At 41.8% G+C, this 1,135,821-nt stretch overlaps 11 protein-coding genes, 3 long non-coding RNA genes and 1 other non-coding gene across 30 annotated transcripts; 6 read left to right on the top strand and 9 right to left on the bottom strand.

The window, feature by feature from the left end:
* Positions 1-109,812: 109,812 nt before the first annotated feature.
* On the bottom strand, positions 109,813-122,507 carry LOC129713903 (uncharacterized). The gene is made up of 3 exons (XR_008726293.1): positions 121,647-122,507; positions 118,069-118,152; positions 109,813-114,987 (listed from the first exon to the last, which is right to left on the bottom strand). It is a non-coding gene; the product is annotated as an uncharacterized LOC129713903 (long non-coding RNA).
* Positions 122,508-122,517: 10 nt separating this feature from the next.
* Positions 122,518-125,659, bottom strand: LOC129713900 (uncharacterized). The gene is made up of 3 exons (XR_008726291.1): positions 125,577-125,659; positions 124,172-124,293; positions 122,518-123,646 (listed from the first exon to the last, which is right to left on the bottom strand). It is a non-coding gene; the product is annotated as an uncharacterized LOC129713900 (long non-coding RNA).
* Positions 125,469-147,236, top strand: nr4a3 (nuclear receptor subfamily 4, group A, member 3). Its single transcript, XM_055663263.1, is given in 9 exon segments — positions 125,469-126,088; positions 129,378-129,545; positions 132,284-133,134; positions 135,600-135,729; positions 136,351-136,511; positions 138,206-138,405; positions 140,363-140,541; positions 145,610-145,743; positions 145,745-147,236. Coding segments are annotated over 7 exon segments (1,773 nt in total). The 5' UTR covers positions 125,469-126,088; positions 129,378-129,545; positions 132,284-132,285; the 3' UTR covers positions 145,865-147,236.
* Positions 147,237-160,929: 13,693 nt separating this feature from the next.
* Positions 160,930-210,895, top strand: stx17 (syntaxin 17). Of its 3 annotated transcripts, none has more exons than XM_055663228.1 (9): positions 160,930-160,948; positions 168,210-168,287; positions 174,180-174,351; positions 180,137-180,202; positions 191,333-191,561; positions 199,314-199,438; positions 205,869-205,919; positions 209,995-210,081; positions 210,434-210,895. In XM_055663228.1, the coding sequence occupies exons 3-9, from the start codon at positions 174,229-174,231 to the stop codon at positions 210,680-210,682; spliced, it is 930 nt and encodes a 309-aa protein (XP_055519203.1). In that variant the 5' UTR covers positions 160,930-160,948; positions 168,210-168,287; positions 174,180-174,228; the 3' UTR covers positions 210,683-210,895. The 3 variants fall into 3 exon arrangements, with proteins under 3 accessions (XP_055519203.1, XP_055519219.1, XP_055519210.1); XM_055663244.1 differs by having other exon boundaries at positions 209,963-210,081; positions 210,434-210,634; XM_055663235.1 differs by lacking the exons at positions 160,930-160,948; positions 168,210-168,287 and adding an exon at positions 169,165-169,260.
* A 54-nt stretch (positions 210,896-210,949) lies between these two features.
* erp44 (endoplasmic reticulum protein 44) lies at positions 210,950-528,129 on the bottom strand. Of its 3 annotated transcripts, none has more exons than XM_055663198.1 (13): positions 528,124-528,129; positions 284,419-284,568; positions 251,351-251,423; positions 249,991-250,030; positions 246,979-247,094; positions 242,165-242,349; positions 228,995-229,110; positions 222,370-222,427; positions 222,060-222,176; positions 220,419-220,530; positions 218,204-218,345; positions 214,215-214,317; positions 210,950-211,594 (listed from the first exon to the last, which is right to left on the bottom strand). In XM_055663198.1, the coding sequence occupies exons 1-13, from the start codon at positions 528,127-528,129 to the stop codon at positions 211,490-211,492; spliced, it is 1,323 nt and encodes a 440-aa protein (XP_055519173.1). In that variant the 3' UTR covers positions 210,950-211,489. The 3 variants fall into 3 exon arrangements, with proteins under 3 accessions (XP_055519173.1, XP_055519183.1, XP_055519191.1); XM_055663208.1 differs by having other exon boundaries at positions 284,419-284,562; XM_055663216.1 differs by lacking the exons at positions 284,419-284,568; positions 528,124-528,129 and adding an exon at positions 274,511-274,537.
* invs (inversin) lies at positions 284,561-435,115 on the top strand. Of its 3 annotated transcripts, XM_055663128.1 has the most exons (19): positions 284,561-284,817; positions 297,446-297,531; positions 322,338-322,473; positions 333,079-333,245; positions 359,452-359,625; positions 362,547-362,714; positions 365,058-365,238; positions 368,421-368,530; positions 374,472-374,643; positions 385,597-385,752; positions 387,154-387,383; positions 389,932-390,038; positions 395,054-395,263; positions 404,933-405,240; positions 407,705-408,407; positions 420,381-420,616; positions 420,909-420,989; positions 428,723-428,842; positions 434,135-435,115. In XM_055663128.1, the coding sequence occupies exons 2-19, from the start codon at positions 297,529-297,531 to the stop codon at positions 434,248-434,250; spliced, it is 3,378 nt and encodes a 1,125-aa protein (XP_055519103.1). In that variant the 5' UTR covers positions 284,561-284,817; positions 297,446-297,528; the 3' UTR covers positions 434,251-435,115. The 3 variants fall into 3 exon arrangements, with proteins under 3 accessions (XP_055519103.1, XP_055519112.1, XP_055519121.1); XM_055663137.1 differs by lacking the exon at positions 428,723-428,842; XM_055663146.1 differs by lacking the exons at positions 284,561-284,817; positions 297,446-297,531 and having other exon boundaries at positions 322,337-322,473; positions 333,152-333,245.
* tex10 (testis expressed 10) lies at positions 435,083-487,276 on the bottom strand. The gene is made up of 15 exons (XM_055663156.1): positions 487,136-487,276; positions 484,121-484,311; positions 478,051-478,766; positions 477,178-477,412; positions 474,022-474,134; positions 470,789-471,030; positions 469,956-470,094; positions 467,565-467,734; positions 464,275-464,452; positions 453,878-453,966; positions 451,964-452,097; positions 449,499-449,579; positions 440,587-440,765; positions 437,751-437,961; positions 435,083-435,807 (listed from the first exon to the last, which is right to left on the bottom strand). The coding sequence occupies exons 2-15, from the start codon at positions 484,298-484,300 to the stop codon at positions 435,712-435,714; spliced, it is 2,763 nt and encodes a 920-aa protein (XP_055519131.1). The 5' UTR covers positions 484,301-484,311; positions 487,136-487,276; the 3' UTR covers positions 435,083-435,711.
* A 3,263-nt stretch (positions 528,130-531,392) lies between the features above and the next one.
* Positions 531,393-533,835, bottom strand: LOC129713886 (uncharacterized). Its single transcript, XR_008726289.1, has 2 exons — positions 533,619-533,835; positions 531,393-531,422 (listed from the first exon to the last, which is right to left on the bottom strand). It is a non-coding gene; the product is annotated as an uncharacterized LOC129713886 (long non-coding RNA).
* Positions 533,836-533,903: 68 nt separating this feature from the next.
* LOC129713834 (uncharacterized) lies at positions 533,904-598,634 on the top strand. 3 transcript variants are annotated; one of them, XM_055663169.1, is made up of 17 exons: positions 533,906-534,211; positions 536,458-536,526; positions 545,142-545,163; positions 558,978-559,046; positions 561,147-561,245; positions 562,816-562,952; positions 568,399-568,521; positions 572,283-572,340; positions 573,267-573,365; positions 573,464-573,577; positions 578,244-578,376; positions 580,705-580,765; positions 583,092-583,157; positions 591,632-591,733; positions 593,169-593,493; positions 594,855-595,088; positions 597,553-598,634. In XM_055663169.1, the coding sequence occupies exons 1-17, from the start codon at positions 534,134-534,136 to the stop codon at positions 597,618-597,620; spliced, it is 1,857 nt and encodes a 618-aa protein (XP_055519144.1). In that variant the 5' UTR covers positions 533,906-534,133; the 3' UTR covers positions 597,621-598,634. The 3 variants fall into 3 exon arrangements, with proteins under 3 accessions (XP_055519160.1, XP_055519144.1, XP_055519152.1); XM_055663185.1 differs by lacking the exon at positions 594,855-595,088 and having other exon boundaries at positions 533,904-534,211; XM_055663177.1 differs by lacking the exon at positions 558,978-559,046.
* Positions 598,635-601,131: 2,497 nt separating this feature from the next.
* On the bottom strand, positions 601,132-668,948 carry LOC129713800 (uncharacterized). 2 transcript variants are annotated; one of them, XM_055663109.1, is made up of 26 exons: positions 668,825-668,948; positions 667,920-668,042; positions 665,347-665,416; positions 662,636-662,683; positions 659,661-659,738; positions 656,861-656,998; positions 656,074-656,163; positions 654,368-654,504; positions 644,690-644,797; positions 641,143-641,212; positions 637,627-637,674; positions 631,540-631,617; positions 629,889-630,014; positions 626,579-626,668; positions 625,108-625,244; positions 621,093-621,200; positions 619,293-619,350; positions 618,391-618,543; positions 615,654-615,737; positions 615,053-615,233; positions 613,317-613,374; positions 611,599-611,652; positions 610,372-610,479; positions 605,926-606,028; positions 603,111-603,263; positions 601,133-602,555 (listed from the first exon to the last, which is right to left on the bottom strand). In XM_055663109.1, the coding sequence occupies exons 1-26, from the start codon at positions 668,837-668,839 to the stop codon at positions 602,488-602,490; spliced, it is 2,484 nt and encodes an 827-aa protein (XP_055519084.1). In that variant the 5' UTR covers positions 668,840-668,948; the 3' UTR covers positions 601,133-602,487. The 2 variants fall into 2 exon arrangements, with proteins under 2 accessions (XP_055519090.1, XP_055519084.1); XM_055663115.1 differs by lacking the exon at positions 629,889-630,014 and having other exon boundaries at positions 601,132-602,555.
* A 3,885-nt stretch (positions 668,949-672,833) lies between these two features.
* On the bottom strand, positions 672,834-698,522 carry LOC129713767 (uncharacterized). 6 transcript variants are annotated; one of them, XM_055663082.1, is made up of 5 exons: positions 698,451-698,522; positions 694,919-696,370; positions 693,269-693,337; positions 681,377-681,401; positions 672,834-673,225 (listed from the first exon to the last, which is right to left on the bottom strand). In XM_055663082.1, exons 2-5 carry the CDS (start codon positions 696,353-696,355, stop codon positions 673,029-673,031), a joined length of 1,728 nt encoding a protein of 575 aa, XP_055519057.1. In that variant the 5' UTR covers positions 696,356-696,370; positions 698,451-698,522; the 3' UTR covers positions 672,834-673,028. The 6 variants fall into 6 exon arrangements, with proteins under 6 accessions (XP_055519057.1, XP_055519049.1, XP_055519040.1 ...); XM_055663074.1 differs by lacking the exon at positions 698,451-698,522 and adding an exon at positions 697,711-697,984; XM_055663065.1 differs by lacking the exon at positions 698,451-698,522 and adding an exon at positions 697,715-697,984.
* A 7,134-nt stretch (positions 698,523-705,656) lies between these two features.
* On the bottom strand, positions 705,657-723,239 carry cct5 (chaperonin containing TCP1, subunit 5 (epsilon)). Its single transcript, XM_055663046.1, has 11 exons — positions 723,079-723,239; positions 716,310-716,370; positions 714,442-714,606; positions 714,068-714,266; positions 710,547-710,739; positions 710,169-710,318; positions 709,966-710,085; positions 709,699-709,884; positions 708,844-708,981; positions 708,428-708,608; positions 705,657-705,930 (listed from the first exon to the last, which is right to left on the bottom strand). The coding sequence occupies exons 1-11, from the start codon at positions 723,181-723,183 to the stop codon at positions 705,803-705,805; spliced, it is 1,626 nt and encodes a 541-aa protein (XP_055519021.1). The 5' UTR covers positions 723,184-723,239; the 3' UTR covers positions 705,657-705,802.
* A 23,612-nt stretch (positions 723,240-746,851) lies between these two features.
* Positions 746,852-753,956, top strand: atpsckmt (fATP synthase c subunit lysine N-methyltransferase). Its single transcript, XM_055663034.1, has 4 exons — positions 746,852-747,163; positions 751,028-751,165; positions 751,272-751,322; positions 752,261-753,956. The coding sequence occupies exons 1-4, from the start codon at positions 746,894-746,896 to the stop codon at positions 752,438-752,440; spliced, it is 639 nt and encodes a 212-aa protein (XP_055519009.1). The 5' UTR covers positions 746,852-746,893; the 3' UTR covers positions 752,441-753,956.
* A 49,975-nt stretch (positions 753,957-803,931) lies between these two features.
* On the bottom strand, positions 803,932-804,000 carry LOC129716486 (small nucleolar RNA SNORD123). Its single transcript, XR_008726646.1, has one exon. It is a non-coding gene; the product is annotated as a small nucleolar RNA SNORD123 (small nucleolar RNA).
* Positions 804,001-811,135: 7,135 nt separating this feature from the next.
* sema5a (sema domain, seven thrombospondin repeats (type 1 and type 1-like), transmembrane domain (TM) and short cytoplasmic domain, (semaphorin) 5A) lies at positions 811,136-998,453 on the top strand. Of its 2 annotated transcripts, XM_055663021.1 has the most exons (23): positions 811,136-811,555; positions 851,064-851,211; positions 886,123-886,339; positions 893,398-893,497; positions 895,417-895,462; positions 903,823-903,885; positions 904,982-905,080; positions 909,266-909,479; positions 909,699-909,984; positions 910,884-911,019; positions 911,233-911,437; positions 924,846-925,053; positions 930,543-930,660; positions 944,321-944,502; positions 945,023-945,166; positions 964,701-964,848; positions 972,408-972,633; positions 978,982-979,200; positions 982,083-982,253; positions 984,923-985,075; positions 993,034-993,078; positions 993,182-993,393; positions 994,352-998,453. In XM_055663021.1, the coding sequence occupies exons 3-23, from the start codon at positions 886,186-886,188 to the stop codon at positions 994,469-994,471; spliced, it is 3,249 nt and encodes a 1,082-aa protein (XP_055518996.1). In that variant the 5' UTR covers positions 811,136-811,555; positions 851,064-851,211; positions 886,123-886,185; the 3' UTR covers positions 994,472-998,453. The 2 variants fall into 2 exon arrangements, with proteins under 2 accessions (XP_055518996.1, XP_055518988.1); XM_055663013.1 differs by lacking the exon at positions 851,064-851,211 and having other exon boundaries at positions 811,138-811,555.
* Positions 998,454-1,135,821: the final 137,368 nt, after the last annotated feature.

Below are 1,135,821 nucleotides of genomic sequence, written 5' to 3'. Positions count from 1 at the left end.
GACAATTAAATGTATCTTGTATCTTGAAATTACACACTCTAGGCTCTTGAGTCTCTCTTGAGTGCATGTGAGGTTGCTCTGTGATTGTATTTGCGTGGATTTGCATGTGCATTTGCGTGTATGCATCACGCGTGTGAGTACATGCGTGTGTACGTGTGCGTGTGTTATAAACCAGAGCTTGATCTGCAATCTTGCTGAATCTCCTTGCCGATGGCCCAAGACTGTGTGGGTGCTGGTATGAACGGCTGCTCCATGTTGAAAGGATTTTGCGCAGCATGCTTCACTCCACAGAACTGGAACGGAAACAAACCATCCTCGAACCTAAGGGACTGCCTAAGAAGAGAAAACCAATAAACTACATTTATTATCAAGGAATGAACACTTTTACAAGGAAATCATCCAGAAACAAGAATCAGAAACTTCTAACTTGCATTTTACTTTCCGCCGGTAATGACTACTGACCTTTGACCCACTCTGGAACAATATTCATGGTTGCAACAAAATTGATTTTTTTTAATTGATTCACATCCAGCCCTGGAACTGGAAATTGCAAATTGTTTGACGTCATTCATGCGGATCCGCTTGGGAATTTGCTGGCTGCCAATGAGAACTGGAAGAGTACATGCCATGTGAACTTGGGAAGAGGTCTGTGCGGCTTCACTTCATTTTTATAGCTCTTTGAGTGCCCCATGAAAGTGTAATTCAGCACCCGCAAAATGGAGAAATATCGCTTGAAGTTTGTGACCGAGGCTTTCCTCTGGTTTAACTCCCAGGGTAGGATACAAAGACAAGTCCCACCCACAGCCATGCTCTTTACTCATCAAAGACCTGCCCGTACTTGGGCTTCCAACGATGGATACTATATGATCCTTTAGCTGAATGGGTTTACAGATTCAGTTGACTAAAACTCCAATATGTCAAGGGAGGGCAGATCGGATTCTGGGCTAATCAGGAGGTAACTGGTGGACGGGATGGTTGAGGGTTGAGCAATTAGATTGTGAAATTTAGTGAATGGGAAGTAAGCACTGTGTAGCTGTTGAAAGCCCCAAAAGAGCTTGTGTCATGGGGCTTGCCTTATTGTGGTCTTAGGCAGTGCCATGTTGAAGAGACCCAACTGTCCCATAAATAGCCACTAATATTTACTCCAAAAACAACACAGGACTGCACAGTGACATAGGTGGCAGAGCTACTGCCTCACAGCGCCAGTGATCTGGGTTCAATCCTGACCTCAGATGCTGTCTGTGTGGCGTTTGCCATGTGATCCCTACGATGCCTTGAGTTTCTTCTGGGGAAATCTGGTTTCACGGGCAAATTCCCGCTGGTGCTGAGTGAATCTGAGGAGAGTTGGGGAGAGTACAATGGGATTGGGGTAAATAGGTCCTTGATGGCTGGCATGGACACATTGGGCCAAAGGGGCTTCATCCATGATATATGATTCTGAGACACCGTGACCATTACTCCAAGAGTAATATCACACGGGGCATGAGATCAATTGATACGTGTCTGAGCTGGAGATTGTGTGAAGCATATAGGTATGACTCACAGCTGAAAGCACGGGTTAAATTTCTGAAACAAGATGATCAGGAAGTGATTGTTTTCAGAGTTCAGCTTGGGCATTACATTGTTAGTCTGAAATAAGTGGTGACCTGCGATGTAACGTTTAGGCCTGTGTCTTTTCAATACTGGAATTCCATATCAATGAATAAGGTCAATGGTTTGATTTTATAAAATAACGAATAGATTTTGGGGAAACAGCTGGAAGATATGGATAAACTAGACTATCCATCAATGTTGAATTTCTACTGGATAGCTGGAAAATCAGTGTCAGGGACCTGTGTTGTGTCCACTGTGTCACATCATCTATATTAGTGATTTGAATGAAGATGTAGTTGGCGTACGTTGCCGACAACAGGGCACAGTGGTGCAGCGGTAGAGTTGCTGCCTTACAGCGCCAGGAACCGGGTTTGATCCTGACTACGGGGGCTGTCTGTACGGAGTTTGTAAGTTCTTCCTGTGACCTGCATGGGTTTTCTTCAGGTGTTCCAGTTTCCCTCCGTGTGTGTAAGATAGTGTTAGTGTGCAGGGTTGGCTGGTTGGGCCAAAGGGCCAGTTTCCGTGCTATATCTCTAAACTAAACGAAACACCGAAATTGGTGGTGTAATGGATAGAACAGAAGACTTCTTCTTATCGAGTCCACACACAAGATTAGACATTGTTCAGCCAGAGATGAACACACTTCTCAGCATCAGCATACAATGGTGTCTGACGTCGCTTCATGTACGTGGTGGTGGAAAGATTGGTGGAAACAGGGCTGCGACGTGCACGCTCTTTCCTTGACCCCAGTAAAGAAGACTAAATATGAGATTACAACTGAATCTAATATGAGATTACAACTGGGGAAGTGGGACATAGATTGGCAAATTAAGTTAACACAGACAAGTGTGAGGTGTTGCATTATAGTAAGTTAAACTAAGGCTGGTCTTACGCTGTAAATGGAAGATCCTTGGAGAGTATATATTGAACAGAAAGACCCAAGGAATACAAATACAAGTTTTCCGAAAATAGTGAGAGTGTGGTGAAAAAGGTGTTTAGCATGCTTGCACTCATCGGTCAGGGCATTGAGCACAAGAGTTGAGACGACATGTTACAAATGTGCAGGATGTTAATAAGATCTCACTTGGCGTATTAAGGGGCTGTCCCACATGAGCGACCTAATTGGCGAGTTTAGAAGAGTTTGAAAAAATGACATGTTGAAGACCTCCTTCGACTATGTAGAAGACCTCCTTCGACTATATGTTGAAGACCATCTTCGACTAGCTACGACTAGCTATGACTAACATCGGGAAAATTGGACACCGAATAGTGGAGAGTGAAGACGACCTCCTTCGACCTCGATGAAGACTATCTACGACTACCTTAGACTACCCTTGATTACCCACAACTAACATGCCAACCTACTACGACCTACTACGACTAAACCTATGAGTAAAAAAAGTATCGATTTTTTCCATGGCGACCTTATTTTACTCGCGGGCATTTTTTAACATATTGAAAAAACCGCCGCAACCTAGCTGAGGCCTTGAGTATGCGGAGACCACTCTCGAGCATGAAGGAGAGTTACGAAGACCTCCTATGCCCTTGTGTCGACCATGCTGCGAGTTATGAGTCAAGGGCAAACTCACCAGAACTCGCGGATTAGGTCGCCCAAGTAGGACAGGCCCTTTAGTCACCTAGCTATTAGAAGGATGCCATCAAACTGGAGAGGGTGCAGAAAAGATTCACTAGGATGTTATCGGGACTAGAAGGCTTGATTTATATAGCATGGGACTATTTTTCGTGCAGCGTAAGAAGCTGAGGGGTGATCTTGTAGAGGTTTATAGATAAGGTGAATAGTCACACTTTTTCCCAAGATAGAGGAGTATAAAATTAGAGAGCATAGTTTTAAGGTGAGAGGGGGAAAGATTTAAATGGGATTCAAAGGGCAACTTTTTTACACATGTGACGGTGGGCATGTGAAACAGGCTCCCAGAGAAAGTAGTAAACGAGAGTACAATTACAAAGTTTAAAAGGCATTTGGATAAATACATGGATAAAAAAAGTCTCGAGAGATATGGGACAAACCGTGGCAAATGGGGCCATCTTAGTTAGACAATTTGGTTGCATGGACAATTTTGGCCATAGGCATGTGTTTGTACTGTATAACTCAGGAAACTGATTCCACTCTAGAAATACCACATTTAACGTGCTTAATAGCCATAGTTGGCCATAACTTGTTTAACATCCTCGTTGGTATATAAGTAACAAGTTTTTAACGTGTCCCCTGTCTCTTTAATGATTGAGACAAAAGCTGACCCCCAGCCAAAGAAGGAAATATATTGGACAGATAGACATAAAAACCTGGAGTAACTCAGCGGGACAGGCAGCATCTCTGGAGAGAAGGTCTGAAGAAGAGTCTTGACCCGAAACATCACCCATTCCTTCTCTCCAGGGATGCTGCCTGTCCCGCTGAGTTACTCCAGCTTTTTGTGTCTATCTCTGGTTTAAACCAGCATCTGCAGTTCCTTCTTACACAAGGATATTGAGTATAGAAGTTGGGATGTAATGTTAAAATTGTACAAGGCATTGGTGAGACCAAATCTGGAGTATGGTGTACAATTTTGGTCGCCCAATTATAGGAAGGATGTCAACAAAATAGAGAGAGTACAGAGGAGATTTACTAGAATGTTGCCTGAGTTTCAACAACTAAGTTACAGAGAAAGGTTGAATAAGTTAGGTCTTTATTCTCTGGAGCGCAGAAGGTTAAGGGGGGACTTGATAGAGGTCTTTAAAATGATGAGAGGGATAGACAGAGTTGATGTGGATAAGCTTTTCCCTTTGAGAATAGGGAAGATTCAAACAAGAGGACATGACTTCAGAATTAAGGGACAGAGGTTTAGGGGTAACATGAGGGGGAACTTCTTTTCTCAGAGAGTGGTAGCGGTGTGGAATGAGCTTCCAGTGTAAGTGGTGTCAGCAGGTTCGTTGGTATCATTTAAAAATAAATTGGATAGGCATATGGATGAGAAGGGAATGGAGGGTTATGGTATGAGTGCAGGCAGGTGTGACTCAGGGAAAAAATTTGTTCGGCACGGACTTGTAGGGCCGAGATGGTCTGTTTCCGTGCTGTAATTGTTATATGGTTATATGGTTATATGATATATTTAAGGTTGGGCAATTCACGGAGATGGACTATGTGAAAGGAAACAAGGTTGAGAGGAGGACAAGCTCAGGCAGGGAGCTTTGAGCTAATCTGCAATAGAGATGCACATGTAGCCAAAATAGAACTGATAGAGATGACAGAAATGCATGCAATGGTGGAGTATTTTGTTGATGAGGATGCATTTAATGCAGGTGAGATAGCAAAAGCATGGATAAGGACTTAGCTGCAGATGAGAATAGATTAAACAAAGAGCAAGGTAATGGATTGAACACTCAAACCTGGAGGAGAACGGAGAAGAAAGGCAAGTTGCCCCACCTTCCTACACTCATCCCCATTCCCCAATCCCTCATTTCCCTTTCATCCCCTTCTTCCCATATCCCTGGTCTTGACCCGAAACAACGCCTATTCCTTTTCTCCAGAAAGGCTGGCTGACCCGCTGAGTTACTCCAGATGTTTTTGTCTATCTTCCCTCCCTCTGGCTTTCCATTCCATTCCTCTACTCTCATTTTTCTGATATCCTTTTGTCTCCTTTTCACTGTTAGTCTTTGTCAATTACTCCACCCATCTGCCCCTCACCCACTCCTTATCCAACCACCACTTGCCAGATTTTGTGCTGTTCCCACCTCTCTTTTCCAGCTTTCTCCCCCCACCACAGTCGATCAGAAGAAAGATCCCAACCCAAAATGTGATCTGTCCATTGTCATCTGATGTTGCCTGACTTGCTGAGTTCCTCCAGCACTTTGAGTCTTGCTCAATTACCATTACTGACCTTTTTTAATCATGATGGCTGACCCTAATCAAATGTATTTGTTCAGCCAGAACTGTTTTGAGGCTGAGGGTGTCAGATGTGGACTGCTCCCAACTCAACTCTAGACCTGCTTTGGCTGTAGCAGCAAGACATGAGGATGGAAATATCCCAGCTTGGCCCTGACTTCCTAGTTGTGTTGCATGGAATGAACTGGTCCATAATGCGGCACAATGGCACAGCTGGTGGAGATTCTGTCTCACAGCTCCAGAGACCCAGGTTCCATCCTGACCATGGGTGCTGTCTGTGTGGAGTTTGCACGTTCTTCCTGTGGCTGCGTGGGTTTTCTCAGGGTGCTCCGATTTCCTCCCACACCCTGAAAGCATGCGGGTTGTTAGGTTAAGTCATCTCTAGTCAAGTCAACTTTATTTGTCACATACACATGCAAGATGTGCAGTGAAATGAAAGTGGCAATGCCTGCGGGATTGTGCAAAACAACAGAACAGAACAGAACAGAACCAGCATTTACATTTTAGAAAAATAAAAATACATAACAAAACAGTAAATTAGTCCCTGGTGAGATCAGAGTTTACAGTCCTAATGGCCTGTGGGATGAAACTCCGTCTCATCCTCTCTGTTTTCGCATTGGTCTTTATGAATTGTGTAGGGAGTGGATGAAAAACAGGGATAACATAGAACGAGTGTGAATGGGTGATCGATGGCCGGAGTGGATGCGGAGGGCTGAAGGGCCTGTTTCCACGTTGTATTTCTTAACCACACTATAAAGAGGATGTCACTGACAGTTCCATGCCAGGCTGCCAACAAAACATAAAGGTGTCCAGACCCAACACTAGCAGTGATTGGCATAATGAATAGAAAATCCTTCCACCTCTGCTGATGACAGAATCCAAGCCATGGTCATTCGGTTTCAAACATGAAACCCAGGCCTGGTTCTGAAAGACATTTGCCATGATCATTCGGTTTCAAACATGAAACCCAGGCCTGGTTCTGAAAGACATTTGATACAATAACATCAAATGGCTTCATCTTTCTTCAAATGCGCTGGTGAGATTCGGTTATGGCTGCTGATGTAAGAAATATAAATAAGCAAAGGACAAATTATTGGAAGTGACTTGCTACCTGCACTTGCAGGCAAAGATCAACAAACCACTAATTATTACCAAATTGCTGAGGTGAGAGTTTGAAATTCAGAATCCTATGAAATGTACATTCACAAATGGGCTGCACCAATAACTGAGAGTGAATATATACATCACAAGAAATCCAAACAACTGCAAAAATCATGCAGTATGTCGAGTCATTTCTAAGATCTTGCAGCATTTCCCAGCATCCCTTTAAGAAAACCTAAAATGTTCAATGATGGAAGGTTTTGTATTTTATGTTTACCATTTTAACATTCATCTCAAGAAAGGGCCAGATCAAACCTGTGGCTTGCAATGGGGATTCCCACTCCCAGCCTGTCAATTAAATAACAATAGGGCTGGGTGGAGGTGGTCATTTGAAGATCTTTGAAAAAACATATTTCATCAAATGGTTCATTTCGGTGGCATGACAAAGCCAGAAATGCTAACACAGAAATGGCTAACAATAGTACTGTTAAAAATAAAAGCCCTGTTTGCTTTGTATGTTGACTGCGTGTATGTTATCCACATGTAATATAAGACGTTGCCGTCTCTGTGCACTTTTAAAATGACAAACAGCCTGCAAGTCAAAAGTTGCAATCATTCATTGGTATAAATTTGTTTGATTGTTTTCTTTAATTTCTTTTGGAGAAGATTGCATCTTAATTCTTATTCTTCGGGGTTGTATTTAGACAGATCATTGTAGCTGCTTCAAGGGAGAGTATGTATTTTAACACTGGAGGTTATTAAGGACTTAACTGTCCCTATGGCAACATGTGAGAAAAGATGTTGCCGTGGGGACATGAGAAGCCCATATAAACCTTCAGTCTTCATTAAGGTACATTTTAGAAAGGCGATTTAGCAGTTATTAATCTTGTTAAACCTGTCACTGATCATCTTCTGAATTCTCCGAAGCTCCTCAGCTACAGGTTCCGGGTTAATTCAGCAGAAACTTTTTTTTTCAGGGGCGAGAGCAGCCTTCCAGATGACTTGTTCGGTAAATGTGTTAGGCTGGTGTGTGCAGCACTCTGAGTCTACCGCACCTAATACACAGACCTCCTGCACACTGCCTTAGCAGCCTCCCGAGAGATCCTTAATCCCGACCATTGGATTGTATCCATGCAGCTCCATTTTACTGGAAGCAACCTGTCAGAAAAGATTTCTGAATTACATGTTATAGCCACTCCTGCACAAGGATATGAAGGGCAAGGCATTCCTGCCATCAGAACCGTGAAAGGAAGGAAAAAATAAAACCCCACATGTAAATCTTATGTATCTGGAATTATTTTAAATTCTTGTAAAAATTGGACCCAAGGTTATGATCTACGTAATTTGTTTTGTCATTTTATTGTTTTTCACTGCTGGATAACTGTCTGGATATTGGAAATTAGGCAACGGGGATAACATCTGATATTGAAGCTGTGCACTATGTCGTTAGATTTATAGAGCTATACAACATAGAAACAGGTGCTTCAGTCAACCTATCCATGACAACCAAGTCACTTTTAGAAGGATGAGGGGGAATCTCATTGAAGCCTACTGGATAATGAAAGGCCTAGATAGAGTGGACGTGGAAAGAATGTTTCCAATAATGGGAGAGTCTGGGACCAGAGGGCAAAACCTCAGAATAAAAGGATGTATCTTTAGAATGGAGATGAGGAGGAATTTCTTTAACCAGACGGTGGTGAATCTGTGGAGGTTTTTTGGGTATTTTGTAAAATGGAGACTGACAGATTCTTGATTAGTAAGGGTGTCAGGGGTTATGGGGAGAAGGCAAGAGAATAGGGTTGAGAGGAAAAAATAGATCAGCCATAATCAAACAGTGGAGTAAACGCGATGGGCCAAATGGCCTAAATCTGCTCCTGTGCCTTATGGTCAACCAAACTAGTCTCACTTCCCTGCACCTGGCCCATATCCCTCCAAATATTTCCTAACCTGCCCAAGTGTGTTTTAAATGTTATAATTGTATCCCCTCCCCCGCTTCCTCTGGCAGCTTGTTTCATGTACATATGTGAAAGACAATAGCTCCGCAGATTCCTTTAAAATCTTTTACCTAGTTTTAGACCCTAGTCATCTAGTTTTAGACTCTCCTACCCTGGGGAAAGGACTGTGGTTGTTCATTTTACCTATGCCTATCACAATTGTATACAAGGTCGCCACTGGAACATATACCAACTCCCCTTGAATGTGCTATTCTTTTATGCTCCCTACAGCTCTACCATTTACTCTGTAAGTCCTGCCCGGGTTTATCTTACCAAAATGCAATTTATTTGCAATTTGCAATTTATTTGATTAAACTCCATCTGCCATTCTCCAGCTCATTGGCTCAAGTTTCAGTTGTAATCATAGATAACCATTATACCACCGATTTTAGGGGAGGCCATTTAAGACTGAGGTGAGAAAAAACGTTTCACCCAGAGAGCTGTGAATTTGTGGAATTCCCTGCCATAGAGGGCAATGGAGGCCAAATCACTGGATGGATTTAAGAGAGAGTTAGATAGAGCTCTAGGGGCTAGTGGAATCAAGGGATATGGGGCAGGCATGGGTTATTGATTGGGGACGATTAGCCATGATCACAATGAATGGCGGTGCTGGCTCGAAGGGCCGAAAGGCCTCCTCCTGCACCTATATTCTATGTTTCTATCTGCAAAGTTACTAACTAACCATCCCACCTATATTAATATAAATAATGAACAACAGTAGACCCAGCATCAATCCTTGTGGTACACCATCCAATACAGGCCTCCAATTTGAAAATCTACGCTCTATCTCCATCCATGTACTTAGCATGGCTAAAATGAATGGAGCCATTGGTTTTCATGAAGTATACTAGGAGACGTCATTGAAAAGAGATGAATACAGTTTATGGTACAGTTAGCGGATCAGAACGTCCAAGTGCCTAGATTGCTCTTCTGACAATCTTTCTTTATCACCAATTACTTCCTGACAAGTCTGTAAATAATTGAGCAATTATAGTTTTCCATAATAAAGGAACTACAACATGTCAAGAGTCAAGAGCATTTAATTGTCATTTGTAACAACAATAGAACAATGAATGTCTTACTTGCAGCAGCTTGAAAAGCATGCACACACAATACGTGCACATAATACATTTTAAACAAAAAATGAATAAATTAATAAGCACAATAGTGCAGAAAAACCCAGATAGCCAAAGGCAGTCCAAAGAGGTACTTTGTTGGAGTTAGCGTTGTGTAGTGTTCAAGCATCTGATGGGTTGGGAAGAAACAAAGAAACATAGGAAAATAGGTGCAAGATTATGCCATTCGCCCCTTCGAACCATTCCAAATGATCAGTACCCCATTCCTGCTTTTTCCCCATATCCCATTAGCCCTAAGAGCTAAATCTAACTCTCTTGAAAATATCCAATGAATCGACTTCCACTGCCTTCTGTGGCAGAGAATTCCACAGATTCACAACACTCTGGGTAAAAAAGTTTTTCCTCATCTCAGTTCTAAATGGCCTACCCTTTATTCTTAAAAGGTGATCCCTGGTCTGGACTCCACCAACATTGGGATCATATTTTCCTGTATCTAGCCTGTCCAATCCTTTAAGAATTGTATATGTTTCTATAAGAAAACCTCTCATCCTTCTAAATTCCAGTGAATACAAGCCCAGTCAACCCATTCTTTCATCATATGTCAGTCCTGCCATCCCGGGAATTAACCTGGTGAACCAACACTGCACTCCCTCAATAGCAATAATGTCCTTCCTCAAATTAGGAGACCAAAATTGCACACAATACTCCAGGTGCGGTCTGACCAGGGCCCTGTATAACTGCAAGTAGGACCTCCTTGCTCCTGAATTCAAATCCTCTCGTGATGAAGGCCAACATGCCATCCGCTTTCTTCACTGCCTGCTGTAGCTGCATGCTTATTCTTACAGTTGGTGGTTACAGTTTTCAGAGTCTTATACCTTCTTCCCAATGCTGTACCTTCTTTATATTACTCGTGACTATTTTTGAATTGATTGCCTCAAAGTTTGAATATTAACACATGCTCATTTCCCAAACCTGGAACATTGATCAGAGACACAAGTTTGAATCCATTGCATTGATAATTAAATTCCATTAATTAAAGAGATCTGGAATTTTAAATGAATCAGGCTATTCTCATTTAAGGGGCATTCCCACTGCGGTGACCTCATCCGCGAGTTACGAAGAGTGTCTTCGTCCTTCAAGCTCGAGGGCACTCGCCTGGAAAACCTCGAGCTGGATCGAACACACACACACACACACACACACACACACACACACACACACACACACACACGCGCACACACACGCGCACACACACGCGCACACACACGCGCACACACACACGCACACGCTCCACTGCCCTCGACTGCCTGTAACTAAATAGCGACCCCGCTCCACTGCCCTCGACTGCCTGTAACTAAATAGTGACCCCGTTCCACTGCACGACGAGTCAAAAAGAACAATGCCGACTAAATTTTACGCGGAAACATTTTCAACATGCTGAAAAATTCTCCACGACTTAGCTGAGGCCATGAGTATTCGGGAACTTCACTCGAGCATGAAGGAGAGTTCGAGTGACCTCATAGGACCCTCTAGGTCCGCGTGTCGTCCATGCTTCGAGTTTGAGTTGAGGGCAAACTCGTCTAAATTCGCAGATTAGGTCGCCGCAGTGGGACAGCCCCTTTATGGTAATGATGTTGCAAAAACGTATCTGTGACTCCAGACTCACCAAAACAGCTAACTACCGGCTCCCTTAGTTCAGGGGAATTAGGAATTGACAACTAGGAATCATTAGGAATGGATAATAAATGCTGACATTGTTAGTGATGTTCACAAAACTTGTCCAGAACACAATAAAATAGAACTGTGCACAGAACTCAACAATAGCTTGAATTAATGCAACAAATTAATACAACATGATGCCCGATAATACAGGTAATCTTTCTATTAAGGGAATGTTGTGTGTTAGGACCAACAAAATAATGTCTCAACAGAAGCAACAATCATATTATTTGTTTTGCTCAGACAGTCGATACTTGTTACTGATACAGAAAATGGTGTCACCGTGCAATCCGGAAAGGCCTGTGACAATGAGGTACTGGCTGATTAGAATGATGACTCTTGTGAGGTCTAGAATCTGCAGATGAGTGTGTTGGGTCTATCCATACCTTTGAATATGCTCTCTGGATTAATTGCACAGGCTGCAGGTCCCAAATGAAAATATTTAGTCTGAAGAAGGGTCTTGCCCCAAAACATCACCCATCCATGTTCTCCAGGGTTGCTGCCTGATACGTTAGGTTACTCCAGCACTTTGCAGTTCTGCAGTTGTACAGAGCCCTAGTGAGACCACACCTGGAGTATTGTGTGCAGTTTTGGTCCCTAATTTGAGGAAGGACATTCTTGCTATTGAGGGAGTACAGCGGAGGTTTACAAGGTTAATTCCCGGGATGGCAGGTCTGTCATAGGCTGAGAGAATGGAGCAGCTGGGCTTGTACACTCTGGAGTTTAGAAGGATGAGAGGGAATCTCATTGAAACATATAAGATTGTTAAGGGCTTGGACACACTAGAGGCAGGAAACATGTTCCCGATGTTGGGTGAGTCCAGAACCAGGGACCACAGTTTAAGAATAAGGAGTAAGCCATTTAGAACAGAGACGAGGAAACACTTTTTCTCACAGACAGTGGTGAGTCTGTGGAATTCTCAGCCTCAGAGGTGGTGGAGGTGGGTTCTCTGGATGCTTTCAAGAGAGAGCTAGATAGGGCTCTTAAAAATAGCGGTCAGGGGATATGGGGAGAAGGCAGGAATGGGGTACTGATTGGGGATGATCAGCCATGATCACATTGAATGGCGGTGCTTACTCGAAGGGCCGAATGGCCTACTCCTGCACCTATTATCTATTGTCTATTTGTGACCTATTATTATTGTCTATTTGTGCATCTGCAGTTCTATGTTTCTACATGAGAACATTGCTGTTTGAAGTAAATTCATATCACATACTGTTCCTCACTGGTGTCTGAGGTGTTGACTATGGCAGAAGTACTCATCTGCTGTTAGGTAAGCCATTAGTTTCACAAACCACCCACTGTGGCCTCGAAGCTCCTGGACTGTGGTGTGATGCTCCCTCTCCAACTTTAACCAGCAGAGGGGAGACTCAAATCACAGTCTATTTTGCAGAATCCATTCAAATATAGAACTGTGGTTTGGCTCACCATTCAGAGTCAATGAGAACTTGGATTTCCATCGGACTATGTACTGTAGTTCTTCACAGGGGCATTAGCAAACAAAACTGGTCATTTTGTCACGTGATGAGATACTGGGACCAAAGACCAAAAGCTTGGTCAAAAGTAGATATGAAGGAGGATTGGAAAGAAGGAGTGAGAAATAGTGAGATATAGTGAGGGATTCTAGAACTCGGAACACAGGGTAGAAAGCAAGAGGAAGTAATTAGTTAATATGTACAAAAGGCCAAATTGGAGGAATGTAGGGATACTGAAGGGTTAAAAAGCTGCATAACAGAAAGGGTTAATGGTGTTAGAGAATTGTGAAAGCAAGGTGGAAAAGGTTAAAACTTGAAATGTTATCAAACTGGGAACTAACTAGTACCACATGCCATTCATCTCTCTAATAACTTCCGCTTTCCGAGCCCCCATTCCCTCATCTTTACTATGAACGTTCAACAACTCCATCCCCCGCCTTAAAGCCCTTTGTTTCTTCCTCGACCCCAGAACCATCCAATTTGCCTCTACTAACACTCCACTCCGCCTAGCGGAGCTGGTCCTCACCCTCAACAACTTCTCCTTTGACTCCTCCCACTTCCTCCAAGTCCAAGGCGTAGCTATGGGCACCCGCATGGGCCCCAGCTATGCCTGCCTCTTTGTAGGGTACGTTGAACAATCCCTGTTCCAGGCGTACACTGGCCCTATCCCCGAACTCAATCTCCGCTACATTGATGACTGCATGGGTGCTACCTCCTGCACCCATGCAGAACTCACTGACTTCATCAACTTCACCACCAATTTTTATCCGGCACTCAAATTTACTTGGACCATCTCCAACACCTCTCTCCCCTTTCTTGATCTCACAGTCTCCATCACAGGATATAGACTATTGACTGATGTCTATTACAAACCCACTGACCCACAACTATCTTGACTACACTTCTTCCCACCCTGCTTCCTGTAAAGGCTCTATCCCCTACTCCCAATTCCTCCGTCTACGCCACATCTGCGCCCAAGATGAGGTGTTCCATACTAAAACGTTTGAGATGTCCTCATTCTTTAGGGAACGGGAGTTCCCCTCTCCCATCATAGATGAGGCCCTCACTTATGTCTCCTTGGTACCCCGCATGTCCGCCCTTGCTCCCCCTCCCTCTAGTCGCAACAGGGGCAGTCCCCCTAGTCCTTATCAGCTTCCACAGCTGTCACATAAAACACATAATCTTCCGAAATTTCCGCCACCTCCAACGGGATCCCACCACGAGCCACATTTTCCCATCTCCACCCCTTTCCGCCTTCCGCAGAGACTGTTCCCTCCGCAACTCCCTGGTTAACTCATCCCTTCCCACCCAAACCACCCTCTCCCCAGTTACCTTCCCCTGCAACTGAAGAAGATGCAACACCTGTCGCTATACCTCCTCCCTGGACTATGCCCAAGGACCCCGACAGTCCTTTCAGGTTAGGCAGAGGTTCACTTTCATCTCCTCCAACCTCATCTACTGTATCCGTTGTTCAAGATGTGGGCTCTTATACATCGGCGAGACCAAACTCACTCTGTGCGATTGTTTTGCGGAACACCTTCGCTCAGCCCACCTGAACCAACCTGATCTCCCTGTTGCTGAACACTTTAATTCTGATTCCCATTCCTACACAGACCATTCTGTCCTCGGTCTCCTCCATTGTCAGCGTGAGGCTAAACGCAAATTGGAGGAACAGCATCTCATATTTTGCTTGGGCAGCTTACAGCCCAGTGGTATGAATATTGATTAATCTCACCAGGTAACCCTGGCATTCCCTCTCTCTCTACCCCTCCTCCACCCAAGTCACACTAGCTTCTCATTTTTACTCTACAAACAGCTTACAATGGCCTGTTTCCTTTATCACCGTTATTTTTTTGCATATCTTTCATTCATTGTTCTTTATCTCTCCACATCACTGTCTATATCTCTTGTTTCCCTTATGCCAGCCAGTCTGAAGAAGGGTCTCGACCCGAAATGTCACCCGTTCCTTCTCTCCAGAGATGCTGCCCGTTCCGCTGAGTTACTCCAGCTTTTTCTGTCTATTTTGGGAACTAATTTAGTTTAGTTTAATTTATTTTACTTTAAACAACTAAACTAAATGAAATTAGTCACCTGGGGAGGGGGTGGTTTGAGTGGAATGAGATGAGTTAACCTGGGAGTTGCTGATGGAACGGTCTATGCGGAAAGCGGAAAGGGATGGAGATGTGAAGACGTGGCTAGTAGTGGGATCCCGTTGGAGATGGGGAAAATGTTGGAGGATTATGTGCTGTATTCGACGGCTGATGGGGTGAAAGGTGAGGACCAGGGGGATTCTGTTCCTGTCACGACTGAGGGTAGGCAGAGCAAGAGCTGAGCTGCGGGTTCCCAGTTTGGCAAATTTCATGTTCTACCCTTGTAATCATCTTGTAAACCTAGGAACGAATGTAGGTGACTGTGTATGGGTGTGAGGATTAAGTGAGACTTGAAACAAATTAAGGTAGGGACAGAAGTTTTAGATCAGTTTAGTTGGGGGTTGAGCTGGGTGTTGTCAGCACACACATAGAACGTTATAGTTTTCTAATGATGGTGCTGAGGAACAGTACATGAGAAATAAGAGAGGCCCAGCATAATTCCCAATGGAGAGAATGTATAGCACTGTGATGAGAAGTTACTGCAGTTGATTCTCTTCTTCTAACTGAACAGGTCAGAATCGAGACACAAAAAGCTGGAGTAACTCAGTGGGACAGGCAGCATCTCAGGAGAGAAGGAATGGGTGACGTTTCGAGTTGAGTCTTCTATACACTATCAGAATAGAGGTCTGGAAAGAGAGAAGTAGAATAAATGTTTCAGCTTGATGACCTTTCCACTGCAAACAAGGTTTGTTATTAGGATGCTGGTGCATCTCTTGAGGGAGGGAATGAAGGCTGTTCTAAAGCAAAATGTAAACAGGTGTGATGTCACGACAACAGTTTACTGAAGACAGGAAATAGAACTTACACCTCCGTCCTAACATTATACAATACCATCTTGTTTAAAATATAGAGCACAAAATTAACCTATTTGTTTTTCTTAATTAACAATGACATTTTTACCCCATAAATACAGATGCAGGGATAGGAACATATTTTGAACCAAAGCATTTCTCCTTTGGTATTCCTTTTAATGTCTTTGTATGTCAGTCAAATGTTTTCTATTTTTGTGGAACATTTGTGTGCCTATCCAAATCCACGAATCCTTGAGTCTGGCATGAATGTGAACTCAAGAAAAATCCTGTGAACTAATAGCAGCCCATGCCTTAATTATCAAAAATATTAGGTCAAGCTGTGAAAAGATGGATTATAAAAATATGAGGTTTATGAAACTGGAAATATATCATCTTTAAGGAAATAAAAGTATTAGCATGTTGCAACAAAGTAAAGCATAACCCTGGAAGGGTCTCGACCCGAAACGTCACCTATTCCTTTTCTCCAGAGATGCTGTCTGACCCGCTGAGTTACTCCAGCTTTTTGTGTTTGTCGTTGGTTTAAGCCAGCATCTGCAGTTCCTTCCTACACCTACCCCTGGCTAAAATGCGTTCTGTTCTGTGCTTATTGACAAGCATGTGTCAACAGTTTAGGAGCTATTGATGAAGTTATTAGCAAGTATTTTACACGGTATGCATGGTTCCATTAGAATGCCAAGTCTCTGTGCTTTTTCACTTGTGGTTACTGTGTGATAGATTCGAAAAGGAGCTGTCAAATATTTACACGTCAGCAAAGCAGGAAGGAGCAGGGCTGAAGTAATGAACTGATTCCTTCAGACAGACACCATATGAATTATGTCATGGTAAATGGCTCACAAATCTGAACAGTGCTAGACGTGGGCTATGGAGTTTGATAGCTGTTTATAGATACACAGACAAGGAATCCTCCACACATCAACACTAAGGCTGTGATCTAAATATTGACTTAATCCTGGTTCTTCCTGTGGGCATTGTGTCATTTATTTCCTTGCTTGCAAGCAAATAGAGGAAGTCGTCACTGGGTTAGGACAATTAATGAACATGCAATCAGGTCAAAGGTCTGAGCATACCAAGATTTACAAATGAACAGCAGTCATAGAAATCCTATCAGAGTGCTTGGGTTCAATGAATTCGATACAAATTCATTGTGAGACAGTCCGGCTGGGAGAAAGATATCAATCATGTTTGACTCTTTAAAGTGACTCCGAACTGCTGGCTGAATGTTTTCATTTCCATTGCTATGAGGCAAGATCGCTGGCATTAGAAACAGCCTGAGCTCCTCTCAGAAGAAAGAGTGCTTTCATTTCAAGTGTTGGACCCTCTACTTAGAGTCTGGAAATGTTGATATTTGCATAATATTTCAAGGGGTGTAAAACATTCTGTGACCTACTGAAAGGGATGTTAACAGTGCTATGTTAACAAGCTTCTCTCCTTCCTGTTCATTGCTCCACCAGTTTGCATTTGATGCAGACACCACTTCACGATCATGACTCGGGTAACATCCACCTACAATATATTATTCCACTACACAGGTTAATGCAAATGCAACAACCATTTGAACCGCAGCGGGTTAAACTGTTCCTTCACTCGATCAAGCATCAAATGTACATTCTGCAAAATTGGGTTGCGGACTTTCCACAGCTAAATTATGTTTCTCCTGGTTAGCCTCTGCCTCCAAAACATTTACAATTCATTCTTTGAATTAATTTTTATAAAGCCTTCCATAGTTGTTCGGAATTGTCTATATTTTCTTTTGCGGTCACGGTGGCGCAGTGGTAGAGTTGCTGCCTTCGTGTGTCGTGATGGTAAATGATGTCGCGTAAATGACGCCCAAGTGGGACAGGCCCTTAAGAGCTTTACAGCAATTCCCACATCAGCCTCATCAGCGATTTCAGGGTAAAAAATCTAAAGAGGAAACAAGTAATCCTCAATCCTGAAGGGCTGCCTTAGAACGTAAGAAGGACAGCAATCTGGGTACTGCTCTATAGTCTTTAGCACTTCTTTGAAAATAACGTGGGCTCTTACCTCATTTGATATGGTAAATGAGCTCTTGTTTGAAGGCAGGATCTCCGTGCTGTGTGCCCCTCACAGAAGAGTCAGCCTACAACATGAACTTTGCTTTCAGAATTGGACGTTACACCACAACCTTTGAACTCAGAGTAGAGTGAAACAAGTTAAGCTGGTAAATAAATAGTGTGAAGGTCCCGACCTGAAATTTGTCCCATTAATGCTCACCAGGGATATTGTCCGGTGATTTGTGTTTTTTGCTCAAAATTCCAGCAAGTGCAGTCCCAGCAACTCCAGTTAAATAAATAGGCGTACTAAATTTAAAAGGCATTCCCAAGCAATGAAGTTGCAAGCACAGAGATTTGGAAGGATGGTAGGCATTGTAGAAAATACCAATATAAGGAGGTGACACCATGACACGATGTGAGGACAAGGAAGAACACTTTAAAATTGTGTGTTAGCTGCACAAAAAGCTAATGTAGGTGAGCAAGAAAGTGGGTGGCAAATGAGTGGGATTTGAATATAAATAGTAGTGTTCAGATAAGCTGAACACGGGTATCAGGCCCTTTAGATGAAGTTCCTATCTTTCATTGGCATAGATTAACATTGCCCAGATTTTCTACATCATTTCATATCTCGTGAGAAAAAAAATGTGTGTCCAGCCATAGGTGATTGGTCATAATTGTAAGGATAATTAGCTGAGAGGAAGATTCTAGTTATACAATGGAATCATATCTACATTTTATAGATGAAGTGCTACAAAGGAAAACCACAAATGTCTAGTTAATGATGCAGTCAAGTTATTTAAATCAGAGCTGTCCCGAGCTTTTACATCTTTCACTGGTTTGTTTTGAATTCTTAGCTGAAGAATACAAACAAAGAACTATTGTTGCCTTACAAGCACACAGGCTGTTCTGTCATCACATTGCACAGTGCTTACAGTTCTGCTTCTTGTGATAACTGGTAATCATGGGCTAAACTGAAAATAGTATTATGAATACGCTTGTCTCCTAACGTAATACCATTATCCACTCTAATCTGATTTATTTCTGAGCTATCTCCTGTTCCTACAGTCTTAAAACGAATCATTAATTCTGTGTGTGTCTATATATATACTAGACTAAGTGGGACCCGTTGGGTCCCAGCATCACACGGGAGGGCTGGTCCCCCAACGCAATATTCCACCTCTCCACCAATTCCAATATTTGTGGCCAGTGGGGGAGGGGGGCTTTCTGGACGCTAGTATGGGTGTTGTGGGTTGAAGGGACTGGTTTCCAGAGGGCTAGTATGGACATTGTAGGCCAAATAGATTATTGGGCCGGCAGCTCAGTCACCAAGCCTGTTGTGCTGGCAGCTCTCTCACTCACGGCTGGTAGTTGACTCACGGCTATTCCTTGAAATTCCATTTCAAGCAGGGAGCAAGTTCGCCAAATTCAAGTGCAGTTTCTTACCACTTCAAGCAGGATGCATGGTTACCAAATTCAAGTGCAGTTTCATACCATTTCAAGCAGGGTGCAAAGCCACTAAAGACAGCGAGTCGTGACCTCTCCCTCCTCCATCTTGCAGAGACTGAGCCACTCCCACACTTCTGGGTTTTATAGTCCCTCCCCCCCTCCCACCAGAAGGGGCGTGGCCTTCATGGCGTGATTGACAGGAGAGAGAATCTCAACATTTTTTAAACACTAATAAATCTTTTATTTTTCATAGATGGGAAAAATCCTCGGCACCTGATGAGCGGAGGGGGACTGTGAGTAATATGGCCAAAAATCACAGCCGTACGTGGTAGCGTTTTTTCTAAAATCAATATAAAGCGCAAACAGGAAGTGGTCAAGATTAGACTTTTAATTATAAGGCAACTTTAATTAGGCAAGGCAACTTTAATTAGGCAAGGCAACTTTAATTAGGCAACACAGCTTTAGCATTTCTAAACCAAAGGCAACACAGCTTTAGCATTTCCAAAACAAAGGCAACACAGCTTTAGCATTTCCAAACTATATTTTCAAACCACATTAAGGGCACTGACAAGTCAGTAAAACCACTCACAGTTTAGTAGACATGTGCTCAGTGTTATTCACAGCTCAGACTGAGAGACGTGACCCTCTCGCTTCCCCGCATTTGCAGAGACTGACTGAGGCACTCAACACTTCCGGGTTTTATAGTCCCTCCGGAAGGGACGTGGCCTTCAGGAGAGAGAATCTCAACATTTTTTAAACACTAATAACTATTTTATTTTTCATCGATGGGAAAAATCCTCTTGTCCTGCGCAGCGGAGGGGGACTCTGAGTAAGATGGCCAAAAATCACAGCCGTAAGGCAGCGTTATTTCTAAAATCAATATACAAAACAACAGGAAGTGGTCAAGATCAGACTTTTAGTAATATAGATATATATACAGTCTCAGTTAACATAATAATTGGAGACACAAGAAACTACAGATGCTGGATTACAAAAAAGACACAGAGTGCTGTAGTATCTCAGCAGGTCAGGCAGCATCTCTGGAGAACATGAATAGGTGACGTTTCGGGTTAGGACACTTCTTCAGAGTGGGTGAAGGGTCCCGATCAAAAACATCACCTATTTATGTTCTCCAGAGATGCTGCCTGACCTGTGGAGTTACTCCAGCACTTTGTGACTTTTTTTAAACAAAATAATTGAATAGCCTCAGGTTTCATCCGAGAAAAAACAAAAATCAGAACTCTGGAAGAATCTGCAGCATCGGAGGAGGCAGAGGTATGAATCAACATTTTGAGTCAAGCTCCTAGACCTACATCAAGACTCAATTTTAGCAACTACAGCATTGTTTCTTTTCATTAGAGAGAGATTGCTTTTGAATTGTATTGAAATAATTCAATCGTGTTTACTTTCTCTAAAGTAGTTTCTCTGTGTAAAGTTGTTTACTTTTTGAAGTTTAGATATTCCTTGTAGCTCCTCTCACAAGAAAAAGCATCACCCTATTAAAGGGGGCTTTTTCTGGTTGGCTGCCAGTGACTAGCAGAGTTCCGCAGGCTACTCTTTATGTTGTATATTAATGATTTGGATGAGGGCATTGAATGCTCTGTGGCCAAGTTTGCAGATGATACAATGATAGGCGGAGAGGCAGGTAGTGTAGAGAAAGCAGGGACTCAGGTTGGGTTGGAAGAGTAGGTAGAGAAGCGGCAGATTAAATACTGCGTACTTGATAGGCCAAATGGGCTAATTCTGCTCCTATCACTTATGAACATGAACTTATATTGGCAGCATAGTGGTGCACTGGTAGAGCTGCTGCCTGGCAGAGATCCGGGTTCGATTCTGGCCTACGGGTACTCTCTGGAGTTTTACGTTCTTCCTGTAACTATGTGGGTTTCCTCCGGGTGCTACAGTTTCCTCCCATATCCCAAAGATGTGAGAGTTTGCAGGTTAGATATTGGATTTGAAAGTCAGATAACATAGTGTGAACAGGAGATGGATGATCGGTGTGGACTCGGTGAGCTGTTTCCACACTATATCTTTCAATTAATCCAGTGGTTCTTAATCTTTTTGGCCCCATGACCCCATCAGACATTCTCTGTCAGTACCGTGACCACCAAAACAAAAATAAAAAAAAAAAACAGCCCGATCGCCACATGGTCACCACATGTTCGCTGGTGGTCTCTGGTGAGTCCCCTTCATGGCCGCGAGGAGTTCCCGCATTCTGGGAACTAGTCGCGGCCTCAGTATGGTCGCAGCAAATCTTTCAACATGTTAAAAAAATTTCTGCAACCGAAAATTGGTCGCCATGGAGAAAATCGATACTTTTCAGATTCAGATTCAATTTAATTGTCATTGTCAGTGTACAGTACAGAGACAACGAAATGCTTTTGTAGTCGTAGGTGCAGTTGTAGTGGGGCCGCTGCACTGTAGGTAATTTTAGTTAATCTCCTTTGCTGACCGGGCATTTTCATTAGCTCATTGGGGGAAAAAAAACTTAAGCACGGGTTTTCAGAACCAAGGAAAACCAACCGGTAATGTTAAATGCCCACCAAACCACAGCTGTGTATCTCTGGCTTATTCAAAGGTGTCTGGCTTCTTAAAAGTGTCTCCGCTCTTTCTCTTCCCTTCGCCACCCTTCTCCCCCGCCCCCCCCTTCTCCCCTCCTTCTCCCCTCCTCCCCCCTCCCCCCGCTCTTTTAAAAAGGAATTACCGTACACTGTGCTAGCCGTCTTAACCTTCCTGTTCAGCGCGGTGTGTGCCTGTATCACCGTGTGAATTTCAGACAGCCCTACCCCGCTTTACCTGGCCCCCGCCTTTGTGATGTGTTTGTGTGTGTTCCATTCTTGACACTCGCCGGCAGTCCGCTGAAAAATCACCTAAGTGGGACAGGCCCTTTAGTCTGTGTGATTCGATAAGCAATCCGGTATGTAACCTCCAGCGCTGCTTCAATTTGACAAGCGCAGTGACCCGTCGAATAGATGCGGGAACCCTTGAGTGCGGCTTCTTTTCGTTTGATATAGTCTACACCCTTCCCCGCCAGGTTGCTGTGACAAGACTCCGAATGGATCTTCAGTTTGCTGGGCTTCATGCTCTCGTGGCACAAAACCTTGGCACAGATAACACATTGCGGCTTGACCATGGATTTTTGAACAATGCTTGTGAAGCCGAACTTGAGAAATGGTTCACTATACGTGCGCTTCTTGGCAGACATAGTTCACAACATCAATGTAGCACACACTCGTGGCCTCAAAACGACCGTGATTTGTGCGAATTACACAAATTTGTTCTATGTGACCTGAACTAAAGTGCCATTGTGAAATTATTGTGACAATGGGTAAATGTAAGGCCTACTCACAGTTTGGCCATGCACGAAGGCTAACACATGGCAGTTGGCAAGCATGAGCCTCGATCGCACATGATCCAGGCCACACACAGTTTGTGTGCGTATATGTAGGTGCATATGCGAACAAAATACTGTGAGTGGTATGTACCTTTGTTAGGTTCCTAAAAATGGGCTCAACAAATTGATATGTTATTTGTGACCCCTTCATGATCCCCGGAAAAACCTCAAACGACCCCCATGGGTGTCACGGCCCCCAGGTTAAGAACCGCTGAATTAATCAATCAATTTGCTTACATACATGTTAAGGAATAGGTGGTAAAACTGTAGCAAATGGAAGCAGGGGGTAAGCCAGGAGCCTGTTGGCCCAGTTGATGAGTCATCCCATGCTATCAGTTCCTTATGACTCCTGGATTGCCAAAACTACGTCAAAACTCATACTTGATCTTAAACAATAAGAACATTATAACATAAGAGAATAAGAGTAGGAGTAGGCTAGCCAGCTGTACAAGCCTGCCCCGCCATTCAATATGATCTTGGCTGCACCGCCCTAGGTCTCATTTCCTGATATATATCGTCATATATTAAACCTTGATACTTATGGCTGTATGTAATGTTACATAGTTATATATCTAATGAACCATTTTAACCCTGGGCACTTTATACCTGCTAAACACTAGTTTTTCTCTCCATCTGGTTTGATAGGAACAGGGCAAGCCTTTCAGCCCTAGAGCAATCTCAATGTTAATTGCTCCTTCCCTTAATACCCTTGCCAAACTTGCTGCACAGCAAAACAGTGGGAGTGCCTTTACTGCAAGGAATGCAGCGGCTGAAGGTGATGACTCGGCGCCACCTCCACAAAAGCAGTTAGGGAAGGGCAATAAATGTAGGCTCTTGACAGCAATACCCACACCCAGGCAATGAATAGAAACACGCAAGTCATTACAGGCCTGGACCGCAGGTTGTCCTCATAATTTAACCCTTTGCACTTGATATGGAGAGAGTTACACATAGCTTATTTTGCCTTCCTTATGTATCTGCATTGGCACCCAGACCCGAGGAGGAGATAGCAGTGGCGAATGCAGTGGCTATAACACGGGTCCCTATATGTACTGACCACTGGGTACATCATCCCCAGAAGTAGTGGCACTCAACAGTGACTGGTTGTAAATATTGTAACAGGGTCAGGTTTAGCATAAGCTTTAGTTTAGTAATATGGCATGGAAACAGAACACATTGGGCCTACTGAGCAGGCCAGGCCGGCCATCCATTGTTGCGTTCACACTACTTCTATATCATCCCATTTTCACCAACAATTTTTTACAGAGGCCAATTAAAACCCGCACGTCTTTGGGGTGTGGAAGGAAACCAGAGGACCAGGAGAAAACCCACGTGTTCACAGGGAGAACGTGCAAACGCCACACAGGCAACCACATGGTCAGAATTGAACCCAGGTCTTTGGTGCAGTGAGGCAGCACTCGACTAACTGCTTTACTACACTGTCTTGGTGCTTTAGCCAAAAGGGTACGTAAAATCAAAAGATAGATTGTCACCCAAAGATTCTCAAGTGAAGCTCAACGTAGCTGAACACTCTGGGCCAAAATAACATCTAGAATATACAATATCAGAAAAGAAAGGAGAGGAGTGCATTCGATGTGATAAATAAAACCAACAATTGTACGATTCTTTTTCCTTTGCTGGTTTTTACTTCTAGAGAAGGAGACTAGTTCTCTCTTTTGAGGCAGATTCTCCTGAGGTTTCATTAAATGCAATTGCTCGTTTCTTCTTTGATTAAGGCCAGATTAGTGCTGTGATTTGGACTCTCAAACCTACTTCACGTCTGAGCTTTACAGCTAGCAAAGAGAGGTATCATTAATCAGTGCAATATCTGGTGCACAGAACATGGTAGGTTCAAGCCTGGTCTGCATTTGGTAATAATTTGCCTCAGTTACTGGGAATATCAGCTCCAAGCTCATAAATATTGGCACGGCCAAACATAGCCTGCTGGAACTTCCAGTTGCAAACCATTTTAACTCCCCTTTCCAATCCAATATCGAACTTTCTGTCCTGGGCCTCCTTATATACTGGATAACATACAACCCAAGCATTAAGTTCATCAATTTTAAGTAACAGCACCTCCCCCCCCCCACGCCCCCCTTCCCCTCTATCCTGAACCCCCACCGCGGTAAGCAGCCATTTCTCCCATTATTCTGTTCCTTTTTCCCCATCATCTCCCTTCCACCTATATATATCCCTCCTCTGGCTTTACATTTTATCTGCTTTCTCTCCTTATCTGACAACATTTTGTCTTCTTTCATCTCCAGTGTTTGTGTGCCCACCAAATAAACCCCCCTCACCCGTATCCACCTATCACTTCCTAGGTTTTTACTCGCCCCCACTTCTTTCCCAGTTTTCTCCACTCTACAAGATCAGTCTGAAGAAGGGTCCTGACCCAAAACGTCGCCTGTCTATTCCCTCCACAGATGCTGCCTGACCCACTGAGTTACTGCAGCTGTTTGTGTTTTGCATCTGCAGCTCCTTATGTCCCCAAGTTAGAACATGGTGGGTTAACATCCACAATGGATCTGACCACAATGACTATCTGCACCGTACTGCTTTAACAGAAGGGCTAACCTGAGGCTACAACTGCCTACTCGAATTGATGTATAAAATCATGAGAGGAATAGATTGGGTGGATGAACAGAGTCTCTTGCCCAGAGTAGGGGAATCGAGAACCAGAGGACATACTTTTAAAGTGAGGGGAGAAAGATTTAATAGGAATTTGAGGGGGAACTTTTTTCCGCAAACGGTGGCAGGTGTATGGAACAAAGCTGCCAGAGAAGGTAGTTGAGGCAGGTACTATCGCAACATTTAAGAAACATTTAGACAGGTACATGGATAGGACAGGTTTAGAGGGATATGGGCTAAACGCAGGTAGGAGGGACTAGTATAGATAGGACATGTTATCCGGTATGGCCAAGCTGGACCGAAGGGCCTGTTTCCACGCTGTAATACTCTATGACTCTATGACTCTTTGTAAAAATCACATCTCAGTACCTGCCTGCGCTAATTTTTAATCAAAACTAACAATTCTAGGTTGTAAATTGCAAACACCACCTCACAATTCTCACTCCTTTGTACCACTCAACCATTTTTATGCTTCTCAATATGACATGTGAATGAAACCTGTGGTAGTCTGAAGAAGGGTCTCGACCTGAAACGTAATGCATTCCTTCTATCCAGAGATGCTGCTTGAGTTACTCCAGCATTACTCCAGCATTTTGTGCCTATCTTCGTATTCTATCCAATCTCATCTGCATTTGGGCAAAGCAGAGATCCAACGGACATGCATCCAGAGTGCTGCTTATTTTTTAACATGAAAAGCCCAGGATAAAGGGACAGCCCCCTGTCGTTCAAACAAACTGCAGGGTTTAAAAAGATGAAGTGAATCATGGAGCGATGAGGTGACATCAAACATGAGCTTTAAAAACCTGAAGCTTGCAGGAAGAGTGTGTGTAAGTAAGATGAAAAGCTTGCAGCTTTGACTTGTCAACTTCTGTGAGTGAGATTGACTTAAGTGACTATAAAGAGTTCCTGTAGTAGATAACTCCCTTTATTCATTAAAGTGTGAATGGTGTCACGGTGGTTATTATTGATATCAAATTACCTTTTCTCTGTGAGCTTTATGCTAATGGAATTTCTGAATCGGACTAATATTAAACTAAAACCGACAAAAAAAGCTGGAGCAACTCAGCGGGTCAGGCAGCATCTCTGAAGAAAAGGAATAGGTGACGTTTCGGGTCGAGACCATTATTCAGACTATATGTTTCTGTGAGATACTGATTGATCTACTGGGTACAGACAGCAATTTCTCTGGTTTATTGTTACTGAACGCTTTATTTTCAAGGGGTGACTGGAGCTCAAGGTGTTCAATGGCAATCTTTCCACTCTAAAGCACCTGGTTCTGACCTCTCCCGCCCCTCTCACACTACTTCAGTTTACATCAAAACAAATTTCTAAATTAATTGTTACATTCATTGTGTCAGAGATTTTGCTGCATAAAATCCTTCATGCAGCAAATAGGGGAAGTAGACTAAAGACAGCAAATTCCTTCTAAATCCCTCCTGAACTTTCCTCGGTTGCAAAATTCAGTTATTTCCGATGGTTGGAGAGCTTTTTCCACAGATCCACGGTTTAAATCAGTATTTTCTCATACGCTTCTACTTAACACATCGAACTAAAACTCTTTGCAATAAGCTGCACATCAATGGATGTTAGTAAAACAAACGACGAGGTAAAAAGATGTCCACTGTCAATCATCAGTGATATATTCCATTGCATTTGTAAAACTGCTAAATTCATATACCTTGTTTAAACAAAATCTATGACAAAGAACAGTGCTCTCCGGTGATCCACTGATGCTTTTTCATTAAGACGTGGGCTTTCTGCCCATTCATTACTGTTAAATAAACAGCAAAAGCATGGATGTGACAGATTATGTCAGCACTTTTGCATAACTATGAATTTACAGCAAAGCAGAATCACAATCTCGTCTTTTTGCCAGTCACTGGCTGCGTCAGCTTCACCTTACTTTGCCATCATCATTTCATGTTGTGTTTTCAAAGAGGGAATCAAAGGGCTCTAAATATAGAGACTGATTAAACAAATGACTGGGCAAACAAGTGAGTGGTATTCACTCACATAGCCACAGTGGGTCTGTTATAATCACTGAGAAATATTACTCCTCATTATCATTAAGCCAACAGATTTGCCACTGTCTGTGTGTGTGTGCGAGAGAGCAATAACATTTATTAATATTAGCAGTTGTTCTGACTGGTGTCAGCTAAATGTTGTTTCCTTTATGGTTCACAAGACTTTTTTACAATTATACTCTCAACCAGTGTCAGTAAAAAGCAGTTCTAAAATCTTACTTACATTCTGAAGTGCGACAAACAATAAAAATATTGTTTAGGGTGTCATGTGCTACTATTTCATGAAAACTCACACTGAATGTACTCAGGACAAAACCTCAGGATGTTAAATATATTTGAGAATTGCACAATCTAATGCCTCACTTTGCCTTCACTCTCGATATTACCCATAGAACTATTCTTAAAAAATAAATTTCCACCATTGCCTGGAAAGTTTTTTGAGTTGGCAAGTACAAAGATCCTGATATTCTTATTGACCTGAAAATTTAGTGTGCAATTGAGGCAACTACTGAGGTGAGATTCATAATCATATCACCAATATTTAATGAGAACTTTACTTAGGAGTTCTACTTATTTTTACTTAAGGTGGCACAGTGGTGTAGCAGTAGATTTGCTGCCTTAGAGTGCCAGAGTCCCAGGTTCAATCCTGAGTATGAGATCACATCTGGAGTATTGTGTACAGTTTTGGTCTCCTAATTTGAGGAAGGACATCCTTGTGATTGAGGATGTGCAGCATAGGTTCACGAGATTGATCCTTGGGATGGCGGGCTGTCATATGAGGAAAGATTGAAAAGACTAGGCTTGTATTCACTGGAGTTTAGAAGGATGAGGGGGAATCTTATAGAAACATATAAAATTATAAAAGGACTGGACAAGCTAGATGCAGGAAAAATGTTTCCAATGTTGGGCGAGTCCAGAACCAGGGGCCACAGTCTTAGAATAAAGGGGAGGTCATTTAAGACTGAGGTGAGGAAAAAACTTTTTCTCCCAGAGAGTTGTGAATTTATGGAATTCCCTGCCATCAATCTGGGCAGTGGAGGCCAAATCACTGGATGGATTTAAGAGAGAGTTAGATAGAGCTCTAGGGGCTAGTGGAGTCAAGGGATATGGGGAGAAGGCAGGCACGGCTTATTGATAGGGGACGATCAGCCAAGATCACAATGAATGGCAGTGCTGGCTCGAAGGGCCGAATGGCCTTCTCCTGTACCTATTTTCTATGTTTCTATGTTTCTATGAGTTCTGTGTGTATAGAGTTTGTACGTTCTCTCTGTGACCGTGTGGGTTTTCTCTGAGCACTCTAGTTTCCTCCCACATTGCAAAGACAAGCAGGTTTTGTAGGTTAATTGGCTTCTGTAAATTGTCCCTAACGCGTAGGATAGAACTAGTGTATGGGTAGTCGGCGTGGACTTGGTTGATCAAAGGGCCTGTATCTCCAAACTAAATAAAGTGTAGACATGGGAAGCTCTCATCAGGGCTCCCACTTATGTTATGACTCAAGGGGGAACTAACAAAAATAAACCCAATATTCCAGCAATTATCAGAGTATGAAGAAGGCAAGCAGATAGACATAGCTGGGGAAAGATATACCTTGGACTTTTCACTTTCAGTCTCCCGATATTCTCTGAATTATTTTAATAATAAATGGAAACAAAATCATTGGAAGCAAATTGGTATTGTATTTTCTTAAAGAAGATCAATAGCAATTCAATATGGTCGAAATAATGATTTGTACATTTACATTTGGTCAGATATAATACAACTTGAGATACTGTGACACTTCCTTTACTTTAACAGAAAAAGAGAAAAGGACTTTCTACTGCAGAAATATGACGTATCTTATCTCATCAATCTGGGCTGAAACACCAAAAACGCAAACAGAACTCTTGGTTCCTGCTGCAATTTCCACCTTCAAGCTTATAACATCATAATAGATAAGGACAGGAATAGGCCATTCAGTCCCTTAAAGCTGCTTCACTACTTTCTAAGGAACCAAATTTCCTCAGGTTTCACTTTACTGTTAGAGTTATTGTCTAACTTCTCTATCTCAGCTTCAAAGTGATTCAAGGATTCAACATCTACCATTTACTGAGGCAAGGAATTCCTTCTAAGAGATGGTGTTCGCCCTCTTTTCAGACTGAACTAGCACCCCCTTATTCAGATTTCATGGCCTCCAGTCTCATGTTTCATGAGAAGAAACATCTTTCCAGCATTTTCTCTGTTCAGCCCCCTAAGAACCTTAAATATTTCAATAAGATTGCCCGCGTCCAGATGATACTAAGCCTCGGCTCAGTGTCCACAATAACCACAGTTGGGGTCAGGTAGGAAATCATTTTGGGCTAATGTGCCCCCTGATATTACTAGAACTTGTGTAACGTTATGAGAATTCCCTTAACAGCAATTTCCTGAGGTAAGGTGGAAAAGATTTAAAAGGCTTCCGAAAGACAACATTTTCACACAGGGGGTAGTGCGTATTTTGAACGAGATGCCAGTGAAAGTAGTAGAGGTGGCTGGGAGAATGGGCAAAGTAGCGACAGATGGAATACAGTGTAGCAAAATGTACAATCGTGTATTTTGGTAGTAAGAATAAAGGCATAGCCAGGGAGGATTCAAAAATCAGGAGTACTGGTGCAGGATTCCCAAAAGGTTTACTTGCAGTTTGACTCAGTAGTAAGAACAGTAAATGCAATATTCGCATTCATTTCAGAAGGATTAGAATATAAAAGGAAGAATGGAATTTTGAAGTTTTATAAGGTGCTGGCAAGGCCACATTTGGAATATTAGGATGTTTAGGAGAATGATCCTGGGAATGATTGGGTAAACGTATGAGGAGCGTTTGAGTGCTCTGGGCCTGTATGTGCTGGAGATTAGAAGGATGAGTGGGGATCTCATTGAAACCTACCGAATGATGAAAGCCTAGCAGACGCGATGGTCTGAATGGCCTAATTCGGAGTTTGAGGTTACTTTATTGTCACATGTACCGAGGTACAGTGAAAAGCTTTTGTTGCTTCAATGTCTTCTGGTCTTGTGATCGTACGGTACAATTAAAAGACACTAGGACATGTGTATGGATAGGAAAGGTTTGAAGGGATATAGGCCAAATGCAGGCAATAATGAATAGCTAATTTGACAACTTGATTGGCATGGACAAGTTGGGCAGGAAGGTCTGTTTCTGTGCTGTGTAGCTCAGTAACTCCTTGACTAAATCTATTTATCTTTTCTTTATCATAACTCTTTCATAATGTCAGCTGGTGAATTCCAGAGATTCACCAATCTCTGTAAAAAGAAAGTTGTATATTTTTTAAATGACCAGCCATTCTCCTGAAATGAAAGTGCCCTCATTCAAGACTCTCCCGCTTATGAAAGCATCTCAATATCTACCCTGTCATGCCCCTTAGTATCTTATATGTTTCAATGACATCATCTCTAATTTAGCCTCTAACTACCCTTGGATGCTCATGGTCAAGGCAGTAATGAGATGATGATTCACTTGGGCACGAGACTGGAGACACCAGGAGCTAAAGGAACAGATCTCAGCACACCAGTGCCTGGAAAGAAAGAGTGGAAATACAAAAACGCAAACTACTATTTATCGATGGGTTAATAAAGTTGAACATTTCTCATCAAGCAAAAAATCTTTGCATTCTCCAACAGAAGTTTCTTTTATTTCAAAAAATGGTGACCATATCTGAATCACAAGGCAATAAATACTATGTTTCTGTCAGTTAAGTAGCAGATAAGACAGATACAATAATGACATTTTGAGAGGTTTTTGGAGAGGTGCATGGACAAGCTGGAAATTGCAAGGTATAGATCATGTGTCCACACGCGTTTTTCCTTCTATTATTTATTATGTAAAATAATATGTGTGTTAAGATTGTGTTTATAATTTGTTTGGTTGTTTTGTTGTTCCGCGAGCATTGCCACTTTCATTTCACTGCACATCTCGTATGTGTATGTGACAAATAAACTTGACTTGACTTGACTTGATGTGCAGGCAGAGGAGATTAGTTTAATTTAACATCTTGTACAGCACAGGCATTGTGGGCCAAAGGGCCTGTTCCCGTGCTACACTGATCAATGATCTATGTTAAGTAATAGTGAGGTAGTTACAGCTACATTTAACTCCCTACGTTATAACCCATATGACCCACTGACAGCACGGCAAGTTATTAATAGTAGGTTCCTACTTCAGTATTTTTACACCACTCATACTTCCTGCTTCACAATACCGATCTTGCACACTCTTGTGCTGAAGGGTTAACATGTAAAGCAAATGGAATGAATTTCATAACTTTGTGCGCTTGCCTTCCTGAGCCTGAGACTACTTGACGCATTCTTTTACTATCATAATGGAACAGCGGCTTGCTCAGTGGGAATAAGTTGTCACAGTTGCTCAATCTTCCTCATTCAGTAAACGAATGCACTGTGAGCTGAGGGTTTGGTTGTGACATCACCAGGCTGGGTATTGGATACATTTGCCTGCCGTACGACCCACAGCCTACACACAGAGAGGAAGTGGTTTAACGCCGCCTGGACAGATTAAAGAATGACATCAGGTTACGCTCGTCACTGCTGCTTCCAATTCCTTGGTTTTAGAGGAACTCGGAAAATAACATTAGTGTGTCACATGGCATGGGCATCACTTTCCGTTCACTGAAGAAAATAATCGTCGTCTGTGTATTCAGCTGTGTGCCGATCACAAACCAAGCTCCCCACTGACGGCATGGCAAGTTATTAATACCAGGTTCCATACCCAGTGAGGTTTTCACACAGATGGCTATCAACTATTATTCCATCCTAAACGGTCTTTTACAATCAATTTAAAAAGTCTCCAACCCCTTGAAAAGTAAATGGTTTATTTTCCTGATTTCTGTTTCCCATTGTGCGTTGATTCAAAGATTCATTTTGTGGAAACAACACATTGCCCCAAATAGCCCCTAAGCACCATTCACCAACCCACCCCATCCTCCCCTCACCCCCAGCCCTCTGGGATCACCACCTATGAAAAAGGCAGCGCTGAAATGGGCAACCGTAGCCGGTGATTCATTGTGGACTTATCCACAGATTTGAATCCTGGACCGGACTCATATCCAGGTTAACTCAGCATTGGATACAGCGAGCAGTGGATTAGTGGAATCGCGAGGGGCTTTGGGGTAGTCTGTGTAAAGTACACTTGTGCATCTCTTGGAGATGGTTAAACTGACCGGCCCTGTTGAAGCACATTTCCTGTGGGTGGTTTCGGCCAAGATGCAGAAGTTCAGGGATTTTCCCCTCTACATCGTGGAGCTGGGGTGGAGGGTACGGTTCACAGACTCGCCAGCCGCCTGTCACGTTTGCGGGCTGGAAGAGTCTGTGTGCCACGTGTATATGGAGTGTGTGAGGTTGCAGCCCCTGTTCCAATATCTAAAGCGGGCTGCTCCTTGCCTTCTGGCTGCATTTCTCACCCACCATCCTCATCTTTGGACACGCTGTGCATAGGGCCGAGGATGGCCTGGTTGGGTTGCACCTGGGCCTGGCCAAGCTGGCCATCCTCGAGTCACGGCGCCAGACGGAAGATGGCACAGCCCGAGCCGGCTGCCTGCCCCTTTTCCGTGGTTACGTCCGTGCCCGGGTGGTGTTAGAGAGGATTAGAGAGGTGGTGCCCTGGGGGATTTTCTAGACTATTGGGCACCGTTGAATGCATCCTTGACAAGCAGTGTAAGATAGTTGGATAATAGTTTATCATTTGTCGTGTATTATGGTGATCTGTTGTTTTTTTTTACTGTACTGTATATATTAATATTTGAATAAATATTTTTGATTAAAAAAAGATGCAGAAGTTGGCTGAAAGTGACCAGCCCCAACACTGAAGGAGTTATTCTCGTAGTAGCAAATAGCAGGTGCAAACTTCCCCTAATACTCGATACTTAACATGCAGTGAGAACAATTACACCACAGCATGGATGGAACAAATCAGTATACAACGGGCAATGACTTCCGATGAGGGAGTTTTTCAGACAGACTCAGTTGCTGGAACTGTCTGTAGTGAAACACCCACATTTTAGTCACGTTGATGTAATGCAGAGTGTGAATTAACAATCTCAACCCATTGTGTGCAGGTTCATGGCTATAAAACAAAACTGGAATTAATCTATTTATCTATCTATCTTCTATCTATCTTCTTCTATCTTCTATCTATTTATACATAAACTCTGATCTTGTGCTCTTCCGGTTTGCATGGTTTTTCTATTTGCACAAAACGGTATGCGATAGCGCTACGATATTTCGCCACCTTGCTCACCATTCCCCTGTGCTGCAATTGCAACATGTTTTGTACCGACCGATGGTATACTTTAAAAGTTATTAAGGTTTAAAAATCTTTAAAACTGTGCATGCGCAGATTGGTCTTCTCTCCTGTCAGTCGCCACCAGGACGGCGATGCCCCTTCCTGCACCATTGCCGCACTGATTGGCCACTGACAGTCAGCGTCGACACCCTCCTCTGCCCGACGTTGACCGGTGCCGCTTCCGGTCGCCGTGGCCTTCCGATCAAAGCAACCTCCATCAAGGCAACCTCCAGTCAGAGGAGCGGCAACCTCGAGATCCTGGGGAGGTGAGGGAGGAGAGGTGGGGGGGGGGAATTGTGGGAGAGGAAGGGGTAGGGAGGGAGAGGGAGGAGAGTGGGGGAGGTCAGGATGTAGAATGGAGAGGAGGGGGGGTAGATGGAGAGGAGGGGAATAGGGAGGGGAGAGGAGTTATGAATGGAGGGAAGGAAGGAGTGATTTGCAAAAATCCAGATTTGACAGCAGAAGCTCATTTCAATGGGATGTAAAGTTCTGCCTCACTAACGTGGTAATCTGAGAGTGGGGCTAGGTTTCATTAAGCACCATTAAGTCATTTCTGGATCCAAATCCGACGTGCAAACTGAATCCCAACCACTAGGCATTTAAACTAAGCAAACATTGGTTCAAATAATCAGAAGCAGTTGATCAGTTGGGCCGTAGCGAAAGAATTGCATTTATCAAAGTAATCAGACTGGTTTTCTCTGACTGCTCCAGGTTCCAATCCAAGCCCTTTACACAGGCCCGGAAAGGTATACAAGGAAGACAGGCTCTGGCAGGATGACTTTAGAGCAGCCATTGTGAGGATGGCACAAACAAGGAGAGCTGTTGGAGGAGCTCAATGGATGAAGCAGCATCTGTGGAGGGAAATTAATAACTGTTTTCTTGGGTCAAGACCCCGCTTCCAGCCTGATGAGTAGAGGGAAGTAGCCAGTACAAAGAGATGGGGGGAAGGGGTGGAGTAGGAGCTAGCGATCGCTGGATACTGGTGAGGAGGGGAAGTTTGGCCTTGTTACATGTTACTTGTTACTTGTTACTTGTTACTTGTTACATCCTCCATCCACTCTCACGGCCCTAACCTTGATGGTATCACCAAAAACCTCACAAATGTGACATTTGGTCCTTTCTGCTCAATTATTAATACAAATGTGATCTCTGCAGTAACCTGGTAGTCACCGCCTGCCATCCAGAAAATAATCGATACATTCCCACTCTTGATTTCTGTCTGTGAAACAATCCTTAAACCGTGTTTGTGTGGTGCCTCCAACTACCTGCACTCTAACCTGTTGACCAAACTCCTGGTGTGGAATTTTATCTGTGGATCCAAACATAACACAACCATTGATACCCCCCCCACACCTTATCTAATCATGTTCTCAAAGAACTCCAGTAATCCAGTCAAACATTATTTGCTTCTCGTAAGTCCACGCCACAACGTTAAGCTCTTCCGCTGCATTTTTTGTTCGAGTTTGCCACTGGCTAGACACAAAGTGCTGGGGTCAGGCAGCATCTGTGGCGGGAATGGACAGGCGATATTTTAGGTGACTACCCTTCTTCAGAAGAAGTGTCATGAGCCGAAACATCGCCCGTCCATTCCCTCCACAGATGCTGCCTGATCTGCTGAGGTACTCCAGCAACTTTGTGTTATGCTCAGGGTTCCAGAGTCTGCCGACCCTGTTGCCTCCAGCAAGATAAATATATACAGAAGATTTTGGATATAATGAAGTTTAAGCAGAATGCAACGTGGGGTCAGGCAGGGGAGCATTGGGTTGTTGAGTCAAGAAATCACAGCAGCATGGGCTGAGCCACTGTTGTGGTCAGATACTTTGTGAGTTGATTTGGTGACAGCATCAGAGAACCTAATGCCCCTGTCCCACTTAGGAAACCTGAACAGAAACCTCTGGAGACTTTGTGCCCCACCCAAGGTTTCTGTGCGGTTCCCGGAGGTTCCCGGAGGTTTTTGTCAGTCTCCCTACCTGCTTCCACTACCTGCAACCTCCGGCAACCACCTGCAACCGCCAGGAACCGCACGGAAACCTTGGGTGGGGCGCAAAGTCTCCAGAGGTTTCCGTTCAGGTTTCCTAAGTGGGACAGGGGCATTACATTAAAAACTAAGATTGAAACAAAGAACTTCAGATGCTGGTTTACAAAAGAAGACACATGGGTAGGTGACATCTGAAGAAGGGTCTCAACCCAAATCATCACCCATTCCTTCTATCCAGAGATGCTGCCTGACCCGCTGAGTTACTCCAGCATTTTGTGTCTATTTTTGGATAAGTGACTCACCTGAAGAAGGATCTCGACCCAAAATGCCACCTATCCATGTTCTCCAAAGATGCTGCCTGACCTGCTGAGACACTTCCAGCACTTTGTGTCTTTTTGAGGAATACTTTCCAATTCCAGATCAGCTGTGTCTGCAGCAAATTTCACTGAGATGAGTAGTTGTCTTTTACAACACTTAACTTCCAATCTTTCCACCCCCAAAACCAGTGTAGGAAACCTGCAAGATTTTGTTTTCCACTGACGGCAGAGTAAGGCAGATCAGGAAGAGAAATTCATACTTGCCACGGCTTTTTCATGTAAAAGTAACAAGGGGCCCACACACTTCTGTTGAACTCAGCTTGCCAACATATTTGCCTACCTCCCACAACAAAAGGCACCTCCTCCAGTGTTTTAGCCAAGAGGCATATACACAGTTTGCTCCACTCTAAATACATCACAACGTTCCTTATGATCTTGAGTACTAAGGCCTGGGAGTAGTAGCCAAAAGTTATGTGTAGGAAGGAATTGCAGATGCTGTTTTACACCGGATAGACATAAAATGCTGGGGTCTCAAGGGTCTCGACCCAAAATGACACCCATTCATTTTATGCCTGTCCTGCTGAGTTATTCCCGCATTTTGTGCCTATCTTTAACCAATAGTAATATTGTCTCTAACTTTGTGTAAGAAGGAACTACAGATGCTGGTTTAAACCGAAGATAGACACAAAAGGCTGGAGTAACTCAGCAGTACAGGCAGCTGAGACCCTTCAGACCCCAGCATTTTATGTCTATCCAGTGTAAACCTGTATCTGCAATTCCTTTCCACATATTACTATTGGCTACTACTCCCAGGGCTTACTACTCAAGATCATAAGGAACATTGTGAGGAGCCAACTTGGGGAACGGCTGCTAACCAGCAGCTGTCCGTTCAATTCACTTTTTAAAATTCGTTTTTAGTGAATTTTGTCCCATGTTTGTTGGGGAGTTTGGCTTTTTTATGTGGGGGGGGGAAGGGGGAAACTATTTTCTAGGTCCCTACCTGGTTGGTGAGGCAGCTTTTTCCCCGGGCTGCACCGTCGACCCGTCCTTGCAGCCTACCAGCGGGAATGGAGCGGCGTTTTTCTGGCGGGGACCGCCCAGCACCTCGGTGGCGGCACAGCGCTGGAGCGCTATCGCTGGAGCTCCGATATGCTGAGACCGCCGTGATCAACACCGTCGAGCTGCGGGACTGTGGAGCGGCCAGCCGCAGGCGGTGGCGCCGACTTTAACATCGGGAGCCTCGGAGCACCAACCGACGCGGCCCGACGGAGCACCAACCGACGTCGGCTTCGGAAGCCACGGAATCGGCCGTTCCAGCCGTCCCAGCTGCTGCGAGGGCTCTCCCGACGCCGGAGCAATACCACCCGGTGAGAACGGCCAGGAACATCGGGCCTCCATAGAGGCAACTGTGGAGGCCTCAATAGGCCTGACTATGGGAGAACTGGGGATGGGGACTGGACATTGTGCCTTCCCCCACAGCGGTAACCGTTGTGGGGGGATGTTTTTTTGTGTGCAAATTATTATTTTATTCTGTGTCCAAGATGGCTGCCGGAAGGGAGAGCGTACACTGGCGATCTTTAGCTGCCGCTGCTCTCTCTTCATATAGTGTTTTTGATTTTTGTCTTTGGATTGAATTCTGTCTTTAATTTGTGTACTGGTGATGTCTTTACTATTTATTTCATTCTGCTTACATGTTTTTACTCTATTTGCTAAATTTTGTAAGTTGTCCTTGAGACTCTTGAAAGGCGCCCATAAATAAAATTTATTATTATAAAATTTATTATTGTTGTCTCTAACTTCCCTGTTTGACTGCGCATCATTGCTCATGTACTTAAGGTAAGAATTGAACACAAGAGTTAAATGACAAAGAGGAAATGGGAGGATGACGAACTGTGCAAATATGAGTAAGAACCAGAATATGCAGAAGAAACAGCAAGAGAGATGTGTGATGATAGGAACAAAATGAGAAAGGGAGATGAAAAATAGCACTCAAAGGGAAGAAGTGATTGAAATGGAAATGATGTAGGGAAGGAATTCAAGAAATCAGAATAGACGTGATTGTACAAGGTGTTAAGCACATAACCCACCCTGCCTCCTGTAAGGACTCCATCCCCCACTCCCAATTCCTCCGCCTACGCCGCATCTGCTCCCAGGTTGAGACGTTCCACACCTGGGCATCTGAAATGTCCTCATTCTTCAGGGAACGGGGGTTCCCCTCCTCCACCATAGATGAGGCTCGCACCAGGGTCTCTTCCATACCCCTCAACACTGCTCTCTCTCCCCATCCCCGCACTGGCAACAAGGGCAGAGTCCCCCTAGTCCTTACCTTTCACCCCACCAGCCGTCACATACAACAAATAATCCTACGTCAGTTTCGCCACCTCCAACGTGACCCCACCACTCGCCACATCTTCCCATCTCCCCCCATGTCTGCCTTCCACAAAGACCGCTCCCTCCGCAACTCCCTTCGTCAATTCTTCCTGTCCCTCCCGTACCACCCCCTCCCCGGGCACTTTCCGTTGCAACCGCAAGAAATGCAACACCTGTCTCTTTACCTCCCCCCTCGACTCCATTCAAGGACCCAAGCAGTCGTTCCAGGTGCGACAAAGGTTCACCTGTATCTCCTCCAAACTCATCTACTGCATCCCCTGCTCTAGATGTCAGCTGATCTACATCGGTGAGACTAAGCGGAGGTTGGGCGATCGTTTCGCCGAACACCTCCGCTCCGTCCGCAATAACCAATCTGACCTCCCGGTGGCTCAGCACTTCAACTCCCCCTCCCATTCCCAATCCGACCTCTCTGTCCTGGGTCTTCTCCATTGCCAGAGTGAGCAACACCGGAAATTGGAGGAACAGCACCTCCTATTCCGCTTGAGGAGCCTGCATCCAGCGGGCATGAACATTGAATTCTCCCAATTTTGTTAGCCTTTGCTGTCTCCTCCCCTTCCTTAACCCTCGAGCTGTCTCCTCCCATCCCCCAGCCCTCGGGCTCCTCCTCCTCCTTTTTTCCTTCCTTCTCCCCGCCAACCCCCATCAGTCTGAAGAAGGGTTTTGGCCCGAAACGTTACCTATTTCCTTCGCTCCATAGATGCTGCTGCACCCGCTGAGTTTCTCCAGCATTTTTGTGTACCACCTGATTTCAGTTTTGTTTAGAGATACAGCACAGAAACAGGCCCTTCGGCCCACCGAGTCCACACTGACCAGTGATCCCAGCCAAAGAGAAAGGTGGACAAAAATGCTGGACAAACTCAGCGGGTGAGGCAGCATCTATGGAGCAAAGGAAATAGGCAACGTTTCGTGTCAAGACCCTTCTTCATATGCGCGTGGGGGGGCAGGAAGAAGAAAAGAAGAGGCGGAGGCAGTGGGCTGTGGGAGAACTGGGAAGGGGAAGGGAAAGAAGGAGAAAGCAGGGACTACCTGAAATTGGAGATGTCAATGTTCATACCGTTGGGGTGTAAACTACCCGAGCAAAATATGAGGTGCTGTTCCTCCAATTTACGGTGGGCCTCACTCTCGCCGTAGAGGAGGCCCAAGGACAGAAAGGTCGGATTCGGAATGGGAGGGAGAGTTGAAGTGCTGAGCCACCGGGAGATCGGGTTGGTTAATGCAAACAGTGCGGAGGTGTTGGGCGAAGCGATCGCCAAGCCTGCGCTTGGTCTCACCGATGTAGAGCAGCTGACACCTAGAGCAGCAGATGCAATAGATGAGGTAGGAGGTGCAGGTGAACCTCTGCCTCACCTGGAAATACTGCTTGGGTCCTTGGACGGAGTCGAGGGGGGGATGTAAATCGACAAGTGTAGCATTCCCTGCAGTTGCAAGGGAAAGTACCAGGGGAGGGGATGGTTTAGGTGGGAAGGGAAGGGACTGTCTCTACCTCTACCTGTCTTCATCCACCCACCCCCCCCCCCCCCCCCCCCCCCCTTCTCTTATTAAGTTTAATTCTCCACTGATAGCCTTTACCTTAACACTCGCCACATTTAGAAAGACAACGAAGAAAAGAGCTGGCACTTGAAAACTCTATTGATGGGCATCAAAAAGAACATTGGTGATCAAGAGTTGCTTGAAGGAGCAGTTCGGCCCTTCGAGCCTGCACCGCCATTCAATATGATCATGGCTGATCATCCAACTCAGTATCCTGTACCTGCCTTCTCTCCATACCCCCTGATCCCTTTAGCCACAAGGGCCACATCTAACTCCCTCTTAAATATAGCCAATGAACTGGCCTCAACTACCTTCTGTGGCAGAGAATTCCAGAGATTCACCACTCTCTGTGTAAAAAATGGTTTTCTCATCTCGGTCCTAAAAGATTTCCCTCTTATCCTTAAACTGTGACCCCTTGTTCTGGACTTCCCCAACATCGGGAATAATTGCCACCTAATCCTTTTCTCCATAGATGCTGTCTGACCTGCCGAGATATTCCATCATTTTGTGTCTATCTTCTCTTTTCTAATATACTCTCCAATCTTTTAACTGATGATGATTGTTGAGAAGCTAAAAAAATACTTTGACTCTGAACCATCTGAACTCTTTCAGAGCCACAAGTTTGGTTCTCGTTACCAGATGGCGAAGGAGAAAATTGAGGATTTAGCGAATGTAATTTTGGCACGCTCCGAGATGGAACACTGAGGCACAGATTTGTGTGTGGGTTATGTGATGTGAGAACACAGGCCAAATTCTCCATAAAACAAGACCGTCGTTTTGAGAAAGCAAAGAGCGCTGCAGCTGTAGCTGTGACAGAGTGCACTCCATAATGTTTGGGACCAAGACCCATCATTTATTTCTTTGCCTCTGTACTCCACAATTTGAGATTTGTAATAGAAAAAAATCACATGTGGTTAAATTGCACATTGTCAGATTTTATTAAAAGGTATTTTTACACATTTTGGTTTCAACATGTAGAAATTACAGCTCCCAAAAGACACCTGTCCGACAGATAAGAAACACTGTCCGACAGATAAGAAACACTCTTCAGGACTCAGTGTGGATTTGTCAATGACCACAGTCTGCAGAAGTCTTCATGAACAGAAATACAGAGGCTACACTGCAAGATGCTGGTTAGCTGCAAAAATAGGTTAGCCGGGTTACAGTTTGCCAAGAAGTACTTAAAAGAGCAACCACAGTTCTGGAAAAAGGTCTTGTGGACAGATGAGATAAAAATGAACTTATATTGGATTAATGGCAAGAGCAAAATATAGAGGAGAGAAGGAAATGCCCAAGATCCAAAGCAAACCACTTCATCTGTGAAACACGGCGGTGGGGGTGTTATGGCCTGGGCATGTATGGCTGCTGAAGGTACTGGCTCATTTATCTTCATTGATGATACAACTATTGATGGTAGTAGCATAATGAATTCTGAGGTGTATAGACACTTCCTATCTGCTCGTTCAAACAAATGCCTCAAAACTCATTGGCCGGCAGTTCATTCTACAGTGAGACAATGATCCCAAACATACTGCTAAAGCAACAAAAGAGCCATTTAGAACGGAGATGAGGAAAAACTTCTTCACCCTGAAAGTTGTGAATCTGTGGAATTCTCTGCCTCAGAAGGCAGTGGAGGCCAATTCTCTGGATGCTTTCAAGAGCGAGTTAGATAGAGCTCTTAAAGATAGCGGAGTCAGGGGATATGGTGAAAAGGCAGTATTGGGGTACTGAATGTGGATGATCAGCCATAATCACAGTGAATGGCGGTGCTGGCTCGAAGGGCCGAATGGACTGCCTATTCCTGCATGTATTGTCTATTGTCTATTGATCCCAAACATACTGCTAAAGCAACAAAGGAGTTTTTCAAAGATAAAAAGTGGTCAATTCTTGAGTGGCCAAGTCAATCACCCAATCTGAACCGAATTGAGCACGTCTTTTATATGCTGAAGGGAAAACTGAAAGGGACTAGCCCCCAAAACAGGCATAAGCTAAAGATAGCTGCAATACAGGCCCGGCAGAGCATCACCAGAGAAGACACCCAGCAACTAGTGATGTCCATGAATCGCAGACTTCAAGCAGTCATTGCATGCAAAGGAAATGCAACAAAATACTAAACATGACTACTTTCATTTACATGATATTATGGTGCCCTAAAATGGGGGGACTATGCATAAACACTGCTGTAATTTCTACATGGTGAAACCAAAATGTATAAAAATGACCTTTATTAAAACCTGACAATGTGCACTATAACCACATGTGATTTTTTTTTCTATTAGAAATCTCAAATTGTGGAGTACAGAGGCAAATAAATAAATGATGGGTCTTTGATCCAAACATTATGGAGGGCACTGTAGCTGTAGCTTTGACAGAGAGACTCGAAATTTGAACGAGTTTCACACCAATGTCAACTTCCTCTCGCTGCTCAATTGCAAATGTGAAGTTGGTGGGCAAAGACACAGGGGGCACTATTGTTCACATCAACCCTGACAGGCTTCTCTGTCACACAATCATTTAGGCAACAAGTCATTTGTGGGAAACCAGCTAACCAGGGGAACATGAGAGATTGGAAAACCACGCATGTCATCACTGCGACTGACAGGAGGCTCTGTTAATGATGTCATGGAAAGCATGCAGCTTCCATTCACCTCCTGTTATAATTATAATAAGATTTGATATCTGGCAGCAGCTCGATAGGCAAAGAGAACATGGCTGAGAATTGGAAGTTAACAATGATGCCATTAAGTAAATTGTCAGGATGGTGTAATGTATTGAAATTGCACCGGACTACTCAGTAATGGAGCAAGATTTTTTCATAGACATCACTGTGGACATGTCCTGATTAAAACAAATCAGTAAAGCCCTGTGAGCAGGGTTAGCATTCAACATCCTCGGACAGTGGAAGACAATGTTGTTTCCTCTCAAGAACAGGCACAGTGAACCAGTCACAGTGAACCAGTCACAGTGAACCAGTCACAGTGAACCACCAGTCATAGTGAACCAGTTGCTGTGGAAATACCAGCCACAAAGCTGAGACTCCTCTTCTTGTTGAAGTGTGATAACTCCAGAACTTTACATGTGAAATAAAAGCAGAAAGACTCTGTGGCTCAGGTAGCATCAGAGGAAAGGGAAACGGTGCTAACATTTCATATCAGTCACCTGTCAGCAGAGTCTTTCTTCATAATGTGCACAGTTCTGAGAAAACGTTTCTATTTCTTTGTATTACTGCTAATGACTTTCCGCTGCTTATTCACTGCACATGATTGTTTTCCTTTATGCCATGGAGTTATAACATCACAGAGAAACCTTGACCCAACTCATCCATACCGACCAAGATGTCCCATCTAAGATAGCCCCATTTGCCCACATTTGGCCCACATCCCTTTACATCTTTCCTACCAAGTACCTGTCAAAACGTCTTTAAATGTTGTTTTTGAACCTGCCTCAACTGTCTCCTCTGGCAGCTCATTTCATATACCCACCCTTCTCTATGTGAAAAAAATACACCTCAGGCTCCTATTAAATCTTCCCCCTCTCAGCTTAAACCTATGTCCTCCAGTTCTTGATTTCCCCACCCTCAGAATAAGACTGAGCATTCTCCCTATCCATGGCCTTCACAGTTTTTTTACACCTCTATATGCTCACCCCTCAGTGGCCTGTGCTCCACTGAATAAAATCCTGCCTTGCCCAACCTCTCCCTCTACTACAGGCTCTCTAGATCTAGCAGCATCTTCATAAATCTTCTTTGCACCCTTTCCAGCTTAATGGCATTTTTCCTATGGCAACGTGAACAAAACTGAACACAGTACTACAGGTGGCGCAGCGGTAGAGTTGCTGCTTTACGGTGCCTGAGACAAGGGTTCAATCCTGACTACTGGTGCTATCTGTACGGAGTTTGTACGCTCTCCCTGTGACCAAGGGTTTTTGCCAGGTGCTCTGGTTTTCTCCCACACTCCAAAGACGTACAGATTTGCAGATTAATTGGCTTCAGTAAGTTGTCAGATTGTCCCTGGTGTGTAGGAACGTGGTGGTGTACTAATGTTAGCGATCACTGGTCGGTGTGGACTCAAAGGGCTTATTTCCACGCTGTATCTCTAAAATCAGGTGCTGCCCCAGCAATGTCTTGTACAATTGTTATATAATGTCTAATCTTCTACATTTAAAACCCTGACTGATAAAGACCACCATACCTGAAGCCTTCTTCACCATCCTATCGACCTGCACAGAAAAATACAGAACAGGAACAGGCTCTTCGGTCCACAGTTAAACCAATCTAACCTGTCAGGGATATAGTAACTTTCAGGGAACTATATGCCTGTACTCCTAAATCTATCTGCTCTACAACAATCCCCATGGCCCTACTATTTTATGTACAAGAGCTGCCATGGTTTAACTCCCCAAATTCCAACACCTCACACTTATCTGAATTAAACTCCATTCGGCATTCAACATCACACTTGCCCAACTGATCGAGGTCTTGTTTCTTTGATAACCATAAAACTTCCAATAAGTTTTCTTTCTCTTATTCTGTCAATATAATTTATATTTTCTCATTCTTTAAAAGACGCATTTTAATGTGAAAGCCATTTTCTTTTTACATGCCTATAAAAGATTTAACCGTTTGTGATTATGATTCTCACGAGATTCCTCTCGTTTTCTGCTTTCCTTTTTCGTCTCTTAGTTAAAATCTGAAAATGTCCTAATCCTCATTTTTAGTGCTTTTTCAGGTGGTTATGCCTTTTCTTTTGATCTAATACTCTCTTTAAGATCTCTTGTTAGCCACAAGTGGACCACATTTCCTGTCGGGTTTTTGCATCTTAAAAAGTATATATTTGCTGTGTTTACCTGCTATCCTTGTGTTAATTCTTTCAATCGTTCATTTACCGGCATATCCTTTAATTTAGCTTCATTTAGCTTTCCAATCTACCATTCTTAAGGGCCTGTCCCACTTACGCAACCTTTACAGGTGACGGTTGGCACCCGTGATAGGTCGCCAAAATTTTCAACATGTTGAAAATTCAGCGGTGACCAGAAATACGCTACGACTCTTTGGAGACTTCTCACGACCGTAGGAGACCTCTCAAGACCATACATGTCTCCTATGGTCGTGAGAGGTCACCAGCGACATGTCGCCAGGGGTCACCAGAATGGTCGTGAGGTATCTCCAAAGAGTCGTAGCGTCTTTCTGGTCTTCGCTGAATTTTCAACATGTTGCCTGCAATATAGTAACAGCAGCCGCCTGTAAAGGTCACGTCCGTGGGGCAGGCCCATAAGCTCAATCCTCATACCTTCATATTTTATTTTTATTTAGATTTAAAAGCCTGCCAAATACCTTTCAATCTTCATAGAAATAATGCACTAAAAAGATTTTATGTTTACTTTTCCCAAAAGACTTTTTAAGCTCCTAGGTTATTAATTAACCTTGTTGCATTAATCAATAGTATAGGCTAAACCCAGACAATTGGGTTTAGCATGAAGAGGCATCATGGTCAGCTGGTTCTATGACTCTGTGACTAGATAATAGTTAAGCTGCATAACTACCCAATAAAACCGTGACCCATTATATCCGATGATTGTTCAGCAATGAGGGAAAAACTAAATTATGACTAGATAAGACAAGTCATATACATTTTAATTAGTTGAGTTACCAACTATATATTTAATTATTTTGAAGAGTTCCTGGATTTTTTTAAATTATTTCTAATTTATTATAAAAGTGAAGTTTTATTTTATGATTGAATTTTGAATGATTCTGCATATTTCAATGTCACAAACATTCATAAACATAAACCTAGAGTCAGCGGTTAAGTCAGGAGCGTTTATTTATTGTATGCCCTGAGACCAGAACAATTACATTTTTACGTGCCACTGCTTTACAGGCACATTAATGCAACAGCACAACAGATACAGTAAACAATAATACAATTAATTATCAGTTCTACCAGGGCATCGGACAAGTAACGTGAGGACACTAAGTGCTGGAGCAACTCAGCAGGTCAAGCAGCATCTCTGGAGAACATGGATCATCTTCCAGTCGAGAGAAAAGGGAGAGAAAGCTGGAAAAAGCTTTCCCTTTATATATTAACCTGCACCTGCAATTCTTTGTTTCAACAAATAAAGTGAGGCTGTTTCTTATGGCTAAGAGGAATGGGAACTAGAGCAAAGAGTGAGATTAATTTTTCAACCATCAAGTTATTTTAACCTGTTTTTTGAAAAGAAATTAAACTGGAATTTACATACAGAGAAATGCGAGGTGTTGCATTTTGGGATGTCTAACATGGGCCGGACCTACACAGTGAATGGTAGGGCTCTGGGGAGTGTTGTAGAGTAGAGGGGTCAAGAAGTGCAGGTGCATGGTTCCATGAAGGTGGAGTGCAGGTAGATAAGGTGGTCAAAAAGGCTTTTGTAACATTGGCCTTCATCAGTCAGAACATTGAGTATAGATGTTGGGAGGTCATGTTGCGGTTGTATAAGACGTTAGTGAGGCCGCACAGTGTATTGTGTTCAGTTCTGGGCACTATGTATAGGAAATATGTCATCAAGCCAGAAAGGGTACAGAGAAGATTTAGGACAATATTGCCATGACTGGATGGCCTGAGCTATAGGGAGAGGTTGAGTAGGCTGGGACTTCCTTGGAGCTCAGGAGGATGAGGGGGTGATCTTATTAAGGTGTATAAAATCATGAGAGGAATAGAGTGGGTATATGCACAGTCACTTGCCCAGAGTAGTGAATCGAGGACCAGGGGACATTGGTTTAAGGTGAACAGGAAAAGATTTAATAGGAATCTGACGGGTACCTTTGTCACACAAAGGGTGGTGGGCGAATGGAACAAACTGTGAGAGGAGGTAGTTGAGGCTGGGACTATCCCAGCGTTTAAGAAACAGTTACATAGGTACATGGATAGGATAGGTTTGGAGGGATACGGACCAAATGCAGGCAGGTGGGTCCAGTGTAGTTGGGACATGTTGGCTGGTGTGGGCAAGGTGGGCCCAAGGGGCTGTCTCCACACTGTATCACTCTATGACTATGTAACTTTCAAAAAAAGTTCTGAATATTAGGAAGGGAAATTTGTTGCAGTCTCGGCTGATGGGGCACAGGACTGGGATTCGTTATTTAGTTTATCCAAAACGCTGGCACAAGTAACCTCCAATGATGGATGAAAAATGTATGTTTGAAGTGATTTATAAAGAAAAGGAGAAGAGTAATAATGCAATGGGGAAAATGGAGAGCAGTTCAATTTACGGAACCATCTGTGGTTGAATGAAAAGAAACACAACGGGGTTGCAAAGGAGTCCAGGACTGTTGGAAACATAGAAACATAGAAACATAGAAAATATGTGCAGGAGTAGGCCATTCAGCCCTTTGAGCCAGAACCACCATTCAATATAATCATGGCTGATCATGCAAAATCAGTACCCCGTTCCTGCTTTCTCCGCATATCCCCTTGTTGGAGGTTGCTGAGATCGAGAAAAGAGAAACCGTGGAGAAAATGGTAATAAAAGGCAAGACATTTAATTTGGGGACATGAAGAGCTAGTGGCAGCTCTTCAGATGAGAGACTCACCTCGGATTTGCAATAACCTCCCAGATCTAAACTTTCTGATATAAATACCTTTTTTGCTTTGTTTGTGGTCAACTCTGTGTTAACTCATTGTAGGCTCTAGCTTTCCTTGATCAATGTTGCTGGCTTTGATTTGTCCCTTTGCATATATTTCATTCATTGGTGCTATGTACATTTTCATATCTCTTGTTTCCCTCTCCCCTGACTCTCAGTCTGAAGAAGGGTCTCGACCCGAAACCTATTCCTTTTCTCCAGAGATGCTGCCTGACTCGCTGAGTTACTCCAGCTTTTTGTTTCTATCGTCTGTGTTAAGGGACGTTAATTAATTGAGGCTAAAGATCAAATAATTTATCTACATTAGAAAATCTGCAGTGCATACAAATGAAAGATATTGCGTGAGTTGTGAAGGGGCAGTTGGCATGGTAACAAGATACATTGGGTATTCAAATTTTGAGATCCCCATGGAGGGCACGCATGACAGTTTCTGAGCAGAGGATAAATCAGGAGGCTTTAGTTTAAGTGCTGTGTTGCAAAATGGCACTGAACTGAGACAAACAATATCGTCTGTCTCACTGTTGCTTCCATCCTTATATCCAGGAGCCAAAGTCTGCCTTTCCAGGTGTAACCACACTGCTATCTTTTCCGTCCCGCTCCCAATTCTGCAACACACCATTCTCCATGCCTTCCATCCTAGATTGCATTTGCTTCTTCATCTCATCTGGAAAAATTGTAAAGACACCAACTATGTTCTTTGTCCCACCCCAGGTTCCCAAACCACCTGAATGATCATCGCTATACTATGTTTAAGAAAGAACTGCAGATGCTGGAAAGTTTCTCCAACATTCTTGCCTACCTTTGAGTTTCTCCAGCATTTTTGTCTATCATTATACATTATTATTGATTGTTAAGGGTTTGGACATGCTAGAGGATTGTTAAGATTGTTAAGGGTTTGGACATGCTAGAGGCAGGAAACATGTTCCTGATGTTGGGGGAGTCCAGAACCAGGGGCCACAGTTTAAGAATAAGGAGTAAGCCATTTAGAACGGAGACGAGAAAACACTTTTTCCCACAGAGAGTGGTGAGTCTGTGGAATTCTCTGCCTCAGAGGGCAGTGGGGGCAGATTATCTGGATGCTTTCAAGAGAGAGCTAGATAGGGCTCTTAAAAATAGCGGAGTCAGGGGATATGGGGAGAAGGCAGGAACGGGGTACTGATTGGGGGTGATCAGCCATGATCACATTGAATGACGGTGCTGGCTCAAAGGGTCGAATGGCCTACTCCTGCACCTATTGTCTATTATCTATTATCTTTCCTTTAGATATCATTTGCTGATGAAAGTTTAACCTTTCTTCTCCAATTCTATCCCATCCAAAACCATCCTACTGTTCCTCCGATCTTGGCAGTTCTCTGGTTACGGTGCTGGGTGAAAAAAAACGCAGATTGTGAATTTAAATCGTATCATGTCTTGTTATGAAACTGCATTCATCAAATCAAATAATTCATGAATTGATCCCAGCAGGAAATGAACATGATCGTCAGATTGTCAGCATGCTTTTAGATTGTCAGAAAGATTGTCATAATTGCATGGCTAATTTCCTTAGTAATATGCCTTACCTGCCTTCGCCTGCATGTGACTTTAGTTTCATATATGTGGTGTGTAATTGATGCTCCTGGCAATCAGGGATGGGCAATAAACACTACCATGTTATTATTTACTACGTCTTAAAATTATTATTTTAGAACTGTCATGCCAATACATTGGAAAAGTATTTTTAGCGCCTATCTATTTGATTGTGTCACGGGCATCTGCCCTCAATTCCCTACATCCTATTGGTGTTAGCCACGCTCCTGTGAGTTTTACAATACCTTTAGAATAGTGGGTAAGTGAATGCATCCAGTTCAGCCACTGCCCTACAAAGCAATATGCTTGCTTTCAAAACCAATATAAAGACAAAAATGTAGCACAACATTTATGAACTGTGTTTATGAACTGGGCAGCACGGAGGTGTAACAGGAAAGCTACAGCCTTACAGCGCCAGAGACCCGGGTTCGATCCTGACCACGGGTGCTTGTCTGTACGGAGTTTGTACGTTCTCCCCGTGACCTGCGTAGGTTTTCTCTGAGATCTTTGGTTTCCTCCCACACTCCAAAGACGTGCAGGTTTGTAGGTTAATTGGCTTGGTATAAAATCTAAATTGTCCCTAGTGTGTCTAGGAAAGTGGTAGTGTGCGGGGAATGCTGGTTGGCGCGGGCTCGGTGGGCCGAAGGGTCTGTTTCCACGCTGTGTCTCTAAACTAAACTAAACTAAACTGAATTAAATAAACAAATGGGATAAATAGATTCTCTGTGCTCTTAAGCTGTCTGGTGTAAAATGCTCCCTGGACTCTGTGATGCAAGGTTGCCTACAAGCAATAGGAGAGGAGGAAAAGGCAGAGGGTCAGCGAATGTCAGCTAAACTGATTGGTGCACACTAACTGGGAGCTCATCTCAACACACCAGGTTTCAAGTTATTTCCTCCATCCTCTGACAAGAGTTACAAAAGGAGGACTAACACAACATAGAATAATAATATTTTGTTTTAATTCCATATGATTGCCATTTATTGCAGTTTATTGGGAAACGTCACGTCTGTGCACACTTGTGGTTTAAGATTTTATGCAGCCTATTCAATAAAATTGACCCGTATTTACATTCATTTTTCACCAGCAACGCAAATCTGAGTTGATTACCTTAAAAATTGTTGTGTAAATCTTCAATGCTTAACATATAGTTGACACCGTTGTAATTTGCAAGATGTTTTTATTTGCTTGAGGCTTCATATTCTTAATTTTACACTACAACTGAAGAAGTCAGTATTTACTCAGTAAGTTGATTCGCTGAATACCTCCGCTCAGTCCGCCTTGGCCTACGTGATCTCCTGGTTGCCAAACACTTTAACTCCCGGTCCCATTCCCATACTGATCTTTTGGTCCCGGGCCTCCTCCATGAGGTCAGAATGAGGTTAAACGCAAATTGGAGGAACAGCACCTTATATTTCGCTTGGGCAGCTTACAACCCAGCGGTATGAATATTAACTTCTTTAACTTCAAGTAACCCTTGCATCCCCTCTCTCTCCATCCCTCCCCCCCAGTCGTCATATTAGTTTCACCTTGTCCTGTTGAATTTCACTGTTTGTATAATTCATTCTCACCTTGCCCACAATCAACAATGGACCATTGTGGGCTCCACCTTTCCTTGATCATTGTTACTTTTTGCATATCTTTAATTCATTTGTTCTATATCTCGCTATATTAGAATTAGAATTTCCTTTATTGTCATTCAGACCTTACGGTCTGAACGAAATTTCATGCCAGCAGTCATACATATAATAATACAATAATAAACAACACTAAACACAAATTAACATCCACCACAGTGAGTCCTCCAAGCACCTCCTCACTGTGGTGGAGGCAAAATATCCGAATATATCTCTCATTTCCCTTTCCCCTGACTCTCTGTCTAAAGAAGGGTCTTGACCCGAACCCTCAACTATTCCTTTTCTCCAGAGATACTGCCTGACCCGCTGAGTTACTCCAGTTTTTAGTGTCTATCTTCGGTGCTAAAATAAAGAGCATTTGAAATTGGTAGGACACAATATGTAAAAAAAATATTTGGGGTCAACTCAAGCCTGCACGATGATTGCAATTGTTAACAACTTTGGATGTGAACTGCACTTAATGACTGGAATGAATAGTTATCAAATTACAATAAATGTCTCTATTTAAATGCAACTATTATTTTTATTTCTGTAATCAGATGCCACAAAACATCACCATGACAAAGTACCAAACTAGAATTTCACTGAGTGCAATTAAATCAACACAAGTAAAATATTCTATGTGGGAAGTCTTAATGGTCTGGTTTGTAAAACTTAGCAGTTTTCTCTTAACAAAACCTTGTGTTGTGCTAAATGCAAATGCATGGTGTCGTAGTCTAACAGCGCATGAGATTACAGAAAGCCTCATGTGTCCTGTTGGAGAGGTGAATAGCATTCATTTTACCAACACCACAAACAGACATTGGACATTCGCTTGTAAGTATTGCAACAGGAACAAAACTGCTCTGTGTGTTTCGCAGTCACCATAGTAATTCCATTGTTTGAAAATCAACAGAGTGCAAACATCCAGCAATGCCTTTGTTAGATTTCAGGTGGGGAGCTCTGCAGGGCAGGAACAACGTAACAAAGTCTGAAATTACAACGGATCTACATGCTGATGTCACTCGGAGCATGTATGACATCTGAACTCCAAGGGCCGCATTGTGTGTTAGTCGCTGACTCATTGTTTTGCAGCCGATAGCAGATCTGTGATGCTGTGAAGACTTCAGCTCGTGTCACTGCTGTATAAAAAGCCTTCTTCCCACATATGCTGCAAATCCACTCATGCTCTTCTTTTAGGAGTTGCATACTGTCTCATTAAAAATGAATGAGGCACTTGAAGCTCTGTGACTTCACAGTGTCCCATTTTCTCAAGCACCTTCATCCAAACAACCCTCACCCAGTCAGTAAATCCATCAGGCCGACAAGCAGAGGAAGGGTCTCGACCCACAACGTCACCCATTCTTTCAATCCAGAGATGCTGCCTGTCCCGCTGAGTTACTCCAGCATTTTGTGTCTATCTGTGGTGTGAACCAGCATCTGCAGTTCCTACCTACACGGTAAATTCATCAGGTTGCACTTTGGTTTATGAACTGGGGGAAGGGTGGACTTTTGTAGTCATTAGAAGAGAGAAGTAAGACTTTGCTCTATTTGGACTGAGATTATATCTGTGAATTTATGGAGTCATCAAGTCAAACAGTCACACAGAACAGAAACAGGTCCTTCAGCCCAACTTGTCCATGCTAACCAAGATGCCCCATCTGAGCTAGTCCCATTTGTACCCAAAAAAGTGCCTTTTAATTTTGCTTGAATAGTCTATTATTTACATAGTGCGTGTCATCGGGGCTGCTTTGGAGCTTATCCCTGTCCATCTCACTCAGACTGAAGAAGGGTTTCAGCCCAAAACGTTGCCCATTTCCTTCGCTCCATAGATGCTGCCTCACCCGCTGAGTTTCTCTGGCACTTTTTGTCTACCTTTGTTATCCAGATGCCTGATACATTGATGGATGAAAGCTAAATGAACATCACAGCACCTCGAGCAACCAGAAGCAAAACCTCCCATTGGAGTCATACTGCACAGAAACAGGCCTTTCGGCCCAACTCATCCATGATGATTCTGCAGCAGCAGCATCTCCTTCTCCTTCTTGTCTTTCACCACATCAGTTAAGGCACGTGACCAATCAATTCCCTTTGGGAATTCTCGGTGTCGAGTGAGTTTGATTGCTTTATCCTGAGCCTCTTTGGTTGTGTCCTGCAAGGGTGTTTCCAAGCTGGCAGTTAAGGGACCTATCCGGAGATGTGAAAAGATTGGGGATGGTGGCGCCCAGAAAATCACCTCTCTGTTGCACAGGTTGGTAAGGAGCAGGAGTTATTGTCCTTTGTCATCAAGCATTCCTCCTCCTTCCTCCACTATCAGTATCCAAAATAGTCTGTCTGTTAGAGAGAGGAATAGCCACAGAGAACTCCTGGATCCCATGGAATAACAACACACTATGCATAGCTGCAATGTGGAAGGAAACAAATGCGCAGCTCCAATGATTCAGAGGGAGCCGTCGAAGTTCACAACAATTAATTCTAACAAACTTCCTGCAGAGTTTTCTAACTCCTGACATAACCCCTGTGATAAAAGGTTTTCAGGGAAAGCAACTGTATTTAACACAGAATATAAAACATCACAGCAAAGGAACAGGCCTTTCAGTGTCTGGGCTAAACACAGTGCCAGGATGAATTAATTTATTCTGCCTGCACATGATCCACATCCCTCCATTCCCTGCACATTCATGTGTCTATCTAAAAGCCACTTATCATATCTGCCTCCATCACCACCCACCCCTGGCAGCACATTCCAGGCACCTACCGCTCTCTGTGTATAAAACTTGCCCCGCATATCTCCTTTAGGATTTACCCCTCTCACCCTAAAGCTACACCCTCTGGTCTTTGATATTCCCATCTGGGAAAAAAGGTTCTGACTGTCTACCATATTTATGCCTGTCATCACTTTATATACTTCTGTCAGGCCTCCCCTCAACCTCCAGCACTTCAGAGAAACCAAGCCTGGATTGTTTTCTTGCCTAGTTTGTAGCTGTATCCTTTCACCTCCTGTTCGGTATTGCCACACTTTCATCTTGGTTTCACCAGAGAGCTCTAGAACTATGCCAGATGAGCACTCACCAAATTAAAGTTGCAGTCTTTTGTTAATGTCTCTCCTAACCAGTGACAGAAAATTGCCAATAAGCGTTCCTGTGGGATTTTCCCACGTACCATCTGACACTTGGTTTAATGGGATCGAAGAGTTGATGAGATAACGCAAGAACGAGCAAGGTAAGGTCTACAAGAGGTAAATTAAAAGAGATGGGTCTAGTGAGAGAGGCCACATGGGGTGCTCATTCTGAGACCAGTTGCCTCTGAGAGTGAAATGCAGTGACTGAGGTCGAAGTGCAGAGGCTCTGCTTCAGGAGGCTTCAGCGAGAAGGCTGAGTGGCAGAGAAGGTAACACAGGGGAAGTTTGTACTTTGCTAGAGGGTTAGTGATGGCAGTCAGCAGAATGGTACACTCTTCCTGTGAAATATAGGAGATCGAGGAGAACTCAAAAGTCCCTGGGGACTACGTCTGCAGGAACTGCCCAGATGCAGTTGCTCTCATGTTGCACGGTTGAGGTGGCAGTTGGATTAACTAAGGAGCATGCAGGAGGCAGAGAGTGTTATAGGTGGGGGCTTCTGGGAGGTGGTCACACAGGTTCATTTAAGGAAGATGGGTGACCACCAGGAGGGACTAGCAGTGCAGGAGTCTACTCTCCAACACTTTGGGTACTGTTGGGGCGGGGGGGGGGGTTGATGGCCTCTGAGGGAAAAGTAGCAACAGCCAAATCAATGGCTCCGTGATTGGACCTGCAGTAGAGCAAGGAAGTCCAATTGTAGATGAGCGGTGGTGGTAGGGGAGGTGGTAGTTGGGGACAGACGGACAGGCATTACTGTGGACACGAGTGAAACTCCGGGATGGTGTTGGGCCTTCATGGTAGCAGGGTCCAGGAAATTCATTACAAGGCCGTAACATTCACCCTCTTCCCCCAAATCAACCTGCCCGCGTATTAATTTCACAATATGAGAAGCAGGGGGGGAGGGGCATTTTAAGATCAACAAAGTGTACAGAAAGAAGGAGCAATAGGCCATTTTTAAACTGTGAAACAAGCATATATCACATTCCAACACCAGAGCTAATGCATGTGGTTCTTGAATACAAATAGAGTAGCAACACACTCCTGTTAGCATAGTTTGTTTTCCATTGTGGCTGTAAAGCACAATGAAATTGCTTTAGTCTGAGAGAGGCGTCATAAATGCCAGTCTTTCTTTCTTTCATTTTTGCATCGAACAAGAAATACAAATTACAAAATCTGACCTGATTTTTTTTACCGTTTCTCTTTCAACGTTGAAAAAAATGGCCGCGTTATTAAAGTTCTCTCACCAATTTGCAAATGAGCATTGCAAATCAAAGAAAATTGCAGATGCTGGAAATCTGAAATAAAAAGCAAAAACTACTGGAAATACTCATCAGGTCAGGCAGCATCTGTGAAAAGAGAAACATAAATATTAACATGTAGACGCAAGGACTGCAGATGCTGGTTTAAACAAAAAGACATGAAGTGCAGGGGATTATGTTTAAGAAGGAACTGCAGATGCTGGAAAATCGAAGGTAGACACAAATGCTGGAGAAACTCAGCGGGTGAGGCAGCATCTATGGAGCGAAGGAAATAGGCAACATTTCGGGTCAAGACCCTTCTTCAGTGCTGGGGTATGTCAGTTTGGCTTTGTCCTGCCCCCACCTCTCTTCCAGCATCCTCCCACTTACCACAGTCTGAAGAAGGGTACCAACCCAAAATCAGACTCTATTCATGTCCTCCAGAGATGCTGTGTGGCCTGCAGTGATACTGCAGTGATCAGCACTTTGTGCCATTTTGTAACAGAGATATTAACTCTGTTTCTCATTTCACAGATGTTCTCTGAGCAACTGAGTGTTTTTCACAGTTTCTGCTAAGAACACAAAGCAGTATAGCACAGAAATTGGCCCTTCGGCCAACAAGTTTTGTTTAGTTATAGGGTCATAGAATCATTGAGTGATACAGTGTGTATACAGGCCATTCGGCCCAAGACGCCCACACCGTCCAACACTGTCCCATCTACACTAGTCCCACTTGCCTGCGCTTGGTCCATATACCTCCAAACCTGTCCTATCCATGTACCTGTCTAATTGTTTCTTAAACAATGGGATAATCCCAGCCTCAACTACCTCCTCTGGCAGCTTGTTCCATACACCCACCACCCTTTGTGTGAAAAAGTTACCCCTCGGATTCCTATTAAATCTTTTCCCCTTCACCTTAAACTTGTCCTCTGGTCCTCGATTCTCCTACTCTGGGCAAAAGACTCGGTGCATCTACCCAATCTAATCCTATGATTTTGTATACCTCTATAAGATCTCCCCTCATCCTCCGGCGCTCCATGGAATAGAGACCCAGCCTACTCAACCTCTCCCTATAGCTCACACCCTCTAGTCCTGGTAACATCCTCGTAATTTCTGAACCCTTTCAAGCTTGACATTATCTTTCCTATAACATGGTGCCCAGAACTGAACACAATATTCTAAATGCGGTCTCACCAACATCTTATACAACTGCAACATGACCTCCCAACTTTTATACTCGATACTCTGACTGATGAAGGCCAAAGTGCCAAAATACTTTTTGACCACTTTATCTACCTGCGACTCGACCTTCAAGGAACCATGCACCTGTACTCCTAGATCCCTCTGCTCTACAACACTACCCAGAGGCTGACCATTTACTGTGTAGGTCCTGCCCTTGTTCGATGTCCCAAAATGCAACACCTTACACTTTTCTGTATTAAATTCCATCAACCATTTCTCCGCTCACCTGGCCAATCGATCCAGACCCTGCTGCAATCATTCACAACCATCTTCACTATCTGCAAAACCACCAACTTTTGTACCATCGGTAAACTTGCTTATCTTGCCCTGTATGTTCTCATCCAAATCATTGATGAGGATGACAAACAGTAACGGGCCCAGCACCAAACCCTGAGGCACACCACTAGTCACAGGTCTCCCAGTTTGAGAAGCAACCTTCCACCATCACCCTCTGCTTCCTTCCATGGAGCCAATTTGCTATCCATTCAGCTATCTCTCCGGAGCAACCTACCATGCGGAACTTTGTCGAATGCCTTACTGAAGTCCAAGTACATCACATCTACAGCTCTGCCCTTGTCAACCTTTTTGGTCACTTCTTCAAAAAAATCAATCAAATTTGTGAAACACGACCTCCCATGTACAAAACCATGCTGACTGTCCCTAATCAGCCCTTGCGCATCCAAATGCTTGTATAACCTATCCCTCAGAATACTCTCCAGTAACTTACCAACTACAGATGTTAAACTCACCAGCCTATAGCTCCCAGCATTTTCCATGCAGCCCTTCTTGAAAAGAGGCACAACATTTGCCACCCTCCAGTCTTCCGGCACCTCTCCTGTTTTGAAGAACGACTCATAAATTTCAACCAGGGCTCCCGCAATTTTCTATCTAGTTTCCCGCAATGTCCTCGGATATATCTGATCAGGTCCCTAGAGATTTGTCTACGTTCAAACACGACAGTACCTTCAGTACTTATTCAGCAGTAACACTGGCTACTCTCAAGACACTTTCAGTGACTGCTCCAATTTCCTCTGTCCTACTGTCTTTCTGCTCTGTAAATACAGAGAGAAATACTAATTTAGGACCTTGCCCATCTCCTGTGGCTCCACACAAAGGTGACTACTTTGATTCCTGAGAGGTCCCACTCTCTCTCAAGTTACTCTGTTCCCCCTTATGTATTTATAAAATCTTTTGCGATTGTCCTTAATGCTACCCACCAGAGCTATCTCCTGGCCCCTTTTTGCCCTTCTGATTTCCTTATTTAGTATGTAGTCAAAATTGCTGTAGAAACTCAGCGGGTGAGGCAGCATCTATGGAGTGAAGGAAATAGGCGGCGTTTCGGGTCGAGACCCTTCTTCAGACCCTTCTTTTTTAGTATACTCCTTAGTTCCCGAAACTCCTCCAGGGATGCACTTGATCCCAGCTGCCTATACCTGTCCCATGCATCCTTCTTGTTTTTGACTAACTCTCAATTTCCCTCGTCAGCCAAGCTTCCTTATGTTTGCCTGCTTTGCCCTTCACTCTAACGGGGACGTACACATCCTGAGCTTTCTTCAGTACACTTTTAAAAACATCCCACTTGGCCGATGTTCCTTTCCCCTTAAATAACCTGCTCTAGTCAACTTGAGGGAGACCTTCTCTCATACCCTCAAAGTTGGCCCTACTCCAGATGAGCATGTTAACACGTGGACCCTCTCCGTCCCGATCCACAACTATCTTACACCTAATCGAACTGTGGCCATTGGCCCCAAAAGCCTCCTCCACACGCACTTCATTAACTTGCCCTTCCCAATTTCCCAATACTACATCCAGCGTTGTTGCCCTTTCATGTGTGGGGGCCTCCACATACAGCTAGGCACCTGTCAAAGCAAAGCCACTGTTCGGTCTGAAAGTCTGTTTTTATTTTCAATTTTTAGGCCTATTTTAGATATGTTAATTTTAATTTTAAAGCTATATGTATTTATTCTGTTTTTATTAACTGCACTGACGGGAACTGATTGAGAAACAATTTTTTGTTTCTTCTGTGTATGTAAGTACTATGTATGTAAGTATGCAAGTTGAAATGACATTAAAGTAAATACTGAATACTGAATACTTCAGAAAACTTTCCTGAATATTTTTGACGAATTGCACCCCATCTAAACCCTATGATTTTCCCCTGTACACTATGATTTTCTCAGTCTATATTGGAAAGTTAAAATCCCCTAATACAACAACCTTATTTGACCTGCAGCTGTCTGCAACCTCCTGGCACATTTGTTTTTCTAATTCCCGTTGACTATTCGGTGGTCTGTAGTACACCCCCAACAAGGTGATCATGCCTTTCTTGTTCCTCAGCTCCACCCATTTAGCCTCACAAGACAAACCGTCCATAATGTCACCCACCTCTGAACATAGCCGTGACATCTTCCTTAGCTAACAATGCAACCCCCCCCCCCCCCCCCCCCTTCCTCTTTTTCCTTCACCCCTGTCTCTCCTGAAGCTCCTGTACCCCGGAACATTGAGCTGCCAGTCCTGCCCTTCCCTTAGGTACACAAAATTGCTGGAGAAACTCAGCGGGTGCAGCAGCATCTGTGGAGCAAAGAAAATAGGCGACGTTTCGGGCCGAAACCCTTCTTCACACTGCCCTTCCCTTAACCAGGTTTCAGTCATGGCTACAACGTCCCAGTCGCTCGTACCTATCCATGCCCTAAGCTCACCTGCCTTAACCGTCAGGCCCCTTGCATTGAAATACGTGCAGTTTAAACCAAACCTCCTTCCTCGCTCTCCGCCTTTCACCTGCCTATTCTGTCCACTAACCTTTCCCACACCACCCTACATTCCAACTTCTTGCCTCTCACGTGCCTCTGTCTTATTTGGCTGCCAATGAACGACCATGATGCCAATTAAAACTAATCCCTCATGCCCACACCTAAACCATACCCTTCCACTTCCTGACTATTCATGTACCTCTCCAAAAACTTCTTAACATTCCTATCATATCAGCTTCCACCACTTCCACTGGCAGTGTGTTTAGTTTCTGTTTAGTTTATTTTTAGTTTAGGGATACAGTGTGGAAACAAGCCCTTCGGCCCACTGAGTCTGCGCCAACCAGCGATCTCCGCACATTAACACTGTCCTCCACACACTAGGGAAATTTACACTTATACCAAACCAATTAACCTACAATTAACTTACAATTAACCTGCGCGTCTTTGTAATGTGGGAGGAAACCGAAGATCTTGGCAAAAACCCACGCGGTCTCGGGGAGAGCATGCAAACTCCATGCAGACAGCACCCGTAGTCGGATCAACGCGGGTCTCTGGCGCTGCAAGAGTATTTAACATTTGCAAATTAAGAGAATGATTCTGACTATTTACCCAATCAATCCCACTCATATTTTTATCAGCTCACTCTGAGCTCAGCCTCTAAAGCTCTAGAGTCAACAGTACAAGTTTGTCCAGAGTTCCCCTGGTCCTCACCTTTCCTCTCACATCCAAACATCGTCCTCCGACATTCCCATGATCTCACCAATAATTACATCTCCCGCCTTTTCCTCCTTCCTCAGAGACTGCTCCCTCTGCAATTCCTAGGTTTCACACTCTTTAGAGTTAATAGCCTTAATCCAGGCAACATCCTGGTGAATCTCTTCAGCACCCTCCCCAAAGCCTTCACACCCTTCCTGTAAAGCAACAACCAGAACCGCATATATTCTAAATGTGACTGAACCAAAGTTTTATTCAGCTGCAACATAATTTCCCAATTTTTATATTTATTGCCCTGGTTGATAAAGTTGCTGATGACCAATTACTGCTGTAAAATTATAGACAATAGAAAATAGGTGCAGGTGTAGGCCATTTGGCCCTTCGAGCCAGCACCGTCATTCAATGTGATCATGGCTGATCATCCCCAATCAGTACCCGTTCCTGCCTTCTCCCCATATCCCCTGACTCCGCTATCTTTAAGAGCCCTATCTAGCTCTCTCTTGAAAGTATCCAGAGAACCGGCCTCCTCTGCCATCTGAGGTAGAGAATTCCACACTCACAACTCTCTGTGTGAAAAAGTGTTTCCTCGTCTCCGTTCTAAATGGCTTACCCCTTATTCTTAAACTGTGGCCCCTGGTTCTGGACTTCCCCAACATCGGGAACATGTTTCCTGCCTCTAGCGTGTCCAAACCCTTAATAATCTTATATGTTTCAATAAGATCCCATGTCATCCCTCTAAATTCCAGAGTATACAAGCCCAGCCGCTCCATTCTCTCAGCATATGACCATCCCACCATCCCGGGAATTAACCTTGTAAACCTTCTCTACACTCCCTCATTAGCAAGAATGTCCTTCCACAAATAAGGGGACCAAAACTGCAAACAATACTCCAGGTGTGGTCTCACTAGGTCCCTGCACAACTGCAGAAGGACCACTTTGCTCCTATACTCAACTCCCCTTGTTATGAAGGCCAACATGCCATTTGCTTTCTTCACTGCCTGCTGTACCTGCATGCTTACTTTCATTGACTGATGAACAAGGATTCCCCAGATCCCATTGTACTTCCCCTTTTCCCAACTTGACACCATTTAGATAATAATCTGCCTTCCTGTTTTTTGCTACCAAAGTGGATGACCTCTCATTTATCCACATTAAACTGCATCTGCCATGCATCTGCCCACTCACCCAACCTGTCCAAGTCACCCTGCATTCTTATAGCCTTGATCTCTACAGATATACAGCCTATTGATTTACCTGCAACCTAACTTTTTTTCAATCTCTTACCTCGACGGAGATGCATTTTTTTTCTGTATCATATCTGCGTCCCCACTGCGGCCTAACATCGTGGAGTGGTGCGGCCTTTCCTGGAGACTGACCCGACGCACCAAGCCGCGGGACTTTAACATCGCAGAGCTTGCGATCCCTTTGCCAGTGATCAAAACACCAACTGCGGGGCCTGTGGACTTTAACATCGTGAAGCCCGCGGTCTCTGGTAAGAAGAGGCCGACTTGGGAGCTCCATGCTGCGGAGAGAGTTTCAACTGCCCCGATGCGAGGGTTTCAATCACCCGAAGGGGGCTTTGATTTCCCCGACTGCGGATGGTTTGACTGCCTCGACCGCTGGAGAACAAAGAGGGAGAAGATTGAACTTTATTGCCTTCCATCACAGTGAGGAATGTGCAATCCACTGTGGTGGATGTTTATGTTAATTTTTGTGTGGTTGTGTGTCTTGTTGCTTTTCACTTAGTATGGCTGTATGGTAACTCAAATTTCACTGTATCTTAATAGGAGCAAGTGACAATAAACTGACCTTGAAACCTTGACCTTGAAACCTTGATCATATTGAATGGCAGTGCTGGCTCAAAGATCCGAATAGCATACCCCTGCACCCATTTTCCTTTTTACACTGGTGTGGTAATCAAGAAAGCACATCCATGCATTTGCTTCTTTAGACAACTGTAAAGATATGGCATGTCCACAAGACTTTTCTCAAACTTCTACAGATGCACTGTAGAAAGTATTCTTACGGAATGCTTCTCACGCAGGTAGAGCAGCTGCTTTGCTCTCGACCGCTTAACCCTGCAGAGAGTGGTGAACGCAGCCCAGTCCATCCCAGGCTCCTCACTTCCTTCCATTCCTTCCATTCAGTCCATCTTCATGGTGCCTTGCATCTGGAAGGCTGAAGGTTTCATCAAGGATCACTGGCAGCCTGGACATTCATTTTTCTCCACTCCATGTTCTGGGACAAGATATAGGAGCTTGAAAACCCAGACATCCAGATTTAGGAGTAACTTCTTTCCCATTACAATCTGTCTCCAAAACCAATCACCTCTACCACATCCCATTCCCAGAGGTGCTACCAAGTACTCTTATTCTCAACCCGACATCATTAGTTAATCCATTAGTTTCCTTCAATATTCTTTTGCACTGCTCAGTTTTAAACCATTATTATGCGCCAATCTGCTGTATGGCACTAGCAGCTGTTTTTATTGTTATATTTATCATGACAGCATGTAATGTAAAAGGACACAAAGTGCTGGAGGAACTCAGCAGTCCAGGCATCAACTCTGGAGAACAGGGACAGATGACGTTTCCAGTCGAGACCTGTCTTCAGATAGCATGTACATTGCTTACACTATGGGCTTTACCTGAACAAGGAATTTCATTGCACCCAGGTGTATATGACAAGAAACAAATCTGTCGTTGTATGTATAACAGAAGGTGCTGGAAGAACTTAGCAAGTTGGGCAGCATCAGTGGATGGAATGTCATTGGACGGCTTGAGTCAGGACCCTTCTACAAACAATGTGTAGGAAGGAACTGCAGATGCTGGCTTAAACCGAAGATAGACACAAAAAGCTGGAGTAAGTCAGCGGGACAGACAGCATCTCTGGAGAGACCCGAAACATCACCCATTCCATCTCTCCAGCGATGGTGCCTGTCCCGCTGAGTTACTCCAGCATTTTGTGTCTCCCTTCTTCAGGTAAATTGGTAATCATTCCCACCAGAGATGCTGTCTGACCCGCTAAGTTCCTCCAGCATTTTGTGTTTGCTCACGATTCCTGCATCTACAGTTCCTTGTGTCTCTGTAATCTAACGTAATTGAAGGCAATTTGTGACATTGAGGTATTTTTGAACTGTGACAAAACTTCTCCACACACACGCACGCGTGTATTTTTGCACACTTTTTGTTCTGTACAGATTTTTTATTCCGAATAATAAAGTTGATTTTTGAAATGAAAATATTCAGGAGGAAATCGACACCCTTCCAAGTGTCACTAAGGAAACAAAGTCACCCACATGTAAGCATGCACGCAGCACTCTCTTTGGTACTGGCCTCTGATTTATAGGCGACAGTGTAACTGAGGTGTTGCCAACTACACTTCACATTCAACGGCTTTCCTTCTGGCCAGAACAAAGCGAGAAATACAAGTTAAATTAGCCTGGTGGCCATCCAGCTGAACCGCTCCGTGCTTGGCCCTAACGCATACCTTCCTCGCTGTTTTAAGTGCAATCTCCACAGCTACAGGTTGCCTTTTGGAAATGACAACTTGAACTAATGCAGGTTTACAAAGAAGGCTGCAGGGGATCACACAGCTCTGAATACGCAGCACTCAGTTCAAAAGTGACAGGATGCAGAATAATTCTTAGTGAATGTTAATGACAATGACAGTTTTGTAGCCTCGGGTGTTTGCGCTACCATCAGATAAATACGCACTAGCTGGAGTATTGTAGCAGTACCACATACTTGGGAGTAACGCTGGGGCACGTCATGAGTTATTTACACTACCTTCAATGCTCTTGTTCATAAACAACATCACTCAGGCCAGTGTACAGAAACAAGAGAGACACAAAATGCTGGAGTAACTCAGCGGGAAAGGCAACATCTCTGGAGAGAAGGAATGGGTGATGTTTCGGGTCGAGACCCTTCTGCAGACTATGACTTTGTTTCCTTAGTGGCAGTTGGAGGGAGGGGTGTCTATTTCCTCCTGAATTTCTTCATTTCAGAAATCAACTTTATTCGGAATTTTAGTTTTCATTTCAAAAATCATTTTTATTCGGATTATTTTTGTAATTGCATTTTTCAGACATGTATGAGCCGTAATCAAAAAAAGCAGTTGGCAGAGGGAATGGAGCAGCCCTGGCACACAACAACAGGCTTGGAGTATTTTGCTGACACGATCACTTTAATCTGCTTCACCCCACGCACACTTGCGAAGCAGCAGCTGCGGCGCTGTGTGTTATGTATGTTCATCAGAGGCCATTAGCGGGAGCGCTGTGAGTCACCACCAATCCTTCATGTTGTTTGTTTGGCTGCGGCTGCCTGTCGGGGAGAGTTTGGCCGAGACAGAATCAGATGATCTCCAACTAGTGGCTGTGCCCAGAGGCCCCCTTCCCCACCCACCCACTCGCACATGAAGCACCAGCGCTGCTCTTCTCATCCCAGCCAACTCATTTGCATGCGGCTTCCCTGCTCCAGCAATACCAATGAGTAAGGTCCAAGTTTAGGAATCCTCTGACCGATCAGAGTCAAATCTAGGTCAGATTTCAAACTTGACAGTGGAGGCTTGACTACAGCTGTGAGTCAAACTAAAACCTGCTCAGCTTTTTTTTCATGAACTGCAGTTAAGGTGGAAATCCCTCTAATCCCCATCCAGGCAATTCTGTGAGAGCCTCTTCCCCCCTCCCCCCTCCAATCAGTCTGGAGAAGGATTCCAAACCGAAATGTCACCTATCCATTCTCTCCACAGATGCTGCCTGACCCACTGAATTACTCCAGCATTTTGTGTTTTCACTAAAGCTTCATTCAGTACAGATCCTCTGACATTTCAGACCATTCCGAGCAGCCAGGCCCAGTGACTAGAAGGTCTGAAACTACATAATCAATCCTGCAATGGAATGGATAGTGAGAGAGGGAAATGAGTTAGTCATGGCAGCTGGTTCATGTAAAAAGTAGTCATTTATGTTTCTACTTAGAAACGGCAAAAGAAGGCTGGGAACCCAGGGTGGGGGGTGGGGGGGAGAGAGAATATTGTTGCCATCAAAATATAATTTTGTTCAAACCTGCACAAAAGTCTGCCGTATGATTTATAGTATTGTGGAGTTCTGATCCTTTCTAATCATTCTGCAAATTTGGGCATGGCTGGCAACATGCATGGACTAATGCTAAGGCACTTCATGTGTTATTTATGCTGCCTTTAATACTCCTGCTCTGAAACAATAACATTACTAAGACTTGTGAACAGATGCAAGATTGCATTTCACTTCAGACATGTACATAAAATGGTTGGCAGAGAGAATCAAGAAACCCTGGCACAAAATAACAGTCTTGGATCATTTTGCTGACACACATTTACACCCACCCTTAATTGTTCCACGACTCCTGCAACCTGAAACATTGGAAGCGATTTCACTGAATTCCCGAAATGTAACTGAGATCGCGAGTTAACCATATAACCATATAACAATAACAGCACGGAAACAGGCCATCTCGGCCCTACAAGTCCGTGCCGAACAAATTTTTTTCCCCCTTAGTCCCACCTGCCTGCACTCATACCATAACCCTCCATTCCTTTCTCATCCATATGCCTATCCAATTTATTTTTAAATGATACCAATGAACCTGCCTCCACCACTTCCACTGGGAGCTCATTCCACACCGCTACCACTCTCTGCGTAAAGAAGTTCCCCCTCATATTACCCCTAAACTTCTGTCCCTTAATTCTGAAGTCATGTACTCTTGTTTGAATCTTCCCTATTCTCAAAGGGAAAAGCTTGTCCACAACAACTCTGTCTATCCCTCTCATCATTTTAAAGATCTGTATCAGGTCCCCCCTTAACCTTCTGCGCTCCAGAGAATAAAGACCTAACTTATTCAACCTATCTCTGTAACTTAGTTGTTGAAACCCAGGCAACATTCTAGTAAATCTCCTCTGTACTCTCTCTATTTTGTTGACATCCTTCGTATAATTGGGCGACCAAAATTGTACACCATACTCCAGATTTGGTCTCACCAATGCCTTGTACAATTTCAACATTACATCCCAGCTTCTATACTCAGTTGTATGTGTAGAGTTGATAGATTCCAAGCCAGTTCTTTGTTGAGCATCCTGTGGATCCCATTCTCCCACCTTTTTTCCTGTTACCTCTAAATAATTTTTCCCTCATGCCTATCCAACTTCCTGTTGAAGGCCCTGTTTTTACCAACCTGTCTGGCGACAAGTTCCACACCTATAATCGACCTCTGGGTAAAAATATGATCCTTTTGTCAGCTTCAACCATAGTTTAAAAGTTCAATACCATCCGGGCCAAGCCATATCAATCAATCAATCAATCAATCAATCAATCAATCACCCTTTATTGTCATCTTGCAAGCAACAGTTGTACAGTGCAAAATGAAAAGACGTTTCCCAGAGAATAGCGGAGCATCGCACATGAAATTTAAAACATTTCACACATAATAACACTCAAAACAATCCAGTCCCTGATGGAACAGTATAAATAAATAGTTAAAAGCAGGTAAAACACAACGTTAAAATACGATAAACCAATCATAAAAATGTCCGGGGCAGCTGATTTGAGTGGCCAGTGCCAGTTATTAAAGTGGCCAGTGCCAGTTATTATATCCAGCACTCTGAACATTCATTCTCCCCACTACTCTCACATTGTGGCTGCAGTGTACATAATTGATAAAATGTGCTTCTGTTACTCAGCTAGGCTATTCCAGCAGCACCTTCCATGGCTGGAGTGCCAAGATGGACAAGGGCAGCAAGCACATGGAACATGACCAGCACAGCTACAGACAGCATCTCTGCAGAGAAGGAATAGGTGATGTTTCAGGTCGAGACCCTTCATCAGTCTGATGCTGCCTGTCCTGTTGAGTTACTCCAGCATTTTGTGTCAATCTTTGGTTTAAACTAGCATCTGCAGTTCCTTCCTACACATGACCAGCTACAGATTCCTCTGCAAACTATTGCGACTTGGAAACATGTCACCATTCCATCATCACCACCAAATTTAAATCCTGGAACTCCCTACCCAAAAGCACTGGGTGAGAACCTTCACGAGCAGGACTGCAGCAGGTCAAGAAAATGCTCATCACCATCTTTGCAAAGGTAATAAAGCCAATATATGCTGGCCTAACCAGAGATATCTGCATCGTAAAAAATGAATACATTTAAAAAATATCTTGCCATGTTACTTACCTTCGTCATTTTGAAACTGCATCCCTAGATCCTTGAGTCATCCAATAATGGGACACAAGAAATTGCATTTGCTGGTTCACTCTGTTCCCCCCATCTAAACCAAACGTTATCTTGTACACTTCAAAAGAGTCTCCTCTCAAACTTCTTTGCTCCATAGTGTGTAACTCTATCTTCACCAGTCCAACCCTGTGGTGGAAATTCCTCTTCTCTGGAATCATTCCAGAAAATCTCTTCCATTTTTAGGGACACTGTGGAGGTCCTAAAATTGTGGTGACCACATTTGGTCTCCGTGCTTGAGTTGAGGCCTGACAATACATTATAAAAGTTCAACATTACTTCCTTTGGCACAGCTAAATGGTTTTCTAGGTAATTTCAGTGTACAGAGTGGCAGAGAAGTAGGGCTACTGTCTTACAGCGCCAGAGACCCAGGTTCGATCCTGTCTATGAGCACTTGTCTGTACGGAGTTTATACGTTCTCCCCGTGACCTGCGTGGGTTTTCTCAGAGGTCTTCGATTTCCTCCCCCACTCCAAAGACGTACAGCTTTGTAGGTTAATAGGCTTGGTATAAAATGCAAAATTGTCCCAAGTGTGTGTAGGTCAGTGTTAATGTGCGGGCATCTCTGGTTGGTGCGGACTCGGTAGGCTGAAGGGCCTGTTTCCACGATGTATCTCTAAAACTAAAAACCTTAAAAAACTAAAGATAGCTACACTGCTATGCAAATGGAATCACGGGCATGGTTTTTACTTTTACTTATTTACTTTTACTGATACTGGCCTTTTATTTCCATTTTTTTTGGTACTGTAATCTGTGGAATACTAATGTAGTAACATGACCCCTATGCTACTGTATCCCTTTTACAAAGCATTAACAAGGGGCATCATGCAGAGACTATCTTCCACTACACAGCAATCCCTCTACTTAGCAAACATTCAGTAGGAAGCCAAGGTCTGAGCATCTGTATAGTTACCCAACTATTCCATGGGATTTTGTGATGTGTTTTTTTACAGAAGCACTTAACTGAAGAGTCGGTGCTTAGTGTGACGTGGCACTGAGCCTGAGTTGATGTATATACATTTCAGTATTGAACCTATTTTGCCTGGTGATTAAACAGAAATTGTGAATGGAAAAAGAAGATAGTTTAAAGGTGACATTAAAAAAGTCATAACGCAATCTAAAAAATACAGCAGCAAGATAAATTTTACTCCAGCACTGACCAGGCACATCCTCAACACGTCCCATGATTGTTCATTTACTATTTGATTTTTCAGTCTCTTTGAATATGAAAATATTTTGAGTCATATGTGCACGTGTGACTTAATATTCAAGAGAATTGCCAATTAAATATTAATAAAAGCTACATGGAAATTAAAGGGATTGTTCAGGGATATTAGCACAGGAAGAATTATTAGTCGGGAACACAAAGGATTACACAGTTGTCTAAGTGGTCAGCTCCTGCGTGTGATCAGAAAATAGGGGAAAGTTATTCACTCACTATTTTAGTCAGGTTTAGAATTATGGCAAGGTTAATTTAAAGCAAAATAAAAGATATTCTAACATCTCTGATGTAAAAAAATGTCTGGTTTTATTCTTTCACAGATGCTCAAAACAGATACAGGATTCCCATGAAATGTTGACGGTGCCAAGTGTCACATTTCTCCAAACCCATACTACTGAAACCAGCCACAGACAATAATATCACTGTGTGTTCTATCTTTTGCGTATCGGAAGCATTATATGCTCAAAATAACAATTGATATCAATTGGGTTTTTCAACCTATTATCAAAAATGTATGTAAAACGTGGAAACAGGCTCTTTAGCCCACCGTGCTCGCACCGACCAGCGATCCACGCACATTTATGCCAAACCAATTCACCTACAAATAGGTATGTTACAAACTTACCTTCAGCGGCGCTGCAGATCTGTCACTGCCCTTGTGCGTGACTTTGGCGCCTTTGAGAGGGGGATGGGTTTAAAATGCCTTGTTTCTCCAGCCTATTCAAATCGATGTCTGTCAGGCTGTTTAGCTGCTAAAGAATAATCGCTTCGACTGCAGTTTTATTAAGTTTCTTTTAAACTGCACTGGATATTTTACGAACAGGAGTAAATTAAAAATAATCTTCTAAAGCCGTCAACGCCGACAATGGGGACGGATTTCATGTACGGGACAGGTAAAGGAAAGCCGTTTATTTTATATATATACTTGCTTCTAAGGATGCCTTTAATCAAAATTTCACATTGCGAAAATGTCATTATGTAAATATACGAACCAGCAGTACTTTTCCTGCCGATATGAGGTTTAAATTCACCGCAAATGCAACGTTCTAAACCAGCGCGTTCCACAAAAACCCACTCGCAAGATGATTAAAATGGCCATTAATTTATGGGAATTAAATACTAAATTCCTTCCATTTGGCCTATAAATTAATGACAATGAGATTTAAAAATCATGTTATATTGTGAATTATTGTGTGAATGTTATTTGAACACAGGCTATTTAAAAATGTTAACTTTTTCTTAAGAAATGGATAAATGTTTAGATCTAGTAATTGAATTTTGTAATTAGCTACAATTGGGTAACTAACTAATTATATGCTTTAATTTCAGGTCATCCAAGTGAGATTGTTTCATATTTGTTTCAGAATGCTTCAATCTATAATAACTGAAAATTTCATACAGTTCTCTTAATTTTTAAGGAAGTTATTGGCTTTTGACTGTCCTCGATCACAGCTTTTGATTTGTGAATGGAAAAGCAATAGAGAACAAGACGCTAATTTCAGAGTATGAAAATGGCCATAACTTTTTTAATACTGAAGATATGAAAGTGAATTAGGTGTCAAATTAAACTTATTTTTATGCTTTATCTGATGGGATAAATTGCAGACTTGATTTTTTAAATCTCAAAATTTTGTAACATTGCTACTACAAACCTGCACGTCTTTGGACTCTGGGAGAAAACCGAAGAACTCGGAGAAAACCCACGCAGGTCACAGGGAGAACATTCAAACTCCATGCAGACAGCACCCGTAGTCGGCATCGATCCTGGATATCTGGCGCTGTAAGGCAGCAACTCTATTGCTGTGCCACCATGCCGCCCTGTCTGCAGGTCTGTGGGTCCCACATTAGACATGAACAACTCACACAACTGGAGTAGAATCAAGTCATCCTTGATACAGGGAGGACATTACCAGGTCGATCTAATAGGAATGGTATGCGAATGGTATGTTAGCTTTCATAGCAAAAGGATTTGAGTATAGGAGCAGGGAGGTTCTACTGCAGTTGTACAGGTTCTTGGTGAGACCACACCTGGAGTATTGCGTACAGTTTTGGTCTCCAAATCTGAGGAAGGACATTATTGCCATAGAGGGAGTGCAGAGAAGGTTCACCAGACTGATTCCTGGGATGTCAGGACTGTCTTATGAAGAAAGACTGGATAGACTTGGTTTATACTCTCTAGAATTTAGGAGATTGAGAGGGGATCTTATAGAAACTTACAAAAAATTCTTAAGGGGTTGGACAGGCTAGATGCAGGAAGATTGCTCCCGGTGTTGGGGAAGTCCAGGACAAGGGGTCACAGCTTAAGGATAAGGGGGAAATCCTTTAAAACCAAGATGAGAAGAACTTTTTTCACACAGAGAGTGGTGAATCTCTGGAACTCTCTGCTGCAGAGGGTAGTCGAGGCCAGTTCATTGGCTATATTTAAGAGGGAGTTAGATGTGGCCCTTGTGGCTAAGGGGATCAGAGGATATGGAGAGAAGGCAGGTACGGGATACTGAGTTGGATGATCAGCCATGATCATATTGAATGGCGGTGCAGGCTCGAAGGGCCGAATGGCCTACTCCTCCACCTAAATTCTATGTTTCTATGTTTCTATGACTTCACACTCCCAGTACTACTTCTATCCTTGGCTTCTACACCAGTATTTGATGCCAACTCCTATGATCTGGAATGACAAAATACTTTACCTTGCAGCAATGACATTCCAGGGTATTTGCCCAGGGTGTAAATGTGAGAGGGTGTTTTATTGTCATATGTCCTGAAATACTAACAGGCATAGCTTTAAGGTGAGGAGGGCAAAATTTAAAGGAGATGTATGGGTCAAATATTTTACACAGTGTGTGATGGAGGCCTGGAACATGATGCCAGAGGTGGTGGTGAAGGTGGATATGATAGTGGTGTTTAAGATAGGCTTTAGCAAGGCACATGGATATGCAGGAAATGGAGGGATATGGACCATGTACAGGTAGAGGAGATTAATTTATCTTGGCATGATGTTCAGCAGTGATATTGTGGGCCAAAGGGACTTGCTGTGCTGTGCTGTTCTATGTCCTGCATTTGTTCTATGTCCTGAAACTTATATGTGCACAATTCACCAAAACAGTGCACTGGATTCTAAATGTTGGAAACGTGGTTCTGCAAGAGGAATGACAACAAAATAACAAGTACTTTTGCTGTTGACTTTGCACTGGAAGTTTGATATCGGCTGGATGTGTAATTCCGCCAACAGAACAAAGGATATGCATAAATCAGTGTGACATGTTTGCTTTATTTCAGCTGACTATATCTTCTGATTTCTATTGCATAATTGAAATGATGTAGTTAGTGCCTCCTATATTTTCAGGTGCAGACTAAGATTTGGAAATTAGGATCTTGCATTACACCACACATGATGAAGTCATAACCAACAGCTATTTCTGTATTTCCTTTGTGCAACTGTTGGTAATAATTTAAATTGTAATTGTTAATCTACTATAACAAACAAAACAGTTCCTACTTTAACCAGGTCAGTGCAGCAAAGTTTGCCTCTAGATGCCACAACTTCACTTGGCATCGGGACAAATACCATCAAGAAAACCTCTTGCAGATTTATTACCTGTATGGATCATATTACATTTGAAGATCATATTCACATCATTATAATTCAGGCGTGACTGAGCGGGGCAGGCAGCATCTCTGGAGATAAGGAATGGGTGACGTTTCGGGTCTAGACCTTTCTTCAGACCTTCTCTGGTCACCCATTCCTTCTCTCCAGAGATGCTGCCTGTCCTGCTGAATTACTCCAGCATTTTGTGCATTCGATTTAATCCAGCATCTGCAGTTCTTTCCTACACATTAGAATTTAGGCATAATTAAAAAAGTGGTAACAAAACAATATTTTCCATCCTTTTTTTCTTATATTCAGTTTAATCATTTTCCACTTTTTCTATGTGTTTTACTGATTGTCAAAGAAAACAAAAGGTTTGTTTTTGTAACAAGCAAAGGAAAGCCTTCTGGGACGAAGGAGTTAGTGAGTTCCTCCTGCACTTTGTTTGTTTTGTGAACCTGTATTGCTGTATCTTTATGTGAGCCACCGTCAAATTCTAATTAGCAATAATGACATGAAGTGTCTTGGAATGTTTGACCACTTTAAAGATGTTATGTCAATAAAGGTCGTGTTGTGGGATGTGGTTAGGATCCAGTCAAACAAGCACTGCGTGCATTCAAATGTGGTGGCAATAAAAAAAGAAAGTCCTTGCATGTTACATAGAAACATAGAAAACAGGTGCAGGAGTATGCCGTTCAGGCAACATCTGTAAAGGGAATAGGCAGGCAACATTTTGGGTTGGGACCCTTCTTCAATAGTCAAGGGTCAAGGGGGTTTGTTATTCTCACACGTCCTTAAACGGAACCATGAAGTCAGACTGATAGTAGTAGGGGGGAGAAAGTTGGAAAACAGTGATTGGGGCAGAATAAAGTCTGGTGAGTGTTAGGTGGATACAGGTGGCGGGGGGGGGGGGGGAGTTATTGACAGATGGAATGGAGTATGTGACATGTTCTATGGTTGAAAAGTAGACAAAGGGTGTCAGATTAGAAGGGGAGTAATGGAATGTAAGCCAGAAGGAGGGATATAGGTGGAAGGGGGACAGGGAAAATAAGGGATATAAAGTGGAAATAAGGAACACAGGGAAGGGGGATGAGATTAAAGATTAGATCCCATGGGATTCAAGGAGAGATAGCCGAATGGATATACAATTGGCTTCATGGTAGGAAACAGAAGATGATGGTGGAAGGTTGCTTTACCGACTGGAGGCCTGCGACTCATGGTGTGCCTCAGGGGCCATTGCCGATTGTCATCTACATCAATGATTTGGATGAGAACGTACATGGCATGGTTAGGAAGTTTGCAGATGACACTAAAGTGGGTGGTATTGCACACAGCCAAGATTGTTGTCAAAAATTGCAGGAGGATCTAGATCAGTTGGACTGAGAATTGGCCGATTGAATTTAATGCAAGAAATGCGAGGGGTTGTATTTTGGGAGCATTAACGTGGGCAGCACCTACATAGTGAATGGTGGGGCAGTGAACGGTGTTGTAGAACAGAGGGATCTAGGAGTACAGGTACATAGTTAGTTGAAAGTGGCATCACAGGTAAACAGTGGGGTTAAACAGGCTTTTGGCACATTTGGCTTCATCAGTCAGAGTAATGAGTATAGAAGTTAGGGAGTTGTGTTGCAGTTGTATAAGATGTTGGTGAGGCCACATTTAGAGTATTGTGTTCAGTTTTGGCACCATGTCATAGAAATTATGTTGGAAAGGGTGCAGAGACGATTTACGAGGATGTTGCCAGAACTCGAGAGCCTGAGCTATTGGAAGAGGTTGAGCAGGCTAGGAGTTATTCGTTGTAGCACAGGAGGATGAGGAGTGATCTTATAGAGGTGTACAAAATCACGATAGGAATAGATCGGGTAAATGCGAAGAGTCTCTTTCCCAGAATAGGGGAATCGAGAACCAGAGGACATAGGTTTAAGGTGAGGGGGGAAAGACTCACTGGGCCACCTGCAGTGCCAGAGTCACCCTAGGAACCTGAGGGGGGGGGGTTTCACACAAAGGTGGGTGTATGGCACGTGCTGCCGGAGCAGGTAGTTGAGGCAGGCACTATCGTGACATTTAAGAAATATTTAGACAGGTATATGGATAGGACAGGTTTTGGGTTTTTGACCAAATGCAGACAGGTGTGACTAGTGTAGATGGGACATGTTGGCCGGCGTGGACAAGTTGACAGGTGTGACTAGTGTAGATGGGATATGTTGGCTGGCGTGGACAGGTTGGGCCGAAGGGCCTGTTTCCATGCTGTAAAACTATGACTCAATGAGTGTAGAAGGCGGGGAAAGGAGCTGGTGACTGGGGGGATGGCGGTGTGGGGGGGGGGGGGGGGGGGGGGGGGGGGGGGGGGGGGGGGGGGGGGGGGAGGTGTTCATGGGAGGTCTCTCAAAAGTTAGTTTTCGGGAGTTTCATTGTAGAGCAATGGAAATTTAAGTGGGCATTACTCAAGTTGCAGGACTCTGGCTAATTGAAGCCGACTAAAGAACTAAAAAGGGTGGACAAGAAGACAGGAGTATAAAGATGTCAGGAGTGGGGACAATCACAGAGGTGAGGGGGTTCAGCCAATGCAACAGTTTGAGCAAAAGGACAAGAATTTTAAAATCAAGATGTTACCCAGCTGGTGAGTCAGTCATTGGTCTGGTGAGTGAGATCTGTTGTGAATTGTTATAAGAGCAGAGGAGGATTTGTCCGGTTTAATATCCTTCTTCTTGCTGCATTAAATCAGCTGCTTCCTGAACACCAGGGCCATATTTTAGAGAATGAGCTTGAACAAACCAAAAGTTTGGCATTTTTCCAACATTAAAACAATGGAGCAGGAGAAGCAATAATGTGGATTGTTGCCCGGAGTAACTGGATAATCGCAGACCCCCTGGCCCTAGCATATCTCTAACTGGTAGTGGCCAGATCACTGCAGCAGATGACTGCAGCAGCAGTTCCTGTTCCTAACAACCAAGTATTCCATGTCAATAGACAAGGATTATCACAATAATTAAAGACATCTTTACCTGCAGACAACCATCCCTGGACATTCTGCATTTGCACTCTTATATTTACATGTTGTGTAGATATTGCAAATCCCTTGACCTTGATACCTACTGCTCCACAATGTTGCCAGGGCTGCCAACATTGGGTGAGAGTTGGGAGTGATAAATTTGCGAGAGACCAAGCCCGAGGGAGCATCGCGACCGGGGTGGGAACATTTGCAGAACATTTGTGGAACATTTGCATTTTTCAGTTTGAAATTGTGTAATATGGTGCATACTGTAGCGAGTCTTATAACTTACACTTGAATGCAATATATATGCTTTAAATTGGATTGGAGCGTTTTTGAAAGGGGGGAGGTTGTGCGATCACTGATCACTGGCCTTGGGAGTACCCGGTGAGGAAGTGGAGCATCCGAGTGGGGAGAGGGTGTGCAAGAAGGGTAGGAACTTTTTGAAATTTGATGGATTAAAATCATGTTTTAGTACACTGTAGAAGTATGATTTCAATGTTTTTTATATGAAGTATTTTTAAGAGGTAACTTTTTAAGGGGTAACTTTATCCACACAAAGTGTGATGGGTGTATGGAACAAGCTGCCAGAGGAGGTAGTTGAGGCAGGGACCATCCCAACATTTAAGAAAAAGTTAGACTGATACATGGATAGGACAGGTTTGGAGGTATGGACCAAAAGCAGGTGGCGTAGCTGGGACATGTTGGCGGGTGTGGGCAAGTTGCGCTGAAGAGCTTGTTTTCACACTGTATCACTCTATGACTACATTATACCTCCACCATGCATGAATGCTTCAAAATCAAGTTATCGAGTTTTATTGCCATATGCTCAAGCATGGAAACATAGAAAATAGGTGCAGGAATAGGCCATTCGGCCCTTTGAGCCAGCACTGGCATTCAATATGATCATGGCTATTCATCTAAAACCAGTACCTCTTTCCTGTTTTTTCCATATCCCTTGATGTCGTTAGCCCCTGCCTTCTGTGGCAGAGAATTCCACAGATTCACAACTCTCTACGTGAAGAAAGTTTGTCCTCATCTCAGTCCTAACTCTCTCTGTGAAAACATCCTGTGAACATTTTTCCTGCACTACAGTAAGTTCTGCAGGCAGAGAATTCCCATTTGAAGTCCACTTCTTTGCAACTCTCTACGTTTCTCTCTTTCCCTCTCCCCCTCTCTCTTTTTTACCACCCCCTTCTTCCCCTTCTCTCTCATCTCAGTCCTAACTGCCTACCCTCTCCCTCTCCCCGTCCCTCCATTCCCCCCCCCCCTGTCTCCCCTCTTCCTTCACCACCCCCCCCCCCCCCCCCCCCTCCCCCTCCCCCTCTCCCCACTGTCTCCCTGACCCTTCGCCTCTCTCTCTCCACCTCCCTTTGAGAGTCTGTCCCTGGCACAGAGACTCTGGCCCAGCAGCATGCGGCTTCCGACGCCCGGACATTTTTCCATGCCAGTTGCAGCGAGTACACGCCGGCCCCGGCAAACACTCGAAAATCTAGCCCGCAGACAACCATGCAGTTTATCCGAGTTTTGACATTTTCGTTGATCACAAAATTTCTCACCACTGAGCGTGAGACATTTCTGATGAGCGTGAGGACGTGAGAGTTTGCTTGAGGGCGTGATTCTCATGCTCAAAGCGTGAGAGTTGGCAGCCCTGATGCTGCTGCTTTTACACTCACTGGGCCACCTGCATTGAAGCCAGTGAGTGAGGCCACACGCAAACTGGAGGAATAGCACCACTCACTTCACTTGAGCAGCTTATAAGCCCATGGTTGAACATTAAGATCTCCAATCTTAGGCAATGAACCATCAATCCTCGCCCAAACCCCCACCTACCTCCTCTCCCCTGCATATTTTTTCTTCCCCCTATCCCCACCTGGATGACAGAAAGGTCTTGCTCTTCCCAAAACATCTTCACCCATTCCCTTCTCTCACAGAGATGCTCACCCATTCCTTCTCTCCAGAGATGTCTCGCTGTTACTCCAGCATGTTGTGTCTATCCACCTATCACTTGCCTGGCTTGGTCCCACCACCACCTCGTTTCCAGTGTTCACCCCCCTACTACAATCAGCCTGAAGAAGGGTTCTGACCCAAACTGTGGCCAATCCATGTCCTCCACAGAAGCTGCCTGACCCCTTGAATTACTTCAGCACATTGTGTGAATACTCTGACTGATGAAAGGCAATGTGCCGAAAACCTTCTTGATCACATGATGACAAAAATCAGTGGGGTTCCTTTCTGACCTTTCCAGCTACATATCCAAACACAATGAATGTAGGCATCAAATATTGTTCCTTTATTTCCCTAACAAATATCTCACCACGGACAAAGTTCAAACATTTTGCTTCATCCATTCAACCTCCATCTATTGACTGCAATTGAAGAGCAATGCCAATAAACCTTGTGTTTGTCTACTGATTTTACAAACATCATGTCATCAGACTTTATCCTGATCTCATGGAATGAGGACGGGAAGTAAGAATTTCCAAATTACACAATTCAAACTTGCCAATAGTACACCAGGGGTGTGGATCTGCTGGCCTCCTCTCCTGATTTGTTTGTTTCCTACAGGATTAGCAGGACTTGGTGAAGCAACGCTATATTTACTATCTTCTGCTATTTCTCCAGAGTTAGGCATTTGCCAGAGTTATCTGCCAGACTAGCCTGTAGAAGGATCCCGACCCAAAATGTCAGCTATCCATGCTCTGCAGAGATGCTGCCTGACCCACTGTGTTACTATTTCACTTCATGTCTTTTCGCGTAAATTAATATCTGCACTTCATTGTTTCTACATTGAATTGAATTGAATTTATTTGTCATACAGACCTTTCGGTCTGAACGAAATTTCATTTCCCTGCAGTCATACATATTTAAAAAAAATTACAAAAACACAGAATCAACACAAATTTAACATCCACCACAGTGAGTTCACCAAACACCTCCTCACTGTGATCGAAGGCAAAATCTTAAAGTCTCTGTCTCTTCCCTCTTTGTTCTCTCTCTGTGCCGAGGCGATCCAGACTCCAGATGTTGTGACGCCACCGGGTAATGGTAAATCCCGCGGCTCAACCGTGCTCCGCGAACGGGCCGGTTCAAACTCCGCGGGTGGTCGCTGCCGCCGCCACAGCTCCAAGGCCGAGTCGTGTCGCCGCTGCCGCTGCTGTTGCCACCGCCACAGCTCTGGCGCCGCCATTACGCCTCGGCGCAGACGGAGACGGGGACGGGGAATACGACAGAAAAAAAGTTGCATCCCCCGAAGGAAGAGACCAAAACATGTTTCTCCCACCCCACCCACACACATACACAACGTAATAAAACAAAATTAACTAAAACATGACAAAGGAACAAAAAGAAAGAAAAAAAACAGACGGACTGCAGGTGGGCTGCAGCTGTTAAGTCAGCGCCGCCATCTTGAAATCTTGGCGTCATGTTGAAATAGTCCAGGAGAATCCCAAAGCCGTCCCTTGTCCATTCCCGTCACAGATACTGCCTGACCCACTGAGTTCTTTCAGTACGTTGTGTTTTGCTCAAGAATCCATGATCTACAATTCCTTGTCTCTCTCAATATTAGTTCCCTACACCTGTCATACACTTTCTTTTTTTCTTTTGATCTAACCCATATTAATCTGACATTTCATTTAAAGCCCAAATCTCACCAATAGCCACACTTTGACCTCAACGGCAGCACTTCCACTTCAAAATGGCTACTCCCACAAGAGCTCGCCTCTCTTTTATATACTGCCGAGCAGACCAAGGCAAGAACATCAGCCAGACAGTGATTTAGAATTTTCAACTATGGAAATGTATGCAATCATTGACAGCGAGCAGTTCTGATGGAAGCTCTGCAATCTGCTTGGGTCGCATGGAAAAGGCCTGTTCACCAGAGCATCAGAACAATGGGTGCTGTCATTACAAAAATCCAGAGATAAGATAGCAGGCAAAAGGTCAGCAAGGAGCGGTGCGGCAGGGTAATTATAATTGATGACGGTGATGACAATATTACTGCAGAACATGTCTGTCTGTGCCAGTTCTGGTGGAGAGTTATGTCCACAACGTTTTAACTGTGTGCAGTCTTGCTGAATGACCTGAATTATCAACTGACTGAGTTGTATATTTTAAGAAAGGGTCATAGTGGAATGTGGGGATAGTTCAAAATGTCTGAAGATCCTATGAGGATGTTACAGTAAATATTGACTCGCAGATGCCTACCCAATGTTGTTGTAATAATCCTCTCGACACAGGAACTTTCATCCTGCCTCGATACGGCCCTTCAATAATGTACTTCGTTTTCTAATTCTGTTTTTGTACGAATATCTTGTTTTTTGTATAATGGACAATTTCTTTCTTTTAGAATTTTACGTGCAAATTGTGTGTTTCTTTGCGCCTATGTGCCTATGATGCTTCTACAAGCAAGAGTTTTCATTGGGCATATTAAAACACATTTACACATTTGACAATAAACGTAAACTTGAACTCATCCAAGCCTTCCAGATTACAAAAAACATTCTGGTTTATCGGAGCATGTTTCAAACTAACATTTGTTTCTGTCCAAGAGGAGGAGTATATTGACAAGGAATGCTGCTGGAGTGGAGGAAATAACAATCCTGTTTTGGTAACATTCCTCAGAATGGAAGTCGTAGTCTTCTTATCAGTGACACAGTGGTGCAGCCGGTAGAGCCGTTGCCTCACAGCATCAGAGATCCGAGTTCTATCCTGACCTCCGCTGCTGTCTGTGTGGAGTTTGCACGTTCTCCTTGCAAACGTGTGGGTTACCTCTGGGTGCTCCGATTTCCTCCCCCATTCCAAAGACTTACAGGTTAATTGGCCTCTGTAAATGGGCCCTAATGTGCAGTTAATGTGTGAGAAGGTGGGATAACATAGAACTAATGTGAATGGGTGATAGATGGTCAGTGTGGTATTGCTGTATCTGTGAACTAAATAAAACTAAACATTAAGTTCCCTGTGTTTAAGAAGGAACTGCAGATGCTGGAAAATCGAAGGTACACAAAAATGCTGGAGAAACTGAAGAAGGGTTTCGGCCCGAAACGTTGCCTATTTCCTTCACTCCATAGATGCTGCTGCACCCGCTGAGTTTCTCCAGCATTTTTGTGTACCATTAAGTTCCCTGTCATCTGCTAAGAGGTTTGCTAAGAGAGGCTTGTGGGTGTTGGATGGTTTTGGCTGAGCCACAGGCTACAGCTGTGTGGACACTGGGATATGTTTGTAGGTCAATTGGTAATTGGGAAATGCTCTTCAAGAAAGCCTGAGGAAAAAGACTGTCAGACTCCATCCATGATCTTGCACACCTCAGCTCAGTAAGGTCACCCCACAGCCTACTATGCTCCTAAGAACAAGTCCCAGCCAAGTTCAAGTTCAAGTGAGTTTATTGTCATGTGTCCCTGATAGGACAATGAAATTCTTGCTTTGCTTTCAGATCAATGTGTCCATATACCGTAATATAAATATATACACACATGAATAAATAAAATGATAAAGTGCAAATAACAGATAATTGGTTATTAATAATCAAAGTTTTGTCCGAGCCAGGTTTAATAGCCTGATGGCTGTGGGGAAGTAGCTATACCTGAACCTGGTTGTTGTAGTCTTCAGGCTCCTGTACCTTCTACCTGAGTGTGTGGCCAGGATGGTGTGGGTCTTTGATGATACTGCCAGCCTTTTTGAGGCAGCGACTGCGATAAATCCCCTCGATGGAAGGAAGGTCAGAGCCGATGATGGACTGGGCAGTGTTTACTACTTTTTGTAATCTTTTCCTTTCCAGGGGCGCCGAACCAAGCCACGATGCAAGCGGTCAGCATGCTCTCTACTGTGCACCTGTAGAACTTCCAACTTCTACAGGTTGGAAAGAAGCCTTTCCAACTTCTACAGCTTTCAAGCACAGGAAACATCCAGGTGAATCTCCTCCGCACCCTCACCAACTTAATCACAATATTCCTATTTCTGGGCAATCAGAAATGCACAGAGTATCCCAAATGTGGTCTCATCAATGATTAGTACAGCTGCATCATGATGTTCCCACTTTTGCAATGAACAATGAAGGCTGGCATGCCAAAGGCCTTGTGGAAACAAAACCCGAAACGTCACCCGAGTCTGAAGAACTCGAAACGTCACCTATCCATGTTGTCCAGGATGCTGCCTGACCCGCTGAGTTACTCAAGTATTTTTTGTCCTTCCATGCCAACGGGCTTCTTTCACTACACTATCAACCTGGCTTGTCATCGCTAATTTTAAAATGCGACCTATTCTTTCTCCAGCTGACCTTTTACTCTATTTATACCTGTAGAATCTCTTGGGATTTTCCTTGTGGGGTTGAGGGATAAAAGCTGGATCGCTCAGCAAAATGGCTTTGCAGCACTGCCCGCAAGAGAAGGAATGCAGCACTGCCCAGAGCTCCTTCATCTCCACTTCCTTGCCCAACCCCAACCACACATGCCCTCCCGCAACCAATGAAACTGTCTTCCAATGGCAATAATCAGATCCATCCACCCACTGATTGCAATCACCATATTCTGCAGTTGCCATGGAAATGAAAAGCTACAATTACCTGCCACCAATCTCCTTTATTTCCACAATCATGTGCTATTCGCCAATTAAGACCTCTTGCCACTGTTTGTTTTCCTTTGTCCCGCCATTGAGAGCTGTGTGTACAGCTACTACAGCCTTGTACAACCCACCCTGGATATTCCATTGCAGTTACATAGCCTTGCGCAATAATTTCATTCAGTGATAAAAGAAGAGCCCGAATCTACAAATGGAATGGGACATGGCCAGCGAAAGGAATTGTAAACGTACATTTGGACATTTAGTAACTTAACTTGAAACTACAAATGGCTTTGAGAGAGGAAGAGGAAGGAAGTGGTCTGCTCTGCACTCAGTACTGTGCATTCCAGGCACTCAACACAATTGCAAACAGGGCAAAATACTTCACGTTTCCCTTATTCATAGAATAGAGCTCTGATAATTTCAAATAATTCCTCTTCTTCATTTTATAGCCCTTCGAAAACTACAGATGCTCAAGTCAAGTTTAATGTCATATGTAGAGTGAGATGTAGGTATAAAGAAACTCTCTGTTGCAGCAGCATCCACATGCACATAGACTCAGACAATACACAAACATATCTTATACAGAAATTTTACGTATTTTTATAAAGGACAACACACAAATAAGATATTAGTGCAAGACACAATTAGGAAGCATGTATGGTAGTGTAAAGGGTGATCCATGGTGTTCCCTTCCGGTACCTGATGGTTGTAGGAAAGTAGCAGTTCCTAAACTGATGGTGTAGGCCTTCAGGCTCGATCCTGTTGTCCAACGGTATCAGCGAGAAGAGAACATGTCCTGTATGGTGGGAATCCTTGATGACAGATGTCGCCTTCTTGAGGCCTGGACTCATGTAGATGCTTTCCATGTGTGGTGGACTACTGTGCCCATGATGAACCAAACTGAGTCCACCAGTCTCTAATATTCCTGCACATTGCAATTGCTGCACCAGACCACGGTGCAGATTCTGCACTATAACCACTTCTGGCATGACAAGGTTGACATGGAAAGGGTGTTTTCCCTTGTGGGTGGATCTTTGGATGAATGTTTCAAAGTAAAATTTAAAATAGCAATGCGTTAAACAAAATTATCTCTCAGATGGCTGTGAGTTTTTGGAATTCTCTCTTGCAAAAGGGTGATGGAATATTTTTTTAAAGCAAACTTGGATGAATATTTGATAAGCCAACAGGTGAAAGGTTACTAGAGCATAATAGTGAGATTAAACGAGAACTTACCAGTTTGAAGTTTGATCTGTATTTTATGAGGAGTTACGATGAGGGATTACGTGAAGAGCCCGCTCAGCACGCATGCGCGGCATACTTCAAAGCAGCGGTGTGGAATCACAGATAGACACAGTTATTGAAATAAACATAGTAAATAAAAGGAGACATCAGTTATCAGTTTGACCCATATTATTGAGGGTGGGAGCAGAGGGCACGTAATCCCTCATCGTAACTCCTCATAAAGTACAGATCAAACTTCAAACCGGTAAGTTCTCGTTTAATCTTACTATTTTACTTCGGAGTCACGTGAGTGACTATGTGAAGATTTTAAAGCTCTGTGATTTCAAACCGTGTAACAGTTATTACTTCACTCACTGCCAAAGTGTGTTATCGTAATCAACCAATGAATCTGTTTGTAGAAAAACACAATGGTATTTTTTAACAATAACAACAAAGAAATTAAATTGTTCCTCTGGGCTTAAAATAAATATTTGCAGTCTGTAAAAATTTTTCTGCAAATAAAGAAGGTTTTGCCAACGGCTTATTATAAAAAGTTCTGAACGTTCTTTCCCCTGATCATCCTACTGTAGCCAGGATGTGGTCTATAGGCACGTCCATTCTTTTGGCCGTCGACGTGGATGCTGCCCTGGTGGAGTGAGATTTGTACATGTTAATGTTTATCCCAGCAGCTTTTAGCACCTGCTTGAGCCATCTCGAAATGGTTTGGCTCGTCACCCGACCATAAGGTTTTTTATGACTGACCCATAAGGCTTTTTCACTCCCTCGAATATTTTTGGTTGTGTCTATGTAGGACAGTAGGTGGGTCATGGCACATAACCGTGGTTCTGGCGGGTAAGCCCGGAATTCCACGACTGGATTAGGTGTTCCTGGTCTGCTCTGTTTGATCAGTCCCTGGATAATGACAGAGATCTGGTCTGGAGCTGTGAGCATGCTGTCCAGTCGCAATAGGTGCAGTGACTGGACCCTCTGTGCAGATACAAGTGCCATCAACATGAGTGTTTTGAGCATAGATTGTTCCAGGTTGAGGGATCTGGCTGGTGGCCAACCCCTGAGGTATGTCAGGACCACACTGACATCCCATATATGGGTGTACCTTGGTCTAGGGGGTTAGAGTTGTAAATACCTTTGATTAGTTTGACCACCAGCGGGTGGGACCCCATGGCCTGTTGTCCTGGAGCTTGTTTTAAATAGTCAGACAGGGCACTTCTAGCTGTGTTGATGGCACTGTAGCGGAGTCCTTCATCGTGGTGAAGGTTCGCCATGAATTCCAGTACGTTGGTAACTGTAGCGGTTGAGTAGGTGGTCCCTGTATTCAGGCAGTACTTCTCCCATTTTTTGATGCTGGACAAGTACTGTTTTCTTGTGGATGTTCGGAGGGATGTCGTGGAGTAATGGGAACCATGGCTGTGTAGGCCAGTCGGGTACTATCAAAATACCTGAAGCAGAGTCCATTTGTATTGTGCGTAGTACACGGCTGATGAGGCAGAAGGGAAGAAATGCATAGAAGAAGAAATGTCCCCAATCCAGCGCGAACACATCTACCGTTGCTGCCTCAGGTCTGGTTCCCAAGCAACATACATAGGTACCTGGTGATTTAGCCTTAATGTAAATAAGTCGATATCTGGCATGCCATTTTGTTTAATAATCTTTGCTAACACTTTGGGGTTTAACATCCATTCGGTGTTGTCATTAAATTTGCGTGACCTGGTGTCTGCCACTGTATTTAGCTTACCTGGCAGCTAAGTTACTGATAGCCAAATATGTCTTTCGACACACCATTGCCAAATTGCGTTGACCAATTTGTTGCATGATATCGATTTTATGCCGCCCATATGGTTAATGTAGGCCACCACCGTAGTATTGTCTATTTGTAACCGTACATGCAAGTGATGCATATTCGATGCATATGCTTTTAAAACCATAAAAGGCACCCAACATCTCTAGATAGTTAATGCCCAGTGTAAGTAGTAATGATGACTCTAGGTAAGTCCATCTACCACCTGTGCTGGATATGGAGTTAGTCGCTCCCCAGCCTTGAGTACTGGCATCTGTTTGGATAGCTAAAGTAGGGTTAATGATGATGATAGGGCTGAAACTATGCCAAACGTTTTCTGCCCCCCACTGTAGTTCTGATATTGCTTCAGTGGGTAATTTCATGATCCGGTCATGACCTGCATGTCGATTTAGTGCCTGTACCTTTGCTCTTTGTAAGTTTTGATAGTGCAAAGGTCCAAATTGTGTAGCCGGAAATGCTGCTACCATTTCCCCAATTACTCATGCTACTTGTCGAATAGTTGGTCGCTCGTTGACCATTAAATTGTTGCATGATTGTGCCAATTCAGTTGTTTTGTCTTTTGGGCAAAGTCACTGACATGTGGGCTGAGTTAATTGTGAAGCCCAAGTAGTCCATGGTTGTGGATGGCTTCAACTTAGATTTATCTGGATGTAAGACAAATCCCAAGGTTTCGAACAACTGTTTGGTAGCTGGCACAGCTGACATGCCAATTCCATGGTCTTGCCTACTATTAAGATATCATCAAGATATGCCATGACCATATGTTTTTGTCTTATTAATTATTATTAATATTGCCAGGGCTGGTTTTTAATATCTTGGTGAATCATCTTGGGGCTGATGTTAAACCATCGGGTAATGCTTTAAACTGCCATCGCTGCCCCATCCAGGTAAATTTCAGATATCTGCGATGATCCTTGTGAATGGGTACTGAATAGTAAGCATCTTTGAAGTCAATGCTTGCCATGATGGAAATCAATTGTTTGGCAGTAACAAACGTTTCAATTTTGAAATGTACATACTTAACAAAACATATTTAGTGAAGTTAAGTCAATGATGATGCGACACCCACCATCTTTTTTAGTTTTAGTGAATGTATTTGACACAAATTCCAAGGGTTCATGTTTTGTTTTTTCCCATGACACCCTTAGTGATTAGTCTCACCAGTTCAGCTTGTCCCTCTCGTTTCTCTTTAACTGAGAGGGAAAAGACCCTCTGGGGTGAACGTTGAACTGGTGGCAATTATTCTAGTATAAATTGTATTTTGTATTCACTAATGCTATTGAGTATATACTTGTCACTCGTGATAGACTCCCATGGTTCCTTAAACAGGTGTAACTTCCCCCGTTAGTATTGCGCCCCTATTTTCTATATGCTGGTAGGAACCAGACCCACCTACCTCCATGGTTATGGCTGTTTCTTCTGTCTCTTCCCAGACCAGCGAGTCTTGCGCGTTGTCTGACGTGGCGGTGATGTTGGGGGGTGGCGCATTTTCCATGGGGTCCGCTCTGGGCCTTGGTCTAAAAAAGACTTTGGGTGATAAAATGCGGACCCCGAGCTTTCACCAGTCCCATATGGTAGACGTCGACTGGTGGACGCGATGGGGTGCTGCCGCTTGGGTATTGTTGTTTTGGGTTTGCTCGTCCCGGGGCCTGCCCTCATGAGACCAAACGTTTTAGAGGCCTCTTCCATTTTTTTACTTTTTTCGTAAGGTTTTTGCCAAAGAGCAGTGAGTCTGGCTCAGTAGCTGGGGTTTTGCACAACCCCGCGAATTTTGGATTTAGGGCAGGTCTTATGATTTATTTACGGAGGTTATTTATCTCGAACTGCGTGTTGTACAACAGCGCAAGAGTGTCTTATTAGTTTGTGGTCATCTCTGTATTGTCCACAGAACGAGGAATGATGTAATGGCTGACGTCAGGAGCCTGAGGATCCGCTGCAGTATCAGCTCCTGGTTCTGAATATTTGTCCCGACGTGCCCCCAGATTTGGCTGTTGACAGCCGGCACTTTGAGGGACTCACAATTTTCTGGAGCTGTGTACATTTTTAAGGCCTCATTAACCACCTGCTCCTGTAGGGGCCTGTTGGAGAGGTGGTTGATGCTGGCCGCTAGTTTAGGCTCTAATGGCCTTCCTGCACGTGGGGCTGCCACGTAGCGGTCCACCACACCCAGCAGCTCTTCCTGGTCCTGCACCCCTTGCATACTCCCGACTTCTTCAGCCAGCGTCCCTTCTTCCTGACCAGCCCAGCCCTGGTCACCAAAGCTACCCTCGGGTAAGGAGGAAGCGATGGCCAGTGCACAAGGCACTGTGGAGGGAGTGCCTGAACTCCCCCTGCGAGAGCGCCCCTCACGCAGCGCGTCTCGCTGGAGCACCTGCTCCAGGAGCCGCTCCATGCGGCTCAGGCGGCTGTCTCTCCCCCGTGCGGGTGGAGAGACGTCCCCGTCCGACAAGTCGGAAACCACCGGCCGGATGCTTCTTCGGTAGCTTTACATCCAGCCCGCTGCTCAGGCGCTAGCGGGACTGGGCTCGGCACGGTGTCGGGGATGGCGGAGCGCCCGGTAAGCGGTCCTACCGCCTGTTGCTGCCCCCCCCCAGATGGAACGCTCCTCCGTTGGAGTCGAGCGGGGGACATGTTTGTTCTCTGCCTGTACAACGAAGCAGAAGGCTCTCCTGTGAAAGAAAACCGACCTCAGGGTACTTACCTGACGGCGCGCTCTTTCACCCTGTAGCGGGAGCGCCTGACTCCCGATGCGGCCGCTGTTGCACTGCTGAAAGCAATGCCGCGCATGCGTGCTGAGCGGGCTCTTCACATAGTCACTTACGTGACTCCGAAGTAAAATTACTCAGTTCTGCAAAATAAGAACCAACTTGTTCATGTTTTATATTTCATTCTTTTATTTATTCAATTATAGAAAGTAGACAAGGCTGCAATGCCAGCACTTATTGCCCTGAAGATGAGGAAGCAGTGAAGAATCAATTGGATCTGTTGCCTGGATTTACTTATAGACCAGAAAGCATTAGTAAATCTGATGGTTCTTTTTCTCAAAAATCCCCTAGTTTTAAGGTTACATTTATTGAGACTAACTATTTCCTTTAAATTCCAGATTTATTTAATTACTTGAATTTCAAATCCCCAGGTGCCAAGTTGGAATTGAACATGTTTGTGGATAAATAATCCCAATTAGCTGCTTGTCCCAATAACTCGACCAGAGTGCCACTATTCTAGCATTCAGGTATGCGTTACATTATACCTTATATTAAACCCTGAGCATCATTCTTATAATCTACTGAAATCTTGACGTTTTATAGAGATCCTCATCATTAACTTAAGGTTTTCATACTTTTTACCTTTTGGTGATAAAACCTAACATTAACATGGAGATTTGAAATAGCCTTGTTAATTCAAGTTTTTCATATCCCATGAACCTGCATCCCTAAAAGCACTTACCAAATTCCTTCATGAGTCCATTTCACCAAACTTTGTTCTGTTCAGAGTATGAACACTATTGTTTTCATCTGAACCAAAATGTATCACCTTATACCGAACTGAATTCTGTCTCCTATCTTTTAGTCATTTCAGTCAATCTCCCATCATTTTAATACCACTTTGTTGACTTTTGTTCTTCTAAATAATTAACTCTTCCCTTGTATTTGATACTGTCTGAGTTCTGCCTCTCTGAGTACCATATGCTCTGGCTCCCTAAGGACTATATTCAAATCTAAGACCTACACTGCTTAGGGCAGGCCTCCCCAATCCACTACAAATATGTCATCAATGCTTTCTCTGCAAAATCTCCCAAATCCACTGGAATGATAAACAGGCCAATGCCTCCTCCCAGGCTAGCTCCCCCAAGTATTATGGTTCATCCTACTCTTAGTCAACTCAATTGGGCAAGTCATGCCCTTCACATTTCTGATACCACTCTTCCAAAGCAGACACACTATTCTGAGCTCTGTCACAGGCAGAGATTACCAAGCAGATAAAGGAAAAGTTCCAAGGATATGTTCAGAGTCTTTTTGAGAAACGCCACAATCGAATTTACTGCTACACATTAGGAATTGGTACTGACAGCCTGCAGACCATGTACTAGCAGCGCACAATCCCTGCATATATGCAAACTATCACTCACCACCCTCTCCAGTTGATCCTCAGACATGGAAGGTACAATTATTACTCTTGCATTTTTTTAATAATATAAATGGAGAATTATGTAGACAAACATTCTAATAGTTAAACTTGTTGCAAACTTGATGAAATTCTTGAGGTGTATGAATACTAAAATGTTAAACTCCTGAAAAACCATTGAAGATTGCAAGAATAGATCAAATAAAACAGAACTTTGTAATATTCTGCTTACATTTGGTGATGTACATTTTCAGTTCACATTGGGGAGGAAAACCGTTAAGCAAAGAGTTTCTGTTTCCTTCCCTTGGCTGCAATTCAGAGTAAAAAGCAAACCACAAAAGTCTCCACCTCTCTAATATGCCTCAATATTTGTGAATGTCTGAATTTAAGTTTCAGCACCTCAGAACAACCAAATCTCATGAGTATTTTAACACTATTGTAATACAATTGTATACCTAATCTGCTTTGACCCACTTAACCCAATCTTCATTCATGCATCTTGATTTTGTTTCTCTGTAAGCTACACCGGATTCTTCAAGTCAATCATTTTACTGCAGCTTTAAGAAATCAAAATTTGGACTATTTCTTCTAAATGTTATAAAAATCCTTATCAAATACTGCGTGGGTCAGCCACATGGTACTTTGGGCTCTGAGTCACCACCGAGACAGGTACTTTTCCCCAAATGACCAAGCTTTCCGACCCACATATCATCCTCTGGCTTTACATTTCACTCCTCTCCACTCCGTCTCCTTTTCACCTCTATCCTTTGTTACTTGACAATGAAGCCCCCCTCACCTGCCATGTGCCAGACAATTTCCTGAAGCAATTATACTTACTAAGGATTAATTGCTGACTATGGGGCTGTGTGACCATTTTCTAATGTAAAACCATAAATGATCTTGAATACATCAAGCTACACAGTTAGCACGGGACACTAAAGGGTACTCTCCAGGTAAGGTATTACTTAAATGGATTCAAAAAAGCTGTGGTTATCTCGCCGTTACAAAAGTACATTTACCGTGCTACTTTATAGTTCAGATGTTCCTTATTCATTCTTAAGTGTCATTGGAAAGGCAGTTTAAATTGAGCAGAGCAAAACACAGACCTACAAAATTGAGGCACAAGTTGCTGCAGCATTCCCAGAGACTAACCTGTAATAAAGCAGGAAAAAATCCCAAGCATTATGAATTATCTGTCCGCCTATAACATTGAACTAAATCTTGCTTGGTTGTCAACTATTATATGTGAGCAAACTAATTTCTATTTGTAGTTTACCAATAATAGAATTTAGTAGAACAGCAATGACTTCAAAATACAAAAATGAATGTATTTATAATATCTCCACAGCATTGATATAATTAATCTACTTTAATTTTCCCTCAATAAAAATAGTAGTAAAATAGAACAAAATAATTTCAAAGCAAACTAAATTGCAATTAGAGATCAATAACTTGATTTTGCGTGTGGGAAGAAACGGCCCAACAGCAGACTGTATGCCCTGTAGCTTTCTCTCGAGGGAAGTTCTTCCTGTTCTCGGCTTCTCGTAATTTTATTAATATATTACTAAACATAAACATCGCTAAAAATTCGTAAACCTGATCTGATTTTCAGAACACCACAGCTGAGTGCTGGGAGTATTGTCTGGTCATTTTGATTTATCAATCAATTTTCCCTTTCAGGTTAATTTAAAAAAAAATCAAATTGAAGCTGAGTTGCCTTTTTTAGCCTTTCAAATGACACAAGTCATACTGGAGGTGTCATTTATCACAGGAACGGATGTAAACTAAACCTAGCATGTTCCACCAGGCTCCAAAGCAAATTCTTTTTAGAAATGATTTAGCCTGTTGCGCCCACTTTCTGATATTCAACTCCATTGACTTTGATCTAAAGCATGAAACTCAAACAAGATTCAGCTTGTAAAGGTTCAGTCTGTACTTGTGACAAATTATGACAAATTATAATTTTATTAATTTAAAGGCCATGGGAAATTGAAATTGAACACTCATTTTAAAAAAATGTTGCAATATTCTCTTCAAACTTCAACAAAAATGCAATGTGAAGGCTTGAGGGTGTGGTGCATTGCTGCTTCAACATATTGCGCCATGATGCGAGAAGATACAGGTCCGTGAAGTGCCCATGACTACACCGGCAGATGAAAGAAGAAGGAAAGCAGAATGTACATATATCTACCTACACAGGAAATGGTTAAGTATTTTGAACCATGTGCATTTTTTAATAAAATGAAATTGTATCTAAAGCAGAGGTAGGATTTGTTCTCACAATGCAAGGCTTTCTTTTACAACTTTGAAGTAAAAGAGAACATTTTATTTCCGCCCTGTTTTGATACCACATTGAAAACATATTTGAAAATTGCAATGCATCTCCTCCATTTCATAGTCTTGTTGTGCCTCTGTGGTTAAAGGGACTGTCCCGGCTCAGACAACATGCAAATATAGTTCATCTTGGGGAGAACCCAAGCCTCAGTGACAGACCACAAGCAACTGGAGAAAATTAAATTTAAAAATCCAATCCATTAATTCTTTGGCATATGGAAAAGGTAGTTAAAATTAATTGCTCATTAAACTCAAGGCTTTCTAACAACAATGAGAAGGCAAGAAAAGAATCCGTGACACTCAGTTAATACTAACAGTTTCTTGCACTGGGCGGTCTTCGCATCATGGTCATGCAAAGTTTGTCCTGCATCTTACAGCTTAAGGATACAGGGGAAATCCTTTAAAACCGAGATGAGAAGAACTTTTTTCACGCAGAGAGTGGTGAATCTCTGGAACTCTCTGCCACAGAGGGTAGTTGAGGCCAGTTCATTGGCTATATTTAAGAGGGAGTTAGATGTGGCCCTTGTGGCTAAGGGGATCAGGGGGTATGGAGAGAAGTCAGGTACGGGATACTGAGTTGGATGATCAGCCATGATCATATTGAATGGCGGTGCAGGCTCGAAGGGCCGAATGGCCTACTCCTGCACCTAATTTCTATGTTTCTATCTATAAATAAAATGACATAATTTTTTTGGACTCCAACATTCAACCATACCAACGCACAGACACAGTGGTTCTGAGGGGCTCACAACCACAACTTAGACACACAGGTTGAATTGCTAGCATGTAAAATCAAGCAAATACTTTTCTCTCTCAGCTGCAGGAAGTGGGATGCACCCACAGGCACCAGGAACCAACCATGGGGAAGAGACCCAATGGGATGCTCTGATGGAGCCAAAACCATGGTCAGCAATTAAACTGAATTCATTGAAATGAGGCTATTCTCCCTATTTTTCACGTCACAATTCCACTTTATTAAGCCAGTGTTTAGTTAAGGCAAGTTAAGTATGTACAGAATCTCAGATGCACAGAGACTCTTGCCCAGAGTAGGTGAATCGAGCAGTTAGACAGGTACATGGATAGGGCAGGTTTGGAGGGATATGGACCAAATACTGGCAGGCAGGACTAGTGTAGCTAGGACATGGTGGCCGGTGTGGGCAAGTTGGGCCGAAGGGCCTGTTTTCGCACTGAATCGATTTATGACTCTATGTACAACAATAAGCATCATGAATTGGCAAGCCTGACAGAAAGTCAACATCAAGGATAGAAGTATGCCAGAATAACATCCGTTTCATCTGTGATTTCATTTCTAAGTTTCCTTTGTAACGGGGAGTACGACAGGAAGATTAGTGATAAGGGAAGATGTGGAATTGCTGGTGAGTAGTAATTAACACTGAGGTTGCTGATAACACAAATGAATCAGTTCTTCATCAAGCTTCTGGAAAGTAAAGGTGTCTAGATTTTAACCGCCCTTCCTCTTCCTCCTTTTCTTCCTCCGCCCTTCCTCTCACTGGTCACGTTCTTATCTGGTTGGGTTACCTCTTCAAGAGGATGTAGCAGTCTGCAGCACCTTGCATCATCTTGTATTTTGAGAAGCCCTGATGCAAAATTCTTCATTGATCCTACTGATTGGAATGGAACTGCCATTTGAGCATCCCATTAGTTTGCTCAATCCCATTTTTTTTCTGGAAGCATATGTCTCATTGTACAGTTGCTGCTCTTGTTCGCACAGATTGTAAACTGAAATCATAATTCACATGGCCATCAGATAACTATCTTGCTTTGTTTGTCATGGTGATTAAAATACCAGAGGCACTGACACTGTGGCAAGATGGCTACCATCAGAATACGTGCAATATGTGCGATATTGCTAAAGACCACCTTGAATTTCCAATTTTGAGTCAAGGTGGTGGTTAGCAATATCAACTGAGTGGAGATGCAGTGCCATGAGCAACAAAGTCGCTATTAATGGCATCACGAAACAGAGGGAAGCAACCGTAGTTTTAAACCGCTATCTTTGCATAGTCAGAGTATAGAAGTCAAGTCAAGTCAAGTCAAGTATTTTCAAAGTATTCAAAGGTTTTTATTAGTCACATTCACATACACCGAGGTGTAATGAAGTGAAATGCTTTTTGCCATTTTGCAGCACACAAAAAAAAAGAATACAGACATAACACTAATGAGAGTCTTAAACACAAAGAACATCCCCCCACAATGGCTCCCACCATGAGGGAAGGCACAAAGTCCAGTCCTCAACCCCAGTTCACCCATAGTCGGGCCTATTGAGGCCTCCACAGTTGCCTCTACGGAGGCCCGATGTTCCTGGCCGTTCTCGCCGGGTGGTGGTGCTCCGGCGTCGGGAGAGTCCTCACAGCGGCATGGGAACCCTGGAACGGTCGCCTCCGTACTGGAGGCCGCGGCTTCCGAAGCCGACAAGGCCGCGCCGGATGGAGCTCCACAACTGCCGATCTTGTCGCGAGATCCCAGGCTCCCAGTGTAAAGTTCGGCGCCACCGCCCGCAGCTGGCCGCTCCAGAGTCCCGCAGCTCCGCGTTGTTGTTCCCGGCGGTCTCAGCTCACCAGAGCTCCAGCGCGGCGACCCAGGCAAGGCATCGCCTGCTCCACGATAGCGCTCCAGCGCTGTGCCGCCGCCGAAGCCGAGGTTCTGGGCGGTCCGCGACAGGAAATGCCGCTCCAGGCCCGCTGGTAGGCCGCGAGGACGGGTCGAAGCTGCAGCCCGGAGAAAAGCTGCCTCTCCGACCAGGTAGGGACCCTGAAAGGCAGTCCCCCCCCCCCCCCCCCCCCCCCCCCCCCCCCCCCCCCACAAAAAAAAAAGTCTAGACCTCTAAAACAAAACACAGACAACTGCTGGCAAGTTTATTTGTCACATACACATACGAGATGTGCAGTGAAATGAAGGTGGCAATGCTCGCGGACTTTTGTGCAAAAAGACAAACAACCAAACAAACTATAAACACAATCATAACACACATATTCTTTTACATAATAAATAATGGAAGGAAAAACGTTCAGTAGAGTTAGTCCCTGGTGAGTGAGATCGGCCGACTGACCAAATGGTGCCAGCACAACAACCTTGCTCTCAACATCAGTAAGACCAAGGAATTGATTGTGGACTTTGGTAGGGGAAAGATGAGGACCCACAATCCTGTTCACATCAATTGGACGATGGTGGAGAGGGTCAATAACTTCAAATTCCAGGGCGTGTGTCTTTCCGAAGATCTTTCCTGGACCCAGCACACTGATGCAATTATAAAGAAGGCACATCAGCGACACATCTGGCATACTTCTATCCTTGATTCCTGAGAAGATTACGGAGATTCGGCATGTCGAAAAATATTCTCCTAAACTTCTACAGGTGCACGGTAGAGAGCATTCTGACTGGTTGCATCGTGGCCTGGTTTGGTAACTTGAACATCCAGGAGCGAAAAAGACTATAAAAAGTTGTGACCACTGCCCAGTCCATCACCGGCTTTGACCTCCCCACTATCGAAGGGATCTATCATAGTCACTGCCTCAGGCAGCCAAAATCATCAAAGACCCACACCATCCTGTCCAAACACTAATTTCACCATTGCCATCAAGAAGAAGGTACAGGAGCCTGAAAACTGTAACGTCCAGGTTCATGAACAGCTTCTTCCCTACAGCAATCAGGCTATTAAACGCAACCACGAATAAGCTCTGAACTGCAAAAGACGACATTATCATTGCACTAATTTGTTATTTATTAAACTTTTTCTTTTTTTCCTCTCCCCCCCGTTATGTATTATATTAACATATTCTGTTGTGCTGCAGCAAGTAAGAATTTTATTGTCCCATCCGGGATATATGATAATAAAATACTCTTAACTCTTAACTCTTGCATCACTTATGGGCCCGTCCCACTTACGCAACTTTTTCGGCGACTGCCAACACCCGTCATAGGTCGTTGCAGGTCGCTGAAAATGTTCAACATGTTGAAAAGCCAGCGGCGACCAGAAAGACGCTACGACTCTTTGGGCGGCTGAGGAGACGACTCACGACCATAAAGGCGATATCCCGGTGACATGTCGTGGGGTGAAGCCTGTGTGATCGTGAGTAGTCGCCCCAAGAGTCGGACCTTATTCTGGTCGCCGCTGGATTTTCAACACATTGAAAATTTTCGGCGACCTGCAACGACCTATGACAGGTGCCGGCAGTTGCTGAAAAAGTTGCGGGACAGGCCCATCAGTTGTTTCTGGCAAGACATAATGAAAGTAGTGTTTGTCTTTGAATAGATAGACTCACCAATCTCTCTTGGGCAACAGCAACAGTAATCTAGAGAATCTAACCTCTCCAATCGTCAGCCTTGAAGAAACTTAAGAAGTAAAAATGCATGACCGTGATTACCTTCTGAGGATAGTGTTTGGCAGCAGCACTTATAATAATAATATAATAATAATAATATTTATTTATATAGCACTTTTAAACAAAATCACTTTGAACCAAAGTGCTTTACAGAGATTGATCAAATTAATTGAATAGATTCAATGTCACAAATTCATTAAAAAAAAAAAAAAAAAGGAAAAAGACACAGAACAGTACACTATAGAAATCAACAAGAAACGTCCCCCCACAGCAGAATTCACTGTGAGGGAAGGCACTGAAAATATCCAGTTCTCCTCCTCATAGTCCACCCGAGGTCAGGGTCTATATCTGGCCTCCTCAGCCAACCCGGTGTTTTCAGGCCCTCTTGCCGCGAAGCTGGATCATCGGCGTCGGGTGAACATTCTTCAGCGGCTTGGACTGAAGCGGCCGCTTCCTCCCCGAAGACTGCAATGTCCAAAGTTGACAGGCCGCGCTGGCCGGACCTCCGACTCTGGCGAACTCGGATCCCAGGCCCCGCGGTGTTGTAAATCCAGTGCCGCCCGCCCGCGGCTGGACGCTCTGTAGCCGCAGCTCAACGATGTCACAGTTGGCGGTCACACTTAACTAATTTCAGTGAAGAACTCTTTTAGGGAACAGATGGCTCAAATGTTAGTTGTCTTTTAGGTATTTGTAGAAAACGGCGGCGTTGAACACCTTGGGCTGAAACGCCCTCCTGCTGAAATGCTTCTCAATTTCGTCCTATCTCTCCGAGCAGCTTGCCCTGCTCTGTATGATCCCTGTTCATTCTTCCAGTCATTTTGAAACTAAACGGCAGATCCCCCTTTGCAGTTTGTTAAAGACGGAAGTAGTGTACTACTGCAAAACCCAATAATTTACACTTGTGAATCTGTTCAACGATTCCAGTTAAGGATTAGGGCAAGAATTATTGATAAGAACGGCAATTTGACTGACATAACCCCAGTCCACATGCAGAGCTTGCCCTCTGTTTCAATTAGTAGCAAATAGCTGCATCTTTTCTGCTCCTTCTCAAACAGCTAACTGTGATCCAGGTTTGTTTTTTTAAGGATTGGACTTTCATACGGAGATATTGTATCACATTGTAGTTTGTGACATCAGCCAATAGTCAAAACTATGTCAATGCACACAGAAGAAGTCTGGTCTGGTAGGTAGAGTAGAGGCTATGCTCCAGCACGAATCTCAACATTTGAGTTTTATTTATGCAAAAAAAAAACTTCAGTTTCTGGTATCAGAATGCCTCACTTAGGGTAATCAATTGTATTAAGAGTAAGATTTATTTTTAGCTGACATCAGAAAGTTTGAAGTGGCAAAGATGGGTGGCAGGACAGAGGAGTCATAACATCTGACTGTTCTCTGACATTGCAAATGATCATTAATATCATGGGTGAAAAGAGCTAACAATAGGCAGAGAGGGGATTGATGCTCATTGATTTTAATGTGACAACGTTGACTACACTTCAGGAAGTAGTTTGGCTGTAAAGCACATTGGGAAATGCTAAAGCTATGCAAAGGGACTAAATAAATGCAACTTTCAAAGTTCGAAAGGTACAGACATTTCTTATCATTGCCTTCGTAGATGGCTGACACTGTTCTAGCCCAGGGTTATTGCCCTAGCACTGTTTAACTGGTCAGCTGGGAAATATTACAATACTATTGATCACTGTAGTGCAGAATTTACAGATTTAAGATTGTAGGTGAAAGTTTATTTTTAATAATAATTTCCATGTATAATTACCATTGTTAATTATGCTGTCCATAATAGCTTAAATGATTATTTTTGCATGCCCCGTGGATCCTGAATTATTTACTCTGTAATCCTCTTAATGGTCACATGCTGATTAGCCTCAGATAGCATAATTAATGACCCAGTTATGCTGCAGGTACAAAAGCAGTTTGAGACCGGTATCTGCTCCAGTGGGTGCCAGTCAAGCTGTAGTCAGGGAAAGGGGGGGGGGTTTTGCAGAAGCATAAAATGTTTTCTCACTAGCATTCGATTTCAGAAAAATTTTAAGAGGATGCACCGTTAACTTTACAAGCAATAAAACAAATTGTGGTGAAAAAATGGAAGCAGGATGAATAAAAGAGTAATACAGAAATTAAGTACATTAAAGAATGTAGAAACAGAGAAACACAAGTAGACTATTTGGTTCCACAAGTATGTTCTGCAATTCAATGAGATTTTATTAGATCTGTAACCTAACTCAACATGCTTACATTTTCCCTATATTTTAGTGAACAACTCTATAGGTTTTAGAATTAAAATGCTTAATTGATGAGGCATCAATTGCTGTTGTGGAAGAGAATACAAAACATCTATATCTTATTTTTATAAATCCACTTCAGAAAGGCTTCAGTCAATCAATTTTATTTGTATAGCACATTTAAAAACAACTCACGTTGACCAAAGTGCTGTACATCAGAACTTTCCCAATCAGCAGAAATAGGTCCTCTCTGCCTGTTTTATCGGTTTTCCTTAATATCTTGAAAACCTAATTCAACTCAACACTCAACCCTCTAAATTCCAGACAACAGAACTTTAGTTTAATTAAACTGTTCCTCAAAATGCAATCCTTGGCATTCAGCGAACTGTCTGATACATCAGTGCCGCACTCCCTCCAAGAATTTAGTTTTGTTGGGATCTTTAGTTGATATTATCAGCTAAGTCTTTAACACTCTGACAGTACAAATCAGGTATTTAGGTGTCTTTCCAAAGCTACAAAATCAGATTTGACATATGGCAAGGAATAAAACATGATAATAAATGAAGCAATAATACTTTATAATCAGATCTATGTGAAACATAAAAGATAACCTAAGTCTTGATCTGGATAGAAGGAATGGGTGATGTTTCGGGTCGAGACCCTTCTTCAGACTGACTCAGACTGAAGTTTCTAGACCCGAAATGTCACCCATTCCTTCTATCCAGAGATGCAACCTGTCCTGCTGAATTACTCCAGCATTTGTGTCTATCTTCATGTAAACCAGCATCTGCTGTTCCTTCCTACACACATCTTGATCTGATGTTTATCAAGTGTCAGCAAATTCATTGTGGTGATTTTCTGGCTATACAATTGTGACATCCCAGCTATTTTAATAGTTCTTATACAATAAATGATTGTTATGTAATTGTGAGTAGTTTTGGGCCCAATATCTGAGAAATGCAGGCATTAGAGAGGGTACAGAGGATGCTTACAAGAATGATCCCGGGCATGATTGGGTTAAGATACGAGGAGAGTTTGATGGCTCTGGGCTGGAGTTTAGAAGGATGAGGGGTGCAGAAATGTGTGATAGTGACCTATTTAGCACATCTAACATTCACTACAGTTAACAAAATTATTATTATTCAGATTATTTTACAGAAACCTGGTAATTTCAAAATAATGATAAATTGTTGGTTTTATTTTGTGAATGCTCCAATGAGGAGCTGTACTATAACATCTCTTATCCTAAATCTAATGGACATAGTGCCACACCTGTCAAGCCCCTTCAATGTCATGGGCACATGGTCCTTAAAGTTGAAAAGAAAGCAGAAATATAGCTTTAAAAAAATGTCAGTGCTTTGAAACTGTTCCTTGGTATGAAGCAGAAAAGGGTTAAAGGCATTGGATGGAACATGAAAATAAATATTTACATGATTAGTTCTTTATGCCTATTTTCCTGTTTTAAGGTCCTAGTTTGAAGGCTGGAGACATTTTGATCGAACAGTCATTGGGATAATATTATGATGTTCAATTCTTGCAACAACACATTGTAGAAAATGTGCTGAGAGTAATGTTGCCCATTCATTATTTATTACATGAAGGCGTTAAGATGTCATATGGAAAACATTTTACACAATTGCAATTGACAGTATGCTTCTAAATGACAATTTTATAGTAGAACATCTGTAATAAGAGTAGATTGGAAAATACTGTACTTTGCTCAGATAAAATGTTTTAAGTTATACAATATTTCAAATGAACATCAACTAATGGATTTAAATACACTTACTCACTTCATCCTGGAAAATAAAATGTGATCACCCAAACATTGTATGTTGACATCTTGAATTGGTTTTGATTTTGGTTTCATACATGATTCTGTAGATAAAGTTGCAGCCAGAGAATAATAATTTCCATGTAATAACTGTTTCATATCAGGAATATGATTATTCTTCCAAAACGTTACAGGGGCAGAATTACATAATTTTTCTATAATTTTGCCTATAATAATAGAGGATAAATCATGTTTTTATTTCAATGTTATATATTGCAGAACAAAGTCAACGGCATGCCATTTAGTTATAAACTGGAGTATCTTTAAGCTCTTAGTCTGTTTTCTAGGGTACATCATAGCGTTGTTCCTCCCATCTTCCTGCTCGACTAAAGAGCAAGACATGCAGGTTCAAATATTGAAGTGGTGTTGGGTGCGGGGTGGATTGGATGTGGTTCCTATTTGCCCATAAAACAAGTAGGTTTTATAGTGAGGGTGTCATTTTTAAATCTTACTTTAATTTAGTCATATTTCTGCCTTGCACATGATTACAGACAAGTAGCAGGCTGCACGGTGGCGTAGTGGTAGAATTACTGCCATACAACGCCGGAGACTCTGGGTCGATCCTGACTATGGGTTCTAACTGTACGGAGTTTGTGTGTTCTCCCCGTGGCCTGCGTGGGTTTTCGCTGGGAGCTCCGTTTTCCTCCCACACTCCAAAGACGTACAGGACTGTAGGCTAATTGATTTGGTAAAAATAGTAAATTATCCCTAGTATGTGTAGTATAGCGTGTTAATGTGCAAGCAGCATTCCGTGCTGTGTCTCTAAACTAAGGAAAACAGAGTTGAGGACCCATAGGGGAGTACGGTAGAGGGAAGGTTCTGGGTTTAATTTAAGAAGGATAAATAACCAGAAGAAACAGAACATTAGGGCTTTGGCTGGTGGAGAGCATAGATTTAGTTTGTGATCCTTTTTTCATCTAATAAGCTTTTACCATGTACAGGACCTTGGTGATGCCGCACCTCGAGTATAATGCGCAGCTTTGGTCTCTTCATCTATGTGGATATATTTGCTCTGCAGGGATAAAACAAAGACTCACTAGACTGGTTTCTAGTATGTGGGAGTGCCAGATGAGAAGAGATTTAGTTAACTGCTACACTGTAGAGTTTAGCAGAATGAAAAGAGATCAGTAAAATGTACAAAACGTTTAATGGGTGAAATGCAAGGGAAATATTTCCCCTGACCAGGCAGTCATAAGGTCATAGAGTTATACAGCAGGGGAATGCCCTTCAGCCCTACTTGTCCATGCAAACCAAGTTGTATTCCTGTCCCATTTGCCTGTATTTGGCTTATATCCTCCCAAATTTTCCTATCCATGAACCTGTTGATTCATTTCCCATGATCTAGAACAATGAAGCTCAGTTTCAGAATAAGAATCCTCTCTTCTTCTCAATTAGAACTGCGAAGAAGAGAAGATTCTGCAGTCAGAGGCTGATGGCTCTTTCACCTTTAAGGCTCAAGGCTCGTTCATTTGAAAACTATGATTGAAAGATTTCTGGGCATTAACCAAATCAAGTGGCGGCGCGGCTCTGGCTGCAGCGTCTTACCGGCAGTCCCGTTGTTTTTGTGTTTTGTATGTTGTTTATTTTGTTTGGTTAGTCTAGTTTTTTGGTTTTAGCTTGTGTTTTGGGGGGGGGGGGGTTGAAACGGGGTTTGCAGTCTCTCCCTGCGGGGGAATACGACCTTTTTGTCGTATTCCCCTTCTCTGCCTCCGTCTGTGCTGAGGCCTAATGGAGCTGACGACCTCGAGGCTCCGGAGGCAGAGCACCGTCAGGACTCGCCCTGAGCTCGCTCCCGTGAGGGTGGTCCGGCTCAGGGCTGGAAGAGGTTGGGACGCTCCCGTGAGGGCGGCCAGCCCGAGGGTGGAACGAGGCTCCCGTCGGAGCGGCCGAGCTCGGGAAGGTGCGGCGCTGGCAGCCCGAGGGAGGTTCGGCGCCCAAGTCGGGGCAGCCCAGCCCGGGGAAGAAGCGACGCCCAAGTCGGGGCGGCCCGGTCCGGGGGAGAAGCGACGCCCAAGTCGGGGCGGCCCGGTCCGGGGGAGGTTCGGCGCCCAAGTCGGGGCGGCCCAGCCCGAGGCTGAAGACGGCGCAGTACTCACGTGAGGGTGGCTGGGACGGTGTTCTGGCGGTGGTGGCCTGAGTCCGGGGTTCGGCCGCGGGCCAGCGGCTGCGTCTGCAGGACTGGTGGGCGGCAGCTTCAACCACCCCGGGCCGCGGTGTTTGAGCCGCGGGACTGTTCTTAACATCGCCCGGGGGGGGTATCGCCCCAGCGCAGAGGGAGAAGAGGAGGGAAGAGACTGCAGACCTAAGACTTTTGCCTCCATCACAGTGAGGAGATGCTGGGTGGACTCACTGTGGTGGATGTTAATATGTGTTTATTGTTGTTTTATTGTATGGTATTATATGTATGACTGCTGCAATTTTGTTCAGACTTCGGTCTGAATGACAATAAAAGGCTATCTATCTATCTATCTATGTTATGGGGCTGGTGCTGCAAAATACACTGAGGTAGAAGATCAATCATGACCCTAGTGACGAGTGGAGTAAGGTCAAAGGGCCCAAGGCTTCCTCCTGGTCCAATTTCTCAATCGCGAGGTTTTGGGATCATTTGACTTGTACGCAGCAGTCTAGGAATGGATCTCACAGTTCATCCATGATTTCTGGTTGGGGAACACTCAGATTGTCTTAAGACACAAAATGCTGGAGTAACTCAGCGGGACAGGCAGCATCTCTAGATAGAAGGAATGAATGACGTTTCCAGTCGAGAACCTTCTTCAGACTAGTCGCAATTGTCTGAAGTCTGAAGACTTGTTCAGTATGCTGGTCCTCAAATGTGAAAAAAGTACATAAGAAACAGGAGTAGATCACACAGACTTTCAAACCTTCTTCAGCAATCATGAATGTAATGCCACAAACAGCCAACAGTCAGTGATAGCAAGGTATTCAACACACAATGAAGGACGTACTAGTAAATGTAACTGTACCCTCAACTGGTGCCACCCTTCTTGGTCCTTTATCATATCTTCAAGTGTGCTTAAGTCATTAGACCCAGTTGGATTGAAGTGTGCCTCATAAGAAAGCAGCAAAGATATGGTGCCTGTCCCTGCCACACCTTGAAATTCTGATGATGCTCAGAGGAGGTATGGATTATGTCATGCACTCATTTTTGACTACAAGAACCCAGGGAAGAGTCTGAAGAAGGGTCTCGACCCAAAACCTATTTCTCACCTATTCCTTTTCCCCCCAGATATGCTGTCCGACCCGCTGAGTTACTCCAGATTTTTGTGCCTATCTTCAAAGAGCTGTTTGTTACTGGCTGAGACTTGCATTGCTATTCAACAAGCAAGGTTGTGATAGTTTTCAGAATGACTTACCAATATCACGTCTGCTTTTCATGAAGTTTCAACAAGTAACAATAATCCAGAGCAGAAACATTGGCAGCAAGACAAATTGGTAGAAGATTATACCTTCTTGACCTTATATTGAATCTCTCAATTGCATCAGCACTTCTTTCAACTAAAGAACACAAATTAGATCTGTCACCAGGGATGTCTGCTAGATTGTGCTGCATGTCTTCCAGGGGCTCGGAGAAATTACAATTGGTGCCAGGAGATGAGAGTTCTTCCAGTTTCACAAGCATATCAATGTCATTGGAACCTAATCCACCTGTAGGTGTTAATCAAACAATGAAATGAAATGGGCTTGAAAAGGTCTCTGGATCTTTAAAACTAATCCAATAGTTCAAAACTCTCAAGTATTACTAATGTTTAGAATTAGAATGTTTAGCACCTATTTAAAATGCTTAATTATTAAGTTAAGATACCTGAGTTAATGTGTGAAGAGAGGGGGGGGGAATGAATCTTTCGCCATTAAGGTTTGACATTGACCATGCTCCGGAGATGCCAATTATTTTCATGGACCACAGAAAGGAAAAATAAAGGGACTAATAAAGAAAATAACGCTGCAAAAGCAGAGGAAATGACTAAACCAAGCTACTCGTTCTAGGTGAAAAAATTAGAAAAGCAGAAGAGGTAAATCAGAAAATAAAGCTTATACTAATACAACTTAGATTGTTGAGGCCTAAAGAGGTCAATGGAAGCATGAGGGTGATATGTAATTTCAGCATCCTGGAAATATATACTTTTGTTCGGTGACCAATTCTCTGCTTTAATATAGGGACAATGCAATGCAGAGGAAAAGTACATACAATAACAAATCTAAGCACAGTTAACAAAGCAAAGCAAGGTTCAACATGATCAAATATGAAAGAACTGAAAATGAAGATCAGTGTATAGTAGTCAGAGTATTTAACTTCTCAGCGATTAAAATAAATATCCACATGTAAGATTTCCAATTGAAGGGCAGCACAGTAGCGCAGTGGTAGAGTTGCTGCGTTACAGCGTCTGAGACCCGGGTTCAATCCTCACTGTGGGTGCTGACTGCATGGAGTTTGTACGTTCTCCCTGTGACCGAGTGAGTTTTATCCGGTTTCCTCCCACATTCCAAAATTGTGAATTATCCCTAGTGTGCTAGTGTACAGGGTGATCACTGGTCAGCTGGTCAGCGTGGACTCGGTGGGCCGAAGGGCCTGTTTCCGCACTGCATCTCTTCAAAAAAATATGGCCTTATAAGGTGTTACATGATGCCCCAACTCATGTAGTCAATACACTGACCAATGAAGGCAGACAGACCAGATGCCTTCTTCACCACACGGTCTACCTGCGTTGCTATGTATAGGTAGCAGAAGCATAACAAACGTACGTGCAAGTACCAACCTTCCAGGCTCGATTGCTCCTCCTGTACCCGTCTGCTGCTCCTGCATGGCATTCCTCAGCCAACAAAACTGCACGGGATGCAAGGCATTCTCAGGTCTACTCTTCAGGAAATATTCTGAAGGGTCACCATAAAGAACTGACCCAACTACGTAAATGCAATAGTTGCAAAAGCAACATGCTCAAGTGATTTGACTCATTTTCTGATTTCACAAAACCACCCACACATCAAGTCATGAGTATTATGTAACCATCTACACATGTTTGCATGACTGCATTGCCAACAACACCCTGGAAACTCAACACGGTCCAAACAATGCAGTCCATTTAATCAGCATCCCACCACTGTATTAATTAACTCAACCACCAAAACTATATTGCTGCAGTGCATATTATTTGCAAAACGCACTGCAGCAGTTCATCAAAACACAAGGCTTGATTATCTTTTAACCTGCAACCAATTAAACAGAAAGAGCCAAAAGGTACAAGGAAACCACCAGTACCAAGTCACACACTGGTAGCTTATAAATATATATTACCAATACATCAATGTTCCTGGGTCAAGATCGTGCTATGCCACATGTAAATATTGAGAGTAGCATAATCATAAAGACTGCAGAAGTTCAGGAAGTCAGGTCAACACATTAATTGACTACAGTAAAAATGTCCCGAGTGTGCAGATGAGTTTTTTGATTTATGGGAGAATTGATATGAATAAAATAGAATAAAATATGGGATTAACATAGGATTAGTGTACACGGATGGTTGAGTGTGGACTTGGTGGGCCGAAGTCCACACTTACCTTCTGTATCTCACCATGATCATGACATTTCTCACTTTTCTAATTCAATCCAATCTTTTGTCTGCATGAGTGCTGGAACATCCAGGCTATCACAGATTGACAGACATTTTGGTCAACCAAATATATCCGAGAACACTGTGGGAAGGTAAAGAGGAAATGCCAGGTGCCCTGGCTGAGATTTATGAGTCATCATTAAGCATGGGTGAGGTGCCGGAAGACTGGTGGGTGGCAAATGTTGTGCCTCTATTTAAGAAGGGCTGCAGGGAAAAGCCTGGGAACTACAGGCCGGTGACTCTAACATCTGTGGTTAGTCTGTTACTAGAGGGTATGCTGAGGGATAAGATATACGTGTATATAGATGGACAGGGGTGATTAGGGATAGCCAGCGTGGATTTGTATGTGGGAGATTGTGTCTCACAAATTTGATTGTGTTTTATGCAGATGTGATCAAAAAGGTTGATAAGGGCAGAACTGTAGATGTACTGTACATATGGATTTCAGCAAGGCATTTGACAATGTTCCATGTCGTTTGCGAAGGTTCTCTTTCATTCATCCCCCCCCCCCATTACCTCTTCCCCAGCCAACCAACAATGAGCCATTATGGGCACCACCCTTCCTTGGTTATCTGTTGCCAGCTCTGGATTGTTCTGGCCTTTTCCTACCTACAATTCCCCTCCACCACCCTACTTTCAGTCTAAAGGGGTCTGACCCAAAACGTCACCCATGCATTTTCTTCAGAAATGCTGCCTGACCCACTACATTACTCCAGCACTTTGTGTCTATCTTCGGTATAAACCGGCATGTGCAGTTCCTTTCTACACAGGATCCTCACTTCCTTCCATCTAGTCCATCTCCCTCCTGAACCATCATCTTTTTCACACTCCCTTCCTTGATGAGGTGCCACGTAATCCTGGCCTTCAATTTATTTCATTTGGTTATTCCATTAATGCATATTAGTTATTTTGTACTTCGGATTACATTGCAATTGTTGCACCATTCTGCTGTTTTGTATTTCTTGCATCTCTCAATGTTGTGCATACTGTGTTCCTTATAGGAACGAACAAGGAAGTTCATTTCACTCTGGTGTATTTGACATGCTAATCTGAATATGAATCACTGTACTGTGGACAGACAATTTTCCCTAATGGTTGTACGTATGCCTGGTCCAATTTGGCACAGATTTAGCAGGAGGCTTTCCCAGCCTAACAACTGGGAAATATGAAGTATGCACTGCTCAACCGGACTCCATGAAGTATCTGCAAGTGCAGAGAACTGCCGATACCTAACTGGAGCAGAAGCCTGTTTTTCAGCCCGTGTTCAGAAGTCTCAAGTTTCTGGCTGGTTAATTGCTTAACTAATTAATCAATTAATTAAGTCTGATCTTGACCACTTCCTGTTGTTCTGTATATTAATCTAATTAATTAATTAATGAATTAATTAATTAATTGATTGATTGATCAATCAGGTCTGAGCTCTTTTTCCAAGCTAATTAGCCTATAAACCTGCACGTCTTTGGAGTGTGGGAGGAAACCGTAGCACCCGGAGAAAACCCACGCAGCAGAACATACAAACTCCGTGCAGACAGCATTGAACCCGGGTCTCTGCCACCGTGCCGCCCCCGCATTGTAAATCCGTTCAGAAGTTCAGGACGTTTTGCCACACGAGAAGTCCATGGCTTAGTCCATTGAAGTAAGAAGATGCTGGTGATTTTGTTTGAAATCACTGGCATTTATTAGCAAATTCCAGGCTATTATTACTATTTGTGGAGTATAACCTATATTACTAAAAGTCTGATCTTGACCACTTCCTGTTGTTCTGTATATATAATTTTATTTTAAAAAAGTACTCAGAGTCCCCCTCCGCTGCTCAGGGCAAGAGGATTTTTCGCATCGATGAAAAATAAAAGTTATTAGTGTTTAAAAAATGTTGAGATTCTCTCTCCAGAAGGCCACGCCCTTTCCGGAGGAACTATAAAAGCCGGAAGTGTTGAGTGCCTCAGTCAGTCTCTGCAAGATGGGGGAGCGAGAGGGTCACGTCTCTCAGTCTGAGCTGTGAATAACACTGAACAGATGTATACTAAACTGAGTGGTTTTACTGACCTGTCAGTGTCCTTAATGCGGTTTGAAAATATAGTTTGAAAATGCTAAAGCTGTGTTGCCTTTGGTTTGGAAATGCTAAAGCTGTGTTGCCTAATTAAAGTTACCTTGCCTAATTGAAAAGTTGGTTTGAGAATGCTAAAGTTGCCTTGTCTTGACCACTTCCTGTTTGTGCTGTATATTGATTTTAGGAAAAACGCTACCACGTACGGCTGTGATTTTTGGCCATCTTACTCAGTCCCCTTCCCCTCATCAGGCACCAAGAATTTTTCCCATCGATGAAAAATAAGAGTTATTCGTGTTTAAAAAATGTTGAGATTCTCTCTCCTGTCAATTACGCCATGAAGGCCATGCCACTTCTGGTGGGAGAGGGGGAGGGACTATAAACCCAGAAGTGTGGGCGTGGCTCAGTCTCTGCAAGATGGAGGATGGAGCGGTCACGACTCGCTGTCTTTAGCGGCCTTACACCCTGCATGAAATGGTATGAAACTGCACTTGAATTTGGTGGCCTTGCACCCTGCTTGAAGTGGTAAGAAACTGCACTTGAACTTGGTGGCCTTGCACTCTGCTTGAAATGGAATTTCAAGGAATAATCGTGAGTCAACTGCCAGCCCACCAGCCATGAGTGAGTGAGCTGACAGCACAACAGGCTTGAGTGACTGAGCCGCCAGCCCAAGAATCCACAATGTCCATACTAACCCTCTGTAAACCAATCTCTTCAGCCCACAACATGCATACTAGCGCTCCAGAAAGCCCCCCCTGCCCCCCCCATCCCCCACTGGCCACCAATATTGGAATTGGTGGAGAGGTGAAATATTGCATTGGGGGACCGTGTGATACTAGGACCCAACAGGTCCCACTTAGTCTATTAGATCAATAGACCGTTTGTCTTAAGTGCACAGAAGAATGAGTATGCAGTGAGCTAATGTCTCCCTTTTCAAATATTATTCCTTGCACTTGGATCTGCTGTTCAGGCTTTGACTTTAATCCAACTTGATAATGCACTGATTGAATTTTAGTCAAATACAAAATCATAAAATGATCAGAACCAAAGATAGATACAAAATGCAGGAGTAACTCAGCGGGTCAGGCAGCATCTTTGGAGAAAAGGAATAGGTGATGTTTTGGGTTGGAACCCTTCTTCAGACTGAAAGGTGTTCCTCCAATTTGTATGTGGCCTTACTCTGACAGTGAAGGAGACCCAGGACAGAGAGCTCCGTGGGGGAATGGGAAAGAGAGTTTAAATGTTTAGCAAGCAGGAGATCACGTCGGCGAAGGCAGACGGAGTATAAGTATTCAGAATAACAATTGCCAATATGTAGGAGCCCACAACAGGAGCACCGGATACAATAGATGAGGTTGGAGGAGGTGCAAATAAACCCGTGTTTCATCTGAAAGGACTGTTGAGGTCTCTGGATGAAGTCGAGGGAGGAGGTATAAGGACAGATGTTGGGCAAAGTCCCTTGGGAGGGGGTGGTTTGGGTGGTAAGGGATGAATGAACCGGGGAGTTGCGGAGGGAACTGTCTGTGTCGAAAGCAGAGAGGGGAAGATGTGACTAGTGGTAGCACTGGTCCTAGTGGAGGTGACAAAAATGTCATAGGATGATATGTGGTATGCGAAGGCTGATGGGGTGAAAGGCAACGAATAGGGAGATTCTGTCCTTGTTACACCTGGGGGGAGGGGCAGCAAGAGCATAACTATGGGATACCGAGGAGACGTGCGAGGACCTCATCTATGATAGAAGGGGGGAGCCCCTATTCCCTAAAATATGAGGACATCTTGGATGTCCTCATATGGAACACCTCATCTTGAGAGCAGATGCAACGTAGATGGAGGAATTGGGAGTAGGAAACAGTATTTGCAAGAGGCAGAGTGGAAAAAAGTGAAGCAACATATTTTGGCGCTATTTTCAAAGTCCAGTCCAAGCTCCAATTGTTATGAGTGGTGCCCGTTCCAGGGAAGCTGCAGGCCTCCAGCCATCACCTTCCTTTACACATGTGGGTCGATCTGTGAACCGAGGTCGCTCTCCTTGCCTGTCCACTTTTGCCCCCCCGGGACACCTCCTGCAGCAGACCTCGAGGGTGTGGTAGGCTAGACCCAGTGCCCTCTCAGGAGGGAGACAAATATGGTAATCACACCATCCCTCAGAGGAGTGGTTAAGAGGGAGGTGGTAGCATGGTGATTTTTCCACATTCATTCATGCCTCTAGTCCTACCTCCTTTTCTGTTCTTGGGGGTAGAATTCCAGCTCATCTGCCCAGAAATTGGTGTCAAGACTGGTCGTCACTTGGGTATTGCTGAAGACTGAGATGCTAAAATAGGGGTATGATTGTGATGATTGGACTTCTTTAACAGCATTCACTATTTTCCAATTTCTCAATAGAAAGTGAGATGATTTTGTCTGGTGACCAAACTAACAGTCATTAGAAAAACTCAAAGGCATCTGCTGCAAACTATGATCATTATTTGTGGTCAGAACCTCGGGGATGCCATGCAAAGAAACCATTCGTTGAACTTGCAAATTACTGCAGATGAATGGGTATTCACTACAAAGTCTATCTCCGAAAACACTTTTAAAGATAATCATTTGTAAGCAGTTCAAAGGCGGCACAGCAGTAAGTGTGGCACGGTGGTGCAGCTGTAGAGTTGCTGCCTTGCAGCACCAGAGACCTGGGTTCGATCCTGACTACGGGTGTTGTCTGTACGGAGGTTGTACGTTCTCCCCATGACCATATGGGTTTTCTCTGAGATCTTCGGTTTCCTCCCACATTTCAAAGACATACAGGTTTGTAGGTTAATTGGCTTGGTATATGTATAAATTGTCCCTAGAGTATGTAGGATAGTATGAATGTTCGGGATTGCAGGTCCGTGCGGACTCGGTGGGCCTGCTTTCACGCTGCATCTCTAAACTAAACTAAAACTAAACACTATGTAAACATGTGTAGGAAAGATCTGCAGATGCAGAAATTGAAGGTAGACACAAAATGCTGGAGTAACTCAGGCAGCATCTCTGGAGAGAAGGAATGGGTGGCACTTTGGGTTAAGACTCTTCTTCAGACTGAATGTAAACATTTTCTATCATTGTTGTTCATTCTTTAAGCACATTGCTTACTTACTGGCTCGGGTATCTTTATTTATTCCACCATGTACTATCTCAATTAAATACTACAACTTACTATCACTCCATGTATTTCCACATTAACCCAATTGTGAGGGATCATGTCTGATCTTTAGTATCAGCTCCAGTATCCATCAACCTGCATTTTCAACAGCACATCTCCTTAGATACTTGAAAAAGAGTCAGCAATTCAAATTAACATCAAGGGTACTTTATTAAAAAATAAAATTAAAGCTTACAGTGTCAAGACAATAATTTCTTACTAAGGCTTGGTTCCCCGGAGACATACAGCTGAAGAATTCCACGTCCTGCAAAGTTGCAACCCACAGCAGTCACGTGATATAATCCTTGAAGTGGTAAAGCCTCAAGATATCAAGGGGTGACCCAGAATCAGGAGATGTGAAGTCAGTATGAATAGAACTGAGGAATTGTAATGTTAAGAAGACCCTAATGGGAGTTATCTACAGGCCCCCAAACAGTAGCCTGGATATAGGGTGCAAGTTGAATCAAGAGTTAAAATTGGCATGTCGCAAAGGTAATACTATGGTTGTTATGGGAGATTTCAACATGCGGGTAGACTGGGAAAATCAGGTTGTAACTGGACCCCAACAAAGTGAGTTTGTGGAGTGCCTCTGTGATGGATTCTTAGAGCAGCTTGCACTGGAATTCTGGATTTAGTGTTGTGCAATGAACTGGATTTGATAAAGGAACTCGAGGTAAAGGAACCATCAGGAGGTAGTGGCCATAATATGATAAGTTTTAATCTACAATTTGAGCGGGAGAAGGGTAAATCGGAGGTGTCGGTATTGAGCAATGGGGACTATGGAGCCATGAGGGAGGAGCTAGCCAAAGTTGACTGGAAAGAGGAATGACAGTGGAACAACAATGGCAGGTATTTCTGGGAATAATACAGAAGGTGCAGGATCAGTTCATTCCAAAGAAGAATAAATATTCCAAGGGGAGTAAGGGTGGCAAGGGAAATCAGGGAGAGTATAAAAATAAAAAAGAAGAAATATAACGTAGCAAAGATGAGTGGGAAGCCAGAGGATTGGGTAACTTTTAAAGAGCAACAGAAGATAACTAAAAAGACAATACATAGAGATAAAATGAGGTACGAAGGGTAAGCTAGACAAGAATATAAAGGAGGATAGTAAATGTTTCTTTGGGTATGTGAAGAGGAAAAACTAGTTAAGGCCAAAGTTAGACCCTTGAAGACTGAAAAGGGGAATTTATTATGAGGAACAAGGAAATGGCAGACGAACAGGTACTTTGGATCTGTCTTCACTAAGGAGGACACAATCTTCCTGATGTACTAGTAACCAGAGGATCTAGGGTGTAGAGGAACTGAAGGAGATTCACATTAGGCAGTAAATTGTGTTGGGTAGACTGATGGGACTGAAGGCTGATAAATCCCCAGGGCCTGATGGTCTGCATCCCTGGGTACTTAAGGAAGTGGCTCTAGAAACTGTGGACGCATTGGTGATCATGTTCCCAATGTTCTATAGATTCAGGATCAGTTCCTGTGGATTGGAGGTTAACTAATGTTGTCCCACTTTTTAAGAAGGGCGGCAAAGAGAAAACAGAGAATTATAGACCAGTTAGCTTGACATTGGTGATTGGGAATACGCTGGAGTCAATAATAAAAGATGAAATAGAGGCACATTTGGAGAGCAGTAACAGGATCGGTCCGAGTCAGCATGGATTTACAAAGGGGAAATCTTGCTTGACTAATCTTCTGGAATTTTTTGAGGATGTAACTAGGATAATGGACAAGGGAGAGCCTTGCAGTGGATGTAGTTTACCTGGACTTTCAGAAAACATTTGAGAAGGTCCCACATAGGAGATTAGTGGGCAAAATTCGAGCACATGGTATTGGGGATAGGGTGCTGACTTGGATAGAAAATTGGTTGGCAGACAGGAAACAAAGGGTAGGAATTAACGGGTCCCTTTCAGAATGGCAGGCAGTGACTAGTGGGGTACCGCAAGGCTCGGTGCTGGCACCACAGCTATTTACAATATACATTAATGATTTGGATGAAAGGATTAAAAGTAACATCAGCAAATTTGCAGATGACACAAAGCTGGGTGGCAGTGTGAACTGTGAGGAGGATGCTATGAGGATGTAGGGCGACTTGGATAGGTTGGGTGAATGGGCAGATGCAGTTTAATGTGGATAAATGTGAGGTTATCCATTTTGGTGGCAAAAACAGGAATGCAGATTATTATGTAAATGGTGTTAAGTTGGGAAAAGGGGAAGTACGGGATCTGGGGGGTCCTTGTTCATCAGTCACTGAAAGTAAGCTTGCAGGTACAGCAGGCAGTGAAGAAAGTAAATGGCAAGTTGGCCTTCATAACAAGAGGATTTGAGTATAGGAACAAAGAGGTCCTTCTGCAGTTGTACAGGGCACGAGTGAGACCACACCTGGAGTATTGTGTGCAGTTTTGGTCTCCAAACTTGAGGACGGACATTCTTGCTATTGAGGGAGTGCAGCATGGGTTCACGAGGTTAATTCCCAGGATGGCGGGACTGTCATATGTTGATAAGTTGGAACAGCTGGGCTTGTACACTCTTGAATTTAGAAGGATGAGAGGAGATTTTATGGAAACATATACGATTATTAAGGGTTTGGACACGCTAGAGGCAGGAAACATGTTCCCGATGTTGGGGAAGTCCAGAACCAGGGGCCACAGTTTAAGAATAAGGAGTAAGCCATTTAGAACGGAGATGAGGAAAAACATTTTCACACACAGAGTTGTGAGTGTGTGGAATTCTCTGCCTCAGACAGAGGCTGGAGGCTGGTTCTCTGGATGTTTTCAAGAGAGACTTAGATGGAGCTCTTATGGATAGTGGAGTTAAGGGCTATGGAGAGAAGGCAGGAACGGGTTACTGATTGTGGATGATCAGCCATGAACACATTGAATGTTGGTGCTGGCTCGAAGGGCCGAATGGCCTACTCCTGCACCTATTGTCTATTGTCTGATTGTTCACAACCAATATTACATATGACATGTGTTTCAACACTTGCTCGGGTATGGCACTTTGGCACTAAAACTCTACTGAAGGCCTCGGACAGGTAGTGCAGGAGTCATTGTGGCCATAATCCTCGTATACGGTGTTGAGCACTGTTGACAAGGAAAAACAGCAAATGGCAAGTTTGCGGTACATGGTTGGCTCTGCTGCACTGCAGCGGAGGAAAAAGACTATAAGAGTTACAGTGATACAGGACTTGATTGAAAGAGAAGAATAGCTGATATATTTGTGGATGGCGAGCAACACTCTCAGATAGTTTGCCTCTCCAGTGCCAGGCCACAGGTGTCTCAGAGAAGTTATAGGACTTTCTGAAGGGGGTGATTGAACAACCAGTGGTGCGATAAATGTCAATACCAATAACATGAGTAAAGAGGATGAGGTTCTACAACATTAATTTAGGTAGCATATTAAAGAACATTACCTTAAGAAAGCCAAAAGATTTAAATTGTAGCGCAGGGAACAGAGAGAAAATTTGAGGTGTCCATTTCTACTGTTGGCAGTTTGCAAATCTGAAGAGTATAGATTAAAGAGGAGATATTGAAAAGAGCAGGGGATCTGCATCATTTTTCATGTTTTAAAGCACATCAGTAATTAAAATCTAGCATTGGTCATCTCTTTGTTATCCAGCAACTACCCCTCCTTAGGGACTAAAACATGGTGATGCTCTTACTTTGCTTAAGTAGGTTCTTGTTGTCTTCATCCTGCCCTTCGGAGAGGGAAATGTGTCTTTAAATATTTTGTAAGATGTTTGGGTGATGTGGCTATCGTGATTGTGCAGCGAGTGTAGTGAAAATTGTGACGTGCGAGTTTGGGACTTGTAGCCATGCAATTTGGGGTAAACCACATGTTAGGATAGAATCCCGATTGATGATATTGGTAAGTATCAATGTGTATTGTCCGTGGTTAATAGTAGGATGTGGCATTTGAAAGTGCTTTCATTGACCTTCACCATATACTGTAGGCAAAATAATTCAATGTCTTGCATTATTACATCCGGTTCCTTAATAGCACATTCATATGCAGCTCTGTTTCCACTGTTTTTTATCAAGGTAGTTCTATATAAATAGTGGATAGGTCTCCTCCACATTCCTTCCACTAACACGTGCAATACAGCATACAAATCTTCCCAACCAGCCCTCTCTCATGCTGCATCACTTTTTACTAAGATAGACACAAAAAGCTGGAGTAACTCAGCGGGCCAGGCAGCATCTCTGGAGAGAAGTTTCGGGTCGAGACTCTTCTTCAGGTCTATTGTGTCTATCATCACTTTTCACTGTTTCCTTGGCAGCATCTGCTCCAACCACTATCATCTAGAAGCTGGATTGCAAGGCACTCTTTTTGATATGAAGTAATTAGTCTTCCGCATTATATTTTTAACGGATATTGTGCACTTCCTTGCAGGCGGTTTTGCTGTTTAGTTTCAGAGCACCAGATTACTGGGAAAGCCACACAATTTTCTTTACTACACACTACCAGAACGGGTCAAAATCACCCTTTTCAGCAATTAAGCTGCACGTTGGACGTTGATCCTTCCAATCATTAAGATACAATCACACAAGAAAGTTGAAATTCGATTCTTGACAAATAAACATTCCCATTTCGAGATACAGACATGAGAAGTTTCCTCCGAGAAGGAAATGTTGAAGTGCTGGTAAGCAAGATACATGCTGGGAAGGAGCGCCACATACAATGGACGTACAGCAGAGAAATCTAGAACTAACTGGTGCGAACTATTGCCCTGTGATTATCAATGAAAGGATGACAGTCATTAATATTAACAGGCAGCATGTCACTGCCATTCAGCTTTTATTTTGATTGTGCATGGTGTTTATTGCATTCACTATCAGGTTTAACATCCATAAAATATCCAGAATGCAAATCAGGCCTTGGTAAAGGAGGTGGCAGATCCGTGGAGACTGGAAGCTCCCAAGTTTGATTTCTATCGCGGAAACAACCAGATTGGTCAATCACATGAGAATGTAAAAAGTAATTAACATCCATAAAATGCTTTTAAAAGCACTTGATAGCAGTGTTCCTGTGGTTCAGTGCATAAATATTATGCAATACTAAAATTATTAGGTACACAAAAATGCTGGAGAAACTCAGCGGGTACAGCCGCATCTATGGAGCAAAGGAAATAGGCGACGTTTCGGGCCCAAACCCTTCTTCAGTCTGATAGGGGGTGGGGGGGAGAAGGAAGGAAAAAGGGAGGAGGAGGAGGAGCCCGAGGGCGGGGGAAGGGAGGAGACAGCTCGAGGGTTAAGGAAGGGGAGGAGACAGCAAGGGCTAGCAAAACTGGGAGAATTCAACGTTCATGCCATCCGGACGCAAGCAACCCAGGCGGAATATGAGGTGCTGTTCCTCCAATTTCCGGTGTTGCTCACTCTGGCAATGGAGGAGACCCAGGACAGAGAGGTCGGATTGGGAATGGGAGGGGGAGTTGAAGTGCTGAGCCACCGGGAGTTCAGGTAGGTTATTGCGGACTGAGCGGAGGTGTTCGGCGAAACGATCGCCCAACCTCCACTTAGTCTCCCCGATGTAAATCAGCTGACATCTAGAGCAGCGGATGCAGTAGATGAGGTTGGAGGAGATACAGGTGAACCTTTGTCGCACCTGGAACGACTGCTTGGGTCCTTGAATGGAGTCGAGGGGGGAGGTGAAGGGACAGGTGTTGCATTTCTTGCGGTTGCAACAGAAAGTGCCTGGGGAGGGGGTGGTGCGGGAGGGAAGGGAAGAATTGACAAGGGAGTGGTGGAGGGAGCGGTCTTTGCAGAAGGCAGACATGGGGGGAGATGGGAAGATGTGGCAAGTGGTGGGGTCACGTTGGAGGTGGCGGAAATGGCGGAGGATTATTTGTTGTATTTGCCGGCTGGTGGGGTGAAAGGTGAGGACTAGGGGGGCTCTGCCCTTGTTGCGAGTGCGGGGATGGGGAGAGAGAGCTAGTGTTGCGGTGTATGGATGAGACCCTGGTGCGAGCCTCATCTATGGTGGCGGAGGGGAATCCCCATTCCCTGAAGAACGAGGATATTTCTGATGCCCTGGTGTGGAACGTCTCATCCTGGGAGCAGATGCGGTGTAGGCGGAGGAATTGGGAGTAGGGGATGGAGTCTTTACAGGGGGCAGGGTGGGAAGACGTGTAGTCCAGATAGCCATGTGAGTCAGTTGGTTTGTAGTGTATGTTGGTCAGAAGTCTGTCCCCTGCTTTTAGGGTGGCTTCAAGGTAATCCTAATCTCTTCTAAAATAATTATCCTGAATTAAATTTGGCTCACGGACATTCATTTCAGTACACCCAGCCCATTAGTCCAGGATTATGTAATCCTCTTAGAATATACTATATATTCAATCCCTGTTAAAACTTAGTTCCTGACTTGTCAATTGTTATAGTTTCATTCTGAATGACACATTCTTTTAGTCATAGAGTCATAGAGTGATACAGTGTGGGAACAGGCCCTTCGGCTCAACTTGCCCACACCGGTCAACAATGTCCCAGCTACACTACTCCCACTTGCCTGTGCTTGGTCCATATCCCTCCAAACCTGTCCTATCCATGTACCTGCCTAACTATTTATTAAACGATCGGATGGTCACAGCCGCAACTACCTCCTCTGGCAGCTTGTTCCATACACCCACCACCCTTTGTGTGAAAAAGTTACCCCTCGGATTCCTATTAAATCTTTTCCCCTTCACCTGGAACCTATGTCCTCTGGTCCTCGAATCCCCTACTCTGGTCAAAAGACTCTGTGTTATTCCTGATCTGATCTATTCCTCTCATGATTTTGTATACCTCTATAAGATCTCCCCTCATCTTCCTGCACTCCATGGAATAGAGACCCAGCCTACTCATCCTCTCCCTATAGCTCACACCCTCTAGTTCTGGCAACATCCTCGTAAATCTTTTCTGAATCCTTTCAAGCTTGACAATATCTTTCCTATAACATGGTGCCCAGAACTGAACACAATATTCTAAATGCAGTCTCACCAACATCTTATACAACTGCAACATGACCCCCCAACTTTTATACTCAATACTCTTACTGATGAAGGCCAAAGTGCCCACAGCCTTTTTGACCACCTTATCTACCAGCGACTCAACCTTCAAGGAACCTTGCACATGTACTCCGAGACCCCTCTGCTCTACAACACTATCCAGAGGCCTACCATTTACTGTGTAGGTCCTGCCCTTGTTCGACGTTCCAAAATGCAACACCTCACACTTTTGTATTAAATTTCATCAACCATTCTTCCGCCCACCTGGCCAATCGATCCAGACCCTGCTGCAATTGTTCACAACCATCTTCACTATCTGCAAAACCACTAACTTTTTTATCATCAGCAAACTTGCTTATCTTGCCCTGTATGTCCAAATCATTGATGTTGATGACAAACAGTAACGGGCCCAGCACCGAACCCTGAGGCACACCACTAGTCACAGGCCTCAAGTTTGAGAAGCACCCTCTGCTTCCTTCCATGGAGCCAATTTGCTATCCATTCAGCTATCTTTCCTTGGATCCCATGCGATCTAACCTTCCAGAGAAGCCTATCATGCGGAACCTTGTCGAATGCCTTATGCCCCTGTCGCACTTAGGAAACCTGATCGGAAACCTGTGGAGACTTTGCGCCCCACCCAAGGTTTCTGTGCGCTTCCCGGAGGTTGCAGGTGGTTGCCGGCGGTTGCAGGTAGTGGAAGCAGGTAGGGAGACTGACAAAAACCAGTGGGAACCACACGGAAACCTTGGGTGGGGCGCAAAGTTTCCAGGGGTTTCCGTTCAGGTTTCCTAAGTGGGACCTGGGCATAACTGAAATCCATGTGTACAACATCTACAGCTCTTCCCTCATCAAACTTTTTGGTCACGTCTTTAAAAAACAAAAAAAAAATTTGTGAGACACGTCCTCCCATGTACAAAACCATGCTGACTATCCCTAATCAGCCCTTGCCCATCCAAATGCTTGTATAATCTATCCTTAGTCATTCATTGCATTTCATTTTATGATCAAAATTATTGTTGGAAATTGACCAACCTCATACGATTGGTCTAGAAGATTATGCTTTAGATTTCTTCTGCATTTGGGCAGTTAACTCAATGTTGATCCTTGGTTTTGCATCTGCAGTAACAAATGGAAAAATACCGAACTACATTGGCATAAATATACACTGCAACTAAAACATTATTTACACTGGAAACGTTGATCATTTAAGAAATTAGCCTTCTGTACTATTTGCAATCCATTTAATTGTTAATTTGAACTTTGTTTTATATCCTCATTGTTACCAATATATCTGATCATTAAAATGAAAAGCATTGAATCTTAGTGTGGAAACAGACCCTTCGGCTCAACTCGCCCACACCGGCCAACAATGTCCCACCGACCAACAGTCCCACTTGCCTGTGCTTGGTCCATGTCCCTCCAAACCTGTCCTATCCATGTACCTGTCTAACTGTTTCTTAAACGATGGGATAGTCCCTGCCCCAACTACCTCCTCTGGCAGCTAGTTCCATACACCCACCACCCTTTGTGTGAAAAGGTTCCCCCTCAGATTCCTATTAAATCTTTTCCCCTTCACCTTGAACCTATGTCCTCTGGTCCTCGATTCCCCTACTCAGGGCAAGAGACTCTGTGCATCTACCCAATAGATTACTCTCATGATTTTGTACACCGCTATAAGATACCCCCTCATCCTTCTGTGTTCCATGGAATAGAGAACCAGCCTACTCAACCTCTCCCTATAGCTCACACCCTCTAGTCCTGGCAACATCCTCGTAAAACCAGTCTGAACCCTTTCAAGCTTGACAATATCTCTCCTATAACATGGTGCCAAGAACTGAACACAATATTCTAAATGCGGTCTCACCAACGTCTTATACAATTGCAACATGACCTCCCAACTTTTACACTCAATACTCTGACTGATGAAGGCCAAAGTGCCAAAAGCCTTTTTGTTCACTTTATCTACCAGCGACTCGACCTTCAAGGAACCATGCACCTGTAGTCCTAGATCCCCTCTGCTCTACAACACTACCCAGAGGCCTACCATTTACTGTGTTGTCCTGCCATTGTTCGACGACCCAAAATGCAACACCTCACACTTCTCTGTATTAAATTCCTTCAACCATTCCTCCGCCCAACTGGCCAATCGATCCAGTTCTTGCTGCAATCATTCACAACCAACTTCACTATCTGCAAAACCACTCATTTTTGTATCATCATCAAACTTGCCCTGTATGTTCTCATCCAAATCATCGATGTAGATGACAAACAGTAACGGGCCTAGCATTGAACCCTGAAGCACACCACTAGTCACAGGCCTCCAGTCCAAGAAACAACCTTCCACCATCACCCTATGCTTCCTACCATGGAGCCAATTTGCTATCCATTCATCTATCTCTCCTTGGATCCCTTGCGATCTAACCTTCCAGAGCAGCCTACCATGCGGAACCTGGTCGAACGCCTTACTGAAATCCGTGTACACAACATCTACAGCTCTGCCCTCATCAACCTTTTTGATCGTGTCTTCAAAAAAATCAGATTTGTAAGACATGACCTCCCACGTACAAAACCATGCTGACTATCCCTAATCAGCCCTTGCCCACCCAAATGCCTGGAAATATCCATCAGAATACTCTCTAGTAACTTTCCAACTACAGATGTTTAGCTTACCAGCCTATAGTTCCCAGTAGTTATCTGCAGCCCTTCTTGAAAACTTTTGCCACCCTCCAATCTTCTGGCACCTCTCCTATATTTAAGGACGACTTGTAAATTTCACCCAGGGCTACCGTAATTTCCTCTCTAGTTTCCTGCAATGTCCTCGGTTATATCTGATCAGGCCCTGGAGATTTGTCTACCTTCATACACAACATAATCTTCAGTACTTCTTCGACAGTAATACTTACTGCACTCAAGACACTTCCATTGACTGCCCCAAGTTCCTCCGTCCTACTGTCTTTCTCGATAAATACAGAGGAGAAATACTCATTTAGAACCTTGCCCATCTCCTGTGGCTCCACACAGAGATGACCACTTTGATTCCTGGGAGATCTCACACTCTCTCTAGTTACACTTTTCCCCCTTATGTATTTATAAAATCTTTTGGGATTGTCCTTAATGCTACCCACCAGAGTTATCTCCTGGCCCCTTTTTGCCGTTCTGATCTCCTTTTTCAATTTACTCCTTAGTTCCCGAAACTCCTCCCGGGATGCACTTGATCCCAGCTGCCTATACATGTTCCATGCATCCTTCTTGGTTTTGACCAACACCTCAATTTCCCTCGTCAGCCAAGCTTCCTTATATTTGCCTGCTTTGCTCTTCATTCTAACGGGGACATACACATCCTGAGCTTTCGTCAGCACACTTTTAAAAACATCCCACTTGGCCGATGTTCCTTTTCCCTCAAATAACCAGCTGAACTATAATACTGCAGGAAGTAAGTTTGTCCTTCTTCAAAGAGTTAACAAAGCGGGATTTTCAGAAGTCGCGTTTAACTTTTGGGGTTATTTACGATGGTGTGAATATCTTTCCTGTTGCCTACGCCGATTTACGCCAACCTCTCCCGCCTCCCTGCTGACCCGAAACATGTACACAACTCTTGCGTTTGTTTTTCCTTGACGTCGAAGAAATTTCTGCCTCAGTACCTGGGCGGAAGGAAGTGCTTTTGTTTTCGAGTTCTCAGATCTGAACTTGGGGATCCCTTTCACTCCTTTCAAATTAGTTTTATCAAGGGTTCGGTGTCATGAAATTGTTTTGTGGCCTGCAATTACTATAATTAGACCACTGTTGAAATTGTGCCATGGCGTTGCATTACGTGTCTCCATCAGCAAAAGTGGGAAGGCATGGAAAGTGTAATTAATGCTTTATTCCACTCTCCTATTTCCATTTTTTTTTAAATTAGTATCGTGTTAAATCCATTACAGCTTTTTAAATGTCTGTAGTCGGTTTGTTCTATTTTAAATAATTTTAACTCAAAAAGAACTTCACTGTGTGCCGTGAGTTTTGACACGCTATAAGTTTCTAATCTAAATAGAAATAAAAGTCTAAATATTTAACTTTAATCCTTATGGGAAATTAAGTTTGTTTGAGATTCAGAAGATAGCAAAGCAGTTAACAGTCTAATTCTTAAAAGCACCAAATGATTAGGCTCGTTAATTTTTGCTGAACTGGTTAGAATCCATTTTTGCAATAATGTTCTTTCGACATATCAGGCTGCCAGATTATATGTCTGAAGAAGAGTCCCGATCCCAAACAAGGCCTGATCCGTCATCTCCAGAGATGCTGCCTGCCCTGCTGTATTACTCCAACACTTTGTTTTTTGTTGTAAACCAGCATCTGCAATTCCTTGTGTCCCTTAAGGTCAACTGCAGTAATACGATTCATTAAAATAAACACATTCAAAAGAGTTTCGTCAACCAACTTTCTAACTTAGCCAAGAGAAAGAATGCTGATTCAGTTCTTTGAATAGTAGATGTCTGGGCTTGTATATTTTCAAAACGTTTTGGCTCCAAATGCACATTTCATTATTTGTAATGGATTTGCGTAATGCTAAATATTTCTGTTAGAAATGTAAGCAGATTGTGGTGACTCAGAAATTAACCGGAACAACTCACTTTTATGGATAAAAGATTTCCGATAGAACATCTGTCTGTTGGTGGTAAGACTTTTTAGAATTAATATGTTCTTACTGTACAGTTTTACGTGGACGCTCCATAACTGCAAGTAATCCTTGACAATCCTGAAGAACGAATATGGTCCTGTATTGATGATAGGGGAACTCCAGGACATAAGACTTCATGCTGCCAATGATACTACCACAAACCATCCAAAAACGTGATAAATCGTAATATGATGCGACACGCTATGTATCTATTGTCAGCAAACGCTCTGTCAAGAAATCAAAATAATTGTAATCATCCTAGATTGGATGGGGCATCTTGGTCGGCAAGGATGAGCTGGACAGAAGTGCCTTTTTCCCAGCTGTATGACTCTATGATTTTATATATTGTTTTTTTTTAAATCAAACAAGCACATAGGTCAGGCCTCCATTGAATGGGGAAAGACGAGTTTATAGTGAAAACATTCCTTTCAAAGTTGTCCTGTTGAGTCTCATTGCCTATAACTCGTTTTCACCTTCCCTTAACGATGCCCGTTTCCTTCATCATCGCTACTTTTTGCATATAGTTCATTCATTTGTTCGACATCGCTCTATATCACCGTCTATATCTCTCGTTTCCCTTTCCCCTGGCTCTCAGACTGAAGGATCCCGACCTGAAACATCACCCTTTAATTTTCTCCAGAGATGCTGCCTGACTCGCTGACTTACTCCAGCATTTTGTGCCTGTCTTCATTTCATAAGTATGTTGGTCTCTTTAAATACTTCTAGAATTTTCTGGTTTGGCTCCATTATTGGAATTCCGATTAACTTCAACTCTCATTTTTATAGCTAATCACAAATGAAATTTGTGCAGAATCTATATTGGTCATAGAACATCTACATTATAAAACAATCAAACATCAGTTGCTCCAACCCAAGGGGTTCTGGGGACCAATTATGTTTAGGATGTAAAACATAAGGATTAACAAAACATCCAGCTTTATTCTTTGGAGCGCAGAAGGTTAAGGGGGGGATTGATAGAGGTCTTTAAAATGATGAGAGGGATAGACAGAGTTGACGTGAATAAGCTTTTCCCACTGAGAGTAGGGAAGATTGAAACAAGGGGATATGACTTGAGAATTAAGGGACAGAAGTTTAGGGGTAACATGAGGGGAAACTTCTTTACTCAGAGAGTGGTAGCTGTGTGGAATGAGCTTCCAGTGAAGGTGGTGGAGGCAGGTTCGTTTTTATCATTTAAAAATAAATTGGATAGTTATATGGATGGGAAAGGAATGGAAGGTTATGGTCTGAGTGCAGGCAGATGGGACCAGGGGAGATTATGTGTTCGGCACGGACTAGAAGGGTCGAGATGGCCTGTTTCCGTGCTGTAATTATTATTATATGTGTACAATGTTAAAAGAGAACTCATAATCACACGGTAACAGAACGGCAACATATCACTTTGAACTGATAAAACTTTTCACACGTCGGCCACAAATTCTATTCTGCAAGGGTTACGTCATATACTTTTCATAGTACGAAGGCATGCCACATATAAATCTATTTTTACCGACATGCTGAAGTCGGCCGTATAACAGTTAAAAAATGCGAAATAAATCTGCAAAATATTTAAACCAAAAAATACACAAATCCGGTTTTATTACTCCGTTATAAAGCGCTGGACGGTTAGTCACGATTTGTGATATCATTTGAACCGCTCCGTGTAATTATATCCTGGCGGATCCTCCCACGTCTTCAAATACTATCTCTGAATTTGTAAATAAAAATAGTAAATTGACTTTTAAACTATCACAAGTTAATGAAAGGATACCCTCCTACGACAATCGCAACAATGTTTCTTGTGACTGGAATGGGAGATTATTTTTATCTTTTCCATCACGTATTCCAATGGAAATTAAACTGCCGATAATATTAATCAACGCCTTTTCGGTGCTTTTTTAACGATTGTTATTATGTGCAGAAAAATCTGGTAGTTTTATTGCCCATTGCATCAAGCTGTTGAAATAGGTTGAACAGGGGAAAGCTGCATGTTTACATTGGCTTTAACATTTTGATATAATAAGCGTCATCTAAATGAAACAATTATTTATTAAACCTCTTTATAACAATCATTAATCATGCCACTAAAGTAAATTAATTTTTGCTCTGAGAAAACTGGCCGTTATAGAAGATTTCTGTCGGAAAATATCAAATCCCCCTTAAAAAAAATTTAAAACGCGACGATTTCAACAAAGACACGGTGCGTTACAAAATTGAATAAAAGAAAAACAAAACATTTTAACTGTCTTTAACAAGCTTTAACATCAAAACAAAACATGCATTATACTTGCCACAGAAAGCAAATACACTAAAACCGCTTTGAACAAGCAGATACAATTCCTTCCCATGGAGCAATGAAGTAATTATCTATCATTTTGTGGAAATAGTTTTTGAATATCGAGGTTAAATCTGCACAATGTTTTCAGTTCTGTAAAATCTGATCGACAAAGTGATGGTTAAAATGTGTAATTGGAATCCTACCCGGAAGTTAACCTCGTGGTGCCTGCGCTGCGTCCTGCGTCAGCATACGTCTCTTGCGTGTGACCACGTTCCTTGGTCATAATCTGCATGCGTGCGTAATAGGAACGTTCCCTTCCGTCTGCCTATTTATAAAATGGAACAAGGGTTCACCACCTCCCTCACCTGCCAAAAGCCTCGGGCACAGTAGTTGCATACGCTGCCAAACCGCAACATTTCCAACATAAGATTCTCCTCTAACTGGTCAACCGCCAAAACGCAATGATGGAATTAAAACATTCACCTCCCCCCACCCCTCGTCTCAAAAGCTTCCGAGTAACACAACATCGGAACGTCCCATGAAGCAATAACTTTGCATAACTTTTTTTTTATTATTTAAAAAAAAGCACGTAAGTGCGTAGTGAATTTGTAAAAGCAAAGGCGTGTTGGCAAAATTACAAGAATGTTCCGATTGTTTAAACACAAGGGTGGAATTCAAATTCTTTTCGATGGAATACATTTCCCAATGCTTCATTTATTCCAACTCCTGTGTTTTATTTGTAATTGCGATAAATTATAGCTTTTGCATCCTCTCTTCCAAAATACCATACCCACGTTGAAACAAATATGAAAATGTAGATATTATTTTTAGGCACTGCATAATATATTATTATTATTATTTACAATTATTATTATTATAGGCACTGCAATTAAAAGTGTATAACTGACGGTAAACAGTATAACTGTATTTATCCAAGAAGAGTGGAAAACTGCACACAAGCGGATTAAGGCATTATAAAGAATAAATGTAATAATAATTTCATTAGTATCATCTGAAATTAAACTGTGTAAAGAGAGAAACAGTATTTCTGAACATCGACAAAAAGAGATGGCTACGACTAAAAATAGCGATCCACAACTATATTTGGTTTCACTGGATCACAAAATAGTTCCTAAAATAAACGGTACGCCCCAGAAATGAATGAGATCTGCGCTATCTCCAATCGACGGATTGGCCCGGTGTTGCTAAATTTAGCAGCAACGTGCGTCAATGGCGTGCGTCAGCGGGGCGCTCACGCGCACGAGCTCCAGACCGCCCTCCCCGCCCCGCCGCGCCCGGCGTCTGCAGCCTCCATTGGCCGGAGAGTCCGGAAGGTGTGGGCGCGGCCGGAGGGGGGAGGGGCGGTCGGCGTTCCATGGATCCACGGTCCGCCCGGCGCCCCTCCATTGGGCGCCCCTCCCCCCCCCCCCCCCCCGGGGGGGATGGCGCGTGCGGAGAGAGGGTGGGGGGAGGGGGGGGGGGGGGGGGTTGCATCAATGATAATAGAGGAGCGCTCCCCCTTTTCAGCGGCTCTCGTCATCGCCCCGGCGCGTGCACGTGCTCTCTCTCTCTCTCTCTCTCTCTCGCGGCGCGCTCGCGCTCGCTCACGCGGGGCCGAATTCCAACGACACACACACACACACAATGGAGAACAGAGGGCAGCTGACGTGTCGCGCCACGCCGTGACGTGTACGGCACGGAGACGTCACGATTGACGTCGGCTGCATTCCAGCCGCTCTTATGGAGATGCCGGCGTTCGTCCAATCGGCGAGCAGCTCCTGCAGCCCCCGCCCCCTCCTCAAACATAAATGACGCTGACAAAGTGAGGGAATTGTACTGATATCTGTCTGCACATAAACAAAGGCACATTGCAATCGGAGCAGCGTTCACAACACACGAGAAACGGGGCAGAGCAGCAGTTTCAACCACTTTTATCCACTGATGAACTCGCGTGAAGGAGAAGAAGACTCCGGATCTGCACCAGAACTAAATCATTCATTGGATGTGATATTTTAAAGACAACTGTTTCTGGATAATACCCATGATTAAGCTTGGACATCTACTCGCAACTTGGAAGGCTATTTGATTACATGTAAAGACGGAACCGTCACAGCAAGCAAGTACGTATCAATAAGTTACTAACTGGACATCATAAAAGTTTGAAAGGATATGCTGTAGGACGAGTAATTCAAAGAGATGTCATGATTTTGCTTTGTTAAAGCTGATTGGAATATACCCTGGAACTTGTCCTTTTATGCCGTCCGCTGTATCTTGAGAATTTATGGGTTAATCAACTGCTTTGGCGTGTGTGACAATCGGAGATCGGCGGGTATTAAGGTATTCCTGGTAGTTGTCATGGTAATGTAATGCTGCAGACTGGGTGTTTGGTATGATGTTGTGAATTGCTTCGATTTGCCTTACACTTTTCTATGCATATAAATAGTTCTCGTGAAAGTGTATGGTTATTTAGTGTCTATTTGATTCCACTGCAAACGTATTCTGAAGAGGTTATCGTGCCGGTGTGTTTATAAAGCTGATATGTAATGCCCTGGAACAGAATTAATGCGCGGATATGTAATGCCCTGGAACAGAAATATTATTCCGCACGTTGGTTTGGGACGTGGTCCTAAATATTCAAAGTTTCAGTTAAGAAATGACGCCTCCTAATTGTAGACTCTTGATCCGACACGTGTGATCATCTATGGATCTGGTCTAAGTTTTATCTTCAAATGGATATGTATTTTATTAATAGTTTCGCTTTCAGAAGTGCGTCTGCTTAACTTTTACTTTTAGTTGAGTAATATTTTGCAGCAGTAAGATAAGCACGCATCTTGTATAAGTGTGTAGATTAGGTATTTAAATTGGACGTTCCAGTACTGGAATATTGAAATGTATTCTTATTAACGAGATTAGAAAGTGTAAGGTTGCGAGCGGACGATTCAACAGTCCAAATCTTCAATTGACAGATGACTGACTGCAAATGTCATATTTCAGCGAAGGCCAGCCATGGCACGACACTGTCAGAAAGTCATTAAACGGGGAGTGACCATCGTATTTAGTGGCATAGAATATATTAATTGGGCAATCAGCAATCAAACATCATTACCCAGTCCCTATAACCACACGGTAACTATATCTTCCATTGTGGCATTGGTGAATATCCTGGTGGATATCTTGACAGGTTTGTTTGAAATTGAAAGGACAGGAATGTTCAGTGTATTGTATCTGCTGGAAGTAAGATAGCGGATTGGGAGACTTTAATAATTTTCCGGGACATGCTTTCCGCAACTAGGTGACTTGTAATTGTGTTACAAGTATGGCCACTCAGCTATGAAAACCTCATGCTCCAAGGGCGTTACGCTTATTCAATTTGGTTGTATTTCATACGTTTAGCGCATTTAATTTCTCATAATTGTTAATTATACTTCCCTGCCACGGGCGGTTGGCTGACGCCCAGCGAAGCTTGTGTATTGGTCTTTTTGAAAAGGGGTGCGATTGATAGCAATAGGTTTTCTCTCACACTCATACTCGCACTCGCACATAATTTACGCTAAATTAAGATATCCCCGCGGTTTGTATTATGGCCCGGCTGCTGTATGGGAGAAGGGGGCAGCTGGTAACGAGAAGAATGTTTAAAGAGAGCTTGCCAGTTCTCTAGGTAACCAGCTGATTTAGAGCATTCCTCGGAGGGAGACATAATGTGCAAAAGAGTCAACCAATATATCGTTAAATATAGTCTTGACGGAATTGAGTTTACATTTAAACTCAATTGCAAACTATTAAGAACATTTCAAGAAGTTAAGGAGAGAGCGGTCTGGAAAAAAAACGAATTCCCTTTAACGTGAATGTAAAATATTAAAGACAACATAGTAACCCCGATTACGGGATGTCCTTTCCCATTTCCAGGGAGGGTTTCCTGGAGACGCGCAGGTGACGGCGGGTGGGAGGATGCCAGGGATAAAATTTGCACGAAAGCGCCTAGGTGCGATTATCTAAATACTGTTATCCGATTATCTAAATACCCGGACAATCTGATAGGGAAGAATTACATTTTTCAAGAGATGGGAAAAACGTATGGAAGAGAACGGCTTTGGGGCAGTTACTTCAATTAGGATCTCTAATTGGGTTATATTATGGGTGCTTTATAGTTGTCACTGTATCTGACACTAAACTCTTAGCCTTGGTCATATAAAGGAGTAGACACAAAATGTTGGAGTAATTCAGCGGGACAGGCAGCATCTCTGGAGAGAAGGAATGGGTGACGTTTCGGGTCGAGACCCTTCAACACCCTTCTCGACCCGAAACGTCACCCATTCCTTCTCTCCAGAGATGTTGCCTGTCTCGCCGAGTTACTCCAAGATTTTGTGAACCAGCATCTGCAGTTCCTTCCTACTCATATAAAGGAGTATGTTGATTGGCACTGTTTTGGCCAGCCAAGCGGTAGATGTTTGTTAAATTAAAACGTTACCGCGTTATGTCCTTGTTAAACTTACCATAAAGATAAAATAAAGATATCTCTTCAACTTTGGAAAGTTTTGAGACGGACGTCACGTTAAATAAATTGAGAGGGGGCGCTACAACTCCACTAGCCGAGATCGATTCCTGGCGATGAGTAGGACAAACGGTGGCAAAGGTTAAATGGTGCCCGTTTAATATCGCCGTGGGCGTTTCTGTGAATGTTTCAACCCATTGACTTAGTAAAATACTCGGTGATCAGCAGGCATGTCGGACAGTCGTGTTTCTTCCCATAGCGACACATTACATGGAGAGTATGTGTGCAGCAACACTGGCGCTTAACCCCAGATACCAGAGACTGACTGGGCCACTCTGACATCTAGGCGAAGGCAGGAAGCACAAGAGTAGCTGACCATCGCTGTCTAACTAACCGAGGGAGATAACCTATTTCGCCGTGGTCACTGCACCAACCGAGAGTGGGGTGCTCGCTTCGTCTGAGTTGAGTTTCTATTCACCTAAGTTTCCGCTATGCTGAATCGACGTCCATACATTTGTGAAGAGGGGCTGGTATTTTAAGTTTGTGCAAAATGCAGTCAATTTGAGGCAGTATATTTTCTTGACAAACATTTTAGAATATATCCTACGTACGTTCTCATGTAGGTGGTCAATTTTAGAGTATAGGAAGGAACTGCGGATTTTTAAATCGTCTGAAGAAGGGTCTCGACCCGAAACGTCACCCATTCCTTCTCTCCACATATGTCGCCTGTCCCACTGAGTTACTCCAGCATTCTGTGACTATCTTTGGTCAGTTTTTAGAGAATTGTTTTCCTGGTGTTTCTATTGAACTGTTGATATTGTGTGATCTTTTGTTAGGGATCCCATTCTCCGATGTCCTTTCACTGGTCTGGACATTTCACAATTCCTCCAACTCTGACGCCTTGTTATTCTCTGCAGATCTTGGTTCGCAAGAACTTCCCCCAGCGAGTCCGAGCGCCGATTCAGTGCCTCGAAGTGCCGAGAGCACCCAATCCAGAGACTACGCATCGACAGCGGCCGAGCCTCTGGCAGCCCACCGAGCCAACATTCAGCGAGCCACATATCTCCCTCCCTCAGCACACACAGGTACACACTGGAGGCTACATGCTTGTATGTAAACAGCACAATACACCCACAAGTGTATCACACACGTGAAGAATCAGGAGAGTGTCCAAGTGCCTTGTTGTGGGGAGTGGAAACAGGTGTTCACGGGCACATCACTTTATTTTTTCGTTCTCGTGGCATTCGGTTATTTCTCGGCTGTTTACTTTCTTGTCTTGCATTCATTCTTCTGTTTGTTTTCCCCATTTCCACTTTAATGTAATTTCTCAGTGGATCACTTGGAAATGTGGTAACATACTGAGAGTCTTTGGATTTTCTGGCCTTAAATCTAGAGATCCGGGAGATGAGTTGGTTAGGGTTCGACATATCCTAAAATCTGACCAAGAAAAGAGAACAAAAGTATCCTGAAAATAATCGCCATCCCTCCATGTAGAAACAAGCACGTATGCAGACAGGGCCCTTATATTAAATTTAAAAAGTAGAAACTTGCCTATTATATCCAGGGGTCAGATACATAGACAATGGTGGGACTGTCATATGATGAAAGAATGGAGCGACTGGACTTGTATTCACTGGAATTTAGAAGGATGAGATGGGATCTTATAGGAACATGAAACATTATTAAGGATTGGACACGCTAGATGCAGGAAACATGTTCCAGATGTTGGGGGAGTCTAGAACCAGGGACCACAGTTTAAGAATAAGCGATAGGCCATTTAGAACTGAGATTAGGACAAACTTTTTCACCCAGAGAGTTGTGAATCTGTGGAATTCTCTGCCTCAGGAGGCAGTGGAGGCCGATTCACTGGATGCATTCAAAAGCGAGCTAGATAGAGCTCTTAGGGCGAGCGGAATCAAGTGGTATCGGGAGACGGCAGGAACGGGGTACTGATTGTGGATGATCAGCCATGATCACATTGAATGGCGGTGCTGGCTCGAAGCGTCGAATGGCCTACTCTTGCACCTATTTATGTATCTATGACACAAAAAGCTGGAGTAACTCAGGGGGTCAGGTAGCATATGTATGAAGGATTTTCATATCGGTGTATGAAGGATTTTATGTATCTATGGACTTTGTGTATCTATGAACGGTGTCGTACATAGCTCTATTTATACAGAACTATTCAAAAATACTTAGACAGATAAACCCCTCGGGAGTCTAAATGTCACAAGAAACAGCAGAGGAATATACAAAGCTAAATGCGCAGTAGTCCCTTTAGCTGAATATAACAAATGCATGTAGAAGAATGTGCACAGACAGACTTTATGCACCGATCATGTGTCGATAAAGGCGAATGAATCTACTGTAACATAAACCTTAATAATGGCTGGTGTAGGATGGAACTGCAGATGCTGGTTTACACCGAAGGTAGACACAAAGTGCTGGAGTAACTCAGCTGGACAGGTAGCGTTTCGGCTTGAAACGTCACCCATTCCTTCTAGCCTGAATGTCTGGATTGTCTCGTTAAATCAATTTATCTATAATTGTTTATCTACTCTACAGACCCATCTCCAGTTATTTGTTCTTTATGCATCGTTCTAACTGGTATAATCTATTCATTCCTAGCTAGTACAGGAATTGTCGGATATACGCTGTCTCTTTTATAGTGGAAACTAGAAGTAGATTTCGATAAATATCTCGTCGAAATACGACATGTTCTATTGCGCATTTCTTGCTGGAAATCCTCTTTGCCCTTAGCTACACTTGGTTGGTGATTTCGCTTCTGTCAAGAATATTTCGAACAATCTATTGGTAAAACAATATGACTTCTGTTTAGTCACACCCTGCGAACGGTTTGATTAACAGGGGGGCAAAACTCATAAGGGCATAGATGATAGGAACAGAATTAGGCCATTCGGCCCATCAAGTCTACTCCACCATTCAATCATGACTGATCTATCTCTCCCTCCTAACCCCATTCCCCTGCCTTCTCCCAATAACCCCTGACACCCGTACCAATGAAATCGTCGTCTTTGTAACGAATTTCAAAAATCATTGCACGTTTCCGACGTCTGGCTGTGTGAGCAGCTTATCTCATCACTAAACGGAAATATTGAAGTGATCTGGCAATATTACGGAGAAGATAATTTATTTTATATAAATGTTTATACAGTGAGCAATAATGTCCCTTCCCCCAAAGCCGGACACGCGCAGGTATTTTCTACTACATTTTTTCCCGCAAGTTTTCTGAGAGCAGAGAACATACGTAGGGTTATGCACCAGGCTACACATGTGCAAAGTGCAGTGTCATAGATGTAGTTATCCGCAGTTGTGTATTTAAGAATAAGATCGGTCAAAGTGGAGGCCATGAAGAGTTATATATCACTTACTACCAAATGAATGCGGAGAATTTTAACCTTTGAATACAAGGAACTGCAGATGTCGGTTTACAAAACCCCCACAAAGTGCTGGAGTAACTCGGCGGTTCGGGCAGCATCTCTGGAGAACATGGATAGGCGTCGGCTCCTGAACTGAATTTTAACTTTTAATGGATGGATGAATTCCATAAATGAGGATTAACTACAAGAGGAAAATGTGCCAGTGAGATGCAATGATCTTAGTTAAAGTTAGTAATATACACCTGATCTGTCTGGTTAGTTTTTGATAGAATAACGATTCTTTTCTTCAACAGTGTTAATGTATACAAAGCAAGCAGTGTAGATGCTAATTATCCAAAACAAAACGAATGTATGAGATTATAGCTAATTAAATCTCAGTGTTCCCACCTTTTATTAATTTCAGAATGTTTGTTTCTCCTCAGACATGCCCTGTGTGCAGACTCAGTACAGCTCGTCGCCACAAGGTGCCAGCTTTGCAGCTCAGAGTTATGCTTATGGTGGGGATTACACCTCTGACTTTGTGCATACTGAATCCCCCTACATGAAGTTTGGCATGGACATGGCCAGCACTGAAATCACAGCCACGACGTCCTTGCCCAGTTTCAGTACCTTCATGGAGACTGGCTATTCGGGCAGTTACGAGTTCAAACCATCGTGTGTGTATCAAATGCACTCTTCTTCCTCGCACAGACCCCTCATTAAACTGGAGGATGCCTCCCATCACAGCTACCAGCCATCGATTCAACATCAAACGGAGGATATCATGCCGTCGACCTCCATTTACTTCAAGCAGTCTCCCCCGTCAACTCCAACAACGCCGCAGTTCACAACTTCGCAGCAGTCCATATGGGATGAGTCTCACACGTTGCCTCCAGTGGTCCAGACCTGCATGGGCTCGGGTCATATGTTGGATGCCTCATCTCTGAAGAGCGCACCACCGCGGTTTCCAGTGTTCACCTTCAAGCAGTCTCCGCCACACACTCCGGCCTCCAGCAGTCACATGTGTTACGAGCCCACACTGAACATGCCTATAGGAGCCGAGAGTGCGTCTGCACAGTCCGTCATGGACACTCATCAATACCCGCTACACTTAGTCAAGGGGTCCGGTTTGGGCTTCCACCCAATGGCTGTTGGCCAGAGTAGCCAAAGCCTACCCTCTCCCCCGAACAGAGGGTCGTCTTCTGCAGAGGGGATGTGTGCTGTCTGTGGAGACAATGCAGCCTGTCAGCACTATGGAGTCAGGACCTGCGAGGGATGCAAGGGGTTCTTCAAGGTACCGCGTTTCTCAATGTTGTCAAATACAGTACATCCCTCAATCACGCATTTTGCAAAGGAAGTTTGTTGTTTTTACTTTGTAGTTGCTTGCAAAGGTAAACAATATATTACAAAAGCCCAACACAGCTTGTAGGCAAAATAACGTCATACTGCTGTGATATACATACCACTCGAATGCTGACATTTTAAGATAAGTTGAACTTGTTTACTTTGGTGAACCGATTGCACCCGGTGCTTTTAGAAGTGGTAACAAGTCCTCAGTGTAAGTTGCAACGAGAAGAATCTGAAGGCTAATAGCATGTTGTTGGGCGCTTTGTGACTGCTAAAATTAAATCGACCCTTCATTGTTCAAGTAATTTTTAGATACATCATGCTGGAATTGTACACTTTTATTGCTGCTTGTCATCTTATCGAATCCAAATACATTCCAGGTAATGAACAATGTTTAAGAGGCGTTTAGACAGGCATATGGATAAGCAGGGAATGGAAGGATATGGACCATATGAGGCAGATGGGAGTAGTTTATGTTGGCTTCATGTTCAGCACAGACATTGTGGGTCGAATGGCCTATTACATGTTCTATATATTAAATGTTTAGGGAGAAAACACATTTGTTGACGAGGTTGGGGTTCATTGTACACCAACCATCACTACCAAAGCAGGGAAGTGTTTGACAAAAACTAGCTGAGCAATTCCCCATTGGCGACCAGTTTAGGGCCACCGTGTAGAAAGGCTGTGAAGGCATTTGAAAGGATCCAGAAAGTACCATGAGAATGGTTCTTGGCTTGAGGAGCAAAGTTACCAGGACAGGCTGGGGCTACTTTCTTTGAAGAGAATGCCTATGGGAGATGTGACGAGATGTCTGGACATAATGAATAGTGGAAGGCTGTTACCATTGCTGGAAGGGTCGTGGACTAGGTTTAAATTAGGGGAAGGGGGACGGAAAATTAAGAGTACATGAGGACAAACCTTTGTAGGCAGCATATGTTAAAATCTGAAATGCACTGTCTGCAGATGTGGTGGAGGAAAGTTCCATTGTGGAACTAGACAGATATAGGTTATGGCAATGGCAAAGTCAGCAAGGACATGGAGAAAAGGCCTGTGGGTTGATCTGGTACAGCAGGCACCAGCATGATGGGTAGAATAGTTTCCTGTGCTGCAAGCATTCTCTATGCTTTATGAAAAACCACTTCATGAATAATATGACAAATGACAGCTGCGGTCTGGAAAGTGAAAATATTTCACAGGAATTTAAGACCTGGAAAGAACGCTTAGTTATAACAAAATGAGTTGCTAAGATGATCATGCTAAAACACTAATATAATTGGAAATGAAATATCAGAAATAAACGAGTACCACTAAAATAGTAAAATGCCATACAGCATTTCTCCACCTTATTGTAGATACTGTGTCTTCTGCTAACCTGTAACATTACACCTGAACAACGTATTTGGAAATCTATCTTATTCTTCATATTTGCACTTATCGCAGCCAGAATTAAGTCTAATAGGATATGAAATGCGCTAAACAGCTGCGCGGTAACTTCAGACTGGCTGGAATAATATCGCAACTGTGGTGCAAGGGCCGAGTCTCGCTTTCAAAAGTGTGAATCAGATGTTTCATCTTCGGACTTAATACAATGAAAAACATATCCCAAACAGTTTATTGTTGCCAGGAATTAATTAGCTTAATTTGTCAATTTAGCCTTTCTTCCTACATTTATTACAGAATTGTTTTGTTTGTACAGACACCGTGATTCAGCATTTTTTCAGCCTGATCAATAATCCTGTGTAAACAAGCAAAATGGAGATTCCCTAATTCCAGACTATGTAAACAAAAACTCTATTCTCTGCCCAGAAGCAGGTTTAAATTCCGTACATTTAACCCGTTAGCAATTATCCGTACAGCTTAACCCGTTAGTAATTATCTAGCTATATCTTGCTTTTTGTAAAAAGATGTATAGTATTTAATTAAAATTTGACACTGAATGTGATTTGAAATGTACTGATCAGTCTTGATTAGCGAAATCCAAGCTAGTTTAATTTTTATTTTAAAGCTCTGCTAGTTAAAGAAACGCTACTACCTACCATTTCAAATTTCTTTAATAAGGCCAGTAATCACCCCGGGAATAAGCCAAGTGGAAAATGATCCCCAAAGGTATATTAGAAGAGAGGGATATTATGCTCGACGGTATAATGTGATGACCCGGTAATTTCAGAAATAATTCTATCATTTAAAGCTGCCTGTCTCTTGAGAGTTTCTCCGCCACGAATCTGACTGATTCTCATTGTCAGGAGCTAACACCAGTAAAATTGTTTTCCTGCAGGCTAACGTGTTAGGAAATTAATTTTATCTAATTATCCGAGTAGCTTTGGCGCATTTCATATCATAATTAGAGTCGGCTTTGTCAGCTAAATTTTGCTCAGGAAACATTCTGTATTAACATTTGTTTTTCATTTGCAGAGGACGGTGCAAAAAAATGCAAAATATGTTTGCCTAGCGAATAAAAATTGTCCTGTGGACAAGAGGCGGCGTAATCGATGCCAGTACTGCAGGTTCCAGAAATGTCTCAGCGTAGGGATGGTTAAAGAAGGTGAGTGCTGTCAACTGTCAGAGTACAACACCAGCCTCCCAGGCCGATCTAATCCACTCTACCCTCTCTTTGTAATGAAACACTAAAGGTCAGACCGTGGGGGTTAACATTTGCTTGCCGATGATTTGCCAGTGTTCTGAATGGGTGTGCTAATGGCAATTTATAGTAACAGGTTGATTAAACGGGATAATACCAATCTACAGGTTTTAACAGTCTACTCTGTACATTTCCTTTTTTTTTTTTTTTAAACATCTTCAAAAGCATGCTGCAAATAGCTAGTGGGCCAGGAAGGTAATATAGGCTATTCGGAATGTACCAGTGAGAAAACCCAAATATCAAATAGAAAAACCACACTTCATTCTGCTTGTATATCAAAGGCAACATAACTTTCATGTTTTATCAAATTAAAGATCCCTAGATTCAAAAAAGCTTTACAAAAAAATTACACTGTGCAGCATAAAATATAATTGCAACAAATTTAACCCACATTCTAAATGTGAATGCTAATACAGAAAATGATATTTTGTAATTATATTTGAGTTATTTCATTCTCAATCTTTATGACGTGTGATTTGTATGTTGGAAATTGGAACATTTTTGACTTGGTCTCTCTTTCTCCAGTGGTCCGTACCGATAGTTTAAAAGGGAGAAGGGGTCGTCTGCCTTCCAAACCAAAGAGCCCTCTCCAGGAGCCATCTCCACCCTCTCCTCCAATCAGTTTTATGAATGCCCTTGTGCGGGCACTTGTGGACTCCACCCCCAACAGTCACAATTACTCCCAGGTAAGCAACGATCTGTACAAATGTCAACATAGTGAGAGAAGTACATAGCATCTAATACCATGGGCAACAAAGTTGCCATTGTGAAACGAGAAGTGCATTCCATTACTTTTTAAATTAATTGATAATTGATAGACATACACTTTAGTACATCTAATTGTGTAATCTTCTATCAAAATCCTTAAAACTCTGTACTTCTGATCTAGAAATACAACTGTGTTGTCTTACGTTGCATTGTAGAACTGAATGAATATTCATTTTTATGAAAAAGCGGTCATTGTTCCTGGGCCATTTGGTAAATGTTATGGTATCTAATAGCTTCAGTTTCACTTCAGTTTATTGTCACGAGTACAGAGGTACAGTGAAAAGCTTTTGTCGCATATTATCCAATCAGCAGAAAGAGAATACCTGATTACAATTGAGTCATTATGGTGTATTGGTACATGATAAGGGAATAAAGTTTAATGCAAGGTTTAATGCCTAGCACTGCTATTTATTAATTAGAAAGTCATGGTTCTGTAAAGAAGCAAATGGTACACACATCCATATGATCCCAAGTTTATAGACAAACATTTTCTCCGGTTAGCAGGAGTTTTATCATAAAAGATTTAAGATTCCAATTAAATGATCAGAGGGGAAATAGATGGTGGTTGAAGTTCTTTAACAATGACATTCCCTGCAAATACATCTAAAAGTATCAATATTTCTATTCTTTGCCGCTGAGAAGTTGTACCATTTCCACATTTGATATCTTCAGTTTATTTTATTTGCAAGAAAAAGAACAATTATTTGCAGAGTCGCTCATTGTTAATTGTTTTCAAAGACAGAAACCCGTGATTTTTGTATTTTAATAGTAAAAAAAAAATCTTTACCCTCGCAATGAAGGAACAAAGTTGTTCCAGTAATTAAACCTATGTCTGACAAATTAGGTTAGTTTTATACCAACAATAAAACTTGCAATTAATACAAATGGATTTTAGATTTTTTTTTTAACGTTGGAATTTTTAAGGTATTTTGAAATGGAAGCTCAGAATCAGTTCCTTGCTCTTCAAAACTTTGCTTGGTGGTGTATGGTATCATCTTTAAAACATATTTCTTCAGAGATATTTTATCATTTCATCAATAGTCTTATCGACAATTTAAAGTTTACAGAATATTTCGATTTAATATAATTTGGACATTCTGATAATTTCCTAGAATATTGTTTGCTCAAATCAGTAGCATTGAAGCGTCTTTTGCATCTGAGTAGACGAGCAATGTCTATGTGAATATATATATGATTGTCACATGCTTCTGGAGATTATTTAAATTCAATAGGTTTGTTCAATTATCGTTAACAACTGAAAACTGTTTTCTTAAATACAATTTAGATATGATTCATTGTTATTTATGTCCTACAATAATGCTTTATGATGTACGCAAAACTGATTTCTAATAATATTGAAAATGATCCCCTTGGAAAAACTGAATAATAGAATTAAATTTCTATTATTAGAAAAAGGATTTCTAATAATATTGAAAATAAACTCAATCATTCTATAGAGAAAAACAATGTTTTGTAGCTCAAACCCTTTTTGCTCAATAATATCACATTTCAAAAACCTCGTGAATCTCTTTATGACTTATTGCAATTTTGCTATTTGGAAAATTAAATTTGCTTTCATGACTTTGACTGATGTGTTATTCCTTCCCTGCAGTTCTGTGCTACTGAACAGCCAACAACTGGAAATGATGCTGAGTATGTGCGTCAGTTCTATGAACTCCTTGCTACCTCGATGGAGGTCACTCAGAATTGGGCTGAAAAATTACCTGGATTCAGTGAACTTCCGAAGGAAGATAGGACTTTCCTCATTGAATCTGCCTTCCTCGAACTCTTTGTACTGAGACTTTCTCACAGGTAAATTTGATGGTTTCCAAGCGTAAATTTATATTTTTAAGAGTTTTTTCACAAAATCAGATTAGAATATATCCTTTAAATGATAATGCATAATTTATTGATGCCCCTCCTGCTGGAAATAATCATCTGCAACTAATCAGTGGTATATGGAAGATATTTTTAAAAGATATAAGTTTTTGATATACAGTAAACCCTTGTTGTAATGGACCATAGAAGGGGTTGGGGAATGGTGTCTGCTATAACTGAGTAAGGGTATTATCATTGTAAGTAGGTGGAACAAGTACTGCAGATGAGGGTAAATACACAAAAGGACACAAACTGCTCAAGTAACTCAGCGTCTGGAGAACATGGATACGTGACGTGTGACCCTTCATCAGACTGATTCAGTCTGCCGAGTTAATCCAGCATTTTGTGTTGTTTCACCTGAAAATGAGGCGCCAATGCCTTCTTCACCAGCTATCACAACGTCTGGTTGATGCAGCTGTTGTTGCGGCACACATTGTAGCTCCTGGCCATCAACTCTTTGTTTAGGCTGCTGCCAACGGCAAGATGTGCTCGGTCACCAAGGGGCCCTCTCCCCTCTCACCAGCTGCTGCTACTTCCTGTTGGCCGTCGCTTTGTCTGCTCCCTGCTCCACCGCCACCTCTTCCTCCCTCTCCCAAACAGTCACCAACATCTTCCAAGGTGGAGTATGTCGGCGAATCCATCGGAGAAGGAAGAGGCGTTGGCTGTGGAGGGGGAGATGCCGAGTGGCTAGATCGACGGGAGGAGGAGCGGTGGAGGGGGCAGCAGACAAAGCTACTGCTGACAGGAAAAAGTGGCAGCTGGTGAGAGGGAACGCCACAGTGAAAGGTGGCGGTGGCCTGAAGAGAGCACTGTTCTCAGGGGCTACAATGTGAGCCACAACAACAGCAGCATTCACCGGACTGTGCGGTGAATGAAGAAGGGTTCGCTGGCGAACCTTGTGAGCCAGAGGTGGCATCAGAAGCTGGGCCTGTAAGCGGCTGTGGAAGCTGTGCGAGCCTGGGGGTGGGGTCAGCAGGTCCGTCCGCTACAACCAAAATCTGTTATAAAGGGATCCATTAAAATGAGGGTTTACTGTATTGGAAATGTGCAGTAAATCATTTAGCAGGTAAGGAAAATAGATCAGATGTCTCTTTTATTGCTTCAACTTTAGTACATTGCGTTGCTGAAATTGTTGCAGTAATTTTACTTGCACACATAATGGAATTTCTTCCAATCTCCTTGTAAAGTTATGAAGATTATCAGCTATAACAAACATTTCCAATGTTAATTGTCTTGAGAACATATGAGACGGTCATCTCATTTAACCAATTTTATTTTCTGTTGTAAATTTGGAGATTACTCAAAAGATTTTATCATTCCTTTCCTCTTTGTGTTGTGTGGCAGATATTGAACACATATTTACACTGGAGTTTCTCTTTGCTTCGTACTTTGTCGCTTGTTTTAATCAACGGTGGCTTGAAATGGGTCCCTGTGGCAAGCAAAGTGAAAGCAAAACAAAATAAATTAGGCAACAAATAATTAACTAAGGAAGTGTTTTTCGAATTAAACCAAATCATGGTTTCAAATTTTGTGAAATGTGCATTATAGTTTCTATCTAAGGCAATTAGATGTTGAATAATTCAGGAAGTGGATGCTGCAGAACAATCTAACAGCACTGCTATTCTCCAGGATTAGAAATCAGGCCTTTTTCATAGCTCATTTGCCAATACTCTGTCCCTGTCCATTCCTATAGATACTACATGTACTAAATGTAATGTACATCAATGTGTTGTAACCAAACAAGAATTGTAACAGCTCCTATATTGGTCGAGTACATGTTTTAATGGTTTCCGTACTGGTGCAGAATGTTGAATGTATGATTATATTCGCTAAAATGGTCAGATAATGAACTGCAAAATTATAATCCTGTAATTTTAATCATTATTTACAGATCTGCCCCAGCAGAGGATAAGTTTATGTTCTGTAATGGACTTGTTTTGCATCGACTTCAGTGCCTTCGTGGATTTGGTGAATGGCTTGATACAATCAAGGAATTCTCTACAAATTTGCAAAGCCTTAATTTTGATGTTTCAACATTTGCATGTCTAGCAGTTCTAGTTATGATTACAGGTAAGAATTTCCAACTTTTTTTCCAGGATTTTCCATTGATTATCATACCAGTTGTCACAGTCTCCTCTCCCTCTCTCTATCTTAAATTAAATGTTAAAGTTGTAAAAATCAGTATTACTTTTGATTTATTTTTTACTTTGATATCTGATGCAATATCAATTTTTTAATTTTTTTTTTGCTGGCTTTATGATTTATTCTTGTGGCCTTTTAAATATATTTCAGCTGACTGTGGTTTTGTTTGCATTTTTTTTTCATATAAAGTTGGTCAGTTCAGATTTCCTGCCGTTCATTAGCTGAGGACACTCTTTAAACATTTGCTTCATTACTCCATGCCCCTTGTGATATTCATTTACTGCATCTGCATGAATCTATTTTATAAGCCCACATTGCAATGTTTTAGACACAACTGAAAGCAAGCTAGGTGAAGATGACTAAGCAGGAGAAAAAAAACTATTGGCTATTTTGGGTTAATTCTTAGATCATACAAGTCCTCGTAAGGAATCATAGATTGAGTGTTTGTATTATTATCAGCTATACTGCATGCTGATCTCATAGTAACTGATGCTATCCTTGCTAATCATAGGTTTGGGATTTTATGTACCTATTTTAGGAATAATTTTATATTCTAAGTTTATATTGTATTTTACTGTTCGCGTTTGATGTCTGTAGAAATTCGATTGAGCAGGTTCAATATCTTTACCAGAATGGCCTTGCATTCAGCTAACAGAAGGCATGTAGGGTCCACATGGATTTAGCTTTCCCTTCAGAATTGAAAACTCCTTCCCAGAGCATTCTCATGATTATGCCTCAGCCTAGCTTCTTACAAATGTCAGATCAAGACAAATTTCCTTTCCAGTGTAGGGCAGATATCTTAAGTGTTGTTGTTGTTGTTGTTGTACCATCCTAAATTTAAGTTGCTGTGTGGCACCAGATACTTTATTCACCAGGCCAGTCTCTAAACTTATTAATTTTGAAATTGAAACTACATACATATGGGAAGCATTCAAATTATTTTTTTCTAATGACATTACAGAGTTCAGGTAGGACAGTAAGTGCGAAAATAAACAATTTGCAATATTACTCAGAAATAATTCTCTGTTATAGTCTCAAAATTAAACTCCAATGTGGCTTACACTATACATTAAACACTGATTGATGTAAGAATATTATTTCTATTTGTATAGGATCTTTGATGAACAATTTGGAATTAATTCCATTATCCTGTTCTCTCCCTATCTCTGCTTCAAACCAATTATCATGTTTTTTCTTTAAGAGATGCAGCTGTCTCTATTTTAAATTGCTGTGTCAACTAATAAATATTTCGCAGAAAATTAGGCGATGTGAAATTATCCTAATAGTCAAGGATGTGCCTATGATGGATCTTTCCACCTTTTCAGCTTAACAACAAATTTAGTAAGATAAGGAATGGGAAATCTTACAAAATTCTTAAGGGGTTGGACAGGCTAGATGCAGGAAGATTGTTCCCGATGTTGGGGAAGTCCAGAACAAGGGGTCACAGTTTAAGGGCAAGGGGGAAATCTTTTAGGACAGAGATGAGAAAAACATTTTTCACAGTGGTGAATCTCTGGAATTCTCTGCCACAGGTAGTTGAGGCCAGTTCATTGGCTATATTTAAGAAGGAGTTAGATGTGGCCCTTGTGGCTAAAGGTATCGGGGGGTATGGAGAGAAGGCAGGTACAGGATACTGAGTTGGATGATCAGCCATGATCATATTGAATGGCGGTGCAGGCTCGAAGGGCAGCAAGTATACTAAACGTTGGGCAGCATAGTGTCACAATTGATAGAAGGGCTGTCTCACTATCTCCTGTGCTGTATGTGTGGACTTTGCATGTTTTTCGTGACCAAATTGGTTTCTTCCTGGTGCTCCAGTTACCACCCCCCACCCCCCCCCCCACCCCAGCTTGCCACATCTCAAAGGTGTGCAGATGGGTGGGTTAAGTGGCCACTGTAAATTGCCCCCAGTGAGTGGATGAGTGATAGATTCTGTGTGGGGAGGGGGAAAGTAGTCAGTTCTTACGATTGATCGAGTTTATACAGGATATTCATGTAAATTGATAGTTGCCACAGATTTGGTGGATTAAAGGATCTGTTTCTGTGCTGTATGACTCGATGCCAGTAAAAGACTGCTTCATTTTTGTTATTAAAAAATCTTGGTTCACACAGTAAAAATCAATCCTAAATTTTTCTTAAACATAACTTTAGATTCAACAATTTTCTGATGTTTTGAAATTATATATTTTAAAATTGTGTTCAATGGGTGGTGGCTATATGGAACGAACTGCCACGTGCGGTAGTTGAGACAGGTATTATTAGAGCATTTAAAAGACGTTTGCACAGATACATGGTTAGGAAATGTTTAGAGGGATGTGGGCACATAGAACCAGATTAGATGGGACATCTTGGTCAGCATGGACCAAGGGGCCTGTTTCTGTGCTATATGACTCAATGACCTGTGACAGCACCTTCTCCCTTTGGATGTCGCTCTGATCCCTTTAACTGGTCGCAGGCCAGAAGTGGCCAATTCCCAGCATTATTACTATTGGTTGGCCACTTGAACTTGGTCAGCCTACATTCTATAAAACCTAGGCAATCGAGTCAAAGAAATAGACTGGAGGAGAGCAAGCAAGGGAGATAAAAATGGGTTGGATCCCTCCTGGATGTGTTCCCCTGTCACAGATCCAAGGTAGACTGAGCCACTGGGACAGACCAAGACCACCAGTGCCACCATGTTGTCAAGACTAGACAACCTGGGAAGAAGCCCTACTGCTAGCGCCTCTACCTGAGGCTAATGCCCCTGTCCCACTTAGGAAACCTGAACAGAAACCTTTTTTCTGTGCGGTTCCCAGAGGTTCCCGGAGGTTTTTGTCAGTCTCCCTACCTGTTTCCCCTACCTGCAACCTCCGGGAACCGCACGGAAACTTTGGGTGGGGCGTAAAATCTCCAGAGGTTTCCGTTCGGGTTTCCTAAGTGGGACAGGGGCATGAGTCTGAGTAGCCAGGGCAAGCCTGAGATGCCAGAACCTCTTCCTGCTCAAGACAATGAGGGACTATGCTCACACACACACACACACAGAGGCAATGACAGGCCGCTAAGATAATCCAGAGATGGCCATCAGCACCTCTCCAAGCCCAAAGCTGAGCTGCCAGGAAGTCTATATGTACCATCAGCCACTCCATTCGAGGCAAACTGCAGGAAGAAGCCGGAGATCGCCACACCTCCACCTTCACAGACCAAAACTAAGCTGCTGGGACAAGCCCGAGATCACCAACATCATTGCACATGTGATCTGACAGTGAGGGACAGCGCCCCCATGTGGCCCTGGACTTTCTTACCACTGTAAATAGAATAAACCATGTGGGTTCACCCTAGTGTGAATGTCAGTGTGATCACTCTCGAACCCCCACGTCGTTTCCCTGATGCCACAGACTGTATTATGTTAAATTAATTCAAAGTATTCCAATTTGGAAGTTTTTAAACTTTAACTTGTAGGTTTCTGAATGTAATGCCCACGGCAAATCCCACAGTCTCTCATTTACACCATCTTCTATTCATTATGTCCATCAGTCTTCCCATTGTCTCAAGATTCGACAGTCAGGGGGGTTTCATTGTCATATGTCCCGAAACGGAACAATGAAATTATTTCTTGCAGCAGCACAACAGCTTCTTCCCTACAACCGTTAGACTATTAAACATTACAAACTCCAAATAAGCTCTGAACTACATAGACTTGGGGCCATTATCTTTGACTTTGCACAGTTAGTGTTTGCATCAATGCGCTGGGTCCAGGACAAATCTTCAGAGATATGCACAGCCAGGAATTTGAAGTTGTTGCCTCTCTCTCCTGCTGTCCCGTCGATGAGGGCATGCTGCCCTGGTTTACCCAAGGCTTCTGGTTGGGGAATACTCGGAAGGATTTAGTGGGAACACACACTCCTCCACACATTTCCTTATGAAGTTGGTAACAACTGTGGTGTATTCATTCAGGTCCTCTATTCAAGTAATCCTAGAAAATGTATGTTATGTCTGTACAGCTTGCAAAATAATTCCATGGCCTATATTTCCCGGCACTCAGTCGATTGCCCTAGACGTCACAGAGTTTCAAATTCACACATTACTTACTTGTGACAGGCGGTTCTACCTCTATTATTCTTTCAGGTAGTGAATTCCAGGCTCTTCCCAAATTCTGGGTCATAATATGTCCTCCTACCCATTACATAGAAAAGGACTGCACAGGAACAGGCCCCTCAGCCCATAATCTCTGTACCAGACATGATGCCAACATAAACTAATCTCATCTTGTCCTTTCATCAACCAACATCTGCGGTATTAATTTTGACCTTGACCTTTTGACATTCACCCTCGTCCTCAAGTTTTCTGAATTCAGTCAGTGATATCCTTGACCTTGCACCAGGGAGGCAACATATTGAACTGAAATCAGCTCTGTAGCATCATGATGTTGTATGAAATCCTAAGGTATTTTAAAGGAGCATTATCAATTAAATAATTTATATTGAACCCCCTTGGGAGGAACAGGACAAGACCTTTTGGAACGTGGTGATTTGGGATTTAAGGCTGATCTATCACTCCCTCCTAACCCCATTCTTCTGCCCCCCCCATAACCTCTGACACCCGTACTAATCAAGAAATTGATCATCAAGCAGATTGATGAAGGGCTATGTCTACAGGAGAGGTCACGAGTCACCAATACTTTCGCGGTCATTAGAAGAATGAAAGGTGATCTCATTGAACGATTTGATAATGTTGGATGCTGAGTGGCTGTTTCCTTTGACTGCAGAGTCTAGAACTATGGATTTGATCTCATGATAAGAAGCTGGCCTCTTAACACCGGGACCAGATCTGGAACTAAAATCGAGGTTCCAAAACTAATAACTTGCTAATTGATTGTATCCATAAAATGGTATAATTAGGATTGAATATTTTGAAAAAAGTCAGAAATGAAATGCAAACCACGCGGATATTGCATATCTATTATGAGAGCAAAATATTTAGCATCTTGACAGTAATATTATCTGTTTTGTCTGCACAGATCGCCATGGGTTAAAAGAACCAAAGAAAGTGGAAGAGTTGCAATCCCAAATCATTGGTTGCTTGAAGGAACACATGTTTAATAGCCCTGGAGAAAGCAAAGGGCAGCCGTTATCCAAGATAGTGGGGATCATTACCTCAGCTGCGCTCTCTCTGCATGCAGGGGCTCCAACGCATTTTCTACCTAAAACTGGAGGACCTGGTGCCACCCCCAGCCATCATCGACAAGCTGTTTCTGGATACACTGCCTTTTTGAGATGTTGCCTCTTTTGTTTTTCTTGACAAATACACACTTCTGTAACCAAGTGGATTGTGTTTGGGGGGGAGGGGGGGCGGGCGGGGGGGAAACAGCTGGTGCTCTGGCCTCTGTACCCAACAAAGCAGCTCTTAATGTCCATATCCAAGAATATTTCCTGGCTCTTTATTCTGGAGGATCCTATACGTTAAACGGTCTGCTTGCTGCTTTTGGGAATGCTAGCACAGCTCCTTGGGAACGAAACCTGATTGAAATGGTTTATCTGACTTTTTTTTTCAATCTGCAAACATATCTTCCCAAAATTCTTGGGTGACTGATATAACATTTTAAAAAATGTTAACAAAAAAGTTGTTACAAGGATAGTATGCTTTTTATTGTGATTGATGCCTTTAGTATAGCTCCTGATGTGTCATAGAAACAGCAAGCGGTGGTGCGAGGAGTCACGTCTGATGAAGAGTTCTGTTTTTAGAATGCAGTTATGAAAGCCTGTAGGCTCACCTGTCCAAGTGCAATTCTTTTGAAAGTGCTAGAAACTTCAAGAAGTTTATTTTGATGGTTTTGTTTTTTCAAACTCTAATTTATTGTAATACTAAAGGAATTTGATGAAATACAAGAAACTATTGGCACTAACTTTACTGACAAAGTTACCTGAACTTGATTTATAGTGATAATGTGTACCAATTTAAAAGTACAAATGTTGCAGGGACACTTTGTGTACCAGAAGAGCATATATATATATATATATAAAGTATATATATATGGGAGTCAGGAGTGGGTGCGTGTGGGAAACCCATTTTAACTTTTACAATCTTTAACAAAGTGTTTTAAGGATGATTGTGTACAGTTTGGACAGAAGGATATCAAAATAAAGGAAAGACCAGATCTACCAAGTCAGAATTAGTTGTTCCACCAGCCGACTTTACAAATCCAGCAGGTCCTACTGAATACTGTAGTTGTAAGAATGTAGGTGCTAGTAGGATGCAGTCAGCTGCATTAAACATTCCGTGTTTGTAAAAGTTTTTTTTGTATGATGTTTATACTGTTGATGCCATATACTAATACAAAAATACTTTTGTTGCATAATGTCTTTTTCTATAAAGATTATATGCATGTTATTGTAATGGCCTTTGCTTGTATTTATTGCGACGATTGCTGGTTGCTCAGAGTAACTCTGCAGGCTGAATTCAGGAACCTTAGCTGTTAAAGGGGCAGTGCCTTGCTTTTGACAACAGAGTGAATTCACAAACCATCTCTGTGCTCCCTTAGCATCCTATAGTGTTCTATTGTGTTAACCTGTGTGTTTTCAAATGTTGAGTACATTGTACATAGATATGTAAATTAAAACATTAAATTGAATAACATTTTATCATAAGACACTTGACTTTGGAAGATTCTCTGAAATTTATCTTGTGTGCACAATTTATGCATCATTTCTGATTATGGTACTTTACACCTATCTCTTAACTTATATTTTAGTTTTTATTTGAACAAAAGTCACGTCAATTAACAAAACATGTTCAACTTGTTATTAATTAGTTTAGTCGCCTTCAATACGTTATTTCTCTATTACCTCTGACTACAGATGTCCCTTCACCAGGAACGTTCACCAATAAACACAAGATGTAATATAAAAGTAGCCAATGAGGTATCTAAGATTTATGAGGGTAACTCAATTAGTTCACTGATGCTTGACTGCTGGTAGAAATGTGTCTTGCAGGATCTCACAGACTAGAACTTTGTGTTCTGAATATCTTAACGTAAATACAACAGATGGGGTGCATTCCATAAATTTTAGTACCTGTATAATTATAGTCTCTAAACTAAACTAAACTCAAAGTGGCACCTCACCAGCTGCCACACGTGTTCTGTATGGTCAACAGGCTGCCTGCACTGACACCACCCCTGCCAGTGCGCTGGATGCCAGAAATTGTGCCAGGGGCCACAATGAACAAGCAGCGTGGCCCAAGGGCAGGTGGCCAACAATTTCAGAGCAATAAATGATTGATTATTATTATTATTTAAATTGAACTACGGGCCTGCTGGTATTTCTATTTTTAACAACTTCATTCTAAACACTGCACTGTGAAATACTTTATTACTAAGTATTACCTGATCTGTGCTTTATCACTTTCTATTATTGTATTCATTTATAAAATTTTAAATGAACGTTATATCATACAGGGCAATATATGGAATATAAAGGTCATGATACACAGCTTGTCAAGTGAAATTCATGTTAAAATTGTTTTAATTTTGTATTTACTTTATTATTCTTTATCTTTGCTCTTCCTTGTCTTGCACTGATGCAATCAGGTTACACATTTCCATAAAGTTAGTGTTTTTTTTTGAGATTCCCACAATATTTTTAATATCTCACATTCGCAACTGACGATAGTATTTCTGATGTAGACAAAAATGCTGGAGGAACTCAGCGGGTGAGGCAGCATCTATGGAGCGAAGGAATAGGTGACGTTTCGGGTCGAGACCCTTCTTCAGACCTCGACCCAAAACGTCACTTATTCCTTCGCTCCATAGATGCTGCCTCACACGCTGAGTTTCTCCAGCATTTTTGTCTACCTTCGATTTTTCCAGCATCTGCAGTTCTTTCTTAAACATGGTATTTCTGATAATAGGTGATAGAAAGCATATGAATATCACCCTGTTTAAAAAAATTAGTATCTGTCTAACGCACTGGCTCAACTTATTCATAGAGGAGTCTACCTATGAGACCACACCTGGCGTAAATGTGCACTTTTGGTCTCCTTGCTAAGAAAAGGATATACTTGCTTCGAGGGAAGTGTGTCAAAGATATATCAGATTGATTTCTTGGCTGGCAGGGCTGTTGTATGAGGTAATGTTATGTCAACTAGTTTGTATTGTGAAGTGTATGTTAGTATGGATCGAAGATTGGCTGTTACATAGAAAACAGGCTCACTGTAAATAAGTATTTTTCAGGAGGGAAGGATATAACTAGTGGAGTGCCACACGCATCTGTGCTTGTCCTTCCATTATTTTTACTATTTATACTACTAATCTGAAGTGGGAGTGGAGGGAAAGGCAGCCAAGTTTGCTGATAATATAAAAGTAGGTGAGAGGGCATGTTGCAATGAGGATATTAGGATTCTGCAAAAGGGTATAGATAAGTTCAGTGATGGGACGAAACGTGACGAGTGGAGTTAGTGGTTGAAGGTGTGAGGTCATGCACTTCAGCAAGAAGAACTGAAAGGCAGATTGTTGTCTTTTTGTCTTTCTGAAAATGAGTGTCGTACAGAGGGATCTATTTGCTTTTGTGTATGAATCCCAAACATTAGCAGCAAGGGAGGCAAATACTTCGGAAGGTAAACGGTACAATGGGTTTTGTTGCAAGAGGGTTACATTTAGAAATAGGGAAGTATTGTTTCAATTGTATAAGATGTTGGTGAAACTACACTTGGGCTTACTGGGGAGTTTTGGTCTCATTGTTTTAAAATGGATATATACTAGCATTGGAGGCAGTCCAGAAGATATTCATTAAGCTAATGCTATGGTTGAGGGTGTTGTCCTGTCTTGAGAGGCTAAAGAAGTGGATCTGTATTCTTTAAAAGAGTTTAGGAAAATGTGGCCTGATCTTTCTGAAATATATTGGTCCCTAAGGGGCATGACTGAGTACACGATGTAATGTTTCCATGAGTGGGAGAATCGTAAACAAGGGAACAAAGTTACAAGATGAGGAGAAGCTCATTATAACTGAATATAGAACAAGCCCTTTGGCCCACAATGCCTATCCCGAACATGATGCCAAGTTAATCTAATCTCCTCTGCATGCACATGTTCTCGTATCCCTTCTGTTCCTTATATATAAAACTTTCCCTGCATATGTCTTTTAAACTGAGGTGCATAGGAATTTCTTCTTACAAAAGGTGGTGAAACTCTGCAATTCTGTACCCCAGTGGATGTTTAGTTCAGTTTAGTTTAGAGATACAGCGTGGAAAAAAGGCCCTATGGCCCACCGAATCCGCACCGACCAGCAATCCCCGCACACTAACACTATCCTACCCACTAGGGACCATTTTTACATTTATACTAAATGAATTAACCTACAAACCTGCACGTCTTTAGTGTGTGGGAGGAAACCGAAGATCTCAGAGAAAACCCACGCAGGTCACAGGGAGAATATGCAAACTCTGTACAGACAAGCACACGTAGTCAGGATTGAACCTGGGTCCCTGGCGCTGTAAGGCAGCAATTCTACTGCTGTGCCACCGTACCGCTATGGAGGGGATGATGTTACATCTTTAAAGTGGAAGTAGATAAAGTTTTGGAAGATCATGGAAGTGAGAACTGGAAAAATTAGAAAATTTGAAAATTATGGCACAGGGGAGAAATTCAGGCTTGGGGGAAATCAGCCATGATTACATTCCATGGCACAGTAGGAGCCATAAGGAGCCAGGTGGCCTACTCTTCATCTTTTTTCTGTATGTTTCTCATGCAAATTCCCAGGAGTTTTGAAGAATGAGAGCAGATCTCATTGGGTCAAGTAAAATTCTGGTAGCACTAAACAGTCACGAAACTGAGAAAGTTTTCCTAGGATGAGGAATGGAGGATGAGGAATGGTGGATGAGGAACAAAGTCTCGGGATGAGAAAATAAGTTTCTTAAGGTGTATGCTCTGGGAGACAAAACTCCATGGCATTGTCAACTCTTCCAATGATTCTCTCAAGAGGATGGGCATTGTACTCAACATGGGCAAGACCACGGTCCTTTACCAACCTGCCCTGGTAAAACTGGACTGCCATCCTACAATAAAGGTTGACCCTAGAAAATATGGACCATGTGGTTTCTCAAGAACCACCTCTGGGCATAAGATGACATTAAGCCATCACAGATGATGTAAAAGGCAATGACACAGTTTCTCAACCTGTGTAAGTAATACAGTATTTTCCCAGCAGCTAACCATAGGGACTCAGAGAGAAAATCAAATTTATTCTTGCCCACAGCATAGCCTGCTTTTTTTCTTTAGCTTCCTAAAGTGCTAATAGGAAAGCATTAAGAATGTTATGGTTTGCAAATTGTGTTTTGGAATAAAAGGTTTATATTATTAATGAAAAATGACAGGCCTGAAAGTTATCCCCTAGTAAGTAGCGAGCAAGTCACTTAATTAGTAGAAGACTCATGACTTTCATACGTCCAATGTGAGGTGCATTATTGTAACACAGGGAAGGAATTGCCAGTAAAAAATAATCTAAATCTATCCACAACACTTGCCCACAGGCCACCAGGTGCCAGTATTCTCTTTCCTTCCAAACAGCAGGAGGAAGTGCATTCCAGGTGAACGTTGTTGGCCAAAATTGGCTGTGGGACAATGTCTGATCGCATCAGCCATTAGTCAGGCTGAGTGCAGAACCCTTCAGCTCAAAATAGGTTTGCTTACTAAATCGTTGAAGGAGTAAACATGGCAATGAACCAAGTAACTCCTAAACCACCAGATTGGTGGATTATAAAATAAATAAATCAGTAAAGAATTGAGAGGAAATGATAACACACAGGGTGGATTTCTTTATTTAGGGAACTCAAGCACCTGAAAAGCTGGAACCAAAGTGTTGATAGAAAACAAAGTGTTGAGTATAGGAGCAAAGAAGTCCTTCTGCAGTTGTACGGGGCCCCAGTGAGACCACACCTGGAGTATTGTGTGCAGTTTTGGTCCCCTAATTTGAGGAAGGACATTCTTGCTATTGAGGGAATGCAGCATAGGTTTACAAGGTTAATTTTTGGGATGGTGGGAGTGTCATATGCTGAGAGAATGGAGCGACCTGGCTTGTATACTCTGAAATTCAGAAGGATGAGAGGGAGTCTTATTGAAACATATAAGATCATTAAGGGTTTGGAGACACTAGAGACAAGAAACATGTTCCCGATGTTGGGGGAGTCCAGAACCAGGGGCCACAGTTTAAGAATAAGGCGTAAGCCATAGAACGGAGATGAGGAAACACTTCTTCACACAGAGAGTGGTGAGTGTGGAATTCTCTGCCTCAGAGTGCGGTGGAGGCCGGTTCTCTGGATACTTTCAAGAGAGAGCTAGATAGGGCTCTTAAAGATAGCAGAGTCGGGGATATGGGGAGAAGGCAGGAACGGGGTACTGATTAGGGATGATCAGCCATGATCACATTGAAATGCGGTGCTGACTCAAAGGGCCGAATGGCCTACTCCTGCACCTATTGTCTATTGAAGAAACCTGCAACGTATTACAATGAATTTACATGATTGGACTTTTGCTGATATTTGTCAGGTGGAATTTGATCCAATCATAACTCAATCAGTTGACAGAAGATACTGTACTTCAAAACAATTGTCCTTTGAAAAAGGAAAGAGCAGCATAAAATAATGCAGCAGTGTTACAAGTGTTGGAAAGTTTCCATCTGCAGTTACCAACACACCAAAGGACAAATGAAGAGCAATGATTTTCATTCAGTGGGTGGTGGATTGATATATTATAACCAGCAGTGTTAATGCCTTAATTATGTTGCAAATCTGGCTGCCAATATTATTTTGTGGACTCACACATGGCTGCAGGGCTGTGAATATCATGAAAGAGCCTTTGAATAGATTTATACACCCTCCTGAACTCTGAGGAGGTTAAGACATCCAGTTGAGTTTATTGTCTTGTTCACAATGTAGACACAATAAAAACATTTGCATGCAGCAGCACAGGCACATAGATTCAGATAACATTTAAAAACAGAAATTATACTCATATTATGCAGAAATACACATAATTTACACAAGACGGTGAAAAGGAAAGACAAGACATTAGTGGAAAAATGCACAATTAGAGAAAATGTTCATTGTAGTGCAAGATGTGGTTGGTAGTGCTCCGTTGCTGATGGAGGAGTAGGGTTCAAGAACCTGATAGATGCAGGAAAGTAGCTGTTCCTGAACCTGGTATGTGGAACTTCAGGTTTCTGTATCTCCTGTCCGATGGCAAGAGTGAGAAGATGACATAGCCTAGAGGTTGGGGATCCCCTAGTAATAGATGCCTCCTTTTTGAAGTAATAACCTCATGCAGATGCTTTTGATGGTGGAGAGGACTATGCTTGTGATGGACCGGACTTAGTCGACCACTCTCTGCAACCCTTGTGTTCTGTGCATTGGGATTGCATTAGCAGGATACAACCAGCCAGGATGTTTTGCACAGTGCGACTGTTAGAGGTTTATTATCATTTAGTGACATGCAGAATCGCTTAAACTTTCAGGAAAGTAGATGAGAGCCAGTGAGATGTTGTCTGCTGTTGATCTGCAATTGAAGGTCATTGAAGTTGATCCATGTTAGGAGTTGAATCATCAATGAGCCAAGGAATAAACTGTGTTGAACTTTTCAATGGGCGAAGAGCATTCTCTTCTCCAGAAGGGTCAATATGGTCTTCATTAAGTGGGAAAAAGATATGCAAGCGAAGAAAAACAAAACAATTAAATATGGTTGCAGGAAAACAGTTGCACAAGAATTCAGAGGACTTTTAGTTGAAATTTGTTAATGCAATCATATCGGAACATCTTTGGTTGCCCTCGCTACATACAATCAGCATGTTGTATTATTTTATCAGTTTCTTAGTCTACTATCATTACTCTGTGTATTGAATTGGGCAAGTAGGATGGCACTTTACTTTTAGAGCACAGGAGCAGCAAATAACTCAAATTTAAATCTAAATTCTCACACTCCAAAGGTATACAGGTTTGCAGGTTCATTTACTTCGGTAAAATTGTAAATTGTCCCTAGTGTGTGTAGGATAGTGTTAATGTGTGGGGATTGCTGGTCGGCACGGACTCGGTGGGGTGAAAGGCCCATTTCCGCGCTGTATCTATAAACTAAACTAAACCTTGAGATTTCTTTGGAATTATAGGACACTAGCCACAAAGAACTTTCAATCAATACGTTAAACATACAAGAACTTTTGTCAGGTCAGTTAAAGGGAGCAGATGGAAGAGAAGTGAATGGGAATATTTTGGGATCAGTGGCACTACGATCTACCGACTGTTGCATGTGGCATGTGAGGAGAAAGTGGCCATCTGCATTTTGGTCAGGATAAGTACGTGGGAAGATGAGATGGGGTAAGGAATTGACTGTGGGCCTCACTACTTTCCCACAGTCTTAGCTGCCAACCAGTTCAATTTGGTTTGACTTAATGGAAGAAAACAGTGCCTTCATAAATTTACACGTTACTTTTGCAAAATAAATTTCAAAATTTATTTCCCCAGTCCAGAATAAGTTCTGCAACACATACCTGTGAAGAAGGCATATTGCATGATTGTCTTCAATGGCTGAGGGATTATAAGAGTTGGGCCATCATGTTACAGGTATATAAATCATCAACTAGGCTGCACTGAAAGTATCATGTGTAGTTCTGGACCACAAGTTATAGGAAGGATGTGATTAAGTTAGAGAGGATGCAGAAAAGATTCACATGGATGTTGGTTCGACTGGTGGGCCTGAGTTATGAGGAGAGATTGGATAGACTGGGACTGTTTTCCCTGGAATGTAGGAGACTGACGGATGATCTTAACGATTCTTATAATATTGTGTGGTATATTCAGGATAGATAATCACAGTCTTTTTCCCCCAAGCCAGAGTAAAACTGGATGGCATATGTTTAAGGGCAAAGCTGTAAAGGAATCTGAGGGGCAATTTTGTCACACAGATGGTGATGGGTATATGTAATGAGTTGTTAGAGGAAGTAGTTGAGGCAGGTGCAATTACATTTGGACCAGAACATGAATAGGAAAGGTTTGGAGATATCTGGGCCAAATGCAGACAGTCACGTGTAGGATTTGCATAGATAAGTTTCTTGGTCAACATGGATGAATTCAATCCACTCATAAGTTTTCAGAGCAGAATTTGGCCATTCGGCCCATTAAGTCTACTCCGTCATTCAATCGTGGCTGATCTATCTCCCTCTCGATCCATTCTCCTGCCTTCTCTCCATAAACCCCTAACACCCTTACAATTCAAGAATCTTTCAATCTGCACCTTAAAAATACCTTAGGACTTGTCCTCCAAAGCTGTCTGTGGCAATGAATTCCACAGATTTACCACCCTCTGACTAAATAAATACCTCCTCATCTCCTTTCTAAAGTTACATCCTTTTATTCTGAGGCTATGGCCTCTGGACCTAGACTTTCCCATTAGTGGAAACAAAAAGCCCTGTTCTTGTGCTAACGTTATGAAAAAGGCTGAAAATATAAAATAAAGAATGATTGTTAATAATGGTCTCTAGGCTGATATTAATGTCCATATTTACATCCACCAATTTCAGTGGCATTCAAAATAATTGCGGACAAACAAACCTGAACATTACTATAACCAAATTATAATCATTTTCAGTTCTTCATTCATTATATTTTAATATGAATTAATAATATTGTGGCTACTGATTACACTACTGCCAGATACTTAACCTTTCATTTAACTTGTTCTTGTTGTTTTCCACTCTGCCCTCAGTTACCTTGATATTTTGAATAATAGCGTCTAGCCTGGAGATTTAAAAGTAAAATATATACCACAGTTTCCCACACATCTCCCATCATATTCAGGTACGAGTAGAGTAATCCATTATTCCGCACAAGAATATTTTTCAACTGTTTGACAAAATGTAGGTTATTATTTTCCTATTTTACATTTTCACCACTGAACTAACTCAGTAACATAACAAAAAGCAAAACATGTCTGTGTGAGTGGCTGCTTTATCTATTCATTATTGCCCTTGGAATTAAATGATACTGACTTGTTGGTATAAATAGATGGCATATGTTACTATCAACCAGAATAGTATGATTTGTGGTATTCTGTTTCTTTAAATTCACCATCCGCAATTACTGGGCCGGTATTTTAATGGTTTGTGTGCATCGATATTACAGGTTATCAATGATCATCACAATATTGTAGTAAATTTGAAACAACAGATACACCTTAGGAATAAATGCAAAACCAGCAAGCACCATTTCAGTCACTTGGCTGATCAGAATTGAAATACAGAACTAGTAATCAAGAGGACATGACTTCAGAACTTTCAAACAAGAGGACATGACTTCAGAATTAAGGGACAGAAGTTTAGGGGTAACATGAGGGGGAACTTCTTTACTCAGAGAGTGGTAGCGGTGTGGAATGTGCTTCCGGTGGAGGCAGGTTCGTTGGTTTTCATTTAAAAATAAATTGGATAGGCATATGGATGAGAAGGGAATGGAGGATTATGGTATGAGTGCAGGCAGGTGGGACTAAGGGAAAAAAAGTTGTTCGGCACAGACTTGTAGGGCCGAGATGGCCTGTTTCCGTGCTGTAATTGTTATATGGTGTTATATGGTTATAATGACCACTAATATTTATCAATGGATTTTCTTCTATCTAAAATGTATTGACATTCATTTTGTAATTCCTGTCTTCAGTAAGCTTCTTTACCCATGTTTGACCTGAGGCCACAACATTAAATAGGACAAATGTCAGTGCTGAGGATGCCCAAAGCCACTACCTCCTGATTGCCCACCACTGTGCTGCATTCAAATAGGCCTGACCTCAGCTGACAGAGTACACCTAGGAACTGTAATGGGCTCAGGAATATTGGCTGAAAGGGATTGTTCTATGGGAATGATTATATAAAGCTGTTGCATTACCTTTCTGTGAGCACCTATTTAAAATTAATCACTAGTGTCTGGATATTAATCATTTTCTATTCCGAGGTCCACTGAGTCTACCTTTGTTGTATCTGAATCAGTTTCACTGCTGACTGTATGGAATTTTTGTGTGTTTTCATTATGTGGTTTGATACATCCGTGTGACTCGCTGAATCATTGCAGAGAGCACAGGGCCACATTAATGTGATTCTGGAATCCAATATAAGACATGTTGAATAAGTAGGGTTTCATTTTTAAACATGGCCCCTGACACTAAAGTAGGTTGGGCTGTGGGAAAGGAATGTTCCCAATGAAATTTTACACGGCCCAACCCAATTATTGCAGAATAAACACAGACTTCAGGATGAATGCAGTACAAACACTGACTGAGCAGCATAAATTGTGTCTACCAGAGGTCCCATTTAACTTCTAGTTGAGTGCTCCTCTTGAGATTCTGTCAGCAATCCCTTTTTTTTACCGGCCCAAAATTATTTGTGATGCTGCAGCGACAAAACAAAACAAAAAATAATCACTGGAAAGTGCCAGGTATTTTCCTGGATCCTAAGCACTTTTTGTGCAGCTTTCATCCTTGCAACTGCTATTCGACGAGTGACCTTTTATTGACTCCCTTGATATTCAAAATAGATGTGAAGTACAGCTTTATAGATGTTGGGTTTTAAGACCAATTGTGGAGTCTGTCTTTTAGGTTAGTCTGTTAATTTGCAAGTATGGAAAAGAAAGCATTATATAAAATAATCAATGGCTGAGAACAACTTATGAATTTATTTGATGGCCAGCCTTGGCTTAGAGAGGTGGTATGTGTTTGAATAGAAGCAAATGCAAACTGGGAAACAGATATTTTTGTCTGCTTGTTTCAATCTAGCCAATCTTTTATTTATATTTGGGTAACTGAGCAATTTTGACATTTATCATCTGGATAACTGTCACAAGCACCATGCTGGATTATAAATGTAGGCAATCTGATGTTAGGCAGGCATCGCTCACTGACAGATCATATTAGCATCAAGGTATTTAGGCTTGTCTAAAACATTACAGGCACGCTCATTCAAGTCTTCTGCCTGCCTGCCCTCACAACTAGGGAACAGTGGGTGGCAATGGAAACATAGAAAATAGGTGCAGAAGGAGGCCATTTGGCCCTTCGAGCCTGCACCACCATTCATTGTGATCATGGCTGATCATCCACAATTAGTAACCCATGCCTGTCTTGTCACCATATCCTTTGATTCCACTAGCCCCCAGAGCTCTAACTCGAATATTTAAGGAAAATATTAAAGGAAAAGTTAAAAAATGTGAAAGGCAAACATTATTTCCTTTTCAACAAATTACATTTTGTCTTGTTACAACTGCTCTCTAAAAGATTAATAAAATTACATTTCAATTTATACAAATAGCTCTAAAGTTTCAGCAGTCTAAATCATCTTTATTTGAAAACATATGCATGCTTTCCACCTACAAGATCTTAAAGCAGATAAGCCTTTTTCACTATAATTGTGGGTTTCAAAAGTTTTGAACAAATTTTTGCAATAAATTAAATGCCACAACAGTTTCAGATTAATATCACACCTCAACCATTGCATGTCACAACAATTTTTTCACAAAGGGATACAGCTCTTTTATTGAATTTGCTGTTAATTTTGAAACTTACATTATCATAACGTTAAACTAATACATAGCAATTATATTTGGTTATGTGAAATGATTCTGGTTGCAGTTATTTTAGTGAAGGAGAAACATCTGTGAACTGGGTGTAAAAATGTGTTCTTGTCTTCAAAACTGGCTCTACTTGGATTATATTTGTTGCCAATAGTAGCAAGCACACTGCTCCTGTCAGTTTCTCAGGTTGCACAATTCTGAGCGAACAGGCTAGTACTTAAATCATTTTTTACATTTTATTAAAACTGTAGAAACAAGAAAGCAATTTGTAACTTGAAGTGTTTCCTCACACATTATGGTTTGAACCTGAAACTGATATAGGGTTAGTTCTTCCTTTGCAAATTTAGATCGATGCATTAGTGAGCACTTAAAACAATAATAACCAACACTATGCCAAACAAACGTGGGGGGAGGAACTGCAGAGGCCTGTTTAAACCGAAGATAGACACAAAAAGCTAGAGTAATCTTGAAAGGTCTCGACACGAAACGTCACATATTCCCTTTCTCCAGATATGTTGTGTGACCCGCTGAGTTACTGCAGCTTTTTGTGTCTAACTGTGGCAGTCAAATTGCTGATATTCAATTTAATGCTGGTGTTGGCGTCCAGGAATTGGGAGAAAATTGCTGACTTCCATCGCAGTGTGCAAAAATAAACATACTGCTCATGCTAAGCATAAGGATAGCACCTAGCAAATGAGTTTGACTTAATTGGAAGAGTACAGAGATTCGCATACACGGATTTTCTGAGAAGATTGTGCTTAAAATTGAAATTCTGTAAGAGGAAAGGTAAAATGGCAAAATTGATAAATATGGTGCAGATAAATTACACAATGCATGACACCCTCACACAGTTCAACATGAACATTACTGTTGGATTATCTTTGCTGTTGTCTAGGTTATTTCAATACAGTAACTTAAATATATATTAATTTTGGCTTAAACAACCTTCTAAGTGTAAACAATTTTCAAGGTAAAATGAGTGGAGGGGTGTATTTACGTTGTATGATTTATGTAAACAACGCGTTGGGCATTTTCTTTGGATAATTTGCACAGAGAGTAGACTCGAGTTCTGCAGCCTGTCTCCACTGGCAACCTGGGGCCCAGACGAAGGCGCTTCCGGCTCTCGGGGGCGTTGTTATGAGATGACACCGGTAGTGGATGTGTTGTCAAGTAGTGGTGGTCAAAGATCTTAGAGCGAAGCAAGATGGGTTACTCTCACGCAAACGTGAGGTCCGCTCATGGGCGGTTTCATGGGTGATTACAGGACACATTTTAGCAAGCTGACTCCGCCATCTTGTTCCGCCATCTTGCTCCGCTTTCTTGCTCCCGCCTTCTTGCTTCCGGCCAAATATTGGATCCGCAGCGGGGAGAGGAGTGCAAGGCCCGGGGCAGCGGGGAGAGAGAGTGCGGGGCCCGGGGCAGCGGGGAGAGAAGGAGTGCGGGGCCCGGGGCAGGGGCAGCGGGGAGAGAGAGTGCGGGGCCCGGGGCAGCGGGGAGAAGGAGTGCGGGGCCCGGGGCAGCGGGGAGAAGGAGTGCGGGGCCCGGGGCAGCGGGGAGAAGGGCAGCGGGGAGAAGGAGAGCGGGGAGAGGGAGTGCGGGGCCCGGGGCAGCGGGGAGAAGGAGTGCGGGGTCCGGGGCAGCGGGGAGAGAAGGAGTGCGGGGCAGCGGGGAGAAGGAGGCAGCGGGGAGAAGTCCGGGGCAGCGGGGAGAGAAGGAGTGCGGGGCAGCGGGGAGAAGGAGTGCGGGGTCCGGGGCAGCGAGGAGAAGGAGTGCGGGGCAGCGGGGAGAAGGAGTGCGGGGTCCGGGGCAGCGGGGAGAGAGGAGTGCGGGGCCCGGGGCAGCGAGGAGAAGGAGTGCGGGGTCCGGGGCAGCGGGGAGAGAGAGTGCGGGGCCCGGGGCAGCGAGGAGAAGGAGTGCGGGGTCCGGGGCAGCGGGGAGAGAGAGTGTGTGGGGGGCCGGGGCAGCGAGGAGAAGGAGTGCGGGGTCCGGGGCAGCGGGGGAGAAGGAGTGCGGGGTCCGGGGCAGCGGGGAGAGAGAGTGCGGGGCCCGGGGCAGCGGGGAGAGAGAGTGCCCCAAGACAATGTTTCTTATTTACAATGTTTCTTATTTAATGTCCCTTGTCTAGTCTGAAATAAAGTTCATTATTGGTTTAGAATAAATATAATTGTGTGTGTTATATACATTTATATAATTTTCATGTATGTGTGTTTATAAACATTTTATTCCTTAACAAGAATCAACAGAATTATGAATCTAACAGAATTATGAATCTAACCCTATAATCACGCACAAAAAGTCCCCCCTGTCAATCACCCTGCGAGCCGGGTCGGTTCCGGTTACTACAAAATCAACTCAAACACGGCTTGTGAGCCATTTAAAAAGAAATGATTTAAAAAACATTAAAAAAGACAATTACCAGAATCAAATTTTATTCTTGACAAGAAGTTTGAACTGACAGATTTATGAATCTGACCCACACAAACTGTTGCCCCGCAACATTGATTACAGTGCGAGTCGGGTCGGGTTAGGTAGGCTCAGGTTGCTAAAATGGGCGTGGAAAATGCCCATGATCCTCTCCATAGCGTACTACACGTCAGTCCATTGCATTTAGCAGGAGTAGCCTATCTTGCTCCGCTATAAGATCTTTGGTGGTGGTGATCGGTGATCGGCGAGCGCCGTTTGCGTGGGTTGGAAGCGGCGGCGGCGGCGGTGGAGGAGGCGGCCGGGCAGCGACGGGAGTGGAGGTGGAGGTGGAGGTGGAGGTGGAGGCCGGGAGGTACGCTCTTTCAGTCCATGCCTCTTGACAGAGTTGTTTGTGCCACGTCGTCCATCACATGCGTGTAAACTAAAGCAGCCCCCGGAACTGCTGTAGTGTAGTGTCTGGTTTTAGTTGCCCCAGAATCAAAAGCTGCTGCAATGTCCGGGTTCGGGGCCGCTGCTGGCGTCGCAGGGAACCAGTGGACTCGGTGTGGTCTCCACCCCAAACTTCACCCATTCCTTCTCTCCAGAGATGCTGCCTGGCCAGCTGAGTTACTCCAGCATGTTTACCTTGCCATTTCACCAGCTGAGTTACTCCAGCATGTTTACCGTGCCATTTCACCAGCTGAGTTACTCCAGCATGTTTACCGTGCCATTTCACCAGCTGAGTTACTCCAGCATGTTTACCTTGCCATTTCACCAGCTGAGTTACTCCAGCATGTTTACCTTGCCATTTCACCAGCTGAGTTACTCCAGCATGTTTACCTTGCCATTTCACCAGCTGAGTTACTCCAGCATGTTTACCTTGCCATTTCACCAGCTGAGTTACTCCAGCATGTTTACCTTGCCATTTCACCAGCTGAGTTACTCCAGCATGTTTACCTTGCCATTTCACCAGCTGAGTTACTCCAGCATGTTTACCTTGCCATTTCACCAGCTGAGTTACTCCAGCATGTTTACCTTGCCATTTCACCAGCTGAGTTACTCCAGCATGTTTACCTTGCCATTTCACCAGCTGAGTTACTCCAGCATGTTTACCGTGCCATTTCACCAGCTGAGTTACTCCAGCATGTTTACCTTGCCATTTCACCAGCTGAGTTACTCCAGCATGTTTACCTTGCCATTTCACCAGCTGAGTTACTCCAGCATGTTTACCTTGCCATTTCACCAGCTGAGTTACTCCAGCATGTTTACCGTGCCATTTCACCAGCTGAGTTACTCCAGCATGTTTACCTTGCCATTTCACCAGCTGAGTTACTCCAGCATGTTTACCGTGCCATTTCACCAGCTGAGTTACTCCAGCATGTTTACCGTGCCATTTCACCAGCTGAGTTACTCCAGCATGTTTACCGTGCCATTTCACCAGCTGAGTTACTCCAGCATGTTTACCTTGCCATTTCACCAGCTGAGTTACTCCAGCATGTTTACCTTGCCATTTCACCAGCTGAGTTACTCCAGCATGTTTACCGTGCCATTTCACCAGCTGAGTTACTCCAGCTTTTTTGTGTCTATCTTCGGTCACATGGTCCTGTCCTAGATGAGTAACTGGATGCCACCAAAAACATCTTGCAACACCCCCTTGCTCGGTCGGTGCCAGTAATAAAACACAACTGCCCCCCCCCCCCCCCCCCAAACTACAACACTTGCCTTCCGATTAAACCAACAGATTCCTAGTTTGAGATCTTGTAGTAGAGAGCGACATAAAGATTGTTGGTCATCCAGAAGAATATGACAGCTCTAAACATGACAGATCAGCAGACTGTTAGGCCTTAAAGATCCCACCCACCCTGGATGTTTACGTTGTGGAAAGCATTAACTCACAATAATGGGTGGACTCGTGGAATTAGTAGATTTACAGGAACATTGACAGAATCCTGATGTCAGATTAAACTAACCTCTGCCTGAACATGATCCATATCCCACCATTCACTTCATATCCATGTGCCTATCGAAAGACTTCTTAAATGCCACTATTATATCGGCCTGCACCACCATCCCTGGCTGTGAGGCCCAGACACCCATACAGACACTGTGTAAATAAAATTTGACCCGCACATCTCTTTTAAATTTTGGCCCTCATCTTAAAGCTACCTGGGAAAAGTTATCAATGCAAAATGCTCTGCAAAGCGGTCACCCAATCTGCATCTCTAGACATTAGACTGGACATAGTGTGAGTTAAATGCTGCTTAACCTCAAAAAATTATTTGAGTTCCAGGACAGAGGGAATGGAAGAAGTGAAATAACAGATTTGCATTTCCTGCAATTGTATGCAGGAAGTGTCAAAGTGATGGGGAGTTGAAGGTGGGGACAGCTGAGTGGACCAGGCAGTTGTGAAATGATTGATTCCTTCAAAATGCCGAAAGAGGAGGAGAAAGTGCTTCTAGTGGTAGATTCTTGAACATGGCAGAAATTGTGAAGCATGATCCATTGAAGGGGGATCTCTACTATTGCTATCCACTGGAGAATGGTTAAGAGCAGAGTTGGAGGGAATTGATCACATGCAATCCAGGGCTCCATCTACTACATAGAGAAGCCATGGTTCAGGAATAAGGAAGACGTTTCAGATGCACCCTGTGTGAATGTTTTAACAAGTGATCACAGGCATGGTGGAACTGGAAGGATGGAACAGAATCCTTCCAGGAAACAGGGTAGGAGGAAATGTAGTTGAGATAGCTTTGGGAGTGCCTGTTGCTGATTTGGAATCCCAAATGAGGAATAATTCTATTGCCTGTGAGTATCATTCCTCAGCTTGAGGGGCACAAAAGAAATGAGGCATCTGGGAATATACATAGACATGACCAACTTGAACCTCACCGAAGGGGTAATTTAAACCTGAACAACAAGGTTGAAATTCACTTGTTTAAAGCAAGGTGTAGTACTAAAGACTATATGGAGATTACTCGTCAGATAATATGATAACAAGCATGAGTACTGACCACTGCAGAGGCATTTTAAAGAAATGGGATAAGAGAGAGACATTAGCATGGCAATGGGAAACCATGAGAGATTTACTGGGAAAATCTAATGTTCATACCTCAGGCTGCACATTGCCCAGATGGAAGATGTTGTTTATGTTGGGCCTACTATGGCAATGGAGGAGACCACAAATAATAAGGAATGGGATTGAGAATTAAAATGCCATGCAACAGGAAACTCACGATCATCCCTGCAGATAAAGTGCAAATTTAAGCTTCATTTCTCCAATCTATCAAACATGTGAGCACCAAATATACAGTGCCCTCCATAATTTTGGGACAAAGACCCATCATTTATTTATTTGCCTCTGTACTCCACAATTTGAGATTTGTACTAGAAAAAATCACATGTGGTTAAAGTGCACACAGTCAGATTTTATTAAAGGCCATTTTTATACATTTTGGTTTCACCATGTAGAATTTACAGCTGTGTTTATACATAGTCCCCCCTCCATTTCAGGGCACCATAATGTTTGGGACGTGGCTTTACATGCGTTTGTAATTGCTCAGGTGTGTTTATTTGCCTCATTAATGCAGGTATAAGAGAGCTCTCAGCATCTCGTCTTTCCTCCAGTCTTTCCATCACCTTTGGAAACTTTTATTGCTGTTTATCTATATGAGGACCAAAGTTCTGCCAATGAAAGTCAAATAAACCATTATGAAAAACAAGGATAAAACTGTTAGAGACATCGCCCAAACCTCAGGCTTACCAAAATCAACTTGTTTGGAACATCATTAACAAGAAAGAGAGCACTGGTAAGCTTACTAATCACAATGGGACTGGCAGGCCAAGGAAAACCTCCACAGCTGATGACAGAAGAATTCTCTCTATAATAAAGAAAAATCCACAAACACCTGTCTGACAGATCAGAAACACCATTCAGCAGTCAGGTGTGGATTTATCAATGACCACTGTCCACAGTAGACTTCATGAACAGAAGTACAGAGGCTACACTGCAAGATGCAAGCCACTGGTGAGCTGCAATAATAGGATGGCCGGGTTACAGTTTGCCAAGAAGTACTTAAAAGAGCAACCACATTCTGGAAAAAGGTCTTATGGACAGATGAGACGAAGATTAACATATCAGAGTGATGGCAAGAGTAAAGTATGGAGGAGAGAAGGAACTGCCCAAGATCCAAAGCATACCACCTCATCTGTGAAACACGGCGGTGGGGGTGTTATGGCCTGGGCATGTATGGCTGCTGAATGTACTGGCCCGCTTATCTACATTGATGATACAACTGCTGATAGTAGTAGCATAATGAATTCTAAAGTGTATAGACACATCCTATCTGCTCAAGTTCAAACAAATGCCTCAAAACTCATTGGCCGGCGGTTCATTCTACAGTGAGACAATGATCCCAAGCATACTGCTAAAGCAACAAAGGAGTTTTTCAAAGCTAAAAAATGGTAAATTCTTGAGTAGCCAAGGCAATCACCCGATCTGAACCGAATTGAGTCTTTTATATGCTGAAGAGAACACTGAAGGGGACTAGCTCCCAAAACAAGCATAAGCTAAAGATGGCTGCAATACAGGCCTGGCAGAGCATCACCAGAGAAGGCACCCAGCAACTGGTGATGTCCATGAATTGCAGACTTCAAGCAGTCATTGCATGCAAAGGATATGCAACAAAATACTAAACATGACTACTTTCATTTACATGACATTGCTGTAAATTCTACATGGTGAAACCAAAATGTATAAAAATGGCCTTTATTAAAATCTGACAATGTGCACTTTAACCACATGTGATTTTTTTTCTATTACAAATCTCAAATTATGGAATACAGAGGCAAATAAATAAATGATAGGTCTTTGGCCCAAACATTATGGAGGGCACTGTAGTAGAGTAACTTGGAAAAAATGCAAATGAATCGCTGCTTTACCTGTCATGATTGTTTGGTTCCCATTATAGTGGGAAGGGAAGAGGTGAATGGACAAGTGTTGCATCTCTTTAGGGTGCCTTGAAAGATGTTTTAATGCGGGGAGTGGTGAGTGGTGATGGAAGAGCAGACAATGGAGTGACAAAGTGAGCAGTCCTTACATAATGCAGAAAGGGAAAATGATATGAATCGTGGTGGGATCACGTTGGACTGGAGGCAGAGACATTTGCTGAGGCTCGAAGGGCCGAATGGCCTACTCCTGCACCTAATTTCTATGTTTCTATGTTTCTATGAATGAAATGTGGCCAAGGAAGTGGATATTATTCAGAAACATATCAAAGGTAGGTAAGGAAACAGAAACTATTCAGGGTTAACAGTGTGAAAGAGACTGTTGAAACTTGTGAAACTTTCCTGAAATACCGAACACTCTTTATTTTGAGGAGTTCTTGAAAGCAAGGATATCGGCTCTCAATTACAATTTCCAGTCTTGAACAAGCCCATTCTATCTGGCCCAGATTTGGAAATATGAAAGCCTTTTTTTTCTGTTCTCATTACAAATGCTGTACCCTTACCACCAGATCTGTGCTGCATCTTGACCTTTTGTGTTCTAGTTGATCTTGACAGCCTAAAACATCTTGCCATCATTATTTATCTACTTTATCATATGACTATACTTTATCCCAATTTGAGCCAGCCTATTTTCATCATTGCCTTTGTCACTTCCAGCCTGTCCAGTCCTTTACTCCATGAACATCAGACTAGTTTCTTCAAAACATTGCTAGTGTCTCCTGCTATGTTGTCATTCTTGTTTTTCTTGACTTATGGTTCTTGACTCCAGATTCTTCACGTTTTCCCATTATTTGTAAAATCCTTTATTGCCTTCCTTTTTCTTTTTTGTAATTGTCTTATATCCTAAATCTTCTCTCATGTTTTCAATTCGCTGGCATGTGACTTTCTGTGCATCACCCTTGCTTTTCCCAATGATGGATGTGCATTCAATGTTCTCTAGTCTGTTCAGTGGAGTTCTATTTACCCCTTTCTTTTTTTATAACACGTTCCTCTTTCACCCAGCTTTTAATTACCTCCCCAATGAGAGGTTTAAATTTATTCCAGTTTTCTTTATTTGCATCCTTGTGAATGATATTTGAAGTGAGTGTTATGAGTGAAGTTGCTAATTCCTAATTTCTAGTCACTAATAATAGTCAACAACAAAATGAATGAATTACATTGTTTTACTGATTAGTTATTGCGCATTGATATTATGATTACCATCAGAAAGTTAATGATTGAGGATACAGAACATCTATAAGTATACATACTCATAGATATATCCACTAATTCAAGCAAGCAGAGAGTATTCCATCATGTTCCAGATCTACCTTGCAAATGGTGAAAAAAAATGTGCGTAAAAGGAGTTGAGTCAGTTGCGGCTGGATTTCCAATCTCTGGCTTTCTCTTGTTGTCACGGTATTTATATTGTGGTCCAATTGAGTTTCTGGTTAAAGATGATCCCAGAATGTTGATAGAGGGCAATACAACAGTTATACTATTGCTTATTAGATCTCTTGTTATAGATGTAACCGATTTGCACTTTTGTGGGATGAACATTACTTGCTGCTTATTAGCTCGTGTTCAAATGTTATCCAGGTCTTGCTGAATATAGGCATGAGCTGCTTCATTTGCTGAAGAGTTTTATATGGAATTGGACATTTAACATTAATCAGCGAATGTCACAAATGCTGATCTTATAAAAGAAAAGGGTCATTGATAAAGCAGATGAAGATGGTTGAGCATAAGATGCTGTTCTGGGGAAATCGTGCAGTCATAGAAACATAGAAAATAGGTGTAGGAGGAGGCCATTTGGCCCTTCGAGCCAGCACCGGCATTCATTGTGATCATGGCTGATCATCCACAATCAGTAACCCGTGCCTGCCTTCTCCCCATATCCTGTGATTCCGCTACCCCTAGAGCTCTATCTAACTCTCTTTTAAATTCATCCAGTGAATTGGCCGCTATTACCTTCTGTGGCAGAGAATTCCATAAATTCACAACTCTCTGAGTGAAAAGGTTTTTTCTCATCTCTGTTTTAAATGGCCTCCCCTTTATTCTTAGACTGTGGCCCCTGGTTCTGGACTCCCCCAACGTGAAAAATATTTCCTGCATCTAGCTTGTCCAGTCCTTTTATAATTTTACACATTTCTATAAGATCCCCTCTCATGCTTCTAAATTCCAGTGAATACAAGCCCATCTTTCCAATCTTTCCTTATATGACAGTCCGGCCATCACGGGGATTAACCTTGTGAATTTACGCTTGTTCTAGAGCTGAGATGATAGGTATCAGTAATGACAGCCATCTTCTTTTATACAACATATTTTGATATCCATGCAGTGAGAGGGCATAAGTTGCGAGGAAGGAATTTTGAAAGGGATCTGGAGTAAAAAATGTTTTAACATAGAGAATGATTGATATCTGGAATGCACTATCAGAAGAGTCAGATACATGACTACATTAAGTCAAGTTGTGTTTATTTTCATATGCACAAGTCTGGTGAGATACAGATACAATGAAAATCTTGCTTGCAGCAGCATCACAGGCACAAAGACAAAATACAAAAACATTAATTATATATAAATTCCACAAGACAGTGAAAAGAAAAAATACTGTGCGAAAAACATCTGTACTGTTCTATGTTCTACAGGTTCGAGTGTAAAAATACACAATTAGCGAACAAGTCCATGGTAGTGCCAGAGGAAGTCCGTAGTGCTCCTTTACTAAGGTAGGATTGGTTTTAGAACCTGATGGTTGTAGGAAGGTATCTGTTATGAACTTGATGGTACGGGACGTCTGTTTTTTGTAACACCTGCCCAATGGTAGCAGCGAGAAGAGGTCATGACCTCTTGGTCATCTTTGATGATAGATGACTCCTAGAGTATCTCAAATAGATACTTTTATGATGGGGAAGGTCTTGCCTGTGATGGACTTTGTGATGCCTGTGAGGCATTTGAAGAGATAGGTCATGGAAGGAATGTGGACAAATGTGTTTAGTGTAGTTGTGGAAAATAGTTATTATTGTTGTGGTGGGCCTAAGAGCTCGTTCCTGTGTTGCATGACTATGACGATTGAAAGTCCGCAATTAAATTAAAAAATATATATATTGACACCATGCATGATATTCAGCAATACTTTGTTACATCCTGGCTTCTATCTGATTCAAGCAACTGAAAGTAGAGTGCAAGCAGGGGATTCCCCTCTGATAAGATGGAAACTTTATGTGGGAGAAAACGCAGACCACAACCTACTCCCCATGCATGCAATTCTACAGGATTTGTTTAAATGCAGGGTGCAAATGTCCGACCAGCGTTATACTGCGTTGGTGTGTTGACGAGTTGAATCACAGAGAATTAATATGAGTTTACACCCACGATTCTTTGTCTGGAAAGTTAACGATCTTGGTTGGGCTGGTTTGTGAACATTTCAAATGATAGCTGATCTCAAATTTCTTCGGTAATTGCATCTAAATATGTGCATAATTGGACATTAATACTTGTTATAAAATTCCAAGCAGTTTCAGGGCACGTGTGCTTGCACACAGTTATGTCTTGCTCACATTTCCCCTTTCTTTGATATCTGTTTGTTAATCCTTACATATACAGGTGCACAACCTTTTATCCGAAAGCCTTGGGACCAGACACTTGTCGGATTTCGGACATTTTCGGATTTCAGAATGGAAGATTTTTAGCGTAGATTAGGTAGGTAGCGCGGGCGGCTTGAAAAGTCTGGAGCAGCTGCCTCCTCCCCGGAGCCGGGAAAATCATTGCATAAATGTTAGTCAGTTAGTTTGGAGGGATTTTATGTGGTGGTGGTGGTGTAGGGGTGAAGGGGGAAACTTTAATTCTTAGTCCCCCACCTACCTGGTCGGCGACTCCCAACCTCGCGGAGCTGGGGGCTCCGTCCGGCCGCGGGCGGCGCCGGTTGTAGCTCCGACCCCGGCAACTCTACCCCTGGCTGCGAGGCGCTCCAAATCCAGCGCGGCCCGCGGCCGGACGTCCCAGCTCCGAGAATGTCGGGAGTCGGCGGCATCGCAGCGCTGGGATACCAGCGGGGAGCGGGCAATGCCTTACCGGGTCGCCGTGCGGCAAGCTCCGGAGCGCTGTGGCCGCCTTCTTCCAACATTCGCGGAGCGTCGCTGGATTTGGAGCCGCGGAGCTGGGGGCTCCGTCCGGCCGCGGGCGGCGCCGGTTGGAGCTCCGACCCTGGCAACTCTACCCCTGGCTGCGCGGCTCCAAATCCAGCGACGCTCCGCGATGTGTGTCGGCGGCCACAGCGCTCCGGAGCTTGCCGCACGGCGACCCGGTAAGGCATTGACCGCTCCCCGCCTCTCCGACCAGGTAGGGGACTAAGAATTAAAGTTTACCCCTTCACCCCCCTTCACATAAAAGCCCTCCAAACTAACTGACTAACATTTAAGCAATGATTTACAGATGTTTAAGCGTCTCCCGGTCTCCAGGGAGGAGGCAGCCGCTACAGTAGTACAGACCTGGGTTGACCGTGGGTCGTTTCGGGTCAGGTTTGGCGCCAAACGCGAGCTTTGGTGCGCAGACGACATCTGGAAAAAATGGCCGGTTTTCGGAGCTTTTCGGTTTCTGGAACACCGGATAAAAGGTTGTGCACCTGTAATACTAAGTATGATATTAACCTTGGTATAATAGCCCCATCGTTAAGTATTTGGGTCTGCACGGGATTTTCATGAATTTAGATGGTCCGAAAGTGGGTATAAAATTAAATACAAAATTTAGAGCAGGAAGGAACAAAATCACTTTTCTATTGATTTGTAATAATTTTTTTAACATTTACTCTTCCAGATCTGCTTTAAATTTTAGTTATTTTTTAATGCTGAACAGAGGGATCTGGGAATAACTGTGCACAGTTCCCTGAAAGTGGAATCTCATGTAGATAGAGTGGTAAAGAAAGCTTTTGGTGTGCTGGCCTTTATAAATCAGAGCATTGAGTATAGAAGTTGGGATGTAATGTTAAAATTGTACAAGGCATTGGTGAGGCCAATTCTGGAGTATGGTGTACAATTTTGGTCGCCTAATTATAGGAAGGATGTCAACAAAATAGAGAGGGTACAGAGGAGATTTACTAGAATGTTGCCTGGGTTTCAGCAACTAAGTTACAGAGAAAGGTTGAACAAGTTAGGGCTTTATTCTTTGGAGCACAGAAGGTTAAGGGGGGACTTGATAGAGGTCTTTAAAATGATGAGAGGGATAGACAGAGTTGACGTGGATAAGCTTTTCCCACTGAGAGTAGGGAAGATTCAAACAAGGGGACATGACTTGCGAATTAAGGGACAGAAGTTTAGGGGTAACATGAGGGGGAACTTCTTTACTCAGAGAGTGGTGGCTGTGTGGAATGAGCTTCTAGTGAAGGTGGTGGAGGCAGGTTCGTTTTTATCATTTAAAAATAAATTGGATAGTTATATGGACGGGAAAGGAATGGAGGGTTATGGTCTGAGCGCAGGTAGATGAGACTAGGAGAGAATACGTGTTTGGCACGGACTAGAACGGTCGAGATGGCCTGTTTCCGTGCTGTAATTGTTATATGGTTATTATATGGTAATGCGACTTTCTTATGACTTCATTATGAATCACAAAATATTTCTTGTTGTCGATCCTTAATTTTGCATCATCAGTATTGGTTAGATTCTCCTAAAAAATAATCTTGATGCATAGAACGAACATATAGCTTACCTTGGGCTCTAGATTAACTGATACTGTATGTTGATGGTGAATTTAAGGCACAACAGGTGCACAAACAGTCCTAATTTCAGATATTACAGCAAAGCTTTGGAAGTAACAAACCACCTGATTTAAAATAATAGATTACTGGAAATGATAAAATTAAACAAACACTGCTCCAAGACCTTCTAAAAAAAATCATTCCATAAGTTTAAAGTTATGATATGCAACTTTAAAAAAAAAATTGGATTATTTTCAGAGCTAGGTAAGACTATATCCAAACCAGCAACTGTCTGTGTAAATATGTTTCTAGGTCAATGCAAATAATTAAAAACCCATTGCATTGCCTATGTGTAGTTCAGTTCATGGAGTGTGGTTTACCACATTTACCATGGTACCACCTCTGCTTTGGCAGAATAACTATACGCCGATCACCTTGATTGAACAAATTTACTGAATTTACTTTTTGACGTACACAAATAGAATTTACAATTCTTTTATCACAAATAAATTTAATAGAAAAAATACCTCAAGCTGATGTTATCAACAGTTGAGTATGTTTTAATGCAACAATAATGTTTAGTTGTTTAACATTATTGCGTGCATATTAATTTTCAATTTAACATTACTTTTTTCATTTCTTTTTCATACCTAATTGATCCTAATTGTACAAAATGGATGGTAGGTCAGAAGATTGGATGGAATAACTAATTATTAAGGAAAATTAATATGGAAACTTTTGAATCATAGAGTCATACAGTGTGGAAACAGGCCCTTCGGTCCAAACTGCCCACACCGACCAGCATATACCATCTACACTAGTCCCACTTCGCCTGTGTTTGGCCCATAAATCTGTCCTATCCAGGTACCTGACTAATTGCTTCTTAAACGTTTCGATAGTCTCTGACTCAACTATCTCCTCAGGCAGCTTGTTCTATACACCCACCACTCTTGGTGTGAATAAATTACCCCTCAGATTCCTATTAAATTGTTCCCCCTTCGCTTTCAACCTATGCCCTCTGGTTCTTGAGTCCCCTACTCTGGGCAAGAGACCGTGCATCTACTCAATCTCTTCCATTATATACACATAGATGTGTTGATCACCCCTCATCCTCCTGTGTTCCAGGGAGTAGAGTCCCAGCCTGCTCAACCCCTCCTTATTGCTCAGACCCTTGAGTCCTGGCAACATCCTTGTAAATCTTCTCTGCACCCTTTCCAACTTAACAACTCCTTTCCTATAACATGGTGCCTAGAACTGAACATAATGCTCTATGTCTTACATAACTGCAACATGAACTCCCTATACTCAGTACTCTGACTGCTGAAGGCCAATATGCCAAAACCTTTTTTGACCACCCCATCTACCTGTGACACCCCCTTCAAGCAACTATGTACCTGGACTCCTGCGTTTAAGAACGAACTGCAGATGCTGGTAAATCGAAGGTAGACACAAAATGTCACTCAGCAGGTGAGGCAGCATCTATGGAGAGAAGGAATTGGCGACGTTTCGGGTTGAGAAGGGTCTCGACCCAAAACATCGCCAATTCCTTCTCTCCATAGATGCTGCCTCACCCACTGAGTTACTCCAGCATTTTGTGTCTACCTGCACTCCTAGATCCCGCTGCTCTACAATTCTTCCCAGAACCCGACCATTCACTGTGTTGGACCTGCCCATGTTGGACTTTCCAAAATGCAACACCTCATATTTCTCTGTATTAAATTCCATCAACCATTCCTCAGCCCACCTGGCCAAAATGCTGCTGCAATGTTTGACAACCATCTTCACTATCTGCAATACCACTCACTTTTGTATCATCTGCAAACTTGCTAATCTTGCCACGTACATTCTCATCCAAAACTGATTTAGATGACAAACAGCAATGGGCCCAGCACCGAACCCTGAGGCACAATACTAGTCACAGGCCTCCAATCCAAGATGCAACCTTCCACCATCACCCTCTGCTTCCTTCCATGAAGTCAAATTTCTATCCATTCAGCTATCTCACCTTGGATCCCATGCGATCTAACCTTCCAGAGAAGCCTACCATGTGGAACCTTGTTGTATTTGAGCATGAGTAAAGCTAGCCAAAAATGTAGAAACATGTGAACTGAGAGTTTCCAATGAGATTTAACAAGAAGTTATGTGAATGTTGGTCTTCCTCAGGAAATGTGTCAGGAATTAATAATACTAAATAAAGAAATGGCAGGTGGATTCAACAGGTATTTGCATCAGTTTTTACTGTAGGATTCAAGTAACATCCAAGAAATAGGAATTCACAAATACTAGGGAACAGGTGCTGAGCAAATTGTTGGAACTGCTTGCTGACTAGTCTATGGGTCCTGATGAACTTCATACGAGCATTTTTTTTAAAGTGGGTCGTGAAATAGTTAATATATACTCTAATTTTGTAATTCCCCAATGTGATGGAAGCACATTTTTGGATATTTTTAAGGCAAATATAAGGCTAGATAAGCAAGGGGAGAAAAGTTATAGGGTGTGGGGGCGACTAGGAAGAATGTGGGGTTAAGGTTACAATCAAATCAGTCACGATCTTATTGACTGGTTGAGCGATGTGAGCAGTGGAATGGCCTACTCCTGCTTCTAATTTACTACTTTGTATGTTGAATGAGATCTGTATGTTATCTAAATGAATTATCAAAGACATACTTTGACCTATATTTGAGGTGATTTTAGCATTTTACCTCAACAATGAATTACATTTCCTGCAAGAATTTAAGAATGTTTAAAAATCCAGTATCTTGGAAATCTAGTGATATTTTGTCAAATAAGTCTTTTGCACTATTTGAAAAAAATCATAATTTGACTCCAATTTACTGACTAGACTTATTAAGATGAAAAGTAGAGTTTGTAAAACACTCTGCCCATGTCATGTTTACCCTTGAACCCATGTTTTAAATCTTGAATTAAGGTCCTGATGTATCTTCATCAAAAGACCCAAATTACTGTTTGAAAACAGCATGGCAGAACGTCCTGCAAAATTGAGATATCGACGGTTAGAACCAACTATCCTGAAATTTATTAAAGTTGCAATCCCAACGGACTTGGAGCGGTTACAGAAACACCTGATAAATATTGAGAAGGTTTGTGGAATTATGGAAATGTTTTTGTGCTATATATATTTTCAGTTTGTGGTATGTATTTATATTGGACTATTAATAACATCAAAAACACACTGAATAACTACAACACTTGTTGTGAGATGTGCAAAACATAAGAAATTAGTTTACATGATACAATCTGCTGGAGGGTCAAGCAGCATTTGGGGGTGTGGGGGGTGTGGGGGAGAAGGAATCGTTGATGTTTCAGGTCAAAACCCTGCATCAGGACTGAGAAGGGAGAGAGCTAGTATAAAGAGAAACGGGGGATAGGGGGTGACAATGGAAATTATTAGGGTGTGGAAAATGGCTGGTGGAACCTGAACCATATGGAGGAGGGAGGGGAGCCTGTTGGTGAACTGTATTTTTAATAGATTGGTAGAAACAGAAGAGGGTGGCAACTGTAAAGAGTGCCGGTGAGGCCGGAGAGATGGGTATGGGAGAGGAGATAAAAGTGGGGAGACTGGAGGCAGATCTGAAGGGAGGGAGAGAGGGGAACACTAAAGGCTTACATAAAATGTTCAGGCAACTGGATTGTTGGCTACCCGGGCATAATATGAGGCATTGGGTGTTCAGTTTGTGATGGGCCTCATTCTGGCAATGGAGAAAATAGAGGATAGACCAGTTGATGTATTTCGAAAAGGGGAATTGAATTGCCACACAAATATGAGCTTGGAATGATCATTGCAGACAGAGCATGGGTTCTGCAAATCAGTCTGTGCATGGTCTAGCCAAGTATAAAGAGAAAAGGGGCACTGGTATTTCTCATTACGGAAGCTACATTGGGACCACCGAATGCAGTAATTGAGGCTCGAGGAGAAGCCTGTGAATCTTTGCCTCACCAGGAAATACTGTTTAGGTCCCTGAATAGCGCTGAAGGGACAAGAGGCGTAAGAGCACCAGTTGTACCTCCTGCGGTTGCAGAGGAAAGTGCAAGGGGTGAGAGAGATGTGGGTGTGGAGGGAAGAGCAGTCCAAGGAGTCACAAAGGAAGTGGTCCCTGTGGAAGGTGGAACTGCTTGGGAGGGGAAAATATGGTCGGTGGTGGGTTCTTCTTGCAGCTGATGGAAACGATGAAGGATAATGCTCTGAATGCAAAGGCTAATAGGATGAAAAATTATAACTAGGGCAACATTATTTCTGTTCTGTCAAGAAGGAGGTGTGAGATGAGAGCAAAAGTCCGGGAGAGATGAAATGACGAGTGGGCTCCAATAAACTGCAAGAGAATGGAAACCTGAAAAAGGAAATTTCCTGAAAAAGGACATTTTAGAGGTTCTGAAGTAGAAGGTTTCATTTTGAGAGATAAATTGTGGAGATGTAGAAACAGGAAGAAAAGGATGGCATCCTAAAAGAGAGTAGGAGAGAAGAGTGCAGTTAAGGCAGCTGTGGGAAACCATGGAGTTATGGTAAATGGCAGTGGGTACACATTGACATGGCTTTTCTTCTATTGTAGTATCCTACCATTTGACACCTAAGCCACCATCTTCAAAGCACATCAAGAGCAAGATGAAAATATTGCTCATTTGCTTCAACCCCAACACCATCCAGTGCTCTATGTACCACCGTAAGCATTCATTTGCTCCAAGACTGATACACCATGTCTGCACTGCATACCATCTACAAAATGTATTGCCATGACATGCCTAGGCTGCACTAATAGTACTTCCCACACCACACCTTCTACCAGCAAGCAGGCAGGAAGTACACGAGAACATCTCCACTGCAAGTTACCCTCCAAGTCACGTGCCCTTTTAAATTGGAAATATATTACCATTCTTTCATGCTCATTAGGTCTCAATCTTTGTCCTCTTGACCAGCAGCATATGGGAATATTTTTACCAGAAGGACTGCAGCAGTTCAAGAGCGTGGTATCTCGCCTCCTCATCAGGGACAATTAAAATTATGTAATAAATGTTACAAACAAGCGTTGCAAACAATGTTTACGTCCTTAAAATCAATTAAATAATTAAAAAAGACTACTTGGCTTGCATCTCTTGATTGAAAAAAATATATACATTTCCCTTCGATTAAAGTGTTGAAGATCAAAGACTATGAGATGGGTAGATACAAAATAAATATTTCCATTGATAGGAAGTTGCAGCAATGCATCTCGCCTGGCCAAGCTCAATGCTTTCTATGCTCGTTTCATGGGCCCCCAGAGCCTCTGACGACTGTCATCTCAATCATTGAAGTCAATGTCAGAAGATCCTTCACTGCGTTGACCACCTCAGAAAGCCTCCATCCTCCATGGTGTACAAGGCCGTGGTCTTAAAACTTTCTCGGACCAACTGGCTAGAGTTCAACTTCTCAGTGGTGTCGTCCGAGGTCCCCACCTACTTTAAAAGAATATCCATCAATAACTACTGACCATAGGGATTGACGCCCATGGGGCTGAAGTGCTTCTGACAGGTTGATTATGACACATATCAACACCTGCCTGGGTAAGGAGCTCTACAATTTGCTTACTGTCACAACCGATCAACAGTGGATGCAATCTCACTGCCTCTTCACTATGCATTGGACTACTAGGACAATAAGAACATGTATACAGGCTGTTGTTCATCTCAGTTCTTAACACCATCATTCCCTCTGAATATATACATCAAATTCGGGGACTGGGTCTCTGCTGGTCTCCATGCAATTGGATCCTCGATCTCCTCATAAGTAGACCACAATCAGTAAGGATTGGCAACCACACTTCCTAATCAATGACCATCAACACAGGACCACCTCAAGGTTGGGTGTTCAGTCCCTTGCTCTACTCTCTATGCCCATACCTATGTACCCAAACACGCCTCCTATGCCATCTTTACATTTATGGACAAATAAAGGGTAACGATGAGTCGGAGTACAGGAAGGAGGTTGATAATCTTCTTGAGGCCAGAACAATGACCTTGCTCTCAACGTTAGTAAGACCAAGGAGCTGATTGCTGTCTTTAGGAAGGGAAAGTCGAGGATCCATGAACCTACCTTCATTGATGGGATCTTGGTGGGGAGATTCAATGGCTTCAAGTTCCTGGGCATGCATATCTCTGAAGATCAATCTTTAGCCAAGCACATTGATGCAATCTAAAATAAAGTTAATCAACGCCTCTATTTCTATAGATGATTGAGGAGATTAGATATGTCACGAATACTCTATAGAACTTCTACATGTGTATGGTAGAGAGCAAGCTGACTGGTTGCATCATGGCCTGGTTTTGCAATTCAAATGCACAGGAATGAAAGAGGCTGCAGTAAGTGGTGGACATACTGTAGGTCAGTCTATAATGGATGCTGACATCCCCACCATCCAAGCTATCTACAGCATATCACCCCCCCCCCCCCAACGTTGTTATAAACTTCCAGTTGGAAAAATACCTATCTACCGCTGACCTTTACTTGTTATTTATCAAACCAATTTGGATTTATTTTGCCTCGCGCCTCTTGTACCTTAACCAAATGTAATGAGTTTGTACAGAATGACACTATGCTGAAAAAATGCCACATACAATGTTAAAATTCAAATTTTTGTTGTGCAGAGCAGGCAATCTTACAGAGGATGCATTTCTTGTTTTCAATTTCACTTTCATATTTCCTTTGAAAAATGTTCATCACGGTAGAAAGTCGTACTTCAAAGCTGTAGAATATTCATAAATTGATACCTTTAAATTATTAGATTTATTATAGATGAATTATTTTCTGAATGGTAATGGCATGAATTTTGCTGTTTTTTTTGCCGGCAGTCACACATAAAATACAAAGAAGGCTTAGGAAGTTCAGCATGACCCCAACAACCCTCACCAACTTTTACACTGTCGAAAGCATTTTCTTGGGATGCATCGCAACCTGGTTTTGGAACAGCTCCAACCAAAACTGAACAAAATTGCAGAGTTGTGGACATAGCTCAGACTATCATGCAAACAAACTTCCCTTCCCTTGACTCCATCTACATTTCATGCTACCTCAGCCATGCCATCAGCATAATCAAGGGCTTGTCTCGCCTCGGTCACTCCCTCTTCTCCCCTCTCTTATTCGGCAAGATGTACAGAAGTCTGAAAACATATACCTCCAGATTCAGAGATGGTTTCTTCCCAGCTATAATCAGGCAACTGAACGATCCTCTCATCTGCTAGAGTGTTGTCCTGACCTCCCATCTACCTCATTGGAGACCTGAGCTATCTTTAATCTGACTTTATTGGACTTCCTTGCACTAAATGTTGTACCCTTCAATCTTTATCTACTATGGATAGCTTGATTGTATTCATGTATAGTCTTTTATTTGACTGGATATCACGCAAACAAATGTTTTTCACTGCACTTCGGTATGCATGACAATAATAAATTAAACTAATCTGAAATCACTGGTGCTTATTAATGTTTTGGGATTCCTGCGTGAGTGTAGAATCCCAATTCCGTTGACTAAGTTCGGCCAATAATTTCCTGATGGCACTCCACTACTGGACTCTGCCAAAACCATTCAGTTGACATTTTAATTATTGGAGTGGTGAGAATAGACTGGGAAAAACCCAGGCCAGTGAGTTTGATGATGGAGGCCTTGTAAAATATGCACCCAAAAAACTGGTGCACGAGCTGGTTATCAAAGTTCCAAATATAGAACAATCGTCAATTAGTTTCCATAACCTCTAAGAAGTAGATAGATTTTTTTTTTGTAGAACCTATCCTGCCTAAGTCAATGTTTGGGTTTCAGTTACTCATATCTTCACTGTCTGAAACTTGTACTTGAAAGAGTGTGAATTAATAAATCAATTATACAGATAGTTTGAAGTAAGTTGCATCTAATCTGGATCTAAAAATGGAAATTCAATATATGGGTGTAAATTTAACTTTTTGTTTATTTAACTGCAACTGTTAAAGATTGCCAAACACAATTTAACAAAGTAATTCAGTCAGTGTAGAGTCCCTGCGTAGCTGTGGTCCACTCTTTGTGTATGAATTAATTTTTCAATTTTGCTGTTTTGATTCTTTTTGGAATATTAAAATCGTAATTGTTTTTATATATTGAAATGTAGTTTAGATTACGATTTACGACAAATGGTATTGCAGTTGTAATATAGCAACATACATACAAACTTCCCGCAGACAAAATTAGTTAATATGTCAGCTAATATCACCACAAAAGGTCAGCAGCAGATTCTATCTCTCTGGCTCCATCTGGATCTTCTTCTTCTTACGTTTGAGGTAGCAGAAGTTATATAACACCGTCCAGGCGCTGTAGCCAGTTAGGCCTTCCGCATTCAGCTGCAGCAGGGTGATGCCAACCGGTTCGACATCCGTAGGTGCCCGCCCTAAAAAGGGCGCATGCTCCGGGTTGGCGCCAAGCCGCGGCGACTGATGTTGCATTAGGGCTGCAAGCTGCGGCGACTGAGGTTGCATTATCTCTGCTGCTGTCTCTGTTTGTTGTCGTTCGCCTGACTAAGGTCAGTTGACAGGGCTCACCATGGGGAGGTCGACAACATGAGCCCCACCATCTGGATACAGGAAAGCACGTCAGATTGCTGACATGTGAAGAAGAAGAAGCTCGGCATTCAACACTATCAGCCCCTCCAAACTCATCATCCCTCCCTGATATAATGATTATGAAATATATTCTGATACTCTGTGTAGCATTTGAAAAAAATACAGATTGGACACTTTCAGAACATGATAAATATAAATGAGTGAATTGTAGAATCTTGAATATTGCAATTCTTAACAGTGTCAGTGTTATTGAGTTATATTTCTTTTCTTCAGAATAGCGCCCTGATGTATCTCTTCATTTTGCATTATAGTATCAGCGATTCAGTCAATGGGACAAGGTGCACCAGGAGCACATTAACGCAAGCCGTACTGTTCAGGTAAATACTGTTTGTATACTTTATTGCTAGGTTATAATGTACCATATGTTGCACACAATGACTGTTTTAGCAAATAATTTTCTCTTTTTTATGTTTGCTCCCATGTGTTTCCAATGAATCTTTATTTGGTATGGTACTTTATTTGTCACATGTACCGAGGTACAGTGAAATTTATTTTTGTGTACAGCTCAGTACAAGTAGCACTATACATAAGAGATAAATGTTGGATAAGCATCTCAGATACAATACAAGTGTATAACAGTAGTATACTGAGACAGTATACAGTGTCGCCAGTTTGGCACCATTTCCCAGTTGTTGTAAGTGCAGGTTTCTTGACCTGACTATGAAGGCCCGTTGTCCTGGTGGTGTTGCAGGGTCGGCCTGGCCAAGCATAGCCGTGGTGTCCTCCGCTGCTGCTCCACCTCCGTATGCCATGTCCAGTTCATGCGCCTGCCTTCTAGTCCCAGGCTGTTGCAGGACCTCCAGCAGCCTACTCCACCATCGAGGCACTGCAGTTTTTCCTGCAGGTCTGCTTGCCGGCCCTCCATCCGACTTCTTCCTCTCTGGATGGGCGAGCCGGGCCTTCCAGGTGGGTACCCAGTTTGCGGGTCCTCGATCCACGGTGGGCGAGTCGACCCCACTGGGTGGGCCCTTCCTCCATGGTGGGCGAGTCCCCGGCCTGCGACGAGTGAGCCGTGTGTTCTGGGTGGGTACCGGTCTGTGACATGGGCTCCCATCTCCGTGGTGGGCGAGTCGGGCTGGTCCTCTGTCCACGGCGGCGAGAATCCAGTCTCCAGTATGCGAGCCGGACTTTCCATTCGAGTCCTCGTTCCTCGGTCCGCAGTGGACGAGTTGGACCTTCCAGACAGGTCCTTGGTCTACTAACCTCGGCGGACAGTCCGGGGCTGCTGGTGGGTCTGGCCGCGGCTTGACGGGATACCCCTGCCACGCATGACATACCGGGATACCCCTGCTGCGCACGGTTTGCCGGGATACTCCTGACTTAATGAAAAGTGTTATGAAATACCAGTGGTATGAACATTGGATTCTCTAACTTAAGTAACTTCTACTAATACTCCTCTCCCCTTGCCCCCTTCCTCTACCTTAGTCGTTTACACAGTTCACCATATTGTAACCCTCTTGAGAACACATCTTCCCTAGCCAACAATTGGCCAACCAGGGCCTGCCTGAGATTTTTTGCCAGCCCTGATTTGTCCTGGTCTTTTATCGCTTCTCTCCCCGCACCCCATACTTTGAACCTGAAGAAGTGTCACGACCTGAAGCATTACCTATCCTTTTACTGCAGAAATGCTGTGTGGCCCACTGAGTTACTTACTCCAGCAGTGTCTATGAAATTGAGATGTTTCATCTTGTTTAAAGTTCCTTTATAACATACTTGATGAAGTTGAAAATGGTTCACTTCATCATTCCAACATTCTTAGAAATTTTAAAGTAAATTATTTAAGTATGATTAAGCATATTTATTGGAGCACAGTTATTTAATTAGAAAGTTGTATACTGAATTCTATATTCATTTTAATCTGCCATTTGGGAATCCTATTTTGGAATGTGAGCTCAGTTAGCTGAGCATATTTATTTTCAAGGCAGTTCTGGCATAATAATATTATATGATTGAAGATAAACTAATTCTGGTTGGAATAAATAAATAAAACTATCACCTTGATACTTAATCGATTTTTACCCAAGCCCTCCATTTTCCCTTTTATTTAAAAGCTAAAAGTGTTAAAAAAAATCTTGAAGTCATTAAGTGCCATAGTTTAACACGTTTCAAATGCCTCTTGCATGTTTCACATTTAGCTGTTAAATATGACTTCTCAGACAGAAAAAGGCCATGTCATCTCCTGTGCCTGCTACGTCTTTCAATAAACCAGGATTGAACCTTTATATTCAGGCCCACATGAAGCTTTTCAAAAAGGGGGGTGGCATGACAGGATTACAAAAATGTTATGTGAAATAATGTACAGGCAGCGCACATTACGTGCGCGAAGCACTTTGTGGCTGGGGTCCAGGACCCACTTAAGGGCCCTGGAAGCTCTGGGGTTTTAGATGCTCTCTGGTGCATTCTGAGCCTTATTTTGGAGCATTTGTGCACCAAATGTATGACCAACATTTCAGAAATAATTTTGGTTGAGAAGAGTAATGAGTGGGTGGAATGGGATAATTGGGGTCATTGCTGTATACATTTTTTTAAATCAAGAATGTAAGTTGTCCTTGTTTTAATAATCAAGTTGTACTGTTGCAAAATGTTATAAGAGGATGCAAAAACTGCAAGTAAAATACTGTAAGTTTTTGCAGTAAAGAAACCCTTTTTTTACAAAATGGTTTGTGTGTTGATTTGATTGATTGTTACTGTTAGACTGTGTTAGTGTGTGCAGTGCTCCTTTAATGGTCCTCCTGACCTAACAACTTTAAATCACATCAATTTCCACATGGAATAGTGATGTGAATACAACATTTAGTCCGACTTCAATTTCCATCTCAAAAACTGGTCAAACTAAATGGTGCATTTACATTACTATGATTGCTTTCAAACTAACCTATTTTACTGTCATACTATTATAAATTCTAGTTCCATGATGACTCATAAACAAGATCACAAAGCACATTTTGAATTCTCAAACACAATGTGATTGTGAATAATTGCAGAGCTGCCAAGTTTCACCGAGCATTTCCATATTTTGATGGCTGAAAATCAGTATTTTGTTGGGGAAATCGGTATTTCTCACATAAATGCAATAGAACGTACTACACAGAAACTGGATTTTTGAAAATCAATATTTTGCATGCAACTTCATGTATTCTCAAATACTGAAAATCAATACCTCTGAATTGTAAAACCATTTTTGAAATGTGACTTTATAATTCTTGATTTTGATTCAATCATATCTCTATAATTATAAAACTCTATATTGAATTTATTTGTTTGTGTATAATCGTCTTGAAAAAAACGACGCGCTAACAGTAAAATATTTACATATTCCGATAGAGATTTACCCCGTGGAGTCCAAAATCGCCTTATCTGAAAAATTAATGCTTTATTTCTCGAGTTATTTATGAAAATGTTAGCAAATCCGATAAAACTTGGAAAATAAACAAGATGGTCTCGCTGATGACATCACAATGGGTCTGCTGCGTGCGGCCTGTTCTGTGTTCCAAACGCTGCGGGTGACGTCACCCACCTCCGCCGAACTCGCAGTCCTTTGGTTGATGCCTGCTAACACACCCCCCCCCCCCCCTTCTGTGTTATTCAAAAGACGCTCGGCATCGCTTTCTCTCGGGCTGTCCCTCTGTCTCTCGGCTCCCAGGCTCTCTCTATCCCCCCCCCCCCCCCCCCCCCCCCCCCCCCCCCCCCCCCCCCCCCCCCCCCCCCCCCCCCCTCCCTCTCCCCCGGGCTCTCTATCTCCCCCCCCCCCCAGGAGCTCTCTATCCCCCACGGGCTCTCGTGGAGTAGAAGGCACCAGTGGAGATGGGGGAACTGGGGAAGGCAGGGATGGCGCTGGCACAGGTGGAGGAATTGTAGTGGCATTTGTGGATCGTGGGGGGAAATCGACTGGCTGGTCAGGGTAAGGACAGGAAGGTGTCGGTTCATTAACGGGGAGGAGGTGTTGGCGGGTGCGTAGGTAGATGCCATTGTCCACACCAACCAAGTATGAGCGTGGCTCTGTGGTTGACCCCAGAATATCACAGAGGCGGTCGTAACCTTGGAGTGACCGTAAGCGGACAACCTGTCCCTTGTTGAGCGGTTGAAGCAGAGAGCTTGTTTTATCGTAGTAATTTCTTTGTACGTCGCGGCAGTGTTGGAGCTGGGATTGGATCACTGACAGTGCACCAACTTGTGGTTCTAGCAGTTGCTTGGCCATAGGCAGGATGGAACGGGTTCGACGTGACATGAGCCGTTCAGCCGAAGATCCCAGTAGAGTGCAGACTCATATTCAGTTCACTCACAGTGTAGACCAACAGTTCAGTTCACTCACAGTGGAGACTACCAGTTCAGTTCACTCACAGTGCAGACTCACAGTTCAGTTCACTCACAGTGGAGACTAACAGTTCAGTTCACTCACAGTGCAGACTCACAGTTCAGTTCACTCACGGCGTAGACTCACAGTTCTGGACTCAACTCTCACTCACAGTATTCCAGGCTGATTGACTCACGCCCGGCCTCCGGGGCTTTATTCTCCTGACCCCCGGAAGGGGCGTTACCTTCACCATGGTGACTGACAGGCGAGAAGACCAATCTGCTGATCTCACGATTTGTTTAACATTCATTACTTTTCAATTATTTCACCGATCGGAAAAAATCTTGGGGTGCTTGGAGGAGAGGAGGACGATGAGTAAGCTGGCGAAAAAATCATAGCGATATAGGGTAGCGTTTTTGCTAAAAATGTATTTACAACGTAGGCCGGAAGTGGTCAAGATGAGACTTTTAGTAATACAGGTGCACAACCTTTTATCCGACGATCCAAATAACGAAAACCTCCGAATAGCGACATTTTTTCAGTCCTTGAATAAAGGTCCTTGAAAACGTTCACCGAGGGCGGCCCGCAGAGGTGACAGCGGAACCTCCGGTCGGTCCTCGAAGAAAGGGGAACTAAATCCCCATTCATAAAAGAGAAGGTGAGGGTATATTGCGCGGGAGGGTTAATAATTGACAATATGCTGCTGCCTGCCCGCTGAGTTATAAAGTTCCCACGGTAGGCTCACGATACACAGTGTATCGTGAGTCTTGCGTGGGAACTTTTTTAACTCAGTTTCACCCCACTTACACCCACCCCTCTGCTTCCCGGCCATGTGTGTGACCCCTTCCCTCCCCTCTCCAGCTCCCCGCGCATTGCACCGGCGCGGGGGGCTTTGCACTGTCTTCACGTCGGAGCCAGTGCCAGTCACCGGAGACGTCAGGACCAACGGGACACCGACCCCCAGGCCCACTGCAAGCACAGAGAACCCAGAGACCCACAGCCAGCAGCAGCCCAGCCCCGTTCCAATTCCAGAGGAACACGCTCTCTGCTGTCCCCGTAGGGGCAGAAGGTGATGGCTCGGGCTGTGACGTCTCCGGCCACCCCCCTGTACAGGAGCTGAGACTGGGAACTGTGGGGTTGTTTGCAGTTGCAGAGGGAGGGGGTAAGGGCGGTACAGTTCCCAGTCTCAGCTCCATTCCAGGGGGGTGGCCGGAGACGTCAGGACCAACGGGACACCGACTGCAAGCACGGAGATCCCAGAGACTCACAGCCAGCAGCAACTCTAGCCCAGCCCCGCTCCAACTCCAGAGGAACCCGGGTTGCGGATGAGGGGGCGCAGCTCGGGCTGTGGGCGAACTGCCACTTGTCGCTGTAGCGGCGCATCGGGGAGCGGGTTCCTGTTGGTCCTGACGTCTCCGGCCACCCCCCTGGACAGGAGCTGAGAGACGTCAGGACCACCAGAAGCCGCTCCCCGATGCGCCGCTACAGCGACAAGTGGCAGTTCACCCACAGCCAGCCCGAGCTGCGCCCCCTCATCGGGACACCGACCACCAGGCCCACTGCAAGCACGGAGATCCCAGAGACTCACAGCCAGCAACAACTCTAGCCCAGCCCCGCTCCAACTCCGGAGGAACCCGGGTTGCGGATGAGGGGGCGCAGCTCGGGCTGTGGGCGAACTGCCACTTGTCGCCGTAGCGGCGCATCGGGGAGCGGATTCCTCTGGAGTTGAGGGACAGGGAGACACAGCGGCTTTTCAGAATGGTGGGCAATCACTTCCAAAGTTCTGCCCACACAGTCAGTACACCTCTCCTACACTTGTCTCCCGCACTAAGATCATCTCGCAGAGAATGATCCCAGCCTAACCCTCCCTATTCTCTCCTATTCTGCAAGAAAAAACTACATTGAAGACTCAAACTCGCGATCGAGTAACTGCCGGGATCGAGGCGCAAACTCGCGACCTTGCGGATACGAGCCGAGCACTCTACCACTAGGCCAGCTGTTAAAATCTACGCTAAAAATCTTCCATTCCGAAAGCCGAAAAATTCTGAATTACGAAAAGTGTCTGGTCCCAAGGCTTTCGGATAAAAGGTTGTGCACCTGTAGTATAAATGAGAGCAAGGTTGTTGTTCTACCACCATTCAATCAAGACTATTGTCTTCCATCCTGTACTCTGACTCATCTTTATCCATAATTTGTCCAACAACTATGTTGTCTTCAGCGAATTTAAACATGGCGTTGGAACTATGTCTGGCTACAGAGTGAGCAGAGCAGTGGTCTGAGCACACAGCCTTGAGGTGCCCCTGTGCTAATGGTTCCCGAGGAAGATGTGCTGTCATTTTGTACTGATTATGTTCTGTTGATGAGGAGTTGAATAACTGGAATCAGGGAAGTAAATAGTTCCTTCTGCAAAAAAAAATTAAACATTTAATTTCAAATTACCGTAATTGGGGATCAATTCTCAGCTTTAACCATTAATTTAAACATTTTGAAATTTCATTTGCAGTCTGATGGGTAGTTACATTGGTGGTTGTTACTTATCAAAGTTAAATTTACGAGCAATAATTATGCAGCCAAATCATATCTTTGACCTGTAGAAATTGTTAACTATTTTATCAAAGTTCTAAATCCTTTACTTATCGAACACACTGAAGTTTTATTTGATTAAATTTTTGTTTTTAATATTATGGTAACAGTTTCATTAACAATTAAAATGGGCTACAAAAGAGTTCACTTAATTAATTGGGGTGAAAATTGGACGTACCTTCATATGACATCTTCATATATCTACTGACATTTTTGTCTATATTTTAGAAATAAATCACACAGTTTTTACCAACATCATTTGTGGTGGGCTGGGGAATGAGAAGATTTAAGTCAATTTGCTGACATTTCTAATTGATTAACTGTTGCAATGTTGTTTTCACAAATAGAAGCAAAACCACAGAGATGATGATTATTGCAAGTGACAGATTTTGAGACTATATTTTGCATAACAGTCATACACCATGTATCCGTAAAATATATATGCTGTTAGATTATGTAAATTAAAATATATATATACCAGGGGATTTATATTGTGCAAAATAATATTTACAAATAATAGTCAGTGTAGAATATTATTCAGGCCAAAATACATTGTTTTATAACTATTTTCAGGAGACTTATTTTGTGTGATTTTGATAATATATGATTTGCAAGAGTATATCAACAATTTGGATAAGATTGTGCAAGGTATATGTAGTAAGTTTGCAAATGACACTTAATTAGGTGATAGACAGTGAAGATGGTTATCATGAATTGCAGTGAGATCTTGATTAGCTGGGTTCGTGGGCAGAGGAATGGCAAATGTCATTCAACTCAGATAAGTGTGAGGTGTTGCATTTTGGGAATCCAAACCAGAGCATCATGAAGGGCACAGGTAAGGTGAATGCACGTAGTCTTTTTCCCAGGAAAACAGAATGAAAAATTAGAGGGCATAACCTTAAGGTGAGGGTTGGGATAATGATTTAAAAAGAACCCGAGGGACAACTTCTTCACGAAGAGGATATGGGTACTCTGACTCATCTTTATCCATAACTATATATAATTAGCTGCCAAAGAAAGTAGTGGCATCAGATACAGTAACGACATTTCAAAGACATTTGGACAGGTACATGGATAGAAATGATTTGAAGGGATACCGGCTATGGGCTAATATAGACAAATGGGACTAGCTTAGATGGGAATCTAGTTTTGCATGTTCGAGTTGGGTTGAAGGCCGTTTCTGTGACTATATGACCATCCAATATAAAGCAATTTGCTTGAATCACACACCCTAAACTTCTACCACCCTAAACTTAAATGTCTCTGCTGCTAATGAAGAGTTGTTGCAATAAGTGATGTTTACAAAATGTACTGCAGTTGCTTGCCTAGACTACTGATTCTTCAAATCTACATCTTGTGTCACCAAGAATGACAAGCACAGCAGGTGCATGAGAACATCACCACCTACAGGTTCTTCACCAAGTTGCAATCCATTCCGATTTGGATTTAACTCATCATTCCTTCATTGTCTGGAGTCAAAATCGAGAGTATCATGGGAGTACCATCAGCAGAGAACTACAAATTCGAGAAGCAATACAATTCACTGAAGGTGTAAGAACACAAGAGTTGTCATAGTGGGAGATTTTAACTTCCCCATATTGACTGCAATTGCCTTATTGCAAGGGGCTTGGATGGGGTTGAATTTGTAAAGTTCATCCAGGAGAGTTTTTGAGCCATTATATAGATAGGTCTGAAGGAGGGTCCCGGCCGGAAATGTCGCCTTAAGCTTTAAGATCGGAGGGGGTAAGCTTACATCGTGCGGGGTAAGTTTTTTTTAAAAGATAGTTTTGGACTTGGAACCCACTGCCTAGGGTGGTTTTAAATAGGCACATAGGCACATGGATATACAGGGAATGGAGGGATATGGATCACGGACAGACAGAGGAGATTAACTTGGCTCATGTTCAGCTCATACATTGTAGATTGAAGGACCTCTTCCTCTGCTGTACTGTTCTATGTTTTCAATTTTGCAATAAATCTGTTTTGCAAAATGCTAAACTGCACAATAGCGCAAAGGTACGCCGTGTTTGGGTTATGAGGATGTTGCCAGGACTTGAGGGCTTGAGCTATAAAGAAAGGATGGGCAGGTGAGGACTTTATTCCTTGGAGCGCAGGAGGATGATGAGGAGTGATCTTATAGAGGTGTATAAGACCAAAAAAAAGAAAAGCTGAAATGTCCTTTTTTTCCCTCTGGTCTAACCAGTAATACCCATATCCTGTGATTGAATGAAAAAAATCAAAATTCTCAGCTTTGCTTCAATTTATTTTCAATGTGTTACTAACTTATTGAGCTGGACATTTGCTGACATTGATTCCGATTGGCCACTTTTCTATATGTTCTGCTTTCATAGGCAGTCCTTGGAGTTTCTCATTATCATTGGAGCTAATCACTATGCTTGTTAGCTTAATATTGTTAGCATATATGGACACCATTCCTTTGTCTAAATTATATATGAACAGTGCATAGAAACAATGCTGAAATGAATGCAGACTAACATCTCCAGTACTTCAAATTATCAATAGTCTATTGTAAATCCTTTTCCTCTGCCCCCTGATATAGTTTGATATAATTTGGAAAAAGTTCCCCAATTCTGTTCTCCTTAATCATCTAGTAATAACTCATCTCCTGTATTATGTTGAATACTTTCAGAAATGTCATATATCTGTCATCTATTGTAATTACCCGTTTATATCTGTTGCAGCTTCAAATAACCCAATAAGTTTATTCAACATATTCTTCTCATTAAAAATGTGTTTATTTCTAAATGTGTTCTCTTTTTGGAGGCATTTAGTCATTTCATTTTGTCTTAATGCCAATGTGGAAGCATGTGCCACAATAACGGTTTTAAGCAGGATCAGCTTTCACCTGCAATTAGTGGTTTTGGTTCACTGCAGGCTACCTTTTATTAAAAAAGCTTTTACTTCTCTGTAGGTCTTGCTTCCCGTAGTGAATTGTAAGAACTTAATTTGTGCTAAAACACTTTCTTTTTGTAGTAGTTAATCTTTAGTGATTTCTGAGTAAACGTCTGTCGCCTCATTCATACTTTTGTTCTTGGGACACAGAACTTCTGAGTCACAGAAGCTGCAGGCTAAAATGCAAAGTGTACTTACTGTACATAAATGCTGAGTAGTTTGGATATAAAATGTAAAATTAACCTTTTGTGCTGAACAGTAAGCAATTTAATTACATCATTTAAATTATTATATCAGAAGAGAGAACTATGAGCCAAAAATGTTGCAAAATTCATCCCGTGGTGGCCAGTTTTGTAAATTGGTTCTATTCTTAATTGAAGCACGATCGTAAACAGTGAGAGTTTGCTGGATTTGAATTCCTATTTTTCTTTATGAATAATGAATAATGAATAAGAAGCACCAAGAACACGTTGGGCAAACTAAACGTGCATTTTCAGTGCACATTCAGCAAAAAGGGAACTTTTTTTTGCTTGGGAAACCATTTGCCAGGCAGGGCTTCTGAATTAAAAAAATGTACTAAATATGAATTTTTAAAGATAAAAATTACTAGCAAAGTGATCAAAAAAGTGCTTTATCCTTCGATATACGAATGTTTTTCTTATTGTGGTGCATGTCATTTTCACAAAAAGTAGAAGCTGCAGTATGCAGATGAAGCTTCTTTTTGTTGCAGCAATCTCTCAGCATAGGCAGACATTAATAATGAGCTTCTCATCAGCTTTGGTGGGCTCGAGTATCCTTTTGAGTAACTCAGGAAAAGGACATTCATAGTTCAGGGCCTCAAAGTGGTCACAAAACTCAGAATATTGAGCAGTATGATCCCTGTCCTATTTGCTTCTGCAGTGGGCATCTCAAGGTACTGAAGGTATACCACTAACTTTGTATCTGTGGAATTTTCTGAATGACCTTCTGACTTTAAATGAAAGTGACTTTCTTTTGGTGGTAACTGGAATGTGAGGACGGTATTCTAAATTTAAGCCTTATAGTGAGGTTGGTGGAATTGTTCTAAACTAATTATAACTCAATGAGAATACATTTCAAAGGAAGTTTAGCGAATAAGTGTTAATGGATAAATAAAAGTAAATGCATACAACAGATCATTACAACACAATGCATTTCGTTGTCTCTGTACTGTACACTGACAATGACAATTAAAATTGAATCTGAATCTGAATCATTCCAACTGGTATCACATTCTAGATTTATCAGACACAGCCAAAAGTTGTTTTACTCTGCCAGAGGACATTGTGATGATTGTCAGGGAATTCAAATGCGCATTAACTTAATGTCAAGATTTGCTTCAACTATTTAAAAAAGGTCTGGAATTAAAAACAAATGTTTTATGGTGAGATTTCTATTTATATGGGTTGATATTTTTTCTGCGTTGGAGGTCAAGGCAATTTGTTGGGCATTGTGAAAAAGGATTACTCTGCCTCTGGCATTAGTGTGCATCAGCTGAGAGTTGTTGATAATGATACTGGATAGGTGCTACAGCAGTATGTTTATCATTTTTATGATTCTAAAAGTTTACCAAAAGATAAAATAACTACTTAAAGCTAATTAACTGCAGACTCTGACTTTTCCTCATTTCGTCTCACAGCAACTACGAGCTAACATGAGGGAAATGGAAACAATATGCCTTCGAGTAAGAGATGAAGATTCCCAAACTTTGGAGACGATAATAAGTCCTTTAAAGGAACGGGCTGCAGCAGCAGTGGAGGAGTTCCTGAAAGTCCATTCACAGTGTTCAGAAGTGTCCAGTAACCATGGACGTACAGAGAATTCACAGGACCCACACTCATCTCTACTGCGGTCCCAAACTATAGCAGGTAATATATTCGTAGAAATAAGCTTTTCAGCCCAACTTGCCCACGCCAACCAACATGTCCCATCTACACTAGTCGCAACTACCTGCGGTTAGCCCAGAACCATCTAAACCTATCCTTTCCATGTACCTGTCTAAATGTCTCTGAAATGTTATGATGGTACCCGTCTCAACTACCTCCTCTGGCAGTTCATTCCGTACACACACACACCACCCTTTGTTTAAAAAAGTTACCCCTCAGATCCCTATTAAATCTTTCCTCCCACACCTTAAACCTATGTCCTCTGGTTCTCGATTCCTCTACTCTGGGCAATAGATTTTGTGCATGTATCTGATCTATTCCTGTCGTGATTTTGCACACCTCTGTAAGATCACCCCTCATCCTCCTGCGCTCCTAGGAGTAAAGTCCTAGCTTGCTCACTCTCCGTATAGCTCAGGTCCTTGAGTCCTAGCAACATCCTTGTGAATCTTCTTTGCACCCATTCTATAACAGGGTGACCAAAACTGAACACAATACTCGAAAAGCAGCCTCACCAATGTCTTGAACAACTGTAAAATGACCTCAAATGTCTAAATTCAATACTCTGATGAAGGCTTTTGTGCCGACGCCGATTTGACCACCCTATCTGTGATGCCACTTTCAAAAAACGATGTACCTGCACTCCTGAATCCCTCAGCACTACAACATTCCCCACAGCCCTACCATTCAATTCCCAAAATGCAATGCCTCTCATTTCACTGTATTAAATTCCATCAACCATTCTTCAGCAGACCATCCCAACTGATCAAGATTAGAAACATAGAAACATAGAAACATAGAAATTAGGTGCAGGAGTAGGCCATTCGGCCCTTCGAGCCTGCACCGCCATTCAATATGATCATGGCTGATCATCCAACTCAGTATCCCGTACCTGCCTTCTCTCCATACCCCCTGATCCCCTTAGCCACAAGGGGCCACATCTAACTCCCTCTTAAATATAGCCAATGAACTGGCCTCAACTACCCTCTGTGGCAGAGAGTTCCAGAGATTCACCACTCTGTGTGATTCTGCTTCAATTTTTGACAACCATCTCCACTATCTACTATACCACCCACTTTAGTGGTATCTGCAAACTTGCTAGTCATGCCCAGTATATTCTCATCCAAATCATTGATCTAGGTAAGAAACAACAATGGGATCAGCACCGAACCATGAGGCACACCACTAGTCACAAGCCTCCAATCCGAAAAGCAACCTTCCATCATCACCCTCTGCTATCTTCTATGAAGTCAAATTTCTATCCATTCAGCTATCTATGCTTGGATTCCATGCTATCTAACATTCCAGAGCAGCCTACCAAAGGGCAAAGGACAAAGGACATTTATTGTCACATGCACCAATTGGTGCAGTGAAATTTCAGTTACCGTGCAGCACACAAATAAGATAAACGCAACACTTTAGAATTTAACATAAAACAGAACATACATTCCCCCCCCCCCCCCCACAGCGGAATCAACGTTTCCCACTGTGAGGGAAGGCACCAAAGTTCAGTCCTCTTCCTCTGTTCACCCGTGGTCGGGGCCTAATTGAGGCCTCCGCAGTCACCGCCACGGGCCCGATGTTTCAGACCCTCGAACGGAAGAACACTCTCAGCGGCCCAGAGCCTCCGAATCAGCCGCTACCTACCGGAGACCACGGCTTACGAAGTCCACAGGCCGAGCTGGGCGGAGATTCAAAGTTGGCGAGAGATCCCAGGGCTCCGCGATGTTAAAGTCAGCGCCACCCGCAGCTGGAAAGTCTGCACCGCCAGTGGCTGGAAAGTCAGCGCCGCCCGCGGCTGGAAAGTCAGCGCCGCCAGCGGCTGAAAGCTCTGCTGACCACAGCTCCACGGTGTCAAAGTCGGCAGTCCCAGCACTCCGGAGCTCCAATACGGTGACCCCGGTAAGGCATCGCTCGCTCCGTGATGGAATCCAGTGCTGCGCCGCTGCTGCTGAAGCTGAGGCTCTGTCCGGTCTCCGGCAGGAAAGGCTGCGCCGATCCAGGTGGTAGGCCGCAAGGATGGGGGGGGGGGGGGCGAAGATGCGGCTCGGAGAATAGTCGCATCCTCGCCCAGGAAGTGACTAAGAAAACAGTTTCCCCCTCCCCCCCCCCTCTCCCCGCAAATAAAAAAGACTAAAGGACCTCCAAAAACAAACTTTAAAACAGACTAAAAATAACAAAAAGAATGAAGACAGCTGCAAGCTAGGCAGCCACACTCGATGGCACCACCACTCGTAAAATGCGGAACCTCGTCAGACACCTTGCTGAATTCCATAGATACCATGTCTGCAGCTCTGCCTTTATCAACCTGTTTGGTCACATCTTCAAAACACTCAATCAGATTTGTGAGACACGATCTCCCACCTACTAAACCATGCTAACGATCTCTAATCAGCCCTAGTCCATCTACAGTGCCCCCATAATGTTTGGGACAAAGACCCATCATTTGTTTATTTGTCTCTGTACTCACAATTTGAGATTTGTAATAGAAAAAAATCACATGTCGTTAAAGTGCACATTGTCAGATTTTAATAAAGGGTATTTTTATACATTTTCGTTTCACCATGTAGAAATTACAGCTGTGTCCATACATAGCCCCCCCCCCCATTTCAGGGCACCATAATGTTTGGGACACAGCAATGTCATGTAAATGAAAGTAGTCATGTTTAGTATTTTGTTGCATATCCTTTGCATGCAATGACTGCTTGAAGTCTGCGATTCATGGACATCACCAGTTGCTGGGTATCTTTTCTGGTGATGCTCTGCCAGGCCTGTATTGCAGCCATCTTTAGCTTATGCTTGTTTTGGGGGCTAGTCCCCTTCAGTTTTCTCTTCAGCATATAAAAGGCATGCTCAATTGGGTTCAGATCGGGTGATTGACTTGGCCACCCAAGAATTTACAATTTTTTAGCTTTGAAAAATTCCTTTGTTGCTTTAGCAGTATGTTTGGGATTATTGTCTTGCTGTAGAATGAACATGCTCTCCTTCATGAGTGCCAACTGCAAAATCTCTTATTTTGATTTTTACAAAGGACAGGATAATAGTGATGAGTCCAAACAAAAAATATTTAAAATTTAAAAAAAAAATGTTCGTATTGTCTGCTTTATTAAGCATAAGGCAAATCTGTAAGTTGCTGACTGAAATGCCATAATAGCAATGAACCTTGATAATCCTGCCATTTTGTTAATGGAAGTCATGGGGAGAAAGAGTTACACAGCATTTTCAATTTGGCATTACCGCATTGTAGTGCGCTCTGGCAGTGAGCCTTAAAACCTTTCTGAATTCTAATAAAACCTTTCTGAATCACAGAGTTTTCAGTTGTCTGGCTATCTGGATGAATCCATTGTATGTTCAGTTAATGCTCGACAGAATCCTCTTCGATTTATTTCATACTGTGATCTCATATGACTTTTCTATGAATGTTTGGCAGGATAACTGCAGTAGATTTTGTGCAGTTTTCAACCGCTATAGAATAAACATTAATAAAGTAAGCATGCAGTAATGATATCATAACATTGTAATTAGAAAGTAATCCCAACATCTGTAAGCTTTTCCACAGACATTTTACTCGAGGTTTGTGGATACCATGCAGGCTGTCACTAATCAAGGGCTTCAAAAAAAAGCTCATCAATTTAAGTAAGGCAAGTCAATAATGTGATTAGGACTAAGCATGTTTAACAATTCCTAAAGGATGTTAGTATTTGATTAAATGATTGGCCCTTACCTGAACAATAATTTGCATTTACTTAATGGCTTTAATGAATAAAATCACCAAAGTCGCATTGCAAAGTGGCTGCAATAAGTTAAGGAACAGAGGCTTGGCCAATAAGGGTGAGCTAGGAGAGGGAAGGTGATTGAAAATTTGATCAGTGTTTTGAATGGATTAAGGAAAAATGTATTATGTCTGGAGAAGTTTCAAACGGAGGTTGAAAACCCTATAAGAGGTGATGGGTTAAATGGCAAACAGAACTTGGAGAATTTAGCAAATTGAGTTAACGAATGAGGGTGTAAAGCTGAAGAATATTGCAGATGAAGAGACCTGCCCTGGGTGTGAAAGGAATAGAAATTGCAAATGTTAAATTGAATTTTGTACTGGATAGAAAAGGATGATGAGCAAGTATATTGTTCAGTTTGAGGAACAGCAAAGAGGATATTTGAGTTGTAATGTTCAGATCATCTAAGCCAGGAGTCGGCAACCTACGGCCCACGGGCCGGATCCGGCCCATAACCCGAAATCCTAGCCCGCAGGCGGTTTTTGTTCCGTCATCTACACTTCTTTACAAAAAATCGGAACTGATATAATCCCATGAACTGGGCAAAAGGTTAGTTGGATTGGTGGACGCGGTTCCACTGATATAAAAGTGCAGTTGCATTTGCAATGGCTGCGGTGCTTGGTGCTCAGCTCGCCCCGTAACCATCTGTCCCTGTGCTTCACCTGGGGGAGAGGGAGGGTTGGAGTCAGAGTCAGAGTGGCCCTCCTCAAAGATGGCATGCTGCTGGCCGTTGGTTCTTGTGGACGCGGCAGACAGGAATCCAGCGGTAAATTGACGGTATTGGACCTTGGAGAGGAGGGAGAGAGGGGGGGGGGGAGGGAGGGTTGGGGGAAAGGGAGAGAGAGGGGTGGAGAGGGAGAGGTGATGGGGGAAGGGTGAGGAGAGGTGGAGAGAGAGGGAGGAGAGGTGGAGAGAGGGGGTGGAGCGGGAGGGGAGGGGGAAGAGAGAGGTGGAGGGTGGAGGAGTGGAGGAGAGAGTAGGAAGAGAGGGGGAGGAGGGGGTAGGAGAGATGCGGAGGAGGGGGAGAGAGGGTAACAAAGGGTCTGCATGAAGTTTAAAACAGAGAGGGGTGAGGGTAATTTCAATAACAGTGTCTAAAACTACCTGCTATGTTCAATAGACATAATATTGCTAATATATATATATATAAATATGTCAAAGTTTAGTTAGTGTATATATTATTACTACATCCATTTATTAACTATGGCGATAGATGTGGCCCGCCATCCGCTCACAGACATGGGTCCTGGCCCCTATGCAGAACAAGGTTGCCAACCCCTGATTGAAGCAAAGGTGCAGGATTCAGACTAAATTAAGGGAGAGGGGTTCTGAGTGGAGATTACTGATATGCGATTGAAAAATATGTCGGTAGACACAAAATGCTGGAGTAACTCAGCGGGTGAAGCAGCCTCTTTGGAGAGAAGGAATGGGCGACGTTTTGGGTCGAGACCCTTCTTCAGACTCAATTAAAAAATATATGTAATTGGGATGGTTTGGATGTTAGGTTTGATATTAACTTTGGGTACTAACAAGAAAACGGGTTCATGTGCTGCAGTTTATTCTGTTTTAGTAGCTGAGGAGTGAGGGAAGGTGCTGTTGGTAAGGGGTTGAAGAACATTGAAACACACTGGTTTGGCATCAGGTAGGCAGTAGGAATCAGAGTCGGTAGAACTGGAATCCTCACTATGTAAAGAACCACTGCATGATTATGCATTCAATGCAAGATAGTACCATGGCTGCTCATCCACAATCAATACCCTGTTCCTGCCTTCTCCCCATACCACTTGATTCCGCTAGCCCTATGAGCTCTATCTACCTATAATAATAATAATTTTCAAAGTATAAATATAATTACAGATGCAATCAAACTACTTTCATTCAATTCTAAAAGGAAATATCATGACAAAATAATATTTCAACATTACTTTTTGGTGGCATTGGTAGCGGGGAAACCAGAGTGGGATAGGATGTTGTTTCAAGGAACAGCAGACTGGTTACAAACAAAGACACAAAATTACTCAGCGGGTCAGGCAGTAATCATGGTTTCACAATTCACACTTCTTCTATCCATATCTCACAATTTTTATCTTCCATGGCCTTTGTCTAATCGTCTGCCTAAACCCCCCCCCCCCCTCCCCCATCTATATCCACCTATCACTTGCCAGGCTCTTCTCTTCCTCTCTTCCAGCTTTCTTCAGCTTCTCCCCCCCCTCCCCCTCAGCATAACTAGTTTGATGAAGGGTCCTGATCTGAAACATTGTCTATCACAGCGTTTCTCAACCGTTTTACCCTTGTGGAACGCTTGAAATAATTTTCATGTCTCGGGGAACCCCCGAGTTGGGGGTGGGTGGGCCTGCCGCCATTTTGAAATCACCATTTTGACTCGCGTCACAACAGCGATCTCTGGCGTCACAACGGGGACCCGTCAGCCGTGCCCGTGCAGTTGAGGGAGGATTGCCGGGCCGGTATCGCCATTTTAACATCCAGCGTTGTGTATAGGTGGATCAGTTGTGCACACGTGAACACACGGTCACATGCTCCCACAGCTTTCGTTGCCTTTGTTTTTTCAACCTGCTCTCATGTGTCTCAGTCTCTGCTATAACTACAAAGTGTTTCACTTTACGAATGTTGTTTTTTATGAAGAAGATTGCCTAGCCAGCATTACTTTTATGATTGGTATTAACTTACAGTTGTAGGCTACAAGAAGGTTGTGATGAGAGAGAGAAACGATGCTGTTTTGGCTACGATTGTTTTAGGAGCCACACCCTTTCCATTAATAAACCATTTGAAATTGAACATTAGCAGACACAAATGTAGACCTAACAAAACAAATTGTTTCGTTAGGTCTACTTCTCCGCCACCATTTTAGCGCTGGCATCCAAGAGAGACTCTGGGTTGTGGCCCACCAGGTCAGTGCAGGTTTCTGGGACGATCGGGAGACTGGGAAGTGCCTAGAACAGAGACGCTTTGTGGTCGGCTGAGCTCTCTCCTCCGCCATGCTGCTCCACACAGTGTAAAGAGAGAAAGTATCCACCGCGCAGCCCGCACCGCCACAATGTTGTTGCTTTTTCCTCGCAGCATTCGAACCCAGCACCTGGCCGCTCCGCACCACGCAACCTAACCCCGCTCATTGTCCGCCCCCTCCATCCTCATTGGCCACAGCTGACTGTCCAGAGGGCGGTCTCGTCTCCTATTGGAGGTGGGTCACATGCACGAGCAGCGGCTCAGGGGGAGCCCAGACGACCAGGCACCGGGGACATCCCTGATCTGGCACCGGGGGCAGCTGCAGCCCACTCTGGCGTTGGGGAAATCATCCCGCAGGCCGTATTGGACCCCTTCACGGGCCAGATGGGGCCCGTGGGCCGGTAATTTGACACCCCTGGTCTAGTTTTTCACTATTTCTCTCGGAACCCCTAGCGACCTCTCGGGAAACCCTAGCGTTCCGGGGAGCTCCGGTTGAGAATCGCTGATCTATCAAGTTCTCCAGAGAGGCTACCTGATCTGCTGAGTTACTCTAGTCCAGGGGTGGGGAACCTTTTCATGTTGGAATGCCGCATTAAGTTAGCTGTAATCTAATAAGGCCGCATCCAAGAAACTTAAATTATATACACGTCAAAATGTACATTATTTTGTTAAAATAGTCCTCGTGACTTACTAATGTTTTAATTGTGGCCTTCAGTCGTGGAGGATTATTTTGTTGAATCTTCTTTTACTCTTTGGTATTTTAAATACGTTAATTTTAAGATTAAAATTAAAATAATAAAAGACGAACAAAAACATATTAATAAAAATAAAAGGATTTGTTCTACAAAATTTGGATTCATTCAAAAGGCCGCACTTAATGGCCTAGAAGGCCGCAGGTTCCCCACCCCTGCTCTAGTCCTTTATGGATCTTTGAGGGATAAGACTTAATTGTGTGACTAAATATTGTAGATTTCGGGCTGACCTGCTTTTATTCCTGTAGGGACATTCGCGAGTATCCAAGACTCTGGCACATCACTGCCCCAACATTCAGTTCAGCTCAGTCTGCCCCTGCCACAGATTCCCCAAGATCATGACGCAGCTGAATCATGGGAAAACCTTGAAGAGGCAAGTACTTCTGTCTTAAATGTAAGGCAACAATGAGTAATTGTTGGTATGGTGGTGGCACAGAAATTAAATCCAGAGATGTTCACTAATAAACCAGTTCAAATCCCAATCGCAGATTAGATAATTTAGTTTATTGTCACGTGTGCCGAGGTACAGTGAAAAGCTTTTGTTGCGTGCTATCCAGTCAGTAGAAAGACAATCCATGATTACTATTGAACCATGTACAATGTACAGATACATGATGTGGGAATAACGTGTAGTGCAAGGTAAAGCCAGCAAAGTCTGATCAAGGATAGTCCGAGGGTCACCAAAGAGGTAGATAGTAGTTCAACACTGCTCTCTGGATATGGTAGGATGATTCAATTGCCTGATAACAGCTGGGAATATCTGTCCTTGAATCTTTTTTTTTTTAATTCCAATTTATTTTATACTCACAAGCTGCCGGATGTTGTTAACATTCACCCTGTTCAGTTTGGAGGAGGAAATCCACTGTACATAACCAGTCTGCCTAATATATTCAATTTAATTCAATTCAATTCAATTCAACTCAACTTTATTGTCATTGCACAGATACAAGTATGGGTACAACGAAATGCAGTTTAGCGTCAGTCCGTAGTAATAGTGCAATATAGAAATAAAAATACAGAATAAGCAAACAATGTGGACGGAGAGACTGGAGAAGTCTATCGGCAGGACTCCGAGTTCAGCAATGTGATAGTGTTGTTGAAGAAGCTGTTCCTCATCCTACTTGTACGAGACCCGAGGCTCCTGTACCGCCTCCCTGATGGGAGGAGGGCAAACAGTCCATGGTTGGGGTGGGAGGGGTCCTTGATGATCTTCCCGGCCCGTCTCAGACACCGTTTTCGGTGGAGGGCATCCATGGCAGGGAGCGGGGCACCGATGATGTACTGAGCGGTTTTCACCACCCGTTGTAGTGCCTTCCTGTCCGCTGCGGTGCAACTGCTGTACCATACCGTGAAGCAGGTGGTCAGGATGCTTTCGATGGTACAGCGGTAAAAGTTGGTCAGGATCTGGGGGGACAGGTGAGCTTTCTTGAGCCTCCTCAGGAAGTAAAGGCGCTGCTGCGCCTTTTTGATCAGTTTGGAGGTGTTGAGGGACCAGGACAGATCCTCCGAGATGTGTACCCCGAGGAATTTGTAGTTGGAGACGCGCTCCACCTCAGTCCCGTTTATATGGATGGGGGTATATCTGCCCCCTTTGATCTTCCTGAAGTCAACAATAATTTCCTTCGTCTTCTTGGAGTTGAGGATGAGGTTATTGTTGGCACACCAGGTTGCCAGGTGCTGGACCTCCTCCCTGTAGGCTGACTCGTCGTTGTCACTGATCAGTCCTACCACCGTGGTGTCATCGGCAAATTTTATGATGGCGTTGGACCAATTCTTAGGGATGCAGTCATGGGTGAAGAGGGAGTAGAGGAGAGGGCTAAGCACACTGCCCTTTGGCACGCCGGTGTTCAGTGTTATAGTGGAGGAGGTGAGGTTGTTGACCCTAACAGACTGTGGTCTCCTCCTCGGCGCTGCTACAAATTTGGTTGGCCCAATCTACAGTGCCCTCCATAATGTTTGGGACAAAGACCCATCATTTATTGACTTGCCTCTGTACTCCACAATTTGAGATTTGTAATAGAAAAAAAATCAAATGTGGTTAAAGTACATGTTGTCAGATGTTATTAAAGGGTATTTTTATACATTTTGGTTTCACCATGTAGAAATTACAGCTGTGTTTATACATAGTCCCCCCATTTCAGGGCACCTTAATGTTTGGGGACACACGGCTTCACAGGTGTTTGTAATTCTTCAGCTGGTTAGCTGCAATAATAGGATGGCCGCGTTACAGTTTGCCAAGAAGTACTTAAAAGAGTAACCACAGTTCTGGAAAAAGTCTTGTGGACAGATGAGATGAAGATTAACATATCAGAGTGATGGCAAGAACAAAGTATGGAGGAGAGAAGGAACTGACCAAGATCCAAAGCATACCACCTCATCTGTGAAATGGGGGTGTTATGGCCTGGGCTTGTATGGCTGCTGAAGATACTGGCTCACTTACCTTCATTGATGATACAACTGATAATAGTAGCATAATGAATTCTGGAGTGTATAGACGCATCCTATCTGCTCAAGTTCAAACAAATGCCTCAAATCTCATTGGCCGGCAGTTCACTCTACAGCAAGACAATGATCCCAAACACACTGCTAAAGCACCAAAGGAGTTTTTCAAAGCTAAAAAATGGTCAATTCTTGATGGCCAAGTCAATCACCCGATCTGAACCCAATTGAGCATGCCTTTTATATGCTGAAGAGAAAACTGAAGGGGACTAGTCCCCTAAACAAGCATAAGCTTAAGATATCTGCAATACAGGCCTGGCAGAGCATCACCAGAGAAGACACCCAGCAACTGGTGATGTCCATGAATCGCAGACTTCAAGCAGTCATTGCATGCAAAGGATATGCAACAAAATACTAAACATGACTACAGGTACTTTCATTTACATGACATTGCTGTGTTACAAACATTATGCTGCCCTGAAATGGGGGGACTATGTATAAACACTGCTGTAATTTCTACATGGTGAAACCAAAATGTATAAAAATGGCCTTTATTAAAATCTCACAATGTGCACTTTAACAACATGTGATTTGTTTCTAATACAAATATCAAATTGTGGAGTACAGAGGCAAATAAATAGATGATGGGTCTTTGTCCCAAACATTATGGAGGGACAAACAGTCTTGACTCTTGAGTTATTTAGATGACTACATAATGTTCAATTCCATCTGCATCTCCTGAGCATATGATGGACCCTAGGCTTGCATGCAGCAAGACCTGGATACCATTCAGGCATGGGCTGATAATTGGCAAGAAGTGTACCATCACAGAAGCTAGTCATCAGCTAATTTAATTTACCCCACATGATATCGAGTAACATCTGAGAGCATTGGATAGAACATTGAATTTGATAGCCTGATTATGGTATTGATGACTTGTGCTCCAAAAGGCATCTCCAGCCAACATAATGTAGGGGATTGGTCAGGTTTGCCTTATTGACAAAAGTAGGAAATCCAGTGTGTGTAATCGGTCTACTCTCTGTCATTATGTGGCAATGTTACAAAATTTTGAGATTTAAAAAATCAAGTCTGCAATTTATCCCATCAGATAAAGCATAAAAAGAAGTTTAATTTGACACCTAATTCACTTTCTTATCTTCAGTATTAAAAAGGTTATGGCCATTTTCATACTCGGAAATAAGCATCTTGTTCCCTATTGTTTTTCCATTGACTTAACATAAAAGCTGTGATCGAGGACAGTCAAAAGCCCATAACTTTCTTAAAAATTAAGAGAACTGAAATAAATTTTCAGTTATTATAGATTGAAGCATTTTGAACCAAATATGAAACATTCTTACTTGGATGACCTGAAATTAAAGCATATAATTAGTTAGTTACCTAATTGTAGCTAATTACAAAATTCAATTACTAGATCTAAACATCTATCCATTCCTTAAGAAAAGATTACCATTTTTAAATAGACTGTGTCCAAATAACATTCACACAAGAATTCACAATATAACATGATTTTTAAATCTCATTGTCATGAATTTATAGGCCAAATGGAAGGAATTTAGTGTTTAATTCCAGTAATTAATGGCCATTTAAATCACCTTGCGAGTGGGATTTTGTGGAACGTGATCGATTGGAACGTTGCGGTTGCGGTGACTTTAAACCCCATATCGGCAGAAAAAACACTGCCAGTTCGTATGGGGCCTAAATCACCTTTTCGCTACATAAAATTTGGATTAAGGTAATCCTAAGAAGCAAGTTTATATGTAAAATAAACGGCTTACCTTTAGCTGTCCCATACGTGAAATCAGTCCCGTTGACGGCATTAGAAGCGGATTTTTATTTTACTCCAGCGCTGAAATTATCCCCGAGTTTAAAAAAAAAATTCACAGAACGGCATTCGGAACAATTCTTCAGCATTAGCTAGCACCCGGAGAAAATATAATTCGGACAGTCAGGAGAAAACTGGATTTTAACCCCACCCCCCCCCCCCCCCCCCCCCCCCCCCCCCCCCCCCCGCCAAAGGCGCCAAAGTCGCGCACACGGCCAGTGAGAGAACTGCAGTGCCGCTGAAGGTAAGTTTTGTAACATACCTACATTATGAAAACAATAGGTATTGTCAACAGTGGCATCAAGTACCTTGTAAGTGTCACAGGTAGTCAGGGTGGTCAAGAAGGCTCTCAACACATTGGCCATCAGGCAGTGTATTGAGTATAGAAGTTAGGACGTCATGTTACACTTATACAAGACATTGGTGAGGCTCATTTAGAGTATCGTGTTCAGTCTTGGTCACTCTGTTATAGGAAAAGTGATGTTAAGCTGGAAAGGGTGCAGTAGGGAGAAGCTGAGCAGGATAAGACGTTATTCCTTGGATAGAATAGGTTTAGAGGGATATGGGCCAAACACAAGCAAATGGGACTGGTGTAGATGGGGCATGTAGGTCGGCGTGGGATAGAACTGCGACATTTAGGATTGGTGATCCAGAGCCATAGAAAAAGTCCATGTAGGACCTACAGAAAGCCATCATGAGCACAAAGAGACAATTCCTGACTCGGCTCCAGTCACAATTAGATGCTCGACAGTTGTGGCAGAGCTTGCCTGCTATCGCTTTCCTACAAGGTCAAACTGGTAGCATCAGTGGTAACAATGCATCTGTCCTGGATGAGGTCAATGCGCTTCATGCTGTAAAAGGCAGAACAATTACATTCCTACAGCCTCTGACAACCCTGTAATCTCAGTCTCCAAGGTTGACATCTGAGTATCTTTGAGAGTGTCCAGCGTGGATGCTGAACCTGGCTGAGTAGTAAAGACCTGTGCGGATCAACTAGCTGGAGTATTCAAAGACATTTTCATTTCAAGGATATTTCCTTATTTCTGTGGTCTGAGTTTACCACCTGCTTCAAAAGGGCACCCATAGTACCTGTATCCAAGAAGACCATTGTGACCTGCCTCAAGTCAAGGTGGGTTTCGTGTCATTTGCACAAATACGGTGAGGTACAGGTACAATTAAAGCTTTACTTGCAGCAGCATCTCAGGCACAGACTCAGATGACAAATAAAACATATTATAAGTAAATTATTGATAATTCTGCAAGACTGTAAAAGAAAAAGTGCAAAAAGCCAGACATTAGTGCAAACCGCATTCTGTAGAACAAGAGATGGTCTGCAGTTTTTGGTTGCCAAGGTAGGTTCAGGTTGTTTCAAGAATCTGGTGGTTGGAATGAGAGTAGCTGTTCCTGAATCTGTAGCAGTCAGAAAAGGGCATTGCCCAGATGGCAAAGATCTTTGGTGATTAATGCCACCTTCTAGAGGCAGTGCATAATGCAGATGCTTTCAGTGGTGTGGAGTGCTGTGCCTGTGCTGAGCCCACCTTTTATGCTGTCCTTGGAATTGCCATACCAGACCATGATGCAACAAATCAGGATACTTTGTACAATGCATCTGGAAATGTTTGTGACATGCCCATCTCTTCAAATTTCTCAAAGTAGAGGCACTGGCAGGCTTTCTTCCTGAGGAAATAAATGGCTGGGATGTTTGAAGCATTGTACAGCGAGACCTCGTGTTGCAAGTCCACAGGCGCGTCTTCTGTGTTTGACATCTGTGTGTTGAGCCCAGGACAAGTCATCCAAGAGGGGAACTTGAAGCTGTTAATTCTCTCCACCGCTGACCCGCTAATGAAAACTGGCAAGTGGTCCCCCAACCTCCCCTTTCTAAAGTCAACAATTAGTTCCTTGGTTTTTGACTACTACTATCTAGGAACACTTGCGGCCACTGTAATTAAGTGGCTCGAGAGGTTGGTTAAAGCCCAAATCAACTCCTGCCTCTGAAATGTCCAGGATCCACTTTGACTTGCCTATTGCAATCATAGGTAACAGCAGATGCCATCTCAATGGCTCTTCACTCTGCTCTGAACCATCTGGATAACAGGAACCCAGGCTGGACTGTTCATCAATTACAGCTTGGCATTCAATGCAATCATCTAAGATCTCGGGCGATCACCCTTTGCTATCGATCCTTGACTTCCTCATCGGCAGCCCAACAGACACAGGCATAAATGTTGAGCTTCCAATGAGACCCACACCCCTACAAAATGAGCAAATATAAAGAAGACATAATGAAGAATTATTTTTAATATCACAGATTTGGAATATTACCCGTGTGTGCATTATATTTAGTTTCCATTTCAAATCTGTTAAGAGTCTATAATGTTGTGTTCTGATAACATAAAAGGGAGTTTAATTTTCATTGTTAAGAATTATTCGGGTTAATGAAGACACCTTGACATACATATTTAACTAATTTTCTCAGGAGTTTGAGTGATTTGCAATGTTAATTTACATCATTATTTTGCAGAACTTAATTGATCTTAGTAACTTGGTGACTGAATTTTCCCAGCAGCTTCATGTAAGTATTTATCCTAGTTATTTGGTGTATGGAATAAGGGAAATATTAATTTATTTAGGGTTACTAAGTTTAGGATCTGCAATATACTATGCCCAGATAGTTGTATTTAATTTTATAAATTAACACACATGTTCTATTTTGACATGTATTTCAGCTGAACATTTGGTTTGAGAGAACTTAGATTTTAGACCAGTTATGTTAGCATGGAGATCTCCAGTACCAAATTAAATGTGACCACACATCTGTTGAGTTTATTTTTTACGGGAGATGAACAACATTTGAGGTGTAGAACTGCAAACACTCTTCTAGGCACTCCCCAATTTACAAAAGGTAACATCCCATGGACCCTTGCGTATAACAGGTGTTACGCATATCGGAAATTTAATTTTTATATTTAATGCAGAAACCACATGCGCAATACGACACAAACGGTTCGAGCAACTCAACAGGTCAGGCAACATCTCCGGAGAAGATGGACATGCAACGCCTCGGATCGGGATCTTTCCCCAGTCTGAGAGTCTGGGGAGGGGTTCCGACCCAAGGCGTCACCAGTCTCTGGAGATACTGCCTGACCCGCTTATTTGCTTCAGCATTTTGTATCTATCTTTGGTGTAAACCAGCATCTGCATTTCCTACTTGTTAAATTTTGACCACGTTGGAGGTCTGACACAGAGACCACAGAACAGCAGACTGGCTTGTGGAAGTAGCCGCTTACGCTGTAGGGCACTGATACCGAGGCTACTGAGACGCATAACTCAGAAATAGAGCAATGGGTGTAAAGAATTGCATACATAATGAGTTTAGTTACGTAAGTCGAGGAGTGCCAGTAACTATTTTGTCACTAAAACAAATTTATATTGGAATTAGCATTTTCTATTAGTTTAGTTTTGAGATACAACAGGTAAACAGGCCCTTCGGCCCACTGAGCCCACACTGACCCGTTCACATGTTCATTGTTAACCACTTTCTCATCCGCTCCCGACATATTAAGAGGAATTATACAGAGGCACATTCACCTACCAACTCGTTCGTCTTTGGGTGGAAACACCATGTGGTCGCAGGGCGAATGTGCGAACTCCACACAGTCAGCACCCGAGGTCAGGAATGAACCCGGGTCTCTGGCGCTGTGAGGCAGCAGTTACGCCATTGTTTTCCCTTAATTCGTCAATTTCAATTTCCCTGATAAACCCTCTGCCCATTCTAAATTTTTTATTCATGTACATAATTCCTCCACTTAATTTTCCTAGTTGTTGGAACCTTTAAAGTGATTTACTTTAGCTTAAACCTATTTCAATTACCCATATGTTGCGAAATTTTGCCAATCCAAAGTGTAGGAACTGTTGGATGTTTCATAATGTTGCATTTACAGCTTTATTAAATAAGCAACTGGTGTTATGTAAATTGTGATTATTTGAAGCAGAGATGTCTCATTTGAAGTCTCCAATTCCTAAATATTTATTTTTTGTAAAGATACTTTTGAAGAATCAAAACACATTTATTTTGGTACATTTATTTTGTAAAATAATATTTAAACAAAAGCATGGACATCCAGCAGTTCATCAATGCAGAGCAGTAAAGAGGTTGAAAAGTTGTACATTTGGATTAGAAGCGGGCATTAAATATTTTGCTCTGATTTTAACTCGTGATGAAGGTAATTTTAAAGTATCTGATACTTCCTGAGGTTTCTCATTAATTGATATTTGTACACTTTCTGGAATGGTGCTGCTAAAATGCATAGATTAGCTTTTGCTAAATGTTTTCCTTGTGTGTCCAACAGTGGTGATTCCAGTTAAGCAAGTCAAGACCAGTATGGTCTTTAGATTTGTATCAGAGTCAGATGGCATTTGGTTTTATTTGCTTACTTTAAAGATTAAATTGGTGATATGCATCCATTAAAATCATAACATTTAATTAAATACCATTCAATGACATTTTTAATAAATGTGGTTAACTTTCTGCTTTGATATAAAAACTTAGAAAATACCTTTTTTTCTGCCCCACCATATGTAACAGTAGGTAACCAAGGGCATTTTGTTTCAGGGTGACTCATTTTCCCCAAATTTTGCATTAAACGTAATGTAAATTAATGTAAATGCTTTAATCTTATCCTTACTTTCAAATCCATTAGCATCTTGTAATCTGCAGCCCCGCCGTCATTTTTTAGTGTGTGTGTGTGAACGATGCCAGCCTCCTCGGTATCCCCACTTTAAATTGCTCCACAACTGCTGGCCAATTAGCTGCTGAGGACCTGCGAGCCTCTACCATTGCTTCCTCCTTCAAGATGTGTCTTAAAAATAGCCTACCTCCATCTGTCCTTAATGTCAAATTAGCTTCAAAATGCTCCTTGGGATTGTTATACTGACAATCTGATAAACTAAAATCTAGCACAACTGTCAGTTTCAAAGTTTTATATTTACATTTGTGATCTCAGAGGGAATTTGGGAAAGAATTGGAACAATACCACACTCTACACTACCATGCAAATGGAGTGCTAAACTCACCTGTGCAAGATTTCTTTCTCTCCAAAAGTTTACTTTAGTTTATTGTCACATGTACCGAGGTACAGCGTAAAGCTTTTGTTGCGTGCTATCCAGTCAGCGGAAAGACAGTACATGATTACAATCGAGCCATCCACAGTGTACAGATACATTATAAAGGGAATAAAGTGAATAACGTTCAGTGCAAGATAAAGCCAGTAACGTCCGATCAAAGATAGTCTCAGGGTCTCCAATGAGGTAGATCAAAAAGCCATAATCTGACGCATTAACGCTTGATAATTTACATCAGCACTATTTTACAGTGTAATGGTTAACAGCTGTCATGTGGCAGCACCAAAGTGAACATGGCTGAAACTGGACTGGTCACATTATGTGACCAGAGCATTGTGGCAGCAGCCTTTGAACTCGCTGCTTATCCCCAAAAAAACATGCATAGATTAAATAAAAGGTACCCATGTGAAAACTTCTCCTTTTATACATCTTTAACTGCCTATAACAAATTAAAGAACAGCAGCAGATATTTAGTTTAGTTGAGATGCAGTGTGAAAACAGGCCCTGCAGCCCAAGCTGACCATCAATCACCCCCTCACACTAGTTCTATGTTATCCCGCTTTCTTAACCAATTACTTACACACTTAAGGGACAATTTACAGAAGCCAATTAACCTACAAACCCGCAAGTCTTGGGTAGTGCGAGGAAACCGGAACATCCAGACGTAGCCCATGGGGAGGAACTTGCAAACACCACATAGACCATTACCAGGGATCAGTATTGAAACCAGGTCCTCTGGAACTGTGAGACAGCTGTTCTACCCACTGCATCACTGTACCAATATTGAATTGATATTCCAAAATGTTATTTTACATAAATTTTAAACCTATAGGAACATCTTTCTGATAATGTTATTGCATAAATGACTGTGGATTTGTAAAAACTTAGAAAATACCCTTTCCACCCTGGGTGGAAATGTATCTCCTTGTACACTTGAAGTCTAACTGTGACAGAGTACAGTAACAAGTTTGACCAACCCTTTGCAACCACTTATAACGCTAAAAACATTCTTTACCAGCAATATGTTTTGAACTCATTTTGTAATACGTGACAATTTAAGTATTGAAATTTACTTCTCAAGTCGTTGACAGCTTTTACCAGCCCTCCGGACCCCTTCAGCTTTAAGTGCAGCAGGGGGTCTGGACTTCAATTTCCCCGTCTCCACCAGGGCACAGCTGATAAAAGAAGCCGCATGCGTCTGTGTGTTGGTTTTATCTTGCCCCTGTGATATTCTACTTCATGGAATGTGAGAGAGGGGAATATAATTTATAGAGTAACAGCAAATATCCAGTGTGTATGGATTTAAATAATATAACTCAATCATTATTTTAAAATGCATGGAGTTGTTGATAAATATTTAAACGTTCAGCAAATTGTGTTAACTATTTACCATGCAATACTGTTAAGAAATTGTACATGTATTGACCAGAGATGAAAGATTCAGAAAACTATAGGAATTATAATTGTATGTATTGGTTGACTGCTGCTTCCCAGCTGGAGTGCCAGTGTGATTCCTTTGAATCTAGACCCAACAGGAGAAGATTGACAGCATTGAAGACCATGTCAGTACTGCTGCTGAGAATGTTGAAGAGGGAACCAGGAACCTGGCGAAGGTAGGGATCTCTGCCTGCTGTGTAATCAATGGCACAGTGCCTGCCAGCAATACACAAAATTAACCCAATTGATTGATCTGGGCTTTCTAATGTTGAGGGAAATAGCAATTAAGAAAATAAGGGAGAAGTGACACACTGCTTGTCAAAAAAAAAATCAATCTGTATTGTGATGGTTTTGTGCAGTGAAAGCAACTAGCACTGCCTTGTACATAGTAATCATCCATGGAACAGCTGCACTAAAGAAAGACTTTACACTGATGGATTGGGACCTGCTCTTAAGACAGCAAGAAATCACACAGTAACTGACAATCTAGTTTGTCTTTGTTAAATCTGTTTCTCATTGATTTTTCAGGCCGCTAAATATAAACTTGCAATGTTGCCTGTGGCAGGTGCTCTCATTGGTGGTGTGATTGGAGGGCCTATTGGTCTCCTGGCAGGCTTCAAAGTGGCAGGGGCTGCAGCTGCAGTTGGAGGAGGGATACTGGGCTTCACAGGAGGCAGAATGTTGCTGAAGAAACAGCAGCAGAAGATAGATCAAGAACTGGCACTTTCTTCCAGCTGCCCCGAGCTGAACACTAAAGCTGGAAAAAAATCTAGCTGAGTTGACTAAGACATTGACTCTTGCAGAAAAAATGAGCAAATTATATACTTTTTTGTAAACAAAACGTAAGCTGTCAACAATATTCATTATCCAACAGGCAATCAGCCTATTCGACGATCGACGAACACTTTATGAAATGTTCACTGTTTAAATGTTGATTTTTTAAAAATATTTTTAGGTGTATTAATAAAATATTTACTATCTAATAAGTAATCGGAATGAAAATTGTCTAATGATTGCTTCAACAAAATCTCTCAACCCATCATGGTAGGCCACTTATTTTATTTTTTTCCTCAAATTAGAGTTCAACGCATTCTCTCGATAATGGACACAAACAGTAACACCTCAAGCCACTCCCACATCGCAAGTTGTACATGAACACTTGCTCCTCATTTAAAGAAAACTGTAATCAACAAAATGTGGAAACAGAACCCCAAAAATGACTCCCTTTTTAATGGGGCATTGCAAATATGTAGCAAAGTTACTCCTGGCAATTCCACACTGACAAATACAGAATATGGCCTTTTATTAGAAAAAGTTAGGATCTCCAACCAATTGGTGTTTTCTGGCATTTGTACATTTAACGATCTTATTAAAATCTACTACAATGAATAACCACAGTACATCAACATATTCACAAGCCAGGAAAGCAAAGGAAAACAAAACCCCACAATTTGCCTTACATTTGTTTTCAGTTTTATCCAAAATAAAAACTGTACACACAGACTTATGAAAATATAGGCTTAGTATTTCTGCCGTATTCTGCCGTCTCTTTGATTTCTGGTCTTGTACAGTTCCTTCATAGATTTACAATTCATCTCTCTCTCTCTTGAGAATGGTATATCTGTGTTCACTTGGAGCCAATTTCTGGAATGAGCTTTCTGGGGGGCTGCTTGCAACTTCTTCACTTGGCTAGGTGTTAAAATGAAAACAAGGGTGTGCATATGAATAGAGGCAGAAATAAACGTCATAGAATAGTCTGACACCTTAATACAGATAACTAAAATTAGTGACATTTAAATCCTCATTATCAATGACCTGCTATCGTTACATGATGGGCCTATTGGTCTCTTGGCAGGTTTCACAGATAGATTTGCAAAAGATGCGTTTGACAAATTACGTTTTGTAATTAATTGATTTTTAAGTTGTTCAATGAAGGAATAAAGGAATAGAAGATACACGTGGCTAAAACCGTTCATCAATATAGGAATAAGCATAAACATCAACTAAATGGGCTGAATAGTCCCTGCCCATGTTGTAATCACTCATGGCTGACCTATCTGTCCTTCTCATCCCCATTCTCCTGCCTTCTCCCCGTTACCCCTAACACCCTTACTAATCACGAATCTGCCAATCTCCGGCTTAAAAATATCTATTGACTTGGCCTCCACAGCCGTCCGTGGCAATGAATTCCACAGATTCACCACCCTCTGGCGAAAAATAAATTCCTCCTCATCTCTTTTCTAAAGGTATGTCCTTTTATTATGAGGCTATGGCCTCTGATCCTGGACTCTCCTGGACATCCTCTCCACATTCACTCCAGGCCTTTCACTGTTTGATAGATTCAATGAGTTCCCCCCCTCATTCTTCCAAACTCCAGTGAGTACAGGCCCAGTGCCGTCAAACGCTCATCATATGTTAACCCAATCATCCCTGGCATAATTGGCATAATTCTCATAAACCTCCTTTGGACCCTCTCCAATGCCAGCACATCCTTCCTCAGATATGGGGCCCAAAACTGCTCACAATACTCCAAATGCAGTCTGACCAGTGCCTTATAAAGCCTCAGCATTGCATCCCTGTTTTTGTATTCTAGCTCTTGAAATACATGCTTGCAATGCATTCGCCTTCCTTACTACCGATTAGACTTGCAAATTAACTTTTTGTGAACCCTGAACCAACACTCTCAAGTCCCTTTGCACCTCCAATTTCTGAACTCTAAACCCGTTAGAAAATAGTTTACGCTTTCATTCCGACTACCAAAATGCATGACTGCACTTTGCTGCGCTGTATTCCACCTGTCACTTCTCAACCCAATCTCTCAAGTGCCAAGCCCTTCTGCAGAGTCCATTCTTCCTCTACACTACCTGCCACTCCACCTATCTTTGTATCAGCTGCAAATCTGGCCACATAGCCTTCAATTCCTTCATCCAAATCATTGATATACAACATGAAGAGTAGGAGGCTCAGCACAGACTCCTGCGGAACTCCGCTAGTCACTGGCAGCTAACCAGACAAAGCCCCCTTTATTGTCACCCTTTCCCTTCTGCCTTGCAGCCAACCTGCTATACATGCTAGTATCTTCCCATGGGCTCTCATCTCCCTTAGCAGCCTCATCTATGGCACCTTATCAAAGGCCTTCTGAAAATCCAGGTAAACCACATACCCCCGACTCCTTTGTCCTGCTATTTACTTCCTCAAAGAATTCCAACTGGTTTGTCAGGCAAGAGATCTCCCTTTCACAAAACCATGCTGACTTCGGCCTATTTTATCGTGTGCTTCTAAGTACTCAGAAACCTCACAATTGCTACTAAAATAAAACAAATTTAGGATAAATGGGTATTACTCAGACAACAGCAATGTAGTAAGATGTTATCCGATCGCACAGGACAGTTTAATTTTCTGCAGGGAGTGCAGACAGAGCACAAAATTACTGCTAAAAGCCACATACATTAAGCTTTTATTTATGTAAACATGCTGATATTTTTAATTTCACATGGAGATATTGTATTTTCACATGAAGTGAGTTTAATACCAACATTGATTCTATTCAGATTGACAATAGACAATAGGTGCAGGAGTAGGCCATTAAGCCCTTTGAGCCAGCACTGCCAATGAATGTGATCATGGCTGATCATTCCCAATCAGTACTCCGGTCCTGCCTTCTCCCCAAATCCCCTGACTCCGCTATCTTTAAGAGCCCTATCTAGCTCTCTTAGAAGTATCCAGAGAACCAGCCTCCACCGCCCTCTGAGGCAGAGAATTCCACAGACTCACAACTCTATGTGTGAAAAGGTGTTTCCTCGTCTCCGTTCTAAATAGCTTACCCCTCATTCTTAAACTGTGGCCCCTAGTTCTGGACTCCCCCAACATCAGGAACAAGGGCTACAAAGCAATAAGCCAATAAAGATTTTCTTATTTAAAATTGGTAATTATATGACAATGTTCTAACATAATTTAAGCCTTTTATCAGTCTTAAACTTAACAACTGGGTTTGTGGTATTTTCAATAATTTCAAAATATTCTGTGCTCTACAAATTAAGTGATGCCGTACAAAGTATAAATGCAAGTTAGCCTGGCTGCTGCATTTATTTTGTTAAAACTGCTGTTTTCTCTCCAAATAACTTTTGGCCACTTGTATCTGTTTATTAATTAGTAAATAATTACACAGCTCTGAGTCCGGATTAACTTATTTTCATGGAAATCTGTTCTGCATAAATTGGACAAAAATTATATATTTACAGTTCCAATTTCTGTGGAACTTTAAAACTTACAAATGTTACTTATGTATTTTAAGTTATTTATTTCTTACCTGTCCAGGAACTACATCAGTGGGATCTGGACCATGGTGAAATTCCCTGTGTAATTTGCCAGAGTGCAGATCCAATACAAATTGCTTCAGTGTGCCAGGGGTGCTAAAATTAAAATAAAGAAAGACACATATTTGTGTAAATTACAGAGCATGAAAAGGGAAATAAATTAAAAAGTCAGTGACACAAGAGTGCAGATTATGGAATCTTGAGCAATAAAAGAAACTGCTAAAGGAATTCAGCAGGTCTGGGCAGCATCTGAAGAAATGTCCTGACCCGAAATGCCATCTGTCTATTTTCCTCTACAGATGCTGCCTGACCTGCTGATTTCCTCCATCCTTTTGCTCTTTAAAAAAAGTCAATTTCAATTGATCCTTTTTTGTTTGTCAGAGGCTATTTAATTGAAAGGGATATACAAGATGAGCAGCAGTCTAGATACCTGGATTTTAGGAATCTTCTTCCCCCACCCCTGAGGACACACGGCAACGACAGTCTATTGATAGGCCAATAATAACTCCCACAGTGCATAGCACCTGCAACAGCCTTTCTGTGTAACAGCCCAAAAAGCCAGCAGCATGTGTCGAACACAGAGTTTACAAATACAAACTCCAGTCAGGTAGCTGGTATTGACTGAATGTTTTCAAATGGTCCTCTAGTGTGGAGTAATTGCATTCATACCAGAGATAAATGCTGCATGAAGATCAATTTAAATTTCATCTTAGATCATCTATTGTCACTTACTACAAAGTGCTAAAAAGCAGATCAATTTTATCTATAAAATGTCAAATTTGCCACAATCTTGGACTGCTGTTAGTTGGGCCCCACAGCTCTGAAAAATGAATCTTATACAGTGGGACTCCGTTAAGCTACTAATTGTATGATATGGATGTTCTGAACATCACATCAGAAGGCACAGGAATTGCTTAAAAAAAATATGCATCTTACTGCAGTAAATTTTTACGCACATCCTAAAACAGCCTGGAATTCTACACCCAGGTTCAGGAACAGCTTCTTCCCCACAGCCACCAGGCTATTAACTTGCCAACAAACAGACTCTGAACTGTAACAGCCTATTGCACTTTATCTGCTTGTTTATGTGTATATTGAACTGAACTGTTCTGTATTTTTGTTTACAATACTGTTGTGTGCTGCAGCAAGCAAGAATTTCATTGTCCTATCTGGGACACATGACAATAAACTCTCTTGACTTGACTTGAATATCATAGTACCCCTGTATATATTGACCCAAATATTTAATGTAGCATTAGTGGAGTTCGAAACAATAACATTTCACATCAATTATATTCTGAAAGGACGAGGAAACGTTAGGTTGTGTTTTAAATGAAGCATGCCCATTTCTCCCATACCCCTCCCACCTATATTCCTTCCTCTGGCTTCCAATTCACACTGCTATCCTATCGCACATCTTTTGTTCTGTTTAGTTTAGAGATACAACATTCGGCTCACCTAAGCCCGCACCGACCAGCGACCCCCGCACACTTACACTATCCTACACACATTAGGGACAATTTATACTTATACCAAGTCAATTAACCTAAAAACCTGTATGTCTTTGGAATGTGGGAGGAAACCGAAGATCTCCGAGAAAACCCATGGGGTCATGGGGAGAACGTACAAACTCCGTACAGATAGCACCCGTAGTCATGATCAAACCCAGGTCTCTGGCTCTGCAAGCGCTGTAAGGCAGCAACTCTACCGCTGCGCCACTGTCTTGTCATCGCTGGTCTTTGTCCAACCACCTGCCTGTCAAACCTGCCCCTCCCCCTCACCTGTATCCACGTATAACACACCAGACTTTGTCTTGCCCCTCTATCTTTCCATCACTCACACATCCACCCCCCCCCCCCCCCCCCCCCCCCCCCCCCCCACCCCCCCCCCCCCCCCCACCCCCCCCCCCCCCCCCCCCCCCCCCCCCCCCCCCCCCCCCCCCCCCCCACACCATCCATCACAATCAGTATGAAGGGCCCAGATCTGAAACATCACATATTCATGGTCTCCAGAGATGCTGCTGCCTGATTAGCGGAGTTTTTCCAGCACTCTGTCTTTATTTATTAAGTGTCAAGTGTTATTGGTGCCAATGAATGAGGGAGGTAAGGGTGAGTGAATAAAGCTCTGCTCGATCTGGATGAGGTGTAAATAGGGAGATGACTTAAACCTAACATTGCCATTAGAAAAGTCACAGAAAAAGTTGCTAACGATTCAATTAAATGTAAAAACATTTCTGAAGTCACCCGTGCGTTACATAGCATGCCGAAAGTAAACACAGTGAAGATGGAATAAAAATGGAAAATGCAGGTCTGGTGACTTCTCTGGAAGTAGAGACAGAATTAAAATTTCAGGATGATGACCTTTCATTGCAACCGGATTCTCCAAAGATGCTACTTCACCAGCTGAGCATTTTCAGTATGTTTTGTTTTATTTTACATATTTCAGATCTCCAGCATCTGCAATGAAGAAAATGCTGCAAATAACCGTTGGAGAGAGAAAGAGTTAGTGTTCCATTCGAACAATCTCCCTTCAGAGAAAGAAAAAGTTAGAAAACAGTCTTGTTTTATGCTTTCAAGATGTGGAAAGAGATGGCGAGTACAAAGAGAATGTCTGTGATCAAAGGAAGATGTATGATGCACCAACTGCTGTTGGCTGAGAGAGTGTGTTGATCACTTGTTAACAGTTTATCTGCCTGGGGGAAATTGGAATGGAGGGATGGAAATAAATACAAAAGATAAAAGCAAGATTGGAACTATGAATAGAATTTACCAGAAAACAATAGTTGATGGAACACTGAAATAAAAAGCAGTGCTGGGAATGCCGAGGCAGTCAGACAGCTTCTATGGATAGAGAAAAACAGTTTGTGTTACAGGTCGATGATTTTACCTTAGATCTAACCCAAACTCGAAAGTCTGGTAATCTGAAATTGTTCAATTCAGTGTTCAGTCCTGAGGGCTGTAGTGTGATAGATACAAGATGAGATACCTTTAAGGACCATACCGTGCAGGAACTGGCCCTTTGGGCACAATGTGTGTATTGAACATGATGCCAAAATAAACTAATCTCCTCTGCCTGCACATGGTCCAATACACTCCATTCCTTGCATGTCCACGTTGCTATCGAAAAGCCTTTTAAACACAATTATTGTAAATGCCTCCACCTTCCCACCCCACCCCCCAGACAACCCACGACTCAAAGCCCTCAAGGTTACATTGACTTTCATCGAAACTTTGCAAGAGACCAAAGACAGATAAGAATGCGACTGTGATTGAGAATTAAAGAGACAGGCAGCTGAAAATTCAGGGTCACTCTTGTGAACAGAATCAAAGTATTCTGCAAAACTGTCACCCAGTCCGAGTTCAATTTCTCCAATTAAATAGACACTCGCATTACCTGAGGGAGGGGAAGTTGCAAATTGAAATTCATATTGTGACCTTGCATAACACAAAACCAGGCCTTCTGCACTTGCATCAAGCGATGAGAGTGAAAACAATTGGCTTCTATTTACGATGTTTCCATGTTAATTTTGGAAGAACACATTTTTATTAAAAATCCCAGATATTTTGAGTGATTTGTGACTTCTGTAAGGGTGAATTTCCATTAGCTGAACTACCTTAACGTAGACTGTCGCCCACAATGTCCGTTCCAAACAGAGTGTAAATCAAACTAATCTCCTCTTCCTGCACATGATCCATGCCCCTTCATCCACTGCACATCCATGTTCCTATCCAAAAAGCTCTTAAATCACACCTCACCTTTAAACCTTGCCCCTTTGATGTTAAGGCCATGCCCTCTATTTTTTGACATTTCCACCCTGGGAAATAGTGAATTTGGAAAAAAAAATGTTTGCAGTCATGGGATAACAGGGATTGTAAACCAAAATGTAATATTGTAATTGAGCAATGATCTGCAAGACATTGAGAAGCACCAGTGAATATGTTTCCTCAACATATTAGGTTGCACAAGGAAAAGTTATACTTACTCTATGTCTTTATAATCTGGAAAGACATACATATGCCTAAAACTGTCAATAGCGATAACTGGACAGTCTTCTGGCGTCTTGTGTATATGCAGGAGAGGATGACGAAACTTGTCACAGTCAGCATGTAGGAAGTTTATTGTACCTGGATGATTTAATCATGGGTTAACATCGTAAACATTGAGGTTCTTTAGTTGAACTAACAGTGCATTGACAGTCAGATGATATTCATTTAAACATTCCAATAAAAGCTAGACACAAAATGCTGGAGTAACTCAGCGGGCCAGGCAGCATCTCTGCAGAAAATAGATAGGTGATGTTTTGGGTCGGGACCCTTCTTCAAAGAGACCACATCTCCTTACTACAATCAGTCTAAAGAAGGGTCGCACCACAAAAAAAATGCCAATAAGCAAAAAAACTGATACAATGTTTTCATAAAGTAAAAAGAATGGCATATGATCTCAATTAGTAGCCGGGGCTGTAAAGTTTAGCTTGGATAATGGTGCCTTTGATTTTTCTAATGGTGCAATGATTTTTCTACCTTTATTTTTTATATGGAATCTTTTCATTCCAATATTTTTCATTCATGAAGAGAGAGCTCTATCAAACACAGGAGAAGATAAGCAATATTTCCTTAAAAGCAGAGCTGCCAAATTTTGTCAGAGCATTCCAGTATTTTGCTGAGGAAATCATTTTGCTGAAAAGGAAAATTATTTTTTATGTGCAGTCATACCCATGTAAGAGTACAAGAATGCATAATTTTGCTACCAATTGACATGTCTTCTACGCACCTTACTTGACAGTGCATTAATTGCCATCTCTTTGTATACTGCTGTTTGAACGGCTGCTTCCTGCTTTTAGCACCAGATGATGATGTAGAAGCCATCTCCTTCCCTCTCTCTCTCTCTCTCTCCCTTCCACTCTTCCTCCCTTTCTCTTTCCCTCCCACCCTTCCTCTCTCGTCCTCCCCCTTCCTTTTTTCTCCCTCACTCCCTTTTTCTCTCCCTCTCCCTCCTTCTCCCTCCCCTCTCCATCCTCTCCCTCTCTCCACCCCTCCCTCTCTCCCCCTTGAGCCCACTCACCGTTCTGTAAAATCAAGGCCAATCCCATTGTAACTGCAATCCCACTGGTAACCTTTCACCACTAGGCTTATTCAGAATTCTACCATTGCCTGAAAAATAATCAAAGCTTCAACTTCCACTGAGAAAGAGAATTCCAAAGACTTTGACAAAGATTTCCTGAACAGTCTGTGACCCATAGAGCTGTGGCCATAGCGCTATGTTTAAAGCCCACAGCGCTCCAGCTGGTAGCACTATATTTAGAACACACAACTCTTCGTTAAAATTGCTACGCGTTAAACTGACAGCACTCTATTTAAACCTGGAGCAGACAGGCAGCGACTCTGGAGAAAAGGAATGGGTGACATTTCTGGTCGAGACCCTTCTTTAGACTGAACTGAACTCCGTATTTAAAATCTGTATTTAACAACACAAAACCGTACATCAGTATTCTAATCGCATTTCCGTACAAAATATGGAAAATCAGAACTACTTGGCAGCTCTGTAAAAGGATTCATTATGTCTTGGAATGCAAGGGTGCGTCTTGAAAGTAGATGCGGCTGAAATGAAGAAATTGGGAGAAAAGGATGGCATCCTTACAAGTGACAGGATGAGGGAGGTAGCGTTGGGAATCAGTGAGTTTGCAGTTAAGGTCAATGAACAGCCTCCCAGAGAAATCCAGAAAAGGAAGAGGCGCTGGAAATGGTGATGAAATTGACAAGCAAATTCTCTTCCTTGCTTTGTGATGTTGCCCTTAATCCCTTCTATCTCTAAAATCCTGCTTGTTATTCCACTTGTCATTCTGACCTATTGAGCACTACCAGTTTTAATTGCCTCAGAAATGGCTGATGTGCCCAGCTGCTGAAGTTTAAATTCTGGAAGTTTCTCTTTAAAAATTCTGCCTCTCCACCTACTTTCTCCGTGAAAATATTCCCCTGGATCCATCTCTGACCATGCATTTGATCATTTCAATTAACTTCTGGTGTTAAAGTTTGTATGATAATGCGTCAAAGAGGGGCTTCAGAGGTTTTATATTTTTAAGCTGCCATGTGGTTGGGGCAATCATTGCTTAAGTGAACATATGGTTTACAGATTTAACCCAGTAATTAAATATACCGTATGTAGTCAGAGAAATTAATTAAGTAGTACCGCAGAATCACCTTTTTCACTGATCAACTGACGTGCAGTTTCATGCTGGAATTTTTCCAGGCTTTCATTGTCCTCTTTCATGTGGAACAGTATAAGGAATGGCAGGCCCTCTTCCGTCAACTCCTAAAATGTAAAATAAATCATTAAGAATATTCAGTCTAAAATAATCAGTCCTCAAATGCATTTAAGATCAGTTAGAAACATAGAAACATAGAAATTAGGTGCAGGAGTAGGCCATTCGGCCCTTCGAGCCTGCACCACCATTCAATATGATAATGGCTGATCATCCAACTCAGTATCCCGTACCTGCCTTCTCTCCATACCCCCTGATCCCCTTAGCCACAAGGGCCACATCTAACTCCCTCTTAAATATAGCCAATGAACTGGCATCAACTACCTTCTGTGGCAGAGAATTCCAGAGATTCACCACTCTCTGTGTGAAAAATGTTTTTCTCATCTCGGTCCTAAAAGATTTCCCCATTATCCTTAAACTGTGACCCCTTGTTCTGGACTTCCCCAACATCGGGAACAATCTTCCTGCATCTAGCCTGTCCAACCCCTAAAGAATTTTGTAAGTTTCTATAAGATCCCCCCTCAATCTTCTAAATTCTAGCGAGTACAAGCCGAGTCTTGTACTCGCTTTTGACAGCTATTCTATTTTGACAGCTATTAAAACAAGCAAAACTTTATAATGAAAGCCCAAAGCAAGAACATTTAGTCAGTGGGGCTACCCCCCACTTCTACCTTAGCCATATTGCTAAGAAAACCAATTGCATTTTCAACCAGCGAATGTGTGGAAGATTCTTGCAAATATTTATTACTGAGTACAGTTGCCATTTGTATTATTCATTTGAAAAGGATTGTTATTCACAGTATACATTGTGAGAGTTTTTCCGTACATTCTACAAATGGAGTGATTGCCAGCAAGTCATTACTGTAAAATGTTTTAAAATATGTCTGCAGTCTTACTGTTGTAAAATATGTCTGGTCATTCCTGGCCATGATAAAAATACAAGAAATAAAAGCAGAAATGTACCATTTGCCTTCATGCCAGTTGCACCATTTAGTAAGATGACATTGATCTCTTATTTCAAGTGCCACTGTCCCGTACTGATCACAGATCCGGTGATATCCAAAAAAGAAAATTCTATCCTAAATATCCTCATTCATCATTGCCTGGATGAAGAAAGGTATGACTAATACCTTATTTTGAAAATGTGACCCAGTTCTAGGCTACTCCTCTCCAATCTTGAAAGACATATTGAATGGTGGAAGGATAGAATTATAACATTCACTATTTGAGAGCAAAGAGCAATATTTCCGAAATATTAGTTGAACATGGGCAACACTTGTTATTGCATCGTTACATCTGGATTGGTACCATTGTGAAACTAATCAAATGTGAACTACCTTGTGACCATGCTTGCTGGCTTTTCAAGAGATTATCAAAAGAGCAGTTTAAAAAAGATACAAGTTACGGTAACTTTGATGCATATTCATAATAAGGTGGATGGTCTGCCCTTAAAGTTTAAAAAAATATGCCCAAATATAGTGTTATTTGGGCTAAGCAATGAATCCCGCTGAAATTTAAACTTAAACCAAAGTCGATATTTTGTTGAAGTCCTATACATGCAGATTAAATCCATGCTTACCTCTCCATTCTCAAACGTTATTTCTCTAACCAGTGGAACACATTTATCCTGAGTCCAGGCAAATGCCAGGTCAAAGTTGGTTAACGAACCTAAGTATACCATATCAGGCGTATTCATCTACAGAACAGAGTAACATATGGACATGAAATTAGAAAAAAAATAAAGTTTTATACTGAAACATGCAACCGTGTCACAGCTGCAAGAAACTCCATCTTAATGTTTATCAAAATATGAAGAAAAGGGTGAATTTTGTGGTGAACATAAATTGCGTACTAAGAGTAATTACTGACAAAGTGAGTTATGAACATACCCCAAGTGGCTTGTAAATTATGTTGTCTCCACTATACCTCTCTGGTTTTGCAACGCTCCTAAAACAAAAACGAATTAGAGCAATCAGGACATATATCATGCACAGTAGTTCAAAGCAAGTAGTGCTTTACTTAGAATTAGTCACGGGTAACTTGCGTAGTGAACAAATGAATTATCCCCTGTACGGCAGTGTCCAATCCATCTCCCTGGCCCTTCAAGGAGATAGATGCTCAGGGTTTAAGGGACTAAAGGTAATTGACAAATATTTACCCATTTCCCTTCTAAAATTATAAATTATGAACCCCTAGTCTGTGGGTAGGTTAATCCACATCCTAATAACTATGAGGTTAAAAAACCTAACAGCTTTGTTCATTTCAAAGTGAGACAGTTATGGCCACCCATTACAGTAATTACACTGAAAACAAATATTCCTCATTCATCTCACCAAATCCTATAAAAGATTTTTTTTATCATTTCTGATTTCCTTACAAATAACACTTCTTTGATTTTCTTTCAGAAAACAAAGTGTCACGTTCCGAGCATCATTCTGCTGAATTTCTGGGACACTGCATGAAGGTGCAGAGTTCTGCTGAAAGCGAAAACAGCCCACAATTTAAACTGAATTGTCTCACATGTGGAATTCATTCTGTTTTGATCATTTGCTAAACAGGTGCAATGTTAGTGATGACACCCAATCGAAAATAAATCATGGAAATGGCAGAAACTAAGTTTAGAAAAACATTGGGGTGATTTTTATGTGGAAACCCCTGCAAAAACTATACTTGTGCTTTTCCTGACACTTGCTGCGTACAGAGTTCACGGCTGCTATGACTTTGCTGCGCCGACTGCTGGAAACTAGCGTGGCTCATAAAAGAAAACACACTCTGCAGCAACAGCGGTACAGCGAGGATGACGTGAAGATGAGCTAAAACAGGGAAAGGCAATGGAAGGCGAGGAGACTAGGGTACGTCAGTCTGCTCTGATGGGAGACTACGATTTGAGAGGTCACAAGCCTTCACAAGGGACAGGCTCATCAAGGGGCCAGATGGAATTCATTGCCACAGACGGCTGTGGAAGCCAAGTCATTGGGTATTTTTTTGGGGGGAATTTATATTATTAGAGGCAATTGTACAAGAATAAAGCAATCAACATGAAAGTTATACAAATTTCATACAGCTTCATTTTTAACATTAATACATAAATCAAAAAAAGAGAATAAAGGAAAGAATGAAGAAAAAGAAGAAAAATGCAAAAGAGAAAGAAGAAAAGACCCCTAAACTACCAAAGATGTTTTGAAGAATTGGTCTGCTTTCTCAGCCAAAACAAACCTATGTTTTCTAAATGTAATGTCTTGGACATGTCAGTAATCCACATCTTCACTGTGGGAACTGTTGTCTTTTTCCAGAATTTCAGTAAGAGTTTTTTCGCAGTTATTAGGCCGTAGTCAAGGAAGCATCTTTGAAGTATCATTAACTTAGAACAGGCCTCTGACATACCAAAAGTTATTAGTTTTGTATCTGAATCCAGTTTAATTTTAAGTGTTTTAGAGAAAATATCGAATATTCCCGTCCAGAATTTTTATATCTTTATACAGGATGCAAAGGAATGGGTTAAGGTCGCTTCTTGGAGGTGGCATTTATCACAGATAGGGGAGACAGTTGGGAAGATCTTATTCAATTTAGTCTTTGAATAGTATAGCCTGTGCAGCATTTTAGTAGTATTGCAGGGAGTGCCTGACATTGAGAGAGCAGTAGTATGTAAATTAGGCTTTCCTCCCATATATCTTTTGAAATTAATAAACCAACTCGTCTTCCCATGCTCGCCTATACATCTCAGAAGGTGGGATATCCACATTTAAGAGAGTGTTATAAATGTAAGATATTAATTTACTTGTGTCGGCATGTCTATTCAAACAATCGTCTTCTATATCTGGACCCATAAAACGAGTCTTGTGTGTAAGGTTTCACATAATCACGGATTTGAAGATATCAGTCTTTGAACATGTGTTGACCGAATTATTAAACTCAGATACGACATGGCTACAATCCTAAAAGGGACAATCAATGTATTTATTTATAAGATGGCTAATCAACATGGGACTGTCGCCAACTAGATTGTGTCTCACCAGCTTCAACACTCATTGATCAAGCTCTGTGATAACTACACTTCCAATGAGGTCACCATTAAATATCTATTCCCCCCCCCCCTCTCCCAGCATAGTTAAGGTACCTCTGCGATCCCTTGAACCACTCAATCAGCCTAAACAGACCTGTACTTTCCTTCATTAGTTTCCTATACAAGTGGAGGCAATGCAAGACGTGTCCTTGTCTGGTATCTTTGCTGCCATCTTTCACCTTGTACTATTGTCTTTCATCATTTATCCTGCCCTTCCTTCTGTTCGTTTGCAGACATATTCTTTCTTTGCCACCTTCATGTTACAGACTCTGCACCAGTTTCATCTCTATCGCTTGTCAATTATAATCAAAGGTCCGTGATCTTTAATTGTTTCTCTTTGGATGCTGCCTGACACAGCATTTCCAGCATTTACTACTGCCGTTAGTCAAACAACATATCCCAAAACACAGCCTTAGCAATGGCGGAGAGAGATAGAGAGCAGTTGCATGTCATTCATCGTTTGATCCAAGAGGATTTGAAAGTCCAAGGTGGCTGGAACCCCAATATGGTCTTTCTTCTCAGAGACTACTGTGGGTGTTAGAGACATTATCACACCCCTCAGCAGATAATCCTGCAAGTGGGAACTTGCCAGTCGGCAACATTAATTCACGGGCATCTGAATGGCCAATAAACCTCAGGGTTCATAAGTGTATCTTTCCTTTAGTTGATGATCTTCCAGCGGCAGTTGATGTTTGTCACAAAATGCTGGAGTAACTCTGCGGGACAGGCAGCATCTCTGGAGAGAAAGAATGGGTGACGTTTTGGGTCAGATCCAAAATGTGACCCACAGATGCTGCTGAATTACTTCAGCATTTTGTGTCTATCTTCAGTGTAAACCAGCATCTGCAGTCCCTTCCTACACAGTCTCTGTATGTCCCTGTGAACAGCCTACAGAACACAGTCCTTTCTGCAGCTGCACACGACAAAGCTTGACAGAGGCCACTGCTTTCCTTTACGGATCTTCTTGGCAAACAGGCAGTCCATATGAAGGCGGATGGTCATATTATGTACATCACATCCACCCCGAGAGCAACATATAGTGGGATGGAAACTCCAACTTCAATTGGGAGAACCCTCTCACCAACTAAGCAAGGTCTTGGTGCTAAATTGAGACTGCCGATGACAAGGGATTCTGCCAAAACTCTTTGACAGTCTGCTCAGGGAATCTTAACGATGGCGATGCACAACCAAGCAAACAATCTGTGACAGTGAAGACCAATCCCAGTGCACCAGGTGTTGGAAAGAACTGCAGATGCTGGTTTAAATCGAAGGTAGACACAAATGCCACAAAATGCCAGACTGAAGAAGCGTCTCGACCCGAAACATCACCCATTCCCTCTCTCCAGTGATGCTGGCTGTTTCGCTGAGTTACTCGGGCATTTTGTGTCTACCCGTGCATCAGGTGCTAGGTTGTATTATTTAGCATTTAAAGTAATCTGAACCAAGCTGTTCTGATGCATGGTTTGCACAAAGATGGATTCAAGCTCCACATGTGCCTCCTTCAGATCTAGTCTCAATTGTATATTCCTCTGTTCCTTTCTGCACGCGCTTTTCTGACTTCCCCAAATGTTACTTATTTTAGCTTCTACTATTCCTTGTGGTAGCAGTGCGTGACTTTAGCGACCTGTACCTTTTTCCTGAGGGCAGCAGTGTGAAAAGGTGGTGACAAGGATGTGTAATGTCTTTCATGATATTACAGGTCCTGCTGTGGCATCTGGAGTGGTAAATGTCCTCCAGAGTGGGCAGGGGGAGTCCAATGATACCCTGGGCAGTTTTTATCACCCTCTGGAGAGTATCCCCCCCAGAACAAAACTACTTTTACCAATACCATTCATAACTTTAAACACGTGTAGTAGGGCCATCTTCAGTCTTCTGTTTTTTTGATTTTTCAAGATTTATACAATCTCAGTTCTGTAAACCTCTCAATATTTTACACACTAATATTATTTAAAATATCGATTAAAAACAAAAAAAATGCTGCATATATTCAGTGGCTATCATCACAGATGCTACCAGACCCACTATGTATCTTCAGCACTTTGTTTTTATTTCAGGTTTTTGCAGCATCCAGATACATGTTGAAGAACTAAAACCCAAAAGGAGCCAAAACCAAAAAGTCAAAGATCAAACTTTAAGTTCCACCATCGTGACAAATGCTTATTTTGAATTATCTCTCCTACAGTGAGCATTTCTAACTTCACTTTTCCCTTTATCTGCCACGAGTCTTCAATGGTATTAGGCATTCTTCTCCAGTGACAGTTCTCTAGATTTATAGTTGAGGTTTTTCTTTAGAAAACACATTTTTGGGATGTGGAGAGGACGTTTCCTTCTGTGGGAAAACCTAAAATTATTTAAAATTAAAGGATCGCCTATTTAGGACAAGTTTCTTTCACAAAGGGTTGGTCTTTGGAACTTCCTTTCCCATAGATTGATTGAAGCAGAAACCTGGAGTATTAAAGCTGAGGTATATAGATATTGGGGATGAAGAGTTATCACAAATAGTATATGGAGTTGAAACCAGCCACGGTCTTATAAAAGGCAGAGGAGGATGGCCAGGTCGGGTAGCTTTCTGGTGCTAATTCGCATTGACCTTATCCACCCACACTTGCGTTTAAACCCAATTACGCTTGAGTACGTATTTCTCTTTGCATCAATACCCAATCCCTATAACCTCTCGAGTGAAACCACCTCCAATGCCAGACCACCTCTTAAACTCTTTCCCCATTCTTGTGAACTTCCCTGACTTTGATCCACTATCCATAGCAGTGCTTTTACCAGTCTAAACAGTTTAACAGTTCCTCTCTATACCTAAACCCTTTTAACCTAGTTGAAAAATATTGCGACAAAGGCTTATTTAGAATCACTCCTTTTAACAGCAGTGAACATCTTTAACTCGACTTAAATACAACTTTAGTGTAGAAGCTATTTTATATTTTCACTATTAAAACCACATTTGTCTTAGCAAAAACAAATGAAAAATACAAAATAATCATTGTTGATGCTTTAAAGTATCAAAGGATATGGGATTAATGCAGGAAAGTGGCACTGGTGCAAAAGATCATCCAAGATCTTAGTGTTCAACAGAGTAGACATGAAACTCCAAATGGCCTGATCAAGGTTAAATTTTCTAATGATCTTAGAGCAATCTAATTCAATCCATTCTAAGACTGATAAATTACCAGAATAAAGCTGAAATAGGAGGGCACTAATGCCATTTCCATGAAAACAAAGTGCAATCGGGAGCACGAGGTATATTTATCCAGTGATGCATGAAGACAGTATTGAGAGGGTGAAACTGGCGAATGGCTTCCTGCATCATTATTTATGGACTCTTCCCACAGAATATAAAAGCTCAGAAATGCAAATTGAAATTCTTTTAAAAATATATTTTCTCACCCTGCAACTTCATTTTATAATACAATGTACAATAAATCGCATGGGAGTGCTTATAAATACACAGAGTACAAATAATATCAGTGCTGCACTGATATGGATACTACTTTTTGCACAGAGGTATCCTGATGATTTTTAAAGGCAGGCTCAGTATCTGTCATAACACGGCTGAGAGAGCACAATTCCTTAGGTATTACTGTGTGACATATGCTGGCAACCCCTATGTAAATTCGCATGTCATATTACAGGATTATATGTTAAGCAAGTTATTTTCCTGACAAAAACAGTCCAATTTTTGCTCTTGATAAGTGTACAACAGCTGCAAACAACATTTAATTATCAGTTAAGTGAAGAGCATTATTAGTTGTCACAAATCCCACTGTGTCTATGTAGCTTGAAGAGATGCAAGCTTTTATTTGAATCATTATTTATTCAAATGCTTAACCCGTGCCTGATAACAGCATATTCAACTGCCTGTTCTCTTTTTAAGCGGACATAGTCAGACTGACACTGATCACTACATCATCTGTAATTCATATTTGTCTGTATAATATTTTCTCCACAAAATTTGGAATTTCACTGATTGTTTTAAACAAGTTGAGAGAATAATTTATCTTTTTGCTGTGTGTACTGAATAGGTTGCTTCAGAATTCATTTACATTTTTGTCACATAATATGCTTTAAGAATATCTTTTCTCATGTCATTGTATAAACCAAAGTACGCGATATTTCAGCGCAGTGAATCTTAAAATACTACACTAAATTTGTAGTATTGGTGGTGATGTGGTGTGATATCACAAAGCACCATTAATTAAGTTGAAGATCTGAGATGCCAGGTTGCCCTAACACAACACTGGGAACACCCACAAGATGGTTGGGGGAAGTAAACAGTAAAGTGATCTTGCACTGTAACAGAGAAGTTCTAGTAAAGACTTTGATGCAGGTTAAACGTCCAAGTTCTCATGCTATGACACTGTATGGTCCATGAAATGTGTAGGATAATAAATTCCTCAAACTCTCAAAAAAGACAATTATTGGAACGTTTAACTAATTCTTACCCAAACGCAGCCAAAAAGACGCAATCATCACGTAAAATATTGGACACTTTCTCATAGACTCTGTAGTTGTCTGAATCTTTCTGCTCAAAAAATCCAATGATGTTTCGCTTGCTGCGCTGTAAAATATAACAGCCAAATAGATATACAAGTTGAACAATTTGGTATTGTTTTAAAGGCAGTGGATCAGTAAAATGATTCACAACCAAGGTAAACACAAATTCCAGAAGACAAATGTTTATTTTGTGAATTAACCAAAACAGCCTAATAATTTGGGATTTGACATTAAATTAATTTAAAGAATTTCTGGAGTGCCTTTCCATACAAGACTATTAATTCCTCCTTGCCTCCCTTGTACCACCATCCTAATTCAGCATGCCAAAACTGCTAATACTTAACAGGTTAGGCATTAATGTTACTCTAGGGTGGCAACCAAACTTTGACTTCCATTTCAGCTGTTCAAAGAAACACAATGCAAATTACCTACTTAGCAGAACAACTAATCAATTAAATACCTCTGTCATGCCATCATGCAAAACCGCTTTTTTGTTCAAAATGACACAAATGACAAATTGCCTCGCTACTATCTGGAGTTGACAAGCGAACCCCAAAGTAGGAATAAAGTGGTGACCCTAACGATGTTCTGTAATTGTATCAATATTGCAAGGGCAAACACCTTATGTGGCAAGACTTATGTGGCACCTTATGTGGCACCTTATGAGTGAGATTCTATTGCAATAAAATAATAATTAATGTTCTATGCAAGAATATGTTCGGATAGCAATACGAACATATGATGATCTCTGGTCACTTTGTTAGTGATATGTTGATGAAATTCTGACCTTATTTCAATTCGATTGCAAAAGACTATCAATTACTAAAGTTCAACAACTGTTACATTTCACTGATCAGATGCAGAAATGCTTGGTTGCTTTTAAGGTCATGGATAGGATTGTGGTTCAGGAAGACAAGAATGATTTTAGAGGGATTAACTGGCATTACTGTTCTAAATTCGCCAAGTTTGTAAGGAACATGTTTGTAACTGCCTCACACTCAAACATTCTAACATTCAAATCAAATATTAGCCAATAAACATTTTCCTGTGTGTACCACTCACATATCTCAAAAAGCTTGTACAGTAATAATAATAATAATAATAATACATTTTATTTATGGGCGCCTTTCAAGAGTCTCAAGGACACCTTACAAAAATTTAGCAATTAGAGGAAAAACATGTAAGCGGAATGAAATAAATAGTAGAGACATGACTAGTACACAAATTAAAGACAGAATTCAATTCAAAACACAATATGAGGCTTCAAGCACAGATGAAAAGGGAGGGGGACGTGGGGCTATGGATAGGCAGAGGTGAAGAGATAAGTCTTGAGGCGGGACTAGAAGATGGTGAGGGACACGGAATTGCGGATCAGTTGGGCGAGGGAGTTCCGGAGCCTGGGAGCAGCCCTGGAGAAGGCTCTGTCCCCAAAACTACGGAGGTTGGACTTTTGGATGGAGAGGAGACCGGCTGATGTGGATCTGAGGGACCGTGGGGGTTGGTAGGGGGAGAGGAGGTCAGTGAGATATGGGGGGGCCAGATGGTGGAGGGCTTTGTAGGTGAGGACCAGGATTTTGTAGGTGATCCGGTGGGAGATGGGAAGCCAGTGAAGTTGTTTGAGGACTGGAGTGATGTGATGCCAGGATTTGGTGTGGGTGATGAGTCGGGCGGCTGCGTTCTGGACCAGTTGGAGTCGGTTGATGTAGGTGGAGCTGATGCCAAGGAGAAGTGAGTTGCAATAGTCCAGTCGGGAGGAGATGAAGGCATGGATGAGTCTTTCAGCAACGGGAGGTGTCAGAGAGGGTCTGATTTTGGCGATGTTGCGGAGGTGAAAGAAGGAGGTTTTAATGACATGGCGGACGTGAGGCTCAAGGGAGAGGGTGGAATCAAAGATCACGCCAAGGTTGCGGGCCTGGGGAGGGGGAGACAGTGGTGCCGCCGATGGTGAGAGTGGGGTTATTGATTTTGCTGAGTGTGGATTTGGAGCCTATGAGGAGGAATTCTGTTTTATCGTTGTTGAGTTTGAGGAAGTTATATTGCATCCAGGTTTTTATAGCTGACAAACAGGAGTTGATATGGGAGAGGGGGGGGGGGGGGGGTTGTGGGGGGGATTTGGTGCCGAGGTAGATCTGGGTGTCATCAGCGTAACAGTGGAAGTCCAGGTTGAAGTGGCGGAGTATCTGACCAAGGGGGAGGATGTAGATGATGAAGAGGAGGGGGCCGAGTACGGAGCCTTGGGGAACGCCTTGAGTGACTGTGGCTGTAGCAGAGGTGTGGTTATGGAGAGAGATGAAGTGGGATCTGTTGGAAAGGTAGGAACGGAGCCAGCTGAGTGCAGAACCTTCAATGCCAAGGTCCCCAAGTCTGGTAAGCAGGATGTTATGGTTCACTGTATCGAAGGCTGCACTCAGGTCGAGGAGGATGAGGATGTTGAGGGAACCAGTGTCAGCAGAGGTGAGGAGGTCGTTGAGGACTTTGAGGAGAGCAGTTTCTGTGCTATGGAGGGGGCGAAAGCCAGATTGGAGGGGTCTAGGATACTAGTAATCTAGGATACATTTATTGTGGAAAGATGCAACTTCTTTAGCACTGGCATGGCAAATTGGTTCACAGGAAGTTCAATTGTCTCTTCATTGGGGAAGTTACACAAGAATCATGCATTTTCTGAGAACTTTATTTCCACAGTGGAGCACCAATGCGTAATTATTTACAATGCATGCCAACTACATTACTCCCTTATTGTGGATTCTGCGTTGTAATTAATGATGCCCTTCAATAGCATTTGCTGATGCACATAATACAAATAATGCTTCTTTAACACCTTCATGTTCTAATCTCCTACCTCTGTTATCCTATTCCATTTGACAGATACAGTGCCCTCCATCATTCATTTATTTACCTCTGTATTTCACAATTTGAGATTTGTAATAGAAAAAAAACCACATGTGGTTAGAATGCACATTGTCAGATTTAGTAAAGGATATTTTTATACATTTTGGTTTCACCATGTAGAAATTACAGCTGTTTTTATTCATAGTCTCCCCATTTCAGGGCACCATAATGTTTGGGACACGTGGCTTCACAGGCGTTTGTAATGGGTCAGATGTGATTAATTGCCTCCTTAATGCAGGTATAAAAGCTCTCAGCCTTTGGAAACTTTTATTGCTGTTTATCAACATGAGGACCAAAGTTGTGCCAATGAAAGTCAAAGAAGCCATAATGAGACCGAGAAACAAGAATAAAACTGTTAGAGACATCAGCCAAACCTTAGGCTTATCAAAATCAACTGTTTGCAACATCATTGAGAAGAAAGAGAGCACTGGTAAGCTTACTAATCGCAAAGGGACTGGCAGGCCAATGAAGACTTCCACAGCTGATGACAGAAGAATTCTCTCTATAATAAAGAAAAACCTCCAAACACTTGTCCGACAGATCAGAAACACTCTTCAGGAGCGGAATTGTCAATGGCCACGGTTTGCAGAAGACTTCATGAACAGAAACACAGAGGCTACACTTCAAGATGCATTAGTTAGACGCATAAATAGGATGGCTGGGTTACAGTTTGCCAAGAAGTATTTAAAAGAGCAACCACAGTTCTGGAAAAAGGTCTCGTGGACAGATAAGATGAAGATTAACTTATGTCAGAGTGATGGCAAGAGCAAAGTATGGAGGAGAGAAGGAACTACCCAAGATCCAAAGCATACCACCTCATCTGTGAAACACAGTGGAGGGGGTGTTATGGCCTGGGCATGTATGGCTGCTCAAGGTACTGGCTCACTTATCTTCATTGATGATACAACTGCTGATGGTAGTAGCATAATTAATTCTGAAATGTATAGACACTTCCTATCTGCTCAAGTTCAAACAAATGGCTGAAAACTAATCGGCCGCAAGACAATGATCCCAAACATACTGCCAAAGCAACAAAGGAGTTTTTCTAAAGCTAAAAAATGGTCAATTCTTGAGTGACCAAGTTATTCACCCACTCTGAACCCAATTGTGCATGCCTTTTATATGCTGAAGAGAAATCTGAAGGGGATTAGCCCCCAAAACAAGCATAAACTAAAGATGGCTGCAATACAGGCCTGGCAGAGCATCACCAGAGAAGGCACCCAGCAACTGGTGATGTCCATGAATCGCAGACTTCAAGCAGTCATTGCATGCAAAGGATATGCAACAAAATACTAAACATGACCACTTTCATTTACATGACATTGCTGTGTCCCAAACATTATGGTGCCCTGAAATGGGGGGGCTATGTATGAACACTGCTGTAATTTCTACATGGTGAAACAAAAATGTATAAAAATTGTCTTTATTAAAATCTGACAATGTGCACAATGTGCAAAACCACATGTGATTTTTTTTCTATTACAAATCGCAAATTGTGGAGCACAGAGGCAAATAAATAAATGATGGGTCTTTGTCCCAAATATTATGGAGTGCATTGGATTCTGCTATCCGTTTATTTGTAGAATATATGGCTGCAGACAATCCACTAGTAGATTTTACCCTCAGAAGATCAAAGATTTCATGGGATGCACAGTTCTCTTGTTTTGGCAGATGGGAAACGGGAGACACCGTGATAAAGGCTAGTGAACTAACCCTAAAGCACCAATATGATATCAACTAGAAAATGCTTCTGGTTCTGTCAGTTTCTTCACTTTTTCCTGCATATTCACCAGAATAGAAGAAAATTGTTATTGAAAAGATAGAGGAACAAGAAACTACCATGACAGTGACAGGGGAAGATGAAGTCAGACTTGTGCACACCTACGACCTTTTGCCCAGTGTTCTTCAGTGCAAATACGTCCACCTTTGTCTGTACATTTTGCTTATTTTCTCTGATGCTTCCCGTTAAAACAAAATGGTGTCATAATGGTTAAATTACTGAAGTAGTAATGTAGTGGCTCAGGCGAACAATCAGAAGCACAACTTCAAATTCCAACACACAAATGGAGAATATCAATTTTAGAGGAATTTAGAGGGAAATAAAAATCTAGCTGGTGAGTGGTGATTGTAAAACTACCAGAATATTATAAAGTCTCATTTAGTAATACAAACTTTCTCCAGGGAGAACACTTGGTGCCGTTACCCACTCTGATTCAGGTACATTACCAGCAGTAACAGGACACAATCCTGGTTCTCCTCCGAAGTGACCTCTGGCAAGCTATGAAAAACTATAATATTTAAAAACAACAAAAATAAACCTAGATAAACTACCTGGCAACAACCCGGCACCAGATTGGGACATGGATGAGTTGCTTTTGGTCTGGGAATCTTGCAAAATCTGTTTCATAAGAGCCCGAGGACTAATGTCAAAAGTGAAAGACTTGTTCCAGAGTAGTCATACAATGACGGACATCAACTCAAATACTGGTGTGGAAACTGCGACTGAATTAACACTTACTCCTCTCCCTCAACCAATGACCTATTTCTCTGCTATGACATTAGTTGGAAATATGCATCTGTGTTGCCTAAGTCGATGAGATCTTCGTTGTTTAGTTTAGTTTGATTTGATTTATTGTCATGTCCACCAAGGTTTTACGAAAAGCTTTTTGTTGCTCACAGTCAGCGGAAAGATTACAATCGAGCTCACAGTGTACAGATACAGGACAAAGGGAATAATGTGTGGTGCAAGATAAACTCCAGTAAAATCCAATTAAAGATAGCCCTAGGGGGCGCCAATGAGGTAGATAGTAGCTCAGGACCGCTCTCCAGTTGTTAGCTGGATGGTTCAGTTGCCTGATAACAGCTGGGAAGAAACTGTCCCTGAATCTGCAGGTGTGCGTTTTCAAAGTTTTGTACCTGTTGCCTGATGGGGAGGGAAGAGGAGAAGAGGAGTATCCAGGGTGAGACTCGTCCTTGATTATGCTGGTGGCCTTGCAAAGGCAGCATGGAGTGTAGATGGATTCAATGGCAGGGAGATTGGTTTGTCTGAGGGTCTAGACTGCGTTCACAATTCTCTGCAACTTGCAGTCTTGGATGGAGCTGTTCACAAAGCATGTTATCGGGATGCATCACAGTATGATTGCTAGACTTGCTTTGTTTGGAATCATAAATAAACCTATTTAACCCAAACTAACCTATCTCCAGTTAAAATTCCATTTGGAATATTTTGGAGGACCAGGAAACCAAGAACTAGCTGAAACAAGAGAGTATTTGCAAGTGTACCAGTCACACGGTATTCATGGAGACAAAGCAGTAGCTTCACACAGAGGATATATTGCCTTGCACTAACATATTGCGTGGTATCTATTCAGAATGGACATGGCAACTCAAAGCTGGGCATCTATGTGCAAGTTGGACCGGCGGAAGAGGCAGAATTGAAATTTTCTCCCAGTCTCCGAAACGCCATGATTCAACATGTCCATCTTACATGATAAGGCTGAAGTAATTACATGCATTTTAATCTAGAAGTACCAAGTGATGATCCAAATTGCCTTCTTCCAAAGATCACCAGCATCATGGGGCTGGTGTTTAACAAAGTTTACTCACTCTACTTCACATCAAGAAAAAGCTCAGAGCTTTGGATAAAGCAAGGCCCACCTTAGATAGAAATATCACAAAATGAAAAGCCCCTGCATATATGTTGTAAAACCTGCCAGTATGTTGGATTTAATAGGAATCTGAGGGGTAACTTTTTCCATAGAGGGTGTTGGGGGTATGGAACAAGCTGCCAGAGGAGGTAGTTGAGGCAGGGACAATCCAAACATTTAAGATCCAGTTAAACAGGTGCATGGATAGGACAGGTTTGGAGGGATATGGACCAAACGCAGGCAGGTAGGACTAGTGTAACTGGGACATGTGGGCAAGTTGGGCTGTTTCCACGCTGTATCACTCTATGACTCTAAAGATTGTTGCCAACAAATGTCTCGCCATCTATTCTTGACATATAACAGCTTTACCATCTTAATGGCAATTTTCCTCCAAGTACATTGCTAAGTTTCATGGTGAGGATTGGTGAGGGGTGTGTGGCCAGGTTTGCCTAGAAAATATTCCAGCATTTTGTCTCCACAATGCTCTAGTTTACAAAATTGCAAAGGTTCAGGGGGCTCAGAGATAAGAAGTCTTTTTTCAACTTAAATGGGCCACACTTACTTCTAAATTACGCTCTACAATTCTCAGTTTCTGAATCTCCTAAAATTCTCTCCACTATTTCGACGGTACAAATCAGGACTGCGATGGAGCAAATCCCACTTGCTTAGATGCGTGCAACTCCATCAACTCTCAAAAATACACCTTCAAGTTCACATATACTAGTTTGACTGGCAACACGTTTATGCGCCTAACATCCATTGCTTCTTCCGATGGTACTCGACTCACCGTGCCCATCTCAAACGCAGTCCCAAAACTAGCAATATCTACTATCTTGAAGGAACAGATGCAGATGAATGGAAACGAGAACTCAACTATGTGCCGGAATCATTTTGTGCTTATTTTAGTTGATGTGAAAATGGTTTGGATTAGTTTGGGACATTCTGGTACGACCTGCTATGTTATCTACGTCAGCTTAACTGTGTTAATGCCAGGGGGGCTGAGTGAGTTTTAAAGTATCAATTTCAAGACTGACAGCATCAGACATCAGCTCAGAATGTGCTTTCATAAATGTTGGCTTCCAGCTTGCCTTGATGCCATGCTCAGGCAAGTACACATCTTGGGCTTGGAATGGCTTTTATTGGTGTCAGGTCTGACTTGGTGGCTGTGTCCAAGTGGAATATTCTCCAAGTTGCTCCAAGTCATGTCACATAAGGAAAAAAAACTATGGTTAGATTGGGTTTGAATGTTATGCCTATGCTTGCTTCAATTGCACACTTGGAACTCCCTTCATTTGGAAAGATAATCACCATTCTTTCATCACCATCAATTCTAAACCATGGAATTTTCTCCCCAACCCTGAGAGCAGCTTCACCAGAAATACAGTAGCAGTACTAGCTAAGGCTCACTATCATGTTTAAAGAGGAATTGATGATGGGGGATATACGATGCCTACAGTCCCTGAATGAATGTATCGAGAAATGAAATACATTAAATTACAATGTTCAAGAAAGGGAGTCAAGAGCAGAGAAGCACTCGGAACAATGAGAAATTAGTGAGAATATGCGTGCCCCTGACCCCCAAATTGGAGTCTAAGGAGAAGATAGCCTATGGTTTTGAGTCTTGGAACATGCTGTGCATGGGAATTATCTGAAAATAAATATTCAGCACATCATCAGTGATGTGTAAAAAAAAAAAGGTTTTCCTGTTATAGTCAGAGTTGTGCAGCAAGAAAACAGGCCTACTTTGCCCAATGTTCAAATTGGCCCATTTGAAATGGATTTGGCACTATCTATATATCTGTCCAAATGATTTTTTTTAAAGTCATAATTGCATCTGCTTCTATGGCTTCCTCTGGCAACACATTCCAAATACACTCCGAGTGAAATCATTGCCTCAGAGGTCCCTCTGAAATCTCTCTCCTCTCACCTCAAGCCTATGGCCTCTAGTTTTAGAATCCTCTATCCTGAGAAAAATACTATAAGCCTTCACTTTATTCATTCATGTCCCTCATGGTCTTGTACATCTCCAGAAGTATACCCTCAGCCTCCTGAAAAAAAACCTCTCCCTATAACTCGAGCCTGAAAGTCCTGTTAACATCCGTAGAATCTCTTCTGCACCCTTTCTAACTTGACATCCTTCCTGTAACTGAGCAACCAAATCTGCATGCAGTACTCCAAGTGTGGTCTCACCAATGTCTTCTACATTTGCATCATATTGTCCTGAATTTAATACTTTTCGCAATGAAGGCAGGCGTGCCAAACGCCTTCTTTAACACAGTGTTCACTTGACTCACCACTTATAAGGAACCGTATCCTTTTTACAGTTCTTGTACAGATCTCTTTGTTCTTTATATTTAAGAGGGAGTTAGATGTGGCCCTTGTGGCTAAAGGGATCAGGGGGTATGGAGAGAAGACAGGTACAGGATACTGAGTTGGATGAGTAATTTGAGTAATTGAGTAATGAGGAAGGTATTGAGTAATGAGGAAGGGTTAGTTAGCAGTCTTGTTGTGCGTGGTCCCTTGGGCAAGAGTGACCATAATATGGTTAAGTTCTTCATTAGGATGGAGAGTGACATTGTTAATTCAGAAACAAGGGTCCTGAACTTAAAGAAAGGTGACTTTGAGGGTATGAGACGTGAACTGGCCAATGATTCTTAAAGGGTTGACGGTGGATATGCAATGGAAGGCATTTAAAAACTGCATGGATGAACTAAAACAAGTGTTCATCCCAGTTTGGCAAAATAATAAATCAGGGAAGGTAGTGCATCCGTGGATAACAAGGGAAATCAGGGATAGTATCAAAACAAAAGAGGAAGCCTACAAATTAGCCAGAACAAGCAGCCTACCAGAGGACTGGGAGAAATTCAGAGTCCAGCAGAGGAGGACAAAAGGCTTAATTAGGAAAGGGAAAATAGATTATGAAAGAAAACTGGCAGGGAACATAAAAACTGACTGCAAATGTTTTTATAGATATGTCAAGAGGAAAAGATTAGTTAAAACAAATGTAGGTCCCTTGCAGTCAGAAGCAGGCTAATTGATCATGGGGAACAAGGACATGGCAGACCAATTGAATAATTACTTCGGTTCTGTCTTCACCAAGGAAGACATAAATAATCTGCCGGAAATAGCAAGGGACCGGGGGTTAAATGAGATGGAGGAACTAAGTGAAATCCAGATAAGCCGGGAAGTGGTGTTAGGTAAATTTAATGGATTAAATGGATTTAAGGCCGATAAATCCCCAGGGCCGGATAAGTTGCATCCCAGAGTACTTAAGGAAGTAGCCGCAGAAATAGTGGATGCATTAGTGATAATTTTTCAAAACGCTTTAGATTCTGGAGTAGTTCCTGAGGACTGGAGTGTAGCTAATGTAACCCCACTTTTTAAAAAGGGAGGGAGAGAGAAAACGGGGAATTACAGACCAGTTAGTCTAGCATCGGTGGTGGGGAAAATTCTGGAGTCAGTTATTAAAGATGGGATAGCAGCACATTTGGAAAGTGGTAAGTTCATTGGACAAAGTCAGCATGGATTTATGAAAGGTAAATCATGTCTGACGAATCTTATAGAATTTTTTGAGGATGTAACTAGCAGAGTGGATAAGGGAGAACCAGTGGATGTGTTATATCTGGACTTTCAAAAGGCTTTCGACAAGGTCACACATAAGAGATTAGCATAGAAACTTAAAGTACATGGTATTGGGGGTTCAGTATTGATGTGGATAGAGAACTGGCTGGCAGACAGGAAGCAAAGAGTAGGAGTAAACGGGTCCTTTTCAGAATGGCAGGCAGTGACTAGTGGGGTACCGCAAGACTCAGTGCTGGGACCCCAGCTATTTACTATATTAATGAATTGGATGAGGGAATTGAATGCAACATCTCCAAGTTTGCGGATGACACAAAGCTGGGGGGCTGCGTTAGCTGTGAGGAGGATGCTAGGAGGCTGCAAGGTGACTTGGATAGGTTGGGTGAGTGGGCAAAGGCATGGTAGATGCAGCATAATGTGGATAAATGTGAGGTTATCCACTTTGGTGGCAAAAACAGGAAAGTAGACTATTATCTGAATGGTGGCCGATTAGGAAAAGGGGAGATGCAATGAGACCTGGGTGTCATGGTACACCAGTCATTGAAAGTAGGCATGCAGGTGCAGCAGGCAGTGAAGAAAGCAAATGGTATGTTAGCATTCATAGCAAAAGGATTTGAGTATAAGAGCAGGGAGGTTCTACTGAAGTTGTACAGGGTCTTGGTGAGACCACACCTGGAGTATTGCGTACAGTTTTGGTCTCCTAATCTGAGGAAAGACATTCTTGCCATAGAGGGAGTACAGAGAAGGTTCACCAGACAGTTTAAGGATAAGAGGGAAGACTTTTAGGACCGAGATGAGGAAATCATTTTTTACACAGAGAGTGGTGAATCTGTGGAATTCTCTGCCACAATAGGTAGTTGAGGCCAGTTCATTGGCTATATTTAAGAGGGAGTTAGATGTGGCCCTTGTGGCTAAAGGGACCAGGGGTATGGAGAGAAGGCAGGGATGGGATACTGAGTTGGATGATCAGCCATGATCATATCAAATGGCGGTGCAGGCTCGAAGGGCCGAATGGCCTACTCCTGCACCTATTTTCTATGTTTCTATGATCAGCCATGATCATATTGAATGGCGGCGCAGGCTCGAAGGGTCGAATGGCCTACTCCTGCACCTATTTTCTATGTTTCTATGATCAGCCATGATCATATTGAATGGCGGCGCAGGCTCGAAGGGCCGAATGGCCTACTCCTACACCTATTTTCTATGTTTCAACACTCTTCAGGGTTCTACCTTTTCTGTGTTCAAGTCCTGACCTGGTCTGACATACCAAAGTGCAACACCTCACATTTGTTAAGGGTTAAATTCCATTCACCCGTCCTTGATCCATCTTCCCCACTGATCTTGTTCTAAACTTGGATATCCTTCCTCAATGTCCACCACACCACCATATTTGGGGTTATCTGCAAATGTATTAACAATATTAACTACATTGTCATCAAATCATAACAGACAGCAGGGGACCCAGTTCTGACCACTGGTCACATGCCTCCATTCAGAAAAATAACCCTCCACATCTACACTTTGACTCATTCCTCCCAATCAATTTTAAATTCAATAGACTAGTTTGCCTTGGATTCCAGGCAAGCCTACCAATCGGGATCGTCAAAGGCCTTGCTAAAGTCCATATAGACAATGTCCACCGCCTTACCCTCATCCAATCTTTTCCACAAAACAAAAATCATATTTGAGAGACATAATTTCCTGCGCACAAAGCCATTATGTTAAGTCTTAGTTCTTGAGAATCCAAGCCTGCACTTGCACTATCTGAAATAAGCTTGTATTTTAAAAATTGAGTAAATGCAACGGGTTAAAATGTTTCCTTCTATGCTGTACCTTTCTTAAGGCATAGGAGCAGAATTAGGCCAATCAGCCCATCGAGTGTATTCTGCCATTCTATCCTGGCTGATCTATTGTTCCTTATTTTTCGTCTATCTACCCAATTCCTCTGCCTTCTTCCTGTGAAGTAAGTTCATTGGCCAGTTCATTGGCTATATTTAAGAGGGAGTTAGATGTGGCCCTTGTGGCTAAGGGGATCAGGGGGTATGGAGAGAAGGCAGGTACGGGATACTGAGTTGGATGATCAGCCATGATCATATTGAATGGCGGTGCAGGCTCGAAGGGCCGAATGGCCTACTCCTGCACCTAATTTCTATGTTTCTATAATGCCCTTGCTATTCAAGAATTTAGCAATCTCCGCTTTAAAAATACCCAACATTTTGGTCTCCACTGTTGTCTGTGGCAATGAATTCCACTGATTCACCACCCTCTGGCTAAAGATATCCCCTCCCAGACGAGACCATTATTATATAATTATGGTGTGCAATACATGGCAAATTAAAGCCATATAAATAGTAATAAATTGAATGATGTCCTGATTTGGTTGATAATCTTTGAGCATCTGTAAATATTCTTACAATCCCCTTCCCCAATTCAACTAAATGGACTGCAGAATACATATCTGGTCTGTTTGGATTAGGCCTAATATTTGTTGTACTCGATTGGAAACTTGAATTGACCAGATTGCATCCTTCCTGATGAGTTAATTCCTCGTACCCTGGCCTTTTACTATATCCAGTACCATGAACAACCGAAATTCAGGAATGGTCAGCCATTTTTTATTCTCATCAAAAATGGGGGGTTATAAGTGATTATGATCAGTAACTTCTTTCATTTAAAAAAAAATTGTTGACAGTTTTTTTAGATAACATGCAGGCAGAGATTAGTTTAACGATATTACGTTCAGCACAGATTCTGTGGGATGAAGAGTCTACTCCCTTGCTGTACTGTCCTATGCTGTAAAGTACAAATTAGGTCTAAAACTAATTGAACAAACTGTTGGAATTAACTATTATTTGTTTTTATCATGACTGAAGTGACAACTAAAAAAAATCACTTTTGGAGGGAAAAATTTGGATCATTAATTCGTAACATGAAAAGAATCAACTTGCCCGAGAAAACCTTTGAGTTCAGATAAAGTTCTTCCGTTGCGGTATGTAAACTTACGTCAAGTGTTTCCATTTCATTCAGGTCCAGAATCTCTTGAACAGGATCATTTTTCTGTTGCTTGACAAAATCTGCAAGTGCGCTCACCGATCTTTGACCTCTGTACTCTCTCTTCATCATCATTCCATTCCTGAATAATTTCAATGTTGGGTACTTACTTATTCGATATCTTTGTGCTATATCCGCTGCAAAAGGTATCAGAAAAGTAAAATAAAATTAATTTAACAGACATAAAATGAAGCATCATGATTTCAGAAGGAGTCATACAGCTCTTGTCCCCACCAACATGTTGCCCCTTTCTGCCCATCTATGTCTAAGAAGCCCACTTCCTAGACATAAAACCAGTCCGCTCAAAAGGGAAATAAAGTCAGTAAACTGGCTCTAAGGTTGACTACATGCAGTCCACATGCTTAAATACCGAATTAAATTTAAATAATACACTTAAAACATGGCATAATAAACAAATTATTTTCCAATTTTTAATATTGCCAAGGTCTGTATATGGCCTTGTTCTGCAGTTCATCAAAAATTCGAAATATTTCTTACCAGTAACTAATGGTAGTTGTATTAAAATAATTAAATATACCCTCTGTAAACCGAGTAAATTAAAAAGTACAAATATAATGTGAAAATCCAGGTTAGCAGATAGAAGAGTCTCCAACTGCTGTTAAGTGTTTGGGGATTGCCTTACTGCAAGAAGTAGGAGTACCTTACTGCAAAGAGTAGGAGTAAACGGGTCCTTTTCACAATGGCAGGCAGTGTCTAGTGGGGTACCGCAAGGCTCAGTGCTGGGACCCCAGCTACTTACAATATATATTAATGATCTGGATGAGGGAATTGAAGGCAATATCTCCAAGTTTGCGGATGACACTAAGCTGGGGGGAAGTGTTAGCTGTGAGGAGGATGCTAGGAGACTGCAGGGTGACTTGATTAGGCTGGGTGAGTGGGCAAATGTTTGGCAGATGCAGTATAATGTGGATAAATGTGAGGTTATCCATTTTGGTGGCAAAAACGGGAAAGCAGACTATTATCTAAATGGTGGCCGATTGGGAAAGGGGGAGATGCAGCGAGACCTGGGTGTCATGGTACACCAGTCATTGAAGGAAGGCATGCAGGTGCAGCAGGCAGTAAAGAAAGCGAATGGTATGTTAGCTTTCATTGCAAAAGGATTTGAGTATAGGAGCAAGGAGGTTCTACTGCAGTTGTACAGGGTCTTGGTGAGACCACACCTGGAATATTGCGTACAGTTTTGGTCTCCAAATCTGAGGAAGGACATTATTGCCATAGAGGGAGTGCAGAGAAGGTTCACCAGACCGATTCCTGGGATGTCAGGACTGTCTTATGAAGAAAGACTGGATAGACTTGGTTTATACAGTCTAGAATTTAGGAGATTGAGAGGGGATCTTATAGAAACTTACAAAATTCTTAAGGGGTTGGACAAGCTAGATGCAGGAAGATTGTTCCCGATGTTGGGGAAGTCCAGGACAAGGGGTCACAGCTTAAGGATAAGGGGGAAATCCTTTAAAAACCGAGATGAGAAGAACTTTTTTCACACAGAGAGTGGTGAATCTCTGGAACTCTCTGCCACAGAGGGTAGTTGAGGCCAGTTCATTGGCTATATTTAAGAGGGAGTTAGATGTGGCCCTTCTTGCTAAGGGGATCAGGGGGTATGGAGAGAAGGCAGGTACGGGATACTGAGTTGGATGATCAGCCATGATCATACTGAATGGCGGTGCAGGCTCGAAGGACCGAATGGCCTACTCCTGCACCTAATTTCTATATTTCTAAAACATTTTATTCTCATTTAACTCTTAACAGACATCCTCCAAGTAGTACATGAGATTAATTTGTCCCAATTCTGAAAAGTCTCTTTACTTCAACTCTGAGAATTTCAGGAAACATTTCACATTAACTAAACTGGTTGAATACAGTTTAGTGAAGTCAATCTAGTTTGTTGATTTTGTGTACCATTTTGATAGTTACATGACATTGGAACAGAACTGCCATAATTTCTATTGGCTTACAATAGGCCCAAAATGAGAAGTCCAAAATTAAGCACGTGAACTAACAGAATGACATTGTCAGTGTCAGAAATATCCCCTCTTTGGTGTGACATGTAGCATGGCCTTGCCTTGTACACAATAATGAAATAATGATTGCAGTAAAGGATATACACAAAAAGCTGGAGAAACTCAGCGGGTCTGACAGCATTTCTGGAGAAAAGGAATAGGTGAAATTTCAGGTTGGGAACCTTTTTCACACCCGAAACGTGACCTATTCCTTTTCATCGGAGATGCTGTCTGTCCTGCTGAGTTACTCCAGTTTTTTGTGTGTATCTTCGGATTAAACCAGCATCTGCAATTCCTTCCTACACAAAATGATTGAAGCACCCTGACAAGTTACCATAACTAATTCAGATTATTTTGTTCATGGAAGAGCTGGATTCAAAAATTATGTACAATACAATTGGAGCTTCTAAAACACCGAACTTGCAGATGAGCACTAAATCTCAATTTCAGAAAATACATAAGGTAGGGACCTCCCTTTCACCAAAACGTTGCTTATGTCCAGGAACAAGACTCGATTTGTAATTAATTACTGGGAATTTAGGGTGGTTAGAAGTAATAATACAGTATAGCCATAGTTTCTGGATTATTTAATGTACAGAAATAATATTGCATCAAAACGTTATTTTCTTATACTACAACTGCTCCATTAATGTTGCATATTTAGTTACTCTAGACAACAGTATGACACAAGAAAGTTACTCTAGAATAGTATGGCACAAGAAAAGGTCCATCAGCCCACAATGTCTATACGGAACATGAGGCCAAAGCCAATTCTTATCTGCCTGCACATACTCCATATCCCTCCATTCCCTGCATTTCCATATGCCTACCCAAATGTCACTTAAATGACACTATTGTATCTACCTCACCATAATCCATGGCAGCGCATTCCACACACTCACCGCCATCTAAAAAAGAAAAACTTGCCCCGCATATCTCCTTTAAACTTTGCTCTTCTCACCTCACAGCAATGCCCTCTAGTATTTGATTTTTCATCCACAGGAAAAACAATTCTGGTTACCTATCCTATCTATGTCTCTCATACAGTTATATATCAGGTCGCCCCATAACCTTTGGTTGGAACAATCCAAGTCTGTGTAACTGCCCACTAGAGCCCACACCCCCTCATCCAGACATCATTCCTCTACACCATTTCCAAAGCCTCTACATCCTTCCTGTAATGTGGTGACCAGTACTGCACGCAATACACCAAATTCAGCCTAACAAAAGTACTACATGATACTATAAATCTGCATCATAACATCCTGATGTATACTCTTAATGCCCTAACCTATGAAAGCAAGCATACTATATACCTTCTTTACCACTCTATCGCATTGTGTTGCTCCTTACAGGATTATGGACTTGGACCCCAAGATCCCTCTGTATATCAATGCTATTAAGAGTCATGCCATCAATTATATATTTTCCCCTTATAATTCACCTCAAAGTGCAGCACATCTTTCGCTGATCTACATCTCACTGTATACTTTGACAGTTGTCTTCACTGTCCGCAACCCCAGCAATTTTGATGTTCTGCAAACTCGTCTAAATTTACATCCAAGTGACCAATATATATATATATATATCACAAACATCAGAGGTCCCAGCATAGATCCCCGCAGGACCACTTGTCACAAATCTCCAGCCTGGATATTATCTGTAATGCAATTACCAAAATTGTACAGTCATATAGCTGTACCATTTAGAGTGCCGTGAAAAAAAAAATTGACATTGTGCAATGTTTGTCAAATAAATTCATAATTTACGGGTTTACCCATTATAGTTTATTGCAAATATCCCATTCACCACTTTACCCACCTTCTTTATCTACCTGCCCTGTTAATTTCAGTCATGCACACCTCGATAGCCCATTCATTTCTTCCTCTCAGCTAGACCTTGTTAACTCTCTTAACTTGTTTCCGGACTCGGAAGAGGACTGAGTGCCCTCTATCACTGCTCTGTCTTATTGCAGCTGCTATCCCCTCAACCCCCCCCCCCCCCCCCCCCCTTTTTTTTTTTTTTTTTTTTTTTCATTTTCATTTATCTTATCGTGTCTGTGTGGATGTGTACGTATGTGAGTGTTGTTTGTCCCCGGGTGGCGAGGGTGAGTAAGGGTAAGGGTAAGGGTTTTGAGGGTCGTTTACATACTGTTGTACAATTATGTCCTGACTATCACTGTCTGTTATCATTGTATGTATGCAAATTGCTGTCAAATTCAAAATTCAAATAAAAAGATTTAAATTAATTTCAGTCGTGCACACCTCGATAGCCCATTCATTTCTTCCTCTCAGCTAGACCTTTTTTTACTTACTAACAAAGACTTTGTCAATTTTGGTATCAGCAACAAACTATTTTATTGTGGCCCTTATATACAAGAGTGAATAAACATACAGAGAATAAGCACGCTCGTGGTATCCAATCACCAAAATTCTCATTGAAAATTCAATAACAGTGACAATAAGGACATAAAGGTAATCGGCTTGTGACATTTGGCAACCTTTAAAATAGAATGGTGGTTAAAAAAATATATTATTGTTTGATACCACATAGTAAACAGAGACTATTGTTTAGGAAGGAACTTCAGATGCTGGTTTAAACCGACGATAGACACAAAATGCTGGAGAAATCTCCGGAGAGAAGGAATGAGTAATGTTTTGGGTTGAGACCCTTCTTCATACAATTGTTTAGATATTTTCACATTTTATATTCAACCTCGTCAATTTATATTGTTTGGTTACTCACCATGTTGGTCACAATCAACCCGAGCAAAGACCACGTGCTTTTGATCTGGAAATTCCTCTTTTACAACTGAAGAGGCCTCTTCAAAGATCGGATGTAGCATTTGACTGAATCTACACCTAATGATACAAAAGTATATTCCACAGTCAAAAGCAACACATTTTTCTTATTACTCATTATTTCTATCTTACTTTTTGTAGATTAACCATATTAATCCATGCCTATATAATCTCCACAACACATATTATGCATGCTACACATTCCACCTAGCAATCTAGTCCGGGTTTTGGGCATCATGAGTGCTGTACACTTGACAGCCGGTCGTTTTGTTACTGCGGTTTTAGAACGTAAACTGATCCGATATGCACAGCTGTGTATGATGCTCTCTCCTTGAAATCTTAATAAAATACTTTTACGAGGTCCACTATAACTTTGTAATGGATCTCTTACAAACACCTTTAAGGTAGGCAGCATCTCTGGAGAACCTGGATAGGGGATGTTTCGGGCTGGGACCCTTCTTTAGACTGATTGCGGTGGTGGGGGCGGGGAGCGAAAGCTAGAAGTGGGGGGCAGGATAAATCTTGGCAATTGATGGGTGGATACAGAGAAGAAAGGTTTCTGGTATGTAAAAGGCTGGACAAAAGCCAGATATGAAAAGACAAGAGGTGTGAGATACAGATAGAAGAGTTGTGAATTATGATGCTAGGGGAAAGAATGTAGGTGGAAGGGGAGAGGAGAAGTAAGTGCAAATTCAGGTGGCAAATTCAGGTGGGGGGGCACATGGAAGGTTGAGAAGTTTTCTATGAATACACAAGAGGAAACAATGTATTACAGGCTCCAACCTCTGGATTGACATGAAATGAACTAGAAATATCTGTTAATGCATTTCACTTTATTGCAAGTATATTTTATATTGCATGGCACTGAAATAAATTGTTCTATACAATCTAATTTTTAAGCACCACATCTACATTTTCTCAGGATTACGTTTAGCTGAATCGAGGGAGCATATTTAGAAAAATAAAGCATTGAAGAAGCATTGAAGCAGGCAGAAAACAACATTGTTGGAAATGAAAGAGGCCTTACTTGTAGAGAACAGATTATCGCAAGGACAGAAAGTAGCAGCACAAATAGGCCGCTTGTACCCTTAAACCAGCCCTACTAATCAATATGATCATGGCTGATAGAATCAGATCTCAGTTACTCTTTTGTGGCAGTTTCCCATAACCCTCAAATCCCTGCACTTTTCAAATATTTATCTATCCCTACCTTAAATATATCTAATGTCTTGGCCTCCACTACTTTTTTTATTTACAGACCTTTTTTTAGTGGCGCAGCAGTAGTGTTGCTGCCTACAGCGCCAGAGAGCAAGGTACGATGCTGACTATGAGTGTTGCCTGTACGGAGTATGTACTTTCACCCTGTGACCTGCACGGGTTGTTCTTCGGGTGCTCCGGTTTCCTCCCACATTCCAAAGGCGGACAAGTTTTGTAGGTTAATTGAAATAAACTAAATGGCCAGCCCCTCATTCAGGACTCTTCCAGAGTGAGAACTATTTGAGATCAAACCCTCCCCGAGGATCTTGTTTGTTTGAATAAGGTTATCCCTCATTCTTCTAACTCCAAGGATTATAGACACAAACCTCTTTACTGGAAAACCTTCTTGTGGCCTCATCCACACCTTTTACCACTCTAACAAAACCTCTTTATTCTTAAACTCCAACCCTTTTGCAACAAAGGCCAAAATGTAATTTGCCTCCTTGATGTATCTTTCTGTAATTCATGAACTCACTTGCGCACCTATGTGGTCACTATTTTCCTTCTTCCAAAAATAAAAATAAAAGTTAAAGAGTCACTTTAACATAATCAGAAAAAGGGGAAAGGGGAAAATGACAAAATTCTGATATCAAAAGTGAAATAATTTCCTTCAAGCATTCTTATTTTGCTGTCAATTGATTAAGATTCTCATTTAGTACTCAACTACACTCCTTATATATTTAACGTAAAACACCATTATTTTTTCTGTTATATTAATACACCCATTTTCATGACATTTTCATTTTGGAAAAATTATTATATCTGCTGCTCCCTCCTAAAATGTTAATTAACCTATTATTCATTTGAAAAAAAAATATTTGACTAGGTACTGACCCATGAAGTTAGGATGAATGCTTCAATTCTGCACTCAAACCACTATCACCACACACCCTTCCCCACTTGTTTTACAACTAGATGATGTACAATAAATATCTAGTCTTATAAATTATGTGTGATTAACCTCAAAATCAACAAAGAGGGTTAAGCAACTGGATACTTTATACATCTAACTTCAGACAGTTCCAGCAAAATCATTAACACTGTTTCAATCTTGGAAATTTCCCCAAAATAATCTGATTTTAAAAATGGACACTGATAAGGACAACGCTCCGTATGGGAATGTTTTTTTTTTTTTAAATTGATACAAATAAAAATCTGCCAAATAGAATTGAAAGGTGCCCCAATTTTGTCAACTTACCAGAAATCACTATTTTCACTAACTGGATTGTAAAATTGTCAAGAGCAGCACATGCATGCGTGGAGACCTCGAAGGGAAAAAAAGGTCAAGACTGGAGATGAAGCTGTGACTCAATCTTATATTTAATTTTCAAGAATTTAGAATCTTTTTGCTTGAAAAAAATATTTGGTATCGTTCAGTTAGTATTAATTACTTGCAATTAGACAATGGGTAGGATATGCATACACATGTCATGGTGACTTTGACAATTCTTTCCTCTACCTCTTAGAAAGCAAAAGAACAGACAGGGCACGAGAAAACCATTATTTCGTAGTTTCATTTTGTTATTATATGGGGTTTATAATTTCCAGTTTACCATCTAATATGCAGATGCACAGTGCCATTAGATCGTAAAAGGTTGCACGAGAAAGCACACTCCTGCGGACTATAAAGAGTTTGAAACGAGTATACTAAAAGCGAATATTATATTATTTAAAACATGCTTTCAAATGCCGCACTTACCAATCTGCATAAAAATTGACTAGTGCAACATCTGCATTTCCTGAGGTGCGGTAACCAGAGAGTGGAAAAGAAAAGGAATTTAAAAAAAAATACAAGTTAAAATTTCTACGCAATCAAACAAATCAGATTTTAAAATTTTAAATACATTGGTCAATACATTGTGTTAACATACACAGATATTATTTGCACAAACCATGTTAAATATAGTGGTGTTAACAGTGCAGAACGTGAAAACAAAATTCAGTTTAGTTGCAGCTTCTTATACGTAAGATGGTTATTTTACATTTATCTACGGGTGGATGCACAGCTCTTGCCCAGATTAGGGGAATCGAGAACCAGAGGACATAGGTTTAAGGTGAGGGGGAAAGATTTTACAGAATCCGATAGGTAACTTTTTCGCGCATTGGGTGGTGGCTGTGTATGGAATGAGCTGCCGGAAAAGGTACAGTATTTGAGGCAGAGACTATCGCAACATTTAAGCAGCAATTAGACAGGTACATGGGTAGGCGGTGGAAGAGTTTCGATCCGAAACGTCACCATTCCTTCTCTCCAGAGATGCTGCCTGAGTTACTCCAGCATATTGTGTCTACCTTCGGTACATAGATAGGACAGGTATAGAGGGATATGGGCATAGCACAGGCAAGTGGGAATAGTGTAGATGAGGCAAGTCGGTCGGTATGGGCAAGTTGGGCCGAAGGGCCTATTTCCACACTGTATGACTACATGTTTCACCACTTGGTACCATAAGATATCAACATGTCCATTAAATAATAAAAATCAAAGGCTGCATGAAAATTCAGATGTTACACACTCTATAGATAGGAATGTTATTTTTGAATTCTATCTTATGTTTAATACCTTCACTATCATACAATATTTAAGTCAGATTACAAAATGAAATGTTCATAATGGTAAAAGTGCTTCAAATCATTATCAACAAGTTCAAAGTGGAAAAAACTGGGGTATTGATTACATATGAAAATCATAAGATTTGAAAACTATCATTCTGTTATATCATTACTAACTTTATCTAACAGAGATGGGTAGATGATGAAAAATAAACACTACTTGAAACCTAAAAAAACATTAAACAATGCAATGGAGAGGCCTGATAAAGTGGTTAAGAGGCTATGTCAGAATGCAATTTCTCCTAGAATTTCACTGCGAAGAAAAGGCTATTCAGTCCACTTTGCCATCATGAATCTATGAAACAGATTTTAATTCTCTGGAGATTTTCCCATATACTTTCAAATATATAACCTTGGGCAGGATAGATTGCATGGATCCAAATCAATTTTAATTCCAATCCCCACAATTACCCGTAAGAAAACCCTACATGAAATTATGTGAAAGTACTTACCTAAGATTTGATCAATATTTTCACTATCAAGACTTATTATTTCACTGTGTGCTGAAGTACCAAACCACACGGCCTGAAATAAATAGAAATGAAAGTTTCTTTAAAATAACGTTTTTGTTTTATTTATTCGATAGCAGCCAAAGACAGATCATTCACAGCAGTTAACAATCGGCAAAGAACAGAAAGTATAAATGGTGCTTAACTCTAATTTTGAACACAAAGAGAATCACATCCGTCAATTTGTTTCTGTTTGTGATTCTAGTACATCATATTTCAAAAGATAGCAAGACTTTCCCTTCAATAACTTCTTAGCTAAGAAAACTCTTGCTTATTATCCAAAATATTTCAAATGGAAACATAATGTCTGATTGTTCACTGCTTTTTTCCTCGTTTCTCCCCATGCCTACTCTTTGTTCTGGTTGTTTTGGAAATGTATTTAAAAAAAATTCATTTTAATTTGTTTAGGGATATTCCTAATGTTTTTCAAAAAAAAGGGAACAAAAACTGAGCTTGGTCCTTACTTGCACCAAGCACATATCCCTCTAAAACTTTCCTATCAAGATACCTGTCCAAGTGCCATTTAAATGTTGTAATCATACCTGCCTCTATTGCCTTTACCACTTGTTCCATGTATGCACCACCCTCTGAATAAATGTTGCTCCTCAAGTCTCTCTCTTTTTTTTCACTTTAAACCTATGCCTTCTAGTTCTAGACTCCCCAACGCGCAACTATTTATGTACCTCATGATTTTATTCACCACTATTGGATCATCTCTCATCCTCCAACACTCAAGGACAAGGAAACCCAGCTTCTCCTTATAATTCTAGCCAGCAATATCCTTGTAAATGTTTTTTGCATCCTTTCCAGTTCAATGAAATCCTTCAAATAACAGTACAACCAAAATTGTACACAGTACTCCAAATGTGGTCTAACCCATATCTGACGACAGCATACATCCTACGATCATCACTTAGTTAACATGACATCTGATGGTCAGCATGACGCCCCAACTCCTGGACTCAGTGCCCTGACTGATGAAGGCAAGGATGCCAAACACCTTCTTTTCCACCCTATCCACTTGGGCTGCCACTTTCATGGAACCATATACCATGTTAAAAAAAAAAACTCACTCAAATTGGCGGGACACAATTTCCCATACACAAAATTATGCTGACCATCGCCAATCAGTTACTGCCTTTCTAAATGCAGGCAGGTCCTGTCTCTCAGCATCTCTTCCAACGCTTTACCCACCAGGCACATCGTTAGCTACCATCTAGTCTTCTGGCACCTTAACCATGGCCAATTAATGATTCAAATATCCTTGCCAGTGGCCCTATACTTTCTTCCCTAACTTCTTGGATTTAGCCCAGGTCCTTTGATTTATTGCCCTCGATGCTTTTTAAGATTTCCAGCACCTCCTCTTTTGTAATATGCACACTCTTCAATAGATAGAAAAAAGACACAAAGTTTTTCAGCAGGTCAGACAGTTTTTCTGTAGAACACGCATAGGTGACTTTTCTGGTCAAGATCCGTCTTTAGACAAGAGATCACCATTAACGAGTCCCCAAGCATCCATGTCTTTTATCACAGTAAAAACAGATAAGAAATATTCAATTAACACTTTACCCATCTCCTGTGCCTCCACACATAGGGAGGGGTATGATCGATATTTTGAAGACAACCTTTCATGGGTTGTAAAATCAGTAAAAATCAGTATTTCTTATTAATCATGCCTTAGCCTCTACAATTGCCACAAATAAACATATGACGGAGTTTTTCCCGTGTCAGAAACCTGCCATTACATCAGAATTGTACTCTAAATTAATTCATCGATGGCAATGCAGGTAAGGAGCAACCGTTAAGGGTCTGTCCCAATTGGGCGTTATTTGCGCGTAATTTACGCGACATCATTTACGCGTCACGATGCGTGATGCTCGCATAGTGCGCATTACGCACGCATGGTGCGTGGTGACGTAGACAGTGACGAGCGGTTGCGTGCGGCGCCCCAGGATTTTGGGATGTACAAAATCTTTGCACGTCATCTGTGTGACGGGCAAATGACACCCAAGTGGGACAGGTCCTTTAAGGTACAAATAAAGCAGGCCCAGAAATATATATATTTATATAGCCAGTGGATCAGGGCAATGAAAAAATCTTACTCCAGATGATATTTTGGGTTGCTGGACAAAGCAACACAAATTTCACTAATAATTAATTTATATTTATGTAATGAACAGCACTTGTTACCAGGGCTGAATGAAACATCAAGCCAAGAAACTAAAGAAAACTGGGTTGTATTATGGGTAAAGATACGAGGTATCTTGTAAAAAGTGTGATTCAGTGGAAGTTAAATCGATCGTAGTTCAACTTGTGCTTGCTTACTTCCACAAAAGCCGTCTTGGGCCTTCAATCTCAGACTTTGCATTAGAAGCAATACTCAACTTTCCTTTAGCCCTTGACCACTTTTCATTTGGTTAGCCAGAGACAAGCACAGTTGTAGTTGAGCTGTAGAACATGCTTTCCAGATCAACATTTTATGGATGCTATACAACGGTTCAAACAAGTACGCTTCCCAAGATTTGTCATATATATCCATGTGGTGTTTTGTGAGCTTGAGACCATTTAAAAGTAAAACCAGTTCTTACCTTAATTTTAAAACAAAGGTAATTTTATAATTTCTGTCCACCACAGACTGCTGGAGCTCCTGGTTGCTGGCCATTTTAACTCTCCTTCGCATTCCTATACCAAACGTTGTCCTCTGCCTCCTCCACTGCCAGAGTGTGACCATGTGCAAACTGGAAGAACAGCACCTCCTGCTCCTCTAGGGTAGCCTACAACCCAGCTGCATAAACTCTTCAATTTCAAGTAAACTGCACAACCGCCTTCTCATCCCATTCCCCAAAATGCAAATCTTTCTCCCATCACCCATATCACATTGTTTAAGAAAGAACTGCAGATGCTGGAAAAATCGAAGGTAAACAAAAATGGAGAAACTGGAGAAACTCAGCGGGTGAGGTAGCATCTATGGAGTGAAGGAATAGGCGACGTTTCAAGTCGAGACCCTTCTTCAGACTTCCTCCAATTTACGGTGGGACTCACTCTGGCCATGGAGGAGGCCCAGGACAGAAAGGTCGGATTCGGAATGGGAGGGGGAGCTGAAGTGCTGAGCCACCAGGAGATCAGGTTGGTTAATGCAAACTGTGTGGAGGTATTGGGCGAATCGATTGCCAAGCCTGCTCTCACCAGGGTCTCTTCTATATCCCGTAGATCCGCTCTCACTCTCTATCCCCCCCACTCGTAACAAGGACAGATTCCCACTTGCCTCGCCTTCCACCCTCCCAGCTGTCACACACGACAGATAATCGTCCGACATTTTCGCCACCTCTAACAGGATCCCACCACTGGCCGCATCTTCCCATCTCCTCCCCTTTCGGTTTTCCGCAGAGACCGCTCCCTCCGTAACTGCCTGGTCAATTCGTCCCTTTCAACCCAAACCACCCCCTCCCCGGTACTTTCCCCTGCAACCGCAGGAAATGCTACACTTGTCGCTTTACCTCCCCCCTCGACTCCATCCAAGGATCCAAGCAGTCTTTCCAGGTGAGGCAGAGGTTCACCTGCACCTCCTCCAACTTCATCTATTGCATCCGCTGCTCTAGGTGCCAACTGCTCTACATCGGTGAGACCAAGCACAGGCTTGGTGATCGCTTCGCCCAACACCTCCGCACTGTTTGCATTAACCAACCTGATCTCCCGGTGGCTCAGCACTTCAACACCCCCTCCCATTCCGAATCCGACTTTTCTGTCCTGGGCCTCCTCCATGGCCAGAGTGATTCCCACCGCAAAATGGAGGAGCAGCACCTCATATTTTGCTTAGGGAGTTTACACCCCAGCGGTATGAAAATTGACTTCTCCAATTTCAGAGAGTCCTTGCTTTCTCCCTCCTTCCCCTCTCCAGCTCTCCCACAGCCCACTGTCTCCACCTCTTCCTTTCTTCTTCCTGCGCCCCACCCCCACATCAGTCTGAAGGGGCTCGATCCGAAACGTCACCTATTCCTTCGCTCCATAGATGCTGCCTCACCCGCTGAGTTTCTCCAGCATTTTTGTCTACCCTTATCACATTGTTCCTTTCTCCCCACTCCTTCCGATGCCACCCCTCCCTTCTCTGTCATGCATTTCCCTTATATACCCCTCTCTCTGCCCTCTGTCCCTTACATTTAACTCCAGCTTTTATCACTATTCCCACCCATCTGCCAATCAGCACCTCCCCTCCACTACACCAGTCAGAAGAAAGGTCCCAACCAGAAACATCGTCTGCCCATTTTCCTCCACAGTTGCTGCCTGGCCAACTGACTTCCTCCAGACTTTATTTTTTGCTCAATTTTATCACCATCTGCTTTACATTAGCATCTTATGACTAACTTGGTAGGTGGAAAACAAGGATTAATTTTCCTTTTTAAAATAGTTTCCCTCTTGTGATCCACATGAACTGACCAGGACTCAACATGCATTCCTTCCTACCAATAATACATTCACCATTAGGACCCTAATTAGCAAGTACTGATATAATCAGATATAATGACCATGACATAATAAGAACATTTAATACGTCGTTATCCCAAGGGTTCTGGTTGTAGGTGGGAGGAAATTTGCAGCTGTAGTTAGCTCAGCTGCCACACCAAAAACAGCAGAGAAAAGTGCTTCACTGCTTGATATAAAAACAAAATCCTATTAACATTTCTGCCACTGGTTAAGAGAACTGCATTTATTTAACTCACTACAAAACAAATCCAAACCCTGCTTTCGAGTAAGCTTTTGGCTTTTAAAATCTATTTTCATTGAAACAAGGTGCAATAGAATTAAAAAAATATTCCAACATATGTGACATCCTTTCAATTACTAAAGCATTCAATGAACCGTGCCTTTAGTTTTATAATAACAGATTAATTTGTGATTTAAAAAAAAAAATCAAGATTTTTTGTCTCCCATATCAGTGGTGACTTGAGATTTTAAGACTACAATACCATCAAAAGATATAGAGCCAAGGCAGTCAAATGGAATTGAAGTATAAATCATCTTACTCTAGGTGAATGGTGGAGTAGGCTTGAGGGGTGAAATGCCCAAATCATGTAATACATTTAGGAACATAGAAAAATAGTTGCAGTAGGCCATTCGGCCCTTCGAGCCAGCATCGCCATTCAGTATAATCATGGCTGATCATCTAAAATCAGTACCCCATTCCTGCTTTTTCCCCATATCCCTTGATTCCTTTAGCCCTAAGAGCTAAATCTCTCTCTTGAAAACATCCAGTGAATTGGCCTCCACTGCCTTCTGTTGCAGTGAATTCCACAGATTCACAACTCTCTGGGTGAAGAAGTTTTTCCTCATCTCAGTTCCTAAATGGCCTGCCCCTTATTCTTAAAATGTGACCCCTGGTTCTGAAGTCTCCCAACATCAGGAACATTTCCATCAATCTCCCAGGCAGAATATTCCAGATATTTGCCACAGTCTGGGAACATTTTTCCTGCATCCAACCTGTCAAGTCATTTAAGAATTTTATATGTTTCTATAATATACCTTCTCATCCTTCTAAATTCCAGTGAATACAAGCCCAGTCGTCCCATTCTTTCATCATACAATATGTCAATCCCACCATCCCAGGAATTAACCTGGTGAACCTTCGCTGCACTCCCTCAATAGCAATAATGTCCTTCCTCAAATTAGGTGACCAAAAACTGCACACAATACTCCAGGTGCCGTCTGAAAAAACTTTCAAGTTACAGGTGTTGTTAGATTGCTATACTGATTGCAGATCTAATGTGGATCATGTCTCATTGGTTCACAAAACTAGATTGATTAAATGCAAAGTCTTCATTCAAACCTCTACTTTAGAGATACATGATACACAATGCTTCCAATACTGATACACAATCTTAGTTTCTATGGAACCACTGAATTTTCACACCACAGAACACAAGCTTCGAGTTCATTGTGCCAATGCAGGCTTTTTGCAAGAGCAGTAAGGCACAATCCATGGGTTTTCTCCCATGGTCTTGCCATTTTTCATATATAATTTGTCAATTCCTTTTCATAACCCATGGCTGACTCTTGCTCCTTCAGCAGCAAGATCGTAATTACCTAGTTTAAAATAAATTGTTACCTGTCACCTTAGGTTATTTTGCCAATTCTCCTTAATCTTGCCCTTGGGATCATGACCATTCCGCTAATACTAAGTTTTCTTCATACACAAAATCTAAAGCCTCTAATTTTGAAGACATCAAATGACCTGTTAACCACCCCTCATCCAATTGCAGCTTTTCCAGTATATATCCAAGTAATCAAACTGTGTTGAGGTTGAACAAAGTTTCTTTACTTTTGTATTCTATGGCCAATAAATAAAACCAGGATTCCATATGTTTTTTATATATCGACCTGTCCTGTCACATGCAGATTTATCTTCACAGGTTTTTCTGATCTACAGTCCCATTAGTATGGTATCCTTTAAATGAAACAATACCTCATCAATCTTCCTATCAAAATTAATTTTTGCTCTTATTAAACCGAGGAAAGGTAAAACATCACCTGCCCATTCCAACAGACGGTGTCAAGGTCTATCACCTTGAATGCTTACCACACTTGGTAAATTGTGAAAATACTTTAAAACATTTTATTTTAGTTTAGTTCAGAGATACAGCGCGGAAGCAGGCCCTTCGGCCCACCGAGTCAGTGTGACTAGCGTTCCCTGCACACTTCCTATCTTACTAGGAATAAATTACACTTTTACCAAGCCAAATAGCCTACAAAACCTGTACGTTTTTGGAGTGTGGGAGAAAACCACAGATCCCAGAGAAAACCCACGCACGTCATGGGGAGAACATACACACTTCAGACAAGCACACGTAGCAGGATCGAACCCGGGTCTCCGGTGTTGTAAGGGAGCAGCAACTCTACCGCTGTCCATCAGAATTTTTCAAAATTGTGTTTTGAAAATAGTTATATTGTGCACCTTACATGCAAATGAAAATGGATTGCCTACAAATCTTTCTTTGCCATCACCGCAAGAATTAGATTTTCCACTTAAGTCAAACAGTTAAATGACATGGAACCATTATCTCTCTCTCTCTCTACATGCCACCCACACCGTGCTCCCCATCTCGTAGCTAATACTAATTTAAACTAATGAAAATGGATTTAAATTGCACCTTTTTCTCATTGCAGAAATTAAAAATATATCATACCCAACTGAATTGTATTTAAACCAAATTATTTTGGTTTTCCTGTTGACAGTGCTCTTGACGTCTGCAGAAGCAGAAATTGACACTTATTGCAATGGCATCAAATTTACATATATGAAAAAATCTTAAATCATCCCCTCTAGCATGTAGTAGTGTCACTCTGTAACTACAGATTACATTATATTAATTATATTTGTAAGCCCCCTCCCCAGGCATTGGTTTAGCATTGCAGCCATCTAATGCAATTTGCACGTGTACTGCCTTTCCTCCGCAATTTATTCAATAAATAAAAGAAAATAGGGAATTATTATTATAAAATGCCACTTAATGCCCCATTTGTTTTCAATTCCAGTTTAATTAAAATAAGCTGCACAAAAGCCAAAAGATTTTAGTCAGTACCATTGTAGAAAGCCTGGTTTAATTCCTGGAAACACCATTGCTTTTTCTCCGATATGCTTAGCCTTTTAAAGTGGCTTGCCACGCTGTGCTGTCAGTAACAGAGTAGTGACAGGCTTTCCAGTGGTTCAGAGCATATAAAAATGTATATCATGTAATGAAGGTTTCACCTCTAATGCATTGTGCCAAGGGGATATTAGTAATCCACTCTCCCTCCAGCAGTGGCTTTTCCAATTAGCATTACATTTGGTTCCCAGCATAGTTTGATTGCTTAACTAATTTCCAGCAAATCTGTTTTCTCTGACTTTCTTTCTGCAGGGAGATGCTAGAGATCCAAAGTACAAACTGTTCTAATGAATATTTCCTTAAAATTTTAAAAGCCCTTCAGTTATCTTCCTCAATCCTAATCCAGATTGACACGTTGAAGATAGCGCCTTGAGGTACAAGCACACAGGTGTCCACGGATCACTCTAGTCCCTGATGCTCTTGATCTGCCATGCATGCTTATCTTGTTGTGCTTGGAGATTGAGCATCTACCCTCAAGAGCTGGGTAATAGACTTGCATTCTATTGTTGTCTTCCAGTTTTATGCAATAGACCCTAGAGTAAATTATGGTACAACCACCCCGGAATTTTGTCTGAATGTCATCAATCAACATGCAAAGCTCTGGGATTCCCTACAGCATTCCGACAAACAGCAGGTTTTAACAAAAAGGCACATAAATTTTGAGAATTCTTGCCCATCAACTGCTTAGTAGCTTGAATGACTTAACCACGGACATCTGCACTGCTATTCCCTTGTGTTGCCTATTAACTTTTCTTATGAACATTTATTGACACAATATTTTATGTAAAATATGTTGTTCAACTGCAACATAAACAACATAAGATATCCAACGTGATCCCACTACTGGCCACATCTTCCACAGAGACCGTTCCCTCTGAAACTACCTGGTCAACTCGTCCCTTCCCACCCAAACCACCCCCCTTTCCCCTGCAACCGCAGGAGATGCAACACCTGTCCCTTTACCTCTCTCTTCGACTCCATCCAAGGACCCAAACAGTCTTTCCAGGTGAGGCAGAGGTTCATTTGCACCTCCTCCAACCTCATCTACTGTATCCGCTGTTCCAGGTGTCAACTTCTCTACATCGGCGAGGCCAAGCGCAGGCTCGGCGATCGTTTCACTGAACACCCCCACGCAGTCTGTCTTAACTTACCCGATTTCCCGGTTGCTCAATACTTCAATTCTCTCGCCCATCCCCAATCCGACCTTTCTGTCCTGGGCCTCCCCCATTGTCAGAGTGAGGCCCAGCACAAATTGGAGGAACAGCACCTCATATTTCACTTGGGTAGTTTACACCCCAGCGTATGAACATTGACTTCTCTAACTTCAAATAGCCCTGGCTTTCCCTCTCTATCCCTCCCCCTTCCCAGTTCTCCTACCAATGTTACTGTCACTGACTACATTCTATCTTTGTCCTGCCCACTCCCCTGACATCAGTCTGAAGAAGGGTCTCAACCTGAAACGTCACCCATTCCTTTTCTCCAGAGATGCTGCCTGTCCCACTGAATTACTCCAGCATTTTGTGCCTACCTGCAACATATACATGTTAGGTTTTTGTTTGGACTGGTGTTTAAAAAAAAGTAGTTGTGAAAAAGAACCTGACATTTACAATAACTGGAGACTGCCGTTGTCATGAAACATCCTAAGCTAGATATCTTCAAGATATGATTTATGTTGGATAAGCACTGTGCATTGGCACAATGGCATGGAGACTTGGCAGAAGAGATTCAAACCAAAGTAGAAAAAAAATCTAAGCATAATGTGCATTAAAGACAAACACAATTTGAAAGGAAATTATAAATTGGTGGGTGGCAAGTCAGCAAAACAGTCTTTTTCCAATGGCCAGGCATTTAAATATAGTACGACCTCGTGCATGCCCAGAAGCACCTCGCCAGATTCGATAACTAATAATATTTCAGTAATCCAGAAGCTCGTGTTAGAGGTGTTAAACATCAAGGTGGCTGGAGAGCCAGAGCAATTTTGGGCCAAACACTCGCTCCTGAAGAAACCAGAAATTGTGTTATTTTACAAGCCAAATCTTGGAGGGCCTATGCTTCCAATAGGATACAAAACGATACAAGAAACTATTAAAGTAATGTTCACAGTGAAAATGTTCACCTCACAGTGAAATTCTTTGCTTGCATTCCGTGCCAAGGTGTGCAAATAGCCGCCCACAAAGGGCACTTACAAATCCCCAGTTTCCCCTTATACTTCCCCAACTCCCCCCCCCCTCGCGGTGCTCCCCCCCCCCCCCCACACACCAAGTCCCAATTGTCCATTGTTTCACCCTTCCCCCCCTCCTCACGGGTCCTCCTTTATTCCTTCCCTCGGCAGCGACGTCCTCACTTCCACATGTCCGTCCTCGTCCGTTGGTCGGCGCCATCAATGACTGCCGCACCAATCTCTCCACTAACGCTGCTGGGTCCTCCCTGGACACCTCCGTGGCGCTGAACCAGGCCCCAGCTGCGGGTTCCATCGACTCAGACACCGATGGCCGCGGGATCCGTTGACCCATGAGGTTCCACCGCCGGCCCGCGATGCCCAGTCTCCAACCCGCGGGGCCCACCCCCGACTCGCTAGGTTCCGGCCCGCGAGGCTCCGGCTTCTCAGCGGCAGCCCAAGTTAGTCCCTCTTCTCCCCTCACGCAAGAGGTACAGAAGTGTGAAAAAGTGTATCTCCAGATTCAGGGACAGTTTCGTCCCAGCTGTCATCAGGCAAGTGAACCATCCTCTCACTAACTACCGTCCATTTACCTCATTGGAGGAGACCTTTCAACTATCTTTAATCAGACTTTATCTTGCACTAAATGTTGAACCCTTTATTCTTTATCTGTACCCTGTGGACGGCTTGAATGTAATCAAGTATGGACTTTTCTTTGACTGGATAGCCAGCAACAAAAGCTGTTCACTACACCTCGATACACATGATAATAAACTAAAGACATGTAGTCCCAGAATAAATTCTGCAGCTTTTACATTGTCTGATTTGCATTAATGAATCAAATTGTTGTAAATGAAATTTGCAAATTATGCTGAAATTCAGGAGAACTGGGCAGTAAACTTCAATTAACGATGGCCTAGGTAATATTTGCAAATGGAATTTAATACAAAGTAATGCTTACCAGTTGGAAATAGGATATATGGAATGATGTTAAGCTAGATTTGGAAGGGACTAAAAGAGGATAGATTAGTACATCGGGTACAAATAACATACCAATTATCTTTTCATTACAGAATAGCAAATCGACCAAACAATGCTGAGACGAGTTACCGCATCAGTAAACTGGAGTCAGCCACTTTGTCTGCAAAAACTATATGAAACAATTCTGAAAGGACTGTGGCAATGGACCACACAAACTAAGTTGTTTACTTCCATTTTAAATCTTTGGTGGCAACAGGATAAAGAAAGGAGTGCTGTTCGGACACAGGAGCAGCAGGCTCCTCCAATTTGACAGGTCAGCTTCATTTGCCCATTATTGTCAAATAATGATGCGGATGTATGCAAGTTAAAACGGGATAGAGATTATTTCAAGGTGTAGGGTGCAAATTCCAGTCAGGAAAGAGGGGTATCCCAGGGCTGCCAACTCTCACGCATTGAGCGTGAGAATCACGGATTTCGCCAAATTATCACGCTGATCACAAATTTCTCACGCTGTCGTGAGAAATTCTGTGATCAACAAGAATTTCAAAACTCATATCAACTGCATGGGACGCGGGTGTTGGAGAGCCCGGGGCGGAGGGAGGGATGGAAGCAGAAGCAGCGGCGGGGGCAGATGCGGATGGGGAGCCGGGGTTGGCGAGTGTTTGCAGGGCTGGAGAGTGTTTGCCGGGCTGGCGAGTCGCTCGCTGCAGCTCCGGCCATGGAGCAGCCTCAGTGCAAGAGTTCCGGGCCGTCGGAGGCGTCGGAAGCATTGCGCCGCTGCTGTGAGAGACACTGTGCCGAATTCGCCCTGGTGACCGGCATGGATCAGGCTGCGGCTCCGTGCATCCTGGAGGACAACCAGTGGCTGCTGGAAGTAGGTACCAAGCACTGGATAGAAGCAGTGGAAGATAGTGGCGGTTAAATAGGGGGTGGTTGGAGAAAGCATCCTGCTTGCCTGCTAGATTTTCCCTTACTGTAACTGCAGGAAAAAAGTTCCCGATGTTGGGGGAGTTCAGAACCAGGGGTCACAGTTTAAGAATAAGGGGTAGGCCATTAAGGACTGAGATGAGGACAAACTTTCTTCACCCAGAGAGTTGTGAATCTGTGGAATTCTCTGGCACATAAGGCAGTGGAGGCCAATTCACTGGATGTTTTCAAGAGAGTTACATTTAGCTCTTGGGGCTAACAAAATCAAGGGATATGGGGAAAAAACAGGAAATAGGTACTGATTTTAGATGAACAGCCATGATCATATGGAATGCCAGTGCTGGCTCGAAGGGCCGAATGGCCTATTCCTGCACCTATTTTCTATGTTTCTATGCTTGAGTACATGGCAATAAAACCCGACCACTTGATTTTGAAGCATTCATGCATGGAGGTATAATGTAGACATAGAGTGATATAGTGTGAAAACAGGCCCTTCGGCCCAACTTGCCCATACCCGCCAACATGTCCCAGCTACACCTGCTTTTGGTCCATATCCCTCCAAACCTGTCCTATCCATGTATCAGTCTAACTGTGTCTTAAATGTTGGGACAGTCCCTCCTCTGGCAGCTTGTTCCATACACCCACCACCTTTTGTGTGGAAAAAGCCACCTCTTAAAAATACTTCAAACAAAAAACATTTAAATCATACTTCTACAATGCACTAAAACATGATTTGAATACATCAAATTTCAAAAATTTCTCGCCCCTCCCACACCATCCCCCCAATCGGTTGCTCCACCCCCTCACCAGGTACCCCCAAGGTCAGTGATCAGTGATCGCTCTGCCCCCCCCCACTTTCAAAAACGCTCCGCGGCCCCTGGTTCAGTTGGTGATGTCGAGATCCCAATGCTCAGCGCTTCGTGTTTCAGAGTTGGCTAATGGCATTGATTTGTAATTAGCCTGATTTGTAATTAGTTGACAAAACCTTAATTTATTAATCCGGAATATCCAGGGGGATGGGATAAGTGTAATATTAAAATGACATGCAAGGTGTCAGGCTGCCTGTCACAACATACAGACCCATTATTTCCTTCAGTTAATATTGGGAAGTTAGCAATATTGTCATTTACCACTCAACTATTATGTTTGTTTACCTCACTGACTATTTCTAACCCCCCCCCCTCTAAATTCCTTTGACAGGGTGAATAGAAATGTCCCCAATCTTGTTGTTTTATTAATTGAACACGTAGATGAACATCCTCAAGGAGTGTAATCAGATAGAAACTGATTCAGATGCGACGTTTAAAGCTTGTTCAAAGAAGGGGCATATTTTAAAGGAGTGACAGAGGTACTTGCAGGGGAATGTGTGAGGAGGTTATTATTTACTTTAGTTTTAGCTTGAACCAGGACATCTGAAGATTCAAAGTTTAATATAGTAATTGTGCTGATACTGACTCCAACCAACCACGTAATGAATATCATCCATTCCGGAGGTTTTATTTTCCTGATGCCATTTAAACTTCACTTGGATTTCAATCACTTCAATGTAAAAGTAATTGGGAATGGGGAGCATTGGAACAAAAATTTGCACTCGGTACATATTGACTGTAATATAATAATGTATGGTGCTGGTAGGTGCAATCAAAACAAAGATCTTTTTATCATTGTTGCGTTATGAATACCACATAAAATATTATGTATTCTCAAGATCATATTGAATAGAATATTAGTGCTTAAATATATAGTTATTGGACTTTGCATTTCAAAAAAGGCCCAGCTGAGAGGAAGACAGCAAAATACTGAAAATATTGGGGGTGAAAATGACCAGGACAGTTTGTTAGGAAAATGAAGGAAATGGTAACAGAATACTTATACAGCTGAGTGGGTATAATTTTATGAATGATAAATTGTGTTCAACCAATTGATGGCTTATTTGACAAAGTAGCTAGCATGTTGGATAACAAGGAAACCAATGGATGTAGCAAATTATATTATACATAATTTGGTCTGTGAAGTGCCCCATAAAAGATTACTGCATTAGATAAGCGCTTGTGGACTTGAACGTAATAGGTTAAGTCCAGGGGGTCAGATATGGGGCTTCATGTATGCGCCAGATATATTGTCAGTGCAGAGGGGCTAGGAGCAAGGCCAAGTGTACATCCAGAGTCAAGGTCTGGAATAGTACTAGGTGTGCAGTCAATGCTGGGACAATGGGAGTGTTCAGCACTGGGAACCTAAGCAGGTAAGCAGCTATGATTAGGGTAGAATAGGGGGCCAGGTGTAAGGCTGGACTCAGGATCAGGAATGAGAGAAGGTATGCAACTGGATTCAGGGTCAGGAGTAGTACCAGGTGAGCAGTGAGACCCAGGTTGGTCAACATGGGCCAAGTGCTAGATTATAATCTGATTTCCATACATGAATACACTAAGATCATTCATGTGCTGCACCTGTTGATCAGAGCCTGGCTCTACTGTGGAATGTAATTAGGAATGTAATTTAGCCTAACCTTATTCATAGCTAATCCAATTTAAAGCATAAATATTGCATTCAAGTTAAAAGACTCGCTACAGTATGCACCAGATTGCACAATTTCAAGCTGAAAAATGCAAAAGCTCCGTACCAATGGTAGGGGGACACCCCCCTCCCACACCCACGTCCCCTCCCCCTCCCCCTCGGTCACTAGGCTCCCTCAGGCTTGGTCTCTTGCAATTTCTCGCTCACAACTCTCACCCAATGTTGGCAGCCCTGGGTATCCTGAGAGAGGAGAGAATAAAAGTTCTCTTATAAATCTAAAGAAAAATTAAAGGCCAAACATAGCGAGTCACTTCCAACCCTGAAGCCAGCTTTTGGCAAGGTTGACTGGGGGGGAAATGTATTGCAAAGAGAGATTACTCCCTTTGGCAAAAAAAAGACACAAAATACTGGAATAACTCAGTGGGTCTGGCAGCATCTCAGCAGAACATGGGTAGATGATGTTTCAGTTCGGAACTCTTCTACAAACTGTAGTTGGGGAAAAAGCTGGAAGACATGGGGGGGGGGGGTCGTGACAAAGTCTGGGTGGCCCACTAAGATGTGACAGGAGGTTGCTTTTTTTTTTACTGTCTAATAAATACTTACCTTTAAACAATTATGACCCAGTTAAAGCTGGAGGAAGGTGGTTGCTGGGCAACAACAATGTGAATCAGGGACTAACAGCAGAAACCAATTAGAAGTAAAAGAACAGAACAGGGTTGCTACCATGATGCATCATACATTTTCCAATGCAAAAATGATGCCAGAAACACAGCTGGAATTTGTACAGGTTTGAGAAAAAGTCATTTTAACAATTAGAATCAATTTATAAATAGGAAAGCATGTGCCCAAGATGAAGGCACTGTTATATGGAAAGGGCAGAATTATGGAAGGCAAGAGGAACATGATGCCAGCTAAGCAGGAAGGCAACAGGTTGACAAATCAGTAAAGCAAATTTCAGCAAAACTGGGTATAACATAAACATGAAGTGGTTGCTTGGAAGAAGTGGTTGCTTGGAAGAAGTATGCGAATGAGCGGATATGACAACTAAACCAAAACAAGTTAAAAGTGGTTTAAAAAATGTGAAATTAAATGATTGAGAAAGCAGAAATTGAAATGAAAAGATGAAATTGGTGATTGTATAAGCCGAGTAAAACAAAAGGTTCAGGCTCCAAATCAAACAAGGGAAACATTAGTGGATTAAAGTATGACACAATAATTAAACATTGGAAATTGCAAACAAAATTAGAGAATTGACAAGTAGGACGGTATCCAGAAGGAAAATGTAATGTTTCAAATTAATGATAATCAGATTTCTTCTTAGTCTCTTCTGATGTGGCCAAGAAATTTAAATCGGGGGCATAGTGCAGTTAAGGAGTGTGGGTTTCAATAAGTTGAGCAGATATAGCTGGACAGGTAATGTACTGTAGTTAAAAACATTTGGCATCTGCTGATTTCACAGTGATTCACAGTGACCACATCTGCAGAATGTTTTGGATGTTTAAGCATGCTGGAAGGTTAGATCGCATGGGATCCAAGGAGAGATAGCTGAATGGATAGCACATTGGCTCCATGGAAGGAAGCAGAGAGTAACGGTGGAAGGTTGCTTCTCAGACTGGAGGCCGGTGACTAGTGGTGTGCCTCAAGGGCCTGTCCCACTTGGGTTTTTTTTGGCGACTGGTGGCATCGTTGACTGATGTATCAGGTCACCGAAAAAGTCGCGGCGTGATGACGTATTGATACGCAGTGTTTCCTCAAGTGTCGCAACATATTTTTGTCGCCGCTGGATTTTGAAATGTTCATCTTTCGGCGACCCTGACACGTCAGACAATGATGCCGGCAGTCGCCGAAAAATTCAGCAAGTGGGATATGACCTTCAGGGTTCGGTGCTGGGCCCGTTACTCTTTGTCATCTACATCAATGATTTGGATGAGAACATACAGGGAACGATTAGCAAGTTTACTGATGATACAAAGGTTAGTGGTTTTGCAGATAGTGAAGATGGTTATGAACAATTGCAGCAGGGTCTAGATCGATTGGCCAGGTGGGCAGTGGAATGGTTGACAGAATTTAACACAGAGAAGTGTGAGGTGTTGCATTTTGGGACGTCGAACAAGGGCAGTAAATGGTAAGTCTCTGGGTAGTGTTGTAGAGCAGAGGGATCTGGGAGTGCAGGTGCATGGTTCCTTGAAGGTCGACTCGCAGGTAGATAAAGTGGTCAAAAAGGCTTTTGGCACTTTGGCTTTCATCAGTCAGAGTATCGAGTATAGAAGTTGGGAGGTCATGTTGCAGTTGTATAAGATGTTGGTGAGACTGCATTTAGAAATATTGTGTTCAGTTCTGGGCACCATGTTATAGGAAATATATTGTCAAGCTTGAAAGGGTTCATGAGGATGTTGCCAGGACTAGAGGGTGTGAGCTATAGGGAGAGGATGAGTAGGCTGGGTCTCTATTCCATGGAGCGCAGGAGGATGAGGGGAGATCTTATAGAGGTGTACAAAATCATGAGCGGAATAGATCGGGTCGATGCACAGAGTATTTTGCCCTGAGTAGGGGAATCGAGGACCAGAGAACATAGGTTCAAGGTGAAGGGGAAAAGATTTAATAGGAATCCGAGGGATAACTTTTTCACACAAATGGTGGTGGGTGTAAGGAACAAGCTGCCAGAGGAGGTAGTTGAGGCTGGGACAGTTAGACAGGTACATGGATAGGACAGGTTTGGAGGGACATGGACCAAGAGCAGGCAAGTGGGACTAGTGTAGCTGGGACATTGTTGGCTGGTGTGAGCGAGTTGGGCCGAAGGGCTTGTTTCCACACTATCACTCTATGACTAATACAGCTTTCAGGCATTGACATAATTTCAAGCTATTTGGTTACTGTGAAAAGAGAGGCAGCCATTCCCCTCTGGTTGAGTCTAAAGAAGGGTCTAGACCTGAAACATCACCCATTCCTTCTATCCAGGGATGCTGCCTGTCCCGTTGAGTTACTGCAGTATTTTATATGTATCTTCAGTTTATATCAGCATCAGCAGTTCCTTCCTACACCCTTCAGGTTAATTATCTTGAATATGATGAGAAAAGAGAGGCAACTGCAAAAGCTAGTAAAGGGATCCAGAGGGTAGCTCTGTAGGCTACTGCAAGGTTTTACTCTCTTTATGTATGAGGGTGGGGACAGCAAAATGTCCTTGGCATGGGGTAGGGGTAGGAATAGCAATAGTCAAAAAGAATGACCTAGTTGGGGAACATGCAATGTTTCTATCGAAATGACAGAGTACAAAAAGGTCAGGGCAAAATTGAAAAGCAAAGCCACAAAATTAAGTCCCCATATTGTCACATGAACCATGTGTAAAGTGACAGAGGGAATTCACAATTAGTGAAGTGAATGTGTGGTTTAAAGGTTGGTGTGGGAGAAATGGATTCTGATTCATGGAACACTAGCACCAGTACAGTGGTAAGAGCTATTCTGTTGGGACGGGCTTCGTGAACCTTGCTTGTAGTAGTGCCCAGGTGAATGCCTACACTAGGGTAAAAGACATATTGCTGGAGGAACTCAACTGCTCAAGTCGCTTAAGAAGAGGCAAAGGGAAAGTGGATGCTTCAGGTCGAAACCTTGAATCAGGCCTAGTGATGTACGGCCTAAGACTAAAACGTCAACCATTGGTTTGCCATTGTTCCTCCAGAAGATTTATTATGGATGTGCCAACAGGGCTTGTAACATCATCATATAATTAATCAGAAGTGATATGGTGTATAATAAGGCATCACACCATTATCCTTCAAAAGAGTTATTTGGAAATTCAACAGAAGATTATAATTTGCTACGGGGTTATATGATCTTCCGGACTCAGGTTAAATTCAACAAGATCAAATCATAACATTTAAAGAGCCATAAAGTCTTACACTGCAAATTTTCGGCCTAACTTGCCCGCACCGGCCAACATGCCCTCTCTACACTAGTCCCACCAGCCAGAGTTTGGCCCATATCCCCCTCAACCTGCCCTATCCATGACATGTCCAAAAGTTTATTAAACATTGCAATAATCCCTGCCTCAACTACCTTCTTCGGCAGCTAGTTCCATATAGCCAGTGTGAAAAAGTGACTCCTCTGGTTCCTATTAAATTTTCCCCCCTCAACCTAAACCTATGTCCTCTGGTTCTTGATTCACTTACTCTGGGTAAGAGAATCTGTACATCTACCCAACCTATTCCTCTCATGATTATGTACACCTCTACAAGATCAACCCTCATTCTCCTGTGCTCCAGGGAATAGTCCTTGCTCAACCTCTCCCTATAGCTCAGGCCCTCGAGTCCTGGCAACACCCCCTTGCAAATCTTTTCTGCACCCTTTCCAGCTTAACAACATCTTTCCTATAACATGGTGCCCAAGACGGAACACAATACTCTAACATCACCAATATCTTATCTCACTGCAACATTACCTCCCAGCTTCAATACTCAATGTTCTGACTAACGAAGGCCAATGTGCCAACAGCCTTTTTGATCATCCTATCTATCTGTGATGCCACTCTCAATGAACTATGTACCTGTAAATCTAGATCCATCTGCTCTACACTCCCCAGAACCCTACTGTTCACTGTGTAGGTTCTGCCCATGTTAGTGCTCCCAAAATTCAACATCTCACTTTTTTCTGTATTAAATGCCATCAACCATTACTCAGCCCACCTGGCCAACCGATCCTGCTGCAATCTTTGACAACCATCTTCACTATCTGCAATACCACCCACTTTCGTATCACCTGCAAACTTGCTAACCATGGCATGTACGTTCCCATCCAAATCATTGATTTAAATGGCAAACAGCAATGGGCCCAGCACCAATCCCTAAGGTACACCGCTAGTCACAGGTCTTCAGGACTTCAGTCCGAAAAGCAACCTTCCACCATCACCACCTGCTTACTTCCATGAAGCTAATTTTCTATTCATTCGGCTATCTTTCCTGGAATCCCAAAGGATCCAACCTTCCAGAGCAGCCTACCCTGCGGAATCATGTCAAATGCCTCAATGGAATCCATGAATCCAACATCTACAGCTCTGCCTTCATCTATCTTTTCGGTCACATCTTCTAAAAACTCAATCAGGTTCGCGAGACATGATCTTCCACGTACCAAACCATGTTGATTATCCCTAAGCAGTCCATGTCCAACTAAGCGCATATGTATCATATCCCTCAGAATACTCTCTTGTAACTTACCGACCGCAGATGATAAACCCAGTGGCCTGTATTTCCCAACGCTTTCCCTGCAACCCTTCTTAAATAGAGGCACAACAGTTGCCTCCGTCCAGTCTTCCAGCATTTGTTTTAAACAAGTTCTGACGCTACAATTATCATTTATAGTTAGTAAATTAGCTTGGATCAAATCTTTATTTCTTGTCCCTTCCACCTTTGGAACCAATGTCCCATTAAAATTATTTTTGTCATCTTATTTTAAATCAATATTTTTGTCCTCGCTTTCTGTCCTGTTCACTTTTAAAGTTTTGACAAATTATTTGTACAGTAATACCTTGCTAAGGACTCTGTTCTAAGAAAATTAATACTGGTATAATACATATACATTTTCCCCACCACTCCAATCATCTCACTGCTTACCTTCGTATGTTCATGTTCCATCCCAGAATTCAACATTTCCATTTTATTCTCCCTCTCCCTTCCACCCCACCCATATCACTCCTTGCGATTTTACATTTCATTCTTCCCTTTTCCTTATCTGACACCCTTTTACAGTTTCTCCACAGTTGCATTCTTCCATGCAACTGGAGAGACCATATTATTGTACAGGTGTGAGGCATGGACTCTCACTCGAACACTGTCCAAGTCTCTCGATGGCACCTACACCCGAATGCTCAGAAAAGTTCAAAATGTCAGTTGGAGGGATCCCATCACCAATGCCCAGCTCTATGGGGAGAATCAATCTCTGATCCAGAAGATCAGGTGGAGAAGGATGAGGCTCGCTGGTCACTGCCACCGCCACCCAGAAATGCCAGCAAACAAGGTTGTGCTTTGGGAACCCACCCATGGAAGATGTGACCCGGGACGGCCAATCAAGACGATGCTGAAGACGTTGATGGAAGACGTATGTGTAGAGACAAAAGAGGAGCTCGCCAGCTGCATGGAGGACAGAGATGTGTGGTGCGTCCGTCACCGTGCCCGTCGGAAACCAGCACCACTACGTCGCTAACGTTTTCAATTAAGATGAACGAATTTTGTTCCCTTTGTTACATCTAGCACTTTGTCACTTCACCCATCTGATAATCACTCCCACCCCCTCACCCACAACCATGGATTACTTGCTAAATTGTATCCCACTCCTCTTTTCCAGCTTTCTTCCTTCTATACAACTCAGACAGAGAGGTCCCGACCTGAAATAGCACCTATCCATGTTCTCTAGGGGTACCGCTGCCTGATCTGCTGAGTTACTCGCGTACTTTATATCCAGCATCTGTGGTTCCTTGTTTCTACATTTTGACTCCTCCAGCAGTTTGTTTTTTGCTGTAAATTCTAGTATCAGAAGTCTCTTGTGTCTGCATTACCTGTGTTACAGGCGAGGCTTTAAATTAATTAGGAGAGAGGCGAGGGAAGAAAAGAGTTCAAGTGATAATAAATGTCATAAATTAAAGAGAAATGAGAAAGCAGTGGCAGGGCAAAGCGAGGGGAAGAATGAAAATCCAAGCATGACAGAAAGGGGCAGAAAATACAAGTGTCCATCAGTAGTCAAATCCAAAGTAAAAACTGCTTAATGCTCTCTGTCAGAATGCATGTAGCATGTGTAACAAAATGGGAGAGACGACAACAAACAGAAACAAATAACATGAACTTCATACCCATGACAGTGATTTGGTTGCAAGGGAACCAAGTCTGGGAACTGTGTTCCAGATTGAAGTTCCAAACGTTTAGGGGGAAAAAAAGAAATGATATGAGGTAATATTGTTAACCGAGGAATGTGTCACTGTACTGCAAGTAAATGATAATGGCGCAGTGCATCGTAGGGGGGGGGGAGATGTAAATAAGTGGAGAACAGAGTGATCGAGGTGTTCTTGTTCCTGAGACACAAAGTTAACAGACAGGTACAGCGCGTAATTGAGGTGGCAAATGGTATAATGCCCTGTATTGCCAGCCGGTTAAAGTTTAAACATATATAACATTGTTACAATGGGTAATGATTTGTTGGTGACGCCTGATCATATCAAATGGCGGGCCAATGAGGCAGCAACGCTACCAGCTGCACCACTAGTTATCACATTATCACGTCTCTCCCGTTTTGTTATACATGATGCGACCCTTCTTTAATCAGAGGGTAGTTAATCTGTGGAATTTGTTGCCAGAGGGCTTTGGGGGCCAAGTCAGTGGATAATTTTACAGCCGAGATGCACAAATTCTTGATTAGAATGGGTGTCAAGGGTTATGGGGAGAAGGCAGGAAAATATGATTAGGAGGTGGAGATCAGCCATGATTGAATGGTGGAGTAGACTCGCTGGGCCGAATCTGGAAGTATGCATATTCAAACACCTATAACTTGTGAACATAGAACTCAGAATCAAAGTAAATTAGTCTTTTCAGACCCAAATGACTGCTCCTATTGTCGTATGATTAAATGAGAAAGAAGATGATGATAGCTTAGTTTAGTTCAGAGCTACAGCGTGGAAACAGGCCTTTCAGCCCACCGAGTAGCAATCCCTGTACACTAACACCATCCTACATACACCAGGGACAATTTTTACATTTACACCCAGCCAATTAACCTACAAACCTGTATGTCTTTGGAGTGTGAGAGGATACCAAAGACCTCGGAGAAAACCCATGAAGAATGAACAAACTGTGTACAGATAAGCACCCAGATAAATCAGGATTGAACCAGGGTCTCAGGGCGTTGTAAGACAGTAGCTCTACCGCTGCGCCACTGTGCCGAACCATGTAAAGAAACAAGTAGCGTCAAGTAAAAAAAGTGGCAATAAGGCATGAAAAAGTTACTTAAAGGGAACAAAAGCCCGAAGAAAATGCAAATAGGATTTTTTTTTTCTTAATCACCCCAAATTAGCAGAAAAATGAATATTAAAAAATCTGAAACCAAAATGGTGATTGTATGAAAATAGTGAATTCAACAGAGTCTAGAAATAGTGTGCTTTATCAGAATTGATTTTGTTTTTAAGTTTATACAGAGCTTAGTTGGTACATCATGTGCCCCATGAACAGGGACTAGAGCGGGTGACAAATGACACTGACTGCAAGCTCAGGCCCACTGCTGCAAAGTGACATTTTCTACAACGCCTTCAGCCAATCTACAACACTAACATTGCTGGACAGTGGAAAGGCGGGGGGGGGGGGGGGGGGGGGAAGGTGTCCCGAGAAGAAGAGCGGGTTTCAGTGCAAACACAAGAGCAACCCACAGAATCCTGAAGAGAACAAGGGGAGGAAATTATAATTGATGCTGATGATACTTTGTAGGTGTCAGAAATTGCAAAGAATTATGATGACCTCCAAGCAGGTAGTTTTGTTGGATAAAAGGTACAGCACTGCAAAGAGAGAAATGGAGGAAAAGCATTGTGGTAATCACACATCCTTGCTTGACAAAGGTTTAAACTGAGAATTGGTCTGTTGTAAAGTCATACAACACAGAAACAGACCCATCAGCTCAACTCGCCTGTGCTGATCGAGATGCCTCATCTAAACATGTACCATTCGCCTGTGTTTGACTCATACCTCTCCAAAACCTGTTTTTGCATTACCTGACTAAATGTCTTTCAAACTACTCCATTTGCACTTCACACAGCCCCAGGAAATCAGCCAAACCAATCAAAGACCATTCACACACCTGCCACTCCCTCTTCTCCCCTTTCCCGTTGGGCAGCAGATACAAAAGCTTAAACGTACATACCAACTTCTTCATCAATGCTATCAGACTATTGAATGGACCTCGCAAACAAAGGTAAGGGTCCCGATCTCCCAATCTACCTGGTTGTGCTCCTTGCACCTGGCTTGACTGCACCCATACATAGAACCATTTGTCTGTATAGCAAGCTAAGTATTTCACTGCATCTCAGTATGCATGACAATAATGAATAGCTTAAACTAGCCTGTGTTTAAACTAAACTAGTTCTCCTAGTTAAACTAGTTCTTGATTCCCCACCGCTGGGGAAAACCCTGTGCATTCATCCGCTCTGTGTATGTTAGAGGGTCATAGAGTCATACAGTGTGAAAACAGGCCCTTCGGCCCAACTCGCCACACAGACCAACATGTCCATCGACACTAGTCCCATGTACAAGACCATGCTGCCTAATCCTAATCAGCCATTGTCCATCTACATGCATGTATATCCTATCCCGGAGAATACTCTCCAGTAACCTTCCGACTACAGATGTTTAGCTCACAGGCCTATTGTTCCCAGCCCTTTCCCTGCAGCCCTTCTTGAATAGAGGCACAACATTTACCACCCTCCAGTCATCCGGCACTTCGTCTGTAATTAATGACGTAAATTTCAGCCAGCGCTCCCACAATTTCCTCTCAGTGCTTCCCAGTGTCCTCAATGCTCTCCCACCCTGGAAATGTGTCTACCTGTATATACATCAGGACCTTCAGCACCTCTTCGACTGCAATACTGACTGCTCTCAAGACGCTTCCATTGACTGCCCCAAATTCCTTAGTCCTCCTGTCTTTCTCCATGGTAAAAAAAGGAGACATACTAATTGAGGACCTTGCCCAGCTCCTGTAGTTCCACAAAGAATTGACCACTTTGATTCCTATCTGTTGTGAATCCTTTAGCCAAAATCAAGGTTTACGTTCCATTATGAAAGATACATAGTGGAGAATTCCTGCAGTAGCCACATTTGACACATGTATTTTCTACATGTATCTCAAGGTAGACACAAAATGGTGGAGTAACTCAGCGGTACAGGCAGCATCTCTGGAGAGAAGGAATGGGTGACATTTCAGGTCGAGACCCTTCTTCAGACTGATGTCGGGAGTGGGCGGTACAGAGATAAAACATAGTTGGAGATAGTAAGACTGGTGGGAGAACTGAGAAGTGGGAGAGGATGGAGAGAGGGAAAGCAAGGTCTACTTGAAGTTAGAAAAGTCAATGTTCATACCGCTGGGGTGTAAGCTACCCAAGCAAAATATGAGGTGCTGTTCCTCCAATTTGCACAGGGCCTCACTCTGACAATGGAGGGGACACAGGACAGAAAGGTCATTTGGGTATGGGAGGGGGAGTTAAAATGCTGAGTAACCGAGAGATCAGGTAGGTTTAGGCGAATTGAGCGGAGATTTTCAGCTAAACGATCGCCGAGCCTGCGTTTGATCTTGCCGATATACAGGAGTTGACACCTGGAACAGCCCTACAGTAGATGAGGTTGGAGGAGATGCAAGTGAACCTCTGCCTCAACTGAAAAGACTGTCAGGGACCTTGGATGGAGTCGAGGGGGGAGGTAAAGGGACAAGTGTTGCATCTCCTGTGCTTGCAGGGGAAAATACCTGGGGAGGGGGTGGTTTGGGTGTGAAGGGACGAGTTGACCAGGGAGTTGCGGAGGGAACAGTCTCTCCGGAAAGCAGAAAGGAGTGGGGGTGGTAAGATGTGGCCAGTAGTGGGATACCGTTGGAGGTGGCGAACGTGTTGGAGGATTATATGCTGTATGCGACGGCTGATGGGGTGGAAGGTGAGGACAAGGCAGACTCTGTCTTTGTTATGAATGGGGAGGGGAGGGGGAGCAAGAGTGGAGCTGCAGGATATCGATGAGACCCTAGTGAGAGCCTCATCTATAATGGAAGAGGAGAACCCCCGCTCCTGAAAGGATGAGGACATCTCCGATTACCTGGTATGGAAAACCTCAACCTGGGCGCAGATGCAGCGTAGACGGAGGAATTGGGAGTGTTTACAGGAAGCAGGGTGGGAAGAAGTAGACATTAGACAATAGGTGGAGGAGTATTTGAGCCAGCACCGCCATTCAATGTGATCATGGCTGATCATTCCCAACCAGTACCCCGTTCCTGCCTTCTCCCCATATCCCTTGACTACGCTATTTTTAAGTGTAGTCTAGATCGCTATGGGAGTCAGTGGGTTTGTAATAGATGTCAGTCAATAGTCTCTCCTGTGATGGAGACGGTGAGATCTAGAAATGGAAGGGAGTTGTCGTAGATGGTCCAAGTGAATTTGAGTGCAGGATGGAAGTTAGCCGTGAAGTTGATGAAGTCGGTGAGTTCTGCATGGGTACAGGAGGTAGCACCGATGCAATCGTCAATGTAGCAGAGGTAGAGGTCGGGGATTGGGCCAGTGTACGCCTGGAACAATGATTATTTGACGTACCCTACAAAGAGGCAGGCATAGCTGGGGCCCATGTGAGTGCCCAAGGCTACACCTAGGATTTGGAGGAAATGGGAGTTGTTGAAGTAGAAGTTGTTACGGGTAAGAACCAGCTCTGCTAGGTGGGGGAAAGTGTTAGTAGAAGGAAATTGGCTGGTTCTGCGGTCGAGGAAGAAACGGACGGCTGGTGGGGGATTGAGGTGTAGAATGACTGGACATACATAGTAAAGATGAGGGTGTGGGGGCCTGGAAAACAGAAGTTATTGAAGAGACGAAGGATGTGTGAGGTGGCTTGGACATAGGTAAGGAGGGATTGGACTATGGGGGGGGGGGGAGATAGGATGGAGTTGAGATATGTGGAAATTAATTCAGTGCTCATGCCCCAGCGGTATGAACATTGACTTCTCTAACTTCAAGTAGCCCTTGCTTACCCTCTCGCCATCCCCTGCCCCCTCCCAGTTCTCCCACCAGTCTTACCGTCTCCGACTACATTTTATTTCTGTAGCGCTCACTCCCCTGACATCAGTCTGAAGAAGGGTCTCAACCCAAAACATCACCCATTCCTTCTCTCCAGAGATGCTGCCTGTCCTGCTGAGTTACTCCAGCATTTTGTGTCTACCTTTGATTTAAACCAGTATCTGCAATTCTTTTCTAAAAAGTATCTCAATGTACTGAAATTGTAATAATACTGTTGACATTGCCTTCATAAAATCTTACAAAAGTACCAACAGAGTTAGAAATTGTCAGCATCTTCTTCTTGGTCAATTTCTTTAGTATTGAGAGCTGAATTACACGCTGTCTTTACTGATCAGCATGCCCAACACTAGACTACCCAACACTCCCACCTCCATCACACAAAATGGATAGCAACCGGGAAATCATGCAGGATTTGGCAGATTGGGAGCAAGTGTTTGGCGAAATGGTCACTGAGTCTACGCTTGGTCTCACCGATGTACAGGATACCACATCGGGAACACCGAATGCAGTAGATGAGGTTAGACAAGGTGCAGGTGAATCTCTGGCTCACCTGGAAAGACAGCTGGCACCCATGGACGGAAGAGAGGGAGGAGATATAGGGACCGGTGTTACAGCTCCTGCAATTGCAATGGAAAGTATCAGGGGAGGGATTAGTTTGGGTAGGAGGGGATGAGTGTACCAAAGAGTTGTGGAGGGAGCGGTCTCTGCAGAAGGCTGAAAGGGAAGGGGATTATAATCAAGCTGAGCACAGTGTACAGTTAAAGCATTTAGTGAAAAATAAAGTTCAATTAAAGATATTTCAAAGGGTCACCAATGAGGTAGATGGGAGGCCAGGACTACACTCTAGCCGATGAGAGGATGGTTCAGTTGCCTGATAACAGCTGTGAAGAAACTGTCCCCGAATCTGGAAGTATGCATATTCAAACTCCTGTACCTCTCGCCTGACGGGAGAGGAGAGGAGGAGCGATCACGGTGAGAATGGAGCTTGATTATGCTGTTAGCCTTGACCAAAGTCAGCAATGACAAAAGGGATTCTGATCAACTTCAGGATGTGAAGTGGTGCACACACCGTGGTACACATTGTTGGTGCTGAAGTAGAGATGGTTGAAAGCTTCAAGTTCTTCAGAATAAACATCACAAGTAATTTGTCTTGGACGTCGAAGCAATGGCCAAGAAAGCACACTCTACTTCCTTAGAAAGCTTAGGAAGTTCGGCATGACCCAACAAACCACACCAACTTACACAGATGCGCCATAGAAAGCATTTTATCGGGTGAATCATGGTTTGGGAAAAGCTCCATCTAGGACCGCTAGAAATAGCTGAGAATAATGGATGATGCCCGGACTATCTCAGAAACCAACCTCCCTTCCATTGACTCCGTCTACAGTAAATGCTGCCACAGCTAGGCCTCCAGCATAATCAAGGAACAATCTAACTGCTCACTCCCTCTTCTCCCCTCTCCCATTAGGCAAGAGGTACAGAAGTTTAAAAACACACACCTCCATTCAGGGAAGTTTCTTCACAGCTGTTATCAGGCAACTGAACAGTCCTCTCACCAACTAGAGAGTGGTCCTGATCTGCCATTTGCTTCATTGGAGACCTTCGAACTATCTTTAATCAGATGTTATTGGACATTATCTTACATTAAACATTGTACCCTTTACCCTTCTGCATTTGTAACACTGTGGACAGCTTGATTGTAAAAAATGCAGTCTTTTCGTTGACTGGATAGCATGCAACAAGAAGCTTTTCACTGTACTTCAGTATATGTGGCAACTAAACTATAAACTAAACAACCACACTTGAGGGGCCCCCTCAATAATGATGGAGGTTTTTCTCTGTTGAAGAAAAGACACATTGGATGCAATAGTGTGATAGGTCACATCAAGCAAATGCCAAGGAGAAAGAAAATGGAAGCATGGAATGGAGACCTTCCCACCAGCGAGGTACGAGTATAGTCAATTTTCATGTTTCCTTGCGTCATAGTAAGGGGAGAGGGGTCATTCATGATTGTTCAGATCATTCGCATTCCCTCACAGGCTTGCTAACGTGTTCTCCCTGTAAATTGTTCTTCAAACTTACCTGCAACTCTCCCCACTGCCTCCCATCCCTCAAATTCTACTAGTCACAATTTACAGTGGCTAATTAACCTCACACCATGCACATTTTTGGGACGTGGGAAAAAATTAGAGCACTCACACGAATGCAATATGGTCATGGGAGATACCCCCCCTAAACAGCAGGGATTAGTATTCCACACGGGTCGCTGGTGCTTTGAAAAAGCAGCTTGACCAGCTGTACCACTCTGTTGCTCACAGATTACTGCAGAAGACAGTGGGCTTTCTAAACTTCTCAAGCATCTTCACTTTTGCCAATTTTCACCTAGCTTGAGTTATTTGCATTTGATTCAGTTTAGTTTAGAGATATAGCATGGAGAGGGGCCTGGAATCTGCAATGTGAGATAAAGTTACAAAAAATGGATGAATGTGGAGGGCTGTCGGCGAGTGTGGAGGGACATCGGCGAGCCGTCGTCCGAGAGTGAACAAAGAGGTCACACTAGACGTGGGGGTGGGGGGGGGCGGTGAGATCAATGAGGAATTCAGGGTGTGGGGGGTAGGGTGGTGGAGAAGAGGAACTATATTGAATACTTTTGTAACCTTAGTCGGCCTCTTTGCACACTTGTCTACCTTATGCAAAACAAGTAATTTCCCTGTACCAAGTACACGTGACAATAAAGTATCAATCAATCAATCAATCAATGGCAGCCAGCGATTATAATCTAATCTTATATATGACTTTCAAGCAAAATTTGTTAGCAGACGTACTTTGTGAAATAATTTGCTATCCATTCAATCATTATCATAAACACCAAGGTGAAAGTCAACAATACATTTTAAGCAGACATGAATGCAGTTTGCAATAATAGGAAGTAGTAATTTATTAATTTTGGCAAAGATTTTCAGGTGCTATTTGTTCATGGCAACATCCTTAAAATGCAGGATGTTCATAATATGCATGGTCAACTAGCTAGAAGGCAATTTAGCTTGCGTTCAAATACTAAACTTCAATATGGAAAGCATGCCAGATTACAATTAAAGTGAAAGAATATTGTTGTAATATACAAATTTATAGCATGAAACAGCCATCTAACCAAAATGCCAGTTCTCCAAAAGATTTATTGACTTTTGTTCCAATTGAATTTCTCTTTTGCAAATATTTATCCCCTTCTCCCTGAAAGGCCATAATCAAGTGTCTACTAGTGCTTTTCTTAGACATTCCTTATGGTAACAACTAATGAAAGGTCATCGACTTGAGTCATTAACTGCTTCCCTCTCCACAGAGGCTGCCTAATTTGAGTATCTCCAGCATCTTTTGCTCCCTCACATACATCAGATCTCATTTTCTTCTATTTGGAAGAGTCCGAGTTCTTTAATCTCCCTTCAAAACTAAATTCTCACCTTTAGTATCGTAATATAAATCTTTTATTAATTCGCCCCAAATGTATCATCTCATATTTCTCAAATAAGTATTGGAAAGTACTGATTTGTCTAACTTATTAACCTACCTATATTCTCGAGACTCTTACAACCCTCAAGATTCGCCATAAGAGATTTATCAAGGCATACATGAAATACCTATGAAGAAGAGTTTCGGCCTGAAACGTTGCCTATTTCCTTCGCTCCATAGATGCTGCTGCACCCGCTGAGTTTCTCCAGCATTTTTGTGTACCATGAAATACCTATGATGTTTCCTCTATGCCCAAGTCCAAATTTCACCCATAGTAAACATAATATAAAAAGGAAAAGTAAACAATACATGGAGGATGTGTGGGCAAACATCACTCATTGTTTTTGACTCATCTGTCTTTTATTCATCTATTACTACTGTCAATTTCATTCAATATCATCCATATTGCTTGCTGGACACATGCAACTTTTGAAATCTATTTGCATAGCATTCGCCAAATATTCTTCACTGAAGAGTCACTTTGGCCTTAATAACACCAATTAAATTTAACAGACATCACTTCCTATTTACAATCACATGCTGGTTGTCAAGCAGTGCTGGTGTCATCACACAAATTCTATGTTTTAAACCCATCGTAAAGCTGAATCAGAGTTACTATCAAAAATAGATCAATGTGTTCCAGAACACAGAGTTCCAACATAAAGCCACATTCACAACCAGTTAGGGTGCACTTGATGTTGAAGCTCAACGTAATGTAGACTCAAGCTCACACGCAATGGGATCAGTAGAATCTGGGTTCACATCCCACTCTGGTGACTTAAATCCAAAACTGAGTGTATAATTTAAGCGCAATAATAAGTTATGGCTGTACCATCAGTAATGCTGCTTTCCAAGTGACATATCTAAATTTACTCTTTGCTAAATGTTAAAGACTACTCCAAAAACATAAACTCTGTCTCCCATAAGATGCATTTGTCAACACAACATATATCTGAAGAAGGGTCTCGACCCGAAATGTCACCCATTCCTTCGCTCCAGAGATGCTGCCTGTCCCACTGATTTACTCCAGCTTTTTGTGTGTGTATAGGTTCAATAGCTAGTTTATGTTGTTGATTGTTATTCTGAAGTTAGCTGACACTTTCCTGCTCCATAATAGCTATCTGTTATTTAATTGAATTGCAAATTTTTATCTCGTCATCAATGCACACTATTTTCTTTCTACAAACGGTAAAATATTAAAAAAGAAAATGAATGGAATGATCGCGAGTCTCAAAGAAAGATGTACGAGATGGGGTTGCAGAGGGGAATGGAGCAACATTTTGACAGAAAAAAACAGAATGGAGGAAGCCCCTAAAGTTGCATAAAAGAGTGCTTCAAGCTTTGGAACAGCCGGGGAAGAAAATGGTGGAATTCTGGAATTAGTTTTGTGTAATGAACCATATTTGATTAGGGAGCTTAAGGTAAAGGAACCACTAACAGGTAGTGCCTATAATATGATAAAATTCAACCTGCAACTTGATAGGGAGAAGATGACATTGAAAGTAGCAATGTTACAGCTGAGCAAAGGTGCCCACAGAGGCACAAGGGAGTAGCTAGCTAAAGTTGATTGGAAAGGGACCCAAGCGGGATTAACCCTGGTACAGCAATGGCAGGAATTTCTGGGAACTATTCAGAAAATGTTGGATCTTTTCACTCCAAAGAGCAAGAAAAATTCTGGGGTGAGAATGAAGCGACCGTGGCTGACAAGGGAAGTCAAAGACAGCATAAAACTAAAAGAGAAGGCATATAACATTGCAAAGATTAGTGGGTAGCTAGAAGATTTGGAAGCTTTCAAAAAACAACAGAAGGTAACTAAAAAGCAATATGGGGAGAAAAGATAAATTATGAAAGTAAGCAACCCAATAATATAAAAGAGGATAGAAAACGTTTATTCAGATATAGAGTAAGAAAGAAACGAGAGTGGACATTGAACCACTGGAAAATTATGCTGGAGAAGTGATAATGGGGAATAAAGAAATGGCAGAGGAGTTACATAACATTTTTGCATCAGTCTTCACAGTGGAAGACACCAGCAACATGCCTAAAATTCATGAGAATGAGGGGGAGGAAGTGAGTGGTGGCTTTTACTGAGAATGTGCTTGGGAGGCTGAAAGGTCTGAATGTGGATCTGTCACCTGGAACAGATGGACTGTGCCCTTGGGTTCTGAAGAAGGTGGCTTTAGAGATTGTGGAAGCACATCTTTCCTGTGACCATGAATGTTCCTCAAGTGGTTTCCTCATACATCCCAAAGATGTACAATTTGCCTCAGAAAAATTGTCCCAATTATGCAAATATGTGGTAGAAATTGGGGGAAATCGATGGGAATGTGAGATAATAAAGAGAGAGTGTAAATGGATGCTTAATGGACGTTGTGTTAAATACATAATAGTTCCTGAGCTATATGATCCCAGAGGTTGTGGAACAAGGGAACTGTCTTCAAACTTTTTCCAAACAGGAAGTTAGCCTGTAGAGATCTCTCAATTGATGGCAGTTTTTATCCAGGATTTATTGGTGCCATATTCAGTCAAGTGCTGACCAGATTGTAAGGGCAGTTAATTCCATTTGAGCTCTAGGATTTAATTATTGAACTTGTGTACACCAGCGCTTGTTATGTAGTTCCAGAAACTTAATTTCCTCTGCGTTTTTTTCTTGTACCCACTTTTCCGCACTTCCAAAAGCAAGCTTGTGATTTATTTTGGAATTATTTTCATAACAATCCCCATCCACATGCATTCCTTCTCCCTCAAATCATCTTTTCATCCAATCTTTTTGTTCTTTAGTCCTTTTTGTCCGAATACTTTCGCTGCGATTGTTTGGTGTCATATCAATTCAATTATCTGGTGTGATCGTTTTCTAAACGAAAGGGGATAGATTTCCCCACATTAATACAATTGAAGGATATGCGGATTAAGCGAGATGATTTTACTGGATGGCAGAACATTTAAGGGGGATTAAAAGGATCAAGTAATTTCAATAAGCCTTTCATAGAAGCCTCTACATGCCATAGATCAACATGGTGTGGCTAAAAGAACAATCACACACACACACACCCTGTTTCCGGGTGCCTGGACCAAAATATCAGCCTATGAAAGGCGGACACAACCGGCCAGTCGGTTTAACACACAGGTTCCGGGAGAAACCGAAAGCGGGTTCAATATCGTTGATGGCTGCTGGCTTTACTCAGCGGGACGATAACGCAGACATTTAATGACACTATTTTTGATATCCCTCTAGGATGGGAGAGAAGAAGAGACTGTGTCCTGGTGCTTGGACCTGCAGGACATGGCACTGCCCGAGTGGTCAGAGAATGAAGTGGAGCACAGGGTGTGTGTGGCGCAGATCGAAGCCGAGACCTCTGCATCTGCTCGCTGAGGCGGCGGCTCCGAGTCCGGCTCCGGCTCATCTCCACTTCTCCCCGGACCGGACCGGCGCTAGGCCGAGGCCGAGGCCCCGCTCCGAGCTCGGGCACCGAACCGAGAGATAGAAAAGGGACGCGAGGCTCACCAGCAGAAGGAGGATGTGTCCGATGGAGTCGCTGTGCAGCAGAGGCGCCGACAGTGTCATGGTATTGATGTCGGTGTTTGGTGTTTGGTGCTGACCGCGCTCCACTCCACACCGCTTCACCGCTCCCCAAGCAACCCCGGAACTGGAACTACTGGAACCCGCGGCCCGACGCTGGAGGGACCCAGCGGAGCACAGCATGCTGGGGGTTGTAGTGCCAGCCCTCTCCCCTCGGTGGTGGTGGATGTGACGCACAGGATGCACCAAGACTACAAGAGCCACAATGCAGCGCGCAGAGGCTGCACAAGAGGGGGAGTTAAAGAGAAAAGAAATATAGTTGTTGGTGTGAAAAATAAATGGGGCTTAATTTCCAACCGGAGTCTCCTGCCAGACTGTAAAGTAGTGAGTTGATTTATTTATTTCGGACGTGTTGCCTGTGTTGTCGCATGAGTGAAGAAAATAGAGCTGGAAGTTGTAAAATTAGCTTCAAATGTTTTGCCTGGGCCTTTTGATTCGTGTAAACAACGACGGACCAATAATATAAAGTGTGACCAAGGCGATTAACGGCACCGTGTCTTTTTAATTCTAAAATAATTTGTCATTCCGATTGACTTTGCATCATTTTGTTTAAAATCGTGTTTATTGTGAGTTTGGAAAAGCTAGCTCATATTAAAACTACCAACAACAAAAGGCCTGTTCAATTCAGCGAAGAGTAACGTTTGCGAATAAGTAAGCCCAGCAGTGCTAAATAGGAATATTCTGCATATACTGACCATAATAACTTATTCGACGTGTAGAGTTGTTTTGCATATTAAAAATCTATCGGTAAACGGCGTTACGTCCCTAATTTCCCTGATGGTAGCATTGCTCTTAGATAGCTACTGACTTGCTGGAGAAGGTACTCCAGCGATGATGTTGGAAGTCATTACTTTACTGAGGCCTTCTGGAGATTCTACCACCGTATCCGGAGCAATCTCATCATTACCGCAGCATGACGACCAGAACCAAAGATCTTAGCTCTGCTATAAGATCTTTGACCAGAACTGCGCACACAGTGGCCCAGCTGCTGCCTATCCATTGCTTTATAGAGTTGTACCACAACCTCTCTACTCTTGTATTCTATGCCTGTGCTAATGAAGATAACTGTCCCTCAGACCTTAACCACCATACCTATTGATGCACCACTTTCAAGGTTCTTTAGACTTTTACATCAGTGTTCCATTTAGTTTCAATGTTTCCTAAGGCACCGAAGATAGACATAAAATACTGGAGTAACTCAGCGGGACAGGCAGCATCTCTGGATAGAAGGAATGAGTGATGTTTCGAGTCGAGATCCTTCTTCAGACCAAAGGCACTAACGTTCATTTGAATGTTCTGCCCTTAGTAGACCTCAAAGTTCTTCACCTCACACATCATAGAAAAATAGGCGATTCAGCCCTTCAAGCCAGCACTGCCGTTCAATATGATCATGGCTGATCATCTAAAATCAGTACACTGTTCCTGCTTTTTCCTCATATCCCTCAATTCCTTTAGCTGTAAGTAAGTTTATTGGCCAAGTATTCACATACAAGGAATTTGCCTTGGTGCTCTGCCCATAAGTAACAGCATGACATACAGTGACAGTTACGAATGACTCCGAAAACACTAAACATTAATAATAATAAAACATTAATCAAGCATGTGAACCAACAAAATACCAGATCAGAGCTAAATCTCTCTCTTGAAAACATCCAGTGAATTGGCCTCCACTGCCTTCTGTGGCAGAGAATTCCACAGATTCACAACTCTCTGGGTGAAAAAATGTTTCCTCATCTCAATCCTAAATGGCCTACCCCTTAGTCTTAAACTGTGACCCCTGGTTCTGGACTCCCCCAACATCGGGAACATTTTTCCTGCATCTCATCTATCCAATCCTTTAAGAATTTTATATGTTTCTATAAGATGCCCTTTCATCCTTCGAAAATTCCAGTGAATCCAAGTCCAGTCGACCCATTCTTTTATTATATGTCAGTCCCACCATCCTGGGAATTAACCTGGTGAACCTACGCTGCACTCCCTCAATAGCAATAATGTCCTTCCTCAAGTTAGGAGACCTAAATTGCATACAATACTCCTGGTGCGGTCTCACCAGGACCCTGTAGAACAGTAGTAGGACATCCTTGCTCCAAAACTCGCAACCTCTCGCAATGAACGCCAACATGCCATTAGCTTTCTTCACTGCCTGCTGTACCTGCATGCTTACTTTCAGTGACTGGTGTACTATCACACCCAGGTCTCATTGCACCTCCCCTTTTCCTAATCTGACACCATTCAGATAGTAATCTGCTTTCCTGTTCTTGGCACCAAAGTGGATAACCTCACATTTATTCACATTATACTGCATCTGCTCACTCATCCAACCTATCCATATCACCCTGCAGCCTCATAGCATCCGTATTGCAGCTCACACTGCCACCCAGCTTTGTGTCATCCGCAAACTTGGAGATGTCACATTTAATTCCCTTGTTTAAATCGTTAATATATATTGTAAATAACTGGGGTCCCAGCACTGAGCCTTGCGGCACCCCACTAGTCACTGCCTGCTATTCTGAAAAGGACCTGTTAATTCCTACTCTTTGCTTCCTGTCTGCCAACCAGTTCTCTATCCATGTCAATACCCTACCCCCAATACCATGTGCTCTAATTTTGTACACTAATCCCTTGTGTGGGACCTTGTCAAAGGCTTTTAGAAAGTCCAGATACACTACATCCACTGGCTCTCCCTTATCCATTCTTCTTGTTACATCCTCAAATAATTCCAGGGTTACATACCATCTGCTGTTGTTTTGCCGATCATATCAACCCTTCTGTATGTTGCTGTGGTCTTGGACTCTTCTCATTGTCGCCACCACCAACATTTTTTTTCACTGTAACCTGCAAATGTCTTAAAATCCTACCAAAATTGTTGATGTATATTATACACTGTAAGGGTCCACTGATCCCAGTGGTGCCTCACTGGTCACACCCTTCCAGTCCCTAAAACAACACTCCACCAACATTCTTTGCTTCTATTACCGAGCAAATTTTGGAATCAAATTGCCCTGGATTTGACAAACTAACCTATAGGTAGTATATTGGCTGTTGCTTTTTCTTTAAGAACTGTGTACCATTAATGAGTAAATAGGTAAGTGTTGTAAATATCATTAATGGAAATAGGGTTAGAAGCTCTATCCTGTTCACTTGCCTTACTGAAGAGCAGTGAAAAGATGTAATAGATGGGGAGTTCCATGATTTAGATTCCGCCACGATGAAGGAGCAGTGATATTGTAACATGGACGTATAATGTCTGCATCGGGGAGGATTCTTTAGTTGGTGATTTTCTGATGCACTTGCTGCCCTTGTCTTCGAGATGGTAGAGGTTGTGCGTTTGAGACATTCTCCGAGTTACCAAAGTTGATAACTGTGAAACATTTTCTAGATGGTGCATATGCGGTAACTAATAACCAGCTTTGAGGGTAGTAGTAGTTGGAGGATTGTTGCTAAATTGTGCTGCTTTGACCTGGAAATTGTTGAGCTGGTGCTGTTACGTGGTCTAATCCAGGACCAGGGATTTTCCAGATTTCTCCTTCCTACTACTATTAGTCTGAAGAAGGGACCTGATGAAACACCACCTGTTCCTTTCCTCCACAGGTGCCGTCTGATCCACTGAGTTGCACCAACACTTTTCTTTTGCTCAAGATTTTGTCATCTGCAGTTTCTTGTGACTCCTTTCATTATGAAAAAATGATCTACTGAACATCTTCTGCACTGCTGAAAGGCAGTCGCAAAGTAAGGAGACCAGAACTGTACATGGCATTCCCACCCCGCCTCCTGCAAAGACTCTTATCTCATACTTCCAATTCCTCCGTCTACATCGCATCTGCGCCCAAGGTGAGGTGTTCCATACCGGGACATTCGAGATTTCATTATTCTGTAGGGAACGTGGATTCTCCTCTTCTATCATAGATGAGGCCCTCACACGTGGCTCCTCAGATTCCCACAGCTCTTGCTCAATCTCCCTCCTAGTTGCAACAGGAACAGTCCCCCTAGTCCTCACCTTTCACCCCATCAGTTGTCGCATACAACACATAATCCTCCAATGTTTAGTCATATCTTCCCATCTCCACCCCTTTCAGCTTTCCACAGAGACCCATCCCTCCGTAACTCCCTGGTTAACGCATCCCATCCCACCCAAATCACCGCCTCCCAGGTATGTAGCCCTGTAACCACAGGCGATGCAACACCAGTCCCTGTATCTCCTACCTCGACTCTGTCCAGAGACCATGACGGTCCTCTCAGGTGAGGCAGATGTTCACTTGCGCTTCCTCCAATTACCGTATCCTCTGTTCCAGGTGTGGATTCCTATATATTGGTGAGGCCAAGCACAGCCTGGGCGATCGTTTCGCTGAATACCTTCGCTCAATCCACCTTGGCTTGCGTGATCTCCCAGTTGCCAAACACTGCCCCCCATCCCCCCTGGACAGTCTCCCTCGGATGGTCACGTCACACATCTTATTTATTTATTTTACTTTTCTTTTACATCGGTTGGAAGCTACATACTAAATCTCGTTGCACTGATGTGCAATGACAATAAAATATATTATTATTATTATTATTAACTTATTCCCACACTGATCTTTCTGTCCTGGACTTCCTCCATTGTCATAGTGAGGCTAAATGCAAATTGGAGGAACAGCACATCATATTTCGCTTAAGCGGCTTACAACCCAGTGGTATGACAATTTTAATCTAACTTCAAGTAACCCTTGCATCCCTCTCTCTCTCTCTCTCCGTCCCTCCCCCACCCTTGTCGTTGTACTAGTTTCACTGTCATCCTGTTTAGTTTCACTGTCTGTATAAGCTCGTTATCACCTAGCTCCCAGCCAACAATGGACCTTTGTGGGTTCCAGCTCTCCTTGATCAGCATCACTTTTTCATATCTTTCATTCATTTGTTCTCTATCTCTCTATATCACCGTCTATATCTCTCATTTCCCTTTCCCCAGACTAAAGACTCACTAACTTGGACATTAATAGCGAAATTCTCTAATTTTCTCTAATTTTCTGTTCCTTCCTCTTAGCAATAAAGGGCAACGCCCTTTATGTCCATATAAACTATCTGCAGGCTAGCTTTGCCGTGTACATGAGGTCACCCAGGACTCTTTGAATATCAGCATTTAATAGTTACACATCACTTAGGTATTTTTTTAACTTTTCCTACTAAGTGCAGTAAGCCCTCTGGTAAACATGAATAGGTGACATTTTAGGTCGGGTCCTTCCAGCACCAGCAAACCCTTCTTCACCAGCTGCTGCACAGTCCACTTGATACGGTTGTTGTTGCCGCTCCTCACCTTGTAGACCCTGGCCGGCAGCACTTTCTTTGGGTTGTCGACAGGACGGGGTCACTCACCATGGGGCTCCCTCCCCTCTCACCAGCTGTCACTTCTTCCTGTCGACCATCGCTTTGTCTGCTCCACCATTGTCTCCTCCTCCTTCTCTCCTTCCCCCACCACCGCCGCCTCCTCTTTCTCCTTATCCCCTGGAGTCACTGACATACTCCACCTTGGAAGATGTCGGTGAATCTGGGGTAGAAGGAGGAGCAGGCAGCAGAGGAGTGGACAAAGCGACGGGAGGAGGAGGAGGCGGCAGCAGTGGAGTTGGGAGCGGAAAAAACAATAGCTAACAGAACCAGAGGAGGAAGCTGATGAGAGGGGAGGGAGCCCCATGGTGACTGAACCCGCTCTGTCGATGGCAGCGTCCTGAAGAAAGTGGTGCCCCCAGGGGCAACAATGTGAGTGAGCCGTGTCAACCAGATGGTGTGGCTGTAAGAGGCCAGGGAGGTGGTGCGAGCCGAGGTCTGTGCCCTATAACTAAAACCCATGATAAGGTGGTTCATTACAACGAGTGCTTAAATATCTCCACATCGTGCTTATCTATCATCTTTTTAGCTAGCTCACCAGTTCAATTCCTCTTTGCAAGCTCTTTGATCTTGCTCACAGTTTGCTATACTTGTTAGGAAACTTCACAACGGTACATGAGTAGATATTAATGTATATGTTATAAAGCTGAGCAGTAATTCTTGCAGCACTCTGCTGTTTAACGCTTTTCAAATCAAATTTGTTTTCGTCATTTAACCAATCGCTTGCCATTACCCTTTGGTCAATAAATTAGATGGCACCTCATTGAATGCTTTTGTAGAAATTCAAATTGTTGGTTCCCTATTTTCAGCACTGATGAAAATAGTCACCAAAGTCTACTCATTTTGCCAAACATTTTTGCACTTTCATAAAATCATGGAGACACGAGAAACTGCAGATGTTGGAATTTTAAGCGAAGCCCAATCTGCTGGAAGAACTCAGCTGGTCAGGCAGTATCTGTGGAGGGAAATAGATGTGATGTTTTGTGTCTGGACCCTTCTTCAGACTGATTGAAGAAGGCGGTACAAAGCTGGGAAAGAAAAATGGGGTGGGACAAAGGGAGGTGGGGGGGGGTTATTGGCTGGAGAAAATAGCTAGAAAGGGGGTGATTTGGTGGGATAAGTGATCCACATCCAACTCATTCTCTAACTTGTGCCTTTACTCTCTCCCCCCCCCATGCACATTCCTCCACTCTAGTTCATTTGGGGCTGGCCCTGATTGGTCCTGGTTTTCTCTCATCCCTAACTCTTCACACCCACCCCTACTTTCAGTCTGAAGAAAGGTTACAACACAAAACATCACCCATTCTTTTTCTCTCAAGAGGGTGCCTGGCCTGCTGAATTTCTTCAGCGATTTGCGACTATCTAGGTGATAAGTGGATATGGGTGAGGGGGCATTTTAATTGGCAAATGGGTGGACAAAGGATAAAGATTAAAAGGAGATGAAAAGGGTGTAAGATAATTAGAGAAGAGGAATGAAATGTGAAGCTATAGGTGGAATGGGGTGGGGGAGAGTGGGCGGAATATTGGGAGAAATTGTCACGCACCCAATGGGGCACAGAGTAGAAAGGGGAGGTTGGGCGGGGGGGGGGGGCAGGATTGATATATAAAAATTGAGAATTCAATGTCTTGCACAGTTGGGGTGTAATCTACACAAATGGATTTTGAGGTGCTATTCCTCCTTTTTGTATGTGGCATTACTTTGGCAATGGAATGACCAAAAAGGCTGGAATGGGAAGGGGAGAGAAAATGATTAGCAACCTGAAGATCCAGCAGGGCTATGTGAACAGTGTGCAAATGTTCAGTGAACCGACGATGTAAATGAAGACACGTTTGGAGCATCAAATCCAGTAGATGAAGTTAGAGGATATGGGTGTACCATTTCTTGCTCGAGTTCATCTCTCTGGCTGAGTAGAAAGGACCTGGCTGATGCTGAGTGAAAGAACAGGGTGTGCTTGAAAGAGCTGGGAAGATCAGAAGGAGCAAGATGGCTGGGGATTTTAATTTTGGAGCAAATCTTCCTGTAGATCAATTAATTTCTTGCTTGGTGCAATGACCAAGAAAGCACACCAATGCCTCAACTTCCTTAAAAGGCTTAGGAAGTTCAGCATGTCTCCAACAACTCTCACCAACCTCTACAGATGCGCTGTAGAAAACATTTATCAGGATGCATCACATCATGGTTTGGGAACAGCTCAATCCAAGACTGGAACAAATTGCAGAGAGTTGTGGACGAAGACCAGATCATCACGCAAAACAATCTTTCTTCCATTGACTACATCTACATTTCACACTGCCTTGGCAAGTCCACCAGCATAATCAAGGACGAGTCTCTCCTTTGACATTCCTTCTTCTCCCCTCTCCCATCAGGCAAGAGGCAAGATGGGGAAACTTATACCTCCTGTTTCTGGGACAGTTTCTTACCAGTGTTGTCATCCAACTGAACCACCCTATCACAACTAGAGAGCAGCCCTGAGCTCCCATCTCATTGGAGACCCCTGGACTATCTTTAATCGGACTTTACTGAACTTTATTTTGCACTAAATGTTATTCCCTTTATCTGTGCACTGTGGACAGCTTGATTGTTATGTGCAGTCTTTCCGCTGACTGGATAGCATGCAACAAAAAAACTGTACCTCAGTATACATGGACAACAAAAAACTATACAAAATGTAGTTTTAGTTTAGTTCAGTTTAGAGATGCAGCGTGGAAATAGAACACTCGGCCCAAAAAGTCCACACTCACCATCGATCACCTGTACACCAGCTCTATGTCCGACACAATAGCAGCAATTTACAGAAGCCAATTAACCTACAAACCTATGTATCTTTGGGATGTGTGAGAAAACCGGAGCACACTGAGAAAACCCACGCCGTCACAGGAGAACTTTCAATCTCCGCGCAGACAGCATCCTTACTCAGCAACTGCTCTGTGTAGAAAACACAGCAGCCAAATTACACACATCTAGAAGACAACAATGTGATTAAAGACCAGCGAATTCCTCAGGTTCGTCCGAGAAACTGAGTCGTTCCTCGACAAGTCCTACAGTAAGATTGTTACACCTAAGGTACTGGAAGAGAGAATGTGGGAGACAGTGAGAAAGGGAGGGAAGCATGGAATGCAAATGTCCCCGTGTGTTGTGCCTCTTGTGAACAGGTTCACCCACTTAGTGAACTGGAAGGGCTGTTTAGCTCCCTGAATGGAGATGTGGAAAGTGATATAGGAACAGGTTTTGCACCTCCTGCGGATGCTGGAGAAAGTGCCTGGGGAAAGGGAGGGATGAGTGGGTGGTGATGGATGAGCAATCCAGGTGTCATGGAGTGAATGGTTTATGCTGAATGCAGAAAGAGGTGGAGGGAGCAAAATTTGTCTGCTGGTGGGATCGCATTGGAGCTGGCGGAATTGCCGGTGAATATGTTGGATCGGGAAATGCAGTATGTGGAATCAAATATTGTAGATATTTCCCATATATTGAGCCATCATTTGCTAAGGCAAATATTGACGATGAAATTCACCTTGAATGCGTCAGGATAATCTGGTTTTAGTTTAGGTTAGAGATGCAGCGTAGAAACAGGCCTTTTGGCCCACTGAGTTCACACTAACCCACGATCACCCGTACACTAGTTCTAGTCCAACTCATTAAGGACAATTTACAGAGACCAATTAAATGACAAGATTGCACGTATTTAGAATGTTGTAGAAAACCTGAGCACTCGGAGGAAACACTTGCGGTCATAGGGAGAACATACAAACTCTGTGCAGACAGCACCCGTAGTCAGGATCTAACGCAGTGTAAGGCAGCAACTCTACTACTGCAACACATGCAAACTGGAAGAACAACTTCCTCGTATTCCGCTTGTGAATCCTATAATCCAAAGGAACGAACATTGAATTATTTGGTCTTTAATCACATTGTTGTCTTCTAGATATGTGTAATTTGTGGTCAATTAAGAAAGAAAAATTGAAGATTGGGAGTTAGATCATTAGCTTTATGCCAGGTCTATCATGAGGTGATCCTTGCCTACCCCCGTGCATCTGAAACCTTGACTTCCTACAGTAGGCATCTCAAGACACAGACAAAATCCTTTTGTCAACTGAACAGATACTCTGCTGCAACCGTTGTTGCGGGAAGAAGTTTTAAAAAAAAAAAATAAAAAAAAAGGTGCTCAAAAAAGTTCTTCCTTGAAGAAATGCAAGGTTAGGATAATGTTGGGAATAGCTCTTGTCACAAGTTTAAGAAGCTGCTTTCATTTCTCAAGTATTCTATTGTTCCCTGTGGCGCACACGGTAACTGGGACAGACACAAAACGCTGGAGTAATTCAGCGTGACAGGCAGCATCTCTCGAGAGAAGGAATGGGTGATGTTTCGGGTCAAGACCCTTCTTCAGACAACGAAACGTCACCCATTCCTTGGCTCAATGTGTGACAAGAGCTATTCCCAACATTATCCTAACCTTGCATTTCTTCAAGGAAGAACTTTTTTGAGCACCTGTAGGAAGTCAAGTCCATCATTGTACCGGTACCAAAAAATGTCTCCCCAGCCTGCCTGAATGACTACTGTCCGGTGGCCCTTACCTCGGTAGTCATGAAATGCTTTGAGAGGCTGGTGAAGAATCACATCTGCGCCTTCCTCCCTCGGAACATGGACCCGTTGCAGTTTGCATACCGTCCGAACAGGTCCATGGACGATGCGGTCTCCCAGGTCTTGCACACCGCTCTCTCCCATCTGGACAGCCAGAAGGGGGGCTACGTGAGGATGCTGTTCATAGACTACAGTTCAGCCTTCAACACGATAGTCCCCACCAGACTGGCCGGGAAGCTACTGCAATTGGGGCTCAACACCTCCCTGTGTGCCTGGGTCCTGGACTTTCTCACCGCCAGGCCCCAGGTAGTCAAGATGGGAGGGAATACATCGAAGTCCCTCACCCTGAGCACAGGATCGCCCCAGGGTTGCGTCCTCAGCCCCCTATTGTACTCCCTGTACACACATGACTGTGTGGCTAGGTTCAGCTCCAATTCAATAATTACGTTTGCTGATGACACTGTGGTGGTGGGCCTGATCTCAGACAATGATGAGAAGGCCTACCGGGAGGAGGTGGCTGATCTAGCACTCTGGTGCCAGGAGAACAGCCTCCTCTTGAACATCAAAAAAACGAAGGAGCTGATCATGGACTTTAGGAGGGCACATCATCCGAGGACGTACACTCCATTGAGTATAAATGGGGATCCTGTGGATAGGGTGAACTGTTTTAAATATCTGGGAGTCCACATCTCTGAGGATATGACATGGTCATCACACGCCTCAGCACTGGTGAGTAAGGCAAGGCAGCGCCTTTACCACCTCAATTGAGGAAATTCAGAGTGTCTCCGAGGATCCTACAGTGCTTCTACGCAGCGGCGGTGGAAAGCATCTTGTCCAGGAACATTACCATCTGGTTCGGGAATTGCTCTGCCAAGGACAAGAAGGCTCTGCAGAGAGTAGTGTGCGTTCGGCCGAACGCACTATGGGAACTTCACTCACCCCCCTGCAGGAACTATACAACAGGAGGTGCAACTCCAGAGCAAACAAAATCATGAGAGACCTCTTCCACCTCTGCAACGGACTGTTCCAGCCGCTACGGTCAGGCAAACGCCTCCGTTGCCATGCAGTGAGAACGGAGAGGTTGAGAAGGAGTTTCTTCCCAGAGGCAATTCGGACTGTAAACGCCTTTCTCACCAGGGACTAACTCTACAGAACGTTTTTCCTTCTATTACTTATTATGTAAAAGAATATGTGTGTTATGATTGTGTTTATAATTTGTTTGGTTGTTTTGTTGTTTGTCTTTTGCACAAAAGTCCGCGAGCATTGCCACTTTCATTTCACTGCACATCTCGTATGTGTATGTGACAAATAAACTTGACTTGACTTGACTTGCTTGGACATGTACACAGGATGGAAAACGGATGTATCCGGGGAGGTCGCCAATGCATGGCAGCCAAGATCTTCGTTACAGGGATATAATTAAAAGAGATATGACAAATATTAACATTGACAGTGACAACTGGAAAGCATCTGCTGACAAACGGGGGAGGTGGAGAAAGGGCTTTGAGGCTGGTATGAAGCACAATGACAGCCTGCAGGCCAGGCACCAACGCCACAAAATTACCAGTAGCAACAGTAACACACTTCCAAATCCAACAGCCAGAGACAACGTCACCTGTGGAAGCTGTGGGAGGGTCTGCCTGTCAAGGAAAGGCCTCAGCAGCCGCAGCAAGAAATGTAACATTACTCTCTCCAAGCAGAACAATGTCAAAGCTGCACCATTATCTCTCGCAGCTGGACGGATGCCAACGACGACTCCTTCCCAGAGAGGAGTGACTAACGTTTACATTTTAGTTTCATTTAGTTTAGTTTGACACAATCTGTATCATCCATGAGAAGAACTTTTTTCACACAGAGTGGTGAATCTCTGGAACTCTCTGCCACAGAGGGTAGTTGAGGCCAGTTCATTGGCTATATTTAAGAGGGAGTTAGATGTGGCCCTTGTGGCTAAGGGGATCAGGGGGGATGGAGAGAAGGCAGGTACGGGATACTGAGTTGGATGATCAGCCATGATCATATTGAATGGCGGTGCGGGCTCGAAGGGCCGAATGGCCTACTCCTGCACCTAATTTCTATGTTTCTATGTTTCTATCCCCTTTGCTCTATCGTACTTGAATTTGCCTTGATCGTATTCATGTATAGTATGATCTAATCTTAGTTTAAAGATACAGTGTGGAAACAGGCCCTTTCGTCCACCAAGTCTGCACTGACAAGCGATGCCGGTACACTAATTCTATCCTACACACTAGGGACAATTTACAGAACCCAACCTCATTCTCCAAGGAATAAAGTCCGAGCCTGCCCAACCTCTCCGCTATAGCTCAGGATCCCGAGGCCCGGCAACAGCCTTGTAAATTGCCTCTCATTCAGGTTTTTGCCCCAATTAGTTGATTTGTTGGATAGTTGTTCGATCTGAACATGCAGTTTGCATGAATTAGCATTAAACTTCAAGATTGAGGTAAAAGATTGGCTTCCGTTCATTCACAGAGTTTTTTCCCAAAACGCCAAACAAATTGGACAGTTAAAATATGATCAGCTGTTATTTTTTAGCAAGCTACTCGATTTTTTTAAATTGCAATTTAATGGCATCCTTGTATGACAAATTCTTCTCCTGTTCATATTTGGAAAATAAAACAAAGATTAATTTTGAGTGAAAGGTGGAGTATTTAATGAAAATTTACATTGTTAAAAAGTAAAATGACATATAGGATGTACAAATTTACTAACAATATGAAATATATTTCATTAGACCCACATGAACCTGATTAGTATTAATTATTAATTAGATGTTTTGGCAGCAGAATAATTCTTTTCGGTAGATTTTTTTGTCTTGTGTGAGCAAGGATCATCACATGGGAGAAAGGCAATGAAAATTGTATGCTGGTGATTGATCATGTTTTATATATGTGTTAAATGTACATTGCAATTTTTCTTTTTTTTACTGTCATTAATGGCCCATTATTTACATATTGTTGTTAAAATGTTGAAATGTTTTTTCAAAATTATTTAAAACAGTTTTAAAGATTGGTGACAGCACCTTCTGGACGATCATCAAACATCAAATGCTTTCAATTGGATAGATAAAAGATATACCAGCCATGGTAAGCCCATCATTCTTATCATTCTTTGTTTTATGTTATTTATGTAAAAAGTCAATTATTGCACTTTTATAACGAAATGCTGCTTTATTGAAGCAATATAGCTCTAATTGAATATGTATATTCTAATGTCTAATGTCATCATGGGCATCAAATGTCTAATGTCATGGGCGTCTATCAAATTCATTTTCACAGTGTATGATTTTTGTAATTTATGTATGTTGTACCGTTCGAAATGGCATTTGAGGCATGAGTGTGCATTTGATACATAATCAACAAATGTATGTTGGGCAGATGGATTGTAATGCCTGTTGATGTACAAGGGTTATTTAATGCCGGTATCCCATTTTGACGCTAGAACACACTCTTAATCTTGCACAATCAAACACAGATTCGCCAGGAGAGTGTTCCACAGCACTATCGTAAGGTTATTTTTGATGAATTTCTAATGAATAATGTTGCAATTGATCAAAGGTTTGGTGCTTTTTGGTGGTGTTGAAAATTATGAAGTATTGATACAATGACGTGTTTTGACCTAAAACATCACCAATTCCTTCTCTCCAGAGATGAGTTACTCCAGCATTTTATGTCTATCTTCGGTGTAAACCAGCCCAGCATCTGCAGTTCCTTCCTACACATTTGGTGTGCTGAAATCCGGTTTCTGGGGTTACTCAGTATAGGAAATATGTGTGAGGTGACCTTCTAGATGCTGCATGATGAGCCGAAGGTGAAAGGAGAGGCTAAAAAATGTCCTGACCTCAAACGTCACCTATCCATATTCTCCAAAGATGCTGTCAGCACTGCTGAATTACTCAAGCACTATGTGTTCTTTTATGTAAACCAGCATCTGCAGTTCCTTGTTTCTGCGGTCTATTTGCAAGACCCATTGCTACTTGGGTAAGGTGATACTATAAACACAAATCTATAACTTGGTTAGAAAGGTACTTGGTGTACTTAATCTGAAGAGACTTGAAATAACAGTCTCCATTGGTTTATTTGAGAAGTATTTACAGGCTATTTGGCCTAGTGCCTTTGTGTGTTGATGCTCTGCACAAATTGCCTGCTGCGCCTGTTCATCTAATGTCATCAGTATATGCTAATGTATATTTCTTCTAATCATCTCTGTGGACAAAGTAACTTTGCAGGCATTCCTTATTGGAATTGTTAAACTGTTTTGCATGTCTACTGCAAATAAAGCAATAGCTTGAAAATTATTCTGATATTCTTTTGAGCTAATTGTGCACAATCGATCACATCAGTAACCACGAATGAAGAACCATTAGAAAAATTACAGACGTTTTTAGGTAATTACTCAGTCTTGTAGCATTCATGTCAGTGTATGATTTGACTTCAGTGCTGCTGATATTTACTTGACATTGTTAAGTTAATGTTGGTGCAGTTCATGCAGCACGTATTTCCTCCACTGCGATAAGAAATTGGTGTTTTTGGAAAAACATACACAGAAGAAATTAGAGTTCATTGCACAATGCTTACAAATGAGATGGCAATTTAAGCTTCTTCACTGTGCTGCGAAAGGCCTGGACAATGTGTTCTAACTTTGCCTTACAACGTCCTTGAGCAATCTCAATCCCTTGTGACCTGTGTGTAGCAATTATTGACCTGTTTATTAGCTACCTTCTCACAGTGGCTTGGAATCAAGTGAAGCAGAAGTTGAAAGGGCTAGCTCACTGCATAGGGATGGAGGGGAACATGCTCATACAGACGGCAGAGAGCTATGTTGCTCCCTTCTCCTCCCTACCCATCCTCCCCCCCTCCCTATCTGTTTTCCCTTGCTTTCATTTCTAGCGCTTTACTGTGGATGCAGTGGAAAGACTTCTTTAAGTACTAATTTGCTTCCAGCAGTCAGCATAGAGATCCTGGTGGGAACTGTTAAGATCCTGTTTCCGAACATGATTTGCATTAAATGTGCATCCTACATTACATGTAAGAATTGCCAATTTCGTGATAGGTAGGAGTGGGCATGAATGTTTCGCACGCAACATATTTATTAAATCAAAATGTGGTGATGCATTTCTAGTCAATTAAAAAAAAAAAATCTGGTTTATCAAGCCTATGGTTTGCCAAGAAATCCATGGCTTACGGAAGTTTTAAGGTAATTACTCAGTCATTTTGCAGGATAGAGCCACAACCTGTTCAACCTATTGGGGTATAAAGCCACAGTCTAAAAAACTACATTCGCATCTTATTTGCATAAGAACATTTGCATCACTTCATGGACTGATATGCTGATAGCTGTGTTGCGTAAATGAAAATATCGTTCATTATTTTTGTAAATTTGAATACCTTGAGACCTTAAAAAAAATTGTAATTGGGGGAAAAAAAGGAATTTGCACAGAAAAAATAAATACTGCTTTGCAAGCTTAAAACTTTATTCAAATTAGATGTAAACAGCAGTATGATTCGAAATATTCTCCGAATTCTCAAGACAAAATAAAATTTAAACAAATTATGAAGATATGTTGATTGGTGTGTATATCAATGCCCGTGGGACAGCTAACAAAATTGCTGAGCTCTAAGTACAAATTGTGGCATAGGATTGCTGTGGAGAGATAGTAATTGAAAGAAGGGCAGCATTGGGTAGTTCTTATCGCTCAAGTTTAGGATTGACAGAGAAGTTGAGGATGTAGACCTATTGGTTGAAGATACGGTATTTAGTTAAAATCATGTACAAGATGGTTCTGAATCTAAATCTCTAGTTTGAATTGTGAGGGGAAGTAGTTATATTGCAGGGGGTTTTATGTGGAGGTAGGAAATCAAATCTCTGACCCTTTTAAGGGAAAGAAGGGTTTCGGTCCGAAACGTCGCCTATTTCCTTCGCTCCATAGATGCTGCTGCACCCGCTGAGTTTCTCCAGTAACTTTGTGTACCTAGTAATATCAGAAGGTTGATTAACATGGTAATGTTCAGAATTTCTGGCAGCTGATATAAAAATCTTCTCAAGCAAGTTGTCTGAAGTGGTGCAGTTAACATTAAAACAGTTAACATTGTACTTGGAAATGAAGGACAACTGGAATGGGGTGCTGTAGTGTAGAAGATCAACCTAGCTGTCCATTGTGACCACAAAAGAACAGTTTACTATATTTATTGTAGGCCATGAAACATCAATACAGGTGCACAACCTTTTATCCGGTGTTCCGGAAACCGAAATACTCCGAAAACCGGCCATTTTTCCAGGATGTCGTCTGCACACCAAAGCTCGCGTTTGGCGCCAAACTTGACCCGAAACGACCCACGGTCAACCCAGGCCTGTACTATTGTAGCGGCTGCCTCATCCCCGGAAACCGGGGAGACGCTTAAACATCTGTAAATCATTGCTTAAATGTTAGTCAGTTAGTTTGGAGGACTTTTATGTGAGGGGGGGGGGGGGGGGGGGGGGGTTGAAGGGGTAAACCTTAATTCTTAGTCCCCTATTCTGGTCGGAGAGGCGGGGAGCGGTCAATGCCTTACCGGGTCGCCGTGCAGTAAGCTCCGCAGCGCTGTGGCCGCCAACTCCCAGCTGGGGCTGCGGGCGGCGCTGGTTGTAGCTCCGACCCCGGCAACTCTACCCCTGGCTGCGAGGCGCTCCAAATCCAGCGCCGCCCGCGACCGGACGCCCGCAGCCCCAGCTCCGCAAATGTTGGGAGTCGGCGGCGTCGCAGCGCTGGGATACCAGCGGGAAGCGGGCAATGCCTTACCGGGTCGCTGTGCGGTAAGCTCCAGGGCGCTGAGGCCGCCTTCTCCCAACGTTCGCGGAGCTGGGGCTGCGGGCGGCGCTGGATTTGGAGCGCCTCGCAGCCAGGGGTCGAGTTGCCGGGGTCGGAGCTACAACCGGCGCCGCCCGCGGCCGGACGGAGCCCCCAGCTCCGCGATGTTGGGAGTCGCCGACCAGGTAGGGGACTAAGAATTAAAGTTTACCCCTTCACCCACCCACCCCACCACCACCACATAAAATCCCTCCAAACTAACTGACTAACATTTATGCAATGATTTACAATGATTCCCCGGTCTCCGGGGAGGAGGCAGTCGCTCCAGACTTTTCAAGCCGCCCGCGCTACCTACCTAATCTACGCTAAAAATCTTCCATTCGGAAATCTGAAAATGTCCGAAATCCGACAAGTGTCTGGTCCCAAGGCTTTTGGATAAAAGGTTGTGCACCTGTAGTAAGAATGCTGAATGGAGAATGACTTTTTTTGGTTATTTAAGCAAAGAATATTGAAAAGCAATTTGGAAGAGAAAGCAGTATTAAAGCACTGAAGAATGGGAAATAGAGTTAAAGTACAGGTTAAAGGCAGATATTGATCTTCATTATCATCATCGTTGAAAACTATCAACGATCACAATTCCTTACAATGCTATGTACGACAGTTGGCTCGCTAGGAGCTCATCTGCCCTTTGACAGGTCTTGTTTTTGATCCTGCTGGGAGTCCACAGCTCCCTCCTCACCTGGCAAACCAGGTGGGGGAGACGGTTTAGTCGCCGACTATCCGACCACCGAGCAGGTAGCACGGGATTACATGGTGCCCGTGGCGTGGGGAATTTTGAAAATAAAAAATAGTGTTCAAAGCTAATACTCCATGGATGATGAAGGAAACAAAGGCACATTACAAATGGTAGAGGCAATGTTTGGTTAATGAAAAGGAAGGTTATGGAAAACACAGAAGGAATTGAAAAAAATAATGCAGATAATGAAAAGTAGCTTAAGAATTGTATAAGCAGTTAACATTAAACTGGCACCCAAAACATTTTTAAAGAAATATAAAATGTAAAATTATTAAACTTTCGTCTTCTGAAACAATGAATTGGTGTTAAGAGTACATTGAGAGGAAATAGAGAGGGGCAAATTAAACTGGAGAGAGACAAATTGCAAATGCTGGGGATGGAGAATCAACTATAATTAGGGACAGAGAACTATTATTTGAAATAGAATAGGTGAGTGAAACTTGCAGGAAAATAGTTTTTTGTGGACTTGATCTGAGTTTGTTGAGCTAAGAGTGATGGATGATCCAGCTATGTGGTATAATTATTTTTATAATATTCTTTTGCTGGACATATCTAATTGTAAAGAAAGTGGAAGATAGCAAACTAAGTGGAAAGTAGCGGAATAACATGGACACAAAATTTAAACAATAACAGGAAAAGGGAAATGGATGGAAGTTTTTGACACTTGTGGTTTACATTGAGGGTCAATTATTCAGGGTCAATTTCATGTCCATTACTATTTCTTTTTTTATCTAGTAGTGGGACATTATTAAGTTATTAAATTTTCAGAATACTATTTGTGTACTTGTGAAACCTCAAATAACATTTTCACTTTTCAAATCGTGTTCAAGAGGTTGTTTTTGATAAATCTATTAAAGATGATTGAGTCTTATGCACTGGCCTGAGAAATCTTGCTGCAATGTCCTAGTGGTGAGGGGATTGGTCTCCAATAATCACAGTTTTTGTGCGTCGTATGACTTGAACCAGTGAATTCAATGTTACTAGGACTCATTAATGCCACAAATGATCCAATGTTATAGAAACTTACAAAATTCTTAAGGGGTGGACAGGCTAGATGCAGGAAGATTGTTCCCGATGTTGGGGAAGTCCAGAACAAGGGGTCACAGTTTAAGGATAAGGGGGAAATCTTTTAGGACCGAGATGAGGAAAACTTTTTTCACACAGAGAGTGGTGAATCTCTGGAACTCTCTGCCACAGAGGGTAGTTGAGGCCAGTTCATTGGCTATATTTAAGAGGGAGTTAGATGTGGCCCTTGTGGCTAAAGGGATCATGGGGTACGGAGAGAAGGCAGGTACGGGATACTGAGTTGGATGATCAGCCATGATCGTATTGAATGGCGGTGCAGGCTCAAAGGGCCGAATGGCCTACTCCTGCACCTATTTTCTATGTTTCTGTGTTGCATTCGCTGTTGTCAAAAATGACATTTACAATTGATGCATTGGAATACAAGTTTGGGTTTCTCTCCAATTTACACAGCATCGTGATATGGAAGTATTTTCCTAGTTCTTCATTACCACTGGGTGAAAACCTTCAAACTCTATCTATAAAACTGATCAGATCCGGATTAGTTTACTGTCATATACACCAATTCTTGTTTACATGAAGCTTGAAGAAAAAAACAATGAAAGACACACCAATAAATACAACAATTAACACAAAACGGCAGAATGGTGCAAAGATTTCAAACAGTCTGAAGTAGTGCAATGACAAGAAACTGCAGATGCTAGAAAGAAAGAAAGACACAAAATGCTGGAGTAACTCCACAGGCTAGGCAACATCTCCAGAGAACATGCAAACTAAAGTGCAACATTGGAATAACTGAATGAGATAAAGTTAAGTCAAGTATATGGCAGCAACTTTGGTAACGGAACGTGAAATAGTTGGAGACACGACATTGCAGATGCTGGAATCGTGAGTTTAAAAAACCCCAAATCGCAATAGAAATTCAGCGGACCAGGCAGCACCTGGGAGACAGATGACTGAAGACTGAAGTGAGCCATTTGGTGTCAGAAAATTGGAAACCATGAAAGTGGTGGTGTCGGGAGTGTTGCAAGTATTGGTAGGAAGAGATGAGAGGAGGGGGGAAATATAGCTCACTGCCCAATGCATGAACGTTGAATTCTCCAATTTTAGGTTACCCTTCCTCTGCTTCCGTCTCAACCACCCAGCATTCCCACTTGCACACCTGTCTTTCTACTCCCCCATTCCCATCACTCAGTTTCTTTCCTTTCCTTAAACTCCTCCATCTGCTCATCTCCCTACCCTGGGTCTCCCATTTTCAGCACTCCCTCCCCACCATTCTCTTTTACCCACCATCACTCCCCCTGGTTCTGCATCTCGTTCCCAACCTTGTCTCCTTTCCACCGTTTGCACCCTTTTTGTTTTCTCCAACTCCAGCCTTGGTTACTGTTTCCACCGCCTCTCCCCCACTTAACTCATCTGCCCATCAACCCCTCTTTTGAAACTTTTGAATCTCTCCCTGCACTGGAGACCCGACCTTTTCTCGTCGGGTCTCAGGTGTCGTTGAGGCCGCAACGAGGAGCGGCCTCCAACGGGAAGAAGCCGGGGACTCAGGTGCCGACTTACCTCACCGTCGCGGAGCTGGCCGAGACCGGAGCGGGTGGAGCGGTGGAGGAGCGCTGCTGCTGCTGCTGCTGCTGCTGCCTGCTGCTGCTGCCGCTGCTGCTGCTGCTGCTGCTGCTGATGCCGCTGCTGCTGCTGGGTCGGAGGCTGCTGCTGCGGGTCTGCGGACGGCGGGAACCGGGAGCCCGCGGCTCCCTGGAGAGAGACCGCTTTTCGGGGCTCCTGCAACGGCGACTTCCCCCGCCCGAGTTGCGGGGTCGAAGAGCTCCTGGAGCGGGGCCTAACACCATTGCCCCGCGCGGCTGGAACGGCCGCGGGACTTTACGAGCGCACACCGGGGGTTCCAACACCAAGACCCGGTGTGCGACCTCGCACCACCCGGCGTGGCTTCAATGGCCGCGGGACAATCGCCATCGCCAGCTGGGGGCTTCGACTTTGACTCTGACATCGGGGGGGGGAGAGTGCAGTGGAGAGATAAGTTTTTTTTTGGCCTCCATCACAGTTATGTGATGGATGTTTATGTTAAATGTAATTATGTTGTGTCTGGGGTCTATTTGTGTGTATTGTATGGCTGCAGAAACGGCATTTCGTTTGGACCTCCAGGGGTCCAAATGACAATTAAATTGACTCTTGACTCTTGACTCTCTTGACTCTCTTCACCTGGATCTACATCTTACTCATCCACATCTTCCCATCTCCCCCCATGTCTGCCTTCCGCATACTTACCCTTGGACCATGACCCTACTGACGAGCACCAGGCCACCATCTCTAGCACCATCACCGACTTCATCAACTCCCACGCCCTGCCCGACCGAGCCTCCAACTTCATCGTTCCCCAGCCCCACACGGCCCATTTTTACCTTCTCCCCAAAATCCACAAACCTGACTGTCCCGGTAGACCCATTGTCTCTGCCTGTTCGTGCCCAACCGAACTCATCTCCACATACCTTGACTCCATCCTATCCCCCTTGGTCAAATCCCTTCCTACCTATGTTCAAGACACCTCAGACACTCTCCGCCGCCTCCGCGCATTCCATTCTCTAGGCCCTCAGTGTGACATGAACTACTTCAATTTTCCTGCTCCAGCTACGTGAACCTATCTACACACTTCAAACATCGAGCACATGGAGCTCAGAGAGGAAAATAAAATCAACAATATCATCATCTATTGAACACTTGTCTCGGGGATTGTATTTTTATTTTAAGTGTTATTAATTCTTATTTAAATTACTTTTTTGCTCATTTTACCAGTGTTATTTCCCTCACATTTCCAACTAAAACCATCTACTTATAGCTCTAGAATTACCCTACACACATACACAATCCCATTTTGAAATGCACAAGAGGTCGCATCTTACATGAAATTTCAGACTGCTGTTGAGAATAGATATGATTAATGATGTTAGCTAGCCCTTTGGGTCTTAATATCCATACAATTAATCACACAGTAACAGATGGAATGTCACAGTTGTGCAAAATCTACAAAACAAACATTATCTAATAAGCCATGGCAAATAAAATTTCTAGTGCTTGGATTGAGTCATTTAAAAAAAAATTGGTTTGCACTATGTATTTTTTATGGGAGGCCTAAAGCCATAAAAATTAGCATTTTTCTTTGGATCTAAACCATCAAAAATTGGACTGGACAGTCAGATTAGGTTTAAAAAAAAAAGCAACAAGTTTTAATTAACCACTCTCTCGTTTGCCTCAGGATATGTGGAGATGAGTTACTATAGGGATGGTAAAGCATTCCAGCTATCTTTTTTTCCTTCTTGCATCTCATTCATTTGCCCCTCTTCATTTTTGTACAGAAGATCCTATTTTATGCATCTATTATGCAAAAGATGTGCTTTTACAAATTATATGAACTGAATGAAAAATGTTATGCTGATTTCTATTTAATTGACTTCTTTTGAGGTGGACTTGAAAAGTTGCTTAACTTGCATGCACTGGTTATTTGGGAAGCTATAGGTATTCACTTTAAAACGTGCATGCAATGGTTATTTGGGATCCTATATGTATTCACTTTAAAACTTTTGCCGATCATGATTAAAAATCGTTGGCTTTTTTCACAGAATATTCTTGGACGTAAAATCTTGTATGTTTTATAGGGAAAATCTTTCATCAAAATTAGTAATTCCCCCAGATGGTCCATGTTGGTTTATTCGATGATGTGCAGATGAGAAATGATTTAAGCATTTTAAACAAATTTAAGCATTTGCTTTCCTAATAATAATTGTGGGGTTTTTTTTAAAAGTTGCCAGTACAGCACCATAACAAAACCTTTTTGATCTTGGAAACACAGGGCGATTACTATTTTTATAAATAGACTATAGATGTAGTTAAGATAGACAAAATGCTGGAGTAACTCAGCGGGTCAGGCAGATCTCTAGAGAGAAGGAATGGGTGATGTTTCGGATCGAGACCCTTCTTCAGACTGATATCTGGGGAGTGGGCAGTACAGAGATAAAATGTGGATAAAGACAGTCAGACTGGTTGGAGAACTGGGAAGGGGGAGGGGATGGAGAGAGAAGGAAAGCAAGGGCTACGAAGTTAGAGAAGTCAATGTTCATACCACTGGGGTGTGAGCTACCCAAGCAAAATATGAGGTGCTGGGTCTCACTCTGACAATGGAGGAGACCCAGGACAGAAAGGTCAGTGTGCGAATGGGAGGGGGAGTTAAAGTGTTGAGCAACCGGGAGATCAGGTAGGTTTAGGCGGACAGAGCGGAGGTGTTCAGCAAAACGATTGCCGAGCCTCGGCTTGGTCTTGCCGATATACAGGAGTCCACACTTGGAACAGCGAATACAGTAGATGAGGTTGGAGGAGGTGCAAGTGAACCTCTGCTTCACATGAAAAGACTGTCGGGGTCCTTGGATGGAGTCAAGGGGGGAGGTATAGGGACGGGTGTTGCATCTCCTGCGGTTGCAGGGGAAAGTACCTGGGGAGGGGTGGTTTGGGTGGGAAGGGACGAGTTGACCAGAGAGTTGCGGAGGGAACAGTCTCTGCGGAAAGGGGTGGAGATGGGAAGATGTGGCTAGTAGTGGGATCCCGTTGGAGTTGGCAGAAATGTTGGAGGATTATGTGCTGTACGCAATGGCTGATGGGGTGGAAGGTGAGGACAAGGGGGTCTCTGTCCTTGTTACGAATGGGTGAAGGGTGAGCAAAAGCAGAGCTGCGGGATATCACGGAGACCCTAGTGAGAGCCTCATCTATGATGGATGAGGGGAACCCCTGTTCCCTAAAGAAAGAGGACATCTCCGATGACCTGGTATGGAAAACCTCATCTTGGATGAGATGCAGCGTAGAGGGAGGAATTGTGAGTAGGGGATAGAGTCTTTCATGTGATGGAGACGGTGAGATCTAAAAACGGTAGGGAGACTTGGACCATCTCCGACATTATACTTGAACCATCTCCGACATCCCCCAACCGTTTCTAGATGTCACCGTCTCCATCACAGGAGACAGACCATTGACTGACATCTATTATAAACCCACTGTCTGCAATACTCCAAATGCAGCCTAACCGAAACTCCTATAAATTTGCAGGATAACTTCCGGACTCTTACACTCAATGCAATCGAGGAGACTATGTGCCTTCTTTACCATTTTATCAACTTGTGTTGCCATTGTCAGGGATATGGATTTGGATCCCATGATCCCTCTGTACATCAATGTTGTCATGGGTCATGCCATTTATTATATATTTTCTCCTTGTATTTGACCTCTCAAGTGCAACACCGCCAGGCAACCAAACTTGGCTCAAACAGTAGAAGAGAAACTGGAGAAACAAAAAGCATATCATGACAGAAGTAGAGTAAAGGAAAGGAGAGTTGAGTTGAATCAGAAGGTAACGGTGGAAAAACCATCATCACAAGTGGAAAAAGTGGTTACCTGGAAGAGCAGTGAGAAAGTGCGGACCACGGACGTACTTGGTCAAGATGTTTGGAAGTGGGAAGGTGAGAAAAGTACACATTGACCATGTCATGCCTTTGCAAGCACAGACAGGTTTGCAACCTGATCAATTAGACGAGTCAGATAATTTGGTTACCACTCAAGTACAGGTACCAACGGATGAACCAGACATGGTACAAGAAGATAGTGAGAGTTTGAACCAGCCTGAAATTGGAGGTTCAAGTGTAGTTGACAGTCAAACAAAATTGACTGATGGACTGGAATCTATGAATGGTAGGTCAAAAGGAAGGCTTGACTCAATCAAAAATGAGTCCATGTGATTCTAAACAGTCAGAAACTTTTGGTCAGGGAAGATATCCAGAAAGGAGAAACCCAGTGGTTAAGTTTAATTTGTGAAGTTTATTTTGTGAAATGCACATATCATTTTATATGCAACATATATGCATGATGCCCTCATTTTATTCAGGTTATATACACAAATAAACTATCAGACAAGATTGTAATAAATCCATACCATTTTATTATATTAAAAAATGTCAACATGATAACGTTTTCATTAAGGTGGGAGGAGATGTAATAGCGCCACCTATGTGTCGGAGGATTATAAATGATTGAATAAACCACAGTACACTGTGCAGTCGATATCCGGTCACCAGTGTGTCTGAGCATTAGATATCACACTCAAAATGTTTAAGAAGGAACTGCAGATGCTGGAAAATCGAAGGTACACAAAAAAGCTGGAGAAACTCAGCGGGTGCAGCAGCATCTATGGAGCGAAGGAAATAGGCAACGTTTCGGGCTGAACCCCTTCTTCAGACTGAAAATGATTGGTTTCAGTGACCACAGTATTTGGACTCTGCACTTAATTTATCTAATGTATACATTTGACGTGAACTCCATTTATTGTGTTTTTTTTAATGTTCTTCAGTTGTTTGAAAATATTGTGTTTGATTAGAAAGCTATGTCAGATCACTCAATCTAAAATATACATGGTAACCCTCATTTAGGCTGGACATAGGGGGGGTCATCATGAAAGTAGAAATTAAGGCATATTCAGTGCACTGGAGTTTACTATGAAAGCAGAATGCACTTTTTTTGAAATAATTAGATATGTCTCCTGGCTGTTGGGTGTCAATAATCCGCCGTATTGCCAGACACTTAGAAAATTGCCATTCATTGTGAAAATGTGGTGGTTCACTGAGAATAGTTTCTTGATATTAGTTGGAATAGTATCCTGGTGACCATGACTACTATTTTACCAGCATTCGTGATCTTAGATTTGAACTGTGCATAGGGTCAAAAAACTAATGAAAGGCAATGGAAATTGAAATAGGGTAAGGGTACAAGTGTGAAATAACAAATGATATAATGGAATAATTCTGCCCAGTTAATTTTGTCAATAGAACACGAATAAATATTTATGAGCTTTTTAGTGATTTTTATTTTATAATCTTGCACTTTTTCATTGGAGTGATGGAGGAATTTGGGATGCCAGCAGTTTTAAGAAAAGATGGTAATTAGAAGGTAATTATTAGCTCACAATCACACTCAGTAAACAGCTCGCATCCAATGTGCTGAGTATTCCCTCGTCCCAATGACATTTTATTATTTAGCAGATCTACTCTTTCTGGTTGGAAGTTTAAAACAGCGGGTCAGATCATGCTGGCCAGTAGATGGTTGCCCGCAACTGAGTGGAATTGCTATCTGGGTGTTAACCTGACTATCTAGATGCAAAAGGACAATTTCATTAGCCCTCCTTATCTTGGTATCCAGCAGCATGGTTTAAGCAATGCCAGTTGACAGGGTAAAGGTGCTTCAGGAGAGACAGAGATGAAGGTAAAAGGGGGGGGGGGGGGGGGGGGGGGTGGTTATGCTATTGGTTAACGAGGATGTCACAGCAGTGGTCTGAGGTGACATTACGGATGGTTTGTCTAGTGAGGCAAAATCGGTGGAGCTGAGGAACAAGAAAGTGATGATCACTTTGTAGGGTGTGTACTACAGGCCGCTAAATAGTCGATGGGAATTAGAAGAACAAATGTGCCAGGAAATTGCAGGAAGCTGCATGGTCTAATAAGATTGTTGTAGTGGGGGATATTCACTTTCCCAATATTGACTGAGATTACCAGCATGAAAGGTTTAGACGGAGTGGAATTTGTCAAATATGCTTAGGAGAGTTTCCTCCAGCAATATGTAGGGAGAGGAAAATGTTTAATCTTGTCTTGAGTAATTGGAAGGGGTAAAGTGTTTATGGGTGAGCCTTTTGGGACAAGTGACCACAGTTCTATCAGGTTTAAGATAGTTATGGATAGGGGCATGTTAAAATGCGTAATTGGTCAAGGCGAACTTTGAGGGTATGAGCCAGAAACACTCTAAAAAATGATTGGAGTAGTTTATTTGAAGGAGTTTCGGGGATGTTTTTAAAGGTATGCTGACAAGTGTTCAGGACATGCACGTCCCTGGTCGAGTGAAGGGCAAGGCTGCCAAATGTAAGGAAGCTTGGATGACAAGGGAGAGGTAGGCTTTGGTCAGGAGTAAGTAGGAGGCATGGCGCAACTGGGATCAAGTGTATCCCTCAAAGAGTTTTGGGAACTGAGGAGCAATCAATAAAAGGAAATCGGAAGGGACAGGTGATAAATCTGGCAGATAGCTCTAAGGATAATCCCAAGAGATTTTAAGGGGAGAAAGGGTAATTAGAGAGAGTGGGACCCCTCAGGAATCAAAATTATCTATAGTCTTTGTGGAACCACAGGAGATAGTCCTGGTCCTCACCAAGTATTTCTCTTCTGTTACTACCGTGGAGAAAGACTGGAAGACTGAGGAACATGGGGCTAGACAAAAAAAGCTGGAGAAACTCAGCGGGTGAGGCAGCATCTATGGAGAGAAGGAATAGGCATTTCGGGTTGAAACCTTCTTCAGACTGAACTTGGGGCACCAGAAGCGTCTTGAGGGCCGTCAGTATTACAGTCAAGGAGATGCTGGAGGTCCTGACACTTATGAAGGTAGACAAATTTCCCGGGCCTGATCAGATATATCGGGGACACTGTGGGGAAACTAAAGAGGAAATTGCAGGAGTCCTTGGCTGAGATTTGAGAGTCGTCATTAAATACAGGCGAGGTGCTGGAAGACTGGAGGGTGGTAAATGTTGTCCCTCTAATTCAAGAAGGGCTGCAGGGAAAAGGCTGGGAACCACAGGTCAGTGACCCTAACATCTCTGGTTGGAAAATTACCAGAGAGTATTCTGAGGGACAGGATATATATGCATTCAGATGGGCAAGGGCTGATTAGGGATGGTTAGCATGGTTTTATGTGTCTATGAATCTGATTGAGGATTTTGATGCCCAAAAAGGTTGATGAGGGCAGAGCTGCAGACATTGCATATATGGGTCTCAGCAAGGCATTCAACAAGGTTCTGTGTGGTCGGCTGCTCTGGAAGATTAGATCCCATGGGTAGGGCTTTGGGGAATGTTGTAGAGCACAGGGATCTAGGAGTGCAGGTACATAATTTGTTGAAAGAGGCACTACAGACAGCGAGGATGGTCAAAAAGGCTTTCGACACATTGATTACATCAGTCAGAGTATTGAGTATAGAAGTTGGGAGGCCATGTTAAATCTAAGCTTCCAATGTAGCCTACCATACAAAAGCCCATCGAAGGCCTTGTTGAAGTCCATATACACAACGTCTATGCCCTTGCCCGTGTCAATCCTTTTGGTGACTACTTCAGAAAAATCTTCAAAATAATAGAATAAAGAGAATATCCCTGATATGGTGACACCAAATGGGTTAACGCAGCACTTGATAGTGGCAGCCTTAAGCACATTATGCTTTTTTGTCTGTGTAATGCATTGTTAACAACTAGTAGAAAAAGAAAATAATTGAGCCGAATGATGAGAAAGCATCTTTGATACAAAATTGTGTTGGAAGGAACTGCAGATGCTGGTTTACATCGAAGATAGACACAAAGTGCTGGAGTAACTCAGCGGGACAGGCAGCATATCGGGAGAGGAGGAATAGGTGAAATTTTGGGTTGTGTCCCTTCTTCAGACTGAGAGTTGGGAGAGGGAGGCACAGAGATATGGGAGATGTGAAAACAAGACATCAAATGGAACGAAAATCCAGCAGAATGTAGAATAGATCATTGTTAGCTGGTGGAAGGTGACAACAAAGCATACTAAGATAAAAATCAGGACAATCAGACTGGTTAGAGAACTAGGATGGGGAGGGATGGAGAGAGAGGGAAACTAAGGGTTAATGGAAGTTAGAGAAGTCAATATTTATCCTGCAGGGTTGTAAGCTGCCCAAGCGAAATATGAGGTGTTGTTCCTCCAATTTGCATTGGGCCATACTCGGAAAGTGGAGGTCAAGGACAGCAAGGTCAGTATGGGAATGGGAAGGGAAGTTAAAGTGTTTAGCAAGCGGGAGATCGTGTAGGCTCAGGTGTGATCTCCCGGTTGCTGAACACTGGCTGGTTAGCACGCCACAAAAGCATTTCACTGCACATGTGCCAATAAACTAAACTGAACAGGTGAAAACGGAAGTGCAGTGGCGAATTAAAAACTCGGTCTATTCTGTGGACCGAGCACAAATGCTCCACAAAGGAATTGCACAATTTGCATTTGGTTTCTCGAAAGAGACTCGACAATGAGCTTTGGTGGAGCAACCACATTGATGCCTCTACCTACTGAGGAGAATGAGGACATTCGGTATGTCTCTAGTGATTCTTGCAAACTTCTACAGATTTCTCTAGTGATTCTTGCAAACCTCTACAGATTTCTCTAGTGATTCTTGCAAACTTCTACAAACTTCTATTCTATAGAAAGAATACTGTTTGGTTGCATCACAGCTTGGTTTGGGAACAGCTTGGCCCAAGACTACAATAAATTGCAGAGAGTTGTAGATTAGCCCAGTTCATCACACAGACCAAACTTACTGTAATTTACTCCATCTACACTTCACTGCTGCCAATATAATCAAAGACTTGTCCCACCTGGGTCATTCCTCCTTCTCCCTGCTCCCTGCTCGAGAATGTACAGAAGGTTGAAACTGCGCACCTGCAGACACAGGAACTCTTCTTCCCCTCTTGTTATCAGTCTTCTGAACAATTCTTCCATGAGCTAGTGTGCTGCCTGATTCAAGTCTATCCCATTGAGGACATGGACTTTCTCTATGGGGTTGATGTGCTACATTGCTGAAAACTATATTCTGCCCTCTAAATCTTCCCTTTCGCTCTATCATATGAGTTTGAACTGATTTTATATTTGATCTGTTTGGATAGCATGCAAAACAAAGCTTTTTGCTCTACCTCGATACATGTGACAATAACAAACTTAAGTTGTAAATATCTATATCTCATTACATCGTGACTGAATTCTGGGATCACTGTTACAAACCGTGGGAGCCTGTGGACTTAACATCACAGAGCTTGCAATCCCTTTGTCAGGGATCGACTTTGGGAGCCTGCGGACTAAATATTGTGGAGCTCGCGGTCCCTTGGCTAGGGACTGACCTTGGGAGCTCCATGCCGCAGGATCTTTGACCGCCTCGATTGGCTGCGGGAACATCAATCGCCCCGACTGAGGATGGTTCAACTGCCCCGTCTGCGGGAGAATAAGGAGGAAAGAAGATAAGACCTTCCATCACAGTGAGGATTGCCTTCCATCACAGTGAGGAATGTGGGGGTGCCGCTATGGTGAATGTTTATGTTAACTTTTATGTAGTTGTGTGTCTTGTTGCTTTTTTGGTATGACTGTATGGCAAATCAAATTCCTTGTATGTTTTTATATACTCGGCTAATAAATTAATTACAATACAATACATTCGATTATTTAACACCCCGAGTCCTGTATCAATTTTTCCATGTGCCATATTGAGAATGTCACATATTTTTGAAGACTTTGTTGAATACAGTAGAAAGAAAATTAACACATCACCTCCATCTAGTGGTTGATTACACAAAACGGAGACAAGAGTATACTGAACAGAATTTCAACTCTTTGCTGGATTGGACTGTGAGCAGTGTTCTGCAGTGCATCACATTTTATTCTGTATGATTTCAGTTTGCAGCTTGGCTTATTGTCGAAAACACCATCTTTTGTATTGCATATCAAGATATTGTTCTAGTGCAGTTCATTGTTTAATTACAGTGGAATCATCAAAATGTTTATTTAATGTTGATGTTTATGGAACAAGGTGCCAGAGGAGGTAATTGAGGCAAGTATCTTGGCAAGGCATTTGGGCAGGTGCATAGACAGAAAAGAGGAATATGGGACAAACGCAGGAGGGTGGGAGTAATGTCGATGGGACGTCTTGGTTAGCAAAGGCAAGTTGGGCCAAAGGGCCTGTTCCCCGGTGCTATATGACTCTATGAATGAAGCTCCTTATTGAAAGGCCTTTTTCTCAGTTATACCTATTGGGATTCTATTAATTTATTTATTTGGAACTTGTTTATTTGCTTGGTCAAGGAAGATTGTCATATATGTTATGGACTTGTCTGAGAAATCTTAACATGAAGACAATCAACTAGGTTTGAATTTAATGTCTGCTTTCCAATCAGCTTTTCCATAGCAAACCTATGGTTGTAATTATTGCTAATTTGTATCTATTTGTATAATGTATTCAACAATGCTAAGTATCCAGAGAAGTCTGAGGAACATTTGCATGAAAAATGTATGTATAAGGCGTTGTTGGAATAGATCATCTATTATAATAAAAAACTCTGATCTTGGATGTTTACTTATGTGCTTGTTTACTTGTCTTTTTCTTTGATTCACATCTCCTCGAAAACCCGACGCGCTAATGGTGAAATTTTTACATATTTGCCTCATGATCTCGAAAATCGTCTCATTTCAAAATTTGAATAATTATTTCCCGAGTACTTTACTAAAATTGTTCACCAATCTGACATCTTTTTTAAATCTAACGAGCTGAAGCGAGCTGGATGACATCACAATGTCTCTGTTCCTCGCGTCCAGCTGTACAGAGTTCACAAACGCAGCCTGCTGGCCACTGTTTTCCACGAGCTGTGAGTTATGTGGCCCAGCTGCCCCCCCAGGGCTCTGTATTGAAGCCGCTAAACATGTGCGCAAGTCGTGCTGCGCGCTCCGCTGGGCTCCTTGAAGTTGTACAGCATGGCTGCGGCGGTCGTTATCGTAGCGCGGGTGCGGGTAAGCGCCGTGGAAAAGTTGCCGTGGCGGCCGTCACAGGCCGTCCTCTCCGTCTCCCCGTCCGATCGTCTGTCACGCTGGTGGGAGGGCTTCCCCTCGCGGAAGCCACGATCAGCTGGTCCTCCGCTGCTTTTGACAGTGCTCAGATCGCTCCGGGCCTGGCCCGGCGCCAGGTGGGGATGCTGCCGCCACCCGCGAGCTGCTGCTCCCCGCGAGCTGCCGTCCCGCTCCCCTCCTCTATCTCTCTCTCTCTCCTCCTCTCCCTCTCTCTTTCTCTCTCTCTCCCCCTCTCTCTCTCTCTCTGTGTCCCCTCTCTCTCTGTCCCCTCTCTCTCTCTCTCTCTGTCCCCTCCTCTCCCCCTCCTCTCTCTCTCTCCTCCCCCCTCCTCTCTCTCCCCCCTCCTCTCTCTCTCTCCTCCCTCTCTCTCTTCCCCCCCCCCCTCCCCCCCCCCCCCCCCCCCCCCTCTGAAAATATCCCCACACAGGTCACGCCCGGAAAATGAAAATTCTGAGAGAAAAGACAACACAGGTAGTCAGGCCCGGACCTGAATCTCTGGTACTGTATTCAGCAACTCGACCTCTACACCACTGTGCTGCCCAGATGAATTAAAGCTGGGATACAGATGATGGAATGTAACGAAAGATAGAACTGGACCGTCTTGATAATATTCAAGTTAAGGTCAAAAAGAATGTCAGAGCTGCAAAAAAAAAGTTCAGTCTTTGGCAATGGTTAGAGAGATGACAGCATCAATAGGAACAGATCAAAAGTTAATGGAAGCAATTTGAAGACACTGGTTTTAGACTACATAATAGACAATTGACGTAAACAGTCCATGGAATTTTTTGGTGATATAACTGAGAATATTGTTCAGGGAGATGCAGCTGATGTGACATAAATTGACCTCTAAATGGTACTTGATAAGATGCCACACAATAAGCTTGTAATTAAGATTGGCCATTGCACAAAATTCAACTGAAGTAGCAGGTGTAGAAAATTGGCTAAATAACAGGGAGATAAAGGGGAGCAGTAAAAGGCTATTTATTTGGACTGAAGACAAGTGAATAGTGGAGATCCCCAGGAATCAATAATAGAGTTATGGCTTTTCTCAAAATAAATGAATAATATGGTCTTGGATATATACAGGACATATTTTTAATTTTTCCAAATAACGCAAAATTTAGAAATGATACTACAAAGATATAATTTTACCCAGAAAACCTTTGGAGACTGAAGGGTAGTGGTGGAGGCAGTGTGTGAAAGGAAGCTGGATGTGCATCGGAAGAAGAGATTACAAGGCTGTGGAGCAGGAGTATGAAGGTGAGACATTCTGTGCTACTTTTAAATAGGGATAGTAAAGACTTGACCTGGTATATAGCTACCTCCTGTACTGAGTTCTATTCCTATTCCGCGATACTGAATGTCTCCCTGGCCACTTAGAGCCCAGTCTTCTGACGCTCCCCCCAAGTCAAGTCGTCAAGTCAACTTTATTTGTCACATACACATACAAGATGTACAACGAAATGAAAGTGGCAGTGCTTGCGGGATTGTGCAAAACAACAGAACAGAACAAAACCAGTATTTACATTAAAAAAAGACGACACAACAGTATTGTACCGCTGCTGGCAAATTCATTTCACTTGCACTTTATGTATAAAACTGATTGTTGATTGTATTTACGCCCTGGTGAGATCAGAGTTTACAGTCCTGATGGCTTGTGGGAAGAAACTCTGCCTCATCCTCTCTGTTTTCGCAGCGTGACAGAGGAGGCGCTTGCCTGACCTTAGCAGCTGGATCAGTCCGTTGCTGGGGTGGTAGGGGGTCCTTCATTATCTTGCTGGCTCTGGATATGTGCCTCCTGGTGTATAGGTCCTGCAGGGGGGAGGGAAGTGTGTGTAGTTGCTGTGGTGCGTTTCTGCCAAACCAGAAAGAGATGCTTCCGGTCAGGATACTTTCCACAGCACCAGTAGAAGGATTGAAGGATCCTCAGAGAGACTCTGAATTTCCTCAGCTGCCTGAGATGGTAAAGGTGCCGCCTTGCCTTTCTTGCAGCAGTGTGTGTTGTCCATGAAAGATCCTCTGTGATGTGGACTCCCAGGTATTTAAAGCTGCTCACCTTATCCACAGTAGTCCCATTTACCCCGACTCGCAAGGTGCACCAGCAAGCCCTTCTTCACCCACCGCATGGTCCGGTTGATGTTGCTGTTGTTGCAGCTCACATTGTAGCCCGAGGGGATAGAGCTTTTATGGGCCGTCACCACCTGCAGGACGCATTCAGTCACCATGTGGCTCCATCCACTCCCACCTGCTGCTGCTTCTTCTGGTCAGCCGTCGCTTTGTCCACTCGGCCTTTCTCCTCCACCCTACCGTTGCCGCCACCTCCTCCTCCTCTCGTCGATCTGTCCACTCGGCCTGTTTCCTTCAGTTTGCTTCACACTGTTATAGGAAGCTGGAAAGAGGGCAAAGAGGATTTCTGTGGATATTACCAGGACTTCGATTGCATTAGAGGGAGGGGTTGGGCAGGCTAGGACTCTATTCCTTGGAGTGCAGGAGGATGAGGGGTGATCTTATGGAGGTGTATAAGATCATAAGGGGATTACATAGGATAAATGCACAATCTTTTACCCAGAGTAGGGGAATCAAAAACCAAGGTTTAAATTGAGATGGGAAAGATTCAATAGGAACCTGAGGGGCAACTTTTTCACACATTGGTGGGTGTTTCTAACATGCTGCCAGAGGCAGCAATTGAGGCTGTTACTATAACAGCTTTTAAAAGACACTTGGACAATTATATGGATAGAAAAGGTTTAGATAGATATGGGCCAAACATGGGCAGGTGGGAATAGTGTAGGTGGGATATCTTGGTTGGCATGGGCAAGTTGTCTGCTTTATGACTATAACTATAACTCTATGACTATAATCTTGATGAATTGGACCTATTTTGTCTTGGTGTAGGAGGCTAAGGGGTGACCTGGTGCAAGTGTATATGATTATGGGAAGCATTGATAGAGTAGATGGTCAAATTATCTTTCCTTTAAAGCTTATAAAAAAACAATAGATCATCATTTTAAAGCGAAGGAGATTTTATGGGAATATTCAGGGTACTTTTTAAGTACAGATTGGTTGATAGCTGGAAAGTGCTGGAATTTGATACAATTACTATGTTTAAGACTCAATTTGATAAACTCCTAAATGTACAGAGGGATCTCGGGTTCCAAGAACATAGCTCCCTGAAAGTGACAACGAGTGGAACCTGTGCCAATCAAAACTCCCTCACCTGTATCCACCTATCATCTATCAAGCTTTATGCCCCCACCTTTCTTTCCAAACCACTATCCCCATTCCTCCCCCACCCCCCTTCTAAGATCTGAAGAGGAGTCCCAACCCAAAACATTTGCAGATACTTCCTGACTCGTTGATTTCCCCCAGCACATTGTGCTTTGGCCAAACAGGTTGTTTTATTGTGCATGTTATGAAAGAAAATAAACTTTAAGGTAGTAATGGCAGAGATCAGGACTTTCACAGTGGACGTTCTGATTACCAATTAGTAATCTGGTTAATTAGGACTGTTGGAATAGGACAGCACTCTTAATGGTTCTTGGATGAAAGGTGATGGGAAGTTGGAAAGGTATGAAGGGATTGTAACCAAGGATAAGAAGGGTCTCGACCCGAAACATTGCCCATTCTGCTGCCTCACCCGCTGAGTTACTCCAGCATTTTGTATCTACCTTCGATTTAAACCTGCATCTGCAGTTTTTTCTTACATAAGAAGCTTACAATTGGGGTGCTGCTCAACAAGATGTCAGAAGCTAAGGTTGATCAAGAAGTAGGGATGTTAAATGAAAAAAAATAGGAATTTTGAATTCAGTATTGGAGACTGTGACTGCCAACTATCTTTCCAATGCATTTATATTAGACTTACTTAACCAAAAGAACAAAACATTTTATCAGAGATGGATTTTTCCTACTATCTACCTCTTTATAACTGTTATGAAGGTTCATCATAAATTTGTGGAGGCAGCTTTCAACTGGAAATTGGATCTCAGAACATAAATGGACAGGCTGAAGTTTTAAAATATTTGTATGTTCTTTAACATGACTGTCACATTAGAATTACAAGATAGATCCTCTAATTGATGATCTAAAATATTAGCACCAGATTGTGAAGCTAAATATTTGATGTGACTAAAATATGACTGCTTGCTGAATTGACATGAAAGGGAACCTTTGCTATATTTAGGAAAGAGTGAATGTTTCTGTTTTTTATTTGGTGGGAATTTAATCTTGGGTTTTTGGTTACATAAAGTGTTGATTTAGAGGGGATGGAAGAATTTGAGGGAATGAAAATGCTAGCTTAAAATCTGCACTTTATAACGTTGAGCTCCAATACTAAGTGTCATGTATGATTCACAGTCCAGAAAGTGCATGTGTTCTCCCAAAATTAAGTTTGTTGTTTTCACAGATATATTAACTAAGCTTTGTTACAGGAAAAGGTTTGGAGAAGTTGGAAGGTTTAATAACGGTTATAAAATATCTTCCAAGCAGCGTAATAACTTAATATGTACAACAGTTGCAGAAATCATCGTGTTTACCCTTAAAAATGTTGGCACAGGCATGCTCCTCATCTTTCATGTGAAGTCTTGATGCATTCCGATGCAGTTGCTAAGAGTCCAGTCTGTGGGAGGGAGGCTTAGTAATTGAGTTCCTATCACGCAAGTGTGCTGAGCAGTGAATGGTTTGGTAATAATATGGTTAACTCTGTGACGCTTGTTGGAGAAGACGCAAAGTTACAAGAGTTCAAATACCGCCAAAAATGTGGATTTCTTCAATAAATGACCACTTGTGGAATTCTCATGAATACCATTATGCTTTAAAAGGAACGGAAACTTTGCGTGTTTCCCAATGGTTACAGAAGATTAAATAGCAGAATCTTAAGCTCCAAAAGCTGTCTTTGGTATAGCACATATGAAAGGAGAACATTTTTGAATATTTTTTAAAAAATTATTTGAGATTGTCACAATACTTGTTGAAACCTGACTCGCTTTCAGTGGCATTTATTAAGATGTGTCAAATTGGTAACTAGAGGACGTGCGCGCGCAGGGAGAGGCGGTGGGTGAAGAGCGAGGGAGATCCTATCCACCCCACCCCCAACCGAACAACCGTCCACCCTCCACCCCATGCACCCGCACCGTTCACCGTCCCACTTCCCCGCTTGAGGATATGAGGCTTGTGCCAGCTCAGCCATGATCATATTGAATGGTAGTGCAGGCTTGTTCCCTCCCCTGAGATTCTGCCTGCTGGTTTGAGTATCTCCACTACAGGTTGTACACTAATGCACCGGTAAATGATGCCCCTCTCCCCCACCCCCCACACTTATAATCCAGTCAAAATTACGTGAGCTCAGACGAAATTCCCTGGGTGGCCACAAATGGCATTACATGTAGCCAGCGCTCTTTAGGGTCATATGGTCATAAGGTCATAAGAGAGAGGAGTTGAATTAAGCCATTCGGCCCAAGAATTCTACTCTGCCATTCAATCATGGGTGATCTATCTCTCCCTGCAAACTCCATTCTCCTGCCTTCTCCCCATAACCTCTGACATCTGTACTAATGAAGAATCTATCAGGTCGTGTTCCTACATTGTGATAGAATTACCCATGCTTGCAATCTTCTCTCTTAACTGTTTTGCAAAGACAATACAGTAAACCCTCGTTTTAACGAACCCTTATAACAGATGTTGGATATGGTGAACGGACCTGCCGACTCATCCCCGGCTCGCACTCTCCCCACTCGTTTAGAGGTGTGGTTTCCAACGCCACACCCGACTCGCGTTGCCCCAGCGAGCCCTTCTTCACCCACCAAAAGACACAAAGAACTGGAGTAATTCAGTGGGTCAGGATCACTGGAGAACACGGATAGGAGACATCGAGACTCTTCCTCTGACTGATTCAGTCAGCTGAGTTACTTAAGCATTTTGTGTCGTTTCACTCCGGACTTGCCGACACACTCCACCTTGGAAGCGACAGTAGGTGAGAGGGGAGGGGGCCCCATGCTGACCGAAGGGGCACACTGAAGAACAAAAACTAAAACAGCCGTGTAAATCAGTGAAGAAAGGCATGACATCGGCGCCTAGTTTCAAGGGGAAATAACACAAAGTGCTGGAGTAACTCGGCCGACTGAATCAGTCTGAGGAAGGGTCCCGATTTTTGCCGATCTTAACCCGCTGAATTACTCCAGCACTTTGTGTCCTTTCAATGCGTTAAGAAGAGTTTCTCTGGTGCACTTTGAGAGACAGAAGTGGCAATGGAATTGGGGCTCTAAGTGGCCGTGGAGACGGTGCGAGCCGGGGATGAGTCGGCAGGTAATTCCGTTCATATTCAGTTTTCCTTTTACTATATGTTTTATTTAATTTTCTGGCACTCCATGGTGCTTTAGAGACGGGAATGGTGTCATTAGTGGGCAAGGTGTATATTGTCATTTCATTTGAGCTCTGTCGGTCAGGAAAAACGGATAATCCAGAAAGACTGTGCAACCAAGGGTGCCGCAAAACCAGTGTTCAACCTGTATTTCCTTTTTTATTTAAGATTGTTAAGATTAAAGTTTGACAGCTCTGATAAAATGACACACTATTCTGTGATCATGTTGTTTCTCCAGGCTGGATCTTTGCTTCGTCCTGACAGAAGTGCAAGTGGTACAGAGAGCTGGGTACCAAATGCCACAATGCTGACCTCCCAGTTGCACGCAGCTGCAGTCAATGGAGACAAGTGTGCACTGCACAAGCTCATAGCAGGTGAGCAACATTATCAATAGTACAGTGCTAAAAGAATGCATGATACATTTTTATTTCTAATAGGTTTAAATGAAAGGCCTATTTAATGTTGTTATTATTTCTGATTCTCCCACCTGGCAATGCATTCCAGACACCTACCACTTACTGAATAAAACCAAAAGCCTTTGTCATAAAATCATCTTTACACTTTCCCTCTCTGACTGCCCCACTACCCTATCGATGCCTTCCATAACTTTATATACTTCTACCAGATTGTCACTCAATCTTCAAATCAATATCCAGAATAAAACAGTCCAGGTTTGCCTAACTTCCCTTTATAACTAATACACTCCAATCCAGAAATGTCCTGATGGAGCATGGAAGAAGGAAGACATTTCAGAGGCACTATGTGCACGGAAAGTCTCGTCATCAGAGCAAATAGGACAAAGCTGGATAAACTCAAAGAATGCAACTGAGTACTTAGAAGAAGAGGGGGTTGAAGTATAGTCTAGATAGTTGTGGGATCCTCATGACAATAAATGGATGTTCCCCACTGACCTATCCTCTGAGACAGTGATGAGGCCACAAAGGAAGGGAAGGGAGTGGGTGAGTGAGGAAAAATAAAATGTGTGGCCTGGCGGCTGTGACAGCTTTGATAGTCCAGTATGAAGAAGGAAAACGTCACCTATACATGTTCTCCAGAGATACTGCCTGACCCGCTGAGTTACTCTAACAATTTGTGTCCTTTAAAGGAAGGAAAGTGTCGGAGATGGACCTTGTGAAGGCGAGGACAGGATGGAAATTTGACATGAAATTCAATGCCATTTTGAGTTCTGTATGAGTTGAAGAAGAAGCATCAACATTTGATGCACTGAAAGAGTTGAAAGAGGAATTAATTAAGATTGAAGCAAAGATCTCACAAAGAGAAAGATGTAGCTTCAGTCCATGCAAATCCCATAGCTATACCATTCAACACAATGGGGGGGGAAGGGTAACCAGAGGGAGAATGGGACCCCTCAGGAAGCAAAGGATTCAACTGTGTGGAGTCATGGATGATGGGCGAGGTCCTCAATGAGTATTTCTCCTCTGTTTTTACCATGGAGGAAGATGTAAGGGACAATGGAAGTGTCTTGAAGACAGTCAGTGTTACAGTCGAGGAACTGATGTAGGTCCTGAAGTGTATGAAGGTAGACAAATGAGGGGACTGTATAAACACAGCTCTAATTTCTACACTGTGAAACCAAAATGTATAAAAATACCCTTTAATAAAATCTGACAATGTGCACTTTAACCACATGTGATTTTTTTTCTATTACAAATCTCAAATTGTGGAGTACAGAGACAAATAAATAAATGATGCAGTCAGGGTAGACAATGTAGAGATCGATCTCTTCGGTCGACATAATTCTCCCGTGCCTTTCATCCGCAGTACATGTAATACGCAAAGGTATGTGCAACTAATGTAGACAACGGTCTATAAAGGCAGGTGAGGAAAAGACTACAAAAAGTAGTAAACACTGCCCAGTCCATCATCGGCTCTGACCTTCCTTCCATCGAGGGGATTTATCGCAGTCGCTGCCTTAAAAAGGCTGGCAGTATCATCAAAGACCCACACCATCCTGGCCACACATTCATCTCCCTGCTACCTTCAGGTAGAAGGTACAGGAGCCTGAAGACTGCAACAACCAGGTTCAGGAATAGCTACTTCCCCACGGCCATCAGGCTATTAAACCTGGCTCGGACAAAACTCTGATTATTATGAACCCATTTTCTGTTATTTGCACTTTATCAGTTTATTTATTCATGTGTGTATATATTTATATTATGGTATATGGACACACTTATCTGTTTTATAGTAAATGCCTACTATGTTCTGTGTGCTGAAGCAAAGCAAGAATTTAATTGTCCTATACAGGGACACATGACAATAAACTCACTTGAACTTGAACTTCTGCCTTTGCACTGTGGACTGTGTGCATGTGCTGCACAGCAGCATACTGTGTCTGCGCAGTGCAGCGCAAGTTTCTTGGCAGGTTTTTCAATCCTGGATTGTCATTATCTTAAGAGTATCTTAAGAAACAAAGAGAGAAGAATGGAGTTTGTGTATAAATAATGTGGTAAGTAAATTTCTTTGAGACATATGTTTTCAAATACCGAATTTCCTGGCAATTAAGACGCTTTTTTTTTAACCCAAAAATGGCACGAAAATGTACCCACATCTTGGAGGCCGAAGGTTGGGTTGTTATCCAAGAAAGATAGACTTTGCTATCAAGAACAATGTTGCTGTACTGAGGGATAGCGAAGTCTACCCCTCATTGCTGGTAGCTGATGGGAAGCGGCTGTAAAGTCGGAAGTGGGTATAAAAGGACAGCGCAGCTGGGGGTGGGGAAGAGTTTCTTTCACAGCATGTGGGGAGTCAGACCCTAGTCAGCACGGGCAGGAACGTTGATAAGGAGGGTGTCGGGGATCATGCCAGCAACTCACTCACTCACCGCTGCCGCGACGCTCCGGGCGCGAAGCCACCGCATTTTGGCCCGGTCACTGCCTGGTCCGTGCTTTCAATGTAGACCGGACAGTGAGCGCACCAGCTCAAGAGCAAAGATCATAGAGCAAAGCGGGTCAGCGGGAGATGGATAACAGGACAGCAGGCGGTGGAGCTTACTCCTGTGTCAGCGCGAGTAATCTCAATTGATCCCTTGATCGTGCTGACACAGGAGTAAGCTCCACTGCCCGCTGTCCTGTTATCCATCGCTTGCCGACCAGCTCTTGAGCTGGTCCTCTCATTGTCTGGTCTACATTGAAAGACACGGGCCGGGCAGTGAATGCCATGCTGTGTCACCCAGCACAGCAAGTGAGGCCATGTCCTGCTCCTGGCGGCAGTCGGAATTTAAAGATTTGCGGTAAGCGGCTGACATGAGCGAGGACGGCGAGCGGCAGGAGAGAGGTTCAGACGGAGAGCACTGCCAGAGGTGAGCGGGCTGGCAGAAGGTGCTGAGGTCCCGGCGGCCGCTCGCAGCCACCCGAGCTACTTCCCTCCCCAGCCACGATGTGGTGGCTCCGTGCCAGGAGTGCTGCGGCTGCAGTGAGTGAGTTGCTGGCATGATCCCCGACCCCCTCCTTCTCATTGCGCCTGCCCGTGCTGACCCGGGCCAGACTCCCCACACGCTGTGAAAGGAACTCTCCCCCCCAATTGGTCCCTTGAACTAGTATTGTCATTCAATTAGATCACAACTGATTCAATCCTGTCTCAGTGTGCTCCCGTTTTTCCCACCATCTCTCCACCTGCCGTCACCCTCCACCCTCCACCCCCCCACCCATTCAGTAATTCAGATTTGGAAGCCTTGGGCAAATTGAATTGGCACTTTATTTATTTATTTATTTATTTATTTTTTGAGCGTGAGAAATTCTATGTCCCGCCAGCCTTTTTTCAAAATTTTGCAACTCAAAATGTGGGTGCGTATTCAAAGAAATACGGTACTTTATGAAGAGATATGACTTTTGAAGACAAATTACTTCATAAAATGCGACATAACTTTCCGGAGAGGAGAACAATCTGCGCATGCGTGGTTTTCAAGATTTTTAAAAAGTCGACTGACTGCCTACCCTGAGTAATTACTCATGACACGTGCCTGAAATGATGGATATTTGTCCCAAACATTATGGAGGGCACTGTACTTATACTCCCAGATCACTCTGCTCTACAACACTCCCCAGTGCCCTATTGTTCACCTTTAAGGTCCTTTCCTGGTTTGGAACTATCTTCACTGTCTACACTACCATCTATAACAGTGTCATCTGTAAACTTACTAATCATGCCTTGTACATTCGCAATTAAATTGTTGATGTAGATGACAAACAGCCATGGACCAAGCATGGATTTGTGAGACACACCACCAGTCACAAACCTCTAGTATGATCAACAACCTTCCACAACACTACCCTCTGCTTCCTTCTATGAAGCCAATTCCATATCTAGTTCGCTATCTTTCTCTGGAAACCATGGACTCTTAACCTTCCAGAGAAGCCTACCATATGGATCTTTCTTGACCAATCTAAGAAGCAGAGCATGTGAAGAATTTAAAACATCTGGGGGAAAAAGATACAGGGTTAATATTTCAGAATGATGAGCTTTCACTAGATCTCTGTGGTTCCAACCATCAGGATATACTCTGTATAGGATAAAGAAGGCATGCATGCTTGTTGGACTCAAAGCTCCCACAGTCCTATTGGCCTATAAATATGTTTAAGAGGCATTCGGACAGGCATCTGAATTGCAAGACATAGAAAGATATGGATCTAATGCAGACAAATGAAGTTCAAGTTTGAGATTGGTTATGTGTCTTATGCACTGGATATGAACTAAAACAATGACATTCTCACCTGCTGCAGATTTCTAAGTAAACCAGGCTATCATCTGAAAAACCAAAGTATGCAGTTTGGAATGTGGAATATACCAATTGTGGTAGTGCGAAGTCTGCAGCGGTTTGGTGCTGAGGTAGGGTTGTTCAGGGTAGTTTAAGAACCTGACATTTGTTGGAGGAAACTTTCTGGAACCTGGAGGTAATGGTTCTTCTATACAACCTTCCTAGTGGGGGCATTGAGAAGAGAGCCTCGCCAATATGCTATAGATATTTGGTGATATTAGCTGCCTTGAGACAATGCTTCCTGAGGTGATTTTCTAATTTTCGGAGGTGATTTTTTCCCCCCTAATGTCCAAATGTTCCCGCACAGAGTAGAGGCAGGAAGATTGCATCCATTCTTGATCTGTTGATCACTGTTGATCTGGTGGATGGCAAATTGAAGTGGGTCCAGGTAATCACTGGTGCAGAGTTGACACGTCATAGCCAACCTCCTTGAAGCTCTTCATCACAGTAGATTCATAGAGTACCACCAGTCAGTAGGCTTTGAGGCATGTCACCTTGCTCTTCTTGGGCAGTGGCATTATGTCTTTTTTAATCCAGTGGATACCTCTGATTGTAGTGAGAGATTGAGAATGTCTCCAGCCAGTTGGTCTGCACAGATTTTGAGAACACGGTCAGGTACTCATTAGGACCAGCTGCTATCAAAGGTTCTCCCTCAATGTATCTTCAATGTTGGCCTTGGAAACTGAGATCATGGTGTCACTGAGGTTGTGGGTGGGGCCTGTTAAGGTCCATCGATTTTCTCATTGAGCTCATCCAGGAGTAACACCTCACTGTCACTTGGTCTACTTGTTTCACCTTGTGGGATGTGATGACACTGCAGACCCTGCCACAATTGTCGAGTATCCCAGTGAGCCCCTAGTTTAGTCTGGCAGTGTCTTTGCAATCTTGATGGCCTTTTGTAAGGTCATACCTTGACTGTTGTAGGATTGTGATCGCCTGATTTGGACGTCGCAGTAAGATAAGCATCTGATGGTTTGGCAGCATCTCTGCCTAAGACTGTAAGAAATTGCAGAAAGTTCTGGATATAGATCAGTCCATCAGACAGTCAAGCCTCCCAACCATCAACTCCATCTAAACGACACGTTGCCTTGGAAAAGCAGTGAAAGTAGTTAGGACCATTTTCACCCCAATCATTCCCACGACTCCCCTTTCCCATTGGGCAGAAGATGCAAAAGCTTGAAAGGACGTACCACGAGATTCAGGAGCAGGTCTTCCCCGCTGTTATAACGGCAACGGAACAGTTCTCCCATAAGCTTGGGTGTAGGCTCTGACCTTCCAACCTGCCTTATTGCAAACCTTTGATTACTTTTCTGTAGCTGAAAAGCTTTAATGCTATAACATTATATTTTGCACTGGTATTTTCTCTTTCTACTACTTATGTATGGCTTGATTGTCCTTGTGCATTGTGTGATTTGACTGGATAGCACGTAAACACGGTTTTTCACTGTTTCTTGATATACCTGACAATAATGAACCAATGCCAATAGTCTAAATGGGCAAAATGGTTGACATGGAAATGATGGGCCAAAAGATCTGTTTCTATGCTGTATAACTGATGACAACCAAATGTGTTCCTGCAGGATAAACTCACCTATATAAGTCAATAAAACATCTCTGAATTCAACAACCTGCTCACAGAGTTCCAGGAGATCACAATTAATGACACCATTTAGTACTGTGTGAAGGGGGTTGAAGATTCCTCAGAGGATGTCCTATAGTTCTAGACAAGGCTGAATGATTTGGGCAGACAGGCTGCTGGGTCTGGGAATTGGGGGGCAGGAAATAGGTGATCACCAATGGTGGATTGGCCCTGAAGAGGCCAGCTTTGCTTTTGGACAGAGAACAGTTAAATTCTAGGAGAGCGAGAGGCTGGGAATGCAGGAAGAGTGAGAGTGGAGGAATAGAATGGGGAAAAAAAAGCAAGGGGCTGAGAGGTGAAAAAGTGAGTGAAAGATAAGGGAATTGAGTTGAAGTAGTAATGTGAGTAAGAGAGGGTAGACACAAAATGCTAGAGTAATTCAGCGGGACAGGCAGCATCTCTGGAGAGAAGGAGTGGGTGATGTTTCGGGTCGAGACTGAAGAAGAAGACTGAAGAAAGGTCTCGACCCGCAACGTCGCCTGCGGAGTTACTACAGCATTTTGTGTCTACCTTCGATTTAAACCAGCATCTGTAGTTCTTTTCTGCACATGTGAGTTAGAGATACTGAACATAGCTATGGGAAGATGGGGGAAGAACTAAAGGAGGCAGGGGATCAGGATGTGGTGTGCTAAGGATGAGGGCTGAGAAAAAAAAAATTGGTTGTATGCCTGTATGATCCGAAATTATGCATGCATTCATAAATATTCATATGCTAAGTGTGCAGCAGAGCCTGGTTTCCGTTGTCATGGGCCTTTTTGTGACTGGGCCAAAACTTCTCCTTTTCCACTCCATGTTGTAGTTGGAGAGCAGAGGCCACATTTTTAAAGCCATTAACATGCAAACGGATTGGAGTGGAAGCCTGTAATCCTTGATCCCGAAACTGAACTTCTATTTAATGATATCTTTTAGGCAACATTTCGTCATGGGTGATCACGTTTCTAAATGAGAGTCTTATTTTCTTGAATAACAAATGTACTGTTCGTACATGTCCACATTTCACATCCTTTCATGTGGCCTTTGCCCATCTATGTAGGTGAGATTTTCAGATGGCTGGATTTCCCCACTTGCAGAATGCAATTGGCAAATTATCAGATGTAAAGTGTCCTTAAAATAATAAATGTTTTCAGCAAATGTGATTTCTCAATTGTACACTTTGTTCATAAAGTTTCTCGTATGTTATTTTTGAGAGGATAATTTTCTGTAACCATTGTTTAGGCATAATGTAAATTGTATTTTATTACCCCCCCCCCACCCCCCTTGAAAAAAAAACAGGCTGATGTCTGTAATCCATCTGTCACTCCCTTAATGGTATGCCTAAGCTCAGGGGCACACTCTGAGAATTTGGTCTCTTGCCAAACCTACACTGTAATTTAGAATTTGCAGCTGAAATATTGTGCAGTAGAACTCCAGCTCGCCATCCTCATCTTAGTTGGTAGAATAATGCTTCTGAGTGGCATCCATTTTATTTGTATTCATTAATTCTGAAAGGAAAAGATTGCATATTTTTTATTGAAATGATATATTGACTTCTGAACAGTCTTTTAAAACATATAATGATCAAAATGAGTTTGTACTGGTGAAATAGTGAAATATTTTGGATTGCCATTGGTTGCAAAATGAAATAATGATGGAAATGAGCATGGCTTTTGAAACATGACATTTGGATTTAACATCAATAAACATTAAATGTGATAATTTAGTTAGATAGAAATGTTTTGGTACAAAATGGTTTTATTAAGGACAAAACTAATGGGTACACCGTGCAAAATGTGGACTAAATTCTAGAGTTTTTAATATATTTCGGTTATTTACTTTCTATTTTGAGTTACGGGGAAGTCAAGAAATCAGTAGTGTCAATTAATTTAAAAACAATAGGTTAACAATCAAATATCAAATTGTTCTATTTGTGGAAAATTATTATTTTTTAAATCAATTGTACAGAAAATTAATTGACATCCACAACATTAACAGCAGTTATTGTTGTTTCTAAAGGCCCTCACTTCTTATCAGTCAAGATAAGGAACAATCTGCCATTCCTTCCTACACAAGATATGTTTAATCCAGTTACCTACTGCAATATGGAACGTACAGTTACATTTTGTTTGATATCACTGTTTCTTAAGATATATAACACAATAATTAGAAATGCAATGATTTTCAAATAACTAATTCGGGATAAACACCTACTTTTGCCAACAGAGATACAAAATAATTAGAACTAGTTTCTGTTTGTGCAAAACACATATTTTCTGTTCGGTGATCTTATTTATACCAGTATGTTTAAAATAAAAATCCCTGTGATGATTTGAGCCATGTGGCAAATTGAAAAGGCTGGATACTAGGATTGAGAGAAAAAATTAGATACTGTGCTGAGAGATCAAGAGTGCTGGTGAGAAGCTACTGAAAAGTATGTTTATGGATCATCCGCTTTATTACACAATGACATCCCAGCATACAAGTAGTTTATTGTAAAATAATGTTAATATTTTATATTCTGTGATTGACGAGAATTAAATTTATTCTTCAAAATAATAGAGAAACATTTGTGTTTTTAAGCTTTTATGGTGTCCATGTTTTATATGAAACATAGAAACATAGAAATTAGGTGCAGGAGTAGGCCCTTCGAGCCTGCACCGCCATTCAATATGATCATGGCTGATCATCCAACTCAGTATCCTGTATCTGCCTTCTCTCCATACCCCCTGATCCCTTTAGCCACAAGGGCCACATCTAACTCCCTCTTAAATATAGCCAATGAACTGGCCTCAACTACCTTCTGTGGCAGAGAATTCCAGAGATTCACCAATCTCTGTGTGAAAAATGTTTTTCTCATCTTGGTCCTAAAAGATTTCCCCTTTATCCTTAAACTGTGACCCCTTGTTCTGGGCTTCCCCAACATCGGGAACAATCTTTCTGCATCTAGCCTGTCCAACCCCTCAAGAATTTTGTAAGTTTCTATAAGATCCCCTCTCAATCTTCTAAATTCTAGCGAGTACAAGCCGAGTCTATCTAATCAATAATGATTGTGTATCTTTGTAAACAATTTCATATTTTTTTAATTAATTTCAGAACAGTCAGAATATTGGAGGAATGCAAGGGATTTGTCGTATATTGATATATTTTAGCAATGGTGTGTTTTATAGAGAGTAATTGTCAAAGAGCCTGACAAAGGCATTTTGCCCTACCATTTCCATGGGTACCTATGTATACTAACCCTGTTTTCCATCACTTGACCTATAGCCTTCTGTATACATCTAGTATACTTTCATGTAGACTTTATATTATGCATTAAATGTAGTGAGACTACCTGCTTCCACCACTCCATAAGGCAGCATGCTCCTATTTTCAAACTGCCTCAGTGTTTGAAAAAAGGAATTCTATGTAAAATTCCTCTAAATCTCTTATCCATTATCTTAAACCTAAGCACTGTCACAGACACATCTGATATGGGGAAATGTTTCTCACCATCTACCCTATAAATGCCCATCATAAGTTTGAACACCTTTGAACAAGTTTGATCATCCCTCAGCATACATTGTTCCAAAATCCAGCCGATCCAGTCACCCCTTGTACTTGACATGCTCGGTTCTGACTGAATCTCCTTTCAATGGAGGGCTATTGGATTTCAGTATGTTGGTCAAATAAATGCTTGGTTATGAAGTACTGAGAGGAAGATGAAGAATGGGGGCAGGACTAGCACTGTGTCACAGAACAAAATGTGATCATGTGTTTATGGCATTGGCTTGAGCTGATCAGGAGCTTCCAATATCTTTAGAATGATATAAGGCCTTGATTAGTATTTCCTCTGTACTGAAAGAAGAGATGGGTAATAGTCCTTCTTCAAAAGATTATCTGCTTATCGATTCATTTGCTGCTGATGATACAATGGTTTGTGCAAATTGATTGCCACATCTGCCTGCACAGTATAGCAAATAACTGCAGAGATGAATATCAGTTGGAAAACCTATAAAGCTGTGAAGAAGTTTTTGAAAAGATGCAATTGGGGAGGTTAAGCTAAATAGAGGAGTAGGAATTAAAAATCTGCAAGTGTTATTCAGGAGGGGTCTAAATCTAGGCTAGCATTGGACATGCTAGATCCTGATCTTATTAGTTGCTGTACAGGTCTTTGTAAGGGGACAGAATCCCATCCACTGCAAATGGATAGTCTGTACAGGTAGTTAGATTAAAAAAAATGAGAATATCCAATGTTGAGTTTTCATTTTGCCCAGTTGCTAAGTGGTTACGATGACAAGGTAAAACACTCGACAAAGGCTTTCCTTCACTTAATAGTTTATTGTGGTTACTCAGCCAAATGTGAGGTGAGATTTGCGTTGGATTCACAGAATCAAGGTTTAACAAAAGATAAATGGAAGTAAATTGTTCTCAAATTCTTACTCAAGATTAATGTCATCAAAATTTCACAGTGCTCCAACTTTTCTGTAGCCTAAATCTATTCAAGCTCATTTTCAGTTATAACAAATTGTTTCATTGAAATAATTAAATTGTCTAATCTGACATTTAAAGCAAATTAATTTGTTCCTTCTCCCAAATTTTAAAATCCAGCAAATCCAGGCTTAAAGGAGACAGAGGACCAATTTGGCCGGACTCCACTGATGTATTGTGTGCTTGCTGACAGATTGGACTGTGCTGAAGCACTCCTTAAGGCTGGAGCTAATGTCAACAAAGCAGATCGCAGCCAGAGGACAGCTTTACATCTTGCAGCACAAAAGGTGAGTACGATTTATGAGACCCATATCAAAAAAGTGAAAAGGCATTTTACCTGATGGTATGTATTGTTATAGATCTATTTTTCTACCTGTTCCTCTCTTGATCAGACCTCTCATGTTATGGAGGAATTTCTCGATCTTCCAACCTACCTTGTTGCGGCACTTGCACATTTTATATCTGCACTTTCACTCTAGCTGCAGTACTATCTGCACTCTGTTTACATTTTTTGTACTACCTGGTGTTTTCATCTATGGTATGATTTGCCTGGATAACATGCAAAACAACGTTTTCACTATATCTCATTACAATAATATACCAATGCCAATAGAGAATCCTAAAAACTCTCAGGATTTATCCAGTTATCCCACATTTTTACTAACATATCACATAAAGCTATTTCTAACATTGTCATATAATGTCTCAAATTTTAGAAATTTTGTCTTTCGCTGGAAAATAGGAGCATGGGTAGACCATGTAGCATGTTCTGCCTGCCATACAATCATGACTGACCCCTTATCTAAATTCCATATTCCCACTCACTGGTCTTATCCCTTGACATTTCTTGTGTCCAATGGAGGAGCTGAATTCATTGTTATTCAGTTGAAATGAAAAATATTGTATATGCTCCTGAGAGTTGTACTCAAGAGTTGTTACATGAAATTTTGGATGGTGGGGTTAGATCAGGGAAAGAGCTTTCAATAAGCAAAAAACATTTGGGCAACATGGCATTGAAACTGTTTTCATGATAGGTATTATTCCTGATAGGTTACATTTGTTGAAATATGTAGCTATGTATTCAAGCCTTTTCAAAGAACCATAGGCAGATATTTTATCTGTTTGTTTTTGCCCACTTTGGGACTGGGGATAAAGTTTAGTCGGGTCAAATCAATTTGTTTGTCTGAAAGCTTTCTGGAAAGGATGGCCCAGCCAGCTGATTTTTATGGGTGGCAAAAAAGATAAATAAGTGATATGTAAGTGCTGCAGTTAAAAGTTCCAGGTCAAATCTGAGTTTCCAGGTCAAATCTGAGTTTATTAGTTCCAGTAAAATCCATATTGAATGATTGGTACTTTTCACTTTTGTTTACTATTCAATAGATTTGTTTGTAAGTTGAAGGTTTTGTCAGAGTCGAGTATAGTATTATTCTGTCAACTTCTGATATAAATAAAGATCACTATTCTTCATATTAAAAAAATAGTTTTTTTTAAAATGGCACTGGCGTATGGTGGCATTTTGCTAGCAGCAGGGCAGGATAATCTAAAATATACCCATTTAAAATTACTAACTGTAAGAACGGCACTAATCAGTGCGGTAACGAACAGATTACTAACAGATATCTGGATTATTAGCAAAGTTGAGATTTTAAAAATCAAGTCTTTAATTTGTCCCACCAGATAAAGCATAAAAAGAAGTTTAATTTGACACCTAATTCACTTTCATATCTCCAGTATTAAAAATGTTATGGCCATTTTCATACTCGGAAATTGGCATTTTGTTCCCTATTGCTTTTTTATTGACTTAACACAAAAGCTGTGATCGAGAACATTTAAAAGCCGATAACTTTCTTAAAATTTAAGAGAACTGAAATAAATTTTCAGTTATTATGGATTGAAGCATTCTGAAACAAATATGAAACAATCTTACTTAGATGACGAAATTAAAGCATATAATTAGTTAGTTACCTAATTGTAGCTAATTACAAAATTCAATTACTAGATCTAAACATCTATCCATTTCTTAAGAATAGATTAACATTTTTAAATAGCCTGTGTCCAAAAAACATTCACACAAGAATTCAGAACATAACATAATTTTTAAATCTCATTGTCATGGGTTTATAGGCCAAATGGAAGGAATTTAATGTTTAATACCTGTAAATTAATGGCCATTTAAATCGGCTTGCGAGTGGGATTTTCTGGAACGGGACCATTTGGAAAGTTGAGGATGCGGTGAATTTAGTCCCCCATATTGGCAACAAATACACTGCCGGTTCTTCGGGGGGAAAAAATCACCGTTTCGCAACTTAAAATGTGAATTAAATACATCTTAAGAAACACTTTTATACATAAAAATAAACTACTTTCTTTTACCTGGTCCTCCATAAAATCCGTCCCCGTTGTCGGCATTGACGGCTTCAGAAGCTGATTTTAAAAATCATTCCAGCGATTAACTTGTCGGGTGAATTTTTTTAAAAAAACACACGGATCGGCCGTAGGAACTATTCTTTAGCAACATCTTGCACTCCAACAAAATATAATTCAGGACCAGGTTGGGGAAAAAACCCTGTTTTAACCCCGACCCCCCTCAAACCCGCCAAAATCGCGCACACGGCCAGTGGCAGAATTGCAGCGCTGCTGAAGGTAAGTATTGTAACATACCTAGGATTATTTAAATGAATTAGCAATCTTGCATTTGCCCGTCGAACACAAATTCTAACCCTAAGATATTTAGGCACAGTCAATACAATATCTGGCAGCATCCAGGGAGGCCTTCATTGTGCCCATAAACGTGTCACCAGGACAACCTGCAAGTAAAAATGAAGTGTGGGGCCTACTGTCCAACCTCCTTCCCTAGCATCCTCTTGGCCTATGTACATTCCCTAGAAAATAAGATTGTCTGAAGGTCAAGATTGTTTTACTGAAGGAACATGGAAAGATGCTGTGATACTGAGTAATAGAGACATGCCTCACCCCCAGCTCTCCAGACTCTGCCTTCCAGAACGAAGATTTCTCAATCCATTTCATAGACTGGATGACGTTATCGAGGAAAGTGAGAGAGTGGTTTGAAACCATGAATCAATGGTTAACTCTTCATGGTGCATGGATTTGGCCGGCTTGTACAACTTCTCCCTCGACCTGGAACATTCAGCATGAAAGTTAATCCCTTCTACCTCCCAAGGGAATTCAACTCCATCATGCCCGCAGCCTACATCCCACCTCAAACTGACGTTCGCTCGCACTTGAGGAACAATACGCCGTGGTCAGTGAACACAAGACGATGTACCCCAATGCTCGAAGAAGATACTTACAAACTACCATACGTCTCATGCAACACTGATTATGAGAGTACCAGTGTTGACGGTATTTCATCTTTCAGAGGTGTCTGTCGCTCCAGCCCTTGCCTGCATGTTGCAAAATCGACCGCCTGGCTCTGCTCTTTCTTCTTGTTGAAATGCATCTCCGGTGAAGCGGATTGTACAAAGCTGGTTAGGGAAGGCAGGGAAGTGACTTTGCAAATGTTTTAGTTGGATGGTTGACTGGATGATGTTCAAGCACTCAGCAATGAACCTGAATGAATATGTGATGGTTGTTACTGACTTCAAATGGAAATGTAAAGAGGAGTGTGTTCCTACCACGATGTTCTGAGTGTTCCACAACAAGAGGTCTTTGATGAACTAGGCGATCTGCAATGATCTGTGCTGTTCAAGTCAGGCGATCCAGAATTCTATGAAAAGTCCAAGTGTGACCTTCAGAAGGCCATTGTGAACGTAAAGATATACTTTGGGACTAAACTAGAGACTCGGGCGGACATTTGGCAATTGTGGCAGGCCTTGCACGTCATCACTTCCCACAAGGTGAAACCAAGTAGCTCAAATGGCAGCAACACATAACTTCCAGACAAGCTCAATGCTTTCTATGCTGTCTTTGACAGGAATCTCCGTGGCACCCAGAACTCTCAAATTTACTGTGATCTTTGCCTCCAGTTGCTGATCCAGGTTGTGATGCAACCAGTCAACCTGCTCTCTACCATACATCTGTAGATGTTTGATGGAGTATTCATCCATGTACCGAGTCTCCTCAAACATTTGAGGGAATGGAGACATTGATGGGCCTTCTTTAACATTGCATCAACGTGCTGGGCCCAGGGTAGAGCTTATAGTAGCCAATTCATTAATTTTGAAATTATACCACTCGGCAAAATATTTGCATTCTAATTTGCATTTAATCATCCAAGAAAATCAGATAACTATTTTCAATGGAGCATCATTTTGGTTAGGATACTTGTACAGATTCCTGTTCTTCTCTGAATGAGACTACAGAGTATTTTGCATCAAATCAAAGTGATATATAAGAAGATATAGGAAAGGAGCTTTTCTTCAGCTCTGCATTGAAGCATCAATCTGTTATATATGCTCTAATATGGAGTAGGAATTTCCATACATGGCAAAAAGCACAACATTGATTTTTGTCCACCAAAAGTGCAGGGTACTGTATGCAGCTGCATGGATACAATCATATGCTTCTAAAATCACAGTTGCTTATTAAATCACTATTATTGTCTGATATATTCAATTATTGAATTCCAGCATTTTTATTGCGACATAATGTACTTTATGAAATGATTTTGTGTACTTCCTTAAATAAACGGTTACTTTAGGAATATTTAACACTTATGCCAGTCGAACAGTCTAGCCTCTGTTTAAAATCATTTTGTGGCAGAGAGCACTTAATTTACCATAGGCACTTACTCAAGCTGATTGTCTTCTTAACCCCACAAGCATTAATTTTTGTGTTTTGAATAATTGTAATCACATTTCAGAGCCTACTACCTATTTAAAATAGCAGAAAATGCTGGAAGGATGCGTTAGGTTAAGCAGCATTTTTGGAACTATTTTAGCAGTGTTCCGTCTTTAAATATGTTAAACTTTAAGATATTAATTTAATTTGCCACTTTGCACAGATTAAGTACTTTACTATTTATAGAGGCCAAGACAATAAAATGTATCTTAAACCAGAAATTGAAACACAACTTGAAGGCAGAGAGCATCTTTGGAGATTTGGTCGAGACAAATGCCTGTCATGTAGGCTGCTATTGACGAATGCAACCTGGTATTGACATTGTGTCCCTTGATGATAGTTGCTTTCCAGGCTTAGCTTCACTGGTCAAATTCTTTAATTGTTCTGGCCTTTCATTTAGTCAAAGCTGGAACTGCACTATAGGAAAAAGAGGAGGAGCAATTATATTACTAGTCTGGTAAAGCATACCATCTGTACTGCTGTCAACAATCAACCTGTCATAATGTTATGATTTGTTCATTTCTATACCTTTTATTAGCTTTCAATTGTTTTGCCATTTGGCCTTCGGAACAGCTGAAATGCTGTCTAATTTAAGAAGTTTGCTTCTTTCAGAATGGCCTCAGCAGGGGCAATGTTAACCGTCAAGACAAATAATCAATACCTGTCCTTGTCATGTGGAACATGTGTAGTTGGGCCTCTCATCTAGCGGATTAGAGGTCTAATTGGATTGAGAATAGGGAAGGTGGGCTGTTTCTCCATCTTGTCAGTGTTGTGCAACTGTCAGTTGTCATCCTTACACAAAGAGAGAAGCAGTGGACTAAAGAACGATCAAAGACTTACAAAGCATTTTGCATGCAGTTCAAAATATACAGTGCCCTCCATATTGTTTGGGACAAAGACACATCATTTATTTATTTGCCTCTGTACTCCATAATTTGAGATTTGTAATAGAAAAAATTACATGTGGTTAAAGTGCACATTGCCAGATTTTATTAAAGGGTATTTTTTATACATTTTGGTTTCACCATGTAGAAATTACCGCTGTGTTTATACATAGTCTCCCCATATCAGGGCACTACAATGTTTGGGACACAGCAATGTCATGTAAATGAAACTAGTCATGTTTAGTGTTTTGTTGCATATCCTTTGCATGCAATGAATGCTTGAATTCTGCGATTCATGGACATCACCAGTTGCTGGGTGTCTTCTCTAGTGATGCTCTGCCATGCCTGTATTGCCGCCATCTTCAGCTTATGCTGGTTTTGGGGGCTAGTCTCCTTCATTTTTCTCTTCAGCATATAAAAGGCATGCTCAATTGAGTGATTGACTTGGCCACTCAAGAATAGACCATTTTTTAGCTTTGAAAAACTTCTTTGTTGCTTTCGCAGTATGTTTGGGATCAATGTCTTGCTGTAGAATGAACAGCTGGCCAATGGGTTTTGAGGCATTTGTTTGAACTTGAGCAGATAGGATGTGTCTATACACTACAGAATTAATTATGCTATTACCATCAGCAGTTGTATCATCAATGAAGATAAGTGAGCCAGTACCTTCAGCAGCCATACATGCCCAGGCCATAACACCCCCACCACCGTGTTTCACAGATGAGGTGGTACGCTTTGGATCTTGGGCAGTTTCTTCTCTCCTCCACACTTTGCTCTTGCCATCACCCACATATAAGTTAATCTTTGTCTCATCTGTCCATAAGACCTTTTTCCAGAACTGTGGTTGTTCTTTTAAGTACTTCTTGGCAAATTTTAACCTGGCTATCCTATTATTGCAGCTAACCAGTGGTTTGCATCTTGCAGTGTAGCCTCTAGATTTTTGTTCATGAAGTCTTCTGCGAACAGTGGTCATTGACAAATCCACACCTGACTCTTGAAGAGTGTTTCTGATCTGTTGGACAGGTATTTGGGGATTTTTCTTTATTATAGAGGAATTCGTCTGTCATCAGCTGTGGAGGTCTTCCTTGGTCTGCCAGTCCCTTTGCGATTAGTAAGCACACCATTGCTCTCTTTCTTCTAATGATGTTCCAAACAGTTGATTTTGGTAAGCCTAGGTTTGCCTGATGTCTCTAACAGTTTTATTCTTGTTTCTCAGTCTCATAATGGCTTCTTTGACTTTCATTGGCACCACTTTGGTTCTCATGTTGATAAACAGCAATAAAGGTTTCTAAAGGTGATGAAAAGACTGGAGGAAAGACAAGGTGCTGAGAGCTCTCTTATACCTGCATTAAGGAGGTTATTAAACCAACCTGAGCAATTACAAACACCTGTGAAGCCACGTGTCCCAAACATGATGGTGCCCTGAAATGGGAGACTATGTATAAACACAGCTGTAATTTCTACACGGTGAAACCATAATGTATAAAAATACCCTTTAATAAAATCTGACAATGTGCACTTTAACCACGTGTGATTTTTTTCTATTACAAATCTCAAATTGTAGAGTATAGCGGCAAATAAATAAATGATGGGCCTTTGTCCCAAACATTATGGAGGGCACTGTAATTACGAAATGTGTAAAAAAGTGCATGACAATCATTTTTGAAGAGCCAAATTATTGTTATTATAGAACCTCTGATTATCTCTTGTTATTCTGAATAAGAATGTGTCAGAATAGTTTTTAAATGTGGATCAAGTGATGCAAGTATTCAGCACAAAATCTGTAAAGTAGTCTGAACAGTTCGTGTTAATAAAATAAGAATTCCCTGCAATATACTTTGAAAATATTGCCTGTGTTTAGGATGGTTAAATCATACAAATTACTCCCGAGTGCGACATAGGTTTCAAACAGGGTTGAGGATTCAGAATACTGTTTCAATGTAGGTGATGGAAATGTGTAATATTTACATCCTTAACTGTTATAATCACCAAATAAAGCCTTTATTACCAGATTTATTATGCATGTAGTCATTTGAGAAGTTAGTTATTTGTTCATTTTGAGGAGCTCAGTCTAAAGCAAGGTTTGATTGCAACTTCATTGCGGAGTTTTATTCTCGTAACTGCTACTGCAGGATTGAAATTTGATCTTTTGTCTCTGTATTTCACATAATTGATGCAACTGACATCCTTTTGTAGTCCCAATTGTAACTCATCATAAAAGGACTTTTTTTTTAAATTGAATAGATGGACACCATTCAAAGGTTTTTTGCTTGTGTTTAAATCTTAGTATGAAGTGCTCCTAATATCACGAAATTAAAAAGTTATTAAAACAGGAGCCATTTTCTGGATGCGATTGTTTTTGAATTCTTGCTTTTTTTTCCTTCGAGTGTTTTGTAATTTTCTTTTTGAAAGCCACAAATACAAAAAGAAATGCAGTGACAAGAGAACTTTCGTATTATATTGTAACTTAATGAAAAATAGTTAGGATGTCGGCTCTGGAGCCTCCTTTACCAATTACTTTGATTTTTAGACAAAGAAAATGTGGCAGTGGAAGTCGTGAGCATAATAGCAGCACTAGATATTTATGCATGACAAATGGCATGTTTGTTTATATTTGTTATCAGCAAATCAGTGGAGAGTTTCATTAATCACCTTCTCCATTCACCGTCATTCAGCCATGCCTTGTTAATAAGAGTTTTTGGTCCTTTATTTGTTTATTAAGTAAATTAATAGTCCAGAATTCCGGCTTTTCGGTGAAAGTGTTAAAATTATGGCAAGTCAAAAACTTTTGTCGTATGTGAAAATTGAAGTTTTAATGTGTGAGGGGGTGAGTGGGATGAAGTGTGATCTGAGGTGTTTGTAAGCCTTGGCTCCATTCGTGTAAAATGATGTTTGGAATCAATCAGGTAAGATTTAGAGTATCACACAGAAAGTGTAGTTTAATTGAAGAGAGTGGTGATCCTGCGATATGTATGTATTGAGGACCAGGCAGTATTAAATATCATTTTGCTGAACAATCATCATGGGGAAGGTAAAGAGCAAAGATCCGCTCTATGATCTTTGGTGAAGAGTGTGTACAACTGGTTAAAGACAAAGAAAGGCAAGAGTTCATCTGAGGAGATGTTTGTGAATAATTGAGATTGGTTTAAAAGACATGTGAAGATCCTCAGCTGATTCCACACTTCTCTTACTGTAGCATGACTATCCCCACTACACACCTATGGATCAGTGTTAAGACATTTTCAAGACATATTACCATAGACCTTCTAGTTGGTTGAGCTGAATGATGGACATCAGATGGACATGTAATAAAACAAAGGCAATTTCAAAAATACAGGAGGAATTTATAACCACTTCTACAAATGGTGTTTGATGGAAGGCATGATAGGGAGTGTCAATTATTTTGTCTGTTTGGTGGAAGAGATGCCAACAGCGACCTATGACATTGCCCCAAGGGCAGGACTTTAAGAAGTCATTGCAGATGATTATCATGTAGAGAAACTGACTAACAAAGCATTGCATGAGCTGGCACAGCAGCGATTTGCAGATGTGACTGCAGAAGCACTTCTGAGAGAACCCTCAGGGTCAAGTTTCTGTCTGAGAACTGGAGATGATGGTCATAAGAGGCTTTCCCAGAAAATGAACTTGACTGAGAGCACAGCAGTGCTGTTCAATGAAACTGCGACAAACTGTTCTGCACAGCATCTCCTGCTATCAAGGGTTACTCCAGGACAGGAAGAAAAGCATGGCAATCAACCTTTGATGCCTTAGGAAAGATCTTAACCTTCACGTGATGCGTCACTGCCTGGTTTGTTAAGAGATCTCACTCTTACTGATGCCCCCTGTGTCAACTCGAAGGAGAGGGAGTGTGGAGAGGCGAAAGGCATGGGAGGTCAACAAAGTAAGCTCCTAGAAAAGTTGGTGGTAATTTTCCATTTTGTTTTAGTTATTAATCATTTTTACAACATTTTATACTGCACAACTTTTGTATGTACATCTTCACTAAATAAATTATTGGCATGACAAACTTTAACAAAAGCTGGTTAACGTATTTCCACATTGCAAAATGTTCACACCTCGTACATTGTATGAGTGCCTTCTCTGTATCTCCATCCAGCAAAACAAAGTGATTTCTAGATGTGCTGCCCTAAAAAATGGCATAAAGCATACTTGAAATTTATGCAAAGATTTAAGTGCACAACATTATTGTACAATAGATAATACTTTCAAAGCACTCTTGATTATTCATGATATATCAGATTCTTTTAAATGTAGATCTTTGAAAGGTCTGCAATAAATCAGAAAGATAGAACAAGCAGTTCAATAACAGGAAATGCAATAATACCACTGTTGTTTCAGACAGTTTCCATATCATGTCTACTAATTGCATTAAAATTATTTTCCTTTTGAAAACACCTGACATCTGTGTCTTTTGGATTTCTCGACGTGCTGCCAATATCTGTATCGTTATCTTGCATTTTGTTTCACTTTTTTGCAATCGTGCTTTTGAATGCATATAAAATTGCATCTCCACTTTCTCTGCTGTAAAAGAAACAAACCCAGTTTCTTCAGTCCGTATTCATTCATAGAAACTGGCCATTATGTTCTTCTAATGTTTCCTGGTAACATGAAACATTTGTGCTACAGCAACTCCTTTGTTTTTATAATAGCACATTTGGTAATTTAGCTAACGTATTCTGACTTCTATTCCTTTTTCTTCTTGCTTTCTTTATTTATTGAAGCAAGTACCTTGGTGGTTAATTAAATGCTTTCTGTTCAGGGTAGGCCAGTTAATCAAATATAAAAAAACTGAACATTCAGAGTGGATCTATGGTATTTTCTGAGCATGTTCTTTTAGTATGGTTATGTAGTTAATAAAATAATCAATGTGATTGGAGAAATTGGGCCCAGCAGTATTGGATAAATACATTTGTTAATGTATAATTTACATATTTATAATCCTAGAGCCATACAGCATGAAATAGGCCCTTCAGCCCAACTTGTTCATGCTGACCAGGTGACAATCTGTTTGTCTAATTTTCCTGTATTTGGGCCATATTCCTCTAATCCCTTCCTATCCGTATATCTATCCAAATTTGTTAGAAACAACAAGAAAATAATGAGGGACAGTGGAATCAGCTTTGGAATGACTTGGGTCAGTGGACAACTGAGTTCACAGATTCAGTCCAGGAGGCTTTTTTAAAATCTGGCCTCTTTTAACAAAGAGGTTATCCTTGCTCTTAACTCTTGGAATTCTGCATGTACCAATTAAGTATTTAACATAAAGGAAAAACTGAGGAAGTGACGTCCAACATTTGGTGTTTTTTTTAATTGGAAAATAAGACTTTTCTTTAGGGGTGCATTTTCAAGTACATGGAGGCAATCGGGCGATCTATGGACGTTTCGGGCTGGGACCCTTCTTCCCTTCTTCAGACTCATTTGTGGGGGGGGAGGGGGGAAGAGGGAGGTGAAAGAGAGGAGGGACAGGACAAAGTCTGGTGAATGGATTTGTGCTGCCCCTCCTCTTTTCCAGCTTTCTTCTCCCCACCACCTCCCTACCACTACAATCAGTCTGAAGCAGGGTCTCAACCCCAAACACCACCAATCCATGTTCTCCAATGTTACTGCTTGAACCTTTGAGTTACTCCAGCACTTTGTCAGAGAAAGGTTGTGGTTGTTCCTGGAGAAGTACAAAGGGTATGTACCAGGATGTTGCCTGTATTGGAGGACTTCGGTTATGGGAAGAGATTGGATCGGCTGAGCTTGTTTTCCCTGGACCAAAGGAGCTGAGGTGCAAGTATATAAAAATGTAATAAGGCCAGATGTGGTAGATGGTTAGAATTTGAGGGGAAAGCATGCAGCCAGACAAAGTGGTGGAACCAGATGCAATTATTACATTTAAAAAGCATTGATATATTTAAAGAGGGAAGGCATAGAGGACGCAGTCCTTCTTGGAGGCTTTTCGATAAGCACATGAATATAGGGATGGTCATCATAAGATTAGTACTGATAGGTATTTCCTGGTCAGCAACGACATGGTGGGCCGAAGAGCCGTATGCTGTATGATTCCATGAAAGGAGACAAGTTAAATCAGCAGATCATCTAAACATACAAAAACTAGTAAAAATCACAATGACAATCAGCAATACACAACTATGAAAGTAAATTGATCAACACTGCTGCAAAGTTAAGCAGAAACCAGTGAATTAATTGTATGCTGGCCACAGCTAAATCAATCAATAACAAAAAAAAATTACAAACAGGAAGAAATTAATAAATTAAATGAGAAACAGCATAAATGATTTAGATTCATTGCTGGTGTTAAAATCATTAATACAGCAGCATACATCAGAGAATTGACGAATTAATTGAAAAGTGAAACCTAGTAAATCAAAAATTCATAAAGCAGTAGGCAATAATGTATTGAAAAATGTACAGAGGAGCAGGCACCAATAAAATAATAACTTAATAGGGCAGCAGGGTATGTAACTATATCAATAAATTTACAGACAAGGAAACCTGTGCTGCCTCATTTATTTTGTGGTTTGTAGTATCTGTCTTGGAGGCAGACAGGAGAACTGAAGGGAAACAATATACTGAATGTAGGAAGATAACCAGGAAACAGGCTGTGAAGATATAAATAGGCTCAAAACAGAGGTCTCCAGGACAAATATTTGTTGCAGATGCAAGGGCAGAAGTCGAGCCATATGAAGTCTTGATGAAAGCGGGACCACAGTGCAACATTTGGTAGGAAAAATATAAGCTGATAGAAAATTCATGTATTCAAGAGAGAGTTGAATGGTGGTGCTGGCTCGAAGGGCCGAATGGCCTACTCCTGCACTTATTTTCTGTTTCTATAAATAAACATTTCATTTGTTAGTGATTTTCCAATCGAGACGCTTGAATGCAAAATTCTGCATTGATAGTCCAATGCAGTATTATGGGTTATGTTGATGGAGGCCCAGTTTTAGGTCTGTTTGTTCGTGGGCATGAAAAATTGCAGGAACACTATTTAAAACCAAAGCGGTGTTTTGCCCAGTGCTGTGGCCAAAATGGATCCCTTAATCAATGTCACTGGATATTTACTACTCGTTATTATTTACTCTACTGTTTATTATTTAGAACACTGAAACAGGCCCTTTGGCCCACACTCACAGCCATTATGATCACCATGTATTTGTCATCAACATAAACCAGTTCCTTCATTACAATGCTAGTTTGTCTTTGCATCTCCACCTACTCCTTTAGTGTGATCATCAGCTGCAGGCTTTCCTGCCCAATATGGATGGCTGGCTGATTATCGGACAGGAACTCGGAAATAAAGGTAAAGGTTTCTCAGAATTTTGGGAATTCCATCAATAACTGAATGTCCAAATGGTTAAATGTTGGAGCGAATTTTTCAAAGTGTGGATCGTACATATTTGGTCAAACTTTTTCAGGGTGAAGAAAGACACGTATCAGTGATTGTGATCTTGCTCTCTAGCAAAACAATTATGATTTTTTAAAGTCTCAGTAATGTCTTTCATCCTTGACAAATATTGTCAGCGTAGCCATTACAAATGATATAATTTCTATATCGTGTCATGTTCCTAACATATTCACAATCAAACAAGGAAGTAAGCATTGTGGGACCCGAATAGTGAAAGGCCTGGATAGAATCGATGTGGAGAGGATGGTTCCACTAGTGGGAGAGTCTAGGACTGGAGGTCATAGCCTCAGAATTAAAGGATGTTCCTTTAGAAAGATGAGGAGGAATTTCTTTAGTCAGAGGGTGGTGAATCTGTGGAATTCTTTGCCACAGAAGGCTGTGGAGGTCAAGTCAATTGATATTTTTAAGGCAGAGATAGATAGATAGATAGATAGATAGATTCTTGATTAGTATGGTTGTCAGGGGTTATGGGGAGAAGGCCAGAGAATGGGGTTAGGAGGGAGAGATGGAGTAACCATGATTGAATGGTGGGGTGGACTTCTTGGGCCGACTGGCCTAATTCTGCTTGTATCAATTATGACCATATGACCTAATTTCCTTGCCTATGCTACTTCCTAGCTTACTTTCCAAAATATTGACAAGGAAGTACACAATACGAATTGAGATGTGCTACACCACAGTCATAAACAAACAGCACAATCTGTAAAACGGTGAATAATGCATTAAATTCTGAAAAATAAAATTTTAATCATGCGAGAGGATAGACACAAAATACTGGAGTAACTCGGTGAGTCGGCAGCATCTCTGGAGAAAAGGAATAGGTGATGTTTTGGGTTGGAACCCTTTTTCAGACCCACTAATCATGTAAGATTCTATCAGTGCCTAATTTTGTATATTTGTATGAATGCGTGTATCTATTATGATGAGACTAACGAGTGATCAAGGGTTGCTGGAATGGCTTAGAATGGATTTTTACGTGAAAACGTAAGTTGGGGCACATTCAACATTTGGGGACAGCTTGAGGGAACAAAGTGTAAAAGGTGGACTGTGTTGGTCCATTGTCAAGGTTAGGGTTAGTGTTGTACTGGATTGTGTTTCTTAGCATTCCAACCTGAAAATGACCTATTGATTCCTATTCTCCATTCTGTTAATGAATTGCTCATTTGCAGTGTTATCCCAAATAGCATGTGGTTAAAATTATTTATCTCATATGGCACATTATTTAAGTCCTTCCAAAAGACCAAATATATCACAGCTACTTGTTTGTCTTCATCTATTCTGTTAGTTACGTGAAAAATATTCCAACAGCTATGTCCAACATGATTTTCTCCTTTATGATTCTATATTTCTTTGCTCAAATAATGAGTGTGATTTGCTACTTTACAATTTATGGGACTCATTCTAGGTTGACATTTTTAAAGTTGACAACCATTGCATCCACCAATTCCACTACCACCTCCTTTAAACCCCTAGATTCTAGCGATTTGGGGACATTTAGTCCCATTACTTTTTTATGAATACCTTTTTATTTGATTTCCTCATTTACGTTATTATTTGCAGGAGATATTCTTTGTCTTCCATGAAGATAGGCTTGTTTAATTTCTCTGCCATTTCCTTGCATCACGATATGTCTCAGTCAGTAAAGAACATTAACTTTTGCTAATCTTTTCCAATTAACCTAACTATTGAAGTTCTTTAACTGCATTTCTAACATTCTCTCTGATCCATGATCATGTTGCACTTTATTGTTTCTTAGCCATTTCTTGGGCCTGCTTTCTTGAATTTTGAAATTGATTTATAGTGTTCTCAATGTTTGTACAAAATCGTTATGTGGATAAAACAGTAAATGTTTCAGCATATCAATGAAAATAAGAGTTTAATCCATCCTCTCGATAGATCACTTCATAGTAATGCTGTTAATACATTGGCTATTTTGATAAAGAGATTAATATTTCTTTCACAAATAATTTTAAAAAATGGTTAGTACAACTATTTGAATAGGAATAATATCACTTAACATCTTCATGTTCCCAATTAGTAATTGAGGCTTCCAAAGATATTGTAGCATTGACTCCTCTGTGTCCGATTTATTTAAATCTAATACTTCTGTATTACTAGAAATTGCCTCTTACAACTAAACCAGTAACTCTGGGAGAAGGCAATGGAACTTAAGAAATAGGAATTAAACTACCTCACAATACAATTACCTTTTATTTTCTTTGTAGTTGTAAATTATATATCATTTGCCATAATTTTTTTTAATTTCTGGAGCAAAGCAAAATACCGTGTGTGCTGGCATTGGGAAATAAAAGCACGATTTTCAGATCTGATGGAAGATATGAAGCATTTATTCTATTTCTCTTTCCACATTGCTGCTGATTGGCTCAGTATTTCCAGCAGACCTCTTTACTCTCAATCATCAGTAAATTGAAGGAAGTTGTTGTTGTCAGTACTATTAGATAAAATTTATTCACCAATTATGTTCACCAATGTCTGGTTAGGTTTCCAAAGAACCGCTTGACACCAGATTTTATTAGTCTCAAATGGGATTTCTATTTGCAATTTGCCTTTCATGGGTAAATATCAGGAAATGTAGTTAAGATATGAGATATATGGGAAAGTAGTATAGTAGTGGCAAGTTGCAACATACGACTGTGAGTTAGCAATTCACAAATAATAGAAATAATTGTCAATTCAAATGTGGAATCTGATTGTAATTCTGCTGTCGCCAGTGGGTGGAAATTGTCGAAGTATCTGCAATTCATATGAGACCATTAAACTTCTTTCTGCACTGATCCATGTCCTTGGGGCATCACTCACATGTACACTAGAAAGGTAATTTAATCCCTCGAATCCCTCCCACCATTCAACATGATCATGGCCTATCTGCTTTTGGCCACAACTCTTTTCAATTTCCACATAGCCTTAACTCCCCCATTTTCAGAAATGTATCAACTACTTTAAATACCTCCATTAATTTAACCCCCCACAAGCCTCCAGGATAGAAAATTCCAGAGACTCTCCAGCCTCTGCAGGAAGAAATTCCTATGCACCTCAATTTTATCTGTCTGCTCCCTTGTTTTTTCCTCCCTTTGTTTGAGACATCCATTGTATTGAAAGCTGCTCAGTATCTACCCTGTGAAGTTCACCAAGGATCTCTCAGTAAGATCACCTCTCATTATTCTAAACTCCAAAGAATACAAATGTTATTATTTGAGCAGTGTTGGTGTTGGAAACATTCAGCAAAGCCTGCCCTCTCTTAAGAAGAGTCCCATATTTTTTCCACTTGCATCCTTTCAGTATGAAAAAGACCCATTTATTTTGACACTGTCTTCTGTGTGATAACCAGTCTTCAATCCATTTACATTTACTTAGCACTGTGAGCTCGTATTTTGTGCACCAGCCTTTTAAGTTCTACCAGTTACACAAAAATATATTGGGGATATTTGCAATACCCTCCACTATAGATTCTAATGCAAAGTATTGGTTTAAATTATCTACCTTTTCCTTGTTTCCTGCTGTTAATTCCCCAATCTCACTCTCCAAACATCCCATGCTTATTCTAGCTTGCTTCTCCATTTTATATAATCTTTTGAAGATTTGTTGTTTGTGTTGATGTAACTAGCCAGGTTGTTTTTCTCATAATCAAATTTCTCCCTCCTTATTTTCTTTAATTTCTGAGGGATAGGATGAATATATATTTGGAAAAGCATAGAGTTTTTAGAGATAGTCAGCAATGACCTTGCGTGGTGGAGGTCTTGAATGCTACAGACTTAAGGCCCTGTCCCACTTTCCCGAGTTACTCACGAATTCTCCCGAGTTTTCCTCTTGATTCAAATTTGGAGAATGTCCGTAGCGAGTCCGTAGATATTTCGTAACGGCTCATAATGTCAGCCGTAGGTACTCGGGGAATCAGGTAAGTCGGGACGTTTTTTCAGCATGTTGAAAAATGTGCACGAGTAAAAAATATATCCCCGAGTACCTACGGTTGGCATCTCCGAGTTTGAACCAAGGGGAAAACTCGGGAGAATTTGTGAGTAACTCGGGAAAGTGGGACAGGGCCTTTAGACATCACCTGGGTGTATGTGTTTTTGGTTGGGCAGGGGATATGTTGACAGTATTTTTGCAGCGCTCTCCTGAGGTTGGCCTGATTGAAGACCCTGGCCATTGTGAACAAAGCCTGTTGTTTCAAAGCTACTGATGATAGTGACGATTGTGTTTGAGGAACTACACTGTAGCTTGCTGTGTAGTTTGCCACCCTTCTTCAAATTCTGTGACCTCAGCAATCTTTGTGTTATCTGCACACTTAGCAAGCAACATTTACATAATTGTTATGTATTACAAACAGCCAAGGTCCCAGTGTGGCATCTTTTGGCCCTTCTAATCGCCCGCTTGATTTCTTTCCTCCTTTCCATATATTCCTCAAAGAACTTGTCTGATTCTATTCTCCTCTAAACCTTTTTTCTTTTTGATTCAATGTACAACCTCTTTGGTCATACAATGTTCCCTTACTTTGCCACCCTTACCTCTCTTCCTTATGGAATATGCTGGTTCTCCATGTTGTCTATTTTCACTTCATTAAAGCATTTGACATGATCGCTCATGGAAGGCAGATGCAGAAGGTTGTGGCACATGGGATCCAGGAAGACTTGGTAGATTTGTTTCAAAATGGGCTGGGTCATAGAAGACAGAGGGTAGTACAGAACATATTGCTATGCAGCACAGGAAGGCCATTTTTGTGTCGAACATGATGTACACTTAAATTAATTCCTTTTGCCGACACATGCTGCATGAAACTCCATTTCCTGTAGATTTATGGGTCTTATCTACAAGTCTATTAAATGCCATTTTGGTACCTGCTTCCTCCATGGCCACTAGCAGCGCATTTCTGGCACCTACCACTCTCCGTGTAAACAAAATCTGCCCTGCACATCATCATTAAACTTTCTCCCTTTGACTTTGTAGTTATGTCCTCAAGTATGTGACATTTCCATCCTGGGGAATAGATTCTCACTCACTACCCTATCTATGCCAGCCATGCAGGGGTGTTATTCTGACTGGATGTCAGTGGCTAGTGGTGTTCCACAGAGATCATTGGTTGGACCTATGCTGTTTGTAAAATATGTAAAATAATTTGGACAGAAATGTAGATGGGTTGCTGACGGAGACAATTGATGGAGTTGTGGATAGTGAGGAAAATTGGCAAAGGATACAGCAGGATGTAGATTAGTTGAAATTATAAATAGAGAAATGGCAGATGGAGTTTAATCCAGGCAAGTGTGAGGTGTAGCACTTTGGGAGATCACATGTAAGAGCGGGTCATTCAAGTGGGGATTGAAGAGAGAAATGTAGTAGTTATAATACAATAACTATAATGATAGATACATTTAGTGAAACACACAATTCACTGGAACAAAGATAGAATGTCTGGAAGCCTTGCCACCTGCCCATTATAGACAATAGACAATAGGTGCAGGAATAGGCCATTCGGCCCTTCGAGCCATTCAATGTGATCATGGCTGATCATCCCCAATCAGTACCCCGTTCCTGCCTTCTCCCCATATCCCGTGACTCCGCTATCTTTAAGAGCCCTATCTAGCTCATTGCCAGGGTTAAAGGCAACTCTTTGGGGCAGGATCAGTTATTTTGGTTCATATAGACACTAAATGCATGGTTAGAACTGGGAAGGAAATTTTGCTGAGAAATTATGAGCACTTTGGGGAAAATTCAAAACAGAAACACAGGAGTGAGATTATTACCTGAAATGTCAAATGCATAAAAGCATAACAGAAAGGACAGAAAATATAAATAAAATGTGCAGTAGAAAGTGAATCCAGAAAAGTAATTAAAATTTGTAAGAAATCACAGCTTAGGGCTCTTTGTCTGAATGCATGTAGCATTTGTAACAAGATAGATGAGTTGATGACACAAATAGAAACAAATGAGTTTGATTTAATAGCTATTACAGAGACTGGGTTGTAGGCTGACCAGGTAACTCGCTATTCTTGTTTGATGTTTCCAGGGAATATGTAAAAAAGGAAAGGGGTTGGATCAGTGTTTAAATATATCAATGCGGTGCTGAATAATGATATAGATACAAAGGATAGCAATGTGGATTGGTTTGGATAGAAAAAATTGAATAGCATGGAAATAAAGTATGAGTGGATGCGGTCTGTAGGTCTGCAAAGTGTTATATCCAGATGGCACAAGATAGGGCAAAAAAAAAAGCAACATCCAACTCATCCATGCTGACCAGGTTTTATAACTGAGCTACCCCCATTTGCCTGAGGGATTTGTCCTATATCACTCTCACGGTTCTTATCTATTTACCTGTCTAAATGTCTTTTGAACATCAGCATTGTACTTACCTCTCCAGCCTCCACTGACAGTTCATTGCATATACACACCACCCTCTGTGTGGAAAAAAATTGCCCCTGAAGTCTCCTAAATCTTTCCCCTCTCATCTTAAAAGTATGCCCATACGGCAGGCGAATAAGCAAGCCACGTGTGGTGAATCAAAGAGATCTTTATTGTTGAAGTAAAAGAGACCAACTCACACGCGAATGGGGGATGGCTGACCTGTGGCCTCAATACTTATACTAGGGCACACCCCCAAACCTCGTATCAACTCCTTCCCGCCATTACCCAGTCACGTGACCCCACCCCTGACTGCCAAGGGTTCGCATAGTAAGTGGGCTTAACCACCGGGTGGCTCCACACCCTCTTATTTTGAACTGTTCTACCTTGGGAAAAAGACTGTGACCATTCACCGTACCTATGCCTATCATGACTTTGTATCCCTCTATAAAGTCATTCCCCTGCCTTTTGTGCTCCAGGGAATAAAGCCATTCCTTATCCAACCTCTCCATATAACCTAAGCCCTGGAGACCTGGTAAAATACTGGTGAACATTTTCTGCACCTTTTCCAGCTTAATGACATCCTTTCAATAGCTGGGTGATCAGAACTGCACAACGTACTCCAAAATGTAGTCTCGCCAACATCATGTACGACTTTAGCATGATGTCTGAACTCTTCTAATAAATACCCTTACTGACAAAGGCAAGCATGGAACTAGGTATCGGTACTCTTAAGATTAGTTTGGTTTAGTTCATTATTGTCACATGTACCGAGTTATCGTGACAAGGTTTTGTTTGCGTGCTACCCAGTCAGAGAAAAAACTATACATGAATACAATAAAACTCTCCACAGTGCACGAATAAAGGGTACAAAATCTAATGCAAGATAACGTCTGATGAGGTCCAATTAAAGACAGTTCAAAGGTCTCCAATGAGGTAGATGGGAGTTCAGGACTACACTCCAGCCGATGAGAGGATCGTTCAGTATCCAGATTACAGCTGGGAAGAAACTGTCCATAATCTGGAGGTATGCGTTTTCAAACTTCTGAGTGTAGATTGAGTCAAAGGAAGTGAGGTTGTTTGCGTGATGGTCTGGGCTACATCCACAACTCTCTGCAATGTATTGCGGTCTTTAATAGAGCATGGTTCAAAACCTGGCTGTGAAACATCCCGATAAAATGCTTTTTACTTTCTACACAGCATCTGTAGAAGTTGGTGAGGGTTGTTAGGGACATGCCAAACCTCCTATGCCTTCTAAGGAACGAGAGGTGTTGGTGTGCTTTCTGGGTCATAGCTTCGATGTGGTTGGTCCAGGACAAATTGCTGGTGATATTTATTCCTGGGATCTTCTGGGAATCTCTAGTTTTGCGCCATCAATGGATGTAGTGTGTGTGTCTGTGTGTCTGCTTCCTGAAGTCCATCATAATCTCCTTTGTCTTGCTGACATTAAGGGAGAGCTTAAGTCTCTGTTCTGCAACATTTTCCGGGCCCCTACCATTTTTTGAGGAAGTCCTGCCTGGTTTGACTTACCAAAATGCATGTACTTATCAGAGTTAAATTCCACCTGCCATTCCTTGGGCCACTTCCCTAGCACAGATCCCTCAAGCACACTGCTAGCTGGACTGGAGAATGCAGCTCAAGTTGGAGGGCATGGACAATTAGGAGGGCATGAATATATTTGTGGACTATCGTGTGCAGTTCTATTCACCACATTGCCTCTTGACTTCTATCCTGTTCGGCATCCTCGTACCCCAATGTGCAGGATTTTCCTTCAGAGTTTTGACCTATGAGTTTACACAAGACTGTGAAATGCTTGCCTTTTGCTATGACTGCTCATCAATATGTGCATGGATTTCCATAGTGGTTGTATTCGTAATAATTCTCCCTTTAAGTGATGCAGGCATGATTACAACAACACTTTTCAACTTCTGCATGGGACTCCTGAAATAATTACATATTATGGTGCATTAATTTGAAAAATTGCACAATAAATGAAACAATGTCAATGCGTAGTGTCTCTTTTCTAGATATCAATATGAGATCATTTTTTTGGTATTTTGAGTGAAAAAAATATCTACTAGAGCACTGTTTGAAAGTAATTTAATCCATATAACCATATAACAATTACAGCACGGAAACAGGCCATCTCGGCCCTTCTAGTCCGTGCCGAACACTTATTCTCCCCTAGTACCATCTACCTGCATCCCTCCACAGTTGTGCAAAGATTTATTTTGCTATTTCCATATACAAAAGATTGGAATTATTTTAGAAGGCTATTAAATGTTCCTATTTATTAAAAAAAAAAGAAAATTATGATCAAAGATTTGTGTGATGACCTATTTCATTCATTATTAAATAAATGTGCAGTTAAGCCAGTACAATGTAATGTACTTTGTAACACCAAAATGAAAAGGTGAAATTTTAATAGTAGCAGAGAGAGAGAGAGAGATATATAATTGTGCCCACTATAGAGTGAGGATCAAGATCTATTCATGGCTTTATAAATATATTATATTGTAACCAGTCATGATGTAGTCATGGTGATTTAGATAACAAAGTAAAGGAAAATGCTTGATCCAGATGCCAATCTTTTCAACGAATAATGTATTTGTCAATTTTCATTGCTTGGCATTTGTAGGCAACAGTGTTCCAAGACACTAGTCAGGTATTTAGTTAATTTATAGGAGACCTTTCCATCACAAACCATTGTAAAGAAAACCTGAAACTTAAGAAGTTTAATGATTTTCTCTCAAAATGTCCATTAAACGAGGTGTCAAGACTGATCAAGAAAAAGTCAAAATGCGTTTACCTGAATTGCAGATATTACTGCAGGATACGGATCAGATACAGGGATTACTCAGTTGCTGACGATGAAATATTATTTTAATTTCTCTGTGTGACTGATAATTTGTGGGCAAATTGAATGAGATAAATTATTCACTATTGGGAATCCAAAAGAAACTAACTTTACCTCAAGGAATCACTGCATATGCTCACGGTGCTCAATTGTTTGAAATGATGAAGCAAATCCATGGCCTCGGTAAATAATTTCAAACAAACATATCGTGTAAATGACGGCAATTAAAAGCTGAAAAGATGGATATTTGTTTATCCCAGTATGAACACTATTCTTTGTTCTGGAACTTTATTCATTTTAATTGACATCTTTGGAACTTACAGTAATTTATTAACAGCTGAACGATTCATCATTATGATTAATCTTCAACAATTATCACTGCTTTTGTATTTGTAGAACATCTCTGTGTTAATGGGATCAATCAGGAATAGATGTTGCATTTGCATTAAGTAGTGGAAATCGGTATATAAGAAATTACAGAAAAGGTTAATTTTAATTTGGATCTAATTGTTGTTGATATTTTTATGCGACAATAAACATGACGATAAGTGACTTTTTTTAGATTTTAGGTAGATAGATAGGTTACCACAGAATGTAACCAAGGTGGCGGACTGCAGGAGTGGGGCGCCGTTGTGTATGCCTGCAGTCCGCCCTTTCACCCTTTTTTATTTTATTTTTTAGTCCTGTTAAAAATCAAAATGTTTGTCGGAGGTCTTTTATGTGGTAGGTGGGGGAGGGGAAGGGGGAAACTTTATTTCTTAGTCTCCTACCTGGTCGGAGAGGCTACACCCTACGAGAACCTTCAACCTGGCAACCCTCTAGGACCTCCTGACGACCCACCTGCGGCACGAGAATTCTCGCCACTCTCCATGGCGGCTTCATTCTGGTCACCGCTAATTTTTCAACATGTTGAAAAATTCACGGCGACCATAATGAGGCCGCGACTAGTACCCAGAATGCGGGAACTCCTCGCGACCATGAAGGCAATTCCCGGCAACATGTGGTGATCATGTGGCGACTGCATAGTCTCCTGCAGTCGCCTAAGTGGGACAGGCGCATAAGTATGGCAGTACTTGACTGAACTGGATGCAAAAAAGGAATTTCACTGTATGTTTGTACATGATAATAAAGAACCATTGCCCATTGGTCATTGAAATTCTAGGAGTGAAATGAGAAAGGAATTTTGGAAAATAATGATGTGTAAAGAAAACTGTCAGATAAAATAAAAGGAAATCCAATGATAAGTGCACAAAGAGCAAGAGGATAACTAAGGAAAGAGCAATACCCTATTTAGTGCCAAAAAGGGAATTTGTGTGTGGGGATGGAGGATGTGTTTAATTTTCTTTATCTATCCTCAAAGGGTGAATGATACTGAATGAATCTGAATGATTCCAGGTGGAATACAACATTAACTCAGCCACTGTTTGAATACTGTACTCTTTTGGCCATCACTTTTCTGGAATTATGTAGTTGAAGTCGAAAGGATGCGGAGCAGATTTACAAAGATGCTACCACAGCTGGAAAATTATAGGTACAGTGCATTCAGAAAGTATTCAGACTCCTTCACTTTTACACATTTTGTTACGTTACAGCCTTATTATAAATGGATTAAATTCTTTTTTTAATGATCAATCTACACACAATACTGCATAATAAAAAAGCAAAAACAGGTGTTTAAAAATTTTTGCAAAGTAATTAAAAAGAAATAACTGAAATATCACATTTACATAAGTATTCAGACCCTTTACTCAGTACTTTTTTGAGGCACCTTACAGCGATTACAACCTCAAGTCTTCTTGTGTATGACGCTACAAGCTTGGCACACCTGTATTTGGGTAATTTCTCCCATTCTTCTCTGCAGATCCGCTCTAGCTCTGTCAGGTTGGATGGGGAGTGTCAATGCACAGCTATTTTCAGGTCCTTCCAGAGATGTTTGATCGGGTTCAAGTGCGGGCTCTGGCTGGGCCACTCAAGGACATTCACAGACTTGTCACAAAGCCACTCCTGCGTTGTCTTGGCTGTGTGCTGATGGGTCATTGTCTTGTTGGAAGGTGAACCTTTGCCCCAGTCTGAGGTCCAGAACGTTCTGGAGCAGGTTTTCATCAAGGATCTCTCTGTAATTTGCTCCGTTCATCTTTACCTTGATCCTGACTAGTCTCCCAGTTACTGCCGCTGAAAAACATCCCCATCAAAGAGTTCAATCTTGGTTTCATCAGACCAAAGAATCTTGTTTCTCATGGTCTAAGAGTCCTTTAAGTGCCTTTTGGAAAACTCCAAACGGGCTGTCATGTGCGTTTTACTGAGGAGTGGCTTCCATCTGGCCACTCTACCATAAAGGCCTGATTGGTGCAGTGTTGCAGATATAGTTGTCCTTCTGGAAGGTTCTCCCATCTCCACAGAGGAACTCATCCCTGTCAGAATGACCTCCCTGACCAAAGCCCTTCTCCCTTGATTGTTCAATTTGGCCGGTGGCTAGCTCTATGAAGAATCCTGGTGATTCCAAAGTTCTTCCATTTAAGAATGACGGAGGCCACTGTGCTCTTCGGGACCTGCAATGCCGCAGAAATTGTTTTATACCCTTCCCCAGATCTGTGACTCAACACAATCCTGTCTCGGAGGTCTATTTTTGTTCAATTTTGAGTGTCATAGCAAAGGGTCTGAATACTTATGTAAATGTGATATTTCAGTTATTTATTTTTAATTACCTTGCCAAAATTTCTAAACACCTGTTTTCATTTCTTCATTCTGGGGTATTATGTGTAGATTGATGATAAAAAAAAGAATGGAATCCATTTTAAAATAAGGCCGTAACGTAACAAAATGTGGAAAAAGTGAAGGGGTCTGAATACTTTCTGAATGCACTGTCTGAGGAAAGATTGGAACTGGGAAATAAAAACAAGACTGCTGGAATTACTCAGCAAACATGTTTCATTAATGCTTCCATTGAAAATAGAAAGTTAGAGCAGGACATCTCCCAATAGACATTTCAATGCACATATTTGAACTTGCAAAAAGGGAACCTACAGCACAGCCTGGGTTCACAACAGTTTTCAGGTATATAACAGACTAATTGTAGAAAGTCAGCCAGAGATTAGTTATGACATTAGTGACCCCATGGGTAGACTCATTTTTGCATATAGGTTAATTAGCTTGCAGGATGTTTCCTAGAATCCAGAAACATAGAGCTATGGATGTAGTTCAGTTCATCACACAAGCCAGCCTTCCCCCACCCACCCTTCAATTCCACCTACACTTCATTACCTTGAGAAAGCAAGCAATATAATCTAGGATTATTTACAGCGTGACCATCCCCTCTTCTCCCCTTTCGGGCAAAAGATACAAAAGCTTGAAAGCACGTGGCATCAGATTACGAAATAGCCTCTTTCCCGCTGTATTCATACTACTGAACAGTCCTTCCATAAGGTAAGGATGTAGTTCCAATCACCCTACCTACCTCATTGCAGGCCTTGCATTTAAAAAAAAAAACTTCTCTGTACCTGTAATACTAAATTCTGCATTCAGATATTTTTCTCTTAGCATATTATACTTGTGCCTGTCTTGATTTTTCCATTTACATATTGTATGTGTATGTCTTGATTTACACATGTTTAGTATGATTTCACTGGATTGAACGGTAACAACATTTTTCAATGTATCTCAATACATGTGATAATAATAAACAAATATCAATTGTGAAATCCCGTTGGAAGGAGGCAAGAATTTATGAAATTCTGTTATAGGCAAAGACTCCTTCCTCTAACTTTTAATTTATAACGTGCCCTGGTCTGCTGCCATACTTTGGGTGGGACAAGGTGGTGGGGGAAACGTAATGTTTAAATATCTAACCAGAATGTGCATGCTTATTTGGCGTATCAGATCCAACGTGTAGTGCAGAAATATCCTTTGAATGGGGTGTCAGAGTTTATGTGTTCAGTGGTTACCAGTCGTCTTTAATGGAAAACAAGCTGCAGCCACTGAGGAACAGATGAAGACTTCCAGAGAAATAACAATTTATTTTATTTCTGATGATTTAGATGTTTTTCAATTCAAGTTATTCAATAATATGACAACCATTTAATAATGTATACATTTTATTGTAACTGTTAATTTCTTTGCGAAATAAAAGGGAATGTATTTCAAAGAAGAATATTTTTCTCTTTGGCCAGGGAAATTATCGCTTTATGAAGTTATTACTTGGACGGCGTGCAAATTGGATGCAGAAGGATCTTGAGGAGATGACTCCACTTCATTTAGCTACTCGGCACAAAAATCCCAAGTGTTTGGCTTTGCTGCTGAAATTTATGGCCCCAGGAGAAGTGGACACCCAAGATAAAAACAAGGTATTGGAAATGTAATGATAGGAGTGAAGTTTATTAAAAAAATAACCATTTAAAGTACTAAATTCTGACTATATTGTCGAGAAAAGCTCTTCGAAGAACGTGTTTTCTTCAAATTATTATCTTGCTTTTGGTTGCACAATGATCCTATTTCTGATTCTGCAGATGTTAGACTCTGACAATGACTAGGGGGCTAACTAACTGATTTGGCCACGGGAATGCTCACAGCATGGAGGCTGATTGACCATTGAATTGTATGTGGGTTTCCAGATGTACAAGTTTGAGCTGGACTTTACCAATTCCCTTTTTCCCATGGCAGCTTTTATTGTTGCAGTGACATCCATTGTAAATGTTATTTTAAGGTCTGACTCGTTCGCCTCAGAGGTTGGCAGAACCATGAAAATGGCACTGCCATTCAGAAACACAGATCAAAATGTTACATGTGATTCAGAGGGGTGTCCACCTTTGTGATTTGTTAACCAGGCTTTTCAGCATTCTTCTGATTTTCTTTCTTGCAGACCATCCAGTTAGGTGCTAGAACAACATGCCTTGCCTTTTCAGCATATTAAAAAAGCTGGTCTCCATTTTCTAGACAAAAGACTGTTTCCTTTGCACTGGGATTAAAATTGATGAGGAGGAGATTCTGGAACGGCTGTTTTTTCTTAAAGCAAACAAATTGCCTGATCTGTAATTTGATGTAACCCAGATTAGATTAGTTTATTGTCATATCCAATAGGGTGCAATAAATTTATTTTTTCACATGATGCTCAGAGTTTTCATAATTTTGTTTATTGTCATGTGTACCAATGTACAGTGAAAAGCTTTTTTGTTGCATGCTATCCGGCCAGTGGAATGACTATACATGATTGCAATAAAGCCGTGTACAGATACAGGATAAAGGGAATAACATTTAAAATAAAGGGATTAACATAAGGAGTAGTAGGGACAGAAATTGTTTATAGGGTTGCCATAATCTTTTAATCTTGGCTAAATACAGGGGAGGTGCCAAGGCACTGGGAGTGACAAATATAACCCCATTATTCCAGGAAGGATAACATTGTTACTGCAGGCCATTCACCTTGAAGCTCAGCTGTAGGGAAGCTTTTGAAAACATAATCATGAAAGGAAAATAAAATGCAGGAGAATAATAGGGCTAACAAAGGAGAGGCAGCATATATTTATCAAAGGCACAATGTATTTGATTAACGTTATTTTTTTAGAAGGGAGAGCAGAGAAGTTTGATAAAATGAATGAAAGCTTTTGATAAAGTTCCAAGCACAAGATGTTGACAGAGCGGAGACCATGGAATTGAAGGGTTGGTAACACCATAGCTGGGCCAAAGTTTCTTGGAGACTCTGTTGATTCTCCTTAACCGGTGTAGATTGAGAAGAGCTTTAATGCAGGGGTGTGCATTATAGCTGGATTAGATTAAGTAAATAAGAAAACCACTCCTATTAGCAGATGGTTCAAGCACCAGGGGCACAGGTGTTGCACAGGAAGCACAAGGAGTTGCAGATAGAAGATTAACCAAAATCTTGTTAAATCCACTGCTAACATTTTCTTTAATAATTTGTCTGCCTTCCTCCTGCAGCACTGAAGTTGGGCCATTTATTTTAAGCTTGTGAAGATTGATTTTTAAATAACTGCCATCACAAAATGTATTCGGAACTGTGAGCTTACAATTTGTTCAACAACAGTTGCTTGTGTTTAAACATTAGCTCTAACATGGTAAAATATTCAAATGTACATCACAGAAGCACAATCAAACAAAATTTGACAAACCACGAAAGGAAACAGGAGCACAAATGATCGAAGCATGGTTAAAGTGAAAGGGTTAAAGTAGCAATCCAATCATGTGTTTTCAAATCATTGTTCATGGATTAAAATAAAGATACAAGAAACTTGTATATCTGCAAATGGTGATATAGTGCTGAATGGAGGACTCAATTTGGAATAATTAGTACTATCAACTTCCACTATGAAAATACAGTTGAAAGAAAAATTGGTATAGGAAATCTAGATACAGAATCTAGAATCTGTGGAAATAAAATCTCATATCGGATATTTCATGTGATCAAAATGTTTAATTGATTTGAGTTTGTAATGTTTCACTTGGCTTTCTAGGAAATATTTCTTATGATTGAATGCAAAAGTGATTGAATGATACATCAAAAGGTCTACCAAATATGCATTTTCCTGTTGATATGTCTAAATTCGCACAATAATATTGTCAAAAGTATATTCAAAATAAGTTATCTGTTACATAATATTTTAATACAGCAAAACATTCTCTCTTGATACTTGCTATAAAGTGAAATAAAAGGTTGTTACAACGTTATTTATATTTACTGCAGATATTTGAATTCCAAGCTAGAACAGCAGTGTAAAAATCTTGAGATAACTGTCATCTGTTTATTTAGATAATGTAAGTACAAAATATTGAGCAGAATCAAAATAATTAATTTCCCTTTAATGAGTCTGTAGTTATAATTTGTAATGAACGTGGAATCAAAGAAAGCCACAAGTGTTGGTCATGAAAATAATTTTCTGTCAATTAACATTATTGATAATAAAAATCCTTCTAATTCCAAATAACGTATTCATATTTTCTATTCTCTTTCTAGCCTTATCCCCATCTATCATGTAAATATTTCCTAGATGGTTAATCAACATCCAGGCCATTTTTGCTTTAATTGTTGGGAAATGCATCTGCTTGAAATTAGGTGATTTTAACTCTTCCTGTAAAGGAGCATTGGGTGTTTAGCAATTATTTACAGCCAAAAACAAGAACTATAACAATTTGCTGTAGAGAATTAACCCTATTGTTAATTGTTTTCATTTTTATTAACAAACAAACATAATCACCTAGTACCTACAGTAACCTGATATAGCCTGTTTTTGATTAGCTTTGTTAATTTTTGCAGCAAACAGCACTGCACTGGAGTGCCTACTACAATCATCCAGAGCATGTGAAGTTGCTGATAAAGCATGATTCCAATATAGGCATTCCCGATATTGAAGGCAAAATACCACTTCATTGGGCTGCCAGCAACAAAGAAACCACAGCTATTCATACAGTGAAATGCATTCTGGTAAGCATGATGGTTTAAATACTCCTCCTGTGACTTCTTCTTCTTCTTGCGTATGGTGTGCATAGTCTAAAGTTGTGGGACAACTTGTTCTATTTGATCTTATTTGATTGTGCGCACCAGATTGATTGCATTCGGCGAAACAGGTTGGACCACGTGAAGGTTGCAATCTCCCACCCCATCCTGTGACTGAAGACATTACAGTCTATAGTTTGTGAGAGATTGAAAGAAATAGAGGATTGTGCTGCTCTATTGCAACTTCAGTCCATTAATAGTTAAAGTCATTTGAACAATTAAACAAGTGGAATCAAATGATATTTTGATTTTAATTTTAATCAGATTCAACTTTAATTGTCATCGTCAGTGGACAGTACAGAGACAACGAAATGCAGTTAGCATCTCCCTGGAAGAGCGACATAGAATATGATTTCAATAAATAAATCTATTTACATGCATACAGTCATAGTGTTTTTCCTGTGGGAGGAGTGTCCGGGGGGGGGGGGTGATTGGCAGTCACCGAGGTACATTGTTGAGTAGTGTGACAGCCGCAGGGAAGAAGCTGTTGCTGGTCCGGCAACGGAGAGACCTGTAGCGCCTCCCGGATGGTAGGAGGGTAAACAGTCCATGGTTGGGGTGAGAGCAGTCCTTGGCGATGCTGAGCGCCCTTCGCAGACAACGCTTGCTTTGGACAGACTCAATGGAGGGGAGCGAGGAACCGGTGATGCGTTGAGCAATTTTCACCACCCTCTGCAATGCTTTCCGGTCGGAGACAGAGCAGTTGCCATACCATACTGTGATACAGTTGGTAAGGATGCAGCAGGTCAAGGCAGCATCCCTGAAGAACATGGATAGGTGACATTTCGGGTCAGGACCCTTCCACAAACTGAAGTTTCCCAACCTGAAACATCACCTATCCATGTTCTCCAGGGATGTGTCCTTGTTTTGTAAACCAGCATTTGCAGTTCCTTGTTTTTACATTCTGGATTTATTTTTAATTCATTTCCAAATCAATTAATTTTACAATATGAAATAAAGGGTTCTTCAGATTTTAAATTGGGGGATAATTTGTGGAGGGGATTAGCTTCAGATTTGTTGACATGGATTATCTAAACATTCTGGGATATTAATATGTAATAACAAGGAACTGCAGATGCTGGTTATATCATAGAAAGACACAAAATGCTGGAGTAGGTCAGTGGGTCAAGCAGCATCTCTGGAGAACATGGATAGGTGACGTTTTGGGTCTGGACCCTTCAGACTGATTGCAAGGGTTGGCAGGAAAGAAAGCTGGAAAAGAGGGTGGGGATTTGGGGGGAGGGGGGTGTGTGGTTGGAAGACAGGACATTCCTTCCACTGGCTACACAATTCACAAATTTTCTAGCCACTAGTTTTACAGTTTGAAACTCTTTATCCCTTTTGGACTAACACCTGTCTTTTCATCTGGTCTTTGTCCAACAATCTGCTTATCAGAAAACACCCTGCACCTCTTATCCACCACGCTCTCCTGCCCCTCGTCTATTCCAACTTTCTTTCACATGCAGTCTGTCGGAAGAAGGGTCCCGATCCGAAACGTCACCTATCAATGTTTTTCCAGAGAAGCTGTCTGACCCACTGAGTTACTCCTGCATTTTCTGTCTTTCGTTTGATGGTAATATGTATTTTTCTTAAAGACACTCAGATACTACCTACTATTTTACCCATACTGAGGTAATTTGCTTCTGGATCTACTTTAAACATAGCCCATCTTCTCTGCCCAAACAATGTCCGAAATTGGTCTTGGAGCTTCACTTACATATGTGGGACAAATAGAGAGCTCATGAAAAATCAATTTTGGACTTCATGCCTGACTAGCATTGATACTTAGAAATTGTTTTGTGTTGCAAATTGGTTGTGAGGGCTTTGGTGCTAGTGGGATGATAATCAACTTCTCATTTGTAAACAGAGCGATCGTATTTGAACATATAAAGTATTAATGATTTAAAATATTCGGATAACATTTAGCTTTCTGGTTAATTTTACTCACAAGATGAACGTTTAATAGCTTTAATAGATTTTGGGACTGAGCAGAATAATCATAATCTCTTTGTCTCATATACTTCATTGTTTCCACCGAGATACTTATCTGGCTGGTCTGTTTGAATCCTCTGTGGTGTCTAGGTGGGAGGATAATCTATTTTGTAAAATTGCTTTATGAACCTGGGTATATAATTTGAAACTGAGGACTATGACTGAATCTTTTGAAGTCTGATTATTTTAAACTTTAAATTTTAGATTGAGTAATTTTCTAATTTTAACTATGTTGCCAAAATATATTGCAAGCTACTATTTTTTCTACCCATCTGATAGGAGGCAGCTCCCACTGAATCATTGCTGAACTGGCAGGATTATGAAGGGCGAACACCACTACACTTTGCTGTTGCTGAAGGAAATGAAGCTGTGGTTGATGTATTGACGTTGTATGAAGGATGCAATATAACATCTTACGATAATTTATTTCGAACTCCTCTACACTGGGCAGCTTTATTGGGTAAGTAATACTAAAAGTAAGCTGATGACATGTTCAGCAAATCACGTTATTATTATTGTATGTACACAGATCCAGGCCAGATTTAATACTATCTGTTATTATTAGTTTTATACTCTGGGCGACAGCACAAACATTTGTTGTGCTTTACATTTTCTTTTTTTTAAACCATAATGTATTTTACAGTTGAATTTCAACTTGAATAAAATAATTGAAATGGTTACAGTCATTTCTAACTATTAATTTGTTGGGACTAATTTAGAAAGGAAAAAATGAGGAGAGGCAAAATGGAAACCAGATCATTTTGAAATAGATATAAGAAAGTCAGACTGAAAGATCATTTGATCATTTGTAAAATATGAGCTTGAAGGAGGCAACTAAGACATATTTTGATTTTATTTCATTCTCTCTTACTTCCCTTTCTGAATATGATGCTTTATGGTACAGAAGTGTGAAAATATAGAAGTATGAGAACAGTCCTGAACTACTATCTACCTCTTTGGTGACCCTCGGATGATCTTCGATCGAACTTTACTGGCTTAATCTTGCACTAAACGTTATTCCCTTATCATACACACTGTGAATGGCTCAATTGTAATCAAGTCTTTCTGCTGACTGAGAAAAGATTTAAAGGCGACGTGTTCTGTTGCTTTTCATTAGCACTTTTATTCACAGATAGGGTGGTTGGTATTTTGAACGAACTGCCAGTCAGGTTGGTATTTTGAACGAACTGCCAGTCAGTGGTAGAGATGGACACAATTACAATGTTTAAAAGATGATTAGACAGGTACCTGGATAGAAAATAATGATATAGGCCTAACGCAGTCAAATGGGACTTGCTCAAGAGGGCACCTTGGACAGCATGGATGAGTGTGCCACAAGGCCTGTGTCTGTGTTGTATTTGTCTCTATTCGATCTATTTCATTCATGTCTTAAAGTCAAATGGAGGATTGTCTGAATTAAGAGAAGGCAAAATAAGTCAAACATGTTATACTTTTTCAGTTGAACTAAATTTCTCAATAAACAGTTGATAAGTTCAAGCAGGAAAAACAGCCTATATGGTTTCTGGGGAAAGAGAGAGGGTGATAGATTTTTTTAAAAAATCAGCATAACAATGGCTGAATGATTGCTGGTATTGTTTCCTTTTTGGCAAGTTACAAACGGTAGAATGAAGGCACGAGTAGCTGCAGATGCTGAAATCTTGAGGGAGAAAAGCGCTGGATGAATCTCAGCAGGTCAAGCAATGTCTGTGGAACACATTTTTTTAAATCTCTTACCTTACCGGAGTTGCGATTGTTTTCCGGGTCGTATCTCTGGTAATTCTGCAACCTAACATCGTGGAGCTGGAGGCCTTGCTCGGGACTGACTTTGAGCCCCACCGCGGGGCGTGGACTTACCCAAGGTAGATCGCCCGGCGCGGGGGAGCTGAGATTTCCCTCCCGATGCAGGAGTTTGATCTCCACGAAGAGGAGGCCCTCTGCTGGCTACGGGAGTAAGACCATCCTGTCAACGGAAGGTAAGAGGCCCCCGACAGCTGGAGGACAAAGAAGGGAAGAGATTGAACTTTTTTTTGCCTTCCATCACAATGAGGAATGTAGAGGAGTCACTGTGGTGGATGTTCATGTTAAAATGTATTTTGTGTGTTCTGTTGCTTTTCATTAGTATGATTGTGTGGCAAATCGAATTTCTCGTAATTTGCAAAACATACTTGGCTGATAAAGTAAGTATGAGTATGAGTATGGCTGCCTGTGAGGGCTGGTGTTGGCCAGTCTAGGATGAGCAGTGAGACTGCTCAGCAATGAGACATAAAGCTCAGGAGTATTTGTCACTGCATATTCTGGATGATTCCATCCCCAAAAGCATAAACACAGCAAGGAACCTGCATCTGCACAAATGCAATCAATTTTCATGCGGTATGCAAACAAGTGGCACTATGTGAAAGAATTTCTAGACCCTTATCTTTCTATCTATTTCTCCTGGATCCCCTTTCGACAAGTGTAAACCCATGTATAAAATCATGCTGGTTTTCTTGTCACCTGAATAGAATCTCTGAATTCTTAATAATTTCTTGAGTCCAGTAGTAGTGTTTAAAAGTGTTTATTTATGTACAATGGTCATACAGCTTCCGAGCCAAGCATTAAAATATCTTCAGACATTAACTAAAACTGAACATATCATATCTGACGAAACAATAAACTATGGAATTACAACCAAAAGACTAAAGACTGAACATAACTATCAGACATAAGATATTGGACGTTCAACTAACAAATTTCACCCAAACACACTGCTGACAAACAGGATTCCTTAGCTATTTTGGGTGAGCAAGATGTATTTAGCACCTTCATACTAATTAGGGATTTGTGTTCACAGTACAGTCTGGCTTTTTATCAGTTGAAGATTTGAGCACTACCTTTTTTTTGTCGCTGTGTACAGCAGTTCCATTCTCAAGCAGTTAATGCCTTTTTAAATAAACTAATCCCATCAATTTTACACTAACACCATCAGTTCTTTGCCTGACACTAATCCCATCAATTCCCTGCAAGCCCCTGCACCTGCACTCAAAACAATGAATATAATGCAGCTGTCCTGTGGCTGAGGCCGAGTCCATTGTCAAAAACGAGATTTGTATCTGTGATTTGGTTGATAGGAGATGTCAAGGATCATTATTCCCAATTTGGTGCAGCTCCTGTATACGAATTTATTCCACATCAGAAATTTTAACATGTAGATTAGAGAAAGTGTTTCATACTACTGTACTTTCATATCAGCGTTTCATATACATAATAGACTGCAGATGCTGGAATCTTAAGCAGAAAACCAACTTTTGGAGAAACTCAGTGGACCTACTGAGTGCTTTCAGCAGTTTGTTTTACGCTTGAGTTTCTCATATCAGCCTGTTATCCCGAGAAATATTTGATGAGAAATGAACTGAAATATATAAATGATGGTCAATCAGCGAGCAATATTCTATTATGCACTTTGCTCTTGATCATTTGAAGTACGTGACTTCTGCTTTTTGTTCATAATTACATTTTGTTTTGCAAATCTTTGAATTACAGCCTATCCAGTATACTTTAAAAGAATGCTACACCAGTAATTCACTTTGCTGGCTGACTGCATTATTTGCTGATGTCATCCTTGTAATTCTCTGATTTAATCATCGATTTTATACCTGTATTTAGGTCATGCACAAATAGGATATCTTCTATTGGAAAGAAATAAGTCGGGTACCATTCCATCAGATAGCCAAGGAGCCACCCCGCTGCATTATGCTGCTCAGAGCAATTTTGGGGTAAGTCGTGCTTCTAAATCAATAACCTATCAAATCTGATGACCTATCAAATCAATAACCTATCAAATTGCTGCACTACCCAGCTATTGCAAAATTCCCCAGAGCTATTCCCCTGCATTAAACTGATGTAGCTGTTTGTGCAAATGCCCCACCATGACTGCAATTTACAAAAGAGCACATCTCATGACCTTGTCTGCCTCCCTTTTGTGTTTCCAGCTTGTTGTAGGCTTCCCGCTTACTGCTGCTCTGCTCTGGGCTTGGCAGGTCAACACTCCTCTCGCCAGCCCTTCTCTCTGAAGTCTCTTGAGCCAAAGCCTCAATTTGCACTTCACCTCCACATGGTCGCTCCCCAATAGGCTGCTGGGCTGAACTTTGCTTTCTGTTTATTCACTGCTCTGTCTCTTGCCTCAGCCAATCGGACGCCTGCTTTGATCCAGGTCCCGCCTCCTCGATTACTAACAAACTGAACTCAAAGAAAAAACGACATTCTTCCACTTTATCCCACTATTTTTTAAAAGTTGATTTTTTTTCTCTAGCAAGATGGCTGCTCTCCCACTCTGTCTTCAGCTTCTCGAGGTAGAAGAAAACCTCCAGAATCCCAGGGCACATTAGGCACATTCATGTGTGAAATTAGGCACATTCTTTACATATAAGCTTTTAACTGATGCAACTGCGAAGATATCAGGGAGGTTGGCATATATATTTATTTAAGTTCTTGCCTTCAGCTTGCTATATTTACAGTATTCTGCTAATTTTCTGTTTGAACTAATGTGTCTGATTCTAGAGTTTGTAGTGTTTTGCTACATACTTCTGTGGCTTTGATTCTTTTGGTTTAATGATCAATATTGTACTTTAAATTCAAGGCAAGATCTAACAAGAACAAATGCAATTTTAGTACATCAGTTTGTGCTTCTCTAATCTGTCATCTTCATTCAATATCATCTTTGTTGTATTGATTAAACTCTGTGATGCCATGCCATAGATCGGATCCACCAAATATTCCTTAATCTAACTCTAGCTAGTCCCTTGGGATTCAGGATCACTTGTTTCACCCAAGTTCTGTAAATTCTAATATGATTAATGAGACTGATGTGAGAACTTCAGGTCAATAGACAATAGGTGCAGGAGTAGGCTATTCGGCCCTTCGAGCCAGCACCGCAGATGAGGCTCGAGGTGCTGGACAGCTTACTGCACACCTTCCACTACTCAGACTTATTTTCCATGGACTCTCAATGTGTGGACTTGAGATTCTCAGTTCCATGTTTAGTTCAGAGATGCAGGGTGCAAACAGGCCATTCTGCCCACCATGCCAACCACGATCACCCATACGCTAGTTCTGTCCCACACACTAGGGACAATTTACAGAAGGCAATTAATCAATCAATGATACTTTATTGTCACATGTACATTGGTACAGTGAAATTCTTTGCTTTGCAAACAACCCAGTAAAATCTTGTAGCAGATCTCACCTAGGTAGTGTACAAGTGTTACCATGTTTCTGAGAAAGTTGCAAAGGTTGACCGAACTTTCCTATCCTCTCCCCTGTTGCACTTTGCAGCAGGTGGTCTCCCGCCGGTTCCCCCTTCGTTCTTGCTGGCCCTCCAGTGGGTAGCTCTCGATGAGCCACTCTCACTCTCGACAGGCCACCCTCACTCTCGATAGGCCACCCATGCTCTCCACGACCCACCCACGCTCTCCACGACCCATCCACACTCTACACGGGCCACCCACGCTCTCCACGACCCATCCACACTCTACACGGGCCACCCACACTCTTGATGTGCCACCCACGCACGCTCTCGGCCCACCCACGCTCTCGACGGACCCCCATGCTCGCGACACCCTCCCTCCCTCGCTGGATCCCAAGGCATTTTGGACCTTCATTATATCTATAAAAACTAGGACTACAAGAGGCCAAAGATGGTCATTTATTCCTGGAGCCAGAAGAAATTAGCGAGATGCAAAATGAGTACTTTACATCATTATTCACCAAGAAGAAGCACATAGAGTGAGGCATGGTCAGGAAGGGGTATACTGTTACTCCAGGGCATGTTGCTTGCAAAAAGGAGGAGGTATTAGGTCTTTTGAAGAACATTAAGATTGATACATTTCCAGTGCCTGAAAGAGACAAGAGAGAAGAGAGAAACCTTGGCAAAGATCTTTGAATCTTGTTTAACCCATCAGCCCTCCATCAGTGGTAGGGAAATTATTGCAGCAGCATCTATTGGAGAAGAAAGCTAAATATAGGATTTACTCATATTGAGAAAAGCATGGGCTTATTAGGAAATTGAAAGCATGAATTTGTTCTGGTGAAATTTTGATGAAGATGATTAATGATGGAGGGGAATGGATGTAGGCACATAGGGTCTATGTAGACTGGGTAGTTTGCTTTCAAAATTGGCTTTGCCATAGAAGTCAGAGGGTGGTGATGGAGGGGAGTTATTCTGATGGGAGGCATGTGACTAGTGGTGTTCTACAGGGATCAGTGCTGGGACTGTGATATACCTAAGTGATTTGGATGTAAAGGCAGGTTTGGCTGATTAGTAAGTTTGCAGATGTCACACAAGTTGGTGGAATTGTGGAAAACGAGGAAAGTTGTCAAAGGATACAGCTGGAGACAGATCAATTGGAAATCTGGGCAGAGAAATGGCAGATGGAGTTTAATCCAGACAACAGCAAAGATGTTGCACTTTGGGAATTCAAATGGAAGAGGAAAATATACAGTGAATGGCAGGAGGAAGGTCTTGAAATGCAAATCCATTGCTCCCTGAAAGTGGCCATGCAAGTGGATAGGGTGGTAAAGAGATTGTACAGAATACTTGTCTTTATTGATCAGGGCATTGAGTTGAAAATTTAGGAAGTCGTGTTGCAGCAGTATAAAACTAGTTAGACCACATTTGAGGCATTGTGTGCAGTTCTGGCCATCTCATTACAGGAAGGATGCAAAGGTTTTGTAGAGGGTGCAAAAGTAGTTCATCACAATACTGCCTGGGTTAAAGAGCGGTAGGAGAGATTGGAACAACTTGGATTGTTTTCTCTGCAGCATTGGAGGCTAAGGGGCGACATGATAGAAGTATATAAAATTATGAGGCGTAGATTTGGCAGATAATCAGAGTCTTTCGGTGTGAAAATGGTAAATACTAGAGGGTAATACCTGATTTAAGTTGAGAAAGGAAAGTATCAATGAGATTTGTACGGCTATTTTTTTTTACACAGTGACCAGTAGGTGCCTGGAAGGAGCTGCCAGGGGAAGTGGTGGAGGCACATACGAAGACTACATTCAAGGGGCATTTAGACCATGTGTAGGCAGATGTGATTAGTTTAACATGGCATCATGGTTAGTGCAGACATGAACTAAATTGTACTAGACGGCTCTATATTCGATGACGTATGTGCTTACCATAGTCTGTTGTGTCATCTTTCATGAAGGCGATTATAATTTTCTGAGGTGGTAACATTATGAATAAAGCTCCTCACAACAGGTTTCAGAACTTCAGAAGTGATACTGTCTATTCCGGAGGCCTCAATTTTGAGTTGGCATGTGGCTTTTTTTTTAACTGCTTTTCAGTCAAGAACAATGGCAATGCTAGACCATATAGACTTCTGTTGAATGGTGTTGAGACCACTCAGTGTAAAGAATAGTATCACAGTTAAGGACTGTATTGAAGTACTAGAAGAACAATTTCCCGTTACTACTTTAGATCCATCATGAAATTCTCTTGTCTACCTTTACAGCTCCTGCTATACAATCTTGTCCAATCCAATTTAGCAATGTTTATGGAGTATATTTTTTGACGAGGTTTAAAAAATATTGAAAAGCCACATGTGGTAAAAATAAAGAATGTTTAAATAAAGAGCCATGTAGGATGAAACCATCTAAAAAACAGGAGGAATTTGAAACTAAAAATCAAGGTTAGGGATGATACCAAAAGTGCTCTGGCAACTGCATAAAACTGGAATCATGCCCTTACCATAATGGTAATAAGTAAGTCTACTTTTAATCCAGCCACCCAAATAATTGAAAAATTACAGTAAAATCTGGCTCAAGGATTCTAACAGCCTGATTTCAACCAGTGTCTGAAAGTCTGACTGCCATTTTCCTACTAGTACATGCCTCACCCCACGAGGTATAATCATTTGATAACCGCCAACCAGAGGTATAAATTGGCAACGGGCCAGGAATTTCTCCACCATCTATTACCCTTTCTAGTTCTCTTGCTTTCTCATGCCACCATTATCCATAAGAGTCATTCAATACAGAAACAGTCCTTTGGCCTACCAAGTCTGCACCAGCCATTAAGCGCCTATTTTTTCACTAATCCTATCAAAATATCACATTTTCATCCTCCCCATATTCCCATTAACCCTCGACAGATTCTGCTGCTCAATTACACAAGTTGTGATTTACAATTGACCAACTGCACTGGGATGTGTGTAGAAACTAGAGCACCTGGAGGGAACCCGCTTGGTCACAGAGCAAACATTCAAACTGCTCATAGACAGCAGCAGAGGTCAAGCTTGAACCTGAGTCTGGAGCTGTGAAGCAGCAGCTATATCACCTGCACTACTAGGCCACACTTATTCTCTTTCATCCTTTCAGATTTTACTCACTATTCTTCTCCTTGTCCTTTTATCTCTTCCACATTTCCATTGTACTAGTTCCTTCTTTGCCTACCCCATAGCCAGTCCCTTTTATTCCATCTTTCTTCCTTTCATCTTCATCATTCTCATATTCATCTCTTCACCCCACATTCCCCCCTTGCCACATTTCCCTTTGATTTGATTATTTCCCAGTTCTCCCGAGGAATACTCGTGGTAATTTTTTCTTGTGTGCGAGAACAGGGAAGATGTAGCAGTTTAATAAATAATAGTAAATGGATAATAAATAGCTGGGATTTGCATCCTTTAATAAATGCCAGCAAAGTTTAGAAGATCTAAAGAGTGGTTACGAATAATAAACATAAGAACGTGAGTGTGAATAAGTTGCAGTAATGATTGCACACTAGGGTAATAACTGGTTCTGACCTGTGTGACAACAATAATTTGTGGCAATTATTCTTTTAATCGGTTAGACCATAGTTGCTAGTTATCAGCACCGCATATTTTATTTTTTGAAACAGTTGCACAGAGAATCTTCACAAAAATGGATAATTACTAAGGAATATTCTCAAAGGTATCACCTTGGCAGAAAAAGGGGAACATTTGTTTTTTCTATATTTATATTTTGTAATAAAATAAATGACTCTAAAGTCTTATCTAGAAAGGTAAATGGTACACTGGGTAAAATTAAAAATGTTGATGGGGAGGTTTAGCAAGGATTTTGGAATCTATTTCCCAGGAGTTCAATGCATTGTGGAGAGTCTGTGTCGAGTGACTCTTTTACATTTTATGTAAAACTAAGAAGAGCTGAGCTGTTTTGAAGGGTTTTTTTTTGTTTTTGTGTGTGATTTACGTCACAAATTTACAGTGGAGTTTTGACAAAATAATTAGAGAGTGATTTTCTGGGGCTTGAAAGAAATAGATGGATCTTGTGCAAAGTATAAGTAAAATGCTGTTGATGCTGGAAATCTGGAATAAAAATAAAAATGCTGGCTCAGGAAATCAGTAGAAGCAGTATTTGTGGGGAGCAAAGCAGTTACATCAGAAAATCTGGAGCTGTAACAGGTTAGTATTAAGGGGAAACAGAAGTGGGAGGAGAGTATCAAACATCTGTTACTGGAAGGTACAAGAGATTAAATGAACAGTGGGATCGTGGTGAAAGGCAACTTAACAAGAAAAGAAACAAGAAGGTATATCTGGACAAACTGCGAATGGCAACAGCAAATCATTGCTAGTAGATGTTGTCTGAAACAAAATCAAGACAGATGGATTACTGAAAGATAGATTGTTAATATATTGTATGCAAATGATATGAACTGATTTCAACTACTTTGTTGTGTAGGAGACCGTCGAAGTATTCTTGAACCATCCATCTGTGAAAGATGACCCAGATTTGGAAGGGCGCACTGCATTCATGTGGGCTGCTGGAAAAGGCAGTGACGATGTGCTCCAAACCATGCTAAGAGTTAAATCGGACATTGACATCAACATGGCAGATAAATATGGTGGAACAGGTCAGTCTTCCAATTAATATTGGTGGATCATTTTGTACTCTAGAGAGCATAATTAATGCAACAAGATATAATCTCTGCTGTTTTTAATCTAAACTGACGTTACTTTTTTGTTGGAGGGATGGTTATCTTGGATAATACCCACCACAGTTGTCCATTGGAAAGTGGTAGTGCAGTCCATGTGTTGAAGGGATGCCTACTCGGCAGTTGGGTAGGGATTCCAGGATTTGTTCTAGAGATGAAGAAGAATTAGAGGTGTACTTCAAAATGGTGTGCGAATTAAAATGGTGGTGTTCCGTATGTGCATGCTTGTTCTTCTAGGCAGCAGAGGTTGTAAGTTTAGGATGAACTGTGAAAGTATCCCTGTTGAGTTGCTGCAGGACACCATGTAGATGCTGCACACTGTAGATCATGGCATTTGTGTGACAGAAGTATTAAATATCTATTGTTTTGTCCTGGATGATGTTGGGTGTTCTTTTATGTTTCTGTACTTGTACTCATTTAAGCAAGTGAACAATATTTCATTGCATTCTGCTTTGTGCACAGTGGAAAGACTTTAGGGAATCAGTAGGTATGATACCTGGCATAGAACAGCCAGCCTCCAAACAGCTTTTTATTGAAACAATATTAGGTCCAATTCAATTTATAACATACAGTATAACTTACCATTTATCAACGTAGCCTTATGGGCCTGTCCCACTTAGGCGACTTTTTAGGCGACTGCAGAAGACTATGCAGTCGGCACATGGTCATCACATGATCGCAGGTGGTTGCCGTGGAGTCGCCTTCATGGTCGTGAGGAGTTCCCGTATTCTGGGAACTAGTCGCGGTTGAAAAATTAGCGGCGACCAGAATGAAGCCGCCATTGGAGTGGAGCAAGAATTCTCGTGCCGTAAGTGGGTCGCCAGGAGATCCTTGTAGGTTGCCAGGAGGTCGAAAGTTCTTGTATGTTTTCGTAGGTTGTAGCCGGTGCTGAAGGGTGAATTTATGGGCTCATTGGGGGGAAAAAAAAAGTAAGCAGTACCCCTCTCCCCCACTCCACTCTCTCTCTCTCTCCCCTCCCTCTCTCTCACCCCCCCCCTTTTTCTCTCCCTCTCTCCCCCTCTCCCCCTCTCTCTCTCTCTCTCCCCCCCTCTCTCTCTCCCTCTCTCTCCCTCTCTCTTTAAGGACTTTAATAAATTTAAGAGGGGGGCGAGAGAGAGAGAGAGAGAGAGAGAGAAATCTATTTCTCTCTCTCTCCCCCCTCCCCTCTCTCTCTCTCACTCTCTCTCTCTCTTTCCCCTCTCTCTCTCTCTCCCCCCCTCTCTCTCTCTCTCTCTCTCTCACACACACTCTCCCTCTCTCATCTCTTCTTCTCCCTCTCTCCCCCTCTCTCTCTCTCTTCCCCCTCCCCCCCCCCCTCTCTCTCTCTCTCTCTCTCACCCCTCTCACCCTCTCCCCTTCTCTCCCTCTCTCTTCTGTTTGCATTTATTTGCTTCAGTTTTATTTGTTTAAGTGTTATTTATCACATTGTAACTTTTGAAAGATTCAAGCGGGTATCAGTTGCTTTCTAAGGACTGAATCGGCCCTTTCGCAGGGCCTTTCATCGCCCGGCGTGGCTTAAAATCGGTCGCAGAATCTTCCCTCGCCCCGTGGTCAGGGCCACTTCGAGGCGATCGAGGCTCCCGATGTTGATTAGAAATCAGTGCACTGTAGAACTGATATACTGTTATCTGTTGTGAAAATTCATAGCTCCCTTTTATACAATGTTGCTTATTTGTAGCTTTACCAGGTTGAGATCTTTTGGTTGGTTGCTTTTTAATGGATTGTAATGTGGTAAACTTAGCATTTGAGCAAAATACTTAGGATTCTTTTCTATTCCTTCCTGAAAAGGTAGGTGCGAGTTCCTAGACTTGCAATAAGGAGAAAGATTGTTATCCTTGTTGGTAATAACCGAAGTTGGTGCTCCACATGGCCTTTGTATTACTTTCCTCATACTTTGAAGATGGATTTACATTGACATGGTGCTTTTCACGTCTTTTTCAGTATAACAAAGTGCCTTAAATTAATTTGCCCGTGACCTAAATTGTGTTAAAATGTGTTTGACACCCCTGATCTAGAGAGTGTGGTAGGAGAGTAAATTCAAAACAGATCAGCAGCAGGAGGTTCCAGTGAAAAACGTGAACAACAAACACTTTCATTCAGAAATATAGCATGGAAACAGGCCGTTTGGTCCATCAAGACCACGCTCAAAATCGATCAATCATTCACACTAGTTCTCAGTTATTCCACTTTTGCATCTTCTCCCTAAACTCAGGGCAAAAGGCCATTTAACCCTCAAACCTGTACATCTTTGTGATGCGGGAGGAAGCCGGAACACCCAGAGGAAACCCGCATAATCACAGGGAGAACGTGCAAACTCCACACAGACAACATCTGAGGTCAGGATCAAACCTACGCCTCTGGTGCTGTGAGGCAACAGCTCTGCCAGCTACATGTCCACCACTCATGTTTAAAATGATTGTTCTGAATACTAGCCAAAGGGCAATTGGACAATTTCATCTGTTTAGTTACAAGACACTGACGCAGTAATTGAAATTTACAGTGAGAAAAATTAGCGACCAAGATAATTTCAGCTTTAGTCTCAGTTTTACTGACATTTTTTATAGATTGATAAACTATTTTTCATGCTCAACTGTCATCTAATTCAATAAAAACTATCCAAAAATGAATTTTATTAGTACTTGATCATGTTTATAGTGCATAAATAACAACCCAAATTGTGAAAAAATAACTAACTACGCACAATGTGGTAAACTGCTGTTGCATGGGCAAATATTTTAGGCAGGTCTAACCATGTTGCACTTTAGCATAAATAGTCACCTCATTGAAGAGAAGAGCATGTTTTAATAAAGATTGTCTAATATTTCCATTAATTTAACGTTATCAGTTGAAAAAAAATAGGTTTTGGTCCAAAGAAGGCTGTAAACCCAGGCCATGTAATTATTTATGCTCATAGTTATTGAGGTAAAAACTGCACCCATATGATTCTAGCAATTTTGACAAAAGACTGATATTTTCCCCAAAAATAACAGATAACACATCAATTATATTTCATTAATTTAAGGCACTTTGTGCGCGCCAGATCACGTCGTACACACGCAAACGCAGCCCGATTCAGAAAGGCAAGCAGTTGGGAGAGACCCGTGGACCGCGAGTCTGGCACCACTGCTCTAGATCAACCTTTCCCAGCTGCTTGCCTTTCTGAAATGGATAGGAAGAAACTGCAGAAGATGGTTTAAACCAAAGATAGACACAAAAAGCTGGAGTAACTCAGTGGGACAGGCAGCATCTCTGGAGAGAAGCAATGGGTGACGTTTCGGGTCTAGACCCTTCTTTAGACATCTGCTGCCCGTCCCGCTGAGTTACTCCATCTTTTTGTGTCTATCTATTTATGTAATATGATCCACATTTTCTTGTGCTCCAGATGTTGTAAGGAAGTTTTAACTCTGAGTATAGTACTTCACTGGCAATTTTGGAAACTTGCAATATGGTTTGATGTATCGGGGACTTAGAAAGTGGATTGTCAGTTTACACTAGGGAAATTCTAAAGCATTTTTTTTGGTGTTCTGAGGGACAAGTACAATAGAAATAGCAAACATTTGAGGGAGAATAAATTTTATTTTTCACTTTATCAAATGTTTTCTTAAATCTAAAATACACCACATCTACAGTTCCCCTTTATTAACTCTGCTTGATTTATCCTTGTAGAATTTTAGGGGTGGAAGATTGCAACCTTCACGTGGTCCGCCCTGTTTCGACTAATGCAATCAGCTCGACGTGCACAAACGGAAGATCAAATAGGACAAATTGTCCAACAACTTTAGGCTGTGCACGCCACACGAAAGAAGAAGAAGTAGAATTTTAGAACATTTATCAAATTTATCAAATATGATTTTCCATTCTTTGAACCACATTGACGGTTTGCTTGCATTAAGCTTCTCTAAATGACTCGCCATTTTGTCTATGCGTATAGACTCTAGCATTTTGCCAACCACAGAAATTAAGTTAACAGGACAAAGTTACCAGTTTTTTATTTCCATTTTGAACAAGAGAGTCACATTTGCAGCTTTTCATTCCACAAGTATCATCCCAAAACGGATCCCACTTCCTCCTTGTTCCTGAGCCTGGAAATCATCTCTGCATCACTGGCAGTACCCTTGCCTGTCTTGCAGTTTCCTATTGGATATAACATTCTCCCCACTTCCAGATCTTCATTTATCACTCTACCTTTCAAAATATTTTTCCTGTCCACATTCTTCCTGCAAAAAATTATGTTTTGGTTTTATTCCTTTGATCTCAGTTTAATTTCACCTCTCCTTCAAATGATTTTACACTAAACGTACAGCATAAAGTTAAGTTATTGCTATCATTTCACGTGAAAAACCTGCTTGGAACGCATAACTGCACGCATTATAACCTGAGGATTCTAAATCTTGGGAAAAATAATCAGTCCATGAATATGTGGAGTTTGGAGTGAAGGATGTGACCTTCAGAATACCAGGCAATTTGCATGCCCACGGAATAAGGGTACAAAATGAAACACAATTTAATACAATTTATGCATGGTTAGAGTTAAATGTATGATTGTTGTGGAAAGGTGCAATACAGTACATATCCCCCTAATAGTCAGAGGGCTATTTTGAGACTAGAAATAGAAATGTGAAAATAAGTAAAATAACTCCACTTTTTGAAAGAAACCGAGGTACAGAGAAATGTCATGCATACACCTATGTAAACTTGAAACAGCCATGAAGATACATTTCAATGGACTGTGTCCTGCTGATATGAGGTAATTATGTTGTGAAAAAATGGGGTTTCTGCAGCACCAAGTTACAGCAGACTACAAGAAGAATATTTGTGGAAATTCAAATCCTACCTTCAATAGAGGAAGGCGTACTCCGTCTCTCAAATGAAGGGAACAAATTAAGCCTATAACTCCACAGAAAATAAAAAGACAGTTGGAGGGAGATATGCAGCAACTTGTATTGAAGCCACAAATATTATTAGTTATGAAACAATAACCATAACCATGTGTATGAAGGAACTGCAAATGCTGGTTTAAACCAAAGATAGACACAAAATGCAGGAGTAACTCAGCGGGATAGGCAGCATGTCTGGAGAGAAGGAATGGGTGACGTTTCAGGTCGAGACTCGGGTCTGAAGAAGGGTCTTAACCAGAAAAATAACACCCATTCCAGAGATGCTGCCTGTCCCGCTGAGTTACTCCAGCATTTTGTGTCTATCTATAGCCATAACCATCTGTATGGATAATGTACAGGGAGAGAATATGCAGGAACACTCAAATGTGTATCATTACAAATCACCTAATATTTAAAGTTAGAAAGCACTAGATTATAATTTGTTTTTGGAAATCTCCAGGAGACAAATAAGATTGCCCAGAAAAGGATACGACAGGATAGGTTCACAGTTTTCAATCGGGAAACTTTAACCAGTATTATTTTGTGGTACATGTTCTGGGTGCTAAACCTACAACTAATAGCTATTTTGTAAAGTATATAATCAGGTTTTTATTCAGTAGCATCACTCATTCAAGCCATTAGGCTGCTTGCATGTTGAATTAAAGAAGAGTTAGGGTGCCCCCTTTTGTAACCACAGGCACTGCCATGATTGCTGCAGACTGTGGCTTTAGCTTCTCACATAAGTAGTGCTGCAGCACTGAACTCGGGGTGTGTTCATTGCCAGTGTTGTCTAGCATTGCTTAGCTCCATGGTGACAAATGAATACTGTGCCATACGAAATTCAATCCATCTGTCTATCCATAGACACTGACAGCACTGAAAGCTTTTCATTGTCTAGCTTAATGGTGAAAGTGAAATTCCTCCTCCTTAGTGTCGGAAACAAGCAACACATTTGCAGAAACTGCTCTACAGTGCTTGTCGTCAGTTACTGGACATGACGGTAGCTGAGCTAGCTGAACAAACAAAGCCCTTTTTGTATTTGCCTGGCCCGAGAATCCTCCTGGTCACTGTGACTCCATCATTGAAACTTGGGATTACAAGACGACTTGTGTACTTGGAGTGGGAAACAAGCAAACAACATCAGAGTGACTGATATTGGAAAAAAGCAGGCCATGCTGACACAGCAGCTCTTTATTGTTGTGCCATTATGGGCATCCCATATGCTACTTGTTTAACAGATTAACAATAACCATTTCATAAGTGGAAGAGCATTAAACAGAATTGAGATCAGAAAGGTCGGAACTTGCCAGCAAAAGGCATGAATGAGCCAAATCTTCTGAATAGCAAGAGATTGCTTTTCTAATTCTTTACTCCTTAGCAGTTTTAGAGCCTGGTGAGCATTTGACATAAATCCACAGCTATACGATTAGTTGTGATGTTTTGTTCTTTACCGTGACAATAAAAGACTCTGAATGCGTGAGCAAATAGAAAAGGCGTCTCAAAAAAATATTACGAGGTTCCTTCATAGAAGTATTTACACTTCCCAATGCGCTATCAAAACAGTTTTCATCTATATCACTCTACCAAACCTTTAATCTCTATTAAAATTGTGACCATTACATTTCATGAACAAAAGAAATGCTGTAAAATAGGGTGATATATGAGTTACATACTTGTGCCTGCATGCAGTCTTTTATGTATCTTGGCTCAACATGGTTTTGTCATGGGAAGAGGTACATTTACCCTCTCTACTCTTTTAGAAGATGTATAATTAAAGGCTTGGGATTTAATATTTCACACGAACATTCAGAAAGGGAAAAGTGATAAAATAGTCTTTTCAATTTGCTGTGGTCAATTTTTCTCACCCTTTTACGCTGACAAGGATTTTCTATTGTGCTCTTGATGTGGATATTAAGCTCCTGCTTGAAAATTGTGTGAGTCCTTAGATTCTGTTTTAATGAAACATAAATCAATTCATAATACTTCCGAAGGCTTATTTCACTTGAAAATACCCATTTAGGATAGTATTCATCTTAAGCAGTTCCTGGGGCTTAAAGGTGATTTGCTTCAACTCTTGTTTTGGGGGTTTTGAGGCACCTGATAAGGCTAATGTGGGAATATAGTGCACAATAAAGGTATATCACAAGACCCTGGAAACGTGGACCACTTCTCATATTTTGAGTGCCACCTCTCACTAAATACAAACATCAGTGATGAAATTCACCACTATTTTCAATGCTCCCAACATTGTCCCAACAGTGCCCTCCAATTCATGGAAGGATAAATCAATAAATGTCATTGTCCTCTCCCAGGCCAACATTCTCCTTATCGATGCCCTAGTTGGAATGATAATGAAACATAGAAACATAGAACCATAGAAATTAAGTGCAGGAGTAGGCCATTCGGCCCTTCGAGCCTGCACCGCCATTCAATATGATCATGGCTGATCATCCAACTCGGTATCCCATACCTGCCTTCTCTCCATACCCTCTGATCCCCTTAGCCACAAGGGCCACATCTAACTCCCTCTTAAATATAGCCAATGAACTGGCCTCGACTACCCTCTGCAGCAGAGAGTTCCAGAGATTCACCACTCTCTGTGTGAATGATGTTTAAGCATCTGCAGAAGAACAATCAGTGTGTTCAGAATGCTTTTGTTATCCTAGGGCGTCACAGAGGCATAGCGGTAGAGCCTGAGTTTGATCCTGACCATGGGTGCTGTCTGTACGGAGTTTGTATATTCTTTCTGTTACCGCGTAGGTTTTCATCGAGTGCTTCGGTTTCCTCCCACACTGCAAAGAAGTACAGGTTTGTAGGTTAATTTGCTTTGGTTAAATTGTAAATTGTCCCTAGAGTGCAGGATAGTGTTAGTGTATGGGGTGATCACTGGTCGAAGCAGACTCAGTGAGCCAAAGGGTCTGTTCCCACGCTGTATCTTTATCTCTAAATCTAAAGCAAAGATAGACCATCAAAGATAGACCCGCTGAGTTTCTCCAGCATTTTTGTCTACCATAGTGGTCACCATCTGGCTGATATTTCTTAGAATAGTTAGCACATGGTTATAAATCTAGAATTTGCACTGTATTAAGAAAATATATAAAGCGCTGGAAGACCTCAGTGGAATGGGTGCATGTGGGGAATAAATGGACAGGCGGCGCATTGGGTTGAGACCCTTCTGATTGGAGGGTGTGTGGAAAGCTGGATATGAGGGTTGGGGGGCAAAGCAGAGCTTGGTAAGTGATAGGTGGATACAGGTGATCAGGAGGTTGGCAATGGGGAGTAATGTGACAAAGGTTAAGAGACCTCTTTAAACGTTGTCTTCTGCATCCGGTGCCCCCGAGATGACATCGCTTGCATCAAAGCAACGGAGTGCAGACGAGGCAACTGTTTCGCTGAAGATTTTGCTTGGGTCCACCGATGCCTGCTGGTAGCTAACCAGTTTAACATACCTTTAGTCAAGGCCTGCAATGGTTCACTTGCACCTCCTCCAACCTAATCTACTGTATCCAATGTTCTGGGTGTGGACTCCTATATATCGGCGACACCAATCGCAAACTGGGCAATTATTTCGCTGAACACCTACTCTCGGTCCGCCTTGGCCTACGCGATCTCCCAGTTGCCAAACATATCAATTTCCCTACCCATTCCCATTCTGACCTTTCTGTCCTGAGCCTTCACAACTGTCAGAGTAAGGCCACATGAAAATAAGAGGAATAGCACCTCATATTTTGTTTGGGCAGCGTACAACCCAGTGGTCTGAATATTGATGTCTCAAGTTTCAAATAGCCCTTGCATTCCTTCTTTCTCCAGCCCTTCCCCACTCTAGCTGTCCATTGTGGGCTTCTTGGACATCTCTACCTTTTCATACCTCATGTTTCCCTCTCCCCTGACACTCCATCTGAAGAAGAGTCTTGACTCGAAATGTCACCTATGCATATTCTCCAGAGATGCTGCCTGACCCGCTGAGTCACTCCAGCATTTTGTGTCTCCGGTGTAAACCAGCTTCTGCAGTTCCTTCCTACATATTAATTCCTAAAGGGTCCAATTCTCTCTGGTTACCATTTTCCTCTTCATCTACATAAAATATCTTGGGAAATGTCCTGGGATGGCCAGAGCCATCACTTGTTCCCTTTTTACCCTCCTGAATTCTTGTTTTAGCTTGTTCTTCAGTTCCTGAAACTCCCCACGGATACACATGATCCCAGTTGCCTATGCCTGCTCCATGCCTCTTTCTTACTCTTGACCAGAAAATAACACTTTCTAGCTTTGTGAAGTTAATCCAGAAATCCTAACTATTTTGCCACACGTTGTTATTTTTTTTGCCACAGATTATTATTTCCTGCAATCCTCTAGAGCAATCAAATGTTTCATTGGTTTACCATTATTTGTTTTACCTCTACAATTATTATTGGATCAATGTTTTGATACAATGGGAATTGTTTCCAATCAGGGAAGACTACACAAAATGTGTATGTTTATTTCAGATTTATGTTATATTCTTGCATGTACAGGATTCCAAAATTGAAATGAAATCATTTGAGCCAACAAAGTAGGTGCGAGGATAAATGTTAAAGGTTCACTTGTTTTATTAAAATCCTTCAGGGAAAGAAATCTGCTATCCTTACATAATCTGGCCATGGCATTTTGGTTGATTCGGAACAGCCGTTTAAAATGAGCAAACAAAAGATTAAATTGAAAATCACCTGGAATTGCTCAAGATGACTCAAAGCCATCAAACCCAGTCGAATAGCAGTGCTGCTTACAAAGATCAGGGACCTACTCACATTGGGAGAAATTATTCAACATCTAAAGTTGACATTGACTGAAAAACTTTGTTCCTTTAGGATATCAGTCTTCTAGACTCAGCCTATCTAGAGTATTTCTTGACAATGCCAGGATTATAATGCTCAACATTATATCCCATGAAATTTACAGACACCCATTCAAAAACAATCATAAACCTTTTGCTCATTACCACTCACTGTGTTCTCTCAGCTGATGAATAAGTACTCCCTCATACTTAAAGCTCTTGGAAGATCATCAAGCAACATAAGAAAATAAGAGTAGGAGTTGGCCATTCAGTTCCTGAAGTTTGATGCTCCATTTAATATGATCATCACTAATTAGATGCTCATCTAAGCCAGTTACTCAGTTCCCCATTCCAAACTCTTTCAAAAGAGTCTGCCTTCTCTTTAAATACTTCCAATGATCTAGCTCCCACAGCTTTCCAGAGAAGACAATACCAGAGATTCACCCGAGAGTAGCAATGATATAGTGTACACTGGGCAGAGAGTTTCCTTGCCCTTCACCAAGTAGAGTTTACGAACACCATCATTGACCAAGTTGTGGATGTTGGCAGACAGATCCTATGGCAAGTGTTGCGGGGAGTAAGCAAGGATGGTATTGAAAGAAATTATCATCTACACATTTAGGGGGAAAAAAAATTCAACATCACTTTGTGGATATCACCTGTATCGTGCGGCACTACAATTATGATCATATGAAAATGAATGCAGTGGCTCAGAAATGCATATTCATGAAGCACCATGGGGAAACAGCAGCAACAGCAGCAGAATTTTATTCATCATAGCCGAGCATGTTACTTGGCATTCTGATTGTGAAGAAAGGCACAAATTGGTGCTAAAAATAAGATATCAATGAGAACACAGGACCATGGTAGAAGCATGCTACATGTAGAGTTAAATAGCATCATAACCTTATAGATCAGATTAAAACCCTGCACTTGGCCTGCACTGCTGATTGATAGTGGACAATTAACATAGATTCATTAACTTTTCTTTGATAACATACCCAACGTATTTTAAGAACTGTACTTAATGGTATTTATTGGCCATGAATAGATATAATGTGCATTGTAAAAGTAAGAAATTAAATTGGAAGGGTTAATCTATCTATGTATATTTGTCAATATGGTCCTGATCAAAAGTTGAAATTCCATTTGAAAATGTTTGGTGTTTTTATTTTCTACGTCTAGCTCTGCACGCCGCAGTCCTTGCGGGTCATGTCAGCACACTGAAGCTGTTGTTGGAATATGGGGCACAGGTAGATGCCATGGATGTGATGAAACACACACCACTTTTCCGGGCTTGTGAGATGGGCCATAAGGAGGTGATCCAGACACTCATTGAAGGTTAGGTTTATTTGTTATTGCTGTAAGTGCTGCAACAGAATAATACTTGTGAGTGCAGGTATATTTATGAATACCTTCTCTTCTTTTTGTCAGCATATCCACTTGACCTCACTTGAGTGTACCATGTCTATTGGGAGAATATCCATTAAGTGTGCTTTCAAATTCTCAATTGCTTAGTATGTGGATAATAGTCTAATCTGACCGTCCTTCTTTATCTGTGTAAGAGGCATATTTCAAGATAGTTGTACTGTTAATATAAATTTAAATTGCCCTTTTAATTCAATAGGTAAATCAAATCATGTGTTTTGCACTGCACAGGTTAGGTCAATGCAAGAGAAATTAAGAGGAAAATGTAAAAAGGCTTTGCAGAATGCACTCTATGACTTCTTGTGGATTTAGGCAGAGTTGTTGATGAACCAAGCTATGATGCATCTCAATAGGATGGTTTCTAAGATGCAACTATGGACGTTGGTAAGAGTCATTGGAGACATGTCCAACTTCCTTAGACTTCCGAGCCAATAGAAGTGTTTGCTTGGTTTCTTGAATCATAGCTTCAATGTGGTAGGTCCAGATAAATTGTTGGTGATATTTACACTTGACAACTTAAAGCTCTCGACCATCTTGACTTTGGCACCATTGATAATGACTGGGACGTGTACACCACCTCGCTTCCTGAAGTAAATAACAAGCTCCTTTGTACTGAGGGAGAAGATGCCTTGATACCGTGTTACTAAGCTCTCTATCTTTTTCCTTGTCATTGTTCAAGATCCAGCCCACTCTCGTAGCGTCATATGCAAAGTAGTAAATGGAATTACAGCAGAATTTGGCCACACAGATGTGAGCACATAGGGAGTACAGTAAGGGGCTGAGAACACATCTGTATGAGGCACTTATATTGAGAATTATTTTTTAGGATATTTTGACTGCGGTCTATGGGTCAGGAAGTCGAAGATTCAGTTGCAGAATAGGGTGCAGACTCCTAATTCCAGGAATTTTTAGGTAATTTTAGTTGGGATTATGGTTTTGAATCTGTCCCATGCTGCTTGATTATAATTCACCAAAGCACATATACACAGAGTGAAGCTCCTATGACTTATGTGAATACAGCGCTTATGAAGGTGATGAAAGAATTATCAAGTAGCACATTTTCAAAGGTATTGGAATAAAGTGAATTCTTGCAGAGGAAAAAGCAAAAATGTGGGATTCATTAAATAGATTTTACGAAATGTTGGCGTAAGTGTAACGGGTAAACGGGTGATTGAAATGGCGTGGTACACAAGTGGCACAAGTCATGTGGTATATTAATGACCTTGATATCCACGTTAGAAATAATTAGAAATGTATTACATTTATTTTTCTTAATATTGACAAAGTCTCCTATTTTTGTTTATATTATTATAGGAGGTGGCAGAATGGATTTGATTGACCAAGATGGACACAGCCCTTTACACTGGGCTGCCCTTGGAGGAAATGCAGATGTATGTCAGATCCTGATTCAGAATCAGATCAACCCTAATGTGCAAGATTTTGCTGGGAGAACCCCTTTGCAGTGTGCTGCATATGGAGGCTACATCAACTGTATGGCAGTGCTCATGGAAAACAAAGCTGATCCCAATATACAAGACAAAGAGGTATCATACTAAAGAGGGTCCTTAAGAAAATACCATTTGAACGAAAGAATAACGCAATTATCTCAAATAGCCTCTTAACCCTGAGGATTAAGGCACATAGATAGATAAAGTTTAGAGGAATACGAGCCAAACGCAGGCAGGTTGGATTAGCTTAGATGGGGCATCTTGATCAGCATGGGTAAGTTGGGCTAAAGGGCCTGTTCCTGTGCTGTAGGACTCTAATTTGTGTTGATTTATTTACATATATTTTGATGTTGTCAGCTTTTCTTTAAGGTCTTAATGGGATGTGAACCTTCTGAATCGTGGATAGCCGGTAGATGGTAGGCTAGGGTTCTCAATTGGGTTATTTTTTATAGGGATGTCCATTTTCTGTTATAGCTTCTCCATTAGGATTTTGGCAGTTTGAGTCTAACCTGAGAATGGAATAATTGACAAGTTACAATTGTGGCTGCAGTTTCACTTCCTATTGCAGGGCAACATAGACCGAAGGAGGTCATGGTGAGGTCTCAAAATGGGGTGAAAGTTAAATATTTTTTCAATAAATGAAAGATAAACCAAGCTGAACTATGTTGCTCTGCAACAGCCAACAGCCAACAAGTTAATTCAAATTATAATTCCAATTGTCATTTGAAGTAAAATTGCTTTGTAAATGTAATTCAAATATTGGACATTGCATTAACATACACTGTATTAACATACATTGTTTTTCTGTTGAAAGATTAGCAATTAAATTTATGTAATCTGCAATCATTACCAAAGTGAACACTGACTTAACCTGACTATGTTTGTCTAGGATATCGTAAAGGTATTTTTTTTTCCTGCCTCTTCTGCCTGATTTATGATCTGTCTCTCGCTACCAAGAAATCCATTACACCAGATCTCCAATTATCTCCTTTACCAATTTTCAATTGTAAACTAGCATTGGAAATATTAGCTTAAAAATGGAAAGGAATGAAATTATGTGATTATTTCATATTTTAGAGTACACCCAATTATCACCTCATTATTGCTAAGAATACATCATATCTGTATAAAGTAGGCAATAAGCACTGTTAGGCAGAAAAAGTGAAATTTAAAACATGCAGCTGCTTATTAACGAACTTGAAATATTAAACTTGTACATTGGAATGTGTTATAATGGAAAGAAAGATTATTGATGACTTTTCCTCAATACAGGAAGATAAATACACCTATTATGGAATGAAATTTCAAGTGATTTTCCTGACATTTTGTTAAAAATGGATTCAGAAAGATATATTTTTAAAGAAATGGATTAATGAAGTATAAAATATTGCCATGGCATGAGGAGACCCCAAAGAATAGTTTTAACTGGATTGATCTGACATGGAGCCAGTGGAGACTTGGAGTGCATGGGCACCTTTTATGCTTATGATTCTATGCTTGTGTTTTCAGTATGGTTGGAAAATAGGAAGAGGGTCAGATGCATTAACATTTCATCATTTTTTTTTGTCAAAATCATCAAAAGTGATTTAAAACAAAAGCATAGCATTGATTTTTTTTTAAGGAATGCTGTTCAATCAATGTATTTAATTATTTATCTCTGATCTCAATGCCCAGTTTGCAGCTATTGCTTGTAGGTAAACCTGTTTCAGCTCTGGCAATGAGGTAGTTTGGAAGTTGGGGCCAACACCCTAGCATGTGGATCATTCAGTAGTCAGATAACAGAAGGGAAGAATCTGTTCTTGAGTACGGTGGAACGTGCCATCATGTTTTTGTATATTTTTCCCAACGGGAGAGGGGAGAAGAGGGAGTGACTCAGCTGAAAAAGACCCTTGATTATGTTGGCAGCATTCCTGAGGCAACGTGAAGTGTTGATCGAGCCACTTGTGCGGACGCCAGTCTGTGTGATGGACTGGGCTATATCCACAACCCTCTGAATTGTCTTGCAGTCTTTGGCATCAAACTGTGATAAATCCATATAGAATGCTTCTTACAGTGCATCTTTAGAAGTTGGGAGGACTTGTTGGAAACATGCACAACTTCCTTTGCCCTCTGAGCAAGGAGAGGTGTTGGTGTGCTTTCTTGGCCATAGGTTCAATGTGGTCGAGTGAGTGGTTCATAAGTTAGTGAGGTTTAATTTGATAACAGATCAGAATACCACTTCCAAATTGAGGTAATAAGATGAATATTCCTTTCTAAGTTTCTTAGAAATTACACATGAGAGAAAAAGGTACACTTGATTGGCATAGCTTTTGTGCATTCACACTTACAGGGCTGTGGAACTTTGCATTAGTATTGGAATAACAACAGAGACGGTGAGTTGTAATTCGGGTTATCAACATCAGCAAGGTTTATTTGATTGCCCTCAAGTGAAGGAATATGTAAGTGAGAGGAAGGGCCACTTTGCCTCTTTTTGCCAGTTCATGCCATGTGATTTTCAGAAATCCTTCAAAGCACCTGAGACATTTTTAAAAATGCATTGATACGTATTCATCTCCAATACTTCTTTACCACTGTTTTTCATTCTTCAGCTCAAAGCGGTGCCTATGTTGCATAAATAACATGCAACGTTTGTCCTTAATTTCAGGGACGAACGGCGCTTCATTGGTCTTGCAACAATGGTTATCTGGATGCCGTTAAGCTTTTGTTGGGCTATAATGCATTTCCTAATCACATGGAGACAAATGAAGAAAGGTAATATGTTAGCATTTCTTTTGAGAGGACTAGAATATAAAAAAACAAGGATGTGATGCTGAGGCTTTATAAGGCACTGGTCAGACCGCATTTGGAGTATTGTGAGCAGTTTTGGGCCCCATATCTGAGGAGGGATGTGCCCGCATTGGAGAGAATGGTAGATTATACTCGATGGGCTGAATGGCCTAATTCTCCTCCAATGATTTATGAATTTATAATATCTGAAATATCTTGACATTCTTGCTCCCTGTTTACTTAATGATTCTATCATTTTTAAAGTAACCAAAATCTCATTGATTCCTAGTTTATTGCACTTTTGGAGAGTTAGACAAATTCTCATATCACATTATGTTTCATTATTACGTCACTTTCTGTTAATTCATAACAAATGTGTAAATCCACATAATGATTGCAGGATAAATGTGTCCTACATCTGTTGGTTGGCAAGGTAATCTGGGAAATATTTAATCTAGTTTAAGGTGTACATTATCACAACATAGAACTATTCCTAAGTTTGTTACTTCAGAGAATTTTAATTTAGAGAATCCATTTACACAAAACATAATGTCACAAGGTCTAATAGGGGTATATTACAGTCAGATATTAAAATGTCTCATTTGGGAGCTGAGTAAGACTTTGTAGAACCAGAAGCTTGTGTCAATGATAAAAGGGGTCAAGAGCACAACTGGTGTTTGTATTGGGATGATCAATTGGTATTCACAGCTCATTGGGTTTGTGCAAGTGACAGCCTGGGCTCAATTTAAATTGAGCTGCAGGTCGTGTCTTTGGCCACGTCTTTACCTTGAGCTGCCCATTTCACATAGAAAACTGGCATGTATTGATTTTCTACTTCTTTGGTTTTGTTCTAGTTTTTAGTTACCACGCTTAGTGGAATCAATCAATGTACCTGATCTTTCAAACTGCCTGAAAAATTCACAATTCTCTCATTAACCGTATCCTTTGGCATGTTTTGGAAGCTGCCAATATTAGCACTGTCTCTTAAAGCAGGATATCAAAGTCATGTTTACACCTACACCATTAACAACAACTAAGCCTTTAAGCATCTGTAAGTAGCACTGCCTGCCAGTCCACATGGCTGGTTTGACTACATAGTTATCCACTGCCTCTTTCTTAATTAATGTAGGTAGCGAGGAGAGAAGATGGCAGGTATTTATGTGAGCAGAATAAAACACATTAAATTAGATTATGATAAAGTATTTGTCGAATTAAAACCTTTATCGTTAATGCATTTTATTTATTGTGTATTTCATAGATTAATACTGTATATCTAACATCTGCTACATATCAGCAGCTGGGTGTGTTACTCCTTAATAGCGGGGAACGGTGCCTGGGATTGGAGACCACTGTCCCATAATCAGAATGAAGCTTTCAAAGCCCCGACTTTCACTGTTCCTATAATCTGTTTGGGAACTACCTGCATGAGAATTGCACATGGCAGTTAAGGATAAGGGACAGAAATTCAGTGTTAGTCCATGGGCTAAATTTGTGATATAGGTGCAAGTGCACATTCAGCTGCGTTAACTTCAAGTTTCGTGCAGGCAATGGAAGACAAATTTCTTCTCTCTAATACAGTATTTGAGGCTTTGCTGACATAATTTTGGGGCCTACAGTATTAAACCCATATACAATGGAAGTTTTGATTGTCTGAAGTAGGTGATTTATATGGCAACTATCGTTTGATGGTTGATATTTTAGTGTGGTGTTCCATCAGTTAGATTTTTCTTCATAAATTGATTTGGTTTGCCTGGTTATCAGCCAGTTTTGCACTTTATTTTATTCCTGCCAGCAAATTTTTCTTGCATATGATTGCTGGAGTAATTTAAATTGCATCATTCAGAGTGCTATGGATGATAAGTCCATTGGATGTTCGAAATGATCTGTATGATTTAGATGAGGAAGAGGTTCATGAAAAAACACTGGACCCTTTTCTTTATGTGTTTGTCATGGAATCATGGTGCAAAGGAAGACCATTCTGCCATTTGAGACCTGCTGGCTTTGTGTAGTGTAATCATTTTTACCCTGGTCTCCTGCTCTGTCGTTGTAAAATAATTTCCGCATAAATGCTATGCTAAATACTTTTCGGATTCACTACCTAACTCTGTTTCTACTATACCCAAAGTCAGTGAGTTCCAATTCGTCACCACTCTTTGTATAACTAAAAAGTATTTGCTTGCAATTAATTTAACCATCACCTTGAAGTCCTTGAGCCATCTGCGAAAAGGAACAGCCTCTCATTGTTCACTCCATCTAAGTCTGTCATGATTTATCTGATCTACTCTCAACCTCCTTTACTCCAAGGCAAACAAAGCCAAGTTTGTTGAAATCTTATGGTCATTAGTGATAGGAGTAGAATGAGGCCATTCGGCCCATCAAGTCTACTCTGCATTCAGTCATGGCTGATCTATCTCTCTCCTAACCTAACCCCATTCTCCTGCCTTCTCCTCATAACCTCTGACACCCGTACTAATCAAGAATCTATCTATCTCTGCCTTAACAATATTCACTGACGGCCCTCTAGCGGCCTCCATAGTGCTCCTCTTCTCCTTCCTAAAACAACGTCTGTTAATTCTGAGGCTTTGACCTAAACTCTCCCACTAGTGGAAACATCCTCTCCAAATCCATTCTATCCAAGCCTTTCACTATTCTGTATGTTTCAGTGAGGTCTGCCCTCATTTTTCCAAAATTCCAGCGAGTACAGGGCCAGTGCAGACAACGCTTGTATTCTCAAACTAATCAGTGCCTGCATTGGTGGAAAGTGAAGAAAATCATGCGGATGCAAGCCTCTGCATCACATACTGCTGATTCCATTGTAGAACGTCCGAATATTAGAGAAATATCTCAATCAAGAAGTCTGGGCATTTTTTTTTGTCTCACACTTGATTTCCTTACCCATAAAAATAATGCAAAGTTACAGCACAATGAAAGTTTGTAATGATACTTAAGTAAGTGTGATGGGCTCCCCTTTATTATGTTTTTTTTTGGAGATACAGCTGTGGAAATAATCCCTTCGAGTCCATGCTTACGAGAGTTCACGCATACACAAATTCTATCTTAAACGCTAAGGACAATTTACAGAAGCCAATTACCCTCCAATATCTGCATGTCTTTGGAATGTGTGAGGAAACCGGAGCGCCCAGACCAAACCCATATATTCACAGGGAGAACGTATGAACTCCATACAGATGGCCCCCGTAGTCAGGATCCAGCATGAGTGTCTGATGCTGTAAGACAGCAACTCTACCGATGTGTCATTGTGCTGCCCTGTTAGGCTGTGGGCCGAGCATCAAAAATGTGTCTAGAAATAGGATTTTGTGACCCAAGTCACCAAACTACATGAAACTTTCACATATTGTGTAAAAATTTTTATATAAATCACCCCTGAAACTCGATATGAAGAAGACTTGCACATATTTATTAAATTAGAGAAAAATGGAAAAATGTTGGGAATTTTTTAGTCCAATCAAAGCACATTTAACATTGAGTTGGCTGTCAGTTGGCCAATCACGCGCTTTGTTTCAGGCTAGCACACAAAATGGCTGAGGGGGCTTCACAGATGCCTATTTTACTGGAGATTCCGATTTATGGTGTTTATCATGTAGTTTGGTGAATTGGGTCACGAAACTGCAGAATAAAGCTCCTCGGCCCACAGCCCATGTAATGAATGTGGTACTCATTTTTGAAGAAATGAGTACCATATTTACAAACCTTTTACTTCAATATCAGCAAACATAGATTGTGCTTATAGTGACTACATTAATCAACAAACTCTCCTGGGGCGGCACAGTGGCGTAGTCATGGAGCTACTGCCATACAGCGCCAGAGACCCGAGTTTGATCCTGCCTACACGTGCTGTTCGTAAGGCGTATGTACGTTCTCACTATGACCGTGTGGGTTTTCTCCAGTGCTCCAGTTTCCTCCCACACTCCAAAGATGCACGGGTTTCTAGGTTAATTAGCTTCTGTAAAATTGTAAATTGTCCCTAGTGTGTAGGTTAGAGTTAGTGTACAGGGTGATCGCTCGTCAGCGTGGACTCGATGGGCCGAAGGGCCTTAGTTTGCTGTTGTGCATTGAATACAGGGTGGGTTTAACCCCAAATAGATTCACCATCTATAGAAGTACAACAACAAAATGACTACAATAGAATTTGGAGCAAAACAATACAGCTTCTGGAAATTTGAAAACAAAACCTGAAAATGATGGAAGCACTCAGCAGGTCAATAAGATTTGCAGGTAGAGAAATCAGTAGTGTATTAAATCAATGACTCTTTTGCAGAACCAGGAAAGTGAGAAAACAAGATTTTATATTACAGCCAAGAAAGCACACCAACACCACAACTTCCTCAGAAGTCTAAGGAAGTTTGGCATGTCTCCAACGTCTCTTACCAATCTCGACAGAACCATTTCAGAAATCATCCTGTGACGTGCTTCACAACTCGTTTTGGCAACATCTCTGCTCAAGATGGCAAGCAATTGCAGAGTTTTGAATGTAGTCCAGTCCGTCACACAGACACTTCACGCTGCCTCTGGAGAGCAGCCAGCATAATCCAGGACCATTTACACCATAATCATTCTCTTTTCTCCGCTCTCCCGCTGGGCAGATGATACAAAAGCTTGAAAGAATATATCACCAGATTGAGGGACAGATTCTTCCCCACTTTTTCAGTCTCTGAACAGAATTCTCATAAGCTAGAAGTTCGAGGAAAGCACTTCAAATAACGGAGCAGTGGTTACAATCTCAGTAAATGCTCAGAGTAATTCAGTTCAGAGGAGTTCAGTTTCTATTTGAAGAACATTAATTAGTCCTGACAGTAGGTCTGGAAAATAAACAACCTCAACCAGCACTGCGGGTGGCATTTGTTAGAAGAGCCTGCACTCTCTTATCTGGCTACATAAAACATTTTGAAGTTTGATAAAAGTTTGCTGTAATTTTAAGGAAGTATATTGCAAGCCCAAATTAACAAACTTTGTTGTACATTTCTTATTTGGTGTTTCAGGTTCACTCCACTTGACTATGCCTTGCTTGGAGAACATCAAGAGGTAATCCAGTATATGCTGGAACATGGAGCACTGTCTATTGCTGCAATTCAGGACATTGCTGCTTCCAAAGTCCAGGCTGTTTATAAAGGTTACATGGTTCGTAAGGCTTTCCAGGAACGAAAGAATCTTCTCATGAAACATGAACAACTTCGAAAAGATGCTGCCAAGTAAGTATTAGGTCTCAAGAATTAAAAAATCAAATTCATGCTGTCAGTATTTAAAAATGTACTAGATTCTGGAGAGCTAGTATGGGTGTGGGCCGAAGGGACTGGTTTCCAGAGGGCTAGTATGGACATTGTGGGCCAAATGGATTCTTGGACTCACTCACGGCTGGTGGACACAGTTCACTCACTCACGGCTGGTGGACTCACAATTCACTCACTCACGACTGGTGGACTCGCAGTTCACTCACTCACGGCTGGTGGACTCGCAGTTCACTCACTCACGGCTGGTGGACTCAGAGTTCGCTCATTCATGGCTTGTGGACTCACAGTTTGCTCATTCACGGCTTATGGACTCTCAGTTCATTCACTCACGGCTTGTGGACACAGTTCGCCCACTCACGGCTTGTGGACTCACAGTTCAGTCACTCACGGCTTGTGGACTCACAATTCAGTCACTCACGGCTTGTGGACCTCTGGACTCCAGCGCGACTTCCGCACTCCAGCACGACTTCCGGACTCCAGCGCGACTTCCGGACTCAGCGCGACTTCCGGACTTAGCACGGCTTGTGGACTCACAGTTCAGTCACTCACGGCTTGTGGACTCACAGTTCAGTCACTCATGGCTTGTGGACTCACAGTTCACTCACTAACGACGTGGACTCACAGTTCAGTCACGGCTTGTGGACTTACAGTTCTGGACTCAACTCTCATTCACGGCTTCTCAGCTGACTGACTCACACCCGTCCTCCAGGGCTTTATTCTCCTCACCCCCGGAAGGGATGTTACCTTCATGGTGACTGACAGGCGAGAAGACCAATCTGCTGATCTCACGATTTTTTTAAACCTTCATAACATTTCTAATATTCCACCAATCGGAATAAAACGGTGCACTTGGAGCAGAGGAGAATGGTGAATGTGGCGAAAAAATCCTAGCGATATAGGGTACTGTTTTTGTGCAAATTTAAAAACAATGCAGATAATAATAATAACAAATACTTTATTAATCCCCTTTTCTGGGGAATTTCAGATGTCCTTGCAGCACACTAATAAAAATACAACATAAAAGAAGAAGTTTAACATTAAAAAATAAAAACATGAGAGCTTTAGTAATAGTATAGATATAGATAGACATATATCAGCACAAGGAAGCAAAGGTGGAAATACATGGAGGTATATTGGCATCATGAATTGGTTTAATGGACTAACATTCAGAGTTCTCACCAATTGATCCAAGGACATGAGTTTGAATCCCACTTTAGCAGCTGAATTATTTAAAGACAAGTAGTTATATAAATGTGGAATTTAAAGATCAAGTTCATGTTTATTGTCACTTAACCATTTAAGGTACAGTGAAATTTGAGTTACCATACAGCCATTCTAAGTGAAAAGCAACAATACACAATTCAGCCGCATAAAATAAAATTGAACATAAACATCCACTACAATGGAATCCACATTCCTCACTGTGATGGAAGGCAATTACGTTCAGTCATCTTCCTCCTTTGTTCACCCATGGTCAGAGCCTTTGAACCCTCTGCACTTGCCGCTACCGATGGTCCGATGTTCAAGCCCTCTAGTCAGGATGATCGAAACTCCGGCGTCGGGATGGATCGGAACACTCTGCGGCATGGAGCTCCTGAGTCGGCTTTTCTTACCGGAGACCGCAGCTCCCGATGTTAAAGTCCGCGCCGCACCCGCGGCTTGAAGATCCGGGCCGGTCTCCAGGAAAGGCCGCACCACTCCACGTTGTAGGCTGCAGGGGGGAACGGAGATGCGACACGGAGTGAAATCTCATCTCCATCGAGGTAAGTGACTGGAAAAGCTTTCCCCGGATTTCCCACCCTCCACATAAAACAAACCAAGAAACACTAAATCATACTTTTAAAACATCCTTAAATTAATAAAAACAGAGTGTTGGCGAGGTAGCCACTGCGGTGGTTCCCCCAATGGAGCTTGTCACAGTAATAGTAGACATGGAATGACTGGATTGTTGTAAAAGAGAAATCTAGTTTACTAATGTGCTTCAGAGACAACAATCTTCCATGTTAACAATCTGATCTACATGTGGCTTATCAGAGAAGTCAATAAATATTTTTAATCATTCAAATAACCAACAATATATTTTTTAATATTGGGCAGCAGAGATACTGATTGCTCTCGTTTTTGCTAAAATTGTGATAGCCGCAGCTATCTAGAACCTCCCATGTCATCTGCATAAATTTGAGGCAGAAGGCATTTGCGTTTCAATGGTGCTAAGTTCCTGTCCAATGGTTGTTAATGCCTGCATCATTCATCTATCGTCTCAATCATCTGCTTTATTTTTTCACCAGAGTCTGATCTCAACAGTGGGTCATGGCTTGGGGTTTTCAATGTGTTTCTCAAGGAGTCGGCTAATTTAGGCCTTTGTCTCATCTGTTTCCACATCATCCACTCTCTCCCCTTCTAATATTGGCTGTCTTATTTCCTGACTGCTACGTGGTCGTGGTCTGAAGATCATAGTCTGAAGAAGGGAACGACCTGAAACTCCCGCCTATCCATCCCCTCTACAATTGCTGCCCGACTCGTGGAGTTACTCCGGCGCTTTGTGTTTTAATCAATATTCCTGCATCTGAAATTCCTTGTGTCTCTAATGGTCATATCTTATTTGTTCTGTCCCAACACTGAACAAATGTATTCCCATGCATGTACACATGAAGGAACCAATTATCCTCTTATAGAAATGGTGATCAGTTTCTAAACCATTAACTTGGTTGCCAGCTGTGACTATGCAGTTGTTGTTTCTCATAGAGTGATCTTACCATATGCAGCTGCACCATGTAATCTTAAAAAACAATTAGTCGAAGTATCAATACATTCAGTAGAAGTCATCTAGATGTCTAGATGGTATCTTTGCTTCCATCGGTAATTCCTATATGAACAATATTCCATCTGAAAGTGTCTCTATATTCCCTACCAGGTCACCTGGTGTCACTAAACAGGTAAAGCAAAGGAAGGCTCTTTGGTGGCACAGGCTTGAGAAGCCAGGTGACCTACTCCTGCTCCTGTTTTTTTGTGTTGACTAATCAGATTGACAAATTATTTTTGAGGCATGAAACTGCATATAATATTAAATGGGAAGAATGCACATTTAACTCTCTACAGAGGCAAAATTAAAAGTGGAACTCTACAAAAAAATCATTAAAAAAAAATCTCAACATCCAGGCCATTTTCTGTGTTATATTACAGTACAAATATCTTTCCTAGTATGTGTAATGTTTAAAATTTGTAATTCTCTCAAGATTTCTCAGGATGGAAAATACTAGCGGGCATAACTTTAAGGTGATTGGGGCAAAGTTTAAGTGAGATCTGTGGACAACATTTTTACACAGAGGCTGTTGTGTGCATGGAAAGGCAGATATGATAGTGGCATTTAAGAGGCTTAAGGCAGATAGTGTGTCATCCTTCATTGTTTCTCCACTAACTGCACAAGTGTGTGCTGCACCTCTTTGTGCTGCACTCGTTTTTAGTTCCACGTTTCTAGTTTATTATATCTAGAGCCAGGATTTTGCCATAAATGCCATGAGTGCCTTTTCATGCCTTTTATGATGATTTCACTAGGATAATGCTTTTTTCACGATCGAGTGCCTAAATCAGCCTTTTTTTGCCGTTTCTCTAGCGATTACAATGACGTTTTCTATGTTAACACATTAATATTAATGCTATTATTAACGTGTTAACATACTATAACTTACAAGAAAATTTCCACCACCGGGGCGAAACGGGGGTCGCCACCGTCGGTCGTTCATTCGCTCGTGCCACTGCCCGCTGATTCAGTCTTATCCAAGATCTATTTAAGAAAGAACTGAAGATGCTGGAAAAATCGAAGATAGACAAAAAATGCTGGAGAAACTCAACGGGTGAGGCAGCATCTATGGAGAGAAGGAATAGGCAACGTTTTGGGTCAAGACCCTTCTTCAGACTGATGTGGGGGGGGGGGGGCGGGGAAACGAAAGGAAGAGGCGGAGACAGTAGGACTAGAAGGAAGCTGGGGAGGGGGAGGAGGGAGAAGACAAGAGGTATCTAAAATTGGAGGTCAATGTTGATACCGATGGGGTGTACACTATTCAAGCGAAATACCCAAGCTTGCCTTCTCACTACATTTACTGCTGGCTCCAGTCGCAAATCTGAGTTATCTAGTGATCTGTGCAAGACACTCATTGATGCTGGAATACCACTGTGGAAATTGGAAAACAAATCTCTCAAAGGTTTTTTAGAGAAATACACAGGAACATATACCGAGCGAGTCATCATTACGGAAAAATTATGTTGACAGCAACTTCAACATTGTTGTGCAGAAAATTAGAGATGAAGTTGCATGCAACAAAATATGGATTCAATAGACGAGACAACCGATGCTATGGGGAGATATGTTGCCAAAGTGGTCATCGGTACACTGGAGGCAGGTCAACCATCAAATTAGTATTTGTTGACATCAGAAGTATTGGGGAAATCAAACAGCTCAACTATTGCTCAGTTGTTTATATCTTCACTTGCTGTACTTTGGCCAGAAGGTATAAAACACAAAATGTTCTTCTGTTTGTGACTGATGCAGCTCCGTACATGATAAAAGCTGCTCTGGCTCTTAAAGTCTTATTCCCCAAAATGTTGCATTTGACATGCTTCAAGGACTTCATAGAATTGCTAAGCACATACGTAGCTTGTTTCCAAATGTCGATCGCCTAGCTTCAAATGTCAAGAGAATCTTCCTCGAAGCACCTTGTTGCAGTTGTTCAAGGAAATGGCACCCGAGATTCCGCTACCTCCTGAGCCCGTTTTGACTAGGTGGGGTACATGGCTCTCTGCTGTACTCTACTAAGCTGCAAATTTTGAAAAGATAAAAGAAACCGTCAACTGTTTTGAAGAAGAAGAATCTGTTGCAGTCAGGATCGTCAGTGAAATCATGCAGAAAATGTCCCTCCACCGCGATCTTGTTTTTATTGCTTCCAATTTTGCAAAGTTCCCACTATCACTTCCCTTGAGAAACGTGATGAAACATTAGTGAATAACTTGCAGGTTTTCAATAAACTGATGATATTCGTAAAGTTCCTGGCGATGTAGGTAAAGACATACAAGGAAAATGTGAGTGATTTTAGCGAACAAAGATCTTGAAGAAATACAAAACATAGTTAAAGTTGTCAAAGGTAGTTGTAATGCACAAGATATCGACATGAACATAGAGTCCGTAGCTTGTTTTGGGTATGCACCAGTGACCTCAGCTGAGGTAGAAAGAAGTTTTTCGCAACTGATTGATTGATTAGTAGGACTGGGTGTTACAATCCCTAAGATTTCACTACAATTGACATTCTTGGTTATGACCACTAGGTGAATTTGCTAACAATCAGACACATCTTCAATTGTGTACCTCAACGTCACTGGGTGTTTCGGCCTTTTATCACAAGACACCCTCATTCGTGACTGGCCCACCGCAGGTTGATCAGACCTGGGTGTGTGTCTTATTGTCAGCCTCTAGATGGTCACGTGGCAGCCCAGACAGCATCTTTTCTCTTCAGCCACAGCCAGTGACTACTCCATTCGGCGGCATTGGCAAGTTATTTTATTGCCCTCCTTTGTGCCTGCCCTTTGACTCCTACTTCCCTTAGGAGCCTTGCGGTGGAACTGGCTACAAAGCCCCTGCACCCCACCTCCACTGGACACACCCTTACCCTCCAACCTCTCTCCTCTGCTGCAAGGCTTGAATATCAAAGCTTTTTTCTTTCATAAGCCTCGTCCACCGCCTCCTCCCATGGGACCGTCAGCTCAATGATGAAAACACGCCGACAGGAGTTGGACCAGAGAACGAGGTCTGGTCGCAGGTTGGTCACTGCGATTTCAATTGGGAACGAAAGCCTCTGGCCTAGGTCAACACGCATTTCCCAGTCCCTGGCTTCGTTCAGTGGGCATGAGTTGAGAGGCGAGGGGTTAGTCCTCTGTTTCTCTCCTTCCCGGATGAAGGATGGTATTTGCGGGAATGTTATCTGGGCATTGATAGGCATGGCGTTGGTGGTAGCTCTCTTGCACTCGAGTTCAGCGGCCAAACACCTCAGCACCTGGTTGTGTCGCCAGGTGTATCTGGTTTGTGTTAGGCTGGTCATACAACCGACCAGGATGTGTTTGAGGTTTGCTAGATTTGCCACAGGAGGCAGGCTGGATCCTCTCCCAGCCAAAGATTTAGGTTTGTGGCAAGGGAAGGACGTCATATGTGGCTCTAATGAAGCTCAACTTATTTGACTCCATGGTCCACAGCTCTCTCCATGTGATCTTCCTCCTCTCAACACCATCCCGCGTCATCCAGCGGCCTTGTTTGGCTTGGGATATGGCTTTGGCACACCTGGCTGCTTCTTCCTGGTGGCGCACCTCCTCCACCACCAGGTGCCAACGTTCAGCTTTCCCTGTGGAGTTCCCTTGTTGAGTAGCCTTTTGCCAGGTAGGTTTCATTGCTCCCAGGCCAAAGCCCCCTCGGCCTTGTTGGACATGGCCCACTATGTCCCGGTGTTGGAGGGCGTATTTTGCGTCCAGTACCACTGCTACTGGAGTCCATTTCTTCCCTGTTGCTAGGGTTGGAGCGACACCTCTTATTATTGGGTCCCGGGATTCTGTTAGTGTCATGTCCAGCCTCACTTTGGCACATTTGTATTCCTCCACCAGGCTTGAGACTGGCAGTGAGAGGGCTCCATTCCCATAGAACCCTATGCTGCTGAGGCAGCTCGGTAGCCCAAGCCACTTCCTCACTTGTGAGTTCACCAGTCTCTCCAGCTGGTTGACATGGGATAAAGTGACCTTGTAGATGGTAATTGGCCACATGAGTCGGGGCAGTCGACCGAATTGAAGGCACCAAAGATTCAGCTTCCCTGGGAGAGCAGTGTTGTTGATTTGCTTGAGGCCACTGATTGTATCCTGCCTGAGTTGTTCCACCTGCTCTGCATCCTTGAGGTATGCGGTGCACCATTGCCCGAGGCTTTTGACAGGCTTCTCCAGGACAGTTGGTATTGTCTCGTTGTTGTTATTGTGGTCATGTCATCCATGTACGTCCTGATTGGAGGAAGACGCAGCCCACTCTTCAAGCGTCCCCCTCCGACCACCCATCGTGATGCTCGAATGATGAGCTCCATTGCCATGATGAAAACCAGAGGAGAAATGGTACAGCCTGCCATTATGCCTACCTCAAGGTGCTGTCAGGCGGTGGTGTTGTCCTGTGTTGTGACGCAGAACTGGAGGTCCTGGAAATAAGCTTTTACCAGCTTTGTGATGACCACTGGGACCTGGAAGAAATTAAAAGCTGCCCAAAGAGTCTCATGGGGCACCGAACCAAAGGCATTGGCAAGATCTAAGAAAACCACATGCAGATCTCTCTTTTCCTTCTTGGCAGTTTGTATCTGGTGCCAGATGATGTTTGCATGTTCCAGGCATCATGAGAAACCACGTACCCCTGCTTTCCGCACTGACGTATCAATGTAAATAACTAATAAATAAATTAATTAATTAAAAAAAATGATGTTGTTGCTCTGCAAAAATGCTGAGAGTCTTTGGGCCACTGAAGCATATTCTTTCTGACAGATGACATAGTGGTATCTCGGTGCATGACACCAGATAATTTGAAAAAAATGCTCGTAATTATGTGCAACTAGGCAACTTTGGTCATTTAATGTCGTATACCTTTATATTATCTTTTTTAACCATATTTTGGTGGTGGAAATACATACCTTTTTTGTGCTTTTTTTTGTAATTTTATTATGCCTTTTTGCCTGCCTATTTCAGTTTTTTTAGTGCCTAAACACCCTAACTCTAATTATATCCCTTCCAGATGGTCAATATTGCAGATTATAGCTCGATGGTACAACCAAGCTTTGGTCATAATCTTTAGTAGTCTCTTCCCCTTATGCTTCCCTCTGCCTCTACACCTTCCAGCTTGGGATAATTAGTGATTTTCTATTGAGTGGGAAAGAGCCAGAGCAAAATAGTACCTTCATCCTAATGTTATCTGCTGCACAGAGCCACCCTGTGCAATTTAATTTAATTAGAGAGAATGAGGGACTTTGTTGCTTTGACCACATTTTCTGAGTAAAGATCAAAGAATTATATCAGATTGTAATTTTGTTCTCTGATTTGTGAAGCACAATGTTGGCACTAATTCTGGATAATTAACTTTCATGACTATTCTTAGTTCAAGCTTCCATGAAATAAAGATAATGTGGCCTTGTTGTTTAGTATAGGCTATCTGTTTAATTCCAGACTTCATTTTTTTCTTGTCATGATTTAAGCCTTTTATAAGCCGTAGGGATAGATTTTACTGATAGACACGAGGAGTTAAGTGCATGAATCTATTCCCCATTTCACTGAGAAAGAAGAATTACAGTCTTTATATTGTGACAATACTTCTATTTAACTGTAGACATTCTGATTAGAGCCACAGGGAATGCTGTTGTGCATTACCTGCCAAACACCCAAGGTTAAAATCAATTAATTTGATGCAAGGGATTGGCTTTAATTAGTTCCCTCTGTGGAACAAATACGGCCAGAGAACAATGATAAATAAGGTTTGGAGTTTACCTTGACAGGTAGCCCCGAATAGACATCAGTTGTCATTGGCATGGATCTTGGAAAATGATAATGACACATTACATAAGTAGTTTGTCGTTTGCAGGAGTTTCTGCTAATGTGTTGACAGTCACATTTTCCTGTACTAACATTAATCAATAACTCACCAGCAGAACAGAATTCAACATTTGCTGTCTGTAAGCATTCTATTGACGAATTGCAAATAACAGACGCAGCAGAGTTATTGAAATATAATGCCCCGGGTTACATTTGAAAAACATTGTTCCACATATGTCTGTATAACTTGTGATGTGCAGATTATACGTTGAGCCTGGTGTGACCCAAACCAAATCGGCATGATTTAGATTGAGTGCTGCATCTGATCCTCCCCAGTGTACAGTATATAGTCAATATTAACCCTGAGGGTATAGTATGCATGTTTAACCTCTTTCACTGCCATTGATTGCACAATCAATCATAATGTTTACAGCTCTCTTGCTTTTTAAGTATTTGTTTTAATTAGTTATGCAGTAATAGTCTCCAGTTCTCATCCAACTCAAATGACTTGGTCCAGATACTTGTTAACATTGTGCGAACCTCCACCATCCTCTCAATCAATGTGTAACAGATTGCAACCACTCTCAGGGTGAAAAATACATCTTCAGATCCTTCCTAACCCTCTTACTTTTCATCTGAAGCTATTACCCTGTGGGTTTAGAGGACTATGTTATGGGGAAAAGTTTATCCTATCCAAGCTATCTGTGCCTCTCTTAACATTGTATATTTCCATCAGGTTCTATCTGAACCTCCTCTGTTCCAAGGAAGACAACCTGGCCTATCCAGACTCTCCTCATATATAAAATGTTCAATTTTAGACAACATTCTGGTGAATTTCCTCTATCACCACCAGTGCACTCATGTCCGACCAATAGTATAGTGACTTGCACTGCACACAATACTCCAATTGTGCCTTAGCAAGTTATGTTGAGTTTATCGTGATAAGCATAAGTACAGTGAGATATAGGTACAATGAAAAGCATTTTGTATGTATCTATTCATCTTAGTCCATTTGCTTATTTTCTATCTATTCAATTGTAGGAAACGTGAGGAAGAGAATAAAAGGAGGGAAGCAGAGTTTCAAAAGGAAAAGAAGCTGGAATCCGAGTTAAATGTACAACAAAAAATTGGAAAATTTAACTGTCATATTGAAGATGTATATTCAACAAATGAAGCATGCTCTGCCACAGCCACCATTTCAGAGGACCAAGTGGAGCAGAAAGTTAGTGAGGATTCGAGAAGGCCATGTAAAAGCAGATCTGAAGAGAAACTTTGGAGGAATATAGACACCATTCAGAGTCTCCCTCCACCTGCTGGAACCGGAAAAAGACAGCTTAAAAGGAGAAAAGGTAAAGCAGTCGACAAAAATGCTGGAGAAACTCAGCGGGCGAGGCAGCATCTATGGAGCGAAGGAATGAGTGACCTTTCGGGTGAAACAGTACATTGTTTATGCACATATTTATTCTTGGAGAACCATTATTTAATATTCTAATGGTTTCATTGTCATAGATGATAGTGGGTCTTTCAAAGTATGGCTCAGTTAATCAGAATACATGAGATGTTACGTAAGATTATGCATCGTTTATTAATTTCCGATTCTCAGTGTGTGTTTTTGAAGATGTGATCAAAAGGGTTGATGAAGGCAGAGCTGTAGACACAGTTTCAGGAGTTTCAGATAGAATATAGATTTCAGCAAGGCATTTGACAAGGTTCCATATGGTAGGCTACTCTGGAAGGTTAGATTGCTTGGGATCCAAAGAGAACTGGATAGAGAATTGGCTTCAAGGAGGAAGCAGAAGTTTGATGGTGGAAGGTTGCTTTTCAGACTGGAGGCCTGTGGTGTGTGCCTCGGGATTCAGTGCTGTTTGTCATCTATATTAATGATTTGGATGAGAATGTACAAGGCATGATTAGTAAGTTTGCACGTGACACTAAAGTGGGTGGCATTGTAGATCGTGAAGATAGGTGTCAAAAATTGCAGCAGGATCTTGATCAGGTGGGCAGCGGAATGGTCGATGGCGTTTAATACAGAGAAGTGCGAGGTGTTGCATTTTGTGAGGTCACACCAGAGCTGGACCTACACAGTGAATGGTAGGGCTGGGGAGATTTGTAGAGCAGAGGGATCTAGCAATGCAAATACATAGTCCCTTGAAAGTGATGTTACAGGTAGATAGGGTAGTCAAGGCTTTTATCACATTGTCCATCAGTCAGGGCATTGAGTACAGACGTTGAGAGGTTATGTTACAGTTATACAGGACATTGGAGAGGCCACATTTAGAGTATTGCGTTCAGTTTTAGTCACCAGGTTATAGGAAAGATGTTGTTAAGCTGGAAAGGGTGCAGAAAAGATTCATGAGGATGTTGCCAGTACTCAAGGGTCTGAGCTATAGGGAGAAGTTGAGTAGGTTTGGACTCTTCCTTGGAGAGCAGAAGGATGAAGGGTGATCTTATGAGGTGTATAAGTTCATGAGAGGAACAGATAGGGTAAATGCACAGTCTTTTACCCAGAGTAGGGGAATCAAGAATAAAATGAGGTGGAAATATTTAATGGGAGGGGCAACTTTTGTTTTACACAAAGGGTGGTAGATATACAGAACAAGCTGCCTGAGGAGGTAGTTGAGGCAGGTACTATCACAACGTTCAAGAAATATTTAGACAGGTACATGGATATGATAGGTTTAGAGGGATATGGACCAAACACAGGCAGGTGGGACTGGTGTAGATGGTACATGTTGGTCAGCCCAAGTTGGGCTTAAGGGCCTGTTTCCACACTAATATATGCTAGGAGTCATGTCGTAAGATTCTGGCCCCTTATTCATCGAAACGAAATCACTTTAGCAAATGTCAAACATTCCAAAGGTGCGAATATCCAAGAAAAATTGTGCGGTGATTTCAGAAATAAAGTTACTTAATATTTAAATTTTGAGGTTGCATCACGGTATTTTTGTGAGATGTGATATTTACAGATGAGCAATGCATTTACAAATCGATGTTAATGTAATTTTCTGTATGGACTAATAAGTTGATTCATGTCTCAGTTAGGAATCTTTTATCATTTCAATATAATATAAATATAATCCTATTCAGCAGATTGTAAGGCTCATATTGGTTCCTGTGAAAATGTTTTATAAAGAAATACTATCCCCATTTAAGCAAAATAAAAAATATACTGTAGTTTCTGGAATTAAAAACAAAGATGGGGAGTATCTTTGTAAAAAAAAAAGTTAATATTTCTAGGATGCAAGAAACTGCAGATGCTGGAATCTTGAACAAAACACAAAGTGCTAGCGCATCTCTGTGGGTCAGGCAGCATCTGTGGAAGGAATGGACAGGTGACGTTTCAGTTCTGGATACTTCATCAGACTGCAAATACAGTTGCTAAAGTCTTTCCTTCCACAGATGCTGACAGACCCACTCATTTCCTCCAGCACTTCGTGTTTTGTTCAAAGTTAATGTTTCACATTGATAAAAGGTAATCAGCTTGAAGAGTTAATTCTCTATTTATTGCATAACTGTTTCATTCAAAACTTTTAGAAATTATAATGTTGTACAACATAACAGAGGTTGACTTCTTCAGGTTAACAGACATTCTGGAGTCAGAGGTTAATTCTATTGATTACTAAAGTGACCTGCAAATGACCAAACAATGTGTGCAATAAATGAGTGTATATTATTCCATCAGACCTCTCACTGTCATAAACTTAAAAATTGCTGAACTTTAGAATTTATAGATTGCTTCCAATATATGATGCTATTATTGATAAATGTTTTTATTAAAATGTCTTATAAAGTAATACAATTTCACCATCTCAGATCTTAACAGAAAAAATTCCAAAAATAATAACCACAGCGATCAACTGCAGTTCAGTGAAGAAAGTGCCTCAGGTGAACCACATGCTTCCAGACAACTCGTGCCTTCAGAAAGAAATGATAGAACTGACATTGATAAAAAGATTCCTGAAATAAACAACGGAATCAGTGGCGGTCAGTCAAAGCCTGCTGTCCTTCGCTCAGCCAGTACAACCAAAAACCTAATGAAGCAGCAGAGTGCATCTCTATTACTTTGCAGCAGACATCATAAAATTAAATCTGACAGTGAGGAGACAGGACGAGGACTGAAGAGTGGTCGATTCTCACCTGCTGGCTCAAGCCGACCTGGAAGTGCCAAACCTATTGTAAGCAATATTGATAAAACTGGCCATATTGGCAGCCATGTCCCTGAGAGCATCACTCCTGTTTTGCATCCTCCAAATTCCCCGAAATCTAAAATGACCAATTCTTTAGCAACAGCTGGAAAACATAATACTATTGAAAAGGCACCTCAGGACACGACTGGAATTCCTCGATCTCCTAGCTCTGAAAACTCTTCATGCACTCCCAGGAGTCATCAAAGTTCTGATATTCTTCTTATTCCATTGGAAATCCGAGTACAAATAGTGGAAAAGGAAAGACTCAGGAAAGAGCTTTTTCGAAAGAAGAATAGTGCAGCAACAGTAATCCAGCGAGCCTGGAGAAGGTAGGAGCCCTTTGTTATCTTGACCTGCTGCACTGTGAGGATTGATCTGTTTTCACAATACACTACTTTGAACTTAGAAAAATATCATATGATGTTTTACAGAGACTTAATGAGACAAAAATAGATATAGACTAGAAGTGCAAGATTCTGGCAGTGGTTATACAGTCATAGAGTTGTGCAGTACAGAAATGAGCCTTTGGCCCACCACATTCAGGCTATGATTTTGATTGACCATTCTTAATAGTTAAAGAGCTGAGTTTTATGGATTGTTTTGATGGAGGAAGACGGGTTTGAATTGGAATGGTTTAGGAAGAAAATTCCTGAATGTCTGACTTAGATTGCTGATAACACAAACTCCAATCATAAGGCAAAGAGAAGCAGGCATGCATTAGACACCAGAGGGATGAGGAACAGAGAAAGGGCTTGAGAGCTTTACAGGCAAGCAGAGGGAATGAGACCAAGGCATCAACATAAGGGCCAGAATTTAAATTTCAATGTATTCTGTGAGCCAGTGTACATCACTAAATGAAGAAGTGAAGCTTAAGCATTTAGTTAGAGATATGATACAGGTAGTAACACATTGGATGACTTTAGGTTTTCAGACCATAGAGTTTGGAAAGTTAGCCAAGTATTGAAATAAATGACTGGATAAGATTTTCAGCAACTTGGTTGGTTAAGGGACTGATGGACAGCCAACATTATCTGTAGAATTAACCATTTTTTTTGGCAGTAAGGAGAATAGGCAAATTTAATTCAGGATCTAAAGGGAGAATAAGGTCATGAACAGTCGGGTCATCCTGATTAGCTAGGAATGGGTATGGAATCAACGGCAAACGTGACTAATTAATTGATGTTAACTTCTACGGTATATTCCCGGTATGTTATTGATACTTGAAACAGTAGTCCATTCAAACCTATAAGTGACACAAGCATTGTAACGGCATTGAAGAAATAGAAGGATGGAGGGAGTTGATGAAGAAGTAGTGCTGACTCGGCAGATTATACACGGAAACTGGGGGGGAGGGGGGGAGCTGGAAAAGTGAGTTGGGGGAGGAACAATGCTAGCAAGTGATAGGTGTTGAAAGGCAGAGACTGTTTTCTTGCATCCTTCTTTGGATGCTGCAATGTTCAATTAATGTGCAACAAATTCCTCTTTTCTGCTTGTAAGGTATGTTTTCAAGTTGTGAAGATAGGAATCTTATTTTAGTAAGTGAGACTTTCATTGCTTGTAACCTGACTGTATAATTGATATGTGTTTGCAAAAACAACACACAAAGTGCTGGAGTAACTCAGCAGATTCAGGCAGCATCTCTGAAGAACATATATAGAGGTAGTGTTTTAGGTTAGAGCCCTTCTTCAGACCCAAAACATGATATATCCAGAAATGTTGCCTGGTGCTCCAGCACTTGTTTTTAAAAAAAAATGTACTTTATATTGAGTTATAAACAAAGTTACCTGATGATGTCCATTCTCGACCAGTGTTAGAGAAAGAGGATAAAAGAGCTATTACTCAAAATTAGAACATTTTGTAAGCAGTCAGTTTTATTTACAAGTGGGTGTGGATGTTGCTGGCATGTCGAACATTTAATGCACATCGCAAAATGGTTTGAGTAGGAACTGTTATCTTACATTCAGCCTTGGGGAAATTACAGCCACAAGCAAATAGGGTGTCTCAACGCTTTCACCCGAGAGGTATGAAGGAAGTATGATATATTTTATCATGCTTTTATTAACATCTGGGTAAAGGGAAATGTTAATTAAAAAATGGGATGACCTTGGACAAATTTTGATATGGAGTAAAATAAAAGCGAGCTTACCAAATCAAAAATTGTTTCCGCTTATTTTGTAATTTCATTCAATGCAGAGTTTCAAAATAGGCCATTCATCCCATGTAGGAATTTATGCACTCAAACCTCCTTCTGTCAGTTCTTGTCTAAATGCCTCATTATAAACCAATCCCATTGCCTCGACACGCTTGCCCAGCCTCCCATTAAAGTGCACACTATTCACTTCAAGCATTGGCTATGATAGTGAACTCCACATTCTCAACCACTGCTTGGGGAAACAAGTTTATTTTAAGAGGTTATCAAGATAACATACTTATCTTGATAACTTCTACTAATGCTTTCTCCATAAATGAAAACACTGACTCTGTATCAAAAGAGTTTATCATTTTATAGACTGCAATTTGTCCCCCCCTTCAATTCTTCTTTTCTGGGGTGGTACCGGCCTTACAGCGCCAGAAACCTGGGTTCAATCTTCACTATAAGTGCTGTCTGTATGGAGTGTGTACATACTCCCTGTGACTGCTTGGGTTTTCTCCGGGTGCTTTTGTTTCCTCCCACACTCAAAAAGACATTGTTGGTTAATTGGCTTTGATAAAACTATAAATTGTCCCTAGTGTGTAGTGTATGAGATGATTGCTGGTCGGCGTGGACTAGGTGGACCAAAGGGCCTGTTTTCGCACTGTATCTCTAAAAGTCTTGGCTGAAGGAATCGAAGACATGGTTGCTGAATTGTTGATGTTTGATGAGAGCAGAGTTGCAGGTTGATGAGGGCAGAGCTGTAGACATTGCACACGGAGAACATGTCACACAAATCTGATTGAGGTTTTTTGAAGATGTAACCAAACAGGTTGATGAGGGCAAAGCTGTAGATGTATATATGGATTAAATTAAGGCTGTTCTGGAAGGTTAGATTGCATAGGATCCAGGGAGAGCTAGCTGTCTGGATTGAAATTTGACTTCATGGAAGGAAGCAGAGGGTGATGGTGGAAGGATGTTTTTCAGACTGGAGGCCTGTGACCAGTAGTGTGCCTCAGGGTTCGGCTTTGGGCCCATTGCTGTTTATCATTTATATCAATGATTTGGATGAGAACATATAAGGCATGATTTGCAAGTTTGCAGATGACACTAAAGTGGGTGGTATTGCAGAGAGTGAAGATGGCCGTCAAAAATTGCAGCAGGATCTTCAGGTCGGAGCTCTTCTTCAGACTGCTGATAGGTCCCGTTCCAAAAAATCGCCTATCTGTGTTCTCCAAAGATGCTGCCTGACCCACTGAGTTTTGTAAACCAGAATCTGCAGTTCCTTGTGTCTGCAAATCATACAGTACATGCGTTTAAAAAAGTTCAATGGCTGCAGTGAGATAGATAGATTGGAAGATCAGGACTACATCCTTAGCATATGAGAGGTCCATTCATAAGTCTGATAACTGGGGAAAATGCTGTAATCAATTTGATGGTACAAGCATTCAAGCTTTTGTGTCTTCTGCGTGACTGAAAAGGAGAGAAGAGAAAATAACGAGTGGTCCTTGATTATGCTGGATACTTTCCAAAGGCAGCTTGAAGTGTACATGGAATCGATGGGGGAGAGGCTGGTCTGCACGATGGCCCGGGGCTGCTTCATGACTCTCCGCTAAAAGATTGTGTTTCTTTCAGTTTTACTAAAGAACACTGGCGTTTGCCTTGACTTGAAGTATTTTATTAATTCACAATGGAACCTGTCATGTTGAGTGTGGTATGTTGGAAAAAGTCATTATCCTCCACAGTGCATTAGTATTATTAGATGTACAAATAGTAGATATGAAGATGAAAAACTAGTAAGAGGGTTTGGCTTTTTCATAGCTCACTGGAAGGATTGGATGAAGGTGTTTACATTTGTATGCCCCTGCAGACAATAGGTGCAGGAGTAGGCAATTTAAGAGAGAGTTAGATAGAGCTCTCGGGGCTAGTGGAATCAAGGGATATGGGGAGAAGGCAGGCACGGGTTATTGATTTGGGACGATCAGCCATGATCACAATGAATGGCAGTGCTGGCTCAAAGGGCCGAATGGCCTCCTCCTGCACCTATTTTCTATGTTTCTATTCGGCCCTTCGAGCCAGCACCGCCATTCGGCCATTCAATGTGATCGTGGCTGATCATCCCCAATCAGTACCCCTGTTCCTGCCTTCTCCCCATATCCGCTGACTGTGCTATCTTTAAGAGCCCTATCCAGCTCTCTCTTGAAAGTATCCAGTCAACCGGCCTCCACCGCCCTCTGAAGCAGAGAATTCCACAGACTCACAACTCTCTGTGTGAAAAAGTGTTTCCTCATCTCAGTTCTAAATGGCTTACCACTTATTCTTAAACAGTGGCCCCTGGTTCTGGACTCCCCCAACATCGGAAACATAGGACTAATGAGTGTCATCGAGCTGGTGTGTATAATAGCACTGCACAGCATGTTTCATATCTCATATTGTACATTTAGGAAGTTTATTTTAGCCTCTTCGTTTGGTTAGTTATAAATGTAGCCATCTAGGGCTTTATTAATAAAGTGGTAGAGCTACTTGTTTAAGGTCACTGGTTGATTTTCTTTTCTGTTCCCTGCTGTTTCCCTGACCACTGGTTTAAAAAATAAGAACTTGGGAATGAACAAATGTAACTTTAATCACAGTGGCCTTGTAAGGTATGGTCCATGATAGGTAGGCTTGTCACACTGCTCACTGCATGCTAGAAAGCAAAATAAGCAACAGAAAGACGCCCAGAACATCATTATGCTGCCTTGGCTAAAGATTGCAGACCAAACCCTTCATATTTCCCAAACTGTGCATGTGGAAACTGATTGCCAGTAACAGGAGTAGTCATTCTTGAATGCGAAAGATAATCATAAATAATTATTGATATAGAAGCCTGCAGCTTCTACATCTGGAAATATGTTGCTAGGAGCAGCCTGCAGAATTGATCTCTAAGCAGACTGTCAAAATCAGTCAGAGAAGTTTCAATGGCAAGGAAAGCATGCTAAAAGGCAATTAGAGAAAGCCCTGAGGAGTGGAATTTGTGTCTTGTGTGAGGGGAGGAGTCATTCATATAGCATAATTGATCTCCAAAAGGGAACAAAAAACAGCAGGTTGCTGAAAAGGATTAGGAAATTTATAAAAAATAGAAATCATGGCAGGAAAGCATTTAAAAAACGATTCAGTCAGCAGGAAACTCCAGAGAATGGAACTGCCCAGTGGGGAAGGAAGAGGTTGACAGGAATAGCTTTCAAAATTGATCTTCAAAAGAGGAAAAATGTGGTAAGTTGCCAAAACAGTCAAGAAGTTTTAAGAATATAAATCATAGTGGCGAAAGCAATTCAAAGGGGGCTGAGTTGAAATAGCCTAGGAAGTCCTTGGTGGAGGAATAGATCCCAAAAGGCATGGAGATGGCAAAAACAATCTCCAGGATCAATCTCTCATATGGCACATCACTCAACAAATTTACGTGGAAGTATTTATTTAAACATTGTGAAGGACCACTGTAGCATGAGAGGAGGAAAGTGTTCTAGACTTTGGTGTGCAATATGAAAGTTGGGAATGTCCTTGCAGCTACAGTGCTGTCTGTATATTCTTTATCTATTTATTGAGATGAATCTATGAAGTTGAGCAGCAGCATCCAGAGGTAGAAATGGTTAACTGTAGGAGTGATGAGGCACCATAAAGCTGATGAACAGCATGTGCAGCAAATTTAACATACCATTATATTCGTATTTGTTTATTTTATTTAATTCCTTCTGTAAAATTCCTTCAAAATATAGACATTTAAAGTTTTATTGATCAACTGATACAGTAAATGTTTAGGAGTTGCCAAATAATTGTTTTATTTCTCTCCTTCCTTTGACCGCTGTTTTCCTGAGTAAAAAATTATTACAGATGATGGCAATATTTAAATCTGAATAAGGGTTCCGATCCGAAACATCACCTGTTCCTTTTTTCCAGAGATGCTGTCTGACTCACTGAGTTGCTCCAGCATTTTGTATCTATCTTTGGCAATATTTAAGTTGGATTTCATTTTTTTACAAGCACTATAGTCTAACCTCGACAATTATTAGCAATAGAAGCTATGGACTGAACTTTTTACTGTTTATTTGCCACTCCCATACAGTGGCAAATGTGATTCTGCTGTGGGGGGACGTTCATGTTAAATTCTATAGTGTGTTGTGTCTGTTCTTTTTTATTTTGTATGGATGTATGGAAATCCAATTTCTTCTACGTACAGCACTTTGGTTTCAACACGAGTTGATTTAAATGTGCTATATAAATAAAAATTACTTACATACATACATACATACATACATACTAATAGCATTAAGAGGAAAACATGCAACTGTTCAATAATTATATTCTGTTGAAGAAGGCAATTGGGAGAATTATGAATCAAAATAATGACTGCATGATCACAATTCAGACTGCATCGCAAGTCTCAATGGATGTTTTCAAATATATAACTCCAATTATCTGCTATTCCGTTGTTCAGAATTGATAAAGGGCTCACCAGATTCCGATTCTCACCCTCCCTTTAAAGAGGCTCTGCTTTCTGTACTCTAATCTAATTTGCTAGGACCCTGTTTTTCTCCTTTAAACATACTTAGGTCCCATTTTTGCTATGCTGTTTTGAAAAAGATTGGGCCCCATTATCCACACTCCTTTTAAACTCATTGCGAAGGGGGTTCGCTCATTTTTAGAATACTTGCCCACATTTTCCAATCTTTCCATGAACTAGGCTTGCCCCATCTTATTAATTATTTATCCTCCAACAATATCTTGTGAAATCAGCACCCCTCCAATTCTGGCCTATATATATATATATATATATATATGTGTGTATATATATATGTGTGTGTATATATATATATATGTGTGTATATATATGTGTATATATATGTGTGTATATATATATATGTATATGTGTATATATATATGTGTGTGTGTATATATATATATATATATATATATATATATATATATGTATATGTGTATATACATATGTATATATATATATGTGGGTGTGTGTGTGTGTTTTTTTTTAATTTGTTTTAAATCAGATGAGCAAAACGCTTGATTAAAAGGATGCACAGTGGCACAGCTAATAGATGTGCTGCCTTACAGTGCCAGAGATCTGGGTTCAATCCTGACCTCAAGTGCTGTCTGTGAGGAGTTTACATGTTCTTCCTGCGACTACATGGGATTCCTCTGGGTTCTCCAGTTTCCTCCCACATCCTAAAGATGTGCGGGTTTGTGGATTAATTGGCTCTCTGTAAATTGCCATAATATGTAGGAGGTGGATGTGAAAGTGGGATAGCATAAACTAATGTGAATCGTAGGTGTGGTCTTGGTGGGCTGAAGAGCCTGTTTCCATGCTGTGTCTTTAAACTAAACAAAATTGAAGATTATCTTTCGGGGAGACTTAGGATATAAAATGCTCACTTTGAATATGGCTAAATATGGACGAATGAAGCCATTCAGTTTCAGGATCTCCCAGCTTGAAGAAGGATCCCAATCTGAAGTGTTGCCCATTCATTCCCTCCACAAGTCCCCTGAGTCACACCAGCACTTTTTGTTTTACACTAGATTCCAGCATCTGCACTTCCTTGTGTCTTTAGTATCAGTTCCTTTTGTTATAAAGAGCATAAGAATAGCCTATAATAACTGGTGGGGAAATTATACAAGAAGGTTCTTGGGGAAAGGATTTATTCACATCTGGAAAAGCATAGGCTTAGTAGTGATGTTCATGCTTATCTCCCATTTCAATAATCCAAGGATATCACTGGTATCCTCTCTCCAAAGAATTTGGGAAACCAGCATCAGGTTTGTTATTACATTTTGACTTATTAGAGATAGTCAGCTTTGATTTGTGCAGGGAAGGCTATGTCTTACAACTGATTTTATTGGAAAACATTTGCAAACTCAAACTGCAAGAATACATTTTGGTTTATGTACATCTAAGAATATGGGAATTGTGCTCATGCTTGGATATTATAATATTAGATGTAACTTTCTGTATGTTACATCTAAATGATGTGCAAATCGGATGGGATTTACAAAGTTAAATGATGTGCAAATCGGATGGGAAATAAAGACAAGAACAGTTGAGGAATGGAAGCGGGCCTTATTCAGTTATTATGTTGTAACCAGATGTAAAAAAAAGGATTCATTATTACCCATTGATAAATGTCTGCAGAGATTTCTGGACATTTGTTTCAAAATCACAGTAGAACGGCTGTGCTTTGCAATTCATATTTTTAGATTAGTAGCAAGCAACACAAGGGAAATGATTGAAGTGGATATTTATTTCATACCGGACAGCTCCAGGGAGATCCTGTTATATGTTGTTTGATCTCTTTGGGCTAAAACATTCAAGCATGTTATATACATTAGAAACTGTCCTGTCATGTTATCGTTCGTGAGGTTATTATTTTGCTGCTAAAAATATTTACTTCATCTCAAAATTATCAATTCTGCTTAAGCTCTATCATTGCTGATTTTTCTTTACAGTGTTTAGAAAAACAACATATGTCATAGTTGGTCAAGGATTCAAATGTCAAATAGTGTAATTTTGTGTATTACTGTGCAGTTTAGCTTAGAGACACAGCATGGAAACAGACCCTTTGGCCCACCGAGTCAGCGCCGACCAATGATCACCCGTACACTAGTGCTATCCTACACACTAGGGACAATTTACAGAAGCCAATGAACCTACAAACCTGCACGTGTCTGGAATGTGAGAGGAAACCAGATCACCCGGAGCAAACCCACATGGTCACAGGGAGAAAGTACAAACTCCATATAGACAGCACCCGTAGTCAGGATCTAACCTGGGTCCCTGGTGCTGTAATGGGCATGTCATGTCATGTCATGTCAAGTCAAGAGAGTTTTATTGTCATGTGTCCCAGATAGGACAATGAAATTCTTGCTTGCTGCAGCACAACAGAATATGTAAACATAATACAGAACGGGAGGTAAAGGTTCAGTGTGTCTATATACCATAGACCATGTATATACACATAAATAAATAAAGTGCAATAGGCTGTTATTGTTCAGAGTTTGGTTGATGTCGTGTTTAATAGCCTGATGGCTGTGGGGAAGAAGCTGTTCCTGAACCGGGATGTTCCAGATTTCAAGCTCCTGTACCTTCTTCCCGATGGCAATAGAGAGATGAGTGTGTGGCCAGGATGGTGTGGGTCTTTGATGATGTTGGTTGCCTTTTTGAGGCAGTGACTGCGATAGATCCCTTCGATGGTGGGGAGGTCAGAGCCGATGATGGACTGGGCCGTGGTCACAACATTCTGCAATCTTTTCCGCTCCTGGACGTTCAAGTTGCCGAACCAAACCACAATGCAACCAGTCAGCATGCTCTCTACTGTGCCCCTGTAGAAGTTCGAGAGAGTCCACATTGACATACCGACTCTCCGTAATCTTCTCAGGAAGTTGAGGCGCTGATGCGCTTTCTTTATAATTGCATCAATGTGCTGGGACCAGGAAAGATCTTCGGAAATATGCACGCCCAGGAATTTGAATTTCTTGACCCTTTCCATCAACGTTGATATAAACGGGATTGTGGGTCCCTATTATACCCCTTCCAAAGTCCACAATCCGTTCCTTGGTTTTGCTGGTGTTGAGAGCCAGGTTGTTGTGCTGGCACCATTTGGTCAATCGGTCGATCTCACTTCTATACTCTGACTCGTAACCATCAGTGATTCGTCCCACAACAGTGGTGTCATCTGCAAACTTGATGATAGAGTTCGCACTATGTCAGGCTACGCAGTCATGAATATAGAATGAGTACAGCAGGGGGCTGAACACGCAGCCTTGAGGTGCTCCCGTGCTGATTGTTATCGAGGATGACACATTTCCACTAATACAGATAGACTGGGGTCTGTGGATGAGGAAGTCGAGGATCCAATTGCAGAGGGATGCAGAGAGACCCAGATCTGAGAGCTTGGTAACCAGCTTGGAGGGGATAATGGTGTTAAATGCCAAGCTGTAGTAATTGAATAACAGCCTGACATATGAGTTTTTGTTGTCCATGTGGTCCAGAACGGAGTGGAGAGCCCATGAGATAGCATCCACCGTTGACCTGTTGTGGCAGTATGCGAACTGCAGTGGGTCGAGGTTCTTGTCGAGGTAGGAGTTGATATGCGCCATAATCAACCTCTCAAAGCACTTCATCACCACAGACGTTAGTGTCACTGGCCTGTCCCACTTACACGATTTTTTTAGGCGACTGCAGGAGACTATGAGGTTGCTGCGGTGTCGCCTGCATGGTGGTGAGTAGTTTCCGTATTCTCGTAAATAGTTGCGGCTTCATTCTGGTCGCCACTAATTTTTCAACGTGTTATCCTCGTTTCTAACATGTTAAAAAATTAGCAGCGACCAGAATTTTGACGCCATGGAGAGTAGGGACAATTCTCGTGACGTAGGTGCAGTGGTAGTGGGTCGCCAGGGGGTCATAGGTTGTTGCCGGTGCTGACACCATTTGCTGAATTTCGTTGGCTCATTGGGGAAAAAAAACGTAAACAGTAGTTTTCAAAACCGAGGATAACCGACCGGTTAATGTCAATGTCCGCCAAGCTGCACAGCCGTGTATCTTTGGCTTCTTAAAAGTTGTCTCCACTCCTTCTCCCGACCCCGTCTCCCCCTTCCCCCTTCCCCCTCCCTCCTCCCCTCTTTTAAAGGACTTAAGTGACCCTTCCCGTACACTGTGCTTTCACCGTCTTAATTACAGCACCAACCTTCCTGTTCATCGTGGTGTGTGTCTGTATCACATTGGCTTTGCACCATGTGAATTTCACTCAGACAGTGCTTCCCCCCCCGCTTGCCCTGTCCCCCGCCTGCATAACTGGCTGGTGAAGGAAGCTGTGTGTGTGTGTTTCATTCTGACAGTCGCCATTCCAGTCGCTGGTTTTTCAGCGACCTGCTACGACTTGATAGTCGCCGGCAGTCGCTTGAAAAATTGCCCGTGGGACAGGCCCAATAGGCCACAACCCTACTGCTCCGCCACTGTGCTGCCCTAATCGTTGAAGTGGGTACAATACCTGGCAAGGTGAATTAGTTGTACTAATAATTTTGACGGTGAAGAAAAGTTTGAAAATGAAATTCCACTTTTAAACTTAAGATTGGGATAATCACTTTTGGAGAGAACAATAAAAAAAAGTAACCTAATTTGAAAGGGAGATAGACCCTAATTGCTAACCCTGAGAGGAAATTATCTTTTTGTTCACTGAAAATTGTTGATGTGTTGATGTACATTTGATGTACAGTTGATGTACATGGTTGATGTACATTTCGAGATGTAATTCATTTTGTATCGGAAAATAATTTGCTAAATTTGTGAACCAATGTACTTCTTAAAATGTTATGTGAAGATGTGAAACTTTATTGATGTTGTAGGAAAACAAACCATGATATCGAAATATGTAGACTAAAAACATGCAATTAAATTGAATAATTCCTTTCTCAACGTGTAATTGCAACAAAATTTATAAATCTAAATTTTGGTTGAAACAGCGCGGAAACAGACCCCTCGACCCACCTCCTGCACTGATCAATGATCACTAGTGCTATTCTGCACACAAGCAACAATGTACAGAAGGCAATTAACCTGCATGCCTTTGGAATGTGGGTGGAAACCAGAACACCTGGATAAAACTCACATGGTCACAGGGAGAACATATAAACTCCATGGAGACAGCACCTGGGTCTCTGGCACTGTGAGGCAGCAAATCCGCTGCTACGAATCTGAGGAGCAACTTTTTCACACAGAGGTTAATAGGTATCTGGAATGAGTTAGAGGAGGAAGGGTGGCAGCAAATGATAACAATATTTTAAAAGACATTTGTGCAGATATGTGGATAGGAAAGGTTTTGTGGGCTATGGGCAGATGGGGCACCTTGGTCAACATGTACAAGCTGAGCCAAAGTGCCTGTTTCCATGCTGTATAATACCTTGACTCTATGAGGTGAGTATTGCACTCCTAACAACCTTGCGTACGACGCGTAAAATATTGAAGAAAGTGCAAGAATTTTAGGTTTTGTGGAAGAACAAGGGAGAATTGATTACATTTCAGAGAGAATGGTAAAAATAGGATATTAATCTTTAGTAACTACCTTTTGGATGTCAAAGTATTTTCATAAAATGTACCGCCCTATGTTCTGAAGATTGTGCTTGTTTTAATTAGTTACAGGATACGTAAGGGGTTGCTCCTGCTCTTTCATTGGCGACGTCAGAATGGGGACAATGTTGATGAGATATGGAAGCAGGAGATGGCTGCCTTCACCATCCAAGTAGCCTGGAGGAGGTTTCTCAGTGGCAGTATCCAGAATGTTATTTCCTGCAAAAGCCACCAAACATTTAGCCCCGGGAATTCAAATGTTAGGACAACGAAGCAGCAATCAGTATTAAAGCAAATTTATGGTAACTCGTTTTCAATATCTTCCTAATAAGGTTTGTTTATGCGTGCGATAGAAAGAGGGATTAAAAAGGACAGATTGAATCTCGTTAAAGTATTATCAGTATTCCTATTGGACGACGAATAACATCCTGAAAATTAAGCAACAGCTACACGCAGACATATTGATCTTATGTCATGCATAAATTAATATTTACCTGAGTAGCATTGTTAATTATTGTAATGTAGTGCATGCTATTTATAAAGCTTGTGGGGATTACACAAGGAATTAATTATTTGTTTCTGCTTAATTATCAGGGAAACCTCGGGAAGAAAAAGGGCACAATTCACAACGATCATTCCCTCTTAGAAACAGTCAAGTATCTGTCCGGAGAGCCTGTAAGTACTGAACGATATTTTGGATCACCAGCCACTTCAGCAACACTATCTTTGAATAAATAGCAAGAGTGAAAATATTTATATTGTGGAATCATGGCAGCCACTAATCCAAAGCGAAAATCTGCATCAAACGTTGGTGTTTGGTATCAGTTAGTTTTAATCAGAAGATATTGCAACAAATCAATCCTGATAAATTAATTGTTTTGTCATGACACCAGTATTAATACAAAAACAAAATGCTGCGGATGATAAAAAATAACAATAATGCTGGAAATATTCAGCAGCCCAGGCAGCATTGATGGAGAGAAGAACAGATTTCATGATTTGGGTTGATCATAAGATTTGATGAAAGATCATTGACTGGGAAATGTTAACCCCACTGTTACTGCCTGACCTCCTGAGCATTTGCAACATTTTTTATTTTCATTGCATTATTTACTGACAGAGAGTCAGAGTTGTACAGCAGAGATACAGAAGTTTCCATCCACCATGCTGTGCAGATCATTGTACTATTCCATGCTGATCCCATTTACCTGCATTTGGTGCATGGCCTTCCATGTTGTGGTGATACCTGGTGCCTTTCAGGATCATGATGCACCAGATCATTAACCAGCAGATGAAATGTAGTTTCTTTGGTAGGAAATCCTCTGCTTTTCTTTCAAGAGTGCAATGAAATTATATGTGTTATTAAACCAGTTTATTATATCATTGGAGTGATGCCAACCTCAACTCTCAATATAGCACCAAGATAACGTGCTTCTGTCTTGAGGTGAGACCAGAACCCACAACTGTATGACCCAGATGTAAGAGTTTATTAATGAACTGATACCACCTCTGCCATATCGAGTCAATAAATAGTATAGCGTATGAAATGTGACAGTTCACTGTGTATTTATGTGGATAAAGAATCAGATCACTTTATCCAGGTTAGCTAAAGATGGTAACAGTATGGGCTGTGAGGAGATGCAGGGAGGGGGCAGTGGAAATTGAAAGGCTAAATGAATAGGCAAGGATATGGTGGGTCGAATATAATTTGGGGAAATTGTGATATCTTCAAGTTTAGTAGGGACATAAAGATAGGTGGAATATTTTTTTTTAAATGGTGACCGATTGGAAGGGGCTGCTGTTCAGGGAGACCTGGTTCATATGGATAAATCTTTAAAAGTCAAATGCAAATTCAGCAACAATGGGGAAGGTAAACACGTTGTTAGTTTCTTTTGCACGAGAATTTGAGTGGAAGAATTGAGATGTCTATAAGATAGGCATTATACAGGGATTTGCTCAAGTTGATTGGAGCAGTTTGTTTGAAGAAAAGGGAACTTCCGGAAAGTGGTTTTTTTTTTAAAGAGTGTTCTGACCAGAGTCTGGAACGTGCATGCTCTTGTTAGAGTGAAGGGCAAAGCTGGTGGGTGTAGGGAAGCGTGGATGACAAAGGATCTGGTCAAGGATAAGAAGGAAGCATGGGGCAGATATAGGCTGCTCGGATCAAGTGTATCCCTGGAGGTGGTTGGGGAACTGAGCAAGCCATAAACATAGAAATAGGTGCAGGAGGAGGCCGTTCTTCCCTTCGAGCATGCACTGCCATTCATTGTGATCATGGCTGATCATCCTCAATCAATAACCCGTGCCTGCCTTCTCCCCATATCCCTTGACTACACTAGCCCCTAGAGCTCTATCTAACTCTCTCTTAAATCCATCCAGTGATTTGGCCTCCACTGCCCTCTGTGGCAGGGAATTCCATAAATTCACAACACTCTGGGTGAAAACGTTTTTTCTCACCTCAGTCTTAAATCAGTCTCAGTCTTTTTCTCACCTCAGTCTTAGAATAAAACCCTTTATTCTAAGACTGTGGCCCCTGGTTCTGGACTCACCCAACATTGGGAATTTGTTTCCTGCATTTAGCTTGTCCAGTCCTTTTATAATTTTATATGTTTCTATAAGAATCCCCCTCATCCTTCCAAACTCCAGTGAATACAAGCCTAGTCTTTTCAATCTTTCCTCATATGACAGTCCCGCCATCCGAGGGATCAATCTTGTGAACCTACGCTGCACTGCCTCATTCACATGGATGTCCTTCCTCAAATTAGTAGACCAAAACTAATGGTCCAGATGTGGTCTCACCAGAGCCCTATACAACTGCAGAAGAACCTCTTTACTCCTATACTGAAATCCTCTTGTTATGAAGGCCAACATTCCATGAGCTTTCTTCACTGCCTGCAGTACCTGCACGCCAACTTTCAGTGACAGGTGTACAAGGACACCAAGGTCTCGCTGTACCTCCCCCTTACCCAACCTAACCCCATTGAGATAATAATCTGCCCCCTTGTTTTTGCCACCAAAGTGGATAACCTCACATTTATCTATATTATACTGCATCTGCCACGCATCTGCCCACTCACTCAACCTGTCCAGGTCACCCTGCAACCTCCTAACATCTTCTTCACAGTTCACACTGCCACCCAGCTTTGTGTCATCCACAAACTTGCTAGTGTTGCTCCTAATTCTCTCTTCAAAATCATTAATATATATGGTAAACAGTTGCGGCCCCAACATCGAGCCTTGCGGCACTCCACTCGCCACTGCCTGCCATTCTGAAAAGGATCCGTTCACTCCTACTCTTTGCTTCCGGTCTGTCAACCAATTTTCTATCCATGTCAACACCCTCACCCCCAATACCATGTGCTCTAATTTTAGTCACCAGTCTCCTGTGCGGGACCTTATCAAAGGCTTTCTGAAAGTCTAGATACACTACATCCACTCTTGCACCTATTTTCTACGTTTCTATGTTTCTGGGAGATTGTTTGTGTCTTCCTTAGTGAAGACAGATCCGAAGTACCTGTTCAACTCTTCTGCCATTTCCTTGTTCCCCATAATAATTTCACCCGTGTCTGCCCTCAAGGGACCCACATTTGACTTTGCTATTCATTTTCCCTTAACATATCTAAAGAAACTTTTACTGTCCTTCTTTATATTCCTGGCCAGCTTCCCCTCATACTTCATCTTTTCAGCCCGTATTGCCCGTTTTGTTTCCTTCTGTTGTCCTATGAAAGTTTCCCAATCCTCTGGCTTCCGGCTACTCTTTGCTGTGTTATACATCTTTTCTTTTAGTTTTATTCTATCCCTAACTTCTCTTGTTAGCCACGGTTGCCTCCTACTCCCCTTAGAATCTTTCTTCCTTAAAATAAATCAGGTGGGTGAAAATGGGACAGGAGACAGCTCTGACAGATAATATTAAGGATAATCCCAAGAGATTTTATAAATATATTAATGGGAAAAAGAGAGAGAATTGGGCCCCTGAGTATTAATACATGTGTGAATCCACAGTATTTGGGCAAGGTCCTTAATGAGTACTCTTTTGTTCTGTGGAGAAAAACATGAAGACCAGTAAACTGTGGGCAGTCTATGGATGTTTCTTGAGAGCATTCAGTATTACGGTCGAGGAAGTGCTGAAGGTCCGAAGTTCGAACGCATATGAAATCTTCCAGTCCTGACTAGATATATCCAAGGACTTTGGGAAGCAAGAAAGGAAATTGCAGAGGAGATGGATGTAATTAGGCATAGCACTCCACGGATTTTGTGATTAAATGATCATTGTTAAGAGGAGGAGGAGGCCGTTCCACCCCTTGCAGGGTTTTTGAGTTAGATCAAGACCGATCTTTTAGGTCTGTGCCATTTTCTGCACTAACTGCATAATCCCTTCATGCCTTGCATGTTTAAAAATCCATTGCCGTATCTTGTATATAGTCTGCAACACACTCTCCACAGCCTTCTACACTAGAGCATACCAATAAATGAACATTTTCTGTTTGAAGAAATGTCTTCTTACCTCTATTCTGAATAGCTAACCTTTTAGTTTGAGACTCACCCCCTGTTTCCAGACCTCCCAGTCTGGATAAAAATCAATTCCACATTTACTCTGTCAAACCCAGAAGGAAATTGCACATTTCAATGGGAACATTTCTCTGAGCATTGCTTAATTTCTTTTTATGTGACCAACCTGCTTTTCCAAGAATATCTCGTGAATCAAAGCTGTATTCCCTCTATTGCAAGCTTTTCCTTCCTTTGATAGAAAGATCAAATTGGAGCGTAATATTCTGCATGTGGTCTCAGCAGGGCCTAAATAATTGTAGCTAGGCTTTTCAACTCTTGCATCCAAATCATCATTCACCGTCTATTTAAATACAACTCCAAAAAATTTCCAGATCGCTCTGAACATGACATTTCGGAGGAAATATATTTCAGTTGGGTGAAAGTGGCAACATTCTATATCGTTCTATATCATTGCAATTTGAAAATTAAAAAGGATTTCATAGAAACATATAATATTCTTAAGGGATTGGACAGGCTAAATGCAGGAAAAATGTTCCCGATGTTGGGGGAGTCCAGAACCAGGGGTCACAGTTTAAGAATAAGGGGTAGGCCATTTAGGACTGAGATGAGAAAAAACGTTTTCACCCAGAGAGTTGTGAATTTGTTGAATTCTCTGCCACAGAAGGCAGTGAAGGCCAAATGGCAGTGCTGGCTGGCTCAAAGGGCTGAATGACCTCCTCCTGCGCCAATTTGCTATGTTTAATTGAATTTCTCACTGTTGTTTTCAATGGCCAACAAGCAGACACTGAGATCACTAATTTAATATTTACTTGCTCAATATTTATACTGGGAAGTTTTGTATTTGTTTCCTAATACATATTCACCGTTCCACAAAGGAACATTTTGATTTCATTCTGATTCAGTTGGGCTTTAAATATTTGATTTAAATAGTGAAACATTCAATAATAATCAGTTTGCAGTATTAGAAAATATAAGGGCAAGCTAATCTGCTCTGTTCTGCTCTGCACCAAGCTGTCATTACCTTCAGGTGTTAATAAGGCCACTAATGAAAGACTAAAGAGAAGCTACACATTGTATTTAATAGCAGATGCCATTTATACAGCAATTAGATTTTCTCATTTCTGCTTAACGGTTTCAAACCCCCCAGGGTGTCCTGGCGATCGCCTTCCCTTTGCCGTCCAATTGATACTGCTGCTAGGATTGAAACATATTCCCTCAATGCACTGGGGCAACAAATCAGATTAGTTGATTCATAAGTCCAATTTATGATTAATTATTACTTTGCATGTAAGTGCTAAAGGGGAAGAATGCTATCCAACTATTTGTTTTAAATGGGTAGTGTTTTAAGTTTGTGTAACTGAAAGCAGCAAAGTATAACTTGTGTCATATTTGTTTATCACGTGGGAGATGGTACCTTGACATTTTGTTTTGGTAACTTAATTGTGGGCATGCTTCCTGCTAAAAACATTTCTGGGTTGATAGATCAGTCAATTTAATTAGTTTCAAAATTCTGCAGTCCCATAACAAAGATAAAATACTCCATATGCTAGCAATCTGAACTAAAATAGAACTTGTTCAGAAGGCAAAGCAGCATCTGTAGAGGGATCCTCTGTTTTTACTGTGAAGAAAAGCATGAAGGCGAGGGAACTTGGGACAGTTAATGGAGATGTCTTGAGGACAGTCTGTGTTATGATTGAGGAGGTGCTGGGAGTGCTAAGGTATATGAAGATAGATACATCTTCCGGGCCTGATCAGCTATATCCAGGATGCTGTGGGAAGATAGAGAAGAAATTATGAGAGCACTTGCTGAGATATATGAAAGACCAATAGACATGGGTGAGGTGCTGGATGACTGGAGCTAATGTTGTACCTCTGTCTAAGGGTGCAAGGAAAAGCCTACGAATTATAGACCAGTGCGCCTAACGTCTGTGGTAGATAAGTTACGAGAGAATTCTAGGGAGTGATATATGCATTTGGAGAGACTGGTTAATTCGGAATAGTCAGCATATTTTTGTCTGTGGGAGATTGTGTTTTTTGAAGACATAACCAAGAAAGTTGTCAAAGGCAAGGCCATACTCGTTGTCTATATGGAAATTTAATAAGACTCCATTGGTAGGCTGCTCTGGAAGGTTAGATTGTGCGGGACTCAGGGAAAGCTAGCTGACAGGACAGAGAATTAGCTTCATGGAAGCAAGCAGAGGGTGATGGTGGAAGTATGTTTTTGGGACTGGAGACCTGTGACCAGTGATGCTGGGCCCGTTGCCGATTGTGATTTATATCAACAGTTTGGATGGAAATGTAAAAGGCATGATTAGTACATTGCAGATGACACCGAAGTAGGTGGTATTGTAGACATATCAAAAATTGCCAGCAGGATCTTAATCAGCGGTACAAGTGGACTGAGGAATGTCTAATGGAGTTGAATGCAGGGAACTGCATAGGTGTTGCATTTTGGGAAGTCAAATCAAGGCAGGATCTGCACAATAAATGGCAAGGCCCTGGCGAGTGGTGTAAAACAGAGGGTTCTAGGAGGACAATTATGTAGTTCCCGGATAGTGGCATCACAGATAGGGTGATGAAGACGACCTTTTGGTACATAGGCCTTCATTAGTTAGTATATTGAGTATGGAAATTGGGACGTTATGTTACTGTTGTACATGATGTTGGTGAGGGTGCATGTGGAGTACTCTCTTCAGTTTTGGTCTCCCTGCTATAGGAAGGATGTCACTAAGCTGAAATTAGTGCACAGAAGATTTATTAGGAGATTGCCAGAAATCGAGGTCTAAGCTAGGAAAATTGGACTATTTCATGGAATGCACGATGGGTGTATAAAATCGTGAGGGGGATAGGGTGTATGCGGAGTCTTTTCCCCAGGGAGGGGAGGAATCAACAACCAGAACAGTGTTGGAAGTCCAACACTTGCCTTGTTACTATTTTTTTCTCTCTATATATATGCATAGCAGCATGAATTATAATCTGATTTGCATACATGAATATACTAAGGTAATTCATGTGCTGCACCTGTTAGATCCTGGCTCGACTGTGGAATGTAATTAGTAATGTAATTTAGCCTAAACTTATTCATACCTAATCCAATTTAAAGCATAAGCGCAAGTTAAAAGACTTGCTACAGTATGCACCAGATTGCACAATTTCAAGTTGAAAAATGCAAAAGCTCCCTAGCGTGGGAGCGGTGACTACACTCGGGCTTGGTCGCAGTGCTTCATTGCAATTTCTTACTTTTTACTCTCACCCAATGTTGGCAGTCCTGTATGACAGCATTTAAAAGACACTTGGACAGGTACATGGAAAAGAAAGGTTTGGAGGGATACGAGTCAAACGCATGCAAATGGGAGTAGTTTAGATGGGACATCTGGGTCAGAGTGGATGAATTGGGGTGAAGGGCCTGTTTCCGTGCTGTATGACTGAGAAAATTCTGCCTGGCCTGTTGTACAAAAGAAATATGAGTGAGTGTGGGCTATAAGGTGTTTGACAGACCTGTTATAATTTTTTGAGTTTCTGCTTGAGGATGCTAGTGTAATAGGATGGCTTAGTGCTTCTATTGTCTTTAATTCTTTTAACATTCAAAATGTAAAGGAATATTATTGTTCCTACAGAAGTATTATGTAAATAAGTACTATTCTGTATTAACAATATCATTTTTTGATTTTCTGTAATTGACTCGAAGCTTTTAAAAGCTATAAATTATTATTGCTGTTATCATAGGAAGATTAGATTCAGGATAGCGTTAATTTATAAAGTAAAAATATGAATGATTTGAAAATCTAAATGTTTTACAATATTTACAGGTGTAAGTATTTGTTTAGTTATTGGGGAAAGAGAAAAAGTTAAATGTATGATGAGAATAGAATTTGATCAAATCCTCACCTTGTACTGTACAGCAGGACCCCCTGTGAAAGGTGTGTTTCGAAGAGTCAGATCAGCATGCAGTACATCCCTCAGTTCCAGGAATCATTCCCAGGTTATGTTTGGCTTGACTTCCTTCAGTGGGAATTCTCACTGTAAGTACTGATTTTTGGATGAAAACATCTTTAGGGTTATTTTTTGGTAGCTGTACAAAGCAACGCATATTTAGAACTCTGGTCATAGAAGGTGGATATCAGATATTTTCTGAGTCTATGGGGTGATAATAACCTGAACATTCTCCAGGATTTCAACCGATTTACTTTTTAGAATAGAATAGTCGCCTTGCATGTGGTTTTAAAATGATGAAGGGGTTGGTACTGAGACTCCAGCTGGATGATGAATTTTTGATCCTATAAACACTTCACCTTTGGAATATGCATTACACGGCTGATTGGGTGCACCTACAACACTTAGCACTCTCTCATTTCTCACTGACTCCACCCTCCTTCAATGTTTTAAGCTGAATCTGATTATCTTTAGTTTTAACATTCAATTCATCTTTCATCAAGCTTCTGCACTAGAGACTTGTCATGTCCTCATAAAGCTACCTACTTTCATAATAATAACAGAAAAAGCTGGCAACATCTGTAGAAAGAAACGAGGTTATGTGATTTATTGTTGCTTTTGAAAACCTGTCATGTGATATGTATTGAGCAAATCAGAAAGAGAGTCGCCAATATCAAATTATACGGCACAGATCGTTATGTATAAATGGCAGAATTGCATTGTTGCTTGTCTCTCTTCTTCAAATCGAGCACGTGGTTCTGTGAATTCACATCACAGATGCCTGCTCTTCTCCCTATCCTTGGTGATTATGCCTAGCAAGGTTCTTACTTCAGAAAACATCCAAAACATTATCTGGTGTAGGAAGGAACTATGGATGCTGGTTTACACCGAAGATAGACACAAACTACTGTAGTAACTCAATGGGACAAGCAGCATCTCTAGCTAGAAGGAATGGGTGACATTTCAGGTCGAGACACTCAGTCTGAATGGTCTCAACCCGAAATATCACCCATTCCTTCTCTCCAGAGCAACTGCCTGTCCTGCTGAGTTACTCCGGCATTTTGTGTCTAAACATTATCTTCAGTTTTTGGAGTATTTTGTGACATGACATAATAAAACATATCATGCTTGAAAAGAGCATGGATTTTAGACTCATGGTTTCCAAAACTCATTGGAGTTTTTTTTTATTCTTTCCTTGTAAACTTGTTGATAAAGAATTTGCAATAGTCAGCAATTCCAACATCTCTGACAATGTACAGAAGACAAACTAGATTGATCTGTTTTTTCTGTATCCAAATACTCTTTTCTTCCTCTGCCCTGAATCTTATCGTATTGACTAGGCTGGAGAAACTCAGTGGGTGAGGCAGCATCTATGGAGCGAAGGAATAGGTGACGTTTCTGGTCGAGACCCGTCTTCAGACTGATGTGGGGGGGCGGCAAGAAGAAAGGAAGAGGCGGAGACAGTAGGCTTCAGAGAGAGAACTTCTTCAAAGTAGGCATACCTTGAGGAGATTTTGCAGTGCAGTAGACAAAATGTTTAAGAAAGAACTGCAGATGCTGGAAAAATCGAAGGTAGAAAGAAATGCTGGAGAAACTCAACAGGGTGAGCCAGCATCTATGGAGCGAAGGAATAGGTGAGACTCTTTTTTAGACTGATGTGCGCGGGGGGGGGGGGGGGGGGGGGGGGGGGGGGGGGGGGCGGAAGGAAGAGGCAGACCGTGGGCTGGATTGCCGGGATTTGGATGGATATTTTTGCATCTCCTTTAGCCACAGGAGAGGTAGCAGAGGTCTGGAGGATCTCTAATGTTGGGAAAGATTCTGAGGGACTGGGTTTATATTCAGTTGGAAAGGCAGGGACTGATTAAGAGTTTACGTGCTTTTGTGCAGTGGAGATCACATCTCATTAATATGATTGTATTGTGGGGAGGTAACTGAGAAAATTGATGAAGGCACAACAGTAGATATGGTTTACATGAATTCCAGTAAGACCTTTGACCAGACCTCACATAGTAGGCTCCAAAGAATTAAGGCGCAAGGGCTCCAAGTCAAATTGGTAAACAGGATTCAGAATTTGCTGAATGGCAGGATACAGAGGATAGTAGTGAATCTGTAAACCATTGCCTTACGGTAGGGAATCGGTGCTGGTTTGTGATATTCTTGTTTGTGATATATGAAAATGTGGAAGGTAAGGTTACAAAAATTGATGAAGTTGTAGATAGTGAAGACAGTTGTCCAAAAGATACAGCAGGAGAACATAAATCAGCCAGAGCAGTAACCGTAGCGGTTGATATAATGGTAAGGGGCATAGTTAGGCTAGATAGTCAATCGCCTTCCCAGGGAAGGAGAATCTACAATTCAGGGACACAGGTAAGTGGAATAATTTTAAAGGATTTGAGTAGATTCACTGGGAATTAGAAGAACAAATGTGACAGGAGATTGCAGACAGCTGCAGGTCAAATAAGGTTATTGTAGTAGGGGATTTTAACTTTCCAATATAGACTGGGAAAATCATAGCATGAAGGGTTCAGATTGGGTGCAATTCCTCAAAGGTGTTCAGGAGAGTTTTTTAAAACAATATGTGGAGGCCCCCACATGTGAGATGGCAATGCTGGATCTAGTATTGGGAAATTGGGATGGGCAAGTTAATGAAGTGTGTGTGGATGAGCCTTTTGTGACCACAGATTAATTAGGTTTAAGATAATTATGGATAGGGACGGAGGGGGTCCACGTGTTAAAATGCTCAATTGGGGTAAGGCCAACTTTGAGGGTATGAGAGAAGGTCTCGTTCAAGTTGACTGGAGCAGGTTATTTGAGGGAAAAGGAACATCAGCCAAGTGGGATGTTTTTCAAAGTGTACTGAAGAAAGCTCAGGATGTGGACGTCCCCATTAGAGCGAAAGGCAACTATGTGAGGAAGCTTGGCTGACAAGGGCAATTGAGACGTTAGTCAAAAACAAGAAAGATGCATGGGACAGGTATAGGCAGCTGGGATCAATTGCATCCCTGGAGGAGTTTCGGGAACTACGGATTAAACTAAAAAAGGAAATCAGAAGGGCAAAAAGGGGCCAGGAGATAGCTCTGGCTGGTAGCATTAAGGACAATCCCAAAATATTTTATGAATACATAAGAGGGAAAAGGGTAACCAGAGAGAGAGTGGGACCTCTCTGGAATTAAAGTTGTCACCTCTGTGTGGAGCCACAGGAGATGGGCAAGGTCCTAAAAGAGTATTTCTCCTCTGTATTTACCGATGAGAAAGACATTAGGACAGAGGAAATTGGAGCAGTTACTGGAAGTGTCTTGAGAGTAGCCAGTGTTGCCGCCGAATAAGTACTGAAGGTACTCTCGTGTTTGAAAGTAGACAAATCTCCAGGGCCTGATCAGATAAATCCGAGGACATTGCGGGAGCCCTGGTTGAAATTTACGAGTCGTCCTTCAATACAGGAGAGGTGCTGGAAGATTGGAGGGTGGAAAATGTTGTGCCTCTTTTCAAAAAGGGCTGCAGGGAAAATGTTGGGAGATATAGGCCGGTGAGCTTAACATCTAGAGTTGGTAAGTTACTGGAGAGTATTCTGAGAATAGATTATACAGGCATTTGGATGGGCAAGGGCTGATTAGGGGCAGTCAGAATGTTTTTGTACGTGGGAAGTCATCTCACAAATCTGCTTGATTTTTTTGAAGACGTGACCAAAAAGGTTGATGAGGGCAGAGCTGTAGATGTTGTGTACATGGACTTCAGTAAAGCAATCGACATGGTAGGCTTCTCTGGAAGGATAGATCGCATGGGATCCAAGGAGAGATAGCTAAATGGATAGCAAATTGGCTCCATGGAAGGAAGCAGAGGGTGATGGTGGAAGGTTGCTTCTCGACCTGTGACTAGTGGTGTGCCTCAGGGTTGGGACTGTTACTGTTTTGTCATCTACATCAATGAACATGCAGGGCAAGATTAGCAAGTTTGCTGATGATACAAAAGTTAGTGGTTTTGCAGATAGTGAAGATGGTTGTGAATGATTGCAGCAGGATCTGGATCATTAGCCAGGTGAGCGGAGGAAATTTAACACAGAAAAGTGTGAGGTGTTGTATTTTGAGATGTCGAACAAGGGCAGGACCTAGACAGTAAATGGTAGGCCTCTGGGTAGTGTTGTAGAGCAGATGTATCTAGGAGTACAGGTGCATGGTTCCTTGAAGGTAGATAAGGTGGTCAAAAAGGCTTTTGGCCTTCATTAGTCAGAGTATAGAGGTTGGGAAGTCATGTTGCAGTTATATAAGATGTTGGTGAGACAGCATTTAGAATATTGTGTTCATTTCTGGGCACCATGTTATAGGAAAGATATTGTTAAGCTTGAAAGGGTTCAGAAAAGATTTACAAGGATGTTGCCAAGACTAGAGGGTATGAGCTATAGGGAGAGGTTGAGTAGGCTGGGTCTCTATTCCATGGAGTGCAGGAGGATGAGGGGAGATCTTATAGAGGTATACAAAATCACGAGGGGAATAGATTGGGTAGATGCAGAGTCTTTTGCCCATAGGGGAATCGAGGACACAGGTTCAAGGTGAAGGGGAAACGTTTTAATAGGAATCCAAGGGGTAACCTTTTCACCCAAAGAGTGGTGGGTGTATGGAACAAACTACCAGAGGTAGTTGAAGCTCGGACTATCCCATCGTTTAAGAAACATTTAGACATATACATGTATAGGACAGGTTTGGAGGGATATGGACCAAGCGCTGGCAAGTATGACTAGTGTTGCTGGGACATTGTTGGCCGGTGTAGGCTGAAGTGCCTGTTTCCTATGACTCTAAAAGGTAATAAGGGCTTCTGCCTCGATCAACATTTCAGGCAGTGAGTTGTGGACTCATACCACCATTTGTTGAACAATGTACTTCAAAAGTTTACCAGTCTTAGAAAAATAAACCCAAGATTTGGTTACTTTGCAAAGTGATTTCTTGGATGAGCAGTTTCTTCTTTTACTCCTTTGCAGGTTTTGAAAGAAAATGTGCACGCTTAGTTAGAAGATATGTTGCAGACTAACTATCAAACTGGTTCATCATAGACTACTTTGCTGTAATCTGTTGGATTATCAGATTTATCATTGAGACCAATCCAGAAGAACCCCTTTGATCAGACTCTGTATTGGGCTACATTACCTCAAGCTGTGAGCATAAACATTGTAACATCTCTAAAAGTGTTTCCCCTTCATCCACATATCTTCCAACAGTGCAATGGTTACTATAGAAGGATAGAAGCAGGTTACCTATTGAACTGCACCTAATAATCAAAACAAAATAAAGGACAATTTTTGTACTTTCAGAAGTTAAGATATAAATAATCTGTTATTCAGGAATTTTTTCTAACAGTTCTGATATAATCTTGTCTGCTTTTATCCACAGTGAGTACATTTCAAAGTGTTCAGCTCCTGGGAAACACTAGAAATTCTAAACAGTTCTCCTACAACATGCGACCGCACACATCAAGTGTGGCACATCGAACAAGATCTGAAGAATAATGTGGCAATGCAGGATTGCTAACATAGCAGACGCTGTGAGAATGGCCATTTCAACTCTTTTAACTGCATGGATATTCCTAAAGAAAAATAAGATACGAAACATGCTTTTCTGGACTTTTCTCAGAAGCTTGCTAATATAAAGACTGTATTTCGGGAGACATGTTTAAGGAAACTCCACGTTTAGGATATAAATTACCAATTATACGTAAGAAAACAAAAACTGCCATTTTCATAGATCAACTGGTTGGAGCCACAGAAGTTGGACCACAGAAGTCAGCCATTCATTCCATTGTTCCTGTGAAAACAATCTGATATACCTATCTATTCCCATTATCCTGCTCTTCTCCCATCCCATTTAAATGATTTCAGAAATGTGCCTACTTCCCTCTTTAGGGAAGACTGTTTAGAGTGTGCAAGCCATTACAGAATACATAACATTATGGGGAAACTACATGAGCTCACTGCAATAACAACAAAGAAAAACTCAGACCCAATTCCATGTACATTATCTATATGGTTCGATAATGTACTGCCAAATGAGATAGAATGGGATTTTTATATGTATCACATAATATAAACTAAATAAATCACTATCAAGCACCAGCTATAACTGTCATGTTTGTGGAAAGAAATCCAAATATAGAAAATTGGTTATGATGCAGCAAACAGCAAAAGTACATTGCACATCGTACCAGATTTATTCTGTGTTTATGCTCCATTTCATCTCAGCTTAACAACGTGGAGAAAACCATATTGTTAACCACTTAAACAAGGTTTTGAATCAAAAATGTAATATTACAGACGTTATTTTTGTAATTTTATTAAATGTATATACTTGTCAATAAAGTTTTTAATTATTATTGTTTATGAGTGTAACAAGGTAAACGATTACAAACAGATCTTGAAATTAAACAGAATTTGGTTCAACGGGTGGAATGATACATAATTAAGATTCATGTTTGAAAACTTGGTTTATAAAAAGCATGGGAATATTTCCCTAAACGTATATGATGAAAACAGAAACTAATTTTAAAGTTGCTGTACAGCAATAAGCATTGGTATAGCTGATTGGAATAAGAGAACACTTATACAAGTTTATTAAAATCTTAGACCTTCACTGAGCAAAACCTTGAAGTTATTATTTTAAACAGATTCTCAGCGAACACGTTAAATACATGCAAAGAAAATTATGCAACAAAATAAGGAGTGTATTATTATTGATACACGTTACATCACCCTCAACCAATGGACATGTTTAACTTCTTATCATTTCTTATCCTGAAGTATTTAAAGATAAACACACTTGTCCCAAGGAACAACTGAGAAACAAAACTTCCATCTTAGTCTATATATTTGTAAACTTTGTTCTATAACTATCGAGATGTAAATCCTCTATACCCATGTTTTGATTGATGCAAGCACTTAAAGAGCTGGTATTATAATTTTCCTGGATTTCATTCTTTAATAGGTAACTGGGATACTGGCTGCTAGGTAGATTCTGAAGTAGTAATGGAGATCAGTTAACCATTGCTCTTGGAAATCATCAGTCTTGAAGTTCTGAGAAAAAAAAAGTTTCATAAAAAATATAAATAAACAAATTTACTAAAGGACAACCTAATTCAAACATCTTATATCCTGAAATACAAGGCAAATGTGATCAGCAATAGTTGCTGAAAACAAAACCATGCATTTCCACTGTCTGGATGAAATTGAATTCATCTGTAAGATCACACAGTGATCCACTGCCAACTACATCACCTAACACCGACAAATCATAAAAGAGAAATTAAAAGTAATGTTCAATTATATATTGAACAATGTTCTATATATAATGTTCAAAGATAGATAGATAGATATTTGATTAGCCATTTTAAATGTTGGTAAATGCATTTCAACATTTAATAAACATTTAATGTCAAACATGAAAGCAATACAATAATAGTGCAATATTCTCTATCTTAGTAATTTTGTCATGAGTATATGTTTTATTGGTGGAGTTCTCATTGTCTCAGCAGAAACAATTTGAAGATAAGTGAAAGTGACTTTGTTTCTATATTCAATAATGCACCATAAAACTACTGCAGCAAAAGGGTTAAAAAACTCAATTGCCGCAAAAGAAATATCCAGTCTATTGTGGAGTGACGTTTGACAATTTACATGCTAGTCAATGTGGACAAATTAGGAGGTACATGATAATTTCATAAATTACTAGATCTTAAATTCTGACTTCTAAAATTAAACATTATATATAGTTTGGAATATTCATAATATTATTCTGGCTTCCCTAGTTTCCATAAAGAAAGAGAAAAGTGAATTTTACAGGTCCAATTAAGCTCCCACTGGTTATTTTGTATAATTCTGATAAAAATTCAGTGACTTTTTGTTAACAGCTAATTTCTGTGGCCAAAAGCACGTGCCAGTTGATGACCTTGCATTAGAGTTCATAAAACTATTGAATTAAAACTCACTATCTTGTGTACTTGGAGCAAATCTCCTCTCAATTCTCTTTGCTTCAAGTACAACGTAATGTAACCGTATACAGGTACACAACCTTTTATCCGAAAGCCTTGACACTTCTCGGATTTTGGAATGGAAGATTTTTAGCGTAGATTAGGCAGGTAGCGCGGGCGGCTTGAAAAGTCTGGAGCGGCTGCCTCCTCCCCGGAGACTGGGGAATCATTGTAAATCATTGCTTAAATGTTAGTCAGTTAGTTTGGAGGGATTTTATGTAGTGGGGTGGGGTGAAGGGGGAAACTTTAATTCTTAGTCCCCTACTTGATCGGAGAGGCAGGGAGCGGGCAATGCCTTACTGGGTCGCCATGCAGTGCCGCCGACTCCCAACATCGCGGAGCTGGGGCTGCGGGCCGCGCTGATTTGGAGCCGCGCAGCCAGGGGTAGAGTTGCCGGGGTCAGAGCTACAACTGGCGCCGCCCGCGGCCAGAAGCCTGCAGCCCCAGCTCCGCGATGTTGGGAGTCGGCGGCCACAGCGCTCCGGAGCTTACTGCACGGCGACCCGGTAAGGCATTGCCTGCTCCCTGCCTCTCCGACCAGGTAGGGGACTAAGAATTAAAGTTTACCCCTTCACCCCCCCCCCCACCATCACATAAAAGCCCTCCAAACGAACTGACTAACATTTAAACAATGATTTACAGATGTTTAAGTGGCTAAGTGTTTAAGGAGGCAGTCGCTACAGTAGTACAGACCTGGGTTGACCGTGGGTCGTTTCGGGTCAAGTTTGTCAACACACAAAACAACTATATTTAGCAAGTGGAGAATAGAAACTGCAGAGATTTCACCCAACAAAAGCAGGACATTTCCCCCGGGAACCCCCCCCCCACCCCCTTAAATAGTGGTTTGTTGATCAGAGAGGAACACTTCACAGATGCCAAGCTAAAATGAAGAAATGTATACCCAAAGCTGCAAGATAATAAATCGCGGTATATTCATGAAAGCACAAGATGATAATACTCTTGGAATATTGTGCAGAAAGGCAGCAATACCGTGATATCCTGAATGACCTGTTGCACCATTGCTGCATTTGCCACCATGTGTTGTCTAAGCTGAGTTTGCTGAAGCAGAAGGCGAAGGATCTGTGCAATAACAGGAAGCTCCCCCTGGCAGGCACCGGTCACTCGCAGATTCTGCAGCATCAGTCGAAGCAAGCGTGGGATGCGGGCCAGTGCTGTTAGGCATGCTCCCCACAGAAATTCTCTGCAAAACATATTTTCAAAACATAATCCTTTCATCACCACCAGAGAAAACAGGTCATAGCAAAAACAACATAATTATTCACATTTTTAAATCACTTAATATGCAATAAATATTCAGGACAATGCTGGAATTGTGGGCAATTTTACAGGTTAAAGATCAGGCTTTCATCAATAAAAAACTGAAAAGTGTGGCGTGCAAAAGTATTCAGCCCCCGAGTCAATACTTTGTAGAACCACCTTTCGCTGCAATTACAGCTGCAAGTCTTTTGGGGTATGTCTCTACCAGCTTTGCACATCTAGAGACTGAAGTTTTTGCCCATTCTTCTTTGCAAAATAGCTCAAGCTCAGTCAGATTGGATGGAGAGCGTCTGTGAACAGCAATTTTCAAGTTTGCCAGAGATTCTCAATTGGATTTAGGTCTGGACTTTGACTGGGCCATTCTAACACATGAATATTCTTTGATCTAAACCATTCCATGTAGCTCTGGCTGTATGTTTAGGGTCGTTGTCCTGCTGGAAGGTGAACCTCCGCCCCAGTCTCAAGTCTTTTGCAGACTCTAACAGGTTTTCTTCCAAGATTGCCCTGTATTTGGCTCCATCCATCTTCCCATCAACTCTGACCAGCTTCCCTGTCCCTACTGAAGAAAAGCATCCCCACAGCATGATGCTGCCACCACCATGTTTCACAGTGAGGATGGTGTGTTCAGGGTGATGTGCAGTGTTAGTTTTCCGCCACACATAGCGTTTTGCATTTAGGCCAAAAACTTCAATTTTGGTCTCATCTGACCAGAGCACCTTCCTCCACATGTTTGCTGTGTCCCCCACATGGCTTGTGGCAAACCGCAAACGGGACTTCTTATGGCTTTTTTACAACAATGGCTTTCTTCTTGCCATTCTTCCATAAAGGCCCGATTTGTGGAGTGCACGACTAATAGTTGTCCTGTGGACAGATTCTCCCACCTGAGCTGTGGATCTCTACAGCTCCTCCAGAGTTACCATGGGCCTCTTGGCTGCTTCTCTGATCAATGCTCTCCTTGCCTGGCATGTCAGTTTAGGTGGACGGCCATGTCTTGGTAGGTTTGCAGTTATGCCATACTCTTTCCATTTTCGGATGAGGGATTGAACAGTGCTCCGTGAGATGTTCAAAGCTTGTGATATTTTTTTTATAACCTAACCCTGCTTTAAACTTCTCCACAACTTTATCCCTGACCTGTCTGTTGTGTTCCTTGGGCTTCATGATGCTGTTTGTTCACTAATGTTCTCTAACAAACCTCTGAGGCCTTCACAGAACAGCTGTATTTATACTGAGATTAGATTACACACAAGTGGACTCTATTTACTAACTAGGTGACTTCTGAAGGCAATTGGTTGTACTGGATTTTATTTAGGGGTATCAGAGTAAAGGGGGCTGAATACTTTTGCACGCCACACTTTTCAGTTTTTTATTTGTAAAAAAATTTGAAAACCATGTATCATTTTCCTTCCACTTCATAATTATGCGCCACTTTGTGTTGGTCTATCACATGAAATCCCAATAAAATAAATTTACTTTTGTGGTTGTAACGTGACAAAATGTGGAAAAGTTCAAGGGGTATGAAAACTTTTGCAAGCCACTGTATATGTAATATATAACCTTGCACAAAGGGCAGATAAATGATTATGAGACAGACTGCAAAATATCAGCCACCTACAAAAATATTATAAGGATGACTTCATTAAAATATATTAATGACAATTAAAGTTGCAAAATCAGCTCCCTCCCCAGGTACTTTCCCTGGTACAGCAGGAGATGTAATACCTATCCCTTTATTTTCTCCCTCACGTCCATCCAACAGAAATTGCTGACAAGATGTGTGGAATTGTTGGTGATTATGGGGAGTGCAATGTAGGGTGTAGAGATAAGTAACCAAAAAACAGTTGGTCTCATGGTAAAATAATATTTTTTCTGAACATAAACATTTACAAAGTAAACAACCTAAAGTGTTTCATAGATCAAATATAAAATGATTCAGAACCACATGATATTAAAATATGATGACAAGCTAGATGTCTTGGTGAGGCTTGGTTTAAAAAAAAAAGGAATGAAATAAACAAAAATATACAAATAATCCATAAACAGCTAAATAGAAGGTATCTCACAATTATTTTGTGTTGCACTTGCAGTTAGTTTTATTTTTTTTCTCTGCATTCTTTCATATTTCGGCATTTGTTTGTTGATCAGTATCATTTCAACAACTGTCATTTGCATTTGTTTTGACTTTTTTTTAAATCTGGTAACTTAAGGTTTTACATTATCTAACCATATTTTACTAGTGATGTAGTTTATTTAATCCATACTCTTTGTGATTGTTAGTTCTCGCCATTCATAGTATTTTTTCATTATTTGAGGTTTTGTTCTATTGTTCTACATCCAATTAAAAAATGGGAAAAGCCATAAAAACTCATGACATTTAGGGTTGTGGGATATTGATTACGAAGTTGCAAATGACATAACTTGTATGTATGTGAAGCATGAGTTACCGCTGGTAAAAGCACATTGTCATAGAAACTGACCTTCCTGGCAATCAATGGCAAATGAGTGAATCTAGAGAAATGAGAGCAAAATATTCTAAAGTCATTTTAATTACCTTTTCTGTACATTTCCTCTGTTCTTTTCCGAGGTTAGGATGAAGTAAAGGAGGCTGTAGCAACTCCCGACAAGGAAATTCAACAAACAATCATTGGGAATAAAGGCTGGATTGATGAGTTGGCCAACAGTTTTTAGGATTGACCCTGCTGTGCTGTCTGGCAAAAGATTCACACCCACCTGAGGCGAGAAAACACAGTTCATATTACAAAACTAATGACTACTTGGCAATGAAAATCCACAGCTAAACCAAACACCTGCTCGAAGTCCAATCAGAACATAAAAATAAGAAATACTTATTACTTTACTTTCTTACAGTTGATAATAACTAGCTTGCAAAGCTCTAGTATTCTGATATCATTGCTGGTGCAAGGCTCTGCTAGCAACAGATACTGGGAAGGAGGAGCTGGTCTTAGATTTCCAGGAGAATGCCCTATTTTACCATCCATCAGGTTGATTTAGCAAAGAAAAAGTATTGTTGTAATCATACATGATCCAAAGTTCGTTTTGGGGCATGACCACTCTTAAGGATGTTTCAAATAAACCCCAAGATCCTTTAGTGGATTGTATGAGCATAAATAGACAATAGACATTAGGTGCAGGAGTAGGCCATTTGGCCCTTCGGGCCAGCACCGCCATTCAATGTGATCATGGCTGATCATCCTCAATCAGTACCCCGTTCCTGCCTTCTCCCCATAGCCCCTGACTCCGAGCTCTCTCTTGAAAGCATCCAGAGAACCTGCCTCCACCGCCCTCTGAGGGAGAGAATTCCACAGACTCACCACTCTCTGTGAGGAAAAAGTGTTTCCTCGTCTCCGTTCTAAATGGCTTACTCCTTATTCTTAAACTGTGTCCCCTGGTTCTGGACTCCCCCAACATCGGGAACATGTTTCCTGCCTCTAGTGTGTCCAAGCCCTTAACAATCATATGTTTCAATGAGATCCCATCTCATCCTTCTAAACTCCAGAGTGTACAAGCCCAGCTGCTCCATTCTCTCAGCATATGACAGTCCCACCATCGCGGGAATTAACCTTGTAAACCTACGCTGCACTACCTCAATAGCAAGAATGTCCTTCCTCAAATTAATGGACCAAAACTGCACAAAATACTCCAGGTGTGGTCTCACTAGGGCCCTGTACAACTGCAGAAGGACCTATTTGCTCCTATATCCGATTCCTCTTGTTATAAAGGCCAACATATCATTCGCTTTCTTCACTTCCTGCTGTACCTGCATGCTTACTTTCATAGACTGATGTACAAGGACCCCCAGATCCCGTTGTACTTCCCCTTTTCCCAACTTGACACCATTTAGATAGTAATCTGCCTTCCTGTTTTTGCTACCAAAGTGGATAACCTCACATTTATCCGCATTAAATTTCATCTGCCATGCATCTGACCACTCCCCCAACCTGTCCAAGTCACCCTGCATTCTCATAGCATCCTCCTCACAATTCACACTGCCACCCAGCTTTGTGCCATCTGCAAATTTGCTAATGTTACTTTGAATCACTTCATCCAAATCATTGATGTTTATTGCAAATAGCTGCGGTCCCAGCACCGAGCCTTGCGGTACCCCACTAGTTACTGCCTGCCATTCTGAAAGAGACCCGTTAATCCCCACTCTTTGTTTCCTGTCTGCCAACCACTTCTCTATCCATGTCAGCACTCTACCCCCAATACCATGTGCCCTAATTTTGCCCACTAATCTCCTATGTGGGACCTTATCAAATTCTTTCTGAAAGTCCAGGTACACTACATCCACTGGCGCTCCCTTGTCCATTTTCTGAGTAACATCTTCAAAAAATTCCAGAAGATTAGTTAAGCATGATTTCCCCTTTGTAAATCTATGCTGACTCAGACCGATCCTGTTACTGCTATCCAAATGATTGAAATGAAATGATGAAATGATTCAATTTATTGTCATTGTCAGTGTACAGTACAGAGACAACGAAATGCATTTTTTAGCATCTCCTTTGAAAGGGAGACACAGGGCGGTGCGGCTAACTCATCTTTGAAAATTGACTCCAGCATCTTCCCCACCACCGATGTCAGGCTAACTGGTCTATAATTCCCCGTTTTCTCTCCCTCCAATCCACAGGAACTGATCCTGAGTCTATAGAACATTGGACAATTATCACCAATGCATCCACAATTTCTAGAGCCACTTCCTTAAGTACCCTGGGATGCAGACCATCAGGCCCTGGGGATTCATCAGCCTTCAGTCCCATCAGTCTATCCAACACCATTTCCTGCCTAATGTGGATTTCCTTCAGTTCCTCTGCCACCCCAGATCCTCTGGCCACTAGTACATCAGGAAGATTGTTTGTGTCCTCCTTAGTGAAGACAGATCCAAAGTACCTGTTCAACTCATCTGCTATTTCCTTGTTCCCCATAATAAATTCACCTTTTTCGGTCTTCAAAGGTCCAACTTTGGTCTTAACTAATTTTTTCCTCTTCACATACCTAAATGATCAACTGATTTTATGTTAACAGAAATAAAATGCTGAAAGAATTAAATGCGGACGTGATTAATACACGAGATGGCCGTAATGGTAAGCTGGCAGAGTTAACATTCAAGAAAAATGTGAAGAAATACTTTGGAACTTTAATTTTCACGATGCTTGTTTTTAAAAAGTAAAATGGTACAACAAACAACACCAAATCCCACCACCCACTACTATTTAAGACTCTTGTTTTGGTCAGATACACTATCCCTGCCACAAATGGATTAGGTTATATGTGGAATTTGCACACTCAAATGCACTGTGCCTCCGAATCTGGCTTCTTCATTATGCCGAAAAGTTTCTACTGTGCTGAAAAATAGATAATTAGCTCCACTTTATTCAGAAAGCAAAAAGAAGCAATGCTCTGACTTCTTGCTCATAATACTGTGAAGCTTTGAAAAGATGAGCTGTGTATGATCTTAAAGGCAAGCCATGCTTTAGACATTGAACGTAATTCGTGGAGGCTTAAGAACCAAATAATCGACTTTTTAAACGACTTTCAAATCATTCAAATAGGAATTCGAATTGGTAACAACTTTAACAGTTTGTTTTTTGGAGATAAAGCTTTAAGAAAGCTGCTTTTACATTATATCCAAATCTCCAACTTTCTGCTTGAGGCTATCCCTTCCACGTTATTCGCTCAACACTTTTTTTAGCTACAGGGAATTATAACTTGGCTATTAAAATAACAAGGAAATGTTGTACCTCGTAGTAAACATAAAAAAATGGAATTCCATGTAAGACAGTGGAAACATTTATCTTTCACTAATAATGAATTGCCCAAAACATAACTCAATAAAAATTTTATTAGTGTCATTACATCTATTAATTACAGTTCATGGTCAAAAATTTGATTGAAAAATTTTAGAAATGGATAACAAATTTGCAATAAGCCTTTTTTAATTTAAGCATTTGCCTGCGGTAGTCTAAAATTAGATGTGATATATAGTCTATAAATAAAATAATAATATTTAATTACATTTGAAAAAGAATTAAGAGCAAAAATATGAATTGCCAAATTTGTTTCAAAATGAATTTTAACAAAAAATATTCTCAAATTGTAACACAATAATTTGTCTGAAGGGTCTCGACCCAAAACGTCACCTATTACTTTGCTCCATAGATGCTGCCTCACCCGCTGAGTTTCTCCAGCATTTTTATCTACCTTACTTTAAGAACAGTTTCACTTGTCTTGTATCATTTGTTATGTTGCTTTGAGGGACTAGAGGTTCCCTCTTTAAAGTAGGCATAGTACATCGTTTAAAAAAATAGTTTCAATAAAACCAGCAGCCATTTATTTTTCTATGTGCTAAATAGAACAAGTTTGTCATAAATAGTCAGAAATAGGAAACTAAAATTGAACAAAGCAGGTTTCTGGTACAATATGAATAGAGCAAAGAAAATTGGAGAGTAATTTAGTACTTCCTTGAGAAAATATATATATATACATGGTCTACACATGATATGTGTGCAAATAACACAATGGAAAGATTGTCTTCAAGTTTAGGGACTCAAACGGCCAGAGCCAAATGTAAATCATCACCGGAAATGGAAACAGAAGGGCAAAAAAAAGTTTCCTTAGACCAGACATTCTCCTGGATAACAAGGACACCTTCATCAGACTCGTAATTGTTGACTATAACTCGTAGACCTATGACTCGGTACCCTCCTCTGGAATTGGATCCTTTACATCTTGATCCATAGATCGCACACAGTAAGCATCGTCCACGATAATTATCAACACTAGTGCTCCACATAGCCGAGTTCTCCGCCTCTTACTATACTCCAGACTGTGCTGCCAAATTCTTTCCTTGTCCATTTATAAATTTGTAGATGACACCACCTGGATCTCACACAATGAAGTACAGACAGGAGACAGAGAGCAGAGGAGCATATTTTCAAGACAATACCTCTTCCTCAATGTCAGCAAAACAAAGGAGCTGGTCATTGACTTCAGTACATGGGGTGGATTACATGCCCTTGTTTGCATCAATGGTGTTAAAATGGAGATGGTTGAGAATTTCAAGCTCCTAGGTATAAATTTCACAGACAATTTGACATAACCCAAACATATAGAGGATACGGTCAAGAAAGCACACCAATACCTCGACTATCTCAGACCAAGGAAATTCAGCATGTCTCCATAGACGCTTAACAATTTCTGCACACACCATAAAAAGCATCCTATCCAGCACATCACAGATCAGCATAGCAACTGCTCTGGCCAAGACAGCAAGAAATTGCAGTGTTGTGAAGGCAGTCTAGTCCATCCAACCAACTAATACCCCCATCCCGTCATCTATACTTCACACTGTTTTGGGAAAGCAGCCAACATAATCCAGCACAACGCATTAACAAGGAACTGCAGATGCTGGTTTTAAACCAGACACACACAAAATGCTGCAGTAACTCAGCGAGTCAGGCAGCATAGGCGAAGATTTGGGTCGGGACCCTTCTTCAGACTGATCAAGGACAACTCGTGTGCCAGTCAGTCTTTTTTTCTTCCTTCTCTTGTGGCGCAAAAGATACAAAAGTTTGAAATCACACACCACCAGATTCAAGAACGGATTCTTCCCCACTGTTATCAAAGTCTTGAATAGACCTTGCACAAGATTTTTCAATCTACCTCAGTGTGGCCCTTTGTTTCATCTGCACTTTCTCTGAAGCTGCAACATTACATTCTGCACTCTGTTTATTTTCCCTTTTGCATTTGCAAACAAAGATTTTCACTGTATCATAAAAACCTTAAAGGTACTTGTGACAATAATAAACTGATACCAATATCAAAAAAAGGTTTTGTTTTTACATACAGTTCACCAAAATCCTTCAGGATAGTAAATTTGCTATTTTTGTTTCCTGTTTATGTTGTGTTGTTGACTCTTAACGACTCTCTCATGTGGCTCAGCTAACCTCTCTCAGTTCAAGTGAAGGGTAAGAGGCTTAGAGATACAGCGTGAAAACAGGACCTTTGTGCCACTGAGTCCACGCGGCACCAGGGACAATTTACAGAAGCCAATTAACTTACAAACTTGCACATCTTAGTACTGTGGGAGGAAACCAGAGTACCGGGAGAAAACCCACGCGGTCAAAGGGAGAATGTGCAGGATCCATACAGACTGCACCCGTAGTAGGGATTGGACCCGGGTCTCTGGTGGTATAAGGCAGCAACTCTACCGCTGTGTCACTGTGCCATCAATACAGATACATAGATGACCATTATGCTTTATACTATCAACCCAAACTGCCTGTGAAATTCAAGAAACTTTGAGTGTTGAAGAAATGGAAATTCCCTTTCTAAATCAAAATAAGTCCTATGGTAGCGATGTTACAAAACCTACCTTCAGCGGCGCTGCAGATCCGCCACTGTATGTGTGTGCGATCCGGTGCTTTGGTGGGGGGGGGGGGGGGGGGGGGGGGGGGGGGGATTAAAATGCAGGTTTGTATCGCTTGTCGGAGAGGGATTTCCTTGGGCTGCTAGTCGATGAAGAAAAATCGATCGGACTTCCATTCCCGTTTAAAAAAAAAATGTTTTTATATAAATCGCTGTACAATTTAATAGTTGGATTAAAGTAAAGCGACTTCGAACGCCCTCAACGTGACGGATCAAAATATACGATACGATATTACTTTATTGTCAGACCAACTCTGAAATTTGTTTTGCCATACAAATAAAATAAAGAACACAACACGCGATAGAGATAAAGTCCAACATAAAACATCCCCACACAGCAGAATCAAAGTTTCCCACTATGAGGGAAGGTACCAAAGTCAGTCCTCTTCCTCTGTTGTTCTCAATGTTCACCCGTGGTCGGGGCCTCCCGAGCTCTCCGCAGGCTCCGCTACAGGCGGCCCGATATTCAGGCCCGCCCGCCGGGATGATGGAACTCCCACGTCGAAACGGGAGAACAACCTCCGCGGCTTGGACCTCCGTATCGGCCGCCTCCTACCGGAGTCCGCGGCTCCTAGAGTCCACAGGCCGCGCTGGGCGGAGTTTCACGCTGGCGGCCCTCGGCAAAGGGTCCCAGGGACTCCGCAATGTTGAGGTTAGCGCCGTCCGCATTGGGAGCTCTTCAAACCTCAGCTTCGCGATGTTGTAGCAGCGGGCCCAGCACCCCGGAGCTTCAAACGACGATCCAGGTAGGCATCGCTCCACTTCGCGGTGAATCCAGCGCTGCGACTCAGCTGCTGAAGCTTTGGTCTGGTCCCTGGCAGGAAAGGCCCCTCCAATCGGGATGGTAGGCCGCGAGGAGGGGGCCGAGGACACTGCTCGGAGAATAGTCGCGTCCTCGCCAGGAAGCGACTGGGAAGCGGTTTCCCCCTTACCCTATCCCCCTCCCCCACATAGAAAAAGTAAAGAAACTCCAAAACACACTTAAGACAAACTAAAATTTAAAAAATATTTTTAAAAAACGACAGACTGTGGGCTGCCTTCAGTGCTTCAGGCTGCCTTCCCTAGTGGCCGAAACAAAACAAAGGGTAAGTCGTGATTTTCACATATAATACGATGCGAAAATGTTATTTAGTCCCCAAACGATTCGGTCATGTCTTGCCTGCTGAAATGGGGTTAAAATTCACGGCAACGGCAACGTTCCAATCGATCGCATTCCAGAAACACCCACTCGCAAGATGATTTAAATTCTTTTTTTTTGGACAATCATGTCATAAGAGCATCTAAATCGTCTATATTTTGTGTTATTGTTTATCCATAATCAATATTTTTATACTAAATATCCACAACAGTTTTTGTCACATGTATTGTGCAAAAAATAATAATTTTGATTATATTGAGAGTGGATGTTTCTAGATTAATTTATGGGAATTAAACATTAAATTCATTCCATTTGGCATGACAGTGAGATTTAAAAATCATGTTATATTGTGAATTCTTGTGTGAATGGGATTAGTTTGTTATTTGGATACTTAGGCTATTTTAAAAAATTGCCTTTTCTTAAGAAATGTATTGATTTGATGAAACTGATGAAAATGAATTTTTTGTTGGGTATTTACTATTTATTTTAGCATTTAACTTTATCATTTCTACCTTTTTTCTAAAACTGCAAATACTAACTTGTTTCTGTTAATGCTGTTCAGTGTTTTTTTCCCTTTACATTTTAAACAGATGTCTCCGAAGAAGAAATACAAAATTGTCAATCCAAATGCCCAGCAAAAGAGACTGATTTAAACAGCATTCGCAGAGATTATCCGAATTTGGACTACTCCAAATGTGATGATCTACAGGACATTCTTAATGGGAAAGTAGTGGGCAGAAAGGCATGTCATGGGTGGTTGGAAGAGCAAAAACGTAGTTTACAATGCCAAAATTAAAAAGTTGAGGAAAAACAAGGTGCACAGAGTTGCTTATTGGTTACAATCTGAGGAGTGTGACAATGCTACTGATTATGATATGCCAATGCACCAGCTAGCAACTGATATTCTCCATAAAGACTTGGTCTATTGCTAGAAATGGTAATTTATTTACCTATCTGTTACAGACTTACAGCATATAAAACAATAATATTAAAGTTCTGATCTTGAGGATAGCACATTTTTGAATTTTCAAGGCAGTCTGGGTGTTTATTACTAGTTCCGTCACAACGGTCAATTTTGTAATTAGCTACAATTAGGTAACTAATTATATGCTTTAATTTCAGGTCATCCAAGTAAGATGTTTTATATTTGTTTCAGAATGCTTCAATCTATAATAACTAAAAATTTCATTCAGTTCTCTTAATTTTTAAGACAGTTATGGGCTTTTGACTGTCCTCGATCACAGCTTTTGTGTTAAGTCAATGGAAAAGCAATAGGGAACAAGATGCTAATTTGCAAGTATGAAAATGTCCATAGCTTTTTTAATACTGAAGATATGAAAGTGAATTAGGTGTCAAATTAAAGTTCTTTTTATGCATTATCCGATGGGATAAATTACAGGCTTGATTTTTTAAATCTCAAAATTTTGTAACATTCCTACCTATGGTCTAGGTTTTCTTTACATTACAGTTCATTGAACTTCAGCCATTTCCTATGTTGACCATTCACCTTTGCTTTCCTGTCTTTCATGGCATGTCTTTGGCCATCCAGTAAGTTTGTGACAACTCCCTCACCCACCCCCCAAAATGTTCAGCGTTTGTTAAAAGTATCTTGTGTGAACTTTCTTGATATCTGGTGTGAACTGCCTTGTTACAGCATTATATCTCTTTTATACTTGGATGGCTAGAAAAAACAGAATTTTGCATTAATATTGAATTAATATTGAGCGATTGCATCATTAAAAAAAAAAAAAAAACTTTTTGTCTGTTGCAGCAGTGAACTAAAGAGAACAATGCTCTTCAGGCCTTCACCTTAAAAAAAAAACACACACATTCCCAAACAATTATTCATCCATAATAATTCAACCAATTCCCAGACTTACTAGATGTTTGCAGATAGCACTTTGTAGGATATCACAGCACTGGATTCTGGAAGGTACTGATGATAAACATTGGCATGCCACCTGAAAGGTAAAGCATCAAAGCACTAAATAACAAATAAGGGACTCGTAGACAATGGCATTATGAATGCAAGTTATTTTCCCAAATATAAAATCGAAATTATACAATCGAAATTATCCTCCGATTTAGGACTAATCATTAGTCAAGGTTAGACCCCAAGGTTAGACTAAATATAAATATATGAAATGTGCACCAAAACCAAAATGTACTTTTAACCCCGCAACCTCCAATGAAACAATAAATGGTTGTCACTATGTATTGTATATCTACTCTGTTCAGATAACATGCAGAACAAAGTTTTTCACTGTACAATGGTTCATGTGACATTAATAAACATAAATCTAAAAATGGGCATGATCGACTGAGCCAAATGACCTATTTTTTGTTCTATAAATCCATGACTGTAAAGTTATAATATCTGACATTGCCTGTTTATTGTCCAGAGTAAACAAACAAACCTTCCCTTGCTGGAAAATATGCTTTGTCATGACTGAATCATGTATTCAGGTCAGTAATCCATTAAGACTATTGTAGCGGTTTTGACAAAACTGACAGGCTAGAAGGGCTTTTTCAGTGTGCAATTTATGTTCTGATTTAGAGTTAACCATATTGCTATTGATTGGCAGTCACGTATATGCTAGAGTAATACAGGCTGATGCACAAAGGAAAGGTCTTTTCCTCACAATCATAAAATTAAAAATAGAAACAATAAGTACATTACTTTTCTGGCAACGTTTAAAAAATCTATTGTTACAGTTATTTTGCATCCACAAGGCAAATCAATTTCCAATACAGGCTGTGCTGGTTGGAAATGCCTTTGCTGCCAAGAATATATGTGGACTGCAATTGGAAAGCTCTATCTCAGTAAGCCATTCAACAAATGAATGTCATGGTTCGGATATTTAATTATCAATGAGAATATTTCTCACTGCTTGATTTATTTGGGCTTCTTAGATCTTGAAATATTCATATAAATAATTTCAATTGACATTTTACTTTTTGCTTGCTTGTAGTGGCCAAATAAATCCTATAATTTCATTTAGCAAATAAAGACATGCACAAAGTTTGTTTAATGGACTAAAACAGAAAAATTGCAAAAATGTTATGCACTGTCCACAGAGCACTAAGATTGGAGTTCTGTTCTCTACAAAGTGATGTCTTGAAAACAGAAATGTAAAGCTTTTGTAGACACAAGACAACTCATAAAGAAGCCTAATAGTTCCACTCTTCTCCTTGTATCTCTTGGCTATCACCTCTTCCCCAGTCAACAATAGGCCATTATGGACTCCCCCCCTATCTTAGTCATCTGTTTTGTTCTGGCCTTTTATTACTTCCAGTACCCTCCCCTCTACTTTCAGTCTGAAAGAGGGTCCTGACCCGAAACATCACCCATCCTCTTTGTGCAAAGATGCTGCTTAACCCACTGAGTTAATCCAGCACTTCGTATCTATCTGAAGCTACTATAACTTCTTCAAAAACATTTAGGGATATGTCAAAACTGAAAGAGTTATTGTAAAGAGTAACCAAACAATGGTCATAGATACAAGCACAAAATCATACCAACCAGTCAATAACCCATAATTCCTGTGTGTATCCTAACCAGGAGGTTCAATCCAGAGCTGGCAGCCCAGGCTGTGGAATACTCAGCATTAACTCCACAGCACATTCAGTTCAATCCAATCAAAACAACAACAAGCAAATAAACTTCCTGACTGTCTTATATATCAATGTTCATGCCTGTTTGAAGGGTTGTAGTATGGTTGGTTTGAACATTTTAGGTAGAGGAAAGGTGCACCAGGATACAGAAGCAGGGGAGGGAGGGAGTGAGTAAAAGAAAATGAGGAAGGATAAATACCAGTGCTCCACAGAACACCATATATAATAGTGGTACAGCAAATTAATAGGGAAAATTAAGCACAGCTAGACAGCATGGTGGCACATTGCATAATTATTAATGCAAAGAAAATAAAAGGTTAAAATAGAGAAACTTCTAAAATTCAGGAAATTTGCTAATTGAGCAAAAAAAAAAATCAAATTTCAAAATCACTCGCCTACCTTACAAGATTCACACAATATTTATATAAACGTGAATTTTATTTTAAAATGCTCAGGTTCTAAAGAAATTATTTATGCACATTACAGGATGTTATTATTTATCAAGATAAAAACAGATTATTGTGGGGAAAAAAGTCCATGCCCGATTCAGAGGAAATATCACTTCAAAACATTTTAAGAACACAAACTGTTCATAATCTAATGTATAATGCAATTTGCTGAATAAATGTACAGTACATTATAGTGTCCATATGGCAACTCTTAACATCAACAATATCCAGACCGACAGCTGTCATCCACTGTAGGCGTCACTGCAAATGTAATACATTACCTCAGTTATCTCCCAGTGGTGGACAAACTGGTCTAGGTCAGTCGCATAAAGATGGATTGATGAAAATTGGGACTGACTTATATGAGGATTACTGCTGCTGTTCTGAAGCCAAGTCAACTCTTCTCCTGAGAATCCTGCAATGCATAAAAATGTACATAAAAGAAAAACATGGTAAACCAAACTTCTCAGTAAAACACATTTATAAAATGTGACCGTTCTGATGCTATCTCTGATGTATCATGCAGAAAATTAAGTTAAAAATAGACTTCAAAATTCTCACGGTGGTTGCATTTAGCAAACTCTTATGCACAAGACAATGAGGCAATCATAAAAGAAACTCATCAACTTTAAGAGCCTCTAGTTCCTTACAAGATTGAGGAGGCTCGGTATGTTGACGAATACCGTCGTAAACCTCTACAGGTATTCATACAGTAGTGAGCATCAAGGGTTGATTCAGCAACTCAATCACGGAGGAACGAAGGAGGTTAGACACCGACCAGTCCATCACAAGTGCTGACATCCCTACCATTGATGGAATCTATAAGAGGCGCTGCCACAAGAAGACTACCAGTATCAAAGGCCCACACCACCCTGCCTACATTCTCATTTCATTCCTACTATCAGAAAGGTGGTAAACAAATCCAAAACCATGACCACTAGGTTCAATAAATTGTTCTTCCAACGACCATCATGCTCTTGAACTCTGCATAACACTAACGTCAACTATGAACTATGGATTGTCTTTGGTTGCTCCAAGGACGACGGGTTTACTTTTGTACTTGTACTGGTGTTACCCTGTAATTTATTGATTTTTTATTTGTTATATATTATCTGTGTGTGTTGTTTACAGGCCTGTTAGGCTGCTGCTAGAATTTCATTGTTCCATTTGTCAGTACATATGACAATTCATCGTTTGGTTCTTGACATCTGTATTAAAACAAAGTCAATTTAACATCATGAATCAATAACCATGGTAAAACAAGGGAAATAACTCTATGATGCAATATTTGAGCATAGAATTCCTTTAGCTCTCCAATCGTAAAACCTGATCATGGATTTTGCACTTATACCCACTGCAGTCAAGGCCATCCTTTGGAAGGAGTAAGGTGAATGTATTGCCCGTCAAGCAGGCTGCTTTATCTTGTATGGTGTTTGTATTTCTTGAGTTTTATTGGATCTACATTCATGTAGTTAAGTCAAGCCCACATAATTCCTGATCTCTGCCTTGTTAATGGAGGAAAGATTTTGGCAAGTTATTTGGGAATTTGTTCATGCAAGACATCCAGCCTCTAACCTGCTCATTATGCCAGATCTTGTGGAATTTCTAATCACATTGTTGATGCCATGGATAGGTTGGAATTGCTTGACTATTTTACACTTTAGCAGGCTTCATTCTTACACTTATTCGAGTTTTAAGATTTGACTCTTACCAGCCCTCACCTAAATTTCAAGTACAATTTTCCGAAAGGCTCTTCTGCCCATCAATTTTGCACCGACCAACGAGCACCCATAAATTACTTCTATCCTTTTGGACCACTGAGGCTTTAATAATAATAATAATAATAATAATATATATTTTTTTAATAAGTCACTAAAGAAAAGCACAAAATGCTGGGGGTGGGGAGAGATAGGGCCAGGCAACATCTATGGAGGACATCTTTTCAAGGCAGGGCCCTTCTTCAATCTGAAGAGCCCCGACCAGAATAACATGTCCAATATACAATACCGTTTATTTGTCCAATGTCCATTCCCTTCCCAATGTTACCTGATCCATTGAGTTACTCCAGTACTGTGTGTTTTTGTCAAGATTCCAGCATCTGCAATCTCTTCTATCTGCAACTGCAGAAGAACGCTTGAATGGAAACAAAGACTTTTAATATTGAATGCAAAAGAATAAATTTAAATTGTTCACACCTGTCAATGTAGAAAACAGAAAACTGAAGTAATCCACATCAGTGACCAAGCTGTTGGGAAGTGAAGGACCCCATCCACCAAAATAGGACCTAAAATTAAATTATTGACATAAAATACTTTGCATTTTTTAATTCTCCACATAAATACTTACAAATCTATGTATTCGGATATATTTTGCTTAATCTTGTAGTTTTGATGAGTAAAGAGAAAACAATTCAAAGGATATTTGAAAAATAAAGAGTGATTGAGATTGAAACGAATTGAGAGTGCCTCCAAATTAAAATTTAAATGGATCCACTTTAAAAATATGATCATAAGGTTATAGCCTTTATTCTTATAATTCCATCTAGTAATTATATTTCTTTACATAGAAAGAGTTAGGGAGACTTGTCACATGAATCCGGGTGACGCCACAAGTGGCAGCCTTGCCAACAGCCTGTTTCGTACTTTTCTTATTTTGTTGTTTTTAGTCTATTTTTATTTGGATGTTTTAATGTATATTTAGTTTGGTATTTATATGGGGTGTGGGGGGGGGTTGAGGGAAACTTTTTTAAAATCTCTTCCCCCCACGGAGATGTGATTTATTTCCATTTCGAATCTCCATCCTCACTGCGGCCTTAACATCGTTGAGCTGGCGGTCCCTTTGTAAGAGGTCGACTTCGGGAGCTCCAACCACAGGAGATTCGACTGCCCCAGTCGCGGGAGCCTCGATCGCTCCGATGCGGGGGCTTCGATCCGAGGTCGCCAAAAAACAAGATGGACATGCTGCCTGCACTGGTGAGGACTCGGAGGGAGTGCCGTGAGTGCAGTGATCTCGGTGTTTGCGGGAACATCGCTCCTTGAGAACATCCTGGAGCCTGGTGCGAGTGTGGATGACTTTCTGACTGTTCGGGCAGACAGGGATTGCAGAGAGAGTGACAGCGGTCGGTAAAACTCTGGTCACATCACGGTGAAGGAGCGTGTGGACATGGACATTGAACTGTGGGTCTCCGCTTATGCTGCATGCCCTAGGCATTCTCACACGTCGCTGTGGTGGCTGTTTATGTTTAATATTTATGTTATTTTGCATCTTGTTGCTTTTTTGATATGAATGTATGGAAAATTAAATTTCACTGTACCTCTGTACACATGGCAATAAAGGACCATTGAACCATCGGGTTAGGACACTATTACATTAGTGTCTTTAAATATGAGAGCTCATACGTCAGGCTGTTGTTTATAGACTCGAAATTGCCGTTCAATAGTATCATCCCCTCCAACCTTCCTTCCATTGGGCACCCTGGGAGCTTTCTGGGACCGCTGGGCACTGCGCTGGGCACAAGTTGAATGCATACTTGGCAAGGATTGTAACATAGGTGTATAGTAGTTTATTTAGTATATTTGTTTGCCTTGTATTATGGTGGCGGGTCTGTTTTGTTTTATTGTATAGTAAATATTATTTTAAGTAATTTAATACATTTTTTTATTTTAAAAAAAACCCTTCCATCCATTGACTCCATCTACAATTCTTGTTGCCTCGGTAAGGCCACCAGCACAATCAAGGACGAGTCTCACCCCGGAAAGTCCATCTTCTCCCCATATCCCAACAGGCAAGAAGTACAGAAGTGTAAAAACACCCACCGCCAGATTCAAGGACAGTTCCTTGCCTGCTGTTATCAGACAACTGAACCATTCTATCAGCATCCAGAGAACTGTCCTGAGCTACCATCTACCTCATTGGAGATCCTCGGATTATCTTTGAACAGAATTCTTTAAACAGAATTTATCTTGCATTAAACGTTATTCCCTTTATCCTGTATCTGTACACTGTGGATGGCTAGACTGTAATCATGTATAGCTGGAAAGCACACAACATTTGTCACTGTACCTCAGTACATGTGACAATAAACTAAACAATAAACTAAACTAAGGGCAAAGGCCTTATAAAGAGTGTTGTGCTCCAGCTTTCCAGGCTCTATACTTTCCATGATGTAGCGTTTTTGATGTGTGCATCTATTTGGCATGACATTTGGTATCAACATGACAGAGGTACATAAAACCCACAAGGAATGGCAGATGCTGAAATCTTGAGCAAAACACAGTTATAATTTTCTGTGATCACTTCTTCAATTGTTTTACCTCCTTCACTCGCTTAGTCACCTATTGTTTTGTTATGATTTTTGCACCTACAGGTGCACAACCTTTTATCCGAAAGCCTTGGGACCAGACACTTGTCGGATTTCGGACATTTTCGGATTTCAGAATGGAAGATTTTTAGCGTAGATTAGGTAGGTAGCGCAGGCGGCTTGAAAAGTCTGGAGCAGCTGCCTCCTCCCCGGAGACCGGGAGAATCATTGCATAAATGTTAGTCAGTTAGTTTGGAGGGATTTTATGTGGTGGTCGTGGTGGTGTAGGGGTGAAGGGGGAAACTTTAATTCTTAGTCCCCTACCTACCTGGTCGGCGACTCCCAACCTCGCGGAGCTGGGGGCTCCGTCCGGCCGTGGGCGGCGCCGGTTGTAGCTCCGACCCCGGCAACTCTACCCCTGGCTGCGAGGCGCTCCAAATCCAGCGCGGCCCGCGGCCGGACGTCCCAGCTCCGAGAATGTCGGGAGTCGGCGGCATCGCAGCGCTGGGATACCAGCGGGGAGCGGGCAATGCCTTACCGGGTCGCCGTGCGGCAAGCTCCGGAGCACTGTGGCCACCTTCTTCCAACATTCGCGGAGCGTCGCTGGATTTGGAGCCGCGGAGCTGGGGGCTCCGTCCGGCCGCGGGCGGCGCCGGTTGGAGCTCCGACCCCGGCAACTCTACCCCTGGCTGCGCGGCTCCAAATCCAGCGACGCTCCGCGATGTTGTGTGTCGGCGGCCACAGCGCTCCGGAGCTTGCCGCACGGCGACCCGGTAAGGCATTGCCCGCACCCCGCTGGTATCCCAGCGCTGCGACGCCGCCGACTCCCGACATTCGCGGAGCTGGGGCGTCCGGCCGCGGGCCGCGCTGGATTTGGAGCGCCTCGCAGCCAGGGGTAGAGTTGCCGGGGTCGGAGCTACAACCGGCGCCGCCCGCTGCCCCACCGGCCACAGCGCTGCGGAGCTTACTGCACGGCGACCCGGTAAGGCATTGACCGCTCCCCGCCTCTCCGACCAGGTAGGGGACTAAGAATTAAAGTTTACCCCTTCACCCCCCTTCACATAAAAGCCCTCCAAACTAACTGACTAACATTTAAGCAATGATTTACAGATGTTTAAGCGTCTCCCGGTCTCCAGGGAGGAGGCAGCCGCTACAGTAGTACAGACCTGGGTTGACCGTGGGTCGTTTTGGGTCAAGTTTGGCGCCAAACGCGAGCTTTGGTGCGCAGACGACATCTGGAAAAAATGGCCGGTTTTCGGAGCTTTTCGGTTTCTGGAACTCCGGATAAAAGGTTGTGCACCTGTACTACTATGAGGATAGAAACAAAATGTTTAAATATTGAATTTTCTAATTCTCCATTATCAATTCTCTTCTCTCAGTATCTGTCAGGACTTTCTCATAGCATTCGTGTCATGCTCGCAATCTTTTTATATAGCGTCCATCTTTATTCACATTTAGTGTTTTCTTTGTCTTATTCAATATTTTGAGATATTATAATCCAAAATTCTTCCAATCATCAGACATTTTCACAAGATTTTTCTTTCACGATCCTAAACTTCTTTAGCTAGACCTGGATGGACCACTTTTTCTAAGAAATCTTTCATTTAAAAAAAAAAAAAAACATTTATTGAAAATGATGACCTGTCTCATAGAGGCCTAGAGTCAATCTGAATGGAAACAGGCCCCCTCATCCTTGTCGACATACATATGATACACTTAATACACATGATCACAATATATTGGTCTAGGAAACTCAAATACATCTTATGAATTTAGCCTCAAGTTGACAAGAAAAAAGCCACTGTGGCGGATAGTTGGTGCTTAGTTTATCTGATTATAATTAGTGCACAGTTTAATTGGTGCATAGTTTATCTGATTATAATTAGGCCGGCAAACTACTACACCTGCACAACCTCTGTCCAACATTGGGTTAATATCCTAACCCTGTATCCAAATCACAGTAGGAAACCTTGAGCAGAACCAGTCATCATTGTTCCTCAAATGGATGCTGAAAAGACATCCAGTCCCTTGTTAGCATAAACAATGCTATTAAAATAGCTGCCAGAAATGATCAAACATGCTTTTAGATATCATCAGACTCTTTTTGAACCTCAGAAAATTGTCCTTTTAAATATGATCTCACTTTCGTGATTTGTGTGGGGAAAACCACGAAAATCTGTCCACAATACCCGTTGGACAAGAAAGCTGCTGAATAAAATACTACCACCTACAGGGTAAAATGTTATAATGCATTTTAAATTAATTTCTATGACTGGGTTAATTAGAAACCATCAGATTTTAGATCACAGTTCAAAGGAAATTACAAATACATGTCTTGTATTTCAATATGCAAGTACGCTGTTGAATGCAACACAATTCTATAATGATTTCAAGAACAAAAATACCACTTATCAGCTCGCCAAATTTTCTACAGTTCTAATTGAGCAGTCAAGCCATCAGAGCACAAAGAACGCAGTGCAAATTTCCTGGCTTTGTGCTCTGATAGGTTTTCAATATCAGAATTGTCGGCATATTTGTTATTATAGTTGTATCTCATTCTACCACTTTCTCTAGTAGTGCATTCTACTGTGAATGTCATACTTATTCTAATTGGTTATCGATTTTCTCTCAGACTATCCAAACAAAATACCTTCAAAGTCATTTGATGTGATACTGTGCCTTCTTGCATGGTTTAAACCAATACTTCCCTGACGATAAGAGGAACATCTCCAAAAATACAATGGTCAATGTTTCTCACTTTTGCACTAGTCTTGCATCTAGCCTGCAATTGCCAGGTATATTATCCTAATTCCTGTTAACTATTTGGGAGCCTGCAGTACACTCCCAACAAGGTAATCATCCCCTTTTTCTTACTCAGTTCCTCCCGTATAGCCTCACTGGACGAGCCATCGATCATGTGACCTCGGACTACTGCCATGATATTCACCTTAATGAATAAGGCAACACACCCTCCTCTTTTACCCTCACCGCTATCTCATCCCTGCCATTGTACCCTGGAACATTAAGATGCCAGTCCTGTCCCTCTCTTACTCAAGTTTCCATAATGTCTACAACCTCCCAGTCGTACGTACCTATCCACACCCCGAGTTCATCCGCCTTTCCCGTCAGGTCTCTCGCATTTAAATAAATCCAATTCAATCAGCTCCCTGCCATGCTCCTTCCCACCCTGTCCACTGAACTTTCATTCATCACCTTCCATACTGAGTTCCAGCCTCTCGCCTGCCTCAATCTTGCATTGGATCTTGCCACTGCTAATCTAGTTTAAACCTACCCAAGTAGTACTAGCAAACTTGCCAACAGGATATTGGTTCCCTTATAGTTCAAGTGTAACCCACCCCTCTTATACAGGTCACCTCTGCCCCAGAAGAAATCCCAATGGTCCAAAACACTGAATCCCTGCCCCTGCACCAACTCCTCAGTTATGCATGTCCTATCTTCCTGTACCTGTCCTCGCTAGTCCTGCAAAGTTCCCTTGTAAAAAGGATTGGAAATTTATGGCATGCCCATCCACAATCTCCCCACCTTGCTCAGCAATCTAGACTGCACCCCACCCATGCCATTTGACTAAACTAAGATCTTTTTCCATCAATTACAATAGACAATAGGTGCAGCGGTAGGTCAGGTAGGCCTTCGAGCCAGCACCACCATTCAATGTGATCATGGCTGATCATCCCAAATCAGTACCCCGTTCCTGCCTTCTCCCTATAGCCCCTGACTCCGAGCTCTCTCTTGAAAGCATCCAGAGAACCTGCCTCCACCGCCCTCTGAGGGAGAGAAAAAGTGTATCCTCGTCTCCGTTCTAAATGGCTTACTCCTTATTCTTAAACTGTATCCCCTGGCTCTGGACTCCCCCAGCATTGGGATCATGTTTCCTGCCTCTAGTGTGTCCAAGCCCTTAACAATCTTATATGTTTCAATGAGATACCCTCTCATCCTTCTAAACTGCAGAGTGTACAAGCCCAGCTGCTCCATTCTCTCAGCATACGACAGTCCCGCCATCCCGGGAATTAACCTTGTAAACCTACGCTGCACTCCCTCAATAGCAAGAATGACCTTCATCAAATTAGGGGACCAAAACTCCACACAATACTCCAGGTGTTGTCTCACTAGGGCTCTGTACAACTGCAGAAGGACCTCTTTGCTCCTATATTCGATTCCTCTTGTTATAAAGGCCAACATGCCATTCGCTTTCTTCACTGCCTGCTGCACCTGCATGCTTACTTTCATAGACTGATGTACAAGGAACCCCAGATCCCGTTGTACTTCCCCTTTTCCCAACTTGACGCCATTTAGATTTAGCTTAACTCTAAGTTAGTTTTAAACAACAGTAAATCCCACTTATCGTATCTTTGTATCAAACTGCTTTTCCCATTTACAATACAATACAATACCGTTTATTTGTCATTTGAACCTCACATGAAGTTCAAACGAAATTTGGTTTCTGCAGCCATACAAGAAAAGAACCAAGACACACACCAACACAATTTACACAAACATCCATCACAGTGAATGTCCTCCTCACTGTGATGCAAGGCAAAGTCTTGTCTCTCCCCTGCTCTCCATTCCTCTCCCGAAGTCAAAGTCAAAGCCCCCGGCGGGCACTAGCAAGTCCCACGGCCACTTAAAGCCGCGCCGGGCGATGCAAGGCCCTGCCCATTTCTGCCCATAATTGAAGCCTCCCATTCCAGAGATTATCACAATAAATTTCTCCATTGTCTAAACATTCACCCAATTTCCCAATAGCCTATACAATAGCTACGTTATTGTTTTAACATTACATTGTCAACAGCACTGACTGGAAAAACCTAACATCAACTATAAACAAAACATGTTGTTAAAAAAAAAATCTAAACTAAAATATGCTGCATTCTACTCTTTTACTCAAAAATATCCTACTATCTACTTGATTTTGTTCACAAAGAAAACATGCAGTAAATTTATATATTTATAATTTTGGTACAAAAGTAAAATCAAAGATAGACCTTACTGCTGTCCTTCACTTTATTTTTATCCACTCCCCATCCTCCTCAAATTCTTCTCCATGGAGGCAGAAGGAATTCCCATTTGGGAAATGAATAGCTGCTGCCACATTTCTTTCACCAGCTCACAAACAGAAAGTCAAAAGCCACCATCTACTGAGATGATATAATTGTCACTTTGAGGGAAAAAAGGGCAATTTTAAAGGTTATGTCTATTGTATTGTCCTTGAAAATAGCACAGAAGCTGGAGAAGTTCATCCAGACAGACAGGAGATTTTCTTTTAAATGACTGACAAGAATGAGATTGAACCCATAACCTTTCCTTTCAATGCTCCATATCTTGATAGATTTTTAACAAACCACTTCTACAATCTCAACTGAAATTGGCTCCTGTATGACCCAGCCCTTTCATATTCTTTGAATCAAACAAGAAAGCACACAATGGCTTAATTAAATTAAATTATCAGTTAAATCAGAACAAATGGCTGGTTTTAAAAGCAAATAAAAAACTGCTGGAGGAACTCAGCAGGTAAGGCAGCATCCGTGGAGAGAAATGGACAATCACGTTTCAGGTAGAGACCCTTCATCTGGACATAGTCCAAATGAAAGGTCTCACCTGAAATGTCGACTGTTTATTTCTATCATATATGCCGAATTCCTCGAGCAGTTTCTTTTTTGTTTCCATCGTTTAGTTTAATTTATTATTAGTGTCACATGTACCACGATACAGTAAAAAGCTCTTTTGTTGCATGCTAACCCGTCAGCGAAAATACTTTGCTAACAATCAAGTCGTCCACGGTGTACAGATTCAGGAATAAGAGCATAATGTTTAATGCAAGATAAAGTCCAGCAAAGTCCAATAGTTCGGAGGTCTCCAATGAGGTAAATGTTAGGTCACGGCTGCTCTCTAGTTGGTGATAGGACAGTTCAGTTGCCTGATAAAGCTGTGAAGAAACTGTCCCCGAATCAGGAAGTATGCATTTTCAAACTTTTGTACGTCTTGCCTAATGGGAGGTGGGCGAAATCGGGGTGAGACTTGTCCTCGATTATGCTGGTGGCCTTGCCGAGGCAATGTGAACTTCAAATGGAATCAATGGAAAGGAGGTTGGTTTGTGTGATGGTCCGGGCTATGTCCACAATTCTTTGTAATTTCTTGCAGCCATAGATGGAGATGTTCCCAAACTATGCCGTGATGCATCCCGATAAAATGCTTTCTGCGGCAGATATTTAGAAGTTTGTGAAAGTTGTTGGGGACATGCCGGCCTTCCTAACCCTTCTAAGGAAGCAGAGGTGTTGATGTGCTTTCGTGGCCATTGTTTCGATGTGGCTGGTCCAGGACTAATTGTTGGTGATATCTATTCTTAAGATCTAGAAGGTTTCATTCATCGCTACTTTGATGTATTCCGGGATACATGTACCACTTCACTTCCTGAAGCCCACCCCAATCTCCTTTGTCTTGCTAACAATTAATTGTTATCTTGGCACCGGGATACAAGGTTCTCAATCTCCTTCGGTACTCTGTCTAGTTATTATATGGTATCCGGCCCACTAGGGTGGTGCTGCCTGCAAACTTGTAAATTGAAGATAGATACAAAAAGCTGGAGTAACTCAGCAGCTTAGACACCATTTCTGGAGAAAAGGAATAGATGATACTTCAAGTCGAGACCCTTCTTCAGACTGAAGACCCGCTCAGTTATTTCTTTTGTGTCTATCCTCAGTTTAAACCAGCATCTGCAGTTCCTTCCTACACAACTTGTAAATTTAGTTGGTATTTGGTTGCAGTCATGAGGCGTGTAATGGAGAGCTGAGAACTCATCCTTGAGGGGCACCAGTGTTGAGAATTATTGTAGAGGATGATATGTCATCTATCCTCACTGATTGTGGACCGTTGGTTCAGGAAGTCGAAAATCCAATTGTAGAGGGGAGTGCTGAAGTTTCACGGGTTTGGAGATGAGATGGCATAAATGGTATTGAAAGCAGAGCTGTAGTCTATGACTAGGAGTCGTGACATAGATGTTTTTCTCATCCAAGTGTTCCATGGATGGGTGTAGGGCCAGGAAGATGGCATCAGCTGTGGATCTGTTGTGGTGGTAGGCAAACTGCAGTGAAGCAGCGGCTCTACCAGCTGCGCCACTGTACAATTGAACATGCGCTTTTAGTCTAAGACATTTACTTCAAGAGTTTGCTGTTCCTCTGTGAGAATAAATATAATCTGTGCCATAATAAATTAGATTGAAAAATTCCCATTATTGTGTACTGCCAACACAAATTTATCCAAACTCATCGTTGTTCTGTTTAAAGGTAGACAAAAATACTTGAGAAACTCAATGGGTGAGGCAGCATCTATGGAGCGAAGGAATAGGTGACGTTTCGGGTTTCAGACTGATGTGGGGGTGGGGGGGAAGAAGTAAGGAAGAGGTGGAGACCTGAGAGAGCTGGGAAGGGGAGGGTAAGGAGGGAGAAAGCAAGGACTACCTGAAATTGGAGGTCAATGTTCAAACCGCTGGGGTGTAAACTACCCAAGCGAAATATGAAGTGCTGCTCCTCCATTTTGCAGTGCAACACTCTGGCTATGGAGGAGGCCCAGAACAGAAAGGTCGGATACGGAATGGGAGGGGGAGTTGAAGTGCTGAGTCTGTTTAAATGTATTTTCTTCCACATGGGTACCTTTATTTTTACCTGTTACAACTCTAGTTCAATTATAGCAAAAAAATATCCTAGATGAGTTTAGTTTAGAGACATAGCGAGGAAACAGGCCCTTTGGTCCACCAAGTCCGTGCAGACCAGCAATCTTTACACTAACACTATCCTACATACTAGGGACAATTTTACAACTTACCGGAGCCAATTAACCTACAAATCTGTAGTCTTTGGAATGTGGGAGGAAACCAGAGATTCCGGAGAAAACCCACGCAGGTCATGTGGAGAAAGTACAGACTCCATACGACAGCACCCATAGTCAAAAACAAACACAGGTCTTTGGTGCTGTAAGGTAGCAACTCTACTGCTGCACCACCATGCCAAGTTAAATTACTAACTTGCATTGCGAACATATATAAATATGTGAATGGGTATTTGATTGGCAAAGTAGAGTCAAAGAATCGTACTGTACGACTCTATAACTTATAAATTTGAATAATTTAACAGCCTTGTTGTGGACAATAAGTAGAAACTCAAAAATAAACATTTCTATTATACTTAACAAGATTACATAACTAGATAAGAGCATTATTTTGCCTCTGTGGTTCAGAAGAAAACGCAAATTTTAATAAATAAAAATTTGGAAACCTACCTTGTGTGCAGTATTCGGATTAGATTAATAGCAAGTTTGGTGGATAACCTTCCCATAGTGCAACAACGACTCAGACAGGACAGCAACTCTGATGAAATACGTGGCAAGAAATATACAAGTTGTACCAACGAATGTTGAGTTTCAGATGGAAGCAGCACTAAAGTGCCATCTTGTGGATCTAAACAAAGATTACAATATCAATTAGATATCTTGGGATATTCCATCATTAAGACAGAGGCTAGTTTCATAAATCAATAACGGAACAAATTATGAAAAAGGCTCCAATAATATTTGAAGACATAACCAATTAAAATTGGTTGCTCTAAGGAAATATCTGGGTCAGGCACAAAATGTTGGAGTAACGCAGCGGGACTGATAGCATCTCTGGAGAGAAAGAATGGGTGACGTTTTGGGTCGAGACCCTTATTCAGACCATGTCATATCTGGGTAATTTGCTTTCTAAAAATAAACTGTTCTGGTTTCCTCACTGATTTGTACCTTTCTTGTTCCTGTCACCCTACCCATTACTAGGCAACTTCTACATCAAAAGGAAACATGTAGGCAATTATGAATTCTTATAAGAAAGAAAAATCCAGTTTTAAAATGTTTACTTTGAGGTATTTGGGAAAGCAAAAAATATTATATACACATTGAATTTTCGATGTAAATCATAACAAATATGGCTGTTTTTCATTTCTGAATGATATCACTTTTAAATACCGTCCAGACTAAAAACAGCTATAAATGTGAGGGTCAAATGGAATGCTTCTTTTATTTCTCAAAAATAATTTCCCCCAAGGAAGTGGATTGAACTTGAAAACACCCTGCTTAGTTATACACTATCTTCTTGCATACTCAACAATTAGAATTATTTTCAAAATGCAAAATTCAATTTGCTCAATAAAATGCCTGATTTTGAATGAAACTACTTTTTCTATCAAATATTTATATATGGCAGTATAATCTGTATTATTATAAAACTCTGATCTTGGATGTGGATGTATTTGTGTGTTTGCTTGTGTCTTTTTCTGTGATTCACATCTCCTCGAAAACCCTACGCGCTAATGGCGAAAATTTTACATATTCCGGTAGAGATTTACCTTATGTCAAAAATCAGCTCATCTGAAAATTTGGTTCATTATTTCACCCGAGTTATTTCTTCAAATTATTCACAAATCTGAGATCTTTTTTAAATCTAACGAGCTGATGACGTCACAATGGCTCCTCTCGCTCACAGTCGACCGGCCGGCCGTCCGCAGCCCAGCCGCCCCCCCCCCCGTACTACTTGGCAGCTCTGTTAACACCCCCGCCAAGTTTTGTCAGAGCATTTCATTTTGTCGTGTCTTGCTCACAGTCGACCAGCTGCCCGCAGCCCACGCTGTTCCATTTCGCTGAAAAGAAAAATTATTTTTTATGTGCAGTCATACCCATGTAAGATTACAAGAATGCATAACTTTGCCCCCCCCCCGACTCGCAGTCATTTTGTCGTCTCCCGACTCAGTCGACATGCACTTGGCCGGATGTCCGCAGCGCAGCGCCCCGCCCACAGCCCCCCCTCCCAGTTCTCTGGATTGAGACCGATGAACACGCAGTACGCTTGCGCCTCAACTGGGGTTTCCCGAGGGAACCCGAGTGATGCCGAGCTTTCATTTCCAGAACATTCTTCACCGTCCTGCACCGTCCGCAGCCCAACAGTGGTCGCGAGAGGTCCCAAGAGCTGCCGAGGCTCACCCCCCACTCGTAATCGACCCCGTCCTCAGCAGCCGAGTTCAAGTCCCCCTCTTGCCGAGTTCCCTTCCGCCTCGAGGGCAGGGATCCTTAATATAATATCAAGGGGGGGGGGTGTGTGTGTGTGTGTGTGTGTGTGTGTGCGTGTGTGTGTGTGTGTGTGTGTGTGTGTGTGTGTGTGTGTGCCGCAGCCCCTCCCCCCTCCCCGCAACCGCTCATTGAGGGAATGGGACCCAACTGGTCCCCCTTGGTCTAGTATTTTCTAATATCCCAAGTATTCAAATTATGTAAACAGAATTCAATGGCTGTTGTCCTAATATTTCATTGGATCCCTACTATTTCCATCCAGTTTTACATTAACAAGTGAGCTAACAGTTTTTCTCTTTCCTTCATTTTCGAACATGAATGATCAACAGAAATCAAATACATGCAGGCATTAGAAATCTGAAATTAAACCCCAAAATACTAGAAGCATTCAGCTGGTTGGGCAAGACTCCTGAGACAGAAGCAAAATTGACTTATTCACGAGTTAAAAAAAATAATCTTTTCACGAGAAATGAAAAAAGGCGAGAAAACAAATGTGATGCAGAGAAAGAAAAAGGGAACATCTACGTTTCAGTGCCATCCAGGTGACGTTATGCTATTGGTGCCGTCTAGTATTTGATGAATTACGTACGCAACAGCCAACTTGCATAAACCACACTTACATAAACAAATAATTCACTATAAGTAGCTCCGTTTTCTCAATGACCTGTGTTATTGCACCAGGAGGAAGGCAAGGACTTCCCATCCAAAGCGCTGAAGTAACTCAGCAGGTCAGGCAGCATCTCTGGAGAATAAGGATTGGTAATGTTTCGTCTTCGGTCCCTTCTGTAGACTGATACAGTCAGAAGAGGGATGCCAACCCGAAACAGCACCTATTCATGTTTTTTTTTGTATTAAGTGTAGTTCTTTACCTTCACGTAATTTTAAGATGATTCCAACTTACGTAAAGGTTTACAGAACATAACCCTTATGTAAATCAGGGGATGTTTGTACTGGATATTTCCAGCATTATCTTTGTTTCAGGTTTCCAGTAGCTGCTGCCATTTATCTCTCACTGTTCCAGTATGTTTCTTTTTAATTCCTGTCCCCCCTTCAACCTACACCTGTTCATTCACTACCCAGACAGTGCCAAAAGTATTGTCAACCCTAACACAAATATTCTTTCCTCTCTCCATCCTTCCCCTTTTGTGTAATCAAACTTGTTTTCTCCAATTCTATTGATGCTGACTCTCAATGCTGAATGTTGTTCTTTACACTATACTATCCTAACATGCTGAGTATTTCCAACATATTTTACGACAACATAAAAAATTGCATGAAATTTAAAAACTTAACATTTACAAATTCAAATACTTAACTATGAAGAGTTAAAATAATTTAAATCATTAACTATGAAAAGCAGTACCATTTAGCAGCAGAGTATAAATTTAGAATTCGAACCATGAGAATATTTGTTTTACCCATAAATGAACATTATTTGATGTGCTCAATTCCATCTGAAACAAGAGATGCCTCACCATATAACCTGTAGACATTACTTTGAAGACTCTGAAGTAGCTCTTTGTTTGAATGGGCAGCTGCCACATGTATTACATCAATAAGTTGTGCTGAAAGAAGTGGATTCTTTGAACCAAGTTGTGCTAGTTGTAATGGTAATCCAGCCAGCCAACGCGATAACACTTTACTTCTACTCAAAAAAAAAAAAAAAATCAGTCATCAACAAAAAGCAGAGCAGTTCAATGAGAAATTGTTCATATTCATTGAATTAGAGAAGCATTTGTAAAGGAGCTGTACAAAATCCTATTTTAAACTAAAGAAATGAAATAAACCATCTATATCTATGTACGATTAAAAGTCTTCTCCTGCCTGTCTGTGAGACCAAGGAACTATGCCAAAAAGGTACACAATAGCGCGAAAATGCTGCACTGGCAGTTACAGCTATGATGTCACAATGGGATTGTAGCCCTGCCCACTACAATGTTGCAATCCCAGTACACCGAGTCCTGGCAGCCCCAGCAAGTGCAATTTGCATTTTTTTTAAAGTTTAAAATGAGGGAGGGTAAATAAGTGGAAATTAGTTTGGGGCTATGAGTGAGTGGTGGAAGATTGCACTGGGGGAACAGGTCAGCGGTGGAATATTGCGTTGGGGAGCGGGTTGCGTTGGGGAAACCAAGCCTGCCATGGGGGGTATACATCAGTATCAAATATTTTGTTTGGGGAATGGGTTGCATTGGGGGACCGGGCCTCCGGTGTGACAAGGACCCAACGAGTCCCATTTGGTCTACTTAAATACAAAACTCTTCATCCACTACCAGGAGACATGCAATATTAAAATGTTTCATATCAGTGACCTTTATTTGAAATGTGAACTTCATAAAAACTCCTACTGTTGAACAAACTTATGGCATTATATATGCACTAAGAAATCACCAATTTAGTTTTAGTAAAAATTTAGTTGTGTTTCTGTGCGTTTCAACCAGACTTTACAGGAAGACACACTATAGAAAGGATTGATTGCAGCTAGGGAATTCTGGGCAGCATGCTTGTAACAATTAGATATTTTCTCTTTGGCAATACTCAACAATAAAAAAAAGTTTACTTTCTGAAGAGTGTATCCAATTAGATTTATCTGCAAAATATTTATCATTAAAAGTATCATTTTCTCAAAGCTGCTGAAGATATAAAATCGATGGCAAATAGTATGATGACACCATTGGAGGAGAATGGATGGATATGGATTATGTGCAGGTCCAAAAGAGCCTGTTCCTGTGCTGTACTGTACTGTTCTATATCATTCCGCCAGTAACTGAGATCTGGACTAAATACAGAAATAAGAGTTCAAATTCCATCACAGTGACTGGCTAATTTAAAAATCAATTATTTAAGAAAATCTTGAATAAAAATGATGAACTAGCAATTGGATTGGCATGAATAAAGAAGGCTTGCTTAACTGGTCTGACCCAAATATGACTCCAGACCCACAATGACTGATTACCAACCACCAGTTTCACGCCGACAAATGATCATCAATACACTAGTTCTATCTTACACAATTACACAAGGGACAATTAACCTACAATCTTGCACATCTTTGGAAATTGGGAGGAAACCGGAGCACCGAAAGAAAAGGCCACATGGTCACAGGGAGAACGTGCAAACCCCTCACAGACAGCACCAATAGTTAGGATCGAATCCGGGTCTCTGGCGCAGTAAGGTAGCAACTCTACCACTGCTCCACTGTTCTAAAAAGACTTTTAATTGAAACAAAAGTAGAATAGACCATGGCAACAACTTCATTTGGTACACTGCAGCTGTTGTGTAACTAATCATTACTTAAATAGCAATGAGCTGCAAGCAATAAACACTGGTCTCTACACCAATGCCTAAAAGAAACATTATATTAATCAAACCAATGCTGCCTGCATATTAATTAAAAAATAGCAACCTATGAACAGCACTAAGTGATCCCAACGCAACAGATCAGAACAACTTATAAGTAACCTCTGTTACTTATCACTTAAACCAAGAACAGCAACAATGAATCAGGGGTTGTGTTGAAAAAAATTAAACTGTTGGAGGAACTCAGTGAGCCTGGTCTGAAAGCTTATCTAAAACGGAAGATGGGAGGTGATAGATTGGTGTTGTACAAGGGGAAATCAATCAGTGTAGACATTGTCACATATAATAAGGAAAATCTGGACTAAGGATACAGACCCATTGTACAGTCATATTTTTATATTTTCAATTTTTTTTAAAGAATCTATTTGCAATTAAAAACTGTCCAAGCATATTTGTCAGTCTGTTATTACATGTCAGAACTATAACTAGTCGCGCAATGGACAGATAAGTAATTTTCGAAATCAAATGATAAAATCCGAAAGGGAAAAGTTAGGAACTCCATACATTACCTAGCAATCTGAAGATTAGATGTTTTCTCTCTCAAATAAAGGCCACTAAAGAAGTTGAGCAACATGGTGCGAATAGAAAGAGAGAGACCCTGTTGTTGATACTGTGTGTAAACTGCCCTCAATAATTCCTCTGTAGCACCTGGATTATAAAGTGAGGAAAATAAATACTTCAAGAAAAACAAGCTACTAAAAGATCCAAACTCTCCAAGATTTCACAAGATGCATGTTGCTAATTTCATTCAAAGCAAGACAACTAGCCCCAAATATCCAGCATTATAGAACTTTAATAATCTGACAGGCCCTCTCTCACCCAATCCCTGCTATGAAAACATGTCCATGTGAATGTCCCATGGTATTTAGATGGGACGAAGCTACATGTAAAAAAAATGCAGATAGCTAAATGTCTGTTGATGCCCATCTAGCTTTGTGCACATGGATGGGCATGTCAGCAAAGTACCCAATAACATTGCAGAACCAAATATTGACTGGGAAAAAAGGAAACAATTGAAAATCATTTCCCTTTCTTCCTATTTTCCTTTTTTTTAAAGGAATGCTTTAACAAATATATTCATGCAGCCCATTTCTTTAAAAATTACTTTTAACTTCAAAACAAAAACATGTTTTTTTTAAATAATAAACAGGGTTCAGTGTGTAAGGCATAAATCTGTTTAAGAAATTGATAGTTTATGGATGGTCACAATGACCAGGCATTGTGATTGCACAGGTTGATTGCAGACCCAGCAGATTTGCAAAAATACATAATACACAAGACTTTGGAAACATAATGCTGAATTTTACCGATAAAATGAACGTTTAATCCAGTACTTCCTCACCTCTGTTGTGCTGTATCAGTACAAGTCTCCACACCAACACCAGAATCCCACTCAACTGCTGACAGGCCAATTTCCTGCCATCTGACAAGTTTTCTGTCACAAATTTTCGGATTTGATCTAACCAGTCAGAATCCTGATGGACTGTTACAGAATTGGTGAGAGACACCATGACTTGACACACCGCCAGATTCAATGCAAGAGAATGATCTGGAATGTTCATAAATGGTGGCGCTTGCTTGTCCCTGAAAATAAGGGATAACATTTTAATCATATTCTTCGTCTTAATGCTTCACACTTAATGCAGAGTAAAAATAACTTCATTAATAAAATCTTTATACCTTCAGCCAAATTAATATGCTTACTGTTTTTAAACAAAGGGAAGATATTCAGATGCTCTTATCCAAAACTACCAACTGTCTGATAATGAAATCAATCAATTTCATATTTCCTCATAATGATACAATATAATGGAACTTTGTTTATCCCAGGAGGGAAATTGGTCCGTTAACAGTCATAAAATACAACAAATACAACATGAAATATGAAATTAAAGTGATGAGTGAAAAGTCCAGGATTGTGGATGTTCAAAGATTGGGGAGTGGTGGGAAGGGGAGTCAATCACGAGGAGACCATAAGGCCCATTGAGTGTACGCTGACTCCATGTAATCTATTCTCTCACACATGGACAATAGCAACCTGATTTCCACACCAGTGATAATTTACAGTAGGGAAGTAAACTACATCTGCGCATTCCTCCCTCGGAACATGGACCCGTTGCAGTTCGCATACCGTCCGAACAGATCCATGGACAATGCGGTCTCCCAGGTCTTGCACACCGCTCTCTCCCATCTGGACAGCCAGAAGGGGGGTTACGTGAGGATGCTGTTCATAGACTACAGTTCAGCCTTCAACACGATAGTCCCCACCAGACTGGCCGGGAAGCTAATGGAATTGGGGCTCAACACCTCCCTGTGTGCCTGGGTCCTGGACTTTCTCACCGCCAGGCCCCAGGTAGTCAAGATGGGAGGGAATACATCAAAGTCCCTCACCCTGAGCACAGGATCGCCCCAGGGTTGCGTCCTCAGCCCCCTATTGTACTCCCTGTACACACATGACTGTGTGGCTAGGTTCAGCTCCAAGTCAATAATTAAGTTTGCTGATGACACTGTGGTGGTGGGCCTGATCTCAGACAATGATGAGAGGGCCTACCGGGAGGAGGTGGCTGATCTAGCACTCTGGTGCCAGGATCACAACCTCCTCTTGAACATCAAAAAAACGAAGGAGCTGATCATGGACTTTAGGAGGGCACATCATCCGAGGACATACACTCCATTGAAGATAAATGGGGATCCTGTGGATAGGGTGAACTGTTTTAAATATCTGGGAGTCCACATCTCCGAGGATATGACATGGGCATCACACGCCTCAGCACTCGTGAGTAAGGCAAGGCAGCGCCTTTACCACCTCAGGCAATTGAGGAAATTCAGAGTGTCTCCGAGGATCCTCCAGTGCTTCTACACAGCGGCGGTGGAAAGCATCTTGTCCGGAAATATTACCATCTGATTTGGGAATTGCTCTGCCAAGGACAAGAAGGCTCTGCAGAGAGTAGTGCGTTCGGCCGAACGCACTATGGGAACTTCACTTGCCCCCCTGCAGGAACTATACATCAGGAGGTGCAACTCCAGAGCCAACAATATCATGAGAAACCCCTTCCACCCCTGCAACGGACTGTTCCAGCTGCTACGGTCAGGCAAACGCCTCTGTTGCCATACGGTGAGAACGGAGGTTGAGAAGGAGTTTCTTCCCAGAGGCCATTCGGACTGTAAACGCCTATCTCACCAGGGACTAACTCTACTGAACATTTTTCCTTCCATTATTTATTATGTAAAATAATATGTGTGTTATGATTGTGTTTATAGTTGTTTGGTTGTTTGGTTGTTTGTCTTTTGCACAAAAGTCCGCGAGCATTGCCACTTTCATTTCACTGCACATCTCGTATGTGTATGTGACAAATAAACTCGACTTGACTTGACTTGACTACAAGCAAAATGACTTTGGGACTGGAAGAAACCCAAGCATCTAGGGATAACCACATAGAAACAGGAAGAGAAGGCAAACCACGCAGGCAGCAATGGATATCTTGTACTGCATAGAAGTGTACTACTACAGCTTCGAAGAAACTGTCCCTGAATCTGGAGGTGTGCAATTTTAAACTTCTGCACCTCTTGCCTGATAGGAGAAGAGGGAGTGGCCAGGATGAGACTGGTCCTTAATTATCCCATACCTGCTAACAATTGAAAATGAAAAATCTTACTCCGAGTGTGCAGGTTGACGGATTACCATTACGGGTGGGGTCATAACCATGTAAGAGTACAAGAATGCATAACCTGTTTATTGTGTATGTCAAAGCTGCTTTCTTGCATTTGTCCAGAAGTTTATCATTGAAAGTCATTTGGTAGCAACGTTTCCCCATGGCCTGGGGGAAAGTTAAGAGGCTGGAATCTCTCTCATCTCTCTCACCTCGGCATTCCCGGAATCATTTGGCGTATTGCAAAGACAACTGCATCTGCAGTTTCTTCCTCGGAGCAGAGAAAAAATATTGGCTGCATCCATCTTCTGCTTCAGTAAGGGAAGCTGGTCAGTGACTGCCCGCAATGCCCCTCGGAGACAGCGTCTGATTGGCCGTCGAGTGACCAGTGCATTATGTGATTGGACACAATAACCTTGGAGACAGCGGCTGATTGGACGTTTTTCCCCCCTCATTTCAAAATCGCACTGTTCCGATTTTTTGCACTTTAACTTAAAAATCGGAACAAATACGAGAAAATCGGCCTAGTTGGCAGGTATGTTATCCTAGTTGCTTTGCCGAGGCAGGGTGAAGTGTAGATGGAGTCAATGGAAGGGAGGTTGGTTTGCATGATGGTCTGAACTATGTCCACACTTGCAGCAATTTCTTGCGGTCTTGTATGCCAAACCATATTTCCCAAACCATGCTGTGCTGCACCCTGAAGAAGTTGGTGAGGGTTGCTGGGGACATGCCAAATTTCATAAGCCTTCTAAGGAAGTAGAGGCGTTGGTACACTTTCTTGGCCAATGCTTCGATGTTTACCTCATCACTTTGGGGTTAAATTGTAAATGAAAACAGGATGCTAAACTGTGGTGCACCTATCTTTTAACATTAGCTACTTGCAAGATAGAAAAACAAGTTTAAGCAAGATCTGTTGTTTACTTACTTTTTATCCCAATCTTTCTTTCTGTGTCTAAGTGTCTCCAACATAGAGTAAGGAAAATGTTTCATGAAATTATCTTTAAAGTCACCAAGATAGTGGTTTCGTAGCCAGAATTCCTGAAAAACATGGAAAGTAAGTGATATTGCTTACCTGGATTTTACGAAGGCCTTTGGTAAGGTGCTGCACATGTGGCTGCTAAAGAAAATGAGAGCCCATGGTATTCGAGGGAAGATACTAGTGTGGATAGAAGATTGGCTGAATGGCAGAAGGCAGAGTGGGAATAAAAGGTTTTTTTTGGTTGGCTGCCATTGACTAGCCGTGTTCTGCAGGGGTTGGTGCTGGAGCCGTTACACTTCATGTTGTATATCACTGATTTGAATGAGGGAATTGAAGGCTTTGTGGTCATGTTTGTGCATGATATGAAGAAAGGTGGAGCGGCAGGTAATGTAGAGAGAGCACGGACTCTGCAGACGGACTTGGACAGGTTGGGCGAGAAGTGCAGATAGAATGTAGTGTAGCAAAGTGTGGAGTCATGAACTTTGGTAGTAGGAATAAAGGCGTAGACTATTTTCCACATGGGGAGATAATCCAGAAATCGGAGGTGCAAAGGGACTTGGAAGTGTTGGTGCAGGATTCCCATGAAGCTAGTTTGTTAGTCGAATCAGTAGCAAGGACGGCAAATGCAATTTAAACATTTATTTCAATGGGACTAGGGTATAAAAACAGGGATGTAATGCTAAGGCTTTATAAGCCACTGGTCAGACTGCATTTGAGGGTATTGTGAGCAGTTTTGGGCCCCATATCTGAGGAAGAATGAGTTGGCATTGGGAAAGGTCTAGAGGAGGTTTCTGAAAATAATCTCTAGAATGAATGGGTATAACATATGTTGAGTGTTTGACAGCACTGGGACTGTCCTCGCTGGAATTTAGGATTTCGGGGGACCACATTGAAGCTTACCGAATAGTGAAAGGCTTGGATAGAGTGGATGTGGAGGGGATGTTTCCATTAATGGGAGAGCCTCGGACTAGATGGCATAGCCTCAGAATTAAAGGACGTACCTTTAGAAAGGAGATGGGGAGGGTAATGAATCTGTGGAATTTATTGTCACAGACGGCTGTGGAGGCCAAGACATTGGATGTTTTTAAGGTGGAGATTGACAGATTCTTGATTGGTTGGTAAGGGTGTCAAGAGTTATGGGGAGAAAGCAGGAGAATGGGGTTGAGTGGGAAAGATAGATCAGCCATGATTGAATGGCAGAGTAGACTCAATGGGCCAAATGGCCTAATTCTGATCCGATGACTTATGATCTCTGAGACACAGAAGAGTTATGGGTTAGAGATCCATCTATGACAGTCAGGGGGAAGCTATGTTCACATTAACAGCACGTGCATGAATCCATTCATATAAATGGACATCTAACAAAAAAAAGATATCAACATAGTCACTAAATTCTAAAAAAAAATTAAAGATGAAGTTGAAAAGAGATTTCCTTACGTAGGTCAAAGCTAATTATTTCAATACAGGTGCACAACCTTTTATCCGAAAGCCTTGGGACCAGACACTTGTCGGATTTCGGACATTTTCGGATTTCAGAATGGAAGATTTTTAGCGTAGATTAGGTAGGTAGCGCGGGCGGCTTGAAAAGTCTGGAGCAGCTGCCTCCTCCCCGGAGACCGGGAGAATCATTGCATAAATGTTAGTCAGTTAGTTTGGAGGGATTTTATGTGGTGGTGGTGGTGTAGGGGTGAAGGGGGAAACTTTAATTCTTAGTCCCCTACCTACCTGGTCGGCGACTCCCAACCTCGCGGAGCTGGGGGCTCCGTCCGGCCGCGGGCGGCGCCGGTTGTAGCTCCGACCCCGGCAACTCTATATCCCTGGGGGGTCGCTGTCCGGTGGGTCCTGACGTCTGCGAGGCGCTCCAAATCCAGCGCAAACCCGCACTCCAAGGGCGGACGCCCCAGCGGGGTGCGGGACAATGCCTTACAGGGTCGCCGTGCGGCAAGCGCCGGAGCTGCGCTGTGGCCGCCTTCTTCCAACATCGCGGAGCGTCGGGTCTCTGGATTTGGAGCCGCGGAGCTGGGGTCGACGTCCAATTGTCCGGTCCAGGTGGGCTGGCCTGCTGCCATCGCCGTTGGAGCTCCGACCCCCAAAAGACAACTCTACCCCTGGCTGCGCGGCTCCAAATCCAGCGACGCTCCGCGATGTGTGTCGGCGGCCCCACCGCGCTCCGGAGCTTGCTTTTCTGGATGCACGTCCTGCTCCCTGACCCTGGAATAAGGGGGCATTGCCCGCACCCCGCTGGTGCGGAGCTGGGACGTGGGCCGCTATGGCGACGCGGGCCGCGCTGGATTTGGAGCGCCTCGCAGCCAGGGGTAGAGTTGCCGGGGTCGGAGCTACAACCGGCCACAGCGCTGCGGAGCTTACTGCACAGCGACCCGGTAAGGCATTGACCGCTCCCCGCCTCTCCGACCAGGTAGGGGACTAAGAATTAAAGTTTACCCCTTCACCCCCCTTCACATAAAAGCCCTCCGAACTAACTGACTAACATTTAAGCAATGATTTACAGATGTTTAAGCGTCTCCCGATCTCCAGGGAGGAGGCAGCCGCTACAGTAGTACAAGACCTGGGTTGACCGTGGGTCGTTTTGGGTCAGGTTTGGCGCCAAACGCGAGCTTTGGTGCGCAGACGACATCTGGAAAAAATGGCCGGTTTTCGGAGCTTTTCGGTTTCTGGAACACCGGATAAAAGGTTGTGCACCTGTACTAGAATTCAAAAGAAGAAACTGCTAAGCAAGTCAAGCACCATCTGCGCAAACAGAGAGATATGATAATTTCAATGGAAACACTTACTTATACAAGTGTTTTGATTCACAATGGTGAAAGGGAAGAGAACAAAAGGGAAGATCAATAATGTGGTGGAATGTTGGAGATAAAGGCAGAAATAATAGAAGGTCGACACAAAATGCTGGAGTAACTCAGCGGGATAGGAGAGAAGGAATAGGTGACGTTTCGGGTTGAGGCCCTTCTTCAGACAAGGCGAAAAAAAAAATATTTTTTCCAATTCCACCATGCCCTTCACCACCAGAAACAAACCATTAAGTGGCAACAGAAGGTAACTAAAGTAAACTAAGTAAAAACAAACTTGTGTATCCCTCCTTACCAGTTTCTCAGTCTCGTCTCGGTGCTGCATTAATTTCCACAACAGTTGGATAATGTTAAGGACCTGCAGCTTAAGCTGCATGGCTTCCGGTTCAAGTAGACTACTTGGAGTAGGTCCAGTAAGCTGACCTGGAGAGGCTTCCACCCAACACTCCAATAGAAGGGGTATTAGGATTTGAATGAAGCCTTTCAGATTCTCCACTGAAGCCAAACCTTCTTCGGCACCAAGTGAAGGCCTGGTGTAAATTAATGAAAAAATAATGAATTGATGCTCATCATCATCAGAACACACAATACACCAGTACAAGGCCATTCGATTGCTTAATTAATTCCGCCATTCAATACGACCACAGCAGGTTTTTAACCACAGTGCAAATTTCACACACTAATTTCACATCCCTTGTTTACCAATATATCTAAAAATCTATTGATTTCAGTCTTGAATATCCACAGTAAATGACCCCTCACGAGTATCTTGTGTGGTGCATTCCGAAAACCCGCCAGGCCCTTCTGAATATCAGCAGCTTTCAATTACATGCCATTCACAAAATAATTCACCTCTCCACCAAAGTGGACAAGCTCACATTGCACAGAAGGCTAAATTGCACAGCACTGAAGCCCAAGTTACTCACAGCCAGCTATGCTGGGCAGACTCATTTAAGCAGACCTGACACCAGACTCTCAAAACTGACTGTCTATTCTGAGCCCCGTATTGGGAAGAGATAACCAGGCTGGAAAAAAATTCTTCCTCCTACTCAGTTTAAGTTAAAATGTATTAATTTAACACTTCTTAAGGGGAATTTGGAAGTGAAGAAAGGAAAGAAACATCCCAAATATATACATTGGCCCAAATACCAAACTCAGAATGTCTTACCTCAGCCGGAATGGAATTACAGTCATAGGCTGGGATCCAGAGTGCTCATATAATTGTATGTGCTGTTGTCCAGTTACATAATTATCCCATTTGACTTGCAATGTAGTCACGCGTTCAGATCCAGTCCTGGCATCACTCTCAAAAGTAGCTTCATTTTCCACTGACTGGGTTGAACCTTCAACAACTGCCCGTAGAAATTTTCTCAACCTGCTTAGTACGTTAAGTCGCCATAGCTGAGATGTAACGCGGCGGTTCAGGTTGACAGACAGCATCCAAGAAGGCACCTTCCCACCAGTTTTCAATCCCTTTGACAATCTCTGGTGGGAAATGAGCTCCAGAAAATTCTTCAACAGGATGTTGCAACAGTCCGTAAGAAGCTCAGGATAATGTTCCAACAAAATGTCTAATATCTTCAAGGCATCCTCCTGTATTCCCTCAAGAATGTGAGTCATTGCACTGGAGAGGTGCGCACTAACCAAAGGGAAAAAAGGAGCCATCTGATCACTGGAAATTTTTGGAGTAATAAATTGTAAAAGCTGGATAGCTGCTGATCTGACCATGGGGTCTTTGTCTGTGAACATGGGTGCTGAATCACTGAGAATATTAGAGAGATGTGATGCAATCACGGATGGATGCTGGGAAACAAGATCTTTGAGGCCATTTAGAGCACCCTGTTTAATTCCAGAACTATAATGGTGCAACTGTGTCAACAGATCCTATTGAGGAATAAAAAGCTAGGTTACTGTCAGCATACTTACACCACTATAAATTAAACTTTCACCTAAATGTTTCTTAACCTCTCTGAAGACGAACCTATCAAATTTGGTGAGGAAGGGATTTGAGACAACACAGAATACTAATTTCTCATCTGTAGACAATCTTTGTGACAATAAATGAACCATGAGATTGATATGAATCTTTAATTTTGAACTTTGAATTATCAAATTTTTAGTAATTAACCTACAAACAGCTCTATCCCTCTCTTCCCTTTGTCCTATCAGGATTCACACCCATTTCTTCCCTTCCCCCTATATTCCTTCCTCTGACTTCACAATTCACAAGTCTTCTATCCTTATGTCACACTTTGTATTTTCGTCTCTGGTCTTTGTCCAACCTTCGACCAATAAAACCCACCCTCACTCACCTGTATCCACATATCGCTTGCCAGGCTATGTCCTGCCCCACAGCCCTTTCTCACTCCCACTACAATCAGTGTGAAAAAGAACCCCAACCCAAAACATCACCTATCCATGTTCTTCAGAGATGCTGCCTGTACTCTGGTTTAATGACTGCATGTTCATATATTGCATACATTTTCAAAATATATGCCAGCTTAAATTTTATAATAAGGCTAAAAGCAGAATTTAAAAAAAATAGGCCAGGGATACGCTGGGAAACAGTTATGTAAAGCTTTCAGGGGCGCTGCACGATTGGCAGCCCTGTCAACAGTCCGTTTGTTTTTTCGTCTTTTTTTATTTTTAGTGTGTTAAACGTTTGTGGAAGTGTTCTCTGGTTTGTTTATGTGGGGGAAGGGAAACTTTTTTTTCAGTTTCTTACCTTGCCGGAGATGCGATTTTCCCCCAGATCGCATCTCTGGTCGCTCTGCGGCCTACCATCGACGGAGCTGGAGGCCTGCATCGGAGCGTGGGCTTAACATCTGACTTGATCCCTTGCCTGGAATCGTTCCAACCGCAGCCTGCATCATCGCGAGCTCGCAGTCTTGGGAGAGGCCTACTCGGGAGCTCCAACGTCGCGGGAAGGCTCGACCAGGCACGACCTGATGTTCGATCGCCGGTGCGGGGAAGCCAACACCCACCCCCCGATGCAGGAGATGATCGCCCCAATGATGAGGGCCCAAACTCCACTGGCTACGAGAGTAAAAATCGTCCCGTCAACGGAGGGCTTGAGGCCCCCGACCACGGGAGAACGAAGGGAAGAGATTTGAACTTTTTTTCGCCTTCCATCACAGTGAGTCACTGTGGTGGATGTTTATGTTAAAATGCATTTTGTGTTTTCCGTTGCTTATTTGTATGACTGACTTGGCAAATGAAATTCCTCGCATGTTGCAAAACATACTCGGCTAATAAAGTATTGTGATCATCACCAATTTTCCCAAACTACTTTCTCCAGAATTTAACTAGTTTAATTTATTGTCACATGTACCAAGGTACAGCAGAAAGCTGTTTTATTGCATGCTATCCAGTCAGTGATGAGACTATACAGGATTACAATCAATCCCTCCACAGTGTATAGATACAGGATAAAGGGAATAACATTTAGTGCAAGATAATATCCAGTAAAGACCAATTAAGGTCATCCGAGAGTCTCCAATGAGGTAAATGGTAGTTCAGGACCGTGACACGAGACAGGATGGTTAAGTTACCTGATAACAGCCGGGAAGAAACTGACCCTGAATCTGGAGGAATGCGTTTTCAAACTTCTGTACCTCTTGGCTCATGGAAAAGGGGAGAAGAGAGAGAGTGTCCAGGGCGAGAGTCATCCTTGACTATTCTGGCGGTGTTGCCTAGGCAGCATGAAGTGCAGATAGAATCAATGGAAGGGAGGTTGGTTTGCGTGATGGTCTGGGCTGCATCCACAATTTCTTGCAGCCTTGTGTGGAGCTGTTCCCAAACCATGCTGTGATTCATCCCAATAAAGTGCCTTAGACGGCACATCTGTAGAGGTTGGCGAGAGTTGTTGAGGACATGCCGAACTTCCTAGGCGTTCGAACGAAGTAGAGGTATCGATGTGCTTTGTTGGCCGTTGTTTTGATATGGCTAGTCCAGGGCAAGTGGCTGGTGATATTTACTCCTGGGAACTTGAAGGTTTGAACCATTACTTTGGCCCCGTCAATGTATACTGGGGTATGTGTACCACTTCGCTTCCTGAAGTCGATCATAATTTCCTTGCCTTTCTGACATTGAGGGAAAGGTTGTTGTCTTGACACCAGGTGCCAAAGTTCTCAATCTCTTTCCTGTACTCCGCTTCACCATTATTTGATATCTGGCCCACATCGTCCACAAATTTGTAAAATTGAGTTGGATTTGTACTTGGCTGCACAGTCATGGGTGTACAAGGAGTAAAGAAGGGGGCTGAGAACGCATCCTTGCAGAGCACCAGTGTTGAGGATTATCAAAGAGGATGATTTGTCCCCTATCCTCACTGATTGCTGTCTGTTGGTCAGGATGTTGAGAATCCAGTTGCAGAGGTAACTGCTGACTCCAAGTTCCACATGTTTGGAGACGAGCTTGGATGGGATAATGGAGTTAAAAGCAGAGCTGTAGTCTATGAATAGAAGTCTGATAGGGGTGTATTTCTTAACCAGGTCTCTCTGAATGGCCAGGGAGATGGCATCAAGACTGTATCAGTCTTGCAAGATAACAACACCATATATAGAAGTGGTCAGGTCATGTGGCATGAGTATAGAATTTGGGAGAGGTTATATTACAGTTATATAAGACATTGTTATATAGGACATCTAAGTTATGTAAGACATTGGTGAGGCCACATTTAGAGTATTGTGTTCATTTTTAGTCACCATGTTATAGGATAGATGTTGCCAAGCTGGAAAGAGTGCAGAGATTTACGAGGATGTTGCCAGGACACGGGGGCTTGAGCTACAGGGAGACATTGAGCAGGCTAGGACTTTATTCCTTGGAACACAGGAGGATAAGGAATGATCTTATAGAGGTGTAGAAGATCATGAGACAAATAGATCAGGTAAATGCATAGATACTATTTCATGAGACATTTGGACAGGTACAGGATGTGTTTAGAGGTTTATGGGCCATGCATGGGCAGGTGGGACTGGTGTGGATATGGGAAAGTTGGGCTGAAGGGCCCATTTCCATGCCGCATGACTCTATGACTATGACTCAAAGAGAGCACAGAAACAATAATAGACAATTAAGACCCTCCAGTCTATTTGGTGGATAATGGCTGATCTGGAACATGGCTTAATTTACCAGTCTTTGTTCCACACCATCATTGAAAATTTCAAATGACTTTGCAGAATACTTCTTGGGGAGCGAGTCCGAAACAAAAGTATTTTGTTACCTTTTGTATAATGTAAAATATTTCCGTACCTCATTCCTAGTTTTAATTTTATGATTATGCTCCTTCTTCAGAATATGCCCAATGGAAGTAAAAGTTCCTCGAATCCAACTTACTCAAATGTTTGATATTGATTAGATTCCCACTAAATACGCAAATTCAACAAAGTGCAAGTCAATTTCATGGCCACTTGCTCTCAATGCAATTCTTTGGCACTTCATGCCTAACATGTCTCTTCAGTTTCTGACATCAAAGTAGACATCAAAGGCTTGAGGACCCCCCTCCTACTGACATGGGTATCCCTCCTTCTGAAGCCCTCCTTCCGGGCTCAGAAGCACCATGGGTCCAGTGGAAGACGCTCAACCGCCTGAGAACAGGAACAGGGCGATCAAAAGCTGCCATGGCCAGATGGGGCTATGAAACTGGCCAAACCACCTGTGAATGTGGAGAAGAGGACCATACAATGCAGCACTGCCTTGTCTGCCCCCCTACTACCCAACCAGTGCAGTCCAAAGGATCTTGCAGTGTTCAATAAAAACGCAAAGGATTGTAAAGGAATGGTAACTGCCATATAACCAACCAGCTTCAAAGACACAAAAAGAAGAAGATCAAAGTAGAAGCCATCAATTTAGATAGGGTTCACTTTGTCTGGTCCCTTTTCAATTTCCTGCTCCAAATTGCAGTTTAATTCAAAAATTTTAATATGCAACTGTTATTTCTTTGTCCAAACAACATTTCCATTAAAAAGCCAGGACCTCAATGGGTTCTGGGGAAATACTATTGGTGATGCCCTGCCAGAGAACAACCCTTATTCCCACTATGTCTATTATCCCTCAGTCAACAAACTCTGCTTCAAATTTGTAACATCTTGCTATCCAACGATATCAAAGTGAGCCTTACAGCATTATGCACATGCTTCTTATTACTGAAAGGCACAATCCCGTTCATTTATGATAGATTAAAAAGAATATCCACCTCTTATTCAAAACTCTGCCAATATTGTGCTGGGCCATCATTGCCCACCATATTCAAAAGGCTCAATATTTTGAGAACAAAGGAACAGGAACATGACATTTAGTCCTTCATGCCAGCTTCACTGTTCAAAGCAATCAGTGATGATTGGTGACCCAGCTCCACATACCTTGCTTTGCTTCATATAATTTAATATCATAGGCCATCCCCACCCCCCTCTGTAAAAATCAATAAACCCAAATTAAAATTAGAAATTCTAATATTAATTCCCATTTGCAGAGATTTCCAACAACCCATTTTCCCGAGCCCTGTACACTGGACGTCTAAGTATCTCGAGACCACTGTTTCTAGCTTTTATGACCATTCATCCTTTGTTCTATCCTTTTGACGTTCAAACTTAGTGACTTTACTTTAGCCCACCTGAACAGTGGAGGTTGTAATGGGCATTAAAGAGAATAGCTACAGGGAGATAAGTTTCGAATGGGAATTGCTGTGAGAGCTAGCATAGATTTGATGGGCCAAAAGGCCACCTCCTAATTTATAAGGGAAACTGTATTATCAATATCTTCTGGAAGCCCCATAAATAATATCTCTGGACAACGCTTTCTCCAAACAATTAATGAATCATCTTTTTCAAATCCATGTTGACTTTTCATAAACATTTATTGGAAATAAATTACATCATACATCATACATCATGACATGCACAAGAGAAAGAAAATTAAAGCATGCAATATACTAATTTAATAAATGTCAATCAAGGAAACAAATGGGGCAAAATAGCTGATCTGGCACTCCTAAAGGAAATCAGATTTGATCAAGGGAAATGCACATAATTAAGACCAGGATTTAGCACAAGTACATGCTCAATACAGTGCAAATTGCCTGATCATCCTCCCATTCTTGCAACCCATAACTAGCACATGGGTGATCAACACCCAAGGCAAAATGCCTTCAGGAAAAAGAAAATGAAGATTAATAAAGTGATATATGCAGCATGCTATTCCACCCTAGGCTGCCACACACAGCTAATTGCGAAATTTACCTTTACGTTAAGTTTGCGGTAATTTGTTGGCAGTAATGCATCGCTCTTCAGTTGCTCTGGAACATGGATGGCACGTGTTTTGAAGCTTGTGTTGGTTGCATTATCTGCCCTTGGTTTTATTTTGCCAACTTTTAATTTAATCTTTTGAAAGTCATCTTGACGTTTGCGTTTCTTCGTCATCTTGTTTTACCCTGCATTAAAGAACGTGTATTGTTAACTACTCAAGATAATGAACATGTAAAATAATTCATGGTTTTTTATAAACTTTAAAATAGCACGGGTCATCTTAGGATACATACATACGTGTCAATTGCCCGATTTAAAGTACTAGAAGCTTTAATACACCTGCAGTAAGCAGACTACATTAAATTAACTTAGACAAGGAACTCATGGAATTATTTTTTTGAAATCGGAATCACCAAACAAAAATCTGCAAAATACATGGCTAAACTTCTGTTGTGCCAGGCTATTTTTTAATGGTGCGAGTACATTTATCCAACAGCATTTATAATTAATTGTGTTTCATATGTTTGAAAGGGAGAAGCAGGAAACATTCTGGATGTGGGTAATGTTGACTTCCAGGCATGGCTACAGAGACCATTTACCGTAAAGTAGATAAATCCGGACTAGAGTAAAAAATCAAAGCAGAGCAGTGGGAAACCTTTGTTACATTTACTAATACAGAACCAGCTTCCACCTCAGTAGAGAAATGCACCAACTTCAGAAAAATATATACTTACGGATAACTAAAGCAGCAAAGGGCAACATAACTAAAAGAAAATGTTTACAAAAATAAAAAAAGTGCAAATCACATTAAATGGAAAGAAGAGGAGTGTTGATAAGTAATAAGAGCTACAAAAAGGGAATCTGAAAAGAAATATGCAACACAATCAACAATTTTCTAATGGATTTGTATTTTAAGGAGGCTGTTAAGGACCAATATAAGCTTTTCAAAATATATACATATATTGGATAATTATATCTGAAAATAAGATGGTGAACTATATATAACAAATGAGAACCATAACATCCCCAAAAAACTATCTGAATCAGCGATGGAGACAAACAAACAAGCAAAACAAAGATTCAAGAAAATAAATGATGGCTTTAAAGATGGTCAAATCTCCAATACTGTATGAATTCTATACAGATGTAAAAGTATGGTGGCAAGAGACTTGCCGTTATTACAATTTTCTGAATTCTCCATAGAAGAATCATAACTTCAGATTGCAAAATTACACATCAAGCCATTTAAGAATAATATTAAACAAAAAACAGGGATTTCTAGATTAGATTCTGTTGTTCAGAATCTCTAGTCTATAATTAAGTATTGGACAACTAAGTATCCTTAAAGTGCTCAATTTATTAAGGAGCAAGAACATGCAAAAGGACAGACATGAGTGAATGTCTAATCTTTGAAATGGTCAAAGTGTGCTCTAAGGCAATGGATGATGGAATTAGTAAGGTCCAATTAGCATGGATTGAAAATTAGTTATCAGACAAAAAACTGTGACTAGTGGGGACCAACAGGAATCAATGCTGTTACTCCAAGCTAGTTCAATAATTGGCTGAGCATACCAAATGCCATATGTTATTTGCTAAAGATACTAATCCAAATGCAGTAGTGAGTACAGAAAAGAACGCAAAGAGGTTCCTTAGGAAATTATGAAACGTTGCGTGAAAGAGTGAGTATATCATGTGGAATATAATGCAAAATAAAACATCCATTTTGGTGCACAGTTGTTAAATGGCAAAATATTTGTCAGTGTTGACAATCAAAGGGTCCTCGACGTGCTTGTGCTTATACACAATTTGCTGAAGGCCAAAAGTGTGCAGCAAGTGATAAAGAGTTAAAATAGTATGTTAGCCTTTATTACAAGAGGATTTGAATGTTAGAGAAATGAAGTCGTATAGGTGAGAACACGCCAAGAGTACTGTGTATTATTACGATCTTACAGGGAGATTGTCAACAGCTGCGTCCGCTGGACTGGAGGGCGGCAGCTTCGACCACCCCGGGCCGCGGTGTTTGAACCGGCCCGTTCGCGGAGCTCGGTGAGCCGCGGGACTGATTTACCATCACCCGGTGGGGAATCGCCTCAGCGCAGAGGGAGAAGAGGAGGGACGAGACTGCAGCCCTAAGATTTGTGCCTCCATCACAGTGAGGAGGTGCTTGGTGGACTCACTGTGGTGGATGTTAATTTGTGTTTACTGTCTGTTCTGTTGTCTATTATTGTATTATTCTATGTATGACTGCAGGCACAAAATTTCGTTCAGACTGAAAGGTCTGAATGACAATAAAGGAAATTCAATTCAATTCAGATTGAAATCTGCCACTGACCCAAATTGAAGAGCCTGTACCACAAATCATGGTTTCAAACTAAATAGCCATTTGGGACACAGGTGAGGAGAAACTTCTTTGCACAGATGGCGATACATTTTTGGAATTCCCTAGTACAGAGGTTTGAGCAATATCAGATATTGCTTTCATTCAAAACATAGACTGATATATTTCTGCACGTTAAGTGAATCAAGGAACGTGGGTTTTTGTGTTGGAAAATTATGCATAGGTAATAGACAACGAACTTAGTAAATGGTGGAGTAAATCCGAAAGACTGGACGACCTACTACCCCTGTTCTTCCTTATTTGTTTTTGCTTATTTTCTCTCATCACGACTCCACTTCCCTGCAACCCCCCCCCACTCCCCCCTCCCCCTCCACTCGGGCCTTGCACTCTCTCAGTTACTACCGCCTCCTTCTCTCACATGGCGCCAGCTCCCCGGGATACCCCTCCACCCCACTCCTTCTCCATCCCTCCCCACCCCCCTCAGTCTCGAACAACCTCCTCGCTTCTTTGCAATGGACCCGCACTCCAACTGCGGGCCAACTCCTCTGCTCCCAGGGACGCCTCACTCACTCACTCACTCACCCAGCCCTGAGCCCTCCTCCCCACATTAGCCGGGCCAGCCCCGTCCTCCCCAAAGATCCTATATATCGACCTTTGCTTCTCCCTCTTACCGGAGGCAGCGCCGTCTCCACCAGATACTAGAGGAGCTCCTCTATAATATTTGGTCTCCACCTCTCCCTGCAGCAGCCGCCGGCAGCACCAAAGATCCCACGCCAGCCTCCCTCCCTCCCTCCCTCCAACCCACATGCACTGGAGCTGCAGCTGCAACTGGCCGCCTCCCTCCTGTGCTCCCAATGCAACTTGTTTTTTAATAAAAGGAAAACAAAACACAATTTCCCGTCCATTCGCTTGTGCTGATAAAACCGCGGCCAATTAACCTGATCCCAGCACTTAGTTAATAAAAAATAAAAATAACTAAAAATAAAAACCTGGGTCCTTTCGAGCGGGTTACCTGGGAAATGTAGTCTTGTGTCGCGTTTGGCCAGCTCTGTCTCCCCCACTAGCAGCAGACAGCGTGGAGGAAGCAACTACAGGTTACACTGAAGACAGACTCACACAAGGCTGGAGTAATAAACGAGTTCGGTATCATGGGATTTGTCAAAGGTCATTCGCGAAAGAAAAAAGTAACAGCGAGAAAGAGAAAGCTAAACTTGCTGTTTAAGAAGGAACTGCAGATGCTGGAGTCGAAGGTTACACAAAAAAGCTGGAGAAACTCAGCGGGTGCAGCAGCATCTATGGAGCAAAGGAAATAGGCAACGTTTCAAACGTTGCCTAATAGGCTGCTGCACCCGCTGAGTTTCTCCAGCTTTTTTGTGTAAGCTAAACTTGCTATTGTGTTGTACTGCTTACAGCTGCAAGAACGTGTAGCAATCAATAAAGGGCTATAGGCATATTGCGAGTTTATGTACAGGGACATATCTTTCCATACACTGTATACTTGTATTTATACTTATGCATTTTAAATATGTATGTCATGTTTTATACTTTGGCAATATAACGATGTATTTTATGCCAATAACGTTTTTTAATTGAAATTGAATTGAGGGAGGGAGAGAGGGGGCAGATGCAAAGATTATATCTTTGGGCAGATGCGAGTGGGAGAGACGGTGAGAGGCGAGGGAGAGAGACGGGCAATGTATCCCAGTCCCTCCTTCCCTCCAGTCCGGGGCAAGGGGATGGAGGGAAGGGGGAGGAGGAATTGTCCAAGCGGCGGGGAGTTCTTGCGGAGAACTCCCCGCAAGAACTCTGTCCTTTGGTTCTCAATGCGAAAACTCTGTGCGCTACCTGATCTATTCTTCTCATGATTTTCTACAGAATCATCCCTCATGCTCCTGTGCTCCAAGGAATAAAGTCCTAACCTGCTCAAACTCTCCCTGTAGCTCAGGCCCTCGAGTCATGGGAATACCCTCAAAATCTTCTCAGCACCCTGTACAGAATTTGCATGTTCTCCCCATGACCTGTGTGGGTTTTCTACGAGATCTTCAGTTTCCTCCCACACACCAAAGACGTACAGGTATGTAGGCTAATTGGCTTGGTAAATATAAAAAATGTCCCTTGTGTGTGTGTGTGTGTAGGATAGTGTTAGTGTGCGTGGATCACTGGTCGGCATGGACCCGGTGGGCTGAAGGGCCTGTTTCCGTGCTGTATATCTAAACTAAACATAGACACAAAAAGATGGAGTAACTCAGTGGGACAGGCAGCATCTCTGGAGAGAAGGAATGGATGACGTTTCGTGTCGAGACCCTTCTTCTGACTAGTCTAAACTAAACTAAAACAGCCTACCTTGTGGAATCTTGTCAAATCCTTGCAAAAATCATATATACGCCTACAGCTCTGCCCCCTTCAACTGTTTTGGTCACATCTTTAAACACAAAATCAGATTCATGATACACTATCTCCCACATACACACCCATGCTGACTATCCCTAATCAACTCTTGCTCATCCAAATGCATGTATTATCCATCAGAATACTCTGTAGTAACTTACCAACCACAGATGTTAGGCTCACTGGCCAGTAGTTCCAAGGCTTTTCCCTGCAGCCATTTTTGAATAAAGGCTCATTTACCACCTTCCAGTCTTCCAGCACCTGTATTTAATGACGACTTGTAAATCTCAGTCAAGGCACCTGCAATTTCCTCTCTAGCTTCCCAGTGTCCTCGGATTTATCTGATCAAGAGATTTGTCTACCTTCATGTGCACCAGGACCTTCAGCAACTACTCGACCGCAATACTGACTGCTCTCAAGACACTTCCATTGACTACCCTAAGTTCCCCAGTCATCATGTCTTTCAATACTCGAGAAATACTCGAGAAATATTGAGGAATTTATTTATCTCCTGTGGCTCCACAGAGTTGACCATATTGATTCCTAAGGGGTTTCATTCTCTCTAGTCAACCTTTTTCCCTTTACATAAAATCTCTTGGGATGATCCTTAATATTATCTGCCAGAGCCATCTCCTGGCCCCTTTTTGCTCTCATTTTGTTTTTTAACTTGCTCCAGTTTCCGAAACTCCTCCAGGTATACACTTGATCCCAGCTACTTTTACTTGCCCCAGGCCTCCTTACTCTTGACCAGTGTCAATTTCCCTCATCATCCAGGTTTCCTTGTGCTCACCTGCCTAGCCCTTCACTCTTAACAGGGACATGCATGTCCTGGACTCTTGTCAGCACACTTTAAAAAACACACCCCACTTTCTGGGCATTCTTTAACCATTAAACAACCTGCTTGCATCAACGAACAAATTCCTGCCTTATACCTTTAAAGTTGGCATTGCCCCAGTTTAGAATTTTAATTCATGGGCCCACCCTGTCTCTATCCATAACTATCTTACACCTTAGAGAACAGTGGTCGCTGTTCCCAAAAGGCTCATCCATAAAACACCCCATCCACTTTGCACACCCCCCCCCCCCCCCCCCCCCCCCCCCCCCAATTTTCCAGGACTAGTTCAAGGGTGGCACTGTCCCATGCGGGGCCCTCTATATATTGCTGGAGGAAACTTTACCAAACACATTTGACAAATTCCACTGTCTAAACCTTTTGCACCATGACATTCCCAGTCCATATTGGGAAAGTTAAAACCACTACGACTACAGCTGTCTGCAAACACCCGGCATATTTGCTCTTCTAATTCATGTTAACGATTTGGGGGCCTGTAGTATCACTCCCAACAAGGTGATCATCCCTTTCTTGTTCCTCAGCTCCTTAAATAACCTCACTGGACAAACCATCCATAATGTCACCACTGACCACTGTCGTGACATCCTCGTTAATAACATACACCCCCTCCTCTTTTATCCCCATCTCTCTCCTGAAGCATCTGTGCCCTGGAACATTAAGCTGCCAGTTCTGTCCCGGTTTTCCATAATGACTACAACTTCCCAGTCGCATGACCTATCCATGCCTTAAGTTCATCTGAATTTATCCATCCGGCCTCTTGCACTAAAAGAAGTGCACCAACATTTCTTCCTCACTCCCTGCCTTTCTCCTGCCTATTCCGTCCACTAAACCTTCTCTCATCACCCTCTGAACCAACTTCTTACCTCTCATCTGCCTCAGTCCTGTATAGGATCCCACCCACCTGCCAATCTAGTTTAAACCTACCGATGTAGTACTAGGGAACCTGCCTGCCAGGATATCGGTCCCCCTCCATTTAAGGGACAACCCATCTCTTTTGTACAGATCACCACTGCCCCAGAAGATATTCCAATGTTCTAGAAATCTGAATCCCTGCCCCCTGCACCAACTTCTCAGCCACACATTCATCTTCCCTATTATCCAGTTCCTATTCTCACTAGTACTACCCTCATGTGTTTCTCCATGATATTAAAAAAAAAGGAAAATTGAAGTCCTTGTCTATCTCTTGCAGTTCCACATATAGATGCCCACTTTGGTTTTGGAAGGGCCCTATTTTCTCACTAGTCACCCTTTTTCTCTTAATATATTTATGAAATCTCTTTGAAGTTTTTGTAATTTTTACTTTCCTTTTTAAGTTTGCTCCTCAGTCTAAACTCCTCCAGGGATACCCCCAACTACATATACCTGACACATGCCTCTTTTTTCATAACCAGGGCCTCAATTTCTCTTATCATTCAGGGTTTATTACTCCCAGCTGCCTTGCTCTTTACTATAATAGGAACATGTATGCCTTGAACTCTTACCATCACTCTTTTAAAAACATCTCAAATTCCAAATGTCTCTTTGCCTGCAAACATCCTACTCCAATCAAATTGAGCAAGTTCCTATCTCATACGATCAAAGTTGGCCTTGCTTCAATTCAGAACTTTAACCTGTGAGCCTGCCCTTACCCATAACTATTTTAAGGCTCACCCACTGACACACAGTCACTTAACCTTCGAGTTTTGCCCTCTCTTGTCAGGCTTGCTACACATTGCCTAAAGAAACTTTCCTGAGCACGAGACATATTTCACCTCGTTTAAGTCGTTGGCACTATAACAGTCCCAATCTATATTTGGAAAGTTAAAAAAACCCTAGTACGACAACCCTATTAGTCTTGCAGCTGTCTGTGATCTTCTGGCATATTTGTTCTTCTAATTCTCATTGACTATTTGCAGACCTATAATACACTTCCAACAAGGTGATCATCCCCTCTATATTTCTCACTTTCTCCCATATAGCCTCACTAGCCAAACCATCTGTGATGCCATCTGGAACCACTTGCTGTGACATTCTTTTTAATCATTCAAGAAACCCCACCTCCTCTTTGACTCTCTCCCCCCCCCCCCCGCTCCCTGAAATGTTTCTGCCAACCCTGCCGATTAAATTGCTTTCATCGCTTTCTGTACCTACTTTCATCCTTCTACTTGCCTCACTACTTCACTGAATCCTCCCAAGCAAAGATCCTATAGCAAGCAAGATAGATCACTCGACGAAAAAGATGTAGTAGTCATGGGCAGATTCATGAGTAATTTTCAGCCCCATTTCCGTAACCGGCTTCCGTCTCCGCACCAAAGATCCCATAGGATACTAGTGCGGAGACGGAAGCCAGTTACGGAAACATCCTCGTAAAAATAAAAGTTATTTGGGAAAAATCTTCTCCTCATTTTCAGAATTATAAACTGTTCGCCCGCAATGCTGATTACACTGCGAGTCGGGTCGGGTTACTGAAATGGATGAAAAAAAGGCCCACGTCCCGCTCCGTTCTACATGTCAGCCCATTGCATTTAGAAGGAGTGATCTATTTTGATTGCTATAGGATCTTTGCTCCCAAGTAGCACGAGCAAACCTGTCCACCAAGATATCGGTTCCCCTCCAGTTCAGGTGCACCCATCCATTTTGAACTGGGGGCCTCTTTTGGGGCAGAGGTGACAATGATTCAAAAATCTGTGTCTCTGCACCAACTCCTCAGCCACAAATTCACCTGTTTTTTTAATTCTCAGGTAATGACTGAAAAGAGAATATCTTGTACAATGTTGAATTTATTTATTTTGGTTCTTATACATCACAAAAAAGAAGTAGCAGTGATAAAACAAGTCTGAACTATTAAAAAAAAAACTTCAGAATAGAGATCATTTTCGCAGCGGGTTAACATTTTAAACATCAAATTATTGCTACACATCTACTATGTTTTAAAACTATTTTCACCATCAAAATTATATTCTTTATACTTTAAATTTTATTTGTTCAGTCATGTGCAGGTCCTCCCTGGGTTACGAATGCCCAATTTCTGGGCAGCCTGTACATACAAGTTGTGGGGGTGCAGGCATCTTTTGCCTTTTGGGAACTTGGTTCATGGCTGTGATTCTGACTTGCGAACTGTTCAGGTTATAAACAGCTCTCTGTCGCAACCTGGGGAGGACCTGTAAATACAGAGTTGAAAAAAAATGTTTCAGTGACATTTTGATTGTGGAAATTACCACTAACCTTAACCCAAAAGATAATCCGGGATATTTTATACACATTATTCAACAGATTTATTCAGTAAAAGCAACAGCTGCTTGCTGAATTCGGGATGGCAATGCCCCCCATTAAATCTGGTGACTATCAAGTTTGGTTTGAGATGCACAAAACTGATGCTCAACAGTAAAATAATCCAAAATAAACAAGAAAATATTCCAAATTCTGTAAAAAAATATCCTTGTCAGAAATACAAATCACTACAATTTGAGCCTTTAATACAAGTTCGTATATTTTACCAATTTAGATGACAGAAATGATCATGAGATCTTATATTTATTAAAGTATTGTCATTTCATCACCATTTTAACGTACAAACAATTAAAGGTTCACGGATTACTTTCCTTAACAATGGGGTTCCCAGACTCCAGTTCAGAAGAAAGAATCTGATTTGGACTTTTCACAAGTTATCTGAGATACCTACATTTATGCCCCATCTCTGTGATAAAGTATACTAAAATAAAACTACAGTGGAATAAGGAAAAAAAATCCCTACTATTTACAAACACAAGCTGTTGGCAGCACTTAAATTCAGTTATTCTTCCTTTTCTTCATGTTTGCATTTTTAAACAATAGTCCAGGGGGTGAAAACCTGCAGATTTTAACTTCTTACCAATTTTCACATGTCCTTGTCACTTTGTATGAGTTCCAGTGACCAAAGAGTGTAAACATTTGGCAGGTAGGTGTATCAGGATCTTCTTTTTTTTTTTTTTTCCTTTTTTTAAATGGGTTAGCTGCAGGGATCTCTAGTTGAGATTAATCCCATTGCAACTCAAAATTAGGCAAGAAATGGTGTTGGGTAGACTGATGGGACTGAAGGCTGATAAATCCCCAGGGCCTGATGGTCTGCATTCCAGGGTACTTAAGGAAGTGGCTCTAGAAATCATGGACGCATTGGTGATCATTTTCCAATGTTCTATAGATTCAGGATCAGTTCCTGTGGATTGGAGGTTAGCTAATGTCTTTCCACTTTTTAAGAAGGGCGGGAGAGAGAAAACAGGGAATTATAGACCATTTAGCCTGACATCGGTGGTGGTGAAGATGCTGGAGTCAATTATAAAAGATGAAATTGCGGCACATTTGGATGGCAGTAACAGGATCGGTCTGAATCAGCATGGATTTACGAAGGGGAAATCATGTTTGACTAATCTTCTGGAATTTTTTGAGGATGTAACTAGGAAAATGGACAAGGGAGAGCCAGTGGATGTAGTCTACCTGGACTTTCAGAAAGCATTTGATAAGGTCCCACATAGGAGATTAGTGGGTAAAATTAGAGCACTTGGTATTGGGGGTAGGGCACTGACATGGATAGAACATTGGATGGCAGACAGGAAACAAAATGTAGGTATTAACGGGTCCCTTTCAGAATGGCAGGCAGTGACTAGTGGGGTACCGCAAGACCCGGTGCTGCGACCGCAGCTATTTACAATAAACATCAATGATTTAGATGAAGGGATTAAAAGTAACATTAGCAAATTTGCAGATGACACAATGCTGGGTGGCAGTGTGAACAGTGAGGAGGATGCAATGAGGATGCAGGGTGACTTGGACAGGTTGGGTGACTTGGACAGGTGGGCAGATGCAGGTTAATGTGGATAAATGTGAGGTTATCCACTTTGCATGCAAAAACAGGATGGCAGATTATCATCTGAATGGTGTCAAGTGGGGGAAAAAGGGAAGTACGAGATCTGGGGGTCCTTGTTCATCAGTCACTGAAAGTAATCATGCAGGTACAGCAGGCATTGAAGAAAGCCAAATGGCATGTTGGCCTTCAAAACAAAAGTAGTTGAGTATAGGAGCAAATAGGTCCTTCTGCAGTTGTACAGGGCACTAGTGAAACCACACCTGGAGTATTGTGTGCAGTTTTGGTCTCCAAATTTGAGGAAGGACATTCTTGCTATTGAGGGAGGTTAATTCCAGAGTTGGCCATATGTTGATGGAATAGAGCGGATGGGCTTGTGTTCTCTGGATTTTAGGATGAGAGGGGATCTTATTGAATATGATTATTAAGGGTTTGGGCACGCTAGACGCAGGAAACGTCTGTTCCCGATGTTGGGAGAGTCCAGAACCAGGGGCCACAGTTTAAGAATAAGGGGTAAGCCATTTAGCATGGAGATGAGGAAAATCTTTTTCACACAGATGGTTGTGAATCTGTGGAATTCTCTGCCAGCGGAGGCCAATTCTCTGTATGCTTTTAAGAGTTGGATAGAGCTCTGAAAGATAGCGGATTCAGGGGATATGGGGAAAAGGCAGGAACGGGGTACTGAGTGCGAATGATCAGTCATGGTCACAGTGAATGGCGGAACTGGCTCAAAGGGCCGAATGGCCTACTCCTGCACCTATTGTCTATTATCTAATATTGACAAGCAAGAATTTACAAAAGGATTTGCTGAATCGTAACCCAGGCTATAAGGCCCAACCAATATTGCCTCTCCCTATGATGGGTGGTGCGACCAGGTTCCTTAATTTCAGTGTCAATACTGACTGGTAAATGAACTAAACTAGATGTTCTATAATGGTAGGAAAACGGGTCATTATAAGGAGCCCCTTAATTTTTTGTCAATTCAGCAATAAATTTGAATACCTCTTTGAAAAGCATGACAAACATTGTCCTTGCACTTAATTGCAGGATCAAGAAGTCATTTGGTTTAAAATAACATCTCCTTTCAATATTGGAAACAATCTTATTTAAGTTATTTTGCACTGAAAAATAAAGACGGCACAGTGGTAGAGTTGCTGCCTCAGAGCCAGTGACCCAGTTTCAATCCTGACTATGGGTGCTGTCTGTATGGAGTCTCTAGTTTTTCCCAGTGACCCCATGGGTTTCCGCCCACATTTCACAGACGAACAGGTTTGTAGGTTAATTGGCTTCGGTAAATATTGTAAATTGTCTCTTGTATGTTGGATAGTATTAGTAAATGGGATGATCGCTGGTTGGCGCAGACTCAAAGGGCCTATTTCTATGCTGTAACTATGAAGTTTAAAGATGGTTATTTTATATATAAAACCTTAAAATATGCATTTACAAATATATGCGTCTTTTTACAATACTGCATAAAAACGTGACAAGGGGTCAAATTTCAAATTCCTTCAAAAAAGTTGACAAGCACTTTACTGGTTTCATGACTTGCATAGTATCAACAAAAAATATAAGAAATGATAGCATGTTGATGGCAAGTTTCCGAAAAAGGTATCTGAATACACAAATACATTTTGTGGGACGGTTGTTGCGTGGTGTCCACCAGTGACCTGGTTGGCACATTATTAGCGAAAACCAAACATTTTCACCATGTAATCTAAACGGTACATTACCTTGTAGCGGGGACTCGCAGGATTCTAGCCAAGAATTAGACAGGACAGGAAGTTGCGTGATCAAACGGTATTTAATAAGTTAACAGTCCTGCTCCCTACTCCTCTCTGGGCACGGGCGTTACCCAACCTCAAATACCAGCTTTAATCGAGCCACAAGTTTTTTGCCGGGCCTCCATGTCCAAAACAAATATCGTGGGCCCGTGCCGCAGCACCCGAAAGGTACCTTTATAAGGGCACTACAAGAGTGATTTGTGGGAGTCGCAGTGCAGAAAGACGTTCGAAGAGTGCACCAGCGCCAGTGGCACATGGAATGGGGCCACCCCATGACGAGACGTCAGGACGGTAGACAGGGCGCCTTATCGGGTTCCTTCTCCTGCAAGCGCACCAACACAGATGACGGCGGTTCCCGGGACCCATCAGCAGCCGGGACAAACTCCCCGCAATAATGAATGGCCAGGTGAAGTGGCATGCGCCAAAGCTGATTGGAATAGTGCGGACACCATACATGCGAATTGTCTGTTCGTTTTATCATCCTTTTTGGTATATTTAGCGTTTGTTTAAAGTTTGTTTTAATGTTCTTCTGTTTGTTTTATGTGGGGGGGGGTGTCAGGGGGAACTTTTTTTTTTTCAGGTTCTCACCTTCCCGGAGAGTTGATCAAGTTTTGGATCACATTCTCCGCGCTCTGCGGCCTACCATCGATGGAGTTGAAAAGCTGCCTCGGACTGTTGTGAGCCCCACCGTGGACTTACCATCGGAGCGGATCCCTTGCCTGGGATCGCTCCCACCGCGGCCTGCGGACTTACCATCCAGGGCTCGCAGTCTCGGGTGAGGCTAGTCGGGAGCTCCAATGCAGCAGAAGGTTCGTCCAGCCCCAAGGCGAGGTTCGATCACTTGGCGCGGGGGAGCTGACATCCCCCCAATACAGGAGCTGATCGCTTCGGCGCGGAGGGCCCGAACACCGCCAGCTACGGGACTCAAGACCGTCCCGTCAACTCGAGGCCCCCGACCAAGGAAGAACAGCAGGTCGAGGACCAGCAGGTCGAGGAACAGCTTCTTTCCGGCGGCTGTCACTCTACTAAACAACGTACCTTGGTGACTGCCAATCACCCCCCCCCCCCCCCCCCGGACACTTATTATTTATTTTTTATTCAAATCGTTAGCTATGTCGCTCTTCAAGGGAGATGCTAAATGCATTTCGTTGTCTCTGTACTGCACACTGACAATGACAATTAAAATTGAATCTGAATCTGAATCTGAACAAAAAGGGAAGGACTTGAACTTTATTTCGCCTTCCATCACAGTGAGGAATGTGTAGGAGTCACTGTGATGGATGTTTATGTCGAAATGTGTTTTTTGAGTCTTGTTTTTTTTAATTGTATGACTGACCTGGCCTGTGAAATTTCACTACACCAATTGGTGTATGTGACAACAAATGAACCTTATGATTGTCCAGGTAAGGCACGACCCAACCAGCTCTTTGCAGGTCGAGAACGCTCACCATGTAGTGGTAACAGGTCTCGTGGATGTAAAACTGTGACGGCCTGTTGGAACCATACCTGCGGCTGCGAGGTCAAGAATGTAGGCAGCTTCAGGGTGACCGCGTTGAGTTGGGCCTCGTCGGCGACAACAGCGGGTTGGGAGCGGGCGGGTTGAAATGTTTCTCAGAAATTATCTCCTCCCGAATTACACTTCTGAATGTCAGGATCACCAATGTAGAGGGGACACGCAGGAGTCCAGCCAAGAATTAGACAGGACATTAAGTTGTGTGATCAAACTGTATTTAATAAGTGTATGTGACAATAAATGGTCACATACATTTTAACGGTGTATGTGACAATGAACCTTAGATTTTTGTTAAGAACAGTGTATTGGTGTAAAAAATGGAATAATAATCTCCTCAAAATCTCTCCAGTATTGTAAAAAGACACATATGCACATCTACATAAATTGATTGAGTGTGAACCAAGTTATAGCTCCGAAAATAATCGCAGCTGCAAATCAGACTAAAACAATTGAAATATATATTGTAACTTAGTCTAAATAGTCTAAATTCGCAATACCTGCGTCCAACTGTAGAAGTCCAACTGTAGAATGATTTATGATCATGCATATATCCCTATTTATCTTTTCTGATATGAAATATTTCCTGCAGAATTAATATACACAGATATAACTGACAAAAAACTTGTTCCATTTAAAAGTCGCAAGAATAATCCAATACTCAAACAACCAGGTAACGTTTACACAAAAATAACTATTAGCATTAGGATTCTTACATTTGGGTACATTTGGGTACATATGTCCCCATATTTTTGAAATTAATTTTGTTAATCAATGCAATCAGGCTAATTAAAGCAACATTAACTAAATAAAAGGAGCGCCATTGTGTGTATGCCATGCAGAAAATGACTTATGCAACCTAGATTTGTATATCACAGAAATACAAATCGCTCTCAAGCAATCGCTTTTAAACAGTTACGAAACAATCATGTTTTTAAATGACTGTTTTCATGATGTTTTCCAAAATAGTCTTATCTCCCATATTCAGGTAAACAACTGGCATTTCCACATCGTTCAAGAGAAAGAAAACCATGTCAGTACATAATATAGTAAATGTTAAAATATTCAGGTGTAGAAACAAGCAAGTAATATGACTAGATGGCTATTTGAACTGCTTTAGAAGCATTACATTTGAATGTTTCCATTATTATCATGAAACCATATAAAATTGTATAAACCTTTTACAGCCATCAAATCATATATGTTTAATTGTATGCATCACCAGTAAGCTTGGGTGTGTAACTTTCTAAGATTACCATGGCCAACAGAGCCTTGGGAGAATTTAACATTCTTGTTTAATTATACATTATTGCTGGTTTTCCAAGCTTCTCACAAATTTGCATATAGGGAACCTTTCTCCCAATATCAAGATAATTCAAGTCAATATATCATTGGTTTCGGCTACCTTTTCTGAACGTTACATCTAATTAGCATCTTGTGAGCCAGAGCAAGTATGTCTGAAGGAATGACACAGGTGTGTCTTCAATTTAAACTGGAAGAGGGCTGCATTTTTGATATATTGGAATAAATAAGATTGTTGAAAAAAAAAAAAAATTGTCTGCTCCCTATCACATATTGAAAACAGTACATGAAGCTACTTAACAGATTTATGATTAATTTGTTTAGAAATTGTCTAATTGTTTGAAATGCATTATAATTGATCTTTCCTTTGGCTTTCACCCACCAATTGTTAATTGTAATAGGCAGCCTCAAGTTGGACTTCAAAATGCAGATTTGTGCAACTCTCATTACCCTACACTCATGATAACACCAGAAAGATTTGCCGGTCCAGTAAAAACAAAGTTGGTTGATTTTCGCTCACAAAGCAGTGACCTGTGTGGTGCTGGTTAAGAAAGATAGGAGTTGGAAAAGGGAGAAGAGAAAGAGAAAGGCAGGCAGGAGTCCTGCTTTGAATGTCACCAATAATACCCAATACAAATATATTTTATGATACCATTTGAGGGAAAATGGAATTCACACCAGCATTTAAATGTCTACATGCCAGTTAGATTGAAGGAATATTGATGCCTGGAGATTTGTTCTCCTGAGACTAAACAGAAAAAGAGGAGCATTGGAATAAATACAGAAAATCAAAAGTGGAGAAATTATTAGCTTCAGTCATGACTATGGCTTATCTGTTGATGGATCATGTGGGTTTCATCAAGTATATTTGTGTTTGGGGTTTTTGGTCAGGAGGTGGGGTTAGCAGGGAGAGGGGAAATGAGAAAATATATTGTTTAATTTCACTTCAGCTCGATTGTATGTAATTAAACAGAATAACGAAGACCATTACATATGGATTACTGCTCATTTAGGTTATAGGTACTGAGACTTTAAGGTAAATCAAAAACAGCATGCAGATGTTAAAAATTAAAACAAATCAAAGGAAAATATGTACTTGGTTCTCATTACTAGTGATGTAATGCAGCAGTGCAAAATTTAAATTCAACATTCCCATCCTTCCATTATTCCCTTTATATACCCTTGACATGAACTTAACGACGAGAATAGGCATTGCTTGCATTTGGTCCCCGGTTTAGATTGGATTTATAATCTGTTGAATATCCCTTGTTTGAAGAATACAAAGCAGGAGTGGTAGAAGATTGGTACAAAGAGGAATCATGTGATTGGCTCAAGTTTGTTGGCAAAGAATCCCGTTTCCAATCGTAAGCGCCTGAAAAAGAGAAAAACAACATGTGCTGGTTTGGTTATAGGAAAATAAATGGACTTTGATTCTAGGTCTGAAAATTTCCAACACCTATCATTAATTAAGCAATGTAAGACAGTATCAATTGCCACAAGTTGCATTTTCACCTCCATAGACAATGTGTACAGTTGAATTTGAGCCAAGGCAAATATATTATTTCAAAGGTTTCAAAGACCTTTTATTGTCACGTACCAATTAAGGTACAGTGATATGCGAATTACCATACAGCCATACGAAAAAAAAGCAACAAGACACATAAAAGTTAACGTAAACATCCACCACAGCGGATTCCCCACGTTCCTCACTGATGGAAGGCAAAGAAGTCTAATCTTCCTGTTTATTCTCCCTCGGTTGGGGCAGTCATACCATCCATCGGGAAATCGAAGCGCCTGCAGCCGGTGGTTGAAGCCCCAGCGTCGGGGAGTTGGTCTCCAGCAAATGCCGCCAACCCCTCAATGTTAGGCCACAGTGCGGATGGAGATACGATACGTTATTTTTTTATTTTTTTAAAATCGCATTTCCGTCAAGGTAAGAGATTAGAAAAAGTTTCCCCCCCAACCCCCCACATAAAACAAGCTAAAGAACACTAAAAACATACAGTTAACACATCCAATTAAAACACAAACAAAAGGACATACTGTTAGCGAGGCAGCCAATGCTGGTGCCACCCTATTACACCATTTCCAATAATTATTATGCATGAACATCATCATTACAAAAATTATCTGAAGTGCTGTGATCAAAACAATGGTAAAAAAGTATTTTTAAACAAACATCTTAAGAATCAAGTTAGCCATCTTCACTCTTTCTCTGCCATTTAAAATTCTTTGAGGACACAAGTCTATTAATCGGGTAGCTTGAGAAAATTACCATAAGATTGTAGTTCCACTTACATAAAGTATCTTATATCCACACACTGGTCTGGGAGATCCAATTTGAATTAAGGATATCTATTTAATATATACTATATGAAGAATGGGATGAAAATAAATGTCTTTACACTGACAACATTTATTGGAATCTAAACAAAATCCTTGCTCATTTAGTTAGCATGAGAGAATAGTAACTGCAGCCCTGCTCCTATGGATGAAATGACTAACAGCCCATGGAAACTGCAAGAATTTCCACATGGAGAATTTTCCTTAAGATTGGTCGAGGTGGTCAAAAAACCCAAACATAATCAGGGTTTTCATTGTGCAACACTTTCAATTGCATTTTGGTCAACTGACACATGAACGAGAAGAGAATACAAGAGAATGTGCTTTGAAATGGGATACAGTGTTAATATCAATTGGATGTTCTGCAAAATTTGTAGATTTGGGGCAAAAATAAATAAAAATGAGGGTTATGGTACACAGTGACCAATGCAGATGAATGGAGAATTTATAATTGCTATACTGCCCTATGCTGATCACTGCCATGCTGTTCACCAGGAAGAGCATCACAGCATAAAGGAACCAACTCCCACCATGGCAAGTTTAGAACTGTCTAAACTTCTGCCTTTGAGGTGGAGGAAAGCATGGGGAACAGAGGGCACTCACTTGGTCTGAGCACTCTGCCCACCCTATGGTGTGCCCTGGGCAAGTGCAGTGCCACAAGTGGACTGTCCCACTGAGAGGTTCAGGCATAAATAACACATGCAGATTGCAAAGGCTTTGCACATGAAAGGTTGCAAACAATGAAATGGCTGCCACTGATGCAGATTTTATTATCCAGATCAGTACAAACAGAGGCTAATAGATGCTGTGTGCAACAATACCCATCTCAAGATGCAGATCCTTTAATTGACATATCATTGTCGATCCTTGCATGTGCTTCTTATTATCCAACAAGTAATCAATGAAGGTCAAAGGTTGTACCCAAAAGCTCCAATTTATTCCAGCTATGTGGGAAATGTGCTTTATGCAACCTGTGACATTAGTTTATTGTCACATGTACAGAGGTACAGTGAAAAGCTTTTTGTTGTATGCTATCCAGTCGGCAGAAAGGCAATACATGATTTACAGTGTGTAGATACATGATAAGGGTATAATGTTTAGTGCAATGCAAAGCCAGCCAGGTTCGATGAAGGATAGCCCGAGGGTCACCAAATAAGTAGATAGTAGTTCAGCACTGATCTCTGGTTGTGGTAGAATGATTCCATTGCCCGGAATCATTATATGCATGGTTTCTACGACGTAAACAACATCCATAAGGAAAATTGCACAGAAATGCCCTGGCTGGTATACCATTGTGTGTAATCTCATCCTGAAATTATCACTGGTAACACCATCAGAGATAATAATTGCTTCTGTGCACAATTTGCAAGGGCAAATCGAAGTGCACAAATCAATCCCATTTCCAGACTTCACCAATCTCCCAGTTGAGAAACAAATTGGCAACATGATATGAACTTGCGAACCATTTTGGAAAATTTGTTCCACTAGCTTAATGGTATCAGGTAACCGAAATCCCAATTACTTTTCTCAAAGTGATTGTACCATGGACAAGATGATAAATGCTGCTGACAGCATTAAGCAAATGGCATTTGCTGATGTTCCTCAGATAGATGTTAAACTTCAATCTTGTGCATAACTCTCAAGACTGAGAATAATTGGTCAAACTTGTCCTCTTCCAAGAGATGGAGGATTTTGACAGCCATGCCTCAGCAAATGGAGAAAAGCACAGGAACTTTTTTCCAATCAGCATTTTCTTTTGTAAAGGACTTTTATACTTATAATCTTTTGAAAATCTTCATGCAACTGAAATTGAAACCTGCAATGATTTTTTTTAAAAACTCAAATAGTGCAGCCACACAATCCAAGTCAGAAGGAATGGGATTCCAATTACTTCAATTAGTTTGATCCATCAATTTGAATGGAAATTGAAGAAAATCACAAACCTTAAATTTCCAATTGTCAGTTCCTCAACATTACAGAATACTATAAACACTTGGAATACCCTGTTGACAGGACTTTCCTGATGCAAGGTTGAGAATATATGTTCAAGAAAGCTAAACAAATCTGATATGGAACAGATGTTATATATTATAGAAAAAGATAGTTTTCTTCCTTGACATAGAATAAAGTATTCTGGTATTTTCTATCTCAAGACTGTTTCTGGATATTGGGCAACTGCATTCATATTGATCTCAATTATGGCAATGACGCTCTACAACAGCTAATGTTGCCTATATGGGTTAAGTAATTTAGCCTCTGAACTTTTGATCTATAAAAAAATATCTATGGATTCCAATTTAAGCAGTGGCCAGATTTTGCAGCTGGGAACACAGCTTCAAATCCACCAACAGAAACCATTCATAGACACAAAAAGCTGGAGTAACTCAGCGGGACAGGCAGCGTCTCTGGAGAGAAGGAATGGGTGACATTTTGGGTCGAGACCCTTCTTCAGACTGAAGCCATTCCCCAGGTATTTCAAATGTTGTGCAGGGTGTGGGTGCATAGAGTCAGCTAAACTGCAGCAGCACCTGGTAAGAGGGCCTTATGCCAAATTATGTCAGATGATTTTTGCAGATTGTGACATTCATTTCTGGGTCCTTGATCGAGGAAAGTAGAATGAAGTGACAGAGAAAAGACACAGGTTTGAGTGGAATATTATGCACTCCAAAACAATCTCCTCATTTGAATGATTCCCAAGGTTTGACAATGCTAGTATATATATATAATATATATCTTGAGCAACTGTTGAGGTATCAAAGATCAGTTAAGCAAAGCCTGATCTTAAGGAGTTCTTTGAACATCAGGATAAAAGTAAGTGCAAATGCCTAAAGTTGATGGTGGTGTTTCTCCAACAACTAGCATTGCCTGAAGGTAAAGATTAAATAGTTCATTCTTAAAAGTTAAATCCATAGATGGAAAGGCAAATTTTGCAGCTGGAAATTCAGTTCCAAATCTACCAATGTCCCCTGGTACAGGACAGTGGCATAGCTGCTGCCTCACAGCACCAGAGATCTGCATTCAAAACTGACCCCGAATGCTGTTTTGGGCAGGGTTTGCACATTCCCCCTGTGACTGTGTAGGTTTCCTCAAGGGTGCATGGGTTTGAAGGTTAATTGTAAATTGCCCCTAGCATGTGGATACGAAAGTGGAATAACATAGAACTAATATGAACAGATGATTGTGGACTCAGTGGGCCGAAAGGCTTGTTTCTGTATGTATCTTGCTGTATCTTTCAATAAAAATCAATAAACCTTTGTGGATCCACGTGAGCTAGGATTGTATCCAGGGTTGCTAAAGCTGCAACAACAAGATGATGTAGCTAGCAGCAAATGTCTCTTATGATGTCTGGAATCAACTAGTTGATCCTTGATCTTCAAAACTACAGCGATACTTGTAAGATGAATAGAAGCTTGGATACAGAAGGGTACATCTTAGTAACAATTTTTGAAACAGGACGACAAACCAGATCACGCCAAAGCACATTGACGTAATCTGAAGGTTTGTCGTTGATTGTTTTTTTTGTTTTAAAAAAAAAAGAAAACATGGCTTTGGGTATTGTCCGAATACAATTCCTGTCATCCTACTTACCAGAAAATCCAAATTGACTTCAGAAGATCCCGAGTGATCAACTGAAGTCAATGGAAAGACCATCAATATGCTAACAGGTAACATGATTTGTATGGTGTCATTTGTAAATAGAGATGCTGGTGATAATGTTGAAATCTGAATTACCTCTGGAGCTTTCCGAGTCTCGCGTCGCTGAAGCTGACACATCAGGATTATATCTGGAATAGCCGCCCTGTGCACCGATGGATCTGGATCCTGTAGTTCTCTGATCAAATGTTGCCATTATGGCTGGGTCCTTTGAGGTTGGGCAAGGGAAAACATGTTTGAAACGGGATACAGCAAGAACTATATGTAGACACTGCTTGGTTAAAAACACGGCACAATTTTTTTCTAAAGAAAAAAAATCCAGTTTATAGCTTATTTATTACAACTTAAGATATTCAAGGCATGATAGACTTATAGTAAATCAATATTTTTTTCCATTGTCCATCATGTACCTATGGTAATCAATAAGATTAGAGTAAGGTATTTGAGTTTTCAGGAAAAGCAGATGCACAATGATATTGATTTTCAAACTATATTCAATAACTATGTTTCATTGAGAAAAAAAGCAAACCTGAAATTAACTGTGAAAACATGAAATTCTGAAATTAAAACTTTAAAACTATGTTTTGTTCTGTTTAAACAATGTTGCCTTTGAAAGACTCAACAGGTAGTACATCTGTGGGAGAAATTCCCATTACACTCACACAACCTAGCTTCTTTTAAAGATTTGTAGAAAGAAGGAACTGCAGATGCTCATTTACAGAAAGAGACAGAAAGTGCTGGAGTAACTCAGTAGGTCAGGCAGCATCTCTGGATAAGATGTATGGGTGATGTTTTGAGTCAGGAATCTTCTTTAAGAAGGCCCTTCTTTATAAGAAAGGCTGAGACAGGGCAAAACATCAACAGAGAAGTTGATGAAATTAACACCAAATAATATTCTTCAGAAGTGTAAACTGGCTTACAGACTATATTTCTTTTCACATTTTTCATCATGTTAGACAAAAGGTTAATGGATTATTCAGTTGTAGTAGTATTGATATTGGTTTATTATTGTCACTTGTACATTGGAAAACATTGTTTTGTATGCTATCCAAGCAGATAATTCAATACACAAGTACAGCAGGCAGTGCAGAAAAGAGAAACAGGGTGTAGAATATAATGTTGTAGTTACAGAGAAATGGCAATAAAAAATTGCAAGGGCCACAATGAGATAAATTGGGATATCAAGGAATACATCCTTAGCAAATGATGTCCTTTCAAAAGTCTGATAACAACGGGAAAAGAAGCTGTTCATGAATCTGGTGGTTTGTGCTTTTGTATCTTCCTTCCGATGGGAGAGAGGAAAAGAGAGAATGACAATGGTGGTTCTTGATTATGTTGATTATGCAGCATGATTGTGTAAAGTAATGATTGACATTACTTTAATGATCTTGGTGTGAAACCATTAACACAAGAAAAAAAAAGAATGCTTGAAATCTTTACAACTAGACAAAATATTCAACTCTACCCACCAAAATTATGATTGGATTTAGATCATAAGGATATAATCTTCTGTAATCAAAGAAACTCACAGTTAGGAAACAAACCGAAAGGCCAAAGGGTAATATTTGCACTCTGTCAATCAATCATTTGAATGAAGACAAAACAGTTAAAACTGTTTGAGATGTTTTTTTAGTTTAGTTTAGCAATACAGGATATCACCGGGTCCTCGCCGATTAGTCAGTAACCAGACCACAATAGTACATAACTGAAGTTTAGTGCAACCAAAATAATGTCTACAGTAGATCACAGTTGCTGAGATGTGTTTAGCGTTGTGCAGTGTTCAAGAATCTGATGTTCATAGAGAATAAGCTGTTCTTGAACCTGGAATTCGCTATTCTCAGGCTATTATTTTCAATAATAGCAGTGAAATAAGAGTGTGATGTGATGTGGATCATTAATGACATTAGCTGCCTTTTTGAGGCAGCGCCATCTACAGATACTTTTGATGGTGGGGTGGTGAGTATCTTTGATAAGCCAGGCAGTGTTAACCACTCTCTGTAATCTCCTTCGTTCCTGGGCTTTTGTGTTACAGAACCAGGCTGTGATGCAATGAGTCAGTATGCTCTCTACCATACCAACTTCTACCTGTAGAAGCTTGATAGAGCATTCGGTGGCATACCAAATCTCCTCAAACCACTAAGGAAGTAAAGGTATTGATGAGGTTTTTAGTGATTGCATGTCCTGTGCCCAGAATAGTCCTTCCGAGATATGTACACCAAACATATTTGTTGTTGTCTCTCCATTTAACATCCCAACAGTGAAGGCAGGTTCATAAATCCTCTCCCCCCTTCCTCCCCTGAAGACATCAGATCTTTCGTCTTGCTAACATTGAGAGCAACATTGTCATTCAGGTACCATTCAATTAGATTTTGTATCTCCTTCCTGTACTCTGACTCATTGTTGACCATAGACCACAAAATGCTGGAGTAACTCAGCAGGACAGGCAGCATCCCTGGAGAGAAGGAATGGGTGACGTTTTGGGTCGAGACCCTTCTTCAGACTTATTGTTGCCCATTATTCATCCAACTTTTCATGCATTGTCAGTGGATTTAAACATAATGTTAAAACTGTGTCTGGCTACACAGTCATGGGATAGAAAAAAAAAGAGCAGGTGGCTGAGCACACAACCTTAAGGTTTTCCTGTGTTGATGGTCATCGAGGAGTGTTGTTGCAAATTAGTAATGGTGGCTTTCCAATGAAGAAGCCGAGGATCCAATTGCCTACAGACAAGTAGAGATCCAATTCCCAGAATTTGATGATAAGTTTAGAAGTGATGATGGTGTTAAACACAGAGCCATAGTCAATGAACTACAGCCTTAGATATGTGCTCTTATTGTTTAAGTGGTCTAGTGCAGAATGGAGAGCCATCTATATCACATCTGTTGATAGGCAAATTGTGAGAGTCCAGGTCCTTACTCAGGCAGAAGTTGATATGCGTCAATAACCAACCACTGGAAGTACTTCATCACCACGGACATCAGTATCACCTGTTGGTGGCCTTTGAGGCATGTCACCTTGCTCTTCTTGGACATCGATTTTATGGATGTCCTTTTAATGCGGAGCCTCACACCTCGGTAATGAGCGGTTGACGATGTCAGCAAAAGCTCTTGCCAGTTGGTTGAATGCGACCGGGTATACCGTTGGGACCAGACACTTTCCGAGGATCCATCCTCATGAAGGATCTTCTGACATCGCCATGACAACTGTGATTACAGTGCCACTGGGACTAGTGCCCATCGATGACTCAAACTAGGAATAACATAGGTTGAGACATTTTCCTCATGTGCAATCGAGCAATCATAATGGATAACATCAACATAAGAAACTTTTATCTTGAAGCCACGTATTTGCTATTTGAATTGAGCAGAAGAGCTATGTTTATAACACAAGATGTTGTCTGCAGAACAGAACTCGAGTGCAGTGTAGTGTAAAATAAAATTTGGAAGCGATTTTATCCTGCCCAAACAGGATTAAGACGATGAATGTATTTTTGATGCACCATGAGTAATAGAGCAATGCGTGTGCTGTTCCCCAGAAGACTTTAGAGATACAGCGCAGAAACAGACCCTTCAGCACACCGAGTCCGTGCTGACCCACCATACACTCCTCCACACTCGGGACAATTAACAATTTCACCAAAGTCAATGGGGTGGAAGATTGCAACCGTCACGTGGTCCACCCTGTTTCAATGAATGCAATCAACCTGGCGTGCACAATCAAATAGAACAAGTTGTCCTACAACCTTAGGCTGTGCACGCCATACGCAAGGAAAAGACCAAAGCCAATAAACCTACAAACCGATATATCTTTGGGGTGTGGAAAGAAACCAGAGAAAAGTAATGCGGTCAGAGGGAGAACATACAAACTCCGTACAAGCAGCATCCGTAGTCAGGGTCAAACCCAGGTCTCTGGCGTTGCAAGGCAGCAGCAGCCCTACAGCTGCACCACTGTCGCCAAGACAGAAACTACACTAATCAATAAATACTTTTCTCTTAAGTTTCCACAAAAAACTGAACTTAATCAAATAGTATCGATTAAAAGCTTTCAAGGCTGGTTGGATTTTCAAAAAAAGTATTAGTTATAAAACCATCCAAGTATTGATGCAGTAGGATGAAATCTGCGCAGTACCTATTGTGAATAGTCATTTGCACAGGTTTCTGAAGATGTCAGAACAGGGAAAGGATGTTGGCAGTTCACACCAATCTAAACCAAAAAATAAATATAGAACTAAATAAAATAGTAGCATCCATTCAAGACAACAACAAAAAAAAGAGAGTATTCTCCAAATTTAAATATTAGGTCTAGATGGTACAGAAGGAAGGATTCAATTTAGTGGCAGATTTCCACTTATTGAATACTGTACCAAGAATGAATGTCAAAACTTTATTGCTGATAAATTTTGCAAGATATAATGAGCAGATAATCCATTCAACAGCAATTTGTTTTATTTTGGAAAAACTAAGTGCGAGTGTTTTCCTTGGCAGAGATGGTAAAGCTTGTACCCACATCTTGGTGGAACTCTACTATAATAATAGGTCCCATTTTCGTCAAGAGAATGTGACACATATCCGTACACACACACACATCTCAACTTGGTGGTTCTGCAAAAATTAAACTTTAGTAAATAATGTCTGCTTATGATATTGCATTATCACAGTTAAGTCTAATATATTGTACCATTCAACAAATTTTTATCAGAAACGCAGGAAAATAGTTTGTTCATTGTAACAGAGACAGGGAATCAGTAACCATCTCAATGAGTCACTACAATTGATGGCATTGCTACTCTCTCTGGAGAAGGCGCTCATCGCAGCAAATTCAAATCTACTCATTCTTCTTGCCAGCTTTGTTGTATTGTCTTTCCATTTTCCGAATGCCTTGGTGCAAGTATATATAACATGCAAAATTTAGTGGGGTCATTAAAATCAGATTTCCCACTCGCAGGGAAAATAATTACCCGATTGTGATTGGAGTGTCTCTGATGAAAAGTTAGGTGTGAATTCTGCACAGACACTATTTTCTCTCTCACACTTCACTTCTTAATCTATTAGCCAGATGGCTAACGAGATGGATAACCAACAGTTCATCACCATGGCAACCCCAGTCTCACCCTACCAGGGATAAACCCTATGTCCTATCAATCCTCATCCACTCTTCATCTTGAAACCAACTTGGCTTCCCATGTTCCAGTTTTGATGGGGGTTGTGACCCGAAACATTCACTCTGTTTCTTTTTCCACATATGCTGCTTGACTATATTTTCAGGTTTATTTCAGCGTTTCATATTTTTGTTTTACAATTTCCATGTTCTTCATTCGGAAAGGCAATAGTAATTACAAAATATTAACATATTATCCATTTATCATTAATAATTTGTTTAAATATTAAATTCAACTCTGCAATATCAAACATCAAGTATCTTTTTCAAAGATCCATTCTACTTATAGGATGCTCTGCCAAAGTGTAAAATTCATAAAACTCACAACTGAAAGCACATTTATCTCCATAAAGATTTGTATATTTACTCAATTGGAAATATTTATGTTATTCGTTTAGGTTTAAAGAAAGAGATAACTTAATAAATAAGGATAAATTGCAGATATAAAACAGGATGTTCAACAACTCAAATGTCATGTACACATTCCATTAACCAAAACATACGTTTCTGATTTCTCAAACATATTCATAGTACGTGTAGAATGAAAATGGTAAAACAATTATGTTCTCTTCAACCAGGGATTGACTATATTTTGCAACTAGTTCCAAAGTAACAATTGTGACACAACCATATGTATACCCATGGATAATTCTGTAAAATAATTTTAATACTCACATGTCCTTTTCTTTGATAATAACGGATTAAAGCATCCTTGAAAGCTTTTGTGACTTTCAGAACAAAACTGGCATCAGCTTCACTTTTTATCTTAAAGCTTTGCTGCAAATAAAGTTACATTTTCAAACTGAAAATAAATTATTAAATGTCAGTTGAAAAAATGTCATGAATGATCTGAAATTCCATTGACCACAACTTGCCAGAATCATCCAAATTAAATCTTAATAATTGATTTACACCCAATGACCCCAGGTTACATCACTGATGTTTTCAGGAGCATCAATAGATGTATTTTTTATCAATCCTGTGCTGGCGAAACCAGTGGCGACCAGGAATAGACTGGTTGACAACCAAGAATAGGGTGGCGACAACTGGAGAGACGGTGGACAGCTCGGAAAGACGGCAACCGGGGCAAGGCGGGTTGGCAGTCCAAACACGGACTGATTTTATACATGAATTCTGACAAATACCAAATCATGACTCGATGGCCAAAAGAAAGTTATCTTGTTAACATCTGTACATGATAAGCATTAACTATTCTCGATGTAAGTAGTCATGGTCACATTTCCCCACAATTTATATTTATTTCAAATGTTTAACCTACTCAATACCTCGTGCTTGTTTTCCAACCTATCTTCATATTGCCAGCAAAACTAACTACAATAACCTTAAAATAACTGGAAGCCCAGAAATAATTCCTGCAACAAATTCTCAGCAGTTCTCACAGAACAGACTAATTATTTTTCTGACAGTGAAAGATCCACGATCTACCACTAGGTGGTAGAGTGCACTTGAATTTCAACATGCAGAACCACCATCACATAAAAAAACCAGCAGACTTTTAGTGCTGACAGAGGTCTTAAACAAAGGTTTCAAAGGTCTCTTTATTGCCACGTGTACCAATTAAAGTACAGTGGTATTACCATATAGCCATACTAAAAAAAAGACACACAACTACATAAAAGTTAACATAAACATCCACCACAGCAGATTCCTCACATTCCTCACTGTGATGGAAGGCAATAAAGTCAATTCCTCTTCCTCTTTATTCTCAATCGAACCATCCGCAGTCGGGGGCGGTATAAGCTCCTGCATCGGAGAGATCGAAGCCCCCACGGCCGGAGCTCCTGCGATCGAGGCAGTCGAAGTATCTTATGAGGTAGCTCTATTGTAGACAGTGGGATAGCCTTGTATATTAATGGTACTGAACCAAGTCAGAGTTGAGATATGGATCAATTATAATCGGACTGTAGGCCGGTGGCTTGAGGGACTGATTGTCAAGGACCAGAGGTTACTGGGAAGAACACATCTTAATCTGGCTAAAAGTGAGCAAACAATATAATTCAACTTTCTACCTCCAATCAATTAGCAATGCATAATATGCATACTTTGAATTCCAACAGATTAAACTCAGCTCCCAGTTACATTACTTTGCTGGCAATAGCAACATTAATTTATGCTTACCAAATAGTCATATAGTTTCTTTCTTTTAAGATCGACCACATCTGAAAAAATCTGTGGTTGGGCAAAATCACCCTACAAAATGGAAGGAAAAAAAATAATTAAAGATGACATTTTGTTTACACCAGATATCTTCATAATATATTCAACATAAATGACAATGCGCCACATCAACAAAAATAGTTACATATAAAAATAGATTTGAAAACAGAGAGAGCTTGGAACCCAAACACAGAGGCATGATCTTCTGACAATGCTAAGTCAACAATTCTTTGTGTTCTTCAATGCACTATGAACGGATTTTCATAAAATGATAGTAAAAAAATTAACATATTAACTTTTGTATTCCAGGGCCATCTTTTTTCAATATTACTTCCAACCATCTCAAGGTATAAAAATGTCCCCCAAGTACAAAAGCGTGCATTCAAGTGCAAGAAGAGTAGCGCAGTTGTGCTGTGGTACAGTTGTTGCCTTACAGCACCAAAGACCCGGGTTCAATCCTGACTATGGGTGCTATCTGTAATTCTACTGTACTGTAGGGAGATTGTACGTTCTCCATGTGACCATGTGGGTTTTCTCTGGGTGCTCTGGTTTTCTCCCACACTCCAATGACGTGCAGGTTTGTAAGTTAACTGGCTTGTGAAACATTGTAAAATTGTCCCTTGTGTGTAGGATAGTTACTGTACGGGGGATCACTGGTTGGCGTGGACTATGGGCCAAAAGGCCTGTTTCCGTGCTGTATCTCTACAATCTAAATAGTATGTTTTACTGTTGATGCATTACAAGGCTATATATCTATAAAACAGAAAATATAGATTTTAGTGTCTTGTGCATTGGACTGCAAAACCAAAACCAAGGAAAATTAACAAGGAGAAATATTTATTGAGAGACCTTGACATAGACAGTAGATTCACAAAATGAGAAAATGTTCAGTTCCTAACATGAAGTTAAAAAACCCCAGAATTCTCCAGGTACCAAGTAATCTTTATTATTCGGTTTAAATATGTTATACAATTACTTTTTTTCAATGTGTCCATTTAATGCCTTAACCTCTTTTGGTTCGATTTGATCAAAAAAGTTTCTAAAATGCTGGTCAAATTATGCTAAACAGAATGTATAAGCAAAGGCGTGGGCTGCATTTAAATACATTTGGCAGAAGTGGTCAAAGATGAGGCGCAAGAAAGAAGAAACAAATTGCAAAATGACATATTACATTAAAAATATGTTGAGAAGAAGACCGATCAGAAAAATGCAAAGCAGATCAAGACAAGTGACAAGATTTGCTTTTGCAAATAAGCATGGCAAACAACAGTAGAAAAGTAATGCAAATTCAAAAGGCCTTGGTCAGACAAAGACTGGAATTCAAACAACATTTAATTCAAATATATTCAGAGCAAACAAAAAAGGCAAGTATGAAATGTAAGTGATCAAAAATGATGTTAAAGAAAAGGACAATGTGCTTCAAGGAGCAATTCCATTGATTTGAGATAATAGCAGAAAAAGTGACCTTCTGACGCTAGCTGTTTACAAATAGACTACCAATCTTAGTGGCAATGATGGTAGGTCATAGGAAACAACAGCAACAATCAAATTTATTAGCCGTCATCAATTGAGAAACAAAGCCAGAGCAGAAAACAATGTGCTGTCAATATATCGACCATGCAAGACTGAACTGATAGATCATAGATCAACTAAACAATGAGCAAAAGAATACATGACATTAACAGTTTATGAAACATGCAAAGAGTATTGAATGGGAGATTTCACATTTTCTATATTAACAAGGTGTATGAGTGTGACTCGCGTGCTTTGTAGTTACATTGGGAGTTCCAGGAATGTGTTGAAAAATGCAGACAAGGACAAATTTTGGGTGGCTTTTTAAACGAAGCAAGCATAGAAACAATGGTCCTAATGGCTACTCTGTGCGATATGCAGCTATATCCCAATAAACAAACTTATATAATTACAGTTTCCGAAAACTCAGACCACTTAGATCCATTTATACTGTGACTTACCTTCTGCTCCATGCAGTAGTCTACTTTCCTGCAATACAAATATTAAATGTTGAGCAACATTCATACATTTGGAAGATTTAATTAATTTGAGCATACAACAGAATATCATGTTTGAAAATTATTTTACAACAAAAATGAAAATATATTGCTGATTTAGAAGAGTGACCAAAGTTTCATTACAATTAGAATAGTTGAAAATTGTCATTGAATACTGATAGTATAAACAATATTCTTGATAAATCCCAGAATCTATCACATAAAAGAAGCAAATATTTCCATCCTGCATTCAAATTCACTTGGACCACCTCCAACCTCCTTCTTTTTTATTGATATCGTTGTCTCCATCACAGCTGATAGCCTATCGACTGATGTCTATTATAAACCTACTGACTCCCACAGCTATCTAGACTACACCCCTTCCCACCCTGCCTCCTGCTCCAACTCCCCGTTTTCCATCTCCACTGCATTTGCTCCCAAGATGAGGTGTTCCATACCAGGACATCCGAGGTGTCCTCATTCTTTCCTGAACGGGGGTTCCCCACTTCTATCATAGATGAGGCCCTCACACACATCTCCTCAGTATCCCGTAGTTCAGCTCCCCTTCCCCCCCCCCCCCAGTCACAACAGGGACAGAGTCCCCCTGGTCTTCATCTTTTACCTCATCAGCCATCACATATCCTCTGGCATTTTCGCCACCTCCAACAGGATCCCACTACTACTACTACTACATCTTTCCATCTTCACCACTTTCCACAGAGATAGTTTCCTCATGAACTCCCTGTTTATCCCTTCCCACCCAAACCATCCACACTTCTACTTTCCCCCGCAACCACAGGAGATGCAACACCCGTCTCCTTCCTCGACTATATCCAAGAATCCCGACAGTCCTTTTAGGCGAGGCAGAGGTTCACTTGCAACTCCTCCAACCTCATCTACCGTATCCGTTGTTCTCAGCGTGGACTCATATATATATCAGCAAGACCAAGCGCAGACTGGGCGATCGTTTTGCTGAACACCTACACTCAATTTGCCTTGGCCTAGGCGATCTCCCGGTTGCCAAACATTTAAATTCCCCTACACATTCCCAAACTGACCGTTCTGTCGTGGGCCTCCTCCATGTCAGAGTGAGGCCACATGCAAATTGGAGGAACAACACTTCATATTTCGCTTGGGCAACTTACAACCCAGTGGTTTGAATTGCTCCAATTTTAAATAAACCTTGCATTCCCTTTTCATCCCTTCACCACCCTAGTCATCCTGTTTCAGTTGATATCCCTTCGTTATCACCTCCTCTACAGCCAACAATGAAGCATTGTGGGCTCCTTGGCCATCTGTGCCAGATGATTTGTTCTATACCTTTTCATACCTCTACTTTCCCTCTTCCTTGACTGCAATCTGCAAGATCTCATCCCAAAATATCACATTCCTTTTCTCCAGAGATGCTGCCTGACCCGCTGATTTACTCCAGCATTCTGTGCCTATCGTTAGAGAGTCTTATATCGGCTGAAGATGTTAATCAGATTGAGAGCAGGACCTGTAGTACATCAAATAAACTTGTATATGCTAATTAATTCACGTGGTTTGTAGTTGCATGCATTGAGAGTTCCAGCATCATACCAGAATTCAGTGGCAATGAAGTTGGGGAAGGTTGTGGGGACAAAAATAAATCGGCATCTGCAGTTCCTTGTTTCTATCAGGAGCAGGAAAATACCATTTGCCTAACCTGCCATCAGCAAAATCATGGCTAATGTTCCGCCTCAGCATCATTTCTTGCTTTGGTTTGATTCCCTTAATATTCAGATATCGATTAATCTTTGAGCAAACCCAACAACTGAGCAGTGGAGTAGAGAATTTGAAAAGCTTCACCATACTCTGCATGAATACATTTTTCCTCATCTCAATCCTAAAAGACCTATTACTGTTGTGAGACTGCTCAGCCAGGGAAAACATTTTACCTGGATTCAACTAGTCAGCTCTTGAAATAAAATTAAAAATCTCAGTAACTTTTATAGTCATTTTACTGCTATCCGATTTTCAAATTTATGAAGTACAATACTGATCAATTTCAGTTCCCCAATCAATGCTAAGTTCTCACAAATTGCCTGGAGGTGCATGCTTATGAAAGAACATAGAGTTTGCAATAGCTGCAATGTAGTAAAACAAGCTTATCCCCTTTTCTTTTATTTTTAACAAAGAGGATTGGAACAGTAGTAACCTACCCAGTTTGTTCTCTTGCACTGTATTCATCCTCATATTTTCGGTCATCTTTCCTGTAGTTAGTGCCTCTACCATCACCTTGATATTGAGGCTGCTCATTTTTTCTTACATTCGAATACCTATCTGAACTTCTGAATTCATTTTCAGATTCCCGTTGATGGACGTTTTTCCAATCAACATATCCAGATGCTTCTTGTACGTGATCTTCCTGTGGTCCTCTTCTGTCATCACATATTCGTTTGTTAGAATATTTATCATAACCTACAGTGGATTCTACATATTGTTCTTTTTTGTCTCTATCCCAGTCAGTGCAACCACTTGAAGCTGTTCCTCTGTATTGCGTTCTGTTATATGTAAAACTTACAGTACCTCCCATATTTTCTTCACGCACGTCTCTACCATCCCTTCTCAAATCAGAATATGTATCGGAAGTTCTGACATCTGCTCCATACTGTCCACCATCTCTTGGAGTTGAAAACATTATCTCATTTCTCACCGATTGCTCTCTTAGGTTTCTTATACCTTCCATCAAATTTTGTTCCATTTTTACGGGGTTTTTCTCCCATTCCTGCTGCCAACCTTATCCAAAAAAATAAACAGCAGTCAAATGATGTTTCACTAAAACTGAAAATTCAGTTACTATGATTATTGATTAATAGTCTAGGTTATTCTAATGCTATTCTGGCTCTCTGGAAAGTCTCCCTCTTTTTGGCACTTTACAATTTTTCCTTAGCTTACTAAAGTGACACCTACTAAAATTTTAAGCAACAATTAATAAATTTAGCAGCATATCCAAGATCATTTTTGAAAAGTTTCAAATCAGAACATCTTATTGGAAGAGATTTTCTCATAAATATTGTTAGGTATGTGATAATTAGCATATGTAATTAGTCTTGTGATGTCTTGTGCAAGTACGTATGTGCGGGGGAGACTCAAGTTGGCGTCCTGGAATAAAGAAGCTTGTAAGATTACTCCCGTGTCTGAGCCTTATTTAAGTCTGTTCCAAGCATCCAAATACACAACAAATAGCATGTAATTAAAAAAAAAAAAATACATGTAAAGATGGATATAATAAAAAATCAAAATTATATTTTATAAATTCAGAGATACTGGAAACTGGAAACACTCGGCAGGACAGGCAGCATCTGTGGAAAGAGCAACAAAGTTACAATTTCTGATTGAAGATACTTCATAAGAACTGGAAAATAGAGAACAAGTTAGTTGTGGAGATGGAGGAGGGATGTATAGGACAAAGGGAATATCTGATAGGCGAGACCAGGGTTGCCATGAAAATTGCATGTACAAAATCCTCGAGTTGGTAAATTAATGAAGGCAGTGGGAGAATTAAGAGTTTCTTTCAGGAGGCAGGATAGGACGGAATATATGTAATGCTAGAGTAGAATCCTGAGGGAGCCTATCATTAACTCCTTTCCCTGGGAGGGAGACAGAGATACAAAAAAAAAAATCATAGATGGACCAAGTAAAGGTGAGAGCAGTGGAAATTGTCAACAAAAGTAATATTTGAATTCCACATGAGTGCAGGAATCATTCATCCCTTTATCTCGTCCCTTCCCAAAATCCAGGACACAGGTGGTGCGGTGAATAATTGCTCTTTCTTCATTTTCAGAACTCATGAGATGGTCTCCTCTAAAACAGAGAAATTAAACATAGAACTCAGTTCACAAGGGCAACCCTGAGCTTCCAATTATCTGTCACTTTAATTCTCAATTGCATTCTCACCCTGGCCTGTCTAACTGTGGCCTTCTGCACTGTTCCAATGATGCCCAACATCAGCTTAAAAATCAATGTCTTGTCTTCTATTTGGGAATGTTGCAATCTTCAGGATTCACTAACAAATTCAAAAATGTCAGGGAACATATTCTTGATACCAGCTGAACTGGCCAGTTTCACTGCATGGTTATATCTGTAATATTAAAATCTTAACTTAGAGAGTCTTTTATCTGATCACATTGCCTCATCTGCAAGGCTATTCCAAGATCCTCCTTTTAGAGTAGTTCTCAGTAATATCTCTGACATGCTTTTCACTACTTATGCATGTCCATTCATTTGTTTTCTCTAACTATCCTGACCAATCTTTCAGATGGCTTTATAAACAGCATATCAGATGGCATCTCCGGCCTCACCCTATAAAAGATATTCCCTATGTTCTACACATTTCCATTCCATCCCATCCCACCCCCTCTACTATTTAGAACAACCTTGTTTTCTCACTTTTCCAGTAATCATGAAGAGTTGTCAACCCCAAACTTTAACCGTTTCTGCATCAACAGATTGTGCCTAATCTGCATTTTCTCTTTTTATTTCAAATTTCCAGCATCTGCAGTTTTTTTTTTGTATGTGCATATTTTACTTCTATATTTAGAATATTCCTAGTGCATAAAGTATACTTTTAGACCCAAACTCTTGGTAGGAATGCTGTGCATAACTTTGTGATTTCATTCAGTCTTGCATTCTATCATTAGGCACAGGATTTTCCCATGCTTCCACAATGATTCAATCTAATATCTGAGGAGTTAGGCCACGTTTAGGTTGGTTGTGGATGATTTGCAAATTGGCCAGCTAGAACAAAAATATGTTAAAACAATTAATTATTCGTGCTGTGTATGTGAAATTCAGAAAATTCATATGACAATTGCTCCAAGTGGTGCTTTAAACAAAATGCATGCTGCTATACAACTACCCAAATTTGTTAGGTAACTGCAATTAACTGCTCCATGAGTTATACAATCGGTGGATTGGAGGCAATATCAAAGGGATTGGCAGTCAAAAAGACTAACTCAAGATAAAGTAAAAGAAAACAAGCTAGAACCAAATTAATTAAATGCCATTTGGAGTAACTTCCTAAATCGTTAAGAAACCAGGATTCTGATGAGAAAGATGAATTGCAGGAAATATTATTAGTACAAAAAAGTGCTGGAGAAATAAATGGCACTGAAAACTGGTATATCCTGATAATCTGCATCCCAGAGTACTTGATGTAGAAGCTATGGAAATGGTAGATTTATTTCTTGACCAAGAAATGCTAGGGGTGCACACAAGGAAGGTTCACCGGATTGATTTCTAGTCACGAGAAGAGATTACGTCAATTGGTTTCATTAGAGTTTAGATTAGAGAGATCTCATAAAAACGTACACAATTCTGACAGGAAGTCGAAAACCAAGGGTGACAATTTCAGGATACATGGCAAGACATTTACAACAGAGATGATGGGAAATGTTTTCTCTCATACGATAGTGAACCTGTAGAATTCTCTACCATAAAAGTCAGTGAAGATTTCTGAATATATTTAAGAAGGAACAAGACAATTTCTATACGTAAAAAAAAGGACTTTGGAAACTTAGAATATGCCATTTACATAGACAATCAACCATAATTGTATTGTCAGGCAGGGCAGACAGAGCACTAGACAGCCTATTCTTCTTGGTTTCTAAAATAAATAAATTGTCAAAGCAATTTTCCGATGCAACAAAAACAGTAAATTGATCGCGAACAATGGGAATCAAGTGTTAACGAGATTTCCTGTCGATTGGCTTCATAGTCACTGATATTACATTTGACATTAAATGAATACACAAATTGTGCTGAAAACATACAATTAAGAATATAAAGAATTAACTAAAATGTAAACTGATGTTAAATCATCTAGATTTCACTAAATGTTTCTGCTCAAATTTTTGCTATCCTAACATCGCAACTTATTTCTTCTTATCAATAAGATTTTGGTAGATATTAAAAACAATATGATGATGCTTACTTACTGTTGCTTTGAAATGGAACTCTTTCAACCATACTAATAGTGCAGGGCGGATTGTGTCCTCTGACAACCTAGTATTTACCAAATATCCAGAAATCAATTCAACTGAACAAAATAGTTGACCCATTGCATTTTTCTGTTTTTTACTGTATGCCTATCACAGTTAATATGTTGGAGAAAAACAGCTGATGGGTTACAACTGAAAAAATATTAGAATAATCTTAATTGTTTTTAAATGTCAAATCATTCCTGGGAGCAAGCAACATGAAACTATAATGCAACAACAGAAAATGGTGGAAATACTCAACAGGTTAGACAATATTTGTGACAAAGGTCTACGAATTTCCATTGGGTTCTATCATTCCCCCCCCACAACAAAAAAAAGCTAGTGGGATATAGAGGAACAGATAAGTAGACAGATTATTGAAAGATTCCAAGACAACGGGCCTTAATAGTTTCCTAGCCGGTAACTTCAACTTCACTTTCACCAATATTGACTGGGACTTGATCAGTGTCAAAGGCTGAGATAGGGCAGAATCCAAGGGGGTTTCTCAGTGTTTCAGTGGAAGAGCATTTTGAGGATGGTGATTACAACTCCATATTTTTTTAGATTGATTTGTATAGGGAGAAGGCTGGACCTTGTGGGAAGGTACTAAATTAGAGGAATACAAATTGCAATGTTATTAGCCAGGAACTCGGGAGGGTGCAGTTGTTATTGGGTAACTCCTCATCTGACATGTAGGGGCTTGTTTAAAGGCCAGTTGATCGAAGTTCAGAACTGGCATGTTCCAGTAAGGGGGAGGGATAAGGATGGCAAAGGAAGGGAACCTCAGATGACCAGAGGTTGTAAATTTGGTCAAAAAGAAAAATAAAGCACATGCAAGGTTTAAGTGGATGCAATCAGACAGGACCTTTGAGGAATATAAAGAAAACGGACAGAACTCAGCAGGCGATTAGAATGGCCAAAAGATGCCAGGAAATTACTTTGGCAGTCAGATTGGAATGGATTTACAAACTTGGATTTTCAGAAAACCTTTGATAAGGTACCACATGTGTGACTGCTATACAAGATGGCCCATAGTATGAGAGGCAAAGTACAAGCATGGGTAGAATATCGGCTGACCGATTAAGAATTTGAATAAAGGGGGCTCTTTCTGGTTGGCTGCCATTGGCAAGTGGTATTCCCTAGGAATCAGTGTTGGGTTCATTACTTTTCACGTTATATTCACAATCTAGATGAGGGAATTGAAAGCTTTGTGGCTAAGTTTGCGGATGATACAAAGATAGGTGATGGGGCAGGTAATGTTGTTGAAGCAGGAAGGCTGCAGAAAGATTTTGACAGGTTGGGCAGGGAAGTAGCAAATGGAATGCAGCACAGCAAAGTGTACGGTCGTGCACTGTGCTCGTAGGAATAAAGACGTGGTCTACTTTTAAATGGAGAGAGGTTTCAGAAATCTGAGGTGTAAAGAGACTTGAGAGTGCTAGTGCAGGATTTCCAAAAGGTTGGACTTATAGGGGCAGAGACCCGGGTTCGATCCTGACTACAGGTGAGGTCTGTAGGGAGTTTTATGTTCTCCTCGTGACCGCATGTGCTTGCAAGTGCTCCGGTTTCCTCCCACACTCCCAAGACGTACAGGTTTGTAGGTCAATTGGCTTTGGTAAAAGTTGCAAATTGTCCCTATTGTGAAGGATTGCTGATCGGCATGGACACAGTGGGTCGAGGGGCCTATTTACGCGCTGTATCGTTAAACTAAGTTAAGATGAGGAGGAATGAAATGTAAAGCTAGACAAAGGGATGTAGGTGGATGAGGGAGGGAGCGAGAGCGAGAACGGGGTCGGTATGATCAGAGAAATGTTGTGCACGTGGGTGGGGCACAGGGAAGAGGGGGGGTGGGGGAAGGGAGATAATTTATTACCTAAAATGTGAGAATTTAATGTTCAACCCAAGTGAAATACAAAGTGCTGTTCCTGCAGTTTGCATGTGGCCTCACTCTGGAAATGGAGGAGGTCCTGAACAGAAAAGTTGCTATAGGATTGGATAGGGAGTTAAACTGATTAGCAACCAGGAGATCCAGCAGGCCTTGACGAAGCCAGCGCAAGTGTTTGTCAAATAGGTCGCCAGGTCTATGGTCAGTCTCTTCAATGTAAAGGAGGCCACATCGGGTACACCACATGCAGTAGACGAGGTTAGAGAAGGTGCATGTGAACCTTTGTCTCACTTGAAAGGGTTGCTTAATATCTATAATAGGTGTAAGTGTATGATATAACTGTCTAACATAATTTAAAGCAAATTTTACGTCCTTCCATTTTGAGAATTCACAAATCTACTCATTCCTATTTCATTTGTTTGCCTACATCTTATGTGTAAATATTATTTAATAATTAAAATATAATTCAGTTGTTCAACTATACTTAAGTAAATAATACCCGTAAAATGAAGTTAATAATCATTGTCAATGAACTATTGTAATATAATTTACCTGTATGCTCTTCTTTCCTTCCAATTTCTGAATAATTGCAGCTCTTTCTTTAATAATATCACACAATTCCTCGTGCTTTAGTTTACTTGCATCCAACTTCATAATTTCTGGATATTCTTTTGTCTTAGATAAAAATGACAGTAAAGATGATTATTACAATAATGGTACTTATTAACTCTTAATCTCCATGTTCCATCAAGATGGTAAACATAATTTTATAATCAGAGCATAAACTATTATTGTGGGCTTTACTAAAACAAAATATAATTGTAGCATACACAGATGAAAGAAATAATGGACCAAAACACAACATCGCCACAAAAAGGTGTAAGATGTTGAAATTTCAAGGCCTAGTTCTTGGAATATACCCAACATTGACAGAAGGCAGAAATTTGAGGGCAGAAGTAGGGCAGTGTCCAAAATATCAAGGAATGTATATTTCCAAATCTCTGACAATTGGAGGCATTTAAAAACCATTATACTTCATATAAATAATGAATAAGATAAAGTTAAAATAGAAAAGAAAGTTCTATAAATATTTATAATTATAAAATTCCCTAAAAATCATTAAAATGTTAACACCAAGTAAAATATCCAGGCTGAATGTGGAGAATCCAACCAAGACCAGGCTAAAGCAGCAGAGCGGTAACGAATGTGGCTGCATCTTTCATTCAATGAGTCCTGGACTTACAGCAGAGCTGTAACTGAAGAACTCCAGGCCCAATTCAATGCAAATGGATAAACACCAACAACTGTAACAACAATTTGGCTCATTGTTTGAAAAAGGGCAGTACTAGATTCAGATTAAGAGATTGCAGCACCACTGAGTCCGTGCCGACCAGCGATCACCCCGTACACTAGCTCTATCCTACACACTAGTGACAACTCACAATTTTACTAAAACCAATTAACCTACAAATCTGTACGTTTTTGGAGTGTTGGACGAAACCGGAGAACCCAGAGAAAACCAACACGTTCAGAGAACGTAGAAATCCCATACAGACAGCACCCAAGGTCAGTATCGAGCCAGAGTCTCTGGAGCTGCAAGGCACTGCGCCACTGTGCCGTCCCCTTCAGAACCTTCATAAAATTCTGAAAATCCAGTAAAACCATGGATTTCATGGGGAGCTGAATTTTTCAGTCAACTATCAAGTTAGGCATAAAATAAAAAATGCAAGATGTTAACCATTTATAACTTATGACAACCTGTCCAATGACCATTGATAGTCAGAGGCAGTACCTTCGATCAGTTCCTCATTGTTAATCAACATCATGGGAATCAGTATCGACTCAACTGAAATATCTATGGTAGAAGCTTATCTTGCTGCACATAAAAAACTGCCTGCAAGAACAGGTTAGGGGCCAGACATCCGGGTGTGAACAGTTCATCACCTAGCATCCTCAAGACTATCCACCATCTACAGGCCACAGGTTAGAGGTATAATGAAATATTAAATATTTGCCTGGATGAGTGCAGCTCTTACAAATGTTGAAGGTAACGCCATCCAGGACACAGCAGCCTGCTTTATTTTGATCACACCCACTAACCTGGACACTAATTCCCTCCACCACTGGGGTACTCTGGCTGTAGTGTGGAATCCACCATGGCCAATTCTTATAAAATTCAATGCAATTATTCACCTAGCTTTCTCCACCAGATCAACAAAATTCAGAAAACTTACCACCAAAAACAATGCTAGGACCCAGGAACATTGCCGCTTGCAGGTTCGTTCTAAGTAACACAATTCTTAACTGGCCTTTCTTTGTCACCAAAATCTAAAAATATGTTTACTATCAACCGCTCCAGCTTGTCAGGTGGTTAATCTGCCCTCACCTCATATCATACTCCTTCTGTTACATATGTGCTTACCTAACTTGTCTATGTTTCCTTGCAGACCCTAGGTCTCCTTACATCATTTTTCACACCTAATTTGACATAGTCAGTAAATTTGGGATTCATTACAATCAATCTCTTCACCCGGGATTAATATATTATAGAGAGCCACAGATCCACCATTAATTACCAAGATATTTCACCCTGTTGGACATATTACATTCAATGTGATCTTCTATTTTCCAAATAACTGCCCCATTTACACTAGTCCCACATCCCATCATTAAAGAATTCCAATACATTTGTCAGGTTTCCCTTCCACTACAACACACTGGCTCTGCATTATCAACTTTTCCTTGACCTACTTTAGAGCTATTTATCATTAATTGTATCATCAATGTGGTGGATGAGAATGGAGAATGTGTACACAAATCTCTGCAATATCAGGAAGGACTGGTTTCTTATCTCACTTTCCAAAATAGAATAACGTTTACTTTATTTTTAAACATTTCTTTACATTCCTTTGCCATTAATACCCACTGCCTCGTTGATTGTTAATTTGTTTTGGGGAACTTAGTCTTTCGATCAAAATGCAGCCCTGTCGTTTAAAAAACACATCTGCTCAGGAAGCACATTGTCGTAACAGGAATCTGGTGTGGTCTACTGCCAAGCCAAAAACCAATGGTACTAATCCTCATCTTTATCCATCAATAAATCGCTGCACAGCTTGGTCTGAGAGTGACCATGTGGCCAGTGGCCTGCTAAAATGCGAGGCTCCGAGTAGGTGAGTGCAGGAAATTGCTGGTGACCAGAATAACCGTTTCATGTAAAAGGACATAAGGTGCTGAAGTAACACAACTGATCAACGAGCATCTCTGGAGGACAAGGAAAGGTGGTGTTTCAGGTCAGGATCCCTCTTCGGATTGACCCACAATATCACCATTCTATGTTCTCCAGAGATGCTGCCTGACCAACTGAGTTACTCCAGCACTTTGTGGCCTTTTGTGTAAACCAGCACCTGCAGTCCCTTGCTTCTACCTATTCATGTGTTAACATATTTCCCTCTGGTAGCATGTCCAACGGTTGATGCTGGCCCTTACGTTTGTTACCACAGAGAGCTCATGATTTGGGCAGATCAGTGCAAATGCAGCAGCGTCCATGATATCCAACAGGTGATAATGAAATGTAGGAAGGAACTGCAGATGCTGGTTTACACTGAAGATAAACACAAAATGCTGGATTAACACAGTGGAATGGGCAGCATCTCTGGAAAAAAACAGGAGACGACGTTTTGGGTCTCTTCTTCAGACTGGGCTAATAATGTCCTTGTGTTGAAAGAAGAATCGGGCCGTCTGTCAACACAAGGATCGGTGCTGCCCCCATCAGCCACTCAGGTCCAGTCGTCCGAGCAGCCAATAGACAATAGGTGCACGAATAGGTCATTCGGCCCTTCGAGCCAGCACCGCCATTCACTGTGATCATGGCTGATCATCCACATTCAGTAACCCGTTCCAGCCTTCTCCCATATCCTGAGTCCGCTATCTTTAAGAGCTCTATCTAACTCGAGCCATTTCACACTGAGCTGTGCACAATTCACACCAGGATTCTGGTACAATAGTGTTATCAATTTCATTAATACACTTTGTCTGGAAACATACGCTGCATGTTAAGTGAGGCACCGCTACGGCCAGTGGTATGAATATTGATTTCTCTCACTTCAGGTAACCCTGGCATTCCCTCTCTCTACCCCTCCCCCACCCAAGTCGCACTAGCTTCTTATTTTCACCCTACAAACAGCTTACAATAGCCTGTTTCCTTTATCATCGTTACTTTTTTGCATATCTTTCATTCATTGTTCTTTATCTCTCCACATCACCATCTATATCTCTTGTTTCCCTTATCCCAAAGCAGTCTGAAGAAGGGTCTCGACCTGAAACGTCACCCATTCCTTCTCTCCAGAGATGCTGCCTGTCTCGCTAGGCTACTCCAGCTTTTTGTGTCTATTGCCAGTATACATAATTTAGGTTAGACACAAGGAACTGCAGATGGTTTAAAAAAAGAGAAAGTGCTGGCGTAACTCAGTAGGTCAGCAACATCTCCAGAGAGAAGGATGAAATGTTGTGTCTAAATAAGGTTCCCGACCTGAAACGTAACCTATCCATGTCTTTCAGAGATGCTGCCTGACCTGCTGACTAGCTCTTTGTGTCTTCCTCCTTTAGTTTGTCTGTCCTCTCCATTCTTCTTGTCTCTTTCACCCCATCTTAGTAATATAGCTGCATGCATGCAAACCAAACTTCATTCCATGTTCTTACCATATAATTCATTCTGTGCTTGAAACTAGAAAGGTGTAAAACAAATATGTGCGGGTGTCCTGTAAATTCACATAACATACATTCATAAATTGGCTCTCTTCCTTCTTCACGTTGGTATTCAATTACAAAATTGAGTCCTGAGTGATCACAAAGCAACAAGATTTTAAATTAGTATTCATCAAAGGTTACTTATTTGTATTAATTTTGTTTAAGAGCGTATACATCATCACATATTTCAACAATTCTCATCCATTGCCCGACAATTGGTGCAGAACATGAAGAACACTTTTGGGAAACATCAAAATACTGCATCTTATCAGAGCATCTACATACATTTACAAGTGGAATTAGACTTGACGATTTAATTGGACCTCTGGACATTCTGCCTCATTCTATATTAACTTGGGTCGTTCAAAATAGACCGCAGGCCCTGTTCATTCCCAGAATTACTGATTTACATAATGTGCCAGTCAGACAACTATCTCATTCTTCTCTTAAATGCATTAATATAGCCATGCCAAATGTCAGCACCATAATTTCCACAAGCTCATAAAATTTGGAAAATCTGTTCTCCTCCAGTTCCAGTCATTTGAACACCAGTGAATTGCTTCACATTTGCCAAAATAATAATTTCTGGAGATTCTATTCTCTGCTATTTTTAAAGCCTACCTCTTTGACCGAGGTCTTCTGGAATCTACCTTCATATTTCTTTTGTCTGTTCGGAGGAAGGATCCTGGACCTGAAATGTTACCCGTTTCTATAAATGATGCCTGACCCACTAACTTTTTTAGCATTTTCTGTTTTTATTTTTAACCTTCTTCTCTGTGGCTTGTGGTTGAACACATGAAAAAAAGTTTAATATACCTGGGATGACATTTTTAATATTAAAAATAGTTTTTTCATGAAGGGTTAGAAGAGTTGGAAAGACCAGATGAGGAAATTAGTGTAAGAGTAAAGGCGCTGTCCCACTTGGGCGACCTAATCCACGAGTTCTAGCGAGATTGTCCTCAACTCATACTCGCAGCATGGTTGACACAAGGTCGTAGGAGATCTTTGTAACTATCCTTCATGCTCGAGAGTAGTCCCCATGTACTCGAGGCCTCAGCTAGGTCTCGGCGTATTTTTCAATACGTTGAAAAATGCCTGCGAGTAAAAAGGTCTTCAACATGACATTTTTTCAAACTCTCCTAAACTCGCCAATTAGGTCACCCAAGTGTGACAGCCCCTTTAATCATGTTCCAAGCTGAAAACTGTCAATTATGACAGTAACCCCACTTTTTAAAAAGGGAGGGAGAGAGAAAACGAGGAATTACAGACCAGTTAGTCCAACATCGGTAGTGGGGAAACTGCTAGAGTCAGTTATTAAAGATGGGATAGCAGCACATTTGGAAAGTGGTGAAATCATTGGGCAAAGTCAGCATGGATTTATGAAAGGTAAATCATATCTGACGAATCTTATAGAATTTTTTGAGGATGTAACTAGTAGTGGATAAGGGAGAATCAGTGGATGTGTTATATCTGGACTTCCAGAAGGCTTTCAACAAGGTCCCACATAAGAGATTAGTATGCAAACTTAAAGCACACGGTATTGTGGGTTCAGTATTGATGTTGATAGAGAACTGGCTGGCAAACAGGAAGCAAAGAGTAGGAGTAAACGGGTCCTTTTCATAATGGCAGGAAGTGACTAGTGGGGTACCGCAAGGCTCAGTGCTGGGACCCCAGCCATTTACAATATATATTAATGATTTGGACGAAGGAATTGAATGCAACATCTCCAAGTTTGCGGATGACACGAAGCTGGGGGGCAGTGTTAGCTGTGAGGAGGATGCTAGGAGGCTGCAAGGTGACTTGGATAGGCTGGGTGAGTGGGCAAATGCATGGCAGATGCAGTATAATGTGGATAAATGTGAGGTTACCCACTTTGGTGGCAAAAACAGGAAAATAGACTATTATCTGAATGGTGGCCGATTAGGAAAAGGGGAGATGCAACATGGTACACCAGTCATTGAAAGTAGGCATGCAGGTGCAGCAGGCAGTGAAGAAAGCGAATGGTATGTTAACATTCATAGCAAAATGATTTGAGTATAGGAGCAGGGAGGTTCTACTGCAGTTGTACAGGTTCTTGGTGAGACCACACCTGTAGTATTGCGTACAGTTTTGGTCTCCTAATCTGAAGAAAGACATTCTTGCCATAGAGGGAGTACAGAGAAGGTTCACCAGACTGATTCCTGGGATGTCAGGACTTTCATATGAAGAAAGACTGGATAGACTCGGCTTGTACTTGCTAGAATTTAGAAGATTGAGGGGGGATCTTATAGAAATGTACAAAATTCTTAAGGGGTTAGATGCAGGAAGATTGTTCCCGATGTTGGGGAAGTCCAGAACAAGGTGTCACAGTTTAAGGATAAGGGGGAAATCTTTTAGGACCGAGATGAGAAAAACATTTTTCAAACAGAGAGTGGTGAATCTCTGGAATTCTCTGCCACAGAAGGTAGTTGAGGCCAGTTCATTGGCTATATTTAAGATGGAGTTAGATGTGGTCCTTGTGGCTAAAGGGATCAGGGGATATGGAGAGAAGGCAGGTACAGGATACCAAGTTGGATGATCAGCCATGATTATATTGAATGGCGGTGCAGGCTCGAAGAGCCCAATGGCCTACTCCTGCACCTATTTTCTATGTTTCTATGACTGCTTGTCCCTGAATTCAAAGTAATTTGGGTGGAATGTTATAAACCAGGGGACGGCAACCTACGGTCCCCGGGCCAAATGTGGCCCATACCCCAAAATCATCCGGCCCACAGGCGTATTGTTTTCCCCAGTAATTATCCGGCCAACAGACTTCTGTCATCTCCGGTACCTCCCGGGCCCGAGGCCGTGGCGCCCAAGGGCGGTGACATCAGGACACAAGGAGGCCTGCGCTGGCAGAGCTGGCGAGCAGTGCCGAGCTCTGGCTGTATCGCATCCTGCGCAAAGCTGCTGGCATGGCCGCGCACCTTCAGTGTCTGGGCTTCACTGTCGGGATTGGGGTTGTCAATAGGCTGGGGATGAGTGTGTGAGTATTTGAGCCACCGCCTTCAGGACACGTTATAGATGTGGCCTGCCACCCGCTCACAGACATGCGTCCTGGCCCCTATGCAGAACAAGGTTGCCAGCCCCTGTTATAAACAGTGCTAATATGACTCTCAAGAGACACTTGAAAGTTGACCATTTTCTTGAAATGGCAACATATGGATAATGATTGTGCCAGTCGGCCTGATTAATGGCCTGAATGCAATAAACAACCAGGATAAAGTTATTGGATTTAAAAAAAAATCCCTTCCTTAAAGAATATTTAAACCAGAACAATGTGCATTATCCCGTAAATAGAGATAGGATTAGCCATTAATTGTATTTTGATCCAAAAAGATGTAACATAATTCTATGTTCCAGTGCCACTGCCATCCAGACGGCGTTCCATATTATCTACTTTCACAGAATAAAATCCAAGTTCTGGAGACAGTGGCAAATGAGGAAATGGGCGAAGCTGTACACCTGTCAAACTGTAACCTCAGTATCCTAACAGAAGCTCAGGGATCAGAATAGACGAAGAGTTTGCCTCTTTAATAATGCAAACCCAAGAACAAGTAATTAGCAATCCATTAGCTTCTACGCAGCATTTTGCTATGTCAAAGACATTGATTTTCTCATTTCAATCTTACTTATTGTTGTCGTTTCCTTGTTACGGCCCCAAAGAAAGATACCCTGAATTTATATTCCACTTTCATTTAATTCCAGTGATAAAAACCTAATATCGTTGATGTGTAAATATTCTTTAAGGAATTTTTTTTTTTTTTAAATTACTATTCATCGAGCAGCTTTCAACCATGCTAACACGTGGTGATATTTGTTTATTCATAAATCTACTCCTCCAAAGGAAAAACACTCACCAATTAAGGGTTCATCTGTATTCCAATTCATAATGTACTCATCAAGGGTCTGTGCATTAGTACTTGCCATTTCAGGATCTAAAGGATTGTCCAATTTATTACCTGCAATTTAAATAATCACAAAAAACTGTAATAGCTATTTTATTTTGAAACAAGACTAATTAAATCAAGATTACCGTAGTCATATAAAGCAAACACGTTTTGGTTTTCCTGAATATTAGTAAAAAATCTGATATTAACAGAATCTTAAAATATGACATTTAATGAATGAAAGAAACCTGCCAGATATACTATGGATCTATCCAAAAATTCTTTAATGCTGAAAAATCAAACATCTTGATTTAATGTTGCTTAAATTCTTTTCTATTTTATAAAAGGACTGATTGATTTTAATATTTTAAGGTACTAAAGATCCCAATTATACTCACCTAAAGTTTCTCGGAAAATGTGTTCAACCTGTTAAGATACATGCCAAGAATATTCCAAGGGCATGATGAAAACAAAAACAAAAAGTTTGATTACTTTGAACAGAAATTGAAATAATTACATTATAATTCTCAAATTACAATTATGGACGGGAATAAGATTTCAATTATACTTTATTGTCACATGTTGATAGGTACAATGAAACAGGTGCTTAAGAAAATTCACACACAGAAGAGTAGAGCTTGTCAATCAGAACTCTGGCTGAAGAAGGCTGTAATGATTGCAGGAATATTAAAGAACTGATTTTCTCCACTTTCACATATAAGATATTTTATGATCCAACTTTAGATGCCCATATGATGTGGAGTACTCCCACTGCTGAAGTAGCTTATTCTTCTACTGCCATATTTGAATCTCAACATCCCACATGGCCAATATTCAAGCCATTCTACTAATCTAGGATTATTGCTTCTCCAATTCCCTTTTCCCCAACATGAATTGGGTCCTGCTCAGGTTCCTAACAGTTCAAAATTGAATTAATCACAAAACTCCAGTCAAATAAACCTTGGTCTTTCATCTTCTCACACTCCATTTCATTTTCCTAAAGTTCGCAGATGTCAATGTCACTGAACACACATTCATCTGCTCAACCCTTGCCTTTTAAATAGTTTCAATACACTCCATGCACATGTCCCAAGATCGGCTATAATAATATGGGAACATTATTGCTATTTATCTTCTTGAATGCCATAGACACAAGGAACTGCAAATGCTGGAATCTTGAGCAAAACAAAATGTGTTGGAGTAAATCAGCAGGTCAGGCAGCATTTCTCTGGAGATGCTGCATGACCCAAATTACTCCAGCACTTTGTGTTTTATGCTCACATTCATTCATTCAAGTTTGTTCCATCATTGAAATAGTTCATAGCCAACCTATTCAACTCACCCTGCAGCCTCTTAGCATCGTCCTCGCAGCTCACACTACCACCCAGCTTTGTGTCATCCGCAAAATTAGAGATGTTACATTTAATTCCCTCGTCTAAATCATTAATATATATTGTAAACAACTGGGGTCCCAGCACCAAGCCTTGCGGCACCCCACTAGTCACTGCCTGCCATTCTGAAAAGGATCCATTTATTCCTACTCTTTGCTTCCTGTCTGCCAACCAGTTCGCTATCCATGTCAATACCCTACCCCCAATACCATGTGCTCTAATTTTGCATACTAATCCCTTGTGGGACCTTGTCAAAGGCTTTTTGAAAGTCCAGATACACCACTTCCACTAGTTCTCCCATTATCCATTCTGATTATTACATCCTCAAAAAATTCCAAAAGATTAGTCAAGCATGATTTCCCCTTCATAAATCCATGCTGACTTTCACCGATCCCGTCATTGCTTTCCAAATGCGCTGCTATAACATCTATTTTTTTAATAATCGACTCCAGCATCTTCCCCACTACCGACCTAATGCTAACTGGTTTATAATTCCATGTTTTCTCTCTCCCTCCTTTTATCCTCTCCAAAGATCATACCCCTAACCATTTCTGTCAAAATGCCTCTTAACTTTTGCTGTTGTATCTGCTTCAACCATCTATCTCCGTTGGCAGTATGTTGCAGGCACCTGTAATGAATCTTCGGAATTATCTATCTAATATCTATCCAGGAATATTTCGAGAAACTATATTTATTGGAGCTAATATATAACAGAACAGTACAGGAACAGTCCTTTCGGCCCACAATGTCTGTGCCGAACACGATGCCAAGTTAACCCAATCTCATTTGCCAGCACATGTTACATATCCCTCAATTCTTTTCGTGTGCATGCGCCAACCTAAAAAGCGACTTAAATGTCAAACATAGTGTTAATTTTAAGGGAATTCCAAAGCAGAGAAAAAAAAACACTTAATATTTTTTGCGGGACCAAAATGTTGACGACACGGTTGTTTCCCCACAATGCAGCATTGGCAGTTCAACATATCACTGTCGGGTCATTCCGAAAGATGGCAGGCCCTGTTTCTCCAACAACAAATACACGCGCTTTGTCCCTTTCCTCGGTCTGCCATCATTCCACTCACCACTGTAGTAAACTACGAAACGTTCACTAAAAACGTCTGATCACAATGCGGGCGATGATCGGTAACCGCCACCTCCACACACTAGAAACTATTTGTGAACCGGTGGCTTCAACGCATTATTATCCCCGGCGCGGCTTTACATCATTTACCTCGCCTCTAATGACGCGTAGGGTTGTTTAGGTCAATCTTATGTAACTTGGCTCTTGGACAAACCAAGTAAAGTATCATCTGTCGAAAGGGCGATTGCGTTCTTGGTTCTTGCAGCTTTGGGAGATCGAGAACCTTCACTCGCGGGCGGGGATCATTCATCGAGCGCCTCCATTAGTCGGTGACGAGGTTACGCTGGGAGCGCGATGACGTCGAGTTCCGTTTCCCCCGGATGTTCCGTGCGGTGACGCAGCCCGTTTGAAGACCGCGGTGACGGTCCGCCAGTTCGTGCCGAGTGGCGCTGGGCAAGTGGAGACAAAAACCTCCATTTTATTGCGGGCAGTTAGTTGTTTAAATCTTTTGTCGTGAGGGTTGAATCCGTTCTATGTGCGGTTAAAGCCATCGGATTGACAGGCGACGTGTAAACAAACGCGTTCTGTTCCCCTCCCCCTCCGTTGAGTCTCGAAGGCCGAGCCCTCCTCTTGCTGAATTTGCCCTGGAGCTGGAAACGGAAAAGATGGGCGACGGACCTCAACCACCAGTCAGGCCGATTCGTAAGGTCCAAAAGGTTTGGGCCAAATCGTTCTACTGTAAGGTGCGCATTAAGAAACAATGTTACACAATTTTGAGATTTAAAAAATCAAGTCTGCAATTTATCCCATCAGATAAAGTAGCAATGTTACAAAATTTTGAGATTTAAAAAATCAAGTCTGCAATTTATCCCATCAGATAAAGCATAACAATAAGTTTAATTTGACACCTAATTCACTTTCATATCTCAAGTAATAACAAAGTTATGGCCATTTTCATACTCGGAAATTAGCATCTTGTTCCCTATTGATTTTCTATGGACATAACAAAAAAGCTGTGATCGTGGACAGTCAAAAGCCCATAACCTTCTTAAAAATTAAGAGAACTGAATGAAATTTTCAGTTATCATAGATTGAAGCATTCTGAAACAAATATAAAATAATCTTACTTGGATGACCTGAAATTAAAGCATATAATGAGTTAGTTACCCAATTGTAGCTAATTTCAAACTTCAATTACTAGATCTAAATATCTATCCATTTCTTAATAAATGATTAACATTTTTAAATAGCCCAAGTGTCCAAATAATATTTACAAATAATTCACAATAAAACATGATTTTTAAATCTCATTTACATCAATTTATAGGCCAAATGGAAGGAATTTAGTGTTCAATTGCTGTAAATTAAAGTTAATTTAAATCGGCTTTCTAGTGGGTTCCTGTGAACGCGCTGGTTTAGAACATTCACATTGCGCTGGATTTGTGCCCTCAAGTGCCCAGAAAAATACTGCGGGATATAAAGAGCCCAAAATGAACTACTCGCTATAGAAAACTTTATTTACAGGGTTCTTAAGAAGCCCCATTTAATGTAAAAATAAGGTACATAACTTTAATTGTTTGCTTTATAAAACCCTGGGGCTGCGAGAGGTTGCGAGTTTAGAGAGTGATTTTTAAACTACTATAACTATCATACAAGGCCATAAAAACTAATAATACCTTTTGCGACGGGGTCTTTCAGCGATTTTCCGTTAATGATTTACTAGGCTGAACATTTTCGATCGCATCAGCCTAGTAAAAATCGCGTTTTAAACCCGCCCCCTCTAAACAGCGCCAAAATCACACACACGGGGTAGGGCAGATGCTCAGCCATGATTCAGGTAGGTTTTGTAACATACCTAGATAAAGCATAAAAAGAAGTTTAATTTGACACCTAATTCACTTTCATATCTTTAGTATTAAAAAAGTTTTGGCCATTTTCATACTCGGAAATTAGCATCTTGTTCCCTATTGTTTTTCCATTGACTTAACACAAAAGCTGTGATCGAGGACAGTCAAAAGCCTATAACTTTCTTAAAAATTAAGAGAACTGAAAGAGATTTTCAGTTATTATAGATTGAAGCATTCTGAAACAAATATGAAACAATTTTACTTGGATGACCTGAAATTAAAGCATATAATTAGGGAAACGAGATTTGGAAGGGTAAGGTATGAAAATGAGAGATCAAATGGGGTGAGGTTCAAGGAAAATGTAGAATAGATCATTGGGTGAGTCCATTTTGACACTACATATTAAAAAGAGTGGCAAAGCCTTGGATGTCGATTTGTTAAAAATCTGGAGAGGAAACCCAAAAGACTTTGGATGTAAAAATGTATTTGAATTCTAGCATGGATTAGGAGTTAAAATTATAATGAGAGTGGAGAAATAAAATGTCTTCCTTTGAATAATGATTGAGTAAATTTAATGGCAATGCTTGACATAACAAAGGCTGGCAAATAGGTCTGTAATCAGATAGATTTAAGTGATTTGGGGGAAATTTGAGGCAGTGAAAGATCTCATTTTTACATTCTATGATCTGGAATCTTGAATATTTGTGTAGAAATTGTGTGTATACTAGTCTAATAAACCTTTTTAGAGTTCAAGTTGAAAATAAAACAAATTTTACTGACATAGATGGCAGAATTGTGGATTATGTCTGTCAATGTAATGTTAAGGAACATGCAGATAAAGACAAACTGCTCTTCATACCATTCATTGGGTGACTTCCTTGCCCAAATGGTTTTAAAGTGAAATATATTTTTGACTTCATGTGTTGAAGACCTCAAGACATTGACATATTCCCAGAGGCTTACCAACATCATTGAAGATGTTTGCTACACATAAGAATAAAACAATATTTTTGTAAGATTAAAAAAGCTTCAAATTATAAAATAATAATATTTCCAAATGTTTTGACCCGAGGGTTATCCATTGAATGGCACTGTTCTAGTGTTTCGTGCTTAAATACCTTAGATCTGTATTTTAATTTTAGACCTGCGATATTCGGTGTACATCGGCAGTAAATCTTAAGATGCATTTTGTTGGAGCGAAGCACCAAAGGGTAAGTAACAAAAATATGTACCTTAGAAGCTATTATACATTGTACCTAAATTGATTGCAATTGGCTTTGCTCTATATGAAGTGTAATATTAACAATGGTAGGGAATAATGTCTGAGACAAGGTGTTATTTTGTTTTTATGCACTTATGGTTTAATATAGAAAGTAATAGATTTGCTGATTCTAAGTACAGTTCATGGCACTTGAAACAATGATGCATTTGCTATATTTACTTCTATTTATGAACATAATTTACAGTTTTGATTTATGTTGGGGCATAACTTCAGCCTCTATTGCTGAGGCTCTCTGGCATCCTTTTTCCTGTTCTGAAAGTTAAATCATTATTACAAAATTATTTTTTGAAATTGCCATGTCTAGGTTATCACAGACTAGGCTAAGTGGGACCCGTTGGAGGCCTGGTCCCCCAACCCAACCCATTCCCTAACGCAATGTTCCACCCCTCACCCGTTCCCCCAACGCAACCCGTTCTCCCAACACAATATTCCACCACTCACACATAGCCCCTAACTGCGCAGGCAAGGCTCATTTCTCCTCATCCCCGAGCACTCCCTACCCCTCTCCTTCATGTGTGGGAAGGGAAGGGAGGGAGGGAAGTGGGGTGTGTGGCGAGGGGGGTGGGGGGTGTAAGAGGAGGAGGGGTGTGGGTGGATAGGGGGGTGTAGGTGGGGAGGGGGGTGTCGGGTGGGGGTGAGGTGTGTATGTGGGCGGGAGGGGTGTGTGTGGGCGGGCAGGAGGGGTGTGTGGGGGGCGGAGGGTTTTCACTGGGGGGGAGAGGGGCGGGGGGGGGGCAGCGGGATGTTTGGGCGGGGGGGTGGATGTGGGTGTTGCGGCTGGTGGAGCGGGGCGGCTGCGTGGGGCGGGGCTGCGAGGGTCCCTCCGAAGGTCCAGTTGGAAACCTCCGTCGGCCATCCTCAGCTCCAGTAAAAATGCGATGTGTCAGAAAGGTGTGGACTGTCCCAGGGAGTGACGGTGAAGATACTAACCAGTGCGGCGCTGACTGGCAAGGGAAGAGATCAATCTGCGCACGCGCGGTTTTTAAGATTTTTAAACCTCACCAACTTTCAACCGATCGGAACAAAACTTGGTGGACTCAGCAGAGGAGAACGGTGAGTGAACTGGCAAAAAATCGTAGCGTTATCGCGAACCGTTTTTGCGCAAATAGAAAGACCGGCAAACTGGAAGATAACAAGATCAGACTTTTAGTTAAGTACAGAAGTTATGAATGGATTATTGACCAGTGAGTTACCAAATAAAATAAGAATAATTTGAACATTTCATCACTCAAATCTAACCACGGACGCATGACAACGGAATAAATTGATCAATAAACACTTTCAAAAACAAAGTTGTGCATTGTGATTGAAGCTGAAGAATATGGTCTCAGTTTGATACTTACTGGAATAAATCTGATACCACCATCAAGTTGAATGCTTCATGATAAAGATTAACTGCAGCCTCTTTTGACAGAGCTGAAAGGTGCAAGCTAACCTGGGATTCTTGTTGGATGCAAAATCTTTGTTATTAGTTCAATTGTTACTTTATTGTCACAGTAGAAACAAGGAACTGGGTGCTATCAAATTTCTTAAGATTTCTTAAGAAATACACCAATACAGCTGTTAGTTGAAGGTCATTAAAAAAAACCTGCCATAATCCTCCACAATAAAACCAACATTTTAACCAAGGAAACAAAAATCGTGACCATATTATTCTTGTGCAGAAACTTACAGGTTTCAATGGTGAGACATGAATCGTTTCACATGAAATTTACTTCTACTAACTGTGGGTTATAATATTTGCCCAGTCTTCAGAACCAAGGAACTGCAGATACTGGTTTACACAAAAGGACACAGTGCTGGAGTAAAGCCTCTGTCCCACTTTCACGACCTAATTCGTGACCTCTGATGACCTTAAACGACCTAAAAAAAAATCACGGTCGCGTAAAGCTACGACCTTCCACGACTATGTCTACGACCTCCTACGATTATGTTGAAAACCTCTCACAACTATGAAGAAGACCTCCTTCGACTTTGTTGAAGACTTTAAGCACACATGTGGGGCAGTGGATGGCAAGCATGCCATTCTTGTCCCTGTCCCTGTCCCTGTACCCCTCATTATCCTTTTCGTACAAGATGACATTCTGCTGGAACCATTCCTCAAGGTCCCCCTCCTGCTGCCTGGTGAAGGTGCAGGGTATAATCTTCCTCCAGCCCTCCCTCACCACCAATGGGACATCTGCCTCTGATGCTGTGTCAGACAGCTTTGCGGCCTTCAAATGGGGCAGTGAAGGATGGGGTGGTGGTGGGGACATATACTACTACCCTGGTCTCCTCCAGGGGTCTCTCATGCAGGGCTACCTCCTCCTGCACTATCACCTCCTGTGACATCACCTGCCACTCCTCCTGGGTGGGCAACACCTGCATGGCCGGCTTTTTTTTTTGGGTTGTGCCCTCCCCCTGCGCTGCTGCCTTTTTGGTGCCATCTCTAAAACACAAGTCTCCTCTCCAAAAAACTCTCCAGCTATGAATGAACATGCCTTGGAGTGACAGAGGTGACATTCTGCTGTTTAAATAACCTTTTTTTATATTGACCTTTTGTCACCCCGGAGTTATTACCTTCGACTGCCTCCGACCACCTACGACTACCTACGAGTAAAAAGTATCGATTTTTTTCCATACCAACCGTTTTTTTACTTGTGGACATTTTTTATCATGCTAGAAAAAACGCCACGACGTACTTGATACCACGAGTACCTATGACTAGCATCACGACCTACCTACGACCTCGTGGCGACCATGCTGCGAGTATGAGTCAAGGGCAAACTCGGCAGAGGTCGTGAAAGTGGGTCAGGGGCTTAACTCAGCAAGTCAGGTAGCATCTCTGGGGAACATGGATAAGTGACATTCCAGGTCGGGACCTTCAGACTAGAGTTGGGTGGACAAGGGCCAGAGATGGAAAGAAGGCGAAAGCCTGTGAAATAAGGAGAGACGATGCACGAGACATGTAGTCAGGGGAAGGAATATCAGGAGGGCAAGTGGAATAGTGGGAGAAATGGATGCGAATCCAGGTTGGGCACAGGGAAAGAGGGGTTGTTGTTGGTTAGTTGCTATTAATTGGAGAATTCAATGTTCATATCGTTGGGTTATGAGTACACAAGCAGAATATGTTTGTGTGTGGCCTCACTCTGGCTATGGAGGAGGCACGAGACAAAGGTCCAAGACATTTGGTGTGTAGGGTCTCTAAATTTGCAATATATGTGGTTTTCAAAGTTTTTATTCAGGCACAATGGTCATATAGTATCAGAGCAAAGCATTAAAAGATCTGCAGACCTTAACTAAGAGCTGAATATATCATAACTAACAACGTTTAAAAAAAAATTGCAACTAAAAGACTGAACATGACTAACAGACAAAAGATGCTGGCCATTCAACTAAATACTTTCAAACAGAACACACTGCTGAAAAACAGGCTTCCTTGTAGGATGATTACGATGTGTAAAGTCCCTTACTACCATTGAGAAATTATTGTTTACAACTCTGTCTAGGCTTTTATTGTGAGGTGACCTTGAGTTGACAAATTGTTCATTGGCACCTACTTCAAACAATTAAAGTTTTTTAGTTTAAGCAATAAACTAACCTCATCAACTCTCAGCTGATCGGGTGATTGACTTGGCCAGTCATGAACTGACCATTTTTAAGCTTTGGAAAAACTCCTTTGCTGCTTTAGCAGTATGTTTGGGATCCTGTAGAATGAACCGACGACCAATGAATTCCGAGGCATTTGTTTGAACGTGTCTTCCTTATGTGGGGGGGGGGGAGGAAGGGGGAAACTACTTTTCAGGGTCCCTACCTGGTGGGAGAGGCAGCTTTTCTCCGGGCAGCGTCTTCGACCCGTCCTCGCGGCCTACCAGCAGGACTGGAGCGGCGTTTCCTGTCGGGACCGGCCAGAACCTCGGCTTTGGCGGCGGCACAGCGCTATCACAGAGCAGGCGATGACTTGCCCGGGTCGCCGCGCTGGAACTCCGGTGGGCTGAGACCGCCGAGAAAAATATCGCGGAGCTGTGGGTCTGTGGAGCGACCAGCACTGAATTTTACGCCGGGAGCCTGGGATCTCTCGCCGAGTGGTGGAGCTCCATCCAGCGTGGCCTGCTGGCTTTGGAAGTGACCGTTCCAGGTTTCCCATGCCACTGTGAGGAATCACCCAACCCCGGAGCATCATTAACCGGCGAGAATGGCCTGGAACATCGGGCCTCCGTAAAAGGCGACTGCAGAGGCCATAATAGGCCCGACGATGGGTGGACATGGGATGGGGACTGGACATTATGCCTTCCCTCATAATGGGAACCATTGTGGGGGGATGTTTTTTTATGTTTAAACCTCTTTATTATTGTTATGTCTGTATTCTTTTTATGTGTTACATTGGCAATAAGCATTTCACTACACCTATGGTGTATGTGGCCAATAAATAACCTTTGAACCTTTGGAAATGGCCTTTAATAAAATCTGACAATGTGCACTTTAACCACATGTGATTTTTTTTCTATTACAAATCTTAAATTGTGGAGTACAGAGACAAATAAATAAATGATGGGCGTTTGTCCCAAACATTATGGAGGGCACTGTAATTGTGTGATTCATGCATTCAACCAGAGCAGAAGACTGCAGCTGAAGAGTGCAGTATAAATCCCAGGTAATATTTAGGAGTCTGTACACTTCCTTAAACTGTACTGGTAAAGTGTGTGCCCTGACAAGAGGAGATACCCCAGTCGGCTAATGTCTTTACACAGCACTTTAGCAGTGTTTGAGGCTGTATCCTGTCTGAATGGGTCTCAAATCTGTCGAAAATGACCAAGACGTCAGACTCCCCAAGGCACTTAGGAAGAGAAATATAGTCAACATGTAAATGCTGGAAAAGCCATGCTGGGGCAGGAGTTCATAATGGGGGCAGGCCAAAATTGGTCCTGTTTTAGACATTTGGTAAGCCACACAGGAGAAATGGACCTGCTGGCCATATTTTCAGAATCCACGACCCCACCAGCATGTTTGGAACCGGGTTACCATTTATAACGGATTTATCAGATGTCCACAGGATTGAATTTGGTGAGCCAAATAAGGCATTAATGCTGTGGAGCAACTGGTCGTCCGGTCTCTTCATGACTCCGTAAGCCATCGGAGCACACTTTAACAAATTCAATCCAAGTCTACTTTTCTCGACACATTTCTTTCAAGTCTCGACCTACATCTGGATTCTCAATCTTGTAGAGTCGGTATGGGAAAGTAAAGGGGCAGCTTCCTTAGTCGCTTGATTAACCATTGCGTTTTAATAGCCCTCGAGAGTATCATCTTTTTTACGTGGCTTGCATTTAAGAAAAAGCAACTTTTTGTGGTAGGCAAATAGCTTTTAGAAGATACTGTACTTCCTTCCCATTTAGGATTGGCTGCTATTCGGATAGACACTGCTGTGAGGCAAGCTGGTTTCCACCACAACTATGCAAAGTCGTGGACAACTGCAAAGGAATATCTGGAATCGGTGTGGGTGTTGACTGTTCTTCCTCCTATCCAATATGCTTTGTCTAATGCTCATAATTCTGCTTTGAATGCCCGCTGGTAGACAACCTTTTGCTATTATCTCATGCTGGCTTGTAACTGCCTATCTTGCATTTTGGACATCATAATCCACAAAGGAAGAGCCATTAGTATTGAGAATCAGGTCGAGATTTTCCAGCGCTTTCTCTGCTGCTCGGCTGAATTTTTCTATTTCTTCCAAAATTTCAACTCATTCATGCCCCACTCCCTTCCCCCTTTGCTTCTTGCAAATCGTGATCATAGTTGATGGTTTGACTGGACTAGAATGGACAATGCAGAGGTATGGGGCTTCCAGTACTGCCATCCATCTTGTCCAACAAGCAGCAGTCACCTGTGAGACTGTTCATGGAGCGCAAAATGTGTACTGAGTGGGGGCACTCAACAGTTATTTTCTGATACAGTACCAGACTGATGGTTGTCATGACAGTACGGCAAGCAGCTTCAACACTTCGCAGACAGCTTCCCCATCCCAGTCCAACGTTATCCTATTTAGTGGAATAGTGGCCAATTAATCTTTATTGGTTTCCGTGCTCCTGAGTGAGAGCTGCTGTCATATATCCATCTTTCCTGTGTACAAGGTAAAATGTTTACCATTATCAGGAAATTGGTGTGGAGCAATAGACCTCCTTACGGGAAGTGAATGCATCCTGTTGTCTTTCAATAAAAGAGATCTTTTCTCATGATACCCGTTTTCCTGTCGAGAAATAATTTAGAGGCTGTGCAAACTGAGTTTATGCATCAATCCACTGCTGATTAAAGTTGCATGGGCCTAGAAAGGACCTATGTTCCTGGATAGTAATGGGCCTTTCACCTCTTGGATGGCAGCAGTCTGATCCTTAGTAAGCTCTCTCCTCCACTGGGAGTTTTCTTTCTCCCAGGTAAATAACTTCTTGTACAATTTTGGCTTTTGGGCATGGTGGTTCATTTCAGCTTTCAACACCATAGTCCCAACCAGACATGTTGATAAGCTGCTGGAACTGGGGCTGAACTCTCCCCTGTGTGCCTGGGTCCTGGACTTTCTCACCGCCAGGCCCTAGGTGGTCAAGATGGGTAGACATACCTCCAACCCCCTCACCCTGAACACAGGAACCCCCAGGGTTGCATCCTCAACCCCTACTGTACTCCCTGTGGACACATGATTGTGTGGCCAGGTTCAGCTCCAACTCCATCATTAAGTTTGCTGATGGCACAGTGGTGTTGGGCCTGATCTCCGATAACGGTGAGAAGGCCTACCTGGAGGAGGTGGCTGACCTGGCACTCTGGTGTCAGTATAACAGCCTCCTTTTAAATGTCACAAAAACTAAGGAGCTGATTGTGGACTTTAGAATGGCACAACAACCAAGGACATACACACCACTGGGGATTAATGAGACTGCTGTGGATAGGGTGAGCAGCTTTAAATACCTGGGAGTCCACATCACAGAGGATCTGACATGAACAACACACACTGCCGCACTGGTGAGAAAGGCAAGGCAGCGCCTTTACCACCTCAGACAGCTGAGGAAATTCAGTCTCTCTGAGGATCCTTCAATCCTTCTACCCCCCCACCCCCACTCCTCCTGCAGGACCTATACACCAGGAGATGCAGATCCAGAGCCAGCAAGATCATGAAGGACCTCTACCACTCGAGCAATGGACTGTTCCAGCTGCTACGGTCAGGCAAGCGCCTCCGCTGCCTGAGACGGAGTTTCTTCCTACAGGCCATCAGGACTGTAAACTCTGATCTCACCAGGGTGTAAATACAGTTGCGTCTTTTTTTAATGTAAATACTGGTTCCGTTCTGTTCTGTTGTTTTGCACAATCCCGCAAGCACTGCCACTTTCATTTCACTGTACATCTTGTATGTGTATGTGACAAATAAAGTTGACTTGACTTGGTGGAAAGATTAGTGGAAACAGGTTCGCGACGTGAACGCTCAGTCACTGAAACAAGGAGAATACCATCAACATACTGCATGATGGTGTATTGGATATGGGGCAAGTCCCATAGATGGGTCTGTAATGCCATGTGGAAGACCTTGGGCTACTGTGGAATACCTGCGGAAGTCGAGTCCAGGTATATTGCTGTTGGTTTACTATGAAAGCTGCACCTCTGGGGCCAATTGCACTGACCAAAATCTGTTGGCCATGTCACCAATATTCTGATGTAAGTGCAGAAATGATTGTAGTGGGTTCTGCCATTAATGGACCCATGTGATCAATATACTGATTTGCTTTCCAATAGCCGATGGTTAATTGCGAGGTGCATTTGGTTTTCAACTGGCCAAACTGGGTGTTAGAACAATGCGTTTTAGAAAGAACACCCATTTCTTTCAACTGCTCTATCACAGGCAAAATGTTAGCGATGGCCATGACTCTAACGGTGTACTGTTTAGTGCATCAATGTGTTCACCTAGTAACCGTTGCTGGCTTAATTTGCAAACGTCCACACTAATTTTTCTTCCTGACCCAAATTGGACCGAACTACAATTCCCCCTATGCCTCCAAATAGACCAAACAATTCATCCATTCTCAAAATTCAGTGAAGAGTTTAACTGAGCAAAGAGGTCCATTCCGAGGAGTGTTGCTATTTAGTACCACACTGCCCTCTAAGCTTCAATTGTGTATGGAAGTTTGTTCAGCATCTAGCAATTAACAATTCTCAGTCTGTTAATTGTGCTTTAATTGTTATTAAAATATAGTAAAATCACTAATGTTAGTAATTACTAATGTTAGTAATTTTACTGAATCAGTTTTCTGAAATACAAGAGTCCATTTTCTGGACACTTTTAAAATTAATGTTCTTGTTTTATTTTCTGCTGTGGCCTGAAATATAAAAGGCTCATTTAAATTTTTGCAGAATATGTCCACAATGGTTACTTTTCCTATGTTGAAGAAATGATTTCTTCTGGAGAAAAAGACAATCTGCAAATATCATTGTTAATGAAATCTTTCAGTTTTGTGTCCCAACAGAAGCACCGCTAATTTTTTTTTCTATTCATTTTTTCGATGGTTCATCTCAAACGTCGTATGGCAGTGTAAGGAAGCCCGTAAAAATGGTAAGTACTGCACAACTCTTGAAGAATCTTATCTTTTTTTCAGACAATATAGAAAGTCTGATTCTTCTAATCTTCATTATAAACTGAATGACGCAGCCCGGCAAGTTAACTTTTAGTTGAAAATGCAGTGGTGTATATTGTTAATAATTTGTGGCCATGTAGAGTAACTGAACATTTATGTCTCCGTTTATAGCTAAGCCACAAGGTGGTCTTATAGTTCCAAACTTTACTCCTTATCCCAATCTTATCCAAGTTTGAAAATAAACAATGTTATACTTTGGTTTTTCATATGTTAATGTTTTTATCCCTCTCCACTTTCAGTTTAAGAGTACTGATGGTGAAGGGAAATAAATCATTTTTTAAATTCAATGTTAAGATAACATTTTATGTCACCAGTGATATAGCAAGCTGTGGTTTTACACATGGTTCAAAATACAACACCACTATCACTGGTATTGTGAATTTAGGTCACTAATATCTATCTGGACGATACCAAATTTAAGTCCATGGGATTCTATTAAAATGAAATGCTGTTCTGTTCTGTTACCAGAAATGCTGGAGAATGCTGTGCCGTCAACTTCACCCACATTTCTTAAATGTTTATGCGTTGATGTGACATTATTCAGGGCTTTAAAATAAATAGATCCAGTTGCAAATACATAAAATTCACTATTCAATGACAGATGTTAAGTAGTGCCCTTTTCTGGATGGTTCCTTCTATTGGGAGAAGAAATAAGTCCCAAAGTGCACAGAAACGTGGGCAGGGCGTGTGCCCTATTCATAAAAAAGTAGGTCACATAACATTTTGAATACCATGAGTGGTAAAGTTCGGCACGAAATATCTTGCTATCAAAATGTTCATTGACCATGGTCAAGTCTTAACTACTGGCTCATAGATAAGTGATAGAGGTTTGCAACTGGGTTTTCAAATTCTTGTCCTATTTTAAACAAGAAATAACAGTACTGCATCAAAAACAAAGTTAAATCTTTGCCCAAATCCTCATGTTATTTGGTCTATTATTTTAACAATTCCTATTTTGAACCATTTGAACTTGTTTAGATATATGTGATGAAAGACAATGAAGTTGTGGACTTCTCCCGTCAAGTTCTAGCACCCAGTAATGCAAATGTTGCAGCAAAACTTACATGGTTCGCATATTCTTTCTGGATTTTGGCTACTTTTGGTATTATTTTTCAATATTTACAGTATAAATATTGTAAATCAAAATCCTGGAACACCATGCAGCAGTAGATTTTTTGCTGAAGTATGTTGACTAAAATTTTATAAATCATTAGTCATATTTTCAGCATGGTTGTTTTGTGATCCAAGACTAACTGCTCTGTTAGAGTTGGAGAATTTGAGGAGAGCTTTTGGAACAATATTAACAATCAAAACAACTGAAATCACTCTCAAATTAAGTTGACCTTATTGTCATATGCACAAGTAGAAAGAAGCACAAGTACAATGGAAATCTGGCTGGCAGGTGCATAGAATCAGACCACACACAAATTCTACATCAATTCTACAAGACAGTGACAAGAAACAAATTACAAAAAAAGACGTTAGTGAAACAATTATAAAAGAAAAAAAACTCTGATAGTGCAAATGGTGACCTGTAGAGTTCTGTAGATGGTAAGTATTGGTTGGGGTTGACCGGGTCACTTCAAAAACCTGAAAGTTGTAGGAAAGTAGCTGTTCTAGACCTGATGGTGTAGTTTCTCTACTTCCTGCCTGATACAAATTGAGGGAAAGCAGCCTGATCCGGATGGTGCAGATCTTTGATGATAGATGTTGCCTTCTTGAAGCAGCACCACATGTAGATGCTTTCTGTGGTGGGAGGGTTGTGCAGTGAAGATTGTGTGAGAGTTGTTGGGGACATGCCGAACGTCCTGAGCCTTCGAATGAAACAGAGGCGTTTGGTATGCTTTCTTAGGCATTGCTTCAATATGATCCAGGGCAATTTGTTGGTGATATTGACTCCAAGGAATTTGAAGCTTTCAACCATCTCTACTTCGGCGCCGTCATTGCAAACTGGGGTATGTGTACTGCATCACTTCCTGAAGTCGATCACTATCCTTTGTCTTGCTGACATTGGGAGAAAGATTGTTGTCTCTACTCCATCTCATTAATATTTGATATCCGGCCCACAATGGTGTGTGTCGTCTGCAAATTTGTAAATTGAATTAGATTTGTACATGGCTGCACAGTCGTGGGTGGACAATGTGTAAAGAAGAGGGCTGAAAATGCATCCTTGCGGAGCACCAGTGTTGAGGATTTGTTGAGGTTTTCATCTATCCGCACTGATTGAGGTCCACTCATGTGGAAGTCAAAGATCCAATTGTAATGGGAGCAATGGAGGCTCAGGTCTTGAAGTTTGGCAATCAGTTTGGCGGGGAAGATTGTGTTGAACACCGAGTCGTAATTGATGAATAGCAGTCTGATGTACAGGTTCCTAGTGTGCAGTGGTGCAGAGCAGGGTGATGAGCCAGTGACATGGCATCTGCTGGTGATCTGTTGTAGCGCTAGATAAATTGAAGTGGATCCAGGACATTTCTGAGACAAATCATCATGCATTATGGTGTACGTGTGTATGCTCTTTGGCAATGGTACAATGGATGCCCTTTGAAGCAGGTTGGAATCTTAAACTCTAGAAGTGAGAGGTTGAAGATTTCCATCAATACTCCAACCAGGTGTTCTACACAGGTCTTTATCTGATAGTCGTAGGATCATACAGTGTAGAAACATGGTGACTCTTGGTAGAGCTAGTGTCTTACAGTGCCAGAGACTTGTCTGTATATAGTTTGTATGTTCGCATTGTGACCTACGTGGGTTTTCTCCGAGATCTTCGGTTCCCTCCCACACTCAAAAGACGCACAAGTTTGTATGTTGGAGTAACTCAGCTGGTCAGGCAGCATTCCTAGAGAGAAGGAATGGCCGACGTTTCGGGTCAAGACCTTTCATCTGCAGTTCTTTCCGACACAAGTTTATATATTAATTGGCTTGGTATAAATATACATTGTCCCTAGTGTATGTAGGATAGTGTGAGTGTGCAGGGATCGCTAGTCGGCGTGGACTCGGTAGGCTGAAGGGCCTGTTTCCGAGCTGTATCTCTAAACTAAACTAAACAGGCCCATTAGCCCAACTTGCCCTCGCTGACCAACATGCGTCCACACTAGTCCAACCTGCCTGCATTTGGCCAACATCCCTCTACATTTATCCAATCTATGTACCTCCTAAAATGGTTCTCAAATGTTGTTATAGCACCTGCCTCAACTATCTCCTCCGGCAGTTCGTTCCATATACTTTGTAGGGAAAAAAGTTGCCCCTCGCCCATGTTTAATGACCCATAATTCTCAGCCAGGGAACCTGCAATTTCCTCTCACCTCCCACAATGTACTTGGATATAACTGATCAGGCCTGGGTAATTTCTCTACATTTACATGCTTTGGGACTTTCGTCATTGAATCGACAGTATCACTGACTGCCGTCTAGACACTTCCCTTGACTGTCCCAAGATAGTAGGTATGCAAATTCGACTGGATGCTTTGTATGGATATTCTCTCGTGAAGGATGCTCTGACAATGGCCTCAAAGACTGAGATCAGTCATCAGATGTTATAGTGTAGATCAATCACTATTAGATGATTTGATCCATGTCTGGTTTTACTGTTGTACACCCGATCTGTAATCCAATAGGCCGGTTCGGCTATTCTTCAGATTTATCTAGGAGCTTGAACCTACGATAGCTATGTGTATTCGCTCTGTTTCTGCTGATAAAGAACTTCTATACGAAGCTGAACGACTCGGTGTTTATGCATCTTCGTACATGATGTCAGAAGTACGGGAGTGACTCTTCGGATCAATGTCAGCGGCTTTTTTTAATGACTTTTGACAGTCTTGGCCATGGTTGAATCTATTCGAAAGCCCGACCCACTTGTCTTTGAAGGCGATATCGGAGAATGATGGTGTATCTTCGAGGAGGAGTATTATGTCTACATGGATGCTGTACACCACGACAAGACTCCCCACGTACAAGCATCTATTCTCAATCTGGGAGGATTGGAAGCAATTCGACGGATGAAGTTGCTTGTCTCTGCGGAGGCTGTACTGGACGCAAATGATGCAGTCGTCATACCCACTGAGACAATACATGACCTAGTATGTCTCAAGAATAAATGTTGACAGTTGTGCGATCCACAGACTAACCTCATCATGGAACGGCACAAATTATTCGCATGCAACCAGAAACCAGGTGAGTCAATTGAAACTTATATAAATTTGTTAAAGCATGTAGCAAAGTGCTGTTGATTTGGTGATCTGGGCACCGAACTTATAAGAGACATGCTTGTGTGTGGCATAATTGATGATAAATTGAAGAGGGATCTTTTGCGTGATTATGACCTGACTTTGGCTAAAGCGATCAGCAACTCGGATTCATGAAATGACGGATGCTCACACAAAGACTTTGAGCACCACGCCGCAGTCTGCATTCAGCATTGCCGCGGCAGGACCGTATTTCAGAAGGAAACGTCGACCGAATGAAGCGACAAAAGCCCAGTCTGTTAGGCCTGGCATGAGATTTATTAACGATGGTAGTAATTGTGGAAACTCTCAAATGGGAGAAATGCCCAGACTTCGGACAGATTTGTCATGGTTGCAAAAGTAGAAGCCATTACTGGAGATGCTGCAGACCGCGTTCAAGGAAGAACAAGACAAAACCAGCTGTGCACTTTCTACACTCTGAGCTTCCATACGACTTATCTGATGGTGCTACTGTAAACATTCCTGAGAATATGCCTTCAGTGGATGGAGTTTGGCTCAAAACATATTCCGTCCGAGAACAACTTGATAAACACAGATATCCCATGGTCACATTAAAGATAAACAATGTGGCTGTTGTTGCAACGATAGATACAGGTGCAATGTGATGTCTCAAGTTGAATTTTCAAGATTTCGGAATGCAGAGAAATTAAAAACAAGTAACGGAACCCTTCTAGCGTATGTCGGTAGCGAAGTGCTTCCTATTGGAGTGGTGGAGCTGCAGTGCCATCTGGCGCCACGATCATATAAATTACAAATTTTCATAGTTAAAGGCACAGTCGTGTCTCTCCTTGGTATAGATGCCTGCTTAGACATGGGACTGGTTTCATTTTCATTTCAAGGCCATGCATCAGCTTGCACTGGTCCCCGATTCTACACAGCGTATCTTTGCGGATTACAATGATCTTTTCATTGACGAACTTGGCAAGCTGCCTGTCATGTAATCGATGATTATAGATCCGGATTTGAGACCCGTGGTCCGTCCTGCTCATCGGATCCTGGTTGCCATGTGAGACCGAGTTAAAGCAGAGCTCGACAGGATGGAAGCTCTGAGGGTTATTACTCCTGTCACGGAGCCCACCGACTGGGTGTCCTCGATGGCAGCCGGTACCAAGAAGAACAAGCAGGAGATACGTATATGTATAACCTGAGGGACTGCACTCAGACACCATCATCACATTGATGACATTATTGTGGCGGGTAAGGACATGCAGGAGCACGATGACAATTTGAGAAAGATGCTCGATCGTAACAGGGAGGTACATTTGAAACTCAACCTCCATAAGTGCAAGTTTCGTGTCAACAAGGTGAACTATGCGGGACATGTTTTCATCAGCGACTGCCTCAAAGCTGATCCTGCGAAGACGGCAGCCATCAGCAAGATGGCAGGCCGACTGATGTCACCAGCCTGCAGAGGTTTCTGGGCATGGTAAACTATCTTGGCAAGTTCATTCTGAACTTTAGAGAACTCTCAGCTCCACTATGAAACTTCTTCACAAGAACACTGCCTGGATGTGGCATGAGTAGCAGTAACGAGCTTTTGACACTGTCAGGCAGCAGACGTTGTGCCCTCCCACTCTGTCATATTTTGACGCCAATCAACCAGTTACACAGATCTGCAGTGCATCCCAGTACGGCCTCAGCGCAGCGTGTCTGCAGGGAGAAGACCAGCCTATTGCTTATGCCTCGAGGACTGACCGAGACGCGATATGCACAAATCGAGAAAGAGTTATTGCCGGTGGTTTTCGCATGCAAAAAATATAATTACTATATTTGAGAAAGATGCTCGATCGTGCCAGGGAGGCACATTTGAAACTCACCCCCACATGTCTTGCAGTTGTGAAAGTCTTCTTGTTGGAATGAGAGAGTTAAATTGAAAAAGGATTAACCAAGCCCAGAAAAGCCCTCATCTGCTAGGATTGGGCGGCTAGGTGTGATGCAGGGCGGCTAGGATCCTGGGTGCTGTGATTGGACAGTGATCCAGGTTGTGATTGGCCAGACTCCCTGTCATTCAGGGTCTCGCCACACTCCACACCCGTCGAGTCTCTCCCCCTCTCCCTCCCTCCCTCCCTCTCCCCCTCACTCTCTCTCCCTCTGCTTATCTCTCTCATTATCCCTCTCCTTATCTTTCTCCTACAGACATAAGGTCTGAAACTTTCACAGTTGGCTTTCAAACTTTCAAGTTTGTTTTATACTACACGCTGTTGGCTGCTTAAATGTTAAAGTTCTTGAACAGCTTTGATTCGTGCTTTTTTTTTTCATTTTCCAGTTTTCCTTGATTTATCTGTTGTTTCTCTGGTGCTCTGCGTTGTTTAAGTCTCACTGCTGAATTCAATACTGCTCTGTTTTGGCTTCAGCCCTTTCCCTTCCTCTTTATCATACTTTTCCGTCTCCGAGTCGCTATCATTTTCTTCTGGGGGTGCCCTTCCCTGTAGGGGTGCCAGACTCCCCTCCCTATGGGATCTTATATGGAGGAGGTGGTCTACACTATACCCGACTTAGTTCCTCATTCCTCTTCTATAAACAGGGTCACCATGCCAGACAGGGGGTCTCCGGAGGACTTAAAAGAGATTAAATTGCCAATTCCACTGTCTAATTTAACTACCCAAATCCACTGTCTAATTTGCTTTTTTATAGTAGTTGAGACAAGTACAGCTCTGGGCAGGTTTTGTAGAAATTTTTGTCTGGTTTAAAACCTCGGAATAGAGTCGTGGCATCTCCAGTTTTATTCTTCCCTTTGACAGAGATTTTATCAGTTGATATTAATTTCTGTCATGTCATCTGTCACTTTATCAATGGAGACCCAAAATAATTTTCACTCAATTACCAACTGTCTCCTTAAACTAATCTTCTATGCAAAGAAAACTGAATGCTCTTCCATTGTTAAGTATCCCCATTTCCATTTTTTGTAATGGAGAGACAATCATTGATTTTTCAGCTTCAGATAATTGGGGTCTGTGGTAAATGGCTGATTAACTAGTTTAGTATTTCACATGCACCAAGATACAATGAACAGCTTATTTTGCATGTTATGCAGTAAAATCATACTAAGTACAATCCGATACAAGTAAAGGAGTGAAACCATCTATATTACTAAATCTCTGATCTTGACCGCTTTTGGCCGACTGCTGCGATTTCTGAGAGAACGCCGCCACCTACGGCCATCATTTTTGGCCACCTCGCTTAGAGCCCTCCTCCGCCGTATGAGTGCGGAGGATTTTTTCCGTTGATGAAAAATGAGAGATATTAATGTTTTTACAAAATTCCCCATTCTCTCTCGGGGAGGGACTATAAAACCAGGAAGTGTCGTGCCTCAGTCTGCCAGACCCAGGAAGCGAGAGGGTCACGGCTCTCTGAGCTGCGAATAACACTGAACGCACATCTACTCCACGGTGAGTCCCCTCGATGCGGCTGTAAAGTGGCTGCAGCCCTTTTTTCAAAGTTTGTGTTCACAAAATGAATTTTGGTTGTCGGGTGTCTGCAACCGAATTGTTTGCCTCTCCTTTTTTAACAAGTTTGTGTTCACAAACTGAATTTTGGTTGTCGGGTGGCTGCAGCCCAATTGTTTGCCTTGGCTTGACTTTTAAAATCGTTGCAACAGTTGGATGCCTGCCCAAGCATCCATACGGGCCACAATGTCTATAATAGCCCTCTGGAAACCAGTACCTTCAGCCCGCAACACCCATACTAGTGCAACAGACAGCCACCCCCCCCCCAACTGGCGAGCAGCATTGGAATTGGTGGAGAGGTGGAATATTGCGTTGGTGACCAGCCCTTCCGTGTGATGCTGGGACCCAACGGGTCCCACTTACTCTAGTTATAAATAGGTCCTCTTCTGTGACACCACACAAAAATATTCTGGCACTATCTTGCAAGTTTTACATCTCTGAAAAGTCTGATCTTGGTAGTGTCCTGGCAGCACAGGGGTAAATCTTTGATAAAAGATGATGATGCAGTGGAGTACATTTTGAGTTTTCTAATTTGGTTTTGTTCAGCAAGCATCAGTGCTGCACAACACATGGGTTTGATTCTGACCTATTTGTGATGCCTTTGTGGAGTTTGGATTTTCTCCCTTTGACTGCATATTTTTCCTCCTGGTTCTTCAGTTTTCTACTACTTTCCTAAGATGTGCTGGTTGTTAGGTTAAATGGCTACCTTAACTATTCCAGTGCTAATGAATGGCAGAAGAATTCGGGGGGTCGTTCATGAGATATGGATGATGAATAATTGATGAATAGAATATAGGGAAATAAGTGGAGGAATGGGACTGATGGGAATGCTCTGAGGGCAGTATGGACTCAGTAGTTGGAAGGGAAATATGAGGGAAGAATGTGTGTTTCCTCTTTGTAAATATATTTAGATGTTCTGTCCAGCTAATTTTAATCTTGCACCAACTAGCAAAGTAAATTCAAGTGCACAGTCAGATTTTACTAAAGGCCGTTAGATGAGAAGAGCAGTTTCTTAACAACCATGAACACCCCTTTTGGGAGCTATTGCTGGAAGAGGTTGCATTTGGACTGAAAGTAAGTGCAGAGATCTTACGGAAGAAGCTGCAACACACCCAAGAAGGATTAGAGGGAGTAGAATGTGTGCAGAAGACATCATCCTATTCGTTGTAGGAGACACCAGGTAAGATGCAGAAAGGAATCGCAATGCAAGACTACAAGATCTTCTTCAGCGACGCAGAGACAAAGGCATCAAGCTGAACTGGAAGAAGTCGGCAGTGAAAACTACTTGTATCACATTTCTAGAACATGTAGTTACAAATCGTGGCCTGAAACTGGATCCAAAGAAGATCCAGGCTATCCTAGAGATGCCCAACACAAGCAATTAAACAGAAATCTAAAGTGTAAACTGCTTGCCAAGATTCCTGCCAATGTTGTCGGACACATTCGAGCCTTTGAGGAGATTGACCCACAAGGAAGCAGAGTGGGAATGGTCAGAACATGACTAGGCAATATCAGAAGATCAAGGAGCTGTTGACAACGGCACCTTTCCTGGTGTACTACACACCAGATGATCAGCTGACCATACAATGTGATGCAAGCAAGGCAGGTCTAGGTGCAACACTTATGCAGGTGCATCACTGTCCTATGAGTCGAGTATTGACGCCACTGAGCAGAGATATGCTCAGATTGAGAAGGAGGCACTAGCAATAGTGTTTGCCCTCGAGCGTTTTCATCAGTACACCTACGGACAGTTCAAGTTCAAGTTACATTTATTGTCACATGCACCAATTGGTACAGTGAGATTTGAGTTACCATACAGCCATATGAATAAAAAGAACACAATATATGATAGAATTTAACATGACCATCGTTTCCCACTGTGAGGAAGGCAATAAAATTCAGTCATCTTCCTCTTTGTTCACTGGTGGTCGGGGCCTTTGAACCCTCTGCAGTCGCCACTACGGCGGCCCGATGTTTAGGCCGATGTTCAAAGAATGATTGTTGACAGTGAGAGTCTACAAACTATTGGAAGTCATCATCAAAAAGCCTCTGCCTAGAGTACCAAGACGTCTTCAGGGCATGATGATGAGGATGCTACACTATGACATTGAGATCAAATGGGTAAAGGGAAGTCGAATAACTACAGACCGTTAAGAAAGTAATCCAAAATGGATGGTCAGATTACAAAGTAGAAGTCCCAGAGGCAGCACAACCTTATTTCAACGTCAGAGACGAGTTGCATGTGCAAGACGGCCTAGTATTCAGAGGAGAGAAAGTTATAATCCCTATTACTCTACGCAAAGATATGTCGGAGACATTCCACGCCTCTCAACTAGGAGTAGAAGGACCCCTCAGACGTACTAGAGAATTTCTGGCCCAGAATGAACTCCGATGTGAAGCAGTTCATTTTAAACTGTGAACCCTGCAGGACGTACGAACAACAGAATCAGAAAGAAACTGATGCCCCATGACCTCCCAGATCGTTCAAGGGAAAAAATGGGAACCGATATGTTTGAACTTGTGGGAAAGCATTATTTAATCACAGTTGACTATCTTATTTCTGGGAAATAGACTGATTGTATGACCTGAGCAGCAGGACAGTCATTGTGAAACTCAAGAACCACTTCGCAAGATAAGGAATTCCCAGCACTGTGGTATGTGACAACGGGACACATTTCTCATCAGAGGAGTTCGCCAAATTTGCCAGGAAATGGAAATTTGACCACTACACAATTTCTCCAAGACATAGCCAAGCTAACGGAACGGTGGAATCGACAGTCAAGGCAGCTAAGCAAGTACTGAAGAAAACCACTCACTCCAAGACCGATGTCTACTTGGCAATGCTGGAATTGCACAACACCCCATGCGCAAGGAGTGAACAGTAGTCCTGTACAAAGACTACATGGAAGGAGAACAAGAATGACACTTCCAACTACATCAAACCCTCCTTAAACCACGTGGTACTGAGATACTCACGGAAGAGAGGAAAAGGATGAAGGATTTGCGAGGAAAATAGTCAAAAATCTACAACCAACAAGCCAAGTATCTGTGAATCCTGGAAGAAGGTGATGTCATAAGACTCAAACCCTATAAACTAGGAGATACCAGATGGCAGAGAGCAACAGTTCAGAAACTACTGGATGAGAGATCATATGAAGTCGAGACAGAATCAGGACTTCTAATCCGACGTAATCGAGTGGATCTGAAGAAGACCGGAGAACTACCCCTACACATAACTCCAGAGAAACCACCAGACGTGGAGAAGACTGAGACACCTTTGCAACCTCAGCTGACACAGGAAAAACCAACACAACATGCATCACCAGAAAAAGATGCAACTCGTGAAACTCATAACACAGAGAAAACTAAACAAAACTAAAGTGACACAAGAGAAGAAACTAGAAGTGATGGATAGAATGGACACACTGAAAAGAAAGACACTTCTGAAAGAAACACCATCACAAAGACTAGGGCAGGGAGAGATGTCAGACCGCCGGAAAGATACGGCGAGTATGACAAGAAGTAAGGTAGTTTGTCGTCATGTACCTGCATGCTTATGAGAAGAAAGCATGTGAACATTATTTTGTGTTATAGAAACAAGTCACAAGTGTGGCCATGGTTGAAATTGTGAAATAAAACAGAACAGTTGTTTTATTCAGTTAAGTTAAGCCATATTACTACAGTGTAATATTATGAAAAGTGTTTAGGTTTGCTTTGTTTTGGATCGTTGGAAATGTAATCCCAAAATGTCAAAAAGGAAAGAATGTGACAATATCCATGTAATTTATGCATACGAGCTGTACTCATTCTCGCACAAGCTCAGACTTGCGCATATAATTATGTAAATCGGCCAGTGACCTTTAACTTGGAAATAAATCATTTCTGACTTTTGATCCCAACACGAGTGTGTGTGGAGCCATCTTTCTCCGTCTAATATGTGCTAGTTTTATCTATATCATAAGTATAATCACATATCAAAACAATCTAGTGGAAGGGAGGAACTGAAGGGAATCCACATTAGTCAGGAAATGGTGTTGGGTAAACTGTTGGGACTGATGGCAGATAACTCCTCAGGGCCTGATGGTGTGCATCCCAGAGTACTCAAGGAGGTGGTCCTAGAAATCGTGGATGCATTGGTAATCATTTTCCAATGTTCTAGAGACTTTGGATCAGTTCCTGTGGACTGAAGGATAGCTAACGTAACTAAACTTTTTTTAAAAGGGGGGAAGAGAGAAAACGGGGAAATATACACCAGTTAGCCTTACATCGGTAGTGGGGAAGATGCTTGAGTCGATTAGTAAAGATGCAGCAGCGCATTTGGAAAGCAGTGACAGTATCGGGGTCAAAGTTAGCATTGATTTATGATGGGGAAATCATGCTTGACTAATCCTCTGGAATTTTTTGAGGATGTACCAAGTAGAATGGATAATGGAGAGCCCGTGGATGTGGTGTTTCTGGACTTTCAAAAAGCCTTTGCTAAGGTCCAACACGAGATTAGTGTGCAAAATTAGAGCACATAGTATCGGGGGGTAGGGTATTGACATGGATAAAGAACTGGTTGACAGACAGGTAGCCAAGAGTAGCAATTAACGGGTCCTTTTCAGAACGGCAGGCAATGACTACTGGGGTGCCGCAAGGCTCGGTGCTGGGACCGCAGGTATTTACAATGTTAACGATTTAGATGAGGGAATTAAATGTAACATCTCCAAGTTTGCGGGTGATACAATAGGTGCAGGAGTAGGCCATTCGGCCCTTCGAGCCAGCACCGACATTCAATGTGATCATGGCTGATCATCCACAATCAGACACAAAGCTGGTTGACGGTGTGAGCTGCGAGGAGGAGGCTATGAGGCTGCAGGGTAACTTGGATAGTTGGGTGAGTGGGCAGATACATGGCAGATGCAATATAATGTGGATAAATGTGAGGTTATGCAGTTTGGTGGCAAGAACAGGAAAGCAGATTATTATATGAATGGTGTCAGATTAGGAAAAGGGGAGGTGCAATGAAGCCTGAGTGTGCTTGTACATCAGTCACTGAAAGTAAGCATGCCAGTACAGCAGGCAGTGAAGAAAGCTAATGGCATGTGTAAGAAAGAACTGCAGATGCTGGTTTAAACTGAAGATAGACACAAAAAACTGGAGTAACTCAGTAGGACAGGCAGCATCTCTGGAGAGAGGAAATGGGTGACATTTCAGGTCGAGATCCTTCTTCAGACATGTTGGCCATTATGGGAAGATTTGAGTTTTGGAGCAAGGAGGTCCTACTGCAATTGTACAGGGCCCTGATGAGACCGCACCTGGAGTATTGTGTGCAATTTTGGTCTCCTAATTTGAGGAAGGACCAAATTTTTGCTGTTGAGGGAGTGGAGCGTAGGTTAATTCCCAGGATGGCGGGTATAACATATGATGAAAGAATGGGTCGACTGGGCTCGTATGCACTGGAGTTTAGAAAGATGAGATGGGATCTTATAGAAACATATACATTTCTTAAAGGATTGGACAGGCAAGATGCAGGAAATGTGTTCCCAATGTTGGGGGAGTCCAGAACTAGTTGTCACCGTTAAGAATAAGGGGTAGGCCATTTAGGACTGAGATGAGGAAAAACCTTTTTCTTCCAGAGAGTTGTGAATCTGTGGAATTCTATGCCACAGAATGCAGTGGAGGTCAATTCACTGGATGTTTTCAAGAGAGATTTGGCTCTATGGGCTAAAAAAAATCAAGGGATATTGGGGGAAAAGCAGGAACAGGATACTGATTTTAGATGATCAGCCGATCATATTGAATGGCAGTGCTGGCTCGAAGGGCCAAATAGCCTACTCCACCCATTTTTCTATGTTTCTATGTTTGGAACCACATTTACATGTGTAAGAGGCTATAGTGCACTCTATCCAATCTACATATAGTTCAATTTACAGTTGGAGATGGGATGCTTTCCATACATGGATGTGTATGGACCCCCAATTCTAGCCCCTCTCAACTTGCAAATTGAATACAAGTTGTAAGCTGAAAACGACATTGTTAATTTGCATTCTATCTTCAATTTAGGATCTTCTTTCCCAGCTCCTAGACAAACAGGAGAGTACAAAATCATGGGGAAAAAGACTATTGATTTTGGTATGTCTTTTCTGCTTTTTTTTAATGGAAATTATATTTTAAATGGATGATGTGTCTTGCATTATTTTGAATCAACCCATAGCAATTCCTTTGGATTGTAGACCAAAGAAAAAGATTGATACTATCTCCATTTAACATCTTCACAAATGCAGTTTCTTCTGAGATTGTGACTGTACAAATGTGAAAATAGCAACTATTTGAAGAATTGATGATATAGAAACATAGAAAATATGTGCAGGAGGAGGCCATTCAGCCCCGAGCCAGCACCGCCATTCATTGTGATCATGGCTGATCGTCCCCTATCAATAACCCGTGCCTGGAGAGTACATACACTGATCCACTTCCTTGATTACTGTGAGGGAACCAGTTTAGATTGCTGGTGAAGAAGTAGAAAAAAGGAACTGAAGGTGCTAGTTTACAAAAAGGAGTGACAAAGTGCTGGAGTCACTCAGCAGATGATATTGCTGATGATATGGATGATGAGGAACTTGAAGCTGATGACCATCTTTACAATGCTCTGGTGCTGAAAACAGAATTGTGTTCACACATCCCCTCCCACTACTTGCTTAGGTCAACAACTAACTCTTAATTTTTGCTGACATGAAGTGGTAGGTTCTCGATCTCTTGCCCGTACTTCGCATCATCGCAGTTGGTCTGACCCACAAGTGGTATAATCGGCAAACTTGAAGATCAAGTTGGTGGTATACTTAGCTATGTAGTTATGGATATACACACATCTGAGAATATTTGAAATGATTCTCTCTAAGGCCTACATGCTATCTCTGACAAGATGCATCTCAGCCTGGTAGAAGCAACTCTCCTCTTGATCACTTGAACATGCAGAGTGGTGAATACTGCCCACTTTATCAAAGGCTTGTCACTTCCTTCCATATGATCCATCTTCATTGTGCATTGCCACTGGAAAGCTAGAAGTATGGTCAAGGATACTAGCCATTCCCTTTTTTCTCTTCAACCTTCCGGGAGAAGATAGAGCCTTTCGAAAGCCTAGATGTTCAGACTTAAGAATAGCTTCATCCCCACTGCTCTTCCGACCTGAACCGATCGCCTCTTTTATACCCGTTTTCCATGCTGCCATGTACTCTTACTCATAGCTACCTCATTCAGTTATTCTGTTATTACGCTTTAATGGTCTTTAGCCTGACTCGGATTTTGCACCATTCTACTGTTTTGTTGTATTTATTATTACAGTGTGTATCCTGCACCATACAAGAAAACCAAGTATTATTTCCACAAAGCTATCTGGGATGCCAAGCAAGAATTGGAAAATAAGCTAGAGATCCTTTTGATCAAGCAGATACTAGGCACTGTAGCAGGGCCTGAACACCATCATGCATCATGTTGAAATCATGGGCAGTTTCTGGCAACAACACATCTCCACTGGATATGTCTAGTGTCCATTTTGAGTGGGAAACAAAGCACATCACCCCAAATTCAGCTGACTCCCTCTCGTACATCTCGGCAGCAATGGTTCAATGCTATTGTCACATGTACCAAATTAAATTCCTTTTTTACATTTAGTTCAATGAAAATGTTACTAAACGTAGGCACTATCATAGTACGTACATGGAAATGTGATTCCACAGCACTGAAATGCAGAGCTCAGGGTTGCATTCTAAATGGCATGATGCATGTGGGCCATTGCTGCTCCAAACATTAATCAACTACCTAGATCCCATCTTCAACCATACCACCCACGTGCCTTTGGGCTGATTGCACCAAGCCCACATTGTTTGTTGAATGTTCACATCACAGGCTTCAGCCCACTTGACACTAGCCCTCAAAGGCAGCCGCTGCACATTGATTCAATGGTTCACTCTATCCTGAGACACACAGCCTAGTTGTTTATTAAAGTTACACGAGGAATATACCTCCGTGTGTTCAAACTCCTGGAGCAAGAGTACTCAACTATATTTAGCTAAACTACAGTATCACTAAGCAGGTAGCATTGTGTACCAAATTCATCCTGAACATGAAGTGAGGCACGAGTATATTTTAATGCAATTGCCGCAACAAATAAATGCTTGTCAGCTGCTATATTCATTTATAATTACGCAGAGTTTAATTTTGTATTCTGTATAGTAAAAAGAAATGTACTGACCAATGATGTACGACTTCTCCATGGGTCATCTGCTTTGGAAAAACATTTAAGAGATGCGGATATACAAGATCCTATAATTGGTATGTTATTTCTCAGTTTCTATTGACATTGTTTATGCCATGTAATATTCTTTTAAATTAAGAATTATACTTTCTTTGGCATGTGTTTATTTTATTTTGGGAATGAGCAAAGAGTACAACATTAATTACAACATTAATGCTGCCAAACATGTATTGCAACTGATCAATGGAATTAGTCGGTATAAAATGTATCTAATCAGGATATAAGTTTGATATTTTGCTGAATTTGATGATAAAATCTTATTAGCCAGTTAATCTAGTGGAGACTAGGAGTGTCATTATAGCACATGGAAATGGAAGAATGTGGATCTCAGGCAGGCAGAGCATATTAGTTTACTTGGCATCTGTTTGGTTCAGACATTGTGAATCGATGGGCCTGTTCCTGTAATGTTCTACATTCCCACTCGCAATGCATATTGAAATTCATGTTTCTGATCGGATGTGATTTCATCCAGGAATTAAATTGTAATTCCTGGATGTACTCTGTGCACCCCATGGTCATGTTCAATATATCATAGAAGAAACGTGTAGGAAGGAACTGCAGATGCTGGTTTAAACTGATGATAGCCACAATATGCTGGAAAACTAAATATCAGAGGGACAGACAGCATCTCTGGAGAGTAGAATGAGTGACATTTTGCGTTGAGACCCTTCTTCAGATTTCAGATTTAGCAGCTTTCTCATGTATATTTATTTTGTTCAAAGTGTCAATTTCTTTTGAATATCAAAATACCATTACTGTAGTCAGTACTGGATAACAGATGATCCATGGTAAGCCACTAGCTAGAAACAATACACCAGTCAGTATGTTCAATGTCTGCACTAATAATGTGAATTTCCTATTTACGCAGAAATCTAGGTGATAGAAAAATTATACTCTTTGTTTTTTCCCATGGTAACCAAAAAGTATATTTTTATCAACCAGCTCTGTTTAGGAATATTCTTCCACTTGGGGAAAAAAAAGTTATTTGTGTTCCCTTGCTCTGGAGATCATCTTGGTAGAGTGGACTGTGTTTGCATTTTTGACTTAGGCCTGTTTGTTTCTATCCATTTATCATGGGAGAAGCCACAGGGTAGATAATGAAATGTTTTCTGTCACCAGGCACATTTGGTTAGGAATGGGCATTGCATTCCTTTAGATCTATAGGCTTAATGCTGTTTGCAGATTGCAACATGGTACTGAGAGTAACTTAATTTTCTTTGTTGTAGAATGTTGAGCCTTCTTTTTGTCTGCTTCTGTAGTGGTGCACTGAGATCATGAATTTTGCAGTGCCCGAGATTGTTACTTCATTGACTTTTTTATTTTGGCACCCTTAAACATTTTATATTTTTAATCATATCGAAATTGAAATTTCATAGTTACTGCTGACTGGGTGTGGTGGGTTATGCCTAATTATGATCAGAAGCAACCTTTAGATGTGGGACTAAATATGAACATACCAGAAGAGGACATTTATTCAAGATGTCGCTAAGATGCTACTTGGGTTTAAAATTTGCCTTAACCATTACTATTATGTAGTGATTGTTATTATTGAAAATGAGTTTTGAGCTTGTCTGTGTTTTTATACAGGATTAAACGACGTGATTGAATATCAATCTGAAGTGTCACCAGATCCAATGTTCTTTTGTCAACTTTGCAAGTGTCATGGAGAATTTTCACTTTTCGTTTCGCACATATTTGGGTTGAAGCACAGGATGACTTATATAGTAAGTTTTTATTTATGGAATCACATTAAAATGCTTTAAATCTATAATCCTTCAATTTACAAATGATAAGTAGTAACTTGAAAACACCAGGGCCATGATGTGGCCTGCAATCTGAAGCTATTACAGACACTCCCCAACTTGTGTAAGGGTTATGTTCCATAAACTCTTGTTTTACACAAATTAACCACATTAAAACTAGATAGAAACAAAGAACTGCAGATACTGGTTACACATAACAGCATGCAGACACAAAGAGATGCTGCCTGACTGGCTGAGTTACTCCAGCACTTTGTGTAATTTCATTTTAAAACTTGGCACTGGTCTGCACCCTTCTTCACCAGCTGCCGCACCTTACAGTTAATGCGGATGTTCTTATGGATCACGTTGTAGCCCTTGGAATATGTTGACGACTCGGGGAGAATGAGGGAGAGTCGCCAGTGGAGGGTGAAGTGGCAAAGTAGACAAGCTGAAGCTGATCAAGCTGAAGCTGAGCTGAATAAGTCAAGCTAAATATGTTTATTGGCCAAGTATTCACCTACAAGGAATTTGCCTTGGTGCTCTGCCCACAAGTGTCAACATGACATACGGTGACAGTTAAGAATGGTACATAAAACATTAAACATTAATAATAAAACATTATTGATTAAACGTGAATTAAATAAAATACCAGAGCAAAAGGAGGATACAGATTTTTGGTTCTTGAGTAAAGCTACTACTCGTGGAAAAAAACAGTTTTTATGTCTGGCTGTGGCAGCTTTGACAGTTCGGAGTCGCCTTCCAGAGGGAAGTGATTCAAAGAGTTTGTGGCCAAGGTGAGAGGGGTCAGAGATGATCTTACCCGCTCACTTCCTTGCCCTTGCAGTGTACAGTTTGTCAATGGAGGGAAGGTTGCAGCCAATAACTTTCTCAGCTGATCGAACGATTTGCTGCTGCCTCCGGGCGTCGTGCTTGGTGGTTGAGCCAAACCAGACCATGATGGAGAAGGTGAGAACAGACTCTACGATGGCCGTATAGAATTGGACCATCATTGCCTGTGGTAGATTGTGCTTTCTCAGCTGCTGCAGGAAGTACATCTTCTGTTGTGCCTTTTTGACTGTGGAGTTGATGGTAGCCCCCCACTTAAGGTCCTTGATGGACCAAAGCGATAGGATGAGGAGGAGAAGGCAACGGTGGACGAGGAAGTGGACCAAGTGGTGGTTGACAGGAAGAAGCGGCAGATGGTGAAAGGGTGGGAGCCCCACGGTGACTGAGCGAGTTTGGTCGGTGGCGTCGGCCTGAAGGATGAGGTTTTTGCCAGGGACGACAATGTAAGCCATAGCAACAGCAGTGTCAACCGGCAGTTGGCGAAGATGTGTTCGCTGGTGCATCTTGTGGAAGATGTCAACAACTCAGCCGGGAGTAGCGGGTCATGGTTTCCCTCGTTTTCACTTTCCTTTCCAGTGTTGCATTGACGGTAGCTGAAACTGGAAGAGTAGCGAGCACATGGAATGCCTTTATTTTCTATGGAGCTGACAGGAAGCCCTTGCCAAACTCCAGTTGCAATAGCACAGGTCATTCTGGAATCGGGACCACCAAAAGTGAATTGTTTACATATGTGTGAGTTTATTCAAGTCACCTATTAGGTAAGTCAGGGAATGCCTGTATTTGGTTTCAGTTGGAGAAGTGCAGTACTAGGGAACTACAAAAGTACTTGCACACCATTTGCAAGTGACTAGCACATGTATCTGTTTGAGGTAACGTATTTGAAAGGGGGAGAAAATAAATGATGAATGCTGTGATGAATACAGGGAAAAGTATGAATGGAAAAAAACCATGAAGTCCTGGAGTAACTCAGAGGGTCAGGCACACCACTACCACACTTAGGCCAGTCGGATCACCTATCCATTCACTTAGCACCAGCATACACCCCCCCTCAGGAGAAAAGCTCAACCCACCACCAGGACTGTTAAAACTTGGCCTGAAGTAGTTTCCTCACAGCTGCAGGACCGCTTTGAAAGGACAAACTGGAACATTTTTGGAAATCAGGACTTGGAGTAGTACACATCCACGGTACTCTTTTACATCCAGAACTGTGTTGACAAAGTCACCGTCGACAAACTCATCCGGGTGTACCCCAACCAGAAGCCGTGGATGACAAAAGAGGTCCAAACTCTCCTCAAGGACTGCAACACCGCCTTCAGGTCTGGTGACAGAGCCCTGTACAGCGCTGCTAGAGCCAACCTGAAGAAAGGCATCAGGGATGCCAAAGCGGCCCACAAGAGGAAGATAGAAGACCACTTTAACAACAACGATCCACGGCGGGTGTGGCAGGGCATCCAGCACATCAACAACTACAAGCCCAGCAACAGCACGACGGCCGACGGCGACATCTCACTGGCAGAGGAGCTGAACTGCTTCTTTGCTCACTTCGAGGCAGAACCAGAAGAGCTCGTCACCATTCTCCCACCAGTCCCTAACAACAACTACACCCTCACTGTGCAGGAGCATGATGTGAGGCGGGTGCTCAGGGCGGTGAACCCGAGGAAGGCTGCCGGCCCGGATGGCGGGACAGGAAGGGTTCTGAAGGAATGTGCAGACCAGCTCTCCGAGGTCTTAACGAAAATCTTCAACCTGTCCCTGTCCAAATCCATCATCCCACCGTGCCTGAAGTCTGCCACAATCATCCCACTACCAAAAAAGCCCTGTTATCAGCGGCCTTAACGACTACCGACCAGTCGCTCTCACACCAGTCATCATGAAGTGTTTCGAGAGGCTGGTCCAGCAGCACATCAAAGCCAGCCTCCCGCCCACACCAGTTTGCCTACAGAGCAAATAGGTCCACTGAGGATGCCATCGCCACTGCTCTTCACACTGCACTGACGCAGAGGGAACACCAGGGGAGCTATGTGAGGGAATGCTTTTCATTGACTTTAGCTCCGCCTTCAATACCATCATCCCCAGCAGACTGGTCATCAAAATCATGGTATTTTTTGTAGGACTCTCCCAACCCATCTGCCTCTGGATCAAGGACTTCTCTGTGTAACCTGCCCCCCAGACCATCAGACTGGGCCATCACTCCGCCTCTCCACCCCAGCATGGTCACAAACTCATGCATTTAGGACTCTCTGCCTCTGGACAGGGCTGTGTGTTGAGCCCCCTCCTCAGACATCCACGATTGTCCCCCCCATCACACTCAGCACCGGCTCCCCACAACACCCCCTCGTCAAGTTTGTGCGGATGACACGACTGTTTGGTTGACACGACGTATCTCAGGAGGAGATGAGACAGCCTACAGGGAGGAAGTCCAAAGACTGGCAGCGTGGTGTTCAGACAACAACCTCATCCTAAACGCCACAAAAACAAAGGAAATTATCATAGACTTCCGTAAGAACAGTGCAGCCCCCAAACCCCTATTCATCAATGGGGACTGTGTGGAAAGGGTCGCAGACTTCAGATTTCTGGGCACACAAATTACGGAGGATCTCTCCTGGACTACAAACACCACCACAGCAGTCAAGAAGGCCCAGCAGCGACTCTACTTTCTGAGGATCCTCAGGAAAAACAACCTGGGGGAGAAGCTGCTGGTGTCCTTCTACCGCTGCTCCATCGAGAGTGTGCTGGCGTACTGTATAACCACATGGTATGCCAGCTGCTCTGCAGCGGGCAGGAGAGCCCTTCAAAGGGTCATCAACACCGCACAAAAAAATCACTGGCTGCCCACTGCCCTCCCTGAAGGACATCTTCAGCTCTCGCTGCCTTGGCAGGGCAGCCAGCATCCTGAAGGACCCTTCCCACCCTGGACACAACCTGTTCCACCTGCTGCCCTCTGGCAGACGGTACAGGTCTTTCAAAACTCGCACAAACAGACTCAGAGACAGCTTCTACCCCATAGCCATACGTGAACTTAACAATGCAAAATAAGAAATAACACTCACATTCAACTGAATGGTTCTTACTCACAAGCACCTTTAAAACATCCTGAATGTGCTTAACCATTTGCACCACTATATAACTGTACAACACCGAATACCTCAGCTGCTATTGTTATCTATCTGTAATTTTTTTAATATGTATATATTTTTACCTTGTCTTATATATTTAAAATTGTTCTTGTGAATCGCACCGTTGGATTAACTTTTAAATTTCGTTGTACCATGTGCAATGACAATAAAGAGATTCATTCATTCATTATCACTGGAGAATATGGATAGGCATCGAGGAAGTCTTACAGCAATGGATCCAGCACTTATCTAAGTTTGGTTAATAATTTTAAATCTCAGCTGACATATGTTTACACAACTTGGAACAAAAGAGTTTTGAAAATTGAGATGAGTGTCATTTAGATGCAATCTGGCCTTAAGAGACAGAAGAAGCTCAAAGAGTTTATGTGGATACTTTGAACTACTCTTGATAATTAAAATACGTAATATGGATGCTGATTTAATCAACGCTCAGGACATTCTTACGTCTTTGTCTGATTTAATTTGTTTTTAATCATCTTTTGACTGATTTTATAATTAATCTGTGTTCTTCATTTACATTAAAATGTCCAAAGAAATGTGATTTTTTTTCTTTTACAAATCTCAAATTGTGGAGTGCAGTGACAAATAAATAAATGATGGTTCTTTGTCCCAAACATTATGGAGGGCACTGTAATGGGTGAGATGATGTTGTGATGAAGATAGTAGGATTTTGCAACCGGATACAAATTGAGTGAGTGGATAAAAACCTGACATGGATTTTATGTGGGAAGGTGTAAGATTGTGCATTCTGATTATCTAAATTAAGGAAGAATGTGACCTTTCGGGTCTAGATCCTTCTTCAGAATCGACCCAAAATATCACACATTCCTTCTCTCCAGAGATGCTGCCTGTCTCGCTGAGTTACTCCAGCATTTTGTGTCTACCTTCAGCGATTTACTGTCTCACTGAGTTACTCTAGCATTTTGTGTCTATGTTTACTAGGATAAAGGAGTGAAAGGTCTGCGTTTTCATGAACAGCTAAAAAATCAGATTTATATTCTTTGGCATTAAAAGAAACAGGGTGATCATATTGGCGCACAAAATCTTGAAGTGGGCATGATAACGTAGATGTTGAAATATAGGAGAATCACGACAAGGGGGCAAAATTACAAGATAGGAGGGTGGTTATTCAAATCTGAGGTATTTTTCCTAAAAAGTAGTGAATCTTTGGAATTCTGGAGAGTTGTGGAGGCTGAGTGAAGATGTGTTACAAGAGGAAGAGGATACTTTTTTGAAGAATCAGGGAATTGAGGGCAAGGAGGAACTCTCACAGAGGAGGAGATGAGCTCCTGGGCAGATGATTAGTCATGATTATTCTGATAGGCTAGAAGGATTGAATGCCCTACACCTCATATTTTCTTGCACAGGTATGCATTGTCTCTGTGGGAGTTACTATATAAGTGTGTCATTCCATTCTTTTATTCATCATTATATAAATCTTTCAGTCAAAGATGCATCCAGACATACTACAACGTGATGGACCAAAGTTAAAATATCCAGAATGGAATGCATTCGTTAAAGAAAAAGCAGGAGATATTGAAAAGATTGACGGAAGGGGTAAAGTTAAGGTAAATATATTTAGAAGTTTTCTTGTGTATATTTATTTTGGTCAAAACTGTATACATTTCTTTTGAGTATCAAAATACCATTACTGCAGTCGGAACTGGCAAACAGATTATCCATGGTAAGCCACTAGCTAGATACAATACACCAGTCGGTATGTTCAATGCCTGCACATTATGATGTGAATTTCTCGAATATGCTGGCGGCCAGATGTTAATGCAACTTATCTGTTGCTCTTCCCCAAACTTTGAATGGAATCCAAATGGTTTGAAGCAGAAGGCTAAAAAGACTTCACACCTGGCACGTAAGCTGCCATATCCAATGCAACTGGATGACATAAATGGAATCCTCAGCCTATATGGCAAAGGTTCATTTTTTCCTTACTTAAAGACCCTAAACAATGTAGTAAACCAGGTGGGTATTTATGGTAGTTAAATCGTTTTGTAGTCACCATTATACTGAGTATGATGACGCCAGGAACTAGCCTTTTACAACTTGAATTTAAATCCTACAGCCACAATAATAATGGGATTAAAACTTTCAAACAGAGTAAAATAGAAAGTCTGTAATGAATGAGAGTACAGGTGCACAACCTTTTATCCGGAGTTCCGGAAACCGAAAAGCTCCGGAAACCGGACATTTTTTCCAGGATGTCGTCCGCACACCAAAGCTCACGTTTGGCGCCAAACTTGACCCGAAACGACCCACGGTCAACCCAGGTCTGTACTACTGTAGCGGCTGCCTCCTCCCCGGAGACCGGGGAGACACTTAAACATCTGTAAATCATTGCTTAAATGTTAGTCAGTTAGTTTGGAAGGCTTTTATGTGAAGGGGGGGGGGGGGGGGGGGGGGGTAGGGGTGAAGGGGGAAACTTTAATTCTTAGTCCCCTACCTAGTCGGAGAGGCGGGGCGCGGGCAATGCCTTACCGGGTCGCCGTGCAGTAAGCTCCGGAGCGCTGTGGCCGCCGACTCCCAACATCGCGGAGCTGGGGGCGTGCTGGCCGCGGGCGGCGCCGGTTGTAGCTCCGACCCCGGCAACTCTACCCCTGGCTGCGCGGCGCTCCAAATCCAGCGCCGCCCGCAGCCCCAGCTCCGCGATGTTGGGAGTCGGCGGCCACAGCGCTCCGGAGCTTACCGCATGGCGACCCGGTAAGGCACTGCCCGCTCCCCGCTGATATCCCAGCGCTGTGGCCACCGACTCCCAACATCGCGGAGCTGGGACTGCGGGCGTCCGGCCGCAGGCTGCGCTGGATTTGTAGTGCCGCGCAGCCAGGGGTAGAGTTCGCCGGGATCGGAGCTGCAACCGGTGCCGCCCGCGGCCGGACGCCCGCAGCCCCAGCTCCGCGATGTTGGGAGTTGGTGGCCACAGGGCTCCGGAGCTTACTGCATGGCGACCAGGTAAGGCATTACCCGCTCCCCGCCTCTCCGACCAGGTAGGGGACTAAGAATTAAAGTTTCCCCCTTCACCCCCCCCCCCCCCCCCACCACATAAAATCCCTCCAAACTAACTGAATAAAATTTAAGCAATGATTTACAATGATTCCCCGGTCTCCGGGGAGGAGGCAGCCGCTTCAGACTTTTCAAGCCGCCTGCGCTACCTACCTAATCTACGTTAAAAATCTTCGATTCTGAAATCCGAAAAATTCCGGAATCCGAGAAGTGTCTGGTCCCAAGGCTTTCGGATAAAAGGTTATGCACCTGTACAACAGTAATTATATGATGAATATAATTATTATTGAGAGTAACTATATTCTCTGACGAACAGATGATGAAACAAAAGGATTTCATATATTCACATTAAAAAGCTTTTTAGAGTACAGCAACAAGTGTGTTCCAAGAGATGTAAATGGTATTAGAACTATTTTTAGCTCCTGTTGACAAGAAAATGAAAGTGATGCTTATATTTAAAATTATTGAAATTCAAAATGCTGCCAAAGATTGTAAATCTCCAGAGGCAATAGATAACTGCTCATTATTGAATTTCCTTTCTGCTGGTGTAGGGGTTCACCAAAAATTGATGGTGTTTGCAAAGAATTGCTGGAATGAATTTGTTGCAAACTGCTGACTCCTTGATAAAGAACAGTTTGTAAATTTGAGCACAGAGATAAAAAGCAGCTGTGATCTCAAGCTTAGATAAAAGCTTAGATACAACTGTGAACAACAACCCCTTCTCAGGACAAATGTAATGAGATAATGCCAACCTGTCCCCTGGGTCAGGTTCAGTAAGGAAGGGACACAACATGGGTTGACTGGTTTTAAGCCAGTAAGAAGCACCGCAGCGATTGGTAGCCTAATCATTTATAGACCTTTGGCTGTGTTCTACAGGTCTTTTAGTTTGTCTTGACTTCTCTCTCATGAATATGTAACAACTGTCAGCTGTGAATAATAAACTTTGAAAATCATCAATGAACATGATTAAAAAGTGAGTTCTGGCAAATTCTCGATCTGACATATGGGCACCTATTAATTACCCAATTTCATCCTCAATGGGAAGAACATTAGATGTAGGTGCTCCATAGTAAATGTAGATGTTTTTATAATTTGTTTTGAAGGCATGCTCTCAGTTTATTTTATTGTCATCATTTTTTCCTTGCTTCCCTTCTGGCCTCTACACTAATCTTTGCAACGTCATATACACCTATCTTTCAGACTGCAGTTCTGTGACGAAAAAAAACAGAGCTCCCTTTCCTTAGGCTATAGGAAGCAAAGGAGAGAAATTTTTCAGGTGATAGCAAGGACAAAAGACTAAGCTGAGGTGTAGAGTAGTGTAAAGCCCCTGTCTCACTTACGTGTCCTTGGCACGCTAATTACGCGACCTTGTGGTCGCGTTGAGGCGCGACGGTCCCGCGAAGGTCGTGTGCGACCTCATGCGTCCGCACAGCCGTCTGGAGCGCGTGATGTCATTTGAAGATGGACACAAAATGCAGGAGTAACTCAGTGGGACCGGCAGCATCTCTGGAGAGAAGCAATGGATGATGTTTCGGGTCGAGACCCTTCTTCAGTCTGAAAGAAATGTCTTGACCCGAAACTTCATCCATTCCTTCTCTTCAGAGATGCTGCCGGTCCCGTTGAGTTACTCCAGCATTTTGTGTCTACCTTCAATTTTCTTGGCCCCGCTCTGGGAATAGAAGTGGGGGCGGATCAGGACCGCAATGGCCGTGAGCCCCAGGCCAAGCTCGGCGATTGTTTGCCTGCTTCTGCTGCTGTTGGAGGTGAGACGTTGCGTTGCGCCAGGGTCTTGGGCCTGTCCCACTTTGGCCGTCAGTTACGCGACAGGCGGGTGGCGCGCGAAGATTTCGTTCGCTACAAAATTTCGGATCACCACGCGATACCGCGCACAACTCCATACCCCTCCACGCTTCTCAGTGGGACCAGCCCTGCGCGGCCACACGATGCCCGTGTGCCTCAACGCGACGATAAGGTTGCGTAATTTGCGTGCCAAGGACACGTAAGTGGGACAGGGCCTTTAAGGGCCTGTCCCACTTGGCCGTCATTTGTGCGTCACGCAGATGGCGCGCAAAGATTTTGTACATCACAAAATCCAGCGACGCCGCACGTCACTGCCTATGTCATCGCGCACCATGCGTGTCACGACGCGCACGTTGTGACGCGTAAATTACGCCCAAATGACAGCCAAGTGGGACAGGCCCTTAAAGCCTGATAGAAATCAAGGCACATCTGTAAGCCAGATAGTTTTGATCATTGCTTCTCGGACTTTCCGGAGTGCATATGACTCTTCTAACACATTCAATTGTATGAATTTCAGGTCGTCCTTGATGAAATGCCAAGTGGGAACACTTCTACTAAAAGAGCGTCAGATACCCGTAAGTTACCTGGGAAGACTTCATTTAACTTTATTTTCTCCACATCTAAATGCTTGATTCCCTTGATTGAATGGAAAGAATAACTTTCTTAACGCATAAGAAAATACATTATTTTTTGAACCGTTATGCAAATACCAGAACATCGCACAAACCAGCCTCCCTTCCATTGACTCTATGTACACTTCACCCTACCTCGGCATGGCCACCAACATAATCAAGGACCAGTCTCACCCCAGTCACTCCCTCTTTTCCCCTCTCCCATCAGGCAAGAGGTACAAAGGTTTGAAAATGGATACTCAATCATGTATAGTTTTTCTCTGACTGGATAGCACGCAAACATAAGTACACGTGACAATAATAAAGTAAAGGAAAAAATGTAACTTGTTTGATCTTTCAAATTTGTCACAACACTGGATTCTTGGACATGTCAAGCCGGTTTCTGTCTGCTGTAAAGAAAACTACTAAAGTATTAAGTGATATAAAAAGAGACTCTTGTGTAGATCAAGCCAAATTATCCCAACAGTTCTTTAGCATCTTAGCGAAATGATCCACAAATGTCAGGGACCATTTTGGACATACGAATTAGAGAAGATATAGCCAAGCAAATTTAAAAAAAGTTAAATTATCAGTGGAAGAAGGTATACTTTTGAGGCATGATACAAGGAGTGGAGCAGGATTGGCATTTTCAAAGCATGTAATCAAATGAACTTTGTGTATTTCAGACGGTCAGTCATATTCCAAATTTTCATGCAGTGAGAAGTTCGTAAATAAATTTGGACAGAGCAGGAATACTGCAAGTTCAAATTCCTATGAGTCAAGAAAATCACGATCACAAGGGGAAGGCTTTTTAACATATAGAGAAAAAAAGCTCATGGTCTTCCAGAAGTAAAGTTTTTTTTCTGCACATTCTGCTTTTATTGTTTCAGATGCCCCATTTGATGCTGACTTTTCACCACGAGAAAACTATAGAAGTAGTTTCCATGGTGATATGGAAAATTCTTATGATGCAAGAAAGCGACGACAAGGCATGTTTGTCAACGATGTTTAAAGATTTTCTTTGAATTATTTTTGTTGGAATTGGTTGGTGCAAGTAATTAATTGTTTTCTATGTTCGGTCCCACAGATGGGCAGTCGGAAAATAAGTTTTCAAGACATGAGAACTTTGGAACTAGTTATGGCAGTCATCTTAACAGGGGACATTCCAATTCCTATGAATCAAGAGGGCCATATTCTCAAGGTAGAATAATGATATTTCAGAACGGCATATGACTGATTACATATTTAAAGATTACATTGATATAAGATTTTATTGCAGTTGGACCTAATAGATCATACCTCTAATTAGTAATCAAAATCATCTCTAGGTGGGGAAAATACACTAGGTTAGGACTACTTGCTCCTTGACTTATTTTCGTCAACTGAACTGGAAAGTGCCACACTATATTTAATTCCTTTCTGCAATTCTATATCTTCCCCCAAATGAATAGATTTGGGGAACGAAGAACAGTACAGGGATGAACTTGCAGGAAGTTTTGAAGTGGACTGCAAAAGCTTCTATAAATTGGTAAAAAGAAAAAGACTAGAGAAGTTAAGTATAGGTACCCTACAGTCAGAAACAGGACAGTTCATAACAGGGAATAGGGAAATGGTGCACAATTAAATGAGGTTTTTATTGATGTGGACTGCGGTAAATATGCTAGGTTAGGATGACTTGCTCCTTGATTTGCTCTTTGAAGATGTAAATGCTCCATTTCTGATGCTTTTTCCTGAAATGTTAATCACAATGAAAGCAAAGGATAATCTAATGAAGATCAGGTTTAAGGAAATAGTGGTGGAGAAATAAATAACACTAAATGTAGATAAATCACTCGAGCTTGATAGTTTCCACCCCAGAATATTAAAAGTAGTAGTGGAAATAGTGGATGGTTTAGTACAGTACGAAATGTTATAAATCATAGAACCGTTCCTGGATGTTAAATGTTTTTTCCTTAATATGTGAAAATGGGAAATTGCAGACGTCATAGTCTTGCATCAGTTGGGGAGAAAATGCAATTGTAAAGGATTACAATAGCCTTGATGGATTTCTGGGAGGCAATACCTGGATTTATCTAACCTACTGACGATATAACTGATAAAATACTTAGATTTACAGAAAGTGATAAAATTCTACAGTAAATAGATAGTATGTAAAATTGAAGTTTATGTATTAAGTATAATGTATTGGCATGGATTGAAAGTTGGTTGCCAAAGAGAAAGCAGAGCAGCAAATTAGATTTTTTTTTTTAGAATGGCAGACTGTAACAGTCGAGTTCTTGGGCCTCAGTATATATGCACAAACGGAAGGATGGATAATGTAATATTTCGAATTTGCTGACTGCTGATACTAAACTAGATGGGTTTGTGAATTGTGAGGAGAATGCAAAGAGGCGTCAAGGGAACTTGGACAGTTTGAGTGAGTGGGCAATACATGCCATGTATAATGTAGACTTTAGAGATACAGTGCCTTTATTCCACCGAGTCCACGTTGACCAACGATCACCCTGTACACCAGCACTATCCAACATACGAGGGACACTTTACATTTGTAGCCAAAACAAAGCCAGTTAACATACCAACCTGTATATCTTTGGAGTGTGGAAGGAAACCGGAGCACCCGGAGAAAACGCACGCAGTCACAGGGAGAATGTACAAACCCCACACAAACAGCACCCATAGACAGGATCGAACCTGGGTCTCTGTTGCAAAAAGGCAGCAACTTGACCACCGCGCCACTGTGTCCCCCCCTGTAACATGGATAAATATAAAATCAGGGAAACAGAAGGGCAGTGTATTGTTTAAATGGTTTTATATTAGGAAATATGGTGAACAAAGAGACTTGAATATATTTGTAAACCTGTCAATGAAAATAAACATGCAATTCATTAAGAGTGTATGTTGGCCCCCATAGCAAGAGAATTTACGTGCACAAACATAATTATAGAGAAAACCTTGGTGAGACTACAGCTGAAAGATTGCAATTCTGGTCTCCCTATCGAAGGAAGGATGTAAATGCCAGAGAGGGTTACATAGGCTTACTGGACTGATTGCTGGCATAATGGGACTGGAAATATGAGAAGCGATTAGATCATTATACAGTGAATGCAGCAGGAACAACTGAGTTCCTTCAGCAGAGTGTTTTGTGCTCCAGATTCTGCCATCATTAGGATGGAGAGTGACTTAATTAATTCAGAAACAAGGGTTCTGAACTTAAAGAAAGGTAACTTTGAGGGTATGAGAAGTGAATTGACGAAGATAGTCTGGCAATTGATTCTTAAAGGGTTGATGGTGGATAGGCAATGGAAGGCATTTAAAGACTGCATGGATGAACTACAACAATTGTTCATCCCAGTTTGGCAAAATAATAAATCAGGGAAGGTAGTGCATCTGTGGATAACAAGGGAAATCAGGGATAGTATCAAAACAAAAGATGAAGCATACAAAAAGCCAAAAAAGCAGCCTACCAGAGGACTGGGAGAAATTCAGTCCAGCAGAGGAGGACAAATGGCTTAATTAGGAAAGGAAAATATATTATGAAAAAAAATGGCAGGGAACATAAAAACTGACTGCAAAAGTTTTTATAGATATGTGAAGAGAAAAAGCTTAGTTAAAACAAACGTAGGTCCCTTGCAGTCAGAAATAGGTGAATTGATCATGGGGAACAAGGACATGGCAGACCAATTGAATAACTACTTTGGCTATGTCTTCACTAAGGAAGACATAAATAATCTGCCGGAAATAGCAGGGGACTGGGGGTCAAATGAGATGGAGGAACTGAGTGAAATCCAGGTTAGCTGGGAAGTGGTGTTAGCTAAATTGAATGGATTAAAGGCCGATAAATCCCCAGGGCCAGATAGGCTGCATCCCAGAGTACTTAAGGAAGTAGCCCCAGAAATAGTGGATGCGTTAGTGATAATTTTTCAAAACTCTTTAGATTCTGGAGTAGTTCCTGAGTATTGGAGGGTAGCTACTGTAACCCCACTTTTTAAAAAGGGAGGGAGAGAGAAAACGGGGAATTACAGACCAGTTAGTCTAACATCGGTAGTGGGGAAACTGCTAGAATCAGTTATTAAAGATGGGATAGCAGCACATTTGGAAAGTGGTGAAATCATTGGACAAAGTCAGCATGGATTTATGAAAGGTAAATCATGTCTGACTAATCTTATAGAATTTTTCGGCAAGGTCCCACATAACAGATTGGTATGCAAACTTAAAGCACACGGTATTGGGGGTTCAGTATTGATGTGGATAGAGAACTGGCTGGCAGACAGGAAGCAAAGAGTAGGAGTAAACGCGTCCTTTTCAGAATGGCAGGCAGTGATTAGTAGGGTACCGCAAGGCTCGGTGCTGGGACCCCAGCTATTTACAATATATATTAATGATTTGGACGAGGGAATTGAATGCAACATCTCCAAGTTTGCGGATGACACGAAGCTGGGCAGTGTTAGCGGTGAGGTGGATGCTAGGAGGCTGCAAGGTGAGTGAGCAAATGCATGGCAGATGCAGTATAATGTGGATAAATGTGAGGTAATCCACTTTGGTGACAAAAACAGGAAAGTAGATTATTGTCTGAATGGTGGCCGATTAGGAAAAGGGGAGATGCACGCAGGGTGGCCGATTAGGAAAAGGGGAGATGCAACAAGACCTGGGTGTCATGGTACACCAGTCGTTAAAAGTAGGCATGCAGGTGCAGCACGCAGTGAAGAAAGCGAACGGTATGTTAGCATTCATAGCAAAAGGATTTGAGTATAGGAGCAGGGAGGTTCTACTGCAGTTGTACAGGGTCTTGGTGAGACCACACCTGGAGTATTGCGTACAGTTTTGGTCTCCTAATCTGAGGAAAGACATTCTTGCCAAAGAGGGAGTACGGAGAAAGTTCACCAGACTGATTCCTGGGATGTCATGACTTTCATATGAAGAAAGACTGGATAGACTCGGCTTGTACTTGCTAGAATTTAGAAGATTGAGGGGGGATCTTATAGAAACTTACAAAATTCTTAAGGGGTTGGACAGGCTAGATGCAGGAAGATTGTTCCCGATGTTGGGGAAGTCCAGAACAAGGGGTCACAGCTTAAGGATAAGGGGGAAGTCTTTTAGGACGGAGATGTGAAAATAAATTTTCACACAGAGAATGGTGAATCTCTGGAATTCTCTGCCACAGAAGGTAGTTGAGGCCAGTTCATTGGCTATATTTAAGAGGTAGTTAGATGTGGCCCTTGTGGCTAAGGGGATCAGGGGGTATGGAGAGAAGGCAGGTACGGGATACTGAGTTGGATGATCAGCCATGATCATATTGAATGGCGGTGCAGGCTCGAGGGGCCGAATGGCCTACTCCTGCACCTATTTTCTATGTTTCTATCTGCAGTCCTTTATGTATCCTTGTATGCATTATAGTGTAGCATGAAATTAAATTGAATTAAAATGTACAACATTCTGACAGGACTAGACAGACTGGATGAGGTAACTACAACAAAATGTTGTATATCACATGCCTACTTTCAATGACTGGTGTACCATGACACCCAGGTCTCGTTGCATCTCCCTTTTTCCTAATATCACATTACTGGGCAAGAGATTTGATCAACTACCCCTTTTTCTATATTTAAAAAAAACATTGCTCGATCCTTTAGTAACTGGGCTTCTGGCAACAGGTTAACATTGTCTGATACTACTTGTCCAAAAAAATATTTCATTAATTTATATAAGCAAAATTGAGAAGATGTTCTAATTTACCCAACACTTTGCCCAATCTTAACCAGCATTCATGTGGCTGAGCATATTTTCTCTGCTTCTTCCTCCAATTAATGTATACAATTAGTTAGCTTGCCATATTCTCTCCAAATTGCATTCCCCTTGTATTTTTTAAGATTGCAGATCCTCTGCTGATGTTTCGCAAGACAGTTGGAGAAAAGATGCAAAATCTGAAGTGCCAGATATGGATTGGAGCTCTGAAAATACACGTAACTTTGATGATGAGTCCAGAAGAAGAGATCTGAAGAGGTAAATTAGGGTTAGGGACAATATTGTTTGTTGAAGAATATGATGATATCTTGAATAATTACAATAAAATGCTCATCAAGTCAGGCAACATCTGTGGAAAAAGAAACAAACTTATTATTTCTGGTCAAAATTATTTCATCAGATGAAATCTACAGGTTATCACAACAGCAGCTTGGATCTCATAGATGTCCAGTTTGCCTTATTCAACCATCATGTATGGGTTACCATCATGTATCCCTGTTGCAACTTTAACTTATTGCTTTGTTCCCCATATCCAGTAAAGTTCTTCAACCTGAAATGCTAACTCACTTTCCACAGATGCTGCCTGACCAATTGGATTCTTCTGGCATTTTCTCTTATTATCTCTTAAAGTCAAGGCCCAACTCATCCATGTTGCCCTATCTAAACTAGTCCTATTTATCCACACTTGGTCCATATTCCTCTAAACCTTTCCTATCCATGTACCTGTCCAGATCTTTAAAATGTTTTTCTTGTACCTGCCTCAACTATTTCCTCTGGCAACTTTTTCCATGTACACAGCACCTTTCTTGTGAAAAAACTGCCCCACGGGTTCCTACTAAATCTTTCCCCTCTCAACTGAAACTTATGCACTCTAGTTCTTGATTTCCCTTCCCCTGAGAAAAAGATTATGTGTACATCCATTATGCTCTGTGCCCTATTTTATAATTTATGAATCTTAAAATGCCTACATGATTTTATACACCCCGATAAGATCATCTCTCGGCCTCCTGCACTCCAAGGAATAAAATCCCAACTTCTTCCTATAGTTTACGGCAAAATCCAGTAAATCTTCTCTGAATCTTGTATAATTTCTTTAACATTACATCCTAACGTTTATACACAATTCCTGACTGATGAAGGCCCATGTGCCAAATGCCTTCCTACCTGTGATGCCACTTTCAGGGAACTATTTACCTGTACTCCTAGATCCCTCTACAACACTCCGCAGGACTCTACCGTTCACTGTGAAGGTCCTACACTGGTTTGACTTCCAAAAATGCCACATTTTGCACTTAACGGAATTAAATTCTATTAGCAATTCATGAGCCCACTTGCCCAGATGATCAAGATCCCACTGTAATTCTTAATAACTTCCTTCATGGCACCTTTTAAATCTTTGCCTGCTGGTAGGGTGGCAATCTATGTTCTGTGTAACCATTTGCGAAGCACCTTTGGTTATTCTGTTCATTAAATATGCTTTATCACACAGAGTGGTGAATCTCTGGAACTATCTGCCACAAAAGGTAGTTGAGGCCAGTTCATTGACTATATTTAACCATATAACAATTACAGCACGGAAACAGGCCATCACGGCCCTACAAGTCCGTGCCGAACATCTTTTTTCCCTTAGTCCCACCTGCCTGCACTCATACCATAACCCTCCATTCCCTTCTCATCCATATGCCTATCCAATTTATTTTTAAATTATACCAACGAACCTGCCTCCACCACTTCCACTGGAAGCTCATTCCACACCGCTACCACTCTCTGAGTAAAGAAGTTCCCCCTCATGTTACCCCTAAACTTCTGTCCCTAAGAGGGAGTTAGATGCGGCCCTTGTGGCTAAAGGGATCAGGGGGTATGGAGAGAAGGCAGGTACGGGATACTGAGTTGGATGATCAGCCATGATCATATTGAATGGCGGTGCAGGCTCGAAGGGCCGAATGGCCTACTCCTGCACCTATTTTCTATGTGTATGTTTCTATCAGGGTAGCTTACAACCTAACAGTATGAACATTTAATTCACCAATTTTAGGTAACAAACCTACAAACACCCTTCCTTCCTCCCTGCCCTCTTCCCTGTGCCCCACCTGGACACTCACCCATTTCTCCCCCTCCCTTTCTATATTCCTTCCTCTGACTTCCCATACATTCCTTATATCCTTATTTCACATATTTTGTCTTTTCATCTCTGTCATTTGTCCAAACATCCGCCTGTCAAAACTCCCCCTCAACTATATCGACTTAAAATTTCCACGGCTTCGACATGCACCCATCTCTCCTCAAGCTTTCCCTTCTCTAGCATAATCATTCTGAAGAAGGGTCCTGATCTGATATTGTCACCCTTCCGTGTTCTTCAGAGATCCTTCCTGACCTGCTGAGTTACTCCAGTATCTTTTTGTCTCTCTTTGTAAGACAGCATCTACAGTTCCATGTATTTACAAGTACATTTATTTCTGGCTGCTTTTATAGAAGTTGAATAGTATATAGATATCTATTTGGTTGATTTATATCAACAACAAAAAAAAATTTCTAAACAAAAATCCTAATCATGCCAATGAAATATAATGTTTGCTTCTTGCCTAGGGACTTCCCAAAAAATGATAGTGAGACGTCTACCGTGGATCATCGTTGGATGCGTAATGAGGCAAGTTGTGGCACAGTTTACTGACCATTTGTGTCAAGTGACTCCCTGCTGTGAGTTGCTCTAATAGAGAACATACTTTGTTTATATAGCTGCACCTTTTGATTAGAAAACCTGTCACCATTGATAAGTTTCAGTATTTTCAGCCAAAGTAGTTTGTTATCTAAATTATTTTTTTAAGTATGTAAGTACTTTCAAAGTCACTTAAGTATTCAAATGCTTTAATGTGTTTACGAATGCCGGTTGTTGCTTTTTGGAATATTAAGGTATATTTATATCTATTTGGGAAGTGTTTTTGGACATAAAGGAGGAAGCATGATATTTACAGGAAGTCCGTTCCTATCCTCTTGGATGATAAGTGTATTTTTTTCCATGTCTTGCCCTCGCCATAATTCCTGAAGCTGATGGTTATCCTGGGATAAAGATAATCCTTCAGTGTACAAATAAAGTGCCCAACCTTTTGTGTTGGTGATTGCTATCGAGTTAATAGTGAATGGTATCAGAAGCTGTTCTCACTTGATATTGGTAAACACCATACTTGAGCACTTTTGGGTATGTATGTTTTGTCAGAAATTTAGATGACAAAAAGAAAGAAAAATAAGCCTGTAAGTAGAATCCTGAAGTCTGAAGAAGGGTCTCGACCCAAAACATCACCCATTCATTCTCTAGAGATGCTGCCTATCGAGCTGAGTTACTCCAGCATTTTGTGTTTACAGTAGAATCCTGTACAGACATAATGAATAGAAGCTTCCACGGTTTTCTTTAGATTTATGCTCGACCTCACATATTTCTATGGTGTCAATCAGCACATTATGGAGAACTTTGGAGTGCAATCATATTTTCCTGCAGCAGGGTGTTATCCATGAGCTAGCAGCTAGAAATTTGATATGTATGACATTTGAATTTATAAGTTGGTAGTAGGTGAGCTAAAGGGGTACTTTCAATAAGCATTCAAACTTTTAAATTGGTATGGATTTGGAACATTACCATTCCAGCATGTGCATGTAAAAAATCTTCACAATGAACGATTGTCCTCAAAAAGGTAGTTGTCATAGTTACCAGCATTAATTTCTGTGATTAAGCATTTTGTTGAGCCTTTATAGATTGGTATATTGTGCAGCTCTTTTGGGAACTGTGGCAAAAAATATGCATTCCCCACACAATCTGCTAACTTTCAGAATGTTGGTAACCCTCTGACATTTAGCCCAGTCCCTTTACACCTCCATCCCCCGTCCAGTCCCTTTATCTCTCCACTAGGAAGGTGGGTCCCACCAAACTGCAGGGAGGTTGGGGATAGCATCAAGCAGAAAATTAGGGAGGCATGGGGCAAAGGTGCAGCGGTTATCATGGGTGACTTTAATCTACATATAGATTGGGCCAACCAAATTGGTAGCAGTGCTGAGGAGGAGGATTTCCTGGAATGTATACGAGATGGTTATTTAAACCAATATGTAGAAGAACCGACTAGAGGACAGGCTATCCTAAATTGGGTATTGTGTAATGAGGAAGGATTAGTTAGCGATCTTGTTGTGCAGAGCCTCTTGGACAACTGTGACCATAATATGGTGGAATTCTACATTCGGATGGAGAGTGACACGATTAATTCAGAGACTAGGGTCCTGGAGTTAAAGAAAGGAGGCTTTGAAGGTATGAGACGGGAATTGGCTAGGATAGACTGGCAAATGATACTTAAGTTGTTGACGGTGGAGATGCAATGGAAAAGATTTAAAGACCGCATGGATGAACTCCAAATATTGTTCATCACTATCTGGCGAAAAAATGAAACTGGGAAGGTGGCTCAACCATGGCTAATGAGGGAAATCAAGGATCGTGTTAAATCCAAGGAAAAGGCACATAAATTGTTCCAGAGGAAGCGGCAAACTGGGGTACTGGGAGAAATTTAGAACTCAACAGAGGAGGACAAAGGGGTTCATTAAGAGGGGTAGAAAGAATGCTGGCGGGGAATATAAAAACTGACTCTAAAAGCTTCTTTAGATATGTAAAAAGGAAAAGATTAGTGAAGACAAATGTGGGTCCCTTACAATCAGAGACAGGTGAATTTATAATGGGAACCAAAGAAATGGCAAAACATTTAAACGAGTACTCTGGTCTGTCTTCACTAAGGAAGACACAAACAATCTCCCAGATCCCAAGTCTACCTTCTAACCTCCTGTGAGTACAGGCACAGATCCTCAAATTAGCGATTTTGTAGGTGAATTTATTCTAGTCAAAGAAAGAGATTTCTAATGTATCTTCTGATGCAATTTGTGAATTTGGTTTATGTAATTTCCTTTGCAGCCTTTCCTTAATTTTTTTTTGTAAATTTCAGTATGAAACCGATAGAATGGAAGCTACCACATTTGCCCGTTTAAATGAGGAGCTCTTTAAATATTTGGTGAGTATGATTGTTTTCTGTTTGTAATCCGTTAATGTGTGCTAAATACTGCCTTCAAAACAACAAAATAGTTTTAATTGTTGAAAGAAAGGACTAGTTAAAATTGTGACTACATCCAAAATATTCCCTGGAGGAATTTCTCTGCAACAGACATGGATATGGGAAACTGAGATCTGGTATTAAACTGATCTGTACGTGTCATTGATTTTGCTGTTTTTTAATATAATGATATAAATATTAGATTAAGTATTTGGATTGAACGGTGAACCTTAATAGGAAGTTTGAAGATTTTGCCAGGGTGATTTGTTTGGGTTAGTAGAAGTCTCAAGGTTGAAAGATACTAAGGAGACTTTGAATCCTGTCTTTGGCTTCTTGTATTCTTCCAACAAATCCCAACATAAAATTAAGGAAAAGCATCTCGTTTTCGGACTGGGCACATTTCTGGATAATCAACCTTGTTGTTTATATCTAAACGGGCCAGTTCTGACTTTTCCCATTAACTCAATTTTTTCACTCCAGCATTCCCCTTTGTCACTGGTTTTCTGGTTTAGGTTTATTATTGGCACGTGCACCGAGGGAGAGTGAAAAGCTTTGTTTTGCATGCCATCCAATCAGATCAAATACAAGATACATAAAGACAATCAAATCAAACTCAAGTACAATAGTTAGAGCAAAAAGGAAGATAAAGTGAAGAATACAGTTCTCTGTATTGTAGAGCACCAGTTTCAGTGAAAAGGTCCTGTCTACAATGTAGTAGAGGTGAATTGGATAGTACCCTTGCTTATGGGACTTCAGAAGGCTAATAATGCAGGGAATAAGCTGTTCCTGAGTCTGGTAGTATGCTCTCAAGCTTCTGTATCTTCTGCAGGACAGAAGCAGGGAGAAGGAGGAATGACAAGGTGTGACAAGACTTTTATTGTGTTGGCTGTTTTTTCGAGGCAGTGTGATGTGTAGATGCAGTCAATGGTGGGGAGTCTGGTCTATGTGATGGACTGGGCTACACCCACGACTCGCACTCTTGGGCAAAGCTGTTCCCAAACCAACCTTGTGATGCAAAAACAACCGTATACTTTCTATGGTGTGTCTGTAGCAGTTTACAGATATTCTGAATTTCCACAGTCTACTAAGGAAATAGAGGCATTGGTGTGCCTTCTTGGCTGTCGTTTCAATGTGGTTGGCCCATGACAGATCATTGCTGATATAAACGCAAGGAACTCTAGTCCCTTATCCATTTCCACTTCAGCACCATTGATGCTGATTGGGGCATGTAGTCCATGATGCTTCCTGAAGTCATTAACTAGCACCTTCATCTTGCTGACATTGTGGGACAGATTATTGTCCTGGCACTATGCTACTAAGGTCCTTTCCTGTATTCCGTCTCATCATTGTTCGTGATCCAACCCACCACTGTTATCCCCTCCACCCTCCATTCAGCAACTTCCCATGCAAGTGCAGGAGATGCAGCATGGGTCTCTTAACTCCATTCCTACTGTATGAATCATCACCGTCCAGAACAAAACAACCTGTTTGATTGGCACTCTAGCAATTACATTAATTTCCTCCTCCATAACTAGTGCACTGTGACTTGAATGTATATCATCTACTCGCATTTTCTTGATCAAGTAACTGACAGCTACCAGCATGAAAGATAAGATTAACAAGTACCTAGGAATACCATCATCTGCAGCAGTGTCAGGAGTGGGTCCAGACAATTGGAAAATTCCAAATATTACTCCACTGTTTAAGAAGGGAGCAAAGTAGAATTGAAACTATAGCCCAGTTATCCTGACTTCAGTGGTTGTTAAGATTTTAGTCCATTATAAAGAATGAGGTTTCTAAGTAATTAAAATCACATAATTAAAAAGGCCGAAGTCAGCATGGTTTTGTGAAAGGCAGATCTTGCCTGACGAACCTGTTGGAATTATTTGAGGAAGTAAATAGCAGGATAGACAAAGCAGAGTCGGTGGACGTTGTTTACCTGGATTTTCACAAGGCCTTTGATACGATGCTGCACATGAGGCTGCTGAAGGAGGTGAGAGCTCATGGCATCTAAGGGAAGATTCCTGCATGGATAGCAGGTTGGCTGAATGGCAGAAGGCAAAGAATGTTAATCAAGAGGGCTTTCCCTGGTTGGCTGCTATTGACTTGCGGTGTTCTGCAGGGGTCGTTGCTGGGCCACTATTCTTCATGATATATATTAATGATTTAGATGAGGAGTGAAGGCTTTATGGCCAGGTTTGCAGCTGATACTGTAAAATGCTTCCTCCCCCCCACCACTCCAGTTTCAGTCAAAAATCACTGAGCCAAGCATTTGCGCATCAAAACTTTATTTTGACAAAACACAATTACAGTTCCACTACTATACCTAACCACCACTGTTTCGATCCTCGTTTCTGCCTGATCAAGCCCTCTTTAGCCTTGCTCAAGCAGAGACACTCCAGAAGGTCACGCAGTCCTAAGCGTTCTCCCAGAAGATCGACCCAGGACCTCATGGGAGCGGTCTTTTATAGGTCCCCAAACCTTGAGGGGCCGAACCACATAGGGGTGGTCTCTATACAGTCCAATAACACATATCGATTAACACAGTATATGATGGACATTTCCCTAACCCAACAATACAGTGACAAATACAATGTATTCAAACAATGCTTCTCAAAGGAAACGAACATCACAATATGTGCTTTGGTATGCAAGAAAACCAGACAAGGCTTAATACATAATCCAATCAACATCCAGCAAAGTAAAGCTTTGCAACATTATATACAATGTGAATGTCTGGTTTGCATTGATCCAATCCATTCCATGCAATTTGCACCTAATTGTCAGGATCTGCAGATGTTTCCATTCTCTTCGTGCAGCTCTTATCTAGGCTCTAGACAAAATGGCAGCATTTTGCAGCTTGTCCTATTTCTGCAGAAGGCACATTTAAATTGACCAAATGGCCTAGCAGCCCAGAAGCCTTTACTCAATTTTAGTGTCCTGGCCTCTCCAATTTGGCCAGAATTAACAATACGAGGATAGGTGGAGACGCAGGTAGTATATAGAAGGCAGGGATTCTGCAGAAGGACTTGGACAGTTTGAGAGAGGGGACAAATAAGTGGCAGAGGGAATACAGCATAACAAGGGGTGGAGTCATGTATTTTGTGTAGTAGGAATAAAGGCGTAGACAATTTTGTAAATGGATTGAGAATTCAGAAACCGGAGGTACAAAGGGACTTGGGAGTGGTGCAGGATTCCCAAAAAGTTAATTTGCAAGTCAAATTGGTAGTAAGGCAAAATAAGGCAAAAAGCATTTATTTCGAAAGGACTAGATTATTAAAAAATACAAGTATATAATACTGAGGCTTTATAGGGTACTGGTCAAATCATATTTGGAGTATTGTGAGCAGTTTTGGGCCTCTAATCTGAGGAAGATGTGCTGGTGTTAGAGAGGGTCCAACGAAGGTTTATGAGAAGATGATCCCAGGAATGATTGGGTTAACCGATGATGAGCGTTTGATGGCACTGGGCCTGTACTCGCTGGAGTTTGAAGGATGAGAGAGACGTTGAAATTTACCAAATAGTGAAAGGCCCACATATAACGGATATGGAGAGGACATCCCACCATGGGATTCAAGGACCAGAGCCATACTCAAAATAAAAGGACATCACAATATGTGCTTTTGATAGCTGACGAAGAAAATTTCATCAGAGGGTGAATACATAATCTATGGAATTCATTGCAAAGTAAGCTTTGCAACATTATATACAATGGATATTTTGGAGGCGGATTGATTGAATCCATTCCATGCATTTGTACCTAAGGTGGGTTATGGGCAAACGTTTCCAGAATGGGGTTCGTGGGAAAGATGGATTAGCCATAGACAAAATGGCAGCATTTTGCAGCTTGTCCTATATCCACAGAATTTTGTTTAAATTGAAAGCATTGGTAGCAGCCCAGAAGATCCTTTACTCAATGTTGTGTCCTGGGGACGACAATTTGGCGCAGTGGTAGAGTTAGGTATGTGGAGACGCAGGTACCTATAGAAGCCAGGGATTCTGCAGAAGGACTGGACCCACAGAGGGGGCCCGCGATTTTGGCGCTGTTTGGAGGGGGCGGGTTTGTAAAACGTGATTTTTACTAAAGGCTGTAGACATTTTGTAAATGGATTGAGCCTTCAGTAAACCGGAGGTACAAAGGGAAATCGCTGCAAGACCCGGATTCGCAAAAGGTTATTTTGCAAGTCAAATTCGTAATATAGTTATAATAGGCAAAAAGCATTTATTTCGATTCCGCAACTAGATTATTAAAAAATACAAGGTATTTATAAAGCAAACAATTAAGGGTACTGGTACCTTATTTTTGGATTAAATGGGAGCATATTTGGGCCTCTACCCTAGGATAGATGTGCTGGTGTAGCGAGAGGGTTCATTTTTATGAGAATTATCCCAGGAATGATTGGGTTAACCGATGATGAGCGTTTGATAGCACTGGGCCTGTACTCGCTGGAGTTTGAAGGATGAGAGAGACGTTGAAATTTACCCACTAGATAGTGAAAGGTCCATATATAACGGATATGGAGAGGATGATCCCACCAGTGGGAGTGTAGGACCAGAGGCCATACTCAAAATAAAAGGACATACCTTTTGATAGCTGACGAAGAATTTATTTCATCAGAGGGTGATGAATCTATGGAATTCATTGCGACAGACAGGGCCTTTGATTATCCAAGATCACATGGATATTTTTGAGGCGGAGATTGACACATCAATGAGGGAACAAGATGGGTTATTTCCGAGTATGAAAATGGGGTTGAGTTTTTTAGATACTTTCGCCATGATTGAATTTCAGAATTTGGTGTCAAATCCACACTATTTTTTTGCTTGTAAAGCATTGGTATAAATTGCAGATCTTGATTTTTTAAAATTGTCAAAAAGGGACGTAACATTGCTAGTGGTAGAGTTGCTGCCTTACAGCGCTTGAAAGCCGGGTTCGATCCCAACAATGGGTGCTATCTGTACGGAGTTTGTACCTTCTCCCCATGACCGTGTGGGGTTTTTCCGAGATTTTCGGTTTCCTCCCACACTCCAAAGACGTACAGGTTTGTAGATTAATTGGCTTGGTAAAATTGTAAATTGTTCCTGGGTGTAGGATAGTGTTAGTGTGCGGGGATTGTAAAATTATTACTGAAAAGATATGTTTTTGCTGGATGGCTTAAAATGAACAGACACCATTAAAGAAATGACAAAGGTTTTCAAAGTATAAAGGCCAAAGGGGATGTACAGTGCCCTCTATAATGTTTAGGACAAAGACCCTTAATTCATTCATTTGCCTCTGAACTTCACAATTTGAGATTGGTAATAGAAAAATCACATGTGGTTAAAGTGCATTGTCAGATTTTAATAAACGCTAGTTTTATACATTTTTGTTTTACCATGTAGAAATTACAGCTGTGTTTATACATAGTCCCCCCATTTCAGGGCACCGTAATGTTTGGGACACATGGCTTCACGGGTGTTTGTAATTGCTCAGGAGTGTTTAATTGCCTCCTTAATGCAAGTGTAAAAGAGCTCTCAGCATAGCATAATGAATTATGAAGTGTATAGACACATCCTATCTGCTCAAGTTCAAACAAATGCCTCAAAACTCACTGGCCGGCAGTTCATTCTACAGCAAAACAATGATCCCAAACATACTGCTAAAGCAACAAAGGAGTTTTTCAAAGCTAAAAAATGGTTAATTCTTGAGTGGCCAAGTCAATCACCCGATCTGAACCCAATTAAGCATGCCTTTTATATGCTGAAGAGAAAACTGAAGGGGACTAGCCCCCAAAACAAGCAGAAGCTAAAGACGGCTGCAATACAGGCCCGGCAGAGCATCACCTGAGAAGACATCCAGCAACTGGTGATGTCCAAGAATCGCAGACTTAAAGCAGTCATTGCATGCAAAGGATATGCAACAAAATACTAAACATGACTACTTTCATTTACTTGACATTGCTGTGTCCCAAACATTATTGTATTGTATTGTATTTTAATGACCACACAGCCAGGCTGGTGGAATTTGGGTTGTCAGCAGCGATACAATAATAAAGAACACACAACCACAATAAAAAATGAAACACAAACATCCACCACAGCATTCATCACTGTGGTGGAAGGCACAACAATTTGGCCAGTCCTCCTCCATTTTCCCCCCGTGGACAGGACCAGAGTCCAGAGTCAGTCCAGGATCGGCTCTTCCTCACCGGAGACCACAGCTTTAAGTTGTTGTAGACACTTTAATGGTGTCTGTTCGAGATTTAAAGTCTCCGCCGCAGCCAGAAGCACCGTAGACTGCAGGGCTGGCGGTCGAAGCTCCCCTCCAGGGGTGTTGGTAAGTCCATGCCGGACCCGCGGTAGAGGTTGGCCGAGGGCCGGCAGTGATGGCTTCTTCTTCCCCCGGGTCCCCCACAAGGGATCCCGGGCTGTAGATGCCGCTGGAGCTCTGCAGACCGCGACTTCAGGCTGCCGGCTGCCCCGGGCCAGCGAAACGGAGCGCTCCCCTCCAGCGAGCCCCAGCGAGGGCTCACCTGCTCCACAACGAGAGTCCACGCTGCGCCAGCCGCTGAAGCCCCGGGCGCGTCTCCAGGAAAGGCCGCGCCGATCCTTGATGTTAGGCCATGGAGGAGGCGACCGAAGCGGTTTCCCCCTTACCCCCCCACACCATCCCCCACACAAAACACACTGAGAAACATCAAACACATACTTTAAAACGTACTAAAACATTAAAAAAAGTTGAAAAAACTGACGCGCTGCTGACAGGGCTGCTGCCAGAACTGGTGCCCTGAAATGGGGGGACTTTATAAATACTGCTACATGTTGAAAACCTAATGTATAAAAATGGCCTTTATTAAAATCTGGCAGTGCACTTTAACCACATATGATTGTTTTCTATTACAAATCTCAAATTGTGGAGTGCAGAGGCAAATAAATAAATGATGGGTCTTTGTCCCAAACATTATGGAGGGCACTGTGGTTGTCATACTTAAAATGAAGGAATTGATCCAAACAGATTTTAAGAATTCACAATGGAGATGGTGAGGGAGTAGGATTGGTAAAGAATCTTATATGAGAATGGAATATCAGCAAAGGAGGTGGAGCAAGTGAATCTATTGAATTTTGAGGAGGAGTTTGATAGGTTAATTCAGGGTCGGCGTATCCAGAATAATTCTCCAGTCTATGAACTCATTCAGAGTTATGAAAGGTACTCCATGGATATACAATAATCATGTGGACTAGTAATGGCCATTAAAGCACACCAACTCCTCTACTTCATTAGAAGGCTTTGAAAGTTTGGTATGTACTCAACAACTCTCGCCAACTTCTACAGATGTGCCATAGAAAGCATTTCATCAGGATTTATCACAGCATGGTTTAGGAACAGCTTTATCCAAAAACACAAGAGATTGAAGAGAATTGTGGATGCAGCCCAGGCCATCATGCAAACAAATCTCCCTTCCATTAACTTCATCTACACTTCACGCTGCCTGGGCAAGGCCACCAGCAAAATCAAGGACAAGTCTCATGCCGGCCACTTCCTCTTCTCCCCTCTCCCATCAGGCAAGAGGTACAGAAGTGTGAAATCTCACACCTCTAGATTCAGGGACAGGTTCTTCCCAGCTATTATCAGGCAACTGAACCATCCTATCCCCCACTCGAGAGCGGTCTTGAGCTACCATCTACCACATTGGAGACCTTTGGACTATCTTTACTGGACTTTATCTTGCATTAGACGTTATTCCCTTTATCCTGTATCAGTACACTGTAGGCGACTTGATTGTAATCATGTATAGCCTTTCCTCTGACTGGGTAGCACACAACAAAAATGTTTATCACAGTACCTCGATATGCGTGACAATAAACTATACTAGAGATAAAGGTTTGTCACAATCAAATTTGTTTATCCATTATCCAATATACTTTACTCCAGAATTTACTCAAAGAGTAAAGTAGTTTGAATAACATTCAATTTACATATTGCATCAGTAATGCGCATCAGCCTTTGTGGTATTTTGCTGCAATACAACTACTTGGTTACAGTTTTGGTTAATTAGTTTGAAATAGATAATTGATAGATTAGAAAATAAGCACTGGAATGGACCATTCAACCTTTGAGGTCTGCTCTTGTCCACTACAATCGTGGTTGATCATCTAAATACCATATTCCCATTCTCCCCCATTCATGATTAAGATTGTTGGAGATATTCAAGAGGACTTTAATTTGTCAGCAAATTCTTTACTATATATCCAACTGCCTGGCGATGTGAGCTTTCCATTTGAGAACGCGATTTGACATTGTCCAGTATCCAGAAAATATAGTTCTCAATAACAATCTATTATGTAATTTATTTTTAGCTTGATTTATTTACTAATTTTCAAATATATACTTTTTGAAAAACCTATCTTGTAGGTTATAATTAATATTTTAAAAAAAACATGTTTTTATATTTCAGCTGGATTTTGAGATTTTCAATGATAGCGATGCAAGTTTTGTTTTGAAGATTATACAGAGTCTCATGGACAGATTAATGGAATATCGCCAAAAGACAAACACTGTAAGTATTGGATATCATTTTAATTGGATACATTTCTATCTATTTTACATGCAGGGGAATCTTCACTCTAATTTGTATAATGCTTTCACTGCAAAAACTCACTGAGGAAAGGGGTACCAGTGAAATAGCAGGCTTTAAAGGACTGTTATATGCTATTGATGATGTATTTTGATTGTGATGCAATTCCTCATAGATTTATACAGCATGGAAACAGGCCCTTCTGCCCAACTCGTCCATAACAACCAAGGTGCCTCATTTAACAGTCTCATTTGCCCCATATTCCTTTTAACCTTTCCTTTCCATATACTTGAACAAATGACTTTTAAATGTTTGTTATGTACCGGCAAATTAACTTTAAATGTTGTTGGGCCTACAAAGTCATTATTTTTTTTATTATAGAATGGCAACATAGATGGCAATTTGTTTTATGGAGATAAAGGGTTGAATGTCTGGTTTTGGACGGTTCACATGCAAGTTAAAGTACAGGACCAGGTTGAAGTCATCAACTTAATGTGGTCATCAAATTCTCTCAGAATCATTACGTAGGGTAAATCTATTAGTTCTTAGTAGAGCAATCCCTTCATTTACATTCCCAATGGCCCTGTAATTTTTTTCTCTCAAGTTCCAATCCAAATGAGAAGAAATATTTTATAAATAAGAGAAAGAAAAACAATATTTTCATCTCTGGTGAGGATTTTTATAATTTATTTTAGTTGCCGTTTACATCTACAGAATATTCAGCTGAAGGGATCGATATATATTGCTTTTAATAGATCAAATGGATTGCTATTTTGTAGCAAAAATGTACAAATTCTTATCTGCTACATAAAACTACTTTTAAGATGATTTCCCTAGGTTCTAATTACTGTTAGAGTTTAGGTATAATGTTGTCATGTGTGCCAAAGAACAGTGAAAAGCTTCATTTTGCATGCTATCCAAGCAGATCATATATACCGTACATAAATAGAATCAGTCAAACTCAAGTACAATAATTAGAGCAAATTCTAATCCGAGTACAATATTTAGTTCTCAGCATTATAGAGCATCCGTTCCACATACAAAATGTAATGTCCACAATAGAGGTGAATTGTACATTGTACATGGAAGGACCGTTCAGAAGCCTGATAACTGTAGAAGAAACTGTTCTTTAATCTGGTGGTGAGCAATTTCAAGCTTTCCAATTGAAGATGCAGGAACTTTGAGAACTTGGGGTGTGCCATGGACCTAATCTGGAAAGTGGGCCACTTTAAGTCAGTATGGGCAAGATAGGTTGAACGACTGCCTTCAGTGCCTCACATGCACTCATTGCACGAAATGGTAAATGCTTCTTTTTTTTGGCAGGTGGATATTATTCAGAGGATTTAAGTCACTTAATTTTATAATTTAAAATATTACTTTACAGAATTCATATTTTTGTTTTTTTTCTTCTTGTCAGATTGAAGAGAAAAGGCCTCCATTGCATGAAGAAATAAGAAGACCCACTGGTATACCAGATAGAGGAATAAGACGACCCTCTGGAATAATGGATGGAGACAGAAGACCACCCTCTGGAATAACGGATGGAGAAAGAAGATCACCCTCTGGTATAATGGATGAAGGATTAAGACGACCATTTGGTATAATGGATGACGGAATAAGAAAACCCTATGGTGCAACAGATTATCGTTCTGGATATGAATCTCGTTCAGTTGCAAAAGAATCACGTCAGAGATTTCCAAGATATACTGGTAATTCCGCTGGTTATGGACCTAAATATAAAGGTAAATGAAATAAAAACTGGAATTCCTAGATAGCTGCTACAAATCTTTCTACAACAGAATGCAAATGCAAGTATATTCAAGGCAGAGATCAGTTGTTGATTGAATTGTAATGGAATCCAGGCATATGGAATTAATAGAGGAAAACGATGTTCAGGTAGGGTTTTCACCATGATCGTGAATGGTGGACTAGATACAAGGATCCAAAAGCCTTGTTTTGGCATCTAATTCAGACATTAAGAAAATATTTGGTAAATCAGCTATATAATTGGGCAAAGAATTGTTAGCTGAAAATCACTACTGATCTGTTTAAAATATTTTGCAATAATTAAAATGTTTGGGAATAAAATTACAATAAATACAAAGTGATTGGTCCATGCCAAAGGTTTTGGTGTTCATAATCACACGGTCTTGGTATTTTGGCAGGTACACAAAAAAGCTGGAGAAACTCAGCGGGTGCAGCAGCATCTATGGAGCGAAGGAAAAAGGCAACGTTTCTTCAGACTGATCGGGGGTGGGGGGAGAAGAAAGGAAAAAGGAGGAGGAGCTCGAAGGATGGGAGGAGACAGCAGGGGGACTGAGGAAGGGGAGGAGACAGCAAGGACTAACAAAATTGGGAGAATTCAATGTTCATGCCCTCAGGATGCAGACTCCCCAAGCGGAATATGAGGTGCTGCTCCTTCAATTTCCAGTGTTGCTCGCTCTGGCCATGGAGGAGACCCAGGACAGAGAGGTCGGATACGGAGTGGGAGGGGGAGTTGAAGTGTTGAGCCACCAGGAGGTCAGGTTGGTTATTGCGGACCGAGCGGAGGTGTTCGGCCAAATTTTCCAGCATCTGCAGTTCCTTCTTAAACACTTGGTATTTTGGCAATTCCTTTCAAGTCTCGAATGAAGGACTAATGTCATTTTTGACCACTAACTACAAAAATGTAACAGAAAAAAACAGAACGGAACTTGAGAATAATCCCAAGCAAAACAGTAATGAATTAAAATTAAAAATGCTCTAATTATATAGTGTAAAGAGATGATTAAGGAGTTCACCTCATTTATCCTATTTGCTTCCTTAAAGGATTATAGGCCTGAAAGGGAGATGGTAAATGAAAACAAAATTCAAAACGTGTTTAACACTGTTGCACAAAAGGTGATTAAAATAACAAAAATAATGGTAGGGGAATAACTAAAAAGGGAGTAGGATGTTATGAATGGAAGAGTGACTGTACAAGAGTTTCATTGGCTAAACACCAATTATTCAAGTCATGCTTATGTGCTGTTGAAAATGTATTTATTATCTTGTGAATGGCACAGGCTGCACTAGCAATATATTAATGTAACCCATCAAATTGCCTTTGTACTTTTTTTTGCAGGTGGTGTCACCTGGAAGAAAGCAGTTGGATTGCAGTTTAAAGCAAATAGAAAAAATAAAATTTTTCCGCCAAATCGTAAATATATTAGACCCGCACCGTGTGATACAGGAATGACAAAGTCAAAAGGCAGTCCTAATCTGACCCCACACCAGCATAAGGATATTCGTGGAATGGATATTAATCAGGCCACAAAAACACTGACTAAACTATCAAAAATCAATCCATCATTAAAAGGTGTTTTTTTTGTACGTAAAAATAGAATGGCATTTAACCACGTCTTTAGTCTAAAATACAGTGAACCCTTGTTATAAAGGACCGTGGGGGGGGGAGGGGGGGGATGATGTCCGTTATTACCGATTGTCCACTACAACCAAGTAAACTATTTATTATATGTAGTTGAAACCAAGAACTGCAGATGGTGGTTAATTCATAAAAGGGCACAAAATGCTGGAGTAACTCAATGTGTCAGGCAGCATCACTGGATAACAAATATAGGTGAAATTGGGACCCAATTCTTCAGATTGAATCAGTCTGCTGAATTACTCCAGCACTTTGTGTCGTTTCACCTTGATATGAGGCGCCGATGCTGCTGGTCTGCACCAGTGAGCCCTTCTTCACCAACTGCTGCCCAATCTGGTTGCCATGGCTGTTGTTGCGGCTCATGTTGTAGCTCATGACTGGTAGCTCTTCTTCAGGTGGCTGCCACTGACACGACACACTCGGCCTCCCTCCCCTTTCACCTGCTGCCACTTCCAAGGTGGATTATGTCGGCAACTGGGGGAGAAGGGGGAAGAGCTGGTGGGAGGCGGGTAAGAGGCTGATGGGACGGAGCGATGGAAGAAGGAGGCAGTGAGGGTTGAGTGGGATGTGGGCAACGCGACAAGCTGACAGGAAGAATCAGCATCTGGTGAGAGCAAAGCCCCACGTTGACCGAGCATGTCCAGTCGATGGCAACGGTCCAAAGAAAGCGCTGTTCCCAGGGGCTACAACGTGAGCCACAACAACGGCCACGTCAATTGCAGTGGGTGAAGGGCTCGCCCATGCACCTAGCGAGTCAGGAATGGAGTCGGAAGCCAGGGTTCTAAGCAGCTGGGGAGACAGTGCTAGCCTTGGGTGGTTGCTATAACTAAAATCCATTATAAAAGAGTCTGTTAAAACAAAGGTTTAATGTGGTATCATTGCTGCTAGATAATAACTGCAATAGGATTTTAACTTTTCTGTTCTGATGTTTAATATTGGTTAAGGATGTATGAAAATAATTTGAATCAAACATGCACTCGGATATCAAAGTTGCAGGGCTGCCTTTTATTCATTACCATCACACCATTATGTATTTAGTAGATTATATGTCTACCACGGTTCTTTATCAAGCCATTGACACGATTTGTCATGAAATTGTCCAGATTTTGAGGATTTTTTCATCTCTTTACCACAGTTGAATTATGGCCTTGACGAGCTTCTGTTTCATCGTACGGTCCTTTCCTTTCCGTCTCTCCCCGGCGTCAATCTTCTTTCGTTTAGAGATTCAGCATGGAAACAGGGCGTTTGGCCCACTGTGTCCACGCTGCCATTGATCGCCCATTCGCACTTTCTCATCTACTCCCTACACACTAGGGGCAATCTACGGAGGCCAGTTAATCTACAATCCTGCATGTCTTTAGGATGTGGGAGGAAACCAGAGCACGTGGAGGAAACATGCACTGTCACAGGAGGAACATTCAAACACAGACAGCATCTGAGGTCAGGAGGGAACCCAGATCTCTGGTGCTGTGATGCAGCGGCTCTACCAGCTGCACCACTGTACCACTCTATACAATCCATTAATATATTGCGGCGATCTCATCACTCCATCAATGGTGCATTGGACCAACACCATGGTAACTTAAACAACCGCAGAACATCGTCTTTTCAGGATGCTTGACAACTTGGTTAATGTGGATTTTCTCACCGACTGATCTCCAAACATGTTGGCTACGTTGGCCCTGAACCAGAAAATGACTTTCATCATGAATAACATCTTTCTCCAGGCATCATATATCCAATCTTTACATTCGCTGCACCTAGAAATACTTTTTTCACTGGTCTTCTGGCTATATGATTGGCTTCAATTGGCGCACAGTGCTTTAGCTTATTGAGACTCCCACTGCTTTCAAATCTTTCTTCAGGGCATCACTTGGCTTTCTCGGATCCTTCTTACTTTCCCAAATCTGTAAGGCCTCATTTCTTGGAGTCGTCTTCCTTTTGCGGCTGCACCTGCCCATCGTGAGCAGGAAAATCCAGTTGTGGATTCTTGCTTGACAATGCTGGTGACAAGCTTGCCTCACCCCTACCAACTTTGCGATCTGCTGTGATGCAAGTTTATGATCTTTGTTCCCTTCGTGAGAATCTGTACATCTTTGAAGTGTGGGAGGAAACCGAAGATCTCGGAGAATGTACAAACTCCGTACAGACAGTACCCGTAGTCAGGATCAAACTCTGGTCTGGTGCTGTAAGGCAGCAACTCTACTGCTGCGCTACCCATACTCTTCTTTGCCGTCATGCTGTCCACTGGCACCTATAATTTTTGCATTTGGTTTACCAGAACAAGAACCGTCTTTGTTTGCATTTTTATTATGGGTGAATTTGATTTAAATTGCTTTCCATTTATTTTTGAGAAATTCACACATTTAACTTCTATTTTGCTTGGTTTTGTTTTTAGGTTTGAAGGTCTCCTCCTTGGTTGATGTGCTGGTGGAGGCTGGTATGCTGACACATGCTCAGGATTGAGGACCTTCGATGATTACCCAAAGTTGGTGTATTCTAGAGAATATTAACAACTTTAATAACGGTCTAGAGTTCTGCTAGTTGCAAGCCATTACTTTTTTTTCAGGCTGCTCTTCTGTTATAGTTAACCACTGAAATTCTCATTTGCTGTACATTACCAAAGTAAGAAAAGATTGTTAGAAAAAAAACCTTGATTGCTTTCATATTTTTGGGTGAAGATTTATTAAAATTGATTAAATATCAAGTTTTATTGCAAATCTTAATATTTTTTCAGCCAATCACATTATTTGATATGTATGCAAATACTGTACCACAAAGCTTTGAATAACTGTATGTTGTATCTTAGTTTATTGTTCATTTGGTCAAAGGAACATCTATTTGATTAGCAGTGGTTAATGGTCTAAAATTTAGAGTAGATAAATTTCACGTTTAGAACGTTTTACTCTTCTGTAAACCAAACTTTCAAGGTCAGAACTCTGGTAAAAATTACTGTGGTATTGCCACTATTCTAAATTTTGCATTATTGAAATTTGTGCAGTAATAATTCTATGGTTATGGAGAGTTATCCAAATTTGTAGACATTTGTTGCAATAAGATGGTAGACAAAGTGCTGGAGAAACTCAGCGGGTGCAGCAGCATCTGTGGGGCAAAGGAAATAGATAACGTTTCGGGCCAAAACCCTTCTTCAGTTGCAATAAGATCCTATTTTAAGTCTACAGTAATTGATCAGCTAATGTAAACGCATCCTAATGTTACACCAGACCTAATTAGATCAAAAGCTGATTGGAATTCATGTAATGTTGCATTGTTCGGTACACTTTGAAAAGTGCTATTTTAAAGAAAATCTCGTTTAAGTATTTAGCCTTTTATTATAATGCCTCAATATTACAGTTGTGATTAAATGGCTTTTGAAATGTTTTAATTGATTTGCTACATGTTGATTTTGAATAGGTAACCACTGCTTCTGATTTTGTGCAATCTTATCTATATACTATTAAAACTCTGTGTGTGTATGTATATGTGTGTGTGTGTATGTCATATTTTCACGCTGGCCGAAGCCAAAGATCGGCTCTTCCCCCGCTGCTTTTTGCCGTCCTCGCTGGCGGCTCGCAGGCTTGCACTGTCCGAAAATCCCGCGTGTCGACGCAGGCGCATTGAGGGCGTACGCAGCGTCTTGACAGCGTACACCTAGCGCGTGGCGTTGCCCGATGATGTCAGGCCGCCCCCTACCCTTGCAACCGTGCTTTGCGGGAACGGACCCAACGGGTCTGCTCTTGGTCTAGTAACTATTAAAACTGTCGTTCGTTGGTTTGTTTGTAACGGGTTCTATTTCGCGAAAATTCATTTAAGCTGTGAATTTACTCCTCCACCCTTTGCCGTAACGGAGAAATATTTACATATTCCTGTAGTTTTTCCTACTCCACATTTTGTTTTGAAAATTAGAGCATTTGGTTATTAATTGCCCTGCTTTTTTAGTAAAAAACAACAAAAGAAAACCTAAAAGCATGAGTCACAAGGCCATCTCACAGATGTCCAATCACAATGGATCTCATTTACCTATGATATGACGTCACAATGGGACAGGGCTGGGAGATTGGAACCTTCACGTGAGCCCACTAAAATCAAGCAGCTGCATGACTCACAGAGCCATCTCACAGATGTCTAATCACAATGGATCTCATTGGGACAGTTGCGGGTGATTGGAACCTTCACGTGATCCCACGAATGCAATCAACCTGGCGTGCACAATCAAATAGAGCAAGTTGTCCAACCACTCTCCCTATCTACCCCCTCCCTCTCTAACCCCCCTCCACCTCGACCCCTCCTATCCTCTCCTCCATCCCCTCCTGTTTTCACCCCCCTCCACCTCTCCCCCTCCGCATCTCTCTCCCCTCCATCTCTCCCCTCCTCTTCTCTCCCCCCTCCAGCTCCACCCTCTTCTCTCCCCTCCCATCTCCAACCCCCTCATACACACCCTCCTCTCTCTCCTCCTCCTCTCCCCTGTATGCTCTCCCTCCCCTCTATTCTCTCTCTTCCCCTCACTCTCTATGCCTTTCCCCCTCTACCCCTCCCCACTTCTCCACTTCTCCCCCTCCTTCTCTCCCCACCCCACCCCTCCTCCTCTCCTCTTCTCTCCACCCTCCAACTATCCCCCTCGCCTCTCCTCTCTCCCCCTCTCCCATCTACTCTCTCCATCCGTCCCTCCCTTCCACCTCCATGCCTTTCTCCCTTCTCTCTCTCCCCCCTTTCTCTCTTCCCCCTCTCACCCATCCTCGCTCTCCCCCCCCTCTCTTTTCCCCATCCAATCTCTCTGCACCTCCGCTCCCCCTCTTCCCCACCCCCTGCCTTTCCCCCACTCCCCCTTCTCTCTCTCTCCCCCTCCCCTCACTCACTCCCCCTTCTCTCTCCCCCTCCCTCCCCCTCTACTCTCTCTCCCTCTATCTATCTCTCCCCTCTAACCCCTCTCTCCCCTCTAATCTCTCTCTCTACCCTCTGCCCCCCCCCCTCTCTCTCGCTCCTCCTCCTCCTCTCTCTCCCTCCCCTTCTCTCTCTCTCCCCCTCCAATCTCTCTCCCCTCCCCTCCCCCTCTACCCCCTCCCCCCTCTCACCCCTGCCCCTTCTCGCCCCCTCCCACCCTCCCTTCCTCTCCCCCCCCCTCTCCCCTCTCCACCCCCCCACCACTCACATCCCCCCCCCACCTCCCCTCCCCAATCTCTCCCTATCTCCACCCTTCCTCCTCTCCCCTCCTCCCCCCCTCCCACCTCCCCCTCCTCCAACCCTGTCCCCTCCTCCATCCCCTTCTCCCCTCCTCCAACTCCCCCACCTCTACCCCTCTCCCTTTCCCTCCCACTACCCCCCTCTCTCTCTCCCCACTACCTCCTCTCTCTCCCCACTCCTCTCTCTCTCCCCTCTACTCCTCCTCCCCTTCTCTCCTCCTCCTCTCTCCTTTCTCCCCTCTCCCACCCCGTGTGTATGGCAGGTGGTTAGTGTGAAGCCCAGCCCCCCCCCCCCCCCCCCCCCCCCCCAGCAACTTTGAGGGAATGGGACGGCCTCTCCCCCCCCCCCCCGGTGTGTGTGTGGTGGTTGGTAGTGTGCGTGTGAAGCCGCAGCACCCCCCCCCCCCCCCCCCCCCCAACCGCGTGTTGGGGGGAACAGACCCAGCGGGTCTGCACTTGGTCTAGTAACATTAATTTTTGCTTATTGTGAACTGTTTGTAAATGTATTTGTTTATCAAATTATGGTTAGCAGTGATTTATAATGAAACTTTGGATCCAGCAAAGGCACCTGGTTTACTTTCTACCAAGAATCATTATTTTATTCACCCCATCACAGAAAGCATGACACACAATTTGTGTGCACATTTTCTTTCAGCGATTTCATAACCTTGATTTTGTGAAATTAATGCTGAAGATTATGCATTTGGACAAAATAATTCTAATGATGAAAATTACCAGGCATATCCAAATAATTCAAACTGGAGACGAACCATTCTTCATTCTCTACAACTACTCAATTTGTTTATAAATTGTTACTCATTCATCCTATTGATCCTCTGACCAAACACCCCTTTGCAGTGAGCCGCCTTCACTATTCAATTGGTCTCAGTTTATTTACATTTACTATTTCTGTTTTAACCATGCCGTGCTTTATCTTCTGATTTGACATTGCATTCTGACATAATCAAGGAATAAAATTCACTCTTTCTGTCATGAACTTTTTCTTCAAACTACTCTTGTCATTGCTCTTTATTCATCTCAGACACTGACTGAAAAAAAAACAAGTTGAGATTCTCTGCCTCTGCATTTTGTTATTGCATGGCTTGGCTCTCTTCTTCTTGTGTATGGCGTGCACAGCCTAAAGTTGTAGACACCATACCACTACATCTATTTGTTTGTGCATGTTGGGTTGATTGCATTAGGGTGGTCCATGTGAAGGTTGCAATCTTCCACCCCGGCTTGGCTCTCTTGCATCCCTGCAATAATGTATTTTGTGTTCATTCTACAAATATTTCTATATTCCATTCCTTACTCTTCCCACCCTCAACAATAAGAAAAAGGAAAATAGACTTTACAGGAAATAGTCATGTCATTTATTATACTCATTAGCAAAGCAAAAATACACCATCAGAACAAATAAACCACGTTTTGAAAGTCATTTTTTGTGGCATTTGAAAAACAAGGGCATTATTTATTAAAGGTAAATGCTGTCAAAAATTAAAGTGAGCTTTGAAAACTGTTTTCAGACACAAAAAGGTAATTTAGCTTTACTTTCAGACTTAGTGGCTGCACTTGTCACTGGCTCAGTAATGCCTTAAGGGTAATTAATGTAAGTGGAAAAGCTCTTGAGAAAATGCTTCAGCACAAACAACACTGGCCCAATCTGGTCTAGTCCTCCTCAAATCTCTCTGAAAACTGGTAACAATATTTCCAGCCACTTTTCCCAATTTTACTTAAAACAGTAGCAACAAAGATTGTTCATTTTACCTCATTCGAATCAAGCGAATGGGATTTAAAAAAATATATAAGCAACCATGGGATTATTCAGTTCTATTAAAAAAATGTTGTTGAATCCTATCCTATCCTTGGAATCATAATGATTTCAGCTAATTCTGAAAGTGATAAGAATTTTGTTGCAGTTAGAATTGAAAGACTTGCATCAAAGTTGTAAACCAACAATATTTAAGGTAATTTTGCTCTACATCTTTTTAACTGCCATTTCAACATCTTGGAATGCAGCTAACAATTTTTTTCTTTAATCTAGGCTTATGAACAAAGTTTTAAATTTTTATTAAATTAAATCATCGATATTTCCCAACATTTCCATATTTTCTTGTGGATCACCAGGTAAAATGACACTGTTGTAGAATATCTTAATTTGGCCTTTGGCCGAGAACACCGGTCTCCATCAATACTGTAACCAAGGTTGAAATCCTGATGCCTAGAAATATAACAGCAAGTTGTTAATTATGCTGATCATTAACTACTGAATAACAAATGTATTCCAAATTTTAAAAATCCTATCATTACTACTGTTAGAAAGCTTAGAATACAGTTATTACATATAACCATTGAAAATTAAAAAACAAAGAGAAACTAAACTAGAAAATGCTGGAAACGTTGATCAGGCAGCCCATGTAGAAAGAGAAAGAGTTCTTATTTCAGGTTGAATACATTTGGTCAAAACATCATTCATCTGTTACATTCATTGATTGTGAATTTTCCAGCATTTTCTATTTTTATTGCATGTGATTTTATCATATCCTGAATTATAGAATATAGATAGACAAACATAGGTTGAACGATTTAAAATAACATTCTTGCATCAGAGCACTTTCATTCCTCAATTAGCACCACTGGTCATTTATTTCACTGCTCTTTGTGGAACCGTATTATACTTTTCTCCGTAACAATAGATTGTGAGGCACTTGTAAATGAATACACCTTAAAAATTGCAGTTCTATTTTTAATTAATGCAGTTTAAAAGGCAGCTCACCTTCAAATTCAGGGTTGTTGGCAGCCAGCCGTGTGAGAGTACTGGTAACTGTGTTCACATCCATTCCACGGATGGAATTCAGTAATGATGGAGTCAAAAGATTGTTTCGTATCAATGACATTGATGCAGCAGAATTTTGTCTTGCAGGTTGATCTGTAATGTAAGATTAACTGGTTTAGAGTACAAAGGATAATTTAGATATTTTCTATAGAATGTAAATTTGCTTACTTCCGTCTGATAGATGCTGCACTTTACTGTATAAGACACACAATATTTATTACACCATTAGGCAGGTTTTTAGGTATGTCATCCTTAAGAAGTTCATGCACAATCACCTGGCTGAATTCAATGAGGGATATGCTAGACCATGAGATAACAGGTTCAGATGGAATTCAATTATGGTGCTGATGGCTAAATGATCTGCACCGAATGTTTAGCATGTTCAATTCTAAAGCATAGGGCTATTTCCAATAAAGCAAAGCATGTAAAGGAAGTCTATGATGGGTGCAGGAGTAGGCCATTCTGCCCTTCAAGCCAGCCATTCAATGTGATCATGGCTGATCATCCCCAATCAGTACCCCCATTCCTGCCTTCTCCATATCCCCAGACTATCTTTAAGAGCCCTATCTAGCTCTCTCTTGAAAGTATCCAGAGAACTTGCCTCCACCCGAGGCAGAGAATTCCACAGACTCACAACTCTGCGAAAGTGTTTCCTCGTCTCCGTTCTAAATGGCTTACCCCTTATTCTTAAACTGTGGCCCCTGGTTCTGGACCCCCAACATCGGGAACATGTTTCCTGCCTCTAGCGTGTGCAAACCATTAACAATCTTATATGTTTCAATAAGATATCCTCTCATCCATCTAAACTCCAGAGTGTACAAGCCCAGCCACTCCATTCTCTCAGCATATGCCAATCCCGCCATCCCGGGAATTAACCTTGTAAGCCTACGCTGAACTCCCTCAATAGCAAGAATGTCCTTCCTCAAATTAGGGGACCAAAACTGCACACAATACTCCAGGCGTGGTCTCACTAGGGCCCTGTACAACTCTTTGCTCCTACACTCGACTCCTCTTGTTTTAAAGGCCAACATGCCATTTGCTTTCTTCACTGCCTGCTGTACCTGCATGCTTACTTTCATTGACTGATGAACAAGGACCCCCAGATCCCGTTGTACTTCCCCTTTTCCCAACTTGACGCCATATAGATAGTAATCTGCCTTCCTGTTTTTTGATACCAAAGTGGATAACCTCACATTTATCCACATTAAACTTCATCTTCCCACTCCCCCAACCTGTCCAAGTCACCCTGCATTCTCATAGCATCCTCACAGTTCGCACTGCCACCCAGCTTTGTGCCATCTGCAAATTTGCTAATGTTACTTTGAATTCCTTCATCCAAATCATTGATGTATATTGTAAATAGCTGCGGTCCTATTAGTGAAGATGGACCTGTTCAACTCATCTGCCATTTCCTTGTTCCCCATAATAAATTCGACTTTTTCAGTCTTCAAGGGGTCCAACTTTGGTCTTAACAAATTTTTTCCTCTTCACATACATAAAGAAGCTTTTACTATCCTCCTTTATATTCTTGGCTAGCTTACCTTCGTACCTCATCTTTTCTCCCCGTATTGTCTTTTTAGTTATCTTCTGTTGCTCGTTAAACATTACCCAATCCTCTTGCTTCCCGCTCATCTTTGCTACGTTGTACTTCTCTTTTATTTTTATACTGACCCTGACAGCTAGTCGCCTTGGAATCTTTCTTCCTCTTTGGAATGAACTGATCCTGCACCTTCTGTATGATTCCTAGAAATACCTGCCATTGTTGTTCCACTGTCATCCCTGCTTGGCCACTAGGGACGCTGCATGACGGCAGCCTCTGCCTACAGTCTGTTTTTTTTATTTTTAGTTTGTTTGAAAAGTATTTTTTGGAGGATTTTATTAGTATTTCTATGTGGGGGAGGGGGGTAGGGTAAGGGGGAAACCGTTTCCCAGTCACTTCCTGGCAAGGATGCGACTATTCTCCGAGTCGCGTCCTGGCCCCCGCTCGCGGCCTACCAACTGGATTGGCGTGGCCTTTCCTGCCGGTGACCGACCAGAGCTTCAGCGGCGGCGCAGCGCTGGATACATCGAGGAGCGGGTGATGCCTTACTTGGATCGTCGTTTAAAGCTCCGGAGTGTTGGGCCTTCTGCTTCACTTTAGTGCCTTCCCTCACTGTGGTAAACTTTGATTCTGCTGTGTGGGGATGTTTATGTTAAAGACTATCGTGTTCTGTGTTTTTTTTTAATTCGTATAGCTGTATGGTGACCACAAATTTCACTGTACCAATTGGTGCATGTGACAATAAATGTCTTGTCTCCTGGTATCAACTTTGGCCAGCTCCTCCCTCATGGCTCCCTAGTCCCCTTTATTCAACCGTAACACTGACACCTCCGATCTACCCTTCTCCCTCTCCAATTGTAGATTAAACCTGACCATATTATGGTCACTACCTCCTAATGGCTCCTTAACCTCAAGTTCCTTTATCAAATCCGGTTCATTACATAACACTAAATCCAGAATTGCCTTCTCCCTGGTAGGCTCCAATACAAGCTGCTCTAAGAATCCATCACGAAGGCACTCCCTTTCTTGGGGTCCAGTACCAACTTGATTTTCCCAGTCAAAAGAGATTAGCACGTTTCAGCTTAGTATAGACTAATACTAATAGCAATGCATTCATGATCCTTGGTACGTCATTATATTTATTGATAATTAACTGCAAAGTCCAATTAAAAACCCTCGGTAAACTAATTTCCATGAACTTGAAACTCAAATTACCTGAGTAATTCACCAAAGTTCTTGCCCCTCGACATTCATATCTGGAATGTTGATCTGCCAAACTGGGCTTTTTCATTTGTTCACTTAATTTGTCAGCAGAACCCTAAACACAAAGAAGTCTATTCTTTATCAGATGTATTTTGGATTCTAATATGTACATATGTCACACAAAATGTAAATAGAAACGACCCGTACAAACTATCTAGCAACCAGAACAATAGTAACATGGCTATACTCTTGATCAAGAAGTGGGAAACACTGCAGAAGCAAGAAATCTCAAATCTCAACAGAAAATTATGGAAATACTAAGCAGGTCAAGCTGCTTCTATGGGACGAGCAACAGTCAACATTTCAGGTAAGAAACCTTTCATCAGAAGTGAAATGAACACCAAAACAGCTTATAAAGCTGCAGGGAGAGTCCTATAGTTAAACCAGGCGGACTATGGGATAAGCTATAAACAAGGTTATCTAGTCAATTAATGAATGGGAGCAGATAGAGAGAGGAAACATAGACAAAAGAATGTGGAAGTTACGAAATGCAGAGCAAAAGATTTAGGAAAGGAAAAAGAACGAGTTGACCTAATACTACATAGGACAGTAAAACACAAGAACAGGTCCTTCAGCCCAAAATGTGCGAAACATAATGCCTTGGCCATCACTTATCACCTACAAATAACCCATATCCATTCATTTCCTGCATAGCCAGATACCTATACAAAGGTATTTTAAATGCCACTAACGTATCTGCTTCTACCAGCACTGTCGGCCTTAAAGCTGTTGTCTAGTATTTGATTTTACCATCCTGAGAAAAAGATTCTGACTGCACTATCTATGTCTCATAATTGTATATACTACTGTCAGCGAAAGCAAGCCAAGTCTATCCAATCTCTCCCTGGAGTTAATATTCTCCAATCCAGGTATAATTTTGGGTAACCTCGTCTGCACCCTTTTCCACCCTCCACATTCATCCTATAAAACAGCATTACAACTTCCTTACTTTTCTAAATCCTCTGACCTACGAAGCATATGCCTTCTCTACCACTCTAACTACTTCTGCTGCTACTTTCAAGGAGTTATGGACTTGGACCACAAGTTACCTCTGAACATCAATGGTGTTAAAGTTGATGCAATTAATTATATATTTTCCCCTTGCATTTGACCTGCGAAAGTGCAACACCTCACACTTGCTCGGATTAAATTCCACCTGTCATTTTTCCGCCCATTTCAGAGGCCGATTCATATCATGTTGTGTACTTTGACAACCTTCCTCACAGTCTGCGGCCGCAGCAACCTTGGTGATACCTGCAAATTTACTATCGAATCGGTCTACATTCAAGTCCAAGTCATTAATATATCTCACAAGATCTCTGCGGTTTCCATTGGTCACAGACCTCCAGCATGAATATTGTCCATCTACCACAACCCTCTATCAATAAACCAGTTTTGAACGCATATGACCAAGTCACTATTAATCCCATGCATCTTAATCTCTGGATCATTTTACCATGGGGACCTTTATCAAATGGTTTACTAAAATCTAAGTAGATAACAACGACCGCCCTACCTTCATCATCTCAAAAAACTCCATCAAGTTAGTAAGACACGACCTGCCATACAGACTGTCTCTAATTAACCCAATCTCTTTTAAATGCGAATAAATCCTATTCTGAATAATTCTCTCCTATAGTTCTACCACTGACATGAGGCTCACCTGTAATTCCCTGTATTTTTTCTACTGACCTTCTTAAATAAAGGAACAACATTAGCTACTCTCCAGTTATCCGGGACATTGCCTGTAGCTAGAGAAAATATTTGTCAATGCTCCCACGATCATCTCTCCTGCCTCTTTCAATAATCTGGGATAAATCCCATCAAGTCCTGGGGATTTGTCCACTTTAGTGCTCTTCCAGATCCGTTACACCTCGCTTAATGTCAAACTTCCCTTGCATGTTAGCATTCTCTGCATTGATCTCGCTGTCCTCCTTGTTGGAAAACAGACCCAAAGTACTCTTTTATCTGTACATTACAGATGGACGACTGAAACAGACTTCATCTCTTCTCACCATCTAAGGGCCCAGTTATTCCATCTGAAACAATTCACCTGCATTTCTTTCTGCATTCAGAGTTTTCAATGTGGTCTTCCAGACTACATTTGGGGGGGGAGGGGGGAAGAGATTATGAAGAGCTGAAAGCCAAATAAATAAGATTTTGCCAAAAAATCTGTATTTGTATTAGGATGAAGGGATACAAAATATGATGAAAAAGGCCTAACAGCTCAGCAAACATCATCATCGTTGAAAACATCAACAGGCGTGGTGCCTTACAGTGCTATTTACGACAGTGATCGCAACTTCTACTGAAGAGAAAGAGTTGGCTCGCTAGGACTTCATCAGCCCTTTGACAGATCTTATTTTTGGTCCTGCTGGGGGTCCACAGCCCCCCTCCTCACCTGGCAAACCAGGTGGGGCAGATAGTTTAGTCGCCGACTATCCGAACCCAGAACAGGTAACAGGATTACATGGTACCCGTGGTGGTAGGAACTCACCCCGACCTGCAAACAGAACAGCTCAATGGTGCACCACATGTCAAAGGATTATTCATAAGGTTTGAATCTGGTTTTCTAAGTTCTAAAGTGAAAGGCAGGTGAGTATTTTGTGAGGCTTATGTGTGCTCCTGATGTACAGTCTCAAGGTTATGCAGCGATCGTGCAGTACAGCACGGAAACAGGCCCTTTGGCCTACCTCATCCATGCTGATCAAACTGGTGTATCAGGCTAGCTGGCATACCCTCTGAGAGAAATAATTGTTCCTGAGGTCCCTCTTAAATCTCTCCCCTAACCCTATTCCTTCTAATTTTAAATTCCTCTACCCTGGGAAAACGATTGAGGGTTAGTTTTATCCATAAATCTCATGATCTTGTACACCCCAATAAGATCAACTCTCAGGCTCCTAAGTTCCAAATAAGAGTCCAGCTTATCCAGTCTCTCCATACAACTCAAGCTGCTTCTCAGTACCATTCTTAATGCTCCTTCTGGACTTTGGGCCAGAGCTATTATGGAATCTTCAATGCGGCTTTAGGCATAACCTTGAATATTTTCCTCATCAACTTGGTACACGGTACACAAAACAGTACAGCACAAGAACAGGCCCTTCAACCCAAAAAGTCTGACCACAATGTCAATCAAACTAACCCCATTTGCCTGCATATGGTAAGTATCCTTCCGTTTCCTGGCTGTTCATGTGTCTGACTAAATAACTCTTAAATATTGCTATTGTATCTTATTCTACCATCTCTCCTGGAAGCACATTCCAGGCATTTACAACTGTGTAAAAAAGACCTGCCTTGCACATCTGCTTTAAATTATCACCTTGAGCATGTGCTCTCCAGTATTTGACATTTGGACACTGGGGAAGAAGACTATCTGCCTAATAAATGCCCCCCCATAAATTTATATATTGTTAGGTCAGTGATATTGTACCTCCCTGAATTACGTCCTCTGGCAACTCATTCTATATGTGCATAATTTTGTGTAAGAAAGATTTGCCCCTCAGGTGCCTATTAAATCTTTTCTCTCACCATAAACTCTCTAGCTTTTGATTCCTCTCCCCTGGCAAAAAGACCTATCCCCTCAGGAATCAGTGCCTCTTAGGAATAAAGTCCTAGCCTGCCATAGCCCTCCCTGTCGCTTAGGCTTTCGAGCCCTGCCAACATCCTAGTAAATCTTCCAGCTTGTACTCTTTCCAGCTTGGTGGCATCGTTCTTATAGCAGGATAACCAAAACTGAACACAATACTCCATGTCTGAACTCACATCTTAGAAAACTGCAATATAACATTGCAACCTCTACATTGAATTCCCTGACTGATGAAGGTCTTTGTCACTGCCACTGTGATACCACTTTCGGGGAACTATGTACTTCTACATCCCTCTAATCCACAAAACTCTCCGGGGCACGGTGAAAGTCCTGCCCTGGTTTTACTTCCCAAAATATAACACCTCATACTTAGCAAAATTAAATTCAATTAGCCATTCCTCAGCCCACTTGCACAGCTAATCACAAAGATAGACATAAAGTGCTGAAGTAACTCAGCGGGTCAGGCAGCAACTCTGGAGAAAAAGGATTTGTGACGTTTCAGGTCGGGACCCTTCTGATTGAAAGTAAGGAATATAAGCGAAAAAGCCGCTGTAATTCTTGATAACTGTCTTCAATACCACCTATTTTAGTGTTATCTGGAAACACCAATGAGCCAAGCAACTATCTGAGGCACACCATTAGTCACAGGCCTCCAATCTGAAAAACAACCACCACCACTCTCTGCTTTCTATCATGGAGTTTGGTGTACCTATGGTTTCTTGACCTAGGTCACTGCCTCAAAAAGGGAAATGCATGGAAATTGGAAAAGAATAATGATAACACAGAGTAAAACTTTTCTTTTAAATATTTACCCTCAACTGCATAGCTCTTTGACCAAATTGCAGGAGTCGGTTGCTGAGCTTGTACATGATCCCTTTGACGTATCTGGCATCTGTATCATTAAGAACCTCAAGATTGGCCTGAAAACATAGGATAGATTATTTCCAAACCAAAAATTGGTACTTATCAAACTACTTTCCCAAATATTATTGGACCTCAAAATGAAATGTGTACATTTACAAATCTATAAATCTACATCTGAACAAGGTCCCACTGGTCATCTTGTCCATGAAACAAGATTCTTCACCTTGACAATTTTATTAAATGGTCAACTACTCAATCTCTCTTCCTTGTCACCATATCAAAATAATAACCACTTTTGACGACTCCACCCTCACAAACTTGGGTGAGGTTGTTCCTACTTGGTCCTGTTCATCTCTAACTAGTCGTGGCCAGGAACTCACCTGCTACATTTTGTGTTGCAGCTTTTGCATTTGAATTTCCTAGTTTTCAGCCAATATGGCCCTGTTCAGTTCCTTAATCCCTCCCTCTCCCACCCATCCAAACTATTTCTCATCAAAAACAATGTGAGGTTCTATATATCAGCCAGTGAAACAGTTCTTTCTTACCATCAACCCTTTCAGTCTTCAATTTGTTTAATCAACATTCAGAGCCAAATGAGGATAGGTTCTTTAAATTAACTATCGGAAGAATATAGATATGTCATCAATATCAAATATCTCTATCTCCTTTTAAGTCACTCCAGAAAACCTACTTCTTTGTTGCCAAATTTGATTTGATCATGCACTTGTTAATCATCTTGGATGTTTTACTACATTATAGTTGAGGTATAAATGTAAGTTGATGTTGTTTATGCGGTAGATCTTAGTGCTAGCAGAATCTTATAATGAGGAGCATGTAAATGCTGCAGTAATATCTAAATCTTCCAGTACCCATAGCTAAGAGCAGCGGAGTGAAAACCATAGTTCTCATTAACGGGCAGTAAAGTTGGTGAAAGGAGTTTCATTATACAGATTCATGGGGTCCTATACTTCCTGACATGCAATAAGGGAACATGAAAGGTATTAAAAAATGTCCCGCAACATCGTGCAAGATTGAGGAAATTTGTGTAGAATATTTTTCTCCTCTCACTTATCTAAAATGAAACAAAATTCCTTGATTCACTCTAGATAAAATGTTTGGATTTTAAGCAGTACTTATTTTACAAGAAAATCAAAAGTTAAATAGTTTAAACATACCAAAAATCCCAAAATGTCCTTCTTTGCTATATCTTCAGGTCTCAATGGAACATACTGCAAAATACAAAGAAAGTTTTTTATTGCTGTGGGTGTAAAGACCAGTGTTATGGACAAATTTGATGCTAAATGAGAACTACACAAGTACTGGCAAACTTTCTTTGATGCGTGTTTTTTTTTTCCTAACATTATTTTGACCTTATACGGACAGCTTAAAACAGAAATCTAAATAAAATGAACCTGGGCATATCACTCCTTCCATGATGTGCCACAAACAGGTTTATCTGAGTACAACACATTCTGGCAGCTGCCACCATGACATGTATTTGGCCCTGAGCTGGGCTGCTCGCATCCATCAAAAGATGGTCTCGAGTCGCATGTCCATTTCTGATTTTGATTTATGGTGTGAAAAAAACTACCTTTCAGCAGGTTTTTGATCAACAAAACTCATAAGGGGTGTGTGGAGTCAGATGCAAGAAAATGACTGAATTACTTTATAGGAACATTAAAAAAGGGTAAAAGATAGATTTCATGGGGATAGCGAGTAAATAAATAGAAAAAGAACAAGGAATCTACCAAAATGTTGTTACAAGTTACTCAACTGGAGGAATCAAAGTCAAATAGAGTCCACACTGAAATGGAGTTGGCAGATGAAGAGCAATTTGATCAAGGAATACAATGTAATGCATTGGGATGTGTTGACTGGCAAACGGGTTAACAAGGTTAGTTCTGCAGTAGTATGCCGGCCGTTACAGAAAAGTATAGGGAATCCGAAGGAATCAGTGATAGTGATTTCAGAAATGTCATATCAGGTGACACTACAGGACAAATTTGAGGGCCTGTCCCACTTGGCGATTTTTTTTCACCGACTGTCAACATTATTGTCCGATGTATCAGACCACTGAAAATGTTGCGTCGTGATGTGGCGGTGAAGCGGCGTGACGACGTCTTGACGCGCGGTGTCTCCTCAAGTGTCGCAACATTTTTTTGTAGCCGCTGGATTTTGAAAGATTCAAAATCTTTCAGCGACCATGATACGTCAGTCAATGACGCCGGCAATCGACGAAAAAAAATCACCAAATGGGGCAGGCCCTTTGGTAATTTAACTCATTTGAGACCCAGTGTCATATCCACCTAAGTGGAACAAAGCTTAACTTTAAAAAAGCTGCAGAAGTACTAAGAAAAAACAGATTATTGAACTTTAAATAGGAAATTGTGAAAATACTCAGCAAGTCAGGCAGCATCTTTAGAGAGAGAAGCAGAGGTAATATTTCAGATCAATGACCTTTCAACAGAACTAAATTAATGTCAAACATGGTTTAATTTGCATCTTAAAACATATCTGATTTCGAATTGTTTTTAATGCTGATAAAAGGTCATTAACGTGAAATGATATTTCACTTTCTCTGGGCACAGCCCAGCATGTTGAATACGTCAAGCATTATATTTTAATTGGTAATTTTTCTCTTTATTGCAGTTTACTTCCCAGTTCCTAAATTATCAGTAATACTAAAGCATGAAGTAGAATATGTGGCAGAAAACTGCGCTGTGATTGTTAAAAGATGGAAAGAGTCAACTGCAGATTAGCTTGTCATAGAAATAACTTGACGACTTATTTTATTAAAATCCAAACGTTTTTTCAATGAAACATCCAGTTACAAGAATTTGTGAAGATAATGCATAATAGCATTACTAGAATGTTTTTTCATTGTTTAACTTACCTTTTCTGGAGCCCAATAACGAGCATCATGTTCTTGGTGATCATTGTCTCGATAGCTCCTATTAAGAAAAGCAAATTCATTTTCAGGTTCTCAATTTATCAATATTGGGTTGAAGCAGAGCATAAAGAACTCATAGACACTATTTTCCAAAAAATCAACTAGATGATTACTTCCATTAGAATTTTACATATATTTTTTTCTCTCTGTACTTAAACAAGGGAGTACAAACTACCGCTCAGTGACCATCTGCCAGCTAAATCGTGGAGATATGAAAACAAGACATTCATCAAATTTTTTTTAAAATGTAATCACCACACCAGGTTTTTGCAATGCTAATAAACCATAGTCCAGTTCATTGGGAGCACTCTTGCCTGTGTTCCACATCTTTCTATCTAACCATAACCAACAGTAACGGCTTCTTATCACCTTACCACTCTTCTACTGCTAGTGCCACACAATAATCTATCTTTGGCCTCCTCTCCGATGTTTGATTAACAGTATCCTAAATAATACCAGTCTGATAAAGGGTCCCGAAACATCATCTATTCCTTTTCTCCAGAGATGCTGCCTGACTCGCTGAGTTACTCCAGCATTTTGTGTTGCATCCTACATGATACTGTTCAACAACCTATTAACATGCAAGGCTTTGGTTTTTACATGTACGCTATGAAACCTAGTGCTTTCTCTCATCTCTAGACTACTACATAACTGCTCTAAATTGTCAGACAGCTTGTCTGATGTTCATTGAGCAAAAGCATTATCCGACCATCAGGAAGACCAAAGCTATCATCTGCTCATTAGGCAATAGCTCCATACCTCACCCTGTCAACTGCTCACAATCTTCGAGTCACAGTTGAACCTGGCATGAGCACCAGATAGTATATCCACACCATTAGCAAGATAATTTACTTCCACACTCCCAGTATCTCATAACACCATCACAGCCTCACTTCATCAGCTGCTTAACATTCATCCATGACTTCCATTTCATTGTATTTCTGGAATACCCTCATTTACCCTGAAGTCATTCAAACATCCCTTTTCTTAATTTGGAAAAAAGAAATCCCTTATAGTCATCACCCATACGGAATAACATTTGGGCAACACCTCAATTATAATAGATTCCTGAAATTTGCGACAAGGATGGATGAGGTAATGAAGGAGGCTTTTAGTTTGCTTTTTGGGGTAAAATAGTTGTGGTGTTATGTTGCAGCTGTATAAAGCATATTTGTGTACAGTTCTGTTGCCCAACTGCAGCAAGGATGTGGTACCAACAAAATGGGAGAAAAAGAAATTCACCAAGATGGTGGGTGGGGGAGCTACAGTTATACGGAGAGATTAATAGGTTGGGTTTGTTCTCACAGGAATGTAGGAGACTGAGAGGGTGACCGTCTACGGGTTTATAAAATTATGAGGGGCATTGATGGAATAGGTTTTTCCCCACTGCAGGGGAGCTTGGAAGTATACAGGGAGAAAATGAAAGGAGATCTGAAGGGTACACTGAACGAGGTCGTTATCTGGATTAAGCTGCTGGAGATGGAGGTAGATGTAGATACTATTTGAAAAGTTCAGGAGGGATTTGTAGATACTTGGATAGGAATGGCAAAGAAGTATACAGAACTAATGGAGGCAAATGAATTAGCATACATAGATTGCAGTCGGCACAGAACAGATGGGCCAAAAAGGCCTATTTTATACATTACGAATCCAAGGTCATTTTTCACACAATGGATTACCTGGATTTGTCACTTTTTATGTAGTCATATCTCGAACCACATTTGCTTTCTTGCCACTTGTCTCTCTCTATAGCAGAATATTTAGATTTTTCTCTTTCTCTTTCATCATCCCCATGTAATTTTGACCGTTTAATAGTTTGTTCCAATTCATCTCGCCAATCTTCTCCAGAATGTCTGATGTCTTCAAAAACATTTTTTAGAAGGTAAATATCCATTTGAAGCATAATTTTTACAAAACACATGCATAGAACATTTAAGATATCCATTTTATGCTTGGAATAAACTACTGGAATAATCACTGAAATGTTGCAGCACAGAAGGCTATTTATCCTGCCAAATATGTACAAGATTCAGATGATACCGATTAAGGCTGAGACAAACATGTAATTCCCCAGCTAAGAGATACACAAAAATATATTTTCTACTCCCTCCATATGGTAATAATGGTTTGCAAGTGCTCTATAGTCTTATAACAGAACAGCACACATATATCCCACCAGGGTAACAGTACTTTTGAAGATATATCGATTAACTCCTAAACAATTTGGTATATTTAAAAATCTGACAATATCAACAATCATAATAATTAAATTTGTACTACCTTTAAAGTCTCTTTTCCCAGTCAAGTCACATTTAGTTGTTGAGGATTCATGTTGAGAATATTTGGGATCTGACCAAGGTACAGCTGAAATCAAATTCATTGTGAAAAGTGGTTAGCATCCTGCATTTTAAAATAATACACATTATGTGTATTGCAATTCATCAAGCCTTGCATGAGGCACCATTTTTACCACCTGCTACAAATTTCTGCTCTGCTGCTCATATCCTATCCCATGTTAAAACTATTTACTCACCATCTATAAGCACACAGACTTTGGAGTTTACATTTGTTTAGTATAAAGATACAGCATGAACCGGTCCTTCCGTCCACTGAGCTCACACCAACCATCAATCACTCATTCACACTAATTTTATGGTATCCCATTTTCTCATCCACACCTTACACACTAGGGGCAATTTACAGAGGCCAATTAAACTACAAACCTGTATGTCTTAGGTGTGGGAAAAAACCGGGACACCCAGAAGAAACTTACACAATCACAGGGAGAACATGCAAACTCCATCCTTTACATCTTTCTTTTTAAGCACCAATTCACCTAATAAATAGAAAAGTTAACAGTTTCTCTGACCTCCTGGTTATCTACAACATTTCCTGGATTTAATTTACAGTATTTTGTTGCTTTTCAATCACCTCTCCGTCTTCCTCTCATCTAAAATCTTTTAATCCCATTTCATTCATTAGCTCATTCTTATGCCATTTACGTGCCTAATGGATGCATTAGATGTTCATTATTTGAATGCATCTCATTTTGTAAACCTGAAGAATACCAAAACAGATTATGGGAAAGAGATGGGTTGCAAGCAAAGTATCATTCAGAACCATATGATTCTTTCTAACCTTGCACACCTCATTTAAGCCCTCTGATCTTAAGACACCTCTGCCACGAGGAATAGTTTTTTTCTATTTACCCTATCTCTACCTTTCATATATATAATACCTGCTGCAAGGAAAACAACAATCCAGCCTCTCCAACTGTCTCCTCCTCTTAATTGATATATTCCATCCAGGCAACATCCTGATGAGTCTCTTCTGCACCTTCTACAGTGCAACCACCTTTGTTAATGCAACAACTAGACACACACATGATATGCCAGCTGCCATATATGGAAAAATAATGTTAACGTTTCAGAGACTGATTGTTAAATCTACCACCAAGGGTCCCGGATCTGAAACATTAACTTTCCCTTTCCACAGATATTGCCTGATTTACTGAGACTTTCTGGCATTTCCTGTTTTTATTTAAGATTTCGAGCATCTGCATTTCTCACTGCCATCAGTATCACAAATTTAAGAAAATTATTCTGGAACTCAGAACTTGAAGGATGAGGTTGTGATATTAATGGCGCTGCCAATAGAGGCTGAAAATGGAATAGCAGTCTTGAATAGAGGTAGCTACAACATTCAGCTGTGATGCTGCAAGACTAACCCAAAGAAAACTATCAAGTTAGATGGGAGATAAAGTCAAATATTAAATGTTAATAAATTGGTGGGCAATTGCCAACAAGGATCTGTGAAGGTGTGAATGATGGGTATGTGAACTTTGTTCAGACTGCAATACCCTAATGCATAAGCATAGATGAAAAGATTCTGGGATACCAAAGTTAACTAAGAATCCAACATACAATGCGGAAGTGGAGAATGTTTGTTGATCTGTTAATCAGGGCTTTTTATGACAACATTAACTTGGGTAATTCAAGTTAAATATGCCTTCATGAGAGCTCATTTTTTGTATATTTTGATTATTTCTCACACCTGTAAAATTATATGCCTTTTTATTTTGTATATTTTAAAATTATTCTTATTTCGTAAGTTTCCTACAGCTTTATAGACATGTTATTGCCAGTTATCACAAGCAGGAGAGTGGACAGTTTTATATTTAAGACAAATAAACTATCAAGTGGGGATCAATATAATAGCGACAAGACAAAATATAGTTACACTACAGCAATCTTCAACAATATTTTAACATGTCCTGCTAATCTGAAAATACATATATAGTTGTCATCATGTGAAAGGACTGACTTCAATGAGTTTAGAGGAACACGCCACGAAAACCAGGAGCACCTAAAAATGAGGCATCAACGCTGTGAAACCTCAGCATAGCACGTATGCTCGGAAGAAGAAACACCGTGCTGCAAACGGATTTACACAATCCCTGAGATCAAAGCTATTTGACCCTTTGAAATGTCGGTGTGTATGGTGATAGACAATTAAAAACATAACAAGAAAAAGTGGTTCAATGAGAATCTTGGCTTCAAAGGAAAGATAATCCAGCGTTACAGCCAAGGCTAAAGCATTGGGACTATTTTCACCCAGAAATAACAATTCTTAGAAACTGTAGATGTTGGAAATTTGAAACAGAAGCAGTAAATGTTGGAACAACGCAACACGCCAAGCAGCACCTGTGAAACGAGAAACAGCTATTCCATCATTTTCTATCTTTATTTCACCTAGAAGTTACCTATCCAAACCAAGACAAATTATTTAGCATTCTTAATTTATTTATCTTCATCCAATCATTGAGACAAGCAAGGAATTGCTGAATTGATCAGTATTGTTTAAAACATTTTCAAGCATGTACGAAAATAAACCTGGATGGAATTTTCGCGTTTGCACTATGTAAGCAAAGATAGAGAACTCACTTCAGAACAACCTGCACAATGTATTTTTTTAATTTCATCTTGGGGTCAGTTAATATTAAAATGCAGAAACCTACCTCTTGAGGAAGTTACACTGCCAGAAGGTTTGGAACTTATGCTGGCATATGGCTTTCTATTTCTCGGATCTGAAGACTGAGAGGTTTCCATGTTCGTGCACTGATCTTGGTCAAAGCTACTGTATTCTGTGTCAGGCAGCTGATTTCCTAAAACTAAAAAGAGGGCACATGCTTTCAAATCATTAAAGCTTAATCTTTCAAAAATGTATATACCAACTGAAACATGGCAGCTTCAAGTAGCAATATTAGGTATTAGCAGACAAAATTAAGCAGATACATCTAGTTTGCTAAATGAATAGAACTAGGGCTGGCTACTGTCTAACTGCAGATGCAAAAATAATTGATGTACAAGAATAGGCTACCATTATATTTACTGTCTGTGCAGTGCTGCACTTCCTCCTCCCAGATGACAATTTCACACGATGAACCCAGAAAAGCACATGTTCATAAAAGTAACATAGATTATTCCATTTGTTCGACATCAAATGCTGGAGTAACTCAGCGGGCAGGCAGCATCTCTAGATAGAAGGAATGGGTGACGTTTCGGGCCAAGACCCTTCTTCATACCGAGCATCAGGGGAGAGGTAGTTACAGAGATAAGGAAGTGTAAGAGATCAAAAGAGATGACAATCTCTTACATTCTATCTAGAGAAGATACTGTCCCACTGAAATACTGGAGCATTTTGTGGTGTAAACCAGCTTCTGCAAATCCTTCCTATTTATTCCGATTATTCTTAAATATATTGAAAAATTCAAGGAATTTGGGACATAGAATTTTGGCCATATCCTCTAAGGGGTCATGAGAACAGGAGTATCTTTCAAATAAAGGAACATTCAGACACATATTGTTTTGCATGTTTTTTTACTGTCCTAAGCTAAAACAGCAAGTATGTGTATTTTACCATATTTTGTTCCAGCTCGCCTTTCACTAAGTGGAATTCCATAATGATCTCGGACCACCTGAAAATTAAAAAGAAAATAATTTTGAAGAGGAAACAATGTTATTAAAATATCAATTTTATAGAAATCATTTGGCAACATTCATCTATCACTTCCTGCCTTTCTGCATAGCCAAGATGCATCGCCTTGACAGAGATGTCATAACAATTTAGTCGGTACAAATTCAATTGTTCATGGTTCATCGTTCATCAGCAAAATCTTCTTCAAAAGATACTTCACAATTTACAAATATGGGGAATGACCATTATTAAATATTTAATATTGAATATTTTCATGCCAGCAATTGAGAAGTATCTAGATGAATACCTACGTTTCCTAGGCATGCAAGGCTATAGGCCAAGAGTTGGAAGATGGATTTAATAATAGTGCCTAATGGCAAGAGTGAATATGAAGGGCCAAAAGGCCTGTTTCAATGCTGTGGAACTCTTTTTACCTTCACAACCTTGTCCTTGGAAACTAAGCTATGTGGCTGTGTTCTGTGGAATGAATCATACAGCATGGAAACTGGCCATCAGCCCAACTTGCCCCAGCCGACCAACAGACCAATTGCACTAGTTCCACCTGCCTGTGCTTGGCACATATCCCTCTAAATCTATCCTAGCCAGGTAATTATCCAAATATTTTTGAACATTGTGATAGTACTTGTCTCAACTACGTCCACTGGCAGCTCGTTCCATATATCTACTACCCTTTGTGTAAAAAAGGTGGCTCTCAGGTTCCTATTAGATCTTTCCACCCACACCTTAAACCCATGCCCTCTGGTTCTTGATTCCCCTACTGTGCGTAAAAGACCCTGTGCATTTACAATACCATGTGTTCACAACACTGCGCCACTGTGCCCAGGGCTGAGATATGAATGTTTTCTTCATCCAAATGTTTTGAATTCTCTACCCAAGAGAGCTATGGAGGTTCACTAGTTAAGTACCGTATGTCCCGGTGATGAAGACCCACCTGCGTCAAAGACGCACCCCCATTTTGAGTTGATAATTTTTGAAAAAAGGCTGGCGGGCCATAGACTTTTTCACACTCAAAAATAAACAAACTAATAAATAAATAAATAATGAAGAAAGTGACAATTCAATTTGGGGAGTGGAGGGTGACGGCAGGTGGAGAGATGGTGGGAAAAACGATAGCGCTAAGAAATTAGGAAATTCTAAACACAAGGATAAGAAGCGCCAAATCGGGATCGGCCGCCGAGACCGGACAGCATCCCCGGGCCGGCAGAAGGCGGTGAGGTGGCGGCCGGTTCCGCTGTTCGGTCCCAGCGGCCGCTCGCAGCCACACAAGCTACTTCCCTCCCCAAACCAGGCTCCCCACACGCTGTGAAAGGAACTCTTCCCCCCCCCCAGCGGAGCTGTCCTTTTACAGCCACTTCCCAATTTACAGCCGCTTCCCATCAGCTGCCAGCAATGAATGAGTGTTAGACTTGGCTATCCCTCAGTACAGCAACATTGTTCTTGATGTTGCTGTACTGAGGGATAGCCAAGTCTTTCTTTCTTGGCGAACAACCTAACCTTTGGCTTCCAAGACACAGGTAAATTTTCGTGCCTTATTTTATGGTAAAAAATAGCTTCTTCATATATTCAAGATATTTTTGAATGTTACAGAAACAAAGAGACATTGGGTGAAAACTGCAAAGTGGCACTATAAAAAGATAAACATTAAATAATATGCCAGGTGCAAGACTTTGTATCGCCTACCATTTCTTGTGTAATAATGAACATTTAATGTTGTATATTTACCTTCACTGTTCCTCTTCCATCAATCTTTTCCATTTCTGCTGTTTTTTCCTTGACAAGTTGTTTGTATTTTCCTCCTGTTGCTTTCAATAAATCTGGGTGTTTCCTTTTCTGGAAAACATAATGTACTCTGTGAATGGAAAATCACAGCTGGTGACAAAGGTTAGGTATTCAAACATAGTCCACCTTTGCCAAAATCTTTGAAGGCACAAGAAACTGGAATCTTGAGCAAAGAATGAGTTGCTGGAGAAGGTTGCTGTAGATCAGTCACTACTGACTTGGTCCATGTCTAGTTTTACTATTGCTGACCCAATCCGTAATCCATGTGGGGTTTTCCACCATGCCATCTTATGGAATGCGAGCAGCCATGCTTTCAGTTTAATCTACAACTTTGAGCCTACAGTACCTATGTATATGGTTCCGGTATGTATTATTAAAGTACTTATTATGAGGTTTTATGACTCAGTGTCAATACATGGTGTCAGAAGTAATACTTCGGATCAACTTTGGCTGCTGTTTATACGACTTCTTACAGTCTCAAGTATGGCTGAAGCTTTCCGAAAACCAGGCCCACTCGTCTTCGATAGCATAGAAAATAGGTACAGGAGGAGGCAATTCGGCCCTTCGAGCCAGCACCGCCGTTCATTGTGATCATGGCTGATCGTCCCCAATCAATAACCCGTGCCTGCCTTCTCCCCATATCCCTTGATTCCACTAGCCCCTAGAGCTCTATCTAACTCTCTCTTAAATCCATCCAGTGATTTGGCCTCCACTGGCCTCAGTGGCAGGGAATTCCATAACTTCACAACTCTCTGGGTGAAAAAGTTGTTTCTCACCTCAGTCTAAAATGGCCTCCCCTTCATTCTAAGGTTGTGGCCCCTGGTTCTGGACTCGCCCAACATTGGGAACATTTTTCCTGCATCTAGTTTGTCCAGTCCTTTTATAATTTTATATGTTTCCACTCATCCTTCTAAACTCCAGTGAATACAAGCCTAGTCTTTTCAATCGTCCCTCATATGACAGTCCCGCCATCCCAGGGATCAAGCAGATCCTGTTTGATCCCTGGATCAAGCAGAATCAGAGAGTGATGCCGTATCTTTGAGCGACAGTATAATGTCTTCATTGCTGTATCTTACTATAATAAGCCAGTGCTAAGATGCTCCTCAACCTTGCAGGAGTTGAAGCTTACGAACGCGCACTACAGTTTGTGTATGCAGATGAAATAACTCATCAACCTGTCAATGGTGCAGCTATGGTCGTTACCCCTGCTGAATCACCCGACGACCCGGAATGTTTCAAAATAAAGTTTCGATAGCTGTGTGACCCTCAGGCCAATCCTCTCATCAAGCAGGTGAAGTTCTTCAGGTTCAATTTATAAGAGACAGATTATTGTGCGGTCTTATTGGTGTAGTGAAATTCACTGGCCAGGTCAGTCATACAATTTTAAAAAGCAACAGACTCAAAAAAACCCATTTTAACATAAACATCCTTCACAGAGACTACTACACATTCCTCACTGTGATGGAAGGTGAAAATAAAGTTCTAAGTCCTTCCCTTGTTGTTCTTTTTTGGTCGGGAGCCTCGAGCTCTCTGTTGACGGGACGGATTGACTCCCATAGTCGGCCGAGTTCGGGCCCTCCGCGTCGAGGCGATCAACTCCCGCATCGGAGGGTTGTCAGCTCCCTGCGCCGGGTGATCAAACCTCACGTCGGGGCTGGACCTTCGTTCCGCGGCGTTGGAGCTCCTGACTTGCCTCTCCCAAGACTGCGAGCTCTTGATGGTATGTCCGCAGGCCGCGGTGGGGCTCACGACAGTCCGAGGTGGCTTCCAGCTCCAGCGATGGTAGGCCGCAGAGCCCGGAGAATGTGATCCGAAAAATGACCAACTCTCCAGGAACATAAGAACCTGAAATAAAAACGTTTCCCCCAACCCCCCCCTCACATAAAACAAACAGAAGAACATTAAAACAAACACTAAAAATAACAAAAAGGATGAAAAAAACGACCAACTAAGAAGAAAGCTTGTCCGTGACCGTGCCATAACTTTAGATAGGGCTGTCACTGTTGGCGAAAATTCCGGGCTGTCTGTTCGTCACGCTAGAACGCTAACAGAGGCACAGCATTCCACCATGGGAATTGATAGTGTCCAGGCTTCCTTTCCTAGACGACCGAAGCAAGAGATAACAATGCAAGCACAGTTTGATATGCCTGTGACAAGATCTATTACTCAATGCAATAACTGTGGCGGTGCTCACATTGCAAAAATGGAGAAATGTCCCGCGTTTGGCCAGATCTGCCATGGATGCAAAAGGCGCAACCATTTCTGGAGATGTTGCAGATCTCGGCCCAGCAGAGTGAATACAAAACAATCCGCGAATCTGCTACAGGCTGAGCCTTTGTCTGCTTTATATGATAGAGACATTGATGATAAGCCTAAAGTGGATGGCGTGATTCTGCAAACACATTTCATTGCAAGACAAAATCAAGTTCAAGTTCAAGTGAGTTTATTGTCATGTGTCTCTGTATAGGACAATAAAATTCTTGCTTTGCTTAAGCACACAGAAAATAGTAGGCATTTACTACAAAACAGATAAATGTGTCCATATACCATGATATAAATATATACACACATGAATAAATAAACTGGTAAAGTGCAAATAACAGAAAGTGGTTATTAATAATCAGAGTTTTGTCCGAGCCAGGTTTAATAGCCTGATGGCTGTGGGGAAGCAGCTATTCCTGAACCTGGTTGTTGCAGTCTTCAGGCTCCTGTACCTTCTACCTGAAGGTAGTAGGGAGATGAGTTTGTGGCCAGGATGGTGTGGGTCTTTGATGATACTGCCAGCCTTTTTGAGGCAGCGACTGCGATAAATCCCCTCGATGGAAGGAAGGTCAGAGCCGATGATGGACTGGGCAGTGTTTACTACTTTTTGTAGTCTTTTCCTCTCCAGGGCGCTCAAATTGCCGAACCAAGCCACGATGCAACCGGTCAGTATGCTCTCGACTGTGCACCTGTAGAAGTTAGAGAGAGTCTTCCTTGACAATCCGACTCTCCGTAATCTTCTCAGGAAGTAGAGGCGCTGATGAGCTTTTTTGATAATTGCGTTAGTGTTCTCGGACCAGGAAAGATCTTCAGAGATGTGCACGCCCAGGAATTTGAAGTTCTTGACCCTTTCAACCATCGATTTTATTAAGCAGAGGGAAATTCAGTGCTGAAAGGAAGATGTTGGCATTTCAATGACTATTGTAAATTAAGTTTTTAAAACCTTGTCTAGTGTTTCAGTGATTAGTGCAAGTCTGTGTGTTGCTTAAAAAGTAACAGAATTGGAATATAAATATAGAGTACGTTACAGGAGGGCAAGCTGCATTTCTGGATTGCAGAAAATACAGCGTTGTGAGCACCCAGAAACCCACAAACAAACATTTCAATTGTCGGTGTCTCCAGTTTGAATTGTGCTGTCTCAGATTCATCAAGGAAGCATGAGAATTGAATGTAGGAAAAGGATAAGGTAACTGGATCTCCTTCACACTTTTATTATATAAGAAGGAACTCACAATTGTGATCAGTTGATTACATGTTGATTACACAGTTTAAATAGTTTAATCCACAGTTCAAATAGAAATCACAAATTGTATAATATAGAAAACTTTCTTTCTTCCTTATTATGACAAAAAAGGTCATTTGGTTGTGAGAGATTATGCAAATTCCAATAAATGAGCACCCAAATTCAGGATTTAACCCATTCTCGAGTATTGTGAGCCTCTTTATCACGCTCCTATGTCAAATATATTGCTTTAAAAAATTAAGCTCACTTATTTGCTCAATTATTTTCAATAATAATTAAGATATCAAATGTTTCACATGGAAAATTCTGATGTTTATAATGCACGCGAACAACACAGAAAAATAGCATTTGTAGTTAATTCATGTTTGTTAAACCATGAAGGCATTTCAGACCAACTTTTCAACTGATATAGTGTAATTATATTTAAATGTATTTGCCATTTTGTATACTTACTACATAATTCGACTTGTGTTTAAGTCCAAAGATATGTGCCAAAATACACCGAAGAGGCAATTCACAATTGCACAGCTCACAATAATACAATGGTTCCGTTTTTCCTTTATAATGATATTCAGTCAAAAAATCTAGCCCTGAAAAGTAAAGCATAAATACCTTAACAATGTTAAAACAACTAAAGGTTTGCAGAATAGTTAACTAATCATGACAGCATCAACACCAGTAATCAAGTATCAAGTATATCTTTATTGTCATTTCCTGAGTACTCACATACCCAGAGGAAACAAAAAAACGTTGCTCAACCAATGTCCATTCAGTGTGCAGTAAAAATAAATAGAAATAAAAATACATATATCATGAACAAATTAACACTCTACTCTCTACTAAACATCAACAGGCGTTCCGATCGGCAGCGGCACGACAGTGGCTCTGCTGCAGTGTGTCCAGGTTGGTGGTTGGTGCGCGATACTTTGGCAGGGGGCAAAGTCCGTTTATCAGTCTTATAGCCTGCGGGAAGAAGCTGAGGAGCATCCTGCTGGTTTTGCAGCTAATGCTCCTGTACCTCTTCCCAGATGGCAGGATGGAGAATATGTGATGCAATGGGTGGTAGGGGTCTTTGATGACGGAGATGGCCCTGCTGATACATCTCTTCCTGTATATGTCCAGCAGGAAAGGGAGTGGAGCACCAATAATCCTGCTGGCGGTCTTCACAATCCTGTCTAGTTGGTGCCGTTCGTGAGAATCTTCGAGTCTCATGACTCCCCATCCTTTAATCTTACACATAATTTCCCACTCTCATTAGTGTAATCCCAAATTTGCATAGGGGTCTCTAAATAAAAAGACACAATGCATTTCAGTTCTTATGACTGTAATTTGGCTAACTTTCTCTGCACTGGCTCTTTTTTAGAGAAATCCTTCCAGTGTCACTCCTCACATTCCACTGTTCCTTCTATTTCCAATATTGAAAATATTTTTTTGAAAATACTGTCACATCTTATCCATCACTCTCTAAATCTCTGATCATTTTCCAACAACCTTTTGGCCTCTGATTACATTTTCATCACACCCTTAACTGGTCTGTTCCCACCACACATACAAGTTGTGTTTTCTAAATTCTAATCAGACATTGCATTAAAAATATTCATGCTTTTTCTACATCCTTTGCCACCCATCTTAACTTGCCCCTTCTCGGTATCAAATCACTTTAGGAACTTTGTCACCTTATTTACACTATCTAATCACTTTACGATTTGAAAATCCTCCATTAAATCTCTTCCTCACCTTCTCCACTCTAAGGAGAAGAACAGACTTTCAGTACTAATCAAAAATAACCTATCATGATTTCTAAGAACCTGAAACATTAGTTTGGGGATTATTTGGAATAAACATAATTCAATAAAACAGACGCAAGCAGCATATAATAAACTGTGCAGAAATTAAACAATAAAAATATTTAAAAAACACAAACCTATTATTGTCTTGTCAAAATCTGATTGTTTGATGTGATCGTCAAGAACTTTAGATCCTAATGAACCTTGCAAGTTATTCGCTATTCCAGCTGTTTAAAAAATAATAGGCACATAAGAGTACAAATAACCACACCCCCTCTAATTATTATTTGCAAAGACCTCTTTTCCAAAGTGATGGAAATTGAGGCCAAATGTTGTTCTGATTGCAGAGCTCTGTGTCAACATGGCAACCTTTCTTGCCTAGAATCACTGTTCAGATTCAATATTAAGTATATTTTGCAATTTAATTTGTTCTTCTAAATACAATAGCTGAAACAAAGTATCATAAGAAAATGTCTTAGTTTCAAATAAGATCGAAATGTATCCAACTATTTAAATACAATGAATGAATCACATGATCCATCTTGTTCAACTTCTATGCTAAGTAAATCAAATGCTGGTATATAGGCTGTGGAACGAGGAGCTTTTTTGTGCAGTTTTGTGACCCAACTCACGGAACTACATGAAATTTTCACATATTGTGTAAAAATATTATATAAATCATCTGTGAAACTCGTCAAGAACAAAACTTGCACATTTTTATTAAATTCGAGAAAAAACTGAAAATTTGGGGGTATTTTTAGTCCAATCAAAGCACGTTTACCATTGAATCGGACGCCAGTTGGCCAATCACGCGCTTTGTTTCAGGCTAGCTAGGCAAGAAGCACACGTCATGGCTGAGAGTGCTTCTACTGATGCCTGTTTTACTGGAGATTCCGATGAAGGTTCTTTGTTGTTCTGTGGAATACATGTCGTGGAAACGCAGCAGGGTATTTGAATTTAGTGAGAAAAGCATTAAGAAGTCTGAAGAATGTGCAGCTAAGTGGATAGAAGTGGAACAAAGCCTTGAAAGCAAAGTCGCTGCTGAGGTGCTGCAACACAAACAAGACAGCCAAGTTGTGAAACCAGTGAAGCATTGTGAATCAACTGGAACTGAAAGGTAAGATCTAAAGTCTGAATTTATGAAAATTAATCTGTATGGACTTTAATTAATTTAATTGCACCCTTTTATAATGTGAAAAATTAGATTTGGAGGCTGTTCATTCACTCATTCAGTCACACAATCATTCATTGACTCACTCATTCATTCATGAAGTTGAGGGCCTAAACTGTGTGTATCCATAACAAAGTAAATTAAACATTTTCACTAATGCCAGCTTGTTGTAGTCTAATAAATCTTTAACATCTAATCTCGGAGCTGCCTGCGATCACTTACAGGGAAAAAGTGCTCCGACCGCGGGGCCTATGTACTTAACATAGTGAAGCCGCGGTCTCAATTAAGAAGCGGCCGATTCGCAAACGCGGAGCCGTGGTGTGTGTTTGGATCATCACAGTGGGGGGAGGCTGTACATAGTGCTGTCTGTAACGGCCGGGTCCAGGCCCCAACCACGGGAGAACAACGGAGGAATGCTGATGGCACTTTATAGGCTTCCATCGAGAAATGGTCAGAAATGGTTGATGTTTATGTAGAAATGAATTGGTGTATGTGAAATTGAACTAATTTATCTATGGTAGTAACAGTGTTATTCTCATTAACATTAAGAAGAGGTTGAAATTTTATGAATTGAAGTCCATGCAGAATTGAAGTCCATGCAATGAGATGGGTTTTTTTGTAGCCTCTGCCTGACCCTCCACTTGAACTTGAACTAACTTATCAATAGACCTATCAAAACTTATCAAAAGACTTGGAATCTGATGAAGAATATTCAGATGAAGATCAGATGTAATGTAAACAAATAAATTGGGGAAATAAATGATTATATAAAGTTTTATTTTAATGTCGATCGTTTCATTATTTATTTGGTCAAATTATTTAAACAATGAGTGAATTAGTTATGATAATGGCGTGTTGGTGAATAACAGTGCGACAGCCCACCCATCCACACATACATACATACATCCACACACACATCTATCCGTACGCACACTTCCATGCATGCACACACACATACATACATGCACACATACATCCGCACACACATACACACATCCATCCGCACACAGACATACATGTACACATCCATGCACACATACATCCACACATACATGCACACATCCATCCATTCACACATACATCCATCCACACATACATACACACTTACATCCACAGGTACACGTTTGACACGTATACACAGACACACACACAAACTACAGATGCTCAAACAATGCAACACTTTTAGGGTTATTTTAGGTTAAAGGTAATATCCCTCATTTGCAAAGTCTCTAACATAAATATAGGCTCATTGTAGCTTAAAATAAATACTCATCGAGTAAACATCAGAGCATTCGATTCTTGGTCAGGATGTGACATTTACATCAGAAATAAGACGGGTCTCTTACAGGTCTGTCACCCAGCCTGGCACTGCCCCAGTCCCACTATGGCCGTTACCCCCACTCTCCTCACTATGGCAGTCAGTGGGGTTCAGTAAATGGGGGAACCCAGAGGATCTGTCCTGACCCTTTAATTAGGCAGTTTCATGAGCCCTTAAAACCTGGGACCTCTGCTGCAGTCTTATTAAATTTCCTATTAAAGCGACTGGAAGATGCCTTGCAGGACTGTCCCCCAGCTTGGCACTGCACCGGTCCCACTATGGCCGTCGCCCCCACTCTGCACACTGGCAGTCAGTGGGGTTCAGTAAAGGGAGGAACCCACAAGAACTGCCCTCACCCATTAATTAGACTGCTTCAGGAGCAGGACCTCTGCGACAGTGTCATTAAAAAAACACTCACAATTATATTCATCATATTATTTTTATATAATATAATTATACTTAATTATATATGATTACAGTCATATTTACAAGTCATATATATATTAATATATAGGTATAATAATATAGTTTAAATGGACTGCAACATGGAAATAGGCTGCCCATGGTGTAATATGGGCATTGGCCACTAGATGGAGCTTACTTTCCCAATCTCATTTTCTAATTAGTTTAATTAAGTAATGTGCAACTTTTGGCACTGAAGAGTTATGACATCCTTCTTAATTATATTTCATCTAAACTTGTGGAAAATTTCATGTAGTTCCGTGAAGCGGGTCACAAAAATGGATTTTGAGACACATTTTTGATGCTCGGCCCACAGCCGAATATTGTTGGTTAAATTCAGTTAGTCAGAATTTCAGAAACTATACCACCAACTCAGGAGTGGCCAAGATGCCATAACTAATGCCCACAACAGTTTCTAAGTTCTTTCATTCTCTCAAGGCTTTCAGTTTTTGAGGCTTCTTCCCTCTCATGATAATATTGATTTTTTTTTCCTCACCGTCGTGCTTTGCAGAGGTTCCCTCAGGTGCATGCACTGATTTGGACACCAGTTTTTTATGCAGCTGGCGAGTGATGGGAAGACCATCTGGGTAGAGATACATCTCATCTCCAGTTGTCTTACGGACTTTAAAATGAAAATGTACAATTCAGTAATATGACAAAGAATATAACATTTACAGCAGGAGACAAAGTAAATTATGAGAATTATGCAAAGGGAAATAAGATTAACATACATAGATGGATAATAAATGAGGAAGAATAAAGGGGCCAGTAGAAAACAAAAATAATGAATAATAAAGAGGAAAGATACATGTTATTATATTGCCTACACGGACAGAAATTAGCTAAAGAAAGCTTTGGGATCGAAGGAGAGATGCTGAATGGATATAAAATTGGCATCACAGAAGGAAGCAGAGGGTGGTGGAAGGTTGCTTTAGGGACTGGATTAGTGGTGTGCCTCAGTGTTTGGTGCTGGGGCCCTTTGTTGATGTCATCTATAATCAATGATTTGGATGAGAACGTGCATGGCATGATTTGCAAGTTTGCAGATGACACAAAAGTGAGTGGTATTGTAGATAGTGAAGATGGTTGGAGGGGTGATCTTATAGAGGTGTACAATTCATGAAAGGAATAGATTGAGTAAACGTACAGTCACTTGCCCAGAGTAGGGGAATTGAGAATCAGAGGACATAGATTTAAGGTGAGGAGGAAAAAATTTAATACGAACCTGAGGAGTAACTTTTTATTTATTTTTTAATTTTTTTACACAAAATGTGGCGGGTGCATGGAACGAGCTGCTGGAGGAGGTAGTTGAGGCAGGTACAATTGCCACATTTAAGAAACATGTAGACAGGTACAATGATAGGATAGGTTTAGACGGATATGAGGCAAATGCAGGCCGGTGGGACGAGTGCAGATGGGACATGTTAAATGGAGTGGGCAAGTTGAGCCAAAGGACCCGTTTCCATCCTATGAATCTATGACTTTGCAAAATAAAGGAATTTTGGATCATCAAAAACAGCCCAATTCATCTCAAGATTGCATAATAATACATTTTACATTTAAATATGTTTATGGGAAGGGGTGTGAGAAACAGTCAAAAGTTTTTCATTAGGATTTAGATTCTACCCCAATATGTTTCCAATTAGAAAAGTAGCCAAAAAAACATCAATATCTTCAAACTGAACAAAGCTGCCAACTCAAGAGCACTAAAGATATCAAGAAAAATTGCTGAGAATCTCCGAATACAAAATTTTAAATTTTCACTTGAAAATGTATTGGTTGCACATAGACAACTTGAATAGGTGACAGAATACTGGATTGAAAGTCTGAAGAGGAAAACATGCCTAGGTCACAAAATTGTGGTTTATTTTGTCAGAAGCAGACAGCTAGTCGTGGAAGACGTGGGGGAGAAAGTAATGCGGAAGACTTCCACAAAGAATTGAGCTTTTCCCATTTAAAAACAAAATCAATATTACAACAATTTTATTTCAATTTGTTCTTTTGGACTTTCAATAACATCCCAGTTATCACCTCTTTAGCAATTACTTCAAAAAAACATATGTCCCCCAACCATATAATCTTTAGCTAAAAAGTCAGTGATAACATTTAGAACAAATCAAAACCATTCATTATATCAATAACTATACCTGAAGAGGAGATGGGTTCTACTTCAGACTTTGGCTTGGTATCTTCATTGGAAGCAGGCATGGGCTGTTTAGTTTTTTCTAGAGTTAAAATAAAGCACAAGTAAAAAGCTTCAAAAGCAATTCTGAACATTATCATCACTGAATCCCTCACTATCAATATCCTGGATCAGCCTTATACACAATGTGTAGAAGGATCTGCAGATGCTGGTTTAAACCATAGACACAAAACTCAGAGGAACAGGCAGCATCTCTGGAGAGAAGGAATGGTTGATGTTTTGGGTCGAGACAATGTGGCTCTAACAGCAGGTCAGAGACGAGGTATCCTGTGGCAAATTCACTCCTTCAGGGGGATGAACCCTCGGAAAGCGCCTGGACCTGAAGTAATACCCGGTCCTGTTCTAAAAACCTGTGCGGACCAACTGGCTGGAGTTTTTACGGACATTTTCAACCTCTCACTTCTGAGGTCTGGGGTTCCCACCTGTTTTAAAAGGGCATCAATAATACCGGTGCCCAAGAAGAGCAAGGTGACGTGCCTCAATGACTATCGACCAGTGGCAATAATGTCTGTGGTGATGAAGTGCTTTGAGAGGTTGATTATGGCGCATATCAACTCCTACCTCGACAAGAACCTCGACCCACAGCAGTTCGCTTGGATGCAATCTCACTGGCTCTCCACTCCGCTCTGGACCACTTGGACAACAAAAACTCATATGTCAGGCTGTTATTCATAGACTACAGCTCGGCGTTTAATACCATCATCCCCTCCAAGCTGGTTACCAAGCTCTCAGATCTGGGTCTCAGCCCCCTGCCGTACCCACTCTATATTCATGACTGCGTAGCCAGACATAGTGCAAACTCCATCATCAAGTTCGCTGACGACACTACTGTTGTGGGACGAATCACTGATGGTGATGAATCAGATTATAGAAGTGAGATCGATCGACTGACCAAATGGTGCCAGCACAACAACCTGGCACTCAACACCAGCAAAACCAAGGAACTGATTGTGGACTTTGGAAGGGGTAGGATAGGTACCCACAATCCCGTTTATATCAACAATGGTGGAAAGGGTCAAGAACTTCAAATTCGTGGATGTGCATAGTTCCAAAGATCTTTCCAGCACATTGATGCAATCATAAAGAAGGCACATCAGTGCCTCTATTTCTTGAAAAGATTACGGAGAATCGGTATGTCAAGGAGGACTCTTTCAAACTTCTACAGGTGCACAGTGGTGAGCATACTGACTGGTTGCATCGTGGCTTGGTTCGGTAACTTGAATGTCCAGGAGCGGAAAAGATTGCAGAATGTTGTGACCACTGCCCAGTCCATCATCAGCTCTGACCTCCCCACCATCGAAGGGATCTATCGCAGTTGCTGCCTCCAAAAGGCTGCCAACATCATCAAAGACCCACACCATCCTGGCCACACACTCATCTCTCTGTTGCCATCAGGAAGAAGGTACAGGAGCTTGAAATCTGGAACATCCAAGTTCAGGAACAGCTTCTTCCCCATGGCCATCAGGCTATTAAACACGACATCAACCAAACTCTGAACAATAACAGCCTACTGCACTTTATCTGTTTATTCATTGTGTATATATATGGTCTATGGTATATAGACACATTGAACTTTTATCTCCCGTTCTGTATTGTGTTTACATATTCTGTTGTGCTGCAGCAAGCAAGAATTTCATTGTCCTATCTGGGACACATGACAATAAAACTCTCTTGACTCGACTTGAGCTCCTAACACCCAAAAGCCAGTTTACCATCTACAAGGATGAAGTCAGGAGTGTGATCTCTACTTGCCTGGATGAGTACAACTTCAATAACACTCAAGAAGCTCAACACCATGCAGCCTGCTTGATATGCACCCCATCCATAACCAAACACTCATTCCACCACCCTAGTAATAGCAGTTTATACCATCTACAAGTTACACATTACCAAATCATCAAGACTCCTTGAACAGAGTTGTGATCTCATAGAAGCTTAAAAAAGAGGGGCAACATAGCAGTCTTTTTTACCCAGAATTGGGCACTCAATAACAAGAGGGCATACATTTAGTTTTTTTTAAAGATGGAAATAGATCCTTCAACCGACCAAGTCCATAACAACTATCAATCACCTATTCACACGAGTTCTATGTTATCCCATTTTCTCATCCATTCCCTGCATAATATGAGCAATTTTAATGAGGCAAATTAGCCTACAAATCTGCACATCTTCGGGATCTTGGAGGAAACAAGAGCACCCGGAGGAAACCAATGCATCACAGGGCGAATGTGCAAACTCCAAACCTAGCATCCGAGGTCCAGATCGAACTCGGGTATCTGGCGCTGTGAGACTGCAGCTGTACCAACTATGCCACTGTGCTGCCCTAAATAATACGAACCAAAAGGGCAATTATGTGACACAGAGGGTGATATATGGAGAATGAGCTGCCAGAGGAAGTGGTTGAGGCAGCTACCACTGACCTTCCGGCAACTGGTGCTAGGGCACCTCTGTTAATATGCACTTGAAATCCTCCCCCGGAAGTCACCCCGAAAATGTGGAGCTTAGGCGGCTGATGTTGACCACATCAGGACTTCCTCGATGATCGGCGGCTCAAATTCGGCCCCTGTGGCTGGGGCTCTGGAACGCCAGATTCATTCCCATAGCCGACTTCTGATATCGAATTTGCAGGCCTCTATCTTGGTCCCTGGATGGCCTTGGCAGACCATTTGGGTACTGCTGGACTCCTCTTGAAGGCTATGACCTCTGTTGGTCCCACAAAAGGGATAATCCAGAAAGGCTCGGAAACCAAGGGTGCTGGAAAATCGGTGGTGGGCCTATACAATAATAACATTTAAATGACATTTAGATCGTACATGGATAGGAAAGGTACAGGCAAATGGGACCAGCAAAGATGGGCATCTTGGTTGGCATAAACATGTTTGGCTGAAGGGCTCGTTTCCATGCTGTATGGTTCAATAACACAAAGGACAAGGTCAGCAAAGGTATGGGAACACCACCATCTCAAAGTTGGAATTTAAGCCATGCACTATCCTATGACCTTCACCATCGCTTAGTCAAAATCCTGGAACTCTCCCCAACACCATTGTAGGGGCACCCACACTTCAAGGATAGCACAGCTCAAGAAGAAGAAAAAAAAGACACAAAGCGCTGGAGTAACTCAGTGGGTCAGGCAGCAGTTCAATGGTTCAAGAAAGCAGCTTTCTGAAGGGCATTTGTGGATGGGAAATTAAATGCTGGCTCAGTCTCCAAAGCTTACATTCATTCAATCAAGAAATTAATGCTAAAATAACATAATGAGCCTTTTGATTTAGTTATTAGACCCTATGATTTAATGCAGCTCTGCATTTTGCAACTTTTATTTCCTTTACTTGTGTTTCCTCTCTAACTTCTACATTGCACAATCGTCATCCTCATTCACAATCTTCCTTTAGACTCTCCTCCAGCAACCGCAACTACAAGAAACACTTTAGCTATTCATCAAGATTCCTCAGACAGAGGAATGATCTCATAGAAGTGAATAAAAATCATTGGGATATCAATGCAGTCTTTTTCTCAGATTGGGCACTCAATAACAAGAGGGCATACATTTAAGGCGCGATGGGAAGGATTGAATATTTTTTCGATATATATCATGGAAACAGATCCCGTTCCTCATTTTTCATAATCTTCCACTTGCACAATCTTCAGCCTCTAATCTAACGCTATCTTCCCTTTTGGATATCTGCTGCATTTTAACATTCAATATTCCCTTGGCCAAGTAAATTATCCCCTTCACTGTAATTCTCCCGTAAGATTGTTTTAAATATCATCTCATCATCTTTAATATCCCAGATGAACTGAAAACCCATAAAAAAATTACTAATATGATTCAAGTCAAGTTCTATGCTCTATGGAATTAAATTAGAGAGCTTCAAGCTGCCTTGTTTGAATATAAGAATATGCTTAAACCTCCAGTAAGTAGAATATATTTTTAATTTGAAACAGCTGCATCAGTACTAGCTGATGACATCTTTCAACGATAAAGTAGGCACAGGAAGTTAAAGAAATTATCAAAAGGTTGAATCTAAGCACCATTAAACAATATAAACCCACTGAATCCCATGGCTATCTGGACTACACTTCTTCCCACCCTGCTTCCTGTAAGGACTCCATCCCCTACTCCCAATTCTTCCGTCTATGCCGCATCTGCACCCAGGAGGAGGTGTTCCGCACCAGGGCATCAGAAATGCCCTCATACTTCATGGAACGGGGGTTCCCCTCTTCTACTATAGATGAGGCTCTCACCAGGGTCTCTTCTATACGCCGTGACTCTGCTCTCATTCCCCATCCCCCCTTGTCCTTAACCTTCCACCCTACCAGACGTCACATACAACAAATAATCCTCTGACATTTTCACCACCTATAACGTGATCCCACTACTTGCCACTTCTTCCCATCTCCTCCCCTGTTTGCTTTCCACAGAGACCGCTCCCTGCGTAACTCCCTGGTCAATTCACCCCTCTCCAGGCACTTTCCCTTGCTACCGCAGGAAATGCTACATTTGTCGCTTTACCTCCCCACTTGACTCCATTCAAGGGTGCAAGCAGTTGTTCCAGGTGCGGCAGAGGTTCGCCTGCACCACCTCCAACCTCACCCATTTCATCCGCTGCCCTAGATGTCAGCTGCTCTACATCAGTGAGACCAAGCGTAGGTTTGGCGATCGCTTCGCTGAACACCTTCGCTCAGTTTGCAATAACCAACCTGATCTCCCGGTGGCTCAGCACTTCAACTCCCCTCCTATTCCAAATCCGACCTCTCTGTCCTGGGCCTCCTCCATGGCCAGAGTGAGGACAACCGTAAATTGGAGTTTGCACCCCAGTGGGATGAACATTGACTTCTCTAATTTCAGGTAGTCCCAACTTTCTTCTCCCCTTCTAAGCTCTCCCTCAGCCCACTGGCTCCACGTCTTTATTTCTTCTCCCCCCCCCCCCCCACCCCCCACCACCCCCACCCTCACCCTCACATCAATCTGAAGGATGGTTTCGACCCAAAACATTGCCTATTTCCTTCGTTCCATAGATGCTGCCTCACCCGCTGAGTTTCTCCAGCATTTCTGTCTACCGTTAAACAATAATGCACTGCAGAATGACTTTGATTTGTCTGGACTAAAGGTCCAGAGGGTGGAATAATGATGGGGAAACATAGTTAATAAATTTAAATCCATGTTGGTAAATAAATAAACACATAATTAATAGCTAAAACATCAATTATTATATTAAATAAGCTAAATGATCATCATGAAAAATCCATCTTAATTTCCAATAACTAAAGGAATCCACTGGTCTCTATTAACTACAAACCTTCAGTAATGTGGATAATTAACATTTTACTGAAATGACCTGGCAAGACTATCGGCTTTAACAAAATTTGCCAGACTGCAACAAGATGACAACTTGCAAACACAATCTGTAGGGCGATTAGGGATGGATAATCAATCATGGCCTTATCAGTGATCCTCTCATAGAAAATAGCAGTCACATTAAGCCAAAGTATTTTATGGCACATCACAAATCATTTGCAAGTCTTGAAATATATATATTGAGGAAAGGAAGCTTAGAAGAGTCACTATGTTTTAAATGTAAGCTGAAAATTCCCCTTCATCTTTCCAAGGTTCAACTGAAAAATTTTAGTTTTTAAGGAAAGTTAGAGCTAAACATTGTCCTTAGAAATTACGGAATTGATTGTGTCAGGTTAAAGTTGGCAATGGACATGACCAATCATCTTATTCCTTGCAGACATTCCATTGAATGTGAAGGTAGAAAGCCCCATAAGTTCAGTCGCGATGACTATCTGGGTCTTGACGGGAAAATGTCTGTATTTCTTGTTCTTGAAAGAAACCTGGTGTGAGGAATTTGAGCAGCGTCAAGAGAAAGAAAACAAAAGAGAGGGAGGGAAAGTGAAAGAGTTAAATTGGAACGCAATATATCTTTCAGGAGTGGAAGAAGAGACGTTTGAATTGCTGGAAGAGTTGACAACAGAAAGAAAACGCAATGTAACCAAAGATCACCTTTAATAGGGGCAATAACCATACCTGAAGTAGCTTTGGTTTTCTGCCGTTTACACTCGAGTTCCACAACAGCTGAAAAATAGACCCAGAGAACATCAGGCAAAGAGCTTTTGACAAAGAAAGTAATTTGGTTGGAAAGAACCTAGCATTCTCCGATCTTCCAATGGATAGAATTTACTGCAGTGGGTCTTTCTTCCATATTCTTATTCTTAGTTTGGTGCATCTGCTAACAATGTGAGCTTCCCTAGCATCATACAGATGTGCCCTATTACTTCACATCTAGCTTCAGAATATTGATATTGATATCAGAATACATATTTCAGTAGACTCTGCTGCACACTAATGACTTTAGCTGTGGAAACTAGACTTTAGGTTGCTCATACACTGCAGTTCGCATACCATTGCAACAGATCAATAGCAGATGTCATCTCCCAACCCCTAGTCATCTGGATCACAAGGCCACCCACATCATACTCTTATTTATTAAAGATAGCTCCGCCTTCAACACCATGATTGTAAACAAACTAATCTCCAATATCCTGAATCTGGGAATTGACACACAACTGAGCAGGTCAAAGTCAAAGGTCAAAGTCAAAGTATCCTTTATCAGTCTGAACAAAATTGTGTTGCCTTGCAGTCATACATATATTTAAAATAACAGAAACACACAATAAACCCAAATTTAACATCCACCACAGTGAGTTCACCAGGCACCTCCTCACTGTGATGGAAGGCAAAAGTCTTAAAGTCTTTGACTTTTCCCTACTTGTTCTCCCTCTGCGCTGAGACGATCCAGGCCTCCGATGTTGTGACCCCGCCGGGTGATGGTAAGTCCCGCGGCTGAACCTGAGCTCCGCGAACAGGCCGGTTCAAACTCCACGGCCCAAGGCGGTCAAAGCTGCCGCCCTCCAGTCCAGCAGACGAAGCTGTTGTTGCGGGAGCTCCGGAAAAACAGGTCACCAACTTGTGACCTGCGAGCTCCCGACGATGTCGTGCCGCAGCCGCCAGAACGGTGCCACAGCCCGAAGTCGAGCCGCCACCGCAGCCGGAACGCCGCCACTGCTCCGAAGTCGGGTCCACCGCCTAAACGTCAGAACGGCGCCACAACCCCAAGGCCGCCAGCTTCGCCATTAGGCCTCAGCGCAGACGGAGACTGAGACGGGGGACACGACAAGAAAAAGTCGCAACCCCCGAAGGAAAAGACTAAAACCGTGTTTCTCCCACCCACACATACACCCAATAAACTAAAATTAACTTAAACAGACAAAAGAAAACAACAAAAAAAGAAAAAACAGACGGACTGCAGGCGAGCCGCAGCTGCCAGGCAGCGCCGCCACTTCCGGAGTGTGACTGATTCTGGAGAAAGGGAATCGGAATGTTTTGGATTGAGACCCTTCTTCAGAATCTGGGACTCAGCTACCCACTCTTCAACTGGATGCCCCACTTCCTAATGCAAAGACCACAATCAGTGAGGAAAGGCAAGAAAACATACTCAACGATATTTTCCAACACTTATTCTCAGCCCCTTATTATGCTCACTATACGCTCACAGCAAAACTTTTCTCATTTTATGAAGTTGCAGGTGTCACCACTGTAGTGCACCAAATCGTGATCAATGATGAGACGGAGTACAGGAAGGAGAAAGAGAGCTGAGCAACATGCTGTCAAATCAACAACCTTTCCCTCAATGTCAGCAAGATGAATTATCTAGTCATTGACTTTGGGAAATAATGAGGTGTACATGTGTCAGGCAACATCAGTGGTTCTGAAGTGGAGACAGTCAAGAGCTTAATATTCCAGCAATTTGTCCCAGACCAACCACACTGAAGCCATGGCCTACAAAGCACACCAATGCCTCAAAAGATGAAGGAAGTTCAGCATGCCCATCGATTCTGATCAACATAATCAAGGACCATTTTACCATGGTCATTCCCTCTTCGCCTCTCTGGCAGAAGATACAAGCACTTGAAAGCTAGTATTACCATATTAAGGAATAGCATTTAATCCTGCTGTATTCAGATTCCTGAATGGCCCTCCCATAAGATATTGCGCCGATCTCCCAACCTACCTCAAAATGGACCTTGCACTTTTTTTTATCTGTACTCTGTGATTGTAACATTATAATGCTGTAATACCATATTCTGCACTCTGCAACTTTTTTGTGCACTACCTGTTGTACCCATACATATGGTGTGATTGTACTCATGAAGTTTGACTGGATAGCATGCAATGTTTTCCAATTACAATAATAAATCAATACAGGTAAATACAAGATTCAAGGTAAAAGCAGGATTCTGATAATGTCTTATCTTACAGAAATATTTTCCTTTTCAAATAGATCACCTTTAAATATTTAGTGCAGATTCATCGTACATCTATAATCCCTTTATGGGTTAACTACCCATTTAACTCATTCTTGACCCACCAAGATCCATCCTACCAATATATCAGCAACCTCAAATTAATACATATCGTCAGTCTCCTTATTCTGCACCCAATACATGTACGTGAACATTATTAATTTGTCAAGTTGGGGGCTGGACATAGATTCAATTAACAGACCTAATTATTGAGCTGTTGCAAAAAACATGCTGGAATATGCAAAACGAACCAAGCGGTAGAGTTGCTGCCTTACAGTGTTTGCAGCACTGGAGACCCAGGTTCGATCCCAACCAAGGGTGCTGTCTGTACGGCGTTTGTACATTCTACCCGTGACCTGTGTGGGTTTTCTCCGATAAGTTTGGTTTCCTTCCACACTCCAAAGACGTATAGGTATGTAAGTTAATTGGCTTGGTAAATGTAAAAGTTGTCCCTAGTGTGTGTAGGATAGTGTTAAAATGCGGAGATCGCTGGTCGGTGCGGACCCGATGGGCAGAAGGGCCTGTTTCCACGCTGTATCTCTAAACTAAACTAAACAGGAATTAGGAACTAGCTGAATTGTTCTTCAAAAGAGTCAGTGCGGACTGAAAGATATTCACCTGCACTCTGCAATTCCATGACACTATCCCATTCTCTTCCTTGAACAGGATTCAACTACACATCAGCTGCAAACCTTTCAAGGTTCCTGCTGCCATGGCAAAGTTCACAAACTGCATAATTTGACAAGGTGGGAGTAGATAATATGAATCTTAAATAAAGGATTTTACTTGGAGAGAATAAAACATTATGAATTAAATGTAGATCCATAAATTAAATCCATATTTTAGAAGCTCTAAATGTATTTTGATGCAGAAATTTTACTTCGTAACAATAGAGTACTAACCCATTTTCACAAATGTGATGAGCTTAAAATCATTATTTTTCAATTATTTTTTGAATGTTGATCAATGATAATATAGGGATTAATTGAAAATATCAATAGTGTACAGAAAACCATTTCAGGCTGAACTTGGTGTTCTAAGAGTAAACAGAAAATAATTTGCTTGAAATAAATTTAATCCTTGCATAGAAAAACTTCAAAGCAGTTTCTAAAAATAAAAATAAATATGAAAAAATGCCAGGATCGTGTTTTTGATGGAAGGCAGCTTGCGTGGAACTTACGTTGATCACCAACTCTTTTTACACCAGATGATTTTTCAATGGCCATTGGGCTTATTTTGTCAAAAACAACCTGAAATGTAAAATAAAACGAAGAGTGTAATAGTTCTGAATTTAGCTTAAAAAGTATTTAGAATGCCTACAACGCTTTTACTAATCACAGTTCTCCAGAATATGACGTTTCTTCTACTCCCCACATTTTAATGACAAAGACTTTACAAATAAACAAGCTCTGAGAATAAAATGACTGGAATTATAAATACTCCATTTAGAATATCATGATGGAATCAACAAAGTTCCAGCTAGCCTTTCAGCTAAGTGGAAGATAATGATCTCAGATCACCTAAAAATTAAAAAGAAAATCCTTTTGAAGAGGAAGCAATGTTATTAAAATATCAATTTTATAGAAATCATTTGGCAACATTCATCTATCACTTCCTGCCTTTCTGCATAGCCAAGATGCATCGCCTTGACAGAGATGTCATAACAATTTAGTCGGTACAAATTCAATTGTTCATGGTTCATCAGCAAAATCTTCTTCAAAAGATACTCCACAATTTACAAATGTGGGGAATGACCATTAATAAATATGTAATATTGAATATTGTCATGACAGCAATTGAGAAGTATCTGGATGAGCACTTACTTCTCCGAGGCATGCAAGGCTATAGACCAAGAATTGGAAGATAGATTTAATAATAGAGTGCCTAATGGCAAGAGTGAATATGATGGGCCAAATGGCCTGTTTCAATGCTATGGAACTCTATTTACCTTCACAACCTTCTCCTTGGAAACTAAGCTATGTGGCTGTGTTCTGTAGAATGAATCATACAGCATGGAAACTGGCCATCAGCCCAACTTGCCCCCGCCGACCAACATGCACCAAATACACTAGTTCCACCTGCCTGTGCTTGGCACATATCCCTCTAAATCTATAGCCATGTAATTGTCCAAATGTTTTTTAAACATTGTGATAGAACCTGCCTCAATACGTCCACTGGCAGCTTGTTCCATATATCTACTACCCTTTGTGTAAAAAAATTGCCTCTCAGGTTCCTATTAGATCTTTCCAACCACACCTTAAATCTATGCCCTCTGGTTCTTGATTCCCCTACTCTGCGTAAAAGACCCTGAGCATTTACAATACAATATGTTCACAACACTGCGCCACTGTGCCCAGGGCTGAGATATGAATGTTTTCTTCATCCAAATGTTTTGACTTCTCTACCCAAGAGAGCTATGGAGGTTCACTAGTTAAGTATCGTATTTCCCGGTAATGAAGACCCACCTGCGTCGAAGACGCACCCCCATTTTGAGTTGCTAAATTTTGAAAAAAGGCTGGCGGGACATAGAATTTCTGAGGCTCAAAAAAAACAAAGAATTAAAAATAAAAATTCCTGATTTTTTACCCAGCAAAATTGACAATGGTTTCAGAAATTTGGCAGACAAAGGGCTCACTACTGTGGATGGGTTTTTTTGTGGGGAGGTTTTGAAATTATTTGAGCATCTTCAGAAAGAATTTGGTTTGTCAGGGACAAACTTTTTTAGATTTCTCCAAATATGGCATTACCTGTAGACACACGTAGATTGGGAGCAGATATGTAAATTACCTTCTAATTTGGAAAAGATCTTATGTTGACTATGGAGGGAGCGATAAAAAATAATCTGATATCCCACTTATATAAAGGACTTCAAGAATATGGGAAAGGAAACACTATAGAAATGAAACAGAAATAGGAATTGGAAATGAATTTTTTTTTTGTGGGAAAAGACATGTCTGCAAGTGATTGGTTATCGATAAGGGAATGTCTACAAGTGATTGGGTATGGAAATGTACCAGGGAGGGGACTTACAGAGTTAAACATGCCATAAAAAGAAACAACTCTTTGTCTGGGGCGGGCATTCATGCAATTTACTCTTTCAGTGTTCCAGCCTTGATTTGCAAATAAAGGTTTGAACTTCTTGAAGAATTCTCCGCGTCGCCTGACTTAATTTTGAGTATCGGTAATCACGACACTCTCAGCCACCCGAGCTACTTCCCTCCCCGGCTGCAGTCGTAATTAAAGGATTTGCGGGAAGCGGCTGACATGAGCAAGGCCAGCGAGCGGTAGGGGAGAGGTGTTCAGACGGAGGGCACTGCCAGAGATGTGCGGGCCGGCATTAGGCGCTTTGGTGGCAGCCGGTTCCGCTATCCGGTTTCAGCGGCCGCTCGCAGACACACGAGCTACTTCCCTCCCCGGGCCAGATTCCCCTCACATTGTGAAAGGGCCCCCCCCCACCCGCGCTGTCCTTTTACATCTGCTTCCCACTTTACAGCCGCTTCCCATCAGCTGCCAGCAATGAGGGGTAGACTTGGCTATCCCTCAGTACAGCAACATTGTTTAGGTATGTTACAAAACCTACCTGAATCGTGGCTGAGCATCTGCCCCACCCCTTGTGTGTGATTTTGGAGCTGTTTGGAGGGGGCGGGTTTAAAACCCGATTTTTACTAGGCTGTTCCAATCGCAGATGTTCAGCCTAGTAAATCATTAACGGAGAATCGCTGCAAGACCCGGTCCCAAAAGCTATTATTAGTTTTATAGGCCTCGAATAGTAGATATAATAAATTTAAAAGTTCTCGTTCAGTTCGCAAGCTTTCGCAGCCCCAGGGTTTTATAAAGCAAACAATTAAAGGTATGTACCTTATTTTTACATTAAATGGGGCATGTATATAACCCTATAATTATAATTTTCTATAGCGAGTAGCTCATTTTGGGCTTTTTATATCCCGCAGTATTTTTCTCGGCATTTGAGGGCACTAATCTAGCGCGCTGTCAACATTCTAAACCTGCGCGTTCACAGAAACCCACTAGAAAACCGATTTAAATGGGCATTTATTTACAGCAATTGAACACTAAATTCCTTCCATTTGGCCTATAAATTAATGTAAATTAGATATAAAAATCATGTTATATTGTGAATTATTTGTGAATAATCTTTGGACACTTAGGCTATTTAAAAATGTTAATCTTTCCTTAAGAAATGGGCTTTTGACTATCCAAGATCACAGCTTTTTCGTAATGCCCATTGAAAATCAATAGGGAACAAGATGCTAATTTCCGAGTATGAAAATGGTCATAACTTTTTTAATACTTGAGATATGAAAGTGAATTAGGTGTCAAATTAAACTTATTGTTATGCTTTATCTGATGGGATAAATTGCAGACTTGATTTTTTAAATCTCAAAATTTTGTAACATTGCTACATTGTTCTTGATGTTGCTGTACTGAGGGATAGCCAAGTCTATCTTTCTTGGCTAACAACTTAAAATTCGGCCTCCAAGACACAGGAAAATTTTTGTGCTTTATTTTTTGGAAAAAAATAGCATCTTCATTGCCAGGAAATACGTTATATTCAAGATATGGAGAAATGTTTGAATGCTACAGAAACAATGCAACATTGGGCGAATACTGCAAAGTGGCACTGAAAAAATATAAACATTAAATAATACACCAGGTGCATTGCCTACCATTTCTTGTGTAATAATGTGCATTTAATAGTGTACATATACCTTCACTGTTCCTCTTCCATCAATCTTTTCAATTTCTGCTGCTTTTTCCTCGACAATTTGTTTGTATTTTCCAACAGTTGCTTCCAATAAATATGGATGTTTCCATTTCTGGAAAACACAATGTACTCTGTGAATGGAAAATCACAGCTGGTGACAAAGGTTAGGCATTCAAACATGGCCCTCATTTGCTTAAATCTTTGAAGGCACAAGAAACTGGAATCTTGAGCAAAGAATGCTGGAGAAGGTTGCTGTAGATCAAGCACTATTACTGACTTGATCCATGCCTGGTTGTGCTATTGCTGACCATATCCATAATCCATGTTGGGTTTCCACCATGCCATCTTGTGGAATGCGAGCAGCTATGCTTTCAGTTTAATCTACGACTTCGAGACTACAGTACCTATATATATGGTTCCTGTATGTATTCTTATTAAAGTACTTATGAAGTTTTATGAGTGTCAATAGTACTTTATACATGGTGTCAGAAGTAATACTTCGGTTCAACTTTGGCTGCTGTTTATACGACTTTTTAGTCTCAAGTATGGCTGAAGATTTCCAAAAATCTGGACCAACTCGTCTTCGATAGCATAATCAGAGAGTGATGGCGTATTTTTGAGCGACAGTATAATGTCTTCATTGCTACATCTTACTATGATAAACCGGCTGCGGCCCGTGCTAACATGCTCCTCAACCTCGCAGGAGATGAAGCTCACGAACGCACACTACAGTTTGTGTATGCAGATGAAATAACTCATCAACCTGTTAATAGTGGAGCTGTGGTCGTTACCCCTACTGAATCACCCGACGACCCGGGATGTCGTAAAATAAAGTTTCGACAGCTGTGTGACCCTCAGGCCAATTCTCTCATCGAGCGGGTGAAGTTCTTCTCACAAAACCAGAATGAGGGTGAGAATAGAAACATAGAAAATAGGTGCAGGAGTAGGCCAATCGGCCCTTCGAGCCTGCACCGCCATTCAATATGATCATGGCTGATCATCCAACTCAGTATCCTGTACCTGCCTTCTCTCCATATCCCTTTTGCCACAAGGGCCACATCTAACTTAAATACAGCCAATTAACTGGCCTCAACTACCTTCTGTGGCAGAGAATTCCAGAGATTCACCACTCTCTGTGCGAAAAATGTTTTCCTCATCTCGGTCCTAAAAGAGTTCCCCCTTATCCTTAAACTGTGACCCCTTGTTCTGGACTTCCCCAACATCGGGAACAATCTTCCTGCATCTAGCCTGTCCAACCCCTTAAGAATTTTGTAAGTTTCTATAAGATCTTCTAAATTCTAGCGAGTACAAGCCGAGTTTATCCAGTCTTTCTTCATATGAAAGTCCTGACATCCCAGGAATCAGTCTGGTGAACCTCCTCTGTACTCCCCCTATGGCAAGAATGTCTTTCCTCAAATTAGGAGACCAAAACTGTACGCAATACTCCAGGTGTGGTCTCACCAAGACCCTGTACAACTGTATCTATTGAATTATTTGTGTGTGCTATCAAAACAACTGCTGGAGGCTGTAGATTTGGTGATCTTCGGTTTGAATTTATTAGAGACAGATTAGTGTGCGGTCTTATTAACGACCAACTAAGAAAAAAGCTTGTCCGTGACCCTGCCATAACTTTGTCAAGTCAAGAGAGTTTATTGTCATGTGTCCCAGATAGGACACTGAAATTCTTGCTTGCTGCAGCACAACAGAATATTGTAAGCATAAATATATAACAGTTCAATGTGTCTATATAGCATAGACCACACATATGCACATAAATATACAGATGAAGTGCAATAGGCTGTTGCAGTACAGAGTCTGTTTGTTGGCGAGTTTAATAGCCTGACGTCTGTGGGGAAGAAGCTGGTCCTGAACCTGGTTGTACCAGATTTCAGGCTCCTGCACCTCTACCCGATGGTGGCGGAGAGATGAGTGCGTGCCCAGGATGGTGTGGATCCTTGATGATGTTGGCAGCCTTTTTGAGGCAGCGACTGCGATAGATCCCTTCGATGGTGGGGAGGTCCGGGTCAATGATAGACTGGGCAACTTTCTGCAATCTTTTCCGCTCCTGGACGCTCAAGTTGCCGAACCAAGCCATGATGCAACCAGTCAGCATGCTCTCTACTGTGCACCTGTAGAAGTTCGAGAGAGTCCTTGACATACCAAATCTCCGTAATCTTCTCAGGAAGTAGAGGCCCTGATATGCTTTCATTATAATTGCATCAGTGTACTGGGACCAGGAAAGATCTTCGGAAATGTGCACGCCCAAGAATTTGAAATTCTTGACTCTTTCCACCATCGTCCCGTTGGTATAAACGGGATTGTGGGTCCCTACCCTACCCCTTCCAAAGTCCACAATCAATTCCTTGGTTTTACTGGTGTTGAGAGTCAGGTTATTGTGCTGGCACCATTTGGTCAATCGGTCGATCTCCCTTCTATACCTTTGGCGGCGCGACTCACCCGTTGCAGCGGCCCCTACAGCCTGTCTGTCTTTTTTTAATTTTTTGTCTAGTTAAATGTAGTGTTAGTGTTTTTTTAATACTGGTTTTAAATGTGTATATGTGGGGGGGCGGGGGGGAAACTGTTTAAAATCTCTTCCCTGTCCGGGAGACCCGACCATTTCCCTGTCGGGTCTCCGTTGTCGTTGGGGCCTAGCACCGTGGAGCGGCCTCCAATCTGAACGACCCGGGGTTTCGGGAGACTGCGGAGCTGCGGACTACTCACCATCGTGGGGCTGGCCGGCCTCGGAGCGTGGGGAGCGGTGGTGACTCGCTGCTAAATCATTCGACTCCTGGGGCTCGGAGGCTCCAGCAACGCAGCCGCAGGTCCGGTGGACTGGGACATCAGGAGCTCGCAGGTCCGGGGGGAGAGACCGCTTCCTGGAGCTCCCGCAACACGACTTCTCCAGCCCGTGTCGCGGGGTTGGAACGACCCGGAGCGGGGACGTACATCGCCCGGCACGGCTTCATGGCCGTGGGACATTCCAGCGCCCGCCGGGGGCTCCAACATTGTGGCTTTTAGACCGGGAGCGGGGCCGTACATCGCCTGGCACGGCCTAAAATGGCCGTGGGACTTAGCATCGCCCGCCTGGGGCTTGGACATCGGGAGAGACATGGAGAACAGGGGAGAGAAAAGATTTTGCCTTCCATCACAGTGGGTTCACTGTGATAGATGTTTGTGTGAATTAAATTGTGTGTATGTCTGTAGGAAATTGTCTTTGTTTGTATGGCTGTGGAAACGGAATTTCATTTGAGCCTCACTGAGGCTCAAATGACAATAAATGGTATTGTATTGTATTGTATTGTATTGTATTGTATACTCTGACTTGTCCCCATCAGTGATTCGTCCCACAACAGTGGTGTGGTCGGCGAACTTGATGATGGAGTTCGCACTATGGGCAGTCATGAGTATAGAGTGAGTAAAGCAGAGGGCTGAGCACACAGCCTTGAGATGCTCCCATGCTGATTGTTATCGAGGATGACACATTTCCAACAATACGGACATCCATGGTCTGTGAATGAGGAAGTCGAGGATCCCATTGCAGAGGGATGTGCAAAGACCCAGATCTGAGAGCTTGGAGGGGTTGAATGTATAAAATGCCAAGCTTTAGTCAATGAATAACAGCATGACATATGAGTTTTTGTTGTCCAAGTGGTCCAATGCGGAGTGGAGAACCAGTGAGATTGCATCAACCTGTTATGGCGGTATGCAAACTGCAGTGGGTCGAGGTTCTTGTTGAGGTAGGAGATGATATGCGCCAAAATCAACCTCTCAAAGCACTTCATCACCACAGACATTAGTGCCGCTGGTCGGTAGTCATTGAGGCACTTGCTCTTCTTGGGCACCGGTATTATTTTTAAAGCCCTTTTAAGGCAGGTGGGAACCTCAGAGCTCAGAAGTGAGAGGTTGAAAATGTCCGTTAAAAACTCCAGCCAGTTGGTCTGCACAGGTTTTTAGTATAGGACCAGGTATGCCATCAGGTCCAGGCGCTTTCCGAGGGTTCACCCCTCTGAAGGATCTTCTGTCGTCGGCCTCTGAGACTCTGATTGAAATAACATCACATCGAATGGGGGCTGGGGAAAGCACATCAGCGTTCTCCCTATCAAAGCGTGCGTAAAACGCATTGAGCTCATCAGGGAGTGATGCTTTGCAGCCTTTTTGATTGATTTCGCCTTGATGGCATTCAAGCCCTGCCACAGTTGCCGAACATCCGTCTCATCCTCCAGCTTAGAGCAGAATTGCCTTTGGGCCTTTTTGATTGCCTTACCAATGTCGTATCAGGACTTCTTGTAGACCTCTGTATCTCCAAACCTGAATGCATGGGATCTGGACTTCAGAAGATTGCGAATCTCATGGCTTCTGGTTAGACAATAGGTGCAGGAGTAGGCCATTTGGCCCTTCAAACCAGCACCGCCATTCAATGTGATCATGGCTGATCATCCCCAATCAGTACCACAGTAATGAATTGAGAGTGTCCAGGCTTCGTTTCCTAGACGACCGAAGCAAGAGATAACAATGCAAGCACAGTTTGATAAGCCTGTGGCACGGTTTATTACTCAATGTAATAACTGTGGCGATGCTCATTACAAAAAAGGAGAAATGTCCCACGTTTGGCCAGATTTGCCATGGATGCAAAAGGCGCAACATTTTCTGGACATGTTGCAGATCTCGGCCCAGCAGAGAGAAGACAAAACAATCCGTGAATCTGCTACAGGCCGAGCATTTGTCTGATTTATCTGATATTGGCAGTGATGATAAGCCTAAAGTGGATGGAGTGATTCGGCAAACTCATTCCATTGCAAGACAAAATGTGCAAAAGAGTAAACCCATGGCCACTGTGAAGGTAAACAACAATGCGATTGAAATGAAGATTGACACTGAAGCGAAATGTAATATTTTGTTTCATATGATCGGAACGCAGAGTAATTAAAAACTTGCAGTACTAGTTTCGTGGCATATGATGGGAGTGAACTTAACCCGATTGTATCAATCATACAAGTTGGAGTTTTATGTCGTCGACAGCAAGGTCATACCACTTTAGGGCTATGATGTCTGCAAAATTATGGGACTGGCATGTGCATCAACTAACTCCAATTCCAGATTTGACACAATGTATTCTTATGGGTTACCAGCATCCTTTCACTGAGGAGCTAGGCAAGCTACCAATAACCTACTCTATGACTTTAGACCCAGAGGTACGACCCGTGGTTCGTCCTGCACACCGTGTACCCATTGGCATGCGGGACCGGGTCAAAGACAAACTGGGCAGAATAGTGACATTGGGAGTTATCACACCTGTTTCAGAACCCACCGATTGGGTGTCCTCGATGGGGGCTGCTACAAAGAAGTATAAACAGGATATTCGCATATGTATTAATCTGAGGGACCTAAACACTGTAGTTAAAAGGCCCCATCACCCCATGCGTACCTTAGAGGAAGCAGCTGCCCACATGGGTAAGGCAGCAGTGTTCTCCGTGTTAGACGCCATGAGCTCATTCTGGCAAAAAACCCTGGATCATGCATCATCTATGCTTACCACCTTCAGCACTGCTTTCAGCCGCTACAGATCCTTGCGGATACCGTTCGGTATCATTTCAGCCAGTGAGGTGTTTCAGCATTCTATGGAGCAACTCACTGATAGATTTGATATTATTATTGTTACCGGCAAAGACTTGGAACAGCATGATGCTAATTTAAAGAAAGTGCTCTAGTGTGCCAGGGAAGTGAATTTGAAACTTAATCCCCACATGTGTTGGTACTGTGTTAACCAGGTGAGCTACGTGGGGCATGTTTTCACAAGTGACGGCCTCAAGGCAGATCCTTCCAAGACTACAGCTATCAGCGAGATGTCAGCGCCAACAGATGTTGCCAGCCTGTAGAGATATCTGGGCATGGTTGATTACCTCAGGAAGTTCGGCTTACACGGCAGAGGATGCCACTCTGCAGATACTCACCTCAGTCATCAATCATGGATGGCCTGGCAAGTAGAAATGGGACAAGGCTGCTAAGAACAGAGATCATACTACGGTTGAAATGTTTTTATATTCTAAACACCAAATTCATTACCTAAATTTGTTTCCACCAACTCTGTGAAAGCCATCAGCATCAATAGATCAATCTTTGAATCGGAGTGGTCTCATGAGAAATAATATGATTCCACAAAATATAACTATCTCCAATCGTTCTTCGAGGCCCCATTCACAGCTCAAATGAACACATAAACCTTCAAAATTTGAGAAAGGATCTTCTATAAACTTACAGCACTTTTTTCCATCGTATCCCAACATCCAACACCACCCCCACAAAACATGGAACAGTACAGAACAGTACAGAACAGTACAGCACAGGAACAGGCCCTACAACCCATAATGTCTGTTCTGAACATGATGCCCAATTAAACCAATCCCTTCTGCAGTCACATCATCCAAATCCATCCATTCCCTACTTATTCTGGTCCCTATGTAAATGTTTTGTACATGCCACAGTTGTATCTACCTCCGCCAACAGCCCTGGAAGCGGGTTTGAAGCACCTACCACTCTCTCTGTAAAAATCTTGCCCGACACATCTCATTTAAACTTTATCCCTCTCACAATAAACCTATGCCCTCTGGTATTTGATATTTCCAACCTGGAAACAAGATTGTGACGGTCTACTCAATCGATGCTTTATGAGTCACACAATTTTATAAACTTCTATTACGTCTCCTTTCAGCCTCCGATACTTCAGAGAAAACAAATTCAAGTTTGACCAACCTCTCCTGATAGCTAAATCTCTCTAATCCAGGCAGTATCCTTGTAACCCTCTTCTGCACCCTTTCAAAGCCTCCACATTCTTCCTGTAATGGGGCATCCAGAAGTGCGTAAAGTACTGCAAACCTAGCCTAACCAAAGTTTTATTAAACTGCAACAAATAAGTATAACAAATGTGTATTGAATGAAAATTTTAGAAGTTAATCAGAGGGAAAATCAGGCTGAAAGGGTGATGTTGGCATTTCTATGACTATGACTTCATGACTATGAAGTATTGTAAATTTCTTTTTTTTAAACCTTGTCTACTGTTTCAGTGATTAGTGCAAGTCTGTGTGTTTATTAAAAAGTAACAGAATTGGAATGTAACAAATATAGAGTATATTACAGGAGAGCAAGCTGCACTTCTGGATTGCAGAAAATGCAGCTTTGTGGACACCCAGTAATGCACAAGCAAACATTTCAATTGTCAGTATCTCCAGCTTGAATTTTGCTGTCTCAGATTCATCAAGCAAGCATGAGAATTGGATGTAGGAAAAGGTTAAGGTATCTGGATCTCCTTCACACATTTTATTATATAAGAAGGAACTCACAATTGTGATCAGTTGATTACATATTGATTACTAAAACACTCCGAAATAGGCAGACAAAAAGGTATAATAAAATTACAAAAAAGGCATGAAAAAGCCTTATGACAAAAAGGCATAAAAAGGCATTTATTTCCACGACCAAAATTTGGTTTAAATGATAATGTAAATGTATACTGCATTAAATGATCAAAGTTGCTTGGTTGCACATAATTACTAGCATTTCTTTCAAATTATCTGGTGTTAAACCATGCCGTCGGTCAGGCAGAATATGCTTCAGTTGTGAAAAACCTATTTTTACCTCAGCTGAGGTCACTGGTGCATACCCAAAACAAGCTACAGACTCTACATTCATGTTGATATCTTTGTTCAAGATCTTTGTTCGCTAAAATCACTCTCACATTTTCCTTGTATGTCTTTACCTACATCGCCAGGAACTTTACGAATATCGTCAGTTACTTTATTGAAAACCTGCAAGTTATTCACTAATGTTTTGCCATGTTTCTCAAGGGAAGTGATAGCTTTTGGGAAATTTGCAAAATTGGAAGCAATAAACACCAGATCGCGGTGAAGGGACATTTTCTGCATGACTTCACTGACGATCCTGACTGCAGCAGATTCGTCTTCTTCAAAACTGATGACGATTTATTTTAACTTTTCAAAATGTGCAGCATAAAGAGTACAGCAGAGAGCCATGTACCCCATCTAGTCAAAATGGGCTGAGGAGGTAGCGGAATTTAGCTTGCCATTTCCTTGAACAACTGCACACGTGACGGTGCTTTGAGGATGATTTTCTTGACATTGGAAACTAGGGGATCGACATTTGGAAACAAGCTACATATGTGTTTGGCAATTCTATGAAGTCCTTCAGCTAAGCATGTCAAATGCAACATTTTGGGGAATAAAACTTTAAGTCACAAACTGAAGAACATTCTCATGTTTTATACCTTCTGGCCAAAGTACAGCAAATGAAGATGTAAACAACAAAGCAATAGTTGAGCTGTTTGACTTCTCCAACACCTCTGATGTAAACAAATACTCCTTTGATGGTTGACCTGCCTCCAGTGTACCGATGACCACATTGGCAACATAACTCCCCACAGCATTGGTTGTCTCACCTATTGAGATCCATATTTTGTTGCATGCAAGTTCATCTCTAATTTTCTGCACAATAATGTTGAATTTTCTGTCAACATCATTTTTCCGTAATGATGACTCGCTTGGTTCCTCTGTGTATTTCTCTAAAAAACCTCTGAGAGGTTTATTATCCAATCTCCACAGTGGAATTCCAGCATCAATTAATGCCTTGCATTGATCACTCAAACTCAGATTTGTGACTGGAGCCAGCAGTAAATATAGTGAGGAGACAAGCTTGGGTATTTTGCTTGGGTAGTTTTAGATAACCCTTGTCTTCTCCATCATCCCCCTACCCTTCCAGGCTCTCCTTCTGGTCCTTCTGTCTCCGCCTCTTACTTTCTTTTTCCCGCCCCCCCACATCAATCTGAAAAAAGGTCTCGACCCAAAACGTCGCCTATTCCTTCTCTCCATAGATGCTGCCTCACTCACTGAGCTTCTCCAGCATTTTTTGTCTACCTTCGATTTTTCCAGCATCTACAGTTCTTTCTTAAATAGATCTTGGAAAAGACTGAACCAGCGGGCAGCGGCACAAACGAATGAATGTACGACAGTGGCGCCCCCCCGGTGGTGGAGGTTTTCTTGTAAGTTATACTATGTTAACACGTTAATAATAACATTAATATTAACATGTTAACATGGAAAATGCCATTGTAATCACGGTACAACTTGAGAAAATAGCACGACCTTTTAGCAAAACGGCAAAAAAAAAAAGGCTGATTTAGGCACGCGATCGTGAAAAAGGCCTTATCATCAAAAAAAGGCATGAAAAGGCTATGGCAAAATCCTGGCTCTATTGATTACATAGTTTAAATAGTTTAATCCACAGTGCAAATATAAATCACAATTTGTATAATATATTAAACTGTATTTCTTCCTTATTATGACAAAAAAAAGGGCATTTGTTCATGGGCACTAATGCAAATTCCACTAAAATAACACCCAAATTCAGGATTGAACCCATTCCCTGGTGTTGTGAGCCTCTTTGTCACGCTCCTTTGTCAAATATATTGCTTTTCAAAAAAATATTGTTCATTTTACTTATTTGCTAAATTATTTTCAATAATAATTAAGATATCAAATGTTTCACATGGAGAATTCTGACGTTTATAATGCACACTAACAGCACAGAGAAAAACATGAATGCATTTCAGACCAACTTTTCAACTGATATAGTGTAATTATATTTAAATGTATTTGCCATTTTGTATACTTACTACATAATTCGTCTTGTGTTTAAGTCCAAACATATGTGCCAAAATACACCGAAGGGGCGATTCACAATTGCACAGCTCACAATAATACAATGGTTCGGTTTTTCCTTTATAATTATATTCAGTCAAAAAATCTAGCCCTGAAAAGTAAAGCGAAAATACCTTAACAATGTTAAAATAACTAAAGGTTTGCAGAATAGTTAACTAATCATGACAGCATCAACACCAGTAATCTTCGAGTTTTATGACTCCCCATCCTTTAATCTTCATTTACACATAATTTCCCACTCTCATTAGTGTAATCCCAAATTTGCATAGGGGTCTCTAAATAAAAAGACACAAGGCATTTCAGCTCTTAAGCCTGTAATTTGGCTAACTTTGTCTGCACTGGTTCTTTTTATTTTTTTAATTTTTGTTAGAACCAATTGCACAAAAAAAAATGATCGACGTAACAGTTATACAATTTTCATACAGCTTCAGTTTTAACATTTTATTATCTAATAACTAGATAAAAAAAAAGAGAAAAAGGAAAAAGCGAAAGAAAGAAGAAAGGACAAAGAAAGAAGAAAGAAAAAGAAAAAAAATGGGTAAAGAAGAAAAAAACCCCGGAACTAACGAAGGTGTAAAAGAAGCAGAGATATATCCAACTACCCTTCCATACCCCCGCTCACCCAGCTCTACCAAAGGTTTTGCACTGGCTCTTTTTACGAGAAATCCTTCAGGTATCTGAGAGAATGGAGCAGCTGGGCTTCTACAGCCTGGAGTTTAGAAGGATGAGAGGTTATCTCATTGAAACATATAAGATTGTTAAAGATTTGGACACGCTAGAGGCAGGAAACAAGTTCCCGATGTTGGGGGAGTCCAGAACCAGGGGCCACAGTTTAAGTTTAAGAATAAGGAGTAAGCCATTTAGAATGGAGACGAGGAAACACTTTTTCTCACAGAGAGTGGCGAGTCTGTGGAATTTTCTGCCTCAGAGGGCGGGGGAGGCAGATTCTCTGGATGCTTTCAAGAGAGAGCAAGATAGGACTTAAAAATAGCAGAGTCAGGGGATATGGGGAGAAGGCAGGAACGGGGTACTCATTTGGGATGATCAGCCATGATCACAATGAATGGCGGTGCTGGCTCGAAGGGCCAAAAGGCCTACTCCTGCACCTATTGTCTATTGTGTCACTCCCCACATTCCACTGTTCCTTCTATTTCTAATATTGAAAATATTTTTTGGAAAATACTGTCACATCTTATCCATCACTTTCTAAATCTCTGAACATTTTCCACCAACATTTTGGTCTCTGATTACATTTCCATCATACCCTTAGCTGGTCTGTTCCCACCACACACTCAAGTTGTGTTTGTTAAATTCTAATCAGACATTGCATTAAAAATATTCATGCTTTTTCTGCATCCTTTGCCAGCCATTTTAACTTCTCACTATCAAACCACTTTAGGAACTTTGTCACCTTATTTACACTATATAATCACTTTATAAATTCAAAGTCCTCCATTAAATCTCTTCCTCACCTTCTCCACTCTAAGGAGAACAAGAACAGACTTTCAGTACCAATCAAAAAAAACCTATCATGATATCTAAGAACCTGAAACATTAGTTGGAGGATTATTTGGAATAAACATAATTCAATAACATACTCAAGCAGCACATAATAAACTGTGCAGAAATGAAACAATAAATATATTAAAAAAACACAAACCTATTATTGTCTCGTCAAAATCCAATTGTTTGATGTGATCTTCTAGAACTTTAGATCCTAATGAACCATGCAAGTTATTTGCTGTCCCAGCTGTTTAAAAAATAATAGGCACATAAGAGTGAGTACAAATAACCCAACCCCCTCCTTCCCCTCTTGCAGGAGTGGATTAATCCCAGGAGCAATAATGCTAAGTGTAGGCAACATATTGATACCTCTCTCAATAAGACACCCTTCATATGCAAGGATACAACTGAAGTTGGCAGTCACTAAGCCAGTCATAATCTGGCATTCACTTTTCAAGGAAAGTCATGGATTAATTGCAAAGACCTATTTTCCAAAGTGATGGAAATTGAGGCCAAATGTTGTCTTGATTGCAGAGCTGTGTCAACCTGGCAACCTTTCTTGCCTAGAATCACTGTTCAGATTCAATATTAAGTATATTTTGCAAATTAATTTAATTGTTCTTCTAAATACAATAGCTGAAACAAAGTATCATAAGAAGATGTCTTTAGTTTCAAATAAGATCGAAATGTATCCAACTCTTTAAATACAATGAATTTACCACATGATCCATCTTGTTCAACTTCTATGCTAAGTAAATTAAATGCTAGTATATTGTTGGTTAAATTCAGTTAGTCAGAATTTCAGAAACTATACCACCAACTCATTGTGGCCAAGATGCCATAACTAATGCCAACAACAGTTTCTAAGTTCTTTCATTCTCTCAAGGCTTTCAGTTTTTGAGGCTTCTTCCCTCTCATGATAATATTGATTTTTTTTTCCTCACCGTCATGCTTTGCAGAGGTTCCCTCAGGTGCACGCACTGATTTGGACACCATTTTTTTATGCAACTGGCGAGTGATGGGAAGACCATCTGGGTAGAGATACATCTCAGTCGAAGCCTCATCTCCAGTGATCTTACAGACTTTAAAATGAAAATGCACAATTCAGTAATATGACAAAGAATATAACATTTACAACAAAATAAATTATGAGAATTATGGAAAGGGAAATAAGATTAAGATACATAGATGGATAATAAATGAGGAAGAATAAAGGAGCCAGTAGAAAACAAAAATAATGAATAATAAAGAGGAATGATAAATGTTATTATATTGCCTACACGGAGAGAAATTAACTAAAGAAAGCTTTGGAATCCAAGGAGAGATGCTGGGCCCTTTGTTGATGTCATCTATATCAATGATTTGGATGAGAACGTGCATGGCATGATTTGCAAGTTTGCAGAGAACAGAAAAGTGAGTGGTATTGTAGATAGTGAAGATGGTTGTGAAAAATTGCACCAGGATCTTGATCAGTTGGGCAGGTGAGCTGAGGAATGGTTGATGGAACTTAATAGAGAAATGTGAGGTGCTGCATTTTGGGAAGTCTATCATGGGTATCATCAACACTGTAATGATATGGCTCTGGGGAATGTTGTAGAGCATTGGGACCCGGGAGTGTAAGTATATAGTTCCTTGACAGTGGGGTCACAGGTCGATAGGGTGTTCAGAAAGGCTTTCAGCACGATGGCCTTTATCAGTCAAGAGTATTGAGTATATACAGTTGGGAGGACATGTTGCAGTTATATTAGTTGTTGGTGAGGCCACGTTTAGAGTATTGTGTTCAGTTTTGGGCAGCATGTTATAGGAAAGATGTTGCCAAGCTGGAAAGGGTGCAGGGAAGATTCATGTTGCCAGGACTCTAGGACTTAAGCTATAGGGAGAGGTTTTTAGCAAACTAGGAATCTATTGCTTGGCGGGCAGGAGTATGATGGGTGATCCTATAGAGGTGTACAATTCATGAAAGGAATAGATTGAGTAAACGTACAGTTACTTGCCCAGAGTAGGGGAATCGAGAATCAGAGGACATAGATTTAAGGTGAGGTGGGAAAGATTTAATACGAACCGGAGGACTAACTTTTTTATTTTTTATTTTTTTACACAAAATGTGGCGGGTGCATGGAACGAGCTGCTGGAGGAGGTAGTTGAGGCAGGTACAATTGCCACATTTAAGAAACATGTAGACAGATACAATGATAGGATAGGTTTAGAGGGATATGAGGCAAATGCAGGCAGGTGGGACGAGTGTAGATGGGACATGTTAAATGGTGTGGGCAAGTTGAGCCAAAGATCCTGTTTCCATCCTATGAATCTATGACTGTAAAATAAAGGAAATTTGGATCACCAAAAACAGCCCAATTCATCTCATGACTGCATAATAATACATTTTACATTTAAATATGTTTATGGGAAGGGGTGTGAGAAACTGTCAAAAGTTTTTCATTAGGATTTAGATTCTACCCCAATATGTTTCCAATGAGAAAAGTAGCCAAAAAAACATCAATATCTTCAAACTGAACAAAGCTGCCAACTCAAGAGCACTAAAGATATCAAGAAAAATGACTGAGAATCTCCGAATACAGAATTTTAAATTTTCACTTGAAAATTGATAATTGCACATAGACAACTTGAATAGGTGACAGAATACTGGATTGAAAGTCTGAAGAGGAAAACATGCCTAGGGCACAAAATAGTGGTTTATTTTGTCAGAAGCAGACAGCTAGTCGTGGAAGAGGAGGGGGAGAAAGCAATACGAAAGACTTCCACAAAGAATTGAGCTTTTCCCATTTAAAAACAAAATCAATATTACAACAATTTGTATTATTTCAAATTGTTCATTTGGCCTTCACAAGATCACAAGTTCACTTATTGTCACATACACCAATTGGTTTAGTGAAATTCACTGGCTAGGTCAGTCATACAATTTAAAAAAGCAACAGACTCAAAAAACACATTTTAACATAAAACATCCATCACAGTGACTCCTACACATTTCTCACTGTGATGGAAGGCTAAATAAATTCCAAGTCCTTCCCTTGTTGTTTTTCCCTGGTCGGGGGCCTCATGCCCCCCCATTGACGGGACGGTCTTGACTCCCATAGCCGGCGGCGTTCGGGCCTTCCGCATCGAGGTGTTCTGCTCCCGCATCGGGGGGTTGTCAGCACCCCCCCCGCCGGGAGATCCAATCTTGCGTCGGGGTTGGACGAACCTTCTGCGGTGTTGGAGCTCCCAACTTGCTTCTCCAGAGTGCGAGCCCTAGCTGGTAAGTCCATGGTGATCGCAGTGGGAGCGATCCCAGACAAGGGATCCGCTCCGATGGTAATTCCACGCCCCGCGGTGGGGCTCACGACAGTCCGAGGCGGCTCCCAGCTCCAGCGATGGTAGGCCGCAGAGCCCGGAGAATGTGATCCGAAAAATGATCAACTCTCCGGGAAGGTAAAAAAAAAGTTTCACCCGACCCCCCCCCCCCCCCCACATAAAACAAACAGAAGACCATTAAAACAAACTTTAAACAAACGCTAAAAATAACAAAAGGATGAAAAAAACAAACAGGCCGCCAGCAGGGCTGCCATCTCGCTCCTCCGGCGCCCCCTGGGTCTTTCAATAGATTCCCCAGTTACCACCCCAGTTCACCTCTTTTGCAATTACTTCAAATAAAACATATGTTTCTCCAACCATGTAATCTTTAGATAAAAAGTGATAACATTTAGAACAAATCAAAACCATTCATTGTATCAATAACTATACCTGAAGCGGAGATGGGTTCTACTTCAGACTTTGGCTTGGTATCTTCATTGGAAGCAGGCGTGGGCGGTTTAATTGTTTCTAGAGTTAAAATAAAGCACAAGTAAAAAAGCTTCAAAAGCAATTCTGAACATTACCATCACTGAATCCCTCAATATCAATATCTTGCATCAGCCTTATACACAATGTGTAGGAAGGATCTGCAGATGCTGGTTTAAACCATAGACACAAAACTCAGAGGAACAGGCAGCATCTCTGGAGAGAAGGAATGGGTGATGTTTTGGGTCGAGACAATGTGGCTCTAACAGCAGGTCAGAGACGAGGTATCCTGTGGCAAATTCACTCCTCCAGGAGGATGAACCCTCGGAAAGCGCCTGGACCTGAAGTAATACCCGGTCGTGTTCTAAAAACCTGTGCGGACCACCTGGCTGGAGTTTTTACAGACATTTTCAACCTCTCACATCTGAGGTCTGAGGTTCCCACCTGCATTAATAATCAACCAACATCATCAAAGACCCACACCATCCTGGCCACACACTCATCTCTCCATTGCCATCGGGAAGAAGGTACAGGAGCTTGAAATCTGGAACATCCAGGTTCAGGAACAGCTGCTTCCCCACAACCATCAGACTATTAAACACGACATCAAACAAACTCTGAACAATAACTGCCTACTGCACTTTATCTGTTTATTTTATGGTATATAGACACATTGAACTTTTATCTCCTGTTCTGTATTATGTTTACATATTCTGTTGTGCTGCAGCAAGCAAGAATGTCATTGTTCTATCTGGGACAAATGACAATAAAGCTCTCTTGACTCAACTTGACCTCCTAACTCCCAAAAGCCTGTCCACCATCTATGAGGCTGAAGTCAAGAGTGAGATGGAATACTCTCCACTTGCCTGGATGAGTAAAACTTCAAGAACACCCAAGAAGCTCAACACCATGCAGCCTGCTTGATATGCACCCCATCCATAACCAAACACTCATTCCGCCACCCTAGTAATAGCAGTTTATACCATCTACAAGTTACACGTTAGCAATTCATCAATTTACACGTTAGCATTTGTACAAGTTACACGTTAGCATAATAGCAGTTTATACCATCTACAAGTTACACGGTAGAATTTATGGATGAGAAATTAAATGCTGGCTCAGTCTCCAAAGCTTACATTCATTCAATCAAGAAAATAATGCTGAAAGAACTTATAATGAGCCTTTTGATTTAGTTATTAGACCCGATGATTTAATGCAGCTCTGCATTTTGCAGCTTTTATTTCCTATACACTGTACTTGTGTTTCCTCTCTAACTTCTACATTGCACAATCGTCATCCTCATTCACAATCTTCCTTTAGACTCTCCTCCAGCAACCGCAACTACAAGAAACACTATAGCAATTCATCAAGATACCTCAGACAGAGGAGTGATCTCATAGAAGCGAATAAAAATCATTGGGATATCAATGCAGTCTTTTTCCCAGATTGTGCACTCAATAACAAGAGGTCATACATTTAAGGCGAAGGATTGAATAATATTTTTTTCGATATATATCATGGAAACAGATCCCGTTCCTCATTCTTCATAATCTTCCACTTGCACAATCTTCAGCCTCTAATCTAACGCTATCTTCCCTTTCGGACATCTGCTGCATTTTAACATTCAATATTCCCTTGGCCAAGTAAATTATCCTCTTCACTGTAATTCTCCCGTAAGATTGTTTTAAATATCATCTCATCATCTTTAATATCCCAGATGAACTGAAAACTCATAAAAAAAATTACTGATATGATTCAAGTCAACTTCTATGCTCTATGAAATTAAATTTGAAAGCTTCAAGCAGCCTTGTTTGAATATAAGAATATGCTTAAACCTCCAGTGAGTATAATATGTTTTTAATTTGTAACAGCTGCATCAGTACTAGCTGATAACATCTTTCAACGATAAAGTAGGCACAGGAAGTTCATGAAATTATTAAAAGGTTGAATCTAAGCACTGCTAAATAATAATGCACTGCAATTGATTCAGAATGACTTTGATTTGTCTGGACTAAAAGTCCAGAGGCTGGAATAATGATGGGGAAATATAGGTATAAATTTAAATCTATGTAAGTAAATAAAGAAATACATAATTAATAGGTAACATCAATTATTAACCTGTATTAAATAAGCTAAACGATCATTATGAAAAATCCATCTTGATTTCCAATAACTAAAGGAATCTACTGGTCTCTACTAACTACAAACCTTCAGTGATGTGTAGAATTAACATTTTACTGAAATGACCTGGCAAGACTATCGGCTTTAACAAAATTTACCAGACTGCAACGAGATGACAACTTGCAAACACAATCTGTAGGGCGATTAGGGATGGATAATCAATCATGGCCTTACCAGTGATCCTCTCATAGAAAATAGCAGTCACATTAAGCCAAAGTATTTTATGGCACATCACAAATCATTTGCAAGTCTTGAAATATATATATTGAGGAAAGGAAGCTTAGAAGAGTCACTATGTTTTAAATGTAAGCTGAAAATTTCCCTTCATCTTTCCAAGGTTCAACTGGAAAATTGGAGTTTTTAAGGAAAGTTAGAGCTAAACATTGTCCTTAGAAATTACGGAATTGATTGTGTCAGGTTAAAGTTGGCAATGGATATGACCAATCATCTTATTCCTTGCAGACATTCCATTGAATGTGAAGGTAGAAAGCACCATAAGTTCAGTCGCGATGACTATCTGGGTCTTGACGGGACAAAGTCTGTATTTCTTGTTCTTGAAAGAAGCCTGGTGTGAGGAATTTGAGCAGCGTCAAGAGAAAGAAAACAAAAGAGAGGGAGGGAAAGTGAAAGAGTTAAATTGGAACGCAATATATCTTTCAGGAGTGGAAGAAGAGACGTTTGAATTGCTGGAAGAGTTGACAACAGAAAGAAAATGCAATGTAACCAAAGATCACCTTTAATAGGGTCAATAACCATACCTGAAGTAGCTTTGGTTTCTTGCCGTTTACACTCGAGTTCCACAACAGCTGAAAAATAGACCCAGAGAACAACAGGCAAAGAGCTTTTGACAAAGAAAGTAATTTGGTTGGAAAGAAGCTAGCATTCTGCGATCTTCCAATGGATAGAATTTACTGCAGTGGGTCTTTCTTCCATATTCTTATTCTTAGTTTGGTGCATCTGCTAACAATGTGAGCTTCCCTAGCATCATACAGATGTGTCCTATTACTTCACATCTAGCTTCAGAATATTGATATTGATATCAGAATACATATTTCAGTAGGCTCTGCTGCACACTAATGACTTTATTTGTGGAAACTAGACTTTAGGTTGCTCATACACTGCAGTTCGCATACCATTGCAACAGATCAATAGCACATATAGTCATCTCCCAACCCCTAGTCATCTGGATCACAAGGCCACCCACATCACAGTCTTATTTATTAAAGATAGCTCCGCCTTCAACACCATGATCGTAAACAAACTCATCTCCAAATCCTGAATCTGGGAATTGATACAAAACTCAGCAGGTCAGGGAATGTCTCTGGAGAAAGGGAATCGGAATGTTTTGGATTGAGACCCTTCTTCAGAATCTGGGACTCAGCTACCCACTCTTCAACTGGATGCCCCACTTCCTAACACACAGTCCACTATCAGTGAGGAAAGGCAAGAAAACATACTCAACGATATTTTCCAACACTTATTCTCAGCCCCTTATTATGCTCACTATACGCTCTCAGCAAAACTTTTCTCATTTTATGAAGTTGCAGGTGTCACCATTGTAGTGCACCAAATCTTGATCAATAATGAGACAGAGTACAGGAATGAGAAAGAGAGCAGAGCAACAGGCTGTCAAATCAACAACCTTTCCCTCAATGTCAGCAAGATGAATTATCTAGTCATTGACTTTGGGAAATAATGAGGTGTACATGTGTCAGGCAACATCAGTGGTACTGATGTGGAGACAGGCTAGAGCTTAAAATTCCAACAATTAGTCCCAGGCCAACCACACTGAAGCCATGGCCTACAAAGCACACCAATGCCTCAAAAGATGAAGGAAGTTCAGCATGCCTCCATCGATTCTGATCAACATAATCAAGGACCATTTTACCATGGTCATTCCCTCTTCGCCTCTCTGGCAGAAGATACAAGCACTTGAAAGCAAGTGTTACCATATTAAGGAATAGCATTTTCCCTGCTGTATTCAGATTTCTGAATTGCCCTCCCATAAGATATTATGCCGATCTCCTAACCTACCTCAAAATGGACATTGCACTTTTTAATCTATATTTTGTGATTGTAACATTATAATGCCGTAATACCATATTCTGCACTCTGCGACTTTTCTGTGCACTACCTGTTGTACCCATACATATGGTGTGATTGTACTCATGAAGTTTGACTGGATAGCATGCAAAGTTTTCCAATATCCACATTACAATAATAAACCAATACAGGTAAATACAAGATTTAAGGTAAAAGCAGGATTCTGATAATATGTCTTATCTTACAGAAATATTTTCCTGTTCATATAGATCACCTTGAAATATTTAATGCAGATTCATCGTAAATGTATAATCCATTTATGGGTTAACTATCCATTTAACTCTTTCATGATCCATCAAGATCCATCCTACCAATATATCAGCAATCTCAAATGAATACATATAGTCAGCCTCCTTATTCTGCACCCAATACATGTACGTGAACATTATTAATTTGTCATGTTGGGGGCTGGACATAAATTAAATTAATAGACCTAAAAATTGAGCTGTTGCAAAAAACATGCTAGACTACACAAAAATAATCCAGCGATAGAGTTGCTGCCTTACAGTGCTTGCAGCACCAGAGACCCAGGTTCGATCCCAACCACGGGTGCTGTCTGTACGGAGTTTTACGTTCTCCCCGTGACCTGCATGGGTTTTCTCCAATAGCGTTGGTTTCCCCCCACAATCCAAAGACGTATAGGTTTGGAGGTTAATTGGCTTGGTAAATGTAAAAATTGTCCCTAGTGTGTGTAGGATAGTGTTAATATGCGGGGATCACTGGTCGGCGCGGACCCGATGGGCCGAAGGGCCTGTTTCCACGCTGTATCTCTAAACTAAACTAAACAGGAATTAGGAACTAGTTGAATTGTTCTTCAAATGGGTCAGTGCGGACTTAAAGATATTCATCTGCATTCAACTACGCATCAGCTGCAAACCTTTCAAGGTTCCCCGCTGCCATGGCAAAGTTCACAAACTGCATCATTTGACAAGGTGGGAGTAGATAATATGAATCTTAAATAAAGGATTTTACTTGGAGTGAATAAAAATTTATGAATGAAATGTAGGTAATTTCAAAATAATTAAGGTCACATTTTAGGAGCTCTAAAATGTATTTTGATGCTGAAATTTTACTTTGTAACAACCCATTTTCAAAAATGTGATGAGCTTAAAATCATTATTTTTTAATTAATTTTTGAATGTTGATCAATGTCAAAATGGGGATTAATTGAACATACCCTGATAGTGTACAGAAAACCATTTCAGGTTGAATTTAAACTTGGTGTTAAAAGAGTAAACAGAAAATAATTTGCTTGAAATAAATTTATTGCTTGCATAGAAAAAAATCAAAGCAGTTTATAAAAAATAAAATAAATATGAAAAAATGCCAGGATAGGGTTTTTGATGGAAGGCTGCTGGTAACTTACGTTGATCACCAACTATTTTTACACCAGATGATTTTTCATTGGCCTTTGGACCTATTTTCTTGAAGACAACCTGAAATTTAAAATATAACGAAGAGTGTAATAGTTCTGAATTTAGCTTAAAAAATATTTAGAATGCCTACAATGCTTTTACTAATCACAGTTCTCCAGATTATGACGTTTCTTCTACTCCCCACATTTCTGCAACATATTATATGATGCCTTAATGACAAAGACTTTACAAATAAACAAGCTCTGAGAATAAAATGACAGGAATTATAAATATCCCATTTAGAATATCGTGATGGAATCAACAAAGTAATAAAACATTTGAAATAATTTGTTTTTTATCTTCAAGATATCACCATTTTTTTCACACCACTTATCATTTTTGTAGCCAATACATAAAGCTATTTGATTAATGCACAACACGATCTCACAAGTAACAAATAATCAGCTAATCTTTTTTTCTACAGTGCTGTCTGAAATAAAGATTTTGGTAACATCTTTTGCTTTTTATCGGGAAGTGGATTTGCAACTTTCTTTTCTCCTGACAGGTAGCCAGCAATGATTGTTTTCAGGTTATATTAACATAAACCCGTGAAAGCAAACTAAACAAACAGATTAACAAATAGTTTGCTACTTTTAACAAAGTAATCAATATTAAGCATCAGGTGGATTATTTTGAACTGAACAATGGACAACAGTCTTGGATCTTTGGCAATTAATCATTCAGAATCCAGAATCTGAAGTGACCATAACCTCACGACCATCTGGGAAAATATGAGCTTCTTGGACAGAATGTACAGCGAGGTTGTCATACCGAAGTCCAGGAAGAGAGAACATGGGTGACCATGAGGAAGGCAAGGCAAGGCAACTTTATTTATATAGCACATTTCATACACGAGGCAGACTCAAAGTGCTTCACATAAAAACATGTCATACAATAAAATGAAATAATAAAATGAAATAAAATAGAAGAATTAAAAGAAAATAAAAGCAAAGTTAAAAATGCATTATAAAAAGTGCAAAAGTTAAAAGTGCAATGTAGTTAAGATTTAGCTGAAAGCTAAAGTAAACATAAAAGTTTTCAGTCTTGTTTTAAAAGTGGTCAAAGTTGAGGCAAGTCTTAAATCTTCAGGAAGTTTATTCCAGCTATTTGTTGCATAGTAACTAAATCCTGCTTTCCCATGTTTTGTATTTACTCTGGGAATCACTAACAGATTGGTCTCAGAAGATCTTAGCGGTCTAGAAGGCTTATATAGTGGAAGCATGTCAGTGATATACTTTGGCCCTAAACCATGTAGTGATTTATAGGTGAGCAGCAGGATTTTGAAATCAATTCTCTGACATACAGGGAGCCAATGTAAGGATTTAAGAATTGGTGTAATGTGTACAAATTTTTTGGTCTTTGTTTGAACTCTAGCAAACAGCGCTCTGAACAAGCTGTAGCTGCCTGACAGTTTTTTTCGGAAGACCTGCAAGGAGCCCATTACAATAATCTAGCCTACTAGTAATAAAGGCATGTACAAGTTTTTCTAAGTCTTGAGCTGACATGAGTCCTCTTAATCTTGCTACGTTTTGAGGTGATAGTAGGCCGATTTTGTTACTGATTTGATGTGACTGTCGAAATGTAAATCTGAATCCATAATAACCCCGAGATTTCTGGCTTTGTTTGAAGTTTTCAGGGACAGAGACTGAAGGTGTTAGGATACTTTAAGCCTTTCTTTTTTAGCACCAAAAACAATTATCTTCGTTTTGGCCTTATTTAGTTGGAGGAAATTTTGGCACATCCAGTCTTTGACTTGCTCAATGCAAGGAAGAGAATTAGACGTGGAATGGAGGAGACCTCAGTAGCTGCACCTCTTCAAAACAGGTTCATAAATCTCAGCTGGAAAGGGCGCCTTCGACCCACGGAGTCCATGCCTGCCAGCAATCCCCACACATTAATGCTATCCTTCACACACTAAGGACACTTCACAATTATCCCAAAGCAAGTAATCTACGAAAATATGGATCACGTGCAGACAGAGGAGATTAATGTAATTTGGCATCATGTTGGCTGTAGGGCCTGTTTCTGTGCTGTACTGGTCTATGTTCTATTAACTCCATTTGCCATTCATTGGCCAACTTCCCCAGTTCATTTTGATCCTGCTGTAATCTTGGATAACCTTCTTCACTGTCCATTACGCCACAAATTCTTGTGTCATCTGTAAACATACTAACCATGCCACCTACATTGACAACCAAATCATTACTTTAAGTAATGAACAACAGTTAGTGTAGCACGAATCACATGCTCGCTACAGGTCTACAATCTGAAAAACAATCATCGATCAATTATATCATGAGATATAATTTCCCACAATAAAGCAATGCAGACAAGACAGTTTGTGAACACTGATATTCAGCTATTGAAAATAGAGTTGTAAGTTTTATCTGAGCACTTTACATTTTTGAACTGCCCCTATGGTCCCTGCTGCGAATGTATACAACTTAAGCAAAATCTTAGAACAATCGCACGTGTATCAGAATAATTTGTAAATTAATTATCACAAATTATACTTTGTACTTACAGTTACTTTTCCTCTTCCATCTTTTTTTTCAATTTCTAGTGCTTTCTTGTTGACAAATTCTTTCCATTCAGAAGGCTTTAGTTTTCCTCTATCATTACTGAGAATACCTGGATAATGCTTTTCCTGGAAAGAACCACCAGATCATCAAATGCCAACTAACTAAAGACTGTTTCATTACAGTACTGATAAAGAAAAATGTTTCTCCTCATGCAATTGAGTACAATTCACTATTCTTTATAAAGCTTTCATCAAGCGTGAGGCTTGGCACTGTATGATTAGGCAAAGTACAGGTCAACACTTTGCATTGCACCTTTTCCCTTGTAGTCATTCAAGTTGCTCAGCAAATGCACAACCAAGCAGAGTTTGACATGACCAATGCTACGGCAGACGACCAAAAATGTGGTCAAAGGAATGGTTAAATGATAAGAGCTGGAGTCCGAGGACTGGATTTCAAAGCATGGCAATTATGTTATTGAAGGCCTGAGGAGCAGAACGATCTCAAAGCATTGTTGCACTGAAGGGTATTCTATGGGAAACTGTGGTAGAGATGATATTTCAAAACAAGGATAAGAATCGTAGTATTAAGGAGACCTAGATTACCATGTGCTGGGTGATTAGGACTGAATGTAAATTAGGACATTGGCAACAAAATTTTGGATGCTCAAACAATTCTGTTTCCTGTTAAATTGCTGGCTCAACTTAAATACATAATTCGTGTGCACAGTAAATAAATTTGAACTGAAAAGTTTGAAAGAAACTTTATAGATCATGGACATTTTATTTAAAATAGCCAGTTGAGCAAGTAGTTCATATGAAACCAAACAAAATTCACATAGTAGCTTTTTTTTTAAACTATTATACACAATATTTAAAGCAATTACACCACAAACTTTTTTTATACTTGCCAGATAACTTGTCATGTGTTTTGTTCCCAGGAGGTGGGAGAAAAACCAGTTGAGGTCCGATTTAGACTGGCACAGTTTACAAATAAAGTGTGAATTTCTCTTTTGGTCATAACGATATTCAATTGCACAAGGGTTGTGAAGAAGATCAGAAGGTAGGACAGTTATCCACTTAGGGATTTAAAGTAAATAAAAATAATTTTAAAACGAATTCTATCCTGATAGGCATGCCAGTGGAGAGAGGCAAAAGGTTGGAGAAAAACATGATCCTGCTTTCGTGGGGGCCTCGTCAATGCCATTAGCTGTACCACTCTCGCGAGACGACTAAACCCCCAGATACAGTGCTCATTTGCAGTAATCAGCCGGGGTGTAACAAAGGCATGGAGTACCGTCTCAAAGTTGCTTCCTTGACAAAATCGGCTTTTTATTTTTTGCCAGCTGCCTCAGCGATGGAAAAAAACAGATTTAACAACAGCCCTTACCTGACAGTCAAATCTAAGCTCAGGGTCCACTTTAATCCCCCGGTCGTGAGTCAAGACCTGCGGATTTAAATATAACAATCAGAAGTGGAGTTTGCATATTCTCCCTGTGACTGCATGGATTTCTTCCGAGGGCTCTGATTTACTCCCAATCCAAAGACATGTGGATTTGTGCGTTAATTGACATCTTTAAATTTTCCCTCGTGTGTAGGGAGTGGATGAAAAATAGAATAATGTAACACTAGTGATAACGGGGGATTGATGGCTGGCTTGGATTCGGTGGGCCCTCCTGTATCTCTATATAGGAAGCCCTATAAAAACGTCCCCTAAGAAATATTCCTGAACATCCATTTGAGGAGTATACCTTTAAGTCATAGAGCCACAGGAGTACAAGGAACGTAGAAATACACTTAAGTAAGAAATAAGGAGGGCAAAAAAAGGGGTCATGAAATATCCTTCGCAGATAAGGTAAAGAAAAACTCTGAAAGATTTGCATTGTATACTAAGAATAATAGGTTAGCTGGCAAAAGAGTAGGTTCTCCTTAAGGATTTGGTAGTAAGCCATATGTGCATGGGTGAGGTTAAATTAATACTTTTCATCTGCATTTACTGCAGTGAAGGGCAAGAAACTTGGCGAGCTCAGGGGAGAAAACAGTGACGTTCACATTGTGGAGGAGGAGATTTTAGAGGTGAAATGCATAAAAGTCGCTGAATCTCCAGAGTCTGGTCAAGTATATTGTAGGATGCCAGTGGAAGCAAAAGATTGCTGGGGCCGAGGCTGGGATTTTTATATGTCTGTTAGCCGCAGGTGAGGTACTGGAAGACTGGAGGAGAGCTAATATTGTGCCTTTATTTAAGGTGGACAGCAAAGATAAGCCAGGGAACTACTTCAGTGGTGGGGGTTCTTGGAAGGGACTCAAAGAGAAAGGATTTATTTTTATTTAGAAAGGCAGTGGACTGATTAGGGATAGTCAACATGGGAAATTACGCTGTGCATTACATCCTACAAATTTGATTTGAGTATTTTGAAAGTATGACCAAGAAGATTGAACAGAGCAGAGTTTTAGACATGATCAACATGGACTTTGGCGAGGTCTTTGACAGGGTCCTGCATGGTAAACTGGTCCGGAAGGTTGCAATCTAGCATAGTTTGAGGCAGAAGAGGCTAGTGGAAGGTTATTTTCCCTGATTGGAGGCCTGTGACCAGTGATGTGACACAGAGATCAGTGCTGGGTCCACTGATATTTGTCACATATACTGATATGGATTAAGAATGGAGGTGGTATTATTAGAAAGTTTGCAGATGACACTACAGTTAGTGATATTGTAGACAGTGAAGAATGTTGTCGAAGATTACAACAAATATAACTGTGAAAGTGGGAAAAGGGAACAGTAGATGGAATTTAACTATATCACTTCAAAATATTCAGACAAGTATGAAGTGATTTATTTTGAGAAGATAAACCTGGGCAGTACAGCGACTTTTATGCATTTCACCTCTAAAATCTCCTCCTCCACAATGTGAACGTCACTGTTTTCTCCCCTGAGCTCGCCAAGTTTCTTGCCCTTCGCTGCAGGGCCCTGGGGTGTGTGTTGGAACAGTGATCTTAAGATACAAGTACATAACCTCTGAAAGTGGCAAAACACAAGTACAGAGTTGAAGGTTGCACATGACATGCAGACATTCGACAAGATTATCCCACAGAGATTAATATGCAAACTTAAAGCACACGGTATTGGGGATTCAGTATTGAAGTGGCTAGAGAGCTGGCTAGCAGACAGGAAGCAAAGAGTAGGAATAAACGGGTCCTTTTCACAATGGCAGGAAGTGACTAGTGGGGTACCGCAAGGCTCAGTGCTGGGACCCCAGCTATTTACAATATATATTAATGATTTGGAAGAGGGGATTGAATGCAACATCTCCAAGTTTGCGGATGACACAAAGCTGGGGGGCAGTGTTAGCTGTGAGGAGGATGCTAGGAGGCTGCAAGGTGACTTGGATAGGATGGGTGAGTGGGCAAATGCAAATGCATGGCAGATGCACTACAATGTGGATAAATGTGAGGTTATCCACTTTGGTGGCAAAAACAGGAAAGTAGACTATTATTTGAATGGTGGCCGATTAGGAAAAGGGGAGATGCAGCGAGACCTGGGTGTCATAGTACACCAGTCATTGAAAGTAGGCATGCAGGTGCAGCAGGCAGTGAAGAAAACGAATGGTATGTAGCATTCATAGCAAAAGGATTTGAGTATAGGAGCAGGAGGGTTCTACTGCAGTTGTACAGGGTCTTGGTGAGACCACATCTGGAGTATTGTGTACAGTTTTGGTTTTCCTAATCTGAGGAAAGACATTCTTGCCATAGAGGGAGTTCAGAAAAGGTTCACCGGACTGATTCCTGGGATGTCAGGACTTTCATATGAAGAAAGACTGGATAGACTCGGCTTGTACTCGCTAGAATTTAGAAGATTGAAGGGGGATCTTATAGAAACTTACAAAATTCTTAAGGGGTTGGACAGGCTAGATGCAGGAAGATTGTTCCCGATGTTGGGGAAGTCCAGAACAAGGGGTCACAGTTTAAGGATAAGGGGGAAGTCTTTTAGGACCGAGATGAGAAACCCATTTTTCACACAGAGAGTGGTGAATCTCTGGAATTCTCTGCCACAGAAGGTAGTTGAGGCCAGTTCATTGGTTATATTTAAGAGGGAGTTAGATGTGGCCCTTGTGGCTAAGGGGATCAGGGGGAATGGAGAGAAGGCAGGTACAGGATACTGAGTTGGATGATCAGCCATGATCATATTGAATGGCCGAATGGCCTACTCCTGCACCCATTTTCTACGTTTCTGTTTCTATGCCTTCCTCATCAGGAACCAGCATTGGGATATCATGTTACAATAACAAAAAAAAGGTTGATTAGCCCATAAGTGGACCACTGTGTGCAGTTCCAGTCGCCACAATACAGGAAAGGTGTGATTAAGTTTGAAGGGTATAGGAAAGATTCACAAGGTTGCCTGGATTGAAGGTTTGAGTTATAAGGAGAGATTGGGTGTGTTTACCACAGAGCAAAGGAGGCTAAGATTATATGATAGAGATATATATGATTATGAGAACCAAGATAGGGTAGATAGCCAGAGTTTGCTTTTCATGATGGGAATGTGTAAAACTAAGTGTGGGTTCAGGGTGAGAGGAAGGAGGTTTAAAGGGGATCAGAGAAGTAAATTTTCAAAGAATAGTTGGCATCTGCAATGAGCTGCTAGAGACGATAGAGGCAGAAACTGTAACAACATTCAAGACACAACTGGACAGGTACTTGAATGAGCAAGCCTGGGGTATATGAAATTACTACTCAAGAACCTGCAATCTCCACAGCCGTCTTGTGGCAATGAATTCCATTTTATTTCAGTTATTTTCTTTCAATTTTCAAGTATTCACTGATCAATATAATCAACTAAAATTAAACTAAACATTTTCAATAGTAATTAGTTATTGGTAACTGCCTGATGGCTCGCAGTTGACTAGAATTTATTCTTCATGAGATAAGTATTGTTATAGAGCTCCGTAAAATGAAAACAAAATATTGGTTTAGTATTTTTAAATTCTACATTCTGAAATTAAATGAGGAAACGTTACAGCAATCATGTTAAAGTTTTCCAACAAATTGAATGTCTGCCACAAACTAAGTAGCTTATTTACTAAATTCAAAAATGGGATTGTGTTGCTCTAATTATCTTCATAATTGACACGTGTAGGTTTTCATAAGATACACCAAGAAATACTGTATATATACACAAACACAAAGAAACATAGCACTGAACAGCATACCTAGTACAGCTTTATTTAGCTTCATTTTACCGAGAAGACCTTCCACAGTCCTTGCCTCCGCAGGAGCTTGAAATTTATCTTTAATAACTTTTTTGGCTTCGTTGACTGGAACCCAAAATTTGTACGTTATTAGATCTGCTATGTATTACGTAGATTAAAAACATAGCCAAGATGAACCCGGGCGCATGATAAACATTACAGACACTATTACTTAAAATCCAATCTAATGCTCTAAAATCTGCATGACCAAATCTTACATTTTCATACTTTTGGATCACAATTTAGAAACTGCAGAATAATAAAAATCTTATAAATCTCTACTTCTACATTAATTTAAACAGCCATACATTCAAAACGTTCTCAATCAGTAAATTATTAGAATATTGTACACCAGCAATGCTCCCCCCTGCCATTCACCATTTATTTTCACCATAAATGCTCTTCACCATTTATTTTCTTCCCCCATAAAATCATGAACTCCGTGCTGGGATAAGATTCTCTGGGTGATCTCAGACATCTTGCCTATCAACTCAAGAGGAATAATGTATCAACATCCTGGCTAACACAAAAATGTATTTAGTAGACTCTTCATTTGGACATTCTTTCAACAATACGCTCGTATACAGATGGAATGAGTTAAGTAATCCGGTGTACCATTAATCCCTATTATTCAATTACTTTCATCAAGATTTCTTTTCCACCAGGTCACATAGAACATCGAAGAGTACGGCAAAGGAACAGGCCCTTCGCCCCCAATGTTTGCACTAAACAGCCAAGTTAATTATCCGTTATTTTCTTCATTATCTCCGAGCACCACACCTTACCACTTTTTTCATTCTTCAAAATTACATGTTCCTTCAAACAATTTCTCAGATTTCTCCATAAACATTCTCAATGATTTCCTCCTATTCTGTAATTTCCTTATCACTGATTATTTAAAGCTACATGAGCACTGTCAGCCTTGGCTCAGTGTTAATACTTTTACTCCCATGTTGAGTTACATTTCCAGAGTACTTAATTTTGATGCTGAAAGAGTAAGAGGTTACACCAAGAATCCATGTGCTAGCTTGGGTAGATCTAAAAGTCTGAAGAAGGGTCCTGACCCAAAACATCATCTATCCATTCCCACCACAGATGTTGGCTGACCTACTGTGTTCCTGGGGCACTTTGTATTGATGGAGATATTTGGCCAGCTAAATACAATCATTTTTATATAACTTACTTCAATGATTTTAATTTCCAAGAACTTCAATGAGTTTTTAATTGTTTTAATTTCTCTTTTAATTTTTTTTACACAAAGCAAAGTAGTTTTTCACTGTCTGAAAGTCAAACATTCGAAAAACTATTTAAAATGGTAAAGTAGCATAGAAACATAGAAAATAGATGCTTGAGTAGGCCATTCGCCACTTCGAACCATTCATAAAAACATTGAAACATAGAAAAATAGGTGCAGCAGTAGGCCATTCGGCCCTTTGACCCAGCATCGTCATTCAATATGATCATGGCTGATCATCTAAAATCAGTACCCAGTTCCTGCTTTTTCCCCATAACCCTAGGGTTTTTTTAGCTCTGAATGCTAAATCTAACTCTCTCTTGAAAATGTCCAGTGAATTGGCCTCTACTGCCTTCTGAGGCAGAGAATTCCACAGATTCACAACTCTCTGGTTGAAAATGTTTTTCCTAATCTGTCCTAAATGGCCTACCCCTTATTCTTAAACCGTGACCCCTGGTTCTGGACACCCCCAACATCAGGAACATTTTCCCTGCATCTAGCCTGTTCAATCCCTTAAGAATTTAAATGTCTCTATAAGATCCCCTCTAATCCTTCTAAATTTTAAAGCTCAGTCGACCCACTGTTTCATCATATGTCGGACCCGCCATCCTTGGAATTAACCTGGTGAACCAACACTGCACCCCCTCAATAGCAAGAATGTCCATCCTCAAATTAGGAGACCAAAACTGCACACAAAACTTCAGGTGCCATCTCACCAGGGCCCTGTACAACTGCAGTAGGACCTCCTTGCTCCTAAACTCAAATCCTCTCGATATGAAGGCCAACATGCCATTTACTTTCTTCACTGCCTACTTCATCTGCATGCATACTTTCAGTGACTGATGCCCAAGGACAACCAGGTCTCGTTGCAACTCCCCTTTTTTAAATCGGATACCATTCAGATAATAATCTGCCTCTTTGCTCTTGTCACCAAAGTGGATAACCTCACATTTCTCCACATTATGCTGCATTTGTCATGCATCTGCTCACTCATCCAACCTATTTGTCACCTTGCAGCCTCATAGCAACCTCCACGCAGCTCACATTGCCACCCAACTTGTGTCATCCGCAAACTTGGAGATGTTCCATTTAATTCCTTTGTCGAAATTGTTAATATACATTGTAAATAACTGGGGTCCAGCACCAAGCCTTGCAGCACCACACTAGTCACTGCCTGCCATTTGGAAAATAACCTGTTAATTCCTACTCTTTGCTTCCTGTCTGCCAACCAGTTCTCTATCCATGTCAATACCCAATACCATATGCTGTAATTTTACACACTGATCCCGTGTGGAGCCTTGTCAAAGGCTTTTTGAAAGTCCGGATACACCACATCCACTGGCTCTCCCTTATATATTCTACTTGTTACATCCTCAAAATATTCCAGAAGATTAGTTAAGCATGATTTCCCCTTCATAAATCTATGTTGACTTTGATCGATCCTGTCACTGCTTTCCAAATGCAGTTATTACATCTTTAATAATTGAGCTTTGACAACATCACCTTCTCGCAGCCCATCTACGCACTCTTCAACTACACCCTCAAGCACCAGTGCCCCACCACCACAATCCTACACTCCCTACCTTCCTCCCTAAGCAAGTTGGAATGCATTCCAGGGGGCAGGCTTTAACAATATAGCTTCCAAAACCTAGTCACTGTCTGGACCTCATCACCTGGGACTAAAGAGTTCAATCTTTCACATCTCGTATAAGTTCAAGGGGTGATTGGATATCACATGATGACCCTGGGCAGTGGGGAATATCTAGCAAATGTCTAGCCCAATGCTTTGGGACATCCAAAGTTGTGAGAGGCACATATAAATTCAAATACATTCATCACCATCATTTGTTCCAAGAATAAGAAAATAACTCCAGTTACTATCAATACTTTTATACATTCCTAACAGCTTAGCCTTAAAACCTCAATTTGTTATATCTGCTCAGACATTGATCTCTTCAATCAATTTAAGCACAGAATACTCCTAGTTATATAAAGACAGAGGACTCCTAATTCTACCCATGTATCATCTCTTTCAATGCCTTTGTTCCTCTATTTTCTTATTTCTATTCCAGTTCTCCCATGCCTCCCAACTCATAACTTCCATAAATGGGAGCTTACCTAAAATGTTCCCAACTGTAACTAACTCTTTATCTATCCCAATGTCAAAATGTGTTTAAAAACATTCTTGTGTAGACACTTAGGTCCTTTTAATCTTCGCATGTGCCAGGCAGTTTATAATATAAATGCCTCAAATAATCAACGATGGGCATCACACTGAATTAGCCTCTAACTTGAATTAATCTCCTAAATTCCACCACCTCTTTGTCTTAGGACTTTCCTCAAAAACCTCGCAACTAATATTTCTAGTGTGTTAGTCACTGGATAAACCAACTACGCACTGGAAAAGCTTGGAGTTGTATTTAGACTGCTAAACATAGCATTCAATAACCAGTCGACAAGATAAATACAACATCAATTTTATTTCAGTTCTACTCCCCATTCCAACACACACACACACACACACACACACACACACACACACACACACACACACACACACACACACACACACACACACACACACACACACACACACACACACACACACACACACACACACACACACACACACACACACACACACACACACACACACACACACACACACACACACACACACTCACAAATACACCATTGGATTATATCATAAATTACAGGATCACAACAAACCAGAGGATAACCAAAAGACAATTAGCACACTGTGATTAACCATATGTAATTAACCATGCATTTTTGTACAATTTTTTCTTCATGCCATCATTTTACAACATAACACCCAAAGCATGAACAATCAAGTGACACTACCAATTTAGTATTATTACTGTTGCTAATGTTCTATGACTGATGATGTCGAATATTTTTTTTTCCCCGCTGCATATCATTGTGCAGTAGTTTCAAAAACATAATTAGGTATATATTCTATTATAATTTTATCAGAATTATATGCTATGTTTCCCTAAAGTATAAAAGCAATAAAACCAAACTCATTTGTTTCCTAAAAATCTAATATTTTAAACTGATTAATAAATAAATTAACAATTGAGAAAATCAGTACATCCCTTATCGTCCAACAGAGCATAGTTTTCATTTAATTGATCCCAAGGATTTGTAGCATTGTTATTACAAATAACGTTTCCCTCAATCAGTAAAGTTATACATTTATGATGTGGTAATTGCACACATCTGAGCACTTATTCCTACAATAATGTTTCCTTTAAGTTATCTGAATGTATTCACATTTGGATTCTGTGGTATGCCACTGCATTTAACAGGAGCAATATGAGATATCAGATTTAATCATTTAAGTAGCAATTTTTGATATGCTATTGCAAAAGTACAATTAAATAAGAAAAGTAAAAACTGAAAATATACAATTTACTTCTAGATAAGGAATAGAATACTTGCTTCAAAAAGTTGTCAATATCAGACTTCTCCTAGTGTTGATAATGGTCGTAAATTTAAAAACGAACAAGAGATTTATCTCTTGCAGCAATTTCTGACCTTCTTCTGATATTGTTTTGGTACATTTCTAATCACATCTAGCAGTTCAACTTTAAAGGCCAGTGAAATGGGAATAAAAGAGTATTTTTTCAGATTGTAAAGATTTTTAGCGCTAAAATTCTATATTTATAGTACCATGTAAAACTTGCCAATTTTTTTAAAATTCCAAAAATAATCCAGAAAACAATAGGCGATCTTCGGTGTAAATCAGCATCTGTAGTTCCTTCCTACACATGTATTTATTTATTGTTCATATAGACGTTGGGATATATTGTCTGTTTCATGGTGTAGATAATGACACTTCCTAAATGGTTACAAACAACCTACCTGTGAAAGAGGAATGAATCATGGACTGGGGAGTGTCAAGCTTAATGGGCCTGTCCCACTTAGACGATTTTTTAGGCGACTACCAGTGGTGATAATTCGGCTGTCGTAAGTTGTCGTAGGTGCTGTCGTAGGTTGTTGCCATGTTAGCGTAGGTTGTCGCCATGTTAGCGTAGGTTGTCGCCGGTGCTGACTTTGGTGACTTCCATTGTCCTAGTCGCTGGCCGTCGCCTAAAAAGTCGCCTAAGTGGGACAGGCCCATGAGACTGCTCAAGTGTATGTATGATTTTGCTCGAATGCAGGTAGCGAAAACAGCACAGCAATATGTAATGGCAATCACTCCGCTGATTGGTCGACCTGGTTAATGTTCAATCCATTAGGACATTTGTTTGCAAGGTTATCTGGAACTGAATGGGAAGAATCACAGCACCTGGGTTTACTCCACCAAGTCTTTTCAATAAGTAAAGCCGGTTAGTGACTCATCCATCATGCTATGGACCTGCCTGGCAAAAGGATTGAATACTTAATTTTCCAAAAACGATCTACTAAGTTTCAATCTCTTATCACCAAGCATGTCACCTGAACAAGATGTTTACTACCTCTTCTTCCTTCCTCATTAGGTAGTCATTAATGTAAAGTCAAGCAAATGTATGAGCCCTTGTTTGATGGACAAGTGCTGAGAAACCCTTTAAGAGCCACTGTGAATAGCACAACTCAACATATGCTGTAGAAGTTGGTTTCCACCTCTTCAGGCGCAATCCCTTATTAAGGCTTAGGAAACTGCTCAGAGAAACATAATTGCGTTTGATGATGATTTTTATGCTTGCAAAATGGTTTGCTGCGGAAGTTGAAGTGATCACTTTTTTTTGTCCATAGCAGTAACTTTCCTCACACACAGAGAATGCTGTGAATGCAGTAATAGTGGCAGCAACTTAGAAATTCTAAGCTATGCCAAACATGACATTGCATCCAACACTCAAAGGGGCGCACACCAGGAAGCCAGCTTCAATGAAATCTAAACCATTTGATATTTTAGGTTTCTTCTTAAGTTCACTTGAGAAAACATTGTGAACATCAGAAACCCAAATAAGTTTAGCTTTAACCACATGAAGCCGAAGACCAAAGTGCTGACCTCGATGTTTTCATTTATAGAAATAGTCTATTTCTTAAATCCTAATGCATTTCCTTTATCTGAGCCGTCTGCAGTACATCAGAAGTTGAATTGGGCCATCAAAACTTGAGCTCAAAATACAGAGGTTGTTGAGGTGTTTGCTTGAAAGTGTTTATGCGTTTGTTCGAATGATATATACGAGAGCAGATGGGCTGTAATGGATTTTATTTTATGATTCAAATGAGAAATATTATCAAACATGTGGTATGCTGCCACCACGGCCCCAACTAGATACCGCCCCAAACAAGGAAGATGATCAATGGAAAGTGTCTTGAAACTATCCAAGATTACTTTCCTCAGACATTGTGTTCATTTTACCATGTAATGGGTGTTCAATTTAGAAACAAGAAACACAACATTTTGTTTAGCTATATTTGTCAGAATTCAACTATGATCTACACAAAACGTTAATCAATATTTTAGAATTTTATTTATTCAGTTTATTACAAGGCAAACTAATTACACTCTAAACCTGCACTATATTTAAAGCTAAAAATAATATTTCAAGGTGTGAGCAGGATTTGATCGCGTTTTAGCAAGTTTAGCAAAGCTGAGTAACACATTTTGTAAACGAAAAATACCATACACGTGATGATAATTTTTTCTTTTGCAGAAGAGGACTGTACGATTTTTAATTTATTTTTGAAGATTTGAATTAAATATTTTCCAGTTTCCACAAAAAGAAATAGTTTGACAAATGTTTAAGAATTTACAGATTTATAAATGTACGGTAAAATTAATTTATTTGGGGTACTTTCCTACAATACAATTAAAAAAAATTCCCTCAATATTTTAAAGCATAGCTGGGATTCAGTGTAGCTCAAAACACACACTGAAACAACACAATCCAACCAGCACAATTGTCCAAGTGACAAAAAATTAGTTCACTCTTCTAAAAATTAGGAAACAGATTTAGTTCCACGTGATTTTTAAATTGAAAGAATACAACATAAATTAAAAAATTCTGAGGAAGGGTTTCAGCCCGAAACGTTGCCTATTTCCTTCGCTCCATAGATGCTGCTGCACCTGCTCAGTTTCTCCAGCTTTTTTGTGTACCTTCGATTTTCCAGCATCTGCAGTTCCTTCTTGAATAAATTCTAAAATACTGTGATCATATTTTATCTATTTTTGCTACTGCTGAAAACACGAAATGACATGATAGATTCAGAATAATTTTCCTCACATATCTATTCTTCCATTAGACATATTTGTTTAGTTATTCCAGTCTGCTTTTGGAATGCAGCATCTCTTTTAGTAATATTAAAAAAAGGAATTTTAATCTACCTAAGGAATATTGGGAAAAAAAGGACTACCAAAGAGCATGATAACAAAAAATAATGCAGAACAATCGAGGCTGAATCAGGCATAGTTGTGCTTCACAGTTCAAAAACGATTTCTTCATCCAAATATTAGAAGCTCTGAAATGTCCATGATTGTTGTTTTTACTACATGGCATCCCTATGCCTTGATGGGTTGCCCAAAAGATCACAAATGCCTTTTCTAATTTTTACTTAATTCCTTCATAAATTTAATTGCGACTGAGAGGCAAAAAAAAAGATACATTATAATATAACCATAACTTTCATTACCCTCGAATAGTTGCATATTGGAAGCAATGCGCCAGTATGAGTGGAGAGCAATGTTAAACCATTGTATTTCATCTTAGCAATTTCAGGAATTGACCACGCAGAATTTTGGGGAAATTAATTTTCTTTCAGACTTGTGCAGTAAAACTAGAAGTCCTAATTATTGTATTTTTTGCTGGTCTATCACTTTATTAGAACTGTTAAAATAAAACTTAATGAACACATTAGTTATAATAAACAGCAATAGTTGAAACTGAATCCTCAAAACATTATGAAGATTTTACATGTGTAATATCTGTAGAGATGGGAACAGGAGCCAAAACGAATCCTGCGATACTTACCATTCAACTTTAAGGCTGCTTCAATCTGCCATAATGATGTTTGGAGAGAATCAACCAGGAAAGGGAACAGAAAATGTTAGCGAAATTGTTTCTGTTGGGACATAAAACTGAAATATTTCATTAAAAATGCCCCTTTTGCAAACTTTGATCTGTGGGCCATTTTGTCACTTTTTTAAGTTAAAAAAAAACCTTGTGGCTGATCTATACAAAAGCAAGAATATAGTGAACGTTCACATACTGCTAAATGCATAGACCAAATCTATACATAGAATAATAATACATAACTAAAACTCTGATCTTGTGCTCTTCAGGTTTGCGTGGTATTTGTATTTGTGCAAAAGCGGTACACGATAGCGCTACCATTTTCCGCCACCTTACTCACCATTCTCCTGATTGGGTCTCCACTACAGTCTCACCCCATGGCCAGAGACGGCGAAGGAACCTCCTCCTTGCCAGGGGCAAAAAAATCTCTCTCTTCCATTTACATACGGGCGGAGGGAGGGAATGGGGGGCCGTGCTGCGAGTGCAACAAGTTTTGTTCCGATTGATGGTACATTTTAAAAGTTATTTAGGTTAAAAATTCTATAAAACCGCGCATGCGCAGATTGGTCTCTTCTATCAGTCAGCGCCACGCAGATTGGTCTCCCCTCCTGTCAGTCAACGCCACGGTCAGAACGGTAACGCCCCTTCCTGCACAGCGGCCTCTCCCGTAACAAAGGTTGCTTTATCATGAAAATAAATGTAGACATATTTAATTGAAATGGTCATGCCAATATCAGGCCGTTTCAAAATACATTTTTTTTTAGTATGTGTATATCAGTCAGTTACCAGGATAATCATGCATATGATGCTTTCTCAAAGAAAAATAATTGTCAATCACTATTGCTGAATTGATCCATGTTTGGTTTTGCTATTGCTGAACCGATCCGTAATCCATGTCGGGTTTCCACCATGCCATCTTGTGGAATGTGAGCAACCATGCTTTCAGTTTAAACTACGACTTTGAGCCTATTTATATGGTTCCTGTATGTATTCTTATTAAAGTACATATTATGACGCTTTATGACAGTGTCAATTGTACTTTATACATGGTGTCAGAAGTGAACTTCGGATCAACTTTGGCTGCTATTTTTACGGGTTTTTACACTCTCAGAGATGGCTGAAGCTTTCTAAAAACCGGAACCTCTCGCCATCGATAGCAGAATTGGAAAGCGATGGCGTTTCTTTGAGCGACAATATAATGTCTTCATTGCTGCATCTTACTATGATAAACCGGCTGTGGCCCGTGCTAACATGCTCCTCAACCTCGCAGGAGATGAAGCTCATGAACGCACACTACAGTTTGTGTATGAAGATGAAATAACTCATCAAACTGTCGATGGTGCAGCTGCGGTCGTTACCCCTGCTGAATCACCCGACAACCCGGAATGTCTCAAAATAAAGTTTCAACAGCTGTGTGAACCTCAGGCCAATCCTCTCATCCAGCGGGTGAAGTTCTCACAAAACCAGAATGAGGGTGAGAATCTATTGAACCATTTGTGTGTGCGATCAAAAAAGCTGCTGGAAGCTGTAGATTTGGTGATCGGATCATTTCGACCGGATGATATGTCCCTGCCACACCCGCAGTTAGAGCACTGCAGACCGCGGCTTCAAGCTGATGTAGGCCGTGGGGCGGTGGTCGGAGCTCTTCTCCTCCGGGGTCCCCAACGAGAGACCCCAAGCTCCGGACGCCACTCCAGCTGGAAGCTCCGCCAACCGCGGCTGTAGCTGGCCAGCGATCGGAGCACTGCCTTCTGGCGACCCCCGGCGAGGGCTCACCCGTTCCACGCTGAAAAAGTCCTCGCTGCGCCCGCTGCTGAAGCTCCAGGCCCATCTCCGGGGAAGGCCGCACTGATCCTTTGCGTTAGTCCGCGACGGAGGAGACATGGAAAAAGTCACCTCTCCGTGGAGGAGGTGAACAAAGCGCTTTCCCCCTTATTCCCCCACACCACCCCCCCCCCACACACAAGACACACCGAGAAACATTAAAAACACACATTGGGACATACTAAAACAAAAGTAGAAAATGACTTACAAGCTGCTGGCAGGGCAGCCGGTTCGCAACGCCCCCACCGACCATCAAGAAATTGCAAGACACTTCTCAGTCCATGGGGCGCCTAGCTCCCTCTTGTCTGCTAATGGTGGACAATTCACTAGCCAGCGTTTTTTAAGAACTTTGCGAGAGAATGGGACTTTAAGCACATCACCGACATTCCGGAGAATCCCCAATCGAATGAACTGGCTGAGCATGCTGTCCGCAGTGCTAAGGCAGTTATGGAGAAGTCCAGCAGAGCCGGGTCTGACATATTTTTAGATCTTCTCAATACTTCACGCGATCCCACGCTCGTTTCACCGGCTCTGCGACTTATGTCCAGACAAACCCAAACCACCCTTCCCATCTCAAGGCACGTGCTTCAGCCACAAGTCTACGAGCCTCAAGTATTTCAGGCACAGCTGCAACATAGAAGACTGACGCAAAAGGCGTACTACGACTGTTCCAGCCGTCCACTCCAACCTCTGACGGAGGGAAGACTGTCCAATAACAGACACAGAAAAGAGGTGTGCCCAGAACCAAGGTCCCATTTGCTTCAATCAGATGGAGATCTCTACAGACGTAACCAAAGACATATTCTACCGGTGAACGAGCCGGTGCCAGCGCAGCAAGTTCGATAAGATTGTGCGGATGACCCAGATGAAGTGCTATGGACAGAGGATGGATACGATTGTTTAAACGGTGGGCTTGTGACAGCAAGCCGTGAGCAGTTCTGGGATCAGGACTTTGTCTCTACATCTGTGAAAGAACCGCTAGTGGGGCCGGTGCTGATGGAAAAATCTTCTGTAAGGCCTGTGGAGAAGTCCCCCGTGAAACCTGTGCTGGTTGAGTCATCGCTTGCGAAGAAACTCTCTGTGAAGGCTGTATCTATGGCGGCATCACCTGGTGGCATCACCCGTAAAGAGTACTGCTGAGGGGCTGTACCGGACGCGTCTGCAAGCCTGTGATAAGATACAAAGAATTTGTCTAGTGGCAGATCCTGGACTCTAACTAACTATAACTGACATTACTCATATTGCATCCTCCGCCGCTTCGCTGTAGATGATAGTTAACTTTATATCCTTATATATTATGTCTTTGCATGCTTTGTATGGGCAAAAGCCTAAGAAGTAGGATGTAGATCAATTACTATTGCTGATTTGATCCATGTCTGGTTTTGCTATTGCTGACCCGATCCGTAATCCATGTCGGGTTTCCACCACGCCATTGTGTGGAATGTGAGCAACCATGCTTTCAGTTTAAATGATGACTTCGAGCCTACAGTGCCTGTATATAGTTCCTGTATGCATTCTTGTTAATGTATATATTATGAAGTTTATGACAGTGTCAATAATACTTTATACAATGATATTAATTAAAACATCAATTAACATTAATTAAAATCATTTAATTTTACTTTGAGTGTTGCAATTTTCCATCTCCTTACACGTAGGAAGTTTCTTCAGTCCACTAACTCCAGGGTGACTAATGGAACAATCCCATTTGCCCATTGATTTCCCCGGCAACCTGTTCTGCACACATACTACATAGAACAGGATAGCACAGGATCAGACCCTTGTAAATAAATATAAACGGTTTGGTTACTCAAGGTCTGATAGAAGTATGTAAAATCATAAGAGGCACAGAGAGGTAGACAGTCAGAATCTTTTTTTCTGTGGAAATGTCAAGCACCATGGGGGAAAAAAGGTTCTGTCTACTCTATCTATGCCTCTCACAATTTTACATACTTCTCTCAGATCTTCACTAACCAAACCATCTACAATTTTCCCCAAGTCATCAAATATATCACAAACAGGGGTCCCAGCACAGATCCCTGCAGAACTCCACTGTTCAGCTGAGTAACTCCAGCATTTTGTGTCCACCTTCTATTTGGACCGGTGTTATGCGCTCCCTCTGCTGGTGTTATAGGGTACTCACCTGTTTCTGTTTTCTCCTGAGTGCAGGCGTGGCTGTGAGTCAGGAATCACAGGGTTAAAGGCTCCTGTACCCGATTGGCCAAGCTGCGTCAGGTGACGGGTGACTCATCTGAAGCTTAAATACCTGAATCTCCCAGGATTCTTTCTCTTCTTTGTCGACCCTGACCTGTGAGCAGTCTGCTGGTGTGAGCTGCAGAAGGCCTGGCCACATGGCATAGAACTTTGTGTACTTTCACCATTCCTTGTTAACAAATATTGAATTGGGACGTGTAGATCAGTGCATGTTCCCTTAACCATAGTGACCTCCCCACTACTAACCACTCCCCATTGTCTCCAGTATAATTGTAGTGTCCCCACCTCTAGCTCGCTCTCTAGCTCCAGTGATGACCACGGACAGCTACAGCTTAGTGTTAAGTCTCAGTTAATAAACAGTTACAGTAAAAAGACGTGTGTAAAGTAAGTCATTTTACATGGTGTCACAGCGGTAGACCTGCGTCTCCTGTTTATCGGTTTTTATTTTCTTATTTCTATCTCCCAGTCCTTCCCTCCGTTCGTTTTTGTCATGTCCCACTCCTGTCGTCGACCTGACACGTTGGTTTTCGACACGGACATTGTCCATCGCTGGACCGTGTTCCAGCGCGATTTCGAACACTACATCGCTATTGCCCATCCTGATGCCACTCCTGCTGTGCAGGCTCACCTGCTCCTCAACCTCGCGGGACCTGCAGCAATGGACCAATATGCATCGTTCCATTTCGCCGCCGGAGAGGACCATCACGACCCGGTATGTCTCATCGCTAAGTTCACTGCCCTCTGTGATATCCCCACCAACAACATTATAGAACGCTTTAAATTCTTCCAGAGGCAGCAGTTGCCAGGCGAGCATATCGACGCTTATATTGCCGCTTTGCATCACCTGGCTCGGCGCTGCCGCCTTGAGACAATCACCACAGAAGAATTAATTAGGGACGTCCTCGTTCATGGTCTCCGCAACGAAAGACTGCGTGAGCAGCTCCTAGTGAAACCCGATCTGACACTGCGGGATGCAATGTATGCTGCCCGCATGTCCTCAGCCGTTGGTTCCGTGTCCCGCCCGGCTCCCCAGGACATTAACTTTACCGGTCCAGCCGGTCGCCTGACTACACGACGAAACCCCGCGGCTTTCCCCATGAAGGTCGCCACCTCAACTGCCCCGCGCCGTTGCCCTAACTGTCATTTTACAGCGCATCCCTCGAACGTTTGCCCCGCACAGGGCAAGACCTGTCTTTCCTGTGGCAAACTCAACCATTTTTCTGCCGCCTGCCGTTCCCGTGGGAAGCCAGTCCCTGCTCCGAGAAGGAGTCTAAACAACCTCGCCGATCTAAACAACCTTGCACTCCCTGATAGTGCTCTGCTTTCCCAGTACGAGCTGGAGGAGCTCCCAGACTCTGATGCAGTCTCCTCCCATGAAGATCCGACTATTTTTTCACTTTTGGGTGCACCTGCTCTGATTACGGATCCCTCTGTGCATGTTACTGTGAACGGCCATTCCTTTTCTGCCAAGGTCGATACTGGCGCTTTCGCCAATGTTATGTCAATAAGCCTTTTCAAGCAGATCAGATCTGGTGAGAAAGTTCTTCCTGGTGACACCTGCCTCCATGCCTATGGGGGGGGCGTCCTGGTTCCCGTGGAGGCGTGGCGCGCACCCTGCCCTCTCAACTGTCAGCCCCCCGGTCGCCGACGCCCCGTTCCTCTGCCTCGCCTGTCAAACCTGCCTCGCCTGCCAAGCCTGGTTCTCCGCCCGGAGCCCCGCGTTCTCCCCTCCTTCCACCGCCCGCCTCTCCTGCCAATTCCCCAGCTGCTATCCCCTCTGTTCCCGACGAAGAGGAGGAGGGCGGTTTACGCACCCGCTCTGGCCGGCTGGTCAAGCCGCCTGTCCGCTACGGGGAGTTCGCATAGTTTTATACTGTTGCCGGTGCGATTGGTGTTCGTAGCGTATGAGCCGTGGTCACTCTGTATAGTACCTGCCATGCTTTTGTTTCTAAGAGGAAGGATGTAGATCAGTGCATGTTCCCTTAACCATAGTGACCTCCCCACTACTAACCACTCCCCATTGTCTCCAGTATAATTGTAGTGTCCCCACCTCTAGCTTGCTCTCTAGCTCCAGTGATGACCACGGACAGCTACAGCTTAGTGTTAAGTCTCAGTTAATAAACAGTTACAGTAAAAAGACTTGTGTGTGCAGTAAGTCATTTTACAGGATGGATAAGGGCTGACCTTAGTGTTTTTGTGTATTTTGTTTCAGGGTTATATCTCTTTAGGCAGGTTTTAGAGTCTCCGGTTCGACGGTCCATCACGTGGCTGGCTGGAGAATTGTTAAATTGTTTGTCAGTTCATCCATATCCCTGACTGGGTTGTTTGAATCAGGTTTGGGTTTTTGTGTTCCATTGAATAATTAAAACTATTTTTGAACTTGAACCTGGTTTTTGAATTATGTTACGCGGCTCTGAAGTACCTGCATTCGGGAGTCGTAACAACCGGCATCTGCAGTTCTTTCTTACATTAGAACAGTACAGCACAGGAAAAGGCCTTTTGGCCACAATGTCCATGCCAAACATGAAGCCAAGACTAACTTTTATCTGCTTGCACTTAAACCATATACCTCTATTCCCTGCAAATGTACGTGCCTATCCAAAATTCCATTAAATGCCACGCAGTATTGTGGATTTATTTAACAATGGATCATGTGGGACCCGTTGGGTCCCTGTCACACAGTCCCCCAATGCAACCCGTTCCCCCAATGCAATATTCTACCACTCACCCATAGCCCCCAACTGCGCAGACGCGGCTCATTTCCATGCATCCCCAGCACTCTCTCCCCTTCCTCTTCACCCTCCCTCATCTTTCCCCTCTCCTCCTCCTCCTCACCCAATCCCTCCCTCACCTCTCCTTTCCCCTACCCTCAATCACTCCCACCCTCCATAACCTCTCCCCTCCCTACCCCCTCCTAACCCTCTGTCCCCCAACTTCCCCTATCCCCCCCACTATCCCTCCGCACCTCCCCCAGGACCCTCTATTCCCCATTCCCTACTTCCCCCACTCCCCCTTCCTCTCCTCCTACCCTTCCCCATTCCGTCCCTCACCTCCTTTCCCCTACCAAGTCACTCCCTCCATAACTCCTCTACCCTCCCTACCCCCTTCTCTTCCTCTATCCCCCTCCTCCCCCCCATCTCCCTCCATACCTCCCCACTGTCCCCTTCCTCTCCCTCCCTACCCCCCTCCCTCAATCCCCGTCTCCCTCCTCACCTCCCCCATGTTTCCCCCCTCTCCCTCCCTACCCCCTACTGTCACTCAATTCCCCCCCCCCTGACTCCCTCCTCACCTCCCCCACTTCCCCCCCTCTCCCTCCCTACCCCTTCCTCTCCCTCAATTCCCCATTCTCCCTCCTCACCTCCCCAGGATCTCGAGGTTGCTGCTCCTCTGACCGGAGGTTGCCTTGACCGGAGGCTGCACCAACCAGGAGCCTTGCCGGGCAACAGTGGGCACCGCCGGTGACTGACAGCGGACGTGGCCATTCAGTACGGCGAAGGTGCAGAAAGGGGCGTAGCTGTCCTGGCGGTGACTGACAGGGGAGGATACCAATCTGCGCATGTGCGTTTCAAAAAAAAGATTTTTTAAACCTCAATAACTTTTAAAATATACCACTTATCAGAACAAAACTTGTTGCACTTCCAGCACATGAGAATGGGGAGTAAGGTGGCGAAATATCGTAGCGCTATCGTGTACCATTTTTGCGCAAATGTAAAAACAACGCAAACCAGAAGATAACAAGATGAGAGTTTTAGTTATTTATGTATAGATTTAACCTTTTCTTACTTATTGTGACTTCATTGCATTTAAATAATAATGCAGCATTAAGTAATTTAGGGTTAGGTAAGATGGACCAACTTTAAAACTATATTCCAACATCAGTGGGACTTTGCAGCTTCAAATTTATGAATGAAAAATATTTTTAGTGAGCCATAAGGTGTGAATATTTCCACAAGGATCTTTTACTTAAAAGTCCAAAAAATAAAGTTCATCTCCATTCACCCTGAAATTAATGCAATAGACTGACCTACAAAAAGGTATAATTGACTAAGCATGATAAACCATCTGAAGGAGAATGCACAGCAGTACCTCCAAAATACAGTTTTCAGACCACAAATTCTAATTTCATCCTCGTTAAGTCAAAATGCCAAGTAGTTTTGTTGATAATACTAACTCTCAAGAGCTTAAAATCATTGACATTGTTCCTTAAAATCATTATATGTACTGCATAGTTAGGCCAGTTTAATTAAATTCAAAAAGATCTTCAATCTGCAGAAGGATTTTGGTCAAAAAGGCTAATCCGTATTTACTTTTGTTTCAGAATAAAAATGGGATTAGTACCTAGATTATTTTAGAATTCTCATACAAATTCAAAAATAAAATGTTTGACAAATTTTACACAAAAATACATGGGAGCCACCATATTTTGATTTTCCACAGGAAAGTCTCTGCCATTATTGACATTCAACATTTTAACTTTCTTGTAGTTAACAGATGCAAAACTATCACCACTATTTTCTGTCAATAAATAAACCTAACAATCATCGATTCCAAGACTGGTTGTTGTGCATGTCAATGGAAATCCAGCCCTCGTGGAGAGAGTACAGAAGCTCCTCTTCTTTTATTCCACCCTATGATCCATAATGCATAGAAAGTACAATGGTCTATCCACAAAGATCTTCACATATGCTTTTATCACCACTCCTTGATCAACCAACTAAAAGGCACATCAAGGAGCTAGGTGATAACTCCCTCAGTGGATTCCTACTTCTGCTGACAATTCAAGAAGGTTGGCAAAAACTGATGTGTGAAGGAAGTCTGAGAGTGAGTATCTGTTAAAAGGGTATTTAAATCTGGGTGGTTACGTTGTTTTTTGCAACCATAGTGCAATCTGTTCAGACCTCTAAATCCGTTGTGATAGTGATGGCACAGCTGCCAGTCCAGCTTTCAATGGTATGACCATTTTACGTGGCCATTCATATGCACAAAAAGGTGTAATGGTGCACCAAGAAAAATGTGTATTGCAAGTTTACAAACTATAAAATAAAAGCAATGATTTGCAATCTTTTTAAACTTGGAAATTAGGTGACGATGTTGAAACATACTCTCAAGAGTAACACCGTGGACAGCAAACATTTAAAAAAAAGTAAATTTCCACGTAAATTAGCAAAAATCACAATCATGTTTAAACAAGTTGTTTTCATTTGAATAACCAACAGTGGTTAAACAAACATTAAAAAAAATGTAAAGTTATTTTTAGTTAAAATTTAACAATCAGAAAGCTCCATTTAGGTCAGGGGTCAGCAACCTTGTTCTGCATAGGGGCCAGGACTGATGTCTGTGAGCGGATGACAGGCCACATCTATCGCCATAGTTCATAAACGGAGGTAATAATAATACATACTAACTAAATTAGTAATTATTAATGGTACATACTAATAATACTTAAATTAGTAATAATACATACTAACTAGTGTGACATGTGGTGTTGTTTTTCGCATTAGTTTTCACGTGTTTTCAATTAGTTCTCTGCCGTTCCAAGATTCCTTGCCTGCCCCGGGACTGGCTGTAGCACCCAGGTTGCCTTTGTGCCCCAGGACTAACTGCAGTTCCCAGATCCCTCGCGTGCCCTGGGACTGGCTGCAGTTCCCAGGTCAGCTCGCTTGTCCCAGGGACTGGCTGCAGTTCCCAGGTCAGCTCTGGCCGCGCTTGCCCTGGGACTGGCTGCAGTTCCCAGGTCAGCTCGCGTGCCCTGGGACTGGCTGCAGTTCCCAGGTCGGCTCGCGTCCCCGCGATTGACTGCAGTTCCCAGGTCGGCTCCCATCCCCAGGACTGGCTGCAGTTCCCAGGTCACCTGCATGCCCTGGGACTGGCTGCAGTTCCCAGGTCGGCTCGCCTGCCCCGGTACCGGCTGCAGTTCCCAGATCCATCGCGTCCCCGGAACTGGCTGCAGTTCTCAGGTCGCCTGTGTGCCCCGGGACTGGCTGCAGTTCTCAGGTCGCCTGCGTGCTGCTTGACTGGCTGCAGTTCCCAGGTCAGCTCACGTCCCTGGGACTAGCTGCAGTTCCCAGTTCGGCTCACCTGACCCGGGATTGGCTGCAGTTCCCAGGTCACCTGCCTGCCCCGCGACTGGCTGCAGTTCCCAGGTCAGCTCACGTCCCTGGGACTAGCTGCAGTTCCCAGGTTGCCTGCATGACCCGGGACTGGCTGCAGTTCCCAAGTCGCTAAAACTAATTGAAAAAAAATACGACTGCGGGCCGGATGATTTTGGATTACAGGCCGAATCCGGCCCGTGGGCCGTAGGTTGCCGACCCCTGATTTAGGTAATGAACAGCAATGCCATAATAACATTTACTAAAGTTTACTGCAATGAATGTCATGAAAGAATGTACTAACCACATAACAGAAAAACAAAGCTCCCAACATTTAGACTTAATGTGTGCAATAGAAGCTAAAACTAATCCACAAATACAATACATGGTGATCTTATTCTTAACATTTAATATTCAGCATGATCTAAGGTTAAAAGTTGTGATATACACAACCAAATCTGTAAAACGGAGAGACGACTCAAACCCAAGAATGCCCTTTTCATTGATAAAACACTCTACTCCCCTAATCTTAATGCACAGCAAAACCTAACCAGGCCAAAATAATTAATTAAAAAAGTTTATGTAATAAAGATCACCAATATTCTTGGTCAGAATGTAATTTAATCTACAGTCTGTTTCTGAGGTATAATGCAATAGGAGCTACGAAGAAATTATAATTGATTTATTTTCAAAATTTTTATTTTACTTAGTTCTGTACCAGAGATTTATTCAATAAAATATTCCAATAAATTAGTTATCTGAAAGCAGATACTTTAATACTTGCAGTACTAAACAGTTTGTCTTGGAAAATTATAAAAAGTTAAAGGAAAACAGATTATATAGAATTTTGTTGATCAACTTCAATAAAAATCCAAGCAGAAACCTGAGATTTATATTAAACTTTGAGATTTATAAAATGCACCAATTTAGTTTTGCACAGTGAGTACAATGAAACCTCAAGCATGCCTCGTTGACAAAAACCTACTGCTGGTTTAGTAGCACATATTTGAGTCTTAAGTGCTGCTACTCTATTAAAAGTTGTTCAACAAAATGTTAATGGTTCCAACAAGTCATCTCTGTTGGTTGCTAGCCTAATCATGAACAAGTGTTTTCCATTCACACAAATGCATAAAATTATTCCAGTGCTATCTGATTTCTTTAGATTAATATAATTTTAATTAACAGTGAAGAACAGAAGGAAAGAATTCTGATAAGTGTAAACAGGACATTTGCTGTCAATTTTATTTCTGATTTTAACCTAAGATTGATTTTCCAATCTGAATGAAAGGTTTTATCATTAGCAGATATCCCAGCAACCCCAATTGGTCTTAAGATCTATTGCAACCCTAGCCACTCTGTTTACATCTCTTTATTAATATTTAACCAAGAATTATGAATAATTAATGTACCACTGTTTATGTATAAATATTATGAATATTATGGTCAAGTTAAGACTAATATTCTTTTAACGTTTGTACATGAAGGGTACTAGATGGCGCGGGAAACGTGACAATTATTGTGTACTGACTCTTAGCCTTACAATGATTGTATCTAATGTATAGTAAGATTGTCACTGAACGGCATGCAAAAATGAATTTCACTGTACATGACAATAAAGTACCATTGACCATTAATATATTTCTCCTGTTTCCAAGGGGGAATTCAGTGCTGGAATAAAGGAATAAAGTGGTCACATCACAGAGAAGAATGATTTCTTTCTTACCTTTTTATGTTTATTGCCAAGGAAATGCATTTGCAGATGCAGGGCAGAGGTGCAAAATACTTTACAAATCTAGAATTAAAATATTTTCTTCAATCATCAAAATTATTATTGAAAAATTAAAATCTTTAAGCATGAAAATGTAAATGAATTACACTAAAAGCTTCTACATGTGAGCATTGGGTTTTACCACATTTGGTTAAAAGAACTAAATATTATCCATTGCTGCAAAGTTCATAATAGACATTGCTATATCAGGGGTCTTTCAAATAAAAATAGACTGCACATTAAACAACTTGCATTTGGTAGCAATTTTAAAATAACAAAACATCAAAGGGACTTTATGGGATCATCATCAAACAACATTTTATATTAACCACATATTAGAAATAATAAAGATACTGATTATTAAAGAGTATTTTTATCTTAATTTGTTTAAAAAAAGTGGGTGAAGGTGAAGAGATTTAGAAAAATAATTGTAGAGCTTAGGCCTTGGTAAAGTGGGGGTATAATTGCCTATGGAATGAACAAATACATTTAAAACCTATCCATGTTATCCTGAGATGCTGTCTGACCTGCTACTTTTGTGTTTTCTTTTGTAAACCAGCATCTGCAGTTCCTTGTTACTACATTTAAATCCAACATGAGATTAACAACCTGGATAATGATAAACAAGTCTTCATGCAAGTATGGCCACTGATATCAAAGATTTATTTAATTTCAAGTTTATGAAGGGTTTAAAAGCAAAGTAACCATCCTAATTGCATCTAGATCAGTTATTTTGTTTCTTAGGCTGCGAAACAAATTTTGTGAACAGGGCTCCCAACTCTCTCCCAGCCAGTGGAGTGTTCTGCTTAGAGGCTTTACAATTTCTTCTTCTGGCTTCTTTTGAGAGAATGTAATGCATTCTATCCCAACGATTTATCTATTTTTGAAGATGCTAGACACCTAATATTTACAATGTTTAACATAATCAATATTTCACACTCTTCCTACTTAATGCCATTGTCTACAATACCCGCTGTACCAGGACAAAAATAAGCACGCTTTTGAATCATATCTATGTTTTATACCTGCACACCCACAATATCATTCTGGTTTATTTTTCTTTCCTTTATAATCTTTCCTGTCACTTATTTACAAATAAACTTGGATTTTTCGTGGTTTTAGCTAAATTCCCAATTTTCCAATTTTTCTTAATTTCACCCCAACATGGTCTGAACACTTTAAGGTCTCTGTTAATCATTTACTTTCTTTTCCTTTGCTTTATTTTACTATGCATGCATATCTACACCCAAAGGGACGGAGGTGTCTAAATCTAGGAGTTTGGTTGTTAATGGAAAGACAATTAAAAAGACAGTGGAAATTAGTCCTAATATTAACATCATATATCATAATATTACCGATAATCTGAACATTGGCTATTACAATGTTGGAAGGATACTGCAATCACGTCAATATTACACAGAACGTACAACCAGCTGAACATATTTAGAAACTAAAATAGTTCACTTAATAACTGTACTGTTCATTTCAGTTGACGAAAAAGCCTGGTGTAACCTTAAAATATTGCAATACAAAATTTACCAGATCAAAAATATCAAGTGACATAGAACACGGGAGTAATCTTTTATCAAGAGATATACTACTTACATCACACCAAAACATCATCACCCGTTTATCCACTTTAGTAGCCCAAGTCTTGTCACTTGCAGGAGGCCCAACGCTCACAGTAGACACATCTCTGTTTGCTGAGAATTGGTCTTTATCATTCACACTTGTTTTCACAGTTGCAGTGTTTTGAGGGTTATTTATACTGTTGATCGGTTCAGCACTCAAACATTTTTTGTCCCCAACTGGCTCAGATTCAACTTTTGCTGCCACTGGAGCATTTAACTTTACATTTTCAATACTTTTAGTTTGGAATTTGGTTTTGGAGGGTGCATTCTTAGCCTTAGCTTGGCCTGGAGTGCTTATTGTTTGCGTTTTAGGTAGTGTGCCAGAACTTTTTTTTATTGTACATGTTCTCTTTTTTTCTGTAGAAGTTGAGGATTTTGTTCCTGCAAGCAGACCGGCTCTTCCTATCATCGGCTGTGATTCCATTTCACACACGGCACCTTCAGCATTTACTTTGTTAATATCATGGGTCACAGGTTGATCTTGGCTTGTGCCACTGTTAGTGTTATCTTCGTTATCATTATAAATTTGATCTTGGCCTGATTCACACTGAACCTCACCTTGTCCCAACCTATCAACCTGATCCTGCCCTTGTTTTTTCTCACTCTGAGCTTTATCTTGTCCATTGGTAGAATGATTTTCAACTTTACCCAAATCAAACAGATCTTTATTTTTTTTATTGGTAAGCTCATCTTCAACTTGCTCCAAATCACTGTAAGCTTTATCTTGTCCACAACTGGCAAGCTGATATTCATTTTGGCTCAACTCATTCAGAGCTTCATCTTTTTGACCAAAAGTAGGTTGACCCACTACTTGTCTTGACTCACTCAGAGCTTTGGTATGTTCACAATAGGTGGATCGACCTTCAACATCACCTGGTATACTTAGAGCTTCATCTTGTACATCTCTGTTTATTTGGTCTGCCTCACTCCGAGCTTCACCTTGTCCATCATCAGAAGCTTGAAATTGGATTTGCCCAATCTCATTCTTAGCCATATCACTTTCACCATTATTATTTTGAGGTTGGATTTCATCCACATTATTCCCAACTTTGTCTTCCACACTAGCGTCATCCTGAATATGCACCTGGTCCATTGCTTTATTACTTGTTCCATTGTTAGCTTCAGTTTGGGCTTTTTCTATGCTACTCTCACTCTCCTGTTGTCCATTACCACTAGCTTGAGCTTGGTGTTGACCCGAAATAGTCTTTACTTCATTTTGTCCACTCAATAACTGAGTTTGGACTTGGCTTTCAAGGTTCTCAAAACATTCACTATTATCTTGATGTTGCAGGTCAGGTGAATCTTTAGTTGCAATCTCTTCTTCATCATCATTAGTTGGCTCGTCACTTGCATCATTCTTAAATGTGTCTCCTTCTTTGAGAGCATGAACAATTTCATCTCCATCACTCATGTTTCAATGGTAAACCTATAACAAAAATTAAAAGTATTTTTTAAACTGTGAACACTTAAAGTACAACTCAGTCAAATTCTAATACTATTGCAAAGCATTAACTCCGGAGAAAAAATACAAGCGGTTCTTTGTTTATGTTGTGGGTGTGGAGAAAGTCGCCTTCTTAGTAGGTATGTTGCAAAACCTACATGAATCGTCGTTGAGAATCTGCCCCAGGCCGTGTGTGCGATTTTGGCGCTGTTTAGAGGGGGCGGGTTTAAAACGCGATTTTTACTAGGCTGTTGCAATCGAAAATGTTCAGCCTAGTAAATCATTAACGGAAAATCGCTGAAAGATCCCGTCGCAAAAGGTATTATTAGTTTTTATGGCCTTGTATAATAGTTATAGTAGTTTAAAAATCACTCTCTAAACCCGCAACCTCTCGCAGCCCCAGTGTTTTATAAAGCAAACAATTAAAGGTATGTACCTTATTTTTACATTAAAAGGGGCTTCTTAAGAACCCTGTAAATAAAGTTTTCTATAGCGAGTAGCTCATTTTGGGCTCTTTATATCCCGCAGTATTTTTCTGGGCATTTGAAGGCACAAATCCAGCGCAATGTGAATGTTCTAAACCAGCGCGTTCACAGGAACCCACTAAAAAGCTGATTTAAAATGAACTTTAATTTACAGCAATTGAACACTAAATTCCTTCCATTTGGCCTATAAATTGATGTAAATGAGATTTTAAAATCATGTTTTATTGTGAATTATTTGTGAATATTATTTGGACACTTAGGCTATTTAAAAATGTTAATCATTTATTAAGAAATGGATAGATGTTTAGATCTAGTAATTGAAGTTTGAAATTAGCTACAATTGGGTAACTAACTAATTATATGCTGTAATTTCAGGTCATCCAAGTAAGATTATTTTATATTTGTTTCAGAATGCTTCAATCTATAACTGAAAATTTCATTCAGTTCTCTTAATTTTTAAGAAGGCTTTTGACTGTCCACGATCACAGCTTTTTTGTTATGTCCATAGAAAATCAATAGGGAACAAGATGCTAATTTCCGAGTATGAAAATGGCCATAACTTTTTTATTACTTGAGATATGAAAGTGAATTAGGTGTCAAATTAAATTTATTTTTATGCTTTATCTGGTGGGATAAATTGCAGACTTGATTTTTTAAATCTCAAAATTTTGTAACATTGCTATTCTTAGCGGCTTTTCTTTTTTCATTTCTTGGTGTAATTTAAATTGCAGGGAGGTCAGGTCGGGGTCACGCAAGACCCACGAGGGTAGGATGGGCGGATTAATGTGATCGGTCAACAGGCAACAGTGCGCAGCAAGGATCGGGATCCAGCAGTGCTACCTGCCTCGACCTCCGCCACACGGCAAGGCAAAGTGTGTAGGAAGAAACGTAGACGCTGGTTTAAACCGAAGATCGGCACAACATGCTGGAGTAACTCAACGGGACAGGCAGCGTCGCTGGAGAAAAGGAATAGGTGATGTATCGGGTCGAGACCCTTCTTCAGATTTAACGCAAGGGCTGCGCCACGCTCCTCTCGCTGCCGGTGAGGAATAACCTCGCGGTCGGTCACCGACCCGCCGCCGCAAACGCCAACACCGGCACACCGACACCGACACCGACACCCACCGACACCGAACACCGACACTAACACCGACACCGACACCAACACCAAGACCAAGACCAACGCCGACACTAACACCGACACCAAGACCGACACCAACACCAAGACCAACACTAACACCGAACACCAACACCAACACCGACACCGACACCAACACCGACACTAAGCCGACACCAACACCAAGACACCGACACCGACACTAACACCGACACTAACACCGACACTAACACCGACACCGACACCGACACCGACACCGACACCAACGCCAAGCCGACACTAACACCCACCCCCACCCCAACACCGACACCAAGACCAACGCCGACACCGACACCGACACCTAGACCTAGACCAAGACCAACGCCGACACTAACACCAACACTAACACCAACACCGACACCTAGACACTAACCAAGACCGACACCAACACCGACACTAACACCGACGCCGACAAATTCCCAACCGTCTCTCCGGGGAATCACGAAGCCTCTTCCGCTCCCCCGACCGTCACTTCCTCCTCAATGATGCCAACAACCAAAGATCCTGGAGTGAGGATCTCGCTGTCAAAGATCCCATCTGTAGAGGAAGGAGCTGCAGATGCTGATTTAAACCGCTCCGCTCTATGATCCAAATATCCTATATAGGATCTTTGCTATGATCTTTGATTTAAACCGAAGATCGACACAAAAAGGCTGGAGTAACTGAAGATAAAGCCTTTCTGTCCTGGGCCTCCTCCACTATAGGATCTTTGTCCTCCACCATAGGATCTTTGCCCTCCACTATAGGATCTTTGTCCTCCACTACCGTCAGAGTGAGGTTAGCGACAAATTGGAGGAACAGCACCTCACATTTCACTTAAGCAACTTACAACCCAGCGGTATGAATATTGATTTCTCTAACTTCAAGTAACCCTCGCATTCCCTCCCCCACTCTAGTTCTCCTACTAGTTCCATGGTCCTGACTAATTTTACTGATTGCATGTTTGGTTGCTACCCCGTCCCGCCGACAATTTCTCGACCTGTGTCTGCTTTGATCTGTCGTTTTCTTTTTCACACTTTACCATTCAATTTCTCTAAATTCCCTTTCCCCTGACTCTCAATCTGAAGAACGGTCTCGACCTCAAACGTCACCTATTCCTTTTCTCCAAAGATGCTGCCTGTCCCACTGAGTTACTGCAGCAAAATTGTCTATTTCCGACAAAAGTGCTTTCCACCAGGCAACAGAAATGAAAACTGTGTGGAGGATGTACAGTAAAGGGGTGAATTTTTAAAATCCTGTAATTTTGATTTAGTTATTTGTAGTTTCTAATTTATTTGAGAATAACTGTTTAGATAGATAATTTATTATCATGTGACAAGTCACAGTGAAATCCTTTGCTTTGCAGATCCTTCCTGCACTTTCGGAGTTAATACAAAATTATCCAAGATATATAGAAAAACTGCAGATGCTGTTTATACAAAAAATAGAGAAAAGTGGTGGAGTAACTGAGTTGGTTAGGCATCAAATCTGGAGAAAAAGGATGGGTGATGTTTCGGGTAGGGACCTTCTTCAGACTGAAGGGGGAGTGGAGTGCTGGTGGCAAGAAAAGACCAGGGCCAATCAGGAACTTGCAGTCTGGAATGGGCCTGTGGACGACATTCCCTGATCGACATCTCGCTCTGCTGGGAGATCAACAACTTTCATGCAGACCAAAGAGCATCTTTCACTGAGTTGATAATCTTCCAGCAGCACTTGTCCATCTCCAAGTGTGTCTCTGGGAACAGTCCATATATCAGTCTCCTCTTTTACAGAGCTGTTTGGGATAAACCGTGACAAGGACACTTGCATTATTCTCCAGACTCTATTCGCAAGTCCACACTCTACGAAAAAGGTGAGGTCTCCTCTCCGTAGCAGCCTTCCCAAGGGCAGCGTGCACTGGTAGTAAGATTCCAAAGGTGCAGGAAGGATCTGACTTGGAGGGCCCCCCTCACCGCCAGCCAAATTAGGTCTTGGTGCTCGTGAGTGAACTCTAGCGATGAGACATTTTGTCAGACACAGGATCACGCCACAGGATCCATAGCGTCCATTTTCCGCAATGCCTGCAGAATGTTCCGTGCCCGATGGACTTGTAGTCAAAGGTGTTGGTCTGCAAGAACCTTTCCACGAAGGACAGATGGTGCAGCAATGTCCAGCTAACCGATATGTTGCGCGTCATCTGTGCGAGGCCCATCCTTCTTCTGATTGAAGATGGTCTGAGGATCTCCAAGGAGCTAGATAGTAACTCAGGACCGCTTTGGTTGTTGCTAGGGTTACTTGAGGGGCTTTAAACTGGCATGGCAGAGAGATGGGGACCAGTGCGTGTTAGCAAGTGGAGGGTGTAGTGGGATGTTTGAGGTTGTGACGTGTCGGAAAGGAAGTAAAGGGTCAGGTTAATGGACATGCTGAGATTTATGAGTAAAGGGCCTGTCCCACGAGCATGCGACTCCATGCGGCAAGCGTGACCTAACGTGGTTGCTTGAGTCGTACGGCCTCGCGGGGCCGGTCCCACTTTGATCTCTGGAGCCGTATGGAGTTGTGCAGAGCTGGTCCCGACATCGCGCGGGGCTCCGAAAAACTGACCGTGTTCAAAAATTCAACGTGGCAACGGCCTGCCCGCCCGCAGCCGCCTCGCCACCGTACGTCACGCGCGAGCTTCATGTCACTCACTCGACCTCCGCGCGACCCCCGCTTCTGGTTTGGTCGCGCTTGCCGCATGCAGTTGTATGCTCGTGGGTCAGGCCCTTTAGGTCGCACTTGCCGCATGGTGTCGCGTGCTCGTGGGACAGGCCCTTTAGTGTGTTTATTTCAATCATGGGTAAAATAGTGGCTTCACCATCTACAGCTGCTTACTTTCACACCCTCAGATACAGTCCATTGGGACCTGGTGACTTGTCTGAACTTTTTTCCATAATACCCAGTCTTATGCTACTGTTAAAAATTATTCCATACTGTTTTAAAACAGCCCACCAGATGTATTTGAGATACTGAAGAATGAGTCTTTGAGACTGAAGAATGATTTAACGTGCCTGCGTTTTCCTTGTTTCCAATTAATATCCATTCTTGCTCTAGAGGATCCACACATCCTAACTACCTTTCTTTTTACATATCCATTTAAACCCGTGCTAATTATTGGCGGTTTCTCCTTCGAAGCAATTTTCTACTTCCTTGTTAACTTTAAGACACTTGTTGATGGTTCTTGTGGAATTCTGTCTTCTGCTTCATCAGTAACACCAATTTGTATCCTATTTTCATCAACCTTGTTTAATTTGTTGACCTTTCTCCTGTGATTCCTCTCATTGGGATTCATTTCAGTTTCAAAATGTAAGAACTAGTTTAAATATCTGCCACTGCTCATTCACTTATCCCTTGGCCTATTTACCCAGCTCATTCCAGAACACATCACCTTAATACCATTAAGATTGCCCTTATTTAAGATGAGGACATTGGCTTTGAACCCATGGTATTCACCTTTAAACTATACAGTTGGGATAACTATGCACTGGGGGGGGGGGGGGGGGGGGGCATAAACAACAATTATTATTCCTACCACTTTACCTGTGACCAATTCTAATGTGTACATTATTCTGTAACTAATTTGACGAAACAATCCGACAAATCTCCCTCATTTATGAATGCATATAATGCACATAGAATGTTATAAAGATAGAGATTACAAATAGAAATTAATCAGTACGATCTGAAAGCTAATACAATGACATAGGTACAGGATGAGATTAAGACAGCAGTGGAAGGTAGGAAACGATGGATAGGGTCTCGACCCAAAACATCACCCATCCATGTTCTGCAGAGATGCTGACCCACCTGTTGAGTTACTCCAGCACGTTACACGTTTGTGTATTAGCCAGCATCTGAAATTCTTTATTTCTACATTTGGAGAGGACTGACCCAAGTTCATAAAGAATGCTAGTGTAGGATGGGGCCGTGGTGAAAATGTCAGAGGATTATGTGCTGTATGCGACGGCTGATGGGGACAAGGGGGACTCGGTCTTTGTTATGAATGGAGGGGGGAGGGGGGGGGGGGAAAGCAAGAGCGGAGCTGCTATCAATGAAACCCTAACGGGAGCCCCATCTATAATGGAAGAGGAGAACCCCCCCCCCCCCCCCCGCCCCGTTCCCTAAGGAATTAGGACATCTCCAATTACCTAGTATGGAACACATCCTGGACACAGATGCGGCGTAGACAGAGGAATTGGGAGGAGTGGATAGTCTTTACAGAAGCAGGGTGAGAAGATGTGTAGTCTAATAGCTGTGGGAGCAAGTGGGTTTGTAATAGATATGTCAATAGTCTGTCTCCTGCGATGGGAGACGGCGAGATCTAAATTGGAAGGGAAATGTCGGAGATGGTCCAAGTGAATTTGAGTGCAGGATGGAAATTAGTCGTGAAGTTGGTGAAGTCAGTGAGTTTTGCACATTTGCAGGAGGTAGCACCAATGCAGTTGTTAATGTAACAGAGATAGAGTTCGGGATTGGGCCAGTGTACTCCATGAACAGTGATTGTTACGTATGTGCAGAGATTTGGGTGGGAGGGGGGAGGTCAGACTACCACACAACAGAAGGGGGAGTTGTAGTTTGATAGCCACAAGAATAAGGATCTCCTTTGCCATTCTGTAGTACATCTTAGTGGAACCAGTGTTACTGAAGGTACTCCTCAGGTTGACCGTGTCATGGAGGGGGGTTAGCTGTATTGTCCAAGATGGTCCACAGTTTGAGGAGCATGCTCCCCACTAATTCTACAAACCTGTATCTTTGGAGTGTGGGAGGAAACCAGAGCACCCAGAGAAAATCCATGCGGTCACAGGGAGAACGTCAAATTTTGTAGAGGGGGCATGCGTAGTCAGGATCAAACCCGGGTCTCTGACTACATCACTGTGCTGCTCTCATAGCAAGGACATGATAGGAGAAAGTAAATATTAGTGGAACCTTGTCAGAAATCACAGGGATTTTAATCTACATATATTCTGAAGAAGTCTCGACCCAAAACTTCACCCAATCCTTCTCTCCAGAGATGCTTCCTGTACCACCGAGTTACTCCAGCATTGTGGAATAATCAGTTGTACTAGTTCATAAGAGTATTTTGGGTAGTTTCTTAGAACAGTATATTCTGATGTGCTGCCTCCAAAAAATCAGAAATTGCACATTAAGAAGGGATGAATTCATAGCTTAGTCATAAGGGCACCACAGAATAGCTGCAATCATTTTACGTTCACTTTGAGTAAAACAAGAATGTTCTAAGTCTAGTATTTTGAATTGAAGTATCGGCAATTAAGGGATGAAAGGGAAGGTGGCAAAAATGGATTGGCAAGTTAGAAATATTTAGACATCTGTCACCCCATGATCTATCAAATACACAACTTATCAATAAAGCATTCCAGGGTTAGGACCCATCATCCATTAAGTAGTTAAAGATGGTATCAAATTTGGAGCAAAAGCAGAGATAAGTGGCAGGTAAGACAGAATACTACAAAAAAGGATAATTAAAAGTTCCAGGTCATTTGTATATGTACTTTTTTCAAGTACAGAGTTAAAGTACAGTGTTAGTCCCATTGATAAGAGTCTGGGGAATTAATGGAAAACAAGGTGACAAATGAAAACAGGCATTCAAACTTCACTATGGAGAATACAGGCATCCGAGTAGTTGCAAACCAGGAATTGGAAGGATGAACTCTGGAAAATAACATTCCATTGTTACAGTGAGCAAATTATAGACAATAGATGCAGGAGTGGGCCATTTGGCCCTTCGAGCCAGCACTGCCATTCAATGTGATCATGGCTGATCATCCCCAATCAGTACCCCATTCCTGCCTTCTCCCCATATCCCCCGACTCTGCTATTTTTAAGAGCCTATCTAGCTCTCTCTTAAAAGCATGAGCTGACAAGTTGTGGTGAACTTCACCCTGGGGGGTTAAAATAAATAATTAATGCAATAGTTAATGCATCAGTCAATTTTTCAAAACTCCCCTAATTTGGAGAAGGTTCTATCAGATTCCAGGGTCTTCCCAGTGTACAAAACTAAACTTGTGTGCAATCCGTACATACAAATGAGCATATAGGATTTGATGCATTTTAGACTTGCAAACGGTTGGGATTACGCAACAAGAAACATAGAAAATAGGTGCAGGAGTAGGCCATTCGAGCCTGCACCACCATTCAATATGATCATGGCTGATCATCCAACTCAGTATCCTGTACCTGCCTTCTCTCCATACCCCCCGATCCCTTTAGCCACAAGGGCCACATCTAACTCTCTCTTATAGCCAATGAACTGGCCTCAACTACCTTCTGTGGCAGAGAATTCCAGAGATTCACCACTCTTCTGTGTGAAAAATGTTTTTCTCATCTCGGTCCTAAAAGATCTCCCCCTTATCCTTAAACTGTGACCCCTTGTTCTGGACTTCCCCAACATCGGGAACTATCTTCCTGCATCTAGCCTGTCCAACCCCTTAAGAATTTTGAAAGTCAACCCTCGAGCCAAACCCCTAGCGCCACGGCTCGCTGGTTGGCCTGGAATAACTGGCCGCCGTTCACGCGGCGGCGGTTGGTGTGAAGTGCCGATTGCTACTGGCCTGGAGTGCGGACAGATGTGCGCCGCCTCTCACCCGTTTAACAACGAAATAGTGTTTCACATTAAGGTTGGATCAGCTTTTAAATTGGTTCTCCAACATGTAATAAAATTTAAGCCAATTTGATCTTTAGTCTCCTCTCTCATTTTCCTGAGTTTCCATAGTCCTCGATTCCCTTATTGTTCCAAATTCTCTGTAGCATATGCCTACGCAGTGTTCAATGCTACTTTTAGAATTCTCAAAGGATTCGCACTTTAGAAGAAATTCCTCTCAACTCAGTCTTAAATGGTTAACCCTTGACCTTACACCATGTCTCATTTTAGATTGTGTTACTATGATAAACATCCTAACAGCATTTACTTTATGAACCTGTCTAAGAGTTATGTTTAAAAAAAAATTGTTTTCATTTTTCTCAATTCCTACATATTCTTCTTAATGCTTATTTGTTATGATTCATGTTGTGGGGCTTCATAGACTTTAGCCTCATGGTCATTCAATAGCTGGAGCTTCTGCTTAATTTGGTCATCAACTTTCCATTATTTAACTTCAACAGTAAAAAAAACATGCAAAGGCCACCAAATGCAACCCTATAAATTCCCAACTATTAACTCCATATAGCTGTATAGATGAAAAATTGCATCAAAACATTTGATGGTCACCAAGACTGCACTTAATTCAGTTTGACAATAATAGATTGGATTGAATGGTATTCAGCACGGAAACAGGCCCTTCGGCCCATCAAGTCCACACTGATCACCCGTTCACACTAGTGCTGTTATCCCACTTACCCATATACTTGCTCCACACTATGGGCAATTTACAGAGGCCAATTGACTTACAAACCTGCATATCTCTGGATGAAGGAAGGAAACCGGAGCACTCTGAGAAGTCACACGTTCAGAGGGAGAACGTGCAAACTACACACTGACAACACCCAAGTCACGATCTTTGGCGCGGTGAGGTTGCAGCTCTGCCAGTAGCACCACTGTGCCACATTCTGTGCAAAGCATCTTAGATAAATAAAGCATCTTAGAAACCACCGATGTATTTAAAAATCAAAAGGAAAAGTCTTGAGATGGTACAGCTTTTATTTCAATTCTTTTGATCAAATGCAAATAGCTTACATTGTTATGCAAAAATAAATAACTGATCAGTAAGTGGTGGTCACCAGTTGTAGCACATCCTGTCACTTTCCTGTCAGCAGCGGAAAGTACTTCTATTCCTGCATTTCTCCAGGGCATCGAATATCATCAATTTTTAATATCATTTTCACCACTTGGGTAGCCAAAGAAATTTGTTGCTTCTTTCCAATTAGAGTCTCTACGACATGTTGTTTTTTCATATCTAGAACGAATAGTAAAGCAATTACTGGATTGAGTGAAAAAATAGTTGCAAATAATTTATTGCACAATACTTCACTCTTTTTCATGTATCTTCTATGAAAATGATTCACTGGCATTTGTAGGCAAGAATTAATAGTCAATGCATAATACCTCAGTCACATACACATTTTAATTTTCATTGTACATCAACAGTAGACAACAATAAGCCAACACTTATTCAAGGCAATTGCATTCCTAAGCAACCTAGTGTTATAGAACTCATTAAGTTAATCAATTTCACTCCCAACTTGTCTTCACTTGAACTAGCTCTGAAACCTCTCTCACTTTTACAATCTGCCTCCATCATAGGGAACAGATGAGTGACTGACTGCGATTACACCCCTCCCTCCAAGTCCCAGTTACCCTGACTACACATCCTCCCATCGTGTCTCTTGCAAGGATGACAATTCTTACACTCAATTTCTAAGCATCTGCTCCCAAGATAAGGCTGTCTATTCTAGGACATCAGAAACACCTTTTTTACTTCAGTAAATGTGGCATGTCCCCGTGCTGTTGTGGATGAATCCGTCACTCGTGTATCCCGAGTCCCAGTTCAACTCTTGCTTCCCCTTTCCCTCAGACGCAACAAGGAATGAGTTCTGGTCCTTGCATTTTACCTTACCGGCTTCCATATCCAACACATCATTCTCCAAAATTCCCACCACCAGTCACATATTCCCATCCATGCCTCTTTCCAGACCATTGCCTCCACAACTCCTTTGTCGACTCTTCCCTTCACACCCAACTACCCCCTCCCCAGGTACTTCCTCCTGCAACCACAGGAAATGTAATACCAGTCTCTACACCTCCTTGCTCACGTCCATTCACGGAGCCCCAGTAGTCCTCATCTATATCTTCGAACCTCATCTACTGTATTTGGTGCTGCCATTGTGACCTTTACAATAGTGAGACCAAGTGTAGACTAAATGACTGTTTTGCCAAGCATTTGCTGGATCCCCTGGGTGCTAACATTTGAACTCCCCTACCCATATCAACCTTTCTGTCCATAGTCTCCTCTCTTGCCAGAGCGGGACAACACACAAACTGCAACTATTCGGTAGAAGCGTGGGTATCTTACAACTCAACAGTATGAACATTTAATTCTCTATTTAAGTTATACCCACTGTTCCCCTCCCCCCCCCTTTCCTGTGCATCTTCCCTACCCCAGTGCACTTGCATCCCACTATCCTGCCCCTTTCTCCTCTCTCCGCCATCTCCCTCAACCCACTCCACCCATCCCTCTCCCTCGAGCTTTACATTTTCACTATTGAGTAGAGCCCATTTTCATATTACAGCAATACACACTATCCAAATTGACTGACAATCCTATTTGTCGCTCTAGTTTCTATGCCATTTTAAATGTTACTCAGATGTTTTCATTTGCCAATACACCATTTAAGCTAAAACGTCATGAAAAAACAATTGGTCAGCTGGTCAAATGCATTGCTGACTTTCCTTAATCCAAAATGCTCAACTATATTGGTCACCGAACATTTTCAATCTTTATTGCAACTATATTGGTAACTCCTTCAACAGAGCGTGGCATGTCCTTTACATTGTCCAATCAAATCAAACAATACACACTGTGGCCGCACTTCTCATTCTCATCCTCTCCAAACCTCTTTAGAACGTTTTAGGCATCCACACCATCTTCCTCTCTTGCCCATGTTAGTACTGAAACACTTCCATTAATTTATTTAGAATTTAGAATACCAGACACTGCCTCCCATCTGCTTCTCAACTATACATTGCCATTCAATAACAATCTGCCAGAATACCAGGTTCCATATATACTCAAATCTTATACCTGCTGATCCTGACCACTCCATGGTCTCAGTTTTCATAAGGATGTCCAAACATGGAAAGCCATGATTTGCTCCATCTAAGTAATGGGAAAACTGAACTATTTTGTCTTATAACTGCTTCTAATTATGACAATGTGCAATGTCTTAGACAGACGGGATGATAACCAAGTGTCCTATTTGATCCGGAACGGAGCTTTTTGGGTAATTTTACCTGATAAAAAGCAAAGCAGGCAATTTGCACACAATGCTCCCATATACGGCAATGTTGATATAATTTTAGTGTTATGGATCCCTACGAAGACTGTCCACTTTCACTTCTTCATTGCCAGTTTACTTTAATCGTCAGTTTTAGCTCCTGCCATTCATCCTTTTTGGAACAGACTCTTTGGAAATAACAACTGTTAACTTTCTTCCTATATTTCACACTATCAACTAGGTCATCTGAAATTCATTTACATTTATCTATATTTACCGTTGAAGCTTTTTGAACTGTTAATCCTTGTTAATGGTCCTAAATCAATTGAAATCATTGCAACTTTGATTGAGGTGCATCTCAATACAAAACATCAACAATAACAAATAAAAGATCCATAATACATATTGGCTAAATTGTAAGCCATTTATCCTTATATGCAGTTGTTAAAAGGTTCATACCGTTTGTCTCCTTGTGTAAACAATCTATTCCCAGTGCAGGGTTGTTCTCCTTCACCTGTTTGGCTCGAACTTCTGTCATTGTCTGGATCGGGTTGTAACCACTGTTTTCTGCCAATGACATTGGAATGACTTCTAGGGCATCAGCGAAAGCTCTCATTGCATATTGTTCAAAAGTAGGACACTGTATAACAAGAGAGACAGAACACAAAAATACTGAAATGCAACTACCAGTATTCTAGACAATGATCAGAAAACAAAAATGTGGAATATTCTCTCAACAATTCTTGAAGACACTTGGCATATAAACCAAAGAACAAACAGTCACAGCAAATGAAAATCTTGTTCCTTGAAGACAAGAAAATAGAATCACACAAGAAACTGATTTTTAAAAATATTTAATTCAATTAGCATTTTACCTTGTCAGCTGCCTCATTTACAGCTAAAGCACAGGCGATCTCTGCAGCACCACCACCATATACAACACGATTATCTTTCACAAGATTTCGAATTACACACAATGCATCATGAAGTGCTCTTTTTGCCTCTTCAATTATCTGGAACAAATTGTAGCCATAATTAAATCAATGCAAATTAAATCACAACAATTCCACGCTGAAATATATTCTGGTTCAACAATCTTGAAATATGGCATAGTGGCAATTATTTTGACAGTAAAAAGCTATGCGAGAAAGATAAATTACCTCTAAAACAAAGTGTATTCAATAAAGTTAAAACACAACATAACAGGAGGCAAACATCCCAAAATCAAACATTCCCAAAGCTGGTTTACTCAAAAAGCAAGCACACACCTTTTACAATGAATCTATACTTGTGGATATGAAAAAACATGTCAAACTTATTGTAATTGCAAAATAGGTCCCACCATAACCCAAAATAAGCCACCATAACCAATATTATTGCACATATCCATATAGAAAGCCTTATTTTGTAACACAAGTTCAAAGCACTGATAAATATCTAAAATTTCATTATCACTTTAACACCCTCTGCAAAACAAAAATATAAATAACTGATTTGAAAAAAAACTATATGAACTGAAAGGATAATTCAAATGTAATGTTCTAAAATACTACATATACCAAATAGAAAGTGTTGGAGGAACCCAGTGGATCAAGCAGTGTCCGTGGATGAAAGGACAGGTAACGTTTTAGATCAGGACCCTTCTTCAGACACCACAGATGCTGCCTGACCCAGTGAGTTTTTAGTTCAAGATTCCAGCACCTGCAGCTTCTTATGTCTATCCCACATACCATTTTATTTCCACCTCTGATGAAGATAGTCACTGCCCTTGAGTTCTGGCACTCTTCAATCACAAGCATCTTGTCCTTAGTAGTTCCAAAAGATAATTCTTTTACGATACCAGCACTGCCGAGCTTTTCAGGTGTAAGTTCTGAAAACCGAGGAACAATGCGCCCCCCAGTGGCAATAGCTATAAGCTGTAACAAAAAAAAAGTGTTAATGGTACTCTGTGCTGTAAACACTAGCACTCTACTAAAATGTGAAGCGACTGTACTCACCTCAATTTCAGGCCCACCAACCCAACGTATAGCCGGAAGCTTATTCTGGAGGAGCAAATGGTTTGCTTCATCATCAAACCCCCACTGGCAAATAGCTAGATTGGCACCGGTATTTTTTACCTTATAAATAAAATATAATGCCTGGAATTAGTGTACAAGGTTTATCACAAAACTTTAGTCCAATCACGGATGCGTTAACTGACCTGATTGATCATTTCTGCGAATTTATCCTTTTCATATTTTTGCAAGGCTTTGTAATCTTCCACAGAGGTCACATCAAGCTTATGCTTGGTTTTTGGTTTTGGTGGTTCAAATGGACAAGTCAAAATTGCAAGCTTTGCATCTTTTACCACCTAGGAAACAAGATATTTAAATATACATCTTTTTTGGCAGTAATAAGCAAAGCTACAACATTTATAAAGGCTTGTTATTATTTCAAGGCTACAGCTGAAATACATTTTAATCTGCACAAGTTATTTCTAAAGTATTTCCAAAAAGATGGTAACATAATGACAAATTTAGGTTATGCAAATAGTTATGAAGTGTGCATGCCTCACTTTTACAATGCAGAAATGTCATACCTTTGGCATTTGTGGATGGCTAAATTCTTTGTCCACCACAACTCCTTTAATTAACTGTGTGTCCTCAAGTTTTCCACCAACTTTACCTTCCACCTTCATCAACTCAAAATCGACATCCTTGCGCTCCATATCAGCAACAGATAGGACTGCATCCACAGCTATTTCTGCCATTTGTCTATGGCAACGATTAATACTGCAAAAGGGAGAAGATTTTTTGAGCATAGGGAAAACAGCAAGATTAATTCATTGAAAGGATGGAATCAGGCCTTCAGCCCACCTCGTTCTAGCCGATCATCAATGTTCACACTAGTTATGTTATCCTACTTTCATATCTACTCCCTGCAGACGAGGGGCAATTTACAGAGGCCCAATAACCCACTAACCCTCAAGCATTTGGTATGGCGGAGGAAACTAGAACACCCAGAGGAAACCCACATCACAGGGCAAATGTGCGAACTCCACACTGACAGCACCCACGGTCAGAATAGAACCCAGGGCTCTGGCACTGAGGCAGCAGCTACCAGCTGCACCATTGGGGTTGAACAATCTTGAGTTCTCAGTTTCAGTATTCAGTTTTGAGTACATATAAAATGATGACCATTAGGATACCAATTTCCAGCAGATTCAGCTTTCAAATGAAAGCTGCGTAAAAATCTGAAATGGCAGAAATTTTGACAATGTCACCATTTAACTCACAAACCTAGCAATCATCGAGATGGTGGTGAACCAACAACTACAAACAGACTTTTTGGAGAAGACGCTCCTGGATTTAGATCCAGTAACAACAACAACACACTTCCAGATTAGTATGGCAAATAACAGAGTGCTGGTGGTGGTGCTGTTTCCATGCACCTGCTACCCTCATTCTGTTTAATGGCGGAAGTCTCAAGAGGTGCTGTCACCCGTGGTCTGTGTTTAGCACAATGGATTTTGTGGTTTGCACATTCCAGTCACAGGTCATTGGTAGCTGAGAAATGAATGTTTAATGTGGCAGATGTGCTCTCTGTTCCTACCCAAGAAGCTGGATATATTTTTTTCCAAATTCTGTCTGCTACATCCATTTCCCTGTGTTGGAAAGAACTGCAGATACCAGTTCGAAGGTAGACACAAAATGCTGGAGTAACTCAGCGGGTCAGGCAGTATCTCTGGAGAGAAGGAATGGGTGACGTTTCGGGTCAAGACCCTTCTTCAGACTGAAGTGCCTTGACCCAAAACGTCACCCATTCCTTCTCTCCAGAGATGCTGCCTGAACCGCTGAGTTACTTCAGCATTTTCTGTCCATTTCCATCTTATCAAAGTAAAAGTAGCCGTTATTGTCATTCAGACCTTGCGGTCTGAACGGAATTTTGTTGCCTTGCAGTCCTACATATAGTAAAAATGACAAAAACACACAATAAACACAAATTAACATCCACCAGTTTGCCCAAGTTATCTGGTTATACTTGGGCAAAGCAACTGTAATGAATCATTTGTGAATTCATTACTGGCATTTATATTCTACTCTTCCAGCCCTTGAATAGCCCTCTTAATGAAGATGTTGTCTGCTCATTATCCTGGCAGTCCTACCTCGTCATTGAAGTTGGTACTGTACAGACCAAGACAAACAAATGTAACGTTATTGTACCTTCATGACCTTCTTTACATCTCGTACTTCTTCAGTGTCCAGCTTCCCAATAGATAACTTTCTATTCTAAACCCACTAGTCATGTGCACACCCACAAGTATGTCTAAAATAACAGATCAACTCAAATGACCAGGTTGGAATTTAGTGATCGAAATCAACAGAATGATTAACATATAAAACCAAAATAATAAAATTCAAGTCAGAAGAATTTGTCACCACACATATGAAGTGGTCATCTGAGCTAGCAATTAGAAAACACTCAATGAAAAAGACCGAGCAGGCTAATCATTGATGTCAAAAATGTATGAATTATAAGTAGAGAAACAAAACTTTCATTCTGGAAAAGGTAAACATGGTGAGAGGTTTGAGTTTTTTGAGAGGTGGTGTAATGAAATAGATAAGATAGTTATGTGGAGAAAAATGTACAAGGATCCCCTTATCCTTCTTTATGCAAAAGTGATCAATGCTCAGAATGAGGAACTAACTGGAGTAAAAGAGAATTATTTAAGGACTATGTACATGTAATTATTTAAGGAATATGTACATGGATGTTTCTCGGCATGTCTTGTGTGGGGGAGAAAAACCGGGAAACCATTCTTCAGTCACACTCGACAGAGAGGCGACTTTTTCCATGTTGCTTCTCTGTCTCCCCTTTCGTGGCCTAACGGCACGGATTGAAGCGGCCTTTCCTGGAGTTGAGCCCAGTGCACCAGCTGCGGGCGCAGCTTGGACTTTTACCATCGCGGTGCGGGAACGAACCCTTGCCCCAATCGCCAGAAAGGAGTGCTCCAATCGCTGGCCTGGTGACTTTGACATCATGGGGCTGTGGTCTGCAGAGCTTCTAGCCGCAGGCATCGAGTGGACTTGCCATCCGGAGCCTAGGATCCCTTGCCGGGGATCGCCAGAGAAGAGCTCCGACCACCGGCCTATAACATTCTGAATCCGTGGTCTCCGGTAGGAAAGTGCTGATTCGGGCACTCCCAAGCCTCGGAGTGTGTACGACCGTCCCGACATCGGAGTTTAGATCATCCCGACAAGAGAGCCTATAAATCTGGCTGTCCGTAGCAGCAACTATGGAGGGTTTATGGCCCCGACCAATGATGGACAAAGGAGGACTAGCTGAACTTCATTGGCTTCCACCACAGTGAAGAATGCTGTGGTGGATGCTTGTGTTAAATTCTATTGTGAGTTGTGTTTTTTTTTTTTTAAGTGTATTGCTGTTGGCAAATTCATTTCACTCTACCTTCGGGTGCATGTGACAAATAAATTTGACTTTGACGCCAAGTCACTCCACAACCAGAAACTAAGTAACAAAATCATTTGTGGGCAACTCCAAACACGTTCTTGAATGAGCCAATAAATAATTCACAACTGTGCCAGAAAAGATCAATCAAACCATTTACAGTGCATTCAGAAAGTATTCAGACCCCTTCACTTCTTCCACATTTTGTTATTCTAAAATAGATTAAATTCTTTTCTTGTTTTAAATCATCAATCTACCCACAATACCCCATAATAAAAAAACGAAAATAAGGGTTTAGAATTTTTTGCAAAGTAATTAAAAAGAAACAACTGAAATATCACATTTAGACATATTGCAAACATTTCTAAACACCTGTTTTCGCTTCTTCATTCTGGGGTCTTGTGTGTAGATTGATGATAAAAAATTTTTTTTAATCCATTTAAAAAAAAGCTTTAACGTAACAAAATATGGAAAAAGTGAAGGGGTCTGAAGACTTTCTGAATGCACTGTATATGGTAATGTACCTTGCTATCACATGCCTTAAGTTATCACAATTTCAAATTACTTTAATCATTTTTAACTTTTAGCACCTTCAGCAACTGCTCGAAGGGCCGAATGGCCTTACATGATACAATACATGCAATTTATACTCACACTTTAGAGCCAAGTGCAGTCATAGCTGTTTGAATCAGGGGCTCTTTGTTGTTTGGATCCACAGGAAAAATGTCACTGATCTTGTCCAGTTGGTCCATAGCAATGCGGGCAGCCAATTCATAACCATCAGCTACACGTATAGGATGAATACCACGATCCAATAATTGTTCAGCTTGTTCCAACAGGGCACCAGCAAGAACTGAAAAAATAATTGCCAATTTAAGATTCTAGTAGTGTGGTTCATACAAATAGATTTCCATTGCATTAATTATTTGGCCAGGATAGTATTTTACATCAAATGTTTTGTAGATGACAAGCGTTAGAAACTCAAAATATATATTAATATAAATAAATGTAAAACATATACAACTTACCAACCACACCTGTGGTACCATCGCCAATTTCATCATCCTGAGACTTTGAAAGCTCCACCATCAATTTAGCAACTTGATGCTCTACATCCATCATACTTAAAATGGTGGCACCATCATTGGTGACCGTCACTTCTCCATCCTTGTCCACCATCATTTTGTCAAGCCCTGAAGTGGAGAAATGGTAAATGTGTAATGACTCGTTTCTAAAGCAAAAGGGTCAATTGAATATTGCCAAGATAGCTCATCTCTACCCATTTAAACATTTTTCATTTTGATAAACCAGAGAGTGTGTTTATAGCCAACTGTCATTTGTCGCAAGTTGTTGAAGTGCAGCATTATGTAAAAGAACATCAGGTCACAACAGTAAAGAGTTTCAAACAGAACCTCAATATATTAGCACACATGATTTAAAGACTAAATTTAAAGAATTGGGGACTAAAGGACCTGTCCCACTTACTAGATTTTTAGGCGACTTGCCGACACCCGTCACAGTCGCAGCAGGTTACCGAAAATTTTCAACGTTGAAACTTTTCGGCAAACTGCTGCAACTATGACGGGTGCCGGCAAGTCGCCGAAAAAAAATCGCATAATGGAGGCCCTTCAAATATAGTTTAAAAGGCTTTGTGATCACTAGGAGTTAAAATATACCAACAAATATTTAGACAAATAAGCAAACTGGAATAAGAGCTTTAAATAGTTTGCACCAATGAAGATAAAGAGAAAATGGGGTCTACATATACATATATTTATACAGATTAGATAAGATTATTAACATATAGAATGTTAGTTTTTATAACTAGAATGATAAAATAAAATGGGAAGTGATTTTATTTCTTGATAATAGAAACTGTACCACAGAACATATCAGCTTTGGTAACTGTAAGCGACGGTTTTACCAAAATGTTATGAGGCCCAAAGAATTATAAAAGGAACTTGATAATTGATTATTTGCGAATTTTGAATTAATGGAGACTCTTGAAATATTCTACAAAAGAGAGAAATTAGAAAACTTCACACGAAAGGGATAAAGAAACATGGAACTCTTCCACAACATTTGAAAACATAAAATTTCATTGGTCAGGGCACCAAGTATAAATGTCAGGAGGACATGATGCAGCGTTATTGGATTTTGGTTAGGCCGCATTTATTGTATTGCATACAGTTCTAGTTGCCCCATTACATGAAAGATGTTGAGGCTTTGAAAAGAGTAGAGGAGGTTTACCAAAATTATAGGTACACAAAAATGCTGGAGAAACTCAGCGGGTGCAGCAACATCAATGGAGCGAAGGAAATAGGCAACGTTTAGGGCCGAAACCCTTCTTCAGACTCAAATTACTCAGTTTACCAAAATTATGCCTGGATTAGAGTGTGTTAGCTACAGGGAGAGGTTGGACAGACATGGAATCCTTTCTCTGAAATGCTGGAGGTTGCAGGGAAATCTGATTGGAAGTATATTAAATTATGAGAGGCATTGAATTGCGGGGAGATCTGATTAGACATATATAAAAGTATGAGGCATGACAGACAATCAAATATTGGAGGGCATAGCTTTAAAATAAGATAGGCAAAATTTAAGGGAGATGTGTGGGGCAAGTTTGTATTTGCACACGGGCGCACTCAGAAAGTGGCGACTGCCTGGAATATGCTCTTTCTAAATGTCAAATTGAATTAATAAGGGTATAAAATAATATTTTATCCAAGGTTAACAGCCCAAGGTGTATTGATAGGTTTAAGGTAAATGTAATTACATAACAGGTCCACAATGATCTCATCTTGGCTGAATAGTACACAAGTGAATCATCAAATCTTATTTCCTCAAGATCTGAAGCCATCTCATGTCTTAAAAAAAAAAAAAAAAAGCAGCTTACCTTTTGGTCCAAGGGATGTTCTCAGTGTATTTGACACTGCTTTTGCTGCCATGATATGCGACTGCAACAAGCAATAACAACACTATTAGAATTTTGAACTTTGATTATGAAATACTTATTAAAGCTTTTCTATTTGAAATATAATCCTGGATGCAAAACGAAAATTGCAGTTTTTTATTATACATCAATTCAACTTATCACATTGATTACCAAGATTTCTCAAATTAGTCTGAAGAAGGGTTTCGGCCCGAAACGTTGCCTATTTCCTTCGCTCCATAGATGCTGCTGCACCCGCTGAGTTTCTCCAGCTTTTTTGTGTAACTTTCTCAATTATCATGTGTTTATTAAAAAACGTTGTTCATACTAATATCCAAATGGACCAACTGGAAAACCTTTGTTAATAGCACAAAGCAAAAGGACATTTTGAGCAGAACGCAAAGTACAAATTCTCGTAAACATCCTCTGGACCCTCTTCAACACCAGCTGAACTGCTCACAATACTCCAAATATGGTCTGCCCAGTGCCTTATAAAGTCTTAAACCCCTGTCAAGATTCAAGAGTTTATTGTCATGTGTCCCAGATAGGACAATGAAATTCTTGCTTTGCTTCAGCACAACAGAATATGGTAGGCATGAATACAGAACAGATCCGTGTGTCCATATATCATTATATAAATATATACACACGAATAAATAAACAGATAAAGTGCAAGTAAACTATTAAACTATAAACAAGTGGCTATTAATGTTCCGAGTTTTGTTTGAGTTGAGTTTAATAGCCTGATGGAACGTGGAGAAGTAGCTATTCCTGAACATGGATGTTGCAGTCTTCAGGCTCCTGTACCTTCTACCTGAAGGTAGCAGGGAGATGAGTGTGTGGCCAGGATGGTGTGGGTCCTTGATGATGCTGCCAGCCTTTTTGAGGCAGCGACTGCGATAGATCCCCTCGATGGTAGGGAGGTCAGCGCCGATGATGGACTGGGCAGTGTTTACTACTTTTTGTAGTCTTTTCCGCTCCTGGGCACTCAAGTTGCCGAACCAAGCCACAATGCAACCGCAGCATGCTCTCTACTGTGCACCTGTAGAAGTTAGAGAGAGTCCTCCTTGACACATTAGGTCCCACTTTCACGACCTCTGCCGAGTTTGCCATTGACTCATACTCGCAGCATGGTCGCCACGAGGTCGGAGCAGGTCGTAGGTACTTGTGGCATCAGGTAGGTCGCGGCATTTTTTCTAGCCTGATAAAAAATGCCCATGAGTAAAAAAAGTTGACATGGAAAAAAAAGATGCTTTTTACTCGTAGGTGGTCAGAGGCAGTCGAAGGAAAGAGCATAAGAGATGGAATTTTAATCCTGGCAAATGTAAATTGAAGTAATTTGCAGATCCAACAACGGAAGGACGTACATCATAAACATCAGGACCCTCGACCATTGAACAATAAAGGGCCAGGATTCCTTAAGGTGGCGATGAGAAGTAGATAAGGCAGTGAAGAAAGTCTACGAGATGCTGGCCTTCATTTGCCAGGACATAGAACACAATAAAATGGAAGAGAAGCTATACAACTTTATAAAATTCTGGTTAGCCTACAGCTGAAGTATTTGTATGCAGTTCCAGTTACCACACTATAGAGAAAGCTTAATTGTATTGGGCAGAAGGGGTAATTCACTAAGCTGTTGTCTTGGATGGATCATTTAATTTATGACGAGACCAAATAGGTTGTGTTTGTATTCCTTGGAGCAGAGGAGGTCTGGGAGGTGGCGGGGTAAGACTAGGTAGCAATATACAAAATTATGAGTCATATATTGGTTTATTTTGTTGATTTATTACCATAGAAACATAGGAAATAGATGCAGGAGTAGGCCATTCGGCCCTTCGAGCCTACACCGCCATTCAATATGATCATGGCTGGTCATCCAACTCAGTGCCCTGTACCTGCCTTCTCTCCATACCCCCTGATCCCTTTAGCCACAAGGGCCACATCTAACTCCCTCTTAAATATAATCATATAATAATACCATCATGTGTTGGTACACTGAGATACAGTGAAAAAGATAGACCGAATAACGAGAATTTCCCTTCCCAGCCCCCCATAATGGAGGTGTCAAAAAGCAGGTGCCAAAGGTTTACAGGAGCAACAGGGTTAGAGGATTTCAGGTGTCCACCCCTCCTCCCCCCCCCCCCCAAACCCCAGATGATGCTTGCATCTGTATATATTGCCCAAGGCAGTAATTCACATTTATAAAAGTACAGGTGCACAAGGTAGGGGACTAAGAATTAAAGTTTACCCCTTCACCCCCCCACATAAAAGCCCTCCAAACTAACTGCCTAACATTTAAGCAATGATTTACAGATGTTTAAGCGTCTCCCGGTCTCCGGGGAGGAGGCAGCCGCTATAGTAGTACAGACCTGGGTTGACCGTGGGTCGTTTCGGGTCAAGTTTGGCGCCAAACGCGAGCTTTGGTGCGCAGACGACATCTGGAAAAAATGGCCGGTTTTTGGAGTTTTTCGGTTTCCGGAACACCGGATAAAAGGTTGTGCATCTGTATCTGGATGTGTACTTGCCTACCCAACGCATAGAAGGGTCAGACTAAGTGCTGGTAAATGGATTACGATTAAATCAGTATTTGATAGTATTTTCAAGGCGGTCTTAAGGACCTGTTTCTTTGCCGTATGACTACATGTTTAAATCTTTCTTATAGTTTTGTTTCTATTGGGTGCGGGAAAATTGATTCATGATAAACAAAGATGTGTATTTTACTTCGAAAAGTATTTTCAGTACCAAGTACCACACCATCAAAAAATTAAAAATGAGGTACAGTTCCTCAGGAATCACAAGAAACTGCAAATGCTGGGAGCTTAAGCAAAACACTAAGTGTTGGAGTAACTCAGCAGGTCAAGCAGCATCTGAGGAGGGAATGGACAGACGTTTGAGCTGGATATTCTTCTTCAGACCCTTTTCTACAAATACACATCCCTGTGATAATAACATGTACATTACTATTATACCAAGATGACTAATTTCAGCAGCAATTATTCTCAAAAGGTAAAAATAAAGTGTGCCTTTATTTCCATTTGCAATCATTACTTAGAACTGGCTGCAAAGAGAATTGTGCATATTATATTAATTATCTGGGGGTTATTAATAGTGGCAAGGATGTGAATGACCTGGAAAAAAGTATAGATTAAATATTATAATGGTTGCAGGTGTAAAGGATATAGCCAACATAGTCGACTGAAACAGCTGGAATGGATCCAAAGAAAGGGCTTTACCTGAAATATTCACTCTCCTCATGGAGGCTACTCGATTTGAATATTTCCACTTTTTTCTGTTTTAATTTTAAAAATCTAATTTCTGCAGATTTCTGGTTCGAGGTTATTCCCCTTTGATTCAGAGAAGATTTAAGATAGACACAAAAAGCTGGAGTAACTCAGCGGGACAGGCAACATCTTTGGAGAAGGAATGGGTGACGTTTCAGGTCGAGACCCTTCTAAGTGAAACTGTTCCCATTAGATAGGTATGTTACAAAACCTACCTGAATCGTCATTGGGAATCTGCCCTCAGCCATGGCCGCGATTTTGGCGCTGTTTGGAGGGGGCGGGTTTAAAACGCGATTTTTACTAGGCTGTACTAATCGCACATGTTCAGCCTAGTAAATCATTAACGAAAAATCGCTGCAAGACCCGGTCGCAAAAGGTATTATTAGTTTTATAGGCCTCGATAATATAGTTCTAATAGTTTTAAAATTACTGTTTCATACCGCAACCTCTCGCAGCCCCAGGGTTTTATAAAGCAAACAATTAAAGGTATGTACCTTATTTTTACATTAAATGGGGTATATATATAACCCTATATATCAAGTTATCTATAACGAATAGTTCATTTTGGGCTTTTTATATCCCGCAGTATTTTTCTCGGCATTTGAGGGCACTAATCCAGTGCTATGTCAACGTTCTAAACCAGCACGTTCCACATGAACCCACTAGAAAGCCGATTTAAATGGGCATTTATTTACAGCAATTGAACACTAAATTCCTTCCATTTGGCCTATAAATTAATGTAAATTAGATATAAAAATCATGTTATATTGTGAATTATTTGTGAATAATCTTTGGACACTTAGGCTATTTAAAAATGTTAATCTTTCCTTAAGAAATGGGCTTTTGATTATCCAAGATCACAGCTTTTTTGTAATGTCCATTGAAAATCAATAGGGAACAAGATGCTAATTTCCGAGTATGAAAATGGTCATAACTTTTTTAATACTTGAGATATGAAAGTGAATTTGGTGTCAAATTAAACTTATTGTTATGCTTTCTTTATCTGATGGGATAAATTGCAGACTTGATTTTTTAAATCTCAAAATTTTGTAACATTGCTACATTAGAAAATCTTTCAGGGAACGGGACATTATAAACAGTTTGAGCAGGGAAAACATGTTTTTTTAATGCATGCATGGTAAAAACTTAATCAGGGCTTCCAAAAGTAAACTGGATAGGCACTCTCAGGAAAAAAATACCACTAAAAATCAGGTACAGGGAGGTTTCACGGCAGTCGGGTCACGACCCATGACCCGTACTGTTGCTAGGCTACTCCAAATGGATTACACTCGATGTACTGCAGATAGGCACTTACCATTGTTTCCAGCGTAGCGGGCCCGTTAAAACCCACTGAAATTGTTCATTTTTGCACTGTAAATAATTATGGAAATCGGGATAAGCATGTAAGACATTTAGCATACTTCAGAATTCCAAAAGTGAGGAGAAATGACGGTGGATAAAATCGAGAGCTGAAGGGCCAACAACAGCCAGAGTGCTTGGCGAACATTGGCCGTTTGCTCACTGCATTTCATCAACAGTAAGGCATTATTTGCGTTTTTTCTTGATTCCTTTGGCATCTAAAAAGTTTCAGAAGTGATAAATCTGGCTGTAATTTTTTTTAAATCGCCCATGTTTCTCGTGGGTTTTTACACACAAAATACAGCCAGATTTATCACTTCTGAGAATTTTTAGATACCAAAGGAATCAAGAAAAAACACAAATAATGCCTTACTTGATGAAATGCAGTGAGCAAACGCGATAATTACCAATATTTTCAATGTTTACCAAGCACTTTAGCTGCTGTAGTCCCTTCAGTTCTCGCTTCTCTATACCTTCATTTCGCTTCACGTTTGGAATTATAAAGTTGGGTACATGTCTCTCACACTTACCCCGACTCCCACAATTTTTTTCAGCGCAAAAATTCAACATTTTGCCGGTTTTTACCAGGTGGGAAAGTACGCGTTTCTAGCATTAATAACATGTACCAGAATGGACGGATGTCTTCAAGTTGGATTTAGCGGCTCCGTGCATCGAGCCCTATGACCCAGTGACCTTTCATGCAACCACCCTATACCACCAAAAGAACAAAGACTCAATGAGCCAAAAAAATTGGTTCTTGTCAATTTTCTTGATAAATATCCACCAACGACAGAATCAGAATGTTCGATCCACTGGTGAACAAAATTAGGATTATGTTTAAGAAAGAACTGCAGATGCTAGAAAATCGAAGCTGGACAAAAATGCTGGAGAAACTCAGCGGGTGAGGCAGCATCTATGGAGCGAAGGAAATAGGCAACGTTTCTGGTTCTTCAGTCTGAAGAAAGGTCACGACTCGAAACGTTATCTATTTCCTTCGCTCCATAGATGCTGCCTCGTCCGCTGAGTTTCTCCAAAAATGAGGATTATGTTTTTTTTTGTTTTTTTTTAAATGGTGCCAACTATGCCTCCTCTCACTTCTGGATATAATTTCAATCACTATATTTTAGATCTGTTAACGGCTACTGTGTGCGGCTCCATTTTTCACTCGTCGTTAACTATGCTGATGAATCGTCCAAATCAATGATTTAAAAAAACATGAAAGAAAGACGCACTGAAACCCATTGTGACTAAATATTGCAGCCATTAGCACGTTTGATCTCTCCATTTTCAGGTCTTGTTTCGGCCTGCGGATCGATGAACCGGCGACATCTTAGCCGGCTCGGACCCTCCGCCGATAGAAAGCGCGATCAGTTAAGCCGATGCCCAGCAGTGTTGCGGGGTGAAATGTTCAGCTCACTCATGGACCCAGCAGTGTTGCGGGGTAAATGTTCAGCTCACTCGTGGACCCAGCAGTGTTGCGGGGTGAAATGTTCAGCTCACTCATGGACCCAGCAATGTTGCGGGGTGAAATGTTCAAATGTTCAGCTCACTCGTGGACCCAGCAGTGTTGCGGGGTGAAATGTTCAGCTCACTCGTGGACCCAGCAGTGTTGCGGGGTGAAATGTTCAGCTCACTCGTGGACCCAGCAGTGTTGCGGGGTGAAATGTTCAGCTCACTCGTGGACCCAGCAGTGTTGCGGGGTGAAATGTTCAGCTCACTCATGGACCCAGCAGTGTTGCGGGGTGAAATGTTCAGCTCACTCATGGACCCAGCAGTGTTGCGGGGTGAAATGTCCCCCTCCCTCTACTCCATTTTCAACGTGCTCCCCATTACATCCGCTAGAGACCCAGCGCGGTGTAAACCGCCTTCACTCGGGCCCGGGGCGACATGAGGCAGGTTATATCTGTGGGGCCGTGGATCTATCTGCGACTCGGGCATTGTGACTGCAGCCACATCCCCCCACCACCCCCACAGCTTCACTGCCTCCGCTCACCCGGCCAACGGCGACCATGCGGCCGGCGGCCACCGACCGGCTAGCCGGCAGCACATGGGAGCGAGCAGCGCTCCGCCGAATGCGGCTTCGTTCCGCTTACCTTCAGCGCCTCCAGCCCCGTCAGCCGGGTCTTGCTGTCCTGGTCCTTGATAATGATGAAGGGTCGACCATATTCATCGAAAGCGATCGTCCCGATAGCGGACATGTCGGCGGTGAGTCGGCCGGGCTCGATGGCGATGGCGATGGGGGAGGGAGGGAGGCGGGACACGGGCTTCTGGAAGCGTCTGTCTGATTGCACCACTGCCCCATCCCAGGAGGGGAGGAAGGGAAGGTCACCCCGTCCTACAGCCGAATAAAAACCACAAACAAATCCCCAATATCCCTATATTTTTGCTGCATAACAGGAAATATATTTTACAGCAAGTTTAATGGTTAATGATCTGATTAAGACAATTGTTAAATGTAACTGGTGAAGGCTGTGTGTGTGTGTCTGTATTGGTTTGGTCCAGTCCGGGGTCACGTGACATCACGAGATGCGGCGGTTCGCCCAAGGCTGCCCGTGACGCACGTGACTGCAGAGGTGACGTCGGTTGGATCGCGTCCCTCCAAAATAACGGCGGCGCCTCAGGTTGAACAGATATAGTATAGTATATCTTTATTGTCATTTTCCTGAGTACTCGCATACCCAGAGGAAACAAAAAAACGTTGCTCAACCAGTGTCCATTCAGTGTGCAGTAAAAAATAAATAGGAATAAAAATACATATATCATGAACAAATTAAACACTCTACTCTCTACTAAACATCAACAGGCGTTCCGATCGGCAGCGGCACGACAGTGGCTCTGCTGCAGTGTGTCCAGGTTGGTGGTTGGTGCGCGATACTTTGGCAGGGGGCAAAGTCCGTTTATCAGTCTTATAGCCTGCGGGAAGAAGCTGAGGAGCAACCTGCTGGTTTTGCAGCTAATGCTCCTGTACCTCTTCCCAGATGGCAGGATGGAGAATATGTGATGCGATGGGTGGTAGGGGTCTTTGATGATGGAGATGGCCCTGCTGATACATCTCTTCCTGTATATGTCCAGCAGTAAAGGGAGTGGAGCACCAATAATCGTGCTGGCGGTCTTCACAATCCTGTCTAGTTGGTGCCGTTCGTATGCCTTGCAGCTCCCGAACCAGGAAGTGATGCGGTAGGTTAATGTGCTCTCGATCAAAGATCCTAGAGGAGCAAGATAGACCACTCCTCGAAAAACGCGTAGTATGACGTGTGTGATCGTCGACGCCATTTTTCGAGGCATTTATTGAGCTTCCCCCACACTGTCATGGCGTCCTTATCTAAATTTCATCTCACTGCTCTGCTATCAAGTATTCTAATCGTAAATCTAAACGACCCGACCTGTCATTCTTTAGGTTCCCCAATAAAAAAGAAAGGTGAGAAAATATTTTTATTATTTTCAGTCGATATTCTGTCGTGAAAATGTTATTTTCTGTTTTCCCATCAACGGCCATTGGGAAACTAGGTTTGTCGGTACATTAGAAAGTTATTAGACTTATTTTTAATAGTTCTTTACTTACCATAATAATAAAGACAATTTTAACACTTCTGTACGTTTTTGGTTTTGTTCTTGTAAGGGATTAGTCTCCACAATATGGCCGGCGGACATATCAGGTCCAGTGACCAGGAGATTTTTCGAGCTCAGATTCAAGTCCGAGAATGGGCGGCTGTTACCCATTATATTCCTCGAACATAGGGACATAGCAAACAACACTCACATACATACAAGACATCACAAGCAAAGATCACAAGCCCGCCGTGAAGAAGGGTGCAATCAAATATTATATAACTCTGCTCTATCATCTTTGGGTGCAATGGTGGGTCGGGGGGTTCGGTGGCGGCGGCCGCAATCAAAGATACTAGTGGAGCTCTGCTCTATAATCTTTGGTCGGAATGGGACGGCTGCGCGTTATAATGTGCTATCGTTCCACTCTCCCTCTCCTCCTTCTCCCTCTTCCCCTTGTCCCTGTCCCCCTTCTCCCTGTCCCCCCCTTTCCCCTTCTCCCTGTCCCCCCTTTCCCCTTCTCCCTCTCCTCCTTCTCCCTCTCCCCCCTTCTCCCTCTCTTCTCTCGATCTCTCCCCTCCTCTCGATCTCTCGCTCCCCTCTCTTCTCTCGATCTCTCTCTCTCTCTCTCTCTCTCTCCCCCCTCTCTTCGCGATCTCCCTCCCTTCCCTCTCTCCCTCCCTTCCATCTCTCCCTCCCTTACCTCTTCGTGAGAGTTGGCAGCTCTGCTATGCCTTGGGTCCAAAAGAGGATAGATAGAAAATACTTAATGGTCTTTGTAAGAAGATTTTAATAAGCTCTTCTACATTTAAGGTAAATTGACATATTAGAGGCAAAACGCATTTTCAATATACAGGTCTCTCCACACAACTGAAAACAATTGCATTTAAGTGATATATCATCCATTGTTCAGGCAAGTAGCACTAGGTTACAATAAACTTCCTACATATTCCAGGAATTCATCTCATAAAAATGGGAGAGGCTTAAATGCATTGTAAAATCATAAATCCATGTTGACTTGGACTAATCCTTTTACTGCTATCCAAATGCCCCATTATTACATCTTTAATAATTGACTCCAGCATCTTTCACACCACCAAAGTCAGGCTAACTGGTCTGTAATTCCCCGTTTTCTCTCTCGCTCCTTTCTTGAAAAGTGGGATAGCATTAGCTATCCTCCAATCCACAGGAACTGATCGTAAATCTATTGATCGTTGGAAAATAATAGAAACATAGAAACATAGAAATTAGGTGCAGGAGTAGGCCATTCGGCCCTTCGAGCCTGCACCGCCATTCAATATGATCATGGCTGATCATCCAACTACGTATCCCGTACCTGCCTTCTCTCCATACCCTCTGATCCCCTTAGCCACAAGGGCCACATCTAACTCCCTCTTAAATATAGCCAATGAACTGGCCTCGACTACCCTCTGCGGCAGAGAGTTCCAGAGATTCACCACTCTCTGTGTGAAAAAGGTTCTTCTCATCTCGGTTTTAAAGGATTTCCCCCTTATCCTTAAGCTGTGACCCCTTGTCCTGAACTTCCCCAACATCGGGAGCAATCTTCCTGCATCTAGTCTGTCCAACCCCTTAAGAATTTTGTAAGTTTCTATAAGATCCCCTCTCAATCTCCTAAATTCTAGAGAATGTAAACCAAGTGTATCCAGTCTTTCTTCATAAAACAGTCCTGACATCCCAGGAATCAGTCTGGTGAACCTTCTCTGCACTCCCTCTATGGCAATAATGTCCTTCCTCAGATTTGGAGACCAAAACTGTACGCAATACTCCAGGTGTGGTCTCACCAAGACCCTGTACAACTGCAGTAGAAACTCCCTGCTCCTATACTCAAATCCTTTCGCTATGAAAGCTAACATACCATTCGCTTTCTTCACTGCCTGCTGCACCTGCATGCCTACTTTCAATGACTGGTGTACCATGACACCCAGGTCTCGCTGCATCTCCCCTTTTCCTAGTCGGCCGCCATTTAGATAGTAGTCTGCTTTCCTGTTTTTGCCACCAAAATGGATAACCTCACATTTATCCACATTATACTGCTCTGCCAAACATTTGCCCACTCACCCAGCCTATCCAAGTCACCTTGCAGTCTCCTAGCATCCTCCTCACAGCTAACACTGCCCCCCAGCTTAGTGTCATCCGCAAACTTGGAGATATTGCCTTCAATTCCCTCATCCAGATCATTAATATATATTGTAAATAGCTGGGGTCCCAGCACTGAGCCTTGCGATACCCCACTAGTCACTGCCTGCCTAATGAAGAACTCAACCATATTATGGTCACTCTTGCCCAAGGGGGCACGTACAACAAGATTGCTAACTAACCCTTCCTCATTACTCAATACCCAGTCTAAAATAGCCTGCTCTCTCGTTGGTTCCTCTACATGTTAATCATATGTATAAATATATATGTATGTGTATATATATGCATGTATGTTTATATATGCATGTATATGTATATGTGTGTATATATGTATGTATATATATGTTTATATGTGTGTATGTATGCATATAAATGTATCCATATGTATGTGTGTATTTGTATGTGTGCATATGTATGTGTATACGTATGTATGTATGTGTATATATGTGTGTGTATATATGTATGTGTATATATATGTGTGTATAAATATATATATGCATATATATATTATTACTATATAATTATATATATAAATTGCCTTTATGGTTTATGTATATCATCTTACAAGACAAATAAATTAATAGTGATTATTTAAATCAAAGTTGCTTCTGATCCATGAGAATAAACTTAACTATCTCTAACTTGCCTCTCACACACAGACACACATTCATATAAATATATATAATATGTATACGTTAAATTTAATTTTGTGCAGTGTGTGTTAAAGCAATACAATGCAAGGGAAACTACGCAAAGGAGGGGGCTGTTCCCGCTACAAGATACTCGAGGATCTTTGCTTTGGATCAAAGATTATAGCGGAGCTCTATAATCTTTGCTTTGGATCACAGCGTGTCGCATTAAAAAATGGCGGCCGCGACGTTCCGTCACGTACTACACGCCAGTCCATTGGATTTCGAAGGAGTGGTCTATCTTGCTCCTCTAGGATCTTTGCTCTCGATTGTCTCCCTATAAAATGTTCGTAGGTGTATAGTGGGGAGACCTGCTTTACGTAGTCTTCGGAGAGGGTGTCGCTGCTGGGCTCTCTTGACCAGTGCTGTGGTGTTGGTCGTGGACGTCAGGCCATCTGACAGGTGGAGTCTTAGGAACTTCACGCTGCTGACCCTTTCCACATCAGCTCCATCGATGTGCAGAGGTGTATGGTGTTGTTTTCCCGCCCTCCTGAAGTCAACCACCATCTCCTTAGTTTTTCCCACATTGAGAATTAGGTTGTGGGATTTGCACCATCCTGTGAGCAGCTCCACCTCCATCCTGTACGCCGACTCATCAGTGTCACTGATGAGACCCACCACTGTTGTGTCATCAGCGAACTTGTTGATGAAGTTGTTGTTGAGTCTAGCAGTACAGTCGTGTGTAAGCAGACTAAACAGCAGGGGGCTTAGGACACAGCCTTGGGGCGAGCCAGTGCTCACGGCTATGGTTTTTGATGTCCTACTGCCCACCCTGACTGTCTGCTGCCGTTGCGATAGAATGTTCAGGACCCAGTTACATGTGCCAGCATCAACCCCCAATAGCTCCAACTTCTCCACCAGCTGCCCAATATAATAGCCATATAGATAATAGATAATAGATACAGGGAACACCTCTTAATTTTCCCAGATGGATCAAAGGATCCAGTAGCTGAAACAACAGGGGCGGCTGTGGTAGTCCAGGGGATGAATGTTGAGCTTTACAAAAGAACAAATAACTATTCGACAGTATATACAGTGGAACTGTACGCTATTTTGATGGCAGTTCGGTGGATGGAACAGGTGCAACCATGTAAAGTAGTAATATGTAGCGACTCATTATCTGCAATCCAGAGTATTGGGCCTGGTGCATCCCATAGGCGGCCTGACTTAGTTTATGAAATCCTGCTACTATTAAGCCAAGTGACAAGGAGGGGCAGTGATGTGACTTTGTTGTGGGTCCCAGCACACATTGGTGTTCTAGGGAATGAAAAGGTGGATAAATTGGCAAAGGAGGCTGTAAAAAAAAGAAACATAGAAGTAAACTTACAACTATCCAAATCTGAAGGAAAACACATTGTGCGGAAGAAAATAAATCAGGAATGGCAACAATACTGGGAACAGGAGACAAAGGGGAGACACCTCTATTCGCTACAAACAGAGTAGGCATTACAGCAAGAAGAGGGGTGAACAGGAGGGAACAGGTAGTATTAACAAGATTGAGGATAGGCCACACCTGAACAGCACATTAAAAATATTGGGAAAACACCCTACTGGGCTGTGAGGAATGCCATCTACCAGAAACAGTTCAGCATGCCCTAGTTGCATGTAGGAGATATGAGACAGAAAGTAGATTTATGATCATTGAAATGAGGAAAATTGGATTGACAGAAATATCAGTAAAGAACATTCTAGAGTGTGGAGGGAAAGGAAAAGGAATAAAGTTGTTGTTTGATTTCTTGAGGGCCTCTGGGCTTATAAAAAGGATCTAATATAAAGACATGAGTACTGTGGAATGAAGCCAGAAGGTGGCAGCAATGCAACATTGCGGATGCCGGCTGCCGTAATACTCCAAAGAAGAAGAAGGAGAAGGTTGAACAGAATGGACATGTTGCAGCGCGTGGCTGATGGAACCCAGGCCCAGGCGCGGCTGCATCACCCCTCGCTGTATAAAACATTGAGCTGAAGGTCTGAAGACGAGTCTTCACCCATTCCTTCCCTCGAGAGATGTTGCCCGTCCCACTGAGTTACTTCAGCATTTTGTGTCTATCTTTCGAGCCGAGGTTGAAGTCAGTCACTGTCATAAGGCCATTCGACCCATCAAGTTTACCCCGCCATTCAATCATGGCTGATCTATCTCTCCCTCCTAACCCCATTCTCCTGCCTTCTCCCCATAACCGCGGATACCTGTATTAATGAAGACATAAAAGATAGAGGCAAAGTGCTGGCGTAACTCAGAGCGTTAGGCAGCATCTCAGGAAGAAAAGGAGATGGATGATGGTTCAGGTTGAACCCCTTTCTTCAGAGTGAACGGGAAGGGGGGATTGAGGAGCTGGAGGCGAAGAGCATGCAATGCCGGCCACAAATAGCCTCAGGCAGGGTAAGCTCATTGTTTAGGAAGGCTTGATCTCAAGATGTAAACAATGGGGAGGGGTGCAGTGGTAGAGTTGCTGCCTTACAGTGCAGACACTCAAATGTTCGATCCTGACTATGGGTGCTGTCTGTATGAAGTTTGTATGTTCGCCCTATGACCGCACGGGTTTTCTCCGGGTGCTGTCGTTTCCTCCCACACTCCAAAGACATGCAGATTTGTAGGTTAATTGGCTTTGGTAAAAAATTGCAAATTATCCTTATTGGTAGTTTGGGTGGAAAGGGTTGAGTAAACCAAGGAGTTGCAAAGGGAGTGGTCCCTGTGGAAGGTGGAAAGGGGTGTATATGGGAAGATGTGATTAGTGGTGGAATTCCTTAGGAGGTGACGGATGTGTTGGAGGATAATGTGTTGGATGCTGAGGTGAAAGGTGAGGACCAGGGGAACACTTGTCCATGTTGCGGCTGGGGGGGAGCTAGAGTAGAACAACAGGACAGAGAGGAGATATAAATGAGGGCCTCATCTATGACGGAGAGGGGAAATCTATATTCACTGAAGAATTAGGACATCTCAGATGTCGTAGTATGGAACAACTCATCTTGGGAGCAGATGCGGCGGAGACAGGAATTGAGAGTAGGGAATAGCGCCTTTACAAGAGGAAGGTTGGGAGGAAGTGTAGCCCCGATGGCTGTGGAAGCCGGTAGGTTTGTAATATATGATAATCTATGTTGGAGACTGGGAGATTGAGAAAGGAGAGAGAGAGAGAGAGAGAGGGGTGCACAAGGCGGTAATTAGTGGTAAAGTTAAAGTCCACTGGTATAAGAGTTAGCAGTCATTGATGTAGCACAGAAATAGTTAAGGCTGGTGTACACCTGGAATAAGGACTGTTCGATGTACCTGGCAAAAGGCAGGCATAGCGTGGTCCCATTTGAGTGCTCATGGCTACGGCTTTGATTTGGAGAAAGTGGAAGAAGTCAAAGGAGAAGTTGTTGAGGGTGAGGACTGATGGTAAAGATGAGGGGCCTGGAGGTATCCTGGACATAGGTGGGAAGGGATTTGACAAGGGGGGGGGGGGGAGAAATGAAATAATTGAGGTAGGTGGAGATAAGCTCAATGGGGCAGGGGCAGGCAGAAACCAGGCCATGGCAATTCTGCTTGTTGATTTTTGGGAGGAGGTAGAAGCAGGCCGTGCAGGGCTTCAATAGAAGGCAGATTGCCAGAGGTGATGAAATCATAGATAGTCTTGGAGATAATGGCTGATCTGTGGGGTCATGGTCGAGGGGTCGATAAGAGGAGGCATCCGAGTTGGCATTTAGCGTCAGCACGGTAGTGGTCAGCCCGCCAGACTACAACAGCACCCTTGTCGGAGGGTCTGATGATAATTTCTGGATAGTTCCAAAGTCAGCGGAGGGCTTGCCGTTCGGAGGGGGTGAGATTAGAGTAGGTAAGGGGTGTAGAAAATTCAAGAGCAGTTAGAGATAAAATAAAAGGTTGAGGCGCGTAGATTGGCGTCCAGGAGATTCCAAGAGGTGAAGGAATGTTGGAGAAAGGGGTCATTTGGACAGTTCTCGGGAAAGGAATTCTTCCAGGGCAACAGGCCTTTGAGGCAAAGTTAACATTCTACTTTTTTTAACAGCTTTGATCTTGAAGGGTACATGGCACCAGAAATGTGGCGACTCTTGTGTACTACATCAGTGTAATCTACAATTCTTAGTACTCGTGTAATTAAGTATGATTGTGCTCCTGTATAGTACCATTCAATGAATGAATTCAATGATACTTTATTGTCACATGTACCTACTTTGTTGTCTATACAACTGGGTAAAATCATACAGCAGACCTCACCTAGTCAGCCACATGTCTGGCGCCGACAAAGTCACAGATGTAGCGATGTTACAAAACTTACCTTCAGCAGCGCTGCAGTTCTGCTACTGGCCGTGTGCACGACTTTGGCGCCTTTGGGGGGGGGGGGGGGGGCGGGATTAAAATGCCGTTTTCTCCTGCCTGACGGAGGCGAACTTCCTCGGGCTGCCAGCTGCTGAAGAACGATCGACCGGACTTCTGTTTTCGGTATGTTTTTTTTTTTAAATCGCTGGACAATTTAATCGCTGGATTAAAATAAAAAGCTACTTCTAACGCTGTCAACGCCTACAACGGGACGGATCTCAAGTAGGGGACAAAACACGGGGTAAGTCGTCTATTTTACATATAAACTTGCTTCTTGGGATGACTTTAATCAAAATTTACTGTGTGAAAACGTGATTTTGGTCCCATACGAACCAGCAGTGTTTTTCCTGCCAATATGGGATTCAAATTCACCGCAACCACAACGTTCCAATTGATCGCGTTCCACAAAAACCCACTCGCACGCAAGATCATTTAAATGCCCATTGATTTACGCGAAATAAACATTAAATTCCTACCATTTGGCGTATAAATTCATGACAATGAGATTTAAAAATCATGTTATATTGTGAATTCTTGTGTGAATGTTATTTGGACACTTAGGCTATTTAAAAATGTTAACCTTTTCTTAAGAAATGGATAGATGTTTAGATCTAGTAATTGAATTTAGATGAAACTGATGAATATTAATTTCTTGTTGGGTATTCATTTGTTTAAGTGTTTAACTTTATCATTTCTACCTTTTTTTTCTAAAACTGCAAATGATAACTTGTTTCTGTTAATGCTGTTCAGTGTTTTTTTTAAATTTACATTATAAACAGATGTCCCCGAAGAAGAAATGTAAAATTATCAATCCAAAAGCCCAGACAGGCATAGCTAGAGTTCAACTTGAAGTGAATTTCTCTGTCATACCCGAGTCTAAGAGGGATCTTAAAAATGGACATATCTTGTACTTGTATACCTCGTTTGGAATAAGTCTGTCTGAAACAGAAATCGCTGAGTTCACAGTTCTCTTTGTCGGATGCAGAAGGCTATTCATTTGCTGCTGTTAAGTTAAGAATGAAGGCTCTCGTTAACCGGACTTTGCTTAAGTTTTAAAAACTCACCAATCCCAAGGAACTTGGAGCATTTATGAAAGTTTGTGATGAAACTTTTAAACTTCCAGAAGGCAGTCAAAACATTTTTTTTAGATGACTTTCCAACGCCTGGTGCTCAAGATCCTGAATCCTTGACATCAGCTGAAAGCCAAGTGCCCATATTTCAAGACACTGAGGACATGGGCGATGGCAGTCCTAGTCTGCATCCTCCACTGAATCTAGCAACGCCAACGACAGCTGCTGCCTCACCTGAACCAATGCCATTGACATCTAGTGTTTTAACAAGATATAGCAGAGAATTTCTAAGTCTTTCACCAAGGAAACAGAAATTGAAGAAAATACTAAACTTTCTGTCCACATCAAAGGTCGCTCTTGCACTAAAGTATCGCACCAAGATCAGTGAACTTAGGGCACAGTTGAAACCTCCCAAACGTGTAATTAATAAAGCCTTAAAGAGAAAGCAAAACCAAATAGATTTAAAGGACAGAAAGATTCAGGAACTCAAAATCAAATTACGTGGGAAAACTTTTGCACGAGAGCTTGCTGAAACCAAGGCAGAGCTTTTGAGACTTAAAAAAGCACACAGACAATTGCTGATGTTTCATGGCAGTAAGAAAAAGAGGAAAGCTGTTTCAATTCACCAGTATAGAAAAGTTCATGAAAATTTAAAGGGCAGGGAAGAGGATGTGAGACGCCTCGAATTTGACACTCTTGTCCTCAAACGGAACTCTGCAGTCTGCCAGTATTGTCAACTCAAAGGTGGGCCAGAAAACTTACTCCTCAACAACAAGGATGCATGTGTTTGACTGTATTGTAAACAAAACTCCCACAACAAACATGCCAACCCTGATAAGCCAGTTCTACAAGCGGAGTGGACTTCATCTGGATCATGTTCCTCTACGCAGTGCAGTTGAAGTTATGGTCCGAGAAATGGGAGCTATTGCTGAGTTGCAAACAGCAGAGATGATCCTAGCAACAAAGGGTTTGACTGTGGGTTTTGATGCAACCACCCAGGAAGAGACCACATTAACAGTGTATACTTCACCACCACAGACAAATGTCTTTCTGCAGCAGTCGATGAATTGGCTGGTGGGACTGCTGAGGACAATGCACAACATATTTACGAAACAGTTGACAATTTGTGTAAAACTTACACATTTCAATGAGCATGCAGATTTTCAAGATACCAGGCAAAAGATAATCGACAACATTTCAAACACAATGAGTGATGTGTGCAGCTAATCATGCTGCTATTAGGATTGTGAACTGTGATTGGGGTAAATCTTTGAATGACCTCTACTGCCACTTGCATCCTCTTGACTCCATTGCAACATCAGTTCGCTCAGCTCTCAAAATGCAGAAACAATCCGGAGGAAAATTCTTGTTTGGGAAAGACTGTCTAGCAGTAAATGCCATACTGCAGATGAGCAAACTTTGGTACAAGAATGGAAAAGGGGACCCCAAAAGGATTTGTCGCATTTTTGGATGACAGGAACATCCCCCGAGGTGTCCTCCCACGGTACCGTGGCAACAGATTGCACATACTGTTTCATATTAGTGGCAAGCTCATAGAACATTATGATGACTTTGTTGCCCTGCTGAATAGTGGAACATCCTGTGGGGGGTTGAAAAGTGCCATCCTCCATGACTTCACCCAGGCTGAAACAAAAGTAGAACTTCAGATATTAGGCTTACTTGGCAAATATCTGACTGGGCCTTGGATGAAGCGCTTCTACACTTCAAGCCAGAATCAGATCAACCATGTTGATGGCATCAAAGTGGTTAAAGGGGTGATTGCTGCTCTAAAGGAAGCCACAGAAAATCCAGACAACTTGATATTGGCAAGGGAAGATTTCTTCAGTGAGGAGGTACATCTTGATGCCACATTGACAAAACTTTGGGAGCTACCAGTACATCCACAGTTCAGTTCAAAGATGAGGAGCCGTCTTCAAGCTGTCATCACTGTGTTGGAGAGGCAGTATAGTAAATACTTTGAACTTGATGTAACTGAGAAACTGAAGGAGGAGATTGCATCAGCAAGATCACACAACATTGATGTGGAGGAGATAATGGGGATGTTTAGCTCATCGAAACAGAAATCTCCCAATGCCACCATGTGTTATTTGTCATGTAGAATGCGGGCCTGCAAGAATAGAACAGTCAATTACCTTGATAATCTCGAGGAGCATCGTAGGGAGGAGGTGCTCTGTAAGGCAGTGACATGGGGGAGAGTACAGAGGAACAGACGGAAGAAAAAACATAAGGAATTGAGAGCAGAAATCATCAAGTGACAGAAAGGCAAGGAGCATGCTCGGGACACGAAAAAGAGGAAAAAACTAGGGAAAAAATTGAAAGGGACTAATTTAAACAGCATTTGCAGAGATGATCCAAATTTGGACTACTCCAAATGTGATGATCTACAGGACATTCTTAATGGGAAAGTAGTGGGCAGAAAGGCATGTCATGCGTGGTTTGAAGAGCAGAAATTTGTAGTTTACAATGCCAAAATTGAAAAGTTGAGGAAAAACAAGGTGTTCAGACTTGCTTTTATTGGTTGCAATCTGAGGAGAATGATGATGCTACTGATTTTGATTTACCAATGTACCAACTAGCAGCTGATCTTCTCCATAAAGACTTGGTCTTTTGCTAGAAATTGTAAATTATTTACCTATCTATAAGACTTACAGCATATAATACAATAATATTAAAGTTCTGATCTTGAAAATATCACATTTTTGAATTTTCAAAGCAGTCTGGGTGTTTATTGCTATTTCCGTCACAACGGTCAATTTTGTAATTAGCTACAATTAGGTAACTAACTAATTATATGCTTTAATTTCAGGTCATCCAAGTAAGATTGTTTCATATTTGTTTCAGAATGCTTCAATCTATAATAACTGAAAATTTCATTCTCTTAATTTTTAAGAAAGTTATGGACTTTTGACTGTCCTCAATCACAGCTTTTGAGTCAAGTCAATGGAAAAGCAATAGGGAACAAGGTGCTAATTTCCGAGTATGAAAATGGCCATAACTTTTTAAATACTGAAGATATGAAAGTGAATTAGGTGTCAAATTAAACTTATTTTATGCTTTATCTGATGGGATAAATTGCAGACTTGATATTTAAAATCTCAAAATTTTGTAATTTTGTTAACAGATGTTCACTGAACAGTCCCATCTTCTCTGCAGCTGCACGTTGCCGCAGGTGACCCCACGCAGAGTCTCCCCATCATTCCCGGCACCCCCCCGCCGGATTCCCCATCATTCTCGGCAGCCTTCGCCGAGTCCCCCCCTTCCACCAGATAACTCAGCGATACGGGTCCCCCTACACTCTCGACAGTCCGCCTCACTATCGATGGCCCACCTAGCTCGCGGGTCCCTCCTTGCTCTCGGTGACGAGGATCCCATCAATGCCGATGGCTTGTGGCCGAGTTCAGAGGACGGGTCCTCTGTCTTCAGTCCGCAGTGGCGAGCCGGGCCTGCTGGTTGGATTGGCCGCTGCTTGCCAGGACACTCCCGGCGCGCTGCTGGGATTTACTGAATCCCTACTGATTTTAGAGATCCTTAGATTTTACAGAACTGTACGCAAAAAGTAATTTTGCTGCACCTAGGCACATGTGATTATAAAGTGCCATTGTGAACTCGCATATTATCAAGGAATAGAAGATTTTTGTAAAGATTCAGAAGAAAGACCGAACTGTTCAGGTGCATGGCATTTCACTATATTTTAAGGGGAATGTTACGTTGGACTGAAATTTGCCAAACAACACCAAAAGAAAAGTTGGATAACGTTGGATAAATAAAATAAAACATAAGAAATAAAAGTAGTACAAATTGTGGGTCATTTTCTGAATGAAAGTGAAATATTATTTAGCTATCCATGGAGCACCTTTTGAGAGACCAAGGAAACTGACTGTGAATGGGATTATTTATAAATTCTGAGGACATTGTCAATATCCAACATTTAAAATGGAAGAAAATGAAGGGAAAGGGGAGGGAAAGTAAATAAAACTATTATATGTTTAACCGGACAACAAGAAGTACACATTGCATGTATTTAAAGGAGCACAGAGAGGAAAAGGTGCCCCAAAAGTGCAAATGCTGTGTGAAATAAACAATTAAAAAAGAGTACACAAAAATGCTGGAGAAACTCAGCGGGTGCAGCTGCATTTATGGAGCGAAGGAGATAGGCAACGTTTTGGGCCGAAACCCTTCTTCAACCCTTCTCCTTCGCTCCATAGATGCTGCTGCACCCGCTGAGTTTCTCCAGCATTTTTGTGTACCTTCGATTTTCCAGCATCTGCAGTTCCTTCTTAAACAATTAAAAAAGAGTCTTTTGCCTGGAGTAGAGGAATTGAGAACCAGAATACCTAGGTTTAAGGTGGGGGGAAAGATTTAATAGAAACCTCAGGGATAACGTTTTTTACACAAAGGGTAGTAGGGGTATTGAACGAGCTGTCGGAGGAGGTAGTTGAGGCGGGTACTATCACAAAATTAAAGAAACATTTAGACAGGTACACTTGCCAAAATTGGCTAGCATTCTTCCTAGAAAAAAGGATCTAAAGAAAACATCTTGATAGCTCTATATAAGCAATTGTTACTAATGTTGAGGTGGTCTTGGAGGGGAGGATGCTCCTCAAACTGCGGAGCATCCTGGACAATACAGCTCACCCCCTCCATGACACACTGGTCAACCTGAGGAGTACTTTCTACCTGATTCCTGCAGAACATTAAGCAAATGAACTGTGTTGTTCTGAGGTACATCTGAATTTAAAATATTTTGAAGGTTAATAGCAATTTCAATGAAATACTCAGTATAATTTATTTCCGTTTTATTCATCATACAACAGATTTCACTGAGAAATATATTTAAGATTGTTATGTGATGAGCATTAGTCAAACCTGAATGATATAATTTGAAGGTGATGAGATTGATGGGTACTAAAAGGAAAGGTAGGGTTTTTGGCATGAAAATGAAGAGGAATTAAGTTTACAAATAGTTTACTGGAGGCAATAATCTATCAATTCGCATCAGATTGGGTGATAATTCAGAAGGAAATCCTGCACTGTTTCAGTTGATAAAACACCCTGACAGTAGGGGGCATACGTGGCACATGAATGATCTAGAACATAATTTCAGCACAAAGTGCAAAATTCAGCCTTGAAAGCCAAGTTCCATCATTCTACTTCAACCATTTCTAATGTAGAAATATCCAATCATAGGTCAGCTATCACATAGAGCTGTGCTGAGTTTTTATAAGAATTTTTAAAATGTGTTCAGGTGAAATATGGGAATGGCAAGAAACTTGTTACTGAATCCCCTATCACTGTTTCCCAAACCTGTTGGAAAAAGAACTTTATGTCTAGATTTGATTGACAGCATTGAAATATTTACAAACATACCTTGCGATCTCTGTGTCACGATTCCCCCTTCCCTCCTATCATCAGACTACTGAACAGACCTCTTGTAAAAATGGGTATAGTCTTGATCTCTCAATCTACCTCATTGCAGCCGTGTTATTTGTTGTTTTATCTGCTTTCTCTGTAGCTGTAATGCTGTAGCACTATGTTCTGGACCCACCTGTTATACTTGTGTGTGACTTCATTGTATTCATGTATGGTATGATTTTACTTTTCACTTTAACTCGGTACACATGACAATACAAACCATTGTCAATTCTCAAGCATCAGTTCTCCAAGATCCCTGTCCAGTAATCAAACTAACCAAACAATCATTTTGAAGTTGGCATCGTACACAGTGAAGAAGGTTATCAAAAATTCTATTTCCTGTTTAAGTGTTTTAATTTGTTTTTGATTATCCTCACTTCCTTCCATTCCCTCAACAGTGTCTCTAATCACTAGTTCGACAACCTTCCATAAACTTTGCACGTCCTTGATTCCGAGCAATCCAGGTTTTATCATTCCTGGCAGTACCTTGTAGCTTTAAGTTAGTATTATAATACTTACTCTACTCTTTAGGAGGAGAGGATTACCCCTCTCTCCATCAATGGTATGGATGTGCAGTTTACCAGGGAGTACAAATATCTTGGAGTGTACCTGGACAGTAAACTGGACTGGTCCAGGAATGCTGAGGCCCTGTACAAGGGACACAGTCGGCTGTACTTTTTGAGAAGGCTCTGCTCCTTTAACGTCTGCAATATGACGCTGCCTATGTTCTACCAATTGGTGGAAGCCATTGCCATCATCTTCGCTGCCGTGTACTGGGACAGCAGGGCAAAGGCTGCGTACACCAATAGGATCAACTCATCAGGAAAGTTGGCTCTGTCCTTGGAGTGGACATGGATTCATGGGAGGTAGTCTTGGAGGAGAGGATGCTCCTCAAACTGTTGAGCATCCTGGACAATACAGCTCACCCTCTCCATGACACACTGGTCAACCTGAGGAACATCTTCAGCAACAGACTGGTTCCACCAAGATGCAGGACAGAATGCCACAGGAGATCCTTCTTCCCTGTGGCTATCAAACTTTACAACCTCTCCCCATTCTGTCGTGGGGTACACATCCCCCAAGCATTTCCACGTCACTTTAAGTTCATGTTTTGTGTATTTTGTGTTTTTATGACTTGGCAGATCAATTTCCCTCCTGGAATAAATAAAGTTCTATTGTATTGTAAAAGGGACATCGCATTGCTGTTGATATCAAGTGGTTTGAGATCTTGTTTGCATTATCAATAGCAACACTTTGATCTGAATTCTTGTACCATTCTTTTTCTAGGTAGCTGTTGCAAATTCCTCATACTGAGTCTACTGTAGCTACTTTATTCACCTGTTATTTTCCAACTTTTGCTTTAAAACCATTGAAAAATAAATTTGTCTACACCACTACAGATGATATCCTATACTTCTCAGTAAGAATGATGCTCATATCAATTTGAATACACAAAGTGTTATAGAAACATAGAAAATAGGTGCAGGAGGAGGCCATTTGACCCTTTGAGCCAGCACCACCATTCAATATGATCATGGCTGATTATCCAGAATCAGTACCCCGCTCTTCCTTTATCCCCCATATCCATTGATTCCGTTAGCCCTAAGAGCTATATTTAATTCTGATGGCACAGCCAAAACAAAATAGATGATATGCTTGTAAATTAGTAAAATGGTTGTCTCTGTCTGTAGTTTGTAATCTCAACCCATATGCATAATCTTGGCTGAGACTTTAGTATTATGATAAGGTACCACGTCATTGGCGCTCCAGTGTTTCAAATAAAGTGGATAAGTTATCTATTAAAGAAGAGCAAATAATTTCAGCAGTATTATCAAAACATATTATGCTTTGTGAGAAAGTGGAAAATATATTTTTGCTTTGTGTTGCGACATTCCTTCCAAACTTGGTCATATTGTTAACCACACCACCATCAACCAAAAGTGATTTAACCTGATTTGCACTGTTTGACTGTTCAAGCAAGGCTTTCCATGTTGAATTGTTTTTTCAGTTTCTTACCTTGCCGGAGATGCGATTTTTTTTTAGCGGGCCGCATCTCCAGTCGCTCATAAAGAGCAGCATAAACATCCACCACTTGTGGCTGCATGTGTCATGGAAAGCAAGATCACATCTCCTGATACATTCCACATATCCTCAACATGTAATCCTTCTGGTCCTGTAGCTGCCATCTCATTGCCTCATCTCAGTCTAATTGTATGGATCAAACCCTTGCTTTACTACAAATATTAACAGCAACACAAATTAATAATTACACAATAAATTAAGCAAAATGCACATCAACAATTCATGTCAAGTTTATTATATGCACAAGTGGAGCGAGGTACAGGTGCTATGAAGCTATCACAGCCACATATAATCACAATCACAATAATATTTTATTAGTCAACTATGTTTTCCAATATACGAGGAATTTCATTTGCCAAGTCAGTCACCCAAATAAAAAGCAACAAAACACATTTTAACATAAACATCCACCACAGTGACTCCTCCACCTTCCTCACTGTGATGGAAGGTGAAAAAAAGTTCAATCTCTTCTCTTCCTTGTTCTCCCGCGGTCGGGGGCCTCAAGCTCTCCGTTGACGGGACGATCTTGATTCCCGTAGCCAGCGGTCTTTGGGCCCTCAAGGGCGATCAGCTCCTGCATCGGGGGAATGTCAGCTTCCCAGGCGGCGGACAATCGAATCCCACGTCGGGGGGCTGGTCAAACCATCGTTGGAGCTTCCCAACTAGCCTCTCCCAAGACTGCGAGCTCGCGCTTGTAAAGTCCGCCGGCCGTGGTTGGAGCGATCTCAGGCAAGGGATCGACTCCGATGTTAAGTCCACGCCCTACAGTGGGACTCAAGGACAGTCCGAGGAGGCCTCCAGCTCCATCGATGGTAGGCCGCAGAGCGACCGGAGTTGCGACCTGCGATAAAAATTGCATCTCCGGCAAGGTAAGAAACTGAAAAAAAGCTTCCCCGACCCCCTCCCCCAACATGTAAAAAAAACGGAGAACATTTACACAGACTTTTAAAACAAGCATACAAAACCATAAATTAGATTTGAATTACGTATAAAATTCTGCAAGACAGAAAAAAACACTGCAAATAATAAGACATTAGTGCAAAATCCAAGCATAGTACTCCCAACAAGATTTCCTGGTCTGCAAAGCAGGTACACAGCAAGCAAGGATTGTTCTAGATTACATTTAAGGGTCAGAAAGTGATGGGGTAACTCATTGGGTCAGGCAGCATCTCTAGAACATGGATGGGTGATATTTTTGGTCGGTATCCATCAGACTGACATTGCAGTTCCCTATTTCTAGATAACAATTGATGAATGACAATTGATCTTTTGTTACTTTGATGATTAAGACAGATTGTTGGGCAGTAATTAGCCAGGTTGGCTTTGCCCAAGTGAGACCACACCTGGAGTATTGTGTACAGTTTTGGTCCCCTAATTTGAGGAAGGACATTCTTGCTATTGAGGGAGTGCAGCATAGGTTTACAAGGTTAATTCCCGGGATGGCGGGACTGTCATATGCTGAGAGAATGGAGCGGCTGGGCTTGTATACTCTGTAGTTTAGAAGGATGAGAGGGTATCTTATTGAAACATAAGATTATTAAATGTTTGGACACGTTAGAGGCAGGAAACATGTTCCCGATGTTGGGGGAGTCCAAACCAGGGGCCACTGTTTAAGAAATAAGGGGTAAGCCATTTAGAATGGAGATGAGGAAACACTTTTTCACACGGAGAGTTGTGAGTCTGGAATTCTCTGCCTCAGAGGGCGGTTCTCTGGATACTTTCAAGAGAGAGCTAGATAGGGCTCTTAACGATAGTGGAGTCAGGGGATATGGGGGGGAAGGCAGGAAAGGGGTACTGATTGGGGATGATCACATTGAATGGTGGTGTTGGCTCGCAGGGCCAAATGGCCTACTCCTGCACCTATTGTCGTGCTTTTTGTAAATAAGATGTAGCTGTACCATGTTCCTCATTGTCAGTAGATGTCACTGTTGTAACTGTACAGGAACTCTGCTTGAGGAATATCAAAATCCAGAGAACAAATCTACAGGATGACAAATAAGGTATTTGTTGCCCCTTTGCCTGTAACCAGTGGTCCCACCCATCTCCAAGGACAAATTTAGATGTACCTATTACAAACTCAACAATAAGCAAGACCCAAGATGACAGTAGACCAAAAGACTATAAGAGGCACATGAATTGCTTGCCCAGATCTAGAATCATTCCTTTATAGTGCAATGAGGGACACTAAGTTCATCAGCCAATCTGTTTTTCATTAATGCAATAAGCAAATAATCAATACATTATTTACTTTGACTAGCAAGTTAATATAATTTAATTTCCCTCAATAGCAAGAATGTCCTTAATATATTTATTTTTGAACATTGAACATCAGGGGGAGGTAGATGTTCATAGTGTCCATGACTGCATGCAAAATGAAAAATGTGATCCTTTACTGAATTCCATTAACTTTCTGAGGAAGAAATATTGTTATCCTATGTATAATTCTATAATTCTATAGTTCGATCGTATCGTAATATAGGATGGGTTTCCATGCTCAGTATATAACATTTGTGTACAATAATCCAAGCTCACATTCTCATTATTCATTGGAACTACACTGACTTGTTTTGGCAATCCATTATTCTATAACTGTTTTCACCACGTACTCGGATGCGTGAATGCCTGCTAGATGATTATGGTTACAGTGAATAATCACTAGTTCAAAACATTTTTCAAAGCATGAGTACTAGAGTGTGAAGAGATTTAATATGCCCTACAATGTAACATTTACTGAGGACTCCATCTGGAGGAGGAAGAGGAAGTTGAGTGGTGATGGAAAGCTAAGGCTATGCTTTGTCAAGTTATAGAAAACAGCTTGCTGCCTGAATGATACAGTTCACAATGGTGTTATTCTAGCTAACTTGCAGAAATCTCAAATACAATTCTGCCATAATGTTGAACCTGTTCCACACGAACAAGAAACTGTTTTTTTTTGTTGGAAAAATCAATTATTCACTCTCCAAAGCACACCACATCAAAACTGTCCAGTAACAACATGTGAGTGTCATATATAGTGTTAATTCTGGATGGATATATTTCTTAACATTTATAACATGACATCATGACATCATAACATGACATTTGTCTAACTGCAAAACCATTCATCATCTCCAATGTTATTATTATCTACTAGACAAAGTGGGACCCATTGGGTCCCATGTTCACATGGGAGGGCTGTTCCCCCAATGCAACATTCCACCTCTCCACCAATTCCAATATTGGGCCAAAGGGACTGGTTTCCAGAAGGCTAGTATGGACATGGATTCTTGGGCTGGCTGCTCAGTCACTCAGGCCCCACAGAGCTTTAGCTTTGACTGCACCAAGCTTCAGTAAGTCCCTCAACATGTACTCTTGCAGTCTTGAATATTCTCTGATGGAAATGTCGCCATGCTGGGAGACCAGCAACTTTCAGGCAGACCAAGAATATTTTTCACCGAGTTGATATTCCAGTTGATGTCTGTCTCCAAATGTGTCCCCAGGAACAGACCGTAAATCAGAGAGTCCTCAGTTGCAGATCTGCTTGGGATGAAACATGAAAAGGACCATTGCATTATTCTCCAGACCCAATTGAATTGTGGACTTCATTGTAAATTGCTACAGCCGTCAAGGGAATTGAAGAGATCACATTCGAAGGACTGTGTACAGTTTTGGTCTTATTTGGGATAAGAGATTTGTCTTGTAGGCTACGCAGAAAAGGTTCATTGGATTGAATCCTGAGTTGAACCAGTTGTCTTATGAAGGATTGTATAAATTTGGCCTTTCATTCACTTCTTTCAAAGAATGAGATCTTCTTATTGAAACATATTGTCTTGATGGTGGAAGATACGTTGGATGCTGAGTTGTTTACTATGGTAGATGAACATAGGTATAGGAAGCATAATCGTACGAAAATGTCACCCATTTAATTCCGAGGTGAAGGATATTTTTTACCCCTCAATGAGATTTATAGACCTTTGGAACTTTCATCCCCAGACAGCTGTAGATACCGAGTCATTAAGAATGTGAACGGCACAGATTGCTTTTAAACTACTTGGAAACATCGATGAATGCGAACAGTTGAGGACACCAATCCAGCCATTCACAATCGTTTCCAAGCAGAATGACAATCAGACTCCAGGGCCTGTATGGCCTCAATAGAAACAACGTTAAACCCATGGGCTGCCGAGTGCAAACAGCAGTGCAAGATTAATACAGCGGGAAGAGATTGCTTTACTGCTTCTTCTTCCATGTAGTTTTTTTTTTGGCGGTTGGCAAACAACTTTTTAATGCATTACCGCCACCAACTGGTATGGAGTGTGGATCAAATAACATTATAACTTATATACTAATAACCTATATCTTTCCAAACAAATTGGTTACCCTGAGAAAAAGCATTAGGATTTGATAGCACTTATATGAATTCTTTTGTAAAATATCTATTAAATCAAATTGTACTTTTTCTTTTCTTAATCGTTCACTCATTTGTCTTCTTTCTTCCTCATACCTCTCACAATGTATAATGACATGCTCTATTGTCTCTTCTTGCCGACAGTATTCACATCTGCCTGTATTATGCTTGCCTATTATAAAATGTGTACTGTTCAGACCAGTGTGTCCAAATCTGATTCTTGAAATTACTGTCTCCTCTTTTCTGTTTTTTCCTGCACATCTCATTTCTCCCACTTTCCTCTGGACTCTGTAGAACCACCGTCCTTTCCGCTCTTCCTCCCATTGCTTTTGCCATCTTTCCTTCAGTCTTTGCTTAATAATGTCTTTGATTTCAGTTTTACCTATGTTAATACTTAAATCAATCTTACTTCTTTTTGTTACCTCTTTTGCTACCTTATCTGCCATTTTGTTTCCTCTAATGCCAATGTGTGCTGGTACCCATAAAAATATGACTGTAAGCCCCATCATTTGAATTCTGAATAGTGTTTGTTGTATTTCAATCAAAATGTCTGGTCTACTGTCTGAATGGCTGTGCTGTAAACTCTTTATTGCTAAACTTGAATCTGAACAAATAACTGTCCTTAAAGGCCTGGTATCCTTGACCCACTGTACCATTAACAATATTGCAATCATTTCACCTGTGTATATTGAGACTTCATTATTGATCCTCTTCCCTACTTTGATGTGAAATTCTGGTACAATAAATGCTACTACTTTATCTACTGAATCTTTTGATGCATCTGTATAAATTTGGACAAAGCTGTAGTATCTGTCAATGTATTCCTGTATGATGAATGAATTATACATACATTGTTTATCTATGTTTTTCTGTTCTAATATTGTAGAGTCTACTGTTGCATCTGGAAGTATCCAAGGTGGAATTGAAGGTAATGGAACCGTTGGAACCACATTTAATTGTGCTATGCTGATTTGTAATGCTCTCTGGGTCACTGTCCATCCAAAACGTTTTGTTTCCCTTCTCTCCTTTTCCCAGCATGGTTTGAAAGTAACTTGTGCTGGGTGTTCTTGATTGTGGCCCTGTAGGTTAATCCAGTAATTCAATGAAAGCTGTATCCTTCTCATTTCTAGAGGCATCTCCCCCATTTCAACCTGTAATGCTGCTGTCGGAGTTGTTTTTATTGCACCTGTACATATTCTCAATGCCTGATATTGAATGTTGTCTATTTCCTTAAGAGAAGTACTTGATGCGGACCCATACACCACACAACCATAATCTAATACAGATCTAATTAACCCAGTGTATATAACCTTCAAAGCTGTTCTATCTGCCCCCAAATCACATCCAACTAAACATCTCATTACATTAAGTATCTTCCTACATTTGTCCACTACTTTCTGAATATGAACCATCCATGTAATCCTCTCATCAAACCATAAACCTAAACATTTATAGTATTTTACTCTCTCCAATTCCTGGTTATATAATTTTAGTTTAACCTCACTACCAATTTTCTTCCTAGTAAAATACATTATCTTTGTTTTTTCCACAGAAAATTGAATCCCCATTTATATCACCACTCTTGTACCTTTATTATAGCCCTCTGTAGTTTCTGCACAATAAACTTCACATTTCTCCCCCTTTTCCAGATTGCCCCATCATCTGCAAACAGTGAAACTCCCATTCCATTTACAATTTCTTCATATACATCATTTATCATTACTAAAAATAGTAAAGGACTTATTATGCTCCCTTGAGGTGTTCCATTTTCAATATCTAATGTTCCTGAGTATTGATTTCCAACTTGTATTGACCTCCCAAATAAAAAATCCTTAATCCATTTAAATATACGACCTTTAATCCCCAATTTACCTAGTTTCACTAATAACCCTTCTCCCCACATCATATCATATGCTTTCTCAATATCAAAAAATATAGGAGATTGCTTTACGAAAAGCCCCCCGTTTATAAATGTTAGGTTGGCAAGTCGGACCTCGGTTTCCCCTCCACATGTCACAGCCTGGTCGACATCAAAGATCCTAGGATCTTTGGTCGACATGGTGTTGAGAAGGAAATGTGGGCCACTGTATATTTTGTTTGAGGCTTATTTTGTCTCCCGGGACAGAGGATCTGCTTTGCAGCGCCGGACCGCATTCCCTGTGGCACCATCTCGGTGCAAGTGTTCCGTCGCGGTAAATTACCGGCTGGCCCGGCCCGGCCCGGCCCTGCTGGATGTCTGCGGGCACCGCGGCTCACGTCCCGGCCCCCGGGGTAGGGGGGAGGCCGAGGCCGAGGCCGCGCTGGGGGCTGGTGCTGCTGGGCGCTGCGGGCGGCGCTGTCCTTGCTCTGTACGCGGTGGCCACTCCGTTTGTGGCTCCTGCGCTGAGGCGGGTCTGTCTACCCTTCGTCCCGGCCACTCCGGCCCAGGTGGGGAATGTGCTGCAGCTGCTGAGCGGCCGCCGGGGACCGCTGGTGGACATCGGCAGCGGCGACGGCAGAATCGTGAGTCCCTGGGGCTCAGCAGATGGAGATGGAGATGGAGGAGATGGGGTGGAGACCAAGCGAGGGGTGTGACTGGTCGGAGAAGACCGACCTGGAGTAGGTCCTTGGATGGAGTGGATGTGGAGAGCAAAGATAGCTCCTCTAGTATCTTTGGTGGAGAGGATGTGGAGTCTTTGCCACAGAAGGCTGTAGAGTCCAAGTCAGTGGATATTTTTGAAGGCAGAGATAGATAGATAGATAGATAGGGTACTCAAAAATGCTGGAGAAACTCAGTGGGTGCAGCAGCATCTATGGAGTGAAGGAAATGGGTAACGTTTCGGGCCAAAACCCTTCTTCAGACTGCTAGATAGATAGTTGATTAGTATAGGGTGGTTGCACGAAAGGTCACTGGGTCATAGGGCTCGATGCACGGAGCCGCTAAATCCAACTGGAAGACATCCGTCCCTTCTGGTACATGTTATTAATGCTAGTACTTTCCCACCTGTTTAAAAACTGGCAAAATGTTGAATTTTTGCGCTGAAAAAAATTGTGGGAGTCGGGGTAAGTGTGAGAGACATGTACCCAACTTTATAATTCCAAACGTGAAGCGAAATGAAGGTATAGAGAAGCGAGAACTGAAGGGACTACAGCAGCTAAAGAGCAAATGGCCAATGTTTGCCAAGCACTCTCACTGTTGTTGTCCCTTCAGCTCTCGTTTTTATCTACCGTCATTTCTCCTCACTTTTGGAATTCTGAAGTATGCTAAATGTCTCACATGCTTATCCAGATTTCCATAATTATTTACAGCGCAAAAATGGACAATTTCAGCGGGTTTTAACGGGCCCGCTACGCTGGAAACAATGGTAAGTGCCTATCTGCAGTACATCGCGTGTAATCCATTTGGAGTAGCCTAGCAACAGTACGGGTCATGGGTCGTGACCCGACTGCCGTGAAACCTCCCTATAGGGGTTATGGGGAGAATGGGATTAGGAGGGAGAGATAGATCAGCCATGATTGAATGGCGAAGTAGACTCGATCTGCCAAATGGCCTAATTATACTCCTATCACATGACCTTAAGATACATAGACAAATAGGTACAGGAGTAAGCCATTCGGCTCTTCGAGCAAGCACTGCCATGGCTAATCGTCCACAATCAGTACCCCGTTCCTGCCTTCTCCCCATATCCCTTGATTCAGCTAGCCATGCTACTTGCTCTATCTAACTCTCTTTTGAATGCATCCCGTGAATCGGCATCCACTGCCTTCCCAGTCTACCTGCATGTTGAAATCTCCTATAACAACCGTAGCAAATAGAAATTGATGCAAAGGTTGCAAATTACTTGGTTCAGTATCAGATAGGGGTCAAAGAAAGAGCGATCACGTCACGGCCCTGTTTCCACTAATCTTTTCACCACCACGCACAAGAACCGACAAGACAGACACCATTGTATGCAGATGCCGAGAAGTATACACAATACACAATACAATTTATTTGTCACTTGAACCTCATAGAGGCACAAATGAAATGTTGTTTCTGCAGTCATACACACATGAAAAAAAAGACCCAAGACACAGCACAATTTATACAGACATCAATCACAGCGCATTCCCTCCTCGCTGTGATGGAAGGCAAAAAAACGTATCTTTCCCCTGCACTCCCCATTCCCCTCCTGATGTCAGAGTCAAAGCCCCCGACGGGCGATCGCAATTGTCCCGCGGCCATTAAAGCCACGCCGGGTGATGCAAGGCCGCGCTCCGGGTCTTGTTGTTGGAGCCCCCGGCGGGCGCTAGCAAAGTCCCGCAGCCGTTGAAGCCGCGCCGGGCGGTGATGTAAGGCCCTGCTCCAGGCACTCCTCGACCCCGCTACACGGGCGGGAGAAGTCGCCGTTGCAGAAGCCTCGAAAAGCGTTCTCCCACCAGGGACCCGCGGGCTCCCGATATTACTGTCTGCCAGACCTGAGTATCTGAGAGCTTTTTAGATACCAAAGGGGTCGGGTCAAAGCACAAATTATGCCTTACCACCGCTCCACCCGCAGTGAGCAAGCACCATGATGGTCCAAATATTTTCAATTCCGTGACTGGAGCCCCAGGATGTTCCTGCTGGAGCACTTTAGCTGTTGTAGTCCCTTGACAACTCTCGCAGGGAAAAGGTCTTTCTCCTCATTTCGCTTCAAAATTTTGGAGCATTCTGATAGAGTCTGAGGAATGTCTCTCGCGAGCATATCAGAGTTCCCCACATTTCCAGAATTTTTTTCAATTATATATCGCAGAAAAAGTCAACATTTTGGCACAGAGTTTGTAACATAAAAGTAAGCGTTTCTTTTCTAAGAGCATTAATAACATATTTCTAGAAGTTACTTATGTGGATAGGGAGGATTGAGCGGCAGTTGGGCATCAAGCCCTATGACCCAGTGACCTTACGTGCAACCCCCCCTATACTGCTGGCATAATTCACACCCATAAACAAGAGAAGCAATTGAAGATTAGATGTCAAAATGGAAGGGGAAGGTTGAATTTCTTCATCCAGTTTTAGCAAAGTGGTTATAACTATCAAAAATATAGTGATGATCATTTTTAGAAAAATGTTATTCAGTAGCAAAAGTTAGAATTGGCATCTAAGTTTAAGGGTAAAATTATTTGATGTTATTGATTTTTGCATTGATGTGTATTTAGGAATCTATTAAAATGGGTATTAATTGCAGTAAGCATACATTCTCTGGTCCTTGTGCAAGGAAATACAGCTGTGAGTTCCGGAAAATATCAGAATGCTGTAAATAATTGTGAATTAATGTTTAATGAAGTTTGAGTAAGCCACTTCTGAACTTTCTTGAAACATGCATACAAGTGATAGATGAGAATGAATACATATCAATGATTTAATCGGATGATTAAGGAAAAAAAGCTAAAGAGAAACACTAGCTATTTTGTTTCCTTAAATATCTATTAACAATAAGGCGGATGGAAAGAAAGAATGATCCTTTATTTGTACTGTATCTCGCACATTCCCAAAGATGATAAAAATCTAATAACTTGAGAAGGTTTTAACTACGTGCTGAGTTTGCATAAATGTGGATGTAGGAATTTATAATAAAAACGCAAAAATTACAGTGAATAAACAACTGAAAACAGTGCTTTCTCATGGCATCACACAATATTGGGTCCTGGGTGCTATCCAATGAGAAACCAATCTATATTGCACTACATATTTGATTTGTTGGCAAATCCTGCTGTAGAGATTTGCTAGCTAAATATAGTTCTTGGATACAACATACTAAATAGTGTTGTAGAAGTGAGAGTTTTTCACCAGATAGAAACTTGATGCATATTGACAGCTGGAATGTTCAAGTTGGAATATTACAATAGTAAATATAGACTATTTTATTTCTAACTTTTTCTTTGGATTGTTTTGTAAGGAAATGTGGGTGGGTATACTGTTCACATCAAAAACAAATTTGCAAAGCAACTTTTATAGTAATGTGGAAGCATCAAAGTTAATTTGTTACGTTGAAAATATTCTACAAAAGGTTGATAGAGAATTATAAACTAAGTAACTGTTTGTCGGATTTTATATTAATATACTAATAGGAATCTGATGGGTAACTTTTTCAAACAAAGGGTGGCGGCGCATGGAAAAAGCTGCCAGAGGAGGTAGTTGAGGCAGGGACTATTGCAACATTTAAGAAACAATTAGACTGGGATGTGGACAGGACAGGTTTGGAGGGATATGGACCAATGCAGGTGGGACTGGTGCAGCTGGGACTAGTGTAGCTGGGACATGTTGGGTGATGTGGACAAGTTGGGCTGAAGGGCCTGTTTCCACACTGTATCACTCTATAACTCTATGACTTTTAAACGTTTGTTGTTTTACCTGTATTTTAATCATAGGTAATTGCAGCAGCAAAGCAAGGTTTTCGAGCCGTTGGTTATGAACTGAACCCTTGGCTGGTTTGGTATTCCAGATACAGAGCAAGGCAGCAAGGAGTGCACCACAATGCCAGGTTTTATATCTCTGACATTTGGAAGGTACAGATGCTTTTGCATCATTCACACAGACAATTCCATTCAATGTATTTTCAAATTATATTTATTTAATGCAGAGGATAATTTTTTTTTTGCCCTATAATTTCAGGTGAATTTCTCCGAATTTAATAATGTTGTTATATTTGGAGTTCCCCAGATGGTGAGTTAAAAACAAATTGCTGATTGTTTGCTGGTAAATAGTGCATCACTCTACTCCCAGGGCAGCACCGAGTATGCTATGAATATACATCGAACACATTTTTATGAAAGTTTCCAAAAATGTATAAAGTTCGTTAGATTAGAACTGAAAAAAATTGAGATAAACTCCATATATTTGAGGTTGAGTTTAATGATGGTTCGAAGTGGATTAGTACACTTTTTGCACCTTGAATTTTGAGTTTAAATCTAGAGCAGTATGGTTAGACTGTTGGGTCTCAATCAAATTGTAAGAGTCTTAATTGAAATCAGTTCACCTGCCTGACCTAGTACCTGGTGGACACAGGTTTGTAACACACAACTGCTGTTCATCTTGCGGTCAAGGTTTATGGATGGATAAAAGCAAAGTTTATGCTGGTGTGGCAGATGGTAAAAAACACTAATTACAGTGTTTTCAGATATTATAATAAACAGAAATATTAACTCAGCGGGACAGGCAGCATCTCTGGAGAGAAGGAATGGGTGACGTTTCGGGTTGAGATCTTCAAGAGATGCTGCCTGTCCCGCTGAGTTACTCCAGCCTTTTTGTGCCTATCTTCAGTTTAAACCAGCATCTGCAGTTCCTTTTAACACAAATATTAATCTTAGATCCACCATCAGTAGGCAAATATTTTTTCAAGGCACACCGACAGGTGTAATTAGTATCTGAAGAATTTTGTGTTCTTGGTGCAGGGAATGGCATGAAAAATATAATTTTCTATTAAAAATCAGGATTTGGTTGAATCGTTTTGCCCTGTGTCCAAGAATGGCTTGTGATGGCAAAATAGCATTAATTCAATCTTTTGTTTCCTGAGCTGTGAGCTCTGAATTTAGAAGATTTTAATTTGAAATTAGGAACAGGCTATGCTTTGAAGTTTACATCTGGGTTTACTGTTGTTCCAGATGGAGTCTTTAGAGAAGAAACTACAGAAAGAGCTGAAAGATGATGCCAAAATTGTAGCCTGTCGCTTTCCATTCCCCAGCTGGATTTCTGTTCATGAATCTGGAAAAGGAATCGACACAGCCTGGTTGTATGATGCAAAATCATTTAAAACCATTGCAAGAGAAGAATGTCCTAATTAAAACAAGGGAAAGGACAAGAGTTGTATTTTGCTGTGGTGGGGCTAAAATGTCACTGGAAATTAAACAGTGGAAAGACTTAAAAAGTGATCTTACATTTGGCAACTCAAAGTGTGGAGTGTCCACAGTTCTAAAGGATTAACATGTTATTACTGTCTTCCACAAGTGACTGAAGTTTATGATTCTTGAGAATGTGAAAGGTACTACATCAATGCAGCTTGGGAATGCAGCATTGCTTTTAAGCCCATCAGGAAATGGTGAACTCTACGGTTACGAACAAAATATTCCACCTCCTGGATTTGGAAACAGGAGAAATTTAAATTAACTTTCTCCAGATGTCTTTGAACTTGCACCTTTAACATAGCAAGGCACCTTTATAGAACTACAGATCCGCCACCGATTTTACGACACCTTTTGGTTCCAGAGCCTTGCCGGGTTATCCATATTGCCGGACCGACAGAGGTCATATACTAATGAAACAACAATGCACTTCTGACCACCTAATTATACCTCATCCCGCATCTTTAAAGCACCATGGCCTTGCTAGAAACTTAAATAAAACAAAAATTAAATGTGCTTATGCATCGCACTATGATTGTCACTTGGACCATACTTTGAAAAGGTTACTAAGGTTAAATGTAAGCAAAATAGGCTAAGGATTACACAAAACCGAGGGATCACCACCAACAACTGTAGATGTAAGCAAATTATGATTTTGGGACGGAGGGACATGTCCTGCAAGAGAGCGCTTCACACACAATACCATCTGTGGCTGCCCAGGAAATTTTGAGTTTGAGTTTAGTTTGAGTCTGGATATCTTTGATCGGACTTTACAGGCTTTATCTTGCACTAGCCGTAATTCACGTTATTCCCTTTATCATGTACACTGTGGATGGCTCGATTGTAATCATGTATTGTCTTTCCGCTGACTGGTTAGCATGCAACAAAAGCTTTTCACTGTGTCTCGGTACACGTGACAATAAACTAAACTCAAACTCTATCAATCATTGGATACTTGTTGGTACAGGATTTGATATGGACTAACTGGTCGCTCTCAACCAGTGAGGCTGAGGTGTTGAAGAGTCACATTAACCATTCTGAGCTCCTCCTGTTCTGAAGTTTGTGGTTCATGCTGACCTAACTGGTGGGTGGGTAAAGTTGCAGGAAGATTTTTTTTTAATCATTTAGATTTGCTTGCAGCTGCTTTAAGCCAACAGGATTTGTGAACAGCATTTCTACAACCACATCTTACAAAATAAAATCAAAAACCAACCTTTGCAGGAATAGCAAATTATTTAAGCAGCAGTAGAATAAACAGGTAGGACCATATTCATTAATTAATGTGTGTTCAGTTTTAGTTAGTTATGCTAATAATTCTCTGCAGAATAGATACACTGTTCTGCAATATAATGATGTCCCTATGGAGCAGGAAAATGATTGGTGAAGGTCCTAGATAAAGCATCAGTTTTGTTTTGCTAAAATGAAATTTTCTTTCTCAGTAATAAACAATTTTACATAATGTTTCTGGTGCTGCTTCTGATAACATATATCATAATGTAAACTGCTTCATAAGAGTGCATTTAAAAATCAATATTAGGAACAAAAATAACAGTATTAAGTAAACCTTATGGACTCTGGCACAACTACAAGCATTATTATAATCATGACACAGAATCAGCAATGTGCCCTTTCTACACAATCCCTGACCCTCAACACTGGTGCCTCTCAGGAATGTGTGCCTAGTCCATTGCTCTACCTCCTACACACCCATTATGCTGCAAGTACAACGCCTACTCGATCTAGAAGTTTGTTGCACGAAAACTGGAGAGAAACCAATATCTTGACCAGCAGGTAGATTTGCTATTGCTACACAAGTTGGTTTAAACTAGATTGTCGGGGGCGACTGAATCCAATGCAGAACTGAAGCAGACAAAAGGCTCAAAGTTAGTATGGAAGATGTTGAAACAGTTCAGTTGACATAATGGTCCGGAGCACGGCAGGGAGCGAGGAAGGACTGGTGCATTTTTTGCATTTATTTTATGGCAAGGGGACCTACGGGTAAGGTAAGTGAACTCAGGGTGTGAATAGTTACATGCGACTGGGACTTGTAGCCATTACAGAAAAGTGGCTGAGAAGGGATCCAGACTGACAGTTTAGTGTTCCACAGTGAAGATGCTACAGAAAGATAGAGGTGGAGGTAAAAGAATATCACAGCAGTAGTCCGCGATGACATGACTGATGGTTTGTCCAGTAAGGCTATATGGTGCAGCTGAGAAATAAAAAGAAGATGGTCTCCTTGTTGGGAGTGTTCAAGAGGCCCCCAAATAGTCAACAGAAGTTAGAAGAGCAAATATTGCAGGCAGCTGCAATACAAATAAGGTTACATTAGAGGATTTTAACTTTGCCAATAAAGACTAGGACTGTCATATTGCCAAGGGCTTAGACGTGGTGGAATTTCTCAAATGTGTTCAGGAAAGTTTCCTCAGGCAATATGTAGAGGGGCCTACAAAGGGGAGGAAATGCTTGGTCTATTCTCAGGAAATTGGAAAGGGCAAATTACTAAAGTATTGGAGGGCGAGCCTTTTGGGACCAGATACCAAGGCTCCCTCAGCTTTAAAATATTTATGGATAAAGAGAGGGTGGGCCCACAAGTTGAAATTTTGATTTGGGGCAAGGCCTACTTGCATGGTATTAGACAGGACCTTGGTAAAGTTGAGTGTAGGTTGTTTGCAATCAAATTGGACCCATTTATCAGTGGGCTGACAAGAGTTCAGGGTGTGTATGTTTCCATTAGGATGATGAGCAAGGCAAGTGGGAGTAAGGAAGCTTTGATATCGAGAAAGATTAAGGCTCTAGTCAGGAAAAAGGAGGCATGGGACAGGTACAGGCATCTTGGATTAAGTGTATCCCTGGAGGAGTTTTGGGAACTGAGGAGCATATTTAAGAAGGAAATAAGGAGGGAAAAATGGGGGCAGGAGTTAACTGGCAGATATTATTAAGGAACATCCAACGAGATTATATAAAACTGATTGTGGAATGGGGAATAAAAAGAAAGCCAGAAGAGTGGAGGGGCAGGACAAAGCATAAGCAAACACAGGTGAGGAAGGGGGGGGAGGGGTGGTGAATAAGCAGGTAGTGGATGAAGGCCAGAGAAGAACGCACACAAGGCGTAAAACAAGGATTACAGAGATGTAAATTGAGTAGCTAGAGGTTTGACGAGGTGGGAATTGTTTAGGATGTGGGTAGAGAGGGAGGGGAGAGCACTGTAGATGCATGGTCACTGAATTAAGTCCAAGTCTTGCTGCATATTCTATTGTATTTTTATTGTAAATTCAGCTCTTTTTTTCATTCTTTGGCAGATGTACAACATTATCATCCAAAAATGTCACTTAGCAAGGTTGAATAATAATTCTCAACCAAATTGGAAGATTTTTCACATTGAAAATATTCTAAGAGAAAGATGAAAATAAAATAATTTGCTTTGAAAATCATGGAAAGCAAACACAATAATCCAGAAATCCTAAATATACCAAATCACTGTTGAAAAATAATTCAATTCGAAAATAACCGTTAAGGAAAGTAGTGTAATCAGATGTGTGTTGAAGAAAAATTGATTGGAATGTCACAGTAAATTTCCATAGGGATGCTTTAATTTTTCAATTTATCTAATTAAGTTAAAAACCATCCTTGCCATCTCTTCTCATTGCAGATGATATAATTCAGAATTAATCAATAAGAAGATGACCTTGTTTGAGGTTAGATAAAGTTCCAAGTTCTACTGCAGTATTTCCTCATTCCTTGTACATCACAACACTCTTTAAAGGTGATGTTTGATTGTCACTACCCTCTGTTTACTGAACTGACCTGAATTTATTTATGCCACTGAAAAGGTCCAGTAACATATCAGTACAAATGTCACTGAGGTTTAATTAATATGCAGAAAAAAGTTAGTGATTTATTTGAAGGTTAGGAAGGAGTTAGTTAAAAAAAAAAAAAACATGTTCTGAGATCTGTGCATCCCAGAACTGGGAAGGCCAGCATTTCCTGTGGAAACCTAATTATCGCAAGAAAATGATGAGATCCCTTCTACTGGTTAAGATGCCCCCCACACATCTGTTTGGGAGGGAGTTACATTTCCAAGGCTGGATGTTTAGTTTAGTTTAGAGATACAGCGCGGAAAAAGGCCCTCCAAGTCTGCACCGACCAGCGAACCTCGCACATTAACACTAGGGACAATTTTTACAATTTAACATACAAACTTGTACGTCTTTGGAGTGTGGGAGGAAACCGAAGATCTCGGACAAAACCCACGTGGCCACAGGGAGAACGTACAAACTCTGTACAGACAACACCCGTAGTCGGGATCGAACCTGGGTTTCCGGCGCTGTAAGGCAGCAACTCTACCGCTGCGCAGCCATGCCGCCCTTATGGTATGGTTGGTAGAGGATGGTATGTAACTTGAAGATGTATTGACAGTGGTGGTGTTCATAGGCACCCGCTGGCCTTGTCTTTGGTAGTAGGAGTCGCAGGTTTGGGAGTCTCCAAGAATGACTTATATGAGTAACTTCAGTTCATTTTGTAGGTATCTACATCACAGACAGTGTGCACTGGAGTTTGAGAGAATGAGTGTGCCAATCAATCAGGCTTCTTGGTCCTGAATGGTTATAAGTTTCTGATTTGAAACTAGTAGGTGCAAGAAAAGCTTTGGTGCAAGGAGTCAGGAGGTGACGTGTTCTAGCCTCAGACCTGTTCTTGGTTGAATTGCCTCAGTGGATTTTAAAACAAATGGTGACCCGCAGGATGTTGATAGCGGGGAGCTCGGCGGTGGCAAGGCTATTGGATGCCATGGGTAAGTAGTTATGGTCTCTCTTGTTTGAGATGCTTATTGACCATCACTCCTGTGATGCAAATATCACCTGCACTTACCATCCATTAATGAATGTTGTCTAGGTTTTACTAAATGCAGGCGTATACTGTTTTGTTTACTGAGGGGATGCAATCACCAGCACACATTCCCTTTCTGATCTAGTGCTGGTCTGGCTCAGGACACTGAATTGCTGAATGATGTCCTGGGCTGGGATGATTGATCTCCAACATCCTTTGTGCACGGTAAGACTCCAAATATTGGAGTATTTTCCCCTTGAGTTCAGTTTTATAGGGCTCCTTGATGGCACACTCGATCAGATGCAACTTCATGCCACTTTCACCTCACCTCTGGAATTCACTTTGTTCCATACTAATGGCCCTGTCTCATGGTGCGAGTCCACCCACGAGTGATCCCGAGTTTAAAACAAACCAAACTCGTGGTAATCAAGTAGAATTAACGTAGCAGGAACGTCGGAACTCGTGGACGTAACTTAGCAACTCGTAACGCTAAAGGCAGGTACTCGGGAAACTTGTTAACTCGTGAACATTTTTCAACATGATGATGGGGGGGTGGGAGGGAGGAGGGGGGTGTTGTTGGTGTAACTTAGTACGGGAGACAAGTGCAGGAGAGATGTACTGACTGGGCAGACACTTTGGTAGTGATTGCCCATGGGGTTCACTTTCGAGGACTTCATAATGCAGAGAGCATTATAAACAGTTGCCACAAAAAAAGATTTTGTGTGGATCTGGTATATCTGGATATTGAAGGCGCTTCTGGTCTGCAGTGTGCAATAGTCACCAAAATACACTGCATCTTTAGAAAGGAAAAATACAAAACATGTCAATCCCACTGGATAGGCCTTAGTCATGGTGCTGTACAACACGGAAACAGGTCCTTCGGCCCAGCTTGGCCGTGCCGTCCAAGTTGGCGTCTTGGGGTAGTCCTATTTGCTTGCATGTGGCCCATAGCCCTCAAAACCCTTCCCATTTATCTGTCGTTAATAACCTCAAGAAAATATTAAGTCTATGTGAGCCTGCTTCAGTTTCCTGGGTCCAACTCGGAGAGAAGTCTCCCCCCTTTCCAGGGTTAATTGCTCCACAGCTCGCATTCTCAGCCCTAACCTCACACACGCAAGCACACACTTTTTTTTTAAACCTTATATACATATATGGACTATATATATACATATATACATTAATACACACACACACACACACACACACACACACACACACACACACACACACACACACACACACACACACACACACACACACACACACACACACACACACACACACACACACACACACAACACACACATATAGAGAAGAGAGGAGAGACACAAAAAGCTGGAGTAACAGCGGGACAGGCAGCATCTCTGGAGGGAAGGATGGGTGACGTTTTGGGTCGAGACCCTTCGGTTTATATATATATATATATTGTCTATATATATTCCATCTTCGTTAAGTTTGGCCTGAGGTGATTGATTAGCAAAACTCCAAGTTCTGGAGGAAACTTAAAGTGCTAGAGGAACCCAGCGGATCTGGCAGCATCTGTGGAGGGAATTGACAGAAGACGACTCGGGTCGGGACACTTCTTCAGATTTTCCAGCGCCTTGTGTTTTGCTCAAGATTCCAGCAACTGCAGTTCATTCCTTGTGCCTCCATTTTCCTCATTGAGTCAGCCCATCCGTCGGTTCAGATACGACGGTGCTAGAGTTAGACACGAAGTGCTGGAGTAACTCAGTGGGTCAGGAAGTATCTTTGGAGATAAGGGATGGGTGATGTTTCGGGTCGGGACCCTTCTAACATTGGAACAAACTAGCATCCGCAGTTCTTTCTTTCTACGGGGATAAAGCTGTTCAGTGCTGCCCTGGTCACTCCTCCACCTGCAAGAGGTTGCAGTCACGTTAATACAATCACCAGAAACAAGCTGTCAGATATCTAATGCCAGATATTTGATTAAAAAAATAATTGATGCACACCAATCTCCATTTATCGTCGATTTTAGGAACAGACAGACCCCCGCCTCTGAAGCGAAGACTTTCATCAATGTTTAATAAAAATAAATGATTAAAAGAAGCGAGATTGAATGGGAATATCTTCTGGCAATCTTATTATTTTATTTGCTGTTGTTTGGATCTAGGTTTTACATTTATGCCAGTGCTGAGCGATTTATTTATTGTGTTCTGATAACATTGCCCAGCATTGTTTTTTGATCTTATGCAGGGGGTTTAACACATTTTGTGCACGGTTATTTTCCCTTGTAAGGGGGGGATTCTCGACGCTGAAGTTCAGCTAGAGCAGGTTGGCAGGTTTGATATCATTGTGCACTGCATCTCCCTCCATCAACACCCTCCGACCACATCCTGCTGAACATTATGTGCAGGAAGGAACTGCAGAGGCTCGTTTAAACCGAACATAGACACAAAATGCTGGAGTAACTCAGTGGGACAGGCAACATCTCTGGAGAGAAGGAATGGGTGACGTTTTGGGCTGAGAACCTTCTTCAGTTTGAGTTACTGAAGCATTTGAGTTCAGTTTGAGTTACTTTGTGTTTATCTCTTGCTAAACATTGTTTTCACTAACTAGATCGACACGTTTGTCAAAACCCCTGAAACAGTTCACATATCTCCAAAGATAGACACATAATGCTGGAGTAACTAGGCGGGCCAGGCTGTATATCTGGCGAGAAGGAATGGGTGAAGTTTCGGGTCGAGAATATCTCCATGTCTCCATCTTTTAATGTCACAAACAAAAAAAAAAAGATATTTATTTAAAAGCATCTTGCTTGACCTCAGGACCCATTCCAACCAATTAAATACTTTGGACGGCAGGAACAATTTCATCCCACGATGGACTCACGAGTCACTACGGTAAACTCACGGGCTACTACGTTCTTACAATGAGTTTAAAAGTTTAAAATTTTTACTTCAAGAGTAAATTTGATTCGTGGAAATCTTTCATCATGTTGAAAATTTTTCACGAGTTAACAAGTTTCCCGAGTACCTGCTGTTAGCGTTGCGAGTCGCTAAGTTACGTCCTCGAGTTCCTACGTTCCCGCTATGTTAACTCTACGTGATTACCACGAGTTTGATTTGTTTTAAACTCGGGGTCACCCGTGGGTGGACTCGCACCATGAGACGGGGGTTTAAGACCCAAGGGTATGAACAGGTCTGGAGCTGTGGAAAAACACAAATTGGGCATTAATGAGTAGGCAATTAGTGGATCTCGGAGAAGCAGCAATCAAAGAGAAGCAGGGAGAAGAGGGAGAAGGAGAAGAGCTTATTCCCCGGGGGGGGAAGGTGAGTCAGAGGGGAAAAACAGTTTAAAACTGAGGAATTTGATTTGTAAATTGGCAAATTAGGCAATTTATCAGTCAATATAAGCAAGGCTGCTCTAGGGGAGTGGCTTTGGCTCGAGAGTCTTGTGAGTAAAGTGTGAGTCTTTGGCTCGAGAGTCTTGTGAGTAAAGTGTGAGTCTTTGGCTCGAGAGTCTTGTGAGTAAAGTGTGAGTCTTTGGCTCGAGAGTCTTCGGCGAGGCTGAGGAGAGGAGACCACACAAAAAGCTGTAGAGGTCGGGATGCGGTGAACACATGACGGGTAAGGTGAGACAATGTGATGCTTGCAGGATATGGGAGCCCAGGGACACGGATGGAGCCTCTGCCTGCGACAACTGTGGCAAGTGCGTCCAGGTTCTGCTCCTGAAGGACCATGTCGGGGAACTGGAGAAGCAGCTGGATGACCTCATGCCATCCAGGAAAACAAGAGTTTCCTGGACAGGACCTACAGTGAAGTTGTCACGCTGAGGATACGGGAAGAACAAATGTGTGTGACTGAGAGAAAGGGTGGTAACCGTGGAGTGCAGGAGACCAAGGTGGCTGTGACTAATGAAAACAGGTACGCCCTCTTAGGAACTGTTGGGGGAGACGACGTTGCAGTCCGAGCGGCGGACACGTCGTTGGCTCCAATCCGAGAGATGGGACTCAACCAGCGAGACCGAGATCGGGCAGAGCCATAGTAGTGGGTGGCTCCAATGTCCGAGGAGCGAACAGGAGATACTGTGGTGGCAGACGAGACGCGTGGATAGTCAATTGCCTCCCTGGTGCCAGGGTTCAAGGTGTCACGAGCCGAATTCAGAACATCCTCGAGAGGGAAGGTGAACAGCCGGCAGTAGTTGTGCACGTGGGCACAAACAACATCGGGAAGAAGAGGTAGGAGTTTCTGCAACGTGAGTTCAGAGAGTTAGGAAAAAGACTGAAAAGTAGGATTTCTCGGGTGGATATCTCTGGATTGCTTCCAGTACCTCGTGCTAATGAGGACAGGAACAGAGAGATATGGGATCTGAATGTGTGGCTGAGGGGCTGGTGCAGGGAGCAAGGATTTAGATTTATAGACCACTGGGATCTCTTCTGGGGTAGGGATGACCTGTACAAAAGGGACGGGTTACACCTTAACTGGAGGGGGACCGACATTTTGGCAGGCAGGTTTGCTAGGACTATACGTATGGGTTTAAACTAAATAGTGGGGGAAGTTTGACAAATTGGGCGTATAAAGATGGAGTTGAAGGGGAAGTGAGTACAGGAAAAGTTACAAAAGACTCGAATTAATGGGAAGGAAAGTTCGAGAAGGGATAAGAGAATAAGGTCAGGGCCAATTGTGTGCGGTGCGAGAGGGGAGGTGAATACTGAGGTCAAAGTGTTGAAAATGAATGTGCGAAATTGATGTGGGAATTACAGAGACATGGCTGCAAGAGGGCCAGGGCTGGGAACTGAATATTCAAGGGTATACCTCCTATCAAAAAGACAGACAGGTGGGCAAAGGGGATGGGGTAGCTCTGTTGGTGAGGAATGAAATTCAGTCCCTTGTAAGGGGTGACATTGAAACAGAAGATGTGGTCAGTGTGGATAGAACTAAGGAATTGTAAGGGTAAAAATACCCTAATGGGACCCTCTACAGGCCCCAAAACAGTAGCCTGGATATAGGGTGCAAGTTGAATCAGGAATTAAAATTGGCATGTAGTAAAGATAATGCTACAGTTGTTATGGGAGATTTGAACATGCAGGTAGACTGGGAAAATCAGATTGATACTGGACCCCAAGAAAGGGAGTTTGTGGAGTGCCTCTGTGATGTATTCTTTGAGCAGTTTGTATTGGAGCCTACCAGGGACTAGTCAATTCTGGATTTAGTGTTATGTAATGAACCGGATTTGATAAAGGAACTTGAGGCATTAGGAGGTAGTGACAATAATATGGTGAAGTTTAATCTACAATTGGAGAGGGAGAAGAGTAAATTGGAGGTGTCGGTGTTACAGTTGAATAAAGGGGACGATGGAGCCATGAGGGAGGAGCTGGCCAAAGTTGACTGGAAAGATACCCTAGCAGGGGTGACAGTTGAACAACAATGGCAGGTATTTCTGGGAATAATACAGAAGGTGCAGGATCAGTTCATTCCAAAGAGGAGGAAAGATTCCAAGGGGCGACCGTGGCTAACAAGAGACGTCAGGGACAGTATAAAAATAAAAGAGAAGTACAACGTAGCAAAGATGAGTGGGAAGCAAGAGGATTGGATAATGTTTAAAGAGCAACAGAAGATAACTAAAGGCAATACGGGGAGAAAAGATGAGGTACGAAGGTAAGCTAGCCAAGAATATAAAGGAGGATAGTAAAAGCTTCTTTAGGTATGTGAAGAGCAAAAATTAGTTAAGACCAAAGTTGGACCCTTGAAGATAGAAACAGGTGAATTTATTATGGGGAACAAGGAAATGGCAGATGAGTTGAACAGGTACTTTGGATCCGTCTTCATTAAGGAGGACACAAACAATCCTGATATACTAGTGGCCAGAGGATCTGGGGTGGCGGAAGAACGGAAGGAAATCCACATTAGGCAGGAAATGGTGTTGGGTAGACTGATGTAACTGAAGGCAGATAAATCCCCAGGGTCTGATGGGCTGCACCCCAGGGTATTTAAGGAAGTAGCTCTAGAAATCGTGGATGCTTTGGTGATAATTTTCCAATGTTGTATATATTCAGGATCAGTTTCTGTGGATTGGAGGGTAGCTAATGTTATCCCACTTTTTAAGAATGGCGGGAGAGAGAAAACGGAATTATAGACCAGTTAGCCTGACATTGGTGGTGGGGAAGATGCTGGTCAATTATAAAAGATGAAATAGCGGCACATTTGATTAGCAGTAACAGGATCGGTCCGAGTCAGCATGGATTTACGAAGGGGAAATCATATTCCTGATTAATCTTCTGGAACTTTTTGAGGATGTAACTAGGAAAATGGACAAGGGAGAGCCAGTGGATGTAGTGTACCTGGACTTTCAGAAAGCATTTGATAAGGTCCCACATAGCAGATTAGTGGGCACAATTAGGGCACAAGGTATTGGGGGTAGAGTGCTGACATGGATAGAAAATTGGTTGGCAGACAGGAAACAAAGAGTAGGGATTAACGGGTCCCTTTCATAATGGCAGGCAGTGACTAGTGGGGTATCGCAAGGCTCGGTGCTGGGACCACAGCTATTTACAATATACATCAATGATTTAGATGAAAGGATTCAAAGTAACATTAGCAAATTTGCAGATGACACAAAGCTGGGTGGCAGTGTGAACTGTGAGGAGGATGCTATGAGAATGCAGGGTGACTTGGAAGGTTGGGTGAGTGGGCAGATGCATGGCAGATGCAGTTTATTGTGGATAAATGTGAGGTTATCTACTTTGATAGCAAAAACAGGAAGGCAGATTACTATCTAAATGGTGTCAAGTTGGGAAAAGGGGAAGTACAACGGGTTCTTGGGGTCCTTGTACATCAGTCAATGAAAGTAAGCATGCAGGTACAGCAGGCAGTGAAGAAAGCGAATGGCATATTGGCCTAGTTGAGTATAGGAGCAAAGAGCTCCTGCAGTTGTATAGGGCTCTAGTGAGACCACACCTGGAGTATTGTGTGCATTTTTAGTTCCCTAATTTGAGGAAGGACATTCTTGCTATTGAGGGAGTGCAGCATAGGTTTACAAGGTTAATTCCCTGGATTCGCTGTCATAAGTTGAGAGAATGGAGTGGCTGGGCTTGTATACTCTGGAGTTTAGAAGGATGAGTGGGAATCTTATTGAAACATACAATACAATACTGTTTATTTGGCATACAAGATTATTAAGAGTTTGGACACACTAGAGGCAGGAAACATGTTCCCGATGTTGGGGGAGTCCAGAACCAGGGGCCACTGTTTAAGAATAAGGGGTGAGCCATTTAGAACGGAGACGAGAAAACACTTTTTCTCACAGAGAGTTGTGAGTCTGTGGAATTCCCTGCCTCAGAGGGCGGTGGAGGCCGGTTCTATGGATACTTTCAAGAGAGAGCTAGATAGGGCCCTTAAAGATAGCGGAGTCATATGGGGAGAAAGCAGGAATGGGGTACTGATTGGGGATGATCAGCCATGATCACATTGAATGGCGGTGCTGGCTCGAAGGGCCGAATAGCCTACTCCTGCACCTATTGTCTATTGTACTTGGTGAGTAATTTCCCTGTGATATCACTATCAACCCCAGCTTCCATCACTTGGCTTATAATTGAGAGTGTGCTGAATAGATAGCAATTAACAAGAATGAATTTGTTCAACCTTTTGTGAACAAGATTTATCCGAGTCATTTTCCACATTGTCAGGCAGATCCCATTATCATAACTACAGGAACAGCTTGGTTAGAGACAAAGCTAGTACTGTGGTGCAGACCTTTACTACAACTGCTGAGATATCTTGTGCCTAAGCCTTTACTTCTTCTTCTTGCGTATGGCGTGCACAGCCTAAAGTTGTAGGTCAACTTGATCTATTTGTTTGTGCATGTTGGGTTGATTACATTAGTCGAAACAGGGTGGACCACATGAAGATCGCAATCTCCCACCCCTTAGCCTTTATTGTGTTTTGTGCTCTGAGCCATTACTTGACTTCATATGGAATGGATTGAATTGCATGGTTTTGCTTCTGTTATGTTGGCAATCTCGGGAAGAAGCCAAATTGAATATTTGGCATGTGGCTAAATGTGCTTGCGAAGTGGCTTGCTAGGTCATTTCAGAGGCCATTTGGGAGTCAACAAGATTTGCCAGACTTGGGGTCATGTGCAGGCTCGATTGGGCAAGGGTGACAGCTTTCCATCATCTGGAGGTGCTGTAGGGATTGGTGACACAGATCCCATCTGTTCAAAGATATGGATGAGGGGAACAAGTGTATGTTTGTATTCAACTTTGCCAAAGCTATGGTGGTGTGGGTTGTGAGAAAGCTTCAGACAATTTAGATAGGCTAAGCAAATGGGCAAGGAAACGGCAGATCGAATATAACATGGAAAAATCTGAAGTCAACAGTTTAGGAGTGAAAGGCAATCTTATCAAAAGGCACAACATTGTTAGACTTGAGAGGTAGATGTTGTGATTCACTTCGCTCTGAATTTTATTGACCAGTGGCACTAATGTCTGTGGTGATGAAGCGCTGTGAGAGGTTGATTTTGGCGCATATCAACTCCTACCTCGACAAGAACCTCGACCCACTGCAGTTCGCTTACCGCCACAACAGATCAACAACGGTGGATGCGATCTCACTGGCTCTCCACTCCGCTCTGGACCACTTGGACAACAAAAACTCATATGTTAGGCTGTTATTCATTGACTACAGCTCGGTGTTTAATACCATCATCCCCGGCAAGCTGGTTACCAAGCTCTCAGATCTGGGTCTCTGTGCAACTCTCTGAAATTGGATCCTCGACTTCCTCATCCACAGACCACAGTCTGTCCGTATTGGTGGAAATGTGTCATCCTCGATAACAATCAGCACAGGAGCACCTCAAGGCTGTGTGCTCAGCCCCCTGCTGTACTCACTCTATACTCATGACTGCGTAGCCTGACATCGTGCAAACTCCATCATCAAGTTCACTGACGACACCTCTGTTGTGGGATGAATCACTGATGGTGATGAGTCAGAGTATAGAAGTGAGATCGACCGATTGACCAAATGCTGCCAGCACAACAACCTGGCACTCAACACCAGCAACACCAGCAAAACCAAGAAACTGATTGTGGACTTTGGGAGAGGTAGGATAGGTATCCCACAATCCTGTGTATATCAACGGGACGATGGTGGAAAGGGTCAAGAACTTCAAATTCCTGGGCAAGCATATTTCAAAAGATCTTTCCTGGTCCCAGCACACAGATGCAATTATAAAGAAGGCACATTAGCACCTCTACTTCATGATAAGATTACAGAGAGTCGGTATGTCAAGGAGGACTCTCTCGAACTTCTACAGGTGCACATTAGAGAGCATACTGACTGGTTGCATCGTGGCCTGGTTCGGCAACTTGAACATCCATGAGCGGAAAATAATGCAGAAAGTTGTGGCCACTGACCAGTCCACTGACTATCATTGGCTCTGACCTCCCCACCATCGAAGGGATCTATTGCAGTCGCTGCCTCAAAAAGGTTGCCAACATCATCAAAGATCCACACCATCCTGGCCACACACTCATTTCTCCGTTGCCATCGGGAAGAAGGTACAGGAGCTTGAAATCTGGAACATCCAGGTTCAGGAACAGCTTCTTCCCCACAGCCATCAGGCTATTAAACACAACATCAAACAAACTCTGAACTATAAACTCTGAACTATAACAGCCTATCTGTTTATTTATGTGTGTATATATGTGGTCTATGGTATATAGACATACTGAACTGTTCTGTATTATGGTTACAATATTCTGTTGTGCTGCAGTAAGCAAAAATGTCATTGTCCTATCAGGGACACATGACAAAAAAACTCTCTTGACGACTTGATTTCATTTCACTGGGTGAGGTTCAAAGGGCACAGCCAGTCAGGACCAAGACGAGAAAACGCTTCACTCTGAATTTCAGAATTTTTCCAACAAGATGTAGTTGAGAGTAATGAAAGAGATCATCTTTATGAATATAATGGGAAGTGAGGGACATAGTTGCAGGAAAGTGATGTTGGTCAGCCACAATCTTATTGAATGACTGGGAAGATACAAGGGGCTGAATGGCGACTTCTGGTTTATTTATTGTATCCACTCTCCCTTTGATCTTGCTTAAACAGCACTGCTTTTGTCGACACTGATCTAATGTGTGTGATTCATAACCATTCAACACTGGACATCTCTCAATTCCATCAATTGCAAGTAAATGAGTAGTTTTGTATCTTTTATTTAATCTGTGATCAGTCCAATTGCTTTCCACTAGTAGTTTGATCAAAGGCAGCAAATTATTTTGGTTCTCACTGATTGCTACTACAAATGGATTCAATTATTTAGTTCCATTGTGACTTTAAAGAGCCTGAGTCCATCAGATTTACAGATTATTTCATTACATAATGACATAGACAAGAGAGCAATACATATCAAAGATTAACAGACATTCAATTCTTAGTAATATATCAAAAGGTAAATTTATATTCCAACATAATTTTAATTCAAAGATAATTTCTGGTGCCCTGCACAACCGTAGCTTTATCACGGAGGGTTGGAATTGATATGATTATTTAGAAAGAAAAAAAATGAGCATGAAAACTTATGACTTTCCTATAAAACATTTGTTTAATACAAGTTGGACCCTCTTTGATCTCATCTATATTTAACAACTCTGGAGTCACACAGTTTTATATTTTAATTTACATACTAGCAATGCCTTCTGTTTCTACGAAAACCATATAGATTTTGTATGAGGAAAAATGTACAGTTAGATGAGTTGGCCTTTGGCTCATCTGGTGATGTTTCTCCATTCTCTTGAAACTGCAGAGTCTTGGGTACAAAACATTCCTGAAACTGTCCAGAGTGCCAGTTTCATTACTCTCTTTAAGCTCTCCAACTCGCTACTTTCCACAATCCGCTGAGATTCAGAACTGATCAGGAATCTGACGCATTCTGAGTAATGATACTGATGATTTCCTGCCTTAGTTTAATGGAGACTTAGTGGAGCTCAATGCATTGCATATATGGTCAAGGGACTCAATGAACGTCTAGTGTCCCAAATATCCAGGTGCACATTATTCAAGATTTCTTTGTTGAATTTAAAAGCACAACCTTTAGGTTTAGTGGTGCGTTTCATTTTTGGATGCCATCCAGGTATTAGTGTCACCTTTGTGACTTGCCTGTGAAAGTAAGACATAATCCTTTACATAACATTTATTTGCAGAATTTAATTTTTTTTTAACAATTTAAAGAATTATTAGATTTTCATTGAAGGATTCATATACAATGGCATAATCTGCCTTCACAAATTCTGACTGACATACTGTATTTCGGTTTTGAATTTATTTCACACATCACTAGAATTGCACATTCAATATGAAACAATTCAATGCAATACAATACGGTGACGCATCGATAGAGTTGCAGCCTTACAGTGCCAGAGACCTAGGCTCGATCCTGAATACAGGTGCTGTTTGTGTGGAATTTGCACGTTCTCTCTGTGACTACCTGGGTTTTCTATGGGTGTGCCGGTTTCCTCCCACATTCCAAAAATGTGCAAGAATGTAGGTTAATTGGCTTCGGTAAGAATTGTAAATTGTTCCTAGTGTGTAGGATAATGCTAGTGTACGGGATGACCACTGGTCGGCGCGGGCATAGATTTATAGTCATAGAGTGATACAGTGTGGAAAAAGCCCTTCAGCCAACAATGTCCCAGCTACACTAGTCCCACCTGCATGCGCGAAGTCCACATCCCTCTAAACATGTGCTATCCATGTACCTGTCTAAATGTTTCTTAAATGATGGGATAGTCCCAGCCTTAACAACCTCCTCTGGGAGCTTGTTCCATACACCCACCACCCTTTGTGTGAAAAGGTTACCCCCTCAGATTCCAATTAAATTCTTTCTCCTTCACCTTAAACCTATGTTCTCCAGTCCTCGATTCCCCTACTCTGGACAAAAGACTCTGTGCATCTACCCAATCTATTCCTCTCATGATTTTGTATACCTCTATAAGATCACCCCTCATCCTCCTGCATCCAAGGAATAGAGACCCAGCCTGCTCAACCTCTCCCTATAGCTCACACCCTCTAGTCCTGGCAACACCTCATTAATCTTTTCTGAACCCTTTCAAGCAAGACAACATATTTTCTATAACACGGCGCCCAGAACTGAACACAATATTTCTAAATGTGCTCTCACCAACGTCTTATACAACTGCAACATGACCTCCCAACTTCTATACTCAAATACTCTGACTGATGAAGGCCAATGTGCCAAAAGCCTTTTTGACCACTTTATCTACCTGCTACTCGACCTTCAAGGCACTATGCACCTGCACTCTGAGATCCCTCTGCTCTACAACACTACCCAGAGGCCTACCATTCACTGTGTAGATCCTGCGGCACCTGCCATTGGTCGATGTCCCAAAATGCAACACCTCACACTTGGTGGGCAAAGGGCCTGTTTCCACGCTGTATCTATAAACTAAATAAAAAATAAGTTCTGAAAGTAGAGAATGTCTACTGACTTGCCATTTACAATGAGCTTTCCTAAATTCTTTAAGTTGTTAACAAACTTAGTTCTGATAATTAGCCATGTGTGTTGCAAATCAAAAGTCATTGACAGCCAGATAATAAAACAGGCCAATGCTCCAATAGGTGGATAAAATGTAGAGGTACATGACATAAGTCCATTTATTTGCACATAAATATGGGTAAGGGGTTAGATAAGAGCAGCGAGTGTCAAATGTTTCGAGTCTCCTTCCGTCATTTCAACTGATCTACTCATTTGGACAATTATTTGCAGGAAATATGGCTTGTGAGCTCATTGACTGCAAACTGTAAAATTTGACAAACCATACTAATAGCTAGTTGGATTTGGGTATAATTGCCAGTCTGGGAGTGACTTAATTGCTGTTTTTGACTTCAGTATAGTTTTCAGCATCACACCTGCAATGAAGTTAAACTTAAAGATTATTCTGTCTACCACCATATCTTTGAAAACATGCGTTACACCATAATTATGGCAGCTGACAATTATAGACAATCACATCATGGCTGGACCACTGTATTAGTACAGCTGATGCACATGCCTCATTGGGGTGTATGAGCATTCTGTACGGGGCAGCAATGACTGATCATATACCTGTTGCTGTGACAATAAATGTTGAACACATACCTGTGGTATCCAGAGATAGAAATAGCTTTAATACAGAAAAACTGGACTGGTCAACGCTTACAAAGGAAGTCATCCTAGCCTATTATGCCCATACAGATGAATCCTTAAGCAATATTCATCTACCTAAAGATGCAATAATATGTAGTAATGTTAATTGTAAAGATATGAAGCATAGGAGAGATATCTGCTCCATGTATAATGATAAAGTAAGCGCCTTGTATGTAGGCAGTAAGCCCTACTGCAAGCATAAAAATAAGACGCATAACATCAGACCTGGCTGGAATAAGTATGTAGCTGAGTATCATACTGAAGCCCGTGAAGCCACCAAATCATGGGCTATGGCAGGTAGACCCAGACAGGGGCCTGTGTTTGAGCACAAGAAGCTCACTAATGCAAGGTATAAGTATGCTGTTCGCTTCATCTGTAAAAATGAGCAAGCTATGAGGGCTGATTCCATGGCTAAGAAGCTGCTAAGTAACAATGCTACAGATTTTTGGAAGGAAGCGAGAGCTCTTAGCAATTGCAAAACATCTCTACCATGTACTGTAGATGGAATCTCCGGAACAGCTAATATCGTGGAGTTATGGCGACAACATTATAGCACTTTATTCAACTGTGTCCACGGTGATTTGTATAGGGAGGACAATATTGAGAGTAATGACTCGATGGAGGCTTGGATCATATCTCTGCTGAACATCTTAAGTATGCGAGTATGAGGATAGCTCCTCTCCTAGCTATTTGTTTTACTGGCTTTATGATTCATGGCTTGTTACCAGACTCAATGTTGTCTGTCCTGTTAGTGCCGGTCATTAAGGACAAAGCTGGTAAAGTAGGCAGCCTAAATAATTACAGGCCCATAGCTTTAGCCAGCATATTGTCAAAAGTTTTAGAAAGAGTTCTGCTGGATAGAATAAATGAGTTTGTTAACTCCACAGATAACCAGTTTGGCTTTAAAACTAAACATGGCACTGACTTATGCATATATGCCCTAAAATAGATTGTAAACAAATATAGAGGCAAAAACTCTTCAATCCTTATGTGCTTTATTGATGCTTCCAAAGCCTTTGACCGCGTTAATCACAGAAAGCTGTTTGGTAAAATGAGTCAAAGAGGGGTGCCTGAATACATTGTTAGAATTCTGGCCTACTGGTATGCCCACAAGACTATGCAAATAAAATGGGGCAATAGGGTCTCAGCCCCATTTGGGGTTTACAATGGTGTTAGACAAGGGGGAATTTTGTCCCCAGTCCTTTTTAATCTTTATATTGATGATCTGTCTAAACAATTGAAAGCCTGTAATACTGGGTGCGTGATTGGTAATATTTTAGTGAACCACTTTATGTATGCAAATGATCTTGTGGTCTTTAGTCCATCTAGCGCTGGTCTCCAGCAGCTCCTTACTATATGTTCTGTGTATGGTGTGGAACATGACATGAAATATAATGCTAGTAAGAGTGCTGTTATGATCTGTAGAACCAAAGAGGATAAATGTCTAAAATATCCTGATTTTAAATTGTCTGACAATAATCTCAGTGTCTGTAATAAGATAAAATATCTAGGGCATATTATTACAGAACAAATGACAGATGATGAGGATATTTATAGGCAACGACACATGCTGTATGCACAGGCGAATATTCTCTTGCGTAAATTTGGTGTGTGTGCAGATGTGGTGAAGATGTCGCTATTTAGAGCATACTGCACACCCCTCTACACTGCGCACCTGTGGTCGAACTATTTAAAGACTAGTATGCAGAGACTAAAGGTGGCATATAACGATGCCATGAGAACACTGCTAAGGCAACCTAGATGGTGTAGTGCCAGTAATATGTTTGTGGCTGCAGGAGTCAGTACTTTAGAAGCTATCCTAAGACACCACATGTATAAATTCATTTGCAGGATAAATGACTCTAAAAATGTGCTTATTGTGGCCTTGTCAAACACAAGGGTATGTTTTAAAGTATGTTTTTAATGTTTCTTTGTGTGTTTTGTGTGGGGGGTGGTGTGGGGGGGTGAGGGGGAAACCATTTTGGTCGCCTGCTCCAAGGACAGGCGACTTTTTCCAGGTCGCCTCCCTCGTGGCCTAACAGCGAGGATCGGCCTTTCCCGGAGACGCGCCCGGGGTTCCGGGTCTCCGGCGGCGGGTGCAGCGTGGACTGTCAAAGCGAAGCGGGCGAGCCCTCACTGGGGCTCGCTGGAGGGGAGCGCTCCGTTTCGTTGCCCCGCAGCAGCCGGCAGCCTGAAGCCGCGGTCTGCACAGCTCCAGCTGGCGCGGCGTCTACAGCACAGGATCCCTCGGGGGGGACCCGGGGTAAGAAGAGGCCATCACTGCCGGCCCGCGGCCAACTTCTACCGCGGGCGCGGTATGGACTTAACACCACCCCTGGAGGGGAGCTTCGACCACCGGCCCTGCAGTCTGCGGTGCTTCTGGCTGCGACCTGGAGGGAACTTTAAATCTTTGGCCGCCGGCCTGCGGCCTACACCAACTTAAAGCCGCGGTCTCCGGTGGGGAAGAGCTGACTCTGGACTTACCTGGACTCGTACCTTGTCCTTACCATCTGGACGCCCGCAGCAGCGGCTGCGGAGGGTTGAGGTCCCGACCACGGGGGAAAATGGAGGAGGAATGGCCAAATTGTGTGCCTTCCACCGTATTGTATTGTATTGTAAAAGTGTCTCCACTCCTTCTCTCCCCTTCTCTCCCCTTCTCTCCCCTTCTCTCCCCTTCTCTCCCCTTCTCTCCGCTTCTCTCCCCTTCTTGCTCCCACCCCCCTCCCCCCCACTCTCTAAAGGACTTACCGTACATTGTGCAGCCGTCTGTTCATCACGGGTGTGTATTTCAGACAGCGCTCCCCTGCTTTCCCTGGCCCCGCCTTTGCGATGTGTTTGTGTGTGTGCGCGTGGTCGGTCGATCCAGCTCACTGTTTCAACGCGGACAGTCTATCCAGCAAGGCTTTTCAGGCGAATGCCCTCGAGCTTGAAGGTCGAAGACACTCTTCTTAACTCGCAGATTAGGTCGCCCAAGTGGGACAGCCCCTTTTCTCTCAACTACATATAAATGCAATCCCAAGTTTTCTCGAGTTCCACATTGATGAGAGGATCTATAAATTGATTGCATTAGGCAGTCAAATGAACATCAAAACCTGTGGCTAAGTACTAATCTCTTTCTGTGGATCCAGTACCAAACAGTACCAAACTCATTTTGTGGGTTACCCCTCTGATACCAATCTTTCATTTGGGAGATTACAGACATTTTGGAGAAATAAGATTTGTTGAACTACTTTATTTAATAGCCAGAATCTGGGGGAGGGGGGGGGGGATAGCTATATGACTGATAAGATCAGGAAAATAATTAGTTACACAGCCCTTCCAAACTCTGTGGCTATAGGGAAATACTAAAAAAAAAACACAGCTCCATTCCTGCCAATCTGTAGTCCTAACATTGCTGGTTTTAGCTGCAGATAAGCTTCCCATTAGATTTGAGTGAAAGATTCATTAATAAATGCAGAATCTGTCTGACCTCCAACCATACCCCCATGATGTCTTCTACCACTTGATTCCTGCTGGGAGCTCATATCAGCCCCATGGACAATCTGTCAGTTTAAAATAGACTGTGACCCTTGAGTGTAATTGTTACTCTTTTTCATGATGCCCATTAAATTTTTATGTATCTTGTTTCGGTAAAATGACTTCAGTTAACCTGCTGAAAGAGTGAGGGATGGAAGCGAGAGGATGTGTGAAAGGCATAACATTTAGTATAGATCATAAATAAGTGCTCTCGTTATTAACATTGGTTACTTTGTTATAATATTAAGTCATCTTTTTACCTTGTTATATAGATGGAGGCCATTTCGCCCATTGACCCCATGGCAGATCTCAGAGCAATTTCATAATTCTCAATTTATTTCACTGTAACCTATTCACTCTCACACATCCTTGGTTCTTGCACCAGCCACTTATATGAGACGGGATTTTACAGCAGCCAATTAATCCAACTACCAGTATTCCTTGGGATGTGGGGGGGAAACTGGAGCACCTAAAGGATACCTGAAGGAGCAAACTTTACGCAAATAGCATGGGACGTCAATATTGAACCTAGGACACGAGATGTGAGCCAGTCTCACTACCTGCAGTCCCAATGTGCTGCTCTTTGCATGAACTCTGCTATTCAAAGAGAATATCTGAGTAAGATATTCAGTATTTTACTGAATATCTTAATCGGTATATGAGCGCACAATCTGGAGACAATATTAACATGGAACAAAAGGGGTTGGAAGCACTTAACTCTTGTTTTAATATGGAAATGCTGGCTAGCACAATTTTTAAATGGGATAGCTGACGGGCCCAAAGTGTCACATGATTCAAATGTCCAACGAACTTTAGCAGTGGCAAGATTATGGATGCCTGATTAATATTGGCCCAGTCTGCCATTGGTAAGATATATTTAGATAAGAGTTTGTCAAGGATAGAATAATGTTTTGGGAATGTCGTACTGTCAATAACTACCAGTTAATGATGGACTTAATTCACACTTTTTTGTTTTAATTAATTGATCATTGTACCCTGCTGACATTACCTTGTATAAATTGGCTGAAGAAGGGTCTCGATCAGAAACGTCACCTATTCCTTTGCTCCATAGATGCTGCCTCATCCGCTGAGTTTCTCCAGCATTTTTATCTACTTTTGTATAAATTGAAACTACTTTCACCCTTAAAAACTGAATAGAATAGTTACAATAGAAAACTTGAACATTCCAGTTGTTTAAGCTTTTCTTTAAGCACAGGGTGTAGTGCAAGTTTATGTTGCAGAATATAATAAGACTTCAAATATAAAAAACACTAAGTGGCATAATAATCACGTGCCATAAAATGGGGGAAAGCAAATGAACTTAAAACACCTCATTGTTTTTTCTTTCAAATGATGTGTATTTTTTTTATTTAAAAAAATATATATTTTATTTATTAGAAGTAATGTACATTACAGCGATATAACCCAAAAATAACATAATACATTTCCTGTACCACTTCTTATTTTAAACTTTAAAAAGAAGGAAAGTAGAGAGAGTTAGTAAGTGCGTGAAAGAGTGATCGAGAGAGTGTTACAATTGGTTTTGTTTTTTTTTCAATTTCACTGTAAATGTAATATTCCTTACAACAGAATGTCTTTTCTTACGCAAGCTGTCTTGTGTATGGTCTCGACCCGAAACGTCACCCATTCCTTCTCTCCAGAGATGCTGCCTGGCCAGCTGATTGCTTTTTGAGTCTCTCTTCGGTTTAAACCAGCATCTGCAGTTGCTTCTTACACACTGTCTTGGGTATGTAGCATTGCCAACTATGTTGGAAACGTTTTAGTTTTATCATTGTATTCTTCAGTTCTCAAAAGCGAATGGAGAATTAGAATAGAACAAAGGCATATCAGACTAAGATGGCTTACTTAATTCCTTTGAATGTTACTGCTGTATTTGCAAACTGAAAATATTCTCCAATGGTTTATTATTACTGATTTATTATGGTCATGTTTACTGAAATACTGTGAAAAGCTTTTGTGTGCTATCCAGTCAAATCAAATCATGAGTACAATCAAGTCGTATAGAAGTACAACTGGTACTTCAGCAGAGAGAGATATACCAGAATGGTATGTCTATTGGAGTAATTTGATACCAGAGGGGAAGAAGCTGTTTCTGAATCTAGGGGTAGATGCTTTCAAACTTTTGTATCTTCTGCCTGATGGGAAAGAGGAGAAGAAGAGGGAATGACTGGGGTGAATAGGGTTCTTGCTTATGCTGGCTGCATTCATGAGACACTGTAGATGAAGTTGACAGTGGGGAGTCTGGTCTGTGTGATACATTGGGCTACATCCACAAGTCTCTGCAATTTCCTGTGGTCTGTCAAAATTGACAGTGCATCTGTCAAATTGATAAAAAGCCATTGGAGACATGCTAAATTTCCTCAATCTTCTGAGGAATTGGAGGTGTTGGTGTGCTTTCTGGTCCCTAGCGTTAATATGGATGGAGAAATTTTATTAATGTTACAAATTGTTGTTAATATTTATGCCAAGGATCTTGATACTCTGACTATTTCTACTTTGGCACCATTGATGCTGATTGGGGCATGTTCTCCATCATGCTTCCTGAAGTCAATACCTAGCTCCTTCACTTACTGACATTGAGGGAAAGGTTATTGACTTGAAACCATGTTATTAAGCTCCCTATCTCCATGCTGTACTCCATCTCATCTTTGTTCAAGATCCCGTCCATTACTGTGATCTCATCTGCAAATTTGTAGATGGAGTTAGAGCAGAATTTTACCACGCAATCATGAGCGAGAAAAGACAATGTAAACAAGAGGGCACAGAGCAAATATCTGCTCTAAATGTTAACAATTTGTTGAAAATGGCAAGGCAATTAGAAAAAATAGTTTAAAATGCATGGAGGATCATAGGCTTTATAAATAGAAGCATAGGGTACTCTTGCAAGAGAGTAAGGATGAAACTTTATTAAGCATGGGTTTGACACACTTTATGAAAAATATGAACTATTGGGATGGTGCAGAAGAAATTTACCTAAATTATGCCTGGATGCCAGAGATGGACTGGATAAACCAGGGTTGTTTTCCAAGAAAAAGTGAAAGTTATGAGGATATGTGATGGAGATATTTAAACTGAGGAAGGATTGATACAGATAGAAAGAAACTTTCCAGAGATCACAGAAGTTAGATGATTGGCAAAGCAACTGGCAAAAGTGACGACAGATTGCTTTATGCGTTTCTCAAATTCCTCGTGGCAAAGAAGGAAACTATTTGGCCCCATTGATTTTTCTTTTATGCCTCTCAGAGTGGACCAAATAGTTCAGAAAAACTGTCAACCCAAGTCCTGAACATGATGAATTAACGAGTTCTACTGTACTCAGCGAATGTTTGGTGACTGCCTTCACAAAATACATGGATAATGTTGTGGCTAACATGCATGAGTGTGAATTATTGGATGGGTTAATTATACCAAAACAGGAAATATTTTGGGGTGTATTATCTTTGAAAATGGATAAATTGCCAGGTCAAGATGAATGTGGTTAATACTATAACATTATTTAAAAAGAAGAAATACACCAGGTAATTGCAGGCCAGTTAATACAAGTACTGAGCAAGTTATTTAAATAATTCCAAGAAATTATATCAATCTTTATTTGGTAAGGTACAGATTAACGATGATAAATCAGCATGGCTTTGTTAAGGGAAGATTGTGACTGACTGATTGAATTTTCTGAGGTAGTCAGTGAAATCAGTAATATGTACGAAGGAACTGCAGATACTGGTTTAAAAATCACCCATTCATAGAAACATAGAAAATAGGTGCAGGAGTAGGCCATTCAGCCCTTCGAGCCTGCACCGCCATTCAATATGATCATGGCTGATCATCCAACTCGGTATCCTGTACCTGCTTTCTCTCCATACCCCCTGATCCCTTTAGCCACAAGGGCCACATCTAACTCCCTTTTAAATATAGCCAATGGACTGGCCTCAACTACATTATGTGGCAGAGAATTCTAGAGATTCACCACTTCCCTCGAGAGATGCTACCAGTCCCGCTGAATTATTCTGACATCAGTAATATAGTCTATTTGCATTTTAGCATGCCTTCTTAAATTATTTGCTCAGTACTTATATTAACTGGCCTGCAATGTGCCATGTGGCAAACAGGTCAGAAAAGTAAAAGTCAATGGGACCCCAGACAGTGGTAAATTGGATCAATAACAGGAAACAGAGCAATGATTGATGGATGTTTTTGTTACAGTAATAAGGAACTAATCTATAATACAAAAATAAAGAATTAATAACGCAAAAGATCTCGTGCCCTTCAGAATGACGGGTTTCCAACGATACAAGCAATGGCTTTTTTAATGGGTCTCGTGTCCTAGTGCCAATTGGGGACTAACTTGCAATGGCTGGAACAGAGAACTCAAGAGTCTTGTCTGAGGAGAAGTCTGTACATGCTGCACTGCGTGTACCAATTTAACAAGTTTATTACTGGATATCATGACAGTTTTAACCAAATGTCTTTACATCATTGATAGAAACATAGAAACATAGAAATTAGGTGCAGGAGTAGGCCATTCAGCCCTTCGAGCCTGCACCGCCATTTAATATGATCATGGCTGATCATCCAACTCAGTATCCCGTACCTGCCTTCTCTCCTGATCCCCTTAGCCACAAGGGCCACATCTAACTCCCTCTTAAATATAGCCAATGAACTGGCCTCAACTACCCTCTGTGGCAGAGAGTTCCAGAGATTCCCCACTCTCTGCGTGAAAAAAGTTCTTCTCATCTCGGTTTTAAAGGATTTCCCCTTTATCCTTAAGCTGTGACCCCTTGTCCTGGACTTCCCTAACATCGGGAACAATCTTCCTGCATCTAGCCTGTCCAACCCCTTAAGAATTTTGTAAGTTTCTATAAGATCCCCTCTCAATCTTCTAAATTCTAGAGAGTATAAACCAAGTCTATCCAGTCTTTCTTCATAAGACAGTCCTGACATCCCAGGAATCAGTCTGGTGAACCGTCTCTGCACTCCCTCTATGGCAATAATGTCCTCCCTCAGATTTGGAGACCAAAACTGTACGCAATACTCCAGGTGTGGTCTCACCAAGACCCTGTACAACTGCAGTAGAACCTCTCTGCTCCTATACTCAAATCCTTTTGCAATGAAAGCTAACATACCATTCGCTTTCTTTACTGCCTGCTGCACCTGCATGCCTACCTTCAATGACTGGTGTACCATGACACCCAGGTCTCGCTGCATCTCCCCCTTTCCCAATCGGCCACCATTTAGATAATAGTCTGCTTTCCTGTTTTTTGCCACCAAAATGGATAACCTCACATTTATCCACATTATACTGCATCTGCCAAACATTTGCCCACTCACCCAGCCTATCCAAGTCACCCTGCAGTCTCCTAGCATCCTCCTCACAGCTAACACTGCCCCCCAGCTTAGTGTCATCCGCAAACTTGGAGATATTGCCTTCAATTCCCTCATCCAGATCATTAATATATATTGTAAATAGCTGGGGTCCCAGTACTGAGCCTTGGGGTACCCCACTAGTCACTGCCTGCCATTGTGAAAAGGACCCGTTTACTCCTACTCTTTGCTTCCTGTTTGCCAGCCAGTTCTCTATCCACATCAATACTGAACCCCCAATGCCTTGTGCTTTAAGTTTATATACTAATCTCTTATGTGGGACCTTGTCGAAAGCCTTCTGGAAGTCCAGATACACCACATCCACTGGTTCTCCCCTATCCACGCTACTAGTTACATCCTCGAAAAATTCTATAAGATTCGTCAGACATGATTTACCTTTCGTAAATCCATGCTGACTTTGTCCAATGATTTCACCACTTTCCAAATGTGCTGCTATCCCATCTTTAATAACTGACTCTAGCAGTTTCCCCACTACCGATGTTAGACTAACTGGTCTGTAATTCCCCATTTTCTCTCTCCCTCCCTTCTTAAAAAGTGGGGTTACGTTTGCTACCCGCCAATCTTCAGGAACTACTCCAGAATCTAAAGAGTTTTGAAAGATTATTACTAATGCATCCACTATTTCTGGAGCTACTTCCTTAAGTACTCTGGGATGCAGCCTATCTGGCCCTGGGGATTTATCGGCCTTTAATCCATTCAATTTACCCAACACCACTTCCCGGCTAACCTGGATTTCACTCAATTCCTCCAACTCCTTTGACCCGCGGTCCCCTGCTATTTCCGGCAAATTATTTATGTCTTCCTTAGTGAAGACGGAACCAAAGTAGTTATTCAATTGGTCCGCCATATCCTTGTTCCCCATGATCAACTCACCTGTTTCTGACTGCAAGGGACCTACATTTGTTTTAACTAATCTCTTTCTTTTCACATATCTATAAAATCTTTTGCAGTCAGTTTTTATGTTCCCTGCCAGTTTTCTTTCATAATCTATTTTTCCTTTTCTAATTAAGCCCTTTGTCCTCCTCTGCTGGTCTTTGAATTTCTCCCAGTCCTCCGGTATGCTGCTTTTTCTGGCTAATTTGTACGCATCATCCTTCGCTTTGATACTATCCCTGATTTCCCTTGTTATCCATGGATGTACTACCTTCCCTGATTTATTCTTTTGCCAAACTGGGATGAACAATTTTTGTAGTTCATCCATGCAGTCTTTAAATGTCTTCCATTGCATATCCACCGTCAACCCTTTTAGAATTAATTGCCAGTCAATCTTGGCCAATTCACGTCTCATACCCTCAAAGTTACCTTTCTTTAAGTTCAGAACCATTGTTTCTGAATTAACAATGTCACTCTCCATCCTAATGAAGAACTCAACCATATTATGGTCACTCTTGCCCAAGGGGGCACGTACAACAAGATTGCTAACTAACCCTTCCTCATTACTCAATACCCAGTCTAAAATAGCCTGCTCTCTCGTTGGTTCCTCTACATGTTGATTTAGATAACTATCCCGCATACATTCCAAGAAATCCTCTTCCTCAGCACCCCTGCCAATTTGATTCACCCAATCTATATGTAGATTGAAGTCACCCATTATAACCGTTTTGCCTTTGTCGCACGCATTTCTAATTTCCTGTTTGATACCATCTCCAACTTCACTACTACTGTTAGGTGGCCTGTACACAATACCCACCAGCGTTTTCTGCCCCTTAGTGTTTTGCAGCTCTACCCATACCGATTCCACATCCTCCAAACTAATGTCCTTCCTTTCCATTGCATTAATCCCCTCTCTAATCAGTAACGCTACCCCACCTCCTTTTCCTTTCTGTCTATCCTTCCTGAATATTGAATATCCCTGGATGTTCAGCTCCCAGCCTTGGTCACCCTGGAGCCATGTCTCCGTGATCCCAACTATATCATAGTCATTAATAGCTATCTGCACATTCAACTCATCCACCTTATTACGAATGCTCCTTGCATTGAGACACATAGCCTTCAGGCTTGTTTTTACAACACTCTTACCCCTTATACAATTATGTTGAAAAGTGGCCCTTTTTGATTTTTGCCCTGGTTTTGTCTGCCTGCCACCTTTACTTTTCACCTTGCTACCTATTTCTTCTGCCCTCATTTTACACCCTTCGGTCTCTACGCTCACACATTTAAGAAACCCTTTCCCTTTAACTCCATCCTCCACTATCCCATTCAACACCCCACCCCCCTTATTCAGTTTAAAGCCACCCGTGTAGCAGTGGCAAACCTGCCTGCCAGAATGCTGGTCCCACACCTGTTAAGATGCAGGATGTAACCATTCTCTTTACATTGTACAAAATTACAGGTATTGAGTATAGAAAGTTGGGATGTTATGTTACAGTTGTATAAGACGTGGTGAGGCCACATTTTGTTATACAAACATTATTTTATATACAGGTACAAAATGGCAATGAAAATACTATTCTAAAGATGCGTCAATCTAAAATATAGAATTTCCATGTACTCGCTGGAATTCCACCTGCCACTTCTTTGCCCACTCTCCCAACCTGTCTAATTCCTCTGCAGAGTCCCTGCTTTCTCTACAACACCTGCCCCACCACCTATCCGCAACTTTGGCCACAAGGTCTTCAATTCCCTCATCCAAATTATTGATATGCATTGTGAAGAGTATTTCCCATTATCACTTCTCCAGTGTCATTTTTTCAGTGATCCAATGTCCACTGTTGCCTCTCCTACTCTCTTATGTATCTGAAGAAACTTTTGCTATTCTGATTTATATTATTGGCTTGCTTCCCTTCATACTTCATCTTTTCTCCCCGTATTGCCTTTGTAGTTACTTTCCCAATCAGGTAGCTTCCCGCCAATCTTTGCAATATTATATGCCTTCTCTTTTATTTTTATGCTGCCTTTGACTTCCCTTGTCAGCCACAGTCACCACATTCTCTCCTTGGAATCTTTCCTCCTCTTTGGGATGAAAAGATCCTGCATCTTCCAAATTATTCCCAGAATCTGCTACCATTGCTCTTCTGCCGTTATTCCTGCTAGGGTTCCTTGTGCTCAACTTTAGCCAGCTCCTCCCTCATGCCTCTGTAGTCGACTTTACTCAACAGTAATAACGACACATCTAATTTCATCTTCTCCCTCTCAAACTGCAGGTTTGAATGTTAACATATCATGGTCACTACATCCTAGAGCAAGGGTCGGCAACCTACGGCCCCCGGGCCGAATGCGGCCCGTAACCTGAAATCATCCGGCCCGCAGGTGTATTTTTTCCATAATCATCCGGCCCACAGACTTCCATCATCTCCGGCACCTCCCGAGCCCAAAGCCACGGCGCCCAGGCGCGGTGACATAAGGACGCAAGACGTCCTGCGCTGGCGGCCGCAATGGCAGAGCCGCCGAGCAGCACCAAGCTCTGGCTGTACCGCATCCTGCGCAAAGCCACCGGCATGGCCGCGCACCTTCTGTATCTGTGCTTCACTGTCTGGATCGGGGTTGTCAATAGGCCAGGACAAGTGAGTGTGAGTGTCCGTAGGTACGCCATTTTCGTGAGCAATCGTAACTAGGGGCCAGTGCTCCGGGTGGTGTCCTAGAAGGGGCGGGATCTATGTGAACATGTGATTTGGTGCCTGCCATCCGGTGTGGGATCCATGTGTACACGTAATAGATGTGGCCCACCATCCACTCACAGACATGCATCCTGGCCCCTATGCAGAACAAGGTTGCCAACCCCTGTCCTAGAGGTTCCTTTAATCAAATCCAGTTCATTACACAATTACCAAATCCAGAATTGCCTTTTCCCTAGTAGGCTCCACTATAAGTTACTTTATGAAGCCATCTCTTGCTACAAATTCATTTTCTTGGAATCCAGTACAAACCTGATTTTTCCCAGTCTACCTTCACATTAAAATCCCCCATGACCACTGCAGCATGGCCTTTCTTACATGCCGGTTGTATCTCCTGATGTAATTTGTTCCCAGCATCCTGGCTACTGTTCAGAGGCCCATATGTAACTCCATTTTTACCCCTGCAGTGCCTTAATTCTACCCAATAGGATGCAACATCTATGTCATTCCTTGCTAAGGGCTGAATTACATTCCTTACCAGCGGAGCTACCCCAAGGTCCTCCCAGAAATTCCGTTTCTCTTCCTCGTTGAAGTATCACTTGCTCACTTGGCAATTCTTTCAAGGTCCAGCAATGCTGGATTGTGATGCAAGAGCTGTGCAGTGAGGGCTTTCCTAGCCCAGGTGAGACAATGTAGTGCTGAATAAGGGTCGTGGCCCGAAACCTATTTTCGTCACCTATTCCTTCTCTCCAGAGATGCTGCCTATCCTGCTGAGTTACTCCAGCATTTTGTGTCTATATTTTTGTCTTGGACATCAGTGCACCCACATGGTCCTTTGGCAAAATAACCCCATTCTGTTTCAATTTAAGTTCTCTCTGTGACCGATGAAAAGGGAATGCTTTCCCTTGTCCAACTCCCCCGCACTATTGCATCTAATCAGTGATTTTTTGTGTTAGTTTATTATTATCACATACACTGAGACATTGTGATAAACTTTGTTTGACCAAGGTGCACGTCTTCCAATCAATGGTCACAGATTTTTTTCTTTGCTCACTTTTTCCAAGAGAGGTATTATTTTATCATTCAAATAACCTGTGCAAATATTTACACAGGTATTACTAGTTTACAATATATTTCTGCTGATGAAGCCACTGTGGACTCATTTTGCAGCCTGCTGACAGAATTCTTAACGCATCAGCATATTTTGAATAAAATACTATCCACAATATAATTAGAATGTAAATGAATACAGCAGAAATTATTTACACCTGAATAAGTAAACACATTCTCCCATACTCCATTCCTGAAGATGCCAGAGAGCAGCTTTCCATCTAAAATTATTGGTATTGTTAAATAGTTTAATTTGAAGGAGTGAAGGTATGTAAAGTATTACACAGCTGGATTTATAAATATGCTATTTATCTTTAATAATGGTACTGTAGTTCAACATTTAGACTGGTTCACTGCAGATATTTCTCGGTTATATTCAGGCTCATTATGTTCCATGGGGAAGAGTTTAATATGCATGCTATTCTTAAAATTGATGTAACGATGGAGCAGACTTTATCTTTCCCTTTGCCCCATGCCCAGAATGTAAAGAGAAAAACAGCATTGGAGAGATTTGGTCCCGTTATTTTCTCCCCCCACATATTTTACTATATGTACTGCAACAAGTGATGTGTTTATCTCATTATAAATTACTAATTTAAAGATTATGCATATCTAATTTGCATCAATGTGAATCAATACCAAGTATTTTCCACATTTTCCTCACGATTCTGTTCACTATTAACAATTGTTATGTAAATCACAAATCATTTCTCATGTATTAATGTTTTAATTTCATGGTTGAGAAATAGTTTGTGATCTGTATCTCCTAACAGAATATGATAAATAATACTAAAACAAGGAGATTCAGGTCTGCCTTGGCAAACCCTCTAATATTTCAACATAATAATGAGCAAAACACATAAGTAATAAAGAAGTACTTCCTAAGGGTATTATTTTGAAGGCCAGACTCTTTCAATGCCTCCTGTGTCTTCATAAAGAAAACATAGAGTTATGGTTTATTTAAATTTAGAGTGGAGAGCTGGAGTACATAGTTATAAGCTGAAGAAATTGACAGCAAATTCAATTTTAAAAAATCATTTAAAACTTAGTTGGTGATTAAATATTCAGGGCAATTTTTATCAACACTTTGCAGCAGAGCTTTCAATTGGTGATCTCATCCCTCCATACATTTGATGCAGCAAGACAGGGAACAGTCCCTTTTATCACAAAGAGAAGATTGCATTGCCAGATTCCCTGCTCCTGGTCTGACAGTGGTTGTGGAAAATCTTTGCAAGTATGCATGTAGGGGCAGGGGATTGGTGAAATACTTCCCTGCACCTTATCCATTCCTCTTCCAACATGAAACCAAAAGCCTATATTCTAGTGTGTAGGAAGGAACTACAGATGCTGGTTTAAACCGGATAGACACAAAAGGCTGGAGTAATTCAGCGGGTCAGACAGCCTCTCTGGAGAAAAGGGATAGGTGACGATTGTGGTCGAGACCCTTCTTCAGATGGGTATATTCTAGTGTTGAAGAAGGAACTGCAGATACTGGAAGATCGAAGGTACACAAAATTGCTGGAGAAACTCAGCGGGTGCAGCAGCATCTATGGAGCGAAGGAAATAGGCAACGTTTCAGGCCAAAACCCTTCTTCAGACTGATGGGGGGTGGGGAGGGAGAAGGAAGGAAAAAGGGAGGAGGAGGAGCCCGAGGGCGGGGGGATGGGAGGAGACAGCTCGAGGGTTAAGGAAGGGGAGGAGACAGCAAGGGCTAGCAAAATTCGGAGAATTCAACGTTCATACCATCAGGACGCAAGCTGCCCAGGCGGAATATGAGGTGCTGTTCCTCCAATTTCCGTTGTTGCTCACTCTGGCAATGGAGGAGACCCAGGACAGAGAGGTCGGATTGAGAATGGGAGGGGGAGTTGAAGTGCTGAGCCACCGGGAGTTCAGGTAGGTTATTGTGGACTGAGCGGAGGTGTTCGGTGAAACGATTGCCCAACCTCCGCTTAGTCTCCCCGATATAAATCAGCTGACATCTAGAGCAGCGGATGCAGTAGATGAGGTTGGAGGAGATACAGGTGTACCTTTGTCACACCTGGAACGACTGCTTGGGATCTTGAATGGAGTCGAGGGGGGAGGTGAAGGGACAGGTGTTGCATTTATTGCGGTTGCAGCGGAAAGTGCCCGGGGAGGGGGTGGTACGGGAGGGAAGGGAAGAATTGACAAGGGAGTTGCGGAGGGAGCGGTCTTTGCGGAAGGCAGACATAGGGGGAGATGGGAAGATGTGGCGAGTGGTGGGGTCACGTTGGAGGTGGCGGAAATGGCGGAGGATGATGTGTTGTATTTGCCGGCTGGTGGGGTGAAAGATGAGGACCAGGGGGACTCTGCCCTTGTTGCGAGTGTGGGGATGGGGAGAGAGAGCAGTGTTGCGGGGTATGGATGAGACCCTGGTGCGAGCCTCATCTATGGTGGTGGAGGGGAATCCCCGTTCCCTGAAGAACGAGGACATTTCCGATGCCCTGGTATGGAATGTCTCATCCTGGGAGCAGATGCGGCGTAGGCGGAGGAATTGGGAGTAGGGGATGGAGTCTTTACAGGGGGCAGGGTGGGAAGACGTGTAATCCAGATAGCCATGTGAGTCAGTTGGTTTGTAGTGTATGTCGGTCAGAAGTCTGTCCCCTGTGATTGAGATGGTGAGGTCATATTCTAGTACCTGGTACACAGGAACACAATAAGTGGTGCAAGAACCTGCAAATGCTGAAAATCCAAAACAGGAGCAACAGCACTTAACAAATCGGGTAGCATCTAGACAGAGAGAAATAAAGTCACCATTACAGGTCCGTGGCCAAGTGGATAGGGCTGGAAAAAATGTGTTTAAAGTTGCAGAAATGGGGTGGTATGAACAGAAGAAATAGTATGTCCATGATAGATGCAGGCCAAAGTCATCAAGGAACCTCCAAAACAAAGATATGTTCATGTCATAGGAGCAGAATTAGGTCAATCGCCCATCATGTCTACTCCGCCATTCAATCATGGCTGATCTATCTTTCCATCTCCAAAGCCTACACATTCTTCCCGCAATGCGGTGACCAGAATCATACACAATATTCTAAATGTGGCCAATGTTTTCTCTTTTTGACTTAATCCTCTCGGGCTTTATGAAAACGGAGCGGCAGAGCCTTTGCTTAAAATTAGGTCGAATAGTCAGAAAGGGGGTAGGTATTCAAATAGATGGGATTAATTTTCCCCATAACTCGGACAAGTAGAGCCATTGAGCAACTTGTTTCACCATGTAGCAACCAGGAAAACTCTAAACCCTAATGCAGTGATCTCTCATTTTGAAAACTTGTCAACATCTAAAGGCTTAACCAGCTTCTCAAAATCAAATGATTGAAGCTAGCTGGCAGCACAAGTCACAATTAACCTTTCAGGTTTTCCTTCTGGTGTCTGGTGTATCTGATGTTTGGGTGGGAGTCAACCAGGGAGTTGCAGAGAGAACAGTCTCTGTGGAAAGCGGAAAGAAAGGGTTGGAGATGGGAAGATGTGATCCCATTGGAGTTCATGAGGAGGTTGGAGGATTCTGTGTTGTATGCGATGGCTGATGGAGTGGAAGGTAAGGACTAGGGGGACTCTGTCCCTGTTGTGACTGAGGGGAGGGGGAGCAACAGGAGAGCTGTGGGGACCGAGGAGACACGTGTGAGGGCCTCATCTATGATGGAAGAGAGAAACCCCTGTTCCTTAAAGAATAAAAACATCTTGGGTGTCCCGTTATGGAACACCTAATCTTGGACGCAGATGCAGCAGAAGAAGAAATTGGGAATAGGAGATAGAGTCTTTGCAGGAGGCAGGGTGGGAAGAATTGTAGTCTAGATAGTTGTGGGAGTCAATAGGTTTATAATAAACGTCATTCGATACTCTACCTCCTGTGATGGGACGGGATGGAAAGGGAAGGGAGGTGTCGGAGATGGTCCAATTGAATCTATGTGCAGGATGGAGATTGGTAGTGAAGTTAATGAAGTCCATGAGTTGTGCGTGGGTGCAGGAGATATCACTGATGCAGTCGTCAATGTAGCAGAGATAGAGTTTGGGGACAGGGCCGGGCTTTAAACCCTTCCCGATGGGGAATGAAGGTGTAAAGTGACTGAACGTCCTGAATAAAGACAAGGGAATGAGGGTCTGGAATATGGAAGTAATTAAAGAGACTAAGGGGGTGTGAGATATCTTGGACAGGTTGGGAGGGATTGGACCAGTGGGGGGGGGGGGGGGGGGGGGGGGGGGGATATATGATGGTGTCGAAATACATGGAAATTATTTCAGTGGGGTAGGAGCAGGTAGAAACAATGGTTCTGCCAGGGCAGTTGTGTTTATGGATTTTGGGGAGAAGGTAAAACATTTATACCGTGCCAATTAACCTACAAACCTGTGCGTCTTTAGAATGTGGGAGGAAACAGAAGATCACGGAGTAAACCCATGCAGGTCACGGGGAGAACATACAAACTCCGTACAGACAGGACCTGTGGTCAGAATTGAACCCAGGTCTCTGGCACTGTAAGGCACCAACTCTACCTCTGTGCCATCACCGCCCCTGAGGAGTGCAATCCAGTTAACTGCAAGCCAAAACCCCACCAGTAATGTTTTAAGAAAATTACTGGAATATTTTCAGTGTATTTTAATCTCTTTACAATGCACTATGTTTTCACAAACTATCTATATAATTAAAAGTGTCATCTTGACCACTTCCTGTTTGCACTGTGGTTTGATTTTAGAAAAAACGCTACCACATTTGGCTGTGATTTTTTTGGCCATCTTACTCGGAGTCCTCCTTCACTGCGCAGGCCCCGAGGATTTTTCCCACCGATGAAAAATAAAAGACTTATTAGTGTTTAAAAAATCTTGAGATTTTCTTTCCTGATTTTGAAATTACAAATAGATATCTATATTACTAAATCTTTGTTCTTGACCGCTTTTGGCCGACTGTGCTGTGATTTCCGAGAGAACGCCGCCACCTACGGCCGTCATTTTTGGCCACCTCGCTCAGAGCCCCCCTTCCGCCGCATGTGTGCCGAGGATTTTTCCCGTCGATGAAAAATGACAGAGATATTAATGTTTTTACAAAATTCCCAATTCTCTCTGCTGCCCCCGCTGGTGGCGGAGGGAGGGACTATAAAACCCGGAAGTGTCCTGCCTCAGTCACTCTCTGCCGGACCCACGAAGCGAAAAGGTCATGGTTCTCTGAGCTGCGGCTCTACTCCATGTGTGCTTTTTCAGCCAATTGATATGTATTTTGTTTACCATGGTCTGAAGTTACTTGACATTTTAGTATTTGTTGTAAAGAGTTTGCAAAATTGTCTCTATTGTCTTTGAAATGAATGTTTATAGAAAATGAAATGCATTTGTTGTAAAGAGTTTGCAAATTTGTTTCTCTTGGGTTTTAAAATGGTTGCAACCGTTTTCAGATGGATAAAGCATGAATAAACTTTTTTATTTGATCAGAACTGTGTTTATGTTTAAAATTGGCGCTCATTTTGCGATTGTGGCTGGGTTGCAAGATGGCGCCGATGACATAATTTCATTTCTTCGGTTTTCCGGATCGGTAAGATGGCGTCGATTACGTCATTTCCGGTCGGAGGCAACATGGCGCTGCCTGTAGAAGACACGGAGTGCAGGCGCTGTTGAATAATTCCACGGAGCTGGCTGCTTTGTCTCTGGTAAGTGTGTGTTTGTTGGATGTTATTTAAAACAGCATTTTGTTTCAGCAACAGCAGCCTCTACAGCAGGCTTTAAACGTTTGAATCATTCGTTTTATACACTGTCTGTTTACCATGTTCTGAAGTTACTTGGCATTTTAGTATTGGCTGTGAGTGTGTGTGTGTGTGTCTGTGTTTTCTGCAGGAAATGTTTGGTTGTAAAGAGTTTGTAAATTTGTTTCTGTTGGCTGTTTAAAATAAATGTTTACAGAAAAGAAAATATTTGTTGTAAAGAGTTTGCAAATTTGTTTCTGTTGGCTGTTTAAAAAAAATGTTTACAGAAAAGAAAATGTATTTGTTGTAAAGAGTTTCTACAGCGTCTACAGCAGGCTTTAAAGATTTGTTTTACACACTGTATGTTCAACAGTTCTGAAGTTGCTTGGCATTTTAGTTGTGTGCGTGCGTGTGTGTGCGTGTTTGTTAGATGTTATTTAAAAGTAGCATTTTGTTACAGAAGCAGCCTCCAGATCAGGATTTAAAGATTCATTTTACACACTGTATATTCAATGTGTTCTTGCGGCGACTCCTGACAGACAAAGCAGACCAATTCTTAATGATTTGGTCTCCATTTATCGACTTCTTGGTGCAACATAACTGTAGAAATTAACTTTCGGGTGAAGGGTGGTCAAGATAATAAATAGCTATTTCTCCTTCAGTCCCCTGTTTTCTATCGCTTTTTCTCTCTCTATGTTCTCTCTTTTCTTCACCTTTCACCTCACCTCGATATCACGCACTTCTCTATTTTTCTACTATTCTCTTTCTTTTCCATTTACTGCTAAAAAAAATGTTGTAAATAAAATGTAACATATATATTAGGTATCTACAAGGTACCACATTATTGTACTAATAAAATACAAATTAAAAAAAAAACACGTTCTGAAGTTACTTGGCGTTTTAGTATTGTGTGTGTGTGTGTGAATATGTGTGTGTGTGTGTGTGTGCGCGCGAATGAGTGTGAATGAGTCTGTGTATATGTGTGTGTAAATGAGTGTGTGTGGGTGTGAATGAGTGTGTGTATGTGTGAATGAGTGTGTGTATGTGTGAATGAGTCTGTGTGAGTCTGTGTGTGTGTGAATGTGAGGTGTAGGGCGTGTGTGATGAATATGTGTGTGAATATGTGTGTGAATATGTGTGTGTATATGTGTGTGGCTGTGTGTGTGTAATGTATATGTGTGTGTGTGTGTGAATATGTGCGTGTGTGAATGTGTGTGTGTGTGTGTGTGTGTGTGTGTGTGTGAATGAGTCTGTGTGTGCGTGTGAGAATGTCTGTGTGAATGAGTGTGTGTGAGAATGTGTGTGCGAATGAGTCTGTGTGTGTGAATGAATCTGTGTGAGTGTGAATGAGTTTGTGTTTGAGTGAATGAGTCTGTGTGTGTGTTTGTGTGTGAATGAGTGTGTGTGTATATATGAGTCTGTGTGTATATGAGTGTGTGTATGAGTGTGAGTGTGAATGAGTCTGTGTGTGTGTGTGTGTGAATGAGTGTGTGTGTATATATATGAGTGTGTGTGTATATGAGTGTGTGTGTATATGAGTTTGTGTGTGTGTGTGAGTCTGTGTTTGTGTGTGTGTGTGAGGTGGAGGGTGTGTGTGATCAACAAATAGTACAAATAATATAGTGTTTCATAGTTCAGAGCTTATTTGCTATGTTTAATAGCCTGATGGCTGTCAGGAAGAAGCTGTTTCTCAATGTAACTGTTACCGGTTTCAATTTACAAAAGTCAGACATGACTCCAGAAGTTGGGCATCAGTCAGTCCACAAGCTGTGAGAGTCAGTCAGTCAGTCCAAAGACCATGAGTTAATCCCAAGGCAGTGAGTGAGTCCAGAGGTCATCAGTAAATCACTCAACCAACCCCCCCCCCCCCTCCACTGACACCCCCCACCTCAAGACTCTGCCCTCCGCCTGGCTATAGGATGCACCACATACTGAAGCCGTCCACATCCCCTGCATGAGGACACCCCCCTTCTCATCAGCTCACGAGAACCCCTGCCTGAAGCTGTGTGTGTGTATGTGTGTGAATATATGTGTGAGTGTGAGTGTGTGTGTGTGCGTGTGTGAATGTGTGTGTATGAATGTGTGTGTGAATGACTATGTGTGTGAATATGTGTGTGTGTGAGACTGAATGTATGTGCAACTGAGTCTGTGTGTGCGTGCATGTGTGAGAATGTGTGTTAATGAGTCTGTGTGTGTGAGAATGTGTGTGCGAATGAGTCTATGTGTGTGTGTGTAAATGAGTGTGTGTATCAATGAGTCTGTATGTGAATGTGTGTGTGTGAATATGTGTGTGTGTAAATGAGTCTGTGTGTGTCAGAATGTGTGTGCGAATGAGTCTGTGTGTGAATGAATGTGTGCGTATATATGAGTGTGTGCCTATGAGTCTGTGTGTGTGTGAATGAGTCTGTGTGAGTGTGTGAGGTGTAGGGTGTGTGTGATGAGTGTGTAAATATGTGTGAATATATGTGTGTGAGTGTGCCTGTGTGAATCTGTGTGTGTGTGACTGTATGTGTGTGTGTGCGAATATGTGCGTGTGTGAATGAGTCTGTGTGTGAGTATGAGTGTGTGAATGAGTCTGTGTGTGTGTGAGTCTGTGTGAGGTGGAATGTGTGTGTGATCAACAAATAGTACAAATAATAGTCTTTCGTAGTTCAGAGCTTATTTGTTATGTTTAATAGCGTGATGGCTGTCAGGAAGAAGCTGTTCCTCAATGTAGATGTTACAGTTTTAAGTTTACAAAAGTCGGACGTGACTCCAGAAGTCGGGCATCAGTCGGTCCACAAGCCGTGAGTCAGTCAGTCCAAAGGCCATGAGTTAATCCCAAGGCCGTGAATGAGTCCACAGGTCTTGAGTAAATTGCTCACTTCCCCCCCCTCCACAGACATCCCCCACCTCAAGATGCTGCCCTCCGCCTGGCTATAGGATGCACCCCCTACTGAAGCCGCCCACATCCCCTGCATGAGGCCACCCCGCCCTTCTCATCAGCTCACGAGAGCCTCCGCCTGAAGCTATGCCTCACCCTTGGCTGCATGACATTTGCCACCCCCCACCCCACCCTGACAGCTCCCACCTGGAAAAAATGTTTTGCACAAAATCTTCAGTGTTCATTAACATCTGAAATTGTCTTTAGGCTGCTTTTTCAACATCATGTCAGGAAAAGTTAGAGGTCAAGGTGATGTGGCTATTGCTGTAGTATCCTCTGGGATAGTAACTACATTAATGCCTGGTGCAAGAACTACACATTCTCGATTCAAGATACCCATCCAAGTGGCCAAGGATACATTGTGCAACATCGAGAAGAACTCTAAGACGACACATTTCATGAGGCAAGTGAGTCATTGTTTGGGATGAATGTCCAATGATTAGGAGAGAAAGCTTTGAAGTGGTGGACAGAACTCTTCAAGATGTCAACACTAAGCCTTTTGGTTGAAAGATGAAGGGAAATGTCAAAGGTTTCCTGAAGGATGGTAACATCGACCAAGAATGTTGTCATTAACAGCGTGCTTTGTTGAATGATGACTTCTGAGATAAATTCTCAGATTTCTTTCGTAAAATTTGACCGCTGACTTTCTCTATATTAAAATTGTCTCTTTTAACAACAAGAAATAGTCATCAAGAGGCAGTGAGCAGCAGAACACAACAAGAGACACAGCAAGAAAGAACTTAATAATTCTCATCTTTAACATTTAAATTGTTCTTATATTTTAATAGTCATTCACATTTTAAACTTTAATAAATCCTTTTTGCACTTTTGATGCCTGTGTGTTCTTCGTCACAATAGGAACCTAATAGGCAGGAATGGCTGCTCTGTGGGAGACCCACTAAGAGTTGTGGGTTGATGCACTGAATGTGTGGGTGGGAGGGGAATGGCAAGGAGCAGAGTGGGGGGGGAGGTGAAGGTAGGTGGGGTGACTGAGTGAACTGCCAGCGTACCAAGCGTGAGTGATTGCACTGCCAGCCCACGAGCCGTGAGTTAGTGAACTGCCAGCTCACCAGCCGTAAGTGACTGACCTTCCAGCCCAATAATCCATTCAGTCCACCCTCTTCCCCCTTCTCTCTTATGGTCTGTCACCTGTTTTGGGCAGAATTTCTGGCAGTTTCTCAGCCGCCAGCCTGCCTGCCAGGTCCGAGTGATTGTACTGCCAGGCCTCAGTGACTGAGCTGCCAGCCCAAAAATCCATTCAGCCCACAAACTCCGTACTAGCCCTCTGGAAACCAGTACCTTCGGCTCACAACACTGATACTAGCGCAACTGCCAGCCCAAAAATCCATTTTGGGCCCCCCACAAACCCCGTACTAGCCCTCTGGAAACCAGTACCTTCGAGGTGGAATAACACTCAACCCTCTGGAAACCAGTAAGTAATTCGGCTCCACCCCAGCTATCGCAACAGAAAGTGCCCCCCCCCCCCCCCCCCCCCCCCCCCCCCCCCCCCCCCCCCCCCCCCCACCCCCCCCCCCCCCCCCCCCCCCCCCCCCACCCCCCCACCAGCGCCTACTGTAATATTGGAATAGATGGAGAGGTGGAATATGGCATTGGGTGTCCAGCCCTCACGTGTGATGCTGGGACAACGGGTCCCACTTAGTCTAGTATTTAATAATATTAAGAATGACTGGGAAAGAGAACTCCAAATTTCTCTATCTATAGAGAAATGGGAGAGGATTCTTCAATTAGTTAATACCTCTTCAATGTGTGCAAGACACGCTTTGATACAATTCAAGGTGGTTCACAGAGTTCATATGTCAAAAGATAAGTTAGCTTGTTTTTATGGTCATATAAATCCTACCTGTGACAGATGTAACTCTGAAGTGGCCTCACTGACCCATATGTTTTGGTCCTGCCCACTTTTGGAAAAATATTGGAAATACATTTTTGATACTATTTCTGTAGTTTTAGGTATTGATTTAGAACCTCATCCTATTACTGCAATTTTTGGGCTACCAATGTTAGATTCTATTCATTTGTCCAGTTCCGCCCATCGGTTGATTGCTTTTACCTCATTAATCACCAGAAGATCTATTTTATTTAAATGGAAAGACTCTAACCCTCCGACCACACTCCATTGGTATTCTGAAATGATGTCATGTTTAACTTTAGAAAAAATCAGGAGTGACATTGTTGAACCCTTAGTTAAATTTGATAAGACTTGGAGAAAATGTATTCAACACTTTCACACAACATAAATTGCTCCCTCTCCAACCGTTATAAAAATTATTTTACCTCTATATGGTGGAACGGACTTGACGACTGTTTGACGACTTAAATGGTTGAAATTCTCAGCTCAGATTCTGTTTTGCTTTTTTTTCCTTTAATTTAGGGGGGTTTTGTTTCTTCCTTTTTTCCTTTTTATTTCTTTTTATCTTTATGTTTTTTTCTACATATATAAGTTTTCTTTTAAACATTGAACTATATTTACATAGAGACCGTGAGGTCTATATTCAATGTGTATTTTGACACTGGACTCATATTTAAGTTATACCTGTTATTAATGTGATCCTGATCCCTATGTATCAATATCATTGTTGTGTTTGTCATTATTCTTTTTGTTTTGTTTTTGTTTTTTGGGAAAAAACGAATAAAAAGATTTTAAAAGGAATTGGTGGAGACGTGGAATATTGCGTTGGGGGACCAGCCCTCCCATGTGAACATGGGACCTTAAGCACTGTTGGATGAATCCAGCAATATAACCTTTCCTTTATTGTCAAATCCTTCTCATTTTCTAGCTATCTAGCCATCAAACCCAAAGATTTGAAATCTACACATTTTCTGTCATCATATCGGAACATTGACTTTAAATAGATTGCCAAATGCTATTGCAGAATTGACAGCAAGCTTTATTGATGAATCTTTAAAATTACTTTGTGCTACTTAACCTGTTTTAAGAAAATATAAAATGAGTTTTGTAGAGATGTATTACATTGTTCCCAGGTATATAATTAAGTATTGATTTATGTCAGTTTTGAATTACAGCAAAAGTATACCAATATAATGCTATTTTTTGCACCCAATCCCAAGAGCAAAAAATAGCAAAATGTAACTCTCATTTGATTTTGAAGACATTCACAGATACTTCAGTCTTTATTTTACTTACAACGAATGAAATTACTTTTGTTCTCTCATATGGTTGGTTAAATAATTAATCAAGTAACCAAAAGATCTTGGAGAAATATTTGCCTGGATAATTATTAACATTTTCACTTTGTTTTGTAGGTAAAATCCTACTGGTAAAGTACAAAGTATCAAAGACATGACATAAATTTGCACAAAGTGTTCAAGAACATGCTTTACAACATGAGATGAATGAAAAAAATAGTGAATGGTTCAATTAGTTACTTAGTTTTAATTGAAACAAGAAATGTTTCTAAAGAACTATTATAGAATATTTCAAATTTCTTTAAACATTCTTTAAAAATTGTTTAGGTTTTTAGATATTATAACAGAAAGTTTGTTAAGTAATCTAGATCTAGGCAAAGTAATTATCAGTGCATATTAAATGTAATTGTCACGGTGTCTGATTGAAGCAATTGTTTATTTTTAGGGTGCATTTGAACTCTAGGATGTGAAAATGGTGGACCAGTGTGAGGGGATCATTTATTAATTCTTGGCAATCTCTCCTTCAGAGGCAATAAGGAAATTCTGGTGCAGAAACCAGAAGGCAAGACCTGTTGAGAAGGCTGTTAAAATTCAACATGTGATTCCTCACTGTATAAACAATAGAACACACAACAAATCCGAGGCAGTCAGGCTACACTTCATAAATCAATGACTTGGCCTCGGCTGGAGAATCTGGGCATTATATCTTTGGACAGATGTCAAGGCTCTGGGGAGGGATACTGGAATGCGATCAGAGGTGAGGGACTTCAGTTATGTGGAGTCTGCTGAAGAGGTGATTGCTCTACTAGACACAGAGAAAGTTTTTGGGAGATAAAGTGGAGCAGGCATACTTAGGAACGATTTTTGAAACAAAATAGGACAGTGTTAAGATGTGGGGATTGCTGGTCGGCGCGGACTCGGTGGGCTGAAGGGCCTGTTTCTGCGCTGTATCTCTAAATGACAAAAAAAAATGGATAAGCTATTTACTCTAGCTTAACTGTCAGCAACCAGAAAATATAAAAAAACATATCAAAGCATTGAAGTTTAGTAAGTAAATTTGGAGTGCAGAATGAGATGGCTGAAAACTGCAGCCAAGGGGGGGTTAGAGAACTTTTGATGTAAAGAAATGAAGAAACCTTGAGCTTATAAAGCAGAGGGCATATATTAGATTCATTGCATCAGTTGCATTAGTAAAGGAATGCCACCACAATGAGGACTAAATTGTGATTCCAATTGTGGTTCGAAAGGAACACAGACAAAAGAGGATTCCCTGGATTTTTTTTAAATGTGTAAGATATTTAGGGTGCATTTTGACAGAGTAGCGAATTCATGTGTCAACAGTATGTTTAAGTGGAACCAAATTGGATATCACCTGGAAATTGAAGCAATACGGGTAATAATAGCATAGATAAATGGGTGATGAGTATTGGGTCAATGGTATGCAGAGGATGGGTGCAGCACAGTGACGATGAGCAAAATTTATGAATTTCCTGTGGTGAGATGAAATAAAAGCTAAAGGGTTAGCTATTCTAAAACATTCTTGTGCAACACTTATAAATCTCATCAGTGAGGCCTGGGAATTGTTCTCTATTCCCCTCCGCAGACCTTTGGAATTCAAGAGATGAAGGAGTAGAGTGTGGGGAATGAAGAAACCAATCAACAATAAAATAAATATGCCAAATGCTACGAGCACAGAACATAAAATAATTTAAACCGAAGAATAATATATTTAGGAAAAATTGAAGGCAAGTAAAAGTGGTGAAATGTGAGTGCAAGGGGACATCTGTTCATGCTCTGTTAAACTGGAGAGCATTAGGCTGTCTGAACGCAAACCTTATGGGAGAAGTAGATCATCAAGTTGCAGTCGATCAGAGCAATATTTCAACAATTTTAAAAAATACGGTTGCATTATGAAACTCACCAATAAAGAAAAGGAAATAATGCAATAGTAACTCGGGTAGATGACTAAAACGGGAAGAGATACAGAAATAAATACACAATAATTACAACTATTTATACTTGTGCGCAGAAATAGTTTGCTGACATTTTACCCAGATCACATCAGGATTTGTGGTGTCTTCCTGCATTTAATTTGGCGTTAGACAAGGAGCAAAATCGCATACAAAGGCAACAAGTCGCTATTGAGAGTTGCAGATAAATATTAGGGGAGGGAGAGGTATCTGTGGTAGAGGCTGAACTTCCTTTACTTGGTCGGAAAACCACACTTCAGTGAGGTGCGTCAGATGATATATAGATACATAGATACATAGACAATAGGTGCAGGAGTAGGCCATTCGGCCCTTTGAGCCAGCAACGCCATTCAATGTGATCATATAACCATATAACCATATAACAATTACAGCACGGAAACAGCCATGGCTGATCATCCACAATCAGTACCCCATTCTTGCCTTCTCCCCATATCCCTTGATTCTGCTAGCCCTAAGAGCTCTATCCAACTCTTTTGAATGCATCCAGTGAATCTGCCTCCACTGCCTTCTGAGGCAGAGAATTCCACAAATTCACAACTCTCTGTGTGAAAATGTTTTTTCTCATCTCAGTTCTAAATGGCCCACCCCTTATTCTTAAACTGTGGCCCCTGGTTCTGGACTCATGTTTGCAGGCTGTCAGAAGGGACCCAACTCTCTGTTGATCCTAAAAAATACAGGTTACAGGGGCTGAATTGTTAAACGTCATCTTCATATCGATCCAGGCACAAATCGAGGATTTTCCAGTCAATTACTTCAAAGGCAGAGGCAAGTTCTGATGAAGGGTCTTTGACCTGAAATGTTAACTCTGTTTCCCTTTCCACAGATGCTACCTGACCTGCATAGTGTTTCTTGCATTTTCTGTTTTCATTTCAGATTTTTAGCATCTGTCCTTTGGGAGTTTTTATAAGGCAAATTGTTTGTAAACAGTTATGTAAACTTTTTTCTTGTAATGTCATCATTGAGAAAGAATAGGTGTTTTAGATTTTAGTCTGAAAATTTTAGTCTCAACCCAAAAAATCACCTATTCCTTTTCTCCGGAGATGCTGCCTGACCCGCTGAGTTACTCCAGCTTTTTGTGTCTATCTACAGTGTAAATCAACAGTTCCTTCCTCCACATGTTTAGATTTAATCTCTGGAGGACATGGATAGGCAATGTTTCAGGTTGTATCTTCCCTCCAGCACTTTGTGTTCTACACAATATTCTAGCACCTGCGATTTCTTGAGTCTAAGTGCTTAGATTTGCATGCCTTAATTTACTTATTCTGGGGATAATGAAGTCATAAGAGTGCTGGCGTGTATTGTCCATCCACAGTCACACTGAACTGAGGACAGTTAAGAGTTGTAGCATTTTGAGGTCTGGACTCAATGAATACCATTGTTTTCCTGAGAAGCATTAGTAAGCTCCATGCATTTTAATGATCACCACAGTTGTTATAGATTAAAATTTTATTTTAATATTCCTGATTTACTTAAGCATGTAAATCTAAATTCTCCAGCTGCCTGCGTTTCTGGATCTATTATGCTGACCTCTGTATACTAGTCTGGCAACTTAATCACTGGGATACTGTATCCCTCTGACTTCTCATAAGTGCAAGGTGCTGTTGACCATTGCGCCCCAACAGACAAATACACACATTCACATAGCAATCTATACATTTCAGATCAACCTGGAGTATTTGCCCAGCTTCTATTTCATTCCAAAAATATATAGCTGCCATGAAGAAACTAAAATCTGTCAGAATGTTTTCATACAGATGTCTTTGGACTTGAAAGCAATATCTAGAATATTGAAGTTGTGCGGACATCTACTTCAAACGTGGTTGATATCATTCATCAGAAACTTGATAATGAAGACCAACAGTGCCATATAGTCATCAGATGTGTCATTAAACATGTCACCAGCACACTGAAGGATGATTGTTGGTGAATATCCCAATCTGGACATGTCCTTTTGCATGCATCTGCCAGTAGCATGTAGCATGCAGCCACAAGACTTGGAATTGGGGAAGGCTAAAAGCTAGAGTGCATTCTTTCCCTCATTAATTCTAAAGAGGAGGAAGAGAAAAATGATGAAGAGTATGATAAGAGTACAATGCACAATCTGGTCTCTCTTCATGCCTCCCCATGCCGTTAGCACAACGTAATGCTGAAAATGGGCTCCAATGCTGAACCAATGCAGCAACTGGACCCACTCACCAATAGCCATAGCACCACCCCACACTCTAGTGCCTGTTAATTTAAGACTTCCCACTCAACACCAATCAAGGTGGAAGATAATGTGCCACTCAGCAACCGACAATATTATAATGGCAAAGGAGGCTGGAAGAGCGGCAATTCCATCTCTCGATAAATAAGAGCCTTTGGTTTAGTTTATCTTTTTTTATGTATAGAACCATTTCTCCTTTTTTCTTCCTTAATTTCTTTGTATTCGTTGCTGAATTATAAAACAATCACTCCTCAGACCTATTTTTATTTTGGCAATAATATGTGCCTCTTCCTTTAATCTAAATTCTCTTTTATCTTTGATGTGGCAAGAGATGAAGAGTTAGGATAATGAGCAAGTATTCAATCTAGCACAGTGTGACTAATAGGGTGATCTATGTTGGGGTCATAGCCATTCATCTTATTTATAGACAATTTAGATGAGATTGTGAGCTTGGTTTATCACTGGCAAAGGATGAGCATTGTCAGCAGTGTCGATTGAAGCACTAAATTAGAAGAAGGCATTGATTAAATGAATGGGCCAAATACTTGTAAACGCACTGCAATGTGGGCAAATGCGAGGTCATCCACATTGAGTTTAAAATGAAAAAATAAGTGCTTTTTAAATGATGTGGTGGGAAGCATTGAAGGTCTTGTGAGATTATAGATTTTAGTTGAGTTCATAAAACATTTCCGAAAGATAGCATGTAAATTTACCAAAGTAACACCAAGATTCTTGGGGTAAGGTTGCACAGTTAGATTATACAAGTGGAGTAATATTCTCAGGAATTTAGAAGGGGCAACTTGGACTAAAATGTTAAGATATTATGGGTAATGAAATTTATTGGATAATGAAAGAAGATTTACATTAACTGGCTGTTTAGTCTCGAACTTAGGGCACAGTTTATAGATTGTAGCCAGACCTTTCAAACGGGGAAATATTTTGTGTCTCATATGTCTCATAATTTTATATATGTCTATCAGGTTGCCCCACAACCTTGAATGCTCCAGAGAAAGTAATCTAAATTTGTCTAACCATTTGACAAGATTTCATGTGTACACTGCTCTGAAAGGTTAGTTCACATGTGATCCAAGGAGAGATAGCTGAATGGATAAAAAAATTGATTTCATGGAAGGTAGCAGAGGGTAATTGTGGAAGGTTGCTTTTCAGACTGGGGGCCTGTGACTAGTGATGTGCCTTAGAGTTTGGTACTGGGCCCATTGCTGGTTATCATCTGTATCAATGATTTGGATGAGAACATTCAAGGCATGATTAGCAAGTTTGCAGATGACACAAAAGTGGGTGGTATTGGAGATAGTGAAGATGGTCGTCAAAAATTGTAGCAGTATCTTGATCAGTTAGGCAGGTGGGCTGAGGAATGATTGTTGGAATTTAATACAGAGAAATGAAAGATGTTGCATTTTGGGAGGTCTAAGAAGCGCAGCACCTACACAGTGCATGGCAGGACTTTGGGGGAGTGTAGAGCAGAGGGATCTTGGAGTTCAGGTACATAATTCTTTGAAAGTGGCATCACAGGTAGATAGTGCGGTCAAGAAGGCTTTCAGCACATTGACCATCATCGGTCAGAGTACTTAATATAGAAGATGGGAGGTCATGTTACACGTTATATAAGACTTTGGTGAAGCCACATTTAGAATATTGTGTTCAGTTTTGGTTGCCATGTTATAGGAGAGATGTTGTCATGCTGGAAAGGGTGCAGAGGAGATTTATGAGGATGTGAAGAGTGTTTTATTGTCAAATGTTCCAGATAGAAATGTGAAATTTTTACTTGCAGCAGCACAACAGAATATGTAAGCATGCTGCTAAGACCCGAGGGCCTGAGCTATAGGGGGAAGTTGAGCAGACAAGGACTTTATTCCTTGGAGTGCAGGAGGATGAGGGGTGACGTTATAGAGGTGTACAAGATCATGAGATGAATAGATCAGGTAAATGCAAAGTCTTTTGCCCAGTGTAGGAGAATCAAGAACCAGAGGACATAGGTTTAAGGTGAGGGGGAAAGATTTATTAAGAACCTGAGGCGTAATTTATTTACACAAAGGGTGGTGGGTATATGGAACAAGCAGCTGGAGGAGGTAGTTGAGGCAGGTACCATCATAATGTTTAAGAGACATTTGGACAAGTTCATGGATAGGATAGGTTTAGAGGGATACGGGCCAAGTGCAGGCAGGTGTGACTAGTGTAAATGGGGCATGTTGGTTGGTGTGGGCAGGTTGGGCCGAAGGGCCTGTTCCCACATTGTATGACTCTGTGACTCTTTCCTTGTAGCTTATACTGTGTATTCTAGGCAGCATACTGGTAAATTTCATCTGCACCCTCTCAATAGCCTCCACATCCTTCTTGTTAATGGGGCAACTGGAACTGCACACGAACCCGAAATGTGGTTTCACCAAAATTTTATAAAGCTGCACCAGGATTTTCTGATTCTTGTACTCCACGTCCTGACTGACGGTAAGGATACGATTTGCCTTCTGTATCTACTTACGTTGTCAATTTCAGGGAGCTATGCACTTGGACTCCAAGGTCCCTCTAAACATCAATGTTAAAAATTGTGCCATTACCTATATACTTTCCCCTTACATTTGACTTCCCAAAGTGCAACACCTGACACTTTCTCAGATTAAAATCCATCTGCCATTTAGTTCACCCATTTCTGTAGCTGATCTATATCCACTAGACACTTTGACAGTCTTTCTTACTGTCTGCGACTCCTTCAATTTTGGTGTTGTCTGCGAACTTAAGAACCTGACATAAATTCACAGAACTCCAGAAAGAATGAAACCCTTCCAGCACTATTGTCTTCTATGAGCAAGCCAGGTTCTGAATCCCAACTACGAGGTCACCGTGGATCCCATGCATCTTAATCTTCTGGATCTATGAATCCAACAGTGATGTAATGAAATGTTGAGGAAAAGGTCCAACCGCACTTTGGGAAAAATTAAGTTAAGAATCCATCTGTAGCTCAGGGGTGACTGGAGATAGGACCCCGTGGTGCAGAGCCTGAGCCACGGTGTCCATGAAAATTAGGAAAAGGTGCATGCGGGGGATAGAGAGCAATTCTGGGGAGTGGACCAATCCTGGATGACGCATTCCAATGAAATAGCTGATTAAAATATCACTGTCGAATCTGCTTGTTTTTCAGGCTGTATCTGAACTGTATCCTGAAACCAACATTTCACCAAGTTAATAATGGGGCCAGTGATTTTACTAATTAGATGGAGAAAGGAAAAGAATCCATGAATGTAACAACATTTTAATTTTGGAAAACATACACTTTCATCAGCAGTATAATGTACTTGAAATTATGGAGTTTTCAATTTATACTCCCAACATTCAGTACTTAGCGAATAAGGAAACGAGACACAAAGTTAATTGTTTCCATTATACCTTTATTTAATCTGAATACATAATAATCTTTCACTGACAGCACAGTGGCACTGCAGTACAGTTGTTGCCTTACAGCGCCAGAGACCTGAATTCGATCCTGAACTTGGGTGCTGTCCGTGCGGAGTTTGTAGGTTTTCTCTGTGATCTCAAGAGTTTTCTCTCGGTTTTCTCCCACATTCCAAAGATGTGCGTAGGTTAATTGACTTCTGTAAATTGTCTCTAGTGTGTAGGATAGAACTAGTGCACGGGTAATTGTTGTCCGGCGAGGACTCGCTGGGCCGGAGGACCCGTTTTCATGCTTTATCTTGAAAACTGAATAAGCATTCAGTGATAACACTGTTGGGATTGTAAATCCCATTTCCTCTTCTTTTGGAGGATATCCGGGGATGTTGCAAAATCAGGATATTAAAAAAAGAAAATAAGAGTGATTAATAGCAATTCATTTTCAATTCACATAGTTATTGTTGGAAATCTAGATGAAAAATAAATGTGAATCAGGAAATGGATGGCATCTTTGCATCAAATAAATTCAGATCCCCTTAATCATCATTTTCACATAGAAACAAAAAACGTACAGTATTCCATAATCATCCACCATACCTTCTTTAAATTGTTTATTAAAGAACTAAAACTTTACTGAAGAAAATGCATTTAATACATTCCATCATAGTAATTATTAAAAATTACTACCATTAAACATCTGATTTATCTATTTTAGCCACTTTAACAAACTCCAATCAAATTAAGTATTTCACAATTTCAACTCAAAACTAGGTGGAAGTTAAATACATGTGAACAGTGAACATGTGAACAGAAAAACATTAAACTATGAATTGCAAAGTTGGTGTAATACCTTAAACACTGTAACATTATCTTTTATATATAAACTTAAAAAGTTATCAATGGTTTTGTAGCTTTTCTAATAAAATTAATTATGAATAATGTGAAACATACCTTCTAAAATTACCCAATCATAGGACCAGACGTAATAACACCTCGGCCATAGGAATGATGTCCACCATGAGAGAGGTTTCCAGGGATGTTGCAAAATCCAGATGTAAGAAAAACAAATGTAAATGACTGATTAATACCAATGCATTCCCACTCTTGTACACATACCAATTGAGGCACAGAGACAAACAGTGCGAGTCAGGAAATAGATGTTGCCATCTGCTTAGGTTCCCTCAAATCATCATTTTAATTACAGAGATAAATACACTTCATCATGTTTACCATTGGCCGTTATTGAAGTACTTGTTTCCAATGTTAAGCAGCAAACTGTTGAAGGAGCTTGATGCATGAAAATTCATGGCCACAGACAGCTGGCAGCTACTAGCTAGGTGTCCTGATCTTTTGTGACTGGATCAAGTGACACATCTCACAAACAATCTCACTACACATTTCAACTGAGAATCTTATTTTTTCTTTCTAATTTGCAGAATACTTTTCTGATGAGCATGGTCTCTGTTCACCCTGTGCCTACCAATGCACACAGTTCTAGGACCAGGGCAAAATTCTTCAGCATCCATCACATCACTCTCATTTAGCGATTTAAAGTGTGTACCAATCATTTGCAGAAAAGTAATACCAGTCTGTGTTCACCAACCAAGAATCAGCCTGTGAGTACTTTATGACGCCTTTATTCAGCGCCTTTGTGTTGGCAGGGGCTGGGTTATTCGCTGATGATTGCTTAAACCTATTTGCAATTTCACAGCAAATGAAATAGACCGTATCTGCATCCAGCAATGAGCTAGACAAGATTCATATTTGGGCAGATAAGTGGCAGTAACATTCATGCCACAAAATACCAGGCAATGTCCATCTCCTTCGAGAGGGAGTTTAACCACCTTGATGTTGAAGCTGTGCAGTTTATTCAATGTTGATATATATATATATATATATATAGGATGACATTTTATTCATGAAGGAATGAAGTTTCCTTGCCTGTTTATGTTAATAAAAAGAAAAGTCACAATATTGAGATCACAAAGCAAAAAAAAAATCAGAAAATAGATGGCATCTACAGGTAATTACAGATTCCACAAATCATCACTGTGTATTCCATTAACATCAATACAGTCCTTTTTAATGTGATTGCTGTTGAAATGTTTCAACGGAACAAGAAAAATGCCATTTTAAACTGCTTTGTAAAAGATGTTCATGAAATTAATGCCTTGCTGGGTTAACAGTTGATTGTTTCTTCTCTAAATCAAGAGCTGGGATAGAGGAATTTGTTCTTCAAGCAAAGATTAAACAGACAGCACCTGTCCTCTAGCGTTTAGAAGAAGAAACAATGTGACTGAAAAGTACATAGAAACATAGAAATAGAAACATAGAAATTAGGTGCAGGAGTAGGCCATTCGGCCCTTCGAGCCTGCACCGCCATTCAATATGATCATGGCTGATCATCCAACTCAGTATCCCGTACCTGCCTTCTCGCCATACCCTCTGATCCCCTTAGCCACAAGGGCCACATCTAACTCCCTCTTAAATATAGCCAATGAACTGGCCTCGACTACCCTCTGTGGCAGAGAGTTCCAGAGATTCACCACTCTCTGTGTAAAAAAAGTTCTTCTCATCTCGGTTTTAAAGGATTTCCCCCTTATCCTTAAGCTGTGACCCCTTGTCCTGGGGGAAGAGTTGATTCCCTCAGAATTCTGTTTCCTTTAGTTGGCTTTCATCAGGCCTTTTGTAACTTGAAAGTGAACTCCAGATCCATTTTGACTTCAAAATGATACAAAGTGCTGGAGTAACTCAGCAGGTTAGGCACAGCTGACCGACATGCTGAGTTACTCCAGCACTTTGTATTTTTTAGTGTATTAACCAGCATCGGTAGTTCCTTGTTTCATTCTCCCTTCTGACTACTTTGGGAGATGTCGTGTGTGCTCCTTTTAAATATGCAAATCATCTATCAATGAGGACCCCAAACTCAGAGGAATCAAGAGGGGGAGATGATTTAGATGCAGCTCTCAAATATTTGGTAAGTTCAAAAACATGGCAATTGTATGTTTTAATTTCACTGTTTGTACAAATTATTTGTAGAAAAATGGGTTAATAACAGAAGCACAAGAAAATGCAGACTAAAATCTTGAGAAAAAAAGATTATTATAGAACTGATCCAAATGATATCCTTCCATTCTTGAGTAGAAAATAAAGTGCTGGAGGAACTCAGTGGGCCAGGCTGCATTTGTGGAGGGAAATGGACAGACGGGCTGGGACTAAATAGTCCAGTCTGACTAAATATTGTTTTCCTATTTCCTTCACAGATGCTGCTACTCCTTCTCAGTTCCTCCAACACTGGTTTTGGCTCGAAGGGCCAAATGGCCTATTCCTGCACCTATTGTCTATTGCTTAAGAATGGAAGCACATTAGTGGATCAGATCTATAATATATAGATAAAAGTTAGTTTGATCATTAGACCACATCTATTCTGCATGAAAAAAAGTTTGTTTCCTCACATCATCCTGGTATCCTTTACATAAAGCTTTATTTTTTTTGCCCCCTTTTCTTGAACCATCCACTTATGGGAATAACCTCTCAATCTACCCTTTCAGAACCTTTTATTATCAAATCTTTTTCAGCCATTTTTGTTTCAATGAGAACGATCCTAGCTACTTCAGCCTGACCTCAGTCCATATTTTTGGTACAACCACGGTTGATTCTCTCATATGTTGATGATGTCTGGTTTTGGCTTTGAGCTTTTACTATGCTACAAAAAATAGATCCTGTATTTACTATACTAAAAACAGAAAATGTTGGAAACTCTCTACATGTCAGGCAGAATCTGTAAGAAAAAAGAAACTGTTTCACATCTGAAACTCTGTCAGAAAAGGGAAAAGATGCATTTATACTGCTGAGGCCTGCAGTTTGAAGGGTATCAGAGAATCTAAATACAAACATTCCCGGAAAACGTTTTGTACAGGACCTGTGAGCATGTTAACTTATTCCATGCCATGCCAGCTTCAGTGACCCATGTCCAGTGCTGACCTCCAGTGCTGTCTGTGGGGAATTTGCATTTTCTGTGACTGCATGAGTTGCCTCCAGGTACTCTGGAGTCCTCCCAACCCCCTCACAAATGTGTAGGTTGGTGGATTAATTGGTCACCTAAATTGTCCCTAGTGTGTAAATGATGATATAATTGGGAGGGTGAAGTAGATAGGATTGTGAGAAGAATAGTCAGGGTATGGTTAGTGTAAAATGGATACTTGATGGTCTGCATTGGCTAAGTGAGCTGAAGGGCCTGTTTCCATGCTAATCCTGCTATTCTTGACATTGCCAATTTTGAATTCATTTTTCTGAGTCTAAAACTTATCAATGCAGGGAATGTAAAGAAAGCATACTATGGAATGTAAGAACTGAAGAACAAAAATAAATTCTCTATAGCCAATAACTGCATTTCTACATAAATATGCAAGATTGCAGATGTGTGTATCAATGCAATATTTTATCAATTGAATTATAAGGAGAGGCTAGGTAGGCTGGGTCTTTTTCTGACCGAACATAGGATGCTGAGGGCGCTTTATATAGAAGTTGGCAGGTCATGTTGCAGTTGTATAAGATGTTGGTGAAGCCGCATTTAGAGTATTGTGTTCAGTTCTGGGCACCATGTTATAGGAAAGACTAGACTAAGTGGGACATGTTGGGTCCCAGCTTCACACGGGAGGGCTGGTACCCCAAACCAATATTCCACCTCTCCACCAAGTCCAATATACACACACACACACTGACTCACACAAACATACACACACTCTCTCACACTCACATACACACACCCTCCACCTCACTCACACACATACTCACACAGACACACATACACTCACACACACTCACACATACACACTCACACACACACACTCACTCACACATAGGCACACGCAGACTCACACGCCATATATATGACAGTAAACTTTCTTGAATCTACTCACACGGCTGAGCGTGGCCTCTCCACTGTGAGGCTTCCGCAGTCAGCGACACTTCTGCAATCAGCGTGACCTCTGCACTTACCGGAAATTACGCAATCAGCGCGACCTCTGCACTCACCGGAAATTACGCAATCAACGCGACCTGTCCACTGTCACGAAATGAGCTGGACTTTTGGATTAAACACAGTCGGAGCTAATAAAGCATTTATTCCTTCCAAACACAGTCGGACCTAATAAAACATTTATTACTTCCAAATACAGTCGGACCTAATAAGCATTTATTCCTTCCAAACACAGTCGGACCTAATAAAGCATTTATTCCTTCCAAACACAGTCAGAGCTAATAAAGCATTACAGTTTCAAGCACAGGCAGGGCAGCAGGCAAATCAACTCATGGCATTGTCATTAAGGGCTAACAAATCATTTATTGCAAGTACATTGCAGACAGACAGTTCAGTTGATTCACAGCTTAGAATGACAGTCATGGCTTCTCCCTTGCGATCTTGCAGAGTGACTGACTCACGTCCAGGCATCCGGGGTTTTATAGTCCTGAACCCCCAGAAGGGGCATTACCTTCATCGCTGTCATTGACAGGCAAGAGAACCAATTAGTTGAACTCAAGGTTTTTTAAACACTCATAACTTTTTTATTTTTCATCGATGGGAAAATTCCTTGGGGCTGGCTCAGCGGAGGAGGACTGTGAGTAAGATGGCCAAAAACCACAGCGATACAGGGTAGCGTTTTTCTACAGCGCTGACAGGAAGTAGTCAAGATGGGACTTTGAATTATAAAGATGTGTCAAGCTGAAAAGGGTACAGAGATGATTTACGAGGATGTTGCCAGGACTAGAGGATCTGAGCTATATGGAGAGATTGCGTAGGCTAGGATCTACTCATTGGAGCACAGGAGAATGAGAGGTGATCTTATAGAAGTGTATAAAATCATGAGAGGAATAGATTAAGTAGATGCACAGAGTCTCTTGCCCAGAGTAGTTGAATCAAGGACCAGAGGACATAGGTTTAAGGTGAAGGGGAAAAACTTTAATAGGAATCCGAGGGGTAACCTTTTCATACAAAGGGTGGCCGTGCATGGAACAAGCTGCCAGGAGAGGTAGTTGAGGCTGGGACTATCCCAGTGTTTAAGAAACAGTCAGACAGGTACAGGGATCGGACAGGTTTGGAGAGATTATGGACCAAACGCAGGCAAGTGGGACTAGTGTAGCTGGGACATGTTGGCCGGTGTGGGCAAGTTGGGCCGAAGGGCCTGTTTCCACACTGTATCACTCTGGTTGCATTAACTCATGAGGGGCACTGATAGGGTGAGTGGCGTCGTGGCGATGACGTGGCTGGTAGGGCTTGTCGTTCTTCTAGCGCCCGGCAGCGATGGTTGGAGCGCAGGGAGCGCGAGCTGCTGCCGCCCCCGGGGATCCAGGGCCACTTTGCTGCGCTGCGATGCGGTGCAGACCACTGGGTTAAATGTATGAAGGATTCAGTGTGCAGCAATCTGGTCCTGATCACCACTGTGCATCGCCAGCCAGCACCACTATACTGCAAACGGTATCATTCGACCAACAGTTGATTCTGATGATGAAACGTTAACTCTGATTCTGCCCGGTACTCGTTGCCTGAGCGGCTCAGTGTCTCCAGCACATATACTCTTGTTTTTGTCATTTTATGTTGCTGGCTTCGCTCAGTAACTGGTATTTTAACCCAGAGCTTCTCAGTGTTTCCAGCATTTGCTCTTTTTTTTGTCATTTTATGGTGCTGGCTTCGCTCAGTAACTGGTATTTTAAGATGACACGTAAAGGATAACACGTCAATGAAGGATGGGCTCGCCCGTTACAGCAGATGTGATTCTGATAGTTACATTATTTTAGCATCCATTACAATTACATTACAGTAAAAAAAGTATTATGAGACACAACGACAGCCATTTGGCCCATCGAGTCTATGATGTTTCCTCGTGGTGTAATCCCAAAAGTCCCAAATAAACTTTTTAAAATCCCAAATAAACGTTTTCTAATTATGTTTCCAACAACCCAGCAAGTGGTAAATTCTACACCACTATAAGTTTTTTTTTGTATTCACAATGTATTTTTAACCTGAAACTTTATATTTGTGTGCCAGCAGAATATGTTAGCAGGCCAACTTCTCTCTATTACCCCCCCCCCCCCTCCTCCCCTTCGACCAGACGTGGTCGTATTAACTTATTTTAGATCTGCAAAAGTTTACTCTAATGTGAATGCCACCTCCTCCAGACTTATTTCCCCCTTAAAACCCCTGCAACCTATCCGATACATATTTTGAGAATGATTGCAACAGTAAAACTATCATATATGGTACAGCTCACCAAAAGAATAAGAAGTGAAAAATCAAATGTTTTGTTTGTAAATGTAGAAACGATCCAAGAGTTATTATTTGTAGTTAACTTTATAAGTTATGAAAAACACTTAACATTACACTATGTTTTCATCTAATATAATATAACTATGTCATTAAATCGTCCAGTGCATTCGTTGCAATAACAATTTGCATCAAAATAGCAGTAAAAATAGAAAATAGATGTTAAATGTTCTAACAAAGCAAAACTTTTCACTTTTAACAGTAGGACCGTTGTTAAACTTTCAGCAGAATTACAATATCAATAAGAAATCCAAGTTCAAAATCATTAAAAATTATCTTAGATTTGATATAATAATATATGACTAAGCATAGTTTGAATAAATGTACCTGTGCAAATTGCAGAGTTAGACTGGGACCGAGTAATGCCACGTCTCAGAGGCTGCAAACTGCTGGAATGTGCTAAGCCGAGCTGCGGGGGTCCTGCTCGACTCTCATAGGGAAGAGAGGTTAGCGACGAGGCAACTATATGCATCTCGCGGCATGTATGGTAATCAACCACGGAAAGTTACAGTTAGTTTTACTGGATAGGAGCGGCATTAGCACAGTAAATACGGTGACTTTGATGTATGTTGTGAAGCACTCCCCTTTTTGAGACGGCACCATTTAATAGCGTCCTTGTAACAGGACTGGCAAGAGTGAAGCAGTGAGATTCAGAGAGGCAGCAGCAGGCACAGCACATGTATCCACTTCAACTGCCCCAAACTCCTCAGCAAGTTTTAACTCCGGATTGTGGTTGTATTGTATTTCAATAACTATATCTACGTTTGGGAAGTTGGAGTATTTACTTGGTGAGTCCAGGACGTACGTATTTAATACTACAATATCGGGATGAATTATTTTGCAGAAAGAGCTTTGAACTGCTTGTGTAGTGCGAGGAAGTTTTACAACAATAATGCACGTATGCTAGTCTCCGCGTGAACGTGTGGAATCTGCTCTCGGTTCTGAATTGCGTTATTTATAGAGAAATTTACTCTAAAATAGATTTGATGTTGTTCCGGAGATTATAACACAATGTCCATTTATTATGAACTATTTTGATTCAAGCAATACCATATTTAGATAAGTAATTCTCATTCAGGTGTCGTTTGTTTCAGCTGATTCAGTCGCAGTTTTAATTTTGAAATGAACATTTAAATGAATTGCTTAAGAATAAAAGTGCAATTTACTAGTACTATTTACTGCAAATTGTGGATTTATTGAGTAGATTACCAGTTTGTAGAATTCGATCTCTGCGGATATTTATAGAGCTGTGTAAAAGTAATTTGAGATTACTTTTATAAGAATTCCTATTTCGAAGGAAACTGCACGTTTAAGGCTCGAACACATATATTTCCATAATTTAGTGTATGTTTATCTTTATGTGTCGGGGGGAGAGAGTTTAACTCCCTTCTACTTTTCTGCTTTGAAGATATTTAAATAGGATGCATTCTTCCGTGAAATCAGCTACGGATCCGCTCTGTTGCTGATGCTTGATCATACAAATCTGCTGTTTGCACGCGTCTCATTTCTGAACTCCACGGTGAACTCAATTATCTCTCATTAGAAGTAGCTGTGTTAAATGTATCTTCGCGGGGGATTATTTTACAACTTGATGCTTAATCTTCATACGTTTTGTGATTTCCTGGTACAGAATTGTTTGGCGCAAAATACATCTATTCTATCTAAATGATTGACGATGGTATAGAGTAACAATACTCCATTCAGTTTTTGGTATTGCTGAAGAGATTGTTAACGACCCAGGCTCCTGTTGTGGAGACAACTGAAGTCTGACGTTAGCACAGCCAGGGGTCGCTGTTGAATATGATGAGGAAGGATCAGATAACAAGCAAACACAAAACACTGAAAACCAAAACCTGTCCGATTTGTATCGGCGACACTGTCATCGCTGCAGCATTAACTTGCTTTAAAACACGTTTTGTTTAATAAGTTTCGAGTGTTCGGTTTAGTAGATGAAAGCGGCGCATGATATATTCAGTATGTGATTTAATTAATAATATTAATGAGGTGGCGTGTTGGAACACGCTCGTCCGAATTTTAACCTAGAATGCAATTCACTATGAGCATACTTCAATTTAATCGTAAATACCGGAAATAAAAACACAGAAGGATCATTATGTAAAATAATGAAATAATATATAATTTATTTTAGAATCGAGATTGCTCCAGTTGAGAAGTAGGGGTGATAGATTTTAATCTTCACCGGTACATTTATTTTATCGTGTAATAGTTTTGTACAATCATGTGTTGTATTGTTCAACAGATATTCTAGAAATTATTAGAGCTGCAGTATGTATATACTAAACGAATATTTTCCAAACGTGTGTGACAGCTAATCTTTGCTAAAGTATGTGGAATTCTTCACGAATGTTTGACATGCATCATACTTTATGTAGCTTGGAATAATAGGGTACACATTGCGATAAACAGTATTGCAGCTTTTTATGTCAACTTTGAGTCACTTTGATTTGGAAATTTGCCGTGACATACTATATGACCACGTCAACAAAGCCCTTTATCAGAAGCGACCAGCTTAGCGGCCCTGAATTGCAAGAAGTCAGTTGTTTAAAATGTGCTGGCAGCATTGCTGTGTGGCTGAACATTCTGCAGCATTAAGACACGATTTTGTTGTGAAACAGGTTGCAGTTTGAATCAGTCTGTGCCCTGCGATCCCTATTTATCGTTTTCATACATGTGTGTACAATAGAATGAATGGCGCTGGTACACTTTTAAATCATCTATTGTTCTTAGCTTAAACAACTTAATCAAGAAGGCGATTGACTTCATTAAAATGAGACTAAATTCAATATATTTTGAGAAAAATCTAGCTGTTTGATTTTCCTGTGCTAATGGATACATTATTTTATCTGATGTCGATATTAATGTTTATTTCTTAACTTTGAAAGTAACAAGTTTTCACGTGCGGTGTTACAGATTAAGTCAAATAACTGGTATTTTGAGAACATGAGTTGTGTGGAATTAAATTTGTGGTACAATGTACAGACTCATGGAATCATGACTCCTTTCTGCACCTTGGAAATACATATTTGATGTAATCTACCATGGCATATTTCATAAATCTAATCAAATTGCTGACTTCTGCCTTTGTCAAATTGCATTTGTTATCTCCCATCATTAAATTCTTCTGTCAGGAGGAGGTACCTGTGTATTGCTACAGCTTAATGTCAAATAATGGCATTATTTTGTTGCAGATTTTGTTTGCTTCAAATGATGTTGTGGGTGACTGATAGCTCTGCTGCCTTTTAAAATGTACTCTAGGATTTCAGAGCTCTTTCAGTGAAGTGGAAATGGAAAAGGTAAACTAATTCTCTAAAGGCATGAGTCATTCCAATCAAACCATTCATCACTATCTTTCTGCTTTATGATTCATTGCATGAGTCAGTTGATATTTGCAAAGATCAAAGCAAAGCATGAGAAATCACTTTAACCATCTTTATGTTGTGATTGCATAAAATTGTTTAATAGTGTACTTGCTCATCAGAAAATAAGACTTTAGTAATCTGAACAAAACGGAGACCTTTACTACAGCCATTATTCCAAAGTATACGTTGTAACTGACCTTCTCTGTAGGAAACAAAGTATTTGAATTGCTGTGAATGTTCGGTTCTGTAATCTTCGGGGCAAAGAAGACCAGTGGTGTGCTACACATTGGAAGGAAGTCGTGCATTGCTAAAGGGTACATTTAATGGCCTTTGGCATATGTTAAACCACCTTATTTTCAGTCCAGCTCCCTGTCATGCACTATGGCGCCCTATGTAATAGACAATAGGTGCAGGATTAGGCCATTCGGCCCTTCGAGCCAGCACCACCGTTCAATATCATCATGGCTGATCATCCAACAATCAGTACCCTTGCCTTCTCCCCATATCCCCTGACTCTGCTATCTTTAAGAACTCTATCTAGCTCTCTCTTGGAAGTATCCAGAGAACTGGCCTCCACTGCCCTCTGAGGCAGAGAATTCCACAGACTCATAACTCTGTGTGAAAAAGTGTTTCCTCATCTCCGTTCTAAATAGCTCACCCCTTATTCTTGAACTGTGGCCCCTGGTTCTGGACTCCCCCCAACAGCGGGAACATGTAATATCAATGCAATGATGATACAACTGTTTCTAAACTTGTCTTCTTTGTAGAGAGAGAAGATCTTATTTCCCCTCTAAGGTTTGTTGAGCAGATTAATGTTGTGTGAAGAGCCAACTTGCTTCTGTTACAATTTGTTGTAAAGGGATGTAAATGTAGCTGGGAAGTGTGGAATTTCCCAACTGTATCGGAACTAAGGATACATTAAAGATTCAAACATATGGGAAGGTTATATTGTCCTTTTAGAATATTAATAAACCCCATGAGGTATTGAGAAAATCTGTTGGATTTATTAGTATAAATTTGGATATTTTCACTTGAGTTTTATTTAATTAGTTAAATTTAAATTCAGCTGCTGTGGTAAGATTTGAATCCATGTTTCCTGATCAATCAAGCCTCCGGATACTTGTCTACACTTGATCTTTTATCAATGGTAATCACCAGTGATTACCCGTTTCAGACTTTTGCAATATGTTGCAGTGTGACCTTTGCAATTCAGAAAGTTAGACCTCTTACTATTTGAGCCATTGTCACTTTAATATTTGAAGGAATACTTCTGGGATACTGAAAGGAAAGTTATGAAATTGGATGAAGCCAGGTGCTTTTGTTGTGTTGCAGTCAAATGCTGTTTGAAATTGAATTTGCCTTATTGTGGGTCCAGTACAACAATCTATATATATTTCATAGATTTTTCCATTTGTTTTAGAATGTACCGGAAAAGCACAATCTTGGGAATTTACAAAAAATGAAAGATTCTTGCTCATCATAACATTCGTTCGCTTGTGTGTCAGATGACGTATAGCTCGCTGTTGGCTTCTGTTGTCGTCCAACATGTCACGGGTGCCTCGTGTCACAGTTTCTGGGGATAGACACAAGGAGGCTTCTGTCATGATCCCCATCATAACATGAAAACAAAAAGATAATTTAAAAATCCATGTTGTCCAAACTATAATGGGATAAATATTTGAATACATTACATTGTAGATGTTACAAAAGTGTCATGGTAAATAAGAATAAAACAAGAATTAAGAAGTACTTTGAGGAAACTGAAATGAAAATGGAAAGCATCCAGGATGGTTGAAACTATTGTGGAGACTATGAAGAACTCAACAATGCAGGCTGATAAAAAAAAAAAGTTTTTTCTTGTTTATTATTGTTCACAGTAGTATGTTGTACTCTAGAGTACATAATATTACATTATGTTGTGCTGCTGCAAGTAAGAATTTCTTTGATGTATCTGCGACATGACAATAAAACACTCTTGACTCGACTCTTGATAATAAGGAAATGGGAAGAGTCAAGTCAAGTTTATTTGTCACATACACATACGAGATGTGCAGTGAAATGAAAGTGGCAATGCTCGCGAACAACAAAACAACCAAACAAATTATAAACACAATCATAACACACATATTATTTTACATAATAAATAATAGAAGGAAAAACGTTCTGTACAGTTAGTCCCTGGTGAGAAAGGCGTTTACAGTCTGAATTGCCTCTGGGAAGAAACTCCTTCTCAACCTCTCCGTTCTCACTGCATGGCAACGGAGGCGTTTGCCTGACCGTAGTGGCTGGAACAGTCCGTTGCAGGGGTGGAAGAGGTCTCTCATGATTTTGTTTGCTCTGGAGTTGCACCTCCTGTTGTATAGTTCCTGCAGGGGGGTGAGTGAAGTTCCCATAGTGCGTTCGGCTGAACGCACTACTCTGCAGAGCCTTCTAGTCCTTGGCAGAGCAATTCCCGAACCAGATGGTAATGTTCCCAGACAAGATGCTTTCCACCGCCGCTGCGTAGAAGCATTGGAGGATCCTCGGAGACACTCTGAATTTCCTCAATTGCCTGAGGTGGTAAAGGCGCTGCCTTGCCTTACTCACCAGTGCTGAGGCGTGTGATGACCATGTCATATCCTCGGAGATGTGGACTCCCAGATATTTAAAACAGTTCACCCTATCCACAGGATCCCCATTTATACTCAATGGAGTGTACGTCCTCGGATGATGTGCCCTCCTAAAGTCCATGATCAGCTCCTTCGTTTTTTTGATGTTCAAGAGGAGGCTGTTCTCCTGGCACCAGAGTGCTAGATCAGCCACCTCCTCCCGGTAGGCCCTCTCATCATTGTCTGAGATCAGGCCCACCACCACAGTGTCATCAGCAAACTTAATTATTGAATTGGAGCTGAACCTAGCCACACAGTCATGTGTGTACAGGGAGTACAATAGGGGGCTGAGGACGCAACCCTGGGGCGATCCTGTGCTCAGGGTGAGGGACTTCGATGTATTCCCTCCCATCTTGACTACCTGGGGCCTGGCGGAGAGAAAGTCCAGGACCCAGGCACACAGGGAGGTGTTGAGCCCCAATTCCATTAGCTTCCCGGCCAGTCTGGTGGGGACTATCGTGTTGAAGGCTGAACTGTAGTCTATGAACAGCATCCTCACGTAGACCCCCTTCTGGCTGTCCAGATGGGAGAGAGCGGTGTGCAAGACCTGGGAGACCGCATCGTCCGTGGACCTGTTCGAACGGTATGCAAACTGCAACGGGTCCATGTTCCGAGGGAGGAAGGCGCAGATGTGATTCTTCACCAGCCTCTCAAAGCATTTCATGACTACCGAGGTAAGGGCCACCGGACGGTAGTCATTCAGGCAGGCTGGGGAGGCATTTTTTGGTACCGGTACAATGGTGGATTTTTTGAAGCAGGCAGGGACCACGGACTTGTCCAGGGAGAGGTTGAATAATGTAGTGAGCACTGGAGCTAGCTGCGTAGCACAGGACTTGAGTACTGTTCTGGTTCTGGTTGCTGAATGCCGGACCACAAATAACTAGGAAAATGTAACTTGCCTTATTCCTCCCTTTTCTTGCAGCCCTAAACCTCCCCATCCCATTGAATGGGTTCACCAATCATGTGTCAGATGTAGGATCCAATCATACTGGGGAATTGCAAAATCCTGACTGGTCATTGAACTCCATGGAGAGTTGAGTGACAGAGGGAGCTGAGAAAGTGCTAATAGAGCTTGGCAGTAGGTTTGGGATTTCCTATTTTTGTGTGAGTGTCCGGAAATTTGCCAATGTATGGGGAACTGTGAATGAAACTTTTATTTTATTTGTAACATTATGTCGATCTTAAAAAACTAGTTTGGAGGGAAATCTTTCAACTGTATAAAACATTAGTTCAGCCACATTTGGACTACTGTGTGCAGTTCTAGTGAAAAGTGTTTTCTTGTTATTTGTCCCAGGTAGGACACCGAAATTCATACTTGTAGTAGCACAATAAAATATGTAAACATAGTACACTGTAAATAATATAATAAATTAGTAAAAAAAGTTCAGTATGTGTATACCCATACATTGTCCCTGTAGCCCGAAAAGGCAAGGATTACTGGTCTTAATGACTACAGGCCTGTCGTACTGACCTCTGTGGTCATGAAGACCCTTGAAAGACTTGTGCTGGCCAAGCTGAAAAATATCACTTCTGCAGTTTGCATATCGGGCCAATAGGTCTGTGAATGATGCAGTCAACCTGGGCCTGCACTTCATCCCTCCAGCACCAAGACCACCAAGGGACCTATGTGAGGATTTTGTTTGTTGATTTGAGCTCTGCATTCAACACCATTGTACCTGAGCTACTACACTCCAAACTTTCCAAGTTGACTGAGCCTGAACCTCTCTGTCGGTGGATCACCAGGTTCCTGACACGCAGGAAGCGGCATGTGAGGCTGGGAAAGCACATCTTGGACCCGTAAACCCCCAGCATAGGAGCATCGCAAGGCTGTGTACTCTCCCCTCTTCTCTACTCTATCTACACCAATGACTGCACCTCCACTGACTTTTCTGTCAAGCTTCTCAAGTTTTCAGATGAAACAACCCTGATTGGACTGATCCAGGATGGGGAGGAATCTGCCTACAGACAGGAAGTGAAACGGCTGGCGTCCTGGTGCCTTCGTAACAACCTGGAGCTCAATGCTCTTAAGACAGTGGAATTTATTGTAGACTTTAGGAGTGCTCCCCCCTCCCCTCGCCCCACTCACCATCAACAACACCACAGTCACATCTGTGGAGTCTTTTAATTTCCTGGGAGCTATCGTTTCCTAGGACATTAAATGGAGGGCCGCCATTTACTCCACAGTCAAAAAGGCACAACAGAGGATGTACTTCCTGCGGCAGCTGAGGAAACACAATCTGCCACAGGCAATGATGGCCCAATTCTATATGGCCATCGCAGAGTCTGCCCTCACCTTCTCGATCATTGCCTGGTTTGGCACAGCCACCAAGCACAACATCCGGAAGCTGCAGCGAATCGTCCCATCAGCTGAGAAGGTTATTGGCCCCCCCCCATCGACAAACTCTACACTGCAAGGGCCAGGAAGCAAGCGGGCAAGATCATCTCTCACCCCTCTCACCCTGGCCGCAGACTCTTTGATTCACTTCCCTCAGGAAGGCGACTTCGGTCTGTCAAAGCTGCCTCAGCCAGACATAAAAACAGCTTTTTCCCCAAGTAGTAGCTCTACTTAATAACCAAAAATCTTTTGCTCTGGTATTTTATTTAATTCAAATGTTTAATCAATAATGTTTTATTATTGGTGTTTTATGTGTCATTCCTAACTGTCACTGCATGTCATGTTGTCACTTGCGGGCGGAGCACCTTGTATGTGAATACTTGGCCAATAAATTTATTCATTCATAAACAAACAAACATAATAGTCACGACTATAAGAATGAATGTGGAGGTTATCGACAGGTGCAGAAGGGGTTCACCAGTATATTCCCTAGATTGGAGTGTATTGGAGCTATGAGAGGTTGAACAAACATGAATTATTTTTTCTGGAGAGTCGGAAGGAGCAATCTTGGTATACAAAAACTGAGATGTAGATAGAGCTATCTTCCCAGGGTGGAAATGCCAAATACTTGAGGACAAAGGTTTAAAGTGAGAGGAGGAAAGCTTAAGGCAGATTTGCAAGGCAAGCTTTTTTTTTTTTTACACAGGTGGCTGAAATGCACTACCAGTGGAGGTGGTGGATGCAGATGTGGTATAATATGGTATTGAATACATGGTATAATCTATATGACATATTGGTTCCAGTATGACAAAGTGTCTAGTACATTAATTATCTTGCAACACGATTGATGTGTTTCAGCACTATTTTTGACAGTAAAGCTTGTGTGTGAGACACAGCAGTCATTATACAGGATGTGGATGTCTTTTGCAAGGCCGGCATCTGTCATTGTCTCATGTAGGCATTAAAAAACCCAGATAACTTCAAAGCTCCATTTATTATAAACATAATGCTATGTTAATGAAGATGAAGTCAACTCTTGCTTTCATTGCCTTGGCATATTATATCTTCTCATATCTTTAAAGTACAATTTCCACATGTCAATCAGGTTTACCAAACAACGTGCACATGCAATCTGAGCCTCCATTCAACCCTCAAATGTAACCTAGCTGAATGAAAAGGCCTCTCTTTTCTTCATTTACTCATAATCTACATTGTACAGCCTCAATTATAATTACAAAAAACAAATTGTTGGAGGAATTCAGCGGGTTGGATAGAATCTGTGGAGGGAAATGACAGGCATACATTCTAGTCGGGACCTTTCTTTGCCCTATCTGTCCATTTCTCCTCACGGATGGTCTTTAATCCACTGAGTTATTACAGCAGTTTGTTTTTTACTCAAGTTTCCTGCATCTGCAATCTCCTGTCTCTCTCTCGCAGTTAACTGTATGGTTGTGTTGAATATTGTAGATTATTCTATATTATACACTTCAAGTATTACAATTTTAGACATGCATTTACTACTTGGAGAAGTTTTTTTACATAATATGACAACTAAATTCAGCAATTAACATGAATTAGAATGATCCTTGTGTTGTAACTGGACTTAACTAATCTTCAGCATTTTACTATGCAAAATCTTAACCTTGCATTGTATTCTAATGCTGACCTCTTTATATTGTTTGAGCTGGAAAGCCAAAGATACCATAGCTTATGATAATGAACTCATTGTTAATTAACAAATAGTAGTAATTTTCTGATATATAAAATAATGTGACGGGAAGCATTTTTCAGAGGTATTAAAGACAAATGCCCAGGTAAGTAAAATTTTTAAACCATGCACAGTTGTGCACTAAACTACACTTGAGGTGACCTTGTAACGTTTCCGAGTATATGACATTAATTAAGACGAGGCCTGTGAAAGATATTTTCATTTCTTTTACTGTATTTCATCGCTTGCAAGCTCAGAGTGCCAGTTTTGTATATTAATCTAAAAACTTGCATGCAAAACCTTTGTAATACAATTCTGTTCCAATCATCTGGAGGGAAAGAAAGCAGATTAATTAGTTACTGAATGCTCTTACTCTTTTTTAATGGATATAAATTTCACGTTCCATGATAACGATAGTTCATGTTTATATGAATTTTTACTCTTTTGTGTCATGCTCCATAATCACTGATACCTATTTTGTTATTGATTACAATAATTTCAAACTGGAACTAAGTAGAAAATATTTTCTCATATAATTCTTGTATGAGGTGTATTGGTCGTTATGCAGGATGTACTTGTCTTTGGAAGGTTGGCATCTGTTGCTGATCATGAGCTGTTCTAGTGAGTTAGTTGTGGGTGTAGTTGGAGTATAGTGTGAAAGTTTGAGGTGGTTTAGTAGGATTGGTTAAACTGGTTTGTAGGGCAGTTAAGATGCATCATATTTTCATTTTAAATCATTGGGACACGAACCTACAAAACTACTTGACCCTACAGCTGTGACAGGTAAAATTGTAACCTTAAATGCACTTTCGTAACTATCTGTGGTGATCTTTCACTCCCTTGCTGATCATGTATCTACCTTTAATAATTGACTCAATTTCCACCACACTTTAGGAAGAGAATTCCAAAGGTTCGGAGAGATAAATAAATTCTCATTATTAATCATCATTTTAAACAGTGATTCATAGTTCTAGATCTTCCTATGAGAGCAGCATAAACCCCTCTTTATCCAATGTCAGAATACAATGTGCTTCAATCAAGATGCCTCTCTCACTTCTGAATGACTCCCCCTCCCATTCCCATACTGACCTTTCTGTCTTGGATCATCTCCATTGTCGGAGTGAGGCCCAATGCAAATTGGAGGAGCAGCACCTCATATTTTGCTTGGATAGCTTACATCCCAACGGTATGAATATTGACTTTGTTAACTTCAAGTAACCCTTGCTTTCCTTCTCTCTCCATCTTTTCCCCCACCGTAGCTCACCGATTAATCTGACTGTTCTGCTGATTACGTTTTGCATTGTATGCCTCGTTGACGCCTTCCCCAGCTGACTGTGCTTCTACATTTTCCTTGAACTTCGTTCCCTTTGATCTCTCATTTTCACATCTTTCCCTTCCATACCTCTTTTTTCCGTCTCCCCTGACTCAGTCTGAAGAAGGGTCTCGACCCTAAACATCACCCATTTCTTCAATCAAGAGATGCTGCTTATCCTGATGGTGACTCCAGCATTTTGTGTCTATCTTCAGTGTAAACCAACATCTGTAGTTCCTGCCTGGCTATAAAAGCCTATGGTGTTCAACCTTGTCTCACAAGAAACCCTACCCATTTCCATTTATTTGTCCAGGAAGTCCTTACTGAATTATGTCCAATGCATTAAAATCCTTCCTTAACTAAAAGACCATTAGTCAATGCTGTATTCCAGAGACCATCTCGCCCTATATCATTGAGGTGTAATCCCTCCTCCAACTACCTGTCTAGTCAATTACCTTGGCAATAAACAATAATATTTTGTTACCTTTCTCAATTAGTTTCTGGACTTGTATGCTAGCCTTTTGGAAATCAAGTATTTGGATTCCCAGTTCAATTTGCAACAATGAACTTTGCAATCTATCATTGTTTAGATAATTTGTTCCATTTTCCTTGCCAAAATGTACAATTTCCCACAATTTACTTCATTTGCCAGCTGTGTATATCCCCTTTGTTCCTATTCCAACGCTTTCCTATCTATCTTTGTATCATTAGCAAATTCAGCAATCATACCTCGATGTGTTTATTCAAATGATTGATTTATATAAATTGTAATAGATTGACACCCTGTCACCCAACTAATCTGTTGTGCAATGTTCAGTACAAATGTCCAACCAGACACGAATAATTTCTGCCTGGTCTCTCTTTGTTTTTTTGTTAGCCAGCCAATCTTCTACCCAGACCAGTATCTTACTACTGCAATATGAGCTTTTACTTTCTACAATGAGCTTTGACGCAGAATATTACTAAATGCCTTCTGTAAATCCAAGTATCATCAACTGGTTCTACATTACTATGCAAATAAATCTTATTTTTAAAAATTTGGTCAAACATGACTTCCCTTTAACAAAGCCATATCAACTTTGGTTAATTACTCTGAATATTACGCAGTACCCGGCTATAATGCCCCTAATAATAGTTTCTAATATGTTTCCCCGTGGCAGGTTTTAAGCTAATTGGTCTGTAGTTTCCTGCTTTCAATTTGCTCTCCTGTTTGGTTGCTCTCCAATTTGAATAAAGGTGCCACGTTTGTTTTTTCCCAGATTTGTAGAATCTTGCACATTTTGGAAAATTAAAACCAATGAATCCCCTACCTCATAATCCCACCCTTTGTCATAGTGTTGTTTGCAATGTTATTTGTTTAAATATAAATGTATTTGTTTTTATTATAAAATTAAAACATTTTATGTATTTTCTTCCTGTTTTCTAATTTCAGATTGCTTCATTGTATTATATTTACACTACTCAATAAGTCTCCCTGAGGGACATTTTTAAAATGAAGATTAATTTAACTTCTCATGGATTTATGAATAATACTTTCTTCTTAAAGTTAGGGAAAAGATTATATTGGTGGTAAATTGAATGTAAACCTCTAGATCGTGAGATAAACATTTGACTTCAGGCCCATTTCAAACTCCAACTCTTGTGACCAATTCGATTTGTTTCCTCACCTCTGCCTCAGTTTGAAGATGATCATTCATAATCTCTGTATACTTTTGAAAACAACTCCATATACATTTTATGGATGTATCGATGATAATTTTCCAATGTTCTATAGATTCAGGATTAGTTCCTGTGGATTGAAGGGTAGCTAATGTTATCCCACTTTTTAAGAAAGGCGGGAGAGAAAACGGGGAATTATAGACCAGTTAGCCTGACATCGATGGTGGGGAAGATGCTGGAGTCAATTATAAAAGATGAAATAGCAGCACATTTGGATAGCAGTAACAGGATCAAAGGGGAAATCATGCTTGACTTGTCTTCTGGAATTTTTTGAGGATGTAACTAGGAAAATGGACAAGGGAGAGCCAGTGGATATAGTATACCTGGACTTTCAGAAAGCATTTGACAAGGTGCCACATAGGAGATTAGTTGGCAAAATTAGGGCACTTGTTATTGGGTGTTGATGGCACATGTCACAAGTGCTGACATGGATAGAAAATTGGTTGGCAGACAGGAAACAAAGAGTCTGGCTTAAAGGGTCCTTTTCAAAATGGCAGGCAGTGACTAGTGTGGTACCGCAAGGCTCTGTGCTGGGACTGCAGCTATTTACAATATACATCAATGATTTAGATGAAGGGATTCAAAGTAACATTAGCAAATTTGCAGCTGACACAAAGCTGGATCTGGGGGTCCTTGTTCATCAGTCAATGAAAGTAAGCATGCAGGTACAGCAGGCAGTGAAGAAAGTGAATGGCATGTTGGCTTTTATAACAAAAGGAGTTGAGTATAGGAGGAAAGAGGCCCTTCTGCAGTTCTATAGGGCCCTAGTGAGACCACACCTGGAGTGGTGTGTGCAGTTTTGGCCCCCTAATTTGAGGAAGGACATACTTGCTATTGAGGGAGTGCAGCATAGGTTTACAAGGTTAATTCCCGGGATGGCGGGACTATCATATGCTGAGAGAATGGGGCGGCTGGGCTTGTATACGCTGGAGTTTAGAAGGATGAGAGGGGATCTTATTGAAACGTATAAGATTATTAAGAGTTTGGACCTGCTAGAAGCAGGAAACGTGTTCCTGGTGTTGGGGGAAGTCCAGAACCAGGGGCCACAGTTTAAGAATAAGGGGTAAGCCATTTCGAATGGACACGAGGAAACACTTTTTCTCACAGAGAGTTGTGAGTCTGTGGAATTCTCTGCCTCGGAGGGTGGTGGAGGCCGGTTCTCTGGATACTTTCAAGAGAGAGCTAGATAGGGCTCTTAAAGGTAGCGGAGTCAGGGGATATGGGGAGAAGGCAGGAACGGGGTACTAATTGGGGATGATCAGACATGATCACATTGAATGGTGGTGCTGGCTCGAAGGGCCGAATGGCCTACTCCTGCGCCTATTGTCTATTATCACAAAGACTCTGCCTGACCTCTGTGCCATTGCTTGTCTATACGTACTGCCAAATGCCTTATTGGGACTCGTGTCCCTTCATTGCAGTCCATCAAAAAAAAAGTAGATACAAAATATGCAGATTATATTCAAACTTTTACCAAGTCCCTCTCACAGATTCATTGATCCTTTATCTTGCACCATTTCGTGTTGACCCACATAAGCTCTACTATTGCCTCAATCATAAAGTGTTTTTCATCTTTTTGTTCAAAGCCTCATTCATTCTTCTTTCTATGACCTTTCCAACTGTACCACACTCCAACAATTTTGCCCTTTTTCACTCCTCGCATCTTTCACTCTACCTACCACTGAGACTGTACTTTCAATCATTGGGGGGCCTTCTGTTTGACTTGCTAAAAACTATCCATCTATCTCAAGGAAATGCTACACTTGTCACTTTACCTCATCCCTCGACTCCATCCATGGACCCAAGCAGTCTTTCCAGGTGAGGCAGAGGTTCACCTGCACCTCCTACCTCATCTATTGCATCTGCTGCTCTAGGTGTCAACTGCTCTACATCGGTGAAACCAAGTGCAGGCTTGGCGATCGCTTCGCCCAACACCTCCGCACAGTTCGCATTAACCAACCTGATCTCCTGGTGGCTCAGCACTTCAACTCCCTCTCCCATTCCAAATCTGATCTTTCTGTACTGGCCCTCCTCCATGGCCAGAATGAGTCCCACCGCAAATTGGAGGAGCAGCACCTCGTATTTCGCTTGGGTAGTTTACACCCCAGTGGTATGAACATTGACTTCTCCAATTTCAGATAGTCCTTGCTTTCTCCCTCCTTCCCCTCCCATTCCCAGCTCTCCCACTGCCTACTGTTTCCGCCTCTTCCTTTCTTCTTCCCATCCCCTCCACCACCCCCACATCAGTCTGAAGAATGGTCTCAACCCGAAACATCACCTATTCCTTTGCGCCATAGATGATGCCTCACTCGCTGAGTTTCTCCAGCATTTTTGTCTACCTTCAATTTTTCCAGCATCTGCAGTTCTTTCTTAAACATCTATCTCAAGCATGTAGGTTCTACTTAAACGTTCCACTTTAACTGGGTCTATTTTTATTCCTCCTTGTACTGTTTAAATTGATGCTTTTGCCCGAGTAAGCTTTTGAAGTATGCTTTTCAACATTTTTTTCATTAAATGACTAAACATTTCATGAAATGATTGTAAGACAATATACATGGAATTGTCAGCTACAAAGGAAGCTCCATTTGAAGGTGATAAATGAACTTCCTATCACCAACTAATCCCAAGTTTTTCTGTCGGGATATACATTACTGATATACAGACAGAAAAATTCTACACACTTTCTGGGGCTGTCACATACTCCCTGTGGTAGGCAGCATTGGATACCATGTCAAGTTGCAGCCAAAACAATATTTAAAATAAGTTCAAAAATCTTTTTTATAGTCCATTATGTACTCGTGGTTATGTACATCAGGATCCATATTTCACAATTGGAAACTACAATTTGCTGTTTTCAATACTAGTTGAGTTTCATGCATCTGCCTTTAACTAAAAAGTACTTCGAAATAACATGGTGCAGAGGCTTTTAGATAGGCAGATAGATTTGCAGGGAATGGAGGGACATGGAGTAAGTACATTCCGAGGGGAGTAACTTGCCGTTGTGTTCAGCATGAATATTGTGTGGGATGAAGGGTCAGTTTAAAGGCTACATCTATTCTTTTACATAGAAACATAGAAAATAGGTGCAGGAGTGGGCCATTCGGCCCTTCGAGCCTGCACCTCCATTCAATATGATCATGGCTGATCATTCAACTCAGTATCCCGTACCTGCCTTCTCTCCATACCCCCTGATCCCCTTAGCCACAAGGGCCACATCTAACTCCCTCTTAAATATAGCCAACGAACTGGCCTCAACTACCCTCTGTGGCAGAGAGTTCCAGAGATTCACCACTCTGGAGCTCTTTGGAGCCACATTCTTTGTATTATATTCCTTTCCCTCATTCTTTCTATTAGTATGTATTACTTCACACTTCTCTGCATTCAAATCCATCTGCATTGCATCCTCCACTCATAGCACTATTACTTCTGTACTGGTGTGGAATTTGTGAGCATCCACCTCCCCATTTGCTACGCTTCCAAATATAGTATTGTTTTATTGGCAAATTTTAAAATTGTTCTTGGTACAAGTCCAACATTATTGGTTTAGATTTTGTGACATAATGTTGATGCTTCTGTGTATAACTGCCCACATTTCCTTGCTTAAGAGCCAAAATTGCTGGCAGTCAAGTCCTGATGTTAAAACTCTCACTGAGCCCAGTGTCGGAATGCAAAATTCTGATCTTTAATGCAACATTGACTGGAATGTCATGTGAAGTGGAGTTGAGCCAAGTTTACTGTCATTTGCGCAAGCATGGCGAGGGGCAGGAACCATGAAAGCCTTGCTTGCAGCAGCATCACAGGCACAGACACTGATATGTATGGTATACTATAAAAATGCACTTATTTAATGCAATGGCAAAACCTAGGACTAGATTTTGTGTAACAATAATTATCACTACAGTAGTGTTGGGGTGTAAACTGCCCAAGCTAAATATGAAGTGCTGCTACTCCAATTTGCGGTGGTCCTCACTCTGGCCGTGGAGGAGGCCCAGGACAGAAAGGTCGGATTCAGAATGGGAGGGGGAGTTAAAGTGCTGAGCCACCGGGAAATCAGGTTGGTTAATGTGAACCGAGCGGAGGTGTTGAGCGAAGCGATCGCCAAGCCTGCATTTGGTTTCACCGATGTAGATCAGCTGACATCTAGAGCAGCGGATGCAATAGATGAGGTTGGAGGAGATGCAGGTGAACCTCTGCCGCACCTGCAAAGACTGCTTGGGTCCTTGGATGGAGTCGAGGGAGGGAGGTAAAGCGACAAGTGTAGCATTTCCTACGGTTGCAAGGGAAAGTGCCTGGAGAGGGGGTGGTTCGGGTGGGATGGGACGAATTGACCAGGGAGTTTCGGAGGGAGGGGTCTCTGCGGAAAGCAGATGGGAGGAGATGGGAAGATGTGCCAAGTGGTGGGATCACGTTGGAAGTGGCAAAAACATTGGAGGATTATTTGTGTGTGTGTGAGATGGCTGGTCGGTTGGAAGGGGGACTCTGCCCTTGTTACGAGTAGGGAGTTGGGGAGTGAGAACAGTCATGGGGTATAGAGGAAACCCTGGTGAGAGCCTCATCTATAGTAGAAGAGGGGAACCCCCGTTCCCTGAAGAATGAGGACATCTCCGATGCCCTGGTGTGGAACAGTGAAGTAACTTGTTCTTCAGGGAATGTCCTAGGTGTTCCACACGAGGGCATTGAGGACCCGAAAACGTTGTCTATTTCCTTCGCTCCATAGATGCTGGCTCACCCACTGAGATTCTCCAGCATTTTTGTCTACCTTTGATTTTCCAGCATCTGCAGTTCCTTCTGAAACACCACAATAGGGTTGTTGCTGACGCAGGATCACAAGAATACCCTTTCAGAATACATAATCCATTTAATTATAACGATATGGGCATCACAGGCTAGAACCGCATTTATAATGTTCTGAATTATTTTATTAATTTTTAAATGTTTCTAAATGCCAGAAATGTTCTTGGTTGTAGTGGAATTGTCGTAAATTGAATTTTCATAATATCCCACAATGTAATGTCTTCTAATCTCACTCAATCCCATCCCTCACTACCTCCTAATCTTTGCACTTTAATCAGTGTTGATTTAAAATAGGCACGTACCCACCAGTTGATGCCAGTAATTTTATTTATAATGGTCTTTCCATTATGCTATGATGAAAACAACATATCCAAACTAACCAGAAGTGATGGACTATGTTGCCAGTGACTCCTGCCATTTTGTGAAACCATTTGATGGGAGGGTCAGACTGCCTCCAATATCAGTTAACTAATTGTGAACAAATTACATTTGCTGATTTGTGGGGTTGCAGCGTTATTAATTTTACGATACGATAAAACTTTATTCACCCCCAGAGGGAAGTTGGTCTGCCGGCAGTCACAAGGTTCACAAAAACTTGAAACAAAAAGAAAAAGACAAGTGACGGTTGTCTGGCTGCCTTCACTGGAACAAAAGATCAAACAAACACAGACTTATCCCCTCTGCAGAGGATTCCAAACGAGTGCCCCCACACCCTCCCCCACACCAGGCCCCCCTTTGTTCTCCCACCGTACCGCACGGCGATCCCCCCACGCCAGGTCCCCATTGCTCTTCACGGCGGCCCCTCCATGCTGGGTCCCCATTGTCTTCCCCTCCCCTCTCACACTCATCGACCGTGAGGCCCCACCACCGCCGAGGCTCCTGTTGCCACCGAGTCACCCGCTGCCGCCGCTGAGTCCCCTCTGCCACCCGTGCACGGCACTCGTTGCCGAGGCTTCCATCACCGCCACTGCTTTGGATCACTGTTCTGCAGTTACTAATCTAAGCTTTTCACTGTAACTTGGTACATGTGACAATAAATAAACTAAACTAACTGTCAATTTCAAAAGGATTCTGATATAAAGCATAGCCTTTTGTTTGAACATATAAAATAGCTTGTAAGATTATGTTATGCCATTAACTTCTATCGAAAGTAAAATTTTGTGTGTTCAGTTTAATAATACATGATTTTTTAGAAGGCACAACAGATATTATGAAAAAAACATCAGTTAAACTCGGTAGATAAGGTGGCATTGGATCTCTTGTTATATTTGGTCATGTTTGTTTTCATTGAGGACTGTCATCAAAGCGTTACTGCTTCTCCAACTGGCTTTGGTCTACAAGCAACACCTACCCCCATTATTTTCAAAAGCACTTTTCTTGATGCATGAACGGATGATGCAACTTCGCATTGTGAAAAATCGTGACATGGATTATTTTCTAGGAATGCCGGGGTTGTCTGCATTCTCCTCTGCATCTGTAACTCTTCATTCTTCCATGCCTAACCCTGACATCTTTATCCAACCTGCTGATAAAGGATACTGGCAGTTAGATGATTTGGGCTTTCGTAATCCAATTAACTCATTTCCTTCGTGTGTGTATAATCTTTCTATGATGAATCCTTTAAAAGCCAGTAATGAACACTTTATTTGCCACGATTCATCTGTTCCTGAAATTCTGGTCACTCTAAACAGCATGTCAAATCAAGTTTATTAAACAATGCACAAGTACAATGAGGCGTAGGTACAATGAAAATCTTGCTTGCTGCAGCATCATAGGCACGTGGACTCGGGCAACACATGAAAACATAAATTATACATAAATCGTGTGTGTGTGTGTGTGTGTGTGTATACACACACACATATATATATATATATTACAAACAAGGTGAGTATATATGTGAATGAAACAAGTTTCGTTCAGATTGATGTTATTTTTTTTTACAAGTTATTGACACTTTAAACTTTACAAAGGTTTTATTTTTTTTTAAATCGTGATTTTCATTGTGGGGCGGTGGTTTGTGAGGGAGCAGGGGGATAGAGGGAGAGGAGGCGGTAGAGAGGGAGTGTGAGGGGGGGTGAGGGGTGTGGGGGGGAGGAGGGAGGGTGGGATAGGGGGAGGTGAGAAGTGGGGAAGCGAGGGAGAGTAGGGAGGGGAGAGGGCTTATAGAGGGAGGGAGTGACTGAGGATAGGGAAAAGGAGAGGTGAGGGAGAGGAGAGGGGAAAGAAGAGGGAGGGTGAAGAGGACGGGAGGGAGTGCTGGGGGATGAGGGGGAATGGAGGAGGATGGGGCTAGGAAGAGGAATGGCGAGGCACAATTGATGGAAGGTTTGCCGTGACTCGCGTCACAGCGGGGGCCTTTGCCGTCACAATGGGAACCCATCAGCCGTGCCTGCGCAGTTGGGGGCTATGGGTCAGTGGTGGAATATTGCCTTGGGGGACGGGCCCAACGGGTCCGCACCTGGTCTAGTTATAACTAAATTACACACAAATTCTGGAAGACAGCGAAAAGAAAAATACAACGCAAAAAAACTTTGTAGGAGGAAACTGCAGATGCTGGTTTATACCTTCAATGCAAAAAAACTATAATCGGTGCAGAACACAATTGGAAAACAGAAATATTGCTAAAGGAACTCAGCAGGTCAGTCAGCATCAATGGAGGAGTGGTCTAATGATGATTTGGGTCAGGAACCTTTTTTCAGAGTCCACACCTGAGCCAGCCCCTGTCCATTCCGTCCATGGATGCTGCCTGACCCGTCGAGTTCCTCAAGCACTTTCTTTTTTGATGAAGATTCTTGCAACGGCAGTCTCTTGTGTCTACAATTAGAAAACAAGTCCATTGTGGAGCAAGAGGTGGTCTGTAATATTCCGTTGCCACTGTAGTATTACTGTTGGATTTGAGACTATGCATCTGACCTCTAGAAAACCTACATGTTTTCTGTTGGTGAATTGTGCCATCTGGATCCTTAAAATAAATTGCAGATTTATGACTAACCTAACAATAATCATTGTGCGATTGATGCATTACCTTCCCACTTCTTCCTACCTCCCCCCACCCCCACATCAGTCTGAAGAAGGATCTCGACCCGAAAAGTCACCTATTTCCTTCGCTCCATAGATGCTGCCTCACCCGCTGAGTTTCTCCAGAATTTTTGTCTACCTTCAATTTTCCAGCATCTGCAGTTCCTTCTTAAACAAAGGGAAATGATTGATTATTTAATAATTTATTGTCATGTGTACTTGGCACAGTGAGATACTTGTTTGCATACAGAGTATGCAAGAGTCGCCACGTAAAGGGTGCCGTCAAAGTTACAAAATATTCAATATAGTCCCTCTCCCCCCTCCACCCCCGACGCCGTGTCCCTCTTTGTTCTCAATGGCCTCCTTATTCATAGAAACATAGAACATAGAAATTAGGTGCAGGAGTAGGCCATTCGGCCCTTCGAGCCTGCACCGCCATTCAATATGATCATGGCTGATCATCCAACTCAGTATCCCGTACCTGCCTTCTCTCCATACCCCTTGATCCCCTTAGCCACAAGGGCCACATCTAACTCCCTCTTAAATATAGCCAATGAACTGGCCTCAACTACCCTCTGTGGCAGAGAGTTCCAGAGATTCACCACTCTCTGCGTGAAAAAAAGTTCTTCTCATCTCGGTTTTAAAGGATTTCCCCTTTATTCTTAAGCTGTGACCCCTTGTCCTGGACTTCCCTAACATCGGGAACAATCTTCCTGCATCTAGCCTGTCCAACCCCTTAAGAATTTTGTAAGTTTCTATAAGATCCCCTCTCAATCTTCTAAATTCTAGAGAGTATAAACCAAGTCTATCCAGTCTTTCTTCATAAGACAGTCCTGACATCCCAGGAATCAGTCTGGTGAACCGTCTCTGCACTCCCTCTATGGCAATAATGTCCTTCCTCAGATTTGGAGATCAAAACTGTACGCAATACTCCAGGTGTGGTCTCACCAAGACCCTGTACAACTGCAGTAGAACCTCTCTGCTCCTATACTCAAATCCTTTTGCAATGAAAGCTAACATACCATTCGCTTTCTTTACTGCCTGCTGCACCTGCATGCCTACCTTCAATGACTGGTGTACCATGACACCCAGGTCTCGCTGCATCTCCCCCTTTCCCAATCGGCCACCATTTAGATAATAGTCTGCTTTCCTGTTTTTGCCACCAAAATGGATAACCTCACATTTATCCACATTATACTGCATCTGCCAAACATTTGCCCACTCACCCAGCCTATCCAAGTCACCCTGCAGTCTCCTAGCATCCTCCTCACAGCTAACACTGCCCCCCAGCTTAGTGTCATCCGCAAACTTGGGAGATATTGCCTTCAATTCCCTCATCCAGATCATTAATATATATTGTAAATAGCTGGGGTCCCAGTACTGAGCCTTGGGGTACCCCACTACATTCTTGATGGTGTGTCCTCCAGTGACCGCCGCGACTGACACGGGCGACCGCTGGCACTCATACGGGCGACGGTTCCCTGACCTTCCACTCTTGCCGACGTCCCTACTCGCCCGTCGATGTCAATCCTCGCTCTGCCGGCTGCCAGGCCCGATTGGTGCCGTGGCCAAGCCTGGTCCAGCACGGCTGCGCAGCGCTCGCTGGGAGTGCCCTTGCCTAAATCGGACATCTTGATCGCCAAGACAGCAAATACCCACGAAAGGGTGCGGATGTCAAGTGACATAATTCTTTTAAATCTATTTAGTTAATAGATGAATGAAGGCAGCAAATAAAATATTTAACTGCATGTACAAGGATTTCCATTTTGGTGCCTGGGGGTGGGATTGGGAGCGTGCAGAGGATTGGTGATTATTGACATGGAGATGAGTGGTGTTGGGAGAGGGAAAGGATGAATTTTGTACCTGTCAAAATTAATGACCAAGTGCTAAGAGAGGGAGCACTGTTCTATATTTTGCACCCAGTGTCAGTATCAATTATTCCCAGTTTGGCTATGAAGTCGACGGGCTGCTTCTTTTCTGCCCGTAATGATATGCTACATACCACTGAACTCAGAATTGCTTAGTCCCTGGAGTGTTATGATACAGCATAAACAATGTATATTTGTTTTGACAGTATGAAACTCAATGCTCAATGATTATGACTCCCTACTGTGGTAAATATTAGCTGTAGCTTGAGAACACAGTCTGGCTAGCACCAAAACTAATGTATCCTGATCACGAAGCAAAGAAGACATTAACAGTAGCATTTTTAATTTTATTGTAAATTTATAAATTGCAATGTGTTTCTGCGATGATGAATAATCTTTTTTTAATGTACAAGATGACATAACGGTTGGGAAAAAGAATGCAGAAATGTATTTATTGCAAGTGAATACCTCATTGAAGATGTCCTTTAAATTTAAAATAAGCCATGCGATTTGACCTGCTAATAGTTGACCAAGAATCTGACACTGTTTTGTAGAAGGAATTCCATGACCTATACAAATTTTGGAACTCATTATATTCAAAAATAGAATTCAGACACTAATTTAAAAAAAATAGGTTTCAGTCGGGAGTGTTTATTGCCGTAAGGAATTCAAAATTGTGTCTCACTTGTGCAGTGAAGCATGCTGTGATGCCATCTTGATAATGACATGAGAATGTTTGTCAATGATCCTGAATGATATAGATGGATGGTAGACAATGGAAATGTGGTGACATAATTTGAACATTGGGATCAGGTGCACCCATCAAATGTGATATTTGTCATGCGTATCAAAACTGAACAATGAAATTCTGATTTGCAGCAGCTTAACATAATATTCTATGAATAGAGTACTCAATAACATGATAATAAAACAAGCAAAAAGTTGTTCAATAAATTAAAAAACAATATTAGTGCAAAACAAAAGCCCAAAGACCCTAGTGTAACCAAGGCAGTTTGAGGTTTAGTCGGTGTTTGTAGTGTTCTTTTAAAGAATTCCAAAGCAGCAGACGGTAATCATTCATCAGGAACGTCTTTGTTACTGAGGATGCTATTAGCTCTTTGTTCATGACTCATTTCGTTAGTCCTTTCTAAAGTTACATTTAGAAGTCTGTACTGATCCCATGAAGTTGGTGAATTTTGCAGAAAAGATTTAGACAGAGGAAAGGTTGTGAAAGGACAAACCAGGATGAAAATTGCTGGAGGAAAATAATTTCTGCATTGCCAACAGGACATTAACCATCAGGATTTATTCTTGTGTTTGTGGTCAAATACTTAACACATGGCCGCAGGTGGAGTTGAACCTTTTCTGCCATTGAGTTCGATTGTAGTTCAATCTGTACATCAGTTCACATTATTGTCATTGCTCCATATCACTTATCTTTAATTAATCATTACCATTTCAATTAATTCAATATCCACAGATTTATGGAGGAAAAAGTTTGCATTCTATTGGCTGAAGAATTGTTTTCTGAATTTACTTGCTCCTCCTGCAGGATGTGGAAGTCGATGGAAACTTCCAGTGTCCCTGAGTATCTGTGAGGTGTGTCCATTGCAACTTCTGACTGACCCCGTGTGTGAACCTAAGCTTCAGCTCGGCCACCTCTGGATTGTCCCAAAGAATGGGGGTGTCTTAGTTTGGAATTAGGGTAAGGTGGTCACTAATGGGTCTGTCCCACTTGGGCAACTTTTTAGGCGACTGCAGGAAACTATGCAGTCGCCACATGTTCGCGGGGAGTTCCCTTATTCTGGGAACTACTCCTGGTCTCATTATGGTCGCCGCAAATTTTTCAACATGTTGGGAAGTTAGTGGCGACCAGCATGAAGCTGCCGTGGAGAGTATCAAGAATTCTCGTGTCGTACGTGCAGTGCTATTGGGTTGCCAAGAGGTTGAAGGTTATCGTAGGTTGTAGCCGGTGCTGACCAGTGAATTTCATTGGCTCATTAGAGAAAAAAACGTAAGCAGCAGTTTTCAGAACCAAGGATAACGGACCGGTAATGTTAATGTCCGCTGAGCTTCACATACGTGCATCTCTGGCTTCTTAATTGTTGTCTCCACTCCTTCTCCCCCTTATCCTCCCTCTCCACCCCTCTTTTAAAGGACTTGCATGACCCTTCCCATACACTGTGCTTTCAATGCTCATCTCGGTGTGTGTCTGTATTGCATTGGCTTTGCACCATGTGAATTTCACTCGGACAGCGCTCCCCCTGCTTGCCCTGTCTCCCGCCTGCATAACGGGCTGGTGAAGGAAGGAAGGTGTGTGTGTGTGTGTCACTCTGACAGACGTTGGTTTTTCAGGCGACTGCTGGCGAATTAACAGTCACCTGAAAAATCACCTAAGTGGGACTGTTTGGAAGAGATGAACATTCAGAGGAGAGCAGCAGCAGTCATGCTTGGCTCCGAGGCACAACAGGGTAAGGTGGTCAGACAGGGCTCGCGTGAAAGGATATTCGTTAGTAAAGGAAACGGGCAAGATATTCTGTGGCAGGAAGATTAAGACGGCTAGCACAGTGTATGGTAAGTCCTTTAAAAGTGGGGGTAGGGGAGAAGGGGGGGGGGGGGGAGGGAGAAGGAGTGGAGACACTTTTAAGAAGCCAGACAACGTTTAATAAGCCAGAGATACACAGCTGTGAAGTTTGGTGGGCATTTAACATTACCGGTAAGTTCTCCTTGGTTCTGAAAACTCGTGCTTACATTCCCCCCCCCCCCCCCCCCCCCCCCCCCCCAATGAGCCAATGAAAATGCCCGGTCAACAAAGGCGATTAACTAAAACTATCTATGACTTGCTCAACCACCTATGGCGACCCCACTACAACTGCACCTACGACAACAAAAGTATCGATTTTCTCCATGGTGACCAAATTTTTGGTCACAGAAAATTTTTCAACATGTTGAAAAATTAGTGGCGACCATACTGAGGCCGCGACTAGTTCCCAAAATGCGGGAACTGCTCGCGACAAGGATGGAGACTCACCTGAGACCACCAACGTACATGTGGTGACCATGTGGTGAGCTCAGAGTCCTCTCACTCACCCAAAATGTCGCCTAATTGGGACAGGCCCTTTAGTAAATCACAGTGGAGTTCTCTAAATTCCCTGACACCACACTCCTGTTAATAAAGATTGTGAGAGTCAACTTCTGTATATGTGTAGGGAAAAAAAAGCAAAGACCAATATGCTTAAGGGAGTAAATGGCCTTGGCGATTTTCTTCGGCAACTGTCCGCATCATTTGCTGACGTATCGAAAAGGTCACGGCATGATGCGGCGTGATGACGTATTGATGCGCGGTGTTTCCTCAAGTGTCGCAACTTTTTTTTTTGTCGCTGCTGGATTTAGAAATGTACAAAATCTTTCAGCGACCCTGATACGTCAGTTACTGACGCCGGCAGTCGCAGAAAAAATCGCCAAGTGGGACAGGCCCGACACCTAATTGACTAACTCCCAAAACCAACAGTGTGTTTGAAGATTGGATTGTGTGACTCCCGTCTGACCCGACGTGTCTCTGGCTGCCCCTGGACGGGGATGTTCCAGTGGCGGTTCGGCAGCAATTGCGGCACCAGAGACCCGGGATCTATCCTGGCTGTGGATGAGGTGCAGGTCTATGTCTATGCTGCGGCACGGCTACTGAGAGTGTTTTTCGCTTGTGACCTATGACCTGCGCATGCCCAGGTCATAGGTCACGGCTACTGAGAGTGTTTTTCGCTTGTGACCTATGACCTGGGCATGCGCAGTCGGAATACCGAACTCGCCTATTTACAAAAGCCAATTAACCTACAAACCTGCACGTTTTTGGAATGTGAGAGGAATCTGGAGCACCCAGAAAAAACACATGCGGGCACAGGGAGTACGTACAAATAATGTACAGGCAGCACCTGTAATCCGTATCGAACCCGGGTCTCTGGCGCTGTAAGGCAGCAACCCTGCCGCTAAAGGCAGCAACTCTACTGCTGCACCACTGCTCTGCCCATTTTGGAGGTAGGTATTCTATTATTTTACTTTGCTGTACTGAAAAGGTGGCTGCAAACGGATTCACGATCTACAGTGAAATTAATTGATTGTTGTTTTGAGCCTATGTCTTGATTTTAATCTGGGAGTGGTCTGAGTTGTTAATGGCATGTTGTGGTGAGAAGGACCCTGGTGCACCATTTTATTACATTTGTGGATGGGTTCAAGAGTCAAGAGTGTTTTATTGTCTTATCCCTTATGAAATTCTTACTCGCAACATAGAAAACATAGAAATTAGGTGCAGGAGTAGGCCATTCGGCCCTTCGAGCCTGCACCGCCATTTAATATGATCATGGCTGATCATCCAACTCAGTATCCCGTACCTGCCTTCTCTCCATACCCTCTGATCCCCTTGGCCACAAGGGCCACATCTAACTCCCTCTTAAATATAGCCAATGAACTGGCCTCAACTACCCTCTGTGGCAGAGAGTTCCAGAGATTCACCACTCTCTGTGTGAAAAAAGTTCTCCTCATCTCGGTTTTAAACGATTTCCCCCTTATCCTTAATCTGTGACCCCTTGTCCTGGACTTCCCCAACATTGGGAACAATCTTCCTGCATCTAGCCTGTCCAACCCCTTAAGAATTTTGTAAGTTTCTATAAGATCCCCTCTCAATCTCCTAAACTCTAGAGAGTATAAACCAAGTCTATCCAGTCTTTCTTCATCAGACAGTCCTGACATCCCAGGAATCAGTCTGGTGAACCTTCTCTGCACTCCCTCTATGGCAACAATGTCCTTCCTCAGATTTGGAGACCAAAACTGCACACAATACTCCAGGTGTGGCCTCACCAAGACCCTATACAACTGCAGTAGAACCTCCCTGCTCCTATACTCAAATCCTCTTGCTATGAAAGCCAACATGCCATTCGCTTTCTTTACTGCCTGCTGCACCTGCATGCCTACCTTCAATGACTGGTGTACCATGACACCCAGGTCTCGCTGCATCTCCCCCTTTCCCAATCGGCCACCGGCCACCCTTTCCCAATCGGCCATAATATAATAAACAACAAAAAGAAGTTAAATACATTAAAAATATATATATAGTACAAAAACAAATTTCAGTGTCCCAAGTGCAGTCAAGACAGTTCGGAGTTTAGATTGAATTTATTAAATGTCAGAGTTGGGTGCTGCTTGTTTCTTAAAATAGTGCATTTAGATGGAACTTTTCCCATTGCTAACAGACACAGAAATTATCGAACTTGCATGTGCCATTCAAAATGTCTTGAGGATCCTTCACATCTCCGTGGTAACTATCTGCAAATTAGAAATTACTGGAGGGTTTGGAGCAGCGTTTCTCAACCTTTTTACCCTTGTGGAACCCTTTAAATAATTTTCATGTCTATGGGAACTCCTACATAAAAATTATTATATCTTTATTAATCTCTTTCTTTCTCTTTCATAAACTTAAAGTTCATAAGGCAAACATAATATATTTTTCTGATGTTTAAGAAGGAACTGCAGATGCTGGAAAATCGAAGGTAGACAAAAATGCTGGAGAAACTCAGTGGGTGAGGCAGCATCTATGGAGCGAAGGAAATGGGAGGTTTTTCTGATAACTGGTTGAAGCAAAAATTAACGTGTTTTCTCAAGTTTATTGACAATGCAAAAAAAAATAACTGAAATCAAACTGCTTGTTCAAGAGACCTCATAAGGAGGTTTACATTCACACAAAAAAAATCAACCATATCTGTAAACACAAAAAATAAATATCATAAATAACACGTATAAACAGGCGAAAACTGATAATAACTACCACTATAACTTAATTGTTTATTGACAATGTTGAAAATACATAAGATAAATCAAGGCAATATGTCATATGAACAAATATATGGGTCAAGGCAATGTTATTTTTGAAGCCAATTTAGATAATGAAATTTGCTTCTCTGATGTGAAACTGCTATTTTTCAGTTTATCACACAAAACCTCTTCAGCATCATGTGACATGTCATCAATACGTCGACTTATTGTTCTGTTTGAAAGTGGAACCTTTTCAATTACTCGTACTGCATCTTGTCCCAGCATTTTACCCAATATAATTTTACATGCAGGCATTATTAGGTTCTCACCAACTGTGTGACTTTTCCTTTTCTGTGCAATAATTTCTGCTACCAAATAACTTCTTGAGCATTTTCACTGCCTCTGACTTTACTCTCAAAAGCTGTAATCTATTTTTTTTTGAGATTCCAATAGCCTTTTAAAATAATCAGCACTTTTACTTTTCATAAGACTGTGGTGTCTTTTCAGTTTTGCTGCATTCGAAAGTTGTTTGCCACAGACAAGGCACAATGGAATAGGCCAACTTGGATCACTAGTCCATGTAAAGCCGATTGATAGCTTTCATTGTATAAACTGACCTTTTTTTGTGTCCATTTTTGCATGAGTGCAGTGAAATTTATCAGAAGATTGCGATTCCTTATCACTAGCCTCATCAGAATTGTCTGGATGCCTTCTCTTCAAAAATCGCCACATTGGACGGCCAGACATTTCTGTAAAACAAAAGAACAAAAAATGTAAAAAAGATAAATAACTTGATAAATAACACTTAAATAAATAAAACGGAAGCAAATAAAGGCAAACAAGAACTACCCTTGGAGGAGAGAGACCGAGAAAATAACACAAACTTTTCATAAACTTACAAAAACATACATAAATTAAATAAATATAAACATACTTAAATTTTAAAAGTTCATATAACATCCCTAAATGACGGGTAAAAATTACTAAATAACGTGGGTGAATGAGGGACTGCACCTGCACGCCAGTAAGCACAGACAGGACTGATGGAGACCATGCATGCGTATGTACTCGAGTGAGTCACTTGATGATACATAAATTCGTCACGTGCAGCTCCTGTCCACTGACCACTAAAGGTAGGTATGTTGCAAAGCCTACCTGAAGCGTCGCTGAAAATCTGTTCCAGCCCGTGTGCGCGATTTTGCCGCCGTTTAGAGGGGGGGGTGGGTTTAAAACGCGATTTCCCCTAGGCTGTTCAAATCGAGGGTGTTCAGCCTAGTTAATTATTAACGAAAAATCGCTGGAAGATTCCGTCGCTTTAGCTATTATTACTTTTAAGGGCTTTATATAATTGTTATAGTGGTTTAAAAATTAACCTCTAAACCCCCGACCACCGGCAACGGGTCGGATCTCATACAGGGGACAACAGAAGGTAGGCTGTTTATTTTTACATTAAAAAGGGCTTCTTAAGATCCCTTTATACAAAGTTTAAAGTTGCGAGTAGCTAATTTTGGGCCCATTATATCCCGCAGTATTTTTCTGGGCATTTGAGGGCACAAATCTAGCGCAATGTGAACGTTCTAAACCAGCATGTTCACAGGATCCCACTAGAAAGCTGATTTAAATGGACTTTAATTTACAGCAATTGAAAACTAAATTCCTTCCATTTGGCCTATAAATTAATGTAAATGAGATTTAAAAATCATATTTTGTTGTGAATTATTTGTGAATATTATTTGGACACTTAGGCTATTTAAAAATGTTAATCATTTATTAAGAAATAGATAGATGTTTAGATCTAGTAATTGAAGTTTGAAATTAGCTCCAATTGGGTAACTAACTAATTATATGCTTTAATTTCAGGTCATCCAAGTAAGATTGTTTTATATTTGTTTCAGAATGCTTCAATCTATGATAACTGAAAATTTCATTCAGTTCTCTTAATTTTTAAGAAAGTTATGGGTTTTTGACTGTCCACGATCACAGCTTTTTTGTTATGTCCATAGAAAATCAATAGGGAACAAGATGCTAATTTCCGAGTATGAAAATGGCCATAACTTTTTAAATACTTGAGATATGAAAGTGAATTAGGTGTCAAATTAAACTTCTTTTTATGCTTTATCTGATGGGATAAATTGCAGACTTGATTTTTAAAATATCAAAATTTTGTAACATTGCTACTAAAGGCCGTTTCACACTGGCGCCGTATAGAGGTCGCTAATATATTCCCCATGATTATTATACTTAAATGATATAACAGGTTGAAGACGTTATTATAATACCCAAGAATTTTCCAAGAATATGCCGTACTTGTATAATAAAATTATGAATATGAAGTTAAACACAAAAATGACTCAAATGCATTTACATATGATTAGCCTATTTATCACTATTTCTCTCAGAACCCCTAGCGACCTCTCGTGAAAACCTAACGTTCCGTGGATCCCCTGTTGAGAAATGCTGGCTTAGAGAATACAGGGAATTGGGATATGAAGAAGGAAGAGGCCTCGCTCTCTTTTTGCTGCTACCATCAGAAGACGGTTCAAAGCACAGATTCCCCTAATCTATCAGGCATAACCCTACCTCAGCTCCAAACCACAGTTGAACATATTTGTATTGCATTGCTCTACGTAGTTCTTGTTGCATTATCTTGGTCTGGTTTATTGAGAATAATAATTTATTATATGTTTGGTATTGTTGTTGCTCCAAATGTGCTTGCAAAGCTGCAGCATGTAAGAATCGCATTGTTCACGTTCAAATGACAAACACCCTTCAAATGAAATCTATAACGTAGAAGTGTGACTGTTTTCTCTCATTTTCTATTGGCACAGATTATGCAGGTTTGAAAGCTGCCATGGTAACGCAAGTGGTGTATAAAATGCTGTTTTTGTCTGCCTGAGCCCATTGTTTCATAAATAATCATGAAGGCAGCCAAGTTAACATAAAATGGAAACTTGTAAGTTGTATCTGCTGGTGACGGATTAATTTAAAAAAAGCCTTCCATGGGGAAAGAAGAAAAAAAGACCTCAAACTCATTGGAGTATAGTGAAATTGGCTTCAGAAAACCATTTATCATTTATTCATTAGTTTGGAAAAGTTCCAGTAGCTAGTCTAAATAGTAATGTTGCTCTGAATCTTTCCTATCTATATACCTGTCCAAATATCAGTTAAATGTTATTATTTTGCCTACCTCAAATACTTCCTCTGGCAGCTCGTTCCATACACCCACCACCCTCTGGTTGCTGGTAAATCTTTTCACTCTCAGCTTAAACCTATACATTCTGGTTCTTGATTTCCCAATTCTGGAAAAAAGTGTGAATTCACCTTGTGTATGAATGAATGAATGCAATTTTATTGTCACTATACACATGTACAATGAGATTAAAAGCAGCTCCTACTCAGTGCAGACATGTAATTAATCAAAAACAAAACAAAGGGGGGGGGATAAGGTGCACAGTTCTGCGGCGCTATATACATATCTATAAAAAGACAATGGATGAATAGAGTGAATAATAGGATTCCTATATACAGTGTGGGTACAGTTACAGTACAAATGACAAATTACAGTAGGTGGATAGATGGAAGTCCGGGGGTTTGGCTGTGAAGTCAATACATGTGTGAGTTCAGGGAGGTTATGGCTTTTGGAAAGCAACTGTTCTTGAATCTGTTTGTCCTTGTTCTGATGCACCTATAGCGCCTCCCTGAGGGCAGCAGGTCGAACAGGCCAAATGCAGAATGGGAGCTGTCCTTGATGGTGTTCTTCGCCCTGCTGAGGCAGCAGGAGGTGTAAATGTCCATCAGAGAGGGGAGAGGGCAGCCAATGATCTTCTGTGCTGCCCTAACTACCCTCTGAAGCCTCTCCCTGTCTGCCATGGTGCAGCTGCCATACCGTGCTGTAATGCAGTATGTCAGCAGGCTCTCAATGGACGAGCGGTAGAAGGTCAGCAGCAGGTTAGAGTCCAGGTTGTGCTTCCTGAGGACCCTCAGGAAGTGCAGCCGCTGCTGAGTTTTCTTGATAACCGCTGTGATGTTGTCTGTCCAGGAGATGTCCGCGGAGATGAGGACGCCGAGAAACCGGAAGGTGTAGACCCTCTCCACACACTCGCCGTTGATGTATAGGGGGGCTAAGTCGGTGCTGTGCCTCCTGAAGTCGACAATGAGCTCTTTTGTTTTCTTGGTGTTCAGAGCCAGGTTGTTTTCTGAGCACCAGGCTGTCAACTTCAGGACTTCCTCTCTGTAGGCTGCCTCGTCTCCCCTTGAGATGAGTCCGACTACTGTAGTGTCGTCAGCAAATTTGACGATGCGGTTGTTGTTGTGGGCCGGACTACAGTCGTGGGTGTAGAGACAGTATAGGAGGGGGCTTAGCACACAGCCCTGTGGGGAGCCGGTACTCAACCTGCGAGTGGAGGAGAGGTGGGGGCCGAGTCTCACAGTCTGGGGCCGGTTGGTGAGGAAGTCCTTTATCCAGGCACATGTGAGAGTGGGGAGGCCAAGAGTGACCAGTTTGTCGATGAGAATGTCCGGAATGATTGTGTTGAAAGCTGAGCTGTAATCCACAAAGAGCATCCGGACGTAGCTCTGCCCCTGCTCCAGGTGGCTCAGCACAGAGTGGAGAGCTACGGTGATGGCGTCTTCTGTGGATCTGTTTGTGCGATAGGCGAATTGGTGGGGGTCGAAGTCTGGAGGGAGATAGTCCTTGATGTGCTGGAGGACCAATCTCTCGAAGCACTTCGTGATTACCGGAGTGAGGGCCACGGGACGGTAGTCATTTAGGCTGGTGATGGGAGACTTCTTCGGCACTGGGATGATTGTGGCTGATTTTAGGCAGGACGGGATGCACCTCATGATTTTAATTTGAACACATTTCCCAAGTATTATTTGGAATAAGTTTCAAAATTTGATGAAGTGGCAAAGAACAATGACATATTTCCAAAATCGGGATGTTGTTTCATTTAAACAAGAATAATGATGGCACTGTGATTTTAAGATCCCACTACCTTTGTACTTCTAGGTGGTAAATCCGCCAGACCTGCTGCAGCCAGTGTATTCTGCCTGTGGTAAAGAGAATAAATGATCAAGACGGTGAATTGTCCAGTTGAATGTATTGTCATATGCATGTATACTCTGTGCATGGGTTATACATAAATTCCTGAAAGAGATAATGTGGGGCTTCATGCCTAAGAGTAGCAGCAAGGAGGTGGCATGGCCTGTGGGGATGATGGTGGGAATTCTTGACGATAGAGGCCATTTTCTTGCGGCTGATCTTTTAATGGTGGGGAGGTTAAGCCCGTAATGAATTGTTAAATCCACCAGTCTCTGCAGCCTATGGCAATCCTATGTGCTGGAATTGCCAACTAAACCACAATGCAGTCAGGATACTTTCTATGGTACAATTGAGACGTCATTCAGAGACACGCCTAATTACTTTCAACTTTTAAGTAATTAAAGGCACGATAAATTTGATTTGAGACGGGTTGTCTGAATTTTAATACCCAGAAACTTGAAGATGCTAACTCTCTCCACTGCTGACCCACCAATGGAAACCATCACATGGTTTTCTGGCTTCCTCTTTCGGAAGTCAACGATAGTGGTAGACGAATAGTGGAAACGCTCCCTGGACCAAAGATCATAGAGCGGACTTTGCCCCGGACGTCGCCAAGTCTCCGAATTTCCGCTCACTCCGGGTTATTGTCGCCGCTTCATTGGCACACACCCTCACACACACTGATACACACGCACTGACGCACATGCTTATACACACACACACACACTGGCACACATAAGGTTTAAAGGAATATGGGCCAAATGCGGATAAATGGGACTAGTTTACATGGGGCATCTTGATCTGCATGACAAGTTGGGATGAAGGGCCTATTTCCATGCAGTAAGACTATGACACATTGTAGAAAGGGTGCAATTGCTCTGGAGAGGATCCAGGGGCGATTTGTGAAGATGTTGGCATGGCTGGAATTTTTTTTTTTTCACTTTGAAGAAAGATTTGATAACTGGGATTGTATTCTCTGCAGCAACGGAGGTGAAGAAAAGACTTGGTTGAGGTGAATAATATTATGAGAATAGGACCTATTTTGCTTAACAAAGAGTGTAGGAAGGAACTGCAGGTGCTGGTTTAAACTGAAGATAGACACAAAAAGCTGGAGTAACTCAGCGGGACAGGCAGCATCTCTGGAGAGAAGGAATGGGTGATGTTTCGGGTCGAGACCTTCAGACTGAAGAGGTTGAAAACCAGTCTTATAGATGTAAAACACAATGGCTGGAGTTGTGTGTTATCCAACTAAGGGCAGAAATCAGAATCATGTGTTCATCTTTATTGACATGACACCATAATAAATATATTACAGAAAAAAAATGTAATGGAGTGGCACGGTGGCGCAGCGGTAGAGTTGCTGTCTTACGGCACCACAGACCCAGATTTGATCCTGACTACGGTTGCTGTCTGTACAGAATTTGTACATGCCCCCTACGACCTCATGGGTTGCCTCTGGATATTCCAGTTTCTCCCACATCCAAAAGAAGTGCAGGTTTGTAGGTTAATTGGCTTCTGTAAATTGTCCTTGGCGTGTAGGATAGAGCTGATGTATGGTAGATTGCTGATCGGTGTGGACTTGGTGGGCCGAATGGCCTGTTTCCATGTATATGTTTTACAAATACATCTTCATTTCATTGAACCATATACTTGATTGAATATGTGGCATTGTTTTCATCCTGTTTCTGCAGTCAAAGGGTAAGATTCGAAGTGTTCTCCCTGTAACTTGCCCTAACACGTTGACAGAAGTGGAACTGAAGCACAAATACTTGAGCAGCTGAATGCTATTACTTTCGGGGGGGGAGGGGAAGACAAAATCCCAGTTTCACCCACACCACCTCTTGAATGCTTCACAGTCTATAGTAACGTTGTTGTAGTGAACAACAACAGACGAAAATAAAACCCTCCATTGAACACAATCTACAAGTACACCTCCCTTTAAATAGCACAGGAGATGAGGGCTGCCAAAAGTTGGATCAGGCCAGTAAATTGAACACATGGTATTTTTTACTGGTTCACTTTGACAGTGATATTTTCATATCAGCCGAACAACAACTTTTGCCATGATCTGCCTATTCCATTGTCCTGGTATTACACACTAGTATCTTTCTGAGTTTCACAACTGCTGCAAGCTGTATGACAAAGTGAACTTAAATCAACCACAAATGGTATAGCATGTCTGAAATAATTAGCAGCTTTAAAGTAAGGTAGAGCATTTAATTAAAAAATCATGTCATAAACTATTTAACATACCGGCTACTGAAAATGAATTATCCCAAAGACTTCTCAGTACAAGGCTCATTAGAAATCATCTGGCTCAGCCAGAGACTCTGCCTGAAGGCCTATTACCACCGATGAAGCCGAGGACTTCATAATACATGACTTTCTGACCCAAGAGGTTTGTGTGCTGAATAATCCAGTGCTGACCTTTGGCTGCAGTGCTGAATAAGCTTCCAGCCCCTGCACACTTCTGTATTTAAATGGCAATTAAGGCAAGATCAAATTTAGACTTTGTGTGAAGTAAGTGTCATTCTTGGAACACAAACGGTACTCGCTCTTTCACTTCAAGCATAAATTACCAAAAGCAAAACCCATCAAAAGTGAAATGATGATTCCGATGATATTAAACGCAGGCATAACTATTTATAAAGCTCAAAATCTGTGCTATTCAGATTGAGAGAGATATGGGTCAAAAGCAGGCAAATGGGGCTGTTTTTGTACTGTAAGAGTCAATGACCACAGAACTATACCAGTTCAAGAAGACCGATTATTTTCTCGAGCATTTTGAGGATATTGCCTGTGAACCCAGATTACAAACTTGAATGAAGCCATAAAAACAAATATCATGCAGATGATATTTTATAGTTTCTTCAGTGAGAAGGTTGTAGAAACACTAATCAAATGTTTCTGGTGCACATGTATGATGCCTTATCATGCTGCTGAGCAGTGACTATGATAGCTTAAATGAATAGATTTAAAGGTGTGCTTGTAGATTAATATGGCAACCAATTTATGCAAAGAACAGTCCAAAAATTGCTCTGGTTATTTGTTTTTTGGAGGGCAAAATGTTGCTTTTGTCACAAGGAGGGCGGTTTATTCTCCTTGCGAATGAGACCCTGATGACATTCACCTGATAATTAAACTATTGCACAATTGTAAAGGGACCATACATCTTACTTCAGCCTCTGCCCGGTGTGTTTCAGCAGACCAATGTTCCTGTAAATTCTTGAGTGTTCTAACTTGAAGGCGTTGTGTGCCTGTTTATATTGGAGCACAGAGGAAATAAAACATAAAGATGTTATGTTAAGAAACAAATACCAACCAGAAATGTTCAAAGCCATTTATAAAATCTTCTGTTATTTTAAGAGTGAGACCTTTTGACTTGAAAGGGGACTAAAATGATCACACTCAAGAGTAAATAGCTTAGCTTGGGCCATTTAGGGTCCTCCATTAGTTTCCTGTTCTTTGTTCAACTCCCACCTAATTTTGCAGTTTGCAAAATAATTTTCAGGAAAATTTTACATGAGATGCTAAAGAAATCATTGACTTCTGATCTTGTTCCCAAAAATATACAAGCATCACTATTTTTAGGAAGCAGGTGTATTAAATTACAGCTGTCACACTGAACAGCTTGTGTCAGTTTATTGTGGAAACTTTCATCGAACAGCTGCACCTTTTAATTTTGCTTCAAAGGAAATTGAAATGGGAGAAACGGCTTGAATGAAAGGCAAGTTGTAGCCCCCAGAGATCTCCCTGTGTGTAAAAACATTAAAGTTTGGGAACACGGGTAAAATTGTCCAAACATGCAGTGACTTGGGTAGTTCCAACTGAGCATGGGAGCTAAATGGGATTGGAATCTGCTCCAGCGGGAAGTACTTGAAACGTATATTTCAAAACTCTTTAGATTCTGGAGTAGTTCCTGAGGATTGGATGGTTGCTAATGTACGCCCATTTTTTAAAAAGGGAGGGAGAGAGAAAACGGGGAATTACAGACCAGTTAGTCTAACATCGGTAGTGGTGAAAATGCTAGAGTCAGTTATTAAAGATGGGATAGCAGCACATTTGGAAAGTGGTGAAATCATTGGACAAAGTCAGCATGGATTTATGAAAGGTAAATCATGTCTGACGAATCTTATAGAATTTTTCGAGGATGTAACTAGTAGAGTGGATAAGGGAGAACCAATGGATGTGTTATATCTGGACTTTCAGAAGGCTTTCGACAAGGTCCCACATAAGAGATTTGTTTGCAAACTTAAAGCACATGGTATTGGGGGTTCAGTATTGATGTGGATAGAGAACTGGCTGGCAGACAGGAAGCAAGGAGTAGGAGTAAACGGATCCTTTTCAGAATGGCAGGCAGTGACTAGTGGGGTTCCGCAAGGCTCAGTGCTGGGACCCCAGCTATTTGCAATAGATATTAATGATTTGGACGAGGGAATTGAATGCAACATCTCCAAGTTTGCGTTTTACATGAAGCTGGGGGACAGTGTTAGCTGTGAGGTGGATGCTAGGAGGCTGCAAGGTGACTTGGATAGGCTGGGTGAGTGGGCAAATGCATGACAGATGCAGTATAATGTGGATAAATGTGAGGTTATCCACTTTGGTGGCAAGAACAGGAAAGTAGACTATTATCTGAATGGCGGCCGATTAGGAAAAGGGGAGATGCAACGAAACCTGGGTGTCATGGTACACCAGTCATTGAAAGTAGGCATGCAGGTGCAGCAGGCAGTGAAGAAAGCGAATGGTATGTTAGCATTCATAGCAAAAGGATTTGAGTATAGGAGACAGGGAGGTTCTACTGCAGTTGTACAGGACCTTGGTGAGACCACACCTGGAGTATTGCGTACAGTTTTGGTCTCCTAATCTGAGGAAAGACATTCTTGCCATTGAGGGAGTACAGAGATGGTTTACCAGACTGATTCCTGGGATGGCAAGACTTTCATATGAAGAAAGTCTGGATAGACTCGGCTTGTACTCGCTGAAATTTAGAAGATTGAGGGGGGATCTTATAGAAACTTACAAAATTCTTAAGGGGTTGGACAGGCTAGATGCAAGAAGATTGTTCCCGATGTTGGGGAAGTTCAGAACAAGGGATCACAGTTTAAGGATAAGGGGGAAGTCTTTTAGGACTGAGGTGCGAAAAAATCTTTTCACAGAGTGGTGAATCTGTGGAATTCTCTGCCACAGAAAGTAGTTGAGGCCAGTTCAGATTCAATTTAATTTCAATTTCAGATTCAATTTTAATTGTCATTGTCAGTGTACAGTACAGAGACAACGAAATGCATTAGGAATGCATCATTGGCTATATCTAAGAGGGAGTTAGATGTGGCCCTTGTGGCTAAAGGGATCGGGGGGTATGGAGAGAAGACAGGTACAGGATACCGAGTTGGATGATCAGCCATGATCATATTGAATGGCGGTGTAGGTTCGAAGGGCCGAATGGCCTACTCCTGCACCTATTTTCTATGTTTCTATGTAACATTCGCAGTTTTTGGTAGTTATCAAAAATATTAAGTATATTTCCTAACAAAATACAAAGTGCTGGAGTAACCAGCAGGTCAGGCAGCATCTCTGGGTAGAAGGAATGGGTGACGTTTCGAGTCGAGACCCTTCTTCAGATGAACTTTTTGGATCGATGCCCTTCTTCAGTCTGAAAAGACACCCATTCCTTCTATCCAGAGATGTTGCCTATCCCGCTGAGTTACTCCAGCATTTTGTGTCTATCTCTGGGGACAAGGATAGGCGAGATCAGAATCTGAACTCTGAAGAAGGGTCCCGACCTAAAACATTGCCCATTCTTATCCTCCAGAGATGCTGCCTGACCTTCTGATTACTCCAGCACTTTGTATTTTGTTAGGAAATATACTTAAAGTGCTGGAGTAACCAGCAGGTCAGGCAGCATCTCAGGAGGATAAGGATGGAAGAAATGGCTTGAATGAAAGGCAAGTTGTGGCCCCCAGAGATCTCCATGTGTGTAAAAACGTTAAAGTTTCTGCCTGTCCCGCTGAGTTACTCCAGCATTTTGTGTCTATCTTCAATGTAAAGCAGCATCTGTAGTACCTTCCTACACATCTTGGCCCCCGAGATGCTGCCTGACCTGCTGAGTTTCTTCAGCTCTTTTTGTTTTCTGCACAAGATTTCGGCATCTGCAACTTCTTGTGTCTTCTCTTTGTTAAGAAAGTATTGCCTTTAATGTGTTTACGGGTTTACAGCTCTTTGCTAAATTACTGAATGAAAAAAGTGGATCCCTTGGTCCATTGTTCAGTGATGCCAAAATATAGTTGTTGAAAGTAATGTTAGGCAAACAGATGCCTTGAATCCTCAAGCAGTTTATTAGCTTTCTTTTCATTCTTTTGGTAAAGTAGGTCAAAAGAAATTCAACATTGCGTGAATATAAACACCGTGAGCCAAATTGAAGCAGATCGGAGAAGTAGTTTCCACAGAATATTTACATTTTTTTTGTTAATCAGTCATAGTTTTATTCACAGGACATATAGCAGTGTTGCAGACAAATAATAGAATTGAATGCAGTTCAGTTAATCTAATCAATGTTTTTGACTCTGCATCAAATATTAACTGCATTAACCATATTATAAAGTTGTGGAATGGCAATTAACATCAATCTGATGTATTTTAAAACTTAACAGTTTATAACATCCGTTTTCCCCCAGAAGGAAAGATCATCAACATTTCCCTTGTACTGTAAATCATGTGGGAACGAGAGGGTGGAGTGTTTGTGTGGTCGCAGAGAAATGGTAGGAGGATTCCTTAATATTTTACAGTACAGAAACCAACCAAAACATCCTCAGTGAAATTAAGGTAAATATAGTGCACTGTCCAATTAAAAATAAATGTGTATTAAAAATCAAACAGTTATTTCTAAACAAAAAATTACATTTATTACTGTGAGTCAGTTTAAAATGTTTAGTCCAGCATAAATAGTGGTAATAACCTGAGATTGGCAGTAGATTATTGGATGGAACGGTACAGAAATAGGGCCTTCGACCTACAATGTCTGTGCTGAACATGATGACAAATTAAATTAATCTCCTCTGCTTGCATGTGATCCATATCCCTACATACTTTGTGTATGCATGTGCCTATCTGATCGCCTCCAATATGCCACATATCTTCTTCCACTACTCCACCGTAGTACGTCATGGGTAATTTTTTGCGCCATCTCAATGTGCTTGCGATTACCGTCATGGCGTCCACATCTACATCTACAGCTCACTGACTGAATGATACAGACGTCCTGACTGAAAATCACACCCTTCCGATCAATTATTTTGGGATGAGCCTTTCGAGAGAACACGCTACTTTTTGCTTTGCCCATTTTCAAAATATAGAATTTTGATTGGTACAAGGAGACTACAAAGCTCGTAATTTTTTTTTTACACTCTCACTTTCTACATTTCTACTTTTGGATAGGTATGTGGCAATTGTTCATGGAATTTTCTCCCACACTACTAATCATAACAACATATTTAAAAACGTGAAATTTTCCATTTTTCCAAACCCCTTAAAAAACGTCTGAAGAAGGGACCAGACCCGAAACGTCGCCTAGCCATTTCCTCCATTGATAGACACAGAGTACTGGAGTAACTCAACGCATCAGGCAACATCTCTGGAGAGAAGGAATAGGTGACGTTTTGGGTCGAGACCCTTCTTCGGACCCTCCATAGATCCTGCCTAACCTGCTGAGTTCTCCAGCACCTTATGTTTTGTTCTTAAAACAAATCTGTGGTCCGCTGAAGAAACTACACGTTAGACTACTCTGGAAGTGCAAGTTTTGCTGTACACTTCATACAGTAGAGCACATCATAATACACCCCGAGTGAATTAATGAGGTTAGATTTTTTTTTTAATCTGTTTTTAATCGATACCCATCCCTATAGACCTTATATCAGCTTTATTGTATGAAACTTTGGTAAATGCGGCAGTGCAGATGTCGTTTAAACAATTATCCATAGTGTTTATGGCTGTGTGTTTTCAGTAGCTACTGTTTTCAACTCTGACCAGATGTCACATCAGTGATTGAAAACCAGGACTTAAATATGTGCATCATACATATTGTAAAAGAGCAACAATGCTTTGCCAGCATTGTTCTCAGCAAAGATCATAGAGCGAGCGGAGTTCTCTGAGCGCAGTGCCACACCGAAGGAGAACAAAATAATTTTGTTCAAATGTTGCCGTTTTACATCAATATATGTACATATCCAGGGAAGACGACACGGGTACAATATTTCTTAGTTTAATGGGAAAATATGAGGCTAATTTCTCTTTACGATTCAGGAAGAAACATGTGCAGTCTACAACAACTACCTACAACAATAGGTTGGTAATATTAATGAGAAGCTAGTGGCAAATGTAAATGGCAATGTATATGTAGTTTATAGGAATGGAAATAGAATTGATAAGCTCTGTTCACAGTCCTATTTATTTTTAATCCAACCCAACAACTAATAAATGTGGAAAAACAACTATCAAGTTGTTCTTGTAAGATATGTCTCAAAATAATCAATAATTATATTTTTATTCACCTAGTCACAATAGCTTATTGGATTTCACAGTTTACAGCTGAATTGGTTTAGGCATTTTGAGTCATTGTATGGATAGGGTTATTATTTCTGATATGGTTATAAGGGGGAGGGAGACTTGTTGATGTCTCTTAAGATGCTTTTTCTAATCTCCTGGTGACTAATTTCATGCTTTATTGCAAGTTTGCATGACCATTTCAAATTCCACAGGGTTATTAAGTTATGTATTTTTATTTAGAGATGCAGCATAGACACAGGCCCGCTAAGTCCATGTCAACCATCAATCAACTGTTCACACTAGTTCCAAGTTTTCCCACTTTCTCAATCACTCCCTGCACATCAGGTGCATTTTTTTTAAACAGGCTGTACAAAGCCACACATCTTTGGAATATTTTGGATCGGAACATTACAAGCATTAATAGAGTATAAATGATTATCGAGCAGTTATATCCCTTTGAAAAAATTGGTTCCGAAGATTTACATATAAATAAAAGTATTCTCCAATACCCTGCTAAAATAGACTTAAAAAGCTGGAGTAACTCAGCAGATCAGACAGCGTCTCTGGAGAAAAGGACGTGGTGACGTTTCAGGTTGAGACCTTCTCTCCAGAGATGCAATCTGTCCTGCTGAGTTACTCCAGCTTTCTGCGTCTATCTTCAATTTCAGAGTTAAATAAAAAACACAGAGTGCTGGAGGAACTCCACGGGGTTGGTGGCATCTATGGAGGGAATGGATTAGCAGTTGTTTCGGGCCAGGGTTCTATTTCAATAGGAAGGAAACTGCAGATCCAGTTGTCTTTGCAAAACGCCAAATGATTCTGGGAATGCCGAGGAGAGAGGGAGACGGGGAGAGAGATAAACTGATTGTGGACTTTGGAAGGGGGTGGATGAGGACCCACAATTCTGTTTATATCAATGGGATGATGGTGGGGAGGGTCAAAATCTTCAAATTCTTGGGCATGCATATTTCCGAAGATATTTCCTGGGCCAGCACACTGATGCAATTACAAAGAAGGCACATCGGCGCCACTACTTCCTGAGAAGATTACGGAGATTCGGTATGTCAAAGAGGATACTCTTGAACTTCTACAGGTGCACAGTAGAGAGCATACTGACCGGTTGTGGAGTGGAAAAGACTGCAAAGGTTGTGACCACTGCCCAGTCCATCACCGGCTCTGACCTCCCCACCATCGAAGGGATCTATCGAAGTCGCTGCCTCAAAATGGCAGCTAACATCATCAAAGACCCACACCATCCTGGCCACGCACTCATGTCACGCCTGCCATTGGGAAGAAGGCACAGGGGCCTGAAAACTGTAACGTCCAGGTTCAGGAACAGCTTCTTCTCTACAGCCATCAGGCTATTAAACACGACAACAAATCAGCTCGGAACTACAATAAACTATTATTATTATTGCACTATATTTGATTATTTATTGAGTATGTGTGCATGTGAACTTTTTTTCTTCCGTTATGTACTATGTTTACATATTCTATTGTGCTGCAGCAAGTTAGAATTTCATTGTCCTATCTGAGACACATGACAATAAAACACTCTTGACTTGATATCCTTTTAAATCTTGCCCCTTTCATCTAAAAGCTATGTCCATTACTCTTTGTCATTTCCACCCTGAAAAAATGTTGTGACTGTCAACGTATCTTTCTTGTAATTTTATATACTTCTGTCACACCTTCCCTCTGCCCCAGACAAATCCAACTTTGTTCAATCTGTCATTTTAGTTAATGCGTTGAATTCTGGCAACATTCTGGAAATCCTCCACAGCCAACATGTGATGATGCTGTATATTACTGGAATCAACTTGGGGGGGTGAAGAGGAGGGAATTGTAGGCAATATGTCTTTGTGTATTTGATCATGCACATTTTTTCTTATATCATGTAGCCTTCCCATTAATAATCAGTTTCATTCCAACAGATTAACATGGGGGTTCTTTCAGATAGTACATTGACCAAGTTTGCTCACAGATTTCAGGCTCCTGTACCCTGCACCTTCTACCTGAAGGCAGCGGGGAGATGAGTGAGTGGCCAGGATGGTTGATGATGCTGCCAGCCTTTTTGAGGCAACGACTGCGATAGATCCCCTCGATGATGGGGAGGTCAGAGCTGATGATGGACTGGGCAGTGTTTACAACATTTTGCAGTGTTTTACGCTCCTGGGCGCACAAGTTGCCAAACCAAGCCACGATGCAACTGGTCAACATGCTCTCTACGGTGCACCTGTAGAGGTTCGAGAGAGTCCTCCTTGACATACCGACTCTCCGTAATCTTCTCAGGAAGTAGAGGCGCTGATGTGCTTTCTTTATAATTGCATCAGTGTTCTTGGACCAGGAGAGATCTTCAGAGATATGCATGGCCAGAAATTTGAAGCTCTTGACCCTTTCCACCATCGACCCATTGATATAAACGGGACTATGGGTCCCCATACTACCCCTTCCAAAGTCCACAATCAGTTCCTTGGTTTTGCTGGTGTTGAGAGCCAGGTTATTGTGCTGGCACCATTGGGTCAAACAGTCGATCTCACATCTACACTGTGACTCATCTCCATCAGTGATATGTCCCACAACAGTGGTTTTGTCAGCGAACTTGATGATGGAGTTCACACTATGACCGGCTATGCAGTCATGAGTATAGAGTGAGTACAGCAGGGGGCTAAGCACGCAGCCTTGAGGTGCTCCCGTGCTGATTGTTATCGACGTTGACACATTTCCACCAATACGAACAGACTGTGGTCTGTGAATGAGGAAGTTGAGGATCCAATTGCAGAGGGATGCGCAGAGACCCAGTTTTGAGAGTTTGGTAACCAGCTTGGAGGGGATGATCGTGTTAAATGCCAAGCTGTAATCGATGAATAACAGCCTGACATATGAGTTTTTGTTGTCCAAGTGGTCCAGAGCGGTGTGGAGGACCAGCGAGATCGCATCCACCGTTGATCTGTTGTGGCGGTAAGCAAACTGCAGTGGGTCCAGGTTTTTCTCGAGGTACGAGTTGATTTGCGCCATGACCAACCTCTCAAAGCACTTCATCACCACCGGATGTTAGTGCCACTGATCGATAGTCATTGAGGAACGTCACCTTACTCTTCTTGGGCACTGGTATAATTGATGCCCTTTTAACGCAGGTGGGAACCTCAGACCTCAGAAGTGAGAGGTTGAAAATGTCCGTAAAAACTCCAGCCAGTTGGTCCGCACAGGTTTTTAGAACACGACCGGGTATACCATCAGGTCCAGGCACTTTCCAAGGGTTCACCCCTCTGAAGGAATTTCTCACGTCGACCTCTGTGACTGAGACTGAAATATCATCACAGCGAATGGGGGCGCGAGAAGGCACATCAGTATTCTCCCTGTCAAAGCGTGCGTAAAACGCATTGAGCTCAACAGGGAGTGATGTTTCACTGACAATTGAGCTGCCTCCTGATCTCGCCTTGTGATTGCATTCAGGCCCCGCCACAGCTAGTGAACATCCGTCTTATCCTCCGCTTGGAGCAGAAGTTCCTTTTGGCCTTTTTAATGGCCTTACTAAGGCCGTATCTTGTCTTCTTGTAGTCCTCGGTATCTTCAGACATGAATGCCCGGTGTCTGGTCGTCAGAAGAGTTCGTATCTCATAGTTCATCCTAGGCTTTGATTGGGAAACCCTTGGAAGGTTTTTGTTGGGATGCAGTCCTCCACACAATTCTTTATAAAGTCTGCAACGACTGTGGCGTATTTGTTCAGGTCCGTTGCCGAGTCCCTGAACATTGCCCAGTCTACAGACTCCAAACAGTCCTGGAGTTGTTCCTCTGCCCCACCCCCCCCCCCTCCCCTCTTTCTCCTTTCACAAAATGTGATCATTTTCTTATTGGAAGTAACTAGAATTTGCTTTGTAACACAATCCAGGATTGCCTCTGCAATTTCCTTTCTCAACATTGTTAAATGTTTGTTTTCTTATTTCTCTCATTACTTTGATATTCATCTTTGTTATCTGCCTGACGTTTTCCCTTGCTCAGTTTTTCTATATTAATCTCTCTGTATTCTGTACACATATTGAACATGTCAATTGCATGATAAAGTACTGTATGTGTTTAAGCAATGTCAGAATTGGTTTAATCGGTGTTTATGGAAGTATTAAAGTGTTTATAGTCTGGAAGTTAACAATGTAGGAAGACTGGCAATTGTAGGGGAGACCGACTGATGATGAAGTCTTTGAGGTAAATCTTTTGTTAGGGATTTAAAATCAGATTTGGTTTAATTTATTGTCAAGTGTACCGAGGTGTAGTGAAAAGGTTTTGTTTCGTGCTAACCAGTCAGCGGAAAGACAATATATTATTACAACCGCGCCATTCACAGTGTACAGATACATAATATGGGGTCTCACGTGAATAACGTTTAGTTATTAACGTTTAGATAAAGCCAGTAAAGTCTGATCAAAGATAGTCCAAGGGTCTCTAATGAAGTAGATCGTAGTTCAGGACGGCTCTCTAGTTGTAAATGGTTCCATTCCCTGATAACAGCTAGGAAGAAACTGTCCCTGAATCTGGAGGAGTGCATCTTCTACAACCCGGAGGTGTGCATTTTCTCATCTCTCCTTGTGAAAGAATGACTAAAACTGGGATTGCCCTCGGAGAAAAATCTCATACTTGATATTGTTATCTGAATTTGTAAATAGTATACATCAACTTTCCAAATTTATTTTCATATGTACATACTCCAAATAAAGGAATGGGAACAATTTACTTTAGACTTTAGCAATATTGCGCAGAAACAGGCCCTTCGGCCCACCTAGTCTGCGCCGACCAGTGATCGCCCCGTACACTAGCACTATCCTATACACTAGGGAGAATGTACAGACAGCACCCGTATTCAGGATTCAACCCGGGTCAACCCGATGCTGTAATGCAGAAACTCTACCGCTGTACCATTGTGCTATCCACAAAATTATGTGGACTAATTAAAAGTTAAACAGTCTGGATAGTGGCTTTGTAATTAGATGCTATAAATCTGTTCGCTGATTAGATCAGATCAATTTGATGGATTTATTTTCTCTTTGAGATACTTCATTAATTTTAGTTTCATTGCTATGTCTTAAATGCAGAATTAGTCAATGAGGATTCTGGCTTTTTCTGTATTCTGAATTGGTTACTGCCTTGTCTCAGAATATCTGGACTGGTTGCTAAATATATCACTTTGTATCAGATATTGAATTAGTTTATGAGGTGATTGCTTTAAAACACAAAACCTGCCTGTTATATTAGAGGATCTAAAAATGACCATATTTCTTGGCAATGAAGACTTTTTTTACCCAAAAATAAGGCACAAAATTTTACCTGCGTCTTGGAGGCCGAAGGTTGGGTTGTTAGCCAAGAAAGATAGACTTGGTTATCTCTCAGTATAGTAACATCAATAATGATGTAGCTGTACTGAGGGATAGCCAAGTCTATCCCTCTTTGCTGGCAGCTGATGGGAAGTGGCAGTAAAGTGGGAAGTGGCTGTAAAAGGACAACGCCGCTGTGGAGGGAAGAGTTCCTTTCACAGTGTGTGGGGAATCTGGCCCGGGTCAGCACGGGCAGAAGCGTTGAGGTTGGGGATCATGCCAGTAACTCACTCACCGCTGCCGCGGCGCTCCGGGCGCGAAGTCACCGCATTGTGGCTGGGGAGGGAAGTAGCTTGGGTGGCTGCGAGCGGCCGCTGGGACCGGACAGCGGAACCGGCTGCCACCTCAGCGCCTTCTGCCGGCCCGGGGATGCTGTTCGGTCCCAGCGGCCGCTCCCGTTTTGGCACTACTGTTCCTTATGTTTGAATTTCCTAGTTCCTTAGCGATCCTGTTTTTTCCACCATCCCTCCACCTGCCATCACCCTCGACCCCCACCCATTCAGTCATTCAGAATGGAGGAGATCTGGAAGCCTTGGGCAAATTGAATTGTCACTTTCTTCATTTTTATTTTTTATTTTTATGAGCGTGAGAAATTCTATGTCCCGCCAACCTTTTTTCAAAATTTAGCAACTCAAAATGGTGGTGCGTCTTTGACGTAGGTGCATCTTCATTGCTGGGAAATACGGGTATTAACCGAAAATGTTGTACTAGAAGAGTTAGTGAGATTGAAAGCTGATAAATTCCACAGAATAACTTAAATCCAAGCATTTTGAAAGAGTCTGTACCTGCTGTGTGACCAACTCACTTTGTGCTATCTGCATTTTCCACATTCTGAACGCTCCATGTGGGGTCCAACTCACTAAATATACTACCAGATATTTTCCATGTCAGGAATGCTCCACAGAGAGTCTAACTGCATCTCCATTCGGTCTGGCAGGAGCTATAGTTGAACACACTTCCTGCAGTTATAGTTCCAGGGAACACTAAAAATGTCTCTGATCTCCAATCAGGGGAACTTGCCTCTGGCCTGTCTTTTATCTCTGTCCTTCTGCTAAAAATGGAAGAAAATAAGTCATACCTGTTCATTACTCCTCTTTCTCATCAGAGCCTTGTGTTCATCAAGATGACCCTGTGATTTCTTGCCACATAATAAGTTACCAAAGAGGCATCTTTAGATTTAGTGGATGCTCTGGTTATCACCTTTCAGTTCTGGATTTGTCCCTGCGGGTTGTATCAAAGCAGCTATGACCTTGCTATTTAAAAGAAGAGAATACGTAACTGCTGCAACCTTTAATAAACAATCTTTTAAAGGAATGTTGTGAAAGCAACAGAAGAATTGAGTAGAGCCAACATGTATTTATTGAAAAGAAAATCATGTACACTAATGTGTTGGAGTTTCTTGAGGATATGAGTACAGGTAGTAGCGTTGGTAAGAGCAACCAGTGAATGCGATGCATTTGGATTTAGCTAAATTTCCATTTAAGGTCCCGCATGGGATATTAGGCTTGTCTTGGCAGAAAAACCAGATCAATTTCTCAAGACATGGACACCCTTCACCGAATTCTTACAAGAATAGCATGGCGCAACACAAATCTAAATTTAAATCCTATCCTGGGATGGGTGAGGTGGGGGGGGGGGGGACACGAGGGGCAGGTATATCTCCACTTTTTCTTTTTTTTTCTTCTTTTATCTTTATTTTTTGTCTGGCCACTATGGTAGTTTAGGGGTCTTTTCTTTGTGCTTTTTCGAACTATCTTTTCACTTCTCACTTTTTCCCTCTCTTGTTCTCTTTTTCTTTTCTTCTTTCATTTTCAGGTTATAAGGTTAAAAATGAATGTACAATAATTCTTTAATCTTAGATGCCGAATGTTTTATCTTGGTACAATTGCTTCTAATAAAAATAATTTAAAAAAAAAAAAAAAAAGGTCCCGCATGGGATGTTGGTTGTCAGGTTTAGAACGCACAAAATCGTCTTAATATACTGACATTGAATGAGAATTGGTTATCAGGCAATTATCTGTTAAGTGGCGATAAACAGATCTCCCTTGGGTTGGAAGGCCGTGACTTGTGTGATATTGCAGGAATCGGTTCTTGGCCCTCAGGCTTCCATGTGGAGGCTCAGTCATGCTCTTTCAAAACACACATGGAAAGATTTCTGGATCAGTTTAGACTAGTTTATTGTCACGTGTACCGAGGCGCAGTGAAAAGCTTTTGTTGCGCGCTATCCAATCAACTGAAAGACAGTACATGATTACAATGAGGCACTTGCAGTGTACAGAGACATGATATGATAATAACATTTAGTTATTGATATTAACTGAATCTAGCGATGTAGGGATAGTACAAGAGACTGAGGTTGAAGTTTGGCATGATCTTCCTGAATGGCAGAGTTGACTGAGGGAATTGGATGGCTTACACTGGTACTTTATTTATAGTCCTGTTTAATTTAAACTAAGGAACAGAACTTTTAATAAATGCCAGTGTCATCACACATACATCCTCTCTCACCTGAATAATTGATAAACACCAAACAAATGATATTATGGTTGGATTGCAATAAGTGGTTATGGTTGGAGGCATAAGTGGTTGATGTAGATATATTAAGAAGATTTGCTCTTAGTTTGCAGCTGCCTGCCTATTGGTTCCGGTATATCAGGGACAGTATTTAAAGCAACTACATCATACTTAGCACAACCCAGATATGGGCAATTATGGTACTTCTGATGGCACCCAGACATAATTTTAGCTACTTATACTGAGCAAACAGCCCAATCTAAAGATGATGGACCCTGTGATTGCTTGCCATATAAACTGAAGAATGACCAATGCCAGCAGGAAGTCTAAAATTGTGGTTTCACCACATGAAGCTGGGAAGAATGAGAATGCTACTTTAGAACTCTCCAAAGTTGTTTAGCCTTCCAGTGGATAGAACAAAGTGGACAGAGCATGCCCTGGCATATGCTTTGTTTAGTCTTGCAGACTGTTGGCTTAGGATCATTCAATTCATACTTAACACCAGTTTCAGGCAGCTGCTCCTACATAACACCAGCTATTACTCTGATTCCAGTTGAGTTTGGAGGTATACCCTTGAAAATTGATGTTTTTGCTGTTTGCACATGGGCATAACGGGATTCAGTTCTGCTATTAATATTTATATATTTAGGCTGCATTTATTAAGATTTTATTTGTTCTTAAATATTTTTTTTTCACCCCACTACATTTCAGTAATCTAAATAAATAATTAAATCTTGAAGAAGGTTATGTTTTGGCTGTAGTTATCTTGTCAGCACTGCACCAAGAATGACATCTTCATGCCATTTTGTACAGACTAAAGAATAGAGTTGGATAATAACATGTCAAAGCTGTGCTTTGCTTACAACAGTCACACCCCGTGAATTGTACTTAATGCAGAGAGAAAGCAGTTGTTTTTAATTAAAGAAGGAGACTAGAAAATGTATTTTAATTCTAGCATTAAAATAACGCAGCACCGAGGGTCTATTGTTAAGGTTTTTCAAGCAATAATTTGCTTGATGAATGTTACAACAAGCCAAAATATGTTGGCACAAGGCCAAACAAATAAAATCATGTCATACTCAAAGTAGTTCATTTCTTGAGCACCTCTCCGATTGTGCTTGGTAACGTGTGGAATTCAAAAAAGGCTGGGGAAAATGTTGCTGTTATCTTGGAAGCTGACGAGTTGAAGTTCTGTCTGCACCAAGCAAGCAAAGCCCGAAAATAAGAAAATTACTTTAGAATATTGATCATGTCTAATGAACTGTCCATCTGTCATTTAGAGCAGTACAGCACCGAGTCTGTCTCCTCGAAGAAACGGGGATGACATTGTTGGCAGCTGGATAATTCTCTGAAATAAGTATTCACAATGTTTGCAAATTTACCATGGTTTTCATCAGGCTGTTTTATGAGTTGACTGGAGAATTGGGGAAATGACCAGAAAGTAATGCTCATTGGAAATGGCACAATGTTAATGTTAGTGAGAATAAGGCAAGAGGGAGGAACCATGAAGCATGATGGCCCACTCACATGGAGTCACTGAGACCCAAATCAAACATCTGCAATGTATAGTAAGCTCTTGTAATATTATGTTGTCAAGTTTTTTTTTTTGTCTTTGATTGTAGCAGTTATGTTACATGAACTAAATCTTAAATAAAAATAGCAAGTTTTAGTATGATATCCCTATATATTACAACCTTATTCTGACCTGTCAGGGCAAGGTTTTCTACATTTGGGTTGACTTTGCTCTGAGCAATTTCACCATTGATTTGTGTTTCTCTGCCCTTGCACTTATAAATGAGCATTGTTTATTTAATTTCTTTGTTGATTTTCTTAAGAGGATGAAAAATGTGATTCTGCATATTGAGCACGAAATGAAACAATTATCTGAGTAGGCTTCTAACTTTTTTTTCCCTTTAATTTAATTTCGACCTGTCAGATTGGGCGAGCCTCGAGTCTTCTGACATGCTGGAACCACGATGCTTAAGTGTCTAAATAAATTTGCTTTTGATAGAAGCAATGAGGGAGATTGAAGGTAGGGTGGTGGATGTTGTTTGCATGGATTTTTGTAAGTCTTTTGATAAGGCCCTCGTGGTGGGCTGATCTAGAAGATTAAGATGCACGGGATTCATGGTGACTTGGCCGTATGGATTCAGAACTGGCTTATTCATAGAGGACAGAGTGTATTGGTGGAAGGAAGATATTCTGGCTGGAAGTCTGTGACCAGTGGAGTTCCGCAGTGATCTGTGCTGGGACCTCTGCTGTTCGCGATATATATAAATGCCTTGGACCTTAACGTAGATGGGAGTAAGTTTGCTGACAACACCAAAATTGGAGGTGTTGCAAACAGTAAGGAAGGCTGTCAGAAGATACAGCAGGATGTAGATCAGCTGCAGAAATGGACAGAGAAATGGCAGAATGAGTTTAATCCAAGCAAAGGTGATGTGTTGTAATTTGGGAGGTTGAATATAAGGGAAGAGTGTATAGTTAATGGTAAGATCCTTAACAGCATTGATGTGTGGAGAACTCTTGGAATCTTATGTTTATAGCTCACTAAAGGTGGCATTACGTAAATGGGGTGGTAAAGAAAGCATTGGTATGCTTGCCTTTATTCCGAGGGGCATTGAGTATAAGAGTCAGAATATCATGATGAACCTCTATTAGACTGGTTAGGCTGCATTTGCAGAATTGCGTGCAGTTCTGGCCATCCCAATAAATGGAGGATGTGGAGGCTTTGTGGAAATTGTAGAAGAACTTTACCAGATGCTGCCTGGATTAGAGGGTTCTGGCTACAACAAGACGTTTTATAAACTTGGATTATTTTCTAGAAAGTTGGAGGTTGAGGAGGGACTTGATAGGTGTATAAAATTATGAAAGGCTTGGATTTGGTAGATGGTGAAATCTCTTTCCCCAGATTGGAAATGTCCAACACTAATGGATATAACTAGAAGGTGGGAGGGGGGGATTTTAACGGGGTTGTGCTGGACAAGTATTTTTACACAGGGAGTGGTGGGGGCCTGGAATGCATTGCTTGGGGGTGATGGTGGAGGATATGATTGTGGCGTTTAAGAGGATTTTAGATATCACATGGTAGTGCAAGGAATAGAGGCATATGGATCATGTATAGGTAGATGAGGTTAGTTTAACTTAGCATCATGTTTACCATTGTGGGCCGAAGGGACTGTTCCTGTCCTGTGTGGTACTGCTCTGTTTGATTTTCTTTAGTTTCACTATGAAACTTTAATAATTTCAGTCCCCAATGAAGTCCTGTTGTGCCAAAGTTATGGGAAGGAGATGTAGGCAGGGGCAGTGATGATCTGTGGCTGTATTATTATTCAAGAGAAGTGAACTTGTTTCACTGAAATCAGAAAAAAAAAATATTTTCTAAACCTTTTTTAGTCATTCCCAGTAGTTCACACAAGGCTATTCGAAACCTAGAATTATCAATTGGCTCTTGCCAGCATTCTGTTTTTAAGTAAGCGAGGTTTGGAGATCCTGATCTGAATTGAATTTTCATGTTGATATTGTACTTATTTTATACACTAACAAACCACCTTTTGTTAAAGCAAGAAAGTCCTAGCTAATGTTATAGCTCCAACTAAAAAGGGCAGAAGTGCTGCAGTAGCTCAGCGGGTCAGACAGCATCATCTGGACAACATGGATAGGTGAAGTTTTGGGTCCGGATCCTTCATCAGTTTGAAGAATGATACCGACCCGAAACGTCACCAATCCATGTTGTACAGGGATACTGTCAGACCCGCTGAGTTACTCCCCTGCACATTGTGTCTTTTTTTTAATAAACTAGTATCTGCAGTTCCATGTTTCTACATAGTAGCTCCAATTCCATGTTTTTGATTAAGTGTTTAAGAAGGAACTGCAGATGCTGGAAAATCGAAAGTACACAAAAATGTTGGAGAAACTCAGCGGGTGCAGCAGCATCTATGGAGCGGAAATGGGCAACGTTTCGGGCCAAAACCCTTCTTCTGAGGAAGAGTTTTGGCCCGAAACGTTGCCCATTTCCTTATCTCCATACATGCTGCTGCACCCGCTGAGTTTCTCCAGCATTTTTGTGTACCTTCCATGTTTTTGATCTAGTGCTCAGACTGGGTTGGTTAATGTTGCAATAAATTGTTCACTGTCACACTTGATTAATGGCCATATTTACTTCAAGGCTGCTAAATTTAGGCCCCATTAGTTTCTCATTGGCTAGTTATTGTCACATTCTGGAGCTTCAGTCCATACTCCAGGCCTCTGGTTATTAGTGCAGAATGCTTACTATCCCTTGGCAATGTTGTAAAATGTGCTCAGATTTCAAAGGCTAGGTTGTTGGATCCCCGTGATAATCATTTCCACATTAGTGCAACTCGTCCATGTTGACAAGTTGTCTAACTGAGCTAGTCCCACTTGCACATATTTCTCTTAACCTTTCCTATCCATGTACCTGTCCTTTGGCAGCTCATTAAATAATTATGCCTTAAATAAGTACGTTTATTGGCCAACTATTCACATACAAGGAATTTGCCTTGGTGCTCCGCCCACAAGTAACAACATGACATACAGTGACAGTTACGAATGGCTCAGAAAACACTAAACATTAATAATAATAAAACATTAATGATAAAACATCATTGATCAAGCATGTGAACCAACAAAATACCAGATGAAGGGAGGCTACAGATTTTTGGCTGTTGAGTAGAGCAATTACTCGTGGATAAAACCTTTTTATGTCCGGCTGTGGCAGCTTTGACAGTCCAGAGTCGCCTTCCAGAGGGAAGTGATTTAAAGAGTTTGTGGCCAGGGTGAGAGGGGTCAGAGATGATCTTGCCTGCTTGCTTCCTGGCCCTTGCAGTGTACAGTTCATCAATGGAGGGAAGATTGCAGCCAATAACCTTCTCTGCTGATCGGACGATTCGCTGCAGCCTCCGCGTGTCGTGCTTGGTGGCTCAACCAAACCAGACCATGAATGGAAAAGGTGAGAACAGACTCTATGATGGCCGTGTAGAATTGGACCATCATTGCCTGTGGCAGATTGTGCTTCCTCAGCTGCAGTAGGAAGTATATCCTATGTTGTGCCTTTTGATGGTAGCCCCCCACTTAAGGTCCTTGGAGATGATGGTTCCCAGGAATTTAAAAGACCACAGATGTGACTGTGGTGTTGTTGATGGTGAGTGGGATCAGGGGAGGGGGAGCACTCCTAAAGTCTACAATCAATTCCATTGTCTTAAGAGCATTGAGCTCCAGGTTGTTGCGACGATACCAGGACGCCAGCTGTGACACTTCCTGTCTGTAGGCAGATTCCTCCCCATCCTGGATCAGTCCAATCAGGGTTGTGTTGTCCGCAAACTTGAGAAGCTTGACAGAGGTGTCTGTGGAGGTGCAGTCGATGGTGGAGAGGAGAAGAGAACGTACGCAGCCTTGCGGTGCTCCTATGCTGAGTGTTTGGGTGTCCGAGATGTGCCTTCCCAGCCTCACATGCTGCTTCCTGACTGTCAGGAAGTTGGTGATCCACCGACAGAGGGGTTCAGGCTCAGTCAACTTGGAAAGTTTGGAGTGTAGTAGCTCTGGCACAATGGTGTTGAATGCAGAGCTAAAATCAACTAACAGGATCCTCGCATAGATCCCCTGGTGGTCTAGGTGCTGGGGGATGAAGTGCAGGCCCAGGTTGACTGCATCATCCACAGATCTATTGGCCCGATATGCAAACTGCAGAAGGTCCAGCAGGGAGTTTGTGATATTTTTCAGATTGGCCAGCACAAGCCTTTCGAGTGTCTTCATGACTATAGAGGTCAGTGCGACAAGCCTGTAGTCATTAGTCATACTGACCTATTCTGTCTCTGGTGGTAGATTGTGCCATTTCAGCAAGACAATCTTAGCGCAGTTTGGCTACCAGGTGGTGCCCAATGGAAAGGAAAGCAATTGCATTGGCTTTTGGCAGTGATGAGAAGCCGCCAAGGCACCATTCAGTCCTCTTGTCTGCCAACATTCGACAGAGCCCAAAAGATTAGAAGGTGCACATCTGCCTCCATGCCATCAAGATGGATTTTTACAGCTTCTTCAGAGTTGTACCACCTGTGAATGCTTTTGAGTGGAGTGGATCTTCTGAGTTTTACTGGCCACTTCGTACAAGATAACTAATGGATGAATTGAAAGCTGGACTTGCCTACCATGGGGAACTGAGGAACTGCGGTGTGCTCTGTTTTTTGCAGAGACATGACTCACCCCTGCCTCATGTCTGTGACTGTGTCAGTCAACCGGAGGGCTTCTCGCTACACCAGGTGGACTGCATGGCGTCCTTGAACAATGTTTTGGAGGATGGGCTGCTTTCTAATAACTCCTTGATGCTTGGACATGCAAGTCCTGGCAAGCTCGTGTGTCCCAGAACTGAAATGTCATACAATGAAGTGTCTGCTTGCCACAGGAATTCATTTTGGCTATCCTGAGAATGGGCTACATCTTACCTCAGGCCGATGCTAGGCTTGCACTTGAGGAGCTACACACCATCACCAGTAGCCATGAAACAAAGTACTCCGAGGCTTTGTTCATAATAGCCAGGAACTTCAATCAAGCCAACCTCAAGTGTGCTGCCAAAATACTATTGGCATATCTGCTGCCGAACTAGAGGCTGCACAACTGTCAAAAATGCATACAATTCCATTCCTAGACTGCACTTTGTTAAATCTGATTGCCTGGCTATGCTTCTAGTCCCTGCTTACAAGTAGAAACTGTGGTGGGAAGATTCAGTACAGGAAATTTTGCAGTGCTGGTCCAAGAAACAGATGATATGCTTCGCGACTACTTTGAGTCGGTGGACTGGTCCCTATTCGGCAAACCATGATGAATATGCTGGTACAGACTTTATCAGCAAATGTGTAGAGGCCTGTATATCAATGACGTTGAATCATGTATTCTCCAACCGGAAACCATGGATGAACTGGAAGGCCCACTCCCAGGTGAAATCCAAGTAAGCAGCATTCAAACTAAACGATTCAAGAAGGTAGATAAGGTGGTCACAATGCTCTTGGCTCGTTGGCCTTCATCAGTCACAGTATTGAGTATAGAAGTTGGGAGGTCATGTTACAGAAGACATGAATGTGTTGGAAATGTAACAAATCTATAACTTGCTTGGCATATTCAGTTATACAGGTGCACAACCTTTTATCCGAAAGCCTTGGGACCAGACACTTGTCGGATTTCGGACATTTTCGGATTTCAGAATGGAAGATTTTTAGCGTAGATTAGGTAGGTAGCGCGGGCGGCTTGAAAAGTCTGGAGCAGCTGCCTCCTCCCCGGAGACCGGGAGAATCATTGCATAAATGTTAGTCAGTTAGTTTGGAGGGATTTTATGTGGTGGTGGTGGTGTAGGGGTGAAGGGGGAAACTTTAATTCTTAGTCCCCTACCTACCTGGTCGGCGACTCCCAACCTCGCGGAGCTGGGGGCTCCATCCGGCCGCGGGCGGCGCCGGTTGGAGCTCCGACCCCGGCAACTCTACCCCTGGCTGCGCGGCTCCAAATCCAGCGACGCTCCGCGATGTTGTGTGTCGGCGGCCACAGCGCTCCGGAGCTTGCCGCACGGCGACCCGGTAAGGCATTGCCCGCACCCCGCTGGTATCCCAGCGCTGCGATGCCGCCGACTCCCGACATTCGCGGAGCTGGGGCGTCCGGCCGCGGGCCGCGCTGGATTTGGAGCGCCACGCAGCCAGGGGTAGAGTTGCCGGGGTCGGAGCTACAACCGGCGCCGCCCGCAGCCCCACCGGCCACAGCGCTGCGGAGCTTACTGCACGGCGACCCGGTAAGGCATTGACCGCTCCCCGCCTCTCCGACCAGGTAGGGGACTAAGAATTAAAGTTTACCCCTTCACCCCCCTTCACATAAAAGCCCTCCAAACTAACTGACTAACATTTAAGCAATGATTTACAGATGTTTAAGCGTCTCCCGGTCTCCAGGGAGGAGGCAGCCGCTACAGTAGTACAGACCTGGGTTGACCGTGGGTCATTTAGGGTCAAGTTTGGCGCCAAACGCGAGCTTTGGTGCGCAGACGACATCTGGAAAAAATGGCCGGTTTTCGGAGCTTTTCGGTTTCTGGAACTCCGGATAAAAGGTTGTGCACCTGTAGTACAATTATAACAACACTGAGGAGCATCATGAAAAGATGGCTTCACATTTGTATCTCAGCTGGAAAAGCTGCTCTGAGGGGATGCTACAGTCAGCTCACAAGCGACAAGAGTATTTTGACATGTGCATCTCATGATATTATTCTCTGTTAAAAGTATTCATGTTCACTCATTGGCTTCAGAGTAGATACATTTACAACCCGTGTCCATTTTTGGAATCTTTTAATGCTAGGGACCAAAGATCATTTAAACAAAATGTACTGAATCTCCAACTTTTTCTTAGTTGAAATTGAAGTTTATCATACTAAAATCTTAACTTCTTTCTCCCCAGATGCTCCCAAGCCTCTTTTGCATTTCTTGCACTTCCAGTTTTTAATTTGGATTCCCAGCATCTGCACATCTGCAGTATTTTGTTTTTTGTCCTTCCTTTGTATTCGGTAGAAGAGATGTAACAGCCAGAGGACATATGGACAAGCTTAATATTTTTTTAAAGACTACTTGACTTAATTTTGGATAGTTAGGCGGTTGTTATAGTATGTGGCTTTCTGGTATTGTTGGATATTTAATCCATAATCAATGGGTCTTTTTGTTGGAGGCCAGTGAGAATATATGCCTATGACCATTTTTTAAAAAACATCAGTTAAATTAGTTTAGGCCGATGTCATCTTATACACGGGGATTGGGAAGATTTTGAACGGCTACATGAAAGATTTTGTTCCTGCATATATGGTTTGTACAGGAATTAGGATGTGTAATTTTATCAGTTTGAGCCTCAGTTTCACACTGCTGTTACATCTGTAAATCACTAATGTGTTGAGGGAGCTTTAGGGGCAAGTATAAATATGTTTGCCCTTTGAGGACTCATTCCACGTGTGATTTATTGAATTCTAAACTAATTTCACAGGCACCTGGATATGAGCTTCGTCAGTCTCTATTTAAAAAATCTGTTCAGTCTTGTCTCTGTCATCTGAGCAAATACTAGTTCTCTGCTACTTCATCCATCTATCTGTCATGCTGCACAAAATGTTTTGCCAGTGTACGTTCAGAAAATTCCCTTAAGAAATGTATTCACAACCATTGCCCCAAATTTCTTGGTTAACCTTTTTTATTTTCTTGAGCAGAGCTGTATTCCATTGAATCACATCTTTCTAATGGGTTATAAACTTTAAAACCAATATATTGAATGTCTACTAGATATTGATCGATGATAATCACAGTTTTGAGCATTTCTGCTATCATCTTGTTTGTAGGATGCAGATTGCACCAAATCTGAAGCAGCTGAATATAGCTGCTGACAATCTGATCAAATATTGATGAATATGAATTAATTGTAAATTGAGGCAGCAAGCAACTAATGTCATTTAATATGCGCAAATGTAATATTATGAGATTAGGTAAATTTGAAGATGCACTTATTCTTTGAGACATAACCAAAGAGAGATTTGTGGGTGAGTAACAGATTGCAAAATGCCAATAAGATAGTGTACAGAAACAGTAGCAAGAAGAAATGAGACAGTGTGCTGTTTAACCAAAGGAATATATCACAGATCTCAGAAGGTGATTATACATTTTGGCATTTTGGGTGACAGAAATTTGCCATTGTGGAATTCACAAATCGTGACCACAAAAATTGTGATACGGAATAAATATTTGCTCTTGCAGAAGTTTTGTGAAGATAAATAACTAATTAAACACCAAATGCAAACGAAACAAACTTTTTGTCAATGGTTCACATGATGGAAAAGCACAATGTGGACTGTTTTCTACCCCGCTATAATATGGGGGTGTATTATATTTATTTCGATGCTAATTCTGCAGCAATGGGTATAAAATTAAACATGGAGAAAGAATAGTTAAAACACTATTTATATTTTATTGCTTTATATAGAAAGTGGAATGGCTGTGAACCAAATTGTCTTTGGGGCGTGAATTGAACCACCTAGTTAAAAAGGGTTGGATATATAGTTGTAGTGAATATAAGGGCTGTGTGCTAAGCCCCCTCCTCTACTCCCTTTTCACCTACGACTGCACACCTGTACATGGTACTAACACCATCATCAAGTATGCAGATGATACAACGGTGATTGGCCTCATCAGCAACAACGATGAGTCGGCCTATAGGGAGGAGGTCCAGCTCCTAGCAGCATGGTACGCTGACAACAACCTGGCCCTTAACTCCAAGAAGACTAAGGAGCTCATTGTAGACTTCAGGAAGTCCAGGGGCGGCACGCACACCCCCATCCACATTAACGGGACGGAGGTGGAACGTGTTTCCAGCTTCAGGTTCCTGGGGGTCAACATCTCCGATGACCTCTCTTGGACCCACAATACCTTAACTCTGGTCAAGAAGGCTCACCAGCGTCTCTTCTTCCTGAGGAGACTGAAGAAGGTCCATCTGTCTCCTCAGATCCTGGTGAACTTCTACCGCTGCACCATCGAGAGCATCCTTACCAACTGTATCACAGTATGGTATGGCAACTGCTCTGTCTCCAACCGGAAAGCCTTGCAGAGGGTGGTGAAAATTGCCCAACGCATCACTGGTTCCTCGCTCCCCTCCATTGAGTCTGTCCAAAGCAAGTGTTGCCTGCAAAGGGCGCTCAGCATCGCCAAGGACTGCTCTCACCCCAACCATGGACTGTTTACCCTCCTACCATCCGGGAGGCGCTAGAGGTCTGTCTGTGCCGGACCAGGAGGTCCAGGAACAGCTTCTTCCCTGCCACACTATGACTGTATGCATGTAAATAGATTTATTTATTGAAATCATATTCTATGTCGCTTTTCCAGGGAGATGCTAACTGCATTTCGTTGTCTCTGTACTGTACACTGACAATGACAATTAAAGTTGAATCTGAATCTGAACTGAAGAAGAAAAGGAATCTCGTTTTTCGCAAGCATTTAAAGTCATCACATTGATCCCACAAAAAAATGAACATGTCTGTGTATCATGGGATTATTAAATAGTTTAATGGGCCTGTCTCACTTAGACTATTTTTAGGTGACTGCCGGCGACTGTCATAGTTATAACAGGTCGCCGAAAAACCAGCGACTGGACCTCCCTTCAACAAAAATTTGAAATAGAATCATTACTTTAACAACAAAAAAACTGAAGTCAGCACCGGCAACAACATACGTCACCTCACGACAACCTACGTTAACCTGGTGACAACTACGACAGCACCTACGTCGGGAGAAGTCAATCTACACTCATTGGCGTTAAACCCACTGTCGCCGACTGTCTCCGAAAATGTTTCAACATGTTGAAAATCCAGCGGCGACCAGAAAGACGCTACGACTATTTGGGCGACTGAGGAGACAACGCACGACCATACAGGCATCACCCCAGCGACCATGTGGCGACAGCAGTCGCGAAAAAAATCACCTATGTGGGACAGGCCCATTAGGGAGCTTTTTGTGTACGAATTCGGTGTGAATCCTCTGTGTGCAGTGATGTTACTTGTCTGTATATGTACTATGGGTACAAAGCCTGCAAATGCTTAGGCAGTTAAACCAAAGAGTTCAAGTCTTTATAAATGATCTGGCTGCAGCGAAGGAGTCAACAGCATGAATTTTATCCCAGTTGATACCTTTAAGTTTCATATTTTACTGATATTCACCAACCAACTCGCAATTAATCTCCAGATTTTGGGAACTTCCCCACAGAAATGCAATCCTAGTTACCCCCCCCTCCACTTCCAAATGTACTCCACGTACTCCATTCTTTGCAGTGAGATACTTCTGATGAAAAGCCATCGCATGAATTTAGTAGTGCAAGGTCTGTTGCACTGTCCATGTTACCTAAAGGTGTCATAGAATATGCAAGTCCGGAGGCTTTGGTGCAAGACTCTCTGACATAACTCTGTATCATTCTTACAAATATGAATTCAAATCTCTTGGCTAAAGAATTCAAATAATGAAATTTATACAAATCCTGCAATTTGACAAAATTAAGCTTCAGAGAGTGCTTAGAATGACCATGGGCCATTAATGAATCTGTACACGCTTGACCTTGGATGCACAAGTATAAATTGCACTGCTGTATTTTTTGAGAAAGTCACATCCAGCCAGGTACTGAAATTGTCCAAATTAAACTAATTCATTGATTTAACCAATTTTCCAAATAATATTAAAATGGCCTAATTTGGGTCGTGCACCAGCAAAGAAATGGTCTCATCAACCCACCATTTCTAGACCTTAGACTATTTCTACTATATTGAGCATGAGCACCTATCTAAACCAAACCCATTTGTAGCACTTGGACTGCAGTCTTTTAAGTGTTGGCAATTCAAGTACTACTAAAATATGGTAAGAGTATCTGCCTTCTTGACCACCTTGAGTAGGGGAATTCCAGAATCCAACCATTTTCTGAATGAATTATCCCTTGGGTCCCACCAAACCTCCCATCCCCTTTTTTATACCTATCCCCTTTTCTTTTGTATATCCACCATTGCCTCTCATTGTATAATTTACTTCAATTGGGTCACTCTCAATTTCCTGCTTCTAGGAAAACACATTCAGCCTATCTCTCTTAGTTTGTTCATCCCAGGCCATATTGGTTGCTAACCATTTTAATACTCCTTCCTATATCCTTAATGACATTTCTGTCCTCCATTGCTAGTGAGGCCACATGCAAACTGGAGGAACAGCATATCATGTTACGCTTGATTAGCTTATAACCTAATGATATAAACATTGAATTCTCCAACTTCAAGTAATACCTCCCCTCCCAACTCCATGCCCTCAATCCCACCCCAGTGTGTTCCTATTTCTCCTACATCTACCACTGCATCCAATCATCCTGCTTTCTTCCCCTTTTTAATTTATACCACTCTTGTATTCTTATGCCTGCCGCCATAAACATGATATCTACTGATGGTGTTTCTTCTTTGAGCCTGGTACGCCAAGATCCTGCTGTTCCTCAATACCTCCATGGTCCCACTATTCCTGTACATATCCTAGATTTATTAACTCAGTATTAGCTCGCAGTTACCACTATTAAATTGCATCTAACATTGCATTTCCCTTCTTGCCATCTCATCAATATTGTCTCAGTTGATAATATATAGTATACTATCACAAGCAGTTAAGAACATTTGATGTATATACTTTAGAGTTGAGAAGAATGTGGAGTGATTTCATTGCAACAGATTTAGGGGAATTTGACAGACCAGGTGTTTCCACATGTTCATAAGTCGTAGGAGCAGAAAAAGACCATTCGGCCCATCGAGTCTACGCAATAGGGAAATGAGGGGACCTGGATTCAAGATAAGGAGTCAATCATTTAAAACTGAACTGGGAAATAGGTGTAACAAAGGTGAATCTAGAATTCTCAATCTTGGAGGGTTCTGGAGGCTAGATCATTGAGGGTATTTAAAGAAGTATCAGATTAGCTTTTGAAAAATTGAGGGCTCGGGGGAACTGGATTAGAAGAAGAAATGAGGTGTGGGGCCGTTCGTCCAAAATCACATTGAAATGTGGAGCAGGCTCGATGGACCAAGTGACCAACTCTGTTCCACTCGATATTCTTTTGGTAGTCTTCAAGCTCACCAAATGCAGTTAAATTTTGAAACGAAATATCTCCCAGGAGGCTGGGGAGTGAATTCCCCAGTCAACGAGTTGCAATCAAACCCCCTTGTAGCCTGTTGCAGTTGCTCCTCATGCAACTTACTGGCAGAATGCTACTGGCAAGGCATGCCACTTAGCATTTGCTTGGGCAAACTGCTAAGTTATGCCAAGAATGTTAATGAAGTGTGAGGATCAACTTTCATTGAACCTTGGGGCTCTCTGTTCAACTAGCTGCTAGTTGTGCAGCACTTCAATACTGAGCCTGCAATTTTATTAGGCAAATCTTGAAGCCAAAACCTTTGAAATTTAAAACATCAGAATCTTAAAATCGTAAAACCTAAAACATTCAGATTGCAATAGATTTGTCAAAGGCATCATGTGTGCTGGCTAAAGAGACACACAAAGCATTGGAATAACTCAGCGGGTCAGGCAGCATTACTGGGGAAGGAAAGGATGAGAGGCATTTCGGGTCGGGACCCTTCTTCAGATCCAGTCTTGACCTGAAACATTGCCCATCCTTATTTTGCAGTTCGTTTATTCACGCATGTGCTGGCAGTTTTGAAAATGCTCAATAATTTACATATACCAGCTGCACTTACAACTACAATAAAATGTTTTTCCTGGCCAAACTGGTCCAGTTTGATATGGTTAGTTTAGTTACTATAGGGAGGTTTCACGGCAGTCGGGTCACGACCCATGACCTGTACTGTTGTTACGCTACTCCGAATGGATTACACTCGATGTACTGCAGGTAGGCACTTACCATTGTTTCCAGCGTAGCGGGCCCGTTAAAACCCGCCAAAATTGTCAATTTTTACGCTGTAAATAATTATGGAAATCGGGATAAGCGTGAGAGACATTTAGCCTACTTCAGAATTTCAAAAGTGAGGAGAAATGACGGTAGATAGAAGCGAGAGATGAAGGCACATCAACAGCCAAAGTGCTTGACGAACATTGGCCGTTTGCTCACTGCAGTTCATCAACTAAGGCATTATTTGTGTTTTTTCTTGATTCCTTTGGATCTAAAAAGTTTCAGGTGATAAATCTGTCTGTAAAATTTTAAAATCGCCCATTGTTCTTAAGTGGGTTTTTACATACAAAAAGAAAGCGCCTCTGAAGCAAAATTTACAGCCAGATTTATCACTTCAGAGACTTTTTAGATACCAAAGGAATCAAGAAAAACCACAAATAATGCCTTACTGTTGATGAAATGCAGTGAGCAAACACGATAATTGCCAATATTTTCAATTCCGATATCTGCACGGCCAATGTTTACCAAGCACTTTAGCTGCTGTTGTCCCTTCAGCTCTCGCTTCTCTTTACCTTCATTTCGCTTCACTTTTGGAATTCTGAAGTTGGGTACATGTCTCTCACGCTTACCCCGACTTCCACAATTTTTTACAGCGCAAGAAATCAACATTTTGGCGTTTTTTAACAGGTAGGAAAGTACGCGTTTCTTGCATTAATAACATATACCCCCAACACACACACACACACACACACACACACAGACACACACACACGCAGACACACACACACACACACAGACTAACACACACACACACACACACACACCTCCACACACACACACACACACACACTCACACACACACCCACACTCTCCCACACACACACACTCACACATACATACACACACACACACACACACACTAACCACCTCCACACACACACACACTAACCACCCCTATTGATATTATATTAATATTATTCATTTACTCCTTTAACCCAATCCCTGCTCTATCCACTCATGCATAGCCCCTAACTCACAGAGGGACGCAGAGGCACAGGCAGGGACACAGTGGCACAGACAGAGGCACAGACAGAGGCATAGAGAGGGACACAGAGTGGGACAGAGATGGACACAGAGGCACAGAGAGTGGCACAGAGTAGCAATGTTACAAAATTTTGAGATTTAAAAAATCAAGTCTGCAATTTATCCCATCAGATAAAGCATAAAAATAAGTTTAATTTGACACCTAATTCACTTTCATATCTTCAGTATTAAAAAAGTTATGGCCATTTTCATACTCTGAAATTAGCATCTTGTTCCCTACTGCTTTTCCATTGACTTAACTCAAAAGCTGCGATCGAGGACAGTCAAAAGCCGATAAATTTCTTAAAAATTAAGAGAACTGAAAGAAATTTTCAGTTATTATGGATTAAAGCATTCTGAAACAAATATGAAACAATCTTACTTGGATGACCTGAAATTAAAGCATAATTAGTTAGTTACCTAATTGTAGCTAATTACAAAATTCAATTACTAGATCTAAACATCTATCCATTTCTTAATATAATATTCACAATATAACATGATTTTTAAATCTCATTGTCATGAATTTAAGGCCAAATGGAAGGAATTTAGTGTTTAATTCCCGTAAATTAATGGCCATTTTAATCATCTTGCGAGTGGGTTTTTGTGGAACGCGATCGATTGGAACATTGCGGTTTGCGGTAAATTTAAAACCCATATCGGCAGGGTTCGTATGGGGCCCAAATCACATTTTTGCAACGTGAAATTTTGATTAAATTCATCCTAAGAAGCAAGTTTATATGTAAAATACACGACTTACCTTGCCTTGTCCCGTACGTGAGATCCGTCCCGTTGACGGCATTAGAAGTCGCTTTTTATTTTGCTCCAGCGGTTTTTAAAAATAAATTCAGAGAATGGCAGTCGGAACGAATTTTCAGCATTAGGTAGCAGCCGGAGAAAATATATCTCGGACAGGCAGGAGAAAACGGCGTTTTAATCCCGCCCCCTCCTCAAAGGCGCCAAAGTCGCGCACACGGCCAGTGGCAGAACTGCAGCGCCGCTGAAGGTAAGTTTTGTAACATACCTACACAGAGGGGGACACAGACGCACAGAGGGGGACACAGACGCACAGAGAAGAGGAAGGGAGTGGGGAGTGGGCGGGCGTCATCCAAAGAACTGCATGTTCAGCGGCTTCATTCCAGAGCCTGGGGGGTGAGGGGTCATCACAGGGGAGGGCTGGCTCGCTCGAGGGCAGAGACAGAGGGAGGGCTGCGGGCAGACGTGGACTCGAGGAAGGCCGCGGGCGGTCATGGACCCGATGACCCCGAGCGTGGACGGCCCGCCGATCGGGCCCATGTTGGGCCCACAGTGTGGGGGGGGGGGGGGGGGGGGGGGGGGGGGAGGAAGGGTGATGTAACTCGCAGCGCGTGGAAAACAGTGCGCATCGGGCTGGGCGAGCAGACTCATTGTGACGTCATCAGCTCGTTTATTTTCAAAGATATCTCAACATTTTCAGGTAAGCCAATTTCTGAATCCATGGGATAAAACTCTACAGGAATATGTTAAAATGTTACCGTTAGAGCGTCTGGAGGTGGGGGGAAGGTAGGGGTAGAGGGAAGGTTTGGGGGGAATGGGAGGGAAGGGAGGGGTTTGGGGGGGGGGGGATGGGAGTGGTTGGGGGGGAATGGAGAGGCGGTGGGAGGGGAGAGGAGGAGGAGGGGAGGGGGAGAGAGAGAGAAGATGAGGAGGGGAAGGGGAGGAGGAGAGGGTGGAGGAAGGAGAGGGGGGGGGGGGAGGAGGAGGAGGGTCAGCAGCTCGCGGGAGGGGGCAGCTCGCGGGGGGGGGGGGGGGCAGCTTGCGGCCAGGAGGGGACATCAACTCGCAGCCCAGGGCCACTCGCGGGAGGGCGTCAGCAGTTCCTGCAGTGTAAGCTTGCATTCTTGTATATGTAGTCAGATAAACCAAAAAGTGAATTTAAAAACCAAACACCACAACAAAAACTTACATTGTTAAATGTCTATCTCTCATGTAATATATAAAAGCAACAATTGGAAGGAGCTGTAGCTGAGAATAACCTAATTAATTATGCTGTATATTGTACAGAATTAAAACAAAATTCAGAACGTAACAGATGGGACAAAGAAGTAGAAATAAATAATTAAGATGAGAAGAAAGACAATACCATGTGTGTGAAGAATTAGGAAATCATTTATTTGATGAGTGCTCTTGACACAAAAATCTGAAGATTTTCTATATTCAAGATAAATCAAAAACTTTAAAGATCTTGCTGCTGCTTCTATGATTTAGTATTCCCTATTTTTACTTTTATTTATGGTCAATTCATCTTTGATTTTGTTCTTGATATCATCTCATTTTCTGATGTGCAAAGATTGGGGAGGGGGAGGTGGAGGTGGAAGTGTAGTTGGTCTAACGCCACAAAAGAAGGGGGAGAAATTGCACACAGGGGAAAATGATCTCCTGTGGCGTTCTGTGCATCATCTTGGTGGAACCAGTCTGTTGCTGAAGGTGCTCCTCAGGTTAAACTGTGTCATGGAGTGGGTGAGCTGTATTGTACAAGATGCTCTGCCTCCTCCCCTCCAAGACCACCTCCAGTGAATCCAATTCCACCCCCAGGACGGAATAAATCTTCCTGATGAACTTGTTAATTCTGTTGGGCATCTGTGCCCTGTGACCCCAGTACCCCAGCACACAATAGCAAAGAAGATGGTACTGGCCACCACCAATTGATAGAAGATGACATAAAATGCTGGAGTAACTCAGTGGGAGAAGAGGCATCTCTGGAGAGAAGGAATGGGTGACGTTTCGGGTCGAGACCCTTCTTCAGACCAACATCCGCAATTCCTTCCTACCGGTTGATAGAACATCAGCCATTGTAAGAGCGGAGCCTTCTCAGAAAGTGTAGGTGGTTCTGTCCCTTCTTATACAGTGCCTCAGCGTTCCTGGACCAGTCCAGTTTACTGTCCAGGTAAACTCCTTGGTAAACTGGAGGTCGAGTGATCCCCGTACAGGGCTGGTCCCACCAGCATGCGCCTGCATGCGGCGAGTGCGACCAAACCGGGAGCGGGGGTCGAGTGAGTGATGTGAAGTTTGCGGGAAGTTCGTGCATGACGTACGGCGTCAAGATGCTGCGTACGGTGTCAAGACGCGTACGGCATGGAGAAGCTGCACGCGCCCGTCGAGGCGGTGCCTACACGTCGAGGTGGCTGCGGGCCGGCAGGTCGTTGCCGCGCGGAATTTTTGAACAGGGTCAGTTTTTCAGAGTCCTGCACGATGTCGGGACCAGCTCTGCACAACTCCATATGGCTCCGGCGATCGAAGTGGGACCGGCCCCGCGAGGCCGTACCGCTCAAGCGACCACGTTATGTCGCGCTTGCCGCATGGAGTCGCATGCTCATGGGACAGGCCCTTAACTTGTTCATCTTGTCAGTGTTGAGCTGCAGGTGTTTCAGCACACACCACCCAACAAAGTTGTTGACTGCACCTGTGTATTCAGCTTCCCTCCCTTCAGTGATACAGCCCACAATTGCAGTGATCTGGTAACCTGTTGTTGGGGAAACAGTGCACAGTCTCCTCTGTTCTCCAGCCATACTATATGTTATCCACACAAAAATGTATGTAACAGTCTGCGAGTCCATCAATGTCCTCTCCATGGTGACTACAAAGTGTGTCACAGTCTAACCTCAAACAGCCCTGTAGAGCATCACAGGCCTCCTGTGACCACCTCCTCATTGACCTTGTGGTCACAGACAGCCTCTCGACCATTGGCTTATACCTGGGTATAAGATGAACCAGATTGTGTTCAGATCTTCCCAGTGGCAGAAGGGCTATGGAGCATACAGCAGGTCCAATGTGTTCATGTCCCTGGTGGGACGGTCAACAAACTGAGTAAAAGTGGGTAGGGTAGCGTCCCAAGCCATGTGGTTGAAATCCCCCGAGATTGTGATGAAAGCACTCGAGTGTTGTATCTGGAGTCTCGTGGTGACTGTGGATGATGTCATTTGCGCGCAATGGGTTGGGGAACGGAGGAATGTAGACGGCCACCACACCGGGATGTGAGAATTCCCGAGGCACATAGTGTTAATTCTGGCCAAAGTGGAGATGCCAGGACACTAAAATTGAGTAAAGGTCAATTTAAATGTGCCTTCTGCAGAACTGGGACAAGCTGCAGGATGGTGCCAGCTTGTGTGGAGCCTAGATAAGAGTTGCAGGGAAAGAATGGAACATCTGCAGATTCTTACAATTAGGTGTAAATTGCATGAAACGGATTGGGTGAATGCAAACCAGACATACACATTGTAAATATTGTTGCAAAGCTTTACTTTGCTAGATGTTGATTGGGTTAAGTGTTGAGCCTTGTCTGGGTTTCTTGAATATCTGGGCAAATGTTGCTATGTTTTCTTCCTTCCAGAAGCTCAGTTTGAATACAATGCATTGGTTACTGTATTATTGGGTAAGGGAAATGTCTATCATGTACTGTGTTAATCGATATCTGTTATTGGACTGTAGTGAGACCACCCCCATGTGGTTCGGCCCCTCAGGTTTTGGGGAGCTATAAAAGGCCGCTCCCACGTGGTCCTGTGTCGATCTTCTGGGAGAACGCTTGGGACTGCGTGACCTTTTGAAGTGTCTCTGCTTGCACAAGACTAGAAAGACCTGGCCAGGCAGGTACAATGATCGAACCCGTGGTGGCTATGTATAGTAGTGAGAAACTGTTATTGTGTTTTTACAAAATAAAGTTTAGATGCGCAGGTGCTTGACTCAGTATCTTATTGACTGAAATTAGACCGGGGGGAAGCTTAGAATGAGCTATCTACAATAGTATGGATGGAGACCCACAGCCATCAGCTCAATGTCCAGGTGACACACACACGCTCCTTAACTGTGATGTGACCAGGATTGCACCACTTGTTCACGAGAATAGCAAGTCCCCCACCTTTACACTTGCCACTCTCTCTGCAATCCCTGTCCGCCTGAACGGTCGACAAGCCATCCACACTCTGGTTAGACTCGGGAATGTCCTTATGGAGCCATGTCTCCGTGAAACACATCACACTGCTCTCACGGTACTACCTCTGAGTCCTCACCAGTGCAGCTTCCTTCCAGAAGCTCCGTTTGAATACAATGTATTGGTTACTGTATTATTGGGTAAGGGAAATGTCTATCATGTACTGTGTTAATCGATATCTGTTATTGGACTGTAAAGAGACCACCCCTATGTGGTTCGGCCCTTCGGGTTTTGGGGACCTATAAAAGGTCGCTCCCACGTGGTCCTGTGTCGATCTTCTGGGAGAATGCTTGGGATGTTCATGTTGTTAGCCATCGATCTCACATTCCCCATTGTGATGGAAGGCAAGTATGTCTTGTACCTCCTTTTCTCCCCCAACCGGCATCCCCTGTATTTCTTTCTCAGTTCCTTGGGGATTTCTGATGTAGCCCTGGTGAAGCAAGCCAGTCGCGGCAGTCGGAACTCCAGCAGTCGATCCCTGGTGTAGACAACACAGAGACTGCCAGCTCCTTGTTGTTGCAGCTGCAGTGCATAGACAGAGATATGGTGAAAAAGTATCTCCCCGATGAGGAAAGAGATAAAACGTTTTCTCCACCACAACATGGTGCGAAAAACAAACTAACCAAAAAAATACAAAATAAATAGGAATTACATGTTTTTAAAAAAAGGGAAGAGACAAGCGACTGTTGGCTGGCTGCCATGGGCACAGCGCCAGAATCCAATTCATGCAACTTTATATCATAAATATGTGAAGGACTAATGATGCACATCAAATGCTGAAACGGGTCGTCTAAAAGACCGGGGCATTATTATCTGCCTCTGCTTGCTGTGCTGCCAGAGATCCGGCAGGTAAAGATTCTTCAAGTTTGCATTGATATTCCTTGAGATAATTTTCTATTTCTTCTCATTTGTCTTGACCATACCCAGTCCTCCCGTCTCTTTTGTGATTAACTTGCCATCATTCTAATGACTCCATTGGCCATGTACTTCAACCTCTCCTTTTTCACTTCCTCGAACATCACCACTGTCCTGTCATGTCACGAGCCAAACTCCAGCCTTCTAATTCATTTCTTATATCCTGATTTGCCATCTTTGCCATAATATTTACCTCTCCTACCCCATAATCTTTCCACCAATGCTTCCCTTCCCTTCACTGTCCTCCACCATGTTTGGAGATCAAAAAGGAATGGTCGTGCATGATTATATATGGATTAAAATCAGTGGAACCAATGGTTGATTACAGACTATGGTTATTACATTCCTTTGTTTCCAGTTAAAGATAATACTCCCCCCCCCTCCCCCCCCCCCCCCCCCCCCCCTAATTCTAAGAGTAGTCTGACTGGGTGCACAATCTGGCTGGGATTGATGCGTGTCACAAACAAAATAACAGATGTAGGTTAACTAGTTTCAACTCGGAGAGTTTAGAAAGCGTGGAGCTCTCCACTGATTAAATAGCAAGTCTAGATCTGGTGATGAAATCATTGTTATTTTGCTGCAACTATATACATGTGAAAGGGCCGGTAAGCAAACTGTTAAATCATCACTGCTGGTGTTGTCCATCCAACGATTCTCAATGCGCAAGTCTTGTGCAGAAGGCATTAGAGTCTATTGTGCATATTTGTAAACAAGCATTCTTTAAAAGCATGATTACCATCATTAACTGCAAGCAGCAGATGTTTAATGGCCATCAATCTGGACAATACATTTTATACTCCACTGCTTTGCATTGAGTGACCTTTGATAAGTCTATGCAATGTATTGCCTGAGGGAAAAGAAATGTTATTCTTGCACATTCATAATTGATTTGCCGAAATATCTTGCACATTTTGTAGGCTATGTGTGGAAGAAAAGAGGTTTTAGATTTCTTGTGATTTGAAACAGTACGCAGGTGGCCTGGAGTATTAATACAAATCTGTAGCAATTATCTCTTATCTGTGAGTCAGAGAGAGAGCAGAAATGTTTCTGAGCAATTGTTCGCATTGCTTCATATTCCATCATGTAGCATTGGAATGGGCCATTTGACTGAAGCAGGCTGCAATGCCCCATGAGGATCTCTTTTTTCTCCTCTTCATCTTACAGTTTAGTATACCGTTTCATTCTGTTCTCTTTCATGGACTGATCCAGTTTACCTTCTAATACTTGTTTACAGTTTGGTTTATAAATCTGCATCCCTACTTTGAGTCATAAAACACAGGCAGAATGGGGGAAATGTCTCGGCTCTTTTTTTTATGAGGACTAGCTATGATTGGTAATTTCATATTCCCGATCCCTTATCATCCTCATTTTACGATATTATTGTCAAAGCTATACCTGATCTGATTGTTCTTCCTGCCAAATTGTTATGATATTGAAAAATCATCCTACAGGTTTAATAACATGTTGTATTTTGTTACATTCATCATGTGTGTTAGCTGCACCTCCCAATTTTTTTTATTGACCAAAATATAGTTATTTTTCCTGTTCACATTATTAATGAAAATTGTAACCAGGTATGGTTCCTGGAGAGCAACAATAGTAACCAGGTAAATTGCTGGAGAGCAACATTCAATACCGCTTGCCAGTGTGTATGTTTATTTCTGCTTTGCAGCCAGCTTGCTGTTGGTTCAACTAATTGGAACCTTTCCTCCGTGTTGCAACCCTTGTCATTATTTTCAGTGTGATTGCTTATCAAAAGCCTTGAAGGTATCAGTGTATTATTATCAAGATATGGTAGAGCCAGTGTTATGCAGTGGTTTTGAGAAGTGTAGCTACACGGCAAGAAGAAAAAGATCAAGATAAGGTGATTTTTTTCTTTGCATGCCATTCAGGCTAATCATGTGAAACATATGAATAATAGGTAGTGCAAAAGAGAAAAGAGGCAAAGTGCAAAATATAGTATTCTAGTTACTGAGGGTAAAGAAGTGCATGGGTTACAGGGAGATCGTGACTATATCCTTGTCATATGAGAGATCCATAGCTTGTGTATCTTCTGCCTTATTGGAAAGGGGAGAAATACCAGGATAATGCCTTGATTACGTATGCTACTTGCCCAGGGCAGCTTGAAGTTGAAGTTGATGAGGTGGGGGGGGGGGGGGGGGGGGGGGGGGGGGGGGGGGGGGGGGGAACAAAGGAATGCAATAACCATAGTCTGTAATCAACCATTGGTTCCACTGATTTTAATCCATATATAATCATGCACGACCATTCCTTTTTGATCTCCATTTCAGTGTAGTTTCAAAACTATTGGAGCCATGAAGTCCCAAAGCTCAAAAACGGGTCTTCGGCTGAACTCATCTATGACCCAGATGCCCCATCCAAGCTAATTCCATTTGCCTGCACCTAGAACATCTTCATCTAAACTTTTTCTATCCATATACCTGACAAGTGTATTTTAAATATTGTTACTGTATGTGCCTCAACTATAGTAGCTTGTTTTATATTTCTAACTGTGTGGAAAAAGATTTAGGAATAATAAAGGCATAGACTATTTTCTAAATGGGGAGAGAATTTGGAAATCAAAGGTGCAAAGGGACTTGGGAGTTCTGGTGCAAGATTCCTAAAAGGTTAACTTGCAGATAGACACAAAAAGCTGGAGTAACTCAGCGGGCCAGGCAGCATTTCTGGAGAGAAGGAATGGGTGGCATTTCAGGTCGAGACCCTTCTTCAGTCTGAAGCATGCCCGCTGTGTTACTCCAGCTTTTTGTGTCTATCTTCGGTTTAAACCAGCATCTGCAGTTCCTTCTTACACAGGTTAATTTGCAGGTTGAATTGGCAGTAAGGAAGGCAAATGCAATGTTAGCAGTCATTTCAAAAGAACTAGAATATAAAAACACGGATGTGGTTTTATAAAGTGCTGGTCAGACTGCATTTGCAGTATTGTGAGCAGTTTTGAGCTGCATATCTGAGGAGCGACGTGCTGGCATTGGAGACTGTTCAGAGGAGGTTTACCAGAATGATCCCAGATGATTGGGTTCATGCATGATGACCATTTGAGGGCTCTGGGCCTGTATTCAATGGAGTTTAGAAGGGATCTCATTGAAACTTACTGAATAGTGAATAGCCTGGATATTTCCACTATTGGGAAAGTCTAGGACCAGGGAGCACAGCCTCAGAATAAAAGGACGTACCTTCAGAAAGGAGATAAGGATGAATTACTTTAGCCAGAGTGTGGTGAATCTTTAGAATTAATTGCCACAGATGGCTGTGGAGGCCAAGCCATTTGGGTATTTTTAAAGCGGAGATTGACAGGCTCTTGATTAGAAAGGATGTCAAAGATTATGGGGAGAGGGCAGGAGAATGGGATTGAGAAGAAAAGATAGACCAGTCATGATTGAATTACAGAGCAGACTCAATGGACCAAATGGCTGAATTCTGATCCTGTGATGTATGACCTTTTCCCTCTCATCTGAAACCTGTGCCTTCAGGTTCTTGTTTCCCTATCCTGGAAAAAAAAACTCTGTCTATAAGATATCGATCATATATACTCTATAAGATTGCTCCTCAGTTTCTGCGTTGAGGAATAAAGTCCTAGCCTGCCCAATTTCTCCGTGTCGCTCAGGCCCTTGAGACTTGGCAATATCCTCATAAATCTTTTCTGCACTCCAGCTTAATCAATCTTTCCTATAGCAGGCTAACCAAAACTGAACACAGTATTCCAAGTGCTGCTTTATTAACGTCTTATACAACTGTGATGTAATGTCCCAACTTCTGTATTCAATTCCAGACTGAAGATTGGAGGTCATACTGTACTAATGATGACAAATATAGTTTAATTGTTCCGAATCTGACATTAAACTTTATACATATAAAACTGTTTGTATGCAAAATAATTTGAGCCCGACTATTGTTTACATTTTGTTACAGGGCTATCCAATGCACCCAGGAAAGGAGTAAAGTGAGTTGGGAAAGACCATTGCCAGGCATGCCATGGCTCCAGTCAAGAGCAATTGGATCTGGACACTTCTGGTTGGCTTTCAGGCTCTCTTTGAGGTGATTGGAGGAGTTTGGAGTGGTGGGCCATCTGCTTCAGTGGATCATCTGGACTGTCAACGAGCAGAGCACCCTCTTGTAACTCATAGAGGTTAGTGCACAATGCAATGAAAGGGAGAGCAAATGACGAATACTGTTTTACTGAAGTGGTTCTTTTCATGTCTGCCGTCTACCCTTTGCTCGTTGTCGACCTTAAAGAATTGTAGGGAAAGAGACTATCATTTAAGACGTCCGAGCAGTAGCTCTCTGAATATGAGCTCTAAACAGGAATTGTCACAAAAAAATGGCCGGGGTTGAATTTCTGGGCCATCTTCTCTCTATTCATTTGACAATTCTACTTCACCCTGATGGCTCCAGTAGATGGTGTTACACAGGATGCCTTTGTTGTAAAGTTCTCTTGTAAAGCCCACGCTTCAGAACCAAGGCAGAGTTAGGGGATTTGGATGGTTTGTGACCTAAGGCCAATAGGGATCCTTGTTGTTTGAATGTGAGCTGTGGAAAGGTAAATATCAAGTTTGGTACATTTGTGTTTTGGGTAAATAGAATGATTAACGTCTGTGGCTTTGGTTGGGTATTGGAGAGATGAGGAAAGGAAAAGTATTGGGACGCATGCTAGGTTTGTGTGGAGATAGGAAAATGGATTGGGGCCAATTATGTGGTTGGGTGGAGATAGGGAGGAGGATCAAGGCCTGTGATGAGGCTGGGAATGCCCTGAGTATGCCGTTGACTTTTCTGAGTGGTTAGAAAACCTGGGAACAGGAGTTTAGTTTAGTTTAGAAATACGGCATGGAAACAGGCCCTTCGGCCCACTGAATCTGCACTGACCAGTAATCCCCGCACATTAACACTACCCTACATACACTAGGGACAATTTTACATTTACACCTACAATTTTACAAACATCCTACAAACTTTTACGTCATTGGAGTGTGGGAGGAAACCGAAGATCTCTGAGAAAACCCATGCAGGTCACGGGGAGAACGTACAAACTCTATACAGACAAGCACCCGTAGTCAGGATCGAACTCTGGCCTCTGGTGCTGTAAGGCAGTAGCTCTACTGCTAAGCCCGTTTGTAAAAGAAAATGTTCTTTCACATACCATGCAATTGAACTTCTCCACAATGCACTAAAGTTCCCATATCACATGAACATCTCTGAAACAAGAAATACCTCTCCGTTCTGCTTTTCCATTCATTTTTTGCAGTAAGATTGCCAATCTGTGTCATAGAAACATAGAAAATAGGTGCAGGAGTAGGCCATTCGGTCCTTCGAGCCAGCACTGCCATCCAAATGATCATGGCTGATCATCCAAAATCAGTACCCCGTTCCGGCTTTTCCCCCCCCATATCCCTTGATGCCCTTAGCCCTAAGAGCTAAATCTAAATTAATGTTTTGAACTGTGGGCCTACAGCCACTCCAAAGCTCTCCAAATATTTAATTTACTTTGAAATGAATGAAAAGGCACATGGTAGCAGTTCATTATGTAGGAGACAGATGGAGAGAATTGTCCCATAATTAAAATGTTCTTGTACGGTTCACTTTTAGCTAAATTCTATATTTAATGTGCTTCCTTGGAAATGCCACATGTGAAATTCTGAGAGAATGGATGAAATGTTCAAGGACACTTGTCCCAGTTCCAGTTGTGTGAACAAAATTTAATTTACAGATTTTATTTCTATTCTTTGTCTTTTTGACTCCCCTTTTCTTTCTCTCCCTTTGCTATGTTGATGATTAACCCTCCAATTCTGAAATTAAAAATTCATTCCTGGGAAGTAAAACCCATCTTGTTTTGAGTATTGGATTGATCAGGTTTGTATTCTCCTTACTATTGAAGAATATAATGGGTAATCCAATTGAAGTGTTCAATTAAGCGATTTAGTAGGTGATAGACAACGCCCGCTTCATCTGAGGAAGATACCTAAAGCAACAAGGTCCAATCCTAAAAGAGCGGCATTCTCTCATGACCTCAACCTGGTGGCTATTTTTGAAGTCAGTTGAGAGTCAAATCTGAGGCCGAGAGATTTTAGTTAAGCAAGAGTAGATTTCAGTTAAGTCATTGATCCGATTGGTGCTATGACTGAATAATGGAGAAGACTGCTCCTGTACCTACCTGCCATTTGTGACTTCTTGCTCAACACTTCAGCATTAGTCAACCTCTGATGACTCCTCAAATGTCCTCTGACCAGTGCCCTTTTAAGCCTCAGCATTACATTCCTGTTTTTATATTCTAGGACACTCTCCTCTTACTCATCCAACCCTTGGTGGCCGTGCCTTATTAACTATTGCTCTGTTGTTCTGTTACTACAGTGTGCCATTGCTTTGAGAAATATCTTTTTTACATTTCTGTGAAGCCCCTTGGGTCATTTTCTTCTGTTAGGAAATGACCTCAGATTTTTTTTTTTTTTAATTGTAATATCCAATTCCATTATTTCATTTAATTGTTTTTCTCTCTTTGATTATAAAGTTTGGATAAAGAACAAAAAGTTCAATTGTGGTATTGTTAAGAGACCATTATTGAATTTCTATGTGTGACCCTGTGCTCTGAAGAAGGGTTTCGGCCCGAAACGTTGCCTATTTCCTTCGCTCCATAGATGCTGCTGCACCCGCTGAGTTTCTCCAGCATTTTGTGTACCTTCGATTTTCCAGCATCTGCAGTTCCTTCTTGAACACTGTTCCTGATATTGTCTGGTTCAGCATGGTTTTCTCAAGATTCCCATTGCTGTTGGCATTTAGCCCTACACCTGTGGTTGGGCAGCCAAATCTTAAAGGAATATACCACAACAGATAAAGCACTCTGACAGTTGGCATGGGGGCAGTACTACTAAATTAATGGATGTTCATAAGTAATCGGAGCAGAATTAGGCAACACAGCCCATCGGGTCTACTCCGCCATTCAATCATGGCTGATCTATCTTTCCCTCTCAATCCCATTCTCCTGCTTTCTCCCCATAAACTATGCTAATCAAGAATGTGCCAATCTCCGTTTTACAATATTTTAACCAAAGCCAATTAACCTACAAGAATGTGCCCATTGACTTGGTCTCCGCAGCCGTCTTTGGCAATGAATTCTGACTAAAGAAATTCCTCCTATCTTTCTAAAGATACATCCTTTTATTTTGAGGCTTTGCCCTCGGTCCTGGACATATCCTCTATAAAGGCCTTTCAATTTTGGTAACTTTCATTGAGGACCCCCCTCGTCCTTCTAAACACCAGTGTGTACCGGCCCAAAGTCCTCAAACGCGTATCATGCATTAAGCCAATCATCCTCTGGATTGTAATTGCTTATGGACCCTTTCCAACGCCAGCACTTCCCTCTTCTGAAATAGGGCCCAAAACTGCTCACAATACTCCAAATGTCCTCTGACCAGTGCCCTTTTAAGCCTCAGCATTACATTCCTGTTTTTATATTCTAGGGCTCTCAAAATAAATGCTAACATTGTATTTGCTGCCTTTACTATTGATTCAACTTGCAAATTAACCTTTTGGGAATCATGCATCTGCACTCCCACGTCCCTTTGCGCCTCCGATTTCTGAATCTTCTCCCGATTTAGAAAATAGTCTACACCTCTATTCCTGCAACCAAACTGCATGACTGTATACTTTACTGTGCTGTATTTCATCTGCCACTTATTTTCCCATTCTCCCAACCTGTCCAAGTCCTTCCACAAACTCCCTGCTTCCAACAGATGTGTCAGGCAAAATCTTCCCTTCACAACAACATGCTGACTTTGGCCTATTTTATCACATTGCAATGGCGGTAGGTGGCTGATGCAATGCTTCCAGAGTCAAAAGGGATCTGGACAGGTTGTGAAGAATGGTGCTCTCGGGCTCTCCTTGTGTACAGCCAAGTGTATTCCAGATGTTTACCCGAGGGCTCTTTGTAAGGCTCTGAGTGCAATTTCTGAATGTTTGCATTTTGGGGAAGCCTGCAGTTCAGTAAAGTGGTTGAAGTTTTCTTTCCTTATATAAGGAGCTTGAGTGGCCTCTATAACACAGCAGCAAACAGCAAACTGAGGTTTGAGATCAGCAGCAGCCAGGAGGAATGCAGACGTTTGGATGCTAAGAAAGACCAAGGGATTTTCCATATGAAGCCAGTTTTGAAGTTGCAGATGGCCATTGATGTAATTGATCAACACTCAGATAGTTTGAGAGTTATCCCTATAAATAGAATGGTTTTGAGGGAATGGTGTCATAAAACCTGAAATAAAATGGAAAATGCAGGAAATGTTCAGCTGGTCAAGCTATATTTGTGGAGTGAGAAATAGTTAATATTTCAAGTCATGACGAGCAATATTGCAAGATAAACATTTTACAGACAATCCATCAATGCAACAGAGGCTTGATAGTGCCAAATTATTCACTACTATCCAGTCCAGTCCAGTCCAGTCTGATCTGACCCAAAATAACTTTCAGCAGAGGTCACAGAACAGATCAGGAAAGAAAATGCTGAATTTCATTCCCCTTTCACCCCACACGTCCCTTCAAGCCAGAGTTGGCAAGAGAAGTTTATTTCTTCAGCAGGATCAATAATCCGAGTGAATATAATTGATTTGAACCTCAGACCCTTGAGCGTTGTTTCAGGACATCACTACCCAGATAATTGACCTATGACACAAGCAGAGCATTTGGGCTGAGTACTTCTCAAAAAACGAAGCAATCTACTTGCATCTTATAAAATAGGGTTAACATCTTTCATTTGAACATTCTTTTACAACAAATATACTGTGAATTCCTCATTTGTCATATTTTGTGTCAAATAATTATGGGTCACTTCAATACCTTAAACAATTAGTTTTATCCTCCTGGGTAGACAAAAGTGCTGGAGAAACTCAGCAGATGAGGCAGCATCTATGGAACGAAGGAAATAGGCAACGTTTCGGGTCGAGACCCTTCTTCAGACCCGACCCGAAACGTTGCCTATTTCCTTCGCTCCATAGATGCTGCCTCAACTGCTGAGTTTCTCCAGCATTTTTGCCTACCTTCGATTTTCCAGCATCTGCAGTATCTTCTTAAACAAAAAAAGTTTAATTCTGGTAAGTTGTAGAGTACGTTAAGGAAGCAACTGAGTCCTTGATTTCTGCCCATTTATCTGATCACAACTGGGGCAACATTAGTGACATTAAGGTGTAGACACAAGGAACTGCAGAGGCTAGATAACAAAAAAAGTCACAAAGTGCTGGATTAACTCGGCGGGTCAGGCAGCATCTGTGGACAGCATGGATAGGTGACGTTTTGGATCAGGGTTGTTATTAAGACATTAATTCAATTTTAGTGTTACTGTGAATAAAAATAATATAGCAAATCAGATATTGTTGCTTTTAATTTTCATTGTTGAATGCACCTGAAGAGTGGGTGGACAGTCGTTGAAAAGTCGCGTTAGATGGACAAGCCCTTTAAGATCCTGCAAAAGTAGCCCTTTTAATGTTATGTTCATGTCAACTGAATGAAGTATCTAGGGTTAGTGTGCTCTCTGAATGACTGGTTTCTGCTGTGAAGATCATGCACTAAAGGTTTAGAGTAGCTTTGCCTTTTGTTTTGTTAACTTGATCCTGTCAGCCAGATCCCCATGGTTGAAAGATTGATGGAAGCTTGATCAAGTTCCCTTTTTTCCTCTTTCTTTGAACAGCAAACACTTAAAGTTCTTCCAATATCTCACTTTTTAAAAACTACTCTTCTGCTATATCCTGTATTCAATTATGATACTACTTTTCCAGTTTTTGAGAAAATATATGAACATTTTTACTCTTTCCAGTGTTAGACCTCCCCATGAAATGTGTAATTGGATAGTTTTTTTGAATGCATTTGAAGTAAGTTTAATTTGTGCAAAAGCAGTACAATATCAAAATAAGATTATTTTGGCTGTGAAGCATGTCGGGGCAACTGGTCCCCAAAGCCTTTGAGGCACCAGCAGATGCTGAATCCTCTCCCTGGACAAGGACGAACAGACTAAAAAACAGTTTTTACCCCACTGCTATAAAAGCACTAAATGTAGCCGCCAAGGAACGCAGGGGCGAGACATACTAAGGGACTGTGGTACACTGTGAAATCGACAGAAGGATGGAGGGTTGGGTGTTTATGCGTGCTATTTTCATGATATTTATTTTAGTTGTTTATCTTTTAATATTTTATCTTGTATGTATCGTTAGCTTTTAGAAATGTTTGAATGGTGCACTGACTGGCTGACATTTTAAAATTTCGTTGTACATGGTTCATGTTACAATGACAATAAAGAAACTATTCTATTCTGTCCTGCAACTAGGCAGGTGGGATAGATAGTCGTCATACTGCTGGGACATGTAAGTAGCTATTTCATAAGTCATAGGAGCAGAATTAGGCTATTCAGCCCATCAAATCTAATCTGCCATGGCTGATCAATCTTTTCCTCTCAATCACATTCTCTTGTCTTCTCCCCATAACCATTGACACCCTTACTAATCAAGAATCTGTCCACCTCTGCTTTAAAACACCCCATGACTTGGCCTCCATAGCCGTCTGTGGTAATGAATTCCTCAGATTTACCACCCGTCTACTTTCGCCAGGCCCAAGAGAAACCTAAGAGGTTCCACTCCTTTACGCACTGGACACTCAGGAACCCAGGCCTGGGCCTGAAGTGCAACTAATAACATCAAAAGGATAGTGAAAATATGAAAAAGTTGCCAAAAAGAGGGGGGAAGAAAATAAGATTTTGAGAGTGATTACAAACTGATGAGACTCAGAAAAAAAACACCTAACTGTGTCAGTTTTTTGGAAAGCTGATGCTGCCTGACCTGCCAAGTTATTCCAGCACTTTGTGTAGTTTTGTGTATTAACCAGCATCTGCAGTTCATTGTTTCTTAATCTGGAAGTTTTCTTTTATCTATTCCACTGTGCTTTAATTTAGTCCCGAGGGGCTTCTTGGAGGTGGCATTTGGGTGATAATGTTGCTGTCATTCTGTCAAGACAAATGCCTCCGTGACAGATTGAAATAAACTGATGGCATAATTCTGACACATTTAATGATGAGGTGTGTTTTGCAAGGGCCTATATGTCAGATTTAGTTAATCCCGCTCACTGCATTCCAATTACAGATATTGACACAAGTCTATTGATCACTACCTATGAAATTTGTTACTAGCCAGGTTACAGGTTTTTCTACTCTTTTTTTCTTAGACATTGCGCCTTGGCTACACACATTTAAAGCTGCAAATGTAATAGACTACTCTCAGATGACCTTTGACCCCACTCAAAAAGAGCTAATCGTCGGTGCAAAGTAAGGAACATTTCTCTTTCCTATTTATTTGTGGCCCTTGATGTTTTTTGGAAGTTGTGATTTTTATATGCATTGCAATGTTCCAACTTGAATGACTACTTTTTTCAATCACCAGTATAATCAGCTTTGCCTTATTTACTTGACTGCTCTCGTCTACTCTGTTCAGTCTTGATTACCTTTTAAGATGTTGTAAAAAAGGATGATCTGCGCTGTAAAAGGTTTGGAATTGATTATTCTTCTTTGGAGAATCCATTGCTGTTTAAAAGTAATTTTCCACTAATGGCATCAAGTCTCTTAAATGGAAGATATAATATAACAACCTGACGGGCCTTGCTGTGCATTAATTTGCCTGCAGACATGTGCTCATGCACATTCTTGATATATAGTTTATTATGCAAACAACTTGGAGGATTTGTACAACTTTGGGAGCAGCCTTAAGACATGTTCCAAATTGCCCAAAGCTGCTAATGTCAATTCATGCCTGTTTGTTCTCTGACTAATTGCCTCACAAAATGACAAAGGGTTCGCACCCAAAACATTACCTCTCCAGCGTGAAGAACAATTCCAATCCCAAACACCATCCATCCATTCCCTCCACAGATGCTGCCTGACCCACTGAGTTGCTCCAGCGTTTTGTGTTTTACTTCACAATATGTCATGCTGCAAACGCCCATTTTAGCAGCAGTATTGGTCAAAACTTTAAAGGACACAATGTCTTTCCAAAATTATTTGGAAAAATTGTGTAACCATAAAATGTTTTATTAGATTTTCTGCAACATTATTAACATTGTAATGCAGGATCCATAATTACATTACACAAAAAACATTATGAAGAATATATTAATTAAAGTTACATAAAGGCAGAGTTCTAATGACATATAATTAATATATTTCAGTTTTGTGCAGCTGCTTCAATCCAATGTCAAATAATTAAGAGATGATGTGAATGAGGCTTAAAACAATCAAACATCCAATGATGCTGGCACCATTATATCACCACCACCCCATGCCGAGCATTCCAGGCACCTACCACCCTTTCCTCCCTCTAAAGCCAAGCCCCCTAATTTTTGACATTTCCATCCTAGTGAAAATTTTCTTATGGTCGATCCGAGCTTCACTGATCCATTAGCTTCCGAGGCACCAGAGAAAACTGTCCAATTTGTCCAACATTGCTTTACAACTTTTATCTTCTGCCCAACAGGCAGCATTCTGGTAAACCTCTTCTGCACCCTTACCAAAGCCTCCACATCCTTGCTGTTATGGTGCTAGATCTGCACACAGTCCTCCAAATGCGGCTTAATCAAAATATTATAAAGAATGGATAGTAACATAATGAAATGTGTAAACACGGACTCCAAAACTGAAAGTTTATAATTGCGATAAGAAGCTCGAAAAATTAGATTCATTTAATTTACAGGCTTTCCCCAGAGGCTACGACAGGATTCTGCACCTGAGAACAGTTTGTAATGAGAACAGTTCATGACTTGAACAGTGTGCAAGTCAGAAAGGCAACATATTTCAATTACATTATAGTTTAACCATGTCATTTAACTCACCCTTTCATATTTCTATGCAAGCTATAATGATATTGTACATGCAGATTTTCCACCCGGAAGGAGATGCCTACAGTTTCCCAGTAGCAGGCAAACCCATCCTGCCAGTCTCCCAAATGGATGTTCATATGGACATAAGCCGGACAAGGGTGTAACACATTGTGCTAATGATAGAAGCAACTTGGTGTAAAATTATGATTGTGCTTTAATGTTCAACTATTGGGGACTTCTTTGTAACCCTTGCTTATGGTGCCTGCAACACATTTCTTTGGAGCTGGTATAAATTGGTATCTGTGTTGTAGAAAATGTTTTAATCACATTGGACTTCATAAGGGGTTAGAGTCACATAAATTATTTTTCTTTCAGGAATGACCTCTTCAGACTAAAACAGGAGGATCTGACTTTAATCCAGGTGAGTGAATTCATTTTCTACTTGTTCCAACAAAAAATACTTTTTTTGCTGTGAAAGTAAATCGATATCCGGCATTATAAACCAATTTTCAAGTTTCAAAGATTAGCATCTGCTTCCTGATTCTGATTTCCAAAAGTATTGCTTACATTGCCATATTACTTCAAATATGTTAGGATCGCAATGTTTGTTTAACATGGATGTTGTATCTTAAGTACGGCTTTTCTAACTTAAGTACGGCTTTTCTGTCTTGTTGCTGTGAGACAAATTTGCCATAAAGAGATTGTGCTATCTTTATGTTTGGTAGAAACTGTGTGAATGATCTCAATTGCATCTAATTGTGCCAGAACAAAGGGGAGGTAGTAGCCTATACAGACCCATGAGCCTACTCCAGGATTCAATAAGATTTGTAGTCATACAGAGATATAGCAGAGAAGCAAGCCATTTGGCCCATCCGTTGCAGGCTATCAACCACCAATTTTGTCCGATTTGACATTGGCTCCAATTTTTCTGTCAGTTTGTCCATTAATTCTTGATTCCACTTTGGACCAAAAAATCTGTCTTGGGCTTGAATGCATTTAATGGTTTGGTCTCTACACCTCTCAGGGGTAGAGGATTTCAAGATTATTGGTCTTCTTTTAAAAAAAAAATAATAATAATTCCTCATCACTGCCATGGAATAAGTTAGCATGGCTTTAGTATTTTCAATTGCAATAGCAATGCTATTTTTCTATCCATGTTTTCATGATTTTAAATATTTGTGACTTAAGCAGTTGTGCTGCATCAGCAACAATGTTTATCGTGGTTAATGGGAAGGGAAGCACCTATCCAATAGGCTGCAGGGTTTATTCCCCATTCATTCCTTTACTAAGGTCAGCCAGTACAGACAGAATTGCAGAAAGTAATCATTCCAATCCAATGGTTGCATTATATACACCATTATTATGTAGTAATATATCATTATTATATCAATTGCCACCTTGATGAAAGCATTTATTTAAAAAATGAAGGAAAATACACTAAATTTCTTTTTTTCCCCCCTCATGACCACAAACCAGAATGATGTACATGAAGAAAATATGTTTTTGGGATGAGTGAACACAAACCAAATTAAACTTGGGACCATTCTTGTATGTAAGACTGAATACAACAAAATATAAAATACTCCTAGGCAAAAAAAAGTAGGCAAATGCTCATTTCCTACAAACAAAGCCAGCAAGGAAATCAATTTGTAACATGTGGTGTTGTTTAATAGAGCTTATTTTATTTCACGATATCTATTTCTTTTTTTTAGCTCACATAAATCAATATTTGACACTGTGGAATAATTTTCCATGGGCGACTTATTGCACAAAAGCTCAGTTATTTTATTTCAACTTAACAACTATGGAATTCTTAAAAGTCCCGAGATGAATAGTTAAAGGAGCAGGAGAATGGAACTTTGGTGATTCTGAGGAAGTCACTGAAAGGAAAGCACTGCCAGGTATTCTGTTTACTTCTGCACCCACCACTGCTTCTGACACAAGACCAGTTGATTGCTGATATCCAAACTCCTCGCCATCACATGTATGAATGAATCCGAACCAGACTGATAGTAAGAGTTTTGTATCAGCTGTATACTCATCTACTTTCGGGGATTCGATGGAATGTGAAGGGAAACACAAAAAGGTGGAGGTGCTTAGCGGGTCGGGCAGCATCTATGGAGAAAAGGAATAGATTACATTTTACTGTCTAAATCATTCTTCAGTCTGAGGTTCAGGGGAAGGGGAAACGAGAGATATAGAAGGTAAATAGAACAAATGAATGAAAGATATGCAAAAAGCAATGATGATCAAGGAAAGAGGAGCCCATTGGTCCATTGTTGGCTGTGGGTTGGGTGATAACATATTATACAGACAGTGAAACTCACCAGGACGAGAGTGAAACTAGTATGCCAACTAGGGTGGGGGAGGGATGGAGAGAGAGGGGATGCAAGGGTTACTTGAAGTTGGAGAAATCAATATTCATCCCGCTCTTCTTCTTGTTGCATGTGGCGTGCACAGCATGAAGTTGTCAGACAACTTGTTCTGTTTGATCTTCTGTTTGTGCACGCCACGTTGATAGCATTTGTCGAAACAGGGTGGACCGCGTGAATGTTGCAATCTCCCACCTTCATAACACTGTGTCGTAAGCTGCCCAAGCAAAATATGAGGCGCTGTTTCTCCAATTTGCATTTGGTCTTACTCTTACAATGGAGGAGGCCCGGGACATAAAGGTCAGTATAGGAATGGGAAGGGGAATTAAAGTGTTTGGCAACTGGGAAATCGTGTAGGCCACGGCGGAATGAACAAAGGTGCTCAGTGAAATGATCGCCCAGTCTGCACTTGCTCTTGCTGATATATAGGAGTCCGCACCTGGAACAGTGAACACTATAGATGATGTTGGAGGTGTAAGTGAACCTCTGCCTCACCTGAACGGGCTGTTGGGGTCCCTGGACAGAAAAATAGTATGTGAGGTCACTGCATTCAAGCAAACCTTCAAAACAATCTGGATCTTGAAAGGTGAGTTTAACGTTGTCATGCCAGCAAGAACAGAGCAGTTAAAATCATTATATTGCCATTTTAGTTGTTTAATTGTCCTCACTGGCTGAGGTAAGAGATTCCCAAGTTGGGAAAAGTGGTGTCTAGAAATAAATTAGGGCCTCAAGATCATTTTAATACAGAAGCAGCAAAATCCTACAGTGCTGAACTTTACAGCGGAACTGAGCCACATTGTTCTCCAAGAATCAGGAAAGTAATAATTAAAAGAATAGATAATTAGATTCCCGAATGTGTGCCAAAGCACCCTTGGAATTGCCAGAAATGTTAGCTTCATTCTTATTAAGGCAATTTTGAGATCCCTCTTGCCCTGCCTCTCCAAAGAAGGGTCGCTTATCACTGATGTTTTATTCTCATATGCACTTTCAGTTTTAGTTTATTGTCACGTGTACCAAGGTACAGTGAAAAGCTTTTGTTGTGGAAATACAATATATGATTACAATCGAGCCATTCACACTGATCAAAGATAGTCTGAGGATGACTAATGAGGTAGACAGTTGTTCAGGAATGCTCTCCAGTTGTGGTAGGATGGGGGGGGGGGGGGGGGGGAGAGAGAGAGGCGGGGGGGGGGGGGGGGGGGGGGGGGAGGAGAGGGAGAGTGGGGAGAGGTGTGGGGAGGAATGGGGTCAGTCTCAGATGAGTGCCCACTGCTGGGTGTGGATGTGGTGGGATGAATGACCTGTTGGCGTAGTGCTTGTCTCTGACTAACTCCATGATCCTGTCATCTGGATTGTAAAGCCCCTGTCCCACTTACGTGTCCTAGGCACGCTAATTACGCGACCTCGTGGTCGCGTTGAGGCGCGACGGTCCCGCGAGAGTCGCGCGTGTCATCATGCACCCGCACAGCCGTCTGGAGCGCGTGACGTCATTTGAAGACGGACACAAAATGCTGGAGTAACTCAGTGGGACCGGCAGCATCTCTGGAGAGAAGGAATGGATGATGTTTCGGATCGAGACTCTTCTTCAGTCTGAAAGAAGGGTCTTGACCCAAAACGTCACCCATTCCTTCTCTCCAACGATGCTGCCGGTCCCGCTGCGTTACTCCAGCATTTTGTGTCTATCTTCAATTTTCTTGGCCCCGCTCTGGTAGGAGGAGTGGGGGCCGATACGAACCGCAACGGCCGTGAGCCCCAGGCCAAGCTCGGCGATTGTTTGCCTGCTTCTGCTGCTGTTGGAGGTGAGACGTTGTGTCGCGCCAGGGTCTTGGGCCTGTCCCACTTTGGCCGTCAGTTACGCGACAGGCCGGTGGTGCGCGAAGATTGTGTTCACTACAAAAGTTCGGATCACCGCGCGATACCGCGCACAACTCCATACCCCTCCACGCTTCTCAGTGGGACCGGCCCCACGATGCCCGTGCGATGCAACGTGCTCCTGAACGAGGTCGCATGACTTTGTGTGCCAAGGACATGTAAGTGGGACAGGGCCTCAAGCATAAGCTTCCATTTAAAAATCAGGTAACTATAATGTAGTTTAAAAGCAAAATCAAATATTACCATAATTAATTTACATTATTCCTTAAATAATAAATGCAACTCCCTCTGTTTCCATTGTTGTGTTTTCTCATTTTAAACAAGTGGTGGAGAGGAGAAATCTAGGGAAAATACTTCTGATTTAAAGCAATATGTTTTTACAAAAAATGCATAATTATTCCTTAAATATTGATCTAGTTATCCAAACTGCTTCAGCTTTAATGCTGATAACGGGCCAATCATCAGTTGTCAATATTTGGTGAGCAAAATGTCCAGTATATTGATTATTCTTAAATGCCCTCTGAAAGGGCATAGCTAGTTGCTCAGTTCAAAGGTAGTTAGGAATGGGCAAAAAATGCGGCCTTGCCAAGGATATGCAATTTCCACAAATTAATTAAATCTGATAGGCAGTTGGTGTACTATTTTCAGAGGGTTTTGGAAGGTTTAATATTTGCTCGAATCAAAGTTGTGACCCAAGAACTGTTTACTCACTTGAGTTGTTGGTAGAGAGATTTGCATGAAAAATGAAGTTAAATTCTATTCTTGGAGTGGGATTATCATTGTGCTGTGTGATATTAATAGTGTAAACAAATGTTTATAGAGTGAGCCTATAACATGCTGAGAAGATTGAAATTGAAATGAATTACTATTTCTATTTAGCAATTATTTATGTTGCATTTTGGATGCTGCTACAACAAAACTAACAAGTCTTTCCTATAGGGACAACTTGTTACTTTCAATGCAGGACTACTGCAGTTCCAATGGCAAAATTAATTACACCATACATTAGATGGGCCTAGAAGTTAGAAATCGTCCATGCAAGTGCACTGATCTTTGTTATTAATTAATACAGTTGTTGCCTGAATTAATTCAGATGTGATCATCTGGATTGATGGGTGGAGGAATGAATGAAGGAAATTTGATTACCATCTTAACCAAAGTTTTACTCCCTTGCTTATTTATATCAAAATGGCATTTCAAATGTAGTAAAATAAGAAATGCACCAATTTCTGATGGTTCCAAATAACAGTCATTATATGTAAGGAATATTACAGTAGTGTAATTAAGGAATATTAAGTAGTGTATTTGACAATAAGTGACATATAATTGTGCAGTTGCAGTTGTATCTATTCAGATGTACTTTTGGTTGTAATTAATTTGATCGTTTTTTTGTAATTGTCCAACAAAGAGATTGACTTGAAACCCAAACTACACAAACGTCATAAAGGGAGTAGGTTTGGAAAGGAGACAATAAAAAAACTGATGTAAGATGTTGGCTCTATTTTGACTATCCTGTCAGTAATCGTTGACACTGTAGTTGTTGGTCTGTGATGCTTTGTCAAAGTCATACCTTCGCTTCTAATGTATAATATCTTGAGAATGAAATACAGTATGATTTGAAGAGAAAGAGGTTGTTCACCAGAAGCTTTACATTGCCAGACAAATACTGAAACCTGAAATTATTGGTTTCAACTTGAGAAATATTGCTGTATATCTGTGGTATTGTATAGCTGCAAGTGAACTGTCAGCATGTTATGGAAAGGCACTTTCTGCTGCCAATTACTTTATTCATATTCAGTAATTCAAACAGCTGCTGAGTCCACAGGTTAGCCACTTCTAGCAGTCACTGGAGTCCTGCCATTTCAATTTGTTCAGAATACATTATACCACAAGCCATATACAATCCAGCAATGTTTTCATAAGACCCCATGCACAGTTGCTGCAGTAAATCTGCTTTGTCCGATTTAGACTAAACTCCAGTGCAGAAATGATTCAGCAAAAAGATTTGCAGTTGATGTATTCTTAATTATTTCAATAAAATTATTCACAAAAAATGTATGTTGACTTTTATTTTGTAAGCCTTGCAGCCATTTTCAATGTATTCTTAGCATTTCTGTTCCTCCTCTGCAAAGTGTGAATTATCTGTGCTTTCAATGTAAATGATTGTTTAAAGATAGTGCTAATCTTCAGTAGTGAATTGCCTTCCCCTGTAATCATTATTCCTACTAGGAATGATAACCTCAAATGAAGAAAAAAAAGTTCCATCTTGGAACTGCAAGTTAACTTCTCCCCTCCTTTTAAGTAGTAGTTGTCTGGGATAACTACAATTCTCCCACACTGTATGTAAATCGGTAAATGAGTGCAATGTTACGCCCATTTAAAGATCCTTTCAGAGATGTTGCCAGGGTTCGAGGGCCTGAGGGGAGAGGTTGAGCAAGCTAGGATTTCCTTCCTTAGAATACAGGAGGATGAGTGGTGATCTTATAAAGGTGTATAAGATCATGAGGCGATTAGATAGGGTAAGTGCACCAAGTCTTTTATCAAAGTGGTGGAATCAAGATCAAGAAATCAAGACATATTCTTAAGGTGCCGGGGAAAAGACAATAGGAACCCGAGAGGCAATTTTTTTTTACACAATTTGGCGATAGGTAGATGGAGCAAGCTGCCAGAGGAGATAGTTGAGGCAGGTACTGTCACAACATTTAAAATGTATTTGGACAGCTTCTTGGATTTGGACAGGTTTAGAAAAGTATGGGGCATACACAGGCAGATGGGGCTAGTGCAGATGGGGCATGTTGTTGGGCGTGGGCAAGTTGGGTTGACGGGTCTGTTTCCATGCTGTGTGTATGATTCAATTTCTTCTAGCAGGGAATGTCACTGAATGGTGGTGTTTTTAAAAGTTTTTTTCACCCTGCAGTGCTTGTTCCAATTTGCTCTTCAAATGAAGACATTAACACAATGCATGAAGAATAACATCTATAACCATCTCAGGACTTTTAATGCTATATTTGTGCGTTACCAGTCAAATGGGTACTGGGCCATTTGGTGCTAGCCACAGAAATTTAGCATACCTTGTATGGTTGGGTGTATTACTTAATCACTGAGCTTGACATTGTTTTATTTTAGTATAGTAATCACTACATTTAACCTTACTTAAATATTTCCCTACATAACCATCAAAAATGCATACCGCTCCATTCCCTGACCCCACTTTGCTAAATCTGATGACTTGACAATGCTTCTAGTCCTTGCTTAGAAGCGGAAACTGAAACGGGATGATCCAGTGAGAAGGCGTGTAGTGCTGGTCCTAGGAAACAGATAAGATGCTTCATGACTGCTTTGAGTTGGTGGACTTCAAGCATACTGCAGCTAACTTAGATGAATATTGTGACAGAGTAACTTCTTAACTGTAACTGTTGTATACTTCATCAGCAAGTATATTAGAAGACTGTGCACCAAAGGAAGATGATACATGTGTTCCCCAACTAGAAACCAACAGGGTGATTCACTCCCAGGTGAAGTCCAAGTCTGTAGCTTTCAATGTCGAACAATACAAGAAATCTATCTACGACCTGCACAGAGCCATGAAGGATGTCAAGAGAAAATTCTGGAACCAGCTGGAGTCCTAAGGCAATGACATGGATACCCCTAGATTGTAGCAAGATTTGCACGCTATTTAACAGGTTACAAAGCGGAGGAGGGCAGCATTGCTGGCAACAATTTGCTGATGAACTCGATGCATTCTATGCCCACTTTGAACAGGGGGTTGGTGGTGGAATACCTCCCGCCCTGCCAGTCTTGGGTGTGACTGTACGAATGGTTACTGTGACAGAAGTAAGATCAGCCTTTCTGAGAGTAAATCTGTAACGGGCCTGAATGGACTCCCTGGCCACATCCTCAGGACTTGTACGGATCTGCTGGCAGAGCTGTTCACAGACATCTCTATCTACTTACCATTCCATTCTGATGTTCCCACCTGATTCAAGAAGTTCACTATCATTCCAGTGCCTTAGAAAAGTAAGGTTGGGTCCCTTAATGACTACTGTCCAGTAGCTTAGTCATCCACAATCATGAAGTGCTTCAAAAGACTGGGGCCAGCGCACATGAACTCCAGGCACCCTCAGTCTACTGCAGTTTGCTTTCTTTCACTGCATGTCCATATCGGATGCCACCTCCCTGGCCCTGAACCCATCTCTAGAATACCTAGACAACGAGGACTTTTGGACTCCTATTTACCGATAATAACTCTGCCTACAACACCATAATCCCATCCAAGCTCATCTCCATACTCCTGGACCATGGAATGATCCTCCTCTCCCCCCTCTACCACTGTTCACTCGACTTTCACAATCAGTGAGGATAGATGCCAACACCCCTGGCACAATAATTCTCAACACCAGTGCCCCACAAGGATGTGTTCTCAGTTCTTTACTATACTCCCTTGTAGATGGAGATGAATTTCAGCAGGCTGCCAAGTTTGAGGAACGCATTCCATTTTTGGATGTGCTCTTAACTGCAACTTCTTTCCCTTATTCAGAAGGTGGAATGGACCTCGGATGAGATGACAAAACAAATCTGCTTCAGCAAAGGAAAAACTGAGGTAGGTGGCAATTGTTCTCCTGGAAATTGGGCAATGTTCTGCCTCGCAGGGTAAACAAGAACTTGGACTGCACCCATGTTTATGCTTTTTCTAGCAAAAAGTTTCAGTATAGAAGTTCAATACATTGCAATTGTATAAGCTATATTTGGAAGGAACCAATTAATTTAAACCAATTAATACCACCCATTTAGTGGTTAAAAAAATTTGGATTTCATCAACATTAAAATGTCGATCACTGCTGGTTTCTAAATATACATTCTGTATGGCTTTTTAATATATACCTCGGCAGAATGATAAGGTGATGAATTTATTTTTCAAATAAGATCATTGTTACCATATAATCATTTGTTGGCTAAACACCTTGGCCTTGTAATTAGTTGCAACTAATTTGTGTTCCGTATTATGGATAGTGGTATTATTGTATTGCATATCCTCCCAAGTTTACTTTCTTAAAAATTTTGGTTGTTGGAACTGGATTGATTTTGTTTTTGTAATGGAATGTTTCTGGTATAAAATGAGATAATACTAAATGACTGGGACATTCACAAAGCTAATGTAGGTAGTCCTGCATATATTTAATTAACTTCATATTAATAGTTATTTATTTAAATTAAGCGCTTCCTAGATCTACATTGTTTATGACTGCAGAGGAATAACCCTGCCATGGGTGAAGATGAGCTTTTACCATCTGACCCAGGGAGGAAAATTTGCTGTTTATTTCAGGAAAGATGCATAATTGAATACCTGACCTTTTGAGTCCTTTCTTATCTCTCGAGTCAGTCTTATTATGGAACTACTTTTGGGAATCAAGAATAAGCACTGATTACTGTCCAATCATTTTCTTTGCATAAAGCACGGTAGAAAACTCAATGCAACCAAATGCCATCAAAATTGCAGTAAATATGCCAGCTATTTCAAGATTGGCTTGTTAAGAATCAATCGGTACCAATAACTGTGGTATAATTCATTCAGTTGATTAAATTGCTTTGTGATGATAGCTTATGTTTTGCTAAATCTATTATTAGAAACATTTGGAAAAAATTGCATTGAAAAGTTTTCCATTTGTGATTTTACTGAAACTGAATTGTCATTGCAGGAAGAATGTCAAAATTACATTCGGGTCCTCCTTGTCAACAAGAACACCATCTTTACCTGTGGAACAAATGCATTTACTCCTGTATGCACCAATAGAACGGTAATTACAATCAATTCAGTATTTACAATGTGGTATTACAATGTATATTTAATTAAATATAATATCAATTAAACCAGGCTTATAAGGACTCTTGGATCCAAGGTTAGGGCTGGTGCTGTTTTGTATTTGAAAGCAGGTTGGGGCGGCATGGTGGTGCAGCGGTAGAGTTGCTGCCTTCCTGCGCCAGAGATCCAAGTTTGATCCTGACTGCGGGTGCTTCTCTGTACAGAGTTTGTACATTCTCCCCATGACCTGCGTGAGTTTTTCTGGGATCTCTGGTTTCCTCCCACAATCCAAAGACATACAGGTTTGTAGGTTCATTGTCTTTGATTCATTGTAAACTGTCCCTAGTGTGTGTAGGCTCAGTGTAAGTGTGCGGGGACTTGGTGGGTCGAAGGGCCAGTTTCAGAAGGGCTATATCTCTAATCTAAACTAAAACTAAGATGCAGCTGTTGGTTCAGTTCTAAAATGGAATCCAATATACATCTTTGACCTGAGTTAAGCCCGACACCAGCATTTCAGTGAATGCATTAAGTGTGCATATCACATTAGTGTCCAGGCAAGATTGCACAACCAGCCATTCCTGTTGGAATACCAAATGGCTGGGAGAATAAGCAGTGATGGCATATGGCACAGAAAGCTACTGAATGAGGGAAGAGGTCAAGGAGAATGATGACTGCTACTAGGAGCTTAAATATATTTGGAGTCCTTGGGGATTAATTCCTCTCTCAGGAATGTTGGCGTAGTATTTCCTTGGCAGTTAATATTGTGCATTAAACTGTCCTTTCAGCAGGCCAGACTATTTTAAGCATGGGGCTGCCATGTGGAAATTGATTGATGCCTGAAAGCCATGGCTTTGGGCAGTACCAGGCCTTTCCTTTGTGCATAGAACCAGTAAAGATTGTATAGAAAATTCAGCTGGGTGGGGTCACAGGTTTTGTGTGGCAAGAGGAAAACTTGCGTCCATTGGCTGACGTTACGAGTTGGTGAATCGGGGTGGCTCTAATTGGAGAGGTGATGGATCATTTGAGGGTTCTAAGAGTGTCTTCAGGTGAAGATCTCAAAACACAGCTGGTAAATAACTTCAGTTATCTAAAACATGTTCCCAGTGGGAGCCTAGGATTTGCTCAGGAGTGTCGAAGCAGATATTTGAAGAATGAGTAAATGGTGGGCATGGCCACTTCAACAAAAATTAAACTGCTGGAAATGGAAGGGAATGCATGTTATTAGATACTACTGGACATGTGCAGGTCCTTAATGAACACATGTTAGGTAAATAGATGCAGAGAAGAAGCTGGAGCAAACATCGCGATCAATGAAAACCATTAATTTCTCATTTTAATTTACCCAGAAAATAAAATATTGGGGGTAGGGCACACAGAATGCAAATGTATTTGTTAGGGGGTTTGTGAGAGAGATATCAACACTGCTACCTCAGACTAACTTGCAGTTTGCAGGTCACAATTGTCAACTCATCTCAAAACGTGCAACTGCTGAATAGTGTATTAGTTTTTACCTCTATGTGACCAAGTTAAATAACATAAATTGGTCACAGAAACTGGTAACACAAGTCTGCAGATGCTGGAATCTGGAGCAACAAATAATCTGCTACAAGAACTTAGTGGGTTGGACAGCATCTGTGGTTTGTTGTCCACTAATTTCTCTTGTGTCTCATATTTACTCCTCCACTACATGCATCTTTGCTTATTTTTGAAGGGATGCAAATCTACAGTCCTTTAAATCTACAGAAGCCATGCAGTTAAAACAATGAGTTAAAATAATCAATACTATTTAAATTGTATATGAATTTTGAACAGGTTTCAAGGATAGAGATGGTTGTTATTTAGTTGACAACATTTGTTCACGTAACAATCTAAGAGGGATGCTGGAGTAATTTATGGATTCTTGGAACTTCTGAGATTCAATTCTTGTGTGTGTATTCTGAAAAAATCTCAAAAGTGAAAACAGAATAGCTCTTATATCTGGGCTTCGAGGTTGGAAAACAAGATTGTCCATGCATTGACTAGGAATATGAGGTAGAAGTCAGTTAGCTTGGAAATCTGCCCCGTTTATAATGTCCCAATATATTATGCTACCACGATCCCAGGAGAATCATCTTCAACTACTATTACATCAGTATGATCAATTGGTTTTGTTGGCTTGTGTTAAATGCTCTTATTTAGCAGGAGTTGCATATTGTACCTGTTTTCTGAAATTCAGTTTCTTTATTTTGATGAAGCCAAATTTCAGAAATGGAGCACAACGTGTAGCTAATATTGTTTCTGGTTGTTTCCTGCATGTGCAACAGTGGAGGAAATTCTGTAGAGTCTGAGTTACTCCACAGCCTCTCCAGTGCAGATGTTTTAGAACATGGATATTGGTTGTGAAGAGAAAGGGGATAGTGATGGGTTTATCATGCAAAACTTTAGATTGTGTTCCAGCCTAATGTGTGCTTACTGAACCTGCTCTTCTTGAATCACAGAAGATAGACACTTCATGCTGGAGTAACTCAGCGAGATAGGCAGCATCTCTGGAGAGAAGGAATCGGTGATGTTTTGGGTTGAGACATCTTCACTATGTTTTCCATGCCCCCACTTCCTCCTCTATCGATGTTCAGCCTAAATTAAATTGTTCCACCCTTCTTGGATCCCATTTGCTTTCGACAGTAAAGTAATCGGAACTTCTGGGGTAGCTTCAAATTTAGAAAATATAAGCTTTATTTGGAGGATATAAGAGTTTCTTTCAGATTAGTCAATAATCTGTACTGCATCATATTTGCTGAGAACTGTTAATTTAGGGGATTACACTTTTACAAATTGCTGTACCTAAGATTCCCTCTATTCCCTAAAATTAAACTAAGGGATTGGTTAAGAAACCTCCCTTCTGCACCTTTGTCCATATTCATGTTGAAAGCAGTGATGATCTGTTTTCCCCATCAAGTGTAAAGACCAACATAAAATTAATCTCCTCCATTGTTGGCAACAGGAAATGGAGGAACAGCACCTCGTATTCCGCCTAGGGACCTCGCGTATGGCATTAACATGAATAATTTTGCTACCCAAAATGCTGGAGTTTTCCTTCCTTCTCCCCCCCCCACCCCCCCATCAGTCTGAAGAAGGGTTTCGGCCCGAAACGTCGCCTATTTCCTTCGCTCTCCATAGATGCTGCTGCACCCGCTGAGTTTCTCCAGCAATTTTGTGTACCTTCGATCTTCCAGCATCTGCAGTTCCTTCTTGAACACCTAAAATTAATATGTGTTGGAAGGAACTGCAGATGCTAGTTTACACTGAAGATAGACACAAAATGCTGGAGTAACTCAGCGGGTCAAGCTACATCTCTGGAGAAAAGGAATAGGTGATGTTTTGGGTCGAGACCCTTCTTCAGATTGACAATCGGGGGAGAGTAATGAAAAGGTGCAGAACAAATCAGAGCGGGCACCGATGTCCCCGGAAAGGTGAATTCCACAATAGCCCATTGTTGACTGTGGACAAGGTGAATGATATCGATTGTTTCATGACAAAAACATTTTAGATTATAATTAAATTGACACGTTAACTCACAGCACCCATTAGGATGGATAACCTGGAAGATGAGGGGCTAAATGTTTTCTGCCTGCTTTCAGCGTCTCTGACAATAATGACACTTTCCTCACCAGAAGCAGTTCCAAGTAACAGAGACTGCAGTTTCACATTTACTGTATCTGTGTTTGAAATATGAGTGTTTTCCCAGAATGAAAAAATCAAACACTGGAGAGCATAGCTTTAAGGTGAGAGGGGCAAATTTTAAAGACGTGTGGGGCAACTTTATTACAGAGGTGTTTGTGAGTGCCTGGAGCTTGCTGCTTGGGTTGGTGGTTGAGGCAGATATGAGAGTGGCATTTTGGTTATGCAGGGAATGGAGAGTTATGGATTATGCGCAGGAAGATAAGAGATGGTCTTGGCATCATGTTCGGCACAGACACTGGTCTCTGAGAATTGTCACTGATGATTGCAGTTTTCATATAGTTAATATGTGATATTTGAATGCACCCTGCATGCACGCATGCATGCACACACTACAGCGTCATGCCAAATGAACATGTAGTATCAGACTTAGCTCGGGATTAAGAATGTGAAATGGTGTTCATTTTTTATATTAGTATTGGTAATTCTTAAAGGTTTATTGGATATTTTGTTCTGTTTGCAGCTGTATAATCTAACACAAGTCCATGATCGCATCAGTGGTATGGCTCGGTGCCCATACAATCCACAACACAATTCCACTGCGTTGATTACATCTACAGGAGAACTCTATGCTGCCACGGCTATGGACTTCCCAGGGAGAGATCATGCCATTTACCGCAGCCTGGGAGGCCTTCCTCCACTACGTACTGCTCAGTACAACTCAAAGTGGCTAAATGGTAAGTGCTGGCTTGATCTGGGACAGGAATAATTTATGATGGTATATTGGTCCTTATCAGTATACCGAATAGGAGCAAATGGTTTATTCTGAAAACACGGGCACAAAATTTGTCATCTGAGCATAATACCTACTGTGTGACAAGAGTAATAAAGAATATGCAATATCCAAAAGGCACCAGAACTTATTTTAATCATATTTTTAACATTTTGTTTTGTAGAGCCAAATTTTGTGTCATCCTATGATATTGGAAACTTCACCTATTTCTTTTTTCGGGAAAATGCAGTGGAGCATGACTGTGGTGAAGCTATTTTCTCCAGAGTAGCTAGAGTATGTAAAAATGACATTGGAGGGAGATTTCTCTTAGAAGGCACCTGGACAACGTTCATGAAAGCTCGACTGAACTGTTCTCGACCTGGTGAAATTCCATTTTATTACAACGAGCTCCTAAGAACATTCTTCTTGCCTGAGCAAGACATTCTTTATGGAATCTTCACTACAAATGTGTAGGTATCCATCTTTTCCATAATTGAAAGCTTAATTATGTTTTTTTTTAAAACCCCAAAATGCTGGAACTACTCCTTGGTCAAGTATCAATTTCGAAAGAGAAGGTGCAACCTAAAATGAATGTTTTCTCTTGCCTCTAGTGCTGAGGAATGGTCTTCAACCTAAAACATTCATTCCAATTATATTTCCATGCATGTAGCCTAACCTGAGTGTTTCCAGCATTTTTGTTTTTATTTCAGAATTTGAAAACCTTTTTTTAAGTTTCATCGACTCTTAGTATACTCTCCTTAATGGTATATGGTGTCAGCTGCTCTACATCGGTGAGACCAAACATAGGCTTGGCGATCGCTTCGCCCAACACCTTCGCTCAGTTCGCATTAACCAACCTGATCTCCTGGTGGCTCAGCACTTCAACGCCCCCTCCCATTCCGAATCCAACCTTTCTGTCCTGGGCCTCCTCCATGACCAGAGTGAGTCCCACTGTAAATTGGAGGAGCAGCACCTCATATTTCACTAGGGTAGTTTACACCCCAGCAGTATGAACATTGACTTCTCCAATTTCAGGTAGTCCTTGCTTTCTCTTTCTTTCCCCTCCCCTTCCCAGCTCTCCCTCAGCCCACTGTCTCCGCCTCTTCCTTTCTTCTTCCCCACCACCCCCACATCAGTCTGAAGAAAGGTCTCGACCCGAAACGTTACGTTTTCCTTCGCTCCATAGATGCTGCCTCACCCGCTGAGTTTCTCCAGCATTTTTATCTACCTCCTCAATGCAGTTCTTTGTTCTTCAGATGAATTTATTCAGAGATCAAGATGAAATCATAAAACAAACTGAAATTAAGAAATACCAAGATGAAATCTGATTTATCATTACTATTTATTATATATGGGTATGTTTCTACAGGAACAGTATCGCGGCTTCAGCTGTCTGCATGTTTAATCTGAGTGCTATTACTCAAGTTTTTACGGGGCCATTCAAATACCAGGAGAATTCCCGTTCAGCCTGGCTACCTTTCACAAATCCTAATCCAGATTTTCAGGTATTTATAACTGTGATTTTCAGGTGTTAATGACTAAACTATGAAACTTCTTACAACATTGCTTTGTACTAAAGAACATGTTCATCGTAATAGTTAGATTTTGCTGTAATATCCCATGGTAATTATTTCAACGTGTGCTCATTACTTTTAAGTTTTCTTTGCTTTATAAATACTGAAACTTGCCTTTGTGTGTGTTTTTTGTAACTTTATTAGTGTGGCACTATCGATTATGGTCCTTACATGAATCTCACTGAGAGGAACCTCCAGGATGCTCAAAGATTTATACTAATGAACGAAGTGGTGCAGCCAATTTTTCCAGTCCCTTTCTTCATGGAAGACAATAGTCGATTTTCCCACATAGTGGTGGATGTTGTGCAGGGAAAGGATATGCTCTTCCATGTTATGTACTTGGCTACAGGTACCTCAAATTAATTCCTGGTGTAAGATTAAAATGCTTTGACTTGAATACACATTCTTATGGCAAAGAACTGCTCACTGAAGTTTGGTAAACATTTATACATAATAGGCTCACATTTACTAGATATAAATGATTGCAAAATTATGTAATTGTGTCTTATCTTGATAAATATTTATTGATATCTAAAAACTGATAGTAAGGTTCACTGCTATTGAATGAGTAGGCTGTCTTTCATATTTTAATATTTAAAATTTTTAAACTATTTGTAGTTGGCAGATTTTAAAAGTTATTCAATCGCATTGTCAAAGACTGTTTGTTGTCTCAATTATTTGACCCCACTGTTACCTGCTCAAACTTTCATACCTAGTCATTAGCTCCAGGTTATCTTAAAGTAAGTTGTACATTAGTAAAACAGTAGCAATACACTGCATATTTTCAACAGTTCCTTGTTACACTCAATTTATGGTTACTTTTATTGCATTTAAATGTCCTATTAATTCTCCATTGATTGACTCCAAGTTTTGTTGAGGTGAATTATATAATACATTCTGTTAGCCTCCTTGAATGGAAGAGCTTGTCGCTTTACAATATGGGGAAAAAAGGGTTTTGCGAAACAGTAGCTTGCATCAATGATAATTTGTATTCTGACATTTGTGTAGGAGGAGATATTGATTCAGTTGTCTATTATATATCTCCCCCAACCATAATGGTTGATTGATGCTTGTTATTTTACGTTATTGTCAAAAGTCAACATTATAGGATCATTCAAGATTTTACCTCCAGTCTTTTGGTTTAATCAAAACAATTGACTATATTTTCTCCTTTTTTAACTACTAAGAAATTTGATTTATGACAGCACCCTCAGTATAAATCTGTTGAATACTATACACAGGATGAAACAAAATCTTAAATGATCCTATATTTCTGCTAGATATAGAATAAAACCAATTAATAAGATATTATTTTTGAGAGGGTTTTCCAATTGCGTTTAAAAAAATTAGGGATGGTTATTATATTTAAAGTCGATAGTGAAACATTGTCATGTGTTGTCCAAATGATTTTGAAACTGTTTAATTTAGTCGAATGAAAAAAAAAATGGAATTAAATCCACATTCTGTGTAGAAAATACAATTTGGCAATGTGCCTGGTGCCATGCGGCCAAAATAGTGAAAGGCTCAGGAATTGCTCAAGCAATTTATAGCCAATGGAATACTTTTGATGAATCATCAGTACTGTAATTTGGGAAATATGCCAGCCAGTTGCTACAAAGCATGTTCAACAGATAACATTATGAGAGAGACTAGTAATCTTTTTAATAACAGTACAGAATAAATGTTAGTTTAGAGATATAGCATGGAAACGGGCCCTAAGGCCTACCGCGTCAGCGCCCACCAACAATCCCTTCACACTAACACTATCCTACACACACTCGGGACAATTTATAATTTTATGGAAGTCAATTAACCTAAAAACCTTTACGCCTTTGGAGTGTGGGAGGAAACAGGAGCACCCGGAGAAAACCCATGCACGTCATGGGGAGAATGTACAAACTGGTTACAGACAGCACACATGGTCAGGATCGATCCTGGGTCTCTGGCGCTGTATGGCAGCAACTCTATCGCTGTGCTTCCGAGCCATCCCATTGATCAGTCAAAAGGGGGAAACTCTTGTTGTTTGGCAAAATGTTGCGTTGGGACCATTTATGTCTCGTGAAAAGTCAAAAAGAGTCTGAGTTCACCCTTGCCTCTGAAAAACTACACTTCTCTCTGTTTTGCATTGGAGGTTCAACTGAGATTTCTGAGATTGGGCATTGGTTGATTGCAATTGCATTCAGATGGACTGCTTATGAACTTGCAGCTGCGTCTCATTATCAAAATATCAGAGACGTACATATGTGTCTGCTAGTTTGATACTGACACACAGCTGCAAGTTCATAAGCAGTCCATCTGAATGCGCATTGGTTGATTGCAATTGCAATCTCAGAAATCTCAGTTGATTCACACATCACAATTTTATGAATGGCCAACACAAATACCAGCTAGATCAGTCTGCACAAGACAGCATACCTCGTTTAAAGGGGAGAAACATTGTGACTGCAGCAGTTGCTGCATCGTTCCAAAGGTTATTTCAGTATAATTGGAAGCATTGGCCAATGAGATATAGAATTGCAGCAGGAGGCTGAGCATGCACAAAATTAAATAGCTTTGGGAGAGGATAGTTGTGGAGACAGAACATAGAACTGTACAGCACAGGAACATGCCCTTCGACCTACAATGTCTGTATTGAACATCCTGGCAAGTTATCGAAACAAGGAACTGTAGGTGCTGGTTTACAAAAAAAGGCAGAGTGCTGTAGTAACTCAGAAAGTCGGGCAGTATCACAGGAGAACGTGGATTGGTGATGTTTCTGGCCAGACACTTCTTCAGACTGGCAAGTTAAACTAATTTCCTCTGCCTACATGTGATCCATATCCCTCTATTCTCTGTATACTCGTGTGCATACCTAAAAGCTCCCTAAATACCACCATTGTATCTGCCTCCACCACCACCACCCCTGGTAGCTTGTTGCAAGCATCTACCACTCTCTTGTATGCAAAAAAAACCTTTCCCTTTTTCCTTTAAACCTTTCCCTTCTGGTACCTTATACCCTCTAGTGTTTTACACTTCCACCCTGGGGTGAAAGGTTCTGACTGTCTACCCTATCTATCTATGCCCAGCATCATGTTATATACTTCTATCAGTTCTCTCCTTAGCCTCCAATGTTCAGAGAAAACAATCAAAGTCTGTCATAACTGTTTATAGCTACAGTGGCTTGCAAAAGTATTCATACCCCTTGAACTATTCCACATTTTGTCACGTTACAACCACAAACGTAAATTGTATTTTATTGGGATTTTATGTGATAGACCAACACAAAGTGGCGCATAATTGTGAAGTGGAACGAAAATGATACATGGTTTTCAAATTTTTTTACAAATAAAAAACTGAAAAGTGTGGCGTGCAAAAGTATTCAGCCCCCTTTACTCTGATACCCCTAAATAAAATCCAGTGCAACCAATTGCCTTCAGAAGTCACCTAATTAGTAAATCGAGTCCACTTGTGTGTAATCTAATCTCAGTATAAATACAGCTGTTCTGTGAAGGCCTCAGAGGTTTGTTAGAGAACATTAGTGAACAAACAGCATCATGAAGCCCAAGGAACACACCAGACAGGTCAGGGATAAAGTTGTGGAGAAGTTTAAAGCAGGGTTAGGTTATAAAAAAATATCCCAAGCTTTGAACATCTCACGGAGCACTGTTCAATCCATCATCCGAAAATGGAAAGAGTATGGCACAACTGCAAACCTACCAAGACATGGCTGTCCACCTAAACTGACAGGCCGGGCAAGGAGAGCATTGATCAGAGAAGCAGCCAAGAGGCCCATGATAACACTGGAAGAGCTGCAGAGATCCACAGCTCAGGTGGGAGAATCTGTCCACAGGACAACTATTAGTCATGCACTCCACAAATCGGGCCTTTATGGAAGAGTGGCAAGAAGAAAGCCATTGTTGAAAAAAAGCCGTAAGAAGTCCCGTTTGCAGTTTGCCACAAGCCATGTGGGGGACACAGCAAACATGTGGAGGAAGGTGCTCTGGTCAGATGAGACCAAAATTGAAGCTTTTGGCCTAAATGCAAAATGCTATGTGTGGTGGAAAACTAACACTGCACATCACCCTGAACACACCATCCCCACTGTGAAACATGTTGGTGGCAGCATCATGCTGTGGGGATGCTTTTCTTCAGCAGGCACAGGAAAGCTGGAAGCTGGTCAGAGTTGATGGGAAGATGGATGGAGCCAAATACAGGGCAATCTTGGAAGAAAATCTGTTAGAGTCTGCAAAAGACTTGAGATTGGGGTGGAGGTTCACCTTCCAGCAGGACAACGACCCTAAACATACAGCCAGAGCTACAATGGAATGGTTTTGATCAAAGCATATTCATGTGTTAGAATGACCCAGTCAAAGTCCAGACCTAAATCCAATTGAGAATCTCTGGCAAGACTCGAAAATTGCTGTTCACAGACGCTCTCCATCCAATCTGACTGAGCTTGAGCTATTTTGCAAAGAAGAATGGGCAAAAATTTCAGCCTCTAGATGTGCAAAGCTGGTAGAGACATACCCCAAAAGACTTGCAGCTGTAATTGCAGCAAAAGGTGGTTCTACAAAGTATTGACTCGGGGGGCTGAATACTTTTGCACGCCACACTTTTCAGTTTTTTATTTGTAAAAAAATTTGAAAACCATGTATCATTTTCCTTCCACTTCACAATTATGCACCACTTTGTGTTGGTCTATCACATAAAATCCCAATAAAATACATTTACGTTTGTGGTTGTAACGTGACAAAATGTGGAAAAGTTCAAGGGGTATGAAAACTTTTGCAAGCCACTGTAAGTAGTTAGGGAGTTGCTAGGCACAACCAGCATGCATAATGGACTGCTTCATCTGCCTACTCTACTCATTTCCAGCCTACTCGAATATTGCCTTAGTTAGTAAAGTGCACAAACAACAGTGGGAATCTGTGGCTTTATAATAAACATCTATCGACTGTCTGTTCCCTGTGATGGAGACAGAGAGTTTGAGAAAGGGGAGGGAGGTGTCAGAGATCGTGCAGGTGAAATTGAAGGAAAATGGACGTTCTGCACGAGTGCAGGGGGAAATACCGATTCAGTTGTTGATGTAGTGGAGAAAGAATTGGGGATGGTGTAGGAATACATTAGTTGGCCACTCAAGCTTTACCACCAAATCAATCCTCACCTCCGCTGTTGTTTGTATGGAATTATCATGGAGCATAGAGTGTGGGAACAGGCCCTTCGGCCCAACTTGCCCACGCCAACGAACATGCTCCATCTACACTAGTCCCACCTGCCCGGACTTGGCCCATAACCCTCTCAAACTATCCGATCCATGCATCATGTTCTCCCTGCATGGATTTCCCTCGAGTGCTTTGGTTTGCTGTACATCACAAAGATCTGCTGTCCTGTAAAATGTCACAGTATATAGGTGAATCTGGGTGAAATTGATGGGAATGTAGGGAGAACATGTTTGACATGATGTGGACATATAACCACTTGCAATATCATGAGGAAACATCGACTTGGCCTCAACAGCAGTTTCCTGCATAGTTCCCGAAGCTTGACACCCTTGTGTTCAAATGTCTGTAAATTTCTCTGTTCAATAGGCTCTGCCCTCCACATTTCTTCAGGCTAGAGAATGTCAGAGATTCACAACAATCTGGGAGAAGAGATGTGTCTTCATCCCTCTCTGAAATGGCCAACCCATTGTTCAGAAACAATGCCTGTTAACTACCCCCTCTAGGAGAAGCATCCAGTCAGCATTCACCCTGGTAATCACCGTCAGAATATTGTACATTTCCATAAGATCACCACTCGTACTTTTAATCATTTATGAATATGGGGCCATTTGCTCAACCTCTCCATATGAGAACACCTTGCTTCATCTCAGGAATCCATCCAATGAACTTTATCTGCACAACTTCCAATGGAAGTGGAGGCAGTACCCCAGTAGTGGTCTCATGAAACCTTCCCTATTTCCATATTCCATAATGCTTGAAATAAATGCCAAAGTTGTATTAGATTCCTATTTACTTGCTGGATGTGCATGCTTGTCTTTTGTTATTAGGATTTCCAGATCACTTTGTACTGCAATATTTTATAAACTTGATCCATTTTACTGGTAATTTGCTTTATCATTCGTGTAAAATGGATAACTTCACACTTTAGTGACCTGTAATAAAATGGGTCACCTCACCCTCCCACAGACTTGTGTGGCACTCCAGACTTGCTGATTGCCGATCCAAAATTAACCTATTCATCACAATTCGGTTTTCTGTCAGTTACTTATGATAATATGTTATATCAACTACATGTGCCCTTATCTCAGGTGATATTCTTTTATATGGCATCCTATTGAATCTTTTCTGCATTTACAGATACACTCCCACTGGCTTCTGTTCCATTCACTCCCTACTCCCACATGCAATGTCCTCTAAATTTGTTAAAGGCTATTTTCCTTTCATATAAGCAGATTAACTCTGATTATTGAATTGTGATTTTCTAAATGTAGCTTCCTGCGGGACCAATTTTCCATTAACTCTTTAATAATGGATTCTGGCATTTCCCCCAGTGAAAGAGATTATGGTGCTTATAGTTTGCTTGTTTTTGTCTCCTTCTTGTGTTGTTGCTTTTGCAGTTTTCCAATCCTCACAGACCTCTAGAATCTGGGGAATTTGGAAATTTGCAGCCAATGCATTGTCTGTCTCTGCTATGACTTCTTTAAAGACCCAAGAGTGCAGGCCATCACATTCAAATGACTTGTCAGCCTCATTAATTGCCTAGTACCTTTTCACTAGTGATAGTTGTTTTCAGTTCCCTCTAGTTCCTTGATTATCCACAGTGCAACATCCATCATGCTGGTGTTGATGGACAACTATAAATCAAGCTAACAACTAAGTGTGCACCCATATGCACAATTTGAACAGATTTACTCAACGTGCACCCTCATTCCTGACATTCATTCACTGTATCCCCATTGCTACAATTTGAAGAAATAGCCCACAATGTTTATTTTTCCGATCCTCTTCCAGAATCTATCTCTAGCTCTGCACTGCTGTTGTCAGGGGGACATTGGCAAACAAATATCTATTTCATTTTACTGGAAATACTTTGCCTCTGAAAACCTAGAATAGAACCACAGACAGCCTTGGGGAAGACATTCCCTCTCTGGGAGAGGAAATGTAATATCTTTCTTAAATGGTTTACACCTAACCCTATGGCCCTGGTCTTGGATTCCCTACTCTGGGGAATATCATGTATCCAGTCTGTCTAGTTCTGTTAGAAGTTTATAGGTTTCACGTTGAGTCTTCTTGTGCAGTGCTTTTGGTGATCAATTGTAAACAAACTCTGACAGCTAACAAAACGCTGTATGATGCTTTCATTTCTGAAGCTCGGTTGTGCCTACTTGTGACTGATGTCACCTGAATTATCTGATCCATTTATGCCATTGAGGTAAATGGTCACCATTTCACTGCCAACCGTTACATACATATCAACCAATCTCACTTCTATTGTTTGCTTGTCAAGGTAAAGAATGGTTCTACAGGCAGTAAATCTTTTGTTTTATTCTACTAAATTAGTTTGAAGATTATGACATCCCTTGCTTGCTCACGAATGTGGAAAGAAAGTTATGCATCGTAATTGGGGATGCTCAGATAAGCATCAGTCATCAGAAAATGCTGCGTCAGCCTAAATATCCAGTGTAATGATGTTATCCAATGCCCGTGGCAGCAAAATTATTCTGAGAAATTTCATTAGCTTAGTTTAGAGATAAGGGGTGGAAAGAGGCTATTCGGCCAACCGGGTCTGCGCTGGTCAGCAATCCCCGTGCACTAACACTATCCTACACACTAGGAACAATTTACAATATTTACCAAAGGCAATTAACCTACAAACCTGTACGTCTTTAGAATGTGGGATGAAATCCCAGCACATGGAGATCACCCACGTGGTCACAGGGAGAACGTACAAATGTACAGACAGCACCCGCAGTCAGGATCGAACCTGGGTCTGGCGCTGTAAGGCAGCAACTCTACCATTGTGTCATGCCATAAAGACAGTCAAATCTTTAAGGGCCTGTCCCACTTAGGTGATTTTTTTCAGCGACTGCCGGCGACAGTCACAGTCGCAGCAGGTCGTCGAAAAACCGGCGACTGGATTCCCCCGACGACAATGTCTACAGCAACCTAGCACCTAGTCGACATCAAGCTACGGCAAGCAACCGACAACCCGTTAAGACGTCCACCTACGACCACTCCTATGGCACCTACGACCACACAGGCGACAACCTACGACAACCAGTCAACCAGCGTCCACCCGCGACTAGCTACAGCCTTGTTGGCAACAACTGAAGACAACAGAAGACAATTCAGTTGCTGGTACCTGTCGCCGATGGACGTAGGTTGACGTAGGTAGTCGCCAATGGAATTCACCAAAGTCATCACCCGGTGACAACCTACGTCATCCTGGCAACAACCTGCGTCATCCTGATGACAACCTCCGACAGCATCTACGACAGGAGAAAACAAGCTACGTCAAACTCACAGTCACCAAAATGTTTTGAACTTTTCAAAATCCAGCGGCGACAAGAAAAAAGTTATGACTCTTTAGGCGACTTGAGGAGACGGCTCACGACCATGCAGGCATAACCCTATGACCATGTGGCAACAGCCTAGTCGCTGAGAAAATCGCCTAAGTGGGACAGGCCCTTTACTTTCAGCATTTAACCTTATAGCGTGATCAATCTCATACAGAAAATCGTCAAATCCATTCTTAACAATGCAGGGTGTGGGGGGGCTTTGTCGTAATTGCCGATCCCCCCCTCCACCCCCCTCCCTTGTTGCCAATGCAAGTTGGACATCTATACTGATGAGGACTTGATTATATTGTTTTATCATTTTTTATCCCGATGAGTGAAACTGACATGACTGATCATCAAAAATAAGCACGTGATATGGTCAGTTTCTTGACAAATGTGGCTCACTGCTGCAGAGAATCTACTTGCACCCCACGAAACAAGTTACAAAATGTTCAATAGCTTTTGATAAGGTCCCTCATAGTAGGCTGATCCAGAAAATTAAGATGTGCCGGATTCATCATGACTTGTTTGTAAGGATTCAGAACTTGGCTTATTCATAGAAGACAAATAGTTATGGTACATGGTAGATATTTTGGCTGGTGGTCTGTGACCAGCAAGGTTCTGCGGGAATCTCTGCTGTTTGTGATATTTGTAAATGTCCGCTCGGTCCGCAATAACCAACCTGATCTCCCGGTGGCTCAGCACTTCAACTCCCCCTCCCATTCCGAATCCGACCTTTCTGTCCTGGGTCCCTCCATGGCCAGAGTGAGGGCCACTGTAAATTGGAGGAGCAGCACCTCATATTTCACTTGGGCAGTTTGCACCCCAGCGGTATGAACGTTGTCTTCTCTAATTTCAGGTAGTCCTTCCTATCTCCTCCCCTTCTCAGCTCTCCCTCAGCCCTCTGGCTCCACCTCTTCCTTTCTTCTTCCCGCCCCCCCCACTCTCACATCAGTCTGAAGAAGGGTTTCGGCCTGAAACGTTGCCTATTTCCTTCGCTCCACAGATGCTGCCTCACCTGCTGAGTTTCTCCAGCATTTTTGTCTACCTTACACGTAAATGTAAATGGGTTGGTGAGTAAGTTTACTGATGACACCAACATTGGAGGAGATGCAGACAGTGAGAAATGCTGTCAGAGGATACAGCATGATATAGATCAGCTGCCAAAATTACTGGACAAATGGCAGATGGAGTTTAACCTGAGCAAGTTTTATGTGTTGCACTTTAAGTGGTTGAATATAAGGAGAGAATACAGTTAATGGCAAGACCCTTAACAACATTGATGTGCAGAGGGATCTTGAAGCTTAAGTTCATAGCTCACTAAAGGTGGAAACACAAGTGGATTATGTAGAAAATAAGGTGTATGGTATGCTTGCCTTCATTGCTTGGGGCATTGACTAAAAGTCAAGAGGTCATGCATGATGCAGCTCGATGGGACTTTGGTTAGGCTGCATTTGGAGTGTTGCTTGCATTTCTGGTTGCCCCATTACAGGAAACATGGGGTGGTTTTGGAGAGGGTGCGGAGGAGGTTTATCAGAATGCTGATTAGTGGGTTACCAGCTGCAGGGAGATTTGATAGACTTTATTTGTTTATTCTGGAACATTACATATACAAAATTATGATAGGCATAATTAGGGAAAATATTCAGAACCTTTTTCCTCGGATGAAAATGCCCAGCAATAGAGGGTAGAACTATGAGGCTTTTACATAGGCACAAAACACTCCACAGAGACCGCTCCCTCCACAACTGCTTGGTTCATATATCCTTCTCACCAAAACCACTGCCTCCCCAGGTACAACCGCAGGAGATGCAACATCTGTCCTTATACCTCCTCTCTTGATCCGATCTTGGGATCCTGACAGTCCTTTCACATGAGACAGAGGTTCACATGTACCTCCTCTAATCTCATCTACTGCATCCTCTGTTCCCAATGTGGACCCCTGTACATCGGCGAGACCAAATGTAGATTTGGCGACCATTTCGCTGAACACTTCATTCGGTCCATTCCATCTCCCGGTTAGCAACCATTTCTACTCCCCTTCCCATTCTCATCCTGACCGTTCTGCCCTGGGCCTCCTCCATTGCTAGAGTGAGGCCACATGCAAGATGGAGGAACAGCACCTCATATTTTGTTAAGGTAGCTTAAAACCCAACGGTATGAATGTTGAATTCTCTAATTTTATGTAACTTTACCTGCACTCCACTCTCCTCCCCACCCCTCCATTGCCCCACCCTGTCATGTAACCAGTTCCTCAGCTCTCCACATTGCATCCCTCTTGAGGTCACACCTTCCCTAACCACCAATGGCCCACCAGGGCACCACCTGGCCTTAGGTCATATGTGTCTGGGCATATGATTAGTCCTGGTCTTTTTGCACCTCCAGCTCTTCACCTGTTTCCATTCCCCCCTCCCTGTCTTCAACTATACTCGTATCCTTCTATCATTTAAAAAAAAATTCTCGGCATTACACTCAATCTCCTTCTCTTTTATTTGAATGAATGAATGAATAAATAAGTTTATTTGCCAAGTATTCAGATACAAGGAATTTGCCTTGGTGCTCCGGCCACAAGTGACAACGTGACATGCAGTTACGAATGATACATAAAGCATTAAACATTAATAATAAAACATTATTAATTAATGTTGGTTATCTGGCATCCCCATTGAAGCAACTATACTATTTTCCTCAACTGGTACCTATGACGGTTTCACTCGTCTCTTTCTATGGAAGTTATTTTTTAGTTCATTGATGAAACATGGTTTGGCCTAATGTTTCGGCTTTATTTCTGACCAGAGAATTGACCAAAATGTGAGCTAACCATTGCTGTAAGACAAGGTTTGTTACATTGTTGGATGTGCCGCGTGTGAGTCGCTAACCTGAGATTTCATCTTTAAGGCACTCGTTTGTGGGACAGGTGTTGTCTCTGCTCTCAATATTCATCCTTCAGTCATCAATATGTGTGCAAATAACATTATGACAGTGACAACACATTCAGAATATTTCACAGTCCACAGCTCTCCAACACCCTAAAGAACTTGGCAGGTGATATATAAATGCAAGCCTTTTGGGCTTGTCCCACTTAGGCGACTTTTTAGGCGACTGCAGAGGACTATGCAGTCGCCACATGTTCGCGGGTGGTTGCCGGGGAGTTTCCTTCATGATCGTGAGGAGTTCCTGCATTCTGGGAACTAGTCGCGGACTCATTCTGGTCGCCGTGAAATTTTCAACATGTTGAAAAATTAGCGGCAACTAGAATGCAGCCGCCGTGGAGAGTAGCGTGAATTCTCGTGCCGTAGGTGGGTCGTCAGGAGGTCCTAATGGGTTGCCAGGAGGTTGAAGTTTCTCAGAGGTTCTCGTAGGTTGTAGTCTGTGCTGACTGATGAATTTCATTGGCTCATTGGGGAAAAAAAAGGTCAGCAGTAGTTTTCAGAACCAAGGATAACGGACCAGTAATGTTAAATGCCCGCTGAGCTTCACAGTCATGTATCTCTGGCTTCTTAAAGGTTGTCCCCATTCCTCCCCCCCCCCCCCCCCCCCCCCCCCCCCCCCCCCCCCCCTTTAAAGGACTTACCATACACTGTGCTTTAGCCGTCTTTTTACAGCGCCAATCTTCCTATTCATCGTGGTGTGTGTCTGTTTCGCCTTGGCTTTGCAATGTGTGAATATTTTTATACAGCGCTCCCCCCGCTTGCCCTGTCCACCGCCTGCATAACGGGCTGGTGAAGGAAGCGGAATGTGTTTGTGTGTGTGTGTCTCAGTCTCTGACAGTCGCCGGCAGTCCGCTGAAAAATCGCCTAAGTGGGACAGGCCATATCTGTGGTTGTTCTTTTAACAACCATTTATAATGTGGCTACTCTTTACATTCTTGGCCATGTTTTATCTTCCTACTTAAATAAAGCTGTAATACTATCTATGTGGCTGACTATACTTTATGGTAATTAATTATTAAATATGTATTGCAGAATTTTGGTTACCGGCATCTTAAAACGCATTGAACATGCAATTGCAATTGATCTAGACCAGTGAATTTATTGCACTTAATTAGTTATTGACCGGGTCAAAGCGAAATGCAGAACATTTATCTCATGCACTCTTAGCAATGAGCATGTAATTTAAATATGTGGATAATACATGAACGCAGCCCATTTGTTTTTTGTCTATATTGGTGTTTACCCTGCACATGAGCAAAATGTTCTATATTATATTTACAGAACACATTATCCTCCTGTTATCCACTTACCTGAAGTAGTCCTAAATGTTGATGATGTTTATGGCTTCGGATGTTAAAGCCATAAAATACCATCCTATCAATTTGATATCAAGACATTTACTAACTTTGATACATGGATCTTGATCTCTCAACTACTGTAATATAACCATATAACCATATATGGTTACTGTAATATGACTTTATCTATTGGCACAATTTTATGTGGCTCTGTCTTGCTGTTCATTAGTCTGGATTTTTTTAATAAACAGAACCTCAATTTTACAGATATCTTTCATTTAATATCCTATTGCATTTACACTGTAACTTCACTCATCTTATGTCTTTCCTGTAGTTTGGAGCTGAAAACTTATTTTGACCTTAATGAAGTAGCAGAGAAAAAATTATTGCATTGAATTTAGTGTACTTTTTTAATATCCTCAGATGTAAATTTCATGGAGATTTCTTCGGAGCGGTAATTAATATTATTAATTATTAATGGAACATCACAATTTTGAGAGCACAGATGTGGACAAATTTGAGTACTGACAATCTACACACCACACAAAAGGAGCACAGTAATTGCGAAGAGTCTCCTGGCAAGGACAAATGTTCCATATTCAAATCCTGACTTTTGTGGCATTCAGGATAGCATGCAAACTGTGTAGTTATGGGAACAAAAATTGGATATTTTACATGATGTGTATTAGCTGACCAATGGAAACTATACAACTAGAATGTATCACTTCATCTACTGTACTCATGCTGTATTTTTTTGTTCTTGTTAGAGTTTAGTTTTAGATATCTCATGTGAGTGCTGCATTGTTGATTAATTGTTGACAGGTTTTTACTTATGCCGATAAATTATCTGTCATATATTCCAGTCTATTGAGAAAAAGTTAAGACTAGCAAGCTCAGTACTTGGCCATTACTTGGCCATTATCTCAGTACTTGGCCATTATTTCATCAATTCCTTTGATCAGATTATTTCTTGTATATCCCTTGCAGACTATGGAACCATCAAGAAAGTTCTCATCCCTGTGAATGAAAGCGAGAGTGGCTGTTTGTTGGAAGAAGTAGAACTTTTCCCAGCTGATCAGCGTGAGCCCATAAGGAACCTCCAAATCTTACACAGTCAAAGCGTTCTGTTTGTTGGCCTGCGGGAACATGTGATAAGAATCCCCCTCAAACGCTGTTCCTTCTACAGAAGTCAGAGGTAACATCTTTGAACAGCTGTAACATTTTGCAACGTGAACAACGGCAATGTCAAGAGGTCCCATTCTGCTTTTGGTTTTGAAAAACCTCGAATGGCATTTGAGAAGACAGGAGAATCACTATTAGTGTAACTTTTCAGCTACACTTGCATTGAAATATCAGCATTACATTTACATAGTTTTTAATTGCTTAGGCTGAACAGATTCCATGATTCCTTAATGGTTATGTTTGGAGATGAATTATATAGTTTAATTGTATTGAGAAACTGAGTTAAAAAACCTTAAGCCCCTGTCCCACTTTCACGACCTAATTCACGACCTCTGCTGAGTTTGCCCATGACTCATACTCGCAGCATGGTCGTAGGAGGTCTTAGGTAGGTCGTAGTAGGTCGTGATGCTAGTCGTAGGTACTTGTGGCATCAAGTAGGTCAGGGTGTTTTTCTAGCATGATGAAAAATGTCCACGAGTAAAAAAGGTTGTGAATTAGGTCGTGAAAGTGGGACAGGCCGTTTAGTCTCTAGTGTAAGGAATTATTAAGTAAGTGGGTTGGGGAGGGGGGGAGGTGGGGGTAGTGGGGTGAAATCAATAGAGCACGTGATCAGTCAGAAAATCAGGACATGTAGTGACACACAAAACTGCAGGTGATAGATTCCAGAGCAAAAACAAAAGAACTGCTGGAGGAACTCGGCAGGTTGAGCAATATCTGGAGGCAAAGCGATGGTTCACATTTTGAATTGAGAGCCTGCATCAGCACTGAGTGTGTAGGGAAGAGAACCAATATAATGAGGTGAGAGCAAGGAGCGAGGCACGGGCTGGCGGGTGATAGGTGGAATCGGGTGAAATGGGGGAGGATGGGTTGGTGAGGGAGTGTATGGGGCATTTAGAGCCTGGTAGGTAACGAGTGGAAACAAATGGGGATAAAAGTGACCTTGGACTTTTAAAGTAAGCAAGTTATAGAATGAGACAAAGGCAGGTGATGCATTCTGAAACTTTGTCCTGAGAAGGACTGAGGAAAAGGAGATTGGGCATTAAAGTATTGATTTTTAGCACTGAATCTGAATCTCTCCAATCGATATCCTAAATCCTGCTTCCATACTCCCAATTTCTTGCTCCAGCGTTACAATTTGTTCAATCCATGCCTACTTAATTTCATGTTGAGCCATCTGCCAATACTGGTCGTTGATGTGTGGGAGCGGTCGATCAGTGTGGTAGGAGGAGGAGGGAGGTTCAATACTGCGGATCAAAGGGCAACAATCTCCAGCAGACAAATTAATACTTTTGGTCTCCAGCCTAGTCCACCAGACATTATGGATGACTTAGGATAGTACTTAGCCTGGATGGAACCGATCTGACCCACAGGTTCCCCTGGTTTCCCTGTTCATTTTCATCTTAGCTGCTGCAATTTATTTGAATAATTCCAAGAGGCAAAACTCATCCAGCAAATTTGGTATGCATTGAATCAATAACGGAAAGACAGGTCGCTTGCAGGAAAGCTACACCCGTCCAGCAAACTATACCAGGAGAATGTCGGCTTTTGTAGATATTCCATTAATCATGGTCAGTGCTGGCAGCTCACAATTTGTTGTGCAGTGTTAGTAGAAGGATTGTGGTTGGTTCACAATGGCATATTGAAGAGACCAGGGTTCAGATAATATGGTGAGTTTATCTTATTTGTTTTGCTTGTCTGGAGTGGAAAGTGCTGACAGCCACTGTTCACTTCAGTGTACTCGGGGGATTGTGGGCATTGAGTGGTGAGCACTAAAACCATAGGTTGATGATTCCAGTTTCTCCCTTTTCAATTTTCTCAGCTATTTGGAAGCTGACGGCAGAAACCACTCAACAGCACATTCCGGCTGAGCCAGCACACAGAGGTACTTAATGATGTATTGACAGTCATAGGCTTTTCATCTGCTATCGTCCATCAAACTAGCTTCTCATCAAAGGAGCTTTGTGGGCTTTTTATTGCAGTTCGCATTTTGTCTCTCCTATGTCAGACAGTCAGCGGGCATTAAACCTCGTTTGGATTAGAGTTTTCAAAGCGGAGAATCACAATAGTTATGTCTGGGCTGCTCTGGCACTGTTAATCAGCAGAAACATTAGGCCATGGATTAATGAGAAGAATTATGAAAGATAAACTTTACATGGTTGAAATAATAATGGAAGTGTTTGACATGTTGATGAATGCAATAACAATAAGCACTGTATTACTTCATGCACAATTATTTGCTGAATTTTGAAATTATTTTTCATTGTACAAAATAATTGCATTACGAAACTTAGGTATATTGTATTTGACTCGAGATTACTTATTCAGTTTATTTTATTATCATTTCAATGGGCATTAGTCTCCACATTTAGGTGCAGATTTTTATTAAAACATAAGATGTTCTGGTTTGAGATGCTGGTTGGTGTCTATCATGTTTACTAAACTGATAATGATAGCTGATTATACGTGCTTTAAACATATGTTGCTGCGATAATGCTACAATAATTATTTATCTGTTAATTATTTCTGCCATGCAGGTTTCTGTGTAGAGTTTAAATTGAAGGAAGGAAGGGCCTGACATGATTAGACTGGACTTTTTGTTTTAAACCTCTGCTGTTGTGCATTTGAAAATCAACCTATGGTCACCTCGGTGGCAGGCTACTACTCCAGTTTTCCATTTATAGCATTTGATGGATTCTCCTAATTTGTCCTTAAAGTTATGGTGTCCAGTTATTATTTGTAAAATGCTGACTCTCAGATTTAGACAATGTCTAAAGTATTGCATTCTCACTGATGCAGAGAGTTTAAAGAACTTCTGCTGGCAAAATTCCAGATGTAATTGCCGAGGGTTAGCAGCATCAAGGGCCTGTCCCACCAGCATGCGATTGCATGCGTTTAGCGCGACCAAACGAGGTGGCTTGAGGCGTTTGGCCTCGCGGGTCCAGTCCCACTTCCATCTGCGGAGCCGACATCATGCTCACCAATCAGCTGGGCAGGAGGTGGGCCGACTGAATTTGGACGCCGCACGGCGTCGGGTGGTGACGTCATCACGCAATGGCACGCCGGGCGGTGACGTCATCGCGCAACGCCACGCGCTAGGTGTACGCCTTCAAGATGCTGCGTACGGCGTCGAGACGCTGCGTACGGCATCGATACGCTGCGTACGCCCGTCGAGGAGCTGCGCACGGCCTCAATGCAGCTGCGGGCCGATAGGCCGTTGTCGCGTGGAATTTTTGGACAGTGTCAGTTTTTCGGAGCCCCGCGCGATGTCGGGACCAGCCCATATGGCTCCGGCAATCGAAGTGGGACCGGCCCCGCGAGGCCGTACTGCTCAAGCGACCACGTTAGGTCATGCTAGCCGCATGCAGTCGCATGCTGGTGGGACAGGCCCATTACTCTTGTTCAAGTCCTGACTTAGTGAGGAACTTGATGTTGAAATGCAGGTTAGGAATGACAGCCTGGGCTCAAGATTTCTGCATTTGGTTCAAGAGTGAGGAATGGTGGAACATACGCTGAGAAATACCAACAATACAGAACTGAACTGGCATTCTTAAGTTTGTTGTGGCTCTCTACTTTGATCTGATTTTTAAAATATATATTCGACTAAGTGGGACCCGTTGGGTCCCGTTCCCCCAACACAATATTCCACCACTTACCCATAGCCTCCAACTGCGCGGGCGCTGCTGATGGATTCCCGTTGTGATGCCACTGATCCCCCCCTCTTCTCCTCACCCCCCCTTTGCCCTTCCCCTCCCCACTGCCCTTCCCCCTCTTTCCGTCCTTCCCTACCCCCCATTCCACCCTTTCCCCTTTTCCTCTCGCTCCCCTCCCTCCCCCCCCCAGGATCTTTCCCCTCTCCTCCCCTCCTCCAATCCCTCCCTCACCTCTTCTCTCCCTCCCCTACCCTCAGTCACCCCCTCCCTCCATCCATAAAAAGCAGCATCTGCAGTTCCTTCCTCCACAGGTCATTCATTGTTAGCTGTGGTTTAGATCCTGTTGACTTGACGATTGGATCAGTTTGCATCGTGAGCGTGTGTTACTCAAATCCACGCAAACTGCCCAGCCACCCTGAAACCCGACTCTCCCTCTGTCCCTCTGCCTACTCCAGCTCAGCCGCCACTCGGCCCGTCCCAGCCCTACCCGACCGCCCGCTGCTGCCACTCGGCCCGTCCCTATCCTGCTTTCCTGCTCGCTGCTGCCAACATGCCGGGCCGCGGGGGTGGGGTCGATGTTCATCGCATTGGGCACGAGCTGGTGGAGAAGAGGAGTTTGTGAGTGAATCGTGAGAGAGCACAGTGCAGGAAGGGGCGTCGCCGCCCCGGTTGAGTGACAGGAACGGAGACCAATTTGCGTGGCGCTGACTGACCAATCAGCGCATGCGCGGTTTTTACGATTTTTAAACGTAATCAGATCAGAACAAAACATGTTGCACTTGAAGCACAGGATAATGGCGAGTTAGGTGGCGTAAAAATGTAGCGCTATCGGGTACCGTTTTTGCGCAGATTGGAAAATCAACGCAAAACGGAAGAGCACAAGATCAGAGTTTTAGATATGTATAGATCGATAGATAGAAGATAGATTTTAGACACGGTGAGATTGGATAATCTGGGCTTGGTTTTCCTGCAGCGAAGGGTAACCTGCACGGATCTCAAAATGTAAGGGACATTGATAAGAGTAGGTAGAATCTTTATCCCATTGTACAGATATCAGAATCAAGAGGCCAAATGTTTAAGGTGAGTCTTAAAGGGGATCTGGGGGGTAAATTTTGTACACATAAAGTGGTTGACATACAAAAGAGGTGGTGAAATTAGATACAATCACGCCATTTAAGAGACATTTACCTAGGCATGTGAATAGGCTGGGCATAGAAGGGTACAGGCCTAATATGAGCAAATAGGATTAATGTGGATGGGCAAGCAGATTGGCATGAATATGATGAGCCTAGGGGCAGTTTAGTTCTGTGCTCTACAACTCTCTGATTCTACAATCTTATGTTTCTAACCGGTACTTCCATTGATTGTGCTTTGAGGGTTGAATTTTGTCCTTCCAGCTTGACCTACCAACCTGACCTTCCAGCATTTCCCTTTGAACCTTTTGCTTTATAGAGCATACATATAACTGAATGGAATTCAGATTCAGAGGTTCACGGTATCCAGTTGTTTTATTACATACCCTACTACCAATAGTAAGCAAGTAAAATAAATACTTGTGGTGGGCTGTGATCCTCTTGCTGATCATAAATCACACTGATAAGCTATTCAACTGTGTTGATAGCTGTAAAAACTGTTGAGCTCCGCTACAAATTTATAAGGACTTCTTTTGTCTCAAATTGCTGACCTTATGACTTTGGGACACAAAACAAAAGACACATCTAACTGGCCCAAATATGTGCACATGCATACATTTCGAAGTTCCACATTGTACTGATGTGTTTCATGATGTGTTCTGCATGTTTATGAGTAGATTAAAACTACACAATTAAAAGATGATCTCTTTATCCTGCAGTTCATGTGTGGGAGCTCAAGACCCCTACTGCGGCTGGGACTTAGTTCTAAAGAAATGTACAACGTTAGAAGAGAGTATGAGTATGAGCCAGTGGGAACAAAACATCAGCTCATGCCCAGTGAGTATAAATAGAATAACCTCGTCCATTGACAACATTCCCTTATTCTTGCAAAGTTCAGAATTTGTGTAATAGAATGAAAAGTTGAAATGGTCAAAGCAAAAAATGATTTGTTGCCTGTTCTCTATTAATGTTTAAATCATTACTGAAGATTAATGAATGAAGTTAATGCAGGGAAAGGTTTAATTTTATAAAGTGCTATATCGGCTCATCTCATTTTTACATTTCCCCCTCCCTTGAGCATTGTGTTTTTTTGTTGGGATGGGGAGCATAATTGCACACTAAATTTGATCAAGTGCATATTCTGTTATATATAAAACCAAATAGTTTGCATTCACAGGCTCTCTTAATTGTAAAAAAGTTTATAGATGAGTGTATTATGGGGCAACATCGCCTTCTGCATTGTTGAGTTCAGGTTCTGTTGGGTGAAATCCCCTTGTTAAAGGGCTGGGGTGTTTTTTCTGTCCACTGCCCAGCCTCACTGAGAGATTGATCGGAAGGCAGTCCCCGGTGCATTTCTGCCAGATAAAAGAAGTTTCCAATTGACAGGGAAGAATGAAGTGTGCTGTTGCAGTGTCGGACAGTGAGGCTGGCACATTCCAACGGCCCCAACATTCCTTTTGTACTTTTACCGGAGGCCTAAATATGGTGATTGATTAAAACAGATGAGAATGGCAGGTAGCCCACACCCTTCAAAACAAGCTTAAGTCATCTTACTAATGCTTTTCCAGGATGCATTGCCATTAGTTACCTTCCAGTAACTTGGGTGGTGTTGTCAAATAGGAAAACGTATGACTTGTAACTGTTCCTGACCTTTGCATGCCTACTTTGATTGAAATGCAGCAGGGTGAGGTCAGCATTTTAGGTACCTATAGAGAAGAGAAAAAGAAGAAAATTGTTCAGTATTATTTTCATGGTATTTATTGCAAATATCACAATGTGTGATGTGTTCATTCAATGGGTATTTGGATACCACTTGCTGTGCCTTTCATCTGAACAAAATAAATCTGTAGTTCTTTCAGCAACATTCTTGAATGGCAATCAATATTTGGAACAGGAAATATCTGGCATTGTTTATTTAAAGATTGGTGCATTGGTTCTTTTTCAATATTTTATGGTATTGATCAGCTCCAGCAAATGATTGTCATCTATTCTTTCTCAATGCAATTCCTGCTACAAGGTTTTGTTCAGGTGATAAAATTGTTAAAGAGGATTAGATATTTTACAATTATCTTTACTGAATCTCAAAATAAGGATATACAGTTAATATTGTGGTTCCAAGAAGCATGTAGATTACTCACTGCTCAAACATTATACGAGACCTGCTCCAGGGTACATAGATCAATCCTCCACTGGGAAGCAGATGCATTGAATAGGGAGGAAATATACATTCAGGTTTTCATGTGGGTAGGAAGGCTGATATTTTATTAAATGATTAAACCAAGCTATTTCAAGTGGAATGGAATAAAAAGTAGGATTATGGTGGAAAAAAATACTTCTCCACTTGTATGATTCTCTCCAATTATCTAAAAGAAATGCAATGCTTTTAAGAGTTTAAATAGCAATCAGGAAATATACAATAGCAGAAATGTTGATGGAATTGCCTTGTGTAATCCTTTGTAAGTCCAGCACCGTGCAGAGTAAACGCAAAATAATTTTAAAAGAAAGAAGCAAATTTTCCTATTTTCTGAATTACTTTTTAATATAATTTTGTGGTCACTTCTGATGTGTCATTTTACCAGATTGTGTAGCATTTCTGTCCCCCACCTCCATTCGCTGATGGAGCTTGGCTATAGGCAAATTGTGAGTGGATCTATGTTTTAGAGTCAAGGAATTGGATCAAAACAGAAAATAATCAGGCTGCATCTCTGGAGATTTGTTAAAAATGTGTCCCTGTAAAATTGATGAGTTTATGATAAGCATATACAGGTTTATGATGTACTCAAAGTAATAGTATGAAGTTCTTCTAGTATGAAGCTTCCCAAGGAAGCTTTACAAGGGAGGTGTGGAGTTTATGCATCCAGTTAGAGACAATATGTGGTTTCTGACTTTACCTTGAGAGCCCACCATTGCCTTGTCGTGGTACAGACTACTTGAGGGAAAGGACAGTCATTTTGTAACAGTGACCATGAAATATTTGGATAATGAAGAAAAAGAAGAGAAGCCAATGTACCAGGTGACTCTCTGTAAGGAATGACCCCACAACCAGTGTAGCACTAACTGCGATCTTCGGTTATTGGGCAATGAGTGAGGGGCACTAACTCTGGTTATTCCGGAAATAGATAGAGAGCTGCACAATCGCCTTTGCTGAAGTGGAACTATTATTGACAATTGACCATAGCCCTTAACTTTAGTGGTTTCGGCTCTCCAGTTTAGCCTTGAAGCACTCAGGGACTTTACTAATTTTGCTGATCTGCAGCTTTGTCAACGAGGTGAAAGTTGCATATTTCAGCAGGTTCTACTCCTTCAATTTGTAACTGCACTGTATTAAAGAAATCCAGAGGCCAGGCAGCATTGAATTTAACTTAAGTTTATTATCCTTGCCAGAGATACTCTAAGGCATTCTCAAGCGTGAGGGGTGATCATGTGGAGACTGTCTGATATCTTCAACGATGTCCTTGCAGCAGCCAGTAGTGGTTTATTGCTGTCATGTATTCCAAGATACAGTGGGAAAACTTTGTTTTGCATACCATCCAGGCAAATCATACCTGGTTGGCCTGGTTGAAATAACCAGTTAAGATTAGTAAAGCCTTGGGCTACTTGGAATTAAGTAGCGGTGTGTATTCATCCAGTGCAAACCATGTCCACGAGGGGTGGGATGTTACTACAGTCAGGTTAGCCAATGTGAATTCTTAAAGCTAGTAGAAAGGACGGCACTTCACATTTAAAATATTCCAGGTTCGGGGAGTAGGGGCTTATCAGGGCCGCCACATCCGAGCATCGGGTGGTGTTGCAGACTCTTCTGCCTCTTATCGTACCTGAGAAAGCTGGTGAATTGTGAAGCCCTCGGATTGTTTGGAACGGTTGGGTGAAACAGCTGTGAGCCATGTCTCTGTACAACAGCACATGGCTGTAAGTAGAGGTGTATCATGTATAACTAACAATTTGAGGGATAGACAGAGTTGACGTGGAAAAGCTTTTCCCACTGAGAGTAGGGAAGATTCAAACAAGGGGACATGACTTGAGAATTAAGGGACTGAAGTTTAGGGGGAACTTCTTTACTCAGAGAGTGGTAGCTGTGTGGAATGAGCTTCCAGTGAAGGTGGTGGAGGCAGGTTCGTTTTTATCATTTAAAAATAAATTGGATAGTTATATGGATGGGAAGAGAATAGAGGGTTATGGTCTGAGCGCAGGTATATGGGACTAGGGGAGATTATGTGTTCGGCACGGACTAGAAGGGTCGAGATGGCCTGTTTCCATGCTGTAATTGTTATATGGTTATATGGTTATCAATTTCATTTTTGAAGCAGTGCTTCAGATATTTAAATAGATCAGAATCTCCTTATTATACCAATATGCAAGTTCTCTGATATACTGTGTGGCATATGGTGATGCATACTTTGTATAAAACTTTAACTGAGGAAATGGAAGGTAATATGATTTCATTGCAGTAGCCTGGAGAATGTCACGAAGTACGAAGTTGTAGATGATATAAATTGGAAATAAAATTAGTAGCAATGTTACAAAATTTTGAGATTTTAAAAATCAAGTCTGCAATTTATCCCATCAGATAAAGCATAACAATAAGTTTAATTTGACACCAAATTCACTTTCATATCTCAAGTATTAAAAAAGTTATGGCCATTTTCATACTCGGAAATTAGCATCTTGTTCCCTATTGATTTACAATGGACATTACAAAAAAGCTGTGATCTTGGATAGTCAAAAGCCCATTTCTTAAGGAAAGATTAACATTTTTAAATAGCCTAAGTGTCCAAAGATTATTCACAAATAATTCACAATATAACATGATTTTTATATCTAATTTACATTAATTTATAGGCCAAATGGAAGGAACTTAGTGTTCAATTGCTGTAAATAAATGCCCATTTAAATCGGCTTTCTAGTGGGTTCATGTGAACGCGCTGGTTTAGAACATTGACATCGCGCTGGATTAGTGCCCTCAAATGCCGAGAAAAATACTGCGGGATATAAAAAGCCCAAAATGAACTACTCGCTATAGATAACTTGATATATAGGGTTATATATATGCCCCATTTAATGTAAAAATAAGGTACATACCTTTAATTGTTTGCTTTATAAAACCCTGGAGCTGCGAGATGTTGCGGAATCAGAGAGTAATTTTAAACTATTATAACTATATTATCGAGGCCTATAAAACTAATAATACCTTTTGCGACCGGGTCTTGCAGCGATTTTTCGTTAATGATTTACTAGGCTGAACATCTGCGATTAGTACAGCCTAGTAAAAATCGCGTTTTAAACCCGCCCCCTCCAAACAGCGCCAAAATCGCGGACCTGACTGTGGGCAGATTCCCAATGGCGATTCAGGTAGGTTTTGTAACATACCTAAAATTAGAAAATACTAGGTTACACATCTGTACAGCAAGATCTAAGGTTAACCTTTCAGATCTACACTGCAATGAAAGACCTCATAAGTTGGCCATAATCCTGTCTGCCAAATACACAAGCAAGATGAATTTGACAAAGCGACTCTCTGATGCACATGAGATGACAAATGTGCTTCCAGTAAAAGTTTTCAATTTCTCTGTACTTTCCATAGGCAAATGGTTAGTGATCAATTGGCACAATTTACTGTGCTCCGATTATGTTGTCTACAAAGAGTAATCAATCCACTAAGCAACTTTCACATATATAACACAAAGTAAATTAATAAAATGTAAGGTAGACACAAAATGCTGGAGTAACTCAGCAGGACAGGCTGAGTAATGCAATTAACATTAATAAAATGTAAGATGTATATGAGTGATGCTTACATATGTTCCCTGTTATGTGATTGCAATATACTCCTTGGGATCCAAGAACAGTTCAGAGGGGAAATTCAGGGTAAAACTGACAATTGGTGAGGAGCAAAATAATTTAATTGGACAATATTTTCTAGCTTAGAATGGAAGATCAGAAGGCTAGACTGACTAAACTAGACTGCGGAGGAGGGGATAGCATGATTTACAGTCAAAGTTACAGAGAAGTCTAATGACAAGGAAGGATAATGCACCACCACCATAATTGCATGACTTTTGTTAATATGGTTGTAAATATGTACTGAGCTTCCACAAATGGCTCTTTTATTTTGAGATAACATGATTAACTTGAGAATATTTATCATTTTAAAATGTAAAAAATAAACATGCAGACTTCACTAATGCATCAAATGATTTCAACATTATACATCCTTCCTCAGCTGACTTAAAAAAAAATGTCCTGCTGATGACTTTTTCAGATTTATGTTGCATTTAAAGAAAAAAACAATATGAAGTTCAGTAAATAAATACTAATCACATTGGTAGTGCAAGAGATTGAAGGGGCATGATAAGAGGTTACAGGGAATATTGAAGGTTTTGAGCTGCCCAGGAAAGAGGCATGTGGAAATGTCTCTTAACGTAGTTTATGCCAAGGGAAGAATAGTGCTAATAGAATGTGTAGGAAAGAACTGCAGATGTTGGTTTAAATTGAAGATAGACACAAAATGCTGGAGTAACTCAGCAGGGCAGGCAGCATCTCTGGAGAGAAGGAAAGGAGGATTTCACCCATTTCCTTCTCTCCAGAGATGTTGCCTGTCCCTCTGAGTTAAGGGCCTGTTCCACCAGCATGCGATAGCATGCGTCTAGTGCAACCAAACGTGGTCGCTTGAGGCGTACAGCCTCGCGGGGCCGGTCCCACTCCGATCGGCGGAGGCGTATGGAGTTGTGCGGGGCTGGTCCCGACATCGCGCGGGGCTCCAAAAATCTTGCACTGTCCGAAAATCCCGTGCGACAACGGCTTGTCGGCCCGCAGCCGCATTGAGGCCGTATGCAGCGCCTCGACGGGCGTACACAGCGTCAGCGTCGCAGTGTCTTGACGTCGTACGCAGCATCTTGACGGCATATGCCTAGCGCGTGGCGTTGCGTGATGACGCCACCGTCCGGTGTGCCGTTGCGTGATGACGTCACCGCCCGATGCCGTGCGACGTCCAAATTCAGTCGGCCCAGCCTCCTGCCCAGCTGATTGGTGAGTATGATGTCGGGACCAGCCCCGCACAACTCCATACGCCTCCGCAGTTCAAATTGGGACTGGCCCCGCGAGGCCATACGCCTCAAGCGACCACGTTTGATCGCGCTAGATGCATGCAACCGCATGCTGGTGTGACAGGCCCTTTACTCCAGCATTTGGTGTCTATCTTAGTGCTAATAGAATGCTGAATTTATAGCCATAGCAACAGTGTATAGCTCTGAGATATTCTGATGTTGACAACATTTCTGTTCACTCTCCAAATAAACAGATTCATCTGCTGTTCGCTCAAGATCTGGTAGCATTGCAGAAAAGATCACCAGGTTGAGCCCGAGCAGCATAAAATGTTGAGAATTGGAGAGAAATATACAGACTTTGAATATTGAAAGGTGAATGAGGCCTTATGGCTAAGTGATCATGATAAATGAAGCAGAATGGAAAGATAATTCAGTGTTGAAATAAAGGGATGGTAATATTTAGGTAATTCTCCAATTTTGAATGGGGAGCCATTGGAAATGAAGTGAAGTTGATGAAAGGGCTATAATATATTAGCACTGCTACTGTTGCAGACAGTTCTAATGTAGAGGGATGCCACAAAAATGGTGTTGCTTGTTCTCCAAACAGGAACAGAAGTAGGCCATTTTTGTTCAGCCATTGACTGATGTCACGGTGAATCAGTCTGATGAAGGGGCAAAATCTGAATGGTCGTCACTCCATTTACCTCCACAGATGCAACCTGCTCTGTTGAGCTTTTTGCTGTTTATTTATTTGGAAGACTTTTGAAAAGTAATTGTAAAAAAGTTATATCATGAATGAGTATGTAACCAATTAAATAACTCCAGAAGCTGCTTGTCATTTGGTTTCGGTAGCTCCTGGGAAAACATGTAGTGCTTGATGGCCATTTATGTCATGAACAGATTATTCTTTGCACATTTGCAGGGAATGTATCCAATTATCTTTTGCAAAGGAGACAGCAGCACTCAGTTTAACTTAATCCATAACTTTCTGCACAGATTGATCTGTGACCTAATTCCATCATTCCCTTTTCCCTTTATGTTTTTGGTTCACAACAACCGACCAGTCTCAGAGGTATTGTGAATGCAGCTGTCTAAACACAAACTCTGGATTAGGTGGCTGTCTGGACATTTGAGGGGAAGGACCTCCTTTTGCAATACTGGAAATCCTGTTGTCACTGAGAGCACAGTGTTGGACATGGTGCAGGTTTCCCATGTCTGGACATGGTATGTGGGTAGGAAGAGTGATGTGGGTGGCAAATCTGGGTGCAAGGAACCAGGCTGGAAAATTTTGCCCCATGAATTTAAAAAAGAAGTGCATTCAGTAATAAATGTTGCTTGTACTGTGTCCTTGTTTGCTTTCTGTGAGAAGGATGGTTATATAAACCATATAACCATATAACAATTACAGCACGGAAACAGGCCATCTCGGCCCTACAAGTCCGTGCCGAACAATTTTTTTTTCCCCTTAGTCCCACCTGCCTGCACTCATACCATAACCCTCCATTCCCTTCTCATCCATATGCCTATCCAATTTATTTTTAAATGATACCAATGAACCGGCCTCCACCACTTGAACTGGAAGCTCATTCCACACCGCTACCACTCTCTGTGTAAAGAAGTTCCCCCTCATATTACCCCTAAACTTCTGTCCCTTAATTCTGAAGTCATGTCCTCTTGTTTGAATCTTCCCTATTCTCAAAGGGAAAAGCTTATCCACATCAACTCTGTCTATCCCTCTCATCATTTTAAAGACCTCTATCAGGTCCCCCCCTTAACCTTCTGCGCTCCAGAGAATAAAGACCTAACTTATTCAACCTATCTCTGTAACTTAGTTGTTGAAACCCAGGCAACATTCTAGTAAAGGTGTTATGGTTATCAAGGATTTGCAGCAAGAAATGCAAGCAGATGCAGAGGGCAGCTGATTTCCAATTACCTGCAAATAGTTTAATGGATAACTCCAAATTTGGACCCCAAGAGAAGTAATAATTGAGGTGTACTGCAGTGGGACCTGCATACTATCTGAGCCTGACAAACCAAGCAGAAAAGTGTGCTTTAGGAATGGCACCAAGGCAATGTGTATGCTGATCGCCCCCACTCCGCCCCCCCACAACCCTCCCCTGCCCACACCCCCATCCCCCCCCCACACCCCCCCCCCACACCACCCCCCACCCCTCCCCCCCCCCCCCACCCACACACCCCCATCCCCCCCCCTCACACATCCACCCCCCCCCCACCCCCCGCCCACCCCCCCCCCCTCCCCCCCCCCCCCCCCCCCCCCCCCCCCCCCCCCCCCCCCTCCCCCCCCCCCCCCCCCCCCCCCACCCCCCCCCCCCCCCCCCCCCCCCCCCCCCCCCACCCCCCCCCCCCCCCCTCCCCCCCCCCACCCACACATGCCCTTCCTCCTCAACTCCTCCCCCCGCCCAGACACCCACCTCTCTCCACTCCCCCCCCCCCCCCATCCACCTCTCCCCCCCCCCCCCCCTTCCTTCCCCCCCCCCCCCCCCCCCCAGTAGTTTAGCAGGTTATGAAAACTCAACTTAAATTACTGGAATCAAACTAACACACCAGTACTATCCAGTTACTGGTATCTATGTTTTGCCATAGAGGTCACAAAGTAGAATGCCTTTTATAGAATAGAAATAGAATAGAAAAGAAGTGCTGAGAAGATAAAGCATTTGACCTAATTAACTCCTTTTCACCATTAACAATTCCCCTTATTCTAACAAGAATACAACCCCAAACATTAAAAACTCTGTGTGAATAAATGCTTCAGGACATTGGCTACATTTTGAGCTCCGTAACAGTTGAAGAAAGCAGATTAACAAATATCTATTGCTCCCCTGTTTCAAGGGAGCCAGGAGTCAGTTCGAGGCATATGCAGGCATCCTGTGAATATGACACTATTAAGCTTGCTGAACAGCCATTTATATTGAAGAATTAGAGTTATAGTGGCATACAGCATCGGAATAGACCCTTCAGCCCAATTTTTCCATGCCCACCGATGCCCCATCTAAACTTGTCCCATTTGATGCATTTGGCCTATATCCCTCTAAACATTTCCTATCCATATACTTGTCCAAATGACTTTTAAATGTTGTTATAATACGTACCTCAACTATTTCCTCTCAACTACTTCCTCTGGCATCTACATCCATATACCCATCCACCCTGCGTGTGAAAATGTTGTTGCTCATATTTCTAGTAAAGCTTTCCCCTCTCAACTTAAACCTCTCATTGCCCTTTAGTTCTTGATTTTCCTACCCTTGGAAAAAAGATCCCTATCAATACAACCTCATGATTTCATACATTTTTTTCAGATCATCCCTCAGTGTGTCCTGCGCTCCAAGAAATAATGCCCTAACCTGCCCAACCTCTCAAATTAGCCCAGGCCCTCGATTCCTAGCAACATAGTCATAAATCTTCTTTGCACATTCTCCGTCTTAATGGCATCTTTCCAATCTCAAGGTAACCAATATTGAACATAATACTCTAAGTATGGCTTCATCAACATCTTGTCAACTGTAACAACTCAACTTCTATGGTAGACAAAAATGCTGGCGAAACTCAGCGGCTGAGGCAGCATCTATGGAGCGAAGGAATAGGTGACGTTTTGGGCTCTTCAGTCTGAAGAAGGGTCTCGACCCGAAACGTCACCCATTCCTTCACTCCATAGATGCTGCCTCACCTGCTGAGTTTCTCCAGCATTTTTGTCTACCTTCGATTGTTCCAGCATCTGCAGTTCCTTCTTAAACATCTCACCTTCTATACTCAATTTCCTGTCTGATGAAGGCCAGCTTGCCTAAAGCCTTCTTTACCACCCTGTCTGTCTGCGATGCTACTTTCAAGGAACTGTGTACTTGTATTACTAATTACCTTTGCTCTACAATACCATTCATTCTGCTCCTGCCCTGGTTTGACTTCCTAAACTACAACACTTCACGCTGTTCTGAATTAAACTCCATTTGCCATTCCTCAGCCCACTCTAGCTGCATTTGCAAATGAGACCAAAACACACTCTTCATCCACCATGAATCCCTAACCGCAGAGGTATTAAAGGCACTGCACATGTTCCCAGTAGTCTCGTACACAGCTCAGTGAACTGAACAGAACTGCTGACATTAAAATTATTGCTAATTGTGCTGGTATAAACGTAAATCTCTGGAGGTCGATGGCTGGTCTGTGACCTGAGCTCATGAAGGAATGAGTTACAGAGCTGTGAGCCGAGAGTTCTGCTAATCCCGTTACGTTTCTGGTAGCAGATCATTAAATGATGACACTAATGGAAGAGCAATCTGCAAGAAAGGATGGAGATAGGCAGTTGGGGAACTGTGGAGTAAACGGCATTGAGCTTGAATTTGCAAGGAAACGTTTGATCTGTTTTCACACATTACTGCACGAGAAGCCAATGAAGCAGACACGGGCCTGGCTATTTCTTGGACTCGAGGCCACCTGAGAACAGCAGGTGCAGGTAGTTGATTTATTACACAAGGAAAATGGTGAACCAACCAGCAGGCCAAATTCATGAAACTCAATCCCATTTCTTATGCCAAGATAAATTGTGAAATCTTGATATTCTGCCAGTTCCTAGTATTTGACAACAATTCAAGAAATTGCAATTTGTGCATATATCCAGGAAGAATTCTTCCTCCAGGAACGTCCATAATTTCACTGCAAGGACTTCTATTCCGCAAATTCACCAACAGATGTTTGGTAATTTGCCTGTCCAATCTAGTCCACATATTTCTCCTTGGTATTTACTATATGCTTTTAGACTTTAGTGATGTAGTGTGGAAACAAGCCCTTTGGCACACGAAGTCCATGCTGACCAGCGATCACCCCATACCCTAACATTAGGGCCGATTTTCTTTTACAATTTTACTGAAACCAATTAACCTAAAATCTTGTTGGAGAGTCTGAAGAAGAGTCTCGACCCAAAACGTCACCCACTCCTTCTCTCCATAGATGCTGCCTCACCCGCTGAGTTACTCCAACATTTTGTGTCAACCTTTACGTCTCTGGGGTGTGTTAGGAAACCAGAGCACCCGAAGAAAACCCATGTGGTCAAAGGGAGAACGTACAAACTCCTCACAGACAGCACCTGTAGTCAGGATCAAACCTGGGTCTCTGGCACTGTAAGGCAGCAACTCTACCACTGCGCCACTATGCTGCCCCTGGTTTTCCCCAGGACTTCCCACCTTTATGTTCAGCAATTTAATTAGGAGGATGTGCCGGAAGGAACTACAGATGCTGGTTTAAACCGAAGAGAGACACAAAAAGCTGGAGTAACTCAGGGGTCAGACAGCATCTCTGGAGGAAATGAATAGGTGACATTTCGGGTCGAGACCCTGTTTTAGACTGAATCAGGGGAAAGGGAAATTAGAGATATAGACGATGATATAAAGAGATATCGAACAAATGAATGAAAGATATTCAAAAAAGTAACAATGATAAAGGAAACAGGCCATTGTTAGTTGTGGTCTAGGTGGATACGAGTTACAATGAAACTCAACAAGATGACTTTGAACCAAATACAACGCAGAGAGACTCTCTGCAGAGAGTCATCAACACAGCCCAGAAGATCACCAACACACACCTGCCTGCCCTGGAAGAGATCTAGAGCTCTCGTGACCTGCAGAAGGCATTACTCATCCTAAAAGGACTCATCTCATCCCGCACATCACTTGTTTTCCCTTCTACCCTCAGGAAAGCATTACATGTCCATCAAATCACACACCACAAGATTAACAAACAGTTTCTACCCCAAGGCCATCACCACTCTGAACTCTGCACCGATCACACAGCTACCATAGCCAATACTTTGTACTGCCACATCATATTGCACATTCAGACTTTACTTGTTTTCTTCTCCATTTTTGGTGTTTCCATTGTCGTTATTATTTATCTGTTACTTTGGAGCTCTGCTCGGGCAGTGCGCCTGAAATTTTGTTATTATTATTGATTTGTTATTATTATTGATTTGGGTGGGGGAGGGATGGAGAGAGAAAGAGGGGATGCAAGGGTTACTTGAAGTTCAACCCAACGTCAAACTTCACCTATTCCTTTTCTCCAGAGATGCTGTCTGACCACTGAGTTATTCCAGCTTTTTTGTGTCTATCTGTAATTAGGAGGATGTCCTTTTGCCTTTCTCCTAATTAAATGAGCATTTATTTTAAAACTGAAACATTGTCAAACCAAGTACACATCATAATGTTACAGAGCTCGAGTATCACGTAGATATGAGTTAAGTGATTATTTTTCAAAAGCTGAACTCATATCTCAAGGAATTTCTAACCTGTTGTTTTTAAAAGTTACACAAATTACAGGTTAGATATTCTTTGAGTATGTTTACAAAGGTTGAAATTCATGCTGAGGAGAGAAAAGGGCAGTCTGCTAACTTTTGTGTGAGGCCAATCAAGATTGTCTCAAAATAAGTGGTAATACCAGGCAAATCATCTCCTTATGCACTGGGCTCTTCTCAATCATGAACAATGAAGAGGGGACTGGGATAAGATTGGGGGTGGTGATGTGCAGAGGCATGATGATGAAGTTGGAGTGAGGATCATGATGGAGAGGGGAGAAAAAGAATCAGCTAGTCAGGTAGCATTTGTGGAGGGAAATGCACAGAAAATATTTTAGGTTGGGATTCTTCAAGATCATCTTGGAGATGGGTTTGAACCCAAAATGTCATCTGTCCATCTCCCACCAGATGCTGCCTGACTTGCTGAATTCCTCTGGGCAGTTTTAATTTTTCAGGTGCTGGAGTCTGCAGTGCAGATTAGGAAAGATCCTCAGGATCAGATGGGAAAGTGATCGACAAGGTGGAGTTGAATGGAAAATCATCGAAGGTATGGGCATTCGCTCAAATTGTCAAGGAGAAAATACAGAGGGAAATTATTTCCGAGATCCTTGACTGCCAGGCTCTCAAGGTGGAAGCTTGGTAAGGCCAGACAAGACTTGCAAGGCTTATGTCCAGACTTGCATAGTTTGCTAGCCCCACAGCAACAGAGAATTGCACTGCAATTTGCAAGAATGTTCCAGACATGCATAAAGCACTTTGTTGTGATTAATGATAGATTTTAGATAAAGGTGTTTTGTGCAATCTGTAAAAATGTTACCCCAACTATGAAGGTATGTTGTCCAGCATTTTTGCTGGTTAATTGTCTTTTGATTGGACTGGTATTCTGTTTCATTGACATTTATTTGTTTCATTGATATTTTGCAAATGTATCGTTTCAACCCAGTTGATCAGCAGATAGTGTTGAGTGGAATGATACATTCCAATGATAACACAAAATGGATTGTTACTGTAAGAGCCATCATAGGTTGGAATACAATTATGATACAAATCAAAGCACATTAAATTAGTTCAAAATATGAAACTACTTCTGTTTGATTTTTATTATATCAGCAATCAAACGTAAACTATTTCAATTTTATATTGGTTTGCCTTTTAGATAAGAAACGTGACAATGAATGGTGCTTTTGGATCCTGGTCACCATGGAGACGCTGCAAACAAACGGATGGCAATGTAAATGGCGTGTGCATCTGTAGATCTCGTTCATGTGATAGTCCAGCTCCACAGTGCGGAGGGCAACAGTGTGATGGTCCCAGTATGGAGGTTGCAAACTGTTCCAGGTAAGAAGAGTGGAATTAATACCAAGTATTTTAAATGAATAATATGCTAGTCACTTTTCCTGATTTACACATCTTAATTTTTTACACTTTAGACTTTACCTTCGAGATACAGAATGGAAACAGGCCCTTCAGCCCACTGATTTTGCACCAACCAGCAATCACCCCATACATTAGTACTATCCTATACACTAGGGACAATTCACAGAAACCAATTAACCAACAAACCTGTACATCTTTGGAGGGTGGAAGGAAACCAGAGCACCCAGAGAAAACCCATGCGGTCATAGGGAGAACATACAAACACCATACCGACAGCACCCGTAGTTGGGATTGTACCCGGATCTCTGCCGCTGTGCCACTGTGCTGCCCCCATTAATGACCATGTCCAGATGTTGACATTGAATATTACTAAATAGAAGTGCTCTTCAGTTTATGTAGGATGTTTGCCAAGATTCACGGGCGCTATGAATCTTCATCTGCACTCATTTCTTTCCATTGGCCAAATGCAATTGTTCAACAGGAATGGTGGTTGGACTCCTTGGACTTTGTGGTCTCCTTGCAGTACAAGTTGTGGGATTGGATTCCAGGTCCGACAGCGGTTTTGCAGCAACCCGACTCCTCGACATGGAGGGCGCGTCTGTGTGGGACAAAATCGTGAAGAGCGGTAAGTCCAAGGCTTCAATGATTCATTTTATAGAGCATTTCTTGTGTGGCTGTAATAATGTCACTCTCTCTCTCTCTCTCTCTATATATATATATATATATATAATGTCCCAATTCCCGTCAACTCACCCGCAAATGTTACCACTCACCTATACATGAACGGCATTTACTAATTAACCTACCAAAATTCATGTCCAGATGTGGAAGAAAACCTATGCAGTCACAGGAAATGTTTGCAAAATCCACACGGCATCACTGGTCGTCAGGGTCGAACTAGGGTCATGAGAGGTCTACGAGCAGCACCACTGTGCTGATGCATTTGTACCTTATCAATTCCATTTCTGAATCTTGTATGTTTCAATAAACTCACCTCATTGTTATAGACCCCAATGAATTGTATTTAAGAATTATTCTGTCTTTCCTCTGAGGGTAAATCTCTTGTCCCTTGAATTACCATAGTGAATCTGTTAGTCTTTGACAACCAAAGCAATAGGACCTTCCTTGGGTATGTAATTACACTGCATGGTACATCAACCCCTGTAGAGTTACAAACATACCTTACTCTTGTAACGTTACTCTTTTGTAATGAAGGCCAACATGCTGCCATTTGCCTACAGTATTCTATATTATTAATGTTTAATGTTTTATGTGTCATTCTTAATTGTTACTGTATGTCATGTTGTTACTTGTGACTGGAGCACCAAGGCAAATTCCGTGTATGTGTACATACTTGGCCAATAAACCTATTCATTCATTCATTAATTTCTTGCATTTTGAGGATCACCGAGATGGGTCGAAAAGTGGCAATGTGACCAAAGATCTGATCTGATCTTTTTGAATGGCTGAGAAGGTTCAATGGATCAACAGGCAACTTCTACTTATTATGTTTCTCTGGATAACCGTATTCTAAGATTCTGCTAATTTCCTGTCATCTAAAATATTTATCCGATTTTCATACCAAGAGAATAACCTCCCAACTTCCTTGCAGCTTGACTTCTTATTGGGTTTTGAATCATCTTCAAATGGGGATATATTATGTTCTTCTTTTCATCTAAATCATTAATCTTGCTGACAGAACTGTGGGGCGAGTACAGATTTGTTTGGATCTCCACCAGGATGTTGTCCAGTATGAAGAAGAACTGTTTATTTCTATTTTCTGTTCCTTAACCAAACGTTTCTGCTAATATATTGCCTCAATCCTGGGAGCTTTTATTTTTGTGGGGTTCTTGAAAAATGCATAAATCTTTTAAATCTATTAATGAAAACTGTCAAAAATATATTAAGCTGCAGATCCTTTCCAAACCAATACATAATAAACATTTCAGTTTCTTTTGAAGCTGTACATTTAACCTGTACTCCAGATTCAACAATTTTGTAGTGTCAATATCACGTTTCACTAAAGGCATATATCACAGCAGTCAACCTGACCTGAGTTGGGTTCATGCATTATGATATGTTATTTTTTTTTAACGTTGTACATACAATCATGTTGATTTTAAGCAGGCTCAATTGTGTGTAATGTGCATGGAAAGGCCACTTTAAAGATATTTTTTTTACCTTTTCAGCATATAATTTAGTTTGATCCTTTATTTTTAAATCAGAAAATGTTGAGAGTTTGACAAATCAGTAGAAGATGTTAGCTGAGCTATGATTAATGAACTATTCTATTCGGGGGGTCATAAAAATTGCAAATTTATTCCAGCCATGGAAAAGGCACAAAACAAATTCACAAGAACGATACTAAGGTTGAGTGCTTCTGCATTTCTGCTCTTCTAGAGGGGTCACTTTAATTGCAAACATGTCAGAAATAGGTCTACAACATTGATTCTCTTGGCTGTAACCCTTGTACGATTAGTAGTGGAAGAATAGAATGCTGTAATTGGTAAGGTTGAGCATGTGGGTGTGTGGTGTTTTGGCTGTGGTGTGGTTGATGCCAGGGAAAATAAATGGAGAAGTTAATTGGAGGTGTGTTTTTTCCAAAGGATTTGTGGAATTCGTAGTCAAAACTTATTTCCATAAATCAGTGAAATGAGGATATAAAATATAGGATCGGGTTAGTTTAAAAAGAACACTGAGAATGTTGGTCAGAAGATTTTTCCCATAAGATTTCCAGAAATAACTTTAAATGAATGCTGAAACAAGCCAATAATAAATCAGAGAAAACCTTAACTACATAGTTCAATATGAGCAGGATTGACCTTGGGTGGACTATTTTATGACGTCCACGGAGCTGTGATATGTTGTTTCTTTCTGTTTAGGGATTGCACCTATCTACATCAAATTTCACATGGAACAATTTCATCACCTTGCACATTTTAGCTGATTCATTCTGCAATTCATTACAATAAATGTCACCCCCTTGTATTTAATGCTGTGTACCAATTTCAGAATTTGTTTGAGTTTCATAATTAGAAAAAGATAGTACAACACAAGAATGGGTCCTTCGGCCCACAATGTCTGTGCCAAACATGATGCCAGGAACAACTCTTATCTGCCTGCACATAATCCATATCCCACCATTCAATGCATATCCATATGCCTATGCAAAAGTCTCTTAAATGCCATTATCATACCCGCCTCAACCACCACCTCCAGCAGCATCTTCCAAGCACTCAACACATCAATGGTTTAATGAAAAGTCTTGTACACATTTCCTTTAAGCTTTTGCCCCTTTCACCTTAATGCTGTGCACTCTCGTATGTGATTTTTCCATTTTGGGAAAAAGGTTCTGACTATACCCTATCTATGCCTCATAATTTTATATACTTCTACGAGGAATCTCTGCAACCTCTGGAATTCTAGAAAAAACATTCCAAGTCTGTTTAACCGCTCCCCATGGCTAATACCCCCTAATCAGGCATAATTCCGGTAAACCTCCTCCGCACCTTTCCAAAGCAGCCTACATTTCCTGGAACGGGGCGACCAGAACTGCACACGATACTGCAAATGCGACCTAAACAAAGTCCTATAAAGCTGGATCATAACTCCCTGGCTCTTGTACTCAGTGCCTCGGCCTGTAAAAGGTAAGCATACCATATGCCTTTATTACTACTCCATCCACCTGGGTTGCCACTTTCAGCGAGTTATGGACTTGGACCCTAAGACCCCTTTGTACATCAATGTTGTTAAGGGTTATGCCATTAATTACATTTTTTTCTCTTGCATTTGACTTCCCAGAGTACAACCCCTAAGTCTCCCTTTCCACCTTCCTCTCCATTATTGCCCTGCTAACATAAGCCAAAATACTAACCCAGGCTTGGTTCTGTTGCTTTCACAATAATACATCTTGCATTGAAATAAACACACTATATTGTCTGTCAAGAATGCTGGAGAAACTCAGCGGGTGAGGCAGCATCTATGGAGCGAAGGAAATAGGCAACGTTTTTCGATCCGAAACGTTGCCTATTTCCTTTGCTCCTTAGATGCTGCCTCACCCGCTGAGTTTCTCCAGCATTTTTGTCTACCTCCCATTTTCCAGCATCTGCAGTTCCTTCTTAAACTTATTGTCTGTCAACATCACCGTATTCCTTCGTCTCTTCCTCTGCCCTTCCTTTGAGACTTACTGATCATAACCTCTGCCTTCGCATTACTCCTTCCATTTTCTGATCTAGTACACTTCTGCCTCTAAATTAAACCTGAGTAGCACTAGCAAATCTCTCTGCAAAGTAAATCAGCAGGTCAGGCAGCATCTCTGGAGAGCATGGAGTCTGAAGATTTCCACCTATCCATCTTCTCCAGTGATGCTGCCTGACCTGCTGAGTTACCCCGGGACTTTGTGTCCTTTTGTGTATTAACCAGCATTTGCAATTCCTTCTTTCTACTGCTGGTTTACAAAAAAAAAACCCTCAAACTGTTGGAGTAACTCAGCAGGTCAGGTATCATCCCAGGATAGGTGAAGACAGTCGTGAACCGAAATGTCACCTTTCTGTGCTCTGCCTGACTTGCTGATTTACTCAAGCACGTTTTTGCTGTTGAGTAAAGATGCTCGTCATTAGATATGATGACTTCTTTTAAATAACTTGCTTACACTTATCACACCTCGATTCACATATGAACAATAAGCATTCATTAAAGCATCATAGGCCTGCCAAAATCCATGAATATTTCTGCAACATTCAATGACTATGGAAAGCATGGGCAAAAGATAATTTGCACAGAGAATGTGATAAGATATGCAGGGTAAAGAATTGTACTCTGACAAGGAAGATGTTTGTAAATGCCAGGGTTCAGAATTTGCTGATTAGACAATGGCCACTTCTACACACACTTAATTGGAGACAGATTGGCAATTAAAAATGGTCCCAGGTGGGAGACATTATTTAAATTATGTAACTCCTATGTTTTAGATATTGTCAGTCTGGAGATTTTTTTTGACCAGGAGATGTGTTATTAATGACTGCATCGGCAAGGAACCACACAAAATAGGTGATGAAAAATGATGGTCCAGGTGTTTTGCTTCATAACACAGTGATCTGCCAGCAGATGGAAAGGAGTAGAAATCCTGCATGACAAATTACTTATGAGACTTAAACCTGCCTTTTTAGTAAAAAAGGAACACAGCAAGATTTTCCTGATATTTTATTTAAGACAAAAATGACTTTTAGTTTAAAAAATGTTAGATGGCATTTTGTAATTCCTTGTTTTTTCCTCATTAGATGCAGTTTAGTGCAGTTAACTAATGCAGTTTGTACATTGTTTGCAATATGGAATCTTTTAAATTGTGTTCATGTCCACTTTGTTTGTAAATCTTTCCTATTGGAATGAATGGAAACTCTCACTTTATATCAAAAATGCATTAATTTAATTCCATGTTTAAATTTCAAGGATGCTATTCACTAAATGCAACTCAGCCTTCAACACCGTACCAACTAACCTCATCCCTAAACTGTTAGACCTTGGCTTGGGGCCTCCAACTGCAAGTGGCTTCTGGCCTTTTTGGCCAGCAGACGTTCATTGGTTGGAATTTATCATGGCCTTTCCTCACCATGATCCTTAACACTGGTGCTCATCAGAGATTTATGCTCTGTTCCTTGTTCTACTCCCTGTACTCCCATGACTGTGTGGTCATGTACAATGCTAATTCGATTTTTAAGTTCAACGATGTTGTCGGCTGGATCTACAACAAATGTGAGATATGCAGGAAAGAGATTGAGATTCTTGTGTCATGGGGTCAAAACAGTAAATTAGTCCTTAACATCAGCAAGATAAGAGATCTGCTTGTTGACCTAAGAAAGTGAGGAGGTGAGCACAAATCTGGCCACATCAATGGACCAGTTGTAGAGATGGTTAAAAGCTTCATGTTCTGAGGCATCCATATCACAAACAATCTAACCTAGTCATTAACGCTGATGTCATGATCAGGAAAGCACATTAGTTTATTTTCTTTAGTTGGATGAGAAGATTTGTCCATCAGGATTGTCTCAAACTTCTATGCATGCACTATGGGAATTATTCTAACGGGATACATCTGAGCTGGTATGGCAACTGCTTTGCTCTTGGCTGCCTGAACCTGGCAGAGAGTGATGAACACAGCTCAGTCCATCACAGGTTCATCACTTCTATCTGGTGGTCCATCTTCACAGGTCATTGCAACAGGAGGCTGGAAATATCACCAAGGGCGCCTGCCACCCCCGCCATTCTCTTTTCATGTTATTACAGTTGCAGTGGGATGGACAGAGACCCAGTTCTGTGAGATTGGTAACCAGTTTGGAGGGGATGGTTGTGTTGAATGACGAGCTGTAGTCTGTGAACAACAGCCTGACACACGTGTCTTTTTGTTATTGTCCACGTGGTCCAGTGCAGAGTGGAGAGCCACTGAGCCTCATGCCCTCCATTGTGCGGGGAGGCAAATGGTAGTGGGTCTGGGTCCATTGCAATCTGGCATCATTCTACTGCTTTGCACTCATTGTTTTACCTAGTATTTGTCATTACTGTATGTATACTGTGTAGTCTGGGATGGGAGATTGCAACCTTCACGCGGTCCACCCTGTTTCGTGGAATGCAATCAACCTAGTGTGCACAAACAGAAGATCAAACAGAACAAGTTGTCTTGCAACTTTAGGCTGCACACGCCATACACAGGAAGAAGAAGACTGTTTACTCTGAGCTTCATGTGAAAAGGAATTTCATAGCCACCCTGGTGTATATGACAATATTAATCTATAATTATTGAGGCAATAGGTGTAGAGATTTGGTCTTTAACGCAATAGACTGCAGTCTATCTTGAAGTGCTGCCAACAGAGCTTGGAAACTTGGCCATTGTTTTTAATTCGGAGCTGGGCTGTGGGATTTTTTCAGTAATAGATCTTAGGTGAAGAAAAAAAACGTAATGATTTCTGAACCTGCATCGATATTTTAGAAATAAATGTGAACTTGTTAAATGGGTAACTCAGTACCTTGGGAAGAAGGAAGTCTTTTAAGACAAAAAATATGTTATTTTTCACATGCATATTATTTTAATTCATCCAGAATCCTTGATGATTTCATTTTGCACAGTTTGAACAATGTTTGCTAGGAATTATGTTTTATCTGTAAAAGGCTCAGTCCATACAGTATGATTATACTGTATTAAAATCCCTTTGCTGTTTTATGTTTCCATATGTCAGATGGCTGTGATTAGCAGAATCCTTTGCGTGCAGCTGCTTGGCAAGTTCACAAAACCTGAGCAGACAGCAGCGTTTGTAGAGCACTGAGGCCCCATGGATTGTTTTGAGCCATTGGGTTTGCCAAGGTCTGGATGTATTAGTCCTTGTTCCATGTCACTTATGCCCTACGGCTGCTAGAAATCAGCTCTTTAGTTTATGTTCTTGTCGTGAGCCTGCTTACTATTTTAGTTTCCATACATGGATATTATTATAGCCTTTAGAGATGCTGTGCAATTTTCACTGGTGGCATGCAAACTTCTGAGCACAGAAAATGTAATGGGTGCAAATAAGATGTATAAAGATTTTACGGGGTCCGGAAGGTTTGAATTATAAGGAGGCCAGGTCTAGATTCCCTGGAGCGTGGGAGGCTGAGTGGTATCTTTCTAAGGTTTTTAAAACCACGAGGGCAGAGAAAAGGTGAATAGTCAGAGCCTTTTCCTCAGTCAAACTAGAAGGCATAGGTTTAAAAGTGAGTGGGGAGTGATTTAAAAGGATCCGAAGGGCAGTTTTTTCACACAGCAGGATAGTATGTGTATGGAATGAGCTGCCAGAGAATATGGTAGAGGCAAGTAGAAATATGACATCTAAAAACACCTCGACAGGTGCATGGGCAGGAAAGAATTGGCGGAATATTAGGCAATGGGGATGGCATGGATGAGTTGGGCCAAAGTTCCTGTTTCCATGCTGTATAGCTCTATGACTCCTTGACTTAAAGGAGGAACATCCTATAAATATATTAGGGCAAATATATTGATCTAAAGATATCAGATGTGTGGTGTTCATTGCATCAGAGCTGATTCCCTGAAGCAAATGGAACTGTAATGGAACAACGAGATTCTTTGTATTCACGGCTGTGGCGAATCAAGCTGGATTGAGCCTGCCACGTTTTCACACTTGCTTAGGCTGGATGGGATGGGTGGATCTAGCTGCTTGCATCCAAGAGGCATCTGGCAAGGTGTGGCAAGTCTTTAGGTGGCAAATGTGTCCAGATGTCCCAACAGCCTTTCTCCAAAACGTGATGCTGTGTGAAATTTGTTTTGTTAACGGTGGGAAGCTTTTTGAATAAAGATTCTAAATGCACTCGGATCTTTGCAAAAAACATTTTTTTTTAAATTAAAATTAAAAATTGTAAAAACAACAAATTAAAATGTCCCTGGTTGAAAACCAGTTTAAAAAAAACCTGACACTTTTTCATCTCCACTTCGGGTCCCAAATTCCTATTCATATGAATGGGGAATTTGATCCTATTTAGGGCCTACCTGCATTATCCATGTCGATGGATATCATTAATCCTTAATTATAACTGATGGACGTTTCCACTTCTAATCCAAACTTGTTATTTAAATACAGGATTATATGTTTAGGAATTGGAGGTGAATTTGGTAGCATCAGGTTTGATAAGGTTCCACAAGGTAAATTGCTCTGGAAGGTTAGATTGCGTGGGATCCAGGCAGAGCTAGCTGATTGGATAGAGAATTGGCTTAATGGAAGGAAGCAGATGGTGATGATGGAATATTATATTTCAGACTGGAGGCCTGTGACTAGTGGGATGCCTCTGGGATTGGTGCTGGACCCTTTGCTGTTTGTAGTTTATATCAATGATTTGGATGAGATTATACATGGCATGTTTAGTAAGTTTGCAGAAGACACTAAAGTCGGTGTTATCATAGATAGTGAAGATGGTTATCAAAAAATATTGCAGGATCTTCATTGATTGTGTAACTGGGATGAGGAATGGCAGGTAAGAGTGAGGTGTTGCATTTGGGGAAGTTAAACCAGGGCAGGACCTTCACAGTGACTGGCTGGGCCCTAGGGAGTGATTTTGAACAGAGGGATCTTGGAGTGAAAATACATAGTTCCATGAAAGCTGCATCACATGTAGATAGTGTGGCCAAGAATGCTTTTTGTACATTGGCCTTCATTAGTCAGAGTATTGAGTGTAGCATTTTTTGATGATATGTTACAACTGTGCAAGACATTGGTGAGGCCGCATTAAGAGTATGGTTTTCAGTTTTGGTCACTGTGCTACAGGAAGGATGTCAGTCAGCTAGAAAGTGTGCAGAGAAGATTGACGAGGATGTTGCCAGGACTTGAGGCCCTGAGCTAAAAGGAGAAGTTGGGCAGGCTAGGACTTTATTCCTTGTAACTCAGGAGGATGAGATCTTATGGAGATGTACAAGATCATGAGGGTAATAGATAGGATGAATGCACAGAGTCTTTTACCCAGAGTAGGGGAATTGCGAACTAGAGGACATATGTTTAAGGTGAGAGTGGAAGGGTTTAATAGGAACCTGACGATGCAGCTTTTTCACACAGAGAGTGTTTACATGGAACAAGATGCCGGAGGAGGTGGTGGAGACAGGTGCTGTAACGACATTTAAAAGACATTTGGACAGGTACATGGATTGGAAAGGTTTGGTGGGATATGGGCCAAACTTGGGCATGTGGGACTAGTGTTGATGGGGCATCTTGGATGACTTGGCAGGTCCGTCTGAAGGACATCCTTCCATGCTGTATGACTCTAAGGAATATTAATTTGATAAAATAGAGACTATTTCCTCCGTAATGACGAGACGTTCTGTTTACAGAAAAATACCTGGGTTTTGATTATTTTCTTGGATTGAGTTCATGAAGCAGAATTGTTTCAAGGAGACCATTCAATCCATTGTGTTGCTGGTATTTTATGAAAGCTATTTAGTAAATTCCATGTTTGACATTTTTCCCCCTTGCACCTCTATTTATTTGCAATTAGCCTTCAGCAGCAAATTCGATCTGTGTTCACCAGCTTGTTTATCGTACTTTCCAAATCAAACTGGCTTATTGGAGCAGATCATAAACTGGCCAGTTGCATGTCCTTTGAAGCATGACTTTTCATCTAGTTCTTGGGCACACTTTTCCAAATTGAGGCTGAAATGCTCTGACAGAGACTTTTCTCAGTGTAGACCCTTTTAAACTGCATGTACCCAGCACCACCTCAAATGTCCTTAACATTTGAGGCCAGCTGTGCAGTACACTAGTTGAGATTAAGTCCTTTCATGCAGCTTGCAGAGGTGTGAACTCTTCACAGCAGCTTCAGTGGTTCTTGAGTTTCACGATTCCCTTTATCTTTTTAGTTCCTCCATTCTCGCTTCTTCATTTGAATAAGCATAAGTTCTTTATGCGGGTATGTTAAACAGGATGATCCAAAGCTTGTTCTTTCTGTCCACCAGCCCAATGGACCACAATCAGTGAGGATATTTGACATATCATCCTGCACAATAATCCTCAACACTGGTGGCTCGCACAGATGCATTTTCAACACCCTTGTTTACTCCTCCTATACCCAGAATTGTGCAGCAAATACAAATCTAACTCAATTTACAAGAGTCAAGAGTGTTTTATTGACATGTGCCCCAGATAGAACAATGAAATTCTTACTTGCTGCAGCACAACAGACTATGTAAACAATATGATAAACGAGAAAAAAAAGTTCAGTTGTATATATATGTGTGCACGCGCACACACACATAACTAAAACACTCATTTTGTTATCTTCCATCTTGTGTTGTTTTTACATTTGCGCAAAAACAGTACATGATAGCACTATGATTCTTCACCACCTTACTCACAATTCTCCTGTGCTGCAAGTTTAACAAGTTTTGTTCCAATCAGTGGTATATTTTAAAAGTTATTAAGGTTTAAAAATCTTAAAAACCACTAATGCGCAGATGGTCTCCACTCCTGTCAACCACCGCTCGGATGGCGACACCCTTTCCTGCACCATCGCCGCACTGATTGGCCGTGTCCGCTGTTAGTCACCGGCGCCACCCACCTCTGCCTGCGTTGCCCGGAGCTTCTTCCGGTCAGCGTGGCGTCCAGTCAAGGCAGCCTCCAGTCAGAGGAGCAGCAACCTTGAGATCTTGGGGAGGTGAGGAGGGAGAATGGGAGAATTGAGCGAGAGGACGCGGTATGGTGTGAGAGGAGGGAAAAGTTGGGGAAGTGATGAGGAAGACTGGGGAGATTGAGGGAGAGGAGGGAGTACGGAGGGAGAGTGGGGGAGGTGAGGAGGGAGTCTGGAGGATTTGGGGAGAGGAGGGAGTAGGGAGGGAGAGGGAGGTGAAAGTGGGGGAGGTGGGGGGGGGATGGGGGAGGAGAGGGGATAGGGAGGGGAGAAGAGTTATGGACTGAGGTAGGGGAAAGGAGAAGTGAGGGGAGTGATTGGGAAAAGGTAGGAGGAGAGGGGTAAGTAGCAGGAGGAGGTGAGGAGAGGGAATAGAGGGGGAGGAGGACAGTGGGGAGGTGAGGAGGGGTAGTGGGGGGGATAGGGGGAGGTGAGGAGATGGGGGATAGAGAGGGATAGGAGGGGGGTAGGGAGGGGAGAGAGGTTATGGAGGGAGTGACTGAGGGTAGGGGAAGGGGAGGGACAGGTGAGGGAGGGATTGGGGATGGGAGGAGAAGGGGGGAAAGAAGAGGGAGGGTGAAGAGGAAGGGGAGAGAGTGCTGGGGATGAAGGGAAATGAGCCGCGTCTATGCAGTTGGGGGCTATGGGTGAGTGGTGGAATATTGCTTTGGGGGAATGGGTTGCGTTGGGGGACCAGGCCTCCCGTGTGACAGTACCCAATGGGTCCCACTTAGTCTAGTATATATATATTTACACATACTCAAAAAGCAAACAATAATAGTGCAATAATAATAATAATAATAATATTGAAGTTCAGAGTTATTTGAGGTTGTAGTGTTTAATAGGCTGATGGCTGTAGGGAAGAAGCTGCTCCTGAACCTGGACGTTAGAGTTTTCAGGCTCCTGTAACTATTTCCCGGTGGCAGTGGTGAAATGAGTGTGTGGCCAGGATGGTGTGGGTCCCTGATGATGTTGGCTGCCTTTTTGAGGCACCGACTCCGATAAACCCCTTCGATGGTGGGGAGGTCAGTGCCGCCGATGAACTGGGCAGTGTTCACAACATTTTGCAGTCTTTTCGGCTCTTGTGCGTTCAAGTTGCTGAACCAGGCCATGATGCAACCAGTCAATATGTCTACTGTACACCTGTAGAAGTTCAAGAGAGTCCTCTCTGATATACTGAATCTCTGTAATCTTCTCTGGAAGGAGAGGCGTTGATGTGCTTTATTTATAATTGCATCAGTGTGCTGGGTCCAGGAAAGATCTTCGGAAATATGCACGCCCAGGAATTCGAAGTTTTTGACTCTCTACACCATCGTCCCGTTGAAATAAACAGGATTGTGGGTCCTCATCTTCCAAAGTCCACAATTAGTTCATTGGTTTTACTGATATTGAGAGTCAGGTTGTTGTGCTGGCACCATTTGGTCAATCGATCGATCTTGCTTCTATCATTTGGACACGCTAGCGGCAGTAAACATGTTCCCGATGTTGGGGGTGTCCAGAACCAGGGGCCACAGTTTAAGAATAAGGGGTAAGCCAGTTAGAATGGAGATAAGGAAACACTTTTTCACACAGAGAGTTGGGAGTCTGTGAAATTCTCTGCCTCAGAGCGGGGTGGAGGCCGATTCTCTGGATACTTTCAAGAGAGCTAGATCTGGCTCTTATAGATAGCGGAGTCAGGGGAAATGGGGAGAAGGCAGGAACGGGGTACTGATTGTTGATGATCAGCCATGATCACATTGAATGGCGGTGCTGGCTCGAAGGGCAAAATGGCCTACTCCTGCACCTATTGTCTATTGTCAATACTCTGACTCATCACCATCTGTAATTTGTCCAACAATGGTGGTGTTGTCGGCAAACTTGAAGATGGAGTTCGCACTGTGTCCAACTACACAGTCATGAGTATAGAGTGAGTAGAGCAGTGGGCTGGGCATGCAGCCTTGAGGTGCTCCCGTATTTCTACCAATTTGACCAGATTGGTCTGTGGATGAGGAAGTCGATGATCTTATTGCAGAGGGATGCACAGAGACCCAGTTCTGTGAGCTTGGTTGGAGAGGATGATGGTATTGAACGCTGAGCTGTAGTCTATAAACATCAGCCTGACGTAAGTGTTTTTATTGTACAAGTGGTCCATTGTGGAATGGAGAGCCAGTGAGATCGCATCCTCCATTGATCTGTTGTGACAGTACGTGAACTGTAATGGTTCGAGTTTCTTGTTGAGGTAGTTGATACGCATCATAATCAACCTCTCAAAGCACTTCATCATTGTAGATCAGTGCATGTTCCTTTAACCATAGTGACCTCCCCACTACTAACCACTCCCCATTGTCTCCAGTATAATTGTAGTGTCCCCACCTCTAGCTCGCTCTCTAGCTCCAGTGATGACCACGGACAGCTACAGCATAGTGTAAAACAGTTAGTTTAATAAACAGTTATAGTAAAAGACTTGTGTGTGGAATAAGTCATTTTTACATGGTGTCAGAAGTGGGATTCTTGGGATTCAATGAGTACCGGACCATTTTCAGAGTACGTCGGCCGCCCACAGGGAAAAACTTTACCGGTGCAGCTGGTCGCCAGCAGCCCGCTGGACCTCAACGACGTAACCCCGCTGCCTTGCCCGCAAAGGTCACCACCTCAACTACCGCACGCCGCTGCCCTAACTGTCATTTCACATCTCATCCATTAAACGTTTGCCCCGCACAGGGCAAGACCTGTCTTTCCTGTGGCAAACTCAACCATTTTTCTGCTGCTTGTCGTTCCCGTGGGAAGCCAGTCCCTGCTCCGAGAAGGAATCTAAACAACCTCGCAGATCTAAACAACCTTGCAGTCCCTGATAGCGCTCTGGTTTCCCAGTACGAGCCGGAGGAGCTCCCAGACACTGATGCGGGCTCCTCCCATGACGATCCAACGGTGTTTTCGCTTTTGGGTGCACCTGCTCTGATAACAGATCCCACTAAATCGCACACAGATGCAGTCCCTGGTGAAACACACTGCTGATGATCCTGCCCTGCAACAACTTGCGGACGTTATCCGCCGTGGTTGGCCTGACCGACGCTCTGAACTGCCTGCAGGCGCGGTGCCTTACTTCCTGATCCGGGATGAATTGGTGCTGCACGCCGGCGTGGTGGTGAAGGGTCACAAAGTCATGGTGCCTGCCGCTCTGCGGGATCACTATTTCCAATCTGCTCACAGCGGCCACCCCGGGGTGGAAGCTACTTTGTCCCAGGCCCAGAGCCAATTCTACTGGCCAGGTATGGCTCAAGACATCCGTGACAGAGTCTCCGCTTGCGCTGCCTGCAACACTCTGCATCCCCATCAGCAGCGCCAGCCTCTCCTGCAGCCGCCGGCTCCCGAGCTCCCATGGATGTCCGTTGCCACTGACCTGTTCGAGTGGCGCGGAAAGCACTTCCTGGTCCTGGTGGACTCCTATTCCAGCTGGTTCGAGGTGGATCAGCTGCCCTCCATCACTTCTGCCGCTGTCATCGGGAAGCTTCGCCGCCACTTTTCCACCTTCGGCTCCCCGGTGACCCTCCGATCGGACAACGGCAGCCAATTTTCCAGCGCTGAGTTCCGTGCCTTAGCTTGAGCACACCTGCCAACTCCTCCATTGTAGCGTCGGAAAGGAACACATTTGGTGTTCAGTCTCGATGGTGAAAGAGTTGCCCAGGATGTAGTCCTTGAACTTGGAACAAGCGAATACCACGGCAAGCAGCTCTTTCTCAATCTGGGCATAGTGTTGCTCGGCAGGGGTCATGGTGCGAGAAGCGTAGGAGACGGGCAGCTGCAGATGTGTAAAACAGTTAGTTTAATAAACAGTTATAGTAAAAGACTTGTGTGTGGAATAAGTCATTTTTACATGGTGTCACAACGGTAGACCTGCGTCTCCTGTTTATCGGTTTTGGTTTTATTATTTCTTCCAGTTGTTCCTTCCGTTCGTTTTGTCATGTCCCACTCCTGTCGTCGACCTGACACGTTGGTTTTCGACACGGACATTGTCCATCGCTGGACAGTGTTCCAGCGCGATTTCGAACACTACATTGCTATTACCCATCCTGATGCCACTCCTGCTGTACAGGCTCACCTGCTGCTCAACCTCGCTGGCCCAGCAGCTATGGATCAATATGCTTTGTTCGATTTCGCCGCCGGAGAGGACCGTCACGACCCGGTATGTCTCGTGGCTAAGTTCACTGCCCTCTGTGATATACCTACCAATAACATTATCGAACGCTTTAACTTCTTCCAGAGGCGGCAGCTTCCAGGTGAGCATATCGACGCTTATATCGCCGCTTTGCGTCACCTGGCTCGGCGCTGCCGCCTTGAAACAATCACCACTGAAGAATTAATTAGGGACGTCCTGATCCATGGTCTCCGGAACGCTAAACTGCGTGAGGAGCTCCTTGTGAAACCCGATCTGACACTGCGGGATGCAATGTATGCCGCCCGCATGGCCTCTGCCGTTGGCTCCGTGTCCCACCCGGCATTAAACTGTTCCTGGGGCAGGTGGTTCGCATGCAGTCCCCCTCTGGTCACTACCGCCTGGCTGTAGTGGTTGGTGACGCCGGTTCACCGCACTCCTACCTCGTCGGCTACGAGGGGGCTATCTACCGTCGCTCCCGCCAACACCTACTGCTCGTGAACGAGCCCACTCCGCCTCCCGCTGATCCGTTCCATCCCCCCATCCCCTCCAGCCCTCCCGTTGCCCCACCAGCCCCGGTCATTCCTCGCATGCCGCGCACCCTCCCCTCCCAACTCTCGGTCCCCCGCTCCCCAAAGTCTCGTTCCCCTGCCTCGCCTGCCAAACCTGCCTCGCCTGCCAAACTGGTCTCCCCCGACCGGCTCTCCGCCTTCTCCTCTCCTTCCACCGCCCGCCTCTCCTGCCGATGCCCCGGCTGCTGTCCCTTCCGCTCCCTCCGAGGAGGAGGAGTGCGGTTTGCGCACCCGCTCTGGCCGGCTGGTCAAGCCGCCTGTCCGTTACGGGGATTTCGCGTAGCTTTAAACTGTTCCCGGTGCGGTTTGTGTTCGTAACGTATGAGCCGTGGTCACTGTATATTACCTGCCATGCTTTTATTTCTAAGAGGAAGGATGTAGATCAGTGCATGTCCCTTTAACCATAGTGACCTCCCCACTACTAACCACTCCCCATTGTCTCCAGTATAATTGTAGTGTCCCCACCTCTAGCTCGCTCTCTAGCTCCAGTGATGACCACGGACAGCTACGGCATAGTGTAAAACAGTTAGTTTAATAAACAGTTATAGTAAAAGACTTGTGTGTGGAATAAGTCATTTTTACAATCATCACAGATGTTAGTGGCCTGGTCGATAGTTGTTGAGGCACATCACCTTACTCTTCTTGTGCACTAGTACTATTGACGCTCTCTTAAAACAGGAGGGAACCTCAGACCTCAATAATGAGAGGTTGAAAACATCCGCAGCCAATTGTTCTGCACAGGTTTTGAGAACTCGACCGGGTATACCATCAGGTCCAGGTACTTCCCAAGGGTTCATCCCCCTGAAGGATCTTCTGACGACGGCCTCTGTGACTCTGACTGTAATACTATCAGGACGTAAGCAGGCTCAGGAAGGCACATTAGTGTCCTCCCTATCAAAGTGTGCGTAGAACGCATTGAGCTCGTCAGGGAGTGATGCATTGCTGTTGCTTGAGCTGCCTCCTGATTTTGCCTTGTACGAGGTGATGACATTCAAGCCCTGCCACAGTTGCCGAACATCTGCCTCATCCTCCAGCTTTGAGCAGAAGTCCCTTTTGGTTTTCTTATAGATCTCTGCGTCACCAGACCTGAATGCCAGGGATCTGATCTTCAGAAGAATGCGGATCTTCTGGTTCACCCAAGGCTTCTGGTTAGGAAATACTCGGAAGGTTTTTGTTGGGATGCAGTCCTCCACACATTTCCTTATGAAGTCTGTAATGACTATGGCAAATTCATTCAGATCTGTTGCAGAGTCCTTGAACATTGCCCAGTCTATTGACTCCTAGCAGTCCCGTAGTTGTTCCTCTGCCTCCCCAGACCAGCTCTGCTGTCCTCACCTCTGGGAGTGCACTCTTCAGTTACATGCAGGAAGAAGCAGCACTGCTGAATGGTTGGATTTGCAGAAGTGAGGCCGAGGGAAAGAGCGATAGGCATCCTTAATGATCGTATAGCAGTGGTCAAGGGTGTTTAATCATCTGGTGTTGCAGGCGACATGGTGGTGGTAGTTTGGGAGTGATTTTTTCAGGTTGGCTTTGTTGAGGTCCTCAGCTATGGTGGTAAAGGCTTTGGAGTACGCTGACTGGTGCTTGTTGACCACGGCGTGCAGCTCCTCTAATGCTAGATGGACATCTGCCTGGGGTAGGATGTAGACTAGGGTGAATGGAGGTGAATACTCTCGGGAGGTAGAAGGGGCGGCACTTCACCGCCAGATGTTCAAGGTGTGGAGAGCAAGAGTTAGACAGAACTACCATGTCTGAGCACTATGAAGAGTTGACCATGAGGCAGATGCCCCCACCTCTCCCTTCCCAGATGCCGGCATTCGGTCCCTACGATGGATGGACAAACCTTCAGGCTGGACGGCTGAGTCTGGAGAGCTGGGGGTGAGCCATGTCTCTGTGAAACAGAACACGCAGCATTGCCTCAGCCACCTTTGATATAGCAGCCTTGACCTTAAGTCCTACACTTTATATTCCAGTGACAATGCATTGGCTAGTAGGATGGTAGGGAGAGGGGGGGGGTGTAGTCTCCTGCGCTTCAGTCTGACTTGTTGTTCTGCCCGCCGGCCACGTTTCCGGACATCATGGAGGCCTCCTTGATGTTTCCTGGTACAGTACTTACTGTTCCTGCGAACCTCCACCAGGTCGAGGATTCCCTGCAATCAGGAATTCCCTTACAGTCGACAGCTCCGTTGCTGCCAGTAGATAGCAATAGCACTAATGCATTTAAATGCATTAGCAGCTTGTCAGTTACAGCACTGGTTTCTGCTGTTCCTTTTATACAGGTAAGCTGAGAACTATTATATTTGATGATTTTCTGCTGTGCTGCTGGCAACATGTCGCCACAGACAGGCACCATATTGGGAAAAAAAAGTTTGCAGGCGACATCACTGTAGTGGGGCAGATATCAAATAATGATGAGGTGGAGTACAGGAAGGAGATTGAGGACCCCACAACATTTTCCTCATTGTCAGCAAGACATGGGGATTGTGATCGACTTCAGGTGACAAAGCTGTACCCATACATTGATGGTACAGAAGTAAAAATGGTTGAAAGCTTCAAGTTCTTAGGAGTATATTTAACAAGCAACTAGGAAGTTTGGCATCTCCCCAACATCTCTCACCAACTTCTACAGATGTGGATGGCTTGATTGTGATCCTTGTATCATTTCCACTGACTGGTTAGCACGCAACAACAAAAAACTTTTCACAGTACCTTCTTCTTCTTCTTCTTCTTCTTCTTTCGTGTGGCGTGCACAGCCTAAAGTTGTTGGACAATTTGTTCTATTTGATCTTCCGTTTGTGCACGTCGAGTTGATTGCATTAGTTGAAACAGGGCGGATCATGTTAAGGTTGCAATCTTCCGCCCCTCACTGTACCTTGGTACATGTGACAATAAACTAAACAAAATAAACTTGACTAAATGTGACCTTTGTCCCTCAGTCAGCTCTCCATAAATTGTTCCTTTGGCGTTCTATCAGCAGACATTCTTCCTGCATAACCTGCCACCTGATCTGTGATTATTTCTGCAATGTATAGATGCTGGGGAGGATTGTCTGTGACAGAATCTGTCTGATTAGACACAATAGAACCTTTTGTTGCAAAGTGAAGGAAGGCAGGCAGGCAGGCAGGTCATGTAGCAGTGGTTAAGCTGTAACTTTAAGATGATATTCCTTATTTTGTGTTTGACTCCTTTGCCAACCATAGTGCAGATCGCATCTTCCTACTTAATATATCCAAACTCTTCATGATTTGAAATATCTGTCTCTTATTAGACCGTTGCTCAGAGGTATGATTCATCATGGTAGCTTGGCCTGGAAGGATAGACAAAATAAAAGCAAAGAAAAACATTACCAATAATTCAGAATACCTAAGTTTTACCCACACTAAAATGTTGGCAGAGGTATGGTCACGTGCTCATTGTATACCAGTAATTTGCAAATCAATCTAGCATCTCATCATTCAATAGCATTCACAATTAGGTATGATAAATAAATGTCTCTGAGAAAGCTTTTCATAAGAATGTTGCCAGATTTAGCAAAACTTCCTTTCATTGAATCATTTGATTATCATGCTACCATTGTATTTAATCGGCTATTGTGAACCAAAGCTGCATCATGCTCAGCAAAAGCCTGAATCCAATGAGCTGTTCATTACATTCCAAGTCCTGAGGGAGAGAATGAAGGCAGCCTCTTTTACTGACGTTGGGAACATTAATCATCTGTGGTTAGACAGTTTTATTGTTGCGTTTAATTCCCATGTAATATAATTTTAAAGTTACTTTATTTTCATTATAGGGTCACATTTATGCCTGCATTGCAAAGTTTTCTTCCAATTTGTACAATACTTTGTGTTTGAGTCCCTTGAGTTCCTTACATTATCTTATTTTAAGAAGTTACTGCCTTAGTTTTAGTGTTTAGTTTAGAGACAGCGCGAAACGGGCCCTTCGGTCCACCGGGTCCACACCGACTAGCGACCCCCGCACATGAACACAATCCTACACGCACACACTAGAGACATTAGCCTACAAACCTGTACATCTTTGAAGAGTGGGAGGAAACCATAAATCTCGGAGAGCACCCACGCAGGTCACGGGGAGAATGTACAAACTCCGTACAGGCAAGTACCCGCAGTCAGGATCAAACCCGCGTCTCTGACGCTGTAAGGCAGTAGCTCTACCGCTACACCACCTTGCTGCATTACTTTTACCAAATCAACAGAGAGTGCGAGTTATATCAAAAAGGAAGTGAGGCTATAATGATTCACTCTTTATTTTCTATGATGATCATGTAATTTTGCATGTTTCCTTTCCAGGTATTGCAATGAGCATCTGCAGTGTCCTCCATACACATTCTGGACACCTTGGGGTCCATGGGAACGTTGCACTGCACAATGTGGAGGAGGGGTTCAGGCTCGGAGAAGAACGTGTCAGAATGGTGACGACTGTCCGGGTTGCAACATGGTAAGCTTATTATTAGAACATCAAAGGATATTTGCATCTTCAATAGCATTCAATGACAGACGTAATTGACCATTTTCCAGGTTACAATTATACTTTCAAATGCCAACACTCTCTGATTTTGATGGAATATGATCTTAATTTAAACAAATAGCGTGCAGCTAATTTCATTTACTCGGTGAAAATCGGCAATAGAGCAAAATCTTTTCAGTATCACCTAGTGTACAGAATATGCCACAGTGTGAAAAATCGAGGTGTCAGCGGAACTAATTTCAACCAAATAAAAATTACATAGCGATTAGAAGAATTTCCATTTTGTTTAACAGTTAAAACCAGTGACCTTTTTAGGACCCCTATTCTTTTGAAGCAGCAACATGCATTGAAATTCATTAACTCAGTTTCATTTATTTTCTTGCCTGATCTCGCAGTCAGTGACAGAGTGATTAGATGCCTGAATAAACTTTGAACAACTCAGCCCTGTTTTCGGATGGTGATTCATCTTGTGAGTTTTAGTGCAGGAAGGAACTGCAGATTCTGGTTTAAACCGAAGATAGACTCGAAAAGCTGGAGTAACTCAGCGGGACAGGCAGCATCTCTGGAGAGATGGAATGGGTGATGTTTCGGGTCGAGACTCTTCTTCGGAAATGCTGTCTATCCCGCTGAGTTACACCAGCTTTTTTTGTCTATCTTGTGAGTTGTAGTGATGCACTGTAGGTTGTTGGTCAGGCACATCATGAACACCATCGGCTCTTCAAGGTGGCAGTGGTTGGGGGCTATGTTTACTGATCTTACAATAAGCATGTATAATAAGCATGGTTTCACTGAGAGTCACATGCACCCACAGTGTTAGACTAAAATGGTTTGAGTGGATTAAAAGATGTTGAATTTTGCATTGATATCTATGGTCATTTATTAAATAGTAAGGTGGGCAATCTTCATCTCAACTGCAGTGGTTCATAATAATGAAGCAATGCTGCTGTTTCTGCAGATTCAAAGAGCCACCTTGCTCTGACTTTTAAATATCAGAGTCGGTAATAGATTCATAAAGCTGTAGAACGGAAACAGGCTCAGAGGCTTGCCTTGCCCATGCCATCATTAGTATACTGTGCTTGCCCTATTTGGCCCATGACCCCTCTAAATATTTCTATCCATATCTTTTAAAAGCTATAATTGTATCCACTTCTATAGCTTAGATTGGCAGTTCATTCCAAATACAGACTACTCTCTGAGTGAAAATATTGCCCCTGAGTTCCCTCTTAAATCTTTCCCCTCTCACCTCAAGCCTGTGCCTTCTAGTTTCAGAATACTCCACTATGGGAGGGTGAACGTTCATTTTAGCCCTCGTGATCTTGTACACCACAAAAGGCCACATCTCTCATGCAGGTTGATGGTTATATGGAACAAGCTGTCTGAGGAGGAAGTATGCAGAGATGCTTACAATGTTTAAAAAGGCATTTGGTCGGGTATTTGAATAGGAGAAGAGTAGAGATCCAGGCCGGATGCTGAAATACAGGATTAGAGTAAATAGGTATCATGGTTGGCAAGAATGAGTTGTGCCAAAGGGCTTGTTTTTGTGCTATATAGCTCTATGTCCCACATCAGGAGGCTGCTGCCTCAATAATATAATAACTATAACCAGTTTGGTTTTGGGGATAGAGCCCAAGTTATAGGTATGTGAACTACAATAAACTCTGCTTGCACCACCTTACCTACCTCTTACAGCGGCGGCTGCCTGTGTCACCCCAGGCTTGCACCGTCTCCCTGGCCTCTTGCAGTGTCGGCTGGCTCCATGCTGCCCCCGGCTCGTGCCACTTCCATGCCATGCCTGTCACCACCACCGCTGATCTTTCCCTGCACTATGACCTCTCACGGGCTGCAGCCATTGACTCCGTCAATCCTCGTCTTTCCCCTGGTGGCCTCAGCTGACTAGGGCCGTCAACTCACCTGGATTCCTGCCCTAGTTCTGGATGGAGAGTCTGAAGAAAGGTCTTGTCCCAAAATGTTCTCCAGAGATGCTGCCTGAACTGCTGAGATACTCGAACACGTGATGTCCTTTTGTGTATTGTACAGCAACTACAGTTGTTTTTTACTACTTATACAACGACAATTCCTTATTCTGTTATCGTGGCAATTGGTAACACCAAACGCCCTTTGGGTTGATTATAATGAGATCTGCATCTGTACCTTATCAGACACAAGGTCCTGGTTACTTCTGTGTTTTCTTTCTTGCCTGCAACCTCTTCGATCCTTCTGCACTTCTATTTTACCTTTCCTGCGTTTTTGTATGAATCCCTCAATACCTTGCTTCTTTTTTGTGTTCTTCAGCTTTACAATTCATCCCAAATATTAGATTCATTTGAGTCTAGTCATCTGTTTACCTCCTTCCCTTCATCCCACTATGCGCTGCCACAAAAAGCAACACAGACCCAATTTTTGGCCAAAACCTCCCACCTCTTCTTTTGTATCAGATTACCTTGCGATTAAAGCCCAGTGAACCAAATTTCCAATCTAAACATGGGAGATCACTGCAATCTGTCATTGTTATCAAAATACCATCAGATAATCCCTTGTTAAATTTTACAGTATATATTTTTTATGATAGCAACCTCCACCTCCTCTGTTATTTTCGGGCTGCAAGGGCACCAAGTGCGGGGCTTCAGGCTAAGTTCACCCCATTTCATGAAAAAATGGGAAAATTAGCCACAGGAGAAAAAAAAAATAATTTCAACCTTTATTTTTAAATTGCTGCAGCTCTGATCTTCAACAATAGCATTAATTCATCAAGAAGATCCCCAGAAATCCAGGACTGGTGCAGACTCAGTCTCACTTATCCATTGCCATTTCTTTAAGTATTCCTCAGAAGCTTCATTACTGCAAAAATCAGTGCAGAAATTGTGGATGGTTGAACCATGATATAGATACTGAATGCATTAGTAATAAATCCACTTTCTATGTACCTAATGACTTTAAATGCGCTTGAAGAAAATCCTACAATAACATTATCAACAACAGTTTTTATTCTAATTTCACTAAAATGATTAGGGGTTCGATATCAGAGAAGATCTGGCAAGATGTGTAAAGGGCCTGTCCCACTTTCACGACCTCGGCCGAGTTTGCCCTTGACTCATACTCGCGGCATGGTCGTCACGGGGTCGTAGGTAGGTCGTAGCAGGCCGTGATGCTAGTCGTAGGTACTCGTGGCATCAAGTAGGTCGGGGCGTTTTTTCTAGCCTGATGAAAAATGTCCACAAGTTAAAAAGGTAGTGAATTAGGTTGTGAAAGTGGGACGGGCCCATTAGAGCATGTGTTGGCAAGACAGCCATTTTCCTTCTAGCTGAGTGGGCAACTGTGAATCTACTGTATCTTTGAGATCAGAATTGGCTGAGGGGGTGGATAAGCCAAAAGGGGAGTTGTTTTGCTCTGAAGTTGACTTTACACACAATCTGGCCCCAGTACTAGAACAGTGAAATCCACCCTTTTATCTTCAAAAACTGGCAGTCATTCAAGACATATTTATAGCTGAACATTGGTTCCTAAACTAACATAAGGAAAGTTTTTACAAGACTCCTTTCATCAAATGAAAATATCTTCCTAAACTCCTAGAATAAGAAAAAAAATGAATGCTTCTACACTTGTTCAGCGATTTAAAAGCATCAGCTTAAACATGCCATTAAAAAAAAAAAATATTGATTCAGTTCTTCTTGGAAAGGCTGCTGGGAAACATCTGTCTAAACCTGGCCGTTGATGGATTAGGGATATGGAGATGAACTAAAGGGCAGTTATTTAAGACATCTTGGGGCTAAATTGCTAATGTAGGACTGGGATACAAATCATCCTAATTTGAAGTGGGGGGCACCCTGTATTTGGCCTGTGTAGCTGAAAGACCCCTAGCTAATGTTTTTGGGGGTTTTTCTGGTGTTGGATGTTCAATGTATTAACTAACGGACCAATAACTAATGTTTCACTGTACCTTAACTGGTATATGTGACAATTAACTGACCTTGCAACCTTGAAATATTGACAATATTCTTGACATTGAATGCAGCAGGAGTTGGAGCTTTGGATCGCCTTTATCTAGTCAAAAGGGAAAATACTTGACAATAATGTCACAGGTCCCTGTCGGGGGACTTTCAGCAGGATGCGGTGGAGTTATTTTGTTTTCTCCATTTTCCTTCACAACCCCAGCCCCCCTCCCTTCTTCCCACACTCTCTAATAAAGAGAATGAGACAGTCTATTATAGAGTGAGGCTCCAAAATCAATAAGCAGGAACAACTAGGGATGAGAGTGGCAGGATGAATGATGATGAAATAGTCTCTGGTTAAAAAGGACAGTTTAATCTTGTACTTAGGGTGATATATAAGAAACTGTGTGGCTCATTAAGCCCACTCTGGCTCCCATTAGTCCAATTCCTATTTCCCTTTACCGCTGTTATTTATTCTCTCATCGTTTGCAATAGTCAATTCAAGAACTAGAGCATTTTTATGGAGCTGGAATACTTGGGCAAAACCCACATCTTAGCAGAGAGAATGTGCAGACTGTATAGACTGTCAGAGGTCAGAATCAAACTCAACACATTGATGCTGTGAAGCATCTGAGGATTCTTTATCTCAGGGACCTGGTATTCAAAAAATAATTGAACAGCAAACATAACTTTTACGTTTAAGTAGCGAAGATGGCTTCCCTGTATATTGTGGAGATGGTAATGTATTGGGGGTATCCCTTGTATCTGTATCACGATACAATATATTTAAATCTTACTATCTCGAGCCTTCAATTAAATTGTCACAGAGCCATTTGCAGCCAGATTTCCAGAAGGACAATTTTGATGGGCTCTTTTTGGTCTCAATGAGATATCTCACCATCCACTCTGACTGTCAAGGGAAATCCAAGTGCACACACAAAAGATTTGTATTCTGTGACCCACGGAACTATTATTGACTGTATTGAAAATTCAAGCAGTAAGGCTATTGTATTCTAAGATAAGTGATCTTGTATGCCAATAATGATGGACTTAAATTTCACTGCTTTCTTTTTTTTAAGGAATTTACTGCTTACTTTGTAAAAGTTATAAGGTTAGTGGGTGCAGTTTCTATTAGGGATCATGTATATTTCCAAGGACAAAACTTAAGCCAATTTTGTAGATAAATGACGGAGAATAACTAGTTCTCTTCAGTGACAGTTGCATTCGTAGAGGATTTTAACTTTCCCAATATTGATTTGGAATGTCATAGTGTAAAAGGTTTAGATGGGACAGAATTTGTCAAATGTGTTCAGGAAAGAATCCTCAGGCAATATGTAGAGTGCCCAACATGGGATAGGGCAATGCTTGATCAAGTCTTAGGAAATTGGGATGGCCAACTGGATAAGTGTTCATGGATCGGCCTTTAGGGACCAATGACCACTGTTCTCTTAAGTTCATAAGTGATAGGATCAGAATTAGGCCGTTAGCCCATCAAGTCTACTCTGCCTTTCAATCGTGGCTGATCTATCTTTCCCTCTTAACCCTATTCTCTTGCCTTCTCCCCATAACCACTGACACTTGTACTAATCAAGAATCTATCTTTCTCTGCCTTAAAAATATCAATTGACTTTATATGTTTCAATAACATCACCTTTCATTCTTACAAAATATAGATTTAGCTGCTCATGATAGAACAATCATCCCAAGTATTAACCTTATCAATGCAGGATCATTGCACGTGGATCCAGTGCAATGCACTTGGAATTTTACATGAAGTAAGTACATGTAGGATAGATAAACACAGATGGGTAAGATCTCTATCTCCAATCCCCCTTCCTCATTCGCCCAACTGATGTAAACATTATGTGACCTTCAATCCAATTTGTCATTGAGTTCCTGTCAAGGCTAAGGTGGCATTCTTGAAGTCTAGCAGTCTCCCAGCCTAGTTCCAAAATATTATTACATTATATGATTGGATTGCACAAGCTGAAATTAGAACAGATGTTACTGTAGATGTGGAGAAATATTGAACTTGAGAATTTTAAAATTTAACACCAGCAAAGGGCTAGCCACAAACGATTCAACATAAAGAAAAAACAAAATAGCTGGCAGAAAACATCATCATCTGGATAAAAGGGACTTCTGCTTCTAAAATGAAATGCCATTTGACAGAATATTTCCTATTGTAAAACAAAGAAATCACATAGTACAGAGACTGAAAAAGGGTAATGCCCCTGTCCCACTTAGGCGATTTTTTTTCGGCGACTACAGGCGATTAGGCTGTCGCCATATAGTCGCAGGGTGACGCCTGTTGGCCGTGAGTAGTCTCCTGAAGTCGCCTAAAGAGTCGTAACGTTTTTCAGGTCGCTGCTGGATTTTGACATTTTCAACATTTTTCGCCGACTGTGGGCTTGACGTAGCTTGTCTTCTCTGGTTGTCACCAGGTGACTTTGGTTGACGTCGGGTGCTGACTTCGGTGAATTCCATTGGCGACTACCTACGTCAACCGGCGACAGGTACCGGCGACTGAATTGTCTTCAGTTGTCTCCGACATGATCGTCGCTTGTCGTAGCTTGTCGCGGGTGGACGTAGGTTGACTTCGGTTGTCGTAGGTGTGGTCGTAGGTGAACATCCTAAGTCGCGACGATTGGGTCGTCGGTCGTCAGTAGCTTGCCGTAGCTTGACGTCGACTAGGTGGCATGTTGTTGTAGACATTGTCGTAGGGGGGGGTCCAGTCGCCGCTATTTTGGTGACCTGCTACGACTGTGACAGTCGCCGAAAAAATCGCCTAAGTGGAACAGGCCCCTAAGCATCTTAAAAACGAATCCAAGTGGAATTGACTGGATTGGATATGCGGATGTTAACAAACTCCACGCTTTTTTTTAATCATTTTTATTAATACAGTTTATAATTACGTAAGTTCAATTTTGGTGTTTGGACCTAGAATTTTGTGTTTTCTTGAATAAACTTTTTTATTATCTGACACAAAAAATAAGTGTTTTATAAAAATACAGATGGGTAAGATTTATTTTTTATAAAAATAAAAAAATATCAGTTTGATACGTTAAATTTTCAAATGAACATTTCTCTAGAAAAACCAAATGTCATATATAAGAATTATGGTTTCAGATCCCACCATCCCCCCCAAAAATTGTTCTTGAACTCGTTTTCCAGACTTTAGCTTCTAATTTGTACTTGCTTGGGGTAGGTATAAACAACCTGATGCTGGGATCATGACCACAAAGTGTATGTGAGACAAAACACAGTAATAATATAATACTGTTACAATCATTGCCTTTTTAAAAATATTTTCAATTATTTCCTTAAAATATTGTAGTAATATCACTCAAGTATCCATTTCCTTCTGTTTGAGAACTGGAATGAATTCCATTCTCTTGGTGGGATATGTTCAACCAAATGTGTTGCACATTCTTTACATCTTTACATTAAAAGTGATTAACTTTCACTGTGTCGATATTCTCTTTTTGTGCCCTCTGAAAATATAAATGCCAACTTCAACTGTGCAAAACTAGCCCACTGTTGCCTTAATATTTATCATGAAAACATTGTGATTCTTATTTTGTTTTTATAATCACATAGGAATATCAAGTTTGTAATACTAACCTATGTCCAGAACTGAAGAAGACCACCCCTTGGACCCCCTGGACACCTGTTAACATCTCAGACAATGGAGGTCATTATGAGCAGAGGTTTAGGTACACATGCAAGGCACGCTTGGCTGACCCAAACTTGTTAGATGTTGGCCGTCAAAGAATAGAGATGCGCTACTGTTCCAGCGATGGATCAACAGGCTGCTCTGCAGGGGGTGAGTAGGCTAATGAATTTTCCGTTTTTAAGTTATTTGACTTCCCTAAATCGTGAAATAATTGGGAACATTCATTGATTTAGTGTGTCTGAAATGACAGAAAATGATCTTCTAACAAATTATATGAATCTGTGAACAACCCAAGTATATGGTTAGGATAAAGTTGCAGACACCAGAGTTCTTCACAAACAATGGGCATTATCAATACTGTCACTTAATACGCCCATAACGTTTCACTGGTTTTTAATTTAAAACAAGCTTATCTATGAATTAATGCCTCTGTTAAAATGTGGACAGGTGTATAATGCAAAAACATGACAATAATTTAGTGCTAATACACTCCAATTATTTTAGGGCACTTGTTAACTAAAATCTTGACAGTTACAATAAAATTGATATGAGGGCATTTGCAAAAAAATAAGGAAGTCTTTGTAATTCTGAATCCTTCCAGTTGCAGTCTTCTGTTTCATGATCAACAGAAAGCAGTTTGAGCATTTTGTGCATGAGGGACACGAGAACAAATGCAGTTCATTCCTTTTAGAGAATGATGAATTATTAAATTACTAATGGGGAACTGAAGAGTGTTTCAGCTCTCCTGTCCTTCAACTAATTGGCTATTATGTATAAGTGAATGCAGAAACCAAACAACTAAAGTACAACCCAGGGAGAATCACCATCTTCGCCTTCATGGTCTTAGCCTAGTTTATATCCAGCAGGAACAAATTGATAGAAATTAAGAATGGAAATCTCTCTGGCTTTCCTTTTGAACCCATAAAACACGAGCTGATGAGAATTGTAGCAATACACCAACAACCTGGCTGATCTTGGATAAATCATCACAGGCTTGTGACTGAGCCTGGAATTAGATTGGCAACTACAAGTATGCTCTGCACAAAATCAACTACACAAACTCTTATTGACTTGACTGTATATTTGCATTGGATATTAGAAACCATTGATGTGCTGAATTGGATACAAAATAAAACAGCTAGCAGGAGGAAATATTACGAGGAGTTTGGTTATCGGATAATTGATTTACACTATGGGTGGTGAAACAAAAAACTTCAGTAGATCCCATCAGCAATAGATTGTAAAACTAATTTTCCAAAAATGACAATTAGATGAGATTAATATCACAATTATTTCATTACAAAACTCATTTCATCTGTCCTTATTTTCAAAATGTAGGTTTGTGCTGCTGACTAGCTAAAAGTTCTATGGAGAATAGATGGCTGTTAGCATGTTCTGAACTTATAGCATAGAGCAGCACAGGAATTGGGAAGCAGCTGGAGATCTGACGCATACATCCACCTTTGCATTCTGCTCTTGGACTCGCCATCAATCTAAAAGTGTGGTGTAAATTACTGAGCCGAGCATCAGGCACACTTTATATGTGATCTGTTAGCTTTCCACAGCCACACCTGGCATACTCAGCACAACCTCATTCATTCAAGCATGGTTGGCAATTTTCATTTAAAAGATATTTTGTGTTTTTATTGTATATTTTAATTAAGAGGACAAATTATAACAAAATATTAAGAAGCAGGAGGCTATTTGGCCCATCAAGTTTATGCCAGTTGAGTAAGAGCTATTGGCATAATCTATCATATTGCAGCACTCTTGTTGTTTTGCATGCCAGTTTTTGAAAAGCAGGTTGAAGCTTATTTTTTTAAGTGTGATTAGGGTTTCTGCAACCATCACTTTCAGGCACTGCGATTCTGTCACCCTTATCTCCTTTCTCATCCTCCTTTAAATATTTCTGCTGGTTTTTGACTATTCATCAAAGGGAAATAATTTCTTCACATTTGTCGATGACCTTTGTCATTTTACGCACTTATTATTGTCTCGTCTATCAAGGTGCAGTGAAAGGCTTGGTTTTGCATGCTATTCAATTAGATCAGATAATATTATACATAAATAAAATCAAGTTAAATTCAAGTACAACAGATAGAGCAAAGGGGAAAATACAGAGTGCAGAATGTAGTTCTCAGCATTGTAGCATATCAGTCCCATAGACAAAGTCCAATGTCTGCAATGGAGTAGAGCTAAATCTGACAGTACTCTAGCTTATGGAAAGACCTTGTTCAGAAACCTGATAACAGAGGAAAAGAACTGTTCCTGAGTCTCATAGTAGCTTCTGTATCTTTTGGCCAACGGGAGAAAGGGAAAGGAATGACCGGGATGGGAATGTCTTTGATTATATTGGCTGCTTTTCCGAGGCAGTATGAAGTGTCGATGGAGTCAATGGTGGGGTGTCTGGTCTGTGTGATAGACTAGGGTACATCTGCAACTCTGCAATTTCTTGTGGTTTTGGGCATGAGATCTTTAGAAGTTTGTAAGAGTCATGGGTACATGCTGAATGTCCTCAGTCTCCGCAGGTAGTAGATACATTGCTGTGCCTTCTTGGCTGTTGCATCAATATGGTTGGTTGGTCTGCGACAAATCGTTGCCAATATTGATGCCAAAGAACTTGGAGTTGTCAACAATTTCCACTTCTTCGTCTTTGACATTGATTGGGGCATGTACTCCACCACGCATCCTGAAGTTGATAACTAGCTCCATCATCTTACTGACATTTAGCGAGAGGTTGCTGTCCTGACACCATGTTACTAAGCAACCTGTCTACTTCCTATAGTCTATTTCATAATTGTTTATGATTTAGCCTATCCCAGTGATGTAACCTCAACCACCTCTTTTCTAACCCAGGATTTTTGAATCTCCACAGATGGCAACCATTTTCCAATCCTGGCAACATAAATTTCTCTGTAATGCAATCGCACCTTTCCTGTGCTTTAGTGACCAGATGTCTACACACAATTCTTGCCTCTGTTTTATCTCGCTCATTCCCAATTCTCACTCATTCTTTGAGATACAGCCTGGAAACAGGCCCTTCAGCCCACTGGGTCCACGTTGACCAATGATCACCTGTACACTAGCACCAGCCTAGTCACACTAGGGACAATTTAAAATCTACCTACAAACTTGTACAACTTTGGAGTGTGGGAGGTACCCAGAGAAAACCCATGTGGGCACAGGGAGAATGTACAAACTCCGTACAGACAGCAACCATGGTCAAGATCAAACTCGGGCCTCTGGCTCTGTATGGCTGCAATTCTACCGCTGAGCTATTGTGCCTGAGAACCTCAGACCTCAGTGAGAGGTTGAAGATGTCTGCAAAAACTCCAGCCAGTTTTAATTACTCTTACACAAGTTTTAAGAGCACAACCAGGTATACCATCAGATCCAGGCACTTTTTGAGTGTTCACCCTCGTGAAGGGTCTTCTGGTGTTGGCCTCTGTGACTGAGATTGTAATACCATGACACAATTGCAAGTTTAGGGCAGTCATTTAAAGTTAAGATGTATCCCAACCTCTTCCCATAAATGGTGGTGAATCTTTGGTGCAATAATAAATTGAAAAGGAGAGCTGGTTTTGTTTGTGATGCCACAGCTGAGGATGGATATACAGGCCTTCGACTGTTATACCTGTCCTTAAGATTTACAAATTTCTCCAGACGACCATCCTCAGCGACTTGTAGGAGTTTCTCTGCTTTAAACTTTTGATGCTGTTTCTTTCACATATTAAATGAGCCTAGCTATATGCATTATGGTGATTACCTACAGTGTATGACGTGTTCCAAAGCAGAATAATATTTAGGTTACTGTCTTGTGTTCGTAGATTCTTTTTCAGGATATTTTACTTTGACTCCCTGATGAAAAGAATAAGCTTTAATTACCATTGATTAAAATGGTAGATATTACAACAACATCAGTACTTTGGCTGCAACTTATTTTTTTCTCCATAATGTCCTCTTAGTCCAGCACTGAAATAAGCTTAAACCAGCAGTGATATCTACTGCTATGATACCTGTGCTATGTGGTTGACTACCTGTGAAGTCCAACAGGACTGCAAGTTTTCCATATTTTCTAACTCTCAGTAGGCTGACTAATCAGCCTGCTGATTCTGCGCCAGGTTAAACCAGACACAAGTGCAACAGTTTTATTTAATTACTGGGAAAAAAACAACCAGGGAAACGGTAAGTAGACCTTTTTTTGTTTGACTTAATCCAATGAACTCGTTATGTACTTGATTGTTACGTGTGTATTTCAGTCGGTTTTAAATTAAAATAGTTTAAAAATGTTTAGGAATGTTTGTGAAGACCTGTTCCTGTGAAATATTGGCTCTGCCATAATTTTCTGTTATCAATAGGGAAGCAATTTACTGTATCAGGGCTGCCTGCTGCACCCGTGTAGTGTTCGGCTGGCGACCGGAAGGTAGCCGGTTCGAATCCCGCTTGGAGTGCATACTGTCGTTGTGTCCTTGGGCAAGACACTTCACCCACCTTCGCCTGTGTGTGAATGTGTGTGAATGTGTGTGAGTGATGGTGGTGGTTGGAGGGGCCGTAGGCGCAGATTAGCAGCCACGCTTCCGTCAGTCTGCCCCAGGACAGCTGTGGCTACAGAAGTAGCTCACCACCACCGAGTGTGACTGAGGAGTGAATGAATAATGTGATGTAAAGCGCCTTGAGTATCTAGAAAGGTGCTATATAAATCCCATCCATTATTGATTTCATTAACATCCACACTGCCCTTAAATTGACGTACTGGCTCTGACACTTCTCTCCCCTTTCTTGATCTCTCTATCTCCTTCAGAGGGGACATACTATTGATTAATATCTACTACAAACCCACTGACTCCCAGTTATCTAGACTACACCACCTCCCACTCTGCCTCTTGCAAAGACGCTATCCACTACTCTCAATTTCTCTGTCTCCATTGCATCTTTCTCAAGATGAGGCTTTCCATTCTAGGACATCCAAGATGCCCTCTTTCTTTAGTTTCTCCCCTGTTGCATTGGTGGTTGGATCCCTCACCTGTGTCTTATCTGTGTCCTGTAGTTCTGTTCTTGCTTCCCCTTCCCCCAGACGGAACAATGATACAGTTCCTCTGGTCCTCGCCTTTCACCTCACTAGCCTCTTCAACACATCATTGTCTGACATCTCCGCCAACTACAACGCGATCCCCCCCAGTCACATCTTTCCATTCCCACCCCTCCACTTTCTGCAGAGACCGTTTCCTCTACAATTCCTTGGTTTGCTCGTTCTTTCCCACCCAAACTACCCCCTCCCTGGGTACTTGCCCTGCAACCGCAGGAGATGTAACAGCTGTCCCTATAACTCCTCTCCCCCATCCATCCTGGGACCCCAGCAGTCCTTCCAGGTGAGACAGAGATTCACGCTCACCTCCTCTAATCTCATCTGCTGCATCCGGTGTTCCCAATATGGCCTCCTTTAAAATCAGCAAGACTTGGCAATCATTTTGCCGTGCATATGCGTTCAGTTTGCCAACTCCTGGTTGCTAACCATTTTAACTCCCCTACCCATTCTCATACTGACCTTGTATAAGAGGGAACTGCAGATGCTGGAGAATCGAAGGTTACACAAAAAAGCTGGAGAAACTCAGCGGGTGCAGCAGCATCTATGGAGCGAAGGAAATAGGCAATTTCCTTCGCTCCATAGATGCTGCTGCACCCGCTGAGTTTCTCCAGCTTTTTTGTGTAACCCTCATACTGACCTTGCTGTCCTGGGCATCTTCCATTGCCAGAGTGACTTACTTACTTACTGCCTATTATGCCTCCTGGCATGTAGGGCAGCAATGAAGGTCCTCCACTCCTGTCTGTTCTGGACTAGCTTCTGGACACTACCCCAGGTCAGGTCCGGTCTGGTCCATTGGTTTATTTTCCTATTGCCAGAGTGAGGCCACATGCTAACTGGAGGAACAGCGCCTCGTATTGCGCTTGGATAGTTACAAGGCATGGTATGAACATTGATATCTCCAATTTTAGATAACTACCTATAATCTCACCTCCATTTCCCCATCCCCCCAACCTGTCCCTGTCCCACCTGGACATGCTCCCATTTATCCCCTTCCCTTCCAACTATATTCCTTCCCCTGATTTCCCAATTCACACTCTTCTATCCATATCTTACACCCATTTTTCTTTTAATCTCTGGCCTTTATCGAACCATCTGCCTATCAAAACCCCCTCCCTCACTTGTATCCACCTATCATTCACCAGGTTTTGTCCTGCCCCTCCTCTCTTCCAGCTTTCCTTTGTTCCCATAACTCCTTCCCCCACCATAATCAGTCTGAAGAAGGGTCCTGACTGGAAATGTCACCTAACCATGTTCTCCAGAGAAGCTTCCTGACCTGCTGAGTTACTCCAGCGATTTGTGTCTTTTTTTTTGTGAACCGATCATCTGCAGTTCCTTTTTTTTTCCTGATTTTTATTTTTGTTGCCTGAATTTAGGACTTTGGTTCTATGACTTTATCCCCTTGTTTCTTAAAGGGTTTTCTGGAAGCATTTTACGGTATGGCAGATTTTCTGCTTACGCAGTTAACGGGGCTTGGTCTGCCTGGCTGCCATGGACACAGTGTAGCAGAGACTGCAGCCGAGGAATTCGAAGCCATAAACGAACGTGCAATAATCCCGAGCCAAGGAATGGAGGACTTCCCTGTCTAGGACAATCGATGGAATACCAGGAGTGTAATATCATGCCCTGTCCAGGTACATTCTGCTCCTCTGGTGCGATAAAAAGATATGAATGCAACAAATTCAAATTACTGTTTATAAATGAACCAAATATTTCTAGTCTGTGATTATATCATTTTGCCTGTATACTCTACTTTAAGAGAGGGTCAGGGGGGTTACATTTCCTGTGGTTGCAGGGCAAGTAAAAATGTGCTCATGTCGACAATGCTAAATATTATTATGATGATATTAATCTTTCTATTGCTTGGGAAATCTAAAATATGTATATAAGATTTGTGTGAAACTCTTCACATTTTACCATTTCCACCTCTACTACCCTAAAAGATCACACTCTTTTGTCTACCTTAGACATGTGAAGGATTAAGTGAACCATGTTGATACTCTAATCCCTGAGCAATCAGATGAGTTGCTTGTGTTCATATGCAAAGGTAGAATAAAAAGATTATTAACTAGCTTCACAGTTTGCAGCTATACATCCCTCTTGAAGATGTCTCCATTGTCTCCCTCCCTCCATTATCTTCAGAGATGCTGTCTGAGCCGCTGAGTTACTCCAGCATTTTATATCTACATTGGTATTATTATTTCATTACCTATTATTGGAATAATCAATTATCCCAAGTACCAACCTGCCTGCCAGGGAACCCCTTCAGTTTTGGAACTATTAAAGCATGTAGAATACAGCAAACTTCTGTTTATGTTGGTGTATTAGAGGTGATAATTTCTCATAATGAATATTCCATAGATAGTAATATTTATTTATTTATATTTTGACCCATCAAATTTACTTTTATATGACAAAGGTTTTTTTAAATTTGCCTGAAAACAGAAATTGTTTTGCCTATCATTAGTTTAATTTATGAGTATTCCTTCTCTGCTGCTTCTTGCTATTGACTGATTGTTGCTTCAGATGCTGCTTCTCCCATGCCTTACAATGATCTATAGTTGGCTAGCTATTCCAGGCTGCTTATCTAAAATGCATGAATTGTACCTAGACACTGGTCTATTTATAACAGGTGCTTGCAAGTTCTTGATCTTTTGACAAATTCTGGCATGAAATAAAAGAATATTAACGTTACCAGTTGCAATGATGGAAGATAAAAAAAAATTTGAGGCTTATTTTTGATGAGATGTTGTAATGGAATGGAACACGATTTAATCTAATCCAGGATCAACCTTCTGACCGTGTACTGCGGCTGTGCTCTGCCATCAACCTTCAGAGAATCTGGGACCCGTGTTCAGCTGAAATGTATTTTTTTCATCGGCCCAAGCTAATATTAAATAAACTGAATCCCAGATGTCACATTCTTAAAATTTTGACATTAACACTTCTGTTCCGTGATTCAAACAATATCCTACATCTGCCACAATGTGTGAAGAAAATACTCATAGGAATCAGCTTCCAGCTCCACAGGAATAATTGAAAAATTATCTGTGGCTGAAATGAAAAATATCTACAAAGAATTTGGCAGCCCCCAATTGATACTGCGATGTGAGCTTCACTCTCACTGCAGTTAGTGTCTGATTAAATGCACAATCTGCAGACTGACTTCTATAGTCTATAGCCTGCCATTGCATAAAACATTGCTTGAGAAAAGACAGTGCTTCAGATTTACATATGCACGTTAATATAGTCCCCATTTTCTTTAGACACCAATTTGCAGCATTCTGAATAGAACAAATAACAGCAATTTGTATAACTGAACGATTCCCTCATCATATAAGCAGAATGGGTCCAATTCAGAGACAAAATTCACATCTTCCTGCCACTTGATAGGAGTTATCAATTCCTTTATCCCTTCATTTCCGATCTGTCTTTATAAATCCCTTCTTGTAGTTTAAGAATTGTTATTGCTCTATTGGAGGCATTGTCCACTCTACTGAATGTCTCCTTGTATTTATAAAGGATATATTGAAGTTGTTTGGCAATGTGATAAGGCTGCTGGTGATGTTTTGCAAATATTCATTACAGAATTCTGAGCATGGGTGGCAGACTGTCCCTTGGATGTGGTGATGGCAGAAGTAAAATCAGTTTCATGTGAATGTGTAAATGTGTTTTTGTAGTTAAGGTATAAAGTTACGAACGAATGCTTTGAACCTGACCAACAGAAATAACACTACTTGTATGTTTTCGTAATGTGTATTAAACATTTAAGGCATCAGGTCCACTTGTTTGTTAACTGTTATGTTTTCTTCCGGCTGAACTGGTGCAGTGCAAGACCATATCTTAGCTGAATGTCCTTAAGGGGAAGGCTTTAAAATGGTGCATTTGACATAAATATAACATCCCTCCAGGTCATTACATAACCTTTTTTTCTGAATTTTGTTTTCAAAAATGTGTCTGAGTGGAATAAAATCATCGATCATGGCTGATCTTCTGCTACTATGACAATTTTCCTTGATTTCCTTAACATCAAGCAATGCCCTGAATTAAATCAATTCTCTGGGATAGAGAATTGCAAATGTTCAACATGTTCCTATACCTGCCGCAAATAGCCTCCCTCATGTTCTCAAACAGTGCCTCTGATTAGACTTCTTATTCACGGTAAACATCATCCTGTGTGTAGCCTGACAAGCTCTATAAGAATTTTCTACGTTTTGCTTGGCTCTCCTTTCATTCTTTTCAACTTGAGTGACAACATTTGGTTCCCTTGGCTACATTGTTGCATCGTTCTAATCACCTATAATAGGGCTTATTGAAGCTGAAGCAAATAAAAGCATAACTCGGTATGATTATTTGTCCACTGAAATATTTCTAAACTACTATGCAAGAAATCCAAAATAAAAAAAACTGGAAATACTCTGCCGGTCAGAATGCATGTATGGGCAGAGAGATTATTATGATTTTTCAGGTCGCAGATACCTCATCGGAATAGTTATTGTTTTTTTGTTTTTTTAAGTGGATGGTGGCTGGTCCTGTTGGGCATCTTGGTCCAAGTGCTCAGTTACCTGTGGAGGTGGACATTACATGAGGACTCGGTCCTGCAACAAACCTGCATCTGCCTATGGCGGAGACATCTGTCTGGGTCTGCACACTGAAGAAGCGTTGTGCAACACACATCCTTGTCCAGGTAGGGAATGTAGAATACCTCAGGAGACTCTTAAATACCCTTATGGATTATTTTGGCAATTTGACAAATTATTTCCAAAAATGAATTCTGTGCAAACTTGCGATGATAAGCAAGTAGGTTTAATGGCCAAGTATTCACATACAAGGAAACTTTTTTTTTTTTTTTTTTTTTAATAATATTTTTATTAGAAGTAGACATATTATAAAGTATAGTTACATATTATAGTAAAACAACTTTTCATATACATCAGTCATACATTATTAACATTTTCAATTGTCGATTACTTCTGCTTCTAGTGGTTTTTTTTATATAGATAGAAAAAGAGAGAAAGAGAAAAGAAAGTTACAAATATCAAAAAAACAGAATAGGTGGAATGGATTACTTATAATACGTCATTGGAGATAGGTTCGTAGATTATAAAGTATAACTTTTCATCTACTCCCGAGTTCAAGTTTCAGTTGGGTTTTCGTGCTGGGCCAATCTATCCCTTCAGATAATTAATGAATGGAGCCCATATTTTAACAAAAAGTTCTTGTTTGTCCATTAAGACAAGTCTAATTCTTTCTAGATATAGGGTCTCCGACATTTACACAATCCACATTTTAATTGTGGGGGTTGTAGGGCCTTTCCAAAATTTTAATATTAATTTTTTCCCGGTTATTATACTGTAGTCGAGGAAATTTCTTTGGCTTGTTGTGAGTGTTAAACTTTGCTCTGATATTCCAAGTATTATTAATTTTGAGTTTGGATCCAGTTTTGTATTAATAACTTCTGAAATTATTTCAAAAATGTCAGTCCAGAAATGTTTAATTTTTGTACAATTTGCAAACGTGTGTGTTAAATTAGCATCTAGATGTAGACATTTATCACAAATAGGAGAGATATGTGGGAAGATTCTATTTAATTTTATTTTGGAGTAGTGTAATCTATGTAAGACTTTAAATTGTATTAAAGCATGTCTGGCATTTAACGAGCATTGATGTATATGTTGTACACTTTCGTCCCACATATCTTTCGTTATAGGATGACCTAATTCATTTTCCCATGTGTATCTATCTGGTTCCATCGGTGGTACCTCGTTGTTTAGCAGGGTGTTATAAATATAAGCTATTAATTTTTCAGTGTTAGGATGCTTGTTCAAACATTCATCAAGGATTTCTGGTTCCCTGGTCCTGTAGACTTGTGTATTAGATTTAACATAATCTCTAATTTGTAGATATCTGAAGAAATTATTTGAGTGCAGTCCATGATTCTGTTGTAACTCTTGAAATGAAAGAAAAGAGCCTTTCCCATAAAGATGTCCAATCTTTTTAATTCCATAATTTTTCCATTGTGTGAAACCCATATCCAATAAGGATGGCTTGAATAAAGGATTATTTACAATGGGAAGGCATAGTGGTATATTATTCAATTTTAAAGCTTTTTAAAATTGTTTCCAAATTCATATTCCACTATGCATTATGGGGTTTTCCTTCTAGGTTTTTTTGTGCAGTTTTGTGGGAGCAAATATGATCGGACCAATTTCAAAAGGTAAACAGTCTTCCTTTTCCATCCTTAACCAATCTGGTTGTTGATCCATTTCTTCCAGCCAGAAATTCATGTTTTTAATATGGACTGCCCAGAAATAAAACAAGAAATTTGACAACGCCAAACCTCCATTAATCTTTGACTTGCATAAATATTTTTTACTTATTCTATGATTCTTATAATCCCAAATAAAACTTGTAACAATGGAATCGACTTTTTGGAAAAAGGTTTTTGGGATATTCCTGGATGGGTTCTAATGCTTTCTGCTAATGGTTCAATTGCAAGAGCAAATAATAGTGGGGATAGTGAACATCCTTGTCTACAACCTCTAGAGAGATTAAATTTAGTTGATAACATTTGGTTTGTTAATATTCTAACAGTTGGATTAGAGTATGACAATTTAACCCATGTACAGTACTTCTCTCCCAATTGAATTTGCCTTGGTGCTTCGCCCACAAGTAACAACATGACATACAGTGACAGTTACGATGATGACTATAACTTGGGGAAATGTGCAGAATGTTAAATAGTGTTTGTATGTCTTCCTGCAGGATGGAAGAGTGGTAAATTATAATGTGTAAAGTTCCAGTCTGTATTAAAACATTTACTAATGAAGTGAAACATTTATTACATAATAGATTAAAAAACATCTATTTGACTGTTGTTATAGTTACTATTAGAGTCCAGTCATTGGTGATGAAATGTAATTTCTAATATATATATCACAGGAAAAACTATATATTTGAACATAATATAATGAATTATAATATATTGTGAAATATGGGATAGCTGTCTGGTGGAACTATTTAACTGGTGTCTCTTGTATTCACCAGGATAATCAGGTATTTGCACAAGTCAATCCAATATGATTTACAAGTGCTCAAAGCCAGGAGGGAGATTTTAATTTAGGAACATTTGTGAAGATTTCTGATGGGATTAATCATTCCTAATCAAAATGGTTAGATCATATTGTGTCTCCATTACTCCTTATTTTGTTCCATAGTAAATAGAGATGAAGCACTTAAACTCTCAGTTAAATGTTTCAGAATTTCAGTAGGTAAATTATGGCCCGTTATTTAATGTTTGAAGGTGCCATCGGTAATCTAAGAATGTTTATTTATCATTTTCTCTTCCTTTTGCAGATAACTGGTCAGAGTGGTCAGCATGGTCAGAGTGTGAAGGGCCAGGTTCACAACATCGTATTCGTCACTGTAAAATATTATTTCCAATGGGTTTCCAGTGTTCGGAGAACAGCAGTGAGAGCCGAACCTGCGCTTATTCCAATCTCATTCCAGGTATGCATGCTGGCTAAATGCAGGCAGGAAGAGGTGACTTTGGTTTTCCATTAAGGCTTGGGTAATTCTAATCCATATTTTTTTGTTTATAAAGTCAAATATTCATTTATCTCACCGCTTTATCATTTCTGGGGGTGATATTTAGATTTGACATGGATGCAATCAAGCCTCTTCGTTGGATGCACACTAAATTTCTAATTTAAGTGCAGTGGTACTATGATAGAAAGAAACAACATTCAAGATGACCAATACTGATCCAGCAAATCTTCTACGTCCAAAAAAAGATTTTCCAACATTGTGCAAATGAATATTGATTTATTTTTGATGCGGAATGCAATTTCACCATTCTCTTCCTGTTGCGAATCTTGTTTGTACAGGTCAGCAGTTTTTGCCAAAAGCATGCTTAATGAGATTGTTCCCTGTTCAATGCTCATTGAGAACAATGCCAGGGATAATTAGTTACTCTTGTTCTGAAGCACTTCGCACTGGGGACTTGCAGCTTGGTCTTTATTTCATTGGCACAGCTTGAAAAGGCCAGTAGCTTACTTACCATTGCACTTCCTTCCTAGCCTGATTCACCACTTGTTCCATGGACTGTTGATCCCTGGTCTCCAAATCATCACTCCAGTATCTCCCTTGTGCCACCACATCCTGTCTCACCTCACCTCACTTCCTCCATTGATTAAACACCAGGCCCACAATTCACCATTTGCCAACTTGCTTGCCCTGACAATCCAGGATCCCAATACATAATTCCCCCCAAACACGCAACCCACACCTCTTAATTTGCCCCATTGTAGATGTCAAGGCAGTAATAGGCCAAGTCAACTTCAACCATATTTCAAGGGTTTACCAGACATCTGTCCCCCCTATTGATGACTCCTTTGTTATCCATAAATCCTGGGCCCAAATCTGCATCGGCCCATTTCTCTTTATGCACTTGGCACTGGGTGAAGAAAGGATCTCTGGGCCTCAGTGGTGTGCTATGCCTACGGCCCGAGCTGCTAATGAACCTCAAACAGCAGTCTTATGACCAGAACAGTTACTGGCAGAATGACTTATTAATGTCAACGTCATACAGCACAGAAACAAGCTCTTTGGCCAAACTTTCTCACACCGACCATGATGCCACACCTACACTGATCCCACCTGCTTGCTTTTGGCCCATAATCCCTATAAATACAAGAGACAAAATGTTGATACAGTGCTGTGAAACTTACATACATAGAACAGTACAGCACAACAACAGGCCCATCGGCCCACACTGTCAATGCAGAACACAATGTTAAGACCATCACTTGTCTACCTGCACATAATCCATATTCCTCCATTCCTTGCATATCCATGTACCTAAAGCCGCACTCTGGCAGCCAATGAAGGATACACAATATCTTGGAACGGTACTGTGGCACCGTGACAGATTTGCTACCTTACTGCGCTTGAAACTAAAGTTCATTCCTGGCCTCGGGTGCTCCGCTGGGTCTATCTTACACACTGTAGTGTGGGGTGGAGCTGGTGTGATAGGATTCCAGAGTGGAGGGGGAAAGAGAAGGTTCCCAAGGTCGGGTTGGGCTTGAGTCTCTTGCGCTGTGGGGCAGCAGCTCTGCCGGCAATTTGCGGAGGCCAGTTGGGCTGCAAGTCTTTGAGGTGGAGGTAGAGGGGTGAAACCCACACTGTCACGATGCTCCAAATGCAGCCTAACCAAAGTCCTATAAAGTTTCATCCTAACTTCCTGACTCTGATACTCAATGCCCCGATCTATGAAAGCAAGCATACCATACAACTCCGCTGTATAGTTTGACATTGTATTATTGAAAGTGATATTACGCACAGGGAGTAGAGGTCCAGACTAATTTGTTCACCAGACATTTTAGCAAAAGTCTCACAGCATTGATGAATAAAGGGATTTTTGGCTTTCATGACTCCCTGAAAGTGGCAACACAAGTAGACACTAGAAAAGAAGGCATATGGTAAGCTTGCATTAATTGAATATAAGAGTCAGGTAGTCATGATGCAGTTTTATAAGATTTTAATCAGGCGGAGTATTTCATGCAGTTCTGACCACCCAATTATGGGAAGATTGTGGAGGTTTTGAAAAGGGTGTAAAGGTGGTTTATCTGGATTATCGGGTATTATCTACAGGGATAGGTTGTATACACTTGTATTGTTTTATCTGGAAGGCCAGAGGTTGAGTGGCATATGTAGAATAGAAACATCAAACACTAGAGGGCATAGGTTTAAAGTGAGAGGGGCAGAGTTTAAAAGAGATGTATGGGGCAAGTATTTTACACAGAAGGTGGTGAGTGCCTGGAACAAGTTGCGGGGGATAGATGTGACGTCAATTATGATCGTGGCATTTAAGAAACTTCTGGATAGGCATATGGATATTGCAGGGAATGGAGGTATATGGATAATGTACAGACACTGGTCTATTAGCTGGTCTTGGCACTCCATTAATGTGCTGCTGAAAACCTAATTTAAACCATGCTGCTCTGAAGAGAATTTGAGCAGTATTGAGAAGCATTGCTCCATAGGAGATTGTATGAAAAACAATCACAAACTATTCCAAGTAGCAGTTTACAGCCTTTGGGAGTGAGTTATGAGTTGTCTTTCTTTGAGCCACAAGCAGGACCATGTTGTATGCTTGAAATCAAATTTTTGGTCAACAATGACCCATTGTACAGAAACCAAATGGGAAACAAGTTGTTCTGCACTGACCATTTGTATAATACATCTGTAGGTTCCTCCAATAAAATGCTACATCTGCACAATACTAGCCATTCACTCTCATGCTAATGCAGATGTTGAGTAATTGATATTTAATTTGAAATTTAGACAGCAAAGTTACTTGAAATGGAGTACAGAAAATACATACACAAATCAGTAACACATATTGATGGTTAGATCTTAAAGCAGATACCTAGTTATTCTCCACACTCTATATGTGGGAACATCTCTGGTCATAGAAACATAGAAAATAGGTGCAGGAGGAGGCCATTTGGCCCTTCGAGCCAGCACCGCCATTCATTGTGATCATGGCTGATCGTCCACAATCAGTAACCCGAGCCTGCCTTCTCCCCATATCCCATGATTCCGCTAACCCCTAGAGCTCTATCTAACTTAAATTCATCTAATGAATTGGCCTCTACTGCCTTCTGTGGCAGAGAATTCACAACTCTGGGTGAAAAAGATTTTCTCATCTCAGTCTTAAATGGCCTCCTCTTTATTCTTAGACTGTGGCCCCTGGTTTTGGACTTGCCCAACATTGGGAACATTTTTCCTGCATCTAGCTTGTCCAGTCCTTTTATAAGTTTCTATAAGATACCCTGTCATCCTTCTAAATTCCAATAAATACAAGCCCAATCTTTTCTCATATGACAATCCCGGGGATTAACCTCGTGAACCTATGCTGCACTGCCTCAATAGCAAGGATGTCCTTCCTCAAATTAGGAGACAAAAACTGGACACAATGCTGCAGAAGAACCTCTTTACTCCTATACTCAAATCCTCTCATTATGAAGGCCAACATGCTATTAGCTTTCTTCACTGCCTGCTGTACCAGCATGTTTACTTTCAGTGACTGATGTACAAGGACACCCAGGACTCGTTGCACTTCCCTTTTTCCTAATCTGACACCATTGAGATAATAATCTGCCTCCTTGTTTTTGCTGCCAGAGTGGATAACCTCACGTTTATCGACATTATACTGCATCTGCCATGCATCTGCCCACTCACTCAACCTGTCCAAGTCACCCCGCAACCTCCTAGCATCCTCTTCGCAGTTCACACTGCCACCTAGCTTTGTGTCATCTGGAAATTTGCTAGTGTTACTTTTAATCCCATCATCTAAATCATTAATATATATTGTAAATAGTTGCGGCCCCAGCACGGACCCTTGCGGCACTCCACTCGTCACTGCCTGCCATTCTGACAGGGACCTTTTATTCCTAATCTTTGTCTCCTGTCTGCCAACCTATTCTCTATCCATGTCAACACCCTACCCCCAATATCATGTGCTCTAATTTTAGTCACCAGTCTCCCATGTGGGACTTTATCAAAGGCTTTCTGAAAGTCCACTACATCCATTGGCTCTCCTTCATCCATTTTATTTGTCGCATCCCCAAAATATTCCAGAAGATTAGTCAAGCAGGATTTCCCCTTCATAAATCCATGTTGACTTGGACTAATCCTTTTACTGCTATCAAAATGCGCCATTATTACTTCTTTAATAATTGACTCCAGCATCTTCCCCACCACTGATGTCAGGCTAACTGGTCTATAATTCCCCGTTTTCTCTCTCACTCCTTTCTTGAAAAGTGGGATACCATTAGCTACCCTCCAATCCACAGGAACTGATCCTGAATCTATAGAACATTAGAAAATGATCACCAATGCGTCCACGATTTCTAGAACCACCTCCTTGAGTACCCTGCGATGCAGTCCATCAGGCCGTGGGGATATATCAGCCTTCAGTCCCGTCAGTCTACCCAATACTATTTCTCGCCTAATGCAAATTTCTTTCAGTTCCTCTGTCCTCTAGTACATCTGGGAGATTGGTTCTATCTTCACTAAGGAAGACGGAAACAAAGTACCTGTTCAACTCTTCTGCCATTTCCTTGTTCCCCATAATATATTCACCTGTTTCTGCCTTCAAGGGACCAACATTTATCTTTACTAATCTTTTTCTCTTAACATACCTAAAGAAGCTTTTACTATCCTTCTTTATATTCTTGGCCAGCTTACCCATGTACGTCATCTTTTCACCCCGTTTTGCACTTTTTGTTACCTTCTGCTGTCCTTTGAAAGTGTCCCAATCCTCTGGCTTCCTGCTACTCTTTGCTATGTTATACACATTTTCTTTTAGTTTTATTCCATCCGTAAGATCCCTTGTCAGCTACGGTTGCCTCTTAGAATCTTTCTTCCTCTTTGAAATGATCCTGCATCTTCTGGATTATGCCTAGAAATGCCTGTCATTGCTGTTCCACCATCATTCCTCCTTGGATCCTTTTCCAGTCGACCTTGGCCAGCTCCTCTCTCATGCCTTCATAGTCCCCTTTCTTCAACTGCATCACTGACACTTCTGATTTAACTTTCTCCCTCTCAAATTGCAGATTAAAACTTATCGTATTATGGTCACTACCTCCTTTACCTTGAGTTTCCTTATTAAATCTGGTTCATTGCACAACACTAAATCCAGAATTGCCTTCTCTCTGGTCGGCTTCAGTACAATCTGCTCTAAGAATCCATCTTGGAGGCACTCTACAAACCCTTTCTTGGGGTCCAAAACCAACCTGATTTTCCCAGTTTACCTGCATATTGAAATCCCCCATAACCACAGTGGCATTACATTTGTTACATGCCAATTTTAACTCCTGCAACTTGCACACCATAACCAGGCTACTGTTTGGGGGCCCGTAGATAAATCCCATTAGTGTATTCTTACCTTTACAATTCCTCAATTCTATCCACAGCGACTTTACATTGTCAGTCCATATGTCACCCCTCGCAAGGGACTGAATTTCATCCCGCACCAACAGAACTACCCCTCCTCCTCTTCCCACCTGCCTGTCCTTTCTATAGGACATATAACCTTGAATATTCAGTTCCCAGTCCCGACCGTCCTGCAGCCATGTCTCCTGTAATCCCCACAATGTCATATCTACCAATCTCTAACTGAACCTCAAGCTCATCCACTTTACTTATTATACTTTGTGCATTCATATATAATACTTTTAATCCATTACTCGCCTCACATTTCACATTGATTCTTATTTCACTTGGCCATACTCTCCTATCCCTTCGTGAGCTTTCTGTCCCGTTAATTCTGGTGTCTTTCTGAACTTTTCCTATACTCTCTTTCCCTTTAACTCTATCCTTGTATTTCCAATTTATCTCCTCCCCCCACTATTTAGTTTAAACCCACCCGTGTAGCAGTGGCAAACCTGCCTGCCAGAATGCTGGTCCCCCACCTGTTAAGGTGCAACCCGACCCTTTTGTACAATTCACCCTTACCCCGAAACAGATCCCAGTGGTCTAAGAATATAAATCCCCACCCTCTGCACCAGCTCCTCGGGTCAATCTGATACATTTCCCCTATAGATTCAAATCCAATCATTAGACAACAACCTTTCCCTCAATGGCAGCAAGCCAAAGGAGATAGACTTCAGAAGTGAAGCACATTGACAGTGCCAAAGTAGAGATATTTAAAAGTTTCAAGTTCTTAGGAGTAAATATTACCAGCAACTTGTTCTGGACCACAAATATCGAAGCAAGGGTCTAGAAAGCACACCAACGTCTCTACTTCCGCAAAAGGCCCAAGAAGTTCAGCATGATCCTCAACTACTCTCACCAACTTCTACAGATATGCCGTAGAAAGTACTTTATCGGGATGCATCACAGTATGGTTTGGGAACCTCTATCCAAGACCACAGGAAACTGCAGAGTGTTGTGGATGTAGTGCAGCCCATCACACAAACCAATCTCCCTTCCATTGACTCCATCTACACTTCACTCCATTGCAGCAAGGCTAGCATAATCAAGGTAGGCGCAAAATGCTGGAGTAACTCAGCGGGTGAGGCAGCATCTATGGTGGGAAGGAATTGAAACGCCGCCAATTCCTTCTCTCCTTGGATACTGACTCACCCACTGAGTTACTCCAGCATTTTGTGTCTACCTTTGATTTTACCAGCATCTACAGTTCTTTCTTACACAGCATAATCAAGGACTAGTCTCGCCCTGGTCACTTCCTCTTCTCCCCTCTTGCATCAGGCAAAAGGTACAGAAGTGTGAAAATCTTTCCGATTCAAGGACGGTTGTTTACAGCTGTTACCAAGCAACTGAACCATCCTATCACCAAGTACAGAGTGGTTCTGCCCTACCATCTACCTCACTTCAGACCCTCAGACTATCTTTTATCAGACTTTACCGGATCTAATCTTGCACTAAATGTTATTCCCTTATCCTGTATCTGCACACTGTGGGTGGCTTGATTGTTATCATGGATAATCTATTCACTGAGTAGATAGCATGCAGCAATTGATCATAGGTTTCCAAATGCCATTTCAACACAAACATAAACAACAATTTTGAATGTTGTTTTTTTCCAATTACATTTCATATTTCTATTGTATGTTGGTAACTGATACAAATACAAGTCTCTTCTATCCAGTTGCTTAACAGTAATTTGGCCAGCAAATATACCTTATTATATTTAGTAAGAGGATGTAATTTTGCTTTTTTAAAAATTATTATTAGAAAATCATCAGGAATGGATTTTGCAATGTTTGACCAGCTTTATTTTGTGAGAAACTTTACTCCACCAATTGGAGACATAGGGAACTACAGATTCTGGTTTACATTAAAAAAAAAATACATCTGCAGGCTGCGGGCACTGACCCGAGTTACTCTAGCTTTTTGTGTCTATCTTTGTTTTAAACCAGCATCTGCAGTTCCCTCCTACATCATTCTTTCCAGAGATGCTGCCTGCCCCGCTGAGTTCCTCCAGCTTTTTGTGTCTATCTTCAAAATGTACCTTAGCGGGTCAGGCAGTATCTCTGGGGAAAAAAAGGATGGCTGACGTTTCGGGTCAGGACCCTTCTCCAAACTGATGAAGGGTCCCGACCCGAAACTTCACCCATCCTTTCTTACCCCCAGGGATATTGCTCAAGCTGCTTTGTGTCTATCTTTACTTAATAGCTCCTTCTGAGCAAAGTTATTGGAAAATAGGAACAGATTCACCATTTCACTCAATGGGGCAACACTGATACTAATCCTCATTGTGACAGATTGGATCAGGTAGCCCAATAGACAAGATAGACAAACGTTTCTTAGGTTCAAATGATCGATTCACTGGTCCATTGAGAGGATTTTTGACAGGACTTAAAAATGTTTCTTTTGAAAATGTAAGTACTTTTTAAATGTAAATAATTCTAAAACATTTTCTTCAATTATTCCTTTAGAAGTATACATTGCTAAGTCCAGTTCAGCAGAGAGACGATGTGGTGGTAAGTTCTAAATTCCTAGTCAGCAATTTCATGAAAATTGATAAACCAGTTCAGACCCTGTTTAAGAAGTACTCAACTGAATTTTTTTTATAATTCTTTGCAGAATTCAACATGTTCCATATGATTGCTGTGGGACTCAGTTGTTCCATCTTAGGCTGTCTCCTAACATTACTCGTATATACTTACTGTCAGCGATATCAACGGCAGTCCCATGATGCCACTGTTATCCATCCAATTTCTGCAGTTCCCCTCAACACCAGCATCACAAACCACATCAATAAACTCGATAAATACGATTCTGTGGAAGCCATTAAGGTGAGATATTCCGGCTTTTAAATTTGTCTTTTTATTACTTGCAATTTGGCATTCAGTCAGCTGATATCAAACTGTGCAACTAATATTCTGGTTTGAAGTTACCAGGCTTATTGTGAAAGTAAGACAACAAAAATAGTTTCCCTGCAGTGTTTATATTTTTATACAGAAACCTTAAAAGTGAAGATAAGTTACCACTAATGATTTGCACGAGAGAAATTTCACCACTAAAGCTATCATGTTAGACTTAAGGGGCATTTTGCTCCAAGTAAATTTCACTTCCTAGTTATGAAAACGTCTTGGAATTTTTCCTGAATTTTTATAGAATTTGGTGTTTACAGCACCAAAATATTTCCTCTTTGTCCTTTTATAATAGGGAGAGAGCAGTATTAGACATCGTTTCATTGCTGGAATGCTAGAACAATATAGCTACTTGGATTTATATACACATTGATGTGGTAGGATAGAAATAAGACAACAATCCATTCACTTTACCCTTTTATCTTTGTTGTTTAAGGTGAAAATTGCCCATGAGTATATTCGAGGAAAAAGAGTAGTTAATTCCTTTTTTTTTTTAAAGAGACACTAGCAGGAATCTTTGATAAACGTTCACATTTTTGTTGGATTAATGTTCAAATTTTGATTGGTGAATGGTCTAATCAGTTTACGGGATTGATGTATGTAGACTGTGCACATTAAGCTGAATTTTGAGCGCACTGCATTATAAAATGTATTATTAGTTGCAAATGTCCTATATTGTCAAAGCTAACCAAACGTAGTCACTATTAACTGCAGGAAATGTGTGTGCATTGTGACAAGAGTAAAGGTTGCTGCTGGGTGGGAAGTAAATTTCTGGTTTTAAAAATAGGACTAAAAATTTGAAACCCTTCAAAGTGGTACAGTGAGTATAGTGCAAGATACTGCCTAGACAGTAGTAATAAGCATTATCTTCATTTTCTAGGCCTTCAACAAAAATAACTTGATCCTTGAAGAAAGAAATAAATACTTCAACCCACAGATACATCCAAAGTCTTTCTCCAACACATATTTCACGGACCTAAATATGTATGATGACTATTAGAGCGAACAAAATCTCATGTTAGACTGGACTACAAATTTAAGATCCACCTTTTTGAATCTGGACTGAAGATGAGATCGATATTTCCATTCTTGCCTTTTGCTCATCTGCAATGTTAGCACCAGAAATGATCCAGAGGATGGTGAATTCTCAGCCAAATTGGAACTAACCCGTTCTGTTCTGCAGTGGTAGAAGTGAAGATGAAAATGACTATTATAAAGTAAGTGAACCAATGCAAACAGTGCCTGGGAACACAACATTGATGGTTAATGAACTATGTGTTTTACCAAGTCCAATGATGTGGCAGCAAGAACCAGAATTAATTCATTGAGTTTTTGTAAGAAAGTTGTAACAAATGGAACAAGTTTCTGTGGTGCCCATATGGGATCGTGGCAGTCTGCTTTGTATTACTAGGAATGTTCAATTGTATTCAATGTTGCCCACTTCATGCCATTCCAAAGGCCCAGCCAGCTGCAACTTGTCGATCAAAGTTTATTCTTATTCAATTTTTCCAAATTAGTGAAAAAGCTGATCCTAAATGTGGCTGTGTTGCTCTTTAATTTCTATGGTCTCATTACTGACCAGTTTAATTTGAATGTTTGAGAATGCAGACAATCATGAAAATATTTTCCATGTTAAACCTCAAACAACTGTAAATAACTGACCAAACATATGCATAGTGCAAATGGTTAACTGTGCATATAGTTTAACAACATGGTCAGTGGACCCATTGACTGCATTAATTAATAATTGTAATGCTGAATATAAAAGTGACTTTGGTTCAGTCCATCTGCTGTAAATAATTGCAGCTTAGCTGCATTTAGGCTAATTATCCTTTTTCTGGTTTTGTGTAGAGGGTCCTAAAGTTGCCGATTCAGATTGCTTCCCAGTCAGTATTTTCTGCATGAGATGTATTACTGTAGCTGCAGAGTAATTTTCTGCCTGATTGTTGTGTTTTATGGGGCTTCTGGCAGCTCTGTATCAGATGTGAGTTTTGTGTTTTACATTATATTCAGTGTTATGCTAAAATTTTAGCAGATGTGCAGCTATTTAATTTAGTCAAATGATCATATAATAAGCTTTTAATAGAGAATCAAGATAGCAGCTTCTCTATTGAACCCTTGACATTTTGAAAATCCAATAATAGCAGAGAAGTGAGATCCATTTCCACTTTTGCAGTTTTAATTGTTCTCATCAGATGCCATTGTGCATTATTTTACTGTAATCTACAATATCAATACAAAGTAGAGTACATCCCAGCGGTATGAAGTAGTATACACCCCAGTGGTATGAACATTGACTTCTCTAATTTTAGATATCCCTTGCTTTCTCCTTCCTTCCCCTCCTCTTTCTCAGTTTTCCCACAGTCCTACTGTCTCCTCCTACTTCTTTTCTTTTACCCACCCCCCCACATCAGTCTGAAGAAGGGTCACAATCCGAAACATCGACTATTCCTTCTCTCCATAGATGCTGCCTCACCCGCTGAATTTCTCCAGCATTGTTTGTATCATATCATTACTATATCTGGGTTAACAAATTTGTTAAAATATTTCCCATATAATATGTATATGAAAGCATAAGTAGCATGTTACCAGCTAGCAAACTCAGAAATTTATTGAAAATTGAACTGGTAATTGTCAACTCTATGCTTCCAAATCAGGTCAGCAGCTGAAATAATGAGTTAGAAATTGTCTCGTTTCAAAATGTGTTAAGCACAGAGCATTTCATGTACAAACAATAGACAATAGGTGCAGGAGTAGGCCATTCGGCCCTTCGAGCCAGCACCGTCATTCAATGTGATCATGGCTGATCATCCTCAATCAGTACCCCGTTCCTGCCTTCTCCCCACATCCCCCGACTCCGCTATCTTTAAGGGCCCTATCTAGCTCTCTCTTGAAAGTATCCAGAGAACCTGCCCCCACCGCCCTCTGAGGCAGAGAATTCCACAGACTCGCCACTCTCTGGGAGAAAAAGTGTTTCCTCATCTCCGTTCTAAATGGCTTGCCCCCAAAGACCCCATAAATGGCACAAGCAATATATATGAAATAGGGCCCTATTGGTAAATTTAAAGGGACCAATTGCATCTTTCCCAATGTGAAGAATTTCTAGCCCTGCATTTTTTTTTTTTTGCCACTACTACAGAAACCACACGAGAAAAAAGAGTGGAAATCCTTGAAAATAACTTTTTCTCCCTGTAATTGACAATCCACCAAAACAATAATCACACCTTGATCATTTCACATGACAGGCTACAAGTTAAAAAAGAGAGTAATGGAATAATGAGATAAAAGTGACAAATATTGTAAAATATCAGATCAGGCAGCATCCGTGGGGAATGGGAAGAGTGAGAAACAATGTGTAACATTTCAGATCAAGGAAAGGTCTGCACACACATAAATTCCAGACCCCTGACAAAATATTTGCATGGAAGATCACCAACCTGAACCCTCAATCTTGTTTCTCTTGCCACAGATCCCGCCTCATCTGAATAGACTGGATTAGATCAAATATCTAATATCTGAATATTTCTAGCAATTTCGATTAACTGACAAATCTCATTTAACATTTTCTCATTTTCCCTTTATGAGAAAAATAATATTTTCAGTAGTCAACATAATCCATCCCATTGCTTTCACTAGAGAGGAGACAAGAAACTTCAAATACTGGAATCTTGAGCAAAAACCAAAGTGCTGGAAAAATGCAGTAGTTCAGGCAGCATTGGTGGATGAAAATGACACGTACATTTTGGGTTAAGACCCTTCTTGAGATTGGTGAAGGGGAGAGAGCTGGAAAGGAGAGATGGTGGTGGGACAAAGCCTAGCAAGTGATACGGGGGAGGGGGGTGATAGTGACAAAGTTTAGAGATGAAAAATGTGTCAGATAAGGAAAGAAGGAGTAAAATATAAATCCACAGTGAGGCATAGCGATAAAAACGACTTTGGGAAGGCATGGTGAAATGGGAGGTGGGAGGGTGGGGTGCAAGATAAGTTTATGGAGGAGCACAAAGGGGCAGGATTACCAGGATTAAAGGAGAAATGTGCACGCATTGGGGCCCCTTATTTCGCCCAACCTCTCACCCCGATGCGCACACGCCTACTGCATTCCCAATGTGGCCTTCTTCAGCAGGAACAAGCGTAGAATGGGCAAACATTTTAACCAAATACTTGTATTCTGTCTGCCAGGGTCTATTGGGCACGACCTTTCTGTCCTTGACCCTCCTACATTTGTCAGAGCGAGTCCAAAGGTAAACTGGAAGTACTGGACCTCATATTCTGTTTATCGGACACACATTTGTCTCTTTTTCATCTCTTGTCCACCCGCTTTGATAGCATACATCCCAATGTAACTGCATTCTCCAATTTCTAGTAATTCCACCCCGACTCCCCTTCACTTTCCCTGTCCCCACACCACCTCAGTGTACATAAACTTCTCTCACCACCGCCTCAGTCACCCTGCCTTTTTATCCCTCCTCTGAATGCTCCTCTCCCATCCCCGTGTCCCATATTTCCTCTTTCTCCGCCACTCAACCACAGACCGCTCCCTCCGGCTTGACTTTTCACACCTCATTTTCCTATCGGACATGCTTTTGATTCCTCTTCAGCCTTCATCATTCATTCCATCCATCCACGAATCACCCCACATCCACTTATCAATTGTGCAAGAAGGAACTACAGATGCTGATTTAAACCGAAGAAATGGGTGACATTTCGTGTCGAAACCCACTGAAGAAGGGTCTTGACCCAAACCATCACCCATTCCTTTTCTCCAGAGATGCTGCTTGTCCCACTGAGTTACTCCCGCTTTTTTTTGTCTATCCACCTTTCGATTGCCAGGTTTGGCCCTACCCCCACTTTTTCCCGCTACTCAGTCTGAAGGGTTGCGACCCAAAATGCTGTCTGCCTATTTCCTCTGCAGATGCTGCCTGGCCCATTTAGTTCCTCCTGCACTTTGTATTTTGTTGCCATTTGACTACCATTATTATTTAGGAGGTAAAACAAGGTTTCTCTTCACCAAAATTGGTAAATGTATCAGATAATTTAATGGTGATTGTTAAAAATGGCTTGACTTTTTGTGAAGAATAATGTTAAGTAAAGCATTATTTTGGATGAGAATCCGTGGGATAACTAACATGAACAAGTGTTATATGCTATTGTCAAATTATTTTATATGTAATTTGATATTTATAGGGACTGATAATCAATCCTCTTGAATCGGCTATAGTAAATATGGGTTTCCAGCTGTACTTATTTTCTATAAAGTTGAACACCCAAGGATGATCCCACTTGTACTCTTTGCTGATACATTTGGAAATTCCTCAGCTAACACAGCTCCTCTAGTGACAAAGCATAGGACAACAGTTAGACATAGATCTCTATCTGTGAATGTTAAACTATGTGTAGAAAACTTCCAACACATTTCCCCTTGTTTCTAAGAAGCCACTATACTGTAAATACAGCTTTTTAAAAAGTTGCAATTTATAATGATTCATATCTTTGAATGCCAGACATGCCACAGACCAAATGATCGCACTTTAGTGATAGTTACGCAGGGTAGCCAAATTAAAACAACAACCACTAGCATGCCTATTAAAAGTGAAGCATGGGAATTCACATACCGACTAATTTTCATGCATCTTTCTAATCTACTTGACTTTACCTAACACTATGTTTGGAATAAGAGCTGTGTTCTTAACTTAATCCATCAAATGTTGTGACTCCAATTGTTTAAATATAGGGCAGTAGTTTCAGACTTTTAGGCTGCGCAAAATTTACACATAGTTTCCAATGTGTGCGTTTAAAAAAATATTGTTAGGGGCACTTTTACACTTGGTAATAATTCGCTAACTGCATTCGATGCTTAGTTTACATCCGTAATATAATTTGATGGAAAGCAGCATGTGACTTACTGAGGTGAATCTTGGCTCTTACCATTGTCTTTAGAACTAGACAGCAGTATCAGGTAAGCAGAGACAGAATAATTAAGTAACTTTCTTCATGGATCTACTACCAGTTCACTACTAGATGACAAACCTCATCCCTTACCACTATACCTCCATCTTTTTATTAACGCTTGTGATTTTATCATTCAATTGGAGTAAAATTAAAAATACGTAACACTGCATATGAACATATATAACCATATAACAATTACAGCACGGAAACAGGCCATCTCGGCCCTACAAGTCCATGCCGAACAACTTTTTTCCCTTAGTCCCACCTGCCTGCACTCGTACCATAACCCTCCATTCCCTTCTCGTCCGTATGCCTATCCAATTTATTTTTAAATGACACCAACGAACCTGCCTCCACCACTTCCACTGGAAGCTCATTCCACACCGCTACCACTCTCTGAGTAAAGAAGTTCCCCCTCATGTTGCCCCTAAACTTCTGTCCCTTAATTCTGAAGTCATGTCCTCTTGTTTGAATCTTCCCTATTCTCAAAGGGAAAAGCTTGTCCACATCAACTCTGTCTATCCCTCTCATCATTTTAAAGACCTCTATCAAGTCCCCCCCTTAAAAAGTCCCCCCCCCATCTGGCACCTGATCTTTAGTGGTACATTTGTTCCAATTGGCCCCCCAAAAAAAGCCACAGTAATCATTAGTGTGCTCACCCAGAGTTTTAAATAGCTTATACTTCACTGTTGTGTGATGATATTTAAATGTGGTTTCAACATAAAATTAAGTGACCAGAACTCAAAGCTGTCAAATCCTTTCGTCAGTACGTGCCTACTTCAGCTTCAGATAGGCCTGTTCCTCAAATGCAAAATGAACTCTCATCTTCCCAGACAATTAAAGAGGCAGAACAAAAATCAACAGATGTATGGCAAATTAAAACTGTTCAAAGGAAAAATTAGCAAAGATTATGAAAAATTCATACAAAAGATCACTGCACTTTTTTTTTCAGATGGTATATGGAAATACAAAAACAATTGTGAAAAAGACACGTAATTTGTCATGTACATCGTTTTCTATGGCAGACACTGTTTTGGAGCTCCCTGTAATATTATTAATTGGGATATGACTACAATAATAGTAGTTTGTTTTTGATATGATTTGCATGGAAAACAAAATTGCTAATTCGGCACAAGGCTCCGGCATTGAGCACCATCTGGCACCTGATCTTTGGAGAAAGAGCTGCAAAAAACACACAGTACACCATAGTCCACACCTGATTTAGCAAATCTTACAGGGAGAAATTACTAGGAGAAAAGAAACATTAACTTTACTGTGTACAGATACCTGCTGGAACTTCTAAAGAACTGCTCCTAGGGGTGATGAAACTTTTGCTGGAAAATGTTAAATAAACTGCCCAGTGGAGTGTGATTTGGTCTATTGTTGCTGTGTATGAAGTAATATGTATGCAATGTATTTCAGCACAATCTCAATGTAAAATAACTGTATTATATTTTTGTATTTTAGCTAAATGTAAATAATGTTTCTTGAACCAGAACCGTGTGTGACCATCAAAAATAAAAATGTTTATAAATATGTCTCATGAACAAGAAGCAGAGCAGATAATGTGAAAGACAATTATGTAATGATAGGTAGCAACAGACCTGACAATTGAAGTTTAATTTGCACTGCTAATAACATATTTCCCTTTTGATTAATGTTCTGTTTGTTCAAATAAAAGCACACTGCAATTTCTTAAATTGCTGACGGAGACTAAAAATTGAGAGAGACTAAACTAGTGCCAGGGGTCAGCAATTGGTTAGAGGCTACCTTCTCTGATGGGTGACCTTGTAAAGTAATTGAATAGCAAATATCTGCTCCAGCAACCTGAAATAAAATGCAAAATTACTCATCTCTTTTTGATTTTGGACCCTGGGATAATGGATTGGGATTCCACTGACTTGAACCAGTTTTTGTGCCCCTTGCGACCTGCAGGTGGATGGGAAAGGAACTGGAAACTAGATTTGAAAAATGGGTTTTTGATTCGGATGCAAATTTAAATTACTCCGCATCTCAAGAACTCATAACTAACAAGTGGTTATTGTATTGCAAGTGGTCTGTATCTATATCACCTCACTTCAGGTGCAGTTCTGGTCATCATTACTGCAGGAAGGATGCGAGTAAGTGAGAGAGAGTTTAGAAACAATTCATAAGCATGTTACCAAATTGGAGGGCTTGATTTAGGAGAAGAACATAGATGGGCTCTGGCTGTTTTACCTGGAACAAAAGCAGCTGAGGGGCAATGGAGTTTTACCAAATAATGAAGGGCACAGATAAGGTAGATAGTCACAGTCCTTTTCTCATCGTAGGGAAGTCAAGAAATAGATTTCAGTTTAAGATGGGAACGATTTAAAGGGGACTAAAGAAGCTTGTTTTTCACATAGAGTATATATGGAAGAACTGCTGGATACAGGTGCAAGTGCAATGTTTAAATATAAAATTTGGACAGGTGCATAGATAGGATAGGTTTGGAGGAATATGGGCCAAAGGCACCAAATGCAACTGATGCTGGTAAGTATCTTGGTCAGCATGGACACGTTGGACCACAGGGCCCATTTCCTCACTGTACAACTCTATTACATCACGCCTATCCTCTTCACATTCACTGTGTCAATGCTTCATTATTCAAAATGGTCATGTTGGATTCATCTTGATATATTCTTCCATATCCCTTGCTCCTTCAACATTTAAAAATACATTTAATGACTTAGCCTCCACTCCTTTCTGTCCTAGAGAATTCCACAGGTTCACTGCACCCTGGGTGAATAACTTTCTCCTCATTTTGGTTTTTAATGGGCAATGTTAATGCTCCCTAAACTCAACAACTAACATTTATCTGTATTAAATTACATCAACCATTCCTCAGCTCACCAAGATCCTGCGTCAAAATTTGACAACCATCTTCACCTATGTACAATCCCACCCTGTTAAGCCACATGTTAAACCATAGATTATATTGATTACTAACAATTACTGCATTGTGAATATTTAGTTGCACAACTAACTGCAAGACTGAACTGGTTCTATCAAACTAAAGAGACAAAAGAATCCTGACACAAATGATAAAATGTTTTTTTTTTTTAAGAATTGACAATTAAACTCAGCAGATTTACAGTGCATGGTCTAACTCTTCACATGCTGAATTTGCTGGCTGATGACATGTTAAAGACAACATGCGTATTCTGCAAATGATAACACCAGGAAAAGAGCTCTTAGGGCTAAAGAAATCAAGGGATATGGGGAAAACACAGGAACGGGGTACTGATTTTATATGATCAACCACGATCATATTGAATTGCCATGATCATATTGAACAGGCCCATTTGATCATATCAAATGAGCCTATTTTTCTAATCTTGCCAAAAATAAGGACAAAAATGAAAGAAGGAAATATTAATTGCAGCTGTGTGCAAAGCCCTAATATTTTAACATATCAGTTGATAAAGGATTCAATTCAATCCATAACAAAGATTTCCTAATTTAATACATGTTTTTTTAAAATACATTTAAATCATATTTTTCTTCCTGCCCAGAATGATCAATATTATCAAAATGACCACTCTGTTGTAGAAGTAGAGATGAGCAACCAGGTTAAACTTGTAGAACATAAAAGTAATTATGATGGGACCATGGGAATTAGTTGGGATTAATCTGACTAAATCACATTTTATGGTCCTCGAAATTAATGGCCAGAGCTGTTAAATAAACAACAGAACAAAATAGTGCTCAGTCTAGATTGACATCCCTATGCTATGCTGACAGTACAGTATTATTTGCAGATATGCAATTTGCCAGTATCTGTTAGTTTTTTTTTATATTGCTGCAAACTTATTGATGGAGGATAAGCTATAAACAGATCATCCTTTATTGGAAGTCATAACTCAACTAATATGCAATATCTGGTATAATAAAGTCCATCACTTCACCCGTAAAAAGCAACTAAACCTTTGCATTTAATTGAGCTTCTTTGCATATGCGAAGTTGCCCTGGTTAACTATTTGCATTCATATACATACAGTACAGATAATTTATAATTTCATCCAAATAAGAGGCGCTATTTCACCATTAATTTATGCTGGCTCTCTGCATCATTTTCCTGTTTTACTTTCCCCATATCTGCTCATACCTAACCCATTGACTCTCCTACCTAAACACTATGGCCAATTTAGAGTAACCCGCTTAACCTAAATGCCTACACTTCTTTGGGATTTGTGAGGAAACCGGAGCATGTGGAGGAAAACCAGGTTTTCCCAATAGGGAGAACCTGCAAAGTCTCTACCAACAATATCAGCAATCAGAATCAAATCAAACTTGCTGGAGGCGTAACATATGACTCCCTGCAGCATCGCTATGCTACATGGTTTAAATTCAATCAATTCTAAATGCAAATTATTAAGGAGTTTCGCGTCCACCAATCTCTTGACTGCAACATGCAACTGACATCTCCAAAATATCCATTCAGTACAATGAATCACTTCTTCATGTAGGCTGCATCCCATCTGGCCTCACATCAAGTCTGCAATCTCAACTCAACATATATATAAACTGAATAAATTGTATTAAATATTCTTCATTACTTGTTTCAGTCTTATCTCTCCACACATTGCATCTGCTACATAACTAGATACCATGGACCAACTGGCTGGAGTTTTTAACAGACATCTTCAACCTCACATTACTAAGATCGGAGGTTCCCAGGTGCTATAAAAGGGCATCAATAAGACCGATGCCCAAAAAGAGTAAGTTGACATGCTACAACGATTACCGACCAGTGGCACTAACATCCATGGTGATCAAGTGATTGGTTATGATGGATTTCCATTCTTAAGGACCTTCGTAAGGACCTGGACCCATTATAATTCACCTACTGCCACAACAGGTAAACAGGGCATGTGATGTCGCTAGCTCTCCACTGGACCACTTGGATAATATGTCATGCTGCTATTCATCAACTACAGCATGGCTTGCAACACTATTAACCCTCCAAACCTTTTATAAACTCTGGGAACTAGGTCCCTTGCTCAGTACTATGGAACTGGATCCTCAATTTTCTCATCGGCAGACCATGATCAGTAGGAATGGCAACAGCATGTCCTCCTGGATAACCATCAGCACTTCAAAACTGGGTGCTCAGTCCACAGTTGCAAAGACAGGCAGGTGGTCAGAGGGGGTGGAGTAATTCTTCTGGCAAGGAATGAATTTCAGTTTTTACCAAGGAATGGCAGGATCAGAAGATGTAGAATCCTTATGAGTAGATCTAAGAAAGTGAAAGGGTAAAAAGACCCTGATGGGAATTATATATAGGCTGCTCAACAGTAGCCAGCATGTAGAGTACAAATTACATCAGGAGATATAATTGGCATGTGAGAAAGGCAATGTTACAGTGCTCATGGGAGATTTCAATATAAGCCGGTATACTGGGAAAATCAGTTCGGACTGGATCCTAAGAGAAGGAATTTGTAATGCCTCTGAGATGGTTCCTTAGAGGAGCTTGTAGTCACACCTAATATTGAAAAAGCAATTCTGGATTTGGTATCGTGTAACAAATTAGATTTGACTAGGAAACTAACAGTAAAAGAATCACTAGGAGGTGTTCAAGAAGGAACTGCAGATGCTGGAAGATCGAAGGTACACAAAATTGCTGGAGAAACTCAGCGGGTGCAGCAGCATCTATGGAGCGAAGGAAATAGGCAACGTTTCAGGCCGAAGCCCTTCTTCAGACTGAAGAAGGGTTTCGGCCCAAAACATCGCCTATTTCCTTCGCTCCATAGATGCTGCTGCAATCACTAGGAGGCACTGGCCATACTATGATAAAATTCAAACTGCCATTTGAGGGGGAAAAGATAAAATTGGATGTATCAGTATTAATATTGAGTAAAGGTAACCACAGAGACATGAGGGAGAAGCTGGCAAATGTTTATTGGAAATGGACCCTAGCAGGAAAGGCAGGGGTTTCTGGGAATAATTCGGAAGTTGCAGGATCTTTTCATCCCAAAGAAGAAGAAGACAACATAAAACAGAGAAGGTATACAATGCAAATATTAGTGGGAAGCTAGAGGATTTGGAAGTTTTTAAAAATCAACCGAAGGTAACTAAAAAGGCAGAAGCACATGATAAAATAGGCAGAAGTCAGCATGGATTTGTAAAGGGGAGAATTTGTTGGAATTCTTAGAGGAAGTAAATAGCAGGATAGACAAAGGAATGGATGTTGATATCAATGGATGTGTTTTACCTAGATTTTCAGAAGGCCTTTGATAAGATGCTGCACGCAAGGCTGCTAAAGAAGATGAGAGCCTATTGGAATAGAGGGAAGATACTAGCATGCATTGAAGGTTAGCTGAATGGCAGAAAAACAGTGGGAATAAAGCAGGCTTTATCTGGTTGACCATCAGTGGCGAGTGGTGTCTACAGGGGTTGGTGCTGAGGCCACTATTCATCATCTTGGACAGGTTTTGGGATGATACGAAGATAGGTAGAGTGGCAAGTAATGGTGAGAAAGCATGGACCCAGCAGAAGGGATTACACAGGTTGGGAGAGTGGGCAAAGATATGGCAGATGGAATACAGTTTAGCAGAGTGTGCAGTACTATTTTATAATGGGGGGGAGGGTTCGGAAATCTGAGTTAAAAAGGGACTTGGGCGTGCTGCTGCAGGATTCGCAAAAAGTTAATTTGCAAGTAAAATCCATAGTAAGGAAGGCGAATGCAATGTTAGCATTTATTTCGAGAGGACAGAATATAAAAATAGGATGCAACGCTGAGATGTTATAAGGCACTGCATTTGAAGTATTGTGAGCAGTTTTGAGGCCTATACCTGCGAAAGGACGTGCTGCCATCGGAGAAGGTCCAGAGGAGGTTTATGAGAATTGTCCCGGGCATGATTGTGTTAATGTATGATGAGCGTTTGACACCACTGGACCTGTAGTGGCTGGAGTTTAGATGGATGAGGGGGGACCTTATTGAAATTTACAATTCAGTTACTTAATGTGAAATGCCTGAATAGAGTGGATGTGGAGAAAGTAGTAGGAGGAGAGTCTAGGACCAGAGGGCATATCCTCAGAAAAAAAAAAGAGGTTCCTTTGCAAAGGAGCAGAGGAGGAATTTTGTAGTCAGAGGGTGTTGAATGTGTGGTATTCATTGCCACAGATGACTATGGAGGCCACATCTTGCCTTCTTCTATGTTGCATTCAACAACAACAACATTATTCAACAACAGTTTAGAAAAAAACCAACATTGAATGATGCAAGGCTCTCCTGCTTCATAACACAATCAAAGTACTAATCATTCCAACAAATCATTTCACCAGAACCATAGAGAAAAGAGATCTTTCTATTCATTTCAAGAATGTGAATACCAATTGTTCTGATCACTCTGTGCAGTAAATTTGTACATTGTGTAAATTACATTTCTGAGAGTTTGTAACCGTGAAGTAGGTTTGACATTATAATTCCCTGTGGTAATATTATAAAACTAGAAAAAAAAAATCTGTTATAATGTTCAGTCAAAGTACTGTTCATGAATGCATTTTCAATGCCAACCATTGCAATTCGTATTTTCATTAACATTAAAACGTTATCGAAATAATGTGAAAAAGACAGACTGGGAAACTGGAGAAATAGAGGAATATTTATATTTAAAAATGGTCAATTTATAATAAGAACTTGAGGGGCAACTGTTTTACTCAGAGGGTGGTGATTATATGGAATCTGCTGTTGGAGGAGGACAATAAGCCGGTGGCGGACCTTGTGTCCTGGTGTCGAGACAACATTTCTCTCAATGTCAGCAAGACAAAGGAGATGGTGATCGACTTTGGGAAACGAAGGGGTACATATACCCCAGTTTGCATTGAAGGTGCCGAAGTAGATATGGTTGAAATCATCGAATTCCTAGAAATCAATATCAGTAACAACTCCTGGATCATCCATATTGAAGCAACGACTAAGAAAATACACCAACACTTCTACTTCCTTAAAAGGCTTAGGAAGTTCGGCATGTCCCCTACAACTTTCACCAACTTCTAAGATGCACCACAGAGAGCAGTTTATCAGGATGCATCACAGCTTGGCTTGGGAACAGCTCCATCCAAGTTGGCAAGAAATGTCAGCGAATTGTGGACACAGCCCAGACCATCACACGAACCAACCCCCATTCTAGTCTCCATTTGAACCTCACGCTGCCTTGGCAAGGCCAGCCGTATAATCACGAACGAATCGCACCCTGGCGACTCCCTCTTCTCCCCTCTCCCATCAGGCAAAATGTATAGAAGTGTGAAAACGCACACCGCCTGATTCAGAGACAGTTTCTTCCCAACTGAATCATCCAACCACAGAGCCGTGCTGAACTACTATGTACCTCCTTGGTGACCCTTGGGCAATCCTTCATCAGCTTTGCTGGCTTAACCTTGCACTAAATGTTATATCATTATGTATCTATACACTATAAATGGGTCTATTGTAATCATGCATTGTCTTTCTGCTGCCTTGTTAGCACCCAACAAAAGATTTTCACTGCACGTGACAGTAAACTAAACTGAAAAATAGTTGAGGCAGATACAATAACAACATTTAAAAGACATTTTGACTGGTACATGGATTGGGGTGGTTTAAAGCAGAATGGGCCAAATGCAGAACAATGGGACCAGCTTAGTTGTGGCACCTTGGTCGGCATGGATGAGTTGGGCTAACGGATTTGTTTCTGTGTTGTACAAATCTATGATGGGACGGTACAATTAATTTTTTTTTGCCCAAAATAAACTTTATTCAAAATAAAAATACACAAAACAAAAACTATAACAAATGTTTCCTCTGTAGAATTTGTGGATATAAACCATTATAAAATTCACTCCATGAATAAAATGGAACCACATATTTCAAATTATTTCAAAATCCCAAACACTCATATTTGACACACTGGTGAAAATATGTTCCCTTAGATAACAGCATCTCAATCACTGGGAAAGCGGGCAAAGGAAAGGCAAATGGAATTTAATTCGGACAAGTACAAAGTAATCCATGTAGGGAATCTAAATCAGGGCAGGATATACTTTAAAGACCCAGGGAAGTGTTATTGAACAGAGAGAGATCAAAGATATAAGTATATAGATCCCCAATAAGGCCACATGGGCAAGAATCAAGTGATCAATTATCAGCAACGGAACAATTACTTACTTGCTGCAGTTTAACTGGCTTGTAAACTCAATAACACGCAGAACTATATAATAATCATCAGTACAATGAAATAACTAACATAAAAGTAACTAGGTGGACAGTGTGCAAAACAGGTATGTGGCATGCGTGCCTTCAAGGGTAGGGCATTGAATCAAGAGTTGGAAGTTTAGTTACAGCTGTGACAAGACATTAGTGAGGTGACACCTGTAGTCTTTATAGTTCAGGCCACCATACTATAGAAGAATGGGATTGAGCTAGAGTGGGTGCAGGAAAGATTCATAACAATGTTGGTAGGACTGAAGAGCTCGAGTTATTAGGTAGACAAAAATGCTGGAGAAACTCAGTGAGTGAGGCAGCATCTATGGAGAGAAGGAATAGGTGATGTTTCGGGTCGGGACCCTTAAGTTATTAGGATTCTTTTCTTCCAGGGTAGGGGAGTCTAAAACTAGAGGATATACTGTATGTTTACAGTGAGAGGGGAAAGAGTTCAATGAAACCCGAGGGGCTGTTTTTCCACTCAGAGGTACATGCCACTAGCTGTCACAGGAGGTATAGGAGATATTGAGTATAGAAGTTGGGAGGCCATGTTGCAGTTGTATAAGACATTGGTGAGACTTACATTTAGAGTATTGTGTTCAGTTCTGGGCACCATGTTATAGAAAATATATTGTCAAGCTTGAAAGGGTTCAGAGAAGATTTGCGAGGATGTTGCCATGACTAGAGTGTCTGAGTTGCAGGAAGAGGTTGAGTAGGCTGGATCTCTATTCCTTGGAGCACAGGAGGATTAGTGTAGCTAGGACATGTTGGCCAGTATGGGCAAGTGGGCCGAATGGCTTGTTTCCACCCTGTATCACTCTATGACTAGGTGGTAGAGGCAGGTACTACTAAAAATGTTTGAAAAATATTTGGACACGTACTTGGATAGGAATGGTTTAGCAAGATATGGGCCAAAAGCAGGCAAATGGGACCAGCACCTTGGCTGGCATAAACATTGGGCTGGAGAGCTCGTTTCCATGCTATATGACTTTGTAAGCGACCATAAGAATCTGCACATTTATAATAATCATTGCCACACGTAACCATTTTTGGTGGCTGGTACTTGACACTAATAGGATTTTCATTGTTAACTGCTCTGCAATACTGCTAACACATAGAAACTGCTTCAGGTTTGTTGAATTACATGCTACTTGTCACTGGGTGAATTGCATGCCACTTATGTTACGATGTAGGATTTTACATCAAGCTCAGTAATAAATCTCTATACTGCACTAACCTATTTCCATTTAATTATATCTTACAATTTATTTGTTAATAATATAAATGATTTGTTTTCAACTTTCCTCCCAGTCACCGCTCCTTTCTTCTCACTGGGCTGCAGTTGGCTTGTCTCAACCGTATTCAAAACATTTATTTTTAAACTTGGCTGAAAGGAATGGAAGGTGATAAAGCCAATTAGGTGGAAAATACATTTTCAGTTGCAAAAGTTATCAGGGAGTGATAATGGGAATATGATATTTTTAATATGTCCAGATCTTTGAACAAATTGGAAATCCTCTTTACTTGTCAGTGAAGCAATTTTCAAAAACAAAATGAAGTTTGGCAGAATGTATTCAGAAGGCATAATGATAGGAGCAATAATCACCAGTTCTGTGGGTAATACCAGGGTGTTTTCAGTTGAGCCTACCACACTGTGTTATAAGTCCAGAGCTCTCACTCCCAATCTTGGCTCCAATTGCTTTGCCCAGCCCAACCTTTCACTCCCGTGCACTGCCCAAGGAAGGATCTTGTTCCAGGATCAACATGTAGCAATGTTGAAACAGAAGCAGAATGTGGCTGTGCACTTCCTTGAGCCTGCTCGGTGAGAAGGTGGCTGATCCTATATCTTACATTCACTTTTTCACCTAATTTCCAAGCTGTCAAAATTCTCTTTGGGATAGACAATTGCAAAGGTCAGCAATACTCTTGAAAAAATAAACATTCAGTCACTTCTATCCTAAATGGCCACCACAACCCTACCCTGAGATTATGTTTCCTTATTCTATGTTTTCCAGTCTGAGGAAGCAGCTTCTCAGGATGAATCCATATTACATTGTTGTATGTTTCAATATCACACCTCAATTTGCTAAACTCCAGTGGGCCAATTTCACTCTCTCTGTTCATATGGCAATTCCCTCAACTTGGAAATCAAACTAGGGAGTCCATGCTGCTCCGATTCTGAGGAAAATACATCTTTCCTTTGGAACAGAGATCAACAGTGCATGTGGCAAACAAGTGTGCTTTCACATGCATAATTGCAGACTTTCATGATTGGATTGTGCAGCTCCATGTCTTTGACCATTATATATTCTAATTTTGGCAAAGAAAGATATAAAATTGAAAATCAGAAACATCAGGTGATTTTAATATTGATCCTCTGTGCATCTCACATGCCAAGATGTGGAGGAGTGGATGTGGGCAACAGTTTGAATGGCGTGTAACAGACATCTGGAATTATTTCAAGGCGCTTGAAGTGGGCTTCCACAGCACTTGCAAAGCCTGATTACAGGAGACCTGAACCCTGGCTAGCATTAGGAATTTGGTTCTGAAACTGAATTCGTGTTTGAAGCAGTGAATGTAATGGTGGAGTGAAAGATATGTTAGAACATGAGGCGATTGATTTTAGTAATGTACATTTTTTCCTCTGTTGACAACACGTCTCTGAATCCCAAAATATGATCTGCCAGATCCGTTCAGAGGCTATCTATCCCATTTAGTATGATTGAGATTAAACAAAATATGATGCAGGATGGAGTAAAAATGGGATGTTGTTTCCACAAGCACTGCATTGGTCACATTTACAGTATAACTGCTGTCATCTACCACAGGACCTGAGGAGATCAGGTTAAATCTGTGTTGCTTCACTCACTGCCTCCCACAGAGCTTGTGTTCCCTACAGCAATAAAAGGTACAATGTCAGTAATTTTTTCTTCTCATTGGAAGGAATCTATTCTGTAAAATCTGAAAAATCCACTCATACATCCACCACTACACCTTGGCCCCATAGCAGAAGTGTCCACGTCACGGAGCTGGAAACTTGGAGCATCCCGAGCTAATTCTGCTATCTCCATCATCTATTGTGACAAGATAGACCATCATCTGATTGTCGGCGGAAGCTTGCGTCCTTTCCAAGACGGACGTTTACAGCGAGGTCAACATTTGTAACAAGACAGACACGAAAAGAAGAAGACCACTACTCCTCAACTCTAGAACATAGAACAGTACAGCACAGGTACACTCCCTTTAGCCCACAATGTCTGTGCCGAATATGATGCCAAGACCAAATCTTGTCTGCCTGCACATAACCCATAAAGGTCCATTCCCTGCATATCCATGTGCTATCTAAAAATCTCCTAAATACCACTATTGTATCTGCCCCCACCACCACCACCCAGCAGTGCATTCCAGGCATTCTCCACCCTCTGTAAAACAAAACCACACATTTCCTTGAAATTTAGCCCCTTTCACCTTAAAGCAATGCTTACTGGTATTGGATGTTTCCATCTTAGGAAAAGGTTCTGCCCGACTACCCCATCAATGCCTCTCATAATTTTATACACCACTACCAGGTCTCCCCACAATCTCCAGGGAAAACAATCCAAGTCTGTCCAACCTCTCCCTGAACCTAATACCTCCTAATCCAGACATCACTCCAGTAAACCTCCTTTGCACCTTCTCCAAATCCTCTACATTCTTCCTGTAATGGAGTAACTGGAACTGAATGCAATACTTCAGATGCAGCTTAACCAAAGTCCTATAAAACTGCATCATGACTTCCTGACTCTTATATTCAGTTGCCCGACCTATCAAAGCAAGCATGCCATATGCCTAATTTACCACTCTGTGCTAATTTACTACTGTGTTGCCATTTTCAGGAGGTTATGAACTTGGACCCTAAGATCACTCTGTACATTAATATTAAAGGTCTTGCCTGGAATGGTATATTTTATCCTTACGTTTGACCTCCCAAAATGAGATACCTCGTACTCGGATTAAACTCCATCTGTCATTTTGGTAGCTGATCTATATGCTTTGACAGTCTTCCTCGCATTGTGCGACCTTAGCAATCGTGGTGTCATCTGCAAATTTACTAACCAATTCATCTACATTTATGTCCATAATGTAATAAAAAGAAACTGCAGATGCTGATTTATACAAAAGATAGACACAAAACGCTGGAGCAACTCAGCAGGTCAGGCAGCATCGCTGAAGAACATTGGCAGGTGTTGTTTCTGGTTGGGACCCTTCTTCAGACTGATTGCAGTGAGGGGTGGGGGTGGGGGGGGGGGGGGGGGAATGGGGGATAAAAATGGAAGTGAAAAGCCGCAGGACTAAACACGGTCGGCAACAGATGACATCAGGGGGTTCCTTGATAGGAAGATTGTTGGACAAAGGCTAAATATAGAAACAACTGTGAGCCCAAGCCCAATGAACATTAAACATCCAATTTTAGGCAACTTTTACAAACACCTCCCTTCCTTTCATCTCGCTCCCCACTAAAAGTTTGTTAACTAGCTTCACCGTTCACAACTATGTATTCCTCTTGGGCTCACACTTGTTTCTATATCTAGCCTTTGTCCAACAATTTGTCTATCAGAGAACCATCTCGACCGAGGTCATTTGTTACCAGCTGTGATTTGTCCCACCTCTTTTCATCCGCTCCCCCTACCACAATCAGGCTGAGGAAGGATCCCGACCTGAAATGTTAGCTGTCCTTGTTACATAGAAACATATAAATTAGGTGCAGGAGTAGGCCATTCGGCCCTTCGAGCCTGCACCTCCATTCAATATGATCATGGCTGATCATCCAACTCAGTATCCTGTACCTGCCTTCTCTCCATACCCCCTGATCCCTTTAGCCACAAGGGCCACATCTAACTCCCTGTTAAATATAGCCAATGAACTGGCCTCAACTACCCTCTGTGGCAGAGAGTCCCAGAGATTCACCACTCTCTGTGTGAAAAAAGTTCTTCTCATCTCGGTTTTAAAAGGATTTCCCCCTTATCCTTAAGCTGTGACCCCTTGTCCTGGACTTCCCCAACATCGGGAACAATCTTCCTGCATCTAGCCTGTCCAACCCCTTAAGAATTTTGTAAGTTTCTATAAGATCCCCTCTCAATCTCCTAAATTCTAGAGAGTATAAACCAAGTCTATCCAGTCTTTCTTCATAAGACAGTCCTGACATCCCAGGAATCAGTCTGGTGAACCTTCTCTGCACTCCCTCTATGGCAATAATGTCCTTCCTCAGATTTGAAGAACAAATTTATGGCCAAGTTGTTTATATCTATCAAAAACAACAGAAGCCCCAGTGCACATCTCTGCAGAACTCCACTGGCCTCCAGGCTGAATATTGCCCTTCTACCACCACCCTGGCTTCTAAGCCAGTTCTGAGCCCATCTGACCAATTTATTGTTAATACCAAACATTTTGATCTGATGGATCAGCCTACTATGGGGAACTTTAGCAAATACTGTACACAAATCCATGGAAACAACACCTACCACCCCAACCTCATCAATCACTTTCATCACCTCCTCAAAAAACTCAATCAAGTTAGTAAAGCATTGCCTGCCGCATACAAAGCCTGAAGAAGGGTCTTGACCCAAAACGTCTCCTATACATGTTCTCACGAGCTGCCTGCCCCGCCATGTTACTCCAGCATATTGTGTCTTGTAAACCAGCCTCTGCTGTTCCTGTTTCTGCATACAAAGTCATGCTGGCAGTCCCCAATTAAGATTAAAACAGAGAGCAGTGCAGCATAGAAACAGGCCCTTTGGCCTGCAATATCTGCACTGAACACATTGCCAAGACCAACTCTTATCAGCCTAAACATAATCCATATCCTTCCATTCCCTTTGCATTTCTATGTGCTTAACTAAAATTGTTATAAAATGCCACTCTTGTAACTGCCTCCATCACCACCCCTAGCAGCGCGTTCCAGGCACTCACCACTCTCTGTATAAAAAACGTGCAGTGCAGCTTCCCTTCACTGATGCCTACATCAGCCATCCTTGGATTGCCTTTACCACCCTTCTTAAACAAAGAAACAACATTTCTACCTCTCCAGTCCTCAGAGACCTCACCCAAGGCTGGAGAAGATGCAAACATCGTTGTCAAGGCTCCTGCAATCTCCTCTCTTACCTCTCCCAATAACCTGGGATTGATCCCATCAGGCCTGGAGAGTTATCCACCTCAATGCTCTTCAAGAACCCCAACACCTCCTCCTCCTTAATCTCAAACTTCCCTTTCCTATTAGCATTCTCCGCGCTGATCTCACGACTTCCATGTCCTTCTCCTTGGTGAAAACAGATGTGAAGTACTTGTTTACTACCTCACCTCCATCCCCTAACTCCAAGCACAAATTCCCTTCTTTATCCTTCAGCAGTCTCACCTTCTCCCTGGTTCCCCTCTTATAGTTAATGTAGGTATAAACAGCCTTGGGACTTTCTTTAATCCGACTCACCAAACCTATTTTGTCATCCATTTTGATTGCCTGCTTGAGTTCTTTCTTCCTTTCTTAACATTCTTCAAAGGCCTTGTCTAATTCCATTCTCTAAATCTTGCATGTGCTTTATTTTCATTTCAACTAAATTTACAACCTTTTTGGCCTTCCAAGGTTCTCTTACTTTGCCATCCTTATCCCTCCTCCTTACCAGAACTTGCTGGACCTAAACTTTGATCAATTGGCCTTTAAACAACGCCCACCAGCAAGATGAGGACTTAACCAATAACAACTGCTCTCAGTGTACCCTTCCGAGCTCCTGCCTAATAACATAGTTTCCCTTACTTCAATTTAGTACCTTCCCACAAGGTCCAGGCTTCTCCCTATACAAGATAATTAAATAACATATATGCGTTGTGATCACCATCCCCAATATGCTCTTCCACTGTTACACTAGACATCTGGCTAGGCTCATTTTCCAACACAAGGTCCAATATGCTTCCTTCTCTGGTTGGACTATTTTCATTCTGTTTAAAGAAGCCCTCTTGGATACACCTAACAAATTCTGCCCCATGTAAGCCTTTGGCACCGAGGAAACCACAGTCAATTCTGGGGAAGTTAAAATCACGCACTTAGACAACTCTGTTGCTTTGTCTTATTTCAGTAATCTGTCAACATATTTGTTCCTCCATCTCCCGCTTGCTAATTGAGAGTTATAGAAGAATCCCATTAAAGTGCTTGCACCTTTCTTATTTCTTAGCTCCACCCATACTGCCTCAGCAGACAAACCCTGCACCATGTCCTCTCTGAGTGCCGCCATGAGACAATCTCCCTGGTTAGTAGCGCAACTCTTGCACCTCTTTTCCCTCGCTCTCCATCACGTCTGAAACATCAAAACCCCAGAACATTGAGCTGCCATTCATGTCCCTCCCCCAACCACATTTTCGCAATGGCCACATCATAGTCCAATAACAGATCCCGACTATGTGCTTTCTCCGCAATACTCCTTGCATTTAAATGAACACACTTCACCCCAAAGGTTTCATCATTTTTGTTCACCTCCCCCTGCCTGGCCTTCCTTTTATACAGAGGTCTAACCTCCACTTATCCATCACTCCGTCCAATTTCTGACCTCTACTCTGGTTCCCACCACCAAATTCACTTCCAAATGGGAGTAAATCTTAACCGGAAGAATCTTTTCCAACCACTGATTAGGCTAACCAGCCTGTAATCCCCAAGTTTCTCACTATTTCCATTCCTACATGAAGGAACAACATTTACTACTCTCTAGTCCTCTTCGCTGGTGAGAAAGATTTCCCTCTCCCATCAGGTCCTGGTAATTTAGCTATCTTAAAGTTCTTCAACAGCCCTTGCACCTCCTCATTCTAAATCCCCACCTGCCCTTGCACACTGGCCGCACTAACCTCCATGCCCTCTGATCACACCGTCCTAAATGTCTCATGGTTCTCCTTTTGTTCTCTCCCAATTGTTTAGTTTTGTTTACAATACAGCATTGAAATAGGCCCTTTGACCCACTGATTCCCACCCAACCGTCAATCGCCCATTCACTCTAGCTCTGTTATCCCACTTTCTCATCCACTCCTTACACACTAGGGATAATTTACTGGGTCCAATTAACTGATAAATCCATACCTTTTGGGGACGTGGGAGGAAACTGGAGCACCACAGGAAAACCCATGCAGTCGCAGGGGAGAACGTGCAAACTCCACACAGCCAGCACCCGAGGTTAGGATCAAACCCAGATCTCTGGCGCTGTGAGGTAGCAGCTCTTCCAGCTGAGCTACCCTATTGCACTACTATGCCATCCTGTCCCTTATTTAAGAATAAAATATTATTTTGGATCCATTCAAAAAGGCACCAAAATTGTGCTTCTTGTACATAGACTCAGTGGGCTGTCCTTTACATTCTGTACTCGGGGATGGTTCTTAGGTATAGTGATAGACTTGCTGATCTGTATGCAAAATAAGTATTTCAGTGCACCTTGGTACATGTGATAAAGAAACCATTGAGCCACTGAATTACTCTTGGATTTGTACACTCTTATCACTTGATATCACCCTCTATTTATTATTTCTATCTTAATAGTTTCTACCTTTTTGATTTATCATATCTTGGAAATTTTAGCGCCGATTCACCAAATCTGTTGGATGCCTAACAGATCCAGTGTTTTACAACTCAAAATAGTGTCACTGCATTGTCAGTATTAATGGGGTAAACCAATTTTAAGCCTATAACCATGCTATTATTATTATTATTAAGCTTAGATAGTTAAAATACTCTGGTAAATGGACAAATCTTTTTTAATCGTTCAGACACAAGCTACATCAGAGATTCATTCTCAATGATATCTGGAAACAGACACAGCTCCCTGGAGCCAAGGATACTGAACAAAAAAAACTTGGTAGATCCAACAAACTGTCTGCTGCCTGGAAATGAAATATTGATTTAACCCATTACAAATTGACAAAGTGGTTTGGAGAATAGATCTACTAAACTAGTGATTGGCAGGTAAAGGTATCACGAGAAAAAATAAAAGCTGTTAGTAACAATTGTCTGTGGCAAGGATTGACTTTGGGATCCTTAGAAAATAACTGCAGAATGAATGTATACAAAGGATGCTCTCATTTGCATTGAGCACTACATTTGAGCACATGGTGAAAATTGACATTTACAATTTAGCAAATGTTTCTGCACAAACCAGAGAATACAGAAATTACTCGGGCAACTTTTGTGAAAAGACAAAACAGTGAATTTTCTATATGACCCATGTCCCTCTAAACCATCTCTAATTATGTTATGTCCACTTCTTCAAAATATTTTAAATGTACCTGCCTTTCCTTTGGGACCTTTCACCCCATCAGCCATCGCATACAGCACATATTCCTCCGACATTTTCACCGCTAGTCCCATCTTCCCATCTTCACCTCTTTCCGCAGAGACTGTTCCCTCCGCAACTCCCTCGTTCATTCATCCTTTCCCACCCAAACCATCCCCTCCCCAGGTACTTTCCCCTGCAACCACAGGAGATGCAACACCTGTCGCTATACCTCCTCTCTCGACTCCATCCAGGGACGCCGAGGCAGAGGTTCACGCACCTCCTCCAACATCATCTACTATGTACGCTGCTCCAGGTAAGGACTCCTGTATATCGCCACAGACTGGGCGATCATTTCACTGAACACTAACGCTCAGTCTGCCTTGGCCTACTCGATTTCCCGGTTGCCAAACATTTTAACTTCCCTTCCATTTCCCACACTGACTTTCTGTCCTAGGCTTCCTCCACTGCCAGAGTGAGGTCACAGGCAAATAGGAGGAACAGCACCTCATATTTTGCTTGAGAAGCTTACAACCCAGCGGAACAAATAGCAATTTCTCCATTTTCAAGTAACCCTTGCTTTCCCTCTCTCCCGGTCACTGCTCTACCCTAGTCATCCTGCTAGTTTCACTGTTATAAAGGTAGTTTCACAGTTCTTATTCATTGTTATTACCTCATCCACAGCCAACTATGGACCATTGTGGGCTCCACCTTTCCTTGGTCGACCCGAAACATTACCTATCTCTTTTCTCTAGAGATGCTGCCTGTCCCGTAGAGTTACTCCAGCATGCTGTGTCTATCTTCGATTGTCAATGTAGGAAATAGTCTGATGACCTTACGGTCTGAACGAAATCCAGTCTGTTTGATATTCCTTCAGCAAACATTACAGCATTTCTTCAGCAGATGTGTATGACCTGGATTGTTGACAAGTTAAGATGAAGTTGTTCACCATTTTAACTATAAGATCAATACTCTGCCCAGAGGTTAGACATTCCTGATTATCATGCATTTGCTTCTCGTATATCAAAATGGCATGTAATTTATTGAATGAGCTTCCAACTAATTCTAATCCAACATTAGAAAATATATCCTAAGGAGTAGCTATTTCATCAAAATAATTTTTTTTATTTTTTTATCATGTCTATTACTCATTATTTTGAATGATAATTCTAGTACGATTAGTCAGATGGAAATTAAAAAAGTGTTAAATAAAAATCAAAGTCACACCACAATGGTTCTCCCATTTGTAAGATGAGTAATGAGGCAATTAAATAGGTGGCATTTGCAAATCTTCGTTATGGAGCCGCATAGAGCATAAATATTGTGTTTAGTGACTCAGTTGTAGATTTATTAATCCAAGAATTTTAACCCATCTTTAGTCCTTCATCACTGTGTAACCAAAACAGCTGTTTGTACCAGTATTACTATTTGTGAACCTGCTATTTGCTGTACACATGATAGGGCTTATCACCAGAAACCAGATACATATCCTTCTAGAACAAGGCTGTATTTAGTATGTGACTGGGTTACAAATGAAATGGTTGAACAAGTGAAGCCGTTGTTAAGAACAATTAATTAACTATAGCCGTTAACGTTCAGTCAAGCTTTTGCTGGAAGCTGACATTGAATACCTAAGCTAGAAATATGGGTGCATCAGTTATTGAGGTACACATGGGCTTGGGTCTCAATCATAACAGAATTGTGATGGTGAGGGACCATCAACCAAACAGGCTGTTGTGACATTGCAAGAGCACCAGAATCCCTCTGCTGAATACTGAATGGAGACCATATTGGGCAAGAGAGGGAAGGAAAGATCAGAAAAGAGATGGACACTCAGGAAGGCAAGACAAAATAAACAATTTATTGGGCAGGAAGGAGAGAGAGACACTTAAAATATGGTAGCCAAAGAAAGCGTATTTAGCAATTTACATTTTTACCCTGGACCCACCTCCTCATTTGGATAAATACATGGATGGAAAACATTAGAGGGGGAAAATGGGAGCAAACAAATGGTCCAGGAGCAGGCAAATGGGACTAGCTCAGATGAACAGCTTGGTCGGCATAAACTAGTTGGGCCAAATAGACCGTGTCTGTGTCTCCGTGAGTGGAAAATCGAAAGAAGCAGATAAAAAAGATTCTCACGAAGAAAACAGATCAAAATAATTAAACAACTTTCTAAGTTGCTTAATTCCCCCACTGTGCTTTCAATATTACTACAGGTGCACAGCCTTTTATCCGGAGTTCCGGAAACCGAAAACTCCGAAAACCGGCCATTTTTACCAGGATGTCGTCTGCACACCAAAGCTCGCGTTTGGCGCCAAACTTGACCCGAAACGACCCACGGTCAACCCAGGTCTTTATTACTGTAGCGGCTGCCTCCCCCCCGGAGACTGGGGAGACACTTAAACATCAAAAAATCATTGCTTAAATGTTAGTAAGTTATTTTTGGAGGACTTTTATGTGAAGGGCGAGGGCGGAGGGGGGGGGGGGGGGGGGGGTGACATAATGACAAGGGGGAAACTTTAATTCTTAGTCCCCTACCTGGTCAGAGAGGCGGGGAGCGGTCAATGCCTTACCGGGTCGCCGTGCAGTAAGCTCCGCAGCGCTGTGGCCGCCAACTCCCACCTCCGTGATGTTGTGTGTTGGCGGCCACAGCGCTTCGAAGCTTACCGCACGGCGACCCGGTAAGGCATTGCCCACTCCCCGCTGGTATCCCAGCGCTGCGACGCCGCAGACTCTCAACATCGCGGAGCTGGGGCTGCGGGCGGCAGTGGATTTGGAGCGCCTCGCATCCAGGAGTAGAGTTGCCGGGGTCGGAGCTCCAACCGGCACCGCCCGCGGCCGGATAAATACATGGCAGCCCCCAGCTGGGAGTTGGCGGACACAGCGCTGCGGAGCTTACTGCACGGCGACCCGGTAAGGCATTGCCCGCTCCCCGCCTCTCCGACCAAGTAGGGGACTAAGAATTAAAGTTTCCCCCATCACCACCCCCCCCCCCCCACACATAAAATCCCTCCAAACTAACTGACTAGCATTTATGCAATGATTTACAATGATTCCTCGGTCTCCGGGGAGGAGGCAGCCGCTCCAGACTTTTCAAGCCGCCCGCGCTACCTACCTAATCTACGCTAAAAATCTTCCATTCGGAAATCCGAAAATGTCTGAAATCCGACAAGTGTCTGGTCCCAAGGCTTTCGGATAAAAGGTTGTGCACCTGTATTTGAATTTTTATTTATTTTAAATAAAATGGGCACCATATTTATATTAAAGCACAAACTGTGTGAAAGATACATATTCTAGATGCGCTGGGCCGCATCATCAGTGATGTGGCCTGGGGTCACCAGGTGTTTCGGGTCTCCCAACATCAGACACCCTCGCCCAGGCAACCCAGCCGGGGTTGATCAAGCCCCAACTTTAACTGTAAAATATTTGCTAGTACATTGTGAATTTGGCACACTTGTCCAGAAGAGTGCAATCCTGTCATCTCTTTGTGTTAGGTTAGTTTTTTGATGAGTTTTGGAATGACTATTCTCTGCATGTTTTTTTAGCCATTGCCACTGATTTCCAGGTTAGGGCTCTCTTGCATCTTCCATGGTTAATAGTCAGATTTCCACATTTTTACATTGTACCTTTGGACAGTGTGACGACACGTCCTCTCTAAGGTCTGGTCCGATCCCAGTCACTGGCAGATGGGCCAGAAGTAGCCCATGAAGAATAGCTGGCTGCTGGAAAACACCAGCATTCTGCAGTAAACTGAGGCTACAGCTGGATCTGATTAATGGTTATTGGACCAATTAATCTGATCCTTGACAGCCCCACCCCGTATAAACCCAGGGGTCCAGCTAGATAGGAGGAAGCAAGTTTGCCTGGGTCTCTCCACTGATGACAAAGGGCTGAACTATTTTGCAGACTGGGACCTTGTTGTTTGTCATTGGAAATAAAGCCTAGTCCTGGTGAGTTCACCTTACAACAAGTGCCAGTGGGGTCATTGCTGATCTAGTGTCATAACTGATGCTACAACACAGACAGCAGCCAAATGCACAGTTGAAAGTGAGTCAATACAAAGAGACTAAATCTTTGCAATAAAGTGTCCCTGTTCGCAACACATGGGCTTGGACCAATTATTCAAGTAAAGTAAGCCTTTTTTAACAATCATTTTATAGTCGGACTCGGGGAAATTGACAGGTTTTACCGAAATGGCCACATTGCTTTCCATTTGGGATGACAGATAACCTTCCATCAGAGACTTAAGTGACTAAAAGACTAGGTGATAAAGCACACCGATTGCAAAGGGAAAAAAATCTTTACTGTTGTCAGTTTGCACACCTTAACGATATGTTGGATCAATGTACTGCAGTGTGCTTGCCGTTAGAACCTGCAGTACAATTGCAAATCATTCATGGCATTCATTATATTGACAAGAAAGAGTAAGTAACTGTCATCTCATTTTTAGCACCAACTGACCTGTGTACATTCTGTTACACAACTTTGTCCAGTATTGTCAGTTCCACTGTGCAATGCCAGAACAGAATTAAAAGCCAGACATGCAAATGAGGGCCTTTGTTGCAGAGATTAGAGAATTGATTGCCTTTTCACTGAAAAGATGACGCATACCATTCAGTTACTTGTAGGAAGACTACAAATCCGTCCAGTCTGCTGCCATTAACTAGAACGTTGCATTGGAATGGCTAAACTTGTTCAAGGTAAAAACTGTTGTTGAGAATTATTCAAAATTAACTGTGAGTGGTGAGATTACATGTTAGCTTTTTACCATGTTGGTGTCAAATATCTTGTAATTTCTGCACTGTTCATAAGGTTACAAGTGATACGAGCAGAATTAGGCAATTCGGCCCATCAAGTCTACTCATTTCAATCATGGCTGATTCATCTCTCCCTCCTAACCCCATTCTCCCTGCTTCTCCCCATAACCCTTGACACTCATACTATTTATCTATCTCTGCCTTAAAAACATCCATTGACTTGGCCTCCGCAGCCTTCTGTGGCAAAAAAATCCACAGATTCACCTCCCTCTGACTAAAGAAATTCCTCCTCATCTCCTTCCTAAAGCAACATCCTTTAATTCTGAGGCTATGACCTCTGGTCCTAGACTCTCCCACTAGTGTAAACATCCTCTCCACATAAACTCAATCCAAGCCTTTCACTATTTGGTAAGTTTCAATAATGGCTCCCCTCATCCTTCTCTACTCGAGTGAGTTCAGGCCCACGCTTTTTGTTAAGAGGAGTTATTTTTATTAAGAGGAGTTGCAACTCCTGAAGAGGGAAAAATCAGCAACTTGAAGCAGTTGCATTGAGTTTAATGTGGAATGATGATTAAAAACAAAAGCTTTTCTTGTTCTGTAACCCATGCTATGATCTAGGCTGCATGGCAGAAAAACTGATGGAAATAGAATTCATTTCCATGTGGGAAATGAATGAGTATTTGGATATAGGAAAATGTACATGGCTGTAAGGAAAGGGCGAAGGAATGATACTAATTGGCCCACTTCAAGAAGCTGACAAAGGCACAATTATCTGAATGCACTTTGTGCTCCATCATGGATTCCAAGTGACAAGCCAATTTGTTGTATTAATTAATTGTTTCTTTTTTTAAAGTGAAACTTTTTTTTTCTATTTTCCTAACCAGGGTTGAAATGCTTACTTTTCGGGTCGAGACCCTTCTTCAGTCTGAATAATAATTAGATTACTTGAGATTTTCTAAGTGATGTAGGAAGAAACTGCAGATGTTAGTTTAAACCGGAGATAGACAAAAAATGCTGGAGTAACTCAGCAGGACAGGCAACATCACTGGAGAGAAGGAATGGGTGACGTTTCGAGTCGAGGCCCTTCTTCAATCTGAAGAACTTAAGAACTTTAAAAGTACTTCCAAAGCATTTTTGGAGGTTACGTGGCAAGGTTATGAGAGGTGCTATGCAAATGCACTGGTTTCTTCACTGGTTTCCTATAATGTAAATACGACTTTGATCGCAGCCAACCAATTTCATAGATGAAGAACTGAACAGGTAAGTGTCATATTCGATCTGAACTGTGGTGGGGTAGATGCGTTTGTGAATATCACCTGGACCACAACCAGTCACACTGGCAGACTTGTCGTCTGTGAAGGAAGACTCCATCACCAGTAAAGTCTCTCAATAATGGCCGCCCCACCTCAGCTTTTAGACTGCAATCCAACAAGCACAATGCAGCTTCAAAACACACTTGCAAAATTAAAGAGGATCATAATATTACCAGACTCTCTTTGCCAACAGGACAGACCAACCGATGTTCATCAGTTATCCAAATCTGACAATCTGATCCGACTGTTCTTTCAATTCAGACACTAAAATGCTGTCAAAATATATGTGATTTTGTCTCAATATTTTAAAATCATTTAGTTTAAGTATTTCACAAATTCACAAAATGATTGTGTTCTCTCGGTCTGTAAACGTCTCTCACCAGTTAATTCCATTTAGTTTCTAACTGGCTTTTTCCTGTTCTATGAATCACAATTTTACCACCATGTCACTCAATAAAATATGTCCGGTGAATAATCATTCCTACAATGAGTAATTTCCTCCCACCCTCCAACATTAGATTAGCGACATGCAATCTCCACCCACTGGGGTTGGTGCAATATTAAATAAGTATCTGATGCTGTTTATAGATACTTGAAATCCAATATTTTAAAGTGCCTATAAACACATTCAAGCAAAGAAAGGGTTGTAATATTCAAGATTGCCTTTATTCACTACATTGCTTCTAATCTTATTGTGTTCTTTTCTATTGTTGATCTCATGGCACCTAATGTGACTTCATACTGACCTGGATACATTTTGGTCTGATCAATTCTCTGCCACAAATGCAGCAACTGACATTAACCTCAAGACTTTGTTCAAACAAGACATTATATTAATATCTTATTATTAAGGTCACAAGGAATAGGAATAGTATTAGGCCATTTGGCCCATCACGTTTACTCCGCCATTCAATCATGGCTCATCTGTCTCTCCCTACTAACCCCATTCTCCTGCCTTCTCCACATACATTAAGCATGTGTATGTTTTAAAAGAAAAAAAATCATAAATGGTAACTGTTTCATACATAACTTGTTGCCAGACTAAAATTGACCCAAATGTTAAAGTGTTGAGGAAAATGTATGCTCTGTAGCCTCTTTTTAAAATCATAATGATGCATACACACACACACACACAGTGCTATTCAGTGTATTAGATGCCCGAGGATGAAGCGTGCTTAAGCAGAGTAAATAAATCTACCAGAAATGGAGAGAAGGGCCCTCTGCAGTAGACTATTTCCCCTGGAGCAATTAAAGGAGCAGTATCCATGCCTGCACTTCAAGAGCAATGTTCAAGCTGTTTCCACTTCACTGAAGCAGAGATCATTGAAATCTGTTAACCGTGGCAGCTGCTGCAAACACAACTCCAACCTCTGGAACTGGATTATCTATGGTTGTTGAGGTAAGCATTACCATGAAGTTATATGTCTGCATAGAAAGTGTCTATGCAACAGAGGACTTAATACCTTTTTTCCAATAACTACCACTCATGTTAAACTCAGTGGCCTATGATTACCTGTCATTTCCCTGCTGCCTTTCGTAAGTTTCATTTACTGTCTTCCAGTGTCTGGCACTTCACCTGTGGGCAGTGAACTTTAAAATTCCTTTTGTGTCTTTTCAATGACTTGAATTCCTAGTATTTCAAGGAGAGGTCCACCCTGTGGCAACAGCATGTTTGGTGGGTTGTGGAGACAGTTGGGGTGCCCTTGCAGGTTAACCTCAAACAGCTAAGCCGCTAGTGAGTTACATAGAAAATAGGTGCAGGAGGAGGCCATTCGGCCCTTCAAATACCATTTGAGTTACCATTTGTAGATACCACAAACTTTACATGTGATAAAGTAGTCGGGGGTTGCTGACTGACAGGAAACAAAGGAGTAATTGCCAATTGGAAATACAAATGCTGTAATCTTGAGTAGAAAGTTCAGTGCCACTGCGAGTCTCCGTATTCTCCTGCAGACTAAACCAACCAAACAAACCAAGATTGCATGACTATATATTAAGCTTCCACTGCAGCACTCAATGATGCCTTTGCTGCAATGTAAACCAAAACACCAGCCCTCTGATCTTGAGTCCTCGGGGATGTTGACAGAGGAATTCAAGCAACCCATTTGAGAAAGATCAGCCCCCGCTCTGTGCAAAACCCTGTAGCAAGTCTTTATAGACTCTTCGTAACAGTGAATGTGGATTTCTGATGAAGCAGCCAACTAGCATGAAGCAGGTTACTACTTCTGTAACCTCTTTACCTGAACTCTCTAACAACTTGTGTGTTCTCAATCTCTAGGAATTTTCCACTTAAGCTTTTCTACCCTCCCCACCACCCCCCACCCCCACTGAGCAATCGTTTTGTAATATTGATTCTACCACAGTGTTAACCTCAAAATTAATTTGGGACGGTGGCTGCAACTGTGACACTGGCCTTAAAACCAGAGTACATAATGTATTGTTCACTGCTATGTGTCTGAATTTGCTAAGTGAAAATTGCAGAAACCCAATCACTTGGTAGAAATTGGAGTTTGAGAAATTTAGCCTGGCAGCTTTAGACATGGCACACACTAGTGCACATGCAACACAGTTGGAGAGCAGGATGAAGTTGGAGTTGCATCATCTGATTGCAATACAAATTTAAAACTTTAGTAGCTTAAATTGGGTCAGACACATTGCAGCCGTATTTGGAAACTCCCAGGAAGGTGATGTCAAGAGGTAATAAAGGCATTGAAGTCTGTCCCAGCAAAAAAACATGCTGAGGCAGGGTTGAGATGTGTGTTAATATAAAGTGGAAGTAGCTGTCTTATTGATGAAGAAGATAGGGGATTGCAGGTTCTGCATAGTGTGATCCAGCTGATAAAACACTTTCAGTTTTTTTAATGTGTTATAAGTGAATTGAACGTCAGATGAATAACATCTGTTGGTATTAATGTGTGTGTGTTGCGTGTGGTGGGGATAGACATTTCCTGCTCCGCTGCGATGATTTTAATGGAACATGCCTCACACCCCCAGACTATAAAAGACAAATAAATAAAGCTAGTTTTTTATTGCTTTCATTACTGTCATTGGCTTTTCCACAACCCCTCCACAGACCATCCTCCCCACATTCCCCACCACCTGGCACAAACAGTAGATAGAATTCTCTACTTTGCCAGATGCAGGAAATGTAATGAACGGCTGATGGTATAAAGGACACTCGGCTGTAAGGAGGAAATAAAAAAAGCTGCAAAAGGATACAGATCGGTTTAAAACTGATGAATAAAATGGCAGATGGAGGAAGTTGTGTGAAAATATGGGTGTCCTTAATGTGGTAGAAAATTGGTGAGTGAATAATTACCAAGCTTATGTTGGTGTATAGAGGCATTTTGATGTGCTGGTTCATGAAATACAAGAAGAAAATGTGCAGGCAAATAATTGAAGCTAAATATTATATCGTGTTTTATTGCGAAAGAACTCAAGCAAGGAATTCTTGTTATGCACAATGTTAATGTCCATACAATTGCACAATGCTTTCATGACACCTCATTAGCAGTACAGTGTGCATATTTGATCCCCGGACAATTATGAGACTTTTGACATTATCTCCCAACTAAATATTGGACACAATAAACACAGGAAGTGGGCCAACGTGGATAAGTAGAAAAGGCAAAGAGTAGATGAGGAGAGAGGAGGGCAGAGAAAAGGTTGCACATGGCTCTTCGTTTGTCTTCTTGTAGTGGGATTTACTTTACGGAGAATCTTCATTATTTCCATATTTCTATGCAGCATACGTGGTGGCCACTGAGTCTATGATGACTCGCAGAACAAGCACATCCCCCCCCTCCCCCCACTTAATTTCCCCCGTGAACTCTGCTCCCTATACTCCCATCAACTTCCGATAAATTCTACACACATACACACTCGGGCCAATTTAGAGTAGTAAATTAACTGACCAATCTGCCCATCTTTGGGAACTGAGAGGAAACTGGGGGAACCCAAGGCCAGTACTTGAGGTCAGGATTGAACCATGGTAACTGGAGCCGTGAGACAGCATCTCTACAAGCTTTACCACTGTGGCACCTTTATTTTTTTTTTAACATTTCTGAAATATCACAGGATTCTGGTTTCATATTTACTTATAGCTCTCACATTCAATACGTTGGATGTTTCTGTCAAAGATAATTTAAATAGCAAGTTCTGTGCTGGATGGACCAAGCATTTCCTAGATTGCTGACCAGATGATGAAGGCAAAATTCACCCGCTTCAATTACTAGTTTATATCATTCAATCCTATTTCTAAAAGAATTATCAGGGAGCAATAATTTTTTGAAGAATCAGTCAGGCTCCAGTAATGCTAAGGGTTGCACCACAATTTCTGACATTTTTGGTGCAGTATTATATGACTTGCCCATTAGCTTTGAATGACTCCATTGTGTGAAAAATCACATTTTTGACCATATTAATAGTGGCAACCTTGCAGATGGTGTGAATGGAAATCCTGAATCAACGCTGGAAGATTGTTCTGTAAAGGTAAAATGGTTGGCCAGGTCGACTGAAATAAAGAGCATAAGATGGCTGCTGACCAGGCTTGCTGGAACTTAGGCTGCAGGTTTCAGGAAGGGAATACACAATGTCTTGCAGTTACTGCATAGTCATGAATAGGGGATCACCCGCCCCGACTGACAAGATTGAGGAATATACAATCCCCCTCGCCAGGAAGACTAAGGAATGTAGGTACACAAAATTTCTGGAGAAACTCAGCGGGTGCAGCAGCATCTATGGAGCGAAGGAAATAGGCAACGTTTCGGGCCGAAACCCTTCTTCAGACTGATCGGGGGTGGGGGGGGGGGGGGGGGGGGGGGGGGGGGGGGTGGGGGGGGGGGGGGGGGGGGGGGGCGGGGACAAGAAAGGAAAAAGGAGGAGGAGCCCGAAGGCTGGGGGATGGGAGGAGACAGCAGGGGGACTGAGGAAGGGGAGGAGGCAGCAAGGACTAACAAAATTGGGAGAATTCGATGTTCATGCCCCCAGGATGCAGACTCCCCAAACGGAATATGAGGTGCTGTTCCTCCAATTTCCGGTGCTGCTCGCTGTGGCCATGGAGGAGACCCAGGACAGAGAGGTCGGAGGCGGAGTGGGAGGGGGAGTTGAAGTGCTGAGCCACCGGGAGGTCAGCTTGGTTATTGCGGACCGAGCGGAGGTGTTCGGCGAAACGATCGCCCAACCTCCGCTTGGTCTCACCGATATAGATCTGCTGACATCTAGAGCAACGGATGCAACAGATGAGGTTGGAGGAGATGCAGGTAAACCTCTGTCGCACCTGGAATGACTGCTTGGCATGCTGCTTTGCTGCTGCACCCGCTGAGTTTCTCCAGCATTTTTGTGTACCTTCGATCTTCCAGCATCTGCAGTTCCTTCTTGAAGACTAAGGAATGTACTGGTCTGAGATCTAGTGTGGTTCCTCTTACATCTCCTTATATGTACATACCTGTTTTCCTGTATTTTGCGTATGTGTTGGTTCTTTGATTGGGGAATGTGGGAGGTGCTAAACAGTGGCATTAACATATAAAAAGCATTGCAATTAAGGCCAGAGAGCTTGACTCTTTGCCGGGTTGCAACCTGTGTGAAGACTCCTGCTCAATAAACGTACGTTTAAAGCAACCTTGGTGCATGGTCGATTATTGTCGTAACAACCGATGTGAGAGAAAAACGGGAATCAACAATGGGGGATGGGGGATGGGGAGGGGGGGTGGGGTTAATCAAATGATTTTTGATTACACACTATTTTAAAAACTATATAGAAATATTCAAACGCCCAAACAGGTTGGCATTCTAAAGTCTAATCATTTTCAATAATTAACCCGAGTTTTCAGTGAACATAATGAATATGTTTTCTCTACATCCTGTAATACTTACCTGTATGAACCTATAGCATTATATAGATTGTATGAGGACATTTACTACAGCCATAAAATGCAAAATAGCCTCCAAGATCAGATCTGATTTTAATAAAAGACAAGCTGAATTTGTAATGTGAAACCATATAATGTGCTGTGGAAAACATGTGGCCATGAAGTCCTGCGAACTTTGTTCCAAATAGCAATTAGTGCAAAGGTGATGTGGTGGGAAGATTCCACGTTGAATGGAATTTCTCAGACCATTATGTGTAGCGGCATTGTAACCCAGCTAGTGAATAATTTGCCTGGTCTGCAATACAACAAAATTGTAAACACATTCTGCAAGAAATGCTGAAGAACTTTCTTAAGAACTTTTAGTTAAATTAATTACCAGCATTTTACATGCAATAATTTCCCAAACTATTTGTACTGCAGGCTTTACTGTTTGGGGCCAAAGTGCGGCAGTCAACAGTTTATACTGCGACATTGTGGCAACAACCCCCATGATTTTCCAGCCATTACTTTAATGCTAATATTCCTGGATGGAATTTTATGGGAAGCACGTCCAACATTTCCCAGTGTGTGTTCCCTGCAGGAAGTCCATAGTTCTAAAATTAACACATCAATTTCAACCTGTACTGGCAGATTATGCTGTGGCTTGGATGTGGGAGCTAATTATCTGCCAGTCACATCATTAAGCAAGCTGCAAACTTCAAAGTGACTTTGTAATTAACAATGAACCCACCTTCCTGCCCGGACACAATTTTAGATGATTTGAAAGCTTGGAAGCATCAGATCAATAACAAAGTGGAAACGCCCACTACCAAGATGTGTGGCCAGAAGAAATTAAAAAGTGTCAAGCATAACTCACGAAGTGTAACAATGGCAGTGATCAGTGAATGAGTCAATGTCTAGCATCTAAAAAAATATCCATAATTGCACCGGCCCACCAACACCATACCTTGGTCTGCACAGCCTTTGCCCCATATAAAAAGCAAAATGTGCTAACATCACAGCTGAAGACATGGCTTGCAGTTTTGCTACTGAGGCCCAGGTTGAATACACGTACCAAGGAAATCCTTCCATATCGCACACTCAATCTCTTTGGTTTCTCTCAGCAATAGACAAGTAGATCCCTCTAATCTTTGAGTTTAGAGATGTATTTTATTCTATTCGGGAAAACAAATGTTTCACGACATAGAACAGTACATCAAAGGAATGGGCACTTTGACCCACAACGTTTGTGCTGAACAGGATGCAACTGATCTCACCTACCTGTACATGATCCATATTCATGTACTCCCTGAACTTCCATGTGCCTATCTAAAAGCCTCTTGATACCACTATCGTATCTGCCTCCACAACCACCCCAGGCAAGGTATTCCAGATCCCAACTACTCTGTGTACAAGAAAAACCTGACCCACACAGCTCAAATAAACATCCCCCGTCTGAGCTTATAGCCATGCCCTCTAGTGTTGGACTTTTCCACCCTTGGAAATAATTATGTTTGTCTATCAATAGACAATAGGTACAGGAGAAGGCTATTCAGCTCTTCGAGTCAGCACCGCAAATCCCATCTATGCTTCTCGTAATTCCATCACGTCTCCCCTTGAATACCAATAATTCAAATCTATCCATCCTCTCCCTGAAGATGAAACCCTCTAATACAATTAGCATTCTAGTAAACCTCCTCTGCACCTTCTCCAAAGTCTCCACAACGTTCCTGTAATGGGGCAACCAGTACTGCGCACAATATGCAATATCCAAACGCAACCGAACCAGTGTTCTATAGAGCTGCATCATGACCTCTGGACTCTTATATACAATGCTCTGAGCAATAAAGGTAAGCATACTCTACGCCTTCTTTTCCATCCTATCTACTTGTGCAGTGACCTTCAGTGAGTTATGAACTTGGACTCCAAGATCCCTCTGCACATCAAAGCTGTTAAGGATCCTGCCATTAACTGTATCCTTTCCCCTTGCATTCAATCTCCCAAAGTGTGAGACTCTTCACACTTGCTCGTCTTAAACTCCATCTGTCAGTTCTCAACCATTTTCTGCAGCTGATCAATATTCCGCTATCTCTTCTGACAGCCTTCCTCACTGCCTGCAACTCCTCCAATATTGGTGTCATTGGAAAACTCACTAACCCACCTACATATATGTCCAGGTCATTTAAATTTATTTACACTTCTCTTTGCAAAAATGATTTTTGTTTTTTAATTAATGCAGCATTTAAACATCGTTCTGTTAATGGTACTTTCCAATCTATTCTACTTTATAATCTAAACGTGTCCTTGCTGTGTTGGCACTGGTGGAGGGGAAAGGTAGTTCTATTTCATATTGTAATTTTTGCAGTGAGCTCCAGAGATGAAAGTAGCTGACTGGTGATAGGAGGCCAGATAGGTCTGCAGATAACAGTGAGATTACACTGGCTCCATACAAAAGCAGTTTGCAGTCCTGGATTGTTGAGGTTACATTGTTAGACTTGTAACCTTGCACTTATTTACTGAAAGAAAATCCCACAATAATTATGAAATCGGTAAAGAGAGTGATTAAAACAGCTTTTGTTTAAAATAGAGGGTTATGTACAAACATGTTTTTATCCATAAAGCTGCCAGGAGATGATTGTTTAACATGCACCTGGCTCAGCAATTTGGTCCTTTGATACATATTAGCTGCAACACAGTTGAGAGCCCTCGTGCCCAGAAATTCAGATGCTAAAGAAGATAAAGCAAATGCTTTCAAAACAGCTGGTGACCATGCAAGGAAGTAAAACATTTATAGCAAAAAACATACCACAGGAGGACCCCAGTGGCTAAAGCAGCATCTGTGCTGGGAAAATCACAGTTGGTGTTTTGGGTCAAGACCCTTCATCTGGACTGAGAGTAAAAGGTAGATAGAGACATAAAGAGGCGAGGGGAGGCAGTGGGGGCACGTGCTGGCAAGTGTTAGGTGGGTCCAGTCGAGATGGGGTTAATTGGTAGATTGAGTCGGATGGGAAAGGAAGGATGCGGATAGTAACAGAAGTTGGGAGAGGCCATATGCGGAGACAATTGTTCACGTCTGTCCAGCCTCTGTCACTATCTCCACTTTTCTCCCTCATCTTAGTCCACCAACCAACACCACCTGGGTCCACTGATTGATTGTCAACTCTTGCTGCCCCTCCGTTTCCCCCCCTCCCCCCCTCTCCAAACCCCCCTATGTCTACTGCAATCTCCCCTCCCCTCTTTCAGTCCAGATGGTCTTGACTTACAATGCCGACTGTCCATTTCTGTCCACAGGTGCTACCTGACCTGCCAAAGTCCTCTAGCAGGTTATGAATTCCAGAATCCACAGTCTCTTGTGTCTGCAGAACATTCATAACCTGTTTTTACATTTCCCCCAATTTATATTTGGATTGATTCTATTTGCTAGCTTCTATTTTAATCTAATTCCCACAGTCAAAGTTACCCTGGAGACACAAAAGACAGCAGATGCTGGCTCATCGAACCAAAACATTGACTATCTCTTTGTTCCTATAGATGCTGCTGGATTCACTGCCATTCTTCAGTCTTCATTATTGGGCAAAATTACCCTCTTGGTTTTCAGACAATAGTGATGTTTCTGCTTCGACTCGTGCTGATATTATTTCTCCAATATCTCAAAATAAAAGGTTTGTTCTGATTCATTGTAGTGAAAGATGCTGCAGATGAATTGGCAACAAGACAGGCCGATGCTATTCCACTTTTTATTGATCCTCAGACTGTGAAGGTGTATCAAGAATAGCTTAAATGTTAGATTTGATATGGAAGATTGAAAAATGTGCGATAAATGAAGAAAATGATGCTGGCTGAAACAACTCATCATATAAATTTATATAATTGTTATTAAAAATTGATGGTGAAAATGCAGTAAAAGGGATCTATAACCTTTCCTCAAATTCTTTTGGCAAGTGAAAATCTTCAACCATTTGTTCCAGATTGGAACACATTTTCTATCTGATTTTATTTTAAACTCCCAGATTAAATCGATTATATTTAAAGTTCCTTCCATTCTGTTCTAACAATGTTGTGAAGCAGTAGCTTTGTAAATATTTTTATGAATGCTTTCCTCCCTTTAGAAACTATGATCAAAATACTCCTACAGGATCAAATTTAGGATTCCTCTGCAAATAAGGAAAGAAAAACCTAAATACATTTAAAATGTTTCTAAACACCATCCAAAGGGAGAACCAAAATGAATTGAAGATAGACACAAAATGCTGGAGTAACTCAGCGGGTCAGGCAGAATCTCTGGAGAGAAGGAATGGGTGACGTTTTGGGTCGAGACCCTTCTTCAGATTCAAGACCAAAAGGAATTGTTTGAACTCCATCCAAGATCACATAATTCTTACTGCAGTCATTCTTACAACCATTAATTGACTTTAAATTCTGAGCTGCGTGAATTGTGGTCTTCCACCAACTGGGAACACAGTTCAGGCTGTATACATATCTCATTTTACAACCTTTACAAGCTTGGAAAGAGGGAAATATCTCATCAGGTCACTCTGAGCTACATTCAAACTAGTGGTGAAAGTTCACATCTAAACCTCATGCCCTGTTCCTGATATTTGATTGAAAGCCCGGTGGAAAATGTTGGCACTTTGCAGTTGGCTAATGCAATTTTAAATACGTATCAGGCATTTTAATTTGCACTTGTCCTGAGGTGCTGTTGATTTACAACATTAACTATGCAGTTAAATAGTGAATGCTAAATATCTTCAGCTTCCTCTGCAGTTATAGTATTGGGAGTTCCATAAGTAACAAGGCAAAGCAACTCAATGAGTGTTAGGTAATATAATTAACAGTAACATTGTGCATTTTGTGGAAAATGATTCATTAACAGATTGGCATTTCCATTAAAAAATGTGGCTATGTGTGTGAATCAATTTTGACATTAACCAAGTTTCTTTAATTTGTATTCTGCACAATTATACATAGCTTCCCATCAAGAATTTATCTATATGAATGAATCCTCTCAATTCAATTTCTATGAGAGACAAACTAATTCATCTTATCAAGCCGGTTTTCAAAGGCAGGTGGAAAGCTAACGTCTATAAAATTCTGAAACAATGACCATGCATTTCCCTGGACATTTGTGATGGCTTCTTTGGCTTGCTAATTGTGTCTTTGTACTCTTCATTGAGTTACTGAGGATCTCTAGATCTGTCCTTCACTAAAGGGCACATATATTTAGTCAGTCTGCATAATATATTCCGTTGTTACTGCATTGCACGAACTGCAAACTCATGTATTCATTCAAACCAGGGAAAAACAGAAATTGAAAGAAAAATGTTGTAAAATGTAATCCTGATGTTAGTGTCTGCTTCTATTAACCATTGCAAGCCTACACATCAGCTTCTGCATTAGTAGAGTAATCCAGGGAATGCAATAATCTGCAGGGAATATCTAAACAGTTTTTGGACATCCTGCAAAATGCAGAAATTAACCTTCACAATACAATGGGAAATATAGATAATACCTCAGTATATATCAAGAACATGCAAGCTTATTATATAAAGACATGCACAATTATGCCACACAATCTAACTAACAATTCAATTGGCAATAATTTCACTCAAAATGTTTATCCTTCTCATGGATTACACTTCACCAGGGATGGGATGTTCAGTAATGGCACAATGGAAAGAGACTGGCTGCCAAAGTAGGAAAGAGGCACTTGGAACCATTGGAGTAGTCACTCATTTGATGGGAAGTAATTAAAGATGGCTGCAATGATCTTATCACACATCGTACCTCCACATAATTCAGGAACTCAGTGCTTCAATTACCTTTTCAGAACCAACCTTGTGCTTTGAAACATATAAGAGTGTTCAGGGTTTAGACACACTAGAGGCAGGAAACATGTTCCCGATATTGGGGGAGTCCAGAACCAGGGGACACAGTTTAAGAATAAGGTGTAAGCCATTTAGAACGGAGACGAGGAAACACTTTTTCCTCACAGAGAGTGGTGAGTCTGTGGAATTCTCTGCCTCAGAGGGCGGTGGAGGCAGGTTCTCTGGATGCTTTGAAGAGCGAGCTAGATAGGGCTCTTAAAAATAGCGGAGTCAGAGGATAGGGGAGAAGGCAAGAATGGGGTACTGATTGGGTATGATCAGCCATGATCACATTAACCTTGTAAACCTACGCTGGGCTCCCTCAATAGCAAGAATGTCCTTCCTCAAATTAGGGGACCAAAACTGCACACAAAACTCCAGGTGTGGTCTCACTAGGGCTCTGTACAACTGCAGAAGGACCTCTTTGCTCCTATATTAGATTCCTCTTGTTATAAAGGCCAACATGCCATTCGCTTTCTTCACTGCCTACTGTACCTGCATGCTTACTTTCATGTCTGATGTACAAGGACCCCCAGATCTCGTTGTACTTCCCTTTTTCCCAACTTGACCATTTAGATAGTAATCTGCCTTCCTGTTTTTGCTACCAAAGTGGATAACCTCATATTTATACGCATTAAACGTCACCTGCCATGCATCTGCCCACTCACCTAACCTGTACAAGTTGCCCTGCATTCTCATAGCATTCTCCTCACAGTTCACACTGCCATCCAGCTTTGTGTCATCTGCAATTTGCTAATGTTACTTTGAATCCCTTCATCCAAATCATATATTGTAAATAGCTGCGGTCCCAGCACTGAGCGCTGCGGTCCCAGCACCGAGCCTTGCGGTACCCCACTAGTCACTGCCTGCCAAGAGGTGTTCTCCGTCATCAAACCTCAGAGCACCTTTGCTACACACCTTGCTTTCCAGAGCTGGGGACCCATTGGGAAGTCTGCCTTCTTCAACTTCATAACCCATTCCCACAAATAAAGGTCCAAGTACCACAATTACTATCTGCCTCAAACAAGCATTAGTAATGAACATAGGGCAGTTCCAAAAGCTAGCTGATAAATGTGCTTGCCTGCGTTGAGTTGCAACAGCAAGGTGGACTAACAATTGTTAAAATGTTGAAGAGGACAGTTCAGATGTCTTCTAGCGGCATTCCCAAAAGGCAATAAAAAGCAAGAATTAGCAGATACAGTAAAGCTTTGCTATAAGGGACCATAGTGGTGGACACATGTCCATTATGCTGTTTGTCCGCTATAACCAGATTGCTTCACCTTAAAACTAGGCGCAGATGCCCGCTGGTCTGAAACAGCGAGGCCTTCTTCACCAGCTGTATCAGTTAATGTTGAGGCTTCACGTTGTAGCCCCTGCTGACAGTGTTTTCTTCAGGCTGCTGCCACCGACAGGGCCCGCTCGGTCACCATGGGGCTCCCTCCTCTCTCACCTGCTGCTTCTTCTTCCTGTTGGTGGTCACCTCGTTTGATCCACCGCCGGCACCCCCTCATTCTCCCCCGCAGTCGGCAACATGGTGGCAGTGGAGCGGAGAGCGGCAGAGTGGACAAAGCGACAGGAGAAGAAGGAGGTGGTGGTACGGGGAGAGGCTGAGTGGACAAAGTGACAGGAGAAGAAGGAGGTGGTGGTACGGGGAGAGGCTGAGTGGACAAAGTGACGGCCAACAGGAAGAAGCGGTAGCTGGTGAGTGGGGAGGAGCCCCAAGGTGGCATCGGCCTGAAGAAAGCGCTGTCATCCAGGGGGGCAACATCAACTGCATCAGGGTGGCATCACCAGGTCTGTCCAATATAAGCAAGCAAAATTGGGGGGGGGGGGGGGAGGTGGGGGAGAAATGGGTGTGCAGTCAGGTGGAGCACGGGAAAGAAAGGAGGAAAAAATGTCATATGCAATATCCTGATGTAAAAACGTAGAAGATTTCCGATGCAGGGCATTTGACCGATCAAAGAAAGTGCTATACAGCCCACTCCTTCCTTTCAACATCAGGTTGCTAATGCTGCAAATTGCAGCTCTGCAAGTGCACTTATAATACGGAATGACATTTTTTTTACCGCTTTCACTCATTCGAGCAGCAGGTCCCGGACATCTACTATTCTCTAGATGAAAATAATATTTAGCCATTCTCATACTTTTACCAATTATTTTAAATCTAGACCACTGCTCATATCCTCCCCCACTGACGATCCCTCTCCACGAAAAGAAATAGGTCCATCTTATGTACCCAGTCCCATATCCTCATAATTTTACTTATCTCAATTAAATCTCCTCTCAGCCTTGACATTTCCAAAGAAAATAACTTTAGCTATCTGATCTTTCCTCATACGTAGTTTTCCAGTCCTAGCAACATCCTCATACATTTTCTCCATCCTTTCCACTGTTCAGTCACGTATTTCTAGCAATGCTGGGTCCAATATAGAAACATAGACATAGAAACATAGAAATTAGGTGCAGGAGTAGGCCATTCGGCCCTTCGATGGTCACAAACCTCACAATATATGGTCACAAACCTCACAATATGGCCCATCTACCAATAACATCACTGTTGTTATATTTCTTGCCTTGGCTACTGACTGGATCATCTATTATTTGCCTTCCTTCCTTATTGTTGAGCATATGGCCAGTTTTCCTTCCCTCCCTCCATTAGTATAATCCAGCTGGGATATCAGCAAACCTAGCAAACAGCTAACAATGGCCTGTTTCCTTCAGCATTGTTAATTTTTTTGCATATCTTTCATTTATTTGTTCTATATCTCTCAACATGATCATTTATATCTCTCGTTTCCCATTCCTGTGGCTTTCAGTCTGAAGAAGGGTCTCGGCCCGAAACGTCACCCATTCCTTCTCTCCAGAGATGCTGCCTGTCCCACTGAGTTACCGCAGCATTTTGTTTCTATCTTCGGGATATCACTCAGCCTTGCCATGAGCAATAGATAGCACAGTCAAAGAAGTGCGACCTCACCCAATCCATATTTCTTTTGTCCCATCTAACTGTCAAATCACCATTTCTCCAACTTAAATCCACCATTTTTTATCTTTCCTCTCATTTAGGTAAAAGGCCTCTGTCCTGAAACATTAACTGATTTCCTATCCACAGATGCTGCCTGACCTGCCAGGTCTCAAGCATTTCTGTTATCACTGCCAATTTCCAGCATCAACTGATATTTTAATCATCTTCATTACCATTTTTTAAAATATCATCTAGCATCTTCTTCATTCGCACTTTGTGTTTTACTGTACTATATTGTTACTGCTTCTAATAAGCAACAACCTGAAAAGTAGGTCCTCTTTTCATACAGTATATTCCCAGGCACATTTCCATGGCAATGGAGAGTGCAAGTGTGTTTGGCTCCAATGTGAGCTAGTTTAGATTTTAGCTTTTTTAGTTTTAGAGATACAGATTGTAAACAGACCTTTCAGCCCACCGAGTCCACACTGACCAGCGATCCCCGCACATTAACACTACCCTACACACACACACACCAGGGCCAATTTTTAAAAAACATTTATACCAAGCCAATTAGCCTACAAACCTGTACGTTTTTGGAGAGTGGGAGGAAACCAAAGATCTCAGAGAAAACCGATGCAGGTCACGGGGAGAACGTACAAACTCTGTACAGACAACACCCGTAGTCAGGATTGAACCTGGGTCTAAGGCGCTGTAAGGCAGCAACTCTACCGCTGCGCCACTGTGTTGCTCTAGAGAGTCATGTTTTAATGCACTTTTTCAATCCCAAACAAGGGGGGGGACATTGCAAAACATTTTTAGAATACAGTAAAGCCTCGTTATAACGGACCATGGGGGAGGGGGAATGGTGTCCGTTATTGCCGATTGTCAACTATAATCAAGTAAGGGATTACCAAGCAACGTAGTATAATACCATAAGTTGTAGAAATAAGAACTGATGATGCTGGTTATTACACAAAATGACACAAAGTGCTGGAGTAACTCAGCAGGCCAGGCAGCATCTCTGGAAAACATGGATAGATAATAATAAATAATAATAATAATAATAATAATAACTTTATTTATAAAGCACTTTAAACAACTGCAGTTGCCACAAAGTGCTGTACATGAGAACTCATGGACAAAAAGCTATTACAAACCATTAAAAACCGTAAAACGAAGGACTATAAAAAACACACTAAAAATTAAAAGACATTAAAAGCACTAAGAACAGGAGCAATGCCTCAGCCAGTGTCGAAAGCCAAAGAATAAAAATGAGTTTTTAGGGAGGATTTGAAGATGGACAGTGAGGGGGGCTGTCTGATGTGCAACGGCAAGGTGTTCCAGAGTGCCGGAGCAGCAACAGAAAAGGCTGTATCCCCTCTGAGCTTCCCCTTAGACCTTGGTACCTCAAGGAGCAGCTGATCAGCTGACCTGAGGCACCGGGCAGGAGCATATAGGTGGAGCAGCTCAGAGAGGTAAGGCGGGGCGAGATGACGTTTCTGGTCGAGACCGTTCTTCAGACTGTAGGTCTGGAACTGGGCCTGGAATCCAGGTGAGTTGACAACTGGAGGAGAGATGAGGATTGGTGGAGGCATTGGTCCTGGCCTTTGGGCGGCCGGAGTGGAGGTAATGGTTGGCAGTGGCACTGGCAGTGGAGGCAGCAGTAGGTCCGGCCTGGGGCAGCTGGGGAAAGGGTGAAGGCCGGAGTTGGCCTGGAAGTGGTTGGGGAGGTGGTGCGGGCTGGGGATGGTGTTGGCAGCCCAGCCTGGCTGTGAAGGTACGCAGGTCCGTCCGCTATAACTGAAATCCATTAACAAGAGGTCCGTAATAGTGAGGGTTCAACGTATTTTGCTATAGCAGCCAAAATATCGTTCGGTGGGGGGCGCTACAAGCCGGCAGCCCTGTCAGCAGCGTGTTAGTCTTTTCTACTTTTTAATTTTTTTTAGTGTGTTTTAATGTATGTTTTTAATGTTTCTTTGTGTGTCTTGTGTGGGGGGTGGTGTGGGGGGGGGGGGGGGGGAGGGTGAAACCGTTTTGGTCGCCTCCTTCACGGAGAGGTGACTTTTTCCAGGTCGCCGCCACCATGGCCTAACAATGAGGATCGGGCGGCCTTTTCCGGAGAAGTGCCCAGGGCTTCAACAGCGGGCGCAGCGCGGACTCTCGGAGGGGAGCGCTCTGTTTCGCTGGCCCGCGGCAGCCGGCAGCCTGAAGCCGGGATCTGCAGAGCTCCAGCTGGTGCGGCGTCCGCAGCCTGGGATCCCTCGTGGGGACCCGGGAGAAGAAGAATCTTCCACCGCCGGCCCGCGGCTTACTTCTACCATGCGCCCGGCGTGGACTTACCATCAGGAGCGGGATCCCTCGACGTGGACTGCCGGCCCTGCGGTCTGCGGTCTGCGGTCTGCGGACTGCGGTGCTTCTGGCTGCGACGTGGTGGGGACTTTAAATCTTCGACCGACGACCTGCGGCCTACATCAACCGGAAGCTGCGGCCTCCAGTGAAGGTAGAGCCGATTCTGGACTTACCTGGACTTTTACCCGTCTGTACAACTGGACGCCCGCAGCGGCGGCTGCGGAGGGTTGAGGTCCCGACCACGGGGGGGAAATGGTCTTTGTGCCTTCCTCCACAGTGATGAATGCTGTGGTGGATGTTTGTGTTACATTTTTTGTTTGTTTTTGTGTGTGCTTTATCATTGTACAAATTTCTGGCAAATTCATTTCGCTTGCACTTTACGTGCAATGTGACGAATAAAACTGATTGCATAACATTAGATTCTGCTTTTGCACTTGTAATGTGCAATAGACAACAATTTTCTGAATTAGTCTTTTGTCCATTAACATCTGGTAATTATTACTTTGACATTGCCAAAATCCTAAATTCACTTTATCTAATCTCCACACAAAATTTCACATAAATATATGAGGATAAATAAATTAAGTAAACAATACAACACATGGTGAAAGCAATGTGACCATATTAGTGCAGGAGGAGGTTTAAATGCATTGTAAATCAGTAACTGGGCAGTTACACAAAGACAGATTTCATGTGTGACAATATTTGAAATACCAGAGTTAGACAGGGGGTGGTGAAAGAATGGTGTTGAATATATTCCCAATCTCCTTAAAAACATGGCACATACCATAATTTAAATTTACTGTTGGATGGCCATGCATTAAGCAGAGTTCAACGATCTTCACATTAACATTGGCAAAGCACTCAATATAAAATGTAACAACATAATTACTGCTGGAGCAACAAAAAAGGTAAACAAGTTACTGGAGTAACTCAATCGCTGGACATTCATTCTGATTTAGCATGAGGACCAACAAGAAATAAATTAATGGAATAATACATTTAACAAATGAGGATTATGGAAATCCAGTTTAGACCAGTATACAAGGAATAATACAGCTGAGGACCAGGCCATTTGGCCTATGATGGCTGTGCTGACCCTCAAGCCAAGTGCATTGTTTCCATCTTCCTGTCTATGGGCTATATCCCTCCATCCCCTGACTGTTCATGAGTCTATCTGAATGTCTCTTAAAAGTTGCTGTTGTATCAGCTTCCACCACCTTTGCTGCAGTGCATTCCAGGCACTTCTCACTCTGAACAAAACCTTGCTTTGCAAATCTCTGTTAAGCTTTGCCTCTCTCATCAGAATCCTACATCCTCTCATCTTTGGCATTTCCACCCTGGGAAGATCAGTATTGAATGGCAGGAAGGCTCAAAGAGCCACTTTCCTGCATTCTTGTGGCAGTGTTTACTGAAAACAACTCAGATACAAAAAGATTTGGGTGAGCTCATGCACGATGTGCAAGAGGCAAGAGATTGAAAAACCCAACAATGTTTTCAGTTGATGCCAGGGGAAATGAATACAAATGTATGAAGGTCATGTTTCAGTTATAAAGGGCACTGGTGTGATCACTTCTAGAACATCTTCTATAGCTTTGGCCATCTTATTTAAAGAACAAGTAAATGCAATGGATGAAGTTCAGAAATGTTTAGGCAGGCTGTCTAATGAACCAAATTTTCTCAAAGTTGTAAGTCTTTGGAACGCTCTTCTCCAAAGGGCAGTAGAAGGATGTTTGTGGATTTTGGAATTGCCACACTACAAGAAGGATGAGATAACAATATGGAATGTGCAGACGAGATTCACTAGGATGTTGCCTGAAACAAGAGCTATGGTTATGAGCACAATCTGGATAGCCCGGGGTATAGAAACATAGAAACATAGAAATTAGGTGCAGGAGTAGGCCATTCGGCCCTTCGAGCCTGCACCGCCATTTAATATGATCATGGCTGATCATCCCCCAACTCAGTATCCTGTACCTGCCTTCTCTCCATACCCTCTGATCCCCTTGGCCACAAGGGCCACATCTAACTCCCTCTTAAATATAGCCAATGAACTGGCCTCAACTACCCTCTGTGGCAGAGAGTTCCAGAGATTCACCACTCTCTGTGTGAAAAAAGTTCTCCTCATCTCGGTTTTAAAAAGATTTCCCCCTTATCCTTAAGCTGTGACCCCTTGTCCTGGACTTCCCCAACATCGGGAACAATCTTCCTGCATCTAGCCTGTCCAACCCCTTAAGAATTTTGTAAGTTTCTATAAGATCCCCTCTCAATCTCCTAAATTCTAGAGAGTATAAACCAAGTCTATCCAGTCTTTATGCTCAGTAGAACATCAGAGTGTGAGAGATGACCTGGTAGAAGTATATAAAATTATATTTCGCCCTGTGTCTCCCTTTCAAGGGAGATGCTAAAAATGCATTTCGTTGTCTCTGTACTGTACACTGACAATGACAATAAATTGAATCATTTCATTTCATTTTCATTTTTTAAAATTAGGAGGGGCACAAAAAGGGTAGAATGTTTGAATGTGTACCCATAGTGAAAATGCCAAATATTGGAGGGCATAGGTTTAAGATGAGGTGGCTAGTATTAAGAAGATTTAAGAGGCAAGTTTAAAAACAAAATAGAGTAAGGTCAGTGCCTGCATTGGGAGGATGGTAGAAGCAGATATGAAGGCCACTTCTAATCAGGTATTTAGACAAGACATGGACAAGCAGGGAATGGAGGTATATAGGCCATGGGTTAAGTTTAATTTGCCATTTTAATCAATAGACATATTTTTAAAGAGAGATTATACATTTTGTTGGATCTTCTTAGTCTGGTCTCAAGTAAAGATTCATTATCTGAGTAGAGAGTTAATTTCTGTGTCTGCTTTCAACTTAGGCAGTGGCTCTACTGTGCTGTCCGTTTCCTGATTCAGATTCAAGAACAAAATTAAGGATTTGAAGCAACAGAGGGAAGTGACACAGAATGAAGTTTCATAAACTCTAGGTGTAGGAGCAGCGAAGAAGATTGATTATTCGCTTTTCATAATCAAAAAAGTAAAAGGAAGAATTCAACACAAAATAATAAAACTCATTTAATTATTGAGGCATTAACAAAAGAAAACTAATTGAAGATCTAAGGCTGAAGCTATAGTTCAGACATTAAAATGTGACTGGGGCAGATAGATGTCTTATTATTTTACCAACTAGTGCATTTAATTTGATTGATTACAATTCCTTGACTAGAGGTCATTTGAGTTCCAGCATAAAAGCAATTGAAATAAAAAATGATATTAAGGATCTTGAAATGGTGTTTAATGGATCTAATTTCCTTCTGCATTTAATCTGAATTGGTTTCTTCAAAATATTCCTTTGAAATCATTTGGAAATAATGACAGTATAGACAGCTAGAGCAGTGGCAATTTCTATAACTAAAAGTCTCATCTTGACCACTTCCTGTCTGCGCTGTATATTGATTTTAGAAAAAACGCTACCCTATATCGCTATGATTTTTGGCCTTCTTACTCACCTCCTCCGCTAAGGCAGCCCCGAGGATTTTTCGGATCGATGAAAAATAAAAAAGTTATGAGTGTTTAAAACATCTTGAGATCAGCTGATTGGTCCTCTCTCCTGTCAATCACCACAATGAAGGTAACGCCCCTTCCGGGGGGGGGGGGGGGGGGGGGGGCAGGACTATAAAACCCTGGATGCCTGGATGCGAGTCAGTCACTCTGGAAGATCGCGAGGGAGAGGCCACGACTGTGATTCTAAGCTGTGAATCAACTGGACTGTGAGTCTGCAATGTACTTGCAATAAATGATTTGTTAGCCTTTAATTAAAATGAAATGAGGTGTTTGGCCTGCCCTGTGCTTGAAACAGCAATGGAAATGGAAATGAAATGAAAATGCAAAGAGCTGCCTGGCCTGCCCTGTGCTTGAAACTGCAATAGATATGGAAATGAGATGAAATGAAAATGAAAAGAGTTGTTTGGCCTGCCATGTGCTTCAAACTGCAATGGAAATGGAAATAAAATGAAAATGAAATGAGTTGCTTGGCCTGCCCTTTGCTTGAAATTGAAATGGAAATGATACCAAATCTCGTCGCACTTACCGAATCTCGTTGCACTTATGTGCAATGACAATAAAATATATTATTAGTATTATTATTATTATTATTATGAGTTGTTGGGCCTGCCTGAAACCACAAATTTCGGCCCACTATTAGTCGCCAGTCCCTTTTGCCCAAAATGCCCGTATTAGCCCAGGAGGAGCATTTTGACCCAAAAGACCCTTGCCAGGCCAGGATTAGTCCAAAAAATGTGCCTTTCACTAAGATGTCAATCAGATTATTTTTTTTAGAGCCCCTTCGGCCCATCAGGCTTGTACTTGCCCAGGAGGTGTCCCTTCAGCCCATCAGTAACTATTCCCTCTGCAAGTATTAAACCACACCCCAGTATTTTTCTCCCTCCCTTCATTGGCTCCCTGTGAGACCCAGGCCAGGATAGACTTTCCTCCTTAATTGCTGTGATCTGCAGAAAAAGGTGAAAAATGTCTAAAATTCTCTCTCTCTCGCCCCCTCCCCCCCCTACTACCCCCCCCCCCCCCCCCTCCCCCCCCCCCCTTCCTTCCCCTGCAACCGTAGAAGATGCCACACCTGTCCCTATACCTCCTCCCTTGACCCTGTCCAGGAAATTGTGTCCGCCCATGTTTTGATAGAGATTGGCTTAGTTACTCCAGCTTTTTGTCACTATCCACAATTAATAAGGCATCTGACAAACCATCCTCCACAATAATTCTCAACACCGGTACACCACAACGTTATGCTCTCTAAACAACACAAAGGAGCTTTTCATTGACCTCAGGAACCAGGGTGGAGTGGATGGCCACCCTGAATGGTGCTGAAAGTGGAGATGGTCAAGAGCTTCAAGTTCATGCATGTAAATAACATCAACAATTTGTCCTGGTCCAACTGCATTAACGTTATGGCCACGAAAGCAGACCAATACCTCTACTTTTTTGGAAGGCTAAGGATATTCGACCGGTCTCCAATGATCTTACCAATTTCCGCAGATGCACAAAGAAAGTATCCTATCCAAATGTGCACAGCTTTGCCCATGCCTGCAAATAATTCCAGAGAGTTGTGAACGACAGCCAGTCCATCATACAAACCAGCCCACCCACCGCCCATCGATTACATCTATACTACACTGCCTTCAGAAAATAGCAATCATATTTAAGGACCACACACAACTTGGTCAATCTCCTTTCCCCTCTACTACAAAAGCTATCCATACACCTGTCCAAATGTCTTTTAACCATTGGAAATACACCCACCTTTCCCCTTAATCTTGGCAACTTGTTCTGTACACCCACCACCCTCTGTGCGAATAACTTGTATTCAGGTCCCCTTTCAATCTTTTCCCTCACAACTTAAATCAATGTCCTCCCATGTTAAATTGTGCTCCCCTGGGTAATTACTAACCATCTCTGCCCCAGTTCCAGCACTTCAGCTACTTGCTTGATATATTGTTGCAACGGCTATCCCATCAAGAGAGCGAGGTTTTCAACAATCAATCACAGACTCTACCAGTGACAAGCTTAACCCTAGATTTCCACTGACACGATTTTACTAAGGGATGTTTGTGATGAGAATAGTCTGCTTAGTTTCAACAGCACCAGGTTTATAAATATCTGGCATTCGTAAGGGAATGTGTGCAGAGCAAGACATTATTGTAAGCTACCGTTCATTTTGCCTGGGTACCATTGTTATGTTTTACTCTTTTTTTCTGTTTCTTCTCCGTTCTGAAGGCCGCCATGGAAAGCAAATTCTCATTCCTTGTGAGTCAGAATGTTTTGTTTGCAATTGTGGCGTTAATGTATGGAGCAAATAATGAGACTACCAGGACACATGATTATTAAAGAATGAAACTGATACTGATGTCCAACCTCAATGTGTGAAAGTTAAATGTAGAAATCTGGAAGCTGCTCGCTGATTTGCTCTGTTCCTCATCAGTTGCTACCTCACTTGTGAGTTCATCATCGAAACACATGAAGACCATGACGTTTCTGTGGCTCTCATTGGCATTGTCAGAAATGTTACAGTCTGTCCATTCAAATGCAAACAAATTTTATTTTAATTAGTACTGATCGGGCCAGTGAAATGTACATAGACGTCAATCCTTCAGAATTTGTTTTAATGCTTCATACTTTTTCTTTCATTTCTATCTTTGTTTATTCTGGTGATAAGAGTGCAAGTAGATTATTCCGCCTCTTGGGCCTGATCTCCCATTCATTAAGATTATTGCTGATTTGACATTATAAACCTTAACACTATTTTGCCTTGAATTTATCTTATATCCCAAAGGAACTAAACAGTCATTTAGGTTAACAATGGTTCACAACCATTTGAGAGAAGGGCCTAGTATTCTGATCAATTCTGCTCCCATCCTCCTTTCTGATTTCCCCATCTGTACTGAATACATTGTAGCCATAAATATTGTTTCCAATTCAACTTTCGTTGTTCTTTCTTTGCAATGTTATCAAAGTCCAGCATGAGTTTGCACATATTCCATATCCAGTGATACCAGCTTGACTTCTCCAACTTCAGAAATGTTCTTTTTTATGTTCGTTTGTTCTATATATCTCGATATTTCCCTTTCCCCTGACTCTCAATCTGAAGAAGGGTCTTGACCCGAACCGTCACCTATTCCTTTTCTCCAGTCTGACCCGCTGAGTTACTCCAGCTTTGTGCATTTGTCTTTGGTTTAAACCAGTATCTGCAGTTCCTTCCTACACATCCTTTTTTTAATGAAATGATCTGCTCTGTGGAGAGATAAAGTACACTGTAGATCAGGCCCTTCAGCCAGCCGAGTCCTAACTCTAATATTTACTAATCTTATATTATTGCCATGCTATTTTGTTCTCCCCACATTCCATCGCAAAATCCTCCTTTCTAAAAAAAATAATTGTATGTATATTGAAGTAACCTTTTGTTACTTAAAACCCAAAGTTGGGGGGCGAGAATGAGGGGAGAGAGAGGAGGAGGAAATATATTGGCAAATATATTTTCATCATAGAGGAGCAATCTTGCTTTCAAATGTTGGAAATATGTTTCCAAATTATTAAAAGTACAGTGTTATGTTATCTATTAAAAGTACAATGATTTATAACTATGGATAATTAAGATTATTAATTTTTGGATAAATTAATTTCATTGAGAGCATTTATCGGAATGAAATTATTCATATTTAACAGAACAATGGTTTAATTCTTCTCTTGAACTGGTCATTTTTTTCTGCAATTCCCGAGTATAAAAATGAAAGACACCATTGAAAGACTGTGTGATGATAGCGTGCAAGGTTCGTAATATCTCAAAAGCAACAGTTGTGTTTCATCTGTAATGAAGATGTCTTTGGGCTAACCAGCAGATTATTTGAACAAGAACCTCGGAATAAAATAAAAAGCCAGTCATAGAATGGAAGGATTGTGCCAGGATCTTCTATCCAGTGTCACTGTGGTGACAATATTCTCAATGGGAGTCCGATTCATTGTCTGAGAATTGGGTGGTGTGTTTCCACCACTGTACGACTGCCAGTACTAATTTGACTGGCAGTTTATTTTTTCAATCATTTGAGATGCTAATGGAGGGTCATTATGGCAGAAAATAAGCCAGCTGCGCAAATTTTCCATGCATGGTTTCAACATGTCTTCCTGGCAATTTTTACATCAAGTTGAGAAACATGTAAACAATGAATGAAAAGTATATAATGTTCAAGAAACACCACCCTGCCATATCAGCTTTTAGCTGACGCCAAGACCCATGTGGGCCCAGGTTTCAGGATGAGAATGACAGCAATCTCTTCAACTTTTATAGCAGCTTGATTAAGTAAAAATATTGCTGAGCACCACAATGAAATATTAGATCATACGACCAAATGCTTGGTCAAGAAAAGTAGTCGCCACGTGCTATTATTTCCCAAAATTATTGTGACTCTCATTACTAACTTTGTGTTACTACGGCTGAAAACCTTTGGTGAGCATTCACCAGTGGAATTTTATTGTTTCCCCTTAAAGCTCAGCTCCTTCTCACCAAGAGTACAATGATCTATCTGGTAATATTCCTCCAGACTCAGTGCCCTTTTATCCCTTTTGACATTAGTTTTTTTAATAGTTTTAGTTTAGTTTAGGGATATATCGCAGAGACAGGCCCTTCGGCCCGCCGTGACCATGCCGACTAGCGATCCCCGCACATTAACACTATCCTACACACACTAGGGACAATTTACATTTATAGCAAGCCAATTAACCTACAAACCTGTACGTCTTTGGAGTGTAGGAGGAAACCGAAGATCTTGGAGAAAACCCACGCGGTCACAGGAAGAATGTACAAACTCCATACAGACAGCATCTGTAGTCGGAATCGAACCCAGGTCTCTGGCGCTGTAAGCGCTGTAAGGCAGCAACATCTACTGCTAGTGCCGTTTTAAACCCATGCCGCCCAAAATCGCGGACCTTTTTTTTTAGGTGAAGATCTGGTTGGGATCCATTTCTTACGGCTTTGTCCCGAAGATTTGGAGAAAACCCCCCACCCCCCCCCCCTGTAGTCGCCCCCCCCCCCAACCTACCGCTGGGCACCATCGGTGTTTGTATGATCTGGTTGAGATCCATTTCTTACTTTCATTTTTACTTACTTAGTTTTTTTAAATTTTGAGGTAGGAGTAATAATTTTTATAGTTTTCATGTGAGGAAACACAATAATCTTAGATTCATGTTTTGAATTTACACATTGCTTTACAATGCTTTAAATGTTATCAACATGAATACCTATAACTTAACCGTCTACACCTATTTTCTCAGCATAACAATTATTCTACGCACGTCTTAATGCAAATCCACCAGTTCATTAGAAACTGGACTGGTCATGATCCTGGATAGAAGGGTTGGGTGATGTTTCAGGTTGACCCTTCTTGAGACTGAAAGCTCAGTTTGAAGAAGGGCCTCAACCCAAAATATCATCCATTCCTTCTATCCAGAGATTCTTCCCATCCCGCTGAGTTACTCCAACATTTAGTGTCTATCTTCGGTGTAAACCAGCATCTGCAGTTCCTCCCTACAAGATCCTCCTTAGCTTGCCCAATATTTCTCTGAAGTATATGCATCCCATCACATGCGCTTTCCCTTCTCTCCACGTTGGCCATTTATGTGGTTGCTTGGGTTACAAGGCATGTGAAAATTCAGTTTCCTGGCACAAGTTCTTAATTAGATTTTTGAATCTTTTATAAATCAGTTTCATTCTCTTAATTTTGCGATTTCACCTCTGATGGTTGATTAAAAAGTTTACTTGGATGTTTTCCCTGCACTTGTTTTTAGATTAGGATGGTATAGAGCTGTAAATCGATAACTTTTGTACTTTAATGATCTACGGGAATACACAGAAGTAAAAGGGCTAAGAATGCAGAAATGTAGGCCATGGACAGTGAGTGTGGCTCACTGATATCTGGGCTGAAGAGGCCCAGTTGAACATTTTGCAAAAGTGGAGACTGTCCAGGAATATAAATAGCTAAACACAAGGAAGCAGGGCCAATAGAATGTCCCTGCTGCTAATGGGCAGTTGTGCATGCCTGTTTTGTACTGACTGATTTGACAAGGCTTGCAATAAAATAGATTTTTAGTTCCCGAACAATTAGTCCTCTATCAAGCTCTCCCTCCTCCTGTCACTCTCAGGCCTCGAGAGCCAATAATTTATTAGGCATTCCTCTCAAGGTGAACTGGTCTTTCTAAAGGTAATGGGCTCTCTCCCCTTGAAATACATTACTAATTAATGTGAACATGTAGCAGACACAGATGCCCCAATGAGTATAACATTCCACCCAGTGTGAAAGCGTGAAAGTGTCTACGTTGACTGGGCGAGAAAAGAAAATGAACAGCAAAAGATACAATTTACCTTTGCTGCCTGATGTAACCATAAGGACATGTATACGTGTTATTTTTTAAATTATACAATGAGACGTGTGGTAAAGGACTGGATGCTGCCCTGCTGTCGTGGCACATTGTTGGATGAGGTCTGAACATCTAAATAAAACTAAAAATACAAAGCATGCTGGAAACATTCCAACATCTCTGAGATGGGTTTAAAATAGGCTAATGTGAAATACATAGGGTGCACTAAGACTATCACTCTCTAGGATTACAAAACATGTATGAGTCTAAGTATGTTACACCTTTTGGTATTTAACTATTAGCAGAAAGACAGTAGATTGTTAGCTCATTCTCTGATTAAAAGTACCTTCATAACTACTTCAGCTGTTCGGAATGAATCCACAGCATCTAGTCTAGTTAAAGTGTCGTGGGCAAGACTTCATTCTCTCGACTCGAAACGTCACCCATTCCTTCTATCCAGAGATGCTGCCTGTCCTGGGTGATGTTTTGGGTTGAGACCCTTCTTCAGACTGAGAGCTCAGCCTGAAGGAAGGTCTAAACCCAAAATATCATCCATTCCTTCTATCCAGAGATGCTGACGGTCCTGTTGAGTTACTCCAGCATTTTGTGATTATCTTCGGTGTCAACCAACATCTGCAGTTCCTTCCTACTCCATTATTCTCAAAGTACATATCAGCTGATACAGTAGAAATATGTTCCACCATCTTTAAATCTTTATAGCACATTTTCTTTCGACCTTAATTCCCACAGATTCTCTGAGTGCAGGGAACGTGACTTCAGAGAGAATAAGCTCAGTTTCTTTCATTTGCTGCTGGATGCACAGCTGTACAAATGTTAATCTGGTAATGGAATCATTTGACACCAGAGGGAATACATACATGTCCATGCTATATTTTCTCATCAGATCTTTAAATAACAAGCTCAATGTATGTTCATGTCATGCCAACTCCCATTCGCAAAAGTGTGAATTCTATTCAGCATTCTTTGATTTCTATAGTTTCAATCCTCTGGTACTTCTGCAATTTCTTCCAAGCATATAAATTATAATATAAAGCACATAATATAAATATGGAGACAAAAGAAACTGCAGATGCTGGATCTTGATTTTTTTTTTTAAATTACGGGAGGAACTCGGGCATCTGTGGAAAGAACAGACAGATTACATTTTGTGTCAGGAAACTTCTTCAGACTGCTTATTTTGGGCAGGTGCAGGCAGAAACAAAGGTGCAGGCAGAAACAAAGGGTCTTGCTTGTTGACTTTAGAAAGGAGATAGAAACAGGCATTGGGAGGTTAGGGAACTACGATGTTAGAGGCTGTGTTTGGAAGATTGCCATGGGTGATAAGATCAGTATGGTTTGGAGGATGATGGCTGTCAGTGGGGTCATGAGTGAAGGGGAGGTATGAGGAGGTTTAGTTTAGTTAGTTTAGTTCCGAGATACAGTGTGGAAACAGGCCCTTCGGCCCACCAAGTCTGCATAGTTGTACAAAGGTAAGTCCTCTCCTGAGGACAGACCGTTCAGCATAGAAAAGGGGCAGATCATGGGGGGGGGGGGGTGAAAAACGAGAGGAGGTGTTGGGGTTGAGGCTAGTTACAAGGCCTGAGAAGGGCGAAGGGATATGGGGTCTCAAGGGAGGAAGGTTCTCAAAGAGGGGTGTGATGGGGTGTAGGGGAGGGGGTTGGTAGGAGAAATGCCATGGTAGCTCTAGAGGAGGGACCCAGTGGTGTTGGTGTCAAGGGCTCTGGTCTGTAGCTGGGCTGGAAACCTGTATGGCCCAGCAACATCGACATCCCATGCCTGGAAGTGGCTGAAGGAGCCCCAGGACCCAGCAAACTCACTTTCTTCAGTAGTGTCTCAGCCCAAAATGCCCTCTGCCCTCTCCCTCTCCACTGTCTGCTCCACTGTGTTCCAATAGCAGATTGCTTTTTGGATATAAATTAAGACGTGTGCTGCTCAAATTCTGACACTTTGATCATCTGTTTGATTTTGGTACCACAGTTGCCAATGCCCTAAACTCTGGAGATCCCTAACAAGATTTATCTGCTTTTTTGCTTTAAATTTGCATGAAATTTTCCATTTTTATCTAACCCTTGCCTCCTCTATTCCCTCTCTCTCCTTCCAATTCATCTCTGTTTTGTTCCCTTTCCCAAAATCCATTCACCTTCCTTCCTCCTCCTGGTTACTACCCACAGACCTCACCCACTGCATCCCCATCCCATCTGCCCTGCAATTCTCCTTCACATTGTTGCCATTATCACCTTGCTTATCATTTTTAGCCTTTGTGCCCTTGCTTATCTCACTCCAGTTTATGTCTTCCCCACCTGGTTTTCACAGCCCCTTTTTCCCCCCATATCTGATTTCACCTATTACCCATCTGACTGTCTTCCAAATCCACCCCTCCCCCTGCCTGACCTGGCTCCTTCTGCAACTGTTCCTCACCCTCTCGTTCTCTTCCGTTTCCACTCAGACCTGATGCAGAACCTTGACCGAAACATCAACCGTTTATTTTCCCCACAGATGCTGCTCAAACCTCTGAGTTCCTCCAGTAATTTGCTTCTTGCTCCAGATTCCAGCACCCGCAATCCCTTTTGTCAGGTTTAGTAAGTCAAGGAAAGAGCGTTCACGTTGCGGCCCTGTTTTCACCAATCTTTCCACCACCACGCACAAGAAGCACAAGGCAGACACGAGATGCAGACGCCAAGAAGTGTGTTCAGCTCTGGTTAAACAACTTCTAATCTTGCGTGTGGACCCGATAAGAAGTTCAAAAAGAAAACATATCCTGCTCTATTAATTAACATTTGCCTACATTTTCATTGATCTATTTTATTGATGTGTGTGTCGCTCAGTTAATTACTGATTCAGTTTGCTCACTGGACTATGAAATAATTAAAATTACAATCTGTGAATGTGCCTGCTGTTTTACTGATGACACCAAGCTCTGCTTAACCATGTCTCCGTGTCTAAATTGTAAATTGCTTGAAGAACAGCATCCTAGGCACACAACAGCTCCCAGAACTTAGCATTGGATTCAACATATTTAGATGATTAGCTGTTGCAGTTAGCATCATTACTGAATGGTCATCAACCTGCCATTTGATTCTGTCTCTATAGATGCTGCGTATTTGCTGAGTATTTCCTGCATTCTTCATTTTCATTATCAAACTCGCTGTTAGACATCCAGTAACAGATAATCAGGTGGTTCCTTCAGTTAAATAATGGAAAAACAGAATTATTTGTTTCACTGTCCTCTACAATCTGTTCCCTGGCCATTAATTTCAATGCTCTGGTTCTACATCAAACTCTGTACAATCTAAGTGTATTCTTCTTGAAGTAAACTTTAGACCACGTGTCTTTTTCAACACAGAGGAAGCCTATTTTCATCTTTTCAATATGATCCAATTGCAGACCTGCTTCACCTCATCAGCTGCTGAAACGGCCATCTATGTCTTTACTTTGTCTAACACACACTATCCCAATATACTTTTGGAGATCCTTCATAACTGTAACTTCCATTAGCATTAAGGGCATTCAAACTTCTTATAGCTGTAGCTTCTGTTGCATTTCATCATTAAACCTTTTGTTCACTGATCATTGTGGGGGTGTGGATGGGGGGGGGAAGGGGAATGAGGGGGAAGGGGGGTGTGGGGGGAATGGGGAATGTAGGGGGGAGAATGAGGGGGTGGGAGGGATGGGACGGTGGTCGGGATGGGGGGAGAATGGGGGGGGGCGGCAAGGGGAGGATGTGGGAGATGGGGGCAGGTGGGGGGGATGGGGGTGAGGATGTGGGGGGATGGAGGGAGATGGGGGGTGAGAGATGGGGGGGGTGGTGGGGAGGATGGGATTGTGTGGGGGTGGGGGAGGTGGGGAGGATGGGATGGTGTGGGGGTGGGGGGGGAGATGGGGTGGGGGGGTGGATGGGAGGGATTGGATGGGGTGGGAGAGGGAGTTAATATTGGTTCACTCATCTTTCCACAGACAAAGTTAATAGTATTTTTCCAATGCCTTTAGATCGATCTCTATTGCTAGGGGAGTGGACATCGATGGTGAAATTTAATGTTGCCATCAATGTACCCACAACAGCCTTTGTTTGATTGAGGGAAGAGTTATGAGCAAAATATGTAGTCTATTAGGCTCCCACCTTACTGTTGCTTCCTTGGTGTATGTAGTGAATAATATTCCCATTGCACTGCAGTACACGACTTATTTTGTCAATTTGTTTTCCTGAAATCATCTAATATAAAGTAGATATCCACAATGTGTGACATAAAAGCCACATCCAGCTTGCTATCTGTATTGTTCTGGCCTTGCCAATGGCTTCAACAAGGCAGTCATGTCCATGAGCTGGTTATCTTAGTGGGATGTTTACTGCTGCTGTAGAGAGGCAAGTTGCTTTGTTTCAATTAGTTGAATATCGGAAGCAGCTTTGTACATATTTGTTGGTCCTCAGTTTATATATAGGTTATTTTTTTAACCCATGATTGAAAATAACACGAAGGTGCTGACTGGAATCTGGAGATGTTTGATTGCGATTATTATATTGAACGCAGAGGTATAGTAAAAAATTAGGAATCTGATGAAATAGGTTTCTTGTTGTCTAGGTGCTCTGGAGGTGAATTTTGGGCCAGGGGGATGGCATCTGCAATGCACTGGATCAAGACTGGCTGGGAGGCTGGAGTTAATGTGGGCCAGGACCAGTGTCTCAAAGCACTGCATGATTGCGGATGTCAGAGCCACTGGAGGGTTGTCACTAAGGTGCACTAACTTGCTTTTCTTTGGCATTGAGATGATAGTAGTTTTCGTCAAGATATAGGAACCTCAGAATGGAGCAGGTTGAGGTTAAAGATGTCCGCAAAAATTCATGCCAACTGGATGGTAATGGTCCAGAGAACACGGCCATGGACTTAATCCGGGCCAGATGCTTTTCACGGAATCAGTCTCAGGAAGGTTATTCTGACATCAGCGACTGTGGACACAAGCACTCCCATGGCTGTTGGGATGGATGATATAATTCCACCAACCTTCTGGTCAAAATGAGTATAGATTGCTTTGAGCTTATCGAAGAGGGATGCGTTGTTGTCAGCGATATTGCCCAGCTTCACTTTGCACCCTATTATAGCAGTCAGGCCTTGCCGCAATCAGCGGTTATCCTGTGATTATCCATGGCTTGGTCTGGCATTCCCTCTTGGCATTTTGCTGGTTTTGCGAAAGTCGTAAGTGTTGTTCGGTATCCTTTGATTTGAATGCTACAGTCTTGGATTGCTTGGTTCATCCATGGTTTCTGGTTGGGGAACACTTGCAATGTCTGCTATGATACACATTCCTCTGCATCAGATCTGTGACGGCAGTGTCGTGCTAATTAAAGTTGGCTGCAGTGTCCCTGAATATGGACCAGTCCACTGACTCAAAGCTGTTGCAAAGTAACCCATCTGTTTTCCCAGACCAGCACTGTACCACTTTCTTATCAGATCCTCCCGTTTCAGTTTCTGTTTGTAAGCGGAGGGTAGGAACACAGCCAGGGGTCAGGTTTTCCAAAGTGCAGGGGATAGAGTGGTAGGTGTCTTTGATGGGTGTGTAGCAGTAGTCAAAGGTGGTTTGGCTTCTGGTGGGACACGAGAGGTGCTGAAAGTACTTTGGTGGCATACTCTACATGGACATAATTCATAACTGAAACTGCAAACATTGTATTGTTTTCATGGTACGTTTTATAGTCATAGGGTCATTCAGCAGCATGGCATGAAAACAGGTCTTTCACCCCAATTCCTCTAGGCCAAACAAGTTAGAAAGGAATTGGAAATTCACCAGAATTTGGAAATCAAAGAAAATTATAGATGCCAGGAACCTGAAATAAACTTTATGTTAACTTGCTTTTTCTTTCTATCTGTGTTAAAACTGGCCATTTCTGCCTGCCATTATTTGAGCTCAGTTTTACTTTTTGCATTGGCATATGATGGGCATGTTCCAGCCTTTACACAGACAAGGAAGCATTATCTGATCCTTATTGCTTCTCGTGCTGTTGTTGTATTAACTTGATTGCTCTCACCCTATCAGAGATACTCCCTTTGATCCACAATCCTTCCCCATCTTGTCTGCTACCTGAAAACAAACTTGCTGCCTTTCTTTCCTGTTCTGGTGAAGGGGCTGGGTCTGAAATGTTCACAATTTCTCTTTTCACTGAAGTCACCAAAGCTATTTACAATATATATTAATGATTTGGATGAAGGGATTAGAAGTAACATTAGCAAATTTGCAGATGACACAGAGCTGGGTGGCAGTGTGAACTGTGGGGAGGATGCTATGAGAATGCATGGTGACTTGGACAGATTGGGTGAGTGGGCAGATGCAAGGCAGATGCAGTTTAATGTGGATAAATGTGAGGTTATTCATTTTGGTGGCAAAATCAGGAAGGCAGATTATTATCTAAATGGTGTCAAGTTGGGGAAAGGGGAAGTACAACAGGATCTGGGGGTCCTTGTTCATCAGTCACTGAAAGTAAGCATGCAGCTACAACAGGCAGTGAAGAAAGTGAATGTAATGTTGGCCTTCATAACAAGAGGAGTTGAGTATTGGAGCAAAGAGGTCCTCCTGCTGCACAGGGCCCTAGTGAGACCACCCTGGAGGATTGTGTGCAGTTTTGGTCTCCAAACCTGAGGAAGGACATTCTTGCTATTGAGGGAGTGCAGAGTAGGATCACGAGGTTAATTCCCGGGATGGAGGGACTGTCATATGTTGATAGATTGGAGCGGCTGGTACTGTATACTCTGGAATTTAGGGGGTCTTATTGAAACATATAAGATTATTAAGGGTTTGGACACGCTAGAGACAAGAAAAAATGTTCCCAATGTTGGGGGAGTCCAGAACCGGGGCCATAGTTTAAGAATAAGTGTTAAGTAATTTAGAACGGAGATGAGGAAAAAAATTTTTCACACAGAGAGTTGTTAGTGTGTGGAATTCTCTGCCTCAGGGGGCGGTGGAGGCTGGTTCTCTGGATGCTTTCAAGAGAGATTTAGATAGAGCTCTTAGGGATAGTAGAGTTAAGGGATATGGAGAGAAGGCAGGAACGGGGTACTGATTGTGGATGATCAGCCATTATCACATTGAATGGGTGTGCTGACTCGAAGGGCTGAATGACCTATTGTCTATTATCTATATCTGTCTGAAGAAGGGTTTCGGCCTGAAACGTTGCCCATTTCCTTTGCTCCATAGATGTTGCTGCACCCGCTGAGTTTCTCCAGCATATTTGTGTACCGTCTATTATCTATTGTCTATTGTCACCTGCACTGCTGATTATATCCAGCATTTTCTGTTTTTATTTAAAGAATGTCTCCTTGATGAAAACATTTATTTCATTATAATGAACAATTCGTAATGTTAGGAGGTAGAAAGATATATGGTTGTATAGTCAATAGGTGCTATTAATAATAATAAACACACACAAGCAGCGCAACTTACCTTTGTTGAGTGTATACAGACATTTTGATAGACTACAGTACATCTTCAGTGATGTCTTAAGTGATAAGTGGCAATTGAATAACAGGTACAGCTCTGTCAATAGTTTGTTGTCCATTAGGTCGACAGCTGTGCCACATTGTCACAAATACCTTTAAATCGTGCATAATGATTTCCACTTAATCTAATTAGTTACTGAAAGGAACCATAGTATTTGAACCAACCACTTTTAAAACTGGCTTGATCAGTAATGTCCCCCTCCCTCTCGTCCCTTCCTCCCTCCCCCCCTCCCCGCCTCCCCCCCCCGCCCCGCCTCCCCCTCCCCCCAAAAAACCCAATCGTCAGTGTGGGATTTTCATTGGTGAAGAGCTGGGCTGGGTGGCAGTGACTGAGAATTTAGTCTGAAGGTCATCAGATCTAAATGCAATAATTAAGAGCAGACCTTGGATATATCTGATGGGCTTTTCTGTTTGAAATAAGTGGTGTCCGCTTCCACCTTACTGTTTAATGGACTTTCACTAAAACAAGCTCAAAGACTTATTTGGATATTTCAAAATATATTGTTTATTTAGTGATGTCAATTGGTTTGCAGATTTTCTGAATATGACCACCTTAAATATTTAATTTTCACACTTCCCTAACAAAATGATTTTTATGTTGATGCTTTGTTGGAGTCATTCTTTTAAAAATGTAGTTCATTTAATCTTTTTGAAAAGCAGACACGAATGTTTGTAAATTGCATTTTAGAGAAAAATAGTTAATGGATGCATTGTAAAGGAAAAGATGCAAGCAGTGCACACTAAAATCAATATGCTTCACTAAAGTCTTCCCATTAAACATATTTTACCAGTTCATCAAAAAATGAGATGAAAGGTCAATGCTCATGAAGCAGTGAGCTGTTGTTAAGGAGATGTTGTTATTCAAAGTCAGTCATGAACTTTAAAAGCTTGTAGAATGTGGGAGAAAGGTTATACAAAGGGAATTAAGAGGCAATATAGTCTGTGGCCCAGACACAATAATGTATTAGGAGATGCATAATTAAAATGCATATCTTTGGATAGATGCACTGTTACTCAATTGAATATTACTTGGGGTCTGAGATGATACTTTTACTGTAAGTGCATTCCAGAATTTTTTTTTAGTGTAGTTTAGAGATACAGCGCGGAAACAGGCCCTTCGACCAACCGAGTCCGCACCGACCAGCGATCCTCGCACATTAACACTATCTTACAATAGGGACAATTTTTTTTCCACATATATCAAGTCAATGAACCTACATACCTGTATGTCTTTGGAGTGTGGGAGGAAACCGAAGATCTCAGAGAAAACCTACGCAGTCACGGGGAGAACGTACAAACTCCGTTGAAACAGTCTGAAGAAGGGTCTCAACCCGAAATGTCACCCATTCCTTCTCTCCAAAGATGCTGCCTGACCCGCTGAGTTACTCCAGCATTTTGTGTCTACCTCCCATGAGACAGTACCCGTAGTCGGGATCGAACCTGGGTCTCCGGCGCTGCAAGTGCTGTAAGGCAGCGACTCTACCGCTGCACCACTGTGGCCACTTGCATCATGCATTTGTGTGTCATCCTTGCACTGTTGCTACTGAAAATAATATCAACATTTAAGATTTCATGAGTTCTGATAGGCAAAACTCTTTGTTTTGGATTATCGAGTCAGGGTGAAACAGAAATAGGCCCTTCAGCCCCTTGAGTTTGCGCTGACATTCAACCACCTATTTACAACGATCCTTCATTAGTCTCATTTTGTTCTGAACACATTGTCAACAACTATTCTCAGGGCGAAAGAAATCATTAACTTTTCTTAGGTTTTTATTAGGTTATCTTAATATTGGCTCTGAGATTTCCTGGAGATCTCCTTGCCCAGAGATACAGAAGAGATTTGTTAGACTTTTGTGTTTTCCAACAGTGATTGGCTGCTGTAACTATGCCATAATAGCTCACTACAACCATAGTATCATCAGTGAGCTTTTTACAATTGATCTCACTGGGTCTTGAGGGGAAAAATATCAACTGATGTTCCCTCTTCTAATTGCCAATAGCTTACAATGGGCAGCACATTTATATGGACAAGGAATGAAGACAAATTTAGATTTATTAGGATGTACCCATATTCACTTCAGGAATTAAGTTTACTTGAACAAGGAAAGGGTACAGACCCGAAATGTCACCTGTCCATTTTCTCCAGAGATTCTGCCTGACCCCCCTGAGTTATTTCAGCTTTCAGTGTCTAGTTTTGGTGTAAACCAGCACTTGCCATTCATTTTTATTGCTACGATCCATCTGTTTTAAGGATCATCATGTTACAGTATTGAGGAGAGATAAAGGATGACACGATAAGGGAACCGCGGTGACCAAAGAGGTTGTAAATTTGGTCAAAAAGAACAAGGAACCGAATGCAAGATTTAAGAAGATGAAATCACAGGGCTTTTCAGTAATATAAAGCATGGAGGAAAGAACTCAAGCGGTCAATTAGCCGAGCCAAGGGGCCACCAAATGTTTGTGGCGAGTCAGATTAACGAAAATTCCAAGGTTTTCATATGTACATTCAAAAACAAGAGGATAACCAGATAGTAGGTAGGGCTGCTCCAAGATAAAGGAGGGAATTTGTGATTGGCATCTGGTTATGAAAATGACTGATGAGGATAGGACTGTGGATGTTATCTACATGGATTTTAGAAAGGTATTTGATAAAGTCCCTCCTATTAGGCCGAGCCAGAAGATTACATTGCATGAGATTAGACTTGGATTGTTTTTTTCTGGAAGGCTGGAGGTCGAGGGGGGGACCTGATAGAAGTATATAAAATTATGAGAGGCATAGATAGGGTAGACAGTCAGAATCGTTGTCCCAGGGTGGCAATGACAGAGTAGAGGGCATAGCGTTAAGGTGAAAGGGACACGTTTACAGGATAAGTGCAGGACAAGTGTTGTTTACAGACAGAGGGTGGTGGATGCCACAGGAGTGGCGATGGAGACAGATATGATAGTGGCATTGAAGAGGATTTTGGGTAGGCATATGAAAGTGCGGGAAATAGAGGAATATGGATTATATGCAGGCTTATAGGAGTAGGTATTGACATCATGTTCAGCACAGACATGGTGGGCCGAAGGGTCTGTTTCTGCGCTGTATTGTTCTATGTTTTATGTACTGAGAGTGCCCATGTCACTTAACTACAGCAAATACCATCATTGAAAAAGAGATGCAAGATTATTTCAGGGATTTACAAGTGATAAGGAACAGGCATATTCATTGAATAACTTTCAAAAGATAAAGGATTTATATCCGTTTGCGGTGTCTAATTGTACTTTAAATGTACAGCTCCCACTGGCAGTTGGTTCCATATACACACCACCCACTGAGTGAAGAAAATTCCCCTCGGGTCTCTTTTTAATCTTTCCCTTAATCCTCTGCCCTCTAGTTCTGGACTCCTCTACCTTGGGAGTAAGACTGTGGGGAAAGACTGCTCCTGGGAAAACATCTCAACATGATTGTGGGCATGGCCGGCAGAATCAGCGTTTTATTATTTCTTTCACTGCCCCTGCCTCAGGAGGGCTTTGTTTCAGAGATACAGCAAGAAACGGCCCTTCAACCCACCGAGTCTGCACCCACCAGCGATCCCCGCACATTAATACTACCCTACAAACACTAGGGATAATTTTACATTTATAACCAAGCCAATTAACCTACATACCTGTACGTCTTTGGAGTGTGGGAGGAAACCGAAGATCTACGAGAAAACCTATGCGGGGAGAACGTGCAAACTCCGTACAGACAGCAGTTCCCCTTCCCCTTAGTTTAGTTTAGTTTAGAGAGTGGTGAATCTGTGGAACTCTCTGCCCCAGAAGGTAGTTGAGGCCAGTTCATTAGCTATATTTAAAAGGGAGTTAGATGTGGCCCTTGTGGCTAAAGGGATCAGGGGGTATGGAGAGAAGGCAGGGATGGAATACTGAGTTGGATGATCAGCCATGATCATATCGAATGGGGGTGCAAGCTCGAAGGGCCGAATGGCCTACTCCTGCACCTATTTTCTACGTTTCTATGAAGCCTCTATGAGAGCTGATGAACATGAACTCCTTCGTGAAAAGGGGATTCATCGATTTTGAAAGCCATCTGTGGTGCTCTTGCAGTTTATGTGGACTGAATACAGCGTGCCAAACCCTGTAACATTATACCTTCGTTACAGCGGATGAAATTGGGTAGTTTGAAGGAAGTGTCATAACCATTATGGAGAGAGGCTTGGAAATAATTCATTTAAATTATGTCAAGGCTTAAATAAGCCTCTTCATTTGACACTGCTTGGACATCCTAGTGTGGTACTGGGGACTCATTACATTGCTGTTCTGGGATCTGGAAATAAATGGAATAGCGGAATAGCTCAGTACAGTTACACAATCTCTTCTTCTTGCGTATGACGTGCACAGCCTAAAGTTGTAGTACAACTTGTTCTATTTGATCTTATTTGATTGATTGCATTTGTCGAAACAGGGTGGACCACGTGAAGGTTGAAATCTTCCACCCCAGTAACACAATGAACCCCCGAGACTGCTGCTCAAAGCTAGGAGCTGGAAAATTTTCAGTAGAAATGTGGAAACATCTAACTTTTCAAGTAAGCACTTTTTGTGATTTAAGGATTCAACTGAAGATAGACACAAAAAGCTGGAGTAACTCAGCGGGACAGGCAGCATCTCTGGAGAAGGAATGGGTGACCTTTTGGGTCGAGAACCTTCTTCAGACCTTACTGCTATTGAACTGTTTAATCGCATTTTTAATCATATTTAATCATTTTTTTAATTTCTGGTTTTATGACATTAATAACTCACTAAATATAAGAGACACAAAAAACTGTAGTAACTCAGCGGGCCAGACAGCATCTCTTGAGAACGTAATAGGTGATGTTTCGGGTCAAGATCTTTCTTCAGACTAAATATAAATGATATAGCTCTGCAAATGCTGGCACTCTAGTTTCTGAGCCACAGGCTTATGAGCTGAAATCCCACAGTGGATAGCTGAGCATGTTTATTGATCTGCCAGTCAAAGAGCAAAGGAGCTGCACTTTATGATGCTGATCATCTGGTGAGATGTTAGACTGAGGCCTGAATGTCCTCTCAAGGAGGATGAAAGATTCCACTGCACCCTTCAGTGGATGGATGCTCCCAAAGCTTGTGGAACTTTGTTGTGTTGTGCTGAATTTTTATTTTTATTGAACAATGAATCGTGTTTGAGGTACGTCACTGGTTATGGTGCACTTTCGTCCTTGTGCTGTGAAAGGTGCAGGTCTTGTTTTGCTTATTTATCTCCTCTGTGCAGATGTATTTTATCTGGTAAAGACAAGGACTGTGTTGCATTGTTTAAGCTGCCATGATTTGACTGCATATTAACAATACAATTCGTGACAATGAATTAGAACATAATTGGAATATAAGAGATAGATGCAGGAATAGGCCATTCATTGCCTCTTATCTGCTCGGCGTTCAGTAAGATGATGTCTACTATCTTACCTCAACACCATTTAACCCTTTATTTCCTTCATTTGTTTAGTTCGTGGGATAAGGAGCCAACATTCTGCAAATTAGGCTGGACCTTTGGAAAGAGCAGCAGTGTCACTTCTAACGTTTCAAGTTGTTGAATTTTCATCTGGTGAGAGAGTTATTTTGAACAAAGTGGTGGCCTGTGGATGAAGACTACTCTCTCTCCTGCAAACCCCCAGAATGGGCACACCTTCTCCCGAGTAGTCATCCCAATAGTAGACCAGAAATGGACAAAGGGCATTGGTGATTTATCAGAAGTATTACTATGTTCTCGTTTGTGTTCATACAGCTATTGCAGGAAGGGCTGGAGAATGGTGGCGTTGGTAGTAGGTGCTGCTACTTGGTAACATAACAATTCTCTCTGGAACATTGATGAACAATATCATGATTCCTATATCATGGACTGGTTTAAGCATTAGCATCATTTGCATCCTTGTTTCCTTACTAATAATAATAAGTAAACTGAGCTTTCAATTATGTGACCAAAAAGGTTGATGAAGGCAGACCTGCAGACATTGTACATATGGATTTCAGCAAGGCATTCAACAAGGTTCCACATGATAGGCTGCTCTGGGTTAGAGCGCATGGGATCTACGGAGTGATAGCTTAATGGATATAAAACTGGCTTCATGGAAGGAAGCAGAGGGTGATGGTGGCAGGTTACTATTTGTACTGGAGGATTGTGACTAGTGGTGTGCCTCAGAGTTTGGTGCTGGGCCCATTGCTGTTTGTCATCTATATCAATGATTTGGATGAGAACGTACATGGCATGATTAGCAAGTTTGCAGGTAACACAAGAGTGGGTGTAGATAATGAAAATGGTTGTCAAAATTTGCAGCAGGATCTTGATCATTGAGCAGTTGGGCAGAGAAATGGACGATGGAATTTAATACAAAGAAATGTGAGGTGTTGCAATTTGAGAAAACTAGCATGGCCTGGGCCTACACCGTCAAGGCTCAGGGGAGTGTTGTAGAGCAGAGGGATCTAGAAATGCAGGTACATAGTTCCTTGAAAGTGGCTTCACAGGCTGATAGGTTGGTCAAAAAGATATTTCGGCACATTGGCCTTCATCGGTCAAAGTACTGAGTAAAGAAAGGTGAGAGGTCATGTAAGACATTGGTGAGGCTCCATTTAGAATATTGTGTTCAATTTTGGGCACCATGTTACAGGAAAGATGTTATCAAGCTGGAAATGATTTACAAGGATGTTGCCAGGATTCAAGGGCCTGAGCAGGCTAGGACTTATAGAGGTATATAAAATCATGAGAGAAATAGATTGGGTAAATGCACAGTGTGTCTTGCCCAGAGAAGGAGAACCGAGAACCAGAGGGTTTAAGGTGAGGGGAGAAAGATTTAATAGGAACCTGAGGGCTAACTTTGTCACAAAAGGGTGGTGGGTGTATGGAATGAGCTGCCAGAGCAGGTTTAAGAAACATTTCGACAGTTAGATGGATAGTATAGGTTTAGAGTGATATGGGCCAAACTCAGGGAGGTGGAACTCGTGTAGATGTTTAGGAAGGAACTGCAGATGCTGATTTAAACCGAAGATAGACGCAAAATGCTGGAGTAACTCAGCAGGACAGGCAGCATCTCTGGAGAGAAGGACTGGGTGACGTTTGGGTCGAGCCCCTTCTTCAGATGTTGGTCAGAGTGGACAAATTGGGCCGAAGGACCTGTTTCCGCGCTGTATGACTCTATAACTGTTAGATATTTTCAGGGTGTGAAAAAGGTGCTAATGCTACAGTAACATTAACTTTCCATATCTAAGTGCACACAAAATTGCTTTTACTTTTCCCCGAGTTCCTGCTGAAGATGAGCAACAATGAGCAAAACCTCGGATAGTGGTCATCTGTGAAGCTACATTCCTCTAAGAATAAAAAGGCTTGAACATCCCATGGACTTTGAATCATAAAGGATACAACCATACAGCGCACGAACAGACCCTTCAGCCCATGAAGTCTGTGTTGAACATGATGCTAAATTAAACAAATCCCTTCTTCCTGAATATGATACATATCCCTCCATTCCCTACATATTCATGTGCCTATTTGAAAGCGCCTTGAACACTTGAATGACTGTATCTGCTTTCACCACCATCCCCAGCAATGGGGTTTCTGCACCCACCACCTAATGTTGAGCATCCACGAGACAAAGTTAGCCATCACATTCAGTATTGATGTGGATAGAGAACTGGCTGGCAGACAGGAAGCAAAGAGTAGGAGTAAACGGGTCCCTTTCACAATGGCAGGCAGTGACTAGTGGGGTACCGCAAGGCTCAGTGCTGGGACCCCAGCTATTTACAATATATATATTAATGATTTGGACGAGGGAATTGTATGCAACATCTCCAAGTTTGTGGATGACATGAAGCTGGGGGGGCAGCGTTAGCTGTGAGGAGGATGCTAGGAGGCTGCAAGGTGACTTGGATATGCTGGGTGAGTGGGCAAATGCATGGCAAATGCAGTATAATGTGGATAAAAGTGAGGTTATCCACTTTGGTGGCAAAAACAGGAAAATAGACTATTATCTGAATGGTGGCCAATTAGGAAAAGGGGAGATGCAACAAGACCTGGGTGTCATGGTACACCAGTCATTGAAAGTAGGCATGCAGGAGCAGCAGGCAGTGAAGAAAGCGAATGGTATGTTAGCATTCATAGCAAAAGGATTTGAGTATAGGAGCAGGGAGGTTCTACTGCAGTTGTACAGGGTCTTGGTGAGACCACACCTGGAGCATTGCGTACAGTTTTGGTCTCCTAATCTGAGAAAAGACATTCTTGCCATAGAGGGAGTACAGAGAAGATTCACCAGACTGATCCCTGGGATGGCAGGACTTTCATATGAAGAAAGACTGGATAGACTCGGCTTGTACTCGCTAGAAATTAGAAGATTGAGGGGGGGATCTTATAGAAACTTACAAAATTCTTAAGGGGTTGGACAGGCTAGATGCAGGAAGATTGTTCCCGATGTTGGGGAAGTCCAGAAAAGGGGTCACACTTTAAGGATAAGGGGTAAATCTTTTAGGACCGAGATGAGAAAAACATTTTTCACACAGAGAGTGGTGAATCTCTGGAATTCTCTGCCACAGAAGGTAGTTGAGGCCAGTTCATTGGCTATATTTAAGAGGGAGTTGTGGCTAAAGGGATCAGGGGGTATGGAGAGAAGGCAGGTACAGGATACTGAGTTGGATGATCAGCCATGATCATATAGAATGGCGGTGCAGGCTCGAAAGGCCGAATGGCCGACTCCTGCACCTAATTTCTATGTTTCTATGTTTCTATCTTCTGCTGCTGGCCTTCCAGGAGTATTAAGATTAATGGTTGTTTCACAATGAGCACTGTTTTGCTGGACACTCACTTCAAAATGCCCTATGGTGGAGAGTCAAAGGCAATGGCTCTCACTGCCAAAGTGAAACTAGAGCCAGTGAACCAATGGAAGGTGGACACGATGTCATGCAGGGCGAGCTTTGGTTGAACAATAATTCATAGCAGTTTACTGTAAATTTAATGCAGAATTGGTGGCACAGCAGTAGAGTTTCTGCCTTACAGCGCCAGGGACCCGGGTTTGCTCCTGACTACTGGTGCTGTCTGTACGGAGATTGTATATTCTCCCTGTGGTTTTCTCCGACATCGTTGGTTTTCTCCCACAGTCCAAATACATACAGGTTTGTATGTTAATTGGCTTGGTATAAATGTAAATTGGCCCTAGTGTGTGTGGGATAGAGCTAGTGTGCGGAGATCGCTGATCGGTGTAGACTACGTGGGCTGAAGGGCCTGTTTCCGCGCTGAACTTCTAAACTCTAGAAACAACTTGTTCATTCTTTTCTACAATATGACACCCCCTTCCTGCCCCCAACCAACCATATGACAAATGGTATTTAAGAGTGCAGGTGGAACGATGGATGGAATTTCAAATGATAAAATTGCGATAAAGTAAGAGTTGGTAACAGCCTATAGTTTGAGTGGATATGAAGCTCAATTAAATTACCTCCACAAGCTCTCACTGAATACGACACATGCTGGTACTTACATCGATACATAGACAATAGGAGTAGGCCACTCGGCCCTTCGAGCCAGTACCGCCATTCAATGTGATCATGGCTGATCATCCACAATCAGTACCCCGTTCCTGCCTTCTCCCCATATCCCTTGATTCCGCTAGCCCTAAGAACTCTATCTAACTCTCTTTTGAATGCATCCGGCGTCCACTGCCTTCTGAGGCAGAGAATTCCACAGATTCACAACTCTCTGGGTGAAAAAGTTTTTCCTCATCTCAGTTCTAAATGACCTACCCCTTATTCTTAAACTGTGGCCCCTGGTTCTGGATTCCCCCAACATTGGAAACATGTTTCCTGCATCTAGCGTGTCCAATCCCTTAATAATTGTATATGTTTCAATAAGATCCCCTCTCATCCTTCTACATTCCAGTGAATACAAGCCCAGTGGGTCCATTCTTTCATCATATGACAGTCCCGCCATCCTGGGAATTAACCTCGTAAACCTACGCTGCACCCCATCAACAGCAAGAATGTCCTTCCCCAAATTAGGAGACCAAAAGTGCACACAATACTCCAGGTGTGGTCTCACCAGGGCCCTGTACAACTGCAGAAGGATCTCTTTGCTCCTATACTCAACTCCTCTCGTTATGAAGGCCAACATACCATTGGCTTTCTTCACTGCCTGCTGTACCTGTATGCTTACTTTCAGTGACAGATGTACAAGGATGCCCAGGTCTCATTGTACTTTCCCTTTTCCTAATCTGACACCATTCAGATAATAATCTGCCTTCCTGTTCTTGCCACCAAAGTGGATAACCTCACATTTATCCACATTAAACTGCATCTGCCATGCATCTGCCCACTTACCCAACCTGTCCAAGTCACCCTGGATTCTCATAGCATCCTCCTCACAGTCCACACTGCCACCCAGCTTTGTGTCAGATTTGCTTATGTTACTTTTAATTCCTTCATCTAAATCATTATTCTATATTGTCAATAGCTGCCTTCCCAACTCCGAGCTTTGCGGCACCCCACTAATCACTGCCTGCCATTCTGAAAGGGACCCGTTAATCCCTATTCTGTTTCCTGCCTGCCAACCGATTTTTTATCCCTGTCAATACCTTACCCCAAATACCATGTACTCTAATTTTCCCCACTAATCTCCTGTGTGGAACCTTATCAAAGGATTTCTGAAAGTCCAGGTGCATTACATCCACAGGCTCTCCCTTGTCCATTTTACTTGTTACGTCCTCATTAATACCAGAAGATTAGTCAAGCATGAGTTCCCCTTCGTTAATCCATGCTGACTTGGATTGATCCTGATAATGCTATCCAAATGATCCACGATTTCTAGAGTCATCTCCGTGAGTACCCTGGGATGCAGACTATCAGGCCCTGGGGATTTATCAGCCTTCAGTCCCATCAGTCCCATCAGTCTACCCAACACCATTGTTTAAGAAGGAACTGCAGATGCTGGAGAATCGAAGGTACACAAAAAAGCTGGAGAAACTCAGCGGGTGCAGCAGCATCTATGGAGCGAAGAAAATAGGCAACGTTTCGGGCCAAAACCCTTCTTCAGACCCGTCTGAAGAAGGGTTTCAGCCCGAAACGTTGCCTATTTTCTTCGCTCCATAGATGCTGCTGCACCCGCTGAGTTTCTCCAGCTTTTTTGTGTACCCAACACCATTTCCTGATTTATGTGAATCTCCTTCAGTTCATCCATCACCCTAGGTCCTCTGTCCCCAAGTACATCTGGGAGATTGTTTGTGTCTTCCTTAGTGAAGACAATACCAAAGTACCTGTTCAACTCATCTGCCATTTCCTTGTTCCACATAATAAATTCACCTGTTTCGGTCTTCAAGGGACCCACATTTGTTTTCACTAATTCCTTTCTCTTCACATACCTAAATAAGCTTTTACTATCCTCCTTTATATTCTTGGCTATACTTTGTACTTCATCATATCTCCCCGTATTGCCTTTAGTTACCTTCTGTTGATCTTTAAAAGTGTCCTAATCCTCTGTCTTCCCGCTCATCTTTGCTATGTTATATGTCTTCTCTTTTATGTTTATATTCTCCTTAACTCCTCTTCTCAGCCTCGGTCACCTCTTACTCCCCTTAGAATCTTTCTTCCTCTTTGGAATTAAATGATCCTGCATCTTCTGGGTTATTCCCAATGTTCCTAGGCATCATAAGTCACTGCAGCTCTGACACTAAAAGTGTTTGGTATGCTGGTCTGTTAATGCAGACACACTGAAAACGACATTGTCTCATTTGTCCTCTATAAATTCATGCTTGTTATCTGTCTTCTGCTCCACAGAATTAGAGTTTCAGTACACAAATAAATAGAACTGACAGCCCTTTCATATGCGTTTCCCTTCTAGGATTACACCTCAAGAATATTCTGTGCTGGTGAGAGCAATAGCAATGATTCTGACACAACTACTTTTCATTTGAACTGAACCACTGAAGCTGAAGGTGAAAATGAATGTAACCATCAGCAAAAAGAATAATCCTATTATGTTCGAACAAAGATGAAAGTCCAGGTTTTCCTAATGGCCAGCTCTACACCACTACAACCCAGGAATGGGGACTAATGTGAGTCAGTGGGAATCTGCCACCTCTGAACCCAACAAAGTAAATGTTCTGTCTTTCACCCTGAGAATTCCTTTGGATCTGCCGCTTCCCATGAGGCTGAGGATGTGAATGTTTATGAAGTCTCCTCTGCTCTCCCCTCTTATACCTCGCAACACTGAAAACACGTTGGAATCTCCCAGCTTGTGGAAAGAATTTGTTTCTTTTCTCAACCCTAAAACATACGGTATTCTTTGATTTTTGTTTTGTTTCCAAAACTCCCTTTCAGTTGTAGATAGAAGGGAAGACAGTCAGGGGATGGGTGAGGGAGTGCTAAGGTCTTGGGAATGGAGCAGTATGGGGCTGTGAACCTGGAACAGTGCAGCACAGGAACAGGCTCTTTGGCCCCCAATGTTCATGCGAACATGATGTCAGTGTAAACTATTCTCCCTGCCTGCACCTGATCCTTATCCCTGCATTCCCTGAATATCCACGTGCCTATCCAAAAGCCTCTTAAATCCCACCATTGTTCCAAAGGAGGAAGATGACTGAACTTTATTGCCTTCCATCTCAGTGAGGAATGTTGATTCCACTGTGGTGGATGTTTATGTTAAAATTATAGTGTATTGCGTTCTTTTTTTACTTGTATGGCTGGTAACTCAAATATCACTGTACATTAATTGGTGCATGTGACAATAAATGTGCACTTGAACATGCCTCCACTACCACCCCTTGAAACACATTCCAGACACCCACCATTCTATGTGTACATAAAACCTGGCCCGTACATCTTCTATACTATTACTAAAAGTCACATCTTGACCACTTCCTGTCTATGTTATAAATACATTTTAGAAAAAATTGCTACCCTATATTGCAACGATTTTTTCACCATCTTACTCACTGTCCTCCTCTCCTCCAACCGCCCCAAGGTTTTTTTCCAATCAGTGAAATAATAAAAAAAGTTATGAATGTTTTAATAAATCATGAGATCAGCAGATTGGTCTTCTCGCCTGTCATCCCCATGATGAAGGTAACACCCCTTCTGGGGGGGGGGGGGGGGGGGATGGGGGCAGGAGAATAAAGCCCCAGAGGCTGGATGTGAGTCAGTCACCCCGGAAGACCATGAGTGAGAGTTGAGTCCAGAACTGTGAGATAACGCCGTGAGTGAACTGAACTGTGAGTCTGCACTGTGCTGCTTGAACTGAATTGAAGGGTTGGTCTGCACTGTGCTGCTTGAACAGAATGTCGCACTCATTCTGGAAGTCCCACTCACTGCGGAAGTCCCGCTCAGGGGAGAGGCTGCACACAACCACGTGAGTAGATTCAAGAGAGATTTACTGTTATATATATATTGTGTGTGAGAGTGTGTGTGTGTGTGTGTGAGAGATGGTGGGTGTGTGTGTGATGGAGGGTGTGTGAGCCCACCAGCCATGAGTGAGTCAACTGCCAGCTCACCAGCCATGAGTGAGCCCACCATCTATTAAGTCTCCCTCAATGGCCAAAATTCCAAAGAAGACTACCTAAGTTGGTCCAACTTCTCTTTACGGGTTAAACCCTCTAATTTAGGCATTATTCTGATAAACATTTTCTGCACCCTCTCCTGCAAAGCCTCTGCATCTGTCCTGTAATGGGGCGACCAGAACTGCACACGTTGTGGCTAACCAAAGTCCTATAAAGCCGCATTATGTCTTCCTAACTCTCCTGGTAACCAACCATTTTAACTCCCCTTCCCAATTCCATACCGTGCTTTCTGTCCTCTGCCTTCTCCACTGCCTGAGTGAGGAAGCATGAAAACTGGAAGATGAGTTCCTCATATTCTGCTTGGGTAGCCGACAACACAGTCACAGAAACACTGAATTCCCCAATTTCATGTAAAACCTCTCAATCTCCCAATTTATTTTTCTATGCACACGTTTCTCCTCCCACTGCTGTCACCCTGTTCCTTTCCCCATCTTCTTCACTTCATCTCCCACCCCTACCTACTCCAGCACTCCCTTTTATTGCCCTTCCTTTACCCCTCTCCCCCGTGTCCCCTTCCACTCATATCCCTCCCTCTGGCTTTATATTTCCCTCCTCCTCTTATTTCATTTGTTGACAGGCTTTAGTCTCCATTTCTCCACTAGCATTTGTCACTATCTCTGCCAATGACCTCTCCTCATCTGTATCCACTTATCACTTGCTAGGCTTTGCCCCTTCCCATACTCTCTATTCCAGTTGTCAACCCCCCATTCTATCAGTCAATAGAAACATCATCAGTCCATTTCCCTCTCAATCCTGAGTTCCTCCAGCAATTTATATCTTGCTCAAGAGTCCTGCAATTGCAGTATTTTTAGTATTTTTGTGGACTTAATTCTGCAATGTTATAACTGGTCAAAGAGACATCTTACTGCAGAGTCTGTTTTAAGGCAGCTGAGAATTATGGCTTGTCCCAATGGTTGAATTGGCAATTATATAACTGCTATTAAGTTCTTGTGCGTGTCACTTCATGTAGTATAGGACTCTTTAATGAATCTATCTGATTGTAATGAATAATCCCATATGTTTGCTGAAGAAAGATCAGAATTGTAACTGGAGATACTGAATATAGTTATGATGTTCCTCAGTGAAAAGCATTGGGAATAAGCAGTTTAGTTTAGTTTAGTTTAGAGATACAGCGTGGAAACAGGCCCTTTGGCCCAGCGGGTCCATGTTGATCAGCGATCCCAGCACATTCACACACATTAAGAACAATTTTTACATTTAGGCAAGCCAATTAACCTACAAACCTGTACGTCTTTGAAGTGTGGGATGAAACCGAAGATCTCTGAGAAGACCCACACAGGTCATGGGAAGAATGTTCAAACTCCACACAGACAGCACCGATAGTCAGGATTGAACCCGGGTCTCTGGCGATGCAAGCACTGTAAGGCAGTAACTCTACCGCTGTGCCACCGTGCCGGTCTTAAAGGTTGGCAATCCTTTTTAAAGGCAAGAAATGTTATGCATATCTTCAATTATTTGTTCATGCTGCCCAGGCTGCTGATGACTATTCTGCCCTTCAGAGGACGTCCAGAACATCATAGTAGGTTTCAATATGGGCAGGTTAAGTGAGATCCATTGCAACTGAAATGCTGAGCTGTAGTCAGTCAGTAATTTCTGACTGGGAGACCGATGGCAATGCAAAACTAAGGCCTACTATGAGGGTACTGGCTGTCCACATCTATGACTTCCCTGCCCGGTTGGGTGATCTAATGGAAAGTAGATCCCTCCTTTTGATAAATTATACAAAAGGCACCAGGTGATTGCTAGTCAGAAGGAAAAAACAGGAGGCAGGCAGTTCAGGAGAGTGCAAATTGCATTCTAACCGGTATTTAGCATTGATGTGGGAGAGGGCTCTCAAGAGGAATGCAGCCAGAGTTAAGAGCAGCGCACCATAGGTACCTCAGTTGAACAGGGGAGGGGAAAGGTCATGAGAGCAATAGCTGCAGGGGATTCTCTGGTTGGAGAAGCGAACAGATGTTTCTGGTGTTTGCAGAAGTAATTTAAGGCTTGCATATTGCGTCTCTGGCATGGGGGTCAAAGATATCACTGATTGGCTGCATAAAATGCTAGTGAATAGCTGGACATCATGGTTCATATTAATTACATCGGCAGAAAAATGGACGAGGTCCTACGAACAAATTTTCTGAAAATAGGAAAGCATAAAAAACCAGATCCTCAGAAAAAGTAATCTTGAAATTGCCTGCTGTGCCGTGCACTATTTGGTACAGGAAGACAGATGAAGATATGCTGGAGAGATGGTGCAGCATTAGATTCCTAGAGAATTGAGAAATGGGACCTTTAAGGCCAGACAATGAACAGAAATGGCAACCAATGCCTTCACAGGTATGTTATTTTGTGCTGCGAAGGAGGTTTGAACTAATTTAGCAAAGAAATGGGCATTGGAATGCATAATTGAATAAGAAAATGTGCACAAAGAGCTGATAGAGATAAGTAACAGCAGAACAACCAGAGGTAACACCAGAACAAGAAAGATATAGTTTTTATATAGCACCACATTAAGAAACGCTACTAAAGGATTTATGGCAGGTTTAGTGTGCATCAACAAAATATAAGAAATATATTTGGGGGTGCTACAGGTGCAATGAAACACTTGGGTTTATGATGTTGTGGTTATAATAGAAATTTGAATAAGAAAAGGGCAGGAATGGTTCCTAAATATTCCCGAGTATCACAATAGGGAAGAAGGCAAGGGGAATGGCAGTATTGCCTAGGTGGAACAAACAAGGATGGAATTAGAGACAGGCTTCTACAATAGTTTGAACGTCAGAAACAGGACATGGTAAAAATATTTGCATGATACTTTTAGTTCAAGACAGTTGCAAATACTATGTTTCCTCCACTCTTATGCTGAATTCTATACTGTCCGAGAATGGGCAAGTTCATGGCTTCTCCACCTATTAGTTGCTACCAGTTTTCTCACGTTCACACCAAAGACGTACAGGTTTGTAGGCTAATTGGCTTGGTAAAATCGTAAATCGTCCCTGGTATGTGTAGGATAGTGATAGCGTGCGGGGATTGCTGGTCGACACAGACCCGGTGGGCCGAAGGGCCTGTTTCCACACTAGATCTCTAACCTAAACCAATCTGTTAAGACTTACTTGTATTCTTGTATTCTTGTATTCAAATTTTATTGTCGTTGCCTCACTTTGAGACAACGAAATGAATTTCCCGTACAGCAGTATCGTTAAAAAAAAAAAAAAAAAAAATCACAAGAAAAATAATAAAAATAAATAATAAATAAATAATAAAACATATTAAAAAAAATAAAATTGAAATTGAATTAAAAATTTAACAAAAGCACAAACACAAAAAGTCCACAACACAACATAACATAAATGGCACCAAGGTGAGGATGGCACCATAGTCCAGCCAGCCTCCCCTCCGTGTCCATCCATAGTCGGGGCCTTCCGAGCACCTGCAGTCGCCGCCCCGGGTGGCCTGATGTTCAGGCCCTCACGCCGGGCTGGTGGAACGCCGACGCCGAACCCCGACGGTGAGCATCCTCCTCCTCAGCGGCCCGGACCTTCTGATCAGCCGCCTCCCGCTGCCGGAGTCTGCAGCTCCTGAGTCCGCTGGCCGAGCTGGGCAGAGTCACAGGACCCCGCGTTGTAATCAGCGCCGCCCGCGTTGGGAGCTCTGCAAACCGCAGCTCCAGGATGTCGGTGCAGCAAGTCCAGCACTCCGGGCTCCAGACGGCGACCCCCGGTAAGGCATCGCCAGCCCCGCGATGTTCCAGCGCTGTCCCGCCGCTGCTGGAGCTCCAGTCGATCCAGGCAGGAAAGGCCGCGCCAATCCAGGTAGGTAGGCCGCTGTGGGGGGGGGGGGGGGGAGGACGCGACTCGAATAATAGTCGCGTCCTCACCAGGAAGCGGCTGAAGGACGGTAACCCCCGCACCGTGCCCTCTTCCCCCACATAAAAACACAAAAAAATACACTTTTAACATAACAAAATAAACAAAAAAACAAAAAGATACCGGGCTGTAGGTGGAGGCTGCTGGCACCAGCGCCACCGGAAGTACAAGTTTACAGGTTACAGTTTTTTTTTGGTCCTAAACTATTGAGCTCTTTCATTGTCTCTGCTAGTCATTAGTGTTCCTTATTGTCCTGCATAGGAGCATCTTTATGTCTCCTGTTAAATCTTTCTTCATTGCACATTGAATCACATGAAAATAAATGTTGGCAGACTGTCAGCCAATCACCTATCACCTATTCCCCAATTACAACCTCCCCCACTACCACTGTTGAAGTTAAATTTGACTTTCTAGATGTCTAATGTTCCACTATCATTCCCACATTTCACACATATAATAAATTGTAAAATTATACTGTACATAATTTCATTGGCATTTAACTTCTATTCATTTCATAAATTTCCTCGAAGGATAGTTTGATTTTAATAATTAAATAGCTAATATTTAGATTAAGATCTTCCACCTATGACATTACTTGAACCTAATGTACAATAAACATATTTTATGTTGACAACAAATTAGGAATGAAGCATAATTAATGTCAGAAGGTTATTATTAATGTATGAGCTTGGAAATAGCTTACACAACATATCTGTTCACCAGACAATAAATACTCGCTTGTATTTGGGACAAAACTAACTGCAGTAAGGTAATGCATAAAAATCATCATATGTAATAACCCGCTGAGTTTCTCCAGCACTTCATCTACCATATGTAATATTCTGATATGTTCAGGACATTTTTGAATATTCAGTTTTTCCCCATCCTAATTCTTACACTTTTATAAAATAATTTATTTTTAAAATCCGTCGCGGATACTTTTTCTTGAATCGTTTACAGGATGTGGACATCATTGACAAGGCCAGCATTTAATTGCCATCCTTAATTGCCCTTGTAAAGGTGTTAGTGAGTAGCTTTATGGACTGACGTAGAGTTGTTTATCAGATTAAGTTACTATAATAGTAGGAAGATTCTGACACTCCCGTGCATGTCAGTTCAAGAGCCCGATGGACTTATGAGCAATAGTCAGCATAGCTTTGTGCAGGTTAGGTCATGTGTTGCAAACTTGATTGAGTTTTGTTTAATTTCATAGTCATAATCATACTTTATTAGCCAAGTATGTTTTGCAACATACAAGGAATTTGATTTGCCAAACAGTCATACTAATAAAAAGCAACAGAACACACAAAATACATTTTTACATAAACATCCACCACAGTGACTCCTCCACATTACTCACGGATAAAAAGTTAAATCTCTTCCCTTCTTTGTCCTCCAACGGTCAGGGGCCACTAATCTTTCATTGACGGGACGATCTTACTCCCGCAGTCAGCGGCGGACCACCTCGTCGGGGCGATCAAGCCTCTGCATCAGGAGGGAAACTCAGCTCCCCCGTGCTGGGCGATCAACCTCAGTGCGGTTTTGGAGCTTCCCGACTCGGTCTTTTCCTGAAACTGCGAGCCCTTGATGTTAAAGTCCGCAGGTCGCGGTGGAGCATTGATCCCAGGCAAGGAATCGGCTCGGATGGCAAGTCCACGCCCTGCGGTGGAGCTCAGAGTCAGTCCCGAGTAAAGCCTCCAGCTCCATGACTTTTGGCCGCAGAGCGAACGGAGATACGACCCAGAAAACAATGGCATCTCCAGCAAGGTAAGAGATTGGAAAAAAGATTTCCCCTGACCTCTCCGCCCGCCCCCAACATAAAACAAACCAGAGAACATTAACACACTAAAACATTTTTTAAATGACGAAAAGGACAGACAAGACTGTTGGCGGGGCTGCCGTCGAAGTGCCACCCGGTGGATTTTGTTTAGAGATACAGCACAGAAGCAGGCCCTTCGGCCCGCACACTAACACTATCCTACACACTAGGGACAATTTAAAATTTGACCAAGACAATTAGCCTGCAAACCTGCATGTCTTTGGTGTGTGACGGGAAAACGGAGATCCCGGAGAAACCCCATACAGGTCACAGGGAGAATGTATAATCTCTGTACAGACAAGCACTCATTGTCAGGATCGAACCCGACTCTGTGGCACTGTAAGGCAGCAACTCTATTGCTGTGCCACCGTGTTATTGAGGTGACAAAGAAGATTGAAAGCGGTTGGGCAGTGGATGATGTCTGCATGAACTTTAATAAAGCATTCGACAAGGTCCCTCATGTTACACGGTTACAGAAGATTAAGGATATGAGATTCATGGAGACTTGGTAGATTGGTTTGAAAATGGCTTGTTCTGATTGAAGATTTATGACCAAAGTACTCCACGGCATTTAGTGAGGGATCTCTATCAATTGTTTTTGATATAATTTGAATGCAAATGATGGACTGAATAGCAAGTTTACAGGTGATGCAACAATCGGCAGAATTATTGATAGTATGGAAGGTTGTCAAAGAATACAGCAGAACAAAGATGTGTTAGAAACATGAGCAGAGGAAAAGCAGATGGAGCTTAATCTAGAGAAGTGTAAGGTGTTGCACTTTGGAGATGAAATATGAGGATAGTATATAGAAGCTGAGGAATGGCTAATGGAGTATAATGCAGATAAGTGCGAGGCGCTGCATTTTGATAAGTGAAACGTAGGCAGGACCACCATAGTCCACCACAGGGATCCTATGGAGTGTGTTAGCACAGAGGGATCTAGGAAAAAGGTACATAGTTCACTGAAAGTGGCGTCACAGGTAGATAGGATGGTCAAGAAGGCTTTCAGTACATTGCCTTTCATCTGTCAGGATATTGAGAATAGAAATTGGGATAGACAGAAAATTCTGTAATAATTAAAATGAAAACCACAGCAGGATCTTTCAAGCACTAGGTTGTTCAACAAATTTATAGGAGTTTAGTTTAGTTTAGAGATACAGCAGGGAAACAGGCCCTTTGGCCCATCGAGTCCGCACCGACCAGTTATCCCTGCATACTAATTTTCCTATAGGCACTAGGGACAATTTACATTTATACCAAACCAATTAACCTACAAACCTGTGTGTCTTTGGAGTGTGACAAGAAACCGAAGATCTCGGAGAAAACCCACGCGAGGTTACAGGGAGAACGTACAAATTCCGTACAGACAGCACCTGTTGTCAGGATTGAACCCGAGTCTCTGGCGCTGTAAGCTAGTAGTTCTACCGCTACAGGAACGTGCTCCCCAATGTCCTGAAAATTCTTGGAATGGGATGGGAAATCCCATGGGAATTGAAAATCATTAACTTCTGAATTGCTACCAGCGGAGTGTCATAGAGTCATCGAGTGTGGAAACTGGCCCTTCAGCCCAACTTGCACACACCGGCCAACATGTCTCTGCTTACACTAGTCCCACCTGCCTGCGTTTGGTCCATATCCCTCCAAACCTGTCCTAACCAAGCAGTGGTGGAAATCCCGGGGGGGGGGGGGGGGGGCAGGGGGGACATGTCCCCCCTCTGTTTTGAGAGGTGGGGGACGATCCCCCCCCCCCTCATTTTTTGCAATCCAGATTTTAAAACCTGGTGAAATCTCTGCTTTCCGCGAGGCAGTGGGGACTGATGATCGGGGACGCCGATTGGACGAGAGAGACGTCGATCAGCAGGCAATGGGGGCGGGACATGATGATTCAGCGTGATGATTGGAGGTGTCGGTCAGAAGCGGAAGTAGGGGGTGGAACTGAGGATAGAGTGCGGTGATTGGAGGAGGGAGACGTGCCCAGGTCATAGGGTCACAACGGCAGTGCGGACTCATCCGCAGCCAGGATCGATCCTGGCCGGCTCTCCGGTGCTGGTGCAATCGCTGCCGAACCGCCTCGTCCCCATCTGAGTGCCCCCCCCCCCCACCACGCCCAGGGGTGGCCAGAGACGCCGGGAGTCAGACGGGCGCGGTGCCCCCAGGCCCACAGCCAGCACAGAGAAGCACAATTAAACCCAGCTCAACTCTGCCTGTCCCGCCGGGTTAATCTACAGCCCTGCCTGGAATTAAGGGAAATATGGCCCAGGCTTACAGCCAGTGCGGAGAAACAGCGCTAGCTCCACGGCTCCGGACTGGTATTCCATCAGTCCAGGCAGGGCTGTAGGTTAAACCAGCAAGACAGGCAGAATTGAGCTGCATTTAGCACTGGATTGAGCTGTAATTACCATTCACAGCGCCCACGGCAGAAGCCTTCAAAGCCTCGCGTGTGTGTGTGAGTGTGAGTGTGCGCATGCACACACGGCCGCCAAGAAAATGTGTGTCCCCTGTCCCCCGGTCCCCTCCATATTTTGATAGCGATTTCCGGCACTGTATCCATGTACCTGTCTAACTGTTTCTTAAATGATGGGATAGTCCCTGCCTCAACTACCTCCTCTGATAGCTTGTTCCATAAACCCACCACCCTTTATGTGAAAAAGTTACCATTCATATTCCTATTCAATCTTTTCCCCTTCTCCTTAAACCTATGTCCTCTGGTCCTCAATTCACTTATTCTGGGCAAGAAATTCAGTGCATCTCCAGTACCTAATCTATTCCTCTCATGCTTTAATACACCTCCATAAGATCACCCCCTCATCCTCCTGCGCTCCAAGGGATGGAGTCCCAGCGTACTCCACCTGTCCCTATACCTCAGATCCTCTTGCCATGGCAACATCCTTGTAAATCGTCTCTGTACCCTTTCCAGCTTGATATCTTTCCCATAACATGGTGTCCAGAACTGAACACAATAGTCTAAATGCGGCCTTACCGATGGCAACATGATCTCCCAACTTCTGTACTCAATAGAAGGACTGATGAAGGCCAATGTGCCAAATACCTTTTTGACCACCTTATCTACCTGTGACGCCACCTTCAAGTAACCATACACCTGCACTCCTAGATCCCTCTGCTCCATAACACTCCCCAGAGCCTTACCATTCACTGTGTTGGTCCTGCCCATATTAGACTTCCCAAAATGCAACACCTCACATTTCTCTGTATTAAATTCCATCAACCATTCCCCAGCCCACCTGACCAATCGATCAAGATCCTGCTGCAATATTTCTCAACCATCTTCACTATCTGCAAAACCACTCACTTTTGTAACATCTGCAAACTTGCTAATCTTGTCACGTATGTTCTCATTGATATAGATGACAAACAGTAACAAGCCCAGCACCGAACCCTGAGACACACCATTAGTCACTTGCCTCAAGTCCAAGAAGCAACCTTCCACCATCACCTTCTGCTTCCTTTCATGAAGCCAATTTTCTATCCATTTAGCTATCTCTCCTTCGATCCCATGAGATCTAACCTTCTAGAGCAGTCTACCATGCGGAACCTTGTCGAGTATCAGTTGCTACTTTACTGATAATCTTGCATTCACTTCAAACTGGCCATCATGCAAAATCCTTTTTACATGAGTTACAATTACAACATTGATAGACTGGGGTGAGATTAACTAGTTAATTTCCTTGCTGTTTTTGTCAACTTTGATTTACTTTAGTTTATTGTCACATATACTGAGGTACAGTGAAAAGCTTTTGTTACATGCTAACCAGTCAGCGGAAAGACAATACGTGATTACAATCGAGCCATCCACAATGTATCAAAACATGATAAAGGGAATAATGTGAATACTGTTTAGTTCAAGATAAAGCTAGTAAAATCCAATCAAAGATTATGAATATTATGAAGATTATGAATATTGAACAGATATTCAAACAGGGGGAGGGAGCCCTTGTCAGGAAATTGGGTGAGGAAGTCACCTCACTCTATATGACCTAAAAAGCAGCTCTGATATATACACACACGAGGGATTTACACATAACCTCTAGGCTGTGGGTCGAACATCGAAAATGTGTCTAGAATTTAACTTTCATGACCCATGTCTGGGATCTACATGAAATTTTGCACAGATTTAGATAAAATATAATTTAGAAGGAAGTCATAACTGATCAGTGCTAAAAGTTGCACATTAATTAATTAAACTAATTAGAAAATGAGATCGAAAAAATAAGTGCCATCTAGTGCTCAATGTTCATATTATTCCATGGGGAGCCTAATTCCGTGCTGCTGTCTATTTAAACCATATATATTATGAGCCTAATTCCGTGCTGCTGTCTATTTAAACCATATAGATAGATAGATAGATATTATGATAATATATATAATATAGTAAAGTATAATAATATGGTTTATATATATATGCCATACTGACTGCCAGTGTGCAGAGTGGGGGGTCAAGGCCATAGTGGGACTGGGGCAGTGTGAAGCTGGGGAAAGACTAAGACATCTTCCACTGAGAGGAAAATGCCAAACCCTAACCCTAACTCGCCTCCCTTCCAGAACTGCCCACGGCTGGAGCTGGAGCCGCTTTGGGAACGCCTGCAGGCTCCGTACATGTGGCCCCCTCAGCGCATCCACCTCACCCAGCATGCCCCTCTGGATCATCATGGTGGGGAGCAGCACTGCCCTACACTCCGCCCGGGAGGCCTTCAGCACCCCCATAGCGCCGGCACCGTCAGTGGCCCGACTGCCTGTCCGATCACTCGCAGCACCCACCGGTGGACCAACAGCCCAACCGACCACTCGCAGCACTCACCGCCCATCCGACAGCCCGGCCAACCATTCGCAGCACCCACTGGCGGCCCGACTGCCCGACCAACCCCTCGCAGCACTCACCGGTGGCCCAACAGCCCGACCGACAGACTGATCGACTAACTGACTGACCGACTGACTGACCCTGAAATCCTAATCCAAACCTTTGCTCTACATTTGTTAATTATCATTTTTAATTAACAGCTCTCACATCATAACTTTACAAAGAGAAATCAATTGTAAAACAAAATTATCAGCAAGGTTAGCATTACCTTTATTCCTTCGAAACCTTGCTATTGTTTTGATGTAATTAGGAGGCAGCCACAATCCCAAAGTGCTTGCTGCCTAGCTGCTATGAATCAAAGCGCGGGATTGGTCAATTGGCGTCCGAAGCAATGTCAAACGTGCATTGATTGGACAATTACTACTCGGCAAATTGGAGTTTTTTCTCATATTTTAAAAATATGTACAGGTTTTGTTCTTGACGACTTTCAGGTATGATTTATATAATAATTTTACACAATTTGTTAAAAATTCAGGTAGTTACGTGATTTGGGTCATGAACTTGAACGAAAAAGCACCTCGGCTCACAAATATTACTTACCATTTTTTTTTAAAAAAAAGTTTTGATTAATTTGGAGTGACATGAAAAATCTTACACTTATCTTACATACAGTGTAAGAATTCGGTGCTGGTTCTCAGTCAGCAACAGGCATCTCTGCAGAGTGGATATATGACGTGTATTAAGGGATCCCTGGGTATATGTTGTTAATTTTGAAAATTATTCTATAACACTTGATGCTTCCAAGCAATGGTTATGTGTAAAGGCAACTGTAAGGGTCAGTTTTCTTAAATGCTGCATGATGATTATGTATATAATGACACCAAATATTTTCTAAAGGATAGCGTTCTGCCGATTAACAGAATTGCAAGGGAAATGAATTTAGAATGCCTAGACTTCCAAATTACTAAATGGCAGGGTAGGTGGGGAAATCCATCAGCAAATATGGAATACCCTGTAAAAAGCATTCAGTAAATGTAATTCTACTATATTATTTATGACTTGAAGGCCATTATAATTCCTCTTCCTGTAATTGTTTTGAGGTCAGCATTAAGATCAATTATAGGAGGTAAACGATTTAGGTTAAAGTTAACCTTAAGTGGTTACGTAAACAGTTGAGTAAAAATCTGAAACAAATTTTTAAAAGAAAACTGATAATTTGGAAATACACAGCAGATCTCTCAGTCTTATTGCAGAGAAAAAAACCAAGACATTCAATGTCGCTCAACTTCCTAGTTGCCTTCGTTGCATTCTTGCCGGGAGTGAAATCTTTCTTGCCCAGTCATGGAAAATGAGGTTACAATGACTAAGAATGGCTCCAACGCCATCATTAAGTTTGCTGACGACACCACGGTGGTAGGACTGATCAGTGACAACGACGAGTTGGCCTACAGGGAGGAGGTCCAGCACCTGACAACCTGGTGTGCCAACAATAACCTCGTCCTCAACTCCAAGAAGACGAAGGAAATTATTGTTGACTTCAGGAAGAACAGAGGGGGCAGATATACCCCCATCCATATAAACGGGACTGAGGTGGAGCGCGTCTCCAACTATAAATTCCTCAGGGTACACATCTCGGAGGATCTGTCCTGGTCCCTCAATACAAAGGGATCAAAAAGGCGCAGCAGCATCAACTTCCTGAGGAGGCTCAAGAAAGCTCATCTGTCCCCCCAGATCCTGACCAACTTTTACCTCTATCAGTCCCATCGAAAGCAACCTGACCACCAGAGAACGGTAAGGTAACAGCAGTTGCACCGTATCTGACAGGAAGGCACTTAACGTTGGTGAAAACCCCGGCAACATTCTAGTAATTATCCTCTGTACTCTCTGTATTTCTTTGGCATCCTTCCTATAATTGGGCGACCAGAATTGAACAACATACTCCAGATTTGGTCCCACCAATGCCTTGTACAACTTTTGCCATTACATCCCAGCTTCTATACTCAATGCTCAGGTCTTTTAAAGGCTAGGATGAGGAACAGCTTTCTTTACAATAATACCTATATGAGATTCCTGAACTCAAGGAGTTATGCACGATAGACTTCCCAGTCTCTCTCTGTCCACATGTTCGATTCTTTGTTTGACCATTTACCATGTATTTTTCTTTTTTGATTCTTGTCCTTGCACTATACTATGGACTGACGCTAAACTGCATTTCGTTGTACCCATACTCGTATTTGTGCAATGACATTAAAGTTGAATTGAATTGAATTGAATTGAATTGAATTGAATTGAATTGAATTGAATTATTTGAAAAGCCATTAAATGCTAGAACAGAAATCAAGTTGGAAAACTAGTAAAAAGAAATAAGCAAGCATGGTCCAGGAAAAGATGAGAGGAGGTATGGCTGAGATGACTGAGAAGGTGGGTAGGGTAGGGTAGGGGAGCTGCAGCTGGGACCAACCTGGAAGTAGGAAAGTATGGATCAGCATAAAGCTTGGGTAAAGACTAGTGAAAAAGGGAGATTAGGGAACAAGGATGGTTAGGACTAATGAGAGAGCATCTCCCAGCAAGGGGCTTGAGTATGTGGAAGAATCACAAGAGATAAGGTTAGAATATGTGCAAAGAACAGGAGTGGATGATGGTGGTGATGGAATGAGGCATGGAGATAGCATAGATCGTTAGATGGAGTGGTGAGTCAGCAGAATTTTGGGGATCCAGAAGAAACAAATGTGGTAAATGAAAGCAAAGTGTACTGTTGATATTTGCAACTCCTGCTTAGTTCAAACGGAATCAAAACCTGAAAATATTCTGGGTCACCAGGTCATCTTTGGTTTTCCCAACTTATATCCACAATGGACAGACGTCAATAGAGTGGCTCATTGGACACTATATGGGATACTAATAAATGAATGCTAATAGATGATTTATCTTTCCCTCTCAACCCCATTCCCCTGCCTTCTCCCCAAAACCTTTAACACCATTACTAATCAAGAACTGGTAAATTACTCGCTAATCAGTTGAAGCGGTGTCGGCCAAACGTCAGATTACTAAAGTTAGTGAACGGGATGGTACACTAACTGTAGACCATGACAAAATTAATAAATCCTTTCAGGAATTTTATACCTCCCTACACCAATCAGAATGTCTTATTATGTTAATGTTAGGAGATTAATGAATATCGTATATGCAGCGTCAAGTAAAACCCCAGAATGTGTCATTTCACTTGATGCCGAGAAGGCGTTTAAAGAGTAGGTGGGGAATACTTTATTCAATACACTTGAAATATTTAAGATTGGTCCAAAATGTATTTCTTGGATCTAGCTGATATATCATATACCAATAATCAGAGATCCCCTTTTTTCAGGCTCTTTCAAGGTACTAGACAGGGTGGTCCTTTAAGTCCTTTACTGTTGTTGCTTTGGAACCTTTGGCCATTGCTATTAGGAAATCCCCTAATATTTTTGGTATTGTCCGCGGGAATAACACACATAAGCTATCTCTTTATGCAGATGATCTGTTATTATTAATTTCTAATCCTGAGCCTCCTCCTGCACCTATTTTCTAATAGTATAGTATAGTATAGTATAGTATAGTATATCTTTATTGTCATTTTCCTGAGTACTCACATACCCAGAGGAAACAAAAAAACGTTGCTCAACCAGTGTCCATTCAGTCTGCAGTAAAAAATAAATAGAAATGAAAATACATATATCATGAACAAATTAAACACTCTACTCTCTACTAAACATCAACAGGCATTCCGATCGGCAGCGGCACGACAGTGGCTCTGCTGCAGTGTGTCCAGATTGGTGGTTGGTGCGCGATACTTTGGCAAGGGGCAAAGTCTGTTTATCAGTCTTATAGCCTGCGGGAAGAAGCTGAGGAGCATCCTGCTGGTTTTGCAGTTAATGCTCCTGTACCTCTTCCCAGATGGCAGGATGGAGAATATGTGATGCGATGGGTGGTAGGGATCTTTGATGATGGAGATGGCTCTGCTGATACATCTCTTCCTGTATATGTCCAGCAGGAAAGGGAGTGGAGCACCAATAATCCTGCTGGAGGCCGTCACAATCCTGTCTAGTTGTTGCCGTTCATACGCCTTGCAGCTCCCGAACCAGGAAGTGATGCCGTAGGTTAATGTGCTCTCGATTTTCCCCCTATAAAAAGTTTGTAGGTGTGTAGTGGGGAGACCTGCTTTCCGTAGTCTTCGGAGAGGGTGCAGTCGCTGCTGGGCTCTCTTGACCAGTGCTGTGGTGTTGGTCGTGGACGTCAGGTCATCTGACAGGTGGAGTCCTAGGAACTTCACGCTGCTGACCCTTTCCACATCAGCTCCATCGATGTGCAGAGGTGTATGGTGTTGTTTTCCCGCCCTCCTGAAGTCAACCACCATCTCCTTAGTTTTTCCCACGTTGAGAATGAGGTTGTGGGATTTGCACCATCCTGTGAGCAGCTCCACATCCATCCTGTACGCCGACTCATCATTGTAGCACTACTTAATCAATTTAGTAGTTTCTCTGGTTATAAACTAAATCTTAGTAAGAGTGAGCTTTTTCCATTAAACAATCTAGTTTCGAATTATGGACAGTTTCCATTTAGATTGACGACTGAAAGTTTTACTTATTTAGGTATTAAGATTACCAAGAAACACAAGGATTTATTTAAAGCTAATTTTATGCCTTTAATTGACCATATCAAACAACAGTCACCAATGGTCACCAATGTCCTTATCTTTAATCGGCCGAATCAATGCTATTAAAATGTTTATCTTACCTAAATTTTTGTATTTATTTCAGACAAGACCAATTTTTATTGCTAAATCTTTCTTTGATATTATTGATTCCAAAATTTCTTCATATATATGGCAAAATAAAAATTCCAGACTAAGTAAAAAAATATTTACAGAAATCAAAAAAAGACGGCGGTTCGGCACTGCCGAACCTTGGATTCTACTATTGGGCAGTTAATGTTCGTTATTTAACGTTTTGGACAAAAGATTTAGAAGATACCCAATGCCCAGGATGGATAAATCTTGTACGTGATTCTATACAAGGGCTATCATTGGCTTCTATTCTAGGGGCCTTGTTACCTTTTACAATTACGAGATTGAATAAATATACGACTAATCCAATTATAAGACATACATTTCGAATATGGTTTCAATTTCATAAGTTTTTTGGATTGAATGATTTTATCTTATCGAGTCCTATCATATCTAATTTTCTCTTCCAACCTTCTAGTACTGATCAAGCCTTTCTGTTATGGAAGAGGAAGGGATTAGTAGCTTTTCGTGATTTGTTTTTAGATGGTTGTTTTATGTCTTTCGAATAACTCTCCAATAAATATAATTTACCTAATTCCCATTTATTAAAATATTTACAAATGAGACATTTTTTAAGGCTACTCTACCCTTTTTTCCTTTACCACATCAAACTGAAATCTTGGAAAAAATTTATATTTGAACCCTTATCAGAAAGGCTTAATAATGACTGTTTATGAGTTGATTTTGAAATTACAAATAGATAAAAATGACTATTGGTGCTAAAGCTTGCAAAAATGACTATTGGTTCTAAAGCTTGCAAAAAATGTCTATTGGTTCTAAAGCTTGCAAAAAAAGTCTATTGGTTCTAAAATGGTTCATACTAGCGCTCCAGAAAGCCCTCCCCCCCTTCCCCTCCTCCTTACCCTCCTCCTTCCCCTCCTCCTTCCCCTGGTTGGCTTGGCTTGGGTGTGTCTTGAAATTGAAAGGCACTACTTACTGCAAATGGTGGCATGAAGTTGAAAGGCACTACTTTCTGCAAATGGTGGCTTGGGAGCTTTGGCTTGAAGTTGAAAGGCACTATTACTGCAAATGGTGGCTTGGTTGCTTTGGCTTGAAGTTGAAAGGCACTACTTACTGCAAATGGTGGCTTGGGTGTGGCCTGCTGTTGAAAGACACCACTTACTGCAAATGGTGGCATGAAGTTGAAAGGTTCTACTTACTGCAAATGGTGGATTTGTTGCTTTGACTTGAAGTTGAAAGGCCTTACTTACAGCAAATGGTGGCTTGGGAGCTTTGATGAAGTTGGAAGGCACTACATCCTGCAAAAAAAGGCTTGGGTGAGGCTTGAAGCTTGAAAGGCACTACTTACTGCAAAAATGGGGGGTGTGTGGGCTGCATTGGCTTGAAGTTGAAAGGCACTACTTACTGCAAAAAATGGGGGGTGTGTGGGGCTGCAAAGGCTTGAAGGTTTGAAAGCACTACTTAGCGCTGCAAAAAGCCCCTCCCCCTTTGGGTTGAAGTTGAAAGGCACGACTTACTGCAAATGGTGGCTTGGGAGCTTTGGCTTGAAGTTGAAAGGCACTATTACTGCAAATGGTGGCTTGGTTGCTTTGGCTTGAAGTTGAAAGGCACTACTTACTGCAAATGGTGGCAACAGTCAAGAAGGCATACCAAAGGCTCCACTTCCTGCGGAGACTGAGGAAATGTGGCATGTCTCCAATGACTATTGCAAACTTCTAGGAAGCATACTGTCAGTTTGCATAATAAAGACACAGTGCTGGAGTAAAAACGTGCTGGAGTAACTCAACAGATCAGGCAGGTTATCTGGAGAACATGGATGGGTGATGTTTTGGGTCGGGTCCTTTCTTCAGACTGATTGTGGTGGGGTGGGGGAGAAAGCTGGAAGAGAGGAGAGGCAGGTGAAAGCCTAGTGTGGATGCAGGTGAGGGGAGTTTTGATAGACACATGATTGAACAAAGGGTTTCAAGGTCAATTTATTTTCACATGTACCAAGTACATGTACAGTGAAATTCAGATTGCCATACAGTCATACCAATAAAGACAATAGCAACAAGACACCCAAATAAATTTCTAACATGAACATCCACCACGGGGACTCCCCCACATTCCTCACTGTGATGGAATGCAAAAAAAGATATGAAAATACAAAAGGTGTGAGATAAGGATAAAAGAGTTGCGAACTGTGAAGCCAGAGGAAGGAATAAAGGTGGAAGGAGAGAAATAAATGTGTGACCACATGGGGCACAGGGTGGGGAGGGGGGGGGGGGGGGGGGGGGGGGGGGAGGGGGGCTTGTAGTTGCTTGTAGTTTGTAGTACTTAAAATTTGAGATTTTACACCACGCTTGGGTTGCATAACAGCTTGGCTTGGGAGATCTGCTTAAGACTGCAAGAAATTGCAGAGTAATAGATATTGTCCAGTACATCATACAGACCTGGGTAAAAGGCTCCGCGCATTCACCCAATCTATTATTCCCCTCATTATTTTATGCACATCTCCAATGTCGCCACTCAGCCTACTGCGATCCAAGGAATAGCCTGCCCAACCTTTCCCTCTTACTCAGGCCCCCTGGAAACATCCTCGTGAATCTTCTCTGCACTCTTTCCAGGTTATGAGATCTTTCTTTTAGCAGGGTGACCAAAACCACCATGTGCTGGAGAATCTGACGTGGATCCTACACACAATTGGACCTCGGCCACCCCAATCATCCGAGCTTCTTGCAATAATTATGTGATTATTTATCTGGAAGGCAACGGTGTGTGAAAATTAAGGTTCCAGCGATTGTTCCCAAGGATATAGTGAACTTTAAAATGTTGACAAGAAGTTGAATTAACTGCTGCAAATGCAAATGCAATACTTAGAAAAATACATATTTGACACATTGTCTGGAAGATAACATTTAAATGATTAACATGGTGGAAAGGATATCACCAGTGACAGCAAAGGAAGCAACTTGGCAAGGAGTGGACCAGTTGACATATTTGTAAAAAAAAGTATGCAGCGTATTGACCTTTGGGAGGAAGTGAGTGTTTTTGGCACTGTCAATGTCATGTGAGTGAATGCAGAATAACAGTGTGTGGATCAGCAAGCAGAAACAATCCGGAGCATTAGCCTGGGCCAGGTAGTCTTCCACAATGATACATTGCGGCTGTCCACATCACATGTGTTGTGTGACGTTGTTGGTAATACATGCAATGAGCTACCTATTAAAAACATTAATTATAAGATATTATTTACTGGAAGCAAAATCTGTGATCTATCTAAAGCGACGAAGAGGTCTAAAAGTTTATTTTTTAAATACAAAAGTTGGCAAAATGTGTTGAATATACCTAAGGTAGGCAAAAGTGCTGGAGAAACTCAGCGGATGCAGCAGCATCTATGGAGCAAAGGAAATAGGCAACGTTTTGGGCCGAAACCCAACACAGCGCTGACGTGAAATGCTGAAATGTATTGAAAAAATGTCAAACTCTAAACCCCTTCTAAAATCCAGTCACATTCCACTTCAACCCGTACTCTGGCAATGGAGGAGGCCCAGGACAGAAAGGTCAGTATGGGAACAGGCAGAGGAGTTGAAATGGTTAGTAACTGGGAGATCCGGTAGGCCTGGGTGGACTGAACACAGGGGCTTGGAGAAATGATCTTTGAGTCTACACTTCATCATGCTGAAGTTCAGCAGACACATCAGGAACACTGGGGCAGTGGATGAGGCTGAAGGAGAGGCACATGAACCTCTGACTCACCTTGAAGGACTGCTGGGGCCACTGCATCCCCGACCACTCCCAGGCCGTGCCCACCAACACCGAATCCACCACCAACCTTTACTTGCACTGGCTACAAATGGGCTGAGGCCATTGACTCTGCCAATGCTCACCTCCCTCCCCAGGCCTCTGGCAGACCGGCGTCATCAACTCAACTGGGTTCCAGTCCCAGTTCCACACTGCCAGCTCCAACTGTTTCACCTGGACTGACTCTCCTAGGTCCTACTGATCGCCCCTTCCAACAGGAGCACCACCGAGAACCCGTCTGAAGAAGGGTTTCGGCCCGAAACGTTGCCTATTTCCTTCGCTCCATAGATGCTGCTGCACCCGCTGAGTTTCTCCAGCTTTTCTGTGTAACCTTCGATTCTCCAGCATCTGCAGTTCCCTCTTAAACACAGGAGCACCACTGAGTTGTGCTGCCCTTCCCCCTATGCCAGGCATGCTACTTCTGCTACCCCCTCCCCATTCCTACACCAACCCTCACAGCCTCCTTCCTCCTGAGCCCCCAACATTACCCCACACACAATAGCTCCACCAAGCCTCCCTCCGCCCTCTGCTATCCTCTGGCCAGGATATGACCTCAGCCCGCAACCCGTTCAGGTTTTCACAGCCCCCACCCCCCTTGACACAGAGGGTGATTTGTAAATGGAACAAACTGCTGGGGGAAGTTGCATCGGAGTGAACAATTAAAATGTTTATAAAGACATTTGGAGAGATTAGTGGAGAGAAAAGGTTTAGAGGGATATGCTCCAAACGCAGGAAATGGGACTAGCTCAGATGGGAATGTTGGTTGACATACACGTTGGGTTAGTGAACTTTTTTCCCGCACTGTGTGGCTCTATAAACATCCACAAGAATGTGTATGTTTATAATATTCAGGGATGGCATGGAGAACTAAAATTAAAATTAACGTTCCAAGTCTATTTCATATGTTGAACAATAAGCAATGCAAAATTTGCAAGTAAAGGTGAGTTATTTTGTAAAAAATGTTACTTGAACATTGTAGAGATAGTTAGACAATAATGTTGAGAGCTAATACCATTTAATCGTCTTCCATATTCACTTCTACTGAGCACACTGTATGTTCCAGTACAGAGACGTACAAATTCTTAGGAAGCCCACAACAAATGTGTTTTCGTCTAACACAGTTTTCTTCATCCTCCCTATGCAGCAGAGAAGCAATTTCACCATAGATGTCCCACATATGACATACAATCAGTTGTAAGGAGAGGCATTTCTATCCATCTAAGCAGCAAACAGAATCATTCATCATGCTGGACATCTTGGTGACAGTAAAAAGATTAATTTGAGTGGTCCACAGAGCATATGTATAAAACAGGAGGCGGCAGAGAGAGAAGTGGAGGCCAGGGAATTGTTGTTCAAATGATCAGTTCCTTCCTTCTTTCAGCCAGGAAGTCAAGTTGAACAGATGTCACACAAGCCACTTTAAAATGGAAATGTAATTGACATAATATCCACCCACTGGATTAGCTAGAGGGTGGATTTAAATAGTGCACATTTTATTGCATTGCAGCCCACTGCAGAATACATGACCAGGTAAAAAAAACTCAGGTTTGTGGGTTGTGACAGAATAGATAAAGCTGGAACAATGGATCCACAGATCTCATGTGCTGACCCTTGGGTAAGTGGACAAGCAGAACCCGAGTCCAACAATTGTAGAATGGTTGAAGCTAACACAGACGGGGAGATTATCCCACTGTATCCTCCCACAGTGATTGTACACAGAACCAAGGATTCTCTCCAACAGACCTGGCAGTCTGCCATTGCAAGCTGCAGGTCAGCATAGCTGAAGATCTACTTCAATCTCAATTTATATTCAACACACCGACATATACTTTCATCTGGCAGGTCTATTAAATTGTCAAAAACATCAATAAATGTGCTTGTCCTGGCCTGTGTTTCGTCAAATCTTGTTTTCCAGGATTTATTGTCTGCACTTCCAGAATGCACCAAAGACCACAAGGTTAATACTGCTGCTCAGTCTATGAAGTTTCTGCCTGTCCTATGATAGTACTGATCAGCCTGAGAGTACCTTATTGAAGCAGAGATGTCATTAAGGGCATGATCGGCTGTCAGCTGGTTAAACCCAGTTTAAAAGCTCTAATCTCTTGATAATGTGTCAGTAAGAGGCTCATAGCAATTAACTCATGGTAGGTTTTTCCATAGAATACCAAATTTCCAGCAAATCACAATTTACCTGACAATCTTTTCCAACATTTAATTGCCATGAATATCAGCAGTAATTCCATAATTTCCCCTATAACTATGGTAGGGTATCAATGTAAACAAAATGAAATGATGAGCATGACCACTTTGTGCCCTTTCTCTGAAGTTTCTGCTGACCAACATTGCACTGATGAAATCTACCTTTGACTATTTATGTGTTAGCACCACATTACACAGGCATCAATAGTTAGTGTTTTGAAATCTATCATGTTGGACGAGGGGAACATTACTTTTTACCCTTTGCTTTTCCTGAGTTGACTTTTACTGCTCACACACTGACAACTGCTGCAGTTATTTATCTGAAGGTTCTCAGGGGAATTTCTGACTCTTCAACAGTACACTGTGTATATACTGATGTCCTTTTTTGGATATCAGTTTGTATCTTGAAATCTAAACTTAGTACCATTTTACATCACAGACACACTGATTCCCACAGTTTTTGAATTTCCAGCTATTTTCATCTGCGACGCATCAAGAAATTATTAACATATCATCAACTGATCCAACCTAGGCTTTGCAGGAAGAATGTTGTATCAGATCTGAACCTTAAATCCAAATTTAGTAAATATATTCTTTAAGAATCAATGTGGATTTCCAAATTGGAATTGTGTGTAACTAAAATCTCTCATCACTTTATCAGTCCACAATGAAAGTGTCACATTGACACATCCTTCCCTTCCATAATTATTGTGCTTTCTATTCAAATGATCACTTAGCAGACACGACAGCTTTCTTTAAAGGTCCACAGATTTGTTTAAAGTCTCCACAGAACAAGAACTGCCTGTTTAGAAAACAACTTATCGCTACTCTGAACCAATATGTATGCATGCTGCCCTGTTACACTGAAAATTTCTTTCCAGTTTTTCAAACTCTGAATTCTTCTAATATTTGGGGGAAGAAAAAAAAATCACAACAATTTTTGAAAAATCTTTAGCTACCTGGAGTAGGATTATGAATAATTTCTACAGCCCATCATTTATCATTTGCCTTAATCTAAAATGTCCATGATCATTCTAAATGTATTGTTCAGGTGCGTGTTCATTCACAATGTTTATATAACCAAAAGGAAAGTGGTTAATATATCCTACTGATTACCTGATTGTTTCATTACAATTAATTCCGCTGTTATTTACATAATCTTCTGCCTTCCCACCATGTCACATTCCTTCATTTTCCATTTCTGTTCATTGCTCTGATTATGTCTTAATGCTTCCATTTCAATTCATTCAGTTGATATGCTTAATACGTTGTTTTCTGCTCAGAGAGCACCCTCGTCTGTCTGTTATTATCTCATCTGTGTCAGATCATCTTTACTCTGCTTCTTATTTAGGCAATTTCACAATAATATATGCCATTCGAGCCACTGTTAAAGAAGCAAGGCTCGCTTCCATTTCGCTCGTCATAGAAGCCATGTAAAGAAATAAAAGTAGAAAGTGCTGGGAAATACTCAACAGGTCCAGCATAACCTTATGAAGAAAGAACCAGAGTTAACATTTCAGCGATGATCTCGTAGCAGAAACGGAAAAAGAAAGACTAATAATCAAAATAACTGAATTATGTTTCCCTCTTTTTATTAATACTGGTATTCTATCATGCTAAAAACAGAGTGATTGCTCATTCGTCAGAGAGGCTATGCATTTCAGTTTCCTCAATGGAACACTTAAAATGTATTACATTTTCCTCATAATTTCCTGTGATTTTTACAGCAATGACATGTTAATATCTGTTAATGCATTTTGGCAAAAGCAAATAATTGTATGTTATTGCAGGTGCTTATTGCCAAAGGAAATGTTATGTTTGAAAACATCAAAATCTCATTATTTTGCTCGAGATCAAAAGCCCTTGAGCTTGTTCTTTAATAGATTTAGCATTGGCATTTCTCACATATTATTATTATTTATATTCTTCCCTTTACCCAGACGCACAGATGTTGATTAGCTCATTAAGTGGTAGTAGGGATGTGGTATTCCCAGACTCACCAGGATTGTTGGACTTTAGTATGGAGAAAGATTTGCCATATGAGTCAGGCTCAGTGAATTAGAATACAAGTCATTTTGCCTTGCCTTCCTCCTGTGTGCCTTATGATGCATATGTTTGCTCTGCCTAATAAGATTGACTTAAATTGTATTTCTATTTTTAACTGCACACCTCCCCAATCATTCATTTATATGCAGTGTCCCACTCCTACTAAATTGTTTCATCACCCTGTCCAACTCTTATAGCATTGGCTATTAGCCCCACAGGGGTATTGAACCCATTCCAGTTTAGGTGCAACCCATTCAGCTTGTATAGGCTCTACCTTTGCCAGACACATTCTCCAACTGATGCTGCCTTCCTAATCCTTTTCACCATGCATCCATCTAAAATATCCCCCTATTCCCTTATGACTTCCCTTCCACTGGAAGTCATTTAGAGAGTTGGAGCTTGGAGCTCCTACTTTTTAATCTGTGCACTTTATGCCATTACATATTGCAGAGCCACATTCCTCTTTTTACCTGTGTCGTTAGAATGGACAACAACCCCTGGGCTGTTTATCCTCCCTCTTTAGAATGCTTTGCAACTGTTCTGTGACATCCTTGGTCCTGGGAGAGGAAACAGACCATCCTGGATTCATGTGCAGGGCTGTAGATTACTGTCTATTCTCCTCATTATCAGGCCTCCTATTGCCCTTAGACTCTTGCACCTCACTTCTTATGCAGCTGAATACCCCACAGTGCTGTTGATATTTGGCTAGAGTCCTCAGAGATACATTCATGCCCATTGTTTTACAGAGAAACAATTTATGAGTTAGATGTACTCTTAGGTTTGGGTTTATTATTGTTACATGTACTGAGGTACAGTGAAAAGCTCTGTTTTGCAAGCTATCCAAACAGATCTGATATATTATCCATAAAACAATCGTCAAACACAAATACAATAGGCTGAGCAAAGGGGAAGATAAAGAGTGCAGAATATATTCTCAGCATTGTAGTGCATTGTAGCGCATCAGTTCCATAGACAAAGTCTGAGGTTCCCTAGACTACTTACAGCCTGGCGGTCACCCATTCAATCATTCACTACCTTCCCTTGCAGATTGTGCGTCTATTTGGCACTCAAGTTCTGAATCTCGCAGCTCAAGCTGGCCCAACTTGAGGCACCTACTGCAGATGTAGTGATGCATTCATGCAGACTGCAAGGACTGTCCCAGAATTGCTACACGTTGCAAGCTGTACAACACACTTGATTGAAGAGGGCGGCATAGTTGGGCTGCGGTAGAGTTACTGCCTTACAGCGCCAGAGACCCGGCTTTGATTCTGACTATGGGCACCGTCTGAATGGAGTTTGTACGTTCTCCCTATGACCATGTGGGTTTTCTATGGATGTTCTGATTTCCTCCCACATTCCAAAGATATGCAACTTTATAGGTTAATTGCCTTATGCAAATTGTCTCTACTGTGTCGGATAGAACTAATCATAGGTGATTATGGTTGGCATGGACTCGGTGGGCTGAAGAGTCTTTTTCAATACCGTATCACTGAACTAAATTAAGGTATCTTCTAATTTACAATGCAGACATAAGGAACTGCAGATGCTGATTTCCAAAAAAGACACAAAGTTCTGGACCTGCAGAGTTACTCCAACATTTTGTGTGTTTTTTAACCTAGAAAGAACCAGCTAAAATATAATCCAATTTGTTCCCATACTTTATGTGAACCACAATACTACTCCCCAACCATCCATCTAACAGGCAACAATATCAATCGAGGGCCAGCAATGAGACAATTTGACAGGCTCCCCTCCCCAAAGTCCATTCTTCCTCCCAAAGTCCATTCTTCCATGAGGCCGACACCCAGAGACTATCACACTCCGCATTCCGCCCCAAAAACCACAGCATAACATTGTCAAAATCTCCACTTCTGATCAATATTTAACAAAGTACACTTCACACAAAGTGTTTTTCTGTGCCAAATTATATCAACCAAATCGCCTTCTTTTTAATATTTAGTTATTTTTGTCAAAATATTTTGTCAGTTACCAGGTAAAATGTAAACCTGCAGTCAAACGCAAATGTTGGTACGTTTTGTCTGACTTTAATGCACATTTGACATGCGATTAAATTATCCCAGTGTCTTTGACACCTGCCACATTGGTAAGAAACCTATTAATTAGGATCAGTTCTGTCACCATCAAAGCTCTACAGAGAAATCCAGAAGACAAACTCTGTCACATGCCAATGAGCAGCTAATCTTTAAACTAAGAGTACAATAATAGGCAGCCGCTAGATGTACTGCAATTAAAAAGGTAAACTTCTCCTTCATTAACTTTCTGTGTGTTTTTATGCATTAATGCTCATTACTATTTGGTACTTATTTGTATTAAGCCTTTATAATCATAGATGTGTGTCATTATTTACTGAAGAAAGCTATTTATCCATAATTTTTAAATGCTAATTCCCTGTCATATTGAATTGCAGCTAGGAAGAATTGCCAGAAATAAAAAATTCTCTTATCATCTCCTCCTATTTTGTTGCTTGAAAATAATTTTATTTAAGATTCATCTTGGAAAGCAATTTTCCAGTGTGGGCTCTGAAGGTTTACTTTTTCATTTGCACTTCAGAAAATTGATTCCAATTTGATTTTGTAGTTCAAATAGAGCAGCAATTGACAAGATGTTAATTGGAAATGAGGACGTGCACCTAATTTTCAGGCTGGATTTTTCGGGAAATATCTCTGAATCAATATACAGTCCTCAGAGTGATTGTGGACTGGGCCTGAAGATGTAGTGGTTTATCATTAATAAAAACAGATCATATTGGACATATTCAGCATCTGTGAAATGAAAACAGAGAATGATTCAGGGCAGAGTCATTTTGATGACCTGGTGTTAAGGCTTTCTGAAACAAAGGGCTGGAGTTCTGTCAAAAACAAAGTGCTGGAGGAATCTATCTGTGGGGGGGAAATAGACTGACGGTGTTGCAGACTTGAAATGATGTCTGTCGGTTTCCTTCCAGTGATGCTGCCTGAGCACTTAGTTTTTTGTTCAGGATTACAGCATCCGTACAAAGGACATGGAACCGTGCAGTACAGTAACAGACCCTTCAGCCCATAATGTCCATGTCAAATATGATGCCGAGTTAAATTAATCTCCCCTGCCTGCACGTGGTCTATATCCCTCCATTCCCAGCATATCCATGTGCCCATCTAAAGGCCTCTTAAATGCCACTATCCTATCTGCCTCCACTATCACTTCCAGGCACCCACCACCCTTTGTGTAAATAACCTGCCCTGCATGTCTCCTTTAAACTTTGCCCCTCTCATCTAATGCCCTCTAATCTTTGATATGTTGACATCTGCAGTCTCTTGTGCTTCCATTCTGTCGAGAATTACTGGCTAACTGCCTGCTCAGCTCACTTACAACTTCTGTACCTCTGTATTGAAGCATAAAAATCAAAGACAAGCTGGAGGTCAAGGTATCACAGAGCACGATTACTGAAGTAAATGATAAGAACCAACGAGAATGGTAGTTTGGAGCTGCGTAACAAAATGCAATACTCAATGTTGCGTTAAATCTGAAAAACGATTCTGAAACTTCAGTTACTGTGAAGGTGGACAGCATAGCTTACAAAATTGATTCTTTTGTTTTATATTAATTCATAGAATGAGTCTGTTAATGACATGACCAACAATTATTACCCATTTCTATCAATGTGCTGCACAGTTAGTTGCAATGCTGTTATGAAGAGACTTTCAAGATTTTCACCTGATCGCGATGACAAATCAACCAGCACCAAGTCTGCTCATTGTGTGACCTCGTCAGGAACTTGACTGTGATGGTGTTCCCAGACTATATTGTCTTTGTCCTTATAGTTGGGAGAAGCTTTGAATGACATCTATTGGTAAGCAGACGTCATGAAAAGATGGTGAAAGGCAGAGGGAGGGTTACTGGCAGTGGATTTAGTGGCAATGAGCCAGCTGCCTCGATCTGACAGTGTTAATCTTATTGAGTGTTAGGGGCCTGTCCCATTTAGGCTATTTTTTAGGTGACCACAGGTGTCTAGGCTGTTGCCACATGGTCGCCGGGGTGTCACCTGTAGGGTCATGAGTAGTCTCCCCATTCGCCCAAAGAGTCGTAGCGCCTTTCTGGTGGCCGCTGGATTTTCAACATGTTCAAAAATTTTTGGCTACAGTCGGCGAGAGTCAGCTTTATGCCAATGAGCGTAACTTGACTTCTCCTGAAGCAAGTGCTATCGTAGGTTGTCGCCAGGTGACGTAGTTTGTCGCTGGTGCTGACTTTGGTGAATTCCATTGGCGACTACCTACATCAACCGGCGACTGGTACTCTGACGACTGAATTATCTTCAGTTGTCCGCCGACAGGGTCGGTGCATGTTGTAGCTTGTCGTGGGTGGACGTTAGTTGACTTTGGTTGTCGTAGGATGTCGCCTGTGTGGTCATAGGTGGACGTCCTAATGGGTCACCGGTTGTCGGTAGCTTGACGTCAACTAGGTGGTAGGTTGTTGTAGCTTGTCGTAGACATTGTCATAGACATTGTCGTGGGGGGGGGGGGTCCAGTCGCTGATTTTTCGGCGACTTGCTACGACTATGACAGTCACCTGAAAAATTGCCTAAGTGGGACAGGCCCTTTATTAGAACTTAGAACTTCTCTTATCCAAGCAAAGGGTGTGTCTTGTGCACATAGCAGAGAGAGAGAGAATGGAGGGTGTTTAGAAGTTAGTTATCTAAAATTGGAGGTCAGTGTTCATACCATGGGGTTGTAAGCTACCCAACGGAATTAACATTGAATTCCCCAATTTTAGGTAACTAACCTGCAAAAAAATTCCCTCGTGTACCCCCTCATCCTCTTTTACCTGTGCGCCCTGTCTCTTTTCCCTCACCTGACTTCACCTGGCATTTGCCAGGCCTTGTCCCCCTTCCACCTCTCTTCCAACTTTCACCCACTTATTACAAATGGTCTGAAGAAAGGTCCTTATCTGTTGCCCATCCATGTTCTTCAGAGATACTGCTTGACTCGCTGGGTTAAGCACTTTGTGTGGGGTTTTTTTTGCAAATTGGCATCTGCTGTTCCTTGTGTCTACAGTGTTTATGCTGCTGGTTCAGTTAAGTTTGTTGTTCACAGTAATTCCGATTATCTTTATGGTGGGGTACTTGTGATGGGAAGCCATTATGTCAAAGGAAGATGGTGTTGCAGAGTGTCATTGCTGCCATATCTGTTCTTCGGGTCATTTTTACTGCTGGTTCTCAATGGCACACAACGTTGTCTTGGCATCAAGGGTGGTCACTCTCACTTTTGCTGGAATCCATCTATTTTAACCATGCTTAGACTAAGATTATAATGAGATCCACAATGGTAAAAGATAGGCAGGCACTTAAGGACATGGATAAATGTAGGTAGACAAAAGTGCTGGAGAAACTCAGGGGGTGCAGCAGCATCTATGGAGCGAAGGAAATAGGCAACGAGGAGGAGCCAGAGTGCAGAGGGAGAGCTGGGAAGGGGAGGAGACAGCAAGGGCTACCGGAAATTGGAGAAGTCAATGTTCATGCCACTAGGGTGCAAACTGCCCAAGCGGAATATGAGGTGTTGGTCCTCCAATTTCCAGTGGTGCTCACTCTGGCAATGGACAAAAAAGATGGCTTGGATGTCATGTAAAACTTTATAACTAGACTGCTGAGTGGCCTTGGAGGAGTTCAGGCAGATGATCATTGAGCTGTCTCATGTGTATGATGCTTCATCCACTGAGTTCTTCCAGTCATTTGCTCCCGATTCCAACATCTGCAGTCTCCAGAGTGTCCAGTTTAAAACTCCACTGTGAAGTTTCCACAAAGTATGCTGATTTTGCAGAAGTGTCCACGCCTCGAGGTGTCCTGGCATGAAACGCCATCTATCCATTTCTCTCTACAGACACTGTCTGGCCTGCTGAGTTCTTCCATTAGTTTGTGTTTTTGCTCAAGATTCCAGCATCTGCAGTCTCTGAGCTATCATTGAGGAGCTTATTGGTAAACATCAAGGATTTTTGGTATCTGTCAGCAGTTAGACCCATGAATGTCATGATTTGCGGCATGATAATGTCAGGTATGCAACATAGTAAACTCTGTTTAGAGTGGTAAATTGAATCATAATTGCATTTGGGTAACTATAATTATGCGTAATCAGAAAGCAGTAAAGTAACCTTAAGCAGTATGTTATTTAAAACAAATCAATATATTGAGTGACAGTTAAACCTGTACTTGCTTCTGAAATAGAATTATTTGCGATGATTCACAGAAAGATCTTTAGATTTTCTTATCTGATAATCTTGAATTTGTCATCACACCGTAAATATATTATTAATGTGCTGCACTTTTTATTTGAAGGCTCCCTCAAGGAATAAATGGTAAAAGTCATAGATTTATCCTGAGATTTACAATGGTTCTCAGTACAAAGAGAGCATCAGACCTTAGATTTAGACATATTATGGAATGGATTAAAATGTTTATTATTTATTGATTCATTTTGCTGAAGAGAATATTTTTTGTCTGTTATCAGCAATCTTCAACCACTTCACTTATTATGGTTTGAATTTATTTTCCACTAGACTTTACCAGCGAAATAAATGGAATTGGTTGTTATATTTAATGGGAGTTGAAGCAAACCGTGCAAAATAAAGACTGGTGTTAGTGCTGCATGTTGTAATTCATCCATTTTAAATTAACAAGCTAGTATTTCTGTTTCAATGCTTTATAAAGGAATGCACACAGGTATTTTCATTACTGTACAGGATGGTGCATCCGTGGTGTCTGATTCATTATGTTGGTCCCCTTCACACCATGCAATCATGGTCTCATTTTGTCTCAGAGTATCCAGGAAATAAGGATTAGCCTGAACACTGCTATTAGCAAACATAATTATATTATGGGACACAATAAGGTAGGATTCATAAATATTTGAGGGCACCTCTCTGGCAGAAATATATGAACTCATAGTGTTACAAATTGCCTGCCCTGCCATTCAATAAAATCATGGTTGATCTGACGGAAACTCATTCCTGTCTTTACTTGGTGAACTCTAACCTGTTTGTTTATCAATGTTCTATCTGTCTCTGCTGGGAAAATATTCACATTGCTTCCGCAGCCTTTTGAGGAAGAATATTCTAAAGATTCATAACCTTCTGAGGAAAAATAAATTCATCTTAACCCTGTCTTGAATGAGTGACCCCTTCATTTTAACAAGTTCAAGATTTTCTCACTAGAGGAGCCATCCTCTCCAAACCCATCTGCCGGGGCTCCTCTGGATCTTAAATGTTTTAATGAAAATGTCTCATGTTCTTCTAAGCTTTGGCTGATACAAGCCTAGCAGCACTCATTAGGCAAACCTCTAGTATTAGGTGTCAGTTTTGTTATCTTCTCCGACTGCATTCAAAACATTTACATCTTTCCTTAAATAAGGAGACCGATTCCGGTCACAACTCTCCACCAATGCTTTATAGAAATGGAGTGGTACCTCTCTCCGTTTGTATTTAATCCCCCTAGTATTCAGTTAGCTTTTTATTAATTACTGGCTGTACATGTTCACTGGCTTTTGGTGAATCATGCAGAAGAACGTTCAGATCCCTCTGCATCTCTGAGCTCTGCAAACTCTGGCATTTACATAGTATGTATCTTTTTTATTTTTCATCCCAATTGACACCTTTACATTTTCTCATACTATACTCCATTTGTCAGATCTTTGACCACTCAATTAATCTTTCTGTATCCCTTACGATGAGGCCCACTTACGACCTCATCACAACTTAGTTTCTGAACTATCTTTATATCGTTGATAAATTAGCAATGATATCCGCATTGCCTTGGTCATACAGCACAAACACTAGTCCCTCTGCCGACTGGAGAGGCAGGAGCGTTGCCCTGAAGGAAGCAGAGGGTGATGGTAGAAGGATGTTTTCAGACTGGAGGCCTGTCAAGAGTGGTGTGCCTCAGGGATCAGTGCTGGGACCATTTCCAATTTGGATGAGAATGCTCAAGTCATGACTAGTAAGTTTGCAGATGACACTAAAATGGGTGGTGTCGTGGATAGTGAGGATGGTTAATGCTGATAAATGTGAGGCCTTGCATTTTGGAAAGTAAAACCAGGGCAGGATGTTCATAATGAATGATAGGGCCCTAGGAAGTGTTGTAGAACAGAGGGAACTAGGAGAACAGGTACATAGTTCCCTGAAATGGCATAACAGGTAGATAGGGTGGTCAAGAAAGCTTTTGTTACATTGGCCTTCATCAGTCAAGGTATTGAGCATAAACATCGAGCATTATGTTACAGTTGTACAAGATGTTGGTGAGACCACACTTGGAGTACTGTGATTTACAGGGATGTTGCCAGGACTTCAGGGCATGAGTTATAGCAGAGGTTGGACAAGCTAGGACTTTATTCTCTGGAGCACTGGAGGCTGAGGGATGATCTATAGAGGTGTATAAAGTCATGAGGGCTATAGATTGGGTGAACACCCTATCTTTTGCCCAGGTTAGGGGAATGAAAATCAAGAGGACATACAGTATGTTTAAGGTGGGAGGAGCAAGATACGAACCTGTGTGGCAACGTTTTCATTCAGAAGGTGTTGGGTATATGGAATGAGTTGTCAGGGAATGTAGTTGAGTTAAGGTATTACAACAGCATTTCAAAGACCCTTGGACAGGTACATGGATAGCAAAGGTTTAAGGATATGGACCAAACGCAGGCAAATGCGACAAGATTAAATGTCCAATGTTCTATAGATTCAGGATCAGTTCCTGTGGATTGGAGGGTAGCTAATGTTATCCCACTTTTTAAGAAAGGTGGGAGAGAGAAAACAGGGAAATTATAGACCAGTTAGTCTGACATCGGATGTGGGGAAGATGCTGGAGTCAATTATAAAAAATGAATTAGTAGCAATGTTACAAAATTTTGAGATTTAAAAAATCAAATATTTAATTTATCCCCATCAGATAAAGCATAAAAAGAAGTTTAATTTGACACCTAATTCACTTTCATATCTTCAGTATTAAAAAGATTATGGCCATTTTCATACTCGGAAATTGGCATCTTGTTCCCTATTGCTTTTTCATTGACTTAACACAAAAGCTGTGATCGAGAACATTTAAAAGCCCATAACTTTCTTAAAATTTAAGAGAACTGAAATAAATTTTCAGTTATTATAGATTGAAGCATTCTGAAACAAATATGAAACAATCTTACTTAGATGACTTGAAATTAAAGCATTTAATTAGTTAGTTACCTAATTGTAGCTAATTACAACATTCAATTACTAGATCTAAACATCTATCCATTTCTTAAGAATAGATTAACATTTGTAAATAGCCTAAGTGTCCAAATAACATTCAGCCAAGAATTCAGAATATAACATAATTTTTAAATCGCATTGTCATGGGTTTATAGGCCAAATGGAAGGAATTTAATGTTTAATACCTGTAAATTAATGGCCATTTAAATCGGCTTGCGAGTCGGATTTTCTGGAATGCGACCATTTGGAACGTTGAGGTTGCGGTATTTTTGTCCCCCATTTTGGCAGCAAATACACTGCCGGTTCTTTGGGGAAAAAAACGTTTCGCAACTTAAAATGTGAATTAAATGCATCTTAAGGAACACTTTTATACATAAAAATAAACTACTTTATTTTACCTGTCCCCTACATAAAATCCGGCCCCGTTGTCGGCATTGATGGCTTCAGAAGCTGATTTTAAAATCACTCCAGCGATTAACTTGTCGGGCAAATTTTTTTTAAAAACACACAGAACGGCCGTCGGAACGATTCTTTAGCAACATCATGTACTCCAACAAAATATAATTCAGGTCGGAAAAAAAAAAGAGTTTTAACCCCCCCCCCCCCCCCCCCCCCCCTCAAACGTGCCAAAACCGCGCGCACGACCAGTGGCAGAATTGCAGCGCCGCTGAAGGTAAGTATTGTAACATACCTAGAATTAACGGCACATTTGGATTGCAGTAACAGGATCGATCCGAGTCAGCATGGATTTACGAAGGGGAAATCATGCTTAACTAATCCTCTGGAGAATGGACAAGGGAGAGCGAGTGGATGTAGTTTATCTGGATTTTCAGAAAGCATTTGATAAGGTTCCACATAGGAGATTAGTGGGCAAAATTAGAGCACATGGCATTGGGAGTAGAGTGCTGACATGGATAGAAAATTGGTTGGCAGACAGGAAACAAGCATAGGGATTAATGGGTCCCTTTCAGAATGGCAGGCAGCAACTAGTGGGGTACCACAAGGCTCGGTGCTAGGACCGCAGCTATTTACAATATACATTAATGATTTATTTGAAGTGATTAAAAATAACATTAGCAAATTTGCAGATGACACAAAGCTGGGTGGCAGTGTGAACTGTGAGGAGGATGCTATGAGGATGCAGGGTGACTTGGACAGGTTGGGTGAGTGGGCAGATGCATGACAGATGCAGTGCAATTTAATGTGGATAAGTGTGAGGTTATCCACTTTGGTGGCAAAAACAGGAAGGCAGATTATTATCTGCCAATTTGGTGTCAAATTGGGAAAAGGGGAAGTACAACGAGATCGTGGGGGCCTTGTTCATCTGTCACTGAAAGTAAGCATGCAGCTATAGCAGGCAGTGAAGAAAGCTAATGGCGTGTTGGCCTTCATAACAAGAGGAGTCGAGAACCTTCTTCAGACCTTCTTTACTTACTCCAGCTTTTTGTGTCTATCTTTGGTTTAAACCAGTATCTGCAGTTCCGTCTGACACATTATCTCCAAACCTTTCCTATCAATGTGTCTTTTAAATATTGTGATTGTACCTGCTGCAACTACCTCCTCTAACAGCATGTTCCATATATCCACTACATATCTTTCCTCTCTCACCTTAAACCTATGTCCTCTAATTCCAGATTTCCCTATCCAAGGAATAAAGACTCTGCATTCACTCTATCTATTCCCCTCATGATTTTACACGCCTATTTTTTTTTTCCACTAACATTTCAGTCATTCTACCCTGTTTCTTATTTTCGGTCCAATCTTCTGATCTACTGCCTGTCTTTGTGCAATTATAAGCTTTTTCATTAAGTCTGAACAATAGGTTTTTTTAGCTAATCATGGATGATGGATCTTTCCCTTGAATGTTTCTTTCATGCTGGAATGTACCTAAGCTGCAGATTCTGAATGATCTGCTTGAACATCTGCCACTGCCACTTGTCTGATTGACTTAACCTAATTTGTCAGTTCATTTCAGCCAGCTCTGCCCTCTTGGCTTCCCTTGTTTAAGTATAAATACAAGTCTTGCACCTAATCTTCTTTCTCTCAATCGAATGTAAAATGCAATCATACAATGTTCACTGTCACCTAGGGATGCATTATCTATGAGGTCATTAATTAATCCTATCTTGTTGTACATTAACACGTGCAATATTGCTTTCTGTCTTGTCCAAGTCTAAATGCTTTTCTAATAACTTAACCCCAAAACACAATGAACTCCTCAGACAGGCTGTATAGCTTTGAAAATTATATGAGTCCATTCTGAATGAAATCGGAGTCTGGTAAGCTGCATGTATTCAGTTGCCACTGCAGGTTGGTAGTGGCTGGAGAGTGCACCATGCATGCTCTACCAAATTTAAACTCAGACCCCAACCAATGCGGAGTCCTCCAAAGGTAAATGTTTATTTTTGTGGCAAGGACAGCAGTGTTCCACATAAAGAAACACAATTCAGGAATGTGCTGCAGTGTGATTTGATTTCTTCCCTATTATATCCACAGTCCTCACTAATTCTGGGCTCAGTGGCTGGAACACTCCCATCATTGTTTGCACCCCCTGCTGCTTGGTTTCTAGTGGCATCCCAGAAATATCCAAGAATACGCTTGATAGTGGGTCCTTCTTCAGAGATTTACTTGAATTATTAAGGGATAGAAGTCCTGGAACATGTTATTATTGCATGGGATTATTGCTGGTCAGTCGTCATGGTGATCTGAAGGCACTGTTTCTGTGCTATATTACTCTGTGACACTTGGAATATGGGAATGGACCATCTCAATGGCCTGTAAATGCGTTTTAATATATTCAATAATTATTGCCAACCTTGTAGAATAGCGTGTATGAAGAACTTGCAGATACACACAAAATGCTGGAGTAATTCAGCAGATCAGGCAGCATCTCTGGAGAGAAGAAATGGGTGATGTTTCGGGTCGAGACCCTTCTTGTAGAGTAGCACCGTTGGATCCGGTGCACTGTGCGATTAAATGTGCTTGTTTAGCTGACAATCATTCGCGAGTTTAATTAAAATATATGACTATTTGTAGGGTATAGAGTGGAGGTAAGAAGACTGATTGCTCTACATGACATTACATGTTAAGGCACACCACTTTGCAAGTAAGTGCTGTTGTACAATAGATTATGGAAGAAGGCAATAACTATTTAGGTAATTGTCAGGTTGATTTACAGTTTTAACAATCCCAGAGGTAATGTAGACTGTTGAAGCAAGGTAGTACACAAGCAAGTCATGAATTTCATGCTTTGTGATAGGGTTTCTGTACCAAGATTGCAATTGCCAGTGGGTTTCTGGTTGAAATTGTTAGTGGGATAATCACCTGTGTCTATCAGAATAACATCAATATTTATTTACATATTAACCTAGGGCATAATGTATAAACAGCTAAAAAAGGACATTTCTATTTCTGTTAATTTGACTTTAAGTTTAATCTTCTGCTGCTGGAACAAATACAATAGAATTATTAATCCGTCATTTGGTTACTATGGTAGTTTGTCATTGATTTATTATCATTCTTAATTTTAGGCATTAAATGAGTGTAACTCCTTGCAGAGTTGTAGCTGCAAAGTACATCAATCATTAATCTCTGTTAAGTACAGAGATGTGCAGTATTTAACAATAACTGGTAAACAAAATCAACGTCTTTCCATTCCTTCCCACTGGAAGAAAGCACTGCTTCTCTCATCATTAAAAGATTCAATATAAACGAATGTGTAACAATGCCATCAATTTATTTTATCTGCCACTGTCATTTTTTTTTTAACAGAAAAGCATTTTCCAGAAAGTCAGATATTATCTTCAAAATTGGGGCTGTGAGTAACTGTGATAAATTGAGCCTAGATAGTAAAATGCCCCACACCATAGTCAGTGCACTTCAGCCACACATAAATATATATTGCAGTGGTCTGCAATTTCTTCTTTTGAGAAAATGCACTGCCTATGCCCAAAAAATTGGTTCTGAATCATACCCACAATAGGATTTTTTTTGCCCATTTTCCACCTGTCAACTTCATGATTAATGAAGCGTTTCAATGTGGCAGTGACAGTGACAACCATGGTGAAGCTCTTGTTTGCACTCCTCACAATTCTCCAGCTGCTAAATAAACCACTTAGCTAGCAGCAAGGGCCAATTCTTGCAAAATTGTTGCTGCATTTAGCAAAATGCAAAGAAAATCCTGCAAGAATAATTTGTTTGAATTGGATTACTGCACAGGATGGTATGTTCCCAGCAGATGAGTGCACCCTTCACTTGGACTCTGCCATCTGACCTCTGTTGGTCAGTTCAATCTCACTCTCAATCTTCAACTCAAACACATACTCTGAAGAGTTAAGGATAGTCCAGAAATCAAGTGGCTCAATTGGGGGACGGCTGATACAAGTATTATTTGGGAGATCAGGTTGCAGTTATACAAGATGCTGGTGAGGCCACATTTCGAGCATTGTGTTCAGTTTTGAGCACCGTGTTAGAGGAAAGAAGTTGTCAAGCTGGAAAGGGTGCAGAGAACATTTACGAGGATATTGCCAGGACTCCAGGGCCTGATCCATGGGGAGAGCATGAGCAGGTTAGGACTTTATTCCTCGTAGCGCAGGAGGATATAACCATATAACCATATAACAATTACAGCACGGAAACAGGCCATCTCGACCCTTCTAGTCCGTGCCGAACACATAATCTCCCCTAGTCCCATATACCTGCGCTCAGACCATAACCCTCCATTCCCTTCCCATCCATATAACTATCCAATTTATTTTTAAATGATAAAAACAAACTTGCCTCCACCACCTTCACTGGAAGCTCATTCCACACAGCCACCACTCTCTGAGTAAAGAAGTTCCCCCTCATGTTACCCCTAAACTTCTGTCCCTTAATTCTCAAGTGATGTCCCCTTGTTTGAATCTTCCCTACTCTCAGTGGGAAAAGCTTTTCCACGTCAACTCTGTCTATCCCTCTCATCATTTAAAAAACCTCTATCAAGTCCCCCCTTAACCTTCCGTGCTCCAGAGAATAAAGCCCTAACTTGTTCAACCTTTCTCTGTAACTTAGTTGCTGAAACCCAGGCAACATTCTAGTAAATCTCCTCTGTACTCTCTCTATTTTGTTGAGGGATGATGTTGAGTGGAATAGATTGGGTAAACACACAGAGTCTTTTGGCCAAAGTTGGGGAATCGAGAACTGGAGGAGATAGGTTTAAGGTGATGGGGGAAGGATAGGACTTGAGGGATAATACACAGGATGGTGGGTGTAAGGAATGACCTGCTAGAGGAGGTAGTTGAGACAGGTACTATAGCAACATTTAAGAAACATGTGGACAGGCACATGGATAGGATAGGTTTAGAGGGATATAAGCCAAACGCAGGCAGGTGGGACTAGAGTCGATGGAACATGTTGGTCAGTGTGGGCAAAATGGGTCCAAGCGACTGTTCCCACGTAAGTTGGTATCTATCACCGCAAATGGGAGAGTCCTTTCAGGATTTTAGAGAGCACAGGGAATGCTTAAAGATAAATTATGAGGGGAAAGAGACTCCACAAAATTAAGGCAATTCCCAAGGTATTTTATTATTGAGAGCAAGAGTACATGGGCAAGGTCTTAAATTAATACTTTTAATCTAATGTGCACAGAGGAAAAATATATCGCTAATGGAGATTTTAGTTGGGAATTCTGGAAACAAGAGTCTTGAATTTGCTTGGCCAAGGAACAGAGCACGGCAGTGTGTTTAGGAATGAGGATTAGGGTGAAGAGCAGGCACAATTATACTGGAAGCAGCAGAGACACAATGCAGATGGGGGTAGGGCAGTAGCTGTCATTGGTTTTATTAATGTGGGGTTGGAAAGAGCATTCCTCTGAACTAATTACTAACTTTTAGCTTTTAGGCAATCAATAGGACTGATTTCCAAGACCAATCAATAAAAGTAATAATGCTTCAGATCTTATCAGCCTTGTAAAGGAGACCACAAGCAGGCATCAGGGCCCATATTTAAAGAGCTTGGGGTCTGATGCTAGAGTTGGGCAAGGGTAAAGGATATTTGCTTGTTCTTACCCAACGTGGTGAATGAATGTTGGCACACATCTGCAAATGTCTGTGTTTGATCTCAGACCCAGCATGTTGATTGCCATTGCAATGAGAAATTGTCCAGGAGCACCACCAGAAACGGGTGCCACACGTTTACTCTGCTTCAGTGACGACATAATGTATACTGTAGCACCTAACAGGTCCTCTGCTTGCTCTGGCCTTGAGCAGAGACAGATTCATGATTGCTATTAGATACACTGAGGCCATATAGACCCTTTGTAGCTTAACAAATACTCATACTCCTACTCATACTCAAATACTCAAGATCATTGTGCTCAGCCACTTCTGGGCTCTTGGACATCCAGAATTTTTGGCACTGTATCAATCAATGCCAAGGCCCTTAAAACTACATGTGAGGAGGGTTTTCGATAGACAGATAGTTGGACAAAGGCTACAACAAAGGTGTGAGACAAAAGGATAGAAGAGATGCAAATGGTGAAGCCAGAGGAAGTAATGTAGGTGGGAAGGGGAGTGGAGATGCAAGTTTGTGACCAGATGGGGCATAGAGGAGACCTGGGAGGGGAAATAGTGGGGGGGGGTATCTAGAATTTAAGAATTCAATGTTAATACCATTGGGCTGAAAGCTACTCAAACGGAATACGAGGTGCTCTTTCCCAGTTTGCGTGTGGCCTCACTCTGGCAATGGCGGTGGCCCAGGACGGAAAGGTCAGTATGGGAAGAGGAGTTAAAATAGGCCTCCTCAAATTTTAAGTTGCTTAAACTTACCAAACCTCTCCTTCCCCTACCCATCCCCTCCCTCTCCATCTCCCCTGTGCCCCACCTGGGCCCGCACCTATTTCTCCCCCCCCCCTCCCTCTCACCTTCCACCAACATTCCCCACCATACAATCAGAGAGAAGAAAGGTTCCGATCTGAACCCCATCCATGTTCCCGAACTCTATCCACCTTCTCCACACCTGACCTGCTGAACTACTCCAGCACTGTGTCATTTGTTTGTAAACCAGCATCTACAGTTGCTTCTATCTATCATCTCAAGGATACCTTGGTGAGAGAAGTAACTCAAATATGACGCACAGCAAAGATGAGTGGTGAGGATGGCCAGAGGAATAAAATGTTTTTCCATAAAGTAAAGGGGAAATATCTATTCACAAATGCCTACTGATTGCCCACTGAATGCAGATCAGAAGTGTATTGAGCTGTTGATCTATGCTACATGCTTTCATTACAAACTAAAATGGATTCATCAATGGTGCAAGGTGTGCTCATTTGTACAGCTGGTACTGATCTGAATACTATTTTCTACCTGAAGTCACATCTCCCTTAACACAATGCTACTCCATCAGCTTCCATAATTGATGTGAAAGAGTCACATTTATTTTTACAATAACATTGTTTACATTGAAGAAGTCACTATCTACCCCCCTGAGTCGAGCAGTAACCATGTCATTGTCAAAAATCTATCCCAAGGGCCCTTAGGATTGTAGGCTGCCGTGAAGATTGAGCCGAGCCAAATAGTGTTTACCCTTCACTCTTTTCGCTTCCCATAGTGAAAAACTCTGCTTATGAATTCCCACCAGCTGTTATTATTTGGCCTTGAACCAAATTGACATCAAATCACGTAGATTCCATAAATGAGCATCGAGTGAGTGATGCACAGTGTGGAATTCTGCTGCAAGATGTCCTATATTGGTTCCCGGCACTGATGTGGGAGAGTAACCCAAAGGTCTGGAGTTCAGGGCCCATTGCGTAGGAAAGGTTGGCTTCTCATACATAAATATCAGGGCTGCCAAGTAAGGCAGATAGAGTTGAATCCAGGGTGGAATATAACTCTGTTGCAGCCAATAGTTGTAATTTAGGAAACGCTGCTTCCAAGTTCAGGACTCCCTGAAAGTGGCAATTCAAGTAGATTGAGTGATAAAGAAAGCATATGGTCTACTTCCCTTCTTTGGTTGGGGGGTTGAGTTAAAGAGTCAGGAGATCATGATGCAGCTTTATAGGACTTTAGTTCGGCCACATTTGGAATATATTGTGTGTAGTTCTGGTCGCCTCATTATAGGAAGGATGTGCAGGTTTTACAAAAGGGTGCAGATCGGGTTTTGCAGAATGTTGGCTGGATCAGGGGGTATTAGCTAAAGGGGGAGAGAGGTTGGACAGGCCTGGGTTGTTTTCTCTGGAAAGCTGAAGGTTGTGGGATGGCCAGATAGAAGTATATAAAATTATGAGAGGCGTAGATAGGGTAGACAGTCAGAACCTTTTTCCCAGGATGTCAAAATCAAATACAAGAGGGCATGGCTTTAAGGTGAGAGGGGCAATGTTTAAAGGAGATGTGCAGGGCATTTTTTTTTACACTGGGTTGTGGGTGCCTGGAATATGCATCCAGGATTGGTTGTTGAGGCAGAAAAAATAGTGGCATTTAAGAACATTTTGGATCAGCATATGGATTGGATATGCAGGGAATGGAGGAATACGGTTTATTTCAGGTAGATAAGATGGCATCATGTTTAGCATGGACATTTGGCATCATGTTTAGCATGGGCATTGTGGGCTGAAGGGCCTGTTCTTATGTTGTACTGTCCTATGCTCCATGTACTACATTGCAAGTATCAAAAATAATAATCAGTTTGAAACAAGAGAACTGCAGTGGATGGATTTATATGGAAATCTATAAACAAATGATTAGGTCTCCTCTGGTCTTTCCCTCTTATTGCTTTCTTCCTTCCCTTCTCCACTCATGGAAAGGTTAGGACAGACAACCTGGTCCCAGCCTGCTCATGCAGCTGTTGAACGTGGAGCCTGGTATGTGGGGAATGTGGAACAAGGGAAAGCCTGATTCTCCTGAGAGTGAAGGGGGAAAAGGTACAGGAAATGTGAAATGCATGGTTGAGGGCTCATTCAACTGTGGTGAACTGGAATCCTCTGTTGAGGACAAACAAATATATGTAATGGGGCATGGGAATGAGAAAACAGGTGCAACAAGGAACGATAAAATAGGAGAATGGAACAAGTCAGTACACAAAAGAGACTGCGAGGAAGCTGGAATAACGGTGGAAGGTAGCGTGTTTATGGGAGATGTTCGAGTTGTCACAAAACCATTTCAAAGGACCTCTCTCAACTCACCTGCAGGTCATGCTGAGTCAGGGGAATGATTTACTGGATCCACTATCTGCCATGAAAACTGGGTCATGGAATGGAATTCCTTCATCACACTTACGAAAGGGAAAATGTGTATCTGTCACTTTAAGGCATTTACAAATTACAATAAAACCAATGGCACAATTAACATCAGAAAATACAGTCTGATGAGGTTTTTTCCAACTCCAATTGGAATGCTGTCATTTGTCAAATGCTGCAGGATACTGACAATTGCATAATGACATCAGAGTTCTTTAAATGTGTACCCATTCACCAATAACGTAAAATAGTAGAAATGAACTGCATAATTTAGTTTAGTTGGCTCGATTGTAATCTGTTGATTGGTTAGTGTGCAACAAAAGCTTTCCACTGTACCTCGGTACACGTGACAATAAACTGGACTGAAAGTTTAGTTTATAGATAGAGCGCGGAAACAGGCCCTTCGGCCCACCGAGTTCGTGCCGACCACGATCCCCGCACACCAGCCCTATCCTACACACACTAGGGACAATTTACAATTTTACCAAGCCAATTAATCTACAAACCCCTACATCTTTGGGGTGTGGAAGGAAACAGAAGGTCCCGGGAAAAACCATGAGGAGAACGTACAAACTCCATACAGATAGCACACTTGGTTTTGATCGATTCCAGGTCTGGCTCTGTCAGGCAGCAACTTTAACGCTGCGCCTCCGTACCGCCCTTGGAGAGACAAATACCTCCCCAGGCTTGAGGGTGGAGAGTAAACTGGAAAAACAAAAGATACCAATGTCCACTAATTTAGCTCACTGGTGAAGGGGGTTGCTTTAATTTCCTGTTGTACAATTTCAATACGCAAAAATATATTTCCCTGTACGATTAACTTGGATGAAAAAAGGAATGTCAACAAAATTCCAGAGCATTGCACAAGAGCTTTGCAATCTCCAACGTTTTAAAACTGTCAGCATATACAAAATGGAGAATACAAAAGGACTGAATATAACTGTGGGCAGCCTTTCACTGCCCACCCAATGCCAGTTGTCTGAGGCACATGCTAATTTCATTGGCAGGTTGCCCACAATGTAACTGGTAACAGCTGCTTGCCCATTTGGAAGAGGGGATTTTGGACAGGACAACAAATCACTTATAGAGAGAAAAGCACTTGTAGTTATATAATGTACTAGACTAAGTGGGACCCGTTGGGTCTCAGAATCACACAGGAGGGTTGGTCATCCAATGCAACATTCCACCTCTCCACCAATTCTAATATTGGTGGCCAGTTTGGGGGGGGGCTTTCTGGAGCGCTAGTATGGGTGTTGTGGGCTGAAGGGACTGGTTTCCAGAGGGCTAGTATGCAAATTGTGCGCCAAATGGATTCTTTTTTTTTTCTTTTTTTTTTGTATTTTTATTCAATTATTAAAAAATAATATTTACACTACAATAAAACAAGCCAGAACCCACCACCATAAATACAATACAAACAGATATCCATACTAAACTATTATACAATTATGATACAATCCTTATTGAGGATACATTCAACACCTTGCGGAGCCCAGCGGTCCCTGAACTCCCTCAGGGTGCCCACAGACAGGGCGCCAAATGGATTCTTGGGCTGGCGTCTCAGTCAATCAAGCCTGTTGTGCTGGCAACTCACTCACTCACGGCTGGTGGGCTGGTAGTTGACACACGGCTAATCCTTGAAATTCTATTTCAAGCAGGGTATAAGGCCACCAAATTCAAGTGCAGTTTCTTACTTCTAGCACGGTGCAAGGCCACCAAATTCAAGTGCAGTTTCATACCATTTGCCACTAAAGACAGCGAGTCGTGATCTCTCCCTCCTCCATCTTGCAGAGACTGAGCCACACCCACATTTCCGGGTTTTATAACCCCCCCCCCCACCAGAAAAGGTGTGGCTTTCATGGAGTGATTGACAGGAGAGAGATTCTCAACATTTTTTACAAAACTAATAACACTTTTATTTTTCATTGATGGGAAGAATTCTCTGCACCTGCTCAGTGGAGGGGGACTGAGTAAGATGGCCAAAAACAGCCGTAAATGGTAGCGTTTTATCTAAAATCAATATAGAGTGCAAACAGGAAGTAAGGGCATTTACAGTAGTGCCTTTTAACTTCAAGCCAAAGCACCCAAGCCACCATTTGCAGTAAGTAGTGCCTTTCAACTTCATGCCACCATTTGCAGTAAGTAGTGCTTTTCAACTTCAAGCCACAATTTGCACTAAGTAGAATAGAATAGAATATAGAATAGAATAGAATAGAATAGTTTCTTTATTGTCATTGTAACATGGACCATGTACAACGAAATTTAAAATGTCAGCCAGTCAGTGCAGCATTCAAACATTTCTAAAAGCTAACAATACATACACGGTAAAATAATAAAGATAAACAACCAAATAAATATCACGAACACAGCACGCATGCACACCCAACCCTCCATCCTTCTGTCGATTTCACAGCTACCACAGTCCCTTAGTCTGTATCGCCCCTGCGTTCCTTGGCGGCTACATTTAGTGCTTTTATAGCAGTGGGGTAAAAACTGTTTTTGAGTCTGTTTGTCCTTGTCCTTGTAGATCTGTACCGTCTGCCTGACGGCAACAGTTCAAACAGGGAGTGTCCGGGGTGGGAAATGTCCTTTATGATATTCTGGGGTTTTTTGGTGCAGCGGGAACTGTGTAAGTCCTCCAAGGTAAGGAGAGGGCAGCCGACAATCCTCTGGGCATTGTCAATGGCCCTCTGGAGCGCTTTCCTCTGAGCCGCTGTGCAGCTGGTGTACCACACGCATACACAGTATGTTAGTATGCTCTCAATGGAGCACCGATAAAAGGACAGCAGCAGTCTCTGAGTGATGTTGTTCTTCCTGAGCACCCTCAGGAAGTGCAGTCTCTGCTGGACCTTTTTCAGCAGCGCAGTGGTGTTCACGCTCCACGTCAGGTCCTCCTCAATATGGATTCCCAGGAAGCGGAAATCCGCCACCCTCTCTACACAGTCCCCTCTGATAGTCAATGGTACCATGTCCGTTTTGTTCTTCCTGAGGTCTATTATTACTTCCTTTGTCTTTAAGGTGTTGAGGAGCAGGTTATTTTCTTCGCACCACACTGTCAGCTGCTCCACCTCATCCCGGTAGGCGTACTCGTCCCCCCCGGAGATGAGTCCCACCACTGTAGTGTCATCCGCAAATTTGACAATGGTGTTGCTGTGGTGGGCGGGGGTGCAGTCATGTGTGTAGATGGTGTAGAGCAGGGGGCTCAGTACGCAGCCCTGTGGAGAGCCGGTACTGAGGCTGAGGGCCGTGGATGTATGATGGCCCACTCTGACTCTCTGGCTGCGACCCGACAGGAAGCTATTTATCCACGTACAGGTGGAGTGTGGAAGTCCCAAGTCCCCCAGTTTGTCCACCAGTTTGTGGGGAAGGATGGTATTAAAAGCAGAGCTGTAGTCCACAAAGAGCATCCGCATGTAGCTCCCCTGCTGCTCCAGGTGAGACAGTGCAGCATGGAGAGCTGTGGCTACAGCGTCCTCTGTGGATCTATTTGCTCTGTACGCAAACTGGTGGGGGTCAAAGCTTCGGGGCAGAAGTGATGTGATATGACCCCGGACCAGTTTTTCAAAACACTTCATCACCACTGGTGTGAGTGCGACTGGCCGGTGGTCGTTGAGGCTGGAGATGTTGGTTTTTTTGGGCAAGGGGGCTATGGTGGAGGACTTCAGACAGGGTGGGACAGTGGACTGGGCCAGAGACTGGTTAAAAATCCTTGTAAAGACTCCAGCCAGCTGGTCTACGCAGTCCTTCAACACGCGTCCAGAGACGCCGTCAGGACCAGTAGCCTTCCTTGGATTGATGGCCCGCAGAGTGCGCCTCACCTCATGCTTCTCTATCTTGAGGGTTAGGCTGCTGTGGACCATGTGCTGTGATGTGGCTGTCTCGGGTGGCTCCACTTCAAAGCGAGCAAAGAAGTGGTTCAGCTCCTCTGCCAGCGAGGCGTCACCTTCAACAGCTCCAAGGTTGGTCTTATAGTTGGTGAGATAGTGGATCCCCTGCCACACCTGCCTGCTGTTATTACTGTCCAGGTGGTCCTCTATCTTCCTCCTGTAGTTCGATTTGGCCTCTCTGATGCCTCTCTTCAGGTTAGCTCGGGCCGTGCTGTATAAAGCCCTATCGCCAGACCAAAAAGCGGTGTTCCTCTCTTACAACAGCCGCTGGACCTCCCGGGTCATCCAGGGCTTCTGGTTGGGGTAGACCCGGATGCGTTTGTCCACTGTGACCGTGTCCATGCAGTTTTTAATGTAACACTGTACACTGTTTGTGAACACCTCCAGGTCCCGGTGTTCAAACACCTCCCAGTTGGTCCTGTCGAAACAGTCCTGCAGCTGCTGAGAAGAAGCACCATCAGGCCAGGTTGTGATGGTCTTTGTAATAGTAGGAGCGGTTTTCCTGAGGGGGGCATATGCAGGAATTAAGAGCAGGGACATATGGCCAGACTGGCCCAGGTGTGGTAGTGGTCTAGCCCTGTAGCCCAGCTTGATGTTGGAGTAGACCTTGTCCAGGGTGTTAGCTCCTCTTGTAGCACATTTAACATGCTGGTAGAATTTGGGCAGCATTTCAACTTCAAGTCAATGCACCCACGCCCCCAATTGACAGTAAGTAATGCATTTTAACTTCAAGCCATTGCACCCAAGCCACCATCTGCAGTAAGTAGTGCCTTTCAACTTCAAGCCACACCCAAGCTTTAGAACCAATAGTCATTTTTTTGCAAGCTTTAGAACCAATAGAGACACTTTTCGCAAGCTTTAGAACCTATAGACATATTTTTGCAAGCTTTAGAACCAATAGATATATTTTTGCAGCTTTAGAACCAATAGACATTTTTTTGCAAGCTTTAGAACCAATAGACATATTTTTGCAAGCTTTAGAACCAATAGACATGTTTTTGCAAGCTTTAGAACCAATAGACATTTTTGTGCAAGCTTTAGAACCAATAGACACACTTTTTGCAAGCTTTAGAACCAATAGAGACACTTTTTGCAAGCTTTAGAACCAATAGAGACACTTTTTGCAAGCTTTAGAACCAATAGAGACACATTCTGCAAGCATTTTAGAACCACTAAGGACACTTACATTTGAGTAGACATGTGTTCAGTGTTATTCACAGCTCAGAGAAATGTGACCCTCTGCCTTCCTCCATCTTGAAGAGATTGTGTGGCACACCACTTCCTGGTTTTATAGTCCCTCCCCCCTGCTGTCAGCGGGGGCAGCAGAGAGAATAGGGAATTTTGTAAAAACATTAATATCTCTGTCATTTTTAATCGACGGGAAAATCCTCGGCACACATGCGGCGGAGGGGGGCTCTGAGCAAGGTGCCCAAAAATGATGGCCGTAGGTTGCGGCGTTCTCTCGGAAATCGCAGCACAGATGGCCAAAATCGGTCAAGAACAGACTTTTAGTAATATAGATAGATAATGTCTGGCATGTCTCATGGCTCTCCTAACAACGTTCGTGCCAGTGGGCTAGATTGTGCGGATGGTTGACCAGGCAAGGTGGGATTGGGAGACAGGGAGGTGCAGTCTATAGATTTTGCCTGTTAGCTGCGGTGCACATGTCAATGGAGGCATCTGACCACATACTTTGTCTCTGGATTGACTATTGAATCCATGGCATCGTGTCATGGCCTGAGCTGTGGAAATGGATACAATTCCTGTGTGGGACCTCAGCTTTATTGCAGCCATGGCTGGCCCGTTTTTTAAACGTGTTATTAATATTTTATGCAGGAAACTTGGCATTCAAAGTGGTGCACAGCAAACTCCCACAAACAGAAAGGTGAGAATGAACAGATATTTTTCAGTTTTCAGTTTCACTAGCTGAGGGACAATTGTAATATTCCTCCTCTTCTTCTGAATAGTGCGGTGGATTTTTGATGGGCTCTTGAGAGTGCAGATGTGACCTTGGTTTCATGTCTCATCTTAAAGAGGGAACACCAACACTCAATACATATCAGTACTACTCCTGGCAGGATTCTGTCTTCACCTGCCCTGTATTTTGTAAAGGGAAAATAATTGATATTGTACTTTCTCTTACATGGGTAGCTAACACAATGGCTAAAGAGCTTATCCATGATGCTCATCATTTCTTAAAACATTTCAAACATTTCTGCTTGGATACTATGCAACCATCTATCGGCATCATATCAAAGCACCGTTGCAAGATTTGATAAATAAATGTTGTTATATTATCCTGTGCTTAATTCAAGTAAAATTGCTTTAGAATTATATTCTTCAAATATTTGTATACAAATAGTTTACGTAAACCTGATTTTGCTATTTTAATTCAAAGGGTTAAGATTTACTTTGAAAATAAACCAAGTTCCTACTGCATGACGTGACTTTAAACCCATAGTTCATACATACTTATACATTTAAAGCAAATGATTATGATTATGTAGTTTTGAAGTTTACTGAAACTTTATTTTTAACAGCAAAAATGGAATTAGGTTTAAGATTAAAATAATCTTGAAGCTCTGGGATTGTTCTTCAATGGGGGGTGAGCCAAGGTTCACCAACACAACCAGTGTTTGTTTCTCAATGTTATTGTGTTAGATAATAGTTTTCAGATGCAAATTTGATCACAGTGAGAAGGGAGTGAAGCAGAAGAGTTGAAATTATAGACCAGTTAGCCTGGTAAGATTTTAAAGTCCATTATAAAGGATGAGGTTTCTAAGTACTTAGAAGCACAGAAGTCAGCATGTGAAAGGGAGATCTTGCCTGACAGCCTGTGAGGAGGTACCTGTGAGTTATTTGAGGAAGTAAATAACAGAATAAACAGTCAGTGGATGTTTACCTGGATTTTCAGAAGGCCTTTGATAAGGTGCCACACGTGAGGCTGCTGAAGAAGATGAGGGCCCTTATTAGCATGGGTAGTGGGATGGCAGAAGGCAATGAGTGGGAATAAAGGGGGATTTTTCTGGTTTGCTGCCAATGACTAGCGGAGTTCCGCAGGGTTCGGTACTGGAGTCGCTACTCTTCACGTTGTATATCAATGATTTTGGATGAGGGAATTGGAACTGTGGCCAAATTTACAGATGATACGAAGATAGATGGAGGGGCAACTAGTTTAGCGAAAGCAGGGACTCTGCTGAAGGACTAGGACAGGTGCTGAGAAGTGGCAGATGGAATATAATGTAGCAAAGTGTGGAAATATGCATTTTGGTAGGAATAAAGGCATAGACTGCTTCCTAAATGGGGAGAGGGTTCAGAAATCGCAATTGTAAACGGGTTTGGGAGTGCTGGTGCAGGATTCCTAAAAAGTTAATTTACAAGTTGAATCGGTAGAAAGGAAGGCAAATGCAAATGCAAAATGTTCATAATTTTCAACAGCTTTCACTCACACGAGTGTTGGACTAAAATTAATTTTCCTAGCTTTAACCAATAAAACATGGACAAGAATAAATCGAATCATATACTGTAATTAGGTTACCTTTAACCTGACACACCAGATGGAAATTGGGTGAAAAATAGTTAAAAGCATATAAGTTACTAATCGGAAATAAACATTGAAAATCCTGTAAATACTCAGCAAATCTGGTGGTATCTATGGAGAGAGAATTCAAAATCAATGTTTCAGATCAATTTACATTTAATCAGATTTACAAAAGAAATACTATCAACCAACATGTCATCAAGTATTTAGCTGGTCTCTGCAAATGTTGCTTGGAATAGTATTCACTATGTGTTTTTATTTCAGATTTCCAACACCTATAATTGTGTAACGTAACTCTTTCCCTATTGTCTCCAAGATTAACCTGATGGGAGACGACCTGGCTTTCTCAAGACAGGTGAGAGCATTGTGCATTAATGCAACCTTGGTACATTAAAATCACAGTGACATTTTGACTGGGACGGAGGCAAGCAGCTTTCAGACCATCTTGCCGGGCAGATAACGTTTGGCGGGGGCACACAGAAGTAAAATTTTATCTTTTGTGGGGCAGAAAGAGCAGAAATGCTTTGATCACAGGTAATTGTAGTGTCCCATGTCATGGTTAGAAACATGCATAGACACATAGAAAATAGGTGCAGGAGTAAGCCATTCGGTCCTTCGAGCCAGCGCTGCCATTCAATATGATCATGGCTGATCATCTAAAATCAGTACACCGTTCCTGCTTTTCCCCCATACCCCTTGATTCCTTTAGCCCCAAGAGTTATATCTAATAGCCCTGTCCCATGGCACGAGTTCATTCCAAGAGCTCTCCTGAGTTTAAAAAAATTCAAACTCGTGGTAAGCACGGAGAATAAACGTAGCGGCTACGTCGGTTCGGGGACATCTCTTAGCGGCTCATAACGCTAACGGCAGGTACTCGGGAAGGCTCGCTAACGGCAGGTAAGCATGGGAAGACTCGTGAAGATTTTTCAACATGTTGAAAAATATCCACGAGAGCCCCGAGTACCGACGAGTAGCCATTACCGTAAATCTCCGAGTTCAATTCAGGGCAAACTTTGGAGAGCTCTTGGGATTAACTCGTACTGTGGGACAGGGCTTTAACTCTCTCTTGAAGACACCCAGTGAATTGGCCTCCACTGCCTTCTGTGGCAGAGAATTCCACAGAGTCACAACTCTCTGGGTGAAAAGTTTTTCCTCATCTCAGTTGTAAATGGCCTACCCCTTATTCTTAAACTGTGACCCATGGTTCTGGACTCCCCGAACATCGGGAACATTTTTCCTCCATCTAGCCTGTTCCGTCCTTTAATAATTTTATATGTTTCTATAAGATCCCTCTCATTCTTCTAAATTCCAGTGAATACAAGCCCAGTCAACCCATTCTTTCATCATATGTCAGTCCCGCCATCCCGGGAATTAACCCGGTGAACCTACGCTGCACTGCCTCAATAGCAATGCCCAGGTCTCGTTGCTCCTCCCCTTTTCCTAATCTGACACCATTCAGATAATAATCTGTCACCAAAGTGGATAACCTCACATTTATCCACATTATACTGCATCTGCCATGCATCTGCCCACTCACCCAACCTGTCCAAGTCACCCTGCAGCCACATAACATCCTCCTCGCAGCTCACACTGCCACCCAGCTTTGTGTCATCTGCAAACTTGGAGAAGTCACATTTAATTCCCTTGTCTACTTGGGAGTGGGGTGTTTGGGAACATTGTAAAGATTGCTCTTGGTAAACAGAAAACATGGTTACTTACAAATAAAAGCAATGAATTGCCAGCTAAGTAAAAACATTACATCATGAAAGGTGACAGAAACTACTTTAGAATCATCTTAGCATAGATGTTTTCACTATGAGAGTTTAACAGGATTAGGCCATGTGCTTTACTTTGTATCTTACTACGCACTAGTCACAGAGATGTATGAGAGTGAATCAAACATGAACAATGTTATATCCTCGCTCATTGCTTCACTTCAGAGAGGCTTAATTTTCAAGGCTATTTCTCGAATACAGTGTGGTTTGTCTTGTCGGTGCTTGTGGTAGCTGCAGGTTTATAGTTTCCTGCATAGATTAAGCCTGAGGAGATAACAAGTGGATGTTGAATCTCAGCTTCAAGCAACAGCAGCATAATCATACAGGCCAACCATTAGTTAATGTATACACTCCTTGCAATTCATTCCTTGGATCTAATAAATGCAATGGGCCCTGACAACATCCCATCTGTGTGTTGCAAAGCCTCTTTGATGTTGTGCCATAGACACTATTCACAACTACCCAAGGGGGCAGATGGGGCTGCAGTGATGTCCCAGCTGATGGATGGATTTTCTATTGGGCAGAAGTGGGTTGCTCAAGCAAAACATCCATCTATTCTTCAGTGTATTGAATTTGTCAGCATTCCTAGACTGGGTGATGTTTGCTAGATTGCATTTTGCCACCAGCAAGTAAAACTTATTCACAGCTGGGTCTGCTGGTTGTAAACTTACTAAGTCCTCTGGGTGATGGATAGGTATAGTCTGGCATGTTGAAAATCATGCAAACATTGTTTTTTACGTCTTTGCCAGGGTTTGAAAGTGGTGCTGGTGTCAATTGATTTTCACAATCTGCTGTTGCTCTGCCCTAGGGATGAGGTAGGTAATGGATGCTTCTTGAGTGTGGCCCGCAGCCCTACTCTGTCCTGTGTGTACTCCATGAGACTGATGGATAAAAAGGACGTTGAATAAAGACTGAGATATGTTGCAGGCCTTTTCCAGTATGTTTGTTTAGATGAACCATGTGATTTTACACAGCCTCAGAATTATGATCAGAGGAACAGATTAAAGTTTCCCAACATATCTGACTCCAGAAAGATTTATTGAAGCAACATGGAGAGTATGGGAAAAAATACTTGTTTTGCAGCAAGAGTTTCAAGGAGATGGTGAGCCAAATCATACCACACCTGGCCTCGACAGCAGCTGACCACCGTACCTGGCTGTGTGCGGAGGAATGTGGACAGATAAGTGCATCCAGAAACTCTCTAGTGAAGCATAGCAACATGCTATGATTCGTGCCCAGAGTGAGGCAATCGAGGACTGAGAACGTTTAAAGATTTAAAAGTTATGAAATGGATTCAGCTGTAGATTTAGAAACAAAGAAAGGCTTTTCACCTTTCTCCTATTACACTAACAAGGCTAACAAAGATGTTTTCACCATTCTTCCACCAGCGAGATAACAGCACAATACATGAATGTTTATAACATAGTGCAAAACAATCACAAGAATGTTCAGACAACGGTTCTCTCCCTCTGCTCTACTGATTGCAATGTACAAACAATAGATCAACAAGGTCAAAAAACAAGAGTGCTTGAATCTGCAGAAAATAGCTTCTTTAGCATAACCATATATGGGCTAACCTTTCCTCTCTCAGAAGAACCTGTCAATCCTAACAAGCAAAGAGTTAGTACAATGCTCTGTAAGATAAAGTATTGCTGAATCGCTGATTATTGGGGTATAAATATATCTGACGTTGATAATTGGGGTATAAATATATCTGATTGAACATTACCACTATGTGTGGGGATAAAGTGACTCTGTATAGTCTGTATCTACATACTGTAAGAGTGACAGCCACACGCACCTGGGAGAAATAAATATTACCTGATTACTAATTATATTGCATTTTTGGCTGTTTGAAGTGAAACAAATCTTAACAGACCAGAGAACATAGGTTCAAGGTGAAGGTTAAAAGATTTAATAGCAATCTGAGGGCTAACTTTTTTGAGGTGATGGGTGTATGGAACAAGCTGCCAGAGGAGGTAGTTGTGGCTGGGGCTATCCCAATGTTAAGAAACAGTTATACAGGTACATGGATGGGACAAGTTTGGAGGGATATGGACCAAACACAGGCAGGTGGGACTATTGTAGCTGGGACATATACGCCGGTGTGGGCAAGTTGGGCCGAAGGCGCCTGTTTCCACACTGTATCACTCTATGACTATGACATCAGTTAATGTCGTTCTGAGACCCCACCACTGGAAGGTCTGACAGATATTGACAACTTTACAAAACTGGGGGCAGAGGTTTGACTGCTGCCAGAGCTAGGGTTGTATTTTAAATGTCTCTGATATTCAGGGGCATTTAAACATTAATGTAATAGATATAAATGATGTAAAAACAAAACAATTAAAATGGCTAAAAATATATATATAAATTTAAAAAGACCATGAAAATATGTTGAGAATAATTAATCACAATGTTGTTTTTCAGTCCTCGTACTTTGAGTGTGAAATATAGTTCAGGAACTATATATAGGAAGCCATATAGTTCAAGGGTCATTAGGACCATTAGGAATGGGAAATAAGCTGGCCTTGAACTCTGTAAATGAATAATAAAAATATGCTGAATGCAGGAAGTATTTGTCGGACTATAAGTGAGGAATGTTGTAAGAAATGTAATTCCATTACAAAGAATGAGAAAGAAAATCTATGCGAGTGCATCAAAATTCAATTGCAGCTAACCGACCAAAACCTGTGCTTAATCCAGGTATAACTCTTATCCAAGCATGAAATTACCATGTCAGTTTACATTTGCATGGCATACTTAATATAAGAGCATGATATAAAAGATGAATATATAGGAGTGGATTTCCCATTCGCCAAATGGTCCAAATCTAATCTGAGATACAGTTCATCTTATTTTCATACAAAGTGTACTTATTAAATTAACATTATCAAGTGAAATATTTTGGTTTTGGTTGTCAGACCTGAATGCTCCCCTTTCAATAATGCTATAAGCAGGTGCAAAATAAACCATGCACAAATTCTTGTAATTAATCTGAGGAAGTATTCTGAGCAATGCAATAGCAAAAATGATTTTTCATTTTCTATGAATGGGTTTTTGTGTTGAGTCCGAACATTGCAAGGGACTAGTTGCTTTTGCCTTGACTTATTTCATGTCAGAGTTGCAGGTGACAGAGAAAATGTTTCCATCTCATGTGTGGATTCAAACTCAGACAATGGACCAAAGCCATTTCCCCTGTCAATCACGCTGCCAATTTCCTTACCTCATATCCCCACGAAAGAAAGTTAATTCCATGCTTTGTTCAACGTTAGACCTTCAAGTGTATTGCCAATGGTACTGAGTATGCATTATGCGATTCTTAGCAATACAAATTGATGGCTTGTTCCCTACCTTACCCAACCTCCCAATACTGTTTCTGGACAGTGATCTAAAGCAATAATACAGGCAGGTTTGTTTCCACCCAGCCAAAATGAACTGTGTCCATTTCAACTGAGATCAGCTAATGCTTTGCAAACTGGAAATCAAGCTGAGGGTTATTAGGACAGTTGGGAAGTTAACAAACAAATTCTAACTCACTTTGCCATTTACTCTCCACTCTCTGTTGGTAGATCAGCAGATTTCATGTAATTAGATTGAACATTTACATTTAGATTACATTTCACAAATATTTATAGCCTTTGGGCATTCTATCGTCTTTTGCTGGCCCAAAAGCAAAATACTTCTTCTGGAAATCTGAAATTAAAACAGAATGCTGAAAATTATGAGCAGATGAGTTACATCTGTGGAGAAAGAACCAGTCAATGTTTCAAATTGAAAACATTATGTCATGGTTAAATTACTGGTTTAGCAGAATTCTGACATATTGATCTGAGATATGAATACAACTGGCAGCTGGAATTTAAATTCAAGAAATTACATAATATGGAATTAAAATCTGGTCTCAATGACAGTGATTGTGGAACTTCTGGATTATCGGAATAATCCATCTTGTTCACCTTCAGGCAAGTAAACTGCAAAAGACCCAAAGTGCTGGAGTAACTCAGCAGGTCAGGCAGCATCTCTGGAGAACATGTATATTTGACATTCGGGTTGGGACCTTTCTTCAAACCGATTGAAGTCACCAATCTATGTCCACCAGAGGTGCTACCTGATCCACTGCGTTACTTCAGCACCTTGTGCCTTGGTTGTGTAAACCAGCAGCTGCAGTTCCTTTTGGCTCCAAGTAAATGGACAGCCCTGTAGTTGATGGTTTGAGGCAGTTAAGGATGGTCAGTAAATATCAGGAGTGTGAATGGCATCCTCATCCTGCAGCTGGAGCTGGTGGTAATCATACTGGCCCAGAGTTAGCAACCTCACATAGGTGGTAAACTGTGAGATTCTGTATTTTTGAGCTCCGGGAAATGTGTTATTGCTGAGTAGATGAGAAATCATTATAACAATTTACCAGTCACTTTTTTTCCATTGATCATTCTTATATTTTCATTCAAAAATAAGGAAACTGATAATATTTGCAAGAATTCTCATAGGCTATTCAAATTCATGAATGTTAATTAAATTAAAACAGAAAGGAAATGAATCGCTTGGCTGTGCTACAGCTTTTTGATATTGCTAATTATTAATCAGCTGGTTAGTTTTCCTTTTCAACTTGAGGCAGCTCCTATTTCTATCTGGAATTGGTTTCATGCCACAAGATGAATTCCAGAGGTGAATTCAGAATGACTGATCTTGATGTTAACATAGAAATATAGAAACATAGAAAATACGTGCAGAAGTAGGCCATTCGGCCCTTCGAGCCCGCACCGCCATTCAATATGATCATGGCTGCTCATCCAACTCAGTATCCTGTACCTGCCTTCTCTCCATACCCCCTGATCCCTTTAGCCACAAGGGCCACATCTAACTCCCTCTTAAATATAGCCAATAAACTGGCCTCAACTACCTTCCGTGGCAGAGAATTCCAGAGATTCACCACTCTTAAGACGGCTTTTGACTGAGTGGTATCATGACACACTGGTAAAACTGGTCAATCGGTATCAAAGGGATAACATTCCAGAGTTTGGACTCATACTTTGCAGAAAGGAAGATGGTTGTAGTTTCCATGGGTTAATCATTCCAGACCCAGGACAAGATGGTACAACTTGGTCAGGTTGCTGACATTGACCCAATTATTTTCAGTTCTTTCCTTCTATTATGAGATCAGAAGTGAGAATGTTTGTTAATGATTAGACACTTTTCAAATTCAGTTACAATCCATCAGCAAATGAAGCAGTCCATGCAGTAAGTTCTAGACAGCATTCAGACTAAGGCTAGTGTGTGGCAATTAACATTTGCAGCACCAAATAGTGGCAGTCGATGACCATCTTGATCATGAGAGAGTTGAACTATTCACCCTTGATATTCAATGGTGTTGCCATTCCCCAATCCCACACTCTAAAAATCCTGGTCATCATTGACGAGAAACTCAGCTGGACTAGGCACGTAAATACCATGCTTACAAGAGCAGGTCAGAGTCTGGGTATCCTATGAGAAGTGACTTACTGCTTAACACCCCAAACCTTTCCACCACAATTCAGGACTGTGATAGGATACTCTCTGCTTGCTTGGATGAGTGCAGCTCCAACAAACTTTCCAAAAAACAGCATTCAGTTAAAAGCAGCACCTGACTGGCACTCCATCAACAACTCTAAACATACATTTCCTCCATCATCAGTGCACCTAAAATATGCTATCCAGTTACTCACTGAGGGTACTCTTCCGACACACCTTAATTGGCCAGAGTACTCAGTACAGGAGTTGGGAGGTCATGCTGCAGCTGTAAAATATGTTACTAAGTTTTCCATATTTGGAGTATTGTATACAGTTCTGATCGCACTGCTGCAGAAAGGATGTCATTAAATTGAAAAGCCTGCCAAAAAGATTTATGGGGATGTTACCAGGTCTGGAAGATTTTAATTATGAGGAACAGTTGAATAGGTTGGATTAAGTTGCACTGGTTTGACCTTCTTTCCTTAGACCTTAGGCAGATTTATAAAATCCTGAGGTGCACAGATAAGGTGAACAAGCACAATTCTTTTCCCCTGGGTAGTGGGAGTCTAAAACTAGAGGAGCATCTTTTCAATGTTGTTATTGTACCTACCTCAACCATTGACAGAGGATGCGGACAAATGGAACTAGTTTAGATGGGGCATCTTGGTTGGCATGGTGGGGTTGCACCCAAAGTGAAAGATTTAAAAGCGATTAGAAGGGCATTTTGTTTACATAGAGGATCATATGTACATGCAACATGCTACCAGAGTAAATGGTAGGGGCGGGTCCAATTAAAAGACTTAAAAGACACTTGATGGATATGAAAGGTTTGGAGGAATATGGGTCAGGCACAAGCAAGTTAAGATGTGCTCAGTTAGGCAACTTGGTCAGCATGGATGAGTTGGGCCAAAAGGCCAGCTACTGTGCTAGATAGCCCTATGACCCTATAACGCCACCATCATGAAGGACATAGATAACAGGCATTACCACAGCCTGCAGGTTCTCCTTCAAGTCACAAGACTCCTGAAATATATTACCATTCTTTCATTTTTGCTGGGCTTTAAATCCTAAACGTCCTACTCCAATAGCACTGTGGGAGTCCTTTCACCAGATGGTTAGCACCAGTTCTAATGGGTAGATACAACCATTTTGTTAAAGGCAGTGTAATATGGACAATAATTCTGCTCAAGCCAAGAACAGATCCTGGAAATGAATTAAAACAATTCCATCTTTCACTGAACTGGGCACAAATAATCTGCCACATGGAAATTACTTGATCAACCACTGAAATATTAGAGACCTCACCAAAGCTAAAATCATATGGATTCCATTTAACACAGTGAGTATGCTCCAGGATGCAATCAATGAATGAGCTTAAGCTGATGGCTCATGAATAATATTGTTTCTTGTATGCTTGTGTGTGTTAATCACTAGTCTTTTGAGTGACCATTTATGTCATTTTAACAAGTCCCACACTTTAACTGGTGGAATTGGAATCTGAGGAATATCATTTGCCCACAACAGTGAGACTGGCATAAGTTCATGGAAACTTCAAGGTTTTTACTGGTTCACCTAATGGCCAAGATTGTTGTCACTTGATTGAGTTACATTTCGGCCCTTTACACAGGAGGCCAATGAGAATAACCCAAGCACCATTACAATCAAACCACCATGACTGGAGCTTACTAGGGAATCAGGTACTCAAGATGCAAACGCAGTGTTGTAGAAGCTTGTTTCATTCATCAAGTTACATGATCACTCCCTGGTTCTTCTAAATTCAATGGATTTCCATACTGCCATTATGAGATCATTAGTTTGTCTCAGTTGAAAATGGAATGATTCCAAGATTGATGAAAGGCATTCAAAATTATTTTCTGCATTGGAGTCAATCCAATACTTGTCTTTTTAGGAAGGATGGAATTCTGAATAACAAGATCATACTTTTGGAATTAATGAGATTCTTGCACCGCATCAAAGCCAAGGCTGATGAGGCATAGCATCAAAGGTCTTCGCCCTCCTCATGCTTAGGACTGGATAAGGATCACAGGAGCTACAGAATTTTAAGTTAGATCTAATGATTTGTACAGTGAACAAACTGTTTCAATGTCAAATTAATATTCTGCATGGATTAAAAACCTTTTTACAAATGATGTTTATAAACTCCTGCAATGACTCATTTTATGTTTAGAAGTTAATGATTAGATCTAAGTAATGCTGCCATGTGGGTGCCAAATGCAGTCAGTTGTCATGACACCTTGTACACCAAAAGTCTGAACACCGTTCTATTTTGGAAATAGAGTTCAGGTGTACAGACAACAGTTTGATGACAAGTGTACCATTTGCATCTGTGGGTGTGATTATGATGTGAGATACAAGGAACATAGTTGAGGCATTCAATCCAGAATGTACAGAACATGGCTGAATGCATTCCCCCCCCCCCCCCCCCCCCATCCCCCCCCCCCCCCCCATCACCCCCCCCCCCCCCCCCCCAACCGCCCAACCCCCCCTCCCACCCTCCATATATTTTTCAAGCATTGGAAGATAGAACAAAATCACATTGTAAGTTTGACAGTAATCTACATGTTTAGGGATAGGGGTTACTTGCCTCATTATTGAGCACCTAATAAATGGACAGAATTAACATGTCTGAGTCTCAACCTAAACTGGGTCTACCACATTTCAATTCATTTTTGAAACCACCATCACAATCAACTCCTGAAGTCGCTTGCTAAGGAGCAAACTGCCTATCTCAGCAATGAAATATTATGGACTTATCATTGATTGCACAATGCACTTCAGTTTAGTTTAGTTTTGTTTAGAGATACAGTGCAGAAACAGGCTGTTCAGCCCACCAAGTCCATGCCGACCAGCGATCCTCACACGGTAATACTAACCTACACACTAGGGACAATTTAGCATTTTTACCAAAGCCGATTAACCTACAAACTCCGGTTTCCTCCTACAAATTTTATTGTGGGAGGAGACTGGAACACCTGGAGAAAACCCACACAGGTCACGGGTAGAAACGCCGTACAGACAGAACCTGTGGTCAGGATCGAAGCCGGGTCTCTAGTGCTGTAAGGGAGCAACTCTACCTTTGCATCAACATGCCTCAGCTCATATTACTTTGGTTGGGCGGCACAGTGGCACAGCGATAGAGTTGCTGCCTTAAGGGCCTGTCCCACAAGCATGCGGCTGCATGCAGCAAGCGCGACCTAACGTGGTCGCTTGAGCCGTACGGCCTCGCGGGGCTGGTTCAACTCGATCGCCAGAGCCGTATGGAGTTGTGTGGAGCTGGTCCCGACATCGCGCGGGGCTCCGAAAAACTGACGCTATCCAAATATTCCGCGCGGCAAAGGCCTGCCGCCACATTGAGGCCGTACGCACAGCCTCAACACCGTATGCAGCGTCTTGACGGTATACGCCTAGCGCGAACTTCCCGCGGACTTTGCTCGAACTTCACGTCAACTCGTACGGGATCACTCGACCTCCACGCGGCCCCCTGGTGGGATAGGCCCTGTACGGGGATCACTCGACCTCCGCGCAGCCCCCGCTTCTGGTTTGGTCACGCTTGTCGCATGTAGTCGTATGCTCGTGGGACAGGCCCTTTACAGTGCCAGAGACCCAGCTTTGATCCTGACTATGGGTACCGTCTTGCATTGGATAAGGGTTTTCTGAGATGACAATTACAGGAAAATCTTCTTTATAGGAATAAAAGCAAAATAAATGCACAACATGTGGAAAACATATAGATACTTAGCAATTCAATCGACTTTTAAAATTTGTGACAGTAATTGCAACAACACAAATTGCAATTGCCTGGAAATCACTAAAACTGTAGAGAATGGCACAAGAAAATCTTTCAGGCAGGGTAATTGTAAAAAAAAATCAATATTTTCCATAATTTTCTGGATGGGTAATACTTATAGTGGTGGTGGGTGGGTGGGTTAATTGAAAACTGACATCAAACTAATCAGTCTAACGGCTCATTGAGCTATTGTTTGAATATCGACCGTAATCTCCTAAATGCACAAAAACTCTTTCTTTAACAGCAGATCTTTTCATGTACATAGTGTTATTTCTTTTCAAGCTTTGTATGATGTATAATGTACATTTTTTCCAACCACTTTTGTTCAGATTTTTTCTTTGTATATTTTTCCTTGGTTCAATTTCAGCACTTTTATCCCTGAGGTGAAGAGGAATGGGTTTAATCTCCGTCCATGACTAGAGTTTAAATTTTAGAGATACAGCATGGAAAAAGGTCTTGCGGCCCACCTAGTCCACACCGCCCATTGATCACCCGTTCACTATGATGCTATGTTATCCAACTTTTGCATCCATTCCCTAGAGACAAGGAACAATTAACCTACAAGCCTGCACGTCTTTGGGATGTTGTTTGACGGAACTGGAGCCCACAGAGGAAATCCATGAAGTCACAGGGAGAACGTGCAAACTCCACACGGACAGCATCTGAGGTCAGGATTGAACCAAGGACTCTGGCGTTGTGGGACAGTAGTTCTACCAGCTATGCCACCCTTGAGCAGTAAATCTATAATAACACCCGAAAATACTCCACTGTTAGAAGTGCCAAATTTTAGATGAGTGTTGAGACCCCAATCCACAGTAAAATTTCAAATGGAGTTGAAGAGTTTGCATGTCCTGAATATTTTTCATCACTTGGTATCATTTAGTCATTTAATTTAAATCTGTTTTGCATGTTCTTCCTGTAAACTGTGTTTTCCAACTCTATAATTGCGATTAAACTTTACATTTATTCAAATGGCTCTGAAACTCCTAAGGTCATGAAAGAAGAGTGCAAGTATATTTTTCTGTATTAATCCTGAAGAATGAATTTCTGTACCTTGCATTGCTTGGTTATTTAGAACACACATTAGATGCAGAGAAAACAGGGCCGGCCTTAAGCCGACTGGACCGATTTCTCCCAATTGGGCCCCACACCTAAGGGGGACACCGGGTTAATTTTCCGTATTTCGTACGGAAATACAAATTCGCTTTGTTAAATAAAAATTAAAAAAAAAACATTTGCCATACGGATTTTTTTACAAAACAAACATGGATAACAACCGCTGCACAGCCATCGGACACAAACAATTTGTTAACTACTACTGTAGCACTTGTTAACAGCCAGTAGTTAGCATGTAGTTATACAATGTGTCATCAATGCGTCGATCCACATTCCTCAGTAAATGCAATTGTGTTTTGAACAAGTATTAATGACACTGCGATCCTTTGAATACAATTCACGCAGTGTCATTAATACTTGTTCAAAACACAATTACATTTACTGAGGAATGTAGATCGATGCATTGATAACACATTGAGAATTTCTTAAAACGCACCATCATGATTGAGGGCTTCTTCTTGGTGAGCTACTTGGTGTGCAGCAGGTTAGTCATTCAATTTACCAACTGACCCACGTTGTGTCTCTCTGTCTTTCGCTCTCCCCCTCCCTCTCTCTCTCGCACGCTCTCTCTCTCTCCCGCTCCCCATCTTGTCTCTCTCTAGCTCTCTCGGCATTCCCGGAATCATTGACGTTTTGCGGTAGACAAAAATGATTGAGAAAATCAGCGTAGTTATAAGCCCCCCCATGAGAAATGTTATTGAAACTGAGCAGGACAGGCAGCAAACTTATAATATTGATGTTGTAGGGTGATGATCGTGCTTCTGGATGGACAGAAGCCACACTGTGACTCAGAGAGCAAGTCTTCAATCCTACGTGGATCCCTATGATGATCTTTCCTTAGGCAGAAAATAGTTACCTCAATTTCAGTCTCTGAGGTCTCCTAGCATGGATTCCTCCTCCCAGCTGTGGGAACTGAGGCAATGAGCTTATGACTACATTTCCTCTCTGCCAATTTCCTGACACCTTGTTTTCATTTCACATATGACTTTATCATCCCTTCTTTCTTTTTCGATTCCCGGTTCACACCCCTTCTTCCATTCCTACTTTTTGGGCCTCAGAGGTTATTGGCAAGACTTATAATCAAACCGTTCATTAAGACAACACTTGATGCATCATTACAGCTAGTTAAATAATTTAATTGTCCACTTAGACTTTTAACAGTTGACTAAATATTCAAAAAACATGTATGTGCAGAAAAAATTGTACATAGTAAATTCAGACTGCATCCTGACAACATTATACTGGCAGTTAATTGCTCAACAACATTGTCCAACCAGCTGTTTCGTGTTCAGTTGCATTGGACGTGTGTGAATAAGTGTGTTGGCTGCCTTTACAGACTACTGAATACACTCAGCTACAACCTGCCAGTAATCTTGAGACGTGACATGCAGATGCTAGAATCTTGAGCAAAAACAAACTACTGGAGGAACTCAGTAGGTCAGGCAACATCAGTTGAAGGAAATGGGCAGGCAACGTATTGGGTGGGGACCCTTCTTGAAACTGAGTAGAGGGGAGACAGCAGATTGTTTGCTGCCAGTAATGTTGACAATCTGCTCTTCAGCCCTGCATTACTTGGTAAGATTGTATGGTGAAGTTTGACATTGTCAAGGTTTCACTCAGTTGACCTTCTATAAGTCCCTTGTAACAGAAACACTTATCAATAAAAGTAAGTGTTTTTGTGCTGATATAGGCGAAGGATACATGCTGACAGGCCATTCATTCAGAGATATAGATTTTTGAATTAAATATTTCTTATCAACAGAACAATATTCTTTCCACTTGTCTCATTGTTTCTCTCGCAGGGACAATCGTTTTCTCCTCTATCTGCAGAAGTTCTGGAGGCCCTTTTCATGAATTCATTCACGAAGGGGAGAATTTTCCCCTGTAATCCTGCTACCCACTGGGCATGATCACATCAGAGGATGACATAAAGGTTGTGAGCAGCAGGTTCCCACTACTTCACTGTTCCTGTAAACCCTGAGGTGGAATTGGCAATGAAAGATATTGAGCATGGTTTGCCAACTCTTCAGTTAATGATGTAGAAAGGAATTGCAGATGCTGGTTTACACCGAAGAGAGACCCAAAATGCGTGAGTAATTCAGCAGGACAGGCAGCATCTCTGTGTAGAAGGAATGGAGATGTTTCGGGTCGTGACCTTTCTTCAGAAGAAGAGTCTGAAGAAGGGTGTCGACCCGAAACTTCACGCATTCCTTCTATCCAGAGATGCTGTCTGTCCCGCTGAATTATTCCAGTATTTTGTGTCTCTCTCCAGTTAATGATGCCTTGCAATGGCTGTTAAAATTATGACATGAGAGCTCCATTGGGACCCTGCCAAGTTTATATAATGAATCCCAGATCAGGAAAACACTTCAAGGATATGGGGCAGCAGTGGAGGGACAGGAGGAAATACTGTCTGGCTGAGCTCTCCTTGTTGAAAGATCCCTCTGAGAGTGAGGAAGCT

Source organism: Leucoraja erinacea, chromosome 2 (genome assembly GCF_028641065.1).
Source record: "Leucoraja erinacea ecotype New England chromosome 2, Leri_hhj_1, whole genome shotgun sequence".
Taxonomy (NCBI): Eukaryota; Metazoa; Chordata; class Chondrichthyes; order Rajiformes; family Rajidae; genus Leucoraja; species Leucoraja erinaceus.
This window is presented reverse-complemented; position numbering and strand designations above follow the sequence as displayed.

Excerpts from the sequence above, each read along its gene's own strand:
- erp44 (XM_055663198.1), bottom strand. Across the intron at positions 251,424-284,418 it reads GACACATCCTCCTTCTGCTG|GCCGTGTGGTTTGGTACTTC; the intron begins GTGAGCCTCGCG and ends TATTTATTTCAG. Across the intron at positions 218,346-220,418 it reads TCAGTTGATCAGTGAAAAAG|GTACAATAAACTTCCTACAT; the intron begins GTGATTCTGCGG and ends TAAATCATCCAG.
- stx17 (XM_055663228.1), top strand. The coding sequence starts at position 174,229 with ATGGCAGAACGTCCTGCAAAATTGAGATATCGACGGTTAGAACCAACT. Across the intron at positions 199,439-205,868 it reads CATGGGAAAACCTTGAAGAG|AACTTAATTGATCTTAGTAA; the intron begins GCAAGTACTTCT and ends ATTATTTTGCAG. Across the intron at positions 210,082-210,433 it reads GAACCAGGAACCTGGCGAAG|GCCGCTAAATATAAACTTGC; the intron begins GTAGGGATCTCT and ends TTGATTTTTCAG.
- atpsckmt (XM_055663034.1), top strand. The coding sequence starts at position 746,894 with ATGTCTGCGGGCACCGCGGCTCACGTCCCGGCCCCCGGGGTAGGGGGG. Across the intron at positions 747,164-751,027 it reads GCAGCGGCGACGGCAGAATC|GTAATTGCAGCAGCAAAGCA; the intron begins GTGAGTCCCTGG and ends TTTTAATCATAG. Across the intron at positions 751,166-751,271 it reads ATATCTCTGACATTTGGAAG|GTGAATTTCTCCGAATTTAA; the intron begins GTACAGATGCTT and ends CTATAATTTCAG.
- cct5 (XM_055663046.1), bottom strand. The coding sequence starts at position 723,183 with ATGTCCGCTATCGGGACGATCGCTTTCGATGAATATGGTCGACCCTTC. Across the intron at positions 714,607-716,309 it reads AACATCCCTTGGACCAAAAG|GGCTTGACAAAATGATGGTG; the intron begins GTAAGCTGCTTT and ends TCTCCACTTCAG. Across the intron at positions 708,609-708,843 it reads TAAATGAGGCAGCTGACAAG|TGTCCTACTTTTGAACAATA; the intron begins GTAAAATGCTAA and ends CTTGTTATACAG.
- invs (XM_055663128.1), top strand. Across the intron at positions 362,715-365,057 it reads ATACAGTGAAATGCATTCTG|GAGGCAGCTCCCACTGAATC; the intron begins GTAAGCATGATG and ends CCCATCTGATAG. Across the intron at positions 385,753-387,153 it reads GATCCAGACACTCATTGAAG|GAGGTGGCAGAATGGATTTG; the intron begins GTTAGGTTTATT and ends ATATTATTATAG.
- LOC129713800 (XM_055663109.1), bottom strand. Across the intron at positions 662,684-665,346 it reads AAAAATAGTTGGTGATCAAC|CTGTTGTGGAACTCGAGTGT; the intron begins GTAAGTTACCAG and ends TCTATTTTTCAG. Across the intron at positions 656,164-656,860 it reads AACCTCTGCAAAGCATGACG|CTGGGACAGCAAATAACTTG; the intron begins GTGAGGAAAAAA and ends TTTTTTAAACAG.
- LOC129713767 (XM_055663082.1), bottom strand. The coding sequence starts at position 696,355 with ATGAGTGATGGAGATGAAATTGTTCATGCTCTCAAAGAAGGAGACACA. Across the intron at positions 681,402-693,268 it reads TTGGCAATAAACATAAAAAG|ATTGAAGCAGCCTTAAAGTT; the intron begins GTAAGAAAGAAA and ends TCATTATGGCAG. Across the intron at positions 673,226-681,376 it reads AGCAGCCTTAAAGTTGAATG|TCAACGAAGCCAAAAAAGTT; the intron begins GTAAGTATCGCA and ends TTTGGGTTCCAG.
- sema5a (XM_055663021.1), top strand. The coding sequence starts at position 886,186 with ATGGCTCCAGTCAAGAGCAATTGGATCTGGACACTTCTGGTTGGCTTT. Across the intron at positions 911,020-911,232 it reads ATCCTAATCCAGATTTTCAG|TGTGGCACTATCGATTATGG; the intron begins GTATTTATAACT and ends TAACTTTATTAG. Across the intron at positions 930,661-944,320 it reads AAAACATCAGCTCATGCCCA|ATAAGAAACGTGACAATGAA; the intron begins GTGAGTATAAAT and ends TTTGCCTTTTAG.
- tex10 (XM_055663156.1), bottom strand. The coding sequence starts at position 484,300 with ATGACGAAGAAACGCAAACGTCAAGATGACTTTCAAAAGATTAAATTA. Across the intron at positions 474,135-477,177 it reads GAGACGAGACTGAGAAACTG|GAATTCTGGCTACGAAACCA; the intron begins GTAAGGAGGGAT and ends CATGTTTTTCAG. Across the intron at positions 437,962-440,586 it reads AGAGGAAATGTACAGAAAAG|AGAATTTCTGTGGGGAGCAT; the intron begins GTAATTAAAATG and ends TATGTTTTGCAG.
- LOC129713834 (XM_055663169.1), top strand. The coding sequence starts at position 534,134 with ATGGGCGACGGACCTCAACCACCAGTCAGGCCGATTCGTAAGGTCCAA. Across the intron at positions 559,047-561,146 it reads GAAAAAGACTATTGATTTTG|TAAAAAGAAATGTACTGACC; the intron begins GTATGTCTTTTC and ends TATTCTGTATAG. Across the intron at positions 561,246-562,815 it reads TATACAAGATCCTATAATTG|GATTAAACGACGTGATTGAA; the intron begins GTATGTTATTTC and ends GTTTTTATACAG.